Here is a 1,153,433-nt window from a genome sequence, read left to right on the forward strand (position 1 = left end):
AAATATTAGAAATGATTAATGCGAGAAAATAATACAACAACAGAAATAATAGTTTATATAAAGAGATTAACAAACGAATAAAAAGAAAGATAGTGAAGGCAAATAAGAGGTAGCTTACAAATACATGTGACAAAAAACACGATGACAAACTTTTTCATAAGAAAAAAAAGGAAATAGCTAGAAATAAAAAAATAGATAGTATGGCACACTACCAATCATGGATTATAGGGTCCTAACAATATTGGAAGAACTAAACGACGAATGAAAAACATATAGAAAATCAATTCCCAGACAATGCTGACCAAGTTATGAACCGAGGTATAAACATTGAAAAGAATTTACCCATTGTAACATCTGATATAAAGTACGTATCAAAAAACATGAAAACCTTAAGATTACCTGGTCCGGATAATATTCACAGTAACTCTGTAAAGCTCTTAAAAGAAGAACTTATTTCTGAAGATAATTCACAGCAGAATTTACAAACAGTACGAAGAAGATGTTGGCCCAAAACAATTTGGTTTCAGTAACGGTATGGGAACCCGAGAGTCTTTGTTTAGTTTCATTGTGCTCATTCAAAAATGTCGCGACCAAAAAAAATATGCATATTTGTATTTCATAGATTATAAAAAGGTTTTTGATAAGATCAACCACGAAAAACGAATAGAATCTTACAAAAAAAAGTGGAGGTAGGAAACGCCGAGATCATAAAAATCTAAAGAGGAGTTAGACAAGGCTGCATACTTTCACCGTTATTACGATACGATACGATATTAATTTCCGGAAGAACGAACAAGAATATTTCCGGAACAAGGTAGTAAGAACTAGTAAAAAATATGACCTTAAAATTAATGCAAAGAGAACAAAAACAATGATAACTTGGTATTTACCAAGATAGACGATATCACATGATAAAATGCTATATACACGGTATCCTACTACATGTCATAAGCCTGGACGTTGACAATTAGCTCTTAATGACGAATGAAAAACTTTGAGACTGCATTCTAAAAAATTACATGAGACTGACCACGTTAGGAATGAAGAAGTTTTAAGACGTATGAATTGAGATCTTAAACTTGTAAATATTATTAAAAAATGGGAAACATCTAATATGTTAAGACATGGAAGATAACTTCCTTCAACTGATAATAAAAGAAAAAATAGAAGGGAAATGCGGTCATGGCAAACGACAAATGACATGGCAGCGTAATATCAAGAATGGAGAGAACTAGACCTCCATACCTTAATTAAAAAGCCCAAAATATCGATATAATTTATAGAAGTCATCGCTAACCTTCATTGGACATCTAAAGAAGAAAATGGCATGGAGTGGGGAAGTTAGTCACCATCGTAATGATTTTAGACAGGAATCTTTTTAACAAATCGATATTACACCTTGATTTAGTCCCCCACAGCTTGAAACTATAATATCAGATGAAGTAGCGAAAATAACATGAGCAGCTTTAGTCTCATTTATAGTAGTCTATATTTTTAACCAACTACCATATTTTTCATAGAGCCTGTTTGGAAAAGTATCAAGACTGATTTAAATATTTCATTTTTTCGTTATTATTATTTACCTATTATCATTTAACCAGCGACCTCATTAAGTTTTATACAAAACATTTGGTTACTTCGGCCGGATGATAAATAATTATAACTTCAATTCATTTTGTTTCATTTAATTAATTGTTTTTTTTTTCTTTTCAATTTAACTTTGATTCGGTCCTTCAGCATTATTTTTAGACTTAATTTACATAATTAAATTTGGTCATATTTACGTAACAATTTTTAAATTTATTTCGACTTTTATAATTTATAATATCAATAGGTACTTTTATATTACACATTTTGACTTATATTACATATATTAATTATTCATATATATCACTTTTATGATTTATTAACGTTGTATTACATTTTTACATTTTTTTTGTGCCGATTTTTACTTTTATCACTCTTTCCAACTTATTCTCTACGTCTTGCATAATAATTTAAACACAGTTCTTTTGATTTCTTTTGTCGCTATACCTTTCGTTAGTTAGCTTTTTATCGATACTTTACTTGTTTGTTCAGAATTTTGTCTGAAACCAAGTAGCGCATTTCTCTTCTTTCAATCTAGGGCATTTCTTTAGTGTTCGATTTGCTTAATTTTGTTTGCATTGTCGACTTTTTCGTTTCTTTTACCTTACAATGTCCAGCAAAATAAACAAAGCCAACTTGGCGCGTCAAACAGCGTATTCTAGATTGAGGGAAGCCCATGAGGCAGGCATTCAAGCCTCAAGGGATGATACTGTCAAATCGTTATTCTTAGCCAGGGCAGAGGAAATCGATGCTATTTACCAAGAATTCCATACAGCTCACAATCTAATTATCGGATCAATAACCGATGAGGAATTTTCGGAGAAAGATAAGTTTAGGGTGGCCGCCGATCAGGCATACTACGGAGTAAAATCCATCAAGAGTGATTTTTTAATTCGGAATTCGTCTTCTTCTTCGAATATCTCCTCACATTCCAATGCACAATCTTCAAGGCCTTCAGTTAGACTTCCAAAGCTTAATATACCCACATTTTCAGGCAATTTTCGAGATTGGCCTAGTTTCTTTGACCTATTTAACAGTTTAATTCATCACAATCACGATTTGTCCGATGTGGAAAAATTCCGGTTTCTTATTACGTCAATTAGTCAAGAACCTTTGGCTCTTATTAAAGGCATTCCCCTGACCGATGCAAATTATCAGATTGCTTATGAGATTCTAGGGAAAAGGTATCAGAATAAACGAATTCTTGCTACCCAAGATTATAACGATATTTTCAACGCTTCGGTTATTAAAAATTCCACTTCTTCTAATTTAAGAAATCTCTTAAATACTTTCACGGAAAATGTTGCTGCTTTACGTGTTCTTGATTTCCCGGTTGAGCAATGGGATTTCCTATTATTCAATATGTTGTCGAACAAATTGGACAATAAAACTCGTACAGATTTTGAATTAGAAAACAGTCGAAGCTGTGACATTCCCACTTACAGGCAATTGATTTCATTTCTAGAAAGACAATGTATAGCTTTGGAATCTGTTCAGTTTAATTCATTAACCCTTTCTACCCATTCTCACTCGCGATCATTTGCTCATCATTCTAATAAAAAACCGTTTACATCTAGTTTCGTCAGTGCCACCAATCGAATGAAGGTAACTTATCAAGGGGGTAAATGTGTCTTGTGTTCTGATGTTCACCCTTTATATAGATGTTCATCCTTTCTCGCTAAAACGACGCAAGAACGTATCTCGTTAGTTAAACGCCATAATTTATGCTTCAACTGTTTGGGTACATCTCATCCCGTCGTGAACTGTAGTTCTTCGGGAACATGTAGGATTTGCCAATCACGACATCACACTGTTCTTCATTTCTACCCAAGTTCCAACGAATCTTGTTTATTTAGTCAACCGCCTCCTCAAATTCCAACTTCTTATGAGAATCACAACCCTACATTAGAGACGCCTCAAACCTCAACATCTAGTTTTGCGCCGACGTCTCTAATAAACGCTAACCTTTCCACACAATCACGTTTAACATTCTCGTCTGTATTATTATCAACATGTTTGATACACATTAAAGATGTCTACGGTAATTTTCAGAAAGTTCGTATCCTACTGGATACAGGCTCGATGGCTAATTTTATTTCAGATAGTTGTTTTCGGCGCTTAGGTCTTTCCCGTAATAATTTATTAATCCCAGTGGAAGGTCTAAACGGAATGTCGACGTGTACCACTCAGGGTACCACGTTCTGTCATATTAAACCGTGTGATCGTGACGGCCCGATCTTCTCGTTGGACGCAATCATTGTGAAAAATGTGTGTTCAAATCAACCTAAGGTATTTATCAATCCTCACGATCTTATTCATATACGTGATCTGAAATTAGCAGATCACACATTCTATCAACCCGGTCCGATAGACATGCTGATAGGTGCTGAATAAGTTCCTCTCTTTTTAAAGTCTGGTCGAATTCTTGGCGAACCAAACCAACCTGTCGCTTTAGAAACCATTTTCGGTTATGTGCTACAAGGGCGAGTCTCTACGGATCTTTCAAATTGTAATTTTACCGCTTTACATACGTCTATGGATACAAACATAGATAGTCTTTTACAAAGGTTTTGGGAAGTCGAAAATATATCTAAACCTGTCATTTTGTCCCATGACGATCAAGTTTGTGAAAATATTTATAAGGCATTTACTTTCCGAGAGTCAACAGGCAGATTTTCTGTTCCTCTACCCTTTCGACAACCCAATCCTGTCTTTTGCGATACTTATTCTCAAGCATATCGTCGTTTTTGCATGTTACGAGAATCGTTTTAAGAAAATTCCGGATCTCAAAGAAAAATATGTTGAGTTTATGAATGAATATATTACTTCTTAACATATGGCCCCGGTTCCTGAATCCGATTTTAAATCGCCTACCTCGTATTATTTTGCTCATCACGCAGTTTTCAAAAAACAACTTGTTAATTCGTCTCTTGTTTCCAAAATTCGTGTTGTCTTCGACGCCAGTCTACGTGACGTTCGAGGTGTGTCTCTCAATGATACTTTATATACAGGTCCTAAGCTTCAAAAGGACATCTCTTCGCTTTTACTTAATTTTCGATATTTTCGTTACTGCTTCACGTGCGATATAAAGCAAATGTATCGACAAATTAACGTAAACAGAGAATTTTGGAATTATCAAAGAATTCTCTGGAGGTCGGATTCTTCTAAACCTCTCCAAGAATACTTTTTACGTACTGTTACGTACGGTGTTTCTTCTTCACCTTATCTCGCATTAAAAACCTTACAAGAGTTAGCTGAGTCGGCAGAGTCTCGTTTCCCTAATGCTTCACAAGCTTTAACGCGACATTTTTATATTGACGACGGTCTATTAGGAAGTGATTCTCTGTCATCTACCCGCTCTCTACAGTTAGAGCTCATTCAACTTTTAAAGCTCGGGGGTTTTGAGCTAGGCAAATGGGCCAGCAACCATCCCAGTCTACTCCAAGATTTTGGCTCCGATATTCTGACATCTTGTTCGTTTGATAAAGAGGAACCTTCCGTTATTAAGGTGCTAGGCCTGAAATGGGACCCGTCGACTGACGTCTTTTCTTATTCTTACTGTCCCCTTGACAAAACTTGTACAAAGCGGGCTATTCTTTCGGAAATTAGTCGTATTTTTGATCCTCTTGGTTTCATCTCCCCGTGTCTTTTAAGGGCCAAACGTCTGCTACAACAGTTGTGGCAATCCAATGTATCTTGGGATGATGAACCACCTGAACAAATACAACAGGTATGGCATCAGTTTAAAACCGAGTTACCTGACCTTGCAAACATTCAAATCCCTAGACACTTCGGCTTTAATAAATCTTCTAAAGTTGAGATTCATGGATTCTGCGATGCTTCAGAGTTAGGATACGCCAGCGTTGTATATTTCCGATTTAGTACTTCTGATAAATTTGAAACTGTACTTGTGTGTGCTAAATGTCGAGTTTCTCCTCTGAAGACACAATCTATTGCAAGATTGGAACTGTTGGCAGCTGCATTGCTGGCGGATCTAGTCGCCTTCATTAAAGAGTCGTTTAAGCATATCTTTTTTTTTTCGATATTCATGTTTGGTCGGATTCCACGATTGCTCTTACTTGGGTTAATTCTTCTCCGCATAAATTGAAAACCTTTATTGCCAATCGAGTAAGACACATACAAGAACTTATACCATGTTCTTCTTGGCATTATGTGCCATCTAACCAAACCCCTGCTGATTGTGCTAGTCGTGGTTTGACACCGGCACAACTACTACAATTTTCACTCTGGTGGCGTGGTCCTGATTTTCTTTCGAAGTCAAAGGAGTGTTGGCCCTCTCAAGTTAATTTTCACTCCTCCCACTCCACAGAAATGTTAGAAGAAAAATTGCCCACTGTATTATCATTGATACCGGTTATTTCGGATAACATCATCTCTACTTTACTTTCAAAATTTTCATCCCTGATAAAAATTCAGAAAGTCATGGTTTACGTCTTAAAATTCGTGGCTAAACTTCAAAGAAAAAAAAATGCTGCATCTTTCGATTCTCTGAACAGTAATTTAAAGATGGAATCTGCGTTACGATACATTGTTAAGCACGTACAAGCTGACGTTTTTTCGGATATTTTCCTCAAAATTCAACAAAATTCGCTGTTACCCAAACCTTTTCGTAAACTCGCACCCTTTATTGATGAATATGGTCTTTTGAGAGTAGGAGGTCGATTACAAAAGTCTCGGTTGTCTTTTGATGTAAAACATCCATTGCTATTACCCAAAACTCATCGTCTCACCGATTTAATCATCGAATGGACTCATCAAACGCATCTGCACCCTGGTTTAAAGGCTACGCATTATTTATTGCTTCAACGTTTTTGGATTCTGCCTCCGAAAAGTGCCATTCATCGCTGTTTGTCGAAGTGCATTCGTTGTCTTAGATGCCGACCTAAATCTTACCACCCCTTTATGGCAAACTTGCCAACTGTCCGAGTTACTCCGTTACGTGCTTTCCTGTCTGTTTGTGTGGATTTTGCAGGACCATTCTCGTTATTAATGTCCAAACATAGAGGTGCAAAAACATATAAAGGATATGTTTGTGTATTCGTGTGTACAAAGGCCATTCATCTGGAAGTAACTTCAAATCTTAGTTCTGAGTCCTTTTTGGCTGCCTTTGTAGATTTGTATCTCGACGCGGTAAGTGCCTAACTATTAGGAGTGATCAAGGTACCAATTTTAAGGGAGCCAGCAACGAAATCATTAAACTAGCTCAATCTGCTGATGAGACTCTTTCTATTACCTGGGATTTTAATCCACCCGGTGCCCCTCATTTTAATGGGTTAGCCGAGGCTGGGGTCAAATAATTCAAGAACCATATGTATCGTGTTTTGGGTACACAAATTTGGACTTATGAAGAGTTCTATACTCTTATGACTCAAATCGAGGCAGTTCTTAACTCACGTCCTTTGTGTGTAGCAAGCTCTGACCCTAATGACTTGCAGGCACTGACTCCTGGTCATTTTTTAGTTTTTGAACCCTTAGTGGATTCAATTCCCGATCCAGATCTAAGCGCTTTAAAGATTAACCGTCTGAATCGTTGGCAGTTAATCCAAAGGATAAGAGGGGACTTTTGGAAAAGATGGTCTAAAGAGTATATTCATTCTCTTCAAGAGCGATCTAAATGGCATAGTCCAACCCCAGCTCTCATTGAAGGTTCTCTAGTCCTCATAAAAAATGAACAACAGCCTCCTCTTCGCTGGCAATTGGCCAGAATCATTGAGTTGCATTACGGCACCGACGGTATTGTACGCGTTGTTAGTCTGAGGACAGCTTCAGATGGCATCCTACAACGTCCGGTGGTCAAGATCTGTCCACTACCTATTTGTTAACAACTATATTTTTCTTCATTTCTATTGTTATTATATTAATAGTTAAGTGTTTGTTTTTTATCCTTATCATTGTAGTTGTTTTTAAAAACATTCGTTTTGGGGGCTTAGAATGTTTGGAAAAGTATCAAGACTGATTTAAATATTTTATTTTTAATATTCAGAATATGACCTTATTTAGTTTTAAATCTTTTATTCAATCATAGTATATTAACTAAGTATAATATGGCTTTAGTTCATCCTTTAAATTCTCGAACTCAAATTGGCTGATTAATTATTGTCAAGTTCTGAGAATTCACTTGTCTGAAAACAACATGTTTTTGGGAAACATTTATCAACCCAAACACTTCAGAGTCCTTAAGGAAACGTACCCATTCTTTGTGTAGAAAATTTAAAATGCCACTTTAAGCTTAATTTACGGCTATTCACGGAGGTCCTAAGAACAGAAGAACCACCCCAATGGATTCGCGTACATACATATTTTGTTTCGTATGATCGGCCACTCTACAACAACCTCTCATCGTGGACAGAAGCAAGCAAACCAGCATCGGGTGTGCATCCCGTTTTTACCCTCCGATCTTAGACTCCGAGCGAGGCCCAACCACAGACAAAAGATAAGTGAATCTCATATAGAATTGACAATAAGATATTAAATCTGCCAATTGTTATTTGAATTGCATTTTATTTTACATATCTATTTACGAACATTTGCTATTTTTCGCTAATTTACTTACGAACAAATTATTTCATTTTTTCGTTATTATTATTTACCTATTATCATTTAACCAGCGACCTCATTAAGTTTTATACAAAACAGAGCCGATGATACTTAATAAATATTTAAAACGGTTAAAAACCTTTAGTAAACCAATGCAAATAGTAAAATCAAAATATGAAAATACTAGAGCGAAAATACAACACAGGGGAGAAATATCTGAAGATTTCCTCCTAGAAAAAGGAGTGAAACTAGTAGATGGCCTGAGCCTTCTACTATTTATAATAGATAATCATAGATAGTTATAAATAATAGAAGATGTAGAACAAATATTCTTCAAACAACAGTTGGATATAATCAAAACGTTGACTGTGACAAGAAGAACAGTGAAAAAGATCCGTGTGGCTCAAAGGGCACTGGAGCGTGCTATGTTGGGCGTTTCAACACGAGACAAGATCTAAAACCGCCAGCTACGACGAAGATCAGGAGTGGCTAATGCTCTAGAGAAAATAGCAACAATAAAGTGGAACTAGGTAGGTCACGTGGCTCGAATGACAGATAACCGATGGACAAAGCAAACACTGGAATGACGATTTAAAACGTTACCGTGGAAGTTGGATGTAAGAGTCACAAGATCGAAACAGATGGAAAATTAAGGAGATCTATGTCCAGCAGTAGACAAGAGAAGATTAAATGATAATGATGATAATAAGTACGTAAGTTGATTAACTTCTCAATAGTAACATATACAAGTAAGAGCTAGGTAAAATATCACACGCATGGAAATACTGAAGCAGGAATAATCAAATGAGAAACCAACTAGAGCAAGAATCCATACTAATTAAATCAACCAGAAATTGAAATATTAGAACATTAAAAATAAAAAGGGTCCAGAAACGAAAGAGACGACGACCAAGAAAAACTTGGATAAATTAAATTATAAAATCAGGTAAAACCAAACGGACGAACTACAGAGAAATGAAAATGATATCGGGAAAAAAATAAAGAAAAAAGGAAATAGTTACCAACACAACAAAAATCCCTCAAGGGTGAGAAAAAGAGAAAAAGAAGATGATCTATGGTGACAGATATATCGGTATGAAAAAACTAATATATCTGTACTGGATATAACACATGTTATACTAAGCTGTGTCAACGTAAATTAGAGTTTAAATACTAATAAAAAGGCCAATGTGAACAGAAATGAAGGAACTAATAACGGTACTGTCAGGCAAAAGGTGGCCATAGTCCACCACTGAAACATCATCAGAGAATTGACAAATGGATTAAAACTTGCGTGCATTGAAATCTCTTGATGATAGCAACTCAGTATCTGAGATCATCAAGTCCTCGTAGACACTTCGTCTCAGGAACAGCAACTTCATGTGGAGTCATACGTCGCCATGTTATCATATTCTTTGATAACTTTAACATCTTAAAATATAATACCAAACAATTTAAACTAAATTGTAACGTATGTCTTTTAACTAGACACTGATGATGGAACATGGTTTCCAAAAACGTTTTGTCTTCATGACATAGCCCGTTTGGGTTTTTAATGTACCTATATACCTTTTATAAAGGATTTTTACTTAAAATGTTTTGTGATACATGGTATACAGCCAGCTACAGGAACTTAGTTTCCCTGTGGATAAAAATAATTTATTTTTTTCAAAAAAATGTCTTGTGTTTAAATGAGTTACATTACCGAAGTCGGTTTTTGGGTCATGAAATGGCCAGCGTGCAGTTCAAACCTTAATCCCATTGAACATTTTTTATGGGATGATATAAAACAAAAAATTCCAGCTAGACTTCATATCCCAAACTTGACCCCAAAGCTTATTGTCGCAGTAGAAGAAGAGTGGCTTAACATCACATAAGAAACAATAGTGAACTTGATCAAATCTATGCCTAATCGTATGAGAGAAGTTATTAATGCAAGAGGAGGTCATACTCATTATTAAAACATTAAATGATACATGTTTAATAATTGTCAAAGACCCATTTTGTGTTAAGTTGTGTTTTAGCAATAAAAAAAGTTAATTTGCATGATACATTAATTTTACAATGGTAAACCTAATAATTCGAAATCAATTTTCATAATGTATACTCATGTCATAGTTTCTGAAAAAAAATTTAGTTCAAATCAAAAGTTTAAAGTGGGCCAATTTCTAAGTAGGTACGCAAGCTTAGGTATATCGGAAATCACTCGGCATGCACTGAAGCCAGAAACAATGTGATTAGGTACAGAAATGAATATTACAAAATTTCAGAGGATTCACTTTTTGACTCAGTTGGTCAGATGGCCAGATGGGCTCATGTTTTATTGCTAAATAAATCTGACATGAGTTGAGAAGACGTATTCAAGTAGGTATAAACACCATCTCCAAGAAATGTCGTTGAGCTCTAATTTAAAAAATAATACACTACTAAATATGTCATTAAAGAATATAGGCGTATTTGATTTTAGACAAATACTTGTAACCTCCAGCTTCGTTTGAATAAAGAGTTATAAATAATATCAAAAGTTAGAAAATAATACTTATAAAAAAAATTATGACAATGTCTAAATATTAGCATTTGGTGCTGTCCTCTACCGTTCAATATCTGTAGTTGCGTGTAAAACCCCAGGTATTGTGTAACACTCCATTTTACTTTTCCTTAGCTTCGATCAGTTGTGGATAGGTGGCATCATCTGATCATGACTAAATTTTCGTCATTAAAAAAATAATGTGAATTTACAGATTCATTTTATTTATTTTGCTTTTTTTAGTTTCCGTAAACTTTGATGATTATAATGAGCTGGTTACTATTGTATATAGAAGTAATTTACAAAATAAATATGGAGATTTGAAATTTCGAATATCTGGAGAACAGATTAGTGATGATTGTTTAAGTAAGTACTACAAAATTCTTTATAATAAATTTTATTAATTTTATATACACTTACTTATTTTTTCATCACGTGTTTATTATTTTTTATTTTTAGTTCCAGAACCCCCACCACAACGTTTAGTTATCAAATAAAGTTTGTATTTAGTTTATAAGCATATTATTATAATATTATAAGGTAAAATAAGTATTTTTTAGTTAGTTTAATATTTGTGATATTTACCTAAATAAAAAAATGAACATTAATATGCCAATATAATAATATTTCCTTTGGTCCTTTAAAGTAACTTGTATTTAATTCCACATGCAATATGCTTACCTATATCATATTTATATATTTAACTCTATACTGCGCCATTTTTGTATTTCGTTTCCAAAAAATCTTTACAATGTAGTTGTGTCTACAAAACAGGGAAAAATAAAAATTTTTTTTTGCAAAAAATAGTTTATTAGATACAAAAATGTTGTAGCAAGAGATATGTTACATTGAGCGTCAAAGGGACAAACTCAATTCTCGTAAAAGTTTACAAAGCAGATATTATTTTTGTCTAAACAAAGAGGTACTATGTACGGAGTGACCAATGGAATCAGTCCTGATGTCTTTTGAAGGTACAAAACTGCCTATTTCTTCTTTTTATTTGCAAGAATTACTCAATGCTTTGATCAGAAGGTCTCCCTCGTTTCAATGAAAAATGAATAGTGTTAGCCTTGCATAAGCATTGGAGTATTTCAGTCCGAAATTCGGGCTGAGGTAAACATTTCTCATTTTTAAGTACACAACATCTTCTATAGAGGAGCCAACTGTTGACAATAGTCATATCCAAAAGGTGATAAAATAAAGCAGATACCATTTTTTGTCCGCATCCTTATCTCATAATGACCAATATAATTATCCATAGCGTTAACTCTACCCATATAAGCGTTATATTCAAGAATCAAACTCAAACATTCAATGGTGACTTATGTTGCTTCCTATCCGAACGTTTGACCTCAGTTTGTGGCATTTTACCTTTATATGGGTATGAGATTGTCTCGAATACAAATTAGATTTTGTGTTTTTTAAAAAAGACTTTTATCAAAGAAATACTTAAAGAAGCTAGAAGGTGTTGAGAGAGAATATTTTCGGGAAGATCGGATTTACCCCTGACAACTGACAAGTCTTTGTTAGGAATTAAATTTTTCTTACACCATATTATTTTTGAATACTTATCTTTTAATTCCTGTTCTTCCCTTTTGGTATCTCGTAATGACACAGAGACAGATTGAGGATAGTCAGTATTATTCACGGAATTACTTTCACTATCTAATTAATCACTACTGGATGATTCTCAACTCTATCTTCTAGTTCTACTGCTATATGTGATACATCTAGGTCATCATCATACTCTAGTTCATCCAGTTCACCATAGAACGTGACCTCACTATCCGTCAAATTGAGGATTGCTTCCTCAAGTTCTTTTTGAGCAAGAGGCCTAAAGCGGTGAGACATGGCTAAAGATCTGCAAAAAAAGGTATATTTTGTACTAGCACAAGCAATTCGAAAATAATCCACAAATATTTCAAATAGCTACTCTCATGCGCAATGTGTCAGATATGTATAAACTTATTTCAATTCCGTGCTTAGCAGAAAATCTGACTAGTATTTGTTGTAAAAATAATGAATTAAAAGAAACATACTTACGTTATACAAAATAGATAAAATGGCAACACAATAACTGGTAAATAAAATCTACAAAACTAAGTTATTTGTACAAGCTTCCGCACGTGTAATCGTGTAATGCCGATGCGAACGATATGGTTCGTTATATATTTGAAAATACCTTTAGACTGAATTCGACTTTATTATCATTATGTATAAGGTTGTAGCAGAATGTACACACTGCGCAGGGTAGCTTTAAACGTATTTAAATTTAAAATAACTGCTTTGAAATCGAAAGGTGTCATATCTGTTATACTGCGCAGTGTGGGTTAAATTTATTTATTATTAATTAGTATATGCGTAAACATTGTTCTTATTTAAAAATCATCTGGAAAATTATTCAAACAAATGGGGATATCTACTTAAACGCTAATTAGTTATCATAAATTGCATCTGAATAATAAAAAACTATACCACCCAATTATTTGGATCAGCCTATTTTGCCATACCAGACGGAAATTTCTTCGAATATCTCTCATGAGGTCCTGGGCGGAATTCAGATCAATTTCTATCAGTTTTTGCTAAATTCGCTATTTTAATTGTTCTTCATCTTGAGCTTCCCAGACTCTAAGATTAACCTTCTTAGGAAGTAAAGCCCAAAAATCCTCTATTGGGCGAGCCTGCGATAAGTTTGTGGGATTATCGTTTTTGGGAACAAAAAATATGTTGTCAAAACCGGTTTTGGGGTATGTCTTAAGTAATAGGTCTGGCCAAAACATGATTTTATCACAATCACGCAATTCGTGGAAAAACTAAAGCAATTTGAAAAGGTAGTTATTCACTCTAGCTCTGACTATTCAAAGCCTCGCCCCTAATGTTTTCCATAAAAGGTTAATCCTGTTAGTAATTGCGCACCAGAAGTCGTACGTCCAAAACTTTAGACTGAATTTGCTGTATTACATGTAACAAATAGTTGCATGAAAACTATAACATATATTTAAGTACGTCTAACCTATGTAAGGGAAAAGAACTAAAAAGAATGAATTTTTAAACCACAAGGGCGTACGACCTTGAGCAAACCCAAGGGCGTACCGTGTAGGAGAGTTGCCGCCAAAGCACAATTTTTTTGCGGTACACGTAAACTTATCACCAATTGGCATAAATACCCTCGTACATAGTACAAACTCATCGCCCCATAAAAATGGGGATTTAAAAATAGACCCAGAGAGATTGGTAAACTCATCACTGGTCTACCTGCACCCCGTGGCACGTATAGGCCATAGACCTCTTGCAAACCGCTAAGATTTTGTAATTCGATCGAATAAATCTAAAATAGATGTATTAAATTCAAATGCAATTTTTCTTCATTTCCCCTTGTTCCATTAACATGGATAGTGAACTGCTCATTGATTACATTTTAAGCCAACGCGGACGAAAAATAATAGTTATCAATAATAATTTCAAATTTCAATTGCGAAAGACTCTAAAATTGAATTGGCTTTTGTGGACTTGTGCGATGAAAGGGTGTAAGGCTAAATGTCATACAACTGGTGAGATTTTATTCCGTTTTTTGTTGTTTCGCACTGTTGGCGGACCATTGCGAGGGAATCGCAAAACAGAGAAAACAAACAAAGAGAGAGAGAAAAAATCAGCTTAATAAGTCAACTGTACAAGATGTGTCTTGTAGACAAGGCATAATATGACTTTGTTGATTTAAGTAGATTACCCTTTCTGATATTACATTTTTAGATTTCTGATTAAATTTTTAAAGTCACATTGTCACTTATATCAAATTCATATTTTTTAATCAACCGCGATAGAGTCTTAGTTATATCATTTCAGAGTTATGTGTTTCACATACGGAAAAAATGTTTTAAATTTTAGGTAGATCATTCTAAAACATTGATTATCTCCAAAAAGTATGCCAGATATTACTTACATTAACTTTCCACCTATGGATGTGATGCAAAAGATTTTTGGTTTTTTTTTATTATGACAGTTTTACATCAGACACCATTTCAATAATTAAGTTTGATTGTTGGTTAAATTTGCTGAATTTTAATTGCAATAAGAATAAGAGAATTAATATTTACAAAACTGTTAGATACAAACCAAAGTATGTATATGTTACTTCTGCATTATCCATTTGAGAAAAGTACTGTAAAAATAATAACTGTGAATCGGTAAAATGTTAAAGATGGTTTTTTATTAAAAAACACCCTAAATCATGCCACATGTAGCATCTTGTACAGCCGAAAATAGTTTTTGGTGATAGACCACTTAATTCTAGACAACTTCGCTATTTTTCTTACTTGACACAATTTCCATGTTTCGTGAACGGTGGTAGAGTGAAACACCCTGCATATTTAGAAGCATATTTACTTTTTTAATTTTTTTGCTGTTTCATAGGATAATGTTTCATCAAGTAGACTTTGACCGTTTATAAATGCCAGGAAACTGTACTTAAGCCTTTTGATTCATTCTGCCATAATTAATAGATTCCTAATTAGTTAATAAGTTGGGAACTATTTCCGATATAAACGGAAACAGCACATGCTCATAAATATTTTCATTATAAAGTTCACTATCGAAAACCTATGCAACTGAATTTTCAGATCTCAAAACCGTTTAGTTTGGCAGATACGTCTAATAGGTCACACCGTAAGAAATCCATTATTAATATATATTTTAAAGCAATAATTTGCTTAAAATAATTTCTGAATTTAATTAATTACCACATAAACGAGAAGTATAACAGGTAACAGGCAATCTTCCGCATTAGAAACCAGCACCTTAGGCCAAAAATGCTGGTGATGAGTTTGCCTATTTCCAAAGGATGCCGGTGATCAGTTTATTATATCTCGGATTGACTAATAATTGTATGGGGGGCTATAAAGTGATGAATTCGTACACGTCCTTTTTTCAATATTTTTCTTTAGTAAGGTAAACCGACCTAATAACTGCCCAGTTAAGGAATATTTGACTTTAGACGTAAATATTAAGGAAACGAAATAATAGAGAAAATGAATTTAAAGTATATTTGATAGCTTGATGTTTTCTTTATCAAAATAATTAATAAAAAAATAAAAAATTGTTTTTATTTTCCAAAAAAAATTGTTTTCACTAAAATACAAAAAAAATTAATTCCGGCGTATGTTGAAAAATAAGTGGTAATTCTGGCCTAATGGTGTTTTAATTCCCGCCTGTATATCAAAAGAATTATCTTTTTTTTTTTGTTTAAACTGTACACGCACTTTTTTGTGAATATGTATTTTAATGTTTATATGGTAGGTATAAAAAATACAGAAGCATAAAAACATATTTTATATATAAAAGAGGCATATAAAAATTAAATAAAATAAAACGATTTACACACGTAATACATTTTAAACATAAAAGAAAACAACAAAAAATACTTTCAAAAGTTATTTAGCAACAGACTTTTTTTCATTTATTGCATAAGAGCAAAGCGCTATGAAAGACCTACAAATTATTTATCTCGGGTACAGAAAAAAAACCCCTTTTCTTACTGTACTTAGGCGGTGCAATTAAACAAACAATTTAGCTTATAGCTTTGATTTTGAATTTATCTTCTACTATTTCTTCTACTAGTTCTGGAAAATGTTTCTCCTCGTAAACTACAATGACGTAGTTTAGTGTTGCCCAAAATCGGTCTTGGCCTTGCAGTCTTGGTCTTGTTCTTGAGTTTTTGCAAGTTTTTTGCAAGACCAAGACCAAGACCAAGACCGCCTAATTTTAGCAAGACCAAGACCAAGATTGACCGTGCAAGATTTAAGCAAGAACAAGACTAAGCCTGCGAGACTCTTGCGTCTTGCAGTTAGGACTGAGTGTGGTTTTAGCGAGTATAGTAGTTCGGTCGGGTATATGCTTAAAGACTCTATGAGACGCATAAAAATATGTAATAAAAATTTGAAAAACTGGACTTATGCGCATTACAAACAATACCATAAACATACATACCGAATCAAAATATTCATTAAAAAAACACATTTGACACGTGCTCAGAGGTCATAATTACAATGTAAAAATAAAATATTTTGTACATTCTTTTCCAGCAGACGACTTCTTCGCTCTGAAATTAATTGTCCATATTTTGAGAATAGCCGCCCTCTAATTATAAAAATAATCTTCTTGTATTGCGACGCCGACAGTAATATCGTATCGATATTTTGTAAAATATGTCACCCTAGCTAATAAAAAATATAATTTTTACGGACACCCACTTAATAATTTAATTTTTTCCCATTATAATTTAGTCAGGAGGAATCTAAATTATCAAATCTTATCGGCCGAAGACTATAAATTGGTTCTGTTGAGTGTGCTATGAGATCATTCGGTTAAACAAAATTTGCTGAAAGAGTGCGGCTAATATTCAAAAGTAATGAGACAAATTAATAACAGATAATGTCGCCTACCGTGTAAACAAAATACCGAAGTATTTAGAATAACGAAGTAATGATATATAATTCTCGGTTCGTTATTAGATACTTGGGGTATTGGATAGGATTTCCTTTGAGTTTAATGTAATAATTATTTTTCATCTAATCCTTGTTGTTCCCGGAGTAACAAGTTTACAATTTAACATGAGGGACAAAAATTCACATAGTTCTAGTCGGAGCAGTGAGCGTTGGAGTTATAGATCTAAAAGACCTAAAAGAAAATTTGATGAGTTTTTCGAAATCATTCATGCATCCCAAATTGCTTTGTGTAAATTGTGCCTACATAGAAAAGGTTGAAATGAGAATGATCAACAGAAACACGTCAGATTTAAGGAAGCATCTAATATCTTTTCACAAATAGGAATTACAAATATTTCTTCCTGAAAAACCAAAATTCGGTGGAGCTTTCACAAGCTTTTTAATAACCGATAGAAAAAGTGGACATGTAAAAAAATATACTTATTACCTTATTACCAATTACATAATTATATTATGTACCTACCGTTTTATTTTGGTAAATTAATGTATTTATTAAGAAGGATCTCCTTAATTTAAAATAACATTTTTTGATTAAAATTGCTTTTTTAACTATTCTTTATTTTTTCAAGTTTTTAATATAAAAGTAGACATAAGATTGGTAAAAAGATTTATTTTGCTTTAATAAGTGGTTTATACTTATAGTTTGTTATCTTATCACCTAAAAAATCTGTGCCCTTGATACATGTATGTAGATTTTTTACCCATCATATCCAACAATCCATTTCTAGACAGATAATGTTCTTTAAAATACAGGCATGCTTATGTCATTAATTTGTTTTTTTTTTGTTTTAACCATGTTTTAGCACATGTAAGCTTAGTAAACGCAAACATTTATTAAGAAACAGTTTGACTTTCGTGGGGCCTAGTAGATAGCTGAGTTAGTTAGAGCATAGGCACGGATCGCTTAGATTGTGGCTTCAAACCCCACCCGGTGTCAGTTGTTTAGACATTTATTAATTTGGTTAGTCTTTATTAAGGCTATGTTAATTCAAGCTTAAAATGTACTTACTCTATTACGTTGTTCTAAGATCTAAAGTAACGTTTAATAAATAGCAATAGGCTAATGGGTAACTGCAGGACTTGCAAGACTCTTGCTGCAAGACCAAGACCTGGTGTATTGGCGCAAGACCAAGTTCAAGACTGTCTAAGTCTCCTCTTGTTCTTGCATTTGGGCGACACTAACGTAGTCGCCCACCTTTAAATCTATATAATTGTTAGCTTTTGGCTTTCTAGTTCTTTCACCGGTTTTTCACCCAGAACCAACATGTTTATTTAAAATTTCATTTTCTTTTTTATTTGCTACATCTATCTCTCCTCTTTGTTTTTCTACATTCTAAATATTTAGGTTTAATTTCATAGCTTTTGGAAATTTTAATTTTTTCTGTTCTCATCAATCAGATTCTTCATTTTTCTTTCATGATGTTAGATGTTTTCCTTTTCTTTAAGCTTTTGTTTTTCCTTGCTTCCTTTTCATTTTTCTCAGCTTGTACTCTTCTCTGGTACTTACAAAATAAAATGCATTTTTAAATGTTGGACATTTTGGAGGAGTGACAAAATAGGATTCAGCAGAATTTATGGGAGATTTATTTTCAAGATAGGTTCAGAAATTATGAACTATTTTGCGGCATGTAGCTTTGATAGATCGGAATATAGCAACATCAAGCGTCTGCATGATATGTATGGAATTTAGAACCAGTGCTATAACAAAACAATTCCATTTTTACGACAAAATTCGCTCAATGCCAGAGATATATATGGCAGATATATGGCAACATGTTTATCCAAAAATAACACGACTGATGACGGTCGCTAATTATTTTTTCGTTTAACCATTTATTAAAATAGTTTGCGATATACTCATACAACGTTTCTGTATTCATCCATCCACTTTTATTGTATCCGATATCCCAAATTATTGGCATAGTTGAAACTAAATGTTTTGTTGCCTTGTATAGGAAAACAAAACACTGGAGATATCCCACAGAAAGTGGGATATTTTCACTAGCGGATATGATTGCTAATACGGTCAAACATTCTTTTTCGTTGTTAGCAGTTCCATTATATATAGTTTTAGACCCTCTTTTAACTAACACTGCTTTGTAATGTGGAGCAATGAAAAAGGCTGTCTCGTTTCATTTAATTTATATTCGGCATGGATCTTTAAACACATTTTTTGTGATGCCATTTTGACTAAAATAATCATATACTTTCTTAAACCAATTTCTTATCCTTTCCTCTGTAACGAACAAACGGCTAGCTGTCAGATTTTGCGATACACGAGGTCTTAATTCCAGATACTGGGTTAGGAAATGTTAGTACCATCTATTTCCAGAAATTTTCTTTTGAAATGGATTGGCTCACTTTAGATTTTTAATAAGCCTACGGTGTTAATAAGCTGATCGCGTGTTACGGGAAAACCCGCGGCAGCCAAAAACAATATCTATTTTACGATTAGTTTTTCGTCATTACTAGTTAAAACTTGTTTTCTTCCAATATTTTCGGACACATATTTTTGCATTCATCTTTTAATGTAATTTTTAGTATACGATACATCTTGGATGCTTTTTAGGCAGACACGCCAGTTTTCATGGCATTTAGAGTTCGATCCAGTAGATCTTGCGAATATTTTTTTCTTTGCATTGGCTTAGGCTTTAGTTCTGACCAGGATTCTCTAAAAAAAATTAAATGCGAATAATTAAGTCTTTCTTTGTAGATACCATGTCAGGCTAATTTTGGGTCAGGCCGAAATTAGAGCACAAGCGAAATATAATAAAATCTACTACCGCTCAGAACAAAATAAAATTATTTTAATTTTTTTTATAATTAATTAATTGCCGGACTATATATCTTAACTGAACTAAGTTACAAAAAAATTATTTTTTTTTTGAACAATTTCGAGATTAATTATCGAATTAAAAGCACTCTACAATGACGCCGATATTGTCCAAGAAATTAAATCACAGCGACTAAGATGGGCAGGCCACGTGCACAGACTGCATAACGAGAGACTTGTAAAACTGGTATGGGAGGAGATTTCCACGGACAAAAGACCACTCGGACGTCCCAGAATGCGATGGAAAGATAACATCCAAGCAGATCTCCGGAAAATGAACATTCCATTTGACCCTAGGTTGATGGAAGACCGAACAAATTGGAAAAAAGTTGTACAGTCAGCCAAGATCCACCCAGGGTTGTAGCGCTACGTAATGATGATGAATACTTTGTACAATATTTTGTTAATTTTTCAATAATAATTACCTCTTATCACGATTTTGATTCTGTTTTTTGAAAAAGTGTGGCAACTCTCCGTACTTTACCTTACAATACTTACATAATAAATGTATACATATAATAAAATATTCTAAAACAGTCACGCGGAAAGAGAAACCATGCAACACGTGCACAATTATTAGGTTTCCTAATACAGTATACACTAATGTTCAATTTACGCGGTTAAAAAATATTCAGATTGTTTCATATAAAAATCTAGCTACACTGTTATTGGAATAATTATTTATAAAACTTGTCAATCTTTAAGTTTTGTGTTGTCACAAAAATATTGTTTATATTAATTCTGCTATAAAAAAGAATATAGTTTTCTAATATCTTTATATTTTATAATAGTTATTTATGTACCAAGATATTACAAATCCGAAGCCTTCTGGCCCGAGGATTTATAAGTCGCCCGAGGGTAATATACATCTATTATTAGCCGCAGTGCATACAAACTTTTATGTCATACTAGTTCGTTATTGCATCTACAACTAAATATGTTCTAACCATTAACCATGGTACAATGAATACACAAGGTATGATACATAATGTTCCAAAATCGGTTCGCTTTCGCGCATGACGTAGTCAAGATCGCTTATTCCCGCAACATTTGAATGTAGTTTTATAGGAAAGACTTTTAATTTTAAGTTTTTTTATATAATTTGGCTAATTTAATTATAGTAATTATAAAGAGATGATAAAATTATGTTATTATAATATTTATCCTTTATAAAACATAGATATCCTTTATAAGACAAGTTTTAATTATCTTTTATTACACGTAGGTACAGGTTAATTAACTTATACTCCAGAGTTCGATATTTCAGATGTTTAAAAAGATACAGAAAAGTGGTAATGGAGGTACACAAAATTTGTACGTATATATACCTACTGAACTAAACACAAAATCAAAATAAATAATGACAAAGTCAACTTTATTTATATCGAATGAGCTAGCTGGCCATCGAATATGACTGTAGTGAGGGCACACAATATTGCACAACATTTAAAATAACATTTTTGTAATATTCACACATAAAATTATCTTGGTATTGTTTATAATAATGATAACATTGTATATTTTAATAATCATAACATGATTTAACAAAGAAAAATATGTTATTTTGGAAGATGCTAAATTGATTTCCTCCGAAACAGTTCTTATTGCAAATTGCATAGCAGGCTGAGGCTAATTTCTTACTTAACAAATCGATATGAAAAAACCATTAAGGTTTCATGACTAATAATTAATAAAAATAAAGATTTAGAATTACGTCGTTGACCTAGAAGTAGTAAGAAGCTGCTCAACATACTTTTTGGACTCTCTGTGTTCGCCTCCTTGTACGCGTTTCTTTTGGTTGGTTAAAAGGGTAGCCGATGTTGATTTAGGCAAATAAAGACTAGGTACTGCCTTAGCTTTGAGTTTTAGACCCTTTTTAGAAACGTAATTTAAAAGTTCCTGTTGTAGATTTCTTTGGTAATCTTCAGTTTTAAAATGTGTATAACAAATTCTTGCAGTATTACAATTAAAATTATCCTATCTACAACAAGATATAATCCACAGTTTTCTGGTCACGCTATCTTTAGGAAATGTATGAACCCTAAAGATTTTATCTTTATTGTCACTATTGCAACAAGCAATTGCACAGAGTACAAAAAGAGTACTTATATTATTAGTATATGTATGAAAACAAAAATAAATATTTTGCCTGAATCTCTAGGAGAAGTAAAGGTTTTACGCTACTGAAAATATATTTTTTATTCAATTATAACCAAAACAAAACATTTAAAAAAAAATTAGATCACTTTTTAACCATAATTTCAAAATTAATGTAAGCTGTAATAATGGGTTCGAGGTGGTTCAGGCGGTCTTAACTACGTCACACTCCTGGGCCAGCTGTCAAATGTCATGCGCAATATCATACCTTGTGTATTCATTGTACCATGTGTTCTAACAAATCCACAAAATTCTATTTCATTTTGACAATTGTATATTATTTACTATTAGACATTCTATCGTCCATGTTTTGTTACTACGCCACGGAAATGCTGTCAAACGTGTCAAACTAAAACCGTGAAAGATATTTTTGAGATCCCTAACCAAATTTTAAAAAAAGCGGAAAAAGCAACGCAAAAGTTACTACCACATAAGTCGAGAGATGCCTACGACAAGGAATATGAAAAATTACAGCACTGGATGACAGAAAACCATGTAGAACACATTAAAGAAACTGTTCTACTTATATACTTTGCCGATCTCGCCGAAACATTTTCTCAGGGTTCCCTGTGGTCCAAATATCCAATGGTAAAGAAGACTTTAATCGTAAATAAAAATATTAACATTGCTAATTTGAAATATTGTTAAATAAAGATGTTTCTAATAAGTTATCTTTTTGTTTGTATCTTTACGCCCGTGTTGGAAATAAAGTACACCTTACGCCCATGCGGGCATAAAGTATACTATTACGTAGTTGGTAACTAAGCAATAAAAACAGAGTAATAAACTAGTATGACATAAATTAATATACGACACGTTTTTCCATAAAAAAATTATACCAAATGGACAAAAAACAACTTAAAATAATCTGCTATGCAGACGACGTAATACTACACTCTTAAAGTAAAGATGATTTACAGCGTATGCTGCACCTATTTAATTGATAATTTTTCGACTGTTCTAACAACCATTCAAATTTCGTCATTTTGTGTCATGCGGAACAATTTCACCCAATCATGTCAACATTAGACTGATAATTGCATTTAGTGCAATTTTCAATCCCTATGACAACACGATCGAGTTTGACAACTTAATCCAAATAAATTTCAAAATGTCACGTTTTAAAATCTAATGTTAACTTAAATTTTAATAATTGTACTTTCACTAACTGTACTTTTAATAAATGAATGTTTCGTTATGTTGAGTTATGATTTTTTTTTTTGAAAAATTATCCGCCGAATATCCCTCGGACATTGATGAATGCCTCATAGCTTCCCAGACTCTAAGATTAACCTTCTTAGGAAGTAAAGCCCAAAAATCCTCTATTGGGCGAGCCTGCGATAAGTTTGTGGGATTATCGTTTTTGGGAACAAAAAATATGTTGTCAAAACCGGTTTTGGGGTATGTCTTAAGTAATGGCATGATGCAAGGTCTGGCCAAAACACTACCACCGCCAAAACACTAACTATACTTTTAATAAATGAATGTTTCGTTATGTTGAGTTATGATTTTTTTTTTTTTTCGAAAAATTATCCGCCGAATATCCCTCGGACATTGATGAATGCCTCATAATTTCATGACAAATTTCTCAAGCTCGTTGCTTGGTAACAGCACTCAGCCTTCGGCTTCGTGCTGTTACCAAGGAACGAGCTTTCGATTGTCATGAAATTATCTCGTCTGTTATCAATGTCCTAGGGATATTACTACTGATAATTTTTCGACTGTTCTAACAACCATTCAAATTTCGTCATTTTATGTCATGTGGAACAATTTCACACAATCATGTCAACATTAGACTGATAATTGCATTTAGTGCAATTTTCAATCCCTATGACAAGACGATCGAGTTTGACAATGATCTATTACGTGGTAATAGATCTTCTATAGTCGAGAACAGCAACGAATCTAATGTTAACTTAAATTTTAATAATTGTACTTTCACTAACTGTACTTTTAATAAATAAATGTTTCGTTATGTTGAGTTATGATTTTTTTTTTCGAAAAATTATCCGCTGAATATCCCTCGGACATTGATGAATGCCTCATAATTTCATGACAAATTTCTCAAGCTCGTTGCTTGGTAACAGCACGAAGCCGAAGGCTGAGAGGTAACAGTCTTTGAGAGGTAACAGTCACTGTTACCAAGGAACGAGCTTTCGATTGTCATGAAATTATCTCGTCTGTTATCAATGTCCTAGGGATATTACTACTGAAAATTTAACATGTTAATTTTCCCAAAAAATACAAAACGCATGGTTATAACAGCAAATTTACTAAGATGTAAACTGGAGCTGGAAAGTCAGAAAATAGAACATGTGATGGAGTTTAAATATCTAGGCATCACGTTACCTAGCTACAGAAAGCTCGAAACAGAAGTAGAAGATCAAGTGAATATAGCAAATAGAGTCGCAGTTTGCCTGAATGAAACAATATGGAGAAATAAAATTATCCCCGAAAAGAAATAATAGGCAGAATTTACACAAAACAGTCATCAGATCAATAATGACATACGTGGCAGAAACACGACCTGACACAGAGAGTACAAAAATAATGATAGATAAACACTTCAATTGACGGTAAAACACTATGGAACAGAGCTAGAAGTACATAAACGCAAAGTGGAGAACATCAAGGACTGGATAAGAAATAGAAGAGTAGAATGGAATGATCATATAAGCCGAATGAAAATAAATAGAGTAGTAAAGACGGCAAGAGACGGTTCCCCAATAGGAAGACCACGCAAACAATGGAACGAGAACTTACTGAAGGCACATTGAAGAGTCATGTCTACATAAAAAGAATAAGAGTAAGAAATTTTCCCGCAATGGTTTCCATATTATGAATTTTAATTTTTAAGGCTACGTTTTCCTGGCTTATGTCGCTTTAGCTTTAAGCCTATAGCTTGTTTGGATTTTGTCGAGGTCTGCTTTAATTTAATACTTTCTTGGTAATTATTATTTCCAATTATCTTTGGCACTTCTAACTTTTACTTATTGATCCTCTTTGCCATATTTCAAAGCATATTTTTAATTTAGTTTATTTGAACTTTTAACTCTGGCTCATCTTCTTAGTGAGTGTTTCACATTACCATTTAGTCGGTCTTCTCTTGATTTGTTTTTAGTCCGTACTTTGCTGTCTTCAACATTTTTCTTATAGGTATATTCTTTTTAGATATATTTTGGTTTTATTGCCTTGTTTTATTTAGTATTTGTATTACTAATTTTGTTTAAACTTTTAATTTGTAGTGATGGTCTTTTATGTAATGACTTGTTCTTCTTCAAATATTCTTCAAATATTTGAGTTCCATTTTTAAGTATATATTCAGAGTTCCTTATTGATCATTTGATATGTCTCTTTGAGACATTTCAGTTTATTTAATTTAGTCTTCTTGCTACTGTATGATTTTGAATGTAGGCAGCTCATCTGCAGCTTAACCTCTTCTCCGATTGTCTTCTCCTAACACTATAAGATATAAGATTTTAGATAGCTTACGACTCCGTAATTTGTCAGAGTGTTCGAAGAGGTAACCTTGGCAATACTTTTTAATTTTGTATGGGAAATGTAGCTACATCATTCGGCACCAAAGGCGGAGACACTCAGCTCTAACCTAAAAGCATATTATATATAGATATGCTTAGTTTTATGGTTCTTATGTTTAAAAGTCAACAAATATTGCATAGAGCGTGTATGCATAACTACTGATGTATTTCCTTTGGTTCAAATACTTTGTTATTTTACTTACGTGTTTTTTCTAAATACCACTCACTAGTTATCTAATACTATGCCTAGTCAATTTTATTGATTGTTCGGCATTGTGCCTGTGTTTTGTAACATTCTAAAACTATTTTGTTGTGACATGTCTAAATATTATGTTTATTTGAAGTTAAGCCACAAATTTATTGTAATCGATTTCGATTTCTACTCTGGAAATCGTTTACAAAATAAGATTACTTAAAAAAAATTGCGGGAAAATGAATAACCAATACGTTTTTGGTAGGTTATGTTTTTTTAAAATTGATGGTTGACTGATTTGGTCTCGATCTTGTAGGCAATAGCTTTTATTTTGTCGAACAAAAAATTAAGGATGATATTTTTACCAACGGAATAACAAATTCTGACTGTTTTGTATGTGTGTGTGTGTTTTTTTGTATAATTTGTTTTTTAATATTGTTGTGAAGCTATTTTCTTGTGGCAGTTTAAAGTAATTACTATTTTAATAGGAACAAGCCACAGATTGAAACGCCAATAAACTTATTTTTACCTTTAATTGTGGCTTATTTCCAGTAAAATAGTAATTATGATTTGTTTGTATAAAGTGTGTTTACGCAGATTATGTGTTGTGTATTGTGTGTTGCATATGTAATGGGTGTAATTGGATCTCTACAACTTCATTTAATCCGTTATTGTTGGTATGTTATTGTTGTTAACTTCTTCTTATAGTAGTGGCAACTAAAGCCTGCCAAAGCTAAATTACAAATTGGAGGCCAAGAGTAGACAAACGTAGTAGAGGAAGACCACCTACACGTTGGGTTGACGCTATCAGGCGTATCACTAAAAATTGGTAACAAAGAGTACAAAATCGTAAAGAATGGATGAGTTTAAGGGAGGCCTATGTCCATCAGCGGACGTGAAAAATGAAGGCTGGATGATTAGCATGTATCTTCATTATTGGTGTATCTTTCCATTGCAGTATTTGCTCGTTATCCCAGGCAAGGATGCATGTCTAAGATTTGTCCAAGTCTTTGTTCTTAATGTATGTTTCATACTCGTTTATCCTGACACTTAATGGTCTTGCAGTTTCTCCCACATAGAAATTGTTGCATTCACAGATTATTTTATAGATTCAGTTCTTTGATATTTGTCGTTGTGTGTTTGTCATTTTGAATTTTGTTTTGAAATAAGTACATCACAGACAATTATTAAAAGGAAGTCAGAGACATCATCTGCAATTACACACAATATTTATGTAATACACAATAAACAAACATATCGTCGGCTTACAAGATAATCGTGTTTTAAATTTTTAAAAACTGTTTTATCTATTTTCACATTTACAACTTTTATTCCTTGTTTTGCAATTATCCGAAAGTTTTCATAAAGTTTTAATAATGATTACTGACGAGAAGAAGTAAATTATGTATTACCAAATTACAAATTTTTGTTTAATTTTCGATTTGAATACGTTGACTTAATGTTTTTTACATGAAGCATTTAAGTTAGTGTGTTTTACTTGTTTAATTTTGCTATGAAAGTATGACTTACGTACATTTTTTTATTTACCTACTGTCATACAATTACTGCAGGTTTCGTTCACATTGTAAATAATACAATAATTTTTGCTAATATAAGTCTTTACTTCTTTCATATAAATTTTCATAAAACGAGAACATTAATACAAAAAAAGGTATAACAAAACAAAACGTGTATAACAAAAAAATGTATGCTTTTAATTTTCAATGTCTTCTTGAGTTCTTTCAAGTCGGCTCCGCTGTTTGTTCTCGAACAGAAGAAGAACGTAGCAGATTTGTGAACCAGGTATGGAGCGCTTGCGGAACTATATTTTTTTCACAGAGCTTTATCAAATCTTTTTTCTCTGCATCCGAAATTGGAAGCTGCTTAGAATATAATTAAGGAATAACCAAGTTTTCATTATTATCCTCTTTGCCTTTTCTGTTAGAAGCACGATGTACAAAACTAACGTTAATATTTTCATATTCGTCGTGAAAATTAACCTTGTATTGGAGAATGTTAGGAAGCTATTTCTCATACTTAAAACACTTTTTAGAGTCTCTTTAGAGAACTCTTTAGAGTTCCCAGGTTCAGGGAAAAGAATACAATGAGTTTTGTGAAGTGGAGAGTGCGGTACTTAAAAGTATATTCGAAGAAGCTTCCGAAGGAGAGTTAATCAGTGAGATGGAGGCAAAGGATAAATACAGTGCAAGGTAATTTAAACTTAAGTACAAATATGATGACAGAACAAGTTCAATAAGTTCAAAGTCATCAAGTGCAAATTTAAATTACCTTTAATCGAGTTTAAAAATTATTCAGATATTGCAGTCTAGTTTCTCCAGAGAGGATCTCCAGATTGGAAGTTTACATTAGAGAGTCCTAAGGTTAATTATTTTAAGTCGAGTTTCTAGTAGTCCTTGTAATATTTCTGCTCTTTATGATATGATTGATAGTCATTTCGTTCACTTGAGACCTTAGACAAAACTGCTGACAAGTTTGTGGCGATATTGTATCCTCTTATTGAGTCATGTTTGCCAGAATTATGGTTTGACTATGGCAAACGGCATCATATGTTTTCGTGTCCATGGAAAATATCGGAAAAACTGCAGAAGTTGCAACTTTAGAAACAAGATTGAGTGGGCTAATGAGCATTTTGTAAAGTGAAGTTCAAAAACGGAAGGTTTTCGTTTACCGGCTGAAAATAAATATACATTCAATAGCCTTATTGCCAAGAAAAATGTAAAATTATAAAGAGCCCTTATCGTCCGCTGCTCGGTTAATAAATTATAAGGTTTGCAGGTGTATATTTTAATTATAAGTAATTTTTTGTACTTGAAATTTAATTTTTTAATTTAATTAGGAAACAAGACTGATATGCACTATTTAAAATGTTTATAAAACTAAAAAAAACAACACAACAAAATCAAAACAGCAATTTACCTTCAAAGGTAAATGAACAACAACACAACACGATACAAAAATTAAAAAAATATATTGAATGATCCAATCCAAAAATTAGAATTTTTGAAACTTTAAATATAGCTAATTTCAATTTACATTAAAGAAGGCTGCCGACTGAGAGCGAACTATACCGATCGTATATTATATTTTAAGTTTCAGTACTTGGCCTCGTTGGCAACAATGTCGCTGTTCAGAGAATTAAATTTCGAGAAAATCAAAATATTAAAATATGATGCACGTGCTGCCATCTATTCAAAAAATTGTTAAACGTTAGTTTATTTGAATGATACTCATTTTAACTGCGGTGTGAACATACTCCCTTAATATCTTATTAGAGATAGTGCAAACACTCCTGACCACGGCGCAGTAGACGGAATTTGGTTTACAATAGAACCTTTCTTCCTTTACGTCAATACTCTGCCTTTGCGCAGCTCCATGGTCAGGAGTGTTTGCACTATCTTTACTTCAAGTGATTCCCATCAACCTTTCGTTTTCCATTATGTAAATGTCAATGTTTTGTTTGGTCATATTGTATTGTTTATACAACCTGCTCCTTTTATTTTTTTCTCGTGCTTCATTTCAAAATCTCCACTTCAAAACACTGATATTTTACACCTAAATCGTTGAGTTATTCTTTTATGTAGGTAATCATTTATTGTAACGTTAAATCACCTGTTTAATATTTCTCAATATTATAAAAACAAACAATTTTCACGAAGTATAGAAAATTTCCCTGAACTTGAATTAAGCGGTCAAACACCAACATTTTATTATGAAGAGTTTAATGACCTAATATGATGAGTATTTATACATCACTATATTAACTATTACCACAATGACAGAAGTGAACCTACGAGGCAAAAATGACTTTTATTGCAGAGAAGCAGATAGGATAATTTAAAAGACAATGGACAGCTGGAATTTTATCGTTTCACAAAGGTAGTAATTAAATGGAATTTATTAATAACTTCCTACCAGTAAACAACGTGTTTGGAAAGCGAGAAAAAACACCATAAACGCATCCTTAAAATTAAGTATTTATTACAACCTTCTTTGTCTACGTGATTTACATTTTGATTGCCAATTTTGTTTTATATTTCACAATATCCCTTTTTCTTCGTGAATATATTTATTTCTAAAAGAATTTAATTATTTATGCAAAACAATTTAAAATTATTGGAAAAACATTACAATAAGAAAGAATTCGTTTTATTTAATTATTGGCTTTGGATAACTTGATTCATTCAGCCACGATAATGTATTTGATTACTTGAATTTGTTAATCATGTATTGATCTATTGCATTTGTTAACAAAATAGTACTTCGCCTGGTAAATTAAAAATATATTGTAAATATCAGTATCACAAGAATCAGTAAATTGACAAGAAACCATATTTTCATTCGTTACATTAAGGGCACTAACCAACTTAAATTGAATATTAGTATCAACAAGAGATTACATAATATAGGGATACTTTTCACGCTAAGGTGCCTTTCATAGCGACTTTATTACAACACAAGACAGGCAATGGCTAGGAGGTAAATATATGAAGACTTGAACTAAGTAATGTGGTAAGTGCCAAAATCATTATTTCGAAATAATCGATTTTTTTTTCTCGCACAATGAATGTATTAGAAATAACATTTTCAAAATTAAAAATACGTTTATTCAAGTGAATTATGTTTTTGTTCATTAAATAATTTTGCGAACTTTTTGTAAAATAATTGTAAAAAAAATAAAACAGCTATAAAGTCTTAGAATGTGCTATGTGCCATCACAAAAATATAAAATTTTGGGGTAAGAAATAATGAAAAACACAAAACATGTATGTTCTAAGGAGTATTGGGATTAAATAGGTCTTCATAAAATTTTCTATTTTCTTTCTTCAAATAGGGAACCATTGCCAACAAGTTTTGTGTTTTGAAGTTATACTTGTATACGCGCGCTCCGCGTGGGAAATTTGTACGGGAGTGAATCGGTGAAATCATTACATATGTAAGATAATGAGTACGAGAAAGACAGAGGATATACTTTCTCTCTCTTCCTCTCTTGAGAATAAAAAGATTCCTTTTGTATATATATTTAATATTATATATATTATCATATATACTGTCATAATATAATATTTATTAATATTATTATTTATGTGATATGTTTTGTATTATTTATTAAATGTTCATAATTATTTTAGTCTTTTGTATTTCTAAATAATAATCTCAATAAATCACTGTAAGACCGAGAACTGTCAATTTTAAAATACGTTTGTGTCATGTCTGATTGGCAAATGTTTTACGTGTTTGGTTCATACGCTGGTGTATGTGAGTTCGAATCCCACGTTCATTTTATTAAATATATGTAATATACGCAAAAATGCTAAATTTTAAAATAACATGAAACTTTACAACATAATCCGAGTTGTTGGTTTTTGAAGTTATACTATTATTATTTTGAATTATGTTACAGTGTATTGTATTGTATTTTTATATTAATAACAAAATAAACAATGAATTTCACTACAGAGTACGTGTAAAAAATTTTTTTTAATTTAATTCCTTTTACACATAGGTATATGAAAATAAAAATATGTATATATTTTAATCAAAATATTGATTCAATCCTTTATTTACTTACTATACTCTTATTACAGGTCAAATGTTTATATACAGCAAACGATGCACCTTATACCTGTATACCTAATTCTTTTTCTCTTTCTGCTCTCTCTTACCTATAGCATTACATATGTAATGATTGTGCAGATTGACTCCCATATAAATTTGTAACGACGAACGCGTGTATAGAAGTATAACTTCTACCGGCAGTCCCACTGGACTGCCACTCCCGTTTTTTTTTTTTCTTCAGAAATTCTACTCTAGCAGGTCCAGTTAGGAAGAGTCATTTCTGCAATAGTTTTAATTGTAACATTTCTCTTTAAAACCTTTGTTGATTTACAAGTTTGCAATTCATTCAGAATTTCTCGTATTTTAACTTATCCCGGATTTTGTCGGTTAATGTTGATACATTGACCTTTTGATATTTGAATCTTGGATGTACTGATTGAACTTTCAGAAGCAACTTTAAAATCGAAGAAGTCCTCACGGTTTATTAATGTAACAAGAAATGGTGTTTTCTTTACAGATATTGTCATCATTCTTACCAAATCCATATGTACCTCACATTTCTCTTGCTTTTTTCGCTTTTCTATTTGGGCGAAATCCCTGTCGCAACTCATAAATGAATGACCTGATACTAGATACTTGTGATTTATCTCATCGAAATACACCTTGAACACTAAATATATCCATAAAAACAATAACATTTTATTTTTATTTTGTCTGGCACAGTTGTCGCTCCAAATTGTTACTTTTCATTTCTGTGTCCGTATATTAGTGAATGGTTTAAACACACACGACGCAATTTCATTCCTTCCACGTCCTGTTATACCCTCATGCCAAAAAAAACATGAAGCCAGTGTTATTGTCCCCTAGGTGAACAAAAAGGTTGTAGTTGGAAAACTGTCGCAGATAATACATTTGACTATGAGTTAAAGTTGGCAATGAGAAGACCTGTTGTAGATCCATAGAAACTGTCAAGGTGTAAGTCCTGGGTTGCTGACAATTCTGATGGTATTTTCTCATTGCTTCTGCAGCTGCTTCAGCTTTTTGGTGATGACGTTCTAACTTAAATTGAGCATCTGTCTGTGTGGGATATTTTGTTTGCATGAGCAGTAAATCACAGGTAGCACAGGTATCCGTTCTAGACTTACGAAAGCTTACATTGGGAAAATTCTTTTTGAAAATTTGAAAGAAAAAATGATAGCTTACTGCTGAATCAGCATGAGCTTCCTTAAACGCCAAGTAAAGTCTATTTATATTGAGATCGGAGCTCAGATACTGTTTCTCGTTTTTTAAACGTTCGTAATGTCTCACGTCTCTGGGAAATTTGTTTATGTGCTCGATAACCAATGTTCTATCTTCCGGCATAAACTTTCTAAACTGCAGTTTATTACTTCTCTTTTCCTTATAAACTGAATCTCCTTTTTTGTTAACTTAGCTAATGTTTCAATTTGTCTTAAAGTTATTCCAAACACCGCGCAAAATGTCTTCCTACATACCTGTAAAATGTTGCCTTCTGCGTTGGGCAATGTGAACGAAAGCGTAACCTATCTCTTGCTCTCTTCTGGTCTCTCATAATTTCCATACCTTCTCCTCTTGATAACACACACTTGGATAAAATTCATAGCATACGTATTTTGCCGTACATTATCATTCAAACCATAAAATTCGTGAAAAAGCCTCAATTTTTGTCCATACTGTTTCTCTTTACACTTTAAGTTGCATTTGCACAATATCTAAAACAAAATTTGAGAATAACTACTGCCCAAAAATAAAAACAATATTCGACTAACCTTAATTTCAGGAGGCTGCTTGGTAGAAACTTTTTTATTATTTTTCTTTGTATAGTACTCTTCTCCAGCATTTCTTTTTTTCTGTCTTTCCTTTTGCTTATTGCTCTTTCTAGAAGTAGCACCAGCATTCATTATTATATGATTTTAAGAATGAACGCTTGAATTAACAATAACAACTTTACTAATACAACATCAAAATAGTACTGAAACTGTCATATTTATTTATTTACTTACCACATTTTTTATCGGCGACATTGTGGCGATTGAGAATTATGCATTGATGATATTTTGTATCAAATACGGATTAGAAGGTAAAATCCAAATATACAAATAAGCAAACAAGAAATTTACAATGAAGTATTGATTTCAATTGAGGACATGTGCTTGATGATGCCAAACAAACTAATATTTCAATTGGGTCTGGCCGCGCCCAATCGTCCAATGCATAATGCTTTTAACCAAGAGTTAACCGAGAAAAACTGTATGATCTCAACACTTTGAAAGAATTAATTCAAACAAATCTTCCACTATTGAATGAACAATAGAAGTGTGTATTTGATACACTTATGAAATAGAAATATGAGGATGGTTTAAAGCAGCAGTATAGAACGAGATACAAGAACCTCAGAGTCGAGGCAACTTACCTGTTAGGATTTAACTTATTAACCAAAACTTCTTTCAAAATCTTACGTACGTGTAGGTACAGTTGAATTTGACGGTTTTTTACTTATAATTCTTGACATGTAAAATTGCTAGTAATATTTATTCTTCAAGTATTATAGTAAATTTTATAGAATGAAAAGTACTCACCATCGGTTTATTGAAGTTTAATCTAAAAGAAAAAATTCAATTAAAATATATAATTAACTGCAGAAACCAAATTATATTTTTATGGTTAAAAATTAAAGTCTAAAGGAAGGGTTTGCTAAAACTAAAATCTTAAACTTGACCGAACAGTAAACAAAAAACAAACATGTTAGTTGTGGTCATTTATATTTATATAACAATTTTTTATATGAAATATAAAAAAAATTTCTATGTTTCTCATATCTTTGTCTTGTTCTTAAAGAGTCTTTTTCTATTCTTTCTTTTTCGATTTTTCGCTTTTCCCCTGTCCAATGGGTCTAAGATTGCATAATCTCTTGTGCTACTATAGTAACAAAGTAATAAAAAGAACAAAATTCATAAGCAATCTGCTTCCAGCGGATTTATAACCAACACTAAATATTTGTGAAGCCTAGAATAAAATTGTGATAGTTTAGAATAATCGTCTCGTCAATAGTCTTTGATTATTCCAAGGGACAGCACGCTGACACGACACATTTTTGGGTCATCACGATTACGGTTAGCTACCAATTTATTATAAAGGTATACCTATTATTCGGTTAAGAAGATAAGAGAGATATTTGTTAGCCGTTAAGACTATAACGAACGAACAGAAGACCTGTTCCAGGTATTTATGCCGTTAACGAATATTTGCTGTGTAGCTCTAAAACGACATATTTGGTTGTTTCCAAGAGAGGTAAACTTTCGGCCTATTCCACTGCGACCTTTTTAGATCTATTGTGGTCCTCTAGTCCTAGATAACATTCTCTAGCCTGACCCTTTTTTTAAAGTCTAGTAGCTTCGAGACTGTATCTTCCATGTAGCTATTTGCCGGTGGATTTTTTTCTCCTAATGCAAAGAATCGCACATTTGCCAGACTGTAACACTGATATAAAATGCTGTACTGTTTCTTTTTCGAAGTGACAGAATCTGCATAGGTCATTATCTGATAATTCCATCAGCTTCAAGTGCCTATTCAGCTTACAGTGCCATGTTAGAAGACCTACTATGGCCTTGACTGTTTTCCTGTCTTTGCTTATTAGGTCTGCCGTAAATTTTGGCAAATGTTCTCTAATGAATTGTTTAGCCTGTATTTGTCCTGGTGAATTCCTCCACCATTCCAGAGATTTGTGAGCTACCCACTTCCTTGTAGCCGTTCTTATTACTGATTTTGCAACTCCGCAGAAGGTTTCCGGTCCAATGAATGGCAATGATGAGCCTTGTTTGGCCATTTTATCTGCTTTTTCATTGCCCTTATGACCCTCGTGCCCCGGTACCCAGGCTACCGTAACCTTGCTACGGTCTCCTAGTTTATTTAGGGCACACACACGCAATCCCATACTAGCTTAGAATTGACCTCTACAGAATTGGGTGCCTTAAGCGCTGCCTGACTATCTGTGAAGATGGCAACTGAACAGAACGTTCTTTCCTGCCTTTCTATTTCTTTCACGCAGTGATGGATTGCAGTTAATTCCGCCTGGAAAACTGTCACCTCCTTAAATAGACTTACCGGGAAATGTATCCCTTGATATGTCCCTACTATGCCGGCTCCCACAGCCTCCGATGTTTTTGAGCCATCCGTGTACCAGGTAGCAGCAGCTTGTATGGGTACACCTTTATTCTAGTCTTCCCTGCCTGGTATCTTAATTGTTAACTTATTGTTAAAGCTATATTTTGTAACTGTTGCATCGATAGGTTTCCCCATCAGAATATCGGTTTTTAACTCCTCGATTAGCTTTTTGTTGTCAGTACCATGCATCTGGCTTATATGTCGCTGACTACGGATTAATCTGTGCATCACTGATCTGGCTTCGCCCTGTATAAAGATATGAAGTGGTGGTAGATTCAACAGGACTTCCAACGATGCAGTAGGAGTTGTTTTTAAGGCCCCCGTGATACACAAGCATGCTAGCCTTTGTGTATTACCTATCAGCCTTATTGCTTCCACTTGCTGTGTCTTTGTCCACCACGTCACCGAGCCATAGGTTATCATGGGTCAAATAACCCTTGTGTATAACTATAGAGTCATTTTGGGGTTAAGTCCTCAATTCTTACCGCACATTCTTCTACAGCTGCTCAGGAACATAGAGCTTTCTGTGTGGTTTTTAGAATGTGAGTATTCCATGTAAGCCTATGATCAAAATATACCCCAAGGTATTTTGTTTCTTTGGCAAATGAAATCTCTGTTCTTCCCAGCACCGGTGGTTTTGGGCCTTGTAGTGCTGTTTTTTTAGTGAAGTTGACGATTTGTATTTTCTGAGTATTGACTATCAGTCTCTCCTTTGCGCCCATAGTCGCCTAATGCACAGTTTGCAGTTTCAAGTTGTTGTTGACTTATAAGTTGTAGACTTTAAAGCCTTCAGTGCAGCGTAACCATTTGAGAAAGTAAATATTTGGCTGAATTGCATTATTTCAGGCCCTAATGATAACAAAAAATCGATTGATATCATTTCTATTTCAAATATTATAGGAGTATTTCCTTAGGCTATTAACAGTCTAGTCTTAGGGCCAGTTCCGTCTAGTTCTACCTGCTCTTGTGTTTTTTATTCATCAGAATAAAATGTAATGGCATATCTTGTGTTAGGTTTTAGGTTAGCCGGGTTTTAGATTCTGAGTCCCAGTAAGCCTAAAGGCATTTTCTAGAGCAATTCTCCTTACATCTTAGACACGATTATATTGCGCCTCTGATTTAATTTATTCTATTATTGCCTTTTGTCACGTTGTGTTGTTCCAACACACCAACACCAGCGCAGCATAAGTAACCATGGATCTGACAACCGTTATATATGACCAAAATATTGTTTTATATTTTAAACCGTATGTTGAGACAGTATATTTAAAGACACCTTAGATCCAATAAAAAATCCGGTACATTTAAAGAGCCCTTATTGCTGTAGTGGTGATATTTTCAAGGTGAGCATCCCACATAAATTTCTTATCAGGGTTAACTCCGATATGCTTAACCAATTCTGAGAATGATAGGTTTGTTTCATTCCAATCGAGATTAAATTGTTAATTTAGTCATATTTGTGAATAAAACAATTATTAAAAAAACTAATACAGAATTAAAACATTTCACATTTGTATTTAGGTATAAAACATATTAAAACTTTGTGTCGTCAAAATTTATACAGTAGCATAACGTGACGTTTTCGATATAGATCAGATCATCTTCAGTGCCTTCTTTAAAATTGAAGCTAACACTAAAATTGTATAGTTCATCCCAAACCCTTCTTTCAGTGCGTCATAGTTTATCGAATTCTCTCTAACGCATTAAGCTAGAAGTGACAGAAAAAAACGTGAGTCTGTGATTATTATACATAGAACTTAGAAAATTATATTTCGTTTACGGGTATTTGCATATTAAAGCGAATTCTACTTGCGGATATATAATTGGTCGGAGTTCAGAATACGCTAAATAGATATCCAATCAATGATGCGCATAAATATAATTTGACGTAGATGGTCTCGATAGTGACAGTACTTTGACAATGTCAACTGATAAAATGATAATTGTTATTCCAGGATAGTATTTTTAGACATTTTACAGTGAAAATTTAATTTTGTATTTATTGTCATAAAAATATTTTAAATATGCCGAGATATACAGAGAATGAACAAAGACTAATATTAAAATTATTAAATTATTTTCAATTAGAAAAAGAGGCTGGGAAATATTTATTACCAGTTTCTGCCGTTCGTGAAGTAAGTTTTAAATTATTCTAAAAAATATTCATATTAGTAGTTTAAATATTATACATTTTAGCCATAGTGTTTGTAATAAATAATAATAAATACATAAATAAATGTTAGCTAATTAAGCACTTTCCTTGGAGTGTATAGAATAGGAATTATGACAAACTGTCGTTCCAACATAATGCACAATAAAAATTTTTATACAGGACGGGACCTCTAATATGTAAATTAAAAAAGAATTTGAATTCTTAAAGTTTTTACTCCATATTTTCAGCCTATTACGATCCTTCAACTGTCAGATTTAACTAAAATGGCATGCAATAATTCTCGACATTCTTAAAATCCTATATGACGTCAAAATTAGTGACGCACTGAAAGAAGGGTTTGGGACAGACTGTAGCTATGACATCAATATATGGTTTTACATTGTTCTAAATTTAAATTCTAAGATGACTCTAGGTCGATGACATTGGATACAATTTTAATACTTAAAGAGCAACATGTTTCTTTGCTCGACTTGAACACGTGGTTCTTGTCAGTTAAAACGATACAGACCAAAACAGTTGTTGTTTCATTAGGATTTATTGAAAGTTGTTTTTTGGACAATAGGTCTCAGACATTTTATATGTGATCAGCAATATTACTATCATGCTTATTTCTATGCTCTATAACCAAAAACTATAGTCCAACTACTATAGACCACAGTAAAGGAGATAAGACTTCTCCTTGAGGACAATAGCATATTGATTACTTAACTTTATCTGATGTTTATTTGATTATTTTATAAATATGATACTTGATACAATTGTTATGATAATCAACTATATCATTTGCTATGATAATAACTATTTTATTTGCTAGGATATTTATCTATGTTATTGATATGATAATTAACTGCTTTATGTGATTCCGTATCTGACCATCTTATTTGATTATTTTGTGAAATATTTAATACATTATTAATATATTTGCCCAATTATTTGATTACTTTAGATGATACGTGTTATTTGGTTATTCTGCTATATGTGTGATATGCTCTCAGAGCACTGACTATACCGTTCTGAAGAGACCTAAGAAGGTCCAAATACGTATCAGCGGTTGTTGCTGCACTGTATCAAAACAAAAATCTAATACCGTCATTCTGTCTATATATATATATATATATATATATATATATATATATATATATATATATATATATATATATATATATATATATATTCTTTCTTGTGTTACTCACCGCTAAGAACGACGCCGCCCATATTCTACCAGTATAAGCAACGGATCCTTTGAGCTTATTGTGTACTGGATATTAATAGTATATTACTTTATAAAGCGGAGAAGCATGTAATAGAGTGCAAGTCAAGAAAAGTCGCTTCTTTGCCGAATAAAGTACACTATTTTTTCTTCAAACGTAGCAATTTTCAACCATAAATAGTACAATTCATACGCTATTTTTACTCGAAATTAACTGTGACAACTATCAAAGTCGTCTAGATGTTAGAAATTAAAATAATTAAGTCGTCGGTGGGATTTGTGTCTCCCTGGTTACAGTTGTTTGACAGTTGTTTGCAATTATTAAAGACAGCTTATTGTTGTTGCGACCGCAAGTGCAAATTTAGTGCGGAAATGGAAAACCTAAACGAATTTGAGTTCGCGGCTAATGATGCAGTAGCACGTTTGGGGCTACTCCAAGTCCGGAGTAAAGTATCGGTTAGCGTACAAGCACTTCCAAGAGTGGTGCGATACAAGAGGAGTACGGCAAGTTACCGAAAACGTTTTACTGGCATATTTTAATATAATGGAACATGAAAATAATACAATGTGGTCACGATACTCTATGATAAAATCCGAGTTAGTTATTAGAAAAAATGTGGATATAAGCAAATTTTTAAATTTAGGTGCCTTTCTGAAAAAAACAAGCGAAGGGTATACTGCAAAGAAGTCTAAAGTTTTCACTAAAGACGAGTTTGATAAATTTTTGTTTGAAGCGCCACATAAGTTGTATTTAGGATTAAAGGTAAAAAAAATTATATTGCAAAGCATGTAGTACACTCTACTAAATTATAAAAATATTTCAGATTGTTTTGTTAATTGGGGTTACCGGCGCCTGTCGATGCGAAGAAATGGTAAAAATCAAGACTGTGGACATTGAGGATAAAGAAAATGTAATAATTATCAAAATCCCAGAAAGTAAAACACGACAAATTAGATCTTTTACGATAATTGGTCAAAACTACATTAAACTGTATAAAAAGTATGCATCACTGCGGCCTGAAAATTTCACAGAAAACCGATTTTTTATCAAGTACCAAAATGGAAAGTGTTACCGAAGCGTTATGGTAATACATTCGATCAGCGCAGTAGCCCAAAAAGTAGCTAGTTATTTAAATTTAAACGATGCAAGCGCATACACGGGTCACTCTTTACGACGAACTTCAGCAACACTTTTAATTGATGGAGGCGGAAATCTAGAATGCCTCAAACGACATGGGGGCTGAAAATCAAGCACGGTTGCCGAAGGATATATAGAGGATTCAATAAGAAATAAGAACAATAATGCTCAAAAAATTTTAAACCCTCATGATTCGCCAACATCGGGAATGATTGCTGAAAGTTGTTCTTGACCATCAGTATCATCAACAATTACCAATGCGTATCAAGAGTCGGGAACATTTTTGCACGGTTTCAATTTTGAAAATGCCTCATTAACTAATTGTACTTTTAATATTACTATAAATAAAAATGATGTTTAATTGTTGTTAATGACATTTGTATTGTTGCTTTGTGACTTGTTTCATATTGTTGCCATGACAACATTTTTCCCTCCATCGTAAAAAAAAATGGGAAAAAAACTGCTGCCGGTGGAGACATCAAACTTTGATAGAATCAAGTTAGATAAGTAATGTCATCATTATTTGACATTTGAAGAAAAAAATATTTTTTCATAATCCAGATCACCTTAGCACGGTACAGCACTTTATTACATTGGTTTTTTCATACACGAAATATTTATTTTCTTATTGCTTTGAGAATTGTCAAACTACCGTCACTTAAAAGGCCAAAGTCAAATTTTAATAATGAAATTAAATATAATTTTTCTACCACCATCGACCGCTTTCGCATATTATGATTTGCTATACATCCTCAGGTCAACGGTACGTGGTAAAGTAAATACCGAAAATATAATAACGCGTATAAGGGTGCTGTCCGGTACAAAATATATATAGCAATTATGCCAATATTATATGTGTGCAATTTATTGTTATTTATTAATTCTAATTAATTAAATAAAAAATTGTGAAAAGATAATTAAATGAAAATTGGTAATTAAATAATCTTTTTTTTTGTAATTGCATAGACATTAGTCATTTAGTCAGTTGCAATAGATTCTCCAATCAGACAAATGCACAACCCTTTCCCTAATAGAAAACTAACGGATAATTAATAGAAGAATATACGACAAGGAAACTTACAGGGTCACTTGCTTCTCGTCTAGGTACCCATCAAGATATTCTTAGTAGACAAACAAAACTGGACCACGGATAAGATGTTATAACAGTTAGGGTAAACAAAGGATACAAATCTAAATTTCCACACGATTATGAAAAATTCCATTCTCGCGTACAAATTCTATAGAACCGTGCATGAGTCTGACAAGAAATCTATAATTATATTATATATTTGTTGTGAACCTGAAGCCAGTAGCGACTGGATATTGAATGGTGCATACATATTAAATTCGATTAATTTTTTTTAGAGAGACAGCATTTCAAGTCACCCAGTTTTCCGCAATGTTTGCAATTGTCATCTTCAATCACATTTAATTTATATGAATGACTTGGATAGCACGCATCTTCAAAGCGTAGTCTATTTATGGTGGTTATATATTTACGTGGAACAAAAAGAGAAATCAAACGATTTCTACCTAGCGAAACCGAATTATGATTTACATGGAAATTTGAAATTCTTAAACCAAGTAGTTTGTGGAATAACTGGTTGTAAAGTGGTGTATCTTGTATGGTTTGTAAAGCAGTAAAGATTCCATTGATCTCACCATGTCGATAGCTGGTTTTTTTTAAAGTCGTAATGGCATCTGATACACATAAAGAATATGACAATAAAGTGCCTGATATTATACTGGTTTTAGCTAAGTAATCTACACGTTCATTATCTTTAAATCCAATATGTGCTTAACCCAAATAAATTTTACATTAAAGCCAGAGTCTGTTCTGCTAAGTACTTCAATGATCCTTTATTAAAAAAATATAAGGATTACTAAATGTTTTGGGCAAAAAAGTGTTTTTTATGTTCTGTAGAACTGAAAGACAGTCTGAAAGACTTAACGATTTTTTAATGTACGAGTTTTTAACATATTTCAAAGCTTCAAGTATGGCCAATGATTCCGCCGAGAAAATTGAAAACTCATTGGAAAGTTTGTACTTAAATTCAGAACCTCATGAGGGTAGAAAATAGGCACAGCCAGTCCCTTCTATTGATTTAGATGCATCTGTGTATATAACTGTGTCATCACTATAACAGTTCAAAACAGATCTCAGAATATTGTCGCTCATTTTGTTGTTGATACTGTATGTGGGTATTATAACTTCAGTTTTATGGAAGAGAGCAAAGAAGTCTAAATTTTTGTCCACTTTGGCCAAATTCTTTGAAAAAATAGAATTGTTCTGTAAAGCAGTGCACAAAGGTAGAGATGGCTTTTTAATCCAATATTTGTGAGTGAGATCTGATTCGTTAAGTTGACGTATACTGGAAAATAATTTGGGATTTGTTGAGTGGGCTTTGAGTACCCATTTTTCGCTTAATAAATTTCTTCTAATCGCAAGAGGAGGCTCAGAAGCTTCAACATGTAGTGGTTGTACAGGGGTAGATCTCATACCATCTAAACAGACCCTTAAGGCAGAATTTTGAAAAGTGTCAATTTTTATTAGAAGATTTCTAGACGCAGAACCATAGAGAGTAGCACCATAATCTAGAATGGATCGTATATAAGCTCTGTAAAATAATAAGAATGTTTTAACATCGCAGCCCCACCACACTCTAGTTGTCTAAGAAAATTACTACCTTTGTTGCATCTATACAGCATATATTGTATGTGTTGTTTCCAAGTCAATTTTTTATCCAGGATAAGGCCCAGATATTTGACATGGTTTTTAAATGTAAAATATTGATTATTAAGAAGTATATTTTTATTTAGAGAAAGGTTGTGTCTTGTAAAGATTTGGCAATTGATAAATTTAAGCCGTTCTCTAAGTACCATGGGAAAAGAGAACTACATACTCTGCTTAGGTTTTGCATACCGTTTTCATATTTCTTACTTTCTGTATAGTCACAAAAGTCATCTGCACATTGTATTATTTTGAATGTTGTTTATTTGCATATTATGTTTGTCAGAGGTGTACATATTAAATAAAATTGGCGATAATACCGAGACTTGTGGTATGCCGTGATAGTTGTGTCGAGGTCTTCTTAGTTTGTTATTATGGTCTCTGACGTAGATTACCCTGTCTGTATAGAAACCGATAATTGTGTTAACGAAAGCAATTGGCAAATGAAAGAAATTTACAATTTTGAATTTCAAAATTGACAAACAAACTGATTTATATGCTTCGTTAATATCCAAGAATAGGGCTGTTAAATAGTTATTCCTAGTTAAGTTATTCTGTACATCTACAACAAATGTTGTTAAAGCGTCTAGAGTTTCAAAACTTTTTTTGTAGTCAAATTGGTTTACTGGGAGAACATTCTCTTTTTGTATCCAACAATCTAATCTAAATTTTATAAGCCTTTCTAGGGTTGGTATCACAAAATTTGGATCCTTTCTGGGTTTAAGGATAGGAACGACGATATTTTTGAAGGAAACGATAACTATGTTATTTTGGATGATATCATTGAAGATATGTAAAAGATGGTTTTTTGCAACCTTTGGTAGGTTGATTAACATGGGGTATTTTACATGATCTTTGTGTAGGTTGTGTAGGCGAATGTTAAACCCATGGAGGAGATACTCTATTAAAGAAGTCGTCTAATAAAGTATCATTGAAGGGTTTTGTACTATTATGTAATTTTCGGTCCATTTTGTTAGCTTGTGACCATATTTCTTTAGAAGAAGTATTTTTGCTTAAATTAGAACACCCTTTGATCCAACTAGCTTTGGCTTTTTGTTTTAGCTGCTTTAGTATGAGCAGTAATTTTCTGACATTTTAGATAATTATCAAGGCCTGGTGAACTTTTATAAACTGCTAATGCTTCTTTTCTGTTATTAATTATCAGATCACATTCTGGGTCCCACCAAAGCGGAGGGGATCGATTTTTGGATTTAAAAATTTTGTATTGAGGACTAGATTTAATAGCAGCATCATTAATGCAATCTATTAGAACGTTATTATTTTCATAAGTATTAAGGGAGTTAATTTTATTGGAAAACATGTTATCAATTAAGGATGTATACAGGGACCAATTGGCATTTTTGATATTCCAATTGCTTTTTGGATAAATTGTTTCCTGCGATGTGTTGGTTATTGAAAAATGCATAGTTATAGCAAAATGATTGGAGGCTAAAGTGTCAGATAAAACTGACCAGGTAATTTAATTAGCTATTAGCTGTGCGGAGGGAAGTATCAAGCGTACCATATCTAGGAAGATATGTAGGTTCTCCATTATTCATAATTACAAGATCCTCAACACTACTAACAATTTGGTGATATATATATATATATATATATATATATATATATATATATATATATCTATATATATACAAAACTTAATTCTGTTGTATTAATTTTAACGATAGCACCGCAGACTAAAATTTCATCGTTAAATTGTTTCTAATATTTATTTGACAAAATTGTTTGTATGGTTGTTTTAATTAAGATTGCAACACCTGCGTACCCGTCGTACCTATCTTGGCGAATTACATTATAACCTTTAAATAATATATAATTCTAATTGGGTTTGAACCGAGTTTCACTTAATAAGGCAATGTCAATATTTTCAGTTGTTAAAAAATGAACTAAACTGTTTTTATTTGAAACAACGGATCGAGCGTTCCATTGCAAAATTTTTAATGATTTAAATTCTGTAAAGATGTTATTTATTGATGATGTCCTCCAAAATCGTTTTTATTCCATGGTAAATACTATCTTGACTTATTATTTTTATATCATCTACAGCTTAAATATTTGTGATTAAATTAAAAATATAATTGGAAGTAAGTGGTTCTAAAACTGTCTGATCTGGTTTATTTTGACAACTAGGGATGTTTAAATTAGCAGGAAGGGGTTTAGTGGCCCAAAATTAAAAGGAAACATAGATGCATTATGTGGGGACTGGGGACTGTGAGGTAGTCGTTTTTTCGCTATGTTATAGTGACTTGAGGAGGGTTGTGATGTGTTATTTGATGATATGTTTTGGTTTCTGCGCGTGATTACACACTGCGTGACTTTGCCAATATAGGTTTCCACAGAAAAAAACACTATTTATTGCAATTTAGCTAGGTAAAATATTTCCCTCAAAGATGACTATTACAGTCCTTTTCGGTACATATGTAGTTAGTTTTTCCTTCCGTGTCAATCCTTCTAAAAGTTCGTTTGAAACCTAATATAGGGAGGGAGATTCACTGTTATCTAACAAATAATTTTCATCGTATTGGGTATCAACATCTCTGATTAGACCTTTAATTTCTAGTAGATGATTAGGAATATAAGCTACCAAATTTTCATTTTTTAACTTTAAATTTTTAACCAAATTATTTGCATTAGAAATTAACCTTAACAAAACGTTAATTCTGTTTTTTTCAATGCCTTTAATTTTAATAATATTAGGAATATTTAACTTTTTATGCAAAATATGCGCGGCCGTTAAGGGATGCAAATGGCCTTTATTTTCATTGTTTGTTTTTTCTATGTAAACATAACCATTATTAAAATTCTACTTATCTGATTTGACGTTGAAACATTTTTACGCTACTGCTTTTTGTGCTGTTAGAGTCTCTGGTTCTGGCTAGATTGTAGTACAGTCACTGGTTTTATTCGCATTTTTCGCAGTCGAATCATCAAAATTTTCTGTTAAACTGGATTCATTAATACGTATTTCACTATTATCACTAACACATAAAAAGTTTAAATCACCCAGTGGCGTCTCTGGGGAAATCGCCTCTCCCATGAGGGGGCCACTTATAGACTTGATTTGAGTTAATGTCAAACTTCGAATCACCTGTACTAATTTAAAATCGAGTTAATTAGTAAGTAAAGACAATACTTGTATCTGCATGTAAGTAAAATTATTTAATTTTCACTTAAATCTTTTTCATGAATTTTTTATCTAATCAATTGGAATTCACACTTAATAAATTGCACACATATAATATTGGCATAATTGCTATACATTTTGTACCATAGAGCAGCCTAATGCGGGTTATTATTATTTTCGATATTTAGTTTACCATGTACCGTTGATCTGAAGATGCATAGCAAACTATAGTATGCGAAACCGGTCGTTGGTGGTAGAATAAATTGATTGTGAGTAACTTTTATTCTTATTTCTTTTACCTAATTTTAAATAATCATTTTTGAGGTGTGATCCTTTATTATAAATTATACAGATTAGTGGCAGGTTATATTAAGTAGTGAGGTATTTTACGGTTAGCGCGAAATCTCTACCATTGATTAAAAACTACAGTACTGTACACTAGGTACTGTGTAATAGTTTTTAATCAATGTCACTACTTTGGATAATTCTTCGTTTTTCCATATGATATATTTTAAATAGGTACTCTTTCGTATTGATTCTTCTATCAAAGTTCTTTCGATGTTATTTTAAAACTTATTCATTTTCATATGGATTAATCGATTTAGAAAAAAAAACTAATTATTTATTGTGTTACGAATAAATTATCATGTTTTTACTTAATGGCCAATAAAAAATAAATCTAGAACTACATGCTATTTATAGGCAGATACAATAACTCGTTTTTTAGTTTAGGTAGCCGGATATTTCTTTTGAATAATGTGAGAAAAATTACTAAATGGAAATATATTAAAACAATATTTGTTAGCAAATAATTCAACGCTTTAGGTGATTTGCATAATATTTACATATGATATATGGAAATATAAAATTTTGTTACTGTTCTAGATATTGTTAATAAAATAATGTAAATTTTATATAATATTCAAAAAATAAGAGTTAGAATTATGATTTATTAGAAGTTTTTCTAATCCGAAGAATATGCTGAAATATTTTTACCAAATAACTTAAATATTCTCTCTAGAAGTCAAAAAGTCCAATATTTTTGCAATCAGACATTCAGCACAACTAGTGTTGGAAAACTCTCGAGAATAAAAATCGGAATCTACATATCGAGAATATTCTTGAGAATATTCTCGATATGGAGAATTTTCTAAGAATGAACCCCATGATAAGATTAGGGATATTGTTAAAGATGAAATGGGGTATAAGGAATCATGAAATTATATACAAAATTATGAGACGAAACAACAGTGTTCTTAATATATAAAAAAAATACCAAAACAACAGAAATATGAAATTTATTTTATAAAAAAATTTTTTCCTAACAAGAAATAATGGATGTGATGATATAACCTGAAAAAGATGAGGCTTCAGATTCAAAATCTATTTCTATCATTAGTCCATTCGGTCATCTACATTCTGCATTTCACTGTGCTGATGAAAAGTTGTGGGATTTTGTTTTCAGTCATGGATTGGTCTACGTCTAACAATTTTAAATTGTGAGCAATAAAAGTTACCTTAGTCCGTTCTGCAGTAAGCGAGTTTCTTTTAGAGGAGTGGATAAAACCATAAATACTGAAACCTCCTTCAGTCGCTGCACTGTATGAAGGCATGCTTAATATATCCAATGCTATTTTAGTTAATTTTGTTCCGAAACATGTACCTTTCCACCATATGATTGGGTCCAGTTTTTCAATTGGTTTTACAACATAAAGTTTTTCAAAAAATCCCTCCTCAGACCGATAAAGTGCCAAATCTGCCATTATTTCAGCCGAGTCATAATCATATTTTAAAGTGGCTAAATTATCTATAAACTCAATTCCCTCAACTTGTTCTTCTCTGCTTAAATGAACACCGTTAAACTTAAGATCCAATATATTCGCTGCCAAATGAATTGAATGTATTGCTATTCTGTTCCTTTTAGAGACATTTTTATTACTTTTTCTTCTTGTTTCCATAATGGACTTGGAGATAATTCTTTGTCCATATGATTTTCTAAGTTAAAAAAACACTAAGTTACCTGACGTACTTATCTGACTTAGTCGAGGCTGACTCTAATTTAGAAATATAGTCAACAATAGGATTTATGAGATGATAATTTTGATATCCTTACCCAAAATACGTCCTCATCCAAAATCAACTTTACAACTCGTTTACTGAGAACATCTTCAACACGTTCATAAACCCCCAAAACCTTTAAAGCATACTTTGTATCAAGAAGACTCTTTAAACTATAAATAATTGATCTCCAATGAACGAGTTTTAACTGGCAGTTTTAAAATAAGTACTACCTTTGTTTCACTTTTTTCTAGCTGATTTCTTTTAAAAGTGGCTGACAAAATATGAGAGTTCTTGATTTTTTTAATGATGGCTTTAATTTTTTCTTCCAAAGAAGCCATTATTTTTGTTTTAGAGATGTCTCCAATCAACCAATTTAAGATGTGAGCAATACATGAATAAACAGATATATGTTTGTACTTCTCATAAACTAGGTCCCAGGTCTTAACCATGGCACTAGCATGATCAGTCACTAAAGCTTGAAATTTTTGGGGTCCTATTTCTTCTAAAACTTCACATAATTTTTCAGACATATATTCTGCTGTATGTCGATTAGTTTCTATAGACAAAGTTTTATAAAAAACAGGAGATGGAGTGGTGATAATAAAGTTGAGTATTGGCTCATTCGTTCGGTTACTACATTCATCTAGCTGCAATCCAAGAACAGTAGATTCAGAAATCTTCACTTTCATATATGCTTCGACATTTTCATGCTCTGCATCTAGCAACTTGTTTGAAAGTAAATACCGTGTTGGCATTTTAAAAGGTCTTAATTGTTTGAAAACCAATTTCCAGTGTTTATTTTCGACAATTGCAAATGGCGTCCCTGTTGCATAAATAGCTCTATCGAAAAGCTGATCTAAATTTTCTTGGTCCTCTTTAGATAATAAGACAACAAAACTACGCACCGTGGACTATGTGGATATGGAGCTAGAGACACTAACAGTACTCTTAGTGTCGATGTCATCGCATTGCTTATCTCTAAACAAAAAATACATTTTTTAATCAACAGTTTAAAAAATACATGTTTTAATCAACAACATCCGGACATCCGTTTTATAAAATAGATTATAAAATCTACGCTTCAATCTAGAATATTGTACGTTTTATAGGGTTATTTGTTATATTTACCTACTTTTGGAACACCCTATAGAACAACAAGTCGTTCAAGGTCTAGTTAATTACAAAATAATCTTACCTCAATCTTTGAATTTTATGTAAAATATGAAAATAAAATAATATAATGGTGTCCCATATAAAAAATAGTATTTTTAGTTTATCCCACTTTAAGCAATACCCTGTATAAATGAATGGACATAGAAAGATTACAAAAAAAAGTTCACTAAAAATATTATTACACTTCTTGATAATAATAATAATAGTCTCCCGTTTTATACCGCTTCGCGGCTTTGGGAGTATAGCAGGGTAGTCTGCTATATCTAGGGCCTACGGTATACAAGGAAGGTAACATGGCCAGTGCTACGCTTCAACCGCCTATTATTACCCCTGGTTTTACCCAAGGTACTCATTTTATTCAGGATGAGTCGACCTGGGGCCTATAGACATTTTTTAAAATGTCTAGTTGTTCTTGCCGGCGGTAGGATTCGAACTCCGAAACACTTCTTGATACTTAACTTTATTCAACACCAACAATATTACAATACTTTTTAACTAACTGACAACCATATAATTATATATTTCTGATGTTCCAAACTTCACTAGACATTTTTAAGAATTTTCGATGTCATCTTGAATGTTCTCGAACTACTTCTTCTTTTTCGTCAATGGACTTTTCCTATGTGGGATAAATCTTTCGTAACACTGCTTTCTCCTTTATAGTTATTCGTCTCGAATAACTGGACTATCGGGGATCGATTGAAGCCAACGGGGTGGATCAGTTTCATGGTATGGAGCTAGTCTCTCGATATGAACTACCTTGGGTTTACTTCTAGCTGAAAACTGGATGCGATAGATTAGATCATTTATTTTCTGCAGGACGGTATACGGGCCTTCCCAGTTTCGTTGAAGTTTCGGACAAAGTCCTTTCTTACGTGTGGGAGTGTATAACCATACTGGGTTACCTCTTGCGAAAGTTGTACCAGAGCCTGGCCTTGGCTTTATCACTTTGAAGCTTCAAACTTTTACGAGCAAATTCGTAGACTTTTTCTAATTTTTCTTTCAAATTTTCAATGTAGGTCGGGGATGAACGTTCTTTTTCGCAGGGAGGCAATCTTCCGAAAATAAGATCTTGAGAAAGCTTCATTTCTCTTCCGGTGATCATCATTGATGGAGAATAACCAGTTGCTTTATGTTGGGAACTTCTACAGGCTAACAGGAATAGAGGAATTAAACTATCCCAATCTTTTTGATTATTATCAGAGACAAACATTGAAAGGTATTGACAAACAGTTCTATTATGTCTTTCGATCATTCCGTCTGATTGAGGATGGAGAGGCGTAGTGCGAGTTTTCTTAATACCCAAGATTTCCATTAATTCTTGCCATAATTCTGATTTAAAATTTCGTCCTTGATTAGAATGTAACTCTAAAGGAACTCCATGTCTTGATACGACGTGTGTTATAAATGCTTCTGCTTCTGTAGTCGCTTCTTGATTAGGAAGGGGTACAATTTCAGGCCATTTTGAAAAATAATCCATTGCTACCATTAAGTACTTGTTCCCTCTCTCTGTCATCGGAAGTGGACCAAGAATATCCACTGCAAGTCATTCAAAAGGCTCTCCGGAAAGATATTGTGCCATTTTACCACGACTTCTTATTCTAGGGCCTTTTTTACCATTACATAAATCACATTTCCTACACCAATCTTCTACATCTCGGCCAGTGTTCTTTTGACTCCAAAATGTCCTCCAGAAAGGCTGCTATGACTTGCTCTTGCAACACACTTTTAATGTGTGATTTCGGCAGTACCACTTGTTGAACTATACGTACTCCATCGGGATTTTCCCACTTCCGATATAATAGACCATTGGAAAGATACAGAGATTCTCATTGAGCCCAGCACGCTTTTATAGTTCCACTGTATTTGGTTATTTCCTGCCAAATAGGTCTTACTCCATTTTTAAGCCATTCTCGTATGACTTTTAAGTCATTATCTTTCTTTTGACTCTTTTTAAGGTTTTCCAGGGAAGTCTGATCATTATCTTCTTCCTGTATAACTGTGGTTACCTGGAGACTTACTTCTTCAGTTATGTTCTCTTTATCTTCAAGTCTTTTACAGTACTGGCATTGTCGTTCCAAACAGGGTCGCCTAGAAAGAATATCGGCATTGTTATGGAGACGCCCTATTAACTGCCAAACCCCTCAACAAAAAAATTTAAATTTGTTTTTAGTTGCGATTTTTATTTTATATAGCCGTAAGAAACCACCTATAATTCCTTTAATTATTTTATATATTTTTCACTTACCTTCATTGGACGAACCTAATTGTGTTATCTGAAAAGCAGTTGATGAACTTTTCTTTTGATCCTTTTCAAATAATGGTCTCGATTCCACCGGGCATTTAACACATTTTACTATATGTTTTGTCATTCTTGTGGCATTTTTTACGTATTGACTATCACAAAATTTGCAAAAGTACATTGTTTTACCTTGTATACTTTTAATTTTAAAGTAATTCCAAAAATATTACTTTTAGGGTTTGTAGTAAATTTTGCTTTATTTCGATCCATTCTAAATATTTGTACGTTGATATAGCATCAAAACAATAAATACGGACACTGTAAACATCCTAGCTAGTGGGTAAAAAATATACTAGGTGAATTGGCAATAATACATATTTTTTAAATTATAATAATTTGACCCATATCTACCTAGTTTTCATTTTGTTTCGGTTTTTGTAAATAAAGAAAATTCTCGCCGAAAATTCTCTGGCCGAGAATATTTTCGAGGATACAACCTAACCAACTGAAAGATACTACTACTAAGGATTTCCACAGTTTTCACTGTCTTCCTTCACTCAACCGTTTTCTCCAATTTTCCCTGTCATCCAGTCTCCATCTCGCAGGGTTCTTTTCTCCATAGCCTCGTCGATTTCATCTCTGAATGACCTTCGGGGTCTTCCTCTCTTTCTTCTTCCAATCGGGCTCCATTCTGTGATTTTGTTTATCCAGCGTCCTCTGTCCGCTCTTCTGACGTAGCCGTACCAGGATAGTCTCTTCTCCTCTATATAGTCGATTATGTCTGATTGCACTCCCATTCTCCGCTTCATCTCTGCGTTTTCAATTCTGTCTCTTTTTGTAAGTCTACAGCTTCTCCTCAGGAACTCCATTTCTACTGCTCTTATTCTACCTCTATTTCTCTTGTTTATTGTCCAGTTTTCGGACCCATATGTCAGGATACTTCTTGTCAGGGTGTTATATATTCTCTTTTTTGTCTTTATCGTAATGTTCTTATCCCACAACACTGAGTTTAGTTGTCTTATACAGTTTCTTGTTTGTCTCAGTCTGTTGTTTATATCTTCTTCTGTTGTTCCCTGGTTCGATATTATGGTTCCTAAATACTTGAATTTATCTGTTCCATTTATTTGTCTTCCCTCGTCTATCTCTAGGTTTCTCATATCCTTGTTTTCTGTTGTTAGGTATTCGGTTTTCTCTAAGTTTATTTCCATTCCGTTGTTTTTATATTCTTCTTCTAGTTTTCTGAGCATAAAGCTGAGATCTTCTTCATCTTGTGCGATGACTACTTGATCGTCGGCAAAACTTAAGGTGTATAGGTATTCGTCTCTTACTGGTATGCCCATTCCTTCGCACTTTCTCCTCCATGGTTTGAGTGTCTTTTCCAAGAATATTTTAAACAGAGTAGGGGACGTAGCACAGCCTTGTAGAAGTCCTTTTGTCGTCTTAAATGGATTGTAGGCTTTATTTCCACATTTAATAGCTACTTTGTTTTCTTTGTATAGTGCTTTAACTGCTTTTATTAGTGTTTGTCGGATTCCGAGATCATTCATTGCTTCCCATAATTTGACTCTAGGTATTGAGTCATATGCTTTCTTTAGATCAACAAAGGCCAGATGGACCGGTCTACCTTTTGCCATTTTCTTCTCTATCAGTTGTTCTAATGTGTACGTATGATCTAGGCATGATTTTCCTACTGTGAACCCTGCTTGGTCTTCTCCAATTTTTCCTATTATTTCAGTTTCTAGTTTTTCTTTAATAATTTTCCCGTAAAGTCTACCTACCGACGATATTATACTAATTCCTCTGTAGTTTTCACATTTTTTCCTGTTTCCTGACCAGATATACACTGAAAGCCACCCTTTTGATTTCATTATTGGTGAAATCTTGAAATAATTTACACGTAATGATGTTATTAAACGGAACAACCTTAGCGAGGCGTTCGTATAGAAATATACTCTGTTTAAAAATTGTTCATAGCACAGTTTTTATGACACAGCTAATAATCACCAACGTAATCGATCAAACAGTGACCAATAATTTCAAAATTATTTGAAATTTTCCCGTCTCAAATTTTGCAGTGATTCTATTTACTTTTTTAAATAATAATATATTATAATAAAGAAACACCTAAATTAAAAAATGATTTTCGTTTGATTAACAGGTATGCAAAAAAATTTTTAAAAGCTTTTTTAATAATTTTTACTAATTTATATGGTTTGTGATGTGCTAAATCAAAAATAAACTTGGTATAAATAATGGTATTACTTGAAATAGACAATTAGTGCATATAAAGATATATTAGGCTGTTCAATTAGTTTGGCGGTTCGATAACAGAGGGCGTTGCTACTGTTGTGTTGAAGCGATTTTCATGAGGCATTTTAAAGTAGATACTATTTTATTGGGAATAAGCCACACTTGAAGGTTAAAATAAGTTTATTGACGTTTCAATTTCCACTTTTGAAATCGTTCTTAAAATACAAACTTTAATATTGGTCTGAAGCTATTTTCTTGTGGCATTTTTAAGTAACTACTATTTAAATGGGAATAAGTCACAATTAAAGGTTAAAGTAAGTTTATTGACGCTTTAATTTCCACTTCGGAAATCGTTCTCAAAATGTATGCTTATTTTGTAGGTATTTTGTAGATAGTATGTTTTAAAGGTAGCCGGAAAAATAGGGTTCTTAATTGAGTTTTCCAGTTGATGGTGACCTACGCTGTCCCCTTGTGGAGACTTCGCAAAGACCAATCCTTTTCAGGGTATCTAGCGCCTACAAGACGATCTCAAATGAGGCTCTCTATGTTATTAGAGCGGTAATATCGATTGTCTTGTTAGAAGAAGAGATAGAGAATAGATAGAGAGAACGATAGAGTAGTGGCAGAGGGAATGGGTGAATAATAGCGGAATATCAAGGTGGACGAAGGAGCTTATTCCCGATCTGAGGCCGTGGTGGAAATGGAAGTTCAGAAAACTGGACAACTTCCTGACGCAGTTTCTGACCAAACATGGTACTTTTGGCACCTTCACAAATAAAATAAGCAAATCTGCCTCCGACGAGGACCAGAAAGGCGAAGAATTTCCTGGCGGAAAAATCTACGTACTTGGTTCAACACAACAACCACAAAGCTTTTCTATAGGCACTACAAAAAGAAGAAGAAATCTGCCTCGGCTGAGGAAACATTGTAAACCTAATGATGAGCGGAGAGAGAGAATGAAGAGAAGTGCATTGTCTGATCTCTGGGGTAATGAAGAAGAAGGAGCAGGAGGACAGAGAAGAAAATTGAACCAGGGATCTGAAATCTTGTTTTGTTTTCTTTTTGAGAGCCTAGAATCAATTAGTATCAAAATTAATTTAGGGCCTTGTTTTATTTTGGTAATAGGCAGTTCTTAAAAACCTCTTTTTAAGAACTACTTATTAAAAGAAAAAGAAAAAAAGTTCTTTTAAACTTTTTTTTGATCTAAGGTAATAGGTATGGTTAGTTGTAAGTTTCCCTTATTATAATATAGTTATTCTTCTATTAAGGTGACGGTTAATAAATGGATTTTAGATTTTTATTGGGTGGTAAGATCACTACTCTGGAATGGTTAAGGTTTTAGCTGAAACAGGGTTGATTCGGCACTACCATGGGGTCTGCTGGCCCAGTGTCATACTGGACTGGAAGATGCCTGGGTGTCCTTTTCCATGACATTGGATGTCTAAAAAAGATTTCCCCCATCGCCGCCTGTCAAAATTCAATGAATACCTTCTTAAGGTTAAAAAAACGCTTAAATAAAGCATTTGTCGCGAGAAAAATTGCCACGTTTTGACTTGAAGTTGTTCGTCAGCTACGTAAATAGTCGGTATCAATAATTGGATCTGCCAATTCTCAAGAAGCTGTAAGGCATTTCATAACAGGGGTAAGAATTATTTTGGAAGAAACAGTAGAGCTAATTATATTCTCTTTGTAAAATAACGAATGTAGTAATTATGATGCTAATGCTTTTAGTTCAAAGAAAACTACATATTTATTTAGGTATGTATTAAATTTATGTGCATACTGACATTTTTGTATGTTTTTATATTATTCGTTGCTTACGTCTTTGTTTAACATTACTTCCAGATTCTATGAAAAACTACTACTGGAGAGATTAGAATCTACAATAGAAGCTACTTTCTCATCTAAATTTAGATTTACGGAAATCACCCATCCCAAGATAATTGAAAAGGCCTTAAAAGAATTGCATCATTGTATTCTTAGGAGCTTCTTATAAAACTCGCCAACACGCTTGGCCAGCGCGGCGTTTCAAGGCCAAATTTCCCCTCATGATGGATACATCAAGTGTACGGCCCTCAGTCCCCGGCGGTTCCAATTTCCCTGACCAAGGTGGCGGTCAGAATAGTGTTGGAGCAGAGGGTGCTAAGAATCACCGGAAGAGATCAGGCAACCAAAACAAACGACAAATGCATATATGTGCCTACAATGTACAAACTTTATCAACAGAAGCATCAATGATAGAACTGGAGAATGAACTACAACACATAAAATGGGATATAATCGGTATAAGTGAAGTTAGGCGTCGAAAAGAAGATCAAATAATACTTAAGTCTGGAAATATGTTCCATTTCAGAGGAAACGAAGATTCATCTGTTGGAGGAGTGGGATTTTTAATCCATAAAAAATGGGTACCAAACATAATCACAATAAAAAGTATATGTACCAGAGTCATTTATCCTATTTTTAAATTAAACCCAAGATACAAACTTAAAATTATACAGGCTTACGCACCAACTACGAGTCACCCGGATGAGGAAGTTGATCAATTTTATGAAGATATCGGAGCAGCTATACAAACTTCAAAAACACATTACACATTGATAATTGGAGATTTTAACGCCAAATTGGGATTCAAACAAGATGATGCAGAATCTGCTATGGGGAACTTTGGATTTGGTGAGAGAAATGAGAGAGGTAACAGGCTTCTTGACTTCTTACATCAGGAAAATCTCTTTGTGATGAACTCATTCTTCGGAAAGAAACCCCAACGTAAGTGGACATGGAAGAGTCCGAACCAAAGAACAAAAAATGAGATTGATTTCATAATATCAAATCGGAAAGATATTGTTCAGGATGTAACAGTATTGAATAAATTTTCAACAGGGAGCGACCATAGACTAGTTAGACAAAAACCACTTTTAACACTGAAGTTGAAAGAACAAAAGATCCTTAAAAAGAAAAGTAGAAGGTGGCTGTGCCCAGAAGATATAACACTTTACGAAGAAAATATTAAGACTAGTTTGGATACACACGACTTAGAGAATATCAGCATCAATGAAATGAACAATAATATTACCCAAATGTTGAAAGAAGCTGAAAAGAAATACTGTCCTCGTCCTGAAAATAATAACAAAAAATTAAGCCACAACACAAAACATCTTCTAGAGGAAAGAAGAAAACTTAGATAAAATCAGGATCATAACCAAAATGAACTAAGAATTTTGAATAAGAAAATTAAAAAGGAAGTTAGAAAAGATCTGAGACGATACAATACGATGGAAATAACTAGAGTAATAGAAGAAAACAAAAGCTTGAAAGTACTCAGACAGAGCATGTCCATTGCAAGAAAAAACGTCCACAAATTAAGAAATGAACAGGGGCAAATCATTGAGGATAGAATTCAAATTATGAATACGATAGAGAGTTTTTATAGACAACTATACAAAGAACAGCAATGTAACCGGAGTGGATCATTACCAACGATATAATCAATCAGGGATCTGAAATTTTACCGGACGTAACACCCAATGAAGTTCGAAGGTCAGTGCAAGAAATGAAAAACACTAAGTCCCCCGGAGGCGATGAAATAGTGGCAGATGCCTTGAAGGTGGCTGGAAAAAGATTATGACAGGTCCTTGCCAAACTATTCACTAGATGTTTGCAGGAAGCAATAACACCAACCCAGTGGTATAACGCAGAAATTATCATACTTCATAAAAAAGGATATGCTACCGACCTCAGGAATTACAGGCCCATAAGTCTACTTTCACATATTTATAAACTATTTACAAAAATAATTACGAAACGACTAGAAAATAAATTGGAATTTTATCAGCCCATAGAACAGGCGGGTTTTAGAAAAGGCTATGGAACAAACGATCACCTACTGGTAATAAAAAATCTTATAGAAAAATGCACTGAATATAATAAACCACTAGCTTTAATATTTGTCGACTATGAAAAGGCATTCGACACCGTAAATCAACAAAAAATGTTGGAAGCCTTGACAGAATGCCGAATTGACTATCGGTATATAAATATAATTAAACATATATACCAAAACGCAACAGCCAGTGTTAGAGTGGGTGATCGTCAAACCCAGAAATTCCCGATACAACGTGGAGTACGCCAGGGGGACACCATATCGCCGAAACTGTTCACTACGCTTTTGGAATATATATGTAAAAGGGCAAAACTGACCGACAAGGGCATAAACATAAACGGAGAAAAGCTTAGCCATCTAAGGTTTGCAGATGATATTGTACTAATAGCTGATAGGATAGATGAGGCCAAAGAACTTTTAAATCAGCTCTACCTTTCCTCGCTAGAAGGGGGATTGAAAATAAATATATCTAAAACCCAGATGATGACAAATCTTGTAGGCAGCGAAGATATATGCGTAGGAACAAGATCCATAGACCAGGTAATGGCCTATAAATACCTAGGTCATGAGATTCGCATAGGAAAAGATAACCAAATCGTTGAGCTTCTCCGTCGTATAAGACTGACTTGGGCAGCCTTCGGCAAGCTGAACCATATTTTCAAATCGTCTGATATACCAATATGCCTTAAAAAAAACGTTTAATCAGTGTGTTTTGCCAGTGTTAACTTACGGTACCGAAACGTTGACCATGACAAGGAGAACAGTTCAAAAGATCCGTGTGTGTCAAAGGGCGATGGAGCGTGCTATGTTGGACGTTTCACTACGAGACAAGATCCCAAATCGCCAGCTACGACAAAGAACAGGAGTGACTGATGCAGTAGAGAGAGTAGCAACACTAAAATGGAACTGGGCAGGTCACGTGGCTCGAATGACAGACAATAGATGGACAAAGCGGATACTGGAATGGAGACCAAGAGATGATGCCTACCGAAGTAGAAGTCGTCCACCAACACGTTGGACTGACGATCTAAAACGTTGTCATAGGAATTGGATGCAAGAGGCACAAGATCGAAATAGATGGAAAATTATGAGGGAGATCTATGTCCAGCAGTGGATAAGCGAAGATTGAATGATGATGATTCTTATGAGGCTTTAAAAAAATTTTGCCATGACAGCCTAAGTTATAAATTACATTTGTTACTATCACGCCAGTATTTCGAATTACTATGGTTCTGTTTATCGAAAAGATATTTTAATATATTCGTAACCAAGAGGATACTTGTTCTGGCCTAAGATAAATTAAGAAATGGGTACTTAAAGGTACTGTAGTTATGTTGAATACTTTACTTTCTGTACAGAAGTGATATTCCTAATCTTAAGCACGATTCCACTGCAACCCTTTACTGGTATTATTCTGACTGGAAAAACCATGAATGCCTACAGGCTAGATTAATACACATTGACCAAAAGACGGCGTATTAAGTTAAACAAATCTTTCCATAAGAACTTTACTAACAAAAAACAAGAAGAAGTTCACATACAAATGAATAACCCTTCGATTTCGTATTACAATGAAGCAAATTATCTTGAGAATAAAACTCGATGCTGGCCTTCGCTGGAATACAATGAAAATACAGTGCACTGCATAAAAGCACTACCAAATATATCAACATCCCCTGTATGACTGATTTGTTTATTCTGAAAATCTACTTATAATAATCTTATTTATGAAAGAACAACACATCTGACTCGTGGAATCTTTTCTTGGATTTAATCCTCTAAAATAAAATCCCTCTCATATTGACGCCGAACAAAACGTGACTGATGATCATGTGACGGAAGGAAACAATTCAGCCCTGAGAGTTTCTGAAAAGGCTTCACTTTCAGCGCGTAGTTTTCAAACAGATCAAGTGACGGCTACGTGGGTAATAAAGCATTGTCGATGTTGTGGAAGTTCAGCATTGTGATCTTCATTTTGGGTAAGTAAATAATCAGTTGAACATTTTTTGGATCCTTTTACAGTTTATTAATACAGGAATTGAAGCAATTATTTTTACACGAAGTACAGGATTTGGAAAAAGATAATACCAGTTTTATTGAAGGTTACAACGGTCTTTATATGGGACTGTCTTAATCAGAAAAATATTAATATCGATATTTTCTCTCTTAGTTTTGTAAAAACATTTATTAAAATAATACGACCACCAAGACAAACTTCGAATAAAATACAACATACAAAGTAATTGAGCAGTCAGAATTGCACGCCTCAGTGGTGGAGAATATGAGTTTACTTTAACATACTACAATTTAGTACCATTTACTTTACATTTATTATGTAAAAGACTTTTATTAATTTAGATAAAAAACAGAAGTGCTCTCTCTTCTCAGTTTTTGACACTGTCTTAATTATCGCCCTTATTAACAATGTATTGCTTATTTTTGTATAAACACAGCGTTTCTATTGTTCTGCTTCCAAACGAAGTCTAATTCGTGTAAAACTTTCCGCAATTTTTCTTTTGTAATGTTTGGCAAAGTTTATTTATTCAAAGTAGCTATCTTACGTAGAAAATAAAATAAGTACATTTTTTATTGACCACATCAATCATAAATGTTTATTAGCGTATGAACAGTAGGTAAGTGGCAAATATTCAACATCAATATTTAAATATGTTTGTATAATCTAGTATATTTTTGAAAGTTTATTAATTTTTCACAATTTTTAAAGTATAGTGCAAGTCTTGTGCGTAAATCACGTGGTAGTTTACTATCTTTACTTTCAACTTCAAACAGGGGCAATCTATAATAATGTATCTCTAGCACTCACTCGCCCGTTCTTTTCTTATAGTGTATTTTTATGTATGAGAGAGTAATAAAACAATAAATTATGTATGCAAATCCCTAAACTGTTGATACGGGTGACTCAATGAAAAACAGATATTTGTCAACAAGTTTACAGAAGTATATAGGAAAACAATTTTAAATTGAGTATGACCACCAGGTATAAAGGTTGGAGCAGAATAGAATACAATAGTTGTGAGGGTTGCTAATCCCTAAATAAGGTTGCCAGTGTCGGAGTGATGGAGGTTAACAGGTACTAATGAATTTGCAAGAAATGTAAGATGTTTATTTTATTGGTTATATATAACCAATAAAAGTTTAATAAGTACCTACCTATTTGCAAATTAAAGTTTAATTCTTTAGATAAAATAAAACGTTTTGTTTTATCTATTTGCAAAATAAAGTTTAATTCTTTGCCTATTTGCAAAATAAAGTTTAATTCTTTAGATAAAATAAAACGTTTTATTTTATCTGAAATGAGTGCATTCCACGAAGTAAGGGTTTCAACAATCAAACATTTAATTCTTTAATTCCAGGAATCTACGACAGTAATTGACTAGATAATTACCTTCTAAACTTATTCCACAGAAAATGTGATAGTGGGTTTTTCCATTTTGTATATAGGAAGGTCCAAGTGGCGTATTCAAAATTCTTAACAGTTCACTAAAAGTAGGTACTTCAGTTGCAAGGTGCAGTTTATTGTGTATATGTTATGGAAAATTTGGAAGTGCCGTGTAAACGCCGAAAAATTGGTCCTCTAACAGTTAATGAAAAAACATTAATATTTAATTGTTTTAAATCATTTACAGACAAACGTTTATGTGAAAGTGTTGATGAGACCGTTGAGTTAGTTAGCAGTACACTTGGTGTTGGGAAATCTACGATTTACAGAGTTATTAAAGAAGAGAAATGTGGTAGTTTTCAAATGCCACGTAATGCTCCAGGGAAACCAAAATTTCAAATAGAATATCATTTTAAAGAAGGACTTCGACGGAAAGTGCATGAATTCTTCTTTAGACAAAAATTTCCAACATTGGATAAAGTTCTTGTCTCAGTTCGAGATGATAAGGATTACCCAGAAATGAGTCGAAGTACGTTATGGAAACTTTTAAAAGAAATAGGCTTCCGCTGAAAAAAGAATCCCAGAAAGTCTATTTTATTAGAAAGAAGCGATATTGTCATATGGAGAAGACATTTTCTAAGAACCATAAAGGAAATGAGAAACCAAAAAAGAAAAATATTTTATCTTGATGAAACATGGATCAACGAGGGTCATACACCAAATAAATTTTGGCAGGATGAAACTGTTACAAGTCAAAGGCACGCTTTTGTAAATAACTTATCTACTGGTTTAAAAACACCATCAGGAAAGGGACGCAGGCTGATAATAGTACACATTGGCAGTTCAGACGGTTTTGTTGAAGGTGGTTTATTAACTTTTGAATCAACTCGTACCGGTGACTACCATGAAGACATGAACGCTGATGTCTTTCAAGAATGGTTCGAACAAATGATAGATCTTCTTCCTAAGAACTGTGTAATAGTAATGGATAATGCAAGTTTATCACTCCAGACTTATAGAAGGACTGCCCACAACCAAGTGGTTAAAAAAAAAACTTGCAGAATTGGCTGAGTTCAAAAAATATTACGTACCATCCTGGATCTATAAGAAAGGAACTCTATTCGTTGTGTGCCCTTCATAAAGAAAAATTTAAAAAATACGAAATTGATGAAATTGCCAAAAATCGTGGAATGACAGTACTTAGATCCCCACCATATCATTGTGAATTAAACCCGATTGAACTGGTATGGGCACAGATAAAGAGTGAAGTTTCAAGAAAAAATACCACTTTTAAAATTCATGATGTTAAACAGTTGTTTTTGGAGGCCGTAAATAATGTAAAACCTAAAAACTGGGAAAAGGCAGTAAATCACACTATTAAAGAAGAGGAAAAAATGTGGAAGATGGACAATATTACTGATAAAATGATCGAGCCAGTTATTATAAATCTTGGTTCTGAAAGTTCATCTTCTGAATCTGATTTGGATTTGTAACAAGTAGCTGTAAGTTTTATATTAATATTTTTATTCATCTATTTAACATACCTTAGACGGTTTTAAAAACTCTTTTTCTCTTTTGTGATTTTTAAAAATTAAAAAAAATGTGAATTTTTTAAAACCCTTTTTAATGTAGGCCAGTCAGTTCTAATATAGTGTGTGATAAAAGAGGTCACTTTTGTTTACATACACATAACACTTTATAACACTGAAATAATTCATTTATTTTTTACAATTATTCAAAGTAATTTTTCAATTAATCTTGAGCACGCCCATGGAGTGGTCGGAGCTACCAGTTAAAATTATGCTAATTACTCTCTCGTTCATAAAAATAAACTATAGAAGGTGTGCATAAGTTGGTTATTCTCAGTTTATGTAAAATCTTCTTGTAAAAAACGGGTGCCTCCTGTTAAGTTTACTTGGTACTGCTGCAGATATCTCGAAGTTTAGTTGTTGTAGTTATTGGGAGCTTGTAATTTTTATCTCTCTAACCATTGTTTTCTTACGTAATTTCTAATATGAAATTTAAAGTCAAGGTATGGTACTTTTAATTTCTCATTGCCATGAAACAAGCAAGCTAACTTTTCTGCTTTGTCTGCTTTTCGATTTCTCAAAGTGGGGTAAATAGTAATAGTAATAAACTCGAATACCTAATTGAAATTTACTTAGTTACTAATTATTAGTTTGTCAGAGAATAGTGAAAAGTGAACATGGAAATTTCAACGTTAGTAAGTAATCGTGGTAAAATTTTGCTCAAAGTGAACAGTTTTACTTTTTCTCAAGATAAAGTACTACAATCGGGAGAAACGTATTGGAGGTGCGTAAAACGGTCGTGTAAAGCGAAGATATTCACGAAAGGGCCAGAAAAGTTATTGATCCGAAGTAATCTAGAGCATAATCACGAGTGTGATATCAGGACGCTTAATAGACAGATTGTGCGTAGCATTGCCAAAAGGAAGGCTAAGGATAATTTGACCGAAAGGCCGTCCAAAATCATACATAGTGCGTTGAAAGAAAATGTAGATTGCTTGAGCCACATGTCTGTTAAAGACGTTAATTTAATACGAAATCAAATATACAGTGAACGGCGAATGGCTCAACCGAAACTGCCCAAAAGTAAAGAAGAAACTATTGCTGCGGTAAATATTATGAATATCAAAACACTTAAAGACGAGAATTTTATATTTGCGGTTGAACTAAGTTCTAACATTATCATCTTCTCGTGTAACACTAACATGCGTTTTCTGTGCGGCAGTGAAACGATTTATATGGACGGTACATTTAGTTACTGTGCTCAATATTTCAAGCAATTTTTTACCATACATGTATTTATCAATGGACATTATATACCATTGTGTTATTGTTTACTTCCCAACAAATCGGAACAAACCTATATAAAACTATTTAATGTTTTGAAACGCAAATGTGAAGTAATTGGTCTAACATTCAATCCAAAAATCATTTTCTCCGATTTTGAAATTGCTATCCACAATGCTGCGCGTTTTGAATTTCTAAATGTGCACATTAAAGGGTGCCGTTTTCATCTTATGCAAGCTTGGTATAGTAATATCGGTGGTTGTGGCTTAATTCGGGAATATAAATTGGCAGACAGTGAAATATCTAAATGGCTGAAATATATTTTTGGGCTGCCATTTTTACCTCCCTCAGAAGTCGAAGAATCTTTCATATATGATTTTATGGCTATTTAACCAAAGGATTCAAAAATTGAAAAGTTTTCCGACTACTTATTGGACAACTACATTGGCGACCAGGCAACATTTCCGTCGGAGATGTGGGCTGCGATGAGTGAGAGTTTACAATTAACAACTAATGCTTGTGAATCGTTCCACTCGCGTTTTAACTATAATTTTTACCATGCTCATCCAAATATTTTCCATTTTATTGATGTTTTAAAAAAATTTCAACTGAAACTTACATTTAAAATTAATAGTCTCTATAATAGTGAAAGTAATAGACTTAAAGATCCAAAGAGTAGAAAAAAAATTATGTTCGTTAGAAATAGAATACATGAGTATCAAACTAACTGTATCAATCGATTCCATTTCCTAAAATGTATGTCGTATTTATTTCAAAGTGACAAATAAACCTTATCAAGCTTAATCTCTAGAATTTTATTACCTGACTTTCCATTTACATTTCAATTACACCCAGCGTCTAAATCATGTATGCAGAAACAGGTAATTTTAAATTTAGCGTCCAAATCATGCACGCGATACGACCTCCTTGGAACCATACTTTAAGGTAAGGTGCATGGAAACAAATGTCCAGGAAGAAAAAGAATAAGCGGTGTTGGATCGCTTGTATGGCACTTAAAGAGTCTGTAAATATCAAATACCTTGGATTTTTATATTTTGAAGTACCTCAGCAATGTAAACAACACCAATGCATACAATTCACCAAAAAATATTAAGCGTGCTGACGGTAACTAAAATTGGTAAGTTTCTACATTGGTAATGGCGCATCAACTGTTCTAGAATCGGGTACACGTAAACTCATCACCAATTACCATAAATACCCTCGTACATAGTACAAACTCATCACCGCCATAAAAGTAGGGTTTTCAAAATAGACCCTAAGAGATTGGTAAACTGATCACTGGTCTACCTGCACCCCGGATCAGGTATAGACCATAAAATCCCAGCAAACGGCTAGTTTTCGGTAATTTCACAGAATAATCCAAATCCAAATGTCTTAAATGCAACTGCAATTTATTGGTTTTTATTTGGGAATTCCACAAAATTCTATTGATAGCTACCTAAAATCATGCGAAAAGAAAAATTTCTCTTCATTTGCCCTTGTTTCTTCAACATGGTTAGTGAACTACTAATTGATTACGTCCTGAGCCAACGCGACAAAAAATAATGGTTATCAATAATTTCAAATTTCAATTGCGAAAGACTCTAAAAAAATCGAATTGCCTTTTGTGGACTTGTGCGACGAAAGAGTGTAAGGCTAAATGTCATACAACTGGTGAGTAGAAATTTTATACCGTTTTTGTTTAGTTGTTTCGCACTGGTTTTCGCGAATCATCCTAATCAAACAGAAAAAAATCAGAATTAAGTTCTTAAAGTTAACTGTATAAGATGTTTCCTGTAGGCAAGGCATAATATTACTTTGTTGCTGTAGATTACCTTTTCTGATATTACATTTTAAGATTTCTAATTAAATTGTTAGTCACATTGTTATATATATACATATATATATATATATATATATATATATATATATATATATATATATATATATATATATACAGGGTATCCAATTAAGTCGACACCATATGTGAAACCTTTTTATTTTTAGTTTTATGAATTTTGTTATATAAAATAATTATGTTACATAAAAAGTTTTGAATGATCTAAAACCTAGAATACAATGATCAGATATTAAATTTTTTTAGTTGTATACGCGGTTTGTCAAAAAAATGAATTGTGGATATTCTCAAGTCTTAATAAAATTCATGTTGTTTAACGAACCGCGTAAATGACTGAAGAATACTAATATCTGATTCTGATGATTGAAGTTCTAGATCATTCAGAACTAGAGAATAATTTTTTTTTCATAAAACTAAAAATAAAATTTTTTTCCATATGGTACCGACTTAATCGGACTCCTTATATATATATATATATATATATATATATATATACAAGAATTACTGGATATTAGTGGCTGTCAATATAAACAAACAACACAGTTTATTAGGGTTGCAGTCAGAAAATTGGCCGGGATGTTAATGAAACACTGCAATTTTCTGACTGCAACCCTAATAAACTGTGTTGTTTGTATATATATATATATATATATATATATATATATATATATATATATATATATACTAAAAAAGCGATAAACGCTTGTAGTCAACGCTGATCAGTTAGACTACAAAACACAACTATTTGGGTGTGCAGCTGAAGATAGGACAAAGAAGTACTCTTTTTAGTCTACCAAGCTTTCGCAAATCTTTATCTGCATCATCAGGGTGCTACAATAAACAAAATTAGTACAAATTACAGAATAAAAATTATTTTGTATCTTACACTAATTGAGGTTAGTTGTCATGATGTTTATAAAATGAAATGAACAACTCATCTGACTCCTACAAATAATGGCGAAAACTAACCAAAAAATGTAAAAAAAATTGCTTTTAAAAGCACTCTAATTGTAAGATCTTTGTACAAGTCATTGAAAGATAAAGTACAGGAAACTGTACTTAAGCATTTTGATGCATTCTGTCACAATAAATGCATCGCCGATTACTTCAAATTTAAAAATTTCCGCCAATGATGCCATAAAATGTAAAGCTGTGTAAAAAATTAAGTTTCCTTCGACTTCAATGCAATAATAGTACACTCAAGTTTTTAGCTTTTCCTATTTTTTAGCCATTTTATATTTACTTCCTGTCCAAAATCGTCTATTATTTTCAAGATAGTCAAATAACGCCAAAACAGTAAGACTTAGACCGAATGTATGCTTAACAAATTATCTCGAGAATTCAATGAGAAATATAAAAATGCAATGAAAATTAAATAGCGAAGTTGGGACTACTTCCGATATAAACAAAAATAGCACATGTTGACAAATATTTTCATTTTAAAGTTCACTATCTAAATCCTATGTAACTAAATTTTTAGATCTCAAAACCATTTAGATTGGCAGATACGTCTAATAGGCCACACCGTGAGACATATTAATATCTCAGTTAAATTTTAAAGCAACTTTCTTAAAATAATTTCTGAATTTATCACATAAACGAGTGATATGTATAACAGGTAAGAAGCCATCTTTCGCATTAGAAACCAGGCAAAAATCCCGGTGATGAGTTTACCTATCTGCGGTGATGAGTTTACCAATCTCCAAAGGATGCCGGTGATCAGTTTACTATATCTCCGAGGGTCTAATAATTTTATAGGGGGCTATATAGTGATGAGTTCGTACACGTCCCTAGAATCAGGGTTTTTAAAGACATCTGTTTGGACATAAAAATATTTGTGGTATGTTTCCTTGATCTTTAGAAATATTTGCTTTATGATTTTGTTAGGACAATCATACTTTGAGAAGTTTGTTAAAATTGTATTACATCTGGAGGTTTTTATGGCCCATGGAAGTGGAAAATTATAATCGTTCTTCTTCTAGAGGTGCTTATCTTTTAGTGATATTGGCGACCACATTGACTTATCTTAATCTATTCCTAGCAGCTCGAAACAGATCAGTTGACGTTAAATGAGTCCATTTCCTAAGATTGGTCAGCCAGGATATACTTCTGTGTCTTGCCCTCAATCTTACCTTTTGCGTTAACTGTAGAAGTCGGTATTTACTATTACGCATAATGTAGCCCAAGTAAACCAATTTTGTGTTTTTTACGCTGCTAAGATTTTCTTTGTCTTTCTCTTTCTAACCACTTTATGGCATCTTTTGTAAGACTTTAGCTGTAGAGGAACACAGTAAAAAAGTAACATCTAAGAATTCTTATGCGTATAGTAATACTTAAAAATAAGTTGCGGAGAATCTTCATAAACCGCTAAAAGACTTTTAGTTTTTTCAATATTGGAGTTTTTATTTTTTATTGGGTATGCTCTTATATTGCAGCCCAGATAGCATATTTTCTCTACTTTTTCTAACGGTGTATCGTTTACGGTAATTTGGGCGTTTTTGTTAGTTTTCTTAGTGATCAGTATTATTGTCTTTTTACTATTTAGTTTTAGACCGTATTGGTAACTTATTTCTACAACATTATCCATCAATATTTGAAGCTCTGCGCACTATCTGCCAGCAATGCGGTATCGTCTGCATGTCTTATATTGTTTATAAGTTAACCATTTACTGTAATAGCATCTTCCGATTCATCGAAGACTTCTCTAAAGATATTTTTAGAGTATATATTAAATAGTGCTGGTGACAGTATGCAACCCTGTCAAACTCCTTTTCTGACTGTGAAGATCTCGGATAGTTTTTTTTCGAATCGCACTGTTGCTTTTTGTTGTAGATATAAGTTTAAAATTAGTCTTATATCCTTACCATCGAGTCATAATACTTTTAGGATATCGATTATTTTGCCATGTGGTACTTTGTCAAATGATGAACCATGCATACACATCGCAGTTGACATTCCTGGCTCTCTGTATTAAAATTTGCAAACTGAAAAGTGCTTCCCTCTTCGGCATGCTTCCTTTTTTTGTGCGACTGCAAGAGACTGGATAGAAATAGACAAATGAAAACTGTAGACCAAGTTAAGAAGCGTCAAGGCACAAGGCCTACCAAATGTTAAAGGCTGCAGTGTCACTGTAGAATTCGTTTAGACGGCTTCCAAAAGAAAGAAAAGTTGCTGCTCAATAGATTCTACAAATGCTTACTGACAAAGTAAAAAATTTGAAATCATTCTTATAATTACTGAATTTGATGCGCTATCAACAAAAATAATTTTTTATACTTAATTGTCGTCAGTAATGAATAATAATTGTTGTTCCATAGCACAACCGTAGTGGGTCCGAAAGCTGGACCTTTTACTGTTTTTTGAACTATTCATTACCAAACTACCTTTGTTATATCTTTAGTACTAAAACGAAACAAACAGAACTCGTATTGTACTTATCGCGAAAAAGGAAATTTAGAACAATAACCGGAATTTAAAACCATTTCACTCAAAGTTAATCGGTTGTTAATGACAACTTAGAAATTGTGTTTAAACAATGGAAATCTAGGTAAGCAATGATAATAATACGATGTTTAGATCGTTTGGTGCAATTACACACCGTGAAGTTTGACTTTTATGCTAGTATTAAATGTGTTAATTGTTATATTATTGTTAATATTACATACATATAGGTGTACATGATACACGATATTATACATTTTATAAATATATCGAGCAATTGACAAAAATAATAATTTGAGTAGACTATAAAATTGAAATATTTTGTCTCATTACTTTAGCCACTTGCACATAATGACACATATTCTATACCCGTTTTATTTATAGATCATTTCACATCAACGTAAAGTAACAAATTGAAATTTCGTATACAAGGTACAGTAAGGATGAGAACTATTTAAAGACTTCTTTAGGTTTTTATTAGTTTTAGTATAATGTATAAGATAATATATTATACAATATAATATACAGGGTGCGGCAGATAAACGGCCAATTAGAAATATCTTGAGAACTAATGGTAACTGAATTATGAAAATTGGAAAAAAGGGGTTTTGAAAAGTGACCTAGTTAATGAAAAAATTTTCATAAAGTTGCTTATAACTTCGTTTTTTTTTAATGGCACGCTCTGTATATTTTTTTATTTTGGAAATATTCACGTTATTATGAACATTTTTTGTTAATACTTTCCTATATCTATTGTGAACCGTTTTTATACCATGTATATAAAGTTCAATATTCTCTAATTTATTTTGAATAAAAGTTTAATTTCCTAGGGAACTTATTAACCACATACAGCATTATCGTTTACAGTGTAAAGTTGGTTTCTTCATTATACAGGGCGCTGTCAAAATTGGCATAAAACCAGCATCCTAAATTTTCACCCAATTCCTTTTTTTTGCAAATGGAACAACCTATATATGATCCATTATTTTAGAAAAAAATATTTTTCACTATTGATTTATATTGATGATCTATATAGAGACAGGGACATATTGACAAACAAGACTTAACAATGTTATATTTAGAAGGAAAGAAGCAAGGATGGCCTATGTTAGAGTCTACAATAAACCATTTAATATATCAGTCTTGAATTTATACGCCCCCGCAGAAACAAGCAATGCAGACGAAAAAGAAATCTTTTATGATAGGGTCGAAGAGGAGATAGAAAAAAAAACCTAAAGAAGATGTCATATTTGTACTAGGAGACCTCAATGCCCAGATTGGAAAAGAGGACTTTTTACAATAAACTGCAGGAAAACATACAATACACGAAAACACGAATGACAATGGGCAAAGACTATGTAACCTAGCAACAAGAACAAATTTGTTAATAAGCTCAACAAAATTTGAACACCCTAAAATACATAAGGTAACATGGAGGTCACCAGATCAGAAAACCTATAGTCAAATTGATCACATAATGATTAATAAACGAAAACAATCGTCAATAAAAGATGTAAGAACTTTCAGAGGTGCGTGTGCAGATTCAGACCACTACATGGCCACAGCCACTATAAGACAAAAAGTTAAAATTGAAACAAAACAGAAAAACCAACACAAAAAGTGGAATGTCAATAAAATGAGTAATGAAGAAGTTAGAAAAAAACATGAAGAGGCAGTAACAGTTCAAATAAAAGAGAAATATAAAGCAGAAGATATAAACACAGAATGGGAGACGGCCATTACCTATATGCAGATAGGTAAAAGTCAGGCTAAAACGAAAAACGGATGGTATAACCAAGAATGTATAGAAATAACAGGAAAAAAAGTGCAAGCCAGAAATAAATGGCTAAGAACAGATAAAAAAAAGACAGAGAAGAATATGAAAAATTAAGAAGGAATGCTAAGAAAGTGATAAGGTAAAATAAAAGAAGATGGGTAGACAAAAAAATTCAGGAAATAGAGCAGGAAAGAACAAACAGAAATACGAAAAGTTTTTACAAAAAGAAAAGAACAAAACAAAAAGTACAAAGGCAAAACAAACGGAATAAAAAATAGAGAGGAAACAGTGATAATAGAGGATCAAGAATACAAGCAAGTATGGAGGGATTACTACAGAGAGCTCTTGACGGAGCACACAACAAATATTATTATATGCAGGAGAAACAATGACCGTGGTTAAAAAAGATGAAGAAGACTGAATAGCAGAGAGAAAGATTATGAGAACCATACTAGGACCAATCAGAACAGACCAAAATGAATATAGAAGCAGAACAAATGCAGAGATTAATGAAGAACTTAAGGAAGACATCGTAACTAGAATAAAGCAATGCAGAGTTAGATGGTTAGGTCACATTCGGCGAGCAGGAGATGAGGCAGTGACATACGCAATAATAGAATGGAAGCCAGGAGGAAGAAAGAGAAGGGGAAGACCAAGATCAAAGTGGCTGCAAGAAGTTGAAGAAGACCTCCAAAGGGCAAGAGTCAAAGAATGGAGAGGAAAAACTAGAGACAGGAAAAAATGGAGAGATATTGTCAAGAAGATAACATAAACAAAAGAGACTGATCCTTTCAAGAATTAGGATCTAGAAAGCATTCGCCGTTTAACCTCACGCTGGGGTGTATAGCCATTATATATATATATATATATATATATATATATATATATATATATATATATATATATATATAGTGTAATGTTTTTATTGAAAATTTTAAATGTATTTTTTAATATTTGTAACATATTTATGACAGTGTTCTTCACCACTAGGACCAACTGAACATTTTCAATGTAGGTTTTTAAATGTTAACTTCCACCATTTGTACTAAATAAGTTTTCCATTTAGGTGCTGATGAAGGTGACAGCCTATCACCGAAAATTTCACATTTAGAATAAAGTTCTACACCAAACTGGCTTATACCATCTCTAGCCGATCCTTGACTTGACGCTTTCCCGAAAGTTACCTACCAAAGAATTATATATATATATATATATATATATATATATATATATATATATATATATAATATATATATATATAAATATATATATATATATATATATATATATATATATATATATATATATATATTGATCTATATTAGTTTTCCCTATACCTGTCGCTTGCAGTTTTCAAATTTTCAAATAAATTGACTTTATACATTTTTGTAAGTTAATTTATTTGAAAATTGCGAGAGATAGGTATAGAAAATACTAATACAGATAAATCCCTGAAAATTTGGTTTTATGATAATTTTGACAGCACCCTATATACTGAAAAAGGCAACTTTACATTGTAAACGATAATGCTATATGTGATTAATAGGTTCCTAAGGAATTTAAACTTTTATTTAAATTACATTAGAGGATATTGAACTTTATATACATGGTAGAAAAGTGTAATTTTCATGTAAAAACCATTATAACTTTTCATATAAAGAGAAAAAAATATACAGGATGTCCCATTAAAAAAAAACGAAGTTTTTTTAATAATAAACTTCCGGTATAACCGGAAGTAGCAAATAGATGAAAATATTTTCGTTAAATAGTTCACTCTTCCAAACTTCTTTATTCCATATTTCACAATTCAGTTACCTTTAGTTCTCGAGCAGTAACAGCAATGGTCACCAAGATTACAAATAAAACACTTGGAGCATATGATATCCCAAGGGAAGTGTGGATAGCTTTAGGAGAGGCCGAAACTGAAATATCAGAAAATCAGTTTGGATTTATTATGGCAGATCAACAACAGACGCAATTTTCAATATAATAATATTTTCAAGTCATTCTATTCATCGTGATTAATCGTATTTATTGAAAAAGCATATGATAGAGTTTCTCGGGAGATTCTGAGGTGTGCGCTCAATAAGAAAGGAGTTCCCGGTAAGTATGTGAAAATTGTGAGAGACATGTATGAGAAAGTAACAACTAGTGATAGGACAGGTGTGGGAGAGACAAATAAATTTTATGCGAAAAAAGGATTGCATTAGGGGTCAATGGTTAGTCTTTATTTATTGTCATTAATTTTGGAACATATAATAGGAAAATGAGCTTTGTTTCGGTCGCAAATAATGCTTTTTGGTACTACCACGGCCGGCTGTAAACCAAAGTATTTTGTAACTGATGCTCTTCTGGCAAATGCATCAGCTCTTTTATTGCCGTATACTGTGTGTGAACTTAAAACCATACCAAGATAGAAACTTATAGAGTGAAACTGTTATAAAAATCGGTAAGACAGTTTCGAAACAAATTCAGATTTCTGCTTTAATCTGGAGCCTTCTAAAAATTGCAAGGCATGGCTAGACGATGATAAAGATGTTAATAGAGACATGGGGAATCTAAAATCTGCATTCCACGACATGTCTATTCTTTTAAGCAGAAATCCTTAACGAATTTGTTTCTCGTACTCATACAGAGTAGATCCGAATAAAATGAAAAAGACAGAAAAGATTTTATTTCACGTTCAAAGCGTCTATGTATCTATTGATACGTATTTCGACTTAATAAGTCTCATCAGAATAGTTATTCATAGCCGTTCTTAACGTGAAAAATAATCTTCTCTGTCTTATAAGGAAGCAACAATAACATGGCTTCGTTATGGACGCAATAGCGACATCTGATAGAAAAATCGGTAAGATAGTTTCGAAACAAATTCAGATTTCTGCTTTAATCTGAAGCCTTCTAAAAATTGTAAGGCATTTCCAGACGATGATAAAGATGTTAATAGAGACATGGGGAATCTAAAATTTGCATTCCACGACATGTCTATTCATCTAAGCAGAAATCCTTAACGAATTTGTTTCTACCTATGGTTTCATTTATCTAATCATATTTGACTTTGATTCTTATGACCAAAATTAAAATTAAATTAATTAATGTTATTAATATTTTAAAAACACTATCAATAAATTGCTTAACTCACAGATTACATATTTCTTTTCGTATATAGTTTTCTAATATTATCCAGTTCCGTATCCAGTGGATATATCTTTTCAGTATTGTATTTTTTTTCAATATTTATTTATTTTTTATTTATTTATTTTTTAATTTTCTTTTTTATAAATTTTTTTAATCTTCTTTTCTCTATGTATTGTTTAATATATTTTTTTATTAGAATTATCTTTTTTATATTTTGTTTTATTACCTTATGGTTTGTTTTTCATTTATTTATTTTAATTATTTTTTCCTTTTCAATTTAGGTAAAAGTTTGGTATAACCTTTTCTTTATAAACTATTACTTTAAATTATTCTTTTTAAAGTGGTTGTGTGTTGATATAACAACTTATAAACTTCTAAGCTGTTAGAATTTATTAACCCATAAACATCGAGCAAAAAGACAAAAGAGGGAATCTAATCGTTATGAAAAGGCGACCAAAAAAGTGGCCTCTGATGGCGGACATATCCGGAAATGCGAATGCGCCAAATTTAAATTTTCCGACACTTATTAACAGTAGCTATAAAATAGTTTTCAGAATGTGTCTTAGACGAGAAAATTTTAATTAAATATTAACAATAACAGTCTAAAATGTGAAACAATTGTTAAAAAACTTCAATATAAATAAGATTTCATGTGACAGTTGGGACAAATAATAACATAACCCAACTAAATTTGATTTCTTAAACAAGGAAAGACTCTCTTTCCTTGTTTAATTTGGCCTCTCAAGATGGCACTTCCTGTCTAACAATATTTTTGCCCCCACAACCTTTACATTCCCTCTTTTGTCTTTTTGCTCGATGCCCATAAAGGTTGATCGGTTTTTATTAATTATTATAATATAAATTATTTTTATAACTGGTTCCATAAAAACATTGGTCTGTATTCTATTTTTTTTATACAATTTAATGTTATATGTTCTAGTGTGACATATTGCTAGTTATTGATAAGATCTAATTCTACAGATAATTCTAATTGCGTATTTTTCGCAATAAAATTATATAACCATCATTTAGTAGGAATTTTCAGATAAATGTTTTTATAAAAAAGTATTTTGGTGGAATGGCCATATTTATTCATCCATTCCTACCTAATCATATTTTTTAAAATCATATAAAGGTCTTCCGAAATTAATGAATATTTTACATAAATATTGGAATCCAATGCTTCCTTGGCTATTATGTCGACTTTATCATTATGGATAATCCTAAAATTAGCTTTAACCCAAACAAACTTAACCATTGTTCTTTCGTCGTACAAATAGATGAAGAATAATCTAGATATGTAAGGATGACCAAACTTAGTGGAAAACAGTTGTTGCCGAAGATGTTACGGATGTACAATACAATATCACATAAGAACAGACAGAATCAAATGAATAACGACGTTAGTACACTCTTGTATCATCCGATATGTACGGCACTGCAAAAAAAGTAATTTAAATAACGATCCGAAACTATGTCTATGAATGTCGTACTGTATGAAATTACCGAAAATGGGGTCAAAATTTTCCGAAAATCAAAGATAGTCCCTGCTACTTGTACCAATATTTTTGTACGGCATTAGGTCGCACGTCATTATTTTTGTATTACCTACCTAAGTTATAAATTACGTACAAAAATGTTTAACCAAATTACCCCAACCCCACCTACCCCCCACCCACTTGAGTGGTAAGTTTACCAGACTTGTGTAACCACCTGTACCGATAAAAATTGACGTTATAGTTTCCAAAGTTATTACTATTATTGTAGTATTAATTTAAATCCGATTCATGCTCAGTCAAATGACCCCTTAAAAGTGTCCCATGGACTTGTAGACTATACGCAGAAGCGCAAATTTTCATCAACTGAGCGAATTTGATAAGGAGCGAATAGTTGGCCTAAGAGTATTTTTTTTTTTCGGGAGATTACGAATAGTGTTCACAGAAGTCATGTCTTAACATGATATCGGGCATGACGTCAATAGGGCAGAACACAAAGATCGAGGGTACGGTGCCAAAGAACAACAGTGTCAACATCATCGCGTAAGGTCGATGACTCTCAGAGATCGCTTCTCCACTACCAGGTATATTGAAAATCAATGGTTTGCAGAACATGTAACAATTTATCATTGAATTCGCTGTTGTGGGCATTTTTAATTTCGACCACAATGGGTGCTACCTCTTACCAATGAACATCGACGTAATCGTCTTGAATGTTGCCGAGCACGATTGACTTGGAATGAAATAGGGTTGTTTTTGATAATGAATCTTGATTCTGTTTAGGGATGCATGATGGCTTAGCCAGGGTCAGCGATGTGGTAAAAGGCGTAATCCACATTTTTTGGCGAACGTGCACGTGCACCGCAATGATGCAGTTTTTTCAGCAGGATAACGCAAGGCCGCATATTGCAAGAGTCACCATGGACTTATTTGAATAGGCTAGAGTCAGTCTGTCTCCCGAGATCCCCAGATTTATCTTCAACTGAGCACGTGTGGGACATGATGGATAAGGAACTTCTTAATTAGAGCATCCTACTCAAACATTGCAAGAGCTTTGTAAGCAGTTAATTACCGTATGCAACGAGATAACCCAGAAAAATATTGGCCACCTAATCAAAAGCGAACCCAGACGCACCCAGGAGTGTGTTGCCCGCCGAGGTACATAACACATTATTAGTTGATTTACCCCTATACGTTGTTTCAATCATATTCAAATGTTGATCATTTGTTTATTTGCTACACTGTACAATTATATTTGTATTTGTAATCGTCACTTAGTATATATATCACACCCAATATTTGGCTCGTTTAGATGCATTTCTAATATTTACCGGAATGCCTTAAATAAACCTAACATTCATAACTTCTATTCCCATTAACATTCTAACAAGGAAATTTATCTAGTCGTAAATATGCTTATCAATTTCACTTTCATAAATTGAATAGCTCTATTAAGTAAATAGAACGCTCGAGACTGCCGGTCGTATATTTGGTAACAATGCAAATGATACGTTAATAAACACGTGGCTAAACTATCTGCCCGTCTGGATAGACGTTGTGTAATTATTCTACATTCCACACACATTTCAGAGAAGAGAATTAGTATGTATCTCTTCTCTGAAGTCATTTCTTGAAATTTGTTTTGGTAAAAATTAAATTTATGAAAATTTTGACTGACTACAACTTTTTCAAACCTTTCAGGACAATAGGTTAATAGAAATACCATTCATTGCTCTCATAAGACTTTACTTTTTGAAGCGAAGCTTCTATACTTGCGTTGTATTAAATTTTCTCTACAGTAAAATGCTGAGACCATCGTCACGAAATTAGCAACTCTAAATAATTCGAAGAGTCCATTTACTCGACGAGGAGTCCGTTATACAACATGAAAACTTTTTCAATTTTATTAAAATCTCTAACAAGAATATTAACTAACAGTGGTGTTAAGTTCTAAAATAAATAAACTTTGTAAATAGATGATTAAGAATAAAAATTAAAAATAAATAATAAAATTACTTAAAAATAATAATAAAATTACTTTAAAAATACTATTTCAAATTTAAAAGTACAAAAAAAAACATTGTATTATGCTTCGCGCTAGTCTACATTACCGCCTTCTGTACCACTTAACGTGTATTAACTTTTATTATCAGAGACGTCCTGATAATAAGAGAGATGGATTTTTTCTACTGATTCATGCTGTTGCTTATATTCAGTTGTAGCAAATGACTAACAGTCCCCGGTAAGATGTTTAACGGTTTTTTGGGCTTGACATGCATATAGGCATTTGTCGTTTTGGATCTTTGACAATATATCGCAGGTCATTTTAAATTGGTATAACCTGATTCTGAAGGTCAAGTAAGAGACCTTCTGTTTCAGAGAACATCTTACCTGATGTCAACCAACAGTTCTACGCTGTATTGTCGACATGGTCTTGGCCATTGTGGATATCGCCCATACAGAGACTTTAAAAAAGAAAATACCTACATGGATATAAGCAAAAATAGGATAACACCGGGATAATTATCATGTGTTTAACAACCTATATCACAAATTACCAACTTTTGCTATTGGGTGAAAATTTAAATGAAAAGTGAGAGTAAACGTACTCACGCAGAAGGCAAGATCAGCGTTGGTCAAAATGAAAAAAAAAACCTTTAACTCTCACCATATAAAATTTTCAGAGTGATAAAGACAGTGCTTTTGAGAAACCAGGTGGTAGAAGATCAGTAGGCCGGCCCAGAAAAAGATAAAAGGATAATGTTGAAGTCGATTTATCTAATATTGAAGTACAAGAATGAGAAATCGAAGCGCAAGATCGTAGACTAAGAAGGATATAGCAGATGTGGCGTAGACTCACCCCGAGTTGAGGCTGTTTAAATTACTATAGATTTAATTTTTTCTACTGATAGTTTCGGTTATAGATAACGTATCATCCGCATAGCAAATAATTTTCGTAAAGCGAAAGCTTTATTAAAGCGAAATACGTATAAACAGATACATAGACGATTTGTACGTGAAATGGAATCTTTACTGTCTTTTTCATTTTATTCGGATCTACTCTGTATGAGTACAAGAAACAAACTCGTTAAAGATTTCTGCTTAGTTGATAGACATGTCGTGGAATGCAAATTTTAGATTCCCCATGTCTCTATTAACATCTTTATCAACGTCTGTTATACCTTGCATTTATAGAAGGTTCAGATTAAAGCAGAAATCTGAATTTGTTTCGAAACTATCTTACCGATTTTTCTATCAGATGTCGCTATTGCGTCCATAACTAAGCCATTTTATTGTTGCTTCCTAAAAGACAGAGAAGATTATTTTTCACGTTAAGAACGGCTATAAATAACTGTTCTGATGAGACTTATTAAGTCGAAATACGTATCAACAGATACATAGACGCTTTGTACGTGAAATCAAATCTTTGCTGTCTTTTTCATCAAATATTTCTGTTTCAGTTTTTATGTGTTGGACATAACGTCATCAGTGTGTGTGTAATGACGTAATCGACGAATTTATTTAATAAAAACCGAGGTTACGGAACACCTCATTTGAAAGGTCTTATAATCGTCTTTGCAACCATGTATTATTCCAATATTTATTTTTACAGGGTTAATCAAAATTATGTACTTAGTTACCTATGATGCGAAAGTATGAAAAAAATTCAATATTTCGGAAATATAGTCCACTCGTCAGAGAGTTGACCCATAAAAATTATAAGATCAAGCTGAATTTTGCAGCGAATATTAATTCCGGGACTCCAAAAAAGATGCAAAAGTTTACCAATTTTACCCCCGGGCTTCTCCCTAAAACCCCTTTCGCAGGGGGGTAAAAACGCAAAAAAAATCGATTTACCAAGAATCTGTACACCGTCGCAAAAATGTTTCAATTAAAAATTGTAGCTAAGATCATTTTAAATAAAAATATTTATAAGCATTTTTTACAAATAAACCGTTCTCTTAGAAACAACGCTTAAAGCGACTGTAGATTTTGCGTGTCAGTTACGCGCGAGAAATCAATGTTGAATAAAATTTGTATCAGCTGGACGGTAAAAATTTGATATCTTTTGATCCAAATATCCCATGGACAAAAATCAAGATGCGTTTTAAAATCAAAGAGTGCAGTTTTCGTATGCAGTTTTTGTATTTCGCCGAAAAGAAACTCAGGTTTTATAAAGGTGTTAAATAAATTAATGATTTATGATTCTCGTGAGATCAATAAAATTGGTCACTTTCATTGACCAGTTGTAGTAAAATTTCTATTTTTAGAGATCATTCTTTAAAAACTATGACATGAAATTTCAATTTTGAGTTGTGATAATAAATATGAAGCATTTGAAATATGCATAAAAAAACGCAGAATTTAATGTTTTACATTACAAACGATCACACGTCACGGGAAATGCATTTAAGAAGACTATTTTGGGTGTTGATTATTGCAGAAGTTTTGTTCTTTTGAAAAACGTACTAGTGTAATTGAAATAAAAACGGGTGTGGCAGTCCAGTGGGACTGCCGGTAGAAGTTACACTTTTATACACACGTTCGCCGTTACAAATTTATATGGGAGTCAATCTGCACAATCATTATATATGTAATGATATATGTAAGAGAGAGCAGAAAGAGAAACAGAATTCGGTATATAGATATATGGCGCATCGTTTGCTGTATATAAACAACTAAACAACATTTGACCTGTAATAGGAGTATAGTAAATGAAGCATTGAATCAATATTTTTATGAAAATGTATATTTTTATTTTCATATGTGTATGAAAGGAGTTGAATTCATAAAAAATTACACATAATCTGCAGTAAAATTCATTGTTTATTTTGTTATTAATATAAAAATACAATACAATACACTGCAACATAATTCAATATAATAATACAATACAAATTAAAATTCAATATTCATAAGTATTTAAAAATGAGAATATACATAACTTACTTACGCATATGTGTAATTTACCATGATAATAATATTAATAAAAAATTATAATAATAATATTAATAAATATTAAAAATATATTTACAAAAGGAACGTTTTTATTCACGAGTTTTTATTCGCCTTTGCAACGATGCAATATTTGAATAATACATCGTTGAAAAGGCGAAATTAGGCTGTATAGTTTTGTAAATAATTAGATTACATATAAATTTTTTTGTAAATAGTTGGGGTGCATTTTTTTGTTAATTATTAGATGTCCCATTGTCCGTTTTATGTTATATTTATTTTCCTCCAAACAATTATTACTTGTGAATAAATTTTTTTCTACAAGTGTGTCCTTACATTTCATTATTTTGTGCAAATCCTTTAGGAATTTTCAGATTGCGATCAGTAGACCGCACATTATATTATAGCTATACATTCCTTACGATATGTTCCTGGATTATATTTTAAAGAAGATTTAATATATCTTACATATTATTTCTAAAATTTGTAAAAAACCAAGACATTTTACGATAATAAATTATGCAATCAAAGCTAACCTATGACCTCTTCTTTTCATATTATTAAGTCGAATTTAATTTTAAAATTTTGTCAAATATTGAAAACCTCTCCTTATACATAATACATTGTAATTTGTTTTAACTCAAAATGGAAGTAAGTGAAGAACGAGTTTTACTTTCGTGTCGCAACGTCCCATGCAGTCCAGCAGATGTTACATCCACCAACACCGAATCTCATCCGGTCTAACAATCCTGATCGAATGTACATACCATGATTACAATGTTGCCAAAAGGAATTTATTTTAGTATGGGGTAATAATACAATAAAAGTAAAATGATATACATTTCATAAATATTTTTCCTTTTTTTAATAAAAGACTTAATTAAATGAGAATTTAAAGTGCACTGAAGAAAAGAACTTATTTTAAAATAAGTCTCATTCTTATAAAGCTTCAAGCATAATTTTTGATTCTCAGATTATTTTCTCACAGATTATTTTTTGACTCACGAAAATATTCCATCTGGTCATGAAATATTTTCCGGAGTCAAAAAGATGGAAGTGAAAAATATTTCGCCCATGACCAAGTCATTTTTGCATAAGACAGGGAGGATATGGAATATAGGATAAGGAAATTAAAGGAATAATCTAAGCTATGGGTTATTCTTCTTCCTATGCCGTTCCCATTAACGGAGGTTGGCGACCGCATTTCTAAAAGTTTCTCTGTCTTTTGCAACGTGGAATAATTCGTCTACAGTCATGTTGTCCAGTCTCGAATATTTCGCAGCCATGACTTCCTCTTTCTACCTATTCCCTTTTTGCCATCGACTCTACCCTGCATGATGACCTGCAGAAGATAAAATTTATCATTCCTCAGTATGTGTCCAAGGTATGCAGTCTTGCGTACTTTTATTGTTCTTAACAATTTTTTGTCTCGACCCATCCTTCTCAGCACTTCCTCATTGGTGACCCTGGCAGTCCATGGAATTCTCAACATTCTCCGGTATATCCAAAGTTCAAAGGCTTCAAGCTTCTTAACTATTTGCTCTTTTACCGTCCTTGTTTCTACTCCGTACAATAGTTGGGAACATACGTAACATTAAAAAAACCTCAGTCTCAGCGCAGTATTCAGATTTTTGTCACAGAACAATTGCTTGAATTTTAAGAACGCTGCCCTTGCCATTTCTATTCGTACCCTGATCTCTTGGTCTGGATCTAATTCTGTGTTGATGTAAGCTCCCAGATATTTATATTTTGTCACTCTCTCTATTTGTGGGCCACCAAGAGTTAGTTGTTCATTATTTATTGGACTTCTTGATACTATCATAAATTTGGTCTTATCTGTGTTGACGTCAAGTCCCATTTGAATACATTCACTATTTATTGCATCTAGTAAAGTTTGTAGTTCTTCTATACTCTCAGCCGTAATTACCATGTCATCTTCAAATCTCGTGGTACTTACGATTTCTCCACCAATTCTTATTCCCTCTTTTCTTTCCGATAAGGCTTTTCTGAATATGACCTGTGAGTACATAAGCTATGAAACTCACGATAAATATGTGTAAGACCGAATACTTATGTATTGGATGCGAGGTTGCAGATTTGAACTTAAGTTTAAGAGAGACTATTAAGAGTTATACGACTTTTAAATATTTAGGGTTAATGAAAAGCCGATATGGTACTTGTATAAATAAAATAGGAATGAAAATAGTACGGATAAAACAAGCCACAAGGAAGAAGGTTCCACAAAAGAACTCCATGGAGTGATATGGAACAACTAACTAACCAAAGAAAACAAAAAAGGATCTTTCAGAGCATAGTGATGAATATTATCCTATATGGAGCGAAAATATGGCCAATGACGAATGATCAATACGAAATACAATAAGAACAGTTGAACTGGACTTTATGAGAGGATGTCTATAAATCATGAGAGCGGATAAAATAAGAACAGAAGAAATATGAAATATAATGAAAGTAGAATGCTGACTTACAAAAAACTTGGAAAACAGAGCCCTGCAGTAATACGAGCATGTACAAATAATGTCGGAACACAGGTGGCCAAAAGAATATTGGACTGAGACACGGCGAAAGTCCGACTAGAGACCTCAAAGAAAGTGACTGGAAAATAGAGTGCTGTGAAGGACGAAAACGAAGAACTTATAATGGGAAAAAAAGGTGAAGAAGAAAAAGACGAAAATATTTCACTCGCCGGTGAACAACTTTTGTTGAAGGCTGCACAAAATTATTACGTATACGTGTATTTACAATAAATTTACAACTACTCAGCATAAGAATAAGTTGAAAAGAAGGTCTAAAGAAGGAAAAATTGATGGTAAGATACTATGGGACAGAGCTACTAGTACAGATATTCGACGAAGACCCAAAATGGAGAACATGGAAGACTGGTAAGAAATAGAAGAGTAGAATGAAACGATAATATAAGCCGAATGACAATAAATAGAGTAGTAACGACGACGAGATACGGTTGATTGCTGATTGTTAGGAGTGAAATATTAGAACCGTTATTTACCCATTGTGATAAGTCGATGCAAACACTCATTTTTATTGCGCTAATATAATTGAAAACAACGTTTTGAATCGTCGACGCGTTGTTTTTGATCTATGAGCAGATACAGCAACTATCTAAGAACAACTTTGTCATTTAAATATAAAAGTGTACAATGTACACAAATAATAATATAAATGCAGTAATAACTAAGAAGTTATCATTTGCAAATCGTTGCACTGATTACATAATATTTTCGTAAACAAAAATAGTTTCATTAAATTTTGTAATACTATGAACAGATAGTCGAATTAACAAAATCCTTTGTATTTTCTAATAGATGGCTGTGTTTCCTGAAAGGTTGGTGTACTGAACAATCAACAAAAATATGCTTCACAGAATGTATGTTTACTTGTATAATAGTATTCACAAAATGGTTAAACATATTTCTTGTGAGAAAAGTTGTTTATATGAGTAGTGGAAGGCTTACGCCAGTAGTTCTTTAAAAAAATAGTTTTTAATGCAAAGCATACAATTTATATATATTTTTTTAAATTTATACATAATATTAAAATTTCTAGTTTTGGAAACTGTTTCGCGAAAGATTTCTGCGGATGAGCGGTCGAACCATCTCCTTAGGTCTTTCACCTACGAGTTCTGGCGTCTTCCTACTGATCTTTTGCCCTGTACTTTTCCTTCTAGTATAACTTGAAGTAATTCATATCTTTCACCTCTCAACACATGACCCAAGTATTGCATTTTCCTCTCTTTGATTATTCTTAGTAATTCTTTTTGTTTACACATGCGACGAAGTACCTCAACATTAGTAACTCTTTGTACCCATGGAATTCTCAACATTCCTCTGTATATGTACATCTCAAAGGCATCTATTCTTTTTTCTATTTCAGAGTCCATTGTCCAACTTTCACAGCCATACAGTAAAACAGAAAAAACGTAACATCTGATCATTCGAATTCTAAGCTGTTGACTAAGGTCTTATCTTGTAAAAAATGTTTTCATGCTCATGAATGTTTTCCTTGCTTGTTCGATTCTTGATAGGATTTCTTTTTTTTGGATTACACTGACTATTGATATTTACTACCAAATATTTTATGGAATTTACCTGTTCTATTATTTGACCCTTGGCATACACCTGTACCTGTAGTACAGGTGTATGCCAAGGTGTGTATTAATTTTAATGTGGTATTACGTTAAAAACTTTGCCAGAAAGGTTTTGCCATAATCAGGTGCTCTTACATACCTTATAACTGTAGACTGCATGTTTTTGTCAAACTGTCTAATTTTATTGATTTGGAATATTTCGTATATATTTAATAAATATATTCAACAATAGGAGTTATCAAGCCGTGTTTGTACTATTATTCAGTCATTTCAAAGACTATATTTGATTAAATAGGTGTAATGTCGATGTCAAACGAAGCAGTAAATAAACAATATACATTTTGTAACAATTTTAAGCTTCCTATTTATTTTTATGTACTTACCCCGTGTATGTTTATTCCTTTTGGCAACATTGAAAAGAAAATATAAAACCCAAAAATTTTGTCCTGTTCTATACCCCTTTTACCAAATTACGAGATAAGATTCGAAAACAAAAACAAAAACGAACTTTTAAAATGATTGGTTTGATTGCATACAGAAAGCAGCTGCATATTTTTCATCGACAGAGACAAAGAGTGTGTACTTCCCACGTTTCATTCTTACAAGTTGGCGTGAGGAAAGGCACTAAAAGACAGGTTAGCACAAGACAACAAAAAATGAATCATTTAGAGAGTTAAAGACCTTCAAGGTCGTTGTCGTGGATTTTTCAAAAGCATTAGTCAGAATCGGAGTAGCCAGAGGTTAAAGTGGATCAGTTTTCATAAGAAAATCCCATCGGGTGTATTGACCTTTGTTTTCCGCGTAAATTATAGGCCTCAGTTGAGAGGCCAATGCGGGTTGAAACCAATTTTTTACCTTTTGATTTAAATGCGCATATTATTAGCGCCTACACTATAAATCAATGTTTGTATATAATTTCTAAGAAAATTTTTAGCGGTTGGACAACAAAAACCAAGTTAATCAATCGGCAGTATATTTTGTTGGGACAAAGAAATTGATGCTCTCTAATATTGTATTAACCACAACACTCCGAAAATACCCATTTTCTCATTATTTTATAGAAAAAATCTGAAAATCCTTAAAGAAATTTCCAATTGCCCCTCTGAATGGACTTTAAATACTAACTGTACACATAATAGATAAACAGAAAACCACACGATGAGAAAGACCTGTCAAGTCCGTAATAAATAATATACGTAATCTAATTTTTCTTATAAAATCTAAAACTAAATTTTTGCACTAACAGTAAATCGAAAAATTTCCAACGAATTAAATCATTTTAAATAAGCTCTACCAGAAGTAGATGAGAATAAAACCAAAACACAAATGATTAAAATTAATCAATCGCATTTGCCAGATTTTTATCTTTTCTATATATCGTCTGTCCACCTCATTAGTAGTTGAAATCGTTTTCTTAATTTTTAAGCGGTCTTCATTTTAATAGTTTTTATCTCATTTGTTACCAGTCTAAGTTACTGATGGATAAAGAAGCCTGTGACAAACTTCGCATAAACTTAAAATCAACAAAAGATCACTGATAGCTCAAGACGGATAGTCTTACCGTGTTAATCGTCAACATCAAGGGAACATGAAAAGGCTTCTTCTTAAGAAGAAGAAAAAGAAAAGTTCACAAGGCGAGTGTTGAAATCAATAACTTGATATCTTCACCGCAATAAATTGGACAATAATTAAACGTTGCAGATATACGTGCAAGAAATCTTTATTGTGGATTAGTATCAAGCCTGGTCTATGAAAACGTCGATTTTGTATTTAAATGTCCAAAAATGTCACTGTAAAAAACCTACTTAAAAATGAACCAGTAACTATTGTAGTATACTGTATCGACTTGTGGATAGGTTGGTCCGTTCACCCAAACATTTTGAAGGCATAATAATTTCTCGTGGAGTTATCTTCGAGGATCCTTCGGATAAAAATTAGAAGAAACAAACAGATCAACAAACCAGGAATAATAAAATTTAAAAGGTTGCATATACAGTAAAAAAAAAAACTTTATGTAATCAAAATTTAAAGATAAACAAACCTTACTGATGAGACATATATTGAAGAAAAATAAATCACAAAAGGCATTATATAAAAAATTGTTGCAAAGCAGAGATGAACAAATAAGAATTTAATAGAAAAACTTAATTAGAGGAGTGAAGCAAAAGGTAGAGATAAATTTTTGATAACAAACAAATAACTGGAAGTCACAGAAAGGGTAAACTGACCAATAAAATAATTATAAAAAATGAATAAAAGCAATAGTTCAACATAAAAATCAGATATTTAAAATACGCAAAGAGAAGTGTATACCTACAGTACTGTAAAGAAAAGTTTGCAGAATCCTTAAAGGTAGAAAAAACCCATTTTTCTTCTTCTTCTTCTTCTGCTTCTTCTTCTAATGGTAGTACCTCAATCTGCTACACAACGTCTCCTTTCTGCCTTGTCGTATACTTTCCTTCGCCACTGCCTGATGTTTATGGTTTTAAGATCTTCCTCTACATCTCTATCCACCTTTTACGGGGCCTTTCTCTTGTCCTATTTGCTTGGGGTTTCCATCTCTGGATTACTTTTACAGCTCAATCATCTGGACTCCTTGCTAAGTGGCCAAGTCAGTTTAGTCTTTGTGACTTTACAAATCTAACGATATTTACGATCTGCATTATTTCATCTAGCTTATAGTTCCTTTTTATTCTCAACGAAACATCGCTATACAACGGGTTGGTCTAAATATATTTCCCAATATTTTGCGCTCAAATATTTTCAATTAATTTTCGTCACTGTTTGAAAGGGTCCACATTTCACATCCATATAATGGCCTAATTACTGTTTTCTAGATGTTAAGCTTAAACTCACGATTCATTAAGTCTTTGTATGCATATAAGCACTACTTACCGCTAAGAATCCGTACTTGTATTTGACTGACGTTGTTGCTCTCATTTATTATTGAGCCTAGGTAGGGAAAGGTGAAGGCATATTCGTAGGTATTGTTGTTAACCTTTAGATTCTCATGTCCATTCGACTGTGCACTCCACATTTTTTGTTTTCCTTGCATTTTTATTTAGACCAAATGCAGCGGCTCCCTGTTTCAAATTTATAGCTTTTCGGTAAATACCCTTCTATTGCGACTTATTATGGTAACATCATCCGCATATGCGCATATTTGAGTGGATCTTGTATTATTACAGCCGTTTTCTGATAATAGTATACAAAGTTAGATTAAAAAGTGTTGTTTCTCCATTAAAAAATCCATTTTTAATATCAAATGTCTCTTTCATTTCTCCATCTATTCTCACCATAGCCTTGGAACCCTCCAAAGTCATTTGTATTATTTTAACTATCTTGTTCAGTATTCCTAACATAAACATTTGTTTTAACATTTTTTGTCTATCTACTCCATTAAACGCCTGTTTGAAATCAATATATAAGTTGTAAATTGGTATGTTATATTCGGCACATTTTTCATGTATACCTCTACATACTAAACATGTGTATTTGGTCTATATTCGGCATCTTTGGTCTGAAACCACATTCATATTCTTCAATTATGTGTTCCGAAAATTATTTAAGACAGCTGTATATAATTCCTGAAAATATCTTGTAGGCGACATTAAACACTGTTGTGTCCCTACAATTTTGCCTCAGATTAGTTTATGGATACGCTTTCATAGTACATGTCTACCATTACTTCTCAGTTCTGCAGTTATTTAATTTGTTCTAGGCACTTTGTTATTTTTTAGATGTTTTATGACATATATAGTTTTTTTCAATGTTGGTTTCTCAACTAGTTGTTCTACTGTATGATGAAATATTTCTTCTTCCTGGTTTTGCTCCTTTTCTGGGTTTAAGAGCTCTTGAAAATGCTTCTTTCATCTTTTCATTAGTTTTTCTTTTTCGTTGATAATTGCCCCATTTTTTTTCTTGCGCACTGTTCTGTGCATGTGCTCTTGAGTGTATCGCTTTGTTTCCTTATAAAATTTCCTAGTCTCTCTGCTGTTATTTTAGTTTTTAATTTGTTGTATTTTTTTATTTAACATTTTCCTCTTTTTCCTGTTACATAAATTCCTTGCATCTCTTCTTTGTTCTTCATATATTCTTCTCTTCAATCGAGAGTTCTTTTGTATACATTTCTGTCTAGCTATATTTTTGCTAATTATTAATTGTTGGCAATCTTGGTCAAACCATTCCTTGTTTCATTTGCTTGAGGTTTCGCCAATGTTTCCTTTGTTGTATTGGTAATTGTCGTTTGGACGATATTTAAACCTATATGTGTTCCATTTTTTTGTTTTGCCATTTTCTATTCATATGATTAATTTATTAGAAATTTATTAGTACCAGGCAGGTTCCTTTATGACTATTTTTGTTGAGTTACACGTAGTAACTACTCTGAGTTTATTTGCCATTGCCAACTGAGTTACTCTTATAACGTTGTTGCTGGTAATATCACGTAAACTATGCTTACTGGAGGATTCTAAGTATATTGGTTTTTTTCCCAGCTTGGCATTTATATCACATAGAACTTGCACTAAAGTGCATCTCCGTTTTGCACGTTTTCACATTCTACTTATAGTTGGTTGTAGAATTGATCAGTTACTAGTTAATTTGCCGTTTCTGTTGGAGCATGGATATTAATAATTGTAGTATTATGAAATTTGTCCCTTAGGGGTATTTTGCAATTTCTTTTATTAACTGGAGTGAAATTCAATATTGACCTGCGGCAAAAATGGATTACCATAAAACCTACTCCAAAGTCTCATTGTCTTTCTGCTCCACAGTCAAATAAATTATACTCTTTTTTATCTATGCATCCATGCCCTTTAAATTTGGTTTATTTATATTTACTACGGCTACAGTCTGCAGTATAATTTGAATATTCCAGGTTCCCAATCGCAATTTCATCATTAAGTCCTTATTCCGTAGCTTTGGTCGCTGTCCGTTAGCCCGTCCGGTTTGTACGTTGTTCACAGCATTCATGAAGGTGAGTTTAAGGTGAACAGGTTATTAGCCTATTGCACCCAGGTCCAGTGTCAGGGCTATTAATTATAGCTTCTGAATCAGCCTCGGTTAACTCCGGTTATAGTAGCTAAATATTTCCTTCAGGCCTATCAAAATATTCCGAAAACGGTACACAGTATCGAGTTTTACCAAGAGTACCTTTTTCGTGTAAAATTAAATGATGTTTAAGTTTACTTGAAATTTTGATTAATAATTATACTCTTAAAAAAGTTATATTGACTAATACTTAGTACGATCCGTGTAACTAGCGCCCTCTATAAGAATCAGATATAACAACAAATGCATGGGATGTATCAGCTTCTAAAACATATTCGTATAAAATTTCATAACAATGTTGCTAGTAGTTTCGGCAAAATCGTAAAAAATGCGTAAAATTTTTTTTTCTGCAACGCCCTGTATCTTGAAAACGGATGGCGTTACAAAAATTTTTTACTAAGAAAACCCCAATTAGTTTTCAGTTTTTTACCTACTCTAGAGACGGGGTTACCTTTTTTTGAAACACCCTGTATAAATTAAAAAACAGAAAAGCTGCATAACCTAGTGGCATTCCAAATGAATTCCTAAAGTATGGTAGGGAAACGATAAATGAAGGCATAAAGATACTTTTTTATGAAATTTTAATTAATATTCATGTACCAGATCATTGGAGGTCCAGCATTCGTTGCAGTTCCACAACTTCACTTAAATATTAATTAAATGGTAATTATTTCAACAACTTACCGACAACTTCATCCAACTGCGGGTAGTACGGATAAAATGGATTAGGCAAAATCGACGCTGACGATAGTGCCCCACCTGTCATTCCAGAAGGTCGCTTTGGGAGAAAAGCTATCAACTTCCTAACTCACTTGTTCCTGGTAACCGCCATCTCAAAACCCACGTGGAGATTCAAAGTTTGTTAAAAGATTACACTGCTGTTCCATTGCAAGAACAGTCTACTTAATTATATATATTAATAATTTTATTGGTTTCATTATTATGGATTAGCAGGTATTATTAGATTCAATGCTTATAATTCCTTTAAATTAAACTTGTCGGTACGTATATATGTATGTATATAAGATGACTTCATTCTTTCGTTTTCGATTGCACGTTGTTTAACATCATTCTTATAATAATTAGTAACCACTCGCTGAATTCTCTTTGTCAGTAATGTGTTCTGAACACCTAACTATTCACTTCAGCAATCTTCCTGCACCTAGATAATTTATTCTTGGCCTAGGAGGATTACAATGGGTAATTTTGTGAGATTTTATTCCTTGTATTACTTCTCTATAAGAATCATCTTTTATATACACTTATTCTCCACTATAAATTAATATTGGTTATTGTACCGTTTGTCATATAATATTTAAATTTGTAGATATTTATGTTTTATTAGAACTTAATACATCTATAACATTTGTTTATTAATTTTGAGTAATATACATACCCAAGGCAAAAGGGAGAAACCAGCGGGTTCTAAATTGGACATATACATTTATGCTGCCTTTCTGATGGCCTCATATGTTATATAGAGGTCACCGTATGTGCAGAAAGCAACATTATTGCCATACTAACACACAAAAAAAAGAAATAGTGAATCTTTCATAAATTAACATAAAATCACCTAGCTCAATACAACGCTTAAACTATTAACAATAATAGTTGCCAATAGATTTATACGTCAGTAAAGAACAACAAGGATTTTGACAAAATAGATTAAATAAAGATGTTATAATTGAAAAAAATCTAAATGGGAATCTTAAAAAAATGCTAAAAATCATTGAAATATAGAAAACCTGCCTACATGTGCTTTATAAACATGACTAAAGCTTTTAATTACGTTAGATTAGAAGACGTGTTATAATCAATAAAATGGAAAATCCAGTCCGATAAAACAATACAGATAATTAAACAGGTTAACACTAACAACAGAAAGAAAATTGAAGTCAAGAATGAACTGTCATCTACAATAGATGTCAACTAGGAAATCTGGCAGGGAGATAAGAAAGGAAGGAAGAGAATACAAGGCGGTCAGAAAACAATTAAAATCCTTGGTGTGCCGATTTTTTTTTTATATATTTATTTTGCTTCAATCACTTAGGGTTATTAGCATAAGAAAAATACAAATATGATAAGGACATACATAGGCATATACAAAATATCAATTACATAATAATGTATACAATATATATTTTAAGTAGATAGGCTATGTATGTCCTGGCTCATCCCCTAAATCGCATCCCCTAAAATCGCAACCCCCGGTCGTAAGTTCCAAACGGCTTAACGTAGGATGACGTACGAGGGCTCGTTGGAAAGGGGATGAAAAATGGGGTTGAAAGCAGTATGTGCCGTGCGCATCGGAGCATGCCAAAAGGGCATTACGTCATATCTTTGTTTCTATTGGTCCGATCGTGACGTACGAGGGCTCGTTGGAACGGGGAGGAGACGGGGACACAAAAAACAAAGATGGCGGCAATGCTGCCATCTTTGTTTTTTGGGCGCTAGAACGTATCTTCGTTGCTATTGGCCTGATTTTGACGTATGAGGTGTCAAATGAAAGCGTAGGTGACACACAGAAGCCATGTCAACGATTAGTATGAACATTCTTCTTCTTCTTCGTCTTCGTCTTCTTCTTCTTGTCCGTACAGTGCCTAATAGAACGTGACATTCGACGTAGAACGTGAAATGTCGCGTGAAATGACGTGACATTCGACGTAGAACGTAGAACGTGACAGTTATGTGACATTCAACGCAGAACGTGACATCCGACGTAGAACGTGACATTCGACGCAGAACGTGAAATGTCGCGTGAAATGACGTGACATTCGACGTAGAACGTGAAATGTCACGTGACATTCGACACAGGACGTGACATTCGACGCAGAACGTGAAATGTCACGTGACATTCGACGTAGAACGTGACAGTTATGTGACATTCGACGCAGGACGTGACATTCGACGCAGAACGTGAAATGTCGCGTGAAATGACGTGACATTCGACGTAGAACGTGAAATGTCACGTGACATTCGATACAGAATGTAACAGGGTATCAAAGAGATCTTATACATAGAATTTTATTAAATTAGACATCACAATGTAATTCATCATTCAAAATCCTTTAATTTGATGGGTCATACGTCGATTTCCGCTTATCCGTTCAAAAGATATATGGTAAGGTGTCATAACGGCCGTTGTAATAACTTGGTCGAACTATAAATGCTTATTTATTGTTATTGACGGTAAAACAAAACCATTGGCATAGAAAAATCTCTTATCGCAGTTTGATCTCTAGCAAACCCTAACTCGCTCAATTTTGCACCAAGTGCTCCGTGCAGTATACCATTAGAAAGGTATTTTCATGTATATTACGAAAATTACCGACCAAGTGCGATACGATCATTATTTATGGCTAAAAACATCATAAAACGAACCAACGTCAAATTCCCAATTCTCTTGTACTAATACAAATTATATCTTTATAAAATTTATCTAGAAACTTGCCATATAAAACGTGACATTCTACGTAGAACATATTCAGTAGTAATGCGTAGGAGAAATATACATATCTTTCATTAAAATATCTTTTATTATTGAGTTACATATAGTACATATATAGTTACTACAAGTTATATATACAACACTGAAAGTTTTTTATTAAAAAAAGACATAGACATGTACAAGTATTGTTTATTTACATTACATTAGACAATAAGGCATGTAAACAGACAAGCACCTTGATTTATACTAATTTCCAAAAATTGTTAATACAGTTATTTATACAAAAATCCAAACACACACACATCTTCTGACTGAAGAAGTTTTTGTGTAATATTAACCGTATTTTTATAAAACATGTATTATATGGATAAAATTAGTATTAATCAAAGAATTGAAATTATATACAGAAATATATTAAATATGTTAAAAGATAGTGCATTTGTTAGCAAAACCGGATGAAGCCTCGTGATAACGCGGTACCGCATAATTCAAAACACGTAAACAAGTGTGATAACAAATTTTATTTTAATCATTGGAAAAACAAGTACACCGGAAAGAAAACCGCAGTTGCTACATTTTGTAAAATGTATGATGATATCAGCAACCACATTAACAAAATTCTAAATTGATAAAAACGATTCGCTTACCGCAATATCTATTTATTGTATACCATAAAAATTAGTTGAAGAAATAAAAATAAATATATAAATATGAGCATTTCTAGAACACAAGGTGTTGCTTATCAATGAAACGAATCAGTTGATGGTACCGTACGCGCATTAGGTTGACGCAACTTGGGCTCGCGTGGGGCGATATGCTGCTCTGTTCTTTAAAAGACCGAGGAGCGCATACGGTGTCACAGTTCGCATCGCAAACATACAACAACAACAACAAGTTCGCAGTAGTCAATACGGTGTGCAGTGACTTACATATATCTGATAAAGGTAAGCGGTTTTTGTCTTTTGTATATTTCTATGTATTTATTATGTCCTTTTTATCATTGTATTTTATGAGAATTGTACATCTCTCTGTTCGTATTTCATGCAGTATTTATTATGTCCTTTTTATCTATTTGGGTGTTGTAAAACATTTCACGTCTGCTATTTTTTATAAGAAGTATTCTCCGCTATTCGTATTTCGATTTCTTGTAGTATATGGTTCTTCTCTATTGCCGAGTATGTAATGCATCTCTCCATTCACGTTAAGCGGAAAAACTATAGTTTGTTCTATTGTTGTTGTAGATGGATCTATCAAAACTAAATAATTCATCCTTGGTTGCAGAACGTAAGCCAATAAAAAAACTTAAAGATCTGCAAATTGGAGAAAAATTTACCATTCACAGTGCAAAGGTGGTAACAACACAATTTGGGGATACAGTTCTGCTGGATTTGGGCGCTGACGTTGTTTTCTTACCACAGCGGGTAACCAAAGCCTACCAAGCAGCAATAACGGACCTCAACAGCGGAAACTATTCGCTGATATACGAAGGGGAAGTTGATATTGGAAAAAGCAGACTCCTAGCATCCTTTAAGATAGTTGAATAAGGTAAGTGATTTTTTCTTATTGTTTGTCTGTGTGAGTAGCCATAGCCATGCATATAAAACAAGTGATTAAACAGTCTGATGATTTGATGCACATTATTAAAAAGCTTAGTAAAATAATTTTCGATAAATTCACTGAAAGAGATCGTAAAGTTTGGACAAGACGGTTAAATAGTCAAATTTTTAGATGTAGTAAAGTAATTAAAAACAATAGACTATCCGTAGGAACAGTTAGAAAATTGCAAACTTACATAGGACATTTTAAGCATTTTAGACAAATTATTTTAAATTTTAATAATAAGTACGTTGGGTTGGGGCTTAATTCAAAATTGCGCAATAGAGTTAAATGGGAAAATGTCATTTCGTGTTTTGCTAGTCGAATTAAAACTGGAGTTATAGTTAATTTAGTGCATAAGGACTTAACACAGTTCCTAAATGATTGTTATATTATTTTTAGTAGAAAAATTAAAATTATTTTAAAAACAAATAGAATTCTTAAAGTCAATACTACATTTTGCGGCGAATTCATTAAAAAATCGAGTGATACCGAAAGTTTAGATTTAAAATATTTTAACACTAAAAATGCTATTATAGACACATCGACCGATTTACATCTTTGGTTTAGTGAAAATGTTAAGGATAAAATTTTTACAAAGCTGTCTGAATTTGCAGAAAAAGATTCGGGTGCTGCTCTGTCTAAAGTAATCTCATTAGAAGTCAATATTAATAAAGTAGAAATAGGAAACGGTTCATCGTTCATTGACTTGCCAAAAGAGATTAGCAATAAAAAGGCTTGTATTAATGTGCATAACGTTGATCAGGCTTGTTTTTATTGGTCGATTGTTAGCGCTCTGTATCCTGTTAACAAAAATGCTGGACGAGTTTCGAAATATCCACATTATTCTACTGTTTTGCAAACGGATAAATTAGAAAGCCCAATGCCAATAAACCAAATTTCAAAATTCGAAAAATCAAACGCCATATCTGTCAATGTGTTTGCATTAGAATTAAACGTAGTGAAGGACAAACAATTTTATGAAGTAGTACCTGCCAGACTGACACCGCAAAAGATGGAAAAGCATGTTAATTTGCTCCTAATACAAGATAAATATTTTCCAAAATTAAACGATTACGATGCTCCTCCAGAAGATGATGATGATCAGACTGAAATACGCCTTCATTATTGTTGGATTAAAGATTTAGGAAAATTAGTAAAATCGCAATTAAACAAAAACACACGTAAAAAATATATTTGCGATCGTTGTTTAAACTATTTTCACAGCGAAAGCAAACTAGCAGAGCACGAAGAAATGTGTTCAGATGTGAATAAATGCAAAATGACTGTTCCCAAATATGACCATGTGGCTTTTCGCAATTTTACATACAAACAAACAACTCCGTTTATAGTTTATGCTGATTTTGAATGCCAATTACATAATTTTACAGATTCAAATGTCTCATTGAGTAAAACAGCAAAATATCAGAAACATGTACCTTTTAGTGCAGGTTATTATTTGAAATGTGCTTACGATGATAGTTTATCTTATTTTAATAGCTATAGAGGTGAAAATTGCATGGAGTGGTTCGCAAAAGAAATGGCCGAAATTTCCAAATTTGTAAATTCCAAAATAAAGACAATTGTACCTATGGTCGAAAAGCCCAACACAAATATGGCAACTGTTTGCCATATTTGCGAAAAACGCTTTTTGGCTACAGATACAATTGTTGTAGATCACGATCATTTTACGGGACAAGTACGGGGATTTGCGCACCAAGCATGTAATTTGAACTTTAAAAAATTGTTTGTCGTCCCAATCGTATTTCATAATTTTAGTGGCTACGACTCGCATTTTATGATTATAGATCTTTGCAAGCATGGGCACTTGAGCTTACTTCCCATTAATAAAGAAAAATATATTTCATTTACATTACAATCTGACGAACATCAAATTAAATTACGATTTATTGATTCACTTAGATTTATGGGAGCTTCACTTGATGAATTGGCATCTCTTTTAGATATATCAGAAAAGAAGATTTTAAAACGAGAATTTAGTCAAGTAGATAATGATACATTTAATTTGTTAACTTGTAAAGGAGTATTTTGTTACGATTATATTGATAGTTTGTAAAAATTGGATGAAACTTCTTTACCCACAATTAACCATTTTTATAATAAGTTAAATAATGAATACATTAGTGAAGAGAAGTATGCTCATGCCCAAAATGTTTGGCAGAAATTTAATTGTAAAAATTTGGGGGAATACAGCGATTTGTATTTAAAAACAGATATTCTGCTGTTGGCTGATGTGTTTGAGCAGTTTCGACAAAAATGTCGAGACACATATAAATTAGATCCAGCATGGTATTATACTATGCCAGGATACACTTGGGATTGTATGTTGAGATATACACAATGTAAATTAGAATTGCTAAAAGATGTGGATATGATCTTGTTTATGGAAAAAGCCATAAGAGGTGGGATATCTGTTTGTAGCAACAGATATTCGGAGGCCAACAACAAATACATTTCGTCGTATGATCCCACACGGCCCTCTAAGTACATCCTCTATTTAGATGTAAACAATCTGTATGGCTGGGCCATGAGTGAAGCTTTACCAATAGGAGGATTCAAGTGGATCGAAGACGTAACCAAATTTGGTGTTGGTAATCTTCCCGAAGGCCATATAGATATTATGTCAATACAGGATGATGCAAAGGAGGGCTATTTTTTCCAAGTTGACTTGGAGTATCCACGCGAATTACACGACAAACATAAAGATTTTCCATTTGCTGCCGAACACCGCATTCCGCCGGGTTCAAAATTGCCAAAGTTAATACCAACTTTATATCACAAAACCAAATATATTATGCATTATAGAAATCTTAAACAGGCATTAGCCAACGGGTTAATTTTAACAAAAATACATAAAGTTTTGAAATTTAATCAATCTGCGTGGTTGCGACCGTATATCGAGTTAAATACAAATTTACGGGCGGCAGCCACCAACAGTTTTGAGAAAAATTTGTTCAAATTAATGAATAATGCTGTGTTCGGCAAGACCATGGAGAACATAAGACGTCATCGTATTGTAAAATTATGTAAAAAATGGCATGGAAGGTACGGAGCCAGAAATCTGATTGCAAGTAGTCGATTTCACAGTCGTACGATCTTTAGCGAAAATTTGGTTGCCATTGAACTAAAGAAAGCAGAGGTATGTTTTAATAAACCCCTGTATATAGGCGCAGCAATCCTCGATATATCCAAATTATGTATGTATGATTTTCACTACAACTTTATGCTTCCAACGATGGGAGAGAAAAACTGTTCATTGCTGTACATGGATACAGATAGCTTTATTTATGAATTGCAATGTTCAGATGCATATAGAGAGGTTTTAAAGGCGCATCCAAGTAAATTCGATACCTCAGACTATGCCGAAAACAACCCATACGAAATAGAAAGGTTAAATAAAAAAATCCCCGGATTAATGAAGGATGAGGCAAATGGGAAAATAATTACACATTTTATTGGATTACGATCAAAAATGTACACATTTAAACTGCAAATAACTGACGAGGAGAGGGAAAAAGAGAGACAGCGTCTAGAAAGAAAACAACTAAACAAAGAGAGAATTGAATGTGACATAGGAAATTTGGGAATAACGAAAAAAGCAAAAGGAGTGAAATATAACGTCGTTCGAAATAAAATTACGTACGAAGACTATGAAAAATGTCTTAAAGAATTCAAAATTCAAACCGCGAGCCAAAGATGTATTCGGTCGTACCAACACTCAGTATTTAGCATCGAGCAATCCAAAACGGCTCTAAGTCCTTATGACGATAAGAGGTACTTAATACCAAAATCATTTAATACGCTTCCGTGGGGACATTATCTTGTTGAATAACATGTATTTGTTGTTGCAGAAAAACAGATAATTGGTGTCAAAATTCGTTTGATCATGTCTTGTTTGATACTACTTGGTTCTTTCAATGTAGATGCACTATGCATAAATAATTATCTTCTTTTAGTATATGGCTACTCATAAGAACAAAAAAAAAAGAAAAGATCACTTATCGCAAAGTTTTTGTAAATATAAAAAATAGTATTAATTTTATAATGTAAGTTTTAATAATAAATTTGTGTAATCTTACATTTTTTGGTTTTATTTATGTTAGATTACAAATAAAAGACAACATATTTATATTAATATTATTTATTCAGTTAAATCATTTACAACTTTAATTTTATAATAATATACAAATTCCTTTAAAGCTAAACTTAACAAAGTGTTTGGACAAATATTGCAATATGCTGCGAAGGCTTCAACTGGTCCATGTAAAGAGTCTATAGCACCAAAATTGTTCTTGATGAAAGTTGAAATGTTTATATAGTATTCGTGAAATTGTAAACTCTTTAACAGCACCACTCTATGCGACATCATGCTCTGGTCTGCTTCTATAATTTGGTTGACGTCATCTTCCCACAAATAAAATGCGGCTCCAAATTTCTCGATTGTCAGCAACTTTACATTTTCCATCACCAATTGTCTTAGTTTGCAAAAATCACCACACATAAATTCGATGGGATCATACTCATCTGCATAAGTTGGTAGATCTGCTTGGAAAAAATCACTCATTTTTTCTTTAAACCACTCAATTATGGCTTTCCACTCGAATGTGCTTAAACTGATTCTGTTAAAATTACCATGTTTACACAGAATGATGGATGGTGAAAAATCTCGAGCTGGAGATAGACCAATTTTTATATGGAGAGAGCTCATTGGATATGTAGTTTCCAATAAACAATATACTTCATTTGTGGCTGCTGCTTCAAATTTTGCCAATACTCGATCTAATTCGGCGCCAGGACTAGGTGGTTGACCATCTTCATCGTAGCCAAATTCTATACTAAATTCACTGCTATCATCATCGAAATTAACAGGCTGACTGTCATAACCACTATCTTGAGAGCTCATCATCATCTTCTTGTTTCGAATACCGTTGACGAAATGGGTGTAAACTGAACATCGTAGTTTGTCTTAAATTTATACTTTTGTCATTCCCCACTCCTTGTGGTTGATTGTAAGCCTTTTTTAGAAAAGTGTATGTCTACGCGGCGAATCGAAATATAGATCCTCAAACTATATTCGATTTATTTATCCAGCTGTTGTGTTTGCTATCCATTCCTAACCATTTCACATACATCTTATTGCCTTTTCGTCTGAGTACTTTTTCGACCAGGTATATGTCAGGGCTTGATGTTTTCTGCAATTCTTCTTCGTAAAAACCGCCACTAATCGGCGCACCTTGCATGTCTTCGAGCAAATACGTTATAGGATTTGTTATCTTAACTTGTACAATTTTAAATAATTCAGTAGTCCAATTGGGCGTGTATGCCTTTTCGAAGAAATGTTTTGCCTTTGATACACGTACAATGTCGCCAACTTTAAACTTTCGTGGACCGGCAATCTTTAAATGAGTATAACTTTTGTTTAAAATGGCTTTTTCGTTGGATTTGTTAACCTTAGACGGTTTGTATCCTGTTTTACTGTGTTTTGTGTTGTTGTATTCCTCGGTGATTATGGGTAGAGCATCTAACCATTTGTACGATCCATGTAAACTGAAATACTTGTACAACTTTGCTTTCAACGTTCTAATAACTCTTTCGCAAATAGCAGCTTTTTTGATCGTGTAGGTGCTGTAATGATTAATTTCATGTTTTTTCATTAAATTTTGAAATTTTCTGTTGTAAAATTCGGTTCCGTGATCAGATTGTAAGTTTTTTGGGACTCGTCGAGTATGAGCGAGAATATCCGAAAATGCCCGAGTAATTTCCTCACCAGTCTTCGTTTTTAGAGGACGTGTCCACACAAATTTTGAAAAACAATCAATTACAACTAGTATTAGTTTGTAATTTTTATTTTGATGTGCATAAGGACGCATTTCAGCCAAATCCATTTGCCACAAGTCATCGATTCCTTTGATTATTGTTCGACGACGAGGATAGTTTTTTCGTGCTGGTTTATGCAATTCGTTCACCACCTCTTTCTTTTCTTTAGACATTATTTTTTCATCGCACCTTCCACTACCTTAAGACGTTTGTCTATATCCCATGAATGAACGCTATCTACTATGCTTTTTAATGATTGTTCCACTTGTTTTATCCTCTGTTCCATCTTTATATCGTACATCGTATGCTTTGCAACTGTTTCTGCAGCAGATTTTAGATTGTTCCCCATATCCTTTTTCAGTGTATTCAAATCATCTTTGATTATTTTTTGTAACTTTTGCTCGAGCAGTGGAACTGTAGTTTTATGAAGCTCCTTTCTCACGTCGTTTAGTCCGATTGCTAAATCCTGTATGTCATTAGTTTTTTGCTGCAATTTTTGCTCGAGAAGTGGAACTGTAGTTTTATGAAGCTCCTTTCTCACATCGTTTAGTCCGATTGCTATATCTTGTATGTCATTAGTTTTTTGCTGCAATATCACACCATGTGTTTGAATTAATGGATAGTGCAGGTTACGCAACTCATTGATTTGTTTATCAACGTATTTTTTCGTTGCAGCATCGTCATTGTCTGATGGATCCTTGACATTACAAATTTTCACATTTTCGGCATTAATATTTCCGTCAGACGTATGTGGAAATGTAACTCGTGCCACCTTTTGGGCATTACTACTACTACTACTGTTACGAGAGTGATGACCGAATTTGTCGACACTCATAGTGGAAATGATACTGACATTCTCAGTTACTCTATTATATTAGCTTCTTTTAGTTCATTGATGATTGCTACGATTTCGTTGTCGAGAGATGTGTTGCCGGCGTCTTTCGAAGCCACCAATAGTTTAAGACGTTCAACTAACTCATTTGGATCATCCCAATAAATATACTCCATGGGAGCAGTGTTGTATGTTAAACGAGAGTCATCCAATCCCGTTCCTTTGGTCGTAGATGAAGATGATCGTGTTGTTGTTGCTGTTGTTTTCGTTCTGTGTTCGAGTTCTTTTTTGGATCGAGTTGCATGCTTTTTCATTGCTGCATCAGATGGTTTGAATAGAGGTTTAATAATAGAATGGTATTTTTCTCCACTAGAACCTTTAAGACGTCCTAAAGTATCCAGATGAATCTCTGTGTTTTTCAACAGTGTTTTATACTTTTGTAAATCCTCATCATTATACTGTTCAGGGTTGGCATAAAATAAAAGTTGATATAGACCTGGCGTACCACCTAACCTACGTTCTTCTAAATCACGTTCTCGAATTATTATTATGTCTCCATTGCGTTTGTCAAAGTTTATTCGACGTTTTCCCATTATCCAGCCACTAATAGAATCGTAAAATGGTCCATAGTTTTTATCAATTTTATCGTCTTTTATTAAATATTCTTTTATGTACTTGTGACTTATTGGAGGATATTGATCAATATATTCGTCTGTGGCATCCATCGGAATCTCGATTGGTTCTTGAATAATGTTTTCATTAGGTACCGCTAGATCAGGTGCATCAAGAAATACATCATCATCATCATCACCATTCTTCTCCTCCTCCTCCTCCTCTTCCTTTTTCATTTCTTCTTCTTTTTTAACTTGTTCAAACTTGTTAGTGATAGTATGATGTAACGTTTTTGATGATTGTGCAATATCTTTGAGAGGTTTCGAGAGTGGTTTAAACAGTTTATTTAGGGACTCATCTTGTTCTGTTCGACCTAATTTTAATGCCAAATATTTTTTGCGAATTGATCTAGCCAATTCGGCGACTTTCTTCTTGCGAAGCGCAATGGCAACCGTATCATCTGACATTGTGATGACAACTAAACAATTATCTTACAATTTTATATATTTATCAAATCCTTTGCGATATCGGCCATTATTGAGAGCAAAATCTTTTATAATTACCAGAGTACCATACCTATCACACCAACATTCAGAACAAATTTTTTTAAATTCATCAAATGACATGTCGGGTGATACATGCTCATCAAATACATGCTTTAAATTTATCTCATCTTGCTTGAATAGTACAATCATGTTACAGTTGTCTCTAATTAACTGCTTCGGTATTTTTGAATATGTTTGGCATAAATAAGCGGCATCGATATCTTTATGTCTGCACATGGAATAATACTCGCGAATCTTTTGCTGACCATCGCATGCAACATCGTCAAATAAAAACACAGAGTGAGGTTTAGCTTCGCTGGGACTAATAATTTCTTCGTTGTCTTTAAATGGGTAATATCCTACACCTTTAACTTGCGCTATTACATCTTGCAGTAGTTGGTATTTCGGTTGAAAGAGGGATTTCGAATAAACATAGACATTTTTAAACTTGACGCCATTCGGATTGAATAGAAGAGATAGCATAACATTCGTTTTGCCGCACCCACTTGGACCGCAAATAATCGCTCTGAATGAATTCGGTAGTAATTTACCATGTTTACTGTTGGTTGTTTTTTGGACAATGTCCAAATTATCAATTGGTAGCGTCTGCTCTTGTTGAACGACCTTCATCATGTGGCAAGTGTAGTACATAAGTACGGTAATATATATATTATAGATGTCACCACTTGCATGGCATCAGTCCAATGTTGGTCGTTGAAGGAGGAGGTCTCGTGAACTCTCTAATTAATAAACTTCCAGTTGAACTACATATTCCTGGTTATCAGTATTGTGGACCCGGAACAAAACTAAAAAAACGTCTTGCACGTGGAGATCCAGGAATTAATCCATTAGACGCAGCTTGCAAACGACACGATATCGCTTATTCGCAGCATTCATCTCTCGAAGAACGCCACAAGGCCGATAAAGAATTGGAAGATAGAGCTTGGGAGCGCTTCAAGTCGAAAGACGCTAGCTTTGGTGAAAAAAGTGCTGCTTTAATTGTAACTGGTGGAATGAAAACGAAAAGAAAGTTGGGGATGGGATGCTCTCGTCGTCGTGGAAGACGAGGACGTTACTCTTTCAATCGAGATGTTGTCCCAAAAATTGCAAAGTCCATGAAAAGAGGAGCATCGTTAACAGATACTGCTTTGACGGCTGTACGAATAGCAAAATCCATAATCAAAGGACTTGGTGGTCGTAAAGAAGTTGATGTTCCACGAGTGCTACCACTAAAATCCGGAGGTTTTCTACCCCTCATACCTCTATTTGCAGGCCTTTCCGCTTTGGGGGCTTTAGCGGGGGGTGCAGCTGGGGTGGCGAAGACAGTAGTCGACGCTAAGAATGCTCAAAAGAAATTGGAGGAGGATATTCGCCATAACAGGGCAATGGAACACATCGGTTCGGGTCTGTACCTACGTAAGAAACCGAGCGGTGGATTCGGCTTATATTTGAAAAAAAACTTCCAATAAAGCTACCCAATCGTCCGCTATATGATGTGGAGATTGCACATTATGCGAAGAAGATCCTTAAAATACCACATTTTCGAGGTGTTTTCATGAATGACGCTCTGCCTAGAGACGGTCCTCGACAACGAGAATGTGCAATAGTAAACTTGGATGTGTCCACACATAACGGGACACATTGGGTAGCATATAGAAAGATAAACAGCGACGTAGAGTATTTCGATTCATTTGGTAATTTGAAGCCGACCAAAGAACTTGTTAAGTATCTGGGTGGTGCACGTGCCAACATTTCCTATAATAACCATCAGTATCAAACATACAATCAAATTATTTGTGGACATTTATGCTTAAAGTTTTTATATAATGGAGCCTACTAAAAGTACAGAACTGCTTATGGGCCATATGTTTTACAAAAAATGTTTTACAGAATTCAGTAAAGAAGAACTAAAATGCATACCGCTAGATTATATTAAACGAACTGTACGACCTTACGAATTGTTACAAATATGGCATAAATTGCCTGAAGAATATCGAAGAGAATTTAACCTACAGATACTACTTCCTTGCTTCGTACATTATAACAGACCGGATTGGAGGACTCACTGGGATGGCCCACCTGATTCTCAAGCTTCATGTTATTTTTGTAAACTTGCTTTGGAACAAGTAAAACTATTAAAGTAAATATTGTTGTTTTTTTCTAATATAATAACCTATTAATACATTGACGTGAGTCAGTCATCATGTCGCAGTTGTTGAGAGTAGACAGCACCAATTACATATTCTCATTTCAACCTCCAACACCGATCGTGTTGGATCCGAACAAAGATTATGAGATAGCTCTTCGATTTTTCCATTCCTACAACAGTATACCAAACATTGAAAATAACAAGTTTTATTACTACAATGACAAAAACAAATTGCAACAATTTGATATCCCCGATGGATGTTATGAAATTGCCGATATTGAAGAATACATACAACAGAAATTGGGTGCTGATAATGTGCTTAAACCCGAAACGATATTTAGTCTAAAACCTAACCATAACACGTTGCAGTGTCAAATTTTCAGCAAATATAAGATTTCGTTTAAGCAACCTGACAGTCTTGGTACAGTATTGGGATTTTCTCCTGCAATACTAAATCCAGGACAGACGCATTCTTCAGATCGACCTGTTAGGATTATTAAAGTATCTAGCATACGCTTTGAATGCAACATTAGTACCGGAGCCTTCGATGGTAACAGACCTGCTCACACGATCTACGAATTTGTCATACAATCAAATCCTGGGTACGCAATTGACGAAACTCCACACAATTTGTTGTATTTACCTGTTGTACCGCAACGAGAAATTACCAATATCACAGTGTTGGTTGTCGATCAAGACGGACGACCTGTAAACTTTAGAGGAGAACAGAGCACATTGGTGCTGGAACTTAGATCAAGAAGGAAATGGGATTATTAATAAGACAATCTACTGCCCATAGTACACCATTAGTTGAGCAACCGTCTAAGCGGCAACATCTTACGTCCTTATCTAAGCGACCACATCTTACGTTTGCAAACAAATTATTTTTGCAATCACTTGGTTTTAAACTGAAAACATGACAACTATGTATGGAAAACGATCACGTTCAAACAGCATAATGCCACCAATATTTGATATTTATCGTAAGCCGATGTTTGACGAGTCGATTCGAAAGGCCGAATACCGAACATATGCACCATTCATCAAATCATTCAATTGCAATGACATTGTGGAATTTAGCATCAATCAAGTCGACTCGTTCTTTGCAATGAGCGAAACCTTGTTATGCATTAAAGGATCGCTCGCAATTAACGGAACTGGTGACGTTAAACTAGCAAATAATGTTGGTGCTTTTCTTTTCGATTCGTGTACGTACAGCGAAAGCGCAAGGGAGATGGAAACAGTGCGGGATCCTGGTATCGTAAGCGCTGTACGTGCTATGACATGTTATACTCAAGAAGATTCCGGTCATATGGCAATGGCAGGTTGGAATTACCCTAGGGATCCAATTCTACACGCTGCTGATCATTCATTCAACATACAGATGCCTCTTAAGCATGTGTTCAACATTTTCAATGATTATCCTTTGATTACGTGTGGCCGTCAAACAATAAGACTAGTTCGAGCTCGAAACGACAACGATTGCATAATTGTCAAAGAAAAAACTCAAGGCCAAGTTACAACTGTTAAGATTAACATTACCAATATTGAGCTCAGAGTCAAGCACATATTTCCCAATGATGATATTAAATTGGAACTTATGAAATCCATTCAACAAGATCAACCTATAGTTATTCCGTTTAGAAAGTGGGAATTGCATGAATTACCAGCACTTACCAAAGGCGCTAGACGTGAAGTTTGGGCTGTAAAAACTAGCAATGCAGTGGAAAGACCCCGTTATGTCATTGTTTTCTTTCAAACCAACAAACGTGACAAGAATTCAGCTGATCCCACCTTATTTGACAATGTCGATATTCAAAGTATCAGATTATCTTTAAATGGAGAATATTGGCCAAACGAGAGAATGCAGTTGGATTTTAGCAAAACTGACTACAATGAGGCCTATTTCAACTATACCGAATTTTATCCTAGCTACATACATTCCCAACAAAAGCGACCTCTACTCGATTTCTCAGCTTTCAAGAATCACGCATTGTTTGTCATCGATTGTTCGAAACAAGAAGAAAGCATGAAAGCATCCACTGTTGACGTAAAACTCGATATTGAAGCGAATAATGGTTTTCCCGAAAATACCAAGGCTTATTGCATTATAATTCATGATTGTGTAATGGAGTACTTCCCTCTCACCGAAATTGTAAAAAGTCTAAATTAGATGCATAAATTGTCAGTAGTGAACGAGCAGTCATCATGAGAGTAGCATTCGTAGACATTCAGGGATTCGATGTGGACGGATGGTTTGTTCCCAAAGAACTTACCATTGAAATAGGTTTTAAACGAAGTCATTACATCTTTTTGCCTCAGAAACCATTTAATGCGCTAAGTAATGGGGATAAGAAGACTGTCTCATACGTGGAGAAAAAACTGCTTGGAATTCGATACTCTGATGGACAAGTAGAATTGTCCAAAATCAATGAAATACTAGAAACCAAGTTGTTGTATGCAGCAGATTACATCTACGTTCGAGGAGAACAAAAAGCAGAATATTTGGATAAGAAACGTCACGTTTTTGGAGTTTTTCCCATTATTATTGATGTTTGCAAGTTTGATGGTACGCCTCGTGCTACTGGAAACGTTGGCCCTACTGCAAACCCATGTCATGCCGCTGGATTATTTTCATGTACCGAAAGAAATGTGGATCGTCTACGTCACTGGTTTGCCAATAACATAATACCATTGTAATTTTTGTATATGTATAAATAAATATATTAGAAATTAAACGCTTTTTTTTTTTTATTTAAAACATCTTTATTGATTGAGTCTTATATTACATGAAGATTCAAATTTTCTTCTTACAATTTCAAAAATAATTTTTAAAATTAAGATAAATACAGATGCTAATATTACACAGGACATTGTAAAGACATTATCTATTTCACTTTTCATATATTCGCTGGTTGTGTTGTTGTTGTTGTTGCTGCTGACACCCGTGGTGTTGTTGTTGTTGTTGCTGACAAACATGGTATTGGTTGAATACGTCTTAATGGATATGTAGCTGGTGGCAGTTTTCTACAGGCCCAGGTGTCTTGCTGCTGCTGCTGCTGTAGATTCAACTCTTCGGGTTTCCACGTTTTGTTGTCAAAATGCAGGTTATCTAATTGTCTTGTAATATGTTTAAAATCCTCATATGATTTAATGTCGATCTTTAACTGATCAAGTTTTCTTTGAAATTCTATTACTCTATGTATGTACTCGATGGGATTCATACTACTACTAACTATGTCCTATGTAGAATGTCACATTTTATGTCTAGCAACATCTTGACTAACACATAACTGCCACGTTCTGCGTCGAATGTCACGTTCTACGTCGAATGTCACGTCCTGCGTTGAATGTCACGTGACATTTCACGTTCTACGTCGAATGTCACGTCCTGCGTCAAATGTCACGTCGTTTCACGCGACATTTCACGTTCTGCGTCGAATGTCACGTCCTGCGTCGAATGTCACGTCCTGCGTCGAATGTCATGTCCTGCGTTGAATGTCACATAGCTGTCACGTTCTACGTCGAATGTCACGTCCTGCGTTGAATGTCACGTGACATTTCACGTTCTACGTCGAATGTCACGTCATTTCACGCGACATTTCACGTTCTGCGTCGAATGTCACGTCCTGCGTTGAATGTCACATAGCTGTCACGTTCTACGTCGAATGTCACGTGACATTTCACGTTCTGCGTCGAATGTCACGTCCTGCGTCGAATGTCACGTGACATTTCACGTTCTACGTCGAATGTCACGTCATTTCACGCGACATTTCACGTTCTGCGTCGAATGTCACGTTCTACGTCGGATGTCACGTTCTGCGTTGAATGTCACATAACTGTCACGTTCTACGTTCTACGTTCTACGTCGAATGTCACGTCATTTCACGCGACATTTCACGTTCTACGTCGAATGTCACGTTCTATTAGGCACTGTACGGACAAGAAGAAGAAGACGAAGACGAAGAAGAAGAAGAATGTTCATACTAATCGTTGACATGGCTTCTGTGTGTCACCTACGCTTTCATTTGACACCTCATACGTCAAAATCAGGCCAATAGCAACGAAGATACGTTCTAGCGCCCATTTGGCAATGCTGCCATCTTTGTTTTTTGTGTCCCCGTCTCCTCCCCGTTCCAACGAGCCCTCGTACGTCACGATCGGACCAATAGAAACAAAGATATGACGTAATGCCCTTTTGGCATGCTCCGATGCGCACGGCACATACTGCTTTCAACCCCATTTTTCATCCCCTTTCCAACGAGCCCTCGTACGTCATCCTACGTTAAGCCGTTTGGAACTTACGACCGGGGGTTGCGATTTTAGGGGATGCGATTTAGGGGATGAGCCAGGACATACATAGCCTATCTACTATTTTAATTATTGAAGTATTGTATTAAATTTTATTGAAAAGGTTTATAGTTTTCAAGAATTCTATCAAGTCAGCTACGTATTTAGATTCTCCTAAAAGTTCTTTTAATGTTTTTGGAAAGTAATGATATAGTCTTTCCACTGAGTATATTGGACATTCAATCAAAATCTGCTTCACTGTCACTTTACATTCACAAACAAAACAAACTGGTTCCTCTTCTTTCTTCAACAAGTATTCATGTGTTGTAGAAGTGTGTCCTAATCTAAGACGTGTCGCTTTGAAGGCCAGAAGTTCCATGGAAGGACGGAAGATTTTATTTCTATCAATTTAGTGGTGCTTCTATTCCATTGGTTTTGCCAAACATCGTGCAATTTTGATTTTAAGTAAGGTTTTAAATCCAAATGCACCGTTAGATTTTCCACTGATGCGGCTGTATTGGTTACTGCTGACCTAGCTAGACTATTTGCTTTTTCGTTACCATCTATTCCAACGTGTGACGGTACCCAGAGGAACTCTACTGTCAAATTATTTTGGTATAAACGGTATAAAATTAACTTAATCTGCTGTAATGTTGGATGTGAGGGATAAATCTGAGAAATTGATGTCAGACAACTAAGTGAATCAGATATTATAAGAGATTTGGGAAGTTTTTTTTCTATAATATAGGTTAGGGCCTTATTGATGGCAAATAGTTCTGCTGTAAAAATACTTGTCTTAGGAGACAATTTATAGATGGAATGTTCATGATATGTCACAAAGCATGCTCCTACTCCATTTATGGTCTTAGATGCGTCCGTGTATATAAAATGGTAATTTTTGTACTGTGTGAGAACATGGAGAAAGTGAGTTTTAAAAAATTGGGTATCACGTTATTTTTGTTATATGCTGTAAGTTTAAGGTTACAAAGCGGAGAGGGAACAACCCAAGGAAAACATAAATTTATTTCACAGATAGGATAAATGGGAGGTAGTTCAATATTAAAATCGAATAAGTATCTATTAGCTCGTTCATAGAAAGGTACAGGACCCCTATTTCTTTTTCGATAGACCTCCTGGAACCTGTCAGCAACAGCATGATGCCGAAAATTTGTTATACAGTACATTCAACCAACTTACACCTCTAAGCGATTAACGGAATTCGCAGAAAACCTTTCGTTGTAGTAAAAGACACGGTAAACTGCACTGCTGTTCTCCATAATGGAGAACGGCATTGCAGTTTATTGTTTCTATACCTAAAATTTAGCACTTTGCTAAATTTTAGGTATAGAATAAATATATGTGTCATTTACCCGTTGTTCATAGTTTTGCATATTTTGTTACATTTTTTTTTTTAAATAAATAGTATTCTTGCGTAACGTTATTTAACGTAAATTTCTTTCACCTACTTGTTTAATAATTTTTGTCTGAAACAAATACTACGGTGCTAAGGATAATTTATATTCAAAGTAGATATACAGAGTACTAAAATATCACTTTAAATTTTGATTAAAAAATACTTAGGAGTAAACTAGAACATTTTGTTAATTTAAATAGTGATGATTAGACTGATCATATGTCTGTTCGAGTGTACCGTTTTCGAGACGTCTGCGATTACGGATTAAAGTTAGGGTTTTGGTAAATATATTTAACTTTTTATTTTCAAATGAAAATACTTGTACTAAAAATAAAATAATTGTGGGAAACATTTTAATTTGTTTATGTACAGTTTCCAACCATTTCCAAACTTTTTATCAAACATAATTAAATTACAATCGGTATTCCTAATGATGATTTGCTAATTTCCTTAATGTGTTTATGATCTTTGTAAGCGGTTATATTATATTTTACCTTTCAAGCACAACAGTTAGAAAGTTTCTGTCATATTGATCTAAACTCAGTATATTGTAATTCAAACGTGTAGTTTCAAGTGACCACCATGCCTAGACGTAAGTTGGATATTGATGAATTAATTGCAATTGTGCATAAATACTTTACCATGGAAAGAGACAATGGTGGACCTTTAAAGTCGTTATTATGTATAAATCAACGTGTTTTTGGCGCCCTCGACATAAGTGAAAGTAAGCTAAAAACTGTAATGAAGACTATCCAAAATTCTTAAGAAAATCTTACTGTGACTGAGTATCACGAAGACAAGAAAACAACTCGTAAACTTTGTAGGAGCATTGACTTACCTGATGGAAAAAAAATAGAACTTTGCAATATTTTGTAATAAATGCGTGAAAACAATTAACATTGAGGACTAGCCTTGAAAGTATGGAAATTTAGGATTTAATTTTAAAAAAGAAGAAAATAATAGGTATTAGTAATTATGCGAAAGGAGTAGTGTAGTTCATAAAAGAATTAAATTTTTGAGAAAATATACTAGACTTAAATCTAAAAAGGCAACATTCGTATACTAAGATGAAACATGGATATTTGCAAAGAGTGGAATTAAAAAAATTTGGCAAGATGACAGCATAAAATCAATAAAACATACAGATAGCGAAGGTAAAAGACACATTATTCTTCATGTAGGAGGGAAAGAAGGCTTATAGAAAATTTGATTTTTTCTTAAAAATCAAAATCTGCTGATTACCATGAAAACACGAATGCAGATATATTTGTTACGTAGCTTGAGAAAAAACTGTTACCTAGTCTGAGTGAAGCATCAGTTATAGTTTTAGATAATGCACGTTACCATTCGGAGATTTTGGAGAAACAACCAAAACAGTCGTGAAACGTACCGAGCATAAAAAATTGGTTGGTTAAAAATAATATTAATTTTTTGGAATACGCCTTCAAATCAGAGGTACTGCAAATTTCGAAACGTAATGAAAATCCAACAGTTTATATAGTTGGCCAAATTGTATCACGTTATGGACATCAAGTACTACGGTTACCGCCAAATCACTGCCAGTTTATTCCCATCGAACACATCTGGGGTATATGTAAAACGTATTATGATAGTCACGTTGAAAGCAGTGGATACATCGACAATACTTAAAGCTCTTAAAACTCAAACTCCAGAAATATGGGCCAAAACTGTAAAATAAATGTGAAAAATTAATAGGAGAGTGGTCGATTCAGGAAAATAAAATTAGTGAAATTAATCCAGTGATTATATCCATTATTTTCATAATGGTAGTGAATTTAGTGATGATGATGATGATTTATAAATTTAAATAATCAGTAAGTACACTATTATAATGTTATTTACAAAATAATTGTACAGCAGGTTAACCATTATATTTATACGTTCATTATTAGCCAAATAAACAATAATTAATAAAATTCCACTTGAATTTTTGCTCTTCATTTGATACAAACTAACTCAGCTTATACAAATTAACTGATAACACAGGCAAAAATATTCTAAACAAAGTAAGTACCTAATTAAAAAGATTATGGAGAACTCGCATTGAAAACATTGAAACATTGAAAATCACATTAAAAAAAAGCAATGAAAAACAAAGAAATAGTTTAGTTTCCAAGAACTACAAAAAATCATATGACAACATGCAAAATTAACAACAGTAGAAGAAAATAAATGGTTTTATTACTTCAGTACCTACTAGGGCTCCGCAAAAACACTAAAAAGAAAGATAACTTATCTATAGTATAAGATACTGAAATTGCAATATCCAGGTAATTTTATTACAGTATCAAACAAACACACCTGGAATTGATAATTTGGGAAAAACATTCATAAAATACCCAATATAGACCGAGATAGATAATTGAGGTTATAGACGGATCATAAACTCCCGTTAATAGAGAAAAACTTAGACAATGATATCAAGATCAATTGACTATATTCAAAGAATTCCAGTCCTGTACTCCATTACAGTTTTTGAACCTTACCTGCTCGATTTAATGATTTGACTAGGTTAAGTAATTTTAAATCAAGGTGAATATATTAAGATTGCTGACATCCCACACAAGTATAAATTAGTTATATATTATATCTAAAATGTATTGGTAACATAAAATTAAAAAATGTTTTGCAGTTTACGGTTGTTTATAGCATGATAAATAATAAGAAATATACTAATAAACAGGAAACTATTTAATTTTAGTGCTAGGGATTATCTTTTTGGATTACAGGTATTAGAATTATTACATTTAATTTCTTTGAATAATAATATTTCCGCATCACGATACTTGAAGGGCACTGTTGATGAGTAATTACTGGTTTTTCAAATTCACGCTAATGATGTCGTTTTGAAGAAAAACTATAACAAAGATAAAACGAAGATATTTTGGATGTTTCAAATATTTGACATCATCATTAAATTGTTTTAATATAGTAGGATTATGACAGACGCTGTATAGCGTATTTTTTTTTTGGTTTATGCTACACTATGTACCGAATATAGTTCTCATAATTTTATTACTTCTCATATTTCTATACCAGCATAACTGGAAATACTCAATGCTTAAAAATATTTTCTTTAAAAAGTTTAGTATCGAAAACCTATGCAGCTGAATTTTCAGATCTCAAATCCCTAATTCTAATGGGCCACTCAGCGTGAGACATCCAATATAAATATTTTAGTTAAATTTTAAAGCAATTTGCTTAAAATAATTTCTGAATTTAATAGATTACCACGTTAACAAGAAGTGTAACAGGTAACAGGCAATTTTCCGGATTAGAAACTATTTACCTACAAAAATTTACCTATCTGAAGTAATCAGTTGACGGGTGTTCAAAAAGATGCCGGTTATGAGTTCATACACGTCAGAGAGGGTATATACACTCCAAATAACAACTTCCACTGATAGAGATGGCACTAAAGGAATTATTGGTAAACATTTTAAATACGTCTTTTTGCTGATTCCTTTAATACTTATATTGCTATTACAATTTTTTATCTGGACTGCTAATACCTGTTTACCATGAGACTAATGTTATGAAAAATTACTGTAACATACCTTTTATGATTAAATTAAACAGGGTTGGGGATATAGAGTTCCCTCTTTTTGTTGGAAATAGTCCTGTTGTAGAATCTTGGAATTGTGATTCTTCTTAGGAATATTGTATTATTAAATCTAATAGAAATGTAATTTTTTTAAATTTAATTTAATAATTAAGAGTTTGCAGTTCACTAACCATTTTTGTTGATTACCAGAATTAAAAGTATTTTTAAAATATTAATAAAAATTATTTCCAGATTTCTATTAGGTATATTCTTTTACGAGGTCAAAAGACCCCAGTCTACAATCTACAATTTAATTGCATATATTGTAGACCTTTCTGTTTAAGTCCTTTTCTTATCTTCCTATATATTATCTGTACCAAATTTTAGTCTCTCTTTAAATTTGCCAGAATTTTGTATGCGGTATTTATGCAAAGTATTTATTGACTTCGCTTAGGTAACTGTTTATTCTCTCTGTGTTACTGATCTCCTTTCTTATTGATTTGATCTTCTTTTTTGTGGAGACTCTGGTTCTATATTTCTTTTCACATTCTTCTAATTCCTGTAGGGACGTGTTCTATTATTTTGTTGATTTTTTTAATTTTTTCTATATTTGGTTGGTGCTCTATTTCCTTATTTGCCCAGACGGTATTTTTCTGTTTGAACTCGGCATTTGTTATGTTTCTTAGTTGAGTTTGCCTACTTCATAGTTGTGTGAATACGTATATTATTTAACGTTGTAATCTTGATAGCTATATTTTTTCTTTGTCTCTTAATTTTTATGGCAAAAATCGGCTTTAGATTTTTTTTAGGTACTTAACAAAGTGTTAAAGTTAATTTTAGTCTAAAGTATATTTAATGTGACCATAAATATTTATTTTCTAATTCTCCCTACCATGTCCGTATTGCTCTTGTTCTATCTAAGCGTTTTTATTTCTGCATTTGTACTTGTGTATATCTATGGGCGGGCATGTTTTCGGCGCTGAAGTACCTGAGGGTCTTAAAAGTACCCTTGTTTTGGACGCTGCCAGAAGGATTATCGCAGGTACCAGATATTAGATATAATTAGGGTTTAATGATGGTCATTGAAATTTACTTAGTTACTAGTTATTAGTTTGTCAGAGAATAGTGAAAAGTGAACATGGAAATTTCAACGTTAGTAAGTAATCGTGGTAAAATTTTGCTCAAAGTGAACAGTTTTACTTTTTCTCAAGATAAAGTACTAAAATCGGGAGAAACATATTGGAGGTGCGTATTACAGGGTGCCGTTTTCATCTTATGCAAGCTTGGTATCATAATATCGGTGGTTGTGGCTTAATTCGGGAATATAAATTGGCAGACAGTGAAATATCTAAATGGCTGAAATATATTTTTGGGCTGCCATTTTTACCTCCCTCAGAAGTCGAAGAATCTTTCATATATGATTTTATGGCTATTCAACCAAAGGATTCAAAAATTGAAAAGTTTTCCGACTACTTATTGGACAACTACATTGGCGACCACGCAACATTTCCGTCGGAGATGTGGGCTGCGATGAGTGAGAGTTTACAATTAACAACTAATACTTGTGAATCGTTCCACTCGCGTTTTAATGATAATTTTTACCATGCTCATCCAAATATTTTCCATTTTATTGATGTTTTAAAAAATTTTCAAACTGAAACATTAAAATTAATAGTGTCTGTAATAGTGAAAGTAATAGACTTAAAGATCCAAAGAGTAGAAAAAAAATTATGTTCGTTAGAAATAGAATACATGAGTATCAAACTAACTGTATCGATCGATTCCATTTCGTAAAATGTATGTCGTATTTCTTTCAAAGTGACAAATAAACCTTATGAAACCTTATTCTTTTTGCAGTTCTTCAGTATTCAAAACATTTCAATTTTAATGCCTTCTTTAATTTTAATTCTTGTCGATGGTTAATATTATATTTCGGAAAAAAACATAATTTTTCAAAACATATATTAATATTTACGTTAATGGCATTTTATTGACCTTAAATTAAAACTAGTAATGAGAAAAATATAAAAAACCTTAATAATGAACAGGGGCGTTTATTACAAGAAATTTAACAATATTGGGCAATATACGGTTGAGGTCTTTGACACTGTTCAAGGCTCTTTTTAAGGGCATCTGAAAAATGATGAATCACATCATAGCATCTTGTACGACAATTAGTATTAGATTTTTTTAGATACTTAGCAAAGTGTTGAAGTTAATTTTACACTTAAGTATATTTGATGTGACATGTGATTTTAATCACCACCATAAATATTTTCTTTTAATCTATGCCTATTTGTAAATTTATTTTCCAACTATTTCTATTTCCTACCATGTCCTGTTTACCTTTGTTCTATCTAAGCATTTTTATTTTTGCATTTGTACCTGTGAGCACCCGGTTTAAGTTAAGCCCCCCCCCCTAAGAGCATATTAAGTAAAAAATATATAAAGAATAGTGAAAAAATGTATTATAACTTGTTTTTTACACACAATACAAAAAATACAAAACACTAATTTAATAATTAAATTGCCACTTTAAATATATAGAATACAATAATTATTGTATAAATACACAATATTTAATGATATTTTTCATTATATTTAGATATAAATACTTAATATTAGGATTATGATAAAAGTAGACAGAACGAGTCTGTTGCGAGTAGCATGCGCCTACAGGACTGTATCTGCGGCGGCCTTGTGGACTATCACGGGCTGTGTTCCTGTACATGTATTAGCTGTATAAAGAAGACATCTCTATGAGAGAAGGGAGCAGTTGACAACAGCCATAAGAAAAAAAGAACGGGAAAGATCAATGAATAATGGCAAGAAGTGTGGAACAACACATAAGATGTTGCCCAGTGGACCAAGATGCTAATCCCAAGCCTAAGGGTCTGGGTAGATTGTCTGGTTTAGAGCGTCTCTTCACGGGTTCAGAAAGACAGATACAGAAAAATGCCTATACTTCGAATATTCCGACACTGTTACTCACACAATGCTAGACTGTAATAGATCTACAGTGGAGAGAAACAGAATGTATAGAGAAATAGGTATAAACTATGTGACTGTGAAAGAGATGATTGTGAAGATGACAGGAAGTAAAAAGCGATGGAAGAGTGTTCACAATTACATCCGATTAGTAATTCAAAAGAATGAAGAAGGGAAACACCAACCGGACCAACGACTGAGATAAGACCTTCATAAGAGAAGGGAGAGTTCCAAAAATGTCAGTTTTACAGCGGCCATCCCACTTTTGAAGTACGGTACATTCAACAGTCAACTGCGCACAAGTGGGAGTTGCTGGGTTTAGTGGGTAGGCAGGATAACAGATACCAAAACCTTTGGCACTGCTATCTTAAGTACTTTAAATTAAACTAAATCCAAATTTTAAGGAGAAAAAGAATTTCGGTGCCCAATTAAACCCCCTCAGGCAAATTTTAGGTGCGCCACTGATTTGTACTTGTGTGTATTTATTACCTATTCTTTTTTTAGTTCTTTAGTATTCAAAACATTTAAAGTTTAAAGCCTCATTTAATTATAATTCTTGTCAATGGCTAATATATTTCGGTAAAAACATAATTTCCGAAAACATAATTATTATTTTCGTTAAATTCAATTTATTTGATCTTATATTAAAATCTAGTAATGAGAAAAATAAAAAAACGTTAATAATGGGCAGGGGCGTTTATTACAAGAAAATAAACAATATTTGGCAATTATACACTTGAGGTCTTTGACTCTGTTCTAGGCTCTTGTTAAGGGCATCCGGAAAATGATGAATCACACTATAACATCTTGTACGACAATTAGTATTAGATTTTTTTAGATACTTAGTAAAGTGGTAAAGTTAATTTTAGTCTAAAGTATATTATTTATTGTGACATGTGATTTTAATCACCATCATAAATATTTTCTTTGAATATATGCCTATTTGTGGATTTATTTTCTAATTTTCCCTACCATTTGCCCTTGTTCTGTCTAACCGTTTTTATTTTAGCATTCGTACTTGCGGCACACCCAGAGGGGGGCGTTGCAGGTTAACGCCTTCCCGCCAGAGCATATAAAGTTAAAAATATATAAAGAATAGTACTAAAATGTAACTTGTCTTCCACGCACAATACAAAAAATACAAAACGCTAATTTAATAATTAACCATTAATAATTTACCACTTTAAATATGTAGAATACAATAATTATTGTACAAATACACAATAATTAATGATATTTTTCATTATATTTAGATTTAGATCCTAATATTAGACACACTGCTGAAGTGTAGTAGATATACAGTGGAAAGAAACAGAATGTATAGAGAAGGAGGTATAAACCATGTGACTGTGAAAAAGATGATCGTGAAGATGACGGGAAGTAAGAAGCGATGGAGTAGTGTTCACAATTACAGCCGAATAGTAATTAAAAAAAAAGAAGAAGAAGAGAAGCATCAACCGGACCAACGACAGAGATAAGATCAAGATAAGGGAAAGGAGTGTTCCAAAAATGTCATCAGTCTTACAGCGGCCATCCCACTTTCGGAGTACGGTACGTGCGACAGTCAACTGCGCACACGTAGGAGAGGGTGGTTTTAGTTGGTAGGCAGGATAACAAATATCTAAATCTTTGGCACTGCTATTTTTAGTACTTTAAATTAAACTAAATCCAAATTTTAAGGACTCAAAATGGAAGTAGCATAAAAAAAATTTCGGTGCCAAACCAAACCCCCCCAAGCACATTCTAGGTGCGCCACTGATTCGTACTTGTGTATATCTATTTTCTATTCTTTTTTTAGTTCTTTAGTATTCAAAACATTTAAATTTTAAAGTCTCCTTTAATTATAATTCCTGTCAATGGCTAATATATTTCGGTAAAAACATAATTTCCGAAAACATTTATTATTATTTTCGTTAATTTAATTTATTTGATCTTAAATTAAAACCTAGTAAAGAGAAGAATTTAAAAAAACGTTAATAATGGACAGAGGCGTTTATTACAAGAAATTAAACAATATTTGGCAATATACAGTTGAGGTCTTTGCACTGTTCAAGGTTCTTGTTAAGGGCATCCGAAAAATGATGAATCACATCATAACATCATGTACGACAATTACTTATTGTAATATAATTGGAAGATGAGAAGTTCACAATAAAATTTTTATTATTTTGCAATGTTGAATAATTTTTAAAAAGTTAATAATATTTTAGACATCTTTAAAAAAATATAGATATATGTGCAATAAAATAAAATTTTATTAATTTTGAATATTAAGTATTATGAGTAATAATTTTTTAACCGCAGAAAAGCCGTAAATTTGGTAAACTGAATTTCAGTCACCATGTTTTCAAAAGATTCATTGTTTGAAGTTTTTCAGAAGGGCAGGGACGAAAATGGTCCTTTAAGCTATGGGTACGTTTGCGCTGGCAAACCGACTTTTGCTGAAAATAAAGCTGGTCCGTAACAAAAATTGGTTAAGATATTGCTGTTCAAAGTTTGCATACACTTAAGATTTGTGACTTGCTCAAGCCCTTTCAATTACAACCCATTTAAAAATAGGGGTTAAAAAATTAATTTATATGGTCTTATTGCCGTTAAAAAACCTACAAAATGGTTTTTAAGTACTTCATATCTTAAAAGTTAACTGAGTTATGAGTAAAAAGCCAATCACGTATTTCAGGAGATATCAGTACGCGTATGCTGGAACATTGTAAGATACAAATAATATGTTATTAAGGCACAGACCTACTTTCACCCATCCTTACAAACTAATAAGGGTTGTTTTTTAAGTTGAAGTGAAATAAATTCATTTTGATTAAAACAATTATTGTATTTATCGTTTCAATAAAAAAAAATTACAACCATTCGAATTTTTATAAGGGTAGATATTATGTGGTAAAAAATTAAAACAGTGAAGAAATCTAAATTTAATGTCACTGTATAGTTAAATAAATCCAAATTGCTGGAATTTACAATTCTATGATTTTTTTCTAATAGAGGTCGTTTTTACCCCTAAAAAATTAAAAGCAACCAACGGCAGAAGTCCAATTGTATAGTGGAGGGTAAGTATAGTTTAATAAATCCAAATTGCTTGAATTTACAATTCTATGATTTTTTTCTAATAGGGGTCGTTTTTACCCCTAAAAATTAAAAGCAACCAACGGCACAAGTCCAATTTTATATTGAAGGGTAAGTATAAGCTAAATCCAAATTTCCATGCAAATCAATGAAGACAAGGTATTCAATGACATTGTTTTAATTAAAACTAATCTTCTTCCTCGTCTTCCTATTGGGGAACCGTCTCTTGTTGTCTTTACTACTCTATTTGTTGTAATTCGCCTTATATGATCGTTCCATTCTACTCTTTTATCACTTACCCAGTTCTTGATGTTCTCCACCTTGCATCTACGTGGTATATATGTACTTCTAGCTCTGTCCCATAGTCTCTTACCATTCATTTTTCCAAGTGTTTTCATCTCTGCTGTTTGTAACATCCTTTTTGTCCTCTTTGTGTCAGGTCGTGTTTCTGCCGCGTATGTCATTATTGGCCTGATGACTGTTTTGTAAATTCTTCGAGCTTTCCGTAGCTAGATATTTAAACTACATTACTTGTTCTGTTATCTGACCTTCCAGCTCCAATTTACATCTTAGTAAATTTGCCGGTATAACCATGCATTTTGTCTTTTTTGCGGAAATTAACATGTTAAATTTTCTGGCGGTTATATTAAGTTGGTGCAGCATACGTTGTAAATAATTTTCACTTTAAGAAAGTAGTATTGTGTCATCTGCATAGCAGATTATTTTAAGTTGTTTTTATCCCATCTGGTATCCTTTTTTAGTTCTTACTTTGTTTATTATTTCATCCATACTCAGGTTAAACAATGGAGGACTCAGGGAATCTCACTGTCGTATCTCTTTTTATTTTACCGATATATTACTTTTATTGTGTTGTTTTGTGTAGATATTTTCGATCATTTTGATTATTTCTAGAGGTATCTCTCTTGTGTATAAAAAGTAGATAACGTCCTTTAATTCCACTGAGTCAAATGCCTTCTTAAGTGGCACTTAATCTCTTTCACTTGCCTCATTATAAAAATTATTTAATATAAAAAAATTAATAAATAATAATTATAATTAAAAATAAATATTAAAAATAACATGTTTTGAGGGGTATATTGGCATTAAAACACCACGCTTGAGGACGAGTTGGTAAGTGTTTGTAGTGTCACAGCCAGTTAAATCAGTATTTGATTTTCGCCTGGGACTTTGAGGTACCGCACCTGTCAGGAATTGTATTACTCAGCCACGGGCCACTAATAACACAGCTGCTGACCTATGGCATGCCCTCAAGGTCCCTTAAGCTAGCGGGGACACATGAGCGGAATCCAATTTAACCTACGTAATAATTTTTCACCAATTTTTCACTAATTTATTACCACCCTAATAATTTTTCACCACCAAACCAACCTTAAGGGGAGCGATTCTGCTGGCTTAAGGTTCAAGCTAGCAGAATTCAAAAAAAAAAACTTTATGTTGATGGCATATTTTTTCACCAATTTTTCACTAATTTATTACCACCCTAATAATTTTTCACCACCAAACCATCCTTAATGGGAGCGATTCTGCTGGCTTAAGGTTTAAGCTAGCAGAATTCAGAAAAAAAACTTTTTGTTGATGGCATATTTTTTCACTAATTTTTCACTAATTTATTACCACCCTAATAATTTTTCACCACCAAACCACCCTTAATGGTAGCGATTCTGCTGGCTTAAGGTTTAAGCTAGCAGAATTCAAAAAAATAACTTTTTGTTGATGGCATATTTTTTCACCAATTTTTCACTAATTTATTACCACCCTAATAATTTTTCACCACCAAACCACCCTTAATGGGAGCGATTCTGCTGGCTTAAGGTTCAAGCTAGCAGGATTCAGAAAAAAAACTTTTTGGTTGATGGCATATTTTTCACTAATTTTTCACTAATTTATTACCACCCTAATAATTTTTCACCACCAAACCACCCTTAATGGGAGCGATGCTGCTGGCTTAAGGTTTAAGCTAGCAGAATTCAAAAAAAAACTTTTTGTTGACGGCATATTTTTTCACCCATTTTTCACTAATTTATTACCACCCTAATATTTTTTCACCATCAAACCACCCTTAAGGGGAGCGATTCTGCTGGCTTACGGTTCAAGCTAGCAGAATTAAAAAAAATATTTATGATATACCACAGTGTTCTGCTAGGTTTTTACGAATTTATTACGACTTTAGTAATTTTTCTCCCCTTATTACCCCTTTAACAAAAATTAAATAAATTTTGCGAGTATGTGTGTGTGAGAAACACTTCTGTTGTAATAACTAGTATATTTAATTAAAAATTACTACTTACCTATTACTTATTAATTACTTACTAAAAGTACTAAAAATTTCACTGAAGATGGACTGATACGTCCGAAAACGTTTTGAACTTAGTCCTTTAGGATTTTTAAAATTTAATTAAATATACCAATCACAACAGTGTTTTCCTTCAATGTTCGAGTTTTTTAACTATATGATATACAGCCAACTCACGGGAATGATCCCTTTTTAAGTTGTAAAATTTTGTTAAAAAATAGGCAATGTACAAAACAACAATATTGCAATGTTTAGCATATAAAAAAGTTGGTGAAGTTGGTGTTTGTGTAAATTCTAGCATTTAAAGATGTAAACTACTTTCCTTATTTGACTTTCTAGTATTTATGGGAATTATCTTCCACACTGACACATACGGATTTCAAGATTGGAGGGTTATTGGAAAACAGATCCACTATTCAACTTAAAATCTTTTTTGCAGAACTTCGGAAGAGATCTTTTTCTTATAATTTTAAGGTGCTTAATGTTCATCCATAATCCAATGGTACCGAATGTTATTCCTGAAGATCGGTTTTATAAAATAAGAACAGTTATAGACTTTTTAATAATAAAATGACTGCTCTGCGTTATCCAGTAAAAGAATTATCGCTAGATGAATCGATGGTACCGTGGAAAGTTAGACTTAGTTTTAAACAATATACTAAACAAAAGACATAAAAGGCGATATCAAGGTTAGAATTAATTCGTAAATTAGTTTATAAAAAAGCAAAGAAAGACGAAATATCGCACGCGAACATTTACCTATAAATAATTGCTAATAAATCAGACAAACGCGAAACGAAAACGAAAAGATGCAGAGTATGTTCTATCCTAAAAATAAGAAAAAACCCAATTTATGAGTGTGTGGATTGTGCCGAGAAACCAGATCTCTCCGTGGGCGATTCTTTCAAACATTTCCATAAACAAAATAAATAAGTTAATATTTTTTTGTAATAACCTTTAATTTTTACCTATACTCAACTAACAATGAATGAAAAATTGACGAAGAATTAAAATACAAATATCTTTAAATTTTTAAAATGCTGCTGATAATAATTTATTTTACCACGCAAATAATCTATATTAGCTGTTCTGACCAACCGGTAATTTCGGTCTCATTTGAATATACCTACTTAAAATATTTATATCCTAAAATGTTTTCCAATATAAATTCTTTATGTTATACACTTAATCTTAAAATTATGTTTTGACCAATCGTTAATACTCTTCTTATTTAAATAATATTAAAATATTAAATACCTAAATTATTTTTCAAATTTTCATCTACCTAATGAATACAAATCTTTTAACAATAGGTGCGTACGGTCCCGACGACCCTCCTTTACAATCAGATAAATAATGTAATAGACGTAATAAAATTATTTCAATTTGAATATTTCTTACCTGGTAATTTATTCTGTGAAATATAAAAATTCCATTGTATTTACTAAAACTCAACTTGATTTCAGTTATTTTATATTCATAAAAGGGACTAACGATTCGATTTCGTTTAGCCATGTAATACGACTCGAATCAGAGTCAATTTTTTAAAACAGGTAAAATTTATAGTTTTTGGAATGTGTAAGTGTTTTCATATTTTTAATATTTAAACATTGAAAAAATAAATATTAGTTAGTATAGAATAACATTTGAAAATGTTTTTCAATTAGGGTAGTTCAGAAAAACATGACTAGGCTGGTAAAAATATAGTAAAATTCTAGCAGAGCACTCTTGTGTTTTTAAAAAGATATTTTATTCACCTAGCGTCAATGTGTATCTTGTTGAATGTTTCCCATTAACTGAGGCTTAGGGGGTCAAAAATTATAAGGGTGGATCAAATTTAGTAAAAACCAGGCAAGCAATTTATATTTTCAGTTACAAGTAGAATACAGTAAAATTATAAAAATAGATTTTTTATCACCTTAAATTTTAACGTAGTAGAATTATTGACTCCTCATAGAGGGTAGTTGAAGGGTGAAAAATTACTAGGATGGTAATATATTAGTACAAATCTAGCATAATACTGTAGTATCTCATATTTCCGAAAAGATTTGCTTTGCATTCAACCAGCGTAAATGTGTAGATGGTGGAATTGGTGAAGTTGGTTAACATTTAGTAAAAACTAACCAGAGAGTTTCACCGCAAGCCAGCAGAATGGCTCCCCTTAAGGGTGGTATAATGGTGAAACAATATTAGGGTGGTAATAAATTAGTGAAAAATGGGTGAAAAAATATGCCATCAACAAAAAGTTTTTTTTTAATTCTGCCATCTTGAACCTTCAGCCAGAAGAACCGCTCCCATTAAGGGTGGTTTGGTGGTGAAAAATTATGAGGGTGGTAATAAATTAGTGAAAAATGGGTGAAAAAATATGTCATTAACAAAAAGTTTTTTTTTGAATTCTGCTAGCTTGAACCTTAAGCCAGCAGAATCGGTCCCATTAAGAGGGGGGTTTGGTGGTGAAAAATTATTAGGGTGGTAATAAATTAGTGAAAAATTGGTGAAAAAATATGCCATCAACAAAAAGTTTTTTTTTAATTCTGCCATCTTGAACCTTCAGCCAGAAGAACCGCTCCCATTAAGGGTGGTTTGGTGGTGAAAAATTATTAGGGTGGTAATAAATTAGTGAAAAATGGGTGAAAAAATATGTCATTAACAAAAAGTTTTTTTTTGAATTCTGCTAGCTTGAACCTTAAGCCAGCAGAATCGGTCCCATTAAGAGGGGGGTTTGGTGGTGAAAAATTATTAGGGTGGTAATAAATTAGTAAAAAATTGGTGAAAAAATATGCCATCAACAAAAAGTTTTTTTTTTTAATTCTGCTAGCTTGAACCTTAAGCCAGCAGAATCGCTCCCCTTAAGGTTGGTTTGGTGGTGAAAAATTATTAGGGTGGTAATAAATTAGTGAAAAATGGGTGAAAAAATATGTCATCAACAAAAAGTTTTTTTTTGAATTCTGCTAGCTTGAACCTTAAGCCAGCAGAATCGCTCCCATTAAGGGGGGTTTGGTGATGAAAAATTATTAGGGTGGTAATAAATTAGTGAAAAATGGGTGAAAAAATATGCCATCAACAAAAAGTTTCTTTTTTGAATTCTGCTAGCTTGAATCTTAAGCCAGCAGAATCGCTCCCATTAAGGGTGGTTTGGTGGTGAAAAATTATTAGGGTGGTAATAAATTAGTGAAAAATGGGTGAAAAAATATGCCATCAACAAAAAGATTTTTTATTTTATTATTCTGCTAGCTTGAACCTTAAGCCAGCAGAATCGCTCCCATTAAGGGTGGTTTGGTGGTGAAAAATTATTAGGGTGGTAATAAATTAGTGAAAAATGGGTGAAAAAATATGCCATCAACAAAAAGTTTCTTTTTTGAATTCTGCTAGCTTGAATCTTAAGCCAGCAGAATCGCTCCCCTTAAGGTTGGTTTGGTGGTGAAAAATTATTAGGGTGGTAATAAATTAGTGAAAAATGGGTGAAAAAATATTACGTAGGTTAAATTGGATTCCGCTCATGTGTCCCCGCTAGCTTAAGGGTCCTATGCCCTCAGTTGATCCACGGGTACTTATTTGGCGAAGCCTTATTCGTACCTGTCCTGCACATCTGCAGGAACGTTCCCTATCAGCTATTGGGTCGCGCCGTGTTGGGGTTGAGGACTTCCCGCCCATTCTGTTTTGGACAATGTACTGAAGGACCCCTACTCATTTTAGCGTCCCTCCTCTACACAAGCTAATGCCGACACGATCTCAGTGGTAATATAGGTAAAAACGTAGGTCTTAAGATGAACTTGGAAAAAACAAAAATAATGAAAAATACACCAAACATTAGAAAAATAACGTTGAATGACATAAATTTAGAAACAGTAAGCGAATACATCTACCTGGGACAAATAAGGAAAGTTAACAAAGAAAATCAATCTGTCGAAATTACCAGAAGAATAAGGTTAGCGTGGACAGGATTTGGAAAACTGAGTTGGATCTTGAAAAGCATTAAAATAGAACAGTATTTGAAAACCAGAATTTACGATCAGTGTATCCTCCTTATACTTACGTATGGTTGATAGACATGGACACTCACCAAGTCTAATATGGATAAAATAGTTAAGGTACAAAGAGCCATGGAAAGATCAATGCTTGAGGTGAGACTTATAGACAAAAAAACAAACAAATGGATTAGAAGCAAAACCAAAGTAAAAGACGCAGGAGAACATGCTGCCAAATTAACATGGAACTTTGCAGGATACAATGCCCGACTAAAGGATAAAAGATGAAACCACGAAATACAACAATGGAAACCATGGTTAGAAAAGAGAAGCAGAGGAAGGCCACAAATGAGATGGGCTGATGACATTAAGAAGATTGGAGGACACAACTAAAAGTAAGTGGCGCAAAATAGAAAACATTGGATGGATTTGGGGGAGGCCTATTTACAAAGTTGGATTACTTAAGGCTGAAGAAGAACAAGAAAATTAAAAATAACTAAAAACTAATCTAGAGTGTGATATTTGGGAATTAAACTGTGATAAAATCTTAAATTAAGTTGTTTAATAATAATTAACATTCGTTCACTTTAATAAAAGATTATTTAAATCAATTACCCGCATTAATTTACAATTTTCCGATTTTTTTTTGTAATAGGAATAATTTTCATAACCCAAAAAATTAAAAGCATTTAACGACACAAGTTCAAAAGTGAAGTGAAGGGTAACTAGAATCTAAATCCAAATTTTCATGCAATTCGGTGGTAACACGGAAAATTACAGGGTATCGCCGTGTTTCAAGTTCATTTAGTGGCCAATTAAGATATTACGTCACCACGAGAGGCGGCGCAATCATACCCAGAGATCCATCTGTGTTACTTCGTAATTTCGGCGCAATCGTTCCATACCCTTTCATAACATAGAGTACTGCGCTTATAAAGTAAAACAGTTATTTATCGGGAATCATGAAAACTATTGAAATGAGACATAAACGTAGGCAATTGTCACAATTTAAAACGATTCAAAGAATTATTGACCAAAACTAAATACATATATAAAATAAATAAATTCATCAAAAGTCCGCATGAGTTACAAAATACAAAACATTAATTTATTAATGTTGTTATATCAATAAATCCCAAAGATACGGCTATTTTTTGTACTTTTTGCTGTCTTGTTAACTTTTTTTATTAAAATCATAATTTTTAATATAAATACCACTTCCAACAATTTCTTATGCTATTCGTAATATAGTTTTAAAAGTAATTTTTCTGCGCATAAACAAAACTGTACAAGCTGAAAAATGGAAAAATAGGAGAATTTTAGAAGACATTTATGGCAGTTTTATTTTATTTTTTTTTTAATTAAATACTGTTGTGTACTAATAAACTGACTTAAATTTCTACTGTTATACTTTCCATTGACGATAATGTGAAAAAATGGACGAAAGTTTCCAACCCCTACGACCCCCAAAACCCGTATTCCTAAACAATTTTTATCACATAATCATTATCGTTTTATAAACAATGTCGAAGTGAGGAAATCGTCGATGAATACGTGAGTTTTTCAAAAATGAAAATTGGATTTTCGTATATAACATCATAAGAGAGAAAATTTTGCCGGCAATATTTTAGACTGGCAATATTTACAAGGCAACAAACTAAAACAAAACAAAATAAAACCAGAGGAAAATTTTGTCAGTAAATCATTTTCTCTAGAATGATATTTGACACGACTATTTCACGAGACAATAAATGCACCATATCAACGAAACATAATCTTTATTTATTTGTTAACAATATTATATGTACAATTATTATAAGCTATAGTAGTTTAACCATTCTTTTCTACTAAAGCATGATTTTGTGTATTATTGGCCTGTAGAATTTGGGAACTTACCAAAGTCAGTACATGCGACAGAATGCTCCCAGTACAGAACAATTTCCTTAATAAGCAACACACTTAAAATATTTCTCAAAGTAATACATGGATCACTATACAAAAAAATGGAAGAAGATATATAAGATACCCAATTTGGATTCAAAGAAGGACTAGGAACAAGAGAGGCTTAGTTTCGCTTTTAACTTTCTCGCTCCAAGACGACTAGATATGAACCAGGATCTCTATGTCTGCTTTATAGATTATAAAAAGGCCTTTGATAGAGTACGACATCAGAAACTCGTAAAACTGTTAAAAGAAAAGAATGTAGATAGTCGAGATATACGGGTTATTGTCAATCTGTACTGGAATCAAAAAGCAAAGGTTATAATCGAAAATGTCAATACAGAAACTATAGACATCAAAAGAGGTGTTAGACAGGGTTGCGTGCTGTCCCCATTGTTATTCAATCTGTACAGCGAAGATATTTTTAAGGAAGCAATATCAGAGGAATAACAGGGTATATCAATAAGCGAAAAAATCTTGAACAACATAAGATTCGCAGATGACACCGCTATTTTTGCAGTCTAGAAGCACTGCAACACTTAGTAAATAGATTACATCAGTCAAGTCAGTATAAAATATGCACTACAAATGAACGTTAAGAACCAAGTTAAGTTAACGTTAAGAACGTTAACCAAGTGCATGAATATTTCTAAGCAACATACAGTAGGAAGGCTAGATATCGAGGGAAAACAAGTAGAAAGAGTGAATAACTACAAATATCAGGGAACCTGGGTAAATGAAATCAATGGACACGCATTGAAATTGCAAAACAAGCATTTATAGAAATTAGAACAATGTTTTTTAATCGAGGCCTTCCTCTGGAGCTGAAGATGAGCCTTAAGATGCTACGTGTTCTCGACTAGAAGGATTTTGAAAATACCATTGACCCAACGAGCTACAAATGAAGAAGTGTTAAGAAAGCTACAAAAGGATTGCGAGGTCATAAAACACATTAAAACAAGAAAGCGATATTTAGGCACATTACCAGAGGTGCGAAATATGAGATATTAGGGCTCATAATGCAAGGTAAAATCACGGGTAAAAGATCCATAGGAAGACGAAGAATTTCCTGGCTAAAAAACCTAAGAGAGTGGTATAGCTGCAGCTCAGTAGATCTGGTCAGAGCAGCCGCCAATAAGGTATGGATAGCTGTGATAGTCAACCTCTGATAGGAGAAGGAACTACAAGAAGAAAAAACACCTTGTTTAGACAAGGCTGACACAGCTGAAGATCGATGAGGATGGTTTGTTATTTTATGTTTTTATGTCTATTCCATTTTTTTCAGCTGACATTTTTGTCCACTTAGATACGGTATTGATTTCAAGTGGACAGTTTTTGAACCAAGAACCATCCTTCCAGTTGGAGTGAACGGTAAGAAAGGTAAGAAAGGGTCTGTCTAATAAAATCTTTGGTCCTTTTTTTCTATTAATTGCAAAAATAGTCTAACTGTGCATAAATTTTCGTTTGATAAATTTTTTGCCAGCCATTTGCTGCTTGCCAAACTTCTCGAACCGCCTTGATTTGTTTTGGAAAAAATGCTGTTGTATTCAAATTGGCCCGTAGATTTTTCCATGATATCAAATTCTTTCTGATAAAGGTGAATCTTGCAGTTTACGGTATCAATGCCTCTCCAAGTAAGTTCAAATGAGCAAAGGTGATAAAACTGTCTTTTGTCCTCAATCGGGGGTTTTCGCGTCGTAGCTTTGGATGATTTTTAATAACTCTTCGGTGGATAATTCTTTTAAACTGAGTTTGCTTTTTTCTTGAACACTTTGAAGGTGCCTCCGCTTGATATCTCTGGCCAATCTTGCACATTTGAAAGGTATATCTGTAAAAGGATCGATTTTTATGCCGTACTCCGTAAAATATTTTTCTTGTACCATTTTTGCTGTAGTATTTCACATTGACTTTACAGACGACTCTTTATAGTCTTCGTAATTGTCTTTTTTCATGTTAAAGGCATAATCCTCGAGAATTTTTGCTAGTTCCGTTATGGTAGTACCATAGTACCAATCGTAAAATTTCTCACCCGTAGGAACTCCGAAAATTGGGTCCAAATAGAGCTTCTGGACCTCTGCGTGTTCAATGGGACATCTTCCGAGACCAATTTTTTGATTTCTTCACCTGACTGACATCCAAATCTTAATTTTTTGTCTGGATTCATTATATCTGTCCAAAATTATTACTCCTCAATGATGTTTGCCAAACTGACAGCAATACAATTACCAGACACCTCCGTGACGGATCTGTCATAATTTTAATAATAAACGTGCTTTAACCTTTAATTGTGGCTTATTCCCATTTAAATAGTAATTACATTGTCATATCTAAAGATAATAACACAAGCGGGAGTAAAAACAAATTGAAGTACAACTTAAACACAGAAAAGAACAAAACAATTTGGAAAATGGCATCATGGAATGTGAGAGGTATAAATGGGAAGTAAATAGAACTGGGGGAAGAAATTAGAGATAAGAACATTGAAATAGTAGCTATAACAGAGACAAAGAAAAAAGGAAAAGGATCAATAATATTAGAAAACGGAATGTTACTAATATACAGTGGAGTGGAAGAAGCGAAGAGAGCTCAGGCAGGAGTAGCGTGCATGATAAAGAAGGAGAGTATCAACAAAATAAAAAATTGTATATATTACAACGAACGTATACTAAGAGTAGACATAGATATGGATACAGAGGAAACCAATACAAACCTAATCATATGTTATGGACCAGATGAAGACGCAACAAAAAACGAAAAGAATGAATTCTGGGACAAATTACAAGAAGTGATAAATGATTGTACAGAGAAAATTGTGATCACAGGAGACATGAACAGTAGAGTGGGGAAAGAAACAGAAAAATGGAACAATGTCATCGGACCTTATGGGGAGGACAAACTAAACAAAAATGGAAAATTACTACTCGAATTCTGTCTAGACAATAACCTGGTGATTATGAACACACACTTCCAACATAAAAGGATACACAAGATCACAAGAGAAGTCAAATCAAGAGACGAACAATCAATTATAGACTATACTATAGTGCAAAAAACAGAGAAGAACTGGATAAGAGACGTAAGGGTAAAAAGAAGTTATGAAATTGGTAGTGACCACTATCTACTAGAAACCACATTCAAAAGCAAAAGAAAAGAAATAAAAAGAAATGAGAACATAAACAGAAAACACAAAGAAATAATAAAAATTTATAAACTAAGGGAAGAAACAACGAGAATAAGATACTCAGAAGGACTAGAGAAAGAGATGGATAATGAACATGAAATAACAGAAACAATAGAAGAAGAATGGGGAAAATTTAAAAATGCGATGATAAAAACAGCTAAATCAATATGTGGAACCACAAGAAATAACAACAGAGGAAAACGAACATCTTGGTGGAACGATGAAGTGAAAAGAGAAATAAAAGAAAAGAAGAAATTATGGAAAGAATACATCCAAGACAAAACACAACAAAAATATGAAAATTATAAGAGACAAAGAACAAAAGTTAAAGAGATAGTTAAGAAAGAGAAAAAGAAAAGTTGGGAAAAATTCGGGGAAAAAATGGAAGAAAACAGCACAGAAAACGTAAAATTATTTTACAGAACACTGAAAAACCTAAGAAGCAACAAAGAAACGAAACTGAAACAAATAATGAACAAGGAAGGAACAATAATAAACGACGATAAGACAATAATGGAAAGATGGAGGGAACATTTTCAGCTGATACTGAATGGAAATCAAGCGAATACAATGGAGAAGGAAAGCCACAACAGGAGAGTATCCATGAGAAACACGGAAAATCCAGAAACTATAGAAAAAGAAGAACTGGAAGAAGCAATAAGAAAGATAAAGATTGGAAAAGCACCAGGAAGCGATGAACTAGCACCAGAAATGATGAAATATATAGGAGTAAAAGCAAATGAAAAATTGTTATAAAAATGCTAATATGGAAGAGAAAAGTAATAGAGAGAATGGACAAATGCAGTAATTATACCTATATACAAGAAAGGAAACACAAGAGACTGTAGGAACTATAGAGGTATATCACTGCTATGTGTAGCAGCAAAAGTATACGAAACCATAATAGAAAGGAAAATTAGAAAAGAAATAGAACATAAATTAGAGGATGTACAAAGTGGATTCAGGAAAGGACACAACACACAAGACCATATATTCACCATGCAACAAGTAATAGAAAAAGCCTTAAAGAAAAATAAAGAAATACATCTGAGCTTTATAGACATGGAAAAAGCATTCGACTCAGTCAAAAGAAAAGATATATGGGAAAGCCTAAAGAAGAAACAAGTAAGTGAAGAACTGATAGAAGCAACAAAGAGTATATACATGAAAACAACAAATACAGTAAGAATGTTAAATATACAGTCAGAACCATTTGAAACAACCCAAGGAGTTAGACAAGGGGGAAGTCTCAGCCCAGTACTATTCATAAATGTAATAGATGAGATAGTGAAAGAATGTAAGAAAACATTCAAGAAATACTGCATCGGTTGGAACAGAATGCAAATGATAAATGCTGAGATGTGTATATTTGCAGACAACATAGTATTAATTGCGGAAACTGCAGAAAAACTGAAATACAACTTAGAGAAATGGAACCTAGAAGCAAGCAAATACAACTTAAACGTAAACAAAGAGAAGACTCAAATAATGAAAATATCAAGAAAACAAGGGACGGAAGATCAAATAGAAGTAATGATAGACCAACAAAAAATAATACAGACAAATTCATACAAATACTTAGGAACAGTAATCAACAACAAAGGAGACATCGAGGATGATCTTAACAACAGAATGGAAAACAAAGGAAAACTATTCCAAGCACTAAATAGAGGATTCCTTAATAACAAAGAAATATCAACAAAGACCAAGATGACAATATACAAAACAATATATAGACCTACAGTGACATATGGAGCAGAAAATTGGATATTAAACAAAAGACATCAGAGCAGAATTCAGGCAGCAGAGATGAAATACCTCAGAAGAACGATAGGAGTAAAAAGAACTGAAAGAACTTCCAAAACTAAACATAAAACCATGGTTTTTTAATGTACAAAATAGAAATTTTATAAAAACAATTTCACGAATCAGAAGTAACCATGCAATTGAAGCATGTTCATAATTTCTTTAAATTATTCCCTTTAATAAACTATTTTCACGCCGCCCATGCCTGCATACCTTCGTTTTGTTACGCCTTTTTTTAACAAAGAAATAACTTCGCCAAATGTTTCTTCTTCTTTTTATCTTGTTTTGCTACATAAAAATCTTCCCTAATAACAAAGGAAAAAGGACCTATTGTGAAATCTCCGAGCTACCTTCTCAGAAAATCAGAAGAGTTGTTTTTCGTAGAAACTTTACTTTCTATTGGTAAACGCTACGAAAATGAACCCCAATATCCCGGATATTTAATGTCAATTTCGCGTGGCATCCTTCAGCCAATATCCCCTCCCTATTTTCAACCTTCGCTTGTCTAAGCCCTTCTAAATTCACAATCCGATATTCATTTCCAAGTTGGTTCCTGTGGCAAGCGGTCTTATCTTCGACAATCGGCGGTAAGTGGATTTTCAATTCACCCTTATTTATCTTTACACAGTGAGTCCTATATTAAATATTTTCTCTTTTGTCCAACAGACGTGTTCCACTTCGAAGGAACGAGGTCACTTCTGTTTGCCGATTAACCATTAGCCATTAACGATTAGCCATTAGCCATTAGCCATTATTTAATATTCACTATTCATTGTGCATTATTCATCATTCATCTCTACTACCGATTATTACCTGTGCTATTCCTGTTTGGCTGTTTATCTTCTCGTCTGCCGAAATCAAACCGAGGAATTACGGATTGAAAACCGTAATTCGTTGCTGTAGCTACCTGTTGCCGAGGACCAAGTGTCAAGTGACTTTATTGAAGGCCTAACGCCACTATCTGTATCCACCTGTGGCATATTAATTGTGAGTAGTAAATTTTATTGACTAAAGCTCAACTTTGATACCTAAACCGTAAGAATTTGATTTATAACGTTTAGTTTAGTGACCTTGCTGTTTATGGTTAAACGGAACGAACTATTATGAGTTTGAACCTACGATATAATATATGTATAAATTACGGACCATTTCTTTTATATTAATGTAGGGTATATTTATGTTAAATTTCATATATAGATTTGAGGTGATCACATTCAATAAAAAAATTTTTGGTAAACGTTTAAGTGTTCTCAAGGCATAATAATAATTTGTTTGACGAATATTGACTATTATAATGTCCCTTGCTTTCTTCTATTCTTGAGAATACTACATTATGCAGAATTATTTTCCCAAAAAAGATATTTTTTGTTTTTATTCGATTATAAATTAATCAATCACTTATCTCGTGTCATCTAACTGTGCCGTAAAGATTGTTATAGTGTATTTTTTTTATATACCTCAATATAATTTTGTTGACGAACTTTTTGCTTTTTATTTTTATTGTTATGATATGAATATATATTATTGTGCATGGTGTATCTCTTTCAGGCATTTTTACTGATTTATGTTATTTGTTTTATCGTATAATTAGTGTATCTGTGTCGAAATATTGAGTGTGTACCGCACGATCAAGATACCTTTTCTCTCACGGTTTATTTTATTCTCGCGTATCTTAACTGTATCTTATCTTTCTCATTATCGTATTCTCTATGCCTTAAGGTTTCCCTGTTCCTCTAAAAATAGGGTGGTGCCCAAATAACTTTTCTTCTCTTATCTCTTATCTTCTCTTCTAACTTCTTGTCTTTGTGTCGTAAGTACTTCTTTAATTGATCCGAGATATTTGAGCTGTAACAAGAACCCCGACCAAGATACCTCTACCAGACTGAAGCCCGAGCCTAGTACCGTTCTTTGTGTAACCTTCAATCGATCATCCAGAGGGTACACAGAAAAGAATGGCGCCCAATGTGGTAGCTAACAGCAAGAAAATATCGTCCAATGTGGTAGCTAAATGGTAAAAAATAGCACCGCAACGCAGTCTTCAAATATAAGTATCTTCTCTTCTCTCGACTATTTTTTATCTAAACGAGTTTAAAAATGGATTCTTCTGTTATCTCTTATCTCAAGGTAAATCAGATCGATTACGAACTGAAAATCAGAGGTATTAAGTCAAATAGAACTCTTTCCGAAAAAAAATCTATCCTTAAGAAAGCCCTTCAGAAAGCCACTCCGATTATCGATCTAACGGAAAATCCCCTTATCTTTGAAGATGAATCAAGCCAGATCGAAACTATCTTTTCCGAAGTCGAAAATCTTATTTCTGAATTTGAAGGAAACCCTAGTGATTCTGTCTACAAAAGAACAAAGGCCCATTTATTGCATCTTTCCCTAAGACTACAACGTCTAACCCCAGATCCACAGAAACCTGTGGAATCGAATTTTAAAGACGAAGCTATCTCTACCTGCCTTCTGTTAGAAGCAAACCTAGATGATAAAATAATCACTACCGACTCGAATCCTGCATATATACCTTTAACTTCACAAGCTCCTATGCCAGCCATTAACCCTATCGTCCATGTTAATACTCCTGTCAATGTAGGTGATTGGAATATTAAATTTTCCGGTGATCCTAAGCATCTATTTAGTGTCTTGGAAAAAATTCAAAATCTTGCTGAATCGCGTGATATTCCCGATGCGATACTTTTCCGATCTGCCGTGGAATTTTTCTCAGGTAACGCAGCTAAATGGTTTAGCAGCGTTAAATCTAAACTTACCTCTTGGCCACAACTGGTCGAATTACTTAAATTCACATTCCTTCCGCATGGCTATGAAGACGAACTGTGGGATCAGATCAAAAGCCGTAAGCAAAGAAAAAATGAACCTTTCGTTCTGTATCAAGCAGACATACTTAATTTAATAAAGAGATTACCGAGACAGCCCTCCGAAAAAACCATAATCTCTTATATTCGTTCAAATCTCCTACCGGAATATTCTACTATGATAGCCACTAGTACGGTGGATACCGTAGACCAATTATCTTCTCTCATTAATACCGTCGAAATAAATGCTGCCTCAGTTTTCAAACGTGACTCTCCTTCTATTTCTAGCGTAGAAAACCAAAGGGATGCCCAGAGAAACCCTCCGAGACATTTTCAGTCTAGAAACAATTTTTCTAGTAATACCTTTCCCACGAACCGTTCTTTAGGCAAGAATTACGTACCTCCCTTAACTTCTAAGCCAAACTCTTCCACTGCGTGTTGGAATTGCCAAGGCAAAGGACACAGTCACCGTGAATGTCGTCGTCCGAGGAAAATATTTTGTTATCGATGTGGAAAATCTCAAGTTACCTTCCCACAATGTACAAATTGTAATCCTCCAAAAAACTAACGTACGGAATAAATACTATCGGCTATTCTATTCCCAGACATCCCAAAAAGTCCGATATCTCCCGATCCTCCAGTTATTCTTCAAATAGAATTCAGAATAATTTACCTCGAGATTACCGTTCTCCTACATCTCACCGAAGTACCTTTAACTCCCGTCAGCGAAAACAATGGAATAAGAACCGAGACTTTTCGCATAGAAACTCCTACCGCTTGACCGAAAATGAGTGGAAAAATTACCTTACGGAAGTTAGAAACTTCTATCGTCTTCCTTCTCATAATAAAGTCTGTCCCCTTGTGATCTCTAAAAAGACTGATAAAAGACCCTACATATCTGTAAATATCTACAATCAAGATTTTACTGTACTATTGGATACCGGTTGTTCCATTACGTGTGCCGGACAACAAGGTCTCGCTTTTCTTAATCAAAATAAAATTCCAATAAATAAATCCGTTAACTCGACAGTTTCTCTAGCAGACGGTTCCAATAAAAAAGTAACTGGTCTCATAGATTTACCTATTCTTGCCGATAATGTCTTTAGAGTAATTCAATGCCTTGTAGTGCCTTCTTTACCGTGTTCTTTTATCCTTGGAAGTAATTTTGCTGAACAATTTTGTCTCTCAATTGATTTTAATACCAACCAATGGAATACTAAGTCCGACAAACCAAATCATCCTTTTCCTATGGCCAATCCAGAAGCTATCTTCCCGCATCTTTGTTCGTTAGAATCTCTTAGTCCAACCGACCGTACCTTAGCGAACAAAATTATTAATAACTTTAACGAAGTTAGTAGCGCTGAAGGTATAGGCCGCACAAATAAAATTCAAATGACAATAGATACAGGCGACTCAAAACCATTCAAGCGACGTCCTTTCCCTATGTCTCCATATATGTCGAATATCTTAAATAAGGAACTAGATTCAATGCTCCAGCTAGGTGTGATAGAACCCAGTTGTAGTTCTTGGTGTTCACCCGTTTTGTTGGTTAGGAAGAAAAATGACGAATTTCGTTTTTGTTTTGATGGTCGTACTTTAAACGATGTCACTAAACATGACACCTACCCGCTTCCAAATATCGATAGGATCCTCTCTCTTTTACGAGGTGCAAAATTTATCTCGTCTATTGATCTTAAGAAAGCTTTCTGGCAAATCCCCTTGGAAAAATCATCTCGTGAAAAAACTGCTTTCGCCGTAGTAGGTCGAGGGTTATTCCAATTTACCGTTATGCCTTTCGGTTTGTGTAATTCAGCACAAACACAACAACGTCTAGTAGATGCAATTTTCGGACCTGAATTCGAACCCTTTATTTTTTGTTATCTTGACGATATAATAGTATGTTCCCCTACCTTTGAAGAACATATCTCTCTTCTTTCTAAAGTTAAAGAAAAGCTAAAGGACGCAAATCTTACCATTAACGTAGATAAATGCGAGTTCTTCAAAACTTCCCTTAAGTTTCTCGGTTATATCGTTGGTGATAATTCTCTTCGGTCGGACCCCGAAAAAATATCTGCTATGATAACCTATCCCAGACCTACAAACACTACCGAAATTAAACGCTTCATTGGACTTTGCTCTTGGTACCGCCGTTTTATTAAAAATTTCTCTACCCTTGTCTCTCCAATAAACGATCTCCTAAAGGGTAAAGGAAAAGAAAAGAAACAAACCATTACTTGGAATCCTGAAGCTGAAAAGTCTTTTATCTTAATCAAGCAAGCCTTAGTATCTGCCCCCGTACTGGTTCAACCAGATTTTTCGAAACCCTTCGTCGTTCAAGCCGACGCCAGTGATACTGGAGTTGGAGCTGTTTTGACGCAAAAATTAGATGATAGCGAACAAGTTATATGTTACGCTAGTCGATCTCTGACTAAAGCCGAGCGAAATTTCTCTGTCACAGAACGTGAGTGCCTTGCCGTCCTTTTCGCCATTGAAAAATTTCGTCCGTACGTTGAAGGAACCAAGTTCACCGTCATCACTGACCACTATTCCCTTCTCTGGTTGACTACCCTCAAAAATCCCTCTGGTCGTCTTTGTCGTTGGGCCATGCGCCTCAAACAACATAACTTTACTCTTGTTCACCGAAAGGGATCCTGCCATAAAGTACCGGATGCACTCAGTAGAATGCACGAACAAGTCCCTCTGGACGAAACTCCTGTAAGTCCCGAATTAGCTTCTCTTGATGTTGATCTAAATAGAATCGAGCCCTGGTATGATAACTTACGGTCAAAAATTATCGCTAATCCAGATAACTTCCCCCAATGGAAAGTAGAAAATGAATATGTTTATAAGTATGTACCTACCTGTCTACCTTTTAAATCTAACGAAATAGAATGGAAAATTTTAGTACCTTCTCCCCAGAAACACGACGTTCTCAAATCCTGTCATGAACCTCCTACTTGTAGCCATTTAGGCTATTTTAAAACTTTATCCCGGGTCAAAGAGAGATTTTACTGGCCGAAGATGAGGAGAGACGTCCTCAAATACGTTCGTTCTTGCCAAGTCTGTGGAGCACAGAAAGCTCCAAATGTTCCTCAAATGGGTTTAATGGGAAATCAGAAGAAAGCCGAGTTCCCGTGGCAAATAATTGCTATTGATTTTATCGGTCCCCTCACGCGCAGTAAAAAAGGTTTCTCTTGGTTACTCGTCGTGACTGACTGGTTCTCTAAATATACGTTAATACAACCCCTACGCAAAGCTACCGCTCAGAATGTCGCTAACTTCCTAGAAAATAATGTTTTCTTAACTTTCGGTGTTCCCCAACACATCATATGCGACAATGCCTCTAATTTTAATAGCAAAATTCTTAAGAATCTTTGTCATGAATACAGAGTTCAAAAAATCTGGTTCACTGCCGTTTATTCCCCCCAATGCAACTTCGTAGAAAGAAGTAATCGTACCATTTGTACCGCTATTCGCAGCTATATTACCGAACATTCCGAATGGGATAGAGAAATTTTTAAAATTCAACAAGCTATTAATACCGCCCGCCATGAAGTTACTCAACACTCCCCAGCTTTTCTGAATTTTGCCAGCAACGTTCCCTTATTAGGAGATTATTATAATCGTCCCTATGACCAGCTCCAAAATATCGAATTCTCTCCCGGTAACAGAGACGAATATGCCTCTGAAATAACTGGATTGTCAACTGTCTTCAAGGAAGTCCAAACCCACCTATCTAAAGCCTATGAAAGAAATGCCAAATACTATAATCTCCGCAAACGAGATGTTCAATTTTCTGTTGGTGATACCGTGTGGCGCAAAAATATTGTTCTTAGTAGTGCTCCAAAACGTTTCATGTCTAAGCTTGCTCCCAAGTATGTCAAGGGTACAATATCTAAAAAATTCTCTCGTCTGGTGTATCAAATAAAAAACGAAGATGGTACTAATGCTGGACGCTGGCATATAAAAGATTTAAAGCCGTGTTATAGTGACTCTTTTGATTCCGAAGTCTCAGAAAATGAGCAAGAATAACTATTTACCATGCTAGAAATATATATATTATACCTTTTGTAACTGTCGTCTAACGCCCACATCTAACTTTATTGACTAGGAACTTTTACCTCCCATATCTATATATGTTATAATACGTCTGTAGTAAAAACGGTTATTTTACTATTTCCTACTATTTCTTATCTGACACTCATACATACATTGTTGTAACAAGATTCGTGAAAACACCTCTCATGTCTTTCTACCGATGTATCTTACCTGTCCATGTAAATTGATGTTTGTTGAGACCCCTATAATTCATGGTTAGTCTTAATTGCTTTGATTTCTACTTATCTATGTCTTTATTTTTACTTTCGACGTCATGCGATTTACCTTAAATTTTTCGCCCTATCTTATAACACACCTTACCTCATTGCGTTGATAAAATAATCGTTATATAGGCTGTGCTGTAGTCCTTACAAGCGAAGAAATCTTATCGTGTTACCTTTATTTAAAAATTTTTACCTTATCTTCAAATAAAAATGTAAGGATATCTTACCTGTTGGAAATATACCTTACCTTCCAACGAAAAATTTACCTTACCTTCAAATGAAAATTGAAGGGTACCTTATCTGTTGAAAATATACCTTATCTTCCAACAAAAATTGGAAAAGATTTACCTTACCTTCAAATGAAAATTGAAGGGTACCTTATCTGTTAGAAACACACCTTACCTTCCAAAGAAAATTGGAAACATATCGTATCTTGAATAAAACTACCTTGACTCCAAATGGAATAATTAAGGACTACCTTATTTAAGAAAACCTAAGATTTTCTTGCCTTTACCTTCTAAAAAGTACAATTGCCTTATACCTTATCTTTACTGATACAGTGTTTCTAACAAGACTTCCCCTAAATCCCTAAACACACTGTCCGGCTGTGACATCTCTGTCGTGTTTAGAATTCCCAAATCGTGTAGTACTCTCTTTCCTACTTGGTTTAACTTTTGATGTGAGACCCAACATAGAAATAACATCTTCTCTACCCCTTTTCGTCATAGAGATCAGCATCTGCCAGAGATACTAGGCACTGAGGAAGGCTAGGACTGATGTTAGCGGACGTTCGCCAGTTGACTCGCCGAAAATAGTATCTGGATCCTAGTTTCTATTGACCATCTGTGGTAAGAATTCAGTCGTTCTTCAACCGGAATGAGGCCAATTAAATGACTCTCTTAGTGTTAATTTTGGTGCCTAAGAGGTTAGTCCCATCAATACCAGAATAAATACCCTATGTGCACCTGAAAAATTATGTACCATATGTACCCCCTGCTCCTAAACCTCGGGTTTTTGCAACCACATTACTGAAATATAATTTTTAACTCTATTAAATCTCAATCTCTTGTTAATACTGCATAGACTTTTGATAATCATTAAGAGATACTAAGTACGCAAATCCTCATTACAATTCTCCTTGTTAGTTACAAACTCCCTACCTACCTAACCAAAACTTAACATTAGTCTTATTACCTTTATGCCGGGTTACGAAAAACGTTGGCATATTAATCGTCTATTATTACCGCTTATATTTCAATAAGTACCGTTATATGGATTTTTAGCTATCTTCTTACACCACTGAAACTAGGTTAAGTCTATCTTTCTAGTGATGATATCTAAGCAAAATACTCGGACTATCTATTGATACAGTGTTATTTAAACCAAGGTGCCTCACGTTAACAATCTCGCGACGAACTCACTCTCTCGCTCATTGTTTAACGATCTCCATATTGCCTTGTTTGCCTTACGTGTCCTATTTTGCTGTAACAATATCGAGCGGATACCCTCTTATACCTTTTGACACATAAGTGTATATATTAACATAGTTGTATAAAAATATTATATAGGTTAAATAAATTCATTAAGCTTGTACTTTCATACCTTTTGTAAAAATTATAATTATTAAGCATATACCTTTATAACTTTTGTAAAACTTGTAGAATTACTTTTATGTTTTGTCTATTGTGTTAGATAGATACTATTTAGTGTATCGTTTATGTTATGTTATAATGTTACTTGGTCATATTGTACGTATGTGTTATCGTAGTAACGTAAACTTTCCTTGTTTTTCTCAACTTGTCTTTACGATAGTTCTCCCATGCTTCCTTGTTTCACAGTTCCGATGCAAACTCAGTACACCCAGTTTACATCGTGGAAAGGGCTGTGAAGCATGTTCATAATTTCTTTAAATTATTCCCTTTAATAAACTATTTTCACGCCGCCCATGCCTGCATACCTTCGTTTTGTTACGCCTTTTTTTAACAAAGAAATAACTTCGCCAAATGTTTCTTCTTCTTTTTATCTTGTTTTGCTACATAAAAATCTTCCCTAATAACAAAGGAAAAAGGACCTATTGTGAAATCTCCGAGCTACCTTCTCAGAAAATCAGAAGAGTTGTTTTTCGTAGAAACTTTACTTTCTATTGGTAAACGCTACGAAAATGAACCCCAATATCCCGGATATTTAATGTCAATTTCGCGTGGCATCCTTCAGCCAATATCCCCTCCCTATTTTCAACCTTCGCTTGTCTAAGCCCTTCTAAATTCACAATCCGATATTCATTTCCAAGTTGGTTCCTGTGGCAAGCGGTCTTATCTTCGACAATCGGCGGTAAGTGGATTTTCAATTCACCCTTATTTATCTTTACACAGTGAGTCCTATATTAAATATTTTCTCTTTTGTCCAACAGACGTGTTCCACTTCGAAGGAACGAGGTCACTTCTGTTTGCCGATTAACCATTAGCCATTAACGATTAGCCATTAGCCATTAGCCATTATTTAATATTCACTATTCATTGTGCATTATTCATCATTCATCTCTACTACCGATTATTACCTGTGCTATTCCTGTTTGGCTGTTTATCTTCTCGTCTGCCGAAATCAAACCGAGGAATTACGGATTGAAAACCGTAATTCGTTGCTGTAGCTACCTGTTGCCGAGGACCAAGTGTCAAGTGACTTTATTGAAGGCCTAACGCCACTATCTGTATCCACCTGTGGCATATTAATTGTGAGTAGTAAATTTTATTGACTAAAGCTCAACTTTGATACCTAAACCGTAAGAATTTGATTTATAACGTTTAGTTTAGTGACCTTGCTGTTTATGGTTAAACGGAACGAACTATTATGAGTTTGAACCTACGATATAATATATGTATAAATTACGGACCATTTCTTTTATATTAATGTAGGGTATATTTATGTTAAATTTCATATATAGATTTGAGGTGATCACATTCAATAAAAAAATTTTTGGTAAACGTTTAAGTGTTCTCAAGGCATAATAATAATTTGTTTGACGAATATTGACTATTATAATGTCCCTTGCTTTCTTCTATTCTTGAGAATACTACATTATGCAGAATTATTTTCCCAAAAAAGATATTTTTTGTTTTTATTCGATTATAAATTAATCAATCACTTATCTCGTGTCATCTAACTGTGCCGTAAAGATTGTTATAGTGTATTTTTTTTATATACCTCAATATAATTTTGTTGACGAACTTTTTGCTTTTTATTTTTATTGTTATGATATGAATATATATTATTGTGCATGGTGTATCTCTTTCAGGCATTTTTACTGATTTATGTTATTTGTTTTATCGTATAATTAGTGTATCTGTGTCGAAATATTGAGTGTGTACCGCACGATCAAGATACCTTTTCTCTCACGGTTTATTTTATTCTCGCGTATCTTAACTGTATCTTATCTTTCTCATTATCGTATTCTCTATGCCTTAAGGTTTCCCTGTTCCTCTAAAAATAGGGTGGTGCCCAAATAACTTTTCTTCTCTTATCTCTTATCTTCTCTTCTAACTTCTTGTCTTTGTGTCGTAAGTACTTGAGCTGTAACAAGAACCCCGACCAAGATACCTCTACCAGACTGAAGCCAGAGCCTAGTACCGTTCTTTGTGTAACCTTCAATCGATCATCCAGAGGGTACACAATGTATCCGGAATATAAACACCGTTTAGGTATCCATAACGAAGATTATTGCGAATGCGGAAAACATGGTAGTTTAGAACATATTATATTAGAATGCCCTTATATTCAACAAGAGATCTCTACACTACTTAGTAATCTATATAAATTAAAAATAGACACACCTTTTAACTTATCGAGCTTACTTGCAACTGAAGATATACGAGTATATGAGGTTATTTATGTACATACAGTTAAATGTAAATTTAAATTATAAGCACACTAACATAAATCCCACTCTTTTGTATCGGCAAATTAGCGGCAAAAAAAAAATACAAATAATAAATCAAAAACCAAACAATATAGTTAAAAAAAAAAATAGTTACATTATAAGGATAATCAATAATATAATATTGAGTATTATGTATAATAATATGTGTTGTTCATTAAATATAAGATAATATTAGATACGCATTAAGTGAAAATTAATACTTAACTGAAGCATTTTCCTTATAACTTTCACACATTTGTTCTGGCTAATTGGCTTAGTTCCAGTGCCATAAAACAAAACACACACACACACACACACACACACACACACACACACACACACACACACACACACACACACACACACACACACACACACACACACACACACACAATCAAAAATGAAGAAATAAGAGAAAGACTCAAAATCAAACCGATACTCGAGTCAATCAAAGAGAAAAAATTGGCATGGTTCGGACATCTAACCCGGATGGACAATAATAGACAAGTTAAAAGAGTGTGGGACACCAAACCAATAGGGAAGAACAGAAGAGGAAGACCCATTAAAGAATGGAACAGTGACATCTCGCAGATACTACAGAGTAAGGGTAAGACTTGGCAGGAAGCAACACAGATGGCATCCAATAGGAAGGAATGGAGAAAGTTCGTTAAGAGCTAGGACACCTCAGAAGACTGTCAAATATTGTAATGTAATGAATTGTATTTTAAACGGCCCAACACCGAAAGGTACAAATGGATCTACTGATTAAGTAAGTAAGTAAGTACATTGTCATAATTTTGTCGCTGAGAAATCACGGGCAGGAAGGAGTTTTGTCAGTAGGAAACGTGACGTTGCTATGACGTTTTATGAGTTAAAAATAGTCTAGTGAAATAGTCACAAAGATAGTTCCTGGATGAGAGTTTTTATAATTTATCATCAGAAGCATACATGAGAAAGAAGTGTTTAGACTTTAGATTAATATTCCTGGTCTAAAAATAAGGTAACAAAATAGCAAAATACACCCTTCGTCTATACATATTTGAATTTCCAAAAGATTTTGATATCTCTCTTTTAGTTGCATCATGATTGGTTAAATAATTCTTTTATTAGTCCAAAGTCTCTCCTGTCCAGTTTTCTCTTTTTAATAGTTTTTAAATAAAATTTAGATGGCGTGTTTTCAAAGCTGATACAATTTATTATCGCTTTTCTCAATTTTTTTTTAAGTACTGCACTAATAACATCGACGATAAAATTATAAGTTTATTATTATGATTCAAGTGTGTGACATTTAATGATGTTTATTGATATCCTTAGGATTGTTTGCTGTCTTAAAATCTGGTTTTCTAAGCAAACTCTCGACCCTTGGTGGGTGGTCTGTCTTGAATTTGTTTGAGGTTTGACGTATGAAGTCTGTATCATTAATTAGAACTACCAAGCACTTTTAATAAGTTCAAAACCGTGTTATTAAATGCCCAAAAGCTGTTAGTAATTTAAAATTTGACAGGTCTAATATGAGATTATAATATTATGATTTATTGAGAAGTGATTTTAAAAATGTTGAAGGAAATAAATGATTTATTTATTAGACCTACGACTAATGTATATTATTACAATAATACACTTAGTTTAACATTGATAATGCACGGAATATATTTAATATAACCTATAATACATTCCCAATTTAAAATCTACAAGTCCATTGATATTTTGTGTTTGGTAAACTAATATAGTATTCTCATTCATTCTTTATTTCCCACTTTTTTTAATTTTACTTCTGTTTAGATCGATCTGTCTCATCCGTCATCGACAGAATGGATTTTTTTATTTTTCCCCCCATTTTCCATTTATGTTGAAAGAACTTAGTCATCTTTTAGTATTCTTTTATCATCCGAGTCCAGATTAAAGCCAGCTATTATCAGATTATTCTTTATTAGTTCGTTATCTAATTTCTCTTCTCTATTGCTTAAAACCGTTATTTGTGATTTTAATCCTCCATTCTACATTCTTAGTTCCTTTATATCTTTACCGTAGTTCTCTTGCCCCTTCTTAATCCTCTGTATTTCGTTTAGCATTTGTGTCATCACACTTTTCATTTCATTAATATCCTTTTGTTCTTCTCTCATTTTAGCTATCCATTTAAAATCATATTTTTCTTTCTTGGAGTAAATTGCTTTATCTCTGATCCTAAGTTATACTGCATTTTGCTATACATCTTTCAGCTTGTAGTAGAGTCCAAGATTCACATCCATATGTCAGTATTGGGAATATTAAGCAGTTGATCAACCTCATTTTTAAAGTTCGTGAAATTTGAGAGTCATATTTCCTACAGCGACTTTTAGTAAATCACATCTACGTTTTGTTTTTTTTTATTTTTTTGTGTAGTGACCATATATTTGTGATTAATGATCCCAGATATAAGTATGAGCTCACAACCTCAAACTGGTCAATCGTGATTATTTGTGGATGATTGTTATGTAGTCCATCCACTATAATGATTTTTGTCTTTGTTAGGTTTAATTGCAGACCAAATATTTGACTTTTGTTTTCAATTAGTCGCAAGACATCAACTAACTCTTTTTGACTATTTGCAACAAGGCCTGTGTCATTTGAAAAACGTAGGTTTTTTATTTTTCGGTCATTTACCGTTTTTCCATCCTTCGAGCGCTCTTCTCATAATAGGCTCCCCATATACAGGGTGGTCGGTCCTTAACTAATTGTACAAACAGAAACCGTAGATTCTGCACTTTAAAATATTACAATTTAAGCCAACTTGCTTTAATAAAATGTTGATATTAAGAAGGATACAGGGTGTTAAAGTGAAAATTTAAAATTTTATTTTTCGCTATAACTTTTAGGTTTGTAAATATGTTTAGACAAAAATTTACAATTGAATTCTTTTGAGTAAGATAAATAATAATTATATACATACTTTACTGTAACTGATAGAGGGCGCCACATATGCCACATGTGAGGTATAAATCTTCATTAAACTTATTTGCTCTTTAAGTTAGCTCTATTTGTGTTAAAAAATATTAAAGATACATTATTTGTACAAAGAAAAGGTATACTTGTTATAAATCTCAAAATTAAACCGTTTTCGAGATAATCGCATTTTATAAGTCAGCTGGATAATAATTCCTAGTTGTGATATTTGTGCGGTAAAGCACTGAATACCTATAGATAAGCGTAATTCATAGTTTATTCTTATTAAAACAACTCACAAATGATAATGTAACATCATGTCTTACTGGAGAAAAGATTCTTCATCTTCTTCTTTAGGTGCCGTGTCCGTATTCAGACGTTGGCCGTCATCATGTTTACAATTTCCCTTTTCTATCGCTTCTTAAGTTTCTATACTGGCGTTGTATTACTTTTTCTGAAAACCCAAAATATGTGGTTTATGCAACATGGTACACTTCCACATTCTAAAGAGAAGGCAGTGAGAACATACTTAAATACAACTTTTCTGAACGTTGGATTGGTCGTGGTAGTCATATTGCTTGGCAATGTGGTGAGATATCGATATAATTATTTAATTTATAAAAAATCCCAAAAGAAAACTTATTATTCTTTACGTAAATTGTTTATCCATTTTTATTAGGACAATTAGAAACTAGAGCACAGGTCATAATACTTGCTACAAATCTAACCTTAAAGACTAAGCATTTTTACAAAACCATCATCATTGGCCTAATAACCGATATTGTTATAAATATAGTAAACACGCAGGCAATTTTATCATCATCATCAGTAGCTCGACAACCCTTTCTGGGTCCTGGCTTGTTCTAGGATTTTCCGCCATTCTGTTCTGTTCCTTGCTTTGTTTTTCCAGTTGGTAATCTTAAGTGTTTTCAGATCTTGCTCCACTTGTTCCATGTATCTAAGTTTGGGTCTTCCCTTTGACCTTCTTCCTACTGGTGTTTGTCTCATAATATGTTTTGGTGTTTCAGTCTCCAACATTCGTTCAACATGGCCCATCCAGCGCAGACGTCCGATCTTTATGGATGTTATGATCTCGGGTTCGTTGTATGCTGTGTACAGTTCAAAGTTATATCTTCTACGCCATATGTCATTTTCCTTTACCCCCTTATATATGTGTCTAAGGATTTTTCGTTCAAATGTGCCTAATAGGTTTTCATCGCTTTTCGATAGTGTCCATGTCTCTGATCCATATACAAGGACCGGTTTTATCAGGGTCTTGTATATTTTGCATTTGGTGCTTCTTGTGATGTTGTTAGATCTTAGATGTTTAATTAGTCCATTATATGTTTTATTAGCGATATGTATTCTTCTCTTAACTTCTTCACTGACGCAGGCAATTTAGTTCAGCATAATATTAGTTAGTTAGTAAATCATAATAGTCCATTTGTTCGAGAAGTTATTATAGTTACTCGTAAGCTGTAACGTAATTATATAAATAAGTAATGTCATCAATAGGTTATTTCGTGTGTGTATATAAGTAACCAATGAACGAGATACATCACAGTTTAATACATTATTTAACCTCTGCGACAAATAAGATGTAGTTCCATAATATACCATAAGATTTCGATATGTATCCAAAAGAATATACCTATTCATCCATTATAGATTATAGCCACCACGTAGCCCAGAATTTACTCCGCTTGATTTTGGTGTATGGGGCGCATTAAAACAACGTGTCTATAAGAATGTCATAAATATTCGCAACCAACTATGGGAAGAAAGCAGTTTCTTTAGAACCAATGATGCTATTTAATATGAGACGATCTTTTATGGAATATATTGACAAATGAATTAAAGAAAATGGTGGACATATCGAACACTTATTTTGACAAAAAGTTATGTTATTTAGTTTAACTATTTCTTAATTTGGTTCGTAAACAAAATGTTTTGATTATGACTTTAATTTAACATAAAACGTAAAATGTTTGATGTAAACTCCTATTATTCTGTTATTTTGTCAAATCCTAATATCAATTATCCTGCTGATATATTTATTTTATTTAATATTTCGTTAACGAATATCTATATACGCTAAGTTTTGCCGACGACCAAATAGTGATCGCACAAGACGAGGATGACCTCAGTTTTATGATGAGAAAACTGGAGCAGGAATATACAAAGAATGGGATGGAAATAAACCTAAAGAAAACTGAATACCTAACAACGGAGAATACAGAAATAAAACAGCTGGAAATAGACGAAGGTAAACAAATCAAAGGAACAGACAAGTATAAGTATTTAGGTTTCATAATATCAAACAAAGGAACAACGGAGGAAGATATAAAAAATAGACTAGGACAAACAAGAGACTGCATACGAAAATTGAACCCGATACTATGGGATAAGAACATCAGCATGAAAACAAAGAAAAAAATATATAATACCATGACAAGAAGTATCCTCACTTATGGGTGTGAAAATTGGACAATAAATAAGAAAACCAAAAACAAAATAAGAGCAACAGAGATGGAATTTCTAAGGAGAAGCTGCAGAGTAACAAGAAGAGATAGGATAAATAACATGGGGATTAAGAGGAGAATGGGCATGAACTCCGACATAATAGACTACATCGAACAGAAGAGGTTAACCTGGTACGGACATGTCAGAAGAGCAGACCAAAATCGGTGGATAAATAGAATAACAGAGTGGAGCCCGATAGGAAGAAGAAAGAGAGGCAGACCCCGAAGATCTTTCAGAGATGAGGTGGACGAAGCAATGAGTAGAAGAAACCTACAGGAAGGGGACTGGCTAAACAGGAAAAATTGGAGAAAACGGTTGAGTGAAGGAATACAGTGAAAACTGTGGAAATCCTTGTATATATATATAACTATTAACTTTAGTTAAAGGTATTTTATACCAAAATTTAGAAGTAAGAATGTTTTTGTCTATTTTTCCTTCGTTGCCTGTAGTAATTGCCTTAAATCAGAATTATGCAGCTGATTTGTAAAATGCGATTATCTCGAAAACTGTTGAGTTTTGAAGTTATTAACAGGTATACCTTTTTTCTTTGTTAAATAATGTATCTTTAATAGTTTTTGTCACAAATACAAGTAACTTAAAGAACAAAAAAGTTAAGTGCAAATTTATGCCACATATGTGGCATATGCGGCGCCCTCTATCAACTACATTAAACTGTGCATCAAGTTATAATTTCTCATATTTAAAAGTACTCAGTTGTAAATTTTTATACATAAGTATTTACAAACATCAAAGTTACAGCGAAAAATAAAATTTTAAATTTGCACTTTAACACCCTGTATCGTTCTTAATATCAACATTTTATTAAAGCAACTTGTAAAACTTATGTGGTTTTGAATTCCTTAGAGTACTTTTAATTCCCGGTTATATCTATTAACATATTGTTGCGGTAGAGGTTTTCACTATGAATTTCTGGGATATTTCGATGATATTAATCGTTTTGTGGCATTTATACATTATATGCCTCTTTTATGTCGATAAATGCATTTATTTTTCGCCACTTGCTTCTCGACCATTTGTTGAAGGTATAAACGTAATTTGTGAATTCTGTTTGATTCCTTCCGATTTTATTTTTACTTCTTTTTTTAATTTTTCTTTTAACATTTTCCTATATAGCCTCCCTGTAGATGCGATGGCACCTATGCCTATATAGTTTTCACACTTTTTCCTACCTCCGGTTTTATATAGTGGAGTAATATATTGCGTTGGTCAATTTTGATAAGTAAAATATCAATGTTCAATGTTTATACTTTATTTATCAGTTTATTTACTTTCTTTAAAAGAACTTTGACGTTATCAAAAAAAATGATGCATATAAACTTGTGCAGCAAAGAAGGACAACAAAATTATAAAAAATGTATGTAGGAGAGAAGAGCCAAAAGCATTGGTCACCAATTCACTGTTGATAACTCGAGCTTTGAAGCACGAATTCACATTCTTAGGCTCCCTGATGTGATGAAAAATGACAACTCCATAACGGATGAAATCAAACAAAGATTTATGCTAGCAAAATAAATGCTATTTTGGGCTGCGAAGGTACATAAATAGTAGAAACTAAAGCCAGGACACAAAAATAGCAATGCACAAAACCTTTACACTGTCAGTGCTGACATGGATTGAAAACATGGACAAGATAGATGAGAACCTCTCGCCCATATTAAAAAAAAAAGAATCCTGAGAAGAATATTGTGTGGCGTCTGTGAAAACGGTATTTGGAGGTACGACTATGAGATATACCACACGTACAAAGAGATATCTGGTGATAAAGACATGATCTCTCCATAAAAATAGGAAGACAAAGGATAGGCAGGACATCTAGCAAGGTCACATCAGAACAACCCTCCTCGACCAATCCTTATGTCACAGCCGGTGGGAAGTAGACTATGAGGTAGGCCAAAGCTTAGATAAAGGGATGGTGTAGATAGAGGACGAAGACGCTAGAAAAATTGGTGAAGCAAACTAGCAAAGGTCGGCAATGGATAGGGCTGACTCGCAACTTAGAAAGGTCAAGGCTGTACTACAGGACTGTAGCATTATTGCTACTGACGATGAAAAGCATCTTAACGTTTCATGAACCACAATTTATAACTCTTTTTTATAGCTTAGTCAATTTTAAAATTTGTTGTCTTTTGATGAAGATTTTGCGACAGATTTCTACGTGTACATACAGAGTGTCCCAAATTGGTATGTTTACAGGGTATACCTAAAACTAGAGGAAATAGAAAACAAGTAGTTAAAATGTTATGACTTCTTTTTTCGTTAAAGTAACGATTGCCTAATCAAATCATCAATAGCTCGCCACACTAGCCAGATATAGGGCGATTATTGAAAAATGTCGAAAGCGACAGGGTTAAATATCTTCTTTATTAAGAAATTTTTTTTAATTTTATTGAAACCTTTGGTAAGTATATTCTGGAAAAGTTCAGTGGCGTACAAAAATTTTTTTTAGGGGGTCTTAATAAGGGAATATATATTTTTTTTATATGGGACATCCTATATATTTTGACATTTTTCGTTTACATTTTTAATTCTGTTCACCTGATATGACATGTTTTGACAAGGTTTTGCATAGTCCAAAATCTAAAATGCAATCATCAGATATCAAATTTTACTAATCGTATATGAGGTGTGACAAAAAAAGTAATTTCTGCTCAAGATTGAAGTATTTTTATTTTTGAAAATAACGGAAGTTGTTATAAAGAAAAGACGTGAATAACTTTAAAATTTCCAACGTTGTTTATTTACGTTAAAAAATATATATATTTTCTCTGTGTTGAAAATCGTCGAAAATTTAAGTTTGCACTTTAATGAAATATATAAGTACGTAATAATTATAAATTTAAATAAACAATTTTAATTAACCTTTTCGAAATGTACTGTTATCAAAACAATTATCTAGTTATTTCTATTATACACTGATAACTTTTAAATTGTTTAATCATACGATTGTACTAAGTACATACTAATTTATTTTTTTATAATAAATACAAATAATAAACAATTATTATCGTTAATTTACCCTAAAGCTTTTACATATCCTTTATCTGTGTTCATACATCTATACGTTCTATTGCAAAATCCTTTTAAGACATTCCTAACCATACGGTAAGTTATACTGCGAACTGCTTTGGTAATTATTTTTTCTACATGGCAACTTCTTGAAATGGCCGCCGAAAGTATACCTATTACTTTAAGTATCCCCATAAAAAAATCGAATAAATTTAAATCTGGAGGCCAAGGAATTTCAGACAAACTTCTCCGAAAATAATTCCAATGTATTGACGTAGATCTAATCTGCCACGAAATGAGCCATCATCCTGCTAGGACCATATCCGCTGATGTTCAACTAAGGAAAGGTTGTCAAGAAAATTACTTAAGTATGTCATTGTTTAAAAAGCACAAATAACATTTCATTTAATGAGAATCTTTATATCTCTAATCAGCATTTTATATTTAACCTAATAGGCTATTTTACTGTCGTAGGTGTTTCCCATGGTTCACCTTAGAATCTAATAATTATTGTTTCACACTTCACTGTTGTGGTCGTCGTCAGCCTGCGGACTAGGTCTTAATTATCTAACACTTCCCTGTTAATATAGATGCAGAGCCGGTTTTCGTGACCCTTGGTAATCTTCTTTATTTCTTCTTTAAATGTTGCTATACGAAGTTCCCGATGTAGGTCTTTGTTGCGGATATACCACGGAACGTTGACTATGTTTCTTAGTATTCGGTTTTGGACTCTATGAAGGCAAGCATAGGTACTCTCACTAGTACAGCCTCATAACTGTAAACCATAGGACCATACTGGTTTGAGCATTTGTTTGTAAACTAATACTTTGTTCTTGATGGTAAGTTGTGAGTTTCTACTTAATAACCATTAAACTTCTTGTATTTCAGGTTTAGTTCTTCAGTTTTCTTTCTGATGTTACTGCCACCTTAATTTGCTATCTAAATGTAGTCCTAGGTATTAAACTGTTTTTTTTTGTAGAGGGAAGATTTTATCGGTTAGTCTAACTGGGCAATTATTAATTTTTTTGTAAGTGAAATCGATATGGGCAGATTTCCCTTTATTAATTATTGTGTTGTCTAGTTGTTTCTTCGAATGTTTAACAGACTGCTAGTATTGCAATGCCGTCTACAAAAGTGACCAGTTTAATATTTTCTGTAACTGGAATCTCACAGGTATATATGGGTCCCAGAACACTGTCCTGTGGTATTATTTCTTTGTCTAGGAAACTAGCTGAGCATAATTTGTTCTCTTTTAGAGATGTCTCTACAATATTTGTTATGCGATGTATTTGCTCTATTGTTAAGTGTTTAATGCGGAATCCAAATTGGTGGAAAAAAATCATTTCTTTGTGGTCGAGTATACACTGCATTCTTACTAGCAATATCTTCTCAAATAATTTGGAAATAATTGGTAGCAACTATTGGTTGGTACATATTGTAACCTGAATACTGCATTTATAAGGATTAAGTTTTACCATGACCTTCCTGGGAAATTGTTATAGTATTTCTCCTGTAATTAAGTCAAATTCCGGAGCCTTTTTGGGATTGATAGTGTTTTTGATTACGTTGGTTACTTCTTTAGAAATAGTAGGCTTTACTATTCCTTGATCAGTATTGTTCATATCGTATTCAGTACTCGTCATCATCATCATTTTCGGCTAATTATTATTTTCCATTTCGTGATTTTGGAATACATTCTCTAAGTGTAAAGCGAACAGCTTTGCTTTTTGTTTTCCGTCACGTGCACATGTTCCATTTTCTTTTCTAATCGGCGGAATCTGTTGCTTTGGTCTATTTATTATTTTTGTACATTTCCATGATGAGTAGTCAGTGGTTTGGCAATCTGTCAGATCGTTTAAGTATTGGTTTAATGATTCATTCTTGTTTAAATCTATTTCTCTTTATAACTGTTGGTTGAGGTTATTTAATACGTTTTTATTTTTTGCAGCTCTGTTTTTTGCCATCTTTTTTTTCTTTTTTTTTTGTTCTCGACCAGTTCTTGAATTTCTTTGGGATAATTTTGACCTTTGGATTTTCTTATAATTTGAATGGTCTTGTTCCATGCTGCTTGTTGTATATTTATGGGTAGATTCTCTGCTTTTTCATCAAGTTGTTTATTAGTTTTCATTGGTACATTTATCTCAATTCGGTTACTTAAATCCTGTCTAAAGCTAGCCCAGTCCGTTCTGTTATTTGTTAAGGTAGGGTTATTTTCTCTTAGTATAATAAACTTATACAGAAGTAAAAAACTTCAAAATTTGTATATCGGTATACAAACATTTAATTAAAACTTGTTAAAAGTGTCGTCCAAAATTTATAGATAAATAACGTTTTCGATCTAGCTCAGATCATCCTCAGTGTCTTCTTATGGTACTTGTAGCTAGCACTAAAATTGCAGTGGAGACATCAATATATGGTTACATATTTAAATTTAAATTATAATACGACCCTAGGCCGATGACAATGGTTGTAAATGTTAATACTTAAAAAGCAACATGTTTCTTTGCTCGACTTGAACACGTGGTTCTTGTCAGTTAAAACGACACAGACTAACTGATTTTAGTTGGTTGCTACAACCATTGTCATCGACCTAGGGTCGCATTATAATTTAAATTTAAATATATAAACCATATATTGATATCTCCACTGCAATTTTAGTGTTAGCTACAAGTACCATAAAAAGGCACTGAGGATGATCTGGGCTAGATCGAAAACGTTATGTATCTATAAATTTTGGACAACACTTTTAACAAGTTTTAATTAAATGTTTTTATACCAATAAACAAATTTTGAAGTTTTTTACTTCTGTATAAGTTTTTTAACTATGGTATACACAGCCAACTACTGGGATTTTCCCATTAATTTGTTTTTTCTTAGTATAATATGCTCACTGATTGTTAGTAGTATTATAGAGTGATCAGAACTGGGACCAAAAGTTTCTTCTATTACCTAATCTTGAAGTGAAAACCTCAATTAAGTCGGGTGGATTTTTATTAGTGTGCTAATATGTGGGTTTTCCAGTTGACAGTGACATTTTTCATTTATGTTTTCTATTGTTGCATGTAATAATTTACCCTTTGTATTGGTTAACCTTAAACCCCATAAAGTGTTTTAGCATTAGTCTGCACCATTAATAAATTTATCTCAAAGCGTGTTGAGTAAATGAACATAATATTCTTTTTTAAGGTTATGTTTTGGTGGAAAATATGCAGCTGCTATTGTTACTTCATTTTGGTTTAACACTCATACTAGCGGCCTGGATGGCTTTAGCACAGAACATTGCTTAAAAATAAGTTTTTAACATTAAACTGTGGCTTCAGTATAATATTTTCTCTTTTGAAGTAAATTACATTTTTTTTTACTATTTCAGCTGCTCCTCCACTAAGGATGAAGAGCTTGATATATTTGATATCCTCTTAGTTTAATATATGTTTGTTTTGTGAAGTGTGTATCTGATATTAAACATATATCGATGATTTTTTGGTTGTTAAAGGTAAGCAGTATCTCCTGCTGATGTTGTAAGAGCAATATTCATAACTCTTCCGCCTAGCTTATCGTGTACTAGTTTCTTTGCTATTTAATCCTTTAAGGATTTTTTTATTGATTTTTTTTTATTGTTTGTGCGTCCTATTAGTATAAGTAGCGTGTTTGATATCGTATTAGGGTAATTATCTACTACTTGTTTTGGCTGGTTAGAGGTGATTTTTTTGCATTTGGTTAAATTCACTTGGAAGGTTTTGTATCGGATTCTCCATGTATGCTGACTTGTGGTGTGGTTGTAAGTTTCTGTTTGTTTCGTAATTTTTGAAGAATTATAGCAGTCTTGCATCTTCTATAATAAGCTGGGTTGGTGCCACGGCATTGGACACATTTAGGTTCTTTATTTTGTGGCTTTTCACAATCTTCTGTTAAATGTTTCTCGGTGCATTTTACACATCTGGGTTCTCTTCTGTAATAATTTTGTGTATGTCCGTACTCTTGACCTCTTTTACATTGTGGAATCAATTTCGGTTTTCTGAAAGCTTGTATGATCACTTTGATGTGTGAAATTTCGGAAACTTCATACACTTTTTTTGTATTTTCTTTTTTATTAAAAGTAATGGTAATAAGTAACAGTGGTAATTTGTCCTTATGTCCTTAGCTTGGAAAATTTTTATGCAGTTTTTTTCAACCACTTTTTTTCCCGCAAGCATGCTAGTGTGATCAGATATTTGCTTACCTGATAGGTATCTCACTAGGGTGTCGTATTTTTTCAATTAGTTTATAATGACTGGCGGATTGCGTCCCGTTTGAGTCCTCTTCAGGCTTACTTCTCTGTTAGTGGGGGTGGGTCTTACTTCCTTTGTGGAGTCGTTTGCTATCTTTTTTTATCATTTCTCACTCAAACCAATTCGGTTCCTTTAGTAAGTTCTTCGCCGTCAGTGTGATATTCGATATCTTCATTTGGATGTTTTCCTTTATTTATTTTCTTTTGTAGTGTACTTTTGGATTTTTATTTGTTGTATAATCTGTAGATTTTTTCTTTCTTGTTTTTTTCTGTAACCAGGCGTTCTATAATATCTGCCCATTTTCTCTCTTGATTCTGACTTAATGTTGTTGGTTGGGAAAACATTTTATCTTTTTCTATATTTTAGTACACCCATCTCACACTTAGTCTTTGGGTGATATTTGTGTTTTTTAGAATCTTTGAAACTATATTTATTTCGTGAAATTTAGCAATAAAGATAGGTACCCTTTGACTCATATCCATGCTGTCTAATTGCACAGAGCATTACTTACAATGTTGTTATTTTCTACCTTGTACTTTGTCCAAAAGTCTTAAATTTATCAATATTTTTCTTACAGTTTTACTGTAAATATTTTTATCTGAACGTGAGAAATTTAAAATGTCTGCAGCATCTCGAAATATCTTATACTTATCACCCACTAGCGTAATCTCATTTTTTTCCAGACTTAATCTTGCTGGCATTTCTACCTTTTCATAAACAAATATTCTCTCAAGCAGAGTTGCTTCCGTCAGAGCAAAAGTCACATTTTTTGACAAATCTCGTAGACGGCTAATAAAATTTGATATCTAATGTTTGCATGTTAGGTTTTAAACCACACAGAATTTTTATACAGAATATTTTTTTTCGAACAATTATTATTATATATTGACAATAGCAAAAGATCCGCTCAGATGTCAGTTAATGGTTGAGACCAACTCCATAGAACAGGTGATGCAATTCAGATATCTTAAATAGATATATCAAGCACACACGACCCAGTAACAGACCTAAGGAGTCATATCAACAAAGCATCCGCATTGTCGGGATGTCTGTGGGAGATAGTCTGGTCAAATCCGTATATGCGCACAGATAGTAAAATCTCTACAAGCAAGACTTGCATACGACCGATCTTGACATATGGCATAGAAGTGCGCGAAGATACCAACAAAACGAAACAGATGCTAAGGGTTGCCGAAATAAAAACCCTAAGAACAATAGTGGGCAAAACAAGAAGAGACAGGGTGAGAAATACAAACGTCAGAGAGCAGTGCAAAATTCAAGATATTGTAAGATGGGGAAGGCAGCATAAGGGGATGTGGTACAATCATGTAGGACAAATGGATGAGAATAGACTCCCAAAAATTGCTCTAGAAAACAACCCGCACGGTTCAAGACCTCCCGGAAGAACACCTAAAAGATGGAGAGATAGTTGGCAATCTACCTCCCAGGAAATTAATCAGAGGCAGCTTCAGAAATAAACAGATCGAAAGATCTCCAAGAAGTCGAAGAAGAAGAAGAAGAAGAAGAAAATTATTATTAAAAAAAGTTTCCCATACCGCATTAGGTATATATATATATATATATATATATATATATATATATATATATATATATATATATATATATATATATTATGTATATATATATACATATATATATATATATATATATATATATATATATATATATATATATATATATAAATGTATATAATGTATCCATAAAAAGGAAGAAATTAGGAAGCCGACCTCGCATAGGGATAAAGGCAAAGATAATGATGAATGTATATAATATACATAATTCATTAGCTTACTATTTGCACAATCAATGCATGTTTTACCCTACAAACTAAATGTTTTTATACCGCTCTTGTGCAATATTACATAATAAGACATTTAAAATGTTCTACAGTTAGGTATAATAACCGAAATTATTTAAACATTTCTATGATCTGCTCGGTTCCACTGACTAAAACCCAGGTTTATTGTTCTTTTAATTCAAATGTCTGTTACAGTTACAAAATGTGAGTACGTTCAATTTTTCGTTCTATAAAAAATGTACCTATGAGAGTAATGAACCCAATTTTTTTAATAATTTTTTATCGTTAACTGTTTTTGATCGATACACCTAAACAATGAGTAATTGAGTAGGTAGTGATTATGTCGAATGTTTGGATTACTTACTGTTTTAATTAACATTTATTTTACAGCACGTGATGTAAAGTGAATTTTTTTTTGCATTTTAATAGTTTTTTACGTAGTGAATCACGAGAAATAGAAAACCGTTAACCGTTAAGTCTTGCGAAGTTTAAGATAAATGACATACGTGTTTGTTTTTAGTTTTATTATGATGATTAAAAAATATACGCTATAGATATTTTAAAAAAAGTGAATAGTTAATATATTAAAAATTATTGAAACATATTAAATTATTAGACCTGAACTACTCAGGTAGTAAAATACCTGCATGCTTCATTTGTAGAAAATATAAATTCAACAAGTACTAACTTATATCCCGAACTATTTAAAAATCTAATTAATGTTGAAATAATTTTGCAAATACATATATTGACTAAAGACACGCCAGGTTAAAAAAAATAGCATCTTGCTAACACTAGATATGAGAACAGAACATAAAAACCAAAACAATATAAATAAAAGATAAGCCCCGAAAGAATCTTTAAAGAAAATAGAGAAGAAGGAAATACACGCAGCAAAACAAGAATGGATGACTGATGAAATCCTGGAGCTCATGAATTAAGAAGAACATATAAAAGTAAATCCTAACCATACAAAGCAATATCGTACCAAAAACATAGTAAAATTGTGACGAAAGAGCATTTTTATAAAACGAAATGCGATGGAATTGAGGAGCTGCAACAAAAACATGAAAGTTTAAATATTCATGAAAAGTTTAAACTATTGGCATGTCTACAACGTCAGTATCAACCTAATACATTATATGATTCAGATTGGAAAATAATAGACATAGTAGACATAGAAGAAAAACTGGAAAACATTTTATTGAGGAGCTTTTTGACAACTATATACAAAGAAATTACCTTCAACGCACTTACGGAGATAAAGGTCCCAGCATAACGTAGGAAGATATGATATATGTAATCAGTTCAATATAAAACAGAAAAACAACAGACTGAGAAGAACTACTAGCCACACTTCTTAAATGTATTGGTGTAGAGCATATTCATGTATTGGTACACAATAAACATCATTATTAAATCAGGAATTATACCACAGGAATGGATGCTATAACCATTTGTAACCATATCTAAAAAAATATTACCGTACTATAAACCTGATGGGGTAAACGCCGAAAATTATCCTAAAAGTGATACATGCTAGAATATAAGTACAGAAGATATTAGTGATACTCAGTTTGGGTTTCGAAATGGCTCAGATATGCCTAGATATGAACTAAAATACATCTTCTCTTCTTCACGTTCCATCTCCGCGACGGAGGTTGGCAATCATCATGGCTATTCTGATCTTAGATGCTGCTGCTCTGAATAGTTCAATTTATGTGCATCCGTACCATTCCCTCAAGTTACGCAACCGTTATAAAATACATATTTGTGCTTTATTGACTATAAACAAGAATTTGATACAGTACGTCATGATCATCTGATACAATTATCACTGAAAAAAATACTATATACAAGAGATATCAACATTATTTCCAATCTCTATGATGGTCAAAGAGCTGCAGTATAAATAGATGTAAAGAAAATCGAAGATAGTGAAATAAAAAGAGTGGTTCCTTAGGATTGTGTGCTCCCCCAAATCGATTTTTGCATAAACTCGGAAGACATTGTGATGAATGCCTTCAACTTAACTAAAGATGATCAGAACTACGTTATTAAAATTAATAAATTACCAAAACGACGTTGTTTTCTATAACAAGTGGTCGTAGAATTTGTGGTTGCGTGCTTATTTTCCTATACTTTATTTTATTGGTGTTTATTATTAAACCCATTTGATTCTTTTAGTGCTACATATGCCTCTCGTACAGCATTTTCCGTTTTTTTTTTCTTATTTAGGCCCAATAATGTTGATATTATCATGGGCAAGAATTTACATTGATGTGTTATAAATTAAACCGGTGATTGTGATTTGCCAGATAGAACAGTATACAGGAGAGAGGGTCTCCCTGGCGCAGGCCGTTATTTGTTGTAACAGGTTCAGATCGTTCCCCTGGATTTTTACTCTACATTCAACTTTTTTAAGAGTTAGTTTTGTTAAATTTACCAACTGATTTGGTATTCATAGCTCTTTCAATACTTTGAACCTTTCTCTCTTATTTACAGAGTCGTAGACTTTATAGTCTATAAATATGTGTTGAGTATCTATGCCATATTCCAGTGTTTTTTCTAAAAATTTTCTCAGAGTTGCAATCTGATGAATTGTCGATTTAATACCTTTGAAACCAGCCTGGTATTTTCCTACTATTTGTTCTGCATACGTTGTCATGTGGTGGAATAGTAAACTGGAAAATAATTAATACGCTGCATTTAGAAGCGTAATTCCTCTATGGTCAGAGCATTTAAAAACATCTCCTTTTTGTGTATAGTGCAAAGTATTCCACTATTCCAATTACTGAGGAGGGATTTTTGTGTTCATTCTTCTTTTATAAGCTGATGTGGTCCCATTATTGTATCGTGGTCACCTTCTTTGTATAGTTCTGTTCGAAGATTATCTATTCCGGGTGATTTGTTTCAAGCTAGTTTTTTAACTGCAATTCTAACTTCGACAATCATTGGTGGTTCCTCTTCTCTCTCGGTTGTTCCGCTTACCTTATTTCTTTTACCTTTCAGGTTTTCTTTTTCTTCCTCTATATTAAGTATCTGGTTAAAGTATTCCACCCATCTATTCAATACATATTTCCTTATTGTTAAGGATATAAAATATACAAAGACTAAATTATACTCTTCTAATGTGCATTAATGTAATAATTCTTTTAAATAAAAGCGAGTTTGCCTGTCTAATAAATTCCGCAAAAGAATTTGATGGAAAATATTAACCACATAAATGAAATTTTTCATCGGAGAAACAGAATCACAAGTCGGATTAAAAAAAAAGCTGAAAAAATCTTACAGATATTTGAACGTTTTAAAAGGTATATGAGGGGTAGCTAATGAAAAATCCGTGAAGACGTACAGCGGATTTTGCTTTGTTTTTCTTTAACAATCTTAAAAAAACATATTTTTTTGTGAAAAGAGTGAAAAACATAATTTTTTGCTCATAACAAGTTTATTATACATTCTAGAAATAAATTTTTCTCATAACAGTTGTAGATCATAAAATGTTCTTTATTTTGAAGTTTCCAAAATAAAATACATAATCAATTACCCGAGATAATTATAAAAAACATTTATTTTTGTAGTAATTTTTAAATGTTTTTAAATAACTTTGATTTTTGCATAAATACATGTAATATAACTGCTTAAAATTGTGAAAGTTAATAACATATAAAAGTATTCCAAATTTTAAATAGATCGACTGCACAGTTTATAAGTTATTCAATGTGTTTATCCCGAAGAGCCCTTATTTAAACAACTGTGCTCGCCCAAAAAGTCACTGTAGAAGTATTTTATAAATCGCAGTTGATACTATAAGGCTTTATTTATTTATAAGGTTTATTAAAGAAAGTTAACATTTTATTAAAGTTTGTTATTAAAAAACAGTTTGAAAAAGGGCTGGCTTATTAGCTTCCAAACATTTATAAAAACTTTGATATTTTTTTATATTACACAGTTTTAAGTAGACTCAATGAAAAGCTGTGGAAAGGCATACTTTTTAAATAAAAACAGAATCTTTCATTACCAATAACAAAAAACAAGCTGAGATATTGCAGCGGGAGGTTCTCCCCTCCACTTTTCAGTTGTGTTATTTTACGATTACCATCATTTTAAAGGGTTATAACTTTTTACTTCTTTACTATATACGTCATCTTTCAATTGGATCATAAAACTTAGATCTTCTTTTACAATATTAGTATCAGCTATTAATCTTAATAAACAATGGAAATATGGATTTAAGAAAAAAATGCTATCTGGTTTCCTATTGGTCATAGAATGTTCAGGTTTTTTTGAAAAGTGTGTTTTTCATCAGCTTTTTATTGAACCTACATACAAGTGTATGACAAAAGAAATGTCAAAGTTATTATAAATGTTTATAAGCTAAAAAGTCATCCCTTTTTTAAACTGTTTTTTAATATAAAATTTATTAAAATCTTGAGATTTTTTTAGTACACCTTAAAAATAAAGCCTGAAAGAATCGTTTGCGTTTTACAAAATACTGTTTTGGCAAGTACTGTTGTTTAAATAATCTCTCTCCAGGATAAACAAATTGAATAACTTCTATGCTATTTGGTCGATCTGTTTGAAATTTATCATACTTTAATAACTCATTAAATTACACAATTTTTAATAGTTATATAACATGTGCAAAAAATAAAGTTATTACCATTTATAAATTACTGCAAAATAAGGGTTTTTATGTTTTATGTATTTTAATTTTGTAACTCTCAATATTAAATAACCTTTTATAATATAGGTAAAGCTTTTATTTAAACCATCTTTCTCTAAATTGGATAAGAAATGTTTTTTACGCAAAAACGGTTTTTTTACCTTTGTTTAATAAAAGAAGAAAGCAAAGTAAGTCTTCACAAAATTGGCATCAGCTTATATATGCCTTTTAGAATCTTCAAATACCTGTATAAGATTTTTTTAACTTTTTCTTCTTGACTGAGGTAGACCAGTCCAATCACGTAAAAAAGATATTTAAAGGTTCAAAAAGATATATGAAGGATAGCTGATCAAAAATCCGTTAAGATGTTCAGCTAGTCTTGCTTTGTTTTTTTTAACTTAAAAGTGAAAAAAATATTTTTGCCAATAAAACGTTTACTATACATTTAGAGTAACATGGTTTAAATAAAAGTTGTGTAACTTTTATGTATACAAGTTATGTAATTTTGATAATATCCAAATTAAAATACATAAACAATTGATCGAGGTAATCGCAAAAAACCATTATTTTTAAGGTAATTTATTAATGTTCATAACTTTGTTTATTGTATAACGACATTTCGACATAATATAGCTACTTAAAATTATAAAAATCAATAAGTTATTATAAAGTGTGCTAAATGTCACCCATACAGAGCAAATAGTTTATATATATATATATATATATATATATATATATATATATATATATATATATATATATATATATATTCAGGGATTCTACAGTATTCACTACTTCCCTCTCTCAACCTTTTCCATCTCTCTGTTGTCCCATTCTCCATCGTTTAGGCCTCTCTTACTCATGGCGTCGTCTACTTCGTTCCTCCAGGATTTTCGGGGTCGTCATCTTTGCCTCCTTCCTATGGGGCTCCAATCGGTTATTCTCTTTATCCATATGCTGTCGCTAGTTCTTTTTACATGTCCATACCACTTTAGTCTTTTTTGTTGTATATATGATAGTATGTCGTTTTCTATTGATGTTCTTTGCTTTATTTCGTCATTACTTCTCCTATCCATTCTTGTTACTCTGCAGCATCTTCGCAGGCATTCCATTTCTGTGGCTACTATCTTACCGCTGTTTTTCTTGTTTATGATCCAATTTTCAGCCCCATATGTCATAATACTTCGCACTAATGTTTTATAAATCTGTGTTTTTGTCTTCATATTTAGGTGTCTATCCCACCATACTGAGTTAAGTTGTCGGATTGTTGTTCTTGTTTGTCCTAATCTTTGTGTGATTTCTTCCTCTTTTGTTGCCTTTTTCGTGATTATAAACCCGAATTATTTGAATTTATCCTTTCCTTTGATTGTTACGTTGTCATCAATCTGTAGATCTTCTATGTCTTCTTTACTTGTAGATAGGTACTCTGTTTTCGCGAGGTTAATATCTAGGCCAGCCTTGGTATATTCTTCTTGTAGTTTCTTCATCATGGAGCTGAGGTCGTCTTGGTCTTGTGGTCTTGTACTTGATCGTCTGCAAAGCTGAACGTATATAGGTATTCGTTCCGTATCGGTACTACCATACCTTCGCATTTTCTTTTCCTTGTAGTCTCTATGTATATTTTAAATAGGGTTGGAGATGTGGAACAACCCTGCAGGAGCACTTTTGTTGTGGTGAAGTCTCCTATGATTCTTGTTCCCATTTTAATGGACACTTTATTTTCTTTATACAGATGTATCTTCTATGAGTTCCGTCTGTATTTCTAATTTGTACATTACGTCCCATAGTTCTGACCTTTGAACAGAGTCATACGCCTTTCTCAGGTCTACAAATGCTAAATGTATATCTCTATTTTTTGCTTTTTTCTTTTCCAACAGTTGTTTCATGTGGTCTATGCATGATCTGCCTGCCGTGAAGCCTGCCTGATCCTCCCCGATTCTGCCTTTTATCGCTTGCTCTATCTTTTCTGGCAGTATCTTCCCATATAATCTTCCTATTGATGATATTACGCTTATTCCTCTGTAGTTTTCGCATCGTTATCTATTTCCTTTCTTAAATATAGATGTCATATATGCCTCCGTCCATTTCTTTGGGAGCTGTTCTCCATTTATGGCTTTCTGAAATATCCATTGTATCATCATTATAAGTTATTTAATTTGTTTATCCTGTAGAGCAAATATTTTAACAACTCTGCTTGCTTCAACAGTAACTCTACAGGTATTTTGTAAATTGCAATCGATTCTTTGAAGCTATAGTTTTAGGGTATATTAAAAAACTTTTTAATTAAAAACAGTTTGAAAAACGGCTGACTTTTTAGCTTATAAGCATTTATAATAACTTTGATATTGTTTATGCCACACGCTTTCCAAGAAAAAAACAAAGGGAACCTTTTATGACCAATAGGAACCAAGATAGCATTTTGTTCTTTAAATCATACCGTTTTATTCATGTTATGTTATTTTATAAGAATTGTGCCATATTCACCTTTTTGAAAACCCCAGAAAAATAAATTAATTAAATTTTTTTATACAAAAGTTATTGAATTTTACTATTATTTCGTAAGGAACACATTTATTTCTTTTATTTAATTATTTTAATTATTTTATAATTATTATAATTATTATTTTTTTAATTTTATAGTTTTTCCTTTTGTTATGGAATACTATGCGTTTATTTCTTCTCCGGACTAACTCTTTGTTTTGGAATTAAACAGAATATATTGACATGTATAAATTTATTATATTAGAGGATGAAAATTACACTCTGCTTGTTATTTCTTAAAACTATGAATATATAAGTTCTGTTATCTACAATTATTTAACGATGTTTCTGGATGGATTTGAGTACAAGAGATTGGACTCAAATATTAATATTAAAATAGCAAATACGGATAGCTTATCGAACAAAGAAATAAGAGAAATAAATTATTATTATTCCATAGATACGAAGTATTAGGTGAATAAACTAGCGAAACTTATTTATTCTAAATAGGAAAATATTTATGAAGAGTATTGATTCTGATTTCTAACAGCAAATAATTATTAGTGATTATACATGAGAACTTTTCATAATTGTAAATAACATATACCAGGTGACTAAAAACTATATAGAAATACATAGATACTTTAATTATCTTACATGTGAGTAGGTAGGTACATTACACCTCCTTTTGTAAGAATGAAAATAATTGTAAAATGAATTTTCATTTAAATGGTATAAAACATTTGTATACATTATTATTTTATTTTAACACATTTAAATAGTTTCTTTTAGTCTCGATAGTCTTTCACTTCGTCTTATCGGTGTAGTCTCTGTGAAACTAGTCTCTTCACACTTTTTGGATTCACTATAATTATTGTCTTTATTATGTTTACAATCTATACTTAAATCTGTCTCATGTACATGTTTTCGTTTACTTTGACATATATTTAGTGTTAAACAATTTGTAATTTGTTGACAACTATGTGACGGATTTCTACGAAATCGTCGGTAAAAATATTTAATTATCCTGTATAAAATATAAAGTAACATACATTTTATCAAAAATAAGATTGCATAAGTGAAATAAGAACTATTTTTTATTGTGTCTGAAAAATTAATATTTGTTTCTGAGGTCATTTTCTCTAAATTATCTAGTTTATGGCTTGCTAAATTTAATGCATCTCGATCGAGATTATTTAATTGTAAGGGAACAAGGTGTAATTTGGATTCATTATTTATCTTAATATCATCACAACAGACTTCTGGAAGGGATAAATCTGGAATGATAGACTGAAAATTACTTTCTTTTGGATTTGAGACAGATATCAAAATAGTTGATCCGGTGTAAGTTTTGCAATTATTCGAAGTAGAAAAAATACCTGTGTTTGAAAGAACAATAGATATTGGCGTACTAGTCTGACAGCTTAAAGTTAAATCTGTTGGTTTGGGTAAAACATATATCCAAGAATTTGGTTTGTTTAATTTATGCCAAATTTCATATTCTGTTTGAATTATACGAGTATCGCAACTAGATGGTATGTTTGTTATTGAAGTTAACAATTCAGTTTCACAAATTGGATTAGTGTGTGTAAATCGGAAAGTATCAGGATTTTTGCAAATAAGTTTTTCTTCATCTAATGAATAACAGTCTTCTAATGTATCAATAGTAACATAAATGTTTCTATTTTCTGAAAGAACAAGATATTTGACAGATGGAAGAATAAAGGTAAGTCTCTTTAATGTTGGATGAATTATAGGAAGAGATATTAGTTTAAAAAGAGAATAAGGAGTATTACTAACCAAAGGTATACTAACCGTAATTAAAATCTTGTTATCAAAATATATATATTTAAGTAAAATGATATCGAAATATTTATGAGCATAATCGATAGTCAATGGAAATGGATAAGTCGATGTACTAGGTAAATGCGTTACCGTTTTAGATAATTCTTGAATTAGTTGCTCAGGTGTTATAACAGAAGGATGAAGGTTATTATTTCTTGCAAATAGAATAACGTTTATTAAAGTAGAATATTCTTGTTGTAATTCTGTTATAAAGAAAGTTAGTAAGGTAAAATGTTCTTCAATTTTTTGTTTTAAATCTAAATTAAAATATTTATTATTCATTTTATCTGTGTAATTGGTAATTGATTCAAAATTTTTATCAAAAATCACTTTGTTTCGGTCTAGATTTGTAATAGAGTTATTAAAATTTGCAATCGTGGCTTTTACTACATGAATTTGTTGTTTTAGTAAATCAAGAAGATGATTTTCGTTACTTTCAGCTTTGTTAATAGCATTATTGAAATTTTCAGCATCATCACTGTCTAAGGTACCGAATAAGGTCCTGAAAACAGATCCAATTGCATTAAATAGAGCGCGTTTTGGTCTAAAATGTTCATGCAGAATTATGTTTTTTAAAGTTTGTTCATCTTGAAAGAGTCTAGGTATGATTTGTCCTAAGAGTTTTAGTGAAGTATCGCATAATCGTAATTCAATAAGAACTGGTTTGTTTTGACACAGTCTTAATGTTTTTTGATAGGTGAGATCTACAAAATTTAATTTGTCTGTAAAAGGTTGTAAAGGAATATGACTTAATATGTTCCAATGAGTTTCAATAAATTGAACATTTTTTATGTGTTCGTAATAGATTCCAGGTGATTTGTTGATAGGAGTATTGGTATATTTCTTGTGAATTTGTTCACTATTTGTCAGCCATATTATTGCATACCTGAAACAAAAGCATGTTTCAATCTATTCATGTGAACTTTTATTGGTTTTTTATTTACTAAAATTGTGCAATTGACAGGAGAATTTATCTCTAGAATTTTATAAGGTCCATTATAATTTTGTGTAAGTTTTTTGGTTTGACCCTTCTTTGTTTGCTCATTTTGGAGATATACTAATTGTCCTTCTAAGAAAACGGTGTCATTAATCTTTTGGTCATAATATTTTTTACTGACTACTTTAGATTCTAATAGATTCGTTTTTGCTAACTCATGAGATTTTCTAAGCTTAAGTGTTAAATTATCTAAATAATCTTCATATGTATATTTGAGTTCTACTGGTCGTATTATACTGCTAGGTAGATTAGGTGTATATCCAAATATTAGTTCATATGGTGTGAATTTGGTTGAAGTATGATTAGTTGTATTATATGAAAACATAGCAAAATCTAGCCATTCGTCCCAATCGGATTGATCAGCTTTAATATAATGTTTAAGGTAGTCTGCTAAAGTAGCGTGACTCCTTTCTAATGCAGCATTTGATTCTGGATGATAAGCAGTACAATTTATATGTCTGATTTTAAAAAGCTTGGCGATTTGAGAAAATAATTTGGAAGTAAAATCTCGGCCTTGATCAGTAACTATTATATCGGGTTTTCCAAACTTGCAAATAAATCCACGAACCAGATTTTCAGCGATAGTCTTGGTTTCATGATTCGGAATTGCATAAGCTTGAGAAAATTTTGTTAAGTCATCTTGTAATGTTAATATGAACTTATTACCTGACTCGGTTAAAGGTAAAGGACCTACTATATCTAAAAATATTTTTTCTAATGGATTTGAGCTTGTTGTTGTTATCTCCATGGGCTTTACGAATTTTTTTCTAACGAGTTTATTTTTCTGACAAGATTCACAGGTTTTTATAAAGTTTTTAATATCATTTTTCATATTATTCCATTTGAAATGTTTTTTTATACGATTGTATGTCCGATGAAAACCAGAGTGTCCAGCCGTAGGACTAGTGTGATTCTCTTGTAATATTGTAGTTATTTCCTCAGGTTCAGGATTTGTTAGTATATCATGATAAATGATAATAGATATATCAGTTTTTCTAAAAATAAATCTAATCATAGATCTAATTTTTCCCCAACTTAATTTATCGTAGCTAAAAGTTATTCTGGGTAGGCAAATTTTTAATATTTTATCGTTTAATAACCAGTCTCTTAATTTTATTAGGGAATTAAATATATCTTCATAAGAGGTATTGTCCCAATAATTATTTTTTATAAATATGTAATAAAAGTTTTTATTTTGATCAGAAATATATATAATGTCATTTAGTCTTGGATTTTTGGCTTTCAATTTTTCTATATGACTGAATTGTTTATTTATTTGTTTCTGAACGATCTCATTAAAATTTAAATCTACGGAAACAAACAATGCTAAATTTTGTGAAAATGATGTAATCTTTTCATTTGTTTCTTTTATATTATCATTTGTTATTAATATAGTTTCGGATTTAGATAAGAACTGTGAATAAGTGTCATTATTTTCTTTACTCATTTTGTTTATTTGTAAGGTGATTGTTGCCGGGTTTTTGTTTTCTTCGCAAATATTTGTTTCAGATATGGTTAAAGGAGGACGACTTAAACAATCAGCATTTTGATTTAATTTACCTGGTTTATAAATAATTTCATAGCTATATTCTTCTAATGCTAATCTCCACCTAACGAGTCTTGATCCGGGATCTTTTACATTAAATAGCCATGTGAGTGGTTTATGATCCGTATAAATGAAAAATTTATTTCCGTACAAATATGGTCTAAAGTGTTTAACACTCCATACAATTGCAAGTAATTCTTTTTCTGTTGTGCTATAGTTTGATTCCGCTTTGTTCAAGGTACGACTAGCATAAGCAATAGGTAAATCATCTGGTACTTTACCTTGAGAAAGTATGGACCCTATTGCATAATTACTAGCATCCGTTGTTAAGACAAAGGGTTTGGTAAAATCTGGATACTGAAGTATTGGTTCTGAACAAAGTATTGATTTCAGGTTCTCAAATGACTGTTGTTGAATGCTTGTCCAATTAAATTCAACATTTTTCCTCAGCAGTTTTGTTAAAGGTTGTGTTAAAGCACTGAAATTTTTTATAAAGCGTCTATAATAACCAGTGAGACCCAAAAAGCTCTTAATATCTTTTTGTGTTCTGGGTATAGGAAAATCTGTAACAGCACATACCTTTTTTTCGTCCGGTTTGACACCAAATTCAGTTATTAAATGTCCTAAATACATTACTTCGCGACGAAAAAATTCGCACTTATCTGGTTGTATTTTTAAGTTGAATGTAGACAATTTTTCGAATACTTCTTTTAATCTTTTATTATGATTTTCTAATGTATCGGCATGAATGACTATATCGTCGAGATAGACAAAACATCTGTAATTTTGTATTCCTGAGAGGACAGTATTCATTAGCCTTTGAAAAATACTGGGAGCATTTTTTAATCCAAATGGCATTCGTGAATATTGATAATGTCCAGACGGAGTTGAGAAAGCAGTCTTTGGAGAATCCTCAGGATCCATTTTGATCTGGTGAAATCCTGATGTTAAATCTATTGTTGAAAAATATTTTGAATGACCCAATTGGTCTAATATATCGACTATATTCGGAAGTGGAAATGAATCTCCTATAGTAATATCATTTAGTCGTCGATAGTCTATAACAATTCGCCATTTCTTCTTTGCTGAAGCATCGGCCTTTTTTGGCACAACCCAAAGGGGCGAATTCCATGGCGAAGTTGATTCTTCGATAATACCTTGATCTAGCATACCTTTTATTTGAGTTTCGACTTCATGTTTGTGTACTTCAGGATACCTGTATGATTTAGTGCTAATAGGTACATTAGAATTTAAAGGAATTTTGCAAGTTATGGCATTTGTACTGGTAAGTTGATCTCCTTCCAGATAAAAGATATGATTGTACTCCTTGCAAATAGAAATTAAAGATGATTTTTCTTCACTATTTAAATGATCTGTTCTCAAGGCATTTTTTAATTTAGCAATTCTGTTAGAATTCGTATTATCTTTATAAGAAGACATTTTTCGTATATTTGCATTGTTTTGTAAATTTGGAATTTTTTCTATTGCTACTTGAATATCGTTTAATTCAACATCCGTTTCAGTAGTGTTTACGATTGAGGTTAAAAAGAAATCATTTTTTACTTTAACAACACTAGGACATAAAAATACACCTTTAAAGATTTCGCGTTCGGGACATAATCCTTCGCTTAATTCATTATTTATTACTTTAATTTGAACAATTGTTTCAGTTCTTGCGGATAGAATAGTTTTATTACTTCTTGAGTTAGAATTAGAGTTTTGATTTAGTATAAGATCGTCTGAACAGGATTTTTCTTCTGAACAGGATTTTGATTTATGATTTCGTGAAGAGTTACAAGTTTTATTTGTGCATATCTCAGTGGATTTTACACATTTTGGACTTGAATTTTCTTTGGATTTAGAGTTAGATTTAGATTGAATTGGATTGGATAGTAGTTCTTCACTACTTAAGGTTATTTGGATATCATTGGTTTCTAAATAAGAATGATCCTCTATGGATTTAGCATCATAAGGAAATATTTCATCGATATTAGAACTTGTCTCGATATTTTGATCTCTCAGAAATTCGTCATTGTCATTGTTTAATGGAGATTTTATATATTCGATTGAAATAGAACAATTTTTAAAGTTTAATTTATTTTCTTTATAATCAATTTGGCATTTATTTATTTCAAAAAAATCGCTACCTAATATACCGTCGAAATGAAGAGGAAAATCGTCTTCTACGACATAGAAAACATGAGTTTGGACAAAATCTTTTATCTTGAAATTTACGTTACAACTACATATAGTTTTATTTGGATTTAAGACATTTTTATCAATGCCTCGTAGAGTAATAGACTTAGAATAAATTTTTGGAATGTTTAGTATTTTTGAATATTTAATTAAAGAAATATCTGCGCCTGTATCGATTAGAAACTTGCAAGAGGATGGATTAGAATTATTTACTAAGGGTAAATCTACATAGGAAGTGACTGAGAAGTTGATGGTTGTGATACGGCCTGAACTGAACGAACTCCTCGAGAATCGACCGTTGGTTGTCGAGGATTCTGGAAGTTTAAAGAATTTGTTGGATTTTTGTTTTTATTGTTAAATTCGCGTTTTCTACATTCTTCTATAACGTGACCTGGTTTTTTGCAGTATCTGCAAAAACGTTGGGAAGTGTTGGTATTTTCTTTTCTTAAGTTTGGAGGAAAATCAGAATTGGAATTTGAATTTGAAGGTTTATAATTTTGATTTTGAGAATTTGACCTTTGAAGATTTGAATTAGGATATTTTGGGTTTTGAAAACTAGAATTTTGAAGATGTCTAACATTTCTATCTGAATTGTTTTTATATCGACAGTTATTTGAGGAATGGTTATTTCGTTTGCAAATATTACAGAATGGTCTGAAAATTTCTTGTCTTGATAACTGTTCTTGTTCTTCGGCAATTGCTATAGCAACAGCTCTTTCTAAGGAATCTGGATTTCGGGCTTTGATTAAAATAGAGAGGTCTTTGTTTAATCCTCTAATAAAGACATTTAGTGCTTGAGTTTTTAAGAGTTTAGTACATGCATTTCTTGCATCTGGAGATAAGTCTGGATCAAGTGTATTTATTAATTTTATATAGCAATTTTCAACTTTATTTGCAAATGACATTACATTTTCACTGGGCATCTGACGTAAGGAATGTAATTCCAATTGCCACTGACCTTCAGTTCGGCGTTCAGAATAAGCATCTAATAAGAAGTCTTTTAAATCTTTCCATTCGTCAAATGTTCTGTTTCTAGTTATGGCCCTAGCTTTATCGGTTAATTTAGTTTCTATAATGGCTAATAAGATGGGTTTGGATTGCGGATTTACTAAATTGTATGCTTTATCACAATTGTCTATGAATTCGTATAATTTTGATTTTGTACCATCAAATCGAATGAGAAGTTTTTCAGCTATTTCAATTGATACTGACATTTTATTTGAATTAGAAGTAGAAGAATTTGAAAGAGAATTTGAGTCGGGAGAAGGTATTTGTTCGTCAAATAAGTTACTTATATCAGGATATAAAGTAGACATACGTTTACAAGATTTTTAAAATATGAGACAGAATTTAAGATAGAATGTACTTACAAGTAGAATATTGTTGTTGGTCGCATAGTCTATTATTCCACGGGTTCACCTCTACTTCCGATGGAACTACAATTGGGTTATGACTGGAACTGGATTTCGAACTGGATGTACTGGACCCCAATGTAATTAGTTGTAGTGGCGATTTTTCCACACTGACAGTTTTTTTTTTGAATGATTCCTCGAAGGAAACAAGTCAATTCAAAAATTCCTCAGCTCTCCTTCTATCAGCAATCAGAGGAACTCTGCTACTAATATCCCACGTTCTGACACCAAATTTTGTTATGGAATACTATGCGTTTATTTCTTCTCCGGACTAACTCTTTGTTTTGGAATTAAACAGAATATATTGACATGTATAAATTTATTATATTAGAGGATGAAAATTACACTCTGCTTGTTATTTCTTAAAACTATGAATATATAAGTTCTGTTATCTACAATTATTTAACGATGTTTCTGGATGGATTTGAGTACAAGAGATTGGACTCAAATATTAATATTAAAATAGCAAATACGGATAGCTTATCGAACAAAGAAATAAGAGAAATAAATTATTATTATTCCATAGATACGAAGTATTAGGTGAATAAACTAGCGAAACTTATTTATTCTAAATAGGAAAATATTTATGAAGAGTATTGATTCTGATTTCTAACAGCAAATAATTATTAGTGATTATACATGAGAACTTTTCATAATTGTAAATAACATATACCAGGTGACTAAAAACTATATAGAAATACATAGATACTTTAATTATCTTACATGTGAGTAGGTAGGTACATTACACTTTCAATAAAATATTTCATTTTATTATAATTACATTTGATGAAGATAACTAGCTAATAAGTATAAATAATGATTTTGTAGTTCAACCCTCCACTTTTCCGTAAAGGTGTTTTACGAGTACCATAATTTTAACGGGTTATAACTTTTTACTTCTCCTCGGTATATACCATCTATATAATGGATATGTAATTAAATTAAGATCTTCATTTATAATTTGTTCAATAATCAGTTTTTATTGTTAATAAATAATGGACCTATTAATTTTAGAGAAAAAAAATGACATCTTGTTTCATATTGGTCATAGAAGTTTTTGTTTTATGTTGGAATCGATTTTGACTTACAAAATACCTCTAGAGTGAGTGTCTCGACAAGAACAGTTGTTTAAATTATCGCTCTTCGGGATAAACAAATTGAATAATTTATAAATGATACAAAAAACAAGGTTATTAACATTTATAGATTACTGCAAAATCAAGAGTTTTTTGCAACTATCTTGCAAATTGAAGAACATTTGAAGAATTACAATTATTATTTGAACTTTTTTTCTCTAAACTGTATAATAAACGTTTTATAGTAAAAAAATGACTTTTTCACTTTTTAATATTGTTTAAAAAAAAAACAAAGGAAAATCAGCTCTGCGTATTTACGGATTTTTCATCAACTGCCCCTAATATACCTTTCAGAACCTTTAAATATCTTTATATAATTTTTAAGTAAAGTCAAAAATTTTTCCCACACAGACTAGTGCAGAGGTTTCCAAACAGTGTGCCATGCCACACTGGTGTGCCCTGAAGCCCCTGTAGGTGTGCCGCTAAATATTACCGTCTTTTTTACTAGTATTGACTTTTCTAGTTCTTTGTGATAATAACTTTTACAGACGAATTTCATTAAATAAAACTTCTGTTCTGCTGTTTTAATAGTTCAGCACTCGACCAACAGAATGCGGTAGCAGCAGATCGTATGCAGACGTGCGTTAGTTCAACATATTACCGCTTGTGGCGATAGCGTTTGAAGACACTCACATCTAGAGATGAGCATCGTTGGAAAAACATCGATGGAAAAACATCGAGCTTAAGCATCAGCACTTGTTAAGTCATTGTTACATACAGAAGTAATATGATTATCTCGCGAACATGTCCTTCAAAGATTTAATGAACTTAAAGAGTAGCTGTTAGTATTTTTTACTTGTAAACAATCTGAATATGCCAATTTCCTTAGTGGTGCACCAAAGTTGCATTTTTGGCAGATATTTTTGCAAAATTGTATATTTTAAATAAGGGCATGCAGAGAAGTAAGAAAATATCCTCACTTCTACTGATAAAATCAGTTCCTTCCAGCAAAGGCTTTTACTGTGGATAAAGGAAGTTGAAAATCAAGCCTCGTGGGACATGTTTCAGTTAACACACAATTCCAATGTAGAACCAAATCCGTCAGAACTTTTTTAAAACGTCTTTTCCTCCCTCGATACTTCATCAATAATGTATCGAGGAGGGATCAATGGATTTGTTGCGAAATCCATAAATCGAGTCGACTTATGACACGGCCTTATTCACTATTAATGAAGAGGGTAAACTGATAAAAAACGACCGAGGACTTAAACTTAAGTACACTTAACTAGTTGAAGAAGCAAAGGCTCAGTCAAAACTGAAGAAAATCAAAGTTAATGTGGATGTTGCATCAGTGTGGATTCTCCTCTTTAATGGACATCCACTGGTTCTCAAAGAAAGCTATGAATGCAATACCCGTTTTTAACTTCTTATATCTGTGAATATGCTCTCTCGTCGATGAACGCCATTAAGAACAAAAATCGTTCACAGCTAAAATCTTTAGAACACGACTTGAGGGTGTGATTGTCTACAATACGTTCTAGAAGGGATTTAATAATTAAGGGTCGCCAAGCACACATATTGCATAATATATGGTGTCACTTTTTTTTCGTTTTCAAAATTTTGTTTTCTTAATTTTTCTAATTAGTTTCCATAATGAGCACAGTATTAACTCAATGAATTATGTTTTAAATTATAGTTTTAAACATTATAAAATGATTATACTCATTATAGATATTATTTACCCAAGTGTGCCGTGGCTGAAAGAGTTTTTAAGTTAGTGTGCCTCAAGCTGAAAAAGGTTGGGAACCGCTGGACTAGTGTATTAGAGACTTAAAATATTTAAAGAATATCCGAAAATTTAGTGGACAAAAAGCTCGATAATAAATTATCATACTACATTATTTATTTTACAACATAACAGTTCATTTTTCCATAAACTATTAATAGTTTATTTTATCTGCATTTCCTTTCTCTTAACATATTATTGATATTCCCAGCAAAATATTTTAACGATATCTGGTAACATTCTTTACTAATTATCTTATTAAGATTATATTATGTCTTATTATATCTGAAATCGATATTCCGGTAGATCAGTTAGAACAGTTTATAGCCCAAGATAATTCACTCCGAGATATTAATTGTTTCCGATTGGAGACTGATGGCCAATTATACCGCTACTGCATATACCGGCTTTTATATTAACCTATTCTATCAGATTTTGACCTGATAGGGGCTTTCATAAAGACCAGTATGACCATATAAGATGTGAGATAATACAGGAGCTCTGTTGTTAAAGTCAATTTAAATTGAATCACAGCAATCAGACATGTATATCACGATAAACGAATATTACTTTCTATATAAAAGAAACAGTAAATAGTGTTTATAGTAAAGCGAGAAATTTAAATAAAAAGTTTCCCAAAATAAACAATATATAAATTAAGAAGGATTATGTAATTGTTATGCTTATTTGCCTTATTTGTAATTAATTTACATATTGTCTAATGTCTAGCAGTAAAATCGTTTGAAACTAATTCAACAAAATTGTTTGAAACTAATTCAATCAACTAACGAGAAAGTGTTTATAGTAGACCTATATTTCTTTCGTTTTGAACAGACTAAAAATTGATACAGCAGGGGTCATAAATTAAAAATCACAAATGGAAAACTTTATACAAACCCACCTAAATCTAAAAATAAGTGTGAAAAATGTTCACAAAATAGGCGTCAGACAGTATGTGGTGAACATAACCAATGGGGAGTTGGAAGGGTTAAGGAAATCATTAAAAAGAAACACATAAATTAAGAGATATGCTGAATGGACAATATTCCTTAGTTATATTCATAGTAATTTTGCAATGAAGGAAAGAAGAAGATATCAAAAAGAACTTTCATAAAACCAAAAAGGTGCACGAAAAGAAACAAAAAAAGTTTACAAAAGTGTTTCTGTAACTGGAAAAGAACGGTAATGGAATAAAATAAAAGAAAGAATGAAGAAAGAGGACATATTTAACGGGCAAGCAAACGAAAAGGACTCAGCAACTGGAAGAGAAAAAGGATAGAAAAAAGAAACCGTTTTGAAATTCCGTCCGAAGGTGGAAGACTTGAAACCACTGTAGAGGATTGATGAAAGATAGTGGAAAAAGTAAAGAAGGTGTGTGCTTTTAACAACTCAGAGTTTGACTTTTTAAATCAAGATGATAATAGGGAAGAATAGATGTCAAAAATCAGATCAGATCAGATCTCTCAAGGTCCTTTATGAGGAGGAAGTAAGGATGACTTTTAAAAGTAGTATGAAAAATGAAAAGTCTCCTGGTGCAAATAATATTCGTGCTGAACTACTTAAAGCAAATGAAGATACCACGATGCGGTTACTTCACCCGCTAACGAAGATATTACGAACTGTAATAACTGGAGAGGCATTATCCTGCTATCGGTGTCCAGCAAAATTCTTACTCAGGTTTTACTGAATAGGGTTGAAGACTCTGTTCGAGACCAGATCATTAAAGTAACAGGAGTATCGGAAAATAATTAACATTATAAGAAAAGTGTATGAGGGACTTTAATATCGAATCTGACAAAAGGCAAGCTGCCAAATGAATGCTGGTATTCAATAAGGCTTTTTTATTTTTCCTACATTATTTTTGTGGGTGGTTAATATTTCTAAGATCAAGGAGATAAGATTAAACAGCAGATCAATGGGCTCTAGATGATCTCAAAACAAATAGATTTTCCGAAATACTAAGCCCCGCATCTTTAACACCAATGTTACGTCTGTTTAATTAGATAGAAACAGAGTAGATACAAAAAAAAACAACATAGCTTTAAGTGTTTATCAATCGTATCTAGTATCAGGCAAATCATCAATATTTGTAGCCTGAGACTATTTCAAATAAAGTATTAGAGAAGTGACGATATAACAGGAACTGTTATTAATAACTGGTTACTGACAAATAACAGTGACTAATAGTTATCCAATAAATAAGTTACCAGTTATTCAGTTATTTTTTATATCAAGTCAGTTACTTGAGTAAACGATTATTCTGTTAATAGTATTGCAACATACCGAGCTCAGTCCGGTATTACTTGCTTCTTATGCCTATTTTCCGCATTTTAACTGCCTGAATAACCGTCTACCAGTGAATAACCGTATACCAGAGAATAACAGTCAATATTTTAACGCTAATGTACGTTACTGGAGTAACTACTAAGTAAGTTACTGGAAAGATTAGCGTTAGCATTAAAAAAATAGCCAGTTATTCTGATAGACGGTTATTCTGGTACACGGTTATTCTGGTACACGGTTATTCTGGTACACGGTTATTCAGACAGTTAAAATGCGAAATCACGTATTACGTTTTAGAAGCGAGAGTAAGAAATATCCGTAGATGTAGATACCTACGACATAATACGTAGTAATTATTTAGTGACCACTTATTTATCTTTTTGGGAGTATGTATGTACCTAACCTGAATACTGTTAATATCAAACTAAAATAGGTATATATTAATCTTAAGCATCGAGCAAAAAAAAAATTGATGATCTTAAGACAGCAGAATTTAAATTATTCTGCACTTTTTAACATTATTGAAATTTTAATATTTAGACATAAATAAAAAACATTAAAAATTTTTTTCGTTATCAATTGCAAAGATACATTGCAAAAGGTAGAATTCTAAACAATTTCCGGATTCGGAATGTAATTCAAGGAAGGATTTTATTATCCTTTTCTTATTTCGAAATCAAAATTAATGTCAACAAACAATGCAAATTCATTGTATTGTTATATGATGTCAATAATAGAAATAAGGAGAATAACAGGCAATGGATAAATGGATTAGTAATTTTTGTTTGTACCACTCTGTAATTATTTAAAAAACCGTTTAATTATTTAAAATGTGTTATTTAAAATAACACGTAAACACGTGTTCAAGGATTAAATTTTAGTTATATCTAAAATTTTATAAATATTTTTACCTAGAGGTATAAAAATAGACAAATTTTGTTTTATAACCCTTATTCAAGGACAAACTCTAAGCCGGTTATATAAATATTGGGACTTCCAAGAAGAACTTGGTCAGATTTTGACTTGAATAACTTAAATAACTGATAACTGTTTAAAATAACAGTTATCCGAAAATAACTTCCACGGTTATAACGGTTATTTAAAAATAACTTCTAAGCACATCACTAAAAGTATTTTGGAGGGAGACAGGAAAAATGAGTGAGAAAGGAAGTGAAGTGAAGGTAACTTGACCAAACCCTTAGTAAAGCAGATGTTACTAGTGAAAAATAGCTTTGAGCTCGAATCCTCAAAGGGCGAGGACACGACGTCGACTTCCGAGTTAACTAAAGCAGAACCATTGATATTAATATTAATAAAAGAAATACGTAAATTAAATAAATAAAGGACACCTAAAAGAGAAAACTGTTGTATTATGATTGTATTAAAAATTATCTTAATAGGCAATAAATTTAATTCCTAAAATAAATAAATAAATAAAGGATACCTCGAATAGAAAACTGTTGTACAGTACAAAGAGCAGGTTAAAATTTTATAGAGGTCATATTACAATAATCCGGGTATATGCTCCAGAGGAAAGTAAAAAGAAGCAAACAGGGAAAATGACTTCAAAAAATGTTTAGTAAATGAAATCAAATAAACTATGTGATTCTAATATGATAACTCGATCGTTGAATGATGATAACTCGATGATCGTTAGAATCTCGAATTTACTTATTTCTCTAGTAATGGGAATAACAAGAGACTTATTTCTTAAAATCATAGGGCCTTCAGGAAAAAGAAAAGAAGATACTGAAGATCTAAATCCTAAATCAGCAATTCGATCAAGAATAGAGTAATCAAAAGCAGCCCTTTTGCAGATGAGTAAATTTCTGAGTAACCAAAGACCCTTCTTTAAGGTAAATGGTCGAAGCATGGACTGTAAACGTTGACCTAATGAGAAAGCTGAAAGCTTTTGAGATGTGGCTTGTTAGGACAATTTTGAAAATAGGATAGACCGATCATATTACGAACAAAATTATGTTGCACAGAATGGGAAGAGATAGAGAACTTTTGACAACCATTAAAAGGAGAAAGGCAGCACATACTCAGAAATGATAAGTAAGAGTTGTTGCAGCTAATTATGTAGGTTAACGCTTCTAAAAAAACCGAGGAAAGAGACGAATTTGTAATGGTTACAGCCAAACTTTATTATTAGAGTTGGTACTACAAGAAGAAGAAGAAGAAGGAACTTTAATTTGATGAAAGCATAATATTTTTGGCTTATACCGTCAGCAGTTGTAGTTATACAAAGATTTACTTATTTAAAATACCTTTGTTCGTTTAAAAACACTTTCTCAACATCTATGTATAAAACACCTTACCTCGTATAACTAAAGTTCTCAGGTACGAGGTCCAGGTAGGAGGATACCTTTTCATACAAAAGTATTTACCTACAAATCGATTCACCTTTGTTATGGAGTTCACTGTGCCCAGATGTTTAATTATACCCAAACCTACGTAGCTGGCGTAGTATGAAAAGGATGTCTAGAATTTCACAATCTAGCAACATTGTCACCGATGATTTCTAATTTGTTGATGCGTGAGAATATACAAGGCGATCCTGGTTACAGATGTCATAATTTACAGTTTGATTTGTTGGTTGTAGCGTAGATCGACAAGTTGAGCCGTTAATGACGGTTTGTTTCATTAGCAAGTACAATCTGGTAAAAAACTAGTTAATATATATATATATATATATATATATATATATATATATATATATATATATATATATAGATATATATATATATATATATATATATATATATATATATATATATGTATATATATACTACTCTCCAAAATTAACCTAATTAACCTAATTAACCTAAAATGGACCATGATTTTAAAACTATATTTCTTCTGAACCCATAATTGGATTTCCATGATTTATTTTTGATATTGTAGATATATTTCTAGTTAATAACTATATTAATGTTTTTTAAGAAATGTCAACGTTTTACTTATATACAGGGTGTAAAAATAAAGTTGTGTTTTTTCATCTAATTTTGCAACACCCGGTGGAATGTATTAGAAACAAACGCTACATGTTATGAATATTTTAAGATCGATTCATTCTTTCTTCACATTTTGGTAAAAAAATCATTACGATACGTTTATTATCAAAAAAGAAAAGTATGTTCAAAGCAATGCGTGATTTTTTACTCTCTAAAATTAACGCCCGGACCTCAACTCTACCATAAATATTAAGCTATTTTTCTTGTGTATCCTTGATTGGATTTCAATAAATTTTTTTGCTCATTGCAGACCTATTTCTGAGTAATTACGGTATTATTGTTTTCTGGGAAGTGTCAACATTTCACCTAGATACGGGGTGTAAAAATAAATTTGATTTTTCATCTTATTTTTTTTTTGGAGAAAAGTACGTTCAAAGTGTAACGTGACTTTATTGAATTGTAAAAATTCAACATTCAATTTCAAGAAATCTGAGCCAAGATGAATGTGTTCAGGCAATTACTTTAGCTGATGTAGGCTTAAGTTATCGTGAAATAGGCTTGAGGTTAGGGGTATTTCATATTACAATATCACGAGTCATTCAACGTTTTCGAGAAACAAACGACCATACGAAACGACGTGGATAAGGAAGAGAAAAACTTACAACACCACAAGATCAGTTTATCAGGCTTCGTGCTATAAGAGAACGTTTTCTCACAATGAGACATTCACAAATACAAGTGACAAATGTTCATAATATTCAAATTAGTAGAAACACTATATAAATGCGCCTCGCTGAACAAGATCCGCAAATAAAGATACTAGTCAGAGGTTTAAACGTAAATCATTGTAGACGTAGATTACAATTTGCCAGAGAGCACCTTGACTGAAATGTTGATGACTGGAAGTACGTGTTGTTCACTGATGAATCGTGGTATTGCTTATATAGCTCAGTGTGAGAGTTAATCGACGGCCAAGAGAACGCTATGCACAGTGTAATATACGACCTATTACTTTATTCAATGGTGGATCTGTAATGGTTTGGGGAGGAATATCTCTTACAGCGCAAACGAACCTTGTTGCTTTACGAAGAGATTTCTTAACAGGTGAAAGGTATATTAGACATTTTGTCTAACCATGTAGCACGGTCTAACCGTGCATTTACTCCTTACATAGGAAATAATTTTCTTTTAATGAGAATTTGTGTGTCCTGTCTCTCTTGACGACATAGAAGTTATTGTGAGAGAAGTTTGGGATGCAATTGATCAAGACCAAATACGCTGCTTGATTTTAAGTATGCCTCGCCGCTGTGAAGAAGTAATTAGATGTAGAGGTGGAAATACTCGTTATTAAGTGTTTTTGGGAAAGGCCAATTGTTAAAGAATATTTAGGATATATTTTCTTAGGCCTTATTTGTATTAAATTTTAATAAAGTTTATGTAAGTAATGTTTTATTTACTTAAAATGTTGATAAAAACTTGTTACATTTAAAGTTCTGTATAATCGTTGATAATAGAAATATCGAAATAATTTTTTCACGAAAATCTTAAGAAAGAACAAATTTATCTCAAACTAATAATAAGATGTAGCGTTTATTTCTAATAAATTCCACAGGGTGTTGCAAAAAACGATGAAAAAACACAACTTTATTTTTACACCCCGTATACGGGTAAAACGTTGATATTTTTCAGAAAACATTAATACGTTGATTTACTAGGAATAGACCTATAATATGAAAAAAACATCATCAAAATCTAATCATTCGTTCAGAAGAAAAATAGCTTCAAACTATTGGTACATTTAAGGTGGTGCGTTAATTTTGGGCATTAGTGCATTATGGTATATTTATTTATATAAATATTTTGTTAACACCTTGAACTATAACCATGTATTTTTATGTTTTTATTATCAATACCTTACGTAATTATTTTTGGAAATCTCAAGAGATTAAAAAGAGAAGATTTCGTGTTAGCTTTAATTCTATCAAGCACATTTTGACAATAATAATTCATGATTCTAAGAGTGCTTATATTGATGATACTTATGTCTCTGAGAACTAAAAACTTAAAAAATGAAAAAATACCAGCACAAAAATCTCGAAAATAGTTTAAATGATAGCACGCTGATAATAACATAAAATTTAAAGGAATGTCATCATGCCATGAGAATTACAATTACCAATAGATATTCAAACCAACAATAAAATTATTTTTTTTAAATTATGTAAAAACCTTTTATATAAATTTAGAACAGGGATTTATTTTTTGTATTTCATGCGGAAGTTTGAAGTCTTCACATTTTTTAAAGTGTATAAAAGTGTATATACAAAGCAGGTATCCAATTTATAGAGTAGGATCTCTTTCGTCCTCCGCAAAAGACAAATGGGCGGGAAGCTCCTCAATACGACGCGTCCCAATGACTGATAGGGATGTATATTGTATCTAGAACATGTGTGAGTGAGCACACAGCATTAGCTGTGGTATTACTAATTTCAAGGCTAGAGAAGAATGACTTTTTAATAGGCTTGGAATCAGATATCGGTTTAATCGACTGCAATACTGCGGTGTGTAACGCAAGGAGAAATACACTATATTTAATTAAGATAATGTATTTATGGCCAGTTATGGCCAAAATTAGAACCTAGAATCCAAAATCGTTCTGTGTTCCTTGAAATCTCATAACATCGTAAGAGAAATTAAATGAATTAGATTCAACATTCTAGGAGTCAGTGAAGTTAGATGATCTGAATTTGGACAGACAAACATCTACTAAAAAAACGTGACTAAGAAATATCAATTACAATAACATTAAAACGGAGTGACATTTTATAGGTAACGAGAAAAACAAAAAATGTGAAAAGAGCGTTACTTATACCTTTATAAAGCGTTGTATATAAAATGTTGTAAAGAGCGTATATATTTCATAAAGTAGATATACTGCAACTCAATATAACTCCCCGAAATATTAACTTTATTTAAGTATTTGTTGTTACTGGAGACAAGCCAGAAAGAGGAATATGAGGATTCTGCCAAGAGATCAAACCGCTAACGAAGATCATTACCATCATCATCACCACCATAAACTTGTACACGTCCACTGCTGGTTTTTCTCAGCTCTTTCCACATGTCTCTATCTTGTGCGCCTTGCATCCAGTTACTTACTACTAACAAGCTTCAGGTTGTCAATCCAACTGGTTGTTGGGCGTCCTCTGCTCCGTAGTGCTTCTTGTCTTGGCTTCCACCGGACAATACGCTTTGTCCATCGGTTGTTTGAATCAACCAGATGTTGACCTAACATCATTAGAATCTTATTAACTACCTAATTTGTGAGAGTTAATGATTCAGCTCTATAAATGAGAACAGGTAATACACACTGGTCAAAGATTTTCCTTTTGAGGCATATGGGTAGGTCCGATTTAAGTGAATAGCTTAATTTACCAAACGCTGCCTAGGCTAATCCTATGCGACGTGGGAGCTCACATGTCTCGTTATCTATGCCTCACCGAATTGCATGTCCTAAGTACTTATACGATGCACTCTGCACAATATACCTTCAATCAGCAAAACAAAACAATTTCGATTTAGCACTAGATTAGACATTATTTCCGTCTTTACTTGTTGTTAGTAATCTTTATCAGAGAATCAAGTTGTAATTTTTCAACATTATTATTGCATTATCCATACGATCGGCAATAAGGAATATGTCATCGGCGAATCTTAAATGACGCTTCTCTCCATTTATGTTGATACCACACTTGTTTAGATCTGCCTTCTTACAAGTGTGTTCTAAAAGCGTCGTGAATAGCTTTGGAGGGACGGTGTCTCCTTGCCGTACTCCTCGCTATATACAGAATTTATTTGTTTCTTGTTCAGATAGTCTTAAGCTAGCTGTGGTATTTTATAAGATATATTAGATTGTTAATGTAGCGATGGTCTAGTCGGGATTCTGTCAATGCTTATAACATTTTCTGCTTGCTTATAATATCAAATGCTTTCTCGTAGTCCACATCCACAAATATCAGTACCAATGGTTTCTTATAAACTACAGACTTCTCTATTAGGTTCTTTATCACTAGTAAGTGGTAGTTAGTGCTGTATCCTATTCTAAATCTAGCTTGTTCTCTAAGTCTTGTAAGTGTAACTTAAGCTCCAGTATTTTTTTTGATAATTTTTGTAAAAAAATTATATACGTGTTAGAACAAACTAATAGGAGGGTAGTGTTTTATATCTGTTATGTCTTCTTGTTTGTGTAATAAAACAACGACTGTATTGTTCTATTAAGAAGGGATAAGAAGGACTGGGAGATGCATTGGGTAAAAAGTTTACGCCGTCATCTCCAGGGGATTTGTTATTTTACATTTTTGAAAGTGCCGTTTTGATTTCGTATGGTGTTATTTCTGGCATTACTTCTGATCCCTGGTTTGTAATTTTGGACATGGGCCCAAATGAAGATAACAAAAGAAAAATGATAAACATTATTATGGAAGGTTTTAATGCCAAAGTAGATAAAAGCCGGACTGAAGATATAGTCGGAAAGTTTGGTTTGGACCAAAGAAATTAGACTAGAAGCCCATGGGATATTTCAAAGTGATCATTTGACATTTGATTCAGCATTATTCACATATAAAATAATACTACAATATGTAATAACAACTTTAGAAACTATGCCGTCTATTCTTATCGGTACAGGTGAGTCACAGGTAAGATAAATTTACCACCCAAGGGGGGTGGTGACTTTTTGGCCAAACATATTTGTACGGCATTTGTAACTAAGGTAGGTAATAGAAAAAATAATAACCTGCAACCTAATACCATACAAACATATTGGTACCAGGAGCAGGGAAAATTTTTTTTATTTTCGGAAAAGTTTTTCCTCATTTTCAGCAATTTGTCACAGTACGGCAGTTATACATAAAATTTCGTATCGGTATATAAATTAATTTTTTGAAACGCCGTACATTTCGACTGGAACAGGGGTCAAAAATTTAAGCGCAACCCTTAATTTAAACCCCCATGCTTTGAGTACTGATAAGAATTGGCGGTATAGTTTCTAAAGTTGCTATTACATATTGTGATATTGATTTATATGTGGTTCATGTTGGGTCAAATGTCCCATGGGCTTATAGTCTAAATAGTAAAATGGTATAGGACAAACACTGGTTCAATTTGCAAGAAGAAAACCTACAGATTTCAAACACTTGGTGTCAAATAACAAAAAGAAAAATATATACATTGAAAGCACCTGGAGATAATCAAAATAACTTTAATTGTTTTGAAGATTGAAAAACCAGATAAAAACTACGAGTATATTGATTATATACCTACTAATTGACAAGGCGTTATACAAATGGAATCAGTGGAGTTAAAACATATAAGGCGTTATACAAATGGAATCAGTGGAGTTAAAACATATCTCGGGACTGACATCAGCCCCTACCACAATCATGTCGGTAAAATCTCAATCAAACTGAAGAAAATCAAATATAAAGAGAAGATATAACCTAATCTCGAGAAACTTAAAACATCCAGAAGTACATGCAGAGATAGAGAAATTACTCAATGATACTCTCAAAGAAAAATTTAGTGAAACAACATCCTCGGAATAAGAAGAGACAATTGAGTATTATACCAGAAAATGCTTGATAATTTGGCAACATGAGGTAGCTTGTGAAAGTTTTAAAATATCCAATATAATCTGTATTTGGAATATGAATAAATATTTAAACAAACATTTAATTATCGTTAAATACTAAGATACACAAATAAAGGTAAAAGATATCGAAAGTATTTTCAATGGAAAATATCTGGTTTCATGAAAACAATCAGGAAATGTAAATATTAGTGAGTAATCGATGGATAGTTAATTGTACAAATGGACTTTTATATTTTCGTAGCGTGTATTTAAACGAACGGAACCAAATAATCATTATCTTTATGAAGCATAAAATATTAATAGTATGTTGTTTATTTGTTTTTGTCAATTATTATTAATGTATATATTATTAAGAAACCAATTAAGAAACAGAAAAAAAAACGAAAATATACATTTGTATATAATATGTATACCTACATGTATTAATAAAATACTCGTGGAAGTTCTAGTTTAAGCATAAAAACGTAAGATGTATGATAATAAATCGCTTAAATTTAGTGACAATATCTAATCAAAGTAAGGTTCTTAAGACAAGAATAAAAGTTTTTTAAAGCTTGTTATGAGAAAATTTAATATGTATTAGTATTAAGGAAGTATTCTTCTGTCTATGCCATGCTCGAATTTAGGGCCTTTGCTGTCAAATTGGATATACTAATTTTGTTGGGTGCAGCTCGGAAAAGGAATGCAGAGGATCTGTTAAACGACGCTCGGGTTTCTATTAGGCTATGGCTTAGAAACTCTCGGGTTTCTAAGCCATAGCTTACTTATTTGACCTAGCTGTCTTTTTTCATCTATATTGCCTTGTATTATTAAACGAAGTACATTATATCTATTAGGGTTACGCATAACATGCTAAAAATGTTTTAAGTTGTGATTTTTAACTGTTCTGACCACTTTCGTAACTTTTCCCATCAGCTGCACAACTTCGTTACATACTCTGTCTACCCAACTTATTCGTACTAATACACTCATATTTAAAAGTTTTCCAGTTTTTTGAGAATTGTGTCAGTCAAGGTAAAGCCTTCGCTACCATATAAAGGAGTAGGGAATACATAACATCTTACTATAAGTCTCAAAGTGATAGTGTTTACATATATAATTTTCTGTAAAATGTAAAAAAAATGCAGCTTTGGTCTTCTCTATATATGTATTCTAATTTCTTTGCTCATACCCGAAGTCTCATTTAGATTACAATCGAGATAAGTGATATTGTTGGTTCTCTCAAGTTGTTCACCATAGGCTGTTACCACTTCTGGTTGTATTGGCGTTTTGCTGACAACCATCACCTTTGTCTTTGTGGTGTTTAGCTTCAGTTCATATTCATCACAGGCATATTAGATGTTAAAACTCTTCGTAACTATTTGCAATAAATACCCTGTCATTCGCGTACCTCAAATTATCAATATTGATTTCATTAATTTTGGTACCACGTCGTCAAAGACGAAAATGCCACTGAACCTCTAATAATCATTCAAACAAGCTGACTTTTGCTAAGACTATCAATTTTGTGATCCCAAAAAGGTGCATTTCCATTGTTAGAGCCTAATCTTTAAAATCTATAGCATGAAATTTCGATTTTGAGTTTTGGCTACAAATATAAGGCAAATGAAATATTACAAACTTTCATAACTTTCATATTACACACAATTATTAAAACTTTTAAAACTCCTTCTTGATTGCGTAAGTACGTTTTTCAAAACTACACAACTTCAGCTACAAATTCCACCTAATGCCGTCTTTATGATCATTACCCATGACCTGAGATTGTTTGTAAAGTAAAAGTTTAAACTCAGCGTTTTTTAGGCATCTTAAGAATCGTAATAAATCTCAAAAATCCCGGAACGTTTATTTATTTAACAGCTTTATAGAAATTGACCTCCTTTGCGGAAAAATGCAAAAATTGCATTCTTCACCTTTAAAACCCATTTTAATTTTTTTCGATAGAGCACCCTGATCAAAAGATATATAATTTTTTCCGTCGAGTTAATACATATTCTATTTAAAACATTGATTTGGAGTTTGCACCGCAAATTCCAAGATTTTTGAAAAAAATAAGAAGAATTTTGAAAAATTACGTCTGTTATAGGTACTAACTTTAGAAGTCATCAAGAGCAATAATTAAAAATAGTAAAACGAGAAAGGTAATGGTGAGATACATGTAGAGATATTGAAATGAGTTAACGAAAAAAGCTATGTCAAGGAGACTGTTCAATGAAATATATAAATGCGGCAGGATTCCACAAGATCTGTTGAAATATGTGTTAATTGCTTTTCCAAAAAAAAAGCTCAAACAAATGCATGCATTTTAGGTTAATAAGCTTAATGAGCCGTGTACGTCGAAATTGTGAACTATTTTAATTACCTGGATTCCTGTCTAACATCGGACTAGATTTTTATTTGGATGTTAGATCTCGAATAGAACAGGCAAGATTAGCATTTAACAAAAGGTGAAATCTATTATATAACCAGTAGCTCAATATCAATATACCTACGCTTACGTTTCGTTCACTGATATGTTAACTTAATTCTCTTATATGGATCTGAAATGTGAACGCTCAAAATAAAAATTTTCAGACGCTTAGAAGCCTTTGAAATGTGGATTTTTAGATTGCTCTTGAAAATACCCTGGACGGATCTTGTGGGCAATCGAATGATGATGTTTTTTAAAAACTCAATAAAGAGAGTTGATTTGTAACAAAAAAGAAAAAACACTTCATACCTTGAACGTGTTAAAAGAAAGAGCTGAACGAAACTTTTAAAGTTAATTGTCTAATTAAAAATAAAAGGAAAAAGAGGACTGGGTAGACATAATCATTCGTGGTTAAAAAATATATAGATTGGACTAAAAATCCACTATTTTGAGCTTTACAAATGTTAAAAACAGTAACAAAACATTTAGAAGAACTGTCCAGTGATAGTTTCCTTTTAATTATGTAAGGTTGGGTTTGGAACGTAAACGTAAGTACTACCATTGATTAAAAACTACTATACACTACTGAGTATAAACTACTGTGTATTTTATAATCAATGGTACTACACAACACTACTGTACAGTACACTACAGAACAGTACTAAGCTTCGAAAATCTGACAGGCAGATCATTTTGAAAATGTTTTTTTAACGTTCGCTGGACGGGTTGTCGCAATAGGGGTTAAGCCAATGCGTTGGGGTGATTTTCTAAGCGTTCGTCATACTTTTGGGATAAGTAGGATATTTTTTTTTGGCAGATTTCATTTCCGTAGCTCCATATCGGTTATATAACGACTTTTTAAATTAGCAATTTATTGGTAACTGTTAATTCTGATTTACGATCTTACGATCGATAGCCAGTAAAATTTGCTAAGTTTTAAGCCCAGTTGATTTTTCTTAGCATATATATGTGTCCTCCAAATTAATCGTCAGTCCAAATTGATTCCCAGAAATTTTGCATTTTCGTTTTGTTGCAAGAACTGACCATGTAATGTCAGAGTTATACAGGCAGGTAACATAGATAGATTTAATTTTATTTGATTTACTTCGCCAGATCATCTGCATATGTTGCAATGGTTATACTTTTGCTACTGGGAAGATTAGCTGTTCAAATATTATAGAGGGTCGGACCAAGTATACTGCCCTGGGGCAAGACAGACCTAATTGGGTGTAGAGTTGTCGTTTTGGCTCAATTAAACTAACTTAATTTATATTTGGATACAGTTAAATATTTGTGGACAATATGATTATCTAAATCATCTGAAAATTAGTCGGTATATGAGTGGTTTATATTCAATGGTTTATAAATTATTGATGATAATGCACCGTTCGAGAACTTTTAATTTCCCACCTTTTTATCTGATGGAAATATTCAGTTCAATATAAATTTTTATTAATTTATTTTTTAAATCAAGAATATACTTATATAGAAAATTCTTTAAATCTGTGCATCATGCACGTTTATTATCTACTAACTGATAAGAATTTTTCTGGACTTTCAGAGTGCAGAGTTATTAAGAAAATAAAAATTGTATTTGCTTTTGTAATCACCTAGGATCTAGATTAATTTCATCTAACGTTTAAAAATTCGCTGTACTCGCATTACAGTGAATCATTTGATTATATTTGCATATCTGGATTCACTTTTCTGATAAGCTATCGCCGCTCATCTTCCGAATATATGAGTAAACAAAAAAACCAGGTAACGGATTATCACAGAATCGTCAATACAATATACCTATACCTTCTAGTAGTAAATTCCCCCACATGATCCACTGCGTTCAAAGTGAATGATCTGATATCACCGTCGAGGAGTGAGACAGTGTGCTGCGAGTGTCTAGCAAAGGCCAGTCAAGTCGTCCAGTCAGTCAACTGTAAGCGCCGAGCAAGTTAGAGCGGAAATTTCGAATGCACGCAGCTGATTCCGATCGTCAGCTGTTTTCGGTTTGTTGTGTTGGTTTATTGTAATGTTTTGAGTGCTAATAAAGTTGCTATTTGGTTAGCCGAACTAGACTATTTTTTAATTGTTATTTTTGGATAACTTAGCAGTATGTTGGTGTTTGAGCAGGTCAGTTTTTTTTACAATATTTTTTTGAAAAGTTTTTTACTACATTTTCCAATTGAGTGATGGTTTTTTGGCGTTATAAAAATAACTTAATATATATATATATATATATATATATATATATATATATATATATATATATATATATATATATGTATATATTATAGCTTAAAAAAGTTTATTTAAACCTAAAGCTAAAATTAATATTATCACACAAATTAAAATATCAAACTCACCGGGCTTAAAATATAAAATAACCCGCAAAATAATGCACTATTTAAGAAATCAGTAGATTTTTATTTCTTTTCTAATATGCAAATAATTAAAATATCCTTCAAGTCTATAATAACTACATACATTATTTATAAATATTTCTTAAAGTATTCTCGAGTCTAAAGTAGGTCCTCAATTTCTTATTCATAAGTTTGTGTCAAAATTATTTTATAAATTATTCAAATACAAAATAGACTATCGACATCTTTTTCTCTGTAACTGTAAATTGTAAATGAAACAAGTTTGTGCGTGTTGTGAATGCCAATATACATATATATATATATATATATATATATATATATATATATATATATATATATATATATATAAATATATATATAAATATATATATATATAAATATATATATATATATATATATATAAATATATATATATATATATATATATATATATATATATATATATAAATATATATATATATATATATATATATAAATATATATATATATATATAAATATATATATATATATATATATATATATATATATATAAATATATATATATATATAATATATATATATATATATATATATATATATATATATATATATATATATATATATATATATATATATATAAGAAAAGGTTAACGCGAGTTCATAGTAAAATAAAGGTATAAAGTATCAGCATAGGTCGCAACAAGGGAAAAATATAATAAAATATGTAAATAAGATGAAACGGAACCGTGAATACATATTTCTGACTATTTGATCATCAGTACAATGCAGCCAAGTTAGGATAGCAGAATGTTAACTTGAAACAGGATCACTACAGATCTATACTTTCTTTTCTTCCTGCTGGTTCATAATCCACGCTTTGCTGGCGTACATCACGGTGGATCTGATTACTGTCTCGTAGACTCACCGTTTAGCTGATCTTGACAATTTTTTTGCTTTCAGTATTGAATTTAGTGACCCCATCGCTCTGTTTAACTCCAGTAATCTTTTGTCTATCTCTTTTCCTTCTATTCCCGTGATTGTTATGTTTACTTCTAAATATTCAAATTATGACACTTTTTCAAAACTATAGACAGCCTCTGCTCCTTTTATTTTGATATATTGGCTATATTGCGTTTTTATTCGGTTTATTGTTAGTCCATGACTTTTCGCTTTTTCTTCATGTTTACGAAAAACTTTTTCTAGATGTTTTTTGTTCTCGCATGTAGATATCGCCACATTTTTCGCGTGCGCTATGCAGCAGTATTCTTCGTTATTGAAAATAGTCCTGTTTCTGCTCATATTTGATCTTGTTACGATTTGTTCTATTACTTAATAGGTTGAATAAATTCGTTGATACCGGATCCCCATGTTTTAAACCTCCATTAACTGTGAACTGTATTAAAAAGCTTCCTTCCATTGTTTCTAAGCGTCATTCTCACTAGCCTCATAAGCTTTTCTATTATTTCTAAAGTTATTACGGCCTCACAAAGCATACATCGTATGATTTATGGAGTCGTATGCTTGTTTAAAATCGATTTTATTTTTTATTATTTTTATTTTATTATCATTTTAACATACTTATTTGATCAGTTGTTCTTTCTCGTCTAAAACCTCCTTGGTATTCTTCGATCACTTTGTTATTATATTTAATTTTTCTGTTTCTAATAATTTTTGAATTGTTATTTTTTTTATTCTCTTATTATTTCTTTGACTTTATTTACATTAAGTTGGTTCCTTTCACGTTCCTTCTTCATCTTCTTGCCACTTCTCATTTCTCCTGTTGGTCTGTGTTTAATAGATCTTCGAAGTATGCCGCTCATCTGTTTAATTTTTCTGTTGTTTCTTTTATAAGTAAACCTTATTTGATTTTGCAATATAGTGAATTATTGTTTTGAGTTTCTTTGGATTTTTTAAAATGTTTGTTTTTTATAAAATCTTCTTCGTAAAAATGTTTTACCTCTTTAATTATGTAGGCTTTTTCTATGTTTTTTAATTGCTTTTCTAGCTGTTTTTTCTTCTTTCTAAAAATTATTTTAAGTTCTGTTCTTCTAGCCACATAGTTTTCGGTCGTAGTTTTCGATAGCCACATAGAAGCAACAAAGAATGATAGATGAAAACATTGAAGAAATCATCGAAATATAAAGACATGTTATGAACTATATGAGCCAGAAACACGTTATATAATACGGCTATAGAAAAAGGAAAATGCGATGCCCAAAGGAAACCAAACAATAAGAGCTAGTCAATATTAGAAGCGAAAGAGGGAGATAAGTTGGAATAAAAACCGGAAACTAGGAGGCGACCACGTTTTTATTATAGATACAGACAAGCGAAAGCTAAGATAAAAATTTGAAACCACTACAGAATACAGCACTCCACCTCAGCCATCTAAGATTTGCAGACACCGTTCTGTTTGCTTGTTTGCTATATATATATATATATATATATATATATATATATATATATATATATATATATATATATAATAAAGTTTTATTTTGAGGTTGCAGTCATTAATAGGGCAGGAAAGTAAAACTCTTTGTTCTTTATTCAAGCTTTCGCAAAATTTATTTGCTTCTTCAGGATATGCTAAAATATGGTATCAGTAAATACAACGAAATTAGAACTAAATAGCATTGTATAAAACTAGTAAAAAAACTTACAACATGAGGTTAATCCATTAAATTTTCAAATTTGCAAAACATTAAAACTTAACTTATTTTAAAAATTATACAGTTATGTAAGTACAATATTCCAATTTAATTTAATTTTGTAAAAATTCATTTTGACATTGATTGTTTGATTTATGTCAGAAATAATTTTTACAAAATTAAATTAAATTGGAATATTGTACTTACATAACTGTATAATTTTTAAAATAAGTTAAGTTTTAATGTTTTGCAAATTTGAAAATTTAATGGATTAACCTCATGTTGTAAGTTTTTTTACTAGTTTTATACAATGCTATTTAGTTCTAATTTCGTTGTATTTACTGATACCATATTTTAGCATATCCTGAAGAAGCAAATAAATTTTGCGAAAGCTTGAATAAAGAACAAAGAGTTTTACTTTCCTGCCCTATTAATGACTGCAACCTCAAAATAAAACTTTATTTTACATAACGTGTCAGTCAATAATACCTAACTACTTTATATATATATATATATATATATATATATATATATATATATATATATATATATATATATATATATAGATAATAATAATTTCTATAGATATTTATAGTCTACATATATATTTTATGTATATTTTTGGTTCCGTCGCTTTTGCCTTTCATTGAGCATTGATATTACCGTTTCCTGTAGACCTCCTTTACTGGCTTAATGTTTCCAAAGAAATAGGTAGACCATGATACCAAGAACTAATAAACTCGAACGTAAAGTGTGACCAAAAATTATGGTTATTAATATTGTCACATATGAAGTAACAAAGGAAGCAAACATTGAAAGAAATTATCAAAAGTGTAACTATAAATAGATACTGCTTCTTATGATATCGACAAGCTTGCTGAACTGAGATTATTGTAAGCAACTCTGAAGATAATAACAAGAGTGTGCGGGAGGAGAACGTTGCGCGGCGATTTTATGATAGCTTTACTGAGTTGTCACATCTTTCATTTCTACTTGAAATGCTATTATTTTTTATAATTTATTCTGTTAGTTTTAAGAAAAATTAACGTATTGAGATTGTCTATTGTTTTAGACGGGATCAGATAAACCGTTTAGAAACGCAGACTAAATAACAAAATATTACGGAAATATGTAAGGACTGAATTCATATTATGTAATTTACATATTACAATACAGTTGATTAATGAATGAAAGGAGAATTGTTAAATTAGTAGTTGTCAATTTTTTATTTGCTTTTCTATTATTATGAATTTCTTGGTAAACATTATCAAAATTAATAATTCAGTAAACTTTACAGATGCAATATAAATTTGGAGAAACAATGAATCATCCGATATGGAAAGTTAATACGATTATAATACAAACGTATTGTTCCAAGGTTGTCATTAGAAAACAATACCAAGCCATTGCAAGTGTATACCACTAATTTTAAAGGTTGTAATTCAAAAAACCACGTTCTTATCACTTCCAATATAATATATTACAACTTGTTGACAACTTTTGGGCGCATACGTGTCTCTCAACTGATATTACGTTAATTTCGTTTGACCTCGTTAAAATAAAATTTATAATTAACTATGCAGAAAATAGTAATTAGTATCGCTAATAAGCATCACACTATTTTAATTATAATTTAAATGACAGCATTTGCGAAATTTTTATGAAAATAATAAGACACGCGGTGCAGCAATATCGACCCAAATATTATAATAAAAAAAATAGATAGAAACCTAGGTGGATAGCATGTAACACATAAAAAAATACGTAAATATAAGTAGAGAAATCAATTAAAGTATGAAAACATGTACAAGTAAAGAACAGAGTTAGATCATCATGGAGAACTGTATGTACATGTAGGGTCGGACTCTTGTATATGAAAAATAGTCTTTATAGAAGACGAAGTGGAACTTGCAGATTAGCGATTTAGAAATAATTATGACGGCTATTAGAATATTCGGATTAAAATTCTGTTTAATTTTTAGGTTTTATACTTAATTATATAAATTTATTAAAATAAATTAGTAACAACATGAATATGAAATTTAATTCTAATGATTAAAATCACATATAGACTAAAAAGTACAATATATATATATATATATATATATATATATATATATATATATATATATATATTATATCAAATACATACTTATTATATCTTCGAAGCTGTTAATAGCTTCATTAAATGCAATTATAATGATTACTTTTCAGTCAGCGTACTTAAAAGCGTGACATAAAAGGTATCAGTTATTATAAATGGCTATTAGCTAAAAATTCACTCCATTTTCAAACGGTTTTTAATAGGAATTAATATGATAATATAATAATTGATAAAATGTTATAAAGTTTTTTTAATACCTGAAATTGAAACCTCAAAGAATGGATACCGAATTACGATCTGATAAATACCTCTAAAGTTACTGTTTGGACTAGTACAGTTATTTAAATAATCGTTTCCCGGAATAAATAAATTGAACAAATTATAAACTATTTGGTTGATCGGGCTGAAATTGAGTTAACTCCAATATATCATTAATTGACAAAATTGCAAGCAGTTATATTATATTTTATTATGCAAAAAACAAAGTTATTAACATTTATAAATTATTGCAAAAATAAGGATTTTTTGGTTTTTTAATAAGAAACTCTCAAGATTAGAGAAATTTTTAAGATCTATAACTTCTATTTGACTATCTTCCTTTAAAATGTATAAGAACCGTTTTATAGGCGAAAATCAATTTTTTCATTTTTTATGATAGTTCCAAAAAAATAAAGCAAAATCAGCTGTATATATTTACACATTTGTCATTAGCTACCTCACATATACCTTTTCGAACTATCAAATACCTGTATAAGATTTTTTGGATACACATTAATTAGCATAAATGCACTAGAAGATAATACAAACTCATCACCGTAATAAAACCAGGGATTTTTAAATAAACCTGGAGAGATTTGCAAACTGATCACTGCTCTACCTCTACCCCATAAAATGCATGCAAACCGCTAACGATAGCTATCTAAAACTATGCGAAAAGAAAAATGTCTGTTCATTTGTCCCTGTTTCTTTAACATGGATAGTGAATTACGTCTAATAGACCACTAACAATGAGAAACCCCATATAAATATATCAGTTAAATTTTAAAACAATTTACTTCAAATATTCTCTGAATTTAATAGATTACCACGTAAACAAGAAGTGTAACAGGTAACAGGTAATCTTTCGTATTGGAAACCAGCTCCTGGTGGCAAAACTGCTGCTGATGAGTTTACCTATTTGCGGTGATTAGTTAACGAGTCTCCAAATAATGCTGGTGATATGCCGGCTATATCTCGGATGGCCTAATAATTTTATGGGAGGCTATAAAATGATGAATTTGTACACGTCCGATTTTCTTAGTTTTTTTTAACTACTCTAAATAGAAAGGTAGGAGATTAAGAGAAAGGTTAGCAAGTGGAATTTTATTTTTTGACACCTATTATAATATATATATATATATATATATATATATATATATATATATATATATATATATATATATATATATATATATATATATATATGTAATTCGATTCATATAGACCTAATACACTATTAACCTAACCTAACCTAATACACCTATTAGAGTAAGAACTGAACATATCCGGTCAATAGTTTTGCAAATAGATGGTGAGAGCGTATATTTATTTCGATCATTGAGAATGAAAACTCGTTTTATCCGATTTTTACAGTTGTTATTCTAAGTGAAGTCTTAATAAAGAGTTTGTATTTTATCATTTTAATAATGTCTAGTAAAAGTTATATCAGGACTTAAAGAAAGTTTCTTTCGCCCGATTTGACTGTAATGAAAAATGAAAATGCATCAGCTATATGTTGAAAAGTATGAACCTGAGAAATACAGACAGTGGGTAAAATCAAACTGATAAAAAAAACAAAATTTGAAATCAGCTATGATTTTTATCTACACATATTCAACACCAGATTTAATCTTTTATTTGGAAAACCTAAAACGGACGTCTGCAATGCATGTGACAAATTCAAAAATGAAATAGATGCGGCGGAAAATCCAGAAGAAAAATCCTAATTGAATCAAAACTGCTCTCTACATCTATGGAAACCGCAGAACTTTTATGACGGCTTGAAGAGGTTCAGTGAAGAAGCTACAGTGGACGAAAAAATGGATGTTATTAGCTTTGACTATCAACAAAATCTGCCAGTAAAAGTACTTTACCAGTACTATCAATAGGTGACATATTTTTATAAAAGACAGTTGTAGGTTTATAAACAGTGTTTTTACTCAACAAAATCGGGTATGTCCTATACGTACATGTACAATGAAGTCAAAGAAAAAAAGGTGCGAATGAGACAGTATCTTTTTTAAAACACTATGTTGACGACAATGTTGTTCATTCTTCTGTTGAAACACTATACTTATTCACCGATAACTGTGTTGGGCAGAATAAGAACATGGTTGTAGTTCAGACGTTGTTTTCTTTGGTCGCAACTAGAAGGTTTAAAGTAATCTAGTAATCTCTGAAAGGGGCCATTCATTTTTGCCATGTGATCGTAAATTTGCTCTGATTGAAAAGAAAAAACGCAAAGTCACATACCTTTACTTGCCGGAAGAGTGGCATTCAAAAGTAGAGAGAACATCAAAAACGTTTTCTGTCATTTGAAGAATGATAGGGGACTTTCGATTATATTTCCATCCTTTTTTTAAAAACACCTTTAAAGGCTTTACAGTCTCAAAATACAAAAGTTTAAAATGTGAGTATAAAAAAATTACAGTTTTCGTATTCCACAATATTGGTAGTATAAACGACACTTTCTTCCCCTTTAAACCTGAAGCAGATTTAGTTCCGTTAAAGGAATGGAATGTAGCCGAATTCTACACTGCAAACCTTCCAGTACATCCAAAATAACTCCAGAACTTAGGGGAACTTAAGGATTTCATCCCTGCAATATATCAAGGATTTTATGATTGTTTGAAATCACAAGATCAACAGCAGGAGGAAAGTAAAATCGACAGCAGTGATGGATAAACAAAATTTAGTGCAAATCTTATGTAATAACTTGACGTTTTGTAAATATAGAATGAGAACTTGGTAGATCCGTCTTTCATATATTATTTTTTCTTTGTCGTTTATACAGGGTGGTCCTTAAGTAATTCTACAAACAGAAACCGTAGATCCTGCACTTTAAAATATTACGATTTAAGCCAACTTGCTTTAATAAAATAGTGATATTAAGAAAGATACAGGGTGTTATAGTGGAAATTTTAAATTTTATTTTTCGCTATAACTTTTACGTTTGTAAATATTTTTGGACAAAAATTTACAGTTGGATGCTTTTAAGTAGGATAAATTATAATTTTATACTTACTTTAATGTAACTAATAGAGGGCGCCACATATGCCACATGTGTTGCCATTTGTGTTAAAAATATTAAAGATACATTATTTTTACAAAGAAAAGGTATACTTGTTAGTAACCTGAAAATTTAACCGTTTTCGAGATAAATGCATTTTATAAGTCAGCTGTACAATAATTCTTAGTTTGATATTTGTGCGGTAAAGCACTGAATACCTGTAGATAAGCATAATTCATAGTTTATTCTTATTAAAACAACTCAAAGATGATAATGTAACATCACAAAATGCTTTGTTATGGGTGCTTAATGTCTTATTGGAGAAAAGATATTTCATCTTCTTTAGGTGCCGTCTCCGTATTCAGACGTTGGCCGTCATCATGTTTACAATTTCCCTTTGCTATCGCTTCTGAAGTTTCTATAATGGCATTGTATTACTTTTTCTCTATTGTAAAATGCTAAAAACCCAAAATATGTGGTTTATGCACGATGGTACAACACCACATTCTAGAGAGAAGGCAGTTGAGAACATACTTACATACAACTCTTTTGAACATTGGATTGGTCGTGGTAGTCATATTCCTTGGCAATGTGGTGAGATATTGATATAATTATTTAATTCATAAAAAATCCGAAAATAACACTTATTGTTCATTACGTAAATTATTCACCCATTTTTTTTAGGACAAATAGAAACTAGACCACAGGTATTGATTAACACATATGTGTCCTGTTTGATAATACTTTTGCTACAAATCTAACCTGAAAGACTCAGCATTTTTACAAAAACATCATCGTTATCCTAATAACCGATATTGTTATAAATATAGTAAACACACAGACAATTTAATTCAGCATAATATTAGTTCGTTAGTAAATCATAATAGTCCATTTGTTCGAGACGTAATTATAGTTACTCGTAAGCTGTAACGTAATCATATAAATAAGTAATGTCATCGATAGGTTATTCCGTGTGTATATAAGTAACCAATGAACGAGATACATCACAGTTTAATACATTATTTAACTTCTGCGACAAATAAGATGTAGTTTCATGATATACCATAAGATTTGGATATGTATCCAAAATAATATATTCATCCATTATACATTATAGCCACCACGTAGCTCCGAATTTAATCAGCTTGATTTTGGTCTATGGGGCGCATTAAAACAACGTGTCTATAAGAATCCCATAAATATTCGCAACCAACTATGGGAAGAAATAAATACTGCAGCAGTTTCTTTACAACAAATGATGATATTTAAATGAGAGAATTAAAGAAAATAGTGGACATATCGAACACTTACTTTGACAAACAGTTATGTTATTTAGTTTAACTATTTCTTTGGTTTGTAAACAAAATGTTTTGATTATGACTTTAATTTAACATAAAACATAAAATGTTTGATGTAAAATCATATTATTGTGTTATTTTGTCAAATCCTATTATTAATTATCCTGCTGATATATTTATTTTATTTAATATTTCGTTAACTATTAACTTTAGTTAAAGGTATTTTATACCAAAATTCAGAAGTATTTTTTTTTCGTTGCTTGGAGTAATTGCCTTAGATCAGAATTATGCAGCTGATTTTTAAAATGCGATTATCTCGAAAACTGTTCAGTTTTGAAGTTATTAACAAGTATACCTTTTTCTATCTTTAATATTTTTTATCCCAAATACAGGTAACTTAAAGAGCAAAAAAGTTAGGTGCAAATTTATAACACATATGTGGCATAAGTGGCGCCCTCTTTCAGTTACATCAAAGTGTGCATCAAATTATAATTTCTCATATTTAATAGTACTCAGTTGTAACTTTTTATACATAAATGTTTACAAACATGAAAGTTGTAGCCAAAAATAAAATTTTAATTTTGCACTTTAACACCCTGTATCTTTCTTAATATCAACATTTTATTAAAGCAATTTGGCTTAAATCGTAATATTTTAAAGTATAGAATCTACTGTTTTTTTTTGTACAATTACTTAAGGACCACCCTGTATAATATGATTTAGAATTCCTGAAAAGTTTCCTTGCGCCAAAGTATGTAAAATTTTTAAATTTTCTATAAAGATCTGTTTTAGTAGTCGACATTAGATCCCCTTGCCTATCTTTTATCTGTATCGTTATAGAATTTGCAGGAAAAAATATATCCATTCTTCATGACTTACTCTTTATGTAACAATTGAGACATAGATTGATATCTACAACAATAGCAATATAAATAATTGAAATTTTAATATAATAATAGGCTGCAGTTATCATGAAACCGATAACATTATTTATCGTGAAAATAATAAAGTTTTTAACTATTACAATAAATAGAATACTCAAGCCAATAACCGAACAACAAACAACGAGTTAAATAGATAAAACTTTAGTTACAGTAAACAGATATTTCATCAAATTTGATAAATTGGGGTCCAGTTCAATGAAATGGGTGCACTGTTAGCATTTGCATGTGATTAAAGCTTAGCAGTAATAGTCAATTATACGACAAAACAGTAAATTTAAAGTAAAACTTTCATATTGTTAGATCTCTTCTGTTGTTGTCAAGAAACTACACTAACAAAACCGAGCGATTAGACCAAATGGACAATATTTAATATGCTTTTCTATGTAGTATAAACCAGATAGCTCATGGTTCCTTTCTATAACAATAATCTTCAATAATAATCTCGTTTTGCTGTATTTTTTTGACACTTGTTTACCAGCGTCTGTTTTAATGCCACCACAGTTTCAAAGTCGCTATAATTTTGACTGCTCTTGTCCCACAAATACTGCATGGGGCTATGATCTGGAATTCTAGGAGGTAAGACTAGTACCCGAATACCAACATCTGTAAAGTATCACCTCCCCTCGACATAACAAGATCTGTATGTGGTTCCAAAGAAATTCCCGCCTATCATTATTCAAAGCAACAGGTTGTGCTTCTTAATCTAGCCACGTTGTAAATTATTTATTTATTTATAAATTATTCTTTATTGGTACCAAAAACATTTTTCTTTCCCGAAAAAGCAGCCAAACATACACCAAAAAGAAATACAATCAAGTAAATATTCGATTTTTTTCAGAACACTTTGTCAAAAACTTTCTTTTCAGTCACACAAAATAAAAAACTTTTAAAACCAATGGATAAACTTATGATGAAAAATATGTGTAATTATTATACAGGCAATTCAAAAAAATTAACCGAGAAAACTTTGGAATTTCACGTGTCCGTTTAATTTTTTTTTGTCTAGTTCAATTGAATTATCCAGACGCTCAACAAACAAAATTATAATTGTTCTTCAAAGAATGATTTCCAGTTTCCAATAGGAGCGGAACCTGAAGGGGGTTTAAATTAGTATCGAAAATATGGAGGGTAATACTTATTTCTTATAAAGAAAATAAATTACACAGGTAGCGAGTATTATTGAGTATCATATTCAGTCGTGGTTCAGTGAAGTTACAAAAACGCGTGGACATCAACAGATAACCCTTTTTTAAAAGGAACCAAACTGGTTCTTCGTAATCGATCCACTTCATTAAGCAGTCTACAATGGTTTCAGAGGTTTAAAAATATCTTTACCTCCAGTACACAGATTGTGATGTAAGTTTATTATTTTATTGCGGTAAATCTTGTGTGTCGTTAAGGTTTATTATGTTTTGTATATTGTAATCACAAATAGTATCTGTTTATTTATACGCTTTAATTAGTCGCTGATATTCATCTTCATTTTATCGTATATAAATACTAATGCCGAGCATAATAATGTAAATATAATATATATATATATATATATATATATATATATATATATATATATATATATGTTAGTTTTGATATATATATATATATATATATATATATATATATATATATATATAAAAAAATAGTTAACCAATAGCCCTTTTATTGACTCCAACCCATCCAAAACAGTTATATATTTGTTCCAAACGAGTCACAAGTACTTCTTTTTTCTTATTTTTATATATATATATATATATATATATATATATATATATAAAGGTAAAAGGTATCGGCATAGCTCGCAACAAAGGAAAAAAATATAATAAGATATGTGTTCCACGTATTCCTGACTATTGGTCATCTTCATTACGGTGCAGCTAAGTTAGAAAAGGATCATGTTAACTTGGGAAAGGATCACTACAGGAGCAATGCGACAAATTTGTGACAATAATGTTAGAAGACCCTGAGGTTTCCAGAGCAACAACTAATACATCCACGGAGGAAGCTAAGCTACCTGAGTAAAGAACGTTTAGAACGTTTCAAACAAGAAGAAAAAAGATTAATGCGATATATATATATATATATATATATATATATATATATATATATATATATATATATATATATATATATATATATATATAAATGTTTATTCTTGGGGAATGCAGTCAACAACTGATTTGGGCTAAGAAAAGTAAAACTCTGAGCTTTTGAGAATTTTATTTCCGTTTTCTGAACAATCTAAATATGTATGTAAAAAAAAACTTACTGTTTTTGGTAAAATTAATTCAATCACTTTGATGAACATGAAGAATTTGGAATAAATAAAAATTAAACATGCCTCTATATAGAGGCATCTCTTTACTTTGTTCGGGATACAAAATACTCACAAACATCATTAATCGAAGACTCCAACCTCTCACGGAAAAAATCATCAGGGAATATCAAGCAATGTTTAGGCAAAATAGATCTACCATGGACCAACTATTTACAGTTAAACAAATACTAGCCAAAGCATGGGAATATGACATGGACTTTTACAATCTCTTTGTAGATTTTAAACAAGCCTTTGATTCAATAGATAGAACAATTCTACCTAATATATTGGAAGAATTTGGCATACCATCAAAATTAATACGACTAGTGCAAATGACAGAAACAGAAACACAGGTATGTATTCAGGGACAGATCACTGATGCGTTAACGATAACGCTAGGACTGAAACAAGGCGACGGACTAGCCCCAACGCTCTTTAATCTTGTTCTTGAATATGTAATGAGACGGTTGACGGTGAGCGGAAATAACATACGTACAAACAAATCTACCCAATTAGCAGCATACGCAGATGATATAAACATAATGAGCAGAACAGTGACTGCAGCGGAAGAAACCTACGTTGAGTTGAAACAGAGTGCAGAAGCAGTAACCGGAAATAAATAGAAGGCTTACGCTGGCAAATAAAGCCTATTTCGCGATGGGCCACATATTCAAATCACGAGACGTACACCGGAAAACAAAACTACGGGTCTATAAAACAATAATCAGGTCCATAGTAAGTTATAGTTGTGAAACATGGGTGGTGACACAGAAATCTGCCAATGCATTAGATGTGTTTGAAAGAAAAAGATTACGTAGGATACTGAGCCTAATAAGTAAAAGCAGCAACTAGCGAATTAGGTATAATAGAGAAATATACGAGCAATATATCGAACCAACTTTGGCACAATACACTAAACTGTAGAGATTACGGTGGGCAGGACTCGTGGTCTGCATGCATGAGAATAGAATTCCCAAAAATAACTAACAGTTTTGTAGTTTTGGAAAAAAATCCACTTAACACCTTTATTAATAAAACAAAAGCAATGGTCAAATTATTTAATGATACTATTACTAAATATAACAACAGAAAGTTAATTGTATCTAATCCTATAACACCTAGGTTATATGGACTTCCTAAAATCCATAAACACAATTGTCCCATAAGGCCGGTAGTAAGTTTTTGTAATACTCCAGTTTCTATTTTATCAGAGTTTATTTACAACACAATTCAGTCTATCACTAATTTTAAACCTAAGTTCTCCATCAAAAATTCTTTAGATCTAATAGAACGGTTAAATAACATTAGGATAGAAGAGGGTTTTTATTTAGTTTCTTTTGATGTTTCCAATCTGTTTACTTCTGTACCAAGAGATGAAACATTACCTTTAGTACACAATCTTCTAGACAATTGCAACATATCAGCAAAAGACAAAGATGCTATCTTAACTATACTTAAATTCTGTCTGGATCAGGACTTCTTTCAATTCAATCAAAAAATATACAAACAACCAACAGGTTTAGCAATGGGATCTCCACTATCACCTTTTCTGGCTGACATTTTCTTAGACAGCTTAGAACAGAAGTTTGTTAACAACAACAACAAAATAGTTTTTTGGTCAAGGTATGTTGATGATTGTATAGCTCTCATACAGGGAACCCAAGATGATGCTTTACAGATTCTGGATGATCTTAATAACCTCCATCCCAACATCTCTTTTACTCTGGAACCAGAATCTGATAAAAAGTTGAACTTCTTGGATATGACTATTTCCCGTAATAAAGATTCTTTAGAGTACAATATTTACAGAAAACCTACCCAAACAGATCATGTTATACATGATACATCTAATCATCCAACCCAACATAAAATGGCTGCTTTCAACAGTTACATTCATAGGTTACTCAAATTTCCACTTTCTAATGATAATTTTAATTCAGAACTTAACACTCTTAAACAAATTGCTTTCAATAATGGTTACGATCCTAACATTATCTATAAGCTTCTAAATAGAGCTAAACTAAAAATTGCAGAAAAGCTTGCATATTCATCACAATGTTTTCTTCAACCTACTGCTTCAAATAACACCAGATATTTCTCCTTCACCTACATTAGCAGCATTTCCAATAAAATATCTAAACTTTTTACTTCTACAATCGATAACATCAAAATTTCCTTCAAGTCACACAACACCTTAGGTTCCTTCTTAATCAACACCAAAGATAGGATGAACACACTTGACAAAAGTGGTATTTACAAATTAAAATGTGATGATTGTGATGCCTCTTATGTAGGTAGAACCATTAGAAAGTTATCCACTAGAGTTTCAGAACATTTGAAAAGACCAAACTCTTCAAGTTTTGGTCAACACTTATTATCCAGTAAACACAATTTTAACATCAACACTGGTTCATCTATCTTACATGACATTAGTAGAAAGAAAAACTATATGGAGTTGGATTTATTGGAAGATTTGGAAATTACAAGGGAAACGAATGAAAACTCTCACTGTCTTAATACTCAAATTAATTTAAATTGTACTAAATTTAAACCTATTTTTAAAAACTTTATTACAGCTTCACCTCGTAGGGGACCCAGCTCGACTGTTTAGACTTCCTGCACTGAGCACATCCATAGTAATTTTATAGTTATACCATTGACTTTGGGTTCAACTGAACTACTTGGATTACACCCCATTTATATATTTTGCTTTCCATTTTGATTTTCAATTATTAGTATTTTAATTACATAGTCAGATCTCTTCCTTTCTATATTACAGATAGTGCTTGGTAGACCATTTTATTGTAGTCAACCACCCACTGTTTAACATATTGTTTAGTCCGCTTCTTGCATTCTTACTTTTCGTCTATTTCAGTTGCTCTCAAACTAACACCTTAATTATCACAGACATGTTTGAGTGTGAGATCTGGATTATTCAATTTACTTAAAAATATTCTATATAATTTTATATTTCATCAGTGATCTCCTATAGTAGTGTCAGTTGGACTTTTGGTCAATACTTAGTTTCATAGAATTGTAAAAGGTGCAGATCACATATCTATGATTGTGACTGCTCATCCAAGTTGTCATTTGTCACATGTCACCCCAACATTTCCGTTAGATCAGGAGCCATTCTGTCTCCGACTTCTTCAAGCAATGTAGCCTCCCTTAAATTATTTTAAAGTGTTTGTTTGTCTATTTGTAGTGTAGTGTAATGTACAATTTTATGTTTATGACATCTTGTTCTTGCCGGATAGGCCACAATTGACGAAGTAAGTCTATAAACGTTAATCATATAAAAAAACCTTTTTTCAACCATAAAACTTCGAGTTTTTATCGAAGTTATTCAATTTCTTTGGTTATAAAAAAACGTTTCTTGGCTTATTTCAGATGCCCCTGAAGATGATCTAGGGATCGAAAGTACTTGGGCAAGATTTAATTAAACTGTGCTCGATATATGCCTTTTATCTGATCAAAGTTTAAATGCAAGAATGCAGAAAAAAAGACCTGTTGGAAGACCTAAAAAGAGGTGGGAAGACGAAGTCGATAAGGATGCCAGGAACTACCTGGGAACGCGTTCATGGAAAAGAACAGCGGTAAATCGAAATGATTGGAGAAGCCTGTTGAAGGAGGCCAAGGCTCGATTTGGGCTGTGGTGCTATTGGATGGATGGAAAAATTAAACATAATACAATTTTAAACTACACTACTTAATATCATTTTATGCTATATACATATATATATATATATATATATATATATATATATATATATATATATATATATATATATTAAAACTTCATTTTTTTGTAATTTTCTTTACGTTTTCATTTATTGGAATCAAATATCTATAAACCATACTTAATTCTCACTACCATTAGCTCTACTCGAGTGTTTCTTAGATTTATATAATGTAACAATTATTTCCTATCTCTATCCACAAACAAAAAAGAAACAGAAAACCTGACATAAAATAAGATATCACTCGGCAGATCGTCGCATCGCAGCCAAATTACTTCAGACCTACTTCAAGAACATAAAACAACAGCCAGCAAGGCATATTACGTTATGCAACAAAACAATACTACTGGCACAAGTGCACAATTAAAATTAGACAAGGACAATCAACCAGTGACACAAAAATAGTTGGTAATTTTAGAAGGTCTGATATAATAGACCACTAGCTATGTAAGTTTTATCAATACATCTACAGGAAAAGAAAAATTGTGTGGATTCGTCGTGCAGGTATGCACGCAAACGGACGTTTTGGGAGTTGTCTTAACATGGATGGCACAAATAAAAATTTTCTGTTCAAAAATTTGTTTTAAATCTATTTTTTAAATTGTTGAATAATAGTACCACATATAAGGGTAAAAAAATGACTTTAAACAGTAAAAAAATTCTCGAGATTCTTGACAACTAAGTGGTGCATTTAAATGGGCTTTACAAGCAGCTAACATCAATATAAACATTAAACAATACGATTATGCAAGCAACAGAATCTTCTATGATAATGATCTATTCACAGACTAAGATGAATAAAAATTGAGGCCAAATATACTAAAGTAGATCAACGAATGAAGAACACGGGCAAACAAATTGTCAACAGCTTCTACAGAACCAAGCCACTGTCGATGGAAATAGGCTTTTGGGGAGACGTTGGTGTAGCTTGACACGACAAAATTATGGCGAAATAAATAACGAGATACGGGCTAGATTGGGTATTGAGATAACAATAATTGTCATATTAACACCATATATCTATATACATATGTTACACTTAACATTTCCGCGGGTATCTGCTTTCTGTAATTTTCCGGGTTTGACTCCGCGTTGAATAATTTTGGTTTTGATAAAAACCATTATTTTGACGACGTTTCGGCAAGGTCGTACTTGCCATTGTCAAGTCAGGTAGTAGCGCTTCCCGCTGATGCTTGAAGTGAACTGACTCTCCTGGTCGCTGCGTTTATTTTAAAAACTATCAATCACTTCCGCTATCTTTACAATGGTTATTTGACATCCAAGTCATTTAACTGTGGCAACCAACTTGGTACAAGTACTCTTGTACAAGTCCACTTGGTCCAAGTAGGAATCCAAGCAATCTTGGATCGTGTCAACTCGCCTTTAATCAGTATTCCATTCAAAATATATCTCAATAATCTTAGTTACAGATGCCAAGTTTAAATCAAATGTTTAAATTTAATCTCAGGGTTCCTGTTTGAGTTTTAAAATACCTTTGTCTTATAATAGTGTGCAAACAGTAAACAGGAGCAGAAGGTTGGCAGTATAGCATAAATCATAAATGTAAATTGTTCCAAAAAAATCAAACATACATATTACCTAATAAAACACATTGAAAATATTATTACACATATAAAGCAAACCAAATATAAATATCGCTCCGTCCCTATCGTGACAATTGAAAAATGCGCAGCCAATATTGATTTGCTTTATTAAATAACCTATACTATGTACTTTACAAAACTTATAACATAATAACTAACTATTGTCCAATTTTAATAAACCGCTTAACTTTTAATTTCATTAAATTCCAAACTTTACCCGGATACTCCCTTGTCAACTGGCTACCTAACTTCTCCCTTGGATCTGTTCCCAAAAACGAATCTCGATCTCACGCCCTAACCAAAATTCCTATCTCTTGGATACTCAATTCTCCTAGCCTAGGCTTCACCCGATGGAATAATAATTTATTTGCACTTACAAATGCTGTTAACAATAACTTCTACTCTGCTACCATTCAGTATGCATGGAATCGCCACTGCATCCACTTTTTCAAACACTTTCGAAAATAAAATTACTTTTTTATTTACACAACTTAATTTTCTACCTTCAGACTTACCGGCATTCAATCTCTTTTTAGCTTCAAATGTTACTCCTTTTACGAATAGGAATAGACTGCCTTTTTCTCCACTTTCAAAATCACATAAAAAGTATAACTTCTCTTTTCCTTTTCTATTTTCAACCAATGATCATTCACAATAGAATATTCACAATAGAATATTGTTCCCATCACCCATCCAGCGATCCGGAAGTGGAATGGCCGCTGTAAGGCCGGCATCACTTTCGAAGCACCACCTTCATTCATGCACAAACTATCCGCAAGGAAGCTACCTGTCTCGTTCCAGGTAGGGCGTGGAAGAGCCTCACCGCTCCTAGTACTTCATCACTCCCAGACGGACAATTTCTCTTTCATCACAGTCTGACTCACACAGTCTAACTCATAGTTAGACTATGAGTGTACACTAGTCCAACCTGCTTTATTTTCAATCATTTCCTCAATCATTTCTGTCACTGTAACCAAATTCACATCTGTCTCTCTTTCAATTCTATTCCTGTCTACTAGTTATCTGTTGAACTCTAACATCGTATGTATGACAGTGTCCGAGTGTTCACAGTATAGGCATTCATCGGTGTCAGCCTGTCATCCGTGTACTGTGAGCACCTGCGTCAGGAAATAATCCAGTCGCCTGTGACCACAGTCCACCCAATCTCTTGGGATCAGCATTTTCGTCCACAACAATAGAATCTGCATTAATTAAATTTTCAATCTTTACCATTTTTAACAAATAAATAGCTGAATACGATTATTCGCTGTTTTATATCCCTCTCATTAAAAAACAATAATTTCAAACGGTTTTTCCCTGAATTTTTAAACGAAACCCTTTCTATTCATACAACATTTAATTTTACCTAATATTTTAAATCTATTATCTATTACAATCTAAACTTTGTTCATTGAATGTGTTTACACATAAATTTCACCGTAAAGTTCGTTTTAATATCCACTGATATCACATGCTTATATCTAGAAATAACAGTCTTTGTCAATTTTCCTCTTCTCTGTATTTTAAAATCCCATGTATATTTCCGAATTATAACAATATATATTGAAAAATAACATTGAATGGATGAACGATATAATAAATTTGCCTTGTCAAAGACGATTTTGATTCCCTTGGTGAAGAACTTTTGTGCTTTTGTGCACAAAAGTTCTTCACTAGGGTTACTTCTGGTTACTTGTACTTGTATGTTATTTTGTCCGGAAATAAAATAATAAAATTTTTAAGATCATGTAATTGTTGGACGTTCCTCGTATATAGAAAAAGAACATTTTAAATAAACAACAATGTACAATTCATTGCAGTAAGCGGGTATTACAGAAATCCTTGAAACGTTTTAAAAGTGTAAAAAGTTACTTATTTTATATTATAATGATAATATTACATTGCGTAAGCTTTGATATAAAAAATCATTTATAAGTAAAAAGAAATTAATAATATTAAAATAAGGACATTTTTCATCACATCAAGTAGTGTCATGGCTACAGTTTACTGTTTTGACCGAAAAACAAACAAGTACCGACTCGGGTCCACTGTCCTATGAGTACCATTTTACTTCTCATTAATACTTTCTTTATATGAAATACAGTGAAAGTATGTTTGACAACACTTAATATAGTAAATAAATTTTACCGGACAATAACTCTGATCTCATAAAAGATCCTCCGGTGTAATTAGCAGCTTTCTTTTGGCAAACTTTTTATTAAGTAGGTACAATAGCGGTAGAGCAAAAAAAAAATGAATTATTGGTATACTTTGGCAATGTTTTCTCCTATTAGGGGCTTCAAAGACAAATTAAAAAGTTAATTAGATAATTATTCTTTATGGCTGACGGTTTTAATTAATTTGTGTTGTTTGGTGTTTACATCTAGTGCTTTAGGAAGTAGAAATCTTTTAGAACGATGCTTTTTCTTAAAATATCGCCAAATGGCTTAAGAATGTAATATTTTAAGTGTTTTTTTTACATGAGTACATAATTTGCAAGACGTGAACGATAATTAAGTCTAATAAAACGAAGAAGATCCTTTAAACTTTAAAAAGCCTAAAGATGTTTTTAATAATTTGAAAGCAACTCGATGCGTAAAAAATACAAAACGGAAAATTTAAGAGTCTAATAATTATAAAAACGAAGACGCAATTCACTTAACGAAAAGCCAATATTTTTTCCCTTCCCATATAACACATGGATTAGTATATACATATTTAAACGTTTTTTTTTTTGGTTTACTTAGCCTGTCAGTATTCTGGTAGTCAGGATATAGAAGTACGTTTTTAACTATATACTGAAGACCACTATACTGGCAGCCTAATCTAGACAAAATAAACAACAATAATCGCTGCATAATTTGGAAAAAAATTGGTCTTATTAACTTTGTAATTTTTTTTATTACAAAAGAAACATAATTATCATTCTAAACTTAAAACTATAAGAAATAAAATTTATTGTTTGACTTGTGTATGGTACAATTTGTAGCAAGGAACTATTCATAGTCCTGGTGAGTCGGGGCAGCTGGGGCAATAATAAAGCGACCTTTTTACGGCATTTTACTTAGTGCTATATCGGCACCGTAACATCTTCTTCTTCTTAAAGTGCCTATCCGTTCCGGATGTTGGCGATCGTCAAAGTAAAGATAGCCGTGATGATCGCCAACCGTAACATACGTACCACTTTTATTTTTTTCCCAGACTGGAACTTATTCTGGGTAATACATATTGTTTGCAGTTGTTGGTACCTGAATAGGCTTGTTATTGTTGATAAGGTCCATTACTATGCTCTCACAAAATTGCATAAAAGAAGTTTTCTTATTCGATGCTCTCTTGTAGATGTAAAAGCTGTTCCAAATACATATATCTAATAGATGGAAAAACAATTTTCTATACCACTGAAATGTTTTTCTTGGTACCGAGTAATATGACAACATCTGGTCTGCTCGATCTATCCCAAACATGTATTTATTGTAGTCAAGCACACAATCGGGTTTAATTTTCGTAGCACCTCGTTTACAAACAACCTCAGTCATAACGTGCTTATGCTTTGTGCTGATCATTCTAAAATCACGCTTATCTTTCCATTTAGTAACCAATACGGGCCCTTTACGTTTCCATAGGGTTTTTAGGGTTTCCAGTTCTGTTTTCTCATAGATTTCCAACAATATGTGTTTTTTCCTTGAAATTATCCATGCGAAATAATCCTTCGTCAACTCTTTGACAATATCAGGTTTTCAAGGTACCTCTTCCAGGATATACAATAATATTTAATATATATCCATCTTGTAAAGTGAGTTCGTATAGTTTAATCCCATACTTGTGACGTTTCCTGGCTATGTATTGTCGAAAGATGAGACTAGCAAGCCACAAGATCATGACCTCATCAATGGAGAGCGCTCTATTAGAGAGTATAGACAAATTTGTACATGTTTTAAATCTGCGTCCAAAAGAGTCAGAATCTTGTAAAGACGATCCTCAGTATTAACATCAGTATGGTTTACGAACCGTAGCCTTTTTAAAATCCTTAGAAATTTATCGCGGACCATAGTTTTCCCAAAAACAGGGTTGTAGTAAATACTTTCCCTGCTCCAGTATTTGGCAAGGGAGGGAAATTTTACGATGCCTCCCAAAACACACAAACCTAGGGGTTTTTAGAAACTTCTTTCCATACACTTCTTTTTCGTTAAAGTGTTGTAGATGTGTGTAGATATATAAAGCATTGAAATTAGTAGAGCTGTGGTAGTCAGTGTATTACGGAAAACTCGAACTACCAGTACAGTGGTAGTCAGGTGCGAAAGTGTTAAGTTTGTACGGCTTTTAAAAGCGAGTTTAAAAAAAGAACAATTAAACAAAGTTGCAAGCTTTTGAAATGTAGTTTTGTCCCAGAATACTACCCAAGATGCTGAGAATAAAACGCATTTTGTAAACGCAATAGAAATAAAAACAACGTTATAATTAGGACATATGATGGAGCATGGGAAATATGATCATATGAGAGATGAAATAATGTTAATGTCTTTTTTGTCGAGGTTTTTTCCTGTAAGAGTTTTATAAAAAGGTCATCTCGAACAGGCTTTCTGATACATAAAATTGTGCGAATAACGCTTTATGGGTGCGCAGATCTCTTTAAAAACCAAAATCATGGTTCCAATGATACCTTGTTGTAGCTTTCCGTATATTCTAGCATATATCATTTTTAAAAATTATTTCTGCGTACACCCCATCAGCAATATTAACATTTCCTTTCTTTTGCGTTTAACTTATAACCAAATTAAGGTAAATTCCTTTCCGTTGCCTTTAAATTTAAAACAAAGCAACCACCAATATAATTTGATCCTTGATACACCTTTTACCGACCTTATTATCTAAATATATGCACGCCCCTTGCCAAATAAAACAAAAATCTTTGATGCATAAACCCGTCCCACTGATATTTCAGACAGTGCACTCTGTAAATCCTCTTGAAAATGTTTTTCTTAAATTTCGCATGGTAACATGACACCTGTGTTTTTACACATCATCGATCGACAAAAGCAATGTGGGCTGTCGAAATATTACAATGAAAGGCGATACTGTATTGTGTCAATTTATTTAGATACTAAAAAGAATCAGCATTATAATGGTTTTCTGTATTTTTTTGTATGGATAACTTTCATCGAAATATTTCGTGCCAATCAAAAGGAATTTTATACAATTTATATATATATATATATATATATATATATATATATATATATATATATATATATATATATATATTCCTAGAATTCTAATTCTCTTATATGAAACTAGGAAAGAACTCAAAATTTATCGTAAATATTAAAAATTCTGACTATTGCCCAAAATATATCGGAGACTTATTGTAATAATGATAAATACAGATTGTTGTACATCTTTATTATTATTACTTTCAGTAATACAGTGTCATCATAACCTAATCTAAAGTCCTTAACCTCTATCTATGCCATGAGACCTTGTGCCGCCTGTCCCATGTCATAGTCCTGTCAGGACTTTACATTCAGTCTCATGACACTAATGTAGGTGGAATAAATGTAGAACATGTCCAATATAATATTTATTTCATTCCTAGTCGTTCAGTTGTCAGTTTCATTAACACTCCAGTTTCTATTTTATCCAAATTCATTCTCAATACCCTAAAACACTTATCAACTTTACCCCCCAGTTCACAGTTTCTAACTCTTATCAATTAGATAAAAAACCTTTTACTTGTAAAAAACTTCACATTAATCCTAATATTACTATGCAATCCTTTGATGTTAGCCATTTTTTTTAATTCACTACCCAAACAGGAACCTATTAGTCTGTTTAACAGTTACAAATAAATCTATCTTTTCCATCAACATTTCAATTCAATTTCAATATTCCAAAAATTTGTCTCAAAATTACTTGGCTTTTCAATAACAACTTTTATCAACAATCTGATGGTTTAACAATGAGTAGTTGCTTATCCCCGTTATTAGCTGATGTATCTATGGATCATTTAGAATCCATCATATTACAAAAAATCCTGGGATTCTACACTGGTTTCAATATGTTGATGACTGCTAAGTTTACTTGACGTCACTCTATTTCGTCATTCTTCTTTATCAATATGTCTCTTTGAGCGCTACTATTTTATAGTCTCGGGTTCTATTTAACTTTTTCACATATCCATATCACAATAATTGTACTTTTCTACGTTGGGATTGAATGATATTTATAATACATTAAACTCGTATTTCTTTATGTTTTCTTTTAATTGTTTATTTATTATTATTTGTTTGTTTAGTATCTCTCAAATGTCCTTAGGTAAATATAAAAACATTTTGTCCATAAGTACAAATCTTCGTAATTAAATTCAGTTACTCTTTTCCAGTAATTGTTAATGAATGGTCATTTAATTCATTTCCCATTAAACTATATTACAAATGTAGTAAAAAACCAGTTGTAGTCACCCATTACACGTTTGAATGAATCAAAAGTGTTTTCCAGTGAATGAATGTAAGATTCGTCCTATATTTTTTTACGTTGGTTCTATTTGGGAAATAATGATCAGCTTCAAGGTTGTATTTATAATACCTAATTTGCTTTTACATACCGATAACTTTTTGCCATAACATCGTAAGTGACAAAATTAGGGAAAACAGTTTTATTGAAGAATCGTATCTATCAAGCCGCTAGGCACCTCCCAGCAAAATTATCGTAAGCTATAATAGCATAGTCTTGGAGAAAAAACCGAATTTGCTGTAACGTAAGTCACATAAAAATCTGAACAAATCTATTTTGTAGTTGTGAAAACATCGCATGGACACCAAAACATCGTAAGGTGCAAGTCACGTGGTACAAAAATTGCTACTTACGATGCAGCGAAGTGCGTTACGATCTATTAGTGCACTGTGTATAGCCGCAGAGTCAGAACGTAAGTACCACAAAATAATTTTTTCGGTAATTATTTATGGTTTTTACTTTTGCTTTAGGCATAAAAGATGTTAAAATAAAACGTCGAAAACAAGAGGCTGGAAGAAGCAGAAGACAATGTTCGTACAAGTATATCATTAGGTGAAATGATGTGGAACACGAGGTGTGCCAACAATTTTTATTGAAAACCTCGGATATTTCACAAATGACTTTGAGATATACGAAAGAAAACTCTACGTCAGCCATATTTTCCAAAATAGATCCGAGAGGTAAGCATGTTCCACATAACAAGACTGGGAAAGAGCAGAAGCAGAATGTGTTGGATTTTATCACGTTGCTACCCGCTGTCCCACCTCATTATTGCAGAAATAAAACATCGAGAAGACACTTACCCACTGAATTTCATAATGTATCATTCTTATACGAACTTTTTAAGAAGAAACAGTTAGAAAATCGCATAACTAAGAACGATATCGTTTCCCTGCAAGTGTTCCGAAAGATTTTTATGGCAGAATTTAATATCGGATTTCACTTGCCGAAAAAAGATAAGTGCAAAGTATGTGAAGTGAGAAAAGACAAAGATTTTGAGGAAACAGAAGAAACAAAGCAATTGTATGAAAAACATTTGGAAAACAAAGAAAAATGCAAAGATTCATTTCTAGCTGAGCAAAAGAAAACTATCTAAGATTCAAAATTTTTATGTGCTAGTTTCGATCTACAGAAGGTGTTAAACATACAACATGGAGACAATTTGCTCTTGTACTACACCAGAAAGTATGCTTATTACAATCTTATGGTTGACGAAAGTGGAACCCAAAATGGGTTTTGTTATTTGTGGGGAGAATGTGACGGAGGACGTGGCAGTAACGAAATATCTACCATAATCTACAAATATTTGCAAGAAGTTGATAAAAGACAAACCGTAAAACATATGTCACTAAATTGTGATAGTTGTTATGGACAGAACAAAAACAAGGCAATGTTTGTAATGATCTCGACTTTTCTTAAGGATTCTGTTAATATAACATCAATCAGTGTGCGATACTTACTACCACGCCATACTTATATGCATGTCGACCCAGTTCACGCAACAGTTGAGCGGTTTATCAAAAAACGCATAGTATGGGCCCCATCAGAATGGTGAACATTGATATCCAACTCTCGTACCAAACCTAAACCATTTGAACCAATAAAAATTGATTTCGGCGACTTCTTAGAATGGAAAAAAATATCTGATGATGTACTAAAACCGAGTAAATTCAAATGTAAGAACGGAAAACCTATAAAAATCAGTGAAATTTAAAATGTAAAATTTGAGAAAGGTAACCCAGATATTATTATAGAGGTTGACTATTTAAATAATGGCCAGAACTGCATCAATTTCACGATGGAATAAAAAGGAAAAAAAAACAAAACGGCTTTATTCTCAAAAATTGTTTATTTCCGTTGCAAAGAAAAAAGACTTAATTGATCTCTGCGACAACAATATAATTCCTCTCAGGTTTCAAAAAATATAGGCTAATGAAAACGTCAGCTACGCCAGATAAGCTAGCAGAATCCGATGAGGAAGACGAAAGCGATGAAGGGCCCCAAGATTAGATTTTTGCTGACTAGCTATGATTCACATTTATTATACCACATACAATAACATTAGATATTATGACTATTTGTAAGTTTATGACTAAAGCGATTTGTTGTTCAGTTAAATGCCTATTGTACTTTTTACTTTTCACAAATAAATTACCTTAAATAAACTATTTTTGGTGTTTTTTTATATATATTTATGTTACTTTAAGGGGTTGTCCATAAACATACTTTTTATCGTAAGTGCTGAGCTTACGATAACAATCATAATGTAAAATTATTTCTGAATTTACCAAAATTATCGTAAGTGTTGGACTTGTATAAAACTACAGTAGCAAAATTATTTTTGATGCTTCCAAAGTAACGTAAGTCCAACTACAAAAAAACTGAAACTATTTTAAAGAAAAATCATTACTTTACTTCAAACACTCATCATAATACGTCCGGATGCCAATTTTCAATTCAATTGGACATTTCTAAACACGTTTATTGAAAAAACTGCCGTACTGTAAAATTTACTAAACGAGACTTACGATGTTATGGCAAAAAGGTATCGATACGAATTTTCTCATTCAAACTTTTTATGTAATCCTTTTCACTGTTTTTTTATTTCTACTCGATTCACATCTAAATTTTTTATAAATTAAGTAGATATTTTGTTTTGTTCTGATTTTTTTTTGGCTTACATAAAAACAAAAATGTTTCGGGAAATTATTTGTGTGTTCTCCACAAAAAAATTGTAGACCACAACGTTATTACATTAAATAAACAGTTTTATTAATTTTTTGCATTCAATACACATACTAATATATTTCCTCCCGGTTATAAGTAAAAAGAAAATCTCCGTATTTATGATATTGCAGGTTTAGAAAAACGCCATTTTTCGCTAATTTATTACCAGCCTAATAATTTTGCATCCCTAAACGGACGCAGCAGGCGACCTGTCATTGCGTTGTTATTTCTTAGCTTTCTTCACCTTTATTTGCTTTAGGGTTACTACGAGATCCTCAAACTCCGTCTCCTTTTAGAAGTAATACTCTTTACTCTCGTTGTTTGTCATAGTCTCCAGTTGTGTGCGTTAATATGTGGTCTGCTCCATTTCCATATACGTTTTTTGTTCATTAATACATCTAATAAAATTAATAAAAATAAAAGTTTAGCCTTAGTTTCAAAGAGTTTGAAAATCCTTAGTAGTTCCCCTTTAGTTCTTGCCATTAACACCACATTGTGCGCAAAGGCCATAGCCTGGCTGCTGTTATCATAAATCATACCTTTGGTTCGTATTCAACTCTTTCTTATTATTGACTCCAGCAAGGAATTAGAGTATTGTGGACAGCGGATCCCCTTCATACTTCAAATTTTTCTGATAGGCTTTCTTTTATCCTTACTCTATTGTAGGTCTTTATTAAGGTCATTTTTACTAGTTTAATCATCCTATCTAGAATTCCAAGTATTTTCCAATTCCAAGCCCTAAGGGCATGGTACAAACGCCTGCTTTTCACAGAATCGTAAGGTTGTTTGAAATCTATAAAGGGGAGGTTTAGCTTTAACTTTTGCTCGTACGTACTGCTCTGAATCATTTTTAACACGAATATTTGATCTACGGTGGATTTGCCCTTTTTAAATCCTCTCTGGTATTCACCAACCTGCTCGTTAAAGTGTTTTTCCAGTCTACTTCTTATGACTCCGGCGAGTACCTTATATGTTACATCCAGAAGAGTGATACCCCTTTAGTTTTCCCACACTGCTTTATCTCCCTTCCTATGAATGAGACTTATTTTCTCCATATTTCCGGTATTTCCTCTAGCTCCCATATTTTCGTTAGCAGACACCACATATCCGCGTTATAAGTGCTTCTCTTCCATGCTTAATTGGTTCTACAGGAATACCATTGCTGTCTGCACTTTTATTGTTTTTCATGCTACATATGATTTCTCTTATTTCTTCCACGGTAAGAGTCTCTATTGTTTCCGCCGTGTCGTTGACTTCCCCTACAATTTCCACTTGCTTCTCATTATTTCCATCCGGTTCTTCATTAAGCAGCTCTCTGAAATGCTTTTGCCATCTATCTAGCTGCCCCTGCTTATCTCCTATTAGATTCCCTTCTATACTCTTGTAGTAATTCTGTTTTCCGGCGCCATGGTCACTGCTCCTTTTCACCTCCTGGTAGAAGTTTGTCACATTTTAATTATTGTAATGTTCTTCAATCTCTTGGAGCTTTTTATCCATATACTCCCTTTTCTTCCTTCTACACACGTTTTTCGTGTCTCTTTTCTCTGCCTCGTATTCATTTCTATTTTCGTCACTTGTTTGTCCGTATGTTTTAGTTCGTTTAGTTTATTTTATTAAGGCTTTTCTTACAATCGGCATTAAACCATTTTTTATCTTTCTCCTTCTTTACTTGACCTAACCGCTTTTGAGCTGCTTCCTTCATAGCTTCTTCTATTATTCCCTACTCCATTTCGATGTCACCTTAATTTTAGCTTTGAAGTTGTTTTGCTCTCAAGTCTGCCTGGAAGTTGTCATTTTTTTATACCGGACAAAAAAGACGGACTTTACATCTCCAAAATTAAAGTTTAAAGTGAGACCGGTGTGCTAAGGTAAAAAATATGAAGATAGTAACAAATAGTAAAAGGTATAAGTAAAATTACGATACAGAAAAATTATAACAGGTGCTGGCTTCCTATAACAAGTGGTAATAAATTAGTAAAAACCTAGCAGCATACTGTATTTCAAAAATATTTTTTTTAATTATGCTGGCTCGAATATTAAACTAGCGAGAACGTTTCCAAAGAGGATTGGTTATGAGATGAAACATTATCATGGTGGTAAAATTTTAGTAAAAACTTACCAGAACACTTTTTTTATTTCAGTTATAAGTAGAGTACCTACAGCGAAATTGGTAAAAAATATTTTTTCACTATAAATTTTAACCTAACAGAGTTATTGACTTCCCACAAGGAACAGTTGAGGGGTGAAAAATGACTAGGGTGGTGATTTAAAAAAGCTTAGCAGAACATCGTAAGAGGTACCTATTTCAAAAATAATTCTTTTTAATTTCTTCTGGCTTGAATCATCTTAAGATAGCGCAATCTTTCCCATTAGTAGTAGGTTTGAGGGTGAAATTAGTGAAGAATGGGTGAAAAAATATGCCATGAACAAAAAGGCTTTTTCTGAATTCTCCTAGCATAAACTTTAAGTTAGTAGAATCACTCCCATTATACCGAGTGGCTTAGAGGTGAAAAATTATTAGGATAGTAATAAATTACTGAAAAATTAGTGAAAAAATATGGCGTAGGTTAAATTGGATTTAGCACATGTGTCCTCGCTGGGTTAAGGGTCCTACAATATGTTTGCTAGCGGTTAAGAACAATTGTATGACTTATTTCATACTTGAATTCACTTAATATGTAGAAATATTTATATTCTTTTCCTTCGCGTTGTCTCCCTTAATAAAATTTAGCAAATTCGTCAGCTCATATTCAGTTATTCTTATTAACTCTAAAAAGTTAAGAGTTAATCTACCATGCTACATAAATTAATACATTCGTAAACTTTTTTCCACATATTGTTTATTGGTATCAGTAATGAAATGTCAATTTTGGCCTTTTCATTCCAAAGTCCTCACAAGAAATTGATTATTATTTTATCCACCCTTAGTTTGTCTTGCATACTAAATATTAATTATTTATATATTTAAACTTATGTGAAAAGGTCTATAGACTCCAATCTAATGACTAAGTCACATAAAAGTCAGGAATATTTCAGCATAAATTAGGGATTCCTCCAACAGTATTCCGATAAAGAAATTTCGTTAGTAACATCCCCTAATGTACAAGAGGGAATAGGAAATCGATACGACACAAACCAGTAAAACAAGAAAAAATGTGTGGTATCCATTCGTGACTACTAAATCCCATTTCATTTTGGTGACAGATAAGTTAATGCTTGTCAATTCCATCTATTTCCCAGACAGGAACGTTTTTTAGCAAGGGTTAATAATCCTGTCGTTTTTGTAATTGAAAAATTTGTGGGAATTATATGTACATTAGATTAAAAATTATTTAAGTTTACAATTACAGGCTGATGAAAAATTATTATTTTATAAGAACATATTCCCGAATAAAAAAGTTATTCGAAAAGAGCAGTTGTAAAATATATTATAGTGCAAATCTTGAATATGTTGCCTGTGTTAGTCCCTTTCAAATAGGTAAAAAGAAATAGGAATATGACTTACAATAAGTTTTTTCTACCACCAATGACCGGTTTCGGTCATACTATAATTTGCTATGCATCTTCAGGTCTTAAGGTACATGGTAAACAAAATGATGCCGATACAAGGATTATTATTTAGTGTAGAAAACATGGTTCAAACTGTTATGGTAAAACTGGTGATGGGTGATCATCGGTTTTATTGTAACTATTACCAAATAGAAGGGAAAGTTCTTGAGGGGAAAAGATATTAACAATTAAACTAGGAAGTAGGTATTGTGTGGATTGTTTGTTGAAATGTAAGTAATGTGTTATATAACTTAAAAGTTATTTAATTTATTCAAGAGGTATATTCTGGAAATGTCTGTTAATTTATTTAGAAACAGACAGTACTATGATAATATATAAAAAGGTAGATGTGTGAGTTTTGGGTGTACACTAACTCCAACTTGCAATTTTTAAATTATGATAAATCACTTTGGTCTGTATTTGGGCAGAAATTATTGTGATGTCAAATAAATTTAAATTAAAAATACTTACGGACATTTGGGGACAAACAGAACACATTCAAAAAGAGACAACAGACATTTAATTTAAAAGGGGGCACTTAGTGGCGCTACATCACTTGTAAGGAGAGGAACTGGCAAAAAAGGACTGACATAGTCTGACTAGAAGAAGAAGGATTTAAATAATGCAGAATATTGCTTGCGATATGTTTTTAAGTCATAAAAATAAGTAAACCAGGCCTATTGGAAAAATCCAGAAGTTACAAAAAGCTAGAAAATTGTGTAAATAATTGCTGAGAATTTGGTAAAATATTTACGTGGATATCTTAAATTATCATGTCATTACGATAAGAATAAATGCAAACCCATCAAATGCACATTGTACAGATCATCATCGGTTAAGAGTGATAATTATTGTACTAGAGGAGATAATGCGTTCGGTCCTACAACAAAGTGTGAGTTGTAGTTTATTTATTGTTATTTCAGTAACTTTTTCTATTTCGTTCTTAAATATCCAATTACTTTTTTGTATACGTACACGTGGGACGTTTATTTTGTTTTGTTTTAAGCACTAGGTCATGATTTTGTATCTTGAAGGATAAGTTAATTTTAAGTTTCGTTAGAAAAAGGCGTGCGAAATGCACGTTCCTCGAATAATCAATCATTCTCGACTCCTTGAAATGTGTTTTTTGTTAAAGCTGAATGTCAAAAGTGGGAAGATTTCTCCAAATATGAAAGAACGTTGACTTTGAAATACGGTTAGTCTAATAATTAACTGTCATCATTAAGAAATTAAAACTTTTTTGTAGATCCAAATTGGCTAGATTTGCCTGTAAGCTAATAAATGTTGGATTATTTGGTTAATTTATTTGATTGGGTCTAAATTAAACACAGACGGAATGATCTGTAGGTCACTTCCTGTTTTGGTATATATTTTCACTTAGAAGATTGTAAACAATGTATAAAAAAATTGTGTCTGAAACGAAATCATAGTGACATAAAAACTGGAGTTTGTACCACTGTTTCGCCTTTCTAATTGAAACTCGTTGACAAAACAAAATAAGTATAGTATTTATTCTAAGATTTGTTTAATCAATAAAAAGAGTAGTTTTAAAAATTGATTTCGAGCCAAAAAAGTGACTAAAAATTTCATCATATTCTTCTTCTCATGTGGAATTTAGTTTTTTAGTATTTTTAGTCATTGACCTGTCATTTTTAGCTATGATTTTTAGATATATATTATCGAAAAAAGAAGTACGACCGTTAATCCAATATAAATAAGGATCACTCAGTGGAGAAAAAAGACAAAGAAGTTTGCTACTTCATCTATTTATTTAAAGACGTTTCGCTCTCTAATCAGAAAGCATCATCAGTTCATCTAAAAAGCACAATATGAAACACCAAACATCCATTGAAAAGTCAATATAAATGTGTTACCTTAAAAAGGCATGTAGCAGTCAATGGTGTAAAATGTAAAGAAGCTTAAGATACTAGGATACTTAGGTATTTAATGTCTATATAAAACAACATAAGCCTACATTGACCATGAGGCCTATTGTTTCTTCAATTAATTCACCAAACATAAATATTTCAAAATTTTTAACTGACATCTTGTCTAAATCATTAATATCATTAACCTTCATCAGCCTATCAGAAGGTGACAGTCTATCACCGAAAATTTTACATTTAGAATAAAGTTCTACACCACCAAACTGGCTTATACCATCTCTAGCCGATCCTTGTTTTGACGCTTTCCCGAAAGTTACCTACCAAAGAATTGTTTTCTTAGCGTCGTTATATACACTATATATATATATATATATATATATATATATATATATATATATATATATATATATATATATATATATTTAAATTTAAATCCCCTTCAGCACTGAAATTATGTTTGAAATACATAATATAAATTTAGGAAGAGAATATATACAAGTTGTCTTTCCCCGAATTGACGTATGTTTATATTGTTTATCTCTAAGCGTCAAAATAAACGTATTTCCAACTAAAATTGTGGTTAATTTCATTTGAGATATTAATGTTTATCTTGTGTAAAACTGATCATGTTCAAACAATCGCAACAGTAGGCAAGCAGTATGATTTAGATTTACGCTTTATAGTTTTAAAACAGATCTTAACACGTTAAACGTCGCGCGAATTATATACGATTCACGCTTAGTTTAGTTATAGGTGCGCGCGAGTCACAATTGCTTCACATTAATTGTTATACTGTTGGGACTGCTGCTCATTGTTGGTTTACGCTCCAATGCTGAGTATTGGTTGTTGATTTTTGCTCTTTTACAACAATATAGAGACTAGGTAGTGTGGTAAAAAAAGGTAATACACGCATTAGTTTTACAAAACGCTTTATCTCTTTAATAATACAAGAAACCGCTTACAAGGAGAATAATATAAATGTAATACCGAAAAAAGTATTTGTATAAAAAGTAGTGTCGCATTCGATACTTATAAAACGCATATTATAGAGTACATTTGTGAAACAAGTTACATAGTCAAATTTGTAACATTGAAATATTCGTATTTCCACTTTCTTATTCGAGCTTTAGGTAAAAATGATTGCTCAGCTTTGTGACAAGCATATCTATTTGTCTCGTTGACCGAGACATAGTAAGAAGACTTTCATCCACAAATATTGGTATAAAATTGAGTTTAAAAAAGGAAACTGTAGTTCTGAACTGGGCAGGAGTATGGGGCGGCTTTTTTAAACGTGACTTCATATTGTCTCTAGAAATCTTCAGAAACTTAAACCTAGGAATGTTTGAGTCTTGAGTGAGTGATACACAACAGGAACAGTTCTGGAATGAAAGAATACACAAACTATTAGTTTGGTGTTTTAAAAGAAATGTGACAAGTTCACACAAGAGATAGCGGAACGGTATCTAGAATAAAGCTCAAAAAAATAGGGTGTAAACCGCCCTAATCACAAAGATCTGCTATCAACTAAAGACATAACAAAGAAATATGAAGAACAATGGAAAAGACAGAATATTTTACAGAATATTCAACATATAAACTAAAAATATTGTTTGAAAGCGAATTTCTTTAGTGTTTTAATCTCTTTGTTAATACTTAATGCGGAATAATCACGCTTAAGACGTGGAGGCCAGAATAATTTATAAACTTTTTAACAACTACGTTTTACAAAATAAAAATTTTAAAATTGTAGTTAATTCTCATTTTATATTAATTACAAAATTCTGGAAGGCTCTCGTATTTCAATTATATCATGCAAATTGAAAAGCACAATGTATCTTAGTTAATACCACAAGATTAAGTAGGCAGTTAAATGTAGGAAGAAAGAAAGTAAATATCTCGGACAAGAAATAGAAGAGAACAGACGAAAAAACAAAGTACCTAACGATAAACAGTTAGCTTATGGTATGATCTTTAACATCATAATTGAGAAACCTGCAGATATTACACGCTTTACTTTCAATAAACATTCTCATCCCGAAAATTTCAGACGAGACTTTAAAAGTTGGTCATAATCAAGTGGATCTTCGAACTAATCTTCTTCTTCTGGTTCCTATCCGTTTCGGATGTTGGAAATCATATTGGCAATCATGACCTTGCTCGCTGCGGCTCGAAACAGCTCCGTTGAGGTTTTCTTAAACCATGTTCTTAAATTCCGCAGCCATGATATTCTCCTTCTACCGGATCCCCGCTTACCTTTGACTTTACCTTGCAATATAGACTGCAGCAGGGAGTAACGGTGCTGATTTCTCATAACGTGTCCCAGATATTGCAATTTTATGCGTTTGATCGTAAACACAATCTCTGGTTCGAACTAATATGGGTAATATAATTTTTGCTATCCTAAAACTTTAAACTGTCTGTAGACTACTTTCATACCTCGCACGGTGTTACATGAAGTTACATGGTATACCAGTACGGGTACATCAGTTTCCATTGCCTGTGATGTATTGAGGCAGCCGTCAGTTTGGGGATTCATCGTGTCGGTTAGACAAGACCCCTGGTTTATATTAAAAAATAGAGCAGTTTTCAGTATTTTAAATAATAATAATAACCACTCTTCCATTCTCTGAGATTTCAACGGTACATTTTCCTAGAATTTATCTCTACATGGTAAGTTGTAGATTTTTTTTGATCTCCTACAGAAACTTATTTTAATGATTTTTCATTATTTCATTTCAATATTCCCTTTCATAATGTCCCCCTTGGTTTCGGTCGATACTTAAATACTTAAGATATGTTGCAAAATATTTATTTTTAATGACAAGTTAAAAGCAGTTTTAATTATTGGCCTTAGTTAAGTGTAAAGTTGTTCTTTTCATTTATACTTGTGTACAAATATATATGTATATTTAATGAAAGTAAAGAACTGCGGTTATAAAACATCTTACTAGTATATCTTAACCCAGATTGAAATATTCATATAATAATAATTATCGACTTCTGTACTAGTCATTACATGATAAAAAAATTAAATAACAGGTCTTTAAATACGAACATAACAGCATATTATTAGATAATTCACAAAATCTGACATCATTTTTTAAGATCATATTCCGCTAGATGATCTCTTGCGAGTCCACACTCTATAATTACCAGCTACAATCGCCAAAAAAGCCGGACAGTATAGAAAAAACTGCCGTTACCTCCTTACAACAATCAGAGTTCCTAAACAATAGCTAAATATACGGTTAAGTTTCAAGGTTGACAAAAAAGTATCATTTGAGTGTTAAATGATCGATTACGAATTCTTTGACCCAGTTATGTGGCACATTTCTAAGGTTATAATACCTTTGAGACAAGCAAATCTTTTTTTATAAATGGCTGATCGGAGATAAAAATACTGTATATTATCCTAGATTAGCCTACATAACTGAAATGTATTAGGATCGCTGTAGGTTGAATTTAAAACGAGAGTTCAATCTGTTATTATTGAATATAATACCTAATACAGCTCTTAATTCCATTAAATCTTAGGTTTGCATATCAGGACTAATAGCTATAGCAACTTGACCCGAACACATCAAGTGAGATATTGACACAGTTTTTTTTTATTGCGTAGATACTAAAGGTTACTAAAAATAATGGGATTTTGTGTGTTTTTGTTATCGATAAGATTATTTGTATCAATATATTTTTACTTCAGTTTTTTAAATGTTTTTGAAAAATTAGTCTGCCAGAATTTTTCTTGATTTGTCGTCAACAGCTGATTTCCAGAGATTGTTTTCTGCTCCTCGTTCTCAATATTTATAACTAAACCTTCATTCGAAAATATAACCAGAATATACAGAAAAAAATACGACAGGATAGAAATATTTCAACCAGTTATCAATTTTTCACACAAGTTTTATCTACTGGACTTAACTTCTGTCGCCGAAGACCGCCATATAATAATAACGCGTATGGGATACAATAAAAAGTTTTGTTAATGTGGTTAAGAGTTTAAGTTGATCAAAAACTACCACAAAGAAATAATTGCAGATACCACAAGAATATTTTATACACACTGTCAAGTTAATTCGAGAAAATACTGTGATGATTATAGTATAGACAATGTCACTATTATCTGCGATTAACAGAAAAATCTCCATCGACTTCTTGGGGAAAAGCTGTTATAACAAAATGGACAAAAGGAAAAAATGATATGCTAAAAAAGAAACTTTTAATGTTAGCTTTATTTCACAACTTACTGTGTTACCGATTCTTCTTCTTTATGTACCCTGTTCTTTCAGAACGTTGGTTACCATCATAGCTATCTTAATTTTAATAAATATAAGGTTGAATGCTCGAATAAATGAACTTTGATCAGATAAAAGGCATATATCGAGCACAGTTTAATTTAATCTTGCCCAAGTACTTTCGATCCCTAGATCATCTTCAGGGGCATTTCGTCAATTGTGGCCTATCCGGCAAGAACAAGATGTCATAAACATATAAATGTACATTACACTACACTACAAATGGACAAACAAACACTTTAAAATTATTTAAGAAAGGCTACATTACTTGCAGAAGCCGGAGACAGAATGATTCTGTCTCCAACTCTCTCAAAATGATCGCCAACGTTCGGAACGGACAGGCACCCTAAGAAGAAGAAGAAGAAGTATTTACAAACAATGATGTCATACTATCAGAGATCATATACTATCCGAGAGATGTTGGTATCAATTATTCAGAGACGCAGTTGCTGTTCTGAATATACTAAATATGTCAGTCTAACACCTCAATTATGATTTCATATTTGGTATACACATCCAAATATAAAAGGTAGAAATACATGCTTTGTATGAATAGTTATTCAATTTTTTGAGAGACCTTTTTGGTGCAGTAGACGAAATTTAATACCATATAATTTCAGAAACTTACCATACAATTTAGGCTATATTGGAAGTTACTTGATTCTCATAAGTAATTTTATTCTCAAAAATAGTCACTGCTTCACAACAAGCACTAATGGCACGATTAGAATTAGTATTATCGATTGTGAAGTAGTTACTTTCTTATTTTAGTTCATTTTGCAAGATTTTCATATGTTTAGCTTTTGACAATATTTCACAGATCACACAAGGGCAAGTTTATATTTGTTTTGAAATTGAAATGTGGCTGATTAACGATCCAATAGAAGGAAGGGTTATTCGATGGCCTATCTCGATCACGACTTTTTTCGATAGCTTAATATTATTAATTAACTTATTCTAGGTTGAAGATAAAATTATTTTATCGTATTGTTGTTTTTAATAATATAAATACAATTACATGAAAAACACAATATTTAGTTTCTTAGTGAATTTTGTAGGCAATGACACGTAATTGAACTCGTGATTGTAAACCTACTTATACATACATATATTTTTCAAAGGATCGACACAATTTTTATTATGCCCATTTAAACTAGCAAAGAACAATAGGTTATGCTTATTTTAAAACACGTTTACAGAAAAAAGTAAATATTTCCTATTTCCGGTAAAAGTGTTACACTTTTATGGGTATTCCTGTCATTAAACTTCGACCAACAGAAAAATAGTAAAGGATGTGACTGCTACAATGACCCGGTGTTAGGAACAATGGCGTTTTAGAATCTATCCGAAATTAGACTATAACTGTAAAATGTTGATATTTGAACAATGGAACGGCGAATTACAGACATTATTTTTTGCGTCATGCCGTCCTCAATTTAATACGGTAATGGATATATAAATAATGTTTGACAAGAAAAGTACGCTATTGTTGAATTGTAATAGAGAATACTTATTAATGATAATAATAAAATTAGGTAATTTTTGTATCTAAGAATATTCGCGAATGTTTTGCACGTAACTAGGTTAAGGTAATATAGGAGATAAGATGACCTAGAGAATCGTAGATTAAAAAAAGGAACACGACATAAAAGGTACACAAATAAAAAAGAAAAAACTAAACACTGTAGTAAATTAAACAATGCCATACAAGAATCAAGTCTCGGACTTAGTAATAAAACAATAACTTTTAGCCAACATTTTACCTCATTCATTAACAATAGCCTATTAGGCTTCTTTGAAAACTATATACGTTTTTTTATAAAAATTATGGTAATATAGATATAAAATAGCCATCAATTACACCGTTCACCATGATTTTATTTTGATAGTATACTAGTAAGCTTCAATTGCAAACGCAATACAAATATATTTATACTTCCATTTTGAATATTAGTTAAAAATACGTTTATTTCGACGTTTCGATTTCAACGTCGGAAATCGTTCTTAAAATACAAATCAAATTAAACTGGTATATATATATATATATATATATATATATATATATATATATATATATATATATATATATATATATATATATATGAACACTGATCTGGTCTCCATCGGGACCTGGGCCTTGAATCACTGGATAAGATAATTAAAAAGTCAGCGGTAAGTCACACGAGTAGTCTCCATAGTCATTTGAATAGTCATTAAGGCAATTTAACTTCTTGAAAGTACTGCTATAAAAGGAAGATGGATCACAAGGAAAAAATGAAGTTTAGTATGAAAGCAGATCGTAGTGAAATGTAATGTTGTTCGTTAAGTTGTTATTCTTTATGTGCCCTCTTCTACCGAAGGTTGGCGACCATCAAACGATAGGTTTCTCTGTTTGGTGCCGCATGTATTATGTTCGCAGCTTCTGGTATTTGAAACCATTCTCTTAAGTTTCTCAGCCCGGATTTCTTCTTTCTGCCCAAACCTCTTTTACCTTTAATCTTGCCTTCCACGATAAGCTGTAGCAGACTGTACATATGGCCCCGGTATGACGATTTCCTCCTTTTCACAATTGTTAACAATTCCGACTCTTTACCCATTCGTCTTAATATCTCTGTGTTGGTCACTCTGTCTGTCCAATGTATTCTCAGTATGCGTCGATACAGCCACATTTCTGGAGCCGCTAACTTCTTTATAGTTGCTGCTGTTAATGTCCACCCTTCAACTCCGTAAAGTAGCGTAAAGAGTACGTAACATTTCGTGGCGCGCCATCGGAGGTTAACGCTTAGGTGGCGGTTGCTTAAGAGCTTTCTCATTTTGATGAATTTGGATTTTGCTATTTCAATTCGGATTGTAACCTCTACGTCTGGGTCCCACTTATCATTTACTGTATATCCCAGATATTTAAATCGGTGTACTCTTTCAATACGTTCGGCTTCAATATTGAGGTCGATATATTGAATGTTCTTTTTACTGATCACCATAAATTTAGTTTTCTTTCTATTGATCTTCAGTCCAAATTGGTTGCCAGTTGTATTTACTCTATTTAGCATCATCTGTAAATCTTCGATATTATCGGCCAGTATAACAGTAACATCTGCATATCAAAAATTACTTATTGGTACGCCATTAATCTTGATGCCCTCGTTGTACTCTTCCAGTGCCTCTAGAAATATTTGTTCCGTGTACAGGTTTCCGAGCAGTGGCGAAAGAATACAGCCCTGTCTAACCCCTCTCGAAATGGTTACGTTTTCACTCACCATATGTACATTCTTCATGTGGGCTGTTTGATTCCAATATAGATTTTTTATAATCTGGATGTCCTTAGTGTCAAGTCCTGTAAGATGTAATAGTTCTATGAGTTTGTCATGTTTGATAGTATCGAATGCTTTCTCATAGTCGATAAAACAGGCGTAAACATCTTTCTGTTGATCCAGACATTTTTGAATCAAGACTTGTATTGCAAAGAGCGGCTCTCGAGATCCAAAACCGCATCTAAAACCGAACTGTGTTTTACTTATGCTATGTGTAAGTTGTTATTACCCAATATTTATTAGAACTAATAAAAAACATCTTAGGACCAGTCTAACAGTAAATTTGCCTTACTATGCTATAGGTTCGTCCATCTGCTCGTTCTCTTCACGCATTTCTGAGTGTTTTCCCCGTGTTAAGTATATTTTTCCGAGTTGGTACGAAATGTGTTCAGGCATGGCAGTGCGCTCATATAATACTTAAGTGTCTCTAACTCTTTGGAACATCGCATAGACTGCTTCCTGTATCATGTATCACGCTGTCTAGCAGCGGCGATAGAATATAAATATGGCCCTTCTCTCTACCTGTCGTAAAAGGCGACTCATGAGAAGGAATGAGAGGTGAAGAGCTGTCATTTGATGTGTATGTACCCACGAGTGGTAGAGGAGTAGGCTCATCGGCGGCTAGGTGCTAGGTTGGGACCTTATTCCTACTTACCTTTATTTTTCCTGCTCGTTTTTTGTATTTTTATTTGTAGACTGAGGGGAATCACTCATTTCTAAGTCCCCTTTTGGCTATATCCAGTATATTCTTACGAGTTATGACGAAATGTTCTCAGGCATGGCAAAGCGCTCATATCATACTTAGAGTCTCGAGCTCCGCGGGGCATTGCTTAGACTTTTCTCCCTGTACCATGTATCGCTTGGTCATGGTTGTGTTATATTTTGATATTAGGAAGCACAGGAGTCGCACAAATCTCACCATATAATGACAGAGTTGTGGTGAGGGTGTATGGTTTGTCGATTGAACATGATGTAGTTATATATGTTTATTTTGTTTTAGTAGTATTTTGTTTTGTAGCTGCAGAGCCCCTGTATCATTTTTTTAAAGATAAGTCGCTCATTAATGAATTTTCTAGACTAACCTGGTTAAAAATGCCAATGTTTTTACGAAACAAAAAAGTACTTCGTGCGATACTTGCAGGGAGTTTGTGCCTTCAAAATTCAATGGGATGACTCGTACATAATGTCTGCAAACCACACGTTTCGACGACTTTGAAAATGCTTTAAACAGAGTTTCGAAAAAAGAAATTGTAAAATTTAATCAGAAAGGTATTGAAAAACTGAAAAAAATGTTTACTCTAATTCCCATATTTGACTCTACTTAAAGTTGCTATAAGGTATTATAAAGAAATTAATGCCAGGAAACATTAAAATATTAACCAAATTTATTTTAAATATCAACACTGTATCTTATAACAAAGCAAGTGATTTGGGACAACTCATTATATTTTTTATTGTAAAAATGTACAATTAAAATAATTGCACATGATAATGAAACACTTTTTATAATGAAATCAGCTGCAATTGATTAATGGAAACTACTTTATTTGCCATTTCTACAGTTTTGGCTTCAAAACTTTTATTTCAAAGATGACTTCCGACCTGAAGATCGAGACTTCCAATTGCATTTCCCAGTCCAAAGTAACTAAAACAATATGCCACAAGAAAATAGCTTTAAGACAATATTAAATTATACTGAAACCATACCTTCTACTACATCAATATTTACAAAAGAAACACGATTACTCTAATACAAAGACCTGCGTGGCCTTATTTGTTTACTGATAACGCAATGTATTAAGCTAGAAAATATCGCCTAAGTAAAAGCAGTTTAAACAAAATACTTTCCCTAAGAGTCGAAATTTTGTCGCCACAATTGAAATAAATATTTGAACATTGCTACACATCCTGAATCAATTCAGGAATTCCGGAAACCTTGAACTAGATTCACACAAGTACGTGATTTAAGCTTGACATTACTATCTCTATGCACACACAAGCGAGTCCTCGGTTGGGGATTATCAGGGAAGAGCAACAATGTAAATATTTTACTGATAAAGCTGTAAATGGGAGATGTTTGATTTCTATGAAAAATATTTAGATAATAAGTAACCTTTGTTTTCGTTTTGTTTGATGTTCGAGGGATTAACTTTTAATCTTTATCTATATCATTTTGACCATGAAATTTTTTCCAGAAATTTATTAATAAAGTATATATGGGATATGTGTTGCTAAATCCCATTATGTGTAAAAAGCTTTTAGCGTAGTTCGTAAAATTTAGTCAAAATAAAATAGTAATGATATCGAAGCGACGTTCATTTTTCAAATGGTTTTCGACTTACCACACAGAACAATTTTAAGAAGCAGAAAATAAAGAGAATAAGGCAATAAAATTACCAACGATAAAAATGTTGAAAGGGCAATCCAAAGCAGAAAGTAGGGCACCTGGATTTGATGAAATACCAGCAGAATTGTTCAAAACTATAAACTCCAACTGTGCTGTGGGTATAAACTATTTACCAGTATACTTAAATATAGACTACAACGCCTCGGAGAGATCATCGGAGAATATCAACAGGATTTATACAAGGAAGATCTGCCATCGACTAACTATTCACGGTTAAGCAAGTTTTATGCAAAGCCTGGAAACATAACAGATATTGTTTTGTGATTTTCGTCGACTTTAAATAAGCATATTGCTCTATAAACAGCGCACATTTATCAATATGAATAAATCATTCCTACTGGCATCAAATGTAGATGACATAAATATCATGAGCAGAACCAAAACAAGGCGAGAGTATATATACCTATTATAAATAGGAACTTAAATCACATGCTTAAAAAATAGGTCTGTCAATAGCACAAAAAATACTAAAATCCTAGTACAAAGCCGACCGGAGAAAGCAACACGAGTCTACCTGGCAGTTGAAAACTTATGAGAAGTAGATAGCTTTATCTATTTAGGAGTCAACAATCAGAAAAGAAAATATACACGATGCAGGTCGGCAGGTCGGCAAATCACGAGATGTACATCAAAGGACTAAGATCCTATAACACCATAATCCAATGGATACCAAGCTATGGATGTCAAACTTGGATATTAACGCAAGAATGCAGGGAAAAAGATCTATTGGAAGAACGAGAAAATAATGGGAGGAAGATGTGGATCAAGGCGCCAGAAATCTCCTTGGTAGTCGATCTTGGAGGAGAATGGCTAAAAACCGTAACGAATGGAGAGGTTTGTTTAGGGAGGCCAGGGCTGTAGAGCCATGTACTAGATGCATTATACTGTTTGTGGCATCTGATTTCATATAGTTGCATTTTAAACATTGATATTACAAATGGTACGTTTTTTTATTGTAACCAAGGTATCATATCTGCTGTTGTAGAATTACTGGAAGTGCTCTATTAAATTGTACATTGTGGTATGGAGCATTATCAGTTACAGCATCAAACCTATCGGAAAATTAGAGATTAAGTTTTATATAAATAATTTTTTGCAATTGTTTGAAATCATGTCAGGATAATTTTTCTATTTGGATCATGATTTAAAAATAGAAATAGTAAATGGAATGCAATTCATTAGAAGATTTCTTAAAAAAAAATACGTCCTTATAAAAGTATGATTTCTACTGTAAAGATTGACAAAAGAATCCTAAATTACTAAAATTATACCATCGGCCAACTACAAATATAATTCGAGGTCATCTTTTAATTCATACTTAGTTTATTCTTTACGCAACCAGTATCTATTGTGATTTGTCTAAAACGTTGTTACGTTCAAGGATTTTTTCAACAACATAATACAATTGCATAGCTTTATATGGTCTTCCTGAAGCTACCAAATATTTTAGAATAATAATTCGCTATAGAAAGTTACAAGTATTGTTCAAGTTAATTCCGCATTTTTTATGAAATAACTTTATTAGAGGAAGTATGTTCCTGTTTGCGTTTATATTATTCAGCATCTTTTATAACTAAGAATAGATCTGGTGTGTCAGTGAGTGAATAAAATTATAAAGCAGTCAAGAGCTTGCTTTGGAAATGCATATTAAAAAAAGATTTGTAGACATATACTCAAATGAAAATTTGGCAAGTAAAAATATGTATCTTCTGCATAAATATATAAATATATAAAATGCACAGTCTCATTGTTGCTGCCATAATTTTCAAAAATTGAAATATATATTTTTTAAATATATATAAACAACCTTTAGTCACATTGAAAAAACAAACCAATCCTTATAACTTATTCTTACAATTTATAAAATTAATTGTATCAATGTGCCACAACTGTTAATCTGTCTCATTGACAGGTAAAAATACAATTATTTAGTTGACAATTTGGACGTGTTTTTTGACGAGTCATCATAGTATCGTCAGTATTTTCCACGGCTAATATCAGTCTTTAGAAAGCGGAATTCCAAAGCTATTTTAGTATACATCATTAGAGTGAATATATTAATAAAACAGATGAAAACTTTTTTTCGTATTTTATTATATCAACATATTCTCAAGAATACTACTTATAATACGATATAGTAACCAAAAAGGTATCAATATCCGTAATTTTTATTTTGTATTTTTTTTTTAGGTAAGTTCTGCATTGGCAGTTTTTTATATCATGTAAGTATATTTAAATATTTATCATAGGTTAACAAAAAAAGCACAATCTTATAGTTAAAATTAGAAGATCAGATCAATTTGCTGGTCTGGAAGATTTCAGGCTTCTGAAGATAATCACAAGATGATGAAGATATATGGTAATTGCTTATAGAATCAGACGAAGACTATAAACTATTTTATACAGACTTAAAAACGCTCGATTAGTGTCATAAAAATACTATATCCTTTAGACGTAGGGCCTTATTTACCTTTTATTTATATTTTATTGGTTATAGATCACTTGACAAAGTTTTTCCGTTTGGATTTTGGTAGGTATTTTATGTTTCCGTTCTCACACCTTACCGGATTTGACAAATCTTGTCATATTATTAGTGCTTTATATACTCCACTTAAGAACTATTTACAAAATATTTTTCTGCAGTTTTTCTTTGCTTTTACTTGCATTTCTTTTTTTTTGTAGACATGTTCCATACATCATAATGTTATAGAACTTTTTATAAATGTTGAATGGCTTGCACATGTGAGTCCATATTTCAATTTAGGTATAAAGAAACAAATAATAGACTTATTTACAATCAATCGATTTTATTTTGGACAACTTCTACAACTATGCATCATCAGGTCGCCGGTACGGTAACTAAATGCTGAAAGCACAAATTGCCAATATTAGGGTGCTTTCTAGTAATTTATACGTACGTGGAAACATTTTTAAAACTCCGTTATGGTTAGCTGGTATTTGGTGGTCATCGGCTTTACTGCATTTTGACAAACATAGGAAAGTTCTTGAGGAGAAACGTAATGGTAATAACCAGAAATAAATATAACTATTGATGTAATTATTTGTTGAAATATCTTAATTATCACACAACACCCTAAAATTGGCAATTTGTATTTTCAGCATATAGTTACCATTCGGAAAACCTGACGATGCATAGAAAATTGTATAAAATTGCAGAAAAATTTGATAGTGAGTAAGTCTATTATTTATAACTTTTTACTTAAAAGGTTTTTAAAAATATTTTTCTTTTCTTTGTCTCATTTGTTACTCTTTTGTATACATAATTCATGTGTCACCAGTTTATAGAACCTACAGTCTATGCGACGCTCAATAAGTATTCACAAAAGGTTTCTATAAATATTTTTCTTTCATTTTAATTATAATGTTGTCCTTTATATAAATAATTCATACTTCACAAGTCTTATAACAGTTTTGAAAATTGTATCGACCTGTCCAAAACTCTCACACAGCAACTAGAATACAAATATAACATACTTCGAGCATATAGAGGAGTTATTTGTCAGGAATGTAATACAACTCATACCAATGGTCGTTTAAAGTTAAATGTGATTTATCTGTGTGTAGTCTATTTTAGAGAATGCTTAAAAGACCTTGTAGCAAAAAGAAGGAATAAACTTTATTTGTGTTTGTTGTGACCCAATAATTACCTTTGATAATGACTTTACTCAAGAAACTTCTAGTAAAAATTGGATCGAGTATTAAATTACAATAAATTTGAATTGTAAAATGCATGTCTAGGACCATATATTGGAACAAACTAAACAAAATTTTTATAAATAATTGCATAATTTGTTTGATGTATTTTTATGATAAAACTTTGTTTTTGCAGATGTGAAATTTATAGTGACTTTTTACATTTCATTTATAATAGTGTCCACCATAGTGCACCATATAGTGAGGGGCGCCGCGGCGCGGCGGCTTAAAAATCGATTGGAAGAGCATAATTAACAATTAAAAAACAACTGTATTGGAATAAGCCCCGATTACTATTCAGAATCTTGAAACTGAATTTTTAAACTTAGGCACATGACAACCTCAAAATAATGATTTAAATATGAGCTTTCAAGCCTCGAAAATAAGTAATTTCGCATTGTTTAAATTGTAAATCGCTTATAACTCGAAAGCTGCCAACTTTAGAGAAAAATAGCAAAAAGTCTTTTTTATTTAAAATGATCCAAAAAATCTAAAAGAATATTTTTCGGAGCAAAAAAAGGTTATTTTCGCAAAAGTTTCGCCAAGCACCCTTGTGATTTGTTAGTAGACATTTTTAAACAGGAATCCGCAAAGAAACCGAATCAGAAACATTTTTCCTGTGGGAGCGACCTCACAACCTAGACTAGTAGTAAAAATTAACTGATAACTAATATGAAAAGTTTCTAAAAAAAAATAAAATAAATAATAACATTGGCATAATGGCATAGGTAGGTAATTTGAATTTTCCGATCCCTAATCATATTTTAACGTGTTTTGAAATATCTTTAAGCTACATCAAGAAATCACATAAAAACGATTTTGTTACGACTAAAACAATCTAGTTCTGCATGAAGTAAATTAAAGTTTTTGTCGACTCATGTGTTGCGTTATTGTCCATTGTCCACCACTAACCTACTCTTTAACAACAAAGCCGCGTTACTCAGTTTTCAGTTATATTAAAAATAGATATATCCATTGTTTTCACAAAAAAATATTCAACCTAGTTTCTTTGTTTCGCAGACCTCCAGACGAGTGGGTAGGTGTTAACATTTTGTTTATATTTAAAATTTCTTTGCGAACTTCAATTCAGACAAACATGTCTTTCTTCCTTATTGATTTACATGTTACTGTTTGAATGTTTCAGTAAAATGACCTTAAAATACTTATTGAATGAGTTTGTTCAAGCGGTTTATTTTATATCGAACTTCCGGAACGCAGGGTATACGCAATGCAGCGATGTGTAAAGATAAATTTTTGGAAAAAATCGCACACCGACACATTGAATTTTAAAGGCGGGGTGCTTGCTACATTATTATCGATTGTTATTGTTGCACCAAGATATTTCATTTTATACACCGAGATTGTTATCGTACATCAATTGTAATGGGTTTTATACAAATACAGTGAGTAGTTTTACTCACTTCAAGAAGTAACTATAATAAGTATAATAAGAATAGAGCTCATAATACTTGTCGACCTAGTACATTCGTAGCTGATATAGTTGGTGTATAGATTATGGTACAACATAGGGTTTGTTAACGACATTAAACAAACAAGCAATTTTCCGGCATATCAAGTACTATATTCTTTCTGTGCTGTCTTACTTGTTAACGTTTTCCTTACCAACCTTTTTCGATTTCACTTTTTGTTTTTGATGAAGACCATGAAAAACACCGAACACAAACTTTAGTAAGAAAAATGAAGGACAGACAAAATTTAAATATGTGGTCAATATAAATACATCATTAAGCTCAACTAGGTATGTATTAGACTAGATTGTTTTGCCTTTTCCATTCTTCGACCTGTTACGATTGTTTTTTATTATCCAATAAATTAGAAATCATTTTTTCCCTAACAGGTCTTAATAGAAAAAGCTCTCAACTTACGATACTACACTAGATTATACTTCTATCTACAAAAATATTATAAAGAGAATCAACAAATCACAAAACGATAGAGTACAAACCACCAAACCAGATAGAATCTGGTCATGGATGGGCTGATGGCCAGACTCCGCAACAACAATAAATATCATAGGTAGAATTTAAAGCAATTTGGTCCTCTAATATCTGAGTGGTACAAAACTAAATCTTGTGAGTAAAGTAAAGTACCTTGGGGTAATTTAGACTCTAGGTTTTATTGGAATCCGCAGATAGAACGAATAATTAAGAGAACGCTGAATACATTAATGATAGCCAGACGAACTTATGGAAAAATGTGGGTTTAAAAACCATACATGTTGAAATGTATGTAATACGGTGGCCCAAGGGACAGCAAAAAACTGCAGTCTTCAAACTAAACAAGGAACTTGCTTGCCTTTCTTTGTGTACTTCTTATTTCTTGTTTTAGGTTTTTATAATCTTTTATTCCTTTTGCTTTTAATCTTTTGAACATTGCTGTTACTGGAATGAGCCTATAATTATCACATACTCTCAGATTTTCTTTTTTTATGGATTTATGCTGAAACTCTATTTCTATTTTTAAATTTATTAAACAGCTTGGTTACCGTTTCTCCTAACTTCCTACATCATACTTTTATCAGTTGTACTGTCATAGTACCTGGTATGTTTGCTCTTTCATGGTCAGTTTTGTATTTGAGGTTTTGAGTGTTTTTGCGAAAATATTGTTAATTTCAATGTCGGCCCTAGTAACAATGTCCCTTTTTTTATTAGTTTTGTTATATCTGCTAATATTGTTCTCTGTTCACATACCGATATGAGCCCTAACATTAATTACAACTACTTTTACTTGATTGAACTAGCGCAAAATTTTGTATATATAACGTTTCAGAAAACAATCTTTTTTCCGATTCCAATTATTTTTAAAATTTCTGCAGATATACCAGTCATCACAACCAATAAAACCAAAGTTCATTTTGCATTAACCTGTTCCATAAACAATAAAAAATTCCACGAGATTTGTCTCGAAGCTACTAACGACGCGAAAGTGATTCTTAAAAGTTTCTGAAATCATAATTAAGTTGTAGACATTAGAATTCATACCGTTTATAGCGTGAATAACGTTTCAAGAAGTTTGATTGGAATTCATTATAAAATCTTAATTGGCGTGGATTAGTTCCTATTAGAGAATTATTCATATTTGGATGCAATTTACACAAGATACTTTACCCTGCCTTTATATAGTAGTTTTGTGTTATAGAAACTAACTAAAGAAAGTTTGTTTTTAGAGAAATTATTATGGATATTTTACGTAAATAAATAATACATATTCGTATTTATAACTTTGACGTGTTTTTTAAGAACACAAACTCATTCACTTATTTTTTTTATTTTTATTCTTCTATTTGTGTTTTACTCAATCATTTTGTCTGTATTATACTCCTCTAAGAAGGTTGGCTATGATCATAGTTCATTTTTATGATGTCATTATTAACAGGCTAAAGAAACTATTTTATTAAAGGTCCACAAATTGTTTCATTCCACGGCTCCTTTTTGTCTTTATGATTATGGATTATTCTTGGATTCTTGAATTATTATTTTAAACAAACTGTAAGGTTTTCCTCACATGTCATGTGATAGATATTGTAATTTTTTACCAACTTAGTGAACCAGATTATTAAGTAGTAATCTTAGAACACCGATATATTATTTGCTCGAATGCACCTTTGGACAGTCCTGGTAGATTATGAGCGGGGTCGTTCATGGAGGTAAAAAACACAAGAAAGAATAGAGACAAAACAACAAAAAGGAACAGAGAAGAGAACAACTCTTCAAAAATAGGTTGCCACTATTTTTTAATGTTTAAAATCCCAAAAAAAAAAAGAAATCGGATACTTATTCACAAAAACTGCAATTATCATTAAAATTACGGAAATGACAAAGCAGACCAACTGGCTAACAAAAGTCGAATGAACTCAAAACATCCTGCAAAATTGAAGACATATCCGTACACCGATCTAAAAAACGTGGTTAAAATCCACTGTATTAATACTTGGCAAAATTATTGGGAAAAATTAGGTACTAAATTAAATTTAATTTACCCAAAAATAACTGATGTCCTTGAGACTCCTTTAAACAGAAGAAACCAAGTCATTAATAATCGTTTAAGAATTGGCCATACTGCCTTAACACACAAATACCTATTAACAAAAGAACCACTACCTATCTGCTCCAGCTACTCTAACCCACTGACTGTGAAACACATCCTGCTTGATTGTCCTCAATTCAAGGAAAAAAGAAGATCCCACGGATTCACAGATGATGATCTTAAGACAGTTCTCACCAAAAAAATTTCAACAGTGTTAAGCTATCTTAACATGTTAATTCATGTTATGTATTTGTTATATCCTCTAATAACCCTGCGCCGTTGATGTGATTTTGTGTTTAAATAAAAAAAAATTACAAAATAATCAGATGAAGTAAGCAAATAAAGTAATCAATTAAAGTATGTAATTTTAATTCCCAGTGAAACAACCTGATATTGCCAACTGGATAAACTTGGAAATAACTTGTGAGTCCCAACGGGATAATCTGAGACTATATTGGGACAATCTAGTAAAAACCTGAGACCCTAATTAAATAAAGAAAATACAAAGTCAAAAACGCCAAGAAGCCAAAGATACACACATAAAGAAACAAAAGGTATATAAAAAGATATTACGCTTAACAGGGGTTTCGAAAACACCCTCTCTCACAAACTCTCTTACATTTTGATACGTTGATTACGTCTGCACAACGGAAAATAAACTAAAATTGAATAGGTATGGGAGAGAGTGAGAGAGATATAGGCAAATTTAATAAAATAAACTAAAACTTGACAAGATATAACAATTAGCTTTTGGACACGTTAAAATTTTATAATTTGATTGGACTTCAAACCTCTTTTTTTTCAATACTTCAAGATTTGTCTTTGATCCTTTCACCTTACTCTCATTATTTTTCTGGAAGTCCATAATTCAAAGGTTTTTAGTATTACTGTAATATACGGTGTATCAATTTGAAAAGGTACCACCTTTTATAATTTGGTCCCTAACCCGTTAGCGGGGTCGGACACAACCCCCAAAATCTTTAATGGAAAGGGGGGTAAATTGATACCTCATTTTAAAGGTCATTCAACTACCTTTTCAAAAATACCACACACATTATATTTCATTTTAGTACTTTTGGAAAATTCAAGTAAAACCGTAAAGATATTAAGTATCCAGTTTAGAACACGTGACCTGGGATTTCTAACAAAAAAAAAAGAAATAGTCGCCGTGTTTTGGATGAAGCAACACAAATAGAAATTTTAGGCACCTTTACTATACAACCCTCTACATCACTTCACCATGTTGCACGCCAAGTAGCAATGTCTTACGAAAGTGTAAGAAAAGCACTAAAGTTACATAAATTTTAATAATTTCAACAGCTTTTTAATGATGATTAGGACAGAAGAATTGAATTTTGCGTAAAATGACAGATTTAATAATTGCAAACCAAAATATTTTACAAAAAATTTGCTTTAATTTAGTTTAATAAATATTTCTTAGTTTCATAGTTATTATCAATATAAATTTGACAGGAAACATTCAAAAAATAACCGTATAATGCAATTTAATACATTTATTCAAGATGTACAAAAATACAGACAACATATATTTTTTATTGCAGCAACCCTACTTTCCAATAAAACAAGTTATTTTTTTTAAAGCTTTCAGGTTCGTGCTTCGTTTTTATAGCAGCCGTCTTGTACGCCAGAAAGCCTTTCAAGAAGAGATGTTCCCTCTAGTCCTACTGAGGTTGTGAATATTTCAATAACACATTTCTTATTCCTTTCACGATCCATTTAATAAATGATTTAGTTTCTTCATTGAAACATAAAAGAAAACAGAGACTTTGTTCTATGATCAAATATTTATATCCACTGGGTACTATAGAAAATGCACAATACTTTGAGAGTTTATATATTTAGACTAAGATTGTAATATAAACAATATCTAAATTTTTAAAAAGAAACTTATTTCTTTTGCAAGTTGTAAATTATAGATCGACATTTAGCTAATAATCATGAGTTTTTCATTCGGCAGAAATTATAAATAAAAAATCTTTTATAGGTTATATTACAATATTTAATAAAATATTATACTAAATAGGCAAGGACTGATCAGGTTCGTTTATTAATATTATGTAATGTTGTTTCAATTCTGGATTACACTTCTCATTTTATATTATAAAGAAATCGGCATGGTTTGAAAGTGGAAAACATTGTTCCACTCCTTAATGAATGCGAATCAAAACTCTTCTAAGAGTTATCAAAGCATATATGCAGTATTTTGGAGTCCTTTTAAACCATCTTCAAAGTTTCTCACCAGAATTTATTTGGCCTTGTGTCAAAATAAAATAAATATCTGCCCAAAGCTTCAATTAGTTACTACCAAAACTGAAGTGAAAAAAAAGGTGTATATTGTTCTCCAGCTATTTTCTTATTTCTAAAGTCCTTTCTATAAATACATAAACACTCATCCGAAATCAATAATTTCTCCAATCAATCAGTATCCAATTATATGATCTGACAAAATTGTATCTATAGTTTTATGAGCTGAAGTGCGCGAGGTTTCTGTGGCTGGACCTTTATTTATTTATTTAGCTTATGGAAATTTAACATGTAACTCATTTTAAATGACGCTGGTGTCACGTTGGCAAAGTAGTTCTTCGTCATATGACCTCAAAGGGCATTTGGAAATCATATGCTGGATGGTCTGTCTCTCGGCGCCACAGTCGCATTCAACAGAGATTCTCATCCTCCATTTGTGAAGAGTGTCTGCGCAAACTGCGTCTCCCTTTCGTATTCTGGTAAGAGTTGACCATGAGTTTCAAGGAAGGTCAAATCCTGGTGAAGTTTGTGTGATGTATGGTACGTTTGTCGCTATTATGTTTGGCCTGTCGCTCTGAATGTTCTTTCACTGGGAGATCATTTAGATATTGTTGGAACTTAAGTTTATTGAATCTCTAGTAGGTGTTCTTCTGGAGCGATGTGAGTTGCCGTTAGGGTATGCTCATAACGAAGACCATCGCATCGTATCCTCGCCTAGAGCATAGCACTGACAGTGGACTATGGTCGGAGCGAGGGTCGGTGCTCGGAGCCTCGTTGTGAGCGCCCACTTAGTGTGGTCCCTGGGTATTGTTCATTGCGGATTTTTACGTATTTTTTGTAACTCGTTAAGGAAAACATTTTGGAGATGGAGATCAGGAGAAGGAATGTAGCTTAGTAGTGTCAGCCATTCTGTTGACGTCGACTTGATCGTTCCAGATATTAGACATATGGTGGTACTACACTGGATATCTATAATTTTTGGGTGAGCGGTATTTAGCCTATATGAAAGAACAGTATTCAGACGTAGAGTATACAAGTCCGATAGCTGAGCACCAATTGAAGTGTACCGGTCGATGATCCCCATTTTGTCCCGTAGAGTTTCTGTTTGATATTGTTGTGGGTTTTAGATTTGCTTCGGTGTTCAACAGGTATTTTTTAAACGAGAGTGTTCTACCCATAGTGACGGCCAAATATTTGGCATTCTAATTATGCGAGAAGAGATGGCTGACAATGTAAACCTTAAGTTGTATGCGGGCAATTTTATTGTTTAAGTAAAAATAGCTAACCTTAGTTTTATAGAAATTAGGTTTAAATTTCCATTGTTTAAAGTACTCAACCAGCCTTTTAAGAGCATTCGTTAGGATATCCTCTAGGAGCTTTTTCTATCCTATCCTCGGATACTAAACAGCAACGATTCAAGTACGCAGCCCTGAATGAGGCTGTTGTTTCGATTTCTCTATTAGCTTATTGCATTTCTCGTGGATACACGAAAGTTTCTACTGTCCAGCGTGTTATTTAAGAGTCGAGCGGTCGCTTTGCAATGAATTATGTTAAGGAGTTTACAGATTAGACCATATTTCCAGAAAGTGTTATATGCAGCCGACAGGTCAATGTGTGCCGCAGAGGTCTTTAAATTTCCTTTGTAATCGGTCTCTATGTGAGTATTTAAAGAGAGTTCTTGGTTAGTGGTGCTTCTTGTGGCCTAAGTTCTACTTGTTCAATTGGTATTTTTTAAAGTAGCTTTGGAGTAATTAAGGAACGATATTTCTGGAAGCATATAAGCTGAGCTAAGTAAAGCGATGAGGCAATAACTCTCTGACTTGTCTGCTGGTTGTCCTGGTTTAAGTATGGCTATGATTTTTGTTTGTTTGAAGTTTATAGCTGGACTGTAAACTGACAAACCTTGCCTCGTCAATAAAAAGCATATTGCCAGTCCTTAAACTTGTTCGTTTAAGTTCGTGTTTCATTTTAATAGTTTCGGTCTCATAGTACAGATTGTCAGATTAGTAACTTTTTGGGGTCAAGACAGGAATTTCTTTATGAAGTGTTTGGGTTGTATGCATAATCGAACGAATCATATTCATATTAGAATATTCTAAAACTATTAGATACATTAGAAAACATAGTTTTAAAAAAAATTACTTAGAAAAAAAATAAATTCGTTTTCATAGTTTTAACTCTAAAACTAATGAAAATTAGTTTTATTGATTTTTTGATACTGCCTTCTAGCTAATAATAATCAAAGCATATCTTTATTAAGTCTTTAACTTTATTTTAAAATTAACCATTCACACGCCAAATCGTAGTAATGCGTCTTGATTTAAAATGCACATATATTTCTCATAAATAACTACATTTAAATTCTACGAAATTGTGACAATCATTTTGCGGTTACTAAACGTATTTTTGGAAAAATATTTTACCTGCATCTTTATGCAAGCTTCCGGTTGCAAATATTTTTTGTAGAACTCACGATAATAATCAAATGCTTGGCTATAGATGTTTTAAAATTCAGTACGACATTTTTACTGGTGTGTAAAAAAATTGAGAGCATCAGGGAGCATTTTAAAAGTTGTAACATCTATCATTGGATATGTTTTGCGTTATGGTGTTGTGATGTAAAATATTATACATTAACAACAATTTAATTTGTGCGACCTTGTTTTGGCCTTTAAAGAAGCTGGCGTATTTCAAGACCTCTTCGCCAAGCCTCCTGATCACCTGGATTTTAGAACAAAAACAGATTTAATTGGTAAAAATGATCTTAAGTAAGTTTAACGACAGAAGCAGTGAGTCTGTTCTCAACAATATTTTTCAATTTCTTGTACGATACTAGAAATATTCTTATATTGTTGGAGATATTTATCGAACAAAAGAAGATTATTAATATTCACAAAGTAAAGGAAATGAAGCTCTCTATGAAACCGACCTCTAGCATACCACCTGAAAGACTCTTAAACGCTGGTATGAATGTTGTACATTGAAATCCCAACGTAAGCTGCAACTTTGAAAAAAGAAGACATTGTCCTAAAATAAAAAGATGAAAAATAATTGAAAGGGAAGACAAAAATACATACTGCTCCATACTATATTAAAGGCAAAATCGAAGGAAAAATTAATTCACAACTTCACTGTAAAAGATAAATCATAGTTTATTTTCATATATGTGTTACATTTAATAATAAATTATTTAATGTCAAAATATTTATCAAATTTCAATTTTAAGCTTAATTTTTTTAAAAATAAACTATGAAAGATAAGAAACATCGTCATTAAAACATGACTTACAGGAAGTGCATTTACATCTCTACGTCCATCTAAAGGTTATCTAAAATTTAAAATATTTACATTTTACCATAAAAGTAACACTTAACCTTTTGTTTCACTATTTATTATTGTTATCGAGTGCATCGAAGTTAATATACCATGATAAAAACACAGGATATCCCTCGTAATAATCTATTCAAATAAATTTTAGTGAAAAAATAAATAAAAAAAGCATGCATGTATTGAAAACCGTCAGGCCAGTGTTCTAGTGTTATCGTACGAGATATTCTAAATAAAACAATAGTGTTATTGACATTTACACTACAGGAGTGGTTTTAGGAGACGAAAGCAGATATTATAGGTAAGTAGATGCTTAATTAATATTAGAATAATATCTTGTGAGTCTACGTTCATTGTTGAACAAATTAGGTACTAAACGATGTTTTTAATAATCACTCTGATATTGATTTCTTACAAAAATAGTAAAAACTAAGATTTAATTTTTATTCTACATGAAAAATTTAATACATAAGATCAGTCTGGGCTGCATATAAAAAACTAATACAATAATAAATGATACCACAAAATCTTAGATGAGGACCTCCTACAATACCAATAAGTACATTATTTTTCTTTAAGTAACGTGCCCTCATAAAACATTAGCTGTCGTCACTTAAACTTTAATGCTCTTAAACTTTCTTTACTATTTTCTAAAAAGTTTCGTTACCATACCACTGACGAGGATTCTTTAATCAGGAAATAGCCTCTGAACTTAAATTCCCTTTGCTTGGGTGTTTCTTCCTACTTAGTTTTAAGAAATCGTAATTTTATTTTTCTTTGATGTAACCAAACTACTCAAATTTGTGTTTTTAATGTTCTTCTTAAAGTGCTCTCTCCTCAATGAAAATGACTGCAACAAGTTCAAACTCCTCTCTGTCTTCAGCTGTTTAAAATTTAGCCCTGTCCATTGACGCATGTTTCTTAGCCACTATAATTTTTTCTTCCTAGTCATCTTTTTTCTAACTTTCACTGTGTTAAAAAATTCTCGTTTTTAGTCTTTTCTGTCCAACACTTCTTAGTTTGTGGTATCCATAAAATCTTTAGGATCCACCAGTAGCTCCACATTTCAAAGGCATTCAATTTGTATGTCCACGGACCTCCGGTTGATGTTTTAAAGGTCCACGTTTCAATTGCATGGAGGGGAGTCGACCAGACGTATCATTTTGATAAACGTAGTAAGGTTTCTATTTTTCTAATTTGACCTGTTTTAAAATGTGGAAACCACTTTGGATATCTTAATGTTTATTTTCATAAACAATTGCTCACAGACTAAGTTTGTCCTGTCGATGAGTCTTTCTAGACCCAAGTCGGAATACGCAATTAACACCGTATCATCAGCGTTTCTCCTGCAGTTGATGTTTATGTTGTTTACCTTGACTTTGTTCTTGGAATCTTCCAGTACCCGTTTAAGTAGGAACTCGGAATATAGATGTCACACATCACTTTCTTTTTTGATATCTTAGTGTTCGTTACTTTCCTCTCCCCAAGTGATTCTGTTGCTGTGTTAATTATGTTCTTTTTGAGTTTTTCTTAGCTTTCCGCGATGTTATCGTTTTCTAATATTTTATTCCCAGCGATCTTCTCTGATATTCTTTTTTTGTATAAGTATTCTGTGGATTCCGTATTTTGTCCTTCGACTTTTATTTTTGCTTGTGTTGGCGCTGCTCTCTTGGATGTGAAGTATTTCAGGATGATTCTTATTTTACATAATAGTACGCTATGGTCGCTACATACATCTGCTGAGTTGAGACATCTTACTGGACTATTTTCGATGGATGTATATCTCTGTTGTTTATAATATAATCTATCATAGATGTGTGTTCAGTGGTGTTAATAAATGTATATTTGTGTTGGTCTTTGTGGTCAAAAAATGTGTTGTTATTCGTGCAGAAGTTGATCATTAGTTCTCCATTTTCGTTTTTAACATTCTCGTTATGTTTTTGCTTAATTCCGGGTATTACGTGATTGCCTTCGCCAATAAAATTCCCCCAATATTATCATTTTTCCTCTGACTTGATCTACCACTTGTAATTGGTCATAAAATGTTTCCCTTGTTGTTTGAGTTCTAGTCTTACGTGAACAACCCAGATATTTTTATGATTTAACCTGTTCTACCTATGCACTTCCAACATGACCCTATTATTTCCTTTTTTAAGATCACCATCTACTTTATTCTCTTTATATTTAAGTTAATCCCTAAATTCCTATGTTAGCCTTCAAGGGTATCTTCAATTATCACAGAACATATTCTCCAATTTTGATCTTTTCAGATAGTTGATCGTCAACTTTTATTTGCACTGTCTATTATCAGTAAACGTTGTTAGTGATCGTTATCAGTGAAGTCGCGATTCATAAGGTCAATTTGGTTAAATTTTTTTATTGTTTTTCATGATAGTACCGATTAAAAGCCTTTTTCATCATCATCATCATCATCAATCAGCCCTGAGTTGTCCATTGTTGAACATAGGCCTCCTCTAGACTTTTTCATCTGCTTCTGTTCTGCGCCTCTGCTATCCAATTGGTCACGATTCTTTTGAGGTCGTCGGTCCATCGCGTTGGGGGGTCTTCCTCGGCTTCGCTTGTCAGCCCGTGGTCTCCACTCAAGCAATTTTTTTGTCCAACTGTCGTCTTTCATTCTTGCAACATGTCCTGCCCATCTCCATTTTTGCCTTGTAATATGTTCGATAATGTCTTCCACTTCGGTTCGTCTACGAACTTCCTCGTTTCTTATTCTATTTCTTAAGCTTATTCCAAGCATTGATCTCTCCATCTTTCGTTGTGTCCTTCTCAATTTTTCGGCTGATGTTTTTGTGAGAGTTAAGGTTTCTGCTCCGTATGTAAGGACTGGTAGAACGCACTGGTTAAAAGCTTTTCTTTTTAAATGGATCGGTATATTTGTTTTAAATACGTCTCTCATTTTTCCGAATGCAGCCCAACCCAGACTTATTCTTTTGAGTAGCTCGCATGTTTGGTTATCTCGCGTTAACCTTATTTCGTGACCCAAATACACATATTTTTCCACAAGTTCTATGGGCGACTTTTCGATTTCTATTAGCTCATTGGGGACGAGATTGGTCATCATTTTTGTTTTTCCATAGTTTATTTTTAAAATTTTTATTTTTTAAAAAATAAAGCCTTTTTATAGTCTATGAAAAGGCATATACTAGCATTGACATATTCCTAGCAAGAAGACATATGCGATGAATTCGTTTAATCAAATTGTTTTCATAAAAAAAAAGAATAGTATTATGCAAAACTCACCATAAATACAACTGAAGAAATATGACCTAAGCTGAATAAGATAATAAATTATTCTATGGAAAAAGAATGGTGGAAGGAAAAACAATAGAAAAACGACACATATTACAATTAAATTTTACAAATACTCAGAATTAAAATAGAAGTAAAAATACGAGACAAATATAAAAAATAAAATCTTACGGATTAAAACCTTTATTAATCTTTTTTTTTTCATAAAGAATATACGAATAAGTAAATTGAGCGAACAAACAAACAGAAATGGACAAAAATTCAGTATCAATAGCATATGTTTTATTACACAAATATTTAGGATTTAAATATGATATAAACCAAACCTGTATTGTGCAGGGTAACACTCTCACTGGCTCATTACGTTTCGTGCGGATGGCGGTTTTCTATTTAATCTTTTGTGATATATATTTAACAATGAAAGCATAGCTTTGAAAATGAAATCTAAAACTGTATCTAAACTTATTTTATCGCTCGCAGTTAATAACCATAGATAATTACTGTTTTGTGATACATTTTTTGGACAAGATGTCTGACCCCAACCTGAAGATATGTTAGATGGGTTACATATAAATTAGGGAAAAATATTAAGATCTGTAGATATCTTGTACACTGCAGTTGTTTTTACTGGATATCTTTCTTATATGAAAGGACATCCTGAGATATAATAAACAATTTCTGGGGTGGTGACGACACTGTTTGTTCGTTAACGCTATCCTCTCCTATTATTGTAGCCTCTTTGTCATGTTTCATATCTCTATAATTTCTTATGTTTTATTACTTTATTGTACATTCTAATATGTTTGAGAATGTGGCACTTTCAGTAAGTAAAAATGTGTAGAACTACAGAACATCAGAGACCTAAAATACTAATCTGCGTTAAGTAAAAACTAGAACAAGTTAAATTATTAATTAAATCGCAAACTGGTATTTATTTAGTAAGGTTCTAAAACTGTTTATTTAAGCTACAATTAATTTTAATGATTTTTTTAACATCCCATTTATTGACAATCTGTAATAATTTTTACAATAAGTAAATTGTAAATTGTTTAATTTTTTAAACAAATTTTTAAACAAAATTATTTGTGACTCTCTAATAAATTATGTATAATAAATTTAAAAAATTTGAAAAATTAAAATTTATATTTTTGTTGGTCGATCGCTTGGAGTGTGGCGCTTTAGGCTCCTGTTTGCCTGGGGCCTCATAAGGTTCTTCGCTAGCCTGTTGGGGCTGTTTTGCAGTCGTCTGTCGTATTTTTGGGAGTAACTGGCAATATCTTCTTTGACAATCTTGATTTGAAGATCGCAATTAATGTTTTCATTGGGCGTGTACCACGGTGCATTTGTGATAATGCGGAAGGTCTTCGATTGGAATATCTCCTATTGATAATGGATCCCAACGCAGATCCCCACGGTTGGATTCCATAGCTCCATATTGGCTTTATCACCGACTTGTATACTAGAATTTTATTGTACACATTCAGGTGTGACTTAACTGTTTTTTTTTCGTGAATATGTGTTTCTTCCACGTTAATCGGACAAGTACATACCTAGGTATTTTACATCACCCTTTTGCTGTTGTACTTGTTTATTTAATGAGTCAGTTGGGCATGTACCTTTTCGATTAGTAAACGTTATATGTACTGACTTGCTTTCGTTTACTTTAAATCGCCATGTTTGTAGCCAAGTCTTTATTTTATCGAGATTTTTCTGGAGCAGTTGCGAAGCGATGTACGGGTTTGAGTGAGCCTCAAGGATTGCTGTGTCGTCTGCATATGTGGCTGTGATGATGTTTTGACTTGTAGGAAGATGTGCTGTGTAGAGTAGGTAGAGGACAGTTCCAAGGATACTACCCTGAGTTACTCCAGATTTAATTGGATTAGTGCACTAATCCTTTACTTTACAAAGAAATTGCGGTCAAAAAGATAAGACTTGAGGATTAGAAATTAGTTAAGAGGAAGGACTTGTCTTATTTTGTATAGCAGGCCAGTGTGCCAGACTTTACCAAAAGCCTACGAGACATCCAAAAAGTCAGCAGAACATTATTTCTTCTCTCTCAAGGCTTTATTTATGGAATTGCAGATTCGGTAAATTTTCTCAGTGGTAGCGTGTTGTTGTCTAAATCCAAACGTGTGGTTGGGTATTAGCTGCTGTTCTACGAGGATAGGCTGTATTCTGTCTAGTAATAGTTTTGCAAAAACCTTTGACATTACTGAAAGTAGACCGATAGGTCTATAAGACTTAGTTCTTCTATAGGCTTGCCTGATTTGGGTATTAAGATGATTTGTGCGACTTTCCACAAAAGGGGATAGTAACCAGTTCTTAAGATTGTGTTTAATATTGCACTCCTTTCTTGGAAAGTTATTTTAAAATTCGTGCAGTGATTAAGTCAACACGTAAAAACATTTTTTACAAGATCAGACCTTAGTCTACAGCTTAGAATCCGAATGATCAGATGTTACGTTTTTTCTATCTTACTGTATAGCTGTGAAAGTTGGACAATGGACTCTGAAATAGAAAAAAGAATAGATGCCTTTGAGATGTATATATACAGACGAATGTTGAGGATTCCATGGGTACAAAGAGTTACTAATGTTGAGGTACTTCGTCGCATGTGTAAACAAAAAGAATTACTAAGAATAATCAAAGAGAGGAAAATGCAATACTTGGGTCATGTGCTGAGAGGCGAAAGATATGAATTACTTCAAGTTATACTGGAAGGAAAAGTACAGGGCAAAAGATCAGTAGGAAGACGCCAGAACTCGTGGCTGAAAGACCTGAGGAGATGGTTCGACCGCTCATCCGCAGAGATCTTTCGCGCAGCAGTTTCCAAAACTACAATTGCCATTTAGATCGCCAACCTTCGAAAGGAGACGGCGCAATGAGAAGAAGAAGATTAAGTCAAACTCTGGGGACTCTTTCGGATTCAGATCTGTTTGGATTTTGTTGAAAATTTGTTAGGCAGTGAATCTCTCCAATAGTGCTTCTAGTTGGTGTGGATATTCATATTGTAATGATAATTACATTTTTAACTAAAAAAGTTTCGATTTCCACTCCGGAATCATTGAACAATTTTTCTTTCCATCCTTTTTTTATTATGTCATCAGATATTTCTGTTATTCCTTTGATTTTCTTGTTTTTATTTCCTTTATTTCATTTTCTATTTCGGTATCTCTAAGTATTTCTATTACAATGTGATTATCTTAAATTTGTTGGATTCCTTTTCTACTTTGTTCTGTAAAATAATTTTGAAAATTTCTCCTTATTTTCCCTAGTTCATTTGATTTCGTTATCGTTGTATTTTCTGTTTTTTTTTCTGCATTGTCTCTTTATATTTTTTCTCAATTCTCTGCAAATATGTATTCTTCTTCTTCTTCTTCTTAGCCTTCTGTCGTCTATGTTTGGACATAGGCCTCTCCTAACTCCTTCCATCGGTCTTTATCTTGAGCAACACATTTCCAATGTATATATATATATATATATATATATATATATATATATATAATGATATTTTTCTTGTTACTTTCGGTTGACCCCTTCACCTCAATATAACAGTTTTATGTTAAACAAGGATGTAAATTCATGGATTTCGTCATATTTAACATCATCGTCAGCATCATCAAATGCAGTGATCGATGTCTTGTTGTCTGTTAATCATTTATCTAGAAAATCGTTACAGAGGTTCATCCTTGAATATTAATGTACTTTACACTTCCACGTTAAATGCACGATCACTTTTGAATAATGATGTACCTCGATTTAAATTCTTAGGGTGTAGTGAGTAAACAAAAAGATTCCTTGTGTATTTATTATTAAAAAAATCGAAAAATGATTGGAATGTGGTATAGATCGTTAAAGAGATATTGCGTAGATTATATTTATGTCGTAATTGTGTAAACTGTATTGAAGGAAGTGACATATTTATCTAAATACGTTAATTATCACTAGCCATAAATAATTGAATTGATATAATTGAGAAAAAATGCACAGTTTTAAATAAAAACGACAGGATGGGTCCAAGCAAATAATATCAGATTTTACAACTTTATTTAAATTCACAGATCCACTTTTAATAGGATATTTTAATAGGTGTTCTGTTACGATTAAAATTTTTATTTTTCATCAAAGTGAGTGTGCTAGTCCGCTACAAATCTTACTTTTACCACATTTCTACTAGAATAAGCTACGTTAATAGTAATTTTTTAATGAAATTAGCTCCAAGTTTTTATTAAAAGATCCAACCACCAAATGGCTGAATAAAGTAAGGAAAAACTCGCTACGGGAATCGGACTGACAATAATAGTTATTTATGTACCAAGGGTATTAAATAGATGTTTATGTCCAGAGGGCGACGATGTTACAAACCGGAGGGCCTCTGGCCCGAGGGTTTGTAAGTCGCCCGAGGGCATATACATCTATTAATACCCGCGGTGCATACAAACTTTTATGTCATACTAGTTCGTTATTGCATCTCCAAATTGCATTTCATTTTGACAATATATTTACTATAGACATTCTATCGTCCGTGTTATGTTGCTGTGCTACGGAAATGCTGTCAAACATGTCAAACTAAAACAGTGAAAATGCGAGATATTTTTGAGATCTCTAACCAAATTTTAAAAAAATTTCAGATCCTTTCAGAATTGCCAGTTTTTTGTGAATTCTAAATAATGTTTTGAAATGTTGTTAAATAAAGATGTTTCTAATAAAAACACAATAATAAACTAGTATGACATAAAAATATTGATAGAACTCAAAACAGAAATATCAATAGAAATCATAATAAAAAAATATTTCTACAAAACATTGATAGAAAATACTGGGAAATGGAATTCTTCTTCTCCTTGCGTATAACTTTTCGTTTAAAGGTTTTTGGATTAACATGATAATTCTAACTTTGCTAATAACAATAATTTTAATAATAAAAATGTCTTAATTTTACTTAAAATTTTAATAATAAATTACTTATTCCTCCTATTCCATTCAATACTCGAATTTTTCCTTGTGTGGAAGATTTTCGTTTATTAATTTATCTTGATCAAAACAGAAATTAAAAATGTATCAGCTTGCTTCCGCATAATTTTGATTTATAAAGAAATTACGTTTGCTTTATGTTATCTGTGAGGTTGAACACAAAATAATAAAAAATTAAATACATAAATATTGCTAAGCAACCTAGTTAAAATTGATGTTATCTATATAATTTAAAATAACCAAATTAAAACAGTAGGAAGTCACACATTTATATATGATTTTGTGTTAATATTTACATATTGATAATTTATTAATACGTGTTTATTTAAAGACATGTATCCCATTATATACCCTTTTAAGCACCTGTGTATTGACTGTCAATTGTTTGTGCCATATATTATTTATTATTGTGCCAACTATTTAAAACCAAGTTACTTATAATACAAACAAAATGTATACAACCATTAATAAGAGGATAATGAACCGCTTTAATATATTTCGTTAAATAGGAGAAAATTTAGTTTAATTTTATGTTTAAAAGTAAAAGTTTTACCATTAATGAGAATATACACTGTGTTCATTTGAAAAGGAACCCTCACCCTCAATCAATAAATCAATTTAGCATCTTCTAAAATAACATATTTTCTTTGTTCAAGTCTCATCTTCGATATGGTCTTCTTTTTTAGGGTTCTAATACAGCTATCCAATTTGATGTTATTTTTAAATTATAAAAAAGAGCAAGGTCATCTTTTTGGACTCAGTAGAATAACACATTGCAGAAACTACTTAAAAAATCACGGGATTTTAACTCTTCCCTCTTTATATATTCTAGAAACTGTTTGCTTAATTCGTAAACACCTACATGTTTTTCCAGCAAGACCTAATCATGACTACTCCACCAGAAATTCAACCTTTGATGTGTATTTACTAATCCCGTCCACTGAGTTAGTAAAGAAATCTATATTATATTCGGCAAAAAAATTATACAACCATCTCCCTTTGAAACTTAAATCTACAACTTCTTTCCTTAAGTTCCGTAAATTGCCTATCTATCTGAAAGACCATATTATTCAGTGGAAGAGTTTCTTAACGAATAACTTTACTGTAACTAAGAAATTACAGTACGTTTAGGTACAAGCAACTAAAGTATTTTTATATAATTTGGATATCACATGCAGCAACTTAAACTTATTCGTAAGGTTTTATTACGCATTTTGCAATTTAGTTAAAGTTTGCAATGTATTGTATATTTTATTATCTTTTATTTTGTGATATCGACGATTTATGTAATTTTAGTAAATTTTAATTATTATTGATATTTCTTTGACTTTTTGAAGAATACAGCTAAAACAAATATACTTTCGTCGTCCAATAGTTTTATTATTCAACCGGGATATTATCGGGAGTTTTTCTTACCGTATGACTGTTTGGCTTTTTAAACTTCTGATTTTAGAATACTTAGAACGTCTTCGGCCTTATAAACAGTTCTTAGTCTTTGATACCTCACGATTATTGTTATCAAATAACTGTTGGATGTTTTGTTGTCACTCATTACATCGTTCCTAGTTTGAATACAATGCATAAACTCTCATTCTCTATAAACCAGAGTGTTGTTTTAGTATTTTATATAAACTAAAATCATCATAAATATTTTGAGGGCGCTCAATTTCCGTGCAGGAGTTCCGTAGCCATATCTCTTTTGCTTCTTTTATCTTTTTGCGAATTAAACGATGTTTTCTTACGTATTCTTCATGATTGTTTTTGTGTTCCCCATTCTTTCTTTGGTTTTGCTTCTTTGCGTGTTAATATTTCTTCTGCTATTTTATTGTTCATCAAGTCTTTAATGTCATGCCAATTTTCTTCTATGCTTTTCTTTGCAAGGGATGATCACATAGTTGTATGTATATTACTGTTTATGATCTGTGATAGTTTATTTACGTCTTCAGGTTCTTTCAATACCTGTTGTCGTACTCGTAGTGTCGTCTGGTTTTTTGTCCTTCTTAAGTTTTGCAGTTCGTACTGAGCGGAACAAATTATATATTTATGTTATTTTTTTCTAAAACTCTTACCCATACGATAATCTATCGTGAAACAAGCGTCAAGCAATAATAAGTGCAACACCATTAAAACAAATGTTAATTTAATACTAATTACATTAAAAATGATAATATCAAATGATAATCTCGCGTTTCTATTGCAAAACAGATTTAATTTCTGTTGATAAATATCTGCATTCATTCGTGTAAACATCTGGCGAGTAATACCTACTTATTCTATAACACTCTTAATTTATTAAAAGACAGCTGAACTACTGTTTTCAGCTTGAGATGAAGAAATAATAACCCACCTACTCTTTCCGTGTATGCATATATGACCTGAATTCTGACTTCAGTCATTTATTTTTTATAGAATGTTCGGTTTATAACTCTTACCGTAGTTTTAAATGTTAACGTTTGTTTGGATTGGTTTATAGGTGTACGTCGGGACTTCTTAGAAATTAACAGTAGTTTTTACAGTAGACATACCACAGGTAAAAATGTCAGCGTGGTAATACCTGACGTGCCATTGTGCACAAAAGGAGAGTCTAATTTTTAAAGAAAAGTACAAGGCACTATTTATGATGTAGTTTTTTTGGCGTTTCCGAGTTCATTTTAAAGATCGGAACTTTGTCAGGTAAGACAAAAAAATACGAATTAAGTTATTTTTACGAAATAGTCCAGTTGAGGCTGCACAGAAAAACCGTAAGTTGGGTAGTATCTTAAATTTTTGTGCAAATGTCTCCCGAAGGTTGTTCATGAATATAATTTTGGTTCAGCTGAAAAAGTTGTGCAAAATTTATTTTATTCGAAATATTTCGAATAGCCTTAGATCTATGACAAAAATAGGCACAAGAAAAATAAAACTTCCTGAAAGTTGCTTGTACAATTAGTAAAGCCATATATGTTCAAATTATTGTAACACAACGGACATGAAGGTAGAAATTATTCAAATAGCCACACTAACACCAGAAAACAACACCAAACCCAATATCAAATCAAAAGAAATAAACGGTAGTTATTTAACGACAGTACTCATCCTAGTAATATTGAAAATGTTACTGTCAAATAAAACTTGATCTATAAATAGGTTAGCACTTTCAAAACTCATGAATCAGTATTATCATTGGTGCTATGACCCGAGTTAAGCCTCAACCTTCGTCAGCTCCTTCCTCTATTCGGTCTTATTCTGTGTAGCTTGATGCCAGTTGACAACACCGATCTTTCTAGCATCCTCATCCCTACCATTCTTCCATCTCAACCTTGGCTTACCTCCTGATCTAGTTACCTCGAGCTTGGCCAATAAAATACGTCGTACATGGTAGCTTTCATTTGTTCTGGCTAGATGTTCTGCCCACTGCAGGCGTCTAATTTTTGTTTCGGTGACTCTATCTCTGGCTTCCGCTAACTTTTTATACTTATTGTATTGATAGTTCAAAGTTATATCCACGATGCCGGGTTCCATTTTCATTTATTGGATATAGTGTCTCTTGAATATTAATACTTTCCTCTAGAATATTAATTGACTATTTTCATCTGTGTTAGGGTTGGGAAGCGGCCATATCTCACAAATGTATCTTAGAACTGAAAGTATTCAGGTTCTATGTTTGATGTTCTGTGTCTTCGATGTTAAGCAGTGTCTTCTAAAGGGTTTGATTAGTGCGAGTAATTTCTATTTGCGAGCGTTATCCTATGGTCTATCTCTTCCGACATTTTGTTGATGCTCCCCATTGCTCCTAGATAAGAGAATTATTGAAAAACTTCAAAATTGTAGTCACCGATGTTAAATCTATGTCCAATTTTTCTAGCTCTGTGACCTGTTTTTGATACCATAAACTTAATTTTATTTTCGTTGATGACCAGACCCATCTCTCCTACCGTTTTGGAAAGTGCAGCGCACATATCTCTGGATTTATAAGTTCGACAAAGTTCACATTATCTGCGTATGCTAATATTTCGTTAGATTAAAAACTGTAACTCGGTTGTTTAGTTCTGTATTTCTTTTTTCAAGGGCAATATTAAAATGGAGGCATGCGAGCGCATTCCATTGTCTCAGTCCTCTATTTGTACTGAATTTTGCACAGAAAGTATTTTTACTTTACATGTGACTTTTAACATTGTCATCGTTACCAATATTATCAGTTTGATAGAATTTTTGAACTGTTGCATTGCTTTATATACCTTGCGTCATAAAACGCATCATATTGCTGCTTTGAAATCTACAAACAGGTGAAAGGTGTCGATATCCAACTCTCTGATTTTTTTAAGGATCTGCCTTAATATGCAAATCTGGTCAACTGTTGACCGTCCAGTTCTGAATCCACTTTGATGTCCGCCAATAATTTCCTCAGAATATAGGCTCAGACTTATGTAAATTATGTTAGAGAGTGTATTATAGACTGTTTGTATCACTTTAATTGATATATTCAAGCTTTTGTTGTGTAGTGGACACATTCAACCGATGTTTCATTCCTCAGGCATTTGCTCTTCTTCTTATACTCTTGCTAAAATTTTGTGGGCTTGCTTGGCTAGATGCTTGCTCCCATACTTGTAGAGTTCTGCCGAGATTTCATAATTTCCTGGTTAATGTTTTCCATTTTTTAGATAGCTTCAATTGTTTTCTGTTAGGTTGGTGGGTTGACATCTTTCCGATTTTCGTTAGGGTTTAGTTGTAGGGTAGAGTCAACGTTTTCATAATTAGTGTATAGCTTATCCTTTAAATGTTTCTTCCATTTCTTACGAATGTTCTTTTTACAAGGTATTATCCTTCTATCTCTGATTATACATTTATTTTTTAGTCTGGGTTTGAATTATTTTCTTGTGCCGTTTATTTTTCTATAAAAACCTCTCGTATCATTGTGGATTCTAAAAGTTTCCAACTCTTTTATTATTTTAGTCTTATATTCTCTCTTGTTTTTCTTGTGTTTGTTGTTCCTCTCTTCTGAGCTCCTTGCAAGATTCAGCATTTATTGATTTTTTCTTTTTAAGAAATTTCCTGGGTCACCTAAATAACTATATAATTACTTTTTACAAGTGAATTTGAAAGCTTGTTTGCTCTTCTATATATAAAAATAAACAACATACATAACAAGCATTTTCCACGCAGCAAAAATTTGAAAATGTTGGGATTTTCCAAATAGAACTGGCCAAATTATTATGTAAATGCAGAAGAAAAAATATGACATTTTTTTACATATAGATGTTACGTTAGTGTTCGTATTATTTTTGCCTTTCATAAAAACATGATATATATTAAAAAAAAAAAGAAAAAGAACCTTTAAAGCTTAATGAGATGAAAAACTACGCCGTCTTTATTTCGAATCCTGCTGGAGGAGTGAATTTTTATTAAAAAAAATGGTACTTTTCATCTTTGTCTTTGTCTCTCGACACATAAAGACAATGAAGCCGACTTTACTCAGTAATAACGAAATTACTCAATCTATATATACATATATATATATATATATATATATATATATATATATATATATATATATATATATATATATATATATACTACATAAAAATGATTATCCCGCTAGTGACCTTAATAGCAAATAATTGAAATAAATAAAATTAATATTATTATAAAGAAAAATTAATTTAATGTTAACATTAAGAAGGTAATTGATGTGTAGAGAGATTTGGCACACTAACAATATGAAAAATAATATTACAACAATTTTTTTCTAAAATGTAAAAATAAAAAAATCCTTATTTGTTCATTTAGTTTGCGTAGGTAAATATTTAATAAGGTAGCGTCATGTAACTTATAACATTTGAAAGAACCCACATTACCGAATTGTTTTAGGTACCTTACTTTTGGAAATAGAGAAAGTTTTATATCAGCGGTATAAACACAAATACTACAGCAGAATAAGATGAAGTCGTTGGTCTTAAAAGAAGGTTTTTTATTTAAAAACCGAATTTTTTAAAAATAAAATTCAGTGTGTTTTAGTTCAATTTCATTTTTTCACTCCTAAATCACCAAAAGTAGAATCAATCACAACAAATTTTTAAACAAAAGAATAAAAAATGATCATATAATGAAAATACAGGTGTAAAAATAGAAAAGCTCAAACTACCTTAAAAAGGTTATGGTTTCGCCATAAACTCTTAATACTCGAATAAATTGTTACCAGATCTGTTAGTCAAATGTGAGTTAAGTGTCCATATAGTTTAAGTATACAACACTCCACAATCGAAGGACCAGTTTATTTCTATTGTTATGACTTTTATGGGGAAAACGCAAAATCTTGTAACCTTATTCTTGACACAAAAAATTCAAGCAGCTCACACTCTCCTGTTTCTTTCAGGAAATTTAATATAACTAGAGGTTGTATGTTAGATGTCTCCTGTTCTTTGATCTCATATGATCCTAGAAAACGTGTACTTGGTTTTCTTAGAGCGCAGCAGCTTAAGAATATATGTATAGAGGTTTCATCGTCTACCTTACAGAAGATGAATTCTTCCACATCTACTACCATCAATGTTTTTAGATTCTTTCTCAGTTGACGATGACTTGTAGATATTCTACTTAAAACACATTTTACTTAAATTTAATTACTTTTAATTAAGTTAAAGTAAAATGTGTTAATTAATTTTCTTTAATTTTCTCATTTTGATTCTTCCATTCACCTTCCAGTCACCTTATATAGAAAGTGTTTGTTATCACATTTACCATTAGAATACATAATATATAGATGTGCAAAGTCAAGCTTTACTTCCATGGTATTCGTTGGACTCGTTTTGATCGCATCTGTTTATTATCTTCGATAAAGCCTAAATATTTATGTTTTCTTTTGCACTTAATTGTGCTCCTAACGTAATGGTTTTAAGGTTGTTTCCTTTTCTTTGTAACTACTATTAAGGTGGCTTTAGATGGGTTGGTATATGTCCCATATTTTTGCACATAACATTTTCGAATCTTTTCTTCGCAAATATGACCATGTCACCGACGTACCCCAAGATATGTCAAATCGCATAGAAGTTGGCTACTACTAGACTTCACATGAGTGATGGTGCAACTCCAACTTGTGGACAATGTCTAATTTTTGACGTGGAGACGATGCCTTGCTCTTTTCCGTTTTTACCACTCATGTTTATATGCTCTTCTTTATCTAAAAAGGCATACATTCCTGAAAAAATGGTCAAAAGATTTTGCAGATACTTTTCAGATGCTATAATCTCCCAGTTGACATTTGAACCGATGTTTTATCAATAACAGAAGCCCAAATAAAACAAAAAATTAGTTGAAAAACTTTTTCTTGAACAAATTGATGCTAATGATGGACCTCTATATCTCTATTCTTTTATGATTTATAGCAGAAAATCTTCCATTAGCCAATAAGTATAACGCATGAATTTTCTTTGTGTTTACGAATGAAACAGTTTATAGCAAACAGAGCCTCTGGATCTTTCGGTATTTACTCGTAATTACTTTACTTACGTAAGTAAGTATTATAAAATATCAATTATATAAGCGAATTTATATCAATTCTACGTACATGGTTACACTTAACGCTTTAATAATTGTTTACAAGAAAAGTATTTTGTTGTGTATTTTTTATATATATTTTTTACGTTTATTTATATTTAAAATGTATTTTTACACATTTTTATCCCCCAAATTATTTAATATCATGTTTTAAAATATGGAATATTAGTTGTTTAATAAGTTTCTACCTCGCCTTACTTAATTAACGATAATGAAGCCAAAAATATTTCTCTCATTTCGGCATAAAACCTGAAACCGGCAGCTGTTCCCCAAATTTGCATTTGCTGAGCTTCATTATGAGCTTAAATATCTTAATTTAATTAAGTTCTGTTAAAATAGGTTATTTTTAGAAGTTTAAGGTAAGTAAATAAATTTACCTGTAATACAAGCCCAGTAATTTTCGAAAGGCAGCGGCCGGTTTGAAATCTTAGTTATCGATAAAATAAGAAACAAAAAAGTATTTTATACATTATTTAAAAATACAATATCCATTTAAATAATTTGGTAGTCGCTTTTCAACAAAAGGAATACAAAAACAATTATTTGCTTTAGAAGTCAATATGCGGAAAGCAAATTAAAAAAATTGGAACAGGCGGAATATTATATATTTTTATTCAGATCGTTTGAAATATATGGTTGGACAAAATTTAGTTTCATAATGATTATAGAACGATACTTATTATTATTAACTGGGTTAAATGGTCCTTCAGGAAAAGCCGCAGATTAATAATCGCACACATTGGCACTGGACAAATTTTATGGAGAATGTTTTATTGAAATTATTAGTTTTTAAATATTCAAGATAAACATCGTTGTTTTTAAATATTGTTTTACACGAATTAAATTTTAAACAAAGTAAAGATATCATTTTCTCACATATCATTGGCTATTCATTACAAAAATGTCCAACTAATATTTAAAAATGTTACCGAGGCTTCACAGAAAAACAAGATTATTATAGACAAGATATATAACACAAGATAATAAAAATACAAGATAATACTTTAAAAATGACAAATAGCACAAATTGAGATGATACAACACGAAGAAAAGGAATAATCATTTGTGACAAAATTACACATTCCGGAATAGAATACTACCACTCGTTTACATCTTCAGGCAAATAAAATATAATCTGCTTTATTCCCTATGTTTAAATTATTTTTTGCTTTTATCCCTCGTCAATGCACTGCTGCATATAGTCCTTTTTCTGGATTTTGACTCAACTAATTTTCGAGTACGACATAAGAAGCGTATGAAAATTTAAAGTCTCCTGACTACGCAATGTTAGTAACTGGTTTGTATACAATTCAATTGAACTGTTCTGATGCGTAACCAATAAAATTATAATTGTCAGATTGATTTCCAATCTTCGATAGGAGCGAAACAGACGAAGAACTTTTGAATATCATCCACCCATCTCAGTGGTGATATTCAGGAATTTCTCTTAGTTACACGCGATCCCCATTTTTTATCTGATAGCCTGATTGTCCATTTAAAACTAGCATTCGTTCCATTACATCAATGAACTTTGTCCTGTTTCTAATGTCTGAGTTCTCTATTTTGTGTCTTTTAAGGATATTCCTACTAAAAGTCTTCGATACATTAATCTAATTTACTCTTGATTTCTCTGCTTTGATGAGATAGCCATAGTTTCCAAATCATAATGCTACTGGTAATATGCAACTACCATAGACTTTTCTTTTGAAGGTACCAAGACTTTCTCAACTTGTACCTTGAATACGAATTTTAGTTCAACAAAGGCATCCCATGTTAGTTGAATTTTCCGAGAAACTTAGTCATTTTAATTTTCTTTACCTAACTTATTAATGTGTACAAGGTATGTATAATGTCTGACATTTTCTTTCGTTGTGTTCTCAATGATGTTATTATTCGAATATTACGTACATTATTGACTATTGTTGAATATTTTGGTTTTATATAGATTGATTTGCAGTCCTATCTCTTTTGATGACACTTCATTTAGTTCGCCTATCATGGATTTTAGTTCGTCGATATCTAATTTTAAAAACAATGTCATCTGCAAACCTCGAGCGGTTGGAAAAACTTCCGTCACTGTTAAGATGTTTTTTTTTTCATTCTAGTGGCTTAAAAAGATTTTATAGAGCAAATGTGAAAATTTTCGGTAAGATAATGATGCCCATAATGTTAACTTTTATCTATTTAAAATCGTCATCGATTTTTATGTGAACAGTTCATCATCATCTATCAGCTTTAAAAGTCTTCTGCTAAAGATAGGCATCTTTCTCGTGTTCTAACCCGGTCTGTATATATTCTGTCTTCTTAAATCGTCAGCCCATCGTGTATGTGGTCTACCGACGCTTCTCTTATCTTCCATTGCCCTTCCAATAACCTCTTTGTCTACCAACCATTCGTCATTCTAGCTGTGTGTCATGGATTGCTTCATTCTTGTGGGTGACTCTCAGTTTGGTAGCTGAGGCTTTTGTTAAGCTTTTGATCAAATAATTTTCTGTTCAGACATAAACTCACTTTTAAAAGTTTCTCCATATTCCATATACTTCCCACCCAAGACCGATTCTTCTATTTAGTTCATGGGTCTGATTATCTCTGTCTATCAAAATTTTATGTCCTAGGTATTTATATTTGTTTACGAGTTATATTTCTTGCTCACCGATACTGATGTTCTGATTGGGTCCAAATTTATATGTTTATATTTTATTAAAATCTACATTTTCTGTAGGCACGAGTTCCTGTACCATCTCTCTTGCCATTTCTAGGTTGTTTAGATATTCTTAGTCTATTTTTATTCCCTTTGTTAGCCAATCCAAATTCTTAAGAGCATGTTCCAGCACTCCATTAAAAAGTTTAGGAGACATTTTGTCTCCTTGTCTAACCTTCCGCTCTATTTTTATGCGATTACTAGTAGTATGTCATTTAGCAGTGGTCGTTGCCTGTAGGTATATGTTGTATAATAATTTTATATACCTAATATCTAGCCTGCATTCTTTAAACGCTTGTAGTATTTTGCTTGATATAGTGCTTCTGTACGGAGTAGAAACGTGGACATTGAAGGCGGAAACTCTATCAAAACTTCAGGATTTTGAGCTATGGTCATACAGAAGGATCCTGAAGATACCATGGACAGACAAAGTTACAACTGAAGAAGTACTGCGGAGGATGAACACAACTGCGAATTTTGTCAACATCGTGAAGAGTTGTAAGCTGCAGTACTTGGGACATATAATGAGAAATCAAGGCAGATACGAGCTACTTCAATGCATTTTGCAAGGTAAAATTGAAGGAAAAACGGCCCCAGGACGAAGAAGAATATCCTGGCTTGCTAACCTGAGAGTATGGTATAGAAAGACCTTTACACAGCTATTTCGTATAGCAACCAACAAAGTCATCATAGCCAGAATGATCGCCAACGTTCGGAACGGACAGGCACCCTTAGAAGAAAAAGTATTTTGCTTAGCTTAACTGTGTCAAAGGCTTTGTAAAAATCGACAAATATTAGCACTAGAGGTTTATTGTATTCCAATACTTTCTCTTTTAAGGTTTTATGCTTTGTAGATGGTGATTAGTTCCGTAACCTGCCTGTTCTCTTTGTTGATAAGTCTCTAATTTTTTTCTCCATTTTTTTAACTATTCGCGTATTTTACAAAATTGGCTTTGTTTCCTCTTTTATGTAATAGAATCATAGCAGCCTTGTTCTAGTCTGTTGTCTGACACTATTCTATCTTCGCCTGGGGTCCGATTATTTTTCATTTTCTTCAGGGCGGGCCTCTTTGATTTCTAATGTTGTTATATCGGACATTACATCTGATCTTTGGAATATTTTCTTCTCAAGCTCTGTTTCTTAGTTTGTTCATTTCTATTTTTTCCTTTTGCACGCTCTTTCCCAACACTTTCATGTCCTTATTTTGCTCCATGACTTGTTTAGTGTTTTTCACTTTGTAGCTTCTCTGTCTTTTTTATTGCCTTTATGATTATCTTATATATTTTATTTAGTGCTTTTTTGCTTATACTGTTATCTCCTTTCATCTATCGCCTTTGTTCTATAAGGTTTTTCATAGGTTGACTTAGTTTTTCATCCTTTTTGTCCGTTGGACAATTTTTAGTTTGAGCATGTTGCATTGTGTTGTATTTGTTTGTTTAATATAATAATGTCTGTTGTTATTGCATCTTTCAATGAATTATCAATATATTTTTCGAACTCTTAAATATTAGTTGGTTTTGTCCATTTCTTAAGTCTTTTTCAATCGATATCGTTATTTTCGCTCTTAATTAAATATAATAATTAAAAGGTTGCATTTCTGTAAATATAATAAAATATCAGCAATGAAAGTGAAATATATTGCGCTTCTCTTGGCGCCGTCCTTATCATCAAATTGTTCGAAGTGTTTGCGGATGATTAATCGTGCCATCGTTTTTTCTGTACACAGTTTGCTTGATAAAGACCACGTGTTTCTGTCAAACAATTGGTTATTATTCGTGATAGCAATTGATACATGTGTAACAACAGACTTATGGGTCGATATTGTTCTATATTCATCGTATTGTCTGTTTTGTACAAAATTATGAACTCTGCATTCTTTCAACTTTCAAGATCAGATTTTCACTTTCAAAATTTAATGTAAATGTTGATTCCTTAAACGAAACTGTATTTAAAAGTATTTTATTAATTAAATTTATTTATTAAAAGTTTTAAAAATTTGATGTTTTAAAATTGTATTTTTTCGAGATCACGTCCAAATCCAGTGAACCCAACACTTTTAAATCTCACAAATTGCGAGATGAAAGGGATCCAACAATCGTGTATCGGACTGATGAGTTGTGTGATGCCTCCCATCAGTTAACCACAGTTAAAAGGCGCGTCATGGGAATGCGAACAGTATTAATATCGGTAGCCAGATGTTTTCGACATCGAGTACGTTGGATACAATCAACGATACACACAAAAACTGTTTTATACAAAGTTTTTAGTGATATGTGACGTCAAAGCGTCTAGTAGTCGAAGAGAAAATAGAAACAACAGTAAATTCTCTTTGGTATGCAATTTTAAAAATTGAAAGAGACCATTATATTTTTATTATCAGAGCATTATTTTTTTATTGCTGTAAACTTTTCAGAAAAAAACATTTGATGTGTAGTGTCTAGCTGTGTACATAAAATTAAGTCTATTAAAGCGAGGTTTTAAAATAAAATTCCAGTGGTGAAGTCGGAGCTTCACTTATTAAAATGAATGAATCTTTGTAGTTTTCTACAGTTATCGTTGGCAGTGAATAATTTATACGTTTCGTAGACTTTCATTTGTGTCCATATCAACCCGATAGCATTTCATTCATAGTGATATCGCGGCAAATAAAGCATATTTATTACACGATGTTTAGCTTTTCATCATAAGCATTTTTTTTTAATTCTTTTGTAACTTTTGATCTCAAGTTACCTTTAAAACTTTCATTTACAACATTCCATCTTCAAATGGGATATATTTTGTAGGATAAATCAGATTATAACATCATGTTTTTTTAAAGATGTTTGCTACTACTATTTGCTTGTATTACGTTAATATAGATATTTTGATATGGCATTAAACTAAAATTAAATGTAGTGAAAATTACATGTTTTGACGTTTTCATTTTCAATCCGAAAATCGTTTTTAAATTCGAAAGTAAAAAATTATGAAAAATCATTAACCTATGCGGTAGGTAAAAGTTCGTCGACAACTTTATGTAAACTGAAGTTTTCGTATTTGTTTTGCAAGTCTTCTAGTTCCTTAAATTTTCCTCAACAGTAGGGATCTTTTGTCCCTTTTATTTTTCTTTTTATTATATTTTGTTACTAATGGTATTGCGTCTTGTTGTTAATAAATTTTTTTCTTTCACTTATATCCAAAATTTCATTTGTCATCCAATCTTGTTCCTTTATCCTGTTGTAGGCAGTTTTTTACTTGACTTTATATCTACTATTTTATAAGTCTGCCACTGATGATCTACGTTATTGTTTTAATAAAGTTGATTTTTGACATCTTTATTGATTGTTATTGATGTCTTTTTTCAGTTTCCTACCGTTTTTTCCGACCTTAGCATATTTAGTTTTTTTTTCAGTTTTGTGGTTCATTTGTATCTTTATTACATAAAGTCTGAGGTTAACAATAAGAAGGTTATGATCAGAAAAAACATCAGCACCTGGGTACGCTTATATTGTTGTATTGCGTTTCGTATCTATGCTTTATTAGAATACACTAAATCTGATTTTTGACTATGCTGTTTTTATTCGCCAATGATTTTCATATATAGAGGCGTCTTTTGTATGGTAATTTATAAAGGTATTCTTCTTCTTCTTGCAGCCGTACATTTTGAACGTCTACGAACTCATCACTTTATAGTCCCCCATAAAAGTATTAGACCCTCCGAGATATAGCAAACTGATCACCAACACCGTTTGGAGACCTAAAAACTCATCTTCACAGATAGGTAAACTCATCACCAGCATTTTTGCCCCAAGGTGTTAGTTTCTAATGTGGAAAGTTGCCTGTTACCTGTTATACTTCTTGTTTACGTAATAATTTATTAAATTCAGAAATTATTTTAAGCAAATTTCTTTAAAATTCAACTGATATATTTATTTATATCAGGTGTCTCATGGTAAGTGGCATCTTAAACGTATTAGCGGTAACCAATGGGCAATTCACTATTTATGTTGAAGAAACAAGGGCAAATGAAGAGAAATTTGTCTTTTCGCATGGTTTTAGGTTATTTAGCTATCAATAGAATTTAGTGGAATTCCCAAATACAAGTTAATGCATTGCATTTGAACTTAATAAAACCCGACTAGGATTATTTATTTAAATCATCAAGCTTTAGCACGCATTTTATGGTCTTAACCTGCCAGAAAGTGCCAGTGATTAGTTTGCAAATCTCTCCGGGTCTATTTTAAAGTCCTTGGTTTTATTGCGGTGATGACTTCATATTATCTACGAATGGTGATGAGTTTACGTGTACTGGTGCATTTTAACCTATGCGTTCACCGTACATTGCCTTGTCAGGTGAGATATTAGATAGAATTAAATTATTAAATTTTTAGCAGCGTTGCGAAGCATGTCATAACTGTGGAGTTCTGTCCATTGGCGAATATTATGCAGCCATAACATCTTTTTTCGTCCTATACCTCTCTTACTCTTTATCTTTCCTTTTAGTACTAGTTGCTGAAAATTGTACCGTCGTCCTCGTAATATTCGCCTTAAATATGCAGTCTTCTTAGTTTTTACATAATCAAAATATTCCCTATCTTGGAGGTCCACTTTTTGACGTCCTTATTTCTGACTCGGTATGAATTTCATGATACTCTAAGCATTTGGCGCAGGCACCACAATTCAAGTTTATTAAGGATCTGATCTTAAATATCAATGTTTCACTCAGAAAAAACGTAACACTTCAGGTTAAAATTGGTCGCATTGTACCTGTAGTGATCCTTTTCCAACCTAACATGCTTCTTTCCTAACTTGACTGCACCGTACTGAAGACGACCAATAGTCAGAAATACGTATATACGGTTGCCTTCCATAGATATTCGGTTTTCCATCGGTTTTCTATTTTGCGAGACATGCCACTACATTTTAGTATATATATATATATATATATATATATATATATATATATATATATATATATGTATATATATATATATATATATTATACATATTATACATGTAAAACTCCCAATAGGAAGGAGAAAAAGAGGTAGACCCCGAAGATCATGGAGGGATGAAGTGGACGAGGCCATGGAAAGACGAGACCTTAGAGATGGAGAATGGCAGAACAGAAAGGACTGGAGACGTTGGCTGAAAGAATGAAGGCGGCGACAGCTGTAAAAATCTTTATATAGATAAATAGACATGTAAAACTAAAACACTTTGAATGGCGATTCAAGTCAGTGTAGACCACCTATGTGACAGCTAGACGACAGCCGGAGAATAGAACAAATTATATACAATACTCGTGCCAAATAGAAATTTCTGCAGGCGTATGGACAGCAATTTATATGGAGAGTAAACAATATCAATAGTATCCACATGGGCGATGTCTACTGTAGGAAAATGATAACTTCATATTTAAACCAGATCGAACTCAAGCTAGCCTGAAAAAATGATCATCCAATGTAGATTTTACACTCAGTTCTATAAGAAAATTAAGGTCAAATAAAATAAATGCCGGAAACGTTAAATGTTATCTGAAAATGTAATTTTCATTACAATCAATTGTGGCTTAACCCCATATATCAATAATATTCAACTAGACATGACAAGAAAAGAGTTTCAGAACCTCTTTAAAAAATAAGGTTATTTGAATAATTTTCAAAATCTGTAATCTGTAATTTATTGAAGCAATTTTGAAATTAAGTTGGAAAAAAAACATTAGTACCATCTTCACTGGCATCTTCAGATTTCAGGCATCTTTCAGATTCAAAAGCATTGAAAAATGCGTGAGTATAGCGGGACTGTACAGAGACCAGAGGTCGGACACTTTTGAGATAAACCTTGTATATCTATAAATTAGTAAGTTCCAACATCAGATTAATAGTCATAATCATAAAAACATACATCGTTAATCAACACAGCAAGCAACTGGCAGTGAAAGTTTCCCCAATGCTATAAATAAAAAAATCTCTAAGTCAAGGTCTGGGAGAAAATAATTATGCATTGAGAACACGAATTTAAAATATCGCAATTTTTGCACTTGGCCGTCTTGTCTTCTTTATCAGACGGAGAAAGTGATAGTTGTTATTGTCCGATCTAGATGAAAACAACACGGTGTTCATGTACGACGAAGAACTTAATGTTTCGTGTTTACATTTACACAAGATTCGAATACATAACAGATAAAACAACTTCCTGGAGCTGCTTGGTATTACTATTATGTTCTAACAATAGCAAAAGCTTTGTTTGCTTTAATAAGTTTACGAATTATTGGACGATGCAGAGAATGTGAAGTTTATTTTTAAGTTTTGTGTTAAATTACAATCGGACACATGACAGCTCAAAAAAAGGTAAGGCACTAGTTTTTTTAATTCTTAACTGGCATTTAATTTTTTTGTTGGTTTATATTCAGGTGGTATCGCTGAATATCAAGTAATGTCTAAATAAATTAGGATTATTTCCTTTTTGAACTTTTTTCCATTTTTTAAGAGAAAAGATGTTTTTAAAGTGTATAAGATTTTTTTAAAGCAATATTATCTTTCCATTATTATTTACTCTTTATGGATCCCAGCAGTTGGCTATTAATGCAAAGAAAAATATTCAAGCAGTGGACCAATAAATATTTGATGCCCACTTCAGAAGACCGTGACTCAACACAATTTGACATCGAACTCTGGTTGTCCATATTACAAGATTTCGAAGTGTGAGTGCTCAAACAGTTCAAATAAAGCTAGAACGAGCATGATTTAAAATTAAGAAAAGTACATACCTAGATAAAAAGCTAGGTACGTATGCTTCTTTTGCTACACAGGCAACAGCGACTATTGTATAACAGCTATTGATATCCAGTGTGAGAATTTTTTAACAGTTTTTAAATGCGATTACCTGCAGCAGAAAAATTCTGTAAGATTATGTTGATTAATTTTCTATTTATTTCAATGTGTAGGAGTCAGAATTGAACGCATACAGTGTGTTACATTTTTGTAATGTAAGTTTGCAAACTTAAGTCCCCACTGGTGTCCCCACTATTAGAAGAAGAGTTAGACAGCGATGTGTTTTATCATCCCTGCTGTTTAATCTATATTCCAACTTCCTATTTAAAAAGACACTGGAGGATTCCAAGGACGACAATTGGGATTTCGAGTTGCTCGAGTGCTCAAGACCAACTTGGTCTGAGAGCAATTTGATATAAAAATAAACATGAAGAAAACGTGGTATGCAATTAAAACATGGACTCTTGAAACATAAACCGTAAATAGATTGGACACCTTTTACAAAAGGACCTATCAGAGGATCCTTAGGATGTCATGAATGTCGCACACTTCAAACAAGAAGTGCTGCATATAATCAGCAAGGAACGAGAACTTTACAACATGGTAAACATTAGGAAAACACCATACCTAGGCCATATACTGGAAAATAATAATTACCAATATACTCACTCAACTAATAGTGAAAGGAAAAATCGAGGGAAAGAGAGGATTATAAAGGAAAAGACTATCGTAGCTAAGAAATATTCGACAATGAACAGGGCTAAATTTTAAACAACTAATAAGAACAGCTACAGACAGAGAGGAGTTTTTACTTGAAGTAGCCAACTTCCATTGAGAAGAGTGCATTTTAAGAAGAAGAAGGTATCCCAATGATGTTAAGCCACATTCATTATGTGAACTAAGTTGTCTGCTTGAGTCTGCTTATGTATTTCGGGCAATTTGCAACGGTTATTTAACAGCTTATCAAAATAGAGGTTTTCACTTGCCAAGTTTCTGTTTACGTTAAAATTGTTTTAAGGGCGTCAGGATGATGTTTTCAGACACAAAATAGGAAAAACTTCCCGCCACTTCTGTCTTTTTAGGAGATATTGATTTTATTTATGGTTATAATTTTATAAAAACTTTGTAAAAAAAAAATAAATGGAAAAAATGTGAGTCCAGTATAACTTATTGTAGACGAAACAATAACAAACAGTTTAAAGTTTGGGCGTCAGAACACTTTTTCGAACTGTCTGATTCTTTAGCCTATAGTAAATTTCATAATAACTATATTTTTTTGTCAACAATTGAACTTGAAATTAGAAAGAAGCTCCATTGTTGATAAATATCTTTTGTTGAGCGATATAGTAGCAAAATTTCTATTTATATTAATCGTAAACTTGATTAATTAATTGTCCTCTGAAAATAACTTTCCCAAATTACGTCTGATTGCTATTCATTGATTCGTTACCTTAATCGCACTTTAGGAGCAATTAACCTCACCTGGCCACTCCTAGCACTAACGGCAAACAAATGAATATAATTTAGTCGTCATTAGACCACAAGTGGTCTATTACTTTATTTTTACCTCCGAAGAAATCCGTGCATGGTAACAGATCATTCCACCAAAAAGCAATAATTGAAAAAAACTACCAACACCAGGTAGAGTGGATATTAGACCAAACAAATTAGCAAATAAAAAGCCTTTTTCGTGACACTCTTTGACAAAATCTGCAACAGATTTAACGACATTTTTTACTTATAAACGATATATTTATATAAACAATGTAAGATCTCTATTTGATTTTAAAAAGCATAGAAAATTCTTTAAAATTTGTTTTATTTGTTTACTAATGCTTAATTATTAAAAAAATAGCTTTAAAAGTCTATTTTGAAGCGAAGCTTCTTTACTGACGTATTACTTTTTTTTCTACAGTCAAATGCCGAGGCGAGCGTCACGGAGCTAGCGTCACAAGACGGCGTCGTCACGGTTAGCGTCACAGAATAGCGGTTTTCGAATTCGATTCACTATTCTCGATCAATTCGTGTCTAGTTATCATATATTTACTATAAATATATGATTATGCATTTAACAATTAAAAAAATTATGTTAAATATTGTAAAAAAGATTTAGAAAAGTACTGTGATTTTAAGCTTATAAACATTTAAAATAACTCAGACGCATCAACATATAGGAAGTTAATTTTTTTTATTCAAAATGTCACGAATTAAAAAAAAAAAATACGATGTCCTACGATCCTTAGAACCCGAGTTTTTTTTTTTAATTCTAGATTTTAATATTTTAAAAACTGAATTCTTCTTCTTCTTTCTACTTTATAAATAGGCTTAATGCCTGTTCTACACTAAAACTGACAGTTTTATTCCCAAGTATTCAGTTTCCATCACTTGTTCTATTATTTACGACTAGTTTATATCGTCTCGGTTCCGCTGATATCACTATCGCTTTAGTTTTCTCTGTTGAGATCTCCATGTTGTATATGAGCGCCGTATCTTCGAATTCTTTAATTAATCTTTGTAGGTCATCTTCATTTTCGGCTGTTATTATGGCGTCGTCGGCGTAGTATATTATCCTTATTTCCTTTTCTCCAATTCTATATCCTCTTCTTTTTTTAACTTTCTTTATGATTTCATCCATTATCAGATTAAATATTAATGGGCTCAGCGAATCTCCTTGTCTAATGCCAGTTTCATATTTGATAGGTTGCGATAGTTTTCCTTTACATCTTACCATAGCTATGTTATCTTTATATATATTCTCAATGGTTTTTACTAAATCCAGTGATATTCCCTTTTCATATAATAAATGTATCGCGTCCCGAATTTTCACTCTATCAAACGCTTTCTTCAAATCTATCAGACACATATATGCTGGTTTGTTGTATTCCAGCGACTTTTCTTTTATTTGTCTTATTACAAAAACTGCATCGGTGCATGATCTTCCTGTCCGAAATCCTTGCTGTTCCTCTTGCAGAGATATTCGTTCGTTTACTTTTGTTGCTATTATTCTTGTTGTCAATTTGAGTGTTGTATTTAATAGATTTATTGCTCGATAATTATTGGGGTCTTTCTTATCTCCTTTTTTGAAGAACATCACCATGATCGCTCTCCTCCAATCGTCTGGTATTCTGTTCGTGGTGATTATTTTATTAATAAGAAGTTGCAGTTGTTGTACAAGGTGATCACGTCCATATTTTAAGATATGGGGGTAATCCCCTCCATATTTTAAGATATGGAGGTGCTCACCTCCATTCAAAAACTGAATTCATAAATTCAAATTTATAAAAGTCGCAATATATCCGGTTCTAATCAACAAAAATTTATGTTTTTATTTTAATTTGGGGTACCTCGTTGCATAGATCATAAAATGTCCATGAACTGAGAAATTTTTTAGCTTCGCATTTAAGTCTTCACGCTGACAATTCGCATTTCCTGCAGTTAAGGATTGTATGACAATATATGACTAAATGGAGCTAAATAAAAAAAAAGATTCTCAATTTATAACACCATGTGAACGATTGCTGGCGTAATCAAATTCAGTACAACATAAAGCCTTTCATTACTTTGCATTACAGTCTCCATCTTCTACGGCAATTAATCTTGTCCATATACTACACAAATGGACAAATTACCATCTTCCTTATGCCACAACGCTTAAACAGCTCTTACAAACTGTACTGACCAGGCAAAAACTCAAAGGAACTAAAATAAGAGATATAACAGGGAATTAGAGCAGCGAGATGAACAATATACATTATATATACATATATATATATATATATATATATATATATATATATATATATATATATATTATATTTTATATATATGTTGTTTATATATTTTAAGCATTTTAGAGTGTAAGACAAATATATCTAATAGCAGACAGAATACACCAATAAATCGTGAATAAGATAGTGAAGATGCCATGATGATGAACCTTGTTGTTAGTTTGCAATATTTACCTATAGAAGCTGCATGGTTACTAATAGTAAATGTGTAAATGTATGTCGAAATGCTATGAGTTAGTTTTTCAATTGCTTATTATTAAACATTGTCTCGGTCAATGACCTTCTAGATATATAATGCCTTATTGTTATAATCTTTTAATGCAGAATTTTATAGAAAAATATTTTATAGTTTTTTTGTGGAAACAAAAGAAGAAACGTTAAGCCTTTAGCGATTAGCAATTGTACTATTTAAGATTATGGCTATTTATTTATATTAAAACTGGCTGTTTTTATTACTGCTTCCTATTTATTTGTACACCGCACTATCTTCCTTAACAGGAGATTTCCAATAACGTTATAATAATTATTGCGGCCAATTTCATCGATTATTCGCCCATTAACTTTACACCTTCCACCCATATCACCTGCATATTAATTTTAATCAGTAGTAGCGGTTCAATGTTCTTTTTTATCAACTATTAATTCCCTGAGAGGAAAAAAGTAATCAATTCCATTGCGGAGTGCCATACCCGCCACGCCAGCGACGGTGTGGAGGAGAGATGAACTCAGTCATTAGCGAAACTGTGTCATAGATATAACTCATTGTGTCCCCTCAGACTTTACTAGTCAACGATCGAATGCTAGGTTCAGTTAGAAGTAGTAGAGGTCTGGTATAAATTAAATCTTTGTGGTGTAAAGATGGAACGGGTTAACTGCTAATGTAAAAATGCTGTGTGTAAAAATTCTAATAAAAACAAATAATATAATTTTAATGTAGATATTAAATTAATTGAAAAATTAAAAATATACCATTGGTACTCACACATGGTCTCAGATCTATAAATACCAGGAGTATTAAATAGGTTTTTTCTTTATGTGAGATATATATGTAAACAGAACTTCATTAAAAACTCTCAATTTTAATAGTGTTCAAAACTACGTTTTCCTACGCATTCTTCTCAATATCTGGATATTTGTGATTATCCACCCACATTATTCTCAGTACTTTTCTCTATGCCCATAGGTAAATAAGCAATTACTATTTAATGGGAATAAGCCACAATTGAAGTTTAAAATAAGTTTATTGACGTTTCAATTTCCACTTTGAAAATCTTTTTTAAAATACAAAACATTAATAAATTAAACAAATTTTGTTTTTTGTTACTTGGTGAATAAATTTGAACAAATAGAAAATAAACTCAACACTTCAACGACATTCAAAACAAAGAACACATTGAGATTTATTTTATCTAAAACTAAACCTAACAATGAACAAGACATAACAAAGAATTGTATTTATAATATACCTTGTGAATGTGATCAGTTATATTTAGGTAAAACATCAAGACCATTAAATGTTAGAATAAGTGAACATCAGTCTCTTATTAAAAATAGATAATTTGATACATCTCAAATCTGTAAACACGCATGGGGAAATAAACATAGGGTTCAATGGAATAATTTAAGTATAGTCCTAAAAGAAACAGTTGGTAAAAAGAGAGAAATCAAAGAAGCGGCTCTAATTATGGTAAGTGAGACCAATTGTGTCGCTAATTCTTTAGCAGAATGCAGTACGATCTGATTACCCATATTAAAAGAGAAAGTTAATAAAAGGAAAATACCACTATTATTAAGTCAGTAGCATGTCAAGGATGCATCATTTATGTTTTTTAATTAACGTACATATAAAATCAGAGTTTGGTGTTTATTGAGTGTAAACTAAATGTAAGACCAAAGACTTAACACGTCGGGATAGTATTATGATATTTTTTTCCTGGTTTTTTCCTCATGATTTGCTATAAAATCACTAACGGGAGAATTTTGATGTCATTATGGTAGGTGTTTGTCTTTTTAAAGACGAATCACATAATTTTTTCTGACTGATATTCTCAAGTTAAGTTGATTGCGTGTAATCGAATGAACTATCTTACAATAAAGTCACCACAGGAATACAAATCAGGTATATTGTTAATATCATTTTAAAGTCATCTACTTTAAAATATATATGTCTAAATTGTCAATTTAAATGAGTCACATAAAATAAATTATTAGAAGAATTTTTCACCAAATAACAAAAAACAAAATTTGTTAAATTTATTAATGTTTGTATTTTGAAAACGATTTCCAAAGTGGAAATTGAAACGTAAATAAAATTATTTATTTTAAACTTGGGTTGTGGCTTATTCCCAATAAAATAGTAATTCCCATAGTTAAAGACTGTAAATTCCAATCTTTATGCAATACCTTTCTTCCGTGTCCATATTCCCTGTTGTGATTTTTCCCCACAAATCCTATGTATTTCTAAATATATATTTAAATTAAATATATTAAGTTATTTCTTATTCGTAGAGACGGCCTTGTAACTGATTCTACGTCTCCCGGGACTTTTTTCAAAAAATAATTTTTAGTTTGATATTTTTCACTAAATATAATTTTAAGCAAATTATTCTCTTCAGTTGCAAAAATTGATAATAAAAATAGTAGTTTTTTTAAATAGTTTATATAGGTTTTAAGTTTATTATACGACAACAATTATTTAGTAAGTTCTCGACACAAAAGAAAATTAATAATTGCGATTACACGATCCCTGCTGAATAGAGAAATATATGAATATAAAAGATGCTGAAGAAAACCGTAAACTAGAATTCAACAACCTATAAAATACTCTTTTTGTTTGGTTCTGATCATAACACTGAGTGTAGAAGCGATCATAAGTCTACAAACACATTTGGTTCTTCGAGTCAGATTTTGCAGAATATCCAGAAAAGCAGCATGTAAAGTCCGTTTGGCGCTTAATATCAGAATGTGTATGGACGCAAACACCAAACTTCCAGGCCATAAAATAACACGGACAGCACGTAGGATCTCGATAGTCTTACCTTAAAGAGAAAGAGAGATATCTTCTTTGTATGCTTTCCATTGTCTAATATGTGCTTTAAAATTTTGTGACCCACATTGTGACCCCATTGAAGCCCACAAACGTTAAAAAAGTTAAATATCTAAGAACATTTCAGATTTCTTTAGTTTTACTGCGTTCAGTTTGTAAGATTCTGTATTTCTTACAAGTATTATGACACGGTTATCTGAGTTCTTAGGCTTGACCATTGAGTGCTATCACAACAAGCAATTATTCTTAAAAGATAGGAATGGTAAAATCAAATAAGGAATTATAAAAAAAAATTCAATGACAGATTTTCTGGAGAAATTTAGAACTACAAAGAGAAATATACAAATACATATATAAAATTACTTTTTAATTTTTCACTTTATCGTTTTATTGGATAATCATTTTCGAATATGTCCAAGCAAATATAAGTATATGTAGAAGCCAAAGATTGCTACGCTAATCTGGGAAGGGATTTCAATTCATAGACATTAAAAGGTTTGCATTATAGCTGGTAATATGGGTAGTTTTAATAAAAGTATTTTAAATAAACACCTAGCTAAAAAAAATCACTTATGCAGAGGATTGTCAATTACTTCAATATGACACTCAAAGTTATACAAAAACTTGGTTGAATTATTTCAGAATGTGAACCAGTCCATATCCAGCAGCTTTTTCTGACTTACAATATCTAATTTCATTTAAGAAATTATAATAATATACATATATTACAATCCCTTATTCTATCGTTTGAAAACCATTCCAAGTCACTGTTAAAATATATGTATTCTTGATTCATTTCCAACTCTATTCAACTCATTCAATTCAGTACGAAAGTGGACAAGATCACCAGCACCGTTACTAGCAATAAGGAACTTCAAGTTATCTGCACCTTTTTTAGCGTTAACTTCATACGACCAACAAAAACATTTGCAAATTTACTGTTAATTACAAATTACTTCGAAGCTCAATTTTGTAATAAAACGCAGCAAAAACATTACACTTTAGTATTTCTTCCCGGTTTTTTGCTGACTTGTAACGTCGACAGCAGATACTAAATGGAATTGATCGGTTTTGTCATGTTACTAATAAAAAATGATGATGTACTTCCATGATTTGTTAATTAAATTTTTTATAAAACCCTATATTATGTTTGTTAGTGTTAGTTATAATCTCTATAATAAAGTAATATATATTTTTAAATAATACGTTCCATAAAATGATGTATCCTCTATTTATTACTAACGTATATGTTTTTTTTTGCAGGTAAGAACCAATACTGTTTATTTTCCGTGCCATCAACAAAAGTTAACGTCAAAAAGGTAAAATTAAATTATTACTTAAACTTTTGCTTTTGATATATCCGTGCACAGCGACGGATTACTGACCATGTTTTAAGTGCTATTTGCGCATTCATTAGGTAAGACAAAAATTTCAATATTATTTTTTTACCATCCTCGTCAACCATTTCTGAATCCATCAATTTTGAAGAACCCTCGAAGTGATGATAAGAATCGTCTAAGAATTTTATTTCATAATTAACACTTTTAAAGTTCTATTACAACTTTTTTACTTCTTCCTAATATTCACTTCTGATCCGTCAGTTGATACTTTGAGCTGAATTCGAAATACTTTTTTTTGGTATTTTGCCATATTTTAATTCGGTGTGGTTAAAATGCACAATATGAAGAATGTTCCATGTTTTTCAATCAAAGTCATCCGTTTGATTTGTGATGGGCCAATGTATTTTTTGGCAATGAGCCAAAATATTTCTCTATAAGCCCAATCTTTATTATCTACCACTTTTTTCCAAAGAAGCCGTTTGTTGTAAACCGGTCGTACTACGGCTAGTTGCCATATTTTTAATCTTTAGTTTATTTATGATACCCATTCCAGTATGCTGGAACCCCTGTACCAGCTTATACAGTTCTATAGGATGAGTACCAGATGTTTTTGGAGTCAGTAGTCTGGGAAAAGTCTTTGCCACTTGTGATATAATGACTCGAAGTAACGCAAGATGTGAATGACTGTTTCATGTCCTCTGCTATAGAGTCTACAGCTTAATTCTCCATAAAGTAGTCCCTTATTATTTGATTGCAATTATAAAGTTTTAGTTCTTCTATTCTCTTGTGCTGTCATTGATCAATCCAGTTTGTGCTTTTTCTTTTATTCTTCAATATTTAAGTTTTAATTTTTTTGTCAAAAATTTCCCTAAATTGTTCATATTTCTCTTTATTCTATTGGAATATATGTTATTTTCTGTAATATATCTTTCGTGTTACAAATATTAGGGTCATCAACAACTTATCTTTATTGTACAGAATTCCTTTAAAACGTTTTTATGGTTAATTTTATCTATTGCCAAAGACAAAGTTGTAACAGTAATCTAGTTACGGTCTATACACTCCACGATTACGATATATCTCTTCAAATTCTAGGTTAAATATATGCGTATATTGTTGTTAATATGTATACATGATATTGGTTAGTTTAGTAACCTTTGAGGTTTAGCACCGCTCTAGAAAAAATGTTAAGTTATGGTTCAAAATCCAAATGAATATAATATGCAACTATCTATTGGTACTATAAATTTCAAAAAGGTATCTATTAGTCGGTTTCATTTATCAGAAATCTATTCCTACCGCATTTCTAAATGTTTTACAGCTTGGTATTCCTATTATAATATTCAAAAAGAGAATTACCTCTGGCCGGTAAGCCGAATAATTTTACTTAATAAAGTAGAATTCTAATTTCAAAGTATTCCAAAGCAGACAGATGTCTGTATTTTCTGTTACATTTGCCCTGTAAACCCTACGTATAGTAGATTAATAACTTTTATAGACTGTCGAAAATAAGTGGTAAGTAAGAGATATTACATTAGTCGCGAAAACTAAAGTGTAGGATGATTTATTCTTCTCCTTCTTCGTTCTCAAGCTTTTCTATTTTCAGGGATCGCTGTTCCTTACTCTTCTTCGCCACTTATTTCTGTTATCGTGTCTTCGTCACCAAAACCTTTTTCTCTCAAGTCCTCTGCCACACAGTCCTTTCATCTTATCCTAGCTTCTACCTTTTTTCCATTAACTTCTAACAGTTCTATCCTTCGTCCCACATATTTTCATTTGTATGTCTGACGTGTCCAAACCATTGCAGTCTTTATTCTTTAATCTTTTTTAAACTAGTAGTCACCCCGGTTTTTTCCCTGTTTAAGTTGTTCCTGATCGTGCCCCTTCTACTCTTACCCAACATCTAACATAACTTTTTTATCTCAGCTACCTCCATCTTCTTTTCCTAAATTTTCTTCACAGGCCACACTTCACCGCCGCACCGTACACCAACTCAGGTTTCACTACACTTTTGTATAGTTTTCCTTTCAGCCCTTTCCCGATTTTTCGATTATAGAGTACCTCGCTCATTCGCTTTCAGGTAAACCAATCAGCCTGTACCCTGTAGGCAATTTCTCGATCTAAGGTACCATTTTCCGTTATGTAGGAGAAAAGGTAGTTAAATTCTCCTACTCTTTCTAGTTTTCTCCAAGAAATTCGATGTCCCCAACCATTCCTGCACCTTCCAACCACATATACTCCGTTTCTGACCTGCTAGTCTTAAGTTCTCCCTCTTCAATAGATGTTCTTCAATCCTCTATATTCTCTTTCAATATTTCTTTGCTCTCCTCTATTAACATCATTTGCAAAGAGCATTCACCAAGGAGCCTCTTGGCTTACCTTCTCTGTCAGTACATAACTAACAAGATTAGACAGGTAGTAAAGAACCTTAATGCAAACCAACCGTCACTAGAAAACAATTAGTCAATCCGACACAAGTGTACTTACTTGGTGTACGCTCCCTGATACAGATTCTTCACGAGCCTTACACCCTTCTCAGAAATCTATTGCTCTCTCATACATCTTTATAGCTCTTGTCTAGGAAATGTGTCTTACGATTTCTCAAGATCTATGTATACCAAATGTAGCTCGTTTTTCTTCTTGTCGTATTTCTTTATCAACTGTCTTAAAGCAAATAAGGCATCCTTGTTTCTTCTTTCTGGTAAAAACCCAAACTTTTCTTCTTCTGTCGATTTCTCTCTCCTTAACTTTCGCTCTACAGTTCTCTTTTTTCTCTCTAACATTCTGTTGCACTTCATCGTTCTACCATCAAGTTTCTTTATTCCAAGGAGGCCACATGTTTTTTCTAGCACTTTCTTTCCCACTTTTACCACAACTTTGCTGTTGGCTTCTCACCAGTTATTTACCTCATTTACCGCATTTTCCTAACAATTCTTTCAGCACTTCTGCCAAATCTGTATTCTTTAACTTGCACCACTTTACTTTCCGGTGTCCTACTTGCCTTCCTGTTTGCCTCACCTTTATCTTCGTATCCACTATAACCGCTCAGTGTTGACTAGTTATAGACTCACCCTTTATTACTTTATGGTTGGTAACCTATTTTAGCTGACTTCTTATACAACACACAAAATCTTATTGGTCTTCAGTCTTTATAAGAAATAAATTAATCACAGAAAAATCCCATAACACTGCAAAGTAAATAAGACTATTCCCTTAATCATTTCTTATTCCCATCCCCAAACCTCCATGATCTTTTTTATTTCCTTTTTTTCTATAATAATATGTTCATTCAAATCACCTCCAATAAACCACTTTTCGTTTACAGGAATCTCGAGCATTTCGCAATCAAGGCCACTCCAAAATTCTTCCTTTTCTTGTTCTTCACACCCTACCTGTAGGACGTAGGCACATAATGTTCACGTTGGTATTGGATGCATTCACTTGGATAGTTATTATTCTATCACTTTTTATGGTTACACTTAAAAGGTGTTTCTTTCTCTCGTTGTACAAAATAATACCCACTGCATTCCTGTTCGCACTAACATATAATAACTTTCAGCATTCATCTTCAAGATCTTTCTGATTTGATACCTTTAAAACGAATTTTTTCGCGCAAAGTACACCAATCCTTCTCCTATGCATGAAATCGGCAAGCTCTCTTCCTTATTCTGTCATACTTCCGACGATGAAATTTGCAATCCTCAAGACTAGTTTCTTTGGCCCCATTACGTCTTCTAAGGCATAGCAATAGCTCACTTTTTCTGGGGGTCAGAAGGTTTTTACTGCCGGATGCCCTTCTTGACGCAAACCCTCCTGCTTTATCCGGGCTTGGGACTGGCGCTGATAGTTACTGAGCTACTCAATCGACCCAGCCACTACCAGAGGTTAAGTTTTTGATGTATTTGGAGGATAATTTATTAAGGGTTATGAAATAATCTTAAATATTTATAAGAACGGAAAAATTAGTCTATAGCATCCTCTTTCTCTCTAAAATAATTTGTATTATTGGAACGGTGTAGAGGAATCTCTGTTGGTTCTATTGTTTTTTTTTCTATGAGTTTATTCCATATTTTTCCTTCTTCTTTAATTTCATGATTTACAGAATATCTTCAGTTTTCTGTAATTATCGTTTTGCGTTGCTTTGTATATTTACAAACATATTTTATGTTAGATGTTTTATTTTGGTATGTTGTTGTCGGTTAGCTAGTTTCTCATATCAAGTTTACTCCAAAAAAATATTCGAAGAAATTTTTTAGTTGATCGCAAACGATAAGTGGCACTGTTCATGTCCAATTAACTTCAGTATTTTTATCAAATATTATTTATAGATATCTGCAGTCATTTCTTTATCGCTCTCTTTAACTGATGTTGATTTAATCTTTAGTCTCTCTCTATTCAGTCTTCACCCCCCGGAGGGAGTATAGTGGTCATCGTGATGTCGTGTATTGTCATTTCTTTCTTTTAACTCATGCATAGGTCTTATGTATATTTCTGTAATTTGGTCAATCTATCTTATTGGGGATCTTTCCCCTTTTACCTTTCCTTAAATAATAAGTATTTCCATGCTTTCCGTGTCTGCTCTTATAACATTTACCAAAGTATTTTAATTATTGGGGACGGACTTTGCTGGAAAGCCGTTTGCTATGAACCTTTGGTAATGCACCTTTAACTAACATTTTATTTAATGTGATAACCCGTTATAGCAAAAATGTTTGCCTTTCTTCAAAGCCCTTAGAATACTGTCAAGGCCTGGGATCTCTTGGTTCAATTAAAAGCCATGTTTTTGTTTTATCACCTGCTGCTACGAGTAGCGAGTGTCATTTGATGTAGAAAAACCATGAATAAATTTCCACAAGCAACATATCGATCCAATATCATATTTATACCAGCGAACAAAGAACTGCAACATAAATATTTCTTGAATCTTTTATTTTCAAACAAAATAATGATGATCTCATGCAAATACTTAAATCCAGATCCAAGACAATTTTTAATTTTAAAATTATACCCAACCTTTAAACTTTATCCACTCACTTTATTACTCACCGAACAAAGACAAAGATTTACCTGACTTTTCTCCATTCGAGGTTAAAACATTCATAACTCTGAACGTAGTAATGTAATTCCAGATAATAATAAACAAACTTTTTGTTCAGTTTGGTTTCCTTATGTCACAATAACTGCATTTATTTAATAATGACTTCGCAATTATAGATACAGTAGCAGGGTAGGATTTAGTTCAATATTTACGTAATTATTTTTGTGCACATTCAATTATTCTTTGGTTTGGTTTGAACGTGTTCGAATTACTAAAGGAGAAGGATATTTTATATATATATATATATATATATATATATATATATATATATATATATATATATATATATAATTTATTATATATAAGTTTATTCTCTTCTAAAATTGTTTGCCCTTTATATTTTAAGTCTACAACAATTTTAATTGCTAAATTAAAACTTGTCGTAAATTGCTTGTCGTAAAACTTTTTTGACTTTTCTTGTTAATTACTGAACACCAGCTGATGGTAAAAAGAATGTCTTGATTTTAAAATCACTGGTCAAATTTTTTTTACTAGTTTGTACAATTTAAAAAAAACGTTTAAGGTTATTATGTTCCTACAATACTATAAATGAACTTTGAAAAATTAAAGGCAAATATCGAGCACAATTTTAATATACAAATCTTACCCAAGACTTTCGCTTTCTACAGCATCATCAGGGGCATTTCGTCAAATTTGGGCTATTCAGCAAGCGCAGATTGTAATAAACATGAAATTAAACATAAATGGTACATAACACTACACTAAAACAAGGACAAACAGTTTAAAATTATTTAAAAATTATTCTACGCTACATTCTTGTCGGCAACAGGAGAGAGAATGATTCTCTCATCAAGAAATAGTTAAAAATGTGTATGATACTTTATTAGATAGAGGCCTAGAGAAGCTGTGAAAGAAACATGTTTACATACAAAAACACCAATATCGTCGATAAAGGATATTGTAACCAAGAAACCATTGACAGGATGAAAAAACCAATGTTTTGTATAAAACTTAAGAGGTCGCTGGTTAAATGATATTAGATAAATAATAATAAAGTAAAAATGCGATATTTTGTTTGTGAATAAATTAGCGACAAAAAGCAAACACAACTGTCAGTAAATTAAGAAATTAACTGGTCTTACTCATTATTAATGTTTGTATAAAGAATGTAGACTTACCCCTTGAAATATTGATGAGCTCTTAGCCAGGGAAATCTCGTTGATACCGCGTCGGAGCGCCCGCCGACGCTCGATGGCGAGAACCTTTAACACACTAGGTCCGTTTGGTTCGCTGTCTGGGGATGAAGTCTTAAGATTGCAGGTCAGAAAAGAACCTTCTGGCCGTTGGGTGGAAGAGGGTACATCAATAAATCACCCTAGTGTATTGTGATTTTGAATGCGATAATTCAAGTTAATTGTGACCGTAATACGAAACCGTACGCTTGTGTGCATATTTGTGACAGAGGATACAAAAGAGAAGTCAAATTCTCCGTATTTAAAACATAATAAATGAGATAGCCAGTTTAGCAATTTTACGAAATAACAGGAAGCAATATATTTTAGCAAAGTCGTTAGAATACATAGCATTGAATTAGATCACATTACAGTACCGTAACAGAAAAATATTAAATGTAAAAATATGAAAAGAAATAGTACATACTTTCCCAAACAGTAGTTATAACAAAGAACAACTACGAGAAGTGTTAAATACATTTAACTACATTTAAAATGCCATAATTTTACCATAATTTTAAATACCAAGCCAAAAAGCCATAATATGTATGTAATAACTTCGCAAAGCATATGGGGCATACGGTGTTACGTCTTCCTCCCTACCATTGTGTATTTAACCTTATTAAGCATAATATGTGGCATCAAGTCAAAGTAAAGGTGAGGGCGAAAAATAGTTCCCCTACCCTGAGTACTACTATTATACAGTTAATTAAAACTGTTATAAATAATATGTTGGTAGAAAGCTGAAAAAATTCAGAACAACATATTGTAAAAGTTGAACAGTCTTATCTGTCTATAAAAAAGGGCTGTAAAAAGAAACCACAACACAACTCTTTTAGATAAAAATGGAAATACTATGATAATGACTGACGAAAAGCTAAAACGTTGAAAAGAATATATGGAATAGCTCTTCGACGCCGAAAGAGGAAACCTACAAGACATATCTTTCAAGGACAGAGAAACAAGTATAGAAATTACAAAGGAAGAAATATTGTATGCACTAAAGAACACCAGAAACGAAAAAAGTCCGGGGCCAGATCAACTGCCTATTGATATCTTTAAAATAATAGAAAATAAGCACATGGATGTCCTCTTAAAACTCTTTAATGAAATTGATCAGTCGGGTGACATACCCAATGAATGGTTGTCCTCAACATTTATTAGTCTTCCAAAAAAGAAAAATACTAGAGAATGCACCAACCACCGCACCATAAGCCTGATGTCCCACACACTTAAAATGTTTTTAAAGATCATCCATAAACGCATTTACCAAATATTTGATATGGCAATTGAAGAAACCCAATTTGGATTCCGTAGAGGCGTAGGTACCCGTGAAGCTCTCTTTGCAATCAACATACTAATCCAGAGATGCTTGGATGTCAACCGAGATATGTACGTCTGTTTCATAGATTACAACAAGGCTTTCGATAAAGTCCGCCACAAAGAGCTAATGGACGTCCGCAAAGCAAAACAATTACTAACAAAACAAATCTATATTATAAACAGAAGGCACACATACGCATTAATGAAGACACATCACAAGAGTTCGAAATTAAAAGAGGAGTGCGACAGAGGCGTGTATTCGTATCACTAGTATTCAACGCATACTCTGAATAAATTATGAAAAGAGCTCTTGAGCGAGAAATAGCAGGAATAAAGGTCACTGGAACACCATTTATCAACATTAGATATGCGGACGATACTACCATAATAGCAAACAACCTCTAAGACCTCCACAAGCTAATGAACAAGATAGTTGAGTATGGAGAAGAATATGGATTATCAATAAACATCAAGAAAACTAAATATATGAGGATATCAAAAAAAACCAAAATAATGATGCCTGACAATTAACGGTAAAACTTTAGAACAAGTTGAAAAGTACAATAATTTTGGCACAATAATTAATCACACAATCAAAGTTCGAATAGAGAAAGCTCGAACAAACTTCAATAAAATGAGAAAGGTACTTTGCGCAAGAGAACTGAAATTAGACTTAAGAGTTAGAGTGGTACGGTGTTATATTTTCTCGACTATGCTTTACGGGATAGAAGCATGGACACTTAACGCGTCGACTACTAAAAAGTTGGAAGGATTTGAACTATGGGTATATAGAAGAATCCTAAAGATATTATGGACCGAGTATGCAACAAACAACGAAGTCAAAAGAAGAGTCAACAAAAAAATCAAGTCAAGATACGAACACTGCAATACCTGGAGCGTGTTATCTGTAATCAAAGATATAACATAGTTTAATTGATTATACAAGGGAAAATCCAGGGAAAGAGAAGTGTAGGAAGGAGAAGAATCTCATGGTTGCATAACTTGACTGAATGGTACGGATGCACATCAATCGAACTATTCAGAGCGGAAGCATCTAAGATCAGAATAACCATGATGATTGCCAACCTCCGTCGCGGAGATGGCACGTAAAGAAAAAGAAGATCTGTCTATGTAAAGTTAGAATGTACAAGCCAATTGAGGCTGAAATAATTAATCTAAATGAGGACTCTGACAGCGAAACAGAATTAGACATAGAATAATATTTAGAATTCCAACTTGGGCTCATCATAAATTAATAGAAAATAATTTTTCTCAAGGACTACAAGGATTAATTTTTACAGTAACTTTAGGAATTTATTTTACAATTTTACAAGGATACGAATATATTGAATCTCCATTTGCAATTTCAAATTTAATTTATGGATCTTCATTTTTTATAACTACAGGATTTCATGGATTACACGTAATTATTGGAACAACTTTTTTATTAATTTATATAATGGCAAAATCTGCTCTTCATTATTTCCTGTACTGTCCAGTGTCCCTTGTAGGTAGGGTCCTTGGTATTAACTATATACATATAGTCAACAATATCTTTCAATAGCACTATATTTGCCACGTACGCAGATGATATTGTTAATGGCTTTCCACATAAATCCAAAATCAACTTTCAGTTATCTAAATAAACTGGAATCTTATTTGTGGAAATGACGTATCAAGGTAAACAGCACTAGATCAACTAACATAACATTCGTATTAAAAAGATAACACTATAATTTGTTTTCTATACATCGAAACGCCTCACCAGCCAAATCTGATGGCAAGTGACGGCAAAATGGTTAAATTTTGGGAAAACTAATCTGATTCAAATGATTACAATTAAGCCAACTGTGCAAGAAAATGGAAAATATATATAATACATACAGCATGATGTACCTACTATTGTGGTATACGGACCTGTGCGTTGTTCAACAGTTACAATTTTAATTTCATAACAGACAAGTTTTGAGCATGATACCGGAGCATTCTGAATTTAAATGAATAGGAGGGAGACAACCTAGATTTATTAAAATCGATTAAATATGCGCTTTTCCAGTAGATTGCGTGGAAAAGGACTGTTTTTTGACAAAAACAAACAATAAATTTTCGTTATTTAGTACTTGGAAATATATATTATGAGAGACAAGCGCATAAATGTTACTACCAGGAAGAGATTTTAAATAATCATTTACGTTTGTATTGATAAAGCTGATAAAGCTCGTTTCGTATTTTTGACTTCCAGGTAGTTGTTTTTAAAACCAATATTAGACAGTGGAATCGCATACATTTATTAATAGAAGGTCAGTTTAAATTACAGTATTGCTTTTACGATTTTTGTACAAAAAAGTGTCTAGAATGAAAATCATTTTACAAGAACAACAACAATCATTTATCGGAACATGTTTTTGATATTGCACAAGCTTGTTGTAAAACCTTGCGTACTGCACACTGATTACTCAAAAAATGTTACCATTTCTTTAGATTCAATTTTTTCAGTATTAGTTCCTTTTCTTAATTTGTATATACAGAACCGTTCACTAAAGTCTAAATTCAATTATACGAGTACATCACAATATCTGACATAAAGCGACACTTCTCTCTCCTTTTTAAAACTCATATCCTTCCAAAACGTATACAAATGCACTGGTATTTTGGCATATGTTTGCTTTAGAATATTTTTTATCTTAAATCCGTTATTGTTTGCAAAAAGCAAATTTTTCTCAGTATGGGGAACAAGCTAGTGTCGATAAAGTAGCAACATATAAATTTGTTACACATTTTGGAGAATTGGAATGGAAAATGATCCTTTTATTTTCTTTTTTCATTTTGTATTAAAAGGTAAAGAAATGCTGATCAAAGCACAAGCCAATAGTGGCCAAAATAACCTTTGTGTTTTGTGACAGTGTCAATGTAGACTACGAATGAAGTCTTTGTCTGTGCTTATAGACTTTGTGTGCGGCTCTTTAGACAACATAGGACGTGTTTGGGCCAATTTCATGTTCAAAATTTAATTACCACAATTCCGAGGTGTATGCATTCTCTTCACATTTAACATATCGACCTGAATATTAAAGCCGAACGTATTGAAACATTACACCGATTTAAATATCTGGGATACACAGTAAATGATAAGTGGACCCAGACGTAGAGATTAAGATCCAAATTCAAATAGCTAGATCCAAATTCATCAAAATGAGAAAGATCTTAAGCAACCACCACCTAAACGTTAACCTCCGATGGCGCTCCACGAAATGCTACGTACTCTCTACGCTACTTTACGGAGTTGAAGGGTGAACGTTAACAGCAGCAACTATAAAGAAGTTAGCGGCTCTAGAAATGTGGCTGTATCGACGCATACTGAGAATACCTTGGACAGACAGAGTGACCAACACAGAGGTATTAAGACGAATGGGTAAAGAGGTGGAATTGTTAACAACTGTTAAAAGGAGGAAAGCGTCGTACCTGGGCCATGTGTTCCGTAATGATAAGTACAGTCTGCTACAGCTTAGCGTGGAAGGCAAGATTGAAGGGAGAAGAGATTTGAGCAGAAAGAAAAAATCCTGGCTGAGAAAATTGAGAGAATGGTTTCAAATACCAGAAGCTGCGAACATAATACATGCGGCACAAAACAGAGAAACCTATCGTTTGATGATCGCCAACCTTCGGTAGAAGACGGCACATAAAGAAGATGCATTCTCTTATAAGGACCGGTGCCGAATACTGAGTATTATTAATAAATGAAATAGACATTATTTTGTTATAACTGTTTTTTATCAACAATTACTTTTTAAATTGATATAAGGTTAAATGCTCGAATAAATGAACTTTGACAAAATTAAAGGCAAACATCGAGCACAATTTTAATAATCAAATCTTGCCCAAGTACTTTCGCTTTCTACAGCATCATCAGGGGCATTTCGTCAAATTTGGGCTATCAAGCAAGCGCAGAATGTAATAAACATGAATTTAAATATAAATTGTACATAACACTACACTTAAACAAGGACAAACAGTTTAAAATTATTTAAAAATTATTCTACACTACATCCTTGTTTTAGTGTAGTGTTTGTACAATTTATGTTTAAATTCATGTTTATTACATTCTGCGCTTGCTGGATAGCCCAAATTTGACGAAATGCCCCTGATGATGCTGTAGAAAGCGAAAGTACTTGGGCAAGATTTGATTATTAAAATTGTGCTGGATAGTTGCCCTTAATTTTTTCAAAGTTTAATTACTTTTTATTTTTGCAATTTTCGAATAATGCCATGTTTTTATAAATAAATCATTTTTTCGCATAAATTGTGTTTCTTAAGTAGCATTAAATGAAATGCTATGAATATTATGATATTATGTGACTTATTTTGTGAGCCCTTAATACATACAAGAGAAAAGGACCAAAGAATTTAAATGTATATTAATTGTTAAAAAATGCTATTTTTAACGATTAATAATTAAATAAATAATTTACACCTAAACAATAATAATGTTCTTTATGTGTATATTTTAAGTAATATGTAAATAATATATAATGGATTTGCTTGATATGCACTTCGCTTGTGCCGCTGGTTAATAATCAAACTCCGTGCGAAAACAAAACTGATTTTATTTTGAATTACACAATACAATATATAAACGCTTATTAAGTATTATGTCCGCTCGCTCTGAATGCTCTTTCACCGATCCCGTCTCGTACTTGAGTGCTGTCTTCTTGGGGGTGTCTTAAGGGACTCGCCTTATCTTCACATATGGCATAATATATCTCCCTACGCCACTATGTTGCCGGATTGTAAAAATGCATCAAATAAACTTGAATTAGATAGAGGCGTGAACATGGCCCCCGCCTTGGCAAACACTGCCAACAAAATCGTCTGCTAATGCTAAATGTTCAAATGTTTAAACTACACTTAGTCCGAAAAGGGTAGCGGACACACCTTGGAAAAAGAACGAGTTATGATACCATTGTCTGTCTTTATTCTAAAAACTCTGGCTACACCATCACTGCCGCGTAAAAGTTCGATCACGCGACCTAACTTCCACCTTAATGGAGGTAAATTGTCCTCTTTTATGAGCACTAACGTGTTTTCCACAACTTCACCGTTAGTAGTAGTCCATTTCGTGCGTTTTTGTAGTTCGGAGATGTATTCTTTGTTCCATCGTTCCCATATATGCTGAGAAAGCTGCTGAATATGCTGGAATTTTGAGAGCCGATTAACTGGAACATGACGCAAATCTGGATCTGGATTGGTAATAAGTGGTCTTCCGATGAGAAAATGTGCAGGGGTTAATGGGGAGAGATCATTTGGATCACAGGATAAAGGATGAATCGGTCGGGAATTTATTATAGCTTCAATCTGCACAAGCAACGAATAAAATTCCTCGAACGTTAAGTGCGCGTTTCCCAAAACCCTATGCAAATGATGCTTAACTGTTCTTACTCCGCTTTCCCACAGTCCGCCAAAATGTGGAGAATAGGGAGGTATGAAGGACACCGAAATATTATTCTTTAGCAAGGATTCCCTTATCGCGGGAGTGTGCTGCTCTAAAAATTTGCTTAACAATTTTAACTCCGAACTAGCTGCTATAAAATTTGTTCCATTGTCGGAGACCATCTTTTGAGGCTTGCCTCTTCGCGCAATAAATCTTTTAAAGGCCAACAGAAATGATTCCTTAGACAGTTCTGTAACTAATTCTAAATGTATGGCCTTCGTACAAAAACAAATAAAAAGACACATGTAACTCTTTATTAGTTTACAACCTCGACCCTTTCTATCGCGAATTAAGAAAGGGCCCGCATAATCTACACCTGTTACAATAAATGGTGGGCCACCTGCGAGACGCTGGGCAGGTAGGTCACCCATTATTGGCTGAATGGATTTAGATTTTAATCTAAAACATTTTACACATTTGTGTACGGTACGTCGCGCTAAATTTCTTCCTGATAACGGCCAGAAAGTTTCTCTTATAGTTGCAAGTAAAAGCTGAGGACCAGCATGCATAAGATCCTTGTGAAAATGATTAAATATTAACGACGTAACTATATGATCTGCCGCTAAAATGATGGGATGTTTTTTGTCATACGTAAACTCGTAATGCTTTAAACGCCCGCCTACTCTCATGATGCCCTGATTATCAAGAAATGGAGATAAATTGATGAGTTTGCTGTTTTTATCTAAAGATCCCTTTTGGTTCAAATGCTTTATTTCATTAGAAAATGACTGTGATTGACACAGTTTTAGAATACGATTAAATGCAGAATGTATTTCATCCAAAGAAAGGGGTTCAGAAGTTCTTTCCTTATTTTTACACATGCGAATGAATCTGAACACATATGCAGCGGTTCTTTTTAAACGTAAAATATTAGAGAAGCGCTCAAATGAAAATACTTCCGTATTCTGTGTTTCATCAAGTTTATTCGTAAAAACCTTTATGTTTTTCCTTGTTTCGCTTGTTTCAGTAGGGACAACTTGTAAATTTGGCCATTTATCTGAATCTTGCACGATCCACTCCGGTCCATGCCACCATAAGTTGCACTCCATTATTTTATCTGGTTCCACGCCTCTGGACACTAGATCTGCAGGATTATCCTTGCCTGGCACATGACGCCACTGCGCAAACGAAGTGGTTTCCTGGATCTCTGCTACGCGGTTACTAACAAACGTCTTCAATGCATTGGCTGCTGTTTTCAACCAACTAAGTACTATCGATGAATCTGTCCAGAGGTAACACGTATCAAATTGCACATTTAATGAATTTTTGACCTTATTGGTCAAACGCGATAAAATTACTGCTCCACAGAGCTCTAAACGCGGCAAGGTAACTGGCTTTAAGGGCGCAACCTTGCTTTTTGCACATAATAAGAATGAATACGACCTGCCTAACGAATCGGTAGATTTAATGAATATGCAAGCACCGTATGCCTTTTCTGAGGAGTCGCAAAATCCATGAAGTTCTAGTTTGACTTTACTAAAACATATAACATGCCGAGGTATTTTTAAATTGTTTAAGCTTCCTAATTTATTCCTAAACTGTAAATAATTATTTGCTAAATGCTCCGGTATGGGATCATCCCATGAAAGACGCTCGAGCCATAGTTGTTGTAACATAATTTTCGCTATGATGGTACACGCACTTAATAGACCCAAGGGATCAAAAATTTGAGCTATGTCCGATAATAAAGTTCGCTTTGTGATTATATGGCCTAGAGATGAACTTATGCTATAAAACATAGTATCTGATTGCGGTGAGTACAATAATCCCAAAGTTTTCGCCTTCTCGTTTTCACCGAATTGAATAACGGAACCCGTAGTTGAATTATCCGGTATATCTCTTAATATTTCAGGATCATTTGAATAGAATTTACGCAGTGTAAATCCTCCGCCTTTGAGGACCTCAAAAAGTTGTTTACATGCTTCTCGCGCTTTCTGTTTTGAATCAAAACCTGTCAAAAGGTCGTCCACATAAAAATCGGATTTAATAATGCTACCAATGTTAGGATTTTTAGCTTCTTGCTCCTCTGCCAATGTCATTAGACATTTAATCGCTAAGTAAGAAGAGCATTTCATACCGTATGTAACTGTTTGTAACTGAAATATTTCAATCGGTTCTTCCGGATTATTTCGCCATAAGATACATTGTAAGGAATTTTGATCATCTGCAACCAATACCTGACGGTACATTTTTTCTATATCCGCACTAACTACATATACGTGTGTTCTAAAACGCAATAAAATGGAGAGTAAATCATTTTGTAAGGTTGGTCCGGCCATTTGAATACTATTTAATGAAATGCCGTTTGTAGTTGGCGCACTACAATCGAACACAACGCGCAAACGTGTCGTCAAAGAACTTTCCTTAATTACTGGATGATGTGGCATAAAATAAAATGTAGTATTTAACCTAAAGTCTGTTGCCGCTTCCGTAATTCTGCATAAACCTTTCATATGTCCTAATTCTTTATATTCCTGGATGAATTCGCTATAAAGAGTTTTAAGATTGGCATCTTTATTCAACTTACGCTCGAGATTTAAAAATCTATTTTTTGCTTGATGAAATGAATCACCGAGTGAACTTATCGGATCTTTGAATGGCAATGATACTATGAATTTGCCTGTCGCGTCGCGTTTCATCGTTTCTTCGAAATGTTTTTCGCATGCAATTTCTTCGCCCGAGAGTGCAGGTTTTCCATTGAAAACCTCTTCAAGTTCCCAGAACTTTCTTAGCTGTTCTGTAACTTCGATTGTGTTTGTGAAATTACACTTAGTTATTCGCTTTTCTGATGCTTTGTTTTGGCTGATATACGGCCCTGCTATGATCCAGCCAAACATTGTTTCTTGCATGAATGGTTTATTTTTACCTAAACTAATTCTGTTTGTGCCCAGTATTTGCCAAAATAGATCACTTCCTATCAACAATTCGACCTTTTGTGGTTTATGAAAATGATTATCCGCTAATTTTAAATGTTTAGGTATCTGCAAATCGCTAATGTTTATTTCAGATGCCGGCACGCACCCCGTAATTTCTGGTATTACGAAACAATTTAAAGTTTTATGAAAAGTTATATCGCTACGCGACTGTATATTTATTTCGCATTTGAATCGAACGGGAGATGCAGTATTATTTATGCCCATGACTGATATGTTCGCGCTTGTCGTTTTTAATCTAAGTTTATCGCATAAATTTTCGGTTATGAATGAGCTTTGTGAACCGCAATCTAACAAAGCTCGCACTATGTATGCTTTACCTTGGCCGTCAAAAATATTAACTAATACTGTGGACAGTATAGTTTGATCTGCAGCGCTAACTGCCGAAACTGACAAATTGGTAGTGTTTAAACTACCTTGTATATTATCTGCAGATCGTATATCGCTCGCGTTTTCTACCGGGTGATGAACTAAAGCAGCGTTCTGTTCGCTTGACCTATCTGGATGCAATAACGTATGGTGTTTTGACGCACATTTCTTGCATGTTGATTGTCTACACCGCTTATAGAAATGTCCAGGTTTAAGACAATTCGTGCAAAGATTGACCTGTCTTACTTTATCAAACCTGTCCCTAGATGAAAGTTTTGAAAATTCGCCGCATTGATAAATGGTGTGTTCCCTTTTGCAAATAGGGCAACACTGTGTATTATCCGATTTATTTAAAGTTCCCTGTGATGAATATAGACCGCGAATGTTATGTGAATATTTCGTATTCCGTGAATATGCGCCCGCCTGAGAAATATTCCGTGTATTTTGTTTTTCAGCATGATTTACCTCAAGAGATTCTAAGAGGTCCGCCCTTGATTTTAAAAACGTTTTAAAATCATCAAAACTAGGAATTTCATTATGTGTTTTGCTATTCTCCCATGCGCGTAAAGTCGATGTATCGAACTTACAAGAAATAATATGAATAAGGAGTATGTCCCACGAGTCAGTAGGTAGCCCTAGCTGCTTTAACGCGTATAAATGCTTCGAAAAAATGTCAACTAATTGCCGCAATCTATTAGATGACTCTTTATGTATTGGCTCTATATTAAATAAGGCATTAATATGATTGGAAATTAATAATCTCTTATTATCGTACCTTTCCCTAATTAATTTCCACGCAACTGCATAGTTTTCGGCGGTAAACTCTAATGTTCGTATGACCTGCGCCGCACCGCCCTGTAATGAACTTCGTAAATAATGAAAACGCCTTATATTGTCTAAGTACTCATTTCTGTTAACTAAAGATTCAAAAAGATCTGCAAAATCTAACCAATTATTATAATTACCATCAAATTTTGGTAACTCGATAGGTTTAAGCTCAATACAATGCCCTGTATATGAATTCTTAGAGCGCTCACTTGCTTTATCGCTTTCTATACAAGCTACTTGTTGATTATCGCGAATGATTTTTCGCGCTACCGCTAATTGTGAATAATATTTGTTATAGAATTCTTCGCGTTCCGTATATTCATCCTCTAATAATTCAAATTGAACCGTATTTTCTATTTGCCCCTGAACTTCATCGAATTCGCCCTGTAAATGTTCTATATTATTTACCATTTCAATAGCCTGTAATACTTCTAAATCTGAAATCGTTTCACCCTTAGTTATTTTATCATTTAACGCTAATATAAATTTCGAAAATATTGTGAGTTTGCATTTAAAACCGCCCCTTTTTCGCTTTAAATTCTCCATAATTTTATAATGAATTAAACAGTAAACAGAAACAGATTATAAATCGCTTGATATTCGACCCTAACGTTCTCAGAATTATCACATGTGCAGAATAAAGGTACAAAGACTGATAAATAAAAGGGAATATGAAGAGGATATGCTCACCAAAATATTGTATGTTTATTCTAACAGCTAGCCTCCTGGCGCCAAGAATCTTCGCCTCAGGTCTTCACAGATTTTAAAACCACAGTTGTCCAATTAAGTAACTGTCTTAAGAACAACGTTCGATAGTCTATAACGCGCTCGGGCCACTATGAATGCACTATTTCGCCCGCTAATTTGATGACACAAATATGAGTTCGGAATTCGGTGAATTTACACTGTTTCAACACAAAAATTTGATGATTCGGCTCGAATAGACCATGGATTTGCTTGATATGCACTTCGCTTGTGCCGCTGGTTAATAATCAAACTCCGTGCGAAAACAAAACTGATTTTATTTTGAATTACACAATACAATATATAAACGCTTATTAAGTATTATGTCCGCTCGCTCTGAATGCTCTTTCACCGATCCCGTCTCGTACTTGAGTGCTGTCTTCTTGGGGGTGTCTTAAGGGACTCGCCTTATCTTCACATATGGCATAATATATCTCCCTACGCCACTATGTTGCCGGATTGTAAAAATGCATCAAATAAACTTGAATTAGATAGAGGCGTGAACATATAAATAATACACACATCAATATATCACACTTGTGTTTATTTCTTATTAATATTCTTTTTACTATCATCGACTCGTGTGAGAATAACTTACGATAATAAGGGGATCTGTCACGGTTATCGTATGGAGCGTGTTTACAAACAAAACTAAAAATAATACAGTGGCGTGAAATCTCACACTTAGGCCCGTCGAGTAGACCATTTTGTGACCATTTTGTAAACTTATGATTTAAAATCTCAAAATTATGGTTTATCTTGCACTACAGTGATAATAAGTAAAACTTAAAACTTTTTCGAGGAAATAGCACTGCATAGAAATCATTAATCAATAACAAATAATTCAAGTTTACTGTTTCTATTTAAATTGGCTAAGGAACGCCAGAAATATAAAACGATATTTACTTAAAAAAAGATTTATATAATAGGTCATAAATTTAAGAATTACCAGTCATTAGATATTTTGTAAAACAATACTTTTTCTATTGTCTATCTAATATTTTTGATATAGAAGAATCCATGGTATGGATGGATCTCTTTTTGTGAATGAATTGGTATCATAGCTTATTGCAATAAAATGAAAATTTTTAAATTTTTTAAATCTTCTGTAAGTCATTGCAGTCTTTGAGTAGAAATGGATTCTTAAGTGTGCAATTCTTGGCCTAATATTGCTGCAGATCTGGTATCTGCTTTGCGAAATATAATATTTTGCAATAAATAACGATTATTTTTTAATTTTTTTAATCTTCTGTAAGTCTTTGCGCACAAATAGAGTCTTAAGTGTGCTATTCTTGGTCCAATGTTGCTGCAAACCTGGGATCTGCTTTGCGAAATAAAAATATTTTGCAATACATAACTGTAATACAGCGAAGCAACTCGTTATTAAATTAAAAGTCTAAAACCGAAAGACTTTTCTAATATTGATGGAATATCTATATTGATGCCTGGCCTGGAGTAGGTATCTGAAAAATATGTGATATGACTGTATGAATACTTTATTTTATAAAAATTAATAAACATTCACTTGTGTGGGGAAATGTCTGAGAAACAGGCTAATTTATTGTTTCTGCCACTCGATACCATTATCTTGCATTAGTACAATCTTCAACTTCATATTCAGATGACGCACACTGTATCGAAATATTTTGCCTACTACATAGGGTATTACTATAAGGGGTTGAAAATTGGGGACAGAAATTATTGGGTGGAGATGGGGCAAGCAAAACAAATCGAAACTTATGCGAACGGCGCTCAGGGTTTATTTGGAGAGATGGAGTCGTGGATAAGGGAATGAAACAATGGGACTGGATTGGGACAACTACAAAAAAATGAACATAAGGGGTACTCACATGAATCTCCTGGACAAATGGACAAAACAAAACAACAAGAAGAACCTCTAGCTATTTAAAATGGGACGCCGCTTCGAGGAAACTTCCTGCTGGATGAAGGAAAAAGGCTCTTCCTTCCTAAAAAAGAAACACAAAAGGTGTTATAAACTTTTCTAACAAAGGAAATAAACAAATTGGTTTAGAGAAATAAATTAAACATTTATTGTTGTCTCACCACAAACAGTTACAAAACATAAAAGGCACAAAAATACTATATACATAGTTACAAAGATTTATACCAAAATAACAAAGAAGAAAAACTTACATGTCCTATCCGTTTACAAACTCTGTTTACAAGTGGGAGATGCTACAAAACTTACAAAAAATTGTTACTGGGCTATAAACTGTGGCAGAAATAAATTATTACAAATAAAGAAATATCTTTAAAATGAGACTATTCACATAGGTTTGCCTTTTTCTAAAAACAAAACAAACTAATGTCAAAAAATAAAACTAGCTGTCAGATGTCAATACTTAGGCCCGAGAATAAATGTGACTGAGAATAATTGTGATAGCTATGGCCACACCCAACCACATATAATACTAATTATTACAATTTTTATAAAAAAAAAAACTCTTATGAAAGCAATTATTAATAAAATGTTTCTTTTTCCTTTAAAAATCGACCTTGATTTCATTAAAATTTCTTTAGATTGAATTCTGGGGTCGGAAATTGGACCTACTAAAATTTCTGCTAGTGGAACAAAAAACTACATCTCCACTGTGAATTAATATTATGCTGAATTATTATGCTGAAACGCTTCTTAGGATTGAGGATTGAGGTTGAAATGGGCGGCACTGGATTCAACTTCAGACTGGGCTTCTTAAAAAACTGGAACCATCGTGGTTATATTTTAAATTTGTTGTACATGCCATTTAACAGATCAGATAAGGCATACAACAAAAACCGTGATTACTCTTACTTTAACAGACACATTACTTTAGTATATTCACGTTTTCTCAATTTTGCCGGCTTCTTCAAACTACATACCGACGTCTGTCCACTCTCGTTACTCTTTTCAACCTCACTTAAAACTTTAAACTGTAACTATTAACTTCGCAACTGCTACACATTTTCCCATGAAAAAAGGACGAAAAACAGAAAACATTAGAAATTCGACGAAAAATTTGGACTAACACTATAAGCACTGCCCCTGACCATGGCTTCAGCGAGAGTGAGCAATTATCTTTTAAATTCATTCGCTTAACTTGGTATAAACAAAACACTTAGACGGGAACGGGAACGCAAAATATCCTAAAAGCGGCTTCGATCAAAGAAAATACCAAGGAATATGCGTCTGTGAAATATAAACAAACTCTAAAATGGTTTATATCAACTCGACGACGCAAATAGGATTGAAAATAGATATACGAGGGATTTCAATATATACCAAGGAATTTTAAAATGCTACAACACTAGTCGTCTAACATAGAAGTACTCTTAAAATTTTAATTTCATCTAAAACGTATTGTTTATCTTCATAAACAAAAAACTCTGTAGCAGATTATTCTTTTTGTAGAAATAATATTGTTTAAGTTGCTGAATTTACAAACAAACTACCAACTAACTGACAACTTTAAAAATGAGAGTCAGAAAGTTGCGTAAATGTTAATTTTATATTGCAGATTATTATAATTCTTCTGTAAACGTATTATTGCGTTATTAAAACACTAGTAATAATTAACGAACAAAAAAGCTCTCTATTGTAGTAACCTTCAAAGGTAATACGACGAATATTTTCAAACTATTTGGGTCGACCGCAATGAAGTGACAGATCATTTTGGACTAGATAGTTTTAAAGAAGCAACTTACTGGGTCTTCGTTTCCACTTATACTTATACTTATAAAACTTATACTTAATTTCCAGCCTAAGTCAGCGTGATATTCATAAAAGCCATAAAATATAATTTAAAAATATCAAAACCATAGCATTCATTCATCACGACTTCAACAATTTTTAATTTTGTTTAGGTTTTTAGTTATTTATCTGATTATAATAATAACTTATATGTCTGCCCTTTTACTTAAACAAGGACAAGTAGATATATAAAAATAAACAAATTACGTAAAACTAATTTACTATTTTACATAGAAGTTACATTTTTAGCAATTATCGGTTAATTTTTTCAGTTATTTAAATACATTGATTGGAATATATTAAAATGTTACTACTCTAGTCAATTTCATACGGAGATGTGTCAAACTACAATTACACTTCCATAAATCATATAAACAACTTTATTTGTTTTTGTCAACATTTTAGAGTTTATAGTTAGTTATTTATGACATATAAGGCGACGTTACAAAATTAATTTGCTACCATTTGTTACCATTTTGATTTTACATATACTAGTATTTAAATTAACTTACCAAGTTTGACTCTCGAAATAATGTCCTAATTAAATAAATCCTCTACGGGTATATACTAGGTGTATCATTTTGACCATGATGTATAAAGATAATCTTTTCTAGTCCCTTTTGGAAGGTAAAGTGTAGGGCAAAAGATCAGTTGAAAGACGCCAGAACTCGTGACTGAAAGACCTGAGGAAATGGTTTGACCGCTCATCCACAGAAATTTTTCGTGCAGCAGTTTCCAAAGCTACAATTGCCATCTTCGAAAGAAGACGACACAATAAGAAGAAATTCCTTTAGCCAATTAGTGTCTATGGTACAAAGGTACTATCTCCTCTGATGTCTCTGACAAGCTACATAAATCTTTTCTAGAATATTTTTGCATATATGTATGTAAATATGTATGTATATCGATTAAGGTCTATTCAGGATAAGAATAGTAAAAAAAATGTGTTGGAACTTGACAAAAAGTTATAATACAATTTGAAGGAAGATGGCTCGTATTATTAGGCTACTGAAATAATTGAAAAAATGCACGAAAGAAGTTTGAGAATAAGGAGACCTAGTGCTATTACACGAAATTCACGAAAAAATAAAAGAGAAGAGAAAATTTATATATAATCAACCTGATACCAAGGAAGGACACACAAAGATACCTTTATAAAAGATTAAACACAGAGCAAAAAAAGCAAAGGATTTTAATTAGATTACATGTATCAGATCTAAAAATAATAAAATACTAATTCACGAAAACAATGTCACAAATATATGGAAAAATATTTCAACAGTTTATTACATGAGGAATTAGACAGACAACCAGATTAGTTAACAGGGACAGTAACAGCAGTGGTCACCAAGATAACAAACGAGGAAGTGGTTCAAGCACTTTAAAAAATAAAGAAAGGAAAAGCAGTTGGAACAAATAATATTCCTGGATAAGTGTAGGGAGCAATAGGAGAGACAGCAACAACTTGATAAACAGGTTGATTTAATAGAATTATGAAAGATGGACAAATGCCAGACGAATGGAGAAGCAGTATATTAGTACTTGTTTACAAAAACCAGGGGTATGTATAACAATGTACAAACTACAGGGCTATGAAACTACTTAGTCTCACCATTAAAATATGGGAAAGAATAATTATTGATACATACTATGTGAAGAAACCGAAATATCCGATAATCAGTTTGGGTATGCAAAGCAGATCAACAATAGAAGCAGTTTTCATTATAAGGCAGTTGATGGCAAAAAAAAAACGGAATAAGGAAACAAACGCTCATATAATATTAATTAATCTTGAGAAAGCATATGACAAAGTTAGTTAGGAGATTCTATGGGGGACACTCAATAAAAAAGGAGTCCCTAGTGAATATGTTAAAATTGCGAGAGATATGTATGAGGGAATTTCAATTAGTGTTAGGACAGGTGTGGGAGAGACTAATAAATTTCATATGCAAGTGGGATTGCACCACGGCTCAGTGAATAATCCTTCTTTATTCTCATTAGTGTTGGATTAAATAACAGCGAACCTACAGGGTAACATTCCGTGGTGCTTAATGTACGCTGATTGCTGATGATGTAGTGTTAGTAGAAAATACTGAAAGCGACTTAGCACAAAAACTGAAGCAGTGGAGACAAGTTTTTTAGTAAAAAGGTTTAAAACTTACAGTAGAGGAACAACAGAGTTTAAAGATGGAGTTACTACAAATAAAATGATATCTGTGGAGGTTAAAATGATCATGAAAAGTAATAGTTTTAACTACCTAGGATTGGTAATACATGCAGTAGAAATAGGGTTGGATGGGTGAAATGGAAGGAAGCGAGTGGTGTGTTGTGTGAAAAATTAATGAAAAATAATTAATAAAAAAATAAAGCTGAAGAGAAAATTCTATAAAGCAGCCATAAGACCAGCTGTGACGTAGGGAACTAAATGTTGGGCAGTTAAAAAGAAAAACAACGAATGCATGTGGTGGAAACGAGAATGCTTAGACAGATAAGTATAGTGACAAAAAAGGATGAAATTAAAAATAAGTATATTAGGGGAAGTCTAGCGGTGGCAACAATTGTTGCCAAAGTGAGAGAATATAGGATGGTTTGGTCATGTTCAACGTCGAGACATTAATCACCGAATACGAAGAATTGCTGATCTGCGGGTTCCTGGAAGGAGTAGGAGAGGAAGGCCAAGGTAGACCTGGGTGGGAGACGCTTACGCAGGACATGTCGCTAAAGGGGATTGATATTGATATGACACAAGATAGAAACTTATGAAAAAACTTATGAAATGAGAGAATGATGATGATGTATATATATATATATATATATATATATATATATATATATATATATATATACATATATATGTATATATATATATATATATATATATATATATATATATATATATATATATATATATATATCTATCTATATATATCTGTTTTAAATGGGATTGTAAATTGTTCAATACTATTACAATTTACAGAAAAAAATGTTATGTTGCTAGTAAAATTATTTTGTTATTTCTGTACAAACTATCAAAAAAGACATATTTTGTTTTTATATCAAGGCAACGACACTTTTGAATTAAAACAAACCAAAAGTTTAACACAGAACTGGACTATAAAATGAAAACACACTGCGAAGGAATTCAGACAATTTCGGGAAACCGGAGTACTAATGGAATGATAAACGGGCAGAAATTTTGAGCCAATTGCATAAGATTTATTTTAGTTCGGATATAAAAGTTGTCGCATATGAACTACATTTTATTTGTGATCGTATATGTTACATTTTAGATACGTGCGTCATGTATTTATTTTCAGTTTAGTGTGACTAAGTTCGTTTACCTCAAATAATTTTCCTCTATGTATCTCCTATGCAGAAGAGTGTTAAGTAATGTAAGAGATATAAAGTAATGATTCAAAATCACTCAAAATTAAAAATTTTACGATTGTTTCGAAAGATTTCCTTTAAGAACGTTATGAAAAAAAAACAATGAATCAACTATAATTCGTTTGTTCTCGCAATTAAAATCAAAATTTATTTAAATTTATACCAATACTGATATATTATCAATTCTTCATATTTTCTGCATTCCTTTGATTCTATATTATTTAATATGCAATTAAGAACGAGACCGCTGCGATCTTTTTTCTTATTGGCTCTTTTATACTCTTATTGGTGCCGAGCCCTGCATTTATGTAGGCGGAAATAATTCCAAAATGAGCTGCTATCACCACGGGATTAGTGAATGTTGGATCCATCGTATTAATAACAAGACGATGCTGGAACGAATTAGAAAAATTAGAAATTTGGTCATTAGTACAATCGGAGAAACCAGTATATTATATATATATATATATATATATATATATATATATATATATATATATATATATATATTAGTTTTGAGTTTCTTGAACCCTACTATATTTAATATAAAATTAGTATTTCTTGGGTTTAGGTTCAATAAAATATATATTACGTGTGTAACTAGAGTTTATTTTCCATAGCAATCAACTTTTTGGCAGGAAACCCTTGCCTTTGTCAAGATTCTAAAATGTACATATATAGGAACAAACAGTTATTGTAAAATATGTACATATATGACTTACCAAAACGTAAAACAGGACACAGACATTAATGAACTGACCAATAAAAGTTGATATCTGATATCTCATGGTTTACTGTCATTAGTATATAATTATTTTTATATGAGCGCATCATTGATGTTTTCGAAAAAGGTAAAGTGGAGATATGTTATGACTTTAAGAGCTTTTTATGGTGTTATATTTTTTATTATTTAAGTCAGATTGAAATATATTTTATTTAGGTTTTGTGTATCTTTTTTGTCATTTATTGCGTTGGTACTTCTTTTTATTTCTATTGATTCGTATTCCCTTTTCTTTTTGTTTTGTTATGTTTTTAAAATTTTGATGTTTTCAAAATCAAATTTATGCTTCTTCTCACTTTCATGTTTTGTGAGCGCAGTGACGTTGTTCTTGTTATATTGTTATATTGTTGTGATATAGCATAAATTTGCCATCCACCAAACTTGTCATATGTTCATATTAGCAAATAACGCAATTAACCGACCATATGATGGAAAAGAGAATAAGCACTAGAAGATTATATTTTTGTTCCCTTTTTCTAAGTTTAATAATTATAAACGTTATTCTTGGTCACACTGTAGCTTTAATATAATTATTATCATATTTCTGCATTTTATTGCCTTTCTATTGTCGTTAACACTATTTTGTTTATTTCATCAATTCAACTCCTGTGATATATGGCATGTTATCTGATGGCTGCCTTTCATAAGAACCTCTTGGATGGCAAATATATTTCAGATAACTATTATTTCCAACAAGACATTTAAAGCACATCAGACAAGCCACATATTAAAAAAACTACAAAAATCTTTAAAACTCGTGATGATCAGTCTCTTTACCTTAATTAGTCTGTCCTACATCTATTATAACATTGGTCGTGACAGTATCATACACATCTCTCATAATTTCCATATACTTCTGGTCTTTTACTATCTAGTACCCATCTTAAAACTCTCGTGTACTCTATCATATTTTTTCACAAAGTCTTCATATAAATGTTTTGTAGGTCAGCTTACTCCAGTTTCCCCTAACGCTATATTTCTTGAATTACGTAGTCTAGTACAACTGCTTTACTTTTCCTTATCATGTAATACTTTAGCGACTACTCTGTTTGTTAGTTTGCACTGTTTCATCGCATTTGTCTTTATTTTTAACCCTTTCAGAGCTAGAGAATTGTACTGCCCCTTTATTGTCATTATTTTGTTGTTTAAACTCATTGATTCCTTGTTGTTTTTTCATTGTACCAATTCGGCTTGGATTTTTCTCTTGGGGACCATCATAATTAAGTTATGGTTCGTTAAGTTGGTTATATAGTACCACTAAAAGGCATTTGAAGATAAAGTTTCTCGTTGAATAAAATTTGCTTTTAAAAAAATATCATTTCTTCATCACTTAATCTAAATTTTAGTTTTCTTAGCACGCACAAAGAAATATTAAAACACAGCACTAAATTACCGCCTTTATTTTGCGTCCATTCTGAGTAAAAAAGAAGCAAGCAATTGATGAATGATAACTGGAAGTGACAGGCTTTATTGAAATTCGCTCTGTATAAGGCGAAACAAACGAAGGCATTGACGTAATAACTCGCTAGGTATACGTACAATTCTGAAGTGACACTAAAGAGCGAGGTCAATATCAATCTTGAAAAACTTTGCGAACGTGTTTTATCTAGCGAGAGATGCAACTTGTAGAGACGGGATGGTCTACGGATTTTCTGTAGTAGTAGCTAAAACGCTTGCTCTGTTGCTAAGACTAATATTTTTTTAAAAACGGATGATAACGTTATTGTAATTTCACAATAAATTAGCCGTTTAGCTTGTGTAATGATTTTATCTTTTCTGTTTTTACCTAATCAAAAATATATATAGAGGAGTCTGGTACATGTTATGTAATATTTACAGTTTGCATCCATATTTCCTTTGAATCCAAAGGAATGGAATCAATTAAAATAAGAGATCAACTTGGGCAGAGAAGCACTATATCTTTAATTGTTCGTCAGTAGGTAAACGATATTTTCAAGAAACTATTCTGGATTGTACAAGAGATTACAATTAATGGACAACACTTTGTAAGACAACAAACAATTGACAATGTTTAAGGTACCCAAACTAAATGAGGCCGCGTTGCTCAGAGTCGGGAGAGATGTGGCGGTGGTTCTTACGACATTTTTACTACCCAAAAAAAATTGAAGAAAAAGAAAATTGGAAAATAATGGTTCCTAGAGCTAAACAGTAAATATTCCTACAATATTAAAAATTATCATTACCCACAATTCATATATACATTTTCATTCAACCTGTCAAACAGGTTAAAAAAATACCTAATATAGTACCAATTAGAAAATTTTAAATAAATTGAACACATTGAAAGAATCAAACACTTATTGAATATGTTGATAAATGTATTTAAAGATAAATATTTAACCTATATTTAAATAACCTATATGTAAAATCTAAATAATAATCAATAAATATTAAAACATATCGTCTTCATTATAAGTTAAACATGTAAAATTTTAAATAAAACTTAGTATATAATAAAAACTTATGGCCTTTATAGAATATAAACATTACTTTCTTTTAAATAATAGTTTATAAAACAATAAGTTAATATAACTTGAAATATTATTTTATTTTAAATTTTCTCTTCATGAGGTGTACAGGCACTGGATCGAACAACATGGTATATTTAATAGGATTTTATAGTTACGTATTCTCAGTCAAAGATATTCCATAAATTAGCAAAGAGCTTTATTCGCATCTCTCCGTCAAAATCACGACAAAGTCTCAATCGTGTATGATCAAATCCGATCAATGAAAAAAAGTTCCAGTACAAGTTTGCTTCTTCCCTTAAGGATCGTTTGATCAAAACAATTTTAATATTTGACGTTGTCGAAAGTTTTATTACTATAATCTACGCAGCTAACAAAGATCTCTATATCATATTATTTTTGTATCAATAAAGTTAATGCAAATATTACCTCTTTGGTAGCCAATGCACTACAAAATGCAAACTGTCCATCAGATATGTCAACGTCGCATATTTAATATATTCTGATGTGCATTATTTTTAGAAATATCTGAGTATGTATTGCATTAAACTAATTAGTCAGTAAATTTTATACTTCAAAGATAGTGCCTTTATTTTAAACAGTAAGTCAGTCTTAGTGTTTTATATTTTTTAGACAGAAATCTGAAAAAATATGAAGAGATCAAAACAAAAAGGCTTCTTTTGTTTGTATAAATCTACTCTTCAGAAGAATTAGGAGAAAATGTGGAGATAGATACATCAAAAATTTGTTCAATATTTTAAAGGAGCTACAGTTTGTAATTAAGGCAAAAATGTAACAGCGTCAAAATAGCAATTGCCACACGCATCGCACCTCTAACGACTCACCGCTAGCTCGCATGTTCCGTGTCGCTTGTTTTTCTTAAATAACGTCCAGTGAGTTATGCTTTTTTGTAATTACCATTGATATCTTGTTATACGGTTAAAGAAGTGACGTTGCCGAGACTTTTCCTTTTATGGATACATTATTATAAGTTCTATGTTTTTTTCCTGTTCCGGTTCACATTCATAGAATTATAGAAGTTTATTAAAATTTAAGCATAAAGAAATAGGTGTTACAATAATCTAAAAAATAGTCCAGTAATAATAATTGTGTCCTTATAATACACTGGAGAACTATTTTTCTTGGATGGCAATTTATGTTAGGAGCCGGGGGTTGAGTATACACTTTTATGCCCCCTCAGTACCTTGACGTTTTTTGTGAAACTGTTGAAACAAAAATGAAAACTGTTTCTTTTGAAAACATGAACAAAATGGCGTTTGGTAAACTTTGGTAAACTCAGGTTTCATATATGCGATTAACTTTTAAAACCTCCTCATTTTATAGGTAATTGTTAACTGCATAACTACTTTATCTTTATTACTAAAAAAAGTAAGAACAATTAAGGATTAAAAATTTCACAAAAAAGTTGCGAGTTAATTTATTTATAAGAGATTTAAACAAAAGTTAGCTATAGGTACACTTTCAAAATCTGGCTAATGGAAGTTATTGAATAACTCAAAACAAACATAAGATGTGGAAAATGTTTCTATGTTAATTTTTGACCAAGCTATGGAACTTTTAATAACGCACTCTGAGACGCACGGTCAGCTCGCAGTGAGTGCGGGTGCGAGTAAACAGCGAGCGTAAAGCAATTTTCAATATCTCTGCAAAAAATTGACATAGAAAAATTTACCAAAGCTTAAAATATTCGTTTTGACTTGTTCTATAACTTCCATTAGCCAGATTTTCAAAGTTTATAGCTAAATTTGTGTTTAAATCTCTCATTAACAAATTAACTCACAACTTTTTTGTGGAATTTTTAATGTTTAATTGTTATAACTTTTATATTAACAAGGATAAAGCAATTTTGCATAAAATGAGTGGGTTTTGATAGTTAATCGTATGTATAAAAGCTGAGTTATACTTTGAAAAGCCCCATCGAATGCCTATGTTGCAATTGTTTTTACCAAATTTGTTATAACTCCGGTTCCGGATAGGAGTTAGAAATACAAAAAAAAATAATATATTAAAGTATACATTGTTTATTACAAGAACGTTTTTATTATAAAAGGTAGTTGTCAGAAAAAAATAGCTCATAATTTTTATTAAATTAGACGCTTAATATCTCTTGCTTTATGTTTACATTGGTGAAATATTGACCCTTATCTGCCTTTTGCATTGTGGTGTTTATAATTAACAAGAAAATTCTTGAATCAAAATTGCTTTGTTAAAATGAAATTTAATTTTCATGCTAACTTTACGACATATTTACTTTAACGAATGGATGTGTAAGTATTTTCTATATACCTTTTCACGAAAATACACAATTTTCTTTACTGTAGCAGTTTTAGGAATAAAAAGTACAATCAACTACATCGCCGTTACTTTTTATTCTTTCTTGTTCGGTAAATATAATAAGACTACAAACGGTGTCAATATTTTAATAATTTATAAACGGAAATACAGCTATTTGCAAAAGATTTCAGGCAACCTAACGAAACAAAATAGAGAGAAAGAGAAAAAAGCAATAGAGTAGATCAGATAAAGAACTTAAATGAAGACATAAGTAAAACAATAATTAAAAGTGATTAGATATAGAAAATAAAAATAAAGATGGTTGTGCTTCGATTCAATTCGAGTCTCACTATTCTCCTAAACGTGTTTGAAGGTTTACCTTTTATCAGGGAAGACTTTTTGAGAAGACTTAATTGATCCGACGCGTACCATTCAGGTGAAAATTATTACTCAAATCACTATTACTTTTTTACTCTTTTTGTACTCTATAAATAGATACCAGTAGCTGGTACGATAATATGAGTATAACCACAGGACGGTAGGGAGAAAAATAAGCCGTTTTTGAGGTATTTACAGGAGATGTATCGCGTAAAAAACGCGATTAAAAGCATGTAGATGAAATCTGTCAGTATAAAAAAAATTGTTTGTTGTACATGCTTTATCGAAAATTACAAAAAAAAATCTAAAAATAAATATAGACATTCTGGTTTGTAATCTCACTCGCGTCTAAGGTTTATTTTTATACCAAACTCAGTTTAGTGACATAAAAATATCGCTTATTGTTATAGATCACATATTTGCATGTCAACATTTTACTAATGGCATACACAACATTATACCGTCGGTTACATAATTAGCCTTTTTGAACAGTGCTGTCACGTTTCGTTGAATAAAAGTCAGTAATATTTAGGTAAACTTTCTGTAGATGTTTTATAATCGAAAAAGTTAAAAATAACTCTGAAAATAACGTAGTTTTTGTTTTTAGACATATTAACCATTCGAACGATGTTTCAATTGCAAGTTCATATCATTAGCTTCAAAACGATTTTCTAATGAAAGTTTTCATCAAAATATAGTTTGATAGCAATATATTACTCTTGGTTTTTTTATATATCGCAAAATACATCAAATTTATAAACATAGCGTGCGGGTAGATTTATACAATACGAATTTATACGAAATGTCTACCGTCCGTTTACCGATTCAGAAACCAAGTAAATAATAAATTTTATAATTTTATAAAAGAACAAAATTATATATAAATTAACAAGCAGACGTCAGTTTCGTGAAGATACCACAGAAAATAAGGAATAAACAATAATAATTTGTCAGGCACTTCTTCTCTCATGCATGTAAAAATTCATCTGCTGACAGGCCATTGTCGAAGGGTTTCAGAGCCCTGAGTATTTCTTTCTACCAATTCTTCTTTTTTCTCTATATCCTTTCGTTTGGTATTAAGTATCTGGTGTTTCTCATAATACGCCTTAGGTATTGAATTTTTTCTCTTTTTATCATTTTCGTTAATTCACATTTTCCTTGTCCTCCAGTATCGTATGCAAGCCGCTACTCATCGACCAAAAAAAAAGAAAATAGGGATTCCTAGACCTAACTGTATTAAAAAATACAATGCATTTATGGGGATACAGATCAAATGGATGCGCATACAAATGTTTAATTAGAGGCAAGAAATGGTGATGGCCCATCTTTACTTGAGTACTAGATACCTATATATATATATATATATATATATATATATATATATATATATATATATATCCAAATTTGTGGATAATATATAGAAAACATCACTCAAGTGCACCCCAATTGAATTTTTGAAGAGACATAGCACAAGTGTATTTAAAAAGGTTTCAAAACCCATATGTCTCTATGTCCCATATTGTCCGAGATAAAACGGCTTAAACATGTTTTCTCTGTAACTCTGTTCTTTGCACGTAATATATAGGCCACGTGCACGTGACACTGCCCTTTCCTAATCGTCTAACCAATCAAACGCTTCTTAAACTTATTTGTAACGAAATAATTTATGAAAACGTTAAAACAATACTCCACGACTCTCACACCGCGATAACCGTCGATTTCGATGTCGATATCGTATACAATAATGTCAACGTAAGGCAGCTAAGCAATTGCACATCTACATAATGTCAGACAATAAAGTATGAAGCAAGCTCATCTACGGAGTATAATTGAACTTGTCACAGTCGACGCAAATGATAGTTATTACCAGAAAACTGAAACACAATAGATGTTATCGTGATGTATATTTCCAGAGACGTACCGAAATCGATTAGGCAAGGTTTACATATTTCGTCAACGATAGAATAACGTCAGATGGTGACGAAGATATTATCAAACTACAATTTTAATGGCTTTGTAAGTTATTTTTTAATGAAAAATATGAAAAGAGACCTAAAAGTCTGTACTGTTATGAAAACAATTGTGGATTGTTTTAAAAAGGAAGCACGAAAAACCTTTTGCACTTATATAAAAAAAATGGAAAGGATGAATGACATTTAAAGAAAAATGCGAAATTGCGTTAGGAAATATATTATTATATTTGATTCACTGAGCTTCATTGGTCATTATTAATAGCTGAAATAAACTTACTGTACTTACAAAAATAAAAAAAACATAAAAACAACCATGAACAATAGAGAGTAAAGAGTTATCTATAGGCTAAGTATAAAATTTAAAAAATAAACATTTAAATGTATGTCTTAAAGTCCTTCTAAGCGAGCAATAATTTTACTGCAATATGTGGCTGCAATACTGGTAACAATGGATCAGCCATTTATGACATTATTGAACGCAGCAGATGGATTGGCACTATATATCTGAGCTGCATTGTCAGTAACAGTATGACTCTTAAATTTGTTCGTAAACGGGCAATACAATCTGGTAACACAGGATGACAAAATCATACTTGTCACAACGGCTTATGTTGTGTTAAAAGAAAGTTTAAAGAAAAAAACTTTGTAGAATCGACCTTACTCAAACAGGCGTGAAACTTTAGTCTAGAGGTAAGTCTTAATCATAACTTATTTAACAATTTGTCATGAATATCAAGTAAAAAATACACGGTATTACATAGAAAGCAAAGCATTTCACTGGTTTACCACCTGCACTAGCATTTTTATTTTTTTCGTCCTCACATTTTGCGTAAGTTCTCAACCTTATAATCTTTTGTAAGCTTCATCATTTAAAATCTCAAATTTTTCAGCGACAACAGTACATCCGTCTTTTTTGCATTTCGATCTTTATATATTCCGATTTCCACAATTCCGCGTAAATGTATTTAATTAATAAAATCTGTAACGCTCTTATTGGATCAACTATAAGTCATTTTATTCTTCCATAATTTTCCAAAACACAAATAATTACCAAAACAAAGTATTTTCGCTTGTCAAACGATCTTTCGGCCACTATTGTAAAACAAGACTGTGTAGCTATTACTAGTAATATGGCCAAGACATATTAAAAACATTTAAATATCATTTGAAATCTCAAATTTTTCAGCGACAACAGCCCATCCGTCTTTTTTGCATTTCGATCTTCATACAGTACGTTAAGTTTTGAATTAGATATACACCCTATAAATGGCAACATAGCGCGCCGTCGACTTTCTACGAACCTGCTTCGTTGACCCGTCGCCAATATATTGTCGTTATACAGTGGTTGTTGAAAGCGTTAACCGCGTAGATCTTTAATAAATTTTTGTAAACATGTCTGTTTATACGCCTGCATAAAAAGTTCAAATAGTAAAATGGTGGTAATTCTGGACAAGAGTGTGTAGATTTATTTTCTTTTTTTTTTTTAAGAGAAGACACATTCCTTGCATACAGTCAATTCATAATATTGTTTAAAATTTTGAGAGTTGTTATTGCCTTAAAAATTGCAGAAAATGTCACGCTCAAAAGTGTCATCAGAAAAGTGACAGATTTTTTATTTTCATTAAGAGTATATTTTTTTTATTTTATCTTTTTAAACAATGCGCTTTTATTTTTAATTCAACTACAAAAAAATGTTAACATTAAAAACCGATACAAATGCACCGCTTTATAAAGGTTAGTGTATTTTTATCGAGTTTATGTACTTTAAGAAGAAATGAACTTGGCATACATTATAAATAAAACATCGACTTTGAATGACGAAAATATGCATTCCACCCCTCTTATTGGACCAATATTAGAAGACATTTTATGTTTCCATTATTTTCCAAAACACAAATAATTACCAAAACAGCGTAAATATTCCAAGTATTTTCGCTTTTCAAGCGATCGTCCAGCCACTATTGTAAAACAATACTGTGTGGGTATTACTGGTTATATAGCTGAGACATATTAAAAACATTTCCCTATAATGTATAGTTTCACCTTATTGTTGGCAATATTGCCAGCTACATATTGCAGTAAAAATATTGCTAGAGGCGCCATTAATTGATGCAATTTTATTTTGTTGATAAACTGCATTTAAATAATTTTTTACTTTTAAGTTACAATATTTGATTATGAGAACATGTTCTTGGTTGTATAATAACTTGCAAATTGAAGTTAAAATTTGACCAATATTACACAAAATTAATTATTAAATTTACTAGACACTTGGGGCTAAGTTCATCAAATAAGTATGCCTTCTTTTCTTATAAATTTCTTTTCCGCTCGCTGTTGCTCCAATGAGTCATTTAATTTTAATTAGAAGATATGTGTTTAAAAATAGTCTTACACAAAAACTTTAAATAATAAAAAACTAGTTGCACCATCTGTCTATTACATTCAATTAAATATTCTCTAACAGCTGTCTCTTTTAATAGTACATATATTTACAATTCTAAAAAAATAATTTAAAATAATAATTGACGGTTATAGTGAAGGTTCTTGTACGTAAATAAATATTTGATAGGTTTTTTAAAACTCTCTAAATTTATCTAAAGAAGTTGACAAATATTTTCAACTTCAATTTTCACTGATTATAGTGGCTAAAGTGTTCAACCAAAATGGTTAAATGAAACAGAAATTGTCTCAAAGAGAAAAATTATAAGAAAAGTGACCTGTATCTGTATGTTAAAACTTTGGAAATGTAATCGAGGTTCAACTAAAAGACAAAAAACATAAATGTTGTTAATTTATTATACTTACTACTACTAAGTACTACAACTTCACAAAATTTGATCAATTGTTTTTTAAGTTTTTGGTCATCTAACAGGAGACAAATATTTTTCTACAGTTAACCCACATGAAGCAACTGCAATTTCTGCGAATTGTTCCGAGGCGGTTTCGTGGGAGTCAGGAAGGTACCGTATCCACGAGGCGTGACTTCTTTGATCTTCGGGCATGAGAATGAGAAAACCTACTTTAGGAATTTCATGTCCCCTGGAACTGGGATTTACTCTGTTGTGTATTTGTATGACATCGATTTCCGAATTTGCCGACAGGATTACGGACAGTTTATAAATATCTAACAACGATTTGAATAATGTTAAAGCATGACAGAGTGTATAAATGTTTGTAAGGGAATTGCGTGATAGGATACTTATTTATTTTTCATAGGTAATACAAAAGACGCAATACGGTACCAATTTCTGCAGGGAAATTGTTGACTAGACTTTTAGGAAAAGAACCTCTTATACATGGTAAGACAGATGACAAGATAATAAACTGTTTTCCGGACTTATATGTCGTGGTCAGGAATTATTTCTTTGTAACGGTTCGTCTGCAATTGCGACAGAAATTATCAATAGCGATATGCCAAAGATCGTAGCTGACTTTCGGTATCTTACATTGAGCACCCTCAGTAGTTTGGTTAATTAGCTGACAAAATCTTTACTACCAATGATAATTTCGTATATTATTATGTAACCTTAAATATAAAATGTTCTACTATAAAGACTTTGAGAATATAATCTACACAGGCTAGAACACACGCGACAAATAACGCAAAATGAAAGCCAATTTTTATTGCCGGTTAAAGTTCATTAAATTTATCGGCAATTATTTTGTATTCAAGAATCGTGCCAATAATGAGATACCGGATTTTAAACATATGTTTTGTTTGTTAAACAAAACGGATAACATGTGTGTGCAATGTTTTAACATCCCATATTTATTGCATTTTATTGACTATAGTAAATTTTTTAATTGTTACAATGAAATACGATCGATTTATGTAAAAAAAATAAGGAAAACAATAGCTGGGAATTAGAATTAAATTAAGGAAACTACAAAGAAATACGGGCTCAAGTTTGTTTTTTAATGCCTATGAGATAATTGTTTAGAAATATTGAATTAAACAAATAGTCGATATACCACAAACTAAAGCTTCTTTAAATGAATAATTTGTTTAAATAATGTGATTACTAACTAACTTGTATAAGGTCCTTAGCTAACTAGTTCCTAATTTTTGGGCTATTTTCTGCACATGGAATCTCGTATACTCGTGTAGACTGTGACAAGTCGTACATCGGACATACCAATCGAAGAAATAATATTAGACGAGAAAAACATCGAAAGGAAAGAAAAACGTCGTCCTTTGCACAACATATCTCAAATACAGGACATACAATAAACCTCAACCAAACAACGATGCTAGCTAATATTGAAATTAAAGAAAAGAAAACGTGAAATTAGAGGATCAATAGAAATAGAAAATAAATCCTAAAAAACAGTCTAAACTAAAGAGATAATGCTCAAAGACTTCCAATAACATTACAAACAGTATTGAAGAACACGCCAAAAATAGATCAGGCAACAAAACCTACGAGTAGGACCCGTTCTAGCTATACACCTACAGGGCCATTCACAAGAAGCGCTGCCAGAGACTGTTCCAGAGAAGACCGCTAAGATCGACTGTATAAGTAACCGCGTCGACCAAGAGAGTCCAGAGCTGTCTTTCGAAGGCTAACGAGGCCTGGCCGTTAACGGCAAGGCCGTTTTGTCACCATTAAATCAATCACACACAAACAAAACTGTGGAAAGAACATCAATTCCAGCCAGCATCTTTCTCCTCGGATTCGACTACATCGGCTACACCTCAACGGCCTCCAACTGTGCTTCACTAGCACATGCACACTCCGACACGACTACTCTGGTGGTACTTTTGGGTACTGTTCTTATTTTTGTACGACAAACCACATCCAACACAAACCCTGAACATGATGAAAAATCCTAAACTGTGACAAGTCCTGTTCAATCCGGATCAATAAAGTTACCCTAACCAATTCCCAATTATGAACATTGGCAGTAGCAACAGGGAAACAGGCAATATAACTAAAACAAGGTTTAAAGCCTGTTGAAGTGACAGAAATGTTGACAGGAAACTATCAAGGAAACAGGATAGAATACTTGAGAGACAGCATAAAGAAATTGACGTGACTAATAAACAACTAGAGCAATAATAGAAAAACAGATTCTACATACGCAATTAACCTTCTAGATCATAATCATTTTTTTAATGACGAATTTGAAATTCTTCACATCCAAAATACGAGCCCCTTTCCAAATCAGTTGGTCCAACGTTAAATTGATAAGAAAATTACATTTTAGAGAACAAAAATAAAAGTGCAGCGTAAATTTTAGAAGTTTTAATGCATCGAACAACATCTTTGAATTTTGATAATTATAGAAAATATTTAATAACGTAATGAAAACTATTGATTAAACAGAATAATAATAAATTTAAAAAACGCATAAAATATGTAATATTAAAAAAAAAGTGAATTTACCACTGAGTTACATCCCCTTTATTTTTAATGTCATTCACAATTCTTCGATGCATAGTTTTTACCAAATTTTGACAAACTTCTAATGTAAACGAATCTCATATTTCTTGCAATTTTTCCTACAATTCACTGACAAGCCTAGGAGGATGTTTTCTCAAAGCTTTTTTCATTTCTCGCCACAAATTCTCTATCGGGAACAGGTCAAGACTATTAGAAATCCATTCCAGAAGTGGTATATCATGGTCTTCATTTTATTTTAAACTCTTTTTTGAGGAATGACAACTTGCGATGTCCTGTTGGAAGAGAAAATCTTTCGCTGATATTAAACGTTGTTCCATAATCGGTCAAAGAGATTCTTCTAAAATATTCAATTATTTGTTCGTGTTTACAATACTATCGATAAAAACTTTCCCACACCTTTAGACGACATGCTGCCCCAGATCATGACAGATGCAGGAAATTTGACTTTTCTCTTCAGACAGTCAGGATGAAAAGCTTGATCTGTATGCTCTTTTGACCATCGTAGTCTATTTTTCTTTTGTTGTAATGTTAAAAGTGGGTTTTCATTATCTTAAAATAAAACAATTCGTACTAATTTTTTCAACTATAAAACTTACTTTGTACGAGTAAGTACCAAATCCAAATTTGTGGGCCTCACGGTGACATGTTGATCTAGAAACGTGTCTTTCAATAACTTTACTCCATAAAATGCTTAACTCTAGGTTTTGTGACGACTGAACCTGTGGTTTTGTCTCTTCTAACTATATTTCTTACACTATAGGATGACAATTGCAACATATTGGCGATTTCCGAATTGGATTTTCCAGGATTAAAAAATCTAATAATGATTGAACAAATTTTCTCATCGATAACTTTTCCTCAACTCATTGTACAATCCACAAACTGCAAAAAGCTTTACAATACTACAAAATACATTTGACCTAAACTGACAATATTATTGTTTTGATGTCATTGTTCTAGAACTACCTCTGGATTTAACGTAATTGTGAAAAAATCAACGTATGTAGACATAAGTGAATGCCAGGGTTTAGTGAATTTTTTTATTGTTGAAAATAAATAAAAAACCATAAGGGTAATGTTTTTAATAAATATTAATAAAAATGCCATAATTATTATGGTTATCCAAATAAACTGAAAATCCCATAGGTGGGCCAACTCATATGGGAAGGGGCTCGGAAAGGCCTTAAGCTATCTTTATTAGAATCTATGGACATTAACAAATTAAAAAACACAGACATAATTCTGAATGACCAACTTGAGACCAACAATTGTTTACTCCTCAACCTACTCCATTAAAAACTGTAAAGTGTAAACACATACTAAAAATAGATCACTTGAGAAAGGCACTCTGCCGAAACAGCTGTAGTGATAAAATATTTTAATAAATTTTGTGTAAGTTTTGAAAACGAAGTTTTCAGTGTTTTATTGTTATATTTTGTAAAATAGTCTAAAGTATTATAAATTTCGTATAAACGTGGTAGGTAAATGGTATATAAAAAATTAAAGACGAAAAGATATGGCGAACTACAGAAGATTAGGGAAAAATATGGCACAATATATCATTCAATTATAGTTATTATAAAATAACTACAACTAAAAGATAAAATAATCACATTTTAGTTAGCAAATAGTTATACAGCAAAACAAATACGAGCAAAAACTTCGGGGAAATATATTTTCACTAAACAATGTAGGTACATATCAGTCCAGTTTAATTAAGAGTATAAAATGCAAATAAACTGCTTGGGTTAAAATGTTCTAATTTTCTGAATAAGTACAAACCGCATTTTAGCATCAGAAAGAGCCAATATAAACAAATAAGGATATGCAGTTGCCATTTAACAACCACAAATACTACTAGACGTAAGTAATTTGATAAATAAGGAAGGTAATAGTATACATTTAGATCCAGTACCGTATTCAGTTTGCTTTTTATTCAGAAACTACCAAGATACATTAACCTTTATAGTGATATCAAAAGCAATAGCTTGCGTCTGTAAGATTTTCACACGTTTTTTGCTCGATTTCTTGATAAGTGACATTGTTACAAGTTGAGAAAATTTGATGTTTGTTAATAATTTAACTGGCACTGGCACAATAAATTTTTCCATTTATATTTACAGCCTATAAAAGGGTTGCGCAATATTAAAATTGTTAATAATGGAGTAAGTAGATTTTGATATTTTGATAATTTTATTTTTAGGGCATATTTGAAACTTAAAATAGTGGCTCTGAAAAATTAGAGTGTAGTTCATTTAATCTACTTATATACGAGTATTATAGGAACATTAGCAAATACACAAGTAATAAACCCTAAAAGTCTAATAAATGTATATTATTAGTATTAAGTAAATTAATTCTTCTTTATTTTTTGGTTCAATTGGATTAAGATCTTGGCGATAAGGTGGCAACCTCAAATTATTGTGAATATGTTAAAGGATTTTATTAACTTAATATGTTTTAAACTGTGAGTATATAAATTTTGATAATGTTGTACAAATATTTATGTTGTTTATATAATCTGAGATAATAATGTGCTGGTAAATTAGGTACAAGTTTGGTCTAAAAAAGCGAATTCTTGTAGTTAAACTTTCGATACTGGTTTTCGCAATCCTTAAAGTTCCATTAAAGCACAATAATTACGTATAAAAACAGTTTTTCTTATTAGTCACTACCAAAAATGAATTGGAACAAACACCAAATAAAAATTTGAACAAAAAAACGGCGTGTGGAACTTAAGGAGTGCCGACAGAAGTTAATACTTCTTATAGCGCGTTATTACTAGGATAAGTCCGGGAGAGATGGGCCATCGGTATAGACGGGCCATTCGTCATATTGCAGATCCTCTGTTTACTGTGCAGTACGACAACGTCGATTTATAACATTTAGTCAACGACAGACCTTGTGAACGTGGTCATTGCGACGTGTATGCATAAACAACGGAGACTTTTTTACTTAATTGTATGTTATTGGTGAAATTTTGTCTTGGTGAATTTTCAAGTTGTGTAAGTTTTGACAAAAGGTGAGTTTTTTTGATTATTTATGTATTCATCTGTTATATTGATATTAAACAACTGAACCTAACCTAAAATACCCTTATAAAATTTAAAGTGTGTGTTCGATAGCGTGGCCCGTCTCTACCGAACCTTTGGGATCGACGGGCCACAGTGTATCGGTATAGATGGGCTAATAATAAGTATTGGGTTTGTATTATTCAACAATTTTTTTAATAATAAGTATTATTAATTAATTTCTATATATGTTACAGGTTACAGTATGCATTCATATTATAAGCGGAAATCTACTGTTGAAAGAGGTAAATAGAGCGAAGAAGCACTACAAAATGCGGTTGCAGCTATCAGAGAAAATCGCATGGGACTAAATCGAGCTGGATTAGCTTATGGCATACCTCGAAGTAGCATACAGAGAAGAATAAAAAATAATGATATAAAAAAACACAATCGTTTTGGACCTTCTTCAACTCTTGGGGATGAGATCGAGATGAAATTAATGATGCATATTAAGAAATTGCAAAAGTATGGTTTTGCACCCACTCGTGACCATGTACTAACTGTGGCATTTGAGTTAGCAGAAAAATTTAATGTAAGTCACAAATTCAATAGAAACAACAATAAAGCTGGTTTTGACTGGTTGCAGTCTTTATCAGTGCAAAAAGGTGAAGGAGTTTCTTTGGACAGGGCAAAAGGATTAAACCAGGAGGTAGTTAAACAGTACTTCGATCTGCTGCTAAGTATTTCAACCAATAGTCAACTAATAAATAAGCCGGGGCATATTTTCAACGTAGACGAGACAGGTTTGCAGTTAAATAACAGGCCTGGACATGTACACTCGCGTCTAAAGGATCCAAGAATGTCCCTGTTATTACATCAGGAGAGAAAGGAGAAACGATTTCTGTGATAAGCTGCTGCAATGCTGAGGGCGTATTTTTACCTCCGTATTCTATTTTTAAAGTAAAAAATAGAAAAGAAAAATACGCGGATGGAATGCCACCTGGAGCAATGTTTGTAATGTCCGAAAAATCGGCCTACGTAAATACAGATATTTTTTTACATTGGCTAAAAAATCTATTTATTTCTCGAAAGCCTCAAGGCAAAGTATTGCTGATATTAGATGGACATGCGTCTCATACAGCAGCAGTGGAAGTAGTAGAATGCTCCGAAAACAACGAAATTATAATGTTGTGCTTACCCAGTCATACCACGCATTTTCTGCAGCCGTTGGACCGAGCTTTTTTCAAATCTTTAAAGGCTAATTTTTACTCGAGATGTCAAAACTATAACCTAAATAACCCAACAAGAAAAATTACACGTTACCAGTTTGGTGATTTATTAGGAAATGCGTGGAAAATCTCAGCAACGGTGAAAAATGGAACATCTAAACTTGTTACCACAGGATTTGTACGGTTTGATCCCGATAAAATCCCAGAGCACGCTTTTTTGTCCACAAATGAGAGCTCCTTAGCTGTGGTAGAAGAACAAAGTAATACAGAAATAGATGCATGTTGATAAAGGCATGTCTCTAGTCATTGATGAAGAAACTGCAGCTGGTACGTCTAATGTTGAAGACTCAAATGTAACACCTAGAAAAGTATTGGACACGTTATCGCCTGTCCCTAAAATTGATGCTGCAAAAAAAAAGTGTAAGGGGCCGAGCAAGAGAGTGGAGGAAATTCTTAATTTGGAGACAAAATTCAAGAAACAAGAATAAAAAAAGAAGACAGTTCCAAAGCAGCAAAACAAAAGGCATCAATGTAAAAAGTATGAGTTAGATTCGTCTGATGATGATATGAATGCAGATGTGCTAGTTTTAGATGACAGCGAAGACGAAGAAGAATTTAATGAAAATGAGTGCATTGGTTGTGGTGAAAATTACAGCAAAACATCCAGAAAAGATGACTTGGTTCAATGTTTGATTTGCAAACACTGGTGCCATGACAACTGTACAAAATTTGAAAATGTTTGTGATTCGTGTGGAAAAATTGCTAGTAAAAAGAAATAGGTTAACATCATTGTTTTATGTGTTTCAAATTAACCCAACTCTACCCATAGCAATGGCCCATCTGTACCTACGTATTGGTATAGATGGGCCAATAAGAAGTATTTATGTTAATTTATATAACTTTTATATTCCTTAAGTTACATATTTTTTTATATTACACAATAAATATATAAACTATAATAAGTATTCTTTTCAAAAAATCGTATCATACACTAGACAATTTTTCAAGTAATCTGTGTGAGAAAAAAAGTGGCCCGTCTCTCCTGAACTTACCCTATATGTAGGTTAATAAAATTTTATATCTGCTTATTACTGAATTGTTAATATTTTTTGATAATAAGTCTTAAGTCCTTTAAAATTTAAAAAATTCTAATTTTTTACTTTAAAAATTTGGTTTAATAACATTAGTAATTTTAAAAATTTTGTTGAATATGGAATTGATTCATCATTTACATTTTCATTATTATTTTGTATTTATGTTTAATTACTTTTTTTGGATTGTCATTATATTTTATTATAATGAATTTAAAAAAACAAAAAATTCTCCTCGGTGGGGAATTGAGTTCCAGACCTTCACTGAAAAGCAAAAAAAGTAAATAGACGTGAAAATAGCCAAGCTTTTAGTGACGTCAATCCAACGGAGTGTAAATATATAACTGTTTGTATGTGAAAATTAAATTATTGATTTTACTATTCTGCATACAATTTCATCATATTTTCTTACTTTTTAAACCTTCCTTGGATTTCTACTGGGTATTTTTAAAGTTATCAAAAAGTAGGTTAACAACACTTTTTTAACTTGTGGCCATTTAGCCATGATAGCTGCCAAGTGATTTGAGTTTAGTTTGGTTGGGCATTTCAGCATGACTGACGCCTGAACAACACTTCCAAATTGTGAAAATTTGTTTTAAAAATCTTGGTTCTGTTCAAAATACGTATCGCGCATTACGTCCATTTTATGGTCAACAAAGTCATCCATCAGAGCAATAATTAGCTTATCCAAATCCACAGAGTCGTTGTATAGTGTGTACAGAAGACATTTTAGCTGTTATAGAGCGTAGCATAGAGGAAGGCCCGAATCATTATATTCGCCATCGTGCACGCCAGTTGGATATGTGCCCATCCAGTTTATGGAAGATTTTGCAAGAAGATTTAATGCTCACAAAATCCAACTCGCGCAATAATTGAAGCTACACCATCACGTAGCAGGATTCGGTTAATCAAAACGAGGTTGCCGTTGATCCCGGTTTTCATAAGCAAATTTTGTTAAGCGATGAAGCTCACTTTTGGTTAAATGGCTACATCAACAAACAAAACTGCCATATTTGTAGTAAAGTTAATCCTTAAGTGTAGGTTGAAAAACCAATACACCCAGAAAACCTGACTCTTCGGTGTGCTTTATGGGTTAGTGGGATCATTTGTCCGTACTTCTTTCAAAATGATACTGGTCCGAACGTTACAGTTAATGGTGACCACTATAGAGGCGTAATTACTGACTTTTTCATTTCTCAATTAAACAACCAGGATGTGAAGGAGCTGTGGTTTAGATGGAGCTGTAGAACAAGATGGCACAATATTTCGCACAGCTAATGCTACAATTGATTTATTGAAGGAAACGTTTGGTAACCGCATAGGTTCACATTTCGGACACTTGAATTGGAATAAGATCGTGCGATTTAACACCGCTTGACTATTTTCCGTGGGAATATGTGAAGGCGCTAGTCTAAGCCGATAAGTCTGAAACGATTGATTACTTGAAAAATAATATTTAAATTATAATACCAAAAGGTTATCTTTCGAATACAGTAAATTTCATTTTTATTTAAAAAAAAAATGTTTGTTTTATCCATTTTAAAGTTATATATCTACCTAAAAACACACACAAATATTTCAAATTCAAAATTAGCCAAATCAATCTAGTCATTTTATCTAGTCAGATAAGAAGTATTTATTTCAAAAATGTATAAATTATTTTCCAACAAATCGGCAAGCGTTAGTCGACATTTTATCAATTCAAAATAACAAGTGATGCTCAATTGAGTGTTTAGATCGACTCAATGTAATGCTGCAATTATGTATTGTTGATAAATAACTTTTACTTACCATTTCTTTGATTTCGTGTCTCCTTTCAAGGCATAATTTTTTCTGAAATAAATCGATATAAATTAGAAATAAAAACAAAATCAGCAGATATTTAAAAGGATATAAGAGATATTTAAAAACTGACAAGAAAAAAAATATATCTTGATAATCATGACTTAAAAATATCGAACAGACACTCAAATAAATGTACACTATCGACACAAGTATATTCTGCAAACATCATGGATGGATCGCAAAACATACACACAAGTTCTAGAATAACTAGGAAAACAATGTGAAGTTTAAAATAGCGGAACTTGAAGAAGAATCGACACAAATTCAATCACCATTCGTCAAATAATCTTTAACATATATTTGCAAATTGAAGAAGAGGTAGATCGATAACTTTATTCCAAATTGATTCGTTTGTTTCTTATCTAAAAAGGTTAGCTGGAGATCTAGAAACTGAACCTATGGGGTGAAAAGCGATAATGTGAATATACCCTTAATTCCTTGATTGGCATCTAGACAAGAAGCGAGTAATCTTTGTCTCTTCTTTACTGCTACTTACTCTTTTTATCTTAATATTTATTTTATATGTGCAATCCAATAAAAATACATGAGTATATTAATTTTAACGTTTTTCTCTGTTAAATACCATCTCTATTTGCAAACATCCAAGGACAAAATTAGAAATTTTGGACTATATACAGTTTTATAAATGTTAAGTGTACAAAACCTTAAAAATTGCTGACAGTTTGTTTAATAAATTGGGTGCTGGTTATTTTCCATCTAGAAGGTTAAATGTAACATGTCAATTTTGATTGAAACTTCATTCGAAAGTATCCGTTAATAGTTTTAGAAATCATAATACATTCGTTCATCTAGTCGACAAACGTGATGTGGCTAATCTACTAATTAATTAATCTTAAAATCTTAATTTTCGATTCGATCGTACACTCGGTATCAATATACTTTCTATTCATTTAATTATAAAGTGTTTTTTTCCTGATGGGAAGCCGATTAACATTAGAGATTATCTTTAAGAGAACACAAGCTATTTGATGGTTAAAACAGAGGTGGCTTGTAAATACTTCGTTGAACTAGAAAAGTAAAGTTCGTTTTATTTCAATACATAACCATATTATCGCTCAGGTGGTAAATACGCACAGAAAAGTTGAGTCTTCGTTCCTAAATACTGATCTAAATATTGGTTATTGCTACAATTATACGATTTGCGTGAGTTCTTTATTAATGAGTTTATTCCTCTCAGACTGGATCTCTTTTCTACCATTTTCTCTTGTACTAATATGTCTTTGTTGTAATATGTTTTCTTTATTAAATATTTAAAGTAAAAGTTAACATTACAAGATGGTGTGTGCTTGGTCAAACGCTTTATTTTAACCTATGAAGCACCAGTGTGCGGATCTAGTCATTTACCTTGGGGTGGAGCACTTTCAATGAAATACTAAACAAAAACATAAAAAAGATATACCCAAACTATAATTTGACAAATAATAGGTTTTCTTCCTTTAATTTCCTTTAATAACCTTCTTGGTGGGGGGATTTCTGTCAAGAAGGTTATTAAAGTTTTATTCAAATATACACAATCAAAATTTAAAACCATTTTTAAATTTTTTTTTGTGAATTATTGTAAGAATTAACTTTAACAATATATTTTATTTAGTGTATAATGTCCACTAAACTTTTTTAGAAATAGTTACAAAGTTACACTCATTAGTGTTTTATATATGCCAATAATAAGGGCGATTAGAATATTGATAAGTGGGGGTATTGATAATGAAACTAAGTGAGACATATTGGCCTGGAACTGGTGAAACAGAAGTTGACGAGGCCAAATTATACTACTCCGGAAATGTAGACATGTATAACGGCGTGGCGATAGTGGCTGATAGTAGTTTATGTCAGTCTGTTCCCGGTTTTATTCCTAAACCGGATACACTAGTTATGATAACAGCTCAAATAGCAGAAAGAGGTCGTAATAATCTTCTAATATGTGCCCCTTACTGCAGATAAAGATGGGGACCAAAGAGAAACACTCCATGAAAACAAAAAAGTTCTAAATATTACTAACATTAGAAATATAACTATAATGATGGGGGATTTTACCGCTAAAATAAAAAAACTAATTCCAAGATGTTATTGGTGAGTTTGAAATGATAAGTAGGAACAAAAAAGACACATACTGGCGAAATTTTGTCAGGAATTTGACATATTAGCGACAAATGCCTTTTTCTAATTACCTGCTCCTAGACTGTATACATGGAAATCACCTTTAGTGACTAATAGGAGGATTATAAGGAAATAGATTATATACTGATTAACAAGATATGCCATAATTCTATCAATTGACAAAAATATATCCAGAGGTACATGTGACATCTGATCACAATCCAGTAATATTAAAATTTTAAGTCCGTTTTAAGAAAATAAAAATCTGTCCAAAAAATACACAAAAATGCATTTTGTGGCTAAAACACCTAACAGTAAAAGAAAAATTACATTTGAGAATTAACGAAGAACTAGACAAAAAAGAGCTGACCTCAAATAAAGATAATAATAAAAGACGGGAAGCTTTTAGAGATAAGTGTTCAATTTTTCATATTCGAAAAACAATATTATATTTTTTGCTGTACCATTCCTAAAATTACCGACCTCAATTTCAAATCATTACCTAAATCAACCCTTAGTTATAACTCCTACTTGTGACTTTAACCCCACTCTTAAGTAAAACAGACATTTCTTAGATAATGCAAAAAAAAATCTCTTTCTGATGTTGGCTCCCGGAAGTACCCTGTCTTGCAGGCCTCTCTGATTTCGCCTCTGATGTTCTTGAAGAACAGACATGTTTTTCTCCTCTCTTACCTGTTGGTTCCCGTAAACAACAGCCCTTTTTTTCGCTCTCTCGTCCTCTGTGAGTGAACGACTACTCACAAAGAAACAGTACCAAGCATACAGTGAAAAATACCGTGAATCCGTTATAGACAAACACCGCTTAAAACAATTACAACTTTTACGAGAAACAATCACGTGTAAACTATGATTATATGACGACTACCAGTGAGCGAGTGTATATAACAGTAATATTGGTAAGATTTTTTTATAAACTTAATTCAGCTTTTGTCTGTATAACATTTAATCACTCTCCTAATTATTTTGGAGCACACCTATGATACAGTCCTAAAACTCTAAAATTATTTTAATCATTTAGCATATTATAGAATATACCAACATTACTAAGTAAATGGCAGTTTAGAGACACATTATCTGTAATTAACTACATATTTACGGAAAGATCAGTATTTGGTATGAATCCGAGGGTACATCAACACCTCTTAGAATTTCACTGTCACCAATGACTAGAAGATGGAGGCCAAGTACATAAAACAACTGTCAAATTGGTGTTACCATCAGCGCTAATTCGAAAAACATTTAGAGGTTAAGTCATTGATAATATTTATCTTAAAGGTTTTTTGAAAACGATTTCCGGACTGGAAATTTAAACGTCAATATATATATATATATATATATATATATATATATATATATATATATATATATAATTTTATTTCGGTTTAATCCCATATAAAATAATATTTAAAATTTTTCTGATAATCTAAAAATACAAAGAGGAGTAAGGCAAAATTGAGTACTCTCGCTAGTACTGTTTAAATTATACTAAGAAGAAATAATTTAAAATCACTAGAAAGAGCAATGAGTGGAATAAAAGTCCACGACAAACCTGTCATCAGTATTAGATATTTACAGAGGACCCTATCCTAATTGAAGAGACTATAGAAGACTTATATTATAGACCCTCCTTCAACTAGTAACACAAACAGGCGAAGATAGTCGATTAACACGGAACTTAAAAAAAAAAAGAAATGTATGGCAAATTGTTACAAAAACACAACAAGAAATAAGTGAAGTGTCGATAGAAAAAGTTAACAAACACAAGTAATTAGAAACGATTAAAAGAAAAAAAGAAAGAAATAAGGATGTGAATTCGACAAGCTAGAATGGTATTTGATAAAATGAGAAAAGTAGTGTGCACTTTCCTCATTTTCTTTGCCTAAATGATCTTAGCTTACAAGTGAAAGTAATAATATTGCGTTAATATGTATTTTCAGTGTTTGAACGGAGGACTGGACCTGAAGAAGGAAATTGGTTAGTAGCTAGAAGCATTTGAAATGTAGCGCTACGCAAGAATATTAATAATTTGGGTGCACAGAGTGAAAATGCTGAGGTGTTGAAAAGAATGCAAGGCAAAATACAATAAAAAAGTAGTATTTGAAGAAGACACTTACCTGATAAAATAATCTAAAAAAATTGGTATAAATGCAGTTCCGTATAATTATTTAGAATTATTGCAGTGTTAAACCTGAGTGAGCAAGATGATTACAACCTCTTCAAAGGAGATGGTCCCTAAAGAAAAAGTATGTTATTCGACTTGCCCTATATAAGTTTAGGTATTCCAGGTGGACCCAGTTATTATGCACGCAGCTCGTTTAGCAAGGTTTTTTGTAGGAAAGATTCCACAGTGAAAACCTTAGTAAAGCGAAAAAATTTCTTTTTTTTTATTTTAATCTCTTCATGACCTGATATCCATCTACATCGACCTTCATTTTTCGTTCAGTTTCTTAAGAGACTGTTTGCAATCTTAGAATCAACTTTAAATCATAAGTAAAAAAGTTAAAACCATTAAAACTTGTGTTTTTAAGCATGTAGATCTGTGCCATACATATATCTCTATTGAGGTATTCTTGTGCACTGATCTTTAAGGCACATAATTATACCTGAAAGGTTGTTAAAGATGCCAAAATGATTTTAAGAGCCTGATATTTAAAGTTGTTACTCTCATTACAGACCTTTTATCTTTGATCCATCCCGTATCATATGATATGACATATAAAATGAAATTAAATTTTCTGTGAATATTAAGAAAGAACAATTAAATGTCTGTGTTCCATTGCTGCTGTTCTGAGGTTAAATATTTTATTTATATTTTGATAAGAAATGTAGTGATAATGTAGTGTTTCCCAACATTTTTTAATTTCCATATTTTTATTTGTTCTACTAGTAAATATTTACTTAACGTGAATGTATATAATTGATTCATTATTATTTCCAACTGCACTCTGCATGTTTTCATAAAATTATTATGGATTGTTTACATACCGTTTATTGACATTATATAAGATAAACAAATACAAATAAATATACAGTCGGAGATCAATAATGTATATATATATATATATATATATACATATATATAATATATATAATATATAATATATATATATATATATATATATATATATATATATATATATATATATATATTGATACGATTAGGGTTTATAGAAAATAATTTATAAGTTATATACTACATAATATTAGATATTTGGTTGTTTTAAATAAGTTATATACTAGAGAATTTTATAAAAAATATTTATGTGAGGGCATTTTAAGAAAGTAGCATATAATAATTGTAAAAAGTTGTATTTTAGTAGTTATGATTTTGTAGATATTTTTAAGTGAGCCATGTGACTAGGCAACACACTATACCCTCCATTCCTAAGTGTCATTTTAAGAATTTTACGAATATAAGTGGGGTTATATTGTTTGAAATGTGTATTTTATTAAATTAGAGTGTTAGTTACTAATTTGAATGTTTATTCTGATCTGAAAAGCCTAAATGTAAACAAAATTATTAATAGAAAAGAATGGAATTCTCTGGATCAGCGGAGATGACCATTGTTTACAGTCGAACATTCTCGATATAATGATTATGGCGGTGGATCGAACAGATATTTTTTCGAGAACATCTATATAGAAGTTAATAGAACGATTGGAACATGATCTCTTACCAGATGGTTCTGGAATAGAAAAAAGGATATAAATACCCGTGATTTGGATTCAAGATGGCAGTTTTGGAAGTTTTTAGTCAGAAGTCAGGCCAGTTCATTATGAAAGTTAATAGACACATTTAGTTAGTGAATAGTGAAGTAAATTGTTCAGAATTTTCAAGAAGTCAGTCAGAAAAGTTTAGTAAGAAATATGAAAGTTATTTGGAGTCAGTGAATCAGGTACAAATAGTCGAATTGTTTGATATAGTGAGTTAAATGAAGATTAAAAATTATGCATATAATTAATGCACATTTATAATTATACACAAATAATTATTGAAGATTATAAAAGTATATTGGAAGAAATTAAATTATATTATGGTTGGAGATTAGTATAAATCAATTTATAATAATTGGATATTGGTATATTGAAAAGAAGAATAAATATAAATGCTGTTTGCTGGTTTGGTTGGTGGTGTATAAATGCTGGTGAAGAAAACTATATCTTAAATTGGTAGAAGCTGATAATTGGAAAAAGTAATTTCACAAAAAACAAGGATAACTGAAGTACGAAGACATTCAGTGGTGATTAGAATCTATATAGTAGAAAACAGTTCATTTAGGCATTCAGTGAAAGAAAGGTACAAAATTTTGTTAATATAATTTAGTTAGTGTCATAACAATTTCAATTTTGAAGATAGTTTTGTTTAAATTTTAGATTGTCTATAGAATTTAATTAGTTTTATAAGAATATCAATTTAAAGATAGTTTATTTTAAATTTACATTGGCTAGGTTAGATATATATATATGTGTGTTTCATAATAGTTATAATAAAGATAATTTAAAAAAGTACTTACAAACTAATTCTTTGAGAACCGCGATAAAAACCCTATATATTATATTATTAAAAATACTCATTGCTCATCATTCAAACAAAAAAATACATCATAACAATTTGGCACCCAACGCGGTGGCTCTCTATTTAAAAGAATTAGTTTGGGAAGATAAGTGCTCTCATATAATTAAATTAATTATCAGTAGAAAGAAAAAGTATAGATTTTAATTTTAATTATATTTGAACAAGTAAAGTCTCAAAATGTCTCAAGGAAAGAAAGGTACAAGAAGCAAAAAGAATGAAGAAGATGTGTTAGTAGAAACAAAACCTATACAAGAGGAGAGTTTAGTTCAAGTTCCACAAGATACTGCAGAAATGAATCCAGAAAGAGAGGAAAATGTCAATATGGCAGCTTTGATGTCATTAATGATGCAGATGAACAAGACAATAGAAGAGAATTCAAAAGAAGTCAAAGAAGACATGAAAAAAATGGAACAGAAAATGGAAGAGAATACGAAGAAAATGGAAGAGAATACGAAAAAAATGGAAGAGAACACGAAAAAATGGAAGAGAATTATAGAAAATTAGAAAAGAAAATAGAAGATAATAATAATAAAATTGTAAAGCAAATAGAAAAACAAATGGATAAAAAACTTGAAGCTGCAGAGAAAAAAGTAGCAAATGAAATAAAAAGTATACGGAATGACTACAAGAAAAGGATAGACAATGAGAGGACAGAAGTAAAGAGGATTATTCAAGATAATAAGATAGATATAGAACAGAAAATAGAGTTACAGAAATGTAACTTAGAAGTAAAAATTAACGAAGACAGGAGAAACACAGAAGAAAAATTAGACGATATACAACAAAATATCCAAATAAATTGTAATCAAATAAGAAATGTGGAACAGAGAATAGATGATATTTCACAAATGAGAGACATAGGGAGACCTTACTTAAATTTAACAAATGAGACTGGGATTAAATTCTCTGGTAATATAAAAAATTTGCATCCTAGAGTATACATAAATAGTTTAAAACATAAATTAAGATTTGTGAATAATATTAATGATATTAAAGATTATATTAGAGTGACATTAAATGACAATGCAGCAACTTGGTTTGCTAGTATTGAGAATGATTTAGATAATTTTCAAACATTTGAAAATAAATTTTTAAATTATTATTGGGGTGAATTAGAGCAAGCCAAGTTTAGAGAAATTCTATATTTTGGAAAGTATAATCACAATTTAAAATCAAATATGGTAGATTATGCATTAAAACTGATAACAGTTGCAAAATATTTAGAACCACCACTTAGAGAGGATGAAACAGTCTTAAATGTATCTAGACATTTTGATGCTGATGTTGTCCAAACAGTAACTGTACAAAATATTCAAACAATAGATAGTTTTATTAATTTTATTCAAAGAATACAAAGAGGCAATATGACAAGTAATAATAACAACAGAAAAAACAATAATAACTTTCAATATAATAAAAATAATATTCAACAATATAGACAATCATATAACATTAATACTAGGTATGGTAATAATTTACAAAATTTTAATAATAATAACAGTAATCCAAATAGACAGAACTTTAATAATAATACTAGTTATAATAGACAAAATTTTAATAATAATACTAATTATAATAGACAACATTTTAATGACAGTACTAATAATAATAGACAAGATTTTAATAATAGAAGAAATACAGAGCGACCTAACTATAACAGACAGGTAAATTGTGTTCGAAGGAATAGAAGCTGCGAAGACAGGGAACAAAATAGTACAAGGCAGGAAAATGTGAGTAGAAGTCATAGTAGGGAAAGACATAGGACATCAGATCCAAGTGGTCAGATACAATCTGACAATTCTAATAATCAAAATTTTGTGCAGTAAACTTTCTGAATTACAAGTTAGGCCATTGCTATTATGAAAAACCTTCTGAATTTATTTCTTTAGATGAAGAGAAAATTATTGAATCTATTAATTTAATTTATATAAATGCTTTGGCCAAAAATAAAATGATTAAAATTATGATAGATACTGGTTCAGAAAGTACATTAGTCTCGGAGAATTTTATTTTTAATACATTAAAACTATCAGATATAATAAAGATTCCAAAAATTAAAATTATTGGTGCAAATAATAAGAAGTTGGGTGAAATTGATAAACTAGCCAATTTTAAAATTAATATTCTTAATAAAGAAATTAATATGCAAGGATTTATTGTCAAGGATTTATGTGTTGATATATTAATGGGAAATGATGAATTGGAAAAGAAGAAAGTAAAGATAGATTTAAAAAAAAATGGTAACTTTGGAAGGGCAAATAATTAAATTTATGCAGAAAGATGAGGTGGAAGAAGGAATAAGAGTTGATAGGATATTATTAAAAGAAAATAATGATGTTTATGAAGAAGAAATGTATTTTGATGATAGGGAAATGTCCCAAAAGAATGTAAAGAATAATGGTAGTGAATATTTAAGGAATGGAAATTTTAAGCAGATGGATGCCTACGAGGCGGAGTGCGTAAAATTGGAAGCAAGGAATAATGAGTACATATTGAAGAATAATGTGATTTGTAAAGAAGAAGATATGATGAAAGTTTTAAATTGCCCTGAAGAATATAAATCAATAGTCATTTCCATATTGCAGCAACACAAGGGACTTGTCAATAAAGAAAATAGAATTGCACAAAATTATATCCATAGTATAAAAGTTAAAGAAGGAAAAGATTTTAAAACAAAATCATACCCAATACCATATAAATACAGAGAAGAAGTAAACAAAACAATTAATAATATGTTAGAAGATGGGATCATTGAGAAGGCAGACACACGTTTTATTAACCCCATAGTAGTAGTACGAAAAAGATCAGGTGAAATCAGGTTATGTTTGGATGCAAGGAATATTAACAAGATTACTGAAAAGCAATTTGAAGCACCAATGAGTATAGATGGAATATTAGGAAGAATTACAGGAATGTCATTTTTCACTAAAATTGATTTACAGCATAGTTTCTGGTTAATACCTCTAGAAAGAAAAAGTAGACAGTATACAGGATTTCAGATAGATGGAGTAGTATATCAATTCAAAGTAGTACCATTTGGACTTCAATCATCTTGCAGTGCTCTATGTAGATGTCTTCATGATATTTTGGATCAATATGAACATTTTGTAATTCACTACATTGATGATATATTAATTTTTTCTAAAACGGCTGAAGATCATGAGAAACACCTAAAAATTATAATAAATAGATTAGACAAAGTTGGACTAAAAATAAATCAAGAAAAATGTACATTTTTTCAAAAAGAAGTCATATATCTAGGTTATAAACTTAACACTAAGGGAATCGAAATGGATCCAGAACGGACACAAGTCATTCAGGAATATAAAGCACCACACAATTTAAGAACTTTAAGAGGATTCATTGGAATAATTAATTATTATAAAAGGATGATACCAGATCTAAGTATAAAATAAATTCCATTACTTGAACTACTGAGAAAAGGTGTAAAATGGAGATGGGATCAGAGAAGAGAACTAGCATTCCAAGAAATTAAAAACATTTTTCTGTCAAATTTGAAAATATACTATCCTGACTACACACAGCCATTCATATTAAGAACAGATGCATCAATAGAGAGATTATCAGGGGTATTATTGCAAATACATGATGGGGTCGAATACCCAATACAATTCATTTCAAGAATTACAAAGCCACATGAAAAGGGTTACTCAGTTTCAGAATTAGAACTAGCAAGTATAATATACTGTGTCACAAAATTAAGATTTTATTTGATGGGTAATGAATTTACAATAGAAACAGATCACCAAGCTTTAACGTCTATATTAAATAACAAATATGGAAACAGTAGAATACATCGGTGGAGTCTAATACTTAGTGAATACTGCTTTGAAATCAAATACATTTCTGGAAAATCCAATATAGTGGCAGATGCTTTATCAAGGTTAGAAAATACATCACAAAAAGGGCAGCGAACAATAAAAATTGGATTAAATCAATTAGTAGAAAGTACTGGATTATATTCTAAAGAAGAAATTATAAGAGATCAGATCAATTTGAGTGAAAAACAAAAAGTCCTTAGGAAAGATGGAGTATATTATAAAATAATAAATGGCATAGAAGTATATGTAATAACTAGAACTTTAGCAAAGAAAATATTGAAAAATTTACATAACGATTATATGCATATTGGTTCAAGAAAGCTATGGATGCTATTTAGGAACAATTATTTTGCAAAGAATGACATAAGTATAGCAAAAGAAATTACTACCCAATGCCCAATATGTCAACTAAACAAAGAAAAGAATTTCAAAAACCAGAACACATATAAATCTAATGTTGTATATGAAAAACTAAATACAGTTTCCATGGATTTTATTTCAAATTTAGTTCTCAGTCCAACAGGAAAAAAGCATATACTAGTGATAGTTGATTTATATACAAAATTTATTAAACTATATCCCTGCTCTAGAACAAATGTTAAAACATTAAAATTATATATTAATCAATTTTTCGAAGAAATAGGACCATTTAGAAATTGCATAATAGATAATGCTACATATTTTAACAACCAAAAATTTCGGACATTTTGTGAGAAAAAGGGAATCAACATTCATTTTACAAGTATCAGACATCCTCAGGCAAATCCTGCAAAAAGATATATTAAAGAAGTTATAAAATATTTAAGGATACTGTGCCAAAACCAACATGAAACTTGGCAGCAACATATACCACAAGTAGAATATTTTTTGAATAATACACATAATTTGAATACAGAGGAAGTACCAGAATATTTAATGTTTGGCCATATAGGAAACAGAAAGTGGATTAGTGAATATAATCAGGATATGTTAGAACAAGTAATGCAGAAAGTGAATAACCGAATTAGGAGGAAAGCTGAAAAATATATCAGAAGACAAAATCGAAATATAAAAAAACCAATCACATTTCAAAAAGGAGACCAAGTGTTAATTCGTTCACTTAGAAAAAGTAATGTTAAAGAAAACCGTTGTAAGAAATTACAACCAATGTTTGAAGGTCCATATACAATTGAAAATCAGAATGGACTAAATAGTTATGTGTTAATAGATGCAGAGAACAGACTAAGAGGCATATTTCATATCAACGACATTTTTCAATATCATGAAGAGATTGAATAATATTTTCTATACCTTTAACACAAATATAATAACACTAATAACTTACTGATATATCCATTTTATTCAATAGACTTGATTTGTTAAATGGTAGATGGTAGATTTCATTATTTTGAATCAATTTGACATCATACTTGTTGAATTTTGTATATATGGAAATTAATTTGTACCCTAAAAATCATAATTTGGGGTTAGACACAAAATTGATACTATAATTGCTATAAAAATGTCTTTCTAATATAATAAAGTGAAAAAACTTACCAATTTATATTGATGAAAGTTATTTTGAATGGAAATAATTCCTAGATTTTGTCTATAAATAAACAGAACACCATATCTATTATATTTTTAATTATGGTTATATTTTATTCTCTGATATCGCATCCATTGCTCCATTTGACATGACAGTTTGACCATAGAATAGCCGAACTGTGCTCCGTTGTTCTCTGTTTTGACATAGACAGCGAACAGGGATGTATTTAACACATTTTAAATAAAAAAAATTGATTTATTAAATTTAATAAGGTATGAGAAAATTAATATTTAAAAAAATAATAAGTAAATTATTTATTTTAAATATTATTTTGGGGTATTGATACGATTAGGGTTTATAGAAAATAATTTATAAGTTATATACTACATAATATTAGATATTTGGTTGTTTTAAATAAGTTATATACTAGAGAATTTTATAAAAAATATTTATGTGAGGGCATTTTAAGAAATTAGCATATAATAATTGTAAAAAGTTGTATTTTAGTAGTTATGATTTTGTAGATATTTTTAAGTGAGCCATGTGACTAGGCAACACACTATACCCTCCATTCCTAAGTGTCATTTTAAGAATTTTACGAATATAAGTGGGGTTATATTGTTTGAAATGTGTATTTTATTAAATTAGAGTGTTAGTTACTAATTTGAATGTTTATTCTGATCTGAAAAGCCTAAATGTAAACAAAATTATTAACAGAAAAGAATGGAATTCTCTGGATCAGCGGAGATGACCATTGTTTACAGTCGAACATTCTCGATATAATGATTATGGCGGTGGATCGAACAGATATTTTTTCGAGAACATCTATATAGAAGTTAATAGAACGATTGGAACATGATCTCTTACCAGATGGTTCTGGAATAGAAAAAAGGATATAAATACCCGTGATTTGGATTCAAGATGGCAGTTTTGGAAGTTTTTAGTCAGAAGTCAGGCCAGTTCATTATGAAAGTTAATAGACACATTTAGTTAGTGAATAGTGAAGTAAATTGTTCAGAATTTTCAAGAAGTCAGTCAGAAAAGTTTAGTAAGAAATATGAAAGTTATTTGGAGTCAGTGAATCAGGTACAAATAGTCGAATTGTTTGATATAGTGAGTTAAATGAAGATTAAAAATTATGCATATAATTAATGCACATTTATAATTATACACAAATAATTATTGAAGATTATAAAAGTATATTGGAAGAAATTAAATTATATTATGGTTGGAGATTAGTATAAATCAATTTATAATAATTGGATATTGGTATATTGAAAAGAAGAATAAATATAAATGCTGTTTGCTGGTTTGGTTGGTGGTGTATAAATGCTGGTGAAGAAAACTATATCTTAAATTGGTAGAAGCTGATAATTGGAAAAAGTAATTTCACAAAAAACAAGGATAACTGAAGTACGAAGACATTCAGTGGTGATTAGAATCTATATAGTAGAAAACAGTTCATTTAGGCATTCAGTGAAAGAAAGGTACAAAATTTTGTTAATATAATTTAGTTAGTGTCATAACAATTTCAATTTTGAAGATAGTTTTGTTTAAATTTTAGATTGTCTATAGAATTTAATTAGTTTTATAAGAATATCAATTTAAAGATAGTTTATTTTAAATTTACATTGGCTAGGTTAGATATATATATGTGTGTTTCATAATAGTTATAATAAAGATAATTTAAAAAAGTACTTACAAACTAATTCTTTGAGAACCGCGATAAAAACCCTATATATTATATTATTAAAAATACTCATTGCTCATCATTCAAACAAAAAAATACATCATAACAATATATATATATATATATATATATAAAGTGGTTCTGCTGAAACTTTTTTCTTGTGGCATGTTTTAGTTTAATATTTGTTTATGACGTTCCGATTTCGAATCTGGAAATCGTTTTTAAAAAAATATAAATTAAGAATTAAGATGATGATCGCCAACGTCCGGATGATGATCGCCAACGTCTGGAACGGATAGGCACTTTAAGAAGAAGAAGAAGAAGAAGAATTAAGAAACTGCTAACCTATAGATATATTTAATGATTTGACGGTTGACTTAGCCTCGATCTTGTAATCAAATAGCCATGGTTTTTACTTGAAATTCTGAGAGTTATTTTGTGCCCTCGGAGTGATATCAAATTTTGATTTTTGTGTACTTATGTAGTTAATAATAGACTATGTATTTCTTATCTTATATTAACTAACTTAATAATGCCATTTATAAACAAGGAATTTCAAAAGATTGAAAGGAAACAACAAAATACCAAAATTAGTCTAGAAATGCTCACATGAAGGGATTCGAAGAAGACGACAATACCATTTGTAAAGATCTAATCTCCATTTTGCACATTATTGGTGTTTTTAATACACTAGATGTTTTGTTTTGTATGTCGTTATTTTTATTTTATCCTTAGCCTCAGGATTAAACTGATTTAAGACCCTAGTCCGTAACATTCATGATTTAAGATTCTTTATAGATCGTTTTCATTCTACAATATTAGAATTACGTCGTCTGCATAACATACTAAGTACCTGTATTTTCTTGTTTCCCATTTGAAATATTTTTGTATTTTTACTTGATTTATTACATTGATCAACATTAGATTAAATAATTACGAAATATATTATACTCCGTTTAAAAATTAATGATGGGACAGATTTTGTGACTCTATGATTTTATGGCAGTGTTGTATTCGAAGTTTGTCGGGGTAGTCATATTATTTTTCTAAATGCTTGTTTCTCAGAGAACATCCACAAATAGTTTTTAAATATATATCTTGTAGTCCTTTTACCTTAAATACAAATTTAACTTTCTTAACTGATTTATTTTTTGTTACAGGTGAGATGACTTTTTGTATAATTAGTAAGTACAAGAATATTATTTAATAGTTTATTTAACAAAAGATTCTTCAGTTAAAATTTCATGATTTCGTGTAATTGAATATACTGTCGCCGGATAAAGTAGTGCTAGGAATGGACCTAAAAAATACTGACGATACTGTTTTAAAGTCTAAAGAATCTAAAGATTCTTTAAAATGTGCAATGACATATACAAATTGTCATTCTTGGTAGGCAGTTAAAATTAAATGATTTGTAACAGACGAATTAATTTGTTTTGTTTCCAACGAAACAAGCTAGTTTCTTTGATTAAAATTTTGTGTTTCGAAAATACCTTTTTATCTTGAAGTCAAAACGTGAAACGTAATGATTTATTTTATAATTTATGTTCTTAATACTAACGATTTTTGCTTTAATCCTCCGGGAATTTTTTTGTGGAGAAGAAATGCAGTTACGCCCATCTAATGGCATATAGCACAGGTAATCTGGGATTCACTTGCCTGTCATAACCACTAAAATTCCCTCATTTTTGGCACGTACTAGGCAACTGAAAATAAATATCATTTCTGAAATAACTTCAGATACCTTTGGCTGCCTATACGTTTCTCTTTCAGTAAACTAAGTCGCGTCGCCTTTTCCTTTTCTCATTTTCTTTACTGAGTGTGATGCGCCTTTTTGCGCTATATACCACCTTACACTTCGCATACTACCTAGGTCTTGGCTTTGGTTTTTCTTAGATTTATTTGAAGGATTTTAATATTTTGGTAAAAAAGTGTAATCACATATGGCAGCGAAGTTTGGCAAATGAAACAAAGAACAGAGAAACTATTACTAGCAACAGAAATGGAGAAGAGCAGCAGGAAAATCAAGAAGAGATCGGATACCAAATGAGAGAATACATGAAATGATGGGAGTCAAGCATACAATAGTTGATGACATAAAAACAAAACAGTTAATATGGTACGGCCATGTACAGAGAATGCCAGATGACAGGATTCCAAAACAGATTTTGACGTGGACACCACAAGGGAGAAGGAAAAGAGGAAGGCCGAGAAAAAGCTGGAGAGAGGGAATTGAAAAAGAACTAGAGGAAAGAGAAATCCCTCCAGGCCTATGGCTGAATAGAGAAGAATGGCGGTTAGGAGTCGGAAGGCGTCGGAGAACGCTGTAAACCGATAGTAGTAGTAGTAATATTTGGTCTTTGCTTGGTTAACCTGCGTGCGCGTTTCCTTGAGCAAGTCTCGAAACTTTGGGCACTTCTCTGTATGACATGTGTGTTCTCTTCGTTTGCATATGTTACAGAAGAGATGTGTCATACAACTCTTCGCCTTGTAACTTTTCTCAAAACAGTTCAAACATTCAACACTTCTGTACAGACTCTAACAGTTTCATAGTATATGGCCATAATCAAATCAGCGATAGAGTCTTATTAGCTCTGGCTCTAACTCTACAGTTGCTCCATCCAATTTTAATCCCTTCTGTTCTAATAAGGTGTATTGCAATCGTATATATTTGAATAATTTCTGATAATATTTCCCTTCAATTCCTTTGCGTAGAGTTGCTCATCTATGTCGCTTACATGTAGCACCACGTCTTCCTTTGTGCTTTGTCTTTTATATCCTGTTTTAGTTTCTACCTCTTTTCGCCACCACGCCTTTTTTAATTTTTTAGAAACGATCTCTTTGTCTTTTGTCAACTTTCGACTTAACGTCTTTAAGTAATTCAACATATGATTTACCCTTTACCTTTAAAATGACTTATCTGTTGCTTTTTTTGGGAAACGTGGAGTTTTCTCATGACTCACTTCAGTTTTAAATTTCTAATGTTTTTACGTTATGTTACGTTGTGTACCTTGTTAGTCATATTCTAAGCACTTCGTTAAGTAATTTCGTATATCTCTACTGTGTTTTTGTCCCGAGTTTGGTTGACCTCTTAACTATGCCTGTCTCCTTAAATGCTTTATAATTTCAAACAACTTTGGGATCATTTTCTCTGCAGTTTTCACATTTATAAGGCATGAGGTAAGACGTTTTACTACATACCGTAATAGTAAAGCTAGAAACGTACTCAATCTGCCCTTTTGTTAGACTTTCTTTGGCAATGCTGTACAGACCTTGGTATTTTTTAAGAGTTCCTAATGTCTCTTTATTTTATGGGTGACCAAATAATGTCAATTTATTTTCTCGCACTAATGTCAGACTAACAGAGCTTAACTTAGTTTTTTTATATGAGTATTTCGGGCATTCAAGTTCAATTTTCTCAGAGAGAGTGCAAAAGTCTTTTTGCTCAGGTCATCACAAGTTTGAGTTGCAGCCTCTGATTAATTCCATAATCCATAATTTCTTTTGGCCTACATAATAATATATCGTCACTGAGCTTTTCACCTATTATTACATTCACGGACAATATGCACAATATCATCTTTCGTACAATATCATTTTCAAAAATTTTTTGATAGTCTTTAAGAATTCTGGAAGAATGCTTTATTTCTTGTTTCACCCTGTGTGTTACCAGCACACGCAGCCTTTTTGGTTTTGCTTAGCAATGATTTTATAGTTTCCGCCACCTGTTCTTCTTTTCGCTTCATCTTCATCGCCTCGGGAGTAGCGATACTACTGTGATTAGGCTTTGCTTGTCCATTTTCACAAGGATATAATTATCATTTTTTTTTATTGTCTAGGATTCTTTCTTCTTTGGTTTTATCTGCCTTGAGCTTCTGGCATATTTTTTTCTTTGAGCTCTATACAAGCATTCTGTTTCTCGTCTATTGCTGTTTATGGTTCTTTATTTCAGAGTCGCAGTTTATTCTTGTTGTGTGTTTTTCTCTGTTCCAAGCGTATTGCTGTCGCAGTGTCTATGCCACTGTGACTCTTTTTCATTCTGTGTTCTGATATAAATACACTTACACATCTCTTGAAGTAGATATACTTGATGTACTTCTGGACCGAGGCTGATTTGCGCTGATTCTTTCGCTCGGTTAGTGATTATTACAAATTACATTACAAACTGGTAGGTCTGAGTCTTGCCCATTTAGTATATTTGTGTATTTATACCCTTTTTGCTGAAAAGGATGTATTGAGTTACTAAAAGTTACGAACTACCTTAGCTTTTACTCATTGTTGTTTACTCAATACTGACAAAGAAGCTCTACTACTTTTATTATTTATAGGACTTTTATTATCTCGGCAATAGGATATTTATTAAAATATGAAAATATTATGTATAGGAAAGAAAATATTTCCTAGGTATAATTAGTCGTAACCCAGTTTTTCAACCGACCGAAACTTGTAATAGGAATTTAATCCCAAAAATTATGTGTTAAATATTTGTTGAAATAACACGTCATTATAATTCACCAATATGTACTCAACCCAACAATCTTTATCCATTAGAGGTAAATAGAAATACTTAATACGGCAAAGTGTTAGGAAAACTCAACAAGTGTTTCTGGAAAATGTAGGTCACAGTTATCAAGGCCGGACGGTAGATGGGTATTTGTGGAGATAGTGCCGTAACTCGATAAGGGTGTGGACTTCGTCGTATTTGCCCAAGAATGAGTTATCGTGTATACTTGCGGAATTTCTGACAGCTTACGAAGTATAATTGTAACATACAAATACGTATAGAAGGATTAAGTCGCAATCAGATAAATATACAATTTTACAAAAAAAAACAGAACATTTTTTCCTTTGTATTTGTGTGCCTTCACTAATATGGAACTGTCATATCAGTAAAAAGCATTCAAATCCAATAGATCACAAGTTTAGGAAACAAAATGGTCCCAAACAAATGGTATTCAACATTATCTAAACATTTTTTATTAAATATTTACTCCAACACATTAAAATTTGCCGATATAGCAGGTAATTTCTACACTCACATAAGAACAAACTACAGTACGACAATGGAGGAGTGGCTTATTGTGCGAAGACAAATTTTATATTATTACATAATTCATATCTTCTCCGACCGTCAAGCGGAAGAGACCGAGCTCGTAACGGTAAATTCACTGCAGTGTTGTCAGGTATTTAAATATTTCTTTACAGCCAAACAGGTACATTTTGGAATTAAAATAAAAAGTTCAGTGAAAAATAAGTATCCCAACAGCATGAGAAATTATTTTTAATGTGTTTTAAGTTTACTACAGAAGAAACTAATTTAGACATACTTTAAGTAGATTGAAAAAAATTTAAATAGCGTGTGACTAATTTAACGGGTAATTAATTTAATAATAAATTAAACATAATGCATCATTATAAAACATAATTGAATATTAATACACATTTTATATTTTTGCATTTATAACTTGGTTAAACTTTACGTTTTAGATGCTATAAATTTTGCTTCTATTTAAAAAAAATGTTTTTTAACTGCAGTCAATAAAAAATTACATATTACTTGCAGGGGTGAGCTTAATATCAGTTTAAATTATAATTAAGGAAGGCCCAAAAATAGAATATGGTAGCTCGGCTAATGAAAAGTTCTCTTTCTCGTCTAAAAAAAAACAAAGAGAATCCAAACTAAAAATGGACCAAGGCTTATTATCCACTTTTAAGAAAAAATGAATAAGAAGATTAGTAAAAAGATTACATACTTAAAACTTTTTTAGAAGAGGTGGGTTACAGTGGAAGTAGAAAAACTCTTCGAAGAGAGATTCAGAATATAGAATTTCGTTGGAAAAAGCCAAAAATCATAGACACATCTTAATGGAAAAGCACAATATACGCAAGTTAAGACAAGATTATCTTCGAAAATGCTGGGCTGCATTCGGAAAAATGAGAGACGTATTTAAAACACATATACCGATCCATTTAAAAAGAAAAGCTTTTAACTAGTGCGTTCTACCAGTCCTCACATACGGAGCAGAAACCTTAACTCTCACAAAAACATCAGCCGAAAAATTGAGAAGGACATAACGAAAGATGGAGAGATCAATGCTTGGAATAAGCTTAAGAAATAGAATAAGAAACGAGGAAGTTCGTAGACGAACCGGAGTGGAAGACATTATCGAACATATTACAAGGCAAAAATGGAGATGGGCAGGACAGTTTGCAAGAATGAAAGACGACAGTTGGACAAAAAAACTGCTTGAGTGGAGATCACGGGCTGACAAACGAAGCCGAGAAAGACGACCTCAAAAGAATCGTGACCAATTGGATAGCAGAGGCGCAGAACAGAAGCAGATGAAAAAGTCTAGAGGAGGCCTATGTTCAACAATGGACAACTCAGGGCTGATTGATGATGATGATGATCTTCGAAAAATTCAACAGTTTCGTAGGGAAAACCGAACGATTGTTTTCACAGATGAAACGTACTTGCATTAGGATTGCGTAAAGGAATACAATAATTGAAGTGACAAATTGTATTCCAATGAACAATTGATTGCAGTCTGAGGAAGTCAGATTATGAAGGTCAAAGATTAATAATAGTTGCTGCTGGTAATAGGTATTGATTCGTTAAGGATTCGTATTTGAGGTGAAAATCCCAATATAAATCCTGTGATCATCCAAAAGTGGCTTATGGATAAACTTCTAATAAAAGTGCCTCAAAACAGCGTTATACTATTAGACAATAAATCATATCACAATAAACAAGAGGATACACACCCAAATTCTATTTCTAAAAAACAGATATGCAACTATGGCTTAGGACCTTGTTATATGAGCGATAATGTCGTCGTGTTAGAAGCGTCGCCTTAGCGTAGGCCCAAGCAGACAATGGATTTATCTTGGAGTAAATGGACAGCGGGAGTGTGACGTCACAACTGTCAATTACTTTTCAAACAAAAGTTGAAATGCCCAAATTTAAGACTTTTTAATTTCAATAAAGTTAACATTTTGCTACCTCTGCTGCTTTTTTTTAAGTATAGTGTTTTTTACGATAATAACATCATAATTCAGTGTTCTATTTCTATGAAATATAGTTTAAAAGTTTAAATTAAAGACATTCTAACCTGACTTTATTGATACATGCATTTTATTGCTATTTTTATAAAACAATATGCTTTATTATTTACACAACCTTGTAAAATTGTTGTAGTAACTATTAGAATACTTAGATATTGCAAAAAGCGGAAAGATTCTGTAAAAAAATTAAAAAAATAACGAAAAAGTACAAATTATCCACACTAAACAAAGTTTGTTTGGAATGTGAAACTGACAGATGTCAATAAAATCTACGTCATCACTTCCACGGTCCATTATACAAACGACATTGGCGTCGGCGAGTTCGCCTTATTCCGACGGCAAGCATCGCTAGCGCGACCGGTCGCGTTAGTAGCGTACAGTTCAAGCTTTGCAGATAGCGCGCACCAAGTTATACGTAGCGATAAAAACGCAGACAAAGTGATCTCAACGCGACGCAACTACAGTCACGTATAACTTGTGACATTTTTCTGCGTCGTCAACGCAACGGCATTAGCTCTCGAATAACAGCTGCCTTTTAGGGAAAGAAATAAATCATGCAATGAAGAAATGCTTCGTCTAGAGTTCTACGAGTTGATTAAAGTATGAAAGCTTCGATTTGTTAAGTATTCAATTGACCGTATTATAAGTAAGTTTTGGAGATGAGATATTACGACTGTTACCATACTACCCGATCTAAACTGAATCCTATTGAACAAGTTTGACCTGTACTTCAAAATTTTGTTGGCATAAGAAATGTCATCTTCAAATTGAACGACGTTAAAGAATTATCTGACGAGCTTCTTGGTATATTTTCTGTTGAACAATGAAGAACGAATTTGTGATAAAACAAAGTTGCCTCAATTGGGGATACTTTTGTGTCAAAAGAACATTTACTTGATAGAGTTTTTGAACTAATTATAATGAACTTGAGTGACGATGCAGCAAACAGTGATCTCGATGAAGATATTTATAGTTCGAATGGATTATGTAACGACCAAGATTAACGATTTTTTTGTTTTCATTTTCGTTTTTTCTTTTCGTTTTGAAGTCAGTTTATAACTTTATATTCCTTTCTGTATTCTAGAAGTTTAAATTTAAAATCAAACATAACTTTCGCGTAAATATTCTCTAAAATAATAATATCTAATATACATTATTTTCGTAATATTTATATCACTACTAAATTTATCTCTCTTATGAAACTTTCTTTGCTATGTACGCGCAGATGACCAGCCATTTCGCGCTCGTCGTACTGTATTACCCCTTTACTTTTACTACTGAGTTTCTTTGGTTCACCAGTCCTTTAAAAACTTTTACTTTCTGCTTATGATTATCAAAACTCATACGTTCTTTCTACTTTTGATTATTAGAACAGTTTCTTATAGAATATATTTGTCGAATGCATTTCTATCTTCATTGTTCTAGACCAGTATTACTGATGACGTCTTCCGCCTTCTTTTCTATTTTTCTCTTTTGTACTTTTAACCTTAAGTGATTATTTTTAATGTAATTTTAGTTCGCTTTTCTCATAACATGCCCACAATTTCCCGATTTCTATCGAGTTGCATTGGTTACTTAATACACATGATATTCTGAGCATGTAGTACACGTCGAAAGCATATATTTATTTTGTGCGTGACTATGAACGGGATATGCGAATTGAAACCATCGTGACTAGCGGCTAAATATGAAAGTATTAGATATCTTAGGACTAGCAACCTCCAGTGGAGTCTTACGTTGCTAGGTTATCTATTCCTGTTGTAACTTAAACATCCTAGTATATAAAATCAAATAGTGTAACTCAAATTTAATTTAACAACAGTTAAAGAGTTTTTACCTAAGTATTTAGTGGCTCAAAACATGTACATCCAGATAGCACTAATGATAGAATATTAATTCCGAAATCGTTCTGTGATGTAGCCCGATAGGGTATTTTAATATATACCTTTTATAAAGGAATTTTTAAATATTTTTTTTTATTAGATGTCTTTTTTATCACTTTTTATATATACAATTTTTTGTAATAGCTTTAAACAAATGTTTTTAAGTAATTTTTGTAATAACACAAATAACATTAAACAAGAATTATCAACTATTATCAGCTCGCAGCGAATTAAAACCAATACACACTTAAAATGTATGTAGATTCAGAGATGCATATTACTTTATCATTACAAATAAAAAAGCTATAGCAGTTTATAGTTAAAATTTTTAGTAAAAAGTGGTGGTAGTTTTTTTTTTTTTTTATTTACAAAGAAAATAGTCGCTTCAACCACTTGGGTCATTAGCGACATTAGTTTTTACATTAGATTAAATTATATAAAGATGTATCTTTAAGAAAATTAATTAAGTCTTTGATGTTTAAATGTTCACCTAATACTGTTTTTAAATTGTTGGAAATATTGTTATTTTGTCTGTTGACTGTATATTTTCCACATTCTGTTAGGAGGTGTTTAACAGTAATGTTGATTTGACAGTATTCACACACTGGAATGTCTTCCTTATTCATTAGGTACTTATGTGTAATGTTGGTATGACCTAATCGAAGTCGAGAGATTTTGACTTGATCAGCTCTTTTTAAGTTCACTAGGCGCCACGGACTCACTGTCGATTTAATTTCTTTTAGTTTAGATTCCGATAAATTCCACTCATTTTGCCACGCACTGATCACTTTTTCTTTGACGAACTGTTTTATATCACTGGAAATAGTCTTTGACACTATTGTAGCATGATCGTTTTTGTAAGCTTCCCTTGCTTGGAGGTCTGCTTTTTCATTACCTTGTATTCCCATGTGAGATGGAACCCATATAAATTTGACTTCGGAACCAGTTTCTTGTAAGGCTGCAAGTTCTTTCTTGATAAGTAAGGCTATAGGGTTCTTAGTGAATAGTTGATCAATTGTTGTTAACGAGTTTAGAGAATCTGAGATAATGACGGAGGAAGACTGTTTTGTACTTTTGATATGAATGAGGGCTTGTAATATTGCATATAACTCTGCTGAGTATATAGAGGTGGCCGACCTTAATTTAAATTGGAAGGATGCATATGGAGTGACAAATGCTGCTCCTACGTCGTTTGCAGATTTGGAGGCATCTGTATAAATGCAAAAACTTTCCCCGCAAGTCTCGAGTTCTTTTAAAAATGACTGTCTGATTACATTTGGTGATGTCTCTGATTTGTGATATTGGAGTAGTGTCGTATTAATCTCGGGAATCATGATTAACCAGGGAGGGGGAGTTTTTAGATTTGAAGGATAGAGGTCAGGAATTTGCAGTTGCAGATCTTTTAAATTTCTTCGGACTCTTTCATAGAAAGGTGGATCGAACTTACTTTTTTTATAAGCTTCTAGATACCGGTCCGTAAATGTATTTCGAAACACTGGGTGGAATTTGTTACTGGCAACTGAAGATGCATACGAAAGGCTTAGATACTTCCTTCGTAGGGTAAGAGGTGGTTCTCCTGTAAGACATTGGAGATTCTTAACGGGTGTGGTTCTAAATGCACCTGTGGCGATCCGAAGTGCTGTGTTTTGAATGATTTCAAGTTGAATTTTTAGTAAAAAGTGGTGGTAGTTAAGTTGGCAGTTTAGTTAATGGAAGGTATAGATCAATTCAAAAGAAACATTTTAAGTTTTGGTACATTCTTTGTTAATTTTTTGCCGAAATATTGAAAATTGATTTACGCTCACGGATTACGCGCGCCCGCATAAGCGTGCGCCTCAGAGCGCGTTATTAAAAGTTCCATATCTTGGTCAAAAATTAACATAGAAATATTTACCAAAGCATAAAATGTTCGTTTTGATTTGTTCCATAACTTCTTTTTTTTATTTATAGCTTAATTTTGTTTAAATCTCTTATAAATAAACTAATTCGCAACATTTTATTAAAATTTCATATTCAAGATATAAACTTTTCAATGTTTTTATCTAATCATTTAATAGTTATTTTTTTCTCTTTTTATCTCATCTTTTGCTTTTTTTAAAATAATAAATTATTGTGTAGTGAATTTCTAATGATTTTTATATAACAATTATAATAAACACGTTTATAATTTTTTCAATATTTCTTCTCAACCAAAAAATTTAATTGAGAACAAATTTACACTACTAGAACTAGTCTTTACAAAAAAATCACACACGATTACAAGTCTTAACCCGTCGGTTATATCCACCCCCAGTTCTGCTTCCGTTTTTGATGTGAGGGAGAGCTTTATAAAGGGTAACGTGAGGTATCAGATGAGATCCTAGTGAACCATGCGCGCAGCCTAGGGCCGGATTCTTGGAATTGACCTAAAAAGGTCCAGAGTAAATGAATTGTTAAATTTTCAAAATAGAGTTACTCTTGTTTCATTTAACAAGAATGGGACATAAAAGCTAAAAGCCTTGAGGAAACTTGAAATTGTACTAAAAAGGAAAATTAAATTAAAATAGAAACAGTCATATTTTAAAGTATATTCTTGTTTTGATGTTCTATTAGTCCAAGATCCCAGAGCGATCAGACATAACTTATTTTCACACAGATGAAACCTTCGAATCTGAGTAGCGTCTCGTGTGCTTTGAATACCTGCGTATTTATGAAACTTGCTGAGTGACACCTGGGCAGGTACTAGGTGAGAAAGGTAACTAAAAATAAGAGCTATTTATCTTACATTTACATAACTGATATTTATACATATTTTGTAGAATATTATTTTGAAAATACTGTAATAAGTGTCAGACACTTGTCATGGACCAGAACTTTTGTCAGACGCTTTCAAGCTCCACTAAAATTAAATGAACTTTACTTACTTTTACATGTCTGATTTTTAAATATGTTATTAATGGAACTATAATAAAGTTATATTTAATCAGTCAGACAAATTGAAATGACCAAACATCCCTCAAACACAAAAATTAGTTAACCAGAAGTATGAGCGCGAGAGTGCTGCGCGCATGAGCCTCAGAAATACTTACTGTTTTCGATCCGATTAAATATTTTTGCATCTCTATTTAAAAATCAGACATGTAAAAGTAAGTAAAGTTCATTTAATTCTAGTGGAGCTTTAAAGCGTCTGACAAAAGTTCTGGTCCATGAGAAGTGTCTGACACTTATTACAGTATTTTCAAAATAATATTCTACAAAATATGTATAAAAATCAGTTATGTAAATTTAAGTTAAATAGCTCTTATTTTTAGTTACCTTTCTCACCTGGTACCTGCCCAGGTGTCACTCAGCAAGTTTCATAAATACGCAGGTATTCAAGCAAGCAAGCAAGCAATTTAATTAAACCCAGCCTGTGAGAAATGTTCACCCCTAAGAATTACGTTCGGGTGTAACAATTCATTGGAGCGAGGTGTATTAACTCGAGTAAAAACAGGAGTCACTCCACCGCGCTCGAATGCTCCAGACCATCCCTTTCCCCCCTATAGCACTCTGATGCGCGATAGGGGCACAACTATCAGCCAAATGCTCTTCATGTGGAGATCCTGGGTAATAGAACCCCAACATGGTTTCCTAACCGAATTCAAAACTCAGGACAGCGCATTGTCGCTATATTCCTGTTATCTTAATGTGGCTTATCCGCGAACTAAAATTGCTTACTTGGGCCTCAAGTCTCCGCTCTGAGCTAGGCTCAGTTCGGCGACTTGGTGCTCAAGGGGTTGGGCCCTACATGCCCGAGTTTTTTGTGGTTTTTGTTAATATTTTTTTGTGGCTTGCGCCGGTTTTTGTTAGTAGTTTTTTGATTTTTTTGGTGGCCGAAGCCGTTTTTTTTTTGTTGTTTTTTGGATTTTTTTTTGTAGGATGCCTGAAACATAAAATCAGAATTAGTGCATATTTATATAATAAATTATCTACATAAAATTTACTGGGTCCACGCTGTACGTTGCGATTGTCCACAAGGGTTATGAGCTACGAACTATCTTCATTGTGCGTTGTTGTTGTTTTTTGAAGTGTTTTCTCTCTGGTGTTTTGTTTTCTCTCTGGTGTGATTGTTGATTTTCTCTCTAGTATTATGATTTTATTCTACTATTTGTTGTTTGGGTCTTTTGTGCTTCCATCTGTGGAAAGCGTCATACCTCAATATCTCTCGCAATATGTGGTTGGGGTGGTTCTCTATCTCCGCGAACTTTGTCCTAGCTTTTTCTTTCATTGTGTCGGTCACTCTGATTTGTTGTAGTTCTCTAAAGAGAAATCTTTCTGCTACGTATCTCGGTACGTTGACTGCTTCTCTTAGGCTGTTGTTATGTGCAGCTTGTATTTTCTTATTTTTGTTTTCAATCTAAGTTTGCTTTTTCTTCCTGCTAGGCCTCTTATTGATGCTCTTGCCATATTGGCTTTTTGTACTGTAGCTTCTACATGTTTGCTAAATGTTAAGCCTTTGTCCATGATTACTCCGAGGTATTTTGCTTCACTTTTCCACTCGATAGGATTGTCTTGCACAGTTACCTGTTCTTCTGGTTGTTGGTGCCTCTTTTTGAAAAGTACAGCCTGTGTCTTTTCGGAGTTTATAGCGATTTTCCATTTTAAACTCCATTCTTCTATGTCATCTAGCGCTGTTTGTAAGTTGTTTACCGCTATGTCTACATTTCTGTGTTTGGCCGCTATCGCTGTGTCGTCGGCATAGAGGCTTAGTAGTGTACCTGGTGTTCTAGGTATGTCTGCTGTGTATATCGTATACAGTAGAGGTGACAGTACCGCTCCCTGTGGCACTCCAGCCTCCGGGTTCCCGAGTTCGGATAGGACTTGTCCTATCCGGACTCTGAAACTACGATTGCTTAAGTACGAAGAGATTAGTCTTGTCATTGCTCCGCTGTAGCCGTATCGTCTCATACGCAGGTATTCAAAGCACACGAGACGCTACTCAGACTCTAAGGTTTCATCTGTGTGAAAATAAGTTATGTCTGATCGCTCTGGGATCTTACTCTATATGGATTACAGAGAATTGGTAAGTTTTATGTTTTTGCATGTTTGTTCAACTTCCTCCCTCCTGTATACTTTATCGGTCACGAAAATGATAACTACTGACTAACCTTAAATTTTCCGATGATATAACCATTATTGAAAAAAATAACAATTACCTAAAACAAACAATCCTACAATTGAAAGAAGAAGAAACAAAATTGGGTCTTAAAAGAATGTGAATAAAATCAAAATTATGTGTAGAGAGGATGCAGAAATATCTAAAATATTAATAGAGAAACAATGACTGGAAAATATAGAATAAATATACATGTCATCCAATTTATAGGTAGAAGTAGAAGACTGGGATGGACTGCTTTTGAAAGATTAGTTCATATATTTAAAAACAAAAACATCCTCCACAGCAGTGCATCCTCCCGAAAATAACATCAAGGCTTTGCGTGACATAAACAGAAATGGAGCAAGCGGTGCTGGTTATGTCTTTACAAGACAAAAGAAGAACGGATTAGATAATAAACTAATCAAAAGTAAAAAATCAATTAAATAGCAGATGAAGTATTAAAATTATTAAATGGACACCATATACTGCAAAATGGAAGCGAGGAAACTGGATAAGTATAGAACTGGATAAGTATAAAACACGATAGAAATAAGGGTGGAGTAATAAAGGAGGTCCCTGTTTAATTCTGAATGCACAGCGGCTAAAGAGTACCTACTTTACCTTGATGCTCTATTCATATTTTAAAAAAATCTCCTTCCATTCGTCTCCATTTATCCCTATTTTCTATTTGTCTTTTACACATTGGACCTACAGTTTGCTTAAATGATTGCTCATTTTGCGTCATTTACCACAGACTTCTTGATCTTTGCAGTATATAGTCTCAGACGTAAAATATTTTTGTTCTATCTTTCATCTTCATATTTTTCGTTATCCAGTCCATCTGCATTTTAGTTAGAAATCATGTACGACGTCATCACCAGACGATTTTACTTTTATTTATTTATTGTTCTTTCTATCTCGCAATGCTATTCCTCGTGTTTACAGTTGTTGACACTCTGAGTTTTCTTGATTCTATCGTAATTGTTCCTGGCATCTTTTATCAGAAAAGGTACGATAAATGTATTGGATATTCTCATTTGATTGACTATGCTTTGGGTATCTCTATCTCACCTGATGGCTCTTACCTCATTCCTTGAGCCCTTGCCAAGGAGTGGTGACAGCCTAAATGTTATTAGCTTCCTGTCTCCATTGGCTGCGATCCTGTACCAGATGGACGGCTTCATGTAACGATTATCTCACCAGAGTTTTCATTTGGTCTGCCCATTGTATTAGAGATCTTAATCTAGGTCTTCGGCCTTTTACCTTTCCTTCTACTACCAATAGTTTCATAGTGTCCGTTCTTCTGGCTGTGTGGTCCAAGTAATTTAGGTATACTTGGTTTAGTTTTTAAAAAGGCTGTCTTTTATATTAAACTCTTGCCGAATTGACAGGTTGATTCTGTGCTGTAAATATATTTTTGGATATATTCTATAAGTATTTCGCCTGCCTATGTTTATTTCCGATTCTTCCTATGCATTAGTCTCCAAATTTTGTGTTCTTAACATTCATTTGAAATCATTTCAAGTGATGCCTTTTCTTGATCTGATAGGCTTGTTAGTTCCTGCCGTCCCTACTATATCTTGAGCGAACCTCAAATAGTTTGGAGGCAGTTTTCTTTATTGCCCCAGTCTAAGTAGCCTTAAAGGCTAGAGTAAATAGTTAGATAAGTAATGGATTCGATCGTTACTTGATGGAAATTCATTTTATATAATAATAGAACACTGAAAACCTTTGTTCAATAACACCAGATTTTAAAACAAACATCAACTTAGGCAAATATAATAAAAATAACAAAAGCCAAAACAAAAAGCACTTACACAGTGATATATACAAACTTAAATGTGGCGACTGCCCAAAAACTTACATCGTTCAAACTGGTAGAACTTTTAACAAACGTATAGCAGAACATAAAAGGGCTTTCAATAATAGAGAAACAGATTCTACGTACACACTTCGCCTTCTAGACCATATTAATTTTTTTAATGGCAATTTTTAAATTCTTCACATCCAAAATAAAGGCCTTATGCTACCTTTATTAAAATTTATGGAAATAAAAAAAACAGACATAATTCTGAATGATTAACTTGAGACAAACAGTTCACTCCTCCTCAACCTATTCAGTTAAAGACATTAAAGTGTAAACACATACCAGAAATAGATCACTTGAGAAAGGCACCCTACAGAAACAGCTGTAGTGATAAAAATTTATAATAAATTTTGTTTTTGAAAACAAAAGTTTTTAGTGTTTTATTGTTATATAAATAGTTTATACTATTTAATTACTACTAATTATATTTCATGGTATTTGTAAATCTCGGTCTAACTTAAGTTTTAATGCATTAACAATCAATATTTTCTAAATGAGGTTTTTTAAATGTGGCTGTTAAATTGATCTAATTAAAAAATCTGGTTGAAGCTCGTGTATGAAAGGGCAATTTTTGTTTTAAATTTATTCATTTGTGGCATAGGGGGAAACTGACATTTTTCTCTACTGTAAAGGAATAATACATAATTACTTAGATCAGTAAAGTTCATGATCATCATAAGTGCCTCGACAATCCGTTGTGGATCTTGGCCTGCTCACAAAGAAGTCGCCACTCCTGTCGATTCCTAGCAACTTTCCTCAGATCAGTAAAGTTGCCTTTCAATAATTTCGAGAAATTGTAGTTCTGATGTTCTGAAAACAAACGCTGTTCACTCAATTAGACTAGTGAAATGGTGGGTAAATTGAGAGTTAAGTATTTTGCAACAATAGCACTAAAATAGTCTATACAAAAATACTAACAAAATTTAGTTTAGAAAGACTTGAATACACAAGACTAAAGCTAACAGAAGGAAAACAGTACTAGATAACAGCAAAATAGATCGGAGTATTTAGATTAATTTTTGAAGAGGCATAATATTTACTTATCAAAAAATACCAGTAGCAGGTTTACAAGCAAATAATATATATATATATATATATATATATATATATATATATATATATATATATATATATATATATATATATATACATATATATATAAAGAATAAAGACCTAAACAGGTAAACACATGGTTAATTGTTTTTGATAAACAATTTTAGGGCCTTTTATTATTCTTAAGTGCTTTTTAAATATACTCAGTCGTAAACATTTAATAATTAAGTAGGTTTATGCAAATTGACTAATATTTTCATAACCTTGCAACAACTTGCACCTGGTAATCCAAGTTTGTACTTAATTCCACTGTTTTGAAATCAAAAACCATCGTGCTATGATTGCACGGATAATTTTCTTTTAAGGTCGCATTTGCGCCATTGTCAACTAGTACAAATGCCTTTAATTTAGCGGCTACCGAATACCTCTAATCACGTAGTATAGTACACGTAGAGGTAATCACCGGTTATAACTCAAACAAAACAGAAATTATATCAATATGGTAGCCACAAGATAATGGTTTAAATGGAATTAAATGGGGAGATTATAGTTGTTCATATATTAACAGTTCACGTAATCAAAGGTAATATAAAGCGAGCGTTGAAGCCGAAATATATTATCTATACTTTTTGTAAATTTTTTTTTTCTCCATTTTTTTACTGTGGTCTTGCTATGCTGCCAATTTCGAATGGGAAAATGAACGTGATCAATGGAAATATCCATGTATAGAACGAAAACCCAAAGAAGCTGCCCTTGTTATGTTAGATGAAATCAATCGAGTCGCAAATTCCTCGATAGAATGTAGTAGGATCAGGTTACCAATATTAGAAGAGGAAATAAATAGAAAGAAAATACCACTATTAGTAAGTCAATGATAGATTAAGAATACTTTATTTATGTTTTAAAATAACGTACATTGAAAATTAGAGTTTAATATTAATATTGAGAGTAAACTAAATGTAAAGCCAAATAGTATTATAAATTTTTTTCCTGGTTTTGCCTTATGATTTACGATGGGATCACTAACTAAAGATTACTTTACCATTATCGTTGTATGTGGTTGTCTTTTTAAAGACAAGTCACATGCTATGATTTTTCTGACTGCTATTCTTAAGTTAAAGTTGATTTCATGTAATCGAATGAACTATTTGTCAATAAAGTCGTCCCAAGAACGCAACTCAAAAATATTAACAATATGATTTTAGAGTCATTTTCTTTAAAATGTATAATATATGTCTAAATGGTCAGTATGAATGTGTTAGATAAAACTAAATTATTAGAAGAATTTTATTACCGAGTAATAAAAACAAAATTTGTATTTTGAGAACAATTTCCGAAGTGGAAATCAAAACATCAAAATAAACTTATTTTAAAGTAAAACTGTGGCTTATTTAGAGTAAAAATAGTAAATTGTATTAAGATGCCACAAAAAAATAACTTCAGAACAATATTTTTTGTTATGTTTTTGTTTTGTTGTTTTTTTATAAAAGAACAAAAATGATATTTAAAAGTAATGCAATAATTATATGGAATTTGTCATTGAATTTTATATATGGAATTTATACTTTAATTTTGTTATTTTTGAAAACTGTGTAAAATACAGTTAAATATATTCCTCAAACTAATGGGTATATAAGGACGCCGCTCAAAATGGAAAGTTATAAGTAGAAATCGCACCAGTACCGAATTCCAGAAATATTCCAGGCGCGAAACTCCATTTCTCTGTGTATGTACCCCTAAATTCATCCCTGTTGCCTATTATTGATCGGCCAGCGAGCACAACCAGACCTTTGGATCCCAGCATCGCTCTTACTACTCTCAGTTCGCGACATCATCTCAACTGACGAGGACTCACCCCTTAACACCCCGAACCTCCCCTAACGAGTGTTTGTGTACGGTGGAGATGGGATTAGTCCCATCCGCGATGGTTGGAGCCTCTACGAAGAGGACACGGGGTTTGTAAATGTGCGCCTACCACACCTACCCCAGTAGCCGGGGGTCTCGCGGCGTTATGGGATGGACCAGTAATGGAGAACATCCGGTATACCATTGCATTGTTAGTTTGTAGCCATTTTTATTTCTGTCAAAATGTGCATGTCTTTGTTTTGGTTTAAAAGAGTGGCGCAGTCCATAGGATTGAATACATTCAATATAATTTATGAATAACAAATAAAGATAATGTTTCGATAATACGTAGATAATATTTGCAGTTGCTATCAGATTATTTCTAGATGACAACATGAAGAACACTTTACGTGTTAAGCCTGTGTTAATCAAAACTAGAACAGAAGGAAAATATTGATATACAAAAAGCTAAAAAGGGACTACAAACGTTTCATTTTTATAAAAACAACTAGTTTGTTTATTTTTCATTACAGTAATTTCACAATAATTAACATTACATGTTATAGTAATAAATAGTAATAAAGAGAGGTCTCGGACGTAAAAAAATGTCATGGCTGCGCAATATTCGACAATGGACAGGAATCCACAGCTATGAAATGCTTCGCAATGCTGCTAAAAACAGAATTATTTAATCCTGACTATTTAACATCTCACCTGACAAGACGATGTACGGTGGACGCCTACGCAGAAATGCATGGCACCTTAAGAAGAAGAAGAAGTAATAAATATTTAACTATTAATTTAATTTGTGATAGTATTTATCTATTCGGATTTTTCATGCTTAATAAGAGATCCACGATTTGCTGTTTTTGGCTTCTTCTGTAACTTGCTTCTCCCATATCATGCTCTCGGTCTATCTCATCTCATAGTATTCCCTAGATTAGTACAATTTGTTTTCGATAATTTCCTATATTTCATTTAATGTACATATGGAAGCAATCCTATATATTGCTCTTAATTTTAGCCTTTAATTCACTATTTATGTTTTGTTTTTTATTTTTATTTGTAATTTTTTATGTTGTTATTTGTTACATTACACTTTTAATATCTGACAGCACAGTAGCCTCATATACTTATATTACCCTATAAGTAAATATTAAATTCTTATTTAAAAGCAAGTACATGTCTATCTTTTTAGACATAGTTCTCAGTCTAAGCTCAGTTTAGAGTATAAGTTTAAATACTGTTGAAGATTCGCACTAAAGGATAAAATAGAATAGGCGGAGGTTAAGATTAAAATTATTTAATTGTGGCCGTCAGAAACGTCATTCGTCAGTTTGATTTTTTTGTATATGTATTAACTATGCAAAATAACATAGTTGACCCAGTACTCAGAACTTAAGTGAAACATATAATAGTTTCTATGTAATCTATAACCTTAAAATTAATCTCTAAACATAACAGACAGAATTTAATATGGATAAAAGCACGGGCAACAGATATTAGTATTACAACTCTAAAAATATACAAACAACGTTTAAAAAAATCACCGAATTACAAGCTTGTTATTTTATTGTTCTTTGACATTGCACTCTTTTTCCAGAATTATTGAAGGTCCAAAGAATCTGGTCTCTTTGCAGATCCATTGCAAGTAGATTTGCTTCTCTAGCTCTGCTTACTGTTCATACCTGTAGATCATTGTTTAGATTCTAGTTCGTAACATATCAAGAAGCACGGCAGACATGCAGTGCTTCTCCCAAGGCTGAGTTACTTGCTGTACTCCAGATTTGGGTTCCATATAGCCAAATTGGTTTTAAAATATATTTATAAATCAGAAGTTTACTCCGTAGACTTTTGATTTTCAACTTATGCACAAATACATATTCAAACTGGGTAGTAGAAATACATACTCCTGCAGATTAAGCCAAGTTGAATGCATTATTTCCAAATGGATAGTCCATTAGATTTACTATCCAAATGAATTCCCAGGTATTTAACGACGTTCTTAACTGGTATTGGAGTATTTTTTATGGAAACTGGTGACGCAACACCCTTTCTTAAAGTCAACGTTATCTGAGTTGAGTTTAAAGTTGAGTTTAAATTATTTGCTTGGACTTGCTACAGTTTAAGCCAGCTCTCCAAGTATACTTCCTTGGGAACGCCAGAACGTATTGCCAAAAGGTTAGTGATTTCCCTACCTCTTTTGACTCACTCGAAATAAAATGATCTGTTAGGTGGTACCTTAAAAGTGAGCTTATGGGATGAAGTAGCTTATGTAGAACTGGAAGGTCTACCTTTTGATAAGGCCAAACTTTTTTGAATGGTTTAGAGACATTTAGAAATGAACTTGCACATTTTTTTGTATTTGGGTAAATTTATGTTATTCTGACCACCTTATGAATTTGCTCGACGTTACCGTCGGTTTCCTAAACCCAATCTGATAATTCGGTAAAACATTACTGTCATATAAAATGGTCTCCAGACAAAAAGACGTTTACACACTTTAGATATAATAAGCAATAAACTAATTGAGCGATATGAGGACACTTCGGCATAGTCCTTATTTGGTTTTGGAATAAGAACCATTTGGCCATTTTTGGAGTGGAACGTAACCAGCTTTTAATATTGAATTTAATATATATGTAATTAAACTTCATCCTTATTTAGTTTACTTTTGGCAAAAAATTTAACAAATTCTTAATGGAGAGTAAAAATTTCTGCTCGTATTACAGAATCTTTTATTGATACAAATTTATACCAGTCTCACATTTTACAGCTACCAAAATTTTTGTTTCTATAATCAAGATCTTCAAGTTCTGATAGATAGACTAAGTATTGACAATTGACAAACTGAAAAAGCCATTTCTCATCTTCCTTCAGACCAAGCCGAAGTTGCCAGACAAGATGTCGTCAAAATTCTCCGTAATTCCAAACCCCCACCCTCAAATATCAGTCTTTCAGAAAGACGCGCCCTCAAAGAACTTTATAACAACCCTGACATTATCATCCTTCCGCCGACAAAGGTAATGCCACCGTCATTCTTAATTCTTCTAATTATTTCGACAAAATGTTTGAACTTCTCAATTCCACAGAATACTAACGCGTCCCAAACGATCCATCATAAATAAGTCTACTCTACCTTCAGACATCAAAAAATCTCTTATACCCAGAGAAAAATTATCCCGAATTCCAAAGATATACGGCCTTAGAAAAATCCATAAGCCCAATGTTCCCCTAAGACCCATCGTTAGTGCATACAACTGCCCCACTCAGAAATTGGCAAAACATCTCACTTTATCCTTACAATCATTAGCCGAAAAAAAAGCTTCTTTCTTTGTCAAAATTTTTTTTCATTTTATTGATCTTCTGAAAAACATTTCTATTTCACCCTCAGATATACTAGTTAGATTTGACATTGTTGGCCATTTCCATCTTGGACTCTAAAGATCAAGTCCCCCAAGACACACTATCTCTTATAAAACACTGCATGTCTAATACATACTTTTCATTCCAAAATCATTTCTATCGTCAAATCAAAGGTGTCCAATGGGATCCCCTCTCTCCCGTAATAGCTGATATTTTTATGGAACATAAAAAATGATGATGATTTCAAAACATCAGACCTGTCTTCATCAAATCTCAAACTCACCTGCTGGTTACGGTACGTTAATGACACCTTTGTCATTTGGCCCCATGGTAAAGACACATTAGATCTCTTCCTCTCCCACCTGAATAGAATACACTCTAGTATTCAATTCACGAAGGAAGTTGAGTCTGAAGCATCTTTGCCATTCCTTGATGTTCTTATTCAGAAAAAGCCACCTCACAGTTTTTCTTGTTCCGTGTACAGGAAACCCACTTATACAAACCGTTATCTTAATGCCCAGTCACATCATCACCCCAAATAACTCAATTCAGTTGTCAACAGTCTCATTTCTCGTTCCATAAGACTTAGCGATGGCAATCATAGGTCATCCGAAATCAATTCAATAAGGCAAACCCTCTTACAAAACAGATACCACAAAACCCAAATCAATAATAGCATTGAAAAACATCTAAGCACCATTCCATCCAAAAAAGAAACCTTGCCGCCGGATCAACCCAAAATTCTTCTATCTTTTATTAAAGGTGTCCCAACATCATATTCAGACAGGCCACAAAATAGATTTCGAAAAAGCAAAAACCATCGCCCCCATCCGCTCCTTAAAATCAAGAATCATTCGTAAAGTTATCGAAATTGAAAAGCGGCCTAACAGCTTAAATACGCGCGATGACGCTAAACGACTACCGGCAACATGGCGACCCCTGCTTCAGCGACCTCCCACCCACACCGCTTAGGCCACGTCAGCTCAGACTAGGTCAGCGCATACCGTTCCCGCGCATACTTAGAGTATAAAAGCAGCCACACAGGATAAGACAGGTCGTCACTCGACACTGAGGAGTAGGTATATTGTGACCTCAGTGCCGTTTGACAAGAACGTTATTAAACATGCTTGGGACATTCTCAAAACACTCAAGAATCAAGAAGCGAAATAATCACCCTATCACACTTCTAGAACTAAAAGATGCTGGTCGTCAAGAATGGGAGAGAATTCCGCAAGCCCAGCTCGACCAGTTAATCGGCAGCATACCAAATCACCTACAGGCATACATAGAGGCCAATGGAGGAAATACTAATTATGAGTTTTATTAAAAATTCGTACATTGTAAGTTTTTCACTCCAAGAGAATAACTAATTTTCTTGCATATCGTTTATCTGGTTTTGAGATTTATTTAGTATGGTTGCGAATTGAAACAAAATGATCTTTAACTATTCAGAAGGGTTTATATTATATAAAAATCAATAAAAAGATGAAATATTCCAATATTCCAAACTTTATATATATTTGTCCTTCTATTATATTTTGCATGATTTTGTCACTGTTTAGTGGTGCTTTTACTGTCCTGTTTAGTATTCGATATCTTTGATTACTACTTTTCATAGAATTCTTATTTTCTTGTACATCCGTTACTTTCTGAAAGACATCTTACTATGTTGTATAGTTTTACCGTTTTGTTTATATTCTTTTACGTTTCTTTGTCTATTTTTCCAATTTTTTCAACCATTATACACAAATACGTAGTTAAAACTATTAACCTGTTTTTATAGTTGTTCTGTAGTGTTAATATTGATAGTTTTTCTGAAGTTGTCATACATTTTTGATCTAAAACGCTATTTTTTAATGTTATAAATTAAATTTTATTCAACTATGGTTCTTTAATATCTTCAAACTACTTCGACCTTAAACTAAAGTTTATTGTTTTCGTTTCAACGTTTAAATTGGACAAATTTTTAACTTGATCCAAAGCGACACCATTTAATTAATACATATATAAAATATACATCATGAGTTTTTAATTGACACAATTCAGTTCATACTAGTACTTCTCACACATATTGTTCAGAATCACTCGCTTCCGTAATTAGAGACAACCACATAAACGGTGTCGCAATAACCTATTAAGTAGAAATATTTCTCAGGCATTAAATTTCGACTACATCTTGTTTTATGCAAATCAACAAATGATTATAACGTTTTATTTTAATGGGAAATATCGGTTTTTATAGAATTAAAAAAGGCCTTGGGCCATTTAGTTCATGCTTCCATATCATTTAAGAGAATATTATCGTACACAGGGCGTGCAATTTTCCTATCATGGTTTGTTGTTAAGTAATGATCCAGTGTACCTTTAAACAACCACCGAAGTTTTTATAAGGTTATACTTTTTCGATATCATTATCTCCATAATATTTTATCAAATTACTTCGACCTCAAATTAAAGGTTACTATGAGTCCAGTGTCGTTAAAAATTGATAGTATTATTGTTCAGTAGAGTTTCATCTTTTACCTAGAGCCTCTTTAAAATAGTCTTGCATCGCAAAACACCGACACTCTAACCTTTCCCGCCAATAGAACCGCTTTTGTCTTATTTAGTGCCAAAGAACCAGTTGCTAATGCCTACTTAACTACTGTTGTTTGGAGTGTGCAGTAGTCAATTATCTATGTGTTATCCATTGTAATGTAGCTACACAAAAAGTAAGTTTTTTTTTTCAGACAGTGTCATGCTAATTTTGATCTGCAATAATCGAATCGTCACCAATCTTGCGTAATTCTTTATGTTTAATTTATTGTACAATATGTGACTAACACGTTCCTTTGTTAATCATAGAATATTATTAAATTCCCGTATTTTTGTATATCGATCTTTCGAAATCATGTCGTGAGCTTTTTCAACGATTTCCAGTGGGGCTGAAGTTTTGGGCATCCTTCGCGTGGACAATCTTGGATGTTTTTATGACCACCTGTAGTACAAGTTGGCTGCTTATATCTTTAAGGTGGAAACTGAAGTTAGAGGGTCGCCGTGCTCGTACAAAGAATTTTGTCAATATCCTATACCTGTATCTATACCTATATCCTATGCACCTCAACTACTTAAATCGACTCTCTAAACTGCTGCTGGGAATTCATTCATGTAAGACCACCTTAGTACTTCTATATCAGTTATATAGCTATATAGCTATAGTTTATATAACTGAATCCTGTTTTAAACCCTAAAATCTTATATTTAAAATACTTACAATTTAGATTTTTTTATGTATTATGATTGAAAAACGTTTAAAAAAACACATAAAATTTGCAGTCACTATTTTTCTTCGTCAACTGAAAGTGGACTACTCCACATTTAAATATTTATATCACGTTCCCAATTGTAATATAAATGGTAACAATTTCTTGAAATAAAGCCTGATGCATAATGCATCTACCGTTCGAAGACAGTAAGCGGTGTATACATCCCTTCTGTTTATAAATATTTATGAATATATCTTCACAACATTTTAAAATTCTAGTTGTACAGTTTTGAAAAAAAAAAATGAAATAACAAAAAATTGGGCAATAATCGCAATATTTTTTATACAATCTCTGAAATTATAAAAAGATTAGGATAAAACGCGTTGAGATAATATATATGCATTCTTTAGATATAATTTTATAATATATTGGATTTAAGTTATGTATAAAGTTTTTTAAGCATGGTTTCCGCCTAGTTAACTCTCTCCGCTGATGCTCATTTTTCTATTCGCCCTACCGAGTAGCTTAAAAGCATATGTGCCAGTATGAACGTGAATGATTTTTGTGGCATTATGTTGCTTTGTCTAATACCTCTTCCGATATTAAGTTTTTTACTGTAAGTTGAGTCTTCATTATCATTATTGACTGAAAACTCGATTTGTTTAAGTGTTTAAAAACTACATATACTTGTTCTGACCTATTTCCGCATTGTTTTTCCAATTTTATATTTTTAAAACTGCAATATGTTTTTTTACTTGTTGTGATATTTCCCACTGGTATTTGTTTGATTATTTGGTCATTATTTCACATTCTTTTATCCTTTCTACGCGTCCCATCCAACGTAGCAGTCCCATTTTTATAAATTTTGTGATTTTCTGATCCAGCTACCTTTTTAAAATGCAAAATGATATTCACTTTTTTACGCTTTTGTGTATGAGTCACAATTTTTCTTTCACAAATTGCTAATTAGCTTCCTTCACTTTTATTAGGTGTCCAGGTTTTTGGATCTATATGTAAGTACCAGTCTTATTAAGGTTTTGTATGTTTTTTATTATTTTTTTGTGCTGTTGTCTGAGCTTAGTTGCTTAACTACGCTATGGTAGATTTTACTTTTACGCCAGGAACAGACGGAGTACAGTCTGAATTTCTTAAACTTCTTGATGATGAATCTTTAAGAATACTATGTAAAATCTTCAATTATATCTATGTCACAGGCAATATTCCAAAAGGTTGGCTAGTTTCAGAATTGATTACGTTACCAAAAAACAGGGAACAAAAAAGTGCGGTGAATACAGGCTAACAAGTCTAATGAGCCATACACTAAACCTTTTTCTTAAAATTGCAGAATTGCTTGTATAAGCTATGCGAAGAGAGAATACAAGACACACAGTTTGGATTCATGAAAGGCGTAGATACGAGAGATGCACTGTTTAGTCTGCTTTGTGGACTAGCAAAAAGCATTTGACACAGTTCAACACCGAAAACAAGTGTTCTACAACAACAACAACAACATGTTCTAACAAAAGCCCAAATAGATGATAAAGACCGGCGTATAATAGAAAATTTATTCTGGAACCAATCAGCCACAATAAGAACAAATCTTGGAGATTAACCAACGGAAGTGATCCAGATTCTGTGACACGTTAGACAAGGATGTATACTTTCACCTATATTATTCAACCTATATTCAAAAGAAATATTTAGTGAAGCCTTGGAAAATTGCGAACATAGAATCCTTTTAAATGGAGACCGCCTAAACAACATCCACTATGCAGTTGACACTGTTATTTTCGCAGACAGTTTAAACAGTTTACTGCAACTAGTAAACAAAGTAAATGAAGTAATTGAAAGATTTGGACTACAAGTTTACATATTAAAAACTAAATTTATGATCATCAGCAAAAATAAAATTAGAGACTAAACAGTTTAACTGCTTATCAAGAATACACCAGTGGGCCGAATAAAACAGTTTACCTATCTTGGGACAATAGTAAACGAACAATTGGATCACTCACAAGAAGTAAAATGTAGAATAGACAAGACTAGGAGTGCATTCAACAACATGGCGAAACTCTTTAAAAGCCACAACCTTAATCTGGAGATAAAAATAAGACTTCTACGATGTTATATCTTCTCGATAGAGAAGACTATAGAGTCTCGAAGTATACTACGGAATTGAATCCTGGACACTTACTGAAGCGATGGACAAAAAACTTGAAGCCTTCGAGATGTGGCTATACAGAGGAATCCTAAGGATATTATCGACGGACAAGATAACCAACGACACTGTACTACGAAGAATGGGGAAAGGAAGAGAAGTGATGTATAAGACTAAAAGGGGAAAGAGAGTATCTCGGAGAAGCGGCACTAAATACAGATTACAGTATTTAGTGGAAAATAGAGGAAATGGTTCTCCACAACAACAACTAATCTATTTAAAGCATTAGTTAATAAAATAATTATAGCCAGAATAATCGCCAATATTCGAAACGAATAGGCACTTAAAGAAGAAGATTTTACTTGCGATGGGGTTGTTCAGGAATGTGACTAAAAATATTTCATATGTAAATATGTTTTATACACCCTCAACGTTGTATCCTCCTATTTTTAGGTTCTGCATTGCATATTTTCTGTTGTTTTCATTACATGCATGTAGTTTTGACTTGATTGATTTACAGGCCAGTGTTTGATGCAGCTCGTTTTATCTGTTTAAATGCCTCTATTATTTCCCTTCTTGATCCTCCTATTATGTCTTTATCATTTGCAAAGGCTAGTACGTGCACAGTTTTCACATTGATTATCCTGGTAGACCACAAATACCCTGGCTGAAAAATATTTGCGACGGGACCAAGTTGGACACACAGAACTTTCATTAGTGGTGCCGGAACTAGAAGAAGAAGAAGTAGCATATTGATTATTATGATTCCTCGAGTATATCTTAAGTGTGATGTGAAACAGCATACATGAAAATCTATTTGCCTATCGTAGTTTTTTTTTCATATCTATTTTTTCGTTATTTCGCTTTAGATCTGGATTTAATTTCCATCCGTCGTATTATTAGTTATGCAGGTATTTTATAATAATTCTTTTATGTCTTTGATTAAACATTTTTAATTTATATTATCGTAAGCACCTTCGAAGTCCAAGAAGAGTTGGTGTGGGTCAGTGTTGTACTCACTTGTTTTTTAGAGAAATTGTCCCAGAAGAAATATCTGGCCTATTGTTGATTTTTGTCAATTAAAATTATCGTTGTCTCTGCTGTTTTATTTAGTTTCTATAATTGACAGAGTTCTTTGTTCATATTTGAAAAAAAATAAGTTCATTTCTTCTTCTTCTTCCTTTTATATAAGCAATTCTGCTTGTTCATTGGCGGATTAATACCTCTTCTGAAAGTTGTCACTTTATCTTTTGCGCAGTTGACCAATACTTCTTTCGCCGATTGGTGACTTATCGCTTGCTATTTTGACGACACGGGTCTCCTCCATTCTGCTTATGTGGTTATTCCATTCTTTTTTCTATTTTGTGTCTATTCATTTATACACTGTACTTTACAATTTCTTTACTTCTCTTTCGATCTCTCAGCGTATTTCCTGTAATTCTTCTCAGTACTCTCATCTCTGCCATTTCCAGTAGCCTTTGCTTTGTGGCTATCTCGGGTCTTGTTTCTGACGCATATGTCATTATTGGTCCTACACTAGCTTTATAAATTTTTGACTTCATCTCAGTGTTAATGTGTCTGTTTCGCCATACAGTGTTATTAAGGCATCCTGCTAGTTTATTCGCTTTTTGTACTTGATCTCTCACTTCTTTATCTAGATCTCCATAGCTGGACAGTATAATTACCAGGTATTTTATTCCCATTACTTGTTCAATATTAATGCCGTTAATTTCTATTTTACGTCTTGTTGCTTCTTTACTGATTACTATTGTTTTAGTTTTCTGAGACGAGATTGTCATATTAAATTCTTTTGCTTTTATGTTGAATCTGTGGACCGACCAGTTTTTGCAGACTATCTTCATCTTGGGCTGTCAATATTGCATGTTCTGCTTAACAGAGTCTTTTTATTTCTTTGTTTCCCATTCTGTATCCTGTTCCTTTGTTAACACTTTTAATGATTTTGTCCATGATTAAATTAAAGAGCTTGGGCTCAATGAGTCCCCTTGTCTTATTTCGCTGCCCATTTCTATAGGTTCTGTAAGTTATCCATCTATTCTGACTTCCATTTTGTTGTTTTGGTAATTTTTTTGATAGTTTTTATAATATACAGGGGAACTTGTCTATTATACAGAAGATGGATTACATCTTTAAGTCTTACTCTGTCAAACGCTTTCTTTAGATCAATCAGACACAGAAATGCTGGTCTATTATACTCTAGTGATTTCTCAGTAATTTGTTTTAAAACGAATATTGTATCTGTATACAATCTTCCACTACGAAAACCCTGCTGTTCATCTGCTTAACTTATTCTCTGATTTATTAGTACTTGTGAAATTTTAGTTGTTGTTTTAGCGTAGTATTTAGCAAGTTGTTCGGTGGAACTTATTTTCTTCTTTTCGTAGTTTTTTGTATTCCTGTTGTCTGATTTCGTATCTTTTTTCTTTCCGTTATTATTTGAAATACTTCGTCAAGCCAATCAATTATTCTGCTTTTTCTAAGCTCCATGCTCTCCATTTTCAGCCCTTTTTAATGGCGGTTTTGTAGGCTTTCCATTCCTCATTTATGTTTACGTGCTTTTATATTTTTTAGTCTGTTGTTTGTTGTTTACATTTCTTTTATATCTATGATGGAGTCGTACGGTCTTGTATATATTGTAAATGTCGTGGGAATATTTGAAATTCCCAATTCGTTTTTTAAGGCACCAATCATCACATTTAAATAATTCTAATGAACAAATTTTACAAGAAGGCGGAGGAAGGTAGGATGTAAAAACTACTATTGGTTATAAAACTGCTGTTACATAATCATAAAACCCCATATACAGACATTTATAAAGAAACCGAAAATTGTTAAATTCTTGAAAAATATGTAAATTCTTTTCGGTTGAATGACTGATTTATCAATTAACCAATATGTTAATTAACATGGTTTTATAAGTAGGAAACTACAAATTTGAATTCATTAATTCATGGGCGTACAGATACTTCTATCAAGGAACTAAACCCTTCGAACATCAACTATCAACAATTCGAAAAAGTCTCTAAAAAAAGTTACATACTTAGTTTTTTATGAGAATCTAAATCTGTAATAAAAAGTGGGGTTTTAAAAAGGATGTGGCCTGGGGGACGTGTTTGGTTTATTTCGATAAATTTTTGAAAAATATTAAATACGTGATTTTCAGTTGTTTGATCTTATATATATATATATATATATATATATATATATATATATATATATATATATATATATATATATATATAGGTTCAATCTATTAAATCTATTCAAACTTTGACTGGGCTATATACCAATTATATCGTCACAGTGCATACCATAAACAAGAGACCGATTTAATCTTTAATCAAAAACTTGTAGCCACGATGCCTTAACCAGCCTCCCCTACTTTCTTATAGACATAAATACATAACGACGATAGGCCTATTCCATAGAGAGCTTGAACGTATAAGGAAATTTACCAAGAGACTATAAAAACCAGAACAAATAAATATGAGGGTCAATGACAAGGAGAAAGTGCTTTGATGAGTGAATAATATGGAAATGTTGCGAATATGTTTATTCAGATATGAGGTATTTCTTTGGGATTTTTTTATATTTTGCATTAATGAAAAAAGATTAAATGGATAATTAGCGATGAGAAAAAACTAAAAAAACCTTCAGAAAAGACTTGTGAAAATTAGAAGATAGTTTAAAAAAATAGTACACATCGTTAAAATAGACTTTTAGTAAGTACATTAGGATCATCAGTCATTTTTTGCAGTACACTACTTTTGCAATGAATCAACAATATTTTTACATGGTGCTTACACAAGTTTCAAAATATAAGGTGTAATGCAATGGTGGATTTTACTCCTCCTACTATTTAATATTAATAGAGAGAAAACTATGAATTCAATTACCATGAGAATAAGTTTTAATGCCATAGATAATATCTGGAATCCAAATGAATTAACAATAATTAGTATGTCTTCAAAAATATAATGTAAACCAGTAACTATGTTGGACATGTTCCAACATGCACCGACGGACACAACAACATTTTGGGGGTGTAATGATTCTATTTTCTTTCAATGGCAAGAATTTTTAAATGATTGGTATAAATATTTAAATTACAAATATTATAATAATTATAATTTTTCCATAGGGTTTGTTTCCAAATGATAATTTAAGTAGTATTTATATTCTTATACGTCATGCACCACATCGCACAATAAACCCTGGACCTGGGCTCCATATTTCTTTGGCACCACTCTTAACCCTTTAATGCTCTCTGGTAGCTATATATACCACAAGCTATTACGGCTTATTTTGTCATTAGAGTTGCCGTGACAAAAATCCTTCTAGGCGCAGTCGATACACTAAATGTTTGCTGGTAGGTATAAATACTGAAAACTTGTGCAACCACGTGCTTCTCACAAAACTGGTATGATAAGCTACCAGCGTGCCTTTCTGCAACAGCCTATGCAACAGTCTGCAACACTGATGCAGAAACTACTGAAAAAGAAAACTTTTGTTTGTGGCACTGTAAGGCAAACAAGAAAATATTTTCCAAAACAAATAATATGTGTTGATAAAGCGCTTTCCCAAAATTAGTCAAATTCGGTTAGTTCTGGGAAAATATCTGTGTATAAGTGGAAAGATAGAGTCGTAAAATCTGTTAGTGTTGTCAGCAATCTACATAATTTTCAAGAAAAAACTCAGGTTTTGAGAACAAACAAAACCGGACATAGAGTTCAAGTACCATGTCCTCAGACAATAGACGATTATAACAAATACATGGGTTGAGTAGATCTAATCGATCAGTATCATGCTAACTACTCCACCGCGTGGAAATTAAGACATTGCTGGGAAAAAATATTTTACTACCTTTTAGACGCAGCAATAGTAAACAGCTACATTTTATATAAGGAGACTTTGAAAGAAAACAACTAAAGTGTTAAACCTATGATTGCATTACAGTTCCGCAGTGAACTAGCTGGTAATTTGATTAGCACTTTTACTTTCAGAAAAAAGTCTGGACCTGCATCAAACTCAACTTTGAATGCTAGTTCACAGTTATTCACCAAATGGATCTTATAGGTGTTGTGCCCTTTGTGCTTAAGTATGAAGGAAGAAATTGAGAAAAAAGCTATAAATGAAGAAGAAAAATGTGCTCTTTCATTAACAAAAGTACACTGTAACTTAAGTTGTCTGGAATAATGATCAAAGTACTTTAATTTAATTTCAAATAGTTCTCCCTCCTCACAGTATTCTTCAAATCAGTCTAAAACACCCTTTTGACGGTTTAATGATTTCAAAAGAATGCTCCGGTAAAAGAGCTTCTACTCAAATGGGGAGATGATTGCTGAAACTGAGGCGTATTCAACGATTAAAGGCAAAACGATTCCTAAAAACAAGTATCAAATTGTTAGCGAAGTATTAGAATCCGTATACCATCACCAGAAAATGATTATGTAGATTAATAAGGTCGAAATTTGTCAAAAGTTTTATTTTATTGGTACGTGTGCAACTAATAAGTGAGGTGTTCATATAAAAAAACTGGTAATTTGATAATTCACTATAAGCTCAATTATAACAAATTGTAATGCATTAACATCTCCATTTTTAATGTTAATCTATTAAAGTTGTAATGCATTGGGATCTACATTATAAAGTTATTCTATTAAAGCTGGCCCAAGTATACCATCACGTGCGACAATTACTAACCACATAAAGTAAAATGACTTGCGTATTGACAATAAATATAACCATTAATATCATATACACCAAGAGATTTAGATTGAGAAATATTGTTCTATTATAAGATTTAGACTCATCATCTCGTAGATAGCAGGCCCACGAGGCCTTGGCCAATGCAACAATAATTTATTTTTAGATAGACATATCGCACAATGTCTCATTGTTCTTATTTAATTAATCTTAACTCAATGTCTTTTCGCTATTCATTTTGCAATTCCGTTTTCATTTGCATAAAACCGTTTATTGTTGCTGATTTCGTTATGACTGATTACTTATTGTTCATATTCAAATGTATATTATTAGCTTATATTTTATTGTATGACTTATAGGTGGTTGCACAAAAGCTCGTTATGTTAGATAATTTTTGTATGTATAAACTTATTTAGTACATTAGATGGGAAAAAACGTGGTTGCATCTCATATTTCATACTGACTTAAATATAACCAAAAAGATAATAATATACTAGAACAAAATGGGTTAAATACTTTAAAGCTGCACCGAAAAGACTTTACACCTGAAAATCTCCAACAAACACTTAAAAAAATTATCAAAAATCAAACTGGCTCTATTACAGAAAATATAAGTTATTTTTTACCGAAAAAGTAACGAAAGGACTCAAAGAAAATCAGTTGATATTCAGAAGTCCAAACATGCCATTTCAACAGTTAAATCTTAAAAGTGTATATTTCTGACGTACTGTTCTGAAACTATTTTCTTGTGGCATTTTAAAGTAATTACTATTTTAGTGGGAATAAGCCATAACTAAAGGTTAAAGTAAGTTTATTGACGTTTCAATTTCCACTTTGGAAATCGTTCTCAAACTACAAACATTAATAAATTAAACAAATTTTGTTTTTTGTTGGTGAAAAATTCTTCTAATTTAATTTTATCTGACTCATTCATATTGACAATTCAGACATATATTACACATTTTAAAGTAGACGACTTTAAAATGATATTGCCAATATTGCTGAGTTGCGTTCCTGGGACAACTTTATTGTAAGATAGTTCATTCGATTACATGAAATCAAATTTAACCTGAAAATATTCGTCAGAAAAATCATAGAATGTAATTCGTCTTTAAAAAGACAACCACATGCCATGATGACAGTAAAATTCTCCTGTTAGTGGTTCCATAGTAAATCATGAGGAAAAAACTAAGAACAAAACCTCATAATACTATCCTGACATGGTAAGTATTTGGTATTGCATTTAGTTTACTCTCAACACCAAATTCTGATTTTATATGTTTGTTATTTAAAAAACATAAATAATATATCCTCGATATGTTACTGACTTACTAATACTGGTATTTTCCTTTTAATAACTTCCTCTTATAATATGGGTAACCAGATCCTACTTCATTCTGCCGAGGAATTTGCGACACAATTGGTCCCATTTAGCATAATTAGAGCCGCTTCTTTGATTTTTCTCTTTTTACCATCCGTTTCGTTTAGGACTATCTATACTTGAATCATTCCATTGAACCCTATGTTCATTATCCCATGCGTGTTTACATATTTGAGATCTATCAAAGTCTCTTTTTTTAATATAAGATTGATGTTCACTTATTCTAACATTTAGTGACCTTGATGTCTCACCTAAATAAAACTGATCACATCCACAAGGTATTTATTTTTATAAATATAACTCTTTGTCCTTTCTCGTTCATTGTTAGGTTTAATTTTAGACAAAATGGATCTCAATGTGTTTGGTGTTTTGAATGTTGTTGAAATGGTAAATCCTTGCGTATGCTGTAAAATTTCGTTCAAAGTTGTTTTGTTCTATTCGATCGATTGTTGAAAATTCCTGATTTACAAACGATAAAGGAAAACCATTTTTTAATAAAACAGATGTTAACAAATGTTTTTCCTCCAAGAAAGAATTTTCGTTAGAACAAGCAATTTTGGCTCTATCGTATAAGGATTTATTAATGATTCCCTTTTTAATATTAATATTGTGATTTGATTTGAAATTTAAATATCTGTTGGTGTGTGTTGGTTTTCTATACACCTGAGTCTCATATCCAGTATCGTTCTTAGAGATTAAAACGTCCAGGAAAGGTAGTGTGTTATTATATTCCTTTTTCATAGTAAATGTTATTGTCTCTTCTTTATCGTTTATACAATTCAGGAATGTGTCTTACAACTCTGATCTATGAGGCCATATTAAGAATACATCGTTTACGTATCTCCACCATACTGTGGGTTTTAAATTTTGCTTAGAAATAATATTTGTTTCAAAATATCCTATAAATATATCGGCTAATAATGGAGTTAAACTAGACCCCATTGCTAGACCAAAATTTTGTTTATAGAATTCATTATTTACTTGAAAATATGTATTATCAGTAAATAATGTCAATAACTCCATCATAGCTGGTATGTTTAGTCTTGTTCTAGTTGTCAATGTACCATCACTCTCTAATTTTGTCTTGACTATATTCAAAGTCTTATCTAATGGCAATTTGTAAATAAACTAATTATATCAAAAGTAAAATATTATTTGATAATTTATTTAAAAAATGTGTATTTTTTATAAAGGTGTCATTTTTATTTGCAAATGGTTATATAATATTTAATAGAAATTTTGACAGTTCACTACAAGGAGAATTCATGGTACTACAAATAGGTCTAAGTGGTATATTCGTTTTATGAACTTTCGGTACTCCATAGAAATGAAGGGCTTACTATAATGAGGTGTAATTAATCTTCTTTGAAAGTAAAGTTAATTTCATGTAATCGAATAAACTATCTTACAATAAAGTCGTCCCAGGAACGCAACTCAGCAATATTGTCAATATCATTTTAAAGTCGTCTACATTAAAATTTATAATATATGTCTAAAAATTGTCCATATAAAATTAAATTAAAAGAATTTTTCACCAAGTAACAAAAAACAAAATTCGTTTAATCTATTAATGTTTGTGTTCTGAGGTACTTACCAGGAAGCATTGATAATATGATTTGTAGTGTATGGTTTGTAGTATTTTTTTATTTTTGAGACTCGAATTATCCTCTTTTCTCGTTTGCATAGACCATGGACGTTTGCAGCTTAGAGTTTCTGATTCTGCCTTTCTAAAAAGCCATATTTACACTATTTATCTAAAAAAACTAAAAAAAAATTGTAGGATGAAGAAAAAGTTATCTTACTAAACTATTTGAACGAACGACGTATTTTTTGAACAACTTGATTCTTTAGAAACGATCCGCAAAGAAAATGGATATGGATAAGCCTAAATAGAACCTCCAAAATGAAATAGATTACGTCTTGTTCACAAAAAAGTCAATCATACAAGTCATGACACAGATCAACCAGTACAAAACTATTAGAGATCATAGGACAGTGACAGAAAAATCCATTAACAATATCAAATTTTATATAAATACCAATTATATATAAAAAAAAGCAAACAAGTAAAAACAAGTTTTAAAGATGAGAAATTCAATCAAAACAAGGATGTATATAAAGAAAACATACAAGAACAACTATAAAGAAACATTTTCTAATAGCACCAATATAAACAAGATAATTTATACAGTGATGAGTGTCTTACCACCCGGCTTTTTAACGTAAGAGATAGATCGAGCTAAATCACCACGGTCATAATTATTATGTGTAACTTCGTATGTGTGACGTATTTCCATTTTTTAATTCCGCATAAAGTAAAAACTGATTGACCACAATAAAGCAAAAACGTGAATAAAATAATTTAATTAATAGTGATTATTTAATCTAAAGTTTTAAATTATTAACCAAGAATAATTTCTACTATGATTTGAACAGCAGCAGAACAATAACCCAAACTATCACTAAATGATTATAAAAGTCTGATGGATCAGAGATCAAGGCACGATGTTCTCATCCAGGCGCTCAGGGTTCGAATCCAACATGACGGTTTTACTTTTTTAAAAATTAAAATTTGAAATTATGCAGGTATTATATCGTTTTGCTTTAAATCACTAAACATTTATTTCAGTCTTTATTAGAAGTGTTTATAGTAAAACATGAAAATCTTATTGAAAAAACAATGTCGTACTTTCGAAAATAAAGTAAAAATTCTTCAAATATAAAAGAACGTTCTAAATAAATGAACTTGCAAAAAATGTTGAAATAGATAGAAATTCTATAAAAATATTTTAAATAAACATATTTTATTCTAATGAAATGTATTTACAAAAAAGTCGCACTGAGATATTCACTGACGATGCGAGAATTATGTGCAGGACAACCATCGTGTTGAAACCATATGGAATCGAAAGGTATTGGTAAATTACGAAAGGCTGGGACAATTTAATTTTGCAGAAGTTTCAAGTATTTCCGCCCAGTCAACATACTGTCTATAAAAAATGCACCAATGACATGATTCTCTATTATGCCTCCCCAAACATTTACTTTTCGAGGACGCTGGGTACGAGCCACATAAATCTGACGAGGATTTCCTCGAGACCAATACCGAGCATTCATTGAATTGTGACAGCCATGCAATGAAAACGTACATTCATTGGTGAACAAAACGTTCTCTAAAAAATGTTCATCTTGATGTGACATTTCCATTGCAGTTTGTCAAAATTCTAAACGTCTATATTAATCTCCAGGGAATTGTTCGTTGGATTTATGAAGTTTATAGGGACAGTATCCATGTTTTTCAAAATTTTACCTACTCTAAATCTTGAAATTCCATATTGTTCTCCGAGACGAGATGTTGATTGGGTAGGATTTTGCTCAATACTTGCACAAACCAAAGTGTCCCTTAGTTCCAAATCTGGATTTACCTCCCTTCGTCTACGAACTCCTCTTGGAGCGAACACGGATCCATAAGTAAAAAAAATTACGTATAATAGACTGAATTGTTGATCGTGCTGGAGCCGGCCTATTTGGAAACATTTTACCAATTGTTGTCTAATCATGTTGTCTGATAATCCATTCACATGCCAGACAACAATTTGCACTTTTTCCTCGACCGTTAAAACCATTTTCACGAATTGTTTTTTCAATAAAAAGTTTCAGTTTACTGTGCAAAAACACTTCTCGATATGGTATTATTTGATGGCTGAAGGCTTGATGATTAGCTGTAAAGCAGGCAGCTGTTAGCGCGCATCCATTCCAATGTTGTCAATTATTTTGAAAATAATTACCTGTACAGAGGAACTGATATTAACACTGAGAATTTAGTTATGGATTTGACATTAAACAGTCTTCATCGGATTATTTTGCATTCACAACCGAAGACTGTAAAACTGGGATTGAATTTGAATTATTTTGTATTTCTATTTTATAACATTGGAATAAGAATAAATTGTAAATAATGAGTTTTTCGAAAACTTGTTACCTAATATGTATCATATTTTTTATTATTTTGATTGAGTAAAACAAAAAATTTATCCTTGGTGTGAATTGAACCCCAATCTTCTTGTTAATAGACCACGTCTCTAACTATTACACCAATTCCACATACAATAATTGTTTTCGGACAGAACATACCTACCTTTAGTTTAGTCAAATATTTTAGTTTAGTTATTTTTATTATTAAATAAACTTAAAGATTTATAATTTAAAGTCGCTACTATTTAATGTTTTTTACTATAATATATCTTAATTTATTCAATCATTTATTCTTACATCAGAAATTATTAAAATAAAATATTTTCGAGGTCATTCGTATAATTATGACTGAAGTCAAATAGCCACGTCTAATAACTAGCTTTACCTCGTACTATCTCACAACTTAATCTGTCTTCTATCCTTTCCGCTATTTTGCCGGGTGGTAAGGCACTCATCACTGTATACAAAAAACTAAAACGTATCAAGCATCAACACGATATAGGATATTTTCTGTTTAATAGAAGTTATTGATATTATTTTAGAAAGAAACTGTTTGAGTAATATACTAATAATTATTATATCTAATTTAAAAATTAGATCGCATGGGCGCCTATTGCAACTTTACTCATTTGTCATGGAACGTCTGCTTTCCTTATTAGTCGTTACACGATTTCATGTTATTTCATATAGTCTATTTACCTCAACTTTCAAAATATTTGCCATTCGCCATAAATTTTATTTAGTAATTGGGGTCTGTTTTTGTTGGAACCATTAATCTCGTGTCTAGACCGTACGCTCGAGTCCCCGTTTAGTGGTTTAAACTTTGACTAGTGATATAAAATGGCTTTGATATCGAATAAAATTAATATTTATTGTCTACTTAATTTAAATTTTGCTTCTTTCCAGTTCTATATAAAAAGCTAAATTCGAATTTAAATGGTGCATTTGAATGGTTCAAAGCGAATTGCAAACATTTCAAGAGAATATAATTCGTTAATCTGGAAGATTAAATAATTTTATCCGTTTATGTCATTCAGTTTTTCTTCTAAATATATTTTATGTTTTATTACGTTCATTTTTGAACATAGTTTATTGCAGTGTTCTCTATTCAATGTCGTTTTCATCCACATATTTAATACAAAAAATTTTCATTCCAGTAATCATAAAATAATCATGAAACAAATAAAATTATCTTTTATTTATTAAAACCTTCACAAAATTAAACAATATTTTGTCTTCTTAAATATTCCTTTCTTTTGTATTTCTATAATTGTTCACACCGGTTTTAATTCAAACCGACAGATAAATAAACCACAGGCCTTCTTTCAAAATTTGATATCTTGCCTAATGAGTTCCCCAGACGCCATCATAATAATTACTTGGCTTTTTACAGGCATAATAAATAATTATCCTTATTTCCTAATTCAGGTGCATTACCATAAAATGAATATCTTTAAGATAATGAGCTTGGGAGATACGATCACGCAAAGGGATAAATTATGTTATAGACCAGTGAGACGAATATTGAACTTCAAAATTAGTATTTTCAGTTACGAATTGTTTTAAAAGCTCTTTAGAGTATTATTTGACTAATATATTGTCTGTAGATTATGAGAATATCATAAATATATTTTAAAACATATATGAGTAGTAATTCATAACTAAAACAGACAACTACAGAACGTCATTAAAGTTAAAACAAAACAGCCCTCTTAGGAATAAAAAAAAGTATTCTTCTTCTTCTTTAAGTTCTATTTTCTATCGAAGGTTGGAAATCATCATGGCTATGCGGACTCTGTTGACTGCCGCTCTAAAAAGTTCTGCACTACTGCGTTCAAACCATTCCCTTAAGTTCTTAAGCCAGGATATTCTTGGTCTTCCCACATTTCGCTTTCCTCGGATTTAGTTACACTTTATTTAAAAAAAGTATACTTTCGTTAATATTGTTCAACGTGGCTCTAGAAAAGTTTCACCAAATTTAAACTTAGAAAAAGAATAAATAGAGATTGGAGTTAAGAACAAGAACAAGAAGTACAGAAACAGTTTTCTGATGGATCATTATCATCATTATCTTCCGAGCGTAAGTCCCGCACTATTTCAGGGTCTGCTACTTTGATCAGGCTTGTCTACCTGGTTTTATCCATGACATCATCTAAGGTGGCATTGACAGTCTTCATGTCTGTGTTAAGTCTATCGAGGCAGCGCCTTTTTGTCTAAGATGTCACCCTCGTAGTCGGCGTCCCTTAGAGCTTAGCCTCATCGCTATTCTTGCCAAGGATTTCTCGTCATTGCGCACTATATAACCAAACTACCTTAATCGATTTTCTCGCATCTTGCCGTAATTAGCGCAACTTACAATTTTTTCCTAATATATTCATTCTTGAAGTAATCAAGGTCGGATATGCCTAACATCTATCGCACCATTTTTATATTAATGACATGAATAGCCTTTTCTAATTTTACTGTGGCTGGCCAACATTCTATTAGATATAGGGCCAGTGGGCGGACAACGGTTTTGTATACATTTAAGTCGATCGGGTTTTCGAGGTCGCATAATACTATAGTTACTTGGCGCCATTTTAGCCTTATTGCGTTAATGCGGGATCGTCTGTCGGCTTAAATTTCTGCTGATGGCAGAACCCAGAGACATCAAAACTTTCTTAAGATCGTCGCCGTCGATGCTGATTGTGCCATTGGTTTGAGATCGACATTTCATCTACTCGGTCTTCTCGATGTTTAGTCGCAACTTATAGTTGTCGAGCCGTGCCTGCCATTCTTGAGTTTGCTGCTGAAATTCGTGGAGAAAGACGTCGTCCACAAACAACGACGGCCATGTATGTGGTTCTTGAAGGTCCACATTGAGCGTGACCATGCACAGGATAAAGAGGAGCGAGGATACAGCCGATCCTTGGTTGACTCCAACACTGATTGACAAAGGCGAAGATATTCCTGATGGGCATCGGACGGAACTTGTGATGTGGGTGTAAACAGCTCACACAGGGCACGTAGTTAAAGGCGTAGAAATTTGGTGTTACAGATGCATGAGAAGTGTTCACTCTAGCGTTGATAGATTGCGGGAGGGTCTCGTAGCATACGGTGATTTTCGCTCGTAATGTACTTCACCTAACCGACGTCCTGGGTTGCTCGATTTTTAGACTTTGCGAGGCAGTAGATCTTGTTCTCACCTCGAGGTGAGTCTGCTTTTATTAATGGATATAGACATTAATATACAATACATTTTTGTGATCCGATGTACGGCAATGAAAAATAATGTTTAGAAAATTTCAGTAAAATATTATTAACAATACGTAGAACAAGAAATCCCAAATATTTATGGAATTTATTAAACAATACTACAACACTAGATATCTTCTCATAATATAATGTATACATAGTTTTAAACACGTCCTGAGTCAGAAAATAAATTATCGAATTGCCAGTATTTACAACTCTTCAGTGCATAGATAATCGAAAGAATTACTTTAAACCCACGAGAAAACTATCAATCCGTGTGACTCACATGTTCTATTTTAGACTTAGTTTCCGGTTTTAACAGCATCAAATTTCAGTACACCCAGCTTTCGACTGTCTCTCTGAAGTCTTCATCAGGGCTTCCGGGGTCTCAGTACCCTTAGCTCCTAGATCATTTTACTTGTACACTGTTCACTGTACATATTAGTGCATAATTAGTTCAGTGAACAGTATACTCGTGAAGTAATCTGGGAGCTCATGAGACTGAGACCCCGGAAGCCCTAATGAAGATTTCGTAGAGACAATCGAAAACTCGGTGTCATGAATTTCGATGCGCAAATCAGGTGGGTGTAATACTAATTTTTCTAATAATATTAATTTTAGTTTTAGGCTTAATAATTGTAGTAACCGCGGAAACCTTTTCGAACATATATATGTATATATTCATTTATATATATCTCTCTCTTCAATCTTGACTCTCTCTTCAATACCTCCCCGAAGGGAGTGCATAGTCTTTTGCATATTCCTGTAATTTGATCGATCCATCTTATTGGGGATCTTTCCATCTTTTCTGTGTCCGCTCTCATAACATATCCAAAGTATTTTAAATGTTGGAGATGGACTTTACTAGATTGCCGTTTGCTGACTTTTAGCTCATTTAAAATTGAAATATTTGTCCTGTGGTCGGTCCACGAAATTCGTAACATTCTCCTCCAACAGAATATTTGAGTGGCGTCTATCTTTCTTCTTTTCTCTTGTCGTAGGGTCCAAGATTTACATCCTTATGTCAATATTGGGAATATTAAACAGTTGATTAACTTTATTTTTAGAGTTCGTGAAATTTGAAAGTCCTTCGATATTTTGGCCATCTTTCCTACGGCGACTTGTTAGATCAAATCTACATAATATTTCTTCCTGTAGTGACCCTGTGTTTGTGATCAATGATCCTAGATATAAATATGAGCTCACAACCACAAACAGTATAAGACTTTCGTATAAGATCAATTAACTCTTCTTGACTATTTGCAAAAAGGCTGTCGTCTGCATAACGTAGGTTGTTTATTTTTCGGCCAGTTATTGAGATGTCCTTTTCCATTTTTCAAGCGCTCTTCTCAAAATATGCTCCCGATATATATCAAATAATTGTTGAGACAGTATACATCCTTATCTGACACCTTGTTCTAGATGGAATTCGTTTGAGAGTGTGTCAAGCACTTTAACTGTTCCAGTAGTGTGTTAGTATAGTTCAGCTATAAGCGAAATTAAATGCTGTAGTACGCCTACTTCTTTTAGTATCTGTCATATGCTGCGTATGTATAGTGGCAAAGCTGTAGCTCCATGTCTTTAAACTAAGAGAATACAGGGATGCTCCTATAGTAAGAATAGACAATATTAGAGAAACTAATATAGTTCGCTGGTTTCGATGATTTCTAGATTGACTTTGGTTACAATACTTTTTGTCTTATAATTAATAATGTATACAAGACACTAACAAATTTTTCGTATCTGTCTATAATATATTTCTTTGTGATAATTTTATCCACTTAATTTATCAAAGTCTAAGAGTTAATCTTATTCATACAACATTTAAATTGCTTCTTGTCAAAAGATCTACAAATCATCCAATTTGTATTGTAATGAAACTGTCACGACGATACAAAATTAGAACACGACTGTTAAAAAAAACAGTAGTTAACAGATCCACTGCCAAAAATAGGTTTCTGGGCTTAAACATATAATTCCTGGGACATTCTTCAATGCCAACGTTTTATCTTGAGATAAATTATGTAACGACTTCCTCGTTAACAAAAATTAATGAGTATGCTTTATTCTGTTGTGATAAACTTAATATTATCCTACGATTATATAAATAGATACACCTACTGTAATTTGGATTATTAAAATCAAAATGATTTGTTTAATTTAATGAAGCACCGTATGCGATACCGATATGTCAGAAAATAGTCGAAAAACAGCATTAAATTGTAGTAAAATCAAGGAATATTTACAATTTTCTAGGCTAAATCAAAAGATTGTTAAGTATTTGATATTAAGAAAAACGGTATTGTTGGTAGCGAAATCGACTTACCTTCCTAGTTATATTGTAGACAAATTGGAGTAGTTAATAAGATTCGTGTGACTCAGATGGCTATGGAGCGCCAGATATTGGGTGTTTCTCTGAGAGACCGAATCCCAAACGAAAAAATACGATTTTAGACTGGAGACCAGGGCAAGAAACAATACGGAGCAGAGGACGCCCACCAACTAGGTGGACTGACGACCTGAAGCGTGTTGTCAATAACTGGATGCAAGCCGCACAAAACAGAGACAGATGGAAAGAGTTGAGGGAGACCTATGTCCAGCACTGGACGCATACAGGTTGATGATGATGATGATGATTGGAGACAAAGAGCCATATTACGTGCAAAGGATAATGATACAAAGGCAATGAGTATTTTGCTGAGAGTACTTTAGAGTTCTATTCCTATTCTTGTATTGTTTAATATTTGTCCTAAAGGTATTCTTGATAGACCACTGAAGAAAAACAGTTGTGGTATTTCTGTCAGTAGTATTAAAATAAATACTTTAAGATACGCAACCGGCACTTTATTCATTAAATTCAAAAAGTTGCAGAATTTATTGACCGAATTCGAGTGTAAAAGCCAGTCTGCTGTACCATTCCGTAGAATTCTGTTGAATTTAATATTTCAAAAGGCAATACATAACCTTTCAATTAATGTAATGTTTGAAAGTATTCGTATAATAATACACCAAGTTTCAAAAGTTATGCATCACCTCTCTTATTCACGATTGTAACACTTTTACAAGTCCGTATCCTTATCACATGTTTAATAAGCCGTTTCTTATAAAATACACCTTTTTGGTTTTTTATTTTATTTAAATACACATTTACTAATTTTACTAACGTGAAAAATTTATTCTGGTAAAGTTTGTGAAAACGGCAAAAAAAAATGAGCAACAGAATAGATATATCAAATCCATTTGGAGAAATTCTTCTGTCTGTACCAGCCCTCCAAAAAGACTTCAAGCCTGCTACAGGAGTAATAGTATCGCTGGTTCCCATAAGAAGAAAAAATTTAGAGTCAGGTTTGAAGAGTCGTCATCCAATAAGAGTTCCTCAGCTACAATCTAGACATGTTTTGCACCGCCTCCAGTGAGCTCAAGAACACACACAGCTCCTTTAACAGTTTTTTAATTTTGTGCTGTTTTCAGGCGAGACCAGAATCTGTTTAAATAATAATAGCCGGCGAATTTGTGTTATCTTTTGGGAGGTATTATGAAAGGTGGACGTACGGAATTGGTGATTATTAACGAGACTCTAGGAGAGCAAAGGTACATCAAATTAAAATTTAAAAAATCTTGTGAGATTAGAAAATTTTGTATTTATGGGTGATAACGCCCGCCCACATAGGACGCAAGCGGTTAATGTCTATTATAAGACAGAAGGTATGCACGGTTTGGAGTGGCCTGCAATGTCCCCAGACATAAATTCCATTGAACATACATGGAAAGTGCTCTTCGGAGCTGTTTATGTCCGAAGGAATCCAATATGAACCCATTATTAACTTACAATTCCCTGTAGAGAAGAATGGGAGAATCTGCCACAGGAAATGATTTATCTACTTTTTAGAGCTAATAGAACTCGAATCAATGCTAAAATCTTACTATTTTTAATATGCAGGCAAATAACGTGTAAAATTTGTGAAAACGGCAACAAAAATAAGCAACAGAATAGATATATCAGAATCCATTCGGAGAAATTCTTCTGCCTGTACCAACCGTCCAAAAAGACTTCAAGCCTGCTACAGAAGTAATAGTATCGCTGGCTACCATCAAAAAAACAATTTCAGAGACAGCTACAGTCTAGTCATCTTTTGCACCGCCTCCAGTGAGCTCCAGAACACACACAGCTCCCTTAACAGTTTTGTAATTTTGTACTGTTTTCAGACGAGACCAGAATCTGTTTAAATAATAATAGCCGGCGAATTTGTGTTCAGCGAGAGCCAATAAGAGCTACACAACTAGCACATGCCCGTCCCATACTTCCTTTCGCTGGTGGCAGTGTTATCTTTTGGGGGGTATTATATATTAAATATTATATATATATATATATATATATATATATATATATATATATATATATATATATATATATATATATATATATATTAAATATTATATATTAAATATTTATATTATATATTAAATATTATTAAAAATATTTAATAATAGAGAAAATTTTGGGTGATGCGTAAGTTTTGTAACTATGTGTATAAATAACGGAAAAACAATAAATTACGTGTGTACATCCCAAATGTTTTGCCACATTTGTACTACAACCCAAAAGAATTTTAGAAATTTATAAAAAAAACTTGTATTTTATTTATTACGTCAAGTATTCATGAAATTTTCCTAGTAAGACTCGGAACCCTTGCTTTGACTTCTGTTTTCTTTACGGCATTGCACACTTAGGTATTTAAAGTTAGCCAAAGAATTTAAGTTATTGTAATTTATTCCACCCAATATCGCTTCGAATTCTCTAAAACTTCCCTCCTCTAAATAGGCCACTTATGTTACTGTTTAATTTTATGAATTAAATCAATTCTCCCCAAGCTATTAAATTTTGGTAGCGTGGAGAGTATTGATTTAGTACTATAGTTTTAGGTTATCATATTTCTTAAACAAATATTGTCTTTCCAAGATGGTTGGTATAGGTTAGTCAATAAAATCTTTATTGCTTCAAATAGTTATTCTGAGAGTTTTATTAATATTTCAGGAGTGGTAGTTTCGAAAGTATAACGAAGTAAATAACTGAAATCTAACCACGGAAAGTTAAAAAGTCAGTGGGTGAGTGTTGGAATAACCACAAATGATTTGTAACAAAAGAACCTTTTTTAGCAAAGGAGTTTAGTTGATATTTTCTAAGCTTAAAAATTGTAGTATTTGGTATAATACTAATTGTTAATATGAACAGCTAGCACGTTAATGACTGAAACAACAACTGGAAGAAACCTAGAAAATACATAGCGAACAAAAAGTACAACCACCTTTTTGTGTAAATTCGAGGATCCTCAAATTTACGATTAAAAAAGAATAAAAATGTAATAATTCATAATCGACGTATTTCTCGTTGGAAATTGCATTTACTCCGAAAGCAACAAACCGTGAAAATGCATCGAAGCATCAGTTTTCATAAGAAAGAGAAACCGTTTGGAGGTGCAACGAAAGTGAAAATTATTTAATAACGAGCGATATTTATTACTTGCTCTTTTAGCGAAGATATGACTTTCTAGGTCAGTTTCAATTGTTACGGATATCAAGATTATGACGCAGATAGGATCTTTATAATTTCTTATTATACGGATTAATCTTTAGTTTAAAGATGGTGTTTAGAAGAGAAATTTTTGATTTGGTGTACACTTAGTTGTTAGCGTTTGCTTTACGGAAGACTACGGAAAACCATAAATATAATAATCTTCTAATGGTTCAATTATGACTTAGTAAAGTAAAAACAACCGAACTAGTAATTTATAAAGTAATTACATAAAGTGGTACTTGTCCGCGAGTAGAAAAATTGACAGCACAGGCTGTCAAGCAAGTGCGACAACCCCATGGGACACTTTTTGCATATGTTGCGTAACATATTTTCCTACAGTCTTAATACCATGCCTCTTATAGCCAGGAAAGTTGAATGTGTTAAGTTGGCACAGTCCTGGAATAGCGACAAGAGCAATTAGACTATTGCAAAAATATAATATGGGTATAACAGCAATACAGGAAATAAGATAGACAGCAAGCGAAATTTGGAAATGGAAAATAATATAGTTTTTTAGTCGGGCAGTGAAAACAGACGTGAATACGGATGTGGATTTGTCATTGCAAACATGTTAAAAACGGTAGCGATATATTTCAATCAAATAAACAAATGAATCTGCTATATTAGACTCAAGGTAAATGGTTCAATCTCACTTTATTCTCAATATATGGCCCAACAGAAGATGTCAAAAAAAATAGGAAGGGCGAATTTTACGAATTATTAGACCAACTGTATAAAGTGGCTCCAAAACAGGACGTCAAAATAGTAATGGGGGATTGTAATGCTAAACTAGGTAAGGAAGACTATTTAATGGAACTATATGGTAAACATAGCCTAAAAGATAAAATAAATGGTAAAGGACAGCGGCTAACACAATTCGCAATATCTAATACGATGATTGCTAAATCCACACAATCTGAAATAAAGGACATTTACAAGGTCACATAGGTTTCCAATCATGGAAAAACACCACATATCCAAATAGATCAGGATCAGATCCTCATTGATGCAAGCCACTCTAGTAGCATTATAAATTCGCGAAGCATGAGAGGACCGGACAGCGATAGGACCACTTTCTGGTAAAAAGTTGGGAACACGAATGTAAATACAGAAGCTAAAGTAACAAGAACAAAGAGAATTCCAAGAGAAATAACACAGATTCGAATTGTTGGGAGAGAAAAAGAATAATGTAGACTTAGGATAAGCATAACAGCAAGTGTCATTTGTTATAGAACAAGCAATGAAGGAAACTATTGGAAAAAAAGGGCAAACAACGGAAATGGTTTGACAAACAATGCCTGGAAATGCTGGAAAAAAACTCATAAAAGATTGAAAATGCTGCAAAACAATACAGATGAGAACAAAGCAGAGTTTCACAGAACAGAAGCACAGACAAGGCGACTACTCAGAATTAAAAAAAAAACTACATTTAAGGATTAGGGGGGGGAGGTAGAGATTAACACAAGGTAGAACTGTTGGGGTAACACAAGCTATGAGAAATGAAGCAGGTGAACTAATAATGATAGACAAAGAAATCATTGAACAATGCAAGGAATACTTTCGAAATTTACAAAGTATTGAAAGTAAGATGGAGAAAGCTGATATTTTTTTCCACTCTGCAAATGTAGAAACACTAGCATCAACATTTCAAGAAGTAAAACATGCGATAGCATCTTTTAAAGATCACAAAGCACCATGATATGATAGTTGATAGAGATAGAGAATTGATAAAAAGGAGGAAACTTTTTACATAACAAAATGTAAGACAATATTCGGGGAGTATGGCAACAACAGAAAATGTCTTGCCACTCCTATCGGAGATTGGAAATCATCAAGGCTATCATGACCTTGTTTACAGCTATGTCTAAGAATGGAATGAAAGCGTTAGAATACCTATACATAAGAAGGGAGATAAAGAACAATTTCGAAAGTATAGAGGCATATCGCTTATTTACATATCAAATAAAATTCTATCAATTATCTTTCTAAAGAGGCTCACTCCGTATTCGGAAGATACTCTAAGCGACTACTAATGTGGCTTTAGTGTTAGGTCAATAATAGATCAAATATTGACATTACGACAAATATTAGAAAAAAACTGAGAATTCAACCGAGATGTACACCAAATTTTTACCAAGCATATGATTCAACAAACAGAAGCATATTATAGCTAGCAATGCTAGAAATGAGAATACCAATAAAATCAATGGAGTTAACTCAAATGTACGTGACATACTCATATGCACAGACAAAGAGAGGAAAGTGGTGTTTTGACAACTCAATGAGGAAACAGACAGTCTGGGTCTTCAAATCAATGAAGAGACGACGAAATACATGCTAGTAAACGAATATCCAAGACCAAGAGTTAGGCAGAACATAACTACAAAAATGGCCACAACTTTGAAGTAGTAAAAGAGTTTACATATCATATAGAACAATAAGTCTCAGCAAGGATAGCTGCGTTAAATAGAGCATTATACTCACTATCATTATTATTAAAATCTAAGCTGCTAAATAGACAAATAATTAAGACTTTACATGTCAATTATTCACTCAGTTGTTGCATATGGAAAGAAACATGAACTCTACATCAGCGGGAGGTAAATAAGCTCCTGGTATTTCAAAGAAAGGTTCTCAGACTGATATTTGGCCCTCAAAGAGATAAATTGACAGGAGAGTGTAGAAGGCAATGCTGAATTGGTAACTCTGGATGGCACTGAAAACATCGTCAGACATATAAAAGCTAACCGAAAAAGATGGACAGAGCATATGGTGAGATCAGAGGAAGACATGCTGCTTTTTTGGGAGACCAAATGATAGAAGATCAGTAGGCCGTCCTAGAAATAGACGAAAGGATGACGTTTAAGCCAATTTCTCTAGGATTGGGGTACAACAATGGGAAATGGAAGCGCACGATTGTAGAAGATGGAGGGCTATAGTGGATGTGGCGAAAACTCACCTTGAGTTGTAAGGTCAGCCAAGAAGAAGAAAATACAACTAATTAACATTTGGGTTCTGAATACTTTTAAATATATTAATTTTTTTTTGTTTTAAAGGGAACATTCATGATCCAACATATATATTGTTTATGCTATTGTTCCAACAAACCTTTTTATAGATTTGGAAAAAGAAAAAATCGACCATTCCTTTGAGGTAAAAATGGAAATGTGGCAATTTGTAAACTATTATTTTTGAGAGTATCATTCCATACTAAGAGTAGTTGATCAATGTTTCTGCTCCTATGTTTGGGAAAGAAAATTCATAAACAGCGATATATTTTTAATACATCAATAAGTATTTAAATCTTAATGAAAATAATAATTGTATGATATAATGATAATTACATCAAGACTCAGAGTTTAGCTCGTATTTGTTCATATTAATTTTGGATCAAATAATATAGAGACTACAAGGTTAACTGAATATGTGCACAGGTGCTTAATGTATACAGACTAAGTAGTGGAGTAGTGGTAGTCAGAAATTATGAAAGAAATTTAGATGAAAACAAGAGATGCAATAATGGAAACAAGATCTTAAAGAAAAAGATTTAAAGCTTTTTAGAACAAAATAGAGCATCTAGAATGCTCATTTAAATATGGAGTTACAGATTGCAATTACAAATAAGATGTTTTTAGGTTAACATGTGGGAGATAAGAATACAGAATTAAAAGTAGGTACGTATCCCGTCAGATATACTTTTGTCTTATACTTACGTCGGATGTGTATATATATATATATATATATATATATATATATATATATATATATATATATATATATATATAAATATATATTTAAAAAGCTATTTCGGATTACAGCAATACTTAAATATTTAAAAAGCGCAAATGGGATTTTAGTCTAAACTATGACATTTAATATATACGAGAATCAGGTCTTTTATAAACTTCTAAACAGCCTTTATGTTCCAGTATTAGACTATAAAATAGTTTACAACAATCTGAATGTCGCCATAAATAGAAAATTACCCCCAATTGTGCTAAATAAATAAAACATCCTAAAAATAGCACAAAGCATAATAACACACTTTCACGTGCAATATTACCTCCGCCTGGCACGTTCGCTTCCTCCAATTTAATTTTAAAAAACACCCTTATAAAGTTCGGAACTCTTGAACTTTGAACTTTTCCATGTTCACCGGCAACGTTGGTAGTGACATTAGCAGTTACTGCGGGAGGAGCAGTGCGAAAATTTGGTTATGACGTTGGCATTCATAACAGAAATAACTCGGACTACCACTGGCGGAGGAAAACTTCATTTTGACCCATGTTTAAAGAGAATATAGAAAAATATTGAAATAATTTGGTTCATTTGTTGCTTTGAATAGCTCAACTATGTCTAATATCAATTTAGAATAAATAAGTTTTAAAATATTTGTACACATAGATTGACCAATACACGCTTCACTCAAGCCCTAATCATCTCAGGTTTAGATTTACAAATAATAAATTAATTGCTTCATTTACAAAAAGTTTTTAGGTATCGCATTTAAATCACTTCTATCTTGCCAACTGATTTCTGACTTTTTTAAAATCGCTTTATTAGCCATTACACAAAATTATGATTTTGTTTTAAGATTAAAAATTCTATGTTTGTATTAATAATTACCAAGTTTTTAAAAAAGATTCTTTTTAACAACCGATTCTAGAACTTGATATACAGAACGGTTCTGCGAAATGTACGAAAGAGTGCTGATTTATAGGTGTTCTTGTAATGGACGAATTTTGACTACTGTATATAGGTAAGTAATAATACAAAATCCCACTTCAGGATCACTACGTTCTTAACGTATTTCATCAAACTCACATTTTTACATACATTTAAGATAAGGACGCTGCTGATGACATGTATACATGTTTTTTATATTAAAGCTAATTTTTATCTTAATATGATAATATAAGCTTGTCTAAGAAAAAATAGTGGCAAATTAGGGTTGCCAGCTGTTAAAAACGCGAAATATCAAAGATAAAGTAAAAGACAGTTAGCGCGCAACGCTACTGGTTTAAAGTGGCAGTTGTGTGAGTTTTTAATGCATGCGTCGATGGATATGCAATAATATATAAATATTATCACTTTTCAAACCAGTGTCGCTGCGCGCTAGCTCTATTTTACTTTATTTAACACCAATTTGCGACCCTTTTTCTCAGAGACTCTGTATCATCAGATTTGATATAAAACACACGCATACACATCATGAGCAACGTATTTTATTTAAAAAAATAAATGAACAAAATAAAATTTTTGCTCAATAATTAATAACTATTAATTGAATTAAAAATATTTGCGGCTTCTTTTTGACTGGCAACCTATGTATGTAAAAAATGTTAGTTTGATTTCCTACTTATGAAAGTAGTGATCCTGCAGTAGTATCTTAGACTATAAGAGTAACTTTATTTGAACTTACGAAAAGTTCGCCAAAAGTTAGAACTCAACAGAAATAATTTAATAACTATTAGTTGCTAAAAAAAACTTAATTTTAACTGCAAGTATTGTCGTATTCTCCAAGTTTTGAGATTTGTAACCTCCATGGTTTTACCAGTTGATCTTCTTGTTTATCTCATCTTAAAAATTGATCTCTTACTATTCTTCTGGATATGCATTTATACGGACTACGTTGACTAATTTCGTTACTTGCCAAACTTTTTACGAATGTTTTTTCAAAAGTCATATATTTTAAATATCAAATTAAAGTTATTTTTTTATTATGATGGTATGAGGTTGCCTGAGAAAAACTGGTCTTAAATTAGAGTTGTCCGCTGTTAAAAACGCGACGTATCAAAGGTAACGTAAAAGAGAGCTAGCACGCAACTCTACTGGTTTGACATGGCTAGGGTCAGCATGCGTCGATTGATAGTGATACTAATATATATTATCACTTGTCAAGCCAATGTTGTTGTGCGCTAACTCTATTTTAATTTATCTTTGATATCTCGCGTTTTAAATAGCTGACAACCCTAATTTGCGACCATTTTTTTTTTCTCAGGAAACCTTAGATCAGATATTAAAAAAATAGCTTTAATTTAATATAAAAACATGCATATACGTCACAAGCAGCCTATTTTATTTAAAAAATAAATGAACGAAATTAAATTTTTGTTCAAAAATTAGTTACCAATAATTGATTTAAAAATATTTGCGGCTATTTTTTAAATGGCAACCTGTTATCAATGTATCAACGTTATGAACGTAGTGATCTTGTAGTGGCATCTTAGACTATCTGATGCATAATGGACATATCGAAAAAATCATCCCTGCAAAAAAAAATTTTTTAACTAAAATCACAAAACCATTTAATGCCGTTTTGATGTAAGACTAGTTCTTTAATTTAAATATGAATTCATAGGATTCATTACACATTTGTAGGATTTTTTTAGCCGTTCTTGTTTTCTTTTTCTTATGTGTTGATTTCTCTATTACATTTTTATTTTACGTTTTTAAATATATGTTATTTTCTAGTTGTTACTTCAGCCCATATTTTTGATTTCATTATCCATATTTCCTTTGATGTAATTACAGTAAATCAAAATGTTTAAACTTCCCTTTGCATAACGCATTCCCCGCCATTGTTCAATGCGGAAATGTATCTGAAAAGTCTAAATATAGCGGAAAAATAATTTCCCAACCCGCTCGATACGGCTCATTGTGGGGGTGTATCAAAAGCCAAAGGTTTCATTGATGAAAATAGTTGGTTGAAAAGCGGCTCGCGTTTGGCGAATGACAGCGATGTTTTGTTACGTCTGAACCCCTATTGACATTTCGGAAGAACGCCGTTACAACCACAACCGGGTTTAGTAATTTATGATCCGATTTTGTGTGTTTGTGTCGGATTTGCTCTTCACATTTAATGAAAAAAATAAGGCATAGTCTGGAATATTTTGAATAACTTTCGGTTTTCCGATCAAAATTTCTAGGGCATGCCTTTACGCTAGATTTATATATATATATATATATATATATATATATATATATATATATATATATATATATATATATATATACAATTACAGCACAACATGCTGGCATGTATAGTATCATACGCTTGCCAAAGGCCAAAGATAAATAACATTAGTTATAAGATCGCTTCTTTCACTGCTTGGGTATTTAAACGTTTGCTCTACTTTATTATACCACTTGATTCTTTCCTTTTGCTGCTGTTGACTACACTCCTGTATAAATGATGCAGTGATGAGACCTCTTTCATAAGTATTTCTTCTTTTCACTGTGTTTTTTTTTCAACTGATAATTTGACTTGCATGTATTCCCCTTGTTTTTATTACATACATTTTTAAAATTTCTGATCTACCTTTCCAATTTCTTATCTATTTTATCCCATTAGTGAGCTCATTTTTATCATATCTCGGTGAGGCTTTTTACTGGGTTTACTATGTATTTATTTCTTGGCAAAAATTCCTGACTTGTTAAGGACCAGATAGGTTCACCTTAAAATCATATCGTGGTATGTCGTTTGTTTGTCTGCCTTCTGAGAAAAACAAACTTGGTTCGTTTTGGTCGAAAGAGAAACCCAAATTTGGACAAAAGCTAGAAGATAATATAAGTTACAGAAAACTCCTTATGGGGAGGACGTGGAGTCTTGAATCTTTCCATATCGTTCCTTTAGGACATACATACATGGTGCGTTACATTTGTATGCATTAACTAGATCTACAGACATCTAAATTAAGTACTTCATTGTCGACTCCTTTTGATAATCTATTGCATCGGTAATTTATCTTTTAAATAACTTAAAACTTATAACCGTTTTACAACTACTTAAAATCATTATTGATAAACAAAACTTCTTAATGTATTTTTTCGTGATATAAATTGTAATATCTTAACGCGTTTCCTTTAGCAAATTACTTTTTTTTAATCATTTTTGTCACCTTGAAGAAACTACATATAATTACAGCTAACAACTATTTTAACTCAACCTTGTGTCGATTGGTTTACCCTAATATTAAAATATAGTATTTATAGAAATTATTAAGCATATACAAAAATTATAAACGCACGTTTACCATTTACGTTTTTATAACCTCACCAATCTACTCTTAACCACTGTTAATCTGTCTGAATAACTGTGCATGTAGTTAGATTTTATCTGGTTATTTAAGTACAGCCTTGGGTTATTGCACACTTCTTTTTTTTTTATTTTAATAACAGTTCTTAAAAATATTGTTTTAAACCTTTTATTAGGTTTCTGGCTGGTTTGTATATTTGCCAAAATAAACTATACTCATGGTAATTAGTCATATGTGGCTTATTTTTTTACTGCCATAATAACATTGGTCTGCTATTAAGATCAAACACCATATTAAAATGAAATTATGTGGAAATTAAAATAACTAACAATTAAAATGAAGACAATTTTATTACGGAAAGAAAAAATGCAATAACAAAAATTTAACAGTAGTAACAAGGATCAGTAAAATCAACTTTATATATAATATATATATATATATATATATATATATATATATATATACTTAAGCATCTTTACAACTTTAATATCACTGACTGCTACATATCTTTTTAAGGTAACACATGTAACAACTTTTCCATGCTTGTGTGGTTTTTTCATGCGAAACGTCTTCAATAAATAGATGAAGTAGCCATCAACTTTGTCTTTTTTCTCCACCTTTTGACCGAAAAAACCCACCACTCTTCTGAGTGATCCTTAATATATATATATATATATATATATATATATATATATATATATATATATATATATATATATATATATATATATATATATATATATATATATATATATATATATATATATATATATATATATATATATATATTTATGACATTGAGGCTTATTTGTAATTGGTTGCTAATATACACTGTTTCAAGTTAAGAATTCACAACTGAACAGATAGGCCAGTGCATTTCTTACGGGCGTATGTTGCCAATAGTTCACGGGACTATGCAGGGCCGGCCGAAATAACCCATTCTTTATTTATATTCAAATTTTTATTTATATTTTCCAATGTTAATCAAATTTATTTTAAAAAGATAGGTACGTATCTATTTAATAAGCTTAACGACTACAATTACTTATAAATATGGTTACATTTTCAGGGAAGTGATTTTAAAGATTATTAGAAAAATGTCTTTATTAGTGGTTAAAATATTAGGTTTTACGCAATTGGTTAATTATTATGGCACAGGTAATTCTGACAGCTTAGGTGTCAACTCTCAAAATTATTTATAAAATATTACTTTCACAATAGTTAATAAATAGAAAGCAATAATAATTAAGATATTGTGCTTAAACTTCCATTATCGGGCAAGCCGGGCTAACAGGCCCTAACAGTAAACAATATTGATTACTTTATAATTGACTATTAATAGTTTTCTAATTCTCTTTATGTACTTAGTCATTCCAAACAATAGTGTCATTTGGAAAGCACATTTGGAAAGCAGACAGATTTATGAGTTATAGATAAATGAGCGGTATGTTTTTCAAAATAGTGTAATTAGGTGAAGTGGAGATTATATGTTTGTCTGTATACATAAGCCCAAACTGCCCGATTACGTTTTTAAATTCTTCTGCCCGGACAAGGGTTAAGGCATAACCATCGCGCACTCAAATCTCAAGTGTAAAAAATTATATTGTTAAAATGGATCCAGTTTTGCCGTTTAAAAGTGGTCAAATTTTACATCTGAGTGCTAAAAAAGTGATCTTAAACGTAGTGAGATACCACATTAATTTGCTTCGAGATGAAAGTCAACGTATTGTATTCGACAAAGTATCCGCGATGACAGGAGTGTCAGTTCGTACGATTCAAAAAATCGTACAGGAAGACAAAGAAGGTGAGCTTTCTGAGGTAAAAACAAACAGAAAAAGAACCCGTTGCCGAAACAACTCCAGAGACTATACTTACGATGAAGGTGTTCGTATCGGCGTTCGTCGAACAGTGCATAGTTTTTTTTTTGAAAACATTCCTCCTACTTTGAATCGTCTTCTGCCAAAAGTGAACCAAGACGAAAACTTGCCAAATTTTACCCGCAGTACAATGTACAGGTTGTTAAAAGACATGAACTTTGTTTATGCAAAACGTGATAAAAGTGCCGTGCTAATAGAACGTCCTGATATAATTGCATGGAGGCATGGATATTTAAGGGCCATTAAACAATATCGGGCTGAGGGCTATGACATTGTGTATTTGGATGAGTCATGGGTCAATGTGGGGCACTCGGTTTCCAGAGAATGGAAAGACAAAACCGTCACCTCGGCAAGAGATGCGTTCATAAAAGGGCTAAGTACTGGACTAAAGCATCCCACTCAGCGTGGACCACGTTTCATCCTTGTCCATGCCGGAAGTGAAAATGGTTTTGTAAACGGTGCTGAAATGTTTTTCCTTGCAAAAAAAAACAGCGCTGATTATCACGACGAAATGGACGGTCCGTGTTTTGAGAACTGGTTTGAAAACAAACTGTTGCCCAACTTAGTTCGAAAAACGGTTATTGTTATGGACAATGCTCCATATCATAGTGTAAAAACCGAGTTGTTGCCTAACCAATCGTGGAATAAGAATAACATTATGGACTGGTTAAGACAAAAAGACATATTTTTTGAAGAAAATTATCTGAAGTGCGAGCTTTTGGAGGTAGTCGCGCAATTTAAACAAAATTTTGATAATTACAAAATTGAAGAACTTTGTAAACAACAAAATAATGTCAAAGTGCTTCGTTTGCCTCCATACCATTGCGAATTAAATCCAATTGAAATGGTATGGAGCCAAGTAAAAAGGCATGTGGCCGTAAATAACAGCACCTTCAAAGCGAAGGATATGGAGGACCTCATAAAAAAAGCGTTTTCAAATGTTACGTCTGATAACTGGAAAAACTATATTCAACATGTAATGACTCTGGAGAAAAAATTTTGGGAAGTGGACGGTCTAATGGAAGACGTAACTCCCATAGTTATAGATTTATATGATAGTAGTGACAATTCCGATTTGGATATGGACGAAGAATGTACATAGTTTTTGATAATTGTAATATTGTAAATATATAAATGTCAAACTAAAAAACCAAATAATTTGTTACATTTCTATGGTTCTGTTGTATTTTTTTTAAAATATACAGAAGTTTTTATTGTTTTTTTATGTTTTTTACTGACACTAATAATATCTACCACAATACTCACTCAATTTGTTCATTAAACAATTAAGAATATTTTTAAGAGTCTGATGATGACCTAAGCCGAAATTTAATAAATAACTGTTGTGAGAAAAAGACATGTCTTTAATTTTTATTTTTCAAAAAAACAAAAAAAATTTAAAGTTACCTAAGTGAAAAAACGTCTAATGTGCAATATAACATGCAGTTCGGCCCTGCTTTTTCGCTGCAACTCCACTACTCTCGCCTATCTCAGTCTATCGGTAGTTCTGGCATCACCGCTTCCCATAAGGCTCCTTTATGAATTCTTAACTTGACACAGACAATAGTTTAACTTATTTATAAATTTAATTATTTTTGTATTAAAAAAATGTTTTCAAAATTACACTAAAAATTTTCAGAGAAGCATTTATTAGATTAGGACATTTTTATATTAATTATTTTTAAGATGTATTAGCAGCAATTTTTATTTACTAAACTAATTTTTATTTGGTAAGTTAACAAAAATTGTTTTTTCTTTCTATTTCAACCTTGTAAGATATTTTGTCTTTTTTAGCTCTTGATAATAATTGTAAACACAATTGAAAGCTCGAGATATAAAAAAATAGTTAACCAATAGCCCTTTTATTGACTCCAACCCATCCAAAACAGTGGTATATATATATATATATATATATATATATATACATAAATACACAAGTAAAATGTAATGGCATGTCTCGCAAAACAGAAAACCAAAAAAGGTATATATATATATATATATATATATATATATATATATATATATATATATATATATATATATATATATATATACTAATATTAATATAGCAAGTAGCAAGCTAAATAACTTTACCCATATTTACCCATAACGGTGAAAAGGCTAATATTTTGTCTTTGTTATATACTAGCATATAAAAAGCTATAGTCAATTCCATACTTCTTTAATCCTATTTTAGGCCATAAAATTGTTATGTTGTGACAAATGTATTCGGTGGTTGAGGATAATTTACTTCTTTATGAAAATTGTTTTTCGTGTTTTTTTAAAAATGCAGATTTGTCACATCAAAATAAGAACAAAGACGCTATAGTGCGAAAACTAAAAAAAAATGTATTCTTTATCTTTATATAAAACTTTTTTCATTGTTTTTGCCACTGTCAACTTTAGCATAAGTCTGACGATAAATCCTTTTTTTTTAAGAACGGCATAAATCGAAATGATTTGTAGATACTTAGGTTCAAAATTTAGAAAGTTATGATAATTTTCTAAAATACTGACATAACTCGAAAAAATACTAAAACTCATTTTAAATACAACCTCAACTTCTTTACCACGCTGACACAAATCAAAATACTGCATTACTTTTCACAGATTTCTTTACAGAAAATATTGTATTATCTTATTGTGTTTTTGAAAAAGGATAGCATATCTCAAAATATGACAGTATTGTGCAAAATGCCGAACCTATCGATTAACAATAACGATGCTTCTATCTTCTGACGTTCATAGGCATAAACTAATTTTCTGACGGACGTTATCACACAAAAAATTTAAAATATTTAAAATCTGTTCACTAACATAGTCAATTTTTCACTTTTTTTAATTATGACGGTCTTCTACCAAAGTACGATTATGTAAAAAAAATCACTACTTAAAATTGCTTGTCATCATTTATCCTTAATTCGAGATCCCTCAAGGTATACTCATCGGTAATGCCAATGATAATTAAATTCTATATTGTATTTAACAAATTTTGAAAATTGCCAAAATCATTAAACAACTTAAAAATTTTTTTTTCTTTAATTTAAAAAACTTAAGTGTGTGGTGTTAGTAATAAGCAGACAAAAAATCTCATTAACGCACATAGTTATAAAGCGCGATAAGAAGTGTTCACTTCTGTCGGTACTCCCCAAGTGCCACGCGTCGTGTTTCTATGATATTGTTTATCGTAAGATAAATCAAATGTGAATAGAGGCTAAAATTTTTATTTGTTTTTTTTTGGCAGAAAAGCAATTTGTCTTTAATTCTATGTAACTCATAGGAAGCAATCTAATGACATTCATAAGGATTTTAAAACCTTTTGCAGGATCGCGTGTACTCGAGTGGTCGTTTCCCAAATATTCAAAATGTTCTAAAAATCTGTTCTACAGTTTTATTGTTGACCACTGGTTGGCTTCTTATTGATTCTCTTACTATGGTCATGTATTTTTTATTTTAAACTGGTACGTTTATTTTAAGTTCGCAACTTAACTTATGAAATATATGCAATCGTCTCTGTAGTTCGTCTTTGGATTCGGCTATGATTATCTCATCAATTACAAAGGAAACCACGTTGATGTGGTTGTTGTTCAATCTCTTCCTTTTTTCCGCATTCGGAACGGTTACTACTTCTATTATTTACTCTACTCTACTCTACTCTACTCATAAAAACGGGCGTTCTTTCTATCTAACTTGTTTCCGTGTTATTTACGTTGTGACTATTTATTGTTTCTAAAATGTTAGATTACATCCTGCAGCTGCATCATGTCGAATGCCTTGTGTCAATCTCTGAAGCTCATATAAGCTAGTGCGTTGAATTCTTCGATTAGTATAAACAAGTTGTCAGTCCTAGATTGTTTTTCCTTGATAATACACATAGTTTCTAAGTAAAAATGGTGAGACAACTGTGATGTGAGGTAAAAAGGGTAAATCTTAGCATTTCCTAAAGAAAGCAAGATTTAAAAACACTTTTTATTTTAAAAATAACTCCAAAATGCCTTTCTTGTTATTTTAAAAGCCGCAATTAACTTAAAACTTCTAGAACTCTATAAACAATTAGAAAATACTATCACGCTATATATTCACATAAAACGCGAGAATGTGAACTCAATTTTTTGTAGAATATTTTTTGTAATATGCAGCTCATATTACTACATGTATAAGCCAGTGTCGATTGCTTTAAAAGGCACAAGCTTTGACGTTTCCTATGACACTAAATGCGTGTTATTGCGGTATATAATTGTTTTAATAGCTACAGGTAAACCATTCGGTAAGACTGAAAGTCACGAAAGCATTAGAAACGAAACAAGCTTACATGTTTATATGTATGTTTCAATTGGAGATTGTAGAACTGATTTGTTAGTAGTAAGTGATATTTATGCAAGACTATTTTATATGCTGTTTGATTATAGAGTTTATACGTATGTATACATATGATAATATTCCTTAAATTTCGTACCGAGATTTTTGTTGTCTTTTTAATTATTATTTGAATTTTCTTTCTTAAAGATTATATTCTCACTTATTTATCAGTTCTCATTGTTCTTCTATTTTGTCTTTTACCTCTATTTGTTTGTTCTTTTTACTAATATAAGCGATTTTTTAATTTCAATTCTCAGTAATTCCTTAATTCTGGCAGATGACCAAGTATACCAACAGATTATCAAGATGATGTACATGTAGTACATGTATACTTATCAAGTGATCTAGTATATGTTACGAAGAATGGATGAAGAATATACAAAGTGGCGTTTAGCAATAAATCTAACAACAAACAGAGTATGTACATGTAGAAGGTGAAGGAAGACACATAGAACTAAGAGGTACACAAATCGAAAATACTGATAGGTCTAAGTATCTCGGTGTAAGCTTTACCAACGATAATTGGAGTACAGAAAAAGCAACTATCTGGAGGCATCATGGAAACTATACAATGCAAAAGGCTGAACTGATATGAACATCTAAAAATTGACTGATTAACCATGGCTAAAGTGACTGTCGCAGGAAAATGTGTAAACCAAGAATATCTTGAAGACAAGAAGTAAACAGTGCAATTGAAGATAGAGATCTGCAATAAATATATTGAATATCCAGTTTTAGATTAGTTAAAACTTGTTAAAAAGTGAATTAAAAGTAGGACAAAGCAAAATTTTCAGAAGAACGAATCTGAAATTACGTATTTCAAATTCGTACCTATTTCAGATACGTATTTCTAGATTTTTATTATAATAAGTTGCCTTATAATTTTTCCACAGGTTTGAAATAATGCAAAATCTTGTGTTCGCTTTCTATAACTACTGTCGAAAGCGAGCGTTGTTTTTCTATACTAAAAAGAAAAGACAATGATTGACTGTATACCAACTCAAAACACTCTACCGTAATATCTTTTTTAAAACAAGTTATTAGATAGTGTCTTTAGGCTAATATGGATTAAGCATCTAAAATCCGGCAACCTGATGGAGACTTTTAAGGATTGGAACAACAATTCCATCACACATTATGTAAACAAAACAAGATTTTCAACTTATTTCAAACATCAGTATTAATTAACACAAAACAAAATTACAGAGTTGCCCTCGCGTTTTATACTGATTCAAAAACACAGGAAGAAGAAATAATATGGCTTCTGATGCTAATACCAGCCTTTTCTTCTATATACAGGTTTTGTGCTCAAGAGTTTCTGAAAAAAGTCATGGCTCAGCCATAACATTTATTGCCTCGGACAATGACGCTGCACTAAATATTTTACAATTTGTGAGCCCACAACAGCTTGGAACTCCAAATAGTCCCTTAAGCAATAAAACACAGCAAATTACGTTTGTTATGTATGAGAAAACCTTTTTTAAATTTACAATATGCAAGCTCTTTTTGAATCCTCCAATTGACCTCCTCATTTAATGATTCGCAATTTGCTGCTGCTAAAATGAAGAAGTATAAATTATGCGATTTAACCAAAATTGTAATTTGATTTTGTATAGAACTGTTGTCGACCTTTTGTATTCAGAAATATTCCACAAAATTAAAATATTCGTCAAAATGCTACTCCATTTATATCAAATTTAAATATAACTGAAAATTAAAATAGAGGAGATATAATCTTCGTTTAGTGAATAACCAAACGAAAGGTCTAGAGTTCATTATGGTATTAAACATCTATATTTGATATTAATTTTCCCTGAGTCTACGAATAAAATAATGTCTCTTAATGACTTGTGCAAATCACGTTAGATAACATCTTCCCAATTTCACGATGAAGCCATTAACTTTATAGATTAAACAAATTTGTGAATTAATATATTAAATTGTATGACATGCAAACAATAGCTCTAGAATTTTCTTTTGGCTTTCAAAATTGATCAGCAAACCATCTCTCCTATCTTTTGAAAAGTGGTTCGTAGAACATAAAAAAAAACAAAATCAGTACATAAATAAAATTCTCCTTGAATTCAATTGAGATTTTTTGGTTTTCTATTTTCGTTTACGACTGAAAACCCTTAATGTAAACATAATTTATTTGCATTACTGTCAGTGAGTGTTTTGTAGAGAATCAAAAAACAAACAAATTTTTTTATAAAAACTTTTCGGAGTTTTTGTAAAGTCTAAAAAACCGCTAAAATTGACAATTTTTTGAAAAACTTATAATTTGGGAACTTTTAAAATTGGAAAGGTAATTCTCTGAATAATGTTGTTTAAATGTTATTTAAACAGGCGCAAAGTGGACGCTATCCGTAATAAGTGGGGTTATCCGATTTTTAAAAAGCGTATTATTAAAAATCAAAATTTATTCTTCAACTTGTAGGTATATCTTCATTTAATTCTTCACCAATTTTCATTTAAGTATGGCGAAAAATGTTAAAAACGGCTTCAAACATTGCTCTAAATTCACGATCTTGCTTTTGAAGCGGAGGAGTGGGGATTGAAGCGAGCGAGGAGGAGTGGAGAATTGAAGTGAGCGAGGAAGAGTTTGCAGCGTATTGCTTGCAGAAGGTGTTCGCTCGTATTAGAAAATTGTGCAGTAAAGATACTTTTACAACCATTTTATCAAATTTAAATGAATTATTATGTCATAAAGATGTACAATGTTATTATCAATAATAAGAATATTGCCTTTACATAAAAACAAACGAATGACTTTAGAATAATAATTGTTACTTTTAGAAATCAGATATAACTTACTGTTAAAATTTTTATCTCATCTTTTATTATAAAAACTTTTATTTTATCTGGGATATATATGTTACGGTTAAAACGCGATTATCGGATAATACTGGAATCACCCAGACTTATAATTATCCAAGCATATTGGATAAAGCTACATCTTCTTCTTCTACGGCACTACAGCCCAAAATGAGCCTTGGCCTCCTTTATTTTTTGCCTCCACCCTTGTCTGTCTGTGGCTGCTCTTCTCCATACACGGACTCCTAAAACTGCTTGTGCGTCGCTGCTTACTGTGTCTTCCCAGCGCTTTCTTGGCTTTCCAACTGGTCTCTTTCCCTGCATTCTGGCGTTCAGTGCTCGTTTTGGTAGCCTATCCTCTCCCATTCGTATCACATGTCCGGCCCATTGCAATCTTTGTATTCTAATGAAGTCTGACAGGGGTGTTTCCTTATACAGTTGATAGAGCTCGTTGTTATATCGAATTCTGAAGATTCCGTTTTCCCTCACAAGTCCTAGTATTCTCCTCAGTACTTTTCTTTCGAATGTGTCGAGTTTGTTTTTGGATGTTTCTTTCAGGACCCATGCTTCGCTGCCATAACATGCTATTGGCCGAATTAAAGTTTTATAGATTCTCATCTTTGTATTTCGGTGGACACTTTTAGACCGAAATATATGGGAGAGGGCAAAATAAGCTTTGTTTGCCTGCGTTATCCTTTTTCGTATTTCTCCATCCTCTGCTCCATCGGCATATATTTCTACTCCCAGGTATGTAAACTTTCCAACCGTTTCAATGTCATCTTCATGCATAATGTTTTGTGGGATTATATTTCTTCTCGTCTGTACCATTATTTTTGTTTTTCTGTGTTAATTTCCAGACCTAACCTTTTCGTTTGTGTTTTTAACTCTGCGTATGCTTCCTGTGCTCCTGTTGATGTTCTACTCATAATATTAATATCATCGGCGTAGGCAGCCAGTTGAACCGTTTTATTGGTCAGTAGGTTTTCTCGTCCAGTTATAAAGCTACATATTTGTAAATATTTCGTTATATTCTGAGTTTATCCGGTTAATAATATATTATTATGTTTAAATAAATAAATATTTCCAATTTGGATTAAAAAATCGATGATAGTTATATCAAGTACTCCATGCTTCGTTATATCTGTTGGACAATAAGTATGTAGTAGATTCTTACTAAAGAAAAGAAAGCAAATGATATTTAAACCTAATAGTGTTATTTATACCATAGCTTAAAATGTACTGCTTTATCCGTTTGATATTTGATATGTCTAGAATAACCCGGATATTCCATTGCGTTTTATCCAGCCAATTTGGATAATACGAAAAGTATCCGGGTAAAACTAGTTACCCAATTTCGGGGTTTACAATGATTGTATATAACCATTTTAGCTGTTTTATTGAGGACGAATACTATTAAAAATGCTTAATTTAATATGACTCAATAAGTCCACCAGCATTAATTGACAGGTATTCAATGATTATGTTTCTGTAACCTTCCTTTTATAATAGTAGGGGAGCCCAAGCGGGGATTTCGGGATTTACTAAAGCGCGGCAGATTATTATACAGAGAGAATCCTTGTACCCAGTTAAGTACTTCCACCAAATATGAACCCCATATATATGGCCGCCCGTCAAGGATAAAGGATCAGATTAGTAAAAAAAAATTGATCATCTGAAATTCTCGAGCGCGTCAGATTAAGGTAGGGTGAGTTAGTTACATGCTAAAGAGTGTATATTCCACTAATCTGACAATTTGAGAGTGACGCAAAGAAGGGGGAGGGCGACAAAGTTGTAAAAAAAAACGTCATCTCGACATTCTCGAGCGTGGCTAAATTTTTTTTTATTTTGAAGGGAATAATTGAAGAATTACAAAAAATATATAATCTGACGATTTCCACAAGCCGAAGTAATAAAAATTCATCGGTAAAGTTTAATACGTGCAGCTACGTGATGCCTATATTCCCCTCTCCGCGTTTCTATTCCTCTCTCACTCTTTCTCTATCTCTCATACCGTCCCCACTCTGGTTTCTGTTGCCATGACGCCATGACAGCTGATCACACAAACGCGTTTGTGGCATGATATTGTTTACAACGTATTTCCAACGTTTTTGCTCATTTTGTGATTTTAACATAAGTAAGGTGAATTTAAGTTTATAAATATTTACTATGAGTGATAATAATATAAAGTGTGTATTTTGTGGTGAAGCTACTTTGCAAAAAACAATTAAATTTACATTAGACACATTACAAAAATGTATAAATTTTTTAGAATATCGTCGAAGCAAACCGGTTTTCAGAAAATCCCGAACAAGATACGATAATCTTGAACTTTCGAAAGAATCTTCATTACATGAAGTCTATCACGCACAGTGCTACAAATTATTTACTGCAATAAAAATACCACCAGACTTTCAGTATTTACAACAGCAACAACAGCAAAGGGTAGTGGAATATGATAATGCATCAGAAGTTCAGAGGAATAGCTCAGAATCACATGCTCCTGTTTCTGGAGAGTGCTCCAAGTCACATGTTTCTGTTCCTGGAGAGTGTTCTGAGTCACAAGTTCCTGTTTCTGGAGAGTGCTCCAAATCATATGCTACTGTTGATTCCACATCTACTGAGGCTGTTGGTACATCAACAGATGAGTGAGTTTTAGTATGACTTTATGTAGTAAATATTTAAAAAAAAAAGTTATTGAATTTTTTTTTAGTTAAATTTTACAGACCAAAAAAATCATTATTCAAAAAAAAAACCTAGGGGACATCCATTAATTATGTGAGCTCGAAATGGGGTCCAATAGAATCTCATTGAGTCTCACTTACACCGAGAAGAGGATAATTGAAAATCTGACGTCATCTTAAAAAAATATAAATTATTACAAATATTAAAGAAAAAATTATTTTAAATAACAGATGATATATGTCCAATTATATCAATCGAAAAAGTACATGAGTCTCCATGGATTGAGTGAAAAATTGAGAAATGTACTATTTTTACCTGTTTTTGCTTTAAATTTCATTTAATTTGAATAAATTATCTATAGTATACCGAAACGGTTATTTTCCCGAATAATAAAAAAAATTAGTTTAAATAATTTATAGCGTAAATCTCATTAAATGTCACCTAAGGGGGGAGGGGTCTAAAATGATCGAAAAATAGCTGACGTAATTAATGGGTGTTCCTTCATTATTTCTTGCGTCAACATAACTATTAATACCATTATAAAACATGAACTAATCTATTTCTTTTATCAATCTTTTAATTTCATAATATAATCTTCAGCTTTATTATGTTATTGTTAAAAAATTTGCAGAGCGGGAGAATACAGCAACATTCAAGTAGACTTGGAGGATTTCAATGATCCATTCAACACAGATAAGCCTGTCGCTCATAACGATTCAGCATCGCAAACTTGCTTCATTTGCGAAAAACAACGTAAACGGCATCATGGTCGTGAAGTTCGCTTAGCTATCAGTAGATTAAAAACTATAGAGAATGTCAAAAATGCGGCCACGGAACAAAATGATATATCGATGTTGGAAAAACTTAGTTCTTTCTCCGATGATTCCAAAATGCCTTACCATAAATGTTGCAAAGATCAATATTTACGAGAAATTTATAAGGATGAAAATAGCGAATTTCTAAGAAAAAAAAAAGATTTACAATACTGCGTATACTATTATTTGTGATATGCTAGAAGAAAGAGTGGTCAAGAATAATGAATGCTTATTTTTTGACTACATAAAAAAAGAATATCAAAAATTGTTAGAACAGCAAAGCAGTTTATTGTCTGATTCTATTACTATTTCTTCGTTCTCAGACCGTCACTTAGAAAGAAAATTAATGGAAACATTTGACAAAAAGATTAAGATTATTTACGCTGAGAAGAAAAAGTTTATTGCTCCATTTTTCGCCACTATTTTGTCTTACAAGGATTTATTTAAAACGATGGCAGTAAAAGAAACAATTCGTTCAGTTGCAACACAACTTCGCGAAGAAGTCCTTAACTCAGCCAGAAGAGAATTGCCTGAAAATTGTACAGCTGAAGATTTGATGATGGGAGAGTGCGATAACGTGCCAGAGCTTCTTACTTATTTTTTGGAATCCTTCATTTGGGGCGATGTTTCTCATATATCCAACAAAGCACGTGAAAATAGAAAAAAAAAAGAACGAGCTTTTTATTTTTTCCATTGGACAAGATCTGATTTACGCAGCTTCTGCCCACAAAATTAAAACATCTAAGCACATTACCCTTGGTCTGGCAGTGAAAAGCCTATGTAACAGTAAGAAAGTTGTTAACATACTGTCAAAATATGGACATTGTTGCTCGTACACAACTCTAGAAGAGCTAGAGACTGAGCTGACATTTTCAACGGTAAATAGTGCTCACGTATGCCCTGAAGATATCCTACGTCGCCCGGATTTGAATACTGGTGTCGCATTCGACAATTTCGACCGCTTCGTAGAAACCCTAAATGGTAAAGATACTCTGCATGATACGGTGGGGATAATTTTTCAGGATATCGTGCAAAATCCGGATCCGGTGTCTGTGGAATCTTCTAGCCCTAGTGTACCTGAAAATTCAACAATCGAAGAGATTGAGCATGGTAGTTTTTCGGAATTATCCGTTACTACCACAAAAACAAAAAACCGAAAACGCAGGACTTTTGAAGAAGTTACTTTCGAAATGCATCCATTCACCAAGAAATTAAAAATTACCTCCTGGAGTCAGCTAGATATCTCAGAGCTTAATAAAGCTCCAGACAACTTGACTATGTCGAAACAGCTGGACATTACGTGGATGTTATTACATAAGTATAAAATATCGGACGCCCCAATGTGGGTTGGATTTCACAGCAAGATTTTGGTAGACGATTCACGAATTCAAAAAGTTTCATATCTAACTCCCATAAATGAATCTCCCACCAACAATTCAACTGTCTTGAAAACTCTAGAATTGAGTCAGGATATTGCAAATGAATGTCAAGCTCCCTATATCCAGATCACCTATGATCTAGCTATTGCTCGCACTAGTTATTGTATTCAAGCTCAAGAATCTCCACGATTTGACAATATTTTTATTCATTTAGGAGCCTTTCATATTGAAATGGCTTTTTTCAAGGCACTTGGCACTTTTATTGAAGATTGTGAACTGAGCAATATCATGACTGAGTGTGAATTGATCGCTAATGGTTCAGTTTCAGGTTTTATTAGCGGAAAAAATTACAATAGATGTAAACGGTTACATTCTCTCGTGGCATTGGCATTGCAGCAATTACATTTCGAAGTGTTTTTGGAAAACGAACAATTGACAGTTGGGGAATCAGTGTTAGAATATCTCACCTCATTTTTGGCTCATACAGACGTGTCTCCACAAGTTCAGCATACCGAAACACAACAACTCATTCAATCTTATGAGAAATATACAGAAGACACATTAGACGGCAAGCACGGAAAAACAGCGCAATTTTACGCAATGTACATCGATTTTGTAAATCTTTACCACTTATTCGTTAAAAGTATTAGAGTTGGAGATTTAGATTTGTACGTATATACCATTGCGAAAATCGACAGCTTATTCTTCTATTACAATCAACCCAACTACAGTCGATGGCTAGTGTACTACCTTAATTTACTACAACACATAGATAACACACATCCAGGCCTCCGAACTGAAATGGCTAAAGGATCGTTTGGAATCAGAAGAACCATCAAGCCTTTTTCACGAATTCCTGTGGATTTAACGTTAGAGCAGACGATAAATGGTGATGCTGCTCGTCGTCTTACTGGAATCGTTAACATCACAAATTCAATTGCTGCTAGACAACGCTGGGCTAAAAATCATGGGGCGCGAACAAGAATCATATCTCATGTACTTACTCGTGCAGGACTTGACAGAAACTACCATGATATTGCTGCTGATCTACACCCAGATAGAATGAAAAAACAACACATCCAAATTGAAGCTTTTTCAAACAGTGTCCTGCAGACCATTAATCCATTCTCTTTTTCGATTGATAAGGATCAGTTGTTTAACATTTCAACAGGGCAAGCTGCCCCTCCAGAAATTACAAACTGTTTGCTAAAGACAGTGTCTGGAGGAACTTTTCTGCGAGATCAATTCATAATGGAATGCAATTTAAATTCAGACAGATTTCACCAACCATTAAAAAAAAATACGGTGCTGACTTTTGCAAATCTCAAGAAGAAAAGAAAAATAAAAATTGGTGGAAAAGTGCACGAAGTTAAATTGCAGCGGGACTTATTTGGTCGGTTATTAGCTTTATCTCTTGACACGTCTATAGACCTGGAAAAAGTACTTTGTTTTCCTATAACTCCTACCCCGTTATCGCTGTGCCATATAGATGGTTCTTTAAACAAGACTAATAAGTCAGTACTAATTCATGAGTTAGAGAAACAAGTTGAAGATGTGGAGCAACCGCCATCCCAAATTGACCTTCTAATTGTAGATGGCTTCTTTTTTTTAAATACTTTTAAAGAAATGCCCCGTAGTTTTGGAGGTGTATCAAAGAAGATATTGCAATGCCTTATCAATAACACAGTGTAGATGACAAGGAATTCCACATCTCAGGTCCTCAACAAACAAGAACAGCAGATTTTACAAAAGATTTGAAAAATATAAAGTTTAAAGAAGCTATTGTCAAGTTTTTCATCGATCATTGGGCTGATCAGGAGATGGCAGCGATTATCGGTAGTAAGGTAATTTACATAATACATGATTTGTGTTATGAATATTCTGTTACTGATAATAAAGTAACACGCATCATTAATTATGAGTTGTCATGCCCTGATCACGAAGAAGCGGATACGAAGATAGCATTTCTTGCTTGCCAACAAAAAGAAGATTCTACTATTACTATCAGAACATCTGATACTGATATCGTAGTCATTATGTTGGCGAATATGGAACACCTGCAAGCAACAGTAGAAGTTTGGATGGATATTGGAGTTGGCAATGCACGCCGATATATCGACGTATCTGCTCTCTACAATAAATTAGGCCCAAAAATTTCGAAGGCGCTTCCAGCTTTGCATGCGTTCACTGGTTGCGATTTTAACCCAGCATTTTACCGACGAGGGAAAAAGAAACCTTTACAAATTCTGATGAGTTCAGAAACTTTCCAACAAGCATTTCTGGATTTAGGATCAAAGGAGTATAATCTGCAGGATTCTTTAAACGTCATACAGTCTTTTACTTGCCACTTGTATGGGCTAAAAAAGTTAGACGATGTCAATCAAGCCAGGATTGTCATCTTCAATAAGACGTACAAGGTAAAGGACACATCACAACCCTTCTCCTTGAATATCCGGAATTACGATGCGTGCAACTTGCCACCCTGTCAATCGGAGTTACTCCAACAAGTGTTACGCACAAGATTCATTGCATGTATGTGGAGTAATGCCCATAATGCAAAAATTATTGATCTTTTACCAACGGACTATGGATGGAAAATAGTCGACGGAAAGTTCGAAATGATCTGGTTTGCAGGTGATCAATTGCCGAAAGCGTATGAAGATGTAGTCATAACACCTGATACTCTTGAGGATACTCCAGAATTAGGTATATTTTTTCCCCAATAATTATACAGGTTATTCATAAAAAAAAAATATTTGTAAGTATTTCAATGATTTCTTGTTACAGATACGCAATCTGAGGATGAAATCGAGCCAGAATAGAAGATGATTCTACCGATGAAGATGAAAATTAAAAAAAATACTCAAAAAAATTTCATTGTTTATAATTATTTTCTTGTAAATACAAGTATTGTACTTAAAAAAAAACATACGATTTTTTATTTGCATGCTATTTCCTGAGCTTTTCAATTAATTAAGTTCAATGATCTAAAAAAATTAAAAAAAAAACTTTAAATTATCAGATTAGGCGAACCCCCCCAGATAATCGTCAGATTATGAGACAGCAACATCTAGGGCTTATAGATGAACCATATATATCTTAATCTGACGCGCTTGAGTATTTCAAAATGGCGAATTTTTTTTGCACATTCTAATAACGGCCGCGAGTTCGCGTCACATCCAAATCGTCAGATTATTATATAAGAGCTTTTTATCAGGTTCACTTAACATCCCCTCAGAAAATCTGACGCGCTCGATTAAATTTTTTTTTTTTGATTTTCAACCCTTACGTACGACCACCCCCATCATGGAAACAATCAGATTAACATACATACATTCTTAAAAATACGTAGGACATGGATGATATCAATATCTGACGCGCTCGAGTATGTCCATGCAACAGTTTTTTTTACATTTTTGAAAATCTATAGCGGCTGCCCCCACCGATGAAAAGGTATATATTATATAAGATTTTTTTCTTTTTATCATCTAAGCTTCGCAATCCAATAGGTCTCTATGACGCTCGAGTAAATCCCGATTTAGCATCGTGGGCTCCCCTACTATAAGACGCAAACCGCTGTTACTGGAAAAAGATGAATGAACTCTTCTTGGGAGTTTGTACATAGTTTTTTTAGTTTGCTAGATTTAACTGCAAAGAAGAAATTCAAAGACCACTGACTGCTCAGATTAATGAGCCATCTGCTTAAAGTGTTCTTTCGCATCCTCCATACATAACAAGAATGTTCAGAAAGCTGGAAGAGCTAAGTGGCTATACATAATTTGGTTTTAAGAGCAGAATGTAACCGAGTAACCGGTAGCGCACTTTATTTGGTCTGACCATCGGAGTGGCGATCTTCCTCGGGTTCTTTTACCATCTACCTTGCCTTCAACCACCAACTCTCCATGCCTTCCATTCGTCTGGTAATGTGTCCAAAATACCTCAATATATTTTGGTTGATGATTGTGGTAAGCCTAGTATTGATGTCGAGTTCTGTCAATATTTAGACATTTGTGCGATGTGCTGTCCAGGGTATGCGCATCATTCTACGATATACCCACATTTCAAAGGCCATTATACGTCGTGAGTCGGACTTTTTAATGGTCCAAGTATCTGAGGCATAGGTAGCGATAGGAAAGATAAGCGTCCGTACTAGGCGAAGTTTCGTGTTCCTGGTTATGTCCGTATTTTTCCAGATTTTAGTAAGTTTGACCGTTGCTGATGTGGCTGATCTGGCCATTGTAAGGCGTCGACACATCTCTTCTTCGCATCCACATCGGTTTGTGATAACAGAACCTAAGTAATTGAAACGGCTTACCAGTTTAAACCCCGCTACGTTTCGTATTTCCGGCTGGTTATTTCTAATTCGATCGATTATCATCACCTTGGTCTTCTGTACATTAATTTTAAGTCCATATTCACGACTAATAGTATCTAGTCTGTTCATGATGTATTCAAGGTAATTTGTTGATGATGCTAGTACTAAAGTGTCGTCAGCATAGCGGAGACTGCTGATAGTTCGGCCTCCGACTGATATTCCTCCTTGTCAAAAAGGTATTCTACTATAATTTTATCGCATGAAACTTGACATTAGAAGGACAAAACAATTATTTGAATACTCGAATAATTCGAATACAACTGTCGCAGCATTAAGAACACTGTCACAACATTAAGAACATCAAATTATACTACATATATATGTACCAAAAATACACAGCTTTCACCCAAAAGCACCCTTGTGTTTAGTGACTAATTCACCCCTTTCTCAAAAACTCAACCCTTTAAATGGTAGCACTCCGCGGTTTTTTTTTATATTTGGTGGCCAATAATCATGAGTTACTTTTAGTAGTCTTCTTTTATATAATCAATAGCCTATATGAGCCAGTAGAGATATTTTACCGTTATTTTAAAAGTATAATCTTGACATCTTTTTAATACAACAGGGGTCGTCTGCTTATTATTTATTACTTCTATTCCTTCGATTCTTTAAAGACTTTTTAAAAAATGTTTAACGTAGAGTTAACAGTGCAACAAGCACGTATAGTGCTTATTGAGTGATGTGTCAAGTTATAAAAAAAATGTAGAATCTGCTTTGTCAACCATTTTCCATCCACTCCTGAATGTAGGTCTCTCCCAATTGCTTCCATCTTTCTCTATCTTGCGCCAATCTAATCCACTGTTTGCCTGCCACTGTTCTTATGTCATGTACCCATCTTTGTTTGAGGTCTTCCCATGCTTCTTGTTGTCGTCCTTGGTCTCCATTCCAGAATTCTCCGTGTCCACCTGTTGTCATTATATCGGGCTACGTGACCTGCCCAGCGCCATTTCATTTTTGCAATTTCTTCCACAATATCCCTAATCTTCGTTCTACGTCTTATCTCGGTGTTTCTAATCTTGTCTCTTAGTGATATTCCAAGCATGATTCGTTCCATTGCTCCTTGCGTTGTTTCTAATTTTTTAGCAGATTTTTTGGTAAGGGCTACTGTCTCCAAGCCGTAAGTACAAACTGGTAGTATGCATGTGTTATACACCTTTTTCTTTAAGTTTACAGGAATGGAGGTGTTTTTCAAGATATATGCTAATTTGCCGAAAGCGCCCCATGCCAGTTGTGTTCTTCTTTTAATTTCAGCATCTTGATTTGGTTTTCCTAGTTTGATAACATGACCTAGATATACATAATGTGCAACATTTTTTATGATATGATTTTGAATTGTTATATTTGTCTGGTCTCGGCTCAGTATTTTTGTTTTGCTGTAGTTTATTTTTAAGCCTACCGCTCCTGAAACTCCATTTAATTGTTGTAACATATTATTTAGTTCTTGGATATTATCGGCTATTAAAACTATGTCATCTGCGAATCGCAAGTGGTTTAAGTATGATCCGTCGACGTTGATACCCTTATTGTTCCGTAGGTTCTTAAAAATGTCTTCTAGAGCAAGGGTAAATAGTTTGGGAGAGATGGTGTCTCCTTGTCTTACTCCCCGTTGTAGTCTTATGGGATTAGTTTTTGTGCTTTCGTCCAGCTTTATCTGTATGGTGGCATTTTCATATATGTTTTTAATTATGTTAGTGTATCTTCAATCTATACGTGCATTTTCTAGAGATTCAAGCACTGCCCATAATTCGATGGAATCGAATGCTTTATGGAAATCGACGAACGCCATATGAATTGGAACATTATACTCGATGCATTTTTCTATCAGTGAAATAGAATAATTTTTAAATAAAAATCTTTTCTGAAATAAAACAAAACACTATTATGTATAAAAGGGTCAAATTCGTTTAATTTTTTTTTCATCTTTTCTAATAATTTCTGCATTTTTCTTTTATTACTTTGAGCTTGAACTTTGGCTACTGGCTTGTCAAGAACATTCTTCGACGCATAATAGATTTTTATTTTTGCTTTTAATTTTCGTCGGAGTGTTGTTGAATTGATGACAAGCTGTCACTAATTTCAATATCATCGTTGTTGTTGGCATATTATAATTTTGTTCAATGAATTATTTGAATTTGCATTAATATTCGTAATAAAGATGAGACGAAAAGTTAAAATATGAGGATTTAATTTTTTTGAGGATTTAAGCAGGACAAGTACTAATTGTAACAAGGGAAAAAATAATTTTTATACATTAGTAAAACTCACGAATAAGTTATCCATAACAAACTCTAGAAGACTATTGAAAAAAATTATGTTTTCATTAGTTTTGTTTACGAGAATGATAATTTACGCTTGAAAATAAGACATAAGAGTTAGATCCGAACTTAAATTTAAACAAAATTTTCTAAGAGTTACTACTCCTTAAAATCTATCAAAATTCAAGGTCAAGAGGAACGCGATATATTTCATAGACTGCAATATAACTTCTCCTCACAAGTACATATAAAAACTTCCAAGTACGAGTAATCCATATTAAAAAGCAAAAACCCTACCGCTAAACAAATATAATCTGCCTCTCGACTCCCCCCGAGAGAATTGCTCGTTAACGTAGTTTCATGAAGTCACGTGGTCTTTACTGAAGCTCAATGTCGAGGGTGTATACTAGGGCGCCAACTGACGGATAATTAAAAAGAAAATCCTTGAGTTAGAGCACTGCGTTTCGCGTAGGCTACATGTCTGAAACTCTTTTATGTATTCTCGCCATAGAAAAGCAGTGGTGGGTGCTTCATTTTTTATTCTTTTTAGTGGTGTTACTGTCAATTATAGAACAAAACCGTTTTTCAATGTTTCGGTATTAATGTCGGTTGGAGTTTTCAAAATACAAAAATTATAAAAATTTTGTTCTTCAGCTAACTTAAAAAAATCTAGTGATTTATCTCTCAGTATAAACTGTTATGCCTGAGACATGACTAATTCAATGACAGTAATGCATATGAGTTATTTTTTAAAAAGTGCAAAAAGAAAGTGCGCCACAAATTTAAGTAAGTCTAAATACCAATATTCTAACATTCATAATTTTGGTACATATTCGTATTATACCTCTATAATGTTTAATAACTAATTTAAAATCTATACCACAATCTTAGTTTATTTTATTATTTTGTGCACGTATTATGTTATTCTTAATTACTTAAATTTTACATTTTAACCTTCACATTATATCACATCAATATTTGATCCCTACTCTCTAATTTCTCCTCAAAAGCTTACAAAAACGTATCTTCTTATAGTTAACGAACACGGTTATTACGAGGTTTCGCTTATAACGAGGTACATTGGATGTCCCGTGAAATTTCTATTGAACTATAACCCCCTATTTTTGGGGCGAGCAAATTTGGTTATAACGAGAGAAAGTTAGATCGGAAAACGTATTTTTTACGTTTTTGGTCCGGCCGTGGCTATAAATAAATACCCTTTTTAACTGCCCCGTAATAAACTTAACTGCCGCCCGCAATCAACATCTTTACAATAAATACAACTGTTTCACATCTTTAGAAAATTTAATAGAATGATACTGGACAATTTAAAGTCGTCAAAATGACAGACTTCGTCTAATTGCAGAAGCATTAGTTTATGTTATCCTTGAAAATACGCTTTATACATTATGTAGTTGGAAAAAAATGTAACTACAGATTTTTTGTTTTAACGTATATCATTGACAATCAAAGTAAACAACTCTTTTTTGTTTTAATGTATTTCATTTTCATTGAAAATAAAACTTTTTTTTCGCCATTCAAACAATTTTTATTAGCATCTTATATTACTCCGAATGGCTTCACTATAGGAAGTTAATGTTCAGAATACTACATCTTCATATCTATGCACAGTATTATTGTTGTCTGATATAACGAGATCGGCTTATAACGAGGTAATTAGTCTGCCATTTCAGTTTTCGTTATAGAGGATATATATATATATATATATATATATATATATATATATATATATATATATTGTTACATTGTCTGCATTTTCTTCTTGCTTTATTCTCTTCCTCTGCAATGATGTGACTAACGTGATCAAATCAAATCAATTCTCTGCTAACAAATTTTTTCTGGAAGCTCGTCCACAATTGATTCTTGGAGGAATTTTATTTCATCATCTCCAATTGAACGTTATCTTCGATGAGTGGTACTTCCATTTTCATAAGGGTGACTGATATGTAAGACATAAAATCTAACTGACATTTTGGTTCTATTTGCCACGTTATATATTTTCCATGCATTCACAATACCACTATCAATCACATATATTAAAAGAAACTGCCACCATTTCTTTTCTTTTATATTCACCACCACCAACAACAAATTAACACCACCCATATGTTGATTATACTCAGCTATCACTTCTGGTACAATGATTGGTTGCAACTGTCAGTACAGAATTGTAATTTCATCACACTTTGTTCCGTAGCATAATAAAAATAGTAAGATGATCTTTTTTTTTATGTTCGGCACTCTCCATTGTACTATTACAAGTACGGTTTTTGCAGATTGTCCCAGTAGCGTAAAATCATTTTTTTTTTTCAGCAAACCAAATAGTTTCTAAGATGAGAAAAAGTTATCAAAAAATATGCAATTAATAGATTTGCCTTTACCTGTCTAACAGTGAACTGCACTCTTAATCGTTTAGAATTTAAATAAATAGCTAGTTATTATTGACTCCCATTTTGGATAATTGTGTCAAACTGACCAAATACAAAATTTAAATTATTATCTAAATTCGTCGGCACCAAGTAATGCGACTCAGCAGCACCTTCTTCCACGAAATCCCAACGTTGCGTAAACATAACAATATTGAAATAGATTAGGTATGCAAAACCCAAAGAAGATTTTTGAAATAAAATGTTACGATCTTTCCTACTGACAGATAGATAAATTGATAAACTGATAATTTCATAAGTATAATTTTACGTTTGTACAGAAATAACATCGACAAACATGAATTTTTTTTTCAATTTTTTCAATGTTAAAAAAAATAAATAAAAAATTAAAATAAAAGAAAAAATATATCACTTTTGAAATATTTCCAAATATTTTATTAGATTTGTACTTTATGTTTTGTTTTAAATAAAATTAGGCAGCAAAAATGGTATTTAAGTCGTGACATATTAAAAAAATACATATTTAAAAATGTTGCGTTTACGCAACGTTGGGAATTAATGGGTTAAAGCAGAATCACTAGATTTTACACATAATGGTGTTACTAATAAAAAAGAATATAAATTAAGGTGCATCATTTGAATGCGAAAAAACACATTTTTAATGAAATATATTGCTCATGTCATATCATGCTTATATTGAAAGAACGCTATAAATTAGACCAAAAATTTAATTGTGAGTTATTTCCTGGTTTTGCTGGTGATCTTGACTGGAATTTGGAATTATCCATTATTCAAAAAATATTAAAAAAACTAACACGAATAAACAATAAACTGATTTTGATCAATATTGCTTCTATCGATGACACAGGAAACGGATGAATTACGGTTCCTGTTCATTCCTTCATTTTTAATTATTAATGATATTTACTGTAAGTAAATTTAAATAAATAATGTATTTCGCAATTTAACCAAATTGTATTACAATCTATAATATTTATTATAGTTAAATTAATATATATATATATATATATATATATATATATATATATATATATATATATATATATGTACTGTGTCGTACTATAGTGTCGTTACTATAAATAGATTGTAATATTATATATATATATATATATATATATATATATATATATATAATATTACAATCTATTTATAGTAACGACACTGTCTAAATAGAAAAACGATTTTGCGTGGGTGTAGCTCAAGCCTGTAGAAATCCTTCAATAGAGCAAAATTGCTATTTTAATTTAAATTTTGAGTTACATTAAAGACAAGTTAAATCAAATTTCCGTGAATGAGTAACCTGATTCCGTACACAAATTGATACCGTTTTTATTATAAGCACAAGACATTTTCTGTCTGGATTTACTGGGGCTCGAGGGTGGCAAAATGTTTCTGCGTGGGTGTTTGTAAATGATATTTACAAGGGAATACGCAAATTCGATCAGACGGATCTTATGTAGACTTCAGTGAGGAAGAATTATCATCATAATTCTGCTAAAGGGATGTTTATTTAATAATAATTTTACGATTAGGGCATACTGAATATCTGGAGACTTTATTTGTTTTATTACGTACTCGAAGAAGATAAAATCGATATTTATGCTTGTTGCAGAAGATCCGTAAGCTATTAATAATATATTTCTATTAGTTACTAAAAAGACTAAACTAGACCAAAATAACTAGAAAAATATGGCCTATTTGATATATTATTTGAAAGTTCGTGTTTGACTTGTGTGCTCATAGATATTTGAGCGATTCATGTGGTGTCATGGCTTTAACCTTAGAGTTTAGGGTAAATAAATGTTCAGAACTATTCACATTATACATAAACATTAAGAAAAATTATTTGGCATAAATTTTTCAACTCAATTTCTTTTTCAGAGTCCTGCTAATCATCACCAAAAGGAAGTTTTATCTTCTAAACCCAGTCAACATTTAGTAAAAGTATCTTCCCGAAATGGACCACTTACTTCAAAAGCTTCGCTCACGTACTTAAAGGTAAGCAACTTAATATCGTTTTCTAACCTAATATTCTTTTGAATGATTTAATTTTTTTTTATGTAGAACATTTAATTCTTAGCTGAGCGCTTTCGGCTTACATAACCATCATCAATGCTATGATCAAATTAATAAAGTACCACTACTAAAGAATCCCATTGATAAAAAATATAAAATACTGTTTAAAAGTTAAAAAAAACTTCATTTCTTCAAAAAAACATCCAAAAGACAGCACATTTAAATCAACAAAAAAACACATTCAAATATAATTAGTACTTATATATTTTATTTTAAATTATACAAGGTGTTTCAAAAAAAGGTAACCCCGTCTCTAGGGTAGGTAAAAAACTGCAAAATAATTGGGGATTGCTTAGTAACAAATTTTTGTAACGCCATCCGCCATTACACATTTTTTACAATTTTGCCGAAACTACTGGCAACATTGTAATGAAATTTTATACGAATATGTTTTGGAAGCTGATACATCCCATGAATTTGTTTTTATATCTTATTCTCATAGAGAGCGCTAGTTACACGGATCGTACTAAGTATTAGCCAATATAACTTTTTTAAGAGTATAATTAATAATCAAAAATGACCAGAGACAGAAATCTATGGACACGGACCGTACACGATATCACGACTAACTACTACATTCATTTGACCGAAGCCAAACCTCTCCATTCACACAACATTCCCTCCAGGGGGCCAAAGACTGACGAGAAAGGCCTAATAAATACAGTAGAGTACTTGTATTTATTTTATCAAGGCAATTTTAATTTCAGTAATTTAAAAATTTTTATAAAAATATCAAGTCTTTTTGTAAAAAAAATGTTTATGACGCACAGAATAATTTATATCGGGCCTAAAACACATTTACAAATCAACAATCAATATCATGTCTATCTGTTGAACGACATTCAGAGTATTGGTTTTGTTTACTTACTTATTACCGTATTCATTGAGGAGATGTGTTCGAACTGTCTAGACAGTTGATTAAAGTGAAAAGCTTATCTTTATGGGCTACAACTTAAGGATAAAGGGATGTTAAAAATCCATTATGGATTGTAAAATGGTGTGAGTAATACTTGTCAATAAGGGAGTCAGGATCTGTCCATTGCTTCGAATAAAATTTTGATGAATACGAGTATTCTGCAGTATATAGAAAGTTTTTGTTATTAAAAAATCGTGTATTATTATCATTTATATTTTGTGTTTACCATTAGCCATTTAGTATTGAATTTTTTGACAGTAGACTCACAATGGAGTACACTTAACATCAGACGACAATAAAATCTATTCAGTTATCAAAAGAATAAAACAATAACATAAGAACATTTCGGATAGAGTAACAAAGAACATTCTTTGAAACTGAGAAAATTAATATCACTTGCAAAAGCAAGAATAAATGATTAAAAAAATTCTTGAAAACACATAAGAAGAAACAATATTTTTTTATTTTCCAAGTAAAGATTTACAATGTGTTATGTCTGGACAATAATAAAATTTGATTATTTAATCAGATAAATTAATATGAGCCTTAACATGATGCCAGTGGTAGTACCATTCTATTTAAATTTATAACAAATTAAAATTTAAAAAATTGTCTTATATTTTAAATAACTTACTTACTAAATTAATCTAGTAAGCCCAAGGGTTTGTGTCTCGTAAGTATTTTCACTCCCCTGCTGTTGTCCAGTAGGTATACCGCACTAGAATTTTGGTGAACCTCCAACCGCTTTAAATCCCTATCACTTCATTTTTTTTTTCGCATACAACACAAATGCCGCGGTATTCATTGAGCCGTTAAGCCATAGAGCTGTTGCACTACTTCATTGTGGTATGTCTTGATTACTTAGGTGTACAGATGCTGATGTCTGACGTGTAATTGTAAAAGTTACTTAGTTTGATATACTTTCATTAACCCTGATTCGCGATTTACTTAATTACATCTGAATGGTGTTTAAGTGTTGCTAAGGAGCACTGATCAGAAGAGGCTAGGTCAGACGTGTATACAAGGTATAAGACTAGACCAAGCACACTACCTTGAGGTACGACGGTGTTTATAGGTTGTCTCAATGCTGTTATTGCCGTACCGTATTTTATCTGAAAGTGTCTCTCTGTAATGTAGGTTTTAAATATTTTATAGTATTTAGATGGTAGTTGTTAAATATTATGTAGCAAACCTGTATGCCACACTTTATCAAAAGCTTGTGTGATGTTCAAGAAGACTGCAGAACAATATTGCGCTTTTCCTCCAGATCCTGATTTATGATATTAATAACTCTGTGCACTTAATGAATTGCAGCGTGTTTTTGTCGTAAACCAAATTGGTAGTGAGGAACTAAGCAATTTTCTTCTAGGAAAGAACTGAATTTCTTTATTATTAATTTCTTAAGAATTTCAGCAAGAATTGCCAATAAACTAATGGGCCTATATGAAGTTACGAATTATAAAGATTTGCCTATTTTATGGATGAAATAACTTTCCATTGTAAAGAAAAATATCCTAATTTTAATACAGCGTTATAAATTTGTGTGAACAAGAGGAGCGTATTTTGTGGTAATTGAAACACAACAAATTCAGTAATTAACTCATAACCAGGAGCTTTTTTGTATTAGTATTGAGTATTGCATCAATAATTTCGGTTGTACCGAAATAGGGAATAAACAATATAAAAACAGAAATGAAGGTTGATATCAAATAAGTAATGAATAAGAAAAAACAGAAAATAAGAGAAGCCAAAAGAACATGTTGTTATGTCAAATTAGGGAATGTATCATATTAAAAATTATCACATTTTCAACACCTATGAGGTTACAGAAACTCACGGGAAATCGCAAGAAACGACAGCAATAGTGAAAAATGTATGGCGCGATTATAACTAAAAAAAAAAACAAAAGTTAAATAGATGGACGTAATATATAAAACTATATTTTGGCAAAAAAGTAAAAAACCAGAAGATGATGAAAAAATCACGGTACTATAAATAATGAAATATATACTTTTTTAATGTCCTATATAAGACGGGACACATTCAAAACCGACTTAGCTCCACTTTCGTAAATAAAATTAGTAAATTTCAAAAATGTTAGTTTGTTATAATTCTAAACTATATTTCCACTTTATACCTACATCTTAAAAAGCATACGTTATATTGACAAACATTTATAAAAAAGTAATAGTTTCCTTGGCGGCCCTCTTTTTCGACAGAGTTATTGAACGGTGATCCCAAACAAAGAAAGCATTGTTCTTAAACTTTCTTCTAAAACTGATTGACAAGAAACTTTTCCGAGTGATTTTTTGCCCGATGTCTAATAGCAAAGACATTGTTCGACCTACACAATCACTTGTTCGTGCCTTATACGATCGATAAATGAATTAGAGTAACTACCCACACGATATTCTACACGCAAAAAAATTACAGTTTAGTCGAACCATTGCGTTTTTTTTTTTTAATATGCCGGAAGAATTGGGCCGAACGGTAAAAGTACTCATAAGGATTGTAACGAAATTCTGAGATGGGATAACATCTTCGTGTTTATATAACAGCAATTTTTTTAAGTAATCGTTTCGATAGTCTTCCTACGTACGAAATGTCTGACAAAGCCTGTAATTTTATAAATAAAAAAATTGCTGTTATGTTCTAACGTTTTCTTAATTTGGGTAAATAGGTTAGATAAAAGTATTTAATTATATATATTTCAGTAATTCTGATTTCTACCGCGCACGTGACAATTTATTGATATTGCTAAATTAATAGAATCGTGTGAATATATTAACAAAAGGACACCTTTTCTAGTTGTTTTATTATTAGCAATACTACAATTGAAACACTTAAAAATACTGAATAAATACCGAAATACTAAAATACTGAAAATATTAGGATCAAAGCAAGAACTTAGAGAATTAATTTACATAAATGACTTCTAATAAATTGAATTTTAATTACTATTTAAATGGGAATAAGCCACAATTAAAGGTTAAAATACGTTTATTGACGTTTCAATTTCCACTTCGGAAATGGTTCTCAAAATACAAACATTAATAAATTAAACAAATTTTGTTTTTTGTTACTTAGTGAAAAATTCTAATAATTTAATTTTATCTGACTCATCTATATTGACAATTCAGACATACATTATACATTTTAAAGTAGACGACTTTAAAATGATATTGCCAATATTGTTGAGTTGCGTTCCTGGGACGACTTTACTTATGAGATAGTTCATTCGATTACATGAAATCAACTTTAACTTGAGAATATCCGTCAGAAAAGATCATAACATGTAATTCGTCTTTAAAAAGACAAATACATGCCATGATGACAGTAAAAATTCTCCTGTTAGTGATTCCATAGTAAATTATGAGGGAAAAACCAGGAAAAAACCTCATAATACTATCTCGACATGGTAAGTATTTGATCGTGCATTTAGTTTACCTTCAATAAACACCAAATTCCGATTTTATATGTTTGTTATTTAAAAAAAAAAATGATGTATTCTCTAGATGTTACTGACTTACCAATACTGGTATTTTCCTTTTAATAACTTCCTCTTTCAATATGGGTAATCAGATCCTACTACATTCTGCCGAGGAATTCGCGACACAATTGGTCTCATTTAGCATAATTGGAGCCGCTTCTTTGATTTTTTATAATATATAAAAATACCAGTATTGGTAAGTCAGTAACATATAGAGAATACATCATTTATGTTTTTTTTTAAATAACAAACATATAAAATCGGAATTTGGTGTTTATTGAAGGTAAACTAAATGCACGATCAAATACTTACCATGTCGGGATAGTATTATGAGGTTTTTTCCTGGTTTTTCCCTCATAATTTACTATGGAATCTCTAACAGGAGAATTTTTACTGTCATCATGGCATGTATTTGTCTTTTTAAAGACGAATTACATGTTATGATCTTTTCTGACGGATATTCTCAAGTTAAAGTTGATTTCATGTAATCGAATGAACTATCTTATAAGTAAAGTCGTCCCAGGAACGCAACTCAACAATATTGGCAATATCATTTTAAAGTCGTCTACTTTAAAATGTATAATGTATGTCTGAATTGTCAATATAGATGAGTCAGATAAAATTAAATTATTAGAAGAATTTTAAGTAAGAATTTAGTAACAAAAAACAAAATTTGTTTAATTTACTAATGTTTGTATTTTGAGAATGATTTCCGAAGTGGAAATTGAAACGTCAATAAACGTATTTTAACCTTTAATTGTGGCTTATTCCCATTTAAATAGTAATTAATTTAAAATGCCACAAGAAAATAGCTTCAGAACAATATAAATTGAATTTTAAACTAACAAAAAACTGAGAAATGTATGTATAGGAGCATTAACAAGAACAAACTGAACAAATTTACTGCAGCAGGGAAAATTTTGTCGTTAAAATTAATGTAGACGCGGTACGCAAAAATGTATTTACAGCAACAGTAATAAAAATGACAAATCTGTAAAAGTGTCGACTTCATATAAACCATCTAAATATCTAAAGTTTATGAAATCAAGTGTATCAAAATTCACATACTGACAACAGAAAATTGGAAATAAAACTACTCTTTTTTTAGAGTAGCAATGGTCGAAAATATCTTTCTACTTTTGCATTTTGATGTTGATACAAAACTTGAAGACAGAATTTTAGTGATACATTCAAATTAGAGTGACATATTAGTACAAAACAGTGCCAGTTTTTTCTTTACCATGTAGGTGTGGCTAAAAAAGGTCCACATGAAACATATCCTTTTATTTTCAACTATTTGAAGCAAAACATACCTACCACGGTAAAAGGAATTCATCTCTACAGGAACGGCGGTGGTGGCCAAAACAAAAACAATGTTATGGATCCGATTTTGCCTTGCGCTGACTGACACAGGAAAGTTTGAAAAAATCGTCCACGATATATCATAAAGATTACCTCACACTCCGCAATAGTTCAAACCTCAGGAAAGTATTGTTGGCGATCAATAGCCATGAATTTGGTTTTGTTGTAGTTAACCATGAGTCTAAACTTAACACTTTCTACCTCGAGTTTCTTTAATACGTTGGTAATTTCTTTTGGAGTAGACGCTAGAAGTGTAGTGTCGTCTGCGAAACGTTCGTTAGATATCTTGACACCCACTAAGCTTTGACCTTTCTTATATACAGGTATGATATTGGTATTTCTACAATCCTCAGGCCAGACGCCTATAGTATTTCTTAAGAAATATAATATTAAGTACACCTAATTACTTTTTAATCATAGGATTTTTTCTTTTTGTTCTCTATGTGTCAGAGTTAAAACACACCAGTAAAAGATGACAAACTAAATTTTTACTATCTCTACCTAAATTTTTAAGAATTTTAAAATGTATTTTGTCCACTATTTTATATTTTATATGTGTGTTATTAATGTTGAGTGTCTATGCTTTTACAAATAATCTCAACGACTAGTAACTTGCAAAATTTTGGTTGTCAGAAAAATACGAAGGAAAAGGAGAACCGAAAATGAGTTTATTTAACAGCCCTATAGGATAGGAGTTCTCTTGTAATATAGATCTCAGATTTTTTAGTCCCTTGTCTCTGAACTCGATGTGTGACAAGTTGATAACCCTAGTTTTCAGGGCCAAAACAAAATTTGGTTTCATCTTAGATGGATGTTGAGAATGAAAGTTTATAAAACGGTTACTAAAACAAGGTTTACGATACCACTCCGTATTAGCATGCCATCATTGCCACGATGGATTAGCATGTCTTAAAGGGCCTCTAGTATTTCTTAAGAAATATAATCTTAAGTACACCTAATTACTTTTTAATCATAGGGTTTCTTCTTTTTGTTCTCTATGTGTCAGAGATAAAACACACCAGTAAAAGATGACAAACTAAATTTTTACTATCTATACCTAAATTTTAAAGAGTTTTAAAATGTATTTTGTCCACTATTTTATATTTTATATGTGTGTTATTAATGTTGAGTGTCTATGCTTTTACAAATAATCTCAACGACTAGTAAGTTGCACTGAAGATTTGTGATATTTTATAAATATTTACATTTTTTTTTATTATTACAGTGTCTTGAAAAAGGAATAAAACCATTCCGAAAGCTTGACAAAAAGTCATAAGAGTGTTTCATTAACATCCCGGCCAATTTTCTGATGCAACCGTAATAAACTGTGTTGTCTGTTTATATTGAGAGTCACTAATATCCAGTATTTCTTATAAATATATATATATATATATATATATATATATATTTATATATATATATACATATATATATATATATATATTATATATATATATATTATAGTCCTGGCAATTATTTGAGTTTAGCCTGCAGAAATTCAGCGGCAATTGCTCATAATGTGTCTAATCTTTGTTTGCGACTTTAAGACATAAAATGTGATTTGAGTTTATTGAAAATTTTTTATTAAATTAAACATTCTCTTATAAATACGAATGTAATAAAAACTTAATACATATTTCTAAATGAAATCTGTTTTCCATCGAGTTTTCAGCCTTAAATTATCAAGGATTTTTTCCTTATATCTTACAGTTACATAATTGGAATGAATATTTATGTCAAGTTTTTTTATTTTGGGAAATTTTCTCTGTGAATACAATTTATATTTGTATGATCTCCGATAGGAAAAGAGTAGGGTACAACGACCAGTGAAAAAGGAAAAACTGAGGAAGAAGAAGATCTCTGATAGGACAACACGTAGAAATTTAACTAGGGAAGTTGATCTCATAGGAATAGGATTAAAAGCGAAGAAGGTTATGACCGTAATAAAGCATAACAAAAGTGCCACAAATAATCTTTCAACAAGAGTGGATCAAAGAATTAGTCACAAAATGTCGAAAGTAGTACGATGATACTGATAAATAATATGGAAGATTTGAGAAAAAAGTTGCTCGGATACAGTGTTGATAAAAATTTTAAGGAAATATTACAACAGAGATTCTGTTAACCAAATATGACATTCATGAAAAAGTTAATATGTTGACCGTTGACACACATGCCAAAACTTGTGACATATAGAGTCTGTTGAGATCTTTATATAAAAACAAACGAAATAAGAACTATAATTATATTAGTGTAATTTTTTGTATTTTTCATAAAATTTTTATTTTACAGAAAATATTTTTTAAATAAAAATTAAACTTTTTATAATGTCTGACAAAGAAATAATATCATTTTTCTTATCGATTCTTCTGTATTTTCAGGCTGTACATAACAACAAAGACTTTTCGTCGTCGGATTATGGCTCATCTCATTTGCATCAGACGAGTAGTTCATCGAGTAAACATCTAAGCACATCTTGCCATAACGGCATCTCCAGAACTTCTTTGATATATACAGATGTAAGTATTGCTAGATATTCAGTGTAAAGTGTCGACACGAAGACAATATGTCTTTGTAAGAACAAAGATGATAATCTTCATAAAAATTTAAAAATATATATAAAATCTAGTAAATTTTTTCTAAATAGATTCACGGTGTATCCATATTTTTATGAATTTATTAGGAATATTACAGACAAACAGCACTGATGGATATGATCTATAAGATTTTTTTGAAATTACTGACAAAAGGAAATATTACGCGCCTTTTAGAATAGGAACATTAGTTGTATAATGTATATGCTTTATAAATTTTTGAGTGCAGTTAAATACGAACAGTGAATGTATTATTTACACAAGTTTCACAAAAGATTGGGGGGTCGGGGGCTTTACAAAAAATCTGAATATTTCGATTTCCTGCTCTAAAAATATTTTTGGATTTAATCTTGTTTTTTTAGTGCAGTCAGATATGAAAAGAAACGTAAATCATTATTCTATGGAGACACTGTGGTTTTTAACATCGAGTAAGTGGACCAGATATACAAGTGGACCATAACAAGACACCACGGGAAACCCATCCTTCCCTGTCCGCGGCAGAGCTCGAAGTGAGCTATTTAGCTAGTTGCGGTAATAAAGTGAAGTTGCCTCTAGCATGTCCATATATTCGTCAGGGAGTTCGTTGCCGGCTGAGGTCAGCAATTTTTTCGGAAGGAAGGGTAGTTTTCTTTTGGGGTGTCTGATGAATACATTGCTGAATGATGAAAGTTTTAACTATATTTTGGACTTTGAAGTTTTGGCCTCTGATAGTTTTAATCGTTTAACTTTTACTCAGAGAGGAGAGCCTTTCATTTTTGGGTTGGATATTCGATAATAGATGCATGAGGGCGGAGGGGTAGTTGTATCTTTTGTAATTTACTTAACGCCGAATTTTCCTATTCAGTCCTAACAGGAGAAACGAAGCGTGGGGAGACGACGTATATCTTGGCTGCGCAATTTAAGAGACTGGTTCCAGTGCACATCTAACCAATTATTTAGAGCAACGGCTTCAAAGATACGAATAGCAATGATGGTTGCCAAACTCCGTAGCGAAAAGGATACTTGAAGAAGAAGAAGTCCTAACAGTTGTCGTGTTCAGCCGTGATTGAATAGGGAATATATTAGCTCTGTATTCAATCACGGGTTTATGTATGTTTTGTGTGCATGAGTGTACGTGAATCTGTTTGTCCAAATTTTACACATAGAGCGTTGAGTAGACCGACTCTTCTCCTTACCATGTTACGGGTTTATGCCAGGTTGCATCTTCAGTGTAGCTTTTTTGTGAACACCATGCCTAGATACTCGATCTGGTTACGGAGTTGAAGTCAATCTCCCCAAAGTCTATTGTCGATGGTTTAGATTATTATTTTGAGCAAACCTACAGAGGACATCTGCGTCTCGAGATGTTACCAGAGCAATGTCGTGGTTTCAGTGTGTTTCGTGGGTTAGTGAAGTCACTGTTGTATATATTGTTAAGTATTGGTCTAAACAATAAACAATGCGGCACTGCTCCCACTGTGAAGGGAATAAAAAAATAACTTTTAAACTTGACCGTGATTTTGCGCTAGCGATATTTGAATGCATAATTCTGACAAAGTGGAACGGTAGGCAAATGTTCAGTAGTTTTTTCACCAGACATACCAGACTTGGTCAAAGGCTTCCTGAACATCGGAAAAAGTGCCTAGGGATAATTTGTTATCACTTGGACTTTGTGAAATGTGTGTGACGATTTTAGTTAACGCAGTATTGGTGGAATGACCTTTTCTAAAGCCGAATTGGAATGTAGGGATGATATTGTTTTCTGTCGTAAAATCCACGAGTCTTTCCTTAAGGATCCTCTCGAAGACTTTAGCTAAGACGTTTAGAAGAGATATCGGCCTGTAAGAGTTTGGATCGGTAAGGAGTTTGCCTATTAAGGAGTAAAATTGTGTTAACTACTTTCCATGGTGATGGAACTACTTTCCATGGTGATGGAAAGTAGCAGAGTCTAAGGGTAGCGTTGACTTATTCGTCAGATAGAATATGATGCTCAGCGGAAGTTGTTTCACTGAGTTCATGGGCAATGTTGTCAGGTCCTGGTGAATTTAAGTTGCCGATTTGGCAGAAGTTTTCAAACGGTTGTTAATCTACAGAGGTCATGAGGTGGGGTTCGTATTAAGCGAAAAGAGTTGCGAGCCGTCGCTGTATGTCTCTTTCAGGGCTTAGACGGAAGGCTTGGTCAAATTTCTGGTTGTTTATGGTGGTGAATATGTTTTGTAGATGGGTTTTAAAGCCTTCTGCTGATCGGAATTAATGATTCCGTCATGATAACGATTCAATAATGATTTATTGTTACTATGCGTTTATACTTTATAATTTTCATCGGAACAAGTTTTGGAGGGGAGAGCTGTTTATCTCAAGTTGGCCATTCAGAATTATATCTATTTTATTGTTCTGAAGCTATTTTCTTGTGGCATGTTAGAGTAATTATTATTTAAATGGGAATAAGCCACAATTAAAGGTTAAAGTACGTTTATTGACGTTTCAATTTCCACTTCGGAAATCGTTCTCAAAATACAAATATTAGTAAATTGCTAATTTACTCAATTTACTAATGTTTGTATTTTGAGAACGATTTCCGAAGTGGATATTTAAATGTCAATAAACGTACTTTAACCTTTAATTGTGGCTTATTCCCATTTAAATAATAATTAGAATTACATCTATATTTTTTAATTTATTCTTTTCCATAGAATCTAATACAGATATAATCTATGGATATTAATGTTCCTATTTTGATTTCGATATATTACATTTTTACTTTAGTTTTATAGTCAAATAGATACAAAGTTAATTTTACTTAAACTGGGATTACTTTTTTAAAACGTCATCCTTCCTTTATTTTCCTGAGCTAAATATAGACACCAATGTTAACAAGATTAGTCTGCGAAGCCGCATAATGTCAGACGTTTTCCCATAAAATTATCGTCGATGCGCCTTTGCTCCCGAATTTCGAATCGAATTAAAGTGTATCTCTAAAGATTCACTAAATTTCTTTATTGTTATCTGCTAGTCTCAAAATACCCTTGGGAAATTCAGGAAAATCTCGTTATTTTCTTTCAAAACCTAAATCGAGTCGCAGAAGGTTTGTATAAGCGTGACAGATGCGTCATTGTCGCGTTCACTGAACAGTATGCTAATGTTTGTTACGTTGGCTGCAGTGTGTAAGGTCCTTTGTAAGGTATCATAAAAGTCCTTTAGGAACGTAAATAGGTAGATTTATTTTACAGCCACTATATAAAAATGTCTAATTACTTTTTATTGAAAAAAGTAAGCGCTTCTGTTTTGATTTCGCGAAATTGAAATTTTAAGCTAACGACTACGCTATGAAAAAATATTAAGCAGCACCCAATTGTCAATTCAATTAATTTCTAAACTATCCTGGCTGTTTAACAAAAATATTTTACAATTCTACGTTGCACAGTTGATATACTGTGCTAGCCCAAAGTCCCCTCCCCCTCGTATCTTTTGAAAATTTATATTTATAACAATGAAATTTGGAGGAAGGAAATAAACGTACGAGGGCTTCCTAGTCATAACAGGTGTCGTATTAGTCTTAGAAGACGTTACAAAACCACTGTGACCGATAATTTTAAATGAGACCTTATGACAAGTGATATCTCGTTTGAAAGGTATTGAAAATACCTACCTATTTAATCACACTAATTTTGTATGGATTTAAGCTAATTTTGATAAATAAATACTGAAATTGTAGTTTCTTGTTTAGTTAATAAAGATTTAAGAACCAGTTTTTATATTAAGTATTCAAAATGTACTCCATCTACTTCCTAACAGTAATGCATCCTATTGCTAAACTTTTGCCGTACTCGTTCACATATGTCGGGGGAAATTACCCTACATTCCTCAAAAATTATTTGTTTCAAAATGTCAATGCTGTCGAGTGCTGTAGCGAAAACCATAGATTTTAAGTACCCCACAGAAAAACAATCTAATGGTGTGAGGTCCGGTGACCGAGCTGGCCATTTTGATGAACTTTGTCGTCAAATTCATCTACCACGATATTCCTCATCTTGGTAACGTTTTACTGTACCATAATAGTGTGCAGGAGCATCATCTTGTTGAAACAGTATTTCCAAATTGTCGAATTCATCTGGATTATCTTCCTGAATTTAAAGAATTAATGGCTCAATTGCTCTTTGTACCATCTCCAGATACACTTCACCGGGTAAGTTAACATTGACAAAAACACGCCCAACTATGTGATTTCCTGTCCAAACATTTACTTTTTCTGAACATTGAGTATATTTTTTACGAAAGATGTGAGGATTTGTGTCACTCTAATACCTCACATTGTGTGTGTTAATATTTCTATTGAGGGAAAAAGTATTTTCTTTACTAAAACAATTTTTCTTATGTAATCTGGCTATTGGTTAATTTGATTGGACATTATTTCACAGAATTCTAGTGTTCGGTCGGGGTCATCATCTGAAAGTTGGTGGACAATTTTTAATTTGTATGGATGAAATTTGTTTTTAGCGAACACTCGACGAACTGTCCTTTGACTGATTTCACAGATAGACGCAACTTCAATTTGTATGTCATCACTATTTATTGTTCGACCAGATCGTTTGGCATCTGAACACTATCTGTTTTTTTAAACTTCCGAAGAAGCCCCCTCAGATAAGTCCTCGATATATGGCGATTGGGGTAACTCTCATTAAAAAGACGTTCTGCTAGATGGAAATTGTTTCTACATTCACCAATTATTAAGACAGCTGCTACTTTGTTGGCTACAATATTCAATACCTTTCAAACGAGATATCACTTGCCATAAAGTCCCATTTAAAATAATCACAGTGGCTCTGTAACATCATCTGTCACTATTACGTCACCTGTTATGACTAGTTGAGAATGCTACGTCCACTTATTTCCTTCCTCGAAATTTAACTACTATAAGTATAACCAAAAGATAAGAGGGAGACTTTTGGCTAGCACTATATACAAGTTATTCTTCTTTCTGAATGTTACTGATTACTCAGAGGAAGATCATGTACAAGAGTTTTTTTATGTGTAGTATCTGAATTTTAGAGGCTGTCGATCAACATAGCAAACGTTTCACCTTTTTTTGCCATATGGAAAAAAGATTTTGAGTATCATATTTTTGTCCTGCTTCGAATAATTTCATCCATTATGGTTTGTTTTCTGCCTACACTCCTTCGATCTTCTTCTTTTTTTAGAATCAGTTGCAATTGGTATTGGATATAGATTTCCACTTAATATATTATGATCCAAATAAAATATTACCAACCTTTCATTAACAGTCTTTAATATTTCTCTATTCTGTCAACTGTTTTTCTATGTATGCACCTATATATTTTGCATATATCTTCAGGTTTCTTGCCCCTAATTAGTTTTATTTTTTAACCTCTGTAACTTTCACAGCTCAGTTTAGTTTTTTTTACCATAACCAGACCAAATAAAACTAGAAATAACGTGCTTTTTTGGCTATTGGGTGCTAACCACACAACAAGAAACTAATTTTATAACCGAAATTAGGGCTAATAGATCAAAGGTGGACACAACTTTATCATACCTCAACTAACAGGAAAAACAAACTGCAAACAAATTTGTCTCTCTACTCGCAAAAACTGCCACAGATGCCGCCTCCACATTTAGTTTAAAACACATGTTATATCGACAAATCTTTACCTTAGTGTACAAAATGTGTATTTATAATTTAATAATGAGATTAATATCCTATACTCTTATTATTATTTGAACCTCTAAGCCCTTGAAATATGCAAGTCTCACATCACATCGACGACTTACGTATGACTTAAACGTTTTGACATTTACTTAATTCGAATAAACTGAAAGACTTCGTACCGACGCCGGACTGAATATATCGTATATTATTATTTTTATTTTATTGAACATTTATAACATACTACAAAAAGTCATAACGAAACAGGATGGAATATAATGTTAAAAATGATAATATAGTTAATGGTATATGAATACCTATTCTGCATATATATGTATATTTTGTTTATCAAATAATTCACTTGGCTCTAGATGGTTAATATTTTGTGTATATAAGTACCCGAATTGGGACAAATCCTTTAATTGGTCGGTTATTGCGACAAATTCTCGCCAGTAATAAAAGTTTTAATTTTAATGCCATATACAGCTGTATCGTCGCCGGACTGCCGAAAAGTAAAGTAGGTGACCAAAAAAGAAATGTCTTAGTTTCACACAAACGTTTAAATCACCTGATTCCACCGAAGGATATCGTGAAGTGATCTGGTCTTAGAGGTCGTATGATATAATAAGCAACGATTTTAAATGTTAATAGTTCTGCGTTCTTACCGCTTTTTTATGGTCGATTTCGCTTTGTAGGCGGAGCAGAATTTTTTTTTCTGTTAGCTAGTTACAAACGTGTCTTATCGTTTGTCGATGGTGCAAACAATTAGTCATTGCATATTGCAGCTGGATTATCAGTGTCAATGGAAATTTACAAAACAAATAAGCAAATTAAATGGGCGAGTCAATATCGTTAATCAAATTACACTCAACGTTTTTTAAAAAGGCCAAGCGGTTGGAAATATCTGCCATTGTTAAGAGATATTGCTTTTGACGTTTGGAAGAGAATTTGAACAAAAATTGTATTTGAAATTACACCTTAGAAGATAAGCGCATTTATTTTTTTTTTGCAAAATTTTATTATTTTACATCATTATATATTATTTCACATTTATACAAAGGTCTTAAAATTACACAAGTGTGATGCCGACATACTGCGACCTTTACAGATCTATTGTGCTTTCCTTTTTTACTTAATGTTCCTAATCCTACCCTATTCTCTTAATGAGATTTTACAGTCTTGAGAGGGCTTCTTTCATATATACAAGCTTTTTGTTTTTCCTCTACGAGTTCTAATACTGCAGCCTTGTGGGGACTTCAGACCTTCTCCACCATTTGAAAGCTTTCGATGGTTCTTGCATCCATTTATCAATGGCTGCTGTTTTGTGTGTTCGAAACCTCGAAGCAAGGCTCTGGGCCAATTAATGGCGGACAAGCGTTTTCTCTGGCCGGTTTATCAGCCTTCACATTGCCTAGGTAGCCTTTGTGTCCTGGAACCTAGGCTAGTGTCTGTTTATTATAACTTCCAACCTGTGAGAGTGTACCCAAAAAGTCTTACACAAGTATTAACCCAAACAACGATTTATTCATAAACCCTCACTACTGTTGTGCGTTAAGAACATGTACTTTATTTCATAATCATAACAATCACAAGATCCTTTCAATATATCTGTTGAGAGTGTGGAATTCCAGCATAGTCGAGAAATAAAACATAGATTAAAGGCATTTAAATTCGTGATCACTCTAGATACGTTTTAATAATAATGTATTATTTTGCGTATTTTTGCAGAATTTAGGTATCTAAGATTATAGTGTCTGCAGTAAAAAATAAAAAAAATAAAAAATATTGTGGACACAAATAGATTTATTGTATTTATTACTACTATAATTTATTTATTTTTATTGCTCGTCTGGCGTTAGTACTTTGTGAAATACCAAAAATATATTATGGAGAACCAATAATCAGCTCACAAACCGATTTTTTACAATCAATGCAAAATCACACAAAATTTATTCTCAACATTTCTGTCTCACTTCCCATTCCTATTTTCTTCTTCTCTGTATTCCTTCTTTTAGTTTTTGTTTATACTTTTTAAATCTGCTTTAGCGTTAATGATTACTCTATATTTGTTGGAGTCGCCGTTCTCTTCTTTACTTATTTTACTGCAGGACTTTATATGTCCTCACCAACCAACTAACGCATTTCAGATGAATTTAGCATTTTTTTTTCGATTTTCCCAACATAGTTACGTTCAAACTACGGAATACCCTACGTAAATTTAATATTCCTACCTAAAACTATTAGCTTCCGTGTCAAAACAAAGCACGGTTTTGTCACAACACGCTTGCGCGAGAAATTTTCATCGATTGCCGCTAGTTGGATCACTATGATTGTCACCAAGCCCGTTTGGATACTTTTCAAAACTCTTTTCACTTTTCACTCGTTTTTGTGGAGGTGAAAGCAACAGGTCGCTTGGTCGTGCATTTTGTTGTTTTGCACGAGAAAACACGTTGTTTTGTACGAGACACCGGCATCCACATAACGAATCCATAGTTCCCCTAAATAGGGGCATAAAATTGGTAATATGTAATATTTATAATCTCAGGAAAGACCACCAAAGCAGTACCACCACGTGGTTGGAGCATTTGTTTTGTCTCTTTGATGGACGTTGTATAGTAAGCGATTCTATTTATAAGTTGATGGACGTTGTATAGTAAGCGGTTCCATCTATAAATTTTCTTGTCGTGTAGATTTATCCAACGGCCTATAATATTAATTTTGGGTATGGCCCGAAAAATTTCTTGCTGTTGTATGTTTCCATGCAGCGAAGTATGTCTTTTTTATTATGATAATAATCCTAGATCAGATGCTAAAAACTATAGAAATTTTCTCAAATAATATCAGTATGCATTTTGGACTAGACAAGTGCTGTTTACTAAATATAGTTAGAGGAAAGGTTTAGTGCGAAGGGTTCGATATGCAAGATGGCCAAAACATCGAGGCAATGGGTGAAAATGATATGTACACATATCTCAGAGTAAAGCAGGTACGGAAAATTGACCATAAATAAATGAAAACCGAACTACGAGTACGAGTCCGTACGATGAGTAAGACAGCTAAATAGATCATATCTTAATAGTTAAAATTTGTTTGGGGCATTAAATATGTACGTACAGGTGTTCCGCGCTGAGCTACTTATTTACTATTATAAAGTTGTCAAAAACGGCTATAGAGAGTCTTCAGCGGAAAGTAAGAACACTTCTCACAAAGGCACAAAAACGTCATCCACGCAGTGCAGTAGAGAGAACAACATTACCTCGGTATCTAGGGGTAAGACGACGTATGGACATAGGAGAGCAAATTCATAAATATGTTTCTAATTTAAGAACATATTTTTAAACGCAGGCTGAGATGTCTACTTTACATCGCGCAATTTGCGCAGTAGATAACACAACGCCGCTTAAACTGAGAAAACAAGAAATGCGCATAAACGATATGTCTAAGCAAGAAAAAATGCGCACCTGGATAAGTAAACCTCTGCATGAGCGACATCTCAATGAGATCAGCCAAGAATATGTCGACATTACAGCGTCGACCTATTAGTTGACATCAAGAAGAATGTTTCCCGAGACAGAGGCTTTCCTACTTGTCATTAAAAATCAGGTTATTCTAACTAAAAAGTACCTGAAATATATTGTTCCTTAAGTCCAAAATGAAAAATGCCGATATGTGTTGCCAGGCGTTTGTTGGTAGTAATTATAAAGAACGCTATAACTTAGTAGGAAAGATTATTCACCAAGAACTAGCTGACAAACTGGGACTTCCCAAACCAACCATCTCCCTTATTATCAATACGTCTATGACAGAATGCTTGAAAATGACAACTACAAGCTATACTGGGAGCGCAATATGCTCACATACCAACCACTGACACATAATAGACCGGATCTCATACTAGTTAATAAACTTACTAGGCAAACAATACTTATGGATGTGCCAATACCTAACACCAATAATTTGCTCGTTAAATACAACGAAAAGATCGTCAAGTACGGAGATCTAGAGACACAAATCAGGAGATAATGGAGAATGAAAAGTGCCCAGACAGTACCTATTATTCTATCTACTACTGGTGTTACTCCCAAAGACCTCCTAGAGAGCGTAAAACAGTTGGTCCAAATAAATATCTTTATAATGCCTTGCAAAAAACTGTACTACTCGCGACGTCCAGATGTGTACGAAAATTTTTTGGAGATACTCTAGCATATCAAGTCAACTAGGGCTCGATAACATGGAAAGAGACCCACCAGAGCTCAATCTTTTTGATACCGTAGGTATTTGAGGAGATGAGTGAATTTTCCCCTTAGAGAGAGGGTGAGCCGTGTGGCTAAATCTGCATCATAATAATATCTTATGGTATTTTTGCCGGGGAGATCCTTTCGGACATTTTTCGATATATATATATAAATACATATTACATAAACCTTAATGAACGCTGTCTTGAGTACGGACTGAAGATAAATTTAAAGAAAACTAAATGCATGATCATGACTAAATCTGAACTAAAATCTAAAACCAAAGAAATTAGGACACGCATTGAAATAGCACGTGCATAATTCATTAAAATTAAAAAGTTTCTTTGTTGTCGGGATATAAGGTTAGAACTACGCCTCAGAATGCTTCGATGTTACGTGTTCTCTACTCTTCTTTATGGCTTGGAAGCGTGGACACTAAAACAAGTCCATCTGAATAAGTTGGCCGCCTTTGAATTTTGGTGTTACAGAAGAATCCTACGAATATCATGGATTCAAAGAATGTCAAACGTGGAAGTAACTAGAAGGATAGGAAATGAAGCAGAAATAATATTAACTATCAAAAGAAGAAAACTTGAGTACTTAGGACATGTGATGAGAGGGCAAAAATATGCATTATTACAATTTATTATGCAAGGCAAAATCCGAGGAAAGCGAAATGTGGGAAGAAGAAGAATATCTTGGCTTAAGAACTTAAGGGAATGGTTTGCATGCAGTAGTGCAGAACTTTTTAGAGCGGCAGTCAACAGAGTCCGCCTAGCCATGATGATTTCCAACCTTCGATAGAAGATGGAACTTAAAGAAGAAGACTTCTAATTTTTCTGCTAGTTGTATTATTTTCTTTAATATTCTTTGAACTTCCCCTTTGTGTTGCCGTTATTTTTAGGTCATCTGCAAATGCTAACTCAGCCCTTATATGTATTTAAAAAATTCTTTGTTTTTATATTGCATCTTCTAATCAGAATTTCAATTATTAGATTAAAGAAGAACATAGGACGGTATACCCTTGCTTCTTATTGCACTGTACTTTAATTTGGTGTAAGATAAAGATATCATAACATTCATGATGTAAGATAATTCCTTTTCATGTCATTTTGTTTTAGCTAAAATTCTTTTAGTGGAAAAAATTGGCCTGTAAAATAAATAATCTCTTACTTCTAAATTAAATTTAGTAATTTCTGCTGATTTACTTTTCTTACGTAAGTCCTTTGCTTATGAACTCGGCTAGTATTTTATCATGTTGATAAAGAACTAATATTAGGATTAAAATCAATGACATAAAAGGCTTGTTAAAACTGAGAAATATTTCTATGTTTGAAAAAAATATTACCACGATCGTAGCGGCCACAATTTTTTTTCTTAAAGTCCCGTTTAGTATTAATTTATTTCATATGATGAGGCATATCACCTTAACCTTCGTAACTGTGTGTAAAGGTCTTTTATGTAATTTTTTTTTTATAAAAACAACACAAAAATAACTGTAGTTAAACAGTGGAAGCATTCGTTAATGTGGATTTAATGGCAGTGACCTGTGAAATCACTGCCTTTTACGTAGAAAATAAGTACAGTATGAAAAATTTTCTAAATAATATCAGAGAAAGCACTTCAAACCACTTAATATCGCATTAAATGATATTCGCTACATTAAATTGCTGGCTTCACCCGAGGCTGAACTGACGGCCAATTCAGTAGCTCTTAACATATTTTACGTTTTTATAAATCGTTCGGGTCGTTCCCTTTGTGACTTTGTAGAGGAAGCTTCACTTTGAAATCAAAGCTTTGAAAGAAAAATACTAAGCTACTTTATATAATTTTTTATAATATATTAATTTTGATTACTAGGTTTCGCTTGGAAGAACACTAACTTAACTATAAAAATGTAAGTTCTGTAAGAAAAGTCGTTCAAAAAAATGAACTGCTAGGAAAATAGCGATGCATATTTCATTTTGTGCTCCAGAACAGTGTTACTACGTCTAGCAGCACGTTTTAAAAAGTAAAAATTATGCTACAAGTAAACATTTAGCTACAGAATAATATTACTAATTTCACAAATACTATTAATCATTGATAATGTTATAAAGTTTTATAAGGATAAGGATATATTTTTTACATTAATATATACTTATACATATATTACACATATATTATCCACTCGTCCTCTGCTTAATTCATTTAGCGTTGTTTTAATTTACATTCAAAAATGTTAAAAATGTTCAAAAAATATAACAAGTAATTTATCATCCTTCAACAGTTGGAAAACACAATTTTCTGTTTATAACATGCTCGACATCAAATAATAGCATTATTAGAATCCCTACCCAAATGATAACAAAACAAAACAAACCTGCATAACAATATTAAATACCGATTCTTTTAAAATGAAGTATTTGCCGATATATTTCAGATATATTCAGGGTGATAAAATCAAGACAAAACATAGACAATATTGGGAACTAGGACAACATTTTTAAAAGTCCAGCAACAGGTCAATTTTTGAATAATTTAATTTTGACACATTTTTCCGGTATTTTCGATTATTTTACTTTCATTCCTAAGGCATGATACGAATAAATCGTTTGAAAGCCCTTGCAATTCCCTATACATTAGTCTTTAAATTTTTAAATTACGAGTAGGTCCAATATTTTATTTCATTTAAACAAAATACATTTTAAAATTAATATTTTTATCTGGTTGCTTATTTCTTAGTTGACCAAATCGTGAAACTGATGACCTCCCGTCTGGCGTCCCTACAATGATAAAGGTTTGTTCGAAACGTTCTTTCACATTCCGAAGCATTTGCGAAGAGCTTCGTAGGCATTCATTGATAATTCGTTGACGTAAATGTTCTAAAGATACGGACGGTGTTCTATAGATTCTACTTTCTGGGTGTCTCAAAAAAAGTCCAGAGATGACAAATCTGGTAATCGAGAAGGCAATTTATGCTGTCTCTTCTCCCAATCAAATACCGTGGAAAATTTTGGCCAAAATATTTACGAGCAAGTAAAGCAAAATGCGAAGAATCATCGTCCGATTGAAAAGTTAAATAATTTTCATTATGTTTCGATCGATTATCAAAAATACCAGCCCATATATTTACTTTTGCTGTTGCTTTGTAAGCACTTCGTGGGAAATCCTGGGATTTTAATCAGATCAATAAAGACAATTGTGACGATTTATAGTTCCATTTATGGTAAAAGTACGTTTATCGGAGAAAATATTTAAGTAAAACTGTGGATCGGTCACTGCTCGCTCACTAATTATTTTACAAAACTATAAACGGCGGTCATAATCCCCCTTTGTAAGTAGCTGCACCAACAGTATGTTATATAGATGGAATTTGTTCTTCAAAATGGCTTGCAAAATGTTAATTCCAGATACAGTTGTTGTTAATTCGTAGTTAACGTGGAGTCTAGGTGAGCATATTCCAATACTGCAACTTCATGAAGTTGGTTAACTACACTCCCTGCATTCCAAAACTCCAAAAAATTCTTCCTACTGTCATATTTATGTCATACACTAAATTTCTGGGCTGTCATATTTGCAAATTTATTGTTCCTCAAATAAAACGAAACAATATCTGTCATTTCCGAAACGGCATAAACCATGGTAATAAATTCTCAAAGACTACAAATCAATGTTTACAACTGATATTCAGAAGAGAATCATCCAATTTCACGTTCTTGATGTGTTTATATCTTTCAGCTTTCTCTTACACGTTTTTGGTAGTATTATATTCTGTTATCCTCTGCACTTCTTAGCCTTCTATCGTCCATTTTTGGACATACTCTTCCAACTCTCTGAGAGTTCTTTTATCTTAAATCATAATTTGTAATTCCTCGAATGTGCTTGCTATAATTACGATGTCGTCAGCTATGGTTTACAGTTGTGTGATCTACTTTCATTATTTTTTTGATACGGTCGTTTGTTATTCGTTCTCTCCTGTACTTTCCTTCGGATCTTCGCCAAAAGTCCATTTCTGGGACTTTTAGTATTTGCTCTGCTCTAGTTTTTATTTCTCATACTTCACTGCCATAAGTTATAATGCTCCGGATTCATATGGGGTTATATATATTTTTTTATTGTCTTTCGATATCGTCAAATCCCAGAGGACCACATTTAGTATCGATATTGCTATTCTACCCTGTATGTTTCTATAGCGTATTGCTTGGTCCATTAGTTGAGTACATATTTTAATCGAATAGTGAAAAATAAACACATTTTCACACGACGCGACATCTTTGGATTGTTTTAAATAAAAAATAACGTTTTAAATAAAAAATATGCTTCGTTTAACCTTATTAAAATTAATGCGTGTAAAGTTTAATGTTACAAAACCAGTGTGCCTTTTATATTATAAATGTAATACTACATTTCTTCCTTATGTATGCAAGCACGTGTCGTAGTCATCTATATTCACTAGTTACGCAAATATAATGAATGCAACATATTAAAATGACTTAATAATCGATAAACAAATATTTTTATTAGACCCCTATACCTGTAACAGTCTAATAAAGATTTCAGTATACTGGCTTCGATTGATTTTGTATCACAAATAAGTGAAATTATGTTAGTTTTCAATAAACCAGTTGTTTAACAATATCATTCATAGAGGTGGATGTTTTAAACAATCTGTGACTTTTACACAAGTCTAGGAATTCTAAAGTAACATAAGCTAACAACATTATTATTTGTAAAAACTTTTTAAATAAATACATTTAAATGTTATGTATTTTTCGGTGCTGGTAAGCTACTTGGTATGTTTTTATTTATCACTTACTGTTTTCTCACAATAAGACACCGATTGTATTTTCAAACAGAGAAACTACCTACAGATTATTCACATATATATAAAAAATATTTGGACAAACCACGTTTAGAAAAACAAACAGCTAACAAAACTTTTAACCTAATACTATTTGTATTTAAAAAATTGGTATGTGATGAGATTTTGTTTTTTCGATTTCGGCTAGTAAACTTAGCCAAAAACATAAAAATTGACGGTAAAACGTAACACGATGAAGTTTTAGTAGTATAACATTAAGACTTAAATAATCAAGGAAAAAAAGTATTAGGAATTTGCTAAAATTCGTTAAAAAGTAAATTTGTACGACGCTACTAAAATTGTAACATTTGACAGCAACATATACTGGACTTACACAATAACGTACAACGTAACAGTGTCGGTACCTCGAGTTTATTTTTGTGGCGCTTCCAAAAATTTATTTTCTCTATCTCCGTAAGGAGGATAGTAAGAACTTACTGAGTGAGAGTTTGGTTTGTTGGTTCGAACCAGACCAGGGTAGGAAATTTTCTATTAAATAAAAAAAGAGGACCATCGGTGCTCCAGTTAAGCTTTTTGGTGACGTATATACTACTGGCGAACTGCCTGAGAAATGGCTTAAGTATGTTTTATAGCAATTTCGAAGAATATAAATTATATATAAACCCTTATACCACATAGTAGTGTAGGGCGTCGGCTTAAATATACTTCTGAAAAAATGTCCCGACAAACGTAACGATATTTATGAAGCGTTTATCAATTCCGAAAAGGCTTTCGATAGGATACAACATGGAACTCTTTTAAACATATTAAGAACCAAAGGCCAATGGCAAATAACTATGTATCATAGAAAACTTGTATTGGAAGTAGAAACCAGTCATAAGAGTCTACGGGAGATTAACCGATGAATGTAACATTCAAAGAGGCATCAGACAGGGGTGTATTCTATCCCGCTGTTAATTTAATATCTACTCGGACATAATTTTCAAATAGGCTTTGCAAGATAAAGACTTTGGAGTGAAAACCAATGATGAACTGATTAATGATCTGGACTCTAATGATACTGTTATATTATGCGATAGTCTCCAGGACCTTCAAGAGTTATTGGATGGCGTAATCATGCCAGGAAGAGAAACGGCTCTAAAAATTAATGCTGCGAATACAAAATTTATGATTTTTAGTCGTAAACCTCATTAAAATGCTTTTCTACAGGTAATAAACAACATACTGAAAGAGTTATTCACTTTAAATATCTTGGATGCTTAATTACAGACCAACCATATCCAATAAAAGGAATCAAACCCAAAATTTAAGCAGCTCACACAACGTTTCCAAAAATAAAATCATTCTTCTGTAACCACAGCTTAAACTTAAAATTACTAGATTTGGTCAGTGTTGTTACATGGCATCAAGACCTGAACTCTGGAGGTTAATACAATCAATCAGAGACGTTTGAGATGTGGTTGCATGGAAGAATGCTCCGAATACCGTGGACAGCGATGACGTCCAATGAAGCTGTGTTAAATAGAGAAAATGCCGTTCGTAGGTTATTGAAAACTATTAAAATATGAAAAATTTCATACCTAGAACATGTTCTTAGAGGAAACATTATGAAAGGTAACCTTGAGTGTCACAGAGGAATTGGAAGGAAGCAGATGTTAAGAATTTCGATTAGCTGAAGAAGAAAAAAAGTTCTTGTAAACACTATGAAGCTGAATTTACTTAGCAATAAGGCATGTATTTAACAAGCATTACACAAAATGATTATTTCGCTTAAAATCTTGTGCCATTGGTACAGATAATTATAAATAAAAAGCATTTCGCTACATCGTCCACCTCTAATCGGTTCTCGCCTACATTAAATAGAAACAGCAACGTTTTGACATAATGGAAATATCATTGCGACAAAATGATTATTTTCCCACACAATGCTCAACGTACTAACTACAACTACAATGCTTTTTAGTAAAAAGGTCAAATACATTTACTAAATTGATTTAGCTTCTAATAGAAATAATTATTGTTATAAAATATGTTCCTTGAAAAAATTTGATGCTTAAAATTGTTTATAATAAGTACCCTTGATAAATGGTAATAAGTTGTAACCTTAAAGTGTAATTATATTAAATATATACATATATTATATATATATATATATATATATATATATATATATATATATATATATATATATATATATATATATATATATATATAGATAATGAGCTTCTAAGGCAATAATCTAATTATTTTTGATAAACATTAAATGAAGACAGAAGAAAAACCAAAATATAAATATAGATAGGCATAAATGCAAAAGTTCGAAAGTTTAAAATTCTAAGACGCTTAAAAAAAACAAAAATAACTGTATTAAAAAATGCTAAATCATAACTTTAGGATGAACTAAGCACCAAAATGTTCTGGAATGAAAGATACGAGCAGATAAAATATCCATACGTAGAGTAAAACTAATCAAATTGAAAAGAGAAAATTAGATGCATTCGAAACGAACACAATAAATAATAGTACACATAATCATTGTGAAAATACGCTGAATGTCGTTATTTGATAGCTTAAAAACACAGTATTTGGCAGACATTTTGTTACTGAAGTGCTCTTAATACTCTTAACTTATATATTTAGATGATCAATTTAAAGAATAGAGAATATAGAATAGAGCATACTAATATTTCTGAATCTTTTAATTAAAATTAAATTCAAAATTAAAAGAAAAAAAAACAATAATCATCTGGAAGTCCACACCTTTTAATATTCCTTAATAAATCATATAATGAATTTTTGATTGATTCTTGTTTTTCTCTATACGTACAAAATCCATTATATTTTTGCCTTTATCAATTTCATTTAAAATTTCGGTAAATTAGACCGTTGTAAAACTTTAGACAGTTACGATGGTCTAACATTCAACAACTAAGTGACACATGAAATAAATTTAATTGAAAAACTTCTGTGAAATATTTTAGTAGTTTTAAAATGAACACCACGTGATATTTGTCATTGTCAATTACATCAATTTCTGTCAAACAGTGATTATTTGATTTGTTAAGTAGATGTCCATTATTCAATAATTCGTACTGATTCCCCAAAACATTTATATCCATTAAATATACTTTTGTCTTAGTATAGTTATCTTCGGTTAGCTTTATTGGTAAGTTCTATTTATTATTTAGATGCATATAATAGAATGAAACCCTCTTCTCATACTACTGACTTCTACAACGATATTTTTGTGTTTTATTTTCATTTTTTTTTGCATCAGTTTACTTTTTTCTATTTCTATACGCTCGTATTTTTGTAAGATAATTAATAAAAAAGTTTAGTAAATTGCGTTTACCAAAATGTACTAAAAGATAAGAGGAAAACTATTTTCCTGTTCACACTTTTCCCAAATTAAGCATTGGATAGTTTTAAGGTTATGAACTGGTTCATCTGCTTGATATAAACAGGGGGAAATTAACTGCGTTATATCATAACAAATTTTAAAAAGTTAGACTCCTATCAATTACGAGAATAGGCTGGATTTCGAACAGTATGTGGAGCAAACAAATAATGTCGCGAGGTATTGATACGCTCTTTGACAATAGTATTACCCCTTAATGATTGCAGAATGGATAAGATATATTTCCAAATAATTTATAATATAAAAACGCAACGCAACCACATAGATTACATAGAGACAGAAACAAAAAATCAATAAGGGTGTCAGACAGGGAGACACTATGTCATCACAAATCCTCAAGACCGTCCTCTAACATACTTTTTAGCCACTAGATTAAGTGACTAACGTAGAAATAAACAACGATGGGAAGAAACTTCATTATTTATGCTACGTTGACAATGTTGTTCTATGTTAGATAACTTAATTGGAAACTAAAAATAGCATGTCAAAGGTAGATTTGCAAATAAACTTAAAAAAGATAAAATAATAAGAAACTTTATACCTAGCCAGTGTATAAAAGTAGCTCAATTGGAAATAGACATCTCTCTGAGTTGGGCAGCACATTTAAAAACTAAGATCATCTTTAAGAGTACTTTTATTAAAATAAAAGTCTCCTGACTAGTGTATGTTGCCAGTTATGACGTCTTGAGTCGAAACTTCTATCTCACTAAAAGATCAACACTTAAACTGATAGTTGCCCAGATGAAAACGGAGAAACACCAAAATATGTGACACTATCGAAACAATTACTCACCTGGTGTAACTCAACTGGCTATATGGCAAGAATAAATGATAGCAGATGGAAGAAGATATTTAAATTGTGATCTAAAAGTGGCAATAGAAAAAAAAAGACTACATATATACTAATGATTCATGGCAGATAATCTAAAGAGGGTGAGAATAAACTGGATCCGAGCAACAGTTTTTATTGTTAATTTTTGATACTTAGTAATTTTCTAAATCGCTTTTAACATATAAAACTAAGTTATATAATATTTACCAATTCTTTTTCTTTAATTTCAATTGACATTATTGTTTCTTTTATAGTTGCCGTTATTGGAGACAACCAAATCGTCTTCCAAAGTTAATTTGAATCATCACCAGAGCAAAACAGTAACCACACCGATGTCTCCCTTGGTGGATGCCTTTCCGGCCATCAATAACAATTCCACGCGGAGCTCGCACGAACTGAGCAATAACAATAAGGAGGAAAATGGTTTTCCTATGACGCCTTCAGGTAAGTAAACGTTAGAATCTAATTTGAAGCTAGGAGGGTTCTTTTCATATATTCGTTAGTCAAATATACGTTTGTTGAAAATGTAAATTGAGAGTTAAGGTTTATTGATACTGTCAATAAAGATTTTCTACTAGGCGTTTTCAGCTTAATGTTAAATAATTATAGTGATTTGTTTATATTATCAAGTAAACTCAGTGGTAAATATGAAAAATTCAACTGCATTCTACACTTCCAAATCTTTTTGTTTAATATTTTTGGATCTGTTAATATCAAAATTATAACAACTTACTCGCATAAGAACTCTGCCATTAAATCATATTTGCCTTTTAATATATTCTTTATAAAATCAACTATTATATATATATATATATATATATATATATATATATATATATATATATATGTAAAGTACAGTAATGACGATATAGAACATGTAAATAGATTCACATACCTAGGAATGGATCTGGTCGCAAGCAATGAAGGAAAACCGGAAATAAATAGAAGGCTTATGCTGGAAAATAAAGCCTATTTCGCGATGGGCCACATATTCAAATCACGAGACGTACACCGGAAAACAAAACTCCAGGTCTATAAAACAATAATCAGGCCCATAGTAAGTTATGGTTGTGAAACATGGGTGGTGACACAGAAATCTGCCAATGCATTAGATGTGTTTGAAAGAAAAATATTACGTAGGATCCTGGGCCGAATAAGTGAAAACAACAACTAGCGAATTAGGTATAATAGAGAAATATACGAGCAATATAGCGAACCAACTCTAGCACAACACACTAAACTGCAGAGATTACGGTGGGCAGGGCATGTGGTCCGCATGCATGAGAATAGAATCCCCAGAAAATTATTAAATACAAGAATGCAGGGAAAAAGACCTGTTGGAATACCTAAAAAGAGATGGGAAGACGAAGTCGATGAGGATGCCAGGAACTGCCTGGGAACGCGTTCATGGAAAAGAACAGCGGTAAATCGAGATGATTGGAGAAGCCTGTTGAAGGAGGCCAAGGCCCGATTTGGGCTGTAGTGCCATTGGATGGATGGAAAGTACAGTATCGGGTCAAGTATATTTCCTCGTGGCACTCTTGCTTTGACTTCTTTGAGGTTTGAAAAAGACATCTTTTTATTTTATTCTAAAAACTCTAGTTGTGACATATAATTCTAAAAACATTGATATAATATGAATAATAATGGTTATTTTGGTAATGTTAATTTCCATTTGGGTACAAGGAAGATGGTAGAGAATAATTTTTCAATTCTATTGCTTTTTCTCATTTATTAATCAATTATTCAATATTGTCAATAAGATCAATTCATCTGTCAAACAACTGTCAAAGTGTATAGACGCATTTCAAAGTTTCTCCTTAAAATTTAAATATTTAAATGATTATTCTTAAAGTCTGAACGAGTAAATAGTGAATAGTGGTAAAATCAAAATCCTATTCCATTCCAATTTAAGCAGCCGACGAGTAAAGACCGATATGTGACAATTTCACCGAAACATTTTAACTTTAATGGTTCAAAAGTGCATTGGTCAATTTGACTTTCCAGTGGCGTAAAAAAAAAATTAAGGTAACTGTTATTTTTAATCCTTTTATCCACAGAGTCCCACTAGGACATCTGTTGCATTGATAATAAAAATTTATGTGTAGTGGTTTTGGTATCCAGAACCGCTCACTAAAATGACCTCAACTACTACTCAAATGACCTCACAAAATAACACGATCAATAATACCAAGTCTTATGTTGCTGCCACTTTATCTAAACCTCCACCTCCTACGTTTCCTCATAAAAATCAAGCCATTATCTTACATGCCCTTCCTAATGTCGTTCTATTTGAGTACATAAAAGCTATAGGAGACATTGTTACCCCAAAAAATATCATCTTTGCGTCTCGAATCTCAAATAACCGCATTTGTATTTATTTAAACTCTGTTAAACTAATCGACGATCTTCTCAGTGCCCACCAAAGTATCATTATTAACTCAACAGTTGTTCCTATCCGAAGACTTATAACACCTGCTAAGCGTATTCTTATATCAAATGTATCTCCCACGATACCTCACAGCACTATCGAAGAAGCTTTAAAAAAAATCGGTTTACAGATAGTCTCTCCTGTATCATTCGTGAAATGTGGCTCGCTAGGTGATGAATATGCACATATAATGAGCTTCCGAAGAGTGGCGTACGTTATTCCGGATAAAGAAAACTTTTCAGTCCAGACCTCTCTTGTAATAACTCATGACTACACATCATATCGAATATTTGTGTCTACTGACAAATTACAATGTTTTTTATGTAAACAAGATGGTCATACTGCTGAAACTTGTACCAATGAACCAATTTCTGTAGCCCAATCCGAACTTCCCTCTCCCACTACATCCGTATCCATGCCCACAAATACAACGATACCCGAATGCACTCCCAATCAAATCAATGCACCATCCACATCTTACCCCGAAACTACAACTAATGTGGCAAAAAGCATCCCCTTAGTTACACAGTTAGCATCACCTCCCGTACAGAGACAGAAACGGGCTATATCCAGTGACAGTAATGCTGGCACCCCTTCTCAACTTTCTCCAGTTCCTACTCCAGAACCAACTATCAATCAAATGCCTCCCCCCTTATCTGTAAAATCTACCACTAATTCTTTTAGCCAGCCGCAAAAGAAAAAAAGTAAAACAATTGAAACAAAAGAACATAAATTGACACCCATTTCTTATAATGCAGTCCAAGCCATTTATAAAAATAATTTATCCGAACTAACTCTTACTGAAAACCAATTTATAGCTTTCCTAGAAATTACCTACGGCATACCGGACCCACTTAGAGAAGCTCTCAATTTCACTTCCAATATCCAGGGATTGCTTAATGATTTATCTCTTCTTCATTCGCAATCAAAAGAGAGATCCTTTAAAAACCGAATAACAAGATTGCAAAAAAAAATTAAAAGACAGCTTAATCCTGAAGACTCCGACAATTTAAGTGCATCATCCGATTACCTATCTGACGATGAAACTAACGCTCCTATTTCTCAATGCTCTCAACAATCCTTACAGTAGTCCCACACTTATCACATTTAAACATTACATTCAAAATAATTCAATGGAATTGCGATGGTTTCTTTCCTCGCATAGAAAGAATCCAGCAATTAACTTCCGAAGAACAACCTGAAATCATATGCTTACAAGAAACTAACTCAAAAATTACTATTTCCTAAACTAAACAATTTTGAAGGATATCATTATATTCGAGCTGACTGCAACAGAGCCAGTGGTGGAACTTCAATTTTTATTTCCAGTGAACTATTTTCTTCGCACCTTCCTCTCACCACCGAACTTGAGGCTATCGCCATAACCACTTGGTGTCCTAATAAGATTACTATTTGTAGCGTATACATTCCACCCAATCACTCTCTAAAGGAAATAGAACTTCTTGACCTCATTTATCAGCTCCCTTCTCCCTACATTCTTGTAGGCGATTTCAACGCTCACAACCCTATGTGGGGTTCCAATAGCACGTCAAACAAAGGTAAAACTATTGAAAACGTTATTAATTGTACAGATTCCTGTCTACTAAATACAGGCTCTAGTACACACTTGAATTTCTCATCAGGCACATTTTCTTCTATAGATCTTAGCTTTAGTGATCCAAAATCCGCACCTTTACTAAATTGGAAAGTTGCTGATGATCTTTACGATAGCAATCATTACCCCATATTTATATCCACTGATATCCCCAACTCTAAACAAACTATATCCAGAAGCTACTGGCAACTCAAAAATGCCGACTGGCTAAGCTACACTACCAAAACAGATGCCACCTTACCTTTTCTCACACTATCCAACAATATTGACTACAATTTATCATTAGTCACAAACACGATACTCTCAGCTGCCAATTTGCATATTGGCAAAAATTCTGTTTCACACAAACATAAAAGGGTTCCGTGGTGGAATAATTCTTGCAAAATCTCCGTAGAACAACATAAGGAGGCACTTAGAGATTATCGGAAAAATAAAACACCAGAAAACCTCGCAGAATTAAAAAAAGCTAGAGCCAGGTCGCGATTTATTATAAAACAAAGTAAAAAATCGTCATGGAGAAACTATGTATCTTCTATCAATGAAAATACCAGTCCTACTAATCTTTGGAAAAAAATACGACAAATTCAAGGAATCAATACAAATACTAAAATATCTAGTCTAATTTTAAATGATAATGTAATTAGTGACAATCAAGAAATTGGTGAGACCCTAGCCAGTCACTTCGACAAAAAATTTAAAAGCAAAATAAATTGCTCTCAAATCGAGCCAGTAGTCGATGCTTCCTTTCCAAGTTCTTCAGCAACTGTCAAAGATATCGATTACTTAAATTCCCAATTCTCTTACATAGAACTTACTTCGGTTATTAAAACTCTTAAGAACACTGCTTCCGGCCCCGACGATATTCCTTACATTTTTATAAAAAAACTATCTAGTTTGGGTCATCTTAAACTTCTTGAAATGTTTAACTTAATCTGGTCATCTAACAAGTTTCCTAATCAGTGGCAAACCTCAATTGTAATACCCATTAAAAAGCCTAACATATCACGATCATCACCCAGCGCTTATCGACCAATATCTCTAACATGTACCATGTGCAAAATCTTTGAAAAAATGATCAATAAACGTCTTACGTGGTTTTTTAACAAATATAATATAATTCCAAAAGAACAGTCAGGGTTTCGACGTAATCGCTCTACTCAAGACAATCTAATACTTCTCCAAAGTCATATTTCCGATGCCTTCAATAGGAGACAAGAAGTCATTGCAGCAGTGTTTGATATTGAAGGTGCATTTGATACAATTAGCAGGCAATCTATACTGAAGAAACTTTCTCATTATAACATTAAGGGTAACATATTTAATTTTATACAAAATTTCTTAACTTCACGAACATTTAGAGTCTCTGTCAATGGCATTTTTTCATCACTACACCATCAAACTGACGGCGTACCACAAGGTTCAATATTAAGCCCCACTCTGTTTAACCTAGCAATAAGCGACTTGTGCTCTGATATAATATCCCCTATTAGGCATGTCCTATACGCAGATGACCTGATAATTTACTGCCACGGACGATCTATCTCTACAACTTCCAAGCTTATTCAATCCGCAGTAGATACACTAGTTAAAAAAACAAGCTCCATAGGCCTGTCTTTATCATATACAAAATCAAAAATAATAAAATTTAGTAGACTATCACCCTTCCAATCCCCTAATATTATGATTGAGAGAGCGAATCTTCCAGTAGTCAAGGAATGCAAAATTCTCGGTGTAACGTTTGATTCACGACTCACCTGGAAACAACATATTCTAGAAATAAAAGGTGAAGCAAACAAGAGGCTTAACATTATCAAAACTCTTTCAAACTATCATTGGGGCGCAGATGAGAACTCCCTGCTTAAGATATATAGGTCTATCATTCGTTCCAAACTGGATTATGGTTGTTACATATATATCTCTGCCTCTAAAACACACCTTAACCTTTTAAATTCGATACATCACACAGCCTTACGAATTTGTTTAGGAGCCTTTCGATCTAGCCCCGTAGAAAGTCTATATTGCGAAGCCAATGAGTTCCCACTTTGGATTAGACGTGAACAATTATTACTTTCCTATGCTGCCTCCGTTTCATCCAATACCTCCAATCCAGTTTATCTTCTTCTTACTTCATCAACTAACAACCAGCATTACTATACTAAATCACCATCAATAAAACCCATTCCACTAATTTTAACACAATTACTTAATAACATCCCTCTATCACAAACAATCCCACGACCCCTACCTCCACATCCTCCTTGGTCTGTAATCACCCCTCAGTTTAACACATCTCTTACAAGATTCGATAAACTTACAACACCCAGGGAACTCATTAAAAAGTCTTTTAAAGAAATTATATTTACAAATAAATACGACATAGTACTTTACACTGATGCCTCAAAGAATGATACAGGAGTAGGCTGTTCTGTTACCACGTCAGATATCCTTATCACATCATCTTGTATCCCCTCGTTTTGTAGCGTTTTCACTGGCGAACTATTTAGCATATTTCAGGCTTTCAAATCCATTTCTTCACCTGATAAACAAGTTGCAATATGCACAGACTCACTAGCCTCAATACAATCTATCCAAAATATATTCACTGATCATCCTATTGTCCAAAAGATCCTTGATTGTTACCAACTAATCGCTTCCCAAAAAATAACAGTTACATTAATCTGGCTACCATCCCATATTGGTATCACAGGCAACGAACTTGCAGACAGCCATGCAAAACTTGCCTCAACATCATCTGATAATACGGTTAATATACAAATTAGTAAAGATTTAAAATCTCACATTAAGAAACAAGCAAGAACCCGATGGCAACAACACTGGGACACCAATAACTCAGCATTACATCATATCCAACAGTTAGTCGATAGCCCCCTTAATTTGATCTCTGCCAGTATGTCCAGACGAGATGCTATTGTAACACGAAGACTTCGAATAGGACATACAAGATTAACACACGGATACCTGATGTCATCCAGCAACCGACCCACTTGTGAGACCTGTCAATCACATCTAACAGTTAACCATATTCTCACCGAATGTCATCAATACTCAGCAAAAAGACTATTTTATTGCCTTAAAAGTGATTTAAAAGACATACTCAATAACTTGGATCAAATAACCTCAAGTCTAAAATTCCTCAGAGACGTTCAGTTATATTATAAAATATAATTTTGATTGTATTCTAACAATATGTACTCTATAACATATTCTTGTAATTTATTGTAACAGTTTTACATTTGTAACCGTTTTCGTGTAAGTGGCCTTTGTTGCCGAGCACGTTAATTTTCAATAAAAAAAAAAAAAAAAAAAAAAAAAAAAAATAAGATCAATTATTATTATATTACAGATGGACCTGGTCGATAGTAAAGTGATCCAAATTCTTAATCCAAACGCATGATTCGTTTCTCTGTGGTACATGTTCAGACCAATAATAAAACTGTTATAAAACAGGTTTAAGAAACACACAGGAGTAAAGACTTTTGGTGTATGATGGTATATTTTAATAAAAGTATTTAAAATTTATATAGATTATAGTCCGACAAAACTGAAAATGTTTTGAAGAACTATAATCCTTTTGGACGAATTTTTAATATTTTTTAATAAAATATACTATTATACACCAGAAGGCTTCACTTTTCTGTAAGTTTTTTTTTAATTATGGTGTACAGCCAACCACTGGGATTTTTCCCTTTTACTTTGTAGTTATATAAAGATTCTCTGGATTTTAATAGATCATATAAAAATCACTAAAAAGAACAAAGATCATACATCATTTTTACGATAGGGTGCGAGCCCGCTAGAGGATTAAATAAACGAATATAAAATGACCAGTTCTCAACAAACACCAATATTTATTTATTTACTGGAGCATGTAAACAATTACTCGAACGAAACCTCAACTTGAAGCATAACAGTATCACGTACAGAAAAGCAGCGATACACCTAATACCGTTAAATCATTCCAGTGAAATTTTTAAATGACACTTTCGACTTCGATATAAAACCGTTATTTTATTGACTATTAAGTACCTGTTTATAATTTCCTTTCCGAGTGTGGTCGAAAGCATCCGTGCATTTTATTGACTGATCAAATACTCGTATTTATGTATGTATATGGTAAAATACTTGTGAAATCTGTTTTTTAACTTTTAAGAAAAAGAATATATATTTCTATATCAGATACACACACATTATGTGTACTATGTGCCTTTTTACTTCTAGTAAAGCTCTAGTTTCTTGTGAATTGTTCACTAAAGTTGTTTAATAAATAAACAAGTGCAATAACCGTTTTGTAAGAAAATCAGATTAAAATTAAAAAAAAAAGAAACTTAAAAAAGAGGATAGAACGTATACATTTTGGTGTGTATTGCTTCTGGTTGGTTTGCTTTGGCGTTATGTCCCATTTGTATAAGTATAATTGTCTTAAGGTGTTTTTGTCTGGGATGCCTGTTTCGTTTATATTTGCTCTTTTGAGGTCTTTTCGAATTTTAGTTATTCAGAGTGTTGGTTATTTCAGTGGAGTTATGTGCTCCAGTATTTTTTTTTTGTTTTTTTCCCAAGAAGGACACCAATAACCAATATAGAAAAACTAATATAGAAATCAACTAGAAAAAGCGGTATTAAGAAATAAAAACCAAACGTGTAAACAATAATATGAGAAAGTGAAATCATACCTAGGTTGAAGAAAGTCTTTGGAGGGTGGAGGTTAGCATGGCGATAATCAATCAAATATATATATATATATTGACTACATTGGACAAAATAGTTAGCTGGTTCAATCCAGAATTCATTCCCACAAATACGACAAGAACAACACCACTACGCTGAAAAAGCATTAGAATGAGAGGAAGCATTTATTTGACTTCGAAAGCATCAATATGTTAAAAACCGAGCAAAATTAAAGGAAGAGGGAGATATAGGTATGAATAAACAGAAATAAAAAGAACACGTTAGAACACTATCGCAATCAATGACAATGAACCTAAATAAAATATATTACAATCTGAAACAAAACTCCATACAAAAATTCTTAAAGTTGTAACATTCTCCATTAAATGTTAGTTTTTACTCTCCTCTCGTTCATTAATGTTAGTGTCTCGCTTTACGTATTAGTAAATTTTTATATGTTTTACAATATCATCTTGTTCTCAATCTTGCACATTTTAGAGTCTTAACAAAGGCGAGGATTATGCCGAAACGTTGATTAAAATGGAATAATAAAATCTAGTTCCAAATTTTACAATACTTGATTTTATAAATTATATATATATATATATATATATATATATATATATATATATATACATATACATATATATAAATATATATTAATTTATACTCTTTAAGTATATATATATATATATATATATATATATATATATATATATATATATATATATATATATATATATATATATATATATATATAATCTGCAAGGAAGTTCTCTGGAAATCTCATTTCCTTATAAGGATACCTGTTAATATATCCGTTGTCATATCACTTGCTAACGATAGTACAAATGTTGACATATTCATGTGTTTGCTTTGTGAAGCCCTTAGGGGCTTACAAACTTATTAGTCTGTAACAGTGCATACTCTTGCTATTATATAAAGATTCTAATATCATCTGGCTTTGCACAAGCACTAAAATTATGCCGTTAACCTTAAGTTCCAATATTTGTATATACGTCGATAAACATTAATGGAAAGTGAGAACATTATCGCTTGAGGGGATGTATGTTTAGATTGGTGCAAAGTTCTAGTTAGGAGTAAACCAGCTTTTAAGACACGTATTTGGGCCATTGGTAATATGTACTATAAAATATAGGTTATAATATATAGGTTATATAGGTAGAATTATAGTCTGTTTATATGATGCTTGACAAAAGATGTATTTCGATTTCTAAAAGTAAAAATAAAATACTATTTTTTTAAAATACCTTGATTAGCTGAAAGAATTTATTTTTTTCTCTATAGTGTTCTTTGTAGTGAGCTCTTAGATTTTTGTCCTGAAGTGAAAATCCAAAAATCAAAAAACTTTTTTTAAATTAAAGTACCATTGTGGTTTATTTCCATTGAAAATAGTAAATTAAATTAAGATGCCATAAGAAAGTAGCTTTAAAACAATATCCCGAAGATTGTTTATAATGTTACATCGTGGATATCTCGAAAATTATTAAACATACAACAAAAATAGATATAAATGTATATATCTATATATATATATATATATATATATATATATATATATATATATATATATATATATATATATATTAACTCGTTATGGCTCGGCACCGTTGGTTGTAATATTCCGATTGTTTATATATTTAATTTTTTACATCAAACATACATTTTGACCTCAGGAGGTAAGGCCATTGTATTTTGTATCATTATGGTATCAATAGATGTTGCCGAGTTATATATTTTTACTTAACACAGTAGATACGTACATAAATGGGACGGTTTGGATAGAGTTTAAGGAACGAAATTAAAACTACATGCTGGTTAGCTGGAATCTCCGGTATAATCCGTTTATCATCGTTTAGTTATTCATTATATTTAGCAGACACTTTTTCCCAGAGAATTGTGTAGAATAATTAGTGAACGATTTAAACGGATTTTAAAGTTCAGCAACATTTTCTAAAAATTATTTTTTTATTACCCATTTTAATTTACAATCTGTTTCATGGAAGCACAAAGTAAATAAGTAAAGTGCTGAATATATTAAGGAAAAGCTGCCCTATGGCTAGTCTGTTATTATATTTTTTACATTAGATCGTATATTGAATTTATTAAGTTTGGCCATATGCCTCAGTCAAGGAAGAAAAAAATCTGAAACAATCGAATACAGATATTTAAAGTTTCTAAATGGTATATGAGGGGCAGCTGATGAAAAGTCCGTAAAGACGTGAAGCTGATTTTGCTTTGTTTTTTTAACAATCTAAAAAAGTGAAAAAAATATTTTTTTTATCCAAAAAAATCGAAAAACGATATCGAAAAATGATCCAAATAAAAATTGAAGACCTATCACACAACATACATACCGCTCGCTTCACTCCGCTTCATCTATCCCACCCTACCTATTCTGCATGCATTTATTTCCCAATTACTCTGTAATAACGATCCTAGGTACTTGCAGCTATGACTTTTAACAATTATTTTACTTTCAAAGTTATCATTTTATTTGTAGTGCTAACATCTTCAAATGAACATTCCAAATACTCTTTTTTTGTTTTACTAAGTTTTGCATATTTTTTTCTTTTAATAAAAGGGGAGACAAGAGCTTGTCTCCACTGTTTCAGTGGTCGTTTCAAATCCCTTTCAATTCTTCGTACTAACACTACATCATCAGCATACATTAACAGGGAATGTTACCTTTCAGTTGCCGTGTTAGCTGATCCAATACTAAAGAGAATAATAAGGACTAAGGACTAAGCAACTAGCTCTGACCTATTTTCACATGAAATCCAAATTGGAAACCGAAACGTCAAAATAAACAGATTTTAAGCTAAAATTGTGGTTATATTCCAGTGAAAATAGCAAGTAACTAAAAATTTGTCCGTTCCAAAATTTACATATACTAATTCACAAAGTTATAGCTTACTGCATTTTGTTTACTCTTTAGTTTAATAGTTTGTAAACTAAAACTTTTCCAAATGCACTAAAACTACATGAAGTGATATCTTTCTGGGTTTTCGTTTGTTCTATTAGCTTTTGTATATCAGATGCCATTACGGTTTAAAAAAAATCAGCTATCGACATAGAAAGATCAATGGAATATTTACTGCTTTACAAACCATACAAGATATATCACTTTATAAATAGTTATTCTACAAAATACTTGGTTTAAGAGTTTTAAAACTCCACGTAAATATATAACCACCATCAATCGACTACTCTTTGGATATGCGTGTTACCCAAGTCATTTAGTCAAAATAAATGTGATTGCAGACGATAATTGCAAACATTTCGGTAAACTGGGTGATTTTGACCATATCTTTTTTGAATGTTCTAAGTTTCAACAACAAACCCTCTACAAATATTTAATTAAATTTCAGATGTATGACCCTATCAATATCCAGTGTCTGTTGGCTACAGGCTCACAACAAATAAACAATATCATTATAGATTTCTTATCAGACACATGCACGGTTCTATAAGATTTATACGCGAGCATAAATCTTTTTATGATCGAGTGGATTTAAAGTTTAGACTTTCATTCTTCGTTTATCCTAAATGTTATAACACTTTATTCATTATCCAGTTTTGTTTGTCTACTAAATATGTCTTGATGGGTTCCTAAACGAGAAGAAAATGCCCCGTGTATTTCTTTATCATATTTTTTTCTTTTAATTATCCGTTAATTTTTTATTAGAAATATGATTGTGTATTTGTCTGATGTCTGATTAGAGAATCTATTGCAACTGGCTGAATGACTAATGTCTATGCCATTAATAAAAATAAGCTTTTATAAAACAATATATGGTATATGATCTTTCTATCTTCCTGTTAAAGTTTAGACAAGATAAATGGTGTATTTTTTTTTCAAACTTCCCTAACATATGCTCATTGGGCATTGGAGTTATATTTTCTTAAAATATTAATAGTAGTCGGTCGTCCTTTTTGGATATATTCTCTTTACTATTTTCGCCTACATATAGGGAATTTTGTCGAGTTGTTTTTGTTTATTTTAGTGGGTTTTTTAAGGTATTTATTTCAACAAAATTTCATATTTTTTTTTTCAACAAAAAACAATAATTCAAGAAACTTTTTTTTCATTCATTTTTTTTAAATTTTTTTATTGTATCTATTCCAGCTGACTACGTACCTATTTTATAATTAGATTTTCAAGATTTTTCTTTTTACATCACAAATTTGTTTTAATTTCAACAATTAACAATTTTTTGTGGAATTACATATGTTTTTGTTATTTACAGATGCACTACGTGTTTATGGAAATCGACTGTCTGACTACGAAAAGACTGAGATAGAAAAATATTCAAAAATCTGGTACCTGGGACTAACTGCGTGTAAGATACATGGAGAACATGGAGGTAGCCAAAATGGAGGATTTGACGATGATAGTGGAAGTTATAATAAAGTAAGTAACATATATAAACTTAAAATACACCTGTACAATTTTCGTTCTCTTTTTAAAAGAAAAGAGTTCGTCAGCTCTATTAGGGAAGATACGAGGCAAAGCTGCAGAAAAACGGGTAATATCCCCAAATAAAAAAATAAAGAAGGAAAGAAGTATTTCTACCTTTAAATCTGTTACATCTGCTTGCCTAGCGTTTCCCTTAATCATATTTGTCATGAAGTATAAAACCAACTAAATAATTTAAAACAAAGAAACGCCAATAATTGGCAAGTATAATGATATATAACGCATATAACACCATATTTTTTTATTACTACTCTACTTCCGGATTCATCGGAAATCACCTCAACTTTTTTAGTTTAAATGGGCAATCCTATATATTTTTGCAGATTTTAAAAGAACTTGCTATTTATAACTCATACATACCAAGTTTGGTAAAAAAAATTATTTGTTAAGACGAGAAATGAATCACTTTACAGTTAATGAGTAGGTAAATTTATTTTCTAAGGCCAATGAGACTAATAATTTAAACAATCATTTCGAATTTTCCGAGGTTCACCTCCTGACAATGTGGAAGCCTATTAATAAATTCGCGAATTAATCTTTCCAAGACTTCTTTCTCTACGTATTATTTAATATTTATCAATAATTCTTAGTTTCAAATCCTGCAAACATGTTGATCGCTTAATGTAAACACGTGACTTTGGATAACGTAAAAGAAAAAATCTAACGGATTAAGGTTCGGAGAACAAGCAGGCTATTCTATGAATGCTTAGCATCCAATCCATGGATTTGGAAAATTCGCATTCAAAAAATTTCTAACCCGTCGATAATTGTGGGAAAGCGCTCCCTCTTGTTGAAACCAAACATTTTGTGGTAACTGGTCGTTCTGTTGAAGTGCAGGTATATTTGGTTATTTAGTAAATTTAAATACTTGTCACCAGTCTAGTTTCCGTCTAGAAACAAATGGGACTATAAGCCTATTTTGGACAATTTTCATCTAAATATTCTAGTTTTTAGGATGCTGTTTAAACATGATTACCATAACCCATCATTATTAATATTTAAATACAATATTTTTCACTTAAATAAACCATTTTTGTTCTACAACTTATTATACTTATTTAATAAATAAAGTAGGGTATTTCCGGTGAATCCGGAAATAGAGTAGTAATAAAAAATTTGGAGTCGGATGGGCTATGTACATTAACGCAAAGTTATTTAGTTGGTTTCATACAGTATCCCAACGTTGTACATGGTGTCCCATAATGAATTGGATATTAGCTAATGGGTGATAGCTGACATCAAAATAAACTGTTTGAGCTCAAATTGCTTAGGCAAATGTTGTTGATTTAAGTGAAATTTGGTATCTTCCTATTATTTAGTATACTTAATATGAAAGTGATACTAGTTTTACCATTGACACGAGGTGGCGCCACCTACTATAACATTGGTATCTAGGTATACTGTGAACTTAATGGCAAAGTCAAGGCGTAAATACGAATTTCTTTACTATTTATTGTCAAAGTGCAGTGTGAGTCTATTATTATAAAAAAAATAATGTGTGTGTACTTTGTATGCAGGAAAGAAGTTATACTTCTATTATATGATTACAAGTTTCCTAAAAATTTTATTAAATAATACCGAAAATAATATACGAGGATAGATTGACATTAAACTAACCTTTGATAGATGGCGCTATTTGATACCGAATTGGTTTCGGTGTTGACATTTGTCATTTATGACATGATATCTGTCAAAATTTAAGTTTTAAAAACAGTTAGTTTGGTTTTTACAGCCGTCAAAAGTAGCCGTTATGGTTTGGTGATTAAGTTTCTCCACAAAAAGGGTAAAATGAATGTACAAATCAAAGCCGACCTGGACGAAGTTTATGGTGAGGTTGCACCACAAAAATTAGAAAATATATTTTTTTCACACTTTATTTGCACTAATACATACGTAACTTCAAAGATTTAGCAACTAACTTTATACTGCAGGTGAGCGCATAGGTACTTCATATTGTCATTTTTATAAAAATTCACTCTTAACATTTTTCCCAATTGCACCTAAAGAAGTATCGTTTTCGAAATAAACGTATTTTGTTAATGATGCATGTCTCTATTTAATTTTTTGCAAAACAAGTATGCTTTGAACTTAATAGCAACGTCAAGACGTAACTACGAATTTATTTATTATTAGTTGTCAAAGTGCAGTGCGGGTCATTATTTGTCAAAGTGCTATTAATTTTTTTATAAACCACTTAACTAACTATTTCGAACTTTATCCCAATAGAAGGCAACCAAACCATAAAACTATTAGGTCATTGTTCGACAGATTAAGCGAAACAGGGTCATTTCATCCCTAAAACAGGATGCTGGAAGACCGAAGGTAATTGATGAGGATATGGACGATGAAATGGTTGTGCGTGTCGCAGATGATCCAGAAACTAGTACAAGGCTTGTTTCTGCGGCCACTGCTATAAGCAAATCCACAGTGACAAGAATAATACGGACAGAAAATATGTATCCGTATCGTTTTACTCCAGTACAGAATCGTTTACCACAGGATTTTCCAGTAAGGCTCTGATTTAGTCAGTTTATGATAGGGCGGCATTTAGACGATCCAATGTTATATAATAAAATTTTATTTACCGATGAGGCCATATTTATCATAAGAGGTGTGTTTAACTGGCGCAATAGCCATACCTATGCAACAGAAAATCCTCAAGCATTTCAAGAACATCATTTTCAACATGAATATAGTTTTCCATAAATATCTGGTGTGGCATATTTGGGGATTGTATTAAAGGACCATTCGAATTACCAACTAGGCTTGACGGAGTAACGTATCTAAATTTTTGAGAGAAGATTTACCAACTCTTTTAGAAGACATCCTTCTAAATTTGAGACGTAACTCTTAGTACATGCATGAAGGTGCACCACCACAATATAGCCTATAAGTTAGAAATTATCTGGATGAAATTTATCCTCAAAGGTGGATTGACAGAGGTAGGGTATACCCATGGCCAGCAAGCCGTCCCGAACTAAATCCCCTAGACTTTCACTTGTGGGGTTACCTAAAGTCACTTGTTCATAAAAAAAATAAATAACCGTCAAGAGTTATGGCAAAATATTGTGGAGGGAGTTAACGTAATTAGGTAATAAATGTAAGTCCAATATATTATTTCTAATAGTAATCAAAGAAACACATTATTTAAAATAAGTCAAAACTTACACAAAAGATTTAGATTATGTAGTTTATCTAATTGTGAACATTTTGAACACTTATTGTAATTTTTTTTTCGTTTCGTTTTGTATTATTCACTTTGTCAATTGTTTTATATTTACTTCATTGTTTAACTTAATTTAATTTCTGATTTTTTTTAAATTTGTTACTGTGTAAAAGGTTTTGCATATGCATTTTATTTGCAAAGATTATCTACTACTAATACATTTAATATTCACTGTTATTTAAGACCTTGTGAATAATGTTTGAATTTACATAAGTTTTTGTAAATTTTTTTTATTTTATGCACGTCTCTAAAAAATACGTTTATTTCGAAAACAGTGTACTTTTTTGATTTGAAACAAGAACACCTTTTTTGTGTAGAATTGAATGCTATTTCACGTTTTTTTTTTTCTAGAATGTTTATACATGGCGGACAAACAGATTATGGCCACATTAATGAACCAATGTTATAGTAGGTGGCGCCACCTAATGTCAATGGTAAAACGAATATCATTTTCATATTAAGCATACTAAATAATAGCAAGATGCCAAATTTCACTTAAATCGGTTAAATAGTTTTTAAGATATCCCTAAAAATAATATAAAAAAATATTACTGAATCACTCTGTAAAACGAAAACTAGCAACATTTTTCCTAAGCAATTTGAGCTCAAACGCTTTATTTTGATGTCAGCTATCACCCATTAGCTAATGTAAAATTATTTATGGGACACCCTATATAGAGTCATTTGGATACGGAACAATTTGATATAATTTCCTAATATGAATTAAGGATTGTGTCCTTATGTGGTTATTTTTATTGTTACGTCTATAATATGTAAGAAAAATGGTAATGCAGCATAAATCTAATGTCCAAGGATAAATTTATTTTTAAACTTTAAGCCTTTACTTCTTATTTTTTTATATAAAGGAACATAATTCATAAGTTTTTGATGTAAAAGTGATTATGTATAGAGACTTAATGGATATATTATCTAGTTTATAATCATTTTTTGATTTAATCTAAAACAACATTTTATTTCAGGTTTTGCACGATCACATCGGCTTCCGTTATGAAATTCTCGAAGTCATTGGTAAAGGCAGCTTCGGGCAAGTCATAAGGGCGCTGGATCACATGACTAACAAGCACGTCGCTATTAAAATAATACGGAACAAGAAGAGATTTCACCATCAAGCATTGGTAGAGGTCAGGATACTGGATCATCTTAGAAAAAAGGACAAAGAATGTAACCACAACGTTATCCATATGTTGGAGTATTTTTATTTTAGGAACCACTTGTGTATCAGCTTCGAATTGCTCAGGTAAGATTCGTTTATGTTGATAGGTCTCGTGGTGATCTTAAGCATCCCAAACATTTACCTGATATTTATTTTAAGCATACAATATAGCCTAAGATTCAGCCAGTTTTTGAAGTTTGTTCTTAATTCTTTAACTTTTTGTTTATATTTTATTTAAAAACTAAGAAGGGAGAGAAAAATTATACAGAATTTAATTACATCGAAATTAATAACATCGAATTTAAAATAAAACAAATTATAGAAAAAGCAAGTAAGAGTCCTTACCTGTTTAATCTTGTTATAGATGAATTGACAGAGAATGTAAGGGAGAGGGCTCCTTGGTCAATGCTCTTTGCTGATGATATCGTGTTAGTAGAAGAGAGCAAAGAAATATTGGATGAGAGGAAAAAGAATGATTGAGGTTATAGAATTGCTTAGGGAAAAACTAGAACGAGTTGGAATTTAAGTATCTTGGCTGATATTTAACGGAAAATGTGACACTAAATCGATTAATTGCCCGGATATAGGCTGTGGGTTTGACTGGAAGCGAATGAGCGAGGTAATTTGCGACCGACAAATTGGGGAAGGCCTAAATGGAAAGATATACAAAAGTGTGGTGAAGTGTGCCCTGTAAAGAAGGTTCAGGAAAAGAAGATGAAGGTAGTTAAGGAGAAAATATTACGGTGGATGTTGGGTAAGACTAAAAGGGACAGGATCAGAAGCGACTTAATTAGGGAAAGAGCAGGGGTGACTACAGTCTCAAAAAAGATTCGAGAACAGAGACTGTAATGGTTTGGTCATGTCAGAGGTAGAGATAAAAAATATTATAGGACGAAGGATTAAGCTGTTAGAAGTTAATGGAAGGAGAGGAAGAGGTAAACCGAGGAGAAGATGGAAGAACTGTGTAACAAAGCACTTGAGAGAGAACGGTTGATGTGAAGAAGACCTGATGGACAAAAATGATTGGCGACAAAGTGTAAGGAACAGCGACCTCTGAAAAGGGAAAGGCTGAGGAAGAAGAAGAAGAAGAATTGTTCGATCTCTACGTCGTTTATGGTTACTTTTACGCTTATGAACTTTTAGGCTTGTTTTAGACTGTTTCTCGTCAGCTAATCATACCTTAATCGTACTTTAATATTTCGCAATAGACCATTAATTCCCGTGCTGTCCCACTTAAGTTTTTAAACATTCTAGGATATTCTAGGAGTATTGTAAGCAGTTTTGGTAAGACATTGTCACCTTGACTTACTCCACGTTCTATTTTAAATTTTGATGTATTATCGTGTAGTTTCACACTTGCTGTTGCACTTATATATATTTTTAACAAGTGTTCCATACCTATGGTCTACTCTACATTCAGCTGGGTTCAGCAGCAATTATTTTGTCTTGAACTGCCGAGTCAAACACTTTTTTGTAGTCTACAAATATTAGAACCAGTGGCTTGTTGCATTCTACTGTGTTTTCTATAACAGTTTTAATAATTAGTAAGTAATAGTTTGTACCCTAACCTGAAATAAAACTTACTTGCTCTTTAGGTAAGTAAAAGTCTAATTTTATAGCTAATCATTTAATTGCTACTTTTCCTCTTCCAGCTCGATTTTCGCTACCAACTAAAAACTTATTCAATACACTAACATTTTTCGTTTGGATTTGGTAATATGTAATCTATTTCATTTTTGGTGACACAGTCTGGAAATGTCCAGTTTCTGTTTGGAGCTTTTTTGAAGAAGGTATTCATTACATAAAGGTTATGTTCTAGTGCAAACTTCAGTTGTGCTTCTATTTTATTCCTTTTACCTAGACCTTGGTTACCCGTGGCCAATTTTTCTTCTTTTGGTTTTACTTCAATTTTCCCATTGAAGCCATCGATGATCATTGTACATTGAACTTTTTAATTACTGATTTTGCTTGCAATTTTTTCTTAGAATATGCCCACTTTTCTTCATTAAGTAAACATCTTGGAGCATAGGCCTGAATTATTTGAAAATTATGCCTTGTGTTTAGTTTTGTAATACCAATGGCTACTCTGGTCTTTTTGTTTTTTATTTTCATTATGCTTTTTGTCTGTGTATGCCATGGATTTCTTCTCTCCTCACTAATATCAATGATATATTGTTCGTAAGTTCTTCTTGGAGTTCTGTAAGTGTTTCTTTTGATGAAATAGTCCTAATATTGTATATTAGTACATGCAATGGTCGTCGTCCTTGGTAGGATCACTTTATAGGTCAATATACCATCGTATTTTCATTTATGTCGCAGATCCATTAAAAACTTTTAAACTTTTGTTTGCTAGCCGGGGACCGAATTATTACTCCACTAAACTTCTGACAGTACAGTAAACGCGCTTTTCACCTAGCCTGCTTGGCTATCACACCGACGACAGATAAAAAATAACAGCCGTAAATTAATATTCTGGACCAGAACATTTCACATTCTCTACGTATTTAAGATTTATATTTTTTATATATTCTTCTATAGTTGCACCTGCCCAAAAATAAAAATTTAACTGATGCAATTAGCTTCACAGAATAATTTCAAGTAATTGAACACCATTAAAACAACTTTTTATGGTATATATCGCGTTATGTCGTACTGCTACCGAGTGGAAGAAGAAAGAAGTGGTCGCAATTTCTCTATGAACGACAGAGATTACGGTCAATTATATATATTTTAAGCGGAATTAAGAAAACAGTTTATAAAAATAGTAATTATTTCCCAAGAACTTTAAGAAGATTATCGCTAAGTGTATTGATGATATATCATGAAATTGTTAGAAGTAATAATAAGGAAAAGTTTTAATACCAGTAGCAGTTATTTCAGTTTCACCGTAATTAATCTGATTTAGAATGATTTCTAAACATAGCTAGAACCTATGTAATAAATAAACGACGCTATGGTATATTTCGGCGTTATTAACGTAAATGTGAACATACCTACAGTTAAATCCAAATCAAGGGGCGAAAAATTCTAAAAAATTGCTTATGGTGTAGAAAATATGTTAAACATCGTAATAGTCATGACAGTTTAAAAAAAATTTACAAGGTACTGCAGTTGTGTTTTCCTGGTGTTTTATTGTTGGATAATATCTATGATTGGAACAGTAATGATGCGTTATCGTATTGTATATGCGTATATAACCTTTAATATAGTAATGATATTTGTTGGCTCTTTGCATGAGCCTGAGGATGGAGTACAAATTTTTGACTCCGAAACTAGTCACATAAACAAATCTTTTAAACAAATAGTGAGTTTTGGACTATTATTCTATAATCTAGGTTCTTTTCTGAGATTCTTTCAAGTAGTTTAATTGAAGTGTCTATAAATTATATTAGATTTCTACAAATTAAATTATGATTTTCTTTCAGCTTATTTTTTTTTTCTATTTTTGCCAACCCTGTTTCTTATCTTCTAATATCCACTATTTTATTTTTGTAGTTTTATTTTAGAGTGCCCTTGTGCGTATAAAAATCACCCGTCGTTATGACTCATTCCTTTGATGGAATATCTCCAAATATGTCTCGTTGGATTATCATCATCATTTATGTGGAAATCATCATGGAAAGCTTTTCTTTTATTTTCTTTTAGGTCTCTTGAGGAACATTTTGTCCTTTTTCCTTCTCATTCCGTTTCTTTAAAGAATACAAGCAACTTTTATTCTCCTTTTAAGCGCATCTAACAACTCCATACTCTTACCTGTAAGACTTCCGAGAACATATCCTGAATTTTCTAATCTGTATTGCTCTGAAATAGTCTTTCCTAGAAAAAACGAACGCAGGCTCTATTTGCTTTCCAGGAGATGCCATAATTTCAGTAAAATATTTGTTATGTTGGACAAAGTGTTTTCATTATTACACTCATGGACAAAAATATCGAATATTTTGGAATTTTCAAATTTTTATTTTTTCAAAATACATTCTGGTCAATCAAGTCGTTTATTGTAAAATAGAGTTTATTTTAACAATGTTTAATAAACAATTTTAAGTTTTTATGCGGAGAAAATTGTGAAAAAAATAAATGTTTAATATTAGGTAAATAAGGTTATTTTATTCTAAACTTAAATCATATTTCAAATTGTTTAAACAAGTAGTTTTAACTGAAAGAAATGCATGATCAGTAATGAGTATTCCCCCCTCTAGCTCTTATTACTGCTTGCATCTTTCTCAGCATGCTTCCAAGTACATTTTGGACATATCCTTGGGAAATTGCATTCCATTCATCGTGTGCACCAAGTCGAAGTTACTCTATCGTATTTGGAACGGGATTTCTTTGTCGTATGCTGCGTTTTAGGTGATCCCATATGTGCTCTATTGGATTTAAATCCGGGCTAAACTGTAGCCAATCTAATCTTCGAATTTGGACCTCATCAAGATAATTACTCACTATGGCAGCGGCATGTGGTCAAGCATTATCCTGCATTAATCTGATTCTTTCATATCCAATGTAACCAACATATGACAAAACATGATCTTGCAGGATATTTTAAACGTAAGAATCACCAGTCATCCGTCCATTCACTTCCACAAGTGGGGTACGTACCTCCCAACTAATACCTTCCCAAAGAATTATGCCATCAACTCCAAAACTAACGGTCTGGGCGAGACTGCAGCTGGCGAATTGTTCTCCAACTCTTCTGTATCGATATAAGTCGATCTTTACAGCATTACACAAAGCCATAAACTTAGATTTAATGTGTAGGAAATTGACAGGGTACTGGGTAAAAGTGATCATTCTGTGCTAAGGCTGTCACCTTATCATACAGATCTCAACCCCATAGAGTTAATGTGGGCATCTCTTAAGAAATACGTGACTGAGAAAATTGTTGACTTTAAAGCTTAGTTCTGTTGATCGTTTTTGCAATGAATTTTTTGAAGTTTTTGCTTCGTGTTTTCTGTCTAATCGTGAGACTTTATGTCCTTTTTTTATATATTTTTATATTTTAAATCTATAATTATAACAATAATAACAGTATTATTTTTTTATCTTTGGTAGTAAAATTAATTACTTTATTTATAATTTAATTTATTTTACTATTTATTTGTTTCGATTGTTTTATTTGAATAAGCAAGGACGTGTAAAGAAAATGTAAAACATAAAGAAAATTAAAAAAAAAATCATTATTATTCTTGACAACAGCTAATGAATAAAAAAAAAATGTATGATGATATTTTTTAAAAATGTCTACTTTTCAGTACCCCTTAGAATTAAACAGACAGGAAGGATTAAAAATATTTCTTGCAAATAGCTCAATATTATTTCCATATTACAGTCAAATAGCAAAATAGACCAAATTTCTCTTGGTTTTGTATTTAAAATCACTAAATTGATGACCTTCGTAATAAAACCGAATTGAACTGTTTTTTAAGCACGATTATACCGTTAATACGTAGCCGAGTGCCGGGGTGTTCCTACTCTTTCTCTCCGAATATTTTCTTGTCTGGTCTCTGGGTCCACGGACAAAATTTCGAAAGGCATTCCTGATATTGACAAATTGTATATGTTGTTGATTCATTCCGAATTCTAAAAGAAGTTCTTCACAATATCAACTTTCAGTATGACTAGTACAAATGTCACCTATAATGGTCCGCATTTCGCTAGTTTGTATTCGATTAAAAAGTAACAAATATGGATTTGCTGAATCGCAAATAATACAAAAGTAATTGTTTGGACCTAACCAATGTATCAGGACTGGAAGGAAAAGTACAGGGCAAAAGATCAGTTGGAAGACGCCAGAACTTGTGGCTGAAAAACCTGAGGAGATGGTTCGACCGCTCATCCGCAGAGATCTTTCGCGCAGCAGTTTCCAAAACTACAATTGTCATTTGGATCGCCAACCTTCGAAAGGAGACGGCGCAATGAGAAGAACCAATTTATTGTAGATAAGAGTCAATGTTCTACTATCTTATCCCAAGCGGATTGTGTTAACTTTTTTTAATGTTGAATCTAGTTTGACAAATCGGTCCCGTCTTTTTAAATCACGGATTTAGTCATTTCTTGATAATCTAATATTCACGGAAAATGATAATTAATAATTCTAACATTACTTTAAACTTTCTTCAATATAAATAAAATTTGAATTTGTTTTGTATACATCTATAATCTTTATTTCAAAATAACCCTGTACAGCCGTAGAAAAATATAGTCTTCAAGTATTCAAATGAATAAAACGTTTATTTTTAATTCGTATTAATTAATAAAGTAAGGACCATTCCGTAGGACTTTATAAGGACCATTATAGAGACAGGACGTACAGATTGATTAACCTTTGAGGGACATGTCTTATTGTTAGTGGAGATTTTTCTGTTGAATCTGTTGAATATAAACTGTTCTTAAAGCTGTTTTAATAACCATAATAAATTTAAATATTTTTTTAAAACAGATTTAATGTAAATAACGTCAATCATCTGAAAATCTCGAATAAACCATTGAAGCAACTATGCAAGGTCTAGTACTTATAAATTTTTATTTGTTTCAGCCTTAATCTATACGAACTAATAAAAAAGAACAACTACCAGGGATTTAGTCTGAATTTAATCAGGAGGTTCGCCAACTCACTCCTTAAATGCCTCAGGTTGCTACAGAAGGAAAATATCATTCATTGCGATCTCAAACCGGTAAGTGTTTAAATATTTATGGCATTTGTCATTGTCGCGGATTGAAATTTTTTAATTAATTATCCTGTCCCACTGTCGAATTATACAGCACGGAATTCGGAAGTTGTGGTAAGATTTTTGTTCACTAGGTAAAACTGAATTGACTTTGTTATTAATATTATTCAAAAATATACAACATATGAAAAATATTGGATTTTTAAATATTTTTTTGAACATTTGTTGTATAAGCCATCAAAGTAAATATCTAGTCAATGGAGTAGTAAAGAAAAAAGCAAATATACAAAAATAAAAAAATAAAGTAAAAAGAAAGGTTCACTCTAGAGTACAAACTAAAATTAGGCAACCGATAGGGAATATATTAAAGAATATGATAAAACAAAAGTTATACAGGCAGTAAATTGGGTGATTATGGAAGAGGTCATTAAAAGGTGCAACTGTATTTGCTGCAGCCAATTTTAAAAAGGGCTCACTGGTTAAATATATACCATGTTATTAAGCCAATAAAATATCGAGAATATAAAATGTATAAATTTAAATCATATACAAATAAAATTTGAATTTCTCGTTAATATATCTGCCATCACACGTTTCCTCAACGACTTTTTATATATATAATGGCTATACACCCCAGTGTGCGGTTAAACCGCGAATGCTTTCTAGATCCTATTTCTTAAGTGGATCAGTCTTTTTTGTTTATCTTATCTTCTTGACAATATCTCTCCATTTTTTCCTGTCTCTAGTTCTTCCTCTCCATTCTCTGACTCCTGCCCTTTGGAGGTCTTCTTCAACTTCTTGCAGCCACTTTAATCTCGGTCTTCCCCTTCTCTTTCTTCCTCCTGGATTCCATTCTATCATTGCGTATGTCACTGCCCCATCGCCTGCTCGCCAAATGTGACCTAACCATCTAACTCTGCGTTGCTTTATTTTAGTTACGATGTCTTCCTTAAGTTCTTCCTTAATTTCTGCATTTGTTCTGCTTCTATATTCATTTTGCTCTGTTCTGATTGGTCCTAGTATGGTTCTCATAATCTTTCTCTCTGCTATTCTTAAGTCTTCTTCATCTTTTTTAACCATCGTCATTGTTTCTCCTGCATATAATAATATTGGCCTAATTATGGTGTTATAAATGCTCATCTTACTTTTTTTAGTCAGTGTTTTGCTTTTAAGTAATCTTTTGTTTGCAAAATAAGCTTTATTCACTGCTAATATTTTGCTTTTATTTCGGATTTCCTTTCTCCGGATTTACTTATTGTAACTCCTAGGTGTTTGAAGTATTCTACTTCTTCAAACTCAGAACTTAATATTTTGATTTTTACTTTCATTGGTTTTTTCCCTAATCTTAATATTTTTGTCTTTTCTTGATTTAATCTTAGCCCCCATTACCTCCGCTTTCTCTCTTATTTCTTTTAGCATTTCTTTCATTTTTTTTTCTGTTCTTTGCAATAATAGCAATATCGTCTGCATATGCAATTATTTGACCACCTCTTGTTCTGAGATTTCCTTTATATATATATTTCGTAGTACATATTCTAATGCTAGATTAAATAGCGTTGGTGATAAGGCATCTCCTTGTTTTATCCCTTTATTTATACTGAATTCATATGTCTCTCCTCTTTGTGTCTTTATGCTTATTTTTGTAGTTCTCATTGTCATTTCTATTAATTTAGCTTATTTTATAACATTGTGCAACAATTCACAGAAAGATAGAGAGTTTTTCTTTTTTCAGTACATGCTAGTCAAGTCGAATGTATGAGGTGGAATATAGTGTAAAAGGATATTGATAACAATACCGTTTGTGTAATATGAAGATTTTAAGAATTTTCTCACTTATATGTTTTCTTTAATGAGTAATTTGTTGATAGGGGTGGTTTTCATGGTACCCAAAGATAGTTGCAACCTATATTTTGGTCACAATGTTTGGCAACTCTTCTTCTTTAAGCTATTTCTTCTATTGACGGTTAAAAATCATAAAAATAAATTACTTTTCACGACCCTGTAAAATCTGGATATAAGACAAAAGAACAATATTGATGTGCCTGACTAATTGAATTCGTATGGTATCTACTCATCACTAACTCTATTATTGGGTTTTCAGATTCACGTGTCTCGTAATTGTGAGAAATACAGAGAGTATAAATTTCCACAGTGTATTAGCATGGGTAAAACTGAGGGTAGAGAAACACTCAAACGTATACAGGGCTACTAAACTAAAGGAAATTGATCGTTGAACGGGTTTAATTGAAAACACTTTTGACAAAGGAGCCAAAAGGGGAAAAAATTCGCCAAACTATTAATAAAGTAGAAATTGCTACCTCGTCTATAAAATCTAGATGACGTTCAAAGAACAAAGCTACTGAACATTAAAATCAACAATTCTTTTGGTGGACCTTACCCAGAGATATATCCAGTACAATTAAAGCGCTTTGCGTTTAAGTTTGTATTTTATTTTGCTTTACTATCTACGGTCTAAAAGAAACGTTACTTTTATTTCGTACTTGGTCTTCTGATGAACTTTCTTATACATTTAGTCTAACCTAATCTCTTTAAGATTGATTGATTCTTTGTGCCCTTCATATTCTTCCTATGCAGTGTTGATAGAGGTCATTTTGAAGTATTTTTTTAAATTGAATAGTGCAAAACTGAAGAATGCAAAATAAGTTAGTAACACATATTCTTTTTAGCAGCAGCTTTTATATTTTTTCTATGAAATAATAATAATATTGAATTTATATACAGCGTATTGGAATATTAGTTTAAAAATAATTTACCCTATTTATTTCCCAGTAAGGAGTTTCTATTATAAATATAAAATCAAATTCGATTATTAAAACAGTTTCAACAGATGCAATCATTTGTTGCAAATTAAAAAAAAAAGCGATAGACAAGCACCAACCATTTACAACAGCTACCCGTTTGTTTGTTTATTTATATACAAACAAACGTGGGCTAATTTGCAAATCATCGCACCAAACATTATGGAATCTTCTTTCACAAAGAACCAATTAAAGAAGAATACAATTTAAAATCAAGTTATCAAGTTAGTTGACCCGTTCAATTCGGAAAGGTCATTTCCCTTTTATGATAATCAGGCAAACTTCGCAGCTGCGTAGGAATTATTTCTTTTATTATTTTTCAAACCCAGAGTCGTAGACAATTTATAATACTTAAATACAGTGGAAACAATAGTTTCTCGGTACATAAAAATAAACAAAAATGTATATTATTTGAAAAGCATAGTATATTTAGAACGCTGCGAAGATTAGGTGTTGATAAATAACAAATTAAATTATATTATTTGATTAGATCTGGGTATTAATCTGAGTCCTGATTTATTTCGTCTACACTTTCATTACGATCAAGTGAACCTTTGCTATAATTTTTGGGAAGAATTTTGGCATCTTACGTCCGTAACTATTAATAATAATAAAAATCTGTCTACTTTCAGTGCATTCTTAAAATAGAAATGATGAGTAAAATGACTTCGAGCCTAACTAAAGCCAAAACTTATTAAAGGGAGAAATTATTTGAGTAGTTCAAGATTTACAAACACAAGAACACAATAGAATGCTGCACAAGTAATAGCAAAAGAGAAATACGAAAATCCATGTACCTTCAAGCTAATAGATAAAATATTTAATGCATCACATATAACCGAAGCAATGCCAAAATCATGTCTCGAGGCGATAGGAGCACTTGGAATAATAGCTAAATCCTGGAACCCATTAAGAATTATTAAGAGTATACGAAAGTTCAACTAAAGCCAGAAGAAAGCAAGGGCATTCCAATATATGTCGTAAGAAAATTTTCTGGAAATTTAAAAATCAAAAAAAGACATCAAAAATAAACTATTTGTTTTGGAAGCAGGAACATAAGTCCATCCATGGAAAAAGATTTTTACACCAAGATGTGCGCGAAGGTTACAATATCATATTAAGCATAGATGTAGGCATTCAATGGTCATAACTTTAGTTTTGCTTCTAGTAGCGTTGTATAAACCAATGTTAATTTACATTTTGACAGGTGAAATTTAACGAGTAATATAGACAAAACTGGGTCAGTATTTATCAACCAAGGCAGTAGTCATTTCCAAATAAATATATAACTTTACTCTACTTTCGCTTCATTTTTGGCCTTATAATTTTATTTGGACACATCTGTGTCCGGCCACTGGTTTTATAGCTTTCTCTTCCTTTATTTTTTCTTGAACTTTGGTGACCACTACCAGGTCTATATTCTCAAACTTCATTCCTGAGGGTTTTATTGTATTAGGACGGTTAGAACTTCCTTTCATGTTCCTGCATATTGTTTCTACAATTTTTGCCTGAATAAATCTTCTTTCTATACTTTTAATATCCACCACTTGATTTTTTTAGTTCCCTTACTTCAATGTCCAGCACAAGCAATTTATTTTGTTGACTCACAGCCTCCCTATTACCTTGCAGTCCTTACATTGACGGACAAAACCATTCGAAAAAACCACAATATCATACACAGGTTTATCAGAAATACTCAAAGGACTATGAAATAAATGAAACATTATAAAATCATTTAAAATATTTAACATATTGAGATTTATTTTCTCAAAAACAAAATACAACAGTAAACGAGAAGGACCGTGTTTATCAAATACCGTGTAATTACAAAAACTTTTCATTAAATGAAAAATCAAGACCACTAAATGTTAAGACACATGAACAGTAATCTTACATTAAAACTAGGATCCATTGGTAGATGTAAATTCTTTGAAAGAAATAGATGTCAAAAGAGAACAAATTAAAGAAACCATTATCATATTACTTAATAACAGGAATTGTGTAGGTACCTAACTACGCAATGGAATGCATTGGGCTCTGGTTACGGGATATTATAAGAAGTCATTAATGCTATGTAGTAACAATAAATGGTAGATGGCTCAAATAAACATATATTTCAAAAGAACGTGGACGATTTTCACATTTGGTCCCATTGAAGATAGCTATAATGAGCCGTCAATTTAAGTTCATAGAACAAATTTTTGATGTTTGACTGTGTTGTCATGTCTTTATAATGTATATGTTGTAGGCTTCAATTACAAATAGAGAAGCTTTCAAAAATACATTTTTATTATATTATTATATGAATTATGCAATTTTTTTATATACAACACGAACGAATAAATACTCGTTTCTTCTCATATTGCTTGCAGTTAATTATTACAACATTTTTTTGGCATTTGCATTTGATAATCAGCTGATAGATTTGGCAATCCTCAAACCACCAGTTGCCAGATTGTTACAGATGGTCACCAGATGTCTGTGGAAAGTACCTGAATACTATTCTTCTTATTGTTCTATTGGATTTTTATCAATTATAAATCACATGCTATTTCCCGATTTAGTAAAAAAACATGGCAACACAGTCAAGCGCCAACATTTCGTTCTATGAACTTTAATTGACAGCTCAAATATAGCTATCTTCAATGGGACCAAATGTGAAAATCGTCCAAAGAACGTTTTACAAAACATGTGCATTTTACAAAATTGCTAATTAATTCGATAATAGAGGTTATGTCCTCCAATACATAGTGACGTGACAAATGACAGTACCTATTTTAAACTAAACACAGAAATACACAAGTAACAAAACGCAATCCTTCTTATTCTTAAAACATCAATATCTTACAATTAAAAAGAAAAAACCGACATTAAATATATGTAAAAATATATTGAAAACACAGGTATCGTATGTAATTTACGAATAATATCATGCAATATCGAACAATATCATATATATTAACTAACGATAAGTGAAAAACATCATGATTTGAAATCGATATAGTTATACACTTTTAAAATGTTTACAATACCTGGCTTGATTGCTACTACAAGCTAGACAAGTAAGTTCCTTCAACTGTCATAATGCATTTACCACTAATTGATAAAAAACAAATATCCGGACTGGAAGTCGAAACATCAAAACATTTTATTTTATTTTTTCAGTGTGGTCTATTTCCTCAAAATATAGTATTCAATAATAATCCTCTGTCACGAATACAATATAATATAAATACTTCTATTCATATTGTGTAAATTCTCCTATTCTTTTATTGCTTTTTCAAATATTTAAAGATGTGTGAAATCATTTTATCTTTCGTTAGCAAAACAAGTAATTAGAAATCCCTCAACCGCTCAAAATGTTCGAAAACACTCCACTGTACATTCTAAAAGTCAAAATACTCGCAAACACGCCAATTATGTTATGAATCAAAAATTCAAATCACACAAGGTGCTATTATGATTGTCGAGTCCAGAACAAATAATGACAGGTTGATTTTCTCATGGTGCAAATTTTTCGTTGTGGCTTCTATTTAAGGCAGAACTTCTTTGTTATTGGCTAATCGGCGAGAAGTATAGATCTGTCAGATTAAGTGTATAATATGCATTCAGTATTATACAGGATGAGCAGCTGAGGTCGTTATTTTTAAAACGGGTTTTTATACGTATAATGGGAGTGATGTTTTAAGTTATGAGAATTGTTTTTAACTAAAAACAACTTGAGAGCAAATGAAATTCGAGAACCAAATATAAATTTAGATATTTTAGTGTACTTTCTGCCGATAATATGCAATGATTATTAGACCGTCGGATCTCACTACGAAGTTCAACCACGATTTTATGTCATATGAGATAAACAAAAAGAAAAGAAAATTTAGAAATTTTCTAAAAATCGAATCATTCATATTTACCAAAGTTTAAAGTGGCATGAAAGAGTCTAGCTGTCATAATTAACACCCTTTAGGCACCAGTAACCCTTGTGCCAAATTTTTTTAAAAATAGAATTAATACTCCTCTATCGGTTCGTGAAATGGCATAAAGAAGAAAATCGTCGCAGCATAATATGCGATTTTATTTACAAAAGAAAATTCAGTTTTCACGCAGGTTTCCCTAGGAAACCCCACAGTTTTCACATATTTTACCCTCCTTGAGTTATTCTTTCAGTATTCTCAAATGAATAAGGAACAAAATCATGGTGTATATGTCGTGATACATTTTTTTTTGTAATTATTTTTTTTTCGTTATTAAAGTTAAGTGTAAGGGTGTGCTTAAGTTAAGTGTGAGTTTAGTAACAAAGACTGTAGAGTTCCATGTGTACGATATATTGTACCTCAAACACCGTTTGCCACTGTTAGAAATGTAACCTCAACGTATGCTAATATGGCGGTAAATGTTCACTTTTCTTTCCATTGTCCATTTGTTTATTTACGTTTTTTTACATTCTTCATGGAAACCAGATTTGGAAATTCAGTCGTTGAACAAACAGACAACTCGTCCCTTCTCATAAGAACATCACGACAACCCAAACTAGAAAGGATTAGAAATGATAACATTAGAAGAATGATTGGAAGATGAAGAACTATTTTAGACGATATAGATGAAGACTGAATACCAAAACCAATAATAAATTGAAAACCAAGAGGAAGAAGGAAAGAAAAGGGATTCAAGGGAGACCTGGCACTAAAGAATAGCTAGGGCCATTAATTTAAGGGATTTAAGAGATATATAGACTGGGTGGATAATAAACTATAAAATCTGGAATGCAACCATATTCACTATGTCTTGAAATTGTATAGCTACTCTAAGAGTTTCGTAGATTGAGTGGTCCGCTTAATTCTGAGTTTATAGTCGGACCATCTGGTTGGTGTCCGTCTTCTTAGTCTTCTCTCCGCAACGTTTCCAGAAACAATTAATCTCTCTAAATTATCGTCACCTCTACGAACCATGGAAATTTTTGTCTGATGAGCTGTTCACGTTTGTCCAATGACCTACATCTACAGTTCTTAACAATTTAAAATATTCAACATTTGTAAACAATTTCTTATAGTTCTATAACTGTGTCTTTTTTTATATAAATGATTCATCCTTCCTGTTATATAGATAAAACCAAGAGTTCAAAATACACAACAACAAAACATTATATTCCCAGACCTGACCACTACAATTATTATTTTTTGTCTACTGAAACAGTTACCGTCCAGTTGATGATGAAATGAGTGAGTTTATACTTTTCCATACTAATTTGGTGCAATTGGTTACACCTACGGCCACAATTTTTTTGTCTGGTGTTTCGTCGGTACAATAGACCGAGCGTTTGATGCCGTTGGAGATAGATCAACGTCTCATTAAAAATTATTCATAATTCGAGGTATTTGACCTCAGTGCTTGTTGTCATTATTATTTAATTACCAGTGCGATTTTAAAGTTTGTGGTAGATAATTGATACATTTTGATTTGAGTTTGATAATTATAAAAATCAATATTGTCTAGAAGGTATACTACAGTAAAGTGGTAAAACTTATAATGGATTTCCAATAAAGGGCCTTTAATGCGGAAAAAATATACCATCACTAAAATGAGATTTTACCGAAATAATGTTCAGGTAGACAGTACAAAATAATGTAGAATTCACTTTCGCTAATAAACCATTTTCTCTTACATATATTTTTCCGATTCCGATAATTCAACTACTATTTTAATGCGAATAAGCCATAATTAAAGTTTAAAATAAGTTTATTGACGTTTCAATTTCCACTTCGGAAATCATTCTCAAAATACAAAAATTAACAAATTAATCAAATTTTGTTTTTGTAACAAAGTTATGTAACATCGTTGTCGTTCATTGTTGACAACAAGATAAGGTTTTTTTTTTCTCTTTTGGCACATACGAACAAATAGTAACATGATCTGCACTGAATCCGTATAATGACGATTCAGGCTTACGCTCTGACGAAGGCAGTCTTTTTTGTGAAACGTATGGTTTGTTTCTTTTCAAAGTACCAACTAATGATAAATTTCAAGACAACAGGCTAGTGGAAGAATTGTGAAAAAATTATTCATTGTTATGTTTAGTCTAGAATGTTTGTATCTGTAACACAAATCTTTTACTACGCATTGAACTTGATTAGTTTCGCGTCCAGTTGAATTTTTTCTGGTATTTATTTGTCCAGTAAGTGGATACAAATTACGGGCGTCATAAACCCACCAAACCTTGTTCCCATACTTGATGGCATGTATTCCGTGAAACGTGTCATACATCTTAAAGGTAATAACTGTTCATCCACATTAAGACAACCCGATGGAACATCATTATGACGTAAATTATCATTAAAAAGATAAAATATATCTGTAATAGCTGCAGCTTTATCATTTTGGAAACGTTCTGCACGTGTTTTGTCGTTGTCAAACCGTAGGAATCTGCTAATGCGCCAAAAACGATTTATTTCCATACTTGCTCGGTACAAAGAATGAGAGTCTGTTTTCCATGCTCTGAATTCGAATGTCGTACACCTGCTGTAATAAGAATACTTAAGTATGCATCAAATGCTTGTATCGTGAGTGACTTCCAAACTTTTTGAGTTTTGTCTGGGTTTTCAGCATTATGGTTTTCAGAAAAGTCATTAGCTTTTTGATTGATTTCGCGTATAATTATGTTACACATTACGTCACTGAAAACACATTAGAATGTATCTCTAACACTTCTAACAGAAAGAGTTTTAGAAGAACGTGATGGGCCCGCTTTTCACGCAAAATATTATGTTTTAGTATTCGACTTGCAGTAAAAGGTTTTTTCTGTCTTACATAGAGGACGAAAAAAACGTCCTCTATGTAAGAAGCTTCATCTCCATCTGGTTTGCTTTGCGAAACATAGTCCTAATGTGATTCCTGGTTTTCGATATTTCTGTCTACTTTCTCATCTTAATCATCTATAAATTGTTGCAAGTACTTCTATTGCTCTTTATACGTCATTTTAAAAAATGAATAATCTATGTATTGTAAAAATAACCCGTAATAACCTTCTAAATTCGCTAGCACTCTCTTTCCATGCTTGCGATTATTACAACATAAAACAGGCATATAGTCACAAAAATATTAACTGCAAATAAGCCCAGTTAAATGAACACTGAAATGAAAGCAAACAAACAAATGCCAAGCGTCTGTTATTTTCGGAACCTACAAGCGAAGTGCACCGAAACAAGGTTGGGTATCTGGGTAGCACGGGTATAGGCTATCACCGTATTAGGTAATTGGGTATAGACAACAATTAAATAACATGAAAGATATTAATACGAAGTTTTTGGTTTCTGGACACAGAAATTCTTGTGGCCTGAAGACTTAAAGCAAATTGCTTAGAGAGCAAGAAAAATGGAAGAGAAATCTTACCTTAATTTTTTTAAAGGATAACCTTTTATAAAGGATTTTATTAAATTTTTTGTGATACATGGTATACAGCCAGATACAGGAATTTAATTTCCTTGTGGATTTTAAATCTCATCTTGTTTATGACTTAAATCAAATGCACATAAAATATTTAAAAAAAAATGTAAAGGATAACATGACTACTCGGAAAAAGGATGAAAATGTAAATGTAGTTCTCTGGCAAAAGATTTATGAAGTCACAGCAATTCATTATGGAATTCGAAGTGTAATTTTCTGATGAAGACTTTAGATATTCAAATGTAATCAAACCGATGCGATATTCAATTCAATTGCCTTTATAACCTTTGGATTAACAAACGGTTTCCATATCGATAAAAAAAATATATGAAAATCTGATGTCATTAATTTCTATAAACCTCCTGCTTGAGAAATTCCTACAAGCCATTTTACACCAATCTGCCACAAGCAATAGGGAATATTTAAACGAAATAGATGAAGATTTCTTCTTCTTCTTCACGTGCCATCTCCTCTAAGAAGGTTGGCAACCATCATGGCAATTCGCACTTCGCTGCTCTAAAGAGGTCAGCAGAAGTGCAGTTAAACCAAGCTCTCAAATTATTTAACCAGGAGATGCGTCTTCTGCCGCGACTCCTTCTACCCTGTATTCTTCCTTGCATTATTAATTGCCACAAGTTATAACGCTTGCCCCTCATGACATGTCCCAGATATTGCAATTTTCTGAATTTAATTGTATTTAAAACCTCTTTATCTTTTCCCATTCTTCTCCCAACATCTCGACATTCGTGACTCTATCCACCCAACTTATTCTTAATATCCTTCTGTAGGCCCATAACTCGAAGGCTTCCAATCTGTCCGAAACATCTTTCTTTAAAGTCCAAGCCTCTAACCCATAAAATAATACGGAGAACACGTAGCATCTCAGAAGTCTTATCTTTAAAGAAATTTAAATGTCCCTGCTGCAGAGTACTTTTTTCAGTTTGTTGAAAGAATTTCTTGCCTGTCCTATTCTTGCTTTAATCTCTTCTGTGTACTCATTATTTTCGTTAATTATTGTACTCAGATATTTATATTTTTTAACTTTTTTAATTTGTTCTCCATGTATTGTTATGTTTTCTTGGCGCTGTTGGGTTTTTGTTTTTACCATAAATTGTGTCTTTTTTGTGTTTAGGGACAGCCCGTTTTCTTCATTGACTTCTACCACTCTGTCAACCATTTGTTGTAAATCCTCAAGACATTCCGCTAATAAAATAGTGTCGTCGGCAAACTGTATATTATTGATTGGTCGGCCATTTACTTTTATTCCCGTAGTTAGTTCTTCTAGTGCTTGGATTATTTCCTCTGAATACAAATTAAACAAAGTAGGAGACAGGACACAGCCCTGCCTGACGCCCCTCTCAATCTGTATTTCATTTGAAAAGACGTTGTTCTCTTTTACCACAGCGATCTGATTATAATACATAGCGCTAATGATCCTGATGTCTCTCATATCTAAGTTTTTCTTTTCAAGTAATTCGATAAGACGGTTATGTCTGACCTTAGCGAAGGCTTTGTTGTAATCCAAGAAACACATATATACTGACTGATTAACATCCATGCACCTTTGCACAAGTACATTCACAGCGAACAAGGCTTCCGTCGTTCCCAGTACATTTCTAAATCCAAATTGTGTGTCACTTATGTCCCGCTCAGGTTTGTTGTGTATTCTCCGGTGTATAATTTTTAAAAATATTTTGAGCGTATGACTCATTAAACTTATTATCTGGTGGTATTGGCATTCTTTTGCATTTGGTTTTTTTGGTGGTGTTATGAATGTTGACATCAGCCAATCTCTGGGAATGATTCCTGTACTGTATATTGTATTGAATAAGTCGACAAATATTCCAATTTGCTGTTCTTCTATTAACCGTATTATGTCTACAGGTATTTCGTCAGGACCTGTTGCCTTGTTGTTCTTTGTTCGCTTTATCGCCTCTAATACCTCATCTTCTGTTATGTCTGGGCCGCTGTCGAACTTTTCCTGCTCTAGTACTATCTCAGTCCGTTCGTCTTTAAATAGCTCTTAAATATATTCCTGCCATCTTTTAAGCCTTTCACTGACGTCTATAATTATTTTACCGTTTTTAATGAAGACTAAGAAGGTGATTTTCGAAGTAGTTGTGTATTTGTATATCTTCAAAAGTTACAAATTGTTTCATAATATTTTTATAAGTATAGTTTTTGTACATAATTTATTTTTTTAATACATAGTAACAGGTTTTTTTTAGTTTTTTTTTATTTTTCATTATTTTTTGCTATTGCATCTTAAAGATTATTTTAAGGAACATTATGTAATTTTAACATAAGTAATAAAAAATTAACTTCTACTACTTTTAATGTTGATTTTTTTAACAAGAACAAGGATCAACTCAAGAAATGTATAGGGCAGCAAATACATAACTGAGAATTTTGTATAAAGCCTACACATGCAACAACTAGCATGTTCTCAATCTTGGAAAATATGTTCATTATTTAACATCATAGTGCTCAGTAGAAGAGGTAAGGATGTTAAAAACCGAATAAGGCTCTACGATTCTGTTAGTTGCAGGCTAGAGAGGAATTCAAACTTTGCAGAAAACTGAATTTTTTTTGACAAGTTTTATATGTGGTTACCCGATTGTAGTATTGAGATGACGACATGAAAAGACTGACCACATTGAAAAAGCTTAAAAAATCGCGTTCATATCGCGTTTTCGTGAGCAGATAAATATATTAATATTAAATTTGTCATGTTTCTCCCACAATATAACAAAATGGTGCAGCTGCGTTCAATTTATTATTACTATTAGTGTATTGTAAAATAATCGTTAACCCAATTTTAACTTCATGGTATAAACGACGATTAGATCTCTACACTTTCTAAAAAGCCACGCGAATTGCACTGTTTCATTAATTTATGGATTTAATATACGTAATAATATAGTTTATAGACAAAGAATAAATTGTTTTGATGTGCACCAAGACACAAAGCGAGAGTATATTCCTGTGGTTGTTTACCCACCGCTAAGGTATAACGATGACAATAAACTAAACCTTATGTTATGCAGTGTATATAGAAAGTGAAAAGTAAAGCATAATATATTGTTCAGATATTATTTTATCTGACAGTGTTCAAAAAGTTAGAAGAACTAACTTCACACTTTTTAAATTTAAATAGTTGGTCCCACAGCAGAGATGTTCTTAAAAGTTCAAAAAAATAATAGTCTGCAGTCCATCTACCAAACTATTTTTTAGTTTAACCTGCAAATCCTCGATTTGTTCCAACATTTTTCCCTGTCAATGAGCCGTTTGTCTTTGTTGAGTTTTTCCAAATGAATTAGTTTTTCTTGTGTTCGCAGATGCTCTTCGTCACGTATTTTTAGTAGGTCGGTTAGTTCTTTGATTTTTATTCGTTGTGCTTTGTTTTTTTTTTCTGTAATAATTAATTAATTAATACCAAAGTAGTTAAAAAAGCTACGAGTATACTTTGTGGATTACTCAAGAATTTCGTAATGGAAAAACTTACTGGGATGTTTTGTTTTGTCACCAAATCCCATATTTTTGGCCGCGTAGGTTTTCTCATTGATTTTCACATATTACCTTCAGATGTAAAATATTTATTACTGTAAATGTGATCTCATTTATATAAACTCTTTATAAGAATAATTACTAACAGACTGGGACCTAAGCTAGATTTTCACCAACCTCTAGAGCAAGCCGGATTTAGGAGTAGCTTTGGAACGAATGACCGCCTACAAGTAATAAAATTCTTGATAGAGAAAATTGTAGAGTACAAGAAACTATTGGTATTAATATTTGTAGACTTTGAGAAAGCATTTCTCAGTCCAGCATAGCTCCAAGTTAAGAGCTTTTACAGAGTGCAGTATTGATAATAGGTACACAACTCTTTAATAGCTTAACAGCTGCAGCGAGAATGTACTATGACGACACAAACACGTTTCTCTTGGAGAAGGGTATTAGGCAAGAAGACACCATATCTCCTAAACTATTCACCTCTTTATTAGAGAGTGCTATATTCAGTGCTATATTCATAGAAACAATATAATCTATAAGAAAATATTGGAGTCAACATAAATGGGGAGTTTGAGAACAACTTAAAGTTTGCAGATGGCATAGAACTCATTGCAGGCCGGGTAGATCTTGTCTGTAAATTCTTCAAGACCTTCAGAGCTCTTGTATACGAGTTGTTCTTAAAATTAACTTTTCCAAAACACAATAAATGACCGAAATTTCAACTAATAGAACGCAAATTGAACAAATATATACCTATAACTATCTGTGCCACGAGATTAAATTAGGAAGAGACAATCAAACAACAGAGTTAAAAAATGAGAATAGGACTAACACGGGCAGCATACGGTAAACTGAGGCAGACTTTAGATAAGATATTCCCATGTGGTTAAAAAGGAAGGTCTTTGATCAATGTATACTCCAGGTGTAACGTACTGAGCGGAAACATTGGCCCTTACCAGTAAAGTAATCAATAAGAGACAAGTGGCACAGGAAGCAATAGAGAGGTCAATGTTCAATATATCCCACAAAAACAGAGTTTTAAATCTTTTATATTCAGGAGAAAAACTGGTGTTACGTACGCAATTAACCCCTTAACGAACCATTTATTTTTTCAAAACCGGTCCCGAAAAACCCATTTTTTTTTATTAATGCACTTGCTTCTTCACTTCTTGCAGAATTCAAAAATGTTATACAATGTTAATTTTTGCTTTGTTTTTTATTTTTTTTTATTGGTTGAAGATATGTATAATCAGACTACAAGGCAGCCTACGACTCTGTAAATAGAAGAGAATTGTTTAGAGCAATGATAGACCTAGGAGTACCAAATCAGTTGGTAAGTTTAACCAAACTAACCCTTGAAAAAGTTGAATGCAAAGTACGAATCCAGGGGGAACTCTCTGAACCTTTTAAAACAAATAACGGGCTACGTCAGGGAGACCCACTCTCCTGTATACTATTCAATCTAGCTCTGGAAAAAGTAATACGTACGTCACAAATCACAACTACCGGTTCAATATATAACAAATCTGTGCAAATCTTAGCATATGCTGATGATATCAATATTGTTGGGAGAACGGAAAACGCAGCACGAGAGGCGTACGTAGCATTAAAGGAAGCGGCTACAAAAATGGGTTTATTAATAAACACCAATAAAACAAAATACATGAAAATAGGTACGCAACCACAAACACTACGGCCACTTGTTATAGAAAATGACGTCATCGAAGCAGTTAACGAATTTGTATACCTGGGAACCCTCGTCAATACTGAAAATGACACTACCGCAGAGATAAACCGCAGAATTTGCACGGCTAATAGATGCTATTTTGGGCTTAATCTCCTTTTTAAATCTACAGTTATATCAAGAAATACAAAAGTAAAACTCTACAAAACAATAATACGCCCAGTCCTAACATATGGTTCAGAAACCTGGACTTTAACAAAAAGCAATGAAAACATGTTAGGATGTTTCGAAAGAAAAATACTAAGGCGCATCTATGGAGCGGTAAATGAAAATGGTGTCTGGAGAAGACGATACAACTTCGAACTGTATAGAATATACCAGGAACCAGATATCGTAAAACACATAAAGATAGGACGTCTGAGGTGGGTAGGCCATGTAATGCGGATGGAGCAAACCGACCCAGCTAGAAAAACGCTCCTTGATAGACCTATTGGTCAAAGAAGAAGAGGAAGACCCAGAACAAGATTCCTAGATAACATCGATGAAGACATGAGAAATCTGGAAATACGTGCTTGGCGGAGGAAGGCGATGGATAGGGACGACTGGAGAAAAATTCTTGGGGAGGCTAGGACCCACACAGGGTTGTAAAGCCAAAATGATGATGATGATATGTATAATCACTATCCCGAGATATCTCGTTGACGGGTTTTTGATTGGATAAATAAAACCTGCGAACAAAAGGTTTTGTTTTATACCTTGCCTAAAGCATTGTATATTCGTTCTTCATCTAAAAACCATTTCCTGCAAACTAGACAATAAAAGTTATTATGGACACTGTGGGTGATGATCAAAAAGTATTTATTCAGAAAAACTTACAGTTGCATTATACCGTAAAGAATAAGACATGCATGTAAGAGAAACTAAAAGTTAGTTATCGTATGATGCGCCTTGAAGCAGGGCGTCAAACAAAGTTCCACATGGCAATCAGGACAGTAGTACATTGATTCGCGCCTCAACTTCTTTCCGGATACATCCTTCGCCTTACTGCACACAACACACACTCTAGTTGGATGAGCTTTTTTCCCTATGACACGAACAACTTATGGGAAATGTCGAACTGTAATTCTAAGCGAGTTTGGAAGCATTGAAGGTCTTCCTCTTGATACGCCTCAATCTTTGTAGCAAACCTCAATCAGTTGCGTTATCAAACCCATTTAAAATTCTTGATACGTTCCTAGTCTTGAACTTGTGCTTTTCTTGTAGAGCACAAAAGCATTCCACTCGGCATGTTCGAAAAGGTGGAAGAATATTTTTTTGTTTTCACGCTTTCTGGTTACATGATACTTGCAAGATGTTGGTCGACTCTGTCGACGCCAGCCATAGTATTGTTCTTGTCTTGAACAATCCTAGGTTTTTTATCTCTTTTCCCTGCCTTTCTTTAGTAACCATTTCGGCATTATGCAGCGTTGACAGCACACAAATCTCCCGTTTATCCTTCCACTTCATTACTATTGCCTTTCATTTGGCCACGCCAAACGCGATAACTTGACACTGGAAGATCTTTATATTGTTTGTCAAACTTTGTATCATTTTCTGTATAAATTATGTTATGCCAAATATATTCAGAAAAGGGTTCAAAAAGCATGTATTTCTTTATACCAAATCGTGCCCTTTTGTTTGAAATGTATTGAATCCATCTGAGTCTGCCTTTGTAGAGAAGTAAGCTCTCGTCAATTGTTACATCCCAAAGAATCATTATTAAAAAAATACAGGTATTGCTTTAGTTTGAAGAACATTTTATATTCTCGGCCGGCAGCTATATGAAACAAATCCTCGACCGTTCGACCTGTTCATTGTCTAATATTACGCAGCCTAACCACTTCGTCTATATTCGTTCAAATTCCAAAAGCCTAACTCGAAAAAACGGAATAAATCGCTTAAATTCCCACTAAATAGCTCAAAACGAGATATCTCGAGTTGGTTATTTTAGATACAACAAGTGCAAGACGAATTATCTTGGGATAGTTTCTTAAGGGGTAAAAGAATTACGACGCTGAAATGGAACTAGGCAGGATATGTTGCCAGAATCAAAGATGGAAGATGGACCAAGAAAATTTTAGAATGGAGACCTAGACATGATGCTTGTCGTAATCGAGGACGTCCACCAACGAGGTAGTCGAACGACATCAAGCGCATCCAGTACAACTGAATTCAAGGTGCTCAAAATCGGATGCTATGGAATTATTAACGAGAGGCCTTTGTTCAGCAGTGGGCTAATGATGATGATGATGGTGATGATGATGACGATAATATTTATGAACATTGCCAAATTGACGAGCTTCATACTGACTGTCTGAAAAAAAACGTATCAGTTTAATAAATAATTAAAGTTTGTCCGTCACGGCATTCTTAAGTAATTCATCAAGTTACAGCTTTTTCTTTTTTCTTCGACTCTTGGGGTTAATGGATTGTAGAATTAAAGGTAAAGTAAAAGATGTTGGAAATAGCAAAACTAATATGGCAATTTGTACAGTAATAAGAAAACTCGAGAAGACAACTAAGAGCACAAGAAAGAGAAGAATGAAACTGATATAGATAGACGTGATCTCATATTATTAAATCACAGAAAGAAGTTACTAGGCCTATTACTAAGTAAGTAACGAGGAGCTCACGGCTCTCCGTTGTAGATGATTGATAAATTCAACATAAATGAAAATAAAACTAATTTAACAAAAAAATTTATAATTATAAAACTGCAAATAAAAAAGATTTTGTTATAGCTAGAACTAAAAATTGGAGTTTGCTATGAAAACAAAGTAAAATACTGAATGATGCAGAAAAAATTATCTGCCAAAGTAGACCATATTTGAGAATCATCAAAAAATTTAAAAGCATGAAAAGATCCATTTTTTCATTCATCTTTCAAAATTTTAAATTTTCAGATTATTGAGTGCACATGTTTGCAGTAAATATGTTTTGTGTAAGAATTCTAACATTTGTGACAATTTACAAGTAGTGTTACAGTATATGTGACTATTCATAGTGTTTATCTAATAAATACTTACTAGATTTAAATTATTATGAATGAAGAATTTTAAATGAGTTGTGTAGATTTTTTCTTAATTTGTTTCAATGTCTATGACCATTCATAAAATGGACAATATCCTAACAAATTTAAAAACTCAGCGTGGGTTTTAACATGAAACGGGTTTGGTAGTGCAAAAACGAAAAGGCCTAAGAGACATTGATACAGCCTCAATCCCGGTGTGCCATTTGCTGAGTGCAACTTCATTATAATTTATTATATTCACCAAACCAGGCACAAAAGTTGCTTTCAGCTCACCCTAAAAGGTCAGTGCTCTTCGAGAATAGAATTCCCTGAGGCCGCTTTATTTTCTGGAAAAAGTGAAAAGAAAATTGTTCTTTTAAACTAACACTCTCCGTAAATGTATAGAGGCTAAACACTTATATTATTAACCTCCTTTTGTGTGAGTTTACAATTCTGATTGGTATGCTATATTTATAAAATTGAAGTGAACTTTAGAAATATATTAAATTATGTTTAATTCATAAAGGTAGTAAATGATGTCGACATGTAAAAGTATACCCCCCCGAAATTTTTTTAGAATGTTCGTTTGCTATAAATAGAGAACCATTAAAGTATTATTGTTCTTCTTATTCTTACTAGTATGTAAACTAGGCACCCATTCACTTAACATGTATGACATAAAGACATGAAGTCTTCTTCGAGGCTATGAAGTTCAAGTTATTTGAGAATCAATATCTTAAGCAGACATTGATCACGTTATTTGAAGCATGTCTCGGAAAATTTAGTATTATAATAATTTAACTGTCCTATGATAAGTCCTTACTCATTCAAATGTCCAGTCAAAAACTAGTAATTACATTGTGTACAAAAGTATGATCTGTTCCAATTAATATTACAAGGCAAGGTAGATTGGTAGACGTAGTCCTGGAAGACACAGAATTAAAAAAATCTTAAAAATCTGCGTGTATAGTTTAAAAAGGCAGATGGTGGGTCTATTTCAGCCGTCAACAATGATCGCTAACATTCGAAACGAATAGGTACTGTGAGAACAAGCTATGAAAATATTTTTATGTTTGGCAGATGTTGAAAATTCAATGTAACACGGTATATATAAATATCAAATGAAAGTAAAAGGTAATTTAATAACAGAAAGTAAAAGCAAATGAGAAAATAAAATAAATAATAGTCACATAGCATCCGCGATCTAGATCGTGCGCACCCAACCGTCTTGAAACGTCTTTAAAGAAAAATCTCATCTAACCGAAAAAATAATAAAAGCATCGAGTAAGTGAAATTAGGTAACAATTGCAAAGGTGTGTTGAAATTAATGAACTTAAAAGGCTTTTTTGAGCTGATTACGATCAACTAATGAAAAAATTACAGTAATGCCTTTATTTATTGTTTTACTTTTATTATAAAAGAGAAATTACGCAATAGAACAAAAAGAGGAGTGAAGTTTACACGGTTGAGTTAATGGTTTTAGCTAGTAGGCTTCGTTTGCAGTAAAACACACCTTACGTTTTGATTTGTTTTAATTTCGAATTATAAAGTCTGCGACGTTACAGTCCCAGTAGACAGTGGCAGTGGTAGGATTATCTTTTATCTTCTTATTTTGGCCTTATAACCGTGGGTGAGGTATTATAGTATACACTTATTTTCATGTGAAATACGTGCAATAATTTTGTTACATATGGAATTTATTTAATCGATTTGTGTGTCCAAAAATACAAAGACGTTCACACGGTAAAAATGTATTGTTCTGAAGCTATTTTCTTGTGGCATTTTAAATTAATTAATATTTAAATGGGAATAAGCCACAATTAAAGGTTAAAATACATTTATTGACGTTTCAATTTCCACTTCGGAAATCGTTCTCAAAATACAAACATTAGTGATGTATTTTGAGAACGATTTCCGAAGTGGAAATTGAAACGTCAATAAATGTATTTTAACCTTTAATTGTGGCTTATTCCCATTTAAATATTAATTAAGGTAAAAATGTAGTTGTTTCCTTCTATGTAGACTTTTTTGTTTACTTTTAGTCCTCTTTTTTGTACATTAAAACATTTCCTGTAGGCGTTGCTTATTTCTACTACTAATAGCTATATCGTGTGTAAACGCTGTGATTGGTGTTAACTTGGTGTTTAAATTTCCGATTACATTGGCTTTTCGGATGGCTGCTGTAAGAACTAGGTTGAACAAGATGGCTTGAAGAACGTCTCTCTGCCTCACCACCGCGTCAATGAGGGAATAAGTCCCCCGTCCTCCTTTGGCGTATAAATGTCCTTTTGTGAAGCTAATATAAGTTTTATATTTAATAATAAAAATTTAATATATAAAAATACAGTTACTCTACAAATTATATCTAGGCCGTCGGTTGTTTCATACCTATTAATCTAGATTATGAAGAATTAATCTTAGAACACAGGTACACTATGGCTGAAACATAAGAAACACAAGAAAGAATAGATTTGTATAAAACAGCAAAAAAGAAAATAAGAAATAAAACAACTCTTCAAAAAAAGAAAGTTCGCCAAAGTTTGTAAATGTTTGAATCCCAAAAAACAGAAATGAAATATTTACAAACAAAGGGAAAAATTCAAATATAATTAAAATAAAAGATGGTAAAAATCACTACATCAAACTGTATTCAAAAATATCAAAATCATAAATATTCACTAAATGGGGAAATAAAATAATAAAAAAAGTTAATATCATAAATAATATGAGAACTGTCTTACTAAACTTTTTGAAAAACTCTAATTATTGATTGTTAAAACTAAAACAAAATATTTAATTATAAAAATAAATTATGAAATATCTTCTGGTTTTATAAAGGATGTTAAGTATTGGTTTTTATGGCGTGATTCTATTTAGTCTCTTGTTTTACTTTTAACTTTTAAATAACTTCACTTAAATCGGCTGACAAAAGAAGGAAAATGTACTCACAATAACTCGGATTGAGCTGTAAAGCAGATCAACTGGACCTTGACATTCCCTGTAGTCAACTCTTAAATACACGGGGGGCTCCATACTCAGCTGAGGGGAAACTTAATTGCCAAACAGGGCAAAACATGAGATAGACTATAACTACGTTTGGAGTTAACTTGAGATTAACTTTGGACCACGTTTAGACGAAGGTTGGACCACGTTTGAAAAAGATAAAAATTTAAGAAAATATGAAAAGTATCAAAAATATCTATAAAAATTCTTACTTCCACTACACACTACTCAAAGGAAAATGACATAAAATTGAAAAAAATATGCATTTGTATAAAAAAATATTTTAATAGAAAGATACTGTTAATTTTGTGTGTGATCGGAGCTATCTTTGTGTATATTTTCAAATAAGACGTGACGGAACTGAAATTTACCTATCTAACGGCATATTTTTCGGCACTTTTTTTCAGGGATTATTTTTATTAGCAAGTAAATGGTAACGTTTGAAAGGTTCGTTGGAGGTAGCTTAACATATGTTTTATTACAAAGTATTATTTTTCTTTTTTTGGTGCGTATTCGTTTCGAATATTGGTGATCATTCTGGCTATAATTATTTTATTAACTGATACTTTAAATATATTAGTTGTTGTTGTGGAGAACCATTTTCTCAGGTTTTTTAACCATGATATTCTTCTTCTCCCAATTCCTCGCTTTCCGAATACTTAGCCTTGAAGAATTATTTTCAGTAATCTGTATTTGGTGCCGTTTCTCATTATGTGTCTGAGATATTCTAACTTTCTCCTTTTAGTCGTATACATCACTTCTCTTTCCCCATTCTTCGTAGTACAGTCTTGTCCGTTGGTTATCTTGTCCGTCCATGATATCCTTAGGATTCTTCTGTATAGCCACATCTCGAAGGCTTCAACTTTTTTCTCCATCGCTTAAACTCCGTAGTATAATATCAAGAAGATATAACATCGTAGGACCCTTACTTTTATCTCCAGATTAAGGTTGTGGCGTTTAAAGAGTTTGGCTATGTTGTTAAATGCATTCCTAGCCTTCTCTATTCTACATTTTACTTCTTGTGAGTGATCCCATTGTTCGTTTACTATTGTTCCAAGATAGGTAAACTGTTTTACTCGAGTCCACTGGTGTATTCCTGATAAGCAGTTGGACGTCTCTAATTTTATTTTTGCTGATGACCATAAATTAGGTTTTAATATGTTTACTTGTAGTCCAAATCTTTCACTTACTTCATTAACTTTGTTTATTAGTTGCTGTAAACTGTTTAAACTGTCTGCAAAAATAACGGTGTCATGTGCATAGCGGATGTTGTTTAGGCGTTCACCATTTAAAAGGATTCAATGTTCGCAATTTTCCAAGGCTTCACTAAATGTTTCCTCTGAATATAGGTTGAATAATACAAGTGAAAGTATACATCCTTGTCTAACACCTCGGAGAATCTGGATCGCTTCCGTCGGTTCCAAGATTTGTTCTTATTGTGGCTGATTGGTTCCAGTATAAATTTTGTATAAAATTAAAATGCAAGTATTCATCAGTGTTTTTAAAAGAAACGGATAGTAAAGACTCTCGGTCTACTAAAGAACTTAGAAGAATATTTACTATGTCGGGATAGTATCTTCAATTTTTTCCTCGATTTCGATAGGATTTCGTGTATAGAATATGTTTGCATAGCATTCAAATGTGAGATTATGGGTGAGGACGACAAAAATTTATTTCCAAGTAACAAAAAATAAAAATTATCTTTTGAAAACGATTTACAGGCTAAAAGTCGAACATCAAATAAAATGTTTCGAATTTCATTCGTGGTCAATTTCCAAAAAATATAATAATTAAAAAGTAAAATAGCTTGAAAACCATCATTTATCCACTCAGTTAGTTTTACTGTTACAAATATGAATAAAAGTTATTAAAATATTTGAATACAAACCGTACAGCTTTTTTTATTTCACATAATAGAATTTTGCCTGAATGCAGAAAATACATTTCACGCTCTATTTAAGTTTTTCCTTCACCGGATTAACGTCATTTCCACTGTCGGTTGTCCTTAAAACCTGAAATGTGTGTATTGTGTTTCAGGAAAACGTTTTGTTGAAACAACGAGGCAGCAGTTCGATCAAAGTTATAGACTTCGGAAGTTCCTGTTATTCCAACCAGAGGGTGTACACTTACATTCAGTCGAGGTTCTATAGATCTCCGGAAGTTATACTGGGACTAACTTACGGTACTGCCATTGATATGTGGAGTTTGGGTAAGTTATTAACGTAAATAATTATAATTTTTATATAAATAAAACAAACTGAATACTAAAAATACCATTATATAGTTTTTCATAAAATTCTTGATGATCTGACACGATTTCGCTGTCAATGCTTTTTCCTTAATGATCTGTAAGGAAAAAATAGTTGTCTTATACCGATCATTAAATTATATTTGAAATTAACAATCCAGTTCCTATGGGAAAATATTTCGTATTTAAATTTATCAGACTCATCGTTTTTGTCCTCTGTTAAACTTTTTTGCCATATTTGATGGGAAATATTTTGTATTATAATAGCCTGGTCAACAACTATAAAGGGTAAAGACAAATACCTCCAAGGTCTACGCTTTTTCTTAGGTTACCAAATGTTTTTTTTTTTAACTTGTACATCAAAATTAACACCAATTATGTGGCTATGAAAACTTCCTCCTTAGCGTTAACTATATTCTTAATTCATCCTTAGTGCCTTCTAAATTAATTACATTTTTTAATTATTTAACAATAACCTATTTTTCCAGGCTGTATTTTGGCAGAGCTGTACACAGGTTATCCTCTATTTCCTGGAGAAAATGAAGTGGAACAGCTCGCTTGCCTAATGGAAGTTTTGGGACCACCTCCCGATGAACTCATTAATATAGCAACCAGAAGAAGACTATTTTTCGGTAAGCACTATTTTTTAGTTATTCAAAAAAAAGCCAATTCTAATCAATATTCTGCACAGTACGCCATTTGCATTTAAACTAATTAAATTAGACGTCATTATTGGCGAATCTATGTACTGACAAATGGTTATAATTTGTATAACTTTGGTAAAAATTTAATAGGAAAATGAATCTTTACAAATATACATTAGACTTCGAAAGTTTTAAACAATCTCGGCAAAGCCTGCAAAATTTGAATTTTTTGTTTATTTATTATTACTTATTGACTCTGTGCAAATAATCTCACGTTATTAATGTGAAGAATTAAATTAAATAGAAAAATTACTTACAATTTAACATAAAATAAAATATTAATGTGAAAATCTTTCCAGATTCACGTGGAAACCCCCGTTGTATAACCAACTCCAAAGGGAGGAAACGGAAACCGGGCTCGAAAAACTTGGCAATGGTTTTGCGGTGTAACGATCCTATGTTCATCGATTTCATATCTAAGTGTCTAGAGTAAGTATTACAATATTTAAGAGACTTTATTGTAACACACGCTGTGTCCGCAATTCTCCCATTTTCCTACTTTAGCACAACAGGAATGTACGGTAATTGATACTAGATTTACTGTAACGATCGATGTTGTGTAAATGATGAAGTAGATGGGATTGTGCGGATGGAATTAAATGGAATATATGAATTTTTTGGTGTTGTGGTGTGATCGAATATTTGATATTGTTACAGAATAACCACCTGTAGTAATAATTTATCTGATGGGAATTTATAAATTATACTGCTAGTTTTATGTAAACAAATTTTCTTTGAATGGAGTTTTTTATTAATTTACCACAAAAATCTTCTTCTTCTAAATGTGCCTGTCTTCTGGAGATGTTGGCGACCACATTGACTCATCTTATTCTATTCACAGCAGCTCGAAATAAATCAGTTGACGTTAGACCAGTTCACTTCCTAAGATTAGCCTGCCAGGATATACGCTTACGTCCAGGGCCTCTCTTACTTAGAATCAACTGTAAAAGTCGGTATTTATTATTTCGCATGATGTGGCCAAAGTAAGCCAATTTTTTGTTCTTCACGGTGTTGATAATTTCTTTGTCTTTTCTTAGCCTCTGGAGAATATTTATATTACTTGTGTGGTGTATATAACAGACCCTCAACATACGTCGGTAGCACCAGATTTCAAATGCCTCTAATCGCTTTATGGCATCTTCTGTAAGGCTCCAGCTTTCTACTCCATAGAGGAGGACACTACAGACGTAACATCTAAGAATTCTTATGCGTATATTGATACTAAAAGATAGATTGGAGAGAATCTTCCTAAGACTGTTAAACGAGCTTCTGGCTTGTTCAATAGGAGTTTTTATTTCGTAGCTGTGATCCCAAGTATCCTTAATATTGCAGCCCAAATAGCATATTTTTTCCACTATTTCTAACGGTGTATCGCCTATTGTAATTTAGGCGTTTATATTGGTGTTCTTACTAATAATCAGTATTTTTGTCTTCTTGCAATTAAGTTTTAGGTCGTATTTGTTACATGTTTCGACAACGTTATCCATCATCCTTTGGAGCCCTTGCTTACTCAAGGTTTTAAAGGCAGCTTTTCTGTAGTAGTTTGGGTATCATCTACTCATCTTTTTTGGGGCCTCCCTCTATCTCTTCATTTTAAATTGTTCATCTTAATGAAACTCCCAGAATTGCTCGTCCCATGGCTCTCTGTGGTGTTCTAACTGTTTCCGCATAATTCTAGCAAGCTTGTAACTATAAATCAGCTTAATGTAGTCAAAAAGAAAAAGTTCAGGTGGTAATAAGCCTATCGTACACAAGATCAATGTGAATGCCTCGTTGCTCATTTTGAAGAAGTTGCGGGATTAGTATGGTATTTTGAACGTTCTGAAAGAACATGGTACATCAAGAAGAATACAAAGACGTTAAGAAAGTCTTTAGAAGGTAAAGTACTAAAATAGAATTGCTAAGTTGATCAAGGTACGAAAAATTGGATACCAAGTCTGAAAGAGAAAAAGAAAACCTCAACTAATTATCCAAGGAAATATTAAGGTCAAGACAGTCAAAAAATGTCGCGGATACGGAATATAAAGAAATGAACAGGCATAAATAACACTGGCGACCTCTGTCATGCCGCGAAGGATAGACGTCTGACCTTGCCTAAAAAAGGATATTAGTTGACTCTGAATAAAGATGTTAGCAGCTTCTTTCGATATAATTTTTGTTTTGCTCTAGTTAATTTTTAACCATATACTTCCAACTTTTTGCTTTAACTATTGTATTTTATTTAATTCATTGGTATTACTGGCTAATAAAGCAATGCCGTCAACGAATTTGAGATGGTTTAGGTCATGGCCATATGAATTGTTTAAAAACGTTTTCTAGTATGTCTTCTTTATTATTTTGACTAAATTTCTCTTAATATTTATTAGTTGTAGTACTTCGTCATTTTTTAGGTTTGCTGTGTAGCTTAGTTTTTTTAAGAGTAATACGTAAAATTTGATTACTTAAATCTTGGGTGTAATTCAAGATGGGGACGGTGATGAGCAATCCACGTAGCTTTATGAAGTTATTCCAGTCGTAAGCAATTCTGGACTTGATCTCTTTTTCCGGATATAATTTACAGTTAATCCTAGATAATTATATTCGTAACATTTTTCCAATAGGTTGTAGTGTGCTGACTTCGGTAATGGAACGTTGTGTTTTCTTTGTATACTCATAGCTTTGGTCTTAATATTGATTTTAATTCCTAACTTTTAGAAGTATATTTCAATTTATTGAAAACGTTTTTAGCCTAATGTCTGAGTCCGCTATAGCAGTATACGGTATAACAGATATCTAGATACTATTTACTTTTATATTGCAACTATTTCCTTCAATAAGTTTCTTAAACAAACGTTTTAAGTATAAATGAAATAACAGGTGACAACACGTAGCCCTACGTGATAAATATTTCTATTGCTGAATATTTTTGTTAATGTAAATATTTTTAAAGTTAATAAACAGATAAAAAAACAAAAAAAAAACAAAGTAAAAGCCTGTAGACTTTTATCAACAGTTCAGCCACTATACCCTTTATTTCATTTAAAGTCTTTATTTAATTAACTGTGTTTAAAAAATAATATTTATTTAGCCTGCTGGAACCTATTAATTTCAAAAAAATGTTAACGAATGCTCTGTCTGACTAACATAAACGCTGGGCTTAATTTAGAATTATTTATATAGTTTACTAAAAGTGTATAAGTGATTAGTAAAATGTTTCTTTCATGTTTTATTGCTTTTTTATTCGATAATAAAAAGGAAGCTGGTTTAATAAGACTGCTTTTTAAATCATCGAGTGTTTAAGAATATTTTAGCGTTCTTGAGTGTGCCCTAGGAAATAGTTAACCCAAACTTATCCTAGACTTCAGTTTGAGGATGATCTTGTTTAATTCAGACGACAATTATTCAAAACTCATATTTTTAATTATTGGTATTAAACCGATAATGTTAAAATTACAATAATTTTGTATTTAAGGAACTAAATGTGATACTCGAATTTCTTTACTTACTCCTTACTGATATCTTTTCTAATTGTGTTTTATACATAACAGTGTACTCAAAAAATCCTTTGTGTAAGTCATAAAACAAGAACTTTTAGACAAAATTCCACTTTATACACCTACTTTTAAGGCAATACACTGATTCCAACGCTTATTAGACCAATTTGTGTTTGGACTCATAATACGTCTCAGATTCTTGAAAATAACTTTCACCGGAGCACTCTTTTAATAGACATTCTTGCTTTTTGCTATATGCTTTTTATATTGTTCTATTTGCAAATCCACGCTTCCACGTCATATACCAAGGTGCTAAACACATTTTTTAACATTCTTATTCGTAAAGAGAGACTGATATCACGATTATTAAAAAGCTTCTTCATTTCTATGAAATTGGACGTAGCAATTTCAATAAGTCTTTTGATTTCGATATTTTTATCACTTTTTTATTAATTATTTACCATTTGAATGGAGGTGTTATTTACAGTGACACTTGTATGGGAAATTATATAAATATTCATTAATGGAAGAAAAAATTCAAGTTTAAATACAACAGTTAAACAAAAATATATAATCAAAGACGACTGACCTGAACCTAAAAAATAAATCTGAAAAGACTTAAAGAAAAAGTACAAAATGTTTGTATCGAAACCGGTTTGCTAAAAACTTTAAAAAACGAATTATTTTCATATAAGACATTGATACAATAGAGGTTGAGCAAATATTAAGAGACAAAAAATAAACAAAGAAACTTACTGGTGGGGTAATTAAATTTAAAACTACATTGAAGATCAAAAGAAAAAACATCAGCAATATTGCAAGAAGCATAGACAAGAGTACAAAAAAATTGTAGAAAAGAAAAAGAAACAATATAATCACATTGAGACATACCAAGAAGATAAAGGAAATACCTTACTATGAACAATAATAAATAACTTCAGTATAACCAGCAATAAATATATCATAACACAGTATCCATATGATTAAGAAATATATTAAAAAAAAATTTGATTAATTTTTTAATGAACAATAGAGCAGTGGGACCTCAAGTATACATTGAAATTTAATAAAATATAGAAGTGTCAAGCTATTCGTCCGCTTTATTATCGATATTTTCCACCAAACACTATTACAAACCTATATAAACAAACAAAAATCCCCAAAAATTGAAAAGATAGTTATTTAACGGCAATATTAAAAAAGTTCATAATTATGCAGTCAGCAATGCAGTAAGATAGATACACGAAAAAATTCTAAGAATAAAAAAAGTGTAGAAAAACAAGCCAGTTTAATTAATAAACACCCATTAGCCTTAGCATTAGCTTATAAAATACCATGCGAAAATTGTGATAAATCGTACATCGGACACACATCCCGAAATCTATTAGGCAGACTGACGTCACATAAAAGTGTCCTCAGCAATAATAAAAATACATGTGCATTGATAGATCATACAATTACATATTAAAAACTAATATTTTATTTTATTAATATTAGATTTCCTGAGTAAATTCTAACATTTTAAATTTTAAATTTGGCGCCACTCTGTTACTAAAGTGAATTTACAGTACGCAGACATTTAACAATAGCAAACTATAACAACAACATGAAATACGGACATAAACATAAACACGGACAAGTGTCTCTCTGACGTAAATTGAATTTCAAAATAAAATATTAAACCATGTATTTATTCAACCCAAATAAAATTAAAACATTGTAACTGTTTATCGACTAAAAAATTTAATTAATGATTTGTGTTAGTAGTAAAAATTTTATGGACTAACCTCATGTTGTAAGTTTTATTACTCGTTTTATACAATGTTCTTTTATCTTAATTTCATGGTATTTACTAAAAAAAAATTGTATTTAGCATATCCTGATAAAGCAAATAAAGTTTGCGAAAGCTCGATATTAGAAGAGTTAATTATTTTGCCCTTTAAATCAATGACTGCAATCTCAAAATAAAAAACTTTAGTTATATATATATATATATATATATATATATATATATATATATATATATATATATATATATCTTCTCCACCATGGATGGGAAGAGAAACAAATCTGACTTAAGAATGGCAAATGAGTCCTTGCTGTAGCGTCGTCAAGGCAACGGTTTTTCGCTATAAACTTCCCAACATTAATAACCTAATAATAAAATTAACAACGATATGGAAAGTCCATTATCTCTTCCCTATTACAACTTTGAAAGCCTGATGCGAATGTAATTGTTGTGACACTTGATGATAAATGTACATCTCTTCGACTTACGCGGTTTGAATGTTGTCATTGCTAAGTACAGTTATATTAATTTCTAACTCGTTTCCTTTAAGGAAAAGAACGATGCATTACCACGCAGTTCACATGTGGTAGTGTACATGGGACAGGACTGGCATTTGAAATTAGGATTAAACAGATATAAATGATATACTAACATTATTACAGCGTATTAATAGTGATGCCTGATTTTAATATTTTTTTTAAACTGTTTTGGCCTAATCGATACTTTCTCTCATAAGTATTTTTCTTTTTATTTTGGTTCAGTATACCCAAAATTTTTATAACTTTTGTCTTTTAGTTGCATGTTTTATTAATAATAATTTTAATTGTTCAACTTTTTCTTCTTTACTTCTATTTCAATTTAGACAAAATTGAAGTTATGACTAAAACATAACCCACTATAAAGCATCCATAAATTTTAAAATGCGTTCTAGATGTGGTGATAATCTGGGCATTGATAAAATCGTAGAAGCCAACTAAAGAAGAAGCAAGAAAATACGTGATTACAGACTTATACAAGAACGCCACTATAAAAGTTAACTTATTTAGCTAGACGCCACCGATTGAAATAAAACGGACGTAAGATAAGGAGACAAACTACATATGTGTGAAACTGGCCTGCGTGATGCGAATCAACCTTTATTCATATCCATAAAAAGGATCACTAACCGTATGCAACAATTACATAACCATTGCCCTTATTTCTCATGCAAGCAAAATCCTCTTACATATAATCAATGAACGGCTAAAGAACTGTGTACTTCCAGAGATAACCGAAGAACAATGCGGATTCGTACCAGAAAAAGGAACGCTGGAGCAGATACTGAACACCAGACAGATAATAGAAAAGCAAAGGAATACAACATACCAATGCTGCTGTGTTTCGTAGATTACACAAAGGCTTTCCATTCAGTAAAATGACACACTTATGCTAACAGCGAATGAAATAGAAATGATAATTGAAGGAATTTGACTTCAGATCAACACCGGAAAAACAAAAATAATGATGATAGATAGAGCGAATAATAATCTACCGCACAAGTCATTCGCCAAGTGGCGAATTTCGAAGTGGTAGACAGATGTGTACACTTATGCTCACTGATAACCAACAAGGGCGATTGCTCCCCAGAAATCAAGTGTACACTCGCAGTGACCCGAAACGCAACCTAAATTCATTAAAATATGGAAAGACCGAACAATAACAAGGAATTCTAAGCTCAAGTTGGTAAATGCCCTTATTTTTCCCATTGCTACATACGCAGCTGAAACATGAACTCTCAAAAAAATCGGTACGACTAAGGTCGAAGCTTTCCAAATGTGGGTCTATAGAATGTCCTGGACATAAAAAAGAACCAACCTGTCAATTTTGGAAGCGTTTCTTATAAAAGACAGGGCATTAAAAATGGTAGTAAACCGAGCATACCTAAAGTACTTCAGCCACATAGCTAGAAGAACGAAAACCATGGAAATATTGTTAATATACGGAAATAGAAGACCGAAGACGCAAGAGGAGGATCTTCAACATGATGGGCAAACCAACTGAAGACTCTGGTGGGAAAATCAATATATGAAACTCTGAGGGTTCCAGAGCAACAACCAACACATCAACGGAGGAAGCTAAGCTACCTGAGGAAAGGAATGCCAAACGTTTAGAACGTTTCAAACAACAAGAAAAAGGATAATGCGTGTTAATAGTAAAATAAAGGTAAAAGATATCGGCATAGCTCGCAATAAAGAAAGAAAAATATAATAAAATATGTGTGGAAACCTCAGAGTCTTCTAACATTATTGCCACAAATTGGTCGCATTGCTCCTGTAGTGATCCTTTCCCAAGTTAATATGCTCTTTTTCTAACTTGGCTGCACCGTACTGACGACGACCAATAGTCAGAAATACGTGTATACGGTTGCCTTCCATTTTATACACATATTTTATTATACTTTTCTTTCTTTATTGCGAGCTATGCCGATATCTTTTAACTTTATTTTACTATTAACTCGCATTATCCTTTTTCTTGTTGTTTGAAACGTTCTAAACGTTTGGCGTTATACACACACACATATATGTATATATATATATATATATATATATATATATATATATATATATATATATATATATATATATACATATACCGGTATTAAGGCGCCATGCCCTTCCGGTAGGGATCTATGGAGGAATATCACTGAGCCGCAAGCCCTTATCTCTTACCGTTTTGCTCCACCATAGGCCGATCAGACAACAGCATATTCTAGTCTAAGCCCCAGATTCATTTTTAGAATTTTAAACTGCTGCGTTAGCCTTTTTTTATTTTTCTGTAGACGAATAAATATGTTAAAAATCTTAGATTTGCAAACTATATGATATTCCTTTCCAACAATACAAACAAACTGGAGGACATAGTTAGTGACAGTCGATGCAAAAAAAGTAGGACTAATAATGATTATATCGAAAATGAAAGAAATAACAAAATACGAAGATATAAGGTGCAATTCGAAAGATTGTGGTCTTGCAGATTCGTATCTTAGCCATTTGATGCACGTCTCGTGATTTAAATATCTGGTTCATCGCAAAGTATGCCTTATTGCCAATGATTTTAAATGCATGTTATGAGTTCCCAACATTTCACTTTGGTGACTGACGCTTTTTTAATTCATATCATTATTTTAGTCTAAATGTTCCCATGATCCTTTAAATTCGTACCAAAGTAAGAATATTTGAACATCTATGGTCCAGGCTGAGTTTATTACTTTTTTCTACTATTATAGAGATAAGCTCTTACATACTTTGTCATGCCGGTGTTGTCTGTGTTTCTGATTTTGTTCAGTCGTTGGGCATTTATAAGTATTTCTTTGTCAATATCTCTCAAGCCTAATACAGATTAATGTAATATAAAAATAATTTAATTTTTGTAAAATAGGTTTTGTAAATGTATAAACGACAAAATTCCACATACCACATTTTTATAGAAGATCTAATTGAAAGGCTTATGTCAAAAATATTAGGAAGCAAAGATGGACAATATTGCAATTATTAAATCACTTACTACAATGCGTATTAAAAATATGGAGATAAAAATCTATGCGACTTTAATAAAATATTTATATATCTTTGAGTTATGTCAAGATAAGGAAATCTGAGATGCTTAGAGTCAGCCGAACAATTCAAACTTATGATACGTGCCTGCACTTAATAAGAGTTAGAGTTCAAGAATCACCTTTCGAAGTATGCAAAAGAGCAATAACTAAACCGTGAAGGATTACCGAGAGCTTCATGTAAAACTAATAGCTCTGTATGAATTTAATGTGTTGGTAGACGCGGCACATTGCGGGGATGTGCATCCAATAAATTTTGAACACTCCTATTTATCATTGCTAGGTTGGTCCCGTTGGTTAGCTTTTGTTAATAAATATGCCGATGGTTTTTTGCGATTAGGATCTGGTATATAATGGCGAAAAGGCAGGACAGAATGCAAATGGCTTCATTGTAGGCCAGTTTGTTTTTTGTTTAACAATAAAGATATCAATTAGAATACAAGATTAGAACAAGATAAATAATTAGAATCTTCAGTAACTAGATTTTTTATTGGGTGAATACATCTTTTAAACCTTTAAAAATAAGGGAAAAGGTTTAATACTTTTACAAACATTTCTTTATTTCAAATTCTTACCAGTCATATATATAAATATTAAAAGTTTTGGTGACTTGTAGTAACAGTCGTCTGCCGACTTAACTGAAAAATAGTACCCCTTCCATCCTCTGCGACGTTCTTAGGCAACAAAATGCTACAAAATATTAGTAGGCGAGGCAAAAAAGCACTAAGCCTACCAATTTTACACATCAAGATGAATCGCTATGCCGCTTTTTTCATTCGATTCACAAAAGTGTTAGCAAAATTTTATGTTAATTTGTTATTTAAGATTTTTATGAAAGTGTGGTATCAAATAGGAGTTAAAATATAATTTCCTGAATATAAATACAAAAACAAATATTAAGTAAAAAAAAATGATTAACAAATAATCGTATCTTCTGTATTAGATAATTAATTTTCTTCATAATTATCCATTATTCAAAACGGATAAAGATAATTTTATCACCTCACTGCATTTAAATGAGCATAGAGAAGTCGTAAACGGCATATAGTGAAGTGACATTGACTTATCAAATACGACTCAAGGTTTGATTTTCTAATTCTCAAGTTTTTTAAGAATTTTAGTCTCAAACATATTATATAACTAGATAAAAACATATTTTTTATCAGTTTGTTCTCGTCTCATCTCCTTTTACAAAAGTAAGCTTTTATAAAAAAAACTAAAAGTTTATCGGATAAGATAAAACCTCTTGTGATATTACTTTTAATAAAATAACAAAGAACTAAATTCCACATATTTTCTTGGCGTACCTACTATACAGGGTGTTTCAAAAAGGTATGTCATAAATAAAATCACGCATTCTGTGGACAATAATAAATTGATTGGATCCAACTTAGTTTAGTACAAAAGTGTACACAAAAAAAGTTACAGCCCTTTGAAGTTAGAAAATAAAAATTGTTTTTTTTTGCATTATCTCCTAAACTACTTAACATTTTGTAATAAAAATGGACACGTTACTTTCTTGTTCTGAAAGCATTTTTCATAGAAAAGAAACAATAAAATTTAAGCGCAAAGAAAAATTTTAAGGAGGGTGTGCAGCCCTAAATCCCCCCAAACTTTTAAGTACGTTCAAATCAAATGAATTTTGTGGCATTATTAGTTTAACACATTATTTTTAAAACTTTTTTGCCTCTTATCACTTTTTTCAAAAAACAGTTTTTATTGAGTTACGGCCCTTTTCATTAACCTTTAAAAAATTACGTGCAACTAAATAAATGGCTTCAATGAATTAACAAGTACAAAAAATGTCTATAACCTCTATAATATGATATTACAATAAATGTTCAAAATGACCCCCATTTTCTTCAATACACATTCGGTATCGTTTTAATAAGGAAAACCGAATGCGCTGAAAAATCATATTTTTCTGACGAAATTGATTTGCAGCTTCAATTATTGTAATCCTCAATTGTTGTTGGTCCTCTATTGTTACAGAATACACTTTCTCTTTCATAAAACATCAAAAGTAAAAGTCCATGGGGTTAAGACCTGGACTTCTGGATGGCCAAGAAATAGGTGCGTCACGACCCCTTCCAATCCACCGACCAGGATACTGCCTGCAAAGGTATTCCCGGACTTCATTACTGTAATGCGGTGGAGCGCCATTTTGCCTTATTGCAATATTCACTTCTTCCAAATACTCTTGTAAATCTTTTGCCAAGAACTGCAAATAATTATCACCATTTAAATTGTTGGGAAGAAATACTGGGCCTATTAGATTGTTATCCACAATTCCTGCCCAAACATTAACTTTGAAAGTCCTTTGGTGATGAGTCGTTTTTTTGGCGTGAGGATTTTCGTCGGCCCAAATGTGCTCGTTATGATGGTTTGTTATTCCATTTCTACTGAAGGTAGCCTCGTCGGTAAACAAAATATTTCTAATAAAATTAACATTTCAAGTGTTTTCCATTAACCACAAATCGCAAAATCCAATCATTTTAGGATAATCTTTAACCAATAACTCTTGAACCGTTGTTAAGTGGTAGGGTTTAAGCAGCTGATCCTTCAAACGCCTCCAAACCCTTACGTGAGAAACATTTAGTTGAGCAGCTATTACCCTGTACTTGTTCCAGGGACTTCTTTAATGAATTCTAAAATGTCTCCATCAGTTGCATCCATTATTAGACGACCACTATTGCCAGCAAGTTGCGGTTGGAATGTACCCTTTTCCCGTAAACGACGATCAATGGTCAGAAATAATCGTCTATCGGGTGTATTTCGATTGGAGTATTTTACTGTATAACGCCTTGCGGCTGCTGTACTATTTCCATGACATTCACCTACGATATTCCCGATAGTTTATTGAAATCATAATATAATCTGATTCAACTTACCCAAAGTTAAATGCATATCTACCATTTCCTGAAGTGTGTAGGCCATTGTAATATCAAAATTTTTAATATTAATCTTATTCACACAATAAATGATAGCTTCAAATTATCGACTATTATTGATGGAACTGTTTGTAATTATTGTATCCGTAGAAACTAATTGTAATTTTATGGCCAACTAGGAAACAACTAGTTTTTCGAGAAAGTGATAAGAGGCAAAAAAGTTTTAAAAATAATGTGTTAAACTAATGATGCCACAAAATTCATTTGATTTGAACGTACTTAAAAGTTTGGGGGGATTTAGGACTACACAACCTCCTTAAAATTTTTCTTTGCGCATAGATTTTGTTGTTTCTTTTGTATGAAAAATGCTTTCAGAACAAGAAAGTAATGTATTCATTTTTATTACAAAATGAACGTGTACACTTTTGTACTAAGGTAAATTATATTCAATCAATTTATTTTTGTCCCCGGAATGCGTGATTTAATTTATGACATACCTTTTTGAAACACTCTGTATACGTTTTAACAACCACAAACTAATAAAATTATAATCCTTAAGAGAACTATAATACAGAAAAAGATAAAGAACGGGTCATAAAGGGAGTAAGTTAATTATTTCCGATATTAAAACTTATTAATACCACATACAATCATATTATTATTTAAAAGCATAACTAATCAAACTATAATCTTTGACACATAAAATTAGTTTTAATAGTTTCTATAAGAACTAATAAATTATATAAATAAAGTGGTTTTTTTGTCTAGATTGTTTTATGCCTGATCAACATAAGATAACTTCCCTGTTTGGTATATTATGGTTTCATCATTTTTGATATAAACTACACTACCGCTGCGCTGTCGCCGTATATAGTACAGTATGTCGACAGTACTTTTTTGACATGACAAGTTATGTTTGATGTTTCTGTCACCACAGCGTAGTATATTCGCTAAATCGGTAAAAGGTTAGGTACTATAAAGTTTGATCGCCATGTTTGATTTTTCTAAGCTGATGTATTATATTACTTAAATTCTATCTCGTAACGGCTTGCAAATCTCTGTATGTTAAGCCATTTATGCGTTACAAGCATAATGCGAATAAGCCACAATTAAAGGTTAAAGTACGTTTATTGACGTTTCAATTTCCGTTTCGGAAATCGTTCTCAAAATACAAACATTAGTTTATACAAACATCACTAATGTTTGTATTTTGAGAACGATTTCCGAAGTGGAAATTGAAACATTAATAAACGTACTTTAACCTTTAATTGTGGCTTATTCCCATTTCAATAGTAATTAATCTAACATGCCACAAGAAAATAGTTTCAGAACAATATTAAGCATAATACGCTTTTGACATGAGTCACGCTTGACTTTTCCGTTGCGTCACGATCCCCGCGACATCACGATATGACTAACCGTTAAGAAGAAGAATGGAGACCAAAATCAAATATCGGCGACGTGCCGTACTTATATCAATCTTCTTTTTTATTTTATTTAGTCTTATAACTCTAAATGGTTTTTAACTGTCCCTTTATTTCATTCAGACCTCTACTAAGCACTTATCCTCAATTATTTTAACTACAATTTTCTAAGGCCATCCTCCAGTCATCGATTCATCTTGTTCTGGGTCTTTCTTTTTCTGATCGGTTTCCACTGTATCAATATCTTTATTATTTCGTCTCTTACGGTGTCTGAACATGACAACTTCCCTTTTTTATAAATCGTACAACATCATACTTATCATTCAATAAATTGATTTCATATAGTATTATTATCTATTATATATGTATATTTTTTAAGGTAAGCGATGATTAAAATATTTTTTGGATTCGCGAAAACACAGAAGCTAAAACCCTAACAGTTAATGTTAACACGTTTAGTCGCTTTAAACGGCTTTTACCTGATGGTCTTAACTGAGACCATAGCCGATTTGAGTTTTGATATAGTTGTGTATAAATATGTTCCAAAAAATCTGGACAATTGCGCTGAAACAATAGAAAACAACATTCTCTATTATAATGCGTTTTTATTTTTGTTCTACAATGAGCAAACGCAGCACCTACTTCGGACAGAGCTTTCACACTGACAAATTTTCATTAAAACTTACTTTCAGCTGATATATTTAACTAGTCTACTATTCTGATAAAGATGAACTGACAAAATATAAAGACATACCTATTAAATAAAATACTCAAACTACTCACAACCACATTTAATAAAGTAACTATGTCATAAAGAGTAAAGAACCACAAAAAAGATTTGAAAGGTAGTTCACTGATGCCATATTCATTATCAGTAATAAAATTGACTGGCCAAAAACAAAACAAAATTAAAATCTTATCTACCGCTGATTTAAACAACTGTGTCGACGGCTTATTTGACCAGTTAAAGGTTATATTTTTAATATCTCAGAATATGAGCATTTTCCGATAACACCACAATTCAAACGCTTTCACTTTCGTTAATAACGTTTTCTTTGGTCTTATAAAATGAACTTTTAAGAATTTAAAACTAATATTTATTCATGTTTTTTTTCATTATTTTTTAGTTGGAACCCAAAAAAGCGCTTGGCTCCTGACGAAGCCTTGCGCCATCCATGGATTACCGCAGGTTCGCATTCATCAAAGTCCGGTGAACTTCGCCACAGTCATTCGGAAATAAACGTATCCCACGACAGCCATTCATCGAGCAGCACTTCCGGCAGCAGTCACTCGAGGGGCCACTACAAAAGCATTGTACAAAAAGGTGATAAAGTCAAGGCCAAAATAGTAGAGACTAGATTGCACGACAGTATCACCAAGTTAGACTCAAACCTAAACGACTCTGGAACCTTTCTTCCGCCTATACTTTAGTTGATTTCGTCGCTGTGGGGATTTTACAATTTAAAGAATAATGTGTAGGTTTTAGTATGTGTTTATTAGGGAAGGAACTTTCTACTATTGACTTCAGAAACTAGTTACACCATTTGATGAATCAAAGATGACTTGATGTAAAGGCTCTTTGTTTGTAGATATCAAAGGGGTCATATAGACTCAAAAGTTCACATTGCGCACTAAAGAACCTTTTGCATACATCTATGTTTTATTCCAAAAGATCTAGACTTCTAAGAAAATCTATTGTCCCTTTGGGATCTACATTTCTCACCTGATAAGGTTGTGAAAATATCTCTTTTAAATATCGAGAGCCTTCTCTCAACATTTTTAGAGAATCTTCATTAACATAAAAATAAAGTTCACAATTATTTGAAAATTTATCATACAACTAAGAGAACAATTAGGTACCACAGTTAAAGGAGCAATAAAGAAGAAGCGAAATAAAGAATGACTATTTAATACAATGTGGATAATACACAGAATTTACAGGAAAAAACAGAATTAACAATAATGACAGGAAAAGTTATGTCAAGAAAAATATGAAAATTAATTAATAATAAGTCTAAACGTAGATCAAACCAAAAAAATATATTTAATTATTTAATCTTATATGCATAATTTTATTTTTGAGAAATACTAAGTTACATTTTTCTTAAATATACAATTGATTTTTCGGTCTTTTACATATCTGTTTTTTTATAAAAATCCCCTTTTTCCCACATTTGTATCATGAAATTTTGGGTTGTTTGTTCTTAATTACCTTTGTATAAAAAATGTCAAGCTCATAGTTTTTTATGCCAGTTATTAGTAAGGATATATGTAGATTCGACAAATGGTGTAACTCCTTTTGAGAAGTAATTGACCTAGAATATTCCTTTGATAGAACGATATGTTCGTGAATTGTTCTTATAAGACGGCCAACGATTTGTTTAAGACCAATAATTCGCTTTTAATATATAGGTATAGATATTTGTTACCCTTTGTAAGAACAATTGAAGTCATTTCCCGATAGTTCTGTGAAAAAAAGCGTTAAATTTTAATGAAATGTTGTGACTGATATTGCCTAAATATATCGTAGACCGGTTGGCCAAAATAAGGTACACTCTTCTTTTAGCTGCAATGGTAGGTTCAGAAGCGTACGATTCTAAGGATGTATATCGTTCATTGGGAGAAAACGTTAACATTGTCGGAAAGTTTGCTACTAGCGGCAATAAACAGCAACAAGCGGAACTAAGCACTCAAAAAGAGTGTAATAAAATATGCTTTGAATTGCTCAGTTTTGTTAAATTGAGTAACTGAAATAGATATTCATATAAAAGATGTCGCTCAAGATCATCCATAATCACGTATAATCGGCTGTAGCCGTCCTTAACACCCAAAGACAGTTTAAATGAACGGATTTCCCAAGGGATGCATCTTTATTTGCGCTCCCATTGTACCTATTTTCCGCGTACGCCTATATTTAGTTGGTAAGTTTGATTTGTGCAGTCGAATTTCAATTTTAACTGTGATTATTAAAAATAGCTTGAAATATATAGAAAGTAAGTTGAACTGTTTTAAATTTTATCAATGGTTTGTGTCGGATTGGCAAAAAGTATCGAAAATAAGGAATATGAATACACATACATCGAAATATGAGAATAGTGTTAGGACGAATCTCTTTCCTTGAGTTGAGGTTTCAATTCTTGACAGAAATTAGTGTTTAAACATATTCCTGCAAAATTTATTTACAGTATTTGCTACAACTATATATTTATTTTCTCATAATTTTCTTACATAATCTAGAATAAAGTATTTTGTTCTTGCTATGTGTAGATACTATGTCTAATTTTAAGTCGAATTCTCGTATCGAAAATATTAACAGTACATGGCCGGATAATATGAATTACCTACATCTAAAAACTTATTACAGCTCAATCATAGCCTACCCCTACTTGTATTTGCAACTTCATTCCTCTATGAAGATACTTTTTATTCGCTCTTCACATGTCTTGCTGATCTTAGCCTGGCTATATTTATGTAGGATATTACATTCATCCCACCTGATATTTATTCATATTTATTATAGATCTCAAAGTTGTACTGCCTTCTTCGGATGCTATTTTCACAGATGACACCAAGTATTCGTTAGTTTGAAGATCAATAGATAGTTTACATATTTATGTTGGTTTATTGCAAGTATTAAGTAATGTCCTTTTCTCCTATTGTTTATTCACAAGAATAGCAAATTTATACTTTCACTTTTTTCTGAGTGTTCTTTAGAGTTCGGATCATCATGATAAAAAATAATTGGCTCATTATTTTGCCTTGTGTCACTCTCCTGTTTAGGTTCCCTTTCTGTCTATCTGTGTCTTTCGTTATCACATGCCCCCCCTCCTATTTTATTTTGTACGGAGGATTTTCTATATGATGTTTTCAATGTACAATGCAAACTATTTATCATTTGGTTCCAAAATCTTAATTTTTATTTGATATATAATTTACTTCTGAGTAAACGGAAGAAAATGAGAAATATCACTCACTCTTTCTAAATATTTTTGATAACTTTTGGTTTCCTATAAGAAATTTAAACAAAAATAGTTCAGGCACTACCTATTATTATTAATATAATGCATTTGAGATATATGACTTAATTCGATATTTTTTGCTTGTCTTTGCTGCTTAACGATATTGTATGTTATTGTTGAATAGTTGATTTCTGTAATTAGAGAGTATTAACACACGGATTGTTCTATTAGCTAACTAAATTAAAGTTGATGACTAGAACTACTTAGAAAACTTTTTTTGTACTAACATTGATACTTTTCTTCTTTGTTTCTCTAAGGAAACCTAAGGAACAATGTTTTCTCTAATACTATACATTACTCTCTGATACAATTTTTATATACCTAGGTATCTTTGATTCTTTAATTCACCTTGTATTCTGTTCTCTATTTGTTTTTACATCATTTAGTTAATTAGAATTTGGCTCAGTTTTCATACATAAACTGCCTAAAATGCTCGCTGGTTCGCAAGTATTGTATGTTGTTTTTGTCTATTCAAGCGATGACGACAGAGCATTTTATTAGTTACTTAAGCAACAAGTGCAAAAGAAATATAATACCCGTTATTTAAAAAAAAAATTGAATCTTTTTGTTTGCCATTATCACAAAATGCTGTAGTAGAATGACTGATAAGTGTAATAAAACCTTAAATATTTATATATAGTAGATATATTTAGCTGAAAAGAAAAGTCGAAATGGTACCTACTCCACAGATTTCAAAATTTTAATAAATTTGATTAAGTAAGCTTCTAGTAATCAACCTTAATCCTAAATTATGATTATTGCTTGCCAAATTGAAGTAAATATGTTAATACTCAAACGTGAGCTTAAAAATCCAGTTATGATAACAATGAGTTTAGTGTCCCTTGTAATATTATACTAAATGTGTAGTAGTTTCGAAAAAAATGACTGTTTTTATTCAAACCTACATGTTCATTAGAAATAGGTCTCTTTTATTCAACGAATTTTTATTTATATAAACTTTTTTATACCTAGACATATTCTAGCATGTACATTTTTTCAATATGTTAAGTTGTAGTCTTTTAGTCAAACAATGTGTATTACTTTTCTGTTATCAATATACAGGGTGTGAAAATAATAGAAAAATAGGATTTTTCTGGTTTTACAGAAATAATATCAGAAAAACTAATCAGAAAACTAAATAGCGCCCTCTATGTTGATAAACATGATGTAAATCCCAATGTGATATATATTGATAATATAATAAACCTTAAATAGATATTAGAAACCCGGCCTAGGAGTTAAATTTTAATCTATCTTTGCAATATATAAGACTAGGTGACTACACAAAATATACCTATTTAGTCTTTTTCTCTGAAAATTCTTTTTGTCCGAAAAATTAGCATATATTTAGTTTTGCTAATATAGTTCCAAAGCTATTTTCTTGTTGCACTTTTACACTGTTATTTTTGATATTTGAGAATAAACGTCAATAAAAATTAAAATAATATATTTTTTACTATTACTGTAGTTTATTCCCAAACATTATAGATGGTAAACGACTTTCTGTTGCAATTTCTGGAGGATGTTTGTATTTGTCATGATTTTCTCTAGAATGTGTTGTTTCGTGTCTTTATTTGCCTTATAGTTTCATCCATCGCTTTCCTCGTATCCTATCTTCTATCTTTCTATTGTTGTTTAATACCCTATCTCCGATCTGGTGTTATGTTCATTCCGGCTCAGAATGAGTTCTGAAGTTTTTTTGAAAACTACATCAGAATAAAGGTTGGGTGTTTTCTGAAGGCACAGTAGTCACAGGACGAGTATGTATTAAATGTTTCTAAGAGATGGCGCTACTGTTACGTTAGCTTCTCATTGAATATTAAATCTCCTCCATATTTGGAGCAACAATTTAATAGTGGGTGAACTCACTTGCCCAGAATGTGAGGAATATGTGCCTAAAGTATGTAAAAAATATCGCAGAGTAATAAATCATTATTAAGCATCCTAAACATATGTCATACTCTCACTTAAATATGTTCTGTTGGTCCACTCTACAGATAATACCACCCCGTAATAAATATATTAAAATGATCTTTTCATTGCTATGAAATAAATTACAGATTCCTAACGCACAGTAGTGGTGTTTATTTTGGAAATAAACGAAATACTTAAAATAAATATGTCTTGAGTGATATAAAATCCTAAGAGAAATGATAAAGTAGGACAGTCAAAAAGACCTAGCGAGAGAGAGATAAGTTCTTCTCACATCCTACCATACATCTTTTCTTCATATTGGACACAAAAATATTTCCCAATATACTTGTAATAAAAAGTTGTAAATGCCTATATATTAATAACTGTACATAGCATCTTCTCTTGATAAAGTAGTCATCTATTATCTATATATTGCAAAAGTGAAAATGTTATAACATATTCTAATCCTTTAGATTATTTGTTTTTTCCACCAGAAAGCACTCTAACAAAATTGATACTAATTATTTTACACTAATATATCATAACACTTATTGGTAATTGAGTTTGCTTAAATATTGTAAACTGTAATAAAATATTGTTGTAAATTGTTAAATAAGACTGAAAGTATACAAGAATTTGTTTGATTTTTCTTAACCCTTTGCATATGTATTTTGGGAGATAACGACGCCAGGACCGGAAAAAACACGAAAAAAACATTCGAAAGCATGGCGAGGAATCAAAAACTAATAATGGCATACGTTTAATACATTTTTGTAAGATAATCATCAAAATCATATACGGATTTAGGCCAGTTTGACTTCAGAGTTGAAAGGTCTTGTCCTAACAACATCTTGTGCTTCAAACAACTAATAAAAAAACGATGAGATACCAACATGAAAACTCACCTATGTTGGTAGATTTAAATTTGCTGTAAAAATGCTATAGAAGATACTACAAGTAACTAAAAGCCCTTAAAATTCACTAAACTGGGTCAAACTCAAGAACAAAAACGCTTGGCACTTAAGGAGTGCCGACAGAAGTCAATACTTTTTATGACCCCTTATATGTTGGTTAATAAAATTTTATGTATACTTATTTTTCTTCTTCTTATAGTGCCGTGCACCTATAGTGCGTTGGCGAATTATCTTAAGGCCAGACGTCTGTCTTTTGCGGCATGCAAAATATCGCCAGTGTCTACTTATTACTAAATTATAAAATGACGTTTATTAAACGTTAGTAGCGTTACGCTAAATATTATTTCAGGTCCGTGCAAAAATATACCGAGCGATAAGAACTATTCACTTTAAAAATTCGTAACAATATATCAAAGGTATCCCTGTAAATAAAGGTCTGGACTAAAAGTTCTATATCTCACTGACATTGTTAAACATATATTCGGTACGAGCATTAATCCATTGGAAGAAAAAATGCAATGGAATGGGGATCGAGCTTGGAGAGAAGTTTATATATAGGAGTTTACAAATAACCAAGTCATATCAGGGAATAACAAGGAAATTACAATGAAACAGGACTACAATGACAAGAAAACTTTAATATTTGGCAATGAAACTACACGAAGAATACAAAATATAGAGTTAAGAAACAAAAAATGTAATACTTTTCAATATGAGCTTAATCAGAAAACATATTGATAGAAACAGAAGAAATAAGAACTATAAATACATTTGAGTTAAATTTGATACAACATAAAAGGCGATAGGGAAATTAGAAAACAAATAAAACGAAAGAGATATTAACGAAGAATAACAAAATTGGAAATATGCTGATGAAACTTTAACAAAAGTATCCTTTGGGAATACCCAGAAGGGACAAAATTAGACAGAATTAGAATGGGCGGCTGCTTATATGGTACAAACATGTACAGATGCGGCCACTGAATAGTTTACATCTTCATTTTTAAAATCAGAGTGTCTTACGGATTTGCTAAATGTCAAAAATTTCACGTGTATTGAAAAATAAAATAAGAAGCTATTAAACTTTTACAAAATAACTCGAATGCATTTGAATGATGCGCACAAGACAAGAGCAATTGCCAAACTCGAAGAAGGTTGGTCACTAATAGATTACAAGCCCATGGGACATTTTTAAAGGGTCCGTTTTAAGGTTCAAAACAACATGAATCACAATCCATATTACAATATGTAATAACTACTTTAGAAACTATGCCGTTAATTCTTATCGGTACTCAAAGCATGTGGGTTCGAACGAAGGGTTGGGCATTAGATTTCTCAACCTGACCAATCGAAATGTGCAGCGTTGCAAAAAAATTAATCTATATACCGATCCGAAACTTTGTGTATGAATGCCGTATTGTGTCAAATTGTCGAAAATGAGGAAAAATTTTTCCGAAAATAAAAAAATTTACCTGCTCCTGGTACCAATATTTTTGTACGGCATTAGGTCGCAGGTTATTCTTTTTGTATAACCTACCTAAGTTATAAATGTGGTTACCCCTTGAGTGGTAAGTTTATCTTACCTGTGACTCACATGTACCGATAAGAATTGACGGCATAGTTTCTAAAGATATTATTACATATTGTATTATTGTTTTATATGTGATTCACGCTAGCGTCAAATGACCCATTAAAAACCTCCCATGGGCTTGTAGTCTATAGTCTATACGGCTAGTTGCTGCGGATTTGAACGTGAGCCATATGTTCATAATGGAAAATTAAACTAAGATGGGATCATTTTGAATTTATAGCAGGGTTGGGTGGTTCAAGATGACGGAAGATCTCCACAAAGCAACAACATGAGGTGGTAGTACAACATCTGAGGGAAGCTCCTTTTGCCACAGCTCGAAAAGCTAGCCAAGTATTTTCGAGCAGCATTGCAGCAGCAAGCAAGGAAACCTTTTTTGACTGAGGATCACAAGAGAAGACGAGTTGCATTTTGTGATGAATTCATAAACCGTTAAGACAATTTTGGTCCAACGTTGCATTTTCCAATGGAAAAGTGTTTCAACCATATAACAAGGGTTTATACGCCGAGAAATAATAGGTTTGATAAAGGTTATAGTCATTATTTAAGAAATAGTGAAGTATTCTCGGCCATGGGGATGGATATGTGCTGCAGGCCCAGGCGTTTGATCTCATATAAAAGAAAAATCAAATTAAAAAAATATCCTTGAGAACATAATGTTGCCATCAGTGATCCAGAGATTCCTAATAATAACTTTATCTTCCAACATGACAATTGCCCGGTATATACGATAGAATTGTTCGAGAATGTTTGAAAGAAACTCATGATAATGTTCTTCTGTGACCTTTCCGAGGTCCAGACTTAACCCCACCGAACTATGTGGGTAGAGTTGACAAAAGAATTAAATGAAAGAAACCTTAGGCCACGGAATAGAATCGAACTATAGGAAGCATGGACTAAATATATTGAAGATGTTTTCGTGGACAAAAGAACGGAACCAACACAAATTGATAACGAGTAAGCTCCAATAATATTAAAATCTGAAGTCCAACATGCTATAAACAACTCCAAATCTGGCAGAGCCCCTGGACCAGATGAAGTTCATATCGAGCTGATTAAACTTATAGACGAAGTCAATTTAAGTGCAATAACTATACTCTTTAACAACATATACAAATCTGGTGAGATACCTACAGAATGGCTGCTGTCGACCTTTGTTCCGCTACCAAAAACCAAGAACCCCAAATATTGTAATGACTATAGATAGATTAATCAGCTTAATGTTACCCAAAAACAATTTTAAAGATTATACATGCAAGAATATTCAGAAAGTGCGAAGCGGATATGAGTAATAAACAGTTTGACTTTCGTAATGGCTTCGGAACAGTGAAAGCTCTGTATAATTTTACAACTCTTGCCCAAAAATGTCGAGACCAACAAAAAGATCTTTTCGTTGCGTTTATAGACTATGAAAAAGCTTTCGACAAAGTTAAACATAACATTCTAATTGAATATCTAAAGAGTAAAGGACTCGACAAAAATGACATTAACATAGTGAGAAATCTCTATTGGAATTAACAGGCTGTGGTAACTGTGTTGTTAGCCTAGTTTGAGATATAGGTGCCGGAGTTAGGCAACACGGATGACGGGGGTTAGACATGTCATGTGAAGGTTGCCGAAGCTCGGGCATGGATGTATGTTTTAGGGTTGAGAATAAACTGATGTTTATGTGAAGTAACGATTATTATTTGTAACCCCTCTTCGATAACACGACATGGTGGCAGCTGGTGCTTTATTTTGTTAACATTAAACAAGCAAAGAGTGATCGAACGTGACAGCAGTGCAAATCTTATGCATAACCTATAAATCAGAGGGGACCTAAAATCCTTAAAATGGATGCACCTATCCAAATAAATAAAGAAGTGTTTGCGAACATTTCGACTCCAAGCGAATTTGATTTTACACAGCCCCAGACATGGCACCAATGGAAGAAAAGAGTAGAGAGATATATGTCTGTGATTTGGACAAAAATCTGACAAGGATAAACTAGACCTATTGTTGTATTTAATGGGAAATGAAGCAGAAGATATTTTACTTCAAAATCAACCAGGGGAGAATGCATCCTTTCAAGATGTAATGCAGATTTTCGACAATCATTTTATTCCCCAAAGAAATACAATCTTTGAGAGATTTCAATTTAATTCAAGGGTACAAAGGCCAGGAGAACCTGTGGGAAACTTTATTTTAAGTCTACATACTCTTGCAGAGCACTGTAGCTATGGAGCTCTTAAAGATGAGTTAATTCGTGACAGGATTGTTATCGGAATAGCTGATAAAAAGGTGAGCGAAAGAATGCAACTAAATGATGGTTTGACACTAGAGAAGGCAATACAAATAGCACGCCAAGCTGAACTTCAAGATAGTCTAAATAGAATTATGAGACAGGAGCAGTCAGTTAGTGCAGTTAAACAGGACTACAGGGAGCGTAGTGATAAAAGACATCAAGGTAAGAGTTTTGCTAAACAAGAAACAACTCATGAGAAAGTTAAGGAAGGTTACAGATGTGGATACTGTGGCATACCTACATGTAAAAATAGGGAGAAATGTCCAGCCAAGTTCTCTGAATGCAGATCTTGTTCACGTAGAGATCATTGGAGTGTGATGTGCAGGAAGAAAGCTGTCAGAACTGTTAAGTGTTCAAGGTCCACCAGTAGCAGTAGTACAGACGACGAAGGAAGGGATTCAGTAAATCAAGTGGTACATACAGATTCCTTTATTGGCCAAGTGTACCTAGACAAGAAGGATCGTTGGTATGTAGACATCTTATTGGATGACAAATTTAAGATACCTTTTTTTGTGGATACAGGAGCAGATGTTAACTGTTTTCCCTATAAAAAATTACCTCCAGAATATATGGGTAAAATTGTGGCATGTGATGCAATTGGTGCAGCGGATGATCATAAATTGGACACAGTGGGTAAGCTACATATAAAATTTACTTATGACCATTTTTACAAATGATGAAACAATATATTGTATTAGGAAGTTGAGACAACCTATATTAAGCAGAGAGTCAATCATTAGGTTTATTGTTCTAAATTTTTCTAAATGTAAGCTTAAACAGGTAAATCAAATCAGTTGCAGTGTTGTTCATTGTAATCAATCTAAGAGTACTAATATGTTTTCAAAATTTAATTTAGAGTCTGTTGCTAAAACATTTCCTGGTATTTTTAGTGATATAGGTGAATTTAAAATAGAAATGTCAATTAGAATTAAGCCAGATGCTAAACCTTATGTACAGAGCGTTCAAAGAACTGTTCCTTTACCTCTGTTACCAAAATTAAGAATTGAAATTGATAGATTGCTAAAATTACGGATAATTGGACCCATTGAAGATCCTACTTCTTGGGTCAGCCCAATTGTTTGTGTGGACAAGGGAGATTGTGTACGGCTTTGTGGTGACTATACTAAACTTAATGAAAACGTGTTACGGTCACATTTTCCTCTCGGGAAAATATCTCATACACTAGCACAGTTGAAAGGGTCTAAATTCTTCTCAAAATTGGATACCACAAGTGGGTTTTACCAAATAAAATTGAATAAGGAAAGTCAGTTGTTAACAACTTTTATAACACCTTTTGGCAGATTTTTCTTTAAAAGGCTTCCATTTGGTATATCTTGTGCCCCAGAGTATTTTACTATGAGATTTTCAAAAATCTTAACTGGCATTGAAGGCTGTGTTGTCCATATAGATGACATTCTTATTCATGCAAGGACAATAGAGGAACATGACAATATTTTGAACACAGTCCTAACAAAACTTCATAAGGAAGGTATTACACTAAATAAAAACAAATACTCTATAGCAACAAAAACAGCTAAATACTTGGGTCGTATGGTCTCTGAGCAAGGGATATTAATTGATCCAGATAGGGTTAAAGCTATCCGTGATTTTCCTGAACCAAAAAATAAGACCGAGCTGTCAAGATGGCTGGGTATGATTAATTTTGCTGCAAAATACATTCATAATAAATCTGAGATTCTTGAACCATTAACACACTTACTAAAAAAAATATATTAACTTTTTGTGGGGTCCAGCACAAGATAAAGCTTTCAGCACTTTAAAACAAAAGTTAGAGAGCCATCCAAATCTAGCGTTTTTTGATGCTAATAAAACCATAATTGTTAGTGCAGACTCAAGTTGTTTTGGTATAGGTGCATGTCTATTTCAAGAAAATGTAGATCATACAATTCTGCAAACTAAAAATTTAGACGAGTTAACGCCACGTTTGCAAAGATTTCGAATGCGCTTAATGCGATACAAGTATACTGTAATCTACACGCCGGGAAAAAATTTAATTGTAGCAGATACTTTAAGTCGGGCCCCTTTACAAACAGATACGTTAGCTAATAAAGAACTAACTGCAGAAACTGCAGCACATGTGCAGTCAATTATTCATAATTTACCAATTAAAGATTATTTTTTGAATTTAATAAAAGCATAACAAGAAAATGAATATATCTGTAAAAAACTAAAAGAATATTCTTTGTCTTCTTGGCCTGAAAGATCTAAATTGCCATTTGAATTGTTGCCATACTATCAATATAGATATGAAATTTCCTATTCGGAACAATTACTTTTAAAAGGGTCTCGCATAATCATTCCTAAGAGTCTTCAACTCAAGGTGTTGGAATTTATTTATACAGGTCATATGGGAATTGTAAAATGTCGAGATCGTGCCAAACAGAGCGTTTGGTGGCTGGGTTTGTCATCCCAGATTAATAACCTTGTCACACATTGTCCCCAATGTGTTGAACACAGAGTAAATCATAGAGAAACATTTCATAAAGACAATACTGTACAAAGGCCGTGGCAAAAACTGGGGGTTGATTTGTTTAAATGTTATGATAAGTGGTACTTGATTGCCACTGACTAATTTTCACATTGGTTTAAAATTTTTACTTTAACCAATATGACAGAAGATGCCATTATTCCTAAACTTAAAGATATTTTCTCTCGTTATGGTATCCCAGAGGAAGTTAGATCCGACTGTGGTACTCAATTTTCATCAAAATTTATAAAGTTTTCAAAAGAACATAATTTTGTTCATAAGACGAGCAGTCCACACTGGCCACAGAGCAACGGTGGAGTGGAACGCACTGTACAAATTGCAAAAAGATTAATTCAGAAAAATAAAAAAGAGGACCTAAGTTTGGCATTGTTAGCATACAGATGTACACCCCTAGAATGTGGTGTTTCACCTTCTGAATTATTAATGAATAGAAAATTAAGATCTAACTTGTCCCAGCTTCCAAGCTTATTAAAATTTTCAAAAGAACCAAACACTGAAAATAAAAAGAACGAAATAAAGGATAAACAAGTGAAAAACTACAATAAGCGACACAATGCCAAGGATTTAGATCCTCTTAAGGTTGGTGATTCTGTGTGGGTGCTTGATATCAGAAAATATGGGCAAGTTGGTGCGATCTGTCAGGAACCCAGGTCCTATATAATTGAAACTGAAACTGGGAACTTTAGAAGAAATAGATGGCATTTGATTCATGCAACCTACTGCTTCCCTGTATTGAGCACCCAACCAGAATCCTCAAATGATTATGTTCCGCCAATTTCTAGTAACACAAAGCTAATTCCTTGCTCTAATCAAAGCAATGGTGACATACAGGGTAAAATTATGGAGGAAAGTAGTAGGGGGGACCCAGTGTATTTCCGGACAAAATCGAACAAAGTGGAAATCATGTTTTACCTCCATCGGGTCAGGATAAAAGTGATAGTGTATCGAACTTTGAGTGCGTAAAGCCTAGCAGGCCAAAAAGACTTGTGAAGAAACCGGTTCATTTAACAGATTATGTTTGTAGTAGTTTAAGTTAGTTTAGGTATAAGATCATCAATGACACAGGGATCTTTTATAAAAAAAAAGAGAGATGTGTTGTTAGCCTAGTTTAAGATATAGGTGCCGGAGTTAGGCAACACGGATGACGGGGGTTAGACATGTCATGTGAAGGTTGCCGAAGCTCGGGCATGGATGTATGTTTTAGGGTTGAGAATAAACTGATGTTTATGTGAAGTAACAATTATTATTTGTAACCCCTCTTCGATAACACGACAGTAACATTACATGGAAATAGCACGGATTCGCAACAGATAAGTAGAGGAGTGAGACAGGGCTGTGTACTTTCACCATTACTATTTAATATATATATATATATATATATATATATATATATATATACAGATTGAACGAATTTAAAACGGAACATACGAAATCAATGTATTTCGGCTCAACTCCGCTCTAGGTGGTTGGCCAACAAAAGGTTTGTCAAATAATTATATTATAAAAATTCAATACTTCAGCGGGCTGCTGGATTCGGAACTCATTCAAGAACAAGTCAAAACTCCACCCAAATAGGTTGCCTAGAATCACTGAAAAAACTATACTAAACAAGCAGTTATGCTGTCAAACCACTTATCGCTTCCTTATAGTCCAAGAGATAGAGCCGAATTTATAATTTAACTATTAAATATTTTTGGTATAACAAACAGTAATTTTACTTATTTTTTATTACAATAAAAAGGTTTTTAAATTCATATTGCATAAATAATGATTGTTCAGATATAAGAAAAATTTAATTTATTATTACATTAATAATCAAATACAAAATATATTATTTCTATTTATCAATAGGTAAAATTCAATTTGTAGAATTCCATTAACATTTTACAAATAATTATTAATAAAAATCAATTTAATAGTGGAATTATCAATTTTTTAAGTTTTGAAATTTACTTTGTAGATATTTTCAATATTTTTTTTAACTTTCAAATTGATTGAATTTTTTTTTTCATTAGTTAATTATAATTTTACAAATTCTGTTTGGACATTAATTTTGCATGAATATTATTTTAAAATATTAAAATAATAATGATGCGCGTTCATTTAGATCAGTAATTCTAGACGCATGCGCTAAATGTAATAAGTATCAAGATGCTTTTATTCAACTTGGTGAAACTGACTTCGATTGTAATGAAGTTTTTGAAACCTTAGTCACTTATATGGAACAGGACTGACGAGAACAATTCCAAAAAGAAAAGTAAACGATGTCAGATTTTTACTATTTAACCGGCAGTATAAGTTGCATGATGTGAACGAGCCTTAAAAAAAACTAAAAAATTTCGATGCTTCAAGCTTACCACCATGTCAAGATGAATTACACCAACATCTACTGCGAGCTCATTATATTTCAAATATTTGGACAAATGCTCATAAAAAAGTACCAACAGAATTGATTGTTGAAGAACATGGTTGGGAGTTTGAAGATGAAACATATAAATTCAAATGGTTTAGTGGACCTCAGATGCCAGAATCAGTTCGAGAAGTAGTGATTGAAAATGAAGCAGATAATGAATGTGATATTATTGAAAGTGAAAGTGACGAAGATGATGAATGTGATAACATCAATAAGAGTGAGAAAAATCACGAAGTTTTTCTAAATTTTTTTTTCTTATCGGAAAAATCGTTTGAAAATTTTTGGACAAAAATCATGGTATAACTTACGGAAAATTGAAAGGATTCTACAAATTAGATTTTACCTCAAAAAATTACGAAAATTTTCATTTACGGAAATTTTTTTGGAAAATTTTGAGGAAAACTCTACTTGACGCTTCTCAGAATAGTAACAGAAGTGAGCATACAAATTTTCAAATCAATCGGTATAAAAATATCATAATAAAATCAGTTTGAAAATTGTTACCGAGACCTAAAATGCGCAGGCAAGTGGTACATTTGACCCGTTTTGTGGCTCTCTGTACCAACTCAGCTTTCCGCCCTTTTGGATTTAGAGTTTTTAGGGGCTAAATAATAAGCCATGAAAATGGCGGACATATTACTTATCGTTAATTTTTCCCCAAAAAATTGCAACTTCACCCCTGTCCGCCACCCCTTTTGTATCCACTCTCGCGTCCGCCCTTTGGGATTTCGTCTAGTTATACCAAGATCTTACTCTGGGCAAATTTTCAGCCATATTATCAATCGTTAATTTTTCCGAAAAAAATTTCAACTTCATCCCTGTATAGCCACCCCCTGTACCACGAGGGACGTCCGCCTGTAAGGCAAAGTCTTAACCCAGTTACAATGAATATATTCCAATAGAGAAATGTCATATTACTGATCAGTTCAAAATTTCGGCTCTATCTCTCCGACTATTAGGCAAGCACCTCTTTCCTTTAAAGGAGACAGATAGTTGAACGATATTTTATACAATGTCTATCACCGGGTATGGATTTATTTTTGTCCAAGTTTTATATTGGTCCACTATTTCAAATGCAGTTCAAACAGACATATATTAAATTGTATGTTCCGTTTTAAATTGGTTCAATCTGTATATATATATATATATATATATATATATATATATATATATATATATATATATATATACATATTCCGAAGAGTTATTTACGCAAGCACTTAAAAACCGTACAGAAGGGATCAAGATAAATGGTGAAAATATAAATAAAATCCATTATGCTGACGATACAGTTATTATCGCTGAAAGTGAGACAGATCTACAGATGTTACTAAACACAATTTGTGATACTGGGGAACAGTTTGGTTTAACAATAAACATAAAGAAAACAAAAACCATGGTTTTCAGTAAGAGGGGCAAAATCATTACAAAGATGCAGATAAAAAATGAAGATCTGAATCCGAAATCAGAAATTCGCTTAAGAATAGAGCAATCAACAGCAGGCTTTCTGAAGATGAGGAAATTTCTGAGTAACCAAAGACTCAATCTGCAAATCCGATATCGGATGGTAAAATGTTATATCCACTCTATTCTTCTTTATGGTCTCGAAGCCTGGACTGTTAATGTTGACTTAATGAGAAAACTGGAAGCTTTTGAGATGGGGATGTTTAGGAGAATTTTGAAGATACCATGAATCGATCATATTACGAACGAAATGGTGTTGCACAGAATGGGAAGAGACAGAGAACTTTTGAAAAGGCGAAGGACATCATATTTGTGGCACATACTTAGAAATAAGGACGAGTTGTTGCTGCTAATTATAAAGGGTAGGGTATTACCTTTCGAAGGAAAAAGGGGTCCTGGTAGACAACAAATATCCTGGCTGAAAAACATTCGCGAGTGGACCGGGTTAAACACACAGACGCTCTTAAGAAAAACAAAAGATAGAGACGAATTTGCAATTGTTATAGCCAGCCTTCATTAGTGAAGACGGCACTAGAAGAAGAAGATGGGAAGCAATTGAGCAGGCATATGAGGAGTTTGTTGAATATAACATGAGGATATTGGTGCTACCTATGAACAGAAGATTGCAAAGTTATATTGACAATAATGGGGCTTCCACCAAATATTAATTTTGTTACTTTTTATCATTATTTAATATAAAACAGATTTCAAATAAAATTTATATTTTAACCCACACTTCCTTATTTTCGTTATTAAGACCATAATCGATTTTATTCAAAAACAAAAACTATTTTTATAATTTTCATTTTGTTACATTATGTAAAATATATTTAGTTTATTTCGATTTTTTTAATTTTATTCAACCTATTCTGGGCCCGCCACTGGTACTTAACGTCACTTTAACGTAAAATGTGTATTTAAACGAGGTAAGAATTCAAACAATCGGCTACTAGATATATACGGGTGTAAACTATTCAATGGCCGCAGCCGTACAAAGAATGTGGGAAATCATATTGTATAAACAGCAGCAAATACCACCAAACTATAGGAAGTTAGTAAGACCTACAAAATAAAGCAATTAAAAGTACCCGAGATCTGAGATAGGGCCAATTAATTAATTGAAACAAACTCATCGAAAAATTTTTAAACCGATCTTTGCAGTATCTATTTGGGAAATTATCTTCGATCGCTCTCAAAACATTGTTTTTAAATTTAATAAGACCACTGACAACTATTTCGTTGTTTGAGTTAGTCATTCTGTTATTGTTGGCTACCATACGGCAAAATTATACCATAAATAATTAATTTACTATTTATTACTGACCTATTAAAAAACAGTAGATACTTACCAATAGTTTTCATAAGCTTCTTGTCAAAGTACTGAATATTTTTTAAACACACGATTTTTGTAACCAACAAAGTTTTTTAGTTCTTTCTATACCTGGAAACGCCGGAAATACTAAAATTATACGTAATCAAACCGAAATACTTAAACTATAAAAATTATCAAACAAACTAACAATAACTAAAACAGTACGATAATAATGAATTTGGCCGGATTAAATATAAATTTTTAATAAATCTGTAAAAACTTTACTGTAAACGCAGAGACGAAATACACGCACTAACTTTACACTTGCAGTCACAACTGTAATGAAACTAAAATGACGTACAATCACGATGGCTTTAAGGAAACAAAAAAAAAAAACGTATTGAAGCAACTAGATAAAATGTTTTTTGTTTTCTGGGAAAAAGTAAGTATCGACAAATAGTAAAGATATTCGTGCACATAATATTCGTTTATATACAGGGGCGTTGTTGACGGATATTTAAAAATAAATTATAACTTTGAATGATTTAGTTTTTTAGAATATATAATTACAAATATTAAAAGCGGGAATTGAATTTATATTTTTATGTTCTCTAAAATATGATTAATTACTTTTGAGTATTGGTTATATATATATATATATATATATATATATATATATATATATATATACATATATATATATATATATATATATATATATATATATATATATATATATATATATATATATATATATATATATACAAACAACTCAGTTTATTTGGGTTGCAGTCAGAAAATTGGCCGGGATGTTAATGAATCACTCTTTTGACTTTTTGTCTAGCTTTCGGAATGGTTTTATTCCTTTTTCAAGACACTGTAATAAGAAAAATATGTAAATATTTATAAAATATCACAATTCTTCAGTGCAACTTACTAGTCGTCGAGATTATTTGTAAAAGCATTGACACTCAACATTAATAACACACATATAAAATACCTATAAAATAATGAACAAAATACATTCTAAAATTTTTAAAATTTAGGTACAGATAGTAAAACTTGGTTTATGGCATCTTTTACTGGTGTGTTTTAACTCTGACACATAGAGAACAGAAAGTAAAAACCCTATGATTAAAAATAATTTAAAAAGTAATTCGATGTACTTAATATTATATTTCTTTTTTAGAAATACAACTAGAGACCCATCTTGGGTAATTTACTTTTTAATTTTTAAACCTGTCTTAATGGTATGCAACATGTTATGCATGCAAGTATAATTTATGTACAGGTAAATATTTATTTTATTTTGGATGTTTTTACAGTAAGTAACAATAAATGTTGCTCAGTTTATCTATGTCAGACTTTTTATTGGTGCACGATATACTAGATTTTATGAAACACATTTCCAAGACAACACGTTTGAATGGTTGTTTTCTTCTTAAAAAAAAAAATTAAAAAGAATCACCCAAGATGGGCCTCTAGTATTTCTTAAAAAGAAATATAATATTAATTACACCTAATTACTTTTTAATCATAGGGTTTTTACTTTCTGTTCTCTATGTGTCAGAGTTAAAACATACCAGTAAAAGATGCCATAAACTAAGTTTTACTATCTATACCTAAATTTTAAAATGTATTTTGTCCATTATTTTATATGTGTGTTATTAATGTTGAGTGTCAACATTAATAACAATATGACTTTTGCCATACTCAGCAAGTTTGAAATATCTGGACCACCACATCGTCGCTGCATAGGTAATTGAGGATTTGATCACCAGTTCTTACGTTCAGGTCGCCTATTATTATTATGTCTCGCAGAACGTATCTTTTTCTTATACCGATTTACCTTCATTGGGTAATATATTAAATTTGTGTCCGTAGTTGTTTAGATTCGCAGTTACTATCCTTTCATTAAATGCTTTCTAATTTGTTATTTTGCTTTTTAATTTTTATTTAAAGTATATAAATGTGGACAAATTTTCCAGTTAGTGTGATTCCCTTACCTTATTTCTATGTTTGTGTAATGACATATATCGATTACGTTCCATGTTGAAAAATTCATCATCCTCTAGTCGTCAAAGTGTTCTATCCGGTCTTTCCAGTATTCGTTGCCATACATTTTTTTACATACCTGAAGGGCCGGGTAATTTTTTCTCATGATATTCTTTCCTTACACCGATTGTCTTTCGGGACGTGGGGGGATTGGTTTTCCCTTTAATATTCTTCCGCCTTCAGGACCATTGGGTAGAACCTCATCTGCTACATCCGCCGTTGATCTTCGTCTGTAACCCTAGAAACCTTTACAGAGTACTATTGTAGCATTTTTAAAATTCCTCAGTATGTATTGAAATCCCCTCGTATTTGCCAAAGCAACGAATAATATTTTCAGTGTATTTCTCTTTACTTTCGTACGTATTAAAACACCGAATTCTTTCAATTCATCTTAGCGTTACCGAGGTCGAAAATAAACCATTTTAGAGTTTGTTTATTATTTCACAGATGTGTATTTTCTCGACATTCTTTGATCGTTGAGCTGCTCGATACTGCGTTTTAAATAAATATTTCCTTTTAGTGTTTTGTTTATACCAAGTTAAGCGAATGAATTTAAAAGATAATTGCTCACTCTCTCAACTGTATATCGAACTTGAACCTCTGCACGTTAATAAACATACAGTATCATTGGGGAAGTCACTAGTAGTTGGATGTAAATGGGAAAACACAAATAATTATGTCTGTGTTGGTGCATTATTGGCTTCGGATTCTCTATCCATTTACAAAGAAATATTTTCTACATATCTAATTTTACAATTATACATTAAATTTTTATTTCTCTTATAACATATTCAGCTTGTTTTGAATTATTTCATTTTGTTGTGTGTTTTTTTTTATTTAGACGAGACAGGTGGACCTCGGATAAACTTAGGGCTTTGCATGAAGGGGAAAAAACAAAACATAGGTTATAAACTTAATCTAATACATAAAATATATTTATACAAAATTTGATAAATATTACAATCTTCTGAACTTATGAACGCATGGAAAATTAGGAGAATCACTTAATTTTATTTTATATTTATACTGCGGAGTTAAAACATGGTTGAACCTTAATCTGCACAATAGGGAGAAAAACCGCTTGCTTCCCGACAGTCTTGAGAACCAAGATTGGCTAGGAGGCTCGGTAACTATGTTTTTATAAAATTTTCCTTTTTGACTGCTTCTATACATTTCTCTCCATTCTGTTAATATGGGCTTTACGTGGCAAGCAATTTCATTGTGAGGACATTTATACCTTAAATATTCTCCTGTTCTACTTCCTATTTGAGCTTCTTCGTCTACTTCTTCATTTTCTTTTATTCCACAATGCCCTTTAATCCAAACAAGTGCTATATTAATTGATTGAGATTGTAGTTCATGAAGTTTAGTAATTATTTTGATAACAATATAATTACTTTTGTATATATTGTTAGTTTTTCATTTAATTTAAAGATTTTTTAATGTTATTATGTGAATCAAACGTAGCGCAACCTACTTTATTGTTACTCCTTGATGCATCGGTGAATATATATATCGACATCTGGGAAGATACTTTTCTCTAAATCTTGCTTAAATATGTATTGTCTAATTCTTTTGTGAAATTTTGAATAATCTTGGAGAAAATCACAGTTAATTGGATGGATGTTGTAAATATTTATACTATATAATGGATCTATATCTGAAGAGTGTATTTCTTCTATTAAGTTATGTATTACATAGTATGACTCTGTAATAGTTAAACTTTTTTTCGACTTCCAATAACTATGGGTAAGATCCGATGTCAACAGTATATTAATTTTTTGTACTAATTCGATTTTTTTGGAGCTTAATTTAGCTATAAAATTGGAAGCTAAAATCGTTCGGCGATATTTTAGTGGAGTTTCCACTACTTCTGGAAATAAACAATCAATTGGTGTACTTTTTAAAGCCCCTAGGCATAGTCTTAGACACTTATTTACTACGTGGTCTATTTTTTCTAGTTGACTTTTTGAAGCTTGATCGTAGAAGAAACAACCATAATCCAGTTAGTATTGACCTAATGTAGGATTTGTACAGAAGGATTGCTACATTTGGATCTGATCCCCATTTTGTTCCACATACTGACCGTAAGATGTTAATTCCTTTTTCTGTTTTTTTGATTAGATAATCTATGTGATTTTTCCATGTAATTTTTTTATCTAGATACATTCCTAGGTATTTTACTGATGCACGTACGCTATACTTTGTTGTATCCAATGTTAATTCGGTTGAAATGTTTTTTCTTTTTCTCGTGAAAATGCAAACTTCTGTTTTTTTCCTGGAAATTTTTAGACCATTTTCATTACACCATTTATTGAGGTTCTTATAAGCTATATTTAATTTTTTGCACCCTTCTTCAATATATTGGCATGGTGAATATATACAATTATCATCGGCAAATTGTACTATAGAAATGGTCTTACATTTAATTTTACATTCCAGATCTGCCGTGTATATTAAGTATAGTACAGGGCTTAGTATACTTCCTTGTGGTAACCCAATATTGGTCGTTTTAGGGCCCAATATTTCATCATTTATATTTATTGAAACTGTTCTATCGGAATATAGTAATCTGATACGTGAGGTCAAAGCTTGAGAGATTCCCATTTTTTCATAGAGAATGTCTATATTATCAGCATATTATCATATGCTGATTCTATATCTACAAAAATTGCTGGAAGTGATTTGTTGTTAGTAAAAGCGATATTTATATCATTACCTATATTTTCAATGGTTGAATATCCTCTTCTGAAGCCAAACTGCAATTTAGGTAATTTTTTATTGTTTTCAAGCCAATGGACTAGTCTGACTTTGATCATTCTTTCTAAAGTTTTTAAGACACAACAAGCTAGAGAAATTGCTCTATATGAATCTGGATCTTCCGCATCTCGATTTGGCCTTAGAATTGGGATTGCTGAATATTACTTCCAGCTTGTTGGAAATTCTGCCCGATTCCATGTTGTATTTATTATTTTGCGAAAAATTTCTATACTTGATTCTGACAAACTAGCGAGCATTTTATAATAAATGTTATCAACTCCGGGCGCTGTATTATTGTTAGTTTTAAGGCTTTGTTTTATTTCCATACTTGAGAATTCCCTATCTATATCATCCGTGCTCAGTGAACTAATCGGCCGAATATTTGTTTCCACTCAACTTGAAGCAATTTTATTGAAGAACATTTCTACCCACTCCCCTACCTGGATCCTATTTTTTGGAGGATTAAATGTATTTTTTATTTTCTTTATATATTTCCATATATCTTTTATAGGTGTGTTTCTGTTAAGTTGTTTACAAAAATTTTTCCAAGAATCTTTTTTGCTTTGTAATATTATTTTTTTGCGACTGCTACTGAATTTTTATATTTTAAATAGTTAAATTTGACTGCCGTTTGTAAAGCAAAAAAGCTTCTTGTTGACATTTAATGGCATTTGCACATCTCTGATTCCACAAAACTTTGCTAAATTCTGATTTGATCTCTGTTCTCTTCTGTGGGATTGTTAGTTTTGTAGCATGATTTAGTGACTCTATAAAACTTTTATTAAGATCTTCTGTTCATATATATCTTTATATATATGTTCATATATATAATTGTTCATATACTATCTGGGAAAACAAGGACCAGTCAGCTTTACTTAAATTAACTTTGTTTTTACATTTAAAAGATACTTGAGGAGTATTAAAATGTGTTTCAATTAGAACAGGAAATGGAAGCACCTAATGGTATAATATCAGTTTTCCAATCACATTTTAAAGTTATATCTCTAGAGCATATTGTTATATCTACAGCAGACAAATAATTGATATCAACAATAATTACTCATTGTAGATATACATATGAGATAAGTATTTCAGAATATTAGCGTAGGTCATTAGTCAATAGTTAGTGTTTATATGTGCCTGACAATACCAAAATAAATACAGTTTTAAGATATAATTAGTATTATGTAATTGTTAATACTTAATCCATTTTATACCACACACTGCCAACAAACTTAATTTTCATATTCTTCATTTTCTAATAGTCTCCAAAAAAAAAACTCTGAAATAAAATTCTGAAAAACTGATAACCTATAACTGTTATTTTCAATTGGGGGTGAATGTTAAGCAGTCTTGACAGTTAGACACTTACTTATCCTTGACGGCATCAGTCATGTTTGCACTTTTAGAGCTGAAAGTCTTACAAGGTGTTATTATATCTTCTGTTATCAAGTCCTGATCTTTTTGTGTATATTGTTAGTTGTGTGTTGTAGTTATTATGGGTAACACCGTAAATGTTTGATAGTGATACTGATATAGCTGTCAGAATCAATACACTGTATCAGCACAAAAGTGTCGTGACATGTGTCTGTAGTACAGAAACAGTGCGCCAGCTTTACACCAGAGCGAAGATCATAGACATAATAAGAATAGACTAGGTAAGGTATGGACTGTTCTGTGACTAGAGGGGAAACGGTATTCATTTGAGTGCTCTAGCTATCTTTCTCTAACATACATGCGTACTCTACCAAACTAATTACTTGGCAATTAATTGGCAATACTGCCTGTTTGGGAAAGTATGTAGTATTTATTTTCATATTTTACATTTTTTTACTTTCTTTTACTGTACTATAATATATCTAATTTAATGATATATTGTAACTTATTTAGTTATTAAGTTATTCAGTACAATCTCATTGTTAAACTGGCTTAAACACATTTAGTCTGTTCAGAAAATTTGACTTTCTCTTTTGTTATTTTGTGTCGCAAACACAGAAACTGTTGTACAGTATTATATTTCTGTGACCATGTAGTTAGAATTATTGCCATTCACAATCGCAATAAAATAGAGTGATTTATTGGTATACCCTCGTCCTACGGACCACCTCGAAGCGTGGCCAGAGGATTTCTGACCATCTCAGGAAACACTTCATCACGAGACAGCGAACGAAACGCACCCAGTTTTATCGGTTCTCGTCCTATTGAGCCTCGGAGTCCCGGGCGTCGTCGTCGAGCGTCTACGCTAATCCACTGGCTCCGCATACATCAATATTTCAAAAAGTAAGCCTATTCATGGGAGAGATAACAGTAATGAGTTAAGCTAGCTAATTATCGTAATTTATTCACAATTAAATATTTGCTATTTTTCGCTACTTTTATTTACAGCCAAAATATCGGATTTTTTCTTCATTATTTCTAAATTCGTTTAACCAGCGACCTCTAAATATTATATTTCTGCTTATAATAATAAAAATAATACATTCGATCTAGTGTATAAAAAAGGTTTTCATGAGTCATATTGATACAAATACAATCCTCCCCGCAATTGATTCTACGTATTCGGCAGTAAACAGAACGACAGGCAATTATCAAGATTTGAACTTAATTTCTGAGAAACATTTAATTCTATTGTCAAAATAACCGAGTTAGTCGGGATTAATCAATATACTAACATTATGTGGAAATGTGTTTGTACAGCAAAATAAACAGATGAATCAACAGCTGAATTAGCAGCTAAATCAACGATTGCTGCAATGACGCAATAAAGCAAATACTTTCATTTTACAAGCAAAGTCAATAAAAAAAACTGAAAATTCCGCCAAAGGAAGAATTGGAATACAAAGTAAACGTTTAACTTGCATGGTATGGAGCATGGATGATAACACAAAATGAAAAAATTTGGTGCTTCACAAATAAATAATTTTAAATATTTTTGATGCTCTGATTTCAAAAATGTTTTCTTTTTTCATATTAGTTTTTCTTGGAACCGATGTCTATAAATGTATAACTTTAACTTCGCTCGAAAAGATATACACAAAGGCACCTGGAAATCATCAGACGGACTTACAGTAAATATAATAACATGTTACCATAATATCATGATAACATGATAACAATGTTATTACAGATTCACTCAAGACACCAATCGAATATATAAATAAATAAATAAATACTTTATTTCCTTTTAGACAAACATATTTTGTGTACAATTGGTTAGTTTATTATATAAAACAAACAAGTAAACAAACCCACTAAACAAACTAACAACAAAATGAGTAATATTTAAAATTGAAGAAATGCTTCAATTGAATAGAAAATGTACGCCGTCAAAAATTACTTTAAATTTAGTTTAAAGCTTGTCACAATTTTATATGTATTGGTAGTCGAATAAAGTCTTTGTCCCATTATACTAGGAGAACTGAAATATATATTTTCCTTGCATATTGGGACACGTAAGGAATCTTTATATCTAGTATTTAAGTTATGAACTTGCCCATTGGTATTAAAATTTTCGAGGTTATTAAATACAATTATACAAGTCTCCAGAATATATAGGCAGGCCAAGGGCAGTATTTTGAATTTTTTAAAATATTGTCTGCAACATTATGTGGGATACCAGCAATAAACCGAATTATTCATTTTTATGCAATAAACACTTCATTAAGATGGCTACTTGATGCCCAAAAGCCAATCCGGTATCTTAGACGGGATTCGGCCTGGGCATAATAAAGCACTATTAATTGTTTCTCTCTTAAAACTTGTTTTAACTTTCGAAACTGCCTATTATGAAACTGCATGAAAATAGTTTTTGGGTATTAATTATAGGTTATTATTACAGAACTAGGTGTAAAGGTCCGACAGTAAACGATTACATTTGGACTCCAAAGATGTTTCAGATTTGTTAATTATTATCTGACAAACCCTGCATTTGTATCATCCGTAAAATATTCATCTGAGTTAATCGAGACATCGTTGACGAGATAGACTTATGACTCGGATTTGATTTTTTGCCTTTCTCAGTAAAGCTAATATATTGTCGACGTGCAGTTAAATAAGGTAACCAATTCAATGCACGTTCTTCAATACCCATATTTTTTAATTTATAAATTAAAATTTTGTGATTGACATAGTCGAAGGCCTTGCTGAGATCACAACATATCCCAACATGACTCTTTTCTGCATATATTAAACTTGTGAGAGTTATTATTATTTATCTTTAAAAATTAATTAAACATTTGGAAATTATGTATTCTGTATTCAAAGATTTTTGAAAATACCAAAGAAATTGTTATTCGACGGTAATTATTCACTTGTTTAGAGTCACCTTTTTTTATGAAGTGGTAGCACCTTTCCAGTTTTTATATAATCTCGAAAGTTGCCATTTGAAAATGATACACTAACTAAATATGTTAATGACGATATTATAAAAGAAACCTTTTTTTTAAACCTAGGGATTTCATCAACGTCTAGAGATTTCCTCTTTTTTGTTTGTTTTTGATTTAATAATTTGTTTAATTTTAATGTAGTGTACGAATGAAAAAGAAGTTGGTCATCCAAAACAGAGTGGTTACAAATACGTGTACTATCAGCTTTTTTTGGAATGGTCGCAATTGCTTCTAATGAAGCATTTTTAAAAAACAAACAAAAACGGATGGCGCTTCGTTACTTTAATTTTTTTACATTTTGAAAAATCAGATATAATTTTCCAAATACTTTTAGAAGGATTATCAGATGTATTTATTATATTTTGGTAGTGGAATTTTAATTTGGAAGCGTTTGATGATATCTTTTTTATGTTTATAGTAATAAAGCAACTCAGGAAATGCTCTAGATAATGCGCACGCATTTTTCAGTTCATAACTTGATTGTCTCACCTCATTATTAACCCATTTATTACTATTTGGTTTAGATTCTTATTTATAATAGGGAAGTTTATGTAAAAATGATACATAAAAATATTTAAAAAAGTATTAAAAGCAATATTTGTGTCTAAAATACCATATATTTGATTCCAGTCCTCTTTTGAGATATTATTTATAGATTTAATAATATTATTGTCATAAAATTTCTTTTTTGACATAAAACTCTTGACTCATATGTTCCAAAATCAAACTAAATCATTCGATTCTCCATTGTTCGATGGTCGGATACTATAGGTTTGTTCCAACACAACGAAAAACCGTCACGTAACGGTTACGCTCTTGCGCACTAAACAAAATACGTTCCAACAAAAATATGATCGTTCATCTCATCGTCCTTCCGACCGTTCCAACAAAAATTATGATCGCCCAGTGACGGTTTCGTGACGATAATTTCAGTAATCTGGCAAATGCATGTACTGGTTGGGATGACTTGCGCACTAGGATTTTATTCTACTTCTTTAAATTTGTTGGGCCTAGATTAACTTAGATTTTGTATTAAAACAGCAAATTTGTTCAGAAAAAAGAAGTTAGGTTAATGATTTTATCACGTGCTTATGATAGACCTATTATTTATTTATATATTTGTTTCTCGTTATTTATAACTTTATAAATATGACTGACGACGAAGGAATTATTGATTTTTCTGATTATTATAGTAATGAGGATGATTTGGAGCTATTAGCCGAACCTAGGGTGAAAAACCAGAATTATTTAGGTAGATTGGTCTTTATTTTAAATTTGTGATTAATAATTAAATAACTTAGTTTAATTAATAACTTAATTCATATCAAACTACTGATTAATAATTAAATAAATAAAATAAAAAAAATAAATTTTCACCAAATTATGTCAGTTGTCAGAAAATCGTTCCAACATCAGTTTACAAATTACCGTCATCAGACGATACAAATGATGAACATGCGCATTAAAAACGGTACAAGTAGTTTCGTGACGGTTTTCGGACCGTACAAAAATTGCGTGTTGGAACAAACCTATTATTGTCGTTTACACAAGCCACAGAAAAGGTTGAAAAATTTACAAAAACATTATCAATCGTCGTAATACTGTTATCCGTGACCTAGTGGGCCATTTTACGAGATTAAAGTTTAAATTAAAAGAAGAATAATAGTTTATTATTATAACTATGTTGTTTAATTTGTCTTTATAAAATATGCAACAAAATTCTGAATGTTTACTAGCACAAAACTCTTAAGCATTGATTTTGTTTGCTTTGATTCCATCTCTAATCTCTATTCCTACTCCTCCACCTCTACTAAAGTTGTCACGGGAGTAGTTACTTTCTAGGTTATAACCTTCGAGATAATTGTATCCCATAATTTTGTCAAACAAATTATTTTTATATTACTAAAGTTTTTAATATCTAAAGTAATTTCACAAGCTTTATCAACACTAATACTATGGATGTTGAATAGCATCAGCTCAGTGTTAAACACTACCTCCGGGATTGGGGTTTGTAAATGTTCAGCATGTATAAAAAACTATTAACACATGCGTTTTTAGGTCAGATCGATGGGTCCATAGCATAATAAAAATAAAGAGGACAATAACGCATTAGTAATTCCTGGTACTTTTCCGACAGATCTAAACATTCATAACTGCGCGAGGTCTTCCAGATTTTTATGATTCTCCAAACATTTCTGGAAAGATGGAAGAAAAGGAAAATAAAATAGTTTCATAATATCGAAAGATTATTATTTTTAAACTCAAACATGACTTAACTTAAGAAAAATACTATCAACAGTACGCAAAAATTTCTACGAGAAATACAATAGGGGTGATATAAATTAGTTACTGATTAAATAAAATGCATGAACGTATCATAAAAAAACTTGTGATAAAAAAATACCCCTAACATCGGCGTACAATACGTATTGAAAAAGTGTTAAAAGAACAAATTATCGCTTATATTAAATGCAAAAATCTAGTTTTAAGTCACATTTCGTATATTACCACATTAGAATTTGAACTTTATCAAATCGCAGTAATGAAAATATAATTTTGACATCGTCGTTGGCTATCTTGAAAAACGGCAATTGTCACATGTCATTAATTGTTACTTCATATCTTTCTACATTGGAAGTATTTACGTCATGTTAAAATGAAGTAACTAGAGAGAAGGAGCCTAAATTTCTAAATATCTCTCTTTTACTGAGACGATATATGCGATCATGAAGCAAAAAAATTAAGTATTAACTATTGAAATATCTTTCTTATTAACCAGATTTGGCTCCCCTGTATTTTAACCACTTTTAACTCTTAAATTGCGACTGAAAAAAAGTCTCGATCCAAATGAAAAGTAAATAAATGGATAAATTTGAAGATCTCACAAACCTGTAGTCCAGACACGTAGTAGAATCATTGTTGAAGCATTAAACAAAGTTTATATAACGAAAAACAGGCTACACAAATGATTAAATGCAGTTTAGAAACTTGGATTGGCTTGGATCTACAACGATTCATCAACAGGATCAACCCGGCCTGTGAGCAATTCAGTATACAAATAAAAGTTAAGAACATTAAAGTGATGAAAACCTGAAAAAATCAAAATATATGACAACCTTGCACAATAAATGGGCATAATTTAGCATAAGTCAACGAGTGTAACTACCTCAGATGATGATTCGATTGCAGTCTAAATCCTGATCTAGAAATAAGATCCAGAATAGAACAGGCTAGAAAAATATTTCGAAAAATCAAGACTCTTATGTGTGATTCTCAAATGAAACTCGTAACTCGACTACGTTTATCAAAACGCTACGTCTGGTCGACTCTTTTCTATGCAGTCGAAATGTGGACCCTTAAACATCAACTGTAAATGAATTGGATGGACATTGCATACATAAAAGACGAGCTGCATATATAAGACAAGGACCGAAAACTTTTTAATGCAGTGAAAGTTAGGAAAGCCTCATACCTAAACCACATACTGAGAAATATTAAACAATATGTTCAAGTAATAATGGAAAAAGATAAATGAAACCAGAACTAAGAAGAAGAATACTGTGGTGGCTAAGAAACATCCAACAATGGACAGGGCTAAATTTTGAACGGCTAATAGAACAGTTGAAAACAGAAAAGAGTTTGTAATTGAAGTAACCAACCGCTTTTATTGATTTGAGTGCACTTTAAGAAGAAGTTTAGAAACACAGAAACCACATTTTTTTCGCAAATAGACTGAGAACCTATAATGCTGACCTCGCATAATTAAACATCTATCACTTCAAAGTAGCCAAGAAAACCAAACAACGTACAAAAACAAATTCATATTGCATAAATGAAAAACTTCACATTTACATATTTCTTCATACCAAAAATAAATTATATTTACCATCTCTTGATTATGTATTGCCCATTTAACACTTTACCAGTATTATATTATCCGCTGAGATGAGAAAGCACTCAATTATTTAACAAAACTGTTGCAGTTTCTAACAAAGTCTAAAATATCTAATATCAACATAACAGGGTGTTTAAGAGATATTGTAACAGTGAAAATTAAGAAAAAAAAACATTGAGGATATAGGTAGACTGTATAACCACAAAACCAAAGGCCTTTTTGATATTTTGAATAACTTAATAGAATGTTTAATACGTCATTTGGTATTTGGTAAGATATGTTACCTGAACAAAACGGACACATTTTAAAATATATATACGACAGCGCAGCGGTCTAATAAGTACTTAGCCTCATTGCCTATAGCTCCACTACCACAAGAGAAATTTATTATCGTGGACTTCGTAGACGGCTAATATCAAAATTTCAGCCGAATAGAACTCGTAATTTTTAATCCGAAAGATTTTTTGCGTCATTTCGTAACCGTCGACGAAACTTGGATCCACTGGTATACATCAGAAGACCAAGAAACAGTCGACAAACACTGGACTTCACCCGGCGAATGTGTTTCCAACAAGACGAACACTGTCCTATCGACAGGAAAGGTGATGGTCATAGTTTTCTAGAATTCACAAGGTCTATATCGACTACCTATAGAGGGACAAAACAGTCACATGGCTCTAGTATGCCGAATTATTGGATCAACTGCCAGGCAATTCTTCTTCTTTGTCAACCATTTTCCATCCACTCCTGAATGTAGGTCTCTCCCAATTGCTTCCATCTTTCTCTATCTTGCGCCAATCTAATCCACTGTTTGCCTGCCACTGTTCTTATGTCATCTACCCATCTTTAATTAATATTTAAATGGGAATAAGCCACAATTAAAGGTTAAAATACATTTATTGACGTTTCAATTTCCACTTCGGAAATCGTTCTCAAAATACAAACATTAGTAAATTAAACAAATTTTGTTTTTGTTACTTAGTGAAAAATTCTTCTAATAATTTAATTTTATCTGACTCATCTATATTGACAATTCAGACATACATTATACATTTTAAAGTAGACGACTTTAAAATGATATTGCCAATATTGTTGAGTTGCGTTCCTGGGACGACTTTACTTATAAGATAGTTCATTCGATTACATGAAATCAACTTTAACGTGAGAATATCCGTCAGAAAAAATCATAACATGTAATTCGTCTTTAAAAAGACAAATACATGCCATGATGACAGTAAAATTCTCCCGTTAGTGATTCCATAGTAAATTATGAGGGAAAAACCAGGAAAAAACCTCATAATACTATCCCGACATGGTAAGTATTTGATCTTGCATTTAGTTTACCTTCAATAAATACCAAATTCCGATTTTATATGTTTGTTATTTAAAAAATATAAATGATGCATTCTCTATATGTTACTGACTTACCAATACTGGTATTTTCCTTTTAATAACTTCCTCTTTCAATATGGGTAACCAGATCCTACTACATTCTGCCGAGGAATTCGCGACGCAATTGGTCTCATTTAGCATAATTAGAGATCTATCAAATTCTCTATTTTTAATATAGGATTGATGTTCACTTATTCTAACATTTAATGGCCTTGATGTTTCACCTAAATAAAACTGATCGCATTCACAAATTTATTTAGGTGAAACATCAAGGCCATTAAATGTTAGAATAAGTGAACATCAATCCTATATTAAAAATAGAGAATTTGATAGATCTCAAATATGTAAACATGCATGGGATAATGAACATAGGGTTCAATGGAATGATTCAAATATAGTCCTAAAAGAAACTGATGGTAAAAAGAGAAAAATCAAAGAAGCGGCTCTAATTATGCTAAATGAGACCAATTGCGTCGCGAATTCCTCGGCAGAATGTAGTAGGATCTGGTTACCCATATTGAAAGAGGAAGTTATTAAAAGGAAAATACCAGTATTGGTAAGTCAGTAACATATAGAGAATGCATCATTTATATTTTTTAAATAACAAACATAAAATCGGAATTTGGTATTTATTGAAGGTAAACTAAATGCAAGATCAAATACTTACCATGTCGGGATAGTATTATGAGGTTTTTTCCTGGTTTTTCCCTCATAATTTACTATGGAATCACTAACGGGAGAATTTTACTGTCATCATGGCATGTATTTGTCTTTTTAAAGACGAATTACATGTTATGATTTTTTCTGACGGATATTCTCACGTTAAAGTTGATTTCATGTAATCGAATGAACTATCTTATAAGTAAAGTCGTCCCAGGAACGCAACTCAACAATATTGGCAATATCATTTTAAAGTCGTCTACTTCAAAAAGTAAAATGTATGTCTGAATTGTCAATATAGATGAGTCAGATAAAATTAAATTATTAGAAGAATTTTTCACTAAGTAACAAAAACAAAATTTGTTTAATTTACTAATGTTTGTATTTTGAGAACGATTTCCGAAGTGGAAATTGAAACGTCAATAAATGTATTTTAACCTTTAATTGTAGCTTATTCCCATTTAAATATTAATTAATTTAAAATGCCACAAGAAAATAGCTTCAGAACAATACTCATCTTTTTTGAGGTCTTCCCGTGCTTCTTGTTTTCGTCCTTGGTCTCCATTCTAGAATTCTGTGTCCACCTGTTGTCATTATATCGGGCTACGTGAGGCAATACCGGGCAACATTTGAGTCGAATGACTAGGTCATAACGGCAACGGAGATCTATTTTTCAGACGTATTAAAAAAGATAAATCGCCACTTCTCCAAAATTTTCGTTTTTCTTTTGTAGGCTACGTACTTATCAAATCGCCCTCATATAAAAATAAATCGTTCTAAAACGTCCAATACCTCCCAAAATGTGTGCACATATGTCTCAGAAGAGTTTGTGATCACTAGAGGTAACGTCATTAAGTCTAGGGAGTGTTTAATATGTTGTTTCTATAAATTATTTTGCTTTTATTTTAAATTAACTTGCACAAAACTAAAAAAAAGTTTCTACGCAGAAATATTCATAAACAATGAGAACCAATCGATTAAAAAAATTGTCAAGTAAGTAGTAAAATTATTGCTCCAGTGGCTAAAACATTTGCGGGAGCCATGCAAAATGTATTTTCAGAGTAGCACTTATACAAGTGCACTTTTACAAATATAATTGAAATCCGCTATGAACCACTCTGTAAGTAAAAAATAACTATTATACAGCATATTAACAAACAAAATGGACTAATAATATCGTTTAAGATTTGAAATATTTAATATCTCTCAAATAATATCCAATCATGACACCTTAGGTTTTGACAGCCGACAATCTTAACAAGTTTTGGGCACTTATACAACAATGATAACGTGTATTTAGATTATTTTGATGTATGAAAATCACGACTAGTCACATGACACTTCACTATTATGTTTCCTTACCACTACGATTTTCTTACTTCGATTACCACATATGTGTCTCACGAATTTCACTTATTATGTGTGAGGCTCTTTGAAGCGCCTAAAAATAAAAATAAATTAGAAAAATGAACATTTAATTGAACATTTGAAATATGTGCCATGGACTCACTAAAAATGTCTGAAAAATTAAAGGTCATTCCTGAAACATTGTAGGTTATCATGGAAACTCCTAGAGCACCTTGAAATATTCCTCAGTACTCTGTATTCTTCCAGAGTCCTAATCCCGAAACAGTCGTGGATGTTCCGAGTCCTTTCATGGTTCTCGTAAAATACTTCAGGTTATCCCGATGTCTTTCATGGCGCCATAAAAAAGCCCTTTTTTCGGAACAAAACCTCTAAAATATTAGAAGCAAGCCTGAAATCTTCCAGGCTGTTTTGTAATCCTACAATCTTCTAAAGCACTTAAAGTTATACTGAAGTTTTTCGGAGCTCCTTGAATATTAAAGTATGTTCTTAAGTATGTATTAACCCCTTTGTAATATTTAAAGCCATTCCTGAACGCCTCTGTAGTATTCCAAAGTATTCCGTGATAATTCCGGCTATCCAGAGCCCCTTGCTTATAAAAACGTCGCCCGAAGTACTTTAAAGACCCGTCTGATTTTAAGGTAAAGTTTAAGGACCTTTACCATTAGTGCTCTATAAAAACTTAAATTCTATTTCAAATATACCTAACCAAAAAACAGATAATTCTAATAGTACCATGTGCCATGTGTAATAAGGAACTAACCTTGACAACATATGTTATGTATAATAAAGGACACCACCACTTTTTCTTTTGTCGATGTCATTTGATAGTTTATTCCACTTTCTTATCCTCCAACTGAGTTAGCTGGTATCTTTGGTCAGACATGTGGTCACCTTTTCGAGTAAGGACCAGTCCCTTTCCGTTAAATCTTCAATTTCAACTTTTACAACATTTAAAACGCAATTCAAACTTCACTTCACCTTCTGAAGTGACTATTTGCAAACAAATCCTCAAGTAAGTATTCATATCACATGATTTTAGATTAACAGTCAAAATTTGTATCTCTTTTATCCGTTCAATTAAAGTGGATATACTTACTTTCATGTTTTCACTGATGATGGTCTGATAAGACCGAAAACGTTATAATGAAAATTGTAATCTTTTTGGATATTTTCATAATTTTAGTAATTTTAAGGTTAAGTTTACTTCATTGTGTTTTTCATTTAATCTGTTTGTATATTTAACTAACATATTTTAGTATCTCATGACGAAGGCTCAAATAAAATTCAAAAGCAACACATATTACTTCACACAGATTACTTAACCAGAATGTTGTTACTGCGTTTTTAAAGCATTCAATCTAGCTCCTGATTAGTTTACTGTACAATTAGAATTTTCCACCAAAACATGTATTATTTTAACTCTCTCTTATAAATGATATTCATGACTATATCTATGCTGACAATCCTCTAAGTTAACCATCTAGTTAGAATCTATGGAGAGGGCATCACGTGACTAAAAACGACCTCACTTCGGCCATATTGTTTTGACACTTTTGACAGATCGTATGTGCCTCCAGTAAGTTGTCATTCCATCGTTTGCGTGGTCTTCCTACTGATCGTCTTCCTATTGGGGAACCATCTCTTGCCGTCTTTACTACGCTATTTGTTGTCATTCAGCTTATATGATCGTTCCATTCTACTCTTCTATTTCTTACCCAGTTTTTGATGTTCTCCACCTTTCATCTATGTCGTATATCTGTACTTCTAGCTCTGTCCCATAGTGTCTTAACATCAATTTTTCTAAGTGTTTTCATCTCTACTGATTCTAACATCTTGTTTGTTCTCTCTGTGTCAGGTCTTGTTTCTACCGCGTATGGCATTATTGGTCTGATGACTGTTTTGTAAATTCTGCCTTTCGTTTCTTTCCCGATATTTTTATTTCTCCATATTGTTTCGTTTAGGCAGCCTGTGGCTCTGTTTGCTCTATTCACTTGATCTTCCACTTCGGTTTCGATCTTTCCGTAGCTAGATAATGTGACGCCTAGATCATCAATGTGTCTAATATATTCATGTCTCTATAACTGGTTGGTTGATACGATTTTTTTACGCTAATGCTTTGTCAACTTCATTCAAAATACCTTCATGTTACTGTCTTATCAGAAACATACACCAGTTCAATTTTATGTTAAATAAGTGTAAAAACCATACAATCAGTAAATACGTCAAGTGGCATTGTGTTGCGACGATGACAGTTAACTTACCTTCAACATATCTCCCGCTGCCCGTCTCCTTTGGGCAATATGTTCAGACTCGTCCAATAGCTGATCCGCATTGTCGGCCTTATATAGATGTGTAACTAACTCAGACTGCAAGTTATCTTTAACGAAATTTACTAGAAAATGCATAACTGCTTTTGGAACTGTATCCTGAATTGATTTCCTGACTATGTAGAAGTAGGATTTTATCAGTCGTTCTAAAAGAGAAAAGAAATATCAGCAACTGAAGTATATGATATAGACCCCAGTATAAAAGTATATGAGTCAAAAATTAGCCAGGTATCACATTGAACAGAGATCTTTGTCTCAAAGTCTCAAATCATGTAAAAAGCATCTTTGCTACTTTTTTAAGAGAATCGTGGCATTTAAACCATTATTTGATAGGCAACAGTAATTATTAGATCTGTATTACAGACTTGGCAAAGGCTCGAACCGTTTCTTGTTCTAATTCATTACCGGCACTGCAGATCTAATATTTACCGGTGTATTTCAGGCTGTATTGACTTTGTAACACTCTATGATGAGCGCTGGTAGGTACTTGATCGGCATTATAAACTTAGAAAAGTCTGTATTAATCTCTGACATTCGCTTTGCCAACTTAGCACCAAAGTAAGTAATGCAAATTTTAATATTTACCAGTTTCTAAAACTGACCTAAACTGACTGAACTAAAAGTAGTTTAAATATCACACCATCTTAAGTACACTGGTCTCAAAGTGTACTAACAGAGGATGCTTTTGCCAGACTTCCAAGTGATATTTGAACTACTCTATGATTGACGCCAGTAAGTATTAGATCTGTATTACTGAGTTAGATACGTCCGAAACATTTCAGGTTTAGTCTTTACCAAACTAAACTTTACCAAAGTCAACCAAAGACTTTACCAAATCAAGGGAGTGACTTGCTCAAATGGCACGTGATGTCTGGTAAAAGCTTCTTCTACTAATAGAGGATGGGATACTTGCGCTAAATAGAACGTGTTATTTAAACTAGACTCTGAAATGCACCAATAGGTATTAGATTTGTATTAACAACTTTGAAAAGTCAATAAAAATTAAGAGATTAAAATAATACATATACACACAAAAAAAGAGAGAATAGATTTAAAAGAGAACTGTTATGAAGCAACAGAGGCAGTTAAAAAAATAGACTAACAAAGAATTGTCCACAATAAGAGAGTTAAAAAAGACACCTAGAGGTACTTATGACTATGCCGTAACCACAGATCATCAAGTAATGATTACACGCCGGATGGATAATTCTGTAGTTACTGTAGCATCAACTGTTCATGGAGATTCGCCAGTATTCCTAGACCTAATTGAATTGGAAAATAAAATGCATTTATGGGGGTACCGATCAAATGGATGCGAATACAAATGTTTATAGCGTTGAAATTAGAGGAAAGAAGTGGTGGCCCATCTTTAATTGGCTACTAGATATATCTATCCAAAATTCGTGGATAATATATAGAAAACATCACTTAGATGCACCCCAATTAAATTTTCGAAGATACATAGCACACGTGTATTTAAAAAGGTTTCAAAACCTACTTAGAGCTGCTGGACGACCATCCACATATTCACCTGAAAGCAAGATTACTGTCGATATTAGGTATGACCATAGTGATCACTATGTTGAATAAGTTCCGAATAATAAAAGAAGACGTTGTGCTGGCAGTCACGCACAATCGAGGGCTGTGAGAACACAATCCGGCAAATGCAATGTAGGGTTGTGTATTCAGTGCTTTAGTGACTTTCATAAACAAAATTGAAGCTTTGTAAACAATTTTCTAATTTTTGTAAAATTAACAATAAAAATTAATCTTTTCAAATATTTGTTTACTTTAGTAGTATATGGGACTACTGAGTCATATATGGTACATGGTGTAATAATGTTATTACCAGACGAATATTTAAAATATTAGTTATTTACAATATTTGGACACCCCTATTATAAAAAAAATTAAAACTACAGCAAATTCCACAATTTTAAAATTCAGTACTTAATCGGTTAACTTCCTGCTTGTCGGTTCCTTCTTTACAAATTTTTGCTCAAAGATTACTACGTATACTTTTCACATCCCCGTCGTTTTCGTTTTAGCCTAAAATTAGGTCTTTTATATATATATATATATATATATATATATATATATATATATATATATATATATATATATATCCCTTCATCTATACTGAGGTATTTTGTTTTCAGATTTATTGTTATTCTTGCCTTTTGGTATTTCTCTCGTAATTTCCTTGCCATATATTCTATATTTTGAGAGACAAAACTGACAGTGACAATTTGAATTGATGTTACAATTCTCAAAATACTTCATTCAGACAAAAAATGGTTCCAATATCTTTTTAAAGTCAGTTCCTTCCTTCTTCTTCTTGTAGTTCCTTCTCCCATCGGAGGTTGGCTATCATCACAGCTGTCCGTACCTTATTTTCGGCTGCTCTAAAAAGATCTACTGAGCTGCAACTATACCACTCTCTTAGGTATCTTAGCCAGGAAATTCTTCGTCTTCCTATGGATCTTTTACCCTTGATTGTACCTTGCATTATGAGCCTTAATTTCTCATATTTCGCACCTCTGGTAATTTGGCCTAAATATTCCAGCTTTCTTCTTTTGTGAATATTTTGTGATAACACACATTTTGTAAATATACCTCTTAAATAAATAAAAACAACTGTAAATAATATAACATCACTAAAACCTTTGACAAACAAACATATCAATAGTATTCCTTTTTCGTTTTGAGTGTTATACTAACGTTCTCCTCAAGAACATTTCCTACATTTGTCAAATTGCAGTGAAGCCAATGGCTATCAGACACCAGCCACCACCTAATCTTAAAAATTGTACACTAAAACGGTGCACATATAATATTGTTGGCATAATTTATATTTTACCTGACAGTACCCTAGTATTGGCAAGATATATAGCAAATTGTAGTATGCGAAACCGGTCGTCCAAGGTCCAATAAATTTATTGTGAATAAGACGACGAATTAAAACCGCATGCTATCTCTCTCGCACCTCGTACCCAGCGGTTCGGATTTGAGATCGACCAATCCGAGCGAGATGAGAGAGAGAGAGATAGCATTTGTTCTCTCTCTCTCTCTCTCTCTCTCTATCTCTCTCTCTCTCTCTCTCTCTCTCTCTCTCTCTCTCTCTCTCTACCTGCTTGCTCCTCGCGTACCATAAGACGGAGGCTGTAGTACTTAGAGGCTACAGAAAGAGACAGAATTGTATTTTAAAGCGCGGCAGCGAGAGTAACGCCCACAAAGTAGGTCAAGTATGTAAAAGTCAATATCGCTGGATCTAAATCCGAAAAGAGGGCGCTTCACGGTGTTCTTCAGTCTGTCGTCCTCTACACCGCCGCAGTCTGGAGTGAGGCGGAGGAAATACCAACTTACAAGATGCCCATGGTACGCGTCGACAGAACTACTCTGCCGCGGGTAGCATGTGCCTACAGATGAAAGGACCAGAATTCATAGTAGGGGGCGGAACGTTGGAGAGCGGGAGGTGAGTGAGATAAGGCTGGCCGAGAGATTAGTTTCAATTGGCCAGTGACAGGAAGAGTGGGATGCAACACGTGATGTGGCGTAGTGGAGGAAGTCGCCAATCCCGAACCTTCGAAGCTGGGTAGACTGTGGGCATAGGCAGCTTGATTATTACCTGACGCAAATGATCACAGCCATGGCTGCTTCCGTAGCTACCTTTTCAGGTTTAGGAGGGCACAGTCCGATCAGTGCCTTTACTGTGGTCTTTCGGATACTGTGACACACACGATGTTGTGAGTGTGAGCGTTGGGCGGATCAAAGAGAGTGTAACTGCAGAATATTTAATTGCGTGAGAGAAAAGGTGGAGAAAAATGATGAGAGATGACTGATAAGTGGTGGTGGGCACGGATTCACTTTATCAGGAAGCTGCTCTCTTCACAAGAATGAGAGGAGCGGGAACTCGGAATAGAATTCTGAAACGAGCGAGTAGCACCTCGGTGGGGTACGGACTGTCACAGGCCGAAATATAATAGAATGAGAGAGAGAGAGAGAGAGAGAGAGAGAGAGAGAGACGACGCGAGAGATGGCAGCCTCGGTAAGGCAGGGGGTTGAAAGTCTTTGGTGGTTCGAGTGGGTGTGGTTTTCCCGATGAATCGGGTGATAGCAGGGCATCAGGAGAGATGTTTTGCCTTGACCGCCCCTTCCATCCTGATGTCTGAAGTGACAGAGGAGAGGTTTTTAGTTGTACACCGTGCCGTTGAAGTGGTGACGGGATGAAGTGTCCAAGGTCTAACCCTCTCGGGCATCTCGTCCTGGCACAACTTCGTTAGGGTATTAGGAACCAAACCTAACCCTCTCGGGCATCTCGTCCTGGCACAACTTCGTTAGGGTATTAGGAACCAAACACTACCTGGGTGGGCACAGGTGTCTGTATGCAGATTTTCCTTTTCTTTAAAGATATAAAAAATGTTAGTATACTATCGGTGTCTTTAAATTTTCTTTAAATCTATGAAAAGTAAATGGAGGATTCTTCTCGTATATACTTTCTTCTCTATTTTTCTTCCATATGTGTATTTTAACTGTGTTAATACATTTGTTAAACATGCCTTTTATCAATCTCTTCAATTTCCCTTATCAATATTGTACCAGTTATGCCGTGAAATTACACGATTCATTGGTCCATCTATTTCTCTAATTTTTTTATGACTATTTTTACTGTCTCCATTGTTAGATCTATTAATTCTCTATGTATTCAGCGTTTGTAACGATAAGATTACTTTATCGTTACTTAGAGATATAAAATAACTTAATTCTGCCTGTAAAGTATGCAGCCAACTATACATGGATTTGTATTAAATCATGTGCGTATCTTTGGTTAAAAGGTATGTTTATCAATTGGTCAAACTGCTTACCTGTCGTTTCCGCTTAGCTTGGAACTGACAGAAGTCAACCAGCTAAAGGTGTAAAGAGGCACTTTATATTCAATCTCTGAAGGGGAAAGAGGTATTCTCCAGCGACCAACGCCACGTGGTTCTTGAGTAGGAAAATTTTTAAGTTTATTCGGAGGCAAATTTAAGTTAAAGAAGGCGTGTTTGTTTTGATGATTATTTGAAGTTTTTGGAAAAGAAGGCTTTAGTTTAAATCTGTGGAATATTGTTGCGTTGGGTAAGTTTAATTTTAATTAAAGTAAATCTTTTTTAAAACCATTGTTAGTTTCATATTAATACCATTGTTTATTATTCAATAATTTTACCCTAATTATATCAGTCTAATCACATGAGTACATTTTCTCATATCAATATCCAATCCATTCGGTAATGTAAGGAGATCTTTCATTGCTCTTTGCATATAATATATTCGTCAAGATAAGTTAAATTTTATTTCTTCCTTAAAATATTCACAGTAAAATTCCAATATTCTTTTTATAAATACGTAGCTTTCGTTTAATTTTCCCAAGGCCATAGAAAGTGTACGAAACCTTTCACTAATTATCAACATTCTGTCTAGTTTTTCTTGTCCTAACCGCCTTGTTTTTTTTATCAAATCAGAATCAAGCTAATGAGAGCTTTCTTTGATTTCATTTTTAGTCGCTTGAGAAAGAAGAAAGAATATAACAGTCAATTGATATTATTTTGGATTTGGGTGTTGGATGGAGTTTGGTTTAGTTGGAGTTTTCTTTGGTTTTTTCTCTGGATTTTGGAGTAACTGTTAAGTTTCTGGTCCTAGGAGAGTGAGGCTTCTAACTTTCACCCGAACGAGTCCCAGTGGAGTTAAGGCTTCCGGGAGAAGAACCTTCTTGGCTTGAGAAGAGTCAGGTTTTTTTTTCTGTTCTCATACTATTTTAAAAATGATTTACCTAAATTTTGTATAAACTTTTAGTGAGCTGAACGAACCAACCTTAATAATAATTACCATCAATTTTCATAATTCATATGTGCATATCATTACCTATAAAATATTCAATTTTTCTTAATATCATTTGTTTATTTTTGTCATTAAATATTATAAATATACATATTAGTTATAACAGGGTAGGGGTGTATTGCAATACAATTGTGTAAGGTCATTTGTGCACAAAGGTCCATTCGGTATTTTTATCATCATTGGTTCATCTTGGAGATCTGTTCCTTTCCGAACAGACCAATTTAAGTAAATTTACAGGTTATCTGATTTGAATCAAATCAGAAATCGTCAAACTGATACGTTGGTTTAAATATATTGAAGGGCTATACTTGTTTGGTATATATATATATATATATATATATATATATATATATATATATATATATATATATATATATGTATATATGTCAGTAAATTTTGTTCTAATTAATGACTAAAACTTTATCAAAGGATAAAAAAGCATTCAATTCGAAGTATACCCAGAAGTTCGTACTTTTCTAGGACACTATTGAATGTAAAATATATTGTATATAAAAAGGGTTAATAGGATTTTCATATAAGGGTATTTAAATTATATTGTATATAACATTGTTAAGGAGATTTTTATGTAGGGTATTTAAATTATATTGTACATTACATTGTTTACAGGGTTTCTACTTTATTATCATTAAATTGTGTGTATGTATAGTTATATAGCAACAATAAAGTCACTAGGTGAAATATTTATTAGACGAAGAGTTCAGTAAGTATTTTCCCTGGCGCCCTAACCATTCTTCTTAGGTACATTCCTGTTGTCAGTACTCTTAGTTCTTTATTTATCCTTATTCTTACATTGTTTTAGTTAATATCTAGATTTACTGTTCTTTACTGTTTTCTTAGGGCTGCAAATAGGCCTAATCCTACCTTGAGTATCAACTGGCCAGTCTCAAGCATACCCAGCTAGCCGAACTGCATTCAGTTTCAAATTCTATTTTTAATTTAGTTTGAAACTTATCTTCACCACTAGTCTACAGATCTTTATCACATCAGGGACCTTGTCCCAATAGATCTGTGACATTAACTTCGGAAAACACACTATTAAGTGGTGATCCCGTTACAGTACAGAAATCTGTTACAGTAGAACTCCGTTACATGTTGTGACATTTTTTTTTCGATTTGTTTACACCAGTTTCTTATAATAGATTTCCCATTCTTCTCTCTTTATTAATTGGAAGCTGTATGTGTTGTTCTCTTTTCTAATGTTGTCTATAGATTTCCGTGTTTCTGTGCATCTTATTCCCCCTAGGTGTATCTGTAGTTCCATACAGCTTCTGTCAACTGCTTCTTCTCTTCTCTCTTTTTAATATTGTTTTATTGAATATGTTATTGTTCTATGGTATCCATGTTTCGTTTTTGTTCCCTTCTGTTTCTTGAGGTTGACTCATATGATAAAAATAAAATTTTACGTTTAACGGAAGATGTCTAATGCACATTCTGCTCTTCTATATGTTCTTACGTCCATTGTTCGAATTGATTACTTTTGTTGTATCGTTATATCAATTATTAATTTTTGTTGTCGTGTTGATTGTATCCTTGTGGATTTGTTTATATTTACAGAAGCCGTTCATTATTCGTTATTTATATTCCGTACATAAGCCTATCAGTTTTTCACTATTACCGTTGACTACGACTGCACTTGTAGCCTACTATTTTATCATTATTCTTTTTACCAATCCAGCTATCATAATAACCTAGTAGAATTTTCTCTCCTTTATTTTCTGTTTCGTCGATCACTTTTCTTACTTCATCAAAAAGTCTTCTTTTGTTTGGACTGATTGGTTGAGGTATGTAGATGATGTGTTCTTCGTATGGTCCTATTGACAGACATCATTAGATCAATTCTTGATAATCAACTCCAAAGACAAATCGATCAAATTCACTATTAACAAGGAAAACAATAACTCACTACCAACTCTGGATATGTTACTCTGAAAGGAGGATTCATGATATGTAACCAAAGTATACAGAAAATTAATTTACAGTAACAGATATTTCAATTACTATTCAAATCGTAAACTATATATGAAAAAGGAGATAATCAAATCACTATATGACAAAGCTCAAAATACCTGCTCCTAGCGAAAACTCCTTTTTGGAAGAAAAGGCATTTACAAGAAGGAATTCGAAGAAACAATACCATACATAAAAGGCTAATCAGAAAAATAGAAAGAATAGGAACTAGAACCAACAAACACACTGAGATCTATTTAATCCAAAACCAAACTTAATCTTTAAGAAAAATCAAATAACTTTCCTAATAAAATACCTTATAAATTGACAATTTTTATCTAATACGTGTTGTATTTATATGAAATTAAACCGGAATTGATTGTAATACAAATTACATTTTAAATTTATTTTTTGACGTTTCGATTTCCACTCCAGAACTCGTTTTTAAGAAGATTATTTTAAAATAAGAAGATACTTTATCCTGTAGTTGTTTATTAATTGGCGATTTGTTTTAGCCAATTTGACAGATGACTTACTTGGCCTCGATCTTGTCTACATTTATACATATTGCATAATACATATACACATAATACCTAAACACATAATACAAATAAACACACAAAAAAATCAGAATTTGATATCAACACGAGGCTACAACCACTCTCAGAATTTTCAACTAAATAAATATCTATTTGCCTACAAGATCGAGGCCAAGTAAGTCATCTGTCAAAATAGCTAAAAAAACGGCGCGTGGCAGTTGGCGCCGACAAAAGTGAATACTTATTATAGCGCGTTATTTGTTACAATTTTTTAAAATATCCATTGTATTTTATATTATTTAACTTTATTTAATTTTATTTTATTCGATTCGACTCTAATTTAATTTTATATTTTATATTATTATTTTATTTTATTTTAATTTACTTTAATATAAGTAGATAAGAAGTATTCACTTCAAGAAAGTGCCAATTACTAGAGTTAAAAAAAAACTACTTATATTAAAATAATTTTTGATTAAAAGCAAAAAACTTTATTAAAAATAGAGAATTTGTTAGATCTCAAGCATCTTAGAAATGCAAATATGCTTGAGATAATTAACGTGAAAAGACGTATAAATCGTTATAAAATAAAAAGATACAAAAAAGAAACAAATTAAGGAAGCAGCTCTCATCTTACTAAATAAAGTAAATTATGTAGCAAACTCAGTAGAATGCAGCAAGATCTGGTTTGTGATACAAAAAAAGAAGATATTCAGTCAAGACATTCACAGGTTATATAAATTAATTCACTATTTTTACTACGGAAATTTCTTGAGAACGGATTGAAAATCTAAACGTCAAAAACATTATAATTAATTTACAAAATATTGTGGTTTATTATAGTATATAAAATACTCACTGAAACACACGCCACAAGAGAACAGTTTTAGAACCATGTTTTCTTTAGAGTTATCCCAAGTTCACAAAGAATGGCAAATAAACACGTTACCAAATAAATGATCACTTACCGATAATTTCACAATCGTGCTCTTCGTGTTCAGATAATTTTCTAAAGCTACTGCTATTTACCGGCACCTGGGGTAATAAATTAACAGGTTTCTCAGGACTCAATATATTTTTTAATTCATGTTCAGCTGAGTGCGGTATGTTGTTCACATGATTAAAGTCGTTTTCTTTACCGTTCGCATTTGCATTGACGGCCCAAGGTTTGTCGTCGTCGTTGTTCAGGTGAGGGTTGCTTGAGGATCTGGCCTAGAATAGAAATAAACATTTGATGAAGAAAGGGAAGTTAGATCAGCCCCATGATTTAGCGCTTACAGTTTTGCATTTAACGAATTTAAGTGTAACATCTAAAATGTGTCAAATGACCAAGAAGTCAGGTTTTTCAGGAAGTGTCAGCAATAGGTCATTTTTAATATTCAAGATAGTCAGTGAAATATCTTTACACCCGACCTTTATATTAAAATATATAAATAGTGGGTCCAATTAACGATTAAGCAAAAAGATTTCGATCGTTTAAATTTGTACGCTCCGGCTGACTGTCCGTTCGCTTATTAGTGCAGCCAAAACGGCAACAATTACAGGAAAACTAATGACGATTCGGATTCAGCATTTAGTAATCCAAGGAAGCCATTATGAAATCTCATCGGAAATTTTTACTTCATATTCAGATAAAACTAGAAAATAGATTTATTCCCAAACTATGATAGCTAGTATTGTTCTGAAGCTATTTTCTTATAGTATTTTAATATATTTACTATTTTTATTGGGTATTAACAATTTCAGTTTTAAAAAACGTTTATTTTGAAGTTTAGATTGCCACTACAGATTTCGTTCTCTGAAATTTTAAATCGAAAATGTATTTTGGGAATCATTTCCGAAGTGGAATCTAAATGTCAAAATAAACGTTTTGAAGCAAAACTTCTACATTGGCGTTGTATTACTTTTTTCTCTACGTACAGTAAAATTCTGAGGCTGGTATCACGGAACTAGCGCTATCACGAAGATAGCGTCGTTACGGGTAGCGTCATAGAATAATGGTTGTTTACATCGATTCACTATTCTGTATCAATTTGTTTCTAGTCATATATTTAAGGAGGTTTAAATTAAAAACTGAATGATAAATACCAAATAAAAGGTAGACATTATAAATGAGAAGTAAAAAATTAAAAGAATATTTGTCACTAAAAGATTCGATTCGTAACGATTACCAAAATTTATACTCATAAATGTCATACAATTAATAACAACACTAAATCATTTGTTTAAATTTTTATATCGCCCTTTTTAAAATAATTTCATATAAATACAATTATTACTTTTAAACATATTATTTAGTTTATATAATAGTTTTTACTATGAATTGATATTTATTTATATTTTATAATTAATTTAATATTTTGTCTGAATTTCAAAGCTATCTGAGAAGTAAACGAGATATGCCTTATTAATGCCTTATTATGCGACGTTAACAGGGCGCGTTAGAAGCAAATATAATAATTTATTGAATTTGTTTATATTATAAACCATGTAAACAGAAATAAGAAGCAAACACGATGGTGGGACGATGAATTAAAAGCCCAAATAAAATATAAAAAACAGAAATGGAAAATATACTTAAACAAGAAAACAGAAAATAGTTACGAAGAATATAAACGACAAAGAAAGGTGGTGAAAGAAATGGTACTGAAGAAGAAAGCCTGGGATGAGTTTGGAATGAAGATGGAGGCAGATAGTCGTAGTAACCAAAAATTGTTTTACAAGGCACTAAAGACGCTAAGAAAAGGTAAAGAAACAACGATAAAACAGGTGAAACGTAAAGACGGCACACTGATTATCAGACCAAATGAGATTATGGAAAGATGGAGACAATACTTCAGCGAACACCAAGACAACCGAAAGAGGAAACTGTAATGATAGAAGTAGAAGGAGAACATGGACAAGAAAATGATATTCAAATAGAAGAAGTCAAAGAAGCAATTAATAATACAAAGAGAGGTAAATCAGCTGGTCATGACAAAATCACTGCTGAAATGTTAAAGACAATGGGACCGAAAGGAGTTGAACCAAAGGAGTTTAACCAAAATTATGAACATGGCTTGGAATCGATGTACAGTCCCCGAAGATTGGAGAATTGGCATAATACTACCAATCTTTAAGAAAGGAGACCCAAGTTCTTGTGAAAATTATAGAGGAATTAATCTACTCAGTATCGTCTCCAAAATATATGAAAGCATCTTAGAAGAGAAATTAAGACACATCGTTGAACCACATCTGGATGAAGTACAAAGTGGGTTTAGGAAGGGACACAGTACGCAAGACCATATATTTACGTTGAAACAAATAATTGAGAAAGCTAGAATAAAGAACACATAAATATATATAGCATTTCTAGATATTGAGAAAGCATTTGACAGAGTGTCCCAGGAAGCAGTTTGGAAAAGTCTGCAAAATCGAAATATTGACCATCAACTAACAGGTGCTATCAAAAGTCTGTATCAAAATAACAAGAGTTATGTGCGTAAGGATAACTTGGAATCAGAGATGTTTGCAATAAACGAGGGTCTAAGACAAGGAGGTATTATGAGCCCCACACCGTTCATATTGATTATTGACGACATAATTAAGGAAACAAAAGCAAGTATACACAAAGTACATATCGGATATAGTAAACTACGACCGGTTGGTATAGATGAGTGTGCATTCGCAGATGATCTCATGTTATGCGCTTCCAACGAGAGGGACCTCCAGAAAAATATAGATAGATGGAATAATGAGCTGGCAATTAGAAACATGAAGATTAATGTTAAGAAAACCAAGGTGATGCTAATAGCGAAAACTAAGCGAAATGTTAACATAGAAATTAACCAACAACTCATAGAACAAGTAGATGCATTCAAATACCTAGGGGTTACAATAGACAGAGAAGGTACCATGCAGAATGAAATAACAGAAAGAATAAGTAGCGCTTCAAAAGTGTACCATAATCTTAGTAGAGCATTCATAGGTAAACCTGAAATCAGCAGAAGAACCAAAATGACAGTTTATAAGACAGTATTCCGACCAATCTTGATATATGGAAGCGAGAGCTGGGTTTTAACAAAGCAATTAAAAAGCAAGATACAAGCCATTGATATGAAATATCTAAGACGAGTCAAAGGAATAACACGGCGAGACAAAATAAGAAATGAAGATGTTAGAGAAGAACTGGGCATAGAATCTGTACTACACGCTATTGAAACACAACAAATAAAATGGTTTGGTCATCTGTGCCGAATGAGCGACAACCGACCCGTTAAGCAAGTCTGGAAGGCTAAAGTGAAAAAGTTTAAAACCAGAGGCAGACCACGGAAAACCTGGGATGACGAAGTAGGGCAGATTTTGAAAAGTAGGGGAATGGAATGGTCAGAAGCTAAAAATAAGGCAAAAAACAAGAAAGAATGGACAAAATTCGTGCACAGAATAGAATAGAAAAAAAATTCTGTAGTTTCATTGGATTTGAGATGTAATGTGTATCTGTAACCTGTATTTGTATTTACCTCACACCTTAGGGTAGAGAGGTGTTCGATTATATATATATATATATATATATATATATATATATATATATATATATATATATATATATATATATATATATGTATATATATATTATAAAAACTTAATAAACAATAAAATTACTTTATTCAATTTGAAAAATATTATTTAAACTTTAAAAATACAGAAAACACAGTACGAAGCTTCACTCTAGTCTTCAGTACGTCCACCGTTCCACTTTTTTTTAAACGGAAATTGTTAATTTCCTATAAAAATAGTAAATAATCTGATAGCTAGAGCAATTTAGATATTTTATTCATAGTCTATGTGAAAAAAATATCTAGACTTTTGAAAAAAAATGTCATAATATTAATAATAAATATCAGATGACTTCCCAGCATTTTATTCGTTATAGTTCTTTATTTCATAGCTTAATGAAAATCAGATGAAACTTTTTATTCACCTGATTCATAATTTAATCATAATGAAAATCAGATGACTTTTATTAAATGAGGCGCTAATATCTGGGAGCAAATACATTTGTAATGGGTCGTTTCTTTTTAAGTGCAAACATACAACCAGTAAAACAAGGTACATGTTTAATCAAGTATGAAACATAGCATTTTTAAGGCTTCCTGATCAAAATTAATGTGATTTTCATAGAAATATCTTTTAAAATACAGAAGCAAATAAAGGATGAGACTGCGTTCTCACTATATAGGTGAACCAATGAAGGTATCTAATTCTTAGTCTTCATGAACAAGTATGACGTTGATATTTTTTCAAATGTTTATTTTTATATATAATATAAAACCAGAAGCAAAAGTTCATAATTACATTTATTATTAGGCACTTTTTGACCTACAAGCATTACCATAAAAGTATTGGTTTTAAAAGTCTCCTTGAATCCTCAGATCACTTAATATTACATTAACTATACGTGAGGTGACTATAGGGGAAAAGTGCAAAAAAAGTTTAAATTGACTGAAGAAACGTGCAGTTTTTTAGTGTGATTAAGGAGAGGAGTCCCTGTTGAAGGTAACCGGGTGTCGCCATCTCTTTTATTGAGGCTGTGCGGAAACTTTGTTCTAATCTCACACACAAATAAGTGGGTTGAATTGTTCTTCGATTGGGAAACTGCTACCAAATTAATAAGTACCAGGTGTAAAACAACATAGTCTATTTTTAGCTCGATACACTTGATCCAGCGATGCTTCAACTTCTTTAACCCATCCGAAAAATACGTTTTCCCGAAGTCTGCAAAGTACGCTTCCGTAGCGCTGATGACCTCTTGTTTCGACTTAAATGTCTACCCAGCGAGTGCCTTTTTCAAGTTTGGAAACAAAAATAAGTAACCCGGGGTCAAATCTAGAGAATATAGTGGAAGGGGCAACAGTTCGTAGCCCAATTCGACCAATTTCGCCATGGCGACGGCGGAGGTATGAGCGGGTCCGTTGTAATGGTGGAAGAGCACTTTTTTCTTTGCTAAATGGTGTCATTTTTCTGCAATTCGGCGTCGAATCGGCCCAATGATTGGGCGTAATAGAGCCCTATGTCCGTTTTTCCATTCTCCAGGTAGTCGACGTAGATCAGCCCTTAAGAATCCCAAAAAATCGTGGCCATCGCCTTTCCCGACTATAGGACAGTCTTCGCCTCCTTCGGAGCACGTTCGTCTGATGCCGCCACTATTTCGACTGTTACTTGGTCCCTGGTGTGTACCAATGGATTTATGTTTCGTTAACGGTTACGAAACGATGTAGAATTTATAGATAGTACGGTTAATTTATAGATAGTACGATAGTTACGAAACGAATGCGTAATCCTTCGGATTACACTTAAATAACGTCAAACACTGCTCTCAAGTGATCTCACGGTTAAACTTATTGTCTGAAGTGAGCAAACGCGGCAATCATCGCGCCGACAGCTTTCGCATGTCCAAAATTTCACGCAAGATATGACATACTCGGTCTTTTGAGATACCTACTGTCTCAGCTATCTCGCGTACCTTCAGTCTTCGGTCTGCCAATATGATATCATGGACTTTTGCCACGTTATCCTGTGGTAGTCGACCTCGGGGCACCTGGGCATGGCTTATCAAAAACCGACGTGCGACCACGTTGAAACTCAAACCAATTTTTGAGGGCTGTTGTCGAAGGAGAAGAGTCACCGTACACAACATCCAAACGCTCTTTGATTTCGCTGCGCGATTTCCCTTGCAACAACAACAATCGAATCACCGACCGATAATGCTCTTTTTCCATTTTTCTAAAATCCGCTTATACGCCTGCTTTCACACGCGGTCGAAAAAACTACGAGTCCGATTCGGCTGAAATTTTAACATTAGCCGTCTACAAGAATGTATTACACGATAGTAGATTTCTCTTGAGATAGTGGCGCCATCGGGCGGTGAAGCTAAGTACTTATCGGACCGCCTATGTGATTAAAAAACAAGCGATTCATTACACTAAAATTTCAATTTGTATTAGTAAAACTCACGAAAATAAAGACAAATTTATTTTTATATGGGTAATAGTGCAAAATTGCATTCAAACCTGATTTTAAGGGTATTGTCTGCACGGCGGTTAAGAAGTGTGTCGGTTCCCTTTTCTTCTAACAAAAGGTCTTCTTTGAGACTCTGCTGAAACATCTGGGCAGGATAAAATGACCAATTAGTCAACATTTTTACGAAGCCTATTTTTCAATTTTTAAATACACACAATTCCAGTAACTGAACGGAAAACAAAATAACAAAAAAAGCTAAGAAGTAAAAAATTGCTTTTATTCCATTTGGTTTGAGAATTTTATATATTTTTGTAGGTGAGCCTTTGATGATTTTCAAAAGATTTGCAAGACGTTTTTTAGTTGCCATTGTCGATTTGTTGAATTATAGCGTCAGTCCTAAATCTAGATGTATAAAGGTTCACAGAGTTCAGAGTTTCATAGCCTCGCAGTTAAACTTCTTTTCGCTGTTAAGAGTTCTTATATCTTGAAAAGACTCTTTCTTGTTTCTCTTATGATTCACGTGCTGGTTACTGGTGTTTCAGCTAATTGTTTTCACATTGGTAGCACATATAATAAATTTCAATGTACGCAATACTTTAGTTTTAATATGAAAACGTCCCTTGGGATACATTTTGCGAAAGAATTAGTTTTTTCATAAATTATTCGGCCATAAATATGTAATGTTTCGATTTAAAATAATATATAAAAAAATTAATTATAACATTGAATAAAAAATCAGACCTGCCGTGGGTATTAATAACGACATCGTATAAACTGGACCGAGAGGTGATAAAACAACTATCTCAGCAGATGCTATATTAGTAGCACTATTACATAAACAAAACTGCAAATAATCTATATTAGTATCAAACTCTATTAACGAAAAACTTATAGTATAGTACCTTGATTACAGACATAAATTCGTTATAGCTAGTAAGAGGCAAAATTCTCAACAAATCGTTAATGAAATCTCCTCTTTCTTCCGGTTCAGCTACCGGTCTCTATAAACATTAAAAAAATGTTGAAATTCGCTGTCTTCGCATGTACAACTACAAACGCACACAAAGTATTGTCAATTTTTATAAAGAAAAATGTAGATTTAGGACAATTTCGTCATAAGCTAGTAGAAATTTTTGTAGGAACCAATATGCTAGCAGATATTGTAGTATTTTTTACCGCATAGAATACTTTTTCATTTATCGTTCATATTTTCTTAGACATTTTAGAGTATCCTATGTACAGTTTCCGCACTTTTTTCTTGCAATCAAATTTCTATACGTTTCCAAAGTAAAAATTATTTTAATTAAATGGTACACTTAGATCAGCGTTTCTATATGTGATTGACTTAGAGAAAGTATTGGACAGAGTAAAACTAAAAAATGCAATTCATCTTTTGTATACATAATGGAGAAGTTCCCTTGGACATTATAAAAACTATTGAAAACCGCTACGAAAACAACAAGATGGTAGTCAGAATACATAAAAAACTTACAGAACCTATAGACAGAGGCAATGGGATACGACAGGGGGACTCATTAAGCTACGTGCTCTTCAATTTAATCATATATGAAGTCAAGCGTTAACAAAGGAAATGATACATTTATGCAGATGATGAAATATTGATACCAATAGAATACCAATATAACAATACCAAGATGAAGATACTTTACAAACACTAGTTCACAGATTCAACAAATATGCAAAAGAATTTAATGTGGCGATCATATTTCAGAAAATCAAAATAAAGTAAGCAGTAAAGAACCAGTCAGTAATGAACAAGTAATGGACCTATTAGATATTATATTGTCCAACCTTGAAGACACGGAAAGAGAAGTGAGAGATCAAGTACAAAAAGCAGATAGACTGGCAGGAACGCTGAAACAAACTTAGTAACGCTGACATGAATTTAAGAATTTATAAAGCCAGTAGAAAAGCAATAATGATGTATGCATCAGAAACAAGACTCGACATATCCACTACAACAAGGCTAGTAAAAACGGCGGAGATGAGAATACTGAGAAGAATTACAGACCGAAAGAGAAGTGAAGACATCAAAAAAGAAATTAATCCGCCAAGAATTTCTTCCAAGTATGTGCTTAGATGTGTTAAATTATGTTATAGAGTATCTTAAACAGTGGGTTCAAAAGTGTTATTCCTGACTATATACCTCTGTAATTGCCACATTCAAGCTGACCGAATTTCTTGTATAGTGGGCACAGCGAACTGATGTTCCATTTCTCATGGATTTGCTCTTCTTCTCATACTGTTGCTATAATCTTGTGAACTTACTGGGCTAGGTCCTTACCCCATACTTGTACAATTCTGATGGGATTTTATCAGTTTCTGGTGCTTTGCTGTTTTTTATTTTTTGGATAGCTTCAATTGTTTTCTGTAAGATTTGTGCATCGACTTCGTTCTGATTTTCTTCAGGCTTTAGTTGCATGGTAGAGACAAAGTTATCATCATTAATGAAGAGCATATCCTTGGAATGCTCCGCCCATCTCTTAAGCATGTTCTTACTAGCTACTGTTTCCATCCTTAATATATATCTTTTATAAAGGAATTTTTAAATATTTTTTTTTCTGTAATACCTTCTCGCATCACTGTGATTCCTAAGAATTTACAACTCTTCTATCATCTTAGTCTCATATTTTCTTTTATTTCTCCTGTGTACATGTTGTTTTCCACTCTTCTTAGTTCCTTAAAGGATTCATCATTTCCATTGATCCCATTACTCATTCTTTGAAGAAAGAGTAGTTTTTTCTTCTTCCCTTCCTAGTATCTGATTTACTGCAAATTCTATGACTTCTTTACATATATCCCATTCTCCACTTAGTGTATGTTCGTGTTCTATATCTTCTCTTCTTCTTTTTATGTAGACATGACTCTGTCTGTTTTTCAATGAGCCTCTAGTAAGTTGTACCATCGTTTTCGTGGTCTTCCTACTGATCGTCTTCCTATTGGGGAACCGTCTCTTGTCGTCGTTACTACTCTATTTGTTGTCATTCGGCTTATATGATCGTTCCATTCTACTCTTCTATTTCTTACCCAGTTCTTGATGTTCTCCACCTTGCATTCTACGTAGTATACCTGTACTTCTAGCTCTGTCCCATAGTGTCTTACCATCAATTTTTCCAAGTGTTTGCATCTCTGCTGTTTCTAACATCCTTTTTGTCCTTTCTATATCAGGTAGTGTTTCTGCCGCGTATGTAATTACTGTATGTCATCTGATAACTGTTTTCTAAATTCTGTCTTTCATTTCTTTATCGATATTTTTATTTCTCTCTATTGTTTCTTTCAGGCAACCTGCGGCTCTGTTTACTCTATTCACTTGATCCTCCATTTCAGTTTTGAGCTTTCCGTAGCTAGATCATGTGATGCCTAGATATTTAAACTCCATCATTGTTCTATTATCTGACCTTCCAGCTCCAATTTGCATCTTGGTAAATTTGCTGTCATAAGCATGCATTTTGTCTATTTTGGGGAAATTAACATATTAAATTATCTGGGGGTTATATTAAATTGGTGCAGCATACGTTGTAAATCATCTTCAGTTTTAGAGAGTAGTATTGCGTCGTCTGCACAGCAGATTATTTTAAGTTGTTTTTCTGCCATTTGGTATCCTTCTTTAATTCTTACTTCTTTTTTAAGTGGAAAAAAGTAAAAAAGAACTAGAACAAGTATGGAGAATTACCAGACAAAGAGACGAGAAGAAAAGAAAATAAACAGAATGAAGAAACGAAACCACTTAAAAAAGGAACTTCAATATATAGAAAACCTCAACAGAGAGAAAGAATTCAGAACATTCTATAAGAAAGTTAACATCAACAGAAAAAAATTCAAGGCAAACACAAATCAATGTAGAAGTTTGAATGGCGATCTATTAACAACAAGAACAGACGTACTAAACCGACGGACGGAATATTTTAACCAGATACTTAATATAGAGGAAGAAGAAGAAAACCCGGAAGACGAAAGCTGTGAGGTAAGCGGAGCAGATGAGAGGGTGGAGGATCCACCAACGATCCTGGAAGTTAAAGACGCTGTAAACAAACTAGCCAGAAACAAATCACCCGGAATAGATAATCTCCCAGCGGAATTATATATAGAGGGTGGCGACGATATCATAATAGCGCTACAGCAGCTTATAAAAGAAACATGGATACAGAAGTCCCTTCCCAGTGATTGGAATATTGGAATACTTTGCACCATACACAAAAAGGGAGATATATTTGAATGCTCTAACCATCGAGGAATTACGATATTCTCCAATATACTATGCCATCGTATGGCACCACATGCAGAACGAATAATAGGACAATACCAGGCTGGTTTCAGAGGTGGTAAATCAACAATTCATCAGATTTTAACCCTGAGACAAATTCTAGAGAAAACACTGGAATACGGTGTAGACACGCACCACATATTTATAGACTACAAGGCAGCCTACCACTCTGTAAATAGAAGAGAATTGTTTAGAGCAATGATAGACCTAGGAGTACCAAATCAGTTGGTAAGTCTAACCAAACTAACCCTTGAAAAAGTTGAATGCAGAATACGAATCCAGGGGAACTCTCTGAACCTTTTAAAACAAATAACAAATAACAAATCTGTGCAAATCCTAGCATAAGCTGATGATATCAATATTGTTGGGAGAACGGAAAACGCAACACGAGAGGCGTACGTAGCACTAAAGGAAGCGGCTACAAAAATGGGTGTAATAATAAACAACAATAAAACGAAATACACGAAAATAGGTACGCATCCACAAATACTACGGCCACTTGTTATAGAAAACGACGCCATCGAAGCAGTTAACGAATTTGTATACCTGGGAACGCTCGTCAATACTGAAAATGACACTACCGCAGAGATAAACCGCAGAATTTGCACGGCTAATAGATGCTACTTTGGGCTTAATCTCCTTTTAAATCTACAGTTATATCAAGAAATACAAAAGTAAAACTCTACAAAACAATAATACGCCCAGTCCTAACATATGGTTCAGAAACCTGGACTTTAACAAAAAGCAATGAAAACATGTTACGATGTTTCGAAGTAACAATACTAAGGCGAATCTATAGAGCGGTAAATGAAAATGGTGTCTGGAGAAGACGATACAACTTCGAACTCTATAGAATATACCAGGAACCAGATATTGTAAAACACATTAAGATAGGACGTCTGAGGTGGGTAGGCCATGTAATGCGGATGGAGCAAACCGACCCAGCTAGAAAAACGCTACTTGATAGACCTATTGGTCAAAGAAAAAGAGAAAGACCCAGAACAAGATTCCTAGGTAACCTAGATCAAGATATGAGAAATATGGAAATACATGCTTGGCGGAGGTAGGCGATGGATAGGGACGAGTGGACAAAAATTCTTGGGGAGGCTAGGACCCACACAGGGTTGTAAAGCTAAAATGATGAAAGTAAAAATTGTTCCATATCAAGGTCGTTATTAGCTCATTGATCTGGTCTCTTTCCGACACTTCTTTGATCCTTCAAGGGATGAGTCTTCTTCCTCTCCAGTTTCCCACCTCTGTTGTTATTTGCAAGTGATATTCTTGATTCGTAGTTTTGATTCTATTAGATAGTGGTCTGAGTCAGCGATAGCACCTCTACACCCTGAAGACGTCCTGAAGGCGAGAGAAGTGTCTACTGTCGATGAGAACATGGTCAATTTGATTCTGAGTCCATCCGGCGATGTCCATGCCACCTTATAGTGTGTCTACATAACTTGAAACCATAAGGAAGACTTTTTTATTATTAATATTATAAGATAATTATTCTTCATAAAAAGCTCTGCAGTGTCTAAAACCTACGATGCAATTATCAGATATCAAATTTTATCAATCTTATACGAGATATGTCAAAATATATGAATTTCGCTCAAGAGAAAACTTGTTCTGTAACTTTATATTTCACAATGTCGAAAATTGAAATTATGAAAAGTTGTTTTTAATTAAAAACTATGTTTAAATATGCAACTACATCCTTCTAATTAAAAAAAAATCAAATTTTCCTCAAATTACCGATACTCAACATAATTTTTATTTATTACAAATATGACAACCCTTCCGTTCCGAAAAAAAAATTGATAAGCAAATTTTCAGAAAACTAAATAAGTACATTAAAAATCTAATGAACATTGAAGAGTTAATAACTTTTATTCTACTGGAACAGAAGAGTTATCATATTTGTAATTAATTATGTTCGATATGGGTAATTTAAGAAAAATTTACAATTTTTTTTTTAATTAGAAATATGTAATTGCATATTAAAACATTGTTTTTAATTCCAAACAACTTTTGATAATACAATTTTCGACATTGTGAAATATAAAGGTACTTTGCTCTTGAGCGAAATTCACATTTTTTATTATACCACGTAAGGGATTTAGAAAATTTGATATCTATCTATCTAATTGCATCTTTGGTTTTAGACCATGAAAAACTTTTTATAAAGAATAACTTTTTTTTCGTAAAATTAATAATAAAAGAGTTATCATATTTGTAATAAATTAAAATGATGTGATTATCAGAAATTTGACAAAAATTTGCAAACATTTTTTTTCCAATTAGCAGGATGAAATTGCATATTAAAACATAGTTTTTAATTCCAAATAACTTTTCATAATAGCAATTTTCAATATTGTGAAATATAAAGGTACTTCACTCTTGAGCGAAATTCATATTTTTTATTATACCACGTAAGGGATTTAGAAAATTTGATATCTGATGGTTGTATCGTACGTTTTAGACCATGCAGAGCTTTTTATGAAGAATAACTTTTTTCGTAAAATTAGTAGTAAACGTTTCCCATATAGTTCAAAGCTACGCCGACACACTGTGTAACCTTTTGTATGGGAAGTAAGTGCTACCAATCATCTTGCCTCTCGAGGCTGTGAAGTTGATTATTCAGCTTCTGTTTTCATTCGTGGCTTCATAAACGCTAAACTTACCAATATATGCTTTGTAGCATTTGTAGCTTTGTACATTTTGGCATTAAGGTCGCCCATCACAATTTTTATATCTGGTGATGTAGTGTTAGCAGGAAATACTAAAAGGGACTTAGAACAGAAACTGTAGTTATCAAAGACAAAGTTTTAAAACTTAATATGACAAAAACACAGTATTTGGAATCTTTATCTAAAGATGGAGTAGCCACTACAAATAAAATAATAACTTTGATAACCTATGAACTTATAAAAACTTGCAGACTAAAATTTGTTTTTATTAAATACTTTTTCACATGAAGCACAAACATTTATTCAGTTTTTCCTTACCTCTCCAATAAAACAAAGTTAAAAAAAACGGATGTGGCAGTAAAGTGGGACTGCCGGTAGAAGTTACACTTCTATACACGCATTCGCAGTTATAAATTTATTTGGGAGTCAATCTGCACAATCATTACATATGTAATGCTATAGGTAACACATAGCAGAAAGAGTAACAGAATTAATAACAACTTACAAACAATTAATAAACAACATTTGACCTGTAATAGGAGAATAGTAAATGAAGGATTGAATCAATATTTTGATGAAAATGTATATTTTTATTTTAATATATGTATGAAGGGAGTTGAATGCAAAAATTTTTTTACACATTTTCTGCAGTAAAATTCATTGTTTATTTTGTTATTAATATAAAAATACAATACAATACACTGCAACATAATTAAATATAATAATACAATACAAATTAAAATGCAATATTCCTAAGTATTTAAAAATGACAATAATATACATAAAAAAATACACTACAATACAGTACAACATAATTCAATATAATAATACAATACAAATTAAAATGCAATATTCATAAGTATTTAAAAATGACAATAATATACATAACTTTTCTACTTACGCATAGGTTTAATTTATCATGTAATAATATTAATAAAAAAGTCCTCCCCGACTGGGAATCGAACTCCGGTCTCCCGCGTGACAGGCAAGGATACTGACTACTATACTACCGAGGACATGACACAAACGGATTTCAAAATTGACAGTTCTGGGTCATACAGTGATTTATTGAGATTATTATTTTGAAATACAAAAGACTAATATAATTATGAACATTTAATAAATAATACAAAACATATCACATAAATAATAATATTAATAAATATTTTATATATATATATATATATATATATATATATATATATATAAGTATATATATATATATATATATTATATAATATTAAATAGGTATATATACAAAAGGAACATTTTTATATTCGAGAGAGAAAATGTATCTTCTGTCTCCCTCTTACTCATTATCTTACATATGTAATGATTTCACAGATTCACTCCCATACAAATTTCCAACGTGTAGCGCGCGTATCGACGTATAACTTCAAAAATAAAGCTTTGACCTTTCTAATTTGATTGAATTTTCTATAATTTTCAGTGGCACTATTTTGAGAAATTTTTTTAAAAAGGTTTCACTAAATATATTAATGTTTTTGCATCTTTTGAGATTTTTGTTTCAGAGACAATAAATACAAGACTAATGCCACTTTTTAAAAACTTTTTTCGTTAATAATGATTTTCGTTTTTAATTTTTCGAAAATAACTGAAGCAAAAATAAATTTATTATACATCCTACTTTCTATCTACTATTGCAAAATAAACTAATAAACTACAAAATAAAAATAAAATAAAGCAAGACACTCTACCTTACGTACCAACTCCTGGGAATCTGGTTTCCCGAACATGCTTTTAGGACGGGATGGTCTATTTCCGCTCTCTCCAGCCGACTTAATCACTGTGGGAACTACTTGGATGTCTTTGTAAAAATCTGGATGTTTCGTATTTATATAAGCCAGTTCTATTGCAACCAGATTCTCTACCATTGAGTTAGTTGTGGGCAGGCGACGCCTTAGAAGCTGCGTGACGACGTCGACTATTTTTTCGTAGAGTTTCGGAAATCGGAGCATTTCCTGTTGAACTTCGTTACCGCAGTGCTAAAATTATAAAGTTAATAAAAACCAAAGATAACAATGTTGTTAAGTAAGAAATGAAACATGTGTGCTTCAAGTGAAATTTCTGAACAAAACGTGATTAAAGGCAACACATTATTGTCCAGTTCTTTTATGCAGGGTGTCCAGACACTCTCCTACAAACGAAGTCCGGAGATTACTCAGATAATTTTATTACAATTTAATCTAATTTACATAGTCCGAAAATGCTTCCTAAGGGAGCTAGAGGTCTTTGAAGACGGCGTCTTGTAAGTAGTTTTTTTTAATACCTCCAGAACGCTTCTAGAAAAATAAAAACTGGTACGATTATTTGTCCTCCAGAGTTGAATCGATTCCAATAATTGTTAATTTCTAGTACCGTCAGAAGCGTCCGTTTTGGGTAGGTCAACGGGTATTTTAACGCTTAAATTTTTTTACCTGTAACTTTTAAGTATTTGTGATAATAGATTATTAAATATAAGCAGACTGGAATAGTAAGATGACCCAAAAATATTGGCGGTCGACCTTCTATCCTTGCAACATACGATGAAAGAGGTAAAACATATGTACGACAGATAGTAGGCAGCTTCTTTTTCAATAATGAAATGCCCACTTTAATAAAATTTTAACTGAAATTAACAACAGCCCAGATCTTCCAAAATATGTGTCGTTCATTATTATACAAATTATTAAAGCAAATCAAATTTAAGTAAGTAAATATGGTTTCAGCACAATTATATAGATTATCTAAAACATTTTAGAGGTTTCATTTTTAGAATCGGGTATATTATTATTACTACTAAATAGTTTTTGTAATCAAAATTTATGAGCTACATGAGAAATGATTGTAATTGCAACCTTCTTGTTTGATAAAAATATTTTTCCTATTTAGAGACATAAGTATAACAGTCTTTGTGTGACATGTTTTTGGAAACATACCAGTGTACAAATATTTTCATCTCATTTAAAGTTATTATACTTGGTATGTTTGATTATGAGTATACTAAATAATGGAAGACACAAGTGCATAAAGCATCTATGTAACATTTTAAAAAAAAATCAGTTTTTAGGCTCAGTAGGTCTGTTTTAACCCCTAAATTTGCTTCATAAGATTTATTTGGCTTAAAAACGTTTAGCAACGATTTATTTAGGGGATAAAGGATCTATGTACCAAGCAATATTTTATTACAAAAGTGCATAAAAAGTGCTCAATATGGTACATGGATCTTTTATTGTTCTGAAGCTATTTTCTTGTGGCATTTTAAATTAATTACCATTTAAATGGGAATAAGCCACAATTAAAGGTTAAAATACGTTTATTGACGTTTCAATTTCCACTTCGGAAATCGTTCTCAAAATACAAACGTTAGTATTTTGAGAATATATACAGTAAACTCCCTCTATAACGAGAACTGAAATGGCAGACTAATTACCTCATTATAAGCGGATCTCGTTATATCCAACAATAATACTGTGCATACATATGAATATGTAGTTTTCTAAAACAATAACTTTCTATAGTGAAGCCATTCGGAGCAATATAAGATGCTAATAAATATTGTTTGAATGGCGTTTTTAAAAAAAAAGTTGTTTACTTTTATTGTCAATGAAATGCATTAAAACAAAAAAGAGTTGTTTACTTTTACTGTCAATGATATACGTTAAAACAAAAAATCTGTATTCTGTAAATATGTATGTATAATGTATAAAGCGTATAAAGTTATTTTGTCATTGTTGACTGCTTTAAATTGTCCAGTATTTTATCTATCATATTTTCTAAAGATGTGAAACAGTTTTATGCTTCTTCATTTGCGTTTTGTCCTTGGATAAAGTTTCTGACCTTTAAATCTTTAAAACACTTTCCACATCTTGTCTATTAGGACCAGTATTATTAGGTGTGAATGGTGAACCCAATACAATGACACTTGTGAATCATAAATTTTACATTTCCGACTAAGAATCATAAATTGTACGAAGTTTATTGCGGGCGGCCCGCAGTTAAAAAGGGTATTTATTTATAGCTACGGCCGGGCCAAAACGTAAAAACACGTTTTTCAATCTTATTTTCTCTCGTTATAAGCAAATTTACCTCGCTATAAAGGGTTATAGTTCAATAGAAATTTCACGGGACATCTAATGTACCTCGTTATAAGCGAAACCTCGTAATAACCGTGTTCGTTATAAAGGGAGTATACTATATATATATATATATATATATATATATATATATATATATATATATATATATATAAACATATAGATCTTTTATGTCTGACCAAACGGATTGCTGTTGTCATGTCATGTTACATAGATCCCTAAAGTTAGGTTATGTTGTTCTTTACATCTAAAATCGTACTGTGTACTTTTATAGTGAAAATAGTGAAATAAGTTGCGAAAATGTCAGCAAGAAGTAGACTTTTACTTAATCTGGGACAAAAACAGTATGAAGGTATGTTGAATTAATAATAAATCTTGTTTTTTACTAAAATATGCTTCTTAATATTAATTTGAGGTTAAGAGTTTACCGGAACGATAACAAAATACCTGCATAAAACTTGTTTTGAGCAATGTTTTTATTATTTAAACATTGTAGAACAACTTGATCAGATAAAAAGAGATTAAGCATAACTTTATTGTCGTAGATATTGCCGAAACTTTACCTGAACAAGATAAAACTCCACCAAGAATCGAGAATATCCTGCATGAAAAGCAGATATCTTCACCGGAGTTGCAAGATACATTTAACGGTAAATATTCATTCTAAAATTAAATTGTTTAAAGGTTTTGGTCTACAGATAAAAATTATAAAGTAACCTACCTACCCTATATGTTTAAACACAATTTTAAATTGTAGATTCTATATCTGAAGATGAAGTAATTTCTCCAGAATATACTTCAGACGACTACAATCCAGATAGTACTGATTCGAGCGAAAGTTTTGAAGATTCTCATTGTGAGGATGAAAGTCATCCCGTATCAGTACCACATGTCACAGCAGAAGATTCAGTTTTACTTATAACTCAACATGAAAATACTGAAAATCTATTGGACAGGAAGGAAAGTCTTTTAATATCTAGACATAATGTTAAGAGAAAGGTATTCAATTTGCCAGAAAAAAAATCAAGAATAAGGAAACGCCGTCCTGAAACATGGAAGAAGAATAAGACTGCCTTAGCGAGACAGAGGTGAGACATACATGTCATTAAAAAGTAAAAAAGAGATGCCAAGCAAAAGTCCCGAATTAGGATCTTTATGCAAAAAAGAAAATTGCAAAAAGAAATGTGATGAGCAATTTAACAAGTTTGATAGGGAAACAATATTTCGTAAGTTTTACGCATTAGATCAAAATGCAAAAACTCATTACTTTTTAAATCTGTTTCGATTATGCCAGTTAATCGCCATAGAAAAAACATTAGTAAAAATAAATCATATACATTTGGTTACACAATAACGTGTCAGACACGTATCAAAACTGTCTGTAAGACTGCCTTTATCTCCCTTTACCAAATATCAAATAAAAAGGTGCAACTCATTCAGAGTCAATTAAAATCAGGGACTACAGCTCCTTCACCAGATAAAAGGGGGCATCATAATTCTAGACCAAATAAAATAGAAAAAGATGTGGTTGATGCTGTAAAAGAACACATTCTTTCTTTTCCTGCAGAAAAGTCACACTATTCGCGAAACAAAAATACCAATAAAATGTATTTGTCTCCCTTGTTAAATATAACAAAACTGCATGAATTGTATCAAGAATATGTTCAAGAAACTAAGATGGACAAACGGTTTTTGGTTTCAAAAAGTTTTTATACGCACATTTTCTCATCAGAATTTAATTTGTCTTTTGGCCAGCCCAAAAGTGATACATGCAGTATGTGCGATGCCAATTTAGGGGATGAGATCCACAAAGAAAAATTTAAACTTCTAAGGCATTTTATTTGAGGAGATGTGGTTCTATAATTTTGGAATCCACTCAATAACGTCAGAGGGTGATAAAGCCTACTTTTTTAATTGGACCGAAGATGTAGCAACGAAGGACAGTCTTGAAGGTGGCAGTAGCTTGCACACATTTGTTCAACTTTTAACAAGCAGAAAGAAAGGAATAAACCATCTTCTCATATGGTCTGAATCGTGTGCAGGGCAGAACAAAAATTTTAACCTAATATGCCTATATCAGTACTTAATTTTAAAGGGATACGTGAAGATAATAGACCATAAATTTCCAGAAGTAGGGCATTCCTTTTTAGATTCTGATAGAGATTTTGGAATAATTGAAAAGAAATTACGAAAAGTTAAGACCATATATGCCGCAGATCAATATAGAGATATTATAAGAGAATCAAGTAAAAAAGGTTCTGTTATTATAAATATGACCAACCATTTTAAAAATATAGCAGACATAGAAAATAAATTACACTTATTAAATAGAAAAAAGAATTGCTGTGGTGATAAAATAAATTTTAGAGATGATATCAAATGGATACGTGTGGATAGCTACGGTGAATATTACTCCAAAAACTCCTTAGACCCAAACACGCCGTTCTTAAAAGTGGATATAATAAAAAATGTAAGGGCGAATTCAGGAGAAGGTTTTGTATTAGAAGTTATACCAAACAAAACGAATACTCTGTCCGTTGAAAAAATTAATAATTTAAAACAACAACTTTGTTTTATAGAGGAAACTTATAGACATTTTTATACTCGTCTATGGGAAAATAAAGAAGGCGCAGAAATCGAAAATGAAATAAATAAAAAAAAAGAAGAACGAATTAGAAATAACATTTGGTTTTACATCGTTTTATTGTTTCTTGTATCTTTTATGCATTTTGAATATGTCAAGTATTTTGGTTCAACAGATATAAGAACATGGAAAAAGGACAAAAAGGAATTTTTTTTACTTTACATATAAGCAGATTCATTGCAGCAAATATTGCATAGCATAACTATAGATTGTTTATCTTACTGTTTATGGGATGATTGATTTTTGTCTATGTTATGAATGTCTTATTATAGTTATTTTTAGGTGAAATTATTCAAAGAATGGTTTATACATTCGACTGCTGACCAAAAACAAAACTTTCTTGCTCAAATATCTGAAATAGAATAGATCTATAAGTGGTTCGTAATAACGTGGACTTGATGATATGCGAATAGTATTTAATGTGATATTTTTCTAGAAGGTATTTATACTAAATATATAGTTTAAAATGTTTATAAATTTATAAACGTATGTTATTTATATCTAGTTATCATAAGAAAAACGGCAACTATCTTTTAAACTTAGTGTATACTTGTTGGGAAGCATTTTCATTTTGTTTTCATCACAATAAAAGAACTTTAGTAAATTAATGTTGTGTTTTAGTTACTCGCATCAGCATCATTGTCATAGCCTGTAGACTTTGCTTAGATACTCGTACTTTTATGCTGTATTGATACAGTTGGTTTTGTTCTTAATGGTTGTAGATCATCGTAAGAAAACTGCAAAATTATGCTAGAATTGATTATCTCACACAAATCCAGTATTTTTTAATAAATTTTATTTATTGATAACAAACGGGACAAACTCACTGTCAAAATTAAACAAGAATCCAGCATTAAAGAAATTGCAAGTACACACTTATTTATTTTTTGGTGCTTTACACACATTTTGGTGCTTCAAATAGAACCTAAAGATATTGATACATAAGTTAAACAAATCTATCTAATGAGTAGGACCACACCTATATTTCAATCATAATTAATTCTGTGATGGGAAACATGAAAAAGTGAATTCTAAAGCAGTGAACAGGAACGAATATGTAAAACAAATTGGCTGAAGCAATTCAGGAGATTGGATTATTCAGCTTACAAATAATGATCAAGTCAAAGTCAACTCTTCTGATAAGAAAAAAATCTAGATTCAAAAAATTAATCACACCAGAATAAGAATATGGTCTACGCAGTTTAAAAAAACACAAATCCTCAGACATCTTTGAACTCTCTTTAACTTTTTGATACATGCTTGAGTAAATGGAAAACAAAACAGAGTTGAATTTTCAACATAAGAGCAGATAAAAGTGTAAGTTTTTAGAGGCATTCCTACAAAAATATCTTATGTCTTTTAATGAAACCAAGCCAGTTCATAGCTTCAGCCATTTCTTAGCTTTGTTGCATATAAGATCTATTTGCAAATTAAAAGACAAATTTTGTGAAAAACCACACTTAGATCAGTAACATGATTGACTCTCCCGATCAAAATATTCTCTAAATTATAATTTAATACCATAGACTCAAGAGATCTATAAAACTGGATCACCCGATATTCATATATCGATATCGATAAAGACGATTTTCTTCTAAAATGTGATAAATAAACTCTAAAAATTCTTCAACTTCTTCATAACAATCCAACATTTTTTATTGTAATTAAGAAAATAACAAAATATATATTGGAAGTGAATTGAAAAAAACTATTACTCAAACATAAACAAACAAAGTTAGGTTAGAATCGACGTGTGAGGTTGTCCGATACTGATTACAGGATTACCGCAAGGCCGAGATAATCAACCAAAAAACAAGATGTATTTGGTTACTTTTCTAGTAACTTTCTTGGGTGTAAAGCTGTCTTTTTAGTTTATTCCTCCTGGTTAAAAAACAAACCATAGTACTAAAAGGTACTCTTACTTTCAGTCGGTAGGATAAGTTAAATTAATATTTTTTGTAATAGTAGGCTTTGAACTGTCAACACAATTACGTTTTTCATTGTCAAACTCTTGTCAGTTCCTCTGTTTTAGTTTTTACTTTGTGGAATAAAAACACAATAATTTCAATTCAACAAAAATGGTTTTTAATAATGAGGAATACGTTGATATACGTTTAATTTATTGCGAAATTAGGTGTAACGCTCGAGTAGTAAAGTAGATACGCTGAAAAATTTTACGTTTAAGAGAAACAAGTTCAGTGTTCCCAAAAAATAATGACACAGAGCGACATAATAATGTAACAGCACATCAAGATGTCACTTTAATGGAAGTTTAGGAAAATTTAAAAATTAGCGTTCGAAGACTATCTGTCATGTACAAGGAGATTTTCCTGCTTAAAAAATTTTCAAATCGATTTTTATAGAAAATGGTGTATCATACACTTAAAGTAAGACTACCTTTTAGTACTAGAATATCTGAAAATTTAATAATCTAGTATGCCAATTCACCAATGCTTAAAAGTTACAGACAAAAAAGTTATGCGTCAAAATACCTGTTGACCTACCCAAAACAGACGCCTATGAACGATACTAGAAACTTGCAATTAATGGAATCGATTCAACTCTGGAGGATAAATAATAATCATAAGAGTTTTCATTTTTCTAAATAGAAGCGTTCTGGAGTTATTAAAAAAACTACTTACAAGGCGCCGTCTTCAAAGAGCTCTGGCTCCCTTAGGAGGCATTTTCGGACTAGTTGAATTGGGTTAAATCGTCTTAAAATTATCTGAGGACTCTGCGGTTTTCGTTTCTCAGGAGAGTTTCTGGACACCCTGTATACATTATTTTGGCTATATCTTCCACGCACTGATGTTGTCACGTAGAAGGAGTCGCGGAAGAAGACGCATCTCCTGGTTAAATAATTTGAGAGCTTGGTTTAACTGCACTTCTGCTGACCTCTTTAGACCAGGGTCCTGATTCTATTTCATTTCGATATCGAAATTTAAAAGCGACTACGCCATAACAGTCGCAATCGCTAGCGATTCTCATTCATTTCGATTGTAGTTAAAACTGGGGATATTTACTTTATCATTTTGACACTGCTGAAAATTTGGGTTGGCCCTGTTGTTTATTGACTGCACTACGCTTGTTGAATGTTTGTTTTGTTTACGTTACGTGAACGTCTTTTTTTTTCTTGTTTGAGTTGTTAAAACATAAATAGTGGCCATTCTCAATTATATTTTGAATTGAAAGAAAAGATGGCAAGAAAAAAAAAGGCGATATGGGAAATCCTTAAGTTATAACCACTAAGATTTGACTTAGTGGTTATATTCTAATATATTTTTAAATTTACTGGAGCTTAGTAATACTAACCCTAAACATTTTGGGTATCCTAGAGGCATAAACACCTTCTTCCAAATATGGTTCTAATACCCTTATTAAATAATTTGCAGCTTGTTTATTAAGCCGGAATTGCTGCCTAAATTGAGCATCACTTAGTGAAAAAGAAATTTGAGTATTCCGTAACATTCTTCTTATCCTCCGTTCTGAGCGTCGGATATCTATCCTCTCTAATTCCTCCAAAACTAGCAAATGTCCGTAAAACAGCCATATTAATACTTTTTGCCTCAGTTTTCCTTGCAAGGATCAAAACACAACACCGCCTACCTAAACTGAACCTAAGTTCACTTCTCCCACTCCCAGTCCAGCCAGTCATGTCAGATTAATTTCGACTCGAAATGAAATTTCAACCACTTTCTTGAAGTTGAAATTAATTTCTATAAATCGAAAATTAGTGACGTCGTTTGGTTAGTTCAGCTGAAATCCACAAGGTTCGCAAAGTCGCATTTCGACGTCGCCATATTAATTTCGACATGTTTTGAGTCGAAATCTCAATTAGAATCAGGGCCCCGCGGTATCGAAAGTGCGAATTGCCATGATGGTTGCCAACCTTCTTAGAGGAGATGGCACATGAAGAAGAAGAACTGACGTTCTACTGATCTGTAAGTAATACATTTTCCTATCGTCCATGATTCAGTTGATGTATGCGAAGACGGAAGCAACCCTGTGTGTTCTGTGAACTTTAAAAACCTAGGGCCCTTAAGATGGACATGGACTAGAAATATTATAATCTAAACATGTTTTATTTATCATTATGAAATATATCTACAAGACGAATGTAGTGGTGGCCTACAGCGTATAAAAATACCCTTTGGATCTTAATAGAAAAGATTATTAATTTGATACATTTTTTAAGTGGCTTGTATGTCCAGTTTAGTTCGATAGTAGGCAAGAATTTGATTTTTTGCAATATAAAAATAAAACCAAAAAAAAATGCAGTTTTAATATCTGAGATTTAAGCTCTATAACTTGCCAATATATTAACGCTAGCATATTAACAAACTACTTTGAAATTATATGAAGCTTAATTTATTAAAAAAATTAACATACCACTTCCTGTTCAAAAACACAAGGCTAAAAAAAAACAAAAATGCTGGTTCCCTTTGTATCGTATTAATAAAAAAACTGTTTTTAGTAAATTACAGTACTTACTAAAATTTTTAACACTCCTAACACCTAATTCTTCTACTCATACGAATATTAGAAATAATTTGAATCAAACACTAGACTCCTAAATTTTGTATTACAGAAATGATGTCTAATTTCACAATAATTTTCAATTAGTATTAGTTAATACTATACCTGTATAATCCGTTGCATTTCTTCATGAATCAGTTCCACACAACGCAGCGATGGTTCCTCTAATCGTCTTATTTGTCGTTTAACTAACAACTCAAACGAAACTTCTGGTACAAATAGTGCTGGACGTGGTCCATTTGCATTCCTGGAATATAAAAATACTCTAACATAATGTTTTATTACGATCGGCACTTTGAGAAACCCACTGATATGCTCAAAAACTTACAACTTAAAAGTATGAAGTGACACAAGTGTTCTGAAACTATTTTCTTATGACATGTCTATTTTTTTTTTAATTTACGTGTCTCGACGACGAGGTCATTGACACGATGACTGTATAATACAGTATAAGGGTAATACAAATACAGTTTTACATTTACTTATTTTTTACAGATTTAACCGTTATAGATCATTAAACTCATTAAACATTTCTTGTATATTATCTCCTAACTGGGTGTTGTTTTCTTCTGGTAGAAAGATGTGGACATTTTTTAAGGAAATGCTTGACGGTTAAGGAACTGCTGCAATGGCCGCATGCAGGTGAATCGGTAGATGCCATAAGAAAGCCATGTGTAAGCCGAGTGTGTCCAATCCTCTTAGAATAACCTTGTGTCTTCTAGGCATAGGTGGTAGCTCTACAGAAATTAGCTGTATATTGTGTAAGTGGCTTAGAGTTGTGTTCCAATTAGCTTGCCATTTGTTATAGATACGCTTTTTGAACATTTTTTAAATATCATTATGTAGGGATATTTGATATAGGTGTATCCAACGTAGAAGTTTCTTTTGCGGCTACATCTGCAGCCTCATTTCCTACAAGTCCTTCATGTGAAGGTACCCAGACAATAGTGACAATTACTCCATGATCCGTAAGTTTATTATATGTCATGTAATAAATTTACCAGAGGATGATCTGGGAACATATTTTTAATTCTTGTATTGATGATAAGGAGTCTGTGCAAATCGCTACATTGAGGTCAGCTGGTTCCAAACATACGAAAAGCCTCGACGATACCATACAGTTCTCCAGTGTATACACTACAAACGGCAGGAACTCTGATTAGTTTTGTACGCTAAAAGAGGAAACAACAGCACTACTCACATCTACATCATTTTTAGAGGCATCTATATAAACAACTTTATGAAACTGATTTCGATTAAGTATGTCTATGAACGATTGTTTAATTATAGGTTTAATTTAGGAGTATCATGTTTATGGAAAGATCAAAGGGAGGTATTGACATTCAGAAGTTGCTTATGCCACGGATGGTGTGTAGAGATATGAAAGGGTGAAGTTGAAGCAAGATCGAAATCATCAAGGAGAGAATTTAGTATACAAGAGAGAGGTTGGACAGCTCTAGTGGTTTGAGAATGATAAATGAGATTATTTGGTTAAATAAGTAGTTGGTAACTAAATTCGACAAAAGAAGATGTTGTCTCCTTAACCAGAGTGGCGGTTCAATAGCTTCACAGTATATGCTTTGAGCTGGGCTAGATCTGAAGGCACCTAAGCGGATCCTAAGACCCGTATTGTGGACGGAGTCAAGAGCTTTCAGATGTGACTTGGAGGCAGACATATAGACAAAACTACCATAGTGTATTTTGGAGCGAATAATGGATCTGTAAATTGTAAACAATACCTCTTCGTATTGGAAATATGCTAGAATTTTTAGGATATTAATATTTTTTAAGCAGTTGCCTTTCGTATCTTTTGTCGCTTTTTTACTAAATTTCATAATTTTAGTTTTTTTTGAGGTAATAAGGAAAGCTCGATATGCCTCGACCACCTATCTATATTATCAATGGCTGTTTGCATTAGTCAACAGGCTGTTTCGGTATTCTTTCCTCTGCAAAAGAATACAAAGTCATCAGCATATAATGCGTATTTTACAGGGAGATGCATGCTTTTGTCTACATCATTAAATGCCAAATTGAACAAAGTTGTGCTTATAACAGAACCTTGTGGTACTCCATTATGTTGAATACGATTAGATGATTAAAATAAATCCGTTTAAACTAACTTTAAAAGTTCTATCATCTAAACAATTCTGCATACAGTAGTCTATGTTTCCACCAAGTTCACGTTGTTAAAGCTTTTGGAGCATTACAGATTTTTGAACAGTGTCAAAATCAATTTTGAACTTTTTTAATTGGTATGATATATATGATTGTTGTAAAATTTTAAAGAAAATAATAATGCAAGAAGTCGATAATTTCTTTAAGAATATGAAATGATCCCCTCTCAGCCCTCCAAAATTGGAAAAACCACTGCCAGGGAATAAGAAACCCCATAGGAAATGACGTACTGTTCTCTCTGAACTTTGCGGATGACCAAGTCGTCCTAGCTCAAGATTCTTATGATCCAGAATTTATGATAAAGCGTCTATACAGAGAATATGTAAAATGGAAGTTACAGCATGAAGAAAACAGAATATTTAGTTACCAATTCATTTGCAAGGTTTGAAGTGTGGATAGACGAGGACGTGGAAATCAAACAAGTGGAAAAATTTAAATATTTAGGTGCACTCATAGATAAGAACGGCTTGGGAGAAACCGAAATTAAACACCGAATTAATCGATAGAGACGTAAAATTGTAGGATGTTTCAACTCCTTATGGTGGGATCGCAACATTTCCAAAAGGAACGAAAAAAGAATAGGGCAAACCATGGTTGAATCAGTTCTTTGTTATGGCTCTGAAGTATGGACAATTAATGCAGACCTGAAGAGAAGATTGTTGGCAGTTGAAATGGATTATTTGAGAAGTGCTAGAAAATCAAGGCTGGAAAGGAAGACCAACGAATCTATAAGAAATAACGTGAATGGTACAAAACGGTCATTGCCAGAATAGAAAGAAGATGTTTAAAATGGTTTGGACACCTATTGAGAATGCCCGACGAACGTTGGCCCCAAAAACTTCACAGATGGAAGCCCCCTGGAAGAAGAAAAAGAGGTATACCTCGACGCTCATGGAATGAAGGAATTAGAAGAGCGATGGAATCGAGAGGTTTGGAGGAGGAGCATGCCTTGGACCGGGAGGATTGGCGGAGGAGAACGGGAATACGGCGATAGCCGTCTCCAAAATGTACTGTTTTTACAAGTTGGATCCTGTAATATATATAATATGAAAGGAATGTCATCCGGACCAGAGGATGTGTTTTTACACAAATCGAGTGCCGTCAATAGTTCCTCTAAGGTAAATGATGTGTTAATAAGATCGATTTCTCATGCAGTTTTTATTGAGGAGAACCTTCCAGTTAATGTGACTGGTGATATATATAATATATATATATATATATATATATATATATATATATATATATATATATATATATATATATATATATATATATATAATGTGAGTATTGTCTTTTGGATTTTTGTTCAAACGTATCGTCTAGTAAATTGGCAATTCGTAATATATAAAAAAATAAAAAAAAAATTAGATAGATCTTAAACATGTAAACACGCATGGGAAAATGAACATAGTGTTCAATGGAACGATTTAAGTATAGTTCTAAAAGAAAAATATGGAAAGAAGAGAAAAATCAAAGAAGCGGCTGTAATTATGCTAAATAAGACCAATTGTGTCGCAAATTCCTCGGCAGAATGCAGTAGGATTTGGTTACCCATCTTAAAAGAGGAAGTTAATAAAAGGAAAGTATGTACCACTATTAGTAAGTCAGTAACATATCGAGGATACACCATTTATGTTTTTTAAATAACATACATATAAGTCGTAGTTGGTCTTAATTGAGAGTAAACTAAATGTAAGACCAAATACTTACCATGTCGGGATAGAATTATGAGGTTCTTTCCTGGTTTTTTCCATGATTTACTATGGAATCACTAACAGTCAGTCAGTAACATGTCATCATGGCATGTGGTTGTCTTTTTAAAGACGAAATGCTACGATTTTTCTGACGGATATTCTTAAGTTAAAGTGATTTCATGTAATCGAATCAACGATTTTACAATAAAGTCGTCACAGGAATGCAACCCAGCAATATAAAGTCGTCTACTTTAAAATGTATAATATATGTGTGAATATTCAATATAAATGAGTCAGATAAAATAAAATTATTAGAAGAATTTTCCACCAAGTAACAACAAATAAAATTTGTTTAATTTATTATTGTTTGTATTGTAATTTATTTCTATTAAAATAGTAATTGCTTTAAGGTGCAACAAGAAAATAGCTTCAAAACAATATATAATAAATATCCAAAATGAACATTTATAAAAATTAAATTCAAATTGGACATTTTTAGAATAAAAAAGTTAAAATTTGCATTCATTAAATTCTAGATATTTTTTTATTTCCCAAAGTAATTTTCTCGTTCTTTGCACATATATTATTAAAAACTTCAGAATTAAACACCGTAACTATTCCATTATACGCATAAACTTTACCTTATTGCTGTCAAAATATCCATTTTTGTAAGTCCTGCCAACGGATGTATTGAGTCTAAAGTTCTTCCAAAAGTTTCATGGAATATGTAGCATATTCTAGCTCCACCACATAGTTCAGTAGTCTCTATATTTCTAGCCGTTCCTTCTATGGTCGAACAATACGCAGATGCGAATTTTGTGATAATTTGCAACAATGTTTTGCTTTTATCGGATATATCTTCTCCATAGGAACTTAATAAGGATTGATATTGAGACATCATAAGATTGACTCTTGTCTAAAAATACAAATTTTAAGTAAAAAAAACTAAAAATTTCGACTTAATAAGCTTTTTGTTAAATATCACGATGTACTTGTAAACCAATAACCGCTATAAGACATAGGCTTAACTCCAATTTTTTTACTCAATTGCAATAAACTTTTACAATTACCTTGTTACCGTTTCAAAAGTTAATCATTTATAATACATTCAAACTATAATTCTTAATAAATATTTATATTAACGTTAATCCCGCCACCTATCCGCCAAGTACGAAAACATCTACACTACCTCTCAAGAATCTAACTGCAGACCATATAGTCACGATTTTGGCCTCATAAATTCGAGCGCTGGTTATCTCCCCGCAAATCACGTTTCTTTCTCTTTCTGAACGTCCAACATACAGAGCGCGTGTTGTATTAGTGGTCTCTTGACGAGGTAGGCCGAAAATTTCTTTTGTCCTTTTATATTTCAAATAAACATTTATTTTAAATCCCCACCGGGAACATTAACTACTGAGAGAACTATGTTTGTTGGCCCGATGTGACTTTAATTATGGAGTAGAGTACAATCTGTTTCGAAGCCATGCTGTCTTAATTAGCCGCTATGACATGACACACCCAGTATTCACCGGTTTACTATTATAATTGAGCATCATCTTATATAAGTGCCTTTTGTGGAATATCCCGTCTGTTCAGCCTAGCCGTTTATCCGTTTGTTTGTCCAGCATCTATCTATAGTAAAATTCCACTATTTGGAAGATTGATTTCATCGTTTAAACGCCGAATGTCCTTAAATTTAAATATACTCAGCGGCCCCTGAAAACTACCCGTTAAATTTGCGTTTTCTCATCAGAAATCATGTTGTGTTTCTCTATAGCAGACATAACCACAAGATGCCGTACAGTGTAGCCGATTCTTGTTCACACGTAGCAGTTATGGTCATACAAACCTGAATTCTTCGACGCAGCAATTATTACCGACATAAAAATTCCAAAAAAATGAGTTTTTTCAAAAGTAAAAATTGAGCACAAAATTGTATTGAAATAAATTTTATTTACATGTTCAGTTTTGTTACATATTTAAGTTTATAAAATAAAAATTGATGTTACATTTCATTCCCATTCCGTTTCAAAAACTTGGCAACTTAAGAATTTGTAAAGCACCGTAGCGGTAATACCACCGCACCTGCCGAAGCAAGAAACGTTCATTTACATAGGCGGTGCTGGCGGGAGTGCTTATGTTGCTTTTTGTGATTATATTTTTTGCGGTTGAAGTTTGTGGTGATATTCCTAGTGTTATTGGAGTTTGTCGTTTTATAGTAAATTTTAATGATATTCTGTGATTATTAAAATATACATAATGGACGAACAACCGAGTTGTTCCAAGAGAAGACAGCAATATGTTAACGTCAGAAGAGAAGGTAGTGATACGATATGAAGGAATTGAATTGCATGATGCAGAAAAATGGCATCAAATATTAGCCAAGCGGTCGTTATTTGTAGCAGTTTAACATAAGTATCCATTAGCTGTATTTATCATGTGCCTAAAAATACATCGGAAAATAAAAAGCAAGTAAAACGTAAAACTAGAGGTAGAAAAAACATTGTTTTGGATGACGAGACAAGACATTTTATTTTCGGAGTAAAATTCGAACACTGAAAAAATTTCTCAAGGGCTCGAAAACAATTACTTTTTACCCAAGATATCTCGTAAAGTATTAATCAGAACTATGCACGAAATGAACTTTCGATATGTAAAAACAGAAAAAGTGTGTTATTAGAAAAAAAAAAGAAGAAATTATTGTGTGTAGAAGAAAATATTTTAAAGAAATACGCACACTTCGCAGCATTGAACGGAAAACATATTATTTGGATGAAACCTGGATTAACGAAGGTCATACAGTTGGAAAAGATTGGCAAGATTTAAATGTCAAAGGTAAACGCGAAGCATTTGTAGAAGGCTGCTTTACAGGATTAAAAGCTCCATCAGGAAAGTGACGACGTTTAATCATTATCCATATAGGAAGTGATACAGGGTTCCTTGATGAGTGATGGTGTGCTTCAATATGAGTCAAGAAAAACAAGGGATTATCATGAAGAAATGACTTTCGAAGTATTTGAGCGCTGGTTTAAGAGAATCTTAACAAAATTAGAACCTGGTCAGGTCACGTCAATAGACGTTTTAGCGTAACTTCCGCGACAGCCGGGTAGCATCAATAAGCTTTCTGCAAATTTCATTTGTTTTTTTATAGCTTTTTCTAACAATAAAACACTGAAACCTTTGTTTTCGAAACTTCCACAAAATTTATTATAAAATCTTATCACTACAGCTGTTTCGGCAGAGTACCTTTTTCAAGTGATCTATTTTTGGTATGCATTTACACATTATAGTCTTTAACCAAATAGTTCGAGGAGGGAAGAACTGTTTGTCTCAAGTTGGTTAAAGACTATAAAGTGGTTTCGTTAAAGACTATAAAGTGTAAATGCATACCAAAAATAGATCACTTGAGAAAGGCACTCTGCCGAAACAGCTGTACTCAGTGATAAGATTTTATAATAAATTTTGTGGAAGTTTCGAAAACAAAGTTTTCAGTGTTTTATTGTTACATAAAATGAATTTCCATCAAGTAACGGTCGAATCCATCAATTATAGCTTTTTGCTTATGGCATTCTATATTTTTAGGGGAATGTAGGGAATAGGCCACAAAATATATTCAAATGTTTAATTTACTGACGTTTCGATCTCTATAAAGAGACCTTTTTCAAATATATAAATGATAGATATATTTATTTTTTATAGTTTTTTGCTTGTGGAATTCTGTATTTTTAGGGAAAATTTTGAAAATAAGCCACAATATATCTATTTACATGGTTAATTTATTGGCGTTTCGATCTCTATTCCAGAGACCGTTTTTAAAGTTAGAAAAAAAAAAGAAAATAAATAATATAAGATTATATAACTAATATTATATAAATATATAATAATAAACAAATAAAATAAATGTAACTATCGTGTATATCTTTGAAAACGGTCTTTGGATATAGAGATCGAAACGTCAGTAAAAACCTGTAAATAAATTTATATTGTGGCCTATTTCGTACAAATAATATTTAAAAAATATAATATAATTAACGTTGAAATAAAAGTGAGTGTACGGCACTGGATTTTCATACGTCTTTCCCCACTTCTCTGCCTTCAAACGATGAAATCACTGTTCCGAATAGTGGAATTATAGTATAGTTGGTAAAATTATATATTTTCTACAAACCACACAAGCGTTTGGATAATCCAGATTGTACCAATTTAATATATTTCTTTAATGAATAGTAAAGATTATCTATGAACTAAGTAACAGTGATATGCTTTTAGTTTTATTTTTTTTTTATTACATAACTATTACAACCTTTTTATGTGAACCAATTTCGAAATTTGGGGTAAAATATAAATTTGGAAGTATTTCTCATTTACAATTTAATACCAAAATACAGAATGTTAATTCTTTTGCAATATGATGCAATTTTCCTAAAATCTCTTAGTAACTTTTTATTTTTTACAAAATAATAAAGGTTAACTTTGTTAATAGCTTTTGTTTTCAACTTTTTTATTTTATTTCTCTGTCTGAGCTCGTTTCCTTACGAGGGTAAATAAAGGATGGCGCCATAAATTCATTTTAATTTTAAAGATAATATAAACAGATTGTATAAAAGTTTTGAAAGAATCACACCCAAATCTCTTCCGACATGAGCGATTGGCCTAGAATAATATTGTAGGTAAAACTATACAGGGTGCTCTTAGAAAGTTGTACCTTTGGATTTTTTTTGATAAATCAATATGTGATGTCCTCTCGTGGGAGTCACTATCCGGGTAGCTTTTAGACAGTCAGAGACAGAGTTCAAAATAAAAATAAAACTTTATTGTCTTCCTTAAATTAAATTGACAAAAATCTTATGTACATATTTACAATTTACGTTTGCAATTCAAATTAAGTTTGACCTTGTCATATGAAATTAGTCTTATCGGCAAGCGAGTGTGTATTTGAAATTTTACGGGAATGTTGTATCGATTCAATAACAGCGGACGATAGGAGATTCCCACAGGCAAAAGACCACTCGGACGTCCCAGAATGCGATGGAGAGATAACATCCAGGTAGATCTCCGGAAAATGAATATTCCATTTGACGCTAGGATGATGGAAGACCGAACAAATTAAAAAAAAGTTGCCAAGTCAGCCAAGACCCACCCAGGGTTGTAGCGCTACGTGATGATGATAGTGCACTGGATCAGGAAAAGAATCAGCAACACAATATAAGTAAGTCGATCATACAAATGCTTTGGAGCAGAATATTATCCACAGATCCATATGAAGGTGCCATAAACCTGATGTATTGTCATTTACATTAAGGAATATAGTCATTGACGACCTGATTCATGGCCTTAGCAGCCAAGGTATCTGGGTCGAGGGTTTCACCGATGATATTGTAATAATGAGTTGCTCATAAGGAATCATCAAAATAAAAGGAGAGCTACTTAAGGCAAAAACCAGACTAAGAAAATCATCAAGAATATTGATAAAAAAGAAGATTAAAATGTTCACCGAAATGGTGACTGGACATTGTCGTAAGAAAACATCTATATAAAATATGTAGGTAAGGTGAGTTGAACCACGTGCTAAATGATATAAGGCAGACTTATTGGAGTTTATTGAGAAAAAACAGGGTATGGTACAGAGGTGTAATGACTAAGTGCCAGAGAATAACGTGTCTCGCCTAAAATAAGAAGAAGAAGGCTTAAGTATATAAACAACTCAATAGCAAGTTTCATAATCCCATTTTTCGCATTTTTTCATCCAATGTTTCAAGCACCTTTTTAGTTTTTGTATTCGTCTCCTTTTTGTTTTCCATTCGCCTCTCGGTAAGCAGTCCTTAACCCGTTTGTTATCTGCCATTCTCACCAGATGATTTAAACAATTCAGTATCTTTGATGTAACGATCTGACTAATTTCTGATGTTCTTTAAAACCTTCCAACTTCTACATTTATTCGTTTCTTCCATTTGTCGTCTCCAACTCCACTCCTCCAGTTTTCTTAACATATTCCACTCCCATACTTTTCAATATATTGTTTTTGTTCATAACAGAGGTTTCGGTATCATATGGCTTTAATCAGTGTTTGACAGTTCTAATTTTTTTACCCTTGTTTTTTGCCTTTGATAATTTATGTAATTTCCCTTCTTCCTCCAACAGTCAACTTCCTAACTTTCTTCTCCCTTACTTGTCAGAACATCCGGTGGTTACTCAAATTCTTGCTTTTTTTTGAAACCATCCTCCTCCTGATCCATTGAACCCTTTTCAGGGCATGGCGACACTCTAAATATTATTAGCTTGCTGTCTCCATTGGCTGCATTTTCTCACAAGAGTCTTCATTTGGTCTGCCCAACGTGTTGGAGATCTTCGTCTTCGGCCTTTCTTTCTACTACCAATAGTTCCATGCTCCCCGTTCTTCTAGCTATGTAACTGAAGTAAATTAAACCAGACCTCAATATTCCTTGTTACTGTTCGGTCATTTCATATTTTAATCAATTTAGCTGTTGCGGCTATTCAATGCTTGATTTCTAAGGAGCAATCGCCATTGTTGGTTATCAGGGAGCCCAAGTATACAAATCGGCCTACCAATTCGAAATTCGTCACTTGGTGTATGTGCGGTACATTATTATTCGGTCTGTCTAAGATCATTATTTTTGTTTTCCCGTTGTTGATCTGAAGTCCGAATTCTTCGCTTATCCAGCTTAGCCGTTCAGTGATGGTAATCACTTCGACTTCAATCGATGCTAGTATAAGTGTGTCATCTGTGTATAGCAGGTTGCTGGTTTTTCTAACTCCTATAATGATTCCTCCATCCCATTCGTCTAGTACTTTTCTCATTAAATGTTCAGTATGTTCAAATATTCATGGTGATAGTATACAGCCATGTCTAGTTCCTTTCTTTGTTTTGAACGCAAGTGAATATATTCCGAGTATTTTAATTTAGCTGAGTTTTTATCAAACAGATTTGTTATTAGGTTAACTAAGTGGTTAGGTACTCCCATATTTTCCATTATACTCCAGAGGGGATCCCATTTTACTGAATCGAAAGCCTTTGTGTAATCTACGAAACATAGCAGCATTGGTATGCTGTGTTCTCTCGATTTTTCTATTATCTGTATCTGCTCTCGCGTTCCTTTTCGGTACGGGGTAATGGTACGAATCCGCATTGTTCTTCGGCTACTTCTGTTTCGAAACCATACTCTACCTTTATTATTTGTGAAAATTGCATATTCCTTATTGAGTTCTAGCCAATTTCTATATACTTGGTTTCCTGGCTATGACTATTATATCACCTACAAAGAATCGGTCCTGGTATCATTGGTCATTCCTTGCGTTCATATTCATTATTAAGCGTTTCTTTCATACATTCTTCTTCTTTAAGTTCCATCTTCTATCGAAGGTTGGAAATCATCATGGCTATGCGGACTCTGTTGACTGCTGCTCTAAAAAGTTCTGCACTACTGCATTCAATCATTCCCTTAAGTTCTTAAGCCAGAATATTCTTCGTCTTCCCACATTTTGCTTTCCTCGGATTTTGCCTTGCATAATAAGTTGTAATAATGCGTATTTTTGCCCTCTCATCACATGTCCTAAGTACTCAAGTTTTCGTCTTTTGATAGTTAATATTATTTCCGCCTCATTTCCTATCCTTCTAGTTACTTCCACATTTGACATTCTTTGAATCAATGAAATGATATTCGTAAGATTCTTCTGTAACACCAAAATTCAAATGCGGCCAACTTATTCAGATGGACTTGTTTTAGTGTCCACGCTTCCAAGCCATAAAGAAGAGTAGGGAGCACGTAACATCAAAGCATTCTCAGGCGTAGTTCTAACTTTATATCCCGACAACAAATAAACTTTTTAAGTTTAATGAATGATGCACGCGCTATTTCAATGCGTGTCCTAATTTCTTCGGTTTGGTCTACATCTGATGTTATCCATGCTCCTAAGTGTTTATAGTTAGTAACACTCTCAATTGCAGTATCTTCAATAGTCAGTTGGATATTTGCATGTGCAGATTTAGTCATGATCATGCATTTAGTTTTCTTTAAATTTATCTTCAGTCCGTACTCATGACAGCGTTCATTAAGGCGTTGCATTACGTTCTGTAAATCATTGTTGTTATCCGTCATTATTACTATATCGTCTGCAAAACGTAAGTTATTCAAAACTTCTCCATTGATGGATATACCTTCTATTGGATCTGAGAGCGCTTTTTGAAATACCGCTTCACTGTAGACATTGAAAAGTAGTGGGGACAGCACGCAACCCTGGCGGACTCCTCTCTGTATTTTGATATTTTGGGTGTACTGGTTGACTGGTTGTCAACTCTTACCTTGGCAGTTTGATTCCAATATAAATTAGATATAATTTTCATATCACGACTGTCAACATTTTTGCTTTTTAATATATCTACAAGCTTTTTATGTTGAACCTTATCAAATGCCTTTTCAAAGTCTACAAAACATAAGTACATGTCCTGATTCATGTCCATGCATCTCTGATCCAGCACATTCAAGCCGAACAAAGCATCTCTTGTACTCATAACATTTCTAAAGCCAAAATGTGTGTCACTAATTTCATATTCAAGAGTTTTAACAATTCTGCTGTGAATTGTTTTCAAAAATGTTTTTAAGTGTGTGACTCATTAAAGCTATTGTTCTGTGATCTGAGCAAGTTGTTGCACTTGGCTTTTTGGGAATTGCTACAAAGGTCGATTTCATACATCCTTCTATCTAATTATCCATTCCGGTACATATTCTAATTGCCATTAAGGTTTAGCAAAGAGAATTCCTTTGGAGCCCCGAATCATTAGAGAATGGTATCCAAGTGAGGTATTTGTCTTTAGTTTCATTGGAGCAGAATCAGAACGTCTATAGTTCTTTTGATTCAGGTATAAAAGTATTAAAACCACAATTAACCTTGAAAAAAAAAAGGAAGAAACTTAGAAAATCGAGTATAAACCATTTTTCTACAGCACTGTTATCAAACTAGCTGCCCAGATGTGATTTTTTACATAAATTTCAACCAATGAAACAATTTAAAAGACTTTAAAATAATGGGGGACATTTTAATTCAAAAATTATTATGTTTAGTTAAACTTAATATTTTTTAATATTAGTTTTAAACTTAAAAATAACAAGCAGAACAATATTACTTCACTAATTATTTACTAAATAAAAATAGATACCTTCAAGTCTGGTAAACAGTCTCTTATATGATGCATCAACAACCTGTTCAATGTCTTAGCTAAATATGGCGTTCCATTTCTACCAGCCAAGGTAGGATATTTACTCTGCAAGTATGTAGCTTCATCTTTTAAAGAATCCTTAATGGACTTGTTGTTCATAATATCCTGTTGAGATCTATTAACCACTCCGATGATTCCTAATTTTACAGGTATAACCCTCCCACATAGGATGTCTATAGCATCAGTTCCTGTAACAATATTGTATTAAATATAATATATACACATCTAAACATTTAAGCAAAAACATGTAATTAAATACAAAACATGAAAACAACAGAAAATAAACATAATTAATGTAAAAAACTTAAACTAGACTTAAAAAATTTAAACTAGAAAAAATATTTACCAGCATCCATAAGATCTAACTTTGTTACAACAGCCAGTGTCCTTCTGCCATCAGGATCTACATCTTTGGCTATAGCTAAACTTTCTGATGTGGCCATATCAGTATTTGCGGTAACTACAGCTAAAATAATAGAGTTAGGATTTGCAATATATTTCAACACCAATTCCCTTATTTGTTGTTCTATATCTGGTGGTTGGTCACCTACAGGAACCTAAAAAGAAATGAGATAAAAAAATATAAGATTTTACTGTTAGGATGCCTTTTTGAAATATCACTAGTATGACTTAAATGACAGTTATTTTGAGAAGATTATACACAACAAAACCATATAAATACTCTTTTCACTACCTTTGTAATTCCTGGTAGATCCACTAACGTCAAATTAACAACTTTTGTTGAGTATATTTTTAGATTAATAGGTTCTGGGCATATTCCTTTGTTATTGCCAGCCATACGGCTGGTTTCTTCCTCAATTTCAACTCTAATTTTATCAAAATCTCTAAAAATCTTGTCTTTGGCATGAAGGAATATTCCCCAGTCATCCAGTTCCACAGTTCCTGTGAAAAAATTATGGTATGAAAGAATTTGGTAACATAATCTACAAATATGTAGTAAAAGTAAAGTATACAATCTTTTTACAATTCGGTGTAGGTATATAGTAGAATGAGAATTAACAATAAAGTGTCCATAATATTTTAAAAATTATTTTTATGTGCCATCCTTTTAAGAGGAGAAATTAAACAATTGCTCAGAACTTTGTCGAAATTAAAGGTAACTAACTCCGAAAACAAAATGGGCTCTTAAAACTCATTTACAACATCAACCAGTATTATTCGAGGAAACGAAGAAGCAGATTTCTGTACCAGAGATGCAGCAAACAATGAAAAGTCAACAATAGTGGGTGAGTGAAGTGGTTGCTAGTGACATTAATACAGTGATAAAATCAAAAAGTCAGTGTAAGTGGCAAAGTGAATGGGATAATTCCCAATTGGAATTAAAAGAAAAGAATTTAAACCATCTATAAAAACGTGGAGGAAGCAAAACAAAAGTAGAGACAACCAGGTTAAAATTGATCGATTACGTTTTTACGATTACGATCGATGTAAGACAACTCTAAATGTAAAACACTTATAAAACTGAGCAAAATTTATGCAAGAAAAATCCAACAATAATCTTTCCGACGATATACATATAGATCGGTTTAAAACGTTCTCCTACGTCTTCCGATACCCAGTTGCCACACCTCTCGGTTCATCCATAAGTCTTCTTATATGTCTCTATCTTTCATTTCTCTATTGATGCCTTCTCTCCAACTAAGGCGGGGTCTTCCTCTTTTTTTTTCTACCGTGAGGGGTCCACATTAAGACTTGTTTTGGGAGACGTTCTTCAGACATTCTCTGTACATGACCGTACCATCTGAGTTGTTGGGTACCAATATCGTCTACTATTGTATGTTTTACTTTCATAATTTCTCTTATTCTGTTGTTCATTACTCTTTCTAGTCTAGATTTTCCTGCCGAACGTCTCCAGAAATCCATTTTTTCTCCTGAATTGTGTCGTCTACGTTGCCTTCTTTTGTGATGATCATACCTAAATAAAATATTGTAAATTTCCTTAAAGAAATTGATCTTTTTCATCTACTATAAATTAATTAAGTAACTGTACCCCTTACTGTAACATGTCGCTAATAACCATTAGCAGTTGACGCGACTGATATTAAATAAAAAAATCCTTCAGTTTGTAGGAAACACATTTGAATAAAGTTGAAAAATACAGATTTCTTATCAATTCAATGGAATCAAACCACATTCATATGAATTCTATGCCGAATGGTATTAAAATTTGAAATTTAAATGAAAAATATAAGATGGTATTAGGTTTACAAACCTGCATAGAAAATGCAAATGAATGAGAAAAGTTCTCTTAGTGTTGTCCAAATACACATTAAAGAAATCCACAAGGAAAATAAATTCCTGCAGCTGGCTGTATACCATGTATCACAAAAAGAGGTTTAAATCTTTGTATGTAGGTATATTTAAAAACCCTAAGGGCTACATAAAAAAACACAAACGTTTTCGGAATAATAATTCCATCATCAGGTTAAAAAGCAGGTTAACATGCCTGAGCCAACAAAATATTAGGGTACAAGCCTTTACAAAAAATTGAAGTTAGCAAAAAATGTACATGTTGTTGTTTAAAAGTATTAAACATCACTCACTTTTAAACAACACGTACATTTTTTGCTAACTTCAATTTTTTGTAAAGGGTTGTACCCTAATATTTTGGTGGCTCTGGCATGTTAACCTGATTTTTAACCAGACGATGGAATTATTATTCCGAAAACGTTTGTGTTTTTTGATGTAGCCCTTTTAAGGGTTTTTAAATATACCTACATACAAAGATTTAAACCTCTTTTTTACATTAAAGAAAAATATTCCAAAGCACATTTCACAAATTGTTATGCCAACCAGCTAGACCTCCTATACTAGATCCTAAACCTACTTATAATCATATAGATCCTATGCCAAGCAAAAAAGTGCATTACAAAATTCAAACTTATATAATTTGTTGGCCATATTTGTGGTTTTTAAATCCCATCCCTCAATATTAAATTTTGACGGATAGAATTTAAAAATAAATTAGGGATATATTATATCAATATTATATTTTTGAACAAGTAATGGAAATAAAATACCTGGAAATTACACTGTCTAGCTATGGAGACCTGGACAAAGAAGTGAGAGATCAAGTACAAAAAGCAAATAGACTGGCAGGATGCCTTAATAACACTATATGACGAAACATACACATTAACACTGAGATGAAGTCAAGAATTTATAAAGCCAGTGTAAGATTGATAATAACATATGCCTCAGAAACAAGACCCGACACAGCCACAACGCAAAGGCTACTGGAAACTGCAGAGATGAGAGTACTGAGAAGAATTACAGGAAATACGCTGAGAGATCGAAAGAGAACTGAAGACATTAGAAGAAAATGTAACGTACAGTGTAAAATGAATGGACACAAAATAGAAAAAAAGAATGGAATAACCACATAATTAGAATGGAGGAGACCAGTGTCGTCAAAATGGCAAGAGATGAATCACGAATCGGCAGAAATATCGGACGACCGCGCAAAAGATGGAGAGACAACCTTCCATAGAGGTATTAATCCGCCAATGAACAAGAAGAATTGCTGATAAGGAGGAAGAAGAAGAATATATATTTTAGAATAAATTATAAATAAAAAATTCGGTTATATAAAAGGATATTCAGGATTCCCTATAAACACCATATATGCAATGAAGAATTATTAAACAGTGTACACAAAAATATGGAAATCTTTCAAATACAGTGTACTCCCTTTATAACGAACACGGTTATTACGAGGTTTCGCTTATAACGAGGTACATTAGATGTCCCGTGAAATTTCTATTGAACTATAACCCTTTATAGCGATGTAAATTTGCTTATAACGAGAGCAAATAAGATTGAAAAACGTATTTTTTACGTTTTGGCCCGACCGTAGCTATAAATAAATACCCTTTTTAACTGTGGGCCGCCCGCAATAAACTTCTTACAATTTATGATTCTTAGTCGGAAATGTAAAATTTATGATTCACAAGTGTCATTGTATTGGGTTGACCATTCACACCTAATAATATGGGTCCTAATAGACAAGATGTGGAAAGTGTTTTAAAGGTTGTCAGAAACTTTATCCAAGGACAAAACGCAAATGAAGAAGCATAAAACTGTTTTACATCTTTAGAAAATATGATAGATAGAATACTGGACAATTTAAAGCAGTCAAAAATGACAAAATAACTTTATACACTTTATACATATTTACAGAATACAGATTTTTTGTTTTAACGTATATCCTTGACAGTAAAAGTAAACAACTCTTTTTTGTTTTATTGCATTTCATTGACAATAAAAGTAAACAACTTTGTTTTAAAAACGCCATTCAAACAATATTTAATAGCATCTTATATTGCTCCGAATGGCTTCACTATAGAAAGTTAATGTTTTAGAAAACTACATATTCATATGTATGCACAATATTATTGTTGTTGGATATAACGAAATCCGCTTATAACGAGGTAATTAGTCTGCCATTTCAGTTCTCGTTATAGAGGGAGTCTACTATAATTCAAAAATCTCATAAAGTTCGAATACCTTGGCCACGTAACTCAAAATAACAACCTATGTGTTACATAAAGTGTTAAAACTAATAATCCAACGAAAAATACCTGACAAAAGAAACGAAAGACAAAGAATCTCCGGACTAAAGAAAATGAGCACATGGCTTCAAACAAACATGACAGAGCTTTTTCGTGCTGCTCCAATAAAGTAAGAATAGCTATAATGGTCGCCAACATTCAGTATCAAAATATACTTCCATTATTTGTTAAACAAAAAACAAAATTTGTTTAATTTACTAATGTTTGTATTTTGAGAACGATTTCCGAAGTGGAAATTGAAACGTCAATAAACGTATTTTAACCTTTAATTGTGGCTTATTCCCATTTAAATAGTAATTAACTTAAAATCAATCTTTCTATATCATAAATAATCAATGTTTCCTGTAAAGAATATTTTGTAATGCAAGAAGAAAAATCATATTGTTTTAAATTCAATCAGAATTCATTGAGATACTCAAAACCAATGTTTCCTTAAAGGTACCATGTTTTTTGAACCAGTTACTTTAGCTAATAATGGTTTTATTTTATATACAGAATGGAGTCTTGACTTTTTATTGAATTAATAAAACATTTATTTGCTAGCTAAATCTAAGACATTCTGCTGAAATCATACAGGAAAAGCTTTTGTCTTCCTATCTCAAGTTTTTTTTTAACTTTGTACCATTTTTTTCATCATTTCTTGTGTGGTAGGTATCTAGAAGTCCTGATGAAACATATTCTTTATAAGATCCCATCAATTTTTAGTCATTGTTTTAAAAACTTATGGTTGTAAACATTGTAAAATGACAAACTGCAAGCTTTAAAACTTCCAATGTTCTCTGGAACATTTTAAGTTCTTCTAATTTCCAAGAAACCAGTTAATTTATATCATTATTAATCCAATGAGATGTAACATTTTAATAATATGACTGGTCTAATTAAGTATTTTATCAATATATATTTCTAGGTAATTCACACACAATTTATGCACGCTTCATTGATTACTATAAACATAAAACATATTAGAGATATTAGAGATATTAGAGATATTAACAAATATTGGAATAAACACCTGTGATCTAAGAATTATTTGCAATCTGTACTGGAATCAAACATTGTCTATCTGTACAGAGGCAGAGAATCCGATGATATCAAAATAAAATGTGGGGTCCAACAGGGTTGTATACTATCACCCTTGCTGTTCAACATATAATCTGAGGAAATCTTTCAAGAAGCAGTAGAGGATGTTGGAGGAGGAATTTAAACTAACGGAGAAAAGAGTTGTTAACCACAATAAAAACAGCCAAAATCGACTACCTCTGTCACATCATGAGGAACAGCGAAAGATAACGGTTGCTGCAATTAATTATATAGGGAAAACGAGGACCAGGAAGGCAAAAGATTTCCTCGCTGAAAAATCTATGTATGGGGTTCAACACAACAACCACAAATCTTTTCAGGGAAGCAGTTTGCAAAATACAAATTGCCATAATGGTTGCCAACATCCGAAACGGATAGGCACTACAAGAAGAAGAATTCACACACATCACTATTTTAAATTTTTATGGTATTCACTAGCACTTAATTGCAAAAATTAAACATTTGTTCATTTACTTAATTGTACTTAGCATATTAAAGATCAACCAATTAAGCTAGGAAAATATAATAAATAAAACTAATCACCAGATAAGTAGTTGATTATCTTAAAAATTTTATGTAAACAAACTTTATATTCTAATACCTTGAAATACAGCTGTATGGGAAATAATTTAAGCAAGTAATCTTCACATATTACTACAAAATATTAAACTAAGACAAAAAATATTAAATTCAGCTGTATAAAACAGAAAAAGATTTGATTTAAATGAGAATTTCACAATAATAGTATAAAATTTTTCTTTTATGACCCGTTATGATGTCATTCCAGCCTCCCATGATGTGGTTACTTAGTACAAAATCAAACACAAAAGACCAACAAATCTCTTCTAAACATATGGTGTTATGACAACAACACCAGTGTTGTTTATCAACTGACTGACAAATTTTGCTCCTACAACTACAACATGTACTGTATCGCAAGGTTTTGCTAAAAGATGTAAACTGTTACATATTTCACACGTGACACAAAGGATATATAAAGGTGAAAAGACATCATAACAGTGTTAGTTACCAATTCAAACACAGAGTGACAAATCATGCTCCTACGACAAATACTGTCATAGGATAGCAAGCTGTATGATAGTTGTCAAAGTGATAGCATGGTTTTGCTATAAGATGTAAAATTTTTACAGTCCTTGTGATGGACATTGAAGTAAAAAAGCAAAACAAAAACAAAGACATCAGAGATGACCATAAAAAATTAAATAGTGAATGTAAAAGATGAGAAAGATCTGCCCAGGGCAAAAATTGTAGAAAAAATGACCTAAAGCATGGAAGGAACTCCTAATACAATTTGGAGGAATATCGTTAGTATTACTAGAGATACTGCCAATGAAATACTTGAAAAAACCTCAGGAAAGAGGCCTAGTGTGGTAGTTAAAGAAACTTCAAGAAAAACTAAAGAAGAGAAAACAATATAAACAGTAACAAGAAAATAATTCAGACAAAGATCTTCAAAACTATAGCAGTAGCAAAAGCTAAGCACAAGTATATACAAAACTCATAAAACCTATAAAATTACTTAGTCTTAACCATCTATGTGTATAAAAGGATAGGACGACAAGTCACACTGTCACATATTGTGTTCTTGAAACAATCTTGTTCTTTAATCATATTTTGTATAACTGATACTCAACTGATATAATAAACTTATCTGACAGATAAAATGTAAAATATTGAAATTATTGAAGGTGTTTATCTAAAATTGCAAACACCAAATCAAAAAATCCTTTTTGTCTGTGTATATATACCACCATCATCTCCATTAAGCGTTTATGAGGACTTTATTATGGCAACTGAAGATATTATTCAAAATAATGACTTTTCAATGTCCTATATAGTGGGTGATTTTAATCTGCTAAACATAGTTTGGGAGAACGAAGATCTAGGATCAAGACCAGTTGGTAATATTACAGAATCTATTGAGTGTATGTCAAATTTTATTGCTTATTTTAACTTATTTCAAAATAATCCAATATCAAATGTTTTAGGAGGTTATTTAGATTTAAGATTGTCAAATAATGTTGTAAATGTCAAATGTGTTGATTTACCTTTATTAAACTGTGGTAAGTAAGTACCATCCAGCACTTTCTTTCTGTATTGACTGGGATAAAACTAAGTTTCTTGAATACCATTATTATTATTATGATTTTAATAGGGCTAATTATATTTTAGTAAACCAATTTTTAGGAAATGTAAATTGGGACAACTTACTCGACAATATTTCAGATGTTAATAAAGCAATATCCTGTTTTTATGATATTTTGTACTGTTGCATAGATTTATATTTACCAAAACAAAAATGTAAAAACCCAAAATTTGCAAAATCATATTCAAATGAACTGAAAAATGTTATTCTGAGAAAAAAAGTAGCTCATAAAAAATTTAAACAAACTAATAATTTTTCTGACTACTTATAAATTATTCTCAGGCATTCGTAGATAATGCAAAGTCTTAGCTGAGCAATGTAAAAGTCAAACCATAAAAAGTGTGGAACAATACATGAATAATTCCAAAGAATTCAGGAGCTATGTAGACAGTACAAATAAACGTTATGACTTACCAAACAACATGACCTATGACAACAATAAGTTAAACAATCCATCAGAAATTTAAATTTTTTTTTAAACAGCATTTCTCTAATATGTAGATAACAATAACTGTGATATTCCAAGCTTTGATTATAATAAAACAATTAATTTAAGCAGCAGTGATATTAGTCTAATAGATATTTTTAATAAGTTAGAAAAACTAAATGTAAAACTTAGTAGTGGCCCTGATGAAATTTTACCTTATTTTGTACATAAATGTTTGTTCTGTCTCCTGTATTACTAAAATGTTTCGTGTTTCATTAAGTAGGTACTGGCACTTTCTCCGAAGAGTGGAAAAAAGTTATATTTCTCCTATTTTTAAGAATGGTAGTAAAACATGTATAGAAAATTACAGACCCATTTCCAAAATTTCTATTTTTGCAAAGATTTTTGACTCAATTATTGCTTCAAAAATATTTTTTCCAATTAAAAGTTTAATTATTCCTGAACAATACGGCTTTATGCCGGGAAGGTCTGCAACCACAAATCTAGTGATCCTAGATGAATTCATTTTGAATGCCTTTGGGAAGGGGGCTCAGGTTGATGTGTTCTATACTGACTTCTCAACGGCATTCAATCAGGTTAACATCAAGATTCTTATAAAAAAACTAGAAGCAGTAGGAATTCATGGATCCCTGCTTGAGTGGTTCGAGAGCTACCTGACAGATAGGCTTCAGGTTGTCAAAGTCAAGAATTCTCTTTCTGAAGAGATTTTGGTTAGGTCTGGCGTCCCACAGGGTTTTCATTTATCAACTATTCTTTTTCTATAAATTAGGGATTTCTTCAGAAGATATAGTGTATTGTGACATTTTAAAATTACTTAATGTACCAACATTAGAAAATCGTCGTTTAATGCTAGATTTGGTTTTTCTTTTCAAGATTGTAAACGGAATGGTAGATTCGCCTCAAATTTTGCAGAGAATAGGTCTTAGAGTCCCTCAAAGGTGTACAAGATCTAAGGACGTTTTTCACTTAGAATTCCAACAAACAAACTATTGTCTAAATAGACCTATAAGACGAATGTGTCAATCTGGAAATGACTTAGATGTAGACTTTTTTTCTAGCTCTCTGAATAGTTTTCGAAAAAAGCTGAAAAAATCTTTTAAAAATACAATGTAGGCTGTCACTGTAAACTGTCGTTTAGGTATTTATTCTATTTATCTGTCTTGTGTAAATTGTATGTAATTATTATTGAGTTCTAAAACTGTTAATATGATATGATTTATTTAATGATTGTAATTATTGTAATTGGTATAACCGTAAATAAACAATTTATTGATTTATATTTCTTTGCCAAATTAAGTATTAAATAAGAATTTCTACAAACTAACAAATCTATTAGTTTGTTACTACATTGTATGGTATATCAAAATCAAAAACATAACCTAACTATTGTTGTTGATTGTGAGAGAATGGATCTAGTCTTAGAAGATTTAATGAAATCAAAGAGTATGATGTTTATTGTTTATAAACTTAGTGCGAGAATATAATATTTGAGGCAGAATCAACCATTTTAATTTTTGTAACGATAAAGACTTTTTTAAGAGCTTTAGACCAAATAAACCAACAGTGATCTATGTTCTGCGAATATATTGTAAATAGTTGTTAATAAGATTATAAAAGTAGGTATTGTATCTTTTTTTTTCTTAACTTAGTTTAGGCATTCAATGTTTTCATAATCTTGATAATTAAAAAAATGGATTAATTAATGTTTTCCAAGAAATCTGGGCGCTATTGATTAAATAATAGCAGTATAGGATTATAAAATGAAAAATATACTTAGTACAAAATAAGTTTTCTTGATAAGAAGTTTAACTTGAGGTAATAGAAATACAATACACTAAACAATCCAGTAAGAAAATAATGAATTATTCAATGGAACTATTTTAGCCAATGGAAGTGGCTGTAAAGTTGAAAGGATTCAACTGTTCTAATCTACAGTAATATTCTATAACCTAGCGAGAGATCAAAATGAAGATAATTTTGAAGATGAATTGCTAAATAAAGACATTATTGAACTTTCTGAAATTGAAGATGCTTGAGGTAACCTTATATAATATTTTAGTGTTATGGAGAAACCTCAGAAGAATCAGAAATTTTTCTTAAATAATTTAATTTATTCCTGCTACCACAAATTGTATAATCAAAAAAAAAAAAAAATATTAAAACATTAGTATGATTTCTTTGACAATTAATTAAATATTGGCCTGTTCTGAAACAAATTTTAGACATATCTTACAGATAAGTAACCACAACATAATTTCATGTGAAAAGACAGGTACATTTTATTCTATGAATAAATGTCTATCCTCCAGATATCTATCTGTCAGATAGCACAATATTTATCTGGAGGTGAAAAGACCAGCACTTTCATGCAAGAAGTTTATTATTTTAAAATTTAATTTTTAATTCTCTTGAAAGTTTGTTGATCCTAAAATATTGGCTGCGAATTTGGTGACAGTAAAAAGTATAATACAAAACTCAAGCATTCCCAAAAATAAATTACCAAACTAGAATTATGCTAGTCTTTGTAGGTAGACGGATTCCATAAGATGACTATGCAAAAGTTTAGCAATTCTCCAAAAGTGACTTATTTGTTATAAAGTTATACAAGAGACTAAATTATTTTGTTGTCCTCCTAGCCTTAAATAGGAGGAGCCCAAAAAAAATTGTGGACGGACTGCAGATGGCAATTGATTGTGTCCCCCATTGCATGGTGATGGGTAAAATCACTAGTTAAAATATAATACAGAATAATTGATAGACAGACAAATGTAGAAACTGAAATATGCAAAAATTGGTACAGATTTATGAAAGGCAGATGCAATTTTCATTATATGGCAGCTGTTGGAAAATACAGGAATAAAGAAACACTTGTATTGTATTCATTGATCTTAAGAAGGCATATGATACAGTTCCTCGAATGGTTCTGTGGTGGGCACTCAATAAGAAAGGAGTTCCTGGTGAATATGTCAAGATTGTGAGAGGAATTTATGAGGTAGTAACATGTATAAGGCAGTAACAACTAGAGTTAGGACAGTTGTTTAGGATTGTGTCAGGGCTCAGTGCTTAGTCCTTATTTATTCTCATTAGTTTTGGATCAGATAACAGGGAAACTAGAGTGTAACATTCCCTGGTGTTTTATGTATTCTGATGATTTGGGGTTAGTAGGAAATACTGAAAGGGATCTAGAACAAAAACTAGAATTGTGAAGAACTGTTGTGAAAGAAACTGACAGATTTCATGTGAAAGTAGGAATGGATCAGTGCCCAGTTCAGATCAGTTGATTGATTGATTCTCATTAGTGTTGGATCAGATAAAAGGGAAACTAGAGGGTCATATTCCCTGGTGTTTAATGTATGCTGATGTCATAGTGTTAGTAGGAAATTCTGAAAGGGATTTAGGACAAGAACAGTGGAGAAAAGCTCTTAATGAAAATTGTTTAAAACTTAGTAGGAGCATTTGGAATGTTCATTTGAAAACAGAGACTTACTACTACAAGTAATACAATAACTTTGGATGGTAAAATGATTGTGAACAGTAATAGTTTTAAGTACACAGGATTGGTACTGTAGTATTAGTAACAAAGAATTAAATGGAGATGCATACAGTAGATTTAGGGTGGGATGGATGAAGTGGAAAGAAATTGAAGGAGGCAACTGGTGTGTTTTGTGACAGAAAGATTCCAATAAAGCTGAAAGTACTCTTCTATAAAACTGTTATAAGACCAGCAGTGATGTATAGAACTGTATATATAGTAAGTATGTTGAGCAGTTAAAAAGAAAGAGGATTGACAAATGCATATGGCAGAAATGGATGGATGAGTTGGATAACAAGAAATAATAAAATTAAAAACTATAAAATACTATACTATACTATAAAATCCTAAAACTTATGGAGAAATGTATTTAGTAAATCTAACTTAGCATAGAGATAAAGGCAAAGAGAATGATAATGATAACTAACATCTTACATAAGAGCTTCCCATTAACTTCGTCTGACTATTCCTTTTTATTTTTCCACTATAGTACCTTAGCTTTATCTTGTACTACAGTACCTACCTTAACTACATTACCCCTCTATGTTTACTGAAAAGTACATATTACTCAGAAACAGTAATAATTATTCTACTGTAATGACTATATGAGAAATATACACTAATATAAACCATGTTCACCTTATTCTGTAATTATAGCATATAAATTGAAATTTATTCAGTTTTTATCTATTCTTGGTTGTTTTAACTCTAGATTATGATATTAAATAATAAAAACCTCAATATACACAAAAACCATAGATATTTGTTGAATGCAATTAAAAAGAGACCTCCGCCGACAATATTGTTATTAATAAACTTTTTATTGTGAAGTCAAAAGTATGTTTTCACATCATAAACGTACCATTTAGAATAAACAAAAATAATGTACATCACCAAAAAGATATCAAATTAGAACAACACTTACCATCAATAGCACTTCTATGTTCTCTATCTTCTTTGGGACAATATACTAACTGAAGCACCAAAGGTCTTCTGGTAACGATACCAGTACCTCGAGGCAAAAAGGACTTTCCTACTAAACTCTCAATAACAGAACTTTTTCCGGAACTCTAAAAAAATCAATTTAGGTTATGTCATAATTAAATTATATGCAAATTTTTAAACTTACCTGTGATCCTAAAACTATGATTTGAGGTAAATGAATAGCGTCTGAGCCAACAGTGTTAAATACATCTTGCAGTTTGTTAATAACTGGAATAAGGGCTTCCATTGTTTTGGTTTATGAATAAGTACAAAAAATATCGATTATTTTACGTGACCTATTTCTTCTTAAAGCAATTCACAATGTCATTATGTACATTGACAATGCAGTATTTAAATTGAGTATTTGCTGTTTAACAAAAAGAAACTCCTTCCCTTTTGTTGAAAATGGATTTGAAGTTTTACTATTTCAAATATGGCATCTGTCACTACTGTCAATGACATAACCTTTAGGCAATTGTTTTCGAGTGATACATTAGGTATTTTCGAAACTCAATAATTTGGATAATAATTTATAAGATGTAATAATATAATATTTTTATGCATAACAGTATAACCACAGAATAAATAACAAACAGAATGCCCACTCTCAGATGCCGTCTTTAAAGTGTGTCAGTACACGATCGCCATATTTTAAACGGAAACATTGACTCCTTAGAGTAAGGAATTCTACTCGTCAACGTTGTTGACATTCGTTGTTGATAATCGTTAACGTTAAGCTACGTCAGAACTGTAATTTAAATATTGAGAGATTAATAATTTAGTAAATTTGAAATAATTTAATCTATTCTTCAACTAAAAATACAAATAAAATAGTGCATATTATGTCTATAGTTGCAATAAATAAATTAAACCGGGTTAATTTTTTTATGCACATCAGATAAAATTTCACTGAACAGCACTGGCACAGAATAATAAACAATCAGAATGCCCACTCTGCTTGTCAAGATATATAAATACGCGCATCATATGTCAAATAACTGTCAAATTGAAAATTTGAATTTAAAAGTTCCATAAAAATTATAGTTTTTAATAATTTTAAAGAGTATCGATTTAAAATTTAAGTGCAAAAAACATAATAAACGAGCTGGTCTTCTAATTAGTATTGTGATTCACTTTTTATGTATAATTAGGATTTTAATTTTGACCGTATAGTTAAACAATCTAAGCGTTTTACGGTCGTAAACTTCTATTTTGTTCCCCCGATGGGGTACACTAGTGCAGGGACGTCCTCGTTGACGTAAATGTTAGTAGATAATAGTGAGGACCATTTGAAAATAACTTATAATCAAAGCATGACCATAAAAAATGTCAACAGTGTAGAAGCTGTCATGGAACCGGAAAAAGAAAACCTTTAATTTACGCTCAGATAAGTATAATATTAAAAATATTTGGGTTTATATTGAAAAAGTAAATGGTGAAAATTTAGGAAGATTACATCCGATGACTGTTGGTCACATATTATTAAAAAAATTAAAACTTACAAATATTTTAGAAATTAAAAGCATATTTAGAAATCGCATCAAGGTTTTGTTAAAGTCTTTACTGGAAGCAAATAATTTAATAAATAATCAAGCATTAAAATTGGAAAATCTTAAGGCTTATATATATATATATATATATATATATATATATATATATATATATATATATATATATATATATATATATATATATATATATATATAGAACTAAACGTAAAGTTGTTAATGATAATAAAGTTCAATTCATAGATAAAAAGACAATAATTATCACATTTGAAGGCAACGTTCTGCCGAATTATGTTTCGTTTAATAAGGTACCTATTTTGTCCTGTTGAACAGTATATTGGAAAAGTCGTTCAGTGTTATAAATGTCTTAGATGTGGACATGTATCCATACAGTGTAAAAGTACACAAGAACGGTGTATTCAATGTAGTGAAATTAAAGAAAAAGATCATAATTGTAATAGAGAAGTTGTATTTTGTATTCATTGTAAAAGTAGGAACCATCTGTCGATATCTAATAAATGTCCACAATATGAAAAACAGAAAAAAATTAAAAATATAATGGCCGAACATAACATATCTTTTGTAGAAGCACGTAATTACTGTGAAAAATCCTTTTCAAATTTTGTAATTAACAATTCCTTTGAATGTTTAGCAGAATATGAAAGGGATTTTCCTAGTTTGCCTACAACTAGTAAAAATATTCCGGTATCTAAACAAGTTTCAAACAAGCCAAATTCTGTTTTTACTCACTGATTTAAATATTACGAAATCTCAAACAATTAAAAAAAAGAAAAATCAATTCACCAACTACACAGTCGTCTACTGAGAAACCAATGTTTGCTTTTGTTTTTGGATCTGATACATGTTAATCGGATTGTACCAAATTATGAAAACATTAAAATTAAAAGAAATGTAACTGAAAGTCTTTCTACTTTTATATATCAGCTTTTACAAAGTATACAAACTTTTGATGATGTACGATCTATAGATAAACAATTAATAGTCAATAATATTGAACAGGTATTGGAGGGTACACTGATTAATACTAAATAAAAAATGTCTTGTCAACCTAAGTTAAAAATAATTCAGTGGAATGCTCGTTCTGCTGTCTCAAATAAAAATAGCATGATGCATTATTTAGTAACTAACAAAATATACATAGCTCTTATTAGTTAAACATGTTTTAAAAAAAATGTATTATATGATTTTAATGGGTATAATCTTGTCGTAATGATAGGTTGGATGGTTATGGTGGAGTTGGTATACTTATAAATAAATCAATTTGTTTTACTGAACTAAAAATTGAAAATAATAATTACAATTATGAAATACAGTTATGTGCTATAAAAATTAAATATGGAAATAGTCAAATTAGTTTTATGTCACTATATAGAGCCCCGAAAATAAGATGCACAATAAATGATTGGATCAATATATTTTCCCAGGTACAAAAACCAATTAATAATAGGAGGTGATTTTAATGCCCATCATACTATGTGGGGTTCAAGTACAAATGATGAAATCGGAATACAGCTGATTAAAATGGCAGATGATCTTGAATTTACAGTTTTAAATTAAATAATGGACAACCAACAATACTAACTCAACCTAACCAGAATTACTCAATGATTGATGTTACTTTCTGCAGTCCTGATCTTGTTAGTAAGACTGAATGGTCTATCTCTTCAGACACGCATCAAATCATTTTGTTACACAGTTGGATATTTGCATTAAAGCCGAAACTAAAAAAATATTACCAAAAAATAAATGGAACATCAAAAAAGCTAATTGACCTTTATATACTTCTTTATAGTACAAGACTTTTTTAACCAAAATACTGAAATTCCAAATAACACATCAAGCAAATATGAACATTTAATAAATAGTATTAATTATGCTGCTCACATTGCAATACCACAATATAAAGCCAAAAACTCGAAACCCGCCACCTTGGTGGAATTCTGAATGTGACAATATTGTAATATTATTATTATTTAATTTATTGTTTTTATTTATTATTAAAGGTTCTACACTTATAACACTTATAAGTTTATTTAAAGTCTTTATTTGGACAATATAACTAATTTATCTTACACTTAATAATTATATAATTTATCTACGTGCTTACATTTTAAAAACCCGACGCGATGTTCAAAAACTAACTGTTCTGTTTACAAAAAAATTCCTCATTAAATATAAAATGCAGTTGTTCGAGAATCGCGGCAATCCCCCATCGAAGAGCCGAGAAAGTCACCCATGCTGGTTTTATTCGGCCTGCCTCTGGAAATTTCGAATCATGGATGACTCATCACAATTCAGATAAACAGGTCTTTCAACTGAGCGCCAAAATAACTAGAATAGAAAAGAATTAGTCATAATATATTTACAGTTTTATACGCCATCATATTTATCGTAACATTGCCCCGCTCTTAAAAGATGGCTCCTCCTGGAACCTTGTCGGGACTGGAACTGTAATGTGTAGCAGTCACAACTGCTAACATATAATTAATTAATATAATTTATTATTGAAATCCTAAAACCCCTCAGAATCCCGTTTATGAAACGTTCATGGGCAATAGACGGTGCGATGCGCAAACTACAGGTCAAGTATTAAGCGCTCGCTAAAGTCAGTATTGGCCAACTACTCAAGCAGAGAGGTGTATTTCTCCAAGCCTTAACCGGCATTTTTTTTGTCTTTAAATCGGGTAGAAAATCTGGGATTGGATTTAATATTTTCCCCGAACATCAAGGGAGAAATTAGAACAGATGATAAAGAATCTTGATTGAAAAACCGACTTCCAAATCTATAGAAATGAATATTTAAGACCCGGCTTCCAAATCTACTGAAATAATTATTTAAAACCCAGGTGAGCAATTAAATCATTTAGTTTTATAGGCCTATCATTTTATTGATATTTTCATTGTCTTTTGAAATATTAAAAGTGTAAAATTCGAGTTTTCTCATATGTATCATGTGGCCTTGAGCCTAGATCGTTAATTTATCGGACACCTAATTAGTTTTTCTGTTTTTTTTGTATACCTACTCAGTATAAAAAGTTTCATGCCTGATTTACTAGATATTCTTTAAATGCGCAGACGCAATAAATAAGACAGGATGACAGTCAGCTGATAAAATAAAATGTTTGTTTGTTGTGGTAATTCGATGTAAGAGTATGTGTTGACAGTCATCTTTGGGTGCCTTGATGTTTCTCTAAATGTTATTTTTTGTAGATTTCACCCGATTAGGATAACGTTTAATACTAGAATTAGTTTAACCAAACACCTAATTCAACCCATTGGAAACCAGGAACCGATTGTCTCCAGAACCACAGCGTTCCTCTTCATTCGTTTTTTTTTTCGGAGCCTCAAGGATCGTCAGAGTCTTAAGGGGACTTATCCAGGACCGCTGTAGTGTTGTGACAGACAGTAACAACTAGTTTCTCAGGGTTAAGGTTTTTCTTGTAATTTACAACTTTGTATATGCATATACCAAGGTTAGTACTTATTACAGTTTTTTGTAACATCTATAAAAGTTAGGTAAATAGCTATTAATTAATTAAATTAGATTCATTGTTAGGGAAGGGGTTCATGATTTTTGTATAGCGGTTTTTAAAAGGGAAGGGAAGAAATTTATGTATCAGGGTTTTTAAAAATTATATATATATCTTTCCGAGTCTGTTGGCCATACTCATCACACTTGATCACTTTAGATATCTCCCAGCATCTGTGTGTAAGCATAACACTTACACATAGATCTGGTGTTTAGCTGCTTCGACACATATTAGTCGTATATTTGTTAGGTAAGGTAGTTTCTTTTGTATAACCGTCACGGTTTTTTTTTCTTAGTATTTATATTCCCTACCTTACCTATCTCGGATTTAACTTTCGTAACTAACCTTAGTGTTAAGATTTCGCTTCTCCCATGGACTTAGATTATATATTTACTAATACACCTTTTTGTTTGGCCCAGTAGTGGGGGTCCTTAATTTTGTCATGGCTTTTTGGTCCTCGCATACCGTAGCCCCACTACTGTAATTATATTTTCTATATATATGTGTATATATATATATATATATATATATATATATATATATATATATATATATATATATATATATAGGTGAGTTTTGTTAGTTGTTAATACTATAAATATATTTGTTACAAATAGTTTTGCTTTTATTTCAGTTCCTGCTTACAATTATAATATAGCACAAGGTCAATAGTGTCTTTTCGGGTTTTAAACAATATTACAGGGTATTAAATCAATAGTACTTTATTCCTTGTTGTTCATAACTTCATTTATTTTTTTTGTTAATTTCCTTCAGAAATTAGCTGGCGCCCATTTTAGTATTTTCCTAGGCATCTCCGTATATTCTCTTATCTTACCCCTTTTATAGTTCCAGATTTTTCGGTGCATTATTATATTGTATTCTTTTGGTTAAAAGATCTCTTTTCCCCTTATCTCAAAGCCAAATTCTAGTGTAGTGAGGCTAGCCCGAATTCGTGCTTGAGGTTTTGTGTCTCTGTGTTCTTTTGAGCTAAGCCATTCTTTTTATTATAACTTCTTTGCTAGTTCTTCTCTAATTGATCATCTCCTTCTCCATATACCATCCCTAAATTTTATTTAGGTTTCAATTGGCGCTTTTGCGTTTGCAACTTGAGTTGTTTCAATTGGCGCTTTTGCGTTTGCAACTTAAGTTGTTTCAATTGGCTAGACCCAAACGTGGGGCCTCTCTTTTTTTGCACGTACTTTTGGCTTTATATCTTTGGTTTTTTTTTTCTCCCACTTTAATTTCTGGTTGTGTACCTTTGGTGTTGTATTTTAATTTTCAGCTGTGTTCTTTAACTCTTGGTTTCTTAACTGCAACATTGGTTTTTGTATTTCAATATTTAGTTTATCTACATTCTCTATTAAATATACCCGTAGTACCCTTGTTTTGCTATATTGTGGGTAGACTGAATAAATTGCTTTTTTTGATTAACTAAATATCCATATTGGATTAATAATAAATAACATAAGTATATATTAAAAAGGAAAATTATTTAAATATTTTAAATTTAACTATCTTAACCCTATAAAAGTCCGGAGTAGCACCAAAGTAATTCACCACTGTCTGGAAGTAACATTTTTTTGAAATTTCTAGGTTTCTCAGGGATTGTAGCCGTACCTTGCATCTGAGTTCACGACTGGATAAACAAGCAAACATTACTGGTAAAATAATTCAATTATAATAATAACCTGGAAACATAGAGTAAGTTAGACTTTACCTATTTTATCATAGTTTCCCTCATATATTTTCTGGTATATTTCCAAGTTGTATAAAATGTCTGCTTTCAAGGTAGAGCATCTGTTAGGTCCAGAATTAGAGTACGAGTTGAGAGTCCGGCACTTAAACGATCCATCTTTGACAACAGTGGAAAGGAAAAGGGTAGTGTTGCGTGGTGCATTAAAGCAAGCTGCAGCAAATCGGAGTTATGCTGTTCTGTCTGCTTCCCATCTTAATTTTAAGGACGAGATTGCGGAAATAGAGGTTACTCTTGCAGATCTGGTGGTCAAAATTGGTTCTTTTGTGGGTTCTCCTAGTGATACTGCCTATGCTCGCTATACTTCTCGCTTAGGTCATGTTGCAGCTAGAGTCCATCTGTTAGAAGCTACAACAGAGGAAGAGGAGGAAGTGAAGAGGTCTCTTAATTTCAGGGTTCTGATTCTGGAAGGTGAACTTGATTGTAAAGTGATTCCACAGGCACAGTCAACTCCTCATAATGCTAGTGTTTCAGTAAATCCATTTCCCTTCGTTAAGTCTGCTCCTATTCATAAATGGGGTGTCCATTTTTCAGGTCAAGATAATGAAAATGTTGTTAGTTTCTTAGAGAAGGTAGAATGTCTGCGTATAGCGCGTGGTAACAGCGAGGAAGAGTGTTACTCTTCTGCTGCCGATTTATTTAAGGATTCAGCCTTCACTTGGTATCTCAATAACCGAGGTAGTTTTGCTTCATGGCAAGAGTTAGTTGCCAAACTTAGGTCAGATTTTCTTCCATATAACTATGAGGACAATCTTCTTGATGAAATTAAGTCTCGAAAACAAGCTCCGCAGGAGAAGGTAACTATATTTGTAAATGAGATTGTTAGTTTGTGTAAACGGTTGGAGACTCCTTTGTCTGAGTCACATATCATAAGGATCATTAGAAAAAATTTGTTGCCATCGTATCATTCTAGTCTGGCACTTACAGATATTTCTTCAATTGCTGACTTAACGGAAAAGTGTAAGAAGTTAGAGGAAGTTTTGTCATGGTCTTCTGACAACGTGTCTAGAGTCCCTATTCATCAGAATTTCAGAAATAATGACTCATCTTATTCTGATAGACCCAATTATTCACGGTCTAGTAATAGTAGAAATTTCAGAAATAATGACTCATCCTATTCTGGTAGGCCTAACTATTCTCGGTCTGGTAATGTCTCTTCTTTTAATTCGAAGCTTACCTGTTGGAATTGTTGTCAGTCAGGACATGGGTATTACGAATGTTCTGAGCCTAGAATTCGGTTCTGTTATGGTTGTGGACGTCAAGGTGTCCGTAAATTTGAGTGTGAATCCTGTTCGGGAAACGACAGAAGGGGTGGGTTGGCCCTGGCTCCTACTCCTCGTCAAAATACAGGGAATACAAACACTGTCCAAACTCCTCAAAACCAAGGAACCAGTTTCTCGAGTCTGGATGCCCAAGCTTCCACAAGCCAAACATCTCACGCTCTACCGAAAGACAAAAGACCACAGAACGGCAAATACCAACCGAAGAGAGGACAACGTTAATTGAGCATGAACACCGTGATTCTTCTGTAGTTTCTTCAAGTAATCTCTTGTCGTCGTTTGTTGATTTAGATATAAACTCATTGTTAGTTCGAAAAAACAAGGATAATCGTCCATATCTTGAAATATCTATCTTAGGACATTCTTGTTTAGCTTTACTGGACACAGGGTCCAATATCTCTATTTTAGGTTCTCTAGGTCTGGAATTTCTCCAGAATTCAAATGTAAATATAGGAATAGATCAAAGTTTGCAAGTGACTACAGCTGATGGTCAAATTCAACCAATTTTAGGTCAATTCACTACTGAGATTTCTGTTAGTTTTTGTAAAAGAATGATTACATTCTTTGTTATTCCTTCAGTTAAGAATTCAGTCATCCTAGGTATGGATTTTCTGAAAACTTTTAATAGTGAATTAAATTTTACTGAATTTTCCTTATCTGTGTCTTCTTTCAATATCTCTTGTGTCAATGCTGTTAAAGATATGAGTCGACTTAATGCTCAGGAATTAGAGCAGTTAAATAGTGTCATCACATCATTCTCTTCTATCTCATCGAAAAATCAGTTAGGTCGAACTCATCTCATTGAACATCACATTGATGTTGGTTCGTCTAAGCCCTTCAGGCAATATTAATATCCCTTGCCTCAAGCCTGGCATGAAAGTTTAGTAAAGGAGGTAGATGAAATGCTTAAGTTAGGTATTATTGAGCCCAGTACTTCTTCTTTTTGTAGCCCTCTGTGGCTGACAAAAAAGAAAGATGGGACTTTTCGTGTCTGTTTTGACGGACGTAAACTTAACGGTATAACTATGAACAGAGATGCTTATCCTATACCTCGTATAGATATCATCCTAAGTAAATTACAGAATGCAAAATTTATTTCATCTATCGACTTAAAGAAGGCGTTTTTACAGATTCCTCTCAGCGAGGAGAGTAAAAAGCTTACTGCCTTTGCAGTAAATGGCAAAGGATTGTATCAGTTCACTACAATGCCTTTTGGTCTTGTGTCTGCTCCTCAGACTATGTGTCGATTAATGGATTTGGTAATAGGTCCTGCTTTAGACCCATTTTGTCAATACTATCTTGATGACATTCTTGTCATTACTCCTGATTTCGAAACTCATATCTCTGTATTGCAGCAGTTGTTTCAGCGTTTAAAAGACGCAAATTTGACTATTAATTTGGATAAAAGCAGCTTTTGTCGTGACTCTATTAAGTTTTTAGGATATGTTGTAGATTCTCAGGGTCTTCGTACTGATCCTGATAAGATGTCAGCGATTCGGGATTTTCCTGTGCCTAAAAATACCACTCAGGTCCGTCGATTGTTAGGAATGGTTGGTTATTATAAGAAGTTTGTTAAGTCTTATTCGACCTTGTTGTCTCCTATCACAGATTTACTTCAAAATCGGAAAAAGGGACAAAATATTGTGTGGACTCCTGAGGCTAATGAAGCTTTCATTAAAATCAAGGAGGCTCTCACAAATTCTCCTGTTATGGTAGCCCCAGATTTTACTAAGCCTTTTTATCTGATGACAGATTGTTCTAACACTGCATCTGGAGGTGTACTCTATCAAATGGTAGATGGAGAAGAACACCCTATAGCTTATACAAGCAAGAAATTAAATAAAGCACAGAAAAATTATACTACAACTGAAAAAGAGTTGCTAGCTATAATTACTGGTATTGAACATTTCAGATATTTTCTTGAGGGTCGTTCTTTCACGGTCATAACTGACCATAGTAGTTTGGTGTGGTTACAGAATATGAAGAACCCATCTCCTCGTTTGGCTAGGTGGATTTTAAAATTGGCACAATATGATTATAAGATTATTCATCGTAAAGCTGCAGGTGTAGTAGTCGCTGATGCACTCTCTAGAACGTTCGATATTAATTTGTTAGATTTATCTTCCTTGCAACCAGATGACTGGTATCGAAAAATGTTGTATGATGTACAGAATGTACCAGGTAAATTTCCTGATTTTAAAGTTGAACATGGTATTTTGTATAAACATGTCTTAAGTTCCATGGATGCCCTTACTGGAATGTCGGATTGGAAGATAGTCGTTCCAACTCCTAATAGAGCAGAGGTTTTGGCCACTTTTCATGACCATCCTACTGCAGCTCATTTTGGTTTTTACAAAACTTTCCGTCGTATATCGGAACTCTATTACTGGCCGAAGATGCGTCAAACTGTACGTAGCTATATCGCTAAATGCAAAATCTGTGCTACATGCAAACCGACAAATCTTCCCCAACCAGGTTTAATGGGTAGTTATCGACGGATTGATTTTCCATTTCAACTTATATCTTTAGATCTCATTGGTCCTTATCCTAGGTCTTATAAAGGTTCTCAGTATGCCTTGGTAGTTGTTGATTATTTTACAAAATTTCCTTTGGTTCATACTATGTCTAAGGCAACTACTTCATCCATTATCAAGTATCTTGAGAATGAGGTTTTCTTAATTTATGGTGTTCCACAGATCGTGTCTTGCGATAACGGACCACAGTTCACAGCTAAGGCTTTTCGCGACCTCATGTCTAAATATAATGTCCAAAAGATCTGGTACAATGCGAACTATCATCCACAAGTCAATCATACCGAAAGAGTTAATAAATCAATCGTGACTGCTTTAAGGTCATATTCCTTTCCTGATCAAAGAGCTTGGGATACTCATATCCACTCTATAGTACAGGCTATCAGGACTTCTTCTCACGAAATAACCAAATGTCCTCCATCTTATTTGATGTTTGGTCGTCATGTTCCTCTTTCTGGTGATTATTTTGGTACAATTTCAGAAAATGCCAATAACTTTCCCACTATATCAGATAAATTACACCGTTTAGAAGATATCCAGCATCTTCCTGATATTTATGTGGATGTTCGCAAACGTTTGAAAGCATCTTATGCTAGAAATAAATGCCATTATGACTTGAGAAAGCGAGAGTTAGCCTTCAGAATTGGAGATTCTGTGTTGAAAAGAAACTTTGTCAAATCTGATAAAGTGAACTTTCAATCGGCCAAGTTATGTCAGAAGTACATACCTTGCACAGTTATTAAGGTCATTTCTCCTTTAATTTATGAGTTGAAGGAAACTTCCACTGGCAGGAAACTAGGAAGGTTTCATGTCAAAGACTTACTGGAGGACAAGACAGTAGGTCCACATAACTTGTCAGATAATTTGGATTCTTCATCTTCAGATGAAGATTAACTGGTCCCTTATCAATGCTGTACCAGTTTGGTTGTTTAAGATCGGTTTATCTATTTTTGTTTACCTGGCAAAACAATAAGAGTAGTGCTATTTTGCCTTCTATTTTTTTTATCTTATCTTAATGTTGGTTATTATCTTAGTTTATGGACTTGTTAATTTTGTTGTTTGTTTTCTCTAAAAAGTCCAACTGCATATCATAGGAGTACAGGATGGATATATGGGAATTTCCCCATCTTGAGTTCTGAGTTGAATAGATATCTACAGGGATAATGCGGAAAACATTCCAAATATTTTCTTTAATAGTGTTGTATGGTTTTGTGGACCATGGCCATAAAGCTTATGCATTCATATTCACTTACTGTGTCGGTGTTTTAGCGTGGGTTCAGGATTGATCACCCTGGATGTGTGCCCTCACTTGGCTCAGAAATATATCTATACATATTAGTTGTTTCTTGAATGTCTCTTAGGTTGAAATTAGAATGTGTCATTTAGAATTGGATCGTTCTGATATTCAGCAATAAGTAAGTCTGTTTAACTTGGTTTGTTATCTCCTATGTTATCTTCTCAAGAATTTGAGTTTAACATATCTTAGTATCTTGAGTTTGTACCTGTCTACCTACCATTCGTACGGATTGGTAGATGTGAGTTTATCTTTACCTTGAGTGTACCTTTATCTTTACCTTAATTGAGTTTATCTCGTACCTTTACCTTAAGTTAGTTATCTTTACCTTTACCTTGATAAGTTTATTTCTTATCTATATCTTATGAATATATATCTTATCTTTATCTTGATTATGGAGTCCTAAAAATCTGTCCTTTACTGTTCTTGTCGTGAGTAAAGAATTGGACCACGTCAATAGTACAGTTTGGGTATTACAGTTAGGATCTCTTTTATCTTTCCTTCTACCAAGTGTATAGCTGGTAGAAGTGAGTTTTGTGCATACCCTCTACCATGAGTAGATCTGGACTTGCAATTATCTTTTACCTTTTATGCATATTCTTTACTACGAGTTGGGATTGCAGTTAACTTACTTATTTTTTTTTAGCATACCCTATACCATGAGTATAGTGGGCTTGCTAGTATCTAGGCTTGCTAGTGCCTTTACCGATTGTGTGTTTTTCCTACCGCTGCTAAAGCAAGTAGATGTATTGAATTATCTTTTACCTTGAATTTTCGAATATATTGCTGATATCCAGAACCATATCATATAGATATTTAGGTTTGTAGTAATATAGTTTCAACTAGTCCTAATAAATTAAGCCCTCATTGAACTCTTGGGTGATTGATAGAATCTGTTCGCTCTAGTGTCAACGTTGGGTAAACTTGATAGGACTTTGTTTGAGTTTGTGTTGTGAATGGTTCTTGGTCCTATCTTTTAGAGGTTGTTAACACACCTCAGTAGTGTAGTTTGTTTATAGTTTTACTAATACTTGGAAATATAGAATTTAAGTATTGTCGAAGGTTAATTTACTCTATATAAGGTTGAATTGAATTATATTGAATATATTGGTATTGAGATTGATATTGCTATAAAGTTATTGAATTATATTTAGAAAGTACCTAAGTGATTGGGTTATATGTTTTTTTTTACTTTTCTTAATACTTTGCCTAAATAAATTAAATTATTTTAATTTTTTTTGGTAAATTACGCATTATTAAATAGATCACATGCTGTCTGTCTACTGTACGTCTGTCAGTGTCATTACTTTTATCCCATCTAATGAGTAAACAGTGTGGCTGATAAGCTCAAAATCCTTGTGGTTGACACCACAACGTTTCGGCTTCATCATATTCATCGTCTGGTTTGTCTTTAAGGCTAGATTGTCCTAGACAATAAAAAAAAAAGGAAACTTCTGGTAAGTGGAAAGTTTTCCTTTTTTTTTTCTGGAGTTGAGGGAGGATGTAGCAGTCACAACTGCTAACATATAATTAATTAATATAATTTATTATTGAAATCCTAAAACCCCTCAGAATCCCGTTTATGAAACGTTCATGGGCAATAGACGGTGCGATGCGCAAACTACAGGTCAAGTATTAAGCGCTCGCTAAAGTCAGTATTGGCCAACTACTCAAGCAGAGAGGTGTATTTCTCCAAGCCTTAACCGGCATTTTTTTTGTCTTTAAATCGGGTAGAAAATCTGGGATTGGATTTAATATTTTCCCCGAACATCAAGGGAGAAATTAGAACAGATGATAAAGAATCTTGATTGAAAAACCGACTTCCAAATCTATAGAAATGAATATTTAAGACCCGGCTTCCAAATCTACTGAAATAATTATTTAAAACCCAGGTGAGCAATTAAATCATTTAGTTTTATAGGCCTATCATTTTATTGATATTTTCATTGTCTTTTGAAATATTAAAAGTGTAAAATTCGAGTTTTCTCATATGTATCATGTGGCCTTGAGCCTAGATCGTTAATTTATCGGACACCTAATTAGTTTTTCTGTTTTTTTTGTATACCTACTCAGTATAAAAAGTTTCATGCCTGATTTACTAGATATTCTTTAAATGCGCAGACGCAATAAATAAGACAGGATGACAGTCAGCTGATAAAATAAAATGTTTGTTTGTTGTGGTAATTCGATGTAAGAGTATGTGTTGACAGTCATCTTTGGGTGCCTTGATGTTTCTCTAAATGTTATTTTTTGTAGATTTCACCCGATTAGGATAACGTTTAATACTAGAATTAGTTTAACCAAACACCTAATTCAACCCATTGGAAACCAGGAACCGATTGTCTCCAGAACCACAGCGTTCCTCTTCATTCGTTTTTTTTTTCGGAGCCTCAAGGATCGTCAGAGTCTTAAGGGGACTTATCCAGGACCGCTGTAGTGTTGTGACAGACAGTAACAACTAGTTTCTCAGGGTTAAGGTTTTTCTTGTAATTTACAACTTTGTATATGCATATACCAAGGTTAGTACTTATTACAGTTTTTTGTAACATCTATAAAAGTTAGGTAAATAGCTATTAATTAATTAAATTAGATTCATTGTTAGGGAAGGGGTTCATGATTTTTGTATAGCGGTTTTTAAAAGGGAAGGGAAGAAATTTATGTATCAGGGTTTTTAAAAATTATATATATATCTTTCCGAGTCTGTTGGCCATACTCATCACACTTGATCACTTTAGATATCTCCCAGCATCTGTGTGTAAGCATAACACTTACACATAGATCTGGTGTTTAGCTGCTTCGACACATATTAGTCGTATATTTGTTAGGTAAGGTAGTTTCTTTTGTATAACCGTCACGGTTTTTTTTTCTTAGTATTTATATTCCCTACCTTACCTATCTCGGATTTAACTTTCGTAACTAACCTTAGTGTTAAGATTTCGCTTCTCCCATGGACTTAGATTATATATTTACTAATACACCTTTTTGTTTGGCCCAGTAGTGGGGGTCCTTAATTTTGTCATGGCTTTTTGGTCCTCGCATACCGTAGCCCCACTACTGTAATTATATTTTCTATATATATGTGTATATATATATATATATATATATATATATATATATATATATATATATATATATATATATATATATATATATATATATATATATATATAGGTGAGTTTTGTTAGTTGTTAATACTATAAATATATTTGTTACAAATAGTTTTGCTTTTATTTCAGTTCCTGCTTACAATTATAATATAGCACAAGGTCAATAGTGTCTTTTCGGGTTTTAAACAATATTACAGGGTATTAAATCAATAGTACTTTATTCCTTGTTGTTCATAACTTCATTTATTTTTTTTGTTAATTTCCTTCAGAAATTAGCTGGCGCCCATTTTAGTATTTTCCTAGGCATCTCCGTATATTCTCTTATCTTACCCCTTTTATAGTTCCAGATTTTTCGGTGCATTATTATATTGTATTCTTTTGGTTAAAAGATCTCTTTTCCCCTTATCTCAAAGCCAAATTCTAGTGTAGTGAGGCTAGCCCGAATTCGTGCTTGAGGTTTTGTGTCTCTGTGTTCTTTTGAGCTAAGCCATTCTTTTTATTATAACTTCTTTGCTAGTTCTTCTCTAATTGATCATCTCCTTCTCCATATACCATCCCTAAATTTTATTTAGGTTTCAATTGGCGCTTTTGCGTTTGCAACTTGAGTTGTTTCAATTGGCGCTTTTGCGTTTGCAACTTAAGTTGTTTCAAATGGTATGCTGGTATCGGCAACTGGACCCTCTTTTACAACTTCAAGTGGTATAAAAATGACAAGGGACGGTTTTCTCTCCGCACCATTAACTATGCGGATTGCAACAGACTAACACCTGGACTTCGGTGTCTTTAAATATCTCCTCCACCATACTTCGGATAACCCTCCAATCTAATTGGCGGCACTCTAACTTTGGCATGGCTAACTTTTGCACGTCGGACTCTGGTACGTGCTCTCTCAATTGAAGTAAGACTTCCCATACATCTCGGTAGGTAGGTTAGTCACGGGCAGTGTCTTTTGTTACCAGGCAGAAAAGATAACGTGATGCATCTTGGAGTTTCAAGGCTTTCTCGGGAGCTGGCACTTGGCATTGAAGTTCTGCAACTCGACCGAACTTCCTTCGAAATACTGATGCCAACCCTGGTGCGTCTTTGATACTGGCCGGGATGGTAAGGGCCAGCGAGTAGTTATCGGTAAGCGCGAGTAGATCTGGCTTTTCTTCAGTGTTAACACCATGTCTTGCTTTACCGGTACCTCCATAGGCACCCATGAATTCCTCAAACGTGAGGTCAGACATCTTGAACTTGGTTTACTTCCACTTCTTCATCTACGTCGTGGTCACCTTCGAAAGATGCCAACCGGTTATGGTGTACTATCATCGGCTTCCCCCTCGGAATATTGCTTATTCGGTAGATGACATCGTTGATCTTCTCCATAATGAGGTACGGACCTTCCCAAAACTGCTGCAATTTGGGAGAACAACCTTTTCGCTTCTTGGGGTTATAGAGTCAGACTTTGTAGTTCTTCTTAAAGCAACCCTTTTCGGCTTGTGTATCGTACCGTTTTTGCATTCGGTCGCTAGCGATCTGAAGGTGGGAACGGACCAACTCATGTACGTCGTCCATTCTTCATCGTAATTCGATCACATAATCTTCACCTGCTACATCTTCTCCAGGTCGACACCCAAACTCTAGCTCACCAGGTTGTCGCATTTCGCGTCCGAATAGGACACTGGCTGGTGTCTGGCCTGTTGATTCGTTAACAGCAGATCTGTAGGCCATTGTGAAGAACAGAAGATATTGGTTCCAGCCTCGCTGATGATCGACCACCATATTTGTCAAATACTTGCCAACTGTCCTATTCATTCGTTCTACCTACCATACCAATTGATTGCGGATAATACACGGTAGTTCTTGTTTTCTTCATGCCTGGTCTATCACATATTGCTTGGTATAGATCGCTTTCGAAATTCCTGCCTTGGTCACTATGGATCTCCAAAGGCACTCCAAATCGGCTGATATATTCTTGGATCAACTTATCTGCAACGGTGGCGGCATTCTGGTCTGGAAGTGCGTAAATCTCGATCCACTTAGTGAAGTAATCCATTACTACCAACATGTACTTGCCTCCATTTTCACTTTCTGGAAATGGCCCAGCGATGTCTCAAGCTATTCTTTCAAACAGGCTTCTAACATTATATTGTCTCATAGGAGATCTCCTTTTTCGGTAAGGCTCGTTACTCGTAGCACAAATAGTACATTTCTTACACCAGTATTTTACGTCGTCGGAACTGTTCATCCAATAAAACCGTTCCCGAATTCGCTGAAGGGATTTCTTTACACCAAAATGCCCTCCTGATGAACTGTCGTGTAACTGACGAAGTACTTCGGCTATTCTGCTCTTTGGGATCACCAACTGTCTTGTCTTCTCTGAACCGTCATCATTTTCCAGTACTCGTTTGAGCAAGCCATCTTCCAGGATAAATGAGTCCCACTGGGCCCAATACGTCTTAACTACTGAGCATAGGTTTGATATTTCTTGCCAAGGTGGTCGACGGTTTTCCTCTTTCCATTTTCGAATTTTCTGTACAACTGGATCTCTCTCTTGTTCTTCCTTTATCTTGGTAGGCTTCCAGTCATCGTCGTTGACTATCGTTGTTCTTAGCACTGCTGCTTCCTTGGATTCCGTTTTATTGCCGAGGGAACACTCTGCTGGACATGGTCTTCTGGAAAGAGAATCTGCATTTCTATGGCTAACTCCGGCCCGGTGCTCAATCTTGAAATCGTATTCTTGGAGTCGTTCGATCCATCTGGCTATCTGACCCTCTGGATTCTTAAACTGCATCAACCACTTAAGGGCGGCATGGTCGTTTCAGATTAAAAACTTTCTGCCATAGAGGTATTGATAGAAGTGCTCTACTGATTTCACTACTGCTAGAAGTTCTCTTCTCGTGACGCAATAATTCTGCTCAGGTTTTAAAAGAACTTTACTAAAATATCCAAGGACTCGTTCCTTTCCTCCTTGAATCTGAGACAGCACTTCTCCAATTCCCACGTTACTTGCATCTGTATCTAAGATGAACTCTCCTTCTGGCAGCGGATACCCTAAAATTAGTGCAGTGATTAAATGCTTTTTTAAGGTCTCAAAAGCATTTTGGCCGTCTGTATCCCAGCGGTAGTCTCTTGCTTCCACTGTAAGTCGCGTTAATGGCTTAGCGATATCTGCAAAATTCTTAATAAACCTCCGGTAGTAAGTACATAGTCCAAAAAAACTTCTCACTTGTAGTTTGTCCGTTGGTACTGGTCATTCCTTAATGGAATCAATTTTTCCCTTATCCACAGCCACTCCTTCTTTACTGACTATATGACCCAGATAATTGACTTTACATTGAAATAGCTGGCACTTCTTGGGGTTTAACATCAATCATGCAGCTTTAAGTCGATTAAAAACGTTTTCTAATTTCGTGAGATGATTATGTCATCTAGATAAACCAGGCATATTTTCCAAGATAATGCTCTCAACACATTTTCCATAAGCCGAGTCCAAATGGCATAACGTTGAATTGCCACAATCCAGATCCTGTGGTGAAGGCTGTCTTCTCTTTATTTACTGGGTCCATTTCTACCTGCCAGTATCCAGACTTCGTTTTCTTGTATATCATACTTTTCATCATATTAACGAGCTAGTCAAGTTTATCTTCATCTCCTTCCTCTTTTACAGTCCTAACTTTACTGTAACCGCCAGAGGCCTGCGTAGCTGACTCGGTTTCGAGGGCGGCGGATAAAACATCAACCAGCGTCTTGTGACGAGCTAATCGAAGTGTTCTCTGCATTTCATGATCACGAAGACCATCAATAAACGTTTGAACTGCCAGCTTTTCCATTATGTCTTCGGGGGCTGTTGGATAAGCATATCGTACTAATCTGGCAATATCTACCTCATATTCTTGAAGAGCCTCATCTTTCTTTCGTCTTCGATTTTTAAGCTGCGACTGATATACATGCTGCAAATGTTCGTGGCCATATCGCATATTTAACCTCTTTTTCAGTTGTTCGAAGTCATGACTTCTCCTCTACGGCTATGGTCTGAAGCGCATCTAAGGCATCTCCTCGAAGAACGATAGTCAGGTTTACAGCCTTTTCTTTTTCAGACCATCCATTCGCTCTTGCAGCTGATTCCAACTGTTTCATGTAGTTGTTCCATGAGGATTTTCCGTCGAAAGTTGGGACTTTAACATGAATAGAACCTCTACTTCCTTCAAATTTCGGCCGTCTTGTAACTTACATTTCGTCTCGTCTTCTTTTGTCTATACTGTAATTGGATTATCTCCTCTCTCTGCTGTCCCTGTTTCCTCCATCTTCCTTTCCATCTCTTTACATATCTTTTCTTCGAAGGCCAACATATCGGCAGCAACTCGGTAGTTAACGAAGATATTCTATCGTCGAGGGCAGACATCTCAGAAGTGACTTTAGAGATTTCCGAAGAGATGTTAGCAGAAACTTTGCTTTTTAGAGAAGAAATCTCGTTAGAAACTTTGTCTTCTAAAGAAGCTATGTCGCTGGAGACTTTGTTCTCTAATGATGCGATGTCACCAGAAACTTTGGCCACATCAGAAGAAACTTTCGAAATATCGCCAGAAACTTTGTTAAGATGGAGGAAACAGGAACAGCAGAGAGAGGAAATAATCCAATTACAGTAGAGACAAAAGAAGACGAGACGAAATGTAAGTTGAAAACACAGCCGAAATTTGAAGGAAGTAGAGGTTCTATTTATGTGAAAGTCCCAAATTTCGACGGAAAATCGTCATGGAACAACCACATGAAACAGTTCAAATCAGCTGCAAGAGCGAATGGAGGGTCTGAAAAAGAAAAGGCTGTAAACCTGACTATCGTTCTTCGAGGAGATGCCTTAGATGTGCTTCAGACCATAGCCGTAGATTAGACGGATGATTTCTAACAACTGCAGAAGAGGTTAAATATGCGGTATGGCCACGAACATTGGGAACATGTATATCAGTCGCAGCTTAAAAATCGAAGAAAGAAGAAAGATGAAGCTCTTTGAGAATATGAGGTAGATATTGCCAGATTAGTACGATATGCTTATCCAACAGCCCCCGAAGACATGATGGAAAAGCTGGTCGTTCAAACGTTTATTGATGGTCTTCGTGATCATGAAATGCAGAGAACACTTCGATTAGCTCTTCACAAGACGCTGATTGATGTCTTATCCGCCGCCCTCGAAACCGAGTCAGCTACGCAGGCCTCTGGCGGTTACAGTAAAGTTAGGACTATAAAAGAGGAAGGAGATGAGGATAAACTTGACTAGCTCGTTAATATGATGAAAAGTATGATATACAAGAAAACGAAGACCATAAAATCAAGAAACTCACCATCAGGAAAACTAGAACGAGTGGGCCTAGGGGAGCAGCTTCGACCCGGAACTTTTCCAAAGGCCCTCTCATACTAATAGCTTCTTTGAAATGTCGTAAAGATAGTGTATATGTAGATGGAGAAATAAATGATAGAAGGCATACGTTGTTGGTGGATACCGGAGCGACCAGAACCATTATACGCCCGACAGTTATAAACAGCCGTAAGAAACTGTTACCAACGAGGTTGCGACTTGGGATCGCTACAGGTGAAAATGCCAACATTCATGGAGAAATCCAGGTACAATTGGGAATTGGAGCAGAAAAGTTCGTCCATACTGTTATAGTTGCTGACATCGAAGAGGATGTTAGATTAGGACTGGACGCAATGAATATGCATGGATTCCAATTGGATTTTAAGAATAAGGAAAAAAAAGTTGGCAACGAGGAGGTATTTCTTCATCCACATGATGACAACACTGTGCAAGCAGCCATTAAAGAAGATACAGTAGTGCCTGCTAGAAGCGAAACAATCACATTAGCGCGGCTACAGGGAATGGTGGACGAAGGGACACCTGTTATGATGGAGCCGTGGAATCATGACGACGAGGTTGGCCGTGGAATCATAATTGGAAAAGAATTGGTAACTTCGGCTAAAGAAATTTCTGTGAGACTTATCAATGTCAACGACTACCCAGTGACTATCAAGAAAGAGACAAAAGTAGGAACTTGTGTACCTGTGACATCCATAATCCGTCAGGCGACAACATCTGATAATTCCAACGACAAATTCGACCAAATGGTTGCAGTTGCTGGACAGTCTCTAAATTAGGTGGAGAAAAGGAACTTAAGGGAATTTCTTCGGCAGTATCGTGATATTTTCGTACCGAAAGGAGGAAATACGGGAAGAACTACCGTTGTAAAGCATAAAATTGATACTGGTAATGCTAAGCCAATTCGTCAAACAGCTTGACGATTACCACAGGCGAAAAGAGAGGAAGCTAAAACAATTGTTCAGGAAATGAAGAAAGACGGGGTGATAGAATCTTCTACGAGCCCATGGGATTCTCCGGTGGTCCTGGTTAAGAAGAAAGACGGAACGACGAGATTCTGTGTGGATTACCGTTTGGTAAACAACGTCACCAAGAAAGATAGTTATCCTCTGCCTCAGATCGACGACACGTTGGACACATTGGCTGGAAGTAAATTGTTTTCTACTTTGGATCTGAAGTCTGGATACTGGCAGGTAGAAATGGACCCAGTAGATACAGAAAAGACAGCCTTCACCACAGGATCTGGATTGTGGCAATAGTCCTCATAGTGGCCACAGAGTCCAAATGGCATAACATTGGTATGCCATTTGGACTCTGTAATGCTCCTGCGACATTTGAGTGAAATTTTATCTGTTGTGTATAGAAAAATTAACCCGGTTTAATTTATTTTCAGCAATCATGGATATAATATGCACTATTTTATTCGTACTTTTAGTTGAAGAATAGATTAAATTGTTTAAAATTTACTAAATTAATTATCTCTAAAAATTAAAATTACATTTTTGTCGTAGCTTGTTAAAAATTTCTCAATTCGAGTCTATGTTTCCGTTTAAAATATGGCGATCGCGAGCTAGCGTGCTGACAAACTTCAAAGGCGGCATCTGAGAGTGGGCATTCTGATTATTATTTATTCTGTGGCACTGGTTTCGTTTAAAACATGGCTGGTTCCGTCTGCACGAACAAGATGCGCGTACTTATCTTGACAAACAGAGTGGGCATTCTGATTGTTTATTATTCTGTGGTATAACTATTTTCTTGCTGAATCAGAAATACTTCTGGTTATAATAACTAAGTAAATGAATAAAAAAAAACAATATTCGTTCGGAATATATTTGCTTTCAAAATACAAATTTACGATTTTCTAAGTGAAAATAAAAGCTTCAAAAGAAACGTATTTTCAACCAAAATTGTAATTAATTCCCATTAAAGATAGTAAAGGGTTCTTAAATTATCCTTATATCCTGCTGGCGTTTTGAGGATCCATCTTTCTTGGGAACTTCCACGAGCCTTTTAATGATGTCTTCCCTTTCGATTTTATAAGGCTTTATATCACTCAGGCAGAAGTTTTCAAATAAGCGCATTATCTTGAGGTAAATAACCATTATCGCCGGAGTCAAATATACTATTTTAGCAACATAAAAACTTACGTACAATAAGCTGTGTTAGGTAGAATCTGTCAGTTTCCAGTGTAAACTCTGTTCGTGTGTCTGGTTCGTTATTTTTAGACAGGTATTCTTCACAAGCCATGTCTGACTTATTATCAGAAGAAGGATCCGAACTATCATCGTAAGGGATGCTCAACCTCGTTGTTGTTAGAAGATGACGAGTTGTTAAGATCCTTCGATTAGGAAAAGATTGGTTTAGTCTTTTTAATGTTTTTGTCTGGTAAATGATGCTGTTTATCGGCTGTCCTTAACTTTTCTTTTCATAGCTTTTTTCTTCGTATTTTTCTTCATTCTTTCCTCGTGTTCATTTTTTATTACTGTCTTCTCAGGTGTATCAATTAAGATTCGACACTTCCCCCTTTTAAGACCTTTTTATATGTTTGTTCAAGGATAATACAAAGCATGGAGATATCACTATTATTATTGGCGATTTTAACTCAAAAGCAGGAAAAGGAGAAGTAGAAAATATTGTTAGAAAATATGGACTCGGTTTATGAAATGAAAGATGGGACAGATTGGTAGAGTTCTGTCAACAGAACAGTCTGGTAATTACAAACCCTTACTTCAAATTACCTAATCGTAGACTCTCCACCTGGACATCGCCTGCTGATAGTGATGTCAAAGTTATTAGAAACTAGCTAGATTGTTTTAATACGAAAAAGGTCTCGAAACTCCATTAAATAAGCAAAAACATACCCTGGGGCAGATGCAGCACAGACCACAATCCGGCTGTTATAATATTCGATTCACAATTCGAAAAACTAACTGCACCTAGAGCAATAAGATTCAAATACAACGTTATTTTTTTAAAGTATCATTAGGAAGAAATCAGCTATAAAAAAAATTAATGAGTAAATAAAGATAAATATTTTCGATTTAAAAGAAGATTCGTGCAGAAAATGGGAAACATTTAAACACATAATGCTGAATCCAACGAAGGAGGTCCTAAAGGGAAAGAAAATAGTAACAACAAAATCATGGATGAATGGTGAGTTACTGCAATTGATAGAAAAGAGAAGATTGAACAATAACGTAGACATCGAAAAGTATAAAGGCATATGTAGATAGTATTCTTCTTCTTCTCATGGCGCCGTCTCCTTTCGAAGGTTGGCGATCCAAATGGCAATTGTAGTTTTGGTAATTGCTACGCGAAAGATTTTTGCGGTTGAGCGGTCGAACCATCTCCTCAGCTCTTTCAGCCACGAGTTCTGGCTTCCTACTGATATATAGTATTATTAGAAAGAAAATAAGAGAAGCCAAGGACAAATGGTACTCAAACAAGTACGAGGAAATAGAAGTACTATTGGAAAGGCATGATGACTTCAATCTACGTAAAAAGGTAAAAGAACTAGCGACATTCGAAAAAAAAAACCACCGTAGTATACTATTAATAAGATGAAAAACGGCACTAAACTTATTTTAAACTTCAATTATGGCTTATTCCCATTAAAATAGTAATTATCATATTGCAGAAATAAACAGGCGAATAGAGATTGTCAGATCAGCATTTATACGAATAAAGCCACTCCTAACGTGCAGAAATCTTAATTTGAGATTACTCAGAGGATTACTCAAAAAAAAAATAATCATCAATATACAAACAAGAAAACTGGAATACCTAGGCCACGTGATTAGGGGACCAAATTATGAAATTTTGAGACTCATAATACAGGAACAATTTCAAGGAGTTAGATATATTGGCCGAAGGCAGAATTATTGATTGAAGAATCTATGTGATTGATAATAATGCAGATTGATTGATTTGTTTAGAACAGCAAGTTCAAAAATAAAAATAGCCATTACGATTGTTAACCTCCGTAGCGAGATGCCATTCTAAGAAGAATTCTATCATATAGAATTTATAGTTATTAAAACTTGTTCCACGTTTTCTTTCATGTCTCTACCTGTAATTACATTAACCCCATTCCTGGTGGTACTGTTTGTTGATACATTATAGAGTTGTGGAACAAAAGTGGAGATTTGATGAACACATAAAACACGTGTTAAATCTATGGCTGTATTTTTGATACTATATTGAAACAAAAATGTGACAACATAATGATTAGTAAATTAGCCACTAGATGGCACTTCTAGAAAATATTTAATTTATTTAACTATATCCAACACTCCATCTAGATAAATAAATTTAAAAAAATATTATTTAGCAAGTTCTTACATAATTTTAACTAAATCAATCTCTTTTAAAAACTTGTTATGTTATACACGACTCAAGCTTCTTGTCAGGAGATAAGCTAGCATATTAGCTGTGTCTAAATATTCCAGCTATATCAATCCTTTGTTTACAGCTTGTTTGGCAAAATAATATCGGAGATCAATGTGTTTCGTTCTTCTATTCAATACAGGATTTATTGCTAATTACTGAGCTCACATATTATTATATAGTATAACAATCTCATCAATACCCAACATCTCATACAACAAATTGTTTAAAAAATAGCCTCTGTAGCAGCTTTCGATACTGCTATATATTTCGCTTCTGTGCTTGACAGTGAAATACTATTCTGTTTTCTGCTATCCTAGATAATAGGTCCACCAGAAAACTGAAAATAGAAACCAGTATAAGATTTTATGTCATGGGAATTACTCTCCCAACTCGCATCTACATAGCCTTTTAAATAATAATCATGTTTTGAAAAACTTAAACCATACTCTTTTGTAGCCTTTAAGTATTTTAATATCCGATTTACCTGTTCTAATACCATGGAAGTTGTCAACCTTTCTTTTGTAGATCCACTTACACTTCACTACACAACCATCTTCATGAACATCAACAACTTCCCATGCTGCGTTATCCTCGAAAGATTGCAGTTTTTTTGTCATAGCCGCTAACCATAGGCTACTATCTTGTCTTGACATGGCATCATCGACACTAACTGGATCACTGTCACTGGTCGAACACAAATAACTCACAAAATCATCAAACCTTTTTGGTTTGGGTATTCTGGATGATCTCCTGATTTCATCTGGCAAATTTGGCAAGTCACATAGGTAATCGCGATCATTGTCTTAAGCAATTTCATCAATTGGTGTGTTCTCTTTATCATGACGATTTTGATCCAGATATAATTCATGATTATCTCCCACTGAATCTGATAATTCTGACAACTCTTCACCAACTGTGATTGAAAGATCAACAGATTTTTCATTCACTACATCGCTAAGATAACAATATCTTTTATTTCTGGATCGTATAATCTGTAATCTTTAATTGTATCACTATAACCAACAAGGACAGTTGTTTTTGATTGTTTGTCTCATTAATACCTTTTTTCTTTATCATCAGCATGATTACCTCAGAAACAAATATTCTTAGATGACTAACTTCAGTTCTTTTGCTGGTCCAAATTTCTATCGGAGGTTAAGTCACACCAGTTACAATTAAACGGTTTCTTAAGTAGACAGCAGTGTTCAATGCCCAAACAATCTTTTTTAGACCAGAGTCGAACAAAAGACCTATAGTTTTCTCCACTATTGATCTGTTTAATCTTTTTACAGTGCCGTTTTGCTATGTGGAATAAGGAATTGACTTTTGGCGAATGATTCCATTGTACCGAAACATGCAGATTACTTGATAGCAGCTTTGTTAGAAATTTGAGAGCAATTGTCATTTTTTTTTGGAACAAAAAACATTTAGGCCTTTTTTTATAGCGCTAGGAAGAGCATAATAAAATTTGTTAAACTTCTTACAAATAGCTTTAATTCAAAGATAACCTTTCGCTCAATATAGTACAGTTATTTGCCTTTTTGCTTCCCTTTTCAAAAAATGCCGTTATGTGTTTACGCCGAAAATGAAAATAAGTCGGTTCTTGTTAAGAGGGTATGCTTTAAGTGGTGATGAGTCCGTTCTATGGGATAATTTTTCCAATTTAAACAGAGAGGATCACTTTTCGTTGGGTAGTCTAAGACATTAGACTGACTTTTGGTTGCGTCGTCCAAGAGTTTGGACGTATTTCTTTCTCTGGGAATTTATCTATAAGTGTATATATACACTTCTATTGTATCTCAAGTAGTTTGATCTAACACCCGAATAGATAAAATATACATTATAAATTAACTTCACTGTTTGATACTAAAGTTGAGTATAGCTTAAGTTCAGTGCGATTTAAGAGGCAACATCATCAAGAGTTACTGTAAGTGGTCTTACTATTAATATTAGCTCCAATTATCTCCAAAGTAGAGTAATCTACGGGCTAGTTTCGACAACATTTTCCTGATCGGTGGTTAAAGGTAACTACCGATGCAATCAATTCCTCTAAGGAGCAACATTTCATCAATTCTTGTGAACCAAGTTCGGGTTGATCCTTATTTTCACTTTTGGTAAAACCGATTTTTATAATCTTGTCTCTGTACTTCTGCAACTTTATTGTAAATTAATTTAGTATTATTTTGTACTTGCTATAAATTATTACTTTCTCGAGATAAGCCTAAAACATTAAGGGGAGATATTTATATGATCAACTCTTGTGGATATTTTTTTAAAACATTAAGTTCTCCTTAATACCGATTGAAGTGTCTCCATTGGCGACCTTTCTAGCACCAACCAAAAAAGGTTTCCGATGTTACAAGGTCAGCATGGATAATTTCCAAGCAAGCATTAGCTCTATTACCTCCATAACTGAACGGGAGTTAGTCTGATTTCCTTTACAACATACTTTGCATATATCATTTGTTATATTTCTGTTGTAATTTATATCGTTTACTAAACCAGTTTTCATTAGATTTAAATCTTTATAAAACAATCACTAAGAGGATCTAAACCCCCGAGATGTTGAATCTGGTTAATGTCCTAACGTAGCGAAAAAATATATTACCATAGTTGTATTTATTAACATAGTAGGTAGATATTTTTTTTGTAAGATGTATACACTATGTATTTCACATGACGTCTGTCAATAACTGAATTATAATAAAGGTATAATATAGTATTTATTAACATAGTATGTACATTAGCTAAGTACGGAATAATTATATTATTATTATTATATTAATCATGTTTCACTAATTCTTTAAATATTTATATGCATATTTAAATTCGATAATAAAGCTCATGCTGATTGCGACTGGCTGAGTGACAATTGTCCAAGCCAAGAACAAAAAAAAAGTACGCACATGTCGTTCGCGCAGACGGAATTAGCCTTATTTTAAACGGAACCAGTGCTGTTCAGTGAAATTTTATCTGTTGTGTATAGAAAAATTAACCTGGTTTAATTTATTTTCAGCAATCATGGATATAATATGCACTATTTTATTCGTACTTTTAGTTGAAGAATAGATTAAATTGTTTCAAATTTACTAAATTAATTATCTCTAAAAATTTAAATTACATTTTTGTCGTAGCTTGTCAAAAATTTCTCAATTCGAGTCTATGTTTCCGTTTAAAATATGGAGATCGCGAGCTGGCGTGCTGACAAACTTCAAAGGCGGCATCTGAGAGTGGGCATTCTGATTATTATTTATTCTGTGGCACTGGTTTCGTTTAAAACATGGCTGGTTCCGTCTGCGCGAACGAGATGCGCGTACTTATCTTGACAAACAGAGTGGGCATTCTGATTGTTTATTATTCTGTGGTATAACTATTTTCTTGCTGAATCAGGAATACTTCTGTTCATAATAACTAAGTAAATAAATAAAAAAACAGTATTCGTTCGGAATATATTCGTTTTCAAAATACAAATTTACGATTTTCTAAGTGAATATCAAAGCACCAAAATAAACGTATTTTCAACCAAAATTGTAATTAATTCCCATTAAAGATAGTAAAGGGTTCTTAAATTATCCTTATATCCTGCTGGCGTTTTGAGGATCCATCTTTCTTGGGAACTTCCACGAGCCTTTTAATGATGTCTTCCATTTCGATTTATATCACTCAGGTAGAAGTTTTCAAATAAGCGGATTCTCTTCAGGTAAATAACTATTATCGTTGGAGTCAAATATACCATTTTAGCAACATAAAAACGTATGTACAATAAGCTGTGTTAGGTAGAATCTGTCAGTTTCCAGTGTAAACTCTGTTCGTGTGTCTGGTTCGTTATTTTTAGACAGGTATTCTTCACAAGGCATGTCTGACTTATTCCCAGAAGAAGGATCCGAACTATCATCGTAAGGGATGCTTTCAACCTCGTTGTTGTTAGAAGATGACGAGTTGTTAAGATCCTTCGATTAGGAAAAGATTGGTTTAGTCTTTTTAATGTTTTTGTCTGGTAAATGATGCTTTGTTTATCGGCTGTCCTTAACTTTTCTTTTCATAGCTTTTTTCTTCGTATTTTTCTTCATTCTTTCCTTGTGTTCATTTTTTATTACTGACTTCTAAGGTGTATCAGTTAAGATTCGACACTTCCCCCTTTTAAGACCTTTTTATATGTTTATTCCAGGATAATACAAAGCATGAAGATATCACTATTATTATAGGTGATTTTAACATAAAAGCAGGAAAAGGAGAAGTAGAAAATATTGTTAGAAAATATGGACTCGTTTTATGAAATGAAAGGGGGGACAGATTGGTAAAGTTCTGTCAACAGGACAGTCTGGTAATTACAAACACTTACTTCAATCGTAGACTCTACACCTGGACATCGCCTGCTTATAGTGATGTCAAAGTTATTAGAAACTAGCTAGATTATGTTTTAATGCGAAAAAGGTTTCGAAACTCCATTCTTTTGTAGATCCACTTACACTTCACTACACAACCATCTTCATGAACATCAACAACTGCCCATGCTGCGTTATCCTCGAAAGATTGCAGTTCTTTTGTCATAGCCGCTAACCATAGGCTACTATCTTGTCTTGACATGGCATCATCGACACTAACTGGATCACTGTCACTGGTCGAACACAAATAACTCACAAAATCATCAAACCTTTTTGGTTTGGGTATTCTGGATGATCTCCTGATTTCATCTGGCAAATTTGGCAAGTCACATAGGTAATCGCGATCATTGTCTTAAGCAATTTCATCAATTGGTGTGTTCTCTTTATCATGACGATTTTGATCCAGATATAATTCATGATTATCTCCCACTGAATCTGATAATTCTGACAACTCTTCTTTTCTTTATCATCAGCATGATTACCTCAGAAACAAATATTCTTAGATGACTAACTTCAGGTTTTTGCTGGTCCAAATTTCTATCGGAGTTTAAGTCACACCAGTTACAATTGAACGGTTTCTTAAGTAGACAGTAGTTTTCAATGCCCAAAAAATCTTTTTTAGACCAGAGTCGAACAAAAGACCTATAGTTTTCTCCACTATGGATCTGTTTAAACTTTTTACAGTGCCGTTTTGCTATGTGGAATAAGGAATTGACTTTTGGCGAATGATTTCATTGTACTGAAACATGAAAATTACTTGATAGCAGCTTTGTTAGAAATTTGAGAGCAATCGTCATTTTTTTTTGGTAACAAAAACATTTAGGCCCTTTTTTTATAGCGCTAGGAAGAGCATAATAAAATTTGTTAAACTTCTTACAAATAGCTTTAATTCAAAGATAACCTTTCCCTCAATATAGTGCAGTTATTTGCCTTTTTGCTTCCCTTTTCAAAAAATGCCGTTATGTGTTTACGCCGAAAATGAAAATAAGTCGGTTCTTGTTAAGAGGGTATGCTTTAAGTGGGGATAAGTCCGTTCTATGGGATAATTTGTCCAATTTAAACAGAGAGGATCACTTTTCGTTGGGTAGTCTAAGAGATTAGACTGACTTTTGGTTGCGTCGTCCAAGAGTTTGGACGTATTTCTTTCTCTGGGAATTTATCTATAAGTGTATATATATACTTCTATTGTATCTCAAGTAGTTTGATCTAACACCCGAGTAGATAAAATATACATTATAAATTAACTTCAGTGTTTGATACTAAAGTTGAGTACAGCTTAAGTTCAGTGCGATTTAAGAGGCAACATCATCAAGAGTTACTGTAAGTGGTCTTACTATTAATATTAGCTCCAATTATCTGCAAAGTGGAGTAATCTACGGGCTATTTTCGACAACATTTTCCTGATCGGTGGTTAAAGGTAACTACCGATGCAATCAATTCCTCTAAGGAGCAACATTTCATCAATTGCAGTTTTCAGAACTTTCATTAACTTTCATATCTTTTCATTAACAAATATTAATTACAAACATTCATTATTCCAATAAAAACTGTGCGAGTAGCTTCTTGTGAACCAAGTTCGGGTTGGTCCTTATTTTAACTTTTGGTAAAACCGATTTTTATAATCTTGTCTCTGTACTTTTGCAACTTTATTGTAAATTAATTTAGTATTATTTTGTACTTGCTATAAATTATTACTTTCTTGAGATAAGCCTAAAACATTAAGGGGAGATATTTATATGATCAACTCTTGTGGATATTTTTTTAAAACATTAAGTTCTCCTTAATGCCGTTTGAAGTGTCTCCATTGGTGACGTTTCTAGCACCAACCAAAAAAGGTTTCCGAGGTTACAAGGTCAGCATGACAAGCATTAGCTCTATTATCTCCATAACTGAACGGGAATTAGTCTGATTTCCTTCACAACATACTTTGCATAAATCATTTGTTATATTCCTGTTGCAATTTATATCGTTTACTAAACCAGTTTTCATTAGATTTAAATCTTTATAATTTATTATGACCAAATCTTCTGTGCCACGTTTGACTATTAATGGTTTAGTTGCCATAAAAATGGTTAAGTTTCTGTTCATTGGCAATTCAAAATTTAAACGATATACATTGTCTATCGAAACAGCTGTTGCAATCATTTCATTTTCATTGTATATTTTCCGACCTGCGTTGTTAAATATAACATCGTTTTCATTTTTTATTAGTTGAGAAACAGATAAAAGATTTGTTGTCAGATCAGAAAGATAATATATTATTTATGCTGATCTCAGATCTCTCATTATCAACAATTGTGGATATCATCATATAACTAGCACACTTCACTGTCAGAAGTTCACTGTTAACCAAAGTTATATTCGACGACTTGCTTCTTGGATATTTCTCTACCCATCTTTTCTAGCGGTAAGATGCGTGCTATATCCATAATCAATATAAAAATCTGTCGATTTAAATTTTCCACTTAAAAAAGTTGCACTTAATGGATTATTATTAAAACTATATTATATATTATAATTACAATGAAAACAGGTTACATTTCTCTTGTCTTTCTTCTTGACGTTCTTAACATGCTTAGTGCTGACTTCACTCGATTTTGTAGCAAAAGTTTTCTGCTTTGTACCGCTAGCACCATCTATCAGCATATCCAGCAATTTTGATTTAATTTCGTTGGTGGTTATAGTGACTCCTGGATGTTCTATAGCTAGAATTATAGACATAATACCTTTCTGGAAGTCCCGCCAAATGTAACGAGCCAACCCACGTATCATTAAACTAGAAGCCGGTCCTATTCAACTTCTGGGCCATTTCGATCCCTTGGTTAACGTATGATTCCATGGAATCGCAGTTCTCCAATCGTAGTATTATGAGCGTTCGAAGCAATCCTTCTTCTTCTTCTTTTAGTGCCGTCTCCCGATGTGAGGTTGGATATCATCATCACTATCTTCACTCTATCTACTGCTGCTCTGAAGAGTTTTATAAAACTGCGTTTAAACCAGTCTCTTAAATCCTTCAACCATGACACTCTCCTTGTTCCTATACTCCTTCCTCCTCTTATCTTTCTATTTTTCTAAAAAAATAAAATTTTTAAAGCAATCCTATTTTTCTCAAACAATCTGAGTCTTCGAATAATTTTTTCATCGTATCCCATACATCTTTTGCCGTGCAAGCTTCTTTCACATGCAAATATAGGGAGGAATCTAAAGTCAACATCAACTTAGCTTTAGCTTTAGCAACAAGCATTGTGTCTTCATACACTTCGATAATCCTTCTAGAACGAAGACATTCTCAACTGCGAACGATCAATTCTGGTAATTTTCCCTACCGGTTAAACGCGGCACACTCGATACTGTTAATCGACTAACTTTTTATCAAATAAACTCTTTGTCAACCATTTTCCATCCACTCCTGAATGTAGGTTTCTCCCAATTGCTTCCATCTTTCTCTATCTTGCGCCAATCTAATCCACTGTTTGCCTGCCACTGCTCTTATGTCATCTACCCATCGTTTTTGAGGTCTTCCCATGCTTCTTGTTGTCGTCCTTGGTCTCCATTCTAGAATTCTCAGTGTCCACCTGTTGTCATTATATCGGTCTACGTGACCTGCCCAGCACCATTTCATTTTTGTAATTTCTTCCACAATATCCCTAATCTTCGTTCTACGTCTTATCTCGGTGTTTCTAATCTTGTCTCTCAGTGATATTCCAAGCATGATTCGTTTCATTGCTCTTTGCGATGTTTCTTATTTTTTTAGCAGATTTTTTGGTAAGGGCTACTCTCTGCAAGCCGTAGGTACAAACTGGTAGTATGCATGTGTTTTTACATGAATGGAGGTGTTTTTCAAGATATATGCTAGTTTACCGAAAGCGCCCCATGCCAGTTGTGTTCTTCTTTTAATTTCAGCATCTTCATTTGGTTTTCCCAGTTTGATGACATGACCTAGATATATATAATGTTCAACATTTTCTATGGTATGATTTTGTATTGTTATATTTGTCTGATCTCGGCTTAGTATTTTTGTTTTGTTGTAGTTCATTTTTAAGCCTACCGCTCCTGAAACTGCATTCAATTGTTGTAACATATCATTTAGTTCCTGGATATTATCGGCTATTAAAACTACGTCATCTGCGAATCTCAAGTGGTTTAAGTATGAGCCGTCGACGTTGATACCCTTGTTGTTCCATTCTAGTTTCTTAAAAATGTCTTCTAGAGCAAGGGTAAATAGTTTGGGAGAGATGGTGTCTCCTTGTCTTACTCCCCGTTGTAGTCTTATGGGAATAGTTTTTGTGCTTTCGTCCAGCGATTTATCTGCATGGTAGCATTTTCATATATGTTTTTAATTATGTTAGTGTATCTTGAATCTATACGTGCATTTTCTAGAGATTCAAGCACTGCCCATAATTCGATGGAAATCGACGAACGCCATATGAATTGGAACATTATACTCGGTGCATTTTTCAATTAGTGTTCTGACTGTGTGCAAGTGGTCTATGGTACTAAAATGTTTTCTGAATCCAGCCTGCTCGATAGGTTGATAGAAATCGAGCTTATGTGATAGGTGGCTGGTTATGATTTTAGTTAGTAATTTATACAGATGTGATAGCAAGGATATTGGTCGGTAATTCTCGATGTTTGCTTTGTCTCCTTTCTTAAATAGTAGAATAACTTCGGTGTTGTGAATAACTTGATTCTTGAGGAATCTTTCCTTCATCAAATACTTTATTAAATAAAATATTTATTACTTGTTACATTTTTCTGCCACCAATTTTCAACATTTCTACTGTAATTTTATCCTCTACCGGACATTTATTCGTTTTTAGTTGATTTAGGGCCATTCTTATTTCATAGTCGGTTATGTCCGGTATTTCTTCTCAGCCGGTGTTAATTATTGTTCGTTTAGTACGTCGTTGTTGTGGTTGTGTATTTACCGAGTATAATTTAGTGTAGAATTTTTCAATGGAATCGCTTATTTCATTTCTGTCTCGGACGGTGACGTTTTTCTCATTTTTTATTTCTATGATTTTTGTTATGCCACTTGAGTTTTTTGCTTTTAGTACTTTCATATTGCAGTTATCTTGTAGTATATCTTTTATTAGATTGTTAGTATAGTTTCTATGATCGTTCCTAATTTCTTTCTTCACGAAGCTGTCCGAAGTTCGATCTGTTCTCTTTCGTCTTTCTTGGAGTAGTTTAATTGTATTAGGTTTTAGTTTAGATGTTTTCGTGTTTGAGCATATTTTCTTAACTGATGTTATTACAGTTACTTTTATTTTATTGGCTAATCCGTTTATATCCATTTGTTTCAGTGTCCCTATTGATTTTAGTCTTGTACTTAGTTCTTTTTGGTATTCCATTTGTTTTTGAAACAGGACATCGGTGGTTGGGTATCGTTCTCATTTAATAAGTTTGTTTCATTCAGTCACGTCGGTGCATACGTTTTTGTTATTGGAGAGTATGTAGTCTATTTCGTTCTTAGTTTTCTTGTCTGGGCTGATCCATGTCCATTTACGTAGACATGGATCAGCCCACTATTCACCACGATTCATGCACTATAAAAATTTTCCATTTAATCGTGTGGGCACACAAACTGTTGATAAATTATAGAGTTGTGGAACAAAAGTGGAGATTTTATGAATAAATACAACACGTGTTAACTCTAGCTGTATTTCTGCAACTACCTTAAAACAAAAATGTTATCCTTCACCTAATTCACCTAAAACACCTATATCCAAAAATCAAACCAGACATATAACTGCTCGGGGAGCAAAAATCATACTCGCCTTTGCCGATGACGTAGACGCAGTATCACAATCAACATTAGAAATTAAGGATATTTTCTCAAGCCAAGAAGAAGCTGCATTAAACATCGGTCTTAAAATAAATGAAGACAAAACAAAATACATGGTCGTCTCAAAACAAGAACGACGGCAAATAAGGCAAAACAGTTGAAGAATTTAAATATCTAGGAGCAACAATCACAAATGACAACAAATTAGACGAGAAGTTGAAACGAGAATAATGGCAGCAAACAGATCTTTCTTTGCAATGCAACATCTAATTAAGTCAAAACTTCTTTCACGAGATACAAAAATCCGGATATATAAGACCATAATACGACCAGCAGTCGCGTATGGAAGCGAAACATAGACGCTAACAAAAAGAGAAATAAATAAATTGCTGGTGTGGGAACGTAAAATTCTTCGAATGATATATGGCCCTTGCAGAGACAGCGTGACAAACGAATGGAGGGGCAGATACAATAACGAGCTAGAGTCTCTATTTGGAAAAGAAAATCTAGTCAGATATATAAAGGCCAATAGACTCAGATGGGCAGGGCATGTGATACGCAGTAACGACAATCGCCTTAAAAACAATGTGTTCTGGGAAAGGCCAGAGGGAAGGTCTGTAGGGTGGCCTAGAAAAAGGTGGAAAGATGCAGTCAAAGAAGATCTAGAGAAAATGGGCGTGCGACAATGGGATTTACTGGCACAGGACCGACAAACATGGAAGACAATACTAAACGCGGCAAAGACTCACGAAGAGTTGTAGCGCCATTGATGATAATGATGACCTAATTCTTTCCTTTCCACTTCGCCTTTGTCGTCTCTTGAGTGCAAGGACTTTGTACTTTCCTTCTTTTAAGCGCATCTAACAACTCCATACTCTTATCTCTAAAATTTCCAAGATTCTAAGATCATATCCTGACTTTTCTAACCTCTAATGGTATTGCTTTTGAAATAGTTTCCTCACTCAAAAATCCGAACGGAGGCTCTGTTTGCTTTCGGAATATTTTACCTCGGGAGACGAATGCCATCATTTCAGTAGTAATAATCGTTAGTTGGAGAAGGTTTTTTCAATATTTTTTATTTTTTATAATTGTGTATCCATTTTCATAAATTGGTTTTTTATTTTATTTACCCATTAAGTCTGTATTGTATTTAATTAGCGTCACCATTTATTCAGGATTGGTACATCAACACCGGCAGTTAGGATTATTATATTGAATTTATGTGACGTTATTTTCATATAGGTTAAGGTCATCTATATTTCCTACTGCGGGAATGGCGATATCAGAATACCACAGAATTTTTTAGAAACGGTGTTTCATCCTATATTCTGGGGTGTAAAGCTAGTTCGCGTCCGCAGTAGAATACTGAACGTGCACTCTGGGTAATCTAAATGGACTAGCGTAAAAGATGCCCAGCTCAATCTTTTACATGATCTCCTGGCAGAAAAAAATCACAGTTCTCAAAGTTATTAAAGATGACACTGTCAATAAATAAACCATCTAAGAACCAATTGACGAAAGAACTCGGATGCAGTGGACGAGTTTGCCAACTAACTTAATATAAAAGGCATAACTATTATACATATTAAACTGCAAAATTCTGCACAGATTACTAAAAAAAAAACGAGATTGACCTGATCGCAATACAAGAAACACATATTACATGATCTACTTGGTGCATTCTACGATAGAGCCTACGGTGTAGCAATCTATGTACGTACAAGCATAGAAAAACCTCCATTTCCACTTCTACCAAGAACAACATCCACAAGGTAACTGTGAAAATCGGTGATATCACAATAGCTAATATTTATATATTGTATTGTATTGCCCTCTTTGTTTATATACAAAACGTAACTGTAGTGTAGCCATAAAGCTAAATAAAAAAATAAATCCTATATCCTGCGTTGACTTTATTAAAGCTTATGTTTGATTGATTCATGATAATAATAAATAGAATAGGGAATATGTCATTGCCATATGCCTGTATTAATTTGTACTTCCTTATATAGTTTTCCTTTCGTTTTTATTTTTGTTCTATATCTAATGCTAAAGTGCTTTTATATCTAATTTCTCGGAATTTTTGTTCAAGAATATTGATTTTCTAGTTATACCCTATTAAATGCTTTAAATAAGATCAACAAAACACGCAACCAGAGTTTTGTTGAACTGAGGCACTAGTTGGCGTACGATTAATATTCTGTCAAACATCGATACTTGCCCTAAATCTTGGTTGTTCCTCAGATACTGGTACCATATTCATCATAACGCAAAAAGTGTACGAATCGAAAGACTAAAATTTTTTAGTAATATAATAAATATTTAGTTATTTGTAATTCTTAAAAAAACTTTTTAGTATCTCTTTGAGATTGTTAATATCACTATCTTCCACTCGTAACTCTATTAATACCCTTAATCCATTCCGTACTGACATTTTGTGGTTTCACAAATAGCGACCTTTCTCCGTGTCAGAAGATACGCGTTTATTCATGGAGCCTAAAGGTCAAAAGGGAGTAAGTGATAGCGGAGTACAGGGCTTCGACAATGGATGTCCCTTTTCACTTAATTTGATATAATTTTGCGAAATTACATACGAGGTATTTTAAAAGATTTTTTTTTCAATGTTATAATACATTTTGTAACAGAACTAATAAAAATGTTGAACAAGATATTTTGAAATATATTATATTATATAAGTATATTTTAGTAATAGTTGGTAGTCGGATGCCGAACATAAAAATTGTATATTTGTGCTTCGGGATTAAAAAAATCCAAAGTTCGGACTAAATAATTCGCGAGTAATAATACACAAACTTTCAGTAACATGATTTTTAATTAGGTTAAGAAGTGTGTTTTCATAAAAACTTTAAAATTAGTTTGGAAAAAATTCAATATACGACCATGTGAGTAGGAGTGTTTTCTCTCAAACGCTGAAAACAGCTCAAACGGCACCTTTGAAAAACATTTAAACACCACTACTACTACTACTAAGGATTTCCACAGTTTTCACTGTCTTCCTTCACTCAACCGTTTTCTCCAATTTTCCCTGTCATTCCAGTCTCCATCTCGCAGGGTTCTTTTCTCCATAGCCTCGTCGATTTCATCTCTGAATGACCTTCGGGGTCTTCCTCTCTTTCTTCTTCCAATCGGGCTCCATTCTGTGATTTTGTTTATCCAGCGTCCTCTGTCCGCTCTTCTGTAGTGTTGCCCAAATGCAAGAACAAGACGAGACTTAGGCAGTCTTGGTCTTGGTCTTGCGCCAATACACCTGGTCTTGGTCTTGGTCTTGGTATTGCACTCCTGGTCTTGGTCTTGGTCTTGGTCTTGCAGCAAGAGTCTTGCAAGTCTTGCAGTTACCCATTAGCCTATTGCTATTTATTAAATGTTACTTTAGATCTTAGAACAACGTAACGGAGTAAGTACATTTTAAGCTTGAATTAACATAGCCATAATAAAGACCAACCAAATTAATAAATGTCTAAACAACTGACATCGGGTGGGGTTTGAAGCCACGATCTAAGCTTACCGTGCCTATGCTCTAACTAATTCAGCTATCTACCATGCCCCACAGAAGTCAATCTGTTTCTTAATAAACGTTTGCATTTACTAAGCTTAAATGTGCTAAAACATGGTTAAAATACAAAAAAAAACAAATTAATGACATAAGCATGCCTGTATTTTAAAGAACATTATCTGCCTAGAAAGAGATTGATGGACATGATGGGCAAAAAATCCACATACATGTATCAAGGGCACAGATTTTTTAGGTGATAAGATAACAAACTATAATCCTCTTATTAAAGCAAAATAAATGTTTTTAGAAATCTTATCTCTACTTTTATATAAAAAACTAACTTGAAAAAATAAAGAATAGGTAAAAAAGCAATGACAATCAAAAGAAGTTCTTTTAAATTAAGGAGATACCTACTTAATAAATACATTAATTTACCAAAATAAAGTAGTAGGTATATGATATGTAGTTGGTAATAAGGTAATAAGTATATTTTTTTACATGTCCACTTTTACCAGCGGTTATTAAAAAGCTTGTGATATCTCTACCGAATTTTGGTTTTTCAGGAAGAAATATTTGTAATTCCTTTTTGTGAAAAGATATTAGATGCTTCCTTAAACCTGACGTGTTTCTGTTGTTCATTTTCATTTCAACCTTTCTATGTAGGCACAATTTACACAAACCAATTAGCGATGCATGAATTATTTCGAAAAACTCATAAAATTTGCTTTTAGGTCTTTTAGATCTATAACTCCAACGCTCACTATTCCGACTAGAATTATTTGAATTTTTGTCCCTCATGTCAAATTGTAAATTTGTCACTCCGGGAACAAAAAGGATTAGATGAAAAACAATTATTACATTAAACTCAAAGGAAAGCTCAATTGGGAATGAAGTTAAGTAATGACGAAAAAGTAACTACGATACTACTAGTTACTTTATGTTGTTACTATCCAATTATAATAACAAACCGAGAATTATATATCGTTACTTCGTTATTCTAAATACTTCGGTATTTTGTTACGGTAGGCGGCATTATATGTTATTAATTTGTCTCGTTACTTTCGCGCTCTTTCAGCAAATTTTGTTTAACCGAATGATCTCATCGCACACTCAGCAGAAACAATTTATAGTCTTAGGCCGATAAGATTTGTTTATTTAGATTCCTTCTGACTAAATTATAATGGGAATACGATATTACTGTCGGCGTCGCATTGCAAGAAGATTATTTTTATGATTAGAGGGCGGCTATACCGTTGATTGAATACAATCAACGGCTATACTCAAAATATGGACAATTAATTTCAGAGCGAAGAAGTCGTGTGCTGGAAAAAAATGAAGAATGTAAAATATTTAATTTTGTAATCTCGACCTCTGAGCACGTGTCAAATGTGTTTTTTTAATGAATATTTTGATTCGGTATGTATGTTTATGGTATTGTTTGTAATACGCATTAGTTCAGTTTTTTTAAATTTTTATTACATTTTTTTGCGTCTCATTGAGTCTTTAAGCCTATACCCGAACTACTATACTTGCTAAAACCACATTCAGTCCTAACTGCAAGACGCAAGAGTCTTGCAGGCTTAGTCTTGTTCTTGCTTAAATCTTGCACAGTCAGTCTTGGTCTTGGTCTTGCTAAAATTAGGCGGTCTTGGTCTTGGTCTTGGTCTTGCAAAAACGCAAGAACAAGACCAAGACTGCAAGACCAAGACCGATTTTGGGCAACACTACTCTTCTGACGTGACCGTACCAGGATAGTCTCTTCTCTTCTATATAGTCGATTATGTCTGATTGCACTCCCATTCTCCGCTTAATCTCTGCGTTTTCAATTCTGTCTCTTTTTGTAAGTCTACAGCTTCTCCTCAGGAACTCCATTTCTACTGCTCTTATTCTACCTCTATTTCTCTTGTTTATTGTCCAGTTTTCGGACCCATATGTCAGGATACTTCTTGTCAGGGTATTATATATTCTCTTTTTTGTCTTTATCGTAATGTTCTTATCCCACAACACTGAGTTTAGTTGTCGTATACAGTTTCTTGTTTGTCTCAGTCTGTTGTTTATATCTTCTTCTGTTGTTCCCTGGTTCGATATTATGGTTCCTAAATACTTGAATTTATCTGTTCCATTTATTTGTCTTCCCTCGTCTATCTCTAGGTTTCTCATATCCTTGTTTTCTGTTGTTAGGTATTCGGTTTTCTCTAAGTTTATTTCCATTCCGTTGTTTTTATATTCTTCTTCTAGTTTTCTGAGCATAAAGCTGAGATCTTCTTCATCTTGTGCGATGACTACTTGATCGTCGGCCAAACTTAAGGTGTATAAACACCAAAGGGGAGTAAAAAATTATAGAACTGTTGTCGAACGAACTAACCATGAACACGAAGGAGAAAATGATATAGAGAGGTTGAGAAGAAGGCTTTTTTAGGAAGAAAAAAGTTGGGAACCATTCCAATAAAAAAGGAGATGAAAACAAGGACGAGATAATGAATATATTAAAAAAATGACTAGAAGTAAAGGATATAAAAGGGAAACAAAGAATTATTAAACATAAACCAGTAAAAATTTTAATAGATTCGAGATCGGAGATGTCATTAATTAATAAGCAATAATTGGTAGAATAATTGGATTTAACTAAATTAATATACAAGATTCCTCGGGTAACTTTGGTAGGTGCTAATAACAAGAAACTTTTGACAATTAATAAAGGAATACGAATTAAATTAAGGGCTGATAAGAAATTTTATTCCTTGAAATGGGTAAGAATTGAAGGAATGAGTCATGATATGGTGGTCGGAGTGGATGAGTTAACAGAGAAACCTGTATCCATAGACTTTAAAGAAAAAGTTTGTCCCAAAGAGACACGATTGCGGTTTTCATTTCAATATATTTGAAACAAATTTTGGAAGAAAAATTGTTTTTTATCAGATATGACAGAAATTGAATGTTTTTCATCCAGAAGTTGGTTTTTATTTTATGCAGAAAGGAACTTTTCGCGCCTTTGATTTGGTTGTTACAAAGTTATTTTTCCGTATAAAAGGTATATATATTTTTTTTAAATTAAGGAAACCATTACTAATAGTTTATTGCCGACATTTTAAAAATCAGTTATTACGTATTAATACAAAATCGGCTAAGTGCAAGCAGTGATTTGAGAGTAGCTTTTAGCAAAATCCAAAGTCCGAAAATTTCTCAGCTTTCAAAGAAATCAGCAGAGAAAAATTCGTACGCAGAAGTCAGATTGAAAAAATAAGGTAAATTTTCATTCTTATTTTCGTCTACGAAAATTTTTTATTCTTTATTCATTCAAAGATAATTGAATATGTTTGTAATATTGTTAATTATAATAGTTTCCATTTTCTATAAATGCGTATTTAAGTAGTCTTTCCATTGTTTTTTACATTACCTATATTTGTAAGTTCAGTTTAAGAAACTTTTATGCTTTTTTTCAAAGCTTAATTATTAAAATAAATTTTAAAAAATGTTTACATATTACGTAATATATGACAATTACAATGAGAAACTATCACAAAAGGAAATGATATGGATGAAATTTCACTGCGTCCTAATGCAGTGGGTTATGAAAATTCAAACTATAGTTTTATATTAGCAGTTAACATAGATCCATAAAAGAATTTTTTGTGGAATAATTTATTTTAAAATAAATTTAGTTATGTTGCTCGACTATACAATTATATTTATCACGACTAATAAAACTGACATGCCCATTGATGCATATTTCTTGAACCAATGAGCCGGCCAAAGACCGATAAATTTTATTTTGTTTTATTATTATATTACATTTATATTATTAGAGCATTTTAAATACTGATTGTACTGTTAATAAAATAAAATAAACAGTTCTTTAATGAAATTACTAAATGTTCCATCTAGATTTATACTCGGGTAATTTTTCCAATAAATTCAATTTTCAATATTTGATTTGCAGGAAAATACAATGTAATTAGTTTTATTATAATACAATGAAAAATTTGTTTATCTTTTGTTTTAATGTTTCTGTGATTTCAAAATATTGAAAGTTTCTTAAAGATTCAATAATCGTGAGACTATTATGGAAATGGTCATGTATTTATTTGTTTCTGCAGTTACTAGTGTACCTGCTCCATTATTAGAGAGATATTGCAGAGTCAATTTTGCACTTGCTGTATTACAGCACGCGATATTTTGACAGTAGAGCATGCGCAGATGTGATATTTGGCTTACGCTGCGTTATTGAAAATACGGCCTGCCGATAGGGGAGCTGTTACGTTGTGCGGAATTCGTTGCGCTATTTTCTTTCTCAGGTTATGTATGTTGTTTGTCTTTCATTTAAACCAAGTTTATTAGTAATAATTTTCTAAAATGAGGACATCAGATAGTAGCCTAATGCAACAATATAATTAATAATTTGAGATAATGATTGAGGTGACAAATTGAATAAAAGCTGAAGATCTTTAAGCCTGCTGGGATATGCGAGCGTTCTTATCACTCCTAAAAACAAAAATATAAGGGCATAATTTCAAAAGTAATGTGGAATACAAATGCATTTACCACTAACAGAGTTTCTAGTATTGGTATGAATAAAATTTGGTACGCGTAAAGCCCTTGCAAATGTAGGAATATCTTATCTATCTAAATAAAGCAACAAAGTATGCATAAGCTCAATAGAAATATCTCTATTTTTGATGTGTCAGCCGTATGTCAAAACTGTCGAAATAGCGCGGTGTAAATAGTGCAACGCAGGCACTGTTAACTTTGCAATAACTCTCTATTAATTATGTGAGTGGTCTGTGATTCCGCCGAATTAATATAATACACTGTCGCTCTTAATCCAAATTTCTTTCTTTAGCCATTTCGTTTGACCGATTCTGTAGTATTATGTTGTAACGTAACTTGGCCTGGATGGAAAATCTGGATTAAAAGGGAAAAGAAGAATTTCAGGAACAAGTATTTTCACCTTGCAAACCGGGGATCAAGTATTTTGAAGAACACAACGGCGATCTTTGGGACGTGGGTCTATAGATCTAGTATGGGCGTATAAGATGGGCTGGGGCTGCTTGTGCTTAGGATTAGGAATAGCTGCACCACCTGGATCTTTGCTTCTTCGATAGCTCATGGGCTGTATATTTATTAATTCTACAAGGTTAGTTGAAGATAACTGCAGGCTCAATCTTCTGATTAGCTTACTTTTAATTGTTGCTAAGTATTGTTTGTTTAATAAAACTTACCACATCTCAAAGATCATATATTGACAATACCCGGGCTACAATACGTTTAAAGTTGGTTACTAAAATCTAAATACCCTTCAGTCTTATAATAGGCCAAACGTGGACAAACATTAAATTATTACAAACAAATATACCGCTTAATATTTTGATATTAAAGGTATTGCCAACTCTGACAACAAAATAGAAAAGACACTTATCGACATTTGAGGTATATCCGTTACAGAAAGATGGATACTTATAAATAACAACTTAGTTTAAAACACATCACATTTAACAAAGTTATTAACGATAACCTAATAGTCATTAACAGTGCAACTCTTTTTCCTCAACAGTGCAAGTTTTTTTAAAACTTAATATTTAAAATGTAATACTAAAAATTCGAGTAATACTAGTTTATGCATCGGAGTCTGATTCCGACTTAACTTTTATCTCAAAATCAGGTAGGTTCAAAGAAAAGAAGGTGAGAGGGATAGACGATCTGGTGTCCTCAATTTGTCTCTGGTCTAATGCTCCCTGGTTGGGAGTCAGAGTTGATAGTTTGTGGTCACCCTTTGAACTCCTCCCTTTGGGTGCCGATAATTAACTAATGTGCTGTCGGTATTTCCATAGTCCGATAACTACCATTGACGTCGGAGCTCCAGCAGCAATTAATTGTCAATGTGGAATTCTGATGGACTGCCACTGTGCACTGCTTAGTTCAGCTCCTAGGCCCATTTCGTCTATAACTATATGCTTAGTTTTTCCCCTAAATGTTGATGCGACCGTCGGGTATTTGTATTTGTTTCCAACTGGGTCGCTCAGCCATTTCAGTGGCGCGGGTGATAGGTACCTTTAAATACCCAGCAACTACTATTTCTACCCCTTTGCTGGTTGTGAGTAGAGTGACGTCTCTCGTCTATGCTACGCAATTTGGTGACAGTTTCAGGAAGCTGATCCTATCGATGATCTGCTTGGTTCTGGATCCGTCAAATATGATGGATATGTGAATAGTATCAGGCGTTATAACTAACCATAAATTGGAAATGCCCATCTTTTCCCATTGAGCATCTTGCAGTGAGTAATAGATCACAGGATAAGTGCTGTTTTCGTATACATGTTTCTCTATCTTCCATAAAAAGTTCAAAGTAAAGGAGCGTATTATTATCTACGATTAGTAGATTCCTTGGGGCGGGCAATAAGAACACCATGCTCCCCTCCATTTTCAGCAGTATAGTTGTAATCTTTAGCATTTGATATTTGTTCTATGATAGAGTCGTTGCTATGAAAAACCCCATAATTGTTATGTATTTCAAATCTTAAATATGTTACCTGTGTCAGCCCGTTTCAAATAGGTAAAGAATATGACTTACTGACAATCAATTTATTATACCACCAACGATCGGTTTCGCATACTATAATTTGCTATTCATCTTTAGGTCGATGGTACATGGTAAACTAAATGCTGAAATATAATAACCCGTATTAAGGTGCCGTCGGGTACAGAATATACAGCAATTATGCCAGTGTGTGTGTGTGTGTTTGGTGATTTGGCTTGGAAACTAGTCCTTTAGCCACAGAATTGTAATGTAAGATATTAGTTTTTAAATAATGTAACCAACTTTAAATAAAAAGTTACATATTAGTTCGTATACTTCTCTACTATCTAAGGAGAGTAAATGGGTGATGTTTATGGGAGTCTGAATTTTAAGTTCTGATAGTTTTGAATACAGCTGATCTGTTTCATACCTATGTTTATCGCACTTAAAAAGAATATGGTTGATGTCACATTGTGATATATTATCGCATGAGCATACCCCAGAAGGGATAATATTTAACTTAGCCAAGTGAGCTGGGAATGCACCGTGATTAGTTTTCAGTCGAGTAATTGTGGCTGTCAACTTCTTTGGCATTGCATATTTGAAAATATAGTCAACATCTTGTGGTAGGGTAGGGTGGATAGTATAATATTGATTATTTGAATTCGTTGCTATGTTTTTCCATTTTTCTTTCCAATTTATGAAAATTTTGTTATAATAATGTTGTTGTAAGTCCTCCAATGTAAATATGGGAATATAGAGTCCAACATGGGTCGCATCTTTAGCAAGCTGGTCAACCAGTTCATTTCCCTCGATACCTATATGACTTTTAACCCAAATAACTGTAATATCTTTACTATATATTTTATTTTTAATGGCACCAAGAATATTATTTCTTTTATGTTGAGTCATATCTGAGTTTAATCCTTTAATGACCGATAATGAATCTGATAATATTACTGCTTTATTTAAATTGTGTGAATCTAGCCAATCTAATGCTTTTTCGATAGCTACCGCTTCAGCAGTATTTATTGAACAATGTGATGGAAGTTTAATTTTCAAAGATTCGCTTTTATGTGGAATGTAAACTGCGCAACCTGTGGCACCATCCTCTTTTTTGGAACCATCGGTATACATTATTACGTGATCATTATAGTCACTCAATATGGATCTAAGTAAGACAAAGTTTATTTGTGGGAATTCTGTGTACTTTGGTATAATGACTTTTGGTTTATTTAATGTTACCTAAAAATTAGCTTTATATATTGGTAATCTTTTTTCTTTTCCATAGATATTAGGATACTCATTAGTTTCTAAGAAAGCATCAGCAAGTGGAGGGGAATTTTTTATGCGCCAGTATTTATTTGAGAGGTTTTCAATAGATAACTCATACAGTTGACTAAGTAGATTATTATTATTTAATCTTAGCTTCAGGATATTTTTAATTGCCATAATTTCTCGACGATTTTGAAGAGGTATTTCATTACTTTCAACAAGTAGTACAGGGCAAGGAGTAGACTTCATGGTGCCCAAGCATATTCTTAGACATTTAAACTGAATGCGGTCTACAGTTAATAAGTGTGTGTTACTGGCGGCACCATACAGAATGCAACCATAGTCTACAATAGATCGCACGTAGGCTCTGTAAAACATCAATGCAACTTTGGGGTCAGCACCCCATCTTCGATTAGTAACACATTTAAGAATATTAATACCTTTTTCACACCTACTTTTTATATATTCCACATGTTTTGACCATAAGAGTTTGGGATCAAGAAGAATGCCAAGATATTTGTATTCTTTGACAATAGGTATATCATATCCAGACAACTTTATTTTGTCAGGCGTACGAATCCTATGTCTAGTGAATATCATTGTGGCTGATTTGTCAGGGGAAATGGTCAGTCCATGATTTTTTACCCAGTTATTAACGTTTTGCATGATGAATTCCAGAGCCTCCAGGCAGTCAGTATACGAGTTACGCTCTGTATAGATGCATATGTCATCAGCGTATTGGATGCAATTGATTGTGTTGTCAAAAATGCCATGAGTACTTGCTGAAAATATGTTGAACAATAACGGACTTAAAACTGATCCTTGTGGAAGACCTGTATGAGCCATTCTAGGACCGTGTAGTTGGTTTAAATGATCTTTAATATATATAACACGATTATTATAAAGATGAACAATATTAGTGGCTATATTTTGAGGTAACTAAATGTGATATTGCATCCAGTGTACCAACACTAGCCCTAAATCCATATTGTGTACTTGGAAGGATACTATAATGTTCTATAAGCCATTCTAATCGAGTCTTAAGAAGTCTTTCAAATGTCTTGCATATGCAAGACATTAATGATATCGGTCTGTAAGAAGAGGAGAGTGTTTTATCTTTATTAGGTTTAAGAATTAAACAAATAACTATTTCTTTCATATGATCCGCATATCTTCCATTGAAAAGCCAATCGTTGAAATATGTTATAAGTAATTTGATCGCGCCCCGGAGCCGAGGACTTTGAAGACTTGAGTGCAGCCTCAAATTCTATCATATCAAAACTTTCCTGGAAAATATTGTATTTGCAAGTTTTACTGTTATCCTGAATAGGAAGGTCAACATATGGCGGAGCAAATTTGTCGAGCAACTCTTCTATTAGTTCATTTGGCAGGGGATATCGTCTTGTACGGTAATTTTTATTCACTAGTTTATTAACAAAATTCGAAATTTTACTGATGGGAGTATTTTTGTTTAAAGTATTTACAAAGTTAATCCACGAACTTTTTTGTTTATTTGTAAAGAGGAGTTTACTTTTGGCTTGAATTTGTTTGTATTTAATATAGTTTTCAAAATTTGATGCTTCAATGTATCTTTTGTAAGCAACTTTTTGTGAAATGATCATATTTTTGCATTCATAATCCCACCAGACTGGAATTCGAGATTTTGGCTGAAAGGAATTTTTGATATTCATAGAAAATGAGGCAGCATCGTCAATTGTCTTTAACAGGAAGTCAAAACGTTCCGCTGAAGTGATATTATCGGTTATATTTTCGGATAATGTTTTTTCTATATGACCTTTAAAGATATTCCAGTTTGCTGAAGACTCTTTCCATTAAGATGAAGGAATTATTGTACATGGGTGATAGTCCAAGTCGATAGTGATTACTATAGGTAAGTGAGTTGAACCCAGAGTATCGGGAACAGGATCCCATGTGGTGTATCCAATTAGATTTGGTGTAACAAGGGATAGATCCATCATTGATGGAAGTTCATTAGGTCTTGTTACTTTGGTCGGTCTACAGTCGTTTAGCAGAACTAAATTACTGTTATCTAGCGCGTCTACTATACACTTGCCCTGAGCGGAATCCTTCAAGGAACCCCACCTACTGTGGTGTCCATTGAAGTCCCCACCAATGACAACCCTACCACTAAATTGAGTTAAAAGCTTTTCCCAATCTCTATTATTGACTATTACTTTGGGTGGTTTATAAATACAAACGATTACCAATTTAATTTGTTCTATAAAAACTGCACACGTTTCAATACCTTTATTAAAGTTTTTCTTTACATTAATTTCAGTAAAACAAAGGTTATTTGATATGAGGATGGCTACACCACCGTAACCATCAGGTCTATCGCTTCTGATAACGTTGTAACCTGTTAAACCAAAATTTTTATTTTTAGAAAGCCATGTTTCATTAAGCAGAATGACATCAACAACATTGTGCTCGAGATAATTAAGTAAACTAGGTTTATGTTTATTTATAGATTGACAGTTCCACTGCAGTATGTTAAATGTCCTGTTGTTCCCCATCGCTTTCAATATCTGTTAGGTTGTTCAACATTTTTTCAATTTCTTCTTTTGTATTTTTTTGTAAGTTAGGTAAAAATATTTTAGGGTTAATTTTCTTGATGATATTTTCTATCAAGGCTGGAATTTCATTGATTATTTTACATTCTATTTTTTCTTTATACGCCATAAACTCGTCCCTGTAGGGATTAGAGATTATAGGTTGGGATGAGGTGTTTGTAGCATTGGGAAATCTTGGGAAAGTTGGTGTCTTTTTGATCGCAGTAGGAGAGATAGCTTTACGCTTGTTTCTTGTTTTTTTAATGGTAGGTACATAAGATTGATTTTGATTTGTACCTTCAGGGATGTTAGGGGTTAAGGCGGGGAAATTTTGTATAGTATTGAGGATATCGAATCTATTATTTGTAGTTACCTTGGCGTATGAAGGATTGGTAGCTATGGTTTCTGCCTCTTTAAAGGTAGTGTTTTCTAAAGCCATTATTGATTTTATTTTGTATTGGTGTTTAAATGCAGGACACTGTTTAGAGAGTGAGTTGTGTTCAGTGGAGTTGCAATGTAAACAAAATAGAGAGTTAGTGCATGTTTCATTATTATTATGAGTTTGACTACATTTTTTACAACGATTTGATGTTGATTTGCATTGCCGAGCAGTATGACCGAAACGAAAGCAATTAAAACACTGAACAACCGGATATATATATTGTTCAACATTAAACCTAACCAAGTCTAAATTAACAGTCTTAGGAATGCTATTTCCTTCAAATGTCAAAATGACCATCTGGCGAGGTACAAGAATTGTTTCATTATCCGAATCAATTATTTTCCGTTTTAACCTTTTTACTTCGACAACATTTTTATCTGAAACAATATTTTCTAAAATATACTTTTCATCCAAAAACGTATCGACTTCCCTAATAATTCCCTTCTTTTGAGTAAAAAATGATGGAATATACGCTACAAGTTTATTATCCTTAATAAGCTCATGTTCAATTAGAGAATTTGCGCAAGTATAAGTTCTAAAAATTACTTTTACCTTATTTCTGCCAACAGTTTTAATGTCTAGTACATCGTGTTTAAAATATTGGTTTTTAAATAGATAATGACCGACACGTACTGGTGATAAACGGGACAAGTTTTTGTCTGTAGATTCAACAAAGACATTATAATACCCTGAATCATTTATTTTATATCTGTTATTTAAATTAATATACCTTTTGTCTTCCGTATCCATTAATGATATATTATTCTGGGGTGGCTCAACACCACCCCCCGATTCACTCATAATAATAAATAATTAGATCCTACCTTTTTTGAAGATCGGTTGGTTTATTTTCAAATTAAATACCTATTAATTTGATAATAGCACTAGTTAAGGACCCGGCACAGATTTATCGAACGATGTTCACCTGTTAACTGTCCAACGAATACTGTTGAGCAATTATGCCAATATTATATGTTTGTGATTACTAAATATGACTTTAAAATTGATTAAATAAAAAAAACTAAAAAAAAAAACAAGTGAAAAAAAGATCCAGTTATATTGAAATTAAATAAATAAATAATACTTACATGCCGATATAAGGATTATTATTAAATGTTTGAGAAAACAGAGTTAAAAAACTTTTATGGTAAACTGGTGACAGGTGATCATCTACTATTCTGTTACACTCACCATAAATTAAAATTATATTTAAGAAATCATCATTTGTATATCCTAAATGAGCCATTATTATTTTGTCAAAAAAATTAGGCAAATTATTATTATAACTGTCACCCAATGGCATACAACAAGGTTACATTAAACATTAACAATAACAATAATTTTTAAGTTTAAGTTAATTTATTTGAAAACTGCAAGAGATAGGTATAGAGAAAAGTAATACAGATCAATAGTAAAAACACATTTTTCTAAAATAATAGATCATATAGAGGGTGTCCCATTTGAAAAAAAAGGAATTAGGCGGAAAATTAGGATGCCGGTTTTATGCCAATTTTCGCTGCCAATATAATGCTCTATCTGGTTAATAAGTTCCTAAGAAATTTAAACTTTTATTCAAATTACATAACAGGATATTAAACTTTATATACATGGTAGAAAAGAGGTAGTAATTTTCATATAAAAACCTTTATAACTCAAAAACGGTTTACAATGGGTAAAGGGAAGTATTAACAAAAAATGTTCAGAATAACGTCAATATTTCTAACATTAAAAAATATAGAGGGTGTCCCATTAAAAAAAAAACGAAGTTATAAGCAACTTCCGGTATAACCGGAAGTAGCAAATAGATGCAAATATTTTCATTAAATAAGTCACTCTTCCAAACCCCAATTATTAGCAATATGATAAAATGTATTAGTATTCAACTATATTCTAACAATTATATTAGAATAAAAATTTTAGTAGCACAACTAATTAAATTATCTTCGACATATTTGTGTTGTTTTAATTCAAGAACATTCATTTCTTTCCGTATTTATTTCGGTCATAAAAAGAGCACCAGAATATTAAAACAGAGTTTGGACAGCACAAACTCCCGCTGGTGAAATAAACTCCAAAATTTTCTTATTCGAATTCTTTCGTCTCACTCCTAAAACAAAACTACTGGGGACAATTTCCATCGAAAACTGTTAAAATACAAAACGAATCAACAATACATTCTCGGTTCGCCGGGGCCGCAATGCAGCGTCCATGGGGTACATCCACAGCCGCGTCGCGACGGCAGAGCATTAGCGTATGCCTAGGTCTGGGCACGGTATCAGGAGGGCCGTGGTGAAAAGTGGACGTCTATATCATCGGATGGCGTGGCCACAAGCGCGTGGTTTTCTAGATTGTACCCTAAAGCAAACGCCGCAGGGTTGTATTAAGACACTGAAGTTTACAATTCGATCTCTTGGATTCCTGTGTAGTTTTTTTTTGTCTAAAATACTTATGTAAAATTTTAAACAATGAAAAATTTAACAATACGCTTTAAAATAGTTGTAAACGAAAATGTTAAAGGTCCATTCTACGCCCTATATCGGTTCGAAATAAATGCTTGTTGTTCACATCTACGTTTAGGTAGAAAATATTTAAGTTTTTCTATCACTAAAATATGCTTTTGTTGATATAAAAGATGCTATTTTTAAAAGTTTTAAAACAAAATTTCAAATGTATATTGAATTTTATTGGTGTTAACATTATAATAATCTTTTTTGAAGCGAAGCTTCTATATTCTTCTAGTAGTGCCTATCCGTTTCGGATATTGGCGACCATCATGGCAATCTGTATTTTGCAAACTGCGCCTCTAAAAAGATTTGTGGTTGTTGTGTTGAACCATGTACGTAGATTTTTCAGCCTGGAAATTCTTCGCCTTCCTGGTTCTTGATTTTCTTCTATTTTTTTCTGATGTGACCCAGGTATTCAATTTTGGCTGTTTTTATTGTGATCTCTCTTCCTTTTTGCATTCTTAATAAAACGTTCTGATTAGTAAAATGGTCGGTATAGGATATCTTAAGGATTCTACGATTAAGACATATTTCGAAATCACCAATTAGCGTCTGTAAGAGTCCACGACTCAACTCCGTACAACAGTATAGGAAAGATATAACATTGTAGTAACCTGATTTTTTGAAATGAAGATCTTGCCTTCTTTATCCTAGATTTTATTTCTAGGGAATGGTTCCAATTTTCATTAACGTTCATACCAAGGTAGGTGTATGTTTTTACTCTTTTTATTGGTTGACCATTCACACTGATTTTTTCGATTTGCTGTTCCTGCTTAGAAATCATCATACATTTTGTTTTTTTTAATGTTCAGTGAAAGTCCATATCTCTGACTCACTTCTGTGATTCTATTCATTAACTCCTGGAGGGCTTCATAACTGTCAGCGAATACCACCGTGTCATCCACGTACCTGATGTTATTGATACATTCTCCGTTAATTCGAATTCCGGCTTCAACATCGTCTACTGCTACTTGAAAGATTCCCTCAGAGTATAAACTAAACAGCAAGGGTGATAGTATACATCCCTGTCTGACCCCACGTTTGATTTTGATATCATCAGATTCTCCTGCCTCTGTACGGATAGACGATGTTTGATTCCAGTAAAGATTGCTAATAATTTTTAGATCACAGGTTTTTATTCCAATGTTTGGTAATATCTCCATCAGTTTGTCGTATTTTACTGTATTAAATGCTTTATGGTAATCAATAAAGCATGGATAAATATATCGCAATTCACATAGGAGGCGACACAATAGGAGGCTCTGTGATCTAGAGGTAGATCACCTCTCCTGCCGAATCTTGGCTTCCGTATTCCATGATTAGTAGCTGTTTCCACTTTAGTTGTGTTTGCCAAGATAGCTGTACTAGAAATGTCATCAGGGACCTTTAATGCAGTGGTTTTTTGTTGCCTTTTGCAATGCCGTTGATCACTTTCTTGGTTCTTCTGCCTTCGAGACCAATGTCTTAATCTCAGGACAACAGAGTGCCCTTCCACTTACCAGCTCATCCGCCCGAAGCCGTTGGCCAGTAAATGGTGGATTGCTTATCTCGACAAACACTCGGACGTCAGAGCCTCGTTGGTTATCTAGCAGGATACACTAGATGACCATGGTCTAGATCAATTGCGAGCAGGTGAGGTTGGTATTTAAATAGGAGAGGCTATATGTTGCGCATTACTATCCCATTACACCCCAAGCTTCTATATGGCGGTGTATTTTTTTTCTATAGTAAGATTATGAGGCGAGCTTCACTAAATTAGCGCGACAAGCTGGCGTCGTCAAAGGTAGCATCATAGAATAGCGGTTCTTGACATCTTGACAACTGCATGTAAAATAACTAACAAAATGTAGACATTAAATGAAAAGTTAAAAATTAAAAGAATATCTGTCATAATATTTAGTTTATATAATAATTAAATTTACTATCAAATGACATGTATTTATATTTTATTATTATTAATTATGATAAATAGTTGATCTGAATTTGACAGGTTTGTCGTAAGTAAACAACGAACGTATGCTTTGGTAATACGTTAACAGGTGGCGTTAGAAGTAAACATAATAATTTATTGAATTTGTTTAAAATATAAAAAATAAATAAATAATAAATTTCTTTAGTTAATTTTAAATATAATATTTAAAATTTAAAAATACAGAAAACATATTAGTTTCTAACATTAAATATAAAAAATGAAATATATTATCTCTTATTGTTATATCTATTAATATTATTTTAAAATAATATAATTCTACTTTTCAATATTCCACAATTACCTCACTCGTACTCATCAGGAATACAAATTCTCGAAGAGAATTAATAAAAAAAATAGTAGAGACTATAAAATACTGTCTCTCAATTAATTATAAGAGATACAATAAAAGGAAGAAACGACATTGTAAGAAACAAGGTATCCTGTAGGAGAAATCTTAGAGAATGAACTGAGATCTCAGAGTTAATGCCTTTTCTTTTTCTTCGTGCGGCTCATCCTTTAAGGAGATTTACCATCATCATGGCCCATATTAGATTTCCTATAGCTACATTAGCCGTCTGTTTTCGGTTACCTAGTTTTAAGTATTGGTACAATAGTTTTGAATTGAGTCTTCTATTTTCTGTTTCCACCTCGTTCATAATTTCTTCTATTTTGTTTCTTTCTTATTTCCATCACTGAAGTGATTTTTGCAAAAAGGTTTATTTGGCTAGCTATAATTAATTTAATATTTTATAGGAGACAGTGCTACATAATATTGAATGCTTTCATTTTTAACAGTTTGAAAAATTTACGCGTAATCTTTGTCGACGAGAAAATTTATTCGCTTTTAGACTCTTGTCATCTCTCTTTTTAAAGACTACATTAAAATTTATTTAAACTCAACGACCTTCTTATTACTTTTCTAATAGTTTTTGTAAATTACTTCCCTCCACCAAAATAAATTTACTCCACTTGGTGTATTTTCAATCAACCCGTCTCTGCGATCCAGCAAAAACAGCTTCATAGCGGCCTCTTGGATTCCGAGCACACACTATGAAGCAGAACCGCCTGCTGACACTTTCCACCGCGTATCCAGATCTAGCGTGTCTCCACATGCAGAATTAATACGTTCTGTACATGTCTGCGGTCTTTTCCAACGTGGAAATGCGGATAATTCGAACAACGCAGGTGAACGGCCACATTTTAAATAAACCAAAGGAGTAAATATCTTTAAGGGATAGTTTTTTAGACAGTTATTGCTTCTACGAAAAAATTATCCATAAAAACTTAATAACAAACAAACGCATTGAATTCTTTAAATTTCTGATAGCTAAAACCGTGTTTAGTTAAATATTAGGATTACCTCAAATTTTCCGATGCTATGATATACGGTTTCACTTCTTTACTTACTGTTTTGCTATTGGTAATTGATAAAGTACCACTCTGAAAGTTTTAACGAAAGTAATAAATAATGTAAAAAAATGCTTAATATATTTACGTTTCAGAGAATTACATACAGAAACGCCTTAAAATTAAAAATAGATACAACAAAATTATTTGAAATATCAATTGGTATTATACAGGAAGCCTTAAAAGTTCCCTAATATTTTTTATTTTGATATTGAGGAGATGACAAAACGGACAAGAAAAAAAAATGAAAAAAAAAAAACAAATAAAAATAGTATACTATGCCAATGATGCATCATTATCATAATCTTTAGGTCGAAAATCTTCTTTGGATCCTGGCTTGCTCTACGATTCGTCGCCCTTTTGTTCGGTTTCTGGTAACTGCCTTCTTCTGACCTCTAGTATCCCTAAGTCGGTCTTAACTTCATTTAACCACAGCTCTCTACTTCTTTTTCCTATAGGTGTTCCTGTCCTTATTTATATTTTTAGTAATCATATTGTCACGCATTCGTATTATTTGTCCAGACCAGTCCAGACCAAATCGTTGTGTTTTAATGAACGTTACGACATCTGGTTCATTAAAGAGTTGGTATAATTCAAAATTATATATTTTATTTATAGTAAATTATAGTAAATTGCTCCAAATATTTTGCGGAGTATCTTACGCTCAAAAATTCCCAAAAGTCTTTCATCCTTCTGCGTTAGAGTCCATGTTTCCACCCCATAGTGTTTTGTATTTAATAATTTTAGTTTTTCTTTGGATATTTCTTGAGTGATATTGTTTTCACTCATAACCTGCTAAATTGAGATTAAAAAAATGCATGTAAGAGACTAGAATGGAAATTTAAATACCTTAGAACCAATTTAACCCTTTAACGCTCACAAGTAGCTATATGTAACAGAAACTATTACGGCTTATTTTGTCATTAGAGTTGCAGTGAGAATAATCCTTATAGACGCAGGCGATACACTCAATGCTTGCTGGTAGGTATGAATACCGAAAACCTGTATGCGGTATGGCAACGTGCTTGTCAAAAAACTGGTATAATAAGCTACCAGCATGCCTTTCTGCAACAATCGTTTAATTTTATTTTTGTTTTTGGTACACGTGTCATTTGGAATAAAATACTTGGACAAAAACTAAAGGTAAGTGTCAAGTGTACTTTTTTATTATTTTTAACTAGCAGATAATTCTTTAAAAACACTGGAATAGTTATTGCAGGAATAAATATGTTTTATAAAAATTCTAATCCCAAAAATTCATTGTTTTTATTTATCCCTGCGTACAATCAATTTTTATTTATTTGCTAGACAAGGTTTTACAAGACTTAAATTATTTATCAGGCCTATTTGTCATGACAATTTTTCCATTAATTACTATTTAAATGGGAATAAGCCACAATTAAAGGTTAAAATACGTTTATTGACGTTTCAATTTCCACTTCGGAAATCGTTCTCAAAATACAAACATTAGTATTAAAATAGAACAAAACATTTTAGAACGAGATCCTACAGCATATGCAAGGAATAATACGAGGAAAATAACAATACCATACATAAAAGGATTATCGGAAAAGCTTAAAAGGATAGGAAATAAATTCAACATTTCAACAACATTCAAAACAACAAACACTTTGAGATCTATTTTGTCCAAAACCAAACCTAACAATGAACAAGAAAGGACAAAGAATTGCATTTATAAAATACCTTGTGAATGCGATCAGTTTTATTTAGGTGAAACATTAAGACCATCAGATTAGAATAGAGAATAAGTGAACATTAATCCTATATTAAAAATAGAGAATTTGATAGATCTCAAATATGTAAACACGCATGGGATAATGAACATAGGGTTCAATGGAATGATTTAAATATAGCCCTAAAAGAAACGGATGGTAAAAAGAGAAAAATCAAAGAAGCGGCTCTAATTATGCTAAATAAGACCAATTGTGTCGCGAATTCCTCGGCAGAATGTAGTAGGATCTGGTTACCCATATTGAAAGAGGAAGTTATTAAAAGGAAAATACCAGTATTGGTAAGTCAGTAACATATAGAGAATACATCATTTATGTTTTTTAAATAACAAACATATAAAATCGGAATTTGGTGTTTATTGAAGGCAAACTAAATGCACGATCAAATACTTACCATGTTGGGATAGTATTATAAGGTTTTTTCCTGGTTTTTCCCTCATAATTTACTATGAAATCACTAACAGGAGAATTTTACTGTCATCATGGCATGTATTTGTCTTTTTAAAGACGAATTACATGTTATGATCTTTTCTGACAGATATTCTCAAGTTAAAGTTGATTTCATGTAATCGAATGAACTATCTTATAAGTAAAGTCGTCCCAGGAACGCAACTCAACAATATTGGCAATATCATTTTAAAGTCGTCTACTTTAAAATGTATAAGGTATGTCTGAATTGTCAATATAGATGAGTCAGATAAAATTAAATTATTAGAAGAATTTTTCACTAAGTAACAAAAAACAAAATTTGTTTAATTTACTAATGTTTGTATTTTGAGAACGATTTCCGAAGTTGAAATTGAAACGTCAATAAACGTATTTTAACCTTTAGTTGTGGCTTATTCCCATTTAAATAGTAATTAATTTAAAATGCCACAAGAAAATAGCTTCAGAACAATTTTTCCAGTACATTATTTATGTTTCTCTAGATGTCTCTTAACTGACTGCTTACAGAAACTGATCTCCGGTATATAGCAGACCATCTAAGTGATGAAGAGTATTATGATTCCGAATTTGATACTCTTACAAGAAAGACAAGTAATTCTAGCCGAAACGAAGATTTTGATGATTCGAATCAAGATCCTGACTTTGATCCATATGATGAATTTGGTTTCAAACACAAAGTTGGCTGGGTTATTTATTAAAAAAAAATTTCTGATGAAGAAGGCAAGAATAAACAACTGTTAACATTACCTTAAGCATCAAATTCCTTAACTCTTATTGATAAAGACGAGACAAATAAACAAGTTCCTGCTTCTTTAAATTAAATTTTGTGTGGTCCAAGAAAAACACTCCCATCTCCTTTCCGAATAATTTGATTTTACTGAGTTTTCAAGCGTCAATGTTGACATTAATTCGAGTAAACCAATCGACTACTTTAGAGTTTAGTTTTCTTTAGTGAAAGTATCTGTTAAAAAATCTCCAAAGAATCAAACCTCTACGCTACCCAGAAGAATTCGCAACTTTTTATGGATATCGAAGAACCCGACGTTTTCTTGGGAATACTTAGAGTAATAGGGTTCCACAGCCTTCCAATAATAACCTCATACTGGCCCAGTAATGACAACTTACATGTTAAACGTGTGACTAAAGTATTTACATTAAAAAGATTTTTAAAAGTCTTGAGATTTTTGCAACTAAAAAATAATGAAAATATGCCTCAACCAAAAACTAAAGAGTTTGATAGGCTCTACAAACTTAGACCACTCATAAACTATCTTTCAGAGAGCTTTCAAAATGCTTTTAGGCCATATAGACAGCTATCTATCGACGAAAGAATGTGTGCTTTCAAATGACGTACATCACTAAAACAGTACATGATAATAAAACCAACAAAAAGAAGCTTTAAAATTTGGGCACTGGCATGTACTTAAACGGGATACCTTCTAAATTTTTAAATAGAAGCCACTGATTCAACGTCCGATATGTTAGGGGAACGTGTTGTTTTAGAACTTACGTCGAAATATCAAAATCGTGGTTATTGCGTATACTTGTTTCACCACAATACCACTGATGCAGAAACTACTGGAAAAGAAAACTTTTGCTTGTGGTACTGTAAAGTAAACAAGAAAATATTTTCCAAAACAAATATTATGTTTCAATAAAGAGCTTTCCCAAAAACAGTCACATTCGGTTAGTTCTGGGAAAATATCTGTGTATAAGTGAAAATATAGAGGCATACAATATGTTAGTGTTGGCAGCAATATAGATAATTTTCAAGAAAAAACTCAGGTTGTGAGAACAAACAAAACCGGAAATAGATATGCAGTACCATTTCGTCAAGCAATAGCCGATTATAACAAATACATGGGTGAAATAGATCTATTCAGTCAATACCATACTGACCAGTTATCATGATAACACTCAAGTGCTAAGCCTATGACTGCATTAAAGTTCCGCAGTGAACTAGCTAATAATTTGATAAGCACTTTTACTTTCAGAAAAAAGTCTAGACCTCCATGAAATTCAACTTTGCTGGTTCACACCTACCCACCAAAGGACCTTATAGGCGCTATGTCGTTTGTGCTTTATCTAAAAAGAAACAAACGCGCAGCAATTTGGTTTGTCAAGTTTGTAACATTACTCTATGAAAGACTGATTTAAACCCTACAATAGTAGATAGAAATTTCTTAGATAATAAATTTAAAATATTCCTGTTTTTATTTTTTTTATATTTTCAAAATAAAGTATTTTTTTATAAATTTTTGTAATTATTTTTACCGGTCGCTATATATACCATTGCCCAGTAAGTATTAGTTGTTTGTTAAAATGGCCACTGGTAGCTATATCTACCACACTTTCCAGCCCTTCTAACAAAGAAATTTTTTTTAAACATTTTTTGTCCTGTTAATGATGCATAATGAATTACTTTTACTATTGAAAAGTATATTTTTAAAAAACAAAAAAATAGGTTCGTCCGTTAAAGGGTTAACAGGTGGCAATGGTATTAAAAAAAATTTAAGCAAGAACAAGCAGAACAGCTGGATATGTCAAAGACATTATATTGAAAAATAAAGACAGAAAAAAACTGTAACAGACGCAGTAGTAGAATGACCGAAGGTAGAATATATATAGATGTTTTCTTCTTCTTCTTCTTCAGTGCCTTATCCGGTCCGGATGTTGGCGATCATCAAGGCTATCATGGTTTTGTTGACTGCTCTGCGAAACAGCTCCGCTGAGGTCATCCCAAACCATTGTCGGAGATTTTTCAACCACGAGATACGACGGCGTCCCGGTCCTCTTCTGCCAAATACTTTACCCTGCAAAACAAGTTGAAGAATTCGATATTTTTCTTCGTTCGTTCTTCGTTCGATAGATGTTTTGGCGTACCTATTTCCCTAAGTATATATTAGATTGTATCCCATATTATATGGAAGATCTTGAAGCAGTTTAACAAAACACAAATATGTTTCTATATTAAACTCTACGGACTTTTTTATAACTTGACGAATATTAAGAACGTGTTCCCTGTGTTCCTACCTAGGATAAATTTTCATTGCTCTTTGGAAATCTACGGTAAGAGTATTAATTTTAGACTTTCATGCTCACATATTAATGCGGTAATTAATATGGTAATTGTTCCAGATTTCACTGCAAAATCTAATTATTACTTCAATCCCTAACTCTCAAGTGTGTCAGTTGTTATCCCATCTTCCCTTCTGCTTTCTTAAATTTTACCTTTTTATCGCCGTCTCAATTTCTGATTTTAGTATTGTTTCTACATCGCTGCAATACCTTCAGGGTCTATTATGGCATTTTCACTATTATCTTTTGTGGTCTATGTCTGCGGTTTGACTTATCTAAGTAGATATCTCACTTTTATGAAAAGTTTTTGGGTATCAGCACGTACTTCTAGTTGTGCACATACGTCAGAATGATTCTCTCTCCTGTTGCCGACCAGAATGTAGCTTCGACTTTTAAATAATTTTAAACTGTTTGTCCTTGTTTAGTGTATTGTTATGTTCAACTTTATGTTTAGTTTTATGTGTATGATATTCTGCAATTGTTGGATAGCCCAAAATTGACGAAATGCCCCTGAAGATGCTCTAGGGGGTGAAAGTACTTGGGCAAGATTTATTTAATAAAACTGTGTTCTATATCTGACTTTAATTTTTAAAGTTCATTTATTCGAGCATTCAACCTTATATTAATTTATAAATTTATCTACCGATCCAAAACTTTGCGTATGAATGCCGTACTGTGTTACATTTTCGAAAACGGAGAAAAAGTTTTCTACAAATAAAAAGTTTTCCCTGCTCCAGGTACCAATATTTTTGTGCGGCATTAGGTCGCAGATCGTTATTTTTGTATTACCCAGGTAAGTTATAAATGCCGTATAAATATGTTTAGCCAAAAAGTCCCTACCCGCAGTAAGTAGAAAGTTATTCTTACCTGTGACTCACCTGCACCAATAAAAATTGACGGCATAGTTTCTAAAGTTTTGAATCCATATTGTAGTACTGTTTTATGTGTAATTCATGCTGGGTCAAATAACCCATTAATAATGGTGTATATGTCTATTTCTTTGTGCAATGAATTTGATTTGCTAAGTTTTTGTCTTTCTTCTACAAGGTTGAGTGTCTCTTCAGTCATTTAATATTTTTTTCTATCTACTTTTTCTTTAGAGTCTGTGTTGTTAATTGCTTCAGTGATTCACTTCTTTGTGAGTTCCCACTTCTCGTCAGGGTCTACGGTAGTCACTCGTAGGTCAGCGTTTGCTAATGGCTCTCTAAAATTTTATGGATGTTTTGGTACCAATTTTTGTTCTTGATTTGTAAATGTCCTACTGTGTAGCTTAATGCAGAATTCTGCTTGTAAAATTTTGTGGTAGGAAGCACAGTCTGCAACTGGTTTTGTCTTCACATTGATTACTTAGCTCCCACATCGTTTCGTGTTAAGAATAATAATCTATTTAGTGTTTGTATCGTCCTCCAGGCGAAGTACAGGTTGATAATCTTCTTGGAAAATATTTAGACATTGTGTTCATTATAATCATATCCGTATTGATGACGAACTGAAGACGCCGTTCACCTTTGCCTTATATAAGCCATACTCACCTAACGTTTCTTTCAAATGGTCCGTTTAAAAGGAATGTTGGAGATGGTTTCTGTATCAGGTGTATGCTTCTTCTACTATATCTTCTGTCGCTTTGGAGATGATGTTAGCATATATAACTGTATAATGTGCATGTTGGCTGGTTTAGCATTTAAGGTTATTTTAATTATTCGGACGTTTACTGAAAGGTATTTATGTACATATTTTGTCCAGTCTATTTGAATTAATATTGCTACGCATTTTTGTCCTGATTTATTAGCTAATAATATAAAAAATTGTAGTGAGTGGCCTCCCAATGTCTTTGGCCTTTCCAGTGTATCTCATATGTCTCGGAGATATCTACCTTCTTGTTCTACTGTTCTATCTATCTATTGTTAATTTCAGTTTATTTATCAGTTTATTTTCTAATTTATGGTTTACCCTGCTCTAGTAGAACTGCGGTGTTTCTACGTAATGCTAAGTGTGATCTTCCAGTATTCCTTTTCGCAGATATTGGTCCCATTGGTGAGTCTACCCTTTCACTAACTTAATAACTCTTATGTATATTGCTGATTAATTTCCAACAAATATAATAATTAAAAATCTGAATTTTTAAACGAAGTTTTGTATTGTATAATATTTTTTAATTAAATTCTTGTCAAACATAGCTTCTTTTGAACATGGTTGCCTAAACTCTACAAAGAAATTACATTCCTACTATGTAAAAAGAGTTTAACAAATTTTAATGTGTTAGACAAATTTACCTTTAAAATCTGCATGATTAAATTTATTAAAGCTTTTAGGTTGTTAACTGAGTACCCATTTAAATTACATAAATCGTACATTTTTTTGTGTCACGTCTGTTACGGTGACAAACGACACAATATTTTTGTTACTCAGCTGTTTTATAATGAAAATATCGTAAATTTTCCGAGTGAACTCGACTCGCAACGGGAAAGTTTATTTGACATGTAATTTAAAAAGTTAGTGTAGTAATACCTGCACGCCGTGTCAAACAGCTGAAAACTTTGATTAAATTATTTAAATAGAATTCAAAAAAGTTTAACAGTGGCGGAGAAATATCGAACTTCCTTTTATCATTTTTTTTGTTGTAAATAAAAATTTGAAATCTTCTTTACGTGCCATCTATGCAGCGGAGGATCGCAACCATCATGACTATCTTGATTTAAGATGCGACTGCTCTGAATAATTTAAGTTACACAGCAGTGTTGTTCTTTCCTACTCAAAGCTTTTTTTGCCGTTAATTTTTTGTTGTTAAATTGGTTGACGCATGAAACATCTTTCACGCATAACTGGTCCCAGATATTTCAGCTTTCTTGATTTGATGGGTAGTATTATTTTTATTCCCCTTATCATTCTTCTAACGCATTCATTTTTTGTGACAAAAGTTCATAATATCATTAGAATTTTTCTATTTTGTCATAATTCGAATGATTCCAGCTTGTTAATAGTCACCTAGTTTAGGATCCACATTTTCTGCCGAGAAAATGATTACACTTTTTCAGCTCAACTCTTTAAATCCAGTTTAAAGCCACTTTTAAAAAGTACCACTCTCGATTTATTAGAATTTGTTAGTATAGTTCTTCTCAGAGCCTTCTTTCAGTGCGTCACAGTTTTTCGATTTCTTTCTAACGCATTAAGATGGATGTGACGGAAAAAGCGGCAGTTCCGTGATTAAAACACGAAAATATTACAGCATTGCATACATAACCGGTCTATTGCTAACCTACGTTTGATTCGTTTATATTTAAAATGCGCGCTGTCTCTAGCCAATCAATTACGTGAGTCACAAACCTTTGACGTAAAACTTCATTCCTGTTGGCAATCCTTTTAAAGTGTCAAAGAGTAAAGTGATTCTTGTCGGTTCAGGTCAGTATCTGACATTATTTATTTGTGTTTATATTTTTATTTTGTTTTGGTTTTCAATAAAATATTTTTGAAATGCCAAGATTTACGGAAAAGGAACAAGTACTGATACTTAAATTGCTTAAATATTTTGAATTAGAAAAAAAAGCTGGACAAACTTTATTACCAATTTCTGCTGTTCGTGAAGTAAGTTTAAAATTACACTGAAAATAAAATTGTTTTATTTTTACTTACTGTTTATTTTAGCGTATTGATGAGGCGTTAGGAATTTCTTTGCCAACAATAAGACAATTGGCAAATGAAGGTATCCAAAAAGATTCTGATTATTCAATCACAATTAGCCAATCAGTAGCTACGAGTCTTAAACCGACATTATTAATAAATAAATACGAAGATGCCATCATAATGTGTGTATACAGAATGTTTAGTAAAGGTAAGAGCATTACCACAGTTTAGTTAAAATATTTTACCATAGTTCTTATAGAAAGGCAGGAGTCACTAATTTCTATAGACATTTCTTTTAATAAATTGTTACTGACAACTAGTTACATATATAAAATATATAGAAATGAAAGGTCATTATAAGAAAAATACTACTGAGTTAAGTACCAAGTATTGTAATAAAGATTTAAGAGTCCTCTTTGTCTTTTTGCTGAAGTTTATGCATTTACCTTGTGCAGTTTGGTAAAATATATAAATATATTTTTATAACTCTTATACTTTGGATTATTCAAATATGGTAATTACGATTTATGAAAGGAATACTGTTACATATAGCATTTAAATAGACAAATTTCTAATATCAAAACTAACATGTTACTTTACATTCTTAATATTTTTCTTAGAAGAATCACTACAGTGTCTTAAAACTTTGATCGTTTTAGGTGAGCATATGACTCTCTATACCATAAAGCAAAAACGAAGGAAGAGGATGAAATTCATATTTCTATTGCTGCACTTAACAGAGCTTTAAAACAATTAAAATTCAGATGGGTAAATTGTAGCGTTGCTAACAGAAAGTATTTAATGAAACAACCTCAATGAAGTGATACCATATCCCAAATAACTACATACTTTATGACGACGGAATTCTCAATATTTAAATCACATTTTCAGTAGAAATTTGATGAGGTTTCCAGGCATTGGCCCCGATCATGCCAAAAAAGTACCTAAATAAAACCCACCATGACTTTTTACCTTTTAAACTTATTCGATATAGTGATATGCACTGATCATGCGTATCTACTCCACCCATTCCAGAATTGTAGGAAGCACACAATTTTAGACTTCACTACTGGACATTTTTGTACACGATTTTCTCTTCCAATTCCTATCGCCTTTATATTTTGTTTTTTGTTTCAGATATATCATTAGTTGATATGTGGTGAAATATTTACCGAAACATTTTTTATTTCTAGATGGTTCGGGCAGATATTTCAAAAGATCAATTACTACTTTAGCTCCAAGTGGTATTCCTTTAGTATTTTTAGTATCATTTGATTTTTTTTCCACAATAAATGTCAAAACCATAATAATATTTAGTGAAACTGTAACAAAAACAATTGCGGATGGATGTAACAAAACAAATAAATTAAAGCTGGCTAGCTGAATGTGCCGGGGAGTGACTACTTAACACTCAAAAGAGGATTCGGAAAATTTGCATGCCCTACAGAGACCGTAGAATAAAAAAATGAATGACAAGGTAATAAACAATCTATAGGTATATAACTGAGGTAAATAAAAATGATTATAGAAGTTGCTCCAAAATGTGAGTGGGCGCCAGGAAAGTATTAACATAAACTTTCCAAGGTATCTTGTGAAGCTATTTGCTGAAATACAAAAAAAAAGGATACAGGTATGAATTGAAATATTTAGTTTTCACCAAAAATTTAATCCCTATCCAATATATACAATCTAAATTTACCCTAAAATATCCACCACCAATTATGTACAGTCAACTTAGTTAAATTATCTACAAAAAAATAAATGCCCTAGTTGTACGCAACTGATCCTTGATGATCTAAATTTACCAATAATAAGATATAGAAAAAATTGTAATGATTGACCTAAAAAGGTAATTACTTGCCTCAGAGATGTAACTCTGTCATTTGAAAATATAATAATAATACAATCTTAATAAGTAACTCTCTGATTAGATGTGTACACATAAAATCGCACAAATTGAGTTAAATGGGAGGATTTAAAACCTCGACCTGGACGTGACAATTTTACTGCTTATATATATTATAATTATTTAGAAAAAATGACGGGTCTTTATTATTAAATGAAACAGTATGATTTAAGATTGGAAACAAAATATTATAAACAAAATTATTAACAATTAATGAATAAAAAAAAATATTAAAAGTGAACAATGTTCCACCCTCTAAATAAGGGAGGTCTTTCGGGCTGGTATCCTGAAGTGGTCCGAGAGTAGTCTGAGAGAGCTCTGGACCTCTGATGGAATAGACGGGCAAATGGGCAAATTCAAAAACGCAAATTCTTTTTCTCCTTGTAAAAAAAAAATCCCCAAAAATAAATGAGAAAAAAAAATCCTCGATCCTGGATTTAACTTCTTGGGGTAGGCTAAAAAGAACAGTTGTGTTACAATTCCTCCTTACGCTTAATAAAAAGAAGGGAAAAATACAAGGTTTATTAACAAATGAAATAACTTGAAAAATATTACAAAATGTTGCTGGGAAGCTTGTATCAAAGAAAAAAGCTGTAATGATTTTGTAGATAATGTGACCTTCGCATGGTCTGACAATATTTGATGTAAAATAAATTGATCAAATAGATAATTTTTTACGAAAACTTGCTACGGAATATTTTTGAATGTAAAAGAACGATATGAGGCAGAATATTTTTACAGATAGACTTAATAGATAATAGTGTTGTGAATTTATTAAAAGGTTCAATATTTATAACACTTACGGATTTAATTTATTTCTTTATTTATATTAACTTATCTGACAAATTTATATATATCCGTACGTTACAAATTCGCGAGCGCGGGTTCAGAATTAACTAACTCTCCATATAAAAATGTTGTATTTATATACGAAATCCTGATATACTGGAATAGTCGAGAACATCAAGTTGGAGAATTCACCATAATTTGAATCTAGACTTCCACCGAAATTTCTACAATAAAACAGAATAATTAGTCATAAAAGTTAGGCCAGTATATTTATCGTAACATTGCCCCCCTCTTAAAAGATGGTTCCTCCTGGAACCTTGTCGGGACTGGAACCGGAACTGTATGCTGGTATCGGCAACTGGACCCTCTTTTACAACTTCCAGTTGTATAAAAATGACAAGGGACGGTTTTCTCTCCGCACCAGTAACTATGCGGATTGCAACAGACTAACACCTGGACTTCGGTGTCTTTAAAGATCTCCTCCACCATATTTCGGATAACCCTCCAATCTAATTGGCGGCACTCCAACTTTGGCATGGCTAACTTTTGCACGTCGGACTCTAGTACGTGCTCTCTCAATTGAAGTAAGGCTTCCCATACATCTCGGTAGGTAGGTTGGTCACGGGCAGTGTCTTTTGTTACCAGGTAGAAAAGGTAACGTGATGCATCTTGGAGTTTCAAGGTTTTACCGGGAGCTGGCACCTGGCATTGAAGTTCTGCAACTCGACCAAACTTCCTTCGAAAGACGGATGCCAACCCTGGTGCGTCTTTGATACTGGCCGGGATGGTAAGGGCCAGCGAGTAGTCATCGGGGAGCGCGAGTAGATCTTGCTTTTCTTCAGTGGTAACACCATGTCTTGCTTTACCGGTACCTCCATAGGCACCCATGAATTCCTCAAACGTGAGGTCAAACACATCTTGGACTTGGTTTACTTCCACTTCTTCATCTACGTCGTGGTCACCTTCGAAAGATGCCAACCGGTTATGGTGTACTATCATCGGCTTTCCCCTCGGAATCTTGCTTATTCGGTAGATGACATCGTTGATCTTCTCCATGATGAGGTATGGACCTTCCCAAAACTGCTGCAGTTTGGGAGAACAACCTATTCGCTTCTTGGGATTATACAGCCATACTTTGTCGTTCTTCTTAAAGCAACCCTTTTCGGCTTGTGTATCGTACCGTTTCTTCATTCGGTCGCTAGCGATCTGAAGGTGGGAACGGACCAACTCATGTACATCGTCCATTCTTCTTCGTAATTCGATCACATAATCTTCACCTGCTACATCTTCTCCAGGTCGACACCCAAATTCTAGATCACAAGGTAGTCGCATTTCGCGTCCGAATAGGACTTTGGCTGGTGTCTGGCCTGTTGATTCGTTAACAGCAGATCTGTAGGCCATTGTGAAGAACGGAAGGTATTGGTCCCAGTCTCGCTGATGATCGGACACCATCTTTGTCAAATACTTGCCAACTGTCCTATTCATTCGTTCTACCATACCATCCGATTGCGGATGATACGCGGTAGTTCTTGTTTTCTTCATGCCTAGTCTATCACATATTCCTTGGAATAGATCACTTTCGAAGTTCCTGCCTTGATCACTATGGATCTCCAAAGGCACTCCAAATCGGCTGATATATTCTTGGATCAACTTATCTGCAACGGTGGCGGCCTTCTGGTCTGGAAGTGCGTAAATCTCGACCCACTTAGTGAAGTAATCCATTACTACCAACATGTACTTGCCCCCATTTTCACTTTCTGGAAATGGCCCTGCAATGTCCAAAGCTATTCTTTCAAACGGGCTTCCAACATTATATTGTCTCATAGGAGCTCTCCTTTTCCGGTGAGGCCCGTTACTCGTAGCACAAATAGTACATTTCTTACACCAGTCTTTTACGTCGTCGGAACTGTTCATCCAATAAAACCGTTCCCGAATTCGCTGAAGGGTTTTCCTTACACCAAAATGCCCTCCCGATGGACTGTCGTGTAACTGACGAAGTACTTCGGCTATTCTGCTCTTTGGGATCACCAACTGTCTTCTCTTCTCTGAACCGTCATCATTTTCCAGGACTCGTTTAAGCAAGCCATCTTCGATGATAAATGAGTCCCACTGGGCCCAATACGTCTTAACTACTGAGCATAGGTTTGATATTTCCTGCCAAGGTGGTCGACGGTTTTCCTCTTTCCATTTTCGGATTTTCTGTATAACTGGATCTCTCTCTTGTTCTTCCCTTATCTTAGTAGGCGTCCAGTCGTCGTTGACAATCGTCGTTCTTAGCACTGCTGCTTCCTTGGATTCCGTTTTGTTGCAGTGGGAACACTCTGCGGGGCATGGCCTTCTGGAAAGAGAATCAGCATTTCTGTGGCTAACTCCGGCTCGGTGCTCAATCTTAAAATCGTATTCTTGGAGTCATTCGATCCACCTGGCTATCTGACCCTCTGGATTCTTAAACTGCATCAACCACTTAAGGGCGGCATGGTCGGTTCGGATTAAAAACTTCCTTCCATAGAGGTATTGATAGAAGTGCTCTACTGATTTAACTACTGCTAGAAGTTCTCTTCTCGTGACGCAATAATTCCGCTCAGGTTTTGAAAGAACTTTACTAAAATATCCGAGGACTCGTTCCTGTCCTCCTTGAATCTGAGACAGCACTCCTCCAATTCCCACATTACTTGCATCCGTATCTAAGATGAACTCTCCTTCTGGCAGTGGATACCCCAAAATTGGTGCTGTTATTAAATGCTTTTTCAACGTTTCAAAGGCATTTTGGCAGTCTATATCCCAGCGGTATTCTCTTGCTTCCTCTGTAAGTCGCGTTAATGGCTTAGCGATATCTGCAAACTTCTTAATAAACCTCCGGTAGTAAGTACATAGTCCAAGAAAACTTCTCACTTGATGTTTGTCAGTTGGTTTTGGCCATTCCTTAATGGAATCGATTTTTCCCTTATCCACGGCCACTCCTTCTTTACTGACTATATGACCCAGATAATTGACTTTACCTTGAAATAGCTGGCACTTCTTGGGGTTTAACATCAATTGGGCAGCTTTAAGTCGATTAAAAACGTTTTCTAAATTCCTCAAATGATCTTCGAATGTCTCCCCCAAGACGATTATGTCATCTAAATAAACCAGGCATGTTTTCCAAGATAACCCTCTCAACACATTTTCCATAAGCCTCTCAAATGTCGCAGGAGCATTACAAAGTCCAAATGGCATAACGTTGAATTGCCACAATCCAGATCCTGTGGTGAAGGCTGTCTTTTCTTTATCGACTGGGTCCATTTCTACCTGCCAGTATCCAGACTTCAAATCTAAAGTAGAAAACAATTTACTTCCAGCCAATGTGTCCAATGTGTCATCGATCCGAGGCAGAGGATAACTATCTTTCTTGGTAACGTTGTTCAGCAAACGGTAATCCACACAGAACCTCGTCGTTCCGTCTTTCTTCTTAACCAGGACCACCGGAGAGACCCATGGGCTCGTAGAAGGTTCTATCACCCCGTCTTTCTTCATTTCCTGAACAATCGTTTCAGCTTCCTCTCTCTTCGCCTGTGGTAATCGTCGAGCTGTTTGACGAATTGGCTTAGCATTACCAGTATCAATTTTATGCTTAACAACGGTAGTTCTTCCCGTCTTTCCTCCTTTCGGTACGAAAATATCACGATACTGCCGCAGAAATTCCCTTAATTTCCTTTTCTCCATCTGATTTAGAGACTGTCCTGCAACTGCAACCATTTGGTCGAATTTGTCGTTGGAATTATCAGATGTTGTCGCCTGACGGATTATGGATGTCACAGGTACACAAGTTCCTACTTTTGTCTCTTTCTTTATGGTCACTGGGTAGTCGTTGACATTGATAAGTCTCACAGGAATTTCCTTAGCCGAAGTCACCAATTCCTTTCCAATTATGATTCCACGGCCAACCTCATCGTCGTGGTTCCAAGGCTCCATCATAACAGGTCTCCCTTCGTCCACAAGTCCCTGTAGCCGCGCTACTATGATCGTTTCGCTTCTCGCAGGCACGACTGTATCTTCTGTAATGGCTGCTTGCACAGTGTTGTCATTATGTGGATGGAGAAATACCTCCTCGTTGCCAACTTTGATTACCTTATTCTTAAAATCCAATTGGAATCCATGCATATTCATTACGTCCATTCCTAATATAACATCCTCTTCGATGTCAGCAACTATAACAGTATGGACGAACTTTTCTGCTCCAATTCCCAATTGTACCTGGATTTCTCCATGAATGTTGGCATTTTCACCTGTAGCGGTCCGAAGTCGCAACCTCGTTGGTAACAGTTTCTTTCGGCTGTTTAGAACTGTCGGGCGTATAATGGTTCTGGTCGCTCCGGTATCCACCAACAACGTATGCTTTTTACCATTTATGTCTCCATCTACATATACACTATCTTCACGACATTTCAAAGAAGCTATTAGTATAAGAGGGTCTTTGGAAGAGTTCCGGGTCGAAGCTGCCTCCCTAGGGTTGACTCGTTCTGGTTTTCCTGATGGTGAGTTTCTTGATTTTATGGTCTTCTTTTTCTTGCATGTCATGCTTTTCATCAAATTAAAGAGCTGGTCAAGTTTATCTTCATCTCCTTCCTCTTTTACAGTCCTAACTTTACTGTACCCGCCAGAGGCCTGCGTAGCTGACTCGTATTCGAGGGCGGCGGATAAGACATGAACCAGCGTCTTGTGACGAGCTAATCGTAGTGTTCTCTGCATTTCATGATCACGAAGACCATCAATAAACGTTTGAACGGCCAATTTTTCCATCATGTCTTCGGGAGCTGTTGGATAAGCATATCGTACTAATCTGGCAATATCTACCTCATATTCTTGAAGAGCCTCATCTTTCTTCTGTCTACGATTTTTAAGCTGCGACTGATATACATGCTCCAAATGTTCGTGGCCATATCGCATATTTAACCTCTTCTTCAGTTGTTCGAAATCATCGGTCTCCTCTACGGCTATGGTCTGAAGCACATCTAAGGCATCTCCTCGAAGAGCGATAGTCAGGTTTACAGCCTTTTCTTTTTCAGACCATCCATTTGCTCTTGCGGCTGATTCGAACTGTTTCATGTAGTTGTTCCATGATGATTTTCCGTCGAAAGTTGGGACTTTAACATGAATAGAACCTCCACTTCCTTCAAATTTCGGCCGTGTCTCCAACTTAAATTTCGTCTCGTCTTCTTTTATCTCCACTGTAATCGGATTGTTACCTCTCTCTGCTGTCCCTGTTTCTTCCATCTTCCTTTCCATCTCTTTAATCTTTTCTTCGAAGGCTAACATATCGGCAGCAACTTGGTTTTTTAACGAAGATATTCTATCGTCCAGGGCAGACATCTCAGAAGTGACTTTGCTTTCTAAAGAAGCGATGTCGCCGGAAACTTTCGAAATATCGCCAGAGACTTTGTTCTCTAATTTCGAAATCGACGAGATGACAGCATCATGTTTGTCTTCAAATATATAAGTCTCTGGATCTAGTCCTTCTTCTAGCAAAGCGTTCTTTAGTCGTTGGACTAACTCAGCCTTTTTTCCGGTAGAAGCTAATTCTCTGTCTTCTAGATGTCTTCTTAAAGTAGTCACTGTCAGCTCATAAATCGTCGTCATTTTCACAATTTATTTTATATTCACTTGTATTATTATTATAAGTCTAATTTATGTTCGATCTCACTCTGACACCATTTGTTGTGAATTTATTAAAAGGTTCAATATTTATAACACTTACGGATTTAATTTATTTCTTTATTTATATTAACTTATCTGACAAATTTATATATATCCGTACGTTACAAATTCGCGAGCGCGGGTTCAGAATTAACTAACTCTCCATATAAAAATGTTGTATTTATATACGAAATCCTGATATACTGGAATAGTCGAGAACATCAAGTTGGAGAATTCACCATAATTTGAATCTAGACTTCCACCGAAATTTCTACAATAAAACAGAATAATTAGTCATAAAAGTTAGGCCAGTATATTTATCGTAACAATAGATAGTTTTAAAAATGGATACCTAATTATATGTTTTTAAGGCTGGGAAGTAAAATAGAAAATTGATATGATTTTATAACATTACTATATCTAAATCCAGAATGTTTCTTAATAAAATAATGTGATAAATGACAGATAGATATATCACTAACGAAAGGAAAAATGACGATATTATAGAAGTTAAAATGGCTGATGGTTTTTACACTGTTATTTATAATTGAATCAACTTACCGACTAGAAGTGGCTTATAAATCAACGGGTATACACTACGAAACAACAAAAACTGTATATATTCTTCCTTCCCAACGAAATTAATATTCTTTAAAACAAATTTAGCCTTCTTCTGTCGCCTACCCTTTTTTTTTGTTAAACGATGTTGTCTACCAAAAGGTTAAAACCAGAATGAGCGCTAATTGCTAGCCGGATGATCATGTTGCCCTACATCATCGTAGGTGTCGCTGTGTAAGCCAACTTAGAAATTCAAAATTCAGAAAAGCATTAAGAGGATTGGGATTTTAAAATTGTATTTAAAAATGTTTACGGATTATTAAAGTAACGGACTCGTTACAAAACCAGTTATTATGTAATTCTTATATCCAAATTTGACTGGCTTCCCTTTAATCAATTGTTTTGCTGGGTTATGGCCGAAATATTTCACCGTGGATTTACCTATGGATACATGTTATATCTAAGTACCTGTCTCTGCTCCTACGAATAACGTTGTAAACACAGGAACCCATCTAATGACCAGTATAACTTTTCTCGTGGTAATCTGTTATACCCAGTTAGATCTCATATTGCAAAAAAAGTTTGCATTTCGTTTGGAGATATTGTAAAAGAGTGATTATTTTTTGCCGCGTGTATAAAATTGACTGGTCAGAAATGTATGTAATAATTTCTTCAGTCAGTAATTTTTCAAACATTTTAATTTATGATAAATTCCTCAGAGTGTCTTTAACGTTTTTGAATAATTGTTCAGCCAGATAACCTAAGGTTATAAATAAGACGCTGCACCTAGCTAAGTAATTTAAACTCCAAAGAAATCTTTAATTAATACAGAAAAGATTTTAATATTTCATTGATATTCAAATTCTACTTTTTAATGTCTCCAATAAAGTATTATTATTAGGCATCAGTGAATAAATTGTTTTTATGATTGGAATTATATCCTATGTATGTAATTAATTTATAAGTTACCTAAGTCTTTGAAAACAGTATTTGTTTATGTTTATAAAAAATGGTGGCAAATATTTAATTGTATAACAAGAAAACGAACTAACTATGCTTGTACTATATACTAAAAAATAAACAATAAATAGATCGTTGTGTTGTCGTTTTTAAATGTTTACATATTTATAAATTTAATAAACAATATTGTATACTATTTTTAATACACCTTGCAATAAAAGTAAGTACGGTCCTGGTATCTGTCAGATTTCTCAATAATTACATGAAATAATTCTCGACACATCCAATACATTATATGCCGTCACAATTAATGACGCACTGAAAGAAGGGTCTGAGAAAGTCTATACAGTACATTCACCCAACTAACAACTCTAAACGATTAACGGAATTCGCAGAAAACCTTTCGTTGTAGTAAAAGGCATGGTAAACTGCACTGGTGTTCTCCTTAATGTTTAACAATTTGCTAAATTTTAGGTATAAAATAGATATATGTGTCATTAACCCGTTGTTCATAGTTTTGCATATTTTGTTACATTTTTTTTTAATAAATAGTATTCTTGCATAATGTTATATAACGTAAATTTCTTTCACCTACTTGTTTAATAATTTTTTTCTGAAACAAATACTACCGTGCTACCGGATAATTTATATTCAAAGTAGATATACAAAGTAATAAAATATCACTTTTAATTTTTATTAAAAAATACTTTGAAATAAACAAGAACATTTTGTCAATTTAAATAGTGGTGGTTTGATTGCCATATTATGTCTGTTAGAGTGTACCATTTTTGAGACGTCTGTGATTACGGGTTAAAGTTAGGGTTCTGGTAAATATATTTAACTTTTTATTTTCAAATGAAAATACTTGTATTAAAAATAAAATTATTGTGGGAAACATTTAAATTTGTTTATGTACGGTTTAAAACCATTACTACACTTTTTATCAATCATAATTAAATTACAATCGGCATTCCTAATGATCATTAGGCTAATTAGCTTAATGTGTTCAGGATCTTTGTAACCGGTTATATTATATTTTACCTCTCAAGCACAACAATTAAAATTTTGGTGTCATATTGATCTAAACTCAGTATATTGAATAAATACTTTACCATGGAAAGAGACAATGGTGGACCTTCAAATCATTATTATGTATAAATCAACGGATTTGTGACGCATTCGGAATAAGTGAAAGTTAGCTAAAAACTGTAATGAAGACTGTCAGAGATTCTCAAGAAGATTTTACTGTGACTGAGTATCACGAAGACAAGAAAAAAGCTCGTAAACATTCTAGGAGCATTGACTTAACTAATGGAGAAATATTTGAAATTCGTAATATTTTGTATCGAATGCTTAAAAACAAACAAAATGTCAGTTTAGATACTTTACTGGTCAAAATAAGAGAAAGACAAGTAACTGTTGAGAGATTTAGGATTTAAATTCAAAAAAGAAAATAATAGGTTACTTTTATGGGAAATAAGTAGTGTGGTTCACAAAAGAATTAAATTTTTAAGAGAATATACTAGACTTAAATCTGAAAATGTAACAATCGTATACTTAGATGAGACATGGATATTTGCAAAGGGTGGAATTAAAAGAATTTGACAAAACGACAGCATAAAATCAATAAAACACACAGATAACGAAGGCAAAAGACCCATCATTCTTCACGCAGGAGGGAAAAAAGGCTTTGTAGAAAACGCAGATTTGATTTTTTCTTCAATATCAAAATCTGCTGATTACCATGAAAACATAAATGCAGATATGTTTGTTAAATGGCTTGAGGAAAAACTGTTACTTAGTCTGAGTGAACCATCAGTTATAGTTTTAGATAATGCACCTTATCATTCGGAGATTTTGGAGAAACAACCAAAACAGTCATGAAACGTACCGAGCATAAAAAATTGGTTAGTTAAAAATAATATTAATTTTCCGGAATACGCTTTAAAATCAGAATGACTGGAAATTTCGAAACGTAATGAGTAATGGAAAACCAACAGTTTATATAGTTGACCAAATTGTATCAAGTTATGGACATCATTTATTACGGTTACAGCTATTATCACTGCCAGTTTAATACCATCGAACACATCTGGGGTATATGTAAAACGTATTATGATAATCACGTTGGATGAAGTGGATACAGTAATGATGCATTTAGGGAAATGTGGCAAGAAGCTCTTAAAACTGCAGCTCCAGAAATATGAGCCAAAACTGTAAATAAATGTGAAAAATTAATAGAAGAGTGTTGGATCCGGGAAAATAAAATTAGTGAAATTAATCCAGTGATTATAGATTTTCATAACGATAGCGGTAGTGAATTTAGTGACGATGATGATGATTTATAAATTTAAATAATCAGTAAGTACACTATTATAATGTTATTTACAAAATAATTTTACAGCGGCTTAACTATTATATTTATACATTCATTATTAGCCAAATAAACAATAATTTTTTAAATTCCATTTGAATTTTTGCTCCTTATTTTATACAAATTAACTCTGACTGATAATACAGGCAAAAATATTCTAAACAAAGTAAGTAATTAAAAAGATTATGGAGAACTCCAGTGCAGTTTACCGTGCCTTTTACTACAACGAAAGGTTTTCTGCGAATTCCATTAATCGTTTAGAGATGTAAGTTAGTTGAATGTACTGTATAAATGTTTCATGATTAATACACTTCTCTACTTATTTAATAATCTTAATGCTCTTCGTTAATGTTCACTCTTTCATCATTAAATTGGGTTTGATGTTCTATAAATTTAGTTTTCTTTGTGAATTTTTAAGGTTATATTTTTGTCCACACTTAACTACCTTCTTCACTAGGCTCTGAAGATCTTTCAGATTGTTTGCTGATATACCAATATCGTCTATATACCCACTGCTTTTAATCAGTTTTACATTGTTATTCATTCTAGATCTTTTATTTTCGAGAGTTTTTAGGATTAGTAAAAATACGCAATACTTTATCTCACCCATCTTCTAATTGAGATATCCTCTGATTTTATAGTTGAAATCTTCTTCTTCAGGGTCCTTCTCCTATCGGAGGTTGGAAATCATCATCACTTTAATTTTATTGGCCGCACTTCTGAATAATTCTAATGAGCTGCAACCGAACCACTCTCTCAAATTTCTTAGCCAGGATATTTTGCATCGTCCTGGGTTTCTCTTCTCTTGTATCTTCCCTTGCATAATTAACCTAAGTAATACGTACTTCTCGCCCTCATTATATCACCCAAATATTGAATCTTTCTAATTTTAACAGTTTTTATGAGTTCACATTCTTTCTTCATTCTTTGTAACACCTCTATATTAGTTACTTTTTCAGTCCACGATATTCTGTGGATTCTCCTGTAGCACCGTATCTCAAAGGAGTTTAATTTTTTGATTTCACACTGTTTTATTGTCCACGCTTCCATGCCGTATAGTAAAGTAGAAAAAACGTAACAACGTAGCATTATTGTGCGGATCTCTAGATTAATGTTACGGTTGCAAAGTGGGTTCTTCAATTGTATGAACGTGTCTCTTGCCATTTTTATTCTAGATCTGATCTCTTTTGTTTGATCTCCATCTTCGGTTAGCCACATTCCTAAATATTTATATGTTGTTACTCTTTCGATCATTGTATTATTGATAATCAGGTTATCTACATTTTGTGTTTTTTTTTTTGAGAATATCATTGATTTCGTTTTCTTGAGATTCATGTACTGTAGATCTCCCATATCACTTGCAAATATGACCGTATCGTTCGCATATCTAATATTATTAATGCTATTTCCGTTGACCAAAATACCTTTCATAATATGCAATAAAGCTTCTTGAAATATCACTTCACTGTAGACGTTGAATAAAAGTGGTGAAAGTATGCATCCTTGTCGAACTCCTCTAAGTATACTTATTTCCTTTGTCAGTTCTCCTTCGACTCTCATTCTTGCTTTCTGATTTTGATATTGATTCGATATAATTTGTAGATCTCTACCATCTATGTTTTTGGTCTTAAGAATACTTAAAAGCTTTTCATGTTGAACTCTGTCAAAAGCTTTTTTAAAATATATGAAGTAAGCATATATGTCCTGATTCACATCCAGACATCGTTGTGTCAGAACATTGACTCCGAATAATGCTTCTCTAGTTCCCAGACCCTTTCTAAAACCCATCTGTGAATCACTTATTTCTTGTTCTAATTTCATGTGGATTCTGTTATGTATGATTTTAAGGAAGGTTTTTAATGTGTGGCTCGTTAATGCAATTGTCCGATAGTCATTGCAATCTTTAGCATTTGTGATTTTTGGAATCGTTACAAAAGTTGAGAGAAGCCATTCTTTGGGTATGTATCCCGTCTTGTATATGGAGTAAAAAGATCTATCGAGACATCAATATTATCTTTATCAATTATCTTCAATAGTTCAATTGGTATATTATCGGGTCCTGGAGCTTTTTTACCTTTTGTGTGTTTAATGGCATAAATAACTTCCTCTTTTATTATTTCTGGTTCGCTGATTTCTCCGTCAACTTCTAATTGTTCTACTTTTTGGTCATAAAGTAGGTGTTCAATGTATTCTTTCCATCTACGTAATTTGTCTTGCGTTTCAGTTATAGTGGTACCATGTGCATTTTTTAATATCCCGATTGGTTTGTTACGATTTCCTGAAATCATTACTTTAACCTTCTTGTGGGTGTTGAAAGTATCATACCTTGCCTCACATTCCCCAATTTCTTGACATTTAATGGACATCCATGTTTCCTTAGCTTGTTTTATTTGTTTATTAATTTCTTGATATTTAATTTTATTTTTGTTTTTATGTATTCTTCTTTCGTCCATCTTTTCGAGAATTTCTTGTGTCATCCATTCTTGTTTGGCAGCTTTTGTAAATGTTTCAATTAGTGTTCTTATTTGGTTGTTTTATTTCTTGGATACTCTGATTTATTTTATTTCGGTTTGTTGGTATGCATTTGGTTCTCTTAGTTTATCAATGTATATTTGTGGTCTAGATCTTTTCATTAATGGTTTTCTCAATCTTACATTCATATTTGCTACTACTAGGTTGTGGTTCGAGTTTACATCTGCTCCAGGGTAAGTCTTCACTACTGTAATAGAGTTGTACATTTTCCTTATTAAAATGTAATCTATCTGATTTCTTATAATTCTATCTTTGTTGTCTCCAGCAGCTTTCGACGTATAGAGCCGGCGATTTGGTAATTTAAACATTGTATTCATAACTACCAGTTCTTCTGTTTGGCACATCTGAATGAGTCTTTCACCACGCTCATTTCGCTCTCCCAATCCATACATTTCAACACAACTCTCCACACTTCCTCTGCCCACTTTGGCATTGAAGTCACCCATTAGTATCAGAACTTCACGTTTTTTTGTTGTTTTCATTATTGTTTCCAATTGCTCGTAGAAGTCTTCTATTTCTTGTTCCTCCTTGTCAGCTGTTGGTGCATATACTTGAATAACATTCATTTTCCCCATATTGGTGTTAATTACGAAAGTAAAAGACGCAGGAGAACATGCTGCCAAATTAAAATGGAGCTTCGCAGGACACAATGCCCGACTGAAGGATAAGAAATGGAACCACGAAATACAACAGTGGAGGCCATGGTTAGGAAAGAGAAGCAGAGAAAGACCACAAATGAGATGGAATGATGATATTAAGAAGATCGGAGGACACAACTGGAAGCAAGTGGCGCAAAATAGAAGACACTGGATTGATTGGGGGAGGCCTATGTCCAAAGTTGGGTTACTGAAGGCTGAAGAAGAAGAAAAAGGTGTTAATTTGTAGCAATATAATGTGATTCGAAAGCGGGGTGAAACCAAGTAGGGATTCATCTAATGCTTAACATTATATTATATGGTATTATATATTATATATCGTTTTGTTCTATCAGAATATCCACTATAATATATAGCTCCGTTTCTAGTCCGTTGCTTTCCAGACCCGGGCCATTGTAAATCGCTTATTCCCAGAATTTAGATATTTAATCTTTCCATTTCTATCGCAGTATTATCTACTTTACCTGATTGTAGTCAGCACAAGGTATGTGATAGATGACGTTTACTTGTTCCAGAAGGGACAAGGGTGTTTTTGTTTTAGAAAACAAATTCCTGACAGTCTTCTTAACAGCAATTTTAACAGGTACGTTATTCTGTTTGTACAGTTTAATAAGTTTTTCAGTAACTTGAGGAAAATAAGGTAGAGATGAGTAATGGGTGGTTGGAGTCCCAAGTACAGTATTAGGCAGAATAGTGTTATTAATGGAATTATTTGATATTATGTCACCATTGGGCATATCATTTAAAGAGGAACCATAGCTTTGTAAATAAAGGTATTTATTAATAAGGGAGGATGGATAGGAATTCTGAATTAAAATATTTCTAAGCAATTGAAGGGATTCCCTTCGATTAACCGGATGTGTCAGTCTATTTAGCATACAGCTTAAAGCTTTAATTAGGTTTAATTTATATTTGAAAGGATGACAACTACCATTTTTGTGTGCAACCTACAGAGAATAAAATACACAGAACTTTGTAAGATAATAAAAAAAAGTATTAAGGAAGACACAAGAAAATACAATAAAAGACTGCTAGAAAATGCAATCGAAAATAGGAAAAAATATATGAAAACAAGACAAGCATTATTCATTGGGAAGAAGCAAATCGTTGCTCTAACAAACAAAAATACCGGTATTACAGACGAAAATGAAATAATACAATTCGTGACTAAATTCTACAGTGAACTATACAAAGTCCCTGACACACCTGGAGAAGTAATCAGTAACCAAGAAGATGTACCAGAAGTCCTCCCGGAAGAAGTATAATCGACAATTACAAAAACTAAAAGCGGTAAAGCAGCTTGGAATAAATGGTATAACAGTGGAACTGCTTAAATAACTGGCAATAAAACATGGAAAATCTTAGCAGACATATTTACGAACTGCCTAAGAAAAGCTAGCAAAGAGGATATCAAAAACTACAGACCTATAAGTCAACTTCCAATCATTTACAAGATATTCAAAAATATCATCAACAATAAATTAAAAAATACATTAGATGCTGCCCATTCGAGAGAGCAAGCTGGCTTCAGAAGTGGATTTAGTAACATGGATCATATTTATACGCTTCAGGAACTAATGAGTAGAGCTAAAAAATATGAAATACCGCTAGCATTCACCTTTATATATTTCGAAAAGGCTTTCGATTCTATATATCCCAAAGTAGGAAGCTTTGACTAACCAAGGCATTGACAAACCGTACATAGAAACTTTAGCAAATATATTCCGACAAGCAACAGCTAAGGTAAACATTTATCAAAACACTCTAGAATTTCCCATTACTAGAGGCATCCGACAAGGAGACGCAATATCACCAAAGCTCTTTACTGCAACTCTAGAAAATATATTCAGCAAAATAAACTGACAGAACAAAGGAATATCCATTGGCTATTCCTTTATGGATCCAGTGGATGTCCAAGATATAATGATAAACAACGCTGCACTTGAGATAGTAAACGAGTATGTATACCTGGGACAATTAATATATAAATCTGGCTCCTTACTTCCAGAAATCAACAGAAGAATGGAACTAGAAGAACTTGGAAATTTTTATATAATTAAATGAATATATATTTAATATTAAGTCTCATCATCTTTATTTTTGGATATACGGTTGGTTAAACCAGAAGATAAATATATAAAGAAGTAGTATTAGATTACATTGCTTATATTTTATAAAAGACAATAAAGAAAACACCAATCCTTTTTGATCCTGCTTAAAATGTTTAGCATGTATGACATAAGGAAACAAGCCGGTATAACATGGCATAGAAAAGCGAATTTTAGACAATGGAAATGAAGAATGACTATCTAAGGGAGGCTGCACCATAATCACTAGAATATGCTGAAAATGATGACGATGATATATATATATATATATATATATATATATATATATATATATATATATATATATATATAGTAAAAAATACGACCGTTGATTAAATTTGGAATATATTCAATGGTTGAATAGCAGAGGTTTTATCGGTCAATAATTGGCAAATAAAAGTCGTCAACTACTTTATTGCTTTATTCGAATACGTTTCGCTTTTTCTTTTTAAAAGCATCATCAGTTCACTACAAAGAAAAAAGATTTTAGAATATAAGTAAACAAACCAACAGGGTTCATACTTACAAAAACAATTTGTAGGGTTTTTTTAAAGATGTTATAAAAACTCTACGATAACTTAACATTAAAGATTAAAAACTAAACGAGAGAAACGAAACAAAAAATACAAGTAAAACTGTAAGAACATTAGTTCATTTAATTTTAACTGATGGCTTCATTAGAACGTTGGTTTAAGCTCTTTCGAGGGTCAAACCACACTAATCTTTTCGATTGTTTTGGATCAGCTCGTCATAATTTTCACATGTGGCTTGTTTTCGTCCATGTGTTTCTTTGGAATGCATGGTGCAGATTACGATTCTTAAGGAAATTATCAAGCGGAACAGGGACGGACCTTTTAAACAAGAATTCATTTATTCCTTTTTCTTAAAAAAAAACAAACCAACAAAAAAAAAAGAAAAAAAAGGAGAAATTTGGAAAGAAAATGGGATTGAAGTTACTGTCTTGTACGGGGTTTATTTTTATTTATTTTGTATGATGAGGGAGTGATATATCTGACTCAAGTTGTCGATGTCGGTTCTCTTATTTAGGGAGGATGGATGTTTAAGAATTTGACACATTTCAAGGATGGATCGCTTATGATGATTTTGTTGTTTGCACAGTATTTTGGTATTCGGGAAGTCGATACTGTGTTTGGTTGAAATTGCATGCTGTGCAAGGGCACAAGATGGTTTAGAAATCCTAATGTCGCTTTTGTGGGACACAAAATCGACACATTTGTTCACAAATCTTCCACTTTTCAGTGTACTAACCTCTCTCCGTAACCATTGGAATCAAATCCAACCCCACAGTCCGATATCTTGGGAAACTTTTTCCGAATTATTAAAATTGATTTTTGACACCAATTATTTAATTTTCAACGACAAATATTATCGGCAAATTTTTGGAACTCCTATGGGATCCACGATTTCTCCGATTCTAGTCAACTTTGTAATAGATGATCTTATTAATGAGAGTATCAAGAAGTTAGATTTCCAGGTTCCCTTTGTAAAACGGTATGTCGACGATCTTATTTTAGCAGCCCCGTCTGATAAGGCGGTTGACACCTTATCAGTTTTTAACTGCTTTGATCCTCACCTACAATTTACATGTGAATTTGAGGTTGATAACAGTATCCCGTTTTTAGATATGCGAATCATTCGCACACCTGATAACAGATTAGTCACTACCTGGTACAGAAAAGAAATGGCTAGCAACCGTTTCTTAAATTACCATTCGACACACCCAGTCAGATACAAACTTAACCTGGTACAAGCCCTCAGCCTTAGAGTACACATGTTGACACACCCGCTTTACAAAGAAGAATCTCTCAATCTACTGAAGTCTATTCTCATAGATAACTCCTATCCGGCATCCTTTATCAATAAATTTCTATATTCCAAAAGCTATGGGCAGTCCATTACCGAAACACCCAATGGGCTAACATTAGCGTCCATATCTAACAAAATACAGATTAATAAGTCCCCCCCACTCCTGAACAAACCACTAAATATGCTTCGCTCCCGTACTTCCCACAAATCACTACCAAGCTTAACAAACTTTTCAAAAACTTACCTGTTAAAATAGCCTTAAAAATACCAGAACCTTAGGTAAGTTATTTTCCAAGACAAAAACTCCATTGGCCCCTCTAGAACAAACTAATGTCGTCTATCAAGTACCCTGTGCAGAGTGCAACTCCTGCTACATTGGCCAGACCAGCCGCTCCCTTCAAGGTCGACTAACGTCCCACAAAAGCGACATTAGGATTTCTAAACCATCTTGTGCCCTTGCACAGCATGCAATTTCAACCAAACACAGTATCGACTTCCCGAATACCAAAATACTGTGCAAACAACAAAATCATCATAAGCGATCCATCCTTGAAATGTGTCAAATTCTTAAACATCCATCCTCCCTAAATAAGAGAACCGACATCGACAACTTGAGTCAGATATATCACTCCCTCATCATACAAAATAAATAAAAATAAACCCCGTACAAGACAGTAACTTCAATCCCATTTTCTTTCCAAATTTCTCCTTTTTTTTCTTTTTTTTTTGTTGGTTTGTTTTTTTTTAAGAAAAAGGAATAAATGAATTCTTGTTTAAAAGGTCCGTCCCTGTTCCGCTTGATAATTTCCTTAAGAATCGTAATCTGCACCATGCATTCCAAAGAAACACATGGACGAAAACAAGCCACATGTGAAAATTATGACGAGTTGATCCAAAACAATCGAAAAGATTAGTGTGGTTTGACCCTCGAAAGAGCTTAAACCAACGTTCTAATGAAGCCATCAGTTAAAATTAAATGAACTAATGTTCTTACAGTTTTACTTGTATTTTTTGTTTCGTTTCTCTCGTTTAGTTTTTAATCTTTAATGTTAAGTTATCGTAGAGTTTTTATAACATCTTTAAAAAAACCCTACAAATTGTTTTTGTAAGTATGAACCCTGTTGGTTTGTTTACTTATATTCTAAAATCTTTTTTATTTGTAGTGAACTGATGATGCTTTTAAAAAGAAAAAGCGAAACGTATTCGAATAAAGCAATAAAGTAGTTGACGACTTTTATTTGCCAATTATTGACCGATAAAACCTCTGCTATTCAACCATTGAATATATTCTATATATATATATATATATATATATATATATATATATATATATATATATATATATATATATATATATAAGTATATATATATATATAAGTATAAAATTTTTATATAATTAAATAAATATATACATAATATTACGTCTTATCTTTATTTGTTGATATACGGTTGGATAAACCAGAAGATAATTAGATAAAGAAATAGTATTAGATTATATGGCTTATATTTTATAAAAGACAATAAAGAGAACACGAATCCCTTTTGATCCTGCTTAAAATGTTTAACTAAATAAATTAAAAATTAATAAAAAAGAGCATTGTTTTACAAGAAACATAAAACCTTGTTTTATCCAGATCTAATCTCTGTTCTTACAGCATCTAATTCCCTTGGAAAAATAAAACAGAATTCTGATGCTGGGCCTTTTATTTTCTTCTTTGCTTTGTGACTTTAATTAATTAATTAATTAATTTAACTTAAATAAGAAATTTTTATACCAGATTTAGTGAAATCCAATAACAAGCTACTGATTTATTATATGAGGATGGTTTGATTGGGTTGCTATTACAAATACTAAAAAGATAACGTTGTATACAAGTTTGTTACAAAGCTATCGGTATCAGAGAGTCATATTCATGCATTAGAGTAAAATAATAAAAATCGGTTCTAAAAAAGAAAGTCCTATTAAAATTAAGTTTTAAATTAAAATATGTACAAGTATATACGTTTATTAGAATCTATTAAATTAAACTTTTTTTCCTGGTCACGATTCTCATAAAAATTAAAATTACTTCAAATATCCATATCTTTTGATTGTGACTAGTTATTAGATTTTATTTCGTTCGGCTCTCGCTAGAAATTTTAAACGGAATTCTGAAGTTTCTGAATGGTTTAAGACGTTAATTTGAACAACCAACTGTACCAATTGACAGAGCTTTAAATATAGTAACTTACAATATATAATGTCAATTAGCCTTTTAATTATATAATATAAAAGCACATAGAGAATAGAAATACATAACAAATTAAAAAGCAAAAATAAAGGATGTAAATATATATTTAGACAGCAAAAAAGAACAAAAGACGGCAAATAAGAAGCACACGTTGCCACTAATACTGTACATGAGTAGCAGTGTGTAAGTAGCCCCATGTCCCAACGTTATTTAAAAGCATAATATCTAAACTTTTACAAAGGACTCTTTCAAATTATGCAATTTTTTTTTGTTTTGAATTATGAAATTTGACATAGTTGTATATGTTAATCTTATCTATGCTTTTTTCTTATAAGTTGGAATTATTCCTTACCAGGACAAGTTTTGACTTTTCATGTATTTATGAAGCGTGTGTTTATCAAAATATAGTCTATCTTGTTTCTTATATGGTTAGCTATCAATTTAAAATCTTAAATAATAAAAGCTATAACATATTAATACGTGGAATAGCCGAACATATAATACGATGTTAAGCTTGTGTAAGCGCGGATACGTGGAACACACAAAGGACAGTTGGAGTGTCCACTCCACAAAGCTGATAACTCACAGGCGATACCACTCGCATTTTCTAATAGGGTCCATCTCTCTTCTGGTAGAACTTAGCTGTCTTATCTTTTGACCTGTTACTAGTGGCGATTGTTTTGGCCTATACTAAATCTACTTTTTTAAATGTATGATCAGTATGTTAATATTTCACTTTTTGCGATCAAACACCCACTTTTTCCGATTTAATTTACTAAAACCACAGCAAAAACGGTCCATGAGTCTTTCAAAATTCATTGAGACTCTTTTTACTACAAAAGGCATCCGTAAGTACCGGTAAGTCTCGAACGGTGACACAAATGCTGTTTTATCATGATCAGCTCTCGCGACAATAACTTGATGATATCCCGATCGTAAGTCTATGGTAGAAATATAAAATGTGCGCTTCGCGGCCTGTAATAAATTATCCATAAGCGGTATATACGGATATGAGTTACTAGTCGTCACGGGCGTTTAAGCATTGGTAATTCACGGAAATTCTCGTACCGCCATCTTTTTTCGGCTATAATACAACCGGCGCGGCCCATGCACTTTCACATTCTTCGATTATACCTTCTTCCAGAAGTTTCTCTAACTCAGTTTTAAGCAGTTCATTATTTGCAGGCGACATTCGGTATGGTGACAATGCGATCGGTGTGCTATTTCCAGTGTTAATGCAATGCTCTGCATAAGCTGCAGGTTCTCTCCCTATTCTGAAGATATTCTTTCTACTTTTCAAAAATTCATCCAGTCGAGTTCTTTCATAATCCACTAGAATCATTTTTTCATCATGTGTCAAATGTATACTCCAGTAAGTAATACTGAAGCAGTCAATTGTCTAATAAGTTAACTAGAAAAAGTGTCTGAGTATCTAACGAAGTACTTTGTTATTCTTAACGATACAATAGGTCCACTAATTATTTATCTATCTAACTAGTTATACACTCCTTGTTGTCCAATTTGGACATAGACCCCCTTTTCCTTCTTCCACGTTTCTTCATTGTAGGCAGTTTGTATCCACTTCGGACCTGCGTGTTTCTTCAAGTTATCTGACCATCTCATTTGTCGCCTTCCTCTTTTTCGTTTGGGACTATATGGTCTCCAGTGTATAATCATCTTATTTCACCTGTCGTCTTTCTGTCTTATGGTATGTCCAGCGAACTTCCACTTAAGTTTTGCTATCTGCGTTAATACATCGGTCAATTTTGTTTTGTTGCGGATCCAAGTATTTCTTTTCTTGTCTGATAGACTGATGTTCAGCATTTGCCTTTCTATGGCTCTTTGGGTCTTTGCTATTTTTTTCATGTTTTCCTTTCTAAACGTCTAAGTTTGAGAAATGTAGGTAAGAACAGGAAGTATACATTGGTTGAAGACTCTTGTTTTTAAATATTGGGGGTATTTTAAATATTTTCTATTTTTTAGTATATTGGAAAGTTTTTCGAAGGATACCTAAGCCAACCGCATCCTTCTCTTTATTTCTCCGGTCTGATTTTCTTTATTTAATTATTTATACCGACGCGAATGATGGTATTATAAAAAATAATTAATCACTTAATTATTTTTTACTTTCAGTTAACGATCTCACACCTGTGAAAATGGTTGGAATTTCTACTACCGAAACTCACTTTTCACGTAAACGCCGAACAAAAGTACACTTTTTTACAGCGATTTTTCGTTAAAACTACCGAAACAGCAAATTTTTGACCAATAATTATTTTCAAATAAAAGCCACAAGCTGGGCGTCATTTATTATAACATGTTAATATGTGGAATAGCCGAACCATGTTATACTAATAATATTTAATCTCAGGGTTTTTGGGGTTTCTTTTATAGTGAAAATTATGATGATTTGATAAAGATGTAATCGTGTTTCTTTTACAAAAGCTAAACGTTAACTGACTAAATATAATTCGAATACTGCCTTTTTGTGTTCTATTCACATCTGTCAAACTAAAATCTATACAAAACGGTCAGACCACTCAGGTCACTGGTAAATCTTACAGAAATGCCACATGTTGGGTTGGTTAAAAATCATATTACAGCTCTCCCAGGGGCGCAGCGTCAGAGCGTGGCTTGTTACAAAGCATAAAATGAATGTAACAGATAACAGTGTATATGTTATAAAACACTTATATCTGCACTGAATAAAATAAACCCTCAGTATCACTTATTTGAAAACACACAAGAAAGGCCAGTAATGGTAATGGTAAAAAATTTACATTCAGAAAGTAACACAGAGAAGATAGTCAGAGGCCTGTGAAAAAGGCTTCAAAATAACTCTAGCTGTAAGCAAACTCAATTGGAGAACTAAAGAACCACTAAACATGTTTAAGCTGGAATTTGAAAATAAAGACAACAATGAAAAAATATTTCAGACTATCAATATCTTAGGAATTATAGTTACCATTGATGCAATCAAGAACTCAAAATTTATTTCTGTGTGCAAAAAATGCCAAGGATACGGACACACAAGGCACTATTGTGCTAAGCCACCTAAAGGTGTCAAATGTGCCGGTAAACATCCTACAAGCAAATGTACAAAATCCGAAAACCAGAAGCCTAAATGCATTTACTGTGGAGAGCCTCATCCTGCTAATTATCGAGGATGCAAAGTAGCGAAGAACTACAAAAAATTAAAATGAATCGCTCAAAAAAATCAAGTTCTATCCAATACGTCAAGAGGGAAAAGCAAAGGAAATCCGAGGGAAGAAACCAAAATACAAAGTCCTCAGTAGTAATCGCTAATAAGACATATGCACAGACTGCTAAAGGTACCAAGACTAGAAGCGAAACAGAATCTTATAACCAACAAAACTCGACTAAACCAGTCTTCAAGTGATTATGGAGAAGCTGAGGAAGTAGAAAAGGTTATTTAAAAAAATTGAGGATAGACTAACTGCTCTAGAATATGTCAATAATTAAGCCATTCCAAAAAAAAACTAAATAGCCAGCGGTCTTAAATTAATGAGTTGAAATATCAACGGATATAACAAAATTGACATGTGTTTAATATCTGAAACACACCTCACTAAACAATTACTCATTAGATTTAAGGGATACAAAGTTTACCATACCATACATCTGTAATGTATCAGCCACATACCCAAGGGACATAGCCTTACCCCCAAACGCAATCGTTAATCAGTTAGCCGGTATGTACAAGTCAACATAGCAAGTAAATAAAAGAAACAAAATAAGGGGTAGTTAGCCTAGAAAAGAATAATTAAAATTAATTAAATAATATTCCAATATTCAAATTAATAAAGAATAAATTGATACAGTTTAACGTATACATTTCAAATTAAAAAACCAAAAATTGTTAAACCAAGGTACGAATTGTTAAACAAGTGATAAGAATTGAGCTGACTAAGAAGTTTTACACGGCGTGATCCAGTTTAACACATGCAATAGATGGCATAATCAGCGAAAACGTAGAAACAAATCTCCACTTTGGACGTGACAAAAGAATCTTAGGTACAAGTTGGCAATAGATAAAAACAAACAGAAGTTGGTCAAACGAGGAGTAGCGTTCTGGCAACCAAGCCAGAGGGTATCCGGGCGCATCCGGTGCCAGTGGTACTTCGGCATGTCGGCAGTCAGCGCGGCAAGCGTTAGCTAAATCATCGTGATATTCGTGTGCGACGGAAGGTAGAGATTCGAAAATACGAATTTTTTCGTCTCGCTCAGTACCGCCATAACGTAGAGTGAATTCCAGCGTTCATCCAGACTATTCCAGAGTTCCAGTTTGGACAACTAGGCGTATTCATTAGCTAGTAATAAAATAGGGTTGGAATCTGTAATAAAATAGGATTGAATCCGTAATAAATCTAAGATTGAGAGCTAAGGGATGCTTAGAACTGTCACCACTGAAATATCCCCTGTGTTTAAAGGAGATTTAGCTGTCCGAGCGAATTTGACGCATACTGGTCCACTAGTTCGAATAGGTCGTGATTTCGCCCTCGCGGATTTACAAGAGGATAGGAAGACAAACAGGATAGGGGCTGAAGGGTACTCCGATGCAGACCCAGTAAAGAGTCAGAGGCTATGGGCTTGCGTTAGAAGCCAGGAAGATGTACAAAGCAAAAATGTGTTCCCGTCTTGTCTCTATCTAACTGTAAAATATAACAAGCCACTTTCAACTTACTGTATAATTAACAAATCGTAATTTTACATCTACTTCACAAACGTACAATGAGCTATTAGTGGTTATTATTGTTTGCGAAGGGAGACGAGAAGAGATTTTAGTAAGGGAATTTAAAAGGCGGACAACCTACTATTAATTGTTCCCAAAATGGTTAGTAAACATTGTTTGTTACCTTAGCGTACTTAGGCCCTAGCTAATGAATACGCCTTGTAGTCCAAACTGGAACTCTGGAATAGTCTGGATGAACGCTGGAATTCACTGTACGTTATGGCGGTACTGAGCGAGACGAAAAAATTCGTATTTTCGAATCTCTACCTTCCGTCGCACACGAATATCACGATGATTTAGCTAAAGGCGGGTACACATTTGCGAGCAGAACTGTTCGCGAACCGTTTGTGAACACTATATTCTTTAATGTGTAATGCAGAAAAGACCGCTTGCGTACTGTTTCATCGTGACTCGTCGCGAACCAAATTGTTGCGGTTTATTTCACGACTTCAAAGGAAGCTCGGCTTTCAGTTTGGACGGCGCTTACTAGACGCAGCGAACATTTTTATTGTGTCATCAAATCGACATTGTGTGAATGACGTGTTCCTTCCTAGAGAGACGTGAGAAAACAGTAAACTGATTATTGTCATGGACGTCAAGATAAAATCTTTATTTATACGTCGATGATTACTGTACATAATTTTATTTTTGTTAAACAAGCAAAAACAGGAACATAAATCAGTACCCAAATTATAAATAAAATGAATCATTTCGCACATGTGTGTTCGTTGTTGGTTTGTCGCTTTCCATGGACCGAGATAAGTATGCGATTAGTACGATGTAGAATATTTTTCAAGGATCTGTACGCGTACTGTACGTATACCGTTCGGCTCGCATATGTGTACCCACCTTAACGCTTACCGCGCTGACTGCCGACATGCCGAAGTATCACTGGCACCAGATGCGCCCGGATACCCTCTGGCTTGGTTGCCAGAACGCTACTCCTCGTTTGACCAACTTCTGTTTGTTTTTATCTATTGCCAACTCGTACTTTAGATTATTTTTGCCACGTCCGAAGTGGAGATTTGTTTCTACGTTTTGGCTGATTATGCCAACTATTGCATGTGTTAAACTGGATCACGCCGTGGAAAACTTCTTAGTCAGCTCAATTCTTATCACTTGTTTAACAATTCGTACCTTGTATTATTTTCCAACAAGGCCTAAAGTGTCGTAATTTTTTAAACATTCAGGCTTGTGTTAACTAGGTCAATTGTTATTCTTTGTTTTTTAATTTGAAATGTACTGTGTCAATTTATTCTTTATTCATTTGGATATTGGAATATTATTTAATTAATTTTAATTATTCTTTTCTAGGCTAACTACCCCTTATTTTTTTCTTTTATTTACTTGCTATGTTGACTTGTACATACCGGCTAACTGATTAACGATTGCGTTTGGGGGTGGGGCTATTTCCCTTGGGTATGTGGCTGATACATTACACATCCTAAAAATAATGCAAGTGGAGGTAGTGTGGTTATAATCAGAAAAAATCTTTAACATAGCGAAGTAGTCAAATTTAAAGCTGAAAATATTCAGGCAACGGTGGTAAACGTTAGGACCAAGAACTATAACCAGGCAGTTATTGGTCTATATAGTCTCCCAAAATCCAATGTTAAAGCTTTTTGATTTCGCGGGGATCGGTTCCTCATGGGAGGAGATTTTAACGCGAAACGTAAAGCCTATGTATTGGCCCACAGGCCTTTTAACATTATAAACGTCACATCTTTATTAATTTATATTTAAATAATAATTTTTCTTAATTTTTTTACTAATTTATTAATTCCTTTATCTCCAGTTTAGTTTTTACTATTTTTTATTCAAAAAGTAGTTGGCACCCTCTGTCTTTCTTTTCTTTCTCTTTCTGTCCCGTAGAATAAATATTCGCCCTCTCTCTTTCTGTGCGGTAGACTAAATATTCTGTTAAATGTTGACAGAAAAGCTATTTATACCATAGGCTTACGTAATATGTCATCTGTGCTAACTTCATTTCAATCTTTCACTTAGTTTCTATCAATCAGCTTTTTTGGCATACTGGGATATGTTTTTTTGCCTGTTTCTAAAATTTATAAAAGAAGGCAAAAATTATTTTAAGCTTTATTTTATGGTCTGCAACATTCTCTTGGGTTTTTTGGCCATATTCCAGACTTTATTGGCTGTATTGAAAGACTATTGGAGAATATGGAATAACTGCGAGCAATTATGTATAAATAGAAGAGAACTTAGAGGTCCACTCCGATCTTATCCCATTATTTTAAATATTAGTGATAAGATCATTCAAAAGCCTTACAACCCTGTGTTGGTCAACACTAAAACTCACTGCGGCAGCTTAAGAATTACACCTGAAAAAAGAATTGATTTGGCAGTGTCATTTAAATCTAAGTAAGGCTTAGACGCTAAGGTGGAAAAAATTCAATACCGATATTCTAAGAAACTACCCTAAGAAAATCTTGGAATTAGTCTACGAAAAAAGAAGAGCAAAAAAAAATGGTAACTAACCAGGACACCACAAGACAGAAAAAAAGTAAACCAATTTGTCTCTCAACTAAAGAGAGAGATTAGGCACCTTAAGAATAAATCCATAAGCGAATTCCTGATACATTTGACAAATGATTCTACTACTGAATACTCGCTATGGAAAACCACCAAGAATTTATAGAAACCAATTATCCAGACGCCTTTTATAAGAAACAAATAAGGAGGTTGGGTGAAAAACAAGGAACAAAAAGGATTAGTATTTCCAAAACTATCTCGAAAGTGTTTTCCAACTATACATAGTAGACACAGATGAATCTGTCCCAGGAGTTGTTCAAGAAGATGATGTAGTTTTTTCTTTTACAGCACCAAAAGAGGTTAAAATTAAATCGACACGAAAGTTGATTCCCAAATGGCCTCCGGCTACGATCTGATAACTGGGCAGGTGCTTAAGGAGCTACCTCGAAAGATCGTGGTTAAACTTCTTCTTCTTTTTCTTTAAGTGCCCTCTCCGCTACGAAGTTTGGCAATCATCATTGCTATTCGTATCTTTGAAGCTGTTGCTCTAAATAATTGGTTAGATGTGCACTGGAACCAGTCTCTTAAATTGCGTAGCCAAGATATACGTCGTCTCCCCACGCTTCGTTTCACATCACATGACCAAGATATTCCAACTTTCTTCTCTTGATGGTGATCAACAGCTCCCGTTCTTTGTTCATTTTTCGAAGAACTACACTATTTGTTGTATGTCCTACACTACTTGTATGTCCAAGGTATTTTCAAAATTCTTCTGTATATCCACATTTCGAAGGCCTCTAGTTTATTGGTATTGCTCTTGTTTTAAGTCCAAGTCTCTACTCCGTACAGCAGTATCGAGAAGATGTAGCAATGTGGTTAAACTTGCCAATGTAATTAAGGCATCTTCTTCTTCTTACACTGCCTATCCATTCCGGATGTTGGCGATCAGCATAGCTATCCTAACTTTACTTGCAGATATTTGGAATAGTGCGGTTGTAGACGTATTGAACCACTTTCTTAGGTTTCGAAGCCAAGATATTCTTCTTCTCCCTGGTCCTCTCTTTACAAATACCTTGCCCTGAAGAATGAGTTGCAATAAGCCATATCTCTGTTCATTTCTCATAACATGACCAAACATAATTTGCGTTCTTTGATTGTGTTAGTGATCTCGCATTCCTTGCCCATTCTACGTAGGACCTCCATATTAGTCACACGATCCTTCCATGAAATTCGTAAGATGCGCTTGTAACACTACATCTCCAAGGCCTCGAGCATTCCTAAAAAAGCTTCTGAGAGCGTCCATGCCTCTACTCCGTATAATCATGTAGAAAATACATAGCATCTGATGATAGAGATTTTGGTACTCAGTGGTAAATCGTGACTTCTGAAAAGTGACTATATCTGTATGAACGCTGATCTTGCTTTCCCTATGCGTTGATTTATTTCAGTAGAGTGGTTCCATTGACTGTATATGTTAATACCCAGATATGTGTAGCTGTTTACCCTGTCAATTGGCTGTTGGTTTACTAAAAGATGTGTCCTTAATATTTTGCGCTTACTAACTACCATGTACTTCGTTTTGTTCGTATTGAGGTCCAGCCTATATTTTTGACTTATATCTGATATGCGCGACATTATTGTTTGTAAATCATCTAGGCTATCTGCAAAAACAACTGCGTCATCAGCATATCTTACGTTGTATAAGCGCACTCCGTTAACTAAGACGCCTTCGTCTAGTTGTTTCAGTGCTTGCTCGAAGATACTCTCCGTGTACATGTTAAATAACACTGGAGACAGAATGCATCCTTGTCTCACTCCTCTATCTATGGAGATTATCTCTGTTAACTGGTCATCCACTTTATTGTTGGCACTTTGGTTGTAATATAATTTATATATAATTCGCAAGTCTCTATCATCCAAGTCCGCTTCTTTTAAGATGGATATGAGCCTGTCATGTTTTACTTTATGAAATGCCTTTTAGTAGTCGACAAAACAAATATATACATCACATTTAACATGCCTGCACCTCTGGATAAGCACTTGTGTAGAGTAGCGAGCTTGTCGGGTGCCTAAGGTATCGCGGAATCCAAATTGTGTCCATGACACTTGTTCTTCACATTTTTTATATATCTTGCTATGTATCACTTTTAAAAACGTTTTAAGTAAGTAGCTCATTAGGCTAATTATTATTCTGTAGTCTTCGCATGTTTTTGCATTTAATTTTTTTGATATAGTTGCGAAGGTCGACTTTAACCAGTTTTGAGAAATATTTCCAATTATTTTGTTAAATATAGTCGTTATCCATTGTATTCCTTGTTTACCCATAAGTTTAAGGAATTCTGTATAAAATTTACCAGGCCCTACAGCTAAACCATCTTTAGTTTTATAATAGCTGCCGTGACTTCTTCAATAGTAATCGGGGGTCATGTTTGGCATTATATGTCTTTAATGACAATCTGCCTTTAATCTGCAAATACACTTCCACATTAACGCATCGTTTAGTTTAAATTATATTTCAGAACCATGGAAGCTAGGTGAGATCACCATGACCCCAAAACTGCTCAAACCAAGAGACTGAAACCTATTATCGAAGAAAGACCACTCATACACGATCACCAATTCGAATTACGAAATTAGCATTCTACAATTAATCAAGTCTACTGGATCACGGAGGTGATCGAAAGATCATTTGAAGATAAAAAAATTTGCTCAGCATTATTTTTGTATGTAGCACAGGCTTTCGACAAGTCTGGTACGAAGGATTGGAGCATAAGATAAAAATGGCCCTACTCAAAGATCTTAATTTCATATATGTGACAGAAATACTTTAGGATTAAGCAGTAAGATGCTTATTCTGAACTAAGGAAAATTAATGCAAGGATACCACAGAAAAGTGTATTGGGACCCGTCCTATATCTCCTATACACTAAAGACGTTCCAGTTTCAGAGCAAAATATTGTAGCTACGTTTGTTGATGATACGGCAGTTATGGCTGTTGGTGACAACGTTATTGAATCCGCAGATAAGTTACAGAATGCAATTGCCGAAGTGGAGTAGTGGACAAACAAATCTAAACACGGCTAAATACCTGGATATGGTACTGGAGGCTAAGTTGAGATAAAAACACATGTTAAGAAAAAGGAAGAAGATTTGAAAGTCAAATACAAAAAAAATGTATTGGTTATTGGGTCGGTATTTGACCTTATCAGTGTATGCTCCTGATTTATCAACAAGTCCTCAAACCAGTGTAGACTTACGGTATCCAATTATGGGGCTGTGCCAGTGCAAGCAATATAATTGTCATATAAAGGTTCCAGAACAAAATACTTCGAGGCGTAGTCGATGCTTCCTGATATGTTCTTAACGATAACCTCTATAAAGACTTAAATACAGAAACCGTCACTGAGGTAATAAAAAAACAAGCTAAAGGCAATGAAAAAGTAAGTGGTGTGCTAAGGATATCAATATTGCTGGGAGAAGAGGAAACGCTGTACCAGAGGCATATGTAGCACCAAAAGAAGGGTATACAGAAATTTGTTTAAGAATAAACATCAACAAAACATCGAAGCAGTTAACGAATGTGTATACCTGAGAGCGCTTGTTAACACTACCGCAGAGATATGATCATTATCATCAATGGCTTTACAACTCTGCGTGTGTTGTAAAGCCACGTTTACTATTGCCTTCCATGTTTGTCGGTTCTGTACCATTATTTCCTATTGTCACACCCCCATTTTCTCCAAATCCTCTTTGAGTGGATCTTTTTACCTTTTTTTAAGCTATCCTACAAACTTCTCCCATCTCGTCTTTTCCAAAACACATTATTTATAATGCGATTGTTATTACTGTGTATTACTTGTCCTGCCCATCTCAGTCTATTAGCCCTTATATATCTCACTAGATTTTTCTTTCTAAAGAAGGACTTTAACTTGTTGTGTCTGCACCTTCATTCATTTGTCACGATATCTCTCCAAGGGCCATTCATTACTCAATGGATTTTATGTTCTCAAACTGAAGAAATTCCAAACCGCAGATATACGCCGCAGAATTTGTACGGCTAACAGGTGTTATTTTGGCCTCAATCTCCTTCTTAAATACTTAATTATATCTAGAAATACAAAGATAAACTCTGCAAAAGAATAATACACCTAGTCCTAACATATGATTTATAGACCTTGACTCTTACAAAAAGTGGCAGGATGTTTCGAAAGAAAAGAAGCTGTGAAGTGGTGAATGACGATAGAGCGTGGAGAAGACGATACAACTTTGAACTTATATACAACTCAGTAACCAAATATCGTAAAATATATTCAGATAGGATGTCTGAGATTCATTTATAACATCGATGAAGACATCACAATTCTTGGTAGAGAAGGCGAATGATAATAACGGCTATATAAAAATTCCTGAGGAACGTAGAACGCACACAGGGTTGTAAAGCCAGAATAATGATGACGATTCTTCGCATCACTTGCTCATTTAAGCGCTGCTTGGGACTAGGAGCCATTGCTATATCGTTTCTCGCCATAGTGATTTCTAATAATTAGTGATTTTTATTAAAAATGCTAGTCTTTATTATTATAAACGGGTTGTTCGGAACATTTTTTAAAAAATTGTCGAGCTACGTTTTTTCTTCCATTTTCAATTTCTTTTTTATAATTTTAGTTAAACAAAATTTATAAAAATTTTGAATCGTAAACCTTTGCTCTTATTGTAATCACGAAGTGATTATATAATTTTTTTAGGTTATATAATTTTTTCGGTGGTTTAAGAAAACATTTTCTACTACTTTCTAAGAAATCATTTTCTTAATGATCTGATTTTAATTGAGTGGAAAATATTATCATGCCTTAAAATCTGGACCGAGTTTATTTGTACAAAAATTGCAAGGCATAAACTTGCCAATACTAGATCTTGGTTGAAGCAGACAATAGATCATCAAATATTTTGTATTCGGGACGTGGAATCTTTTTGAGTGTTAAGAATGCATCGAGTTATTTTACACGAGTAAAATATTTTACAATACATTGTAGAACATGTAAAATTGCAAAATCTACACAATTTTATTACATTGTTGCGCTATATAAACTATTTTTAAACTAATAATAGATGGGAATTTTTTATTAAAAAAAATTATTTTATGTTGTGAGATCCTAATTGAGTTAAAGGATTTAAAATCCTCTTTTAATTGTCCAATTTATGTATGCATGCATTAGAGTTAAAGCAAGCGGAACTTACGAAATGGAGTAGGGTGGTCAACTGTGCAATAAAAAAAAGACAATGACTCTTTAAAAAAAACTATATAGTAAAATAAGATCAACTATGAGATACGCCACTGAATATAAATATGTGTTTGTGTCAGGATATACCTGTTGGTAATTTCATCATTGCCGTAGATAATGAGTACCTAAGTAACCCCTTTTGACGTTGTACGTGTTCTGCCACTGATTGCATACTAATTATGACCATTTTTAAGGTTTTTGAGATATTTGCATTCAAAAGTGGATATGTTTTATATAAGTGATGGTTTTATATAAAAATACTTTAAAACTGTGGTTTGTGCATAACAATGTGCCACAAATTAGGTTACATTAACCCCGATTTTCAGCGGTATTGCAGTTTGATAGTCCAGCCGACAGCAGTTTCAACATATATTGCAGATAGGTCGTCATCAATTCATCATTCAATCTTCGCTTAGCCACTGCTGGATATAGATCTCCCTCATAATTTTCCATCTATTTCGATATTGTGCCTCTTGCATCCAATTCCTATGACAACGTTTTAGATCGTAAGTCCAACGTGTTGGTGGACGACCTCTGCTTCGGTAGGCATCATCGCTTGGTCTCCATTCCAGTATTCGCTTTGTCCATCTATTATCTGTCATTCGAGCCACGTGACCTGCTTAGTTCCATTTCAGTGTTGCTACTCTCTCTACTACATCAACTACTCCTGTTCTTTGTCCTAGCTGGCGATGTGGGATCTTGTATCGTAGTGAAACGCCAAACATAGCACGCCCCATCGCCCTTTGACACGCACGGATCTTTTGAACTGTTCTCCTTATCATGGTCAACGCTTCCACCGTGGTCACCGTAAGTTAACACTGGCAAAACACACTGATTAAACGTTTTTCTTTTAAGGCATATTGGTATATCAGACGATTTGAAAATATGGTTCAGCTTGCCGAAGGCTGCCCAAGTCAGTCTTATACTTATTCTCCGTCGTCATCAATTAATTTCTTATAAATACTGTAAATTTTTATTTTAAAGTCAGTTGTAATTTAATTTAATAAAGTGTTGTTACTCTGTTAGTTGTACCTTTAAAAGGGCATTTTTAAAAAGTACCTTCGGGAGTGACAACCCTTAAGTGGCGCATTCACTGGATTAGTGGGAGAGTTTCCAAAAGATCCTCGTAGTTTTCAAACGTTTACCCGCTACCGAACCCAAATCCAGGGAAAACTGCAGCTGTTTAACACGGATTTCAGGCAAATTGGCACAGAAACATATTTATGAAGAAAGCTAAAAAGAAACTTAAAGAAGAAAAGAAACTTGTACCAAAAAGGAATGCATCCAAGCATTATCCTATACCTATAAGCAAATTTCATTTTATTTCCATTTTTAATATCATTTTACAAGTATTATCCTTAAGAATAATCGATTCTTTTTTAACAATTTTTGAATCTAATATAGAATCTAGTGAAAATATTAAACCAGATTTACATTTAGTTGACAATAATCATATTCTTAAGTCCACAAATTCGTTTGAAATATCTTCTATAATTATTACACCAGCATGCATTTCAAATATTTCTAATAAGGCACCCATTTTTGATCTTAATAAAAACCTTTCTATCGTATCAGAGTTCGACGGCAACTCAAATGAACTCCACAATTTTATTGATATTATTTCCATGCTACTAAACCATTTCTGGGATCACACAAATCCCGAAAATTTTTAAAATCACATGCTTACCCTAGAAGTTATGAACAAAATTAAAGAAAGAGCCAGAGAAATTATTTCTGTAAAGGCTGGTCGTCAATGAAATCAATTCTTGTCCAAAATTTTGCAGATCAACGTAATGAAAATTCATTAACTAGAGATTAAGTCTATCTTTGTCAAGCTCCAAACGAAAACCCTCATCAAATTCATGAAAAAGTTATGAGTCTATTAAATACTATTTCAAATCATATTGAATTACACACAGAAAACGAGGAAGTTAAAAGAAGTAAAAAATACTTTTTCCAACAACAAGCTCTAACCACATTTTTGGCAGGCCTAAGAAAACCCCTAGGATCAACAATATACCGGGTATATATATATATATATATATATATATATATATATATATATATATATATATACCCGGTATTTTAGGTGCCTCGCCCTTCCGGTAGGGATCTATGGAGGAGTATCACTGAGACGCAAGCCCTTATCTCTTGCCGTACTGCTCCACCATAGGCCGATCGGACACCAGCATATTCTAGTCTAAGCCGCAGATTCATTTAGAATTTTAAACTGCTGCGTTAGACTTTTTGTTTTCTGTACACCGAGCTGGGAATCGAACCACTGAACCACTCGCAGTGAAGCGAGTGAGAGCCGGCCGCCCAGCCCGCTTGGCTATCTGACTGACCCGACGCTAATCAACCCAATTTTCATAAACCAGTTCCATCTCAGTCATATAAGCCAACCCCTATGAGCGTATCTATACGACAAACCGGCTTTAATAGACCTCATTTTCAAAGAAACTTCAGCTTTCAACAAACAGCCAGCACCTGATTTACCGTAGAAAAACTCTTTATTATCGAACAACAAGAGGAAAATAATTACGATGAAGATATTGACAATGACAGATACCCAGATTACCCTTATTATGAACAAGAAAGCCAAGAATATGAGGAAGATGTAAATTGTTAAACGTTTCAAGAAGAAAAAGAAGAAACGTAGTCGAATTGCATTCCTTTGCTGACAAAAAAGCTTCCTTACATTAAAATTCAAAATCCCTCTCTTAAACTTCTTAATCCTGATATAGCCAATAAATATTACAAAAATAATATCAAATATGGACCATTTATCGTTACATCAATTTTTCAGAATCATTTACAAGATTATTGTGTAGAAATTCCAATTTTTCCCGAATTTAACTGGGATATTAACTAAAAATTTTATCTTTTTAAATTTTCCAAGACATTTGACGGTCTTATCGGCCTCGATAATCTTAAACTTCTGAAAGCAAATCTCGATTTTACCCAAGCTACTCTTAATACAGAGCATTATATTCTTTCTATTAATTACTATATCACAAACAAAGCCCAATTCTATACATTCCAGCTAGAGCCCCAAACAATTACCTAAGTCAGATTGCCAGTCAAGGAAACATCAGGTACAATCGTCATCCAAAGACAAAAAGTCGAAAGTGCTATCCTAAGAGAAACATTCACCATTGCATGTAATCAACTTACCTGGACCGAGCTAGTCCAATAAATCCAACCAATAAATCTCGAAGAATGTCATATGTATGGTACGAGCAAAGCCCGAAATTGGACAATTCTAGCATTGTACGAAAATTATTGTCTACTTCTAGCATTGTACTTCCAAACTGTATATTGTCCGAAATAATCAAAATGAAAAATGATTATCGAAACGCTCAAAGATTCCAATCGATTATTATTGCCAAGGGACACACCAAATCAAAAAATTTGAACAGTTCTTGTTAATTATTTGATATTTTTATATTTTCTATTTATTATAGAGTTGTTCTTTTTCGAATCGACAATCTGACAAAATACTGTGTTAAACTAAAATATAAATATTAACACGTTGCATGTTAATCACGCCTATGAGCGTCAAGATATCGCTTCAGTCATATGCTGATGACGCACATGTGAGTTTTCAAGATACCTATGTTTTGTATTGTCTAGCATAAATACCCTTGTGTATAAAAGTTTACTTTTTGGAAAAGTTTGTAGAGAAAACTATCTGTTAACCTATTTATCAAGCAGTTCTCAAAAACATTTTCTACCTTTCCTTCGACTACCAATAGTTCCATAGTTCCCGTTCTCTAGGCTGAAGTAATTTAGGTATTCTCGGTTTACTTTTTTTATTAGCCTGTCGTTTATATGAAGCTGTTCCAGAAGTGACAGGTTGGTCCTGTGTTTTGTCCAGAATACTTCCTCCTCAAAAGCGCAGACCGGCCACGGCATTTTTATATACATAATGACAAATACTCTGTCTATGTCCTTTATTATTTCTTTTTCTCCTTTTAGAATGTTTCCATTACCTTCTTCAATTTTACTTATATTTTTCTTTTTCTCATTTTAGAACGTTTCCATTACCTTCTTCAATTTCACTTGTGTTTCGGTAATTTCTTCTCGGATGCCATATTGAACTAAATTATTTTCGATTTGCTTCGTAAATTGGGGTTAAAAAATAATATTGTTTCTGGTAAAATTATTCAAAAAAAAGCAGTAGAAATTTCAAGTGAACTAAGCATTGATATGAAGGCTTCTAGTTCTTCTAGGCTTGAGAAATTTTGAAAGCGACAAAATAGTTGCTCCAAATTTGTATACGACAAAACAGCTGATGAAAATTACTTAGTGGTTTCTGATTGAAAGGAAAAACTGCTCAATTTATTGAGGCGATACTCACCGCTAGATATTTTAACGCAGATGAGTCGGGATTATTTTTATTTCGACGAAAGCATTATCTAACATAACTTATGCCCTAAGAGAAGAAATGAGCACTGCAAGTAAGGCTTCCAAAGATGGACTCACAATAATTCTGTTTTGCACCAACACTATAAAAATAAAAAAACAAAGAAAAGCCACCGGTAATCAAAAAAGAAAATCTTTTCTCCAAGTACAAAAACTAATTCATAAAATTATTTAAATTTAGATTCTGTATTATCTTTATTTTGCCATATCAAATTTATTAAATTAATATATTTTCTAAATTTAAATTAACCTTATTCTATTTTTTGCTATTAGACTTTTTTATTTTGGATTTATATTATTAGAAAAGATAATGCTGATTATCACAGTCAACAACCGAAATCCGTATCTATCTATTACAATAATTGTATTATTTTATTTATTTATTACCCTATTATTAAACCTATTACAGAATTCCGTACCTATATAATAGGTTGCCATGCTTTTTAGTTGTCAAACTATCAAACTATTGACGTTTATTAAAATAAATGCAAATAATAATTCACATTGTAAAAGATCGAAGCTTCGTGTGGTAAAATGAATGCAAATAATTCAAACTGTAAAAGATCAAAATATAGTACTGATCAATTATATAATATATTAAATAATAATTCATCTAGTGAAGATGAATTCAGTGAATCCAATAATAGTGTAATTCTGTCAGATGAAGACACAGGTATGTTTATTATAAAGTACAGATATGATTCCAATACGAGATTTGAGAAATGAATTCAAAATTATATCATAACTTCATTTGTATACATGTTTTGAAATGTTTATTTCTAATATCAACCTTTTAGAATATTAATAACAGAATTATTTTGCAGCAGTATATTTTCTTGTACAATTGCTTTATTTTCTTTTTTTAGATTTTGAAGAAGAAAATGATTATTCTGGATTGGTTGAAGCGTTACATGGAAATGCAGATAGGAATGAAAATATACAGGAGGAGCCAAATTTAAGTGAGGATTCGTGGAAAGACGATCCTATTGGAATGCAAAATTTTAATTTTACCAAATCTTCTTGGTTATTAGTAGATATTCCAGGGACTGGTCTTCCATATGATTTTTTTTTGCCTTCTTGTAGAAGATATTTTTTTTGAGATGATAGTGCAGGAAACAAATGTTTATGCCGAATTGTATTTTTATCCGGTGTTGCAGAACATTCACGTATAACTCAATGGAAGCGTGTGTCTGTTAACGAACTTAAAACATTTTTTGGACTTACATTGCATATGTTAACATGGAAAACCAATAGAATCCAGGACTACTGGAATACCGATCCCCTTTTTCAATTGAAATGTTTCCATAATAATATGAGATCGTTACTTGCTTATTTTGAGATGTCTACATTTTGCCGAAATTCAGAAGGGGGTACAATAGAAGATAAAATCTATAAAATTAAACCACTTTTAAATTACTTCAATAATATAATGGCTGAAATATATCAACCAGGAAAAAATTTATCCCTTGATGAAAGTATGGTGGCGTGGTAGATTATCTTTTCGAATATATATGAAAAGCAAACGTCACCAATACGGACTTAAATTGTATGTGTTGGCAGAATCCAACGGCTTAGCGCTTCGTATGAAATTATATACAGGACGTTATGACTCTGCAGGTGGAAAAGGCCACTCTGAAAAAGTAGTTTTAGAACTAATGCGAGATAAACTTAACGTTGGGCATTCTTTTTTTATAGATAATTTTTATGGAAGTGTTGATTTAGCAAAAACGCTTTTACAAAACAATACTTTCTGCACAGGAACTTTAATTTCCAAAGATCAAATGCTCGCTTACTATCCATGTGAGCGAAAGACGCTCAGATGGTATAAAAAAATAGGTATTCACATATTTCAAAAAAATAGGTATTCACATATTTCAAGTTTTGTTGTTAAATTCCTATTATTTGTACAAAAGTTATACTCCGTACACTGGTAGAAAAATGAATTTATATGAATATCGTTTAGAAATTATCAGACATCTTTTAAAAAATTCTTAAACAGTATTAGTTACTCCAGTGTACAAACAACAACAAACAACAGGCAAGCACAACATTTCAAAAATTTTAAATGTTGATACTAAAGGTCGGATAAAGAGAAAAAGATGTAAGGTATTTTCAAAGAATAATTTAAGAAAAGACACGATATTTGAGTGCAGCTTCTGTCCTGAAAAACCTGGCCTTTGTGTTGGAAATTGTTTTGTACAGTATCATAATGATAATAATTTGTAATTATTAATATTATTATTGTAATATGATTTCTATTAAAATTTCCAGTAAATGTTTCTTTTGACAATAATGACTTTCTGCAATTTAAAAATCAAAGACACACATGTGAGTCACTTAGCATATGGATGAAACATTAATGATCTAGTGCTGACGACGCCTATGATCGTCACGCGTTAAAAAAGACAAAATTTAGCAAAAACGTTATAAATGTATTCTGCCAACAAGAAACCAATTGCAGTTATAACGATTTACAAAAAAAAATACTCTTAGCACCTAGCAGTAGCATATCGTTAGGCTTTAAGCATGCGACGTGTTAAGAATAAATTGTTCTACTATCGAGTGATAATGTCAGTAAAACATTTCAAAGCTTTAAGAGATAGATACATCACAATAATACAGGCAGGATGTTTGTGAAACATTTCAGATTTTCAAGGGATGTGTATGATAATTTAAAATAATTTAATCCTACAATCCAGAAGTCCAAAGTCCTAATTAATTTGAAAAGACAGTCAAGATTTGATTTCAAGTACAAAGCGTCTATGTATCTGTTTATACGTATTTCGCCCTAATAGGGCCCGTCAGAACAGATATTCGTAGGCGTTCTCAGCGTGAAAAATAAATCTTTTCTGTCTTTAAGAAGCAACACTAAAATGGCTTCGAAATGGACGCAATAGCGACATCTGATAACAAATCCGTAAAATAGTTTCGAAACACAATTCAGATTTCTGCCTTAATCTGAGCCTTCTAAAAATTGTAAGGCAAAGCAGACGTTGATAATGATGTTAATAGATACATGGAGAATCTAAAATTTGCATTCCACGACATGTCTCCCCAACTAAGCAGAAATCATTAGCGAATTAGTTTCTTGTACTCATACAGAGTAGATCCGAATAAAATGAAAAGACAGTCAAGATTTGATTTCACGTACAAAGCGTCTATGTATCTGTTTATACGTATTTCGCCCTAATAGGGCTCATTAGAACAGATATTCATAGACGTGAAAAATAAATCTTTTCTGTCTTTAAGAAGCAACACTAAAATGGCTTCGAAATGGACGCAATAGCGACATCTGATCACAAATCCGTAAAATAGTTTCGAAACACAATTCAGATTTCTGCCTTAATCTGAGCCTTCTAAAAATTGCAAGGCAAAGCAAACGTTGATAATGATGTTAATAGACATTCATTAATAGACATTCTGCAATATCTAGACTTCACCAAACCCTTCAACCTTACGACTGATGCAAGCAACTTTACTATAGGAGCCATCCTACCACAAGGTCCTATAGAAAACGATAAACCCATCGCCTATGTATCCAGAACTTTAAATGAAACTGAACTGAAAAATTCGACTATCGAAAAGCAGATGTTAGCAATTGTGTGGCCTACTAAATACTTCTGCCCACACCTTTTCGGACGAAAATTCAAAATTTTATCCGACCATCGGCCACTACAATGGCTATTTTCATTTAAAGACCCAAACTTAAAGCTTGTAAGATGGAGATTAAAGTTGGAGAAGTTTGACTACGAAGTAATATATAAAAAAGGCAAATCCAACATCAATGTAGATGCTTTATCCCGTGTCGAAACTCACACGAATGAATATTAAACAGTGTTGATCAAAATATGGAAGAAATAATAAAACACCTCTCAAAAGAAGATGACGATGATATGATTAATCACCCCAGTTCCTTATCCGATCTAGAAGAATTTCTAATGAACGGAGCCGAAAAGTCTCAACAAATTTAGAATCCGTCAACCCCTTTAGGCGACTTAGGCAAAATCATCCAAAAAAATCACACTGCAAGGTTAACTTTCGAAGAAATAAAGATAATGGACGAAATCTTATATGAAGAGAGCAAACAGCAAAACTCTAAATCTCAGCCATCAAACTACCAATACACGAAGATAACGATACAGATGTAACCAAACATTCCACAGCAGAAAATCCAATAATGGGAATTCCAATTAGCGAGAAACCACTAAATTGTTACAAAGACCAAATAATTTTCAAGATAGTAAATTACAACTCGGCGAAACCACTCACAGAGCAGTGTTTTGTAACAAAGAAGAGAATGTATGTCCAATTGGGAAAAAACGATTAAAATCACATTTTCCAGTGTTTCAAAAACTACATAGATCCGAAAAAGAAATACACTATTCTGTTCGAGAATAATGAACTCTACAAACCACTATGCAATATTCTACAAGAAACGATTACAAATTCCGCATTCGATCTTCTCAAATGCAACAGCCTCCTAGAAGATATAAACAGCACAGACAGTCAAAAAGAAATTAAAGAGAAATACCATCAAGGGAAGACTAACTACAGAGGAATTAACGAAACCGAAGCTCAAATAAGAAATCGCTACTACTGGCCTACGCTTAAGAAAGAGATCGAAGAAGTTATTAACCTTTGTGATCCGTGTCAAGCTAACAGGTATGACAGAAATCCAATTAATTTATGGTAAAACCAACACCAATGGAACCATTAAAAATCATTTATATGGACACATTCTAAGCTAAAGGACAAAAATTCCTTACAATAATTTATGCATTCTCGAAATATGGCCCAGCATGTCCCATAGAAGGATCCAACGCAATAAATGTCCTTAATGCCTTCATGATCTTGACAACCCATCATGGACTGCCACACATGATAATCGCAGAAAGTGGAACCGAATTCAAGAACGGCCTTGTTCAGGAATTTGTCGATACATACAAAATTTCGATTCACTACACACCACCAGATAGTCCACAATCGAACGGAATAATAGAACGTTCTCACTCTACAATTTTCGAACACCTATGAATATTTAGAGAAAAAAGGAAAACTTTGGATATTAAAAAACGTATGGTATATGCTATTTTATAATACAACAACTCCATTCACTCATTAACTAATCAAAATTCTCAATGTTCATATTGATCCTCAAGATCCATTTGGCATTGATATTAATAGAACCCTAAGAAATACCTATACACAGAGTCACATATTAAAGACAAACGAGTCTACAGTAATCTACATTAAAAATCTACAGTAAAATAAACAGAAAACTACAAGGAACCAAACAGAAAAATATTGAGAAAATTAATGAAAAAAGACAAACACCACTAACTTATAAATCCAGCACACAAGTTTACACTAGAAAAATAGTAAAAAGAAACAAAATTTTTCTGAGATTTTCTTCTCGCATTGTAAAAAATAATAATCCCGTAACAATAGACACTAAAGATACGTCGTTCCACAAAAAGAACATCAATCACCAGCAAAAGACTAACGCTAAAACTGCTTTAACGATGTTCCTTAGTAGCAGCCCAACAAGTTCAAATTCAAAACCCGAAGGACAATCCAAGAATCCCCCCAGTTAAACTTGGACAAGCGAGGATACAGACCAGCACTTATGACTTTATCCACTATTTCCATCTAGAACCCATCGCAGAAGAGATTGAATCCATAAAATCTCAGTATATTACTACCAACAGAGCAATAGAAAATAGACTTAGTCAACCATATTTTGACCGCCTACAAAACTTTGATAAAACTGTACAATACTTTCTCCAAACAGCAAAGAAGAAACTAGACATAATATATCCAATATCCAGAAGCAAAAAAGGACCTATAACCGGACTGGGAAGTTTAATAAAATCCATTTCTGGTAATCTAGATCAAGAAGATGCTGAAAGATACAACGCCGTCATTAAATCACTTGAAAATAACCAACAGAATATTATTACCAACATCAATAGCCAACTCAGTCTCAATAAGAAAATAATGACAAAATTTAACCAAACAATTTCATTACTTACACACAATCAAGAAATCATAGCTAAAGAGACAAAACAAAATTAATTTGGAGATGAACTAATTCGTTTTCGATTTTAATAATTATATGAAGTTCGAAATATTATGGACCAGATAAATCTAAATTTATTTTTTTTTTCCAAAGTGTATTTATTTTAATAATAGTTATTGGATAGTAAGCTTTAATTTAAAATACATTTTTAATAAATTACTGGGACAGACATTTTAAATTATTAAAGTGTCAGTATGTTACAAAGTATTATAATTTACATTATTACATATTTTGTTTTATGCAAACCTAACCAAATTTTTGTGATAAATCTGCTGGTTCGCGATATTTAGAAGTATATTTGGAAAAACAGCAATAGGAACATAAAACTATTAAATGTCTCTACAAAAGGTTAAGTGAAAGGGTACATATCGCCCGAAATATTCGGCAACCTAAATTCATTTCATTAGATGTAGAGTATGACATTTTAATTCACGTTCGAGTGAAGTAAGTATATCTATAAAAAATATAAGGTTAAGATACAAAATTTTAAACTTTAATTATTTATCTAAAGAAAAGGCTCAGACGACAAGTCATACTGTTTGTCTGGTAGTGCAACTACGCCACCTATATAAAAAATCTGAACTAAAAACATCTGATATTTCAATCATAGTTTGTTCTTGAAACGATACGATTTTACAATTTCATCAGTAATTAATTCTTTTACCAAATTGCTAAAAAATATTAGTTATTGTAACTGTAAAGTACAAGTTATTATAACTGTAAAGTAAGATTTACATACATTTACATACGTATACACTTATTATAAAAATATAATGACGTTTAACAAACGCCAAAGTTCTACCAAAATATAATATATATAAATAAAATAAAATTAAATAAAAATTAAATAAAATCAAGTAAAATTAGATAAAAACAAATAAAATTAATAAAATTAAATAAAATTAAATAAAATTAAATAAAATTAAATAAAATTAAATAAAATTAAATAAAATTAAATAAAATTAAATAAAATTTAATAAAATTAAATAAAATTAAATAAAATTAAATAAAATTAAATAAAATTAAATAAAATTAAATAAAATTAAATAAAATTAAATAAAATTGAATAAAATTAAATAAAATTAAATAAAATTAAATAAAATTAAATAAAATTAAATAAAATTAAATAAAATTAAATAAAATTAAATAAAATTAAATAAAATTAAATAAAATTAAATAAAATTAATAAAATTAAATAAAATTAACTAAAATTAAGAAACCAATAAAATGAAATAAATTGGTTGAAAATGAAATATAATTAAACAAAATAAATAGAATTCAAAAAAATAAAATTAAATGTAATGATAATCAATCAATCAATTCTTTAAGGTTGATCTGCACCCTCCAAAAACAAACTACACATTCACAAAAATTTTAAAAAATTTAAGAAGGTATATGTGATAACTAGAAGTATTTTGACAAATTTTGAGAAAACTTCATGTTTTCGTTTTCGAAAAAACTCAAAAAACTACTTTTTTCCAAGTATAAAGCGGTAAAACCAAACATACAATTTTTTTAACTTTCTTATAGCATAAAGATATAATACTAAGAAATTTTTACGTTGTGGCTATGTAGGGTGTTGTGGCATATGTCATTATTGGTCTTATGCTGGCTTTATAAATTCTTGATTTCATTTCAGTTTTAATGTGTCTGTATCGCCATATAGTGTTATTAAGGCATCCTGTTAGTCTATTGGCTTTTTGTACTTGATCTCTCACTTCTTTCTTCAGGTTGCCATAGCTAGATAGTGTAATTCCCAGGTATTCTATTTTCATTACTTGTTCAATACTGATTTCTATTTTACATCTGGTTGGTTCTTTGCTGACTACTATTATTTTAGTTTTTTGAGAGACGATTGTCATTAAATTATTTTGCTCTTATGTTAAATTTGTGAACCAGTCTTTCCAGACTATCTTCATCTTGGTCTATCAATATTGCGTTGTCTGCGTAACATACTATTTTTATTTCTTTGTTTTCCATTCTGTATCCTCTTCTTTTGTTAACGCTTTTGATAATTTCAACCATGATAAAATTGAAGAGCATGGGCATTGTCTTATTCCGCTGCCTATTTCTATAGGTTCTGTAAGTTGCCCATCTATTCTGACTTCCATTTTGTTGTTTTGGTAGATGTTTTCGATAGTTTTTATAATGTTTAGGGGAACTTCTCTATTATATAGAAGATGGATTACATCTTTGGCTCTTACTCTGTTAAACGCCTTATATAGGTTAATCAGATATAGAAATGCTGGTCTGTTATACTCTAGTGATTTCTCAGTAATTTGTTTTATAACAAATATTGGATCTAAACTAATCATCTGATTTATTTGCACTAACAAGTTTATACCGTTGTAGTTTTCTGGCTGTTTTTTATTTTCTTTTTGAATAGTAGAATTAGTTCGCTTGTTCTCCATTCTTCCGGCATTTTATTGTGTTTTATAATTTTATTAATTAATGTTGTTAATTGTTCTGTCATTGCTGCTCCACAATATTTCAGTAATTCGTTTGATACCCCGTCTTTACCTTCTTCGTTTGCTGCTTTTATTTTCTTCGGGTTTTCAAGTATTTTTTTTATATAGCTCTGCATATAGCTTTTTGAGGTAGTCAATCCACGTATCCTTTTCTATGTGTTTTGATTCCATTCGTTCCTTTTCCTCAGTTCTTTGATATTTTATGAAGCGCCATACTTCTTTTTGCAGACCGTAAAAGTCATGTTCCATTTTTTTCGAAATGCGTTCCCAGTGATCATTTTTTATTTTTCTTAGTTCATGTGTTTCGTTTCTAATTGTCTTGTAATTATGGTATGCCTTTTGTATTTTGGTTGACATGTATTTCAGGTAAGCTTTTTTCGTTTCTTTACCTTTTTTCTTTACTTCTGTACAAAATCATGGAGTTCTTCGCCTTAGGAACGATTTATTTTTATTTATATTTCTTTCACCAAGAACTTTCTTGGCCGAGGCTAAGATATTAGACTTTATGTTTAGCCAGCTTTCTTCGACTCCATCACTTTTTGTGATATATGTGTTTCTGCTTTTTTCGGTTATTGTTTTTTGGAATAGGTATTTTGTGTAGTCATCCTGTAAGCTTTCGTCTTTTATCTTTATGTTTTTGAAGTTATACTTTTATACGCGCGCTCCACGTTGGGTTGATGAGTAAGAGAGAGACAGAAGATATATTTTCTTTCTCTTCCTCTCTCGAATATAAAAATGTTCCTTTTGTATATATAATTTAATATTATATATATTATATAAAGATATATATACATATAATATTATACATATAATAAAATATTTATTAATATTATTATTTATGTGATATGTTTTGTATTATTTATTAAATGTTCATAATTATATTATTCTTCTGTATTTCAAAATACTAAATCTCAATAAATCACTGTATGATCCAGAACTGTCAATTTTGAAATACATTTGTGTTATGTCCTCGGTAGTGTAGTAGTCAGTATCCCGCCTGTCACGCGGGAGACCGGGGTTCGATTCCCAGTCGGGGAGGACTTTTTTGTTAATATTATTACATTATTGTCATTTTTAAATACTATGGATATTGCATTTTAATTTGTATTTTATTATTATATGGAATTATGTTGCACTGTATTGTAGTGTATTTTTTTATGTATATTATTGTCATTTTTAAATACTTATTAATATGGCAGTTTAATTTATATTGTATTATTTTAGGTCTAAATTTTGGTATTTTAAATATCATTTTACCGTTTTCTAAAATAAAATTAGACTTTTCTAACAACGAAAAACAAACTTGTACTAAATATAAGCAAAAACCTATCTCGTATATGGAACTTGCTTTGCTAAAAGACAGTTCAAATCGAGAAAAGCATATCTACAATAATACTCATAACATTTTATGCCCAAACACAAATGCTGAACAAGATGAAAACACAATTGTATTATTATATTAATAACAAAATAAACAATGAATTTTACTGCAGAGTATGTGTAACAAAAATTTGCATTCAACTCCTTTCATACATATATGAAAATAAAAATATACATTTTCATCAAAATATTGATTCAAGCCTTCATTGTTAGTAAGTTGTTATTCATTCTGTTTCTCTTTCTGATACGTCTTACCTATAGAATTACATATGTAATGATTGTACAGATTGACTCCCAAATAAATTTGTAACGGCGAATGCGTGTATAGAAGTGTAACTTCCACCGGCAGTCCCACTGGACTGCCACACCCGTTTTTTTTTCTGGGGTTTTGTTATCACATGTATGTTTTCACTCGGATTTTACACAATACCAATTTATGATCGCTTCCTATTTGTACTGATGTAGATCTCAAAGTAAGAATCTTGTCCGTTATTATGAAACAATAATTCTTAATTGTATTTTTGAGACTTGAAAATTGTCATATTTCATTTTTTGTACTTTTAAATTGTGTATAACAAGTAACTAACTTTCGAGATTTTAGTTCAGTTTTAGTTTTTATCCAAAAAAACCTAAAAAGTAGAGTTAAAAAAATTTTGCAAACAAATTTTATGCTGATATGTCCTACGTAATGTATTCTTTGTGTCATTTGAAATCCACTAACGTATATAACTCGAAGCTCGATTGTTTAATTATACAATAATTTAACATTGGGATAGTGTTATGCAAGCTTTTGGAGATTGTTTTAGTTTTATATTTTACACATTTTTTAGATAATCCGTTGCATGATTCAATGGTCAAACAACCCCAATAATATATTCTAATACAAAAGATTTGGAAATTGAATTAGTACGAGTACCGGGTGCATACGATAATAAACTAAATTATCTTTCTGAACGAAAAATAGTCCTTATCAGCCACTTTATAGCCGAGAGTCATGAATGCCATGTAAAAAAAATGATACTTGGCATTTAACAGAGAAGTAGCCATGGGTTTAAATTCTCAATTCGTTTTCAAGTGTGCTGGATGTGGAATAAAAAATCGATTCATACCAGTAGGGATAAACACAATGTGGATCTTCTATCGACGTTGGGTACTTTGACTATTGAAAAAGGACATCATTAAGTAGAGGAATGTTTATCAGCGTTAGATGTTCCGCCAATGAGTTTTCAACAATGCAGCAATTTTTCAACTGATGTAATTCAAACAGCAAGGGAGGAAGAATACCAGAAAGCTATAGAAACCTAAAATGTGTCACCAGCAGGAATTGGTCAATGTACCTAGTGGTTGTTGATGGTAGGTGGAGTCACCGTTTGTATGGACATAAATACACGTCAAAATTTGGCATAACATTAATTATTGGACTTTATACAAAATACTACATTTTATAGGAATTCGCAATAATTATTGTGGTATATGTGATATTAATGAACGAAAACAAACTATAAAACCTACACATAGATGTTACAAAAATTGGTCATCATCTTTGATCATCACCAGCAATGGAGGCTGATTTACTTATAGAAGGTTTTGTAAAAAGTGAAAGCATGGACAACCTTCAATATACAACGTTCAGTGGTGATGATGATTCCAGCGTCCACCCAAAAATTCTTAAAAAGAAAAATTGAATGTGCCAATTATTTAACAAAAAATATCACCAAACATGTTCATGGAATGGCTAAAGAATCAGCTAGTAATAAAAAATTATTATCAAGCACTCGTATAAATTTTATTGAAAAGTTCTGTAGAAAACTAATCTCCATATATGCAAAAAAAGAAAATCCTTCTGTTGAAAATCTTAAGGCTGATCTTTTGATTGTGATCAATCTTGTCTTTGGAGATCATAAATGTTGTAAACAAGAATATTGGGTAAAACTAGCAATAGAGCAGAACAATCTATGCGACTAGTCGCAACATTTAATAACGCCAAACAGACATTAACCAGTCGTAGAAATAGTTACAATATAAGATGTCAAGCTGCTGGTTTGGCGTTTTAAAATGGTCCTATACGGAAACTGAAGAACTGAATAGAGCAAATAGATAAATGCTAACTAAATACAGCATAAACCACCCCAAATCATATATCCAACGCATGACACTACCACGCACACAAGGAGGGAGAAGAACGGGTTGTTTTGGAAATATCACCCACTACTTAAAGACAAAAAAAAACAGCAAAAAACAAAGACAAAAATATATAGAGGAGAAATTAGACCGGTGATATCATACGAAGCAGAAGTAGTGTGTCTTACGATAAAATATGAAGAAAAACTAAGAATTATTGAAAGAAAAATTATGAGAAAACAAGGCCCAATAAACACAGTACAAAGAGAATATAGAAGACTAATGTAGCATGAAATAAGAAATAGAAATATATCCGAAGGGGAGGACATAGTAAAATTTATTAATGTACAAATACTGAGATGGTTTGGACACATACAAAGAAGAGAAGAAGACGCACTAATTAGGAAGATAACAAACCTGAAACTAGTAAGAAACAGAGTAAAAGAAGGACATGTTTGTATGTTTTAAATAATATTTTTGCCGATTGACCATTTACCTAAATGCAATTTCCACTAAGATATTAAATGATACCAAATCATTTAATTTTTAATAAATAATATAAAAATAAACAAAAATGTAATATATGGTGACAACTATAAGTTTGATGGTAATATGATATTCACATATATCGCCGCCTAAGTACCTACTGTATGTATAAAACCTTATTTTTCTAATAACAATATGTTCCTGCAAAAGCGTAACTGTGATTATTTGATAAACCTACATTATACGTCACAAAAAATTGAACAAAAATCATTAAAACATGTTTGTTAATAAATTCGCTGTATGAATAGCATATATTATATTCCGATTGACACAGCAGAGCAGTAAAATAGTATACATAAAGATGTTGTAACAGATATCTTTGCTTATTTGCTCTATTATAAACAAAGTATTAACGGTAAAGCGTATTTGATAAAATTATTGTCTACACAATTCGGCAACTCAGGCCTTGGATATAACGAAATATGGTTTGAAAATATTAGAGTCATCATGTGGAAATCTACAATTAAGTTAAAAAATTTACCACAGCAGCATGACGCAGTAGAGTCATCTCTAGAATCAGAAACAAATTAATATAGAGTGCAGATCAACCTTAAAATGAGCGAGGGAAAATAATAAGAATGGGTATAAATTTAGGTAAAATTTTTTAGTTTTTTGTATAAAATCTATCTCGCTTTAATTCAAATGATCGTTTGAGTGTCTTACGTCTACGTTCAACTAAAACGTCATTTCTGTTAAGTGACCAGCAGAGCAGCAGTAATCTGCCATCATTCGTACATCCCAACCACCTTGTAAATGACGCTTTTTTGCTTGATTTCTTGGTAAAATGGCTCTCCTTATGCACCTACATTTTTGGGCAAATAATTTAAATGAGAAAACTGAAAGTGTATTTTCAAGTTCATCAGGCAGCCAAATTATTTAGGCATTGTTGATACGTTTGTTTTGTATTCTGCATCGAATTGATTTAATAGAAAATTGTGGACACTTTGTTTAAAACTACCCCATGCTTTTTTTTGTGTCACAGTTTTCTCAAAATTGTCATCTCTCATCATTAGCTTTCTAATGTCAGGGCCGACAAACACAATAGGGGTGGTTTTTAAAGGTTGATAGGATTAGAGTTGTTTTATGTCGATAAGTTAGTACAGTTATTGTATGTGATTTTATTTTATTAAGCAAGAGCATTTTACAGAGCAATTATTAATCTTGGGGATCCAAGAGTTAGGTGGGTTTGCCTGCTTGTGGACCGAAAAGGATTGTTTCTAGGGTTTGATTGGGTTTGGTGTGTGTAAGTTCAAGATTGTTGGATTTGGGGTTATTTGATTTGGGTTTTTATATCTAAGAAGATATCTATGTAAACTTAACTTCATTTAAAAGAGTTAGATGTATACTTTAAGATGGTTATAATTATTTCTGGGGGAAAGATAAATAATCTTAAATATAAAACAACAAAAGATTTTTATTTTTAGCAAAAAGTATTGATGCAAAAACAGTATAATGTATAACACGTGCAATCAGGTAATGTCTCACTAGTTTCAATTGTGAAAAATTACAACTTTTCTGCACTTGCAGAAAAGTTGCATAATATACTATTAAATAAATGGTTTTATATTTTACCTAATAATAGTTTAATCATTTATTTATTATTGTAGTTGACACAGATCGGTTGCGCCAATGTTAAACATCAAATAAGTTAAAATCTGCAATACGAAACCATCACTCATACCTTTATATGTAGTAACAATCACTTTTATTGCGCTATGAAATACAAATTCCCAATAAAATCACCTTGCGGTGTTATTTATCTTAATTTGCAGTGAAAATTCATACAATTTATTTTACAGCCGTCTCTACCTTTTTGTCTTTGCTTAATCCTGATCAGTATTATCGTCACGGTTCGCGCCGTCACGGCATTAAACTAAAGAACAGAAAATTGTTCGATTCCGGAAGCAAAGAAGCGGCAGTAATCCTCCAGAGAGAATTTATTATTGAAAGGAACGGAAAAGAAAATTCTGATAACCTCTAATTAGGAATGCAGTGAAATATGATTAGTGTATGGATAATTTTTTATTTGTTGGAAGGTATTTATCATAGTTAGAACTATGAAATATTGTGTACAAACTAAGCATTAGAAATCGTTAGAAATTCCTGTTAAATTCTATTTATATACGCACCGTTATGACCAAGTTTTATTGAAGATGTTCGTATTTACCTCGATCTTATTCAGTACCTAAATTTCTATTGACCATATATTTATAAACAATAATTTGTCATATTATCAGTAGTACTAAAATAAAAGAAAATAAAATAAACGTGTTTCTTCAATACATCCTTTTACTTTGAGAAAATATTAAAGAAAGGCATCCCAAAATCAATTGTGCATACATATATATATATATATATATATATATATATATATATATATATATATATATATATATATATATATATAGAGAGAGAGAGAGAGAGAGAGAGAAAAGGAGTACGACCGTCAATCCAATATAAATTAAGGAACACTCGAAGAGTGGTGGGTTTTTCGGTCAAAGTGGAGAAATAAAAGATAAAGAAGGTGGCTACTTCATCTATTTATTGAAGACGTTTCGCTTTCTACTCAGAAAGCATTATCAGTTCATCTAAAAAGAACAATATAAAAAACCAAACATCCATAGAAAAGTTATTACATGTGTGTTACCTTAAAAAGACATGTAGCAGTCAATGATATTAAATGTGTGAAAAAGCTCTCGACAATGGACATTTTGAGATCAAGTTGTATAAACAATTAATTGAAACTAGGTACAGTTTACAAATTAACAAACTTAGCACAGCAAAAGAACATGCGATAATCATACATGTATATAAAAAATTTTTGTAAAAAAACTTAAGTAAAAAACATTAATATTGATATGTAGAGAACTAGAAAGATCATAAGATGCACTTCCAACAGTATATGATCAGTTAAATTTAATTTTGACTTTATGTAACATTATTGAATAGATTAAGATTGAAATATAATATTTAAAAGTAAAATAAAGTTACCAGTATTTAGCTTAATAGGTGCCCCAGGTAAATGAATATAACAGGTGTAACACCCACGCCAACAACGTGAAAAGACAGTGGCCTTGAGATTATAATATGACAGAACAGCAAGGCGAAATACCAACCTCTAGTGCAATAGAGCGATAAATTAAAAGAATATGATAAGTTTGGGTGACAACTTGTCATTAAAAAGCCAAAAAATGGTGGTTAAGATCACCATTTTCCCCCCAGTGATTGGTTGAGAAAACCAATGAACAAAGCAAGCGAGGTCAATCCAAAATATCATATATTATAAAATCTACGTTGTGACTGGTTAGCCAGCCAACAGGTGAAGATTGATTTAACTTCCACAGTCCAAGGTTCATAGCATTTGGAACTGTAAATGAAAAAGATTCTATGAATCAGTTTCAATTAATAAATTTTACTAAACAAGTCAATCAAAAAACAATTACTTAATATATTTACATGTAATATTGACAAAATAGTTAATAAAATATAAGTTGATGAATCTAGGTTAAATAAAGAAAGAAAAATTAATTTTATTTTATTTTTATTTGAAATTCTTAAATATGAAAATATGATAAAAAACACCTTAGGGGACAATTTAAAGTAAACAACATATTAAGCCTAATTCTGTAAAATTATTGCATGATAAATTTGGCTCAAGTTACTAATGTTAGTTTTCTAATTAAGAGCATTAGGGTGTTTAGGTATCTCCATTTCCAAAAACTGTCTTTAGCTTCCTCCCACAAGCCCTTCCTTAGCCCACACCACATCAATAATTCAATAATTTTTGGTACATGAGTTAGCACAGTTCACGTACAGAATCCCTGTGCATGTTCCAGTTGGTTCGTTAAATTTCCTTAAGCCTGATCTAAGTTAAGTATTAAAATGGTGTGAGTATACTACCGTCATATTAAATACTTTTTTACATTACTATATGACCTGTTCTGCTCATTAAAGTTCCTAGGGTTTTTAGCGAGTCTTTGTTGCGAATTGGTTATGGTATTCTTTCGAGGTCTCTTTTTACGCTCGGCTTTTACTTTTTAAGCTCCGCCGCTTTGGTTTTATAAAGATTTTCTTTGGTGCATGTACCAGCAGCTATTTTTTTCCTTCTTGATCATTTTCTACTGAGCTCCAGATACGAGTTTTTGATTAAATCAGAGTTTGTTTCTCTCAGAACATTCTCTGGTTTAATATTTGGGATGAGCCACGATCGGAGTGGCCTCTCTGATCGTTCTTGTTAAATTTTTTATTCTGAACCCTCTCTTATTATTTCCACGAGTTATGACGAAATATTGTCATGCAATGTGCCGTTACCGCGCTAAATCACTTAGAGTTTGCCAGTTATCTTACTCATCGCATAACGCAACACTTTTTCACCTACTTACGATGCTGGTACACTTCAAGAGTGGAGAGCTCAGTAATAGCGGAATAAATCTGACCAAATGCTGAGTCTAGTGTGGTGCGACTATCTGTGATTTTCCCAGTAAGCAGTAGCGTTTGTGTGTATGCCTGTGTCTAGGTGTGTGTGTGTGTGCGTGTGTGTGTCTCTGTGTGTAGGTGTGTGGTGTGTGTGTGTGGGTGTATGTGTGTGTGTTTGTGTAGGTACGTGTGTGTGTGCTACATGTTCAATAAACACGTATACAGTAATGACATAGGTGTAGCCCCTATACCATCTTCTCATTTGATCTACGAATATTTATTTGGTTACGCATTATTCAATCTGTTCTATGTATCCATAGGGCGTTTTCTATCAGCCATTGGAAAGCGATATGTCGTGGTTGAGTATATTCACTTATATGATTAACTGTACTATAGTAGAAGTTTATTAACCAATTAAGATTGTCCACATCTCGGTAATGTTTATTTTGTCAAATATTGTATTTTTTTAGTCTAAAAAAAAAATTAGGATAAACTTATTACGGAATTTCATTTATACCGACGTTTCTTTTCGGATTAAAAATAATAAGGTGTCAAAAATATTTTACCTAGGTCCTAATTGGACCCGGTATTGGGATTTTATTTTTCACGTCTCTTAATAATAAATGTTCCCGGAGGTTTAGATTCTCACACTGCCAGGAGAAACTTCGGTCAATTTGCAAATTTTTGATATAAAGTTCGAACCAGAGTGGGAGTTAAAAAGTTTGTTTTTTACAGGATTATTTTTGGGATAACTTAATCATTGAAAAAATTATACTGTAACAATGCTTCTGATTTAAAAATAGCTATTTCTGATCTCCTTTTAACTGCAAAATTCAAAAATGTTAATATCAATAAAAATATTAATTAGAACTTGTTTAGGACATAAATAGACCCTTATTTTTTCAAAGGTAAACTTTATTATTTCCAGGGTTATTTCGATAGTTGGCACACCTATAAACTGACAAAACTCAACAATTAATATTGTTTTAAGTTTATGTTAAAAAGTGAAGCTTGTTATGGTTAGGTTAGGTTAGGTTAGGTTTTGGTATTAGCTACTATTTATTGCGTAATTAGTGTACATTACTAGATTTTGAATGTTTATAAAAGGTAGAGTTTTAAAAATTTAAAATGCTAAGGAAATGTGTCAATTCAGTGGACAGTTTTTGTTATATTTGTGGTGATATAACATTTTCGTACAGAAACGCAAAATAACACCAATTGTGAAAACGGCTTATCAGTATTACTTTGGAATAAAAGTTAAAGACCAGGATAAACCATGGGCTCCACATACATGCCGTAACAAGCATTCAGTTACATTGAGAAAGTGGCTAAAAAATAAGAAACGATCTTTGACTTTTTCTGTAGCTATGGTTTGGCAAAAGCCAACAAATCATACAAACGACTGCTATATTTTTGTTTGACACTATCCATAAAGGCAATATTGTCCATGAAAAAAGAGGAATAGTAATATACCCTAATATTCCATCTGCTATGCGACACGTTCCACATTCGGACAGTTTACCAGTTTCTATCTCACCACCAAACTGTAAATTAGAAGCAGAAAACAAAAAAGCTGAAGATGAAATGGAAGGCGAAGATGGATAAAACAAGCCTTCCACATCGAAAGATCCTTATTTTGAGGAAATAGATGAAAAATCACACAGATTGGGTCAAACAGAATTGAGTGATCTCATTCGAGATTTGGACTTGGACGGAAAAAGGCAGAGATTCTTGGGTCAAGACTACAGCAATGGAATCTCTTTTAAAGAGATGTAAGGGTCTTGGAGTACAGGAAGCGTCAGCAAAATTTTTTCACTTTTTTCGAGAAGAAGAACAATCTTGTTGTTTGTCGCAATGTAAATGGATTATTGATTTCTTTACAATTAAATTATGATGGAACTGAATGAAGGCTATTTATGGACTTCAACAAGCTGAGTTTAAAAGCTGTAGTATTTCACAATGGAAACAGCTTTCCTTTTATTATTATTGGCCATAAAATGGCCTGCAAGAAATCTCAACAAGCGAGAAAAATGTTGTTGCTGCGCCTCTCCACAATATCCAAAATATTAATAGGATAGGTAATTCTTCCACCCTTACATATAAATTGGCTTTGACGAAGACTATTGTAAAAGGTATGAATAAAGGTGATGCTTTTAAGTACTTGCGAAACAAATTAACCTCGTTAAGTGACACAAAGGTTAAAGGAGGCATTTTTGTTGGACCACAAATTCGTTAATTGGTTAAAGATCCCACGTTTGATAAAGTTTTGAAGGTTGAAGAAAATGAAGCCTGTGAAGCTCTTAAAGGAGTGATTAAAGGATTTTTAGGTAACAAACGAGAGAAACACTACACTCAGTTGGTAGCAGTACTTATAGAAAAATACCATAAACTCGGCAGCATCATGTGTCTCAAGATAAATTTTCTCTACTCCCATCTAGACTTTTTCGCTCTTTGCTGTGGAGCTGTCAGTGATGAACATGATAAAAAGTACCTCCAGAACATTTCTGTAATGAAACAAAGGTATCAAGGCCGGTGAAATGGAGCTATGCTGGCGGATTACTGTTGGTTTGATTTGATTTTTATGGTTGATTTTTATAGACCATTCAAACAAATCTATAAATCTATTTAATTTAATATTATTTTCCATTAATTAGGATTCCATCAATAACTTAAAAAACTGTAAGTTCAAAACAAAAACCCTTATTCCCAATGTTAATTCAATATGTAAAAAATATCATTTTTATCCTAATTTACTACAGTAGCAGCATATACATACTGAGTATTAAGAAAACTAGTAATAATCAATTATTTTCATTGTTGTTTTTTTTTATTATATTATTAAGATTTTAAGACTTAAAAAATGAAGGAAGCATTTAAATTTCATTTTGTGGGGCAGTGTCATTTACAGTGGGTGGCCAAATTATTAGGGACACTGCATATATTTTTGTGTTTTCTACTTAAAATTATTTTTTTGACCAAAAAAATTGGTGTTCATATCTGTATTTTACTTGGTAATTCTTCTGGTATAACTATTAAAATTTTTGATAAGCGGCAACACTGACAGACTGCTTATCTATAAAATAATAATTATTGTTGCATCTTGCATCTCAGTTGGTCATCGGCTGTCACCGCAGTGAGGTTTAAAAATATTTGCAAATCGTTTTAAATTGTTTTTGGTCGGTTTTCGTGTCAGATATATTTAACAGGTAAGTAATATTTGTTATTTAGTAATTTTTGCTACATTTAATGCCACGAGTTTATTTAAAAAGATTGTTTAAATTCAAAATTATTTTTTTAGCATGGGCAAAATTGCAGACTTGTCTCCAGGGAAAATTAGAGAAATAAAAACATTATTACTGCACTCGAGGCTTTCCCAGAGAGTTATAGCAACTACTGCAGGTGTTTCAAAGTCTGTAGTTAATCGAATAAAAATAAAAATGAATTCAAACGAGGCATCGGAACCGGGCGTGTTGGAAAATGTGGCAGAAAAAGGATTACTACTCCTCGTACTGATCGTAACATTAGGGATATTTGTCTCCAAAATCGTAAAAAGAGTGTGACACATCTGACTACGATGATTAATGATGAGGGAATTAATGTTTCCAGAACGACAGTACGACGACGACTGGCCGAAGAGAATCTGCTAGGTCGCCGGCCTATGAAAAAACCACGGCTCACCGAAGCCATGAAGAGAAAGAGACTCCAATGGGCCACAGAACACCGAAGTATGACTGTTGAAGACTGGAGTCGAGTAAGTATGACTTTTTTTAACGAATGAAGTTTGTGAATAGCGAATATTATCATTTTTACAGGTATGCTTCTCCGACGAATCAACATTTCAGATTTTGGTGGATAAAAGTGCGTTTGTCCGACGACGTCCTGGGGAGCAGTTCCATCCAGATTGCATTGTGGAGAGAGTTAAACATCCGGTGAGTGTCATGGTGTGGTCTGTAATCTCGGCAAAGGGTATGGGACGCTTATACATCCTGGAAGGGACAATGAGACAGGACCAGTATAAGGGAGTACTTGAAACTCGGCTACTGCCCCAGCTCAAAGAATGGTTCCCTGGTGAAAAAAATTACATTTTTATGCACGATTCTGCACCGTGCCACAAAGCCAGGAGTGTAACTTCATATCTGATCAAAGAAAATATTGCAGTTCTGCCCTGGCCGGGAAACTCACCTGACATGAACCCTATAGAGAGCATGTGGGAGTTAACCAAACGGGAGATCGCCAAAGATGTTATCACCACGAAGCGGCAGTTGATTGAAGCTCTTATTAGAGAATGGCATCATAACCCTAACTTAAAACACAACGCAGGAGTTTGTATTCAGAGCATGCCCCCACGCGTAGAAGCTGTAATTGCAGCAAAGGGTAGCATCACTAAATATTAAAATTAGTCATATTATGTTAAAAAAAATTTTGCGAAAAAAATAAATGGTTTTACTAACAAAACAAATTGCAAAAAAAAATCAGTAAAACTAAAAAATTAAGAAATCTTTTACTGTCCCTAATAATTTGGCCACCCACTGTATCTATTAGGACGATTAATGAAGAATAAGTCATATTTGGCTAGTTTCTATAGCAGAGAATGCTCTTGATTTTGATTAACTTTAACTTACCTTTTATCTTTAACTTATAAAATAAAAAAACCGAAAATAATCATATACTGTATCTATTAAAACCTTGTGTTAAGTATTTGCAGTATATTGTATTTAAATAAGTAAATTTATAGATAATCTATAGATTATTATAGAACAATATTTTTCAAACAAATATATATTTTAAAATTGCATCTAATATTTATAAGTATTAAGTCTGATTATTGCCATTAATTGTTTAGTAATTATATTTATATAGAATTCGTGATTCTCTGACGAAATAAAATTAAAATGGCAAGGAAAAAGGAGTGTTGTGAACAATTGTCTCCTTTCTACATCACAAGAAGCGGGCCAGACGTTAGGACTGGCTAAGTATGTAGACTTTGATTAAATAATCGTTCGTCGAAACAATTTTCTATGTCGAACTGGTAATAATAATGCTTGTTGACTTAAAGGGCACTTTATTTTACGTTGCACTTTAGTAACAAAAGATTGTTGTTTACAAAAGTATTTGTCTAACACTAAACTATTTATTTTTCTACTATGTGTACGAAGATAAGGTTTAAGTAGAGCGTATTTTTGCACAAGTCTTCATAGAACGAACTCGGGTGCGAGTGAGAACTATACTACTTGACGATCGAGAGACCAAGTCTGAGAAGTGAGTCTGGTGTGTAGCTACTGTCCGACAGAAGTACCGGTAACAAAGTCTGGTGCGATTGAGAACAATCCTGTTAGAGGATCAAGGACCAAGTTCTGAAAGAAGGGTCTGGTATTTAACTAGTGTCTGGTACGAAGACTGGGTATGAAGTCTTGAATGTGAATTGTCCGGCACGAGGACCGGTGGTGAGGTCTGAGAGAGCAGTCTTGAAGTAACTACTGTTTGGCACGAGAGCCGAGTCTCCATTATTACAATATAACTGTAATTTATTTTATTTTATCACCCTTGTTATTTAATTTATACAGTGAAGCAATCTCAGAATTAGCGCTTGCCGAAGTCAGTGAGGGCCTTATAATAAACGGTGAGCCATTTAATAACATAAGATATGCTGACAACACCGTATTTCTGGGAGGAACACTAGAAGAACTGCAACACCTTGCTGAACAACTTAATATATATTGCAACGATTATGGACTAAAAATAAATTTGAAGAAAACCAAGTTCATGATATTTACAAAAGCACAAAACATCGAAGTTAAGCTAGTACTAGATAATACAGAATAAAGCTATAAGTAAGCATGTCCAAATTATCAAAGGAATATCAGATAGTGTAGCCTATGTCATACTTAAAATAAGAAGAACATCAATTAAAATTATCCAGGTGTATGCCCACACGACAGCTTATGATGACGAAGATATCGAACTATTTTATGAAGATATATCAAAGGCTATGAAAGAACATAAAAAATCGTCTTACACTAGTAATTGGAGATTTTAATGCCAAACTGGGTAGAAAACTAAACAAAGAAGAAACTTAAATAGAAGATTTCGGGTATGGTCAGAGAAATGATAAAGGTGCTACTTTGATGAACTACCTAGAAGAAAAGCATCTATATGCAATGAACTCCTTGGAATGAACTCCTTAAAAATGGATTTGGATCAGCCCTAATGGATCCACAAAAAATGAGATCGACTAAATACTGTCCACGGAACGATATATCACTAAAGATGTAACAGTTCTTAACAGATTCACAACAGGTAGAGATCATAGGATGGTCAGAGCAAAAATTAGTGTTGACGGTAACTATGAAATGAAAAGAAAAATAATTAGAAACTGGGATCCACTAGATAGAAACAAACTAGGGCAATATAAAGAGATATACAAAGACCTATTAAAAGAACAACTTACCCAAAAATTAGACAGTGATAATAAAGATATAGACGAAATAGACAACATACTTAAGGACAACATACTAGCAAAAAAGGATCTAAAAAAGAACAACTATATATCAACAGAAACAAGATAAAAGAAGGAAGCTGAACGAAGAAGGTAAAAGGAAATCTATAGAATATGTAGAAATCAATAAAACAATAAGCAGAATGAATAAGAAAAAAGAACAAGAAATAAAAATAGAAGAAGTAATACAGAAAAACAAAAATATAAAATGCTTAATACCGAAATTAAGTAAGGGTGAAATAAACAAAATAAAAGATGTAAACGGAGTAGAAACAAACATTAAAGATGACATCATAAATATTATTCACCATTTCTACTCAGAATTATATAAAACAAAAAAGGAACCACCAGAAGAAATTAAAAACCAACTTAAGACTAAAATAAAAAATGTCAACTCAGAGCTATAGCCAGAAATAAGCAAATCAGAAATAAAGAAGGCATTGAAAGAAATGAAAAACAACAAATCGCCTGGAAAAGATGGAATAACTGCAGAGATGCTGAAATATGATGGAAAAGTGGTAATTAATACTCTACATTCCCTTTTAAAACAAGATATTAAAAGAAAAAAGAATCCCAAACAACTGGAAGGAATCCGTAACCATTTTCCTACACAAGAAAGAGGATAAAGCAGATATAAAAAACTACCGTCCTATAACACTCCTCAATGTAATGTGCAAACTCCTAACAAAAATTTTAACTAATAGATTGACGACAAAATTCGACGCATACCAGTCGAAAGAACAAGCTGGTTTTAGAAAGGGATTCAGCACAAGTGACCATTTACTAAGTATGAAAATACTTATAAAACGAGCAAATGAATACCATATTCCTCTATATATAGCGTTCATAGATTTTGAAAAGGCTCGAACATTGGGCAGTGAAAAGTTCTTTGATTAACAGCAGAATTAATCACAGATATACGTAGCTAATAGCCAATATATATATATATATATATATATATATATATATATATATATATATATATATATATATATATATATATATATATATATATATATATATATATCTTGTCGACCAAGGAGTAGATAAACCATATGTCAAAACGCTAGCAAATATATACAAAGAGGCCACAGCTAGAGTAAGCATATATGAAAATACCCCAGAATTTCCCACTCAGAAAGGAGTCCGACAAGGAGACACCATATCCCCTAAGCTCTTCACTGCAACCTTAGAAAATATCTTCCGGAAATTAGACTGGAACAACCAAGGTCTATGTATAGATGGAGAATACCTAAACCATCTTAGATTCGCTGATGACATCATTCTAATTGCTAGAAGTCCTGAAGAATTACAACTACAAATTAATGAACTTAATACAGCCAGCAATGAGGTAGGCCTAAAAATGAACCTAGCAAAGACTAAAATAATGTGCAATGATCTGATCGCCAACGTGGAAATTAAAATTAATGAAACCTCGCTAGAAGTAGTAGATGAATACATATACCTGGGACAGCTCATACATAAATCGGGATCACTACTTCCAGAAATCAACAGACGAATAAAACAAGCATGGTCAGCATTCGGACGAAATTCCATAGTCTTCAAGTCCAAAATGCCACTATACCTCAAAAAGAGAGTATTTGATCAATGCATATTACCCGTCTTGACATATGGATGTGAAACTTGGATATTAAAGAGAGAAATAACGTCGAAACTTCAAGTAACTCAAAGAGCAATGGAAAGATGTATGCTAGGGATAACAAAGAGGGATCGTAAAAAAATTGAATGGATACGGAGGCAAACCCAGGTGACTGATGTAATCCAAAGAATAAAATCCCTGAAATGGCAATGGGCAGGACATATGGCAAGAAGAACAGATAACAGATGGACCACTAGAACAACTATGTGGTACCCCAGGAACGCTAAGAGACCAAAGAGGCGCCCGAATCTCAGATGGGATTATGATATAAGAAAATTAACAGGAACAACGTGGTCTCGAATAGCACAAGATAGAAAAATATGGGCGCAAATGAGCGAAAATTATTAGAACAACGAATAACTAAGACATCGTCGAATAATAATAAGAACATAGAATAACATTGAAATAAGGGAGGCCGCACCGTAATTGGAAACGGTTGATAAAGCTGCACATGATGATGATGATGATATATATATATATATATATATATATATATATATAAGGAAGCCAAAACAACAATTAAAGTATATGAAGGAACAAAATCAATACAGATAAATAGAGGCGTGAGACATGGTAACACAATATAACCGAAACTTTTCAATCAGGCTCTGGAAGATATTTTTAAAAGATTAGAATAGGAAGAAAAAGGTATAAAAATTTGTGGACAACGCTTGAACCATCTAAGGTACGCTGATGACATCGCATTGATAACCGATAAAAAAGAAAAATTATTTAAAATGATGAAAGAACTGGACGTAGAAGCTGGAAAGATAGGCCTTAATATGAATTACAGTAAGACCAAAATCATAACAAATACAGATGAAGACATCACAATGAGGATCGGACAAGATGAAAGAGAACAAGTTCAGGATTATATATACCTGGGTCAAATTATAAAACTTAACAAAGAAAACCAAACAGCAGAGATAAAAAGACGAGTTAGACTGGCATAGGCGGCATTTGGCAAACTAAGCTACATTCTTAAAAACAAAAGATATCCACAGCATCTTAAGACCAAAGTCTACAATCAATGCGTATTCCCTGTTCTCACTTATGGTTCCCAAACGTGGACATTTACAAAAGCATGGACAAAATCATAAAAATCCAAAGAGCAATGGAAAGAAAAAGCACATAAGATTAATGGATAAAAAGAGAAACGAGTGGATAAGAGAAAAACAAAAGTGAGGGATATTGGACAAGAAGTTGCAAAATTGAAATGAAGATTTGCAGGACACAATATAAGACAAAAACAAGACCGATGGAACAAAATTCTTATAAGTTGGAGACCGTGGGAATATAAACGAAGCAGAAGAAGGCCCCAAATTAGATGGGCAGATGATATCAAGAAGCACGTGAGCTCTAGGTGGATGACTATAGCGACAGACAGAGAAGAATGGAAAAGGAATGGGGATGCCTATGTCCAAATATGGACCGAAGAAGGTTAATTAGATAGATAGATAGATAGATAATACAGAAATTAAACAAATATCTTCGTACAAATACCTTGGAGCATGGATCACAGAAAATACTGATCAGACAAAGGAAATAAGATGCCGCATTAAAATTGCACGGTCAACTTTTAATAGAATGAGAAAACTTTTTTGTAATCGCGATATTAATATATCGCTCAAAATAAGAATGCTTCGATGTTATATTTTCTCTACCCTTTTGTATGGGTTTGAAGCTTGGACACTTAAAAAATCCAACATTAAAAACCTAGAAGCATTCGAAATGTGGTGTTACCGACGTATTTTGAAAATATCATGGATGGATCGCAAAAAAAATGAACAAGTTCTCGAACAACTAGGAAAACAATACGAAGTTTTAAATTCCATATAAATAAGGAAATTGGAATACTTGGGGCACATCATGAGAGGTGAAAAATACGAACTACTAAGGAATATAATGCAGGGTAAAATCAAAGGCAGAAGAAGTGTAGGAAGACGTAAAATCTCGTGGCTACGCAATCTCTGTGAATGGTTTTCATGCAGTTCAATTGAACTATTCAGGCGCGTTACCAACAAAATTATAATTGCCAGAATGATTTCCAATCTCCAATAGGAGCGGAACTTGAAGAAGAAGAAGAATGGAATCTCCTAAAGTAAAATGATCTGGAAGCAAACTGAGCCTCAGCTCGGATTTCCACGTAAGGATTATTTCAGGGAGAGCATTATTACAGGTTAGAAAAATCAGGTAGAGCTTCTTAAAACAGATGAAATACGACTTCTACGGAACACAAAACAAAATATGGAGAATCATCACAGAAATAAACATTCAGAGAGAACAGAATAAGAACAAACTCCTAAAGTACGGAGGATCAGATCTGTCCAAACAATTACTAAAACTAATCTAAAGAAAAAAAAAACAAAAAAGGAAAGAAACCGAATTCCTCAAGAATGGAGATCAAGAATTCTAATACCTTTCTTCAAAAAGGGGGATAAATCGAACCCAGAAAAGTGCAGAGGAATTAATTTAATAAACAGAACACTAAAATTAACAACCTAAGTAATCTCAAATAAATTGAATAAAATTATAACAGTAGCAGAAAAACAACAAGCTGTTGATTAGGGAAGATCATGTACCGACGCTATATTTATAATGAGGCAAATTCAAGAGAAATCATTAGAATAGAACAAACCGGCATATCTGTTTTCTGGACCTTAAGACGGCATTTGACCGGGTAAAATTAAAGGACGTTATCCACTTGTACGCAGGAAGGAATGAATCTCTTTAGGAATAATCAAAACGATCGAAAATTACCGATCGTATTTACCAAAACAACACAATGCTGTCAGTGGGTCAAGATAGGGAGATTCCCTGAGTCGTCTATTGTTCAACATGATAATGGATGAAAAAATAAAAAAAGTATGAAATCTGATATGCAGATGACGCAATAATATTCTCACAAAGTGAAGTCTATTTACAACGTATGCTGCACCAATTCAACTGCCAGAAAATTTAGAATGTTAATTTCCCCAAAAAAGACAACGGAAAGCTCAAAACAGATGTGGAAGATTAAATGAATAACACAAACAGAGTCGCAGGTTGCCAAAATAAAACAATAAGGAGAAATAAAAATATCAGACCTTAAAATTAATGGTAAAACACTATGGCACATAACTAGGAGTACAGATATTTCCTTTAAGGAATAATAGAGTAGAATGTAACGGTCAAATAAGCCGAATGACAACAAATATAGTAATAAAGACGGCAAGAGACGGTTCCCCCATAGGAAGACGATGCTTAATCATAACAGGAGTCATACTTGACCTCCATAACATATAGGGCTGGAAAACGAGGCGAAGGTAGGAGCACATAAAAGACTGATAAGTCTCCAAGAAGCAGGGCAAAAGAATACCGGTATCTAATCTGGAGAAATAATTAAAAATCACCCAGATTTGGAACTGGTACCAGATGCCATACAACATAAATATAATTTCACAAAGCCCTTTGCCGTCCTTTTTATAGAAAGCAACGAATGGGAATCAAATGAAACGAATCATAATGTCAGATCAATACTGGTATACAGAGGTCTCTTAAAACTCATGCCTGAGTTGGGGCTGGAGTATATGGATGGAAGCCAAGACTAAGCAGCCTTAGTAAAAGCCTAGATAACTACTACTATTTCAAGTAAAAATTTATGTTTTAGATATGTATCTGCAGGAATTAATAAAGGACAACTGCAGGGATAGATCTATAACAATTATATTTTATAGCCAAGCGGCGTTTAAGGCACTGAAATTAGATCAAATTGACTTGATCGAATTGGTAATTTGTACTGCAATAAAATACTATAAAAATTTTAAATGACCTCGTGTTATAATACAGTAAGGCACAAAATTGTGTATTAAATTGATTTTTTCGAAAATATGTGATTTTGCAGACAACTTCCGAAACAGGTCAATTTTTATTTGAAAATTATCGTTTTTTGGCATTTAATTAGATCATACTAGTGACGTATATATCATACTAGTAGTATATCTGGTGGTGATGATGTAATCGATGATTTGTTTTTAAAAGGAATAGGGGTCGTGTGCAAACTCATTTAAAAGGTTATTTAATATAACTAGATTAACTATTATTTTTCCAAGATTATTTTTTACTGGTTTATTTAGAAGATTTGTGAAACAGAATTATGCTGGAAATTCGTAATATTACTCCAGAAATGATCAACAATGTTCAACAAGATTGTCGTCGTTGGCGTCGGTTCAATTAGGTAAAATACTGCTAAGAGGGAGGTGGGTGGAAATATAAATATTTAATTCAAGCGAAAAGCAATTTTTATTTACAAAACAATATTTTTTTTCTATTTTCTGACAGCAGTAAAATGTATTTTGTATTAAATAAATTATACAAATACTTATGTTGTGCAAATCATTTTAGTCTAAAAATTAAATAGTTTTGGCCATTTTGTATAAATGATTATGTTAATACACTAAATAAAGAATTAAATAACCTTTCAAATGAGCTAGCAAACGACCCCATTGTTATTCACAACAATCACCCATTACTTCACTACGCCAAATGCCAAAAAATCATAATAGAGCTGTCCTACGATTTCTTTCCAATTTCGCCTATTCTATAGCGTTTCGTTAATTTTTTAGTGTTTTATTTTTGTTTAGGAATTTAAATTATAACAATCTTTTTTTACTTATGTGTATAAGAACTATTTTATAAGCAAAATTACTATTTTTATACTTCTTATTCCTACTTTATAAATAGGCTTAATGCCTGTTTTACTTCGGTTTTTAGCCTCAATTGACGTTGTCTGACCATCTTTTCTTCGGTCGTCCCAATGATCTTCTTCCATTTGGCGATTTGTCTCTTGCTATTCGTACTATTTTTTGTCATTCTTTCGATGTGTTGATTCCATTCCACTTTTATTCTTTTTGTCCACGCGTTTATTTCCTCTATACCACATATTGCTCGTATTTCCTCACTTCTTACTCTGTCTCTTAGAGTTTCTATTATTATTTTACGCAAGACTTTCATTTCTGTTGTTTCCAGTAGTCTTAGTGTTTTCGCCGTATCTGCTCTTGTTTCCGCTGTGTACGTCATTATCGATCTTATTGTTGATTTACATATCCCGGTTTTCGTTTCCGTTGTGAGATATTTGTTTCTCCAGATTGTGTTGTTGAGACATCCTGCTGCTCTGTTTGCTTGTTTTTGTACTTCTTCTTCCACTTTTCCGTAGCTTGACAGTTTTATTCCCAAGTATTCAGTTTCCATCACTTGTTCTATTATTTTGTTATTTACGACTAGTTTACATCGTCTCGGTTCCGCTGATATCACTATCGTTTTAGTTTTCTCTGTTGAGATCTCCATGTTGTACATGAGCGCCGTATCTTCGAATTCTTTAATTAATCTTTGTAGGTCATCTTCATTTTCGACTGTTATTATGGCGTCGTCGGCGTAGCATATTATCCTTATTTCCTTTTCTCCCATTCTATATCCTCTTCTTTTTTTAACTTTCTTTATGATTTCATCCATTATCAGATTAAATATTTTACTACTTAATAGCATCATGTATATAATATATTATAAGTCTGTTTATACGGTATGACTATCTTATTTTCGTAGATAATTCTACAATCCTTTCCCTTTTTATTTGTGACAATGCTATTCAAGTTGATTTTAAATGCTATTGTAATCTATTTTTACACATGAGATAGGCATAAACCATTGTTTTTTGTTAACGTACTCATTTTGAAAAAATAAATGATTATAATCGCTAAAATTGCTGATCTATTGGAAAACAATCAAACGTACGATAGAAAAATAAGTAATCGTGTTAGTGAAAAGGTTTTTAATACATTTATGTATAAAAAGTCACTTTCTTCTAAAATATTTACATATAAATTAACATTTATATTAACCTAGATAATTACTGCAAATAATATTGCGTATATGGGCTAAGCTGAAATATTTCCTTCCACAATTTCAACCTCTCGGGCTCGGGATTGCTTTTTATCGTTAATTCTTCTCCAATATCCAGGTAACTAACTTCTTCTTCGTTAACTGGATTCCAGGTTAGGTTAAAATCGTTTCCTTTAGGAGTTGGGTTGCCATGTTTTGCAAAATTAGTCCATAATTTGACAAATCTTTTGATTGCTTTTAGTTCTTTTTCTCCCCTGTGCATATTGAGAGACTCTAGCGGCATTTGGAATAAATATCCTAGATCGTCAGCATGGCAAACACCTAGAAGTACCAACATAACATTAAGTTTTTCGAAACATATATCATAAGCATAAAAAACACCCAATTATACTGAACTTATTATTACAACTAATTTCTAGGCATGTGTTGGTTTGAGTTAGAAAAAAAACAATCAGTTAGTCAACCATATTGATAACATGTTTTTTGTGATTATTGTTCTTACCAAAGGAGTAAACAAGTGATACCTGCGTTTTAAGCTATAATTGTCATTTGATCATCGTATAATACGTTGTGAAGAACTGCTTTAATCTGTTAATTATGTTTAGAGTAAGAAGGTAAACAAATTTCAGGGAGTTTAATATGGGGTCAATAGTGAGAATAGCTGACTTTTCTTTTAGAGAAATATCCACAAGCTGTTCGCAGAACAGCTCCAAACTAAGATGGCCACCTTAGGTTTTTGTATTAAAGGGGCTGCTTTATGTCCATAAGGGCAATTGCATACCAATGGTTTTTGGTTTTTGGAAGGTCCGTTACGATGCAAACTATTTATCCAGATCAGATCAAAAGTTTTGAACTTACTTCACATCGTCCTTGATTTATCCTACCCATCTTTCCTAGGACTGAAGTGATTAATAACAATAACCTTGGTTCAGAAAACGGCTGAACTGTAACTTTGAATGTATTACCATTCTCCTTAGTGATGAATCCAGATTTTGTTTGAGAATGCATCAAAATTCGGCGATCCTTCTTATTGTAAATTGCTTAAGCGAGATTTGGTACAATAGACGGGGAAAGTCCAATATCTGCTGACGTCAGGCAGTGGCCTTCTCTTTTTCTCCAAGTTACGTAGGTATTCATCAAAACACAGCCGAAAAATGATCGTCGATAAACGTTTGTTAAAAAAGACACAAGCTCTCGAAGTGTCTTAGATTTTGTAGTGTATTACAAGTAACTACTTGTATATCGGCTTAGAAAATTTAAAAGTACTCCCGGTCCGTTAGCACCAATAACACTTGATACTCGTTAATTGTACATTTGAATTTTAAGTGATTCCTCGTGAAATTAGTGGAAGTTGTAAAACGGATTTGTAAAGTTGTGGCATATATGTAGACAAGTGATTTCCATGAATTCAACACATAAGGTAAAAGCATATGCCTTATGAGCTTATATAATATTCCTGGTAACGGACTGAAGAGAGAAAAGATCAGACTGTACTAGTACGGAACTTAATGCAGATACAATCTCGTAGTTTTACCGAAAGAAGACACGCTCGTATCTTAAGTACACAACTAATAACCTTTATCAGTGAAGCAGGTCCTCCAAAATTAGAGATTTTTTACTAATTTGATACACGTGTGGCCTGATCGCAAGCTCCCAACAATGCTAGCAGTTTGTGTTTTCTAATAGTATCGGATGCATTATCGTAGTTCACGAATATCAGTACCAATGATTTATTGTATTCTCCAGGCTTCTCTACCAGGTTTTTTCATCACTAGTAAATGGGCGTCACTTTACCGATCTAAATCCAGTTTGTTATTTTCGGTGATTGAAGTCTAACTTAGCCTCTAGTATTTTTTTTTGATAATTTTTGTAAAAAGTTTATATGTCGCAGGCAATAGGTGTAACACGTCATTCCGTGAAAAGCCTAGTCATTACACGTATTGCCGGCAAACGCTGTATTACTTTCATTATTACTATGTTTGGCTAAAATTATGCGCATTTCAGGGACTGCCGTCCCTGGCAGACGGCAAACGGTGATACCGGCCGAATGATTGACAGCATCTGACTGTTGCATGGTTAGTCAATTCAGTCGTCGAATTAAGTTTTTGCCATATATCTCGTTGCAAGTGTTTATTACTAAATAAATAATATACAGTGTGTAAAAGCCAAATGGAATAAATTCATTATTTAGCTTACTGTACATCCTTATAAAAAATCCCGAAACACGTCAAATTTAAATTATAACTTGACATTATTTAACGTGAAAATGCAACCCCTACCTTCAACCCCCTTAGAATGACAGGTACAACCCCCAATTTTTAAAATAGGAAGTATAGGCTTGTGATATCTCGTTTAAAAGGTCTTTTCATTCTCCATTCAAAAATGTTGTCGCTTTCAAGTTTATTAGGATTAATTAAGATAAAATAAATTAAAATCATGTGGTTACCGAAATTCGCTAAAATATACTCAAAACTTATTTCCCGTTTAGGTCTTGATAATGAGAAAGTGAACAAAAACCATAGCAATGTGGTTTTTAGATGATAACCATTAAAAAACTTTAAAGAATTTCCGTGGCAACGTTATTTTAACACGCATTAGTAAATTGTTTTATTTAAGTTGTCAGTGTTTTAATTTAAGTAAAAAGTTCAATAAATTCAATTCTGAAAAATGGTTAGATTAACGGAAATGCATAAAATAACAGTTTTACAAATGATTGGTTACGGAGATAACACCCGAACACAACAGGAAGTAACTCGCCTATTTCATGAGAAATTTCCTAATTTACCACCTATATCCCAAGGAACAATAAGTAAAATAGAGAAGCAGTTTCGCGAGTTTGGTCATGTAAGGCAGATAAAAAAGCAGCTGCCAATGCACTGAGTGATGAACTCAAATTAGATGTGTTGCTTGAGTTTCAGGAAAATCCACATACATTGGGTAGACAGGCATCCACTACATTCAATGCTAGCCATACATCGATAGTAAACATATTAAAAGAAAATAAATTGCATCCCTATAAGGTAATACCTACTCAGAAGCTCATGGAAGACGATTTTGATAGGAGAACTTTTTTTGTGAGCAAATGATGGACATGTTGGATAACAATATTATCCAATTAGAAGACGTTATGTTTTCTGATGAGTGTACTTTTTCACTTAACGGTCATGCTAATCGGCAAAATTTCCGCTACTGGGCCACGGAAAATCCTCACTGGATGAGAGAAAAACACACTCAATATCCTCAAAAGGTTAATGTTTGGGCAGGGATTGTAGAAAACAATATCATTGGTCCCTTTTTCATTGAGGGCAACTTGAATGGCAACAATTATTTGACACTACTTCAAAATGATGTGATTCCAACGTTGGCAAATTTATATCCTGATCCAGGAAACCCTCAAGTTCCAGCGAATACGATATGATTTCAGCAGGATGGAGCACCACCACATTACCAACTTAATGTCCGGCAGTACCTCGATACAATATTTCCCAATCGGTGGATAGGGAGACGAGGATCGATTGAATGGCCAGCGCGATCACCTGATCTTATATTATTAGATTTCTTTTTATGGGGATATCTGAAGAGCCATGTGTACAAAACTAAACCTTCTGATTTAAATGACTTAAAAGAACGAATAACGCTTGCGATTAGGTCGATCACGCCTGTTATGTTAAATAATGTGATTTTAATTTATTTTATCTTAATTAATCTTAATAAACTTAAAAGCAACATTTTTGAATGGAGAATGAAAATAACTTTCAAACGATATATCACAAGCCCATACTTCCTATTTTAAAAAATGGGGGTTGTACCTGTCATTCTAAGGGGGTTGGAGGTAGGGGTTGTATTTTCACGTTAAAGAATGTCAAGTTATAATTTAAATTTGACGTGTTTCGGGATTTTTTATAAGTATGTACAGTAACCTAAATAATGAATTTATTCCATTCGGCTTTTACACACTGTATGGATATCCACAAGGGTGTATTTTATGAAAAAGTAAACCAATATTATCAAGTGAACAAAGACGCCAAAAGTCGTGAAATTATGATGAAATGAATGAGTTAAAAACAACTTAAAACTAACCTTAAATCATTCGGACTGTAACACCGTTCGCCTAAAGCGTAGATGGCAGTCCGTGAAATGGCGCATAATTTCAGTCAAACAAAGTAATAATGATTGTAATACAGCGTTTGCTGGCAATACCTGTAATGACTAGGCTTTTCACGGAATGACGTGTTATACCGATTTCCTATGACATATAGGTATATGTGTGATACTATGATAGTTCATGCTTGCACCTTGCTTGCATGGTTTCATTGAGATGGGGTTTTTTCTTGGTAAATGCATTCTGTGAAAAGTTTGGCCAAAGTCGGGATGATTTTATTTCTATTCAGTCTAATCGCCTTAGGACTCTTCATCATAGCCAGGAGATTTGTAATTTTTCACGTTTAAAAGTGTCGTTTCACCTTGTGGCTTTTCCCACTCTTTTTATCATTGGTTCTCTTATACATTACTGGATAAAAGGATTTGACAATCTCGAGAATTTTGGTTTTATCCGTAATAATAGTTCCACCTTTTTTGCCTATTATGTACATATTTTTGCTGCCCATGTTGTTCGTGCTTCGCTTCAAAACTTTAAATTTTTTGTTTTCTTGATTTTTGTTCTTATCTCCCTTGTATTGTTTTCTTTTGTGTCTTTTCGAACTAATCGATGGATCTTTTTTAATTTCTTTATTACTATGCAATTGGAGTCATATTTTTCGGTTAGCTGTTTGTTTGACTTATGAGCTCTTTGGTATTTCGGTAAGTTTTTCTTTATGCGTCACGATCGAGAGGCAGCACTTCTTTTTTGTTTCTTTTAGTATCATTAGTATGTCACTAGTTGCTTGTTGAATATCTTCTATTTCGCTTTGTAAGTCTTGTAAGTATATATCTGGTAAAAGAAGTAAAGTTCGTGTAACCATCTGACTTAAGTCTAGCGATAGGGTTTTCAGGTCATGCAAGCGCCGCCAACCTGACTCACTGACCACTAAAGTAGCTCGGTCCGACGGCTTTAGGTGCCATCGTTATCGAACCCGTACTTTACAGCTTGTTAAGCCAGTAACACAGCAATTACGCGACAGCGGTCACTATATGTCTAGTTGGTGTATCTTCATACAGGTTGTTATTTTCTGGGGAAATCTATTTCTTTTTTCGTGTTTTTAATATCGCATGCTACAACTATTAACAAATATCAAATCCCAAGAAAAGTCGAGTTGAAAAAAAACTTTTTCCAACTTTCCGTTTTCACTATTATTTCGTTGTACAGTAAACGATAAAAGACGAGGAAATATATGTTAATATTCTTTGTTACCTGGAATATGATCAAAACCACTGTTGGAACGTTTAAGGAAATTTAGTCCAGCATCCAGACTCATTCTATATAAATAAACAGGTTCGGGTTGGGTCTTTGCGTGAAGCTTTGCAATTCCAACTACGGGGGCTATATAATTACAATCGGTAGCCATCTAAAAAAAATATAATAAATAATTTTAGATAGAGGTTTAAAAAAATAAAGCAGGTAACACTCCATGATTAAATGTAATTGATCCAGAGGTATGATCTATTGAGAAACTTTTTTAATTTTAGCGTAAAAATTCTGATAAAGAGTTCTATTGTTAAACTTGTTGTAAAAGGCTACATAAAATGAAATAATTTTTTTGAAAATTAATACTAATTATAATACGAGAAATCAAAAAACCAATGTAGAGAAACTAACAGTAAATAAACAAAATAAGTATTCGACATAGTATCCACCAACTTATTTATTAGCATTTCTTAGCATGCTTGTGGTATTTTTATTTACGGCATTAAATATTGCTTAATTAAGTTTCTTAACGATCGCTGTTATGTATTTAAGACACCTAAAGGCCTTAGCATTGCGTACATCTTTTAACATGGTTTTATTTGTTTAAATTAGATTTAAATACTTCCCTTCTGGGTTTAGTGTATGTCGCAAAAGGATATACTAGATATTTTTCATCTTCATAAAAAAAAAAATATTTATTGAATTATTTCTGATTTACTTCATGCCTGTGACTAATGAATGAAATAAAATTTGGACTAATTTAGCCCCAGGCTACCATTCCTTACATGTTAGATTATATCAATTCAGTTTATGCTATAGTTGACACTTGTCGTCAAAGTCGAAAATGACACTAAACCTCTAAAAATCATACGAACAAGCTGAGTTCTGCTGGGAATGTTATTCTTGAAACCCTTAAGAAGATGCATCAAAGTTTACCATTTTTACCCACCGGCTTCCCTCTTAAATCCCCTTCGTAGGGAAGAAAAAATAGAAAAATCGTTTTACCAAGAATCTGTACGCCATAAAAAATATTTTAAATAAAAAATGTAGCTGAAATAATTTGAAACAATAATGTTTATTAGCACTTTTTCTGTGGAATAAACTGTTCTCTTGAACAAGTTTTGAAGCGACCGGTGATTTTCAATGTCAGGTACGTGCACGAAATCAATTTTAAATAAAATTTATATCAACCCGTTTGTAAAAATTTGATATCTTCTGACCAGAGTGTCCTATGGAAAAAATCAAAATGTGTTTTAAAGGCAAAGAGAGCAGCTACCGTATGCAAGTTTTGGATTTTGCCGCACATGAAGACAGTTCCTAGAAAGGTGTTAAATAAATAAACGTTTGGCGATTTTTACCATTTTTTACGAATCTAATGAGATGAATAATATTTATCACTTCCATTGACCGGTCACTATGCAATTTTTATTCTTAAATGCAAATCTTTTAAATACATAGCCTGAAATTTTGGTTTTTAAACAGAAAAGGCGTTTAAAAAACGCTAAATCTAAAACGTTTAAAACTGCTTCTTTTTAAGTACACAAGTACGTTTTTCGAAATGATATAAGTTCAGCTACAAATTGTACCTAATAGCTACTCTTTTCGAGGAAGCATTTTTTGTGACATCTGATCATTGGTGATGTGAAGGTTTAAATTCAGTGTTTTTTGTTCATATTTTAAATGTCTCATATTTGTTGCAAACTCTTATAGAGTTTCTTCTGCAACACAGACTATATGTCATAAACACCCATTTAAAAAAAAGCCCCCAAAGAAAGGGTACTTGGCAATCACCAAATGGCTTTAACAAGAACGAAATTGACTTTATCTTTACTAACAGAAAAGACGCTGTTCAAGACGCAATTAAATCAATTTTCAACCGAAAGTGACCATAGAATGGTTAGGCGAAGATACTATTGAACCTAAAGAAGGAACAAAGAAATATGGTAACAAGGACTAACAGTTTTATGTTCACTGCGATTACTAACACATGGGAATACTAGGAAGAAATATGTAGAAACCTTCAGAATAACATGTAAGATAAAACCGATATTGAATAACTTAACGAAAGGTTGGTGGACGCTCTAAGGAAGGCACAGAAGAACTGTCAAGTTAAGCAAACGAGGAAAAATTAAAAACTTACATAAGGTACAAGGAACCTAATGCAATAAAGAAGGGAAATGAAAGATAAGCACACAGTGACTATCGCAGAGCTGATGAACTTAAATCAATTTCCAAAGCTGTTAGGAAAGACATAAGGGATTGTAACACTAAAGAAACAACTAATACCATAGAACAAAATAAAAGCCTTAAAGTTTTAAAATGAAAGTTGAAGACAGGAACCAGGAACATTTATAAGCTAAAAAATAGACAAGAACATGCTGTATATGAACAATAAGAAATTATGAAAATTATCGAAGAGTACTATAGAACATTATATCGTCGAGATGCTCACATTCCAGAGGTGGAAATCCCAGCCATACAAAATCTAGGATCAGAGGAACTTCCAGTATAACCGAAGCGGAAATCAAATCAGCGTTGAAAGGTATGAAGTACAGCAAATCACCTGGAGAAGATTTCATTGTAAGTGAAATGCTAAAATTAGGAGGTGAATGCGTCATAAAAGCTTTAAAAACCCTTTATAATGCCTGCCTCTTTGAAGGAGTTACACCAGAAAAATGGAATAGTGCCATTATGATAATATTGCACAAAAAAGGAGATGTAACAGAAATTGAAAAATACAGACCTGTCAGCTTGTTATCTCATTTATATAAGCTCTTTATGAGAATAATTACTAACAGACTGGAACCTATGCTGGATTTTCACCAACCATTAGAGCAGGCCGGATTTACTAGTGGCTTTGAAACGAATAACCTACAAATAATAAAATCTTTAATAGAGAAAGCTACAGAATACAACAAGCCATTGATATTAATATTTGTAGACTTTGAGAAAGCCTTTGACTTAGTCCAGCATAGCTCCATGTTAAGAACTCTTACGGAGTGCAGTATTAATCATGGGTACACTACTCTTCTTCGGAATATATATAATAGCACAACAGCTGCAGCTAGAATGTATTATGGCAATACAAATACATTTCCTTTCGAGAGGGGTATTAGTCACGGAGATACAATCTCTTCTAAGCTATTCACTGCTTTGTTGCAGAGTGCTATGAGAAGCAATAATTAGAAGAATATTGGAGTCAACATAAATGGAGAATTTGTGAACAACTTGATTTTTGCAGACGACATAGTCCGTCCGACGACATTGGAGACCGGGTAGATCATGCCTGTTAGCTTCTTAAAGACCTTTAGAGCTCGTGTACACGAGTTGGACTTAAAGTTAATTTCTCGAAAACACAATATATGACCAACCTATTATAAATATCTGGGCCACGAGATTAAATTAGAAAGAGATAATCAAACAACGGAGCTAAACAGGAGAATAGGACTGGCATGGGCGGCCTACGGAAAACTGAGAGGACTTTAGATTAGATATTCCCATGTGCTTGAAAAGGAAGGTCTTTGATCAATGTGTACTCCCAGTTCTAACGTATGGAGCAGAAACATTGACCCTTATCAAAAAAGTAATCAATAAAATACAAGTGGCACAGAGAGCGATGGAGAGTTCAACGCTGAATATATCCCTCAGAGATAAAGTATAAAATACAATAATTATGAGAAAAACTGGTGTTACTGACGCAATTCAAAGGATTACAACATTGAAATGGAACTGGGCTGGGCATGTTGCCAGATTAAAAGATGGAAGGTGGACGAAGAAAATTCTGGAATGGAGACCTAGACACGATGCTTATCATAATCGAGGACGTCCTCCAACAAGGTGGTCATATGACATCAAGCGAATTCAGCACAACTGGATTCAGGTTGCTCAAGATAGAGTGCAATAGAATTATTTACGATAGAGTGCAATGATGATTTGTTGCAAAAACTCAAAACAGAAATTTTAGGCTGTACTTTTTGAAGATTGGGCACTAATAATGAAAATTCTATAATGACTGATTAGTGGAAGTGATATATATTGTTAATCTCATGAGACTCGTAAAAAGTAGAGTAAAAATCGCTTAGCGTTTATTTAATTAAAAGCTTTATAAAAACTGACTGCGACAAAATCCAAAAATTATAAACTAAAGCTGTATTTAAAACGCATTTTGAAATTTAAAATCATCGGTCGCTTCAACCGTTGTTTATAAGGAAACGGTTTATTCTACAGAAAAAAAATGCCAATAAACATTTTTGTCTAAAATTATTTTAGCTATATTTTTTATTTAAAACATTTTTTTCGACCTTTAAACGATTTTTTTTCGTTTTTCCTCCCATACGGAGGGAGGTTTTAGTGGGAGTAAAAGTGGTAAACTTTTTTGTATTTTTTGGGGTTCTAAAATTGACATTCTTAGCCAAAATCAGCATGTTTGTATGATTTTTAAAGGTCAAATCTCTGACTACAGCACTAATATGCCAAAAGAAACTATATGTGCACAGATATATAAAAAAAATGTCTTACTACTTGTATTTCTTATGGATCAAATTGTAAAAGATAAAATTGGAAACTCAAATGAATATATTTAATTTAATTAATTTGATTCATATATACTTACCAAATAATTTGCGATTTCAACTGTATTTTCAGTAAAATAAAACTTCCTGATTTTGTCTTTTATCAACTCCCTCTTAGGATCATCGAGCCCTATTTCCATATGTGGGTGAACATACCTGTCGATGTTAAAATAATCTGGTTTCAGCCCTTTTTTAAGTTCCCTTTGTTGATATATTCCAAATAATATTCCTTCCATGCTATTAAAACCGAACAATAATGGAACTTTGTTATACTGACCCTTAACCATTATATCTTGGGGAAGAGCAGTGATAATAGCTGAATCGTTGGGCTCTTCAATTTTTGGACCTATTTTCAGTTGTCTTCCATATTTCTACACAAATTTAAAAAATATATATTAATGTCTACCTACATGATAAAAAATAAATTTTTTTAATAGTTTAATTTCGTTTTAGAAGAGTGCCGAACAGAAATAAACTATCAGCAAGGACTGACAGTTTATTTAAAAAATATAAATTTAAATATTTTCAGATTTAAACACGTATCCCGCTTGCCACGAGAAACATATTTTTAGTATTGAGGGTAGTAATGGTTGTGCTGAACGAGGTAAAGTGTGAAGTAACCTAAGCTATGCGTATATAGCAAAACCGTGCTCTGTTGGAGAAAGCCACAGACTGGGAGTCTACATCCGCCGTCCCCTTCCACCCTTCCATCTGTGATGGACCTATAAGCAATGAGGGAAATTTCGGGGAATGTGTAAGGTTTAAAATCGCTCAAGGAGATGAGACTCTTAAACAAAACCTATTTATAGTATCTTCCCAAGCAATATACATTATAATAGTTACACCAGTCAAAATAAATTAATAACATGTTGTGGTGAAGAAACACATGAATAAATAATAGATCAGGTTTAAAGTGCAAAATATTACTCTGTCATATTTGACGAAAAGACCGACGTATCCCACGGGAACAGCTTTTTCTAAATTTAAGATACACACATAATAGCAACGTTTGTGAAGACTTTGTCAAGTTCATTGACGCTTATGAAAACCAAAATAATTAATAAAAATTAAGAAAGAGAGGAAGATCAAACTTGTTGAAAGAACTGCAGTTGGATCCGCAGAAATGTGTAGGAATCGGTAGTGAAAGTAGCGTAATGGGCTTTCAAGTAGTCAGTGCAGTAATATAAATAAAAAAGGTCCCAACAAATGCAGTTAAATGTCCTTGTCTGAATCATATTTTAAACAACTCCCTTTCAACTTCTATTACTGTATCGTCCATCAGAAACTCAGTAGAAACAATGAAGTCAGTAATATCATTTTTTAACATGTCAAGACAAATGAAGTTTTAAAACTGAAACTCAGCCAAATTTAACCAAGTTTTTGCAAAACAAGTTTGGTTAAGTGTCAAGGTGAAATCGTAATCCAGTCCAGATCTGTCATTTTAGGATCTCAAGACTGCTACATTTGCTTACAATTGTTTCTAGTGTTAATGATGTCAGTGACTGACATACTAAAATTAACATTGCCGCTAAGCCGACATCTACAAACAAAATCTCTGAATGCTAATTGAACGACTAAATGCTGTTTTCAATACCATGTTGACTTTGAAAGTTAGAAGATCTAATTGCGAAGAAAGTTTTAGTAAGATGTTTACCGAAGTAAAAGAATTAGCAGACGAATTGGACGTTAAAGTAAAGTTACCTAGATTTGTGGGTAGACAGACTAAAAGAACCACTGATCCTAAAGGCTTCGAAGAATATTACAGACTTTCATTTTAAATTTTATTATTTTTTAGTCAGTGTTGTTACCGGAGAGAGGTCCCTCTCTTAGTCAAGAAGAGTGAAGACTTGGCTGAGCTCAAGGATGGGGAAACACGACACACGGGTCTCTGCCTCCTTCATGTTCACCGAGACATTGAAGTAGACTCTAAAAAAGTAATAGAAAGATTCACACATCAGCGGGCCAGACGACTCGAATTTTGTTTTATAAGGTATAGTGTACAATAATAATTTGTATACTAGACAAATAAACTTACTTGACCAATATTATTTACTCTATTTTAATTTCATAAACTAAACTACGTTTAAATGTCTACGTTTGTGCCTATACCCAAATCAAACTACGCAAAAAATGTAACTACTTTCGATTAATGCCTCATATTTTGAAGCTATTTCTAAAAATTATCCATAACAGAATTTACAAAAAACGCGAAGAAGATATGGGTCCGGAACAATTTGGCTTTCGAAACGGTATGGGAACTCGAGAAGCTTTGTTCAGTTTCACTGTTCTCACGCAAAAGTGTCGGAATTAACAAAAAGATGTCTACTTGTGCTTTATAGATTATGAAAAGGCTTTTGACAAAGTCAAACACGATCAGCTAATAGAATGCTTGCAAAAAAAGAACCTGGATCCAAGGGAAATTAATAAAATACGTGAACTCTACTGGAACCAAAAAGCCTCTGGCAGAACTGAAATGGGTGATACTGAAACCATAAACATCCAAAGAGGAGTTAGACAAGGTTGTATACTATCACCCTTATTATTCAACTTGTACTCAGAGGACATCTTTGCACATGCTCTAGATGAAGCACAATGGACACAAAGTCAATGGACAAATCGTGAACAATATCAGATACGCCGATGATACAGTACTGATTGCTGGCAGTGAAGAAGAACTACAAATTCTGTTAACCAAAGTAGTGCGAGAAGGAGAACTATACGGCCTTAACGTGAATGTAAAAAAAACAAAACAATGGTAATTTCAAAAAAACACACACCAGTTATAAACATTCTAGTCAACAACAATCTAGTTAAACAAGTGAAAAAGTTTAAGTATCTAGGCTGTTGGATACATGAAAGAAAAAGAGGTTAAATGTAGAATAGAACAGGCAAGAAACACCTTCTTACAGATGGGACAGTTACTCACTACCCGTAATTTTGATTTGTCCCTACGATACCGCATGATAAAATGTTATGTATATAGTGTACTATTACACGGCGTGGAAGCTTGGACGTTAACAGTCAGCTCGTTACGACGTTTAGAGAGCTTTTAGATGTGGGTATTTTGTCGTATGCTGAAAATTCCATGGACCTACCGCGTTAGAAATGAAGAAGTTTTAAGGCGTATGAATAAAGAACGTGAACTCTCAGAAATTGCCAAGAAGCGTAAAACGTCTTATCTTGGACACATATTTAGACACGACAGGTATAACTTCCTTTAGCTTATTATAGAAAGCCAAATAGAAGGCAGACGCGGCCCGGATAGACGACAAATGACCTGGCTGCGCAGGATTGGACAGGATTAGACTTTCAAAGTTTAATAAGGAAAGCCCAAAATAGGGAAGACTTTGCAGAGGTCATCGCCAACCATCGCTAAGAAGACGGCACCTAAAGAATAAGAAACTAAACTACATATATTTATTTCTTTGCACTTGGACTTCATGGAGTTTTAGGTTAAAATGTGCCTTAAAACTCTCAATTTTAACCCTTATTTAAAAAAAAATCCCCCAGACCCTCCGATATCTCCACCGAAAAAAGTACATATCCCCCCCCGAAGATAGGTCCTGGATCCGCCCTTCACTGTTAGACATTCTTTTGTATGTTATATTTTACATATTAAGAAATATTTCCCGTGGTGTATGCTGCTTTAAAATTTTCATTATCAGAAATTAGCATCTGAATAAAAAGATTTTGGCAGTACTAAAATACTTATTTTTACTGCTTCGTCTACAAGAGTTGATTCAACGGTTTCCAACAAGACTCCCTCAGAAAAGGTTATACCAAGAGTATAACCTAGCTCTAGTTTTAATAAATCATGCCCCCTCAAATAATTTATCATCAATCAAACATATACATTAGATGTGTCCAAGATAAAAATAATAAAAAACTAGTCTACGAAAAGAATGCCAAAAACTGATGGACCAACTAATTTGACAGTTTATTGACTGAAGAATAGTCACTAAATACTAAACGAGTAAATTGTTCAAGCATTTCAAAAAATATTGTTCAAGCATTTCAAAAAATAAAGAAAGGTATAGTTGTTAAACCTTTCCATGCCTCCTAAAGAGGTATGAAAAGCTTTAGAAGAGATAGGAATCAGTTATGAAGCTATTTTCTTGTGGCATCTTAAATAAATTACTATTCTAATTGGGAATAAGATACAATTTAGAATAAAACAAGTTAATTAACGTTTCCATTTCCACTATGGAAATCGTTCTCAAATAATTTGTATTTTGAGAACTATTTCCGAAGTAGAAATTAAAACGTCAATAAACTCATTTTAAACTTAAAATATGGCTTGTAGTAGAAAGTTGTAAATTATTTCTACAAGGCGGTGTGTTCTTAGATATTTTATGAAAAATATCAGGCGCTGTTTAGTGTCCCTTGGAGAAGAGGGACAAAGAAGTTTTTGTGATAGGTTTGCTTTAAGTTAAACTAGATTGCACTACACAGTAAATGACTGAAAGGTTTTATATTAACCAGCGATATACGAAGGGAAATGTTCTTTATTCCGTCTTACCAGCATGAACAGTTCTATTTAACGAGCATAGAATCATACAATGGTAGGTTAGACAATATGTGAATATTCCGTTTCGTATAATATTTATATATATATATATATATATATATATATATATATATATATATATTTATATATATATGCTATAATCACTACAGTGGTAAAGATGTAGGATACATTCGTTGGATTTTTCGAGTTTGAATTTGTATCAACCCGAGTGTCTGATAAAGTAAGGACGCGAAAATGAGTCATATCACTCTGTTGATTCCGATTCGAGTACGGAAAGTTTAACGAATTTGTCCTCCTAGGCCATATGTTTGGCCATTCAGTTCAACAAAGCGACAGCAGCTTTTGCTAAAATATTTATTCTTTTACACACACACACACACACACACACACACACACACAGACACACACACACACATATATATATATATATATATATATATATATATATATATATTGTAAAAGTAATATAGTATAAAATATAATATAAAAGTACTATATATATATATATATATATATATATATATATATATGTATATATATATATATATATATATATATATATATATGTATATATATATATATATATATATGTATATATATATATATATATATATATATATATATATATATAGTACTTTTAACCACACAATATATTATATTCTGGTTTATTACATAATTAAAACTTAGCAAAACCTAATACCCAAAAATAAAAATATCCCCCAACCTATCTGTAATTATTATTGTAATAATATTACTTACTGCAATAAATTTTTGTTGTGTCTCGTACACTTCTTTGCCTGTCAATTTTCGCAATACCTCAAGTGCTTCTTTTTCAGTTTTAACATTTTCATCAACAATTTGGCCTAATTGAAGTCCAACGTTCTGGCTCTTCGATCTTGACAAAGGGCCGAAGGTGCTTCCGCTTTGTAGAATAGCTTTGTGAAACAGATTTTTAGACGAAGGACTAAGAACGTGATAGTGGACACTGCTACTTCCAGCGCTTTCCCCAAAAATGGTTACATTATTACGGTCACCGTTAAATTTATGAATATTCTTTTGAACCCATTTTAAAGCCAGCTGTTGATCTTTAAGTGCTGCATTGCCGTACACATTCAAAGATGTATCATCAAAATGTAGAAATCCTAAGAATCCGAGACGATAATTAATAGATACCAAGACTATGTCTTCAAGCATTAGATATTCGGGTCCATATTCGGTAGAATTGTTAGATCCAAATACGAATCCTCCACCATGTATCCATACCATTACTGGTTTAAGTGAAGCTTCTTCAGATGGAAGCTTAAAATAATAGGCATGTGAATTAAATAAATAAGAAATTATTATTTGAGGAGTTAAACAAATCAGTAATGCAAAATACTCAAGGTCCTTATAAAACAATTAAATACTGGATATTACATGAAATAAACAAATACTGATAACACAGGAATTGATGCTATAACGTATAATATATAATTATACGCTAATAGAGACACTTCCTTCGAGAGATCACTCGAACCTTTTGCACAAATTATCGACTTCATGGCGTTATAAAAATTCCGAAAAAGATTGAATATTTTGTATACTATATCTGTACTGTATAAAAATACCGCTTTTGTTATGCGATTTTAATCATATAGTTTATGACATAAATAGTTATCTATCGAGCAATCCGTTACAATCAAATTTACTTTTAAGAAAATGCAAATCTTATCGATAAAAATACAACAAATTGTCTTTTTTGTGTCTTTTTTTCAAAGTGCCATAGTTTTATATCTTTACGATACTATGTATTAAAAAGAACTGATTAATGGTAGGGACCAAAAATTTACAGTCCCCGGTTTTTGCGCAATATAGAAGGCACAAAGCAAAAGTTTAATATACAGTTACTTACTGTTTTTGTGTAAACACATAGGTGTAGACAATCTTCCGAACCAACAATTTTGTTCTCGATATCGTCCCATTGGTAGCTTGGCGGCCCATCTTTTGTGGCATCTTTAATATGTTCCCATTTTTCTACAGGCTCCGGTGCCTGAATAGTTTTAAAAAAGAGAAAATATTAAAAATTTAGTTTGATAAAGATAAATAAAAAACATCACAAAGTACTACAAAACAATGAACCGCAAAATTGAAAGTAAAATAAAACAACTATCTTTATAGAAAAACAGCCCCGGTCAAATTAAAGGAAAGTTCGGGCAATAATAGTTCTCAGTACATAAATTAAAAAAGTTAATATTTATGACCTAGATCTGAAAAATTATTATTCTGAAGCTACAGCCTTCTGAAGATATTGGATTCAGGTGGTAGGTGTACTTCAAGCGCACTTATTCAAAGTAAAGTGAACAAAAATATTTATTTTTGAAAGGACAGAGACATATTTTCTTAAAGCATATTGGCACGCTGAGTATGAAATAGTGGTCACAAATAGATGCATCGTATTTTAGTCTTCAGAGAACCATTGAAACGTCTTCTTGCACACTTATCCAATACCAGCATAGCTGCATTTTCGCTTTATCTTCAGAAAACTACTGAAGCGACTGAAGCGCCTTTAGAAAACTAAAGGCGCGTTTTCACGGGTCGATTTGGGTTGAACGATTTGGATCGTTCGACCATAATGCGATCTGTGCCGAAAGCAAAAAGGTTTACACGACAGTCGATGAATGTTGAATTATTTGTAGTACAAAATGGCTACACGTGAAATTCTTAATGTAGGTGTGGAATTAATTTGTTATGCAATTCGAGAAGAAATCGCCAAATCAAACAAAAAGAAAAATAAACGAAGGTGGTGGACCCGACCGTGGATTTTAAGACGAAATACTCATGGTGCATCACAAAGCCTGCTCCAAGAAATGGTTGTGGGAGATCCAGAGGCTTATAGAAATCATTTAAGAATGGATAATGCACATTTTAAAGAACTTTTAGAAAAAACTGCTGGGAAAATTCAAAAAATCGATACAAATATGCGTTAAGCATTACCGGCAACATTTTTTTTATAAATTAATAATATAATTACTTCAATCCATCTATTTAACCCGTTTGATAAATTTAATAGTGTTTAAATTATAACAATAACTCTAAAATTAATAGTAAATAATAGCAAATCAAAATTAAAGGTCTTTTAAAATACCTACTTTTAAAAATTATTTAAAAAAATATTTTTCAGCATTTTTTGCTATAAAAATTTGGTATTTTATATACAGGAGGTTGACTGATGGTATATATTAATTAGGCATGAATGAATCAAGTATATAGCACCTTTTTGTGTATTATTATTGTGTATGATGTATTATTAAAAAAAACTGAAAGGTTATTATTATAAAGAGGGATCTGTATAGCTGTAGCTATGCTTGACTTAAATAAAACAAAATTAGATTATTAATTTAACAAATTTTATTAAAATTATCTATATTTTTAAATGTTAATATAATTTGATACATTGCTTTGTATATGTAATATTTTCTAAGTAAGGGTTTACATAAATAGTCTATTTATAAATGCACCATTAAGATGGTATTTTCTTAGATAAAACTTTGAAAACAATTAGAACCAAATTACAAAATGATAGATTAACAACTAGAACCAAATTAAATTTATCAGCTATAATGGAACTGTTGACACGATCTACTGACAACACTTATTTTTATCTAAACAATGATCTCTATAAACAAAATTTTTGGGCTGTGCTTTAAATCCATTATTAGCTAATATATTGATGGAAGACTTCAAAACAAACATTCCTAATCAAAATTTAAAGCCCACAATATGTTGGAAATATGTAGATGTTGTGTTGGATACATTTCTGATTAATATAAATAAAAGGTAAAAGGAGTCAATAAAATTTACAATGGAAAAGAAATAAAATAACTCGTTACCTTTTCTGGATGTTTTAATCTCAAAGGAAAATAGTGGATATGGGACTAATGTATACAAAAAACCAAACCAAAAACCAAAACAAAAAAAATGAAAATTGCCTGTTCTAATGATAATTCGTTTTTGAAAGAAAAATAAATATTATTTAACATCTATTTTAGTAAAAAATGATTATTCCAGTCGTTCGACATTGATTCGGCGGCAATCGCCTATCAAAAGTAGACAGTCTTTCTACTTCCGTCGAATCGCCTCACTCCGCCGAACGGCCAAGTCGATTTGCGGTTTACATATTCAATTTGCTTTCAATTTAATAATCGATCTAAATCGTTCAATCCAGATCGACCCGTGAAAACGCGCCTTGAGGAACAACCACACCGACTAGTGCTGCTAGAGCGGCGTAAGACATCTCGCGCTTTCACGCATGCAGAATACACACCTCACCTCAGCAAGACAACAGCAGCATTTAATTTTCAAAAAAAACTGTGCTTTTCTCAAGTGATCTATTTTTGGTATGTGTTTACACTTTATAGTCTTTAACTGAATAGGTTGAGGAGGGGAGAACTGTTTGTCCCAAGTTGGTCATTCAGAATTATGTCTGTATTTTTTAATTTGTTAATTTCTACTTATTGTTGTTAATTGTAAATTTCTAGTTAATATTCATAATTTGTTAGAATCTAATAAAGATAGCTTAAGGCCTTTATGTTGGACGTGAAGAATTTGAAATTCATCATTAAAAGAATGATTATGATCTAGAATATGAAGTGCGTATGTAGAATCTGTTTTTCTATTATTGAAAACCCTTTTGTGTTCTGTTCTATGTTTGTTGAAATTTCTACAAGTTTGACCGAGGTAAGTTTTTAGGCAGTCGCCACATTTAAGTTTGTATACACCACTATGTTAGTGCTTTTTAGTTTTTCTTTTCTTGTTTTTATTATATTATATTTGAGACCTCATGTTTGTTCTGTTTCTATTGTAAATTCAATATGACTATGGAATAAATTAATATACAATAAAAATTGGTCAAATTGCCAGTTAGTTTTTGTAAAACATACCAGTACATCGTCTACGTATCTTCATCAATATAAAAACTGTTTGAATACGAGATTTTTTAAAATCTTTATCTCTAAATGATCAATAAAAATATCTGATAGCAATGGGCTTAGAGAATTAGTCACTATAAGTCCTGCACTATTATTTGTATATATTTAAATAATAAATTCAAAGTAGTCCTTATTTATGCAAATTTCAAGATGTAAAATTTTAGATGTAATGATTGGATTTGTAAAATTAGGGTCTAAAAGGTTTTTTACCGAAACAAAAGTTTCTGTAGAAAGTACTCTGCCAAAACAACTGTAGTGATAAGATTATATAGTAAATTTTATGGAAGTTAAAAAACAAAGTTTTCAGTATTTTATTGGTATATATTTATAACTATTTATAATTAAATGTATTACCCTATAATTTTTTAAAGCATTCCTTGTAGGAATCGTGCAAAGTTAAATAAATAGAATAATCAAAGGAAAAACGTACACTTCCCGTCATATAAAACTGGTACACTTTTTTTCCCAATGTAAACCTGTGTTCAGATTGGACACAATGTGTTGCCGTGTTGCCATCACAGATAACGGAATTTCAGTAAATTTAAATAAAACGTAAAACGTTCAAAAATGTATAAAGTTTTTAGATAAGTATTATTTTTATTATTAACAACAAAAATCCGTATCTAATAAATTTAATAACCAGAGAGAGGATTGAGTTAATGTCCAAAATGTTGAACGATATTTAAACTTAGGGTATTGGCACAGGGAACATTGGATTGCATCTACTGTAATTTTATACTTCAATTACTTACAGAACACCAACTGTTGACTGTATGTTATGTCAATAAGTTTAGTAACAGGCAAACTACCTAAATTAATTTATTATTTATTACATAAACGATAAATGTGAAAAACTAACATTATACTTTATCCTACGTAGATTATAAACTATAAAATATCAGGGGCGAAAAATGCTTTGCAAAACGTGACACTATTACATTACAATCCAATATCTCATTGTAATGTTCCTTATGGAGGTTGAATCTACACCCTAATTGTAATCCGTTTTTATCTATAAATAGACTATTACTTTTTTACATTATTATGTATAAAATGTAACGGTTCAATATATAACAAATCTGTGCAAATCTTAGCATATGCTGATGATATCAATATTGTTGGGAGAACGGAAAACGCAGCACGAGAGGCGTACGTAGCATTAAAGGAAGCGGCTACAAAAATGGGTTTAATAATAAACACCAACAAAACAAAATACATGAAAATAGGTACGCAACCACAAACACTACGGCCACTTGTTATAGAAAATGACGTCATCGAAGCAGTTAACGAATTTGTATACCTGGGAACGCTCGTCAATACTGAAAATGACACTACCGCAGAGATAAACCGCAGAATCTGCACGGCTAATAGATGCTATTTTGGGCTTAATCTCCTTTTTAAATCTACAGTTATATCAAGAAATACAAAAGTAAAACTCTACAAAACAATAATACGCCCAGTCCTAACATATGGTTCAGAAACCTGGACTTTAACAAAAAGTAATGAAAACATGTTAGGATGTTTCGAAAGAAAAATACTAAGGCGCATCTATGGAGCGGTAAATGAAAATGGTGTCTGGAGAAGACGATACAACTTCGAACTCTATAGGATATACCAGGAACCAGATATCGTAAAACACATAAAGATAGGACGTCTAAGGTGGGTAGGCCATGTTATGCGGATGGAGCAAACCGACCCAGCTAGAAAAACGCTCCTTGATAGACCTATTGGTCAAAGAAGAAGAGGAAGACCCAGAACAAGATTCCTAGATAACATCGATGAAGACATGAGAAATATGGAAATACGTGCTTGGCGGAGGAAGGCGATGGATAGGGACGACTGGAGAAAAATTCTTGGGGAGGCTAGGACCCACACAGGGTTGTAAAGCCAAAATGATGATGATGTATAAAATGTAAACAAAAAACATTTACCTACCCATTGAGATGCATATTTTTTTTAAATTAAATGATTTACGGTGTATAAATGATAATGAGAATAAAATTAAGCAGAGTAAGATATCATCGTCTGTCTTAAAAAATCCTCTTATAACTGAAAAATGTTGGTGTTTAGTATCTATACAGATGTTATCAGCGCGTAAAAACTTCCCGAACATATCCGAACGATTAAACATAAAAATTAAACATAAAAAATATTGCTTGCCATCAGTCAGATTTGACAAGTTTGTCAAAGTGAATTTTTAAGGATGCCACGTCAGTTAAGTGAGTTTGATAAAACGAGAATAATTTCAAAAATATAAGATGGTTGGTCTATTCGACAACTGGCTAAAGAGTTAAATAGAAGCAAAACCACAATCCACAACATTAAAAAAAAATGGGAAAACGAGCAGACTTTGGATAGAAGGAGAGGTAGTGGGAGACCAGTTATTACTACAGCCCAACAAGATGAAACATTTAACTAATTATTTAAGAGCGTATTCCTTCCATACGGCAAGGCAAGCAAAAGTTAATACAAACTTTAATGCTTCTATAACTACAGCATTAAGGAGAATTAGAAGAACAGATTTAAAAAAATGTGCAGCAGCCCGAAAATACAAATTTAGCGAGGAACATAAACAAAGTAGACTCCTATTTTCTTTAAATTACGTTTTAAATGATCCAGTCAATTTTTGGGACCGTGTAATTTTTACTGATGAAAAAGTATTCCAGTCTCATTATGATGGCCATATTAGGGTTTATAGACCGCCTTGAAATAGGTTTAACGAAAACTATATTTTATCAAGTGATAAGTCCGGACTGTTCTCTGTAAATGTTTCGGCTTGGATGTATAGAGAAGGTTTAGGAATGTGTTGGAGAACTGAAGGACGGTTCAATACTGAAACCTATTTACATATATTAGATAATGTGATGTTGCCATCGGTTAGGAAAATTTTTCCCAACAATAATCTAATTTTCCAGCATGACAACTGTTCCATCCACTCAGCCCACCGTGTACGGGATTACCTTATGGAAAATAGCATTGAAGCTCTTCCATGGCCCTCTAAAAGTCCAGATATTGATCCAATAGAGAACGTTTGGGGACTTATGATCAACAAAATACAAAAATTAAATGTAGTTCCCCAAAACAGGAATCATTTATGGACCATCATTGAAGAAACCTAGGAAAGCTTGGCCGAAGATGAAAATTTGTCACTAAATTTAATAAACTCAGTTCCCACAAGATTACAAGAAGTGATTAATAATAATGGAGCTATGACAAAATATTAACTTTTCAAATTGTAATACATATATTTAAATTCCACACTTGTCCACTGCAAAAATTATTCATTTTTTATTAATTTCAAATTAAATTTTAAATTTTTCCAGTGGGTTTTATTTACTGTAGTATTCCACAACTCAATACAGTTTTGTGCTACACTTTACGAGAAACCAATCACACACCTCGATTTGAAATTAAACATAATAATTTAAAGTCATGTCTAAATTTATTATCTATCATTATTTTTAAATTGAAATATTTTCATAAATTATAATAAAATACGAATCAATGTATGGGTACTGACATAATGGAAAATTTCAAAATTAATAGAATTTTTTAAGATGTATGTTTAAATAAATATTTAAATATAAATGTGATGACTGATCGAGAATGCTCGATATTGTTTTAGTTTTTAATATACTAAAACCTGCAACCTGTCGCACAGCCCTGCTTTTAGCTGGTTTGATATAATATTTTCGTTGAACTGGCAACGTTGCCTTCGAAATTAGAATGACACACGTGAAAAGCTCAACTTACACAACTTGAAAAACACGATTTTCGGTTATAAGAGTTGTACCAGTTTTTTATGACGCGAACGGTACATACTATATTCAAATCATATACTGGTTAACTTTTATACTTTTTGAGTGATGCCGTAATATTTCAGCCTGAATTTGACAGAGACAGAAATTATTTAAGAGATTGGTTCCAACATGGAGATACAGTACTGGTCGACAGAGGATATCGAGATTGTATACAATATTTACCATTACTAGGCATTGAACATAAAATGCACTTTTACCACGAGGACAGAAGCAACTTTCACCTGAAGATTGTAATTATTCATGACTTGTTACGAAAAAAAAAGAATTTTGGAAAAAAATGGCCATTTACGCACTATTTTTAAATTATTTTCCAATCCTATAAACGCGCAACATCCAAAAATACTAAATGATTTCTACCTCTTGCTGATGCACTAGTAAATAAGTATCACCCTTCGATCCGCACGGAAGGTACTACAGTTGAAGCTGTTCAACACTTATTAAAAAGATTATTAATTCCTAATGTGCTACAGTAAAGAAGAAGAATAGTAAATAACATAAGATTCGCTGATGACACCGTTATAATAGCAGACACCCTGGAATCGCTACAAGAATTGGTAAATAGAATTAACGATTATTGCATTAGATACGGACTAAAAATAAATAAGAGAAAAATTAAATTTATGATTGTCTCAAAAACGCAACATGGAAATGAAAGATTAATGATAGAGCAAACCCAAATAGAAAAAGTAGAGACATATAAATATCTGAGAACCTGGGTTGATGACAAAAATGACCAAAGCAGAGAAATCAAAGTCCGAATTGAAACTGCAAGGCAAGCATTTGTGAAAATGAAGACAATGCTTACCAACAGAGACCTTCAGTTGCATCTCAGATTGAGGGCTCTAAGATGTTACATATTTTTTATCTTACTATACGGAATGGAAGCTTGGACATTGAAGAAACAACACATAAGAAAAATAGAAGCGTTCGAAATGTGGTGTTACAGAAGAATATTAAAAATTCAGTGGGTTCAAAGGATTACCAATGCTGAGGTACTACGACTTTTAAATAAGAAGTTAGAAATTATGAACAGCATAAAAAGAAGAAAACTAGAATATTTGGGTCACATAACCAGAGGAGAAAAATATGAGCTGCTGAGAATTATTATGGAAGGAAGGATCCAAGGAAGAAGAAGCATAGGAAGAAGACGCATCTCCTAGCTGAAGAACCTTAGAGAATGGTTTAACTGTAGTTTACTACAACTTTTCAGAGCAGCAGCCAACAAAGTGACCATAGCCGTTATGATATCCAACCTCCGATAGGAGATGGAACTTTAAGAAGAAGAATGTGCTACAAGCTAGAGTTAAGACTGACGATCTGATTAGAAGAAATGGTCAAACGAAAAACCTTTATAATGATGATTTTGACAACTTTCCTGTTTTAGATTTAGGATACGTAAAAGATCTTATGATTAAACTAGCACCGTCTTACATACAAGATAAAATAATTAGAGATAATGACTAAGAGTTTCAAATTGATTAGAATATAGACGAAGTCGGATTCATAAGAGATCGAATATTCTCTAGGTTCCGACAAACTACAAAACACCAACTATTCATTTCCTACAAGGTTCATGAAGAGAATGAATGGTGAAGATTAACCTGCAGAAGACCCGATTAGTGGATACTACTGTACCTGTCAATTTAGTACGAGAACTGCAGGTACTTGTGCTCATATAATCAGTGTGATGGTTTTTAGGCTTTTTTCGGCATCTAACCAAAATCAGCAGAGTCTTAACATACCGACAGTTGAAGATAACTAAAACCCGAATATGGCATAAACGATTAAAATCTATCATAACATGATCTTAGCTGTTCGGACTGAGAACGTTCATGCCTTAACTGGGTATTTGATGAATTTTTTTTCTAAAAATTTTTTAAAGAAATTCTGTATACCTAATAACGTAATATTTTAGGTATTATCGATGTAGCAAGTATCACTGACGTGATTCTTCATTTTTTTATAATGATTTAGCGTTTTTTTTTTAAACAAATGGTGCTACTGCCATGTTGAGGTCAGCTATGTATTCTGCATGCGTAAAAACGTTACACGTCTTGCGTCGCTTTAGCACCACTTGTTGTTGTGTTTGTTTTTCCTAGTAGTTTTCTGATGATAAGGTGGAACTGCAGCTATGCTGATATTGGAAAAGTGTGCAGCATTAGTGAAAACATGATAATTCCAATGTCGCTCTAGTAGCACATTTCTATCACTGTTCTTCAGTATTTTAAAGACTTTTACTTAGTTTTCTGAAGACTAAAAATACAATATATCTATTTTTGATCACGTCTTCATATTTAGCGTGCAAATATGTATTAAGAAAAGTGTCTCTTTTCTTTAAAAATAAATATTTTCGTTCAGTTGACTGAGAATTACTGTTCTTGACGTACACTGAGCACCAATCCAATAACTTCAAAAGGCTGTAGATTCAGAATAATAGTTTTTCAGCCCTAGGTCCCATTGACTTTTTTAATCTACGCATTGGGAACTATTATTGACCGAACTTTCGTTTAATTTGACCGGGGCCGGTTTTCCATAAGTATAGTTGCGAGGTCTTTCATACATACATATATTTAAAGCAAATTTAAAGAAAAAACACATATATTTTAAAATCAGAACCAACGCCAAAGAAGAAGAACGAAGTATTATGTTAAGATATTAATAACTAATATTAAGATCGAAACCCAGAGAGTTTAGAAATTTAAGAATATAGTTAATGAATATCAACTCAATAAATGCAACAAACGGGTAAGATAAGATAACGTAAATAGATCAAGGAAACATACTGCACATCTATTGTTTAACGTATATTTGTAAAATTCTGTTAAAAAGCATTATGTCAGGTAGCCAGTAAAATTAAAGTAATTGAAAACCAAATAAACAACATGATATTATGCCAAGGAAAAACTAATTTTTGCAGATAGCCCCAAACAGTTTCAAAATATGCATAGAGATCTTAAAACAAGTAAAAAATAAGAAATAATAACGAGAGAAAACGCATAAATATGTCTGAAAATTGAAACCCAACTGAAAAAATATATGTTAATGACCAAAGTTTTCAAAGCGTAAAATAAAGAGAAACGTTTGGTGGAAATTAAATGTTAAATGTGAAGGGAGGCCGACTCTGGAGTATACCTTAAACGTAAATTAATTGTAATGTAAGGTCCATATAGCTGATAAGATCCACGTAAAAAAATTAATCAAAAATATTTCTGGAGCACAATTAACCAAATTTAGAACCTTGTTAATAATTTATAACCATTTAAAAACAGCAAACATGATAGAACGACCGGCAAGAGGCCGGCCAATTAATAGTTACAATAATAATAATAATAATGTTAAATGGTCAAATTATTGTAAACAGTAGTGGTTGTATGTATCCTGGATGGTAATTAGAGAGCAATTAATTCCAAAATAGGAGAACCTAGGTTAATATGGTAACGACACATTTAATACCCGAAATAGAATACAAATATAACTAATACGAAGAGGTTTTGAGTAATACATTCAAGAAAGGGGTAAATGAAGAAGGTGGTAGGAGATATAGGGAAAAACAGTTTGACATATGTTAAACGTACGACATATAAAACATTCCAAAACAAAAAATTTATGATTTTTGGTTATATTATATTCACAAGCTTATATTTACCTTGAAACGTAAATCCCCAACAGGAGGTTTTGCATAGGGAATTCCCAAAAACGCATAGAATTCTTCTTCATCTAAATTTTTTCTCCGATATCCTTTTATCCGACCTTCTGTTACGGTAATGATTGGTGAATCCATTATGTTCGTGAAAGAATAGACTACACAGTACACACTACCTACACACTTGATAATTTGAATTTTATTTATATTGGTCGGTGTTAATTTATATCAAACGAACATGATAAGATTATTTTGAGATTCAAGTGGTAAACTTTGTTTAAACAAATATTTTGATTCTTTTTTTATTTTAAAAATTTAGTCGTATCAACCTCTGAGATTGTCAAGATCATAAATATATATGTCGCAACCAGATAATTAAATTAGCTGTTCGATTAAAGAGTTGTTACTTTGATTAAATAACGCCGTTCAATCACACAACTAGTTATTTTGTCGAATTTTCATGCAATTAAAAAGTTCAACGAGATGGCTGATTGAAAAGCCACCATGCTGCTAGTAGCACCAGTTAGCTGGTTGAAAAATAGTCGTTTGATTGAACCAATTTGTGTCACATATCAGAATCCTACCACTAGCGCCCATAGCTGTAAGTCTTGCAATAATCCTGTTCATCTCACATGTGGATTGCCTGTAGTAGGAGAGGAAGGTTTTGGTTCCACAGTAATATGTTTTAGATGCAAAACGGAAGAAAACATACTATTTTAGAGAAATGAGGGCCCAAAAGTTTAAAACGCGCAGCTGAAAAAACGGTTGAGAACAAAAAAACTGACACCTCATTTTATTGGCAGTAGTGTCCTAATAAGTGTACTGAAAGTGGATCGTGGGACACCAAAAATATCAAAGGAAAAATTGTGGATTTAAGAAATTAAATTTATAGAATATAACATCATTTTATAAGTAAGACATCATAACGCGTTATTCAATCAAATTAAAGGCTAGCCTTGCAACTAGATGACTATTTTAATTAGCTTTTTGATTACACGACTGATCGTCATCTAGCTAACCTGTTAAACGTTATCTTCGTGGTCAACAGCCAGTCGACTAATCGACATTCAAACATGTGATTAAATGATGTTGTTCAATCAAAGGGCTAGCTGTTCTATCGATTGGCTAATTTAACCATCTTAGCTACGACATATACATAAACATTATATAATTTAGCTATATTGAAGCGAAGTTTCTATACTGCCTCTGTAAAACTACTGTACCATTTTTTAAATATATTATCATTGATTTTTTGTAAATTGTTAAGTAATAAAATCGGACTTAACATATATTCCATAGATAAATATAAAGAAGAAGAATAGTAAAGGAAAACAAAGCTTACTTTTCACTCTCCCATGTGTTTCGCTCCAAAAACACACACTGGAGATTGAAAATCAGGTTCTACAAGACTATTATCAGACAAATAGTATGTTATGGATGCGAGACATGGGTGATGACAGAAGACACGAAACGAAAGCTGGAAGTCTTCGAACGAAAGGTCCTAAAGAAGATATTTGGACCTATTAACGAAAACGGAGTATAGAGAACCAGGTACAGCTATAAACTCTACCAACTGTTCAAAGAAGCACCGATCTCAGAATTTGTTTAAACTTCAGAGATTTCGATGGACTGGTCATGTAGTGAGAGTGGAGACCGAAAGGTTACCAAAAACCGCCCTAGATAGTAAAATGTAGGGCAAAAGACAAAAATGAAGGCCACGCTTAAGGTGTGAGGACGAAGAAGTGGCAGCGGACCCGCAAAGTTTGCTAAACGTGAGAACCTGCAGAAGATCGACGCGGGACCGGCATGGTTAAAGGCATGTTTGGAGGAGGTCAAGGCTCGTTTTGGGCTGTAGCGCCATTGGAGAAAGATAGAAATATAAATTAATAATTTCTAGTGAAAAGTTGGAAATATGTTACCTTCCATTAAATTTTTATTATATTCAGCTTAATATATTATATCAAACGGTTTTAAGCACGTCTCGAAGTGCTTAGATAGAGAGTTTCTTCCGCCGTTTTGATGTTAGGTTCCCAGCTTATTTTGAGTTTTCTACGCTTTCTTTTTTGACTGGTTTAAATCCCACACTCCTTTCAGAAATTGAAATTCATTTATTCGGACTACTTGTCCATATCATCTTAATTGTTTCTCAACATCTTTCGCGATTCTCTTTTTGACTTCAATAATTTCTTTTAATAGTTTGTTCCTAACTTTTTCTCATCGTTTGTTTCTTACTCTGTCAATCTTTTTTTGTCATATTCTATATATACCCATGTTTCTGCATTCTAGAGTGCAACACTTTTGACATCTCGTTATTCAGTCTACTTTAATATAATTAGAGCTCGTACTCCGGGGTTTATTTTGACTTAAATTTTCTGTTTTTGGCTCGATAACTAAAGTTATCGCATCCCTTTACTGTTGTAACGCTTTTCGTTTTCGCCTAACTATATAGAGTCCAATCATTGTACAAATCTAAGCGAAATAAATGGAATACGAGCAAAGACATTATTTTGGAAGAATTTTCGATTATGGATATCATTTTTTAGGTTTTAGGTGGCCAAAGCTTTTTGGAGATTAATACAGCTTCTTCTTCTTCTCGTAGCACTCCAACCCGGGGTGGGTTTTGACTGACTGCACAACTTGCTTCCATCTTGAACGGTCGTCCATAATAGTTGGGCTAGTGGGTAGCCTCATTGTTCTTAGATCTGACTATATATTGTCTCTCCATCGCATTCGTGGATGTCCTAAGGGCCTTCTTCCTGTGGGGGCTTCCTCCCCCACAGGATTCATACAGCTGCTTACTCCTAAAAGCTTCACCCACACTTTCTCCTCTTTTGGATTTTGGAAAACCTGTCCCACTTAAAGCATTTATGTGTGTTTCAATTTATTTGGATATTAGGGTTGCTAGTTGTTTACTAGTTTACATACAACCTTTTATTAAAATAGTAGGTATGCTACTATTTATATACAGTGTGTCCGTAAAGTATGGAAGAAATTCGATATTTCCTAAATGAAAAGCCTTTACAATAAAATTTCATTATACAAGGTGATACACATTACAGTGATGACGTCATCGGCTCTTTTTTTAAATGTAATACCCTGTATTTTAGGACTATTTTAGATCGATAAAAATGAGCTGATTCCAAAAAAGTATAATACTAGGGGTCTAACGGATATAATTTGAAAGATATGCGCTTAGAAAATTAATTTTTATAGATTTATAATATTAATAAATTATAAATAAATTAAAATAAATAGCTTGAAACTAATCCAGTAATTAATACATGACTTAATCTTAAATATTCAAATTGTAGCCCTCGTTGTATTTGACTGTAACACAAACGTTGTACAAATTCTTGTAGAACTTTGTTTATGCTCTCTTGAGAAATATTGTTTATTTCTTTACGAATTCTTGTTTTTAAGTCTCCAATATTTGCAGGTTTCGTTTTATAAACAACATTCTTTAAATGACCCCACATAAAATAATCCAAAGGATTCAGATCTTACGACCTCGCTGGCCATTCAATATGTCCACGTCTTTCAATCTACCTGTTCGGAAAATTTTTGTTTAGGTACCTTCGAACATCTAAAGCATAATGCGGAGGCGCACCATAATGTTGAAACCATAAACTTTTATCAAAACCTCCAAGATTAATTGTACTGGGGAATAAATTAACTAAAGTAGGTACGAGATACTCACTTAAAAACTGAAGGTATGCTAGCCCGTTTAAATTACCTTCGAAATAGTAAGGTCCAATGATTTTATTTCTTACAATGCCAGCCCATACGATTACCTTTTGCGGGTATTGTGTATGATGTTCCCCCATCCTGTTGGAGTTTTCTTTTGCCCAGTATCTACAATTCTGACGGTTGACCTCGCCATTTAATTTGAACGTAGCCTCATCAGAAAAAATAATATTTTGAACCAAGAGAGGGTTTCGGTAGCTGTTATCCATCATTATTTCGCAAAATTGTATTTTTTTATTGGATAATCCTTGTTTAATTCCTGTACAACTGTCCGTTTTACATACTTTACTTACTTTTACGTACTTCGTGTACCGTTGTTTTGCAAACATCGAGATCACTACTAACCTTACGAACAGAAGTGTGCTCATCTTCTTCAAAAGAAAGTAAAACATCTAATGTTGTAACATAATTTACAGAGGGACGACCTGATTTGCGTGCATTTTCAACCGTACCAGTTTCTCTAAATTTCTTTTTAATCTTACTTATTGTTGACTACATGATGGGCATTTCTAAATATTTATCATTATATAAATTACACACTTTTATCTGAGTTCGCGATTTGTCTCCATACCCAATCATCATGAGTATTTCAATTCTTTGCTTTACAGTTAAATTCATTTCTACTTAAAACTAATTCCAGGGAATAATACAGAACATTCACGAATTAATTAAATTATTGTACTACTTAATTGTTATTGAACGTTACTAAAAATAACTACAGTTTACCAAAAACTAGAAGCAGGCTACTTTTTTGCAATTGATAATAAATCATTTATTTTCTGAGCGCACATCTTTCAAATTATATCCTTTAGACCCGAGTATTTTACTTTTTTTACGTGTTTTAGATTTTTTTAAAAAGGCTTTTCATTTAGGAAATATCGAATTTATTCCATACTTTACGGACACACTGTATACTAAAAATGATTCTAATGTTGTAACATAATTTACAGAGGGACGACCTGATTTGCGTGCATTTTCAACCGTACCAGTTTCTCTAAATTTCTTTTCAATCTTACTTATTGTTGACTACATGATGGGTATTTCTGGATATTTATCATTATATAAATGACACACTTTCATCTGAGTTCGCTATTTGTCTCCATACCCAATCATCATGAGTATTTCAATTCTTTGCTTTACAGTTAAATTCATTTCTACTTAAAACTAATTCTAGGGAATAATACAGAACATTCACGAATTAATTAAATTATTGTACTACTTTAATTGTTATTGAACGTTACTAAAAATAACTACAGTTTACCAAAAACTAGAAGCAGACTACTTTTTTTGCAATTGATAATAAATAATTTATTTTCTAAGGGCATATCTTTCAAATTATATCCATTAGACCTGAGTATTATACTTTTTTTAAGTGTTTTAGATTTTTTTAAAAAGGCTTTTCATTTAGGAAATATCGAATTTATTCCATACTTTACGGACACACTGTATACTAAAAATGATTCAAGGGAACAGGTTTTATTTTCGGGAAATTTGAAGAAACAAATTCGAGAAAAGGTCGACATATATATATATATATATATATATATATATATATATATATATATATATATGTATATATATATATACATATATATATACATATATATATATATATATATATATATATATGTATATATATATACATATATATATATATATATATATATATATATATATATATATATATATATATATATATATATATATATATATATTGTGACGATTGGGGTTTATAGAAAATAATTTATAAGTTATATACTACATAATATTAGATATAAAAAAGTATTTGATTATTTTAAATAAGTTATATACTAGAAAAATTTATAAAAATATATTTATGTGAGGGCATTTTAAGAAATTAGCATATAATAATAATTGTAAAAAGTTGTATTTTAGTAATTATAATGTGGTAGATACATTTAAGTGAGCCATGTGACTAGGCAACCAACTATACAAACTCTGTCTCTAAGTGACATTTTAGGAAATAATAAGGAATATAAAGTGGGGTTATAATAATATATTGTTTGAATTGTGTATTTTATTAAATTAGAGTGTTAGTTACTAATTTGAATGTTTATTCTGATCTGAAAAGCCTAAATGTCAACAAAATTATCAATGGAACATTAACGAATTCTCCAGAGTGCAGAGTGTGACCATTGTTTACGGTCGAACATTCTGGAATAATGATTATGTCGGTGGATGGAACAGATATTTTTTCAAGAACATCTATATAGAAGTAATGGAACAAATTGGAAGATGGTTTCTTACCAGATGGTTCTAGAATATCCAAAAAGATATAAATACCCGTGATTTGGATTCAAGATGGAGTTTTTAGTCAGAAGTCAAGCAGTTTATTATGAAAGTTAGTAGATTAGTTCGTGAAGTCAATTGTTCACAGTTTTAGTAAGTCAGTCAAGCAGTTTAATAAGAAATATGAAAGTTAGTTGGAGATAGTCCAATTGTTTAATATAGTGAGTTAAATGAAGATTAAAAATTATGCATATATTTAATGCACATTTATAATTATACACAAATAATTATTGAAGATTATAAAAGTATATTAGAAGAATATTGGATGGACATTGGAAGGAATTAAAATTATATTATGATTGGAGATTAGTATAAATCAACTTATAATAATTGGATATTGGTATATTGAAAAGAAGAATAAATATAAATGGTGTTTGCTGGTTTGGTTGGTGGTGTATAAATGCTGGTGAAGAAAACTATATCTTAAATTGGTAGAAGCTGATAATTGGAAAAAGTAATTTCACAAAAAACAAGGATAACTGAAGTACGAAGACATTCAGTGGTGATTAGAATCTATATAGTGGAAAACAGTTCATTTAGGCATTCAGTGAAAGAAAGGTACAAAATTTTGTTAATATAATTTAGTTAGTGTCATAACAATTTCAATTTTGAAGATAGTTTGTTTAAATTTTACATTGTCTATAGAATTTAATTAGTTTTATAAGAATATCAATTTAAAGATAGTTTATTTTAAATTTACATTGGCTAGGTTAGATATATATGTGTGTTTCATAATAGTTATAATAAAGATAATTTAAAAAAGTACTTACAAACTAATTCTTTGAGAACCGCGATAAAAACCCTATATATTATTAAAAATACTCATTGCTCATCATTCAAACAAAAAAACACATCATAACAATATATATATATATATATATATATATATATATATATATATATATATATATATATATATATATATATATATATATATATAAAACAATAACGGCATTATCTGATTAGAGAGCGAAATTTCTTCAAATAAATAGATGAAGTAGCCAACTTCTTTGTCTTTTTTCTTAACCTTTTGACCGAAAAATCCACCACTTTATATTGGATTAACGGTCGAACTCCTTTTCTCGACTTATATATATATATATATATATATATATATATATATATATATATATATATATATATATATATATATATATATATATATTTAAAAAGTGCAAAAATATGCAATTTCTTGTAAAAAAAAGGAAATTAATCGACGTGAAATATCTCAACTTAACACATACAGGTAGCGATCATTATGTGGCCTAATATTAGGTATGTATAAAAACCAACAAAAGGATGGAGCTACTAATACGACCAGACGAAAATATAGAACATTACAATAAAACTACAACAGAAACGAACATACGAACAAAAACAGTATCATTCAGCAGAACCCAAAATAGCGTTACCAGCGCTTGAGGAAGTAAAGACAGCGTATTTGCTAGGAAATAACAAAGCTCCGGGCCCAGATAGTGTCCATGCGATACTGATTAGGAAAGGGGGAGAACAAGTTTATGTAGGTACAATTACATCACCTTATAAAAAAATATGACAAAGAGAAAAAATGCCGATAGAATGGCGTGAAAGACACTCAGCAAACGTTCACAAAAAAGAAGATAAACCTGTATGTTAAAACTACAGAGGAATATCATCAATTTATGCAACCTACAAACAAAGGTGTCAATTATTCTACGAAGAAAATTAATTCCTTATGCCGAAGAAACAATAGGTGATAACCAGTGTAGCTTCCGACCCGGAACATCAATAATGGACCAGATATTATATACCAGACTCACTTAGAGTTGTAATGCAAAAAAAGAAGAAGAAGATGACATAAATAAATCGTGTATATATACAATATCATGTTTATTTTTATAAAATGTAGCGTCTATGTTTATACCAACATTGCTTAATCGGGTTATACGTTGTTGACGATGTTATTTTTCATCAAGTGCCTTTAATTTATGTAAAAATGATTAGTTTTTGAATGACATTATTGCTTTACTGATTATTTAAGTTCGATATAGATAATATATTATTATAATGTAATATATGCATATTTAACTAAAAGCTATAGTGACAGTGACTTAATAAAAAATTTATGCAATGTCATTGTATTATCAATGATAAATGAAAACATTTTAATAACCAAATAATTTAAACTGTTTTTAGGCATTGGGATGATTCATAGAAAAATTAATGAAGTGATAATCGCTACTTGTTAAGGTTAAGGTAAATAAATAAAATAAATTACAATTAGTTGTTATGAAACACTTGCGGTGCGGACCTTTTTAAAAACATCCAGCGATTTTTTATAAAACATTAATTAAATTATCCAATTTTGGTGTATTTTCCAGCTGTAATCGAGCCCAAGGCATATAAAGAATCTTTTTCACAAGTTTGTGGACGTATTTTGACATCACGAGTAGTGCCGCATTTTGCATGGTATTTTAAAGATGTTCATCAAGAAAAATTTGTTTGCAGTTCTAGAGGAGACTCTTTGGAATGACTCAAGTAGTTAAGATAATAATTATAGATATCGTCTGGACACTTTTTGTTCTTGATGTTTAACATATGGATTAATGTAGTTAAGTCTCGTCAAATAATAAACTTTGTTATTTGATTAGTTATTCTTCTAATTTCTGCTAATATACAGAAGTATGTTATGGTTACTGGTTGGCTGGCCTGTGAGAATAGTATGGTTTTACTGTAGCGACCTATTAATAATGCTCCAGTTTTTAAGCTAACTTTTGATATAGTATCTTTCTCAGTTGGTCATCCCGGTATTTATATTCAGTTCTAGCAAATGCCTTACAGCTCATGGTAAGACGTTTGATAGTTTCTTGGGTTAGATATCCATATGAATATTTTTTTTTATCTGGAATATGTACGTATATATATATATATATATATATATATATATATATAAATATATATATATATATATATATATAATATATATATATATATATATATATATATATATAATATATTATAGTATGGTTTATAGTATGGTAATATATATTAATCGTATGGTTTTACTGTAGCGACCTATTAATAATGCTCCAGTTTTTAAGCTAACTTTTGATATAGTATCTTTCTCAGTTGGTCATCCCGGTATTTATATTCAGTTCTAGCAAATGCCTTACAGCTCATGGTAAGACGTTTGATAGTTTCTTGGGTTAGATATCCATATGAATATTTTTTTTTTATCTGGAATATGTACGTATATATATATATAATATATATATATATATATATATATATATATATATATATATAATTAGTTTTTCCTGAGTTTAGGTTCAATAAATTATATTACATGTGGAACTAGATTTTATTTTCCATAGAAATCAACGTTTCGGCAGGAAACCCTTGCCTTTGTCAAGATTCTAAAATGTACAAGATTAGGAACAAACAGTTATGGTGTTATATTTATAAATCGCATTGAAATATATTTTATTTAGGTTTTGTGTATCTTTTTTGTCATTTATTGCGTTGGAATTTCTTTTTATTTCTATTGATTCGTGTATCTTCCTCTTCTTTTTGTTTTGTTCGGATTTTAAAACGTTGATGTTTTCGAAGTCAAATTTATGCTTCTTCTAAAAGAAGCGCCGGGGAGAATGGAATCCCGGTGGAAATTTTAAAGAAAGGAGGGGTTACACTACAACGAAAGCTATGTAATTTGATACTGGGAGTGTGAAGAGATGAGAAAATGCCAGAGAGATGGAGTAATGCCGTAATTTGCCCAATACATAAGAAAGGTGACAGAACCCTTTGTGAAAATCACAGAGGGATATCGCTACTGGATGTTGTGTACAAAATATTAGCAAAGATCATACGTAATAGATTAAAAAATACGAGAATGGCATAGTAGGTGGATACCAAGGAGGATTTAGAATACGAAGATCGATAGTGGATCAAATATTTACCTTAAAATTGATATATATATATATATATATATATATATATATATATGTATATATATATATATATATATATATATATATATATATATATATATATATATATATATATATATATATATATATATATATATTGTTATGATATGTAAAATCGAGAAAAATATTGGGTTGATTAAAATATTTCAAAGTTCAAAAACGTTAAAATATTTCAGATAAGTAAGATAATAAACAACAAACATTTCAAAGAAGGAAAGTTATTAAATTCTTGGATTACCTGTACTAAACAAAATGTAAGCTATACATAAATTATTTCTTTGTTATACTTGAGTGACCCGCATAATTTTAAGTGAAATCCAAAGACAATTGAAACGGGTTTTCCAAAATACATTAATGCAGTGATTAGAGACAAATAGAAGAGATTTTAGAAAGAGGTTTTTGTTAGTTTTTAAGAATTATAGAAAATATTATTTGTAAATAAGTTTTAGGAAATTTTATAATTATAGGTAAAAATTTGTTTGTTATCGAAATGAAAAAATGGGGGAATTGTGACGAGTTTTGATTGGCGGAGATTGAAAAAGGTGGGATAAGTATGTAGAAAAAAGTTTAGCGAGATTGAGGAGAGAGAAAAGGGAATCAGTTGGTTTTCGAAGTCTGTAAGACGAACAGTGATTGTTCTCTGGTGGTTCCCAAGAAGTAGCAAGCAGTAGTGTTGAATGTTAGTGAGTTTTTGTGGAGTTAGTGTATCTGACAGAAGCTGAAGCAGCAAAATATTGTAAGTCATATTTTCCTACTTATATTCCAAGAGTCACTGTTCAGGCCAACGAGAGATTCAGTTTATCGTAAAGAGAAGATATTCCAAGAGTCATTTTTCACTCGGGCCAACGAGAGATTCAGTTTATCGAGAGGAGAAAGGCTATCATAATTTGAATGATTGTTGCTTTTGAAGGAGATCATTAAGCACGATATACTTGCAACAATCTGTTGTAAGATTGCTGATTACATAGGGAGCGGTTGAGAGGAGATAATACAGTCTACAAGGAACAAGGATTTGGACCACTCATCATCAGAGAGAGATATTTTTGTTTTCTGCAGTTTTTTCTTTTATTGATAACACAATTTTTACACGTAATTTAGAAAGGATATAAATATTTTGATTAGGAGAGTTAGAATAGTTTGGGATTTTGAGATTTCAATTAATATTGTTTGTACCATTAATTTTGATTGTTCACGTACGGAGAACAAAATTTTGAGAATCCTTATATGAGATTTGTTTATTGAAAACTTTTGAGTGTGAATAATTTCATTATTTTTATTTCAATATATAGTGTTAGATCATATGTGTTTTTTATTATTCCGGTATTCTCTGGACCTTACCTTTCACATGTAATAGCATAGATATTGAAGCACGAATTTAACCCTGAGATAAAAGAATTAAAAATTGTGATAGAGTCATAATCATATCATTTAAATAATTTTAATTAATAAAAAAAAAATTAATTAGCTAATTATTGCTTGGCGCACCAAGACTTTAAATATCACAATAATATATATATATATATATATATATATATATATATATATATATATATATATATAACAGTAACAAACAAAAACTATGAAAATGTCGCTAACAAGTACAAACAATAAAGTGGTCATAGAAGGAAGTCTGTCAAATCTGTTTTTGGTTACAAAAGAATTAAGACAAAGTTATCCACTTTCAACTGATTTGTTTAACTTTGTCTTGGAGGCAATATTGAGAGAAAGTGAGATCCAAAATATGGGTACCATGTTCCACTATAAACAGCAATGTAAAGCGTACTCAGATGATGTAGTTCTCTTAACAAGAACAAAAAAGAGCTTAAACGCATGTTTAAGAACTTTGAATACGATGCAAGAAAATTTGGGTTGTATATAAATGAAGCAAAAACAAATTATATGGAACTGCGTGGTGAGATAACAAAACACAATAAATTCGTCACTCTTAAAACGAGAGGAAAGAATAAAAAAATTTAAAATAAATATAAGGTTGAATGCTCGAATAAATGAACTTGGATCAAATAAAAGGCATATATCGAGCACAGTTTAATTTAATCTTGCCCAAGTACTTTCGATCCCTAGATCATCTTCAGGGGCATCTGAAATAAGCCAAGAAACGTTTTTTTATAACTAAAGAAATTGATTAACTTCGATAAAAACTCGAAGTTTATGGTTGATAAAGAGTTTTTATGTGATTAACGTTTATAGACTTACTTCGTCAATTGCGGCCTATCTGGCAAGAATAAAATGTCATAAACATATAATTGTACATTACACTTTACTACAAAAGGACAAACAAACACTTTAAAATTATTAAAGAAAAGCTACATTGCGTGCCGAAGCCGGAGACAGAATGGCTCCCGATCTAACGGAAATGTTGGGGTGACATGTGACAAATGACAGCTTGGATGAGCAGTCACAATCGTAGATATGTGATCTGCACCTTTTAAAAATTCTATGAAACTAAGTATTGACCAAAAGTCCAACTGACACTACTATAGGAGGTCACTGATGAAATATAAAATTATATAGAATATTTTTTAAGTAGATTGAATAATCCAGATCTCACACTCAGACCTGTCTATAATAATTAGGGTGTTAGTTTGAGAGCAACTGAAGTCGACGTAAAGTAAGAATGCAAGATAAAGACTAAACAATATATTAGACAGTGGGTAGTTGACTACAATAAAATGGTCTACCAAACACTATCTGTAATGTAGAAAGGAAGAAATCTGACTATGTAATTAAAATACTAAAATTAAAAATCAAAATTGAAAGCAAAGTATCTAAATGGTGTGTAATCCAAGTAGTTCAGTTGAACCCACAGTCAATGGTAGAACTATAAAATTAATATGGATGTGCTCAGTGCAGGAAGTCTAAACAGTCGAGCTGGGTCCCCTACGAGGTGAAGCTGTAATAAAGTTTTTAAAAATAGGTTTAAATTTAGTACAATTTAAATTAATTTGAGTATTAAGACAGTGAGAGTTTCGATTTGTTTCCCTTGTAATCTCCAAATCTTCCAATAAATCCAACTCCATATAGTTTTTCTTTCTACTAATGTCATGTAAGATAGATGATGTTTCCAATTTGTTTACTTCTGTACCAAGAGATGAAACAGTACCTTTGGTACACAATCTTCTAGACAATTGCAACATATCGGCAAAAGACAAAGATGCTATCTTAACTATACTTAAATTCTGTCTGGATCAGGACTTCTTTCAATTCAATCAAAAAATATATAAACAACCAACAGGTTTAGCTATGGGATCTCCATTATCACCTTTTCTAGCTGATATTTTCTTAGACAGCTTAGAACAGAAGTTTGTTAACAACAACAACAAAATAGTTTTTTGGTCAAGGTATGTTGATGATTGTATAGCTCTCATACAGGGAACCCAAGATGATGCTTTACAGATTCTGGATGATCTTAATATCCTCCATCCCAACATCTCTTTTACTCTGGAACCAGAATCTGATAAAAAGTTGAACTTCTTGGATATGACTATATCCCGTAATAAAGATTCTTTAGAGTACAATATTTACAGAAAACCTACCCAAACAGATCATGTTATACATGATACTCCAACCCAACATAAAATGGCTTTCAACAGTTACATTCATAGGTTACTCAAATTTCCACTTTCTAATGATAATTTTAATTCAGAACTTAATACTCTTAAACAAATTGCTTTCAATAATGGTTATGATCCTAACATTATCTATCAGCTTCTAAATAGAGCTAAACTAAATATTGAAAAAAAGCTTGCATATTCATCACAATGTTTTCTTCAACCTACTGCTTCAAATAACACCAGATATTTCTCCTTCACTTACATTAGCAGCATTTCCAATAAAATATCTAAACTTTTTACTTCTACAATTGATAACATTAAAATTTCCTTCAAGTCACACAACACCTTAGGTTCCTTCTTAATCAACACCAAAGATAGGATGAACACCCTTGACAAAAGTGGTATTTACAAATTAAAATGTGATGATTGTGACGCCTCTTATGTAGGTAGAACCATTAGAAAGTTATCCACTAGAGTTTCAGAACATTTAAAAAGACCAAACTCTTCAAGTTTTGGTCAACACTTATTATCCAGTAAACACAATTTTAACATCAACACTGGTTCATCTAGCTTACATGACATTAGTAGAAAGAAAAACTATATGGAGTTGGATTTATTGGAAGATTTGGAGATTACAAGAGAAACAAATGGAAACTCTCACTGTCTTAATACTCAAATTAATTTAAATTGTACTAAATTTAAACCTATTTTTAAAAACTTTATTACAGCTTCACCTCGTAAGGGACCCAGCTTGACTGTTTAGACTTCCTGCACTGAGCACATCCATATTAATTTTATAGTTCTACCATTGACTGTGGGTTCAACTGAACTACTTGGATTGCATACCATTTATATACTTTGCTTTCAATTTTGATTTTTAATTTTAGTATTTTAATTACATAGTCAGATTTCCTCCTTTCTACATTACAGATAGTGTTTGGTAGACCATTTTATTGTAGTCAACTACCCACTGTCTAATATATTGTTTAGTCTTTATCTTGCATTCTTACTTTACGTCGACTTCAGTTGCTCTCAAACTAACACCCTAATTATTATAGACAGGTCTGAGTGTGAGATCTGGATTATTCAATCTACTTAAAAAATATTCTATATAATTTTATATTTCATCAGTGACCTCCTATAGTAGTGTCAGTTGGACTTTTGGTCAATACTTAGTTTCATAGAATTTTTAAAAGGTGCAGATCACATATCTATGATTGTGACTGCTCATCCAAGCTGTTATTTGTCACATGTCACCCCAACATTTCCGTTAGATCGGGAGCCATTCTGTTTCCGGCTTCGGCACTCAATGTAGCTTTTCTTTAATAATTTTAAAGTGTTTGTTTGTCCTTTTGTAGTGTAGTGTAATGTACAATTATATGTTTATGACATTTTATTCTTGCCAGATAGGCCGCAATTGACGAAGTAAGTCTATAAACGTTAATCACATAAAAACTCTTTATCAACCATAAACTTCGAGTTTTTATCGAAGTTAATCAATTTCTTTAGTTATAAAAAAACGTTTCTTGGCTTATTTCAGATGCCCCTGAAGATGATCTAGGGATCGAAAGTACTTGGGCAAGATTAAATTAAACTGTGCTCGATATATGCCTTTTATTTGATCAAAAATTTAAAATGTCAGCCAGTTGGAGTTTTTGGGTGTAACAATAGTGAATAAAGGGGAAGAATAAAAAATAGAAAAGAGACTATTAAAAGGAAGTAGATCAATGGGCTCATTAAGCAATATTCTAAAAGCAAAAAATGTATGTAGGGCAGCAAAAATTCGAATATATGAAACTGGTCATTCGGCCAGTGGCAGTGTATCCCTGTGAGACCTGGACTATGAATAAGAAAGATGAAATGAAAATAGAGGTCTGGGAAAGAAAGGTGTTGCGGAAGATTTTTAGTGGTATTAGGGCGGCGGCGGAGCGAAACTGGCCAAAAGGAACAAATAAAGAAGTAATGGAGATGTACGGAAAATCCCTAAATTATACAAAAAATCAAAGAACAGAGAGTCAGATGGTTAGTTCACAAAGGCGCTTTTTGGAGGAGGCGGGGGTAAAATGAAGAGAGGAATTAGAAGCAGTTAAAGAAAGATGAAATTAACGAAGAAAATAGAAGTCCTATGGCCTGTAGCGCTGTTATATATATATATATATATATATATATATATATATATATATATATATATATATATATTATAAAATATTACCACTTTGTACGTAACCATAATAACAATCAATAGCTAGTTATCATTAACAAAAAATATAATAAACATAAACGAGTGCCTTTCTGACATAAATCAAACATCAATATAATAATCAAAGTCATAATGAATTTATACAAAATTAAATAAAATTAAAATATTGTACTGACATAAATATATAATTTTAATAAGTTAAGTTTTAATGTTTTGTCAATTTAAAAATTTAATGGATTAACCTCATGTTGTAAGTTTTTATACTAGTTTTATACAATGTTATTTAATTCTAATTTCATTGTATTTACTGATACCATATTTTAGCATATCCTGAAGAAGCAAATAAATTTTGCCAAAGCTTGATATAAGAACAAAGAGTTTCACTTTGCTGCCGTAATAATGACTACAACCTCAAAATAAAACTTTATTTTATATATACATATATAAGTATATATACATATATAAGTATATATATATATATATATATATATATATATGTATATATATATTAATTTAATTGTAAAAACTTTAAGCATTTATATATATATATATATATATATATATATATATATATATATATATATATATATATTAATTTAATTGTAAAAACTTTAAGCATTATAATATTAATCATCTTCATCTAGACAGCTCCTGTCATTGTCCTGTCAGTGTCCTTGACAATAATGAATGTAATTGCCTTGTTTTAAAGGTTAAAGTATACATATTTTAATCTAGCAAAAATGCTAAGTCATAATGATTTTACAAATATTAAAATTAAAGATATAATTTTTAATAATTTAATACAACTAAAGTAGAAATCTTTCAGATATTGATTTACTGAAGTGAAAATTGGGACAATTTAGTGGAAATTGCTAGTAATTCTCAACTTAATTCTTGACTTTAATCAGCAGTTATTAGCGTGCGCTGGGCTTCTGTCCTTATTATTATTATTTTAGTATTTATTCTATTATTCGGTTTTTTTCTTTACATTGATTCAACACATTATATAGCTTGCATTTGTTCGAATTTTTCTTGGGGTGTTAATTTTGTAATAAAAATTAATTTTTAGCATTTAGAATGACGTTTTCGAAATTAACTGTTTTTTTTTGTATGTCCTTATGCTCATAAGTCAACGATTTTGTTCTTTGGTTTTTTTATAATTCGTGCCAAGATTGTTTAATTTATAGTACAAAAGATTCAAGATACTCTAAACATGTGGCGATCGTACATCATTGTAAACGATCTCAGATGGATTGTAACTGGGTTATTAGTCGGAGCTTAGCTTTAAAATTGATAGGAGCACATTGAAGAGAATAACATCAGAGTGTTCTTATTCCTAGGCTTATAATTACTCTTATTACAAAGTGTGCTTTTCATGTGATTAAGTGTACTTATATCGTTATTTACCAACTTAGTTATCAAAAAAGTAACCAAAACTTTGAATAACAATTGTATGTAATATATTCATATTTGCATTTACACTTTCTACAAACTATATATTATTATTTAAATTTATTTTAATACTTCGAGCTATTATCACGTGATATAAGAAGATACATGTGGTTAATTTATTTTACTTTAACCCTTTACCGCATGAATTTTTGTTTTTTGCCAAAAATAAATTCTCAGATAAAAATTTTAATTCTATTTTTACGTAAAAATATTGAAAAAAATCTAACTACGAGAAAAACTTTATTGCCAAAAAAATTATTTGTGCCAAATATGGAACATCATGCAATAATATAATATTAAAGTCAAACTATTTTGTAGCTACAGTATACACTATACAGTATGAAACTGCAAATAACAGTTTCTTTCTTTAATAATACACAACGGTATTGTGCATTTTGTGCACACTATATTATATATCTTCCCTGTACAGCCTGGAAATTTGCATCTTGACCTAGTGCTCTCATCCCAACAGGGAAAATGATCAAGCCCATCTTTACGGATGTCTTCTTGGGGTATTTCTTTAGTGGGTTTCTTTTTTCGTTTGTTATTGTACATCTGCAGAATGCTACTACTTGACGGTCTTCCTACTCTGTTCTGTTTAATTGGTTTTTCGGCTTTGCATAGAGCATCGGCTATTGCTAGTTTGGTATCCAAAAGGGGTAAATCGAATTTCTTCGCTCTTTTGACTAATAACCAACAGTTCACGTTTGTTATGTCAATAAAATGAAAAAATATTTGTAAATAATATTTCTTTGACCATGGATCAGAGTTGTTGGACACGTTCCTAAATGATATAAACGATAAAAAATAGACAATAACATTTACCATGGAAAAGGAATATAATAACACACCTTTTCTGGATGTTTTAATTTGTAAGAACGATACTGGATACGAAAGTCAGGTGTATAGAAAACCAACACACACCAACAGATATTTAAATTTCAAATCAAATCACAATATTAATATTAAAAAGGGAATCATTAAATCCTTATACGATAGAGCCAAAATTACTTGTTCTAACGAAAATTCGTTCTTGGAGGAAAAACATTTGTTAACATCTGTTTTATTAAAAAATGATTATCCTTTATAAAGGAATTATAGTTTATACTTTTAGTTTATATAAGGAATTTTCAACAATCGATCGAATAGAACAAAACAACTTAGAACGAGATCCTACAGCATATACAAGAAATAATACGGGAAAATAACAATACCATACATAAAAGGATTATTGGAAAAGCTTAAAAGGATAGGAAATAAATTCAACATTTTAACAAAATTCAAAACAACAAACACGTTGAGATCTATTTTGTCCAAAACCAAACCCAACAATGAACAAGAAAGGACAAAGAATTGCATTTATAAAATACCTTGTGAATGCGATTAGTTTTATTTAGGTGAAACATCAAGGCCATTAAATGTTAGAATAAGTGAACATCAATCCTGTATTAAAAAACGGATGGTAAAAAGAGAAAAATCAAAGAAGCAGCTCTAATTATGCTAAATGAGACCAATTGTGTCGCGAATTCCTCGGCAGAATGTAGTAGGATCTGGTTACCCATATTGAAAGAAGAAGGTATTAAAAGGAAAATACCAGTATTGGTAAGTCAGTAACATATAGAGGATACATCATTTATGTTTTTTAAATAACAAACATATAAAATCAGAATTTGGTGTTTATTGGAGGTAAATTAAATGCACGACCAAATACTTACCATGTCGGGATAGTATTATGAGGTTTTTTTCCTGGTTTTTCTCTCATAATTTACTATGGAATCACTAACAGCAGAATTTTACTGTCATCATGGCATGTGTTCGTCTTTTCAAAGACGAAGTACATGCTATGATCTTTTCTGACGGATATTCTCAAGTTAAAGTTGATTTCATGTAATCGAATGAACTATCTTATAAGTAAAGTCGTCCCAGGAACGCAACTCAACAATATTGGCAATATTATTTTAAAGTCGTCTACTTTAAAATGTATAACGTATGTCTGAATTATCAATATAGATGAGTCAGATAAAATTAAATTATTAGAAGAATTTTTCACTAAGTAATAAAAAAACAAAATTTATTTAATCTACTAATGTTTCTATTTTGGGAACGATTTCCGAAGTGTAAATTGAAACGTCAATAAACGTACTTTAACTTTTAGTTGTGGCTTATTCCCATTTAAATAGTAATTAAGTTTCTACGATGATTAAAACCGAATATATCGGATACTTTATGATATAGAACAACATGGTCTTTTTATTTTCGAAATATCGATAGCTACATTTTTCAATATCTTAACCGGTATATTCTGTACCATACAGCACCCTAATACGGCTCATTATATTTTCAGCATTTAGTTTACCATGTACCATTAACCTGAAGATGCATAGCAAATTATAGTATGCGAAACCGGTCGTTGGTGGTAGAATAAATTGATTGTGGGTAAGTCTTATTCTTATTTCTTTTTACTTATTTATTATTTAAGTCTAATGCACAGATTAATCAGAGATGTATCAAAGTATAACAAGAAGTAGGTGCTGTATTCTTAATACCAAGAGATACATATCAGTTTCTCTTCCACACTGATTTTAAGATTATCTTTGCTTAGCTCTGCGCAGTGCTAAAGACTATTTTATTAATCTCCAAATGATATAATATTAAGTGTCCTTCAAACCCTAAAATATCTAGATATAAGTGTTAGGATAAATGAGGAGAATGAAACATATCAAAAATAGAGACATCGACAAATCACAGATATGTAAACATACTTGGGACAATAAGTACAGAGTACAATAGAAAGAAGCATCAATAATCATGTAAGAAACATATATGAAAAAGAGAACATTCAAAGAAGCAGCTCTCATGCTGTTTAATGAAGAAAAATGTGTAGCAAAGCCATCAGCAGAATAAAACAGTCTTTGGTTCGCTATACTAAAAGAATAATATCATGTTTATATGGAATTAGGCCAGAATATTTGATTGAAATAAAAATTAATTTTTTACTAACTAATATTTGCCGTTTCGATTTATACTTCGGATATTCTTTACAAAAAAGATTATTTTTACAAATTGTGCAAAAGTATATACCCAAGTTCAAAGATGGCGTTTGACTTTTTAAAATTGATAGATCTACGTGTTTGGCCTCGAACTTGTAGGCAGTAAAATACATATAGTTGAAAAAATTTAAGGGTGGTGTGTTTGGGAAAGTATTTAGAATTTATTTTCATATTTAACATTTATTAGTTTTATCACTACTATAATATGGTCTGATTTAATGGTATATTCAAACTACTTATTTGCTTTAAAATATATTATTTTATGCTATTCAGCAAAATCTCATCGGTCCCACATCGGACAAACTTTGGCTCCAAAAACTTCACAAATGGAAGCCCCCGGGAAGAAGAAAAAGAGGTAGACCTCGACGCTCATGGAATGAAGGGATTAGAAGAGCGATGGAATCGAGATGTTTGAAGGAGGAGCATGCCTTGGACCGGAAGGATTGGCGGAGGAAAACTAGAATACGGCGATAGCCGTCTCCAAAATGTATTTTATTTACAAGTTTGATCCTGTAATATATATATATATATATATATATATATATATATATATATATATATATATGTATATATATATATATATATATATTTATATAGTATATATTTCAAAGTTAGATTGTCGTCATTCAAAAGCGCATTACAATAGGGTTATGGACTACCGGACTACCCCTTAGAATTTGTAGATGCATTTATCCTTACAAATGCAGAACACTTCTTATCGAGACAGCGTACAAAAATTATGTTGAGTTTATCGGTTACGTCCTATCGTGCCTAGGATGGCACCGCGACGGGCAAATACAACTCTAGTCCACTGGCTACAATAATTAATATACCAATATTTCAAAGGTATGTTCTAAGAGCGTAACATACGAACTAGGCCGTAATATTAAGAAAACTAAATTCATGGTTGTCAGCCGTGCAAATTTAGATCCCGGGGCACTAATGACAGGTAGCAAAGAGACCCAGAGAGTCAAAAAATTCACTTACCTCGGAACTACCCTTAACTCACAATGGGACTTCGCTCAAAAGATTAGATCCAGAATTAAAATGGCTCGGTCTACATTTATCAAGTTGAGATCCTTGCCGAGATAGTGAGGTGCTACATTCTTCCAGTGTTACTATATGGAGTTGAAGCCTGGACACTGACGCAAGCCACAGAAAAGCGGATTAAAGCCTTCGAGATGTGGATCTACAGGAAGATACTAAAAATATTGTATATGGACCATGTCACCAACGTTGAGGTCCTACAGCGCATAAAAAAGAAAAAGAGGTGCTTAATTTAGTGAAACAACGTAAGCTTGAGTACCTCGGGCACATGATGCGGAACGAAGAAAAATATCGAATTCTTTAACTCGTTATGCAGGGTAAAGTATTTGGCAGGAGAGAACCGGGACGCTGTGGTATCTCGTGGTTAAAAAACCATCTACAATGGTTTGGGATGACCTCCGCATTTTTGACCGGAAGCTGTTTCGTAGAGCAGTCAACAAAACCATGATAGCCTTGATGATCGCCAACTTTCGGATCGGATAAGGCACTAAAGAATAAGAAGAAGAAGAAGAAGAAGAAATTCTTTTATTTGTACAGATAACCGTAATGAGTAAAGCCAGTCAATTTTCATAATTTATTCACAATTGGTATTTGCTATTTTCGCTAATTTATTTAAAATCAAAATATTGTTTTTTTTTTCGATTACTATTCTAATTTTATTTAACTAGTTTTTAAACCTCCTCGTTTTACACAAAACATTTGTACCTAAGGAATATCAAATTCTGACTATTTTGTATATTTTTTGTATTATGTAGTGCTTTGTATTATGTCATGTTTATGCTATGTAGTGTACTTTATGTTGTACGTAAGTTGTGCAACGTAGGTTTGTGTTAGATAGTTAGCACAAGTCAACAACAAAATATAACAAAAAAAGGGAATTAACCGTGTGCCGCAAATTATTACGCGGCGTAACGTTTTGGTCTTTCATGACTTTATTACCTAATATGAGGTCTTTTAATTACATATCAGATAAAAAATCAACTTCCTGATTTTTTTGATAAAAATTAAATTATTACCAATAGTAAGTTCGGTCTCAGGAGTTACAAGGTACGCTTGTGCACGAATTTTCCATATCAAAAATTCATTTGACGCACTCTTTTCTGACATACTCGCAAACCAAATAAAAAATATGACCAACATAGAAGGACAGTTAAAATTTTTTAACCCTGATGAAAATGTTACCGTCGACGAGCAATTAGTTGCCTTTAGAGGCCGCTGTCCCCTTAAGCAGTACATTACAAGCAACCCAGCGAAATATGGACTAAAAATTTGTGCTTTATATGACAGTAAAAGTTCGTATGCTCTAAAATTGCAGATTTATACGGGAAATAAAGCAGGTGCCGCGCGAGAACGGAATTAGGGAATGCGTGTGGTGTGCGACCTGTATGTATAGTGATTTGAAAGGCCACAATATTACTTGTTATATTATTTTTACATTATATAAAAAAAATACTTCTAAAAAGAAAAAATACAAGCTAGAGAATATAAGAAAAAATAAGCCAAGGCTTTCAGCACAAATTTCGAATAAAGAAGTTCATAGTTCGCCTTTTTACTTCACGCAAGGCACCACTGTTGTTAAATATATTCCTAAAAAGAATAAAAATGTTATTCTTCTGGGTACTTTGCATCATGATAAGGCTATTAGTGACAAAAACGACAAAAAGCCCCAAATTATTTTAGATTACAAGTCCAGTAAGGGAGCAGTGGATACTCTAGATTAGATTGTTTTTATACTATGCTGGACATTTCTGTCTATAACGCGGTCATTTTATGGACATCAATAAATCTCCAATGAAACACCAGCAAACTTACAAAAAGGCATTATACGTATTAACAGATACATAGACCCTTTGTACGTGAAATCAAATCTTGACTGTTTTTTTCATTTTATTTGGATCTACTCTGTATGAGTACAAGAAACCAATTCGCTAAGGATTTCCGCTTAGTTGAGGAGAAATATAGTGAAATGCAAATTTTAGATTCCACATGTCTCTATTAACATCTTTATCAACGTCTGTTCTGCCTTGCAATTTTTAGAATGCTCAGATTAGGGCAGAAATCTGAATTGTGTTTCGAAACTATTTTACGGATTTATTATCAGATGTCGCTATTGCGTCCATTTCGAAGCCATTTTAGTATTGCTTCTTAAAGACAGAAAATATTTATTTTTCACGTTGAGAAAGCCTATGAATAGCTGTTCTGATGAGCCCTATTAGGGCGAAATACGTATAAACAAATACATAGACACTTTGTAGGTGAAATCAAATCTTGACTGTCTTTTTCATTAAATTGTATAGCTTTGTGTTTTTTAAAAAGTTTAATACATTTTTATAGTTCCTACTGTTTGACGTAATAATGTCTTTTAGGTTGTTACAAAGATTGTATTTACTTCTAGACGTTAGGTAGTGTTGACAGTCAAGAAGTAAATATTTTACGAAAGTCGTGGTGTTGCAGTACTGGCACAAAATCTGATTGCTGGAATTCATTACGTGTCCATGTGTAAGACATGTGTGTCCTATTTTTAATCTCCGAATAATAGATTTCTCCTTTCTTTTCATTGGTGGGAGCTGGTGGTATAAAATGTTTGGTTGGAGAACAACTTGCTTCTATTCCAATGGTCATTCCAAATGCCCAATATTTTTTGTTTGAGTGTTGTTTTTAGATCTGATGATATTTAAATCTTTGTTGTTAATTTTAAAGAACAGGCTGGTTTTGCTGCTAGATCGGCTATGTCATTACAAGTGATGGAACCCACAATATTATTACTATAATACCATTAGTTTGAAGACTATTACATATACTCTAAATTTCTTAAACTATCAAGTGGATAGAATGTAAGTTTCTTATGTAGTGCATGAAATATAGAGAGTCAGTACAAATTACTATAGTCTTATTGTCGTTAAGTGGAGTTTTCACAGCTTGTAGTATTCCATATAGTTCAGCAATATAAATACTGCAATTGTTAGAGAGACGAAACAGGTCGACAGTAGTTGTAGTTGTAACAGCACAGCCAACACCTTCTTCACTCTTAGATACGTCTGAGTAAAGGATCCTATCGAAGTGGCATGGATATAGTATTTTATTTAATCTTTGTATAATAATGGAAGGAATAAAATATTTGGATAATTCGATATTGAGATTCGGAAGTTTGCATATCCATGAAAGAGTTTGAGAGGTAGTGAAAGGGGTTGTGGAGAATAGATTGATATTACGCAGAACTAACTAATATAAAGAACTAACATATGCATGGTGGACCGTACCATTCTAGAATTATTAATAACTGGTAATTAATTCAATGATATTCGTCGTAATACGCTGCAATGTTAACTCGTCAGCGGCTAGCGCTGTACTCTATTTTATGATTTAATTGCTTTACTTACAGCCCTAATATTTTTCTTTTGTGCTTTATAAGACTATCTATATACTGTCATCGATAACTCTACGTTATATGTTTATTGTACATTTTAACCCATTGTGGTGGACTTATCCACACATATTTCTTCTGCTAAAAAAAAATTAAAAGCTGATCGTAGACGAGCAGATATTAACAATGGACATATACAAAAATAAGAAAACAATTGTTGTTCTAGGAGCATATGTCCTTAGTGAAAATGCTAATGTACGCACAAAAGATGAGTTCCTTCATAGTAAAGAAAGATGGAGAAGAAATAGTACAGAATGTGGTTCTGATGATAAAGGAATAAAATATAATATCTTAAGGGATATATCTACACAATTCCTTTATACGATAAGACTGGCAAATAAGTTGGGAACTGTAGATGAAGTAAAAAAAGCAGAAGACTAACTAATATTAGTCAAAATGCATACACCAACTAGCAAAGAAAGCTTTTAGGTAATTGACACGAAAATATCAGTGTAGAAAGCAGAAAAGAAAACCCCGAATTAATCACGGATGGGATAAAAAAAGCAAGTTAAAATAAAATGGAATATATGACTTGCTTGAGAACAAAATTCCCAGCATACAGAAAAACCTACTTAATACTTAACAGAGAAACGAAAAGAATGAATGGTACGAAAAACGAACTATGAGAACGGTAATGTAATAATGTAGAGAAATATTGGTGGCAGTAATATAGCGTGTTTAAACATTTTTCAAAAGTATAAGAAAAGAAACCAAAGAAATAGGAAATATAGACTTTAGATATAGATTTTAGTTTAAAAGACTATTAGAGTTAGACATTATTAACGAAGAGGAAGTACAGTTAATAAGTAAAAACTTAAACTAAGAAAGAATTAAATAAAGAACGGTACATATTCAGGTTCTGGAGATATTTCGATTGAACTAGTTAAACAGGGACCAGACATAGTGTTAGATATGCTAGGGGATATTTTGAATAAATTTTTAATTGAAGCTCCATATTTAAGATTTGTTTACAAAAAAGTAGGCAGGAAAATATCGATACTTATAGAAGCATTAGCGTCATTAGTTCGTTGGAAAATTGTACGGTTGAATACTTAAAAGTATCTTGTCTTCGGTACAAGTGTACGGTACAGTACACAGGTAGCTACAATGGAAAAATACAAAAATCGCTAAAAAATTTTATAAAAAAATAGGCAAATGTATTATTAAAGTAATTTTAATATTTATAAATTTAAGACATATATTTTATTGCAAGTAATATTGCGTATATGGGCTTAGTTGAAATATTTCCTTCCAAAATTTTAACCTCTCCGGCTCAGGATTGCTCCTCATCGTTAATTCTTCTCCAATATCCAAGTAATCTACTTCTTCTTGATTAACTGGATTCCAGGTTATATTCATATCGTTTCCTTGAGGAGTTGGATTGCCGTATTTAGCAAAATTGGTCCATAGTTTAACAAATCTTCTAATTGCTTTTAGTTCCTTTTCACCTCTATGCATATTCAAGGCCTCAAGCGGCATTTGGAACAAATATCCTAGATCGTCACCGTGACATGCACCTGAAACAACAGTGTATTATAAGTTTCTAATAATTAGTATGAGATAGCGTCTACACTAACCAGTTCGGAAAGTGTATGGCTAAAAAACCTCAAATTCGCAACTAGAAACAACAAAAGGACAAGCAGTTTCCAGTCTTCGGAATCTCAGAGATCCCTGACTATCGTAGGAGTTAAGACAGATTATAAACAGAGGGTATAAATATTGCTTCGATTAGAAGAGACGTCCAATATAGAAGTCAAATTGCTTTTTAAAACGCAATAACTTTGTTAGCCGATCAGAACTTACTATAAATGGAAAAATAACTGGAACACTTAAAATAAGATGCCATTCTACTGCAGAATAGACATAATAAATATTTGACGCCAAAATAATATGACCGCCGAATAAAATTTTAAAAGAGTAAAAATGGCTTACACTAAAAAAAAACACCTGAAAAGCAGACAATACAAGAGGTCAAATAGTAACAAATAGAAAAGAATTACTTAAAACTGTTGAAACTTGATACAAAGTATTATATTAAAAATACTAAGATATAACAAATACCACTATTTCCATTGTAATAAATCATGGATTGGATCAGTACAGAGGATATTCCTGAAATTAGGAGTAGAGGGCTAAGTTATATAAGTATTAAAAGTCATATTCGATGAAAGAGATTACCGGAACAGCAGAATAATGTAATAATATTGTAGTCACTCCTAAAAATAGAAATAGCGATTGAAAATCCTTGGAATAGAAGTTACCACATAGATACACTTTTTAGGAGAAAATCATTGCACCGACGACACTATTCTTCGCTGATGACCAAGTGATAATAGCAAACTGTGAAAAATGTGTTTATTAGGTATATGTTAAGTAAACTTAAATATGAGTGATGATGAATACAACTGTGTATTATATGATCATGCTAAACATGAACAGGTATGGTATGAATGAAAATGAATGTAACCAAAAACAGAATACTTACGAATAAAGAAAAACAAAGATCCAGAATTTCATTTAAAACAAATAAGACAATGCGCAGAATATAAATTTTTAGCCAGAATTATATCTGACAGTTTATCTAAGTCTGATATACAACGCATAGTTAAAGAGGGACTAAAGAGTATAATGTTTACTGAATTTTTTACTTTGGTCCAATCAAATTTTCTTTAAAACATAATTAAGATCTACTAAGTAATTGTAGAGCAAATATTTAAATATGAATCAAAATGCTGTCAGATAACGAAATAAACAAAGAAAAAACAGGATGCAGTAGAAATCAATTTTCATGGAAGAGCGTGTCGAATATCTAAACTAGAGCACATAATAAATAATAAAATTAGACGACGTACGAATTGAATACATAGGACAAATGAAAAAATAAAGATAAGACAATTATTATATGGTATGTGCACATGAGACTCATCAAAAGCAGAGACGACCAAGATGAATCAATGAAGATTGCTGGAAAGATCAAAACACGTGGCGATCGAAATGAGAGATACAGCAGAAGGTTTAAGACCCTTAGTATTAAAAGCTAACTCCATCAAAATTCTACTATTATTAATAAATAGCTGACACAATAAAAATCTAGATCTAATCATATTCTAGAAGATATGTTTACTAACTTTTAAAATTTGTTTGCTTCATTACATTCTGTGTCGTAAAAATACAAAAAACAGCTATTGATATATTTTTTGTTACCTGGTATATTACTGAAACCATTGGCACGTTTAAGGAAATTTAGTCCGGCATCTAGACTCATAAGATATAAATAAACAGGTTCAGTTTGGGTTTTTGCATGAAGCTTAGCAGTTCCAACTACCGGAGCAGTGTAGGTATTATCAGTGGCCATCTAAAAAAGTAGATTCAAATTTAGTTAGTAAATAAAATCCATTGTAGGTCTAGCTTTTTATCGTTACCAACTTTGCTAAGCATAAGGGTAACATTTACAATGCTTTACTCATTATATCGTTGGTATAGTACAGTCAATAATCCCTTCAATACTGACCACTTCCGGAAAATCAGTAACATGTTGGACAGTGTAAGAGTTGGACGCTAATCAAAAGTCAAAAAAAGTAAGAAAATATTTCTTTTCACATTTTATGTCGACTTTGACAACTATCTTAAAGAGGTAACTTGCATGTCAATTTATTAAAATAAAGCATGTGTTCTCTATTTTTACTTTATATTTCTGATAAATTAATGATTCCTACGAAGTAGGGGCGGGAAACACCTACCGGTTATAACTTAAACCGGTTTTTCCTCCACAATACTCGGTTTTTATGTTTTTTTTTGTCTCGGTTATAACCGGTTTTTTCTTTCTAAAGTAATAAACGTTGAAAAACCGCATAAGTTACCTCTGGAAAAACTAATTCATTTAAAGAAAAACTGACCGAAAACGAAACCGATTTGACAACACTGATGGCTGATTTCTATTTATGATCCCAGTTGACTAGTTCCAACTTACGGATCCCCCTTCCCCATCTCACAAGTGATTTAAATGCAATTTTTATTTAACGATAAAACACTGTAAACTTTGTTTTGAAAACTTCCACAAAATTTATTATAAAATCTTAGCACTGCAACTGTTTCGACAGAGTGACTTTCTCAAGTGATCTATTTTAGGTATGCGTTTACACTTTATAGTCTTAAATGAAATAGGTTGAGTAGGAGAAAACTGTTTGCTTCAAATTGCTTTGACTTAAGGCCTTTATTTTAAATATGAAGAATTTAATAAAATTCGTCATTAAAAGAATGATTATGATCTAGAAGGTAAAGTGCGTATGTAGAATCTCTTTTTATATTATTTAAAGCCCTTTTATGTTCTGCTGTTCGTTTATTAAAATTTCTACCAGTTTGACTGATGTAAACTTTTGGGCAGTCGCCACATTTAAGTTTGTATACACCACTGTGTAAGTGCTTTTTATTTTGGCTCTTGTTGTTTTTACTATATTTGCCTAAATTGTTGTTTATTCTTGTGTTATTGCTTTATTTTTTATGTGTTTGGCTATTTTTGATGATATTTTGCCTTTATATGTAATCGGGCATAAGGTACTGGGTTTTTTCTCTGGTGGTGGATATACTAATTTCAGGGCTTTCTTGTGTAGTTTTTGATTTAAAATTTTATTAATCGTTTGTTCGTTGGATCCATTGTTTACTGTTATTTGTTTAATGATATTTAATTCTGTCTCAGAGTTGTACTTTGACATCGGAATTTCTGTTAATCTGTGTAACATACTGTGATAGTCTGACAGTTTAAAGCAATTTTTATTATTTCTTCTTCTTCCTTCTTGTATGTAGGCTTTAAAGACTGTTTATTCTTCAATATTAGCCTCTTAAATTGTTTAAATTATCGCACCATTTTTTTCTTGGTCTGCCAATATTTCTTTGTCCATTTGGTGACTTATCTCGTGTAATTCGTACTATCCTCTGCCATTCTACTTACGTGTTCGTTCCACTCCAGTTTCCGTTTTTTCACCCATCCATTTATGTCTTCTATATTGCATGCTCTTCGTATGTTTTTGCATCTCTTCCAAACCAACAGAATTTTCCCTGATATTCGGCGAAGTATTTTCATATCTATGTAGTTTCTAGTAGTCGTCTCGTTTTAGATGTGTCAGGTCTTGTTTTCTCCGTTTATGTTAATATAGGTCTAATTGCTGCCTTATAAATTCTTGTTTTTGTGTCTTGTCTTAGGTGTTTATTCTTCCAGATTGTGTAATTAAGAGATCCCGCCACCTTACTCGATTTTAAGCTTTGTTGTCGTACTTATTCTTCAACATCTCCGTCACTAGTTATATCTATTCCCAGATACCTAAACCTTGCTTCCTGCTTTATTATTTTGATTTTACATCGTAGTGGGTATTTCTCTGTACTAACAGAGCTATTTAATTTAATAGATGTCTCCACAATAGCAAGATCCCTAAAGACTGGAACGAGAGTCTAGTAATACTTTTACACAAAAAAGGGGACAAATGTAATCTACAGAATTATAGACCTATCTCGTTGCTCAGTCAAGTATACAAACTATTTATGAGAATTATTAACAACCAGTTAACCTACAAAATGGACAATTACCAACCGGTTTAACAGGCTGGCTTCCGCAAAGGATATAGTACATCAGACCATCTGCTGACAATAAGAACATTGATAGAGAAGGCAAATGAATACCAACTACCAGTATTTCTTGTCTTTGTCAACTATGAAAAGGCATTTGATAGTATCGAGATGTGGGTCATAGAACAAGCTATTAATAATTGTAGAATAGATTCGAGATATAGGCAACTAATACATAATACTTTATATATATATATATATATATATATATATATATATATATATATATATATATATATATATAATGCAACTATGATAGTACAACTAGACGAAAATACAAATCCCATCCCCATTAAAAGAAAAGTGAGACCAGAAGACGTAATATCGCCAAAACTTTTTATCCTAGCCGTAAAAGACGTCGTCAAAACTACAAATTGGTCAACCTATGGCATTAACGTTAATCGCAACAAGTTCAACCACCTCAGATTCGCTGACGACATAGTGATTATAGCAAGCACATTCGAGGAACTGCAAATTATTATGGAGGAACTAGCAGCCAGCTCACAATACGTCGGCCTAAAAATGAATATGAAAAAAACAAAAATAATGACAAACACAGATGACTCCAGACGTATAACTATAAATGGCAGTGAGATAGAACAAATCCAGGAATATATCTACCTAGGCCAAACCCTGAGACTTGACAAAGAGAACCAAAGTGCGCAAATTACTAGAAGAGCAAAACTAGCATGGACAGGATTTGGAAAACTTAGTTGGATATTTGAAACATGAATAAACTAGCCACAACAGAAAGAACAATAGAAACAGCAATGTTAGCTATACGACTCTCAGATAAAAAGAGGAACGACTGGGTAAGGTCCAAAACAAAAGTTGAGGACATAGCAACAAAAATTGCCAAACTTAAATGGAACTTCGCGGTCCACACTGCTAGACAAAAACACCAACGTTGGAATACTACAATACAACATTGGAGACCTTACGAAAGTAAACGACCAAGAGAAAGACCACAGATGAGATGGGTTGATGACATTAAAAGAATAGCCGGAACAAATTGGAAAATTGTTGCTCAGGATAGAGACCGATGGAAGGAGTTGGGAGAGGCCTATGTCCAAACATGGACGACAGAAGGCTAAGAAGAAGAAAAAGAAGAAGAAGAAGTGGGTATTTCGATGTTGTCATACACTTTGTTTTTTCTGTTGATATTATCATATTGTATTTCTTGGCTGTTGTATTAAAGATGTGTGTGAATCTTTGGAGCTTGTCTTCTGTCTTGGCAATTAATGTGGCGTCGTCTGCATTACATAATATTTGGATTTCTTTGTTCCCCATTCTGTAACAATGACCTTTACGTATTGCTTGTATTATTTCATCCATTATTATATTAAAGAGAAGTGGGATTAACGAGTGACTCTGTCTGACTTCGCTTTGTGGTGGCATATACTGTAATAGTTTTCAATTTATCTTTGACTGTATAAATTTAGTTTTTACATATGGCTAAGTGAATGTAAACTGCGTTAAAAAAATTAATTACCCAAGTTAAGATCATATTCACTTTTGCTAGACATTAACAATTAAGGTTGGAGCAGGAACAGGAGAGCAAGGCAGAGGGTAATATGAATATTTTTCTACAATCCCTACCAACTAGATGAAATTCCACCGCTGCAATGTTTTCAGATTCCTCAATTATAAAAGCAAGGAGAATAATTTCTGGTGCAAAAATAGAATTAATCAATGAAATTGTAATGTCAAAGTAGATCTTGAGTTTCTAGTTCAATACTGCTAGCCTTGTAATCGGTTCCCTCTTTTGTTCATTATTGAAAGGTATTTAAAAAACCTCTCCCCAAAAACATACTGCAGCTCAAAGACTATGTCAAAAACTTGTTACAAGTCTTTGGGAGAGAGGCACCAAGCTCTTACAAAACCTATTGTTGTGCCATGCTACGCTCACGGACCCAAGGATAAAAAAATTATGTGTTCATAAATCCGTTAATAGCGGGCAAAGGCACATTCCATTTAGGCTCAGAAGGCTTGCCGAAATTGAAAATCGTTCTCGTTTCTGCTATTTCCAGACTTAAGAAGCCAAAGTGTTCAAAATCGAACTCTTTTTGGCCTTCACATGACCTGGAGTTGATGAACAGTGGTTCCAGTTCAGGTTTCCTGAAAACACAGATTCAAAGTTCTTTTCCAAACAAACTCACTCTTTATCTGCAGCGACCATTCGAGATGAAATGACCCATTTGTATCCTGGGAGCAGAGCAGAACCTGTATGCCAGGTTTGGCTCGTATAGCCAAAAAAATACATGTCGTTGGTCGAAAGATCGGTGGCAGCAGAAAGACTCGTGCCATCGCTAAACCATATTGTGTCGAATGAGAGAAGCCGCGTACGAGCAATACACGTATATATAAACGAATTTTCCTCAATAGGCTTCATAAAAAATATTGGCCAACATAACGCCAAATCTAGTTTATATACTGCAACCTGTACCAATAGGAAAACGGACAAGAGGAAGACCAAAACTGAGATACGTACAACAAATACAAAATGATATAACAACCTTAAAAATAAAAAAATTGGAAAACAAAGCACGAAACACATCAGAATGGTGAAGAATTCTAGAATAGACCAAAACCCAAAAAGTGTTAAGCCAGTGATAATGATAAACCCATTTAATTAACATTTTTACTTAAATTATTACTTACTTTTACTTATCATATTATATTTACGCTATGTAAATTACATATATAATATATTATATTACAATAGGTATACATTTTATATTGGAAAATGGCCAAAAAATGCAACATCTAGAAGGACAAATATTTTTTATATAATTATTTATGGAAGTATACACTATAATATTCTTATTATTTGATAACATTATAAATAAATTTGAGGACGATGTACAGGAAGATCTGAGGGAGATTGGAGTGAGGGGCTGGAGAAGACAGACACTCGATAGGGAAGGATGGAAGAATGTTTTGAAGCAGGCCAAGGCTCACGAAGGGCTGTAGCGCCAACTGATGATGATAAATAAATTTGCAACGCTATTTTCATCAAAAAATTAATAATAAGTGGCTCCTCCTTGATTTTTTATACACTAAGTTACTCTATGGGATATTGACCGAATTAAGTGCGATATCGTATTGCGGAATACTCATCCAGATTCTTCTCACGGCATACCACAGGTCATTTAAGTTTGCTGGAGAACGTAGCAATCAATTTAGGTTTCGAACTGCCCAATCCCACATATGTTCGATGGGTGATAAATCAGCTGATCGTAATGGCCATTTCAAAAATGGCCTTACCAGGTTGTTGTATGAACTCCATAGTTTCACTAGCAATATGAGTTTTTGTCTTATCCTGTTGAAAGATTGCATTTGGAATGGTTTGTAGGTAGGGATGTAAAACCGGTTGCAGTACTTTACCAATATATTGACAAACTGTCAGAGTAATGCTTATATGAACTAGAGGTGATCTGCTTTCCAAATATATGGCATCCCATACCCTAATGCTTGGTTGTCTGTCTTGCTGTATGACGTTTAACAGCCAAGTCTATATTTCATCTCTCACCATGATGTCTTACCCTTATGCGCTCATCAGAGTCATAGAAACAAAACCTATACTCTTCACTGAAGCCGACAAAATTCCATTGGTCATTCAAGACGGTAAGCTCTTAGTCCCATTCCAAGTAATCTTTGATTAACTTTTTGACTCTACCTTTCCTTCAGCTGCAACTCAATCATCTCTTACTTGATATAAACTGTCCCGTCTATTTCTTGGAGCAAGAAGAATAAGATGGCATAAATAATATTCTTGCAATATTCTAGGGCGTCCATGCATCACACGACACTGATAAGTGTCATCATTGGACCACCTCCTTTAAACTCTTAACACCATTGACAAATTAGCTTTAACTCTTCGTGAAATTTCCCATAAACCAAAACCGGCCTTTTTTATACCTACAAAACACTTTTTTTTCGAAATCGCTTAAATGAGGTAATTGCCGATGATCGCAAACTCTTGGCATTTTAAATTTTTTGGGTAAATCGAAAACAACACAAAATGACTTAAAATTACAAATCAACTAAAGTTAAATACGCAGAAATAAAATTTCCTATCTTTTTTGTTTTTGCGAAAAAAAAAAAGAAAAAAAAATTCAGTTAAAGAAAATATATCGAGGTAAAAACTTTATCACATATATATTTTTGAATAAGACTTACAAAGAATATTTTTTATCCAAATAAATAACCATATACAAAGTGTTGCATTCTTCGGTATATTCAATAATAAATAAATATAATCAATGAAATAAAACATAAAATATTAAAACTTTGTTTTTTTACACAATACAATTCATTCTTAAATTAAAATTTTCATTCCTGTCTTGGATTTTGTATGCTACTACATTGTGATTAGAAATTTATTATGGTGCCACCAAGTTATAAAATTTGCTGGTAAAAAGTTGCTGTTTGTATATTGATTGTGTTCAAATCTCTTTAACATAAAAGTATTTATTTACAAAGTAAGGTAATTTACAGGAAAGTCAGTTTGTCAATTCTCTTTATATCAGTTCTCCGAATGTTTAGTGGAATTAAAAATCTATTCTTTGTTCAAAAAATAAAACCTTTTTCTCTCAGAGACTACCTGAACGTTAAGTCGTACATTGTATTAAACAAGTTCTAGGAGTTGTTAAACCGGTGATTTAACGGGTTGTGGTCCCTGACTTGATGTTTTGGCGACGATGCAGTAAAACAAAAACATATTCAAGTATCGGCCTTCAGTCGTAGTGGTTCGATAATATAAAAATGTTTCTCTCTTTGATTTTCACGCGGAAATAGTGTACTTAGAATCTTAAACGGGATATATTCACATCTGTTCGCGATCAACGACATAGCAAGAAGCATTTATGGTCGGCTTTCAATGATAATTATTATATAAAATCGCATTTGTTAGAATAGTTGTGATCAATAAAATTGACTGGTAGCAGATTCAATACTTTCTTTATTACCGGAAATCATCCTTACTTCGACTGAGATTATTTAGAATCGACGTCTTAATACGAAACCAACAAAACGCTTGGTTCCCTTTCTTATGTTTGGACGAAACATCACATCTCCACACATAATTTGGTACCCCTGGTGGGACAGCAAACGTCCTCTACAACACTACAGAAGCAAGGATTTCCAGTTAAAGAGTTCTGACTCCATCACCCACATCGAGATTTACGAAGACGCTGCTCCAAACCCGTGAGTCGTCTTCAAAACGACCCTCTCCAACAGGTAACACCGTTTACAACAACGGTGGACTTATAAACTTTATTTATTTTCGCGTTACTCAGTGACTCTAACTCGATACAATTTCTATAAACAATTCTCACAGTGTTTATTTGTATTTTATATATTATCACTCACTATAATTTTTATACTCGTTCTCGTTTTAAGTAATACTTTCTTACTTACTATAATTTACGCATAATACGCAATTTTGAATGTGTTTATCAAAGTCGTATCCTACTATATTTATGACTAATTAAAAATTACTTATCGCATTCATTTACAGATATTTCACGATTTTTTTTACACATTTATATAATTTTGAATTTGAATTTTTACACATTTTTTATAGTATAGTACAATTTCAATTTTCAGCCACGATCTTTTTTCTTTTTAATAACAAACATATCTTTCTATCTCTACACTGTACACTGGTGTTGTCTCAGTTTTGTTTTCGTTTTATTATCACATATTTTAATTTATACTAATTGACATGGATCTATTGAAAAGAGAGCGTGGCACATGCAAGTCTACAATCACTAGAATTTTAAATTGGATCAATAACTCCTTTGATATTCAAACTAACACCTTTGAATTAGATCACCGAAAAGCACATTTAGTTAATACCTTTAATAATTACAATGATATTTGCAATAAAATAGAATCTATTGATGCGGTCGACTTGCATACCGAAAATAGGGAAGAAATCGAGGATAAATACTTCTCTGCTATGTCACGAATTGACGGAAAATTATCTCAATTAACGCTCAGTAACTCATCTTCTTCCCCATCACATTCTCAATCACAGGAACCCGCTAGTAATTCAAATGTAAGGTTACCACCCATTTCCGTCCCCAATTTCAATGGTGAATACAGTAAATGGCTCTCTTTTTACCAATTATTTTCTTCTCTAATAAAGGATAACAATAGTATCACAAAAGCACAAAAATTAATATATTTAAAATCTTCTCTTAAAGGTGAACCCTTAACTTTAATTGACTCACTTGAAGTTACTCACGAAAATTTTGATCTCGCAATAACTATTTTAGAAAAAAAATATGATAATAATCTCGCGATAATAAATTCGCATATTAACGCTATAATAGATTTCCCTACACTTTCAAAGAGCAATTATCATTCATTAAATGAATTCGTAAATGATTTGAAAAGACATATTGACTCCTTAAAAATTCTGCATGTTCCGATCGAATCGTGGGATTATCTCTTAATAAATATTATAATTAGGAAACTTGATTTTGCCACTAAACGGTATTATGGCGAAAAAAGGGATCGCGACAACACTCCCTCGATTGTCGAACTTTTTGAAATATTGAATGAACGGTGCAACATTCTCGCAGACCTAATATATACCTCTGACTCAAAAAGAGAAAAATCACACGGCAAATATAATGCTACCTCTCTCCACCTCAACGCCTCTGCTACACTCCCATCTCGCGTTTATATTAAATGTAATTACTGCAATGATTCAGCTCACAAAATATATACATGCAGAAAATTTTCCTCTCTGCCACACTCTGAAAAATATAACTTTCTTAAGGCTAATCACATGTGTTCTAACTGTTTGGGTACAAAACACACCCATGCTGATTGTCCTTTACGAACTTGCTCAATCTGTTCCAAAAAACACCACACTCTACTGCATCAAAACTCCTATGCGCAAAATACCAATTATTCTGGCTCTTCCCATTCTCCGCATTCCGAAAATTATCGTTCTAACATAAATGGAAATCATTCACGATTTAACCATTCAACACAAAACCCTTCGTATGATAATAGAACTAAACATAACTCTTTTCGTCAAACAAATGATGCCAGTCCAACAACCTCACAAAACACCAATTCTCCTAGTCTCCCATATCAACATAAAAATACCACGCACTCCACGGAACCGCTTCGGACTAATAATGTCCAACCTTCTACTTCTAACAATTTTCCAGACAATGGAAACGACTCCAGCGTTGCTTTGAGTGCTACAAATAAGTCCTTTACATACTCTTCAGTTCTCTTATCCACTGTTCAAGTTAATTTGATCGACAAATCAGGAAGGCCCTTACTAATTAAGGCAGTCCTAGACTCTGGAAGCCAAAAAACGTTCTGTTCTCAAGAGTTGCTAAGTAAAATCAATTGCAAAATTTATCACAGGGAATTACAAATTTCTGGCATTTCACAAGGCTCTTTCACCTCGAACTTAATGGCAAATATTAATGTTCATTCTCCTAATTTAAAATCTCAGCATCTTAACTTGAATTGTGCAGTTATCCCAAAAATAACTTGTCAGTTACCTCAATTTCATATTCAACCCAATAAGCTCAATATACCCAAGGGTTTCACTCTTGCTGACAAGCATTTTTATCAAAAATCAAATATTGACCTTTTGATAGGAGCAGATTATTATTATGACATTCTTCAACCAGGTCTCGTAAAGTTAGGACATAATCTCCCTACCCTTTTCAATACAATTTTTGGCTGGGTAATCGCTGGCAATGTTCCAAACTACGCTCAGTCTAAAAATGATGTCTCTCTATTCGTGCAAACTCAAAATACCCACTCTTCAGACTCAAACCTTGAAGCCCTTGTTTCTAAATTTTGGGAAACTGAAGATTGCCCCGGCGAAAAAATATTGTCCCCCGATGACCAATTAGCCGAATCAAATTTCATTAATCACCTCAAAATTCTCGAAAATGGTCGATTTCAAGTAAATCTACCTCAAAAATCTCCATCTGAGCACCTCAAGCTTGGTGAATCATTCCAAATTGCAAAAAAACGTTTCGAATCACTTGAAAAGAGATTTAAAAATGACTCCAATTTATATAATGCATACAAACATTTTATAGATCAATACATCTCCCTTAATCACGGTAAATATGTTCCTCTTACATACCACAACTCGCTAGATGAAAACAAATATTTTCTACCCCATCACTGCGTATTAAAGGATTCAGCAACCACCAAATTGCGCGTAGTGTTCGACGGAAGTGCAAAAACCACTTCTGGATACTCTTTAAACCAGATACTTCTTACCGGCTTTCAAACACAGCCAGATCTCTTTGATATCCTCTGTCGGTTTCGGCAATTTAAATTTGTTTTCATCGCCGACATCGAAAAGATGTATCGGCAAATTAATGTCAATCCCAATCAGACTTTTTTACAAAACATCCTTTGGAGAGATAGCCCACACGAACCCTTAAAGTGTATTGAGCTAACGTCTGTAACCTATGGCGTAACGTGCTCCAGTTTTCTAGCCACTCGCTGTTTAAAAGAGATAGCTACTTTAAATACCACAAAATACCCCCTTGGTTCTGATGCACTGTTAAATCAGACATATGTCGATGATATTTTATACGGAACCAACACTCTAGCCGAATTAGAAGCTGCATATCATGAATTAAATTCCATCTTAAACGGTCACAGTATCACTCTTCACAAATGGGTTTCTAACTCGGCTGAATTTTCTGCCAAATATATTCGGTCATCTCAGTCTAATTATGAAATAACCTCAAACAACTTAAATACCAATAAGGTCTTAGGTCTCTCGTGGCACCCCTTAGATGACTATTTTACGATTTCAATTCCAAGTCCTCCCGCTGCTGATAATAGCTTCACAAAAAGAAACGCCCTCTCAGCACTCGCCAAAATATTTGACCCCATAGGTCTCTTGGGATCATTCACTGTCACTGGAAAGGTATTTATTCAAAAACTTTGGCTCAATAAATTAAATTGGGACGATCCACTCCCTGAAACTCTTGCTAAAGAATGGAAAAGATTTATTAACGATCTCACTCTCCTGGAGTCTCTTAAAGTACCCCGTAATCTTTTTAACAGCAGGCAAATCTCTAAAATTGAAATACACGGATTTGCCGATGCCTCAAGTAAGGCTCAGGCCGCTGTTTTATATTTTCGCACAATTTACGCTGATGATACTATCAGTTGTACTCTAATCGCATCCAAATCTCGTCTAGCTCCCTTAAAAACGGTATCCATTCCTAGATTGGAGCTATCAGCCATGTTACTACTGTCAAGGTTAACTAAAAAAATAAATTCCACCTTTGCAAATCGCTTGCACTTCTCCTCCATTAATTTGTGGACAGATTCACAAATCGCGTTATGTTGGATAAACTCTTCTGCCTCGCGCTGGAACACTTATGTAGCAAATAGAGTAACTCAAATTCAAGACCTAACATCAAATTTTTCTTGGAGACACGTTCGTTCTCATGAAAATGCAGCAGATTGTCTATCTCGCGGCTTGACCGCTACTGAATTTCTAAATTCCCGGATGTGGTGGAACGGCCCTGAATTTCTACTTAAAACGGACTTAAACCTAACGACATTTAACCCGAACTCTACCCAAGTATTATTACCGGACGAAAAGGTATCATCCCTTATAATCAGTTCAAAAATCTCAACGCAAGATGAATTTATCAATAATCTATTTTCAAGGTTTTCCTCTTACTCTAAATTATTACGCACCACTGCCTACATATACAGGTTCTCGTTTAATGCAAGAAACTCATCTGATAAAAAACTTGGTATTTTATCTCCGGACGAATTGCGATCCGCCTCTATATCAATATTTAAGGCTATACAATCCCTAAAATTCTCTAAAGAAATCTTGGAAATAAAAACCCAAGGAATTACATCAAATAAGTCCTTAATTACCCTGAACCCTTTTTTGAATGCAGACGGACTTCTCTGCGTCGGTGGACGCCTAAAAAACGCTAATATCCCCTATGAACAAAAACATCCAATATTGTTACCATCTAACTCTCACATTATCAATTTATTACTAACTCATGAACATTGTCGTCTAGGCCACGCCGGACCGCAAACGACATTGTCCAACGTCAGACTTAAAACACTAAAAAAAATTGTAAAAAATTGTCACGTATGTTTTAGATTTCGCGCTAAACCTATGGAACAAATCATGGGAAATTTACCTAAGGTTAGAATTACTCCTTCTCGCCCTTTTCAAAATGTGGGCTGCGATTTCGGTGGGCCATTTCTTATTAAATCCTCTAAGTTAAGAAAGGCTCCAATGCAAAAATGTTACATATCTATTTTCGTCTGTCTAGCCACAAAGGCCGTTCACATAGAATTAGTGTCATCACTCTCTACTGATTCATTTTTATTATGTCTAAAAAGATTCATTGCCCGAAGAGGTCTTCCCTCTCTCATATATAGTGACAACGCAACCAATTTCGCTGGTTCAAAAAATGAACTTAAGGATTTGCGCGAATTTTTTAAATCCCCTAGTTTTTCAAATGACATGCAAAATTTCGCTGCACAAAATTTCATAGAATGGAAGTTTATTCCACCTCATAGTCCCCATTGGGGAGGTATATGGGAAGCAGCAATTAAAAGTGCCAAATATCACATTCGTCGAATGATAGGGAATGCTTATTTAGTGTTTGAAGAATTCAGTACAATTCTCTCGCAGATCGAGGCAATTTTAAACTCACGCCCTATTTGCCCCTTGTCGAATGATCCCTCTGATCTACAATGCCTTACACCCGGACACTTTCTAATAGGCAGTAGCCTTACCTCTTACCCTGAAAAAACATTACTACACTTACCAATTAATAGGCTTAACTTCCTTCAAAGATGTTCACAGATTCAACAGTCGTTTTGGAAACGATGGTCTGTTGAATATCTTAGCCAACTGCATAGTCGACCAAAGTGGTCCAAAGTAAGTCAAAATATTAAGATAAATGATTTAGTCTTATTAAGAACTGATAACTGTCCCCCTCTAAAATGGCCTACCGCGAGAGTCCTGGAACTTTTTCCGGGATCAGATAATCATGTCCGCGCAGTTAAAATTAGAACTGCTACGGGAGAGACTGTTCGACCAATAACTAAATTATATCTCTTACCACAATTTGATTACGTATATTTTCTTTCGCGTTTTTCTTTCTATTACGCTTTCAATATTATTTACCCATTTTTTTACATAGGTACATATCTATTATAACTATCCGCAATTCGCGCGGGCGAGCTTATGTTCAAATCTCTTTAACATAAAAGTATTTATTTACAAAGTAAGGTAATTTACAGGAAAGTCAGTTTGTCAATTCTCTTTATATCAGTTCTCCGAATGTTTAGTGGAATTAAAAATCTATTCTTTGTTCAAAAAATAAAACCTTTTTCTCTCAGAGACTACCTGAACGTTAAGTCGTACATTGTATTAAACAAGTTCTAGGAGTTGTTAAACCGGTGATTTAACGGGTTGTGGTCCCTGACTTGATGTTTTGGCGACGATGCAGTAAAACAAAAACATATTCAAGTATCGGCCTTCAGTCGTAGTGGTTCGATAATATAAAAATGTTTCTCTCTTTGATTTTCACGCGGAAATAGTGTACTTAGAATCTTAAACGGGATATATTCACATCTGTTCGCGATCAACGACATAGCAAGAAGCATTTATGGTCGGCTTTCAATGATAATTATTATATAAAATCGCATTTGTTAGAATAGTTGTGATCAATAAAATTGACTGGTAGCAGATTCAATACTTTCTTTATTACCGGAAATCATCCTTACTTCGACTGAGATTATTTAGAATCGACGTCTTAATACGAAACCAACAAAACGCTTGGTTCCCTTTCTTATGTTTGGACGAAACATCACATCTCCACACAGATTGTTTATCTTATCTATTTGATTAACTAGCTAATCTTAATGTAACGCTGTAACTTATTGTGTATTGGTTATTGATTAAAAAAAAAACCAAACACCGGTTTTTGAAATAACCGGTTTTCGTTAACCAACACAATTAAGCAAGGATCTAATTATTTGTACCGCTTTGTAAGTATAATTTGCAATACGCAGATAAAATTCATAAAATTTATGTTTAGATCAAGGCCTTGTTTCATAAGGAATTGAAACTTTTGTAATTGCCGAGCTTCTATAATATTTTTGGAACTAAAGAAACTACATTTTAGTATTTTCTCTTTGTATCCGGTATTTATCCGGCTGTCTGGTCTGAAATAAAACACAGTTTTAAAATTTTCATCAGGTTTCTATTAAGGAGGTTGCACTGTTTCTTTCCTTATCTGTTTGGCTTTTTGTCTTGGTCAGTTCTTAGTTTAAAAAGGTCTAATGAAACCTTTGGGGTGCCTGATATCCGGAATCTGCATACTAGTTACTAAGTAATTCCTTAACCTCGCAATGCAGTTTCTGCACTCCGTGAAGCTTTCGGTCTATGATGATTCAGCACTGACTTCTTTTCGCCTGTGGGTTATTTTATTGTGATTTCTGACTGCCTTGATTTTGAATTCTAATCGCCTATTTGATACAAATTTATCAATTTACATAACGATTTAGATCCAGAGCTATGACTTGACAAAAATAGTTATCACTCTATTTTTAATATTACATGGCAATATCAACCATGCAATTTGTTTATTTTAGCAGAAATAGTGTTTCAAAGAAACTTCTCTTTGCTATCGGATAGTTTTTTCTATATTCAGAATATTAATATTTTTACTCTCATTTTAAGAAAATCCTAAATAGCTTTTATCATCCATGCACCTCCATAGTCCATTTTTTCATTTATTTTTACTCATTTTAAGTTTATTTTCATTCACACAAACAGAATAAATTAAATTATAATATAAAAAAAAATAAAATAATGTCGAAAATATGATATCAAAAAAATTCATTAGGGATATTACAAAAATTAAAGAAAAAGAAAAGAATTGTAGATGATTGAAAGCCTTATTTGCCAATTTATATTTTGACATTCAACTAATATTATTTCTATTATACTTACCACATATTTTTCACCCATTTCATCTGCATTTCCAGTAAAGTAGAATTTCCTAAGCTTCTCTTTAATCAACTCCCTCTTGGGGTCATTTCTGCCTATCGCCATATGTGGGTGCACAAACTTGTCGAGATTAAAATAGTCTGGTTTTAATCCTTGTTTCGTTTCCTTTTGTTGATATATTTCAAGTAATATGCCTTCCATATCAGTATAACCAATCATTAATGGAACTTTGTTATACTGACCCTTAGCTATCAAATCTTGGGGAAAAGATGTTAAAACGGCTGCTTCATTTGGCTTTTCAATTGTAGGGGCTACTTTCAGGTGTAGTTCATATTTCTACACAAAATAAAGAAACGTATTATATTTTGTTATTTAATTTAAAATATTATTATAAATTGGGGTAACATGGTGACACAAGTGAAATTGTTAACTGATACCTAATTCATTACAAAATATTACAAACAAAAGATGCTATGCTACAAGAGAACAATGGTATAAACAACTATTTTAAAGTTTACAATGTTTCACTTACGTCAAGTTTTTAAAGTATCACTACTAGGAGAGATCTCATTTGTTAAAAAACAGAGAAATTTTTTCAACCTATGTTTTTATGTTTAAAATGTTCAATTTAAAAAAGACTGTACACTAGACTTCACAAAAAACACATTAAATAAATTGTTATGGTACGGGTGTCAAAATCCGACCATTTGTTAAAGTTGAAGCAGCAGATAGAGTGGTAAATAGAATTCCATCCTTTTAAATGATTCCTCAAAGGTGACAATTCACATATGTCATTAGAAAATTAAAATTATTGAATTATCAAAAAATTTATAATGAAAGATCAAAATGATCGAACACTGTCTCAAATAAAGTTTTATAAATCTGGTTTGCATAGCATATAATGAATATGTTGCAAATTAACTAAAGGTCAAAGTAGGTTCAATTGACAAGTTATTCCCACAAAACAAGTTATTTAAATATGAAGAAGAAACTAGACTGTGATGCTAAGATTAAGTATGATGCTTAAATGTATTAAAAAATTGTATCTCTTGATTGAAATTATAAGAATTTTAAGTAAAAATTGAAAATTTTTTCTTATGTCAATGAAGAATAACTTACCAAATGATTGATTACAAATAATTGTTGTAACTTAGTAATTAGATTTAATTATTCTTCCTCTAAAGTCTTTTACAATAATTTAAAAAGGGCATAACTGTCATCGAATGCCATAGTCTGTGGACTAGTACGCATTTCGATGCGCATCGCCCCGCCTCGAATTTTCCCATTGGCTCTTGACCTGGAAATCCCTATTTATCGCTCGAACAGCGCATATAAATATTGGCGATTTTCAGGTCAGCCAAGTCAGTCCCTCACGGGCTCTCCGAGAGCATAGTGCTCTCGGAGCTCTGCTTCCTGCATTTATTTTCCATACTCTGTGGCTGAGAATTGTTTCAACTTAACTTGGTGTTTTATTTCGACGAAGAAATTGTCATGTAAGAAATATCTTGCCTTTTTTAAGGCAAGACACCGAAGATAAATATTTTCCAAGTCCATAACCCGAAAATGGACTTAAGTAGAGGAGCTCTCGACAGTATATTCGAAGCCCTCTACAGAGCACCTGGAGACCACAGAAGGTGGTTAGACCCTTATTTGTTCCCCCGAGGTGACATAACAGCAATACCATAAAAAATATAATTCGATTCTGCGTCAATCCAAGAAGAGCTCCTGGTTACGATCCCATTACATTTAAAATATTACAACAGCGATCCGGAAACGGGTACGTATTCCTAACAAAACTATTTAGATTAATTATGAAAATTAGTCCCTACCCTCCATAATGGCAGCTAGCTAAAACAAAACATTAAAAAACCGGAAAATTTAAAATAGTTTCGGTCGGTCACGCTACTTTTAAAAATGTTTTAAGAGTAAAATCTTTCTAAGAAGATAGCACACATTATTAGCACACATTTAGACGGTACATTCTGCCAATTGACAAGATCATCGAATAGAAAACCGATCTCATCAAGAACCATCCACAGATAGCTTTGCTATATACAGGGTCGTATAATAAAATGTTAGCAAGCTATACATCATATGTTGCTGTATATACTAGAAAACTATTTACTACTGAACTATTATGCTTTATTAAAATTTATCTTTCAAAAACCTATTTTACAGATAAATATGATTCTTAAATTACAAATAAAAAATTTGGCTCAATAACTCCGGTAAAGAAATAAAAAAGACCTCCATCAAATTCACGGCATTTTTAATATCTACAAAAAACATAAATATATTTCCTGAATTACAAAGCCAAACAAAAAGAAATCTTACCTAAAGATGCTTACGGAAATATCTGAAATTAAGACAACAATGCGGGAAATAGCGAGCTATTTAAGCCAGATTAAATTTATACTAAGATTCATAAGCTTGTATACACCAGAGAGAAAACACAATATCAGAGAGAAAACACTACAAAAAAGAACAAAAACAACGCACCAAGAAGATATTTCGTAGCTCAAAAAACTCCAAGTTTGCACCCCGTTGAGCACCAAGTCGCCGAGCTGAGCCTAGCTCAGAGCGGAGACTTAAGGCCCAAGTAAGCAATTTTAGTTCGCGGATAAGCCACAGTAAGATAACAGGATTACAGCGACAATGCGCTGTCCTAAGTTTTGAATTCGGTTAGGAAACCATGTTGGAGTTATATTACCCAGGACTCCTACATGAAGAGCATTTGGCTGATAGTTGTGCCCCTATCGCGCATCAGAGTGCTATAGGGGGAAAGGGATGGTCTGGAGCATTGGAGCGCGGTGGAATAACTCCTGTTTTTACTCGAGTTAATACACCTCGTTCTAATGAATTGTTACACCCGAACGTAATTCTTAGGGGTGGACATGTCTCACAGGCTGGGTTTAATTAAATTGATTGCTTGCTTAAGCTTGTGGTGATAAAAGCATTACTAATTTGGTGTTCGTCTAGAGAAGTAATAGAATTTTGTAACTTGTAAGTAATTCTTTTGTAATAAAACTTTATTTTTCAGATATTCTGGATTATAAAAAATAGCAAAAAGATTGTTGAGGGGGCCTTGTAACTGGCTCCCTATATTCGAGGGTTGGAAATCTTTTGATTCCAAGCCTTACTTCAAAGGACTTGTGAATGGATGTATCTCCATAGGTTTGGTTCTTCAGTGACCGTTGAAGGATAAGGATTGTTAATGTGAGCAAATATAACTCCAGAGAAATAAAATCACTTTAAGTTTTTCGACTTATAATTAACTATTTTTAGAGTAAAGAGGTTCAAAACGACTGTAGCTGACAGTACAGTTTCAAATAATTCTTTCTTTATCACACGTAAAAGAGAAAACCGTATTTATGAGAAAAATGCCCGATTTCGGCGTAGAGAAATATTTTATACGTGAATTGAGAGAGTTTTAAAACGCGATGCCTCAAGGGCGATCTGTGAGAACGAACTGACCTGATAATACTACTTGATGCGAACTTTAAGTGAAGATTACCCCTCTTGTATTTAGGTGTGAAAACTATTTAAGAGGCTGTGGCGCCAATAAGTCGGCTGTGACTATTTTACTTATTCTACACTAAGAAAAGTGTAAAGAACTATATTTTTATTTTATATTTTAAAATGATATGTTCATTTCTGGAACATAGACTGCCCGCGTTGAAGTATTTACTTCAAAACGAAAGAAAGAGTGATTTGAGAAAGTAAGCAAACTTAACTTAAATGTAATTTAAGAAATAACTATTCCTAAACTAGAGTAATACATATAAATGTGACAAAATTTAAAATTTTAATTTTCTACTTTGTCCACAGGAAGAGGACTTAGTTTTGTAATGGGTCTGTTAAAATATCCATGTCTAGTCTTTATTTTAACACTACGGACCTTATCGTCCTTACCAGTAAACAATTCAACAATTCTTGCCAATGGCCAGTGTAGGGGTGGAACTTTATCTTCCTTTAATAGAACTAAGTCGTTAACTTCAAGATTCTTCTGTGGTGTTAACCACTTGGGGCGATTCTGAAGTTGATTAAGGTAATCAATTTTCCAGCGTTTGGCAAATGATTGCTGAATCTTTATGTAGTTTTGCCAAATTGTTAATTTATTGTTAGGTATTTCCGTCACTATCTCTTCAGGAAATGACGTAATTGGCTTTCCTATTAGGAAATGTCCTGGAGACAATGTGTTAAAGTCATTTGGATCATTTGACATAGCACAAAGAGGGCGTGAGTTTAGTACTGCTTCTGTTTGTGCGAGAACTGTGCTAAAGGCTTCAAAAGTTAAAGTGGTATTGCCTAAAAGCCTTAAAATGTGATATTTGGCACTTTTTATGGCTGCCTCCCAAATTCCACCATGATGCGGAGAATGGGCTACAATAAATTTCCATTGGATTTCAGAAGAGGAGAGAAAATTGAATATGGACTCAGAGGTTTCCTTTTGTTTAAGAAATAGTGCAACTTCCCTCAACTGATTTCTAGCTCCTAGAAAATTAGTGGCGTTATCTGAGTAGATAATTTGTGGACAGCCTCTCCTACTAATGAATCTTTTTAAAGCAAGTAAGAAACTTTCGGTAGAGAGACCTGTGACTAATTCGATGTGCACTGCACGAGTAACCATACATACAAACAACGCTATGTAGGATTTTATTTTTGGAACCTTTCTTAAATTGGAGCTTTTTGTAAGAAATGGACCACCAAAGTCTAGACCAACATTGGTAAATGGAGGGGAGAAACATGAACGTTCCCGTGGTAAATCAGCCATTAACTGTGTGGCTGTCTTTGCTTTAAATTTAAAACAATCGTGACATTTATTAATTATCCTTTTAGTTTCTTTGAGACCATTTAGACACCAATATCTTAAACGAAAATTGGAAAGAGTATTTTGAGGGCCTGCATGACATAATCTTATATGTTCTCTATGCAGCATTAATTTTACTATGTGATTATGACAGGGTAGAAGTAATGGATACTTCTGTTCATATGGGATGTCTGAGTACCTTAGACGACCACCTACACGAATCATTTGCTGATTATCTATGAATGGGTTGAGTTTTAAAATTGTTCTATTTGAAATTATCTCCTTATTCTCAAGACAAGAAAATTCTCGAAAAAAGTGTGCCTTTTGCAAAAGTTTTATTATTAAATTTTCAGCATTTTTTAATTCTGAAAGAATACTGTAAGAAGATGGGATAGGAAAACAAAGACTTACATTGAGGTTCAAAGGCCACAGGCTATTATTCAGTACAATCGGTTCATGGGTGGCGTAGATTTATCAGATAGAATGATTGCTCATTATCCACATGCCATCAAAAACAAGAAGTTCTATCTGAGAATTGTTTTTCATTTCATGAATGTTGCAATTATAAATGCTTGGTTGTTGTTCAGAGAAGCCAAATCGTCAAAAATATCTTTACTAGAATTTAAAGCATCTATTGCTTCAACTTTAATTGAGTTAAATGGAAATGCAAGAAAACGAGGAAGACCCTCATCCGAAAATTCTGCTCCAAAAAAGAAAACGACGTGGACAAAAGTTGCACCTGAAGTTCGCTTGAATGGATTGGAACATTATTCAATGAAAATGGACTACAAAAATCCACCAAGATGTCATGACAGAAATTGCAAACGCAGAACAAGATATAGATGCAAGCAGTGTCAGGAAAGTGTGTGCCCAGAGTGCATGGAATCGTTTCATCAATAGATCATCCGCCCATTGGCAACATATGTGTACGTTTTCATTTTTGACTTTTACAATGTCAAATTTGACAATTTTTTTTTTTTGCAATTTTTCATGTATCCGGATGTTAATAATTAAAATATAGAAAAATATTGGACTTTTTATTATTCAAAGAATTAATTCGTCCCTGAAGAGGTTAAAGTCATTTGGATCATTTGACATAGCACAAAGAGGGCGTGAGTTTAGTACTGCTTCTGTTTGTGCGAGAACTGTGCTAAAGGCTTCAAAAGTTAAAGTGGTATTGCCTAAAAGCCTTAAAATGTGATATTTGGCACTTTTTATGGCTGCCTCCCAAATTCCACCATGATGCGGAGAATGGGCTACAATAAATTTCCATTGGATTTCAGAAGAGGAGAGAAAATTGAATATGGACTCAGAGGTTTCCTTTTGTTTAAGAAATAGTGCAACTTCCCTCAACTGATTTCTAGCTCCTAGAAAATTAGTGGCGTTATCTGAGTAGATAATTTGTGGACAGCCTCTCCTACTGATGAATCTTTTTAAAGCAAGTAAGAAACTTTCGGTAGAGAGACCTGTGACTAATTCGATGTGCACTGCACGAGTAACCATACATACAAACAACGCTATGTAGGATTTTATTTTTGGAACCTTTCTTAAATTGGAGCTTTTTGTAAGAAATGGACCACCAAAGTCTAGACCAACATTGGTAAATGGAGGGGAGAAACATGAACGTTCCCGTGGTAAATCAGCCATTAACTGTGTGGCTGTCTTTGCTTTAAATTTAAAACAATCGTGACATTTATTAATTATCCTTTTAGTTTCTTTGAGACCATTTAGACACCAATATCTTAAACGAAAATTGGAAAGAGTATTTTGAGGGCCTGCATGACATAATCTTATATGTTCTCTATGCAGCATTAATTTTACTATGTGATTATGACAGGGTAGAAGTAATGGATACTTCTGTTCATATGGGATGTCTGAGTACCTTAGACGACCACCTACACGAATCATTTGCTGATTATCTATGAATGGGTTGAGTTTTAAAATTGTTCTATTTGAAATTATCTCCTTATTCTCAAGACAAGAAAATTCTCGAAAAAAGTGTGCCTTTTGCAAAAGTTTTATTATTAAATTTTCAGCATTTTTTAATTCTGAAACAGAGAAGGGTCCAACATATTTTTCATTTGGAAACTTGAAATTGTGAATATACCTGAGAATAAGTGTGATACTGCGTTGTAGTTTTGAGAAGTTTGAAAATTTGAGAGATAAATTTTCAATGAAACTTATTGGACTTTCTTGTGCTAGATGAACTATTTTCTTTTCCTCGGGTATTTTACTTACATTTGGTTTTGAATCATAAGAAGTTAAATCTAAGTCATAATTAAGTAGAAATGAGGGACCTTGAAACCAAAATTTTGAGTTTAGAAGTTCAGGAGCAGATATGCCTCTTGACGCAATATCTGCGGGGTTTTGTTTTGACTTTATATATCGCCACTTAAATTGTGGGTTTCCTTGTATTTCAGAAACTCTATTTGCAACAAACTGTGACCATCTCGAGCTATGTGAGCCTAACCAAGCAAGTACGATTTCTGAGTCCGTCCAGCAGTTTATTGAGTCTATTTGAGTTAATTTATTATTTAGAATTTCAACTATTCTTTTAGTGAGTTTGCTGCATAAAACAGCACCCATAAGTTCTAACTTAGGTAAAGTTAATGTTTTTATTGGAGCTACCCTACTTTTAGAGGTGATGAGTGTGGAAGAGACATTCCTTGAGCTATAAGTAACTCTAATATATATGCAGCTGGCGTATGCCTTTTCACTAGCGTCGGAAAATGCGTGTATTTGTATAGTACATATATAATTTTCAATAAAAAAAGGTCTGTGAATTTTTAAATGTTTTAGTGCTGAAATATGTTTGAGAAAATTTAACCATTCATTTAAGAGTGTAGAGTCTAAACTTTCATTCCACTGAATTTTTTAAAAAGCCAAATTTTTTGCATTATTATTTTTGCAGTTACTATTACAGGATTAATTAATCCCTTGGGGTCGAAGAAACTTGCGATTATCGAGAGCACTTGTCTCTTAGTGTAGGAATCTTTTATTTCGATTTCTGGCACTGAAATAGAGAAACTATCTAATTTAGAGTCCCAATAAAGACCTAATATTTTATTGGAATGATTTTCTGAAGATATAACATACGTAGAGTCAGTTGAAAATTGTGAAATATTTTCTAAAAATTGTGGTGAATTTGAACACCATTTGTGAAGAGATATGCCTGCCTTTTGTAGCAGTGCAGTGATTTGCTCATGCGCAAGTGTGAGTGTTTCAATACTATTTGTACCATATAGTATGTCATCAATATAGCAAAAATTAATGAGGATATCATGAGCGAGAGGATATTCTTCCTTATGCATGTTTGCGAGTTCAATTAAACATCGTGTGCTAAGGAAGGTAGCTGGTTTCGTTCCATAGGTAACCGTTTCCAATTGTATACATTTTAACGGCTCCGAGGGAGAGTTGCGCCACAAAATATTTAATAAGAAAGTTTGGTTGGGGTTTATTCTGATTTGTCTAAACATCTTTTTTATATCAGATGTGAACACATACTTAAAGAGTCTAAAGTTGACTAAAGTGTCAAATAGTTCTGGTTGTGTGGTATAACCCTTTAACATAATATCATTAAGGCTAAAACCAGAAGTGGTTTTCATGGATGCGTCAAAAACTACGCGCAAACGAGTTGTGAGAGAAGTGTCTTTTTCTACACTGTGGTGAGGCAAGAAATATTTGTTTTCAGAGTGTACATTCTGCAGAGACAACGGAACATATTTTGCATGTCCTAATTCAACATACTCATCTATAAAAGATTTATATTGTTTGTAAAGAGAATCATTTTTTGAGAATTTGTTCTCCAAATTTAGAAATCGCCTTCGCGCCATTTGGAAAGAGTCGCCCAATTTATTATTTTCATTAGGCGTGCATAGGGGTAAATCTACTTAGAACTGTCCATTCGGTAGGATTTGTGTTGTGGCTTTAAATATTTTCTCAGCCTTTTCATCATCAGGACTTAAATGCTTTATTTCGGGAAATTCTTCAATGTCCCAAAACCTTTGGAGAAGATTATTTATATTTTCTTCTTCAGTGTGAGATTCAACAAATAAAGAAATATGATTCGAGTGTGAATAGTTACAGTTTGAGTGAGAGTGCATCTTTTTCTTAGATGAAACTTGTGGAGATAAGTTACCGAACATGACATATCCTAAATGAGTGTTTTGAAGCACTGGAAGACCTGCTCCAATATGAATTAAACCATCCTTTAATAGATCACAGTAAATTTCTGCACCTAATAAGAGATCGATTCTCCCTGGGGAGGAGTAAGAGGGATCACTGAGCTTTATGCCAGCTGGTATTTTTATTTTGCTACGATCTAGAGGTACCTGAGGTATTTTACACGTAATATTATCCAAAACTGCACATGATACTTTAAATTTCATATCATTGTTTTTATATGGAAAAAATTCAATGTTTACCATTTCATTTGAGATGGAACAATTTTGAGAGATTGTGGAAATTTGTAATCTTTTATTAGTGGTAGAGTAATTTAGTTTATTTACTAAATCTTTTGTTGCAAAGCTCGATTGAGATCCATTATCGAGAAGACATCTTGCGTGTACAGGTTGTCCACTTTTAGAGTAAATTGTTACCAGCGCTGTGGCTAGCAAAACTTCGTTTTTTGGATTGAAAGTGGAGAGAGAAGAGATGGAAGATGAATTTTGACTTTATGTGTCTGAGAGTAGACAATATTCATTTGTTTGAGTGCTTAAGTGAGTAGAACTGTTTGGTGATTCATTATATGAATGTGGAGAATTAATTCTTTGAGTAACTTGGGCATTATTACTCCTTTGAGGAACATGAAAATGACTTTGAGAGATATGTGGTGCACTATGGCGAGTTTGTGAATCACCCTGTATACTTGCGGAGGATTGAGAGGTTTGTGGTGCATTAAAGCGTGATTGTTGCCTATTGGCGTGACTTTGATTACCATCATGTGAATTTGAAGCACTTTGATTGCTTCGAGTGGGAGAGAATAAATTATTTTCATGAGTGTGAGAAAAATTATTTTCTTCATGCAGAAGTGTATTGTGCTTTTTATTGCAAATTTTACATGTGTATTTAGAGATGCATTTATCAGTAAAATGTTTAGTGCCAAAACAGTTTCTGCAAAGCTGTGCTTGCTTTACAAAATTAAACCTTTCTCGAGAATTTGTGTCTTTAAATAAGTTACACTGATATATGTTATGACCAGTTTGTTTACAAAATATGCAATTTTCATAGCTAGATTTATTATTATTTATAGTGGAGATATGAGCAGTTTTTTGAGTGACTTTATTATTAAACTTTGACTGAGTTTCAGTGTAATTAAGTTTCTCTAAAACATCACATCTTTTTTCTAGAAATTCAAAAAATTGTTTGAGTGTTGGAACATTCTTAGAACCTACTTCATATTCAAAAGCCTTGTGAGAAGCAAAATCTATTTTTTCTAAAAATATTTCTATTAAAAGGAGGTCCCAATGTTCAATTGGAACTTCGAGATTACTAAGAGCTTGAAGCGTTTGCTTTGTGTGTACAAGAAAATCTCTTAGTACCTGAGGAGTGCATTTAACTAGAGATTGAGACTTTAACAGCTTTTTTATAAGAGTACTAATCACTCGTGATTTGTCATCATATCTTTCTTTTAGGGTTTTTATAGCGATAGCAAAATTTGCATCTACTACTTCGATGCTGCTAATTAAGTTTAAAGGTTCTCCTTTGAGGAAGGATTTTAAATATATAAACTTTTGTACATTATTTAAACTTGAATTGTTTGTGATCAGAGTTTCAAATAGTTGAAAGAATTCATTGAATTCTGAGAAATTTCCGGTAAAGGTTTTCATGCTAATTTCAGGCAGCCTCGCACTGGAAACAGCATTATTATTTGAGCTAGGTGCTTTATTTTCTGTTAAATTTAATTCTATTATTTTTCTTTGCAAACCTTTGAGTGTGTTGAAGTATTTTTCTTCAACATTTGCTCGATCAGCTGATTGTTGGTCGCTATCATCAGTCTGTTCGATTTCTAATTGAATTTGTTCATATTGTGTGAAAAAATTAAAGAGTTTTTCTTTCCTATTTTCAAAATCAAGTATTTCGTTTTCTGTGTCTTTATTGGCTATAAACCATTCTGAGATACGTGTAATTGATGCTTTAAGTGATTTGCGCTTTTTCTTTAAAGCCTCCATATTTTATTTAAAAGTGAATTTATTTGCAAATATATGCTGAGCGAGAAATAAGAGTGAATGATTTTGTTTAGTGTAAATGTCTTTTTAAACTAAGACGCGATTTTAATTTTAATAGAGTATTTTTACTAGAGTGATAAATAAATATTTTTCGTGAGAGCGGGCTGTGAGACAATCTGTATAATAAACAATTGTCAGCTATCTTTAGCGATATTGAGAAGAAAGATCTGTTGTCAAATCAAAGCCATTAGTTAATATAAATATTAATGAACAAATAAAAGTCGAGACAAATATCTACCAATATAAATCATGTGCATGCATTGAGTATAGAAAATATAGAAAGAGTTTTAACCTCACCAAATGTTTTTCAAGTATCCAATTTAATTACCGCTGTCGCTTACCAGCACATAACGCACTTTTCACAAAACACACGTGTCTAATCTTAAACGAAGGTCAACTTGTGCAATCTTTCTTCTAGGGACGAGAAACCATCAAACCATTATTCTTTCTTCCTGTTGCTCTCCGGTGTGTGTAATCCTTTTCTTTCTTCAGTCCTGTTTCATCAAATAATCTGTGCTCGATAGGACCACGAATGAGTGGGAGCCTTGTTACTGGCTCCCTATATTCGAGGGTTGGAAATCTTTTGATTCCAAGCCTTACTTCAAAGGACTTGTGAATGGATGTATCTCCATAGGTTTGGTTCTTCAGTGACCGTTGAAGGATAAGGATTGTTAATGTGAGCAAATATAACTCCAGAGAAATAAAATCACTTTAAGTTTTTCGACTTATAATTAACTATTTTTAGAGTAAAGAGGTTCAAAACGACTGTAGCTGACAGTACAATATCAAATAATTCTTTCTTTATCACACGTAAAAGAGAAAACCGTATTTATGAGAAAAATGCCCGATTTCGGCGTAGAGAAATATTTTATACGTGAATTGAGAGAGTTTTAAAACGCGATGCCTCAAGGGCGATCTGTGAGAACGAACTGACCTGATAATACTACTTAATGCGAACTTTAAGTGAAGATTACCCCTCTTGTATTTAGGTGTGAAAACTATTTAAGAGGCTGTGGCGCCAATAAGTCGGCTGTGACTATTTTACTTATTCTACACTAAGAAAAGTGTAAAGAACTATATTTTTATTTTATATTTTAAAATGATATGTTCATTTCTGGAACAATTGTTAACACTTTTTTGAAGACGTTTTGACGGGTGAGAGTATGATGATGAAGAGGAATCGGGAGAAGAAGATCATGTAAAAGAAAACTTGAAGGGAAGCGATACAAAATAGGAAAATGAGAAATTAGATGATGAGACAGATTTTGCCATTGGTCTATATTTTTTGAGCAAAGATAATAAAATAAAATGGGCTAAGCATATTGCCCCTAAGAGCGTCAGAAGTCGAAGTGAATATATTGTTCTGCAGTTTCCTGGTTCAAAACAATGTGTCAGATAGATAACCGATATTTTAGATAGGATAAAACACCCAAACGTTGGCACTCGACCATCGATTAGCACACTAACTTTTAAACTATATTAACAAAGACAATAAGTCAATTATCTGAAAAAATTACATATTTCAAGTCTGGCAACATTTCGCTTGGTAGTAAACGACTGCTCGCGCTTGTTGAAAGCAGTGTGGCTGGTGTTTTATATAAATGTTGTGGTAACTGTACCAAACAAGCTAAGATTTTAAGTTTTTCATAAGGATAGTGCAATGTTAAACTGCTTTGTAAATCAGGTTAGTTTTTGTAATATACAACACAAATTTTTACACACATTATTTACCTTATTGGTTTAATTTTAGCATAATTTTATCTTAATAAAAATGTTGATTCGCGCCAATTTTAGAACGTGTCAACATTTGGAAAGCACAATTTAACATAATCTCATTATTGGCATAGGTGCCGATATTTAGAATTGGAATAAAGTTATTTTTGTTATTCCTAATATTGGCACTCCAGCAGTAAACGTTAGTTACCGCCTCTTTTGAATTCGAGATTAATAATAATTGTGCGTGAAAAAATAATAAATCATTGACTAGTCAAAAAATATTTTTTTCTTTTACTATTTTAGATGCCAAAATAAGAACTTCGCTATGAAGTATGGCATTCCAAGGCAAACACTGCAATATCATTTCTGTCTTAAATTTTTAAAACCAGAACTTGGAAGAAATACGTATCTAACAAGAGACGAAGAAAACAAATTGGTCGAATGGGTTTTAGATAGACATAAAAAGGGCTTCCCACGAAGGGCTTGGTATTGTTCTCATAGCTCTTTATCCTAACTCTACCAGAATATTACAGCCTGCAGATGTCTCGAACTTTAGACCACTTAAGGCAATGTGGAAAAAAATTGTTGTTGGATTGGCGTCGTAAAAATTCATTTTGTAAATTTTCCAAAGAACATTTTGGACAAATCCCCTAAGAAGCTGTATATTCTTTAAAGCCTGAAGTTGCCTCCAGCGGATTTAAAGCTTGTGAATTATATCCGTGGAATCCAAATTCAGTCGAGTATAACAAATGTTAAGGCAAAAACTATCCAAAAATAACCGGTTCCAATGTTGCAACACGGAGAAGCGTAAGAATGATAATAATAGGGTTTTAACTTATCAAAAATTTATTGAATTAGTTGGAATAAATAAGTCATTAGAACTTGATGATTTTGGCGCCTTATATACAAACTGTGAAATTTTTTTATTATTTCAAAAATTGAAAATCTATTTTAAATCTGAAACGAAATCTGATATAGATAACCTGATAGAGATACAAATAGAAGATCTAAATGATAGCGTAGTACATTACAACGATAAAATGTTTTTAAACGAAGATAATATGAAAGATATACCTATTGTTTTTTGCGATAAACAACCTGATGATGAGCGGATGCACAACCGTGGACGAAAAGTTAAAGGCTTTTAGAGGACGGTGCTCATTCCGTCAGTACATACCAAGCAAAACCAATAGATACGGTAGAAAAATAAAAATCACTGTCTGATGCGAAATTGTTTTATACGAGTAACATGGAAGTGTACGTTGGCAAAAGTCAAGTGGGTGGTCCATATTATCTAGATTCCACCAAAGCAGTAGCGAAAAGGGCCTGTCAACATCTCTGCGGATCTAAGAGAAATGTTACCACCGACAATTCGTACATCATCGTTGATCTTGGTATAAGCTTAAAGAAAAATGGTTTAACTCTCTTGGGAAAAATAAAACTAAATAGAAGAGAAATTTTTGCATATTTCTTTAACAATCAAGGACGACCTATTGGCTCTAGTACATTTGGTTTTTATTCAAGAGGAACACTAGTGTCATATAAATCAAAAAAGAAAAAAAAATTAAAACCTTCTGCTATATTCCACTATACACCATGGGGACGACATTGATTATGTAACTGGAAATCATATTAGCATATAACAGCACAAAAAGCGGAGTTGATACCGTAGATAAATTATGCGCAAAATATAATGTGGCACTTTGTGGTAGAATTGACCTATGGTTGTTTTGTACAGCCTTTTAAATGTTATAGTATTAAATTCCTTTGTTATTTACAATTGTAAAATTCCAAATTTTACCGGACCCGACGATAAGTTTTGACAAATTTGGCATTTAGCCTTATGTACAACCACCAGAAGAATCAAAGCCAAAATGTCTATATACCCAAGACAATAAGGATTCGGGTAAAGGAGATCTGTCATTTAAATGAAGATTTCGTGCCAGTTCAAAGAACTCCGTGAGCAATTGGGAGATGTGGTGACTGTGGATGGAAAAATAATCGAAAAATTATTTTATGACCGGTGTAGTAGACCGTGTGCGACTACTGATACACAAAATTAAACTGCTTCTATTGAAAAATACCAGATGAATGGTTGGAGTCGCTAATTATAATATAGTCAAAAGAACCGGATTCATTAAATGCAGCGCACTTCTCTGGTCAATTTTATAAGTAACATACTTAAGATGTTTTGTTAAATTTTGCACACTCGAATATTTTTTCATACGAATGTATCCGTCTGTTTCGTCAAACTCAAAATGATATTCGATCTTTACGAACTGAGAATAGAGAAAAGAACTGTACAAGAGGTAAAGTAATGGAACTCTAGCGACAAGCTAATTACGAATAATTATAACTTTTTTTAAAAAATCTTCTGAAAAATAAGTGTCCACTAATCTCACTATACCTTTTTTGTGCGTAAAAAACGTCGGTTTATATGCCACACGATTATTGTTAATTATACACTGGTGATTAACGAGAGAATTCAATGTTTCACGAAATAAATTAATGTAAACAGTAATTTAAAGGTGATTATTGTTTTCTAAACAAGTTATCGTCTGACACAAAAAGAATACCTTCTTTGAACGATTACCTGGAATTACTAATAAGGCTTCACTAATGATAGTTTAAGTAGTTTTTATGCCACATTACAGCTTATGCCAATAATATAAATTAGAAATTGTTTGCATCTTCCATTTAGTTTGTAGATGTACATTATTCATGTCGTACCTACCTACGTTTTTGGTGTCGATATTTTGTTATTTGCAAATGTAATGTTCGTGAAATCGTTAACAAGTGTTCAAATGTGACAGGGTTTGGAGAAGCAACAATTTATAGATTCCTAAAAGAAAGAAAAGGAGGAACTGTTTCATCTCCCAAGAAGAGTGGAGGGAGTAAACCCTTGGAAATTGAAGAAATACATAAAAACATGATAGGACGCAGCGTCCACTCATTTTTTTTAAAAAAGAATTTCCAACATTGGACAAAATCCAAACATTAATTAGAGAAAACGAAGAGTTACCAATCATAAGCAACAAGAAATTATGGGGACTATTGAGAGAGATGGGATTTTGTTGGCAAAAGAATAGAAGAAAATCCGTTTTAATTGAAAAAGATTACATTGTATGTTGGAGACGAGATTATCTAAGAACTATTAAAAAGTACCGAAAAGAAGGGAAAACAATTTTTTATTTGGACGAGACTTGGCTAAATGAAGGTCATACTGTACCATATCTATGGGTTGATACAAATGTGAAAAGTTCCCGTCAGGCATTCATCGAAGGTGTATTTACTGGAATAAACAATATTCCCGTTGGAAAAGGACGCAGACTCATAATAACCCATATTGGAAACGAATACGGTTTTATCAATGGTGGATTATTAAGTTTTGCCTCAAAATAAACCAATGATTACTACGAGGAAATGACTGCTGACGTTTTTGAAGAATATTTTGAACAAATGTTGGATTTAATTCCAAAAAATTTTGTCATAGTCATGGATATTGCTAATTACCATTCAAGACTAGCAGAAAAATTGCCAAAAACGGCATGGAAAAAAGAAGAGATAATCGAATGGTGGGATAAACACGCAATTGAGTACAAGGAGAATTCGACAAAAAAGAAATTATTACCTATTTTAAGGCAACATAAAGCAGCTTATAAAAAATATATAATTGATGAAATGGCATTAAACCGTGATATAATTATTTTACGTCTACCCACATACCACTGTGATCTGAATCCGATAGAAAATATATGGTCTCAAGTAAAGAATGAAGTCGGACACAACAACAAAACTTTTAAATTAGAAGACTTATAACAATTATTGGAACATTCCTTATCAAAAGTAACTCCAGAAAATTGGAAAAATCCTGTTAGTCATGCTGACAAGGAAGAAAATAAAATGTGGAATTTGGATAATATGACTGATGCAATGCTGGAACCGGTAATAATTAACATTGGAGTTGAAGATTTCTTAGATTCTGAAGAAAGAAGTGAATCTGAAATGGAATTTGATTAAAATAATATTCATTTTTTTTTACAAATCGGCCCTGTTACGGCAGGGGCCGATTTGTTACAAATTATTTTATATAACACCAATAAAATATATATCTTACATTTCTTGCAAATTCATTCCGACATCACTCCGACACTGGCAACTTTATTTAGGGATTAGTAACCCTCAAAACTATTGTATTCTATTCTGCTTCAACTTTTATACCTGGTGGTCATACTCAATTTAAAATTGTTTTCCTATATACTTCTGTAAACTTGTTGACAAATATCTATTTTTTATTGAGTCACCCATATCAACAGTTTAGGGATTCATACATAATGTGCTATCAATATGATGGAAATGGATATATATATATATATATATATATATATATATATATATATATATATATATATATATATATATATATATATATATAAGTTATTCTATACTTACTATATTAAACTTTTGTTGGGCCTCTAATAACTTATTAGCAGGCAACTTTCGTAGTACTTCTAGCGCTTCTTTTTCCGTTTTAATGTTTTGATCTACAATTTGTCCAAACAGAAGTCCAACGTTTTGTTCTGTCATTCTTGACCAAGGACAGAAAGTACAACCGCTCTGTAGAATGGCTCTGTGAAACAGACCTTTGGATGACGGACTAAACATAAGATAATGTATACTAGCACCTCCAGCGCTTTGTCCAAAAATTGTTACATTGTTAGGATCACCATTAAAATTATGAATATTCTGTTGAATCCATTTCAAAGCTAGCAGTTGGTCTTTAAGTGATGCGTTACCGGGCACATTCAAGGATGTATCTTTAAAATTCAAACATCCTAAGAATCCGAGACGATAATTAACAGATACCAATACTATGTCTTCAAGCATCAAGTATTCGGGTCCATATTCAGTTGAACTGTTTGAACCAAAAATGAATCCTCCGCCGTGTATCCACACCATTACTGGTTTAAGGGAATGTTCGATAGATGGAAGCTAAAAATTAAATGTACGTTATTTCAATAAAAAAGTTATCATAATTTAAAGAGCATAGAATATCAGTATTGTAAAGTGTCCTTTTTAGTTTCAAACTTCCTTTTTAAGAAAAATATTTCAAAAGTGTATCAAAATAGAAATAAAATAAAACCAACAAGTAAAGAAAGAACATTGTATTCAACATGGTAGAAGATGTTGTAATAACAATTTTGTAGAATTAAAATATATGAAAATATCTAAATAGACTATTTACATATCTAAATATATTATTCATGAATAATTTCGCAGGAAAAGCGGGACAAGAGATATTGAAGACTAAGCTGAGAATCAGCAAAAATTAAGTCATATAAAATAATTGTTACATTAAAGCAAATTAAGACTCTAATATCCAAATTATTACGTAATATAAAAAGAAAACAATAAATTCTTAAGAAATCAAGTAAAATTTAACTAAATTAACAGATAATTAACTAGAACTGGCAAGCTTTACATTATCGAAATGTGACTCAAACTACCACTAAATGACTATTATTCATAAATACAGTTTATGGTACTTTAAATCTAGATATAGAAAACAAAAATTTGTATAGACAGTCACTTACTTTTTTTGTGTGGATACCTAGGTGTAGACAATCTTCAGAACCAATACTTTCATTGTTTTTGTCATCCCATTGGCAGCTAGGCTGTCCATCTCTAGTGGCATCTCTAACACCATTCCATGCTTCTACCGGTTTCGGTGCCTATATGTTAATAAAGACAAAATGTTAAACATGTATTTTAAAAAGTATTAATAAAGTTGTAGGCTAAGATATCTGCAGTGCCTTATTCTCTCAACTGGTCTTTACGGAACACTCATCTTTTGTGTTTGTTCATTAAATCTCTTAATATTTTTCTGTTAAATCCTTATTTTATATTTATCTGATATCTTTTCCCTCTCTTGTAATCGTCAATATTATATGCTTATTCCATCATTTTATTTAATAGTATGGCTGTGTTTAATAGTTTTCATTACAATCTCCGTGAATATATCTTCAAAGGTGTCCCTGGGGACCATAGAGTTTTGACATATCTATTTTAGGGGCCAAATAACTTAAAAGTTAGTTTTTAAAAAGTGGATAGAAGTTAAAGCATCAGATTGAGACATATTTGCAGCACTTAGATTTAGCTAATGGTCAAGTGCTAATTATGTAATTCATCTGCACTTTGACAAGATCATACATACAGTCTGGTTAAATTAGATTTATTTGGAAAACAAAATATCTATGTGTCATTAGATAATGCCTAACGTGAAAATGCTATTAAACATAACGAAACTGTAAAAAAATAATCACGCAGTTTGAAGTCGTTTAATTGATATTGTAATTTTTTTAAGTTGTCAGGAATTATCATTTAGAGGACACGATGAGTCGAAGCATTCGTTAAATCAAGGTGATTAAAGAGAACTAATAAAGATGTTTAAGAAATACGTATTGAAATTTTCTAATTTACTTTCTAATTCCAAGACATTTAGCGGTATATCTAAAACAATCCAGAATTAATAAGTAGAATCATTTAGTGTAGCATCTGAAATTTATTGGAATCCCCTGGTATATGTGTTAATTGAAATCCCCTAATGAATTATAATAACGAAGAATTTTTTCAATGTTTCTTAGTCCGTATCCTTCAATTTAAAACCAAAATAAATCTTCGTTCTTTTTAGGTCGCCGCCGTCGATAATAAATTATTTTGTTTATTTATGTCACAGGCGTAAATTCTTTGATATTTCTTTGTTCAAACCGCCCGATATTGCGTTTTCAAATTAATCTACGTCTTAATTTTCGTTGTGTTTTGTTTATTTTAGCATTTTGCTTATTCTAGTTTATACCCTAAGTGCTTTGTTTGTTCTAGTTTATGCGATCAATTTTTTAAGATAATTTCGTCACTTTCGTTGGAGCCGCGGTGATCTTTAGTGGTCCAGTATCATGTCAAATTCAATTTGAATTTGTAGTTTTCTGTTTTTGTCCCTTTTCAGGGAAATCTTCGTCTTACGTAATGGAAATCAATTTTAGTAGCAGTTAATCGTCTAATTCTACCTGTTCCGGTTGTTAAAGAGGCAGAGTTATAAGTTTTGTGCTCAGTGCCGGCTTCGGCCTCAAATGGTCGATCCAATTTGCAGTGTGAGATCCAGTTCCTTTTGTTCGTGTGTTCGTGTCCAGAATTCAACTCCAGTTTCCAACCTCAGGAACTTGTTTTTGTGTTATTGTAAAATCCAGGTAACATTTTTTTGTGTAAATTTAAAGTAAAGACAGACATTTTTCTAATAATTGCTTTCATGCAGGATAAGAATTTGTAATATTTAAAGTAGTAAATTTTATGGTTTGACTTTAGCTGTCAATTTATTTGTTCAGTTTTGTTTTAAAATTTAATGTTAACATATTAGCTTATTATTTTTGATATTGATTTGTTTTGTTTTCTTTGAAAGAAAGGTTAACTTACATGTAAAGTTTTTGTAGTATCTCCAACTCCTGGAAATTGTAAACAGATGACACATGTAAGTTTTTTTTTGTATTATTATATTTTTGTATTGTCTTTTTTGAGAATTTTTGTGTTCTTGATGTTTTGTAACTGTTTGTGGTGACACAAAAATAAATGTTAAATTTTGTTTCTTAACATTTGTTTACTAACCTTTTTTTTGAGTTTAATTTAAAAAAGATTTTGAATGTTTTGCATTTTTAATAATTATATCTCCAGTGACAACTAGCTGGTTGTAATAGGTATAATTAGGCACCTCAAGTGGCGCCGTATATTAATTTCTTGAGGTGTTTCCGGTTTATTTTCATTCTGTTTGTCCCAAGAGATTTATGACCCTTTATTTCATTTTTCTGGTAGTTACCCCAAATCGACACCCTGTCTTTTACTTATCCACGACCCCAGCTCTTCAACTAACCCCTGAGTGCCCGTTCGCACACGTAGCGTTTATTTTGCTTACCCTATCTTCGCCCCAAGAATTTCTATTCCCCAATCTTCTACCCCCAAAATCTTACCCTATGGTAGGCAAAATATATCGTTACATTAGTTACATTTTAAATAACGTTATTGAATCTGAGATTTAGGAAACCATTTGCTCTTCACTAGAGGTAGATGAAACTACCCACATATATCATGTCATTCACAATTATCTATTGTTGTTCGATACGCGTTACGTGGTAATATTTATGAGAGGTTTTTAGGTTTTACATACTTGAGTAAAAGCCATAAGGCAGAATATATTTTTGGTGTTTTAAAGGACAGATTAAAATTTTTTGATATCAAAAATAAATTGGTAGGGCAAACTTATGATGGCGCTGTCGTGATGTCTGGTAAATTAAATGGTCTTCAGGCAAAAGGTAAAACTATAGCACTGCAAGCTTTATTTACTCACTGTCTGAGAACTGATACTGGAATGGAGACCAAGAGATGATGCCTACCGAAGCACAGGTTGTCCACCAACACGTTGGACTGACGATCTAAAACGTTGTCATAGGAATTGGATGCAAGAGACACAAGATCGAAATAGATGGAAAATTACGAGAGAAATCTATGTCTAGCAGTGGATAAGCGAAGATTGAATGATGCGCATAGAATAAATTTAGTTTTGCCGGATACATGTAAAAAAATTAAAGAATGTCGTCTTTTTTTTGCCAGTTTAAGCGGATTTGCTTTATTTTTCTCAAGCTCGCCTAAACCGACTTATGTTTTAGAATGGGTTGTTTCAAAAAAAAAAAAAAAAAATGCCAACAGTTTGTCAGACGCGATGGGATTTTAAATCTCAGTTAGTTTTTACTGTAGCAGATTTTTGTGAACAGCTTTTGGAAGTTTTTGATTTTATTATTGAATGCGACGACTTTGAAAGTGATGATATCTCGATCCGTGAAGCAATCGGTTTGAATACTTTATTAAATGATTACTCTTTTAACATACTTTTAAATATTTTTAAGAAAGTGTTTACCCAAACCGATTTAATATTCAATGTTGTTCAAAATCAGTTAACTGACATTATTCATTCCAAAAATAGAATAATAAAACTGGTGCAAAATCTCAGAGATTTTCGTAATGATAGTAATTTCCAGTATATACGCAGTGACATTTGGACTCGCTTGATATTTCCGAACCTCCAAAAAAAAAAGACAAAAGCATGACACAGAAACAGATCTCGAGAAACGAGTAACTTTCGAAATTTTGGAAACTATTTTTATGCAAATAGATACATACTCGTTTTTGCAAAGAATTTCTAAGATATATATTAAAAAGGTTAATTAAAAATTATCCATCACTCTTTAATAAAATAGAATTAGAAAGTGAATTAAAAGTTTTATATGCTGATACTAATATTTTCGGAAGATGAAATGCAGTGGACTGCAATTCATTACAACAAACTCTTACCGAAATTAATAAATTATTGTCATCAATTCTCTCATTATCACTAACATCTGCTTCAAATGAACAAGATTTCTCTTATCTCAAAAGAATTTAAACGCATTATCGAAAGACCATAAAACAAGAGAGAATGTTAAGCTTGTCTCAAATGTCAATAACAAAAAAACTTTTAAAACCTCTTCAAAACTCTAATAAATTTTACGATGACGTTATAATCCATTTTGCTACTTCCAAACAACGTAGACTAGAGGTAATTTATAAACATGTTTAGGTTCTAAAAACAAAAAAAAATAAAAAACGAACTCCTATGATAATTGAAGTCTTTATTAGACGGTATACCTATCTGAAGAGACAAAAAATACCTTGCCGACCTTGTCTCTAAAGCCACGAGCCGCCACTGATATAGACGATTTATCACAAAGGATTTATTTATTAATATAGGATTTTTAAAAAACAATTATTAGTAGCAGTTGTGAAACTACTTGTGAAAATTATAGATGCGACTGCAGAAAATACGGACATTAATGTACCGATGTATGTTTGAAATGCTGTGATTCAGGATACTGTTTAAGTCCTATTTAAACAATGGTTTAAATGATAAAATAAGTTGCCAAAATGAAAACGATTTAAAAGACTCAACACTCAAGGACGAAGGAAAAAATCTCGAACTCTGAGTAATCAAATGATCAGGACGATGTAATTCAAAAATAAGTATAAAATATTTAATCAGGCTCCAAAAACGATAAAAATTTAAGAAAAAGAAAGAGATTCCTTAAATATTGGTAATGTTTTATTTACTCGTATATTAATACATAATTAAATTTAATTAGTGTACAGTCTGAAAATTATTTTTTTTTATTTTTTTTATTTATTTATGTTATTTTTTCCACACAATCTAATTGTCTAGCAAGCTTCTCAATTTTATTATAGTTTTAATCACTTTTGTATTCATTTATTCGTTTTGTATTTTGAGAACGATTTTCGAAGTATAAATCCAAACATCATATTCGCTCCGTGCGTGACTGGCGCGACACCTACCGTCTTCATCTGACAGTTTTGGACCTACCAATTTTCAGGTTAAACATATGACATATGTTTAACATTTTTAAATACATGCGAAATTGGCAATTAATGTTAATTAACTTTTTAATTATATTTTTTCAGTTTATGTACAAAATAAATGTAGTATCAAAAACTGGGTTTCTCAAAATTCATCATAATATATCTTTTCAAACCCAAACGGAAAAGAAAGGGAAAAACGTAGTACTGCAAATCAAGTTTTTCACGTGAAAGAGTTAATTAAAAACAGTAATAGTAAAAGTTATGATATAAAAGCTAAAGTCATCAGGCACTCTGCAGTAAGCTTAAAGCTTTATAAAATATCATTTAAGGTAAATTATTTAAATTTTTCCTATTTCAATTGCATAAAAATGAAGTTATGTGATATTTACTTTTTCATATTAATAGCACGAATCCGTCTTTTTCTTTCCTCTAATTTATATGTAATCTTTGGGAACCTATAAAAACTGCACTTATTTTTGCTATTATTAGCATAATTAAATACGCAACATGTATTTGCACACATTTTTGATAAAATTTATGCTTAAAAAGGTAGGTCCAATTTTGTCATATTTCGCCGCTACGCACGCTAGCATCATTTCAAGGTACCCCTACCATGGTCACGCACAGAGCGAATAGCTTAACCTAATTTTAAAGTAAAATTGTGAGTTATTCTCAAAAAAAACTAGTAAATAAAATTTTTTTAACTAAAATTTTGCCAATATGCTTGGACTAATAAAAATATTCTACTTATTTATCAGTCGAGACTAAAATAGAAGCAAACCTGGTTTCTAGTCTATTATTTTTAATTTGAATCAGTATTTTTACTCAAACGTTTACGCTTGTTCGCAAATTTTCACATATCGGTAATTTGAATAATGTTTAAATAGTTTGAATAGTTTGAATAGTTTGAATAGTTTGAATAGTTTGAATAGTTTGAATAGTTTGAATAGTTTGAATAGTTTGAATAGTTTGAATAGTTTGAATAGTTTGAATAGTTTGAATAGTTTGAATAGTTTGAATAGTTTGAATAGTTTGAATAGTTTGAATAGTTTGAATAGTTTGAATAGTTTGAATAGTTTGAATAGTTTGAATAGTTTGAATAGTTTGAATAGTTTGAATAGTTTGAATAGTTTGAATAGTTTGAATAGTTTGAATAGTTTGAATAGTTTGAATAGTTTGAATAGTTTGAATAGTTTGAATAGTTTAAATAGTTTGAATAGTTTGAATAGTTTGAATAGTTTGAATAGTTTGAATAGTTTGAATAGTTTAAATAGTTTGAATAGTTTGAATAGTTTGAATAGTTTGAATAGTTTGAATAGTTTGAATAGTTTGAATAGTTTGAATAGTTTGAATAGTTTGAATAGTTTGAATAGTTTGAATAGTTTGAATAGTTTGAATAGTTTGAATAGTTTGAATAGTTTGAATAGTTTGAATAGTTTGAATAGTTTGAATAGTTTGAATAGTTTGAATAGTTTGAATAGTTTGAATAGTTTGAATAGTTTGAATAGTTTGAATAGTTTGAATAGTTTAAATAGTTTGAATAGTTTGACTAGTTTGAATAGTTTATTATCAAAACGATAATTTAAGTAGCCGGTAAGCCTGATGCATAACCTATAGATATCGGAAACACAATGTTATAACATATTAGAAGAGGTGAAAAAAAAATTTAGAAACAATCTAGAAATTACTGTATGCTTTTTTTCAAATATTTGTTTTTGATAAAATATTGAGAAATCGATATATAATCTCACCTTAAATCTCAAATCTCCAAGAGGCGGTTTAGCAAATGGTATTCCCAAAAATGAATAAAAATATTCTCCATCCAAATTCACTTTTTGGCATCCTCGAACTTGACCTTCGGTCACCGTGACTACGGGTGATTCCATCGTACTTCTTGCTCGATTAGCACACAGTATTCGTTATTTTTAATCTAACAACACGCAACCACGCTGTGATGTAGCTGAGTGACTGCTCTGTTTCTACTCTAATGTAATATATGTGTGTATAAATGAATGAAAATCGAAGTAAAGTCGAGTCAATGAGATTATTAACTTAAGATAAAATTAGAAGCGTTTGTATAACTGTGAAGTTTCAGAGACGGATTTTGATTTGTTTTTGTATCTAACGTATGTGTTCCGTGAGCGCAAAATTTTACCAATGAAATAATTGAAATATACATCACAGAGGTATCCTAAAACAACCACAAGAGCAAATGTTCTGAATTCTTTAAACATTTATCGAATAGATCAAAAAAACATTTATTTTGTAATAATCAAGCAAGCGCGTGCTAGGTATGTATTAAAAACTTTATTGGTGCGGTTGGAATGTTGCGAGATTGAATGCAAAATATGTGCAAAAAACATAACTGTAAGCACATCTAATGAAAACAGGTAAATGCTAAAAAAAATACAATATAAATATAATAGATGTAGAGGTATGGAGTTTAGAAAAGTTTTTCAACCTGTTAAAACAAATTACACATGAATAAAAATAAAAAAACTGTTTCTGCTTTACGACTTATCAAACTTAAAACTGACGCTTGCTCCTCTTGTCTGCAACTGAAATCTCAGATATCACTAGGGCTAACAAATTCTGCCCACAAGTCTTAGTTGATGATTAAAAATTAAGTTAATTACTATTTAACTGGGAATAAGCCACAATTAAAGGTTAAAATACGTTTATTGACGTTTCAATTTCCACTTCGGAAATCGTTCTCAAAATACAAACATTAGTAAATTTATTAATAATTTACTAATGTTTGTATTTTTAGAACGATTTCCGAAGTGGAAATTGAAACGTCAATAAACGTATTTTAACCTTTAATTGTGGCTTATTCCCAGTTAAATAGTAACTAATTTAAAATGCCACAAGAAAATGGCTTCAGAACAATATTAAAAATTAAGAGCTCACAAGCTTAAAGATGCTTTCTTTTATAATATTCTGTAAACAGCTCATGTTAATGAAAAAGTAATTAAAAATTTTAAAATTTAATTTTGCCAAAAATGCCTGATCATTTGTCATCTTATAACAAACAGTTACGATATAAGTACGGCTTAAATAAAATTTGTACTGGTCTTTGTGACTTTTAAAACAACTTAAACTTATGTGAGTAGTATATAGAATAAAATAAAAAGTATAAAATCAAAATATCTTGACTCGAGTTATCTTAAACTCTTATTTTGACTCAATGCTTATTGCAACAGTTGCTATGTAAAGTTATAGATTCAAGAATTTATTCCTATAATCATAAATAAAATTACCGTAATATACCCCGTCGTACTCTAATATGCTAGTGAGCCACATTTTAAAGTTATTTATAAAAATTATTCATGAAAGGATACATAGACTATGCGAAGAAAAAATCAGCCGTACACAGTTTGGTATTCGGAACGCAGTGGGTAATAGAGAGGCTCTATTTAGCATACAACTGCTATTTTAGGCATGTAGAGATGTGAATTGCGGTATTTATGTATGCTTCATTGATTACCATAAAGCGCTTGATTCAGTAAAACACGACAAGCTGATGGAGATATTAACAAATATTGAAATAAGCATCTGTGATCTAAGAATTGCAATCTTTACTGGAATCAAAAATCACCCATCCTTACAGAGGCAGGAGAATCCGATGATATCAAAATCAAACGTGGGGTCCGACAGGGATGTATACTATCACCCTTGCTGTTTAACATATACTCTAAGGAAATCTTTCAAGAAGCAATAAAGGATGTTAAAGCGGAATTCGAATTAACGGAAAATGTATCGACAACATCACATACGTGGATGATACGGTGGTATTCGCTGAAGGTTATGAAGCCCTCCAGGAGTTAATGAATAGAATCACAGGAGTAAGTCAGAGATATAGACTTTCACTAAACATTAAAAAAACAAAATGTATGATGATCGCTAAGAAGGAATAGCAAATTGAAAGAATCCGTGTGAATGGTCAACCAATAGAAAGAGTAAAAACATATACCTACCTTGGTAAACGTGACATTCCCTAGAAATAAAATGTAGGATAGAGAAAGAAAGATCTGCATTTCCAAAACTGGCTAAGCTGTTCAAATGCCACGATTTATCAGCACCCATAAAAATCAGGTTAGTACGATCTTATATCTTTCCTATACTGTTGTATGAAGTTGAGTCGTGGACTCTCACAGACGCTATCTGCAAGATAATTGAGGCTTTCGAAATGTGGCTTTATTGCCGAAACCTGAAAATATCCTATACTGATCACGTTACTAACCAGGATGTTTTATTAAGAATGCAAAAAGAAAAAGAGGTGTTAGCCACAAAAAAAAACAGCCAAAATTGAATACCTCGGTCATATCATGAGGAAAAGTGAAATATATGGGTTGCTGCAGTTAATTCTTCAAGGAAAAGTAAAGAAGTAAGAAAACGGAGACCACGAAGGCGAAAGATTTCCTGGCTGAAAAATCTACGTACGTGGCTCAACATAACAACCACAAATCTTTTCCAAGCAGCAGTTTGCAAAATACAGATTGCCATGCTGATCGCTAACACATATGAAACGGATAGGTACTACAAGAAGAAGAAGTACTCTAGTCCTTTCTTTAATTTTTTTCTGATAACGCTTCGATCTTCATAAAATTCGAACATGTTAAAAGATTTGCTGTCTGAAGTACATACATGGTGTATTGAAAATTGACAGTTCAGAAAATGATCAAATTAGTGACATTGTATTTTTCCACAAATTAAAAGATATATTTTTCTTTTCATTTAGCAATTTTCGGTGAAATTCGTTTACCTACTTACCTACAAATATATACAGCCTAATCTTTCTCCTGTACTCCAGTCACTGTGGAGGAAAAAAGGTCAATACCTCTAAATTTTTTATAACTGAATCGATTTTGCTAAAAATTTGGAATTAGGCTAATCTTACCTCCCTCTTCAAAAGTTATATATGCGCTAGGTGAGCTTTTTATTTTTAAGGGGTGAAATCACCTCTTATTGAAAATAATGAAAAAAATTTATATTAAAGCATTTTATGGATTTAAATCGTATTAAATTAGGTAATTGAAATATTGTCAATTATAATAATGGATATTGTGTACATTCTCAACCCTTAGATAATCTTAAAAACCACCCCTTTTAATAAAAATAATTGTAAAAAATCGTTTAACAGGTTCAAACGCTTCTGTAGTGCATTTATATCATCTACAATGTAATTCTCTGCTTATATAAAATAATTTTGGTTGATTGCAACACTTCAACCCTTAAAAACTACCCCCTATGTCAAAATATATAAAAAATCTTTTTAAACAACTTCAAAAGTTTTTAATGTACATTTATATTCAAAAATTCCTTTCTATCAATTAAAAATTTTTTGATTGGTTGCTTATTTTCAACCCTTAAAAACCACCTCTATGCTCACGAAACAAATTCCCCTTTGGTAAATGTCTAAATAAAAAAATTAAGTATACTCATGATGTTTTTATTATAAACATATATATATATATATATATATATATATATATATATATATATATATATATATATATATATATATATATATATATATATATATATATATATATATATATATATATATATATATGTTTGTATGTATGTATTATATACATAACATATGTATATATATATATATATATATATATATATATATATATATATATATATATATATATATATATATATGTATGTATGTATTATATAAATATTTGTGTGAGTGTTAGTGTGTCTGTTACCAGTTTTTAAGCTACAGTGTCCTTTAAAAAAATATTTTGAAGGTAATTTTTTTTTTTTTTTTTTATTTAAAATTAACGTGTCTCGACAGCTTATGGTCATTGACACGGGTACAGTAGTTTACAACATTATACATATTTTATATAGGTATAGGTACAAGAATTTAATATGAACACATTTTTTTTTTATAGAAAGGTTAGCACAATAAAGCTTATCACTATGCACTGTTTATATTAGCTGAAATAAACTTGTTTCTTTTAAAAATCTAAGAACACTGTCAAAACGGTTTGGAACACTGAGAATGTCTTTTAGATTTCCTTTTAGGCTGTGCTTGTTTCTGGAAGAGTCATACTGGCAGCAGTCCACTATCACGTGTTTGATGGAAAGGACGTTATTACAGTAGTGGCATACTGGAGGGTTTTCTGATGCCATAAGGTATCCATGTGTGAGACGTGTATGCCCTATTCGTAGTCGGTGAAGAACTGATTTTTCTTTCCTGTTCATAGAGGAGATATTGACGCGAGATAAGTTGGGCTGAACTTCATGCAGCTTAGTTTTTGTTTTACTCCACAGGTCCTCCCATGAGCTGAGGATTTTTTGTTTTACCAATATTTTAAGATCCGTATGGATTTGGACCTCTTGGAAGGCTATGTCAGAAGAACATGCTGCTTTAGCGGCTTGGTCTGCTTTTTCGTTTCCCAATATACCAACATGAGATGGAGTCCAGATCATTACGACTTTTATGTTAGCAGAATATAGTTGGTTACAGATAGTGTGGATTTCCTGGACTAGTGGGTTTTTCGAGAAAATGCATCTTATTGAATAAATCGAGGAAAGAGAATCAGTGCAAATGGCGATTTTTATGCTTTCATTTGAAGTAGGACGGATGGAAGTCTTTAATGCTTGGAGTATTCCATATAATTCTGCGGTATAGATACTACAACTTTTAGGCAATCGCACAGAGCTTATTGTCGTCGTCAGTGTGGACACAGCAGAGCCACAACAGTCTTCATTCTTGGATGCATCGGTGTATAAAATTTCATCAAATTGTGTTAAGTTAAGGATGTTTTGGAAGGATTTTCTAAGGATTAAGTTTGGGGTTTCTGTTTTGTCGAATCTGCATAAATCAGTATTGAATATTGGAAGATTGTGCATCCATGGAGCTGTCTTGGGGGTATAAATAGAAGTAGTATTGGAGAGGTTGATGGAATCTAATAAAGGAGATAATATTTGTGGTAATGTGAGAGACTGATTGGAAGCGTTTACTGGGGGAGGTTCTATGGGATTGATTAGATTTATTACCGGGTTACTTGGGTTTGCTGATATTCTTACAAAGTATGAAAGTAGAAGCTGCTGCCTTCTTAGATGGAGTGGTGGCTCTGAAGATTCAACGCACAGACTTTCGGCGGGGCTTGATTTGAAAACACCGAGGCATAGTCGTAGGGATGTATTTTGAATCGTGTTTAGAGACTTTAATAGGGAGTTACTAGATGTCATATAAAGAATACTGCCATAATCTAGCTTAGAGCGAATTAACGCTCTATATATTTTAAGAAGAGATTCTTCGTCAGCTCCCCAAGAAAAGCTAGCAAGAGATTTAAGTAAATTGATTCTTTGGGTACAGTTTCCTTTAAGTTTCTGAATATGCTGTCTCCAGATAAGCTTTTTATCAAAGGTGATACCAAGAAGTGTCAAATAATTAACTGTTTGTAAACGAAGTCCGTTTAGAGTTATAGAGGGTGGATTAGGTCTATGCTTTTTGGTAAAGTGAATTACTTTGGATTTAGGAGCTGAAAACACAAATCCAGCACGCGTAGACCAGGTGCCTATTTTGTTTATTGTGTTTTGTAGCAAAGTGCTGGTGGTAGCTGTGACTCTGCCTCGGCAGTATAATATAATATCATCAGCATATATCGAGTACCTGACTGGTGGTTCTATATATGAGGAAAAGTCATTCATGCTAAATAAAAATAAGGTAGTGCTTAAGACTGAGCCCTGAGGCAAACCGTTGTCCAAAGCGTGTGGTTTTGATATTTTTCCATTTGTTAATACTCTAAAATATCGACTTGTTAAAAAATTTTTTAAAAATAAATAAATGTTACCAGTTAAATTATATTCCGTTAATTTTCTTAGAATTAAAGGTCTTTGTACAGTGTCGAAGGCACTTTGGATATCTAAAGTTACTGCTATGACTTCGCTTCTATTCGAAAATGCATTAACAATGTCAGTATGTAGTGTGACCAGGTTATCCATTGTACTTCGATTTGATCTGAAACCTGTTTGGAATGGGTCAAGGATATTATTTCTTTCTAGATACCATAGTAAGCGTTTATTGACCATCTTTTCTAACAGTTTACATAGTGAACAAGTGAGAGAAATTGGTCTATATGATTTCAGAAGATTTGGAGATGAGTCATTCTTTTTAATAGGAATTGTAGTCGCTTGTCGCCATAACGTTGGGAACTGGTTTTGAGACCAGATCTTATTATACAACTCTAACAGTTTGAGATGTGTGTCTGGATGGAGATTTTTTAAGAATATTGATGGGATATCGTCAGGACCGGCTGCTGAGTTTTTCAATGAAGATATGGCTTCGTTTAATTCTAGGAGATTAAAAGGAAGATTCATAGAGCTGGTGTTAGAAAATATTTTGGGGCTGGAAATGTTGGTATCTGAGTTATTGGAAAGATTCGGAATATTTGACTTATTTGAAAAGTGAGAGGCAAAGATATCTGCAATATGTTGATCATCGGTAACTGTATGATCCTGCAGGGAGATGGCGGCTATTTTGCTGGATGTATTATGACCTTTCATACGTCTTATCTTTGACCACATTTGCGCGGGAGAAGTATCTTTTGTGATTGAACTAACGTATTGATTCCATGAGGATTTCTTACTTTCTTTTAAAATACGCCTAGAATTGGCCCTAAGTTTTTTAAAATTTATTAAATCCGTGGTGGTACGGGTCTTCCGGAATTTATTTAATGCTTTTTTGCATTGTTTGACAGCTATTTTGCACGACTCATTCCACCACGGAACAGGTTTCTTGGAAGGATCAATCGCGCATTTACCAATACATTCCTCAGCAGATTCAGTTAAACAATTATTTAATAGTTTTACATCTGTATCTATATCATTGTTAAAAAGTAATTCATCGGTTTTTCCCTTAACAGTGGTTCTGAAAAGATCCCAGTTTGCTTGAGTGATTTTCCATTTTGTTATAATTCTCGAGGGCATTTTTGACTGGTCAGAGATAAGAATAGGAAAATGATTACTATCATAGAGACTGTTTAATGTGTACCATGAAAGTAAAGGGAATATTCCTGGATTACAGAAAGATAAATCTATGGAAGAGAAACTACCTGATTGGATGTGAAAGTATGTACTACTTCCTGAATTTAGTAAGTTTATATTTACGTTATTTAGGAAATTTTTGATTGTTTTACCTCTTCCAAATGTGTTTTCGGATCCCCACATAGTATTATGTGCATTAAAGTCACCTACTAAGATAAAAGGTGTAGGAAGCTGAGAAGTTAAATCTTCAAGATCGGAACTTATTAAACAGTAGTTTGGAGGGATGTATATGCAACAAATTGTAATTTTGTAGGGACACCAAGCTGTAACGGCTATAGCTTCGAGGTTTGTGTTTAGCGGAAATTCTTTATGGAAAATATCAGTGGAAACAAAAATTGATGCTCCGCCACTGGCACGAAGTTGGGTGGTTCGAATATAGTGGTAACCTGTAAAATTTTTAAGTTGTCCGGAATATTTATCAGTGAAGTTTGTTTCTTGTAGGCATAGAAAGTCAGGAGAAGACTCAGATATGAGCTGTTCAAGGCGTGGACGACGGGGATAAAATCCGTCACAATTCCATTGTATCAGTGTGAAGGTTGAAATTAATATGTAGAGTGTTTGGATGTTTGCGAGGTTTGTGAACTATCAGACAGGTATTCTTTATCACAAGCATCCTGGGAATTATCAAGACTGTTTATACTTTCAGAATCATCTGTTGCAGAATGTATTTTAGTTTTAATTTTTTTAATTAAGCGTGTAATTCTGATTTTTGTAGACCTATCTTTAAAATTAGGGTTTATTGATTGCAAAGTTAAAATGAGTGATTTAATATCTGTTGTGAATTTAAATGCTTCTGAGACAGGGTCACAGCTGCCGTAAGCGTTCTCGATAAAGGCAATTATATTATCAGGAGGAACTGCAAAAGCTTCTGGGTTTTGTTTATAGGCTTCGTGTATTGCTTGCTTGGAGTCAGTGGATAGACTGGGGTCGAGAGAAGAACTACGTTTTCGTTTCTTTTTTGTGTTGGAGGTGCTAGAAGAACTAGGAACTGTTTGTTTGGGAGGAAACATAGTTTGTTCTATTGCAGGGTTTTCCCCAGATTGAAGGGTCTTATCGCTTATAGATGATACAGATGAGCGTGGCCTTTTCTGTGAAAGATGAGAATTTAAACATAGTTTATCTGACTTTTCAGATATTGTATCATTTTCGCAATTCTCTGGGGAAGAAGACAAATAAAATAGATTTGTTTGGAAGGGAGATGATTCAGAATGAGATGGAAATTGTGTATTCTGTTGCTGTGACGTTGATTCGGTGGGGGGATTTGGGAGGACATGGGAAACAGTAGGATTTTCAGATGATAAGTTGTCAGATGAAGTATTGGGACAATTAGAAGCAACATGTCCCGATTGTTTGCATAAGAAACATTCCATTTTATCCGTAGACAGAAAAATTCTATTATCATTGCCTTCAAAAGGAATTAACAAGGAGGTGTGAAGCTCAAAATTATCAGAGGGAGGAAAAATATATACTTGACGGCGGAAGCTAAGTATGTGGGAGTATTCATCACCTGGAATGCCCGCTTTAAGAAAGGACACGGGGGAGGCTATTTGGAAACCAAGACTTTTCACTGCATTTTCGGCCAGTTCATGGGGAATGTAAGGAGAGATGTTCGAAATTAATATTCTTTTTGTTGGGGAGACAAGTTTACGAATACTTAAAGTAAGGCGTCCGATTTGAACGGTTGGATGGGATTTCAGAAGTTGATCAACGAGATTTGAGTTCACTAGATATATGCAGATCCTATTGTTAGATATTCTGGATGCAAAGGAAATATTTTTTGGTCCGATGATGTCACCAATGGCTTTAACGTAGTCTAGAAGTTTAAGGTTTTCTTCTGCGTGAAGAACTATCGCCTGTTCTTTTTTTGGAAAAGATGGTTTCGGTGTAGATTTTGCAGCGGTTACGTATGAAAGAGGTGTAGTTGCTGGAATGTTGTTTGTAGCAGTTTGAAGGGCCATTGTTAAGGTAGAAACTGTAGGAGTATTGTTTATATTTGTACTGTCCATGTAAATACAGACAGTAACCTCGTTTTATTTCTCTTCTTTAACTAATTTTGCTATCCAAATTTGTATTAAAATCCATTGAATTGGATGGCCAGCAAGAACCAGCAGACTGGTAAAACCAGTCTCCGGTATGCACTTTGTATAAATTTAATATAGTTTATATGATTTAATAATATAACAAAAGCAATACGTACAAAACTTGTCCAGAAATCACTTTTCGAAATTACACTATTAAATCTAAATTAAACACTAATTACTACCGATAAGGCAAACTGGATTTTAATTGTACTTGGCACACGTCTTACTCGTTCGAGTACTAGAACAGGAATCAGAAGGTAATTTCAAAAGCTACAAGACTAAGTAGATTAAAATATGTTAAAGTTCTTTCTTTTTAAATAGTAAAGGGCCAAAGTGCTGATTACAGGTGTGTCAGCAGCTGTATCTCAAACTTCAATTGGCTATATCTCTATTATTTTTCGAGCTACAACAAAAATAAAAATATCAAAATTTTTGCTAAAAAAAAACTACATTTTGGTATGCAACCATTTTCACGTATCTCTTATAGTTTTAGATTTATTTTGAAAAAATGTAAATTTTTATATAATTAAAAAAAAAGATTTTTTAATTTAAACATGAATTTTTCAAAAAATACGCATTTTAAACAGGCTAAACTTTTAAAACTTATAGATAACACTAAAAAAAATGAATTGTAGAAGATATACATTCAATTCTGATCGAAATAGTGTTACTTATACTGCTCGTTTTTTTTTAAACGCTAGAGTAATTCAAATTCTTTCCTTCGTATTTCGCTTTGTTTTAATCGAAATGGCTTTTAACGTAGCTCATTTTAAAGGTTTTTTCTAGCTCTTTAAAAAGTTTAACTTAATAAAAAAAATCTCTTTGTTTGTTTTATAAGCTTTATTTTTGTTTATTATAGATTTTTCAATAAAACGCTTTGTTTTTGAGTTATTCGTACAAAATCATTGGAAAACATGTTTTTTTGCGAAAAGTTTACTTTTTCAAGTGCGTATAACTCAAAAAGTATTGATTTAGCGAAAAAAATTTATTAAAAAGACATTTTTTGTTTACAATTTGATTCTTTATCAATTCCCGGGGTTATTTTGAGTGTAAAAAGTTCAACCCCCTAGATGGGGTGCCAACCACCCCAGGGGTAAATGCACACATCGGCACCATATAACTTATGTTTTTTGAGCAATTTACTACCTACTGTAAAAATTCGAATAAATCGGTGCAGTTATAAAAAATTTAAAGGGAAAATGCCACAGTAACTGGACTACTGGTCGAAGATATCGTGATAGTTAAATATTTTGCCTTCAAGAGACATGGAAAAGTTTTAAGCAAGTATTTAAAACATTCTCTGTCTTTAAGGGAGAGATTGTCAAACTGTTTCATAAGGTCTGGCAAAGTTTTCTTGCAAACATTGTTTTGTCAAACCTTAAATATTTTTGGCTCCCAACTTTCCACTGTGATTTTTTGATTCGACTCTCCCAAAGACATAAAAAACAATACAAACAAGGACATTTGGCGTAACCAGCTTTTTATCCTAGCAGCATACACCACATAATTCAATCACTGCATATTTGCCATCTTTGACGTTAATATTTGAGTTTTTAAAGAATCATTACCAAGTTCTCATAGATTTCTTTTAAGAACACACAATATTCAACAGGAATAAAAGTATAGAAGCCACGTTTTAAAGTAAAACTTTTTTAGACTTTTAGACTGTGCTTATATTGAGTCAATAAAGACCAGATTCATAATGGATTAGTACAATAAACTAGATTTTCTGCTTGGATAAAGTAAGGTACAAAATTCTTTTCACGATATCTAAACCAAAATACTCCAGGTAGTAATACATTTTTAATCGCAAATAGCAATTAAGGCAACGTCGTAGGATCTTTACAGCAATTAAGACGTCTCACCAAATTATATATCTCTTTCTTAGAGACAATATGTCTTTTTTATTTGCAATACTTAGATGAACTAATATCTAAAAATGAGCAAACATAATCCGAATACCAGCTTGATAGAGAGAAAAACCATCGTTAAAATATAGACTTTCGTAAAATTAATATTATATTATTTAAGAGATCTACTGGTTTAATGGGGTATAATTTAAAGTTAAATGCAAAGAAAGACAGTTTATATTTTTACTGTGTAAAAGTATTAATAACTTACTTTTCCTTTGGAATATTGGGTAGATTTTTTTACGTGTGTTTTGTATTTTTCATATTTAAACATTTCACTTTAGGTATAGGTTAATACTTGCATATACCTTTGGTTATTTATCAAGAAATATCCTACTATACCTATTATTTTTTCACAAGGATGCTTTTAAGTTGCTATCAACAGGTCCTCGTAGACACCTACTAGCAGCTCTTGATAATAATTTTAAAAAATCTATAATACTCGGGTCTAATGAATATAATTTGAAAAATATGCGCTTGGAAAATAAATTATTTTATTATCAACTGCAAAAAAGTAGCCTACTTCTAGTTTTTGGTAAACTGTAATTATTTTTAGTAACATTGAATAACAATTAAGTAGTACAATAATTGTATTAATTCGTGAATGTTCTGTATTATTGCTTAGAATTATTTTTAAGTAGAAATGAATTTGAGTGTAAAGCAAAGAATTGAAATACTCATGATGATTGGGTATAAAGACAAATCGCGAACTCAGATGGAAGTGCGTAATTTATTTAATGATAAATATCCAGAAATACCCATCACGCAGTCAACAGTAAGATTAAAAAGAAATTTCGAGAAACTGGTACGGTTGAAAATGCACGCAAATCAGTTCGTCCCTCTGTAAATTATATTAAAACATTAGATGTACTACTTACTTTTGAAGAAGATGCGCATACTTCGGTTCATAAGGTTAGTAGTGATCTAAAAGTTTGTAAAACAACGGTACACAAAGTACGTAAAAGTAAGTAAAGTAAGTAAAATGCACAGTTGTACAGGAATTAAACGAGGATGATCCAGATAAAAGAATGCAATTTTGCGAAATAATGATGGGTAACCCTGTCTTGGTTCAAAAGATTATTTTTTCTGATGAGGCTAAATTAAATGGCGAGGTCAACCGTCAGAATTATAGATACTGGGCAAAAGAAAACTACAACTGGATGCGGGAACATCATACACAATACCCACAAAAGGAAAACGTATGGGCTGGCATTGTAAGAAATAAAATCATTGGACCCTACTATTTTAAAGGTAATTTAAACGGGCCAGCATACCTTCAGTTTTTAAGTGAGTATCTCGTACCTTTTTTTTGTTTTTATAGAGGGGGGTCTGGAATCTTCAAAAGACATCTCAGTCCAGGTCGCCGCCTCACCAACTTTAGTGCAGGATTCGTTCTTCGTACTCCCGGCGATAGTTTCCGAGGTACTTTAAAATGCCCTCTCGTCGCCGAGTCTACGCCAAACGCCTACCTGCTAAACCAGACCCTCCTCACTTTCATTACTTTCGAATCGCTACCTTTATTAATTCATTCTCCATTCATACACATCCACACTCTATTCATTAGCAAGGAGGCTCCCTGTCTCGTTCAAGGTAGCGCATAGAAGACACTCATCGCTCCTAGTTCGGCATCATTCCCAGATGGGCATTTCCTCCTTACCCATAGTCTGACTCACGCATTCTAACTCACACAGTGTGACCCATTTTTATAGCTTCACCTTTCAGAATCATTCACTCTTACCTTTAGCGTTGGCCCAGCAGTCTCTCTTCCTCTTCCTTTTTCTTGATTACTGCACGGATATAGCTGTGTATGTTAGTCCAAACTAATTTATTTTCAATCATTCTCTCAATCATTTCTCTCACTGTAAGACTGGTGCCGCGTAGAGAACTATCGACTGTACAACAACTATCAACTGTACAACACCGTGTAAGACCCTCCTTCTTTCGGATTTGGGTCCTCCAATGTTCGGCATCACCCTTCCCAACGCAGCCGCACTATTCGCAGCCTTCCGGACCACCTCCCGCACGTGCTGCCCCCATTTTCCATTCTGGTGCAATGTCACTTCTAGATACTTTACTTGTTTCTTGGGTGTTAGACATGCTCCCGCACATTTTAATTCAATATTTTGCCTGTTCCTTGTCCCCTTTAGAATGATGGCTTCGGTTTTCTCTGTCGCAAGTTTCAGTCCATGCTGCGTCATCCATTTTTTTACGACGCCGCCTGCGTTTCGAACCCGGTATTTGAGATATGGCTCATCCCGGGCCACTACTAGTACAGCGAGGTCATCCGCGAATGCGAAGGGGGTTGTACCCTCTCCGTATTCACAGTGCATAACCCCGTCATATGCCAGATTGCATAGTGTCGGGCCCAAGACAGATCCCTGGGGTACCCCGGCCGTCACGTCCACGATCGTGCCCTTTTCCACCATAATCCTTCTCTCGGACAGATACAACGCCACCACATTCATCAGGTAACCAGGACATTCTATCTCCTCCATTGTCTTCGTTACCTCGTTCCACTGCAATGTATTGAATGCATTCTTAACATCAAACAACAGCGGGCTGCCCAGCGATATTCATCCCCTCTGTTCCGCAATGCTTCGAGTACACTCATGATTGCATCAATCGTGCTTTTCCCTCTACAAAAACCAAATTGCCTCCTTAATAAACCAGCTGACCTCTCAATCATGTCGTCTATGCGTACTCGCAGCATCTTTTCATACAGCTTACTAATGCATGGAAGCAGACAGATGGGGCGATACTTTTCCCTAGCTTTGGGAAGCAGTATCAACCTCGATGTCCTCCAAGGCTCAGGAAAGTTTTGTGCTTCCAGCAGTGCATTCATGTGTTCCAGAAGCCACGCAGGTTCCACCCGTCCTAGACCCTTCACCGCCTACGAGTCTTCAGTGAACCCAATGCCTCGATAAGTTCATCCATGGTAAAGGGTACAGCTAGTTCAGCTCCTTCATCCCTCCATACACCATTATATCTGCCGTCCGGAAAGAGCCCTCTTGTTACCTCAAGCTTCTTGTACAAAGGCATTTCGTAAGGAGAAATTGCATGGAACTTCCTTATGACGATCTTGTATTCCTGACCCCTGATGTCCTCATCCAGCTATTTACACAACTGTTTCCAGTGCCTTCTTTTTTCTGTACGGATTTTCCTGTACAGTTCCTTCTTCCTTGCGCGGTATTTTTCCTCGGTCTCATCGATGATCTCAGGGTTGATTCCTGCTTTACCTCTTGCTCTTGTTAACCTTCTTCTCATTGCTATACATACATTTCTTAGTGCCTCGATGTCCGCATTCCACCAATATGGCATCCTGTTGACATCTTGGCGACCAATCTTGCTTCCCTTCTTCGCTTCTTTAATGACTCTCTCCAGGCTTTCCGCTGTCGGTGATTGACCCTGCATTATGCTCACTCTCCATTTAATTAGTTCCTCGTATACTTTCCAGTCATTACCATCGCCGCATCTGTCCACCGACGTCCCGGATGCACGGACCGTGTTAGTGGTCCCCTTTCCAGTTATCGAGAACTCAATATACTGATGTTCAGTTCCAGTGTAGTCTGGCAAAACCTTCCAGCCTATTGCTTTCGCCGCTATTTCTTGTGTCGCCATGGTCACGTCGATATACGTACCTGTACCTCTCCTAACAAACGTAGGTTCTAGACCTGTGTTCAGAACCACTAGGTCTAAAGCACCCACCCAGTCAGTTAGTATCCTGCCGCGAGTATCGGTGATGGGAGATCCCCACTCCGCTGCTTTTGCGTTAAAATCTCCCAGCACTACGTATTCTCCTCCAGTGTTTCCCACTTCCTGCATGATCTCATCTATCTTTATCTCGTACTCGCCCACCGTCACGTTTGGAGAAATATAACAGCAGACCAGCCGGACCCCCTCCATCCGAACAATCACATATCCTTCTTTCGGCTTAATTTCATACACTCGCAGTTTCCTATTGTAGATTCGTACAGCAGCTCTCCCGGTCGTATCTACAAACCAGTCCTTTTCTTTTCACCGCTGTTGGATTTGGTTCCACCGTCACCAGCACATTGATGTTCTTTTCTTCTACTGCAGCAGTCTCAGCAAGATCATGTGCTAATCTTGCCGTTCCCACATTAGTTTGGAGCCCTCTCAGCTCTCGAGTCATGTTTTCTTTGTTTGCCATTTCTAAACCTTGGATTTCTTTCGCGCTCTCTTTTAGACTCTTGTACTCTTCTTGGGACTAGTCCTCAATTATTCCTATTTTCAACCAGTCGGTTGAACTTTGGGCATATTCTTGAATTTGCCACATGCCCATTCACGTCGCAGTTTAGGCATCTGGTTGTTTCTTGCTTGCATTCCAGCGTTATGTGACCCTCTTTGCCACATCGGAAGCAACATCTTCTTCTGTTATGCCCCTTACAGTGCCATTATTTGTGTCCAAAGGCAAGACATCTCAGGCATCTCGATATTTCTACCCTTGATTTTATTACCCGGCAGGATGTGTAGTCCACTTTTATTCTTTTCATTTGCAAGATCTTTTCGGCAACGTCTTTATCCACATCGATCACGGCACTCATCATCCCTCTTACTGCGCCTCGTGTCTCGGTCCAAATTTTTATAATGTCACAGGCCCGCTCTTTGCCAGCTGCTTCCTCTGTGGCCTTTTGGATCTCTTCCTTCGTTGTATTTGGTAGAATTTCCTGTACTAAGATTCTTTTCTTTACGATGCCTCCTTTTGCCACTGCTCTCGACACGCATGTATTATCAGAGAGAAGTTTCTTCACTTCCTCCGCCATTTCCCGTCCTCCGACCAACTCCAGTGATATTCCTTGGTCTCTAGACTGTTCTTTTAATGTCAATGTCCTTTCTTCCTGTCAGTTTGTTTTTTACCTCTGTCATTAGATCCACAAAGGATTTTTCTTTGGTTTTATTGATGATTACGACTCCATTTTGTTCTTTGGACTTGGTGTTGATATTGGTGCACCTTCTTGTTGTTTTTTTTACCTACTAGCGTGATCGTTACATCTCTTCCTCTTACAGCCCATTCCATAATTTTTCTCGATGTCTCAACTCCCAGTGCTGCTGGTGTGTGGATTCCCAAGTTTTCTCTTCCCAACTCCTCCATCTTCTGTAACAGTTTCCTGCATGTTTTCAGGAACTTCACCGGCACAGGTTCTTCCTTTTTGTTTGGGAGAAGTTTACGCGTCGATGTCCATTGGGTCGAGCTTTCGACATCCTCTCTGGTGTCTTCTTCAGGGCTTCCGAGGTCTCAGTCTCCAGACCCCCAGACACTACTACACTCACTAGTCACTTAGAACTAGTGAGTGAACTACATCATTTCACTGGTTACTTTATAACAGTACCTTATTTAATTTCAGTTTATTGACCACTAAAATTTATTAAGTATTTTTTTTATTTTTCCAGAGGTATTCTCTGTAGTAATTTATTAATACCAAATTAATAATTTCAGTGTAATGAATACTACAATTCTTTAATTGTAATTTTTCTTATTTTCCCCAGATTAACATCTGAAAGTTAGTTTGTTATGTTATTTTTTTTTAATATAACAAATTTTAGTCTGACGGATACTATAATTCGTTTGAAACTATTCCATTTCCCTGTGTAATACTGTAAATTTTTCATGATAAATATTTTTTTATTATATTCATTAATTTGATTGCTTTATTATAAATTATTTATTTTTGATTTGTTCCTACAGATTAAGACTGCATATACTTAGTCCTAGAGGGAACATTGTATTCCTGTTTGCTTTGAGAAAAATTTCTCAGTTGTGTTCGAAATTTTTCTGATGGGTAGTGGGAGTATGTTACGTTATTAACGTCACATTTTTTATAATTTATATTTAAATAATTATTTTGCTTTAATTTCTTTATTAATTTATTAATCCTTTTAAATTCAGTTGTTTTTTTACTATTTTTTCTTCAAAAAGTAGTTGGCGCCCTCTTTTTCTTTCTGTCTGGTGGAATAAATATTCGCCCTCTCTCTTTCTATCCGTATTCTGTTCTATGTTGACAGAAGAGCTAATTCCATCATAGGCATACGTCCTATGACATCATTGCTAACTTCATTGCAGTCTCTTCCTACTTTCTGTCAATTACCTTTGATGGTGGGAATATTTGTTATCAGTAATTGAAATTTATAAAAGAAGGTAGGAATTATTATAAGCTTCATTTTATCGTGTGAAGAATCCTCTTGGGTTTATTGGCTTTATTGGAGAATTTGTTATATTTCTGAAACATTTTATTGCAGATTTTACTGAATATTTTATGGAATATGTTTATGGGAATAATATAGAATAACCGCAGCTATCAGGAGGACCTAACCACCTAATCGGGAGGCCACACATATTTAAAAGCAACCAGCCCATCGACATCATAAGTATCGTTTAAATTTATTTAATTAGACAGCGTTGTTTTTGCTATTTAAATATTATGTTTTATGTGTTAAATAAACATGATTAGGTAAAAATTTGTTTTATTAAATTATTAATTATTAATTATTAAAATTTATTTAATTAGGCAGCGTTGTTTTTGCTATTTAAATATTATGTTTTATGTGTTAAATAAACGTGATTAGTTAAATATTTGTTTTATTTGCTACCAGCTAAGGGTTCATTGTTTAATTAGTAGTTTAAGACAAGATCAATTCACACTTGAGAGACTGAGCTAGGCGAAGCATAGACGAGAAGGTCCCATGGTTGATTGAGGTATTATTTTTATAATAGTATTTCAATTCTCTTTGGTAGTCTTATCGTTACAAACTAAGATTAGAATCATATGAAGCCTTTATCAACTTTTTAAAAACTGTATCGAGGCAACACATTTTTAGAAACTAAGACTAAGATAAGGACAACTACTCCAAAGAATGTACGAGGATGATCCCTTTTCTGAAAACACCATCGAAGTCGACAAAATTTGACGTATCAACTTATCATAAACATCATTTACTTAGTGTCCTTATTATTTTGCTTATTTTTTAATATCTTTATCTTCATTTTCTTTTTTATTATTTTTTTACAATCACTATTATAGTCCTTAATACTGTCTTCTGTATTTTCTTTGACTTAATTTGATCCGTTACAAGTATCGTTAATTAGTTACTTAATTATTTAATAATTTTGAGTACCTTTTCTTATCACCTTGTACAATAAAGTCCAAATCAATTTCTCGAAGACTTGACTTTTATTCGACCTTACAATTTAATTTTGATACACTAATATATTCCAATAATAATGAATGATTTTTTCTACTAAGTTACCTTATTTTATATACACTTTATACTAATTGTTAAATAATTGATAAATTAGACTTGAAATCCTGACTCTTGAGTTCCCAGTGTCACGCTACAATGACATGTAATATATATATATATATATATATATATATATATATATATATATATATATCTTTAAGGAATATGACCGTTTAATTTAATATAAAAAATGTGCACTCGTAAGTGAAAGGGATATTTTCGGTCAATTTGGAGATTAAAAAAGAAAAGAGTTGTGCTACTTTATCTTTTTATTGAATACGTTTCGCCCACTGTTCAATGGGCATCGTCAGTTCATCTAAAAGAATGGTATCGCTAATACCATTCTTTTAGATGAACTGACGATGCCCATTGAACAGTGGGCGAAACGTATTCAATAAAAAGATAAAGTAGCACAACTCTTTTCTTTTTTAATCTCCAAATTGACCGAAAATATCCCTTTCACTTACGAGTGCACATTTTTTATATATATATATATATATATATATATATATATATATATATATATATATATATATATGATATTTTAGGTTTGTAGTCATCTGTTGAGCTTTCGAGTTTATTTAACTCTCTTTATTAAAACGCTACAAATTAAATAAAAACTACATTATGCTTACTCTTATGCGGATACTACTATAAAATTAACAGAATAACTTAACATGAAGACATTCTATTTAATTTGCTTCTCTTTTTCCTTCATTCTAAACTTATCACTATGTTTTCCATGTCTCTTCTAGTTTTCTGTATACATTTTAGGTTAATTTGACAGAGGATCCAAGAAAAGAACTCATACTAGGGAAAAGCAAACAAAGCATTAACCCTTAGACAAAAAAAGAGAGGGCATGCGTAATCATATGGAATTGACTGAAGTCTAGACCAACACCAGAAAGGTTTCCAGGTCATATTCTATTTCTTCAGTAAATTGAGAATAATGGATATGTATCAATAAATAGATTTTTTTTTTAAATTTATCGTTGAACATTGACAGAATGATCGCTTTTTAAACATGGTTTTATCATTACATATTTTTTAATAGATCGATATAATGTTTCAGTAAATTAGTAAATTAAAGTTCAAAAAAGTAGATCTACTGAAAAATCAGTAGACCTGGTAACCCTGCGAGAGGTAGTAATGTGCAACGTACAAGCACCGTCACATCGAAACTTGTTTTACTTTTCGAAGGTTTATTAAATGAGTGTTACATGTTCTCTCTCTTTCCTTGTCTAAGCATTAACCTGTCTGTCTCTGTGCCTATGCTTATGCAACCTGCATCCCTCATTTTAGCATAATAGATTGAACAAGCAACAGAGTTTATCTTATTAATAAAGAAAGCAAAAACCAAATACAAATAAAAAAACAATAAATGACTTCGTTTTGAACTTGGAGTAACTCGTCTTATCTGTGTAATTTTTATTATACTTTTATATAGCTGTTGTTTCTTTCATTGACAGTGTAGATTACTGTATATAAACTTAGATTCTTAATGTTTGATCTTACGTTCAAGGTGTTCTGTGTAGTTTTAATAAAACACATTTCTAGAAACAGTCTTTTGTTATGATTAGTTAGGCGTGCGATCCATCGTGACAGAATGTTCACATTATGCACAGGCTTTTACTTTATTCATATAAATGTTACTCTTATGCGATGTTAAACTTTCCGACAAATCTCTAAACGTTTCTCCAATATATACTTTATTGCAATTAGTACACGGTATAGAGCACACCGCATTGGAGCTTTTTTAATATTCATGGGTATTTTATTTTGTAATAAACACCTGTGATCTAAGAATTATTAGCAATCTTTACTGGATTGCTGTTTAACATATACTCCGAAACATCTGTATTTCAAACAATGGCTAAGCTGTTTAAATGCCATGATTTATCAGTACCCATAAAAATCAGGTTACTACGATGTTATATCTTTCCTATACTGTTGAACGAAGTTAAGTCGTGGACTCTCACAGACGCTACCTGCAAGAAAATTAAGGCTTGGGAAATGTGGCTTTATCGTCGAATCCTGAAGATATCCTATACCGACCACGTTACTAACCAGGATTTTTATTAAGAATGCAAAAAGGAAAAGAGTTGTTAATTACAATAAAAACAGCCAAAATCGAATATCTCGGTCACATCATGAGGAACAGCGAAAGATATAGGTTGCTGCAATTAATTTTGCAAGGAAAAGTTGAGAAAAAACGTGGACTAGGAAGGCAAAGAATTTCCTGGCTGAAAAATCTACGTACGTGGTTTAACACAATAACCACAAATCTTTTCAGAACAGCAGTTTGCAAAATACAGATTGCCATGATGGTCGCTAACATCCCAAACGGCTAGTCATTACAAGAAGAAGAAGATGGGTGTTTTCAGTTTGGTGTGTAACTTCAATACAGTTTTTATATTTCTGGTTCCCATTTTAATATTAGGTACTTCTCTAAATGTATTTGACAGTATATTTGTTAAATCTGGGATATCTGGAATATATCTGTTGTTTTGACTTTTGAGGCACCAAAAATAAATCTGTTCAGAAAGTTTGCTGAAAAAGAATTCTCCAACATGATCGTTTTTAGTTTTGTGGGGCCAGCTATTCTATACTCAGGATGTGACAAGGTTATAACTCTACTTTTCATATTTAATACTAGGTAATTAATAAACCTGTTGCTACATATTGGCTTTCCTTATCATTCTGTTTTTAAAACGTTGTTTGTATCCCGGTGCACCACCATCATATCCAAAAATGGTATGTAGTTGTTGTTCCCTAACTATACTTTAAATTGCAAGCCTGAGCAGTGACTAATAAATATGTATAGTGTGTCCATGATCTTGTCTTTTAGGAGTGCGAAGATTAGATCATTTATACGTATTTGTAAAAATGGGACAATAAACTGGTGGTATTTCGTTTCCCATGTGTGTAACATGTACTTGTTTCTCACATCTACCTCACTGAAGACCACTATGTCAGAGTCAAATATGAAGGACAATATTGTTACAAATAGATTAAAATCTATTGGGCTATATTTTGAGATGTTTGTTTATTGTTTTTATTTAGTATTCACGATTTTCTAAAACGACAAATTGGTGAACAATGATACTACATCGAAACTCACCAACATATAATTTTGTGAAAGTTTGATATTGTTGATAAAGGAGTTGAAACTAAATGAATCTTATATAGTAATTTGCTATTTAGATAACTGATGACAAAAGTTTTAAACCAAACTGATGTATATCAAAGACGTCTATAATTTAAAATTATTTTTGATTAAACAGGGTCAGTCAGAACAACGGAATAAACCAAAGTTTTGTTTTTTTTAATAAAATCTTGCATATTAAATTATTGTTAATAGTTTTTTTAATATGAAATGTTTGTATACATTTTTATAAGCATAAATTTATTAATTTTTGTAATATTTTCAGTTTTATTGATAAAATCGATAATATTTAAAGTGCTGTAAATTAGGTTTCGAGGTAAATAAAATGTAAATGATATGTCAAAGATTTTGTAGTGTAATGTTATTCTTAAATAATGTTACATCTTTGATATCCATTCATACAATATACAGTGTAATCACTATTTTCAAATACAAATTTTTTTCTTTTTTTTTTTTAAATAAAACAGCTTCTATGTTATGAGTATTGTATTTCGTAGAAAATATCACAACCTATATCTTGGTATAAGATTAACATACCTAGTATGTTTCGTTTTGTAGATATTTAGAGAAGAACTATGGGTTTTTACAGATTTTTGATTAATAAATTTCATTTCATTATTCATAATAGTGTTCTGAAGCTATTTTCTTGTGGCATTTTCAAGTAATTACTATTTAAATAGGAAAAAGCCACAACTAAAAGTTAAAGTAAGTTTTAACGTTTCAATTTCCACTTTGGAAAACCTTCTCAAAATACCAACATTAGTAAATTAAACAAATTTTGTTTTTTTTTGTTACTTGGTGCAAAATTCTTCCAAAAATTTAATTTTATCTGACTCATTTATATTGACAATTCAGATATACATTATACATTTTAAAGTAGATGACTTTAAAATGATATTGTCAATATTGTTGAGTTGTGTTCCTGGGACGAATTTACTTGTCAGATAGTTCATTCGATTACATGAAATCAATTTTAACTTGAGAATATCGGTCACAAAAAATCATAACATATAATTCTTTTTTAAAAAGACAACCACATGCCATGATGACAGTAAAATTCTCCTGTTAGTAATTCCATAGTAAATTATGAGGGAAAAAACAGGAAAAAACTTGATAATACTATCCCGACATTGTAAGTCTTTGGTCGTACATTTAGTTTACTTTCAATAAACACTCAATTCTGATTTTATATGTTTGTTATTTAAAAAACCTAAATGGTGTATCCTAGATATCTTTCTTTTTTGAGCCTTTCTCTCTATTGGGATTGCCGAATATAGGCCTCCCCTAATTCTCGCCATTCTTCTCTGTTGTTTGTAAGACGTTTCCTCATTGGTCCGCAGTTCTTTTAATATCGTCGCTCCAGCGCATTTGCGGTCTTCTTCGTGGTCTTTTGGCTTCATATTGCAGCCAATTCCTGATTTCTTTATGCCATCGGCAATCCTTAAGACGTTCGTTAAATCCAGCCCAGTTCTATTTCAGTTTAGCTGCCTGTTCAACAGCATCTTTTACTTTAGTTCTATTACGAATATCTTCATTGCTTTTATGGTCTTTGAATGAGATACCGAGCATCTGTTCCATAGCTCTCTGAGTTTTTAACCTAAGTACAGGTAGGATACAGGAATTAAATATTTTGGTTCGTAGTCTTTGAGGTATATTTTTATTTTTAAGTACGTATAAGTGTCTTCCGAATGCTGCCCATTCCATTTTTACACGTCTGCTTATTTCGGTAGTCTGATTTTCTTTGCTTGTCTTGATATTTTGACCCAGATATGTATATTCATCTACGTTTTCCATCTCTGTCCCTTGGATGTTTATCATAGGTTTGTCATCTTTGTTTGACATACGTTTAGTTTTGCTGAAATTCATTTTCAGTACTTTTTTTAGGGATTCTGTGTGTAGCTACTTAATCATCGTATAATCATCGTATTTTCTGCATTTCACGTGGCGGCTATTAGTACTACATAGTACTAATCTACGTACCTTAGATGGTTCAAGTATCTTCCGTTAATAGGGATTTCCCTATTTTTCCAGTCTATTGACTTAAAGATATCTTCTAGGGCAGCTGTAAATAATTTTGGAGATATTGTGTCTCCTTGTATTACGGCTCGGTTGATTTTTATTGGTCTTTTTTCGATTCCATTACTTAACGTCACTATCATTTCAGCTTGTTCGTAAATATTATGTATTAATATTCTGTACCTGGAGTCGATTCTTTTGTTGACTAATGATTCTTCTATGGCCCACAGTTCTACGCTATCAAAAGTTTTTCATAATCTATAAAAGCCAGACATAACGAAAGATTGTATTTGTTGGTCTTTTCTATTAGAATTTTCAAAGTATATAGATGCTCACAGGTGCTGTACCCTTGTCTAAATCCGGCTTGTTCTACTGGTTGATATCCGTCAAATTTAATTGTTAACCTGTTTGTGAAAATCTTTGTTAAGGTTTTGTAAAATTCTGCAAGAAGTGAAATTGGTCGATAATTTTTAGGTCTGTGGTGTCTTCCTTTTTATGTATTAGTATTGTTTTAGCAGTATTTCATTGTTCGGATATGTTGCCTTCGAATAGACCTTTATTAAATAGTCTTTTTAGATATGTGGTGGCTTCTTCTCCGCCTTCCTGTAGCATTTCTGCTAGGATTCCATTGCTTCAAGAAGCTTTATTCCTTTTATTTCTTTTACTACTCTTTCTATTATTTCTTCGTGACTTATTTCGGGTATCACTTCTGAGTTGATATTGGTTATCTGCCTTTTTAAGTTTTTCTTTGAGTTAGGGGGTTAATTTTTGGAACGATACAGATCGGCGTAGAACTTTTCAGTTAAGTTTGCTATATCAGATTTACTTTTTTCTAGTTGTCCTTATTCATTTTTAATGGTTACTATGGTATTCATTCCTAGTTTCGGTTTGATGTATTTAAGACTTCGGTTTTTCTCTATGACTTGTTCTATACGGTATTCTTGATGTTTTTTAATGTCCTCTTTTATCTATTTTCTTATTACTCGATTAAGTTCATTAAATTTTCAGTGTCTCTTTTATTTTTTCTCGGAAGATCTTTTCTTTGTTTTAGCATGTTTTGTGATTCTACACTTATCTTGGATTTTTATCTTCTGTTAGCGGTTGCCACTTCTGAGCTTGCATTTAATAGTTCTTTTATTATGACTTCATTGAATTCATTTAAGCTAAGTTTATCTCGATTTAATACTTTCCTCGACATATTACTGACTTACTAATACTGATATTTTCCTTTTAATAACTTCCTCTTTTAGTATAGGTAACCAGATCCTACTATATTCTGACGAGGAATTTACGACACAATTGGTCCCATTTAGCATAATTGGAGCCGCTTCTTTGAATTTTCTCTTTTTACCATCCGTTTATTTTATGACTATACTTAAATTATTCCATTGGACCATATGTTTATAATCCCATGCGTGTTTACATATTTGAGATCCAACAAATTCTCTATTTTTAATATAAGAATGATGTTCACTTATTCTAACATTTAATGACCTTGATGTTTCACCTAAATAAAATTAATCGCATTCACAAGGTATTTTATAAATTTTATAAATTATAAATAGATCTCAATGTGTTTGTTTTTTTTAATGTCGTTGAAATGTTGAATTTATTTGCTATCCTTATCCTAAGGATTATCAGAAAAACTTAAAAGGATAGAAATTAAATTCAAAATTTCAACAATATTCAAAGCAACAAACACATTTGACATATGGTATATGTTAGAATAAGTAAACATCAATCTTATATTAAAAATAGAGAATTTGATAGATCTCAAATATGTAAGCACGCATGGGATAATAAACATAGGGTTTAATGGAATGATTCAAGTATAGATATTAAAGAAACGGATGGTACAAAGGGAAAAATCAAAGAAGCGGCTGTAATTGTGCTAAATGAGACCAATTGTGTCGCAAATTTCTCGACAGAACGTAGTAGGGTCTGGTTACCCATATTAAAAGAGGAAGTTATTAAAAGGAAAATACCAGTATGAGTTAGTCAGTAACATATCGATTATACATCATTTATATTTTTTAACAACATTAACAAACATATTCAGAATTTGGTGTTTATTAAAAGTAATCTAAATGTACTACCACATACTTACCATGTCGGGATAGTATTATGAGGTTTTTTCCTGGTTTTTTTCTCATAATTTACTATGGAATCACTAACAGACAAATTTTACTGTCATTATGGCATGCGGTTGTCTTTTTAAAGACAAATTCCATGTCATGATTTTTTCTTACTGATATTCCCAAGTTACATTTCATGTAATCGAATATACTATCTTACAAGTAAAGTCGTTTCAGGAACGAATCTCAACAATATTGGCAATATCATTTTAAAGTCGTCTACTTTAAAATGTATAATGTATGTCTGAATTGTCCATATAAATGAGTCAGATAAAATTAAATTATTAGAAGAATATTTCACCAAGTAACAAAAAATAAAATTTGTTTAATCTACTAATGTTTGTATTTTGAGAACGATTTACAAAGTGGAAATTGAAACGACAATAAACTTACTTAAACCTTTTATTGTGATTTATTCCCATTTATATAGTAATTATTATTCATAATAATTTAACATTTTCAAATTTAAGTAGCGCAGTGAGTAAGATAGAAAAACTCTATATAACACTATTTCTGTATAACAGGAATAGTGTTATTTGGACTTTTCGAGTGAACATCGAAGATACCTGCCTAGAAAAACCTTTGGCGTGAATCAGCTTACATGGAGTACACAATTCTTCTCTGGTAAGTATTGGCAATTTGTACTTTGCACACTGCTGCTCTAAAAATATTTGTGGTTGTTGTGTTGAACGACGTACGTAGATTTTTCAGCCAGGAAACTCTTCGCAATCCTGGTCCTCTTCTTGTTTCTACTTTTTCTTGTAGAATTAATTGCAGCAACCCATATCCTTCGTTGTTTCTTATGATGTGACCGAGGTATTCGACTTTGGCTGCTTTTATTGTGGTTAACAGCCCTTTTTCTTTTTGCATTCATAATAAAATGTCCTGATTAGTAACGTGGTCGGTACAGGATATTTTTAGGATTCGATGAAAAGGACACATTGTAAAACCCTTAATTTACTTGCAGGTAGCGTCTGTAAGAGACCACGACTTAACCTGATTTTAATGGGTACTGATAAATGATGGCAATAAAATAGCTTAGCCATTTTTTAAAATGCAGATCTTTTATTCTCTATCCTACATTTTATTTTAAGAGAAGGGTCCCAACTTTCATTGACGTTCGTACAAAGGTAAGTGTGTGATTTTACTCATTGTGTTGGTTGACCATTCACACTGATTATTTTAATTTGCTGTTCCTTCTTAGAGATCATCATACATTTTATTTCTTAATGTTTAGTAAAAGTCCATATCTCTGACTTATTTCTCGGATTCCATTCATGAACTCCTGGAAGGTTTCATAACTGTCAGCGAATACCGCCGTCTCATCCACGTATGTGATGTTATTATTACATTATCCGTAAATTGAAACTCGGGCTTTTACATCCTCTACTGATTCTATAAAGATTTTGTCAGAGTATATGTTGAACAGCATGGGTAATAGTATACATCCTTGTCGGACTTCACGATAAATCCTAATAATTCGTAGATCACAGGTGTTCATTTCAATATATTTTGTTAATATCCCAATCAGCTTGTCGTGTTTTAGTGTATCGAACGCTTTATGGTAATCAATGAAGTATGCATAAAGATTGCAACTCACATCTCTACATCGTTGAAATAGGATTTGTATGTGTAGTGTACATAGATGTGCATAGTTTATAATATATCCTTTAATGTATGATTTTTAGAAATAACTTTAAGCTGATGTTCCGATGAATTCTTGCAAAATCATTGCACGGTACTGATTTTATTGTCTTTGGCAGAGCAATAAACGTTGACTTCAGCCATGATCTTTCATGGCTGTATTACTCTCTTTAAATATTCATTGAACATTTGAATATTTTTGTTAGTTATTGAGTACCGTCAGTGTTAAATTGCTTTATGAGTGCAACATATACATTACCAAGTCCAGCAGCTTTGCCATGGTTTAGTTGGGATATTGCTTTTTTCACTCCATCTGATGTGATTATTAAGTGGTTATTACATCTGTAGGCCGGAGGCTGTTCGGACCTATTATCGTCAAAGAGTTCTTGTATGTATTTGGTCCATATGCATATTTCTTAATTTTTATTTATTAGTAAGTTCCCCTGTTGATCTTGCAGTTTTCTAGCTGTGTTGGATTTTTGACGACGAGTTTCTTGTTTTACCTTCTTATGCCTATTAAATTTATCGTGTTTTTGTTTCAACAACTCTATCTCGTCACCCTGTGGTTTTAACGAATTTTCTTTGGCCTTTCGTGTTTCGGTTCTTATTTGTCTCTGAATATTTTTGTACATTATTTTGTTGATTATTGATTTTCTTCTTTCTTTCATAAGTTGTAGTATATTGTCATTTATTTAACTGTTCTTCTGTTTTTTTTTCTTTTTTATTAGATCTTCTTTTCTAACTTTGTTAAAGGTTTTACATATATTCTGTATTGATTCTTCTGAATTATATGATTGCTCCATGTTACTTAGCTTTTCTGAAAGCATCCGTGTAACTGTCTCCTTTGTTTTCTTATCTTTTAGTTTTCTGATACCACATTTTTTGTAACCATTCTTTTTTGTAACCGTTTTTAATTTAAACCTAAATTTACCAATAACAGAAACATGATGTGACGATTTGTCAACACCGGGGTAACTTTTAACCGATAGGCAACCATTACGGAATCTCTTGTTCACCATTATATAATCAATTAAACCAACTTAGAATAAATATATAATAAGTAGAATAAAATTAATAAAGAGTAGTAAATCGATGTCAAGACCGCTATTTCGTGGCGCTACTTTTGCGACGCCGTTTCATGGCGCTACTTTCGTAACGTTCGCTTCAGCATCTTGCTATAGAGAAATTGTAATACAACGTCGGTATAAAAGTTTTACTTTAAAAACTCAACCTCCACCTATAACAAACTCCACACAATTAAAGCAAACATCGAGACAACCTTCAGTATCAACCCCCTTTTGAAATAATTACAGAGGTACAAATATTTTTTTTACAGAAGTAGTAACGTTTTTAAAACAAATCCGAAGAAAAAGATTTTAGGCCCCAACTCCTGTTAGTACCACCGGTCAAAATACTTCTCAGATTATTTTGAAAGCAAAGACGCTTCAATAATAATTTTTAAAGTTATTTCAAAATACTATAGCTGCAGAACTTTATAATATTGAGGATACCAAGGAAATTCTTGAATTAACTAACAAACATATTTTTTAGAGAAACAAGCATCGAAAAACCCTTAACTACACATGTTGATCTTTTAAATTTGACAAATACCGAAGGTGAATTGCCGTACATTGTATTTCCTAAACATAATTTAAAATCCTAAGCGAGTCCATCAATACCCAGATTCCACAAGGGAGGGAAACGCTCATCTGCCTGAGACAGCTTCTGGCTAGTTGTGCTGATACTGTTTCTCCCAGTAATGTTGCATATATCACACGGCTAATCAGTATGTAGTCTATATATTTGCAGTGTATTTCCTCTATTCCTTTTAAATGAGTTACCCTTGTGGTTGCTTCGTAGAACGTGTTGTCTAATGCTCCCTTTATATCGAGAAATTCCAGCCAGACAAAGCGTACACACATATGAAGATTTTGTATATTGGCTTCGTGTTTCTTTTATAACATAATTTTTATTAATTTATTCTGTTTAGTCTTTCTATTAAATACAATGTAAATATTATTATTAATAGTAACTATTAACCATCAGCAACTTTGCACCGAAATAAAAAATTTTGTAGTAATTTCTAATTTTAGGTTTTCATCGTAAGTTGTTTAACTTAATCGTAGCTTCATAAATCGTATACGGAAGTCATATTGATCAGACGTTATAATTTTTTATAGCGAAAACTGGTTTGCGATAATAACAATAATTAGACATATTTGTACCTAATTATCATATCTAGTAAAAATTTATTTTAATTGTCGGTGTTTACTTTAGAACTTCAACTTCTATTTTGCACTTTCGATTAATTGACTTTTCCTCTTTATCTTTGTGTACTTGAAAAGTATTGATGATATCGAAAAATACTTTGTTCAGAACCAAGTTTTTTAGATTTTTTAAAAACTAATTATTTATAAAAATATTAAAAAAATTAAATCAAAGAATAAAGGTAAAATTAACAGCCTCTCGAGTCACTATTTTAATATGTTTATTTTAAAAATCCCTAGTCAGTGCATCGCCTCTCTAGCCGAGGGCTGGTAAAGGCAATTAAATTTTATGGCTTTTTCATCTGGGAATGTATCGTAGTATTGAATATCGTAATATAAATATTTGGATTGTGTAGATATGGTCAGTCGAATTGTACCATCGAAGCAGACTGAGTTAGATAAAACTTTAAAGTCATATTTGTGTATTTTAATACAAAAGTAATTTTTTTGTAATAGAAATTTTATTTTGTATTTTTTCGAACCAGGAGTCTCTTGCAAAAATTAACTGTAGGACATTTCTAACATAACATTTGGCGACCGTGACAGGACTTATATACGGGTGTGCTTAAAAGTTAGTTATTATCGCTTATTTTAGCAACTTTTTTCCTGCGAAAGTTTTGATGTGCTCTAATTTGCCTGTTAATAAAATTGATTCATCGACCTCAAGTACTATCCGTTCGGAAGAAAATAAAACTGAGGGTCAGTCGCTTGCGAATTTGAATAATACACAGTTTTTTTTTACAAACTCTGCCAATAAACATAAGAAGTGCACATGGTACTAAACAAGTTAGGGTACTTATTGACACTGGATCGCAGAGGACATATATTTTACAAAGTACCACGCAAGAACATGGGTTTTTATGCTAAGGGAACGGAAAAGATTGTACATGCATTATTTGGCGGTAGAAGCACTTCTGAATAACGACATAAATTGTACCAGGTAACTGCGTGTAAAGGAACCTACGCTTGTTCATTTGATGTCTTAGATCAACCAAAAATTTGTGCAGATGTCTCTTCTATTTATGACGACCCTTGGATTGACGAACTCAGTAACATGAATATTTTACTCAGCGATGTCGGAAAAACAGCACCAATTGAGATTTTGTTTGGAGCTTGTATTGTAGGCAAATTGTACACAGAAAATAAATATCAGTTACATTGTGGTCTTGTAGCAGTTAAAACTTTGTTAGGTTGGACTCTTATGGGCAAGGTGCCGGCATTTGCTCCTAATTTTAGTACAAGTATGATTACATTTTCGATGTTTGTTGATAATTCTTCTGTAACGAAACTCTGGGAGCTTGATGTTATTGGGATAACCGAACCTGTAGAAAAAAATAACACGAGGGGTGGCGACCAAAGAGGCTAAAAATTTTTTCTTTGAGACTGTACGATGTGACAGCGAAAGCAGGTATACAGTTATGTTACCTTGGTTGAACGAGCATCCTTTAATTTCAGATAATTTAGTTGACGCTAGGAGAAGGTTAGATAATACTTTAAATAAGTTCAAAAGGTCTAATTTGTTTGAATTGTATAACTTTATATTCAATGAGTGGTTGACAGGCACGTTATTAAAAATAATATTGAAACCACAAAACTTAGGCCAGTCTTTGACGCATCATCTCATGAACAGGGTTGGCCTTCTTTAAATCAGTGTTTGGAGGTAAGGCCTAATCTTATTTAACTTATTTCTTCTGTTCTATTACGATTCAGATAACAAAAGGTAGGAGTTGTGTCGGATATTTGAAAGGCTTTTCTTCAAATTTCTATACATTCAAACGACAGAGATTTTTTGAGGTTCCTATGGGTGAACGATAAAGAAAAGGAATTTGTATTGAGGGTTGGTTTTGTAGTCAATTGTAGTCCATTTATTCTGAGTGCCACTATAGAGTTTCATTTAACAAAGGGGCTGGAGAAATGTAATGATAATCTGTATTCTAAAAACACAATTAAAAAACTTATGACTGGGTTTTATGTGGATAATTGTGTGACCAGTGTTACTGATGAAAATTAGTTGAGAGTGTTTGTATCAGAAGCAACCGCCCTTATGGAGGAAGCTAAGATGAACTTATAAGGGTCGGAGGCCTCTGGTAATACAAAAACAGTTGTCCCAGTTCTTGGTCTTCCCTGGGACTCTTCAAGAGACACTCTGAAAATCAATAGTGAAACTTTTCAAGGAATGGAATAGAAACGTCCCATAACTAAGAGACTAATGCTTTTCATAGCTTAGAGTATATTTGACCCTGTTGGTTTTACCTGTCCAGTATCCCTATTCTCCAAACTGTTGCTACAGAAACTTTGGGAGAAGCGCCAGGGATGGGATATTCCAGTCGAGAATGATATGGCTGAGCAATTTTGTAATTGGGTTACTAAACTGTCGAGTATTGAAATTCTACGCTGGATTTAGACTGGATCCATTGAAGCTGATCATTAGAGCTTGCACATATTTTCAGATGCAAGTAAGAAAGCTTATGCGGCTGTAGTATTTTTAAGAGTTGTTCGGAATGATGTTGTCTCAATTTTCCTAGAAGCAGCTAAGAGTCGCGTGGCCCCTTTGAAGAAGATTTCTATATCCAGATTGGAACTGTTGGCAGCCACTATTTTTGTTAGACTTTATCAGTCAGTAAAAAGACAATTTTCTTAATATATTGAGTCCTATTTTTGGAGTGATTCCACTACTGTTCTTTCTTGGATTTAACGTAAGGATGACTGGTCTGTTTTTGTTTTTAATAGAGTTCAGGAGAATAGAAATTTAGCCAACCCTGAGTGTTGTAAATATGTACCTGGTTTTCTCAATCCATCCTGCCGATCTTCTATCAAGAGGCTGTGGTGTTTCCCTTTCTTTTATCCCAACAGCTAAATCTTAACTAGCTAAACTACCATATAACAAAATTCTGTTAAATAGCAGGTGCTAATGTAATATATCTTTATCCTCTCACCACACCGTTGCCAATCATAGCATTCAATAATTAACAAATAATGAAAAAGTAAAAAAAAATAAATAAAAACCAAAAAAAGTAATGGGATATCCGCAGACCTTTTTAAATGTGAAAGACTTACCTTATTTTTTGCAACATAAAAAATATATTGTATGATTGTATATCCTATATGGTGTTTTAAGTGGATATTTGGAGAATACTTTTGGTAAGAATGAAAGTGCCTTTAGATCAGATCGATCAACAACATACCAAATTTTTATGCCAAAGTTTAATGTCCTTACCTTTTGTGTTTCATTAATTTTAAATCAACCTATTATAATAGCATTTTTAAGAGTAAATTATATGAAACTAGAGACACATTTAGTAATCCCAATTAACTAATAAAAACTGGCGAGGGCTGCAATGTACAGTATTATTTGAAATGTTTAAATTTTGAACGAAAGTTCAAAAATGTATATTAGATTAGACATTTACCAAAAATCCTGGTCCACACGCAGCTAATTTCACACCGTTGCGGATGCAGTGCCTTTAGATCAGATCGATCAACAACATACCAATTTTTTATGCCAAGGCAAATACTAGAAAAAAACCAATAAGTTTAATGTCCTTACCTTTTGTGTTTCATTAATTTTAAATCAACCTATTATAATAGCATTTTTAAGAGTAAATTATATGAAACTAGAGACACATTTAGTAATCCCAATTAACTAATAAAAACTGGCGAGGACTGCAATGTACAGTATTATTTGAAATGTTTAAATTTTGAACGAAAGTTCAAAAATGTATATTAGATTAGACATTTACCAAAAATCCTGGTCCACACGCAGCTAATTTCACACCGTTTAGATATGCAATTAAAAATGTTTGATATATATATATATATATATATATATATATATATATATATATATATATATATATACATATAACAGATGTAAACACAAATTAGTTAAAAAAACATCGTCATTCTTCTCTTTGCCTTTATCTAGGGGTCGGCTTCCCTAATTACATTTGTTCATAAATTTCTACCTTGGATCACTCTTATATCAATCCCCTTTACCGATATGTAATACCTAACTGCGTGTATAAGAAAGTGTCCTTCCTCTCCTACACTTTCCACGATACCTCAGATCAGTAATTCTGCGTATTATTCTTCTTATTTTTCCTCTTTATAAGCAATTCTGCTTGTTCATTGGCGGATTAATACTTCTATGGAAGTTCATCTTTTGCGCAGTCGTCCGATACTTTTTCTGCGAATTGGTGACTTAACTCTTGCTATTTTGACGACACAGGTCTCCTCCATTCATCCTATGTGGTTATTCCATTCTTTATTTCTATTTTGTGTCCATTTATTTATACACCTTACGTTACATTTTCTTCTAATGTCTTTAGTTCTTTTTCGATCTCTCAGCGTATTTCCTGTAATTCTTCTCAGCACTTTCGTCTTTGCCGTTTTCAGTAGCCTTTGCGTTGTGGCTGTGCGGGTTTTGTTTCTGGGCATTATGTCATTATTGGTCTTACACCGGCTTTATAAATTCTTGACTTCATCTCAGTGTTAATGTGTCCTGTCAGTCTATTTGCTTTTTGTACGTGATCTCTCACATTTATGTCTAGCTCTCCAAGCTAGATAGTTTAATTCCCAGGTGTTTTATTTCCATTACTTGTTTAATACCGATGCCATCAATTTCTATTTTACATTTGGTTGATTCTTTGCTGACTACTATTGTTTTAGTTTTCTAAGATGAGCTTGTCACATTAAATCCCTTGTCTTATTCCGCTGCCTATTTCTATAGGTTCTGTAAGTTGTCTATCTATTCTGACTTTCATTTTGTTGTTTTGGTGGATATTTTTAATAGTTTTTATATTATTTAGAGTTACTTCCCCATTATACAGAACATGGATTCATCTTTAAGTCTTACTCTGTCAAACGCTTTCTTTAGGTAAATTAGATACACCAATGCTGGTCTATTATACTCTAGTGATTTCTTAATAAATTGCTTTATAACCAATATTGCATCTGTACATGATCTTTCACTACGAAAACCCCGCTGTTCATCTGCTAAATTGATCCTATGATTTATTAGCACTTGTAAAATTTTAGTTGTAAATTTTAGCGTAGTATTTAACAAGTTTATACTTCTGTAGTTTTCTGGCTGTTTTTATCTCCTTTTTGGAATAGTAGAATTAGTTCGTTCGTTCTTCATTCTTCGGTCTTTAGGTTCAGTATTTAATTTTGTTTTATAATTTTATTAATTAATGTTGTTAATTGTTTGGTCGTTGCTGCTCCACGACGAATAAGTATTGGCAGACCAAGATAGGGATGTTCACTAATTTTTAAATATTGTTAAATTCAATAGGTTATAACATATATAAAAACATAGCAAACATAAAATTGTTTAAAAATATATATTTCTTAAGATAAATCAATTCTTAATTTCAATTCTGATGGAGGCTAGAAAAACGGCTCCTCGCAGCGAGGCTACGGTGTGTGACGTCAGCAGTCGTATCGACAACTTGTTGTGTATACGTATTTACGAAGTGTGACCAGTTCTTTAAGTATTTAATCACTGATAATGAAGCCAAATAAGTGGTGTTTTGTTCCTGGGTGTCTAAATACATCTAAAAACAATTCTTCTAAAAAAAGATTTTTATTACAGTTCCAAACAATTTAACACTATATTCACATAAAATTGTTAAACCACAGGTTTTCATATCTGTACCTCGGAGGGATACAACACTATGTCCATTTTTCAATTTTGACACTTTTACAGACTAATAATTAACTTTTTAAACTTTATTTAAAGGAATAGAGCACTAGGTCCTAAACCATTTGCTGATAAAGAAAGTGACCTTTAAAAGAACACCAAGTCAATTTTTTACTTAAAGGGATAAAACACCATGTGAACTTAATGTTTTGTCCCTCTACGCATGTGAATTACCGCCGCGCATATCTCTATGATGAGAGGTAGACTGTTAGTGATCTAATAATAATACTTTTGCCATTTATGGTGTGTTTACTTCTTCTTCTTAAAGTGCCCTCTCCTCAATGGAGGTTGGCTACTACAATTTTAAACTCTTCTCTATCTTCAGCTGTTCTTATTAGCTGTTCAAAATTTAGCCCTGTCCATTGTCGGATATTTCTGAGCCACGATAGGCTTTTCCTTCCTAGGCCTCTCTTTCCCTCGATTTTTCCTTTCACTATAAGTTGGGCATATTGGTACTTATTATTTCTCAGTATGTGGCCTAGGTATGATGTTTTTCTAACTTTTACTGTGTTAAAAAGTTCTCTTTCCTTGCCTATTCTATGCAGCACTTCTTCGTTTGAGGTATGCGATGTCCATGAAATTTTGAGTATTGTGTGTTTACAGTGTGTGTTTACAGTGGTTTGTTACTAATAATAAGAACAATGAACCATAATTCTCGTAGGAGAAAGATTCATAAAGTACCTACTAAAAGGTTCTGCGAATTCTTCTACTGCATTTACAGGTAAGCTACCTTTTTGCTCATTATTTTTAAATTATTAAAAAAACATAACCTCAAAAGGGTAATGTAGTGATTTGATACCAACCTTAGACTAGCAATATTATTAAATCTTTTACAACCAATATTATACGCCTTGTTTAATTTCAGAATCAAATAATACACCAAGCAATGATGTTTTAAATGAAGAGCATATTATTAGAGATGCCTTGAGTTTTAATAACGAAGATCAGCCTGATATAGACAAAACTTCTGATAAACTATTCGTATTGGAAATGAAATAAGATCTGCATTACTAAAATGGGCAGATACCATCATTCCTGACAGTAATATAGAAGAAATCATACTACGGTCTTACAAATGTTACGGCCAGAATAAAAATGTTAGCATTAATACTTAATTAAGTATAGTTAGCGTTTAAAAAAGTAAAAATTATCATTCAGAAGTTTCTACTAAATAGTAATACCCACATGGAGGCGGACACTGTCCATGCGCTGATAGAGCGAAAGAGAAAAAACTTAACATTTATATTTACACGCCCTGGGACTGGCAGCAATTATTAGTCAGACAAACCTCAATGAAATATACCGTACATACTATGGAACTAAAAGATTTTAAAAATTTAAGGTCTTTGTATGATGTCAAAACATCTTAAAATCCGCCTTTGATTAATAGAAAAGAGACATTAACAAACAACAAGTTCTTCTGTCAAACTGTGTTTAACTGCAAGTTAAACAAAACAGCATTGGAACTCTGTTTTTAAAAAGTAATTTTCATGACGAAAACCAGGAGATTGACCTTGTTAGGTTTCGAAAGCGACACCTTACATTGCCAAAAGATTTGCAACTGATATCACAAAGTCCAATACTTATATCACAACAAAAGTATAACGATCTATTGGCATTACTGTCAAATGTTCCTACATTTTGCCATGATTTTTATCATAACTTAAAGCATACCTACTAGTAGTACTAATAGTGACTATCCAGAAGGAGACTTACTTGAGGATGACTGAGTGGTTTGTACCTAAAATGCCATTTTTACATACATATTTGTATTTGTAAAGGAAAATTGTATGGTTAAATAAATTTTGTCAGTAAAAGTCAAATAGGATTGTAGTTGTTATGGAATACCCCATACTAACTCTTACAGTACAATAACTTTATTAGATGGATACAACACCATGTCCATTAAAAGGGTTAAAAAACACAGGAACAAATTTGTTTTTAATTATAACAAATGTATTATGTAAATAACAATAAACAGAATGTTCTAGTAAAATATTGTTTCGATATCTCAATAAATAGCTGCAGCAATAATACTTTTTGGTGAAAAAAAGTTTAAAACTGCTCTCCTGTAAAGTTTTAAAAATGAACATAGTGTTGATTCTTTCGGAGGTACAGATATTTGCATTTATTTTTTTTTTCCTAACTTGCATAATAACTGCCTTTTCTAGTTTTTCCCTCTCTTTGTAGCAAACACCACTTATTTGGCTTCATTATCACTGTATAAATACTTAAAGAACTGGTTACACTTCGTAAATACGTATACACAACAAGTTGTCGATACGACTGCTGACGTCACACACCGTAGCCTCGCTGCGAGGAGCCGTTTTTCTAGCCTCCATCAAAATTAAAATTAAGAATTGATTTATCTTAAAAAATATATATTTTTAAACAATTTCATGTTTACTATATTTTTATATAGTTTATAATATATTGAATTTAATTGAATTTAACTATATTTAAAAATTTGTGAACATCCCTATATAAACGATTTAGGAGGCTGGTATTGAAGAAGAAACAGGCTTTAAAGTCTACATACAAGAAGGAAGAAGAAGACGAATGTAATAAGGACAAGTGGGGATTTGTGTTTTGAAATAAAGATGGAAATACCAATACAAGTAATATTTAATAATTATATTATATGACGATATCATTATATTATAACCGTATATTTTCAAAGGTCTATTTCCGACCTATTTTCTTCTAAAATAGGTATAAAAAATAGATTTTATATGTGCATATGGCCAATATAATAGTAAATGGTACTTCATTCTGCATCAATTATTTGTATGTAAACAATTAATAATCATTATAGTTAAAAAAAAAACATAAAGATTTGAGACCTTATAAAGAGAATCAGACCAACAAAAACATTTTAGTATTGACAAAGCACCTCTACAACTATCTGAAAATGATCTTTGTTCTTTCAAATGGGATAAACAAATATAATTATTAAAAAACTACTTGACCGATTGTATCCATCTTTCGCAAATGTGGTCATCATCATCAGCCGTTTTAAGTCCACTGCTGGACATAGGCCTCTCGTAAATAATTTCAATGCATTCTATCTTGAGCACCCAGATTCCAGTTATTCTGAATGCGCTTGATGTCATCTATCCACCCTGTTGGAGGACGTCCTCGATTACGATAAGCATCGTGTCTAGGTCTCCATTCCAGGATTTTCTTCATCCACCTTTCATCTTTTAATCTGGCAACATGCCCTGACCAGTTCCATTTCAATGTTGTAATCCTTTGAACTGTGTCAGTTACACCAGTTTTTCTCCTAATTATTGTATTTGATACTCTGTCTCTGAGGAATATATTCAGCATTGACCTCTCCATCGCTCTCTGTGTCACTTATATTTTATTAATTACCTTTCTGGTAAGGGTCAATGTTTCTGCTCCATACGTTAGAACTGGGAGTACACATGGATCAAAGACCTTCCTTTCAAGCACATGGGAGTATCTGATCTAAAGAATTCTTTCAGTTTTCTGTAAGCCGCTCATGCCAGTCCTATTCTCCTGTTTAGCTCCGTTGTTTGATTATCTCTTCCTAATTTAATCTTGTGGCCCAGATATTTATAGCTATACACCCGTTCAATTTGTGTGCAGTTAGTTGAGATGTTTTACGCCAGTACTAGGTTGGTCATATATTGTGTTGTGGAGAAAGACTAGTGTACACGAGCTCTGAGTGTCTTGATCAAGCTGGCAGGCATGATCTACCCTGTCTGCAATAAGGACTATGTCGTCTGCAAATTTCAAGTTGTTCAGAAATTCTCCATTTATGTTGACTACAATATTCTCCCAATTATTGTTTCTCATAGCACTCTGCAACAAAGCGGTGAATAGCTTAGGAGAGATGGTATCTTCTTGCCTAATACCCTCTCGAAGGGAAATGTATTTGTGTTGCCATAATACATTCTAACTGCAGCCGTTGCGCTATTATATATATTTCGAAGAAGAGTTGTATACCTAATGATCAATACTGCACTCTGTAAGAGCTCTTAACATGAAGCTATGCTGGACTAAGTCAAACGCTTTCTCAAAGTCTACAAACATTATTATCAATGGCTTGTTGTATTCTGTAATTTTCTCCATTAAGGATTTTATTACTTTTAGGTGGTCATTTGTTCCAAAGCCACTCCTAAATTCGGCCTGCTCTAATGATTGGTGAAAATCCAGCTTAGTTTCCAGTCCGTTAGTAATTATTCTCATAAAGAGCTTATATAAATGCGATAACAAGGTGATAGGTCTGTAGTTTCCAATTTCTGTTACATCTTCTTCTTTGTGCAATATTATCATAATGGCACTATTCCATTTTTCTGGTGTAACTCCTTCAAAGAGACAGGCATTATAAAGGGTAATTTTAGCATTTCACTTAGAATGCCATCTTCACCTTTCAACGCTAATTCGATATCCTCTTCGGTTATATCTGGAAGTTCCTCTGATCCTTGTTTTTGTATTGCTGGGATTTTCACCTCTAGAATGTGAGCATCTCGATGATATATAATGTTCTATAGTACTCTTCAATAATTTTCATAATTTCTTGTTGTTCATATACAGCATGTCCTTGTCAAATGTAGTAACTACATAAAAACTCACATTATGAAATATGCTTTAAATATATTTTTTTTTTATTTTAATAATTATAAATAATTGAAAAACAAACTTACTTTCGGGTTTAATTTGTAATAACTTTTTTGTTTATAAGCATTTTTTAATTTAGAAAATTTTATTTTAAAAAGAAAGTATTTTCAAGAAAGTCGTCTCTTAAACGTTTTTATCTAGAATGCGTAGTTTTTGACAATATTGAAATGAATGGATAAAATGCCATGACGCAGTAAAATTTTTGATAATCACGAGATAATACGGCCTTTCTATTGACTTACTCTCAGATATTCCAGATAATATAGCTCCCAGTAATTTTTCGATTTGTCAAGTGATTTTTCATCTTTGTTTTGAGTTAATAAACTATAAACAACTTATAAATTTAATTTAATTTAATTGTGTATTTCTGTAAATAAAAAAATCAAAAAAATAGTGTTAATTGTTTATATAGATATGTGACTTAATTGATTTATACAGTTGTATAATTGTTGTATTATTGTTTATTTAACTCTGGATTTCCGGACTTGTTTAGCCGCACCTGATTACCGGATTCTCGTAAATTTTACTACCTATAAATACCTATAAAAAATGCCTTGTAATTACAAAACGTATATTCAAAATCTAAATAGGAGAGTTTTTATCACTATAATATCATATTTTAAACGAATAAAAAATAAAATTGGTTAATGTTTTAAACACTCGGTGCAATATTTTCCACGATGCTCACCGCATACCGCATGCTTGCATACTTGGCAATATGTAGTTGTCATTCGCCGTTTTTGGCTTAAACAATAAATGAAAATTTTTCTTTTTCTTTCTTGATATGTGAGAACTTCTTCTGCAGCAGGTATCTTTAAAATGTGAGCTATATCGTGACGAATATTGTAACGAAATATTTTGCCTACCACATAGAATATAATTATAGGTGGTTAAAAATTGGGGACAGAAATTATTGGGGCAGAGATAGGGCAAGCTAAATAAACGAAACTGTGCGAACGGCTCTCAGGGTTTATTTGGAGTAGCTGGTTCGTGGATAAGTGAATGGCAAGGGGGTTGGATTGGGGCAACTACAAAATTATGAGATTTTTAGATACATTTATTAATTTCAGCTTATTTCATAAAACTAGATAACTTAACTTACAGCATTTAAAATAGAAGAAGAACTGTCACACTTTAACCTACATTTGTCAAATTTACCTCTAAAATCTAATAAATAACATAAAAAACTCATTGTCTCCAAGTAAGAGATGTAGTGCTTCCAAATCCTTTCCCCCTTTTAAATTTAATGTCTGTTTCGTCCCCTTTTTTAAGTGTTTTCTGTGTGTTTTCTGTGTGTCTTAAAATGTCCTGAATTTTAATTTTAATTATTGGACTTTACAACCATTTGCCACATATTACAGCAATACTTTATCAAAGAAATTTGATATTTACAAGTTAATAGAATTGCACACCCACACAATTTGTACATCTAATCTCATTCATTGTCTCACAACAGTCACCTTCAAAAATAAAATCTCAATAAATAACACATATTTCATAAATATATCTCTAGAATAAATATAAATAACTTTTAAATAACTCAATGGTATAAAACATTACTTTCATCAAACAAACAATTACATTACACCTATCTCTACTTCATTGGATAAAATCTGTCTCCTCAAGAACTTCCCCGTTTACTGTCAAACAATTACAATAGCAGACTTGAGTTCTCCAATCAACAATACAGGATAGTTTGAACCATGTTCTTTCAACCATCAATAATTAATAGAGTACCGACATGTAAGTAATGTTTTATTTATTTGTTCATTTATTAATTCATTACAGTTTAATAGACTATTTTACCAATTTGTGGGTCTTACCTTGTCTGATTAAACATTTTATTCATTTTGAAAAACCACAGACATGTAATATTGGCATAATTACTGTAATTTATATAATTTATATCATCTATCTTTGTTTATCTTTATTAGATAACACCCTAATATGGAAAAAATTTATTAAAAATCCTTTGTAAAAGGTATATATTTTAAAAACCCAAACGGGCTGTTTTATACAAAACGTTTTCGGAATCCATTATTCCATCATCAGTGTCTAGGAGTACATGAATGTAGCCACTAAATACATGGGTAAAAACCCGTTAACAAATAATTAGTTACATTTGTTTTACATTATATTATATAAATTATTAGGATGTTAAAGTTACCGTTGGATTAGGTAACATGGTGACATATGACTCCACGTTGAAGTTGCAAGTCCTGAGACGGTGTGTCTACGAGGACTTAATGGAAGCAACCCTAATATGGATTTATTATTTCAGCATTTATTTAACTTTGTATCGAGACCTGAAGATGCTTTGCATATTGTAGAAAGCGAAACCGGTCGTCTGGATAGTTAAATTAAATTGATTGTGAGTAAGTCTAATTTATTATTTCTTTTACCTTTTGAAATGGACTCACACAAGCAACACATTCATGATTTCATGATATGAATTAAAGAATAACGAGGAAATAACCATCTGTGAAATAATAAAAAAAACTATAAAATGGTTTATAATCGACCTCGGGAAGCAATCAGTATCAACGCAAAGAGTATTGAAAATACATATACGGTGGGATTTCAATATATATATATATATATATATATATATATATATATATATATATATATATATATATATATATATATATATATATATATTATATATATATATATATATATATATATATATATATATATGTATATATATATATATATATATATATATCAAGGAACTTACAAATGCTACAATATTTCGACGCAAATTAGCGGTTGCGAATCTTTGTCTCATCCATGGTCGGCAAGAGACTGACAAATCAACCATATACTGGTACCGAGAAACGGGTTTTTTTACCTCGTTTTAAAGTGTTGTATGTGTAAATGACATAGGAATTAATACTGGCTATATTAACCATATCATAAAATACACACAACGGCCATCTTCGGGTTTTCCTGTTACAGCTCATGTTTGAACACATTTGGTCAAAAGTATCTACGCCTGATTTTGTGTTATTGTAATTTTTTATAATTACAGGCTTGCCTGTTTCTTCTGATACGAATCTAGGGTTAATATTTAGCTATATCCATAATTTATGTCCCGCAGTTTATTAAAAACGAATTTAGAATTTCTTCTAGAAAACAAAAAATGACCATAATTTTCTAAATTTACTATATACGGAGAAAAGGGATCAAGAACTAGAGCATTCGTCTCTTGAATAAGATAGTAATCTGGAACAAAGTGATCATTTTTAGCAATTAAAAGATAAATGATTATTTGTGAAATCTACAAAAAAGGGACAAGCTGAAACTTTAAAATTATTGCTTCTCTTCTAAAACAGACAAATCAGAACGATGTAAACACTTTCAGAATTTTTGGAGTAGTAATTCTTTAAGCTCTATAAGGGAATTTCGTATAGTTTGTCTAAATTTTTAAATTAGTCACTTAATTTCTGTTGTTTGCGTTTATTTTCTGTTTAAAGCCAATCCGCACACGGGTTATTTATTCATCGTCTTTATCTTATTTCTCTTTTCCAAAATATTTTGATACAAAGATCTTTATCATTGTTCTGAAGTAATTTTTTGGTGACATCTTAAGGCAATTTACTATTTTTGATGTGAATAAGTCACAATCTAGATTTAAAATACGTTTATTTCAACGTTTCCATTTCTACTTCGGAAATCGTTCTCAAAAAACGATTTACGAAGTGGAAATCCAAACGTTAAAACTAAACTTATTTTAAACTAAAATTAAGACTTATTCCCACCAAAAATAGTAAAGGATTTTTATTTTCAATAATTCATCTATTATATATGAAAATAACGTCTTTAAAATTTTAGCATATATAAAATCAGTAACGATTTTTTAGTTAATTTAAATAATTTCTCTGAGTTTTCCTAACAAACAACATCTAGATGGATTTCTTCATGCTTAAGATCTGGAAAACCTTGGGAAAATTACTTAAGTATAGTCGGAATTCAATAAGATAGTCAGGTTATCGCTTAGAAATGATAGATCCTCGAGCGGTCCGAGATGAGAGACGCGTGTAGTTCAATGGTGGCGTGTATATTTTTAAAATAAGGAAAATAATAGGAAACTTGCACATAAAAATATTTTTGCGTCAACGGTAATATTGTTAATTTATGTTAAATATATTTTGTTAAAATGTTATGTAAAAATATTAAATTCAAAATATTACGTCTTAACAATTAATTGTGTAAGCCAGATGTACACACAATATTTTCATTCATTTATATTATTTTTAGTTTAAGAAATATGTACATGTTTATTTTACAACATCTCAAATGCTAAATTATACTTACTTACTTAGCTGTCCTTTTGTACCTTACGGTGTCGAGGTGCTAAATTATATTATATTTTAAATCCAAAACTTTTTCCCTTATAATAATGAAATGTCACGAATATACTTCTGATTCGTAATAATTTGTAATAAACAAAACCTATCATTTATAAATATCTTAAATTCATAACAAACAAGAAAGAAAATAACTTAAAAATATAAACGAAACTTTTAGTAATAAACGTAAGAATAACTAATAACTATTGTATCGCCTTGCATTTTCCCAATAGAATATCTTCCACTGCTTTTTATAAAATTTTCACCATTATGACATCAAACTGTAGATGAATTGTCAGATTAACCTTTTGAAAAACCCTCGTTAGTCATTATATGCGTTTTAAACTAAACACGACGTAGCATTCAAATTGAGCAATTTCCAAGAATAATTAATTAATAATAATTTTCCAAATATAATACCTGGAAATTTCCAATTAAATACGATTAAAATGGAAATAATACAATTCCAGAAACAACCTTGTTTTTCCTTTTGAACTTTTATTTATAATCAATTTCTACATGAGAGTTTTAACTAAATGGGAATGAATTTGTAAATAGGCAATAGTTTCGAAATAACTCAGTCGCTTTGTGATCGACTTGTAGCAGGTAGAATGTACATTATTTATTTTTTTTAAATAAAATTCATATTCAAATATAAATACCAACTTCTTTACAGGAAATAATAATTCTAGATCCAGCAAACTAATGTAAACTGCAATTCTACATATAATACATTCTCCACATTCAAAATAAAGGCCTTAAGCTATCTTTGTTAGAATCTATGAAAATCAATAAATTAAAAAACACAGATATAATTCTGAAGGACCAGCTTGAGACAAATAGTTCTCCCCTCCTCAACCTATTTCATTAGAGACTATAAAGTGTAAACCCATGCCAAAAACAGATCACTTGAGAAAGGCAATCAGCCGAAACAGCTGTAGTGATAAGAAAATTAAAATAAATTTTGTGGAAGTTTTGAAAACAAAGTTTTCAGTGTTTTATTGTTACATAAAATGAATTTCCATCAAGTAACGGTCGAATCCATCAATTAATAATATAGTTATTAGGTACATACGTACTTAGAAAATTATAACCAGGTAGGACGAAGGATCTCACAGGTAGTCTCCGAATGTAGCAACAAAAAATCTCTAGAACTGTACCTATTAGTTATTATTTTAAAGAAATATTTTCCTTTTCCTGTTGTTAATTCACTATCACTGCTGTTAAAAAAGTGGAGACACATTAAATCGCAATTAAATTCCGCGGATCTCTTGTCCCGCGGTGTATTTAATGAAAAACATTTTTGTTCTGGTTTCAGTTTCCTGAGTTTTTGCTAAATCCCAAACAGCAAATTGAGAATTTACCGAAAGTAAAGAAAATAGCTCTATTAGTTGCTAATCATTCAATAAATAATTACTACTATATTTAAAAGATTTTCAAAATTACAAAACGCAGTAGCTTATGTATTTAGGTTTGTATATAATATGAAACATAGTAATGAAAAAATTAAGGGTGCTTTGACACGTAAAGAAATTTCGAACGCTCATGACTTCATCATTAAAGCTATTCAGCAACCGATATAGCCCGCTCATTAGAAAAAGAACTCATCGTAGACAAAAAATTGCTCCCTCTTAATCCTTTATTAGACTCCTCTGGAACTGTACGTATTGGAGGGCGCTTGCAAAATGCAGATATGGACTTTAATATTAAATTTCCTATATTTTTGCCGGCAAATGATAGTGTTGTTTCTTTGCTTATTAAAAAGCAACATTGTAGACTAGGACATATTGGTCCTCAAAATTTTATTAGGCAATTTGTGCCTACGATACTCACCTTTAAGTGAGGTCAGGTATGTTAAACGCATTATCAAAAAATGCATTACGTGTTATAGATTCAATGCACAAACTGCATCACAACTAATGTCTCCACTCCCATTGGATAGAGTTAGAATCTCACGCGCTTTTGGTGCAGATTTTGCAGGTCCTCTGTTTATTAGGGCTTCGAGATTACGAAAGGCTCAAACGCTTAAATGTTATTTTGCAATTTTCGTTTGCATGACTACAAAAGCCATTCATTTAGAGTTGGTTAGTGAGTTATCTTCTAACACTTTTTTAGCAACGTTCAAACAATTCGTTTCCCATTGAGCACACTATATATAGTGACAACGGGACTAACTTTGTTGGTACCAATAATTAACTTAAAGAATTAAGTAATTTTTTCAAATAAAATTCTGAATTTACCAAAATTAAAGCTTATTTAGCTCAAACCGAGATTCAGTGGAAGTTTATTTCTCCCCGATCACCTTATTGGGGTGGACTCTGGGAGTCAGCAGTAAAAAGTACCAAGTCTCATTTAGTTCGTTTAATGAGTAATTCGGTATTGACTTTCGAGGAGTTATATACCGCTTTAACCCAAATAAAAGCTATTTTAAATTCTAGACCGCTTAATGTATTATCTAATGATTGTAATGATTTATAACCATGAACTCCTTGGCATTTCTTAATCGGTACTCCCTTAACCGCACTTTCTGTGATGTTACAAATACGCCGTAACAGACTTTCTATCTGGAAACAAATTTCGAAAATACAGCATTCCTTTGGAAACGTTGGTCTGTTGACTATTTAAATAACCTACAACATCGCCCAAAATGGCTCCTTCCCACCACAGATATGAAAGTAAATAATCTAGTTCTAATCACAAGTGAAAATACACCTCTATTACGGTGGCCCCCAGCAGGAGTGATAGAATCAATTAGCAGCAAAGATGGAAAAGTTAGAATTGTCTGTGTCCATAATGCTGATGGAGAATATATTCGCCCTATCACTAAGCTGATTCTTCTTCCATTGCCTGAAGCCAATAGCCTTCTGTAGCAGTATACTGGTACTTAAGAAGTAAGTGTAGGATATTTCTAGCTGAATCTATACTTCACCTAGCCGCACCCTCTCAGTATGCATAAATTTCTGTAAGAAATGTATCCAAGTGTTGCTATGCCACTGATAGCAATTAACTTACTCGTCTTAAAATCTACCGTGGTAAATTCTCTACCAGATTCTCATGAAAGCCGATAATGTATTGAAAAGATATTTTTACCCACAAATTAAATTTTTCCTACCAATTCCCAAAATTTTCCTGTTAGAAAGATTTCACAAGGTGGGTTTTACCTATCTCTGTTTAGAAATATCGAAGTTATCCGCCGCAAACCCCTTGGAAATAGTCAGGCATTGTAATCAGAATTTTAAGTATTCAGTATAAAATTTTATCCCAGCTTAGCTGGTCGCTTCTTGGTTAGAGGTTTAACTCTCGCATATTAGTTAGTGTTAGTTGCGTATTCGATCAAATTCGAAGCATTTCTGATTTAAGAGTTTTAGACTCTCGCGTACTGAGTATATCTAGTTATTGTTACATAGCTTATAGTTAAAAGCTTAACACTCACTCTTAATCAAATATATTAATATTGAAGAAAACATCCTTAGTTGAAGTGATAATTATTAGTAACATTTTAATCTGTATCAGTGCTCGTGTAGTGTGTCGCGGACTAGTGTTACTGTGGCTATTTATTAACTTAGTTGTAGTAACATTCAATAATTAAATTACGTATTGTTTAAACTTCTTGTGTTCTTATTTTCCACGACAGTGGGTGGTCCTTCGATTTGGAAGTAATTACATGACTTAGTACACTCCAAATGGTAGGAAGATCGCCATCCTAATTTGTTCTGTTTGAATGTAATATATTTTAGTTAATCAAAATTCGTCTGCTCTATTATACGATCATATTTTCTTTAATTCTTAGATACATATTTTAATCTTATTAGTGTTTTTTATAGTAATTTATACTACCATATGTACATATTCACAAATAATTCAATAATACTAGCTCGTTTTTATGTCACACTATTTAAACTAATTTTCAAATGGACTATAAAGAAATAAGTATACATTTTATCTTCAAATAATTTCAGTAAGTGTTTGTAAGATTTCCTAATACATATATCCAACATTTTAACTTATATCTACTTTATTGTAGGTAATATTCAGTATATGGACTAAGCTGAAATATTTCCTTCCATAATTTTAACCTTTCCGGCTCGGGATTGCTTTTCATCGTTAGTTCTTCTCCAATATCTAAGTAATTTACTTCTTCTTGGTTAAGTGGATTCCAGGTTATATTTAAATCGTTTCCTTGAGGAGTTGGGTTGCCGAATTTGGCAAAATTAGTCCATAATTTAACAAATCTTCCAATTGCTTTAAGTTCCGTTTCTCCTCTATATATGTTTAGGGTCTCAAGTGGCATTTGGAACAAATATCCTAGATCATCAGCATGGCAAGCACCTGAAAATAAGAGGGTAATATAAGTTTCTAATAATCAGTAAGAGATAAAAATCAGGCGAAATAATATTTATTGCCAATAGTCAACCCGTATTGGTTAGTGAGTAAATATATTAATAAAAATTCCCAAATGTGGGAAGATATAAGTAAACGCTGACAAGCCCCTGACAACTCAAAGATACCATACTATTATAGCGGTCAAGATATATTATGACTTTATTGAAAATAGTTTCTTAAAACACAAACTTTCTTACCCGATCAGAAAAAAAAGAAGTTAAAAAAGAAATGGGAAACATCAAAGAGGACGTCATTGTTAACAAGGTCAGAAAAAGAGCAGAAAAACGATTGCTCGTAGATAGTGATGCGTCTCAAATAGCCTCGCCTACTCAAATATCAACCTCATCTTTACGCTGTGTTAGTGAACCCATCACAAATGAGGCTCTGACAACCAGTATTAGCAGAATAACTGTAACAACTGGAATCAACGAAATGTTATTCCATTAAGATTGAGTGGTGCCGACCCGTCTTTACGAGGTTAAGATAAGGAAGATTATAGGACCCATTACTGAGCCTTGTGGTACTCCACATATAATGCTTTTGTGACTAGTCAGTATTATTTGCTCTAATTAGTGGTTTTCTATTCCCCAAGTAAGATTGGAACCAATTCAAAGAAATACCTCGAATTCCGCAGAAATTTAGTTTTTTTTTTATAACAATGTCGTGATTTATACAATCAAAAGCTTTGGGCAGAGTCACAAAAAACAGTGTTAGTGTAAAGATTATTGTTTATTGCTTGATAGACCTTATGTAGTACAGAAAGCATAGCATCACTGGGACATTTATTAGATAAAAAGCCGAACTCACTTTGTGATAATATGTTGTTTTCAACGAGAAATATATGGACTAAGCTGAAGAGAAAGGACAAAAGTCGGGCTTTTATAAGTCTCTTAATAATTTTGGATAGGACCGGTAGTAAGACAATAGGTCTATAGTTGCAAACATTTGATTTTCCACCACCCTTATAAAGAGAGATAATAATGGCTGTCTTTAGGCACTCTGGAAATTTGAGACATTTTTTGAATTGGATGATAAGAAATAGGATCATGTTGTGCCAAAATAGTTGATGTTATATTTTTACTGACATTGACGAAGTTTTTATTTAGATTTTCTGGGTTTAAAAAAAACATGTTTGGTTGAGAAATTTGTTTAACTGTTTGATAAGTTTTCGATATTTATAGTTTTAGATAGGTATATTTAAATAGTTTTAGATATTTATTTTAGATAGATAGCATATCTACATTCTTCGAAGGACGAGATCACCATGCAGGTAAAATTATTCACAATGTAATATTTAATGTTGTCAAAGTTGTCACACCTCTTTGTTTTTTCACACATATTGTTTGTACAATTTTAGAATGGTGACTAACCTCTAAACTATAGCAAAGCTACTCTCTAGTCCCTTAAAACAAACTAAGTATTTTCTTCTTTTGTTGTTGGCATCCAAAAAATGCTATACACAATTTGACGATATTGAAAAAGGCAAGATTTTTAGTCTATTGTATATTATAACTACTAAAAATGAACAAGACATTCAGTTGCGGAGAATAATTGACTTAACAGAAATTAAACAGCATCGAGCATTAATTGCAAATTTTAAAGAATTATTAAAACAAAATGCTAACATTTTGGGTTTGGTTTTTAACTTTATGAAAAATGTCGATTTACCAAAAGTTCCATTTAAGAATTAATAATACTCAGATTTACTTATTTTACAAAGGCCAAGCAAAAAAAAAGAGCAAATGATATAGCTCTTTTTCTTGTAGACTACATTGAAGAAAATGTTCCAAATTCAGTAACTGAACTTCATTTATTTTTTGACAATTGTCCGGGTCAGACTAAAAATCATACTTTGATTCGAATACTCTTAACCCTTGTTATCAACGGCCGGTTCGAAAAGATTAAACATTTCTTTAGTATTAGAGGGCATTCATTCTTGCCTTGTGATAGGAAATTTAGCATCATAAAATGCCGTTTTAGACATTGCAGACGAATATATACGATATATCAGCTGTGTGAATTGATTTGCTCTGCTAACAGCAAATTCCAAAATACTGTCAAATTCGTAGATACAGAAAGTATAATTATTTTGATAATTGGTGGCCTCACGTATACAAGAAAAGTCTGTTCAACTGAGAGTGCTGCTCTCTCATGGAGAGAGCGAGAATATTTCAATACGTCAAAGTATCATTACTTTGAATATTCTTGTGAAAACAATGGTAATATTATATATAATGCTGTTAATAATGCTGCTTACTACTATAGTAACTTTAATGTCAGTAAAGTTGACCCACAAAGTATTCAGTTTCCTAAAGCACAAGCTTATCCTTCTCGAATGCTACCTCTACAAAAAGAAAAAATTGAGGACCTTAAGAATGCTGTAAAGTACGTTCCCCATAAATTTGAAGATTTCTTTGTAGATATTATAAATTTTTTAGAGTCGAGTCATTAGAATATAAGTGGTAATAATAACTTGTAGCAATGTTTAGTGTGTTAGCAACATGGACTTCTTTAAACAAACTGGAGTCAATATTTTATCCTGGCTCACCGAGATCTCCAGATTTATCCCGAATTGAACATGTGTATGGAACATGGATCAGCGACTTTTTAATTTAGAGCATTTCCGTCAAACTTTGGAAGGAGTTAATGAACATGTAACAAGATACATATATACTCCAGGAGGCTACTGACCAGAAGCGAGCCCAGGCGCATTCAACAGTGATAAACCTCTCAATACTTCTTGTCCTGTCTGAAATTACCTGTCCTGTAAAGTACCTGTCACTTTTTTTGTGTTTGTAACTTTTGTAGCTCTAACCATATTATCTATTTTAGCAACTTAATTTATTTTTCTATATTAATAAGGCATATCAAACTTTAACTTGTTTAAAAATATGTCTTGTCTAACAGATTTTTTTCTGCACTATAAATTCAGAACCTTTCCCAAAACCACCACGCAACACCACGTGGTCTATGCAATTAGCAAATTGCATATATACTCGTTTTCATAGTTCGTGGCGTGTGCCTGAAATAAGCTACTACGGAATTTTTAATATTCGTCTCTCTCTGATACACAGATGCGTAATTCAATTGTGCGAGTCACGTTCGTCATGGTAAAGTGCGATGAGAAGGGAATGAAGAGACCACTCACGTCTCCCAGTATTGTAGCAATAACACCGATGCGTTTGGCCGATACGGTGTCGGTGATAAGTTCGGCCTCTTTACGAATACAGATAGCTGGCAGTGACGTGTTTTTTTTTAACATGTTACCCTGATCTGTGCAGATTTGAAGTAGCTGATGAAATAGTTTTTATAAGTAAACAGTTTTTAATTAATTAATAGTTTGAGCTCTTACTGTGTGGAATTCCATTACATAAAATAATACTCTCGACACCTTAAAAATTCCAGTTTATTATAAATTAACTCTCTCTCTTCCGATACCCATTGTAATAATGACTTGTGGCATTGTTCTTGAATGAGCTGGCTAATAGGTTTATAATTGTAGCAATTAACATTGATATTTTATGTTGTTTTAGTCGATTTTAGTCAGTCATTGTTGGAATTTGTTCCTAACAGTTTTACTTATAATTTTTTGTTGTGAATAACTAATTGTTCTATTTAATAAAAAAAAATGCCGGGAAAAACGATAATAGGAGAAATGCGACAATGTGTAGTTCATTTATTGGAGTATTTTAAAAAAGAAAAAGAAAACAACGGACCTTTGGTTTCGTTATCATCGGTACATGAACGAGTAGCGGACGCTTTGAAAATCAGTCTTTGCACAGTGACAAGAATAAAGAGTGAATACAAGACAGGGGCAGCACTTACTACACCAGGAGAGTCACGAAATGTACAAAAAAAAGACTAATGATGTCAGCGATACTATAAAAGGATATATTAGAAATGTACTGTATGGCATAAAAGTAAAAGGAGAGCACGTTACAATTAAAGTTCTAAATACACAATTAAGAAACAAGCATCTCTATGACGGTTCTGATACAAGTTTGTGGCGTCTTATGAAAAATTGTGGGTTTTCATACAAACTAGAAAATAGTAGACGAGTGCTATGTGAGAAATCATGTATTGTCTCCAAACGACTGTATTTTTTGAGGCATTATATGAGAAATTTTTTAAGTCCAAGCCCACTTCAGTTCGTTTTTTTAGATGAAACATGGATATTCCTAAAAGGGGCATATAAACGTACTTGGCAAGATGACTGTATAAAGCATCAGAAAAGGACACGGAAATACAGGTAAACGCTTTGTTGTTTTACATGCCGGAAGTAGACAAGGATTTGTTAAAGATGCTGGATTACTGTTTTCTACGAAATCGAAGAGTGCAGACTATCATGATTCTATGGATAAAGAGTCTTTTAAAAAGTGGGTCTCCGAAAAGCTGATACCAATGTTGGAGGAACCATCTCTAATTATTATGGATAATGCCTCATACCATAGCTCTTTAATAGAAAAGTTACCGAATGCCAGTTGGAAAAATCGGACTAACAAGAATGGATACGAGCGAAAAAAATAATTTTTAACGACGATTCGGGCAAGACAGAGCTATTGAGTCGCCAGAATAAACCGCAAAATACCAGGTACGTTATAGACGAGCTACTCCAAGAACATGGTCATCAGGTTTTGAGATTGCCTTCATATCACTGTCAATATAATCCGATTGAGTTGGTATGGGGCATTTCTAAACAATACTATGATCGTCATATTGGAGAACATGGACGTGGAGATGAAACAGTGAAAAAAGTTTGGGGCGATGCATTAGCTGAGGCAACACCTGCAGTGCGGGCGAGTTGTGTTAACCATACTGAAAAATTAATTCAGGACGACTGGGCAAAAATGGTCACATATGATGAAAATGAAAGTAGGATTATCATCGATTTGGCGGAAGATTCCAATGATGAAGACAGTTCCAGTGAAGACGCTGACTGATTAGCTAATTAATCAAGGTCAGTACGTTGTAACAGTTCAGAATTCGCTACAGTGCTTAAAACTTAAAAAATCTGTATCATTTTTTAATTAAAGTGGGTTAAATAATTAACACTTTTTTGGGTATATTTCAAAATCCTTTTAAAATGTACTTTTCGTTATATCATGTCCTATTGTACTGCAAGCTAGAAAAATACTTCTTCGCAATTTATACGTATATTCCGTTATTAGAAATTTAATGAAAAGTAATTTATAATTTTCTTTTATAACTATTATTTCGTTTGACATGCTACATTTTGCTCCACCACTGGAGGAGGTAAACGAATCGAGCTTAGACAAGGAAAGACGAAACAACTTATTGCAAGTGTTTTTACACGCACACGCCAAGAACGATGAAAACGATTATACCACGAAATATTTTATTTTGAGTTGTTTCATTCATTCTATTATGTACCATAACAGACAGACAAAACAATGTATTTTTTGTTACCTGGTATATTAGTGAAACCGTTGGAACGTTTCACGAAATTTAGTCCAGCATCCAGACTCATACTATATAAATAAACAGGTTCAGTTTGAATTTTTGCATGAAGTTTAGCAGTTCCAACTATTGGGGCTGTATAGGTACCATCGGTGGCCAACTGAAAAAAGCAAATTAAGATTTTTAATGAATAAATAAAATCCATTGAAGGTATAGTTTTTCTTCAGTTATTAGTCTTACTCATTTGAAGGATAAATTAAAAGGGAAAAATCCCAGTGGTTCGCTGTGTACTATAGTTTAAACAAACTTACAGTGAAACGATGTTTAAAAGATATTTTGAAAAACGTACAGATATTTAAAAATTATTTTTATAAAAAGTTAAAAATTTTCCAAACGAATTAAAATTTCAGAACGTTTTCGGTCTTATCAGAGCATCATCAGTAAACACATAGTTAGCAATTGAAACTAGACACTTGAAAAGGTGTAATAACCTTTAGATAAAAATTACATTTAAAGCGACATGAGGTCGATGTTAAAAGATTTCACTTTTAGAAAAGTGAAATCTTTAAGTGAAAGAAAACATACTGAATCTTACCCGAAACGAGGACTACATCTGTATCCTAACAAAGATACCAGCCAGAGTTGACATAGATTTAGTCGCACCTAAAATAACGGTCACTGCCTGAAATGCTTGGTCGGAAAAATAGGAAAATATTTTTCTTCCTACTATTCTCGATAGACAACAACTGTCTGAACACGAATATGAATTTAATTCTTGTATCTACTTTTGGCCACTATTGTTAACAGGAGTGGACTTTAGGAAGACGTTTTAATATATTGAAATTTTTGAAGAAAAATACATTAGGGAATGACGAAAATGGTCACGAAATAGAGCCGGTAACTAGTTAGAGCGGTCGTTATAGAAGGTCAAACATTTTATAAAGAAATTTTTGGGTTTTGTGTGGTTTAAGATGTGCTGTGTTATCTCTGTGGTAACTGTTGAAAATAGAAGTTAATTTATACTACCATTTATATTTTCTGTAATTGATTCTGTATCACACTACTAAACTACAAACCCATGGGACATTTTTAAGGGGTCATTTGATCCAGCATGAATCACTTATAACAATACTACAATATGTAATAACAACTTTAGAAATTATGCCGTCAATTTTTATCGAGAGGTGACTACACTGGTAAGGTAAATTTACCACTCAAGAGGGGCATTTTATCTAAATATATTTGAACGACATTTATAACTTAGGTAGGTAATACAAAAATAATGACCTGCGACCCAATGCCATACAAAAATATTGGTGCCAGTAGCAGGGACAATCTTTGATTTTCGGAAAATTTTGACCCCGTTCTCAGCAACTTAATACAGTACGGCATTCATGCACATAGTTTCGGATCCTTATTAAGGATTACTTTTTTTGCAGTGCCGTACATATATGCTGGTGTACAGGGGTGAGAAATCTTGTTGAGCTAATATCAAACTCACTGATTTAAATTTAGTTGCATAGAATAATAATATTTCTGGACATGCCGTACATTTTTTACGGTGGTACAAGTGCTTATTAAGAGGAAAAGTAATTTACCTTTCATAAGTGGGATATTGCGGTCAAAAATGTCTGTACGGCATTTATATTTTTTTAATATTGGCATCAATTACTAACAAAAACAAAATGCCGTACAAAAAAGAATAAGTCTAAATGGCTTTAAAAGTATTAGAGTTCAGGTTGTGAAGCCATACTTTCACCAAAAAGTCAGATGTAACAAAGAAGATAGTAATGAAGGCGGCTCCAGGGATGGACCTCGACGAGGTAGAAGCAGACTTGAGAGAACAAGGGATAGTAGGAAAAGTAACAGAACTGAGGACAAGGAAGCCAGGAGCACAGAGCAGCTCTTATCTTCTCCAGGTGGATAAGCAGCAGGATCTGAAAGAGATTAAGAAGATAAACGGAGTTCAAAATATCCGCGTAAGATGGGATGCATATTCCAAACCATCAAGAGCTACGCAGTGCTTCAACTGCCAGGAGTTCGGCCATTCAGCGAGGAACTGCTTCAAACAACCCAGGTGTATGAAGTGTGCCAATAACCATCAGACGAGACACTGTCCACTTCCAAAAGGGCAGATCAAAAGTAAAATGCTGCAACTGCCTGGAGGCCCATACGTCAAACTACCCGATGTGCAGCAAACACATCGAATATCTGGACAAACAAGCAGCAAGAAGAGCGAGGAACCAACCACAGCAGAAGATGGCACCACCACCACCACACCCATCCACATTCAGGACAACTACCAGCGGAGTATCCTACGCTCAAGCTAGTAAAGGAGGACAACAAACATCCACAAGGACAGATGGAATCAAGAGTACCTGGGCGGAAATTAACCAGATAGTTAACGTCGAGAAGATGATGGCAATACTTCAAGATATGAAGAAAGAACTACTCCAGGCAAAATCATTTGCAGAAAAAGCAATGATTTTCATGAAATATGAAGACATCTACAATGAACCTTAAACATCTGAAGATACTCCAGTTTAACATAGCATCACTACGGCTAAGGATCAGCGAACTTCGAGAGGCAGTCATAAGGCATAATCCAGATGTCATATGCCTGTCCGAAACACGATACATGACGGACTCCCAACTACCAAGGATTACAAACTACGATGGATTCGGAAGAAGAGACGAACCAAACGACAGAGGAGTAGCCATCTATGTTAAAAACAACATAGAATGGAACCAAGTTTTGATGGAAACACACCAATTCGAAAGTGTTGGAATTAAAGTAGGTATAACTAATATCATTTCAATTTACAGGAAGCAGTCAGAAGATCTAGCCATAGAAGAATTAGATGCCTTACTCAACTCAGCACCAACCGTAGTCGTAGCAGGAGACTTCAACGCCAAACACACAGCATGGGGATGTATGACGGATACAGCACCAGGAACAACTCTACTAAGATACTGTGAAGACAGAGATAGGATGTTATTCGCTCCAGACGAACCAACAAGGATCAGCCCAATAAGAGGACACAACAACACAACACTGGATCTTTTCATCACCAAAGATGTAATAATAGAAGACGCCAGGGCCTACTTCGAATTCAGTTCGGACCACAAACCAGTAATAGGAAGGATGACATCAAGAGTCGACTTGCCAAGGATAGAACCAGTGGAAAGATGGAGATGGAAAGATGCTAACTGGCCTGACTACAGAAGACAGCTAAACCAAATGGAAATGAAGAGAGAGTTCTAATCAACAGAAGAAGTAGAAGAAAAAATCGAAGAAATCACAAGAAGAATTCAACGTGCCATGGAAGCCAACATTCCAAAATCCATGACGAACAACAGAGGACTGGTCATCCCAACAGAACTACAGGACATCATCAAGGACAGAAACAAGGCCAGAAGAGCATTCCAAAGGACTAGAACAAAAGATGCCACAAATCATAGACAACGAGGGAACACACTACGACACCCAAGGAAAAGTAGATGCAATATCAAGGAAGATGGCAGCCACACACAGACAAAACCAGGATATGTCAGATGCAAGAACAAGGAGGCAAGTCGAACAAGAATACAACAGGATCAGAAGAAGGAACGAGTTCCAAATAGATGAGGAAGACCATACCAGCCCAAGCGAAGTTGCGAAAATCATCAGGAAGCTGAAAGGAAGCAGAGCACCAGGACAAGAAGGAATCCATAACATCACCCTCAAGGAACTTCCGAAGAAGATCATAGTACAGCTGTACTATATCTCCAAATACTGCCTGGAAAAAGGACATTTTCCGAACAACTGGAAACACGCCAAGATCATACCTCTTCTGAAGCCAAGGAAAGATGGAAGAAGACCAGAAAGCTACAGGCCTATATCACTCCTGGAAACGATGGGAAACATTTTGGAAAAAATCATCTACAAGAGACTGGTGAAGCACACAGAAAGACGAAGAATTATCCAAGAAGACCAGTTCGGATTCAGAAAAGGAAGAAACTGCGAACTCCAACTAGCAAGGATTATCAGCGACACAAAGATAAAATTCAACAGGAAACAGAAGACAGGATTAGCCATACTGGACATAGAAAAAGCATACGACACGGTTTGGAAGAAGTCCATCTTTAAGATGGACAAGGCTAGACTTCCACACTACCTCATCAACATTTGCGATATGTATCTATCCAGTAGAACATTCCAAGTTTCAGCTGACCAAAAGATGTCGACGATCCAAGAAATCCAGGAAGGAATGCCTCAGGGCAGCATTCTATCACCTATATTATATAACATTTTTCTTTCAGACCTGCCAACAGATCCAAGGACTTCTACAGCCCTATATGCAGACGACACAGCAGTGTATGCATCCGGAAAAGACGAAAGAAGAATCATAGATGACATAGAGAACCACCTGGAAAAAATCACGGACTACACCGAAAAATGGAAAATCAAGATCAACGCCGAAAAGACGCAGTTCATCATATTCACCCAGGACAAACGACCACCACGGAACGAGATCACAGTAGGAGGCAACAGAATTCAGGAATCAGAGACGGTCAAATACTTAGGAGTCCACCTCGACAGAAGACTTAACTTCTGGGTGCATACACAAAAAACAAAGGTAAAAGCTAATACAGCTAAAAAACTAATACTTCCTTTCATTTTTAGGTCCAGTCCACTTTCGAAGGCAAAGAAAATTCAACTCTACCAAGCATATGTTAGGTCGGTGATTCTGTATGCAGTACCAGTGTGGAGCTCCATTGCTGAATCACACTGGAAAAAGTTAGAAGCAACTGAAACATCATGCTACCGAATCATCGACGGAGCATCATGGGAGGATAGAGTTACCAATGCGACAATTAGGAACAGATTAGGATACACGCCACTAAGGGAGGTGGCCGAAAACAGAACCAGGTGGTTCTTCAACCAGGCCACACGAAGACTACGTAAGACCAGGGATATCCTCGAGAAGAACAGGATCCAGAGGATATTTAGATCCACCCATAGACTGATCGACCACCTGATCAGGGTCTAGAAAACCAGGCATGCAGGGAAGTAGGTACGTTTGCCGATACAAGTACCTACAGAAGCAGACGAGGACACCACCAAGGAAAATCCAGGAGCCGAGAGGAAGAAACAACAAACGCTGGCGGTGCAAAAGCGGTACGCCGAAGAAAGAAAGCTGAAATTTTTAAGTTTGACATGTAAATATATTTTTTAAGGCAATAAACGTTTTTATTTTTATTTTTATATTATTTATTGTGAAGCCGCTCCCATAGGAAAAATATTTTTTTTGGCCTTAAATTCAAGACCTATTTAGCCAGACAATTAATTGAATACGTAAAAACAATTAACTCCTTCACTTCCTTTTTTAAATTCATGACAATTTCCTAACCGTTCGTTCATTCACTCAATTTTCTAACCTTCCCATTGAGAATACTATTGGGTGACTATACAAAAAGGATTGAACAGGAACACACGATTCACGCTGAGGTGCCCTTCATAGCGACTTTTTTTTACACAAGCAGTACAGGCAAAGTTTAAAGAAAAATGACATAAAAGGAAAGACAATGGGAAATACAACAACTAACGTCCTACCATTTCGGATTCACACAACACTGAAAAAGACAGTTTAGATTTTCCGGTCGGTACGTTTGAAAAATTTTCATAACATTGATCTAATAGTTGTATTTTGACTACCTAAATAGAGAATAGAAGCAATGTTCTGCGGCAGTATGATTTTTTGTTGGGAGATGGCTTGAAATAAAAATTTTATGGCTTCCTGATTAAACCGACATTGAAACATCCAGTGGTTAACGTCATCAGACGTTAACTGTAACTGTCATTACATTCACATATATCAGTTTCGGAAAGTTTTATTTTATATAGGTATGCGTTTGCTGTAGCATAGCCAAATAGGTACCTAACGTACATAGTATCAATTTTCGGAGAGATGGGGTTTGTGTCATTTGGGGGAGTAGATGGAAGAGTTGGATATATACTGCAGTATGTATTCTTGCTACTGTTAGTAAAGGATTGCCACTCAATTCCCCAATTAAGTCTAACATGTTTCTTCCTAGCTAAAACTAACACCTGTTTGGGCAACTCGTTGTATTCTATACTCACTAAAGTAGCGTCTTTAGCCAAATGGTCTACCTTTTCATTGCCTATAATATTAGAGTGGCCTTTAACTCACACAAAGTTAACAATTCTTTTTAGAGAAGTTGTAACCTCGGAAACCTTTTTTGGATGGTGCTAAAAAGGTCACCGAAGGTGACACAACGGCAGCTAGATGGTTGGTGGAGAGCGAGTCGTGGGTTTAAAACTAGCTTTTGGAATCGGAAATGGGTCCAACGGACGAAATAAGTAAAGATAGATCAGGATTAGATATATTAGAAAAGATAAAGAAATAAACAAAAATATAGATGGGTGAAATTACCAAAGATAAGATAAGATAGAAAAGAGCGCCAGTTAACTTATTGGGGTTTAAGAGGAAAATTAAAAAACCCTAGAAACAAAAAGAGATAAGGAAATATATTTAGGTTCTGAGACCAAGTCTAAGAAAATATATCAACAGTCAATTAATAAATAAATTTGGTCAACACACTACATAAACAAATAATAAATATATTAGGTGGACTCCATTCATCTACTTACCTACGAAACTTAATCCGCCTGATCTTTCTTCTGGTCGAAGGTTTAATAATAATTTAATGTAATAAGCAAATATTTAGAGCTATTATTTTATCACGAAACTTATTAGGAGTCAAGAAATAAAATTCATTGATAAAACAAAACAATCTATTTAATAACACGATTAAATAGGCGGCTGTATGTAAACAAGTAAAAAAATATACCTTCAATTAATGAGTGGTTGTATACAAATAGAAATAAACAGTATTATCATTGCTTAAGTATTATGATATGAACTAAAGCTAGTTAAAGAATTCTCTCTTTGCTGTTTATGGGCTTAACTCGAGTAAACGGGTACAAAAAATAAGAAAAAAAAAATGAATAGCAAATGAAGTTAATTAAAGTTAAATTTAAAAGAATACAGAAAGGTTACAAGAATTCTGTATTATAGAAATTAAACCAACCTTCACTTGTTTTTAAGTTAATTATCTGTCTCGCACTGTTGTTTAATGATTAACTGTTCTTACTGAGAATTAAATGTTCGTAATAATTATTAATGAAGAGTACTAGCTAATTGAAAGTTCGTATGAAAATATCAAATGTTCTTTTAATTAAATTGCTAAATCAGTAGTTAACCTTAACTACAGGTTAGGAAATGGTTGACGCAGATTCGTCCCAAATTGGGTAATATGATTACCGTATTATTCGTCCAGATACTTGAAGGTAATATGATTACGATAACTAACAATAAATCTCAATGACTGCTTCACTACATTGACTCTATTATACTTTTACTAATATCAAGCACTGAAGTTAATAAAAATAATGGTACTTTATAACCATATTTAATCTAATATGGTATTAGAGTAAGAAACTCAAATATTTAAGTGTATACACACTTAAAGAAAAAAATTCAGAGAGAACGGTAAGAGAAGCAAGCGGCTTTTCTCAAAGACTACCCTGCCAGAAGTGATATTCTTCCTATCAAAATTTCACAAGCATGCCCAAAAAAAGGTGGGATAACCCCTACTAAAAATTACAGGCCAGCCTGTCTGTATTTCTAGGAAGGTAAAAAGGTTTTAACGACATAGGAAGTAACAAGAAGAAACGTGAGGAGATATAAAATCTTTTGGATTACGTTCTTTCAGAAAAATACTATTAAGTGCTTTACGACGATGTTTACTAAATTTATCAAAAAGAACCCGCCTGGACCCGTAAAGGATTAACCAGACCCTACCATAAAGTATAGTACTTCGGCGTTTTTGATAAATAGGACCTTCCGTACTTTTGAGAACTCCGTGGTTCGGAAAGTCGGTAGGTTTCAATAAAATTTTCTAATGGTAAACAAGACCACCCGCGTATATATTTGCAAATACGGTCATGGGCATCTCAGCAACAGGGGGTAAAGGTATTAAAAATTGTTTGCTATTTTAATTATAAAATAAATGTTACAAAGTTAGTAGGATCATTAGCTTTTCAAGCGCATCTACAATTAGTCTGTTGGTATATATGTGTTTAGAGAAGTGTCTTAATGCGAGAAGGACAGACTGTGAGTCGGATAAAATTATATATCGTTAGAAATATAATGTTCTATTAATTATCCAATCCAACGTCTTGGCAATGGCTACCAATTCAGCTGTGAATATTGAGCAATCTGATTTTATTTTGTACTGAAAATAATCTTGAATATTGTCTATGTAAATTGCACAGCCAACACCAGCAGGCGATTTTGAGCCATCGGTATAAATTTTACAAGAATGGTTACAGTCTTCCAGCTTGTTCTGTACTACTAAATTTTCGTGAACAATTAAAAGAATTTAAGAGATGAAGGAATTACTACAGCAGGTTTATATTCATATAGTATGTCAGAATTGGAGACAAAGAATGGAATCCCTTCTCCATTGAATATATATTGTGATAAATTGGGAAAAGCAACAGCTAGATTTGGAGAGTTTTTATTTGCCCACCATTTGTTTGTTAGATTTTCAACAGAGAGACAAGATATTTTTTGTAATAAGCTGTTTTGATTATTAAACTGGCATTTAAGAATACATTTTTCTGCCAAAAATAGACGTCTTAAATGTAAAGGTGGCTCTTTACATTCTGCTACATAGGCTGGTGTGGGAGTAGATTTGAGAGCTCCTAGGACTAACCTTAAAGCTTTGTATTGTATTCTATCCAATTTAATCAAAAGAGATTTTGTCGCTGATCCATAACAAAAGCTTCTATAGTCCAAAATTGATCTGGTATATGCTCTGTAAAATAATAAGGTTATTTTTGGGTCTGCTCCTCAATCGTATCGATTAACGGCCTTAAGGATATTAAGGCTTTTTTCACATTTGGTAATGCAATTATTAATATGCTCGTTCCAGGTTAATTTTGAATTCAAGGTAACACCTAGGTATGTAAAACTATTATATACAGGAATTTCCAGCTGGGAGAATTTTAACGTACTAAGACGTTAATAAGACATATTTACTTTAAGGGCATTAATACATTGTTGAAAATTTTTTTTCTCAACATAGAAACAGAAGTCATCAGCATATTGTAAAATGTTACACTGCATTCCCATAGTATGTAAGTTTAATGAATAAAAGTTAAATAGTAAGGGACTAAGAACTGAGCCCTGGGGTAACCCTTTGTTAACTATCCTTGGGCCAATCAGTGAATTATTTAAACAAATATGGAGTTGTTTATTTGAAAATATATTGACTAGGACGTAAGCACATAAACTAGGCACTCCTAATTTAACAAGTTCATCAAGCAGAAGGTCGAGAATAATGTTATCATATGCACCAGAAATGTCCACAAATAAAACAGCTGTATATTGGTTTTTAGAATAAGTTAACTGGATATCGGTTGCTAAGTGTGAAATGCAATCCATAGTTCCTTTCCCTCTACGAAACCCAAGCTGACCGTCTGGGGTTGTTACTTTCCATCCACCATTCTAATCGATTTTTCATGATTCGTTCAAATGTTTTCAATATATATGACATAAGAGATATCGGTCTTAGGACATTGGGACCATTAGCTTTTAGGATAGGTATTACAAGACACTGCTTCAAAGAATCACAGTTATCACCTTTAATTAGAATATTGTTAAAAATATCACGGAAAAATTAAAATGCTATTGTAGGCAAGTTATATATCATAAGATAACTGATACTATCAATCCCAGGGGAGGATCTCTTAGAATACTTGATATTAGCAGTTAGTTCATTGATACTAATAAGAGATGACAAAAAATGTGATTTAAATTTATCTTCAGTGGGATATATTGGAGAAGAAACATAGCAAGGAGCTATTTTATAAAACAAATTTTCAACGATATTTTCGTCGTGTACATGCAGATTTTTATTTTTTTTTATTTTCTTAATTCTATCCCATATTTCAATTGGATGAGTTTGTCTGTTTAGATTGAGATAGAAGTTGGCCCAACTGTTTCTACATTTCTGTTTAAGGGTTCGTTTACATTTGGCATTTATTTTTTTGTCAGTCAAAGTTTGCTAGACACATATTTTCTTTGTACTTTTGCATGCAATTTTTCTCTTATTTGATATCTCACGGCACTCCTCGTCCCACCATTTAGGTGATTTGAATGATATATTTGAGGATGGTCTTAGAATTTTGCCAGCACATACCATTGGTATCGATGCAGTTTGGTAACGTGGAAAATGATTTCTCTATTTCAGCCGTATGTAAGGTCCAATTTGCTTCATTCATAGACAATCTATATAATGGTGACGTGATTGCATAATTGTGATAAGAGTACTTAAGCGTAATACTGATTGGGTAATGATCTGATCCATACATATCCTGACTAACAGACCAACCAAGTGTAGAACATATGTTAGATGAAGCAATTGTGAGATCTACGGCAGATTTAGCCTGGCCAGGAGGGTAAATCCTTGTGGCAGATCCATCAATTATAACAATCAAGTTTGAAAAATGATCTAAAGCATCCACCAAAACCCTGCCATCATGTGAGCATGCAGGTAATCCCCACATGCTTTTCGCCTCCTATTCTGCAATCATGTTTTAACTAAATTAATTTATGTAGTCTGAGATTTCGCTTTAACATCGGAGGGTTTGTATAGAGATACTATAGCTAGTTTGTGGTTACCAAGAATAATGATTCCACAAACTTCATTTTTTGGATTAAAATTATAATTAAATTGAATGACTTCGTATATAATTTTATGTGAAAAGGAAATTGCTACTCCCCATAACCTTTATCGCTATTAACCGCAATGTCGTTAAAGTTATTAAACTTAATATTATCAGTAGGCTTATACCATGCTTCAGAAATTATTGCAATATCAAACTCTTCCTCCATTAAAATTTGGTAAAAAGAATTTTTGTTAGCTTTAAGAGATCTAGTCTTCCACTGAATAATCTTAAGATTTTGTTTAAAGGACATCTTTGAGTTTTTTTTTGTTTTGTTAGGTTTTAAATATATTATCAACAATGTTTATAATTTTATTTTAAAACTCTATATCTTCTAAATTTAAACATCTATTTGATAATGGATTCTGTGAAAATTGGTGAAAAAACATATTAACATGTTAATTAATTGATGTTTAAGTGTTGAAAAATTATTTTGCGGCTCTTTTCCAAACTGGAAGACCGGTCCTGCACAAAAGCTAGTATTATATTCTCGTCTAATGGGCGGGAAATTGGGAGAAGAATTACTAGTTTTTCTTTTTTTGTTCAGGGTTTAGGAGAAGATGGTTGATCATGTGTTGACCTAAAGTTCGATTTAGAAGAAGTATGACGATTAGGATGTTGTGCTGTAAAAGTTTTTAAAGCAGGAAATTCTATAGCTGAATCAATTAATGGAGGAAATTTATTTTCTTGTATAAGGCTAGGATAGGCCGGACTGTCAATCATTTTTTCAGCAGATATATTCAAATTAGACATAGCTTTCTTGATTCTAGTTTGCTTTTTAAATTCTGGACACTCCTTATAAGTAGAACTGTGACTATTATTTTTGCAATAAACACAAAAAATATTGCATGCTTTGCACACCGATTCATTTTCTAACCCACAATTTTTACACCTTTTCTTTCCCCTACACTGTGAGCTGTGAGGAATGGCCGCATCGGAGACAACGAAAACATGACATTTCTACAGGTCATCTAACTTTATCAATATAAATAAATTGGGGAATGAGTTTTCCTTCAAACGTAACAGTGATCATTTGACGATGAACACGTTCCATTTTGTTCTTTTTGGTTAACTCTAGTCATGCGTTTTACTTTTTTAATAGGTACACTCAAATTAATCATTTGTAGGAGGGCCTCCTCGCTGTAGGAAGTATCAACTGAACGAACTAACCCGCGTTTTTCTATAAGATAGCCAGGCATATATGCAAGTAAATTATTCTTTTCAAAGAATGGATCTTACTCTTTTAAATTTATTAACTTTTCACCCAATTTCATTGGATGTAATCTCCCAATGTTTAATTCTAAATGTTCAACAAAAACATGAAACGGTCCTAAATCGTTAGGTTTAAATCTATTTGTTAATTGATTTAATAAACGTTGTTTATCATAATACGAGTTTTTGTTGGATTCCAAGTTTTTATCTAGTGTATCAGTACCAGATAATTCATTTGATTGATTATTATTTTTGTTGTTTATACATGAACTCATATTAATATCTTCATGTACAATGATATCCTCAACAAGAACATTGACTTGATTATCTTTATTAAAATTACCATTCGGCCCCATGCCAGCCCCTTGCCGCTGGTGGATGGACTGTTTTCCCCGGACATCGGTCCGGGGGAGAAATATTCAATAAATCAGAATTTACTTACAGTAGTTTTCCTTTTAAACACAAACTTTATATTCTTATAACTAATAATGAGAACCAAATAACCTATAAACACCGACGTCACTTCGTATACCGCACGTCTTTACTAGTCAACAGTCAAAGTACGAATGAGGAAAAATGTTTCTAATTCGGTTTTTTTTACGGATTTCTGTTTAAAAATGTTCGCTGAAACAAATCAGAAGGTTGAGTTGCAAAATTTTTGAGCAGAAATTGTTAACAATTTTTTTAAACAAATTTCAAAAATCACCAGTTTTTGCTTTGCAAAACCTTTTTTATGTTTCTGGGGTAATTTTAAACAAAAAAATCGTGTGTCATTTTTCTTTAAAGTTGATAGTTTTTAAGTTATAAATAATTTAAAATCTCAAAAAAGCAAAAATCCGCACTTTCAAGGCGGGAAAACTCATATTAAAATGTCTGTAAACTGTCTTTAAACATTTGCAAAAACCCTAATTTTTAAGGAGCATAGTTACCAAACATTTTTTTATGCATCAAGTAATCATTTGGAATTGATGCCCTGCATTTTTCAATAACCTGCACGAATTGGGATTAAAATCAAGGGTTGCGCCCCAGATTTCTCACACCTGTACCAGCCGATATACACGGCTCTGCAAAAAGTAATCTAAATATCGATCCTAAACTGTGTGTATAAATGCCGTACTGTATCAAATTGCCGAAAATGGGGTCAAAATTTTCCGAAAATCAAAGATTATCCCTCCTACTGGTACTAATATTAGATCGCAGATCATTATTTTTATATTACCTACCTAAGTTATAAATGCCATGGTCATGTTTGACCAAAATGCCCCCCTCTTGAATGGCCCCCTCAAGTTTACCTTACAGTATTATCACCTCTACCGATAACAATGGACGGCATAGTTTCTAAAGTTGTGGCATTACATATTGTAGTATTGATTTATATGTAATTCATGCCCGGTCAAACAACCCCTGATCGAATACTCTAATATTGATTGAACACAAATTCAAAATAAAATATAATATCCTATGATCCTTAAAACTGAAGTTTTTTTTTCAAAATTTCACCGAGGATTTAGATAACAAAAAAAAAAGAAGTTTCCTTTAAGACACAGACGTTTTTTCATGTAGTACCACAGATAAACAGTTTAAATGCGAAGCGATTTTACATTTCAAAACCTGAATTCATAAATTCAAATTTACAAAAGTCGCAAAGTCTCTGGCTGTAATTAACGAAAAATATGTTATTTTTAATTTAAATTTCTTTTTAACATTTCTTTAAAAATAAAACTGAAACTATACCATAACAAAAAAAAAATTATTTAAATGTTATTTAAATTTTAATTTAAATGTTAGTTCACATCATTGCTCTCTTGCAGCATAGCTCTGAAGATGGCTTTGTAAGCCGAAAGCGCTCAGCTAGGAATTAAAATTGTTTACATGCTTCAAAATACCTCCCTTTTTATCTTTTGATTTTTAAATATGATGATGTTAAACAATAATCAACAGTATTACAAAAAGAAAAGTATAATCGTTAATAAAACTGAAAGTTTATAAATATGTAACATATAAACTTATTTACTTTTACCAACGTCACCAATTTTCACTAATTTAGTTTTTTTTATAGTTCAGTTTATATTTACAACTTACCAGATAATTTGCCATTTCAACTGTGTTTCCAGTAAAGTAAAACTTCCTGAGCTTCTCTTTAATCAACTCCCTCTTTGGGTCATTATTTCCTATCGCCATATGTGGGTGTACGTACTTGTCGAGATTGAAATAATCTGGTTTTAGTCCTTGTTTCGTTTCTCTTTGTTGATAGATTTCATATAATATTCCCTCCATAGTATTATAACCGATCATTAATGGAACCTTGTTATATTGACCCTTAACTATTAGATCTTGGGATAAAGATGTTATAATGGCTGATTCGCTTGGCTTTTCGATTTTAGGAGCTATTTTAAGTTGTCTTCCATATTTCTATATAAAATAAAAATTAAATGTATATTTTGATATTTGGTTTAAAAAATTATTTTGAATTGTTTAAAATTTATTGTAGAATATGAACACAAAAACGATTGTTAAATGTTTTATATTCTATTTCTCTTTTGGTAGATTTTTCATGGCCTTTAGTTATTGCCATAGATTTGAATGAAAATATTTACATACTCAAGATAATTTAGTCTGTTTTACTAATGCACCTACGAGAATTCATTTAACAAATTTTACAGCAAAATAAAACACTCGCTCCCCTAAGAAGTACGGGGTATTACAAAAAAATTACATTACAAACAACGTTATTCTAGTTCTATGTTCACAGTTTAGAAATGAAAACAAAGGAATCACTACATAAAAAAATACTACATCGATATACCTTTTTTGGTTTTCTGTTTTGCGAGACATGCCATTACATTTTACTTATATATATATATATATATATATATATATATATATATATATATATATATATATATATATATATATATATATATATATATATATATATATATATATATATGTTAGATCACTAATCACTTATTTGACTTTTTAAAAAAAGAACTTTATTTGTTACAAATTAAATATTAAATAATAGTACAAAATTAAATCAATTTAAAATGACTACATTAACTGGACTGGTCGAAGTTGCAGCTAAGAGTGGTTCCGGCATCTGAGAATGGTAATTTATATGTTTGGTATGAAGTGCTGAATTGCTGTTCCCATGAATATTGGCCAACGGTTCGTACAAAGTTCTAATGCGTGCTCAGCGGTTTCTATGGGAATGGGATGATGAAATCTGAAGTCGGCGAACTTAAGCTAGTTCAAGGTTAATATTTTCTCATATAACAGCTCCCCTTATTAGTGAAAAGTCAATGCCATTGCTTTGACTTTTACAGAGTAATTGGTGTTTCTGCTTCGCTTTCTTGTTGGACATTGGGTCTTCTTCTGAAGGAGGCTAAGCCCTGAAGTTTCTGTCTAATGGAATTTCTGCGTGGTAATGAAGTTGGACGCTGATCCTGGGACAAGGAGATTGCAATTTTTGGGAATATTTTGGTTCGGTATTTGCAGAAAAGGTATAAGATAACTAGGATAATAATCAGGGATAAGGTTGATATAGTGAATAAGGGTAGATGTTCCTCAATGAATGATTGGCTCATAATATGGTCCAGTTCTTCTGAATATTGGTCCAATTTGTGTTGTGCAATATTTAAGTCATCTACGTTGATCTTACTGAGTTTAAGTGGTTTCAATTTTGATAGGTGACTCTTTGTCTCAAAATGGTCACAGCATCTGTAGGGTACGTTAACTGGGTGACTTCTATACGTGATATTTGTATATTTCTCAATTTGGTCTCTAGCATGAATTCTGGTACTGCCGATGAATGCAATACATTCGGGAATTAATCTTAAGATTGAATTTGTTTTGATTATTTGTGTAGTGACGTCTTTTCTTGCACATTTGATTGTTACTGGTAATGGATCGGAAATGGTTAGTAACCATAAATTTCGGTCAATTTCTTGTACATTGTAACCTTGTGCCAAGAGCATGGACATCTGGCAAGTTTTTGGTAAGTTGCTGAGAGGTTTCAAAAGCTGGGCTTCACATATAGCATCTGTGTCTATGGGATACGGAAGAATGTCTGTACACATTCTTTGGTTTTGACTGATTTGTTTGCATTTTTCGGTGTCCATGGGTAAGACATATGAAATTGAATCATCATCTCGCGCTATGTATTTAAGAACAGTTGAAAGTATATGATGAAAACCAGTTTGATTATCTAATATTGGTATTGAATATAATTGATACAAGGTGAATATTTCGGGATCAACTAACGGAATTTCGAGAACGAAAACAATTTTTGAATCAAGCTGATAAGCTTGCAGTTTTATTATGTCAATATACTGAGCTATATTTGACATATAAGTGGGTAGAGGCAATACGTTATTTTGTAATGACTGTGAGATTTCTTTTAATGCGTCCATTAAGTCTATGGGCGAAATAATAGAACTATGTAGAATTTGCAGGCGAGAGAATGTTATAGAATTTAGTATATCATTTAAATAATTTTCTAAAAATACGTAGCTTTCCATTAAGGACTCACATAAATCTAGTATTTGTAATTGTGCTTGGTAAAAGGATATGTCATTATTAATGTCCAGAAGTGTAGTCTCGATAGTTTTTAAGTCTTTGTTAAAAGTTTCTTCGTCTATTTGCAATTTTTGAATTGTAGTGTTGAAAGTTCTTATAACTGAAGTGGTAACAGATATTTGATTTTTTAGGAGATTTTCAATTTGAGTTTCATCGGAATTTATCTTATTTATACATTTATTAAAGTATTCGCCATCAGAGGCGTCTAAATTTCCAGTAATAGATTTCCAGATTGTTCCAATACCATTTACTAAACCGCGTTTTAGGCGTTTATTATAAGGTACTGTGTCAGAGGTTATTTCTTTATATTTTAAATTAACGGAGTTTGAGATTTGTTTTAGCAGACTAACATGTGTCTGTACTTCGGCTTGAAAGGCAAGTTTTCTCGGTGTATCCACGTTAATCAATTTTTCTAACAGGTTTTCCAAAATTCTGTCATTATTGGATATTGTAGTTTTGATAGGTAATAATTCTTTGTAAACAAGTAAAGTCCATTTGTCATTAGATATTCGTATAGTTCCTTTTTCATGAAAAAATATTCCAATTGTGTTATTAATTGGAGTGAGGAGAATTTGGGATTGGACGATAGGAAGGAGTCCATAGAATCTGTAAAGGAAAATTATTCAAAATAAGGTTTGAGTCTGTCAAAATTTACTTTAGAGGTTTGGTTAGTTTTGGGGTTAAGGATAATTGCGGAATTTGTAAAAACTTCTTAAATTTCGAAAGGTCCATTAAAAAGATTATCCGATTTTGATTTAATTTGTGATTCTTTTACGTAAACTTTGTCACCAATTTTAAAATCAGGTCTTCGTTCTGAAATATTCTCGTCAAATCTTACTTTCGCCTTTTCTTTCTGTCTTTCTGTTTTTGCTCTGGCTACTTTGTAAAAATATTCCATGCGGTTATTCAGGTCTCGAATATATTTACTCATTAGTGTTTTTTGATTGTATAGAGTTTCTGGTGGTCGGCCTGCAGTGTGCCCAAATATAAGTTCATATGGTGTAAAACCGTGGGTCTTATTCTTTGTGTTGTTATAGCATATTATTGCATAAGGAAGTATAGTGAAGGGATGATCGTTTGGGTTCTCGGCTTGATTTGCTCTAATCATTTCTGAGAGTGTGGCATGAAACCTTTCTATAGATCCATTAGATTGTGGATGGTTAACGCTAGAAAATGTTAGTTTAATGTCGTATAATTCGCATAGATCTTTGATTATAGCATTCTCGAATTCTCGACCGCAGTCACAATGAATTCTTAGTGGTGTTCCATAGTGTTGAAAAAAGAGTAGGAGTGTCTTGACTACTGTTACTGCCTTTTTGTCTTCCAAAGGATAGGCTTGCGTGAATTTTGTCAATTCGTCACGAATAGTTAAAGCGTAGTTCCTAGTAGGGTATTCGAATATATCCATATTTATTCTTTCGAATGGTGTTTTTGGAGTTTCTGTTATGACTAGTGGTCCACTTAAGTTTTTCCTGCAAATCTTAACTTTTTGGCAAATTTCACATGCTTTTACAAATTTCTCTACATCTTTTGTTAAATTCTTCCAATTGTATTTCTGCTTTATTCTTCTGACAGTTTCGTTTATTCCTCGATGTAAGTTGTTTTTACCGCAATGGTAATGATCTAAAATTTGAGGGATTTTGTCTTCGCTGGCTGTTTTAATTATATTTTGACAGATTCTTAATTTTAATTCTTTGTCAGCAAAAATATAAGAAAATATCTCTAGGATAGGTAGTTCGAGATTATTTTCGACGCAATATATTTTTGATTCATCGAATTGATCTTTATTTGCAAAAAGTACAAGAAACAAGTGTGATATTACTCGTTCGGGATCAAACGGTAATGGTATAATAAAATATTTTCGATCTTTTACAGTTTTGCTGTGTACAATATTAATTCTTCGGTTACTATATTCCATGTTTTCTTCGAATATGTCATTCATTATTTTCTCGTGAAGTTCTTCAAGTTTATTTTGCCAAAAAAATGTAACAATATTTTTGTTGGATTTGTCTAATAAGTCCGTATTCGATGTTTCAATTTTAGAATAATCGATTATTGACTTTGTTCTATACAGTTCGATAAACTTGTCAAGTTCTTCGGACATTTTTTCTATATTTTCTTCATCGTCGTCTTCGTTTTCTTGAGTTTCCGTATCATCTTCATTCGATGCATGTAATGAGATTTTTGATTGAAAGTTTGCACAATCCTTGAAATGGTTAATCTTTATCCTTGAGAGGGCATCTGCATTTCTGTTTATTTTTCCTGCGCGATGTTCTATTTTATAATTGTATTCTTCGAGTTTTAGGCGCCAACGCGCTAATCGGCTTCCGGGATCTTTTATCGAGAAAAGCCATGTAAGGGGTCGATGATCGGTAATCAGGGTGAATTTTCGGCCAAAAAGATATGGTCTAAAATGTTTGACTGCCCATACGATAGCTAATAGTTCTCTCTCTATCGTCGAATATTTTGTTTCGGCACCGCATAATGTTCTGGAGGCATAAGCTATGGGTAAATCTTTTCCAATAGGGCCTTGTGATAGAACAGCTCCAATCGCGAATGCACTAGCGTCAGTTGTTAGTAAAAATGGTTCCTCAAAATTGGGATATATAAGTATTGGATCCGAAGTTAAAATATTTTTGAGTTCGTTAAAGGCTTCTTTGCAATCAGAATTAAAAATAAAAGGTACGTCTTTCTGAAGTAGTTTCGTAAGTGGTTTAGAAATTTTGGCAAAATTTGGAATAAATCTTCTATAGTAACCGGCTAAGCCTAAGAATGACTTTATTTCTTTGATGTTCTTTGGTTCCGGGAAGTTTTTGATGCAAGATATTTTAGCTGGATTTGTTTTTACACCATTTTCTGTTACAAGGTGGCCCAAATATGCTACTTCTTTTCTTAAAAATTCGCACTTGTCTGGCTGTATTTTTAAATTTGCTTTTCGTAACCTTTTAAAAACTTCTGTTAGTCGTGACATGTGATCATGAATAGTGGGGGAGTAGATAATTATGTCATCCATATACACTAAGCATCTTTCGTTTTGTATTCCTAAGAGGATGTTGTCCATTACTCTCTGGAAAGTAGATGGAGCATTCATTAGTCCGAATGGCATGCGAACAAATTCGTAATGTCCATTTTCGACGGAAAAGGCCGTTTTCTGGATGTCTTGTGGCTCGATTTCAATCTGGTGAAATCCAGACGCTAAATCTAGTGTTGTGAAGTATTGGCATCTTCCTAGTTGGTCCAATAGTTCTGATATTTGTGGTAGAGGATAACGGTCTTGTACTGTGAGTTCGTTGAGTTTTCGATAATCAATAACAACTCGCCATTTTTGTTTTCCTGACGCATCTAATTTCTTCGGTACGACCCAGACTGGACTCGACCAGGGCGAGACACTTTTCTGGATTATTCCTTCTTCTAACATTTTATTAATTTGCGTCTTTACCTCTTCCTTATGTATTTGAGGATATCTATAGGATTTAGTGAAGACAGGTTTAGCGTTGTTTGTTTCGATTTTGTGCTTGATTTCGTTTGTGAAGGTCAGTTTGTCGCCTTCGACATAAAATATATCTGCGTATTCAGTACATATATCTAGAATTAGTTCTTGTTCTTCGCAATTTAAATGATCAATTCTAAGTTGTTCTTTAATTATTCGTGTTCTATCTACTACGGGTTCTTCAAAATCATTTCCGTTGTAGGATAGGATTGTCTCCGAATTTTTGAAAGGTTCCATTGAAATGTCTGAAAATTCGATTGTCTTCGGCATAGCATTAGCATTTAGTACGGAAGTTAAGAATTCTCCATTTTCATCTACATGGACTAATGCATGAGGTAATCTAACTTTTTCTATTTCTTGAGCTGATAATATGGCATCTGTATTTGATAAGTTGCATTTTAGTCTGCATATTTGTTCGGTCCGGCTGTCAATGGTAATTCTGTTTTTTCCTTTTATTCGTTTTCTCTCTGGTCTTTCAAGATTTTTGTCTTGATCTCGATTGTTTACGATAGCATATTTTTCATTTATAGGGTTTTGATATTTTAAATTTGATTCCTGTTTAGAATCTGATTTAATTTTTATTTTAGGTTCGTTTTGTGTTGTTTCTGTAGGGTGTGTCGGTGTTTTGTCTTTAGGAGGTGTGTTTGTCTCGTGCCCTACTTTGTGAAGGGTGACAGTTTTAAAATTTGTATGCAACTGTCGGGATTTGAGATCTATTACGCATTCATAATGATCTAGAAAGTCTAGGCCTATTATGCCATCGAAATCAATGTCTAAATTGAAAATAAAGACTTTGTGAGGATTATTGTCAGTGAAGGGAATCAGGACAGATTCTGTTATTAACAATTTTTGATCGGTTATACCTTGAATAGTAACGTTTTCAGGAAATCTATTATGATAATTGCGTGCTGTGTTTTCTTTGAAAACAGTGATTCCAGCACCTGTGTCGATTAAAAGTTTAAAAGTGTTGGTAGCATCATTAATGTAATATAAATTTTTGGAACTCATTGTATGAAATGGGGTTACATGAATGTCTGTTCGGGAAAATTGAGATTCGGATGAAAGTTGTCCAAGTTGAGTGCTTGGATTTGTTCTTGGATATTCGTAATATCCGTTGAGGAGTTCGTATGATTGGGAGGATGATTTTGATTCTGAAGTGAAAGAAAATCCTGATAATTTTGTGTGTTATTGGTTTCGTAAAAGTTATCAGTTTGCGGATTATTTTCTGTATAATAATCCGTTTCATAGTTTTCATAGTTATCGGTATTATAATAATTATCTGTATAGTAATCGTCTGTATAAAAGTCAGTCGTCATTTCATCAGGGTATTCGTTTAAAACATGTGCTCTTTGGAAGTTTGGGTTTCTTTGAATAACAGATGGACGATTTTGATTTTGATTTTGAGATGAAAAGGAAGGTCTCTGTTGGTTGAAATTTGGATTGTTGGACGAATATTGATTCCTATTAGGGTTCTGATTGTTTTGATAGTTGTTAGGTCCATTAATATATTGGTTTTGGTAACCGTGTGGCCTAGAAAAAGTTTGGTTTGGCTGTACGAAACGTGAAGAGCGGCATTCACTATTTAGATGACCAATGCGGCCACAATTTGTACATTTTGTAAACTGAGATGAGGGTCTTCTCATTGGTTGAGAGGATTTAGGAATAGTTGATCTAGAATTAGATTTTTGTTCTTCAAAATATGACAATTGAAGTTCGCGTCTAATACGATTGCTTGCTTCAATGAGATCTTTTGGATTACTAGCCCTAATAATTTGTCCTAGACGAGGTTCTAAACCGGTTAAAAGTGTGTTTAGGGCCATGGTATCGATTAAGTCACATTGGGCAGTTTTTTGATCTGGGGATAAATTTGCTACTTGGACCGAGGCGTGCATTTTTGCATTCAGAACTTGTAAACGGTTAAAGAAAGTTAGAGGAGATTCGTTAGATAGTTGTTTTAGTCTTTGTAAGTCTTGTATTAAAGAGGTCAGGTCTCTACTGTCTCCGAAATGTAGATTTAGTAATTGTTTTATTTCTGTATAAGAAATTGGTTTTCTAGAATTAATAAGCTGTGCAGCTTTACCTTTGAGTTTATTTTTTACGTGAATCGTTAATAGAACGCGCTGATCGCCTGTGGCCATTTTAAAAGCACAGTCGCACGCATCTAAAAATGTAGAAAGAGAAATCGGATCGCCTTCAAATTCTGGGATAATAGAAAATATTTCCGAAAGCTTGTATGGTTCGATTTCTTGTTGAGTCTGGGAACGTGTCTCAGGCATTTTTCGAGATATTTTTAAACGAAAATGAAAAATAGAAGTATGGAGAAATATAAAATATATCAGTATATTAGGGAGAAAAAAAAATGTGGTGGTATATAAAGGGCAAAATGTATCAATATAAAAATATCAAATAATATATCAATAAAAATGTATCAAATATACCAAATAAAAATATTGCAAGAGAAAATATACCAAAAATATAGCAAGTAAAAAATATGTCAATAAAATATCAGTATAAAATAGTATGAAAGAAATATGTCAATATCAATAATTTCAAATATTAGATAATCAACTTGTATTTTTTTATGTATCTTGATTAATTGACTTGCAGTATAGTCAATTTCGTAAATTATTATAACAAATTATTAACGAGATGATTCAAAATCCACTTACATAAAGAAGAACATCGGGACGCCTTGTTCTCTCTGCTCAGCTACCAGGGGCTTCACTAGGTGTTCCTTCCGTAGATCACAGGAGTGAGGTTGTTCGGAGATGCTTTCTTCTTTAAGGGTTGTCTTGTTCTCTCTGCTCGGCTACCAGGGGCTTCACTAGGTGTTCCTTCCGTAGGTCACAGGAGTGAGGACTTCCGTAGATTCTTTGTTCCGTTAAGGGATGAGAATCCGCCGCTGCCAGTGAGTATACACGTGTTCTAGCAACGTTAACCGGATCCTACTGACTTTGCGCCAATTGTTAGATCACTAATCACTTATTTGACTTTTTAAAAAAAGAACTTTATTTGTTACAAATTAAATATTAAATAATAGTACAAAATTAAATCAATTTAAAATGACTACATTAACTGGACTGGTCGAAGTTGCAGCTAAGAGTGGTTCCGGCATCTGAGAATGGTAATTTATATGTTTGGTATGAAGTGCTGAATTGCTGTTCCCATGAATATTGGCCAACGGTTCGTACAAAGTTCTAATGCGTGCTCAGCGGTTTCTATGGGAATGGGATGATGAAATCTGAAGTCGGCGAACTTAAGCTAGTTCAAGGTTAATATTTTCTCATATAACATATATATATATATTTATATATATATATATATATATATATATATATATTTATATATATATATATATATATATATATATATATATATATATATATATATATATATATATATATACAGTCCGTCCATAAAGTACCGCACAAATTCATTATTACCTAAATAAATAAATAAACAATAATATTAAAAATTCCCGAAAAAGGTTAATTTTTGATTTTAATTTACTATAGTTTTAAATTATAATCTAATATATAGTTATTTACAAAATAATTATTAAAGAATAAACGTATTAAACGCATTAAATGAAATTTCATATTGTTATAGAACTACTTTAATAAACTATTAAAACACCTTGCATTATTTGTAACATTGGCTTTAACAGTTTTTATTAGTGATCTAAGACCATGACTAATAAAAATATTTTCTAGCAGCTCTTATTAGTAATTCAGCCCCTGAACCATAAAAATATTTTTAATATTTTACAGTATTTTTTAATTTTTTTTTCATTTGACGTTAAAAACTGTCAGAACTATTAAAGTAGAAATCTGTATTGTTACGCTCTGCAGAAGGTAGGTTTACGTGAAAACTATTCAAGCAATTTATTATTTGCAACTTTCTTTACAAAATGCATTTAACTGAAAGTAATAGGATTGAAAGATAGAATTATTGATAATTGGTATTGGGGATATGTCGCGGACTCAACAAGAAGAATGCTGATTTTTTCATGAAAGGCATCCAGATTGTGAACCTATTTCAAAATCTAGGTTAAGCAGAATAGAGCAAAAATACAAATATCTAGAAATTATCTAGAGATTTTGATGTTGGAAAGTCTTCAGTATCAAATGTTTTTAAAAAGTTAAAATACCATCCTTATTAAGTCCGTCTTATCCATGAATTGACTGAAGACTACTTTGACCGAAGAACAGTATTCTGCGAGTATATGATGAACCAATCTAACAACTTCACTGATAACGTTTAATTTTTGGACGAGGCAATGTTACATTTTGAACGGTCATGTTAACCGACAAAACACTGGTCAAATACCCACTAATTTAGACCGCAGAATCTGGTTTCAACAAGATGGTGTATCGCCACATTTCGCAGTAACTGTGCCCAGTGGAATGACCCCCTAGATATCCTGATTTGAACCCATTAGATTTCTTTTAATAACGTTATTTAAAATCTCAAGTCTACACAAACAGACCTGATAATATCGGACAACTACAAGACCGAATTAGACAAGAAATAAGGAACATAACACTCGCTATTCTACAAAATGTTAAAGACGAAAAAATGACCTGTTCAGTCATTGTCTCGTTTGTTTATTATTGTCAATGTATCACAGTAATTGCATAATAGTAAAGTAGTTGTATAACAATACGTAATTTAATTTAATGTGTTTATTACGTTTACCCTTAATTTATTATTTTGTAGGTAACTTGAAATTTTTGCATTTTTGCCACCTTGTACCAATTTGAAACAACGTTTTGTACATTTTTGGAATCAGCTCAGCAAAGGAAATTATATAAATTGAAAAAAAGAGATTCCTTAAAAAAATGGAAATGACGTCTTCATACGAAGGTGGTTCAACCTGTATATTAGATGATGATTTCAAAAAATAGTAGATTAAAATCAAAAATTGACCTGTTTTAGGAATTTCTAAAAATTTTGTTTATTTAGCTAATAATGAATTTATGAGTTACTTTATGGACGCACGTGCGAATTTTTGCCTTTTTGCCACCCTTTACCAATTTACGGCAACGTGTTATACATTTTTGGAATCAGCTCAGAAAGGGAAATTTATTAAACTGAAACTAAATTTTATTTCTGGAGTTCGATATTTTGTTGATTATTTATTTTTTTAACTTCATTGTACGAACGTACAAGGTCGCACTGATTTCGGTCTTTTTCGCACGTGTCATTAGGGCAACGAGTTTTATTATCAAACAGGATGTTAGATATTTTTAGTTTTTCAGTATTTAAGATACATGTCGCTTAAATTGGAGTTGTCTTTTAATTAATTGACTTTTTCTTTTGATGATGTGATACATTCATAGATCATAGATCTTGACATTTGATCAATTTAACGTGTGGCCTGTTATGTTGGAATGGTGTATTACTGCACAGGAATAATTCTCTGTTTTGCAATGACTTTCATGCTGCGGTATTCTTTGTTTTAATTACTGCAATATTTGCCCTATATACTGCGCATTACATTTGAGACAAGAAACTTGGTAATTGAGATGTCTCTGATTAAAAGCGGTGTCTGTTCTCCTCCAAACTCTTACACGTCTATTGGATCCAGTTAGGCAGAAACGGGATTCATCTGAGAATAACACTTTGCTACAATTGTTAATTCTCCAACGCGCGTATTGTCGAGCAAAAGCTAGTCGTGCAACTCGAGGCACCCGGCGAAGTGGCGGTCTTCTAGCCATCACCCGAGAAGATAGTCAAGAAGAACGGAGTCTTCTTCTGACTGTTGCAACACTAAAATTGCGATTTCGTACTTCCTGTAGACGATTTTAATGCATAACCGCTGTTGAGGTCCGGTTTCTTAAAGACTGAAACACAAGGAAACAGTCATCTAGTGCCGTGGTCGTTGTTCTTCGTCCAGAGCCAGGTCGCCTGGTTAGCAAACTTGCCTCCTGAACGCGTTGAAGCACTCGTTGAACCGTAGAAAGGCTTACGCCAACAGTTCTTGCGACTTGCCGTTGAGTGTGACCGTCTTCCACAAGTGCAACAATTTGTGCCATTTCAACAGTCAAAGGCATTTTTGTCAAAAAATAAACACTAATAATGGCACTAATAAACACTAATGGTGGCAATAATAAACGTTTGTCCGTTGCATTTGAACAGAAAGTCGAAGCACAAACGAGACATTTAAAACAAGCGGAGTTACAGGTAGCGTCCATTTTGGGAAGTGTGCACTTTACCGCGAAATTGGCACTATTGGAACTCTTTGTTACAAAGGAAACCGCAACAATTCTCAGAAACATGCATTAGTTTGTATTTGTGATATTATTATTTACGATAAAGCTCATTAAAAATGAAATATCGGTGATTTTCAAGGTGACCCGGATTTTATGATCGCGAGTGTATATATACAAAGAAGAAAAATATCGAAGAAAATTCTAGCCAGGAAACACGAAATATAGACTTATGCTTATAAACAGCTAAGCTTAGAACATTCAAATGTTCTTGGAATATTTCCATGAAATGAACTCAAATAGACATCCAAGAAAGAGAGGGTGGCAAAAGATAAATGAAAAGAATAAAGCTGATATCAGATCAGATACAGAAGACAATCTTTAATTTACATATGCAATTTATTTCATGTCGCATCAAAATGGTATGTGCAATGAAGTCCAGAATATATTTTCTGATAAAAAAAATTAAGTTTATCGCATACAATTTTTATTCTAAAAATGTACATATATTAATTAAAATTTTTTTCTTTACAGTTCTTTCCTGTAGGTTTAATTAATAGAATATTTATGTTACTTACTGCAATAAACTTCCGTTGTGCCTCAAGTAGTTCTGTAGCGGTCAAACTTCGCAATATCTCTAGTGCTCCTTTTTCAGTTTGAATGTTTTGATCAACGATTTGGGCCAATTTAAGGCCAACGTTTTGTTCCGTCACTCTTGCCCAAGGGCAAAAGGTGCATCCGCTTTGTAGAATGGCTTTATGAAAAAGGCCTTTGGATGACGGATTCAGCAAATGATAATGAACGCTAGCACCTCCAGCGCTTTCTCCAAAAATTGTTACATTGTTAGGATCACCATTAAAATTATGAATATTCTTTCGAACCCATCTCAAAGCCAACAATTGGTCTTTAAGTGATGCGTTGCCAGGCACGTTTAAGGATGTATCTTCAAAATGCAGACATCCTAAGAATCCTAGACGATAATTAACAGATACCAATACTATGTCTTCAAGCATCAGATATTCAGGTCCAAATTCAGTAGAACTGTTTGAACCAAAGGCGAAACCTCCGCCATGTATCCACACCATTACTGGTCTAAGAAAAGAGTCTTCAGTTGGAAGCTTAAATAACATGTTTAATAATTAAATAAATCGGAAATCATAATATACCTAGAAAAATAGATTATTATGGCATAATATTTTTCGGTCTTAGTAAGAAAAACAATTTAAAAATTTATCAAAATTATACGTTAAATAAAACCTGCAAGAAAAGTTATTCTATAGCAAATTTTCTCTAAAAATATAATCATTTTAAAGAAAAAGCTAAGGGCAGAAAAATTAAGAGGTAATTTTAGAAAACTGGCAATATTCAGTATAAATGACATTGGTATTGATATAATAGGTAACTTGACATTAACATCTTATTACTAGTTTTTTGTAATTTAAGTAAATAGTGTAAATAAAAAGTAAATAAAAACTTACAATCACTTACTGCTTTTGTATGAATACCTAGGTGTAGACAGTCTTCAGAACCAATAATTTTATTGTTTTTATCATCCCATTGGTAGCTTGGCTGTCCATCGTTCGTGGCATCTCTAACACCATTCCATTCTTCAACAGGTTCCGGTGCCTATATAGTTTTAAGAGGATACTATATTAATTATTTATTATAAAAAAAAAGTTTAAAATAACTTAAAAAATCAAGCTTCTTAGGAGACTGATTTTGGTGTCTATTCAAAATTGTTCATCAAGAATCCTACACAGACAAATGTGTGTGCTTTTTATCATAATCCTCGTTATTGGTCTATTATTCTTAAGACCAGCGGTTGTAATGATTTTGTCAATTGTTTCTAATAATTTGTGACGTCCTCTCGTGGGAGTCACTATCCGGGTAGCTTTTAGACAGTCAGAGACAGAGTTCAAAATAAAAATAAAACTTTATTGCCTTCCTTAAATTAAATTGACAAAAATCTTATATACATATTTACAATTTGGTTTAGTCTTCTCAGTACCTGGCCTATTTATTCAAATTAAGTTTGACCTTGTCATATGGAACCAGTCTTATCGGCAAGCGAATGTGTATTTGAAATTTTACGGTTTTAATAACAGCGGACGATAGGTATAAAGGAAGGAAAGGAACTCAACACGTCCCTTAAGTGATTCGGGTTAATAGGACACTCCTCGACAATCTCAACACGACTGCTTCAGAGTACGGGTAGTGAAAAGCTCAACACGCTTTTCGGGTAAAGACGGTATGGGACGGAAACAACTTGTGAACTCACCACGTCCGCAAGCCGGGGTAGGGAAGAAAGAGAACCTTCAGTCAACACCTGTCGATTCTGTCTCTGTGAGGAAATGTTGCCGTTTATATAGCGGAGCTTTGCCCTTTCTACTGTCGATACACTCCTACTTCATGGGTTGGTTCGCGCGCACGCTGGTTTAACGGTGATGGCTTGGACTCATCGTTACACCCCCTCTTCCTGGGGAAAAAAAAATTTTGGAACAAAATTTTTTTTTTATTTTTATTCCTTGCCAGGTACTTGGTTACCCTAAAAAAAATTTACAATACATCGAAATAAAAAATGTCCGCCCTAAAAAAAATATAAATATCGTCTTCTTAAACAAAAAATCGTCTTCCTCTCTCTTAAAAAAAAACGTCTTCCTTCGTGGGGCTTCAATTATTGGTTTTTATCCTCAGCACCTGGTTCGGGAGTCTCAGTCTGTATTTTTTTCCTTTATGCTGCGGCGGAACTAGTGAGAGCAGCGGGATTGACACTGGAATTGACTGGACTTTCTGAATTTTTGTGATGCCCATGGTTGGTTCATCAAAAAGGTTCTTGAATTTGGAAATAGCCTTTATCAGGGGCTCGCAGCCTTTGCCCGGGGTGTTAGGTTTTGGTGTGTTCCCTAATGGTGATATTAATTCTGGAACGGTGTATGGTGGCGGCGTAACTGTGCCGTCCATTTCTATGTCACTGTAATATATTTCTAACGTGTCTGACATTGTATTTGAAGGTAACTGTAAACTGTATTAAAATATACTGTCACTACTTGGTGTTGATTGTAAGTGCTTGGACTGATTAAGGAGTAGGGAAATCGGTAAATGCGGGTTTTAGGTCTTTGATATGAGCTGTTATTGTACGGTTTTTATCGTCGTGTTTTAATTTGAATATTACATTAGAACACACTTTTGTTATAGTATATGGGCCTGAAAATTTCGGTGCTAATTTGGCGTTAAAATTTTTGGCGGCATTTGAGAGTTGGTATTCCCTTTTCATGACTTTGTCGTTTATTGTGGGTTTCCACTCTCTTCGTCGTAAGTTGTAGTAATGGCTTTGAGTTGTAAAAGCTTTTGCCAGGTTTGTACGTACTAGTTCGAATGTTTCTCGTAGTTTATGCCATTTTATGTTTTGATCGGTATGTTGTGTGTCGTTTGGGGTGTTTACGACTTTACTTGGAATTTCTAGTTCGTGTCCAAAGTTCAGGAAGGCTGGGGAGAAACCCGTTGAATCGTGTTTAGCTGTATTATATGCGAATAGTAGTTCTGGAAGGCTCGTGTCCCATTTCTTATGGTTATTATCGCAGAACTGAGCTATCATTGTTTTGATTACTCTGTTTGTTCTTTCTACTGGATTATTCTGGGGAGAATATGGCGGAATGTTTCTTTTAGAAATCTGGAATTCGTCTAGCAACTTTCGTACTTCCCTGTTATCGTATGTTCTTGCGTTGTCTGATATTAGTTCTTTCGGTGATCCGAATCTCATAATGATTTTATCTTTTAAGTTCTGACAGACTGATTTTGCCGTTGCTGTTCTGATCGGTATGGCTTCGACCCATTTTGAAAAGGTGTCTTGGAATGTCATTATATATTTGTTTCCTTTGCTGGATGTTGGAAGGGGTCCTATGATGTCGGTTGAAACGGTGTGCCATGGATGTGGCGGAATTTGTGTAGATTGCATGCGGCCTGGAGTTAAGCTTTGTTGCGGCTTAAATTGCTGACAGTTCTTGCAGTTCCTGACAAACTTTGCGGCGTCTTTAAACATCCCTGGCCAGTAGTATTTTCTAGCTAGGCGGGTTATTGTTTTGGCTATTCCTAGATGTCCTGCGGTCGGTTGCTCGTGGTTTTCTGCCAGGAGTTGTTGTCTCTTGTGGTTTGGGATGCATAGTTTCCAGGGGTTGGATACTTCTGTCTCTTTTAAATCGTATTTGTCCCAGAAGTGTCGATAGAGAAGTCCATCTTTGATAGAGTAGTCTGGAAATAGTTGCGGATTTGTCTGGATTTTATTTAAAGCTTTATTGTACCATTCGTCGGGTTCTACATCTTCTACGTTTATTATGTAAACCAGATCTACTGGTTCTCTAGAGAGCGCGTCGGCCAGGACGTTCTGGGAGCCCTTTCTGTAAATGACATCGAAGTCAAATTGTTGTAGCAGCATTGCCCATCTAGCTATTCTACCTGTAGGGTTTTCCATTGTTTGTAAGTATCGTAGACTTTGATGATCTGTGATAATTGAAAATGGGTATCCTTCGATGTAGGGTTTCATCTTTTCTATACCGAAGATGATCGCTAGTAGTTCTTTTTCTGTAACGCTGTAATTTTTTTCGGCATTTGTTAGGGTTCGACTTGCGTAAGCGATGACTTGTTCCTGTCCTTCGTCGTTTGTTTGTACTAAAGCTACTCCTAAACCGTGGTTTGAAGCGTCAGATTGTAAAAAAAATCTTTTCTGGAAGTCCGGGCAGATCAGTATTGGAGCTTGTGTCAGTAGTAATTTTATTTTGTTAAATGCTTCCTCTTGGTCTCTGTCCCAAGTCCAATGTTGTTTTTTCTTTAGTAGCTTTGTTAAAGGGGCTGCAGTTCGTGAAAAATCTTTTATAAATCTCCTATACCATGAGATGATGCCCAAAAATCGGCGTAGTTGTTTAACGGTTTTTGGTGCGGGATATTCGACTATAGCTTTTGTCTTGTTGTCGTCCACTTTTATTCCCGTTTTGTTTACTACATGGCCTAAATAATTTATTTCTTCTTTGCAGAATTTACATTTGTCTATATTAATTCGTAGTTTGGCCTGCTGTAGTCTGTGAAGTACTTCTTTTAAGTTTTCCATATGTTCCTCGAACGTTTTCCCCAGTACTATTATGTCGTCTAAATAGGCGAATGCATGTGGTTCCATTTCTGGGCCGATTACTGTATCTAGTAATCGTTGAAAAGTAGCGGAGGCGGCGTGTAATCCGAATGGAAGTACTTTGAACTGGAATAGTCCTTTTCCTGGTGCTATGAAAGCGGTCAAGGGTTTGCTTGCTTCGGAAAGTGGTACTTGCCAATATCCATTTTTTAGATCTAACGTGGTAAAATATTTTGCAGATTTTAACTTTTCTAGGATATGATTGATGTACGGTAATGGGTAGGCATCTTTTTCTGAGATGTCGTTGATTTTCCTAAAATCGATGCAAAATCTATATCCGTTGTTATCCTTCTTTTTTACTAGGACGATGGGGGAACTGTACGGGCTATTGGATTTTTCTATCACGTTCTCTTCTAGCATCTTATCTATCTCATCGTTTATGATCTTCTGCATTGCCGGGTTTCGGGGCCTGTATCTTTGTTTGATCGGTGTATTATGTTTGAGTTTTATTGTATGTTCGGTTAGATGTGTTGTTCCTTTAATTTGTTTAAATTTCTCCAATTCTGTTAGTAACAATTCCTGTAATTGTTTTTTTTCGGTATTGTTTAGTGTAGTACTGATGTCGAGCTGCTCTCGTATTGGACTGTTCGTGAATTCCGGTATGTATGACGGAATATCTTCGGTCTGGTCTTCGGCCGCGGTATCGGTCGGTAGTTCGGTATATCTTCGGTCTGGTTGTCGACCGCGGTATCGGTCGGTAGTCGGTATATTTTCGGTCTGGTCTTCGACCGCGGTATCGGTCGGTAGTCGGTGGGTCGTTTTGTTATATATTTTGCTTCTCTGTTGGAGCGGATGTCTTGCGGTTGGTGTTTCGTTGACCCTGGAATTGGTCGGTATTCGGTTATTATCTGCATTGTACGATCTGGATCCGTGTTCTGTCCTGGTTGGGTATTGTTCTCTCCTTCTTACGCGATTTCTATTTAAGATGTTTGATAAATCAAGGCCCCATCTTGTTATTTCATGCATTCCCAGTACTACTTCTGAAGCTAGGTTTGGTAAAAAATGTAGCTTGGCTTTTCTCCAAACGTTGTCTATGGAACATTTTGCTGTAAAACAGATTTCTATGTTGCTGGTTTTTCCATCTGCCAGCGTGATCTTTAAAGCTTTTCTGTCGCTTTTTGTTCCACATTGTTCCAATATTTTTTTACCTTTTTGTCCTATAAACGAATTTTGGGCTCCTGTGTCTATTAGTGCTCTTAACTTTTTACCGTTGCTGAACGTTATCGTTGTGTGGGGTCGTTGATCTGTATAGTGTGCGTAGCTGGAGGTTGTTAGGGAGGACTCTAAATGCTGACTGGGTTGCCTCCTTCTTGTCCAGTCCTGTTGGAGTTTTCCGGTCGGCTTCTACATTGGCAGTTATTGGAAGTTGTTCCTCGGGTTCCGCAATGGCTGCAGAAGAGTACAGCGATAGCTCTGCAGTTTCTTCTATTGTGGCCTCTGCGGCCGCATCTCCAACAACAAGTCTGTCTGTCGAAATTCTGTATTTTGTTATTACGACTATTTGCCTGTGTCCAGTCACACCGTGTATTGTTTCTGTTGTATATTTCTTTTTGGACCATATCATATTCTTCCGCTAGTCTGATGATGTCCTGTGTTGACGATACGTCTTGCCTCTTTATATACAACTTGTATTTCGGGTTCATGTTGGTGTATATCCTGTTTAGTTCTTCTTGGTGATTGAATTCACCATGTCTTCTGATCATTGTTTGAATATCAATGATGTAGTCTTTTACACCTTCGTTGTTTCGTTGGAGTCGGTTCCGGATTTGAGCTTCCAGAGATTGTGTGAGAACGGAGGAAACGAAGAAATTGCGGAAATCTTGTTCGAAGTCTTTTAATTCGTTCCAATATTTATTATTGTTTCTGTACCATAGTAATGCTTTCCCGTTTAATGTTCCTGGTAGAGCTTGTAAAACGTGGGTGTCTTGTAGGCCGTAAGCTGTCTGGAGTTCTTTCAACCGTTCTATGAATTCTATCGGGTCTCTTGAACCGTCAAAGTGTAACCCCCATTTGCGTACTATTTCCATCTTTCTTTGTCTGTCTTCCATCTGGTTTTCTTCTATTTCCTCTGCCTTGATGATCGCAACTAATCTCGCTCTTAGCTCGCTGAAATTCCCTTCCGTCGGCTGTTCTCTGTTTGTTAATTCGGCTATAAGTTCGTCTTTCTTTAATAGGTACACCCAACTAACCTTCGACGTTTCCGGAGCGTCTGTCATTTTTGAACTGTGAATCACTCTGTCTTTGATTAAAATTTGAAACGTAGTACTGTCTCATGAAAATGAAATTCGGAATTCGGTCGGTATTATTGTTTAAAACGTATTTTTCTGCTCGGGCGCCATTTGTGACGTCCTCTCGTGGGAGTCACTGTCCGGGTAGCTTTTAGACAGTCAGAGACAGAGTTCAAAATAAAAATAAAACTTTATTGCCTTCCTTAAATTAAATTGACAAAAATCTTATATACATATTTACAATTTGGTTTAGTCTTCTCAGTACCTGGCCTATTTATTCAAATTAAGTTTGACCTTGTCATCTGGAACCAGTCTTATCGGCAAGCGAATGTGTATTTGAAATTTTACGGTTTTAATAACAGCGGACGATAGGTATAAAGGAAGGAAAGGAACTCAACACGTCCCTTAAGTGATTCGGGTTAATAGGACACTCCTCGACAATCTCAACACGACTGCTTCAGAGTACGGGTAGTGAAAAGCTCAACACGCTTTTCGGGTAAAGACGGTATGGGACGGAAACAACTTGTGAACTCAACACGTCCGCAAGCCGGGGTAGGGAAGAAAGAGAACCTTCAGTCAACACCTGTCGATTCTGTCTCTGTGAGGAAATGTTGCCGTTTATATAGCGGAGCTTTGCCCTTTCTACTGTCGATACACTCCTACTTCATGGGTTGGTTCGCGCGCACGCTGGTTTAACGGTGATGGCTTGGACTCATCGTTACAAATTCATTACAAACCACTTCAAAATTACCAAAAATGGTTCTATCATCGGCATATCTCATCTTACATATCTTCTTTCTCACCTGAAAATCACCAGATATACTTATAATAAATACGATAGATCATTCTATTGTAGACACCAATCCAATATAATATACGTTCGTACCAGAAGAGGAGCAAATAGAGTTCTAATCATTACTGGATCGAAAGTAGGCTAAGACCCAGAATTTTAAACGTTTAAAAAAGGAAATAGGTTCTAAACATGAACGGTAGAATGTAAAAGGACTTAAAAATACAAACAAAAATAGAGAATATAAATAAACATCAAACTAGAAAACAGACTAAAACATCAGATTGAAACATCATGAAAAAAGTAGCTGAAGAATTACTAGGCGTGAAAGGTAAACAAAAAAGAATAAGAAGGAATGACTGTTTTGACAAAAAGTTAGAAGCAAGAGAAACAGAAGATGGAATTTCTGAATGAAACCTAAAATGTTTGAGATTATATTGATATATTTGATGTTCGTTTGTAATATTTCATTTAACGTTTTTTATAAAAATATTACTTTTAATTCTCTTTTTCTTAGCCTTTTGTCGTCCATGTTTGGACATAGGCCTCTACTAACTCCTTCCATCGGTCTGTATCCTGAGCAACATATTTCCAATTTGTTTCGGCTATCCTTTTAATATCATCAAACCATCTTATCTGTGGTCTTCCTCTTGGTCGTTTACTTTCGTAAGGTCTCCAATTTTGTATTGTAGTATTTCAACGTCGATCTTTTTGTCTAGCAGTGTAGCCCGCGAAGCTCCATTTAAGTTTAGCAATTTTTGTTGCTATGTCCTCGACTTTTGTTTTGGATCTTACCCAGTCGTTCCTCTTTTATCTGACAGTCGTATACCTAACATTGCTCCTTTCATTGTTGTTTCTGATGTGGCTAGTTTATTTATGTTTGCCTTGGTTAGGGTCCAGGTGTGACATCCATATGTCATGATAGGAAGAATGCATTGGTTGAACACTTTGCTCCCCAAGTACTGGGGTATTTTGCATTTCTTAAGTATCCAACTAAGTTTTCCAAATCCTGCCCATGCTAGTCTTACTCTTCTAGTAATTTCCGCACTTTGGTTCCCTGTCAAGTCTCAGGATTTGGCCTAGGTAGATATATTCCTGGATTTGTTCTATCTCACTGCCATTTATAGTTATACGTCTGGGGTCATCTGTGTTTGTTATTATTTTTGTTTTTTTCATATTTATTTTTAGGCCGACGTATTGGGAGCTGGCTGCTAGTTCCCCCATCATAATTTGCAGTTCCTCGAATGTGCTCGCTATAATCACTATGTCGTCAGCGAATCTGAGGTGGTTTAACTTGTTGCCATTAACGTTAATGCCATAGGTTGATCAATTTGTAGTTCTGAAGACGTCTTCTAGGGCTAGGTTGCAAAGCTTTGGCGATATTACGTCTCCTTGTCTTACTCCTCTATTAATGGTGATGGGATTTGTATTTTCGTCTAGTTGTACTATCATAGTTGCATTTTCATATATATTATATATTAGTTGCCTATATCTCGAATCTATTCTACAATTGTTAATAGCTTGTTCTATGGCCCACATCTCGATACTATCAAACGCCTTTTCATTGTTGACAAATGCAAGAAATACGGGTAGTTGGTATTCATTTGCCTTCTCCATCAATGTTCTCATTGTCAGCAGATGGTCTGATGTACTATATCCTTTGCGGAAGTCAGCCTGTCACTGGTTGGAAATTGTCCATTTTGTAGGTTAACCGGTTGTTACCAATTCTCATAAATAATTTGTATACTTGACTGAGCAACGATATAGGTCTATTGATATAGGTCAATTTTATCTTGATTATGTGAAGGATCAGATTCGAACTTATCCGCCAAGACCTCTGGGAATTGCTCTTCATTTGTTCTTAGTTTAAAGGCATCTATCCTCGTTGCTTTTTTAAAAATCCTTTTTCTCTCTTCTTTCATGTTAATATTTATTTTTGCTCTAACTATACGATGGTCACTACCCGTTGTTACGTTGTTTATTGTTGTGGCGTCTTCAAATATTTCATTGTTGTTTGAGAGAAAATAGTCTATTTCATTTTTGGTAGTTCCGTTAGGTGCGACCCATGTCCACTTTCTGTTAGGTTTCTTTTTGTAGAAGGTATTCGTAACATACAAGATTTCTTGTTTCAGGAATTCCATGAGTTTTTCTTCTCTTGTGTTTCTTGTGCCGAATCCAAATTTTCCAATCTTGCTTTCAGATTCTCCGATCTTACTTCCAATTTTGGCGTTAAAGTCTCCCATTATTATTATTTTGGATTCTTTGTTGTTGTCTATAGCTTTTTTAACGTCTTCGTAAAAAGAATTTATTTCCTCATCGGTTGCTTTTTCAGTTGGAGCATAACCTTGCACGATCTTTATTTTAGTTTTTGGACTTAGTTTTAAGACCATGTATGTAACCCTGTCTGATATGCTGTCAATTGTTTGAATTTAAGATTTTCTCTTCTTGTTGATTAAGAAACATACTCCACCGTACGTGTAGTCTTCCCTGCCTTTATAATAGAGTCTGTTGCCTGAATGTAAGTCCACATATCCTTCACCTCTTCTTTTAACTTCTGACAGTCCCATTATGTACCAATTCAAGTTCCCTAATTTCTCTTCTAGTTCGTAGAGTTTTTCATCTTTTGTCATGGAGCGGAAGTTGTATGTTGCTATATGGAGTTGTTTGTTCTTCTTCTTTTTCAATGTCGACTTGCCCCCCCCCCCCAGAATCATCGGGGCAGATCATTCTTACGGTGTGGGACTGTGGAATAGAATTCCTACCCACCTGGGGTACCTTCCGTATTTCTGTTGCAATCGACATGTTTGGTTTTGGAGGTTTTGGCCATAACCCACCACGCTGGCCAGACGGGTTGGTGGGGTATAAGAATGTATCGTGTCCACCATTGTAACCGAGTTTAGCGGTCTACTCAGTTCAGCCAACACCCTCGGAAAGACGGGTCGGCACCACTTTTAATTACGTGTTCTTAATATGCCATACGCTAAATAAAAAATAAATTATCCGCTACTGATACGCTACTTGGTAAAAGTCATGACAGCTAAATTATACGATAACTTACGATATCACGCGTATGATTTATTTCATTATTTCTTTGCTGGAGTATAGAAGTAAACCCAAGGTAATTTATATCAAGAAAATTTTAATCTAAATCAAATTTTTAAATACAGGGTGATCACAAATGATACACCATTTCTTTAAATTTTAAACCATCGCATGTCAATAATTTTAAATGAAACACCCTCTATATTTTAATTTTAATAAAAAATAAATAATTGTCTTTAAAAAAGTATTAACATTTCCTATACATGAAACTAATACTTTTGGAGATAGTTATGATTTAATGTTAAAGGTAACATATTTATTGTTTTATTATAGCAGGTCGTGTATGAAGATGTGATAATTGTCATTATTTGTGATTATTGATACTTTTACAAAGTAATACAAATGGCATGTTTAAATCAAACAATAAAGATTGCGTAAATTTACTTTACATATATTGAGACATTTCTCTACACATACAAAGTAATTCGTACAGTAATTCGAATTTTCTCTATTAAGCACTCCGTTTTTTTGCAAATTTGGATTCGTCACACCATATAATATTCTTCAACAATTGACTATGACTATTACAAATTCTGCAAATTCTATTTTTTTTATAACAGTCTGTTTCCTTAAAACTTAGAACTGTGATGTAAGATTAGGGAAGAAAGTTTATTTTTTTAAGCGAAGGTTCTATACTGGCGTTGTATTACGCCGCATCACGGAAGTATCGCCACGAAATAGCGGTTCATAATTAAAAAATTATATTTCGATTAAAATTCCTATACGACCGGTACATACTTTCTGTATGCAAAGGTTTTCAAGACGCCACAATTGCAAATGGAGGAGATATTGACTTTGAAGAGATTGTCTCCATCTGTCAAAATTTTTGAAAAAAGATGAACTTTTTAAACTTTATGAAGTTTTGACCTATAGTATCATTAACAAATTTTATCTATAATTTGACGCAAAATCTAAAAATGTAATAATATACAGGGTGTTCCATTTAAAATAACAAAGTTGTAGTTCACTTCCGGTGTAACCGAAAGTGGCATTTCTGTCAAAATATATTCTTTAAGTATTCTTAAGTATATCATAACTTGTTATCCGCATATATCAATATTAATAAATATCGTGTTAATAGTTTAGCCATAAAAATATACTATATAAAGTATATTTTTTGTAAACCTCTCAATTTTATTTAGATATTTGCACTACCTCTAGCACACATAGACAACATCTCAATATCAGCAACGGCTCGAGTATTAACCTCGAAATTATATTATTTCTGGCTTTGCAAAATCATACTGTGCATACAGCGGACAAAAATTGGTAAGTACACGTCTAATTGCATATATTATAACATATTGCGATTTTTAGTTGTTAAAATAACGGTTTTAAACCAGGATAGCAACAAAAAAAATTGTTTCCTCACATAACACTTTATGGGTAATTGGGTATACTTTGCACCGCCAACTTGCAAGTGGTGCAAAGTATACCCAAGAGTAAAACAAAAATTTTATAAAATTAAAAAATGGTTTACAGGAAATACCCAGACGTTATAAAAGAAAAGTGTGATCTCACAAATATGAAGGTACAATACTCAGAAGAAGATTTGAAGGCATGTTTGTCAGCAATAAAAGATGGCATGGGCACAAGAGTTGCCGCTGAATCCTCAAACATTCCAAGGAGAACTCTTTTTTATAAATTTAAAGGAGTACACCCTAGAAAACCTGGATACCCATCAATATTCTCTTCTGAGGAGGAAATTATGCTTCGTTCAATACATTCGTAGCCTTAATGATGCTGGTTTTCTTGTTACTGGAATGGAGTTGCAACAAATCATCAAGACTTATTTAAATCGCCAAGGAAAAAAATAACTCGTTTTAAGGATAATACTCTAGGTATGAATTAGGTTAAATCATTTTTAAGTCGTCGTAAAGACCTTACTGAAAGAATAGCCTCAAATATAAAAAGAAATAGAGCAACACTCAATATAGACCAAATGACTGAATACATAGAAAATTTAAAACAAACATTATCTGGTGTGGAATCATATGTTATTTTTAATTATGACGAAACTAAGTTAACATATGATCCTGGACAAAAAAAGGTATTAACTAAACGTGGGGTTAAATATCCTGAACGAATTTGTAACTTTTTAAACAATTGCATTTCTCTTACGATGTGTGGACATGCAGATGGAGGGGTACTACCTCCTTATGGGATACACAAATCCAAGCATTTGTAGGACACCTGGACTGAAAATGGCCCTTTGATACGCGTTATGCAAGTACTGCATCTGGTTTGTTCGAATCACATACATTTGCAAATTGGTTTAACACTATTTTATTGTCCAGGCTTAAAAAAATACAGGGAAAGTAGGTCATTTTAGGAGACAATTTGTCTTCTCATATTAGTGTTGAAATCCTGGATATGTGTCGAAATTCGAATGCCTCTGAATAGTATAGTATACCCATTTTACACAATCGTTAGATGTTGCAATGTTTGCCTCACTAAAAAATGCCTAGAGGGATATTTCTTCTGAATATAATGAAACTCATGTAGTCTAATGTGATAACTGATAGTGATATAATAAATAATAATAAATCAAGTTCGTCGGATATCAAAAACATTTTAATTCGGTATTTGGAAGATAAAAGACAAGAAGCCACACAGTTGGAAGAAAGACACGTGGGAAGAAAAACAAAATAATTTTAAAGCAGGAGAAAGTATTGCCCATTCTAAAATAAGTTTAAAAGATCTAACTGAAGCATCTAATTCCACAAGCTTTTGAGCCAGACATCGTAGATAATTTAAAGAAGGACATTGTTTTAAACGACCACTTTCCACTAGGCAGGGATTCATCAGATGACGAAATAAATGAGCTGCAAGTGATGGAAAAATAAAGCGAATTTAATGAAAAACTCGCCTCAGGTTCTCTTGGAACATATATTATTGAAAAATTTAAAAACTCTGAATTAAATGATGTTAAAAAAATATTGGTAAGTACAATTTATTTTTCTATAAAGATCACGTTTTCCCTAGAGTGATAACAGCAATAAATAATGATGGAACAATGATCAATGCTATGGCAAAATCGTTAAAGTTTTGGAAATCGCCAGAAAGATGCGACGAAATATGGTGTTCGTGGGACAATGTAATTGGCGCCATAAACTCTCCTAAGAAAATTTCCAGAGGATTGTACACTGTTCCTGAATGAGACAAAGTGTGGTGGGATACGTTTTAAACTTTGTCTCTTTACTATTGTCATTATAATAAAGTTTGTTCATTTAAAATGTAGCATGTTCTTAACTTTTATGCTTCTGTCATAAATGTAGGTAGGTTTAAATTAAAAAAACTGGACCGACTAACATTTTTTCGTGTTTAATTGGTGCAAAGTTTAAAATCTCATAGGATTACTATGCACCCGCAAGCATTTAGTAGTCAAATTAATATTAGCAAAATATCAAGTTGTGCAAAGTATCACTTTTCTAGAGTATACTTTGCACCAGTAACAAAACTAGATTGTTCTCTTAATTATGCAAAATGTCTAAAAAATAGATATAATAAAAGCTATATTATAACCTGTTCAATAGATGTTTATAAAAAAAAGTTCAGATCTTTCTTCGAGTGACGTTGTATCCACTCTAAGAAAATAAAACTAAAAAAATGGTGCAAAGTAGTATCCCTATTTTACGGTATATATATATATATATATATATATATATATATATATATATATATATATTGTGACGATTAGGGTTTATAGAAAATAATTTATAAGTTATATACTACATAATATTAGATATTTGGTTGTTTTAAATAAGTTATATACTAGAGAATTTAATAAAAATATATTTATGTGAGGGCATTTTTAATAAATTAGCATAATAATTGTAAAAAGTTGTATTTTAATATTGTAAATATATATAAGTGAGCCATGTGCTTAGGCAACCAAAAATACTCTCGGAGATTGACAGATATTTATACTCTGAAGTGACGTTTAAAAATATTTACGAATATAAAGTGGGTTATAATAATATATTGTTTGAAATGTGTATTTTATTAAATTAGAATGTTAAGTTACTAATTTAATTATATATTCTGATCTGAAAAGCCTAAATGTAAACAAAATTATTAATAGAAAAGAATGGAATTCTCTGGATCTCCGGAGATGGCCATGTTTGCGAAATGGTTTGTTCCAGAAAATTCATACAAGTATGAAATAGAACAAATTGGAACATGATCTCTTACGAGATGGTTCTAGAATGTCCAAAAGATATAAATACCCGTGATTTGGATTCAAGATGGCAGTTTTTGAAAGTTTTTAGTCAGAAAAGTTGTAGATAGTGCAGTCAGAAGAGTTTTTGGCAGTTTTTGGAAGTTTTTAGTCAGAAGTCAAGCAGTTTATTATGAAAGTTAGTTAGAGTCAGTGAATCAAGTACAAATAGTCCAATTGTTTAATATAGTGAGTTAAATGAAGATTAAAAATTATGCATATAATTTAATGCACATTTATAATTATACACAAATAATTATTGAAGATAAAAAAAGGTATATTGGAAGAAATTAAATTATATTATGGTTGGAGATTAGTATAAATCAACTTATAATAATTGGATATTGGTATATTGAAAAGAAGAATAAATATAAATGCTGTTTGCTGGTTTGGTTGGTGGTGTATAGATGCTGGTGAAGAAAAATATATCTTAAATTGGTAGAAGCTGATAATTGAAAAAAGTAATTTCACAAAAAACAAGGATAACCGAAGTACGAAGACTTTCAGTGGTGATTAGAATCTATATACTTAGTGGAAAATAGTTCATTTAGGCATTCAGTGAAAGAAAGGTACAAAATTTTGTTAATATAATTTAGTTAGTGTCATAACAATTTCAATTTTGAAGATAGTTTGTTTAAATTTTAGATTGTCTATAGAATTTAATTAGTTTTATAAGAATATCAGTTTAAAGATAGTTTATTTTAAATTTACATTGACTAGGTTAGATATATATGTGTGTTTCATAATAGTTATAATAAAGATAATTTAAAAAAGTACTTACAAGCTAATTCTTTGAGAACCGCGATAAAAACCCTATATTATTAAAAATACTCATTGCTCATCATTCAAACAAAAAACACATCATAACAATTTGGCACCCAACGCGGTGGCTCTCTATTTAAAAGAATTAGTTTGGAAAGATAAGTGCTCTCATATAAGTAAATTAATTATCAGTAGAAAGAAAAAATTATAGATTTTATTTTTAATTATATTTGAACAAGTAAAGTCTCAAAATGTCTCAAGGAAAGAAAGGTACAAGAAGCAAAAAGAATGAAGAAGATGTGGAAGTAGAAACACAACCTATACAAGAGGAGAGTTTAGTTCAAGTTCCACAAGATACTGCAGAAATGAATCCAGAAAGAGAGGAAAATGTCAATATGGCAGCTTTGATGTCATTAATGATGCAGATGAACAAGACAATGGAAGAGAATTCAAAAGAAATCAAAGAAGACATGAAAAAAATGGAACAGAAAATGGAAGAGAATACGAAAAAATTGGAAGAGAATTCAAAAGAAGTCAAAGAAGACATGAAAAAAATGGAACAGAAATTGGAAGAGAATTATAGAAAATTAGAAAAGAAAATAGAAGATAATAATAATAAAATTGTAAAACAAATGGATAAAAAACTTGAAGCTGCAGAGAAAAAAGTAGCAAATGAAATAAAAAGTATACGGAATGACTACAAGAAAAGGATAGACAATGAGAGGACAGAAGTAAAGAGGATTATTCAAGATAATAAGATAGATATAGAACAGAAAATAGAGTTACAGAAATGTAACTTAGAAGTAAAAATTAATGAAGACAGGAGAAACACAGAAGAAAAATTAGACGATATACAACAAAATATCCAAATAAATAGTAATCAAATAAGAAATGTGGAACAGAGAATAGATGATATTTCACAAATGAGAGACATAGGGAGACCTTACTTAAATTTAACAAATGAGACTGGGATTAAATTCTCTGGTTATATAAAAAATTTGCATCCTAGAGTATACATAAATAGTTTAAAACATAAATTAAGATTTGTGAATAATATTAATGATATTAAAGATTATATTAGAATGACATTAAATGACAATGCAGCAACTTGGTTTGCTAGTATTGAAAATGATTTAGATAACTTTCAAACATTTGAAAATAAATTTTTAAATTATTATTGGGGTGAATTAGAGCAAGCAAAGTTTAGAGAAATTCTATATTTTGGAAAGTATAATCAAAATTTAAAATCAAATATGGTAGATTATGCATTGAAATTGATAACAGTTGCAAATTATTTAGAACCACCACTTAGAGAGGATGAAACAGTCTTAAATGTATCTAGACATTTTGATGCTGATGTTGTGCAAACCGTAACTGTACAAAATATTCAAACAATAGATAGTTTTATTAATTTTATTCAAAGAATACAAAGAGGCAATATGACAAGTAATAATAACAACAGAAAAAACAATAATAACTTTCAATATAATAAAAATGATATTCAACAATATAGACAATCATATAACATTAATACTAGGTATGGTAATAATTTACAAAATTTTAATAATAATAACAGTAATCCAAATAGACAGAACTTTAATAATAATACTAGTTATAATAGACAAAATTTTAATAATAATACTAATTATAATAGACAACATTTTAATGACAGTACTAATAATAATAGACAAGATTTTAATAATAGAAGAAATACAGAGCGACCTAACTATAACAGACAGGTAAATTGTGTTCGAAGGAATAGAAGCTGCGAAGACAGGGAACAAAATAATACAAGGCAGGAAAATGTGAGTAGAAGTCATAGTAGGGAAAGACATAGTACATCAGATCCAAGTGGTCAGATACAATCTGACAATTCTAATAATAAAAATTTTGTGCAGTAAACTTTCTGAATTACAAGTTAGGCCATTGCTATTATGAAAAACCTTCTGAATTTATTTCTTTAGATGAAGATAAAATTATTGAATCTATTAATTTAATTTATATAAATGCTTTGGCCAAAAATAAAATGATTAAGATTATGATATATACTGGTTCAGAAAGTACTTTAGTCTCGGAGAATTTTATTTTTAATACATTAAAACTATCAGATATAATAAAGATTCCAAAAATTAAAATTATTGGTGCAAATAATAAGAAGTTGGATGAAATTGATAAACTAGCCAATTTTAAAATTAATATTCTTAATAAAGAAATTAATATGCAAGGATTTATTGTCAAGGATTTATGTGTTGATATATTAATGGGAAATGATGAATTGGAAAAGAAGAAAGTAAAGATAGATTTTGAAGAAAAAATGGTAACTTTGGAAGGGCAAATAATTAAATTTATGCAGAAAGATGAGGTAGAAGAAGGAACAAGAGTTGATAGGATATTATTAAAAGAAAATAATGATGTTTATGAAGAAGAAATGTATTTTGATGATAGGGAAATGTCCCAGAAGAATGTAAAGAATAATTATTGTAGTGAATATTTAAGGAATGGAAATTTTAAGCAGATAGATGCCTACGAGGCGGAGTGCGTAAAATTGGAAGCAAGGAATAATGAGTACATATTGAAGAATAATGTGATTTGTAAAGAAGAAGATATGATGAAAGTTTTAAATTGCCCTGAAGAATATAAATCAATAGTCATTTCCATATTGCAGCAACACAAGGGACTTGTCAATAAAGAAAATAGAATTGCACAAAATTATATCCATAGTATAAAAGTTAAAGAAGAAAAAGATTTTAAAACAAAATCATACCCAATACCATATAAATACAGAGAAGAAGTAAACAAAACAATTAATAATATGTTAGAAGATGGGATCATTGAGAAGGCAGACACACGTTTTATTAACCCCATAGTAGTAGTACGAAAAAGATCAGGTGAAATCAGGTTATGTTTGGATGCAAGGAATATTAACAAGATTACTGAAAAGCAATTTGAAGCACCAATGAGTATAGATGGAATATTAGGAAGAATTACAGGAATGTCATTTTTCACTAAAATTGATTTACAGCATAGTTTCTGGTTAATACCTCTAGAAAGAAAAAGTAGACAGTATACAGGATTTCAGATAGATGGAGTAGTATATCAATTCAAAGTAGTACCATTTGGACTTCAATCATCTTGCAGTGCTCTATGTAGATGTCTTCATGATATTTTGGATCAATATGAACATTTTGTAATTCACTACATTGATGATATCTTAATTTTTTCTAAAACGGCTGAAGATCATGAGAAACACCTAAAAATTATAATAAATAGATTAGACAAAGTTGGACTAAAAATAAATCAAGAAAAATGTACATTTTTTCAAAAAGAAGTAATATATCTAGGTTATAAACTTAACACTAAGGGAATCGAAATGGATCCAGAACGGACACAAGTCATTCAGGAATATAAAACACCACACAATTTAAGAACTTTAAGAGGATTTATTGGAATAATTAATTATTATAAAAGGATGATACCAGATCTAAGTATAAAAGAAATTCCATTACTTGAACTACTGAGAAAAGGTGTAAAATGGAGATGGGATCAGAGAAGAGAACTAGCATTCCAAGAAATTAAAAACATTTTTCTGTCAAATTTGAAAATATACTATCCTGACTATACACAGCCATTCATATTAAGAACAGATGCATCAATAGAGAGATTATCAGGGGTATTATTACAAATACATGATGGGGTCGAATACCCAATACAATTCATTTCAAGAATCACAAAGCCACATGAAAAGGGTTACTCAGTTTCAGAATTAGAACTAGCAAGTATAATACACTGTGTCACAAAATTAAGATTTTATTTGTTGGGTAATGAATTTACAATAGAAACAGATCACCAAGCTTTAACGTCTATATTAAATAACAAATATGGAAACAGTAGAATACATCGGTGGAGTCTAATACTTAGTGAATACTGCTTTGAAATCAAATACATTTCTGGAAAATCCAATATAGTGGCAGATGCTTTATCAAGGTTAGAAAATACATCACAAAAAGGGCAGCGAACAATAAAAATTGGATTAAATCAATTAGTAGAAAGTACTGGATTATATTCTAAAGAAGAAATTATAAGAGATCAGATCAATTTGAGTGAAAAACAAAAAGTCCTTAGGAAAGATGGGGTATATTATAAAATAATAAATGGCATAGAAGTATATGTAATAACTAGAACTTTAGCAAAGAAAATATTGAAAAATTTACATAACAATTATATGCATATTGGTTCAAGAAAGCTATGGATGCTATTTAGGGACAATTATTTTGCAAAGAATGACATAAGTATAGCAAAAGAAATTACTAACCAATGCCCAATATGTCAACTAAACAAAGAAAAGAATTTCAAAAACCAGAACACATATAAATCTAATGTTGTATATGAAAAATTAAATACAGTTTCCATGGATTTTATTTCAAATTTAGTTCTCAGTCCAACAGGAAAAAAGCATATACTAGTGATAGTTGATTTATATACAAAATTTATTAAACTATATCCCTGCTCCAGAACAAATGTTAAAACATTAAAATTATATATTAATCAATTTTTCGAAGAAATAGGACCATTTAGAAATTGCATAATAGATAATGCTACATATTTTAACAACCAAAAATTTCGGACATTTTGTGAGAAAAAGGGAATCAACATTCATTTTACAAGTATCAGACATCCTCAGGCAAATCCTGCAGAAAGATATATTAAAGAAGTTATAAAATATTTAAGGATACTGTGTCAAAATCAACACGAAACTTGGCAGCAACATATACCACAAGTAGAATATTTTTTAAATAATACACATAATTTGAATACAGAGGAAGTACCAGAATATTTAATGTTTGGCCATATAGGAAACAGAAAGTGGATTAGTGAATATAATCAGGATATGTTAGAACAAGTAATGCAGAAAGTGAATAACCGAATTAGGAGGAAAGCTGAAAAATATATCAGAAGACAAAATCGAAATATAAAAAAACCAATCACATTTCAAAAAGGAGACCTAGTGTTAATTCGTTCACTTAGAAAAAGTAATGTTAAAGAAAACCGTTGTAAGAAATTACAACCAATGTTTGAAGGTCCATATACAATTGAAAATCAGAATGGACTAAATAGTTATGTGTTAATAGATGCAGAGAACAGACTAAGAGGCCTGTTTCATATCAATGACATCTTTAAGTATCATGAAGAGATTGAATAATTTTTTCTATACCTTTTAACACTAATATACAAATACTTACTGTTACTATAACAGATTACTGATATATCCATTTTATTCAATAGACTTGATTTGTTAAATAGATGGTAGATTTCATTGTTGTGAATAAATTTGACATCATACTTGTTGAATTGTGTACATATGGAAATTGTTTGGTACCCTAAAAATCATAATTTGGGGTTAGATACAGAATTGATTGTGTAAATGTCTGTATAACAAGTGTAAAACTTACCAATTTATATGGATGAAAGCCTTTTGAATGGAAACAATTCCTAGATTTTGTCTATAAATAAACAGAACACAATATCCATTATATTTTTAATTAAGGTTATATTTTATTCTCTGATAAAATCCATTCTCCATTTGACATGACAGTTTGACCATAGAATAGCCGAACTGTGCTCCGTTGTTCTCTGTTTTGACATAGACAGCGAACAGGGATGTATTTAACACATTTTAAATAAATAAAAAAAATTTTGATTTATTAAATTTAATAAGGTATGAGAAAATTAATATTTAAAAAAATAATAAGTAAATTATTTATTTTAAATATTATTTTTGGGGTATTGTGACGATTAGGGTTTATAGAAAATAATTTATAAGTTATATACTACATAATATTAGATATTTGGTTGTTTTAAATAAGTTATATACTAGAGAATTTAATAAAAATATATTTATGTGAGGGCATTTTTAATAAATTAGCATAATAATTGTAAAAAGTTGTATTTTAATATTGTAAATATATATAAGTGAGCCATGTGCTTAGGCAACCAAAAATACTCTCGGAGATTGACAGATATTTATACTCTGAAGTGACGTTTAAAAATATTTACGAATATAAAGTGGGTTATAATAATATATTGTTTGAAATGTGTATTTTATTAAATTAGAATGTTAAGTTACTAATTTAATTATATATTCTGATCTGAAAAGCCTAAATGTAAACAAAATTATTAATAGAAAAGAATGGAATTCTCTGGATCTCCGGAGATGGCCATGTTTGCGAAATGGTTTGTTCCAGAAAATTCATACAAGTATGAAATAGAACAAATTGGAACATGATCTCTTACGAGATGGTTCTAGAATGTCCAAAAGATATAAATACCCGTGATTTGGATTCAAGATGGCAGTTTTTGAAAGTTTTTAGTCAGAAAAGTTGTAGATAGTGCAGTCAGAAGAGTTTTTGGCAGTTTTTGGAAGTTTTTAGTCAGAAGTCAAGCAGTTTATTATGAAAGTTAGTTAGAGTCAGTGAATCAAGTACAAATAGTCCAATTGTTTAATATAGTGAGTTAAATGAAGATTAAAAATTATGCATATAATTTAATGCACATTTATAATTATACACAAATAATTATTGAAGATAAAAAAAGGTATATTGGAAGAAATTAAATTATATTATGGTTGGAGATTAGTATAAATCAACTTATAATAATTGGATATTGGTATATTGAAAAGAAGAATAAATATAAATGCTGTTTGCTGGTTTGGTTGGTGGTGTATAGATGCTGGTGAAGAAAAATATATCTTAAATTGGTAGAAGCTGATAATTGAAAAAAGTAATTTCACAAAAAACAAGGATAACCGAAGTACGAAGACTTTCAGTGGTGATTAGAATCTATATACTTAGTGGAAAATAGTTCATTTAGGCATTCAGTGAAAGAAAGGTACAAAATTTTGTTAATATAATTTAGTTAGTGTCATAACAATTTCAATTTTGAAGATAGTTTGTTTAAATTTTAGATTGTCTATAGAATTTAATTAGTTTTATAAGAATATCAGTTTAAAGATAGTTTATTTTAAATTTACATTGACTAGGTTAGATATATATGTGTGTTTCATAATAGTTATAATAAAGATAATTTAAAAAAGTACTTACAAGCTAATTCTTTGAGAACCGCGATAAAAACCCTATATTATTAAAAATACTCATTGCTCATCATTCAAACAAAAAACACATCATAACAATATATATATATATATATATATATATATATATATATATATATATATATATATATATATATATAATTTAAGCTCGTCGTTAAGCATTCTTTATAAAAATGCACAACTTACTAGGCCGTAAAACTACTTGCATAATAAAAATATGAAAGAGAGTAATTGTTAGACTGGTACGTGAAAAAACAGATATATCAGAAAATCATTTTAGTTTTGTACATTGAAAAACAAAGTCATGTCTATATAAAAAAAAGAAGAAGGAGAAGAAGAAGAAGAAGAAGAAGGAGAAGGCGAGGAGAATTTTGTGGCGGGCACTCAATAAGAAAGGACTGCCAAGAAGTAAGTGAAGATTATAGAAGACATATATAAGAGACTAATAGACAGGCGTGGAAGAGACTGATAAACTTGGGACTACTAACAGCATCAGAGATCAGTTCTTTTTCTAATTTATTATCATGCTGGATCATATAAAAAAGAAACTATTAGCTAACATAAGTAAAAACTAGGAACGGCACCAACTGATGCGAAAATGAGAAAGCATATACGTTAAGATGATTTGGACATGTTTATCGTCGACACTTTTATGACCCAATATGAAAAACTGTTGATCTGTTCATGGAAGGAGTAGGAGTATGAAAACCAAGGAAGACCTGGTGGGCCACGCTTGGGCAGGACATGTTGGTAAAAGGGATTGATATTGGTATGACCAAGAATAATATTGGTTATAGAACTTTATGGAGAAATTTAATTGAAATTATGGAAGCCGACCGCACGCAGAAGTAATGGTAAAGAAATGATAATGATAATGATGATAATAATTATGATGTAGTGTTTAATATAGCAGTTTTTACGTTTTCCGTTCATTGAGGTTGCTTCATTTTTATCTCTTCTTTTAGCTTGTTATTTTAATCCAATAAATATTTTTTCCTTGTCATCATGATATTTATTATTTATGTATTGAATTTTTTCGTATTTTTTTAATTTTTCTTAAAATTTTTCACTGTATCACTCAATACCAATATTTAATTTGCAAATCCTAAATTACGGATGAGGAGTCTGTTTACTCCGATGCAATTTTGTATCTGTTATATCCTGTTATGTTGGTAAAAACAATTTAAACAGGTGTTCAATTATCAGTAGGTCTACCTCACCTCATAATGAATAAACAGATTACAATACCTAAAATTAAATATAAATTAACACTGATGATAAAATAAATTTTAAATGATAGTTAACACATTTGTTCAATAATGTGTTTGGAAATTAATTAAGTCTTTCAATGGGATATAATTTTGGAACTGTCATTTGGAATCATAATTTGGAATTTTATAATGAATAATTATTTAAAATAAAACAAGGACTAGAATAAAACAAGGAAAAGCGTGTATAAAAAAGTTTTAGTACAGGGTAATATATGAGGAGCCTTTCTTTAAGTTTTTAATCTTAATAATAATTCTGTTTTAGCCTTAGCTGATCTGTTGAGCCTTAGCTCCTTTTATTTCCTCTGTTTTGTACATTTTTTTTCCCGATTTACCTATTTGAGTTTCTTTTTCTTCTTCTTTCTCGTTATAAGTAATTCTGCTGGTTCATTGGCGGATTAACACCTCCATGTGGTAGATTATGTGTTATTATAGCATACATAAACACAAATAACAAAAAAAAAATTTTTTAGTATAATACATTTATATACGGCTGCCCGTATGCCGAAACAAATTATTTTAGCTAACAGATTATTTTATAAAGAATTTTTTCGTTATATTTACAAGCATAATATGTTTACCTGGAATCGCAACTTCCCAACAGGTGGTTTAGCATAAGGAACTCCTAAAAATGCATAGAACTCTTTTCCATCTAAATTTTTCCTGCGATAACCTCTTAGCTGACCTTCTGTTATGGTAACCATTGGGGACTCCATTATGTTTGTGAAATATTACACTAACTAAATACTTGATATGATTTTTTGATTTATACCGGTATTTATTTATACAGTAAACGAATGATAAGATTATTTAAAGAGTGAAGTACATAGTTAACCCAAAGGCAAATATTTTTAAAAATATGGTTACATAATAAAATTTATTAATATATATATATATATATATATATATATATATATATATATATATATATATATATATATATATATATATATGTAATCCACAGGTTAATAGAAATTAATAATTTAAAACAATAGCAGAAACGAACTAACCCATTAATGCCCAAGGGGTCGTTAACGACCCACGTACTAAAAATACATCTATTGTGGACTGGAATTTACAGATGGAGCCAGGATTGTCCCCACCGCTAATTAACACAGCACAGTCGCTCCGCGACTATTTATAACATACACTTCTTTGACAACTTCAAGCAGAAGGAGAGCCCAGTAGAAAAAATAATCGTATTTTATTTAGTTTAAAGGTATATATCGGAGGAAGATAAGAAGGTAACTTCTTGTTTAAAATTTAAAATGAAAGTAAGGAAAATAATTCAATAATATCCAATAAAATACTTAAATCGTGCAACCTAAAAAAAGGTAAAACCGATGTCAAATTTTAACGATAAAAAAGGGATGTAGGTCAAGTAGATAATAACATATCCAATTACAGAACTACAATAAGAGGAAAAAAATGGTATACCCCAAAATTGCATTGGATGATTGACTTATGTGTTACTAATGCTAATCAACTAGATCCTCCTTCGGGATATGCTCAAGACAATGTGCATTCTAACAGAGAAATTGCACAGCATTCTTTAAAAAAATATGAAGTCAACTCCAAAATGCCTGGGCCAAAGCGAGCTTCTGTGTACAATACCACCTCAAAAAGCCGCCACTTGATAGGTTGCCAAAAGACAAGACGAAGATGTTTCCAGTGTAAAAATAAAACTACGAAAACATGTGAAAGTTGTCAAATTCCACTTCCGATAAATGTTTGATGAATTCCAATAAATTAAAGAAAAACTTAATCTTAGTTTTTATTTCAGTAAGTATCCAAGGGGTCGTTAATGACCCACTCTCAAAAGCATAAACTAAATATCAAAAAAAAAAATTGTAAAAACGAAAAACACTGATTTGAATAGTTTCAATTCACCTAAATACAGAAGGATGCACTTATCTCTCACATACGCATTTGCTACAAATTCTAATCCAAATAATCCATCCAGAAGTAACATATTTACTGATCGTTTTAAAAACCTATATACTGAAAATAGGAACATGAAACCGCCATTCTACGAAAGAGTTAGGCAAACCCTTAGAACTTTACAAATTCCGATACCATACCTATTCCAACTTCATAGAAATTCCTCCTCCTTGGGCATTAAGCATTCCTCAATCCGATACATCCTTAAATATCTTCATAAAGAACGATACTTCACACTCCTTAATAAAAAATACTTTCATCAACAAACTAACAAAATTTTCTATATCCTATCATATATACACAGACGCTTCTAAAACATCTACTGCAGTTAAGGCAGCTGTCATTACTCGAAATATTACACTTGAGTATAAACTGCCATCCCTAATCTGTATATATACTGGCGAGCTATACGCCATCTATCAAGCTCTCGTTCATAATTAACTTCAGCAATATATCCAACGCTCTTATAATTACCGATTCCCTCAGTTCCATCAACCCCATTAACCAACTGTACACGAAGCATCCAATTGCTCTTTTAATCAAAAAAGAACTAGCTACCATTCAAAACAATAACTATACTGTACAATTCCTATGGGTTCCTTCACACATTGGCCTTCAAGGAAATGAAGAAGCGGATCGTACAGCCCAACAAGCCAGGAACAGTGAAACCGCGAGCGAAGTAAGAGATGTAGTTCTTAACGATTTAAAATCATTTATTAAAGTGAAAGTCGAAAATCTGTGGCAAAACCAGTGGGACAGTTCAACTTCATAACTTCGCAAAGTGAAAACGTTTGTAAAACCGTGGAAATCTAAAATTTCCAATAGAACTCACCACGTCATTGTTACTCGTCTTCGTCTAGGACATACCCGACTTACCCTTCTTCTAAAAGTTCCATCTCCTATCGGAGGTTGGATATCATAACGGCTATCGTCACTTTGTTGGCTGCTGCTCTGAAAAGTTGTAGTGAACTACAGTTAAACCATTCTCTAAGGTTCTTCAGCCAGGAGATGCGTCTTCTTCCTATGCTTCTTCTTCCTTGGATCCTTCCTTGCATAATAATTCTCAGCAGCTCATATTTTTCTCCTCTGGTTATGTGACCCAAATATTCTAGTTTTCTTCTTTTTATGCTGTTCATAATTTCTAACTCCTTATTTAGACGTCGTAGTACCTCAGCATTGGTAATCCTTTGAACCCACTGAATTTTTAATATTCTTCTGTAACACCACATTTCGAACGCTTCTATTTTCCTTATGTGTTGTTTCTTCAATGTCCAAGCTTCCATTCCGTATAGTAAGATAGAAAATATGTAACATCTTAGAGCCCTCAATCTGAGATGCAACTGAAGGTCTCTGTTGGTAAGCATTGTCTTCATTTTCACAAATGCTTGCCTTGCAGTTTCAATTCGGACTTTGATTTCTCTGCTTTGGTCATTTTTGTCATCAACCCAGGTTCCCAGATATTTATATGTCTCTACTTTTTCTATTTGGGTTTGCTCTATCATTATTCTTTCATTTCCATGTTGCGTTTTTGAGACAATCATAAATTTAGTTTTTCTCTTATTTATTTTTAGTCCGTATTTAATGCAATATTCGTTAATTCTATTTACCAATTCTTGTAGCGATTCCAGGGTGTCTGCCATTATAACGGTGTCATCAGCGAATCTTATGTTATTTACTATTCTTCCGTTTACAGAGATTCCATCACCCAGATCCGCTATCGCTTCCTGGAATATGGCTTTACTGTACACGTTAAACAGTAATGGTGACAGAACACAGCCCTGTCTTACTCCTCTCTTTATATCTATATTTTCGGACTTTTGTTCTTCTATCTTTATATTGGCCTTTTGATTCCAATACAGATTGATAATGATTCGTAAGTCTCGTCTGTCTATATCTTTGTTTCTCAGTATTTCTATTAGTTTTTTATGTCGGACCCTGTCGAATGCCTTCTCGAAGTCGATGAAACAGGAATAAATATCTAGGTTCATATCTAAGCATCTTTGAGAGAGGACATTAAAAGCAAACAATACCTCTCTCGTTCCCAGTACCTTGCGGAACCCAAACTGAGTATCATCCATATCATCTTCTAGTTTTCTATATAATCTTCCATGAATCACCTTTAGAAATATTTTGAGGGTATGGCTTATTAGTGATATTGTCCTATAGTCTGAACAATCTTTGGCATATACTGTTTTTGGTATTGCTACAAAGGTGGACACCAACCATTCCTGTGGGATTTTTCCAGTTTTATATACTTCATTAAATAGTTCTAGAAGTACAGGTAGAGTTTCATCGTCTAGACATTTCAGTAGTTCCGCAGGTATTTCGTCTGGACCTACAGTTTTTCCGTTTTTTTGCGTTTCGTATTGCTTGTTCGATTTCCTCTAGTATGATCTCTGGCCCCGTTTCGCTGTCGATTTCTTCCGATTCTTGCCGATTATCCTCAAACAGATCTGTTATGTATGTCTTCCATTTTTTTTAATTCTCTTTAATTTCTATAATGATTTTTCCATTTGCGTCTTTCAGAAGGGCTTCTTTCTTTTTTCTCAGTGTATTTGTCATTTCCTTTATTTTCTTATGCATGTTAAAGCTATCATACTGTTTAGCATATTTTCACTGCATTGATTAGCAAGCCAGGTGGATTTGGCCTCTTTTATTTTCTTTCCTATCAATCTCTGTAGTTCCTTGTATTTTACTTTACTCCTGCCTTTATGTTTCCTTCTTTCCTCCATTGGATCTAAGATTTCTGAAGTCATCCATCTCTGTTTTTTTCTTATTTTTGTCTGCAGTAGCTTTTCTCCTGCCTTTGTTAAAGTTTCCTGTACCATGTTCCATTTGTCATTAACATCTGTTGTTTTTATCACGTCTTGTTTGATTTTCTTTAAGTAATCATTTATTCCTTGTTTTAAGCTCTAACGTATAGGTTCTTCTTTTATCTTTGAGACATCAAACCGTGGTATGTTTGTTTGTTTTTGGATCTTCTTCAATTTTATCTGCATTACGCCTGCTAATGGATTATGGTCTGAATTTATGTCAGCTCCGGGGTATGTTCTCAGAGACTTTATAGCGTTTTTATATCTAGATTTTATTAAAATGTAATCTATCTGGTTTTGAACAATGTTGTCTTCTGAATCCGCAGGTGATTTCCAAGTATAAAATCTTCTTTTAGGTAATTTAAAATTTGTATTCATTATTACCATCTCCTCGCTTTGACAGAATTTGACAAGTCTGTTGCCTCTTTCATTTCTTTCTCCCAAGGAAATTTCCCCCACGTATCCGTCCACTTTTCCTTTTCCAACCTTGGCGTTGAAATCTCCCATCACCAACAATATATCATCTTTTTTTGTGGATCTTATGATTTCGTTCAATTGCATGTAGAACCTCTCTATCTCGGTCTCTACTTTGTCAGTAGTTAGTGCATATATTTGTACAATGTTTATCTTTTTAGAGAATGTCTGCAATTGAATCATCATCAATCTCTCTGAGTAGGGAGTAAAACCAACTACTGATTTATTTGTCGCTTTGTCTACAAGAATGGCAACTCCATATCGATGTCTTGGATCATTGTTGCCAACGTAATACATCATGCCGTTGTTTGTGGCTAGTTTTCCTGAATCGGGCCATTGATCATCGCTGATGCCGAATATATTTATCTTAAGGCGATCCACTTCAGCTATTAGGTTGTCCAGCTTACCTGGTTGATATAAACTCTTCACATTCCATGTGGCCAGTCTTAGGGTTCGTCCTTTTTCTATTTTCTCTAAACTAATGCTTTTCTTGGTTTCCTTCTGATTATGAGGGTTTCGATTGCTGACGACCTGAGAGGCCTCATATTCTTCAAGTGTACCTCTCCTGCCGGATCTTGGTCTCCGACTGCCATGATCAGTAAGGTGTCTTTGGGTTTCTGCAAACGCCATTATGGTTTTCTAGGAATGTCATTTGAGACCTTTAATAGTAGATGAACAATACAGCCGTCACTATAGGTATAGGGAAAACAATGTGTTAGAGAGAGAGGTGTGTGACGTCACAGCATATAGGGAATTGTGTGTATTGGAGAGAGAGGTATGTATACGTATATACGTATATACGTATCTCCGTTGTTAGTGGTCCGATTTTAACAAACTGAGGCTCATTTGAATGGGGGAGGGGCAAGGAATTCAAATATGACGACGTATTGCCAAAAGGGCGCACGGCGTCCGGACGCGTTCCGGCGTCCGAGCGCTGATCGGTGCGCGAACCAGATGTGCGGTCGGTACCTTAATTTTTCAACGTCCGAGCGGGCGGCATCCGATCGGTGCGCGAACCAGATGTGCGGTCGGTACCTTAATTTTTCAGCGTCCGAGCGGGCGAGCTGGCGACGTCCGAGGGCAAGCTGGTGATGCGCAAACCAAATGTGCGATCGGTACCTTAATTTTCCATGGAAAGATCCTGTAGATAAGAAGCGCGCGGATTTTGGAATTTAAATAAAACTATATTTAATTTTATTATTTTATTAATAAGAATAATTCTTCTTCTGCCAGAGTTCAATATTAACTGTCAATTATTTTCGCAGAACGCGTGACATTCTACGTGAAATGTCACGTGAAATGATGTGATAGTTATCGACGCAGAACGTGAAATGTCGCGTGAAACGACGTGACATTCAGCGCAGGACGTGACATTCGACGTAGAACGTGAAATGTCACGTGACATTCAACGCAGGACGTGACATTCGACGTAGAACGCGAAATGTCACGTGACATTCGACGCAGGACGTGACATTCGACGTAGAACGTGACATTCGACGCAGGACGTGACATTCGACGCAGGACGTGGCAGTTATGTGTTAGTCAAGATGTCGCTTGACATAAAATGTGGCATTCTACGTAGAACATAGTTAGTAGTAATATGAATTCCATTGATTACATACATAGAGTAACAGAATTTCAAAGAAAACTTGATCGGTTAAAGAAAGACATTAAATCATATGAGGATTTTAAACATATTACAAGACAATTAGATAGCCTGCATTTTGACAACAAAACGTGGAAACCCGAAGAGTTGAATCTACAGCAGCAGCAGCAAGACACCTGGGCCTGTAGAAAACTACCACCAGCTACATATCCATTAAGACGTATTCAACCAATACCATGTTTGTCAGCAACAATAACAACAACACCACGGGGGTCAGCAGCAACAACAACAACACAACCAGCGAGTATATGAAAAGTGAAATAGATAATGTCTTTACAATGTCCTGTGTAATATTAGCATCTGTATTTATCTTAATTTTAAAAATTATTTTTGAAATTGTAAGAAGAAAATTTGAATCTTCATGTAATATAAGACTCAATCAATAAAGATGTTTTAAATAAAAAAAGCGTTTAATTTCTAATATATTTATTTATACATATACAAAAATTACAATGGTATTATGTTATTGGCAAACCAGTGACGTAGACGATCCACATTTCTTTCGGTACATGAAAATAATCCAGCGGCATGACATGGGTTTGCAGTAGGGCCAACGTTTCCAGTAGCACGAGGCGTACCATCAAACTTGCAAACATCAATAATAATGGGAAAAACTCCAAAAACGTGACGTTTCTTATCCAAATATTCTGCTTTTTGTTCTCCTCGAACGTAGATGTAATCTGCTGCATACAACAACTTGGTTTCTAGTATTTCATTGAGTTTGGACAATTCTACTTGACCATCAGAGTATCGAATTCCAAGCAGTTTTTTCTCCACGTATGAGGCAGTCTTCCTATCTCTATTAGTTAGCGCATTAAATGGTTTCTGAGGCAAAAAGATGTAATGACTTCGTTTAAAACCTATTTCAATGGTAAGTTCTTTGGGAACAAACCCTCCGTCCACATCGAATCCCTGAATGTCTACGAATGCTACTCTCATGATGACTTCTCGTTCACTACTGACAATTTATGCATCTAATTTAGACTTTTTACAATTTCGGTGAGAGGGAAGTACTCCATTACACAATCATGAATTATAATGCAATAAGCCTTGGTATATTCGGGAAAACCATTATTCGCTTCAATATCGAGTTTTACGTCAACAGTGGATGCTTTCATGCTTTCTTCTTGTTTCGAACAATCGATGACAAACAATGCGTGATTCTTGAAAGCTGAGAAATCGAGTAGAGGTCGCTTTTGTTGGGAATGTATGTAGCTAGGATAAAATTCGGTATAGTTGAAATAGGCCTCATTGTAGTCAGTTTTGCTAAAATCCAACTGCATTCTCTCGTTTGGCCAATATTCACCATTTAAAGATAATCTGATACTTTGAATATCGACATTGTCAAATAAGGTGGGATCAGCTGAATTCTTGTCGCGTTTGTTGGTTTGAAAGAAAACAATGACATAACGGGGTCTTTCCACTGCATTGCTAGTTTTTACAGCCCAAACTTCACGTCTAGCGCCTTTGGTAAGTGCTGGTAATTCATGCAATTCCCACTTTCTAAACGGAATAACTATAGGTTGATCTTGTTGAATGGATTTCATAAGTTCCAATTTAATATCATCATTGGGAAATATGTGCTTGACTCTGAGCTCAATATTGGTAATGTTAATCTTAACAGTTGTAACTTGGCCTTGAGTTTTTTCTTTGACAATTATGCAATCGTTGTCGTTTCGAGCTCGAACTAGTCTTATTGTTTGACGACCACACGTAATCAAAGGATAATCATTGAAAATGTTGAACACATGCTTAAGAGGCATCTGTATGTTGAATGAATGATCAGCAGCGTGTAGAATTGGATCCCTAGGGTAATTCCAGCCTGCCATTGCCATATGACCGGAATCTTCTTGAGTATAACATGTCATAGCACGTACAGCGCTTACGATACCAGGATCCCGCACTGTTTCCATCTCCCTTGCGCTTTCGCTGTACGTACACGAATCGAAAAGAAAAGCACCAACATTATTTGCTAGTTTAACGTCACCAGTTCCATTAATTGCGAGCGATCCTTTAATGCATAACAAGGTTTCGCTCATTGCAAAGAACGAGTCGACTTGATTGATGCTAAATTCCACAATGTCATTGCAATTGAATGATTTGATGAATGGTGCATATGTTCGGTATTCGGCCTTTCGAATCGACTCGTCAAACATCGGCTTACGATAAATATCAAATATTGGTGGCATTATGCTGTTTGAACGTGATCGTTTTCCATACATAGTTGTCATGTTTTCAGTTTAAAACCAAGTGATTGCAAAAATAATTTGTTTGCAAACGTAAGATGTGGTCGCTTAGATAAGGACGTAAGATGTTGCCGCTTAGACGGTTGCTCAACTAATGGTGTACTATGGGCAGTAGATTGTCTTATTAATAATCCCATTTCCCTCTTGATCTAAGTTCCAGCACCAATGTGCTCTGTTCTCCTCTAAAGTTTACAGGTCGTCCGTCTTGATCGACAGCCAACACTGTGATATTGGTAATTTCTCGTTGCGGTACAACAGGTAAATACAACAAATTGTGTGGAGTTTCGTCAATTGCGTACCCAGGATTTGATTGTATGACAAATTCGTAGATCATGTGAGCAGGTCTGTTACCATCGAAGGCTCCGGTACTAATGTTGCATTCAAAGCGTATGCTAGATACTTTAATAATCCTAACAGGTCGATCTGAAGAATGCGTCTGTCCTGGATTTAGTATTGCAGGAGAAAATCCCAATACTGTACCAAGACTGTCAGGTTGCTTAAACGAAATCTTATATTTGCTGAAAATTTGACACTGCAACGTGTTATGGTTAGGTTTTAGACTAAATATCGTTTCGGGTTTAAGCACATTATCAGCACCCAATTTCTGTTGTATGTATTCTTCAATATCGGCAATTTCATAACATCCATCGGGGATATCAAATTGTTGCAATTTGTTTTTGTCATTGTAGTAATAAAACTTGTTATTTTCAATGTTTGGTATACTGTTGTAGGAATGGAAAAATCGAAGAGCTATCTCATAATCTTTGTTCGGATCCAACACGATCGGTGTGGGAGGTTGAAATGAGAATATGTAATTGGTGCTGTCTACTCTCAACAACTGCGACATGATGACTGACTCACGTCAATGTATTAATAGGTTATTATATTAGAAAAAACAACAATATTTACTTTAATAGTTTTACTTGTTCCAAAGCAAGTTTACAAAAATAACATGAAGCTTGAGAATCAGGTGGGCCATCCCAGTGAGTCCTCCAATCCGGTCTGTTATAATGTACGAAGCAAGGAAGTAGTATCTGTAGGTTAAATTCTCCTCGATATTCTTCAGGCAATTTATGCCATATTTGTAACAATTCGTAAGGTCGTACAGTTCGTGTAATATAATCTAGCGGTATGCATTTTAGTTCTTCTTTACTGAATTCTGTAAAACATTTTTTGTAAAACATATGGTCCATAAGCAGTTCTGTACTTTTAGTAGGCTCCATTATATAAAAACTTTAAGCATAAATGTCCACAAATAATTTGATTGTATGTTTGATACTGATGGTTATTATAGGAAATGTTGGCACGTGTACCACCCAGATACTTCACAAGTTCTTTGGTCGGCTTCAAATTACCAAATGAATCGAAATACTCTACGTCGCTGTTTATCTTTCTATATGCTACCCAATGTGTCCCGTTATGTGTGGACACATCCAAGTTTACTATTGCACATTCTCGTTGTCGAGGACCGTCTCTAGGCAGAGCGTCATTCATGAAAACACCTCGAAAATGTGGTATTTTAAGGATCTTCTTCGCATAATGTGCAATCTCCACATCATATAGCGGACGATTGGGTAGCTTTATTGGAAGTTTTTTTTCAAATATAAGCCGAATCCACCTCTGGGTTTCTTACGTAGGTACAGACCCGAACCGATGTGTTCCATTGCCCTGTTATGGCGAATATCCTCTTCCAATTTCTTTTGAGCATTCTTAGCGTCGACTACTGTCTTCGCCACCCCAGCTGCACCCCCCGCTAAAGCCCCCAAAGCGGAAAGGCCTGCAAATAGAGGTATGAGGGGTAGAAAACCTCCGGATTTTAGTGGTAGCACTCGTGGAACATCAACTTCTTTACGACCACCAAGTCCTTTGATTATGGATTTTGCTATTCGTACAGCCGTCAAAGCAGTATCTGTTAACGATGCTCCTCTTTTCATGGACTTTGCAATTTTTGGGACAACATCTCGATTGAAAGAGTAACGTCCCCGTCTTCCACGACGACGAGAGCATCCCATCCCCAACTTTCTTTTCGTTTTCATTCCACCAGTTACAATTAAAGCAGCACTTTTTTCACCAAAGCTAGCGTCTTTCGACTTGAAGCGCTCCCAAGCTCTATCTTCCAATTCTTTATCGGCCTTGTGGCGTTCTTCGAGAGATGAATGCTGCGAATAAGCGATATCGTGTCGTTTGCAAGCTGCGTCTAATGGATTAATTCCTGGATCTCCACGTGCAAGACGTTTTTTTAGTTTTGTTCCGGGTCCACAATACTGATAACCAGGAATATGTAGTTCAACTGGAAGTTTATTAATTAGAGAGTTCACGAGACCTCCTCCTTCAACGACCAACATTGGACTGATACCATGCAAGTGGTGACATCTATAATATATATTACCGTACTTATGTACTACACTTGTCACATGATGAAGGTCGTTCAGCAAGAGCAGACGCTACCAATTGAGAATTTGGACATTGCCCAGAAAACAACCAACGGTAAACATGGTAAATTACTACCGAATTCATTCAGAGCGATTATTTGCGGTCCAAGTGGGTGCGGCAAAACGAATGTTATGCTATCTCTTCTATTTAATCCGAATGGCGTCAAGTTTAAAAATGTCTATGTTTATTCGAAATCCCTCTTTCAACCGAAATACCAACTACTGCAAGATGTAATAGCGCAAGTTAAAGGTGTAGGGTATTACCCATTTAAAGACAACGAAGAAATTATTAGTCCCAGCGAAGCTAAACCTCACTCCGTGTTTTTATTTGACGATGTTGCATGCGATGGTCAGCAAAAGATTCGCGAGTATTATTCCATGTGCAGACATAAAGATATCGATGCCGCTTATTTATGTCAAACATATTCAAAAATACCGAAGCAGTTAATTAGAGACAACTGTAACATGATTGTACTATTCAAGCAAGATGAGATAAATTTAAAGCATGTATTTGATGAGCATGTATCACCAGACATGTCATTTGATGAATTTAAAAAAATTTGTTCTGAATGTTGGTGTGATAGGTATGGTACTCTGGTAATTATAAAAGATTTTGCTCTCAATAATGGTCGATATCGCAAAGGATTTGATAAATATATAAAATTGTAAGATAATTGTTTAGTTGTCAACACAATGTTAGATGATACGGTTGCCATTGCGCTTCGCAAGAAGAAAGTCGCCGAATTGGCTAGATCAATTCGCAAAAAATATTTGGCATTAAAATTAGGCCGAACAGAACAAGATGAGTCCCTAAATAAACTGTTTAAACCACTCTCGAAACCTCTCAAAGATATTGCACAATCATCAAAAACGTTACATCATACTATCACTAACAAGTTTGAACAAGTTAAAAAAGAAGAAGTGAAAAAGGAAGAGTAGGAAGAGGAGGAGAAGAATGGTGATGATGGTGATGATGTATTTCTTGATGCACCTGATCTAGCGATACCTGATGAAAACATTATTCGAGAACCAATCGAGATTCCGATGGATGCCACAGACGAATATATCGATCAATATCCTTCAATAAGTCACAAGTACATAAAAGAATATTTAATAAAAGACGATAAAATTGATAAAAACTATGGTCCATTTTACGATTCTATTAGTGGCTGGATAATGGGAAAACGTCGAATAAACTTTGACAAACGCAATGGAGACATAATAATAATTCGAGAACGTGATTTAGAAGAACGTAGGTTAGGTGGTACGCCAGGTCTATATCAACTTTTATTTTATGCCAACCCTGAACAGTATAATGATGAGGATATACAAAAGTATAAAACACTGTTGAAAAACACAGAGATTCATCTGGATACCTTAGGACGTCTTAAAGGTTCTAGTGGAGAAAAATACCATTCTATTATTAAACCTCTATTCAAACCATCTGATACAGCAATGAAAAAGCATGCAACTCGATCCAAAAAAGAACTCGAACACAAAACGAAAACAACAACAACAACACGATCATCTTCATCTACGGCCAAAGGAACGGGATTGGATGACTCTCGTTTAACATACAACACTGCACCCATGGAGTATATTTATTGGGATGATCCAAATGAGTTAGTTGAACGTCTTAAACTCTTGGTGGCTTCGAAAGACGCAGGCAACACGTCTCTCGACAACGAAATCGTAGCCATCATCAATGAACTAAGAGAAGCTAATATAATAGAGTAACTGGGAATGTCAGTATCATTTCCATCATGAGTGTCGACAAATTCGGTCATCACTCCCGTAGTAGTAGTAACACCCAAAAGGTGGCGCGAGTCACATTTCCACATACTTCTGACGGAAATATTAATGCCGAAAACGTGAAAATTTGCAATGTCAAGGATCCATCAGACAATGACGATGCTGCTACGAAAAGATATGTCGATAATCAAATAAACGAGATACGTGAAACCACAGTTCCACTTCTCGAACAAAAGTTTGAGAAAATAATCAAAGATGATCTGAATACACTAAAAACGGATACGGATAAAAGCATACAGGATTTAACCATCGGACTAAACGATGTAAGAGAAGAGTTTCATACAACCATAGTTCCAAATTTAACCTACAAAATAAATGAAGTAAGATCAGGCCTTTATAAAACTAGAGTTCCACTTATCGAGCAAAGATTGGAAAAAAAATTAATGAAAATTTTAATACTCTAAAAAAGGATATGGATACAAATCAAAAATCTGCTATAGATGGTCAAAATACACTAAAAAATTATATGGATGACACGATAATTAAGTTGATAAAAACATCGGCACACGATATGGTTGTATTAAAAAAAGAAGTATATAACAACATAGATAAGGTTACTAAAATATTGTCAAATGATTTGAATACACTAAAAAAGGATATGAGTACAAATATAAAAGATTTTGCAGAAACAATTGCAAAAAATATGATAAACGAGATGAAGATGGAAGAGAGGTTAAAAAATGTAGAGAACGCAGTAAAAAATATACCCTAAAAGATGGAGAGGTTAAAACAAGTGGAGCAAACATTACAGAGTTTAGTAGGTAATATTCATCTAGATATAGTAGATGTGCAGAAAATGTCTAAAGAAAAGCAACAAGTGGTGAACGAATTGCATAAACCGACACGAAAAAACTATCCTCGTCGACGAACAATAATCAAAGGAATCGATGATTTGTGGCAGATGGATTTAGCTGAAATGCGTCCTTATGCACACCAAAATAAAAATTACAAACTAATACTAGTTGTAATTGATTGTTTTTCAAAATTTGTTTGGACACGTCCTCTAAAAACAAAGACTGGTGAGGAAATTACTCGGGCATTTTCGGATATTCTCGCTCATACTCGACGACTTCCGAAGAACCTGCAATCTGATCAGGGAACCGAATTTTACAACAGAAAATTTCAAAATTTAATGAAAAAACACGGAATTAATCATTACAGCACCTACACGATCAAAAAAGCTGCCATTTGTGAAAGAGTTATTAGAACGTTAAAAGCAAAGTTATACAAGTATTTTAGTTTACATGGATCATACAAATGGTTAGATGCTCTGCCTATAATCACCGAAGAATACAACAATACAAAACACAGCAAAACAGGATACAAACCATCCCAGGTCAACAAGTCCAACGAAAAAGCTATTTTAAACAAAAGTTATAGCCATTTAAAGATTGCAGGTCCGAGAAAATTTAAAGTTGGTGACATTGTACGTGTTTCAAAGGCAAAACATTTCTTCGAAAAGGCCTACACTCCTAATTGGACTACAGAATTATTTAAAATTGTACAAGTTAAGATAACAAATCCTATAACATATTTGCTTGAAGACATGCAAGGTACACCGATAAGTGGAGGCTTCTACGAAGAAGAGATGCAGAAGACATCAAGCCCAGACATATACCTCGTTGAAAAAGTACTTAGACGAAAAGGTAATAAGATGTATGTGAAATGGCTTGGTATGGACAGCAAACATAACAGCTGGATTAACGCTAATGACACAGTTTAAGATCTACTTTTTAATCCGCCGCGTAGCAATACATTTTTGAAAAAAGAGGTAGATACCACAAGGAGTAGGGGGATATAAAAGAACTCATGCTTCAGAATCAAAGTCAGTAAAGTTATCATGGGTTCTCAAGATAGTGGGTATTCTTCTTATTCAAGTGATTGCGATGATATGTCTATCTGCGAAGAAGACAGTCATGGATTAGACTATAGTCATGGATTAAATAAAATTTTGAAAAATTATGAGGATGCCTCCAAATCAGAATTTTTCTACCTGCTTGCAACAAAATACACATTATCGGGCTATGAAGTACAATGTGGTATAAGCCCAGCAAGATCATTTATGCCTGCAGTGATTTTATCTCAACAATATAAAACTAGCAGCAGAATATCACTCAGCGTATACGAATGGAAATCCTTTATTTCAATCATCACACAACAACTAATTGATTTTTTCCAATCAACTGAAGACAACAACACCCAAACTTTTCCATGCGAAGAATACTGCACTGTTACCACAATAGTTTACGATGATTGCAAATTCATTATTGTTAAGAAGTATGGTGTGGAGTACTATATGGATGAAGAAGAAGTGAAGCAAATTGTTGAACTTAACACTAGTGTGATATTGCCTCGTATAAAGTGTTTAAAAAAGATGAACTTTTGTAAATATTATTATAATGTTATAGATTTTTGTAAAAATACTGTAGATAGTTTAAGTCCCTTGCAAATATTGCATGCATTTTGTTCTATAATGCCCGATGATATGACAAATAATGCTCTTAGGGAATTGCTTCATTTTAATAAAATTAAGGTAATTAATGATTTTAAATAAATAATACAAATACCAATTTAGAGTTTTTATTTTACCTTAACATATATATTTCAAACTATTTTACAATATATATATATATATATATATATATATACAAGAAAGAGAGAGATAGCACGTGGATATTGTTATGCGTTTAGTACAAAAGAGAGATAGTAGCTTATAAACATAATTCGTCTCAAAAAATCAATTTTTATATATTTGCAATTTGTAGTTTTCTCTTAGACAATTTACTTAGGATTGTATTCGCTATTTTTGTAAATTGGGGGGAATCCATAGGGAGCCCCGCATCTTTGACACCCACATGACATCACTTTTTCAGAGTTCTTCACAATTTGTAGTTTTAATTCTCTTATACAATTTACGTTTAAACTAGATCGTATTTGCTTGGGAATCTTAAAATTCAGGATACATCCATGCTCTTGCTTACTGAACTCCCGTTGAATACCAATCACATTATGGTGAAGATGAATTTGACATAACTCTCCACTTGAAAGCGGAAATGTCTTTGTATGAGCATCAACTACAGCCCAATAAATTTTATTGGCTGCTATTTGTTGCAGATTAGCGGGAGTCCATAGGTCTGGTGTAACACACCTGTGAGACATTTCAACGTTCTTCTGCAATAAAAAAATCTATTCTAAAATACTGTAATGCCCCCATGGTAGCGTTCTAAAACTATTTGAAATTAAATATCTTTTATCATCATAAGGACTTAGCGCAATTTTTGTTTGTTCTATACTATAAACGTTATGGCAATATGACTGAATGGAGCGTTGAGTAGCAGTTTGTTCCTTAAAATCATTTAAACAGTTTACATAATCATCGAATTTTATAACATTTTTTACTATATTATATTTAGTCCCTTTTGCTTTTTTAGTGATTCGGCCGGATTGAACTTTAAAAGTATACATTTTTGATCGTAATCCCACAAATTTTGTCATAATTTCTCCTTTATTTTCATCTTTCATTACTCCTAAAACTTTTTTATTTACGCGAGGAATATTATATATATTATCTACAGCGTAATCAGATGTATCAAATTTTGATAAATCTTGTTTTATTACTTCCTCATATGCATCATGACAGTACAGTTCATAAATAAAGCTATCGGTATCCATATACATTAAATTACATTTATCTGCACCCAATTTTGGGAGCATATAGTCGTAATGAAATTGGTACATACATAATTTTGATATATCTAAAACAGTCATGCCAATGTATAAAGGTTTATTAAAAACTAGATCTGATTTAATTAGTTCTATAGCTACTAAATTTTCATTAAATATTTTTCGGCTATGAAACCGCGCACTAGAAATTAAATTTTTGGCACCATATCGCCCATTCCATGATCGGACTAGTTTTACTATTCTATGTTTCCTAATGTTTTCCATTGTCTTTCCAAATACACTATTATTTGCTAATTTATAGAGGTTTCTTTCGAAATCGTTTGTAGCTGTAGCTCTAAGTCGAGTGTTTAATTCTATGTAGGGTCGCAGCCACGCAGACTGCTTAAATTTCAAAATTTTATGAATCTTTGTTAAAACTAACCCATTAGCCAGCATTTGTTTTAAATTTCTATAATGAACGATATATTCTTTTTTATTATAAAGTGTTGTCATTAGTTTCGTATGATTTGAACCCAAAGCCTTGCGGTGTTCGGCAGCGAATGGAAAATCTGAGTGAAGATCGTGTAATTTGTGGGGGTAGTCCAAATCAACTTGTAACATATACCCTACTGGAGAGTCATCAGGTATAGACATAACATTAAAGTCGTTGGCATCCATCCATTCAAATCCTTCGTAGGGTAAGGGCTCTCCCATAGCCCACCCATATAAATTAATAACATCAAAATACATTAAGTATTTTGAGGGCTTTGTGGAGTCATATTTAGGCATGTACTTATTATTAGCCTCTGACATTCTGCCACTACATACTGAAATTCCTCCACGAATTGTTTTCTCAATAAACAGTATCATGTCAACGTCACGCAATAACTCTAGCTTACACCCCACGTATTTCAACATACAATCCCAAGAATAACCAGGCATTGTGTAGTACCATGCGGGATCTAAACCATAAGTTATTGAACATTTTTTTCGAAAATTTTCAAAAACATCTGCCAAAAGCAAAATATCAGTCTTTAAATACAAATCCGAATATTGACCTAAATTTGCAATGCTAAATGCATCCCAAACTGTTTTAGCATGAGTATATTGCTCATCTGTAAGATTCTTATCGTTTAGTTTATTATAAAATGCCTCTATCGGAGGTAAATCGGTAATGTCTAATTTTTCCCAACAGTCAATAAAATCATAACAAAAAACCCCTTTTTTAGTTATTAATTTAAAATTTTCGCTACTTAAACTGCTAAATTCTCGACTGCAAATTTTAAAGTCATTTTTATCTAATATTGATGCTAATTCATCTAAAGAAGCTCCTAAAAATCTTAATGAATCAATAAATCGAAATTTTATATTAGTAACTTTATCGTTAAGTGTAAATGAAATGTATTTTTCTTTATTGATAGGAAGTAGACTAATATCTCCTTTTTTACTTAACTCAGAAATTATAAAGTGCCCGTCGTATCCGCTCATATTATGAAAAATAAGTGGGACAACAAACAATTTTTTAAAATTTAAATTACATGCTTGGTGAGCGTAATTTCTGAACTCCCCCGTAAAATGATCATGATCTCTGACAACGATATCTGCGAAAGAAAAACATTTTTCGCATATGTGGCACACTGTAGCCCCACAGGTACTTGGTTTTTCCTCCATTGGTATTATTGTCTTAATTTTTGAATTAATACTTTGAGCTAAATTTGGTAATTCACTAGCAAACCACTCCATGCAGTCATTGCCTCTATAACTTTTAAAAAAAGACAACTTTTCATCATAGCTGCATTTTACATAGTATCCAGCACTATACGGAATATGTCTTTGATATTTTTTAGTGAAAAGTGATTTGTGGTCTGTAACTTTCTCTAACATGCACTCAAAATCTGCATATATGACAAATGGCGTTGTTTGTTTATAAGTATAATTTTTAAAACTAACAACATCATATTTAGGAAAAGACATTTTACAATTATTAATATCTGCACACATTTTTTCGTGTTCAGACAATTTCTCTGCAGTTGAAAAATAATTTAGACATCTATTACAAAGAAATAATTTGCGCCTGCTTTTATTTACTTGACTAGAAACTAATCTAGATATGTCAGTAATATAGCAGTAGTGGTACTTAATTTCAGAATCATCAGTATCCACTGGAGGTGCCTCATAATCGTTTAATTTAGGAAAATAGTGATTTTGAATTAAAAGAAGATTTACATGTTTGGCAACTACTTTTTTAGTTAATCTTGCTGGGTATACTGTGAAAAATGAATTTTTATTATTTTCTATCAATTCTAAAGCATATACATTGACTGATACATTGTTTATTTTTTCAAATTTTGAAATTTGATGTAACGGCATCGGTGCCTCCAAGTCTTCTGTTTTTAATACTGTGCTATAAAATGGATATGAGGACGTAAGTTCTTTATTTGCTTTAGCCGGATAGAAGGCACTAACTATTGCCCAATAAAAACAAGCCTGATCTGAATTTTTTATATTAATGCAAGCACGCTTTTTTTGAATAGACTCTGGGAGTTTAATATAAGATGAACCATTTCCAATTTCATATCGATTAATATTTACTTCTAAAGATATTATTCTATTTAATGCAAAACCAGAGTCTTTTTCCTGAAACTCGGATAATTTAAGATTTATTTTATCTTTAACATTTTTAAAAAACCACCGCTCTGTATCGGCAGATATGTCTAGTATAGCATTTTTTGTATTAAAATATTTAAAAGTCACAATTTCATTCTCCCCCGATTTTTTAATAAATTCTCCACAAAAACAAACATTAACTTTAACAAGTTTATCTACCTTTAAAATTTTTCTGATTTTATTTTTAAAAATAATATAACAATCATTTAGGAAAAGTCCTTATGCCATAAATTAACTATAATTCCAGTTTTAATTCGACTATTAAACGCGGAAACTACATTTTCCCATTTAACTCTATGTTTTAGTTTGTTGTCTAGACCCATACCTACATGTCTATTTAAAATAATCTGTTTAAAATGTTTAAAATGTCCTATATGTGTTTGCAGTTTTCTAATTGTACCTATAGGCAAATTGCGTTTTTTTTATTACTTTATTGCAAATTTTGATTTGTTTCGTTAAGCGTTTCAACCAAATTTCTTTGTCTTTAGCTGTAAATTTATCAAAAACTATCTTTCTAACTCTTTTGATGAATAACAATAAATTTTCGCATTGTTTAACAATATCCATAATGCTTACCTCTCTCTTTCAGTATTTCCAATTAGATGATTTTGAAGGATGCTAGGGGCTGGTACTTGCTTCCGATGTCCACAACACCTTGAAATATTATTGAATATTTGCCGTCAGCAAACTCGTTGATGACCGGCTTATAGGTCTCTGTCACTCTTCCGGGCAAAAAAACCACTTCTTCTCCCACATCCAGAAGAACGACTTGACCAAATTTTGACTTGACTAGTCTGGCCTCCTTAATCGGCACCGGAATGTTGAGGGGCAGGTCCTTAAGTTTTTTGATTGGTTTCCTCTCTGCAACCAGAGATGCTTCATTAATTTTAGTTAAATCCATCTGAAATGAGGAATATTATAACTAACAGAGCAGAACAAATAAATTGTAAAAAAAGAGAAATATTGAAAAGATTTGTGATAAGGAAAACAAGAATAAAGGAATGTTACAACACCTTAGATGTGAATAATTTTGCCCACGCCACTATCTATGCCTAAAATATTGGTGACGTAATCTGCATAGACATGCAAGATCTTGTTAATTTTGCGAAGATTGACTTACCGAACTGTTCCGAGTTCTGCCGAACGGGACAACGCCCTCGGAAAACAGATTTAAGAATAATTACGAAAAAGAATAATTATCAAAATGCTGGCTTGAAAAAACAAAAGAATGGCATTCAAAATGACCTTTTTTGCATTCAGTTATTTACTGCAAATTCCTTAGATATAAGAGAATAATTACGAAAAAGAATAATTATCAACATGTCGGTTTGAAAAAAAAAAACACACAAACTAATGGCATTCAAAATGACCTTTTTGCAGTCAGTTATTTACTGCAAATTTCTTAGATTTAAGAATTATGAAAAAAGAATAATTGCCGAAGAAAATGCCGGCTTCTGCAGTTACTGCAAATTCCTCTGAGTTCTCCCGAAGCGGGCACCGCCCTCGGAAAACAGATTTAAGAATAATTACGAAAAAGAATAATTATCAAAATGTCGGCTTGAAAAAACACAAAAGAATGGCATTCAAAATGATCTTCTTGCAGTCAGTTATTTACTGCAAATTTCTTAGATTTAAGAATTATGAAAAAAGAATAATTGCCGAAAATGCCGGCTTCTGCAATTACTGCAAATTCCTCTGAGTTCTCCTGAAGGGGGGCACCGCCCTCGGAAAACAGATTTAAGAATAATTACGAAAAAGAATAATTATCAAAATGCCGGCTTGAAAAAACACAAAAAGAATGGCATTCAAAATAACCTTTTTTGCATTCAGTTATTTACTGCAAATTCCTTAGATTTAAGAATTATGAAAAAGAATAATTGTCGAAAATGCTGGCTTCTGTAGTTACTGCAAATTCCACGGAAAACGGATAAAACAATAATGAAAAAAACATAAAAAGTAAAAAGAATAAGTGCAAAATGCTTGCTTTGTAGACACAGGATTTTATAGCAGAAAAACAGTTTTATTCAAAATCGGACACCAAAAAATATTTTAAAGAATTAAGAGAACACTTACCTTGCAAACTAGTTGACAAAACACGCACAATAACAGTATGGAAATGGAAGCACAATAACAGCATGGAATAGACCAAACCGAGGTGCACTTTCTAATTTATAGGTTCCCGTGCCCCACCCTATGACATAGTTTTAGAATGTTTGTATCCACGCAGTTTTATCATTGTGTTTGACTTGGAAAAAACCTGCATTCACCATGCACGTGATAAAAAATGCATTTCAATGACAAAATGCGGTGTGATAACAAAATTGCAAAGTAGTGTTTTGAGATTACCAGCCCGCAATTTCCTATACATATGGGCTGATAATTTTCTAACAATTCATTATTTAATGTTTTTCAAATATTTTCTTAATTTATATAAATAACTCAATTAAAAATTTTGGGCATTAGTATAAATCAAGATGTTTGTCTGTTTACATGTCTTATTGTTGCTCTCTGTAACTGTTTGTGCAGAGAATAGCACTCTAAAGTATGCTACTTCTTTTCTTAAGCGTTTCGGATATCTAAATGCATCAAGTAATGCCATTTCTAGTATAGATATGATCTTAGTTGAATTTCAAGAAAAATACAATCTTCCGGTGACCGGAACATTAAATAATGATACTATGAATATGATGAGGAATAAGCCCCGATGTTCTGTTGCTGCCAATAACTATGTAATTCATTCGAAGTGGAATAAGACGAAATTGCGTTGGTATTTCCCTCAAGCTATTAGTAATCCTAATTATATAAATCTTGCTTCAGAAGCTTTCGATAGATGGGAGAACATATCTAATTTAAAATTTGAACAAATAATAATACCTTCTCCGAAGCCTGATATTACTATAACTGTGGTACCAAATAATCATGATTTTCGAGCAAGTTGCCAAGGAAACTCTAAATGTCCATTTAATTTCGACGGTCCCGGAAAAGTATTAGCTCACGCATACTATCCTGGTGCAAACGAATGCATTGAAATCCATCTTGATGCTACTGAACGGTGGTATGTAGGAAATGGCAGGAGTCCTGATGGCGAAACCAATTTTTTGGCAGTCCTAATGCATGAAATTGGCCATTCCCTCGGACTAGAACATAGTAATATTGATTCGTCTATTATGTATCCTTGGTATCAACAAGATGTACGTTTAAGTGATGATGATAAAAAGGCAATGAGCAAGCTATATGGACAAAAAAGAACTTCCTCACCGACACCGACACCAGTTACGCAAACAACAATTTCGCACCAGGCTCTGACGCCTAAAAATATATGCCTAATTCAGTATCCTGATGTCATGTTTCTAGCTACATCTCCTCAGTTTCCAAATTATCGAATGTACGTTGGATCCGGCAAATATTTATGGAAGTTTGATTTAAATGAGATGCGTCTCCCAAAATATCCAGAATTAATTGCCGATTATCTTCCTAAAGAATTGAGGTCTACGCTAGTTTCCCATGTGTTTCAGAATTCCGATGGACACTTAATAACTTTAAGCAATAATCGGTATTACGCCGCATCTTTCCCTAATTTAAAAATTCAAAAAAGTTTTGTGTTTCCTTCTATACCTATGAGAACAAAAATAAATGCTCTGTTTCAAACAAACGGAGGGCAAATGTATTTATTATACAATGATAATTCGTACATTGAGTTTAATGAAGCTGGAGATGTCTTAAACCGAGGACCATTAAATTATCTCTTCCCCGGAATACCAAATAAAATAACATCAGCATTCCGGTACACAGATGGGTTTATTTACTTTTTTCAAAACAATACTTATTATAAGTACAGCGAATACACACGTAAAGTTGTAGCAGCAGGAACGTTTAGTTGGGGGCTTTTTGGAATACCCTGTCCTGAAGACGGTCTATTAAAACAATTAAAAACTTTGTTAAACAAAATTGTAACTATATACGAATAAAGATTGTTCTGATAATTATTTTTATAATTTTTATAATTAATAAAAATTAATAAAAAATTAAATATAGTTTTATTTAAATTCCAAAATCCGCGCGCTTCTTATCTACAGGATCTTTCCATGGAAAATTAAGGTACCGATCGCACATTTGGTTTGCGCATCACCAGCTTGCCCTCGGACGTCGCCAGCTCGCCCGCTCGGACGCTGAAAAATTAAGGTACCGACCGCACATCTGGTTCGCGCACCGATCGGATGCCGCCCGCTCGGACGTTGAAAAATTAAGGTACCGACCGCACATCTGGTTCGCGCACCGATCAGCGCTCGGACGCCGGAACGCGTCCGGACGCCGTGCGCCCTTTTGGCAATACGTCGTCATATTTGAATTCCTTGCCCCTCCCCCATTCAAATGAGCCTCAGTTTGTTAAAATCGGACCACTAACAACGGAGATACGTATATACGTATATACGTATACATACCTCTCTCTCCAATACACACAATTCCCTATATGCTGTGACGTCACACACCTCTCTCTCTAACACATTGTTTTCCCTATACCTATAGTGACGGCTGTATTGTTCATCTACTTTTAATACAGTAGTTTTCCGTTCCCTTCCGTATCTTTATGCCGTTGACTACTTAATAGTTCCTCCGCCTTCGAAGCCGATTTCTCAACTCCAGGACAAAAGGGTGCCCTACCACTTACCAACTCATCCGCCCGAAGCCGTTGGTCAGTAAGTGTGGGATTGCTTATACCGGCAATCGCTCGGTAAAATTTTCGCCATATCTGGCTACCCTCACTTAGTTTAGCCTGCAGACCAATGCAGTTGCCCGGGGTGTGGCACGTGGAGCCATAAGTGAGAGTTAGCTGTCTTATGAGGACCAGTTATCAAGAACCATCTCCCGTCTATTACGCTCGATGTGGTCGTTCCGATAAAAGGTGCTACCTCTATAACACAACTCTACACCCGACTCTACAACCGACTTACCCACAGACACATAATTGGTCACACTAATTCCACTTTACGTGAAAACTGTAATATCCCACTAAGTGTTAAGCATGTACTTGTAGAGTGCCCAAGATACCAGTTGCAGAGACAGAACAACCACATCATCGGATCAACAAATGAAATCTTGGGAGAACATTGTAAAATTGAACATTTGTTAAAATTTTTTAAAGATATCAATATATTTAACAAAATCTAACGTTTGTATATAAATTATCTTATGTATATGTATATATGTCGCTAATAACCTCATAGGTTGATGCGACTACTTTGTAAAATAAAAAAAAATAGTTTCAATAATAGTTCATTGTTCAATCATTTCACTTCAGTCTTACAGACCAATTTGTTATGATTAAAATAAACATTTTTTTCAGCAAAAATATTGTTTTTGGGAAAGATTAATAATAAGTATTTTGGAATTATGACAGCGTCACATTTTTCGCGCCCAGAGCTGGTCCTGAGCATTTTTTTAATACTGGTTGGACCACGGTAAAGTAGGTATATAAACAAAACGAAAGATATTTAAATATGAAATATGAAAAATAGATAAAATCTAAAACAGGTTTATTATTTAATGCCAAAATATTCATAACATTGTAGAGACCATATACGCTTAAACTTTTTAGATTTATTTTAGAAGCACTCTGCGAAGCAGTAACATCTCCAGAAGATGCCAACCCTTAGTGTTGGCGAAACGTCGAGAACTAATCTCAGAAGACAACGGCCTAACAGCCCGAACAAACAGTTTAACAGGTTAGACGTGAAAGCCTAACGCAGTTTTTCTAAGGATATCTGACTGATGTGTATACTTGCTATAATTAAAAATATATGATCCAAATCTTTTCTTTCCAATTATCACAGAGATTGTTGTCAATTATATTTATTTTGACCAAATCCTGTCCAAAAATGGACCGGATAGCAAGCATACCGAACTTCATCCTGGGTATGGTTGTTATGAAACTTCTCGGATAATTGTAATTTGCAAACCTGTAGTTTTTTCGAATATCGGGTTCTGGCAATGTGTATCTTGTACATTTTGCCAAACAGAAATATCTGTATTGTGTAGACTATCTTTGATATAAATTATCCTTGGCTATATCTACTCTCTCATCCAATGTTAATAAGGGTGTAACTTCTTCTCCTAACTGTAGGTATGCTTTCTTTAGATGCTTTGTATGCCTGTGTGTGCTTTTACCGTAACAAAAATCAGTTTTTTATTTTCTTGAATTTGTGAGAGCAACGTTTATATGTTTGCTATGTATGGATGGTTATATGCAGAGTTAATTTGCAAATGTGATTGTAGACTATTTAAAACTGAAAGGGAATCAGTAAAGATGTATTGAATCGATAAGTAAAATTGTTTAAATAACAACTTAATACAGAGGATGAAGAAGAAAACCTTAAAGACAAAAGATATGAGGTAAGCGAAACAGACGAGAAGCAGAAGAAACCTCAACGATTTTTAAAGTTAAAGACGCAGTTAAAAAACTACCCAGGAACAAATTTTCCGGAATAGATAATCTACCACGTGAACTATATAAAGAAGGTGGCAATGAAACAATAGTGGCACGGCAATACTATGATATCAGATTTTTGGATATGCCCAATTGAATGGGTGATTGGAAAAAGGATAACATTCCTGTGAACCATGTTTTTAGAAGATATAAAAAAACTGTTTTGCGCCCAAGCCGCTAGTTTTACTAAAAATATTTCTATTGAATATTTGTATACCTGGACAAGGTACATTTAATGCCAAAGCACTAACAGTTCATGCCTATTAGGTAAGTAGTTATTGATATTTGAAAGTACAAAAATCTTATCCTTTTTCCACTCAAAATCGAAAACGTGAGTAAGACAAAATAAAACATGGCATTAATATTATTTTTAGTCTTCTAGGTCACTGTTCTCTCTATTTGTTGTAGGATTTGTAAATATATCATCATAGAAGGCCCTGTAGTCTTCTGGTATATAATGTATTATTTTAGAAATATCTTCGTTGTATGCTTTCGAGATGGAAAGGTTTACATTATCTTGTTTCTTCATATTAAAAAGACCATAGGTTAAACCATCAATGAATTCAGTGAATAAATGACTATTTCTTTTCAATATCTTTGTCAGTCTTTTTAAAATATTGTGGTCACCAGCCTTTGAAATCCAGTATCTCGGTATTTGTTAGCCGTTTTACTTGGAACTTATTGTTCCTTTTCTTGGAATACGCAATGATTTCGTTGTATTGATCAGGAGAATAAATCCTTTTAATTTTTTTAAAGAGCGCTTAATAACTGGGAAGTTTCTGTCACAATGCAAAAAACTATGGCTTGGATTGGAAAATATTAATAGATTTCTTGAAACCTACCATTCACAGTCAGTGCAGTAAACAACCTGGTTAAAGTGTGATTACGGTTTTGTCCTGTGGATGTATCACTACTAAAGACATGCAAGATTTTTACTTCTTTGGGATATGTTCGGTAATGAAGTCCAGAACCGACGTACTGACTTCATTGGAGCCTCGCTGAGCATCTCCCTCTGTGTATGTGTAGAACATCGATATATAATTGCCAATGTTATGGGCATTAAAAACATAATATAAAAGTTTGCGTAAATAAAACATTTCTTGACACGTTTTTTACGTGTATCAGTAATATGATCCTTTTTCCGCTCAACAACAATGTTTTTTTTTTTAAGGTTAAAGTACGTTTATTGACGTTTCAATTTCCACTTCGGAAATCATTCTCAAAATACAAACATTAGTAAATTAAACAAATTTTGTTTTTTTGTTACTTAGTGAAAAATTCTTCTAATAATTTAATTTTATCTGACTCATCTATATTGACAATTCAGACATACATTAAAATGTATAATGGGAGCCTTTTTTCTTCAATTTTACATTGCAAAATGCAGTGGAGTAGCTTGTATCTGCCGTCCTCTTACAATTAGAAAACAATACGAATACACTAAAAGAATAAAAAAGAGAAATATCTCCTGAATAACTTGCTACGCAGTGCGTCTCAAGTATGTTTGTGTACGATGAAAATATGATTTTAATATTTTATAAACAAAACAAGAGATTCATTTATTTATTTCTTTTACTTTTAACCATGAATTTTTCTGTTCAATCATGATGCATCAAAGCCCGAAATAAGCCATACATATAATTTAACTAAGTGCACTGTACATACGTTTGACCAAATGTCTCTAACATTTGTTAGAACATTTGCTGTAATAGTACAGAAGCCATTATTTAGACCAAATTTTATGTTGAAACTTCGTGCACAAATAACAAAGCCATTACAACAAGTAAGGCTCCAAACAATACCAACTTTACCAAGAAGTATAAAAGAGAATTTTTCCACGCTCTTTCAGGTCCCGAAGGAAAAGAGAAAAGGACTTGTGCCCTACAGTAAAAAAAAAAGAATAGCAATTACGCACTGTTACAACTGTGATCGTGCCTAACGAACATCAATAAAAATTTGTATGGAATGTGGACAGTAATAAAAGCTTATAGCCTATAATATTACTGTTCCTATTTTTGTAATTCTTATTTATGTACTAGTTTGTCCTGTCCATATTACGAGATTCTGTTCTATTCCAAAAGTATCTAGGTAGTGTATTTTGTTTACGTACGTACGTAAAATTTACGTGTGATTAGTGTTTACGTAAAGTACGTTGAAGAAACGTTAGTATTCTTAGTTTAAGAAGAGCTAACTATTGTGTCAAGTTAAAATTATAGATAACATTACTTAAATTTGATACATTTTATATACAGGGATGAGTGCCTTAAAAACCGGCAAAATAACGCAAAAGATAGAAAACATAATATGTTGTGAAATAAAAAGAGATAAAAGTAGTAGAGGTGAGAAATTATCGATATTAACCTATAATTTACTTTACATTACATTAGAACTATCGAAAATTCCCCACCTTTAGACGTTAGCTTATGAGCTTGTTGACTTCAGTCATAGTAATACGTATCACATAATGTAAGTAAAAACAGTTTAAGTAGGAGTATTTTTTATTCCAAAATTAAAGTATTGATCAATAATAAACTATGATTTGAGACGTCGCATACACTCTTCTCAATACAGAATTATCATAGCTTGTTAGTCTGTATTCGTCAAAACAGAATTAATTATCAAATTACTACTAATTAAACTGTTTACTTACATTTGCTTTATTGCCTTCAATCAGTTTTTACTTTATGCGAAATTTAAAAAATGTAAATATTCGACGTCATACTTGTAATATTATGACTGAAGTCAACTAGCTCATAAGCTAACGTCTAAAGGTGGGAAACTATCGATAGTCCTAATGTAATTTAATGTAAATTAGAAGTTTCTATCGATAATTTTCCACCTCTACTACTTTCATCTCTTTTTATTTCACAACGTGTTATGTTTTCTATCATTTGCGTTATTTTGCCGGTTCTTAAGGCACTCATCACTGTATAGCTGTAATGACAAAACCTTTAAAAGTGGCCTCCTTTTTTTGGGAAACCCCTAACTGCACTAATTCTACGCTAATATGTGAAGACCTGACTATTTTGATTCTAATATACACGTCAAGACATCTTTGATTAAAAAAATTGAATTTGGAAGAGGGTCTCCGATTTATAGGCTGGAATGGCTGGTAAAAAGTTTATTGCATAGCTGGTATTAACACCCTAGAAAATATTTAATAAAAGTTTAAATTCAATAAAGAAACAGTTTAAACGATACTTTTATTAACAATAATTTTTAGTACAATACTGATATAAAAAGCTCTAATGAAGAATACTACTAGTTTTCGTTTGCATTCTCTACCAAAATAACAGCTAAAATATCAATAATTACAAATTATTAACTACAACTGGATAATTTTGGAGAATGACCTTCCAACAGTCTCTTCTTTCGGCTTCGGGAATGCTTCCTACTGTAAGCTCTTTTCCTATGTCTAAAAATCCAGAACCCTTATCAATATTCTTCCAAGTCAATTGTAAATCATTTGCGGGTGGTGTTGGGTTCCCTGTTTTAGCAAAATTTGTCCATAGTTTCACAAACCAATGAATTAATTTATCTTCTGTTTCGCCTTTATCAAGGACCTGAGCTGCTATATGGGTGTTGAAAAGGTAACCCAGATCATCCCCATGACAGGTACCTGCAATGATAAAACAGTGTTAACTGTATGAAAACGACAACGAGTTTGCACACAAAAAATAAAATTGAGGTTAGAAACATGGAATACCCGAACCCTGTATCGAGCTGTAGCATTGGACACTTGGATCTACAGAAAATGCAGTGGATGGGAAGCGGTACTCTTGACAAGAAAACCCAATTCATTTATATTAAAGTTGCAATGAAAGTCAACACATAGATCGAGAAGGATTTATTTATTTACTGGATGAATTTAAAGCATACAGTCAAAAAATTTGCTATTTATGTTTAGAAAGGAAATTCTTCAATTACAGTTTGATCAATGCATATGCTCCGACGACAAACCAAAAAGAATACAACAACAGTTCTTTGAAGATCTAGAGCCGGTCTACAAAAGATTTCGCAAAAATTTACATTAACATATTGTTTACGTGGCATGAATGGAAGAATGAGACGAGAGCGAGAGCAAGAATATATACAAGGTAACCTGGTCCTCTCCCGATAATAGAACAACGATTCAGATTGATAACATCTTAATAGTTTCAACATACGGAACAAACAAAATTAACTGCAGAAGTTATAAAGGCGCAATCATAGGCTCAAATCATTGCCTACTAATCTTAACATTAAGGTCTAGAAATGTGCAACAGCTGAGAGACGCAACAAATGTAGAACGGTACGTTAAAAACATTACCAACGGGCTAAGAAATCAAAATGTAAATAAAGAAGGTCAGAAACATATAGACTTCTACTGGACCAAAATACAGAAAGATATTGAAGCTCAGCAAAAGATAAAATAAAAATAGAAATTTATGTATATAAAAATCATTTGATTGACAATTCGTTTAAAAATTGTGCCTATATGGAGCATTGGTTTGACGATGAGTATAAGAATTTACCAAGAAAAAAAAATGAAGCCTGCACAAAAATGATTACATGACGAACTAGAACAACTAGAGAATTACCAGATAAAGAGAAAAGAAGATAAGAGAATACATAAAAGAAAAAAATAAAATCACTTAAATAAGGAATTTAAACACATACAAAACCTTAAAAGAGAGAAGGATTTAGAGCATTCTATAAAAAAATTACCATCAAATTTATGTATTTCTCTTCTGGTATAACCATTAGAGGTGACTGTGCATTATTATATGTTAATGCATTGATATGCCTAAAGGAGTTGGTACATTTAAGTTTCCAAATTTTAGACCAAATAACCTGTGAAGGTGTTGATGTATTTATCGACGATACGTAGTCTTTCCAAGCATCTTGTTTGCTTTTTTTCAAAAGATATCTTGATGAAGCTCTGAGTTTTTTAAAATTAAGTAAGTTTTCGTTTGTATTATGTTTTTTAAGTTTATTAAAGGCATGTTTACAAGATGAGAGTGCTTTTGCAATTTCAATATTTCACCAAGGTACGGGTTGCCTTTTTCTATATTTTCTATATTTTCTAAAGTTTTCAAGTTTATTATTGATATAGGATTCATAGGATGCCCAATTTGCATTTTTTAATTTCCAGGACTGATATGTTGGGAAAACAAAGGGATGAATGTGATCTGATGTTATAAAAATTGGAAAGTGGTCACTATTATACAATGAGTTTAAAGTTTCCCATGACAATGTAGTTGAGAGTGATTGACTGCATAAGGATATATCAATGGCGGAAAATGAGCCGATATAAGAATTACATCTAGTTGAATTCCCTGTATTAAGTAACAATAAATCAGAATAATCAATTAGGTTTTTCAATAAGTTACCGTATTTATAAGTTTTGTGACTACCCCACGCCGGGTGGTGGCAGTTCATATCTCCTAAAATTAATTTAGGATGTGGAATTTGGTCTACAAGATTATTTAATTCGTGCATATCCAGATTACTAGCGTGTGGTAAATAAATGTTACATATGTTAATCTTTTTATGATAGGTAAAAGAGACTGCTACAGCTTCAAGATTAGTATTTAGCTCGATCGGTTTAACTTCCAAATCAGCTCTGGTGAAAATAGCTACTCCATCATCAGCTTGTTGAGCTATTCGATTTTTTTTAAAACATTGAATTTATTTTAAATTTATGTTATTTTGTACGGGTAGGAACTCCTTTTTGGATAGTTCTATCAGAGAAAGTGAATCAATCCTTGCCTTCCGCAGATTCCAGGTGTTTACTGACCCAAGAAACTGGTATCTGCTAAGAGTCCCTTGTCCAGGGTCACGGATGAAGTCCACAACGGCATCTAGGGCGGAGAAGAAGATCTTCACAACGGTCTGGAGGACGGAAGTGGCAGCCCCTGGTTTTAGGGCTTGTTTAAAATCGAAGGGTAGGTGAGACTCTCTAGCTGTAGTGGAAGCAACTCGCATAGGAGAAAGATACTCTGATGTAAAATCCCTGGTCATCCAGGTTGGGGGTTAAGGCATTGGGCCAACTCCTCGGTACTCATAAAACACGCAAAATGTTAAGAAGCCTAACCAAAGCCTCGGAACAAAAGATTGGAAACACAGTAGACGAAAACAGCAAAGAAAACAGTTAATGAATTTTTGTACATGGAATGTGCAAGGTATCTCCCGGAAAATATCAGAAATCATATCAGAACTCCAAAATCAGAGACAGATATCGCGGTGCTTAGAGAAACTAAAAAGAAGGATATAGGTTCTGAAAAGTGGGGTCACTATGACCTGTTCTATAGTGGAGTAACTAAAGACCAAAGAGCACAACAAGGTGTTGCTATTGTTATTCGCAAAACTTTGAAAAGACATATTACTTCTTGGGAAGCAACTAATCAGAGATTGATAAAAATGAAAATCACGATAAAAGGAAGCAGAATAGCCATACTAGGTGTATATGGAATTAATGAGGAAGCACAACAGTAAAGATGCATTTTTCGAACAACTGAACGATGAAATTATAAAAGTAGGAACATCTAGGGAGATCATACTTCTAGGAGACTTCAACAGCAGAGTTGGACGGAAAATAAACAACACAGTAGTAGGAGCACACGGTGAAAATACCAGAAATGATAATGGAACTAGATACACGTGGATACAACAGACCAGAAATCTGAAATATATAATAGATTATAGCATTGTAAGACAAAGAACTACAGTTAAAATACAAGATGTGCATGTAGCCAGAGGGCCATCATGTGGCACCGATCATCACCTGCTAAAAGTTAAAACGGTACTCCCAAACAGATACGAAAAAGAAAAAGAGCACATCGAGTCAAATCAGTTAATAAAATAAGTACGGTACAACCTTAACAGTTTAAACCATGAGAGTATAAAGCTACTGTATAAAAAACGATTAGACCAAAAACTAAAAAACGATAGTTTTGAAAATACCGAAGAACACTTCGAACACATCAAAGGGTCGATTCATTTAGCATCAGAAGAAGCACTGCAGAAATGTGACGAAAACCATAAAGAAATAAAACCGTACTGGTGTGATGAAAAAATAGAGAAGAAAATTAGATATAAACGTCGGAAATACCAAACATTATTAACAACAAAAACAGAAAACGATAAAACAATTTACAAAGAACCACAAGCCAAAGTAAGAAAAAAGATAACTCAAAAAAAGAACGAACCATGGGAACGGAACTGCCAAAATATCAACACCTACATAGGAGGTAGAAGAAGCACAGATAGTTGGAGATTGATTAAAAGTATGAGAAATAATAAGAAAAAAGACGTTATATCACCAATAACAACAGAAAAATGGGAAGAATGTTTCTAAAAAAATTACCAGAACAAAGACCAGAATTTACTAACATGGAAGACAACACGATAGGTATACGTATAAATTTATCACAATTACAAATAAGTAAATCAGAGATGGAAGAAATAACCAAATCCCTGAAAAATGGAAAATCCCTTGGTTCTGGCGACATCCCTGCAGAATTAGTGAAAGCCGGCACAGACAAACTCCAGGAATAGTTAAGACAACTCTTTCAAGACTGCTTGAATGAGGCCGAATGACCAAAAGAATGGAAATTATCTATTATGTCAACTATCCACAAAAAGGACAGAAAGGATCAGTGTGAAAATTACAGAGGAATTGCGGTAAACAGCACAATAAGTAGGATGTATGGGAAACTTATTAAAAACAAAATAGAAAATGATTATAGAGATTACGAAGCGGAGGAGCAAGATGGTTTTAGAGCTGGGCGATCCACAGTATACCACTTGTAATCTATTACGCAGGTAATTGAGAAAAAACAGCCGTCAATAAAGAAGTTCACCTGGTGTACGTAGACTTACAAAAAGCATATGACAGTGTACCCCTCAGTTAACTATGGTCAAACCCTACAGCAAACCAACATTAAGCATGGTCTTATCAAAGCAGTCCCAACTCTGTATAATGGAACGACTGCAAAAATGAAAACTGGATCAAGGATATCTGAGGGATTTAATGTCACGAAAGGACTAAAGCAGGGTTGCAGTATTTCGCCTACCCTTTTCAAAATTTATCTGGAACAAGCACTCAGGCTCTGGAAAAGAAAATGTAATGGCATGGGAATCCCTCTCAATGACGAGACTACACTGTACACCTTATGTTTAACTGATGACCAAATACTGATTGCTCAGGATCATGACGACTTAAGTTACATGACTCGGAAGCTAATAGAAGAATATATCAAATGGGGTCTCGAAGTCAGCATTAAGAAAACTAAAATCATGTGTATTGGAGGGATAAAGCAGTCCATTATATTAGACGATGGGGTAGAAATTAGACACTCTGATGAACACAAGTACCTGGGTATGAAGATCACTCAAGATGGAACACTCGATGCTGCTACAAAAGACAGAAACATACAGGGTAGAAAAGCCATATCTATGATGAACGGCATTCTGTGGGACTAAACAATATCTAAAGCGAACAAACAACTCATATACAACACCATACTTTACATATGGCAGTAAAGTTTGGCCAATGAAACAAAGAACAGAAAAACTGTTACTAGCAACAGAAACAGACTTCTGGAGAAGAGCAGAAGGCAAATCAAGAAGAGATAGGATACCAAATGAGAGAATACGAAAAATGATGGGAGTCAAGCATACAATAGTTGATGACATAAAAACAAAACAGTTAATATGGTACAGCCATGTACAGAGAATGCCAGATGAGAGGATTCCGAAACAGATTTTGACGTGGACACCACAAGGAAGAAGAAAAAGAGGAAGGCCGAGAAGAAGCTGGATAGAGGAAATTGAAAAAGAACTAGACCAAAGAGAAATCCCTCCAGGCCTATGGTTAAATAGAGAAGAATGGCGGTTAGGAGTAGGAAGGCGTCGGAGAACGCTGTAAACCGATAGTAGTAGTAGTAGTTATTTTGTTTGAAGTGGGTTTCTTGAAGACAAAGAATTAAAGGAGAAAGCTCGCCGATTAGTTGTTTTAACTGTTCATAGTGGGTATAAAACCCATTTATGTTCCATTGCACTATAAATAAATTAGTCATCCCTTGATTAACCTTCAACTAGTGATGATTCGTCAGTTTCGTCAGCTGAAGAAGGGTTGGGGTTTATTTTTTTCTTTAGTCGGGTGATATTATTTCTTAACCTAGAATTTTGTGTGTAACAATAAACAAAATTAAGGATCTCAATTAGTTAGTAGTAATCTTTAGAAGTTACTTCAGGGTTATGAGAGTTTGGATTGTAGGACATGCATTAGATATTAGAAGTCTCTGGGCTGGAGAAATTAATCTTCTTACTTCGACTTGATATCCATTTATTTCGATATATTTATAAGAATGAAGAAAAACATCAACAGTGTTTTTTGAAGAGACGTACATGGTCCTATTGTTAGCAATTCTGGAGGCAAAAAGTACATTAATTGGATCCACTAGTGATCCAAGAGCTACGACGTAATCATGGATTTTTGTACCTTCAATGCTGGAAACTACTATTGCTTGTTGTTTTGTTGGATGTTTAAAATAATTTACGGCATGTGAGTAACTGTGTTTAGTGAAGGTGTGTGTAGTAATTTTGTTGTATGAAGTCATTTTATTAATTTTCTTGATCAGTTGTTGAGCCGGTCCAAAAAACCGGTCAAGACCCAACTGGAATTTTTATCTCTTTACGTAGGTATTATTTAAAGGTTATTTTGTTGTTGTTACAAAAATAATACGAAAAGAAGTGCTTCTCACTTGAGATAATATTGTCAGTACTAACTAATGCACTTTTGTAGTAGAGGTATAAAATTATAAAATTATGATTTGTTTTTACCATTTAAAATGACTATATTTCGGGACAGCTGATAACATGGTAGATTTGGTCGATATCAGGGCCGAACTCCTTTGTTAGTTCTATTTAGTTAATTAGTTAGTTCTATTTTGAATTTTTTCATTATGGATAGTCAAAGTTTTCAATTTATGCCATCTGCTTTGGTAAGTTTTTCTTACGTAAATGTGATAAAATGTTCTTTAAAAGCTAATATTTTATATGAGTAAGATTGCTGTTAAATTATAAGGTAATCAAACTGCATATCAAAATGTCTAATATGTTTTTTTAAATTATTTGCTGAATGAAAACCTTGTTGAGATAAGTTGATCATTAAAATGTATTTATCGAATTATGTAAATGTTACAAATGTTCTTAATAACAAAACATTTCAGTTAACATCCAAATGTCTGAAAGTCTCGGGAAAAAGTGTGCGGAAATATAAACATGGGCCTGATACAACCCTCACATTAAAGAAGAAAAGTCGCAAAAGGAAGTTAACGACTGACAAATTATAGCGTCAAAAATCAAATTCGCTTAGAAATTTATCCTATCTATGAAGAAAGTAAACTTCTATTATATAAAATAAATATTTTATAAAAAAGTTGGGCTAATAGTTATAGATTATATCGTTGAGTTGCGCCAAATGTAGGCAACCAACTTAAAGTTTTTGGTAACATTTAGCTTGAGTTTCTTAAGAATAGTTTCAATAAACGAATAAAGTTTAATCAAGTTTAATACAGAATTTAAAGTTTATCCATTTAGTCGGTAATTAATAAAGTTCTGTTTTATTTACGTTTGTATACTATTAATATTGGCAATGAGCACTTGTGCTTGGTTGTATAGTAATTTCCAGCCACTTTTATTCTGTCAAAAATAACTAACTTCGCAAAAAAATAATTACAAAATTCACTAGACAGTTCGAACTGGAAGTAGCGAACCGACTATAACAAATATTTCAAAGGCTTAATTCAAATATTTGGAAATCTTAATCTTTTAAATGAATGTGAAAGGTGCAGTTGGTATTTTGAAATATTTATACTTCCGTTTTTTAGATATTCAGAGAAAATTCTGTTCAAATTAATACTATCAAAATTCTCGGAAGCCAATGGGGTTGCACTTCCATTAATGGCACTCCCAACAATGTTTAAAACATTCTTATTATTCTTTTTTTAAGCAATATAAAATCAGTAATAACAATTAATCTAATGTGACAGATTGCAAATTAACTTTTGTTTTTCTCATTTCCATAATAACGAAAGGTACATCACATTTTCAACCTTTTACATTATTAGTTTTTATTTCAATTTTTTTTTGTAGTATTTTTTGACTCGAATGGTTCACTTGGATTATTGAGAGTACATAAGGTAATGTTGTTTCTGTATTGACACTCTTACTTACAAATTGGGTATTAACTCATTTTCTTTTCTAAGACTTTATTAAGTTTATCAACTTTGAGCCCTTTTGCTTTTGCGTATTTCATAGATTTTTCAGAAGAAGACGTATTAATATGATGTTGAGAACTTTCAGAAACTGGGTTATTTGGATTAGAAGATATTTTGATAGGGGAACAATGGACAGGATCGAAATATTTTTCATCTTGAAGCTTTGCCATTTTCAAATTATAATCTAGAACAGCTTTTTAAATATTGATTTCGTAAAAAAGTTGTTTGATATCGGAATCTGAGACGTTGGCTTTAATTATTTCGATTTCTTAAGTTGAGTTGTTGATAATTTTCTATAGGTCGTTTTATATAATTTACTTTTAGATTTTTTTAATTCGCTGATCATCTGCTCTAGAGATTGGGAATTTCCTGTAGACTGTTGCACATTTGGAGACATATTGGACTTACTAGAAAGAGAATACTTAAAAATATAACGACCTAGAGGAAATTATTAACAATTCAACTAAAGAAATCGAAATAATTAAAGCCAACGTCTCAGATCCCGATATCAAACAACTTTTTTACAAAATCGATATTTAAAAAGCTGTTCTAGATTATAATTTGAAAATGGCAAAGCTTCAAGATGAAAAATATTTCGATCCTGTCCATTGTTCCCCTATCAAAATATATTCTAATCCAAATAACCCAGTTTCTGAAAGTTCTCAACATAATATTAATACGTCTTCTTCTGAAAAATTTATGAAATACGCAAAAGAAAAAGAGCTCAAAATTGATAAACTTAATAAAGTCTTAGAAAAGAAAATGAGTTAATACCCAATTTGTAAGTAAGAGTGTCAATACAGAAAGAACATTACATTATGTACTCTCAATAATCCAAGTGAACCATTCGAATCAAAAAATACTACAAACAAAATAAACCACTTTGTTGCAAGAAACAATTTAAGCCTCAAAATTCAATTTTTTGTAGTAATACATGATTACAAAGTGTATCAATAAAAAAAATAGCGTGAAGTTTTCGTGGACAACTGCTCTTTAAAACACTTGCTCTATGTAGAGTACTCCGGCTGCGCAGTCGTGCTCTAAAAGACCTCAATATCCACTTATAGTTTATTATACTATTAAAGTCATTTTATTGCCGTACTTTGTCATCCAAGATTTTTATTATGAGGTTAAAGCTCATTGTATTAGTCAAATTCATTTCTATTGCATTTAGTTCACACTCATATGGTTGGAAACAGAATGTGATGTCCTTAATTCCCAAATAACCCTTCCCACTACACACTTTTCGGACTTTCTAGACCAAATGGGTCACAATTGAAACAGTAAAATACTACTTGCGTAAAAGCGACAAATATGAGTAATTTATTACAAATCTTACCTGGGTCAGTAACCTTTGCAATTTTTTTAAGAAGGTTTAAGCCGGCATCTATTGAAACCCTGTACAAATAAACCGGACAGTTGGATGTTTTTGCATGTATATTTCCTGCTGCAATAATCCCAGACACAAAGTAGAAATCTGTAGCTAACTGAAACAAATTTAAATAGAACAGTTAACCCAAACCGAGAATAATAACAATAATTGAGATTAAAGCAGTAATAAAGATCATAAAAATCCTTTTAATACGTGAGAAATAGTTTGTACAAATTAAAGGAAAAACAATAAGTATTGTCGCATAATATTATTATTAATATAAATATTAGATTTATAAACTTGTGAGCATTTGTTTTGTTAAGCGTCCCAAATTTTAAGACTATAAATGCTATAACTATTTTAATACATCTCGTATTTAACGATACATTTTGATTAACAATGGTAAATTTTTAAGAACTACGTTATAATAGCTACTTAAGTTTCTCTAAAAAACCTACTCGTTACTGAATTCCGTTGCATTTTAGAAGAGACTAAGGGTTGTAGAACAATTAAACGGAAGTATTATTTAGCGTATTCAGCGTCCAACAATTAGTGTGCGGACCGCATTCTTGGGCGAGTGTTTACCAAAATAATTACATTAATTGCCTCGACCCTGTTAATTGTTTTATTGTTTTGCTGTTACTTATTTTTGGGTTTTTGTGTTTTTGGTATTTGATTTCACGTCTATTACGTGAAACATTACAATCTATTACGTCTATTACAATCATATATCATGATTATTATGATTGTTTATTTTGACTTTAATCTTAGTTTATTGAGCCAATAAAAAAGAATTATAACTTATTTGTTATCAAAAGTAAAATAATCCTTATATTACCTGTGTTCAATGGATTCAAAAGATTTTCTAGTTGTCTTTTATCGGGTAGAGAAGAAAGGATAAGAATACAAATATATTATACATATTACAAAAATTTACGTTTCTTTATTTTATATGAACGAATAAAACAATTATTAAATTCTGTCGTTATCTTATCAATCAGCATACAAGAAAATAAATCAAATTTTTATAATAATAAGATTATAAAGCTACATACATTTATATTACGTGAAAACCAATTTTACTTAAAATTTTCTTTACTTGAAACAAGAAACAACAAAACTTTAAACTTTTGATTAGCCTAACAAAACCTCAGTTCTTAAATTTGAATGCTAATGACCATGATGTCAAACAAATATATATATATATATTATATATATATATATATATATATATATATATATATATATATATATATATATATATATATATATATATATATATGGTATATATGTATATATAAACGTTGGTATAGGTATCAGAAGGTGTTGTTTTGCTGGTAAAAGTAAACCATTAAAATTTCCGGTAAATTTTTAACTGATATTGACGAATGGGTCAAAGCTGATCTAAAAAGTTAGCCAGCTCTCCCTAGTAACACACGACGTCCTATGGACGTCCAATATACGTCCAGTTTTGGTCCGGACGTAAAATGGACGTACTTTGGACGTACGAAGTGGGACGTACTTTGGGTAGACTAAATATGGACGTTCTCTGGACGTCCGTACTGGGACGTTCCCTGGACGTCCGAACTCGGACGTTTTCTGGACGTCCGACATTTACCAATTATGGAATCAAATAGCAAATATTTCAATAAAATAAAAAATTATTTACGTTAATAAAATAATTAAAAGTGAAAAGGATAAATCATGATTAATTAAAAGTTGTATAGTTTAATATATCCACATGTTTTTGTTTTTAGGTAAATTGTAAAAATCTTTTATTTCTAGATAATTCGTTACAATTGTTTTATTATTCTAGTTATCACGATGATATCTGTTTGCTAATTCTAATAAGTAAAAATATGATTTTTATCAACAAGATAAATCTTGAAATCATCTTTGAAAAGATGACCAAGTGGTCGTATATACTCTAGCTGCGCAAAGTAATGATGATTGTTGTCATTGATGATTATATTAATTGTCATTGTCATGTCATACCTATTTAAACAAATGGCACAGTTTAATAATAATATTATTAATGCTTAAAAGAAACAAAATAATTTTATTTAAGCAGTATAAAGTGCAAATGGTGTGAATTAGCAACTTTTTTGATGCTTGGGCTTGCTTTGGTTATATTTTAGTATATCGTTAAAAGTTTGGTACTATTTGTTAGGTTACTTCCGAGATTGGTTTTTATTTTATTACAAAAAGGTAAGTGTAATTTTTCTTTTCCTAAAATTAGTTATGTTTAAAAGAAAACGATTTGTTTCTAAGCGTCATCAACAGAGGATGGTTACGAAAAACGTAGATAATATTGTTGAAAATATTAATAACCCCGATATTCCATCTTCAAACTTTCTTCGGAATCCGTAACTGATCATTTTGATGATAGTTTCAGTTCAAATAGTTCAGGTTACAATACATCCGATTTAAACTTTTTATTAACATGTTAAGTACCTAAAATAATCCAAATTACCACGTGGACGACCATTCTGGTGATCATTTACAAAGCTCTTCTTTCAATGAAACTGAAGAAGGGTCTAAATATGGTTGTAACGAGAATTCTGGAGAACCTTATCGAGATGTTTTTAATTTTTCCAATAAGTTATACAACTAGACTTTGTCCTTTATTACTAGGTGATTTATTAAAAATTCATAACGAAGTTCCTGATCTTTCTCATTTGCCTTCAAATGTTAGAACCCTTCTTGCTTCACCCAGAGAACAAATACTCTGACACATATGACTCAAATTTTAAAGGTATTTTTATCGTCACAAAAAAAAGTGTAATTTGTTTATATATCCTAAAATTGTAGATTTAATAGGCATTTACCATGGTTATGAGAAACCAAAATTTGCAAATGAATGTTTGATTGATTTTGTAACAGAGGCTGTTTTTTTATTAGATAGTTTAAGCTAAAATAATTAAGCATGGATGATCAAGTTTGTGGGGTAGTCAGATTACTGTTACATGTTGATTTATATTTTAGGATAATGAGCTTTCCAAAATTGGTGAGGAGACCATAAACGAATTGTTAGGAGAAGCCTTAAGAAGCTAATCTGCAATAAAATTCAAGGAAAATATAGTTGACTAGGGAAAAATCAATATAAAGCTTTTGAAGACACACATATAGCTCTGATTTTAAAAGGTTTGTAACTTGTAAACATAAATCAATTTAAGGTACATTTAAGAATTTACACTATCGCTTAAGTGGCCACATACAGCGTATGAAGCATATCGTTAACTGTGTCTTATATGTAATTTAGATGGCAAAATTTACCAACTCACAAATGTTCAGGTCTGGCTATGAGATTGCTTTAAGAACTACACCTAGCTATATGAGATGAAGGTTTGTTGTTGGCCGTATATTTTATTTATACACTGTTATTTTTGTTTTTTAAGTATTAAAGTGTAATTACTGCTCATTTGGTTATTAGAAATAAATACCAATGGTTGTGTTGTTATTTTTTTAGTTCATGTGAGATTCATTAAATCCACAGCACTTGAAATTCATGTGTTTAATTTTACGCCTTTGAATGATGATTTATTCACAATAAGCAAAGTATAATAAACTACATCTGAAATTTGTTTAATTTATGAATGTACATTAATTTTGTTTTCAGATGCTGCTTGGAAAAACTCCAAAACCAGCGTTGCCATGGGGAAGGAAATTGAAACTTGATAATGAAATATCTGAGGAGATCTAAAGAGAGGGCAGATAATATTTAATTTGCATGTTGCATTAGCAAATATGATAATTTTGTAATGGTTAAATTGTGTGGTTGGTGGACAGAAAGGGACAGTCAATTTTTGAGACATTTTTATTTATTAAAAATAGGTTCCTAAAAATTTATCTACTGCTGAAATAAAACAGACAAAGTTCCATATTAAGTATTGATCTTTTTCATACTTATGATTTCAACTTTAGAACTCAACAATTGACTTGTCTGCTTTTAATTGCCGACCACAAAATTGTAAGGGAAATCAGAATGGGAAGGGATAAGGGAAGTTGAATGGTTCTGTTTTTAGTGAGCCACAGTTTCAGCGATTTTGCCAATTTCTTTAGCAGTATTCACAATCCTTCTTTCTCCTGTGTAGACAAGTGTAGTCAAAGATCCCATATCAGTCACAGCCATATATTCACTCTTTAACTATTAAAATTTGTACATTCTAGCATGCTTACAGTGTCTAAATACCAATAAAGGTCTTGGTCCAGACGGAATATCTCAACTTATTTTTAAGGACTTCTGTATTCTTTTTATGTAGGCCTCTATGGCTTATTTTTGATATATCTCTGACTGAGGGTCACTTTTCATCACAATTTAATTATTGATTTTATCCTTAACTCATTGATTCCTAATTATCGTTCCATTATAATTCTTTCTGCTATTCCTAAAATTTCGAGGCTTTACTGATCAATTTTTTGACAGTAAATCTGAAGAATCAGCTTTATACTGGTCAGCATGGTTTACTGTCTAGTTGTTCATCTTCTACTAATTTACACTGATTATGTTATAGTAGCATTAAAAAACATTTTTTATGTCGATTAGATGTATACGACTTTTCTACAAGCATCTACTGTTTTTGTAAATTGTGTAAACCATATTCTTCTTCTGGTATGTACAATTTCTTAAATCTGGATTCTCTTACCAGAAGAGGTACCTTTCAATCTTTATTTTTAAGGTTTTTTATAAAATAACCAATCTCCTGAATTGCTTCATCTACTTTGTTTTCATATACCCCCTCATTCACTGCGTCAGAATTCACATTTCCATGTTCCTTCTTCTTCTTCTTCTCGTGCCACTCCTAGCGGAGATTGGAAATCATCATGGCCACTGCGACTTTGTTAGCAGCGCGCCTAAAAAGTTCAATCGAATCGAACCATGTTCCTTACCGCAGAACTAATTATGGTTCAAGCATAGGTATGGTCTGAATCTTTTGTATCAATAGCTTTAGGTACTATTTGAAGCACTAAAGTGCAAAATGATACTTTTTATAAATGTGTACTTATTTATTTTATTCATGTATATTTTATTTTTATCTGTAATTTTGTGTATATTTCTATAATGTTGCATTTTTGTATAATTTTGACAGTGAATTAGTTCCATTTCATTCCATTTGTTATTAATAAATAAATATATGTAATAATAAATGTAATGTCCTTTAAACATGTATGTTTGATTACTCAAAATGATTTTATATTCCTATAATGTTGCATTTTTGTATAATTTTGACAGTGAATTTTTCCCGTTTGTTAATAATAAATAAATGTAATAATAAAATGTAAGTTCCATTAAACATTTACGTTTTATTTCCCAAAATACATTCCTAATATGCACAGGATGACATCATTTTTAGTACTTTATATAATGGCGTTGACGTCTAATTTACATCCTTAGCGCTAAAATAGACGTCCGAAAACATCAAAAAAGTCCATCCAGTAAGTCCTCCGGACGTACTATGGACGTTCGATTAAGGTCCAATTAACGTCCCGGTACGTCCATTTTACGTCCGCTCGGGACGTAAAATGGACGTCCATCGGACGTTCGGCGCAGCGACATTCGGACCAATATAGGACGTTAAATGGACGTACTTGGGACCAAAGCGGACGTTCTAGGGACGTCCCTAAAGTCCGTGAGGAACGTACTATGGACGTCCATTGGACGTACGTGTGCTATTAGGGCTGCTAACGAATCCTACCTTCTACGTCCATGAAGACATAAGTCGCGTAATCTCTGGCAATATATGGCGTATTACGGGTGTACAATATAAAGCAGAAGTAGAAGGGTGAAAGGCTGGTTTCAGCGCCTTATAATCGGACCACACCAGCGAACCCTTAACAACTTGCACTGAAGCAGGATGGTAAGGGACGCCGCAGAACCCCTAACATAAAAGACACACCCAAATTATGGCCCTCATTCTCCGTAGGCCATATAGCTTCTGAACTAGGTAGCTTTCGGTATCAAGCCAGGAGGATGTCTCTTCTATTTTTATATTTATTTTAGGTTAGTTTGACAGAGGGGTCTATGTTTATGTAAACCTTCATTGCAAATTTTATATAATATTATGTAGAAATGTTTCGTTTGCACTTACTAAACAAGAAACAGAGTTTATGTTACTAACTAGTTAAGAAGGAAAAAGAACCAAACACCAATAAAAATCAAATTTTATCTCATTTAAACTTGCAATAATCCCTTTAATCTGTGTAACTTTTAAAGAACTTTTATATAGTTGTTGTTTATTTTCTTGAAAAGAAGATTACTGTATATATATAGCACTAAATTTTCAATGTCTTCCCTTTTATTTAAGGTGTTTTGTGTAGTTTTAATTAAACACATTTCCAGAAACAGTCTTTTGTTGTAATTTCTTTTCCTTCTCAATATTTCTGCTTGATCATAATTAAGCGTGTGGCCCATCATGGATGGGCCACACGACTACAATACAAAGGAATACCTCTTATACGGTAAAAATGCAGTTTTTTTAGCAAAATATCATGAAAAACATAGTCAAAGGCCTTTGAAAGATTACACAGCATTATGCCAGAGTGATTATGCTTCTCAAGACCATCAACTATGGCACTCATCACATCTAAAAGTGCATGTGTTGTGGAACGATCATTTCTAAACCCATATTGTGAACTAGTAAAAAAGTTATTTGTTTCGAAGTACGATATAAGACGCTTCTTTAGAATTTTTTCGATTATTTTAATGAATATCGAAACGATGGAAATTTGTCTATAATTTTATACAAGGTCACGATCGCCCTTTTTAAAAATAGGAATAATCTGGAGTATTTAAATAAAGTTATTAGTCTATTAATAAGATGTGTTAAAGGTTTAGTAATTACAATTGTAGGTATTTCACTAGTGCTTTCGATAAAATATGGGTTTAGCTCATTAGTATCCAAACAATTTGAATTTTTTAATGTTTTTATTACTGTGGATACTTCTTGTTGATTGGTTGGAGACAGAAAAAATGAATTTAATGGAGCTGGAAATTTTTGATAGTTCAAAATTGTGTCGTCTGGTGTATTTGAAAGAGATTTTATATTATTCTCAGCAATTTCAACAAAAAAGTTGTTGACAGAGTCACAAGATATGTTGGTTATTGAATTATGTAAACTATTTGTTTTGTTTCGCTCATAGTTAATTACCGTCCAACACGTCTTGAATCTACTCTTTGAAGTTAATATATTACTCTACTCTTTGAATATAAATTGATCATATGCCAATTTTTCGTTCTTTTTAACTTAGCATTGTAATTATTTTTATATCTTTTATATTCGCTGTAATGTACTGGGTTTTTAGTAGAATCAGCACGTATTTTATACGTTTGCAAATAATTTCTCATATTTTTTAAGTTGTCATTGAACCAGTTTACCGGACATGACATACTTCTGTCGTTGATAACCAGTTTTTTTAGTGGAAAATATTGCGATGCTGCAAGATTATAATTATCTATTAGAAACGTTGCTGGGTAATTTATATCAAGATTTATCGTTAAACATGTGCAAACACTTGACTTTTGCTGGATTGGTGTTAAGCTTACACTGATATACTGGCCGCGGTGATCAGAGAAACAAGGTTCAAGAACCTTTGGCCGAAACCGATCTTCTTTAATATTTGTCATAATATTGTCTATACATTTAGCCGATGTATCAGTAATTCTAGTATAGTTATGGATTGTTTGTTTTATTCCAAATGATGATATTATAGAAGTCAGCTTACTAGTATTTGCCGTTTTCGCAATAAAATTAATATTAAAGTCTCCCAAAACTATTACTTTTAAATTTGGCCTCATAATGGAACCTAATAAATTTTCGAAATTTCTAAAAAAGACTTAAATCGTTACATTTACTCGATCTATAGACTGCCAATACAACCGTGTAATATCTTGTAGAACAATTCGACAAAATTCATATGTTTGTTCTATATTAAATTTATCACAGTTAATAGCTTCGAATTTTAAAGTATTTTTAACATATATTACAGTACCACCGTTTTTTATTTTTCCTACAGAAACTGGTAGCAAGTAAATACCCATCGATGTTTATGTATCGGAGATCTTCACTCTGTCAGTGCTCTGAGAAGCAAACAACATCGAAGGTAAATTCCAACAGAAATAAATCTGTCATTTGTACTTTATTTGCTAAACATTGAACATTAACATGGAACATACTCACCAGACTTTTGCTATTCAAAATATGAATTAGTTTTTCAGGAACTTCTAAACTTCCTACGTCTCGATCTAGATTATTTCCATTTGTGTGGACGGCTGCATTTCCACTACTGTTTTGTAAAGTCCCGATATGTTTGATTACAAAGGAGTTTTCTTCCCGTGTCTCTGCTGTAGGGACATATGTAGCTGTAGTCAAAGTTATGAATTGTCTGCTGTCTGCGTTCTTTCCCGAAATTTGTTAATGACTTTAATGAACAGATCCACTGGGCCATATAGATGGGTTGTATATATTGTCTAGACTCTCTAAAGGGAAGGACACTTTATAAAATGATTGCTAATCAGTTCTATTCCATTCCTTACAATCAAAACATATTTTAGGCGCCGTTTTGTTTAAAAATCCTTCAAATCATTTGAACTCATATCGGCACAGACACGTAAAACGTGCAGATGCCCCCGTCGAGGGAGTGTATTAAAATTAGAAGAAATTTTGCTACCGAAAATCGTTTTGTTGTATTTATTCATTTTATTTTATGTCGGGGAATTCCTTTCGGAATCTCCTACCGGTTTTGTATTTAACCAATATTTTGTTCAGTAGGTTTTTGTTCAGGTTCACTAGCCGACACAATTTTTTGTTCGTTTATTTTATATTTACTTTTTCGAGAATTTGTATTTGTTGTTGATGTTTTAATAGAATCTGATATTTTACTGGTAGATGGCGGTACATGTTGCAAAATTGGATTAGTGTTTTGTAATTTTAACAATAATATTAAATCTTCTTGTTCTTAAGTTCTTTTTTCAAGTTGATAAGACGGTCTACGTACGATTTCAAGTTCTTTTTTAATAGCGCCATAATCTTTCCCAAGTCTTCCACAATCACAAGATAAATTTTCACTTGTGTCATGAAATTTGTCTTCTTTATCACTGTTTGTTAAGTTCGTAGCTTTATCACTAAGTTTATTTACATAATTTATTAACTGAATGTTTGTCACTGTCACTGTTACCTAACATAAAATTGACTTAAATGTACACAAGTTCATTCTTGTTCAATTTATTTAATTCCGTTTATTCCCATTAAAATAGTAATTACCAGATTCAACAGTTGTTACCAGGTGATCTGATATCTTTTAATTATTATTATTAATGAAGACGAAGTCGTAAATTATCCAACATCATTTTTAAATTCTCTGGATATACCAGAGCTGTCACCACACAACCTTCAGTTGAAAATTGGCTCACCAATTATTCTGCTACGCAATTTGAACCCACTCAGAATATCCAACGGCACACGTTTAGTCAGTATCACCGGAAATATTATTGAAGCAACCATTTTGACTGGACGATTTGAAGGGAAATCGTCCTTTTGCCACGTATTCCAATGATAGCCTCACATACCACAATATAATTCAAAAGGCTTCAACCCCCTGTTTGATTAGCATTCGCTATGCTCATTAATAAATCTCAAGGCCAGATAATGTCCGTTTGCGGCATGGATTCAGAGAATCCATGTTTCCCATAATAGGGACAATTATAGGCTGCATACTTATATGTTGGTAAACCATCAATTTATTTTTATAGTAGCAAAAAACAAATTACCGAAAAATATTGCGCTTCAAATAGCGGTTAATTGAATGTTAATTGATAGGTATAATTTAGAATATTGTAATTAAAAACATAAGTGGATAAAGGTCATAATGTCACTTTTTTGAGAAAATTTTTTTATTATTTTTTTGTTCTTCTAATGTGCTGTTTAACCTTTTAAAATTTAATTTTAAAATTACCTATTTTTAGCTAATTAAAAAAATAGGAAGGTATTAAAGCAATATGTCAGACTAGATTTTCCAATTCTAGTGGATAAAGGTATTATTTTATAAATCGCGGACATATTACCTTTATCCACTCAAATGTTTAATAGCTTAACAGTTGGTTTTCTGACATTTAACTTTATAGGTTATGTTATGGAAATCAGTGTAACTGTGTTATTTATTTTGTGCAAATTTTTTTACAGTTTCTAAGTCAAAAAGCTACGAAGAAATTATGTAGAGTAGAGGAAAAATAATTTACAGACTATATCTTCAACAGAAGAAAGAAAAGACTGTTAAACAAGGTAATATTACAATATTATATAAAGGTTCATATACGTATATTTGATACTTGTTTTATGCAAAGTATCTACCAGTTAATGCTTTTTACTGCAGTCTTTATCACATCCTACTTATAATATTGTTGGTTTTAGGTGTATTTCTTCCTAGATGTTCTTCTGATTTAAATACCTGTAGAGTTGACGAGCTATTCAATAAACAGTATTATACAGACATTCAGATACCATCGACTTCTGGAAATTTTGTCGCTAAGGGAATATTTATTTGACCTTTCCAACCTCGTTGACAAGGTAATTAACCTTTCAAGGTTAATTTTCGTTTTAAGATAATATCAAAGTTATTTAGATATTTTCTAATCTGTTTTGTTTGATGCATTTTGTTGTAATCAAGTTATTTTGGCTGTTTCAGGATCTCATAAACACTATGCGTTGTCCAAACTTTATTAAAATTATTCTCCAATAGCTTTTAATAAGTAAAAATTTGGTTTTGTGCTTTTGAGATATTTGGTATGAAATGAAAAAAAAAAACACATGGATACCATACGTAAGCCTGGCTGAAAAGGTTTATAATTCCTTAGTATGTAGTAAATTTATTTTCATTTTACTAATATAGTTTTTTATTTTTAGAAAACACTGAGTCAGGAATTCGTTCCTTCAAGTACGGACTATTTAGAAGAATCAGACTACTATGAAAAGACCAGAAACAAAATGTTTTCCAAAAAAATACATGATGCTAAATGAAACATCTTTTCTGAAAAATTTTCTAACAAAAATATGATAAATGAAGAAAAGAAACAAAGTATGCGGAATATAGACAACCAAGCAGAAGTGAATGCCGAAAATAAGACAGAAGAATTTCAAATAAAAACCAACATGGAAGACAGTCAAAGCTCGGTACATGTTACCGGAGAAGAACAAGGACCTGCTGTTTCCAAACCTGAAATATATTTCTCAAAATGGAAAAATTATGGCAGCAAAAAAAATTGAGGAAGATTTAGTATTATGTAAAACAACAAGCAGATTAAAGTGTGGAACCAAATTCAGCCTAGAAGCTAGAGAATCTATATTGAAGAGATTTTATGAATTAAAAAATAACGCAGAAAAACTGTCTTTCATTTAAAAGCATTGAGATATATCAAGTTTCAAGACACCGAATTCGTACTGGAGGTAAAAAGCAGAAGTTAAGGGAATGTTCTTTTACATACTCAATAACTTGCGAAAGGAAAAAAATATCTGTCTATAAGGATGCAATTTGTTTGCTTTACGAAGATGGCTCAAAGAAAATATTAAATCTTCAAAGACAACTTAAACAAGTTCAATCAGCTCCAAGTCCAAGTAACCCAGGGCAACATACAAATAGGCCTCACAAGATCTGTGAAGAAGTAGTAGATTACATTACTCAACATGTTCAAATGTTTCCAGCTGAAAGCTTTCACTATTCTCGAAACAAAAATTAGAATGGAAAGTACTTGTCACCATTATTAAATGTAACAAAAATGTATGAACTCTACCTAAAAAGACGTGAAGATCTATCATTAGGATATCCAAAAAGTGACACATGTAGCACGTGTGATTCTGGAGAAAATACTTTTAAGCATAAAGAAAACTGTAGCATTGTATTTAAATTTCAAAAAGTAGATATTCAAAAGCCAATAACTGACAACAATATGTGCTACATCACAATGGATCTACAACAAACGATGCCGTTACCTAAGCTTTCAACATCAAGAGCATTCTATTTACGTCAAATGTGGCTATATAAATTTGGTATACATTGCATAACTTTATCAGGATCAAAATCTTACTTTTTATCGTGGACTGAAGATGTAGCTAAACGAGGTAGTACTGAAATAGCGAGTTGTCTATTCCAATTTTGTAAGCTTTTAAAAGTCATTTAATCATATGGTCAAATTAATGTTCTGGTTAGAACAAAAACTTATAACTGTAGGTCTATATCAATATCTCATTTTAAATGAATATTTTAAAATAATAGAGCATAAATTTCCTGAAGTGGACCACAGGTATTTAGATTCTGGCAGGGACTTTGGAAGGATACAAACAGGTCTAAGGAAACATCAGTCAATTTTTATTCCAGATCAATATCCTAACATAATCACGTCGACAAGAACAAAAGATAGCATTTGTGTAAATATGGAAAATTTTTTCTACGAATTTGAAGATTTGCTAACGAACATTTATTTATGTGAAAAACAAACAAATAGTTTAAATGAAAATGTTAATTTTCGTGATAATGTAAAATGGATAAAAGTGTACGAATTTGGCTTCTATCTCTATAAGACATACCTTAATGACTACATTCCATTTTAGCAAGTAGATTTAAGAACAAAAAAGAACAGCACATCTGACCAGAACGGAATCTAGACCAAGAGACTGTAAAATAAAACTGGTTGTTTGAGTTTAGAAAAAATGGAAAATTTAAGAGACAAAATAAAATTTGTTCCCGAAGAGTACAGATGGTTTTATGAAAACACGATGGAGTAAAATAAAGAAAATCCTAAAAAGAAAACAAGAACATACTAAAAAATTTGTTTTTAATAATTTTGCATCCTGTATTGTATTTTTTTTTAAATAAATGCCCATTTTTGATACTTAACTCTTTTATCCACATAACCCTAACATTTTTTAAATATTTTTACTACGTAAATTAAGGCAATATTTCCAAAAAATTTGAAATATTTGGCTTAACCCATTAGCGCCCACCGTTACTATATGGTAACGTAAAACACATGATTTTTAAAAATTCTGCGGTACGCCCATGGAACTAGTCAGCGACATAATATTTTGAAAACTATCGTTTCTAGGAATACTTCAGGCACCCATAAAACGTAACGGATTCGTATTTTAGTCTTCTCTCAACCGTCGAGAGATAATCATATGACAGTGTGGTTTGAGTTTATAGAAAAAGATGGAGGTCCGTTTTGCGTAAGTAATTTTTGACAGTCTTCTAGTAACTATATTTGCATATTTAAAAAAAAACTAAGTTTATTATACTCAAACTTATTATAAATTGTTGTATTTTATCAACAATTAAATGTAGCGAATTTGGTAGGAATAGTCAAAGTACGCCGTTACCATATGGTTGCGGTGGGCGTTTACGGAGTCATAATTTAATTTTTTTTTCAGTCGTGGATTTTCGTTAGCAGAAGCGCTAGATATGGTTTACGGTGACGAAAAATTAGCTAAGCAAGTCGATAATATTTTTATAACACCGCCAGATGTAAATGGTGCTGATACAGACGAGGATTCTTCGAATGAAGATGAAGGTGGATTCATAAATAACCTAACAGGTGCTTAGTTGTACAAATAATGATATACGTACATATTATAATTGTTTATTTTTATAGTAGGCAGCTACGAGCGCAAGCAGAAATACAACTTTCTAGCAACGAAAGGATCGGTACTGACAATGAAAAAGTGCAGACAGATGTAAGTATAACCAGTAATTTTTTAATTGGCTTAGGTTTAAAATTTATTTCTATTACAGTTACAAACAGTAGTGGAGACACCCGAAAGAGAAACTAGAGCATCGTTTCAACTATGGCAAAATGAAAGAAAAGATGTATTAATGAAAACCTGTGCTTGGGTTCAAGGAGACTTACAGTCTGCAAGTTTTTCGTTTCCAGAAGATTATTCTAGGTATGAAAATCTATCATGTCTTGATATGTTCAGTATATTTTTTTATGATGAGACAGCAAACTACTTAGCGGAAGAATCAGAACGATATGCACAATTTGTAAACCAAACTGACCCATGCATTACATCTGGAGAAATACGTTGTTTTATAGGTATTCTCCTGCTATCGGGGTACAATCCATTACCATCGAAGAGAATGTATTGGGATACTCATGATGATGTAAAGAACACTTTAGTTTCTAATTCAATGAGACGAAATAGATTTCTGCAAATTCAAAGGTTTTTGCATTTCGCAGATAATACTAAGCCTAATATTAGTGACAAAGCATGGAAAATTCGACCATTGATTGACAGACTAAAAACAAAATGTCTTGAAAATTTTGTTCCAACAAAAAATCTATTATATGACGAGTCTATGATAAAGTATTATGGCCGCCATCAATGTAAACAATTTATACGAAATAAACCAATCCGCTTTGGTTACAAAATGTGGTCGCTAAATACTTCTACTGGATATCTGGTAAACTTTGACCTATACCAAGGAAGAAATCCACGTTCAAATGAACAATACGATAAACTTTTTGGCAAGTGTTCATCCCCTTTGGTGCGAATGCTTGAAGAGATAAATCACTCAGATTTACACTACAATTTACACGTTGACAACCTATTTTCAGGATTTAATTTATTTAGTTACCTACGATTTTTGGGGTACGGCACAATTGGAACAATTAGAGAAAACAGAATTCCATCTAGCTGTCCCTTGGAAAAAAAGAAGGAGTTTTCTAAAAGAAATCGTGGCTGTTCACAACATACAATAGAAAAAAACAGCGGTATCTTACTGGTGCGATGGAAAGATAACTATGTTGTCACAATGGCATCTACGAGTTGTGGTGGTTCAGCATTGGGCACGGTAAAAAGATTTTCTCATGAAGAAAAGCGCCATATTCAAGTAAGTCGGCCTCACTGTATTGCTGAATACAATAAAAATATGGGGGGTACCGACTTGATGGATCAAGGTGTTTCAACCTACCGAGTAGCAATTCACAGTAAAAAATGTTACTGGCCAATTGTAACATGGCTGTTGGATGTTGCAGTCCATAATTCATGGCATTTATATAAAAAAAATAAAAAAGATATATCCTTGCTATCGTTTAGGAGAGAATTGGCCCAAGTTCTTCTCGCAAGATATGGAAGTCCTCCCTTATATACAGGAAGACCTACTCTACATAGACAGAACTTGCCATATCTTCGTTTTGATCGCATCGATCATTTCGTTACACCAAGCAGTAGAAGGCGATGTGCTGGTGAAGGATGTACAACATCTGGACAATGTGCCAAAAATCCAACGTTGGTTTGTGTGTTAATTGTTTTATAGGATACCACACCAGACGATAAAAATATTCTCAAATAAATATTTAAAAAAAAACTAAAAATTTTTATTTCAACGATCCTAAAAATTCCTTAAGCGCCCAGCGTTACCATATTGTAACACCATGTAATTTTTTTAAAAAAAGACATGAAACCGAAAAACTTATTTTTTTGGATTAAATTATTAACATTTTCATCTAATTAACCCTAAAAGTAAAGATTTTCAAAAAAAAACTTGGGCGCTAATGGGTTAAGGTAACTTTTTTAAATTCATTTAAAAATGTAAAAAAAGTACCTTCAGATACCTGCTTAAAGAAGTGTAGCAATACAAATTTAAAAAATAAATAATTAAATTGGATCAAAAGACACTAAAATGCTCATTACTCAATAACATAATTTTGTGACATATGACCTTTATCCACTTGTCTTCAATTAATTGGAGTAAAAATCAAACTTTTCTTACCTCCGTTATGGAACTTAATTCATATAAAAGTTAGTAGTAACAAATTCTGTATCTCTGATTAGACCAGTCTGGTTAAAAAAAAAGGTGGAAAAATGTTTCGCAGATATCTGAAGCTTTTAAGACATAGGTAGGGGATACTAGATGATGAATAGATGAAAAGATACTCCTAGTTTTACCTTGCGTTTTTTTTAAGCAATAATTTATGGTCACAATTTGATTTTTTGTCTATAAATTTTTTCCCTTATATTTTAAATAAACAATATTTATGTCATTTTTTTATGTCAAGAATATCTTTGTTCTCCCGTTTTTTTAATTAAAATTAATAAATAATTTACAAAGATATTTGCAAAAAAAGCATTTTTTTTGCACTAATTTATAAATTTTATTAATTTATTTATTAACAAAATAAAATGGTATTAATACATTTAAACATCAAGGAATTACCATCTTTTAGATTTGTGCGTTTCCCCCCGATCAGTCAAATACTTTATAAGTTATTTAATTTGTTTATCCCTGAGGCTAATTATTTAAACTATTGAGCTTGCCCTATGCATGATGCTAGACACATTCAGCAAATTTCATAGGATTTTTTAAGACTATCTGAGAAGTTAAATGCATATTGAGTTTTCATCGAAATTATTTACAAAATAAACGATTGAAAAAGGCGTATGTTTTTTGCTTATAAACGATTGTAATAACTTCTATATTTTCCAAGCTACAGACTTGTACGTACAACCATTGGATAACCGGTAAAAAAGCTCACATTAAAAAATAAAAAACCTTCTATGACCAATAGAAACGAAGTTAGTCACTGTTTTTAAAAAAATCATATCTCCATTGTTTATAAACATTAAGAAGTAAAATTTGCACAAATTTTGAATGAAAATCTAAACTTTATATTGAAACTTATAGCTATAAAATTTATCTAATTTTTCGAAACGACGGTACTTTCGAAAGATCGACATAGGAAAGTGGAGAGAATATCTGTTTCAGCTCCGTTTTTTTTCGGCATCGGAACTTCAAATTGCAACACGTAGGAAAAATTTACATTATCTTGGCTTCCTTTGCAGCTGCAAGCCTCTTTTTTTTATTCTGGGGTAGCTCGTCGAAATATAAATAACTACATAGTTTTCACTGGCCGGAAAATATGGGAAAACTCGGAAAAATTGAGTCATTTGAAATTCACCCTAAATACTTATTTTTTTTTTTGCTCGAATAGTCTGTCGCAGTATTAATAATGATGACATAATTTTCACCCCCCATAAACCTCGGAAAATCCCGGAAAATCAACATATGTTTTTTCATTTTATATCAATGATGTAATAATACTTATATATTTCATAAATTAAATTTCAGGTAATTTTTTACACATGATATTATTATATTCCTTATATTAATTATAATTGTTTGTATTTTTATAATTAACAATATTGATTTTTATTCTATTTTTCTTACAAATATGATACACAATATTAATCTAATCTGCCTTACTGCTTTGATAAAATAAGTCGATTTTTTCATCACTTGCCTTATTAAATTTTGCAATGTTTATTGAACTTTACTTTTTTTATTTTCTTTACATACATTGGTTTAAAAGTTAAAATGTGGTTTATTTATTCGACTTCACTGTCAGGTCTGAACCTTTTTGTTGCAGGTTGTTTGTCTTCACTTATTAAGTCAGTCTTTTCATACATTAACAATTAAATAACAATTTGGTCAAAGTGAAGACTTCGTAATAACAAATACCTTTTTCAAATTACCTCCTCGACGGTTATATACATGGACATCTCCACAACATACCAAAGAAAAAATAGTGAGAAATTAAATAGACTACATTATGATAGCAAGGAGGTATCATAATGCTGTTAAATGTACTAAGACGTACCCAGGAGCTGATATAGGCTCAGATCATAACCCGGTAGTTACTGTGATAGAGGCGAGACCAAAAAAGATTAGAAGACCACACAGAAAGGCACTAGATTTAAATAAACTTAGAAACAAAAATATACGACAAGAAACAGGAGAAGAAATAAGTAAAAACCTCCATTCAGTGCAGCAACAAATTAATGATACAAACAACGTTAACCAAAAATTAAAGTACATAAATACAGCTATACAAACAGCAGGAAAGAAACATCTTACAAAAACAACAACAAATAATAAGGGGTGGATGACACAAGATATACTAGACTTGATGGAACAAAGAAGAAAGATGAAGAATTACCCAGACAAATACAAAGAAATAAATAAACACATAAAAAAGAGAATAAAAGAAGCCAAAGAGGAGTGGATTAAAGAACAATGTGAAGAAATGAAAACCTATGAGAAAAAGTACGATGCGTTCAATATGCACAAAAAATTAAAAGAGATAACAGGAAGCATAAAGAAATGCCAAATAGGTAAACTTAAAGACAAAGATGTAAATCTTATTGTAGATCTAGAGAATAAAATAAAAAGATGGACAGAAGACCTAAATGAATTATTTGAAGACGATAGAAACAACTTAACTCAGATAATCAATGCAACTGGGCCAGACATATTGAAAGAAGAAGCAAATACGCAATAAGAAACGCTAAAAATGGAAAAGCAAATGGACCTGATGAAATTCCTACAGAACTGTTGAAGCTTTTGAATGATAAATCCGTAACCATAATATTAAATTTTGCAGCGAGGAGCTAAAACAGTTTCCCCTCCACTTTCCTATGTCGATCTTTCGAAAGTAACTTCGTTTCAAAAGGTTTTAAGTTCCGAAAAATTGGATGAATTTTATAGCTATAAAATTCAATATAAAGTTTAGATTTTCATTCAAAATTTGTGCAAATTTTACTTCTTAATGTTAATAAACAATGGAGATATAATTAACAAAAAAATCGTCGCTAACTTCGTTCCTTTTATTTGTAAAAGATTTATTTGTTTTGTTAAATGTGAGTTTTTTTACCAGCTATCGAATGGTTGTACGTACAAGTCTGTAGCTTGAAAAATATAGAAGTTATTACAATTGTTTATAAGTAAAAAACATACCCCTTTTTCAAACGTTTATTTTGTAAATAATTTCAATGAAAACTCAATATTCATTTAACTTCTGAGATAGTATTAGTCCTAAAAAATCCTATGAAATTTGTTAAATGTGTCTAGTATTATTCATAGGGCAAGTTCAATGGTTTAAATAATTAGTCCCAGGGATAAACAAATTGAATAACTTTTAAACTATTTGACTTATCGGGGGGAAATTTCGCACAAATTTAAAGGACGGTAGTTTCTCAATGTTGAAATGTATTAATAACATTTTATTTTGTTAATAAATAAATTAATTAAATTTATAAATTAGTGCAAAAAAACTGCTTTTTTACAAATATCTCCGTAAATTATTTATCAATTTTAAGAAAAAAACGGGAAAATAAAGATATTCTTGATATAAAAAAATGGTTTAAATATTGTTTATTTAAATTATAAGGGAAAAAACTTATAGATAAAAAACCAAATTCTGACCATAAATTATTGTTTAAAAAAAACGCAAGGTAAAAATAGGAGTATCTTTTTATCTATTCGTCATCTAGTAACCCCCACCTATGTCTTAAAAGCTTCAGATATCTGCGAAACATTTTGCCGTAAAATCGATGATTTTTGTATAACCAGACTGGGCTAGATGTAAAATTTAGGTATTATATATAGTTTATATATTTTATAAATCGAACAGCTGTTAGGTATGGAGTTAATGATATTTACTTAACTCTGTTATATAATATATATATATATATATATATATATATATATATACATATCTCATATATTAATATAATGTAATATATTAAGAAATAATAATTTTAATATTAGTAATTTTCAATACTATGTATGATTAATGAATTTTGTTTCTTTTAACTTTAAAACGTTGTTAAATACGGTTAAAATCTCTTAAAAACTATCATTATACACTTACTAAATATTTGTCCTTTGCATTTTCTGCTGCCCTTTTTTTGTAAGTCTGGACAAGCTCGTTTAAAATACGCTTATTCTTCGGATCATCTTTACTCAAACCAGGCAGAAGAAGTTTCTTAAAGTCAACGTCTTCCTCCTGACCATCTTCTTTAGCTCCAGTTTTATTTCCAAAACGTTTATATACTTCCAGTAGAATTCCTTCTCTATCACAGTAACCAATTATTAAAGGAACCCTGTTGTACTGGCCAGTTGTTAATAGTTCAATAGGGTTAGATGTAAGAACAGCTGTTTTGTTAGGTTTTTCGATATTAGGACCTATCACAAATGCGCCTTTTAAAGACTAAAATAAAATTTAAAAAAACATTAGAACAAAACAGATATTTTACTAGCATAATGTAGAAGTATATTACAAAATTGGTGTGTTAGAATAAAAACGAAATAACTTGACAAATTTTAAAAATACAGAAATATTTAAAAATAACACTATGACATAATGCACCAATAGGCCCAATTTATAAAAGAATTATAGAGCAGTATGCGAAAATTATAGATGTATCGTTTAACTATAAGTAATACTTTAAACAAAAAGGAGAAACAAATAAGTAGGTAGTTATGATTGATATAGTTGCGAGAAATATTAGGTACTAATTACCAACACACTACACGATTATATGCGGCGACTTTAACGCAAAGATCGGTCTAAAGCAGGATGAACAGAAAACAGCACTAGGTAAATTTGGATCCAAAGACAGAAACGAGAGTGGACTAACACTATTACAATTTCTATTACAACAAAACCTATACCAAATGAATAGTTTCTTCTCTAAAAAAAATTACAGAAGATGGACGTGGAAAAGCCCAGATGGCAAGATCAGAAATGAGATAGACTACATAATCAGCGATAAAAAACATATATTCAGTGATGTCACAGTCCTTAATAGCTTTATTACAGGCAGCCATCATAGAATGGTAAGAGCCAAACTAAAATTAGACTTAATAACAACAGAAAGATCCAAAATGATTAGGAAGAAAGCCAACCCGATATGGAACAACACAACGAATTTAAATGAATACCAAGACAAAAAATAAAAAATTCTACAAATATTGACTTCATGAATAATGTTAATACCCTTAACGAAAATATCTTGTAAGCTTTTCGAGAGGCTCACGTAAAATGCTGCCCTAAAAGATGCCAAGACGAAAAAATAACCATTGAAACAAAGCAACTAATAGAAATTAGAAGAGAAATCAAAGAAAACGAAAGCATTGACGAAGAAAAACTACGAAAAATAAACAAAGGAATGGAAAACGTGTAATACACAAACTAAAGACCAAAGAAGGAGTCCCCATATCAAATAGAGAAGAACTACTACACATAGCAGAACACGTATATCAAGAACTATACACAAATCAAAGAGAAGACCAAACGAACTTGGAAGCCGCTGCATCACTCAAAATTATCAACGAGGGTTTAGAGCTCATGCCAGAGATCACACTAAGCGAAATTAAAGACGCAATGAGAAAGATAAAAAACAAAAAGCACCAGGAAAATATGAAGTCGTAACAGAAGCTATAAAGATAGGCGGACGTGCTTTTCTTAACCAAATGAAAATATTGTTTAACCTTTGTCTAACAGGCTGTTAGACCGTTTGAAAACCTTAATAGAAAAATCGATAGAATATAACAAATCGCTGGTACTTATCTTCGTAGACTTTCACAAAGCCTTCAATACCGTGGAATTAGACAGCATTATAACTGCTCTAAACAATAGTAGAATAGACTACCGGCTTACAAAGTTAGTACAAACATTGTACCAAAACGCTATAATGCGTGTAAAACTACATGATACCATCAGAGAAATTCATATAAAGCGAGGTGTCAGATAGGGCGACACTCTCTCACCTAAATTATTTATAACGGTTCTCGTATACGCCTTTAAAATGCTAAAGTGGAAAATAGAGGAATAAAAATAGACGGGGAAATGCTCAATCATCTTAGTTTTGCCGACGATATAGTACTTATTACCGAAGATCTGCGTGAAGTACAACAAATTCTACAAGAATTAGAAAACGTATCTTCAACAATAGGTAAAAAATGAACATAACGCAGAATTTAATATGAAGCAAGAAGCAATAGAATTAACTGAGATGGCGAAATCTGGATTATAAGAACACGAGGACGAGAGAGAATGCTTTGAAAAATTATACTTTGCACTACTAAGTAATATGAAGTCAAAATTTGATAAATTTTATACTAGCAATAGTGCAGGTTCTTCAGGTTATAATTTATGCGATGCTCCAATTCAACAAAATCGCTCAAGAGCTGTCGATGTGCCCGCGATAAAATTGCCAAAATTCACTGGCAGTTTTGAACAATGGATAGAGTTCAGAGATTTATTTAAAGCCTTAGTTGACGATAACATTACATTGTCTAATATTCAAAAATTTTATTATTTACGGTCATGTTTGAGTGATGAAGCATTAGGGCTTATAAATCAATTTCAGTTTCCGAAAATAATTATATAATAGGCTGGGATTTGTTAAAAGATAGGTAGGATCAAACGAGTTTATTAATCCATAGTCATATAAAACAATTATTTGAATATCCAGTTATACAAAAAGAAAGTCATGTAAGTTTGAGATCATTTTATGATAGCTTCACTAAGAATTTGCGAGCATTGCAAGTTTTAGGTGAGAATGTAAACATGTGGGATAGGTTATTGATATATTTGTTTACTAACATGTTAAATAAATATACTCGTCGAGAATGGGAGCTATTTAGAATTGAGTGTGATTTGCCCAAACTGGTTGATTTTATTAAATTCTTAAAACAACGATGTGAATTATTAGAGAACCTTGAAGTTTCAAATGTAGTTCCTGATAATTTAAAAGAAAAATTTCAATTTAAAGGTTTTAATAAAAAATTCAATAACAATAAAAGGAATGCATTTGTAAGTACTCATCAAGCGGGATAAGGTGCGGTAACCTGTTATTTTTGTAAAGGAAAACATACTATTTTTCGATGTGAAAAGTTTTTAAACATCTTCAGCTATGCAGTTACCTGAGATTCGTAAATTAAATCTATGTAAGAATTGTTTGAGACCCGGACATGACATTATGAGTTGTAGGCATTCAGGTTGAAAAGCTTGCGGATGTCGACATAACAGTCATCTGTATGTCGATAGTTCTAGGGATACTAGGGCATCTAGCGATAATACAAGGGAAAATAATAATCATAAACAATCAAGCGATAATTGCAGAACTATTAAAAATGACAATCGAACATTACAAAGTAGGTAAATGTGAAAATCGTAACAATAAACAAGTAGAAAGTAGTCATACTTGTTTTATCGAGAAAATTATGACATTAAAAGTGCTTCTGTCAACAGCCTTGCACAATATTAAGGACAGCCAAGGCAATGTACATGCGTGTAGGGCTCTGTTAGACAATGGATCACAAAGCAACTTTGTAACAAGGAGATTTTGTGAAAAATTAAATATAAGTATGGAGTCGGTTAATTTTAAAATAATAGGAGTAGGGCAAGCGATATCTAAGCTAAATAATTGAGTGAAGCTAAATATATCTTCTTGTACAAGCGATTTCAATTTAGTTATTGATTATTTAGTGTTGGAAAATATTACCGACAAGTTACCTACCACCTCATTTAATAAAAACAGTTTAAAAATACCAAAGGATATTAAATTGGCTGACCATACTTACAATCGGGCGAGAGAAATTAATCTGTTAATAGGATCATCTGTATTCTGGGAAATATAACAATTGGACAGGATTTATGTCTTCTTCTTCAGGTTCGTTTTTCTATCGGAGGTTGGAAATCATCATCGCTATTTTAATTTTATTGGCCGCGCTTCTGAATAATTCTAATGAGCTGCAACCGAACAACTCTCTCACATTTCTTAGCCAGGATATTTTGCGTCGTCCTGGGTTTCTCTCCACTTGTATCTTTCCTTGCATAATTAACATAAGTAATACGTACTTCTCACGCTTCTCATTATATGATCCAGATATTGAATCTTTCTAATTTTAACAGTTTTTATGACCTCACATTCTTTATTCATTCTTTGTAACACCTTTATATTAGTTACTTTTTCAGTCCACGATATTCTGTGGATTCTCCTGTAGCACCACATCTCAAATGAGTTTAATTTTTTGGTTTCATACTGTTTTATTGTCCACGCTTCCATGCCATATAGTAAAGTAGAAAAAACCTAACAACGTAGCATTCTTGTGCGGATCTCTAGATTAAGGTTACGGTTGCAAAGTAAGTTCTTTAATTTTATGAACGTGTTTCTTGCCATTTCTATTCTAGATCTGATTTCTTTTGTTTGATCTCCATCTTCGGTTAGCCACGTTCCTAAATATTTAATTTAATTAGGATTTAATTAAAAGATAGCAAAGTTGTACTACAAGAGACAAAATTAGGATGGATCTTGGGAGGCGCGATAAGCTCAACGATAAGCAAAATATTGTTAATATTCTGGAAGATAAAAGATGTTCATTCTAGTCTAAAAACGTTTCTTTCAGAAGAAGAGCAATATTGCGAAACTTATTTCAAAAATACATTCAAGCGATCAGCAGACAACAAATTTATTGTATCGATTTCATTTAAGGAAAATTCAACAGATCTCGGTGATTCACGTAAGAGTCCTTTACAAAGATATTTTTCACAAAAAAATGGGCTTTTAAAAATCCCGAGCTAAAACGCCATTATGATATATTTATGCAAGAGTACTTACAATCGGGACATACGAGTTCGATTGATGAAGAAGGCGAGCAGAAATTAGCTTACTATATGCCTCAGCATGCAGTTGTTCGCGAAACAAGTAAAACTATACGTCTTCAAGTAGTATTCGAAGCTTCAATGAAATCGGGATCCGGTCTATCTCTTAATGAGCTACAATGTGTGGGACTGACCTTGCAAGATGATCTTTTTTCTCCGGTTGTTCTCCGGTTTCGAAAGTATCAATTTGTTATGAGTGCAAATATATCAAATAAGCATCGAATGATTTACGCAGCTTCCGAACAACGTAAACTACAAAGAATATTTCGGAGACAAAACGCAGCCGATGACTTAAAATGTTATCAGCTGAACACAGTGACTTGCGATACGGCTTCAGCTCCTTATTTAGCTGCACGCTGTTTAACACAATTAGCAAGGGAACATGAAATAAGTAGTCCTTAAGCGAATAAATCAATAAAAAGGTCTTTATATATAGATGATTATCTAGAAGGAGCAGATAGTCAGCATAAATTGTCAATTAAGGCTAAAGGTGAAAGATTTATGCGATAAGAAAAAAATAATGGGCTTATTTACTAGTAATAATTTAAGAGCCCTACTCAACATATTAGTAACCTTGGCACAAAAGGAGTCTTTACTTAAAGACTTTGAAAGATTAAGTAAGGGTTTAAGATTGAAACGCAATAGTATCTTATTACTGTCAATAATTTTGACAGTAATATAGTGTGACAATAGTAATAGTGACAATAATTTTGTCACCTAAACATGTACTAACACGTTTAATTTTAAAATCTGAGCATCAACGATTGATGCACTATGAGCCAACTATGTTGTTGGCTTCGATTATAGAAAAGTTTTGGCTAATATCTGGACGTAATAATTGCAAGGGAATTGTCAGAAACTGTATCTCATGCATTAGAGCAAAGCCTATACTTGGTAATAACATTATGGAAGAATTACCAGCTACGCGAATAACACAATATTTACCATTCATTAGTATAGGAACGGATTTCGCTGACCCGTTTTTTTAAAAGATCGATTGACTAGAGGTTCTAAATTAATAAAAAGCTTTGTATGTATATTTGTATGTTTGTCGACAAAGGCTGTGCACCTAGAGGTTATATCTGATCTAACCACTGCTTGTTTTCTAACTAATTATATACGATTTGTGAGCAGACGTGGAAAACCAAGTAAGGTTTATTCAGATAATGGAAAAACATATGTAGAAAACCTTTCTCAAAAATCAAGCAATATCGGAAGAATTCAATAATTACTTCACCGAGCAAGGAATAGATTGGCATTTCATACCTTCCAGAGCACCAAACTTGAGTGCAGTTGCGGTTATAGTGGGTGCAGTTGTCCACACCCTTGGTTAAAAAGTGACAGCAGATGCACAGAAAGAAGAAGAACATGAAGATAGCTATAGACTTTATTTTGAGAGTAGAAGTACAATTTTTGTAATGAGTTTTTTGATAAGTTTGTTTCAGTAAAAATAAAGTAGAAACTAGTGTATCAATTTTTACGCAAGCATCCAAACAAGCGATTTTACCCCAGCAATCAGTAAGACCAAATTTATGACAAATTTGGTTCCCAGCGAATACCTAATCATCCAAAATCCAGTGGTAAAATTGACAGGGCAAAAGATCAGTAGGAAGACGCCAGAACTCGTGGCTGAAAGACCTGAGGAGATGGTTCGACCGCTCATCCGCAGAGATCTTTCGCGCAGCAGTTTCCAAAACTGCAATTGCCATTTGGATCGCCAACCTTCGAAAGGAGACGGCGCAATGAGAAGAAGAAAATTGACAGCAAAACACATGTATCTCGTTTATGAAATTAGAATAAGCAAGGATAATCAGACCTGTGAATTTCAACGACCAATAACACTTGCTTGGGCGACGTATGGTTTACTAAGAGACATCTTTAAAAGCAATATCCCGATAGCTATGAAACGGAAGAAATTTGACCAATGCCTTTTTCCTATTATGATATACGGAGTAGAAACTATCACTCTCACAAAAACAACAGCACTAAAAATGCAAGTGGCACAAAGGCGCATGGAAAGATCGATTCTTGGCGTGACAAAAAAGACAAAATAAAGAACCAAGACCTAAGGAAAAGAACAGGTATCACTGATGTCGTCGAACGTATAGCCAAGCTGAAATGGAATTGGTCAGGTCATGTAGCGAGACTAAAAGACTCAAGATGGACCAGAAAACTAATTGACTGTCGCCCAAGAAAAGACAAACGCAACAGAGGACGACCACCAACACGCTGGACGGACGACATTAAACGAAAATCCCAGAAATGGCAACAAGACGCACAGGACCGTGAAGAGTGGCAAAAAATGGGAGAGACCTACTTCCAGCAGTGGACAGAAGAGCTTGCATATAATGAAAAAACACAAGAATAAAGAGAAAACGCTCAAATGGTATTTATTGATTTTGAGAAAACATATGATAGAGTTACATTCAATAAGAAAGGAGTCCCCAGTGAATATGTAAAGATTGTTAGAGACGTGTATGAGGAAGTAACTTCTAACTAGTGTTAGAACGGGTGAGTGAGAAACTGAAAAATTGCATGTAAAAGTAGGATTGCACCAAGGCTCGGTACTTAGGCCTTATTTTTATTTTCATTAGTTCTAGATCAAATAAGAATGAAAGTACACGGTAATATTCCGTGGTGCTTAATGTATGCCGATGATGTAGTGTTAATAGGAAACAGTGAAAACGACTAAAAGATAAAGACAAAAACTGGACCAGAGGAGACAAGTTCTTGAAGAAAAAGGTTTAAAACTTAGTAGGACAAAAACAGAGTATTTGGAATGTTCATTTAAAGATGGAGTTGGCGCAAATAGAATGATATCTTTGGATGGCAAAATGATTGTGAAAAGTTGGAGAGGAATAAAGGAATAGATGGAAATGCATGCAGTAGAATTAGGATGGTATGGATGAAGTCGAATGTTTGGCAGTTAAAAAGAAAGTGGAACAACGAATGCAAGTGGTGGAAATAAGAATGCTTAGATGGATAACTTGAGTAACAAAAAATAAGGGGATAAAGGGATAAAATTAGGAATGAGTATATAAGAGCAAGTCTAGGGGTAGTACCAATTGTTGCCAAAATAATAGAGCATAGGTTAAGATGGTTAGTAAAGTCGCTCTAAGGATGGTGGACAGCTGGTATGAGGAAGAAAGCCTGAAGGTTAACCCTAAAAAAACATCTGTTGTTCCCTTCACCAGAAAAAGAGCACTGCAAGGCTTACAGCCACTAGTGCTCAAGGGAGTAGAAATCCCATTCACAAGTCAGGCCAAGTACTTAGGTGTAATATTCGACTAGAGGCTGACATGGAATGCACACATTCAGAAAGTCACACAGAAGGCCACTATGGCCCTGAACACATGTAGACGAATGTGCGGTAAGAATTGGGGGTTAAATCCTAAAATGAACCTCTGGTTGTACACAAGGGTTATAAGGCCCATGATAACTTATGGTTCAGTGGCGTGGTGGAACAAAACGCAGCAGTCCGGGGCGATTCGATTGCTCAGTAGCACACAAAGGCTTGCATGCTTGAGTGTTACAGGAGCCATGAGAACAGCCCCAACGGACGCGCTAGAAGTTCTGCTAAACCTACCACCTCTGCATATATACATACAGAGTGAAGCCAGATCAATAGTACATCGGTTGATCCAAGGCCAAGCTCCAATAAGTATGATGCAGGGGGCTGATAACTTAAGGCTATACCAGGACATAAAGGCAGACCCCGTTCTAGGAATGCCTGTAGACCGAATGGTTACGAGGTATAGTTTTAACAAAAATTTTCAAATTACAATACCAAAACGAGAGGACTGGGAAACTGGTCCGCCGCTAACAGCAAACTCAATATGGTATACGGACGGCTCCAAAACGGATACAGGTACGGGGGCTGGAATATATGGCATAAAACCAAGGACAGAAGTCCGGGTATGTCTAGGAACATACGCGACCGTATTTCAAGCCGAATTAGCTGCTATACACAGGTGCGCTATGGAACTAATCGGCCGAAATGTAGATAACGACTCCATCGTTATCTATTCGGATAGTCAAGCGGCTCTAAAGGCTCTCAGTTCGGTACAGGTCGATTCATGGCTGGTATGGAACTGTTTGGATGTCCTCTCTCAGGTGGGAAGTCAAAACAGGTTGACACTTGCCTGGGTGCCGGGACATAAGGGTCATCATGGCAACGAGAAGGCCGATGAATTGGCCCGAGAAGGCGCATCTACGCCACTGGTTGGTCCGAAACCCTTCTTTGGAATCGCAAATACGATAAAAAGGGAAGCCATACACAAATGGGTGCAACAGAAGTCTCTTGAGTGGTGGAACAACTCACCAGGACAGAGGCAGGCCAAACAGTTCATCAAAGGACATTCGGCTAAATTTACAGCAGACTTACTTTCGCACAGACGCAGGACTGTCAGAATGATAGTGGGTCTGCTCACTGGGTACTGTAGACTCAATAGACACTTGAGTCTCATAGGCCTGACAGAAGAGGACACCTGTCGTTTCTGTCTGGAAGAAGAGGAAACCGCTCTACACGTTCTGTGTCATTGCGAAGGTCTCGCACGAATGCGGTTTCTAGAACTCGGAGAGGAAAAACCGGAAGCACCAGGCTACATGAAAAGGCCACTATCAAGGCTGTTGAGTCTCATTAAGAGGACCAAGCTAGATGAAGTGCTTTAAAATAAGGGGGAAACACAATAGATCTGCAAAGGTCGCAGTGTATCAGGCTCTATTGGCCCCCCATTTTCTACATTCTACATTCTAAGATGGTTAGTAGGAGAGAAAAACCAAAAGAGACCTGGGGGAGAATATTAGGCAGGACATATTGGTTAATGACAATAATATTGATATAGGTAAGCCAAGATAGAGACTTATGGAGAAATGTAATTAGGCAAGCTGACCCCACATAGGGATAAAGGTAAAGAAAATGATAATGATGATATATATATATATATATATATATATATATATATACATAAGTAAAACTTATTATATTTTAGGAACCTACCGCATAAAATTTTTCTTGATAACCTAACAGTTCTTCAACGGATAACTTTTTTAAAACTTCTAAGGCCTCTTTTTCAGTCTGCACAGTATCAGTAATTGTTTTGGTAAACGTCAAACCATAATCTTTAGAAAGTAGCCATGGATTCAACACACATCCACTTTGTAAAATAGCTTTATGGAACAGTCCTTTTGACGATGGTGATACTACATGAATGTGAACAGACGCACTTCCAGCACTTTCCCCAAATATCGTGACGTTATTGGGGTCTCCGTTAAAGGTCTTGATATTATTTTGTACCCACTTCAGTGCTAGTTGTTGATCTTTTAAGCCAGCATTACCAGGAACGTCTAACGATGTGTCATCTAGATGTAAAAATCCCAAGAAACCTACACGATAGTTTATTACAACAAGAACGATGTCCTCAGTCATTAGGTGTTCTGGTCCATAAAAGTGGCTTTTGTTACTACCACTTACGAAAGCTCCGCCATGGATCCAAACCATAACTGGCTTTAATTTATTACATTCTGATGGTAACTGTAAAAAATAAATAAAACAATGTTATTTTTTTATTTTACGGAATATAGTTTCTAAAATGTACTTCTAGTAAAAAATGGATGCTTTGTAAAAAATTTCACCCATTTTACTGCACTATATAACTTTTTTTCGTCCATTTTTCATAAGTAATAAGTATATGTGATCTTTTATGCCTACGTTATCATAAATTATGAAAACTCTGCCTTTATAGGTTGTTTTTTTTTTGGTTAAAATAACTGGTAATTTATATTAATCAAACGTGTTCTCAAGTATTGGTTAATTTAAATTAAATTACCAGTAATCTACTTAACCTCAGAAAAAAATTATCTTTTCTTCCTAATAGATTGACCAATCAGATCATTTTTGGAAAATTCAAATTTTGACCCCAAGGTTTTATTAATAGTTGCAGGTCGTGATCCGCGATGCAAATATGATAAATAGCTTTATATTTTACGTACGTATATTCTACAGGGTGTCCAGAAACTCTCCTGACAAACGAAGACCGGAGATTCCTCAAATAATTTTAAGACAATTTAACCCAATTTACCTAGTCCGAAAATGCTTCCTAAGGGAGCTAGAGCTCTTTGAAGATGGCGCCTTGTAATTAGTTTTTTTAGTACACCCAGAACGCTTTTATTGAGAAAAACAAAAACTGATACGATTATTTATCCTCTAGATTTCAGTTGATTCCATCAATTGCGAATTTCTCGTACCGGTCATAGGCGTCCGTTTTGGGTAGGTCAACGGTTATTTTACCGCATAACTTTTTTGTCTTTTACTTTAAGCATTCGTGATACCAGATTATTAAATTTTCAGGTTATTCTAGTAATAAAAATTACTCCTACTTTAAGTCGGCACCGTTTTCAAGAAAAATCGATTTAAAAATTTTTCGTATTTTCGTCATGAAAGTTAAATTATATTTTTTTCACTAGTTGGCTTTGAACTGTCAACAGAAGTATACCCTATGATTTTCATTATCAATGTTTTCTCAATTTTTGAACTATTCCTTTTTGTTATTTACTGTGGGTCATTTAAACACAACAATGTCAATTTCAGTTCATCAAAAATGGTTTATACTAATGAGAAATAATCTGATATGCTTTTAGTTTATGGCAAAATAAGGTGTTACGCTCAAGCAGCACACCGTAAATAAGCTGAAAAATTTTTCAATCGTGAGCATTTCACCTATTCAACATTTACAGCTGTTCATTAACGATTAAGAGAAACAGGTTCAATGGTCCGAAAAAGTAAAGAGACAGGAAGACATAATGATGAAACAGCCGCACATGAAGATGTTGTTTGAATGAAAATTGAAACAAATCCAGAAATTAGCGTTCGAAGACTATCTGCCAGGTATTACAAAATTTCAAAATCTTCCGTAGGAAATATGTATCTTACACAACAAAAATGTATATTCTTTTCATTTTACAAAGGTACAAGCACTGCTACAAGGAGATTTTCCTACTCGTGAAGAATTCTCTAGATGGTTACAAAATCAGAAAAATCAAAATGAAGATTTTTTCGGATACATTTTATTTTGCGACGAAGCTACATTCCTAAAAAATTAAATTTTTAATGTACGTAATGCACATTATTATTCGTACGATGGTGACAATCGCCACGTTGTTTAGGAAATTAAGCCTTTTCTGGGCTTCTAGTCCAATTTCTTCCATATTTTTTTTTACCTCTTGATTTCATCTATTTTTTGGCCTTCCTTTTCTCTTTTTTAAAGCTATAGTGTAGTTTAGTACCCTTTTTGGAGTCCTCGTGTTCGGCATCCTTTCTAGGTGACCTCGCCATCTTAGTCTCTGTGCTTTTATGACTCCTATTATGTTAGGTTGATTATGTAATTTCTTTAACTCATCATTTGATCTTCTTATCCATAAACCGTCCCTTATTATTCCTCCATATATCTTCCTCAGGATTTTCCTTTTCCATATGTCCAGTAAATTTTTTTTATTTTTTGTCATTGTCCATGTCTCACTGCAGTATGTTACTATTGGTTGTGTAGTTGTTTTGTATAACTGTATTTTTGCCTTTCTTGATAAAAACTTGCTTTTCAACATTCCACCAAGAGCATGTACACTTCTATTGCCTGCCGTTATTCTAGCTTGTATATCTTCTTTAATATTAGGTTTGCATGATATTATTGCACCTAGATATGTAAATCTTTCTACCATTTCGAATTCGTATGATGATCTTTCTTCTACTTCTACTGTAAACTTTTGTCCATCCTTGATCATCTGTCCACTGCATACATTTTGTTTTAGTTTCATTTATGTAAAGTCCAAGTTTCTTTGCTGCTTTTACTATTCTCTGTACTATCTCCTGTAGCTCTTTTTTTCCTCTTTCTAGCAACACTGCATCATCCGCAAATGCCAAAACTTTGTGTCTTTTATAATATAGGAATCCTTCTCTATTGATTTTCGCTTCTCGTATTATTTTTTTTAGGCATAAATTGAAGAGTAATGATGAAAGGATCGCCCTGTCTTAATCCTTCGTTTACTATAAATTTGTTCGATGCATGATAGTTTACTTTGACTCTGTTTTCTGTATTCTCTAAAGTAAGATGTATCCTGTTACGCAACTTTCTACTAACTCCCAGTTCCTCAGGGGCCTATTTTAATTCCTTCCTCTTTATTCTATCGTATGCTTGCTGGAAGTCGATGAATAGCGCTATCGTTGGTAAGTTGTGTTCATAGCTTTCTGCTTGTAATTCTCTGATTATGAATACTTGGTTCGTTGTGCTTCTCCCTCGTCTAAATCCGCACTGATATTCGCCTATTATATTTTTATCTTCTTTCTCTAGCTTATCTTTTATGGATTTTGATAGGACTTTATATACGGTATTTAGTAACGCTACTATGTAATACTGCATTCTGTTTTGTCTCCTTTTTTGTGTAATGGGCAAATAATGGCTTCCTTTTAATCTTCTGGTATTTGTTCTTTTATCCATATTTCCTTTATGATCTTGTATATCCAATTATCTAGCAGTTTTCCACCATATTTCATCACCTCTGCTGTTATGTTATCGCTTCCAGGAGATTTGTTGTTTTTCAGATTTTTTATGATTTCCTCGATTTGTTCTTGTCTGGGTGAATTATTTTCTATGTCTTCTAAGTGCTCGATTCTTGCTTTTGCTTCCATACATTCTCTTTGGTTTGACTTATTATTGCCATTTAGTAATTCATCAAAATACTCTTTCCATCTTTCGACTATTTCTGCTTCCCCGCTTATATTATATACTGATTTGTTTTTAACGAATATGGGTTTTTGTTGGAAACCTTTTTTTTTTCATTTCTAGCACCTTGATATAGGTTTTTTATTTGTTTATTTTTGTAATTCTCTTCTATTTCTTTTAGCTTATTTTCTATGTGTTTTCTCTTCTTTTCTCTCAGCACCCTCTTTACTTTTTGTCTTTGCTCCATATATCTATTATTTGTCTCTGTTGTTTCTTTCGTCATCATTTCCATCCATAATGATTTTCTTAGTTCTATTTCTTTTTGGCACTCTATGTCGAACCAGTATTTCCTGGTTCCAGTATTTTTTGCTGATTTGTTCATTATTTGCTTCATGTTTTCCCATTTGTTCTCAGTTTGCTCTTCTATTTGTATCTTTTTAGTTCTCTTTCCATTGTTTCTTCGTATATTTCTTGCTCTTTCTTTGTTGCTAATCGAATTGGATTATGTATACATTTCTTTTCTTTTGTTTTGTTTTTGTTTTCTGGTATCAGTTGCTTAATTTTGATACTCACCATGTAATGATCCAAGTCAGCGTCTGGTCCTCTGTATGTTCTTATCTTCTTTATACATTGCTGTTCTTCTTGTTCGATGAGCACGCGGTCTATTTGGCTTTTAGTAATTTATTCTGGCTATATCCATGTTTCCTTGTGTATTTCTTTTCTTTCGAAATATGTGCTTATTATGATCATTTTTTTTTCTCTTGCGAAATCTATCAGGAATTGTCCGTTCTTATTAGTTTTATTGTGTTTACTATATTTTCCTATTGTCGGTCTAAATACTTCTTCCTTTCATATTTTGGCATTTGCGTCGCCTAAAATAATTTTCATATCATATCTGTGTATAATATTTTCGATTGTTCTGTTTAATTCACTGTAGAAATATCTTTGACATCTTTATCTTTTTCTTCTGAAGGTCCGTGAATATTTATGAGGTTGATTTTTTGGTATTTTTCCTTGAACCTGATACTACATATGCGGTTTGATACTGGTTTAAACTCTACTATTGCTTCTTTTAGCTCTTTTCTTATCATAAAACCTGTGCCTAACGTTCGATTCTTTCCGCAGCTATTAAAAAACACTATCTTTTATTTCTAATACATCATTTCCCAGCTGTTTCGTTTCCTGTAAATCTACTATGTCAAAATGGAACTTTTCGATCTCCCTCGCTAAATGTTAAAGTTTGCCTTCTCCATATGTGCCTCTTACAATCCATGTTCCTAAAAGTAAGTGTTATTTTCGTACAATTTTTTTGTATTTTAGTCCGGTTTTCATATTTTTCCTCTTTTTTTTTTTTGTATTATCGCTAACCTTGTTCTGTGCTTGTTTTGTCAACGTTATTCCAGTAGTACATTTAGTTGCTAGTTTTTTGATGTTTTTTTAACTATTGCGCCTGCTTTGTCATTCCACTTCCATTCGCTGTTATTTACCCATTTTTTTTACTCCAATCTTGAATTCATTTCCTTTATTTCTTTCTTCTTGAGCAATGTTTCTATTTGTTTTCTGTATTTTTTTTTATGGTTGCATCTTCGTTGATATATATTTTTTACTCTTTAATTTCTTTTAACTTGTGCTTTTTCCATTATTTTTCTTTTTTCTTCTTGGTTTTCTAATTCAATTAGGCATATTTTTCCGCCTAACGTGTGAGCATTTCTTATTTTAACCTCTATCCCTATATGTTGTTTGATGAAATTATTGATTGTTCCTTTTAACCCTGCTTGCTCATATGTGTCTATCCTTAGGCCGTTCATAACTATGTTATTTATTCGTCGGTGTTTTTCCATAACTTCCATGTTTTTTGTTATTTCTCTGAGTTCCTCCTTGATCTCTATATTTTCTTGTTTTATTTATAAATTTTCTTGTATCAGTTCTCTGTTTTTCATTATAAAATTTTCTATCGTTTCCTTGCTTTCTTTCTGATTTCTTTTTATTTCCTTAATGTCATCGGTGAGGTGGCTCATTAATATTAGTAATTGATCAATTTTTGTTGCCTCATTTTTTTTTCTCTGGAGTTTTTGTTGGTGTTCTCGAGAACTTCTTGATCTTTCTGAAAATGTTATCTTCTTCCTCGATGTCTTTATATCTGTCCTTCCTTTCGTTTTTGACCCTCCATCAAAAAGTGTATCATCACTGTCTAAATTTTTCATATATTTTTTTATGTTCCGGCGCCAAGCACTGTCTTCCACCTCAAGAGTTCAGAGAAAACAGCGTTTACAATATTTATTTTATGTTTATTAACCGTTGTTATTTTTCTGTGTCTACCCCGAAAGTCTACTCACAACGGCAACGTCGCAATTTCAAAGGTCAGAGTTTCGTTTCTATGCTTTGATGTTAATTAGGCTTATCAATTATAGCGATCTTACTTTTAATAGGGCCTTGGTGTTTTCGGATGTTATTTCACCGATTTTAAAGTTTTTTTCTTAGCACTCTCCTTCACTTAATGTCTTATATTGTTCACTGGATATTTTCAATAATTTATTTCCCGTTACAACTCTCCGAATTGCAGACGACAAAAAAAATATTTGTTTACGTTTTGGTTACCGTGTTGACAACCCTTTACCTTTACCGTGTTTGCCTTTAATATTCGGCAGAACTACCGTCATGTAGAAACCATACTACATGACAGCTGTCTGGTCCACTTTAGCAGGAATGTACACGTTTTTGATAATAACTACGAAGACCACTGGATTGGAAAAGGCAGTCCAGTTGCTTGGCTAGCAAGGTGACCGGATTTGAATCCTTGCGATTATTGTGTTTGGGGATATATGTTAATTCCGTAGAAATACAAAATCGTGCACCACTCTGGATAAGGATAAAAGTTCCTTGCACCGAATTTAGAAATAACTAGAATTTTTCAAGAATTCGGCATTCTTTAATCGAAAAGAGCAAATGTATGCATAGAGATCAAGCATCTTTTGTAACTGTTTACCATTAAACTTGTTTTTTTGTGTTAGTTTCGTTTCATCGTAATAAATACTTTGTTTTTAAAATCTTTAAACAAAATTTTTTTTAATTTGATTTTTTGGTTTTTTTCCCAACCTTTTTTACGAATTGAGTGCTAAATTTATTAAAACAAAAGATAATTTATAAAAATTTTTAAGGTACCTATTCAATTAACTTACATGACGAAAAAACGAAAAATTTTTAAATCGATTTTTCTAGAAAACCTAGACATGCAATAAGAGTACCTTTTAGCACTAGAATACCAAAAATTTAATAATTTAGTATCATGAATGCCTAAAGGTTAAAAACAAAAAGTTGTGCTATAAAATATCCGTTAACCTTCCAAAACAGACGCCTATAACTATTACTAGAAATTCGCAATTAATGGAATCGATTTAACTTTGGACGATAAATATGCGCGCCAGTTTTCGTTTTTGTTTTTCTAAATAGAAGCATTCTGGAGGTATTTAAATAAAAAACAAATTACAAGGCGCCATCTTCAAAAAGCTCTAGCTCCCTTAGGAAGCATTTTCGAAGGTAAATAAGGTTAAATTGTCTTTAAATTATCTGTGAAATCTCCGGTCTTCGTTTGTCAGGAGAGTTTCTGGACACACTGTATAGACGGTCTTCGAAAATATTAATTACCTGTAGATATTAATTATTTTGTGGTACTTTTATATTATTAATATAGTAGATCTTCTTATCCACAGTACATCTCTTTGTCTGGTCTTGGGTCTGAATTTGGGTAGCCAAGATTGAATCTGTTGTATAGCCAAAATATACTTTGCAAAGTTCACCTTAGCTGGTAATATACAGTTTCTTTATTTATTATTTGCTATTATATTGGTTTTTAAATATAGTCTTGTCTTTTTTCCCCTAGTTTCTCTAGAGCTACAGTATCTAATTTTATTTCAGCATGTTCCTAAAATCGTCACTTTAGCTCATCTTACGTCTCAGTTTTTTGTTGTTGAACTCACCAATACGTTATCTTAAATTGTTCTTCTGCATATCTTTATATACCACTTTCCTTGTAACATCAGTTACTTTATTTACTCTTAAAATCTTATGTTGAGCTATATTCTTTCACAGTGTTCTAACATCGTTCTGTCGTTTTACTGCATTTTTTTTATTGCACTTTGTTTATATCATTTTTGGAAAATATTTGATATTTTTAATTTAAATAATTGTATACACGTTTTCTTATATTACTTTTATTTTCCCTTCAAAGTTTTGTTCTATCTAGTACCATTTGTTGATGTGGAATTAATAAGCTTCTGGTCCATTATTTTCATCTATTAGGCTAGCATTTTATTTGACAGAATATATTGACAGAAATTAAATCATGCTTAACTTGAAAGTTATTATATAATTCATAAATTTTAAATACACCATAAATATAACCAAAAATTACTGTTTCTTTTCATAAATGTCAAATAATTTTAAAATCAGTATAAACCGGATTCAAACCTACCTTTTTTGTATATACATTTAAATTTAAGCAGTCTTCTGAACCCTCAAGTTGTTTTGTGATCTCATTTCGTTGATAGCAACAGTTTCCATCAACCGTAGCATCCCTTACGGAACTCCATGACTCAGCTGGTTCTGGAGCCTAAAATATAGAAAGATCGTTTAAAAATTGTTAAAAATAAATTTGTCGGACCATTTTAATTATTTAAAAAAAAAATTAAAAATAAAGTTTTTCATGGCTTTTTTCAGTGCAGAATTTCTTTCTAATGCGGTTAGTAGATATTTAAATACGGTAAGTAGTCCAGTAATTCGGGCGAAAAATAAGACCTTACCTCCCAATTTTGTCGGACTGGATGGATTTAGCTAAAAATTTGGATTTAAGCGTGTGTTATCCTCCTTAGCAAAAGGTATATATGCGCCAAGTGTGCTTTTTGTTTTTAAGGAGTTAAAAATATTCCGAAGTAAAGGATCGGAAAATACGTATTTAAGCGTCTTATGTATTAAAATCTACAATAATTAAGTGAAGTAAACATATTCAATGATAATTTGTACTTTAGGACAAATTACATACCCTTAAAAACCACCACTTATGACGTCAATAACGTTAAAATATTTTTTTACGATGTAAAATGTTTAAGTTTATAAATTAAAATCAATAACAATTCATTCATCGCTTGCAAAATGATGTTTTATTGGTCTTATCATCCATGAACATGACTTCAATGTTAAAATAGTGTTTTACGCATTAAAATTCTAAACTTATGTCTTTAAATTAACTAAAATTTTTTCTTTGCTTATGAAACATTATTTCTTTGAATGAAACTTTTTTAACCCTTAGAAACTACCCTTAGAAACTCTGCTAATAACGGATAACGATACAAAATATTAAGATATAAAGATATACACAATTAAAATATAAGATATAAAACATACGTAAAGATTATGGTAAATTATGTAAAAAAATAGTACAAAAAATCAGAAACCATCACAATCACTTGATACGTCTACATCGACTTCATCTTCTTCTTTAATAACTAAAAGGCAGTTTTTGACAATTATCTTCCAAGCAGATCACGCACGTAACATTACAAACTAAACCTAGCCTGCTACTACCATAAGAAGACTGGAAAGCTTTTATGCAATTACAAAAATTCATCTTCAACAGTTTCTCTAGTGCAGGCAAACTTTGCATTCTTACTTAGTTGTACAGATTCTGCATCTTTAAATTATCCCCAATCAATTATATTTATATTCTTATTTTCAAGCCATAGCTATGTTTGTAAGTTCATTCTTTTAAAGCGCTCCTTAAGAACACTAAATGTTGGAACGAGCGAAGATAATTTAATAGCAGTACCCTTTGTAGTACCTTTTATAAATGACTCCGGCGCCAATTGCTTCTTTAACCCTGTTTCAAGTAGTTACTGTCTATGTACACTATCCCAGGAGGACCGACAGCTTAACGTGTACTCTAAAGTAAGGTGATCGACTCATATCATTTGGCATAAAAATGGCGTTGCTGCTACCGAGATATTCATCTACAATACTATTAGGCGTATTTGAGATATGTGAGAGCTTCAAAATACGTATATTTTTTAGGCTCTAAAATTATCTCTCAAAAAATCATTGGTTTTTCTTTAATATCTCAGTTAATTTTCAAACTTTGATATAATATATTGTTCTGAAGCTATTTTTTTGTGGCATTTTAAATTAATTTATATTTAAATGGGAATAAGCCACAATTAAAGGTTAAAATACGTTTATTGACGTTTCAATTTCCACTTCGGAAATCGTTCTTAAAATACAAATCCGAAGTGTAAATTAAAACGTCAATAAACGTATTTTAACCTTTAATTATGGCTTATTCCCATTTAAATATAAATTTGATATAATAACTACATAAAAGGTAATAATCAATAGAAAGCTAAACTACCCTTTAATTTTGAAAAATTAGGGTTAAAACACTCGAAACAGCGACTGCAACTACTGCTTTCGTTGGAAATAAGCCACAATATAAGTATAAAATAAGCTTTTTTTGTCATTTTGATTTCCATTTAGGAAATCGCTCGTTTTTTGTTTTTTTTTTCGAAAGAAATTTCCGAAGTGATAATCAAAATGTCAAAAATAAATTTACTTTAAACTTATTTGTGGTTTATTCCCAAACAAAAAAAGTGTAACTTATAAATATACCTTTTTGTAATGCTCATGCACATGCAGTTTTTTTGCATACTTTTTCCACCAAAGGCATATTTTTTGAGCTACTTACGAAAAACCGTTAAACAACGTAAATTTTTTTAATGAAAAATTGCTGGTATCAACCAAAAATAGCTCAAACAGTATTGACTTTTTGAAAATACTCCATTTTATAACTCAAAAGCATTTGCACCCCCGAAAAGAAGTGGCAACCATGCCTGGGGTTAAAGCACACATCGGCGGTATATAACGTTTGTTATTTGTGCACTTCCTCATCAACTCACTAAATTTAAATAAATCGGTTCAGTCTGACAAAATTTAGAGTGAACGGAGTAAAGTATTTAGAGTACTGATTCAACAATGACGATAATTTCTATTTTTTAATTACTACACCCTGTCAGGTTAGAATTCAAGCTCTATAAGCTTTTACTATAATTACTTTCTCTGTGCGTTTTCTAAGATTATTACAGATTATAAATTTTTGAAACCGATTGTAAAATGAACAGTTTATTGTCTTTCTGATAATGTTTTAAGAATATATTTGTTAATGTTAACTTTCTAATTTACACGAAAATTTTGTGTAAAACAGGATTACGAAGAGACGGTTTTGTTTTTTTAATTTAGATAGCATAAAAGAAGTCTGACGGGAAGAAAATTGACAAAGTTGATTGACTTGGAATTATTTTAGAAGGTAAGGAAGTGAACAGATTAAAATAAGGGAAGAAGAGAAAGATGATCTTAGAATTAATTTTTGAAGAGCTCGGTAGCCAAAGTTGAGAAGCAGTGAATTTATTAATAGATTAAAAAGAAAAAGTTGTAAGTAATAGTGTTTGTTTTACGTGTCCTGGATAAGATTGAAGACAGCTGAATTGGAGGTATACTATGATTTATTTGCTTTAATTACCTGACCTGGTTCGAGAATTTTATCATCCTGATTTTGATCTGAAGGAGACAAACGATTGCGGTTTTTATGCCGATATATTTTGAACAACTTTTCGAAGAAAAATTGAGATTTTTTTACAAATATCAGAGGCCAGAAATTGACTGTTTCTTTAACGGGTTTTATTTTATGTAGCAAAAGCGTTTCATAAAGGTACTGGAATCTTGGACTTGGTTACAAGGTTTTCCGTGAAAAAGAATATTTTTTAACAAGGAAACCTTTACCAATGGTCTATTCTGGACATTTTAAAAATCAACTATTATTATTATCATTATTTAAAGGAATGGAAATATTACTGTCATTAAGTAGGTTTATAGATCTGATCAGATAATTATTAGGAATACATAATATTTGAATCTTCTATAAATAAAATACAATACTGAAGTATATGAAGCACAAATAACACTGAGAGATTAATTTATAAAATTAAATTGTTTTTGAAGAAAATTGGATAAAAATTTTGGTGTTTGGTGAAGTAAGTTTTGGTTAATTTAATACATATGGGTTCCTAAATCTCCCATCATAGTCAATTTTGTACTGGATGATCTAGTATCTGACCGTTTGGGTCTTTTAGATTTTCAAATCCCTTTTATTAAGCGGTATGTTGATGACCTATTACTAGCCTTACCTCCAGACAAGATACAGGCCACCTTGTCTTTGTTCAATGAGTTTGATGCTCACTTACAGTTCACTGTTGAACTTGAGGACCCTAAACAGGACAAAAAAATATTCTAGAAGAAGGTAAGAGTTTTTCTTTACTGTAAGAAATGCATGTTAATTTCGTAAAAAAGCTTAACAAAACAAAAGCTGCATGTTTATCTTTGTATTCAAGTGTGAATTTGTGAGATATTTGGGGGCTATGATGTATCATTTACGTAAATAATTACATACTAGTGTAAAATTCAGAAAACGTACATCAGATTACAGTTCTCAAAACATAATGTGTAAAAACGGTATGATGTATCATGCCCTGCGTTGCTATGCGTAAAATGACCAAGCCACAGCAGAAAATTACATAAAACGTTATTTTCGGTTCTGTCATATCCTGAAGATCTGTCAGATAATTCAAATTAACCTAACTTTTGGCTTCTTGTTTGTTTTTGAAAAAATGGATTTTGTAAATTTGTTATTACTCAATGAATTGAATGATGTGGCAGAAAGAAATTATGTAAATGTAGAGCAACTTCAGTTACGGGACACCAGTAACCCATTTGAAATAGATAACCAACTCTAACTAAATTGCAATAGAATTAAAGGTTCTCTCCCTACTTAATTTTGTAGGAAATGAAAGTTACCAAAAATGTACTGGTAACAACCTGTTATTTTTAATGGAACAAAGTACATTTAGTAAAGTATTAACAGAAATAGATGCAGGGATAGTGGAACACTTTGTGCCAAAATGGTGAAAAAGATGAAGTACAGGGTAGTTCTCATAGAAATGATTCCAAAGGAGGCAAATCAAAACAATGGTTGGGTGTTGGAAGCACAGAGAATAAGAAGTGTTATTGCTGCAAACTTTGTGTAGTGAAACAAAAACTTATTAATATTTTCATAATTTATTTATTTCACAATGATAAATAGTGATATAGTTTTATAATCAAATATAGTTTAGTAATATAATTTTACAATTTAGTGATATTTCATCATCTTATAATATATATGATAAAGTTTTATAATCTAGTATAGTTTAGTGATATAAATGTTAATATTTCAATTAATTACAAAAAGCTCAAAACAAACAATCTAAAACATATTACTCAGTGGCTCAAAAATTTTTTAAACTGTTTAGATAATACGAAGATATTATATTGCTGCACACTGTATTATAACATATTAAATTAAAAATGTTTATATATTGTTAAAAACAAAAACATAAATCGTGTATGTTACAATTAATTACAAAAATGACACAACACTAACAAAATAAAAATATATTACAACCTGGCTCAAAAGTTTTGAAAACCTTAGAGAATATAAAGAAGTGTTATCGCTGCAAATGTTGTTATAAAATATTTAAATAAAAATGTTTATCCTCAGTTTATTTTATAATTATATGATTTATATTTATACAAACTTTGTGTTATAAAATTGTTAAATAAAAATGTTTAAAAACATAAAACCCGTACGTTACAATTAATTGCAAAAAGTTCAAAATAAACAAATTTAAAATATATTAAAAAGTAGTCCAAAATTTGTTAAAACCCTTGGAAAATTAAAACATACAAGTGAAAAATACAATTTCAAAAATTAACGCAAACCTAAAATATACCACAAAGTAAACCTACAAATACACCTAAAATATACTACTACAAAGAACAAGGTTTGTAGCACAAACATTACAACTTTGGGTTGTATAGAACCTGACATAAAATTCATTAAGGTAGCATACCTTACATGGATAGAGCAGAGCATTTCATCAGGCAAGAGGTAGGTGCAACAGTAGGAAAGGTTTTTAACAGAAGAGTAAGGATTGATGGGACAATAAACCAGAAGAAAACCAAGACTTAGGTATCAAGACAATTTAGACGATGATTTAAAATCTATTGGAGTTAGAATGTACAGAAGAGTTGGTAGACACAGGGGTGAATGGAGGATTGTCCTAAAGAATTATTTGCACAAGCACAGAGTTTTACATTATAGCCTTGTTAAAGCTGGAAACATATATTCCTGTGTTGCATTGATGTTGACTAATGATAATGGTAAAACAAACTAAAATATATTACAAAATGGTCCAAATGTGCTCATAACCCTTAGAGAATATGAAGAAGTATTATTGCTGCAAACTTCGGTGTTGTAAGATAAAAAAAAACAAATAAATAAAAGTGTTTATAATTATGTAGTATATTTCATAATGATATGTAGGTATTTATGTTACAATTAGTTACAAAATCAAAAAGAATAACACAAAGATCAAGACAGAACAAAAATCTGAAACATATTACAAAGTGGCTAAAAAATTTTGAGTTATAAAATTGTTAAATAGAAATGTTTGTAATCAGTTTATTCCATAATTGAGATATAATTTTATAAAGGATATGTTTATAGAATTTTAAATAAAACTATTGCATTTTTAATTTTTACAGGTTGACTTCCTTTTCCTTCTAAAAAATATTATACACCATAATAAACATAATACATCAATAATTAATCTTTACTTTTAAACTCCAATGTATTTATAATCTGGGGCTCCCCAAGATGAATCTTTGAAATGAGTTGCAAAATCTTCCACTCATTGAACACCTAAAAATTTAGCATTTATTAAATTTGATAGTAACAGAAATTAATCTTCTTACATGTCTTCATTGTTCTCCTGTTTTTTAGGGCCACCATCTACTGTATTTACCATGATAGCAAATTCCTCTCACAATTGGGCTACTTTCTTAGCTTTCCTTGACTATTTTGCCAGTAAGCACTATTTATTTTTATGAAGTCTAACATCACTTACAATTGTTTCTTGGTTGTTTTCTTTTTAATTGAAGCCATTAGTTTATTTTATTATAATTATAAAAAAATAGTAACTTGTTTCCACAAATTACATACAATAACATAACCTAACTAAAAGCGAAAACGGCACCTAATTTTAGACAGCTTAAAAATTACATTTACATATAGATAAATTACATATCAAGGTAGGCAACCCGTTATACGTAGTTCTTACATCATACCGATTTGAAAATTTTTACATAAATGTGTTAAAATCGGAGTTTACAGCATGTAATTATTTCACATAAACGATACATCATAGCCCCAATTGTTAGAGGAAATGGGTTTTAAAATGTATGACGTATGTTATGGTCATAACGTTAATTAAATATAGGCTTAAAGGCGTTACAACTATTTATTTTAATTATAAATTATCTTATCCACACTGAAAACATAACTGTTTTAATTTTTTTTTCTTCGAGGTTATTGTTTTATAGTATCTTTAATTTAAAAAGTTGTAAACTGCCGAATCTAAAAGTTGGTCTATATTTCTGAATATTTTGTAAAATAATACTTTGCAAAGTAAGGTGCTAAATTAAAATCAACAAATTTTTTTCGAAATCGATTGTCTAACATTTATCAAATAAAGTAGCTGTTATATCAATGTAGTTTTTTTGTTAATATGACTGCGCGAAACTTATTAATGCAATTGTAAAAACGTGGATGTTAATTAGTTTTTAATAGGTTGTGATGATATCAACGGAAATTTTTGTAAGAAATTTATTTAAATTGCTAGGTGTGTAGAATTGTATATTCAATTATTATTGTTTTTTTGGAATTAAATCTCTCAGACGATAGTGTAGCAGATCCAGATTATGTTTTACCCAAAGAAAATTTCATGAAACATTCAGTCGAAAACCTGCAAAATGACGACAGCAACTCTGATACGGAAAATATTTTAGTTTTGCAAACTCTAACCAGTAGCAATAATACAAAAAGAAAAAGTCGAACACGAACAGAAAGAGAAGAATGTAAATGGCTTAAAAATGCAGGAGAGAGCTATATTACAGCAAAAGGTAAAACAAAAAGAGTATCGAAAACTTATTACCTTGTAGACTAAAATGTGCTGAAAGGTTCAGTGAAGCCAAAAGGGCTACATGTTTTAATGATTACTGGAAGTTAGGGAGTAGAGATCGAAGGGCTATGTAGATATCGGGGCTAGTTTCAATTTTACCTAAAAAGACCCAGAAAACCGACGGCAGAGCAATAAATAGAGAGTGTTATTGTACATACAAACTGATCGTTAATAATGAAACAAAACGAACCTGCAAAGAATGTTTCTGTAGAATATTAGGGGAGACTAAAGGATTTATCAATGTATTTGTCCAGAAGAAGAAATTTTCTTCAACCGGAATAATAGAATCCGATCAGAGGGGTGTAGGTCCTTCTGCCAATAAAAAAAGTATGGACGATATAACTTCAGTCAAAAATCATATTCTATCTTCTCCTAGCTACGAAAGCCATTACTGTAGAAAATCCACAAATAAAAAATATTTATCTCCTGATTTTTCTGTAGGAAAAATGTATAGGTTATATAAAGAGACTTGTTTACAGCCGGTTTCTTTAAAACTGTCCTCAAATTGCTTTCACGACTTAAAACTGTCTTTTAAAAAACCATCAAAAGGCACGTGTCACACGTGTGATATGATAACGATGCAGATGAAGTTAGCTGAGGAAAATGGAGATTTAAAAATTCAATTAGCTGAGCATCATTTGCAGGCTGAAAAGGCTTATTAAAGGCAGAATAAAAATAACACCGTGGCAATGATGTTTACATTTTTATTAGATAAGCACCCAACTTTAGAAATTATTATTTACAAATTTCTCCTTAGTGGTCATAGTCACATGGAATGTGACTCTGATCATGCCATTATTAATAAAACTAAAAAAAAACACAAATAAAAATTAACCATCTTCATGATTGGATTCAACTAGTTAGATCATGCAAGATAAAATACCCATTTAAATTTGTTCATACGAGTTTAAACGATTTTAAAACTTTGCTGAGCTTAGCTTAAGAAAAGGACCTTTCACAATTAGAAAAAAGGATGTTGCCGGAGATAAGTTTTTATGACAACCAGTTAAATGGCTGTAATATCAAAAATCCGTTGGCAAAATTAATTTTAAAGATAATCTCGAAGATAATAACCCATTTAATTGTCTTACTTTCAAAAAAAGAGGAAAACCTACACACTCCTTTCACTTAAACGTAATAACGAAAGAACCTTTACCAATGAGCAAAGAAAAGAAAAAAGATCTGGATATTTTGCATTTAATAGATCCTTTGTTCCACGACTTCTATTCAAATATAAAAACAACTGAAACCAAATCAACACATCCCGATATTGACGAAAGAGATCCAGATGATATCGATAATGACAATGCAGATGAAGAGAGCATTGAATAATAACAAAAACAACTATCGTTTTTAATTTTATTTGTATGTGACAAAGAAGACTGTTTTTTTATTTTAATTACAATTTATTTTACGTTTCCTTCCTCTTAGTTTCTGAAATAAACATTCCAAACCGAAGGGCATGTTTTATATCTCTGTAAAGTTAATCTATTTCATCAGATTTATTTGAATCAAAGTAAGTTGCTTATGGTGAATAAGTTGACAAGTACTAGGTGAACAATGTGAAAGTCTGATTTCTATAAAATAACCAAAAGAAATGCCACTTTTTTTCCAGATTTGGAAAAATCAACTAAAATTACTTATATTTACGACACTAAACTAAAAAAAAGTTAATAATCTTTTTTACACCTAATTCTCAAAAATTAAAATCAATCCCTGAAAAACTGTGTTTTTAGACATGTCAACATATTCACGCCAGCCACGGATTTATGTATATATTTATTATTCCTTTTTGTCTTTGTCGTGTTACTCGCAAATACAACAACAGAGATACTGAGCCACGAGAATACAGCCCGAGACAGATTGAATTATAGGTATGGTTGTTGAAGTAATTTATTATCATGCACCCCTACCACTACATGCATAAGAATGTTATTTCATTTGACTTTGTTAATTATATTTTTTCTGTTGTTGCTTATTACGTACAACCAATCTGGAAGTATTGAACTATTTCTTGTATTTCGTTTACTTTATTTCGTTTGTTTGAATCTATTACTGCATGTTGAAGTTTATATGTATATATGCTACCTGTAATCTGAGAATTTGTAGCTGGCTGGAATTGTTTAAAACAAAGGAAAATGTAAGTTACACATTGACTTCAAACGTTGATTGAAGCGTACGAAAATTAGTATTTTGTTGATTAAATGTTCCATTTTGATTTTATTTTTTACTATTTGAATCTGTAAATTATTTGATTTTATGCCAACTTACTTTATTTATAAATACTTTTAATTATTTTGACTGTTATAATATCAAATAAATACTGTATATACCTACATGTTAATTTTTTCGGTCACACAATGAACTAAAAATCATAGACAATTTATCATATACATTACAATGTTATGGAAACAACTCCTTTTGCAATAAATGCTTTCGTTCATTTTTCGCCATAATAGTCTTCTAATTTTTATACTGTACTTTCGATTAATTTCAAAATAAATCCAATAAACCTTTTTTATTAAAAAAGCCAAATGTCCTGATTTTGATATACACCATCGGTGTACTTTGTGGTGGGTATATCGAAAGTACTGTCTCATATATTGTTATTCGATTACTATCAGTATCAGTATTCTGTATATCAGTAGATAACAATAATTATATATAAAATCAGATTATACATGTTTTTGTCTCAATTAGCTAAAAAGAATTATGTTTGCCTTATCATTTACTGACAAAATAATATTTTATATTGACACAATAATAATATGTACTCGTAATAAACGTATTATCAGTGTTTAAAGTACAAAACTGTAAGGTACGCCAGATAAGGTAATTATTTTAATTTTGTATGTAAATAGGTATTTAATTTGTGAATACTCAGATTGCATGTACCATTGATAATATTCTTTATATCGTCGAACATTCAATAACAAGCATAAGTGGGGAATGGTGCGACTGATGGCTAGAGATATAGCCGTTACTCAGAGTTATTTTTAGTAAACGTTTATGAAAAATAGATTAATTAATCAGTATATGGTTGGATATTTGATTTAAATGCAATGTAAATAAATGTATATTAGTCGTTAATCTTCATGCAATAATCCTATATAACATCATCTACGATTATAAAAGGTATACTTGTGAATTTATTGTATAATGAATATTGCAGTACAATAAACCTCCTTAGGATGTAAGGGATGGTGATGCGCAACGTATAGCCTCTTCTATCCAAATGTCAACCTCACCTGCCCGTGTAATGGTCTTGATTCTGACTATTCGGTGCATCCTGCTAGATAACAAACGAGGCTCTGACGTCCGAGAGATGCCGGTATAAGCAATCCCCCCACTTACTGACCAAGCATTCCGCTTCGGGCGGATGAGTTGGTAAGTGACAGAGCACTACTTTGTTCTAGTGTTGGCAAACTGGCCCTAAAGGCGGATGAGCTAAGACTTTAGCCAACGGCATAAGAATACAGAAGGCAACGGGAAACCTATTAAAGACCGTAAGATATCCCTAGTCGAATCATCATAAAATGAAAAGACAGAGTAATCAGACGTGTACTGATCATGGGTATCGGAGACCAAGATCCAGCAGAAAAGGAGTCAGGGCTTTTCAGGTTGTCAACCAGCGAAATCCCTACCACAAAAAGAAAAAAGTATACCGTCAATTTAAAATTGAAACGTGGAATGTGACCAGCATGTTCGAATCCGGAAAAACACACAATGTAATCAAAGAAATGAAAATAATTAACATAAATATTTTAGGAATAAGTGAAACCCGATGGAGAGGAAATGAAAAATGTAAAGTTAGAGACCATACGATATACTATTCGGGTAATAATGACACACAACATGGACATGGCGTAACAATAATACTTAACAATGAAATTTCACAACACGTCCAGAATTTCTTACCTTTTTCCGAACGAGTTCGGAACGAAAGACAGAAAAATAAACATAATTCAAGTTTATGCCCCAACGGCCGAAAAAGATGACAAAGAGGTGGAATCGTTCTATAAACAAATTCAAGAGAGATTGAGATCTACCAAAGCATGTGACGTCACAAAAATTATGGGTGACCTGAACGCCAAAATTGGAAAGGATAGCACAAGCAACGTAGTGGAACATTTTTGGATTAGGTAATAGAAATCAAAAGGGAGATAGGTTGATACAATTCTGCCAAGATAATAATATGATCGTTACAAACACGTTCTTGGAATTACCTAATAGACTAACCTAATAGACTTCTAATAGAATTACCTAATAGATTGTACACGTGGAAATCGCCAAGAGATAATGAACATCAGATAATGAGAAATCAAATAGATTACATAATGATCAAAGAAAGATATCGGAATAGTATAACTGCAGTGAAAACACAACCTGAAGCAGATATAGCATTTAGTAGCATATATGAAAATTCAAATTAAAAAAATAAAAAAGACAGCAAAAGAAGAAAGAACTGATATAAATACACTAAGAGATCCAGAAATCAGAGAAAATATCAAAGAAAAGATAAAGGAACGTCTAAACACCGTACAGATAGAAGGGGAATGCAATGAAGAAAACATCAACAAAAACTAGGAAAAAAAATAAATGCTGACTTAATAAAACCTTCAAAAAAGTATCTACACAAAACCAAAGATAAAAAAAGATTAGATGACGGACGAAGTACTAAACTTGATAAACAAAAGAAGAGTATATGAGAACAAAAATAAATCATTGTACCAGCAAACACCACACAAAATAAGACGACAAATTCAAATAGCAAAAGAAAATTGGTTAAAAGTAAAATAGAAATAGAAATGATGAAATAGAAATGCTACAAATTAAACATGACAGCTTTAATTTACACAGGAAAATAAAAGAATTAAGTAAAAGACCAGAATACAAACAAAATATACTAGTTGATGAAAAGGGGGACACAGTAATGGATATAGAAAACAAATTGATGGTAAAAACGAGACAAAATAGATAATAAATATTTCGTTGAAGAGACTGGACCAGAAATAACAGAAAGTGAAGTAAAACACAATTAAAGAAACTAAAACTGGAAAAGCAGTAGGACCAGACGAAATACCGACAGAAATATTGCAACTTATCGCCGACTGCAATATACATGTTATTGTCGAATTATTTAATATCATATACAGAACAGGTATATTACCCAAAGAATAGTTTCTATCAACATTCATGACTATACAGAAAAAGGAAAACGCCAGACAATGTTGCGATCACCGTACCATCAGTCTAATGTGCCACATACTACAAAAGTATTCACAAAGATTATTTATCGTAGAATATATAAAAAGTTAGAACAAGACATTGGACAAACTCAGTTTGGATTTAGAAATGTTCAAGGAATCAGAGAAGCATTATATGCAGTTAATGTGCTAATACAGAGATGTCTAGATATAAACCACGACATCTATTGCTACTTCATAGAATAAAACAAGGCGTTCGATACAGTGAAACATAATCCGTTATTAAAAATATTGAGAACAAAGAACATGAGACAGGAGATATAAGAATAATAAATTATCTATATTATGATTAAGAAGCTGTCATCAGAATAAATAATTTAAAAACTAATAAAATAAAAACCAAACGAAGTGTTAGACAGGGTTGTACCGTGTCGCCATCACTGCTTAATGCATACTTAGAGGAAATATTCAACAAAGCATTACAAGATGAAGTAGCAGGCATAAGAATAAATGGCTCACCCATACGTGAAATTAAATATATTACAGAAAATATTACATATCTACAAAGAATTTTAGATAAGGTTATTGCAGCGAGTGAAGAATTTGGTCTGTCACTAAACATAAAGAAAACAAAATTCATGGTTATATCAAAAAACATCAATCTACACGTAAATAATAAGACGATAGAACGAGTTCAGAATTATAACTATTTAGGGGCAAACATTAATGAAACAAACGATTATACCAAAGAAAATAGAGTTAGAGTAAAAAAGGCTAGAAGTGCATTCAATATTATGTAACAAATATTATATTGTGGCAACCTCAGCCTAAATCTTAGAAAACGAGTCCTAAAGTGTTATGTATTTTCTGTTCTTTTGTATGATGTGGACACATGGACTTTAAATAAACAATGTCTTAATAAATTGGAAGCAAATGTAGACATATCGAAGAATGCTGAAAATCTCCTGGAAAGACAGAATAACGAATGAAAACTCCAATATGTGGGTCATATAACAAGTGGTGACCGATATGAATACCTGAAAATAACAATGCAGAAAATGATTTAAGGAAAGCGCTGCATAGGTAGAAGAAGAATGTCCTGGCTTAAAAACCTCAGAAAATGGTTTGGAGGCAGCTCGACTAGCAGTGATGATTGCCAACCTTCGTCGCGAATGTGGCACGTAAAGAAGAAGAAACCTTCTTACTGCTTGACAAATATCTTCCATAGAAAGATTTTTCTATAGAATGGGTGCTTATACAATGTGATACTATTCTTGCATAATGTGCATGATTTATTTTTGCATCTACAAACTAAATAACGTAATCTGCACTTTCCGTTTAAATTTTTACAATCTTGAGCCGTGAGATGCTTTTTCTATCTCGACTACGTTTACTTTCAATTTTGTCTTCGATTAATAACTGCATTATATTATATTTGGCGTTAATCATAATAATGCAAATTTCTTACTTAGTACTCTTATGTATGCACCCATTTAGGATACTTCTGATCTTTGACATATAACATTTGTTAAAGTCCACGTTTTAACACAAAATAATAGAATACGGAAAACATTATTCGTCGCTTAAATCCCATATAAAATAATGTTAAAAACAACAAAACAATAGCGTATGTGCACTGGAAGTGGAATTCCCATATAACAGATTGTTTTTCATTTTAGAAATTTCTGTTTGGGCTAGTCTATTCTGTATTTAACTTCTTGGATGTTGTTCCACTACTCATTTTAGCAGTAAATAAGATATATATTTAGTTTTGAAATAGTATTGCTATTCAATGAGACTTTATCACGAATATGGTTAAATTAATGAACCTTAGTCACTACCATCTATTTTATCTGTTAAACTTAAATATCATTACAGCGTTGAACTTAAAAACTTACGTACTAAATAAAGTTTGTACCATTTCAAGAACCATTGACTATTGGCATTGACATTGTATGACTCTTATGCTCCTTTCACATTTGCAATAAATGTGTAAATGAATAATTTTAAAAATAGCTTCAAAATGTATCACAATAAACTGATATATTTATGTTCATTACATTTATTTGCATTTGATTTTTTCGTCAAAGTTATGAAAGTGGACTTCAACCAATAATTTTTGGTATTCTCTTCTTTCTATAACTACTTATCCAAAACAATGCAAAAAGAACCAGCAAGAACTTCTGCAAGTATGTTTAGCAGTTTAAAGTAAATATCATCTGGACAACAGGCTATTCCGATTTAAGGTAATTTTAATAATTTACAATTTTTTGCGGTTTATATTGGCGATCGTATACCTTTCTCAAAATAAAATAGCTCTAATATCTTCTCTACAATAGTTGTTAAAGGGTTAAAATCTGCTTTGTTGTTTTTAATAATTACTTCTAAAAGTATTTCAGCAGCTGTGAATATTTTTACTAGGGATGGGAAAAACCTACCGGTTTTAACCGAAAACCGGTTTTTTTACTTCGCAATAACCGGTTTTATCGGTTGTTTTTTTGTCCCGGTTATAACCGGTTTTTTATTTTTAAAGTAAAAACCGGTTATTAGGTTTTTACGGTGATTATGATTAGGTTAGGTATTTTTTTGGATCCCAATCATAATTATTATTTTCAGGTAATTATTCCAAACAAAACCATAATTCAAATTTTATTTTATTTTATAAATACAGAAGCAAACTGAAAGTGCAAACTCTCATCAGCCAGAAACAATTAAGTTTTATTATAATATTTCGTTGAAAAGGTATTTGTAATCATAATATTTACATAAGAAGTGATCTTTTACATCATCTATTTTTCACACTTGACTCTTGACATTGAAAGTGGGTGAATGGTTGTTTCTGATTACCATAAATAATGTTCTGACTATAAATATCGAATTACCGATTACGAAGAAGAATCTCCAAGGATCTCCCTACGTTTTCAAAACGATACACACATACGGCAAGTATTAAATGAGTTAAAATGTACCTATTATACAAATATACAAACGTGTTAAAAGTAATACATGATAATTTTTTTTGATGGTAGTAAAAATAAAAGATGAATTGCATTATTCAATTTATTTTTAAGTAAAATATTTATGTTGATATTATTTTTTTTTAAATCCAATTTGAAAGAGTCTGGGAAATTTTTTATAAGTTGAAATGCTTGGGGTGGGGTATTTTTTGGGTTTGGGAGGAGAGGAAAATTGGTGGGTATTTTAGAGGATTATATTTTTAAATGGTAAATTAAATTTGCATCATTAATTGAATACAATAATTGCATATTATATTCTACTCTCATTATATTCATTGACAATAGAACCTGAATTATTTTAGCGCTCTCTGTTGAGCAGTAGTATAATAATTTTGGTTTACTGCTCTCTGCATCTGACTACAACCAGATAGAATTCTGTCTACCATATGCTTAAAAGATTTACACTAATGTCCCCATATATAGCTGCAATATTGGCAGATCCCTCAATTAAAAAAGCACCAAGGATAATTTCTGATTCAGATATAAAACTAATCACTGAAATTGTAAGCATTTTATCGCCTTTCGATGAGGCCACAAAGGAGATCTCGGGTTCCCAGTACATTACTGCTAGCCTTGTTATCCCCCTTGTGTCTATTATCGAAAGATTTTTAAGAAAGCTCAAGCCAAACCTTTTCAGCTCAAAAGTTATACCAAAAGCTTATAACTAGCCTTCAAGAGAGGGGCACTAGGCTTTTACGAAATCCCCTGCTTTGCCATGCTACAATCACGGACCCGAGGTTCAAAAAACTATATCTGAATCCGTATATAGTGGAGACAGTCAGACACAATTTAGGCTCGGAAGTTAGGACGTAACTTACCGAAATCGGAAAACTTTCTCCTTCCTGCTCCTTCCAGAATGAAGAAGCCAAAGTGAGTTTAAAATCAAACCCTCTTTGGTCTTCACACGATCTGGAGTTGGTGAACAGTGGTTTCAGTTCAAGTTCTCAGGACATACAGATTCAAAGTTCTTTTTCAAATGAACTGACTCTATATCTGCAGCGGCCTTTGCTGCCAAGTGATCCGTTTTCATTCTGGGATCAGAACAAAACCTGTATGCCAGGCTTGGCTTTTATAGCTAAAAAAATACATGTCGTTGGTCGGAAGTTCGGTGGCATCAGAGAGACTTGTGTCATCATTGAATGATATTGTGTCAGATGAGAGACGCCGCTTAACCAACCAACATATTATATGAACGAGTTTTTCTTAATAGGCTTCATGAAAAATACTGGCCAACATAATGCTAAATCCATTTCATATAATATAACCTATTTGTAATCTTCTAACTTATACTTTTTTACTTAAAATATTACTTCATATTCTTTTATTGTATATTATTGCAATATATATATATATATATATATATATATATATATATATATATATATATATATATTAATCTTACGCTATATTATATTTAATAATAATCATAATAATCATAATTAATAATAAAATAATAAATAAATATAATAATTAATAAAATAAAATGGTTTTATTAAAAATTGTGTTTTATTTATATTGATATTGATGTTCTCTCGATAGTTCTAATTTTGATCATATTGATATCGAGTCGAATGAAGTATCGCAAACTAAAGTGCATTGTAAATGTAACTTCGTAACTATTGGATTAAAAAAACCGAAAACCGGTTTTTGGAAAAACCGGTTTTTTTTGGCCGGTTATAACCGCCAGGTTAAACCGTAAGCAAAAAAACCGGTATAACCGAAAACCGGTGTTTTGTCAAAAACCGCCATCCCTAATTTTTACTCCAGGTCATTTTAAGTTTTCTCAAATTTGTAATAATTCGTTATCTTGTATTTTTTAAGATTTTTATTTCTATTAGTTTACAAATAATACTATACCTAATAACATAATATTCTAATCCACAAGGAAACTGTATTCCTATAGTAGGCTGTATACCATGACTATTTTTTTTAATTTCTTTATAAAAAGTATATAAATATTCACACATTTCACAGAACACAAAACGTTTTCCGAATAACGATTTCATTATTAGTGCTATCTGGATATACATGTTTAAAGCCACTAATTTTGGCTTGTGTTCTGTGATGTAGCCCGATAGGGTTTTTATATTAATATACCTTTTATAAACGAATGCTTTAACAGTAATGAAAATCCATACAATAATAACTATAATAGAGAAAAATAGGTAGAGTTCGGAGAGACACTCGGTAATTTCAACAAAAAGTTAGTTCAATAGCATAATAAAAGTGGGATAAAAGCCACATGATTTCAGAACTACTTCTTAGTACTTGAGTAAACAAACAAACAATATAATGTGAACAATAAAAATTTAAAAACTATAGGGCTATTCTTCTTCTTCAAGTGCCGCTCCTATCGGAGATTGGAAATCATTCATCAAACCATTCACGGATATTGCGTAGCCACAAGATTTCACGTCTTCCTACGCTTCTTCTGCTTTTGATTTTACCCTGCAATATATTCCTTAGTAGTTCGTATTTTTCACCTCGTATGATGTGCGTCAAGTATTCCAATTTTCTGATTTTTATGGAATTTAAAACTTTGCATTGTTTTCCTAGTTGTTCGAGAACTTGTTCGTTTGTTTTGCTAGCCATCCATGATATTTTCAAAATTTGTCGGTAACACCACATTTCGAATGCTTCTAGGTTTTTAATGTTGGATTTTTTAAGTGTCCAAGCTTCAACCCCATACAAAAAGGTAGAGAAAATATAACATCAAAGCATTCTTATTCGAAGCGATATATTGATATCGCGATTACAAAAAAGTTTTCTCATTCTATTAAAAGTTGACCGTGCAATTTTAGTGCGACATCTTATTTCTTTTGTCTGATCAGTATCTTCTGTGATCCATGCTCCAAGGTATTTGTACAAAGATATTTGTTTAATTTCTGTATTATCTAGTACTAGCTTAACTTTGATGTTTTGTGCTTTTGTAAATATCATTAACTTGGTTTTCTGCAAATTTATTTTTAGTCTATAATCGTTGCAATATATATTTAGTTGTTCAGCAAGGTGTTGCAGTTCTTCTAGTGTTCCTGCTAGAAGGACGGTGTCTAGGTGTATAGGGCTATAAAATTACTCAATCAAATTGATTAGCAGGTAGCTAAGATACATACCATAACGTCAAAACCAGTTTCAAGACATTCAAAAATTGCCACGCGCCTCTTCTAAAGAATGAGCAATACTAAATAAAAAAAATCATTTATAAGTAAGTCTGAATGTTTGTCGGTTGTCATTAAACCGCTAGTGGGTTCAAAATATATGTTAGTATTTACTTTCTGACTTTAACTGTTTTTGTGACTGTGTTTAATTATTTCATTATGGAGTAAGGACAGGTTCACGTGACAAGAGCTTAAGGCAAGTTTTGACAACGCGCGTTTACAACTACAAACATTTTAGTTCCCGTATACATGATACCGCGCGTTTTAACAAAATGCGCGTTAAATGCGGAGCTGGAGATCGACTATTGAACATCGTTAGTGTACGTTTACACAGACTACTATGGCGCGATCAGCGATACTATGCTTTGCTATGCGATGATATAAAACACTTGTATCTTAAGCGTCTTGTTCAAATAGCGCGCAATTTAGTGCAATGCGATGCGATGCTAGTAGCGGCTTCGGTTTGGTTTTCAAGAATGTTTGATTGCATCGCCAGTAGTCGCATGTCTAGCGAGCGATATGGATTTGGAAAAATTAATAAACAATGTTAGAATTCGTCAACTCTTAGGGAATTAACGATCAAAAGACTGTCACAACAGGGACAAGGTGAATAAATTATGGGTTGAGGTCGCAAAGGAGTTACAAGTGATTATTCTTGTGTATTTTTTATACGCAATATAACAGTTGCACCATTGACAAACTATATTGGATAAACAACACCCCACCTTTTATATTTCCCAATGAAATATAATTAGTTCTAAGTAAGTTTCTAACCCTAAAGTGTGATCGTGCGCGAACGAAACTCTTTGTATTTTGACGTGACAACGTCTTAAATTAGGTTGTGGCTCGGAGTCACTTATGAAAAAGTGTAACGCCCGCTCACGTCTGTTACGATGAGTCACCGAACGAGAGAGAGGCCCGCCGGACCGGCGAATGCCTTGCGTCTCTCTCCCACTCAAACATGATCGGTCCGCTGCGCGCGCAGCACTAGAGAATTAGGCGCGTTGAATCGGTGCGTGCTTGTGTCTCTGTCTTTCTCGAGCGTTCTTGGCGTTGGATTACACATTACAGCAGAAACACTTCCTTTCATTTCATATTTCTCCTATCATCGTCCTATCCTCAACAAAATCACTCAAATAGAAATTAGTTAAGTTTAAGTTTACATGTACAATGTTTTAGTAAACAAAATATATTTCTATAGTTAAAATTTTTGCAATTCTTATTTTCATTCAATTCCTTGTTCCTATTATGCAATTTAATAATATTCATATCAATAAATATTCTACCGAGAAAAAGACGTTGTCACGTAAAATCTTCGCCCGTAAAACCGACTTTACAGGCAACCGATTTTTTTTTTGGCATATTTATGAAAATATTCGACTATTCAACTATTTTAATATTCAAGCTTACCTTAAAGTTATTGTAAACTGTTATTTAATGCGTATTTACCTCTTTGAATATATTCAACTGTTTCTAAAAATTTATCAGGATGGATAATTGGATTAACAAATAAATGATGAAACTCTTCAAATCTCGTACTTTCTCTATTAATTTTATGAACCGATTTACGTTTTCTGTTTAAACACTTTTTGCAAATATTGTACTTTAACAATGAATTTTCCGCCAATACATATTTTAGTTTTCTTTTCATCGTCACGTCCGACACAGAAAAGACTACAGTGGTGACTAGCTCCCAAGCATATTATCTGACGCATAGCATAGCCAAACATTACATCGCTGATCGCGCCATAGCGGTCTGTGTGAACATACACTTAGGGTTCAATTAATTCGTTTAGAAATGAAAATGAAAGCTTTTAACGCCGAATTATTTATAGATGAAATTGAAAATCGTGCTGAAACTTGCAGCCTTGGATAGAACTTATCATCATATCCTCTGTAGGAGACGATAGTAATATTTGCAGCAAGATTTGTAACAGTCTGTGTTATACATAGATTAAATATTGCTGTTTAGCCAATCAACTTTTCCATCGTTGACAAAATAATTTGTAAAATGTACTTGAATATTGTCCGAAAAATTTGGGTCCTCATTGGCTTAGCCTAGGATACAAAATTGTGTACTGGCTTTTAGTCAGCCTGCATGAAAAATTTAGGTGCACTCAATATCTGGTATCCGACTTTTTTCGTGTCGTTTTACGGTCGGTATACAATTACCGTTAGAACTGTTTCTATATCTTCGTCTATCTTCAACAAATGAAGAACTCAAACTAAACCAGAGCGGCCTGAGCAACGCACATTCAACGCCTAATAAGCGCGCACCATGTGAATACTATAAAAAAAAATTTAGGACGTTGCAAACGCTTGTCATCTGAAACTGCGCTTACAGAAAGTTCACAAGACAAGCGATTAACGCCCATTTACAGCTACATACATTCAAACCGTACACATGCTAAAGCGCACGTTGAAAGGTTCGTTGGTGCTGGACTGTTGGCAATGCGCGTTTTGAGATATGAAGAGTAACGTTTATTCAGATAAGAATTTAAAGAAAACTTATCCTCATATTCTGTAAAGGAGGTGGTAATAAAGAATTATGTTATTATGTTATTATGAAAAGTTATTATGTTGGCATTCAGTCAGCCTGCAAGTAAAAATTGGGGCACCCAATATATCTGTGGAGATATATAATAATACTTTCTCGGTAATAAGGTGGATCAAGAGATTTTTGCTAAAGTTTCTATTAAGTGTGGTGTCAGACAGAGATGTGTTATATGACAGATGTTGTTGATCGTCTACACTGAATCAGATTTTGAGCCTAGCGTTAAATGATCATTGCGAAGGTGCTAAAATCGGTGGTGAAATTATTAATAACATCAGATACGCAGATGACACTGTCATAATTGCAGAGAGCATAGAAGACCTTTAAAACCTGTTAAACACTGTAAACAACGAATGTACTGAAAAAGGCTTAACAATTAACGCAAAGAAAACAAAATGGATAATGGTCTGAAAACTTATCATCAAAGACTCAATACTAAAAGAGAATAAAATAAGAAAATCCTGAAAAGGGTGGAACACTTTAGATATCTGGGTAGTTGGATTAACTGCAGGGTTGAAAGTGACGAGAAAATTTCGACCAGAAAAGAAATTGCACGAAATAACTTTATGGACAGCCGTTCTGTATTGTGCAATAGAAGTCTATCATTGACCACACGTCTAAGAGTATTGAATTTCTACGTCTGGTCTGCTTTTTTCTATGGGTGAGAAAGCTGTACAACGAAAATAAATTTTTTTTATAAATTAGAAGAGTTGGAGTTGTGGTGATGTTACCATCGCAAGCACAGAATCCCGTGGACAGCACACATATCCAACGAACGTGTGCTAGAGACCATGCACAAAGAGTGAGAATTGATTAACATCATAAAGATTGAAAAATACGAATATTTTGGCTATGTAATGAGAGGACCTACATATCGCTTACTCCGGTTGATCATTCACGGCAAAATCGAAGGAAAACGCTTGGTCGGAAGAAAGCAACTATCCTGGCTGCGTAACTTTAGACAATGGATATGTCAAATGATCGAGGAATACTGTCATCCAGCTGCCGATCGAGAAACATTTCATCAGCTGGTTAATACGACGATAGCCAACGCTTGAAAACAAGCACGGCACACAAAGTGCCGTAATATCTCTGTATTCTCTCGCATCGTTTCTGCTCTTGGTATAAAATCACCGCTAATACTATTTCCACGTTCATTTTCGATAAATGTGGAACTCAAACTGAACCAGGGCGGCCACGGCAAAGATCATTCAACGCATGACAAGCGCACCATGTGAACACGATACAAAAAATTAGCGCGCATTAAGGGCTTGCCATGTGAGCCTGCTCTTATATTGGTAATTATTTAGTAAGCCGGAACGCCTTGAAAATGCCAAATTTTTTGTGGACTTGTGCCCAAGTAATCTAAAATACAGAAAAAATAATAAAAAAAGTACTATGAATCAAAAAAAATTTACATCAAAAGCAAAGAAAAGTATATATACATGTCTTAATAAAAAAACGTAACTAAAACATATTAAATATCACTGTTTTTTACTGTTAAATTATGAAAAAATGGGTAAAATTGTTTAAATTAATTAAGATTTTTAATATATCAAAACAATATGGCAGTAATGCGCAAGAAGTTAAATTTTATGTACTTTTGACATTATTGCCAGTTTTAACCTTTAAAAGATCTAAAAATTTCATGAAAATTACCTTAATTAAAACAGGTACATGCAATCTTAATAACCACTTGCAAAACGAGTACCCGTTAACCATCGTCTTATTTTATTATTAAAAATGTAAACCAATAAACCAAATCTAACCTAACACTGGTAAAAAAAGGCAGTAATAAGAATAAAATGTTATAATATAATTAAAAATAAAAATTTTTATATTTCATAACAAAACATGAAATTAAAACTAAACCAACGTAACCAAATCTAACCTAACACTGGTAAAAAAAAGCAGTAGGTAATATAAATAAATAAAATGTTATAATATATTTAAAAATCAAAATTTTTATATTTCATAAGAAAACATGAAATTAAAACTAAACCAACGTAACCAAATCTAACCTAACGCTGGTAAAAAAGCAGTAATAAGAATAAAATTTTGTATAATTAAAAATCAGAATTTTTATTTTTAATAAGTAAACGTGATAATAAACGTAAAGTAACGTAACCAAATCAAACCTGACCCTTGTAAAAAAAGCTATAATTTTCAGTTAAAAGTAGGTAATAATTTATAAACTTTACGTTTTAGGTAAATTTTTATTTTTCATTAGAAAACATAATTTTGAATAACTATGGCAACACTGGTTAAAATTACCTTTCTTGGCCATAAGAAACAGTTGTCATTCCTGTCATTTCTTGTTGTTTCATGGTAAATAATGGCGAATAATGGCGGTGGCTTTTAAAAATCGGGTATATTTTAAATGGAAATTACATAAAAAAGAACGTTTTGCACCGAATAAAAATCATTGCACAATCATTAGTAAGTGAAGCAGAATTCATTGATATAAATTTCATCTCCGTAGACATGGTTCCGGCTTATTACACTAGTACCCTTATATTTTATGTTTATATTTTTGAATATCTATCGAAATGTACAGACAAGAAAATTTTCAATGTAATCTAACGTAGCACAATTTGAGATAACGACTACTATTTTAATAAAAAATACTAAGATACCGATATCCATATTATAATCTTACCTTAAATCTTAAATCCCCAAGAGGCGGTTTCGCAAACGGTATTCCCAAAAATGAATAAAAAGGTTCGCCATTCAAATTCACTCTTTGACATCCTTTAACTTGACCTTCGGCCACCGCGACTATGGGAGACTCCATCGTGATTTTTGCTCAATTAGCACACAGTATCCGCTAATTTTAATCAACCGACACCTAACTACGCTGTGATGCAACTAAGTGACTGTACAAATGAGAGTGAATAAAGTCAATGAGATTATTTACAACCAGAGATAAAAACTAACTGTGAACTTTTAATTTTAATATCACTGTTACATAGATAATAATATAACATATTGACTTTATAAATATAAATGTGTTTACGTAGACTATTATATTACTATTATCAAATAAGTAATTTAAAAAGTATTATAAAACTGATTAATAGATACAGGCACGGCAAGATACTTTTTGGAAATATAATTTGCTTGAACGACCAAATTTTAACAATGTACGTAGGTATTTTTTATTATAATAGAATTATAATTTCTTTGACATACCAAAGTTTGTAAAATGCTAACGCAAAAGTTTATGATATTTTTTTATTTTTTAATGTATGAGTAAGATCATTAAAGGTCACTTGTAAAAGTTATAAAGGGTATCAAGGACGGGGAAGCTCCTAAGCTCAGAGGTATCTCAGTTGATGTCAAAGAGATAACTATATCTCAAAGTAATATTAACATGCTGGATCTCCGACGATTTCATCAAAGCATTTACAGCAAGTCAAGCAAGGTGAATCAGAATAGAATGCATTGATGCTGAAATTTATACCGAAAAGGTATCTAGAAATAAAAGTATATAAGAAAATAGAACGACAACAATTAATAGCGCAGGTTTCGTATTCTTCACGAAAAACAATATAAACACTTACTTTGCAAATACTACGCAAAGGCATGTTCACGTATGTGCCAAAATCATTTTTTGTATGCTTGGAATTTTACTTAATCAAGTAGAAAATATACGTAGTGATATGACGTAGGTGACGTCAATTTATTTGAGACCCGTAAAAGGGAGTTATCGGGATCAAAAAGCCTTACAAATCCTTACCTACTGACTTATAGCAAAATATGTCAGAAAGTAGGAATTTTTATATGCATAAAATGCATGTGGCGTAAAACTATCCAACTTCAACTTTAATATAACTTTTAATCTTTATTCTAAGCAACCTAAACGGTTGCTTTAGCTCTCTTCCAATCAAAATTGCAGATATAACTACAAACAACAGTATTTGTCCAGTAATATTTTTTAATGAATAAAATAAGAGCTCACAAACATTTAGTTCTACATTATACAGCAGACAAAACATTCAGAATAACTTATTTTCTGAATAGAATATTTATTTACGTAGATAGTACATAACTTTGTAACTTGGGTCAATATAAGAATCCAATACTTATCTCAACTGTTGTCAACAGCATTTTTGGTGAATACAAGAATGTGTTCATATAAATAAAGAAACAATTTTTGTTATGTACCCCCTAGTACACAAGTCCTGTTCTTTCCGCATAGTAATTTTGAAAGGATAGAGAAGATAGTTACCTAAAGAGGTACAGTAATTTTTCCTGTCAAAGACCTTCATTTTCTGAGAATTCGGTTATGTAAAAAGAAAAGATTTGGCTCTTAAGTACTCGTGACGAACTGAAAATCACATGTTCAGGAAATCATCAAACTGGTGAAATTTTGAATAATGGTTCTTCAAAATATAAAGGAAGACGGGCTAATGTTTACTGTCTTTAATTAGAATTAACCACAATTTCAGTTCAAAGTTCATTTATTTTATTATTAGAACTCTTTTTTAAATAAGTAAACAACAAAACAAAATAGTTTGTTTAATTTGTATATTGAGAATAATTTTCGAAGTGGAAATCGAAGCATCAAAATAAACATATCTACAACTAAAATTGCGGTTAATTGCCATTATAGATCGTAAATAATATTAAAGTGCCACAAAAAGCTTCCGAACAATTAGAAAAAGAGAATTACGGAAGTGATACCTCAATTGACCAATTCATTAATAACAAGTGAAGTTCTTGTCTTATAAACCCTCAGTATTGTAAAATGGTGAAACGAAACAAAATCAGAACTTGCGTATTATAAAAAACGTTACCTGCAACTCTGAAGATAAGTGAAGTGATATGATCCGAGAATTAGAGAATTATATATATATATATATATATATATATATATATATATATATATATATATATATATATATATATATATATATATTATTTATCTATATTACATGTGGAACTATATTTCCATAGAAATCAACGTTTTGGCAGAAAACTCTTGCCTTTGTCAAGATTCTAAAATGTAGAAGATTAAGAAAAAACAATTATTTTAAATATTATAAACTAATGACAGTAAACCATGAAATATCAGATATCAACTTTTATTTGTCACTTTATTAATGTCAGTTTTCCGTTTTATGTTTTGGTAAGTTATATATATATATATATATATATATATATATATATATATATATATATATATATATATATATATATATATATATATATATATATTGTTATGATGTGTTTTTTGTTTGAATGATGAGCAATGAGTATTTTTAATAATATAATATATAGGGTTTTTATCGCGGTTCTCAAAGAATTAGTTTGTAAGTACTTTTTTAAATTATCTTTATTATAACTATTATGAAACACACATATATATATCTAACCTAGCCAATGTAAATTTAAAATAAACTATCTTTAAATTGATATTCTTATAAAACTAATTAAATTCTATAGACAATCTAAAATTTAAACAAACTATCTTCAAAATTGAAATTGTTATGACACTAACTAAATTATATTAACAAAATTTTGTACCTTTCTTTCACTGAATGCCTAAATGAACTGTTTTCTACTATATAGATTCTAATCACCACTGAATGTCTTCGTACTTCAGTTATCCTTGTTTTTTGTGAAATTACTTTTTCCAATTATCAGCTTCTACCAATTTAAGATATAGTTTTCTTCACCAGCATTTATACACCACCAACCAAACCAGCAAACAGCATTTATATTTATTCTTCTTTTCAATATACCAATATCCAATTATTATAAGTTGATTTATACTAATCTCCAATCATAATATAATTTTAATTCCTTGCAATGTCCATCCAATATTCTTCTAATATACTTTTATAATCTTCAATAATTATTTGTGTATAATTATAAATGTGCATTAAATATATGCATAATTTTTAATCTTCTTTTAACTCACTATATTAAACAATTGGACTATCTCCAACTAACTTTCATATTTCTTATTAAACTGCTTGACTGACTTACTAAAACTGTGAACAATTGACTTCACTAACTAATTGTGTCTTTCTACTAACTTTCATAATAAACTGGCCTGACTTCTGACTAAAAACTTCCAAAAACTGCCATCTTGAATCCAAATCACGGGTATTTATATCTTTCGGATATTCCAGAACCATCTCGTAAGATATCATGTTCCAATTTGTTCCTTTAACTACTTGTCTGAATTTTCTGGAACAAACCATTTCGCAAACATGGCCATCTCCGGAGATCCAGAGAATTCCATTCTTTTCTATTAATAATTTTGTTTACATTTAGGCTTTTCAGATCAGAATAAACATTCAAATTAGTAACTAACACTCTAATTTAATAAAATACACATTTCAAACAATATAACCCCACTTATATTCGTAAAATTCTTAAAATGACACTTAGGAATGGAGGGTATAGTGTGTTGCCTAGTCACATGGCTCACTTAAAAATATCTACAAAATCATAACTACTAAAATACAACTTTTTACAATTATTATATGCTAATTTCTTAAAAATGCCCTCACATAAATAATTTTTATTAAATTCTCTAGTATATAACTTATTTAAAACAACCAAATATCTAATATTATGTAGTATATAACTTATAAATTATTTTCTATAAACCCCAATTGTCACAATACCCCAAAAATAATATTTAAAATAAATAATTTACTTATTATTTTTTTAAATATTAATTTTCTCATACCTTATTAAATTTAATAAATCAAATTTTTTTTTTTATTATTTAAAATGTGTTAAATACATCCCTGTTCGCTGTCTATATCAAAGCAGAGAACAACGGATCACAGTTCGGCTATTCTATGGTCAAACTGTCATGTCAAATGGAACAATGGATGCTATATCAGAGAATAAAATATAACCTTAATTAAAAATATAATCTATATTGTGTTCTGTTTATTTATAGACAAAATCTAGGAATTATTTCCATTCAAAATAACTTTCATCAATATAAATTGATAAGTTTTACACTTTTTATAAAGACATTTACACAATCAATTCTGTATCTAACCCCAAATTATGATTTTTAGGGTACCAAACAATTTCCATATGTACAAAATTCAACAAGTATGATGTCAAATTTATTCACAACAAAGAAATCTACCATCTATCTATGAAATGGATCTATCAGTAAGTTTTTTTTTAAATTCTTTTCTTTGTTTAGTTGACATATTGGGCATTGGGTAGTAATTTCTTTTGCTATACTTATGTCATTCTTTGCAAAATAATTGTCCCTAAATAGCATCCATAGCTTTCTTGAACCAATATGCATATAATTGTTATGTAAATTTTTCAATATTTTCTTTGCTAAAGTTCTAGTTATTACATATACTTCTATGCCATTTATTATTTTATAATATACCCCATCTTTCCTAAGGACTTTTTGTTTTTCACTCAAATTGATCTGATCTCTTATAATTTCTTCTTTAGAATATAATCCTGTACTTTCTACTAATTGATTTAATCCAATTTTTATTGTTCGCTGCCCTTTTTGTGATGTATTTTCTAACCTTGATAAAGCATCTGCCACTATATTGGATTTTCCAGAAATGTATTTGATTTCAAAGCAGTATTCACTAAGTATTAGACTCCACCGATGTATTCTACTGTTTCCATATTTGTTATTTAATATAGACGTTAAAGCTTGGTGATCTGTTTCTATTGTAAATTCATTACCCAACAAATAAAATCTTAATTTTGTGACACAGTGTATTATACTTGCTAGTTCTAATTCTGAAACTGAGTAACCCTTTTCATGTGGCTTTGTGATTCTTGAAATGAATTGTATTGGGTATTCGACCCCATCATGTATTTGTAATAATACCCCTGATAATCTCTCTATTGATGCATCTGTTCTTAATATGAATGGCTGTGTGTAGTCAGGATAGTATATTTTCAAATTTGACAGAAAAATGTTCTTAATCTCTTGGAATGCTAGTTCTCTTCTCTGATCCCATCTCCATTTTACACCTTTTCTCAGTAGTTCAAGTAATGGAAGTTCTTTTATACTTAGATCTGGTATTATCCTTTTATAATAATTAATTATTCCAATAAATCCTCTTAAAGTTCTTAAATTGTGTGGTGTTTTATATTCCTGAATGACTTGTGTCCGTTCTGGATCCATTTCGATTCCCTTAGTGTTAAGTTTATAACCTAGATATATGACTTCTTTTTGAAAAAATGTACATTTTTCTTGATTTATTTTTAGTCCAACTTTGTCTAATCTATTTATTATAATTTTTAGGTGTTTCTCATGATCTTCAGCCGTTTTAGAAAAAATTAATATATCATCAATGTAGTGAATTACAAAATGTTCATATTGATCCAAAATATCATGAAGACATCTACATAGAGCACTGCAAGATGATTGAAGTCCAAATGGTACTACTTTGAATTGATATACTACTCCATCTATCTGAAATCCTGTATACTGTCTACTTTTTCTTTCTAGAGGTATTAACCAGAAACTATGCTGTAAATCGATTTTAGTGAAAAATGACATTCCTGTAATTCTTCCTAATATTCCATCTATACTCATTGGTGCTTCAAATTGCTTTTCAGTAATCTTGTTAATATTCCTTGCATCCAAACATAACCTGATTTCACCTGATCTTTTTCGTACTACTACTATGGGGTTAATAAAACGTGTGTCTGCTTTCTCAATGATTCCATCTTCTAACATATTATTAATTGTTTTGTTTACTTCTTCTCTGTATTTATATGGTATTGGGTATGATTTTGTTTTAAAATCTTTTTCTTCTTTAACTTTTATACTATGGATATAATTTTGTGCAATTCTATTTTCTTTATTGACAAGTCCCTTGTGTTGCTGCAATATGGAAATGACTATTGATTTATATTCTTCAGGGCAATTTAAAACTTTTTTCACATCTTCTTCTTTACAAATAAAATTATTCTTCATTATGTACTCATTATTCCTTGCTTCCAATTTTACGCACTCCGCCTCGTAGGCATCCATCTGCTTAAAATTTCCATTCCTTAAATATTCACTACAATAATTATTCTTTACATTCTTCTGGGACATTTCCCTATCATCAAAATACATTTTTTCTTCATAAACATCATTATTTTCTTTTAATAATATCCTATCAACTCTTATTCCTTCTTCTACCTCATCTTTCTGCATGAATTTAATTATTTGCCCTTCCAAAGTTACCATTCTTTCTTCAAAATCTATCTTTACTTTCTTCTTTTCCAATTCATCATTTCCCATTAATATATCAACACATAAATCCTTGACAATAAATCCTTGCATATTAATTTCTTTATTAAGAATATTAATTTTAAAATTGGCTAGTTTATCAATCTCACCCAACTTCTTATTATTTGCACCAATAATTTTAATTTTTGGAATCTTTATTATATCTGATAGTTTTAATGTATTAAAAATAAAATTCTCCGAGACTAATGTACTTTCTGAACCAGTATCTATCATAATCTTAATCATTTTATTTTTGGCCAAAGCATTTATATAAATTAAATTAATAGATTCAATAATTTTATCTTCATCTAAAGAAATAAATTCAGAAGGTTTTTCATAATAGCAATGGCCTAACTTGTAATTCAGAAAGTTTACTGCACAAAATTTTGATTATTAGAATTGTCAGATTGTATCTGACCACTTGGATCTGATGTACTATGTCTTTCCCTACTATGACTTCTACTCACATTTTCTTGCCTTGTACGATTTCGTTCCCTGTCTTCGCAGCTCCTATTCCTTCGAACACAATTTACCTGTCTGTTATAGTTAGGTCGCTCTGTATTTCTTCTATTGTTAAAATCTTGTCTATTATTATTAGTACTGTTATTAAAATGTTGTCTATTATAATTAGTATTATTATTAAAATTTTGTCTATTATAACTAGTATTATTATTAAAGTTCTGTCTATTTGGATTAGTGTTAGTATTATTAAAATTTTGTAAATTATCACCATACCTATAGTTTGGCCGCTGAAAAGATGGAATGATCACGTGAAAGACACGCACTCTTAAATATTCCTCTCCCTATGTTATCACTTTTCCCACGTTTACACCGCTCAACAAAAACGAACTAACACTCGCTATAATATATTTATACCGTTTTTTACAGGTTACTGATTTGCATTAAATTTAAACATTTTATTGGTTTTTGCGTATAGATTTAAATTCTAAATTTCAACTTTTATAGGGTGGACAAATAAAAACGTTTATATAAATATGTCAAAAATTAAATTTAAATAAAATTAAGAGATAAATTCGCTTTATAAATTTGATGGAATGCGATTCGTTTAAATAGAATAGAATATCTTTATTCACAAGAATCAGTTGACAAAGAAATATATGATTGAAAAACACGTTTCTGTTTCGATGAATATTATAGCAAAATTGAAATTTAGTAAAGAAATTAATAATTGTAAGAGTAAATGTCAAGAATTTTACAATAATTATAATATTATATCTAATCATTATTTATATACATTACATTATTTCTAATCTTATATTACTGCAACTTTAAAAAAATACAAGGGTACATCAAAAAGAAAACTCCTTTTTGCTTTTAAAATTTATTAATAATTAAAACATGTGTATGTGAAACAAACAGTAAATAAAAGTTAAATATTCTTCGTAGGTACCTACTCATAACGTAATTGAAACAAATAATTGCAGTTGGAAGAAATAAAATCATTTATTTAGTGAAGAAAATATTGTTCTGTACAATATTTTGTCAAACTCAGGCATGTAGGCAAATATAGACACGATATGCTTTATTTTTTTAGCGTCGACTGTAGGTTTTTCGGTAATAACCTTTACCATGGAAAAGTTAATAATAATATTATGATCGTTTTTGCCCTGTTTTTTAGCAGAGCCGCGTGTCTTATGTTTATTAATTCTAATAAAAGTAACATTGTCATTTTTATTAAAATCACATTTAAAACTATATTGCAAGGGGTCATCTTTTTTATAGTTAATTTGATTAACTTTAGTAAAAGGCAGATCTTTAAAATTTAGAGTTTGGCTTACTGTTTGAAAATTTAAAAAATCTTCTTTTTTTAGTTAGTAGTAGAGGTGTCTTAAGAGTGAAACAGGGCTGTATATTGTCCTATGTTTTAAATACTTTTTTATTTTACTGTGAACAGAGTCGATTTCTTGAATTAAACTATGTCCGGACTCCATTTTCGACAAACCCGTCTTTAGAGCCGATATGTAAGACAATGAGTCTTTTTCCTTTTCCAGAAGGATGTTTCAGTCCTGTAGATAAGCCTTCCACATGTGCTTGTCGAGCACTGGTAATTGACATATCAGTCCAAACTTTATCAACAGTATGGCCAGCGTTGATCCAAGTCTCATCTAGATAGAAGATACTTCGATTTTCCTGTTTATACTGCTTTATACATCACAAGTATCGACGCCTCCACGATATGATCTCATTTTTTTCCTTTAAGACACTATTGCGGCATCGTTTCTTAAAGCTGCAAAATAAAATAGTTTTAAAATAATTATACTATAATAGACCGTGTAAAAACAAATCGACTTTAATAAACAGCGTATTCATATTCGTAAAACATTCGCATTAATTTTCGCAAATTCGAGTGCGAATGCGAAAATACAAGAATATGCAAATATTCGCGAATACGAGTACGAATATTCGTTACATCACTATTACTAACATTAAAAATCATTCTTACTGAAAATTAATTGATTTCAATACTTTTCCCAAAGTAGTCTTCTTTAGATCAGGGATATGAGGATTTTCAGAAATTTTCTTCATAATCTTTTGGATTGTTGGAAGCTCATTATCGAAGAAGAAACTGTGAACTATCCGACGAATCATGTTCTTATGCTCATCTGTAATTGTATCGAGCACTTTGTTTCCTCTAGAATATGGTTTTGGTGGTCTAAATTCAACATTATTTTGATGATGTTCTTGTAAAACATTATACACTGATGACTTGGTGACACCTAAAATTGAAAAATATAATTAATAATATTGTTGACATAATAATGCTAATAGTTACCTGTAGCCTCAGCAGTGAATTTTACAATATTTCCCTGTTCTGCTAATTCTTGGGATGCTTTTTTATAAGTGTTCATTATTACACCTTTTTCCTCAATAGTTAAATGTCTTTTTTTTGATCTTTTTCTTGGAGGTGAAAGAGTGTTTACATCCATATTTAATAAACGTAAGACACAATTAATAAAATCGTTAATAAACCGAACTCACAATAAAATTAATACAAATTAATATACGTACGCGTAAACTCTACAAACAATTTTTAGCACTGCCAACAAAATTCTCCAGACAGCGGAAGTTAAACACAAATAATGACGGTGTAAACAGTTTCTCAGAAGGTCTAGTTTTGACCGACTGACGATGCTTGCATTGAGTGATCATGCGACCTTGGATTCCATCTTTTCAGCGGCCCGAGTATAGTATTATTGTTATATGATTGTCTATATTGTTGATTATCATTTTTATTATATTGAAAGTTATTGTTGTTTTTTCTGTTGTTATTATTACTTGTCATATTGCCTCTTTGTATTCTTTGAATAAAATTAATAAAACTATCTATTGTTTGAATATTTTGTACAGTTACGGTTTGCACAACATCAGCATCAAAATGTCTAGATACATTTAAGACTGTTTCATCCTCTCTAAGTGGTGGTTCTAAATATTTTGCAACTGTTATCAATTTCAATGCATAATCTACCATATTTGATTTTAAATTTTGATTATACTTTCCAAAATATAGAATTTCTCTAAACTTTGCTTGCTCTAATTCACCCCAATAATAATTTAAAAATTTATTTTCAAATGTTTGAAAATTATCTAAATCATTCTCAATACTAGCAAACCAAGTTGCTGCATTGTCATTTAATGTCATTCTAATATAATCTTTAATATCATTAATATTATTCACAAATCTTAATTTATGTTTTAAACTATTTATGTATACTCTAGGATGCAAATTTTTTATATTACCAGAGAATTTGATCCCAATCTCATTTGTTAAATTTAAGTAAGGTCTCCCTATGTCTCTCATTTGTGAAATATCATCTATTCTCTGTTCCACATTTCTTATTTGATTACAATTTATTTGGATATTTTGTTGTATATCGTCTAATTTTTCTTCTGTGTTTCTCCTGTCTTCGTTAATTTTTATTTCTAAGTTACATTTCTGTAACTCTATTTTCTGTTCTATATCTATCTTATTATCTTGAATAATCCTCTTTACTTCTGTCCTCTCATTGTCTATCCTTTTCTTGTAGTCATTCCGTATACTTTTTATTTCATTTGCTACTTTTTTCTCTGCAGTTTCAAGTTTTTTATCCATTTGTTTTTCTATTTGCTTTACAATTTTATTATTATTATCTTCTATTTTCTTTTCTAATTTTCTATAATTCTCTTCCAATTTCTGTTCCATTTTTTTCATGTCTTCTTTGACTTCTTTTGAATTCTCTTCCAATTTTTTTATGTCTTCTTTGATTTCTTTTGAATTCTCTTCCATTTTCTGTTCCATTTTTTTCATGTCTTCTTTGATTTCTTTTGAATTCTCTTCCATTGTCTTGTTCATCTGCATCATTAATGACATCAAAGCTGCCATATTGACATTTTCCTCTCTTTCTGGATTCATTTCTGCAGTATCTTGTGGAACTTGAACTAAACTCTCCTCTTGTATAGGTTGTGTTTCTACTTCCACATCTTCTTCATTCTTTTTGCTTCTTGTACCTTTCTTTCCTTGAGACATTTTGAGACTTTACTTGTTCAAATATAATTAAAAATAAATTCTATAATTTTTCCTTTCTACTGATAATTAATTTAATTATATGAGAGCACTTATCTTCCCAAACTAATTCTTTTAAATAGAGAGCCACCGCGTCGGGTGCCAATTTGTTATGATGTATTTTTTGTTTGAATGATGAGCAATGAGTATTTTTAATAATATAGGGTTTTTATCGCGGTTCTCAAAGAATTAGCTTGTAAGTACTTTTTTTAAATTATCTTTATTATAACTGTTATGAAACACACATATGTATCTAACTTAGCCAATGTAAATTTAAAATAAACTATCTTTAAATTGATATTCTTATAAAACTAATTAAATTCTATAGACAATCTAAAATTTAAACAAACTATCTTTAAAATTGAAATTGTTATGACACTAACTGAATTATATTAAGAAAATTTTGTACCTTTCTTTCACTGAATGCCTAAATGAACTGTTTTCTACTATATAGATTCTAATCACCACTGAATGTCTTCGTACTTCAGTTATCCTTGTTTTTTGTGAAATTACTTTTTCCAATTATCAGCTTCTACCAATTTAAGATATAGTTTTCTTCACCAGCATTTATACACCACCAACCAAACCAGCAAACAGCATTTATATTTATTCTTCTTTTCAATATACCAATATCCAATTATTATAAGTTGATTTATACTAATCTCCAATCATAATATAATTTTAATTCCTTGCAATGTCCATCCAATATTCTTCTAATATACTTTTATAATCTTCAATAATTATTTGTGTATAATTATAAATGTGCATTAAATATATGCATAATTTTTAATCTTCTTTTAACTCACTATATTAAACAATTGGACTATCTCCAACTAACTTTCATATTTCTTATTAAACTGCTTGACTGACTTACTAAAACTGTAAACAATTGACTTCACTAACTAATTGTGTCTTTCTACTAACTTTCATAATAAACTGGCCTGACTTCTGACTAAAAACTTCCAAAAACTGCCATCTTGAATCCAAATCACGGGTATTTATATCTTTCGGATATTCCAGAACCATCTCGTAAGATATCATGTTCCAATTTGTTCCATTAACTACTTGTCTGAATTTTCTGGAACAAACCATTTCGCAAACATGGCCATCTCCGGAGATCCAGAGAATTCCATTCTTTTCTATTAATAATTTTGTTTACATTTAGGCTTTTCAGATCAGAATAAACATTTAAATTAGTAACTAACACTCTAATTTAATAAAATACACATTTCAAACAATATAACCTCACTTATATTCGTAAAATTCTTAAAATGACACTTAGGAATGGAGGGTATAGTGTGTTGCCTAGTCACATGGCTCACTTAAAAATATCTACAAAATCATAACTACTAAAATACAACTTTTTACAATTATTATATGCTAATTTCTTAAAAATGCCCTCACATAAATAATTTTTATTAAATTCTCTAGTATATAACTTATAAATTATTTTCTATAAACCCCAATTGTCACAATATATATATATATATATATATATATATATATATATATATATATATATATATATATATATATATATATATATATAAAAGTGCACTCGTAAGTGAATGGGATGTCTTCGGTCAATTTGGAGATAAAAAAGACAAGAGTTGTGCTACTTTATCTATTTATTGAAGACGTTTCGCCCACTGTTCAATGAGCATCATCACTTCATCTAAAAGAGTGTTATTAGCGATACATCTAATATGAAAAACAATTAAGTAAATGATCTTATCTTTAAAAGATCTGTAGCATTAAAATGTTATTAATGTGAAGAAACATCAAAAATTAATAGAATAAATACATCAGCAAAAACACAGAAACACAGAACGTCGGAATATTCCCAATTTAAGTAATTTTATATTAATTTTTTATTAACTTTTGAAAACATTGATTGACTATAAAATCTATCAAAAAATATAATTGTCAATTTTGAAATGTTATATTAACAACAGCACGGCTAGGGTTCTTGACTGTTATGACTATATCATGCAAAATGAATAATAATAACACTAACTGGACGTGACAGCATGCGGGACGTCGGTGGCAGGGTGCTGAGGAGGCGGGCCTCTGTCATACAATCAGCTACAGTCCAACAACAACAAGAACAACCACAAGCGAGCCAAACAATATCAAGAGCTCGACTCGCTGAAGGTGCTGCGCTGGAACATCAGCCGGCGCTCACCCAAGCGGGACGACCGAGGCAGCGCATGAAATGGACTGCGTTTATAAATGAAAATATTTTGCGCTTCTATTATCAGGTAACAAACCTCGGTCAAGAAACGATCGGGTATCGACAAAATCTTTATGCCGAATTTTGCAGGGAGTACCCAGAAATTCAAGTAACTGAACAACGAGTTGCTGATCAATACCGTGTAATTATAAGAAACAAACTTATCCCAGAGACTAGACGCAATACCATCAGAAGCGAAGTCGAACGGGAAATTAATCACCAAGAGGTAAATGTGAATCAAGTCCCTAATGAAATGCATGAGCAGATTCCTGAGCTTGCCATACAAGAAACTCAACCTGATAATACACTACAGGACAACAACGAGTTACGCGATACTCTGGTAAGCGAAATGACACGTGCTGTACAAGAGTTTAATGGAACAAATCCACTTAGCAGACCACCGCTACCAAAAATAAACTCTTCTAAAAAACTAGGTGCTCTGTTACAAATTATGAATATCGAAGTCCTACCCAATTACGTCGTAGAAGCCCATTGTTTTGTATAAAACTTAATGAGGTCGCTGGTTAAATGATATTCGATAAATAATAATAACGAAAAAATGAAATAATTCGTTTGTAAATCAATTAGCGAAAAATAGCAAATATAACTGTCAATAAATTAGGAAAATAACTGGTCTTACTCATTATTGATGTTTGTACAAAGAAAGACTTACCCTTTGAAATATTTGATGGTTTCTTAGCCAAGGAGATCTCCTGGAGGACACCCGCCGACGCGGCTCTCTGGCACGAGAGCCAACAAACTTGGTCTGTTTCGTTCGATGTCTTGTTAGGAAGTGTTTTTAGATTGTAGTTCAGAAAAGAATCCTCTGGCCGTTGGGTAGAAGAGGGCACATCAATAAATCACCCTATTGCATTGTAATTGAGACCGTAATACGAAACCGTACTTGTACACTTGTGTGTATTGGCGACACAAGACAAAAGAGAAGTCAAATTCTCCGCACTTAAACATAATACATGAGACAACCAGATTTTACAAGAAGCAATATATTTTACGAAAGTCGTTAGAATACATAGCATTGAATTAGACCACATTACAGTACCGTAACAGAAAAATATTAAATGTAAAAATTAGAAATAAAGTATATACTTTCCCAAACATTCTCCCGCGCCAAAAACGAATGTTTTTAAGAACAGCTGAAAGGATAAGTATAAAGAATAGACATGAAAAGATCGATATACTAATAAAGAACTAAGTAAGAATAAACTATGAATTGACAAATAAGCGGCGGTCATATTTTGACCACAGACCATTGTTGGATGTCGTCTGATCCTGTGCTCAGATTAACAACGCGTACAATGTCATCAATTAGAAAAGAATAGCGTCGAATCAGTCGAATTTTTCGACCGACTAAACTAGAAAGACTGTGTCATACACAATACCGTTGGCCCCTTTTCCTATAAGAATTTCGTGGGGTGCGAAAAGACAAGAAGAAGAATAGAGTCGAAATCTCGGCGTAATGATATTTCGACGAGCTCCACGGTAGGAAAATGCCAGTTTGGTGAAAATTCTAATAATTGTGCCAGTGATAAAACACGACTAACACAATCAGAGAGGTGTTGATTAGAAGGCATTTGATGCCGAGTAAAATGTGGTATCAGTTTTTGTATGTGTTTAATACGATTGCCAATTTGGGGTAGAAAAATTAGCTCAAGAGAGCGCAATCGTCGATATCGGAATCGAAATATCGGAAGATCGGAAGAACAACCCTTTGACAAAAGTGACTAGATCAGCCAGCAATATGGCTGCCAGGAGTTCCAATCTTGTCGAGACAGAGCGAGCATGAAAATTGGACTAGACTCGTTGACAAAAGTGACTAGATCCGTCAGCAGTATAGCTGCCAAGAGCTCCGATCTCGCGACAGATGTTCCTGTATAGAAATAACACCAGAAATGTAACTCATACAAGTACAGAGGTCAGATGTATCTGTTCAGATGTTTCATCATCCCAGGATACATTGTAGTACCACAACGATTTTAGAACACGTTTGACTTGCAAAAAGAAATGGAAAATGAATAAAAACAAGAGGATAGCAACAAAAATACGACTGATTTACAAACGAATGGCCCGCTTTGTGAACGGTTTGTCAAAGGGACAAGAAGAATGAGAAAAAAAATCAGTCGTAGGATTCCATTTTAGGCCCAGTACCGTAAAAATGAAAGGTTCCTCTTTGTCAACGAACAACATGTCAAAATGCGTAAGCCAAAGCCTGAAAATAATTAGAGATGGTTGCTGACGTTGTCGATTTGTCTAGCGAAAAACCATCGAGCTTTAAAAGCTAAGCGAGTGCTCACTGCAGAAGGTGAGTAGTAAAAAAGAGAATCACTTGTAGCGTGATTCTGACGTAGGATCGTCGAGATGGCTGCTGGCCCACTGCCTAGCTGAAAACCATCGTATCGTGCTTTAAAAGCTAAGCAAATTCTCACTGCAGAAGGTAAGTAGATCAAAGAGAATCACTTGTAGCGTGATTCTGACGTAAGTGCGTCGAGATGGCTGCTGGCCCACTGCCTAACTAAGCGTTACTCTTGTAGAGTTTATGAGCGAAAGAAAACGAAGAAGTACCGTTAGTAACGATACGTAGTAAAAACTCTTGGAGAGGTTTAAGCAGTCCGATCTCCAGAGAACCCCTTTTATAGTTCCAAAATTCCTCATTTACTTTAATTTGTCGATACGTTGGCTTTATATCGCAAATAAATCAACAACGAAGATATCGAAAATTAAGCAAAGAACGAGATGCCCTTTTAGGACCAGTATCAAAAGCGTCGATTAGCGACACACCTCGAACGTCATATAGATTGGCGTCGAAGCTAGTACGAATTTTGGATAAAAGAAGCGAAATAAAAATTTGTTTTTTGAAAACTGTGTGAGAGATATAAGAAATAATCGATTTAAAATCGGATTCAGAAACCGGCATCATATGTTGAGAAGTAACAATATCTTCCACGAATGCAACATATGTCTCTTTGAGATTCGGAAGTTTCCTAATGCGATTCTCTAGCATACAAAATGAAGATATGCATTAAAATAAAGAATAAGTAGCGAATATAAACAAGAGAAAAAGATAAATAAAGAGGATTGGGTTGTAGAAACGGTGGAATAACAGAAAATAGACTTGTTAATTTTCGAAAAATCAACAACTGAGAAATATCCTTCACGAGCTTCGTCGTGTTGGGACAAAACTAACAGGTGCCTACTCTTTCCGACTTCCCAAAACCTTTGTAGAAAAGATCTATGTTTGTATACATAGAAGTAATGAAAGAGGTGAAATAAAATATAGAATAAGTCGTAGAAACTCGCCCTTAAGAACATAATTAAAAATGATTTCTAAGACCACAGGATGATTTGGTTCGCCAAGAATTTTGACCAAAATTTACGAAACGAAAAACCAATCCAACCCCTATGAGTATTTCTATAAGATCTGATTACAAAAATGCGTGATTTGGTAGATCACGGAAATAAAATTGGCTGTGGAGCCTGTATCTAGCAGGATACGAATTATAAGAAAGATACGAAAACATATTTGATCTGTATCAACTATGTGGAAAGAAATAGATGAGGCCGTTAAATGTGGTTGTGTAGCAAAATAGAAATGTTAGTATTTGAAGAAGTGATTGTCTAAAGGAACAAGATGAATTTGAGCGTTGGTTAACAAACGAAGCAAAACGTGAGACCGTGATTCGCAAACCGTACAATTCGTCGCTTCGAATGAGGTGGAATCAGGCCACGTACACAAGAATTATGTGGATTAACCAACGAAAAAAGTTCTTGAAGCCGTTTAGTCCCAAAAAATACAAACATTTATATGACTGATAAGAACCAGAACACAAGACACATTTAACACCTTGATTAGATACCTTAGAGTGCTTTGTGGCACTAATGAAACCACAAGTAACGGAGATTTTATCAAAATATTGAAATAAGACAGCGATTATCAAAAGCGAGTAAAAGAAGACAATAAATTCAATCGAAACAAGGTTGTGAGATTTATGAAAATCTACCCTGGCTACGAATAATAATGAAGGCGTGTGGTTTTGATACTTGAATGCGTTTCATAGGCCTCCTTGAATCTAGAGAATGCCGAGTATGGCGCGAAAAGTTGGATTTGTTCATTTTTTTGAGCATTGTAAGATACAAGCACGAAAGAGAGGACAATGCAAATATAAATTAACAAATCAACACGAAGAGAACAAAAGTAAACAAAATCAATTGCAAACAAGTGAGAATATCGATAAAAAGGTAAGTAAAGAAAGATAAGTATTACAAAGAAAATCGAAAGAAATGTAAGACGTACAGAATGAGTTGGAAAGTATTGTACAAGTAGAACAAAAATAATTCATAAAAATCAACACAAAAATAATGTAAATATGTAAATAAATCACAATAAAACACAATAAATCGTAAATGTAATATATATGTATAATTAATGTATGATATTAATCAAAATATATATGAAAGTATTTTACCTATTGAAATTATGAATTATAAAAATAGAAATAAATTTAAAAATTGCTGTGTAAATATGATCCAATTCAATTATGTAAATTAAGTTTAAAAATAATGCCGAAGGACCGATTTAAAGTTAAATTGAAAAGAAAAAAAAACCAATTAAAATGAATTAATTTAAACACAATGAAATTAATTGAATCAAAGTAAAAAAAAATTATTATTTATCATCCGTGCTCGAAGTGGCCAAATGTTTTGTATAAAACTTAATGAGGTCGCTGGTTAAATGATATTCGATACATAATAATAACGAAAAAATGAAATAATTTGTTTGTAAATCAATTAGCGAAAAATATCAAATATAACTGTCAATAAATTAGGAAAATAACTGGTCTTACTCATTATTGATGTTTGTACAAAGAAAGACTTACCCTTTGAAATATTTGATGGTTTCTTAGCCAAGGAGATCTCCTGGAGGACACCCGCCGACGCGGCTCTCTGGCACGAGAGCCAACAAACTTGGTCTGTTTCGTTCGATGTCTTGTTAGGAAGTGTTTTTAGATTGTAGTTCAGAAAAGAATCCTCTGGCCGTTGGGTAGAAGAGGGTACATCAATAAATCACCCTATTGCATTGTAATTGAGACCGTAATACGAAACCGTACTTGTACACTTGTGTGTATTGGCGACACAAGACAAAAGAGAAGTCAAATTCTCCGCACTTAAACATAATACATGAGACAACCAGATTTTACGAGAAGCAATATATTTTACGAAAGTCGTTAGAATACATAGCATTGAATTAGACCACATTACAGTACCGTAACAGAAAAATATTAAATGCAAAAATAAGAAATAAAGTATATACTTTCCCAAACACCCATACACTGTAATATTTGCACATGCTTATTGACTGTGCAGCAACAGCAACAGCTAGTGTAATGGGAATTAAGATCAGAACACGAAGGGGTACCAATGCCGGAAGGACAGATAACAGAGTTGCACCGTGGGAGAAACGACTTTTAAACAAGATTGAATTATTGCGTAAAGACATTGGTCAAATGACAGAATATATACGGGGAACAACAAGTAGAAAAGTCATTAAAAAAGTTGATCAAATAATGCTAAGCACTGCAAGACACTCGCAGTATGATCCAGAAAACAACACAGCTCAACAGTGCCTGGATACATTAAAACAAAAACTCTCCGTTTATTCAGGACAACTAAGGAGGTACAAAGTTAGTAACAGCCGGAAATGTGACAATGCGCTTTTTGAGCATGCCGAGAAGGCGTTCTATCGGAAACTCAATTCCACTGTCGAAAGTGCCAATAAAGCATACCCAAGCCAAGAAGAAATTCATGAGTTTTGGGGAAATCAACTTTCCACACCAGCTGCTCTTAACGCCAATGCTGGATGGATAGAAGATACGGCGCATAGCTGTCAACACTACCGTACAACTGTCTATGAACCCTTCACCACAGAAGAAGTCTCAAATATCATCAAAGAGCTTCATAACTGGAAATCTCCTAGACCAGACAGAGTTCAAAACTTCTGGCATAAGAAGTTCTGGAGTGCTTGTCAACACTAATTAATCGTGTTATTTCTAATCCGCAGGAAATACCATCATTTCTAACTCAGGGAACAACTTATTTAATACCGAAGGATCAAAATAATACCCAAGATCCAGCCAAGTACCGGCCAATTACGTGTCTTCCAACTCTGTACAAATTGGTCACATCCTGTGTAGCCCAGCGTATCTATCAACACTGTGCACTAAACAATATCATAGAACCTCAACAGAAAGGATGCGCTAAGGGTTCCATGGGTTGCAAAGAACAACTTATTATCGACTCAGTCATTTCTAACCAGGCATACACCAAAAAAATGAACCTCTTTACTGCCTTTATTGACTATAAGAAAGCCTTTGACTCAGTGCCGCATGAATGGCTGGTCGATATATTAAGAATATATAAAGTCGATGATAATATAGTGGCCTTTTTAAGACATATACTAACAGATTGGAAGACTAAAATTCACCTCCAAATACCTGGTGAAAGCAATATCAAAACGGAAAATATCGCAATTAACCGCGGCCTATTTTAAGGAGACTCGCTGAGTCCATTGTGGTTCGGTCTAGCGATGAACCCACTATCCCAGCTATTGAACTCCACGGACTCAGGTTTTAGCATTAAAAACAACAATACTGTAGTGGCGAAGCTTAATCATCTGTTGTATATGGATGATTTGAAACTAATGGCTTCCACTCGAAATCACTTAGAACAAATGCTAAAAACTGTAGAAACTTTTTCAAATGATATCAGTATGCACTTTGGGTTAGACAAATGTCGTGTACTAAATATAGTCAAGGGTAAGGTTCAGCCCGGAGGATTCGATATGCAAAATGGCCAAAACATCGAGGCTATGGGCGAAAATGACATGTATAAATATCTAGGAGTAAAGGAAAATTAACAATAAACAAATGAAAATCGAATTAACATCAGAGTTCATACGAAGAGTAAAACAGCTACTCCGCTCACATCTTAATAGTAAAAATTTGTTTAAGGCATTAAACACCTACGCATTTTACGCGCTTAGCTACTCATTTGGGATTATTAAGTGGACTAAAACGAATATAGAAACCCTTCAGCGAAAAGTACGAACACACCTCACAAAGGCACAAAAACACCATCCTCGAAGTGCAGTAGAAAGAACGACATTACCGCGGTATTTACGAGGACGAGGACTTATTGATATAAGCGAGCAATTAGAAAAACAGATTACTAATTTACGAACTTATTTTCAGGTGCAGGCTGAGACATCTACTCTACATCGCGCGATTTGTGCAGTATACGATACAACACCGACCAAACTGAGGGAACCAGAAATGCGCATAAACCATCTTACTAAGGACGAAAAAATGCACACCTGGATGGGTAAACCTCTGCACGGGCGAAATCCGAATGAAGTCAGTCAAGACTATGTCGACAATATAGCGTCGAACTATTGGCTGACATCAGGAAAGATGTTCCCTGAAACAGAAGGTTCATTACTCGCCATTCAGGATCAGGTTATACCAACCAAAACTTACCTGAAATATATCGTCAAAGACCCTCAGGTCCAAAATGACAAATGCCGATATTTATGTCAAGCTCAGAAAACCATCCAACATCTTACCGGAGGCTGTTGTCTTCACCGAAAACATCCCATTCACTTACGAGTGCACCTTTTTTATATTAAATTAAACGGTCATATTCCTTAAAGATATATAGATATATATATATATATATATATATATATATATATATATATATATATATATATATATATATATATATATATATATATATATGTTTGTTTTGAGGTTTCCGCGGGAGCTATATCTGTCACTATTTTTCCGGGTTTGACTCCGCGTTGTAAAATGCTGGTTTTCTTGAAAACCATTGTTTTGGCGACGTTTCGGCAAGGTCTCACTTGCTATTCTCAAGCCTGGTGGATCTACTTCTCGTCGTTATTCGATTAGTACTGGTCGACTGGGCATTTCGGCGCTCGTTTAAATACTCTCTCGGCGGCGCGCGGGCTCTTGTGATTGATCCTGCCTGTGTGCGAGTGGGCGGGGCCTTGTCTGGCGGTCTCGCTGTTTGTTTTTTCTGTGCGTTAACTGAAGTTGAATTTTTTTGGACGGTTCTTTGCAGAGCTGGTTTCCATGTTGTTGGTAGTCTTTGGGCATCATCTCGAGTGTTTAGGTTATTTGGATATTTTTCTATTTCTATGGCTTCCCTGATTATTCGCTTGGTTTTGTGTTCGATGTTCGCTAGCATTGTTGTCTGTTCTAGATTGATTGTGTGTCCTGTTGTTAGGGCATGTTGTGCAAGGGAAGATGTCTTTTCTTGCTTTGCAATAGCGTTTCGATGTTCTTCTCGTCTTACTTGAATTCTTCGATTAGTCTGTCCGATGTAGGATTTGTCGCAGTCTCCACAGGGAATCTTGTACACTCCTTGGTTTTCTAGTGGGATTTTGGTTTTTGCGGAGTTAAGCATATTAGAAATTTTCTTATCCATGTTGAATATTGTCTCTATTTTATGTTTTCTTAGGACTCTACTGATTTTTTCCGTAGTGCCCTTCACGTACGGTAAAATCGTCTTAGCAATAGGTTTTTCTTTTTCTTCTGTTGATTCTTTGCTTTTTCCTCCTTGTGATTTTTGTGCCTTTTCAATTGTGTACGTGGTGAAGCCATCGATGAAGTGGCCTCCGTCAAGAACGCAGGCCACTTCATCGAGCGTATAAAGGACGTGACTCTTGACCCGGGACATTTGCTAGTGAGTTTTGACGTGGTGTCACTTTTTACTAACGTCCCAGTAGAAGAATCGTTAGAGATTATAGGAAAAACTACCCAATACCACCGGATACAGTAAACCTAACGAGACACTGCCTGAACAACACATATTTCATATACAAAGACCAAAGGTACAAACAAGTCGAGGGAGCACCCATGGGTTCACCACTGTCACCGGTGATAGCAAATCTGTTTATGCAAGAAATAGAAATACGAGCAATAACAACGGCAGAGTATAAACCGAAACTATGGTTGAGATACGTGGACGACACCTTCATTATCTGGACACATGGGGAAGAAAAACTAAATACATTCCTAAATCACATTAATACCATCCACCCCAAAATTCAGTTTACTATGGAACTAGAGAAAGACCAACAGCTACCGTTTTTGGATGTTTTAATAATAAAGAAAACAGATGGAACTTTAGGATACACGGTATACAGAAAACCAACACACACCGACAGATATCTACACGCTGACTCACACCACCATCCTGCACAACTGCAGTCAGTCATCAAAACCCTGACTATAAGATCAGAAAGATTAACAGATGAAGAACACAGGAACAAAGAAATGAAAACGGTCAAAACAGCATTAAGAAAAAATGGCTTCACCACGTACACAATTGAAAAGGCACAAAAATCACAAGGAGGAAAAAGCAAAGAATCAACAGAAGAAAAAGAAAAACCTATTGCTAAGACGATTTTACCGTACGTGAAGGGCACTACGGAAAAAATCAGTAGAGTCCTAAGAAAACATAAAATAGAGACAATATTCAACACGGCTATATATATATATATATATATATACACGACATATATATATATATATATATATATATATATATATAAAAAGAAGTACTTGTGACTCGTTTGGAACAAATATATAACTGTTTTGGATGGGTTGGAGTCAATAATAGGGCTATTGGTTAACTATTTTTTTTATTCTCGAGCTTTCAATTGTGTTTACAATTATTATCAAGAGCTAAAAAAGACGAAATACTTACAAGGTTGAACTAAAAAGAAAAAACAATTTTTGTTAACTTACCAAATAAAAATTAGTTTGGTAAGTAAAAATCACTGCTTACATCTTCAAAATATTTAATAAAAAAATGTTCTAATCTAATAAATGTTTCTCCGAAAATTTTTTAATTTTGAAAACATTTTTTTTAATATAAAAATAATTGAATTTATAAATAAGTTCAAATAGCAACCAATTACAAATAGCCTCAATGTCATAAATGCCAACATAAAATTTTTATTTTTGACAATTATATTGCCAAAAGTAAAATTTCGTTTAAACATTCTTTTTTGTTTAGTAACAAAAAGAAGAAGATTTATTCACCGTTGACAGATGTCTGAAAGAATGTGACAGATATATGGAGAATTAAATATGACATTTTACAAGTTTTATATATAAATCATAAAGAAAGAATATAATTATAAATTTTGCTTAAATTTTGAATTTCAGATCTTTTGTTTAAACTATTATCATTTTTGCTAATACAAACCATTTCCAAAAAAGTCCTTTTAAATTTATTACTTTCACTACATAAAATTTTAATGTTATCAAAATCCATAATATGGTCTTTATCGATTACATGTTCTGCCAAAGCACAAGATGGTTTTTTAATTCTGCAATCACTTTTGTGAGAAATAATGCGATTTGAAAGATTTCTTCCGGTCTCACCAACATATTCAGCCTCACACTGAGTACAACTAATGCTGTACACTAAATATGTTGAAAACCAGATGGTTCAGAAAACCCATATGTAGTAATAGATTTATAAGCTATTACTCTCACCATCCAAATAAGATGAAAATGAACCTTATAACAGGATTAAAAGAACGTGTTTTAAAACTTTCTCATCCAGATTATCTACAGGAAGATCTTCAATTATTAAAAAATATTCTAATTGAAAACTCTTATCCTCCAGATATGCTACATAGGATGCTTTTTTCTAATATTGGTAATATAAATAATTTAACACCATTTTTTGCTCAATCTCAAAACATTGTATCTAACAATCAAAACATCTATTATCATTCACTACCTTTTATACCATCATTAACACCTAAATTAATACAAACACTAAAGGTTATTGACAATATAAAAATAGCAACAAAGAACATCAAAACTATTTCATCTTTATATTCTAAAACTAAATATCCTATAGACAAATTTGAAAAAACGAATTTAGTGTACAGCATTAGTTGTACTCAGTGTGAGGCTGAATATGTTGGTGAGACCGAAAGAAATCTTTCAAATCGCATTATTTCTCACAAAAGTGATTGCAGAATTAAAAAACCATCTTGTGCTTTGGCAGAACATGTAATCGATAAAGACCATATTATGGATTTTGATAACATTAAAATTTTATGTAGTGAAAGTAATAAATTTAAAAGGACTTTTTTGGAAATGGTTTGTATTAGCAAAAATGATAATAGTTTAAACAAAAGATCTGAAATTCAAAATTTAAGCAAAATTTATAATTATATTCTTTCTTTATGATTTATATATAAAACTTGTAAAACGTCATATTTAATTCTCCATATATCTGTCACATTCTTTCAGACATCTGTCAACGGTGAATAAATCTTCTTCTTTTTGTTACTAAACAAAAAAGAATGTTTCAACGAAATTTTACTTTTGGCAATATAATTGTCAAAAATAAAAATTTTATGTTGGCATTTATGACATTGAGGCTATTTGTAATTGGTTGCTATTTGAACTTATTTATAAATTCAATTATTTTTATATTAAAAAAATGTTTTCAAAATTAAAAAATTTTCGGAGAAACATTTATTAGATTAGAACATTTTTTTATTAAATATTTTGAAGATGTAAGCAGTGATTTTTACTTACCAAACTAATTTTTATTTGGTAAGTTAACAAAAATTGTTTTTTCTTTTTAGTTCAACCTTGTAAGTATTTTGTCTTTTTTAGCTCTTGATAATAATTGTAAACACAATTGAAAGCTCGAGAATAAAAAAATAGTTAACCAATAGCCCTATTATTGACTCCAACCCATCCAAAACAGTTATATATTTATATATATATATATATATATATATATATATATATATATATGTATATATATATATATATATATAGACATATATATATATATATATATATATATATATATATATATATATACTATATATATATATATATATATATATATATATATTTATATTTTAATTATAAACAAAAATTATTCTGACAAAAATAAAACTTCATATATCTACAACTAATAAAAGTTTATATCTGATTGTATATGGGATAGATGAGTATATAATAAATATATATATATATATATATATATATATATATATATATATATATATATATATATATATATATATATATATATATATATATATATATAGGATTCTCAAAAGTGTTAAAAATAGCTTTGGTAATAATAATAACAATATTAAACTCAATGTTGCTTGTAGATCAACCCTAACAATTAATATTCTTTCTTCTAAGATCAAAAAAGACTTCTATAGATATGTTTAGTAACATCGTATACAAAATTCCATGCCTCTCTTGCAACAATTCCTACATCGATCAAACCTCTCAACTATTGAAATCACGTATCACACTACACAAAAGTGATTTTCGACTTTACCCTGACCGTTGTGCATTAGCCAAACATGTCCATTCCACTGGTCATCTTATGGACTATACTAACACTACAATTCTCCACCGTAGGAACAATAAATCTAAAAGACAGTTCATTGAAATGTCATATATTTTCCTTAACGATTTCTCCATCAATGGTAAGATTGACATTAGTAATCTAAGCGATATATACCAATTCTTACTTAAATACGATACCAAGAGGGAGTGACCAAGTGACAACAGGGAGATTTTTGCAAAATTGGTCATAAGGAAATAAAATACATTCTAAGGACAAATATTTGGAAAAAACGATCAATAAAAAAATATTAAAAACAAAAAAAAAACTAAGGAAAACTCAGAGCTAGAAGAAAACTTACACTTAATTTCTTTTAACGGACGACAAACGTAGTGTTACGATAAATATGTTAAAACTAATTCTTTTTTTATTCTACTCATTTCGGCGCTCAGACCTGTTTACCTGCCGGCAGAAGTTTCTCGTCCCTTCGCCAAAAAAAACCAGCCTGAGTTCCCGTTATTCGAGGCAATTCTTGTCAACACCGCCAACAACCGTTCTTCCCCAGTGTTCGAGTCAATTCATGTCTGCTTCTAGGGGATTCCGAAACTAACGGAGTTTTATATTTAAAGAAGGAATTCTGTTATAAGGGGACAGTTAATTTTGAAGATCGCGCCGCGTAAATTAAAATGTAACGCCCGTAATATAAATTGTATAACTGTTCGTGTAATATAAGTTAGTAATCAAGACTTTTTAATAAATTTGTTAGTGTTATAAATAAAACCTTTAATAAATAAATAAAAACAATAAATTAGAAGAATTAATAACATAACATTGGTGTCAAAAGTGAATATAAAATAAATTGTGACAATGACTATGATTTATGAGCTCACAGTGACTAATTTAAGAAGACATCTCGAGGATAGAGAGTTAGCTTCTACCGGAAAAAAAGGCTAAGTTAGTCCAACGACTAAAAAGATCGCTTTGGAGCAAGATGGTTTAGATCCAGAGACTTATATATTTGAAGACACACATGCTACTGTCATCTCGTCGATTTCGAAATTAGAGAACAAAGTTTCTGACGATAGTTCTAAAGTTTCTTCTGATGTAGCCAAAGTTTTTGGTGATGTAGCCAAAGTTTCCGGCGACATGTGTAAGAGATGTACTATTTGTGCTACGAGTAACGTGCCTTACCGAAAAAGGAGAGCTCCTATGAGACAAAATAATGTTGGAAGCCCGTTTGAAAGAATAACTTTGGACATCGCTGGGTTATTTCCAGAAAGTGAAAATGGAGGCAAGTACATGTTGGTAATAATGGATTACTTCACTAAGTGGGTCGAGATTTACGCAATTCCAGACCAGAAGGCCGCGACCGTTGCAGATAAGTTGATCCAAGAATATATCAGCCGATTTGGAGTACCTTTGGAGATCCATAGTGACCAAGGCAGGAACTTCGAAAGCGATCTATTCCAAGGAATATGTGATAAACTAGGCATGAAGAAAACAAGAACTATCGCGTATCATCCGCAATCGGATGGTATGGTAGAACGAATGAATAGGACAGTTGGCAAGTATTTGACAAAGATGGTGTCCGATCATCAGCGAGACTGGGACCAATATCTTCCAAGAGGCCAGACACCAGCCAAAGTCCTATTCAGACGCAAAATGCGACTACCTTGTGATCTAGAGTTTGGGTGTCGACCTGGAGAAGATGTAGCAGGTGAAGATTATGTGATCGAATTACGAAGAAGAATGGACGATGTACATGAGTTGGTCCGTTCTCATCTTCAGATCGCTAGCGACAGAATAAAGAAACGGTACGATACACAAGCTGACAAGGGTTGCTTTAAAAAGAAAGACAAAGTCTGGCTCTATAATCCCAAGAAGCGAAAAGGTTGTTCTCCCAAACTGCAGCGGTTTGGGGAAAGCCCATACTTAATTATGGAGAAGATAAACGATGTCATCTACCGAATAAGCAAGACTCTGAGGGGAAAGCCGATGATAGTACACCATAACTGGCTGGCGTCTTTCGAAGGTGACCACGACGTAGATGAAGAAGTGGAAGTAAACCAAGTCCTAGATGTGTCTGACCTCACGTTTGAGGAATTCATGGGTGCCTATGGAGGTACCGGTAAAGCAAAACATGGTGTTACCACTAAAGAAAAGCAAGATCTATTCGCGCTCCTCGATGACTACTCGCTGGCCCTTACCATCCCGGCCAGTATCAAAGATGCACCAGGGTTGGCATCCGTCTTTCGAAGGAAGTTCGGTTGAGTTGCAGAACTTCAACGCCAAGTGCCAGCTTCTGGGAAAGCCTTGAAACTCCAAGAAGCATCACGTTACCTTTTCTACCTGGTAACAAAAGACACTGCATGTGACCAACCTACCTACCGAGATGTATGGGAAGCCTTACTTCAATTGAGAGAGCACGTACTAGAGTCCGTCGTGCAAAAGTTAGCCATGCCAAAGTTAGAGTGCCGCCAACTAGATTGGAGGGTTATTCGTAGTATGGTGGAGGAGATCTTTAACGACACCGAAGCCCAGGTGTTAGTCTGTTGCAATCTGCATAGTGACTGGTGCGCAGAGAAAACCGTCCCTGTCATTTTTATACAACTGGAAGTTGTAAAAGAGGGTCCAGTTGCCGATACCTGCATACCGTTCCAGTTCCAGTCCCGACAAGGTTCCAAGAGGAACCATCTTTTAAGATGGGGGCAATGTTACGATAAATATGTTATAACTAATTCTTCTTTTATTCTAGTCATTTCGGCGCTCAGACCTGTTTACCTGCCGGCAGAAATTTCTCGTCCCTTCGCCAAAAAAAACAGCCTGAGTTCACGCTATTCGAGGCAATTCTTGTCAACACCGCCAACAGTCGGTCTTCCCCAATATTCGAGTCAATTCATGTCTGCTTCTAGGGGATTCCGAAACTAACGGAGTTTTATATTTAAAGAAGGAATTCTGTTGTGACGGGACAGTTAATTTTGAAGATCGCGCCGCGTAAATTAAAATGTAACGCCCGTATTATAAATTGTATAATTGTTCGTGTAATACAATTTAGTAATAAAGACTTTAATAAATTTGTATTTGTTAATATACAAATAAATGTAAATAATAAATTAGAAGAATTAATAATAACATAACAGTAGTTTGCATATAAATTTTGGTATAACACATGGTTTAGAGTTTCTAAAATGTTGTGTTTTTCTCTTTTTATTTCGCAAAGTAAGAGCAGTATTTAAGAAAGCAAAATATACAATTATAACTTACATGGCATACGAATATCCTGCTTGAGGAATCTGCGCTTATAGTATGAAGCAAGCACAGCATTTTTTCGTTCGAAAGAAATGAGTTGTAGGCATCAGCGCTGAAAATTAGTTGTAGGTCTAGTGTAACTGTCAAAGAAAACATAGTGATTTAAAAAGGAGGTAAAATTTTGGTGTTAGTTAGTACAACCGCAAATTTACTTTAAAAAGAGAAAAGGAGAACAGAATATAGAAATATTTATTTGTTATTAGAAAGGGACTACAAGTTATCTTTACACACATACTGTTAGATTGTGTATTTAATTACAGACAGTGATATTTACCGAAATTTGGCGTATGAAACAGTGAATTAAATTATGATTAACTTCGCCAAATCCATGAAAAGAATCAACTAACGTCTCAGTGGAGTTGAATATTAAGATCAGATCCTTAGAGACGTATCATACCGACGACTACTACTAATTATTTTGATTTATTGAATATAATAAATGACTCACTACTAAAAAATAAAACACAAATATTGCCATAGTGTATATTTGAAATAATATTTCGAAAAAGTATTATACATTGTTAGCTATAGCTGGAAATTTTTGGAAAATAACCTTCCAAGACTTTCTTCTCTCCGATTCTGGATTTTTTCCAGCAGTTAATTCAATATTAATATCTAAGAAATTTAGGTCCTTTCCAGCAGGTATCCACGTCGTTCTTGAAGAACTTCCAGACGGTGTTGGGTTTCCACATGCTGCAAAATTTGCCCATAATTTTACTAACTGTTTCAAAGCTTTTTCTTCAGTTATTCCTTGTTCCAGAAACTTGGATGCTACTTCCATTTTAAAAAGGTAACTTAATTCATCGCCATGAGAGGTACCTAAAAATATTAATAACATTAAAAACAATACATTTCGAATCGTATTATTTACAAAAAAGACTGCTTGTTTTGATGTTTTTGTTGACAGAAATGAAAGCGTGGGTAAAAAAAAGCAGCAAAATTTGTTTCTAAAAAACTGTTTACTCTTATTTAGCATCATCAATATTTTGGCATTACAATTCTGCTTGGATCCTAGCCTCCTCAAAAATTTCTCTCCATTCGTCCCTATCCGTCGCTTTTCTACGCCAAGCACGTTTTTCCATATTTTTCATGTCTTCATCGATGTTATCAAGAAACCTTCCTCTGGGTTGTGTTTTCCTTATCTGACCAATAAGCATACCAAAAAGCGTTTTTCTTGATGGGTCATTTTGCTTCATCCGCATTACATATCTTATCTACCTCAGACGTCTTAGCTCTATGTTTTACGATATCAGGTTCCTAGAATATTCTGTAAAGTTCGAAATTGTATCGTCTTTTCCACAGTTCATAGTCATTCACCGCTTCATAGATTCGCCTTAGTACTTTTTTTTTAAAACATCCAAACATGTTCAGGTCTCTGAACTATAGTTAGGACTGGGCGTATTATTGTTTTGTAGAGCTGTATTTTTGTATTTCTTGATATAATTAAGGATATAAGAAGGAGATTGAGCCCAAAATAGCATCTGTTGGCCATGCTAAATCTGTAGTTTATCTCTGCTGTACTATTATTTTCAGTGTTAATGAGCGCTTCCAGTTATATTTTCAGTAGTAATATCCCTAGGACATTGATAACAGACGAGATAATTTCATGACAATCGAAATCTCGTTCCTTGGTAACAGCACGAAGCCGAAGGCTGAGTCAAGCAACGAGCTTGAGAAATTTGTCATGAAATTATGAGGCATTCATCAATGTCCGAGGGATATTCGGCGGATAATTTTTTGAAAAAAAAATCATAACTCAACATAACGAAACATTTATTTATTAAAAGTACAGTTAGTGAAAGTACAATTATTAAAATTTAAGTTAACATTATATTCGTTGCTGTTCTCTAAATATAAAGATCTCTGAAGATCTATAAATTGATTTGGATGAAGTTGTCAAACTCGATCGTGTTGTCATAGGGATTGAAAATTGCACTAAATGCAATTATCAGTCTAATGTTGACATTATTGGCTGAAATTGTTTCACATGACACAAAATGACGAAATTTGAATGGTTGTTAGAACAGTCGAAAAATTATCTATAATAAGTGGTCGTAGGATTGGTAATTGTGTGTTTATTTTCATATATTTGGTTTTGTTGGTATTTATTATTAAACCCATTTTTAGCTGATTATTTTAGTGCTACAAATGCCTCTATAGCGTTGCCCCTTCTCCCAATATTATTGATATTGTCAGCATAGGCAAGGATTTGCACATATTTGTTATATATTGAACCGGTGGTTTTGACTTGTTACATACTTATTAATTTTTTCAGAACTAGATTGAACAGTTATATTTTCTATAATAAGTGGTCGTAGGATTGGTAATTGCGTGTTTATTTTCATATACTTTGTTTTCTTGCTATTTATTATTAAACACATTTTTTAGCTAATTCTTTTAGTGCTACAAATGCCTCTATAGCGTTGTCCCTTCTCCCAATATTATTGGTATTGTCAGCATAGGCAAGGATTTGCACATATTTGTTATATATTGAACCGGTGGTTTTGACTTGTTACATACTTATTAATTTTTCCAGAACTAGATTGAACAGTATACATGGGAGAGGCTCTCCCTAGTACAGCATGTTATTTGTTTTATAAGGTTCAGCCAGTTCCTCCTGGATTCTACATTCAACTTTTTCAATAGCGTTAGTTTTGTTAAATTTACCAACCGATTTAATATTCCTAGCTCTTTCATTGCTTTGAACATTTGTCTTTTATTTACAGGGTCGTAGGCTACTTTGTCGTCTATAAATATGTGACGAGTGTCTATGCCATATTCCCGTGGTTTTTCTAATATTTGTTTCAGAGTCTCTATCTGATGAACTGTCGATTTTTTATCTCTAAAACCAGCCTGGCATTTTCCTACCATTCGATCTGCATATGGTACCGTACGGTGACCTAGAAATGTAAAAAATATTTTATATGCTGCATTTAGAAGCGTTATTCCTCTGTGGTTAGAATATTCAAAATTATCTCCTTTATTTTTTTTATAAACTACCGTAGTGCCATTATAGTATCGTAGTCATCTTCTTTATATAGTGCTGCTGGAAGATCTATTCCGGGTGATTTGTTTCGGGCTAGTTTTTTAACTGCATCTTTAACTTCAAGAATCGTTGGTAATTCCTCTTTTTATCGAGATCTATTCCGGGTGATTTATTTCTAGCTAGTTTTTTAACTGCATCTTTAACTTTCAAGAATTTTTGGTGATTCCTCTTTTCTTTTGTCTGTTTCGCTTAGCCCATCTCTTTCGTCTTTCAGGTTTTCTTCTTTTTCCTCTACTTTAAGTGTCTGGTTAAAGTATTCCAGTCATACATCCTCCCTTGTTATTAACCGGTTACCACTCTGGCTTCTGCATTGACTTGTGGTTGCCTCGAATTCTTTTCTGTTGATGTTAACTTTCTTATAGAATACTCTGAATTCTTACTCTCTGTTGAGGTTTTTTTATATATTTAAGTTCCTTATTTAAGTGGTTTCGTGTTCTTTTTCTTTTTTGACATTTTTCTTTTATGTATACTTGTTTGTACTCTTCTCTTGATCTGTTAATTCTGTACAGTTTTTTAGGTTCGGTCGGGTAAGCGTTTTTCTGTAAGCTTTATTTTTTCTTTTACTGCATTATTGCATTTATCGTCAAACAAATAATTTTTACATGTACAATTTTCTGTTCCTATTTCATCTTTTGCTGCTGCTTCAAAATCTTCCGCTGTTTTGGTCCAGTGGAAGTCTGTATCTGTCTGGCCTTCTTCATTTATATTTTGATTCTTAAGTCTGTTTAATAATATAATAATAATAATTAATAGTCGCATCTCATAACTTTTTCACGTTTTATTTTTTTTCTATCCATTTTATTTTTTTATTGTGATGTTTAAAATTTTATTTCTGAATGTTAAGATTACTAGACAATGATGAGACAAGTTTGTCAGTCGTTATGCATTATCACTGTCAATTGTGTAGGCTATGCCTTTCTATGGTGTGCATAAAAACTCGCTCTCGTCTTATTCTTGCATTCATATTACCTTACACAATCTTAGTGTCATTTCTGGGACATCTTCTGTAGGCTTGCTGTAGGTCTTCGTTCTCCGTTTTTGTCTTTGTTTTCCAAAAAGAAAATGCACAGATTAATTATTTATGTATAACATTACTAAATGAAAACTCTTGCTTTGTGTTGAATATTTCTACTAGATGGTAACTATAAAGCTGCCAAATATATCCATTTTTAACTTTATTCTTGCCTTGCCGGTCTTAAACCGGGTGCGAAAGGAGGAGGATTAATACCTAACATATGGGTCTTTGTGACACTATCCAAGCCAAGTGGACCGCTTGTTATAGAAAACGACGTCATCGAAGTAGTATACTTATGGTTCAGAGACCTTAAATCTAACAAAAGGTAATTAAAACATATTAGGATGTTTTAAAAGATAAGAACCAAGTCGAATCTACGGAGCGGTGAATAACAATGAAGTGTGGAGAAGACGACTTAACTTTGAACTTTATATAATATACCAGGAACTAGATATAAAAATAGAGCGTCTGAGATAGTTTGGGCATGCAACACAGATGGAACAAAAACTACCTAGCTAAAAAAACGCTCCTTGCTAGACTTATTAGTCAAAGAAAAAGAGAAAGACCTAAAACAAGGTTATTTGATAATATCGATGAAGATATGAGAAATATGGGAATACGTGCTTGACCTTGCCGGTCTTAAACCGGGTGCGAAAGGAGGAGGATTAATACCTAACATATGGGTCTTTGTGACAGTATCCAAGCCAAGTGGACCGCTTGTTATAGAAAACGACGTCATCGAAGTAGTATACTTATGGTTCAGAGACCTTAAATCTAACAAAAGGTAATTAAAACATATTAGGATGTTTTAAAAGATAAGAACCAAGTCGAATCTACGGAGCGGTGAATAACAATGAAGTGTTGAGAAGACGACTTAACTTTGAACTTTATATAATATACCAGGAACTAGATATAAAAATAGAGCGTCTGAGATAGTTTGGGCATGCAACACAGATGGAACAAAAACTACCTAGCTAAAAAAACGCTCCTTGCTAGACTTATTAGTCAAAGAAAAAGAGAAAGACCTAAAACAAGGTTATTTGATAATATCGATGAAGATATGAGAAATATGGGAATACGTGCTTGACGGAAGAAGCCAATGGATATGGACGACTGGAGAGAAATTCTTGAGGAGGCTAAGACTCACGTGAAGTTGTAAAGCCAGATTAATAATAAGGCTCAGTCAAAAATTAAAAAAACCTAGTTAACTTCTCAGCCCAGAGTACCTACCAAGAGATATCATATCAGAATACCTACCTACTAGAATAACTATCAAGTCAATGAAGCTCTTAGCACGATCCCAAGAAATAAAAAGAATACTTCATTGTGGTAGACAAATGACATCGATTATAACGTACACAACAAGAAACAAGCATATCAAAATTGGCTGCAAACAAATAATCTGGACTGTAGACGAACATATGCAAGATGCAACAGAGAAGTAACAAATATAGTAACTAAGGCAAAAAATAATTCCTGGTAAAGTAAACGTAAACAGCTTAATAAATATATAGGATTAACAGAATTAAGAAATGCCTAACAAACGGTAAAAACTCTGTGGACAAATAAAAAAGAAGCGAGATCAATAGATTCAATAAAACAAGGTATACTAATAAAATGACTAAAACAGCCCACAAGTTTAAATATTATGCTGATATGAGATTTAGCCAAAATTATTGGTTGTAATGAAAATCACATTTTTAGTTACCTAATGTTTGACATTTCGCACCGGAAATCGTTTTAAATAAAAATTATTGTACAAATTCTGAAAAATATATACCTAACCAAAAATTTTAATAACAAAAACAAATCTGGAAAAACAGGAATGCAATGGAAAAACAGAAAATAAACAAAAGATATATCAAAACAGTACAACAGCAAAAATTCTAGAGAAATTCCTATTATAAGTAAGGATCTAAAGCAAGGCTGTTATGTAGCACCTACACCCTTTTAAATATGTATATCCAAATGAGGCGCTCTGTGTGAAGTGTGAAGAAGAAAGTTCTGCAATATGAATATAACATTTTATTCGAAGACGAAATAATACATTTTCGCAAATGAACACGATAAATTTCGCTGACGACCAAGCCATTCTAGCTGAAACAAGAGTAATGGCTTAGATATACTATATGCTTAGAAAACTGGAAGAGGAATTCAACAAGTATGACCCCACAATGAATATACAAAAAACCAAGTACTTAGTTGCAAGAAAATCACAAGAAAGCCTACAAATTGAAATGGGAACTTTAAAATCAACTGGAACCTTCAAAAAAAGCAGGGAGTAATGAAGAAATATATTACAGGATTTGCCAAGCAAGATCAGCCAGTAAATATATATAATAATCTGATATACGTATTATATATGATTACTTCTTTAGTGGATGGATAGTAGAATTAAATGGTTGCGAATAATAGAATATTAAAGAAAAAACTCTGTGTGAACTTCACAGAAGTGAAATAATTAATTGTTAAATTAGAAAATAGTCAAAATGATTTTTATAAACCTCTATGTTCTAAGTATATTTAGAAAAGCTTACTACATACCTGGATTGGGTACTTTTGCAAATTTCTTCAGCAGGTTTAACCCAGCATCTAGTGATATCCTGTACAAATAGATCGGACAGTGGGAGGTGTCGACATGCAAGTTTGTTGCTGCAATAATTCCAGCCACAAAGTAATAGTCTGTGGGCAACTAAAAAAACATTTTATGTATATAAGTAATATAATCATTTTTACTTTAAAAAAATTGTAATTAAAACACATTGTATATTTTAACTAATCATGAATTGCTGGTGTGAGCACATATTCATGAATTTTAAGGAAATAAGTCTTCTGTTCACAATCCGTAATAGGTTTTTATTGAAATTGAAAAATGATTGGGCTACCGGTTTCGCTGTTTATAAATTTTAACAACATCTTGAAGCTCTCAAGAAACTAATGTCTTAGTTGCTGTAAAAGTTATTACGGAATATGAATAGAAGATTTATTTCCCTAACATTCATATTTTAACTAGGTATTATTTTATAAATAGCTATTTATTTTTAATTATAGCTTCAGTTTAATTTACACAATAAAATTAATTACTTTTAAAATTATATTCTATCATTAAATCTCACACTATTATATCACTCCTTTCATTCTTCATATATTACTCTATTATTTGGTGACCTATTTTTTTCATTGTGACAATTCTGGTCTTTATGCACTCGTTTAATCTCTATACGTTTTATTTTCTCTTTATATTATCACTACTCTTTCGGTATCTCAAGTATTTGCTGCAATTCTCAGTATTCATATCCCCTCCATTTCCAATAACCTTTGTGTTCTGTTTTGGGTATTACTTCTGACGCATAAGTTATTATTGGTTTTATAATGAATTTTTAAATTCTTAAATTCATATCAGTGTTAATATTTTGAATTTACTAAAGAGTTTAATTAAGTCATACTGTCAGTCTATTTGATTTTTCACTTAATCCTTCACTTCATTCTTCATATTTATCTCTATAGCTGGATAGTGCAATATTCGTATTAAATATTTTTTCCTTTGTGTGAAATTTGTAGAATAGCCTTTATAGATTATTTTCATCTTGAGCTACGAATAATATTACGTTGTCTACCTAACAGAGTATTCTGATTTATTTGTCACCCATACTGTATAGGTACGTTTTCTATGTGGAAGATTTTGATGACTTTATATCTATAAAAAAATTTTAACACGTAGGGCTTATTCCGTTAATTATGTTGTCTTTGTCTATACGTTCCGTAAATTCCTTATATATTCTGACTTCTATCTTAATATTTTGGTATACAACACCAAAATTTGTCTATTATGCCTAAAATGTATTACATCTTCAAATCTTACTCTATTGGATGTTTTCTTCATGTCAACCATACGTAGAAACATAGTCTATTATACTTTAATAATATCTTGGTAATTTGCGTTATAACGAATACTATATCTATACACGATCTTTCAGTTCGAAAATTTTGTTTATCTGCTAAGCTTATCTTCTAATTTATTCGTTTGTACAAAATTTTAGAGGCAAGTTTTAAGGTGATATTTACCAAATTTATAGTTCCTTGTGGATTTTTATTGCCTTTTTTAAAAAGTATGATTATTTCGCTAGTTTTCTATTTTTTTACAGCATTTTTGAACTTTCTGCGTATTTGTAGCAACTCCTCAATTATTAATTATATCTAATGTTTCTAGTTCAAACTTTATTTATCTCTGTATGCAACTTTTTTAAATAGATAACATAGGCCGACATGATTTTTGGTGTTTTGAGTTTGACATGTGTCCTTAGCTAATACGGGTGCGCTTATTCTGAATATGAATTCGGTTTAAGCTCATCACGTCAATTGCATTAAAATTATTTGTTTAAAATAGATCGATAGAAAATATTTTAATACATTATGTTAATTTCATTTAAATGGCAACACTGCCGATCGGCAGTTGTGTATTGCGTAAATGGAGTTAGTTACCGTTAGTTGTAGCATCATCGAGTTGTATTTTGTTTTATGAGTGTTTATCGAGCCCTAATGTCATGAAGAAAGGATAAGAACAGTCCTGATATATTTTGTTACGTATGTGTTGATTTAACAATAGGAAAGCATTAACGACATATAACAGACTTTATAAAGAAATCTTATCACGCTTACTTCGGTGTAAAGCTTGGTGATCAGGACAAACTTTAGGCTCCACACAAAATGTGCTTTCAGTGTGTCGAAAATAAACAAAAGGTACACGTAATGGTATTTCTATGGTAGAAAGGGAACCAAAAAACCATGGAGACGACTGCTACTGTTGCTCCTACGATATCAAATGTTTCAATTCAAAAAATAAACACAAAAGATCAATATCCTGATTTACCTTCTGCTAAACTACCTATATCTCATGAACCAGAAATCCTTATTCCTCCACCTTATTTTCACACCATCCAACAGCGATCATCAGATAAAAGTTCAGACGAAAAAACCAATAAAGACGAATTTTATCCTGAGATAGACCAACTTCAAAAATTTATCCAAGCTGAACTAAATGACTTAGTAAAATACTTAAGCCTATGGACGGATGCTGCACAAATCTTAGGATCACGACTGAAAAATAAAAATCTATTGGCTCCAGGTACCTAGTGTAGGCATTGTGAAAAAAAGTGCGCGGAATATTTTCTCAAGAGGGCTCACTGGTATATTGTCATAATATTCCTAAAGTATTCATGAAACTGAGGTTATTTCTTGATTCTTTTAAGAGAAGTCTAAAGGGCTTCTTGTTCCACAATGGTAATACTTGTGCCTCAGTGTCTGAATTCACAAACTATTCATGTTTTTTTGTGCGAGTGGTACTACAGTCAAACACGAAATTTACATTACGTTAAGAAAGAGTGGCCACTTAGAGAAAGACTTGTACCAGAACAGAAAAACGTGCAACATGCTTTACTAGTTGACCCCAAATTAGTTCTTTGGCCTCCTCTTCACATAAAGTTAGGATTGATAAAACAGTTTGTCAAAGCATTAGATAAACAAAATAACTGCTTTAAATATCTGGGCGACAAATTTCCCGCACTTTCTAAAGCTTAATTTAAAGAAGGAATTTTGGGAGGTTCTCAAATTCGAACTTAAAAATTGGACAGATTGTTCCAGAATACAATGCAGAAAGCATGACGTTCTTTCGTAGAAGTCGTAGACGGTTTCGTTGGAAACAATAAGTCTCCAAACTATAAAGAAATTGTAGCCAACATGGTCTAAAATTATAAAAACTGGGATGCAATATGAGCGTCAAATTTCATTTTCTGGAATATCACGTTGACTATTTTCCCAAAAATCTTGGAGCTGTCAGCGAGGAGTAGGAAGATAGGTTCCATTAAGGTATAAAGAAGATGGAGAGATGTTACCAAGGAAGATGATGGCTGATTACTGCTGGACCTTGAAGAGAGACTCGATCACAAAAATCCATGAAAACAAGACCACAAAAAGCAGTTTTCATAAAAAAAAAACAACGGTTTTAGTAAAAAAAAATCAAATATTGTCTAACGTAGGTTATATTGAATTCTTTTGTTAAGAACAACTCAATTTTGCAGTGTATTTAATAAAGTTTTAATAAATATTTTCTCAGTATTTTTGGCAGTTCTATGAAAAATTTCAACAACACTTATCTTGAAAACATGATGTGCTGGAGAAAAACTAAGTACAGATTCGTGATCAGCACATCTCATTTACTATAGGACACCTATTAAAGTATTTAATGAAAAAGAAATTCGGCCTGTGTAATCCATGTATTTCTTTTTCGTATATTTGGAACACAATGACCTTCGATTTATAACAAATCTATATTATAAACAGCAGGCACACGTACGCATTAATGAACACACATCAGAAGAGTTCGAAGTTAAAAGAGGAGTGCGACAGGGGTGTGTATTGTCACCACTACTATTCAATGCATACTCTGAAGAAATTATGAAAAGAGCTCTTGAGGGAGAAACAGCAGGAATCAAGGTCAATGGAACACCAATTAACAACATTAGATATGCGGACGATACTATCATAATAACAGACAACCTCCGAGACCTCCAAAAGCTAATGAACAAGATAGTTGAGTATGGAGAGGAATATGGATTATCAATAAACACCAAGAAAACCAAATTTATGAGAATATCAAAAACCCAAAATAATGGTGAAAGCCTGACAATTAACGGTAGTGCTTTAGAACAAGTTGAAAACTACCACTATCTTGGCACAATAATTAATCACACAAACGATTACTCCAAAGAAATCAAAGTTCGAATAGAGAAAGCACGTACAAACTTCAATAAAATGAGAAAGGTACTTTGTGCAAGAGAACTAAAATTGGACTTGAGAGTTAGGCTGGCAAGGTGCTATATATTCTCGACACTGCTTTATGGGATAGAAGCATGGACACTTAACGCGTCGACTGCTAAAAAGTTGGAAGCATTTGAAATGTGGGTGTATAGAAGAATCCTGAAGATATCATGGACCGAGCATGTAACAAACAACGAAGTCATGAGAAGAATCAACAAAAGAATGGAAGTATTGGAAACCATCAAGACACGAAAGCTGCAATACCTGGGGCATGTTATGCGTAATGAGAGATACAACCTACTTCAATTGATTATACAAGGGAAAATCCAGGGCAAGAGAAGTGTAGGAAGAAGAAGAATCTCATGGTTGCGTAACTTGAGGGAATGGTACGGATGCACATCTATTGAACTATTCAGAGCAGCAGCATCTAAGATCAGAATAGCCATGATGATTGCCAACCTCCGTCGCGGAGATGGCACGTGAAGAAGAAGATATTTGGAATATGGGCACCACTCAGGGCATCACGTGTATACGGAATAATATCAACGGTGGCCATATAAGTGGTTGAAGGTGTGTTATCCATCCATCTGCTAATGAAGAAAAGAGCAGGAACCGTCGGGAACGATGGGTATAAGAAAATATTAGCTAGGAATATGAGCATAACGGAGTGGCACAAAGAATGAACAAATGAGCATAGGGTGCTTGGACGAGGGTATTAATTCCAAATATCGCAGAATGGATGAAGTACAGCCACATCGACACTTATTACTTTTTCACCTAGTAGCTAACAGGACAAGCCTGCTTCAGAGCTTACCTGGAAAGGATGGGGAATGTTACGGATAAAAACTGCACCTACTGTGGAGTTGCTGACACGTCCGGCACTGTATATTTGAGTGCAGAATGTTTAACGAGGACAGAAAATAATTACACACGAAGGTAGGTACGGCAAGTGCAAATAGAGTAATGTAGGTAGCAAGCAAGGGAAACACCGAAAGCAAAGTAATACTGAATGCATTAATTCGAATTAAAAAAAGCAAGACGATTTTCAAGAAGAAATTTGTAACAGAGAAAAGAAAGAGGAAGAAATTGAGAAAGAGAGAGAGAGAGAGAGAGAAAGAGAAGACAGGCTATTCATGTGATGTGACGGTCTCGATGGAACCTACCGCAAAAGTAGTCCTCATGAGAAGGTGGAATTTAGTTTGGACAGGAAGCAACGGATGTGTTTGTGGAGACGTGCGAATGGCCTCTTCCACCCTTAATATAATACAAGCTATATCATCCGCAGCGGGTCACTTCCTTATATGAAGATTTACCACCTCCTTCCCACACAAAAAATTTGTCCGTTTGTTGACCATAAAAAATTATGCTCCATTTTATTTAAAAAACATGTTTAGTGGTCATTTTTTATTCATTTAACAAGAGCATGAATTTCGTTTGTCAATTCCAAAAAATGAGAATAGTGTGATCTATGATCTCTTCGCCAAATATGGTCGATCATATAGAAAAATACATATATGCATATAAAATAAACTAAAAATTCATTAAGGTGTTAAGGAAATATAAGAAAAAAGCAATCTAAAATTTTAAGGAGAATAACAGAAAAATTGAAAAAAATAACAAAAAATAAACTGGTTAAATCAAATAAAAAAATAAGTTTAAAAATGGTAAAAACAAGAACTAAATGAAAGTATTTACGATAAGTAGAAAAGTGTGAATAAAAGAGGAGATAGGGTTCTATCCCAAGGCTAAAAATAGCAGAAAATATTCAGAAAAGGAATAACAAAATAAAAATTTTAATAAATAATAACTTACCCAAAATTTGTCTTGAGCTATTGGTCCTTGCAAATAAGTTTCTCTAATAGTCTTTAAAATAAGTTTATTTTTGGGATCATCTTCGCTTAATCCTGGTAATAAAAATAGTTTTAAATCAAAATCTTCAGGTTTTTCTTCGTCTGGTGACTTATTTTCGGCAGCAGCGACCAGTCTTCTAATTACTTCTACATATAATCCTTCACGATTATTGTAACCTATTATAATAGGAACTTTATTATATTGTCCTCTGGTAATTAGTTCTACAGGATGAGATGTTATTACTGCTGATTTGTTTGGTTTTTCTATATTAGGAGCTATGACATCGGTGGTGCTTCGTGACTAAAAGTATAAATTCTTTTTTCAAAAATAACTACAAAAAACTAATAATTGTTTAAAAACTAAGTAAATAGTAGAAATATATAATATATTTCTGATATATCAAGTAACAACCGCACTGATAAATTCGGATTAGCGTTTCTTTCATATAGAGTTACAGTTTTATTTTTGAACACGGACCTTTCTCTATAAAATGAGCAAAGCGACTTTTCTAAATTCTACCTCACCCTTATAAATATGCTTACCTATAAACTGCTTAAATACCTTCAATCACCTTCTACCTTTGTCAATTCCTACATTGAAGTTGCACGTCGTTTACCTCTCCAGTCGTTTTCATCTATGTCTTTTTATCATATTTTATTAATTTCCTATTCTAAGTTTTACGAAAGGTTTTTTTTATGTTCATTTCTTCGCTTTACAAAAAGAATTCTTTTTAATTTTATAATTTCTATGATACAATTTTTATGGATAGATTTTTATTTTTAAAGCGAAGTTCTATACTGGCGTTGTATTACTTCTTTTCATATAGTAAAATGTTGAGGCAAACGTCACAAAACTAACTTCATGAGAAGGGCTCACGGGTAGCGTCATGAAATAACGGTTCTTCATCTCATCAATTTACTACTTACAATCAATTTGTAATCGATTAGAAGAAGGTAAGGAATTAATTCCAATTGTAACTAAGCTTGTGGACAGTTGTTCACATCAGGGCAAAGTCCCTAAGAGCTGGGACAACACTAAAATAATCTTATTACACAAAAAAGGTGATAGTCGAAAATTGGAAAACTACAGACCCATCAGCCTACTGTCACACCTGTTTAAAATACTCACCAAAGTCATAACTACTCGACTAACAAGGAAATTAGACGAATACCAACCATATGAACAGGCAGGTTTTAGAAAAGGCTATTCAACTTCCGATCACCTGTTAACCACAAAAATATTAATAGAAAAATGTAACGAATACAAGTTTCCAGTTTTCCTAGCATTTGTAGACTACGAAAAAGCTTTCGATACCATAGAACACACGGCCGTAATAAACGCAATGCAAAATTGTAGAAAAGACAGCAGATATATTAACTTAATAAAAGAAACTATGAACCAAGCTACAGCTACATACTACCTAAATGAAAATGAACACACGAACCCTGTACCATTAAACAGGGGAGTCAAACAGGGAGAATCTTTATCGCTCAAACTGTTCACCTTAGTTTTGAAGGACGTTTTTAAAAACCTAAATTGGAAATATAAGGGAATAAACATCAATGGCCGCTACCTCAGTAATCTACGATTTGCAGATGACATAATCCTGATAGCTACTGACCTACTAGAAATGCAAACCATGCTTTTAGAACTACATACCGAATCTTCTAAAATAGGAATGAAAATTAATTTAAACAAAACAAAAGTCATGCACTCCGAAGACACCGTGACAATAATAAAGGATAAAGTTATAGAAAAAGTTGAAGAATATATATACTTAGGACAAAAAATAATACTAAATAGTGAAATTCAAACTGAAGAAATAAAAAGAAGAAGAAAATTAGCTTGGGCAGCATTCGGTAAACTGAACTATATAGCAAGCTAATTTTCAACGTTCACGCTTTCATGCCATGTAGTAGGATATTGTGAATATAGATATCTTATTTACACACATGCAAATACATTTTTAATGCGATATTGCAGAGTTAGATCAAGATTTCGGTTGGTGTAAAATGATCCCATTTTTAGAAATTCGTTTCTGCCCTAGTGTGTACTACATTTGACTTCTAGTTCCCAGCCTAATTTGTCACATATCCATAATCCTAGGTATTTTAACTTTTTAACTTATTTAATTAGTTCGTAATTTAATAATATGTAAATGTTTAGAGTATTGTTTTTCGCGATTACCATTTTGTTTGTTGTCTTTTGTGTTTTGTGGTTCTTGTTTGCCTCTGGCAATTAATATTGTATCGTCTTTATATCGGATGGTATTATCAATTTTTCCGTTGACTTTAATAACTTCTTGTGCCTCATCAAGAGCTTGTGCAAACATCTCTTCTGAGTACACATTGAATAGAAATTAAGAGAGTATGCTAGCTTGTCTAACTCCCCTTTGGAATATTTTGATCTCAATATTTTCCTTCGAACAAAGGTATTTTGGGCCCAATAGAGTTCACGTATTAGGTTTATATTATAGGAATCGGTGTTCTTTTATTGTAAACATTCGGTTAATTTTTCGTGTTTAAAGGCCAATTCCTAATCTATGAAACACAAGTATACATATTTTTTATTAGTTTTGCATGAGCATAATAAAACTTATTAAGACCTTTCGGGTTCCCATGCCCTTCTCAAAACCAAATTGTTCTGGATTTATATCCTTTTCGCAATTTTTGTAAATTTAGTTTTCAGAATCTTATTTTAAGAAAATTCTAGATCTCTAAAAAACAGGAAAGGCAACTAAAAAAAAACAAATAAAGAGAGCAAATGTAAAACTAGTTTAAGCAAAATAAAGTAACACATAAACAGAATTAAAAAAACACAGGTAATGACAGATACTCATGAGATCATCAAAAAATATGAAACATATGAGCAACAGAAGAGAGATACCTAATATCTACCCAATATTGAGGCATTTGCATTAGATAAGTAGCAGTAGAATAAAGTCAAGAAATATACAAGACGAAAAACTATATGTCAGCTAATATTTTTTTACTTACTTTTTTAGGACTTTTACTTACCGCATAAAACTTTTCTTGTTCTTCAAATATCTTATCAACGGGCACTTTCTTCAAAACCTCCAAAGCTTCCTTCTCTGTTGTAACATTTTCCTTGAATTTTTTAGCAAACTCTAGTCCATAATCTTTTGAATAAGCCCAAGGATTTAAAAGACAACCACTTTGCAAAATAGCTTTATGGAAAAGCCCTTTCGAAGAAGGGGAAACAATGTGAAGATGTACAGATTCACTACCAGCACTTTCTCCAAATATTGTAACGTTATTAGGATCTCCGTTAAAGCTCCTAATATTTTTTTGCACCCATTTTAATGCTAGTTGTTGGTCTTTTATGCCAGCATTACCGTGGACGTCTAAGGTGGTATCGTCCAAATGCAGAAATCCCAAGAAACCGAGGCGATAGTTTACAGAAACTAGCACGATGTCTTCAATCATTAAATGTTCTGGTCCATACAGATTACTTTTGTTGCTACCGCTTAGGAAGGAACCTCCATAAATCCAAACCATAACAGGCTTGAGCTTGTTGCATCCCGATGGCAACTGTTAAAAATACATAAACATAATTATTTTTTTTAGAATAACAATATATTTTTTGTGAAGTCACTTACTTAAGCAGATTTTTTTTTAAATAACAATATATTTTTTGTGAGGTCACTTATTTAAGCATCCTTGGAAATGTCAAATTAAGTGATAATAAAGAAAAACTGACTATAAGAAGGCGACACTTCAGATGAATGGAACATTTAAAAAATAATATTCATGAAAAAACGTATTTACCGTTTTCGTATATACACTAAGATTTAAACAATCTTCTGATCCTTCAATTTTCCCAGTAAAATCATTTCTTTGATAACTCGAATCTCCATCGACTGTAGCATTTCGAACTCCCTGCCATGGAACAGCTGGTTCTGGAGCCTTAAAAAAGTTATTATTAGACTTCGGCAAATATGCATATTGCATATTTTGCATATTGTGCATATTTTATGCAAATATTTCATATTTTGGCATATTTGTATAAAAGTTTACATAAAGTGCATAAAAGTTCAGATTTTTATACTGTATTTGAAAATTTTTAAACATACCAATTTATTTCAATTCTTGTATAAAATTTTGTAGTCATTTTAATCAAGAAATGATCTAAGTACGTAATCTCTACAGGTACAAAACATTTACAATTTCAAAGAAGATCAATTTAAGTAGCCCTCAACATTCTTAGAAAGTCTCGGTCACTGAGGCATTCAGTTATTGGATAATCGCTAAGGGTTCGCTCATTTGCATTTTATGATCTAATCCCCAAATCTATCTACAATTTATTGTATCTTAACAGCAGGTAAACGGCTAATAGTTTTGTTCCTAATTTAGGGATTTTCCAAAATCTCCCAGTTTATTGAATTAGGTACCTAAACATTTCTAATTTGATGCTCAGATTTGTAAATCATTTTTGTTTTGATATTCAAAGCGTAAACACTCGTTGTGCGTAACAAAAAAGAAGATTGTGATTTTATAATGCCTAAAACAACCAGTGCTTCAACTTGGATTAAACCTTATAAAGAGCTGTCTATGGATATGGGAAAAATCTACTGTTCAGTCTGTGGCAAAATTGTAAGTATCTAATATTTTCTATTAAATATCTAATATTTCATACATACAGGGTGTTTCCAAATGACACTTACAATGTTTGACTGTAGATACTTCTCGAAAAATTGAACAAAACGATATAGTTAATGAGGGGTCAAACTTATTTATTTTTCGAGATACAGGGTGTTAAAATTAAAAAAAATTAAATTCTTTTAGTTAATAACAACAATAACTTTAAAACCAATAAACGTATTTACTTGAAATTTAGTACTCGTAGGTTGTTTTTAAATGAAAAATAGCTTCCTTTAGTGAGAAAAAATTGTCCATGGTACAATACAATGGTGTGTATTTAGAAAAATTTTTCACCTTTACTTTTTTTTATGAAGTCAGCTATTCTAAAACACAATTATTTTTATTGTAATTGAATTAACAAAAAAAAAACTTTTGTTGAATTTTAAAATAAGTTATATGATGTGCTAATGGTTAGTAACAAAAACTAATTTGTGGATTAATACTGCATTTAAAACACTTAGCGAGTGTTTTTTTTCCAAACCAGTTATTTGATTAACCAAAAACACCTTGTATATTTTTATATTTTAAAGGTTGGGTTAAAATAAAGGTTTTTATTTTTATTTATAGATAGCATGTGAGAAGAAATTTCAGATAGACCAACATGTGAGAACTGCTTCACACATTGCAAAAAAAGGAAAAATAGGAGGAAAACATCAAACTTCAATGGCTAAATGTTTCCAATCTACTTCAAAAAAATTAGATGAGCAAGAAACTTTTAATGAAGACTTGTGTCGCGCATTAGTGTCTGCAAACATACCGCTTTCAAAATTAGCAAATGTAAATTTTAGTTCGTTTCTAAAAAAATATTGCAAACTTAATGTTCCAAGTGATCGGTCTCTAAGAAGAAATAATGTGAACGGGCTATACTCGTCGGTGTTAATTAATATTAAGGAAGAAATTGCAGATAATTATTTTTACATATCTGTAGACGAAACCACTGATTCCTCAGGAAAGTATATTGCTCATTTATATGAAAAAATTTTTCCCAGATTTAATACATGTTACTTGTGTAGCGCATGGATTAAACAGAGTTGCAGAGGAAATACGAACAAAGTTTTCTCTTGTAAATACCATGATATCCAGTGTCAAAAAAGTATTTCTTAAATCTCCTATAAGAATTCAACTTTATAAAGAAATGCTAACTAACATTCCTCTTCCACCACAACCTATTTTAACGCGATGGGGAACATGGTTAGAAGCAGCTAATTTTTATGCAGATCATTTTGTTAAAATAAAGAACATAATTGATACGTTAACAGATGAAAGTTCCCAATCTCTTTTGGATTCTAAACAAACTTTTCAGAGTAACTTGCTTCAACAAGAACTTTCATTTATAAAATCAAATTTTAGTTTTGTTCAAAAAACAATTACTCAGTTAGAATCACCAAAACTGTCATTGTTCGAAAGTACAGCATTAATAAAAGAATTTGCGTCATGTTGTCGGAACGTTAGAGGTAATATTGGAAAAGATATTTTAAAAAAATTTGAAGCTACTATGGAAAAAAATAAAGGTTACCATATTCTTTCTGAAGTAGTCAGTGTTCTAGCTGGAAATATTTCGGAAACAATTAATTTAGAACCAAATGTTTTGGTTAGTTTGAAAAACGCTCCCGTTACATCAGTTGATGTTGAACGAAGTTTTTCCATATATAAATATATGTACTCAGACAGAAGCCATAAGTTTTTGTTAGAAAATTTTGAACACCACTTGGTCATTTATTGTTACCATAATTCTAAATAAGTTTATTCATACTTAAAAATGATGTAGTTACTTAAAATAAATGTAAATCTTAATGAATAGTAGGAAATATTTAGTTATGTACACTTTTTTTTTAAATAAAATTGTTACTATTTTACGATTTTTTTATTTATTTGTATGCATATTTTGTAAAATATTTGCATAATTTCGGGTAAACACGTGCATATTTATGCGCATATTTTCTACATTTTTATTTGCATATTTGCCGAAGTCTAGTTATTATTAAAAATTATTAAAACTTACAGACGCTAGTATCAAATGTTAAAGCTGATATTTTTAATTACCTAGCTCAATTTTATTAATGTTAAGTACCAAGATGGTTTATCAATATTTATTTAGCTTACGATAAGCTTCTGCCAAATCCATAATTTTTAGACGGGTATCAACCAATAAAGGAAATTTATAATTATAGGTCTTTTGCTTTGTGTGTCATAAATATATCATTGTTTTTTTTTTGGTTGCCCATACGGTGTTTGTCTTTTACGGTCCAGTGCCTAATAATCGCATAATACATATTTCACAGTTTTTAGTTCCTTATCACAGAGACTGCAGTTAAATTCTTCATTGTAAATGCACATCCTATTAAGAAATTCTCTTACTGGTGCATGCAGGGTCAACATTCCTGTTATCGTTATCAGTTTGTCCTTGCCCATACGAAGCAGTTCCCCTCTTCTTTTTGTACATGGTTCACCCGTGAAGATTTTTCAATGTGTTTGTTCTGTGATTTTCTTTCAATATCGCTTATGACTTTCTCTGATTCGGTTCTCTACAGGCCTACGAATTTCAGTCTTTGGTATTGCCAGATTTACAGCCGGTTTATTTAATACTTTTTTTGAAAGTTGATCTGCTTTTTTATTGCCTTCGATGTCCTGATGTCCTGGTACCCAGACAAGCTTAACCTTGTTTTGGTCTCCCAGTTCATTCAGTTATTTAATGCAGTCCCACACCTAGCTACTAGACGTCACTTCCTGACACGCCAGTGCCTTTAGTAACGCTTGACTGTCAGACAACATATGGATCTGCTGTTATTTAAGATTTTTCTTATTTTTTGTTTTGCACATTGCAGTATCGCTTCAATCTCCCCTTGAGAAATGATGCAGTTCCTACCCAAGGCAAAGCTTTCGCTAATTCTAGTATAATCCCAAAATACGTTACCTCTTTCTTTGGCTGAATTACTTGTCCCTGCAGCTTTAGAGGATCTAATCCCTCTAATTTCCGTCTGCTTGTAAAGGCAAAAATGGTGGATTTATAGGGCCTTATATTTAGTCCTTTAATCGGATGGGGGCCTTCTTTAAGAGTCACAACCTCTCTCTTGATACAAAAGTAAGAATGCTGCGATGCTACGTCTTCTCTGTCCTTTTTTATGGTGTTGAATCGTGGACCTTCAACGAAGATATGTGCAGAAAACTGGAAGCATTTAAGATGTGGCTATATCGGAGAATGCTTAAAATCCCGTGAACTGACCGAGTCACAAATGAGGAGGTCCTCAGAAGAATGAATAAGAATCGAGAAGTACTGACCACCATCAAATCTCGAAAGTTACAGTTCTTCGGACATATTATGCAAAATGAATCCAGATATACTCTCCTTCAAGCCATCCTGCAAGGAAAAATATTTGGAAAACGAGGTCCAGGAAGAAGAAGAACATCTTGGTTAAAGAACCTTAGAATCTGGTTCAATACAACATCTGTGCAGCTTTTCCGCGCTGCTGCAGATAAGATTGCCATGATGATCGCCAAAATTTGTAACGGATAGGCATATCAAGAAGAAGAATATTTAGTCCCTCTCTATAAGTCCACTGTCTCACTAGTTTTAGGATCTCATTCATGCAGTCACTGACTACCGTATTGTACTTTCCTTGCGAGATGGTTACCAAAACATCTGAATATCCAATTATTTTATGACCATTTGCTTTAAAAGTTTCTGTTAGTTTATCTATCACTAGATTTCACAGCAGTGAGGCAGAACTACTCCTTGTGGACATCATCTGTCAACCCGGGCCTACATGGTCCCTCCAAGGATATTGGTATTTACCACTATATTTCTGAGCATAGATTCTATCCAGTTCAAATATATGTCCTCGACTCCTTTGCCTCTTGGTTATATATATATATATATATATATATATATATATATATATATATATATATATATATATATATATATATATATATATAATTTGGTTATGGATGCTATCGAAGTTTTGTCAAAAGCCTCCTCCATATTCAAAAAGGCTACCAGCACTACCTTTTTATTTTCAATTGTGATTTAACTGTTGATTTTATAATTTTAATATAATTTTATATTTAACTAGCAATATCTTGGCTTATTTTATGTATTTAAATTTCTAATTTTGGCATGATATACTACAAATAGTTCCGCAAAAAACGAGATGTATCCGAACTCTTACTGTTCATTACAAGCAAAATGGAAATTTTTTGAAAAGTCGTATCCTACTCGTCAGATATTTTTTCTGCCCCACAAACCTGTGGTTCAAATAAATCTTCTTTTTTAAGCAATTCTACAATCAAATATAATATTTAAAGAAGTTTTTTGAAAAGTTTCAGATTTCCAAATTAAATGATCAAAAAGTTATAACAATTTTATTGGACGCACGAGTAGCGCGCAACTTTGTTTATTTATAGTATGTATAATATATGTAAGGGAATTGATTTTATTTTCGCAAAAAACTGACAACCTTATCAAATTTTTTGTAAAATTTCCCCGGTTACCAATGAGTTGTAGGTTATGGTTAGGCTTACCATACGTCTCGGTTTAACCAGGATTAATTAACTGGTACCGATTTGTGGAAGGTTCTTTTTATAAGTGTTACCAATGAAACTTCAAATAAAAACACATACAACTTGCTCCTATTATTGTTAGATACTTTTTACTTTTGGAAGGTAAAATGTGAGAAAATGTAAAATGAAGGTAAAATGTCCACATGTGAAACTACTGTATTTTGAGTCTATTCACGGTCTAAGACATCGGAAATATTGACTGAAAATATAACAGTGCATCATGATATTGTACAAATAAGTAGCTGCATTTTGTGACGATCATTGTAATACAAATTTTGGAAGTGTACACAGAAGAGGACAAAACAATATTTATAGTAGACTCAAACAATAACTCGGTGTGGACATTGTAAGGAATGGATGTGGTGCACATTACCTCAAAATACTGTGAATGGTTTGTCAATCAAAATTGAGGCACCGCTGGTGAAAATATCTAAATATTTTCATATCTACGCAGTTCAAGTACCTAACTTAGTTAAAGGAATTCTGTGAATTTGTAGATGTGGAATATAAAAACCTAATTCAACTTCGTAGTACCAAATTTTAATCTTTGTTGCCGGCAATTGAAGAAATATAAATATATCCAAAGAACTTAAATTATACTTTCGTTTTCAAAAAGAAACTGTTCGGGAATTATATTTTGGGTTTGTGTATGGATAATAAAATAATTTTAACAAGACTGTGCTTCTCATGGAAAAAATAGCAATAGCGACAGATATTATTTTGGAGTTAAGAAGATTGAAATCTAATCTTCAAGAGCATATGGATAGCAATTTTTTACCATAAGAAGCAAAACAGTTGGCTTGGTAGTGGTCAGGTTCTTGAAAAATTATAACAAAAGTAGTTGATTTTTACCGACGATACATTTTATTAGTAGTATAGGGACAACTGGATGAGGAAATATTGAGCCTGAAAGCAAAGCAAAATGTGGAGGAATTGTGGACAAAACGTAGAAGTACAATAACTGAGAAGGCATCGGAAATATTGGGGAAACCAAACCAGTTAGACAAAATGAATGGTTTGACGAGGAGTACCAAGAAGCAACAGAAAACAAAAATAAAGCATAACTAATCACAAATTAAACTAGATGCACCATAAGAGCAAAGAAGGAATACCGGACCCTAAGAAGGGAAGAAAAATGATTACACATAAGAAAAAAAAGGCAATTTGAAGAAGAGCAATTAGAAAACATATAGAAGAAATCAAAAAGAAACTCGAAAGTTCTACAGAAATTTAAACAAAATGTATAAAGAGTTTAAACCAAGAACAGGGAGCTGTAAAGAAAGTGAAGGAAATATCCGAAGAGATATGACTCCAATCTTCAACCGATGGGTTTAAATTCAACGGCCATTATATTGAAAAAGCAGATAATACCGTAACAGATCGAAATGATTGAAATCTATTCAATCCAAACAGAAGATCACCTATCACTAAAGTGGTTGACCATGCCATTAAAAACCTTAGAAATAATAAAGCACCAGAAACTCATCAAATTTATAGTAAGCTCTACAAGAATGGTGGCAACGCCCTGCTACAAGCGCTGCATAAACTTTTACTTCTTGTCTGGCAAAATGAGACCATGCCCTGTGAATGGTCTCAAGGCATGATATGCCCGTTACATAAACAAGGCGATCAGCTCCTGTGTGACAGCTACAGAGTTATAACCCTGTTAACAACTGCTTACAAAATACTAGCAAATATTTTCTAGAAAAGGCTACAAGTTTACACAGTTGGCATAGTTGGAAAATACCAGGCCGGATTTACTCCAGAAACATCAACAATTTACCTGATTTATTTAATAAGGCAGATCCTTGAAAAAACATTAAAATTTAACATCACCTATTCGTCGACTTCAAGGCCACATACAACAGTGCCAATAGAACAGTACTATACCAATCAATGCGTAAGTTTGGTATACCAGAAAAACTTATCCGATTAACAAGAATGACAATATCTAACTCAAAAGCCAGCGTTAGGATATGGGGAGGAAATTCTCGATTCTTTGAGATAAAGGATGGACTTAAACAAGGGGATACCGTGGCTTGCATCCTATTTAAGGTTGCCTTGGGACAGGCAGTCCGAGATATACCAATTAAAGACGGCAGTACTATTTACAACAGATCGATACAAATCTTAGCATACGCTAATGACATTGATATCATAGGGCGTAGCAAGCGTGATGTTGAGCAATATTTCCTAGAATTGAAAACGGTGGCAAAACAGGTCGGTCTAGTCATCAACGAAGACAAAACCAAGTACATGTTGGTTACTAAGGATCCTATAGCAAATAAGGAACGAGAAACAGCCTTTAAAAGTCATATCTTTGAACGTGTTAACAGCTTTACATTCCTTGGTCCGCTAGTAAATACTACCAATAAAACAAGCGAAGAAATCAAAAGACAAATAAACCCTACAAATGTGGCATACTATGGACTCTAAAATCAATTCTACTTAAGAAGTATCCAAACAGAAACTAAAATTATTATATACGAAACACCGCTGAGGCCAGTTCTCACATACGGGGCGGAAACATGGACACTAACGCATAAGGATGAAAGACTTCTGGGAATATTCGAGCGTAAGATGCTCAACAAAATATTTGAAGCTATAAACGATCAATGGCAGTGGCGCAAAAGATTTAATTTCGAGTTATACAAACTCTTTAATGAACCAGATGTCCTAACGTTAATTAAAACACAGCGACTAAGATGGCTGGACACATAATACGAATGCCTGAAAACATGATTGCTAAAAAGATAATGGCAGGAACACCTATAGGAAGAGGAAGATAGGCCGACTGCGAAGTAGGTGGTTAGATGGAGTTGAGACCGACTTAGGGATACTAGAGATCAGAATATGGCAACACGTTGCCAGAAACCGAACAGAATGGTGACTAATCTTAGAGCGGACAAGGATCCACAAAGAATTGTCGAGCCAAAGATGATGATGATGATAATACATTTCGTTAATTTTGTATTCTTGTGAAAAGGCTAGATGAACTGGAAGATGTTGATAGATGATAACTTAAAACAATAATGATGCCTTCAATATCCACAAAGGGTAAAAGTAGTTCCTAGAAAGAAGAAGTCCCATATATGTGGATTTTTATTCTATTTGCTCCCATGTTTATTTTGTGATACGTCCTTTGTATATTTTAATATTTTTAGTTCTTTATTAAGCAAAATATAAAGTATTACGCATTAGAAACTTTGCAACGGAATAGAAATTTTATAGTAATTTACATTTGCATGTTTTCCAAGTAAATTATTTAACGTAATTGTAACCTATAACCACCCAATTAAAACTAACCATATCTATCAATCGTAATAACGTTTTATAGAGAAAAATTGTTTGCAACAATTAGACATCTGTAACTAATTCCAATGCTTAGTAAAAAATTATTTCAATTATTGGTTATAAAATAGATTTGAATTCGTAATTTGTACAAAGATAACTGATTTTTATATTTGTGTAGGGTAGACCGGGGCTAGTTATGACCTGGTTTCTCAGAATTCTTCTTCGGCATGGCCTCGGTCTGCTTGTGTAGTTTGCTTGTGATGTTCTGCTTTTTTCCCACTTTATAACATTTTATATCATCTCTTTGTAACAAAGTAACGTTTTGCTATTGTCTTTGAGTTGTGATTTCACTTTCAAACCACAACGTAAGATACTTATTTTAGTTTTAATAAATAGCCTGTTTATTCATTTCTAGTATTAAGTAGTATACGATGTGATGAGGTATGTGCAAGTGGTATTATGTAAAATGGCGTACGGTGGGGATAGATGTGATGATAGGTTTGGGGCACATTGTGAAAGTGTCACAACATACCCTTATAAATTTTTATGCGTGTTTATATGTTTGTTACCCGTAACGGTGAGAAATTATAGAAGAAAAACAGAACGTGGTTGAAGTAATATAGACAGTTACAAGTCAGACTCGTTAGATGTTATGTCTGGATCATGAAGTTTAAGGCAAGAAGCTGAATATAGTGTTAACAGGATGTTCTTACTTAGATTTAAATAAAACAACAAACCAAACCAGATGGAGCGGTAAAAATGGGTTTCAAAAGGCATCAAACGATATTTTCACAACAAGAAAAAATCTGTGAATATACTATTCAGGTAGCAAAAATATTTTATAGTATTAAACCAAAAAAAAATAAAAAGTTTAGCTTTTGAATTTGCTATAGCGAACAAAGTTCTAGTGCCTGAGAATTGTGTAGCATTAAAACAAGCCAGTAAAACATTACAATAATGTGTCTATTAGACTTCCTGAGGCTACTAGCTTAAGTCAAAATACAAGTTTTAACAAGCACAATGTCGGGCCCTTTTTTCAAAGCCTAGAATTATTGTTAGGTCAAAACCATTTTACAGATTATGATATTTGGAATATAGAGGAGACAGGGACTGAGACTGTCCAAAATCCGGTAAAAATCATAGCGACAAAAGGGGGGGAAATAGTTGGTGGTATTACTTAAGCTGAGAGGTGACCAATGTTACTATGGTTCTTGTTAATACTGCAGAGGATAACTAAGTTCCTCCCATGTTTGTTTTCCATATAGGCTTTACAAAGAGCAGTATGTACGTGATGGGCCAGTAGATTTTTGCGGCACTGACAACTCAAATGGCTGGATAACAGCCCCTAACTTCTTGTTTTGTATAAAGAATATTGTAAAAAAAGTAAGTTGCTCAAAGAAGTCACCGGTTTTAGGTTTGTTAGATAACCATAGTGCTCATATTTATATCGAAGTTCTTAACTATTGTACAGAGCATGGCATTACTGTTATTTAGTTCCCTCCCCACGCAACAAATAGACTTTAACCAGTGAACGTTGCCGTTTTTGGTCCATTAGAGAAATTTTTCAACGATGTCATGTGTGTATGGATGAAATCTCATCCTGGCAACACAATCTCAGTTTATGACATCCCAAGTTTAGTGAAAACAGCATCACCTAAATCAGTAACAAATGTACAGCCAACCAACCGATCTTTGAATAAGTCGATTGACATCGGAAATGTTATAAGAAAACCTGTGCTGGAAAACTTGAAGAGCCTCAGCATCTCGATGAACCTGAACCGTCGTATTATGCCAACCAACTAGGATCTTCTCATACCAATTAATCAGGACCATATCAACCAGGATTATCGCAGTCCAACCTACCAGGTTCATCCCATGCCGAAATTCTGCCTGTTAGCTATGACATCAACCATCTCAATTAATGCCAACTCAACCATGTCAACCAACCAGGACCATACCAACCAGACTCATCCCATGCTAAAGTTCTACCTGTCATCCCTATCGATATAAGACCTCTGCCAAAAGTTGGTCCTCAAAAAAAAACGTAAGAGCTGAACATATGCAGCATTAACTAGCACACCTGTCAAGGAGAAAATTTGGAATGTAGCGTTAAAAAGGAATGAAAACAATAAAGTGCAAAGAGGATAAAATAAATAAATAATTATTTGACTACAAAAAAAACTATTGCGTACGAAAAATACCATTTCTTATCTTATATTGATTTACTCCATAGTCATATTGAAATTACAATGGAAATAGAACATAATGAATCCGTAAATTTTTAAGATCTTGTCTTTAAAAGAAAAAAGTTCTCCGTATTTAATAAAACTAGCCATATTGATACAACAGTATACAATTCATCACTGTATCCTACACAACATAAATTAGCAGCCTACTATAGCTTAATACATAGATTAACAGAAATTCCCATGTCAAAAAATTAAATAAAATATCATTAAGCAAATATCAGTAAACAATGGATTTACCGTATACACAATAACACAATTTTAAAACAAAAACTGCATAATACAGACCTGAAATTAGTCTTTACATCACCAGGAAAAAAACCCAGTAACTTTTTCTTGATAATATATACAACATGATATCAAAAAATATAACCAAACACATAAAAAAGAAAAGAATATCACCAGCTTCCAGAACAAACAATAAGTTAAGCAAATATATTAAGAACAGCAAGAGCCAAATGAAAAAGCAAAAAAAGCAAAATACAAATTACATGTGGTGACTGCCCAAAAACTTACATCGGTCAAACTGGTAGAACCTTTAACGAATACATAGCAGAACAAAACAGAGCTTTCAATAATAAAAAAACAGATTCTACATACGGGGTTCACCTTTTAGATCGTCATCTTCTTTTAATAACCAAATTTAATTTATCCATTATTAAAATAAATATCTTTATTAAAGTACTTGGAATTTAATAAATTAAGAGATACAGATATAATTCTAAATTGGAATAGGACGGTATGACTTGTATAATACATATTGTATGTATGTATTATACATACTTATAAAATTTATGTCACACTGACAAGAGGTGTATGTTTTTAAAAACTTGATGGTATGTAAATTTTTTATTAAAATCAGCTAAGTACATCCACCATTTAATATGCCATCTTCAGAGCTTCTTATAAAAAACAATACTTTAAGAGTATTTTTTATATTAATTATAAAGATCAAAAAAACTTTTTATAGAAAAAAAGTCTTATAGGAAGTTATAAACGGCATTATCTAACTGCCCCACAAACTACCTGAGCCCATTAATCTTAAGTACCTGCTGGCCCATCGCTAGGAAAGTTGGGGATTAAGTCTTAATGACCGAAAATTCCAAATTTGATTATAGTTGAAAGTAAGAATATAAATATTTTCTGTTATTCACTTCAGTTGCAAGTATTACGGTATAGTTTTTGTCCGTTAGTGTTTAGCTTTTAAATAGCGAATCCAACGACTATGTTTAGTCAAAGGGGAGAACTTTTATTAATAATTAATGAATATAAATATTCAAAGCCTCATATCTCCAAGATGGAAAAGTTAGATCACGATGCATCAAAAAGGGTGTCTTGAAAAAGCATCGGAGGAGTATAATCATGCTTCAGATATCCACGTTGACAGGCAAATTTTTAATAATTCTACAAAGAGGAAAGCTGTAGAAGATACATGTGAAAGACCTTTAACGATTGTCCTTAAGGAATTGAGGAAGGAAAATTTCAGCAATTTACCGCTGACGACGAAAGACATTTCTTGCGTTCGAAGAAATATCTATGCTGCAAGACGAAAATCCACACCATAATTGCCCAAGTCACAGAAAGAAGTTTTACAAGTGTTAGTAAAGTTAAATTTAAAAACTTTTTATTATCTACGAAAAATATTTTCGCAATTTTTAGTTGTTTCACAAATCGTATACTTTTTGTATAATGTTGATTTTTTGTATGTCGGTGGAACTTTTCAATACTGATTTAAATATTTTTGTCAGATGTTTACTATACATGGGTACAAAAATGGTTTTTATGTTCCTCTAGTATTTTGTTTGTCAACAAATACATCACAGCAATCGTATAAAAGTACTTTTGATAATAATAATAAGTACAGATTTTAATTTAAATTTCAAGCCGAAGCGAATAATTTCTGATTTTGAAATAGCAATTTAAAATGCAGCCAAGTTAGTGTGGCCCGACATTATTATTTTTTGTTGCAAATTTCATTTAACAAAAAATTGGTACCGAAAAATTCAAAATTTAGGTTTGTCCCCAGAATATAAAAATCAAACTGTTATTGGAAAATATTTAAAATTGTTTTTCGGCATTCCTTATTTAGATCCAAATGATGTTGGTGACTTTTTTCTAATGAACTTTTTAATATTATGCCAGAAGATGACAGAGTTTTGCAATTTTCTGATTACCTAGTTGATAATTATTTAACGGAAGATTCAGCATTTCCACCTTACATGTGAGCTTCAAATTCATCATCTCTTATATTTACTACAAACGCATGTGAATCATTTTACTCCAAATTTAACGCATGTTTTTATAAATCACATCCTGACATATTTAAATTTTGACGCAGAAGTATATGTGAAAATTAGAACTGCACATAGATTCAAAAAAACTTGATAAAACGGCAAAAAGAGAAGTTGATTTTATTGAAAATAGGCTAAATGAATATTACGTTAATTAAAACATTACTAAATTAGACTTCATTAAGTCAGTTTGCAATTATTAGGCAGCTAACTTTTAAAATCTAAAATATAGTGTTCACTTTTGCTTATTTTAGTCACTAATCAGACATTAGAATTAAACATTGTTATTATTTAACTGTAGTTTTTGTTATTTTATATAAGTTAATGTAGATTTATAAATAGACTTTATTCGATTATATTGTTATAGTTTCATTATTCAATCATTTAAAATTTTCGCTCATGCTTTGGGAATTGGGTTCCTTCTTGAATACAATAAAGTAAAATGAAAACTATATATGTTCATAAAAATATTATCTAAGTACTTAGGTAGCGTGGGGCAGTTTGTAGTCGCTTTTAATCCTACTATAAAACTGAACCCATTAAAATCTGGGTAGCGTGGAGGAGTTCGTCGTCGCCCGTAATAAATATGCGATAAAGAGTAATTACCAATACAAAACACATTAAAAGACCAAAGCCTTTTTCCTAAGCTTAATCCCTACAACAAACACCCTAGACCTAGATGATGATAATACTAGTTACCTTAAATCGAAGATCTCCAATCGGCGCTTTTCCAAACGGTATCCCCAAAAATGCATAAAAACTATCACCGTTTAGATTCTTCTTTTGAAACCCTTTAAGTTTTCCATCACAGACAGCTACAACTGGAGACGCCATGTTTCAATTTCAGGTTTTTTTACGTACACTAAAAACAAAAAAATCTTTGCAAGTGCGAATATTATGATTTGACATGAATACTGTAAAATCGTTACTATTTATATATAAATAATTTGTAAATAACAAACTACCTGAAACAAAACCATTGTGGGATATTCCTGATAAGGCAATAATTAGAACAGAGGCGGCTTAAGATTTTTTGGAATGTAAAAAATTGTGTTTACCTACTTCTGAAACTTCCTGTAAAAAAGATTGAAGTCTTTGTTATACGTCCTAAAAGAAAGTTAAAGTCCCATTTGCACGATGATAGTGCTCTCACGAGAGTGCTATCAAGAGAGTGATACTGATAGTACTATCATATTTGTAGACAGTTTACACAGATCGGTATTTTGTGATAGTATAGTGCGTATTATTATTGGCCAGTCAGGAATTGGTGGCACCCACGATGCGCATCCGACCACAACACAATTCGTCCTTATTATTTCTTGGCCCTTCGAAGTGCAAGGTACTTGTAGAGTCTGCGACAAAGTTTTTTTTATTTTACTTATATTTAAAGTTACTGTGTGTTAAAGAAATATCATATTACAATAGATTTGACTTTTTAAATAATTATTGTTAAGTATTTTAAATTATAAACATGGATTTTCATTCAAAATTAGAAGGCAAAGTCTTGTCTGGACAAACGAGGGAGGTAATAGCAAATGTAATTATTTTTATGCAGAGAGAAGCGATGTAAAATCCGCATGTTAAAGATTTTAAAAAAGTTCAAGAGCGTGCTTCTTTAGCAACGGAAGTAAGTATAGTCACTATAAAACGGATCTCTCGTGAAATGAAAAATATAGAAGAAGGTGCTTCTACGTCATTTTCGACGCCTAACAAAAGAATGAGATCTGCCCCAAAATCCAACTTGGGCGATTTTGACAAAGGTTTACTTCGGCGTATAATAATAAATTATTATGTCACGGAAAAACGCGTTCCTACATTGCGACATATAACAAAAAAAATTTGTGAAGACAATATTAATACGGGGTCGCATAAAACTTTGAGAAAAGTGAGAGATATGGGATTTCGATGGAAGAAAGCGAAGAATAACAGGAAAATCGTAATGGAAAAATCGGATATACAAGTGCTCCGGAGGAAGTTTCTCAGAAATATTAAACAATATAGAGAAAAAAATCGGCCCATAATTTACATGGATGAAACTTTTATTCATTCCTCTCATACCCATGACAGATACTGGGGAGACAATACCACCGAAGGTTTGCACAAGCCAGTGTCCAAAGGGCAAAGGCTGATTATTGTTCACGCCGGCGGCCAAATGGGGTTCATAAGAAAATGCATGTTTGACATTTAAATCTGGTACGAAGTCTGGAGATTATCATAGCGAAATGAACTATATTAATCATAAAAAATGGATTAATGAAAAACTTATTCCTAATATACCAGCCCCTAGTGTATTGGTTATAGACAATGCATCATACCACAATGTTCAAGTGCAAAAATGTCCCACTATGCGGTGTAGAAAAGACGAAATGGTTAAGACAAAAGAACATTTCCTTTTCAGACAAAATGATAAAAGCAGAATTATATATTCTAATAAAAATTCACAAACCCAGAAATAAAACTTAAAATAAGACTATAATATAAAATATTACGACAACTCTAGTATAAAAATTAAGTAATGAATGTTTCGTCGGCATGTTCCAGGTATAAGATTAACTACTGTTCTTTTATTCTTATACAGTTTACTGTAACGCAAATGTAAAGCTTTCATCTCTGCCAATATTCCTCTTATAAAATTACAGAACGAGACATTTATAGAATTGTTCGAAAAAACTGCTGCTTCAACATGATAGAATGGTCAATATGAATGAGTCAAATAAAATATAATTATTAGAAGAATTTTTTACCAAGTAACAAAAACAAAATATTTTGTATTTTGAGAAAAATTTCCGAAGGAAAAATTGAAACGTTAAAATAACATACAATATAGACATATCATAGAAGTTTCATTAATAAGTTTGGGTTAGATATATGAGTGTTTTATGAATTAGGTCTCGATAAGTAACTAGATTTCTGTGATTCCGATGAGAAAACAGAACAGCTGGACTCCAGTATGTGAGATACATGACTAGTCTATGAGTTTGGTCTGAGAGCAGATTTATAATAAGATATGGGTAAAATGACAGAAGTGCTTTCCTGACGAGTTGTCTGTAGAGTATTGAGACGTGTAGAACTAATCAGAGCCATAATATCTACTTGCAATTGCAGTGCAATTTCTAAAGGTAGGGATTCAAGTTGTGCAGCAATATTTTGTCCAGAACTTGTCAATTCATTGTTAACACTACGAAATGAGTGTTTAGCAGCTATATCTTGCAGGACCTGTACGGCATTATCTAAGGATTCATCTAGTTTACTCCTTTCGCAGTTTCGCGCAGGTTTTAAAGTACTTTTCATATTAATTTTCACGGATGATTGAGATCTTCTTGTCTGCGGAGTTTAGGAAATCACAGTTTCGGTAGATACAGATAGATTATCAACTGACTTTTCAAGTTGTACTACAAAATGTGTTGATTTTTGGATGAATATAACAACACTTTGTTGCGATGCTTGCTTATTTAAATGTATCTGGTAACACCTACAACAATAAAAGTACCTATATTTAGTAATATTGTATTTTGATTCTTGATTTGTTAAATAAATTTTTATAAAACATGTTTTATATATGTTTTACTCTGTTTTGGGTACCGAAAACCGAAGAAAAATGGAACAAATTGTAACTAGATTCAGTAACTATTCATGGACCTTTTAAAATTATGTGGAAGCCATTGATGGAAAATATGTGGCAATTCATTGTCCTCAAAATTTGGGTGCTCACAATATAGTACTAACTATAAGGACGTTTAGTATTGTACTTTTAACGCTAGTGGATGATTGTAATAATTTCATCTACCAAGAAATAGGAACTAATAGGGGTGCTTTAGACGGTGAAATATTTGCTAAGTCTGAGTCAAAAAAAAGCAATACAAGAAAATCAGTTAAATTTACCTATACAATGTAGTTTATTGGGTGATAAAGCATTTTCACTCCAAATGTATTTTCGACATTCCCGTGCTAGACGCATAGTTGGGAATGCATTTGGCATTTTATCAATAGGTTTTTGTGTATTTTGATCACCCATATCACTCGAACCTAAAACAGTAGTCAAACTGGTTAAAGCTACCTGTGTACTAGATAACTGGATAAGAAAATTTAAAATTCGTTAACAGATTTTAATATTGAAGACCACGAAGCTTTCTTTCCTTTGCCTTTCTTTTTGGGACTTTAAAGACCTACTATAACCAAAAAATTTCTAAGTGGTTTATGGCTTATCCTGAATAAATTGTTACGTATCTTTTGATTTCCGGTTTGTTTAAGTCGGGATATGGCAATATAGCTACGGTGCAAAATGCATGTTGCGGATTTAAAGGTAGTTGCATCTGGCCGCTAAACCCTGATATTATTTCTGATTATATGTACGTGCCCGCTGAAACTACAAACAAACTGATGAAAGACAAATCCAATAAATAGCCTCCTCAACCTGCAACGTTAATGAGATCTGTCAAGTCTGAACAGATTTTAACACAAACTTGAAAACAAGATGGTTGACTTCCTGTGACAAATACGTATCAGGTTGCTATAGCTGTTTCGTTACGTCTCATTTAACCGAAGTCCCATTACACGGTATCTGAAAAAATATTGCATTCAAAATAACAACACAACCGACCCAAAAGCAAAAAATTCTTCTTAGGTTCAAACAACAAACTCCTGTCTAGAAGTTGTTTTAACTGCTGCTCCTAGCAATGAACGACCATTATCTTCTCTTTCTATTCGTATTAGAAAGCTTTGGCAGGTGAAAAAATAATTAATTACTATTTAACTGGGAATAAGCCACAATTAAAGGTTAAAATACGTTTATTGACGTTTCAATTTCCACTTCGGAAATCGTTCTCAAAATACAAACATGTTTAATCTGGGTGTCGATTTTTGGTACGCCATGCTCCATTGCAGCATTCTTTGGTGAATATTTTCCCGATTTCACATCTCTTATAGCCAGTTCTAATACATCTATTGAATACCTACTTCCGACAGCACGATTGATAGTCTTTTTAATATATTTTATTGGCATTTTTGTACCCAAAGAGTTATAAACAAACTAACCTAGAAACTTTTGGAACTGCAGTTCCACTGGTATCGCCGTCCACAGTTGTACCGATCACGTATCATGTCACGGTAACTGTGGACGTTTTTAATTACCAAACTATTCTTCTCATACTCCGGTTACTCAGCGCTAGATGGCGCCTCAAGTTTACTTTCAAAAGTATTTCTTAAAAATAAGAATTGCTTCTGTACTGAATCAAGTTTTTCAAATTTAACTTAACTACTACGCAATTTACTTATAACAAAACATGACGGTCAGAGAATTAGTTGCTAAATGAATTTTTGTTTTGGTAGGTACTGTCTCAAGAATTTGTCACTAGTTACAACCAGAGAGATTAAACAAGTATGAAATGTGAACTCTATAATACCTTGTTAATTAAAAAAGCAATAATGGGTGCCACAGTTACCCCATTTCACCCTATATTTTTTAAGATATATTGAAAGAACAATATAAAATTATAGTAAAACAAAATAACTTGCATTTACACTTTGATTTTAATTATATTATACATAAATTTGCGGTCAGTTCTCTATATTTGTAATTAAACACTTACTATTCATATGTTATATATATTAGCATTATACTTCCGCTAGCTATATACTCGACTAAGATGTATGACAGTAGTTGTCGAGAGAGTTGTTTACGACATGACGGTATTTCACAGCGGAATTTCGGTCTATAATTTTGGTTATATTACATAAAAATTGATTTTCTAAATAGATTTGGTGGCTTTGATATAAACGTAACTATGGCATATATATATATATATATATATATATATATATATATATATATATATATATATATATATATATATATATATATATATATATATATTAATAATAATCTACAGCAAGCTCTGAATAAACATTTGTAGGCAATTGCCACCATTAGGTGTAAATGGCATCCACAATTCCAAAGATAGATTCAAAACTACTTTGGAAGACGCAGTTACTATAATATCTGTTCTGAAAGAAGATCCTTCAGAAATTGAGTACAGTTTAAGCCAGAAGGAATAATATTAGGACGGAAACGAATCTATCAACAGTGAAGGTGATAATTTCAAATATGACGAAAATACGAAAGAATGTCCAGTCTCACTGATACACCTTTAACCAAAAAAAAAAAAGAAGAGCTACAATTACTTAAACGAAGGGCAAGTATGTACCGCCAGATACTTCATTTACCGTAATAAATGAAAATCCTAAAGAACCTACCATCGAATCTTCATTTTAATACTTTTCTCGTCATTTTTCTGTAGAGGTTTTTACTCAACTGTTCAATTATAAAAATATGTTTGTATTATATTTACAAAAATGGAAACCATGTAAACACTAATGAACAGGAGATGAAACGGTTTGTTGCGTTTTATATTAATATGGGCTTATCAATTTACCTAAGACTGAGATTTTACTGGGCACCGACACACTACCTAGTTCAGAAAAAATAGGTCCGGATATTACAAAAGAAGAAATATTACACGCATTAAAAACAATCAAGAGTGGAAAAGCCCTTTACGTATTATACTTCCTATCGAAATAGTAAAAATTATAGATGAGAAGCACACTGATGTTTTATTGACACTTTTGAACAAAATTTATAGTTCATGCGTATTATATAAAGACTGATTACCGTCGATCTTGATTTGTCTCCCAAAAAAAAAACGTAAGAGAAATCGGTAATTACCGCACCATTAACTTGATGTCCCAAGTTCGTACTAAATGTCATTAATAACCGAATATATTATAAACTGGACATAAGTATTAATAATTTTTAATTTGGGTTTTGTAAAGGCCTTTGAACGCGTAAAACTCTTTTTTCACTTAATATACTGACACAAAGGTGACACCTGTACGTCAATCATGATATATGCGCGATTAAGTGACTATGATAAAGCATTCGATAAAATACGACATAAACAATTAATAACTGTTCTAAAATCAAACTCCATAGATAACAGTAACCTAAGGATCATATTATCATCGAAAGATATCCTGAAAAAAAGCTCTTAAGGGCGAAATAGGTGGAGTAAAGATAAATGGAGTTCCAATTAACACCGTTAGATATGTGGATGATACTGTCATCTTAGCCGAAAATATTGAAGATGTTCAAAGACTGGTTACCAGAAGAGCGAAATATAAAAAAAATACGGCTTAACAATGAACGTCAAGAACAGAAAATTTATAATAATATCGAAAACTTAAAGAAATAATGAGAATCTGTGGACAAATATGGACGTCTAGGAATAATAAATACTTCCAAAATAGATCAAATCGAAATAAAAAAGGCTAGATCAAATTTCAACAAAATAAGAAGAGTGCTCTGCACAAGAGACTTAACGTTGGGGCTAAGAGTTAGGTTGGCTAGCTGCTACTTTTTCCCGACTTTTTTTATGGAATGGAGGTTTGCACCTTGAATGCGCATCAATAAAAAAACTGGAATCATTTGAGTTGTGAGTGTTTAGATAGAAGAATTCTGAATATATCGTAGACAGAACACATTAAAAACAAAGAGGTTCTGAGAAGGATACATAATTTACAATACTAGATAACAATAGATTTACAAATAGGTATACTGGAAAGTTGTTTAGTTTTAAAATTAAAACAAAAACTGATTGCTGGGTTGATTTTTAACGGTATAGAATATACAAATAGCGATTAATGGTAGCTTTTGTCAAATTTTTCAAATCTGAAAAAGTTTAGAAAGTTAATTTATTCAGATTGTATTGTTGGGTGTGTCTCAAAAACAAGAAAAATATAAATTTGATGGATTTCGTTAGGACTGAAAATTCTGCTTGTTTGTTTAAAATACTAAAAGATCATTGGTTCAAAACAGAGAAGAAAAGGAGAATTTGTATGTTACAAATTCTAACAAGGGAATTGCGTGCCGGTAGTTTTAAACGGTGAAAAAGTAATTTGTGAGGAGTAAAAGTAATTTGGCCGAAAGTGTTTAAGAAATTGTAGAAGTGGCTGTTTTATGAATGCTAATTGGAAGAAATGCAGAAGTAAATGTCTACAGAAGTTATAAGTTCAAATAAATTATTACTTGAATCGGGAGAAGCTTAGGTTAGGAGAATTTGGTATCTAAAAGGAGACAGCAGAATTGTTAGGACGTGTGATCTTTTTTTACCTCTTTTAAGAGAAGAAGAAAAATCTGCACACAGACAACTGTGACTAACCCAGGTAGCGTTGGGTTCCTGATCTATCTATCTAATTAGCCTTCTTCGGTCCATCGTTGGACATAGGCCTCCCCAATTCTTTTCCATTCTTCTCTGTCTGTTGCTATAGTCATCCACCTAGAGCCCACGTGCTTCTTGATATCATCTGCCAATCACATTTGGGGCCTTCCTCTGCTTCGTTTATATTTCCACTGTCTCTAACTTATAAGAATTTTGTTCCATCGGTCTTCTTTTTGTCTTATATTGTATCCTGCAAATCTCCATTTCAATTTTGCAACTTCTTGTCTAACATCCTTCACTTTTGTTTTCTCTCTTATCCACTCGTTTCTCTTATGTGCAACATTTGTCTTTCCATTACTCTTTGGGTTTTTATGATTTTATCCATGTTTGCTTTTGTAAATGTCCACGTTTTTGAACCATAAGTGAGAACAGGGAGTACGCATTGATTGTATACTTTGGTCTTAAGATGATGTGGATATCTTTTGTTTTTAAGAATGTAGCTTAGTTTGCCAAATGCCGCCCATGCCAGTCTAACTCATATTTTTATCTCTGCTGTTTGGTTTTCTTTGTTAAGTTTTATAATTTGACTCAGATATATATAATCCTGAACTTGTTCTATTTTATCTTGTCCGATCCTCATTGTGATGTCTTCATCTGTATTTGTTATATTTTGGTCTTGCTGTAATTCATATAAAGGCCTATCTTTCCAGCTTTTACGTCCAGTTCTTTCATCATTTCATTTTAAAGAAGAATTATTTGAAATGATGGGTTCCTGATACCCTAACAAAATTGTGCCAGGACGAGATGCCCGCGGTGGTTAAACCTTTGACACTTCATCCCTTCACCACCCGAGACGGTCGGCGTCCACCTAAAAACCTTTTCTCTGCCACTAAAGATATCAGGATGGAAGGGCTGGTTAAAACAAAGCATCTCTGCTGATGCCCTGCTATCACTCGATTCACAATCTTTCTTCCAAAAAATAATCAGAATACCACACACACACACACACACACACACACACACACATACACACACGCACACACACACACGCACACACACACAAACACACGCACACACACGCACACACACACGCACACACACGCACACACGCACACACACGCACACACGCACACACACGCACACACACGCACACACACGCACATACACGCACACACACACGCACACACACATGCACACACACGCACACACACGTACACACACACGCACACACACACGCACACACACGCACACACACACGCACACACACGCACACACACGCACACACATACACACATGGCCTGAGAGCATTAGTATCAGGGTATAATCCAGCTGCCTATACCCACAGTCCACCCAGCTTCGAAGGTTCGGGATTATTGACTTCGTCATTAGATTCAAACTAATCTCTCGTCCACACTTATCTCACTCACCTGTCACTCTCTAGTGTTCTGTCCCCTACAACTATGAATTCTGGCCCTTTCACCTGCTAGCACACGTACCAAAACATAGCAGGTGATCATTCACACTATGACACACTCCTGTAGGAATATGCTACCCGCAACAGACTAGTTCTGTCGACGTGTACCATGAGCCTCTTGTAAGTTGGTATTTCCGCGTAGAGGACGACAGACTGCACAATACCGTAAATCGCTCTCCTCCTTTCAGGTTTGAGTCCGCCAATAGTTATTTGGCATTATCCTCCCCAGCGAGTCATTTTTTGAATAGCTCTGCGAATCAACCCCCTTAAATATTCTCCGTAATTTTCACTCTGATGGAGAGCAACTTAAAAGACTCTTAAAGTACTTCGCGGGCTTTCCTCTCATTCTCGCGCACTTAAATACAACACTGCTTATCTTTCTGTAGCCTTTGAGTACTAAAGTCTACGCCTCTTCGTCCTTGAGAGAAAGATGGATATCCTTCAACGAGAATACATGCATTTGTAATCCGAAGCAAGAGTCTTACCCCGCACTGTGCCGCCAACAGTATGTCAAAGTCGACCGCGAATACGTAGGGGGTAAAACCCTCCCCATATTCTCAGTTTAAGACCCTGTCATATGCAAGGTTTTACAGCGTCGGACCCAGGATGAAGCCTTGTGTGATCCCAGCCGTTACATTTACCATCACACAATTCTCTACCAAAATCTTTATCTCGGAAAGATAATCGGCCATGACGTTTCTCACATATCCCGTGTGACCTAGATTCCGTTTTGTGAGAAGAACTAAGGAGAAAGTTGGAGAGGAGGTAGCGGGTTTGACAGTAGAACATCCAGGTCAATTTTAGAATTAGAAGTAACTCAAAGTCAATCGGTTTTATTAAATCTGGAAAACAATATTGTAAAGAAATAAAGTTTTTGAAACGGAGCATGAATTAATTTAATTTATAAAGTTGTTTTTCATAGTTTCTGTAAAGTAGCATATTATGTTATTTATTAAAGCGAATTAAATTTAGGCAGCGCAGCTTTAGTTGTCGGGATAAAAATTGATTGATTGGTTGTTCTCACCCTGTCTTCTGAAATAATTTATTTTACCACTTACCACCTTACACTTACATTTTATTCATCAAAAATCAATTAATTTTATTTAAAGAAACCTATTACTAATAACTTAAACAGAAAGTGATCAAGACACTGCTGTATCCACTACCACCCAATAATAAATCTAACAAGAAGTTCTATCTCAAAGTCATTACACAAAAAATTGGAGATACAAAAAAACTTACAAAGACATGGCGAAACAATCGAACAGCCACCAATAAAGCTATATTTAAAAAAGCACCAAAAGATCTGAAAAATATGATAGGTGATCTAAAATATAAATAAACTTCAAAATGTTCACCATTAGAAGCAGCCACAGATTCCATTCTTTGACAAGCTATCAGAAAATTGTTACCACCACTACAATATATACCAAATATTAAAACAAGTAAAGACAAAATTTTTCCCCAACACCTGGAAACTACCTTTACTTCATTTCCCTGTGAGTTACAATCATAAGAAGAGGAAAATATTCATAAGTATTTGGACTGACTAAAATTATTGACACAAGACTTAATACTAATAAAAAGAAAGCTCCTGGTTATGGGCTAATTACGGGATTTGTCTTGTGTCAAATACCATAAAATGCGATCCTCTTATTAACACAAATCTACAATGCGGCATTAAGATTAGGATATTTTTCTTTACCACGAAAGGTGGCTTAAGTTGTTTTAGTCCAAAAAGTAATCTAATCTTTAGAATACGCAACTTCGTAGACCCATTAATTTAGTACCAATTCTTGCTAAAATTCTTGAGAAACTAATAATAAATAAATTGAGTTCTTTCCTAGAATAAAATTGCTTAGTTCCTGACTACCAATTTGGTTTTCGACAAAAACACACTACCTTCGGTCACGTATACAGAGTTGTTAATATCATAAACCAGGATTTGTAGAAAAACCACTATTGTTCTGCAGTCTTCTTGGACATCACCCAAGCTTTTAATTAAGTGTGGCATACAAGTTTGTTGTATAAAATTAAACAACAACTACCATCTGAATAACTGTTCCTTCGCAACATTTGCTAATGACATTGTCATCCTCTTGTCCCACACAACTTCGATCAAAGCATCTAGAAGGTTACAAGTTCACTTCTTCTTCTTCAAGTGCCATCTCCGCGGCGGAGGTCGGCAATCATCATAGCTATTCGGACTTTTGAGACGGCTGCTCTAAAAAGTTCATTTGATGTACATCCGTACCACTCTCTCAGGTTGCGCAGCCATGACATTCTACGCCTCCCTATGCTTCTCTTTCCTTGGATCTTTCCCTGCATAATCAGTTGGAGCAAGGTGTATTTCTCTCCACGTGTAATATGTCCGAGATATTCTAATTTTCTTGTTTTTATTGAATTTAAAATTTCCATTTCTTTGTTCATCCTTCCCAGAACCTCTTTGTTTGTGACGTGTTCTGTCCATGATTCCACTTAAAACCATTCAAATGTGGTTAAGAAAATAACGAATCAGGGCAATTGAAAGTAAATCAAACCATGTCACTTTTACAACTATACATCTGACGTGCCCACCCATACAACTAAACAGTCAAGATATACAGCATTTCAAGAGTAAAAAATACCTCGGCATTTATCTTGATAGACAACTTACTTGGAAAAATCACATCTTTCATAAATTAAAACAACTTGGATTAAAATTAAGACAACTTTACTGGCTACTTAAAAGAACATGTGAACTGTCACTAGAAAATAAATAATCAGTACATAAAGTAATTCTAAAGTCCATCTGGATCTAGGGCATTCAACTGTGGGGGTGAGCAAGCAAATCCAATATTGAAATCCTGCAGAGGTTCCAATCGAAGGTCTTCTTGTATGTAGGCTTTAAAGTCTGTTTCTTCTTCAATATTAGCCTTCTAAATTGTTTAAATTGTCGCAGCATTTTTTCTTGGTCTGCCAATACTTCTTCGTCCATTTGGTGACTTATCTCGTGCTATTCGTACTATCTTATCCTCTGTCATTCTACTACTGTGTTCGTTTCACTCCTGTTTCCGTTTTTCTCACACATCCATTTATATATTCTACATTGCATGATCTTATGTTTTCGCTTCTCTCCCTAGCCAACAGACTTTTCCCTGATATTCGTCGGAGTATTTTCATCTTTGTTGTTTCTAGTTGTGGTCTCGTTTTAGATTTGTCAGGTCTTGTCTCCGCCGTGTATGTTAATATAGGTGTAATTGCTGATTTTCTTGTTTCTTTTGTTTTTCTTGTTTCTTGTTTTTGTGTCTTGTTATTGTGTCTTGTCTTAGGTGTTTGTTCTTCTAAATTGTGTCATTAAGAGATTCTGCCGCTTTACTTGCTTTTAACCTTTGTTGTCGTACTTCTTCTTCATCTCCGTAACTAGTTATATCTATTCCCAGATATCTTGTTTCCTGCTTTATTATCTTCCCAGGAATTTCGATTTTACATCGTAGTGGGTATTTAGATGTTGTCATACATTTGGTTTTTTCTGCTGATATTATCATATTGTATTTCTTGGCTGTTGTACTAAAGATATGTGTTAATATTTGGAGTTCGTCTTTTATCTCGACGGTTAATGCGGCGTCGTCTGCATAACATAGTATTTCGATTTCTTTGTTTCCCATTCTGTAGCCATGACATTTACGTACTGCTTGTATTATTTCGTCCATTATTATATTAAAAAAAAAGTGTGCTTAACGAGTCACCCTACCTAACTCCGCTTTGTACTGTGTAAGTTTTTCATTTACCTTTGCCTGTTTTCGATTATGGAAGTAGATGTTTTCGATGGTTTTTATAATATTGATTGGTATGTTGCTTTTATACAGTAGGTGTAAGACGTCTTCGACTTAATGTCGAAGCCGAAGGATGTAATCAAAAGCCTTTGTCAGGTCTATAAAACATATATGTGCTAGTTTTTTTGTACTCGATGGCCTTTTTTATGATTTGTCTTAGTACAAATGCGGCGTCTAGGCAGTATCTTCCGAATCTGAATCCTTGTTGGATTGTCAATCTGTATCGAAGGTCCTTAGGCAGATTGTTACTGCGCCATACTACATCACTAATGAAATCATACATCGTGATCTCTCAGTGAGTGTTGTGCGCGATGAAATAAAAAAGTGTAATGATAGGGATTTAAAGTGGTCAGAAGTTCATCCAAATTCTAGTGCGGTAAACCTACTGGACAACAGCAGGGAAGTCAGACGACTTAAGAGACACAAACCCTTGTACTAACCAGATAGATATCATAAATAAATTGTTTAAAATATAAGAATTTTTTTTTAATATTAATTTTAATTAAATTGAATTAGGAAGGTACCAGTACTACTGGCAGGTAATCTTCGCTAATGCAAATTTTTCTATTTGTATTATCAAATTTGATTTTGTTCAAACAGGACAGATTGCAAATATTTATTTCAAAAATAAAAAAAAATATTTATGATTGAGGAGTTTACAAAAGTAAAAAATTTTTTCAAGGAATTTTATCATTATTTTTACTTGTATTAAATACTTTGGCATTTTTTTTTATTTTCCTACTTTTCTGTTTTGTTTACTGAACACTAGGAAAAGTCAAATGTATTTATAAACGCACATAAGAACCCTGAGATAAAACTTGGACATCTTTACAATTTGGAGTCTGTAATTAAAATCATTGAGATATTAATATAAAATTGATTAAATTTATTTGTTGTTTGTTTTTGTCAATTCCATTGAATTTTATAAAATTAGTAACGTTGTAATAAATTTCAAATCATATATATATATATATATATATATATATATATATATATATATATATATATATATATATATTCTTTGGGAAAAACAGCCCAAAGGATAGGCTAAGTGTACACTTTATTTCTTTATTTATCCAATATTTCGTCGATAGTCATCGACATCGTCAGGGATAAGCTACAAATAGTGTTACATGAAAAATTGAGAGTCTATTTGAACAAGTTGATGTTACTTACAATTTGAGATTAGCGCCCTAATGAAAGCTGATCAATGTTATAAAAAATTTTGTAAAAAAATTGTATAAGTTTTCTTACAAAAAACATGTGTAAATTCACAAAACTGGTACAAAAACAACGAAAATGTTGTAATAATTTTTTCGTTTTGTTTTCTATGGATCAGTTCAAACACACCATTAAAAGATGTCAAAAACAAAATTTTTACTATCATAACTAAATTTTAAAATGTATTTTGTTCATTATTTTATGTTATATTTTATATGTGTGTTATTAATGTTCAGTGTCATAGCTTTATATAAATAATCTCAACGACTATTTCTTAAAGAAGGAATAAAACAATTCCGAAAGCTAGACCAAAAGTCAAAAGAGTGTTTCTATAATTTATATATATATATATATATATATATATATATATATATATATATATATATATATATATAAACCGAAAATTAAAAAAAAATGGAAAATATTTTTATTTCGTTCAACAAATAGTGCGGTATAAAAACCATAATTTGCGGAAATTGCAATGTGGTATTTTCTAGGATTTACAGAATGGTAGATAATTTTAAGTAAATATGTTGTGTCATGTTAAATGAAAAAACAAGATAAGTAAGTGGAATATGCAGCTGAGACCGCAAATAATGTAGAAGTATTCGCGGTAATTATTTACGATAATTTAAATACATTTGATAGTAAAATAATAATAAGTAGGTTACTATAGTGAAAAACATGTTAACTCACGGCTAACATAATGAAATATTTATTTAAAATTTTGAATATTTATAATAAACTTTTTTAAAATATTGAATATAAAAATATTATTAACTGATTTGTATAAAACAAAACAATATCTTTTTCTTCTTGTTACTGTTCTCTATAGAGATACATACCTGTTAATTCTTAGGGCTATCTCTCGGCTTTCTGAACATCGTTTGTGTGTCCTATTTATGTCGATCTCCTTTTAGCTGACGTTTTAATTCTTAATTTTTTTACCACTCCATTCTCCGTCATTCGATTCACGTGCTGGTTCCATTCAGGTTTTTCGTTTCTTGGTCTACCTTATGATTCTTGAGATTTTGCGTATGTGCATTATATTTTCATTTGGTGGTTTGTCTCGTAAGGCTTTATTTGTTATTATTTTTTGTTATTATATTAAATATTTTTTTCCATTGTTTGCATTTTACCAGTGAACGTCATTGTTTGTATAGCCACAGTTTTATACATTGTGATCTTTACTTTCGTTAATAGGAAGTTATTTCTCTAAATACATTTTGAAAACACCCCTTTACTTTGTTATTTCACCTTTTTTACCTTATCTTCTTATCACCTGTTGAGGTATTTCGTCTTCAATTGCAAATAAAGAAACAAAAATCTCAAGACACACCAGATATCTAAGTATTTAATAACGACAATATGCAACACACAATATTCAAAGAAATAAACAAAAATTTAGGAAATATTCTCCCACATAGAATCATCAAGTCCGATGACGTAAATGTCCTGTGAAAAACTATTAAAGAGCAGATAAATAAAATAATAGAAAAATATCCAAATAAAACAACCAAAAAGAATAAACAGGCATGGATAATGAAAACGATTTTACAATTGATGGTCAAATAAACAGAATCTAAAAGAAAAGAACACTTATAACAAAATGGATCTCCGCAAACACAATAATCTAGAACTACAAAATTTTATAAAAAAGCAGAGAAAGATAAACTTAAAGAGAAGCGAATAAAGTTGCCAAGAAGGCATCAACGAAAGACAAAAGAAAGGGGAAAGAAAATCTTGCTGAAAAAGCACGTATCGCAGATGAACATTATAACATAAGACAATTATATAATATTACTAAGCAACTAGGCAACAACAGATATACCACCTACCAATCAAGTGTAAAAAGCAGTACGGGTAAAGATATAATATCGCTACAAAAATAAGTTAAAATATGGCATAAATATTTCAGTAAGTCGCTAGTGCCGTCGTATCACTGCTAGAAGACGCACAAAATATAAACACCAATATCAACAAACTAAAAATTGGCACCAATAAACCAATAACGCAAGAAATAGAAATGGCCATAGAAAAACTGAAAGCACAAAACAGCCGATTCCGACAATAATCCAACAAAGTTGTTAAAAGCTTGCCTAACCACAACAACAGTGCTAATCAAACCACCGGTGCAAAGTACATGGAGAGTAAGCTTTAGACTAAATCGATCATTCATAGACCAAATTAATTTAATCATAGAACAGTCATAGGAATTCAACTCTCCACTATGCATATATTTACTGAACTGAACTGGAATCGATACTAACAAAGATAAACTCTAATATAGGAATTTACTGGGGATTAACAAACGGACTGGAAGATCGGGATTACGCTGAAGATATATGTCCCTTAGCACATACAAAACAGGACATGCAACTAAAAGTAGACATATTACAAGACAAATCAAAGAAGATTGGTATAGAAATAAACATTAACAAAATCAAGGAATTGCGATTTGACACCAGAAACAGATAGCATTTTTTGCGAGTTAGGCGACTCTAACCAGAAACAGTTGGAGTCGCCTAACTAAAATTGGGAAAGGCAGATTTATCTCTTAAAAAATTAAGATGGGGTTGGTGGATTTACTTGTATTCTCAATATTTGATCTCAAAAGACTTTGAGATTTGGTGATAAAGAAGAATGCTGTGCATATCTTGGACAGCCCATAGGACAAACGTTTTTATTCTTAGCCAACTTGGTATCAAAAAGAGCCTGTGCACAACATGTCTGCAGCGAATTCTATGGTTCTTTGGAGCCGTGTTTTGCAGATGTGACGATAATTTGGAGAGACGACTTCCTTCTGGAAACTTTTCGGTAAGAAAAGAAAGATGACGGTCTCCAAACAGATGGTCCGACCAAATTCAGAATTCAGCGGGGCAGTTATTTTGCGGAACCCTTAGAGCAGCTGAAGGTAAAGACCAATGGAGACAATTTTTTAATAGTGTTGAAAAAAGGCACGATCTTTGTGATGTGATGCAGAAACAAAAAGAAGGATATGGTTACTGTAGTATTAAGTACAAAACACATTGGTGTTAACACAGTCTGATGTAATTTGTGGTCAGTACAGTATGGTCATGTTATTAGAAAAGGAAGTATTATTACAGTGTAAGGGATATATAAACCTATTACTTTCACGACCAGTTACCTATTTTTAAATATGTAATGAAGTTTTGTATTTTTTTTCCTGTTGATTATTGGTATTAGTCACCTAATACAAGGAGTGTCTTCTCCTGCCTGGCCCTCGCTTACTGTCTATTTTTCCCTGGACAATCAATTGCAGTAGACGGTACTTATCGTTTCTCAATATGTGGCCTAGAGATTCAAGATTTCTTTGTTTAATTGTATTCACGATTTCTTTCTCCTTTCCGATTCTTTGGATTACCTCTATGTTGGTGACATGTTCGGTCCAGGATATACGAAGAATGCGTCGTTACACCCACATTTCGAATGCTTCTAGTTTTCTCGTAAGCGTCTCCGTCAGCGTCCAGGCCTCCACACTATACAGTAAGATCGGAAAAATGTAGCATTTAACTAGACGTAGTTTTAGGGGAAGAGACAAATCCCTGCTTATGAGGAGCTTTTTCATATGAATAAACTCTTTCCATTACCTGCTGTAATTCGTCTATGGTACTGACAAGGATCACCGTGTCGTCGGCATATCTTATATTGTTCGTTAACTCGCCGTTTATTTTTATGCCCTCATTTGCATTTTCCATACATTTGTTAAATATTTCTTCGGAATAAATATTGAATAGGAGTGGGGATAATATACACCCCTGACGGACACCTCTTTTGATCTGCACACTTTCAGTGAGTTCGTTGCCAATTTTTGCTCTTGCTGTTTGACCCCAGTATAGGTTTGCCACAATTCGAATGTCCTTGTCGTCAATACCTGTCTTTCGCAGAATATCTATCAATTGTTCATGATTGACATTGTCAAATGCTTTTCTAAAATCCACAAAGCACAAATACACGTCCTTATCAACGTCTCTACACCGCTGTATAAGCACCTGGAGAGCGAAAATTGCTTCTCTAGTTCCAAGTGCTTTCCGAAAGCCAAACTGCGATCTATCAATATTTGACTCACATTTATCATATATTCTTCTATGAATGATCTTATTGAACGCTTTAGTGACATACTTGATCAAGCTTATAAGCCGGTAGTCATCACAGATCTGGGCATTTGGTTTCTTCGGGATTGTAATAAATGTTGACTGCAGCCAGTTCTCCGGGATTTTACCGCTATTATATATGTTGTTGAAAAGTTCAACTAGATTACCAAGGAACTGTTTGTCTGATTTACATAGGATCTTTAATATTTCGCAGGGTACATTGTCCGGACCTGCTGACTTATTGTTTTTTAGTGCTGCAATGGCATCTTCTATCTCCGATTTAAGGATTGAAGGTCCTGTTTCTCCTTCTCCATATAGGTGATCATCAGTCCTTTCAGATGAAAATAATTTTTCTATGTATGATCTCCATGTTTCTAAGATCGTTGATGGCTCCGAGATAAGATTTCCATCGCCATCTTTTATTCTGTTGGGTGACTTCTTGAATTTCCTCTTGTTTGTCATTGATTTTATTTTTTTGTGCATATTGTAACTGTCGTATTTTCGTTCGTATTGTTCTATTTCCCTACATTCGTTGGAAAACCATTTTTCTTTGGCTTCTCGAATTTTCGTTCTTATGATTTTGTGGATCTGCTGGTATTTTTCTGCATTTTTATTCTTGAATTTACGTCTTTCATCCATCATATCCATTATCTCATCAGACATCCATTCTTTCTTCTTCCGTCTGTCACGCTTTAATAGAGTCGCGCATGTTGTTTGGATTGCTTCCCTCGATTTATCCCATCTCTCTATTATGTCCGACGTGTTTATTTTCTTTCCTAGTTGTTCTCGTACTTTTATTTCGGTTTCTGGGTTAGTGAGTTTCTTAATATCAATTGTGTTTAAATTAGATCTTTTCTCGAGCCGTTTTACTCTCATGACCTGGGTACGTTTTTGATGATTTTATCATATTTTTATATCTTGTTGGTACTGCTATATAATCTATCTGATTCCTTATGATGTTGTCAGGTGAGTCAGCAGGGGATTTCCATGTGTAAAGTCGACGTTTGGGGAGCTTAAAGAGTGTATTACTTAACAGCAGGTTATATTCCTGGCAGAAGCATATAAGTCTATCACCTCTATCGTTTCTCTCTCCTAGGCCGAAGTTACCCACGATTTCATTCACCTTGCCTCTGCCAACCTTTGCGTTAAAATCTCCCATCACTATTGTTACTTCATGTTTTTTTGTCATTTTCATCAGGCTTCCCAGTTGTTCATAGAATTCTTCGCTAGTTACCTCATTTTTATCTGCCGTTGGCGCGTATACCTGTAATATGTTAATATCCACCGGTGTTGCTTGAATTTGTAAAAGCATTATTCTATCTGAATGGGGAGTGAAAGATTTTACTGCCGAATTAATACGTGGGGCAACTATTATTGCGGTGCCGTTTCTGTGATGTGTTCTGTCGTTTCCAGCATAGTAAACTTTATATCTAAGTATATCGCATTGTCCAGAGTTTTGCCAGTGTGTTTCACTAATTCCCAATATATCAATTTTTAATCTTTTCATCTCTTTTACAATTTTATGAGTTTTGTCGCTCTCGTACATACTTCGTACATTCCAAGTTCCAATCCTTAGGTGTTGAGGACTTGCTTTCTTTTTTAGGCCTTAGAGATTTCGCTGGCTGACGACCAGGGAGGCCCTACTATTTGTTTGTGTGCATCCTCCCCTGCCGGGTCTTGGGATCCGATCACCATGATCAGTATTGTTTTTGTTATCGTAGTGTATTGCCATGATAACTATGCTAGGAAATTCTTATGGGGTGGTTTTCCATTGCCTTCCCCATCGCAGTACCACAACCATACAAACTGCTCCAGTCATGCTTGTGGTAGTTCAGTTTTAAGCCGATCCAGGATCATTTCCTTTGCGCCTTGAGCTGGTACTGATGATCGCTGCTGCCCTTCATCAGGGTATCACTCGGTAATCACTCGGTGAAATTTTCGCCATATCTGGCTACCCTCACTTAGTTTAGCCTGCAGACCAATGCAGTTGCCCGGGGTGTGGCACATATAGCCATAAGTAAGAGTTGGGTGTCTTATGAGGACCAGTTATCTAGAACCATCTCCCGTCTATGACGCTCGATGTGGTCGTTCCGATAAAAGGTACTACCTCTATAACACAACCCTACAACCCGGTGTTCTTACTAATGATCATTATTTTTATCTTCTTGAAATTTAGTTTTAGGCCCTATTTGTTACATGCTTTTACAACGTTATCAATCATCCTTTGAAGCCCCAGTGCACTATCTGCCAGCAACACGGTATGGTCTGCATATCTAATGTTGTTTATAAGTGGGCCATTTACAGCAATCATATCTTCTGATTTGTACAAGACCTTTTTAAAGATGTTTTTAGAGTATATGTTAAATTATGCCGGTGACAATATGCAACCCTAACTAACTCCTTTTTTGAATGTGAAGATCTCGGACAGTGCATTTTCTAATCGTGCTGTTGCTTTTTGTTGGAGATATAAGTTTGAGATCAGTCTTATATCCGTACTATCGGGTCCTGATGTTTTTAGGATATTGATTAGTTTCCCATGTAGGACTTTATCAAATGCGTTCTCGAAGTAAATGAGACATGCATACACATCGCAGTTGACATCCCTGGCTCTCTGTATTAGAACTTGCAAACTAAAATGTGCTTCCCTCGTTCCGAGTCCTGCTTTGAATCCACATTGAACTTCACTCAGGTGTTCTTCTAATTTGGTGTATATGCGCGAGTGAATGATAGTAAGGAGCACTTTAAGTACATGGCTTATCAAACTTATTATTCTATATTCTTCACATTCTCTAGCGTTGGTTTTATTTAGTAAGTGGAATGAATGTTGATAGTAGCCAGTCTTTTGGTAAGTAAGCAGTCTCGTAGTTACTTCTTCGTTTGTTATTTCTGGGCCGTAGGGATTGTTTATTTCAGTCGGAATTAGTGCTACATCTTCGAATAATTCTAGCATATATTTTTTCCATCTTTGTAATTTATCTTTAATGTTAGTCAAAATCTGGCCTTCAATGTCTATAACTAGGCCTGTATTGTCTTATGCAACTTTTTGTATTCGTTGTCATTTCTACTTTTTTAATTTTCTTTGCTCTTCCATCATCGGCAATATTTTATCTGTCACACATTCTTGCTTCTTGGAACGAATGAATTCTTGGAATAGTTAAAAATCAAGTTAATACGCTATACACCTACGTGAAAGATGACATTGAGGAGCTCAAATCACTTATTAAGGATTAAAATATGGACTCCGATTCTACCTGCAAGAATTTAATGATATAAAACAACGAAACTCTCAAAGACCGAGATTCAATAATCAACCCTACCTAGACAAATAAGTCAACTGATCAGAAAAAGCTCACCAAAAAAAGCATCTGGTCCAAATGAAATAACAAGGAAGGAAGGAATCGACGTAATCGTAATACCAGAACTTGGAAAAAATAACATATTTATATACCATAAAACTATAGGCCGAAATTTAATTCCAGCAGTCAGCAAGATAAGTGTCCAGCAGAGTGAGTTATTCAATCCAGAATCCAAACAAAGACAGATGGGCTAGGAAAAATCCCTGAAGTATAATTCTTCTTTAGACCTTAACACTATAGAGAACTACAGGTACTTTTCAGACTAACAGAGTAAAGGCAATCAAAATACAGAAGCGGCATTCCTAGATATAAAAAACCTTAAACAAAATGAAGCATAAGATATTAACATTCAAAATGATATATTATGGATGCTGCAGAGCTATGACGAGATTTATCATCTCGTACTTAGGCAACCGAATGATCAAGGTTCAGCTAGGACAAGTCCTGTCTGAATACGGAACGTTGGAACCTGGAGTTCTTATGACCTTTTCTGTATGGCATATACACAACAGAGGTACCAAAAATACATTAAACACTACTCAGCTTTTACGCAGATGACACTGCAACACCGGCACAGCACATAACGATAAATATAGCTATTCGAAACCTACAGACGGCACTCAGAGAAGATACAGGCAGGCATCTTCAAAGTAGAGCTAGCCTAGCAGAACAGCTAACAGCTCAAGACAAACTCAAAGATGAAAAATAAGGCTAAATACTTATTACAATAAAAAGGACTTACAATAAAAAAACGATTAACGTTTACATCACACCTTTATGTGATAGTCCAAAAAACAGACATAATCAGAGCCACAATCAAAGGAGTTATGGAGACGGAGTTTTTACCTTGTTTAAGCTTATGCTTCTTCAAGGGAGGGGTATTCCTCTTTTTTTTTGCTAGGAGTAGTGGCGGGGAGAAACGTGTTGAGAGATGTTCGTGTGGAGAAGTACTGGACTACTAAGGAGCAGGGGGTCAGAAGGTGATGTGCCTGTCTATGTAGCCGATGTTTCTGAAGCGCACAAGAGGAATTTAAATGAACTTTGTCAAGCACGCCAAGGAGGTACTTACAGGGGTTACCAGCCATACAATGGAATGGCTCTTAATCAGCTTTTTTGGTGTGCAGTGTTAGCTGCGATATTTTATGGGGGTCGATTCAAGAATTTCAAAATACTCATCAGAAAGTTCTTGTCCAGTGTTGTGTACAAGTTTGGCTGGAGGAAACGGAACTTTTCTTTGAGGAAGCCTGGTGAGTATTTGCCCTTGGCGATTGCATGGAGTCTTTAATATTTGTTTGGTTCTGTTGTTCGAGCCGGCAATGGTTCTAAGGACATACCTCCTGCTGAGGGATAGGATTCTGTCCTTGATTGGTATTATGTTGGCCAGTATGTATATATGCCCTAATGGCTAATAAAAGAAAGAAGATGTAAATCACACAGCAAAGTTTAAAAATCTCTTAAACAACCATTCTTGTTCTACTACTTATTTTTTTATCAGGAAGTATTACTATTCAGGTTTTTAATTTCTTTATAAATTGTAAGGATACCGTTAATTACACATTTATTTATAAACTCATGGTCCAATTCAATTCATACTGTTTCAGTTGATATTTGAAGGTTAGTGTTTTGTCTCTTTTTTATTTGGCATTAGTCATAAAACTATACTTACAGTGATGTTTAGTCTTAGAAATACCTCCAATCGGATGCAATTGAAAGTTTGTTTCCCTAGATTTTAAAGATTTCATTATTGCTTTTTCTCTAATTCTAATTCTCTTTCTCTTATTTTATGATTTTTCTTTTAATGTGCGTATAATAGGCTGGGGCTTATGACCTGGGGCTTTTATGGAGAGTGAAGCTTAAAGATTAAACAATGATGTTGAAAATAACATTGTAAAACAAAATGATTTGTTTTGAAATATTCTCGATGTTTTACAAGGTTTTTTATCATTTTTGATATAAAAAATAATATTCACAGTTTACCACTAATTTCATTATATCATCACTAGTTACAATTTTCGAAAAAATCAAAGCAAGAAGGTGGTAACCGTTTTTTACCGCCCAGTTCTTTACGTGTGCTTTTCATTTGATACCTTCTTTGATACCTGATATAGGTGAAAACAACCAAAGAGAAAATAATTTAATGTTCAGTAAAAAGATTGAAAATAAAACTAAATGACATAAAATAAAGTCACATAATACATTTCTTGATTTGAAATGTCTGCGGATGGTATGGTACCAATAAGAAGTACCGAAAAAAAAAATCTAACAAGATGCAACTGAAACCGTGAGGACGAAATTTAAGACTTAATAAGATAAACAGATGAGTATATTGTATAAATAAAGATTATCTAAGATACAAAACGGAGTTGGTCAAATAAAAGGTAGCGACTGGTGTCTTGTGTTATAGATATACCAGGGGTCAAAATCATGCTCGTGGAAGCACTTCAAAACCTTACAATTTACTATGAGAGGAACTTTCTAAAGTCTAACCCAACCAAAACTCAAGTCTGCTCTTTCCAACTAAAATCGAGAGAGGCAAGAACAGACATGAAGATCATGGAACGCATCATGAAGATGGAACGCACAATAACTGGAACACACAAAGCATCCAATTTACCTCGGAGTAAAGCTTAAGAGAACACTTACTTATAAAGCACACTGCCAAAAAAACGCTCTAAAGGTAGCATCTAGTAATAACCTACTTCGCAAAATCCGCTACTCTTAATGGGGCGTCCAGTCAAACGTCCTTATAACTATAGCAAGATTCTCAGCTTCTCCACGAGCAGGTAGGAGTATACATGTCCTGTCTGCGGTAGATCGGCATACGCTAAAAAAAGCATGCCGAATAGCAGGGTGCCTAAAAGCAACGCCATTAGAAACACTATATCAGTGTGCGGAAATCGACCGACTGGACCTATGAAAACGAACCACCGAGTGGTTAAGCGCTTTAGATAGTATTATTATGACAGTCGTTGTGTTCGGTGCAAAAGAACACTCACACGACGATCTGCGACTTAAATCCGGAAAAAAAATTTTTAGTGGCATTCCTGTGAAACTTCCAGTTTGGTACCCTCCGAAACCAAACACACTGACTGGTTTAAAGAGCGACTGGAGGAAATGGGCAATATTGAACCAAATGAGATCGGTCGTGACCGCTGTGAAGACCAACAGAGCAAGATGGGGCCACTAGATAAAAATAATATCCTGTATACGTGCCGGCCAATGACAGAACATGGACTACCTGCTCCAGTGTAACCAATCCTTGTTTCTATGTACAATGGAAGATCTGTGGAAGGCCAATAAAAGGCAATAAACTGCGAACGATTCTGGGCCGAGCACCTTACATGATCACGCTTGAACACGAAAAAGTGAAGTAAGTACGAAAGAAAATACGGTACTGGATATTGGAAATTAAAAAAAAAGATAAAGAATAAATCCAAGTGCGGAAAATAAGAAGAATGGGACATATGTGTGTGTAATGAAAAATAAGATAAAAAGATAATAAGATTAAAAATTTTATAGGAAGTTTAAGTTACTTCACCAGCTTCGGTTGGAAAGTAGGTTATAAATAAAATACCACCTGCTAACTAACAGACAGGGTGCTCTTAAGATACAGTGAAAGCAAATTGCCTAGAAGAAGGGATACTCCAAAATTAAACACTGGTCCTTCAAGTCGGTGGTTGAGGCATTGGGCTAACTCTCCGGTACCTGGAAAAAATGACAATGACAAAAACCCAACAAAATACCTCAGAACGGTACAATATTTTAACAAAAAATAAATCACGTAGGTAATACATGAATTAAACAGATTTAACATGGATATTACAGTGATCACCGAAACAAAACCGAAAGGGCCAAGGATCACAAAACATTGACAAATTTGATTACTTCTACAGTAGGGTAATAAGGAATAAAAGGGCTTAAAAGGAAGTAGCTATACTGAAACGCAAGAAACTTTGAAAATGCATAACTATATGGGAGGACATTAGTGAAAATCTGATAAAAATTACTATGACAGGAAAAGAATAGAGATATAATCTTACCAATTATACCTGATGAATGGGACCTGTATTTCGAAAAATTTCAAATCAATACAAACCAGACGTCAAAGATAAAAACGAAACCCATAATATATTAGTATCCTAGCCTCACCTATACGAATAGCATCAAAAGAAGTAAAAGAGATTGTGTAAATCGTTAAAATATAAAAAGGGCTCTGGTCCAGGAAACATCCCTGCTAAATAAATAAAATGCGGCACAGCAAAAGGATATGAAAGCATAAAACAACTTATCTAAAGTTGCATTAACGGAGCGGAAATCACAGAAAAATGAAAGACATCATTTATATCTACCATTCACAAGAAAGGCAGCAGGGATGACAGTGACAGCTATAGAGGTATCGCTTCGACAAATTAAGTCAGTAGCATAAATGTGATTAAAGTAAGAATAGAAAATGAACAGAAATATATAGAAGTTTAAGAACAAGCGTGATTCCGGACAGGTAGATGAACTATTGATCATTTTTTATTTACCATATATAAGTAAATTAATAGAAGAATATTAAAAATGGGGGCATAAAATAAACATAAAAAAGACAGAATATATGTGTGTCAGTGGAACACAGCAGGACATCGCTTTGAAAGATGGAGAAATTATCAGGAATTGCGACACATGCAAGTACCTGGGTATGATCATCACAAAAGAAGGGAAGGTAAATGACACGATAAAAGAAAAAATATATATTCAGGGATTCTACAGTATTCACTGCTTTCCCTCGCTCAGGCCTCTCTTATTCATGCCGTCGTCTACTTCATTCCCCCATGATCTTCGGGGTCGTCCTCTTTTCCTCCTTCTAATGGGGCTCCATTTGGATATTTTTTTATCTATTTGCTCTCGCTAGTTCTTCTTACATGTCTTTACCACTTTAGTATTTTTTGTTCTATATATTTAATTGTTATTGTTGTTCTATATAAGAAACAAGCAGGAAAGAAAAGCAATATTATCAAAATAATATTCTTTGGGTCCACTCAATAATAAGTAGGAACAAACGTAGGATATTAAACACAAATAATAAAAGTATAATTAATAAAAGCAGTGAAGTATGACAGATAAAGGAACGATACAAGAAAAAATTTGAGGCAACGGAAATAGATTTATGAAGACGTTCAGCAGACTGGAACAGGAAATTAACATTCGGGAGGGTTACTAACAGAAAAATAAGAGAAATCATGAAAGTACATCATAAAATAGTAGAAGATATTGGTACCCAATGACTAAGATCTCTCTCTTGTCGTTTCCATAATACTGAAGATCGTGATTTCTTTAAATATTCCTAATAATTTTTCGCCATTCTTTTATATATATATATATATATATATATATATATATATATATACAAGAAATACTGGATATTATTGACTGTCGATATAAACAAACAACACAGTTTATTAGGGCTGCAGTCAGCAGGTTTGGCCGGGATGTTATAGAAACACTCTTTTGACTTTTGGTCGAGCTTTCAATCAATTAGAAGAAAGTGTAAATATTTACTACGTATCTCAAATTGTCATTATAACTTACAACTTACTAGTCGTTGAGATTATTTTTCTAAAGCTACGACACTCAACATTAAAAACACACATATAAAATATAACATTTAAAATATTGGACAATATACATTTTAAAATTTAGTTGGAAAGTTAAAATTTTGTTAGTGACATCTTTTCATGGTGTGTTTTGACTGATCCATAGAGAACAGAAAAAAAAAACAAAAATAGTGTGATTAAAAAATTTATTTAGGAGTTCTTGATATTATATTAATGGAAGTAGTATCTTAAACCTGTCTTGATAGTATGCAACATGTTTTGTATGCAGGTGTATTACGGTGTGTATATGTAAAAGTAAATTTTTATTTTATTTTTGATGTTTTGTCAGTAAGTAACAATAAATGTTGCTCAATTTATCTACGTCTGACTTTTTATTTATACAAGACGTATTAGATTTTATGAAACACATTTCCAAGAATACACGTTTTGAATGGTTTTTTTACTTAGCCAGAATACAGGAATCCTCGAAATTAAATTCATATTTTAAAGTTAATGTATGTTCTGTCAGCGCACATGCGTTTATCTTTTTGGTTTTTATGTCGCTGCAATGTGATATTACTCTATTGTGAAAATTACGAGATGATTCTCCGATATACACGTTTTTACAGTTGGCACACGGTATAGAATAAACAACATTCGATGACTCCTGTATTGTGAAAGGATCCTTTGTCTTTGTGTACAACTTTGATACCGTTTTCACATTCTTAGTTGCAATTTTTAAACCACTAACATTTTTGAAAATGTTCAATAGCTTAGGTGTGAGAACTGGAATATAGGAAAAGGAAAAGGAGAACCAAAAATGAGTTTATTCAAAAGCCCTGTAGGATAGGAGTTCTCTTGTAGTATAGATCTCAACTTTTTTAAATATAAAGTATATAAAGCTATTTATAAATTTAAAGAATGTTCAAAGATCGACTTCCAAAACAAATCCTAACATGGCAACCTCATGCTAGAAGTTAGGATGTGCCACCAATTGATATCAACGTAGAACATATGTTTAGATGTCTAGGACACATTTAGAGGATGGAGATAATAGGAGGAAATCAAAGAGAAAGACCAAAATGACATGTTGACAGATGACTAGAAAAGATTTATCTATAAAGAAGTTTAATATGGCTATTACTCAAAATACAGATTTACAGAAAAATGCCGTCTAAAACTTTACATGTATAAAAACAAAAACAAAAATAATGGGTCCTAAAACAAAACAAATTAAATATTTTTGGCTATAAGACAGTATTGAAAAAAAAAATACATAAAACTATGGTGTTTTGTAATTTTCCCGGTAGCTTTTTTATTCCAATAAATCATTTAAATCAGTTTTATAATTTTACCGTCAAATTCCTATTCTTTGCTACAATGTTGCCTACTTTAAATTCTTATGGAAAATTTAATATTCCTTCATTCTGATATACATTTCCATGCCAGTGTAAAATCTCATATGCTACACCACGTTCTTGAACTTATCTCCAACGTCGAAAGTTCTCTCTTTAAGGTACGTAATTGAAAATGGGATCTTAAATGCAGTTTGACTTATCTCCGGCCATTTTTCTTCTTCTTCTTTCGCGACGCCGCCGAATTATTAAATTACGTCGACCACATATTTTATCTTTGCATTGCCACCGAGAGGATAATTTACATTTAATACAACGGGTGATATCCTCCAGCAGGGCAATTTATCTTTACCTTTCTGTTTAAAAAAATGATATACTGTCTATGATAGCCATTTTATTTAAGTAAATATCTGAGTTTAAACACAGAGTGAGTTTTATTCAACAAAAACAAAATTACATTACGGTTCTTTCACCATAGAAATAATAATTGTGTAAGTCGTACAGGTATTCGATTTTTCTATATACAAGTGGTCGCTTGGCGTACTTTGTACTACATTTCTTAAATACATAAGAATAAATAAACACATATTTAATGTAAAAAATATATTTAAGTATAAAATACAAAAATAAAAAAGAATTCTTTGATAAAAATAAAGAGATACAAAAAGGAAATTCATTTTAAGGACTTTCTGTTTGATTTACATGATGCTGGCATTCTAATCAAATGTGTGTGTGGTCATCACATGCTCCTTATATGCTGGTTTACTGCAGCTTTGGCACTTTATTGTAGTTGCTCTATTTTTTTTTCGACGGCACTGGGTACACCTTCCTCTTATTTTTTCGGTTAAATTTGGAGTCTCAGTCTCGGAAGTCTTATATGGAGCTAAATAACTTTTGACACCAACAGATAGGTTGGTGATATTTGCCCTCTGTTGCAAATGGGATGTCATTAGAGAAACCGTTAAATTTTTTAAGAAATGTCTGTGCCTTATTCGCAATTAGTAGTGTTAAATAAAATATTCGAATTTATTCTTGCAATATTCATAAGCTGATAAAATATGACCAATGGCCACCGTCTAGTTCATCTTTGGATAGTGTAATTACTGCACATTTGGTCGACTACATCGATTGCCTCTTTAGTTTAATTGTAGAATAGTACTATGTCTGATTTGCTTAACTTTTCATGTGTCTGTGACTGTGTCTAAATATGACAGAAGCCATCAATATTTAAAAATTGAATAAGTTAAAATTAAAATAATTTAACAGTAGCAACCATCAATGTTGTAGTATTAAATTGTGAATTTGTCCTGAGTTTATGTTAAGAACCTGGAGAAGTGTTTTATTAATTGATGTATTTGGAATGAATTGTGGTGAAGAATTGTGTGGGTACTGATAGGCAACCAAGTATACATAGGTCTAATGAATTGGTGTGAAATCAGGATTCTAATAAAAGGCCCTTTATATTTTGCAACATTTGGTACCATTTTTTTTTTGGAGTGAGGTGGAAAGGTTCTAAACCGACTAGGGAAGATGTCCCTAGTACTGTTGGATTCGATCCGGAAAGGAGCACATGCTAGGACATAGCATCCAAAGTATGGATTATATGCGCCACATACACCCCTGACCAGTCGCCTACCAACTAAAAACCACCCCTTCTTCGGACAAGGCACCCCCGGACGAGTTCAATCGGTGAACGAATCATTGAGATGCCTTGTGCAGTCTGAAAATTTGGGAAAAAATTGTAAAGGGGTTCTTACCTAAAAACGATAAGAACCACTTAAAATGATATGCAGAGACGGTATTGTGGGGAAACAAAATATGGGTTCATAAAAAGTGCAGGTGTGTTCAGCCTGACAAGGAAGGAATGTGAATTAAAAGAGGCATGAGGTCGTGAAAACTACGTACGTAATATAATTACAGATTTGGCTGTAAAGGTGCCGTCTATTCCGTCGTGCAGCCGAGCTGTAAAGAACTCATGACAGCGTATTATGTAATTTGTTACCTCAACCACCCTGTTCCTGTCTCGCTCTTTCTAGCGTCTCCTTTTTCTTTATAATTTGCGTAATTATGTCGACAGTAACATCGTAGGATTCTTTGTTTTGCGTCGCTTTCTATATCAGATTGTTGGGCGTTATCGCTCCTAGCCTTGATATTAGATTATTCCGTTCTCTTTGGAAAGAAGTGCAAGCAAAAATGCAGTGTTCTGCGTCGTCTATGACACCACAATCTATACAAAAATCATTTGTTGTCTTCTTTATTCTATACGTGTACGACCTAAAGGAGCCATGGCCGGTGAGAAATTGTGTAAAAAAATAATTTAACCTTCTGAACCTACATTTAGACCAAGTTACCACATCAGGGATTAGCATTTTGGTCCATTGTGCCTTCTCCGTTTGTGCCTCCCATTCATTTTGCCATATTTGGAGCATATGTGATCTTACTTCGGATTTTATTTCCGGTAAATGACCGTTTTCTCTGTTATATAAAGTGTCTCTTTCTTTAGCTAGGAGGTGAATGGGGAGCGTACCTGTTATGACCTGTAGGGCAATCGTAGAAGTAGTCCGGTATGCGCTTGCTACCTTTAGTAGAGGCTTCCTTTGTTTCTTTGCAAGCAGTTCTTTATACTTAGCCATTCTCAAGGCTTCGTACCATACGGGAGCGCCGTATAAGAGGGTAGAATTCACAATCTGAAGGTACATTCTTCTTTTGAGGGCACTTGGACCGCCGATATTTGGCATAATTTTTATTAATGCCGCGGTTCTCTCTTCTGCTCTTTGGACTACTTTCATCAGGTGCTTTGTAAATCTTAGACCTGTGTCTAGTTGGATGCCCAAATATTTAGCACAGTACGTAGTCTCTATACTTGTACTACCTACTACAAAAGCCAGGTTTGGGCGGGCTCTAGGGCCTTTAGGGCCTTAGATCAGAATTTCTGTTTTTTCTGTTGCCAACTCTACATCTTGTTTCACCATCAATCTTTTGACTTTTCTACAGCTTCTGTTGACCAACGTTTCTAACTCCAAGTTATTGTTACACAGAATGAGTAGAGCTAGATCGTCTGCGTATGCAATAGCTTTGGTCTCTGCTCCATAGTCGATTTCTAGGATTTCATTATATAAAATGTTCCAAAGCATTGGTCCTAGTACGGATCCTTGCGGTACACCTGCTGATGTTTTTAGGTCTTTAGGTTTTGCCACTTGGACATACCTTTCATTGAGGTAGTCCTTAATTATATTGATCAAATAATCTGACACATTTGCTTTTTCCAGTGAGGTGATAATGTGACCTCAGTTGGCTGAGTTGAAAGCGTTTCTCACATCAAACATCACGAGGGCGGCCCATTTCTTCCTCGTCCTTTTTACCGTGTCAACTATTTCTTTTACCGCATCGATGGATGATCTAGATTTCCTGAATCCGTACTGTTTGTCAGATATACTTCCATTTATCTGTAATTCGTCTTCTAGGCGATTTTTAATAAGATTTTCATAAAATTTCCCCAGGCTGTCTAGAAGGCAGATCGGCCTATATGAGTTGGCAATCTCGGGATCCCTGCCCGGTTTAAGTATTAACGTCAGTCTTGCCTGTTTAATCATTATGGGAAACATTTGCTTCTGGAGGAGTTCATTGAAGATCCTCCGAACCATCTCAGGATTTTTCTCTATGATGATCTTTATCGCCTCAGGAGGCACACCATCAGGACCAGCTGCTTTTCCTAATTTGATACTTTTTGTCGCTATTGCTATTTCTTCAGCCAAAAAATCAACAGGTCGAACGTTGACATTATTTAGAGTGAACTGCTGTGGGGGCTTAGCAGGAAATAGGGTATTAGCTATTTCCTTCCTTTTTTTTGCACAAAGGCTGTATGGGGTCTCTGTTCTTAATGTTTTTGTGACAATTCTATAGGCTTTGCCCCATACATCATCTTCTAGTGCTGTGCATAGGTTATGTCAGCAAGAGTGCTTCGCCCGTTTAATTTCTCTACCCAATTCTTTTTTAGCTCGCTTGTGATTTTCAGTGTGTTGTGGAGTCGTATACCTTTGTGCCGTACGCCTGAGTCTAAAACATTCGGCTCTCTTGCTCTGGATCTCATCATTCCACCAGTATGGCACTGTATATGTGACGTTCTCGGTGGAGCTACTTGAAGTGTATGCATTAATAATTTTCTGTCTGAAATCTTGGAATTCGGTAGTGTCGTCTTCTTGTAGGTTACTTATCTGCCTCGTATAAGCTTCTTTATTAAAGGTTACTTTTTTCTGGCCGATCTTCGAGACCTTGATGCCAGTTTCAAAGACTATATATCTGTAAAAAGTGTAGAGATTATCCTCCAACACCTCCCAGCCCGCAATCTTTCTGGCATAACTTTCATTCACAATTTTAATTAACACGTGCCCCTCTTTCTTGACAATCTTTTCTTGACATTTGGTACCTGGAACATGCATAATAGACATATGTGGGAAGTTGGATCCTTGAGACTTTATTGTTGATGGGTGAAATAGGAAAATATTGTTTGAAGATGAAATTAAGTGAATATAATAAAATAATTTTGCAATGTGGTGTTCATGAGGTATTTAACTCATAACTTGAGCATAGAAGGCCCCTATATGTTAAAAACAACATTTCGTACCTGGTAAATATAAAAGAATTTTCAAGTTACAAGTTCATGAACATAAATAACTGATTATGTGTTATCAGATAAAGTTGGTTAGTTGTTTTATGTTGACAACTATATGAGACGATTAGAAATTGATGGTTGAAACATGGTTTTGTAATAAGTTAATCATACGTTACTTGGCTTATAATTTAAGAAGAAAAGGCCCTATCTGTACTATTCAGTGCACTCCAAAACCTCATTTCAATACATCAAAATCTCTATCTTTCCCCACTCCTTTCTATTTAACCTAAATTTCAGGTATGATTCCTATATCTAATGTTCCCCATGCTTTCTTTCGACACAACTAGACTTCTCACAACTTCCTCTCCTCACAACATTTTAAAACATTACATTTTTCATTTTTTTTTTAATTTTTATTTTTCTTTTTACTTAAATTTAACAGAGCAACTGCAACCATTCTACTTTTGCAGCTCTTACACGTCAGGTCTATATTCACCAATAGTCTATCAACTTTTTTCTACCCACCTCAAGCTCGTGAACTTATAACTTATCCTTTTTACATTTCTTATGTACCTAGTGTTGCTTTATAACAGATAGAGCCTTTTTTCCTTGAGTTATAAGCTGAGTCTACCTATCATAAATATAACCACCCACATATCCGTTTAAACAAGATCATCACCTTTTCATCCTTTCCATCCCTCATCTTATTTTACTTAATGTCACACTGTTATGTAAATTATGCTTATTGTATTATGTTAATAGCTCCCTCAGGATTTGGTTTCGGATCTTTGGAGCCCCCAGCCTCCTGTAGTGTCTTTCTTCTTCTCACAAATTTTTAAAATTACTCATTCTCTCTTTTTTTACTTAAATTTAACAGAGCCACCTACAAACATTCTACTTTTGCAGTTCTTACATATCTTGTCAATATACAACAACAGTTTATTAACTCTGTCTACCCATTTTAAGCTCATGAACTTATAACTTATCCTTTTATATTTCTCATGTACCTAGTGTTGCTTTATAACAGATAGAGCCTTTTCTTCTTAAGTTATAAGCCAAGTAACGTATGATCAACTTATTACAAAACCACGTTTCAACCATCAATTTCTAATCGTCTCATATAGTTGTCAACATAAAACAACTAACCAACTTTATCTGATAACACATAATCAGTTATTTATGTTCATGAACTTGTAACTTGAAAATTCTTTTATATTTACCAGATACCAGATGTTGTTTTTTCACATATAGGGCCTTTAATGCTCAAGTTATAAGTTAAATACGTCAATAAATATTTTCCTATTTCACCCATCAACAATAAAGTCTCAAGCATCCAACTTCCCACAGATGTCTATTATGTATGTTCCAGGTACCAAATGTTGCAAAACATAAAGGGGCTTTTATTAGAATCCTAATTTCACACCAATTCATTAGACCTATGTATAGTTGGTTGCCTATCAGTAGCCACACAATTCTTCATCACAATTCATTCCACATATATCAATCAATAAAACACTTTTCTCCAGGTTCTTAACATAAACTTAGGGCATTGATGGTTGCTACTGTAAATTTTTTTTAACTTTAACTTATTCAATTTTTAAATATTGATGGCTTCTGTCATATTTAGACACAGACATTAAGTTACAATAACTACTTTGTTCGGACTTTCGTCCATACACGTCAATTTTGTCATTCAAATAAGTTTCTATCATCAAGTCCTCGTAGACCATCCAGTTAGAATCTATGGAGAAGCTATGATTATATTAACGTGTGTATTAAAAACGGCGTAGGTAGGCGTGGCTAACGGTGATACCAATATCGCGGAGGGATCATGGCCGGACTCAATAATATTAAAACTACTATAAAAATATGACTAGTTATTCAAAATATTTAATCATAATCTACAAAGTGCAATATATTTTTAATAAACCATGATTTATTTATTCCGCGGTAAACACTAAAAACACGATATATTATACATAAAGATAAATTAATACAGTCAAATACTATTAATTTATTCTCTGAAGTACGGGACATTACTTTGTTTACATATTTGTATACTAACCTGTAGAACGTTATTCCTGAAGATATTTTATTAACATTGCTTCTGCCACTGCAACTACGTTGAGAAAAAGAAACCATTAGTATGCACTATCACAATATATTATTACAGTTTCTATAAAAGTATTATAAAACTAAAAATATTCGAAAAACGACAAACGTAAACAAACATATACGATGCATCAAAAGTGTCAAAACAATATGGCCGAAGTGAGGTCGTTTTTAGTCACGTGATGCCCTCTCCATAGATTCTACCTCGATGTCGTAGACACTTCGTCTTAGGACCAGCAACTTCATGTGGAGTCATACGTCGCCATGTTATCATATCCACTGATAAATTTAACATCTTAAAATATAATACGAAATAATGTAATCTAAATTGTAAAATATAACTTTTAACGGGTTTTTACCCTGATATTTAGTGGCTCAAAACATGTACACCTAGTAAGTATTAACCACATTTTGTATTAACCTTTGTCAAAATTTTAATTTCATTTCCTTTTTAATTTAAGTGGTTATATACTTTTTAGGACACTGATGATGGAACATGGTTTTCGAAAACGTTTTGTCTTTATGACATAGCCCGTTTGGGTTTTTAATTTATATACCTTTTATAACATGGTTATCATGGTCAACATGGTTTTGTCTCCAATCGGTCCACTGTGAAAAACTTATTAATGGTCACACAATATATCTCAGCGGCCCTAGATAATAGAAGTCAAGTTGACGTCATATACACTGACTTTACGAAGGCGTTCGACAGAATTCACCACGGCGTATTACTTTCTCAATTGTGTCTCTTTGGTCTTTCTAAGGATGCCGTGACTTTTATGAGGTCTTACTTGTCAAATAGAACGCAGTTTGTTGCTTATAATGGTTACAAATCGAAAAAGTACCTAGCTTCTTCAGGAGTTCCACAAGGTTCTAATCTAGGTCCATTATTGTTCTTGTTATTTATTAACGATCTGTGTGAATCAATTTCTGCACCATATTTATGTTATGCCGATGATTTAAAGATTTATTCATTGATAAGCGACCTTAATGATTGTCATTTTCTGCAGAGTGAACTGAATCGAGTACATGAATGGTGTAATGCAAATTATTTGAATCTTAATGCCAATAAGTGCAAAGTAGTTAGTTATTCTAGGAAACAGTCTAATATATACCATCCTTATATTATCGACGGCAATGAACTTGAACGTTTGAATAAAATTAAAGACCTTGGAGTTACATTTGATTATAAACTTACCTTTGTTGAACATGTTAATTTAAAAGTTAAAGAAGCACTTAAATCTTATGGATTCATAATTCGAAATAGTCGAAATCTCACTAATACTAAGGCAATTACTTTATTACACTTACTTTATTACACTTTTGTACGCTGTAAACCGGAATATGCCTCTGTCATTTGGTCACCTTTTTATGATGTATATATTAAAATTATAGAGCAGGTGCAGCGTAAATTTTTGAAATTTTTGTCTTTCAAAATTAACGGCATATATCCCAAGAGGGGCATCAGCAATAGTGAGTTGTGTAGCGGTTTGGACGTAGTATCATTAGAATCTAGACGAATTAATGCCACCCTAATATTCCTGTACAAGCTACTACACAATCTCATTGACTGCCCTGATATTCTTCGACAAATAAATTTTAACGTTCCATCTTATCCAGTGAGAAATTCGATTACGTTCAGAAATACACAAGCTAGAACTAATCTTATGTTAAATTCTCCTCTATTTCTCATGTTCAACTATTATCATTCCTTAAGTGCTTACTGCGATATATTTCACTGCAGTTTAAAGCAGCTTACTAGGATGGCTGAGATCTACCTAGGTGATTGAGTAGTTTCTTCATGTTAAGGTAAAATACTCGAAAAATGTGTTATTTAGTTAGTACCTATGAATTATTAATATTTCATTTAACTTTAGTATTGTATTTTGTCCTATAAATGGATTCTGTTGGACAATAAACGCTGTTATTATTATTATTATTATTATCCAGATTTAGCCATACGGCTCACACTCCCTCTAAGGGGAAAATTCACTCATCCCAGATACCTACGGTATCAAAAGGATTGAGCTCTGGTGGGACTCTTTCCATGTTATCGAGTCCTAGGTGACTTGGTATGTTGGTGTATCTCCCAAAAATTTTCGTACGCATCTGGACGTCGAAAGTAACACAGCTTTCTGCATAATCTTATATAGATGTTCGTTTAGACCCAGCTTTTTTATGTTTTCTAGGAGGCTCTTCGGGATGACTCCAGTGGTAGAAAGAATAATGGGTATCGTCTGGGTACTTTCCATTCTCCATTGTCTCCTGATTTGTATTTCTAGATCTCTGTACTTGACGATCTTTTCGTTGTATTTAACACGTAAATTATTGGTGTTGGGTATCGCCACATCAATAAGTGTTGTTTGCCTAGTAATTTTATTAACTAGTATGAGATCGGGTCTGTTATGGGCCACTGGTTGGTCTGTAAGCACAGTGCGGTCCCAGTATAGCTTGTAGTTGTCATTTTCAAGCATTCTATCAGGGACGTATTGATTATAAGGAAGATGGTCGGTTTGGAGAAGTCCCAGTTTGTCAGCTAGTTCTTGGTGGATAATCTTTCCTACTGAGTCATGGCGTTCTTTATAATCAGTACCGACAAATGCCTGGCAGCCACCGGTAAGATGTTGGATGGTTTCTTGGGCTTGGCATCCATATCGGCATTTGTCATTTTGGACTTGAGGATCTTTAACAATATATTTCAGGTAATTTTTAGTTGGAATAACCTGATCCTGAATGGCAAGTAGGAAACCCTCAGTCTCGGGAAACATCTTTCCTGATGTCAACCAATAGTTCGACGCTGTATTGTCGACATATTCTTGGCTGATCTCATTGAGATGTCGCCCATGCAGAGGTTTACTCATCCAGGTGCGCATTTTGTCTTGTTTAGTCAGGTGGTTTATGCGCATTTCTTGTTCCCTCAGTTTAAGCGGCGTCGTATCATCTACTGCGCAAATTGCTCGATGTAAAGTAGATGTCTCAGCCTGTACCTGAAAATAAGTTCTTAAATTAGCAATTTGTTTATCCAATTGCTCACCTATATCCATAAGTCCTCTTCCCCCTTGATACCGCGGTAATGTTGTTCTCTCTACTGCACTGCGTGGGTGATGTTTTTGCGCCTTTGTGAGAAGTGTTCTTACTTTCCGCTGAAGACCCTCTATATCTGTTTTTGACCACTTTATAATACCAAATGAGTAGCTCAGCGCGGAACAGGCGTACGTATTTAATGCCTTAAACAAATTTTTACTATTAAGATATGACCGATTTAGTTGTCTTACTCTTCGTACGAACTCCGAAGTTAGTTCAGTTTTCATTTGTTTATGGTCAATTTTCCGCGCTTGTTTTACTCCGAGATATTTGTACATATCATTTTCACCCATTGCCTCGATGTTTTGGCCATCTTGCATATCGAAACCTCCGGGCTGAATCTTTCCTCTGACTATATTTAGTATACGGCACTTGTCTAGTCCAAAATTCATACTGATATCATTTGAGAAATTTTCTACAGTTTTTAGCATCTCATCTAGGTGGTTTCGAGTGGAAGCCATTAATTTTAAATCATCCATATACAACAGATGATTAAGCTTCGCTACAACAGTGTTGTTATTTTTGATGCTAAAACCTGAGTCAGTAGAGTTCAGCAGCTGAGATAGTGGGTTCATTGCTAGGCAGAACCAAAGTGGACTCAACGAGTCCCCCTGGAAAAGCCCCCGGTTAATAGGGATATTTTCAGTTTCGATATTAATTTCACCCGGTATTTGAAGGTGAATTTTAGTCTTCCACTCTGCCATTATATTCTTCAAAAAGGTCACGAGATTATTATCGACTTTATATATTTTCAATATATCTATAAGCCATTCATGCGGCACTGAATCAAAAGCCTTCTTGTAGTCAATTATTATTATTATACCAGATTTAGCCATACGGCTCACACTCCCTCTAAGGGGAAAATTCACTCATCCCAGATACCTACGGTATCAAAAGGATTGAGCTCTGGTGGGACTCTTTCCGTGTTATCGAGCCCTAGGTGACTTGGTATGCTGGAGTATCTCCCAGAAATTTTCGTACACATCTGGACGTTGAGAGTAGTACAGCTTTCTGGATGGTCTTGTAGAGATGTTCATTCAGACCTAGCTTTTTTATGTTTTCTAGGAGGTTTTTTGGAATGACTCCAGTAGTAGAGAGAATAATAGGTATTGTCTGGGTACTTTCCATTCTCCACTGTCTTCGTATTTGAATTTCCAGATCCCTGTATTTGGCGATTTTTTCGTTCTGTTTAACACGAAGATTATTGTTGTTGGGTATCGCCACATCAATTAATGTTGTTTGTCTCTTTAGTTTATTAACAAGTATGAGATCCGGTCTATTATGTGCCACTGTTTGATCTGTGAGCACAGTGCGGTCCCAGTATAGCTTGTAGTTGTCATTCTCAAGTATACTCTCAGGAACGTATTGCTATTAGATTAGATTAGATTAGATTAGATTAGATTATCTGATTCCACTAGGAATGTTGATCGAGCCCAAAAATATTCTATTTTCCTCACGGCTTTCTAACAACAGAGTGTGTATGTACCTTGCAAACAAAAACATTGTTGAACATTTTATGAATAATTATGGAGGGTTTATCTAAATTAATAATCAACAAGTCCAAGCACGCAAACTAGTCACTCCAGCAGAAAGATTAATTCTGTCAAACGTTTGTCCCACTATTCCGCATGCTTTACTAACTCAAGAAATTGAAAAAATTGGGCCTTAAAACCATGTCTCCCATGTCATTTCTCAAGATAAGTGCCGATTTGCCGGAATTCAGCCAGGTTTATAGTTTTAGACGACAAATTTTATCACACCACCGCTTGCCTCAATACCTGAATCCATATTAATTAATTATGATAACACCAACTATAGGATTATTATTATTATTATTATTATTATTATTATTATAAATGATTTTTACTTAAAAATTTTTGTGATACATGGTATACAGCCAGCTACAGGAACTTAGTTTCCTTGGGGATTTTGAAATTTATGGTTAATATTATTTATTAGTTTATTGCAACCAATTCCCTTTAAGGACTCTTGATCGATTACGTGAGTCAAAATCCATTGCTAAAAGTAAATTTATGCCTCTTAAGCGTAAGTTTAACAATAGTCCTATGTTAAATAAAAAATATTCTTATTTTATAAACCAATACTTATCTACAGGTCACATGTCTCCATGTATTGAACAATCTGTAGTTAATTTCTTTGTTTCTCATTATGAAGTGGAAACAGAGTTGTATTCACGGGTTCGTCATTCACTACATCTGGAATTTATTTGAATGACTTACAAATGGTAGGTTAAGTAGTTCAAAGCGATTTTATTACTATAACTCTAAGGTTTAGACATTCTTATGTGGCATCTGCTGATATTGCAAAAATGTATCCAAGTTTTATTCAATTTTTCTCAAAGAAACCTTCAGCAAACAGTTTGGCAATCGGATCCTTCCCAACTTTTGCAAATCTTTTGTTTGAAGACTGTGGTGAACTAAGGTACTACTTCGGCAAGTTTTTTAGCTACTTGATGTTTAATACAACTTAATAAGAAACATTTAAATGATTATCCTCAAGCATCTAAAATTCTAGCTGAAGATTTCTGTTTTAATGACCTGCTAACTGGTTCTGATTTCATTTACAAGCTTTTTTTTGTATTATAACCAAATCCCTTTTGGCCAAAGGTTGCTTTCTTTTCGGGTATTCAACGAAGCCTTAGATCTAAAAGGCCTCAAACAAATTATTAAAGCTAAGGATACTACATATATCTTTGGTTCCAATAATAGCATAAAACATAGGGCCCTAATTGGCTTCCAAATTCCGATTCACTCAAATATACCATTGTTTCTTCCGAAGTTTTTTCTAGCATGGCAACAAAGCGCACGATACTTTCGTATTGCCGGTATACCTATTTGATTCGTTGGGTCTATTAAGTCCAGTCATTATCAGGGTCAAAGTATTGGTGCAATGATTGTGGCTAGATAACTAAGTTGAGATCAATCGGTACCTTTACAAATTCATACCAAATGGATCGCTTTTCGAGAGCAAGTGCTTCAATTTAATGATCTCAAGATACCTAGTAACGTCAAGTTAAACTTCACAGTATCTGTGATGCATCTAAGCTTGCTTATAGGTCTTGTATTTACGTTCGCTCAAACCTAAGGTGGCGATTTTGAATAAGGTGATAATACTTCGTCTTGAGCTATGTTCTGCCCTAATTTTGAGCAGGCTATTAAATGAAGTTCTTAAATCTTTATTAATTAATTTTTATAATGTTTTTCTTTAATCGGAATCAACCGTAGCTCTCTCGTGGATTCAAACGTCACCTAATTTATTACAAACATTTGTAGCTAACAGTGTGTCAGAGATTTATTTCCTCACTAGCAATTTCTCCTGGCGACATGTAAGCACGAAGAAAATCTTGCAGATCTTATTTCTAGGGGAGTCAATTCCTCTAGTCTTATATCCTGTAATTTATGGGGTAGTGTGGTATATTTACAGTCTCAGAATTAAAAGCTAACTTAAAATTAGGCAGACAAAAATAATCTCAATGGTGTCTGTGGAAAACTTTAAATTTTCTTTTGATCGATATTCTAGAATCGAGCGTTTAAAGCATTCGTTTGCCTACTATTTGAGATTCATTGATCTCATCTGCTTTATTTAAGGACCACCAGATAAAATATGAAACTATTTCTGTGAAAGAGCTTAAATTAGGTTTAAGCGCTTTAATCAATTCTCTCGAAGAAAATATTTTAATCTGAATATAGTAGCAACTATGGAAAACTTCTTGCCTTGCTTAGCCAGATGGATAATGAGATAACCTTGCCATACACTTTGTATTGTTCACCGTAGTGGTTCGCAGAACACCCTTAGTATTGCAGCAGATTCTCTTTCTAGAATAATCTAAAACCCCTTAAGGATGTTAGAAAATTTAGCTAAGTGTCCTTGTTAAATTTATTTACTCTTAAAGCAGACGTTTGGTATAGAACTCTAATTAAAAAAGTCACGGATAATCCAGATTTGTACCCCGCGTTTAGAGTCGGGGACAATATCGTTTGTAAACATGTATTTTCTCACACTAAATTTTCTGAGTCGCCATCAGAATAAACAATTTTCGTACCATCACCACATCGAGATGAAGTTCTAAAAATCTTTCATGACGAAGCGACAGCAAGTCAATTGGGAGTTTCTAAAACCCTTAATAGAGTTTCAGAGTAGTACTATTTGTTCAATTTTTTCACATGCGGAAAATCATGTCATTTTTTCGCTGTATTACTAGCTACCATTCTACCACAATTTTACAATTATTTCCCGTTCTCCAACCCTTCCTACTCACATTTTAACCCCACTCCATTAGAAATACAGACAGTTGTAAGATAGCAAAGAAATCAATAAAGAAAGTAGCTAGGTTACCCTTTAACCAATAGTGGTACTTTCTGCCAAACATGTATATAGTTTCTATAGACTTTAGTTTCTCTAGATTTTAAATAGTTTTTAGTTATCTTAGTTCATTACAACAGTACCCCTAATGTATACTGGTTTACCCTCGTTCTCGAAGTAACTATTTGATACCCTATCCCAGTGGCGTAACTCTTCTCGCCCGCCCCCAGTATGTTCAATTTTTTCACATGCGAAAAATCATGTCATTTTTTCGCTGTATTACTAGCTACCATTCTACCACAATTTTACAATTATTTCCCGTTCGCCAACCCTTCCTACTCACATTTTAACCCCACTCCATTAGAAATACAGACAGTTGTAAGATAGCAAAGAAAGTCACATTCTCTTGCCTGTTGTCTCTCGATGATAACGGACACTCTCTCTTGACTGCTGACTGTTGCTAGAAACAGTCGTCCTCTCTTTCGTCTGCTGAGTCCTACTAGGCAGACGTATAATCTCTCTCTATCGCTACCTATCGCTTGGTACAGACTTACCAAGCTTTTTCTCCACTCTAATTATCTCTCTCGCTTATAGTTACGCGAAAAATACCGCAAGTACTATTTTAAATCGTGTACAGACGCAAATGTGCTCTACATCGTGATCTAAGTGTTAATACGAGAAACACGTGTTCAGAAACCGGTAACCGGACAGTTTCCCCGTATGAAGAACAACCGCGACTGAAAGCCTCTAAATATCGCGAGTGTGTGTATGTGCAGCAGAAGAATTGGTAAGACTTTATATTAAACTTAATTTGCTATAATCTGTATAACCTTTTACCACATATCCTAATTTATTTGAACCAGCCCTATGTAATACAGTCCTCATTTACTGAAATTATATTTACAATTTCACATATGTACACCCTTTTTGTACATATTGTGGTCTATTCGAGTCGGATATAAATCATAATCTCTCTCTCACTCTCTATCTCTCTGTCTCACATCTTGATTCTACATAGTTTGGTACACTTTTGAGTCATATGTAAATCCTCATTCTCTCTGTTTTATCTCATGCTCGATTGAACATATTTTGATCTAATTCGGTTCAGATAAATCTTACCTCTGCTGTAAATCTCATTAGATTTGGTCCTTCGAAATTATGTATTTCTATATATGTGTATATGTTCTTTGATATATATGTATATACGTATGTATTGATAAATCGATATATTGATAGATCGTTGTTTAATAATTCTTATCTGTGTAAATTCCAATTTTATGATTCTATTGTTAAAGGACGTTAAAAAGTCAGGTAAAATTACCCATTGATAGATACCTGTGACGTAGTAAAAATTCCAGCCCTTTTGTCAACCAAAGATACTCATTATAATTCCAACTAATTGTATTGTTCTCTGACACGTTTCGCCATAGGTACATATCTAGGTAAATAATTTGGGATTTTGTCCTATTGTTCTGAATAATAAATTTTTACAAGAATTCTCCGCTGTTATTGTCATTAATCCCTAGCATAATAATCGCTTTATTCAAATCGCTTGATGACACAAACTAAATTTTTACAATAATCTCTGCTCTTAGAAAGTATTTGCATATTAACTGCTTTATTAAATCAATTAAAATTATCTCAGTGTTAATTTAAATTAAATTCACGACACCAAATATAATTTTCACACAAAAAAGAAACAAGAAACTGATAATCTCATTACACTCTTATATACATATTTTTTCTCTTCTCTTTGTACCCTTTCCAAGGGTCGGTAGGTTTTATTCTCTTTATTATTCATTTCTGTCTGGTACACTCTTATTATACTCTATATAACTATAATATACTCCAATTCAAAATGGCAGAAATTGCAGAATATTTTTATGCAATGCACGTTTCACAAAGAAATATCGCCAGAATTGCGAACGTTGTTAGTTCAAATGAAAAAGGCCTCTCTAATTGTAGAATTAGAGAATATATTACTCAGCTTAGGGCAGCTTATAAATCGTATTTGGATGCTTTGGAAAACCTGGCTGACGACGAAACTATTCTCGAAAGTGAGGAAGTAGATATTACTTATGAAAAATATATGGATGCTTTATGTTTCTTAGAAGAAAAACTGGAAGCTAAACAGGCTTTTAAATTTGATACAAAATTTAAGGCGAATACTTCCAGTAAACACATTGTTAAAAGTACTGATTTGAATATAAATGGCCAAAAAGAAGTTAAAAATACATTTTACTCTGACTCCCTCCCCAATCAGTTCAAAGAGATGAAAGAAATAACTATAAGTACTTCGTTTAGTTCTGCAATTGTTCAAGCTCAGACGCAAGAGCTTCAAAAGCCGACTTATAAAAACACTTCTAATAACATTAGTACTCAAGATGTAATAGGCCAGCCTCTCTTAAAAATTGTGTTACCAGCACAAACAGTCACTTTTCAAAATACTCCAGAACAAAATATGATTACTGAAACTGTAATATCTGCATCTCCCGTGCTTCTTAACATTTCTCCCCCACAAATATTACAAGAATCCAATACCTTGGTTTCAAGTCAAGTTTTACATACACAAAATATTTTAATCTCTGCTCCTATTCTAAAAACTGTCAATTTGTCTCCATTGGTTATTGAAAACTTAACTCAAGTACCGCCTTCTTGCGGTGTGCAAGCGGAATTGGCAAATATGCCTCCCCAAATTCGTATACAAATTCAAGATATCTCTCAACATGAAACTTTAAATGCTCTAAATATACGACAGGTTAATAAACTCTCTATTCAAGCTCAGAATATATTCACTCCCACTTTCTTACATTTCAATAAAATTCCTACACAAAAATCTATTGATTTATTATTAATTGCAACACCTTATGAAGGTGCTGTACATGTCAATTTTTTGAAAATTATCCCTTCTCGGAATAAATCCATTGTTCCTCCACTAACACACGAAAATCAAATACTCCTCTCACAGCCTCGTATTGACACGGATGTCATCAAATTTCTCTCAATACAAACTGTTCTTACTCATACCACCTCACAATCTAATTCATTAGATTCAGTAGAACCTGCCCTTTCTTCTGTTTCCGTGGCCCTACCATTCGTAGAGGGCCAAGTAACAACAGCTCCTGCAGTGCCCAACAATATTCTATTACTGGAGGCCCAGTCTGCATTGCCGCCTCCTGATATGGTGAACGTTAATGTAACGTGCCCTACTCCGTTGTTTACTGTCCCTCAGGTTCAAACTTTTGCTAACCAAACCACACACTCAGTAGCCTCTCATACTATAAAAAATTATGCAAATATCGACAATATCGTGACCAGCGCCAATAACTTGGAAAGGTTACACATACTTTATTCTCAACTACGCTCGCTTCTGAACATTCACGGTTTCCAACTCTATAAAATATATTTAAATTCTCGTGCCTTTTCAAATGAGCATAATATGATCTTTACTTCAGAAGTTAATCTTGACTTAGTTAGTAGCTTCTCTAAGGTCCTAGGTATTAACAGGTCACCTTATCATGACGATTTTTCTTTTAAGTTGCCTATTTGTGAAGAGGCGCCTCCCTTAACAAAAAGAAAATTATGTACCTATGTTTCTCGAATGTATAACTCCTTAGGAAAACTCTTATCTTTTAGAGTACACTCTAAATCTTTCTTACAACTTATCTGGTCATTGCCCTTAGACTGGTACAGTGATATACTGGATGACCTATTGATCCCGGATTGGAAATCATTATTGGATACATTCCAATCAATATCTAAAATAATTACATTTCCCAGATGCCTGACACTTCCACTGCCTAAATCGGATATGCAATTACATTGTTTCACCGATGCCTCTCAGGACATTTATGCTGCTTGTGTCTATCTTCGAGTCGTGTATAGTGACAACACAGTCACGTCTCGCCTCATAGCATCGAAAACTAGAATAGCTCCACTAAAAAATAAACTAACTATTCCTCGGTTAGAATTGTCTGGTATCTTATTAGGTGTCACTCTTACTAGAAAGGTACTTGAGGTTCTTTCAAAAAACGTCACAATATCTGAAGTTCACATATTTTCAGACAGCCTCATCGCTTTAACATGGATTTTAACAACTAAATTTACATGGAATCCATTTGTACTTCATCGTGTCAGTCAAATCAAAGAATTAAATAAATTCTTTTTATTTCATCATGTAAGTTCCTCTTTAAACGTAGCAGATTTGCCCTCTAGAGCCTCAGATATCACTCAGTCAATTTTAAAAAAATTGTGGACCGAAGGTCCCCCCTTTTTAGTTTCCAGTGTAATAGACTATCTCTGACATATCTCAAGTGAATAATACGCTTGAAACCCTTTTTAATAAATGTTCGTCATTTTCAAAAATTCAGAGAACTCTGGCATATGTTTTTCGTTTTCTCTCAAATCTAAGAAAAAGACATACTAATTCACCTTTAGAATTAGGACCACTGCAGGTTTGTGAAATAAGCTCCTCCACCACTGTGATTGTTAAGTACATACAATCACAGGCCTTTCCTAAAGAATTTCATGAGTTAAAACATCGGAAAATAATCTCTGATAAAACTATCAGGGCACTAAACCCCTTCCTCTCTGAGAAAACTGGACTTCTTCATGTAGGTGGTAGATTAGAATTTGCCCCTATCTCTTTCGAACAGAAACATCCCTTGCTACTACCATCTAATCATTCAGTTGTCAAATTAATGATAAAACAAATGCATGTTAAATTGGGACATGCAGGTGCCTTGACCACGTTGTCAAATTTTCGTTCGAAATATTGGCCTATCTCTGGACTAAGACAAACAAAGAAGATAATACACGACTGTGTGAAATGTTTCCGTTTCATGACACCCAAGTCGACACAACTTATGGCAGATCTCCATCCCGATCGTGTTCTCTCGACAAGACCTTTCCAAAAGGTCTCAGTAGATTACGGAGGTTTTTTTATGATCCGATCCTCTCATCTTAGAAAGGCTCCATTATATAAAGCATACATAACCTTCTTCATATGTATGACCACCAAATGTGTTCATATCGAACTTGTCACCGGCTTAACAGCTGATGCTTTTATTCTCACCCTTAAAAGATTTATTGCAAGGCGGAGCGCTCCCGAGATTATATGGTCAGACAATGCTACTAATTTCTATGGTACCCGCAATCAGCTTCTTGAGTTAAACGAACTCTTTAAAAGTAAGAACTTCTCGCAGAGGATTACTAATTTCTGCTCTGAAAACTCTATTCGTTTTAAATTTGGAGTGCCTCGTAACCCTTCTCAATTTGGGTTGCATGAGGTAGGGATTAAAGGTGCCAAATACCATCTTTATCGTCTTGTAGAAAATCTTCGTTTTACCTTTGAAGTTTTTTATACAATAATTTGTCAAATCGAAGCCATTTTAAACTCAAGACCTATCACTCAGCTCTCAAACGATCCAAATGATCTCTCAGTCTTAACGCCCGGACACTTCCTTGTAGGAAAAAGTCTCACAAGTCCACCAGAACCAGATCTCTCAGAAATACCACAGAACCGTCTTTCCCTCTTTCAGCATATCTCGAAAATTCATTAAACCTTTTGGAAAAGGTGGTCGGTGGAATATTTGCATATAACCCAAAGTAGGAGTAAGTGGAACATCGCTACTGATCCTTTAAAGATAGGTGATGTTGTACTAATTAAAGATGAAGAGACTCCCCCACTCCTCTGGCCTCTGGCAAAGATTATCGAAGTGCTCCCAGGCAAAGACTCTCTTGTTCGAACTGTTAGGGTATCCACACCTAATGGCGAATATCTTAGGTCAATAAAGAAAGTAGCTAGGTTACCCTTTAACCAATAGTGGTACTTTCTGCCAAACATGTATATAGTTTCTATAGACTTTAGTTTCTCTAGATTTTAAATAGTTTTTAGTTATCTTAGTTCATTACAACAGTACCCCTAATGTATACTGGTTTACCCTCGTTCTCGAAGTAACTATTTGATACCCTATCCCAGTGGCGTAACTCTTCTCGCCCGCCCCCAGTATGTTCAATTTTTTCACATGCGAAAAATCATGTCATTTTTTCGCTGTATTACTAGCTACCATTCTACCACAATTTTACAATTATTTCCCGTTCGCCAACCCTTCCTACTCACATTTTAACCCCACTCCATTAGAAATACAGACAGTTGTAAGATAGCAAAGAAAGTCACACTCTCTTGCCTGTTGTCTCTCGATGATAACGGACACTCTCTCTTGACTGCTGACTGTTGCTAGAAACAGTCGTCCTCTCTTTCCTCTGCTGAGTCCTACTAGGCAGACGTATAATCTCTCTCTATCGCTACCTATCGCTTGGTACAGACTTACCAAGCTTTTTCTCCACTCTAATTATCTCTCTCGCTTATAGTTACGCGAAAAATACCGCAAGTACTATTTTAAATCGTGTACAGACGCAAATGTGCTCTACATCGTGATCTAAGTGTTAATACGCGAAACACGTGTTCAGAAACCGGTAACCGGACAGTTTCCCCGTATGAAGAACAACCGCGACTGAAAGCCTCTAAATATCGCGAGTGTGTGTATGTGCAGCAGAAGAATTGGTAAGACTTTATATTAAACTTAATTTGCTATAATCTGTATAACCTTTTACCACATATCCTAATTTATTTGAACCAGCCCTATGTAATACAGTCCTCATTTACTGAAATTATATTTATAATTTCACATATGTACACCCTTTTTGTACACTATTGGCTTGAAATGCGTTCTTATGTGACTAAATATGTTTCTAAATGTAAAACTTGTGCTTCTTGTAAATCGTCTAATTTACCCCCAGTAGGTCGAATGGGGTATAGAGATATAAACTTTTATTTTCAATTTTTATCAGCTGACTTATTAGGTCTTATGACTGACTTATTATTTCTAAAAATGAAAATTACTATCTCTTAGTCGCAGTTAATTAGTTCACGAAGTTTGTTGTAATTCACCCCATGGACAATGCCATATTGAAAGGCATTGTTAAATTTCTGAAAAACTAGATCCATTTTATCTTCAGTGTACTACAAATTTTCGCAGTTGACAATGGCTCCCAATTTATTTCCAGAGAATTTAAGGACCTTATGTCTAAATACAATGTTTAAAAAATATGGTATGCTGCCCGCTATTTTCCTCAAATCAATACAACAGAAAGGGTAAACAAAACTATTATAACTGATATTCGTTACTTCGTACACGATAACCAAAAAGATTCGGACAAAGAAATTTTTAAAATGCGCAAGCGATTCGCTTCCTAAAACACGAGGACACGAAGTTTTCTCCTTACCTTCGCTTGGAATATCCCTACAGAGGGTTCCTTTTATGGGAAAATTGAAGACAAGCTGACAATGACGTGAACATAAACATAAATTTGTTTACTCCAAAATCTCGCAAATAATTACTTCCTTTATTTAAGAAAGTGTAAAAGAGATTATGTCATTCGCATGCTATCAATTCCAAACGATATAACCTAAGAAGACATGATATTTAATACCATGTCGGAGACAAAATTTGAAAAATGAGTTTTCTCCAACCTAAATTTGTCCCTTGCTTTGTAACGGTATAATTTGCTTACATCATTGGGTATTACTTATAGGGGGTGAAAGTGGGGACTGAGCGAGTACTGGGCTGGAGATAGGATAAGCAAACAAACCTAACCGTTTGCAAACGACCACTCTTGTTTTGGTTGAAGAGCTGGGTTGTAATTTAATAAAGGAGGGACTGGGAGAGGTATAAAGGGAGAAATGAAAAAAAAATACTTACATAGATTTCATATGCAACACACACAAGTAAAAAAGAAAAAAACATTACATATTTATTATTACTTTACATCAACAGTTAATACAAATAATATTAACAAAATTTATCAACAAACCTTACATTTGTAATGATATATAACAAGCTCTAGACGTTGGGGACACTTATAAGAATTTAGATTATTATTACAAATGAAAATTATCTAAATTTTTCAACAGAGCTTACATCGAGGTTAACCTCTAAACAAAATAATTCAAATTTATGTTCATGTACCAAATGTTCGAAAAAGATAATACTGACTGTCATATGTTGAAATGAAATATCAAACTTTTTAAAATATTAATTAAATTTTAAAATTAATGGCATTTAAAAAAGACTTATGCGGCAATTAGCTAATCCATAAAACTTATAATTTCATTTATTTACAATTTTTTAGTTTGTCATTAAAACAAATTTTTTCTTAATGAATAATGTCTATTTTTACTTAGAAAAATATTAACAACAAGTACCTTATATCACCCTGACTGACGTATTTCCTTTAACAAAGTTTTTGGGGTAGGAATTGAACCAAAACACTGCAAACAACACACAACTGTGTGCCACACAAGCTAGAATTGGTCTGAAGTGACCATGGAACACAAATAGACAATTCTTGCAAAGTTAAAGAAGTTTCTTCTTAAAGCCATGTGAAC

At 32.7% G+C, this 1,153,433-nt stretch overlaps 9 protein-coding genes and 2 long non-coding RNA genes across 14 annotated transcripts in view; 5 read left to right on the forward strand and 6 right to left on the reverse strand.

The window, feature by feature from the left end:
- Positions 1-11,280, forward strand: part of LOC140448488 (uncharacterized) — a 36,076-nt gene extending 24,796 nt beyond the window's left edge. Inside the window, exons 6-7 of the mRNA XM_072541573.1 lie at positions 10,916-11,038; positions 11,132-11,280. Coding sequence (XP_072397674.1) covers positions 10,916-11,038; positions 11,132-11,169 — 161 coding nt within the window. The 3' untranslated portion in view covers positions 11,170-11,280. The remainder of the gene's footprint in view (positions 1-10,915; positions 11,039-11,131) is intronic.
- A 22,791-nt stretch (positions 11,281-34,071) lies between these two features.
- LOC140447774 (uncharacterized) lies at positions 34,072-529,655 on the reverse strand. The gene is made up of 3 exons (XR_011951634.1): positions 529,566-529,655; positions 327,477-327,518; positions 34,072-34,090 (listed from the first exon to the last, which is right to left on the reverse strand). It is a non-coding gene; the product is annotated as an uncharacterized lncRNA (long non-coding RNA).
- On the forward strand, positions 92,752-96,837 carry LOC140448234 (uncharacterized). The gene is made up of 2 exons (XM_072541340.1): positions 92,752-94,108; positions 94,406-96,837. The coding sequence occupies exon 2, from the start codon at positions 94,756-94,758 to the stop codon at positions 96,835-96,837; it is 2,082 nt and encodes a 693-aa protein (XP_072397441.1). The 5' UTR covers positions 92,752-94,108; positions 94,406-94,755.
- On the forward strand, positions 192,045-514,857 carry Dyrk2 (Dual-specificity tyrosine phosphorylation-regulated kinase 2). 3 transcript variants are annotated; one of them, XM_072540631.1, is made up of 11 exons: positions 192,045-192,323; positions 421,698-421,814; positions 430,042-430,179; positions 449,442-449,631; positions 462,191-462,354; positions 466,627-466,904; positions 473,353-473,491; positions 497,028-497,199; positions 497,727-497,870; positions 498,242-498,371; positions 512,239-514,857. In XM_072540631.1, the coding sequence occupies exons 1-11, from the start codon at positions 192,306-192,308 to the stop codon at positions 512,540-512,542; spliced, it is 1,794 nt and encodes a 597-aa protein (XP_072396732.1). In that variant the 5' UTR covers positions 192,045-192,305; the 3' UTR covers positions 512,543-514,857. The 3 variants fall into 3 exon arrangements, with proteins under 3 accessions (XP_072396732.1, XP_072396730.1, XP_072396731.1); XM_072540629.1 differs by lacking the exon at positions 192,045-192,323 and adding an exon at positions 360,133-360,345; XM_072540630.1 differs by lacking the exon at positions 192,045-192,323 and adding an exon at positions 360,134-360,330.
- Positions 529,656-545,854: 16,199 nt separating the features above from the next.
- Positions 545,855-608,555, reverse strand: Drp1 (dynamin related protein 1). 2 transcript variants are annotated; one of them, XM_072540633.1, is made up of 11 exons: positions 608,052-608,555; positions 607,848-607,992; positions 595,798-596,006; positions 595,450-595,660; positions 595,044-595,291; positions 586,510-586,784; positions 582,105-582,246; positions 572,450-572,728; positions 557,723-557,966; positions 548,305-548,516; positions 545,855-546,116 (listed from the first exon to the last, which is right to left on the reverse strand). In XM_072540633.1, the coding sequence occupies exons 1-11, from the start codon at positions 608,151-608,153 to the stop codon at positions 546,060-546,062; spliced, it is 2,124 nt and encodes a 707-aa protein (XP_072396734.1). In that variant the 5' UTR covers positions 608,154-608,555; the 3' UTR covers positions 545,855-546,059. The 2 variants fall into 2 exon arrangements, with proteins under 2 accessions (XP_072396734.1, XP_072396733.1); XM_072540632.1 differs by having other exon boundaries at positions 572,441-572,728; positions 608,052-608,554.
- Positions 608,556-611,901: 3,346 nt separating this feature from the next.
- On the forward strand, positions 611,902-617,208 carry LOC140447777 (uncharacterized). The gene is made up of 2 exons (XM_072540634.1): positions 611,902-612,281; positions 612,646-617,208. The coding sequence occupies exon 2, from the start codon at positions 614,739-614,741 to the stop codon at positions 616,218-616,220; it is 1,482 nt and encodes a 493-aa protein (XP_072396735.1). The 5' UTR covers positions 611,902-612,281; positions 612,646-614,738; the 3' UTR covers positions 616,221-617,208.
- A 124,248-nt stretch (positions 617,209-741,456) lies between these two features.
- On the reverse strand, positions 741,457-768,617 carry LOC140447778 (juvenile hormone esterase-like). Its single transcript, XM_072540635.1, has 6 exons — positions 768,425-768,617; positions 757,882-758,019; positions 756,750-757,289; positions 751,504-751,833; positions 746,898-747,051; positions 741,457-741,868 (listed from the first exon to the last, which is right to left on the reverse strand). The coding sequence occupies exons 1-6, from the start codon at positions 768,557-768,559 to the stop codon at positions 741,555-741,557; spliced, it is 1,611 nt and encodes a 536-aa protein (XP_072396736.1). The 5' UTR covers positions 768,560-768,617; the 3' UTR covers positions 741,457-741,554.
- A 25,726-nt stretch (positions 768,618-794,343) lies between these two features.
- On the reverse strand, positions 794,344-837,018 carry LOC140447779 (juvenile hormone esterase-like). Its single transcript, XM_072540637.1, has 6 exons — positions 836,776-837,018; positions 830,170-830,307; positions 829,028-829,567; positions 811,826-812,158; positions 796,390-796,540; positions 794,344-794,702 (listed from the first exon to the last, which is right to left on the reverse strand). Exons 1-6 carry the CDS (start codon positions 836,908-836,910, stop codon positions 794,389-794,391), a joined length of 1,611 nt encoding a protein of 536 aa, XP_072396738.1. The 5' UTR covers positions 836,911-837,018; the 3' UTR covers positions 794,344-794,388.
- A 47,959-nt stretch (positions 837,019-884,977) lies between these two features.
- LOC140449008 (uncharacterized) lies at positions 884,978-1,043,129 on the reverse strand. The gene is made up of 15 exons (XM_072542148.1): positions 1,042,820-1,043,129; positions 1,018,541-1,018,678; positions 1,010,355-1,010,888; positions 1,000,556-1,000,894; positions 980,830-980,977; positions 971,539-971,842; positions 961,161-961,476; positions 958,326-958,580; positions 947,164-947,892; positions 942,607-942,750; positions 918,858-918,995; positions 917,948-918,487; positions 905,172-905,501; positions 891,089-891,239; positions 884,978-885,607 (listed from the first exon to the last, which is right to left on the reverse strand). The coding sequence occupies exons 1-15, from the start codon at positions 1,042,952-1,042,954 to the stop codon at positions 885,294-885,296; spliced, it is 4,515 nt and encodes a 1,504-aa protein (XP_072398249.1). The 5' UTR covers positions 1,042,955-1,043,129; the 3' UTR covers positions 884,978-885,293.
- On the forward strand, positions 982,784-985,952 carry LOC140447780 (uncharacterized). The gene is made up of 3 exons (XR_011951635.1): positions 982,784-983,070; positions 983,848-984,006; positions 984,482-985,952. It is a non-coding gene; the product is annotated as an uncharacterized lncRNA (long non-coding RNA).
- Positions 1,043,130-1,072,414: 29,285 nt separating the features above from the next.
- On the reverse strand, positions 1,072,415-1,102,632 carry LOC140447781 (juvenile hormone esterase-like). Its single transcript, XM_072540638.1, has 6 exons — positions 1,102,425-1,102,632; positions 1,088,462-1,088,599; positions 1,087,691-1,088,224; positions 1,084,635-1,084,973; positions 1,078,551-1,078,698; positions 1,072,415-1,072,764 (listed from the first exon to the last, which is right to left on the reverse strand). The coding sequence occupies exons 1-6, from the start codon at positions 1,102,557-1,102,559 to the stop codon at positions 1,072,457-1,072,459; spliced, it is 1,602 nt and encodes a 533-aa protein (XP_072396739.1). The 5' UTR covers positions 1,102,560-1,102,632; the 3' UTR covers positions 1,072,415-1,072,456.
- Positions 1,102,633-1,153,433: the final 50,801 nt, after the last annotated feature.

The sequence above is a fragment of the Diabrotica undecimpunctata genome, chromosome 8 (genome assembly GCF_040954645.1).
Source record: "Diabrotica undecimpunctata isolate CICGRU chromosome 8, icDiaUnde3, whole genome shotgun sequence".
Lineage (NCBI taxonomy): Eukaryota > Metazoa > Arthropoda > Insecta > Coleoptera > Chrysomelidae > Diabrotica > Diabrotica undecimpunctata.

What these genes read in the sequence shown, in the direction of transcription:
- LOC140448234 (XM_072541340.1), top strand. Translation starts at nt 94,756, where the DNA reads ATGCATATAAAACAAGTGATTAAACAGTCTGATGATTTGATGCACATT.
- Dyrk2 (XM_072540629.1), top strand. Translation starts at nt 360,253, where the DNA reads ATGTGCGCCTACCACACCTACCCCAGTAGCCGGGGGTCTCGCGGCGTT. An exon ending in CTTCTTTGATATATACAGAT is followed by an intron (nt 430,180 to 449,441) that starts GTAAGTATTGCT and finishes TTTCTTTTATAG; the next exon opens with TTGCCGTTATTGGAGACAAC. An exon ending in TTTTCCTATGACGCCTTCAG is followed by an intron (nt 449,632 to 462,190) that starts GTAAGTAAACGT and finishes TGTTATTTACAG; the next exon opens with ATGCACTACGTGTTTATGGA.
- Drp1 (XM_072540632.1), bottom strand. Translation starts at nt 608,153, where the DNA reads ATGGAAGCCCTTATTCCAGTTATTAACAAACTGCAAGATGTATTTAAC. An exon ending in ACTGTTTACCAGACTTGAAG is followed by an intron (nt 586,785 to 595,043) that starts GTATCTATTTTT and finishes TTGTATTTTTAG; the next exon opens with ACAAGAGTCAATCTTATGAT. An exon ending in CAGCGGGAGATATGTTGAAG is followed by an intron (nt 546,117 to 548,304) that starts GTAAGTTAACTG and finishes TTTTATTTTTAG; the next exon opens with GCGCTTCAAAGAGCCTCACA.
- LOC140447777 (XM_072540634.1), top strand. Translation starts at nt 614,739, where the DNA reads ATGTCTGCTTTCAAGGTAGAGCATCTGTTAGGTCCAGAATTAGAGTAC.
- LOC140447778 (XM_072540635.1), bottom strand. Translation starts at nt 768,559, where the DNA reads ATGGATTCACCAATCATTACCGTAACAGAAGGTCGGATAAAAGGATAT. An exon ending in TATGTGTTTACACAAAAACA is followed by an intron (nt 757,290 to 757,881) that starts GTAAGTAACTGT and finishes TATTATTTTAAG; the next exon opens with CTTCCATCTGAAGAAGCTTC. An exon ending in TTGAAATCGCAAATTATTTG is followed by an intron (nt 747,052 to 751,503) that starts GTAAGTATATAT and finishes TATTTTTTTTAG; the next exon opens with ATGGCTACCGATTGTAATTA.
- LOC140447779 (XM_072540637.1), bottom strand. Translation starts at nt 836,910, where the DNA reads ATGGAATCACCCGTAGTCACGGTGACCGAAGGTCAAGTTCGAGGATGC. An exon ending in TTGGAGATTTGAGATTTAAG is followed by an intron (nt 830,308 to 836,775) that starts GTGAGATTATAT and finishes ATTAACATATAG; the next exon opens with GCACCGAAACCGGTAGAAGC. An exon ending in CCCAACAAAAGTTTAATATA is followed by an intron (nt 812,159 to 829,027) that starts GTAAGTATAGAA and finishes TATTTTGTGTAG; the next exon opens with AAATATGAACTACACCTGAA.
- LOC140449008 (XM_072542148.1), bottom strand. Translation starts at nt 1,042,954, where the DNA reads ATGGAGTCTCCCATAGTCGCGGTGGCCGAAGGTCAAGTTAAAGGATGT. An exon ending in ATGCAAAGGACAAATATTTA is followed by an intron (nt 980,978 to 1,000,555) that starts GTAAGTGTATAA and finishes AATTTGTTTCAG; the next exon opens with TTAGCTACAGATTTCTACTT. An exon ending in TGCAAAGGTTACTGACCCAG is followed by an intron (nt 971,843 to 980,829) that starts GTAAGATTTGTA and finishes TTATCATTGCAG; the next exon opens with GTACCTGTCATGGGGATGAT.
- LOC140447781 (XM_072540638.1), bottom strand. Translation starts at nt 1,102,559, where the DNA reads ATGGCGTCTCCAGTTGTAGCTGTCTGTGATGGAAAACTTAAAGGGTTT. An exon ending in TTGGAGATCTTCGATTTAAG is followed by an intron (nt 1,088,600 to 1,102,424) that starts GTAACTAGTATT and finishes AACTTTTTTAAG; the next exon opens with GCTCCAGAACCAGCTGTTCC. An exon ending in TAGCTCAAGACAAATTTTGG is followed by an intron (nt 1,078,699 to 1,084,634) that starts GTAAGTTATTAT and finishes ATGTTTTTTTAG; the next exon opens with TTGCCCACAGACTATTACTT.